This window comes from Argiope bruennichi, chromosome X2 (assembly GCF_947563725.1).
Source record: "Argiope bruennichi chromosome X2, qqArgBrue1.1, whole genome shotgun sequence".
NCBI lineage: Eukaryota > Metazoa > Arthropoda > Arachnida > Araneae > Araneidae > Argiope > Argiope bruennichi.
The window spans coordinates 40,307,619-41,461,051 of NC_079163.1; the positions used below are offsets into that span (position 1 = coordinate 40,307,619).

At 28.8% G+C, this 1,153,433-nt stretch overlaps 12 protein-coding genes and 1 long non-coding RNA gene across 19 annotated transcripts in view; 7 read left to right on the forward strand and 6 right to left on the reverse strand.

Annotated features, from left to right (window-relative positions):
* Positions 1 to 211: 211 nt before the first annotated feature.
* On the reverse strand, positions 212 to 26,043 carry LOC129960281 (eukaryotic translation initiation factor 4E type 2-like). Its single transcript, XM_056073585.1, has 7 exons — positions 25,887 to 26,043; positions 18,224 to 18,311; positions 12,501 to 12,650; positions 10,170 to 10,274; positions 6,134 to 6,286; positions 404 to 540; positions 212 to 300 (listed from the first exon to the last, which is right to left on the reverse strand). The coding sequence occupies exons 1-7, from the start codon at positions 25,901 to 25,903 to the stop codon at positions 258 to 260; spliced, it is 693 nt and encodes a 230-aa protein (XP_055929560.1). The 5' UTR covers positions 25,904 to 26,043; the 3' UTR covers positions 212 to 257.
* Positions 26,044 to 40,435: 14,392 nt separating this feature from the next.
* Positions 40,436 to 77,463, forward strand: LOC129961117 (uncharacterized). Of its 2 annotated transcripts, none has more exons than XM_056074958.1 (2): positions 40,436 to 40,469; positions 75,968 to 77,463. In XM_056074958.1, the coding sequence occupies exon 2, from the start codon at positions 75,975 to 75,977 to the stop codon at positions 77,448 to 77,450; it is 1,476 nt and encodes a 491-aa protein (XP_055930933.1). In that variant the 5' UTR covers positions 40,436 to 40,469; positions 75,968 to 75,974; the 3' UTR covers positions 77,451 to 77,463. The 2 variants fall into 2 exon arrangements, with proteins under 2 accessions (XP_055930933.1, XP_055930932.1); XM_056074957.1 differs by having other exon boundaries at positions 40,452 to 40,591.
* Positions 77,464 to 94,530: 17,067 nt separating this feature from the next.
* Positions 94,531 to 121,593, reverse strand: LOC129960576 (CUB and sushi domain-containing protein 3-like). Its single transcript, XM_056074067.1, has 11 exons — positions 121,431 to 121,593; positions 120,945 to 121,004; positions 120,753 to 120,843; positions 118,610 to 118,807; positions 113,241 to 113,435; positions 110,749 to 110,931; positions 108,811 to 108,984; positions 104,532 to 104,702; positions 103,090 to 103,170; positions 102,108 to 102,275; positions 94,531 to 101,254 (listed from the first exon to the last, which is right to left on the reverse strand). The coding sequence occupies exons 3-11, from the start codon at positions 120,826 to 120,828 to the stop codon at positions 101,028 to 101,030; spliced, it is 1,473 nt and encodes a 490-aa protein (XP_055930042.1). The 5' UTR covers positions 120,829 to 120,843; positions 120,945 to 121,004; positions 121,431 to 121,593; the 3' UTR covers positions 94,531 to 101,027.
* Positions 121,594 to 156,577: 34,984 nt separating this feature from the next.
* On the forward strand, positions 156,578 to 500,689 carry LOC129960214 (A disintegrin and metalloproteinase with thrombospondin motifs 9-like). 2 transcript variants are annotated; one of them, XM_056073454.1, is made up of 36 exons: positions 156,578 to 156,715; positions 252,660 to 252,964; positions 340,470 to 340,593; positions 412,398 to 412,555; positions 421,583 to 421,666; positions 422,750 to 422,865; positions 427,467 to 427,507; positions 439,875 to 439,980; positions 440,066 to 440,215; positions 442,492 to 442,747; positions 442,981 to 443,129; positions 453,204 to 453,267; positions 454,562 to 454,679; positions 455,625 to 455,761; positions 457,550 to 457,667; positions 466,839 to 466,931; positions 467,540 to 467,706; positions 467,969 to 468,095; positions 469,186 to 469,312; positions 470,378 to 470,588; positions 474,578 to 474,742; positions 481,138 to 481,305; positions 482,248 to 482,508; positions 482,958 to 483,128; positions 483,970 to 484,197; positions 484,445 to 484,606; positions 485,702 to 485,866; positions 486,595 to 486,768; positions 486,915 to 487,082; positions 487,676 to 487,882; positions 489,470 to 489,605; positions 489,721 to 489,907; positions 490,768 to 490,904; positions 491,653 to 491,849; positions 493,652 to 493,753; positions 496,482 to 500,689. In XM_056073454.1, the coding sequence occupies exons 1-35, from the start codon at positions 156,622 to 156,624 to the stop codon at positions 493,745 to 493,747; spliced, it is 5,367 nt and encodes a 1,788-aa protein (XP_055929429.1). In that variant the 5' UTR covers positions 156,578 to 156,621; the 3' UTR covers positions 493,748 to 493,753; positions 496,482 to 500,689. The 2 variants fall into 2 exon arrangements, with proteins under 2 accessions (XP_055929429.1, XP_055929430.1); XM_056073455.1 differs by lacking the exons at positions 156,578 to 156,715; positions 252,660 to 252,964; positions 340,470 to 340,593; positions 412,398 to 412,555; positions 421,583 to 421,666 and having other exon boundaries at positions 422,820 to 422,865; positions 427,472 to 427,507.
* A 3,215-nt stretch (positions 500,690 to 503,904) lies between these two features.
* Positions 503,905 to 526,973, reverse strand: LOC129960293 (caveolin-1-like). Of its 3 annotated transcripts, XM_056073606.1 has the most exons (5): positions 526,907 to 526,973; positions 523,598 to 523,675; positions 514,626 to 514,949; positions 511,662 to 511,904; positions 503,905 to 509,829 (listed from the first exon to the last, which is right to left on the reverse strand). In XM_056073606.1, exons 3-5 carry the CDS (start codon positions 514,920 to 514,922, stop codon positions 509,716 to 509,718), a joined length of 654 nt encoding a protein of 217 aa, XP_055929581.1. In that variant the 5' UTR covers positions 514,923 to 514,949; positions 523,598 to 523,675; positions 526,907 to 526,973; the 3' UTR covers positions 503,905 to 509,715. The 3 variants fall into 3 exon arrangements, with proteins under 3 accessions (XP_055929581.1, XP_055929582.1, XP_055929583.1); XM_056073607.1 differs by lacking the exon at positions 523,598 to 523,675 and having other exon boundaries at positions 526,907 to 526,968; XM_056073608.1 differs by lacking the exons at positions 523,598 to 523,675; positions 526,907 to 526,973 and adding an exon at positions 517,754 to 517,835.
* Positions 526,974 to 545,221: 18,248 nt separating this feature from the next.
* Positions 545,222 to 580,619, forward strand: LOC129960426 (ubiquitin-conjugating enzyme E2 N). 3 transcript variants are annotated; one of them, XM_056073850.1, is made up of 6 exons: positions 545,222 to 545,396; positions 553,321 to 553,422; positions 557,484 to 557,628; positions 563,310 to 563,450; positions 571,617 to 571,683; positions 580,502 to 580,619. In XM_056073850.1, exons 1-5 carry the CDS (start codon positions 545,367 to 545,369, stop codon positions 571,679 to 571,681), a joined length of 483 nt encoding a protein of 160 aa, XP_055929825.1. In that variant the 5' UTR covers positions 545,222 to 545,366; the 3' UTR covers positions 571,682 to 571,683; positions 580,502 to 580,619. The 3 variants fall into 3 exon arrangements, with proteins under 3 accessions (XP_055929825.1, XP_055929822.1, XP_055929826.1); XM_056073847.1 differs by lacking the exon at positions 580,502 to 580,619 and adding an exon at positions 572,505 to 573,299; XM_056073851.1 differs by lacking the exons at positions 571,617 to 571,683; positions 580,502 to 580,619 and adding an exon at positions 566,283 to 566,522.
* LOC129960427 (protein quiver-like) lies at positions 574,047 to 661,458 on the reverse strand. The gene is made up of 4 exons (XM_056073852.1): positions 661,322 to 661,458; positions 604,598 to 604,645; positions 589,222 to 589,368; positions 574,047 to 580,691 (listed from the first exon to the last, which is right to left on the reverse strand). The coding sequence occupies exons 1-4, from the start codon at positions 661,386 to 661,388 to the stop codon at positions 580,480 to 580,482; spliced, it is 474 nt and encodes a 157-aa protein (XP_055929827.1). The 5' UTR covers positions 661,389 to 661,458; the 3' UTR covers positions 574,047 to 580,479.
* A 53,846-nt stretch (positions 661,459 to 715,304) lies between these two features.
* LOC129961013 (circumsporozoite protein-like) lies at positions 715,305 to 1,005,342 on the reverse strand. Its single transcript, XM_056074804.1, has 8 exons — positions 1,005,286 to 1,005,342; positions 770,473 to 770,582; positions 739,333 to 739,827; positions 732,292 to 732,381; positions 729,686 to 729,745; positions 724,373 to 724,459; positions 723,403 to 723,456; positions 715,305 to 717,248 (listed from the first exon to the last, which is right to left on the reverse strand). Exons 2-8 carry the CDS (start codon positions 770,570 to 770,572, stop codon positions 717,178 to 717,180), a joined length of 957 nt encoding a protein of 318 aa, XP_055930779.1. The 5' UTR covers positions 770,573 to 770,582; positions 1,005,286 to 1,005,342; the 3' UTR covers positions 715,305 to 717,177.
* Positions 813,853 to 848,594, forward strand: LOC129961012 (uncharacterized). Its single transcript, XM_056074803.1, has 7 exons — positions 813,853 to 814,138; positions 835,318 to 835,752; positions 838,411 to 838,516; positions 841,867 to 841,986; positions 843,837 to 844,023; positions 845,890 to 846,061; positions 848,379 to 848,594. The coding sequence occupies exons 2-7, from the start codon at positions 835,326 to 835,328 to the stop codon at positions 848,528 to 848,530; spliced, it is 1,164 nt and encodes a 387-aa protein (XP_055930778.1). The 5' UTR covers positions 813,853 to 814,138; positions 835,318 to 835,325; the 3' UTR covers positions 848,531 to 848,594.
* LOC129961014 (uncharacterized) lies at positions 868,850 to 883,595 on the forward strand. Its single transcript, XR_008783745.1, has 3 exons — positions 868,850 to 869,116; positions 873,670 to 873,725; positions 883,547 to 883,595. It is a non-coding gene; the product is annotated as an uncharacterized LOC129961014 (long non-coding RNA).
* LOC129961011 (troponin T, skeletal muscle-like) lies at positions 903,979 to 941,358 on the forward strand. The gene is made up of 11 exons (XM_056074802.1): positions 903,979 to 904,080; positions 912,659 to 912,772; positions 918,615 to 918,701; positions 918,904 to 919,080; positions 920,186 to 920,407; positions 922,448 to 922,518; positions 924,126 to 924,147; positions 928,171 to 928,251; positions 934,771 to 934,995; positions 939,053 to 939,195; positions 941,146 to 941,358. The coding sequence occupies exons 1-10, from the start codon at positions 903,994 to 903,996 to the stop codon at positions 939,170 to 939,172; spliced, it is 1,206 nt and encodes a 401-aa protein (XP_055930777.1). The 5' UTR covers positions 903,979 to 903,993; the 3' UTR covers positions 939,173 to 939,195; positions 941,146 to 941,358.
* LOC129959709 (uncharacterized protein DDB_G0271670-like) lies at positions 939,049 to 957,923 on the reverse strand. The gene is made up of 3 exons (XM_056072599.1): positions 957,727 to 957,923; positions 957,579 to 957,650; positions 939,049 to 939,175 (listed from the first exon to the last, which is right to left on the reverse strand). The coding sequence occupies exons 1-3, from the start codon at positions 957,921 to 957,923 to the stop codon at positions 939,049 to 939,051; spliced, it is 396 nt and encodes a 131-aa protein (XP_055928574.1).
* The window catches only part of LOC129961010 (pikachurin-like), a 214,304-nt gene continuing 18,676 nt past the window's right edge, over positions 957,806 to 1,153,433 (forward strand). The window contains exons 1-7 of the mRNA XM_056074801.1: positions 957,806 to 958,082; positions 1,060,729 to 1,060,845; positions 1,073,536 to 1,074,042; positions 1,123,455 to 1,123,656; positions 1,126,058 to 1,126,202; positions 1,130,049 to 1,130,238; positions 1,150,542 to 1,150,667. Coding sequence (XP_055930776.1) covers positions 957,974 to 958,082; positions 1,060,729 to 1,060,845; positions 1,073,536 to 1,074,042; positions 1,123,455 to 1,123,656; positions 1,126,058 to 1,126,202; positions 1,130,049 to 1,130,238; positions 1,150,542 to 1,150,667 — 1,396 coding nt within the window. The 5' untranslated portion in view covers positions 957,806 to 957,973. The remainder of the gene's footprint in view (positions 958,083 to 1,060,728; positions 1,060,846 to 1,073,535; positions 1,074,043 to 1,123,454; positions 1,123,657 to 1,126,057; positions 1,126,203 to 1,130,048; positions 1,130,239 to 1,150,541; positions 1,150,668 to 1,153,433) is intronic.

Genomic DNA, 1,153,433 nt, shown 5'->3' on the forward strand with positions numbered 1-1,153,433 from the left:
ATTAAATCATCTGCAAATTTTGAATTAAGAGTTATTGTAACAATATATTTGATATATCTATTTAATAACTGTACATTTGTTTTCAAAAAACTCAAGCAAGAGTTGAACTAGTTTGATTTCTAAGAATTTCATTTGTGAACTCTCTAATAATTTGAACAGTCAAATTATGAATAAAAAAAATGCAAAATATTAATAAACAACGAATAAAACATCAAAGCTCTAAAAAATTTAATGTTTTCAAAAATATACAATCTATGTCAGTGTAAAAAGACATCTGTATTGCGGAAACTTGATTTATCTCTAAAAAAAAAAAGAAAAGGAAGATAATATTAAATGCAAACTGAATGAAAAGAAATATAAAAATAATAAAAATTCATTATAAAATCTTCTATTCCATAATTACCTCAAACTGTTGTTATGTGTTTTGTACTCCATAATAGTATTTGGAGGAAGATTCAGCACTCTTTTCAATGTATCACGTATTCGGATTGTCGTATGCTGGTCATTAGCTGTTTTATTCCACACAGATATTATGTCTTCCTGTCAGAAAATATATAATAAGGAAAAGTATTTTAAAATTTAACATTCTCTATCTAATCTATTAATATTAGATTTATAAAATAGTTCATATGATCCCATATTTTATGTTATAATTAAAAAAAAAAAACTTTTTTTAACCTTAAAAGTAGCCTTTATGTAGTAAATAAATTACTTCACCCTCTAACAATAGAAGTTAACAAATTATGAATAAAATAAACAAAATGGTACATTCCTCAGCTTTATATAATTTTGAGAGTCAATTTCCTACAATTCAAATTAATTTTGATGTACATTCACATCTGAAAATCAAGCTCGGAATCCCTAATGATTTTTGGTGTATATTACATTCTATGTAGAGAATCTGAAACCTGCTCCCTTCTCTCCAACATATCTGAGAAAAAAATCACTATGGAAACAAAAATTTGATGGTTTGCTAAGCATTATTCTGACTGACGTCAGTCATTAATTGATGTCTTTCCCAGAAAATCTGTGACTAAGGTGAAGTACAGGAACAATATCTTGGAAGTTTATTTTCATCTTCTAAATGGTGCAATTGACTCTGATTTCATTTTTAAAGACAATACTCAGGTTCACATCTTACAACTACATCATACTCTTTTCTAATTCGTAAGGGAATGACAGCCTATTAACTGTATATTTTGGCCAGACACATTTCCAGATCTCAATCAAGTATCTGAGATATTAAGAAGACAGTTGCAGCTTGTGTTCCTCATTCCAGAACACGGAAACAGGAATGTTGGAGGAGCGGAGTGGGCGGCCATTTCTAATAATGCCTTATTCCCAAATACATATTCATGTTGGGAGAAGGGAATAATTAAAAGTGGGGCCCATACTTCCTATTCCATTCCATTTCTCTGTCCTTCCCCCGAAAATGCAACTCTGCTTTAGACTTTTTTATGCTGATGAGTGATGCAAACGATCATGCATTTATACAATAATTGCTGCACAGTTAATACTTTTTGTATTAAATTTACCTTACATACACATGATTTTATTCAAATACGTCTTATTTTATACAGAGAAAAGTCCTTAGTTTGATCAGCACTTTATTTAATTTCCCAACTTAATAAATGAAACTCAACTTGAAGACTAGGTCTAGTAAGTTATTCAATCAAAATTCCATGATCCATCTTGCTATGCACCTAATGATCAAACTGTCAGAAACACGTTACTATGCAAAACTAATAGAATTGAGCTTTCTGTGGTTAAGGCAACAACAGATATTCTTCTAAGAATGGCTACAGGTTGCAGAAATTATTGAGGGAAAATATTAGCCCATTCCAACGAAATGGCAATTTTTAAATTTCTCAGATTTTTTGGAGTAATGAAATCTTCCCACTTCATTCCTTTAACACTACTGTGATTAAAAAAATAGCGGAATGGTGGCATTAACCTCTTCATCATCCATAACGCGATTAGCGCGTTCAGGTGAAACTTCGGCAGGGCGGTCGTAACGCGCTTCAAGCGTTCTTCTACATTTTAAAACTTTTAAACGTTTAAAACGCTTTGTAAATGTTTACTTTACGAGTCTTTGTTTTTGTTTGCTCTAATGTAGCGAAAAACAGAAATTTTCGCGGCCAGGAGAGGACGGCGAAAGAGTTTAACAAAAGGTGTGAACTTATTCATCAAAATTTATTTTATCTCTTTCAAAGTACACTCGTGTCCAAAATTAAGGTCACAAACATAAAATCTGCCAAAAATGAAAAACTATTCACTGCGTTGCCACGAAATTTGGCACAGAAGTACACTACAATGGAAGAAAGAACATAGACACATAACATGAAAAAGATTTTAATTGGGAATTGAGAAACAGGGTATATCAAAAAGTGTTACATTATGAATCAGAGATAAAGCATTTATCTCGGGAAAAGCCTGTCTAATATGGAGTGGGACCACCGTGCACTGCCATACAGGCTTCACAACGAGCTTTCATACTGTTTATGAATATGTCAATAAATGCTTGGGGCAACAAAGCCCATTCTTCCAAAAGCGTGGCTTTTAACTCTTGGGGGGTATTAGGAGGGGAGTTATGCTGTGCAATGGCTCTTCCGAGACCATCCCAAACATGTTCAATAGGATTGCGATCCGGAGACCTCCAGGGCCAGTCCATACGTCGAATATCATCTTCCTCAAGAAAATCATCAACGATCTGGGTTCTGTGTGGACGGGCGTTATTGTCCATAAACATGAAAGCTGGGCCAAAAGCACCCCGGAACAACCTCGCATAGGCTTCAAGGATCTCATCCCTATAGCGATGTGCATTGACAGTACCCGCATCGAAGACGTGCAGTGGTGTAAGACTGCCAAACATTATGCCACCCCAGACAAGAATTCCTCTGCCACCAAATCTGTCGATTTCTTTTACGTAGGAGGGATGATGGTGATTCCTCACTCTCTTCAGATGAAGATTCGACGAGTGTCACTCTGCGTGGTAAATCTCGACTCATCACTGAAAAGAACACGCCCCCATTCTTGCTGTGCCCAAGACTGATGTGTTCGGCACCACAACAACCGGGCTTTTCTGTTGGACGCAGTCAAAGGAACGCACTCAATTGGTCGCTGGGCATAAAGGGCCCTCTCTGCTAGACGTATGTATACTGTTTGTCTGGAAACTTTTATTCCAGACGCAGCAGCAAGGTCACGAGCAAGTTGAGGAGCCGTTGTCAGCCTATGCCGTCGTGCGCTTAATGTCAAATAGCGATCCTGTGCAAGCGTCGTTGCTCTGTGACGGCCTTGTCTAGCGTTCCTGGTTACAATACCACTTGTTTGGAATTGATTCTACAACCTGGATACCACTTTCGGTCCACTTGTAACCATCGAGCCACCTCCGCTTGAGACTGCTCAGCTTCAAGCCTGCCAACGGCTCTCCATCTCAAGGAATAGTCTAAACGATTATGAGAACTCATTCTCACTGGAAACAAGTTAAATTTTTTGTTTTAATGCAATATTCACAAAATTGCAGGCAAAATTTCAGTAGTTGCTCAAAAACTAATGCTAAACAACATTTTTTCCCTCAATAAAGGTTAATATCGTGTTACCGGTCCTTCACAATATATAAAATATAATTTCTTTAAATATTACTGCCAGCCATTTAGAATTACTTTGAAAAACTTTTTTGTGACCTTAATTTTGGACATGAGTGTAATACTCCGGCTACAATGTATTTCTGCTACGTTTATTCCCATCATCGAAGCACCTTAAAGTCATTTTTGTTAACCCCTTCATGATTCGTAGCAAATTTTCTTTTATCGAATTTATGAATTCAAAACTTGACACGGAGAGGCAATTTCAAGCATAGATATAAGAAAATCCTACGATGTCATATCGCGTAAATAGAAGCTTGCGGAACCGTATTTGTTAAATATTTGGTTAAGAGCTTGAGATTAATAATTCCACCGAGAGAAAATGCATTAACGTGACGCAAGACTCATGAATTTTTTCATCACATTTCAAGTAGATTTCGATGAACTGCTTCACACAAACGGCGCAAAAGACTCAAATAACAATCCTCATCAACTGTCTGGGTCAGTTGGCAGGAATTCATAAAGCACAACACCACGATAATAAAACAGATTTTGAACAACTTTGACATTTTTCAGTTTCAAGCGCCATTCACTTGATTCTTTAGCTGTTTCGGTATCAAAAGGTCCAGGTTTCATCATAGTAACATCCCCTTTCAGAAAAGAATCGCCAAGAGAAAGCATCACCCATGCCACTTGAACATGTTGGTTTTGAAACAAATTCAAATTTCTTAGAACAATTCGAAATGCGACGCGTCGCTACCCAAAATGATGTCTTAAAATTGCTCGACAGGAACCAAATAATGTAGCTTGCTCAATGTCTCTTATTGCCAAATGATCACTATGCCACTAATTATCTGTTTTTATCCGTATCTTGACCATTAACTGAAGTGGATGATTTGCCTGATTACCTTAGACACCAGGTAATGGATTACCTGGTGGATAGTTATATTTTTTCTAATTACATCATTTGGCCGATCTCCTTTATTTTTTTTTTATTTTTTTGTAACTTCCTAATTATGTCTCAATAAATTCAGTATAGTCACTACTATAGTTACACGTTACTTCCCTGGCTATACTATACGCCATTTTGAAACTAAAGGGACTTCACTGATTACCTTATATAAAAACTGCCATTCAGAGGGTTCTTAAATGTCATTTTAAAGAAGGGGGGAATGAGGACACCATTGGAAAATTTGATATGAAAACTCCTTACACAATTTATAAGAATTTAAAGATGACACAATACTAAATAAGATGATATATTTTGTTTGATTTTAACACTCATAGAAGTGAGGAATAAAAAGCGTTTGGACACTTTTTTGACAGAGAGTACACTTAAATTGTTTTATATTATAATATATCCCTCAGGTACAAACTAAAGTGTTTTAGAGACTTTTTTTTTTTTTTTTTGAAGAGTAGAAGAGAAGAATTTTACTTATACTTCCAATTATAAAGCTGCATTAAATAAGATAACCATTTGAATATATTGTGAAATATGAGAAAATTGATTATAAAAAGTTTTAAAAATTAATTTTGGTAATTATGGAGAAAATTTCAATTAGCAAAATATTTTTCTTATATCCATCTATACACATACAAAATTTCCAAAGATATAAGAAGGCAAATTTATTAATTTATATCACTTTTTTTATACCTCAGACTGATGTTTAAACGAGTTTTTCCATAGTGCATTTCAGGGATATCACTGTAGGTTATTAAAAGTGCAGTATCAAAAAATAATGCATTTATTGTGTTTCAATAAATTTCAAAAATGTATAAATAACACATCAAATTGAGTGTTCACAAACTTGTTCTAAAAAGTTTTTAATACCTATACAAAGTTGCATTCCTCTAATATTATTTACATACACATGCAGTCGCAATACGATTTCATAAAGCATTTATCATCAGAATTTCAAATTCTCATTGCTTTTGCACAGCACTTTTTAGAAAATTTTAATATCATGCACATAATTAAAAACAATAATTTCTTTTTCAAAATTGCATTACTTCTCTAAGGCACCTTAAATGTTTAATTTCTCAAGTTTCTCCTCTTTATGAAATCGAAGTTACAGTTGTCAACTAGTAAAAGTGAACAATGCTAAGGCATAAGTAATATTTTTTTTTAATCATGATGATAATCATGATTGAAAAATAATTTCCTACGACAGTTTTTATATATTGAATAAAATTGTATTTCTGGGATGTTTTCATTTAACTTAAATAAGCCTCCCTAAATTTAAAAATAAGATTATCTCTGCAAACTTTATAGATAGAAGCTTGAAACTTTGTATGCATAAACGATTGCAAGAGAAAATATTTTACTAATTAAAACTTTTATACTAAAGGAGTCATATAAATATTCAATTTATCAATATTTACTATTCCATAAAAGCCAATGTGTTTTCATTCAATTGCCCACCTTATTTCATGAAACTCTGAAGCTGGAAAAATATGTCTGCATGCAACATTTGAGAAAATAAAGGCTTGTACCACTTTTTTGGACTACCCTCAATATGGAATAATGATATGTAAAAGATGAATTTTACCTGAAATCGGATTGAAACAACAGCACCACAAATTTCCTCTCCCACCATAAATTGTTCACCTAATATAGCCAATAAAAGATCTTCCCAGCATCTAGAAGCTAGTCCTTTTTTGAGTCTTACAATCCATTTCCCGCCATCTTTATTAGCTTCGTCCTAGTGAAATATGAATATATATAAAAGTGTAAGTTACATGTAAAGGACAAACTCTTAACCTTTAAAAACAACAAATATAGATGCTTGCACTCAAATGCAATCTTTAATATGCTCAAAAGCAATCTTTAATATAACATTTAAAATTTAGTCACGAGCTTTTCTGTTTTATTTTTTAAGTGGTGGTACATATTTACTACTATAATGTTTTCTAATGCATAATATAAATTGGTTTTAATATCAAATTAATCACGATTTAATGTTAAATTTTTAAACTTTTAAAGCAAATCTAACAGTTATGATTTAAATAACAGAAAACACTTATGAGTTACAAGATTTTTTTTAACTAAGCATTTTTCAAATGTATCAAAAATCTCTCTGTGTATGTGTGTGCAAGCCAGGTATAAATGCAAATTAAACAGATCCATGCAATACATTTTGCATTTTTGTGTCAGTATTTGTTTATGCTGCAAGCAGCACATTTTCTTCTAATGACTCTCTGGTTTTTGAGTCAAATATGAACTCTTTAATACATATCTGAAGTATACAAAATGCTTTTGTAATGCGCTTCATAGAATGAATTATCATGCTTTGAAAATGTCCTATCTTCATTAAAAGATTTAAATAAAACTATGGTTCAATAAATATTTAACTTTAAGAGATTTGGGAAATAAACCATTATGTTTGAAAGAGTTAACTGGATTCTTCCACATTTCAAGTTAAAAATATGTACAAGAGAAGAAAGAAATATGTAAAAGAATTAAAATTGAGAAAACTGATAACTGTTAAGCCCCGTTCCGATTACCCGTGCGCATCTTAAGACAGGCACATTTCCCCTTCTCTTGTGGTTTTCAGGGGTTCTTTGAAGTCTCTTCCTTTTGCCGACAATTTGTGGAAAGCTCCTGATCGAAGTCCACAGGCGGAGGTACAATGAGTTAGATGGCAGATTTACAACCATATCCGTAAAGGCAACAGGCCATTGGAACGGGGCTTTAGAAATTAACACAAATGAATGCTGCAAACTTTTCCGCTTAAAAACACATTTCAAATTAAATTTTAATAACTGTTATTTGGTACAATTGTACTAAATAAAAATTATTTAAATTTAATTCTCTTTGACTTTTTTATTGAAGATCATACATAGCGTTTGGACTCCGGTGTAGATCTGAATTCAAAAAGATGATATCTGATTTTCCACGCCAGCGATGACGTCGATTCGGTCGAAAATGATTCATTCATTTTCGATGAGCAAATACTACGACGGGCGTTTTCTGACTTCCGTGTAAATGACCGCTGAAGTAGATAGCGGTCAAAAACAGGTTTTCAACGGGAAAATCTAGAAATTACCCTAGCTAGGCTCTAGCTAAGAAAAACTGGGATTAGTAACAACAACACAATTACAAATAATTCAATTAGCAATAACTACAATATTCCAAAAGCAAGTGATTGATAGGATAGATACAATCAACTTATTAAATAAAAATAGAACTCAAGCTCATGAGGGAAAGAAATAAATAACAGCATGAAGAATAAATTTGTTAGCCTAAAATTAATATCTTGGAGTAACATAAAGTCGTTTAATCTCCCTCATTACAACTTTATGCATCAATTCCAAATAAAATCATAATAAAATTTGCATCTTACTTCTATTGGGTTGTAAAACAATTTGTAACAAACTAATTTTTTGATCATATTTAGCAATAAATATGAATTTGTACAAAATGTATTTTATAGCAATAAATTTTAAAATAAGTATTGCTGCTACTTAAACATAATTTTTCAGGTATAATGACTAAAAAATATACGTATATGTGCTTTAAAAAATTATTTTATAGTGGCTGGTCTTTATAGACATCTTGATGCTTTTAATATTAATTTAATATTTCAATTGTTATAACCGTATGGAGAGAAAAGACCTCTCTCTCTCTCTCTCTCTCTCTTTTTTTTTTTTTTTGTTTATCTTTAATAATTTCCAATGAAATATAATGAGGCTTATACCTTAACAAATAACATCTTTATTTTGTCACTTGTCAATCAAGCAAGCTAATTGTATCAGGAAAGAAGCAGGGCCTTATAAAACTTCATACAATTTTTTAAAGAAACGATAGAATTCTACAATCCTTTTTACCTAGTATTCAAAGTTAAAAGAATTTCTAAATAGCTCATTACATAAATAGTATAAGCTAAAATAAGCTAAATCAGTCAATTTATAATGAGCTTAAATTTAAATTTGCAAAGTAGCGGGTAGAGAATTGAAACAAATATTTGTGTTTAAAAAAAGATGAAAAGACTAAGTAGAATGTTTTTTGTTTTTTTTTTTTCAATTAAGAAAAAACGTCCCCAATAATTAGTCTTATACAAATTTGAAGGAAATATTAAAGAGTGACATACAGTATCATAGTTTCCTTGTTATAACAGATACAGCAATAAATTTCCCCAAGAGAGAATCAATATGTACTCTGACCTAAAAAACAATGATATTCAATCCCTGATTAAATATCATTTATTTATGTTTGATAAAATATAAAATAAAGGCCTTTAAAAGTATTACCATCAGAAAATCCGATTAAATTTTACAATGGGCATAATTTTCCTCGTGCTAAAAAAAGCATACAAATACTAAAACAAATAGTTAAAATAATAAAATATTCTTACATAAAAAAAATAATAACATACAATGATAATAAATTGCGAGAATACAGGCAGCAATAATGCACTGATAATTAAACTACAATCATTTGAATGATAGGGGATGTTAATATATTATTGACTGGCGACATCATATGTCATTTTTTGATAACCATATACTGCTGATTGGGAAAGTCATATCATGTCTTCTGATACCTAATATAATTTAAGAGGTATTACAAATTTAACTATTGCCAAGCAACATTTGAACTAAGAAATCTTCAATTTCAGGAAAACGTTATTTTAAAAAGTTCAGATCGACATAAAATTTTCTATTTTCGTTATTCATTTTGAGCATTTTATAGATTATCATAAAACTTTTTAAAATGGTAAATCACGAAATTTTTTGTGAAGAAGTTTCACACTAAATTTCGTTATGAAAATTTATTTGGTTGAAAATAATTTTGAACACATGCCTTTCAGAATACAGTTCTGATTTAGATAGCATCTGTATCACATTAACAAGACGACAGAAACATTTTTATGATTTAAAGTAAGTCTGAAAATGATGACAACATTTAGGATAAAGAAGAAAGTTCTTCTTTTGCCACAGAAAACTAGATTGAAAGCAACATTTTACAAAGAAAATTTTACAAAAGTGTCTGATATTGAATGTAATAACCCAAAAAATATTAGTGAAGTAGCAAGATTAATTTTTGGAAACAACTTTTTAGATTTACTTTCTGCACAAACATACTATCAATAGACTGAAAAATTATATAAAAAATATTTAAATCTTTGAAATGGACTAATGTTACTAACAACGATATAAGAAAGTTCCTGAGATTAAAATACTTTGATAAGAAATGCATAAAGTTTCAAATATATGAATTATGCGATAAGTAAGTTGTTTGTATTTATAACACCCAATTCCTTTTAGGAAAATTCGTCAGTAACACGTCCTCTTCCCAGTTGATACTGTATTATGATAAATTTTGATTTTGAATAAATTTTCAAAGGTATTTCAAATAATAGCCAGATAAAAATCAAAGGTATGTCTAGTTAGTTATCTAAAAGATTATCAAATAAATTTTTAAGTCCTTTTTAACGAGTTTCGAACAATGAAATTAATTATCCAACAATTTTTACTCGGAAGAAATACTGGCACTATATATTTTATGATTATTCTTAATGGAAAATGACATACTAGAAATGATAAAACAGATTTTTTTTTTTTAAATATTGAAAACAAACTTACTTCCCACATGGGTTTTATTCCATACTTAAAAAGGTGAAAATCACTGTGTAGAGCCATTTCTGAAGGCCGAATTAAATGCCCATAAACTGCCCAGAATTTCTCTACCTGAAAAAAAAAATCATTTAGATTAGAAAATTATTTCAATTAGAAAATGAAAAATCATTGCAATTCTAATTTAAAAGCTTTTTTTTTTTTTTTGCAATGTTTACTTTCATTATATTTTATGTTATTTTATTATTAGAATCAAAATTTTATAAACTGGTCGAACGGCGAAGAGGCAGTCAGCGTATTTATTATGTATTGGGTTGGAAAGTTATCGACGTTTTTTTTTTTTTTTTTAATTTCATAACATTCTGCATGTTATTAACTGTTTCAGGCAAAATGTTTTAAATTGCTCGAAAGAGGGCATTTTGTTCTACAGAAATTTATCTTGTTTTTTTTTCTTTCGAGTTAATTTTGAGATCATTAAAATGGAATGTCAAGTTAAGAGAAATGAGCACTTTCGACATCTATTTTTTGCTTTTAATCAAGGTTCTCAAAGCCGCAAAAGCTGCTCGCTACATTTCGGTTGTGTATATAGAGGGTGCTATAACTGAAAGAACCGCTCGTGATTGGTATGCCAAGTTCAAAAATGGAAATTTTGACCTCAAAGACGCACCTCGTTCTCACCGTCCAGTTCAGTTCGATGATGAGCAATTAAATCAACTTTTGAGCGAAAATTCGTATCAAACGACGTGGGAACTGGAAAAGAAATGGAATGATCCCATACTGCTACAGAGAAACATCTTCATTCAACGAGAAAGGTCCAGAAGTGTGGAGCATGGGGTTAAGTATGCTTTATTGTAAAAATCATAACCACAATCTCCACTAGTTTGCCAACTCGGCATAGCTCAACTCATGGATACAAGCAATGATTTCTTTACCGAATCATTACTGGAGAGGAAAAATGGTACCTGTATATCAATATGAAGAAGTGCAAGGAATGGCATAGCCCAGGTAAACATGTGACACCGCGTGTGAAACAAGGTAAAACGATGTTGTGCGCATGATGGGACCGGAAAGAGATTATCCATCACAAATTAACTGGATCCAACCAAATGGTCAATGTGGAATAGTATGCTCTCTCTCTTTGAAAACGGCGGGAACTTAATTACCAACCCAATGCATATAAGGTGTATCACAAAAGTAGGAAAAGAGTTTACAGTAGACTCCCGATTATCCGCGCCTGCCACACACAGTTTTTTTTTTTTTTTTTTTTGACTGATTTTTTCAAAAAGGTGCAGTTTTACAGTTATGCTTTTGTAATTACATAATACATTACAGTATTGAAACAGTACATATGTATTAAATTTTCTGTGTATCCTTGACGCCTCTCGTAAATACAAAGCACTTTTCTGTTTTCATTAACAAAATGCATTTTAGGTTAGTTTTGAGTGATATACTAAAATATTAAGCGTTAGTTAAACATTTCCTGCTGTTTATTTTACGTTTTATTGTACATAAAACGATTTTTCAAAGTTGGAATGACCGTTTTCTTTTTTGCTATACGCGTTTTTAGCTTTTTTCGGATTATCCGCGGCGGCAGCGCCACCCAATTCCGCGGATAATCGGGAGTGTACTGTATTTCTTTAATCACTGCACTTAAACATATACTTCCAGTTTCAAAAGCAAGGTATACAAATGTATGAAAATAGTTTAGCTGCTGAAGAGGGGTTTCTAAAATGTAAAACACCTATACATCTTCGACATCTATACAAAGTTGCATTCTTTTAGCAGTATTTGCGCATATACGATAAGAGTTTATTACTTGTGACTGAAAGACAGCCTTTTTGAATTTATCGGTAAAGATCTACAGAGCGTGTACTGCTTTAAAAGAATAACACCTTAAAACTTTAATAACTGAAATCTTTTAAAATAACCTAAACTGAACAAACCACAAATTGTCTTAATAATATTAGAAAGTAAAGAATATTTTATTTAGATAATTTCATTTCGCTGGGTATTCAAAGCCACACTAATCTAATAAATAAATACTAAGCCAGATTTTATTCAGTTGGTTATTTTTTCAAATTTGTTTTTGCATTTAAATTGTCCAAAATGCACAAATCTAAACAATTAACTACACAATGCGGAAAAAAGTAATGTTTACCAAATTTTTGAATATTAGTTAATGCCATAATTACAATTTCATTTGCAGAAATTAACACTGTTTTATTTACAACTGTTTATGTATGACTAAGAGATTAGTTATAAAGTACTGCACATCAAATAAACAATGCATATTATATTATATATATATATATATATGTAAAGAATTCCAAAGGAACTTACAGTATTAAAGCCACCAATAAGCTTTAAATTCTGGTCATAAGGCTGCACATTATTTTGTTTACCACTTTGGCGTTGTGAAAACCATAAAACATATGCATACTGTAGTCTATGCTCATCCTCTTCAGGATCAGACAGTTCAAGACAGTCTAACTAAAGAAGAAGAAAATTCTACGGTAAATTAACACTCTATGACACCAAATCTATAATAGTATGACACCAAAAGTTTAAATAGAACTACTTTAAACTGAACTCCCTGAAAACGCACAGGGTAAACAAAGTTTTCCAACTGCCTCATAATTAAAATAAACTTAAAATTATTAGAAATATATATGGATAGCTATCAAAATAATGGAAACACCTATGCATAAAAGTTGCATTTAAGAATGCACTTCATAAAGATTAAAAAATAATCATCACTAACAGTTTTTTTTTTTTTTTTTTTAATATAAAAAGTATATATCATGGTAGTATAAGGTAGCTCTAGTGAAGTCTTGGATTTTTGTCAAAAGCGTTACATTTTAGACTTCACAGATTTTCAAAGAAATCTAATTGTAGGAGGGCATTTCCCAAAAATGTGTTCTTCGAACTCAGGGAGGTCTAAAACAAGTAAATTTGTGAAAATTTCGAGTTCGAAAATACTTTTTCTGGCTTAAAAAAAAAAAAAAAGGCATAATCTTCTGGTTTAGAAGTTAATCAAATGATTTGCTTAAATTTTGCTGATAGCTTAAGAAATATATCCTTAATTTCTTGAATTAAAATATAAATCATATTTTTATCCATTCTTTAAATATTGGAGTTCAACTGAAAAATAAAATGATTTTTTTTTTCGCTTTCTGAAGCATTAAAACAACTATAAAATAATGAATAGATTACTTATTCTCTAGTTCAGGAACTGCAGAACATATTGAGAAATTATTATATCAAATTTGAAAAAACAAATTACATATTATATTTTAATTTATGAGGTTTTTCGTAAGAAAATTCTATTAAAGATTAGAATTTGAAATAATACAGGCTGCGTAATGAGAAACTGCAAAAAAAAAAAAAAAAAAAATAAGTACTTTTAAGCTCTTTAGTCCCAAAAATTAAGCACCTTTATATAAATATGCATAAGTAAACTGTGTATTTTATAAGCGAAGCATTTTTTTTTTCTGTTTTATAATAATGCATAGTTCTGGTTGAAAAAAAAAATCTTAAAACTTAATTTTAAATGCTTATTCTTTATTTCTGTGTTTGCACAACGTCTATTGCAAAAATTATGCCTTTTTGGATTTGACAAAGACATAGAAATGATCATAAAAATGGAATAAAAACTATCACTACAAAAAAAATTTGTCAACTTTTATAAGATTGACAATAAAAATCTATGAACTTTTTAAAATTAAAAAGCTCTATTTAGATAGATCCAACATTTATGAATCTGTCGATAGTCATGTAGAAGCTCAGCATGACCAAATATTTTGTATTTGATTTTTATATAAACAACAACAAATACGATTCAACATGGCTGGAATGGAAAGAGTAAATTTCTTCCTGAACTGACTTATTCTATTAAGCAATTTTATTTGCAATCTTATAAAGCTAAGAACTAAAGCATTTCTATGGCTACAATCATATGACTGGCAAAACTGCCATGATATTGATGATAGAACAATGCCATGTTCTAAATGAGTTTTTAAAATCATTTTAATAGAAAATAATAGCAGTGTTCATAAATCGTCATACTAAAAAGAAATTGTCTAATCCTCTCTTATTTCTAAAAAGTAGTAAAAGCTTTACTTTTTAATGCTTACCGTTTCTAAAATTTAATGAAAACCTTCTTTTTAAGCTTTAAGCAAAAATTCTTGCTTAAAAAAAATTACAGAAGAAACGTTATATATATTTTACAAAGGAATGAAAATGCTTTAACAAGTCCTAGTTTTCATAAATAACGGAAACAAATTCATGAAGTCAAAAAAAAAAAAAAAAAAAAAAAAAAAAAACGTCAGTTTGTAGTTAGAACCAAAACCAAAAAATTCGACGAGAACGTTTCTCCCAAAACTTTCTTGCATACTGCCAGAAAATGCCTAACGTGGCATTGGCTTAGAATAATAACAAAATATTAAACTTACGAGTGAATAAACATTTTTATTGATTCTATTGTGTGATCGTTGGCAAGTGTTTTGGGATTAATCTCTGGCATGTGGTTGAAAGTATCCGAAAAGCGAATTTGGATTTTAGACGCATTCTTCCCAAATGATTAAAACAAAACAAAAAAATGACTCAAAACTACACTTATAGTCAGAAAATTACGTATCAAATTTGATATATTTAAGTCACTGCCTTTTTTAGTTATCGCATTTACATGTTTCTGATCGCATTTACATACGGTGAACCTCTCGATGGATTTGGCTCAAAATTATGCTATAGATATTAAATCTGTGTATCAAACTTTAACCATCTAGCCATCTTCGTTTTGTAGTTATCATAATAACTTATATTCGAACAGTCGGACAAACAGATTTCCTCTAAACGGATGTTGCTGAAAATTTGATCGAAATCTACAAATTTGGTGTGAAGACCATATGCAAAATTTCATCCATCTAGCTCAGTGTTTCTGTGTTATCTTTGTCTCATATTTTCTCTAAATTTTGTATACGAGAAAGTAAATATCCAACTGGAGAATTTTTTTTTAAAAATGTCTTTAAAACCAGTACGAGACAAGATATCGCATTGCCTCAAAACTTATCAAATAAAGAATTTTATTCAGTCAAGTGCTTAAAAAATTTTTCAAGTTTAAATAAAAGCAAAGAAAGCACCCCCTCCCCCCCTTTTACTACAATTCTAACAAAATAATATGATTCAACGATTCGAAGAAGCAACATTCTTTCGAATTTCATTATAATAAAAGCAATTATTATGAACTATGTAAAAAATAATTTCACAAAATTATTAAAACTTAACAAAAAAAAATTAAAAAATACACTCAACCAAACAAAATTTTTATCATTGAAAAACTATTCTTCTTCAACCTTTAAAACGATGTTAAAATAATTTTGGTGCGATAACATGCTTTGATGTTATGATGAAAATATTAAAATTATATTTTTTAATTAAACTTCGAATTAAATGTTTGAGAAACTCGTTCTTAATGGATCTCTAATGCCCCCAAAAATAACTTCCCAAATTTCATACTCCTAATTTCAATGGTTTTATGCTGGACGTTGCTCAGGACAAGTCTCTATATATTAAAAGAAATTTCACTGGGGAAAAAATTTCTCTAAGAGTTATAAAAAAGAAAAATATCATTATAAAATGAGAGAATCTAAACCCTGAAAAAAAAATTGCATTTCTTTTTTGATGTTTAAGCATCAGATCCAACAGTTTCTTTTTTTTTTTTTTTTTTCTTAATCAAAACAAATTTGGCGAGATTAGTCCAACAGATAAAAATGTTCAAATGGATGGAGACATTAAAAAATGACCCCGAATGATATAACGATAATTGAAAATTTAAGGCTTCAAGTAAAAATTTCATTATACTAGATTTTACGCGATCTACTAATGTAATTACATATCGTATTTAATTACAATTCAATATAGAACAGTTGAATACCTGTAGTAGGTCATTCAAGCGATTGCTCAAAAATGACATATTAAAGAGAATCATGATTGAACATGTTACTGTCTTTAAAGCAGTTTTTTCCCATGTTCGATGTATCATTTTGGCGCACCAAATTCATCCTGTTGTTTTCTTATTTTTCTTTAATCGGCCCAATCTGTATATTCTTCTTTAACAACACATAAAAGTTTAAAAATATACTTACCCTGCATAACTTGAATAAATTGTTCAACATCTAAAACATTAAAAATTGAAGCTTGAAGGTTTTTCAATTCGCAATGAGTATGATACACTATTCATTTCGTAATGGTATAACTATTCCAGTATTTTAATAAATGATAATGGATATTGTTGGGGGGAAAAGCGGGGGGAGGGGGAGCAAAAAAAAAAAGACGAAAAGAAAGTTTTAAAAAAAAAAGAGAGAGAAAGTAAAAAAGAGGGGGGAAGGGAGAATAAGCGTTATTTTATGTGCTGGAATCCCTGGAATACTCCTTCGAATTCTTCCCTTTTGTTGGTTTTCTTTGATGCTTTCGGTAAACAAGCCTTTATGACCATGATTTCGAGTTATCATATTCAACTTACGAGGAAACAAAACAAAAAGTTCTCTTCGTCTTCCCGAGAAAATTAAGCATATTTTAAGGACCTTTTCTGAAAATTAAGCACTTTTAAGGTGCTTAAAATGGTTTTCAAATTTAAGCACTTTTTATAACTATACGCACCCTGTAATAGCATCTAAAGATGTAAAATCGCATTAAAATGTATGTAAATGTACATATAAAAATCAGTGAAACTTCCCAAAAAATAGACTTAGGAACAAAATTTTAATGGTTTTATAAAATAAAACTTCTTCAAACATTAAGAATATTAATTAGAATAATTAATAAAGAATATATTAATTAAAAAAATCATAATTTCTCAAGAAAGCGCCTTTTCGATGTAGTCGCCAATCTTAATATTTGAAAAATAAAAACTTGCTTTATATCTCATATATTTTTTTAAAAAATTTTACTGTAGCTTTAAAAAATTACAAAAAAAATGTGATTATTTTGTGAAAAATGAAAATAATTCAGCAACATCTTATTTCCATAAATAAAGGAAACAAATTCGCTAAAAAAAAAACAGTTAAAAAAGAGCCAGTTCTGTAGTTAGAAGTAAAATGAAAATAAGTTTAGTTTAGTTTAGTTATATAAACGTCCCGTTTTAAAGCAACACTAGGGCTATTTTGGGACGAGCCTCGTAATTTTGAACCGCGGTCAGATGACAAGGACGACACCTGAGCAAATTACAATTCAGTACAGTACATTAAAATCCCTCTACTAAGTCGTTCAAGATATTGCTCCAAAACAACATATTAACGAGAATGATGATCGAATATGTAGCATTAAAGAGGTTTAACTGAAAGTATTTTTGCAGCAGCTTCTACAATGTTCAAAATATCTCTTTGTAGCACCAAATTCATTCTTATTTTCCATTGATCGAACTAATTTGCATATTCTTCTTTAACAACACATAAAAGATAAAGATACATTTATCAGATATAACAAATTCTTGAACGTCTCAAACACTAAAAATGTCTTTAATGTCAGAGAAATTTCTTTTAAAAAAATTTCGAACGTTTTTAGAGCCTCAACAAGTGATGCATTATATATGCCTGCACTGTGCCTTCTGAAAAACTATTCCAGTATTTCAATAAAGGGCAATGCACATTATTAAAGAGGGAGCACGGAAAAAAGTTCATTAAGCGTTCTCTTAGTATGTGTTGGAACCAATGGATCCCTAGTCTGCATTCTTTCCTTTTCTTTCTTAATATATCTGAAAAACAATTCCAAATTATCGTATTCAAAATATGACGAAACAAAAAGCTGTCTCTGCACTTCTCAAGAAAATTAAGCATGTTCTAAGGACCTATTTTCAAAAGTAAGCACTTTTAAGTTGCTTAAAAATGGTTTTCAAATTCATTCATGACGTGCTACATATCCTGTACAGGTCTCAACAATGCAATTACTAACAACGATAAAATTGGGAAAGTATATAAAATATGTATATAGATATCATGAATAATCCAGACAAAAGTTTTAATTAAAGTTAAATATTCAACACTTTTTAAAGAATAATTTAAAATTACTTGGCCATTAGGACATCCATTGAGAGGGGGTGGTGAAGGAGGAGGCGATGAGTTTCCTGATCCAGAACCAGTAACTGCACTTTTCAATCTGATTTGAGGAAAAAGAAAAAGTTTCATTCAAGAAAAAAAATTAATTATAGAAAAGAGTATTTTAATTATATATATAGCTGTGATAAGGCTTTTACAAAATTTTAATGAAATTTTTATGTATAACAGAAAATTATTTTCTATAAAAAAACATTAAAATAATGACAATTTAATTTAACAAGACACTCATTAAAAAATATAGAAGCCAGTTAAGGTATGTTAAAGTTCATTATATAATTCATGAAAAAGAAACTTTTGTGCCAGGCAATAAAAATGTAAGTGAAAAAAAAAAACTTCCAATGGAAAATCTAAATGATTAAATACTGTTTGCAGTTTAATAGAAAAAACTGTGTTTTCATTTCAGTCAAAATACCAAAAATTGCCAACTGGCCAATGTTTCTGATACTCAAAAGGAACAACTATATAATAATCAAATTACAGAAAATGCTCACAAAAAAAAGTGGAACAAGCATTTTTGTAAATATTGCACCTAGATGCACACTTCCATTTAGAATGTTTCATTTAATAAGGTAGGCAATAGTATAAATACACTTTAAATTTTATGGAGGTTGATAATAATAATATTAAATTAGTTTTTTACATGGTCATCATAGGAAAAAAGTGTCAAGTAGCAAAACATTTTTCTTAAGACTTATTTATGCAAACACAAAGTTTCATGCTTCTATCTATAAAATTTGCAAAGATATTAAAAGCTAAATTTATTGAAGTGGACAAGCTTTTCAAATCACTAACTGAAGTTTAAACATGTTTTTTTTATTGTATTTTTCATGGATAATACAAATAAAATAGGTAATTAAAAAGATGGAACCAGAAGCTGATACTGCATTTATTAACTGGTATTAAAAATTTAAAAAAAAACATCAATAATATATACATTGGTTCAAGTATTTACAAAACTTGTCCTAGCATCTTGGACAACTACACATAATTGCATCGTTCTAACTATACTTGCATTAGGAAGTTCATGATTAGTGATTCATCAATTAGAACAAACATAATGCAAGAGATAAATATATCACTTGCTGTTCAGTGTACTGCTGTAGAAAACATAACCAACCAATAAAATTATGAAAATGCTCTACAATGCATTTATGAAAAAATTGTTGCTGATGATGCATCTCTGATTAGAAAAATGAATTTTAATCCTTTCAAAGGTGATCATTTAGACAATTGATACTTTCATCTAGATTATAACAAAACTCATTTGAACAAATTACATTTCCACAGAAAGAAAGATTTGATTCACCCAAAGCAGGGTCCAATTGTAAAAATTTAGACATCAATCATGATCTGTTTGGAGCTATCCATGAACATTGCATGGATGCTAATTATTATGTTGATGAGAACTTGAAAAACAACCCAAACTGTCAATTTCTGCATCATTTCTATAACACTCATCTTCTCCAATCCTACCTGAGAAAGTAAGGATCCAGTAGTTTGCAATCACTTGATCAAATAAAACCATACACTGAAATAAATTCCATCTAAATTTGTAATTAAGACTCTATAAATTTAAAAATAAACCTATCTCTGTTAATTTTGTAAATAAAACATGAAACCTTGCCAGCGCAGATATAAATGTAAAAGAAGCATTTTACTAAATGACCTTTTTACACTATGGCTGCTGTATAAAAACTTTATTCATATATTTTCATTCTCTTCTGAAATCTAAGTCTTTTCATATAATTGCTTAGCTTATTTAATGAAACATTGTAACAGGAAGTACATGTATAAGTGTAATATTTACGGAAATAAATGCTTGTTCTACTTTTTGGGACACTTTCATATATTTTTACAAGAAATTTTTTTTTTCTTTCAAACCATCCTGGATAATTAAAGTAAATGACAATAAAAATGCTATATAAGAAAAAACAAATATAGCAGTTTTCAAATAAAGATTGCATCACAGAGGTAAAACTATCTTTCTTCAAAATTTAACTATCATAATGTTTTATTTATTTATTTATTTATTTGCATTATGATAGCATAATACAAAATGCATTACAATTGCATTATGATTTTTTGCATTAACAGAAACACATAGTGTCTATTAATAATGATGAGCACCAACATCGAAAATTCATCAGAGAAAAAGTAAAATAATTTGCAAAACATTTTCTATGAACATTAATCCTATTCTATGAAAGGATAATTATGTGGCAGACATTGAGATAATATATATTTAAATCAAACATTTAATGAGAAAACTATTAATTTTAGTTGTCTTCTACATTTATTAAATACTATTATACTCAAAAAATTGATAGAATTTGAAAGCAGTATACTAATCCAAACCCTGAAACAGCTTTATATTATTATATGTCTAATTTGTCCCCTTCCCTAAATATATTTTAACGATTTTGTTTTTATTCCTCAAAGGTGAATAAAATCATGAATTTCCCAAAAGTCTCAGAACTGCAAAAATAATAATTTTAGGTCCAACTCTTTGTATTTTTTTACAATATACCATTATATATACATATAATAAATTCTTTTCTTTGTGAGCTGATCAATGTTTAAACTAAATTCTCAACAAGTTCCTACTTTGTGTCACCAACTATTCTACTGGTTCAATCCTACCTGTGAACTCTTTTAGAATGTTAATAAGCAAATAAGTCATAGTATTATATATTTGAATGAAAAGACCCCCCCCCCCTTTTTTTTTTGAAATTTTATTATTACTTTGATTATTTTTGCCCTCTCACTCTACAATAGTCTTGGATAGCTTGTGCAAAAATAAGGTAGAACTGCAATACTCTCTACTTTTCTTAATATTTAAATAAAACTAGTGTTTTATTTAATTTTGTATGTAATATCCAAATACACACACAAGAAAAAAAACCTAGCATAATTCCTTTGAGAACTTTGAATCTTCAGGGGAAAACAGCATGCCTTCATGGGAAAGAGAGAAAAACTACTTAAAAAAGTACTACAATTCCAAAAACAATTTCTGCTGAGCAGACATCTAGCAACAAAAGCAAATTTGTTTGCAGAAGAAAACAAAGAAGGTGACAAAAATACAGCAACTTCTTCCCTTAAAGAAATGTTAGAGTGTTTTAAAAGTTGTGTGCATGTGTGTTTACAAATCTGATATTTGAATATAAACAAAAAAAATACAGGATAATTAATAATAAATAAAGCTAATTAAAAACAATGTACCATAGTCTTTTATAAGTAAATATGAAAATATTACTATAAAATGTATATCTATTTTAACCTTAGAGTTTCACAATTTTTTTATTGCTCAGCCACAATTGAATAAAGCAGTATAAACAAGTGTAAGGAATGTAAGAAAAATTATCAGAAATACACATTTTAAAAAGTTACTTTTTAAAATTACTCAAACTTTTGTCTTTGCTTAGTTTCTTTGGTAATTTTACTCATGAAAATAAAATTTTTAAAAAATCCAATTCAATATGTCAGTTACACTCAAAATTATTAAATTCAATACAGCACAGGCTATAAGACACCCACTGCTATGAGTGAATCTTGGAAATTAATCTGTCATAAAAGCTGCCATTTTATTCATTTTAAAATATTTTAATTTTTACTTAATGTATCATTAAGGAGGAACTTATTTTTATTCTATAGAATTAGAATGGGAAAAAATACTATATATACAGTTGGCAAAATGATTATTTGTACACCACTTTTTTTTAAAGTTTTAGAAACATATAAGCGGCTATTTTATTCATTGCGACGTGTGAGCGTGAGTTTGTTGTTTATTTCTAAGTAAACGAAAAAAATATTTTGAAATAATTGAAAATAAAATCTAAATCTTACAAACTTGGAAAATTTCTTGCAAAAAGTATATTTGTACACCTATATCTCCGTTAAGTATTACTTTCATTTCATGTAATTTTTCACATTATAGTTAATTTTTTGGATAGTTTGTATTTTTTAAACATTGAAGGTTATCGTTTTTAACAGTGAAGGTCACTCGCAGAGAAAAGTTGAGAAATGGTCACGAAATCAAAAGAAGTCTCTTTAGACACGAGAACTCATATTGTTAACCTTAATAAAAGTGGAAAATCTTATCGCGAAATTCAAAAGATGTTTAAGTTACCCTTTACAACTATTGGTTACATCGTAAGAAAATATAAAAATACTAGACGCGTTGAAAATGAACGCAGGCCAGGCGGCACGATTAAATTAACTTTAAGAAATAAACAAAGTATTATTAAAGCAGCTATTAGAAAACCACAAATTTCTGCTGAGAAAATTGCAGATGACCTTCTCGCATCTTCTAACATTAGAGTGACCGCTCAAACAATAAGAAATGTGTTACATAGTGCTGGTTTAAAAGGCAGAACTCCGATAAAAAAAACCAATGATCTCTGAAGTAAATAGAAAGAAGCATCTATAATTTGCTATGAAATACAAAGACAACCCGATGGACTTCTGGATAAAGGTTATTTTTTCAGATGAGAGTAAGTTTGAAATTTTCTCACCCCCTAGTATCCGAAAAATCTGGCGAAAAAATAAAACAACCCTTGATAGTAAAAATGTACTTCAGACCCTGAAACATGGTGGTGGAAATGTGATGGTTTGGGGCTGTGTAGCTCATGGCGGTGCTGGAAAATTACACTTTATTGACACAAAAATGACAGCTTTAGGTTACATTGATGTGTTGCGGCATAACTTATTAGACAGTGCTAGAAAATTGGGTATCGGTGACACTTTCTTATTCCAAAAAGATAACGATCCAAAACACACTGCGATAGTTACTAAAACATGGTTGCTTTATAATGCGCCAAGACGCCTTGAAACTCCACCACAATCCCGGGTTATAAATCCAATTGAAAATTTGTGGATGCTATTGGATGCTCAAGTCCGAAAAAAAAATATTACAAGTAAAAATAGTTTGAAAGAAGCACTCATGGAAGCTTGGGAAGAAATAGATCAAGAAACCACCAAAAAGTTAATAGAATCAATGCCAAGACGTCTTGAAGCAATTGTAAAAGCCCATGGAATGCATACAAAGTATTAAATTTCTATAAAATAATTATAATTATGCTTAAAATTTGTCACTAAGTAAGTGTACAAATACTCTTTTTGTATAGTTTTTATAAAGTTTTATTCATTAATCAACTAAAGTTAATGTGATTGTTTTTTTGTTGATATTTTATTATTATTTTACCTCACTAGAATAAATTTCTGCAATTTTAACTTAGTTACCTTATTTTATTTTGATATAATATTCCAAAATTGAAGTGTACAAATAAACATTTTGTCAACTGTATAATGCCTATAAAAAAAGAATGTGTATATATATGATATTTTAAAATCTAATTTAAATTTAATTAATTTTAAAAGTTTTGTCTTAAATTAATTCATATTAACTTCATTCTAAAATATTCTCTTATTTCCTGATCCCATTCCACTTTTTCTATTTAATTAATGCAACAAAAGCTCTGTGAAAATGCTTTAGTCAGTGGTTCCCATGCTCTGAGTGAAGGGATTAAATACTGTCCAGCTAAGCACATTCTTTTAAAAGATCCCTATGATTCCCTTACTTGTGATTGACACGTGATGGAAATCCTATTAAAATCTCACAGTATATATATATTCATAGGAATAAAATTTTTATCAGCTTTTCCTCATTTCGTTTTGTGTTGTTCTGTGTTGTACTCTTCACTTCTGCTTGTTCATAATTCGTCCCTCCTGGGATGCAATTATGTGAACTTAAGAAATTCAAAGTCTCTTCACTGTCTTCGAAACTGCCTTCTTCTTCAAAATTATATGCTTACATATATATATAAATATTTTGTTCATTTAAAACATATATACACTTATTTTATTTTTTCAATTCTTATTCAGGTTAAACTTTCTGCTGGAAAATTAGATTACTTACTTTCTCTAGATTCAGAAAATAAATACAGAAAATTTGAGTCCTCCTATTAATTTTTAATGAGTCATTCTTCAAAGAGAAACAGTCAGAAAACACTAATTTCAATTAGCTTTTCCTCAAATATGATATAGATATAAAACGATTTAATATATCAATAACACAAAAATTGCAGCTTTTACAAAAAAAAAAAAAAAAAAAAAAGCTGATTAAAAATTAAAGCAACACTTGAAAAACACCCCAGTCATATACAAAATGATTTTTAGGCCTATCTGGCCCCAGGCCAAAAATGCCCTCTTCACATTTGAGTTGAATCAAAGCAAAAAAATATTTTCAATTCAACCAAAATACAATGATTAGTCCCTTTTAAAATTTCATACTGATTCCCTAGAGCAAATGTCAAATGTATTAAAGCTGTGTGGTAAATATAAACTCTGATTTACTTCAAAGGACTTTAAAATGCTTTTTATTACAAAAAAGTATTTTTAAGTCCTTGGAAAACTAATAGAAGTATTTCATGAAGTTTTTTTTTTTTATTATTAAAAAACCTAAAACAATCAAGTGATTTTTAAGAATTTCATTTCATAAATAAGAATTTCCATCCTGTCTTCATCTATGATAAAGTATAAAAAGCTAAAGGCTTGCCAAGTGATTACATGGTAATTAGGCTTGCTCAATACAAGTGTTTAAAGTATACAGATGCTCAAAAACCAAATAATCTTTTTAAAAAATTTTAATTTGAGATTTTTGAAATGCATTTCTAAAAAGTTTGTTGAAACATTTATTATTAGTGAATAACTAGTGCCATTTAAAAAATATATTGGCTGTCGTGTTAAAATTGATCAATCAGCACTAATTTAAAAAATTTAATTCTACTTCCTTTCACTACAAAATAATGATATTAAATATCCAGAAATACTTATTTTATTTCTGCTTCAGTTCATAACAAAACATTTTAACTCATTTAGAAAGAAAGAAAAATTTGTCTTTACTTAATGAAAATAAACCATCACTATTACCAAGCTAGAGGGCATGAGGGCCAATAGTTTAATGAAAGCAAGAGCAATTACAGCATTTAAGGAATCTGTATACCAACTCATTATGATTAAACAGCAATGGAGACTTGCTTCAAATCACCATTTAATGATACATACAAGGTCATTCCTAATATTTAGAATATTGCAAATTCTGATCAAGCAAAAGTCCCAAAATATATGGGTTAACAAACTGCATGCTATGTTTCAGCCTCCCTCCTCTCCCAAAAAGCAGTGTAATGTTTAGATGAATTGAATGCACACATCAATTTGGTTGCATGGGGGGATTATTGTTTGATGAAAAAAAAAAAGAAGTATAAAGAAATGAACTGTGCTAATTAGTTATAAGAATATAATTAATTATCATTTTTCTCGGCACTGCAAAAAGAGAGATGCAAAAACGTACTGGCAATTAAATGGTGAGCAAACCTGTGTTTGCTTACCGCTAATTATAAAATGCATAGCATATAAACAGCAAAATGGATCACCACCATTTTCATATACAGATTTTTAAAACTGATTTGCAAATAATAAGAGAAATGTAGATAAAATTTGAAATATTTTTTAACATAAATATTCGATTGTGAAAATAAGCTGAATTATATATAAAAATGCCCTCTTTAAAGTAATTCCAAGGTACGAATAACAAACATCATTTATTAATAATACTTACGTAGCAATGTTGTTCATGGGGAATAACAGGATTTTCAAAAAACAAAAAAGTATGCACGCTTTTCACAAAAACACAACACAAGTAAGCATGATACAATTTTAAACTTCTTGTTGCCAGCTTGCGTTGTCAGGAAAGCATGTTCTCCTTTGCCATCCAAAAAAACACTGCTCCAAAATATATTAATAGTTAATTTTGTGTTATTGAAGTCGTGCTAGAGTCAAATACTCGACTACTCTATGTGAAGGAATGGAACGACAAACTAATTCATAAAATCATCACTTACGTATCTACTTCATATCTTATCAAAACATACTCATACCTACAAAGAAAATTCTCAGCAAAAATGATAAACTTGTGTCAAAATGCTCTTTGATTAAATGAAATTTCAAATACTGAAACAGTTAAAGCCGTTGCAGTGCATGAGAAGCGCTTCGGAAATCAGACGCGTATTTTTCTAATTCTTTATAAATGACATCCCAGAACAATTTAACATCTTGTAATGTTGGTATGCTAAATACAAGGTAACAATAGTCAAAAATTCATTTTTTTAAAAACAATATATACAAATTGCATTAAATCGCCATCTAAAGCTCTTTGTCTTTTCAAATGGGAAACTGAAAATTAATCTCTGTAAAAGCGAAAATCCGTTAATTAAACTGAATATTTCCAGCCAAAATTTCTAAAATAATAATTCTCTGGTCTAAAGATTATAAATACTTAGGCATCATTCTTCATAATAATAAATTGAATTGGAAACGCCCAGAGGCGGCGTTAGAAGGTGGGCAATTGCCCCCCTGTCGGCAACCGCTTGCCCCCCCCCCCGTCGGCGAGAGATTGAGAATTTCGTCTGCAAAATTCTTCACTACTTCAAAATGGTTGTGGAAAAGAACACATTCTCGAATGTGAAAATTTAAAAACCCTCTTAAAATTAATATGTTGTAAACAATTAAGTAGCTGTTAAAGCGGTTTGACTATGTTTGTTAAAATAATCAATAGGGTGGCAGGTCAATAAGATGTCGCATTTTGCGGACGATTTTTGATCGCCTGATTATGAAAGCAATTTGATAGATGTAGAAGTTAAATTCACAGATTTTCAGGCTTTTGATTGAAATGTCGTTCATCAAGCTTCTAATTAGCATTACTTCTGGCAATATATCCGACAGGGTGAATAAGTTATCTCATTCTGTCGACAATTTCTGGATGGCCAACTATGAACTGAATACGATGGAAGTTCGCTAATTTTCAAACATCTTATATAAATGTCGTTCATTCGGCTAATAATTCGCATTACTTTTAGCAGAATAACCGACAATGTATCAAGTGAGTAAATAAGTCACATTTTTGACGATTTATCTTTGTCTTTCGGCTAAAATGTTATCATAAGTTATGAGAAAAAAATATTTTTATCGAGTACTTCGATTATTTGCAAGTGGAATTATTAGGGAAAAATACTTTTATATTTTACAAGAACAGGGAGATAGAGTTGTTTTCCCTAATTCGGAATTCAATGAATCATTTTATGAGATATTAGATTATAAAATGAATAATTTTATTCATCTAATTGTTACTTCTTCGGTGATGAATTAGTAAATTTATTTTATTTTACTTCACTGAGAATTCTCTGATTAGAATCTAGTTTATGGTTAAACTAAATTTAATAAACACTCTTTTCTCTCGATACTCTTGTGTTTTATGCATGCTAAGAAGAGTTAGGTTGCTGTAGCCAGGTTATGTGAATTCATTATAAATTACAGGAATAAGTACATTGTATTATAGTAAATTATTTAACAGTAAAATATCTTTTTTATGCAATCTAATTTACTGGCTACAGTTATTAAAGAAATATTACCGACTAAAAATGACGACAATATATATATATATATATATATATATATATATATATATATATATATATATATATATATATATATATATATATGTTATGGTAGCTTTTTACTACGCTAAGAGCTTATTCAAGTATGTCCTAAATTTGTTAAATAAATTACTACCTAAATTCTTCAGATTCTGCATTCAGTATTATAAGTATGTAATCGGAAAAAGTATTTTTAAAAAAACTTCTTTTTCATTTTTTTATAAATACTCTTTACAGTAAAATCTATATAATTCCTGGTGCTTCTAAATTTTTAATAAACTTTAGATAAAGATATCTTGATAAAACGATAGTGTCTTGATTAAAATTAATTTATTCATAGAATATTCATATATGATATATTAATACCTTGACATACGAATTTACTTAACTGGTACATCTTATTAAGGACAATTATTATTATTTTAATTCGTAAAATAATATCAAGTCATTTGAGGCACTGATGAGTTTTCAAGTGATTTTTGCATTTTAAATTACTCAATACTTTCACTTAATTGTAGATTAAAAATTTAGTAATTCGATGCGCGATCCAGACTCGTCATTGTATACGAAGTGGTTAAGAAAAACCAATGCATGCAACTGAGAGGATAAAAATAATTTTTTTAGAGGAATATTAGCTTGCAATAGCTTCGAGGGAAACAAGTACTTAACCACAAGACACGTGCTTAAAAATGAAGATAGAGGAGTTCATATTCTAGATCTAAATGTTTTTTAATAAAACGCTTTGTCTTTTTAAGTCTGATAGCTTTTTAGCATATACATAATACATGGGAAACCTAATGCTTAAGCCGCTCATTTTTCACACGTTCATTTTTCAATCTTACATAAAATAGTTAAGTTTGTACATGTCTTTACAAAATATCTTCCCCAACTTTCTTAAGAAACATCATTGTATCTTTTCAGCATTCTATATCTTTCGTGTCCGAATTATATTAAATTTTTGCTGTATGCGCTCGCTTATTCGCCTTGGTTTCGAAATATATCTGAATTCCCTCTCGTTGTTGCAATTCTTATAAAAATTATTTTAGGTAGGAGACTATACAAAGGAGGGGGAAAAAATCGGTTTTTGGCGAAAACACTGAATATTCTTTTTTATTTATCATGCTGGATTTCTAAAAAATTTCTTTTATAAAACTTTTTGAATATAATTTCTACATTCATTTTAAATAGCTTCCATGATGAGAACATGTATTTGTTTAATTTACAATGACACTGCATTCTACCTCAGCCTGTGTTTCTATCTATATACTACAATCTAGAATAAATATAATTGTATTTTTTTTTCCAAAATTAGATCTTAGTGCAAGTAAATCTCAAGAATCTCATAAAAAATATAGATTCAAATATTGACAATTTTTTAAAGGTCAGTAAAAAAAAAAAACTGAGAACATTTTTTTGCAAATATCTTTGTAAATTTTTATCAATGAAAGAAAGTTCAGTATCTCAATAAAAGAAAGCTAAAAAATACTTAATTTCCTTTAATTAAATGTAAAAATTAATTATTATGAGTTATTTTCTAACCAAATTAGGGAAATTGTGATTGCCCCCCTGTCGGATATGTCTTGCCCCCCATCGGCAAGACCTCCGCCTCTGGAAACGCCATTTCATAAATATCAACAAATATCTCCAGAACTAACCTGTAAACTCACCCTCCTTAACATTAGAATTATGGCAGCAATAATTTTGATTAAAATTAAATATTTTTTTAGAGAAAGCCAACATTCTCTTGTCCAGTTTCTAGATAAAGCAGCAAATAATCTCTGTTCAATTTGCAAATATGACTATAACGAATTATTAATCTACAAATATAATTCTAGTTCGACATATATTTTAAATAGTTGCGGGGAAAAGGAGCTGAATAAGAGAATGTTCGCTTTCGCTAAAAACACCGTTTTTAAAAGTTTTGTTCTTTAAACTATCCTTATTTGTTTTATTTTATAAAAATTCTATAAAAAAAACCCTTTAGAATTTGGATTGGTGGATTTGTTTAATTTAAGCAGGTGGTAGCAATAATTTCTATATGGGAAAACATTTCTTTAATTATCTAGAAATTATCCTGAATAAAATTAAAAATATGGATAAATTTATAATTTATAACAATAAATAAGTTATGGAATTTCAAAAAGATAGCAATACTAATAAACTTAATACTTATGATTTTGAAAATTTGTACACAAATCTATCACACAAAAAAATTACTGGATGTTTGTATTATGATGAATATCTAACTGAATTAGGTAAATTTAATATTTCAAAAAATTATGTTTATAATTGGATTAATTTTTATAAATACGTGGAGGGAATTCCTATGGGAACAACTTTTTCAAGTGCTTTAACTAATATTTTTCTATGTTACTATGAGAAAAAAAAATAATTAAACACCATTGAATACATGGTTTTAGATATATTGATGATTTACTTTTGTTAAACATAGATAATTCTAATATTGTTATTAATAGTTATCCAGAAGAATTAAAGTTATCTGAAACGGACGAAAATCAATGCAAAGCTACTTATTTGTATTTAAAAATAGAAATTTCAAATAGAAAAATTTTGGTAGATATTTACGATAAAAGGGATGAGTTTAATTTCAAAGTAATTAAACTTAGTAATTACCATTCTAATTTAAACTCTAAATTTTCAAAAACTTGATTTTCTCACAATGTAAGAAAATTTGTAATAGCAAAAGTTCTTGCACTGACAAACAATCTTATTAAAAACTTTTAACTTTTAATGAATGAGAATTATTGCAAGACATATTTTTTAATATTAATTATTTTAATTAACTTGATAAGTTAATTTATTAAGTTAAGAATTTTAATCTTTATACTAGTATTATCGCAGTGAAGATAAGCTTTCTGTTAGGGTTATATCAAATTAATAGATGGCGCTGAGATCGCTCTAATTTATTCATGTGATGACGAAGCACTTTTTCAGCTGTCGTGTCGACGCGGGAAAAGTATACTAGCAGCTAAATCACAACACGCTGTGTATGAGACGGACGAGTCCATTGAAAGCCGAATTTTTTCGTAGGGACAAGGTTTAAGAGGAGGAGACTAGTTTTTGTTTACAAAACTGCAGGAGTTCGCAAATTGTGCTCTAATCACAGAATTTTTTGCGCTGTATTTGCTGCAACCAATACGTGTTGTTTAGTTTGGTTTATGCGTACTTTTTCGTCTGCTCTTTTTCAAAATGGAGAAAATAAATCTTCCAGAGAAATATAAGTATAAAGTAATTGGGATTGATGAAAATTTGGCTGTTTTCCGTATTTCCGATATTATAAATAAAGAATTAGCGTGAAGAATTAAAAATAAGACTTGGAACTCAAGCTTTTATAAGCTACCATAAAATATCTATATGCAGATATACTATATTTATTAAGATATTTCGATGACATTAAACGGTATAGAAATCATTATAATTATTATTAAATATGCATGTGCAAGAAGAGATTTATTTTTTAATTTTATATTAAAATTATTACCATTAGATGTCTATCTGCAAATGCATTATATTTATTAAGATATTTTGGGTGAAATTAAATGGTATAGAAATCATTTCAATTCACACTGAATATGCATATAAAATATCACAAGAGGAGACATATTGAATCAAGAGAGATTCAAAATAAATGAATTAAAAATCAAACTATTTCTTTTGCTTATTTTTTTAAATTTAAATATAAAATTCTTACTTTTGGCAATAAAAAAATTACTTCATTTTCAAAAAAATGAATCGTTGATGGTATGTATCAAGAAACAGATAGCAGATAAATGTTGTAAAGTGGTGAGCACCAGCTGCTCCTCGAATATTTCAACTCTGGTATGGATAAAAATTGCAATATTTCTGACTTATCTTGCAATGAAGAAACAACATTCCCAATGGTTTCATTTTTTAAGGATTGCCCAGAGATTTCTGACTTTTCTTTGAGCTCTAAACTTTTAGGAAGTTCTTTTTCAGCAAACTGGAATTTTCAGAAAACAGAGAATTGAATTCTGTTTAGTTATTAACTTAATATCAAGATTTATAAATATATAAATAGTTTATATATCTCTTTTGAATACTTATTGCTTGCATTTTTGTAACACATATTTTAGGAATGGATTAAAGAATATGAACAAAAATCAGAAACAGTTAGGCGTGTTCAGAAAACACACAAATCAACTGGGCTCCTTAATGTTTATAAATGTGACTTAATATGCCAGCACAATGTGCGACAAGTAATAACTAATATTTCATATTTTATTGCTTCAAATGCATTACATGTGTGATTTTAGACACTTTTTATTTTATTATTTAGATAATAAAAAGGTTAGATTTAAAGTTTATTTGCATGTGGCAAGAGACATATTTGTATCTGTCTAGCTACAGATATATTTATTTGCAGCAAATTTCATTATAATAAATATTTGTATTATTCATGTTTTTTAAATTGTTTTAGTGTTACAAATCCTTAAAAGTTTTAGAGCTTCCATACTCTGTACTATATATTGACATATATTTTTAACCAAAGTCTGATCTAAAGTTCATTTTGCTTGCGGCATGAATGATATTTAGTGTTGGAAACATTCACTAAAGTATTCTGATACAGATAAAAATGAGCTGGTAGATCAAATTGTAAATTAATTTATAATTTTGAGTAGCGTTTACTTGATAAAGTGATGGAAAATACTCGGTTTCGTTTTCGGATGCAGTATTTCTATAAAAAATTACATAACTTGAATTCTATTATTCATAAAAAAAATTAAGAAAACAGATGTGGAGATCCAAATAAATAGGCTTTAAAACAAAATAATAAAAAACTCAATCTTTAAAAAAAAAAAAAAAAAACGCAATCTGCCTTTTCAATGAAGTAAGATTCCTTCAACCCTAGATTATGCTTTAACGCTTATCCAACAACATAGCTGCGGACGAAAGCAGCAACACGGTTGCGTATGATAACCGGACTTACCTACGAATAAAATAGATTCGCCCATCCAATCCACAACCGTGTTGAGCTTTAGCCGCTAGTGGAAAAGTATAATAGTCAAACGAAATGAGTTTCAATTTTCTTTTAGAAAATTTTGCATTCAACTGGTATGGTTTTTTTTTTTTTTTTTTGCTTTATATTTGATTTTATTATTGATGATTTTTGTCTTTATTATTTGACTTTTTTTTTTGTGACTTGATTTGATTTTGCTACGATTTTACTTGGTTGGAATTTTGAAATAATTTTGTGTTTGCAATTGCGTATTTGGTTAATTGCCTAGTTTTAATGTCTTTGCTTTGTGTACATAGATTCTTCGGAGGAAAAAACTCAATTGCTTAAAATTTTCAAGCACGTGGGGTCAATACGTGGAGAAAAGTCAGAGCCCCCACGGAAATAAAAAGATCCCTTGGTTTGAATCCTTATTTGAAGATGACCCTTTATAAAGTCTTCAGGTCAGATTCATTTTTTTCCTTCATTTTTTACAATTTAAACTTTATATTTCGCTAATTTCATTGGTGTTTTAGATGCAGTAGCATTGATGCGCTCTAAACACATTGTTATTCCTTCCTTTTAAAAGTTTTTGATTTTAAAAATATTTACTTTATAGTATGGTTTTATAAATATTGCATTGGTTTTGTTTGTTGTTTCTATGTTAGGTCTTTTTATGTTTATCTCTACGAGACCGGCAAGTATGAGAATTCCAGTGGCTCAAAGCCCTGAGCCGTTTTTCGTGGAAGAAAACAGAATGGAATCGTTTCTTCCTTCAGGAGGGGGGACACCTGCTGAGCTGCAATTGAAATGCGTGGTCAGTTTTAACCCCTGTGATTGTGGTTTGGGGGAAGGGTTTGCTAGTTTGTTGCTGAATTGACACTCACGCGTGTTTCGACGATTTTAGATACATTCTTTTTCTTTACATTTTATCGTTGTTATAGAATTAAGAGTAAGTTTCAAAAATAAAATAAGAGTAAACTAATTAAACATAAAACATTATTATCTTCGAATATCCTTTGGATATTTTTTTTCTTCAAAACTGCATATTCTTACTTATCTAGCATGAAAACATTTGATAAAAATAAAGTTGGTATTAAAAAGTTCGTTTTTTAGAATTAGTAGGGTTTTTTTTTTTACATCTTTATACAAAGCATGAAATAATGATACTACAGCGAATTATTAATATACGATTAATTAATCTATTAATAATTGAATTGTGAATATGAAAATAATCATGAGATCTTCAATGAATGTTAAACTATTTTAGCAACAAAAATCTTAAAAATGCAAGCTTGTTTTTTGTTATTAAAATAAAATTATTATAATAAAATAATTATTATTGAGCATGCTTTTATCTGCATTTTGAAACTCATCAATTATATTTTTACAAACTATATAGATATAGTGCAATATTAAATAAAGTGTTTGTGGTTTGAAAAAGTGAAAGAAACTTAATGAAAAGGTTAAAAAAAATGTACCTTTTTTTAAGCAAAATTTATTATTTTGCCAAAATAATCTAAAATTATTTTGCTAACTTGCTCTAGAGAAAATTATATTTATTTATTTCGCTTTTCTGAAAGTCTGTGAGGTCCGACATTTTACCCTTTTGACAAAAATTCAAGTCATATACACCTTGACAAAAGCCACCTCATACTACCACGATTATATATATACATATTATATTAAAAAATGGGTTGATAGGATGGTATTTTAATGCTTACGAAGCGGATCCATAAATGTCACGTTTAATTTCAAGTATTTCCATTATTTTGATAGCCATCTGTACCTTTGTTTACAAAAGCTGATAAGCTTAAAAACAACTAGAATGGTTTTTAAATATTTTATCTCATTTTTATGTCTCATTATCCATTGTCGACATATGTTTACTTATTAAACAATCACACTCTATACTAATAAAATCTTTTACATAATAGTACCAAAATCACCTCTTTTTTTTACTTAGAAAAAGCGGTCAAAATTACCGCTGATCTTAATTACAGCCAATGACATCAGAGCCACTTCACCATCACTCATTTGGGGCCGGAGATCTCCAGGCTCGAAACCCTATTCCACTAATGATGCACCGTGCTCAGGGCCGGATTATTAAATTGGGTAATTAAGCAATTGCCTGGGGACACTACAACTTTAAGGGGTCCCAGTCCTCGAGAGTTTCTGCGGTATTTTAAGAGCTATTTAAATTTTGTGCTTTCATTTAATTATAAAAATAACAGTTTTGAATAAGTTCATGCGATCGATTTTATTCGAATAAAAATCATGTATCGATTAAATTAATGCTGAAAGCTAATTCTAGTGACTTTCCTAATTAATTACTATTTGCAATTCTTTAATTATGTTATTTTATAACAGTAAAAATGCGATGCTTTATATATATATATATATTTTTAAATGCTCGATCCTATTATTAAATATTATTTAGATAGTGTTAAGAAAGTTTTGTTTCCTTTTATTATTTTATTTAAAATTACTTTAAATTGCAGCTATATATGTATTTTAAATGTGATATATTGTAACTAACTTTTGCAGAAAATGATCTGCAACTAAGCGTTTTGCTATTTCAGTTTATCAAAATTTGCTACTTAAAACTATGTATATGATGATTAAATTAAAATCGATATAATATATCAATATTAAAATATTTGGTTTTGAAAGTTTGGCAGTGGCAGAGACCCCGAGATCTGCATTGCAGTTGTGCCTGCAGAAGGCTCGACTCGGTTCTGGTTGTACATATGGTGCATGTAATATGTCAGTGATCTGGTGAACATAAAATCTAAAACTTTGGGTCAGTCGTTCTCCACTGGTGTGCTGTGGAAATCAAGAGATGAGGATAATTTAGGTATCGTTCTCATCATCCGACCACGGTTTAATACTACAAAATCCATCCCCAAATAGCCCTTGTGTTGCTTCAAAAATGGGATGTTAATATAACTAGATCACTGCTCCCTCTCCGAATAAAGGTTTCAGAATTTATCGTACGGCAAAGAAGTAGATGCGTGATTACAAATTTTGTCCAATGACTATTGTACTAGTTCTATTATGAACTGCATTATCATAGCTGAACTAATCCTACGACGCTGCAAATTTATTCAATTCAGATCAACTACCATAGGTCATATTCACTACAGTTGAAACTAGGATTGTGGGCCGATTTAAAGCAACGAGAAAGAAAAATATCAATATTATATTCTCAAAATAATATTAGAATAAATAAACAGTACTTTCAGCTTCAGTACCATGGTAAATGCCGAGATAAAAATTATTTTTCGTTAGTTTAATGACAGCTTAATATAACGACAATGAGATACTGATACATTATAATGAGAATTTAATCACAGTTAATAATATAAAAATGCGAGGGAATCTAAAATCTGCAAAGAAGAGGAGAAGGCTTTTGGAAATATGAATAATGCCGATGAAACGTAATTCATTTTGAATCTATAAAGTTACAAAATACTGCGGTTCAATCCTGTGGGATTGTGGAATTATCATTGAATCATAGATGAATTCATTTTATTCTTGTAAATAATTCAATTTCTTGCAGTTTTTATTTTTGATTTAGTAAAGGTGGTTAAGAAACCGTTCAAATGTTGTTGTTTTTTTTAATCCATTCTGTTTCTTTTTCTTCGATCTAATCATTTAACATTAATTATGTTTATGTGTAGTGCAATAACAAAAATATTCGGAATAAGAAAATTTAGCTAAATATCGCCAAGCCCTTCTCAAAATTCGAATTCTGGATTATATAGGAACCCTTTCTAACTAAAAATGAAAATTTCTGTTTCCCTCATAAATTTTTTTAGTAATTAAAAAGATGGAGTATTTTAATAGGAAATCCAAAAACCGAATAACTTTCAGCACTAATGATCATGAACTTACCAAAAAATCCGATTTAGGTATTTTGATAATCAATGTCAGCACTGAATCATTCTCATTCTACTGAGCATTTCCAAAGTTTCTAAATCGATGTTCTACTCAGTCTACTTTAAGCATGATGAGAGCTGTCCGTAATTAAAGTTCATTGTGCCGATATCTCTAAAAAACTTAAAGTGAAAATATAACTGTCTGTATATTCATTTCTGTCTTAAAGACGAAACCATCTGACTTAATTTTATGATACTTGGTTTCAAATATATTTTTGGAGATTAAAAAAATGCAACTTAGTGGAATTTTTTTTGAAATCATAAGTTTTTATTAATAACAAATGAAGCGAAAAGTCGGTGGTTGTAGTGATAGTTTCTGAAATTGTTGTCATGCAAAAATAAATTTTGCACCATCTTAAAATTCAAAATCTCTTGCTTTTGGTGATATATTTAGGTGCTGTGTAATCAATTTCCCGTTAATTTATATGATGATTATATGATGCTTTTTTATATGATTGACTACAACAGTTTTCATTGTTGAAGTTTATGACGAACTTATTTCTTTTTTCATCAAGTCTTTAAATCATTTTTTTTTTTAAATTTACTGTACTTAAAATCAATTTTTAGTATGCAAAAATAATTTTCATTTTTAAAAGAATAAGTTAAATTAAAACTAACTTATTTGAAATTAAATAAATATAACAAGATTGGAATGCAGTATTTTTAAAAATAAAAACAAATTCAGCATTTAATTTTAGCATATGAATATATTTTGAATTTCTATGAAACTTATACTATTTATTTCTCTTTTGAAGTCAGTGAATTTATGCCACTGTAGAGGAATTGTTCTATTAATAATTCATCGCTAAGTATTATACGATATACTAAATAAATGCTACCGTTTTAGATATAAGAAATTATGCAACTGAACCTATTAGTAAAACAGAGCTCCAGCAGCCTCCATACAGTTCCCTAGCTCCAGCAAATAATTTATTTACTAACAGGAGCTTTCACTGATGTTTTTTTTTATAAAAGATTTAAAAAAATTGTCGAAGTTTATTTCTTTGTTCTGTAATTCAAAGTGATTCTTCTTCCTGTCGAGAAGCTGAACGGAGAGGTGTCGACGAAAAGCTCTCTTTGAGACGACCACTTTTCGACGATTCTATCGACCGATTGCCAGTGAACCTTTTCTGCATCATAAAGTCTTTGTTGAGCTGCATCAATGATACATAAATTACGCAAAGACATTTTGAGTTCACTGCATTTTGAACTATATTTAAGGTGAGATGCACTGCTTTCATGTGTTTACATTATTACCAGGCGAATTTTCTACGTCAACATCTAAGTTTTATATTGGTACAATCGTGCCTTCTTCTTGATTATATTCTGATGAATCTATATTTTGAGATAAATTTTCATAATGAAATTCCAAACCAGATGTTGATTTTGATGGTCGTGGTTCAATTGCTTATCTGTCTAATCCTATTCTGTTTTTGAGATAATTATTTAGAGATCCCGCCAGTTTCTCATTAGCTACCTCTCGTTGCAATTTCCTTTTTCTATTTTGTGCTCCAGACTTTTTTTTTTTTTTTTTTTTCTTTTTCTTTTTTTGAGAATATATATTTCTAAAAAAATATTTATTGCACTAAATAAAAAAAATTTAATTTTCATTCCATATACAAAATGCATTATATGATTTCCTCTCAAGATACTATTTGAAAGTCGAAAGCCCATTTATGTCATTTGTTACTAAATAAAGATTCAGATAAAAAAAAAATAATTTGACTAAAAATTCAGAAACTTTTTTTTTTTTTTTCGGAAAATTTATTTCTGAGAATTTAGTGTGAAATTTTTTCTTCTTTCTGCTGATTCAAAGTATTTAAGTAATTAAACCTATATTAATACAAATTACTAAAAAGCATTTGTTATAAGCAATCGAAATATTGAAAACATTTCAGGTACATAATAATTATAAACTTTTAATGAAAAAGAGCTATAGTCATTAATAATTTGTTTAGAATTTTTTTTCTCGATTATTTGGAAATTGTAATTGTATATAAGAAATAGATAAATCAAATTCTGCGCAATTAAGGGTAAGATTTATCTGTGTTTTATAGAGATAAATAAAAAGTTGCTTTTTGAATTATTTTGTTAATTTGAAAGATAAAATTTTTTTCTTAATGAATTGTTTCTTTTTATGAATCTTTACTGCTATGAAAATAATACTAATAATAATTTAGATTGTTCACTTACCTCTAAATAATAATCCTATTTTTTGGAACAATTATAAACAAAAAACGATTTGAAAACAATTAATTACAGTACTTTGCTTGCGAAGCAATTCACAGAATGTACGCATTTTATGAGCAGCGACTACGTATATGATTGAAATTAAGGGTATTCCCTGTTAATTCAAGGGCACACATGCACGGTGGCTCCGCCATCATCATTCCAGAAAAAAAAAAAGCAAATTAAACAACGATGTTGAACAGCAATAGCTTCAAAGCACATAAAGAATAAATATATGCCGATAAAAAACATTCCCAATTCCTGTTGTTACGTGTTACAAATTCTTAGATTTTTAACACGTTCCGTGTGGTAGCGCGAACTCAAATTTTGTTTTACACAAACGAAAACCACCCGCAGAAACGAAAACTAAAGTAAAATTAAATTAAAATATAAAATAAAAGTAAAATCCCATTTTATTGCTTAGAAAATATAAAACAACAAAATATTGCAAGCGTATAATTAACAACTTTTATTTAAATAACATTAAATTAAAAAAAAACTATAAGTACTATAAATTTTGGCGCCCCATGGCCCATGCGCACTTGTGCGGTGAACAATTTTGCCACCCCCACGCGGCGGCCCTGTTTGGACAAATCCTTCTTGAGTAATATAGAAAAAATAGAAAGTCCAAAATAATTCCAACTAAATCAAAATTTAAGGAAATGGATAAAGTAAAGAAAATTTTTAGTGGCTGCAATATTCGTAGAATATTTTAAGGCCTTCTTCAATACCATTAAGACCTCTTCAAACACATGACAAGCCAAAACCAATAGGAGTGTTTTATTTTAATAATTTGAGGATTATTTTCTGATTATTATTTCACTTCTTCGCTTTTTACATTCATCTCGTAACTGAATCGGTAATATTAGAAACCTTTAAGCGCAAAATTACATTTTGGGGATATTTAAGAAAAACTCCAAATTTCACTAAAAGCAGGTGTGTTTTTTTTTTAAATTAAAAACTCCCTGAATGTAAAGGATGCTTTTATACATGAAATAGAAACGTGATTCATTCTTTTAAAATTCAGGGCGATGAGTAAAAAACTTCTGCAGTTATGGGATTTCTGCAACACCGTTTACATGATATTAATGAATTCAGTCAGGAATAACAAATCAAAAAACCTGATTTTTAAATAGCGCTAAAATTATTTGGGCGAATTACAGATGTGTTCTAAAAGTAAGCAATATTATGATGCCTTGGCAAGAGTTTTCAGTTCTTTTAATTTCGTATACCGACCTGTACACCGTGAGCTCAAAATCATGGGATAGAATTCAACATAGTTTGGTATATATTTAGCAAGCGCCTGAATTTCATTTTTTCTTATTTTAATTGGGATCATCCCAGCAGGGTAGGTTTTAATAATTGGCAACTCAGGAGGTTGAATAGTCAATCTTTCTCAAAAAAAATGTTGATGCAATCATGCCATTAATGAACGCCTTGGCCTTCACATTTCCAAATAAATTATGCCTGAAAAAAAAAGTTTTTCGGAGATATGTTAAACGAGATTTTGCTTCATTTTGAATGTGTCCTCCTGACGTTTCGGTCCGAACATAACCACTTTGGCGGTAAGCTTATCTTTTTTTGTATGAACATGGTCTCTAGAGTTTAAAAAATCGACACTTCTAGAAAATCATGTTGAAATTCAATGTGTCGTAAATTTGTACTTAATGAAAGAAGAAGCTACACGGTGAGTAGAGCCTATTTCTATATTTGATTGCGATTTATTTGACAGGACAAATTTTGAAAATACAGAAAGGAAATTATAGTTTGAGCCCTCTAAGCAAGCTTCAAAACGTAGGATAAATAGATGAGACTTGTCCCATTAACGGCAGCAGCGTGTTTTAAATGATCACAAATGTTAAATCATTTTGAGTTCCTTCCTTGGTAAACTCTATTGTTGACGAGAAAGTAAAATGAACTAAACTTATTTGCGCTTTTAACTTTTATCTTTGGACTAATTTACGAAAATTTTTATTTAATTTAACGGCTATTCTAATAATATTATTTACAGCATCTATAACGTTTATTTTCTCTCATTTCTTAAAAAAACCTTTATTATTGGCATATATATATATATATATATATATATATATATATATATATATATACATACAAGATGTTAACATGCCTTTGAGGCCCTTTATTTTAAACTTATTTATTTGTTTTTTAAAAGAATAAAATGGGAGTGATATCCTTCGGTCTTAACGTCTATCTTAATGGAATGGGCATAACAATATCCAAATTTAGAATTAAATAGAAACAAAAATTGAAGATTATTGTTAGTAAATATATTTTGTTTTTCTTTTTTTTAATTAAAAAAAAGATATAACTCATTCTATGAGAATAATGAGATCGAGTTTATAAATCACCAAATGTTTTATGAACTAAAAAAAAATTTAATTAGAATTAGAGAAATCTTGAGGAAATTTCGGGTTAAAATAAATAGTGTCATTTTTTTTTTTTTTTTGCCCTAGAACTTAATGGTATACCCTATTAGCAATACAGATAGAAAAAAGGTAAACGATAAAATTATCCCCTCAATTCTTTCAGATATAATTTAAGATAATTAAAAAATATTATCTAGTTGAAGCTCTATAAAATAGATAAGTAAAAAGGTTAAAAGGAAATTGATAAAACTGTATATCTAATATAATCTAAAATGTAATATCATGTAATTATATTATGCAACATAAATTGTAATACAACACAGTTAAGTTCCAATATAATACATTTAAATAGAAGTATGTCATAAAATATATTGGTATCTTAAAATTAGTTTATTAACAAATTTTCTGATAAAGAAAATTTAAATAAGTATTTTTGAACGGTAGAGTCGGAAATTATAATCTTTAATACTAATAAAGATGAATGTGCGTGTATCTGTTGGCAATCTACAAAAGAGACCGTGGAATCTAAAATTACCAAATTTGACATAAATATACTTTAGAAACTATAGTTTGTGGAAACTAACTATACTATAGAAACTATCTCAAAGTCATGTTTTAAAAATTTTAATTATTTAAAAAGTAAGTCAAATTTTGATGGTGTTTTTTTTTTTTTTTTTGCCAGTAATTTATTAAAGAATTACCTCACAAAAACTATTTTTATACTATATTTATCCAACTAATGTAACTGGTTTTTGTACGATGTTTAGTCTAATTTTTAAAAATTTTGTAATTGTCATGATCTGTGGCAAAGTTTATTCAAGGAGAAAGCTTTATGTACTCCTCACACGAGACGAAGAGGAGAAAAAATAAAAGACTAGAGAAGAGGGGAAAAGGACATAAAGAGGATATTTCGTGGTTCACTTACTAACAATTTTTTTTTTAAATTTTAAATGTGAAAATTAATTTTTTTTATGAATTAGTTTTTTTATTAGTGATATTAAATTTCATAACATGCAGATTAAACTTTAATAACATAAAATTTTATATCAAATATGTAGGGTTTTTTTTTTTTTTTCAAACTATAAGCCGAATCAATTTTTCAACTAATTCGTTTAGGAAGTCACAAACAGTTGAACAAATGATGTAACATTAAATCAAAATAGTATTTAAATAGTTTTTAGACCACATGAATATTTTATTTCATAAATATATAAACATTTTCTTCTTTCTTAAGGATATTTTTTAATATTATTTGTCTTATAAGGATTATCATATTTTTCTATTTCAAATAATTCCTTTTTATTTTTTACTTGAAATTAAATTGTATTTCAAATTTTTTCAATAGCGTAAAAAGAAATTTTAATCACTATTTGAAACAGCGGATAATTTCCTTCATTTATATTTCTGTTATTAACAGATTTAATTTATCTACTGCCTGAAGTGTGAATTGATGCATTCTGAAGATGATCAATTTTTAAGTTTTTATTGCATAAAAATAATTTAATTCATTTTCGGTTTTGGAATTAAATGTTTAATCTAAAAAAAAAAATCATCTAAAAGTTCACATTTTTTATACAATTTACTTTGCTTCTTGCAGTCATACTTATGAATTATCTTGCTCAAAAATAACAGTTCATAATGTTAAGAAACTTCAGATGAAAATAACTTTGTTAGATAGCTATAATTCGAAATTATTAGTATAAAGTACAACAATAACTAATTATATTGGAGGAGCAGCTGGTCGTTTATAGTGGCTATACTAAAGAAGTATTTCCACTATAAACGATATAATAAAAATTATATTAAATTTCAGAGGAGACACAAAATATAGATTAAATAACATTAAAATGATATTTCTAAAAAAAGTAATAAAAAATTAAAAAATTTTACAAACGCAGAAACAGGTATTGAAAAACATTAAAATATTGAAATATCACTTTTTGCTTGTAATTGAGAGTATAATTTTGGAAAAAATCCTGCACTGTGATATTTTCAATAAATAAGAGCGGAAGTTCTAGAGTCAGGCTAGTTCGCAAATAGTTCTTAATGTGCTTTAGAACTAAACAAGATCTCTTTTAGTTTGCATTAAAAATAAACTTGGAATTTCATCAGATTTCAATTTAGAGAAACTAAATGGAAACTTTCCTTCAAAGATTTATTTGCCATTTGTAACAGATTTAGAAAAATATTGCAATACTATTCGTCCTAACTTAGTGGAATTTCATTATAAGACTTGAAAGGTGATGACTGCTTTGAAGAAAAACAGAATCCTTCAATATGAGAGTGCTGATTCCAGTGAAAAAGAAAAATCGCTCTACGAGCAACGGTGATCGACGATTGATGAAAATAATTCTACTCAAAATTTATCCCTTTCATTGGATGAATATCAGACTGAGAGGAATTCTTTTTATGCTTTCAGCATAAAAGAAACTGATGATTTAACAATGTCATTATTTTTTGTATTAGTTTTATATCAGAATTTTCTTAAATAACACTGATTTTAAAATTATTTACAGATCTAGTTTTTTTCCCCCACCACGTTTTCGTTGGTGCTATGTCCCCGTACATTTCATTTGACCCTCTTCATTCATTTATCTTCTTTCTTTCCTTTTTTTTATAAATAAAAAATAAGGAAGAGAAAGTTTTGTGCGAAAAAGTTTACGTAGAAAATGTATCAGCTTTTGTCATTCGATGCCTTTACCATTTGCCCTTCAATGTATTTACTATTTGCCATTCGATGTATTTGCCAGGCAATATATATCGAATAGATTTTCAGGCTCCCTTTAGGTCTCGAGACACGAGAAGACTACCTTCAACATCTAGGTAAAAGAAGAAAAAAAACGTAACTGGATGCAGAACTCATTTTTTAACTATACCATTTTCGGCAATTATTGGGGAAGGGGGAGAGAAAACAAAAATTTTGCTTAATTTTTTATTATTTAAAATTAAAAAAGAAAAAGTCGCCCTAAGGTGTACATTTCTACTCTCCAAAGTACATTTATGCAGCGCTTTTTAGAAAAATTACATACAGTTTCAAAGGGTTTTTTTTTTTTTCAAAATTTGCTGAAAGTTAATTTTTTCTGTAAATTATTAATAATAATTAAAGAATGACACACAATTTAATCAAGCATTGCCCTCGGAAACAATTAAATAAAAGAATACAAAATATCTACAATATTTTCATTCAGTTGGAATGATAGCACAAAAGAAATAAATCTATTCGACGAGCGGACATATAATTTTTGATTAATGAAGATTAACCATTTTATTCATTTTCAAAAACACTAAAACAATCCTTATGTTAACACTAAACTATATTACTTATACTAACACTTAAACACTAAAACAAATCTTCACTAAAACTTTCCTTATGTTCATAGTATCTGTGAGAAAAGTTGAGGAATATCTATGGCTTTAAATACCATGGAAACTAATTATGGGGTTTCCTTTTATTTTATATTTATATTATATATATATAAATATTTTTAGATTTTTATTTTATATCAATTATAGTTAGATTTCTATTCACATATAATCGCAAAAATTATATTTATATCTATTTACACTTTTTGAAAATTTTATCGCTTCTTTATAAAACTTGAATGATAGCAACGTGCATGTGAGGGGCCTCTACCGTCTTCTACCAACCACTATTTTCTGATACAGCCCTTCACTACACACTAATAAATTTTAACAGAATGTAGATGGTCTGCAGGTAACATTTTTCACGTGGGCGAAATTTCTTACCTTACCAATTAGTAATATGAGCAGAAATAGGCTGGTTTCTGTTCCAAAACGTATTAAAATCTATTTTTTGATAATTAAGAGGCAAACGCATTTTATGAACTCTAACTTTGGTTATCAGAAATGACAGGAATGAGATTATATACATATGAAAAAATATAAACGCTCAAGTTCTACGAAATTAAAAGCAAGAAAAATAACAATTTTGGCATCTTTCAATGTCTCATAAAATTTTACTTCGACATTTTTTTTGCAGTTATTTATTGTTATTATTTCTTTCATTACGATTCATTAGTATTTTAATTCATCTTAATATTTATTTTCTTGTCCCCTTCCAAATCTTAATTTAATTTTTTATCAATTATTATCATAATTTCTTTTACTGTCAATCAATGCTTGTTTAAGATTTCTATATATTATGTGGTACATATTTCTTTAGTTATGTTAGATTTGTAACTCAATTTCTTTGTTTTACTTTATAACTCATACTATCATTTTTTAAGAACAGAACTTTTTAGAAGAAGATAAAAATAATATTAACATTATTAATGATTTACTTTGGACCTAATTAGATAATATTTTTTTAAGAATCATTTTAAAGTGCCAATTCTAAAACTTTTTCCGGAGGGGCGTTACTTTATTAAGCTTTTTTCTTCTCTGTTTTGTTAATATAATATATCATTCAGTTCTTTGGAACACAAAGATTTGGCACTTTTTATTCAGTTTGAAGGAATTTAGAATGCATACTTTATAGTCCTCAGTTAATTAATAAGCTATTAATAAATTAACAATTACTAAATTTTAATATATTTCGTAAATAAATTGATGGTTAATGAGCTCATTTTCTGTTTTTCGGTTGAATAAGTTGCCTTTTGTTCAAATTTATATATAGGATATCAGGAAAAAATATGCTTATTAGGATCAATTTTTCCATTTTTGCCCTTATTTGGATATATCCAACCCTTCCATGTAGACGCAAAGACAGAAAAACATTATTATCGCTTTATTCTTTTATTTTGCCAAAAAAAAAAATGTTTAAAGTGAAATAATAATAATAATAAAGGGTAATAAAGGTATTATATTTTTTTTTATCTATGGATATTTATTTATTATATATGATAAATTTGTATTTTTTGTTTTTCTATATTTAAAAAAGTTATTGAATTTTAAAAAAAATTAAAATGTGCTCGTTAATTACCTACTTATTTATGAGCTTTTAGGAATATATATATATATATATAGAGAGAGAGAGAGAGAGATTTTTATATATAAAAATATAAGCACAGATATAAATTTAAAAAGAAACAAACATATTTCTTTTAGGTTTTTAATCAGTAATAGAGTTCTTTAACAGCGGACTCAAAATAATTTTGCAACTGAGACCTCATCTATTCAAAAACTGCACTAGATTAAAAGTTTTGCTTTAAAAAAAAACTCTTATGACTATGTTATTTAATTTTTGCATATCTTGTATCATCTTGTAATCTGGTAGAATTGGAAATTTGTTTCACTGTCACCAACCTTAAATTTCATGACTGAAAATTGCTCGATTTTGCAATTTCTCACCCTCTCTCTCTCTTATATTAATGCTTTTCGAACAATAATGAAATCAAAAGATGTGTGTGAACCCTGTCCCTGAAATCAGGATAAGAAAATGACCTTGGAAGAAAACAAATGTTACAGTAATGGTGAGGTCATTTTGCATGTTTCTGTTCATTAATTATCTTAACACCTTATCAAATTCAGATATCTTCGGCAAGAAAATTGCTTGTGGAATTTTCTTGAGCGTTCCATTGAAAGTTATTCATTCGTTCTCAACAGTATCAAAGATATCTTTTCTATTTTTACCCGAAATTTTTGCAAACTGATTTTAAGTTAATTATCCCATAGAAAGTGTTTAGCCTCAAAGTAAGTGCAAACTTAGAATTTCTCATTCCAACTTCATGAGCTAAAATAATTTTTTTTATGCTCTCTTTCTCTCGCTCTATATTTCTGAAACATGGTTATTTAGCGAAAAATGTAATTAAATTTCTTATTTGAATTTAAAATTACTTAAAAATATAAAAATTAGGTTATTTTGAATAAAATCAACAACAAGTGTTTTTAATACAACGCATTAAAAATCATTAGAGATATATTTACACTCTATCTTCATTTAAGTTCTAACACAAAAATTCTGTACCGTCTTCGTTCAGATAAAAGTCATAAGTCCGAAAATTCCATTTTAAGATAATATTTCAAACTCAGAATCCATGAACTTAGTTTAGACTATAGCATAGAAATAAAATTATTTTTGAAATGTCAACAATATCCAAAATATTATAAAATTTCTTGAATATTTCATGTTATTCCATTTTTGTACAGTTTCGTAGGAAATAGTTATATATTATAAAAAGTAACTTTATCTTATATAAATTTCATTAAAACATAAATAGAAAATGTCAAAGAAATGTAGTTTAAATTTTTTGTAGATATCAAGTTTATAATAATCGAAAATGAAAGAAAAATTCATTTAAATGTTAGAAATCGTAAATAGTGCTTATAACTTTGATTTATATATAAATTCATAATTTAAATTATAGAGGAGCTAAAATAAAAATTAAAACATTCTAGAATTCAGAAAATCACTATTATTTAATTATATAAGTATTCAGACATTGATAGAAGAAATAGGATAAATTTAGATATTAGTGTACTTTAAATGAAAAAGAAAATTCGTACACTGTACAATTCTCTGTAGAAAATTATTTTAAAATTAAGTGCAATGAAGAAGTTTTTGAAAACTTCAGTGAAGTAATGGAATTTACTTGGGAGATTCAACCCGGTTGGAAACCTGAATTATTACAAATACCAAGAGATGAAAACAGGCTAATGAAAACTCATAAATAGTGAGCGACCAAAACTGTTTCTTAAGATAATGTTGCTTCAACTTTGACACTCCTCTGAAAGGTTAAAAGAAGTAGAGTGAGATAAGAGAATACTACTGTCTAAAAGTAGATCAGTCGTTAAATTCCTGATACTTATATTCATATATTCTATACTACTCTCTTATTTATATATTCCCCTATTCCTATAATCTATAGTCCCCTGTCTGATTAATGTTTTTATGCCTGCTTTATTGATTGATTTTTCTTTGGCTCCAACCTGAACAATTCTATATAGAGTTCTGCTCCAAGGAAATTTGATCTTTTTGCTCCACAAGGTCTCTGCATACTATTTTGAATTTTTCATAGCTAATTAGTGTACTAGTCTTGCGTTTAACATCTTATTGTAGATTATTTTAAATTGTGCTGTGGCATTATGTTCTTTTTTAATTTCCGATAAAAAAATTCTAATTTATAGATTTTAAAATTAAATTGAAAAAATTGCATATAACAACAACACATGATATTTCATTTGAGGATGAATTGGCTACATTTTCAAAGACTTTGTAAAAAGGGAATAAACCCTGTATTCTGTATCACTTACATTTTTTGCCTCTTTAAGATTATTTTTTGAATAAATTAATAACAGCTTAAAAATTATAGTTATTAAATTTTTGACTTCTGATTGGAAAGTTTTCTAACTAAAAATTTTTTAAATATTACAATATTTAATCATTCAATGATATTTTACTACTCAATTTTAATAAAAAAAATTCTAATTTATATAAAAAAATAATTCAAATTTAGTTTTAAAAAAAACTCTAATTTTAGCTCAAAACGCATTTCAAATAATTTTTTTCGTATTCCTTACGTTAATTTATATAGATTTATGCAATAGGTGCTCAGCAATACAAAAGTATGCAAATTAAATTTAACATACAATTTTAAAAAGAAGTTTTTTTTTTTTTTTTTTTTTTTTTTGAATAAAATGCAATATTGACAAAAAAATATTCTTGCGCAAATTTTTATTGCTACTAAATAACACTTGCATTGTTATTCATTCTATTTGATCGATAGGATTATCCTAAGGTGCATAGTTTGCCATTTCATTAAACCTTTCCTGATGGGTTGTAATTGCACGTTAGCGTGAAGTATAAAGCATTTTGTACCAAAATTCTTTCAGTATCAAATGTAAACCATTACTATCGCTTTTTATATACTTGAAACCATCTGAAATCAAGATTCTTGGATTATCAAATCCTAAATAAGAGCAGAGAATTTGCAGCGTTTAAATACTTTTTATCAGCTCAAAGCAGAAAGCTTGCATATTCCACAATATTATTTAATTTCCTTGATCGGTTGGTTTGCTTTTAGATATATAGTTTGCCATTTCACTGATACTTTGTTGGTTAATTGTAAGATAGTGTGAATTACAAAACGCTTACCACCAAAACTTTGGCGATTATAATTGTAGGATAGAGTAAAGTGCGAAACACCTGCTACTGGAACTTTTCAGAATCAAAAGCAAATCACTAGCATTACTTTTACATCTTGGAGCTGGAAGTAAGTTTAATTCCTGTAACCTATTATTACTTTAAGATACAAAAGGAATAAAACGAATATATATTTTCGTGCATTTTGTTTAAAATTAACTGCATTATTTTTTTATATTTAAAATAGAAATCGCTAGTTGTTGACCTATCTGAAGTCAGCTCATTATTTTTTAAAATTTCAAATGATACTTATTCATTAGGTACGTTTTATTATTTAAGAATAGGGAATATAGAATTTTTATTCAAAATTTCGCTCAGCAAAGAAGGATTATGAGCAGAATGCATTTATTTTCGCATAAAATAATGCTTCAGCAGGTGCGATTAGTCGTTTTAAAAATAATAATTTTTAAGAATAGGGAATATAGAATTTTTATTCAAAATTTCGCTCAGCAAAGAAGGATTATGAGCAGAATGCATTTATTTTCGCATAAAATAATGCTTCAGCAGGTGCGATTAGTCGTTTTAAAAATAATAATTTTTAAAATAAACAATAAAAAGTTGTTTGTACATCGCAAAGAACTTAGATCCTAACGATTTTTATCTGAAAATATAATGGATGTGTACAAACTTTCTATAAGTAAATTTTTAAACAATTTTTGTAAGTATTAAATGCAGCTTCATATTAATTAAATCCCATGCTGTATAATTGAATAAAATAAAACATTTATTACAGAAATTACTTTTCAGAAATATAAATTAACATCGAAAAAATGTAATTCACATATATCTGAGGAAAAAAAATGATTGAAATAATAAAAAATAACCAAATATGAAAATTATCAAAATGTAGCTGCAATATGTGATAATATAGATGCTTTCAATATTTTAAAAACTGTTATTTTGAGCAAATAATGTAAAGCTTTTATAAAATTTGATACAATCTAAAAAATCATATTAAATTGGATATCCAGATGCTTAAATGATGAGGGTAATATTACTTGAGGGACTAATTAATATCTAACAAATTTGTTTATAATTCCATGGAAAAGGCCAATTTTCTTGCAAGTTCGAGGTCTGTTTTTTTTTTTTTCTTTGATCAGTTTACAATGGTGTTCAGGGACAGCTTGAGCATTATCACAGTGGGGCTGTTGTATCTTATAGTCCTACATTTGCGATGATCTTTATATAAGTTAAATTTTGCTCTTTGATCAATTTTAAACAGTAAATAAAAATAATAAGAAAATAAAAAATATTACCAATTCTTTTGCTCGATGTAGAAATTTTTATTAAATAAATAACTATTTTTGAGTTAATTTTCATTAAAAAATTTAAACAAATTTTCACAAATATTTTTGTTGTATTCTTCTTTTTCATAAAGAATTTAAGAAAAATAAACATGGAATGTAAAGTTGAAATAAATACACATGAAGAGAAATTATTTTCATATCTATTTATAAGAAATATTTTATAATTGAATTAAAATATATAAGATAATATTATTAGACGTTATTAATAAAAACTAATTAAAAATGAAATCCACTCTTCTGGTTTTATTTCAATGGAAATGATTAATAACACATTTTTTGATGTTCATGGGAGTATCGAAAATTGGTCTTTGTCAATTTTTTTTTTATCAAAGTAGTTATTGTTTCACAACGGATTCTAAAACCCTCTGCGCTTTTGCGCATGCTTTAGGATGGGTTTAATTCGTCAAAATAGGGGTGAGAGGAAAGATGAAAGGATGGGATGCTTACATTTAACAATACGGTCAGAAATGACACAATATTCACAAATACATGAAAAAAAATTAACAAAATAATATCTAATAGGGCAAAAACCAAGGTCAAAGAATGACGAAGAATCCTGAAATACGCTCATCCACCTGCGTCTCTCCCCTTAATGAGATAGAATCGTCGAAAAGTGGTCTTCTCAGAATACTGAAACGAACAGTATTTCTCATGGAACAAAATTTAAATTCTTTTTAAACTGAAATGCAGCCTTCAAGCTCTGAAATCGTCAGGCGATTGGTCAAGAGAGCTTTTATCAAAGCAGTTATTCCTCAGGAAAACAATCTCAAATTTTCTGTGATGCATTTAACATTTCAATAAATATTTAAATCAACATGCATGCATTTCGGATTTGCTATAAAATATCTGAAGTACAGTTAACAAATTTTACTTAATAAACAATCGAGTGTGTTGCCAAAGCCAAAATTATTACTTCCATAGGCAACATTTTACTGAAAAGTGACAAATAATCTGTCAGCTACGAAATATTTAAGAATACCTTTCTTCGGTATAAACAATTATTCAGTCACATTGATGATCAATTGATCAGCAGCAAATCAACTGACCACATATGATCAATTTATCAGCAGCAAATCAATTGACCACATATAATCAATTGATCAGCAGAGAACACACTTGAAAAATTTTCATAGGATTTTGGCATTTATAATTTTAAGAATAGCAATTTTAAAATTTGCAGTATAATCATAAATTTTTAAAACATTAATATCATAAGACAACATTTGATTATATATTATATTAATTAGGGGCAATAAATATTTGTAGCAATGACCTCAACTAAAATATGCATATTTTTCATTGTTTAAATAAATTAATAGCACAGCATCTTTTGATACAATATGGTCTGAATATGAATTTAAATGAACTTCAGAATGACAGTTTTTGAATGATGGAAAATCTTGGAGTACATGGAGAGGAATGCAATAAATCATATGCCAGTGATAAACTACCATACATTTTGCTGATGGTAAAAAAAAATTGTAATTAATTAAATAATTATTTAAATAAATTAATAACCCAGCATCTTTTGATACAATATGGTCTGAATATGAATTTAACTAAATCTCAGAATAAGAGTTTTTGAATGAGGGCAAATCTTAGAGTAGATGGAGAGGTATACAATAATTCATATGCCTATGATGAACTACCATACATTTTGCTGATGGTAAAAAAAATTAATTAATTAATTAATTATTTTAATAAATGAACATCCAAGCATCTTTTGATACAATACTGTCTGAATATGAATTTAGCTGAACTTCAGAATGAGAGTTTTTGAATGATGGCAAATCTTGGAGTAGATGTAGAGGAATGCAATAAATCATATACCAATGATAAACTACCATACATTTTGCTGATGGTAAAAAAAACTAATTAATTAATTAATTATTCTAATAAATTAACATCCAAGCATCTTTGATACAATATGGTCTGAATATGAATTTAACTAAATCTCAGAATAAGAGTTTTTGAATGAGGGCAAATCTTAGAGTAGATGGAGAGGTATACAATAATTCATATGCCTATGATGAACTACCATACATTTTGCTGATGGTAAAAAAAATTAATTAATTAATTAATTATTTTAATAAATTAACATCCAAGCATCTTTTGATACAATACTGTCTGAATATGAATTTAGCTGAACTTCAGAATGAGAGTTTTTGAATGATGGCAAATCTTGGAGTAGATGTAGAGGAATGCAATAAATCATATACCAATGATAAACTACCATACATTTTGCTGATGGTAAAAAAACTAATTAATTAATTAATTATTCTAATAAATTAACATCCAAGCATCTTTGATACAATATGGTCTGAATATGAATTTAACTAAATCTCAGAATAAGAGTTTTTGAATGAGGGCAAATCTTAGAGTAGATGGAGAGGTATACAATAATTCATATGCCTATGATGAACTACCATACATTTTGCTGATGGTAAAAAAAATTAATTAATTAATTAATTATTTTAATAAATTAACATCCAAGCATCTTTTGATACAATACTGTCTGAATATGAATTTAGCTGAACTTCAGAATGAGAGTTTTTGAATGATGGCAAATCTTGGAGTAGATGTAGAGGAAATTCAATAATTCATATGCCTATGATGAACTACCATATATTTTGCTGATGGTAAGAAAAAAAATTGTAATTAATTATAAACAATTAATTATTTAAATAAGTTAATAGCCCAGCATCTTTTGATACAATATGGTTTGAATATGAATTTAACTGAATCTCAGAATGAGAGTTTTTGAATGATGGCAAATCTTGGAGTAGATGGAGAGGAATGCAACAATTCATATGTCTATGATGAACTACCATACATTTTGCTGATTGTAAGAAAAAAGAAAGATTGATATAGACCTAAATACTAGAGAAAATATTTTTGAAGCACCAATAATAATTTCTCATTAACTTCATTAGCATAATAATTAATCAAATGTGTATTATTGTGAAATTGTTTATTTTATACTTGAACACTTTTATATCAATCATATAAAAATGAGTGCATCATAGCATGTCTGGATTGTTAGTTTCAGTTTTTTTTTTTTTTTTTTTACTTAAATGGATAGCACCCAACTGCTTTACAATGAACATAGAAAATCACCAGTAGTTTAGTTATCCCAGGTCGCAAACTTCAATATTTAAAATAATACTTTTATAAAGCGGAATCCAATTTAAACGTGAAATTCATTAATCCGTTATATACATCTGGATTTGCTGAATCATCCGTTTCAACATTAGAGAATTTCAGAATTTCCACAAGTTTAAATACAATAAATTTGGGCAAAATTTAACGTTTTTTTTATAAATAATCATTATGATTATTAAATAATATTTTATAGACCTCATTCCATCTTTGTTCACAGCTAATAAAAGCGAAAATGAAATTGATTTTCAATATGTTTTTTCATTGTTTCAGTTTCAGTGCGCTTTCAGATGATACACAAGGAAAACAAAACACGTCATTTTGAAGTTCATATTTGCGTAATATCATTTTATCATTCTGTATAAAAAGAACTGAATTTACTTTTTTCTATTGCTTATTTCTAGTTGAAATATCTGAATAGTGGTGAAAGCACCGATTTCTGACTTAATGGAAAACTTTTTCAATGAAAGTCCGCCATTACAAGCATTGTAATTCACTTATAACAGGTCCTGACGGTCTCTGAGTTAAAAGGATATGTTTCCAGTGGTTGCTAATTTCTGACATCATGAACAACAATAACTATTTTAAAATAAACACTAAAAGAAATATTGAGTACTTACAGCACTTCCAAATGCCCCATGATCAAAGTCCGTTAGTTAGCTCATAAATTATATAAATCCGTTAGCTCCGATTACGACACTGTTTCGAGACGAGGGTTGCCAAATCAAAATAGTAAATAAGCCAAAAGTGCTTATAAATGAGAAATTATAGAAACTTATTCCAACACCTTTTTGTAGCTGAATTTTCATAAATAAACAGCTTTTTCCCTCATGAAAACGAATTTCATTAGATTGGCATAAGTACTACAATATTCTATTAATAATAAAACGTTGAAGTGAAAAAAATTTATAAACCTTTTCACAAAGAGTTTGCATTGAAAAATTATACTCTTGTCAATAGTAAATGAGATGGTTGACCGAAACAGATAATCTCGTTTATGATTAAAAATGGGGTGTCTTATTTTCAATTTAGTTATAATAAATGAAAAATTATTCCGTTCATGTAATAAATGGTTAACAATAAAAAAAATAATAATAATATTCAATTAAATGAATAAAAATTATTTTAGATTCACAGTAAATCGTTTTCAAAATAATAATAATAATAATAATCTTAAAAATGCTTTGTTTTTAGATCCGAAGTTATCCAACTATTATCCAAATCGAAAACATGGCACTGTCTTAATACATTTTTAATCTTTTCTTTATTATTTACTTCTTTCTTCTTTGTTTGTTTTTGATAAGCTATTAAAAATTATGTACCCTCTTTCAAAAAATAAATTTGAAAAATTTTTAATATCTCACGCTTTTTTGCGGTTGTCAACCGTTCTTTGAAAACTTCGGAACTTAAACTAATCCTAACAAAAAAAGTGGTTCTTTATCCGTTCTTCCAAATAATTTGATGAACAAAAATGCAAACATAAGTCACTCCAGAGACATTCTAGGAATCACAATCACAAAAGGGACAGAAACTTTGTTTTGTTGAGAAAGTACCTCATTTGACGGCTAATTGGGGATCGTTTGTAAGATGTAGTACCAAAAATGTATTAAGAAACATTAAATGTGATTATAAAAATAGTTCCAAAAGGCAAGATCGAAAATAAAGCAAAAAAAGGGACCAAAAGGAATTTAAAACCAAATAAAAAAATGCTAGAACTTTGAAAATGCTGAATTTTCCATATTTCGCCTTAAGCTAGCCAATGTGGCAACCCTGTTCAATAATATCAAGCGTGGTGAATGATGGATCTCTCAAAACCGTAACATTATGCGAATCCAAAAAAAAAGTGAGCAAATTATTATCGATGGAAATTCATAAACCCATCCGCAGATCCATAAATTAACCTACGAGTGGAAGTATTTATTACCCCCTTGACTTACTCTTAACCTTTTGCAATATTGAGCATTTTATACATAACTTCTTCGCATAGTGGTGAAAAATGAGCATGCATTGTGCAACAGTACTTCTCCTTTTAATCGAATGAATCATAAATTAGACTCATTCGGTTAATCATGTCAGGGTTAGGCATTTCTTTTAATGGATTGATATAATTTGCTGAAACCGCAATAATTTTTTGTGCATTCAAAAAAGTGTTATTTAAAAATTCTTTAATGCTAATGCGATGAATGATGATGTGATTTTTATGCTACTTTATTTTGCTATAAATGTAGCATTTCTAATAGTAGCAAAATTTCTATTATATTACTATAAAATCTGCGACGGGCTAGATAGAACCTCCAAGCAGTGCAAAACAGGTCAAGTAGGTTATTGCCCAGATGCTTCATAACTTCGGAAGGCCTAGAAATTTATTTAGGGGTGATTTAATTTTGTACTTCTATTCAATTTATAAGCACCGTGTACTCGAACTTTTAAAAATTAAAATCAATTATTATTTTAATTTTAGAACATTTTCCACTGATTTTTTTTTTTTCATGTTTTCAAATTTGCTTGCAAATCAATGCAGTTTTTTTTCTTTTTTTTTTTTTTTCAGCTGGCTGACTAACTTACAAATAAATAACTATGGCGAATTTTAAAATTGAATATTTAGATTGTTTTTTAAAAAAAATTTGAAATTTTTTTACCTTTAGTTTAAAACTACTGCTGAATTTAAATTTAAATTTTTTTACACCTGAGTCGCTGATACCAACTCTCTTGTAAGTGGTTCGCAAATAAATGTTTTGTTATTTTATTTTAATAACATTTGTGACTTGGATACTCCTTATATAATATCGGTTAAATTAATAAAAAATTCAGCAAGTGATTTCATGTTATAAAATCCTGTCTTGTTTTCAAAGGCAATAGTTTTATATAACCTGTAAGCATTTAATCAAAAGGCCTGCATGAATTAAAACACTTCGCTGGCCAAAATTTTACCTAATACGTTCCGTTACTTTGAATTTTATTTGTATAAATTTTTTCCTGTTCTGGTATGGAATTTGGCACTGCTAAATGACACTAAAAAAAATTACTTTCGGCAAGCTGGAAGGCAAAAGTAGATTCCTTTACATCTAAGTTACTATAAGGCAACATAAATTGTTGATGTTAGAAACAATTTAAATTAGGACTTGAAAACCCCTTTTCAGCCCCTAACTTCTAAAATATTGCGGTTATCGAAAAAAATTAAATACAAAAGTTGTTCGTCTTAATGAGGCGCTAATTTGGTTAATTGAATTTATTTTTCTATCTTCAATATTTAAAAAGTTATAGCGAAATGAAAATTTCATCCCCACATCATTTTCACTCCCTTTGAGCTAGAGGGGCCATTTGCGGACTCGTTCGAGATTTTTACATTTCTAACAACATATTCCAAGCCAATTAAAATCATATATATATATATATATATATATATATATATATATAAGGATTTTATATGTATGAACGAAGGTGGTTTTGGGTTCTATGGTTCATGATCGGTAAAGAATTAAAGAAATTTTACCGAAATCTTTTCATAAGAACCATTGCAATAGGTAGTCTTCCTACAGGAAATGACCTAAAACGGTATTTCTAGGAAATAAGAAAAGTAGTCGATTTTTACAATAATCTGTTGTTTTAAAAAATTACTCATTGGATATATTTGGTAAAGGAAAGTGATAGTGTGTTATTTCCGACCTATTTAAAAATGTCATTAGAGAAATAATTTTATCTACAACAGCAACAAACATGTGAAATATTTTTGCAATTCATAATAATTCTTTAAAAGTATTGTGTACTCGCATGTTACTGTACTAAACTTCATTACATGGGACTGGAACTATTGTCAAAGTTTGTTATATATACATTTTCTTTCACCCGAGTCACACTTTTTTGGTATTGCTTTTGTTGTATTACATATTAGATTGTTGTTGTTGTTGCTGTTGTCGTGTGACAAGTGCAATAAAAAATAAGGGGGTAAAGGGAGAGAGGGGGACAATTAGATTGGGCCGAAAGTATGCAGAACAGCCCTGGCCACATCTTCAGCTTTATCGGAAAAAAAGAATATACCTGGTGCAGTCAATGTATATTTTGAAAAGGGCTGAAATAATAGAACGGTAGCTAAAAATATGCTCCGGATCCAGCTGCACATAGAGTCTGGAGTCATCGGCCATGATCCTCATGCTCCTCGGTTGTCCTGTTTTGAGTCTTATAATTGTTGTTGGGATGTCACATGTTAGATTGTTTACCCATATTAGATTAGATGAGATTACATGTTAGATTAAATCAGATTATTTACCCATATTTTAATTGCATAAGTAGATTAGATGGTAGTGCATCTTTACCAGTTAGATTAAATTGTGTACAAAATACACACTGTGCTTCATATAAATATTATTGTTTTTGCAGTGGCGTAATTAGAGCGTGTCGTATGGAACATAATTTCCAAGGGGCGAAAAAAAAGGAATTAATAGTTGCGTATAAGAGAAAAGTACGTATTTTTTTTTTTTTAACTTTTATTCTGAAGATTCTTAATCATGTCTGGCAAAGCACAGTGTTCTTTTGATAACTTGGGAACCAATTCAAACAAGGTGTCCAGAAGCAAAATAATAAATGATTTAATATTTAGGATATGTGATGACATAAATCAAATTTATTCCAGGGGAAGCTCGTTAATTCACTTTTCAAAAATTTCTGTCTTGACAATCGTGAGACATTTTTATTTTATCGTATACGAACTATAGAGAAAGTATTGTAGTCATAAAAGCAGTCGAACTCAAGGTTTCGACAATTCCCCATGCTTTAGGCCTCTCTGAGTTTGAAAAACACATTTCTGGCATGATGTCTGTCTGTCTGTGACAAAGATAACTCAAAAACGCTTTCAGCTGGGCAGATGAAATTTCGTTTACGTTTTATACCAAATTAGTAGATTTCTATCAAAATTTAAGGAAAATCCATTTTGAGGAAGTCTGTCACTCCGGCTATTCGAATATAAATTAACACGATGACTATAAAACGAAGAAAGCTAGATGGATAAAATTTGTTACATAGATTTTACATCTTTAGAGTAGACTCTTATCAAAGTTTGAGCCAAATCCAATGAGACACTAACTGTACTTTTAGAAGCATGCAAGCGCGATAATTCAAAAAGGCAGTGACTTAAATTTATCAGATTTGATGTGTGATTGATTATAAGTGTAGTTCTATATCAAATTTTTGTTTCAATCGGTTAAGAAAAACGCCTCTAAATTACAAATTCGATTTTTGGATACTATTAACTGCATGCCAGGATTAATCACCAAAAAGAAATTCACCAAGGATCACACAATAGATTCAGTAAAAAATGCTAAATTCAAGCCAAAGGTTAATATTTCATAATTATTGTACATCAGTGCCATACAGGGTGTTCTCTGGGAGTATGCGAGAAAGTTTTAGGGAGATCAAACCAGCTGGTTTGAAAAGGGAAGTTTATATATCGATTAGCTCCACAAGCTATTTCTGTTTTCTTCACAATATATAAGTTGATTACTGTTGTAGTCTGCATTTCACGCTGTTTAGATATAGGCGTCTTCTGAAGTTCGTGATAAATAATTAAGAATAAAGTGTAATTCTTATTGAAGCAAGTGCTCAAGCAGTAACTCAATTCTCAAATAGCAGGTGATTAAAATTATTGTTTCTTGGCAACAAAAATTCAATTTGATTTACTTTTATTGTTCAAAACTATATTTTTAAAGCGTCATTTTGACAAATTCATTTTTGTAGAAATGAAAAAGTTCAATTGAAGAATGCGAATATTCTCCTCTTATTAACACTTCAAATTGGTGACCTGGACATGACTTGAACTCGCAATCGTCTCATCTGGAGTCAGAAGATTGTTCTCATGCTTGATTCAGCAGTGGTGTGGCTACAGCGGACGTGGCTATAGCGGACACATAAGATTTCGTGGTCAGAGCGGACACCCCGAAACTCATCGTGGTTACAGCGGACACATTTTCCCCCATTTTAGAACAGATAAAGGGTGCAGATAAATACGTAAATAAGTTAAAAATCACAAATATGATTTAAAACAATATTTTAAGTGGGAAATCTTTCACGTGGGATAACGTTTTTTTTTAACCGAAGTTTTCTGTTTTTGCACTCGATTATCGAATTACAAGGATAAATACATTTTTGCCAATCAAATTTTATTATTTATATTATAGTATAGTACGAATGCATTTTAAACATAGCGAAATGTAATAAAAATAAAAACTTTCAAAGAAATATTTAAAAATTAATAGTAAGTAACAGTATAATGAAGGGTATGAACGAATTTCGGGGATTTTGTGGAAAACTGTATTTTAGAGTCAAATAAATGTTAGAAAAAGTGCAATTGCCATAAAATTAATTAATTTCATTATTGTAAGTAAAAATAAATACTAGAAGTAAAATATATAAAACAGATGCAAGTAAATAAAAGAAAAATAAACACAAGTAAATAAATATTAACTACCCTTTATTATAAAGGCATAAATATTATTTACCATAGAATTTCATCCAACCTAATTACAGAACTTAAAGATTTTAGACATTTTTCTAAATTGTTTGATGTTTCGAATTCTTTTAGGATGTTTTCAATTCTTTCATCCAATTTTACATATTCTTTTTCCCTTTTTATTCCAGGGTCGCATAACTCTCTGGATTTCAAATTAAAAGACACTTTTTGTGTTTCTTCTTTTAGTATTTTAACTAATAAGTGGACATAAGGCTGGTTTCTGCAAGTGATTGCATTTAATTTGGAATTCCACCCTTCAACAGAATTATTTGTCCTATGACGCTGTCCATATACATTCCATACTTTAATGAGTATATTTGGAGAAAGGCCTTCTCTCTCAAAAATATCGGCTTATCTCTACAGCAGGTGCAAAGCTCGAAACTACACAATAGATGACATATGACTGATTAGGGAAACAACTCAATAGGTGCAAAAATGTCCGCTCTGCCCACTCAGCTCCTCTCACGTGTCCGCTGTAGCCACTGTCCGCTCTGGCCACGTAACCGATTCAGCTCCCAAATCTTAAGCGGCGGTCCAACGACTTGCGACCTCACGGATTTGGTCATAAATCTGACATCCAACCCACTAGGGGACCACACTCCCCCGTCGCCCGCGGTACGCCTGTAGTTTCCCGCAAAATGTCGGTAGATGGATAAACATCAAAGAACCGGAAAATTTGTTTGGGCTATGGGGGGGAAGTGAGTCAAAGAAACTGAGGGTTTTGAGCGGTCGAAAGGGGAACGCGTGCCGTCTGAAGATTTCTCTGGTCGTGGGTCCGCTGCCACAGGCGGGGGTGGCACCACGAAGGAAGGGGGACAGTTTTATGACCACATCTGTGAAGATCATCCGGGCGTTGGACCGCGGCTTTAAAGAGCAAAATATGGGAAGTCATATCACTGATTTTCCGACCCGCCTGAAGACATACGGATAAAGCGGCGGTCCAACGACCTGCCACCTCACGGATTTGGTCATAAATCTGACATGCAACCCACTGGGGGACCACACTCCCCCGTCGCCCGTGGTACGCCTGTAGCCGCGGTCCAACGGCCGGATGATCTTCACAGATGTGGTCATAAAACTGTCCCCCTTCCTTCGTGGTGCCACCCTCGCCTGTGGCAGCGGACCCACGACCAGAGAAATCTTCAGACGGCACGCGTTCCCCTTTCGAACGCTCAAAACCCTCAGTTTCTTTGACTCCCTTCCCCCCCATAGCCCAAACAAATTTTCCGGTTCTTTGATGTTTATCCATCTATCGACATTTTGCGGGAAGCTACAGGCGTACCACGGGCGACGGGGGAGTGTGGTCCCCCAGTGGGTTGGATGTCAAGCCGCGGTCCAACGGCCGGATGGTCTTCACAGATGTGGTCATAAATCTGTCACCCTTCCTTCGTGGTTCCACCCCCACCTGTGGCAGCGGACCCACGACCAGAGAAATCTTCAGACGGCACGCGTTCCCCTTTCGACCGCTCAAAACCCTCAGTTTCTTTGACTCCCTTCCCCCCCATAGCCCAAACAAATTTTCCGGCTCTTTGATGTTTATCCATCTACCGACATTTTGCGGGAAACTACAGGCGTACCGCGGGCGATGGGGGAGTGTGGTCCCCTAGTGGGTTAGATGTCAGATTTATGACCAAATCCGTGAGGTCGCAGGTCGTTGGACCGCCGCTTGTAGCTTCCTGCAAAATGTCGGTAGATGGATAAACATCAAAGAGCCGGAAAATTTGTTTGGGCTATGGGAGGGGGGGGAAGGGAGTCAAAGAAACTGAGGGTTTTGAGCGGTCGAAAGGGGAACGCGTGCCGTCTGAAGATTTCTCTGGTCGTGGGTCCGCTACCACAGGCGGGGGTGGCACCACGAAGGAAGGGTGACAGTTTTATGACCACATCTGTGAAGATCATCCGGTCGTTGGACCGCGGCTTTAGAGAAGGTTTGTACAGTGGCCGGTGATGGCCCTTCCAAGTACGTTCCGTCATCGATGGGAGGAGCCAGACTCCCACCTTTCCGAGCACCCACCAGGGTGGCCTGAATCATCTCATCCTCACTACTTGGTGCCATCCGGTGAGGAGTAAAATATGGGAAATAATGCTTCTGTTTGTTTGGTAAGCTGCGAAAGATGTCCATTCCAAACTATCAATATTTCTAGTTTCTTTAGATAAAAGAGCTGCGTATCAATTCTATCATTATTATTGATATTTCAGGAATTATTTAGTGAATTAAAAATTTTCTTTAAATAAAAGATTAATGGAAGGCATATTTATTTAACGTTTTTTCTGAAGAATCAAATTTTCATACAATTTTTACGTATATATATTCACAAATTTCTTATTTTAGTTCTTTTTAAATAGTTAGGGTAATAATGTATGACATTTTTTGATGAACTTTAAAAACTTTAGAAAAGATTTTAAAAAAAATTGTTTTTCGAACTTTTTTTAGTATATTTTTATGATGTTTTTTAGAAGAAAAAAAAAGTCTTCTGTGTATAATGACCTTGTACAATCATTACTTCTTATACTAAAAGCAAATGCATATATCTGATGGCTGCCTGTCCGTTGCACATTACATTATTATAGAGCAGACTTACAAATTGCAAATTTGTTCTGAATTTTCTTTGAAGGAGGAAAATAATTTCATGGGTATGGGCACCTCGAAACGATTTTTCTTCGAAAAGTTAGAATTTTGATTAATTAAAAAGTAAATGAAACGGCGGATCTATCTCTGAATAGTTTCAGAAAATATTACTGCACAAAAATAATTTTTACACTATATTAAAATTCCGAACATTATCTTTTTAATCACGCAGTTTTACATAATTTCAACTAATGTTTACAAATAATTTTAAATATCATTTGTAGTAGAAGAATTTGTAGAAACAAAAGAATTTAATTTCCGACATTTAAATCAAAGTTATTTTATTGTTTCCTTCATTCTTTTAGTCATTTGTTTTTGTTCTGTTGTAAAAGATCATTATATCTCAAAAAAACTTTTACAATCGAGAATTTTTCTTAACTCTAATTATGAAAATGCAGTAAGGGATTTCATAGCTTACGAATATTAGATTTTATTTCTCTTCTCTCTGTATGATTTTGGGCATAATTTCTTTTTGGATTAAATCTGCCATGTATTTTTTATTGGGCATACTTGAATTATTTAGGTTTTCGAATGTTCTAGAGCTATATATATTTTTATATAAAATAATTGCATTACATAAGGAAATGGTAATTAGTCTTGGTTTTTGTCTGCTCCACGAAGACTCACCTACCCGAAAGGGTATAAGACTTTGAAGGTCGCCTGGGAGAAAACCATTATGTATTTATTGAAAGGCTTACAATCATCTCCAGAATATGGGTTGTAATTATAAAGTATACAATATAGTTCATTTGATTAAAATAAAATATTTAAATTAAATAGTAAACAAACCAATTATGGTGTCAAGAGACTAAATTGAAAATTACATAGAGAAAGCAGTAGCACACATAAACATAAAAGTAATATTACAATTTTCAAAGGATGGAGGATATAGTATAATGTACAGCAATATCAAACAACGTACAAATACCTAAAACACCAAGTGAACCCATTATATAAGATGAATAATAAATAAATGGCATAAATACAAAGTGGAAATACAAAGCAGATCTAGAACGACAAAGACATAAAAAAGCACCGCTAGAAAGGTAAATCAAGAATATGAGCAGAAACGTACAAAATTTTTTAATAATTATAATCCTGTACAAAAAAAACAACAACAACTAGAAGTTGTGCCAGAATAATTACATAAATAAAACATCAATTAAAATAAGATTGCAATTGACCCAGCACACAGACCCATCATCCCAGCCTATTTCGTATTTCATCACAATTATCTCTCGAGATTTCACAAATCTTCCCAATCATCCTCAGTGAAGTTTCGTTCCTGAGTACACTAAGAAATTCCCCTTATGTTTAGCTTTACTGTATTTATAGCTATTCATTTATGCGAAATAACTAGTTTAAATACGAAATTTCTAATCGCTAATTACTATTAGCACTCATTCGAGTTTAATCCTTCACTTACGTATCCCGCGATTTCCGCGGGTTGGCTATCAGTCCATTATCTGTTGCATCCCGCGTTTTTCGCAGTTTAGAATTTTTATTTTTATAATTGCAAATTTTTATTATATTATATTATTATCGTGTAACATATCAGTTCACTTTCTTTGAAAAGTATTTGAACTTATTTGCAAACATCGCATCTAAGTAGTGATTTTAAAGAATTACACAGTCAGAAGGTTAATGGTTAAAAAAGCGAGATTGATGCATCATATATATTTTTTCTTCCAGAGTTTACCATTTTTAAATATTTTACAGCTTACAAGCACGTGAAAGGGATCCCAAATAATAATTTCATTCCTCTCATTTTATTGTTGCAGTATGTTCAATTACCTCGAAACTTTTCAGATTCTGTTTCTATTCCACTTTTTCGAAGTGTGCCTCTGACGTTTCATAATCAAGAAACATAAAAAAAAATTCTTAGTTAATAATCAAAGTCAAATATTGTATTGCCGTTATATTAATGAATCATGTGAACAGTATTTGATAAAAATAAATCTTCTAGCGTCATCATTTAAAATGACATAGAACCACAAGTGTACGTACAAAGTGACATCTAACTTGATATATCGCTCGAAAGGTCATATTTAATTAATGAAAATTCAGTCAATTTTTTGGCTATTGTTCTGCAAAAAAGCAATTAGTATATTGGGAAAACTAACAGCTGCTTGGTGTTGCAATAAAGTGAATTAAATGAGATAATTTAAGGATTAATTTCTTTAAATAAAAAAAGAAACTAATTTAGGAATGAAGTAAGAGTAATAAAATTGTGCTTCAAATTTGCTAATTAGCTACTAATTCGATATTTTTAAAGATTCTTGAGGCTGACATGAGTTTATTTTTTAACTCCTCATTGCATATTGTATCAAATTTATTACATAATTTATTTTTCATGTTAATGAAAAGAATACTTTTTCCAGAATAGAAGATTATTTTAAAGATTTTTTTAATAGAAATTTAGAAAATATGTTAGAATAAAAAGAATAATTTTTCAAATAGAGTCAAGAATAAAAAAAATTTCGAATGGATTTTTTTTTTCAAAATTTAATTTTGATTATTTTTTGTGTATTTTTCTGTAGCTATATGTGAATTTCCCAAGACAGAAACATATTTTTTATTTTGAAATTTAAAAAATCGTACATTGAAGGAAGGGTTAAATTTGATTCACCGAATAATGACGAAAGAAACCTTGATACTTTTTTGGACAGCTTTCATAAAAATATCAGCACCGCACTTGAAACAAATACTCCAATGAGAATACAGCTCTGCTTTAGGAACTAATACAATTTCAGAAGATTTTATAGGCCAAAATGATAAAATTATTTAATATATTATTGAATTCTTCGTTATAAGCAAATTCTTCTCAGAGAATATAGTTCCGTTTTAGGAATTAATTCAATTTGAGAAGATTTTATATCCCAAAATGATAAAATTCTTAATATATAATTGAATTATTAACAGTATTTGACAATAAGTAATTAATAGTAAGCTTACTGAGCCCTGGAAAGAAATAAACACTTGTGGATTTCCTAATAATTCAAAATATTTTTGTATATTGAAGTTTAGTGCCAGTTGCTGTGGTATTTGCTCAAAGAGCTATTTTTTATAGATTCATCTTTGTGCTTTTTTTTTTTTTTAACTCTTCTTTAATACGCGTTGATTATCGTTCAATAAGATTTTCGTATTCGAGATAAAAAAAATTATCCTTGTTTTCTTCTTCAACTCACAACTTATTTGCGTCGCTTAAAAATGGGACATTCATCTAATTAAACACATCATTTGCTATCTTTAGAGTAACAAATCACCTTTCTCGCTGTTAGGAAATTTCGGCATTAAGGTTCTAAATTCCAAATTCTTTTGTCTCCAGCACTTTAATCTAAAATCATGCAATGCATTTTGAATCTGCTATTGTGCGTCATTAGTTTGAGTAAATCACTTCCCTTGACATTAAACATATAACTATTTAATCGGTATCGTACCTGACATTTGTTTAACCCAATAACAGTAGCTAATATGCAAATATAAGAATTAAGACATAATATAAATATGTGTCATTATGTTTGTTATGTGGTTCGGTGCTGGTCTCAGGTCCCGTAATGGCCGTCTATGTATTTATAAGTTTATCCTAGCCTATCCTTCCGATTTGTTGCAAACATTCTTAGTCAGCAGATATTATTCTAGAAATCATCAGAAAACCATAATCTTTTGTTAATCGTTTCTAGAATAATTGCTTTACGAAAACATAGTGTGAATAGCGAGTGTTAAAGAGATATATTATATAACGGCTAGGGATTCAGCCGTTTGATATTAGAGTACTGCAGTGGAAATGATGACAAATAAAGTCTCCAAAGATTGGATCCGAACAAAAGGGAAGGTTTAATCTAAACACAATTGATTAAAAGGAAATAAAATGAAACACATGATGAACTATCCCATCCCACCCCATCCCTTTCCTTTCCTTCCCATCCCTTCCCTTCCCTTTCCTTTCCTTCCCATCCCTTCCCTTCCCTTCCCTTTCCTTTCCTTTCCTTCCCATCCCTTCCCTTCCCTTCCCTTCCCTTCCCTTTCCTTTCCTTCCCATCCCTTCCCTTTCCTTCCAATCCCTTCCCTTTCCTTCCCATCCCATCTCTTTCCTTTCCTTTCCTTCCCATCTCTTTCCTTCCCATCCCATCCCTTCCCTTTCCTTCCCATCATTTCCCATCCCTTCCCTTTCCTTCCCCTCCCTTCCCTTTCCTTTCCTTCCCATCCCATCCCATCCCTTCCCTTTCCTTCCCATCCCATCTCATCCTTTTCCTTTCCTTTCCTTCCCTTCCCATCCCATCCCATCCCTTTCCTTTCCTTTCCTTCCCTTCCCATCCCATCCCTTCCCTTTCCTTTCCTTCCCATCCCATCCCTTTCCTTTCCTTTCCTTCCCATCCCATCCCATCCCTTCCCTTCCCTTTCCTTTCCTTCCCATCCCTTCCCTTTCCTTCCCATCCCATCCCTTTCCTTTCCTTCCCATCCCATCCCTTCCCTTTCCTTCCCATCCCATCCCATCCCTTTCCTTCCCATCCCATCCCTTTCCTTTCCTTCCCATCCCATCCCTTCCCATCCCTTTCCTTTCCTTCCCATCCCATCCCTTCCCATCCCTTCCCTTTCCTTCCCATCCCATCCCTTACCTTTCCTTCCCATCCCATCCCTTTCCTTTCCTTTCCTTCCCTTCCCTTCCCATCCCTTCCCTTCCCATCCCATCCCATCCCATCCCTTCCCTTTCCTTTCCTTTCCTTCCCATCCCTTCCCATCCCTTTCCTTCCCATCCCATCCCATCCCATCCCTTTCCTTTCCTTCCCATCTCATCCCTTCCCTTCCCTTTCCTTTCCTTTCCTTCCCATCCCATCCCTTTCCTTTCCTTTCCTCCCCTTTCCTTTCCTTTCCTTCCCATCCCTTTCCTTCCCATCCCATCCCATCCCTTCCCTTTCCTTTCCTTCCCATCCCTTTCCTTTCTTTTCCTTCCCATCCCATCCCGTCCCTTTCCTTTCCTTCCCATCCCATCCCTTCTCTTCCCATCCCATCCCATCCCTTCTCTTCCCATCCCATCCCATCCCTTTCCTTTCCTTTCTTTCCCATCCCATCCCTTCGCTTTCCTTTCCTTCTCATCCCATCCCTTCCCTTTCCTTTCCTTCCCATCCCATCCCATCTCTTCCCATCCCTTCCTATCCCATCCCATCCCTTCCCTTCCCTATCCTATCTGTAAATAGTTCATCATGTGTTTCATTTTATTTCCTTTTAATCAATTGTGTTTAGATTAAACCTTCCCTTTTGTTCGGATCCAATCTTTGGAGACTTTATTTGTCATCATTTCCACTGCAGTACTCTAATATCAAACGGCTGAATCCCTAGCCCTTATATAATATATCTCTTTAACACTCGCTATTCACACTATGTTTTCGAAAAGCAGGTATTCCTGAAGCGATTAACGAAAGATTATGGTTTTCTGATGATTTCTAGAATAATATCTGCTGACTAAGAATGTTTGCAACAAATCGGAAAAGAATGTTCCGAATCAGTGCGGTACTGTATCTGAACTTAAAGCTTCTCGAAGTTTTAATACTTTGTAAGCGAACCAAAAACAACTCTTTTTTGTAGCTTCTTTATACTGTTACCTTATTACCACGCTTTATGCTGTTTAACATACTATCATGCAGAAATCTGATAGTTCATTCTGGATGAAAGTGAGAATGTATTCTAAAATATATTTAAGTACCTAAATTTTTAAATTAAAAAAAATTCTGAATTTTTCTATTAACGGACTAGGAAGAAATACATCAACAGCAATTTTAGACCTTCCAATTATCGAGTACAGTTATATAGGTCAAAAAATATATAAATCCATCAAATAGTTGTTACATAAACAATTTTTACCATGGATCAAAGTTTCAAAGCGCAATTTATGCAAATATAGAATTTTATTGTAAGTACTTGCATTGTTGTGTGGTTTTTTCCAAGTCCTGCTGATAAAACAATAGATGGAACTTCAGGAGTCGTTAAGAATATTTGTTGGTATTTTGCCACATTCTGTATGAATGTATGCTCTCAACACGTTCATTGCATTTATCTTCATCTATAGACACTAAGTTTCATGTAATTTCATAAAAAGAAATCTATTCTGTTGATATCAGGTGTTAGTGGTAACGGGAGGAGGGCATGTAACCTTTTCGTCCTAACAATCGATTAATTGAAATTTCTTTGATTGTGTAATACTACCAAGTTGTGAAAAAATGTGGAGTTGCTCTATACTACCTGGATGTCAATTTTCATTCTCAAACACCTCTTGAAATTGTGGCATTATTCATTTTCATTAAAACAAATAAATGGTATGATATTTCCAAAAGAAAAGATTCAATTAAAGCAAGCATTGGAATTTCATCTATTTATTTTTAGTGAATTTATTGTTAACTATACAATTGTTGCTTAGTACTGCAAACAACTAATAAATTCTTATGTACCATTGTCAAGCGAGGGATATTAGTAGGTGTTCACGCGAATGTCGCTTAACGCCAAACTTGGCAATCTTAAAATTACGGCAACCCCTGTACCCGCCCTTCCGGTCGAGTCTTTCAGGGGTTCATTAGAACGTTGACCTGCATCGGCTCCCCAGCCCCCGCAGAAGCTGTAAACAACTTCAGTTTGTAAGGCTTAATAAAACCCAACGCAATGCAATACCGCAATCAGCATGTATTATATGAACTACTTACCGCAAAAGGAGTGTATGTAGTGTAAATAAAGAAGTTTATGCAAAAGTACAGTCCACTGCTCATTTCGAATCACCATATTTATGGTCCGTGCAACCGGAGGAATTACTAGTAAAAATAATCATGGCTGATGAGCAAAGAGCAAAAATCATATCTCTTAACAGAAAGAGAGGTAGTATAAAATCCTGTTTAACAAAGCTGAATTCTTTTATCGAAACGGATGATTCAAATGACTCAATAGTGTATCAAACTAAACTGGATAATCTTCTCAGGATTAAACAAAACCTAGAACAGATTAAAGAAGAGTACTTCGTCACAGCCGAGGATTCCGAATTGCAAGAATTGGAAGATTCAGTAGAAGAATTAAAAGAACAGTGCGAAAGACTAGAGGTAAGCCTTAAGAAAATATTAGCCTCCAATAATGAACTTTTATCTGCTTCGAACTGTAATTCTCATTTTAATGAAGCATCAAGCAAAACAGAAAGCATTAGTTTCAGACTGCCTAAATTCCGCTGCCTAAGTTTTCTGGCCATTACCAAGACTGACAGAATTTTAAAATTCAATTTGAAAATATCATTGACAATAATGATAAATTAACTGAAAATCAAAAATTATATTATTTAAAATCAACTCTTAGTGGTGCAGCCGCAGAAATAGTGACAATAGAAGAGACCTATGCCAGTTTGAAAAATGCTCTGAAAGAACGTTTTGATAATAAACGCTTATGAGTTCAAAGCCATTTCAATGACATTTTAGCTTTAGAAATCCATACATCCGATTCAGCAAAAGGTTTACGAGCTTTTGTGGACAATTATATTAAACATGTTCGAACTCTTAAAATTATGGGTTTAGAACAAAACTCTTTTTCCGAATCATTATTGATCAATATTTTGATGAAAAAACTAGATAGAGAATCAAGAAGACAGTTTGAACTTTCTTTGGTGTCATCTAATTTACCTACATGGCTCGAATTCATTGAATTTTTAGAGAAAAGGTGTCTTGTCCTTGAAAACATTCAAGGTAGCCTTTCCGCAAAATCAAAACCGCAACAAGAATCATATAAAAAAATTACATTCATTTTTTGTAAGAAATGATTCAAAGAAAGTGTGCATCGCATGTAATAAGTATTTACATCCTTTATTTAAATGTGAAGAATTTTTAAAATTAAGTCCTGTGTATAGACTAAATATGATCAAAAATACGTATTGTACTAATTGTTTATCAGATTCTCATAAAACAAATCATTGCCGCAGCAATCACCGTTGTAAGATCTGTTCTTGCTTTCATAATAGCCTTCTTCATAATGATTCTTTTACAAGAGACAAAAAACAGCAACCAGCCTCAACAAATAAATCCAGTAATTATCAAAATACTTCCTATTCTAACTCAAAAGCTTTAGCTCAAACAGAAATATCTCCTTCTCTCTGTTCGCAAGATCAACGAAAGACAAAAAATGCAAATTCATTTATTTTGCCTACTATTATTGTTCATATTAAAAACGCTGCTGGTCAGAAAATACCTTTTGAGGCATTTGTGACACTGGGTCTCAGAATTCCTTTATCACTACAGAAGTCGCGAATAAATTAGCTCTTAAAAAATATAAAAATAATGTAACGATTTCCGGTATCAATGGAAAAACAAGTCAGTTACATTCAAAAGTGTTAGCAGAGATTTCAAATAGCGATGAATCATACGTTACAATAGCTCAGTTGCTCGTCATTCCAAAAGTTCCTGAATGCATTCCTTCAATAAATAAAAGATTAGAAAAACAAAGTTTACCTGATGGGTTTAATTTGGCTGACCCTATGCAAGATCAAAGGGCAATTGATATATTACTTTCAGCTTCTTTCTTTTTTGATATATTAATGCCAGGGAAATATATTTCAGATAATCTTATTTTACTAAATTCACGTTTCGGATTTATTGCTAGCTCTGCAAAGGAAGGAGGGTCAGAATTTAATCATAAATTCTGTGGTCTTGTTACACAGAATGATAACTTAGAAAAAATAATGGAATGATTTTGGCAAGTCGAAACATTACATGAAAATCAATTTTCTTTAAGTGAAAATTCCATTTATTGTGAGAAACATTTCAAGCAAACATGCAAACACAATGAGGAAGGTAGATATATTGTGGAAATGCCAATAAAGGAGAATGCCCCTGTGTTAGGTGAATCAAAACAAATAGCTCGAAATCGCCTAGACAGTTTAATTAAAAGGTTAAACAAAAACCCGCAAATGAAAAAGCTCTATTCTGAATTCATTGATGAATATGAAGCTCTTGGTCACATGGAAAGAGTAATGGAAGATGAATTACCAGAAATCAATTATTTTTTACCTCATCATGGAGTCTACCGGGAAGGATCTACAAGCCCTAAGAGTAGTCTTCAATGCTAGCTCCCCTAGCTCTAATGCAGTTTCATTAAATGATTTATTGCGTAAAGGTGATGTTGTTGAGGACATTTTTGAATTAATATTAAGGTTCAGGACACACAAGTTTGCCTTTACATTTGACATTCAAAAGATGCTTCGTCAGATTTTAGTTTTGCCAGATCAAAGAGACTATTTACGAATTTTATGGTTTGATGAAAACTCCCATCAAGAAGTAACATTTAGATTAAAAACTGTGACATATGGCATTTCATGTGCACCTTATCTTGCCATACGCACCATTAAACAATTAGCTTTAGATGAAGCGTCGGACTTTCCGTTAGCATCTGAAATGGTTTTACGCGACCTTTACATGGATGATGGGATTACAGGCGCCCCGGATATCCAAACTGCTCAAATTCTACAACAGCTGATAAAAATGTTCGCAAGAGCAGCAATATCCCTTCATAAATGGACTTCAAACTCACAGGAACTTTTAAATAGTTTTCCAACTTCTAATCCTGAAAACACTTTTCTTACTTACTTTTTCAAAATTAGTAATAGGTATGACAAATTAATACGTGTTTTCAGTTTTCTCCTCAGATTTCTAGGAAACTGCAGAAACAAGAAGATGAAGGGTTCATTCTCCTCAAAGGAAATCGAGGAAGCAGAATTTAAATTAATTTCCCTTGTACAACAAAATGTTCTTGCTGATGACTTCAAGAACTTAGCAAATGGTAAACAGGTAAACCCTTCTAGCAAATTAAAAAGTTTATCCCCTTTTTTAGAAGAAGGCTCTAATGTAATTAGAGTCGGAGGCAGACTTAGAAATGCCGACATACCATTTCAGGTAAAATTTCCTATTATTTTACATAAAACTCATATCCTTACTAAATTAATTATGCAAAGTATTCACCTTAAAAATTGTCATATTGGAGCCCAAACTTTACTTCATTTAACTAGACAGATGTATTGGCCCATTGGGGGCAGAGATATAGCTCGCAGTATTGTTCATAGCTGTATTACTTGTTCCCGATATAATCCTCACCTGTCTATTCAAAAAAATGGGTGATTTACCCGCAGAACGTTGTAATCCTTCGTTACCATTCAATATTACTGAAGCGGATTTCTGTGGTCCGTTTTTTATTAAAAATAAGTTTCAAAGAAAAGGACCTCTTCAAAAAATTTATGTCTCAATTTTTGTATGTTTTGTAACGAGAGCAGTACATTTTGAAATTGTTTCAGATTTAACATCAGATTCTTTCATAGCGGCCCTAAAAAGATTTATGTCACGAAGAGGCAAAATTTCTACTATTTTTACAGACAATGGTCGTAATTTTATAGGTGCCCATAATGAGTTGAAAAGATTATACAAGATAGTTAGTAACCCAGATAATGTGTTAGCAGATTATCTAAGCTCAGAAAAAATTAATTGGAATTTCATTCCCCCTTATCGGCTCACTTCGGTGGAATTTGGGAGGGAGGAGTTAAGTCCTTTAAATTTCATTTTTTAAGAGCTGTAGACAACCTAAAATTGACTTATGAAGAATTCCTAACTGTAGCAAATCAAATAGAAGGAATTTTAAATTCTCGACCATTAACACCGCTTTCCTCAGATCCAAATGACTTGCAAGCTTTTACCCCCGCACATTTTTTAGTTGGTAGACCTATTTCCGCAATTGTTGAACCAAGTTTAACAGATTTTTCTGATAATGCCTTGAAACGTTGGCAAAGGGTAACTAAAATAACTCAATATATTTGGTTTAGATGGCATAGAGATTATCTTAATCATTTACAGCAAAAGTCAAAATGGTATTTTCAAAAGGCCAATATTAGTGTCGGTACCATGGTAGTAGTCAAAGACGACAATGTCCCTCTTAATTCTTGGTTGTTAGGACGTGTTGTTAAGGTTTTTTATGGTAAAGATAATATTATTTGAGTGTGCCTTGTTAAAACAGCCAAAGTTATAAACGTCCAATTACGAAATTAGCCATATTACCAATTGAAACCTAGATGTTCATTTATATTGTGTTTATTGTATTGTATTTTGCATACTTATATATCCAGTAGTTTGAATTTAGTTATTCTGTAGTATTTAGTGTCTTCATTGTACTTTAATGTGTGTTTGAACTTTATGTATATATTCTTTCATATTGAATTTTGCATTTGTTAATTTAACTTTCAATTTAATATTTATCGTATTTATATCTGTACTGTGTGCAACTTTGGGAGACATTGCACGGTCGGGTGGTATGTTCACGCGAATGTCGCTTAACGCCAAACTTGGCAATCTTAAAATTAAGGCAACCCCTTTACCCGCCCTTCCGATCGAGTCTTTCAGGGGTTCATTAGAACGTTGACCCGCATTGACTCCCCAGCCCCCGCTGAAGCTGTAAACAACTTCAGTTTGTAAGGCTTAAAAAAGCCCACCGCAATGCAATACCGCAATCAGCCATGTATTATATGAACTACTCACCGCAAAAGGAGTGTATATAGTGTAAATAAGGAAGTTTAAGCAAAAGTACAGTCCACTGCTCACTTCGAATCACCAGTAGCTCATTATGACAATGATTAAATGATTATTAAAAATATCGCACTAGTGTTAACGGTGACTATTTTATACAATCAAATGTTGTTAAATCGATCAAACTTACGAAACTTGCAACTGCTGGCAAGATTCAATATTTATATTTATTAAGTACTATTATTTTTCTGTAAATGTTACTAATTCCTTACTCTAATTATTAAAGGAGGTAAACGTTTTTTGCGCACGGAATCTTTCAAACCTTTAGTTGTCGCTGAAGATAAAATCAAATTGCTTAGAGTGTGTTAGAGAACTAATACTTCTAATTATATTCGAAAAGATCTGCTTTATGTTACACTAAATCGTATTCCAATGTCTTTTACTTAACTCTTTAATCCCCCTGGGGCTACCTCGTAACTGAGGATGAGAAGTAATTGGTTTTCATCACTCTGTTGGGTACAGAAAAAGGTAGGGGTCGGCTTCTCTCATCGATGACAGGACGTACTTTCCCAAGGAAGAATTGTACCGTGGCCGGTGATGGCCCTTATGATTCAACCACAGTTCCCGCCAGTGTTGCTGTTGCGGCAGTCCGGTCATTCAGATTTTTCCATGTGCCTTCGGGCGGGTCGGAGTAGCCGGTTTAGGGTTACTTAATCCTTTAAAAGCATTCATGGCAAAACTTCATTAACCTGAGTTTCGCTATTTTTATTAAGCTGATATCATTGATTACCCTCCCCCTCCCAATCAAAAAGTGTTTCTGGATGCATTCAGTTGACCAGTTTTGACACTGCTTAAAAGGTTACAATAATTACATGTGCAGTTTCTTAGTTCTAAGCTAGATAAATCAAGCTTAAGAACGAATGTGCTATTTTTGACGGTAGTTTTGATGGGGAAAAATGAAATGTTTCGACTTTGTTAGAAGATGAAGAATTTTAATTTTAATTATGTTTAAAAAATAAGAGTTGTCATATTGCATAAAATGAATAGTAGCACTCAATTTATTAATTTAACATTTTTCTTTTTGCTATTATTATTTCCTCAATTATTGTTAATCATTAAGACTTTAAATAGGGTAAACCAAGCCAATGCAATACAAAACAATTTAAGTTTAAAACAATTTAATTTAAAAACTTATTCATTGAAATGGTAAAATGCCTTCTCGAAAAATTTGCATTTCTTGAATGTTGAAATACATTCCTGAAAAGCACGCTAATGCAGATCTAATTTTTCAAAGTTAATTAAATCAAATTTCAAATTCTAGTTTATTAATTTTTCAGAAGAAAATTTTTAACAAAATATAGATGATTTTTCATAGGAATTGGTTTAAAAACTATCATATGATCTGTGAATTTAACTATATATTGTATATTTATTTCTCTTTATTTATAAATTTTAGGTTTGCAATGTCAGAAACAACCTTGTACAGAATTACCCTCCACAGGACTTTTACTTTATTAAAGGAAGGAGTTTGGAATGACAGTGATCCGAATCCATTCAAGTTCCTTCCATCTTGTGTCGTCGGGGATTTATTGATCACCGGGTTGAGTCATTACTACACCAACATCGATGATATCAAGTTGCTTCTCACCAGTGGAAAAGTTGAACGCCTCGACCTTTCTTTCTTTGATTTGGCGAACGATCGGGATTTATTTATGACATTACTGTCTGAAAATAACTGCACTAATTTAAAGCACCTTGTTCTACATTCCTTTCTCAAGCGGGAGCATTTTCCATTGGTGAAAGCTGTTCTTCGTAATACTCCTAAATTACGGCATTTTCATTCGGCAGTATTTTTTGGCCTCGACATTTTCAACCATTGTGAGAAACTGCTGACTTTGAAATTTGATCTTCCAATCGAACAAATTTCAAATTACTTTCTTCACAAAAATATGGATTTCTCTAAATCATTGAAAAATCTGAAAGTCTTTTCCCTCGGTCGTACAGGCGATTGCTTTTCAGTATGCAGAATTATTGAAACAGTTTTGTTAAATTGTCCGGAATTAGTTTCTGTAGGAATGGTGGATTCATCGCTAGCCATAGCGGGCATTCAGAAAAAAAGAAAAGAACCTTTGCGCTTCCAACTGCGCAGATGCTTCTGGGGAGTAGCCTATATGAGACGTTTTCGTGAAAGAACCGTTCTAAAGCTTTTTAATTACCGATCCGAATTCTCAGCAATCATTAAAACTGCTGTTTCCTCTTGTCCACTTGTTGAAGAATTAATAATTGATGTACACGACGAAAACTGCTTACAATACTTATCTCAATTACCAATGTTGACTTTCCTAGTTATAAACTTTAAACATTATTACTGTAGCAAACTTCGGGATCCATTAATTTCCCTTTTCAGCCAAATCGGACCACAAATCAAACACTTGTCAATTCAGAAAGTAAAGAATATACCAATAAATGATATTTGCGAGTATTGCCCCAACTTACTATCCCTTCAAATTATTGGAACAATTACTGTTTCTGAACCTTCAGCAATTAGTTCCAATCTTCGAAATTTAAAACGTTTGTATGTTTCGACTGCTGATCAGGTATCTTTTCGATTTCTTCTTTCAAACTGCTTGCATTTAGAAGAATTGTTTCTTGGCACGGCGTTGACTGTAGACGATGAGCTTTTGAAGTATGTTTTAACAAAGAATTCTCTGTCTGAACTTAAGACTATTGGAATCTCTAGAAGCAAACTTAACAAGTGGAGTTTAAGAAGGCTTCTGAAGAGTGCTGTTTCTCTCAGTAAAATTGGTGTGAGCGACTTTTATTATTTAGTTGAAGAATTGAAAATTGAAATGAATTGTACTCAGTTAAATTGCATGTATATTGATGCTATAAAAAGATACGATTTTTTTTCCTGCAGACTTGATCCATATGATTTTTAGAATTGTCTTTTCAGATTCTGTGCTTTGTTGATTTTTAAGTATGTCTCGGATGTACAGAATCTGAGATTGTATGAATACTTAATTTTTAATAAAAGTAAGAATAAACTAGAAAGTTTTAAGCATTGGAGATCATTTTTTAATATCTTAATCAGCTTCCCAACTTTTTGCTATTTATAATATAAAAATATTGTGTTGATTTTCTTCTTAATTCTCTCTCTTTTTTTTAAAAAAACTTTTTTATTCAATTGTTGAAAATATAGTTATCGGTTTTCTTAGTACTTTTTATAACATATCTATACGAATTAATACTTGAAAAGCATACTGAAAATTAAGAGTTTTATTTATGCTAAAAATGATTTTTGAATAAAAATACAGATTCAATGAAAAAATAAAAGAGCTAAAAATCAGATATCACATTTGGAAAATTTTAATAAGAATAATGACGTTTTTTTAACGTTGTTTACTGTTCCATTTACTTGGATCATCTGTACATTACCCAAATTTATGCGTTTAGAGAGAAATTTACGCAGTGGAATTTGGCAAATTCAATTTTTTTTCCCGAACTAGACGTCAATTACAGGTTTTTTTCATGCCCTTTGAAATTCCTACTCGCATAAATTTAAAATATCATCTATGATTCAATCTTGTTTCGATTAATACGAAATCAAAACAAGAAATAGAAGAAAAAAAAAGTTTTATTTCTGAATTGCTGTCGTTATTTAAATACCTCAGTATCTTGTGCTCTTAGTGATAGTTAATGAATAACTTTTTAAAACCTTTAATTCACTACTAATAGTTTACTAATAGGAGTTTACTAATGCACAATGAATGAAATCAAAATAGCAATAATGTTTTTAAAATTTAGAACACTTTATTGTTTAATTTGATGTCTTATTGTACTATTATAGTGTTCAAAGTATTGTACACTGTTTGTTTATTAAAACTGCTAAACATTTATCAATATTATATTTAAAATTAATAATATTACTATTACTTTATTTATTAAAATAATAGTTATAATAAATAGCATAATGTACAAGATTAAAAATAGAATTTTCCAGCCGTTACACCCAGTATAGTTTAATTTGAATTTTTGAATAAATCGAATTTCTATTGTGGCTCCCATCAATTTCAATCAAGTTCCACTGTACTGAAACACAAATTATTATCTGACAAGTACTACAGGCAGAAACAAGGATAAAATCCAATCATGTGATGCAAATTTACTTACAGCAATAACAAATATAAAATAAAATCACAATATTAATAAGTTATTTACTCATAGCAATAACGAATATAAAATAAAATCACAATTTTAGTAAGATATTTATTCATAGCAATAAGAAATATAAATTACCATTGCTTTAAAAAGGTGCATTTAACATCATGAAATGTTTAGGTATTTGAAAATGGTACTTTTGGCAAATATTTCTTATATTCTTTGGTGTGTTAACATGTTTTCATTTCAATTTCGTTTTCGAAACGCATTTACCATGTTTACAGTATTAGTTGTTTTAGTAAAAAAATAATATTGTGGCTTTGAAATTCAACCATTCTTATATCTTCTGCCACATGTCAAATGCTGTTTCCAGAATACGATGTCGTCAATTTCGCTACCATATTCAGCAGAAGCTTAATCGTGAATTATTTCGACTTTCAATTGTTTGTTAAACAAACATTGGAATTTATTATTCAGAACAAAATCAAACATGTTTTGTCATTTTCAAATAAATATAATATTCTGCAGGAAATGATAATCTTATCTTTTAAAAAGTGGCACCTAGTCAATCAAGTATGACAAAATATTTTATTATAAAATGAATGAGCAAAACTTAATTCCCAGGTTAACAGATTAATTTTTGTTAACTATTGTTAAATAAAGTTTTTATAAGTTAATCTCAATTAAATCCTGTCTATAGTAATTTACCCTAGAATTACCATACGGTGTATTTTTTCATTCACATAAAATCGTTCATGGATAAGAGATAAAAAGTCTCTAAATGTTATTGTACGAAGTTCTGTTGTTGCTAAAGAATTAAACCATCGTGTTAAATCATCTCTTAAAACTGTATAAACAGAACGGCGAAAAAAATGTGCTTAAAAATACAGAAATTTGATCTAGAGAGATATAAATTTTTAATGCTTATAATACCAAAAATCTTTTTTTTAACACTGAAATTGCATGCAAAACGCTATCCATTTTTTTTTAGCTGATTAGCTTATTATCACTGTTTTATCTTATTATTATTATCGATGTTAATACACACTGGCATTTTGTGTTATTTCCAAAACAGTAACCAAGAGCAAAGTTCTTAAAATTGTTCGGTTCGCATACAATTAGAATTATCTGTCATGATAATAAAAAAATGTATTATCAATTACATTTTAAAACATGAAACTGTTGCAGATTTGTAGTTTTGATCTAATATCGGCGATATAATGAAATCGCAACAGCAATTTTTAAATATTTGCCCCGCATGCTATGACTTGCAATTTGCTCTTTTTTGTATAATTATTAAAAAAGATCATTTTTATGCATAATCGTATATTCCAAATTCCCTGTTAGAAATTCCGAAACCTTTATATTCAAGATCGGTCGTGTGTGTGTATATATACGTGCGCGCCTTATAGATGTTATATAATTAGGAGCAAATTTAAAAAAAAAAAAAATCAGGATATACGAATCAAAAGTAAAACATTATCATCTACAATGCTTCGAGCTAAAAATTCAAATCTTCATTAAAATTTTTCCAAAACATGTATATGCTTATTTATTATTTACGAATTCTTTAATGTTAAAAAAACAGTAGTAAATTACCAAATAAAAATAAAATTATACATCTTTGGTATTCATTTCAATTAAAAGAAAAGTATTTTTTATTTGGAGAGTTTGTATATTAATATCGAAAAAATGCAATTGAGAAGAATATCATTCTAAAAATTATACAGAAATTCTTTTTCAATTAAAATTGAATAGATCAAAATTTAAGAGTCAGTCAAGTGCGATCACTTTTTTTTTTTTTTTTTTTTTTACCAATTTTTAGTCAGACAAAATAAATTTTTGCAAAACAAAAAAACACTGGTGATAAATCACAGAATATGTATACCATATATTCATGCATAAACATATCACTTTGTTTGCGAATTCATTCAGTAATTAGAATAATATTAGTTATTATGTTATACAATAAGACATTAATCGCATATCATATTACAAAAAAAAAAAAAAAAAAAAAAAAAAACTGATATGTTCGTGAGATAAGATCAATGATTCTGTATTGAAACTAAAATTTTTGCTGATTAATTTGGCGCAGTGTATGAATATTACTCCTTTTGTTACTGTTTAGGTTCGATGTTGTTTTTCATATTTACAGCTTTCATGAATAAAAGATTAGAAATAATTCTCTTCAAAAAATAAAAAAAATTATACATTGTTCGTTTACAAATATTATTTTGCAATAAGAATTTTTTTTAATATTAAATGATAATTTAAGTGTCAAAAGTAGCTAAATATTTAAAAGATAATTGTTTTACGCTAACGATTACTGACACGCTCGTTACGATTGCTGACATATTTCATTAAAAATGACCGCGAAAAACATGTTGCTATCGATAATACCTTGATATAAAAATACAAATAATTTCAAATAAAAAAAGTTGTTTATCAAATGATTATTCAGCGATATTATAGAGATTAATATACCTTCTGTATATTATTGCTTTCATGTGATGCATTTTAATTTCTTTCAAGTAATTTACTTTTTACACTTATCATTATACTTTCCATTAATAAATTTATTCCATTAAATAAATTTCCATTAAAGCCTTTCATACAGTGATTTTCAATTACAGCTATAACTATGAATAAATTTATTTACAGTATTTAATTTCTTTATTATTATTTCGTATCCTGTTATACGCATATCTAAACAAAACGTACGAACAATATTTAGCATGCGATACCAGAAGAATTTCTTTTATCAATTCAAGAACATTTTCATCAAAGGCATTGAGCACCGAAATTACATTTCATGAAGATGGCACCTGCATTAGGCCAGTGTTTTTATCCCCTGCACGATTAAGCTGAAATGGAAATTCTACCTCCTTTGGAGAAAACTGCTCTTGGCGAATACGTCTCTGTTGGGTATCCATTATCGTCCAGTGAAAGTAATTGAGAACCATAATGAAATAACTTTGTTTCAGGACATGCGAAGCAAAAAGAAAAATTAAAAAAAGATATTATCCCTATATATAAGCAATCTGAAATCGGTTTGCCGCATCTTGAACTTACTATCTCTTAGAAGTCCAGTTCCTGAAGCAGCTGCAAGATGGTAAGTTCTATTATTTTTCTCAATATGATAAATGCTTAGCTAAAAAATGTTAAAGAGACGAAAAAATTACACCCAGTCATATTTTTGAAAAATTTGAATAAGATGTATAACGTAAAATTAAACATTTGCTTCAACTGTCTACAGATCAAATATTTCAACTTGAGTTTCAGTTAAATTGAAGATTTGATTCCACTTTCTTCCCTGCGCCCTTCTCTTATGCAAAAATGCTGCTCTGCATTAGAATATTGTTGATATTCTAATGCATAGGAGCATTAGAATATTGTTGATATCGGCATTCTTTTCCGTATATGAGATGTTCATTTTAATTGTATAATTGCGTCATTTAATTTAGAAAAGACGAAAAAGAACTGCATCCCACTGCATTTTCGAAAAAATTGAGAAAGGTGTTAAATGAAAAATTAAAGATCTGAGTGAAGCATCTGCATATTAAAGATTTGTACTAACTTGAGTTTCAGTTATGAATTGAAGATTTGATTTCACTTTCTTCCTTACGCACCTCTCTCATACAAAAACACCGCTATGCACTAGAATATTGCTGATATTTCTGTATATAGGATGTCCATTTTAATCGTGTGATTGCGTTATTTAAAGCATTTGTCTGATTGGAAATATGTCGTTATCTTTAATAGTACAGAAATTAGCTATTGGGCTATGTTTAGAGTGGACATCCTGTATAGTAACAACTGATTAATATAAAATAAGCTATGATTATTTGAATAAATTCACATTAATATCAATTTCTAAAAACAAACAAAAGTTAATTAACATTGAATGCCACAAAACTCGTTTGGTATATTAGATAAACGTTACAATAAAATCTTTTTTATTGAGATTCAGAAAATTTTTCAGTAATTGAAGGACTAAAAATTGTTGAAATGTAATTCCAATGAATGAATTAATTAATAAAAATTTATATATTTTCTGTTATATTAAGCAAAATAGCTGCTTATTCAGATTAGTCTATGCGAATCAATTATTTATTTGCCTTTTATATTGCTTTTCCTTTTGATGATTTAAGCAGTTTCTGGCGTAAAAAGAAAGTTCAATGTCAAGTTAGTTTTCTGGAATTAAATAAATAAATAAATAAAAAACTATCACCATGATTAACAGCATCTGCATCCTCCTTTTAATTCATTAATTATTTCATTTTAATATTTAAATTAAGTTCATCACACTTCAATAACTTATATAATTTCATTTCATAAAATATATTTTTTACTTTTAAATCCAGTTGTAATATTATCAAATCACTTTCATTTGGTACATACCCATATTTCTGTTTGGTTATGATTAAATGTAATGGCTGCTTTTCATTGAACTTCTGTGTTTATATTATTTAAGTTGTATCTACGTCCCGTTTTGAAAAACATCAGGGCTATTTTGAGACAGACTTTGTAATTTCGAACCAAGATCGGATGATGAGGACGGCACCTGAGTTGCTATTGATTATTAATTCAACAATAAATTCTTAACCCAAGAAAATACTAATGCTGAAATTCTAAGTATAAATCAGCAAGCTATAAGCTACTAACCAAAGTAAGTCTCAAAAGAAAAACGCATTAAAAACAACTAAATATCACTATTTAACAAATAAATCAGATAAATTAGGAACCAATATTCACGACCCCTCTATGGTTGATTTAATTTGGAAATTTGGGGAAACGTGCCGGTTCAGGTATCGTCTTCGTCATCGCATAACTGTTCTAAATTAAGAGATCTATTCTATAATAGTCCTCATGTTGCTTCAAAAAGTATTTTTATATAGCTAATTCAAATCCTCTATTGTTTATTCATAAGAATAAACAGATAATTTGAAATTTAATCTGTAAGAGATTTAAAGCGAACAACAAGGGCATCAACCTCAAGACAAATAATGATAAAAAAAAGTTATATATAGGTGTTTTTTTTTTGTTGGTTTTTTAAGTATGTAAAATCCTTTCTTTAGTTTTACTAAACAGCTTTATTTAACATGATTTGATTTAAGTCTATTCTGATAATGATAAATACACTAATTTAAAACTTCCAAAATTTAATTCTGAGCTAACTCTGAATTAAATTAAATTCTGATTCTATTAGGATGGCGCCACCTGGTAGTGGGTTTGAGAAAATATAAAATAAAAAATTGAAAAGGAGAAAATAATTAAATCAAACTAATTTTGCTGCGTAGCACGATAGTAAAAGTGTCTTTTTAGAAATAGTTTTTAATTGATTATATTTCAATAGTGATCCTAAGAACAAACTGCTTGGTTTTATATTTATCAATTCAGGTCCATACATTTGAATTAAAACCATAACTCAATTTCTGTCAGTAGTGTTAGTGACTGACTTAAAAACGATGAATAATTTATCACGGTTAATATTATTAGATTTTCAGAAAACTAATACAGAAAGTATCTCTGCTAAATTAAGTACGATTATGTAACTTGTGAAACGTTACAAAATATTAGTCACATCGAAGAAAAAGAAAAAATGGTATCTATAACAAAAAAAATATCGAAATCAACTGCAAATGAGATTTTTAATCTTTCTAAATTTCGCAAATCGCAGTATAACAGATACTGTAAGGGAAGCAGATGGCCTGCATTCAGTGGCGGATTTCCTATTAGGTCGATTTTTCAAGCAAGTCGAGTAAGAAATCTTATTAGTCTAGTTGCCAAATAAATAACTTTGAAAAAAATGCAGTCTATGAATTATAAGATATTAAGACTACAAAGAGTGTCTACATTGAAATATTGAAAACATTTTTAAATAAATTAAAATTTAATTACTTATTTATCTATAATGCATTGAAATATTAATTATTCCTTTAGCTGATTACGTTCCATTTATCTTGAGAAATAATAATATAACGTTAAAGTAATAATATTTATGCTATATTTGTTTTTAAATTTCCTATAGTCAAATTATACTTATTAAATATTTTTATTTAAAGTAAAGTAAACATTTTAACAAATAAGTATGGTTAATTTTTCAAGAATTTTTATTGTTTTAGTCAGTTTTTGTTATGGTCACAAAAAATAAATAAAAACATATAACTTTTCACAAAATTTCTAAATTAGAAATATAAACAAAAAAACAATAAACCGTTAAGGCATTGATTAAGATAAAAATGTATTGAAGAATGAAATTATCAACCGGCCAATTATCAAAACAGTAGCTTCATTAAACCCACTGCCTATATATCACGTTACTCAATAGGTTAAGAGAATTAATTTAATTTAATTATATTAATGTCCCGTTTAGAAGCAACACTTCATTAACAGACGGCAAACTTCAGAGATCATAAATGTATATTTATTGGTGAAGTAATTTACAAAAGTGAGTGCTGTACAAAGAAATAATATGAAATGTTGTATAAGGATATGAGATGATATATAACGATATAGGACCACCTAACTTCTTTTGACACTGTAATTCCTAACAATTAGTTTGATGCAACGAACTTATGAAATAACAATTATTACAAAGAATGTCATACATTTTTTTATTCGTTTTGATTTCAGCTATTTCAAGTATAGTTTTCCATCTGGGAAGACTTGCAAACAGAAAACCGATTTTTATTATAAGCATTACAAAAAAAAAAAAAAAAAAAAAAAAAATACAATATAGTGGTGATTTTTTAAATTATTATTTTGAAGTTTGAAAAACCGGTATTGGTATTGATAAAATTAAAATAGTGATAATTTGAGCTATTTATGAGTAATTTTATAAAGTATCGGAGTGTAAAGACATGAAAATTCATCGAATGCATATCAGGAGTAGAAATAAGACGAGCATAAGCATTGCAGTATTTAAAAAAGAATTTAAATTTAAGAAGGAAAGATAATAGCATTAAAAAACATAGCTTTTCAAAATGAAAATCGGAGTTGCTATAAAATTATCGTTCCATAAAAAAGCTTTCTTTACAAGTTAAGGATCATCCTTGTTAAAGAAGACAATCAAACTTCTCTGTTGAAGTGTTCTCAAGTGCTGGTTCAAGGTTTGGGAAAAGAGTAAAAAAAAAAAGACTGGCGGAAAAAACTAAGAGAGGTTCTACTAGCAGAGTAAGTGGGGTTAAATGTCAGCTTCATTTCCCCGTATATCACGTTTTGATGTGATACAGAAACATTTCTCTTGATTCAAATTATAGGTTGCTTTTTTTTATTTGGAAATTTTATGAAAGGCAGATTTATACCATAATTTATTTATGGTATAAATCTATATTTTTAAATTTATTTATGGTATAAATCTATAAACATTTATGGTACATTTCTACTTTATTAATCACTTGAGAAGAATATAATCTCTAGTTTTAATAAATAATTTATATTAAAAGATTGTATCCAACACTATTCGAAATAATGCTTAAGAGCATCAGTAGTTTTTAAATTTATCTTTCCAGTTAAAAAACTCAATTCAGGTTGCCTGTGTTTTATGATTATTGGGGCCATTATTCCCCTTCCAAGGCAGTTATTTTTAAAAGTCTTTTTCTCATCCAAAATTTGTGTACTGATTATCAAAAGAACTAGCATTTGAAAGAAAAATTCTTGTAATTAGATTTTGTTCCTTCAAAGAACTCATGTTTATCCAAATAATTTTAGATATCACCAGTTGATATACATAGCGTTGCTTGGAATTAACATACTTTCATATATCATATTTTTAATGTAGATGCTACTTTTATATAAAACATTATAATATACAAACCTCTTTTCAAGACATATGAACTGAAAAAAAATGATAGTACTTCAGCAAAGAAATATTGATAAAATTTTCTGAGTCAAATTTTCTAAGAATTAATAAAAATTAAAGGAAAAAATTGCATAAAAATGAAATTGGCATCGTTGAAACGGTGAATTTTTTAAATTTAAGAAGATGTAATTTTTTTTCTCGAAATAATTTCCTCTAAAATTTATGCGGGAAAAAAAGATAAAATATTGAGTAATTTCTCTCGTCTAACATCTATTTCTTTTACTTACACGAGCTGTATCTATCTGACATTTGTTTGAGCCATTGACTTACGCCTGCTTTTAAGCATTGTTAAATCACTAATCTGAAATAAATAAATGAAAATTATTGAAAAAATATGCATTAAAATAAAACAAAAAAATTAAGAAAATAGTGGTAAAACAGATCGACGTTAGCATTAAATTTAATGAGTTAAAATTTTTAAATTAATAGCAACTGAAAAAAACAATTCCGCGAAAATGATCCTATAGCCTTTTTTGTAGGTATTTTTTTTTTCAGAGAAAAAAAATAATATTAATTTTTTGTGTAATTTCAGATTGCTATGATATTAGTAGTTGCCGTTCTACTAAGTGCTATTCCACATCCAACAATGGGAAGAAAGGTAGCTCTCTGCATTCACAACTGCGCTCAGTGCAAGCGAACCTTTGGCCCATTTTTTGAAGGTCAGAGATGTGCCGAATGGTGTATCCGAATTCAAGGATCTTCTTTGCCCGACTGCTCAGAGCTCGATTCTATAGCCGATTTTCTCACTAAATTAGAATGATCTGCTTAGTCTTTGAATGATAAAGCTTTAAAAGAGAAATTTTATTAATATAAAATATTTAAATGAAAATTATTTTGTGAAAAATAAAATTCTGATATTATGAAATTTAATGCAAATTATTATGTGTCAATCAATGGTATGAGTAAATGGCTCCTACTGAATAGTATTTCTCTTCATTCACTCGCCCTGTTTTGCTTTAAAAATATGAAATGAATTCTGAACATATGCTACCCATAACTCTCCAAGAAGGCTTTACTCTTTCAAAAATTATCTGAAAAAATGTTGGAAGTTTTCAAACACCACATCACGAGTATTTACGTTATAGGAGATACAGAGAATGCTCAGTAGAATCAGCATTATCTACATAGAGAGAATGAGTTAAATATTCGTTGATGTAAAATTTTAAGACAGTGCTAGAAGCAATATCTAGGAGAAATAGAACACACTCTTTTCTCAGAGAGATGCTAAGTGTAATTTGAGTATGTTTAAGTAAGAGTAAGTAAATTCACTAAACTTACGTTACACATTTTCAAAGATTAGAATTGATATTTTGTTTAAATTACCATATGAATCAAATTAAAATATGTACACTCAACATTCGATTGAAAAAATGATATGATAGATTTTCACATAACATTATTGATTTTCTGCACTAAATATTTTAATAAAATATACCTTGTTCATAATTATTGTTTAAAACTTTTGGAAAAAATATTTCACGTTTTTAATAAATGTATTATAACTTTCATATGAATTTAAAAATAAATAACATTAACAAAACAAAAAAAGAACAAAATAACCAATATAAAATATATTCAGTTCATCTAAAGCAAAATAAAATCACAACACATTTATTTTAAGTCCCAAAGAAGATGGAGTAACATAATTATTGGGATGTTAAGGGGTTTACACGAACAGCTAACACTGAAATTTGAATTTTCCATTTTTCGAAATAATATTTACTACAATGCATTTTAAAAATTAAGAATGCTTTTTTTAATAAGGGGTGGTTCTAGATGGGGAAAAATAGTTTACCGATATAAATACGAAATTTCAAATATGTTTAAAGTTGATATATAATATTTATTAATTACTAGCCGTCGAGCTCTGTTGAACTATGTGTTACTATGTAAAAGAAAATTCTATATTAAATTATATTTGCAAAATAAAGACAGCATTTTGATTTCGAATTTAATAGGCAAAATCGTCTCAGTTGTTGAAGGTGAGAACCTTAACAACTTTTATTTTGTGATATCTTTTAAAAATGAAGGCCAGTGGGGTGCAAGCGACCATTCATGACATATCTTAGAATCGTAAGCTTTCAGATAAGATAAAAAAAATACCGAATTCAGTACAAAAGTTAGTGAGCTCTGTCCATGATTTACCACCATAGAGAATGTAGAAGTAAAATAATCTTTTGATTTTTTTTTTTTTTTTTTTTTCGAAAATGGAGAATGATTAGGCTACCATTGTTGACATATCTAGAGGTCATAAGCTACGAAATTAAATAAAAATTCGGGAAAAAATTTCTCTCGAAAATAGAGAAAAGGTAACAGTTGTTGGCGTATCCAAGGGCCATGAACTTCATTATAAAATAAAAATTGGTGAAATCGGATCCATAGTTGGGACTGTTTCTTAGGTTTTACTGATATTTTAAATATACACATATGGAATATTTTATGCTTTTATATATTTGGTAATCAAGCTGTTTGCACGATTTTACTGTTTTTACAGAGACCAAAACAGAAACATCCACAACACACAGAAGAAATCAAAATAGAATGGTGGTGTAATTAGGGTGGGGCAAGTTCTTGGGGGAGCAAAAGTGTGGGATAAAATATTTGAATTTACACAAAAAAGTATTTTTTAACTCTTATTTCGCAGAATTAAAATAATACTTCTTGAAAACGAACATGTTTCCGATAATTTTAATATTTCTATTTATTCAGTAATTTATATTTTCTCAAATTCAAGTTACTATTTACGTTCCGCATACTAACATCGTTTATGACACAGACAACTGAGTAATGAAAGACTGGAAGTACTTTTTTGATAAGGCATAAGATTCACATAATGTAAGCGAATCCTACAAGTACAGGGTGTAAAAAAAGATAGGGGCAGCGAAGAAACATTTGTAAATTTTAAACTATTTGTTGTAGTGTACTATAATTTTTGAAATAATAAGAACATAATTTTTGAAGTCATTTAAATGATAATTCATTTTAATTTATTACAGTTTTACGCATGTTTAACTTTTACACAGATGGAAAACTAGAAATATAGGGCCAGTTATAAATTTGGCTCACAAAACAATTTTTCAGAAATTTGCCCCTTTTTGTTTGGTTTCTACCAATCGAGATGTCATAGAATCCAAAAGTGTTTCAATATTTTTTTTACAATTTTCGATTGCATACTGTAATATGAAATCGAAATTATTTATTGGTGTAACAACGACCATCTGCATAAATATCACGAGTCATTATGCCCCACTGATTTTCCTTTGGCTTCAAGTCGGGGCTTTTTGATGGTCAGTCCAATAATTCTACTTCATTTGCTTGAAGTCACGACTTTGGAGATGATGACACATGGATAGAGGCATTATGTTGTTGAAAAATATAATGCCTACTCGTAATGAGAGGAGCTTCTGGTAATTTTTCAGCAAGAATGTCTTGACATCCATCAGAGTTTGCTTTTGATTTCAAAAAGGCTATCGGAGTTGTTCCAATCTAAATCCTCCCCAAACCATAACACTAGCACAGCCGAATCGGCAATTAGAATGCAACGTTTGTTGAAGACGTAAATAATGTCAATAATATCGGAAGACGTCAAGTCCGCCCAAATTAAATTTCTTTTCATCTGCGAAAATTATGTCATTCCTTTTATTTCCAAAGATATGCAGTTTTCCACATTCTATACGATTAATCATTTATAGTTTTATTAGTGGATTCTGTTTACTCATTTTGATACATTTTACACGTAAAGATTTTTAAAATACATTACGCATAATTCTATACAAGCAAGATAGTTGCAATTCTTTTTTAATATCAGTAGAAGATTGGTGTTGAGAAATGGCTTGATGAATTATGGCTCTTTTTGATCGAATAGACAGTGACGGTTTTCTATCAGATCCTTTGTATATGTTACGGCCAAAGCCCGAAGTACGGCCAGTTCGCGAACTGGCCAAGAGGTTTGGCCAAAGTGCGAAATACTTGCATTTAATATTGTATTTTCTACTTTGGCTCGCCATTTCGCGAAGTAGCCGGGAATCCTTGGCCAAAGCCCGATGTGATAATCTGTACTTATAAATAAAGCTCAATGTATGTTTATGCGTGCGTGTGTTTGTGTGTTGGTGCTCTACAGTCCAAACCGTTTGACACACAGTTATCAAATTTGGCATATATATCTTGAAGGTCGGTAATGTGTACCATGGATCGATTTTTAAAATTTTTTAATTATAATTCTAATTAAAAATTAAGCGTAATTTCGGCGTTTTGTTGCTATAACCAGAAAATACTACAGCACAAAATTGATTTTTGCATCAAATTATAGCTTTTTTTTAATTAAAGCTTAAAATTTAATTTATAAATTAGGCTTAGATTAAATTATGCTAAAATTTAATCTGCACGAGCACGTCAAATTAAAAAAAAAATAGCTTTTATCAACGTGTTGCCATCACATTGATAGAAGTTTAAATTAAAAAATAAATCAACTATTATTGCAAATTTAATAAACAAAATTGTAACTTTCGGCAGGTGTCTGTATAAAATGAAAAAAAAAAAAAAAAAAATGAAATATATTTTCTGAAAAGTAAAAGGAGGAAACGTTTTCTATGAGCTTTGACAATACCTATATTATTAATTCAATAAAACAATTGAATTTACGGCAAACATAGTTTAATATATTTAGGATAATCATTCTAATCAGCGACCATCAGCTGATTTGGGGCATACATTTGCTAACGAAATGGTCTAAAGGAACTAAATAATTATATTTAATATAACTTTAGTCAATAAATGTTCCGATGAATCAAGAATTTTAAATTTTTACATAGGTCCTCTGCCCTTTGAATCATATTTAACAAAATATTCTTGAGACACCAATATTTTTGATAAAAGTTGTTGAACTCCAACCAACTAAATCAATCACTAAAACTGACTGCTTTATGAAATTTCAATATCATTCTTCTATAAAAACCTGCGATTTTAGACTACTTCACCGACTGTCTCAATGAAGATACACTAATCCTCTGCAGAGTTTCTCGGCAGTGATTGGCCTGTGATTATAAAAATGTTGATTGTTCTAAAACTGATGCATAAAAACTTCATAAATCGGTCAGATGCATCGCAGAAGATAAGGACGTTTATTTATTTATTTAAAAGTTGGTGTCAAGAGTATTTCGCAGAATATGATTCCTAGGGACCAAAGGATTGTGTAAAATTTAAAATTCGTAACTTTTTCATAAGTTCATTTATTGACTGAAATAAAACAAAATATTTTTATTTGCATCGTCCTTTTGAAAGTAAAAAATTAATTTTTACGATGAACCAGAGAAATTTTTGTTGAATAATTCTTTAAGATATTATATAAATTTTTCTGCAGTACACATATAATTTCACTGCCGAACGACTCTGATTTCAATTTTCATATTTAAAAAAAGACATGGTTAGCTTAAATATGCTTTTATATTGATTGCAGTTTAACATTTCCACTTTAATTTAAAGTAGAAATTTTATGGATACTGACAGAACATTAGAGAAAGTAGTAAAATGAAACAGAACTGTTTAAGGCCTACATAAAAGTACGACTGAATCATATAACTACCAAAATATGAAGTTCAAAAATATTTTGCAGAAAAAGCTACTAAGAGAACAAGTTACAGTAATTGAAAATTTTAGCGATCATTAATACTGGTGAACCCGGCTGGTCGCAAAGGCGACTAGTGGTAAATAAATACAATGACATTTATGTATAAAATATAAATAAGGACATTTTGTAGTTGAAATTCGACAGATGGCGCCAACAAAGAAATGTCTTTAAATGATATTAATAACAAAACTATTTGTCCTTCATATTTGTTTTAATTAGCCCTTATTTTTACAATTATTTTATTTATTATTTATTTTTTGAAGCGATATTTCGGAAGACAATGTGATCTGGGATCTTTAACCTTAGGTCCATGGAGCAGAAAAAGACTAAGGATCACCCTTAAAGGTAATTGAAAACTGAATACTCAGTTTACCTTTGCATTCATACACGATACGCAACGCCTTTGCTCAAGATATAATTCCTTCATTTTGAAGAGCGCAAATCTAATCTTCACATTGTTACAGTATATACGTTCACTGAATAATTTCTATTATGGTTTTAACATGAGAACAGAATAACACGAGATCATATTTTTATATATTACAAGCTTATTTTTAACTCAGAGGTGTCACTTATATTTGAACTCGTTTCTGAAACAATTGTACTTAAAAAAAAAAAAAAAAAAAAAAACAGTACACAGAAGTACTCGTTTTTAAATGCTTCATTTTTAACAGGGTGTAAAACAATCTGCTCTTGATTCCTTTCTTCCTACTTTGGCCGATCGTCCCAAGCCATTTCGTGAATTGGCCGGCCAAAGCCCGAAATAAAGAAAAGATCGGACATAGGCCGGTAAGTTTACAGCAACGTTGGCCAGATCGCGAATTGGCCAATTTCGGGCTTTGGCCGCAACATATATTTCATAGTGGTTATGATCTTTCAAGATATTATTCACAGCACCTTTTGAGCATTTAAATTTTTTTGCAATTTCTCTAAAAGATAAATCACATTCTCTGAAATAAAGAATCTTACCTCGGTCTTTTTCACACATTTTTTCCTCCCCTCATACCCGAGAAAATATGATTTAATCAAAAATGCTTTTAGCCGAAAATAGAAATAACTTTAATAAATAGTTGTAAAAATAAGGGAAGTAAAATAACACAATATAACAAAGAATATCTTTATCAAAAGAATACAAATTTTATTGTCAAAATATATGATGAAACTAAGCAACATCATTTGCATTAATAAAATTAATTTGTGTAATTTTAAATTTTTTAATAAAACCGATTGTTTTTATAATTGAATTCTAACAAATTAAAATTGTTTTGAAAACTCATTTGTATCATCTAATAACTGATTCAATGTAAAAATAAATTCAGTTTTAGTTTTAGCTAAATTAACGTCCCGCTTTAAAGTACTAGGGCTATTTTAGGACGAACTTCGTAATCTGGAACCGCGGTCAGATGATGAGGACGATACCTGAGCTGGCACCTCCCTCTCCAAACTTCCACATCACACAAGAGGAAGGACGTTTGGTCCCGACACATTTAACGCGCACCAGACCCGCTTACACGACGGTTCTTCAGTGGAATCGGGTCTCGAATCTGAAGCCCTCCCATTCCGAAGCCGAGAAGTTATCACCAGGCCACCGTGGCCCTAAATAAATTCAGAATATTATATAAAAAAACTGAGTGGCCCTATTTTTGTTTCCAATTTACACTGTACAAATATTTTAAAAAACGATTAAAATATAAAACGTTAAAAAAAATTTACTACACTTTTACTAAAAAATTTCTTTCATCTAGATATTTAACTCCCTAAAATAATACATAATATTATAAAATTTAGTAAATATCGGAAAATTATAGCTGGCCCTACCTTTTTTTCCACCACTGTAGTATTTGATAAATTACACTGAACGTGAAATCGGACTAAATACAATAACTTCGGAAGCTCATACTTCTCTTCACTAAACATTCTTATTAACAAAATATTGATTAGTATTTTTGAATGCCTAGAATTGCTTTAAATTAAACTGAGTAAGAAGAACTAATAAAAAAATTACATTATTAACAAAAATAACATCTTCAGAAATTATAAGGGTGGAAAAAACCCTTATATGATGAAAGCGGCGTGGATAAAGAAACAAGCAATTTAATTGGATATTTTTAAACCTTTTGAAGCTGGAATGAATTTATTTTGTTGTAAATTTATATCAGAAGAAACCTTGATATTTCTCTGTCTCTTTTGCCCAATATATTGTATTGCGCTTGAAAGCGAATTTTTCTAAGCCTCTGATTTCTAAAACAAATTATAAACGCCTTCCAAAATTAAAATTACGAAATCCTCTAAAAGCATAATCCCTTGTTGAATAAATACAGCAAAATCTGTTTGAAAAAATGCACATAAACACAGAAACTACAAAATTAACGAAGATTCAGTATAATTTTAATGTCAGATATTGAATACAAAAAACCACATGCAAAAATACTTCGAACACTAGCACCATTTCTTTAAAAAACAGTTTTTTCATACTGATATCTTATTATCATATAGTCATTTATAAAATCTAACAAATCAGGCTTTTACATACCATAGAAGATTAATTCTATAATAAGGAAAATCTAAACACCTATAATTTAGTATCCATAATCTAAGTTCTGTGCAGCAAATCTTTGAAATATGGTGTATACCAATATCTATTTGAAATATTCTTGAAAATCAAAAGAAAAAAAATAACAGAAAGTGTTAAAACAAATTAGATTTCAATCTTAATCATTCTTCTACATGTGACTTTCCAAAGAGCTAAAATTGGATGAGGACTATTAATTTTCAGTATATGCTAACTCTGGATAAATGCTCTAAATATTATTTCCTAAAAAAAAACCTACAAATTTTAGTTTCACAAACTTAAATATTTGTTAACGGAGAGAAAAATTAAGGCATTTGCCATAATAATAGTTGATATGTTTAATAACATGTTATTTTAATATTCATATTTTTGGCACACATTTAGAAATTGAAGCTGAATCATTCATTAATATGCGTATAAATTTAAAAAGGTAGCCTCATTCTACCTTTAAATTAAACATTAAGGTATAAATCACAAAAAGAGAATATTACAATTAAACAACAAACAGCAAAGGAAAACCTTATATTAGTACATATTACAGAAACGGCGAAAATTTAAAAAAGATATTAATTTTAAATAAAGGAGTTCAACATTAGTGATCCAACTCAAAATAGTTGACTATTCTTTCCGACAAACGCAATTATCAAGAATTTAGAAGCCACATATTTCCTAGAAAATTATTAGACATAACATGTCGTACATTGCATATTATATATACACACCAATGCTCACAAATATTTAAATGAAGGAAACGCTTTCATCTACAACATACCATCTTAAAAACTAGCAAGAATTGCAGGGAAAGAATTACTCAATTCATAATTGTTACTTTGATTAACATATCTTAAAAAGACACAGGAAAAATAATTATATATAGATGCACACAATACAACAGAATTCAATAAATATAGGTAAATAAATTCGGTCATAGATATTTCAGCCAATAGCATAGCAAAGCAATCTGAAAAATTTCACAAGACAAAATTTCTTGTCAAATCAAAGGAAATTAATAATGAAGGAAGGAAATTACCACATATTTTCCAAGTGTTATGCGTCTATTAAAAAAAAAAAAAAAAAAAAAAAAAGGTAATAATCCTGCTAGGCATCAAAAATCAAGGTAAAATTATTAATATATTCCACACTTTCACATATAACAATAAAAAAATGTAAAAATTTTTCGTAACAATGCAACGAAAAATTTTATTCGGTAAAATCTTACAATATTGAAACGTCAAAAAATCCAGCTTACTTTGATCGCTTCAAAATCAACAAATTTGATGAATTTTAGTCATAAGATTATATTTGAAACAAAAACATATTTATGATTCTTATTAGCCACATAATTTTATGACAAAATTATTAAAGACTACAAAATGATGCAGCGACAATTAAGTAAGTCAAATTAATTTGCTTTAAGAACATTGTTCATTAATTCAGGACAATTACTGGCCCTTAAAACAAAATTATAGCATTAAAAATAATTATAACGAATTTAACTTTACTTTTAAATCAAATAATTACATTAAAATCAAGAAAAAGAAAAAAAAAGTTAAAATATGACAAAACACAAAAATTTATTAATAAGTACAAATCTAAATCAGATCTATAATAAAACATAACATTATTTTAAGACAGATCAGACCTGATATCCCTGAAAAGAACGAGATTCTCACGAAAATAAATTTTAAGTAAATAAAACCAAATATTGCATGAAATGAAATTAGAGATTAGAAAACAACAGTATAAGCAGAACACACTGAAATTTACAATGTATAGAAATGTTATTATTTTACTCAGAGGTTTACAGAACAAGAATTTGCATCTCAGTTAAAAATCAGCATACATAAAAATAATCCAATTATAATTAGCAAAACCTGATATCAGATTTATATTAAAAAAGGATATCTAATTATACATACCAGTGAAATTTAAGTTTATTTAAAACTAATGAATATGTGCCTTAATATGCATCACTTGTTCAAATTATCCAACACTTTCACTATTTTCGAAATAATACAATAAATTATATACATCTTCTAGTTTTTCAACCAGTATGCATATGTATATATATAAAGTAAAAGTATTTGTAAGGCTTTCAATTTTTTGTGACACATTTTAAAAATATAATATAAAAATTTAAATTGAAATGAAATAACTATCAAATTTCCCCAACTTTTTTTTTCCATAGTTAACAGCATTAAAAATAATTAGAAGGACAGCTGTTGGGACAGCTAAAAAAATGTATTCATAAATTTTAAATTTTCCAATCAGTAAATCTTTTCCTAAATTAAAAAAAAAATAAAATCAGATAGCTATGAGATAACTCATTTTCAAATGTCTACAATTTTCACCTTAAAAAATTTGCTCATACTTTATATCACAACAAATATGGGTAATAAAACTCAACACTCTCTTTTATTAATTGAAAATATTTACATTTTAATATCACATAAAATCATTATATAAACGGTTATGAGCACAAAATTTTCATTGAAAATGCGTCTTTTTTATGACTGAAATTTCTCATTAAAGGTAAATGTATATAGAAGTAAATAAATTACAGAATTAGAAAAGTAAAGTCTAAAAACAGATAAAACCATGTACAAATACTGAAAGAACCTTAATTTTATAGTTTACAAAGTTCACAGCTTGTTTACACACATATATACTTTCTGTAGAAAATATAATTTCAGAAAGCAGTGAAACAAATTTTTTTTAACAAATAAATGCTAATGCACTACCAAATATTAAAAATGAGAATAAAGCAAGAAATCAATAATTCAAATAATTTTTTTTTAATAGTAAACATAAGCACACAACAAAAGAAAAAAAAAAGTTGAAATTACTTCATTTCTTTTTCATTTGCAGTGAATGAAATCAACCCTCTCTCCAAATATTAAAAAAATTGTTTTAAATCTTATAATGTAATTCAAATTAAGATTAATCTCCAGTTGTATAAACAAAGTTACTTTGTTTCAGATGGCAAAGAAAATAAAAGATGCAAACTAAGCTTAAAACTGTATTACTATACTTCTAAACATTACAACTACTTTCTACACTATGATACATAAGACACATAGAAGAAGAGCAATAAATTAAAAAATAACCAAAATAAAAGCTCACACAATTCATACAAAATATAATATACATCCATAATACAAAAATGAAATTATGGGAATTTAGTCAATAATATTTTATCAATGACTAGGTCACTACAAAAGTATACATTTTCTATACTTTATTATAAGGCATAGTTTCTATAAAAACAATGGTCCCTTTTCATATTTACATAACTTTACGGGGGTTGCATTCGATTTTCACACATTCCCAACTCATTTAATTAATCACAAATTAGGGGCAAAGCAAATAACTACAATATTTTAAAAACCTAACACAATATTTGCATAAATAGTTTTCATAGCTTCATATTTTTATTCTATATTAATATAATAAAAATATTTATAAAAAAACATTTAATCACTTAATTTTAATTGCATGAATAAAATAAAGTAGAATTTTCAGAACAAAATTAGCACAAGAAATAATAATAATTTCAATTATTTGCATACATGAAATTACCATAAAGTGCAAGCCAGAAAAATAAAAAACAGTTATAATTTGCATATATTAACAGTTGATTTTCTGATACAATACACAACTGATAAATTTTTGAAGTAAAATTAAAAAAGCAAATGTTTTTTAAGATTAAAGCTGTTATTGTTATAAACAATAAACTATTGAATTCACTCAAAACTTTTAAGAGATCAATAATCATTAAGGTCAGTGTATCTTAAATCCACAATTTCAAATAAATTCCAAAATAAATTAAATTGAATCATTGATAATATTCACTAATAAATATGCCTCTTATACAAAATGATAAAAAAAAAAATATATAACAAAATTAAATGTAAGGATAAATAGGTGGAACATGTCAGATTACATGTTAACATGTTACAGATTAAAATAAAATATTGAAAAAAAAAAAAAAAATCAGCCAGCAATGATACAAACTTGCCAAATCTTCATTTACTGAATAAATAGACTTCTAAAAATGGGAAGAAATTGAATTTTTTTTTAGATTTATCACAAAATTATAAATTGAGCTACAAAAAAAAGCCTTCTTTTATGCTTATTAAGAAAGATTGCAGAATTTATTTTTTATAATGCATGAAAGTTAAATTACTGCCCTACATATGCTACTTGCATGCATAAGCATTCCAACCTATTCACAAATCTGATACACTATATTGATATTCATTTACAAAAATTAATTAATGCTAAATAAAAAAAAAAAATAGCAAACTATTTTTCTTAAAGAAACACACACACAAATCAAAAACAAATTTCATTCATTGTTTAATATCAAAAATCAAAACAATCGCATATTTGTAAAAATGAATTAACCCAAAACTGGAATCTTAATTAACAGATAATCCCATTAAAAATAAGAGATGATGGTTAAGAATATTTCAAATATAGTGGGCAAGGGAAGAAAAAGGACTAGAATGATAATGAAGATTTGATCCATGCTAATACAACATCAATTTAATACTTCTTTATTTCTTTTAGACCAGAAAAATTCAAGAATGATAACACAAATATTAAATGAAATTGTGAAGTGTCATGTAAACAATTCTTTTGAAATTTCAGAATATATATATGTACACAACTAAATTAAGTCACATGATTTTATAAATACCCTATTTATTATAGGTATTCTTTGCTTAAAATATGTAAAAGCTATCTTCACAAAACGTCTTTGAAACTTTTTCAACTGAATTTAATAAAATAATACATTAATGAATATCTATCAGTATTTTTTCTCTTAAGTCAAATAGTAAATAAAACTTCAAAACATTAAACACAAAAAGCATTTCTTTTTCTATGTCTGAACGACTTACTATCAGAAAAGACAAGAGTTGCAAGAGACAATATAATTTCCGAAATAAGTATGCGATTAAATTGCAATGGCTTAGGTTTTAAGAAGGCAGAAATTATTTAAACTATTTTTTTTTAATATATTTACACAATATGAAAACTAGCAAGTTTTATAGGAACTGATAAAGGAAATAAATAAAATAGAACAGAATACTGAATAAAAGTTAAGGAACATTTAAAACTAAATTTCTCTCCTTAAAGTTTAGCGACCACGATCTTAACAGATTGTAACCAAATATATCTTCAATCAACCTTAAATCCGAACTACAAACCATGATTCAAAAATATACTGGTGAATCAGATGAATATCGAGAAACCTAATAACTAGTTTATATAAGAAGCTGTAATCCAAGTAGGTAACATGAGCACAAGTTTAAGACATAAAACTAAGAAAAGACATTAGCAACAGTTTTTTAATGAGCATAACAGTCTCCAGTCATAGGAATTAATGAAAAATAATCAAATAGATTCATTCACTGATCAAAACTTAAAGGAAAAGTTATTTCAATAAGATCTGCAGGCATAACTTTAGTATCAACAGAGCATAATCATAATACAGCAAGTAGCGTTAACTAATATTTTAATATTTTTCCGGAAAAAATAAAGCTATTAAAAACGTAATATATTGTATTTAATAAAATAATAAGCTTTAATATATAGCGCACAATTTGAAAGCATAAAATTTTAACTAATTTCTTCAGAATCAAATAATTGAAAAAAAAAAAAAAAATGCAGACTATCATTTTAAATTCTCCCTTCGCCCATGAAAAACCAAATTTATATTTTTTGCAAGTACTTTATAAGATATGAAAGATAACTGTATCTAAACTAAAACATAGTGATAGTTATATGCTTTGCCCCAAAACTACACATATTTTAGACGTTTCAAAAACAATAGATCATGAACAGTAATAACAATGAAAATATACAAACAAAATATAGAGTTTATTTACTTTTCAGATCGCTACAACAAATTCTCATAAATGCTCATGCACTCAGAAATATACCCAAACGGTTAAAATACAACCCCAGAAATGCGTGCAACAAAAATGAGCACTAACTTTGAAGTTTATAAAGCATAAATCAGAGAAATTCTTTGTAGTCAGCAGCGATGTCAAATTTGAACAATGACATGTGGATCAAGTGACAGCACAGAGAACTGATGCTCTCATTGCTGAAATGTCAAACCACATTTCATTTAAAAATTGTACATGAAAAATTGACTGTATTTCTCTACAAGAAATATCAGCCTTTCACTGATGAAGGAACTCATTATTCAAGTACAATTATTATTTTGTAAAGCTCTGAAAGGGATAGCTTGACTGATCAAGCCACTTTTAAATTTAAGTAGATAATTACAAAACCGTTACAGGTATCGGCTTTTTCCCACTATCTAATCCAGCAATTTCTTCCAAATCGGTTGCATCTGCTGTTAAAGCTTTGCTCTTATCACCATAACCTCGCATTTTCTTTTCTCTCCATCTATACCAGAAATAGCCACCAACTCCAAAAGCAACCAAAATCAATACACCACAAACAATCCCTATAATACTAGGTAATTTTGTAGATAATGGTTTCACACCTAAAAATAATCAAATTACAAATTAGAGATAATGTAAAAACGTGGTAAAAAGTATATGCATGTAGATTTAAATATATAACACTTAGTTGAACATGTTTTTAAGAAAAAGCTAAGAACATATTCAATGTGAAAAAACCATTTAAGAAATTATATATATCAATGCTAAAAAACACTTAAGAAATTAACAAATGCAGTATAACACTTATTTTGAAAAATATATGTTTAGATCCAAAGTTTCATGTGTTTTCAAATTTTTAAATAATTGTCAAACATTCAGAATTACACCGGTTCTAATGTCTTACAATTAATAAATTTCAAAAACATTAGGATGTATACCTCCAAATTAGAATGATCTAAATCTACACATTGTACTATAAAAGATTATTAGTAGACAAAAGATTTAAAATGATTATTCATATTGCAGTAAGTCTCTGCCATTAATAAATTGCCATTATGATTTAATTAGCAAGGAACTTAAGAAAATATAAGATCTTGGACAATTAGTACACAGTTTAATGTCATAGTCATTAAAAATGGAAAAAATAAAAAATTTTAAAAAATAAAATATTATGAAATAAAAAAAAATTTCAATCCTAACTATCTATAAATAATGAATTTATATAGTATGCAAGAAGTCCAGAAAGTAAATGGCTAAAGATTCGATTCATTACAGATTCATAAATTTTAGATCTGTCAAACGTTCCTATTTCAACAATAAGAATATACATGCAAAAAATAAAAACAATTTGAAAGTAAAGTAGAGAAAAAAAAATACAGAATATTAATAGTTTTTTTAAAAATTTGTTTTCAGTTTTATGACATAGGAAAGAAATGCAATGAAAACTCAACTCACATATAGGAAGCTTATCAAGATCCCATTTTCCATTCTCCTTGCACAATAAAGTTGCCTTGCCTCTTAGTTCATAATCCTTTTCACAAGCATAAGTTATAGTGCTATTAATAGTCAAGCCACCAATTATTCTGACACCATTTTTTATTTCTCCTGGATCATCACAATCAGCTAATAAAAAGAATTCAAAGTAGATTAAAATTACATGTAGAAAAATAAGATGAAAGGGAATGCAGAATTTTAAAAATGCCTTCAGATAAATTTTGAGAATCACTATGACAGCTATACATTTTCTTAGTTTAGATTAAGGATATCTAAATTATTTAGAAATAAATACGAGATTAAATATTTTAACTTTAGTTTCATAATTGTTTGCATTCAAATACACATGGAGCCTAAACATATAATACAGGTAAATTTGGTAAACTTTATAACCACAGGTTATAAAAAGTATTAGAGTCATTCAATGAATAATGAGTCAATTACTTAATAAATAAGGGAACAGTATAGATTTGCTATAACTTAAAAAATTATTACCTCAACTGCAAAAAGATTTACCCCTATGAGAGACTAGGCCAACTAATTGAGAACATGTAAATTGAATCGATTATGAGAGGATGAGCATTGCCAGAGAGATCAACCCCAGAAGAATGTTCTTAGGATAATTTCCTTATTATGTCCCTCGTTCCCAGTTTCTATACTGTGAGCTAGAAATATCATTAGTTAAATCTAAGTTCGACAGGAGAGCGGTAGCTAATTTAGAGCGAGCTTAAGCTATGTGTTCTCAATCTATTTATATCAGTTGACTGTGTGCATCATCAGAAGTCCCAAGTCCTTTGCCATTCCTGCAGTTGCTTAGTGATCCTTCTTCATTTTGTTGCCATTATTCTTTTAAATCAGCATTTCATGACAATCTAACGTTTTACTTATTGAAAGACCCCAATATGAAGAAAAATTTTCAAGCAGCACTTAAGGCTTTACTAACCTCTTCTTACAATATTCAAGTCATCACCTATATCAATATCTGGAGAAACAGATGAAATGGAGGACTCGGTTGTAGAAGGACCTGTAATAAAAAATATTCTTTTAAATTTTTTATAATAAGAATAAGATACTCAAACAAAATCTCGAGAAAATAAAATTAATAAAAATAAAATGATTAATAATTACTTTCACAAGTTACATTCATATTAGAATATATTCATATATTTCATACATTCGGAAGCTCATACAAATAAAAGTGGGGTGAAATTTTGCAGTTATAGAAGCTCCCAAATATTTAGAAGGAAAAAAAAAAAAACTTCTCAAATAAAGATTTCACAAGTACAAACATCTCTATTAAAACAAAAGATAAAATAAAAACATTTGCTTAGATAAAAAAATGCAGTTTTTAAAAATTTAAACACAGAATTTTGTCAAAAGTATTTTTTTTTTAAATCCAAGCATTATTTTTTTATCATACAGAAGAATCATTATTAAAATTTTTAATATGGTCTCTACCCATAATAAAATAATAACAAAATGATCTTCATTTCATACAATTCTTAATTCTTCGCAAGAAATTAAAAAAAAATACTGTACATGTGTTTTGATTATATAATTTAACATATGAGGTCGATTAAGTTTGGTAAAAATGGAGATGTTCTATTTTCAAGCAATATTCTAATGAATAAGCAAATGACTCTCACATTAATATACAAGGCAAATGCAGAAAGTTTGCTAAATTTCATCACCATTGCTTTCTAAACTATTTTATTATCGACTGAAATTTATTTTTATTTTTCTAACCCTCGACTTGCCTACAGTAGATAGCCGAAAGTTTAAACATATTTTCATAAAGTAATTAAAATTAAATAAAATTATATACAAGAATCAATTCTTAAGACATTAGACAGTTAAATTAATGTCAAGTTTTGAAGATACATAAGGTCTAGTTGTGATATATTTCAGAATTTCGAACTATGAACAAATGATGAGAATGACATTTAAACTGGTATTATATCGAACCAAAGGAAAGATGTCTGACCATTAACAAATTTATGTGCACCAGGCAGCTATAATTTATTGATGGAAGTGGCTCTCAGACCTATAACTTTTCGATTTTGGAGTTGAGATTTCTACCGAGACATTGCAATCTTGTATATCATGCAATGAAATTCTCTTTACTGAATAAGTCTTCATAACATTTTTCCACGCGCGCACACACGCACATTAAATTCTTAAATTTCCCTGACAATAAAGAGACAGTTTACTTTTAGAATGAAGCTTGAATTTTTGTATCATATTTAACCTGACATGATGCAAAAATAATGAAATATTTCTGACAGTTTAATTCAAAATTAAATTCAGGAAATATTTTATCACAAAACTGAATTTAGGAAGTTTAATGGAGTTATACATAAAAAATACAAACTCACAACAGCTCACCTGAACAAAGAGGTGGTCTTTTACTCCATTCACCAGTTTCCAAACATTTGGAAGAGGTTTGGTGAAAATCATAATTACATTTGAATATCACAAGATCCCCGGCCTTATAAAATGTTGTATTAGGGATGACACGAACATGCTGAAGTGCACCAGGATTGAAACAAGTTATTTCTGAAAGAATTATATTTGCTTCAATAGTAGTTTAAATACAATTATCACATAACAGATATTTAACATATAGTTTGCTACCACGATAAGAATTGTGAATGGCAAAATTAATACTACAAGTAATAAATAAATTTTATAATGATGCTTTGAAGTAAAGTAAAGTAAAGCATATAAAAATTATATACAAAATACATTTAGAATCTACATAAAGTTTAACGGAATTATACACATTTAACAAATTCAATTTTTGCATGCCTTCAAAGTCCATCGCTTTTCTTGCCATTTAAAGTGATAAACAATTTCTCAGTTACACAGGATTTGGAATACATGGCTTTTGACTCAGGTCTCTCAAAACCTAATAGTTATCCGATATTGATCTGATTTTGTAAATAACATCATACGCCCAAAGAATAGCAAATTCAATAACTTTATGCAATTCCAATATCCAAATGAGGAAAATTTCCTGTCTCGAATGCAAAAACCTTAGATTCCATTGTCAACAGCATCTTTACCAAAAGCATGTCAGGAAAGTGCACTCCACGATCTGACAATATGCACTAAAAATCATCGTTAAGATGAAAATTTCGGCAGAAAAGCTAGGGAAAATATAAGATGTGATTCAACTAACAAATCTCAACACCTTATTTAGCACTTATTATATGTATATGTGTAAATCATATAAAACACTTGGATATCTTATTTGTAAAACTCATCAGTTTTCCAATGAACAAACTATAAAGATTTTGTACCGCCTGTTCGAATCTGGAATATTGCAATCTTATTTAAGACCCAAACCATAAAAAATAATTGTAAAATTCTTGAGTAACTGTAAAATAAAGTTTTATATAACTTGTTTTAGAACTAATCATTTTCCACTGGATATAGCTTCTACTTATTTGCATAAAGTTATAATATCCAAAATCTGATATAACATAGATATTTATTTTTTGCTATTTTTCGATAAAATAATGATTGACGGACCTCAAATACTTAACTCTATTAATTTTGTTGTGCCGGCAGGGGTGCAGCAAGGTTAACAGGCGCCCAGGCATAATGTACTTTTTTAGCCCCCAGTCATTATCAGTTATTTAGTAAACACAGATGGCAACTAGGGCATTACTTATTAAATAAGGTATTACTTTTTCCAATCCCTTCAGGTTATTTCATTTCAAAAAATAATATAAATGTACCAATGTTTTGTTTTAATGGTGCTCCATAAGACATCCATGGAAATCAGTACTCTTACCCCCCCCCCCCGGTTGCAATGCCACAATGTATTGGACAGAACTTTGAGATGGAAGACAATTTCAGAAAGTTCTTATTAAATTTAATAGCATGGACATTCTCTTTTAATATAAATTTTAGAATTTCTTTAATAAACTGATAATCTTGATGTTTTATGTTATAATGTTATGTCTTTAAGGCTAAATGTTTTCTAACTTTTTTTAAACTCATAACAGCTCATATTGTCATTGAAGTGTAGATATTATTCGTAAGTTTATTTTATGATTAATTGTTCTTTGTGTATTTACATCTTTTTTTTTATTAACCATGTAGCATGGACACTGGTTTTTTTTTTCAGTATTGCACATTCAAAAATAAATATATGCAGGTTTTTAGAGAAAAACTGCATAGCAAATAGAAAAAAATAAATAAATTGGTAAATAATGAATAACATCCAAGAAATTTAATTATATACACGTTATTTAGCTTATATATATATTTTAAATTCAGATTATTCATATTTACAAATAAAAAATAATCCATGACAGATAAGCACTGCCAACGTTTCTTTAATCCTCAAATGCATTAGGCAAGTCAAATATGTGGCTCATGAAAAATAATTTTACAGCTCAGTCTCAGAAATTTTAATAAGCATTTTAAATATATATATACAGGGTGTTTATTTAGTCCCGGACCCATTTTAATGCTTAATAACTCATAAAATAATAAATATAGATTAAAATTAATAACATAAATGGTTAAATAGACTCAAAAAGTTTCATGCCCCTTGTCAATGAACTTTCACGTGTGCCCCCTTCGTCGCACGGAGAATATCAAGTCGATAGTCAATTTCACATCAGGGAGCGGCAAGCATGTCGGCATCCACAGAGCCTATTGCGGTTGTAATTCTGGCTTTTGGGTCATCAATGTTCGACACTCTCCTCCTGAAAACGTTGTCTTTTACAAACCCCCAAAGGAAAAAGTCCAGCGGCGTTATGTCAGGTGATCTGGGTGGCCAAGGAATTAGACCTCTTTGCCCAATCCATCTTCCTGGAAAATGGTCATTCAAAGAAGTACGAACGATGGTACCCCAATGAGGTGGCGCACCATCTTGTTGCAAAAAGACATGTGGCTGAAGCTCTTCTAGTTGTGGAAATACGAAGTTTTCCAACATGTCTACGTATACGACTGATGAGACCGTCTTTTCTGTAAAAAAGAAAGGCCCAATGACTCGGTCGTGCATTAGTCCGCACCACACATTAACCTTTGGGGAATCCCTTTGTGCCTCACGGTATTCATGGGCGATTTCAGATCCCCATATGCGCACATTATGACGATTAACAATGCCGGAAACATAAAAGGATGCTTCATCGGAGAACATTATGCGCATCAGAAAATCAGCAGCATCTTCTATCCTCCTTGGCATATCTGTTGCAAAGGCCATCCTCCTGGGCCTATCGTTCGGTTCCAAAACTTGACCAATTTGAACTTTGTATGCATGCAGTCTTAATATTTTCTTAATAACTTTGTACACCGTCGAAATTGGCATATCCAATTCTGTTGCCGCTGATCTCACAGATATTCTAGGATTGTGTAAAAATGTCTCTCTGACACGCTCAACATCAAAATCACTTGAGCAAGGACGTCCGGAACGTTTCTTATCTGCGATACTTCCAATTTCTAGAAAATTCTTTTTCCACCGCAAGATGCTGTTTTTGGATGGAGGATCTTTTTGGTAAATTTTTCTGAAATTTCTGAAATTTGAACTATCGATTTCGTTTCTATGAACCACCATAAAATCTGTGCTTTCTCTTGTGGTGTATGCATTCTCCTTAATATCCGTTCGAATAAAACATAGAAAAGTACTACATAGAACAAACACATCAAAAGTAAACATAACATTGCAATCATTGCAATAGATGCCAAAAACAAAAGAGAAAAATGCAATTAATAAGCAGACGATATTTAGAAAAGTACAGATATTTAGACTGGAAAATGAAATTATCTGAAATTAACCACACGCGCAGACGATATTTACAGAAGTAAAAATATTCAAACCTGAAAAGGAAAATATATGAGTTATTCCATCAATACATGCCATAAGTTTGTTTATATCTTCATTAATTTATGAGTTATTAAACATCAAAATGGGTCCGAGATTTTATAAACACCCTGTATATATATATATATATATATATAATGAATTTTCAACTACATATAATAATATATTAAGAAACACAGAATTCAGCACACACTAATAACCAGCAATTTGAAAATAAGAATTAATAAGGATTGTGGAAAAGACACTTTCCATGGAAATCATTTGAAAAAATCTTTATTCTGCATATGAATTCAGATACATTCTAGCAATAATAGATTAATCTTAAGATGTTTTATTTACAACATTATTTATCCCATCACAATTTAAATTTTCATGACTAGGAGGAACTTATTTCGTTGAATGAAATGGGATTTTGATTCAAACTTAATTTCAAAATCTAATGAAATAACCAGCTTTATTTAAAATAGATATGGATATGATTAAGAACACACACACACCCAAAATGTTAGTATATTATTTCACAATATGTTTTTCACCCATCTGAAGTAAGTTATTTAATTAGTTTATTTTTAGATTTTTTAATTACAATCTATCAATTTGTAACTAGACAGCAATTTGATGCTTTAAAAACTTTAGCATCAAATTCCTTAGTTTCTGCGATATTAAAACTGATCTTGTATACTTAAAAAATTCAAGCGAATTTCAGGAACAGATATGATTTTCCAAGCTGATTTCTATCTCATTACCAAATGAATCTTCAGTGGATAGTAAAATAGAGATTTGTAATATTGTAAACATTTTTTATTGTTAAAATTCATTACTAACCCTTGCACGTTGGTACATCACCAGACCAGGTCCCATCTTCTTGACATATGCGCTCACTGTTTCCAGAAAGATTATAGTATCTATCACACTCATAAGTAGCAACAGCATGAAGTCTTCTTTGAGATGATATAACTTTGCCATTCAAAGGATGTGACAGAATAGGGCAAACTATGGCTGTAAAAATATATGTGAAAATCATTAACTCTCAATGCACACAAGAAATAATTAGAAGTAACATACATGGTGAAAAATGTTTTAAATAGAATATAACAAAAAAAAACCTTTTACCAATATTACAATTTAAAACTCATAATAGCAAAAAATTTAAATACTTGTAATTATTTTTCTGAACTATGTACATATTATATAGAAAAAAAAAAAAAAATGAAGTCTCTGACTGCAGAGCTGAGATCACTGCAAAAATTTACATCAAAGACAACATAATTAAGTTTAAAACTCCAGTAAACATCTATAAATATTTAATCTACCGCAGAAATCGGTTTATAGCAATGCAAGGCTAAAAACGAAAAATCTTTGGGAAGCTATAAAATAATTTTATGCATTTTACTCAGGTTTTCATGCTTCTCAAATATAGTTAAGAATGTAAAGCTTAATCAATTACGAAATTATGAGTTTGAGTAAAATAATGCTCTTCAGAGTAGGAGAAATTTTATGAGCTATAAGCATATTATCTTTATACAGTTTAGATTCTGCAACAAAGGGACCTTCTATTCATTTCCTTTTCTTTCTCATTAAATCATGATCAGCTACTCTTTTTTTTTAATAAGTGACACTGATTAGTTCATTTTAAGAATACACACAAGAATTGAAAAAAAAAAAAAAAAAAAAAAAAAAAAACACCACTTTACTGAAACAAATAAGCTGTGAGAATCAGTATGCATGAATTTGTCATTTAGAAATTGTAGTTTCTGGTATTTTAAAATAAAGAATATACATTCATAATACCTTAATTGAAAAATTCACACAGACATTACATTTTCTAACATTTATATTTTTAATCGGATGAAATCAATTTCAAAATAATAAGTTACATGTCAACCTACACAGAACAAATTTCTTAAAAAAAACTGTAAAAATGAGCAAGTAAGGAAGGAGATCTGGTTATAATAATAATAATAATAATAATAATAATAATAATAATAATAAAAGAGCACAAAAATAAATTGCCAGAAATTTTTTTTCATCTTTCATGATCTCAAAAAATTGCTACATCACAAAAGGAAAAAATATGTAAAAAGAATTTTCAAAAATACATTTGTAGCTTTTCAGTTTTTGTCATGCAACCCAAAATACACAAAATCAAAGAAATATGTATTTTATGCTGGCTATAGAATATTATTCTGCTTTTCTTATGTTGTCGAATTTTACCATAAGCAATATCTTATACAACAAAGAAATTATTTTTGAAATATATTTTACTTATATCATTAACAGTATTTTTCAAAATACTACTAATGAATAGCATAAAAACTATCAAGATTGCTTAATTTTTGACAAAAGAAATATTGTATTGTAAATAAACATATCTTCGGAATTTTTGAAATTATAAAAGTAAGCTACAATACATCTTGTGATTTTGTAAAACGGAACTGCAATGATTATTTAAAATTCAATTTGATAAATATGGAATTACAAAACATAAGAATCCATAAAAGTTGTCAAAAGTCTGTAAAGTAGCATTATTAGAATTATTTTTTAGATGAATATTAATTGTGAAACACATGTGCGCATATATAAAGCTTTGTAAATATTGCAAATAATCAATGCTGCTTTCTTTCTCACTAACTGTTTCATACACTACAAATATGCACTTCCTACATGTTCAAAACGTATTTTGGTTAGTATCAGCTTTCTGATACATTTATACTCATATAATTGCGTTAATCGCATTATAGTACATTTAAATCTTCATCTTACCTTCACAAAAAGGAGGTGAACTAGGCAACCATTGACCTATAGGAGAGCAATATCTAATGGCAGCTCCCATTAATTTGAAGCCTTCATTACAGACATAGGTAACATTGTTTGGAAATGTAAAGACACTACCAAGGCGCTGAGCATTTTCAATGTAGCCAGGATCATTGCAGCTAATCACTAAAACTAAAATATTTTATGATAAATAATTGATATGCAGTTTAATGTTGAAATCAGGACACCAGTACTAAAACCAATTGTAGATTTGAAAGGTAAATCATATTGTGGTCACAAAATAAATTTTACAAAAATAATTAAAAGGTGAAATTTGGTATTAGACAAGACAGAAGACCATTAACTACATACATATATCCTTTAAATTATATAAAAATGAAAAAGTACAACCATAAAGTTTTTTCAACTATCATGCTCTTTTTAATAAATGATAAAAAAAAAAAATAACTTATCTTGTATAATTATACCAAACAGAAATTTTAAGACTTTCACATCTAAACACTAATAATAAGCATATTGCATACTTTGTAATGCTGCAAAATACAGAATTCATGGGTGAAATAAAAAATATTGATTCTCTTGTATCCATATAATTTTATTATATATAGAAATAAAGGAATGCTGACTTTCTATAAAAATTATTATTATTATGTCTGGAAGTTGAAAGTATTTAAATATTTCTAAGTTGACAGTTTTAAGCTACAATTAAATCCACATGTGTAAGTTTTTAGAATGAACAAATGCATGCAGATATTTAATCAAGCAATCATAAAAATATATCTTGACAAATACAATACTTGCTGATTCTTTACAAGCTTTTTAATTTAAAATTAGAGCTTTCAGGACTTTCAAATGTGATTAACGCTGTAACAACTGTAGCTACAAATGTACATATACACAGAAAAAAGCATAAAGTCAATAATTTTTTATTAACAATAAGTAACTCCATAATTACAATAAATGTATAGCAAACTATAATGAAATTCTTTTGAGTAGTATAGTAGTTTTCCAGAATACGTTCACATACTAATACAGAAAAATCTAAAACATTGACAACTGGAAAGATTTTTCAAAATATGAAATGGCAAAATTTTGCCTTCATTTTAAATCTTGTCACAAACTACACACATATTAGACTTACACAGCCCCTGCTTTAAATAAATACTAGAAATATTTTAGTAAACTATTCTGTTTTGATCTCAAGTCATTCTCATGTCCAAAAAACATTATAATATCAGAGATTTTTAATTTGATATCTCACCCTAAATTACACACATACTGATCTTTCCCTTTTGAGTTCAAATAAAAGTGGCTGTATTTTTTCCTTTTCTTTCCCATTATAACAGAGCTAGTCAAAGGACAAGTTCTTATACCTGACAGTTTACAATTCTAAAATAGTTAACATCCTACTGAAACATAGGATAGGAAGGAAGTTAAGGCACAGAACAAATATTTACCATTTTGACTGAGTATTTCATCATTACTTGGTTTCAGAAAAGTGTGACTAAGCAAGTATTGCAGTGAAACAAAAAAAAATGAATAAAATCTTTTGTATATGAATATAAAAATGCTACTTTATGTCTGTTTAGTAGATTTAACCTGAATCAGGGCACAACTTAAGAAGGCTTCTCAGATTCACTATCCAAGGTAAATCCTTGAAACATTTTCAATGCTCCGGAAAGACTTAGACCTCTTTGTGCCATTTCCAATATAATTAATTTATGATAAAAAAATTAACTACAATTATATCTACGATAAAAAGTAAATTATAATACATATATGACATTAAAAATATCTACATGATTAGAAAAACAAATGTTAGCGAAACTAAAAATCAAGAGCAAAAAATCTACACAGCTCTAAAGAAGATCAAAGCTACTGATATAAACTCGCGAAACTTCAGAAGTCCAGAGAAAGGGTCAAACATTTCCAATCATTCGAACCCTACACCACAATATTCCTTGAAAAAAGAAAACATTCAAGGAACAACCATTTTATAAATTAAAAAAATTAATTTAATTTCAGAATTCAAAGTAATTCAATTTCTTAACAGTGATAAAAACAGAATACTGAATTTCATTTTTAGAATAAATTTTTCCATAATGTTACGAAAAAACGATCTAAAGCAATAAATTAGGTAAATTTTATCTATATTTATATAAAAATTCTAATATAACTCCACAAATACATTTTCCTTAAAACTTCCGAAACATTTGTTGAAGAAAATATATAATAAAAGAACTACGATCACTTAACTATTCCTCAAAAGCCTTCAACAATTTTAGATCACATCACCAGTTTCATCTCATTAATAACTAGTAAATCATGTTTTCATATTCACACAACTAATTAATCGGAAGGTGTAAGATATAAAAATTTCTTGTTTCTTTATGAGTGAGATGAAAAAACACTTCTATAACTCCTTAAATTAATTACAAATTTTTTAGAAATGTAATAATTTTCTTTTTTGGAGTACTTACGTTTACAAGCATTTTCTGTATCAGTCCAATTAGCCATACCTTCTTGAATTTTACAAGTAATCTTAGCAGCCATGTGGCTGGGAGTATAACCAGCATCACAAACATATTCTATAGAATCCCTTGGCATGAATGGTGGAGAGCGTCCACCCAACTTTAACTGCCCATTTTGTAATGATGGCAAGTGATTACACACAGCTAAAAGATTAATTATATCAATTTTCAGTCAATTACAAATGATATTTGACAAGTGAAAGAAAATATGACTTGGCTATTAGTATATAACAATGCCCCTAATGACATAATTAAAAACTATAATAAACAAATAAAAGAAGCCTTTTCCTTGAATACATTTAAAAGAAGCACCAATATAAACATTTTATCTCATCCAATGTTCCATTTAAATGCATTTTAAATAATACCCTATTATATTTTACACAGATATTTAAATACCCACCAGAAATTTATATATTCCTTCAAATCAATATTGATTTAGTATTTTTTGTACTGAAATAAAAAATTAAAGTGAATTCTAAATGAACCCATTATAATAATTGAGATACTTTACGAAATCCATTAATGTACATTTTTTATCTTGCTCACAATTTTCACAACACAATTTTTTAAGCAGCAGTGTTGTCGAAGAGACAGAAAAATCTTAAACTTCACTTTTATTCCATCCCAGGAGACATAATATGTACAAGAAAGAAATGACAATGAAACTAATGTGCATTCACAAATGATACAAGAGCAGAAGAGTGAAAAAGACCAAAATATTTTCCCCGGTGACTTTATACTATGAAATTTTCTTCATATGTGTTGATTTAGGTAGAGGAATTTGCTTAGAATGACACATTTTTATCCTTTCACTTGAAGTGCATGGAAGTGCTTATTAGAGCAGTTTTGCAGAGCTCGTGTAGCATTAATTAAATAAAAAAGGTGGAATTGGATCAGGAAATCAGAGAACATTTTAGAATTAAGATAATATGGGATAAATTAAGATAAAATTTAGGAAATTAATTGGGATTTAATTTAGAGATATCATTACACACACACACACACACATATATTATATATGCAATAATTTCAAATTAATCTAATTTCTAAAAATAATTTCCCAATTGCACAAACAATGGTAGAACTGTACCTTTAACTTCTGAGCTATTATTTTTCTCACAAAATCAAAATGCTGTAAAATTAATATAAGTTCCGAATATGTGCGCATGCTTGCTCTTTCTTGCTTGCTTTCTGCCTTTCTATTCAGTTCAACATAAAACTTGGACAAAGAAATCTTGAGAATAGATCGAAACTGGACTATCACTTTAAAATTATAGTGCTAAAGAATTCAAAGATTGTTTCTTCAAATCGCGTTTAATACATATATACACTTAGGGTGCCTAAAAAAAAGTAACAAATGTTTATTTCCTTATCTATAGCAATTCAACATAAACTTCCAGTTGCAAAATTTCATTAAATAAAGTAGACAATTAAATGCAAACACTTTTGATTCTTAGATGTTTAACTATTCTTTAAAGTTAGCAAACATAGCTAAAAGTAAAGAAATAGTAACACTTTTCACTACAGAGTAGGGGCCATGTAAAAAACTTTAATTTTTGTTACTTATTATGAACCTCTAGAGAAATCGAAGCATTTTCATACGTTTGGACACCATACTTGATGAAATTTTGTAATTGGAAGTAGATGTTCTAATTGTAACAGTTAAGAAAATAGATGTTTATTCCATTTTTGGGGGATACCTGTATATATAAAATTAAATTTCAAAAAATGGGAATTATTCAATAGCATTTAACAGCCTTTTACTTTTTTTTTTTGTTGTTATTGTTCAAATTCCCCAACAAATTGTAGTTTTACAGCTATATTCTGCTTCTTAAAACTAGCTTCTATTATGCCTAAATGAAAGGTAAATAAGACGACTACTAAAGAGATGAATTGGAAATAAATTACAATGTGTCGGGAAAGCACTACATAAATATGCTTTAAGCCTGACATTTTATTCACTTATAAAATTATTTTTCCCATCATATAGAACTGGAATAAAAAAAAAGAAAGAAAAAAAAAAGAATAAATCCTAATGATGCCATTTTCAGATCAGCAAAAAAAAAAAAAAAAAAAAAAAGGAGAGAGAGAGAGAGAGTTAAAAGACCAGCAAGGAAGTTAGAAATATCTATTTCCAAATAATAAATATGCCTAAAAAATGTTAAATGCGTAAATATTAAAAAAGGAAACATGGAATATTAAAAATTCATACAATTAGCATTCATATTACAGTGAGATGAAACTACAAAATTTCTTTTTTAAAAATGGGATTCAGCTGAAGAAACTGGAAAGTGGTTTCGCTTGTTAGCATACAAGATTATCAACTCTTTATTTCCCATCATTATCAACAAATCTAATCATCATCTAGGGAGTAATACAACAGGATATGAATTAAAGAAAATGTGGAGAGTAATTAGGACACATAGTAATCCCAAATCATATTGAAATCTAAATGGTTTAGTGGTACATTTGTATTCATGAGGTTATTTAATCGCACAACATCTACAATGCCCAAATGGAGAATGTTCATTATATATTTGTTCATTTATCACATTACAGTAAAACCAAACAGTTTAAAACAGCTTGGTTAAGTTGCATTTTTTGGAACATGAGCCATATTTGAACATGATGTGCTATAATTCAAATTTGAATTGCATACTTCGCAATTAATTTCTCAAATTCACCAACTATCTGAGTAAAAAAATCTAGCCAATTCTTGTTTATAGTATCACAATATACCATATTAATTCAACATTTTTATGAATTATTTTAATAGAAGTTAGTTACAACATTTTAAGATTACAAAAATAATTCATTGACGATATAAATCAATTTTTCAGATTGTATTTCCATAATTTCACTGATGTAAGAAATTTTATTTCCCCTTAAATATATATTTTTTAATGATCATAATAAAATAAAATATCAACATTTGTAAATGGGATTGCAGAAAAACTTTTTTAAGGTCTTGCTGTAAATTACAATGCTGAATATATCTTCACCAAACTATCTACTATTATTTTAAAGCATACTATTATTTAATTCATTAAATGATCACAAGTGAAAAAAAAAAAATCATTACAAAAATAAATTGGATTTTATCTTTTAAAATTCTTTCATATAGAATCAAACATTTATTACTATCAGGTCATTAGAAATGTGAAAAGAATCTAATTTTGAATACGTTTTAAAAATTAATCTGTGATTTATAAAAGCCAATTTTTCTATTACTCCATAAAAAAAGTAACAGTATGTTTTATTTCAAATTCTTTAGTTTTATATTATTAGAAAATACCGATTTTGCAGAGGAAATCACTTTTATTAAAATTTAACAATTTTTATTTAATGAAAGAAAGCTTTTACTAAAGAAGTATCTACTATAAAATTTGTGAAGTACACACTTGTGTTTTACCATGATTTTAAATAAAATGAAAAGAAAAGCAAATGAAAGAAATCTTAAAATTAGGACAAAAAAAAAAAGATTAATGGATACAACTAGAACAACACACACACGCACATTGATATCAAAGTTACTAGTTACATCAGGAATTGCAGAAAAAGGAAATAAGCTCTGAACAGCTTTCCAAACTCAACACATAGACATAAAAAAGAAATTAATAAAAACCATATAACAAATATTTATTTTTCTTATTCACTAATGTAAAAGTGATTCAAAGTATTTGTTTGGGAACAAGATTTTTATCACAATTTATTGAAACAATATGAATTTTAAAAGAGGGCTGTCTGAAAAGTTTCCGACCTTGATATGAAGATGGTAGCCTGAATCAACCAAAGAGAAGAAACTTATTTGGGAGTTCTTTGATAACTCCCAATCAAAATTTTGGGAACAAAACTATTTTGAATGTGAATTTATTTTTTTTTGTTTGACAGTTATTTTTGTAAGTTAATGTAACTGTTTTTGAGAAAATAGGGAAAAAATAGAGTGCTAGATTGCAATTAAATACTTGTTTTTGAAAGGTAATATGCCTATACGAATGAAAGAGGAGTTGGACACTGTGTACGGATAACTCTGCAAAATCATTTATTACTGTGAAATTTTGGGCAGGTGAATTTAAACATGGCTGTACCAACTTGAGTGACAATAAATGTTCAGGATGGCAAAAGAAATGCAATAACTAATGAAGCATCATTAAAACTTGCCCAATGGTACACGACAACTGTCGAGTCAAAGTTAAAGAGATAGCAGAAAATATGAGCATATCTAACACATACTTATCCGAGATTTATGTATGTGCAAGCTGGCTGCACATTGAGTACCATGACTGCTCGCTTTGGAGTAAAAACATATCTGAATGAGCATTTACATTACTCTGCTGGCACAATAAATAGGAATTTTTTCAATAATTAATTATTGTAAATGAAACCTGGATTCAACATTACAGCACAGTCAAAACAGTAGATACCAAAGGGCGAATCAACAACAAAATACAGAAAAACTGTTTCTTCTGCTGAGAAATCAATGAATGTTTTTTGGAATAACCATGGAACAGTCTTAACAGATTATCCTGAAAAGTGAAAAACCATTACCTGACCATAATAAGCATTGTTATTTGTCAAGATGCAGAAATTATGGACAAATAGCCCTATTTGCAAAATGCTTTTCCAAGTCAATGATCCATCTTGCACTTCAGTGGTTGCAATGGCAAAAATCCATAAATTCGGGCTTGAAACTCTATCCTCCCCACTCCATTCGCCAAAACTGACCCCAAGTTACTTTTTTTTGTTCCCTGTCTAAAAGCAGCACTCCAAAGACAAATATTTTTGTCAAATGAGGAGGTTATGAACTTCATTAATAATTATTTTATAGAGAAAGATTCAACATATTATTTAGGCAGGTTAAAAGGATGGGAGCAATATTGGAAGAAATATATAACTAAAAGAAGCTTATGTTGAAAAATATAAGTACTAAGTTCTTTTTTTCTTTGTTAGTTAGGTAACTTTTCAGACAAACTATGTACAATTTACTCAGAACAAATTACAGATTAAGTCTTCAAAACGAGTTAATATTTTACATGAAAATTAAATTTAAACATCAATTTCATATAATGGTACCCAGCTTTTTCTTTAGAAAATTCGGTAGAACTAGCAAAATAAGTCTCATACTAATTTTCATATAGCACTTTTTTAAGAGAAAGAAGCGACTTTATTATTTATTTAAAAAACAGAATAAAAAGATATAACCAAAGATAAATTCATAAATATTAAACACATGCATTGTAAAATAATGAAATAAATAAAGAGAATTTAAACAAATCAAATCAATAAACAAAAAAGTCATAAAATAAATTTCATACGTTCACAGGATATGATTGCAGGCCGCCAATAAGTGGTCCCATTATCAATCGCACATCTAGCATAACTACTTCCAATTGTATTTAATATAAATCCATCAAAACATCTGTAACCAATGTGAGTTCCCACAGAGAATTCTGTACCAAAACCGTCACGAATTGCCTCACCATTTTTAACACCAGGAGGCTTTCCACAATAATCTATTTATGAAGAACAGAAAAATATTTTTTAAATGTATCAGTTACAAATTAAAAATTTAGATGAAAATTTAAAAATTGTTGCACTTTATACTCTTATTTCAAACAATTCAATGATTTGCAGAAAAAAAAAATTCTATTAGTATAATTTTGATTAATTATATGTGAAATGTGATTAAAATATCAAAATAAATGTACCGATACTTTGCTTAAACAGCAAAAAATTTATAATTAAGAAAATATAACATTCATTTAACAACAATTAAATGAATAAAATAAAATAAAAAATAGTAAAATATGGGCATTAAATATTCCTCATATTAAATGGTTTTAGAAAAACAAATCTGCAAGATCACACACTGTTTGGATTTACCACAAATGTGTATATAATTAATTCTTTAATGAAAAGTTTATGCTTAATATTTGATTTCCCCTCTTTCTCAATGCTTTAATTTTCAGATAGTATCAGTAAGAAGCTTATATAGCCATCACAAAACATGTTTCGTAAACACTGTACTTTTTGTATAAATTTCAAGGCAACTGTATTCCATCAAGAACCTGATCCGATTTGTTGGATATACATTCGTTACGATTTATATTCTCAAAGCAATAAAATGGAATCATTCTTGAAACATCTATAAACTTCCTGGGCATGACAAGGGTTTCCATACCAATACATAAAACAGATGTGAAAGGATGAAGGGACGAAAGATATTAAATTTACAATTAATTTATTTTAACATATATATTATTACTAAGGAGGTTTATAAACTTATTAGTTAATTGCCTCTTAAGAAAAAATAGATCCTTATTCTTAAATTAATCATGAATAAATGAATAGGCTTCTAATGCTAAACATACTGGCATTTTGGAAACACAAAAGTTGGAAAGTAGTCAATTGAACAACATTGATACATTTACAGTTATGAAAATATAAATGATTTAATTGGAAAGCTTCACAGAACAGAAGACAAATGAAATTATGATTACAATATCAATGAGTAATTCCATATCTTAATATAAGATATCATTAAACAAACAATATTCCACATGAATCTTCAAGCCAGCTTAATGATTAAGCTCAATTAATGATTAAACTCATAGTTATCAATGCATCAAATATTAGAATCTTAATTTTTAACTATTACGACTGTAAATTACAACCTTTAATTAAAATAAGATACAGCATTTTAAAAACACTTATGATTTGCACAGGAAAGATTGGAATTAACGCATTGTCTCTTTAAATTAAAGACTTAAATTAATAATTTTATATAGTTTTTTCCAATAACAATTATTTCTTCTACTATTTGTTAATGCAGTATAAAAATAACACTAGTAAGATTGTAAATTACAACCTTTAGTTAAAATAAAATACAGCATTTTAAAAACATTTACATAAAAAATTTTATACATTTTTTTCTCTGAAAACAATAGCAATTATGATTATTTCTTCTACTATTTGTTAATGCAGTATAAAAATAAAACTATTCAGAATCAATAATGAACACTTTAAAATGTAAAATTGATATTGTCTGTTTATTACATTAACAGATTTCTTGTAAGTTTGAAAATCACAATTGACTACTTGCAGATACTAAAGATGACATTATAACAACCGTTATAAAACACAATTATTAAGATCTACATACTACATGCAGTGTGTCTACAACAGTCAATTCATTAAAATCTTGTTAAGTAATGATTGATTTAAAAAAAATGATGCACTTAAAATTCCCTAATCTTTAATGAGAAAAGTTAAAATATTACTTCTTTTAAAATCAATAAGAAATCCTAACTTCTAATTATAAGACAATTTTTAAATGTGTGTTAGTCAAAATATATTTAATAAAAAAATATTAAAATCATATCTACTGATAACAAAAGGTAAGTTTTTACGCTGCAATTTTTTTAAAAATAAATATTTTAAAGGTGAATTTTTACTTACTGAATGCAATTAAAGAAGGGATGTAAAAAATTATTAGGCATATATAAAAGTAAACTGCAGATCTCAGAAGAATCATTTTGATATAATCCAGCTGAAAAATACAACAAAAGAATTAATGCACATTGAATACATAAGAACAGGCAGATTTCTATATGACACATAGATGAGAAATCAAAATAGTTTTATACATACCTATATCTTTCTCTTCATTCACAAAAGATATCTGACAGAACAGTTGATGTGTATGCCCATCTAAAATAACCAATTTTGACAAAGATTAACAATTTAAAACCCAGAAAATAAGAAATATGTAGTTAGTGTTTGATTTCAATATATTTTTCCTTGGTGAATTTTTGGAATAAATTCTATCAGTAATTATGCATAACATAAAAAAAAAAAAAATCTGGAAGCAATATTTGCACTTACAAATTTTTAACAAATGGAAAGAAGTAGATTTTAACAAGGAATTGGGACTTTAAAAATAAAAGTCTTCAATATAGATCAATATCGTTCATGTAGATATATAGATATCAAAAGAGAAAAGAAACATGCAAAAATAAGTCCCAGTATGCAACAGATGTAAATGCAATATAAGAAAATTGCTACTTTTGTTTTTGAAGTAAAAGTTTACAATAGGTGTAATAAAATTCGCACATAAAATAGGAGTCGAATACTTACAAATAAATGCAGTCAATAAAAACGTATAAAAATATGTGATAAAATTTAACGAGATAAAAGCTTTGTTTTTTCAAAGTTCAAATTTTCATTTCTTAACAAGTAAGAAGTTGTCAAAAAAGCAAAACAAAACCGTAGTTCTGATACAAATGTACGATTTCAGAACCTTTAGCAATAAGAATCGGGTGGTTCTACTTCATTTCAGTTCATTTTGATTTCTTTTTTTTAATAAGGATTGATGAAAAGAAGAAAAGGGGGAAAAAATGTGCTGCACATTCTAACAATGATTTTAACGATTTGAATGTAAAGAATCCGCAAAATATTTTTCTCACTCAAATAAAATAATTATAAACATAATGATAGAATCAAAATGGATCTTGCATCTTATAAGCCACCTTAACGGCCAAGGAAGTAGTTTTTCATAAAACAGAGTTCGAGTCTCTCATTTAACTGAATATTTATAAAATGCCAAAGGAGGCAGACAGATAGAACTTTAATTTTTCTTCTAGGCCAAAATACACTTGAAGAGGTGACATTAGGAAGTATAACAAGCTTAAAATAAAATTATCAATTAAAAGTAGTAAAGACAATCGCATTACAGCTTGATGATATAACAAAAATATATATCAACAAGGAACATGATTTAATAGTAATGTCTTGATGGAGGAGCACGCAGTTATTTGGGATTCCAACCGACAGAAGCAGAAAGAAGACACTCTTCTTTTCGCTAAAAACACCACGAGTTTTTTCATTTATGTATTTTCATTTATATCGAGATGAATTATAAATTTGGTACAAGCAAATGTACGAAAGTAATGTATTTTTGTGGAATACAGCATATCATGCAAGCTAAAAATGGATTTATCTCATTTTTAAACATGATTCTAATCATTTACTTGAAGTGGCCAAGGGAAAAATGAAGTGGAACAAGATTTGTGTATAATTGTGGATTTTTGAAACTGCAAGGGAATTATTACAGACGGAATTTTTAAGTTTGAACTCTGATAAGAAGACGGAGGAGACATATGTGTAACTTCTTTTCAAAACATCGCATTAAGAACCTCTGACTCACTATCACATGACTTAGCATACATGAAACATCTTCAGGGAAACTGAATCCCTATCTCTTGACCCTGAAGCCAAATATCTATTACACGGTAGCTTACAAAGCAGTTAAACAAAATCAAAAGTAATAAAATGCCTTATCTTTTCTTTAAAAGGGATTTTCCAGAATATTCTAAAGAGTCTTGTTTCTTCTTATATACATTTTGGGCGAATTTATGCAAATGAATATGAAAAATAATCACAAGACAAATATTTTTATTAAATAGAATTTATTTTAAAAAAACCACAAGTCCTTTTAAAAAGCTTAATTTTGTAGCATTAGGTAAAATAAATATCACAATAGGCCCATTTACAATTTGTTGACAGAATTATTTAACGCAGGAATTTTTTTATGAAAGTTTTCTCGCTGAGAATGCTTCAAAAACAAATGGATTTTTAAACATTAATAATTATATAGTTCAGTAAACACTTTTGAATGTATCAGTGACGTTATTACAATGGAACCTCGCTGAATGAGCATAATTCGTCCCGAACTCTTATTCAGAATACGAAACAAAGTTTTCTCCGTATGAGTCCATGCAAAATAGAACAATGCGTTCTATTCAGAAAAAACAATTACTTAAATAAATTTATAATCCTGTAATTTTTTATTCAATTGCATGCTGTTTTTAGAAGAAAGTTATTTATTTAAACACATCAGTCTTTAGCAATGCTTCAAAATTTTGCCAATATGAAACACCGCATTACTGTTTTATTAGAGTGTTGCATTCAATAATTTCCCAAACTTTCAACATCTCCCTTATTTCACTGGAAGATCTGTTGCACTGCTGAGACTATTATTACCCCTTCTACTACACGAATCTTATCCGCAATTTTTTGCTGCGACACAGGAAACAGCTTTATTACCTTTTAGGAATTTCTGACTGTATTCTTCTACCAGCTCATCGATGCAGTTGCTATCCACTTCTAGCCACATTATCTTGGCTAGAAACAAAATATCTTCGACTAAGGCTTCACAGACACTTGCTCAAATACCTCGGAATCGCCTTCAGAAATTCTATTAGAACAAAATTTCTTCCATGCAGAAATAAGGATTCTCTTCAAAATCGCCCTCAACACAGACAGATATCCGAATTACAGGTCAATCCTGCATGTGACATTACGATAACTCCTCGTCACTCATTTTGAGAATCTCACTCCTCGTTCATAGAGTCATTTTTTAACATTTTGTTTTGCTTCCTATGAGAATCACTTGTTATTGGAGGTGCTCATTAAGAGAGGTATGACTATATACTGTAGGGACCCTGCTAAATGTTCAGGGTAAAGACCTTAAAAAAATTAAACTCATCGTCATTACTAACTGTTATTTGATTTTAAAGTATCCTTCAATTGAGAAGGAATAAGAAAATAATTCAATGTTATTATTTTTATTTGGTACAAATTTTATTTTTAAGTTCTTGTGAAGTAGTAATATACATAACAATATGCACTTATCTTCTATTTAGTTTTAAATTATTCGTATGGAGCTTTCATTTAAGCAAAAATATCCATACCTATGTAATTATACGTCTTGCTTTAGTATCTCTGGCGTTTTCCCCGTCTTGTTACCTTAGTTACACCATTGAATTAGATATGAATTAATAATGCCTTTACAATATAATACAATTACAATCAAATGCCTTTACAATACACGAGGTAGAAATCTATAGATTTTTTTAAAATAAAAATATAATAACAAAAATGTTGGTTGGATTGTCAAAATTTTAAATTAGTTTTATGAAACTAAAAGCACATGCAAAATGTTATATTGTCCATAGTAATAAAATTTATCAGGTAATTTAATTTTGGAAATAAAATATTATTTATAATAAAGTAAAGCAAAGTTCTATAAACCATAATTTTTCATAAGATTAAATATAATCTTATTCTATTTAGACGAAAACAAAATGAAATGAAATAAAAAAATATTTAATCAAAGGAAACATTCCATATTATACTAAATAACAGCATTTTTTCAAATGTATCAGATTTTTTTTAATGGCTCTGTATTTTTAAGAAATGCTTCGAATGAATATAAAATTGCAACTTTGTATAGAAATTGTTCCATTTTTTTTCTGTTTTCAAATTTAGCTCTCTTATTTGCTATTTATCTGTATTATTAATATTTCTAATAAAGTATTTTTTATAGGTGCACATTAACTATTTAGGAACGAGAAAGTTGTTATGCTACCTTTCATTAAATCTATCGTCAGGCACTGGAGATTCAAAATCCCAGGAGATCGAATTTACACTATCTTTGCAATAATTGATATAATTATAGAACGCTAAAAATGATACAAACATAAAAATAACAATGGTCATGAAAATACATTTATTAATGACTAGCCACCTTTGGCGACCAGCCGGTTCGCCAATTTTAATGCACGTTAAAATTTTAATAATTAAATATTTTGTAGAACTCTCATTTTAATTGCTTCTTCATTAAAATATTTAAAACTTAAAATTTTAATAGTCATATAATTCACTCATATTATTATCAAAGCCTTCAGCCGTAACGTAATATGTGTCTCTCTAATTTTCTATTAGCTCCCGTAGAATTTATGCTTTAAATTAAAGTGGAAATGATTAAACTGCAATAAATATAATAATTTTTTTTTACTGAAATGAAGCATTTTTTAAAAATATGAGTACTGAGAACAGAGTCGCAGAGTATTTAAACCTTATGGGCACTAAAGAATATTTTTCTTAATTTATATATCACAAGAAGTTTTCAAATTTTTTTTCTCAGATTCATCATGAACAGATCGATTTATTAACAATGTTTAGTTTTAAATGAATCAAACACTGAAAAAATAAACAGAATCGTTTGAAATAATCTGTCGAAAACATATTAAGTTTTCAAAATCAAGTCCGTATCCGTTGTCAGCAATCAGAACTCAATGTGCATGCGTGAATTTTCAACTCCAATTATGGTAACGCAAATGCATGAATTTTCTACACCAGTTGGGGTAACGCAATGCAGATTAGAAATTTTGAATTTCCTTTATTTTGTTTTATTTTAATTTAAAAGTACTTCAGAATGAATCTGAAAGATCGATTAATTAACAATGTTTAACTTTAAATGCATCAAACCTTAAGAAAATAAACAGAATCCTTTGAAATAATTTGCCGAAAATTTCTTAAGCCTATCCTCTTTAGCGTGGGAAAAAAAATGAAGCTTTAATCATCTGGCGGTGGGGAAATGAAAAGATTTTTTGGCGGGAAAGCTAGTTTTTAATTAATAATTAAAATTATAATTAAAAATTAAAAAAAAGGAACCCCAGGTGCACATTCCCGACCTCCAAGGTATGCATGTGCCAAATTTGGTAGCTGTAGGTCGAACGGTCTGGCCTGTAGAGCGCCAACACACACACACACACACATTGAGCTTTATATAAGTATAGATTAGCCTTATACTTCAGGGATGGGCAAACTTTTTTCGATTGCGGGCCAAAAATCGAAGAAAAAAAAAGTTTGGCGGGCCAAGAAAATTTTTTCTAAAATTTTAAAAACAATATAAAAGTATTATAGTTTAAATATATTTTAATGAGATGAATGAAATTGCGATTTTATTTTGAAAAGTTACTTATATTGAGGCTCGAAGTGAGATGCACTGATTGTAAGGAACGAGGCTAAATGCTCATCTGTCAGTCTACTTCTGAAATAATTCTTTCTAAGGTTCACAGTTGAAAACACTTGTTCACATATATAAGATGAAGCAAACATAGCACTGATTTCTGGCCTTGAGATATTAAATTTGGAAAACTTACTTTCGATAATGATTTGTAAATCTCTAACTTTTGTATATTTAGTAACAACTGTTTGAAATGATTGTTAGATTGCAACTCAATTAATTCCAGCTGCAAATCGACCTCACTGCTTCACAATTTACGTTGAAAGGCATGGCAAAAAGATCCAATTTGTTTGAATGGCACTGAAATCTTGAAATCTGCGTTCGAACTCAAAATGCAATTTTTTCAAGCCATCTACATAATTCTTAAGCTTCTCTTCATTTACTGAGGGTATTGAATTTAACCTCGGGAAATGAAACAAATTGTTCTTAGCTAGCTACCCAGAAAACAGATTAATTTTTAGTTTAAAAGCTTTGAGATGGGCCCAGATATCGTCGATAAATTTATTTTTCTCTTGCATCTTGACATTCAAGTTGCTCATATGACAAAGAAGATCTATGAAAAATGCAAAGTCCGAAAGCCATTCTGTATCTTCTAACAGTTTGCACTCCGCAGAGCACTGTTTCTCATGGAAGAACGACACAATGTCGTCTTTCAGCTGCCAGATTCGCTCGAAAACACATCCTGCACTAAGCCATCTTACTTTCATGTAATACAGTACATCAGAATATTAAGATTGCACGTACTGAAGAAAATCTCGAAATTTCCTGTGAGTAAGTTCACGAGATTGAATAATATTTACAAGCTTCATGACTGCATCAAGCACGGGTTTCATATTGAATGCAGATTGACATAGAGAATCTTAATGTATAACACAATGTAGAAAAACAACATTGTTCTAGGAAAAGTTTTGATTAAAGAGTTCAAGAAATCCAGATTTTTTTCTTGTCATATTTAATTCCATCGGTCGTAATATTACATATATTTGTTATAGACACTTTCAAAGTTAAAAGCTCTTCCTGAAATTCACGAAAAATATGACATCCCTTTGTAGTTCTCTTTTAAGAACGCATGCACGCCAGTACCTCGATAATTTCAAAGTTCTCCTCAACACCTCTTATAAATAATAGTAATTGAGCAGTATCATTTATATCTGTGCTTTCATCCATAGCTATGGAGCAAAATTTAAACTGGCCAATCTTTGACTCTAATTGTGATGTCAAATTTTTCGAGCTCGCATGAAAACCCAGTCTGGACTGAGAGGCTCCCTCGTTCGCCAGCCCAGAGCTGCTGGCGCTGCAAGTGAGCTTAAACAGTTTAGATGGACAAATTGTGAATTTCATTAAAAATAAAAAATTCCGTTCCTAGGTACTGTTTAACTATTTTATTATTCTTGTTAATTATTTGCATACCTAATGGTAAGACAATAATTGATATATTTTTAAATTTTAAAAAATTCCATACCTTCTCCTAAACATTCATCTCTTCAACTAGTGTATTGCTTCCACTTTTTGAAATGAAATTACATTTTTAAGGAATGATAAAAATTTAGCCAAAGATTTAATAAAAATGAAGTGTTTAATTTATCCAAATGAAACATAGTATGGATCGTATTACAATTTTTTATAATAAAAACTATGTATTTAGTGTAATCGAAGATGGATCAATCGTTTCCAGTTAAATGAAGAAGAAATTAAATTAAGAAATTTATTAACTCATTAATGGAAAATATTTTAATTATTGAAAGAGAATATTTTACTAATATTATTTAAAAGTATCTTATTTGGAAGCAACAAGCCATATGTCATTTAAATGTTTCGAAAGCTGTGAATTCGAATTTTTTAAAATCGTATTTATAAGTTCTTAAGTTTAGGCAAAACAAATTTCCATAAAAAATTATTAATATAATACAATATAATTTATGGTAAAAATTTATCTATGAAAAAGGCTTACAACTTGTTTATGTTGTATATCTCTTATTATTCAACTCCACCATTTACAATAAAGGTTCGGTTGTATTTAAAATACGTTTTAACTCAATAGATGGCAGCACGTAAATAAAAACTTCTGAATGCACAAAAATCTCGTTGATCCCGACAGTGATTTATTAAAAATCCGATTTGTCTAAAGCGAGAATTTTGTAACTATTGCAGAGAAGAAACTTAACTAAAGGAACAGTGCATTTCTAAATGCGTTCCCTTAAATTATCCCTGCTAAATTATGGATTTATGCTACATAGAATAATTCATTTTACATAAAAATAAATAAATGTCATTTTGCCATTAGAGGTGTGATTACTAGAAAAAATGCAATATTGCTCTAGCATCTAGCAAACACCATGTCATTTTTCGTGTAGACTACGCGTTATTTATACAGCGCAATACAGTTGAGAAACTTTCTAAGTATTTCTTTGTGACGCAATCTGCTTGATGCCGACAAACAGATTTTCAACCCTTACTCCCTCACTAACCACAGAATATTGTTGGATGAGAGCTTCTATTTCTTCATCTTGTGCAAGTGATGGTTTACGTTGTTATCTCTGGTTAATTTGAAACTTTTTGCTGGAAAATGTCTCAACATCCATCCAGTAACGATTACTATAACACTCGCAACTGCAGTGAAATGGTGAGTTTAAAAGAGAATTTCGAGGGGTTCGATAACAGCTAATCTGAACTATCTTGTTTGATTCAACAAACTGAAGTATTCTGAACCGAAGAATCTATAATATATGCCGCCCATGTTATTTAACGACGATCATTCGAAATATTTAACATCTTTTATACTTCTTATCCACCCCCCACCCCCTCCGCGCCTTTTTAAAAAGGGAAGGATACTTTGAAGTTATTTCATTTAATTCATAGGTAGATTCAGTTCTCTGTCATTTACGATACCTTTTTTCTAAAGACAGAGAATTCATAAATAGGAATATATATTAACAATTTTTAACGAAAACTTATTTAACGAAATAAGGATCGCAGATTTGTGGTTTTTGGAAAAAAGAGACATAATTTTATATCTTAAAAAAAAAAAAAATAGACTTTGTTTGTGAAGTTATGATTAAAATATAAACGCAAATGCTTTTTTTAAAAGAAAATGATTTTTCTTCAAACAATGATTTTATAATGGTAATACAAAGAATTTATTTATTAATTTTCTTCAATATAAAGAATGTATTTATGTATTTAGGTATAACCCTAAAAAAGTGCGGATGACACTAAAATGTTCGATACCAAGGAAAAATTAAAAATAAATAATAATAATTTTTTTTTATTTCTGTCTTATAATTCATAATAGCTTGTTCTTGAAAAATAATTAGAATGCTGTCATCATTGTTTTACTCTCTAGTATACGAAGTTTAGAGAAAAGATTGGAATCGTCACCAAATTCGAACTCGAGATTTTGATGAATTTCAAGTTTTTATATCTCCTTGAGTTCGAAAAACACATTGTTAGCCTTATATCTGTGTGTCTGTCTGTCTGCGACAGAGATAATTCAAAACCACTTTCGGCTAGATTTTTGAAATTTGAAATAGTTTAGATTGATGAAATTTGGTATATAGTTCTTTACACCAAATTTGTAAATTCTTATCAAATTTTAAGCAAACTCCGTTCATAGGAAGTCTGTCTGGCTCTTAAGTTAAGATGATGATTACAAAACGAAGAGAGCTAGATGGATAAAATTTGGTACATAGATTTAACATCTACATTGTAGACATCTTTCAAATTTTGAGTTAAATCCAACAAAAGGTTGACCGTCTATCCATCTATACTTTCAGAAGCATATAAACTCTATAATTCGTAAACACTAGGTCTTAAATAGAACAGATTTGGTATGTAATCTTGTTACTATAATTGCAATTCCGTTGCAAGTTTTGGTGTCTATCGGCCAGGGGAAAAAGCGTTGAAAGTGCATATTCGCGAGATAGATTCGGTAAACATGCCAAATTCACGCTAAAGATTAATATTTCGTAATTATTGTACGCCAATGTCAAGCAAGGCGTTCTCTATCTTACAAAAGGTTCACACCTTTTTGAGAGATGGGGTGGATAATATCTTTATTAGAGAGTATGCAAGAAAACATTTTTTGTGGAGGGGGCATTCCTGTTGGCTTTTAAACAACTTACGGGTCATTCTTTACTGCAGTCAACCTTTAAAATAAAACTTTTTGATGAGAATCAATTGTAATGCAGGATTTAATTTTTTTGTTGAAATGGGGCCACGGCGGCCTGGTAGTATACTCTCGGTTTCGGAAATGGAGGGTTCCAGGTTTTAAACCCGATTTCACCGAAGAACCGTCGTGTAAGCGGGTCTGCTGCACTTTAAATCCGTCAAGGCCAAACGTGCTCTCGCTGGTGTGGTGTGGAAGCTTGGAGAGGGGGGGGGAGCTCAGGTGTCGTCCTCTTCATCTGACCGCCGTTCAAAATTACGAGGTACGTCCTAAAAAAGGACCCTTTAGAAAAGGGACGTTATTATAATTAAAGTAACATTTTATTGAAATATTTACTATTCAAAAATAATTTCAAGTTTTCTTCATACATTAATATCACGTGATTAAGTAAACATTTCTCTTGTTGCACAGCACGTCCGGAAAGAGGTTTGGAAATATCTAAAAGCTACTCTGGCTGGAATCATAATTATAGATAGAATTAGTTTTTCTCCCAAGATATGGTTTCGTTATCTCATCACAACATATTATTCCACATTTTGCCGTTGTGTAATTAGAACTTTATTATTAAAAAGTGCATCAAGATATTTCTTCAAGACCTCTCCCTTTTCTTGCTAAAATTTCTAAATACACATCTTTTCTTTAAAAATTCTGATAATAGTAATTTAAATCTATTAATTCTTTGAGATTGTTATTTTTATAATAATAATGTCTTGCTAATAATAATAATTCCTCTTATAACAATTTAACGCCAAACTATTTCTATGAGTAAAACTGGACATAATAGGCTAAATATTGCAAGATTATGTCTTTCTACATGGGGGGGGGGATTATTTGGACACATATTCTATTTTTCAAAGGATGATGTATTTTTGAATATTGTCATTTCCTTTGTTCCAATGTTTTTTGTCAGCCCAATTGTTAAATGGTCAAAAAATAATGTGTTATATCCAAATAAAAATAATGTTCAAGTAGATTACTTACAAATTTAAACCAACTCAATTAAAGCTAATTAATGATGTTGTTTTAGGAAAAATTGAATTGAGGAATTCTTTGTCTTTGATTAATAAGTAAAATAAATAGGACGCTTAAGCATGCAATATATTCTAATAGTCTGTTTGATAAAATTTCATGATTTTGTGTATGATTTTTAATTATTAAGGATCCTTATCATCTGTCGATTCATTTTTCTTAATAGTTAGAATGTAAAGTTGATGAAAAGAAACATTATTTTGAGAATTAATTATTACTTATGGATTATACATAAAATAAAGCAATCAACTAAAAACATACCGATCTAATAGTTCCTGAAAAATATTTTAGTTTTCTTGAGTAAAATATCGTCTGGAAAAATGGAAGGCTCTATTGCAAACTTATGCAGATATTCCAAATAGTTTTTAATACATTTTAGGAAGATGGTTATGCTTCAATATAATTTTCTTTACATATACAAGTATAGGTATAGGTAACTGTAAGGAAAGTTGCTGTCTTTTATGTTAAACTGGTAAATTTTTTCAATTAAATTCTAAAAATTAGGTAAAACAAGTTTAATGAAACAAAATAAAAAAGCTTACTACAAGTATCTTCAAATGGCGGATAATTTCTTAATTAGATAGTATAAATAAAATTATGTAACGTTAAATGAGATCTAAAATTAAATTTTTTTTTTAAATTCTTCCGACGAGTGCTCGAATTTCTTTAATTATTATTATTTTTTAATTTTTAAACTGCTATTACTTATTTTATAGCTATATAGTTGAGTCGAAAACAGAGAAGCACTGGTTAATCTCATAGATTTTTCTAAGTTACGTCATACATACATACATAAGTTACGTCATACATTCTAAGTTACGCCATACATTACGTTGAATTCAGCAATAAAGGGAACTGTCATTGAAAATGACTGAATCATGGAATATTAATTGTCACATTAAATAAGCATAATTTAATAGAAAATCTTTTATTCCATAATACGACACTTAACGAATTTATAAACTTCCTGTGGGAACACAGAACGCGAAAAAAAAAAACAAAAAAAACTTAAATCTAGTTTCATAGTAGCACACAGAAGAATTAACTTAAAAAGACTGACAAAAATCCATATTTATCTTTTAAAAAAGAAAATTGTACCAGATTGTCAAGAAAAGAGAATAAACTGACTCACAATGAGTCAGTCTGAGATTGTTTTCAGTTGTTGATTTAGTTTTTTAAGAATTTCAGAGTGAAAATTTGCTTTTGGGGTCAACATCAAAATTTAAAAATAATAAGTAAGGAATTTTAAAGGGGGAAAAAAATAAGCCCGCAAAAATTATGTTTGCTTTTTACTTCAGAAGAAACTTTTCCAATGCAATTTAGATATCGAAGGCAGCAAGAAGTTGAAAGACTAAGTAATAAAAATACCGAGATCCTTAAAAATCACTGCTCGACAGAACTTTGGAAAAATATGATTTGCACAGGGATTTTTATTGATTTGATTTAATTTATATTTTAAATGGATGCAAATGTAGTTTTCCTGAACTAGGCAGGAAGATTATGTTAAGTATAGAAAAGAGAAGAACTACAGTAAATGTTGTGCTTACATTTTCATCTCCTACTACAGAGAGAAAAGTTTGGGATGGATTTGGAGAGTTTTTGCCAATTTTTATACTGTATTGGATTGCTAAAATTAAATAAGAATAATATTTACTGGCACATACCTGTGAAAATTGCTCAAAGCGTTTTCAATTTCAATAACACGAATTTCACTTCGGTGGGAGCATGGGGTGTCCGCAGGTTTATTAGCAGCAGTTCGTTAACACATATTTTCCCAATTTATATTTTCTGATTTAATTTAATTATATTAATGTTACAATTGGAAGCAACATAAAGGCTATTTGGAGTGAACTTCATAATTCTGAACAGTGCTCAGATGACGAGGACGCCACCTGAGCTGAAGCCCTCTCTTCACCTCCCTACCGAATTTTCGCATCACACCAGCGGGAAAATATTTGTCCTCGACATATTTAACGTGCGTCTGGCACTTTTATATGAGGGTTTACTGAAATTACATTTCGTACCAGAATTCCAAAGCCGGACCTCCCCACCAGGCCAAAACGGCAGATTTTCATAGAAAGAACTACGGCGTAACACGAATTCGTATAATATGTTCGAAAAATTTGTGACTTTTTATACAGTTTGATAAACAACCCTGAATTAAGTGTAAGATAAAATTAACATTTTCACAGTTTTTAATATCTTTTTTTAAAGAAAAGCAAATGTATATCTGTTGTTTATTTATGAATAGTGAAGCTATACAGCCAAGCATCTTTCATGAATTTAGTTTGTTCTTGAAGCTCTTTCATAAATAGAATTCTCATCACTTCCCGATAAGAATTAATATAAAATGGGTTAATCCATCTCCCAAGACCTGAGTGATTGGCTACTGAAATTTTTAAACAGGTGCTTTGATCACGATTTTTTACACAAAAATGAAGAAATCATTTAAGTTTATTTGAAAATCAAATAAAAACTCAATTCAGAAGATCAAGTATAGTTGAATGTTTTTATTTAATTTTACCATAAGTGATACTGGAAAATTTTTGGTGTATTTATACGAATGGCGGGGAGGAAAGGAAATGTTAAAGTTTTTAACAGTATTCAATATACTTTTATGTTACTTGATTTCTTTCATGTTTGTAAAGACAGAATTTTTTAAATCGGTTTTTCACTCACTAGTTGACGAAGAAGAAACATTACATATCGACCGTTTAATTTTAGTTTAATTATATTAACGCCCCATTTTAAAGCAGCACTAGTGCTAGTTTTGATACGGACCTCGTTCTCCTCCTCGAAGACGACATCTGAGCTTGCACCCCCTCTCTAAACTTCCACACAACACCAGTAGGATGAAATTTGGCCCCGATGGAGTTAACGTGCACATTTTGACCTTTTTACACGACGGTTCTTCGGTGGAACCGGGTCTCAAACCTGAAACCCTCCGGCTCAGAAGCCGTGATCTTACCACCAGGCCACCGCGACCACCGAGTGCTTAAGTCTTCTTGATAATATATTTAAAATTTAATTATCGGTTAATCACTTAATTTTAATTAGACTTTGATTTCATATGAGAGACGACATCTGGTAGGGAATATGGGAAAAAGCACGACAAGATTACCTAATTCAAGTATATATAAAAATAAAGGTTTCAATAAGTGTAATGATAATAATAAATTAAGAAACGTTTTAAGATAAAGACGATGTAAATGATAAAATTTTTTAAAAAAATGTATAAAGTTTTTATAAGTAGACTTTTATGACAATACATAAAAACAACAACAACAACAACAAAAAAAAAACGATTTTCTATCGAAGACGACAGAAGGCTGTAAAATGGTGTGGGATAATTTCATAAGGAAATGAAATCACAATGAATACCGAAAGAAAGAAAATTCCTACTTATTCTTTGAAAATTAAAAATATTTTTTTGAAAATGATTAAAATTCTAAATTGCTTCACGTTTACTATCTACCTTTCACACTTTTACGATTTTGTTTTGACTTCCATGTCTTTGATAAAATCAGCGGAAGTGACCACATCGAAATGCCTAGCTTACTCTCCAATAAAGATCTATCCCTCTATAACTGCTTAACATTATGGACATTTGGGTAAGATTGTGAATGCCTTGCATAGCATTGGCAAACAGCAATTGCGAAACATAGAACTATAGCTTAAATCTAGCATTTTTACTGAATCTATGAATATGTATTTTAGTCACTTTTTTTCTAATTGTAAACAAAATTTCACACAAAAAATGTTATAATAGAACAAGATCAAGCATCAGATTTCATTTGTCTCAGTCATTGCAGTTTTAAATTATTGTGATTACATACATGCGAATGTACAAACCGACACATTGGCAATTTATTGATGGATTTGGCTCAAAATTCGATAAGAATTTATATTTTAGGTGCCGAATTTTTATACCAAATTTTCTTTATCTATCTTTTAACGTTTCGTAGTTATCTAGTTCAATTGTACTCAAACAGCCAGACAGACTTCATCTGAATGGAATTTCGTTCAGAATTTGAAAGAAATCTACAAAAATTGTCCTGAAGACCACATACCAAATTTCATCCGTCTAGCTCACAGTGTTTTTGAGTTATCGTGTTCACAGACAGACTCAATATCAACCCTGGTTAATACTAAATTTGCTTCGACTTTTCCTCCTTCCTTGTGTCTCTGACATGGAAGGCTAGAGATCTAATGGCGTCATAGCCAATCTTCTGGGCATTTGTAATAAATAAATATTCTATATACGATTCTATATATTTTTTCTATATACGAGAAAGTAAAAAAGTCCCGTTTTTTAGTATACTAAAATAGGCTTGTTTATAAAAAAATTTTCTTAATACCGCGTTCACATTCTCGCGAAATTACGGACAGACAGATGATCAACATTTTGACAGATAACAATTGTAATGTCTTGATCTAGACTGATCAAATAACGAAGCAGAATTTCCCGACAATTCTTTATTTTACAGCCCTATATATACAAAAGAACAACTTGTTCTAATCTTGGTTAAATAAATAGTTATTTACACCTGTAGTAGGAGACACAACAGTCGAAGTCGAAGATTTATCTTGAAACTCAGTTCTCCATCAATACGGAGAAACAATACCCCAGGGAACTAACAGGTTGTTAGTCAAGACGACCACTCCACGGGTAGTTCTCGGACTCCGAACTCGTGGGCGTAGTCCAATGGTCTGCCTGTAATTCGTTTCTTCTCCTCTCCCTAAAAAAATCTCCGCACTTTATTTCGGCGACAATCTCCGCCTCTTAATTTACATTGGTCATTTGAGCTCTCTTTCGGCCAATCGGGGTTCAGCAATATGCTCCCTCAGCGGTACCAGTAGGTAGTGGGAAGGTCCTTTTAGTGATGCACCTTTCATAACTGACTATTTTGGAACACGGAGTTATCATAGTCCTTTCACAATGAGAAACATTTAGCATCCAGATGTTTGGACACCCCTTTCTCTTTGAAGGTACAATCAATATCTCTTGGACGAGGAATTCCCACATGTGGTCTTTCACTGTAGTCACTAATGAACAGATGCGAGACCACCCAGGTGAAAAGATCCACCATCTGGCTATCTCGAGGAGTTTAGCAATTAACAGCGATGACACAGCTGGCTGCAAATGTCTTATCAGTACTGGGAAACGGGGAATGTTACACAATCTACATTTCAGTGTTAAAACAGTGTACTTAATTTTATTTATCGAAGTCATTATATTTTTGTGTTATCATATCTACATGCACGCGAACGAACAGAAGGTCAGATAATTAACCCCTTATTGGATTTCATACGGATATGCACTTTAGATTCTAACTCTGAATTCCAAATTTTATCCATCAAGTTCTTTACGTTTTGTAGCACTCGAGATCATTTGCCCTCAAATAGGCAGACAGACCGAAAGGATTTCATTCAAAATTTGATAAAAATCTACAAATTTGGATCTAAAATTTGGCTGTCAAATTTGGATCTAAAGTTCAGCTATCAAATTTGGATCTAAAGTTCAGTTATCAAATTTGGATCTAAAGTTCAGCCATCAAATTTGGATCTAAAATTCAGCTATTAGCTATCAAATTTGGATCTAAAGTTCAGCTATCAGCTATCAAATTTGGATCTAAAGTTCAGCTCAAAGAGTTTTTGAGTATCGTGTTCACAGACAGACATAAATTCAAAAATGTGTTTTTTGGACTCGTGGAGTTCTAAAACGTGGAGATTCATCAAGATTTCGAGTTCGAATTTTTTGACAATTACAATACTTTCTTTTTATATACTTTGTATATAAGAAAGTAAAAACACTTTCAACTAAGACAAAAATAGAATTTTATGTCTTAATGGCATATTTTCTTACAGGAATATTCAAGCGCAAACATTAAATTACAGAGGAGAAAACAGACACGTTTAATTTTTTGTAACTTGCATTGAAAATGAGGTAAGTACGTCATCAGAAAAGCTTTGACTTCAGAATTTTTTTTTACAAGCAGAGTTTTTCATTATCTAAGGGTTAGTGAACTGTAGTATTGTTGTTGGGTGAAATTGCAAATCGGATTATGTATTTCTTTCTTCGAGGAATTTAATCTTGGTAACTATAGTAATTTTTTTAAAAAAAATATGGAATCAAGGAAAAATTTGTTTCTTTTATAATAAGTAAGAAAAATAGAAGCGTTTTTTCTTTCTTTTTTTTTAATGATATGATAGTGGATTATAAAAGATGTTTTTCTGTCTTAACTAAAAACATATTACAGAATAAGTACCGAAGGAAATACAAAGGTAATATAGATGACAAATAGATTTTGTCATTTGTTGTATCATTCAATGTGGAATGCTTCTTTTATTCATATTTATTGCCTTTATTTATTTCTTTAAATTTAGTATTAATATTTATCTGACATATATCAGATGAGAATTACTTGAAAGGAAGATTTCACTGAAAAATATTTTGCTTCATATAATAAAGCGAGATACCTCTATCTGATAAATCGGTTACTATGCAGCGTGCAGCACTAAGAAGCCTTGGTTCGATTCCCGAATAAGGTTTGGGTTTCTATATCTTCCCAAGTTCGATTTCTGTCTTGAGGTGGCTCGTTAAAAAAGGAAGCGATGCTCCAAGTAGCAAATGTGCAATATGATAAGGTATTCATAATTTTTGCTTTCTTTTTTCTTCGTACACTTCTTATGTGTAGTTTATCATTTGTCATAAGTATCCAATCAAAATAATAATTACTTTTGTGCGTATGAATATCTTGGATAATTTTTCTTTCTAGTAAGTGAATAGAAAGAAATCACGAAAAATCGAGTTCGATATTTTGATGAATCTCCATTTTTTAAATCACCCCCAGAATTCAGAAAAATCAATTTTCGGAATTTCTTCTGTTTGTGAATATGATAATTAAAAAAACAAAAAAACAAGCAAGATGGATAAAATTTGACCCATGGTCACACGAAAGCCGTGGATTTCTTCTAAAATTAGAACGAAATCCGTCTTCTGAAAGATTAATTATCTATCTGTCTGTATCTAACAACGAAACAATATGTGCAGAGTAGATAAATAAAATTTTATATATGATTTTATCGACATAATTGTATATTTGTATCCAATTTTGAGCGAAATCTTTCATTGGATGGATTAACTGTCTGTCGGTCTGTATGTCTTCGCGTATGTGAATGGGATAGCTAAAAAACGTAATTGGATAAATGGACTTCAATATCTGAATTTTCATCAAAATTATAGCAAATTTTGAACCTAAACTGACGAAAGAAATATCTTAAAAATACTCATTTGATTTTCCCCACTGCTCTACGAAGCACAAAATGGGCCATTTTGAATTTGTATGCAAGAAAGCCGATGAGAGTTCCCCCCCCCCACTTCCAGTAGCATAACAAGGCACCCGAGGTATAGTATGACTTTTCCACCCCTAGTCTTTATCAGATTTAGCAATTCTAAATTACGACTTTGATATAATATTAGTTTTGCCCAATGGGATATTTCTCTGTAGTAAAAAAAAAAAAAAAAAAAAAAAAAATGTTTCCTCCATGTTTTGTTTCTATTGTGTTCTCTAAGATTGCTGCGCGAGGTATTTAAATTTCCTTTGCCCCTACTTTGCTACGCTCCCCACCTGTCCTGTGTTTTTTAATTTATCAAATATTCACATGTATTTAATGCTGCTAAACAACTTTAATTTGTAATAAAAAATGTATTCTCTCGTTTATTTCGGAATAAAATTTGAAGTACTGGTGTGGTTAGACAATGAGGTAATCGAAATTTTTTTATTTGAAATTCACTTATTTGAACTCTTGATTCATTACTTGCCTTCATTTCCACTTGAAATCTCTTAAAATATTTTTTGGTATTTTTTATTTCAAATCTGCTTTCGGATTTCTGTCAAAAAATAACTGTGGGGAGAAAATTCATTTAAATTACCACATAACCTTTACAGACAAAAGGTAATCAATCTAATGCAAAATCAGGAAATATAAAATAATCCTAGTAAGTACAATTCACTTTAATCGCACTAAATAATGAATGAGCTTATTAAATGCCTATCAAATATAAATAAATAAAAATAAAAACCTTTTTCAGTTCTTATTGATATATCAAATGGGTCCTTTTTTCAAACATTTTATCTATTCAAATCGTATAGAAACCTCACGGCGCCATTGAATACCATATGTCCTAAGAAATTCCTTTTTATTACTGCGCGCAAGCAGAAAGCACCATCCTATTAAGGTCGGAACAGACTCAGATTACAACCATTGAATAAATACAATGACTCTTGCCTTTGTCAAACATATTAATACAAAACATCTTATTCATCAGTCTGTCACAGTTTCATCATTTTTCGTTCTTTTTAGTTCCAGTGATACTTAGTTCCTTCTTCATCTCGATGAGGAAACTCATCAAGGCCATTTAACCTCATTTTTTCCTCAATGGCGTCCATCGATCGCTAATCATTATCTTTTGCTTACGATAAATGACCAGAAATATGCATTTCTCGCTAACTTTTATTTAGATTACATCAGTGTTTTCTGAAAATTTTCACACATTTTCGCATTAGATTTCGCCCAACTGCATTTGTAAATCAATTTTTATTTCGTGGTGTTCCGATCGCCTCTTCTGTACTGCTCACGTAAAATATTTCTTTAATTTCACGCTAAAATACTTTTTTGATCTGTTAAGGAACTTCCATATTTATTTATTACTTTCTCGTATAGAGAAAGTATAGAGATAGTATAGATCGTATAGAGAAAGCATTGTAATCGTCAAAAAATTCGATCTCAAAATTTTGATGAATCTCGAAGTTTTAAACCTCCCTATGACCCTCTATTTGTCTGTGACTAGGATAACTCAAAAATTCTTTGAGCTATACGGATGGAATTTGGTAAACTTGATACCAAATTTGTAGACTTCTATTAAATTGTGAGCGTGCAGAGGAAGTTTGTCTGTCCAGCCATTCGAATATAAGTTAACATGGTAACTGCAAAACGAAAAAAGCTAGATAGATAAAATTCGGCACACAAATTAACATCTATAGTGTAGACATCTATCATATTTTGTTTCAAATCCAACTAGGGGTTTACCGTCTGTCAGTCTGTACTTTTAGAAATATGTAAATGGGATAAGTCAAAAAGTCAATGACTACCTAAATATATCAATTTTGGTATGGTATTTTGTGACTAAATTGTAGTTTTATATCAAATTTTGTTTCAATCGCTTAGTAAAAAACGAGCCTAAAACACAAATTTGATTCCTATGCTCTTGATTTCTATTCCTATTCCCTTCCAATCCTATGCTATCAACTGCATGTCAGGGATTAATTACTAAAAAATTCGCCAATGATGACACGATAGATTCAGTAAAAATGCTAAATTCACGATAAAAGTTAGTATTTCGTAACTATTGTGTGCCAATGCTTTGCAAGGCGTTATTTGGGAAACACCTTTATTAGAGAGTAGGTGAGAAAGTTTTGAGGAAACCACTCGCATTAAGACTTTTTGCGAATAAAGAATTGCAGCTAACTTCAAATTTGCTGGCAATCTCAATATAGTCCTTTTATAACTTTTATAAAATGTTGCATGTAAAAATCCACTGAAAATTTTGTATTAACCTTTTTTTTTACAAGGGGTGTTCAAATGAAAAAGTACGAAACGACACTGTGGGTTTAAATGAAGATTTTATTCAAAGTATACATCAGAGGCCTGGTCACAACGATCCCATTAATTAACGAGCCGAAGGATTCCTTGTTCCCAGAATACCTGTGGACATGACGAGACTTAGTCCTTCACAGCCTCCTTGAGTTCGTCGTTCGAGTTGAAGCACTTCCCTTTCAGATATTTTTTCAAAGGAACAAACACATGAAAATCACAGGGTGACAAGTCCGGCCTGTTGGATGGATGGTCAAGCTGCTGAACTTGGCCAGTTCCACATGTTCCACATGCGTGACCCTGGAAACGCGTGGACGCGCGTTAACATGGAGCAGAACTACATCCTCCGTAAATAGTCCCGGTCTTTTGTTCTTGATGGACCTGCGTAGTCTTCGGAGTGTCTCACAGTACACATAGGAGTTAATGGTATTTCTGTGCTCGAGGGATTCAACAAGTAGCGGACATAGGACAGAGAACTCAAGACGCTGTGAAGGGCTGGGTCTCTTCACGGCCACAGGAATTCTGAGAACAAGGAATCCTTCGGCTCGTTAATCAATGGGATTGTTGTGCTGAGACCTCTGTTGTATACTTTGAATAAAGTCTTCATTTACACCCACAGTGTCGTTTCGTACCTTTTCATTTGAACACTCCTTGTATTCGAAACTGTGCTCGTTTAGATGAACTATTAGGCTTCTAACAATATCTTGTTGAACTGATTGTTACAGATTCACTAACGGGAGTTGTAGTGGAAAGTCTCAGGCATATTGGCAGAGTGCTTAAAAAACAAACAAAATTATTATTTGCAGTGCACTTTAGATATAAATAGATAATGACATTAGAATTTTTATTTCTTTGCAATAGGATCTTCTTTATCCGTAACGCTCGTGAGCATTATGGATACTCAAATCAATATGGATTATGGATTCACTCAAATCAAAACTAATCACTAAAATCGGATTGAAACAAATAATGACTCACTAACAGAAAAAAAAAGCAATGTTGAAGGTAAAATAAAAAAAAAAGAATGGTTAAAAAATATATTAGCAATACCCTTCAATTCGTCCGTGTCAGCATAAATATGAAATAATAAGAATTGCAGACCTCAGTTCCTTATTCCTAGTTGCTTATTCCTGCTTAGGTTTATTTGCACGTCGATGAGTCAGTCAATTTAAATATTAAAAAAAAACTCGCCGTTGATAAAAGCCAAAACAGAAGTTGATAATGATGCAGACCAAAAAGGCATAAGCATTTTAACTTTTACCTGGCATTACAGATATCGGCGGACGATTATATATAAAGATAATTTTATGAGCTAAGAAAATTCTTCTACTGTTATTCTTTCAGGCAATTTTAATTTACATTTTTATTGGAATTACAAATATTCAATACATATTGTGCATCCACAACTTTCAAGCAGCTTTTAATGGGATTTCCTTTCTATTCTTTTTCATCAAAAATATTGACCTTTGGATGTAATATTTAAAATTAACTTGCCCTGGTTGGTAAAAATCATTTAAAATTGCTGAAAAGCGTAGAGCTATATAGATAGAATCAAAATTGGTACATGGTCCATTCTTAAGCCTCTTAAACCATTTATTGCGATAAAAATTTTCTTATTTATTTTCAACCTATGAAGTCCCGACAGAGTATTAATAAAGTTTCTTAAACCGGAGATCGCGATTCAGCGAGGAGCTGTTCAGAGAATCATTTGAGTAGCGAAATTTCTTAGTGTCTTTTTCTTTCATATTTGTCAACATTTGTTCAAAAAGTGTTCAGTAGGAGTTTTTATTTAATATATTTCATTAAAATGTTTTCATAGTTATTTTTAATTGAATTTACTTTCAGCTATCACTAATTAATGTTTCATTTTCTTATTTATTTTCCGTCTATGAAACCATATCTTTTTAAACTGTGGATCTCGATTCAATGAGGAGCTGCTCAGAGCAATATTAGGGTAGTTAAATTCTTTACTGCGTCTTTTTCTTCCATATTTATTAACATTTGTTATCAAAACCTTCCATTAGGAGTTTTTATTTAATAGATTTCTTTAAAATGGTTTGAATAATTATTTTTCATTGAATTTTCTTTCAGCTATCACTAATTAATGCTTCATTTTCTTATTCATTTTCTCGCAGATGAAGTCACGGTAGAATTTTTCTGGCAATGATGGATCGTGACAGTTTCTTTCATATGCAAAAAAGTATCTTGAATGAAAAAAGCATAAGACGTGATTAAACAGAAGAAATATTTTATTGAAACTTTCTCCCGAAAGACGATCTGATTTCTGGTAAACTCACATTTGAAGAAAATTTCATTCATATTTGATAATTTTTTTCAAGCAAAATTCATCTTTATGCGCTAATAACAATTTCATTCATGTAAACGAGAATTATAGAAGAAAGAATAGGTAAATGAGGATTATATAGGAAACAGAAGAAATATTTTATTGAAAATTTCTCCGAAAGTTGATATGATTTCTGATAAACTCACATTTGAAGAACATATTTCATTCATATTTGATCATTTTTTTCAAGCAAAATTAATTTTCATGTGCTAATTACAAATTTATTGACGTAAACGAGGATTATAGAGGAAACAGAAGAAATATTTTATTGAAAATTTCTTCTGAAAGATGATCAGATTTCTGATAAATTCACATTTGAAGAACATCTGATCATTTTTTTTCAAGCAAAGTTCATTTTTATGCGCTAATGACAATTTCATTCACGTAAACGAGGATTATAGTGTTGAAATTTCTGACTAGAATTCGACTTTAACATTCGTACAGATGAGCATCGTAGCGAAATAAATCTTAAGATTTGTGAAAGACCTTCTTTTTTTGTAAATATCCTTTAATCGAAATCATTTCTTTTGCCGAATAGGAGGCCACTTTCTACACCTAGCTTCCAAAGTAATGTAGCTACTGCATGACTTTCCAAGTCCCCACGGTCTTTGAAAGGAAATATCATACATCATATTTTTAGGCAGTATTTCTGGATTAAAGCAATAAAATGTGACACTGTTTTCAACGAGATTTATAACGAGTTTCCAAAGCATTCACACATGGTTCGGTATGGTATGTCTGCACGTTTCTCGAGCATCTTTGGAAAAAAAAAAAAGAGATGGTAAAAATCAAAACTATCCTTGACATTTTCTTAAACTGTCTGAAAGAAACTGGAGTAGATATTTTTGAAGTAATCTACAGACTTTCCAGAAAGCAGAACAGGTTTTTTTTATTATAGATTTTGCATGATGTTGCAAATTAAGAGGCATTTAATAAAATATCTTTTAGTAAAAGTTTAAATCAAATTGTGAAACTCGCCGCTCATAATGAATATCTTTGTGATTCAGCAAACGTAATATAATATAACAAAATTTTTAATAACAATCAAATAGCTCAATTTTTACACGCATCCGATTTGAATCAGAAATTTTCAGGAGAGAAGCAAATAATTAAGAAAATGTGAGTTTAAGTTAATGCATTCAAATATAAACTAATTTTCTGGGAAAAACAGTTAAAGGATGAAAATTTAATGCAATTTTATTACAAAGTATAGAGAAAATATTGTAATCGTCAACAAATTGGAACTCGAAATTTTAACAAATCGTCAAGTTTCAGACGATCCTGAGTTCCAAAAACACATTTTTGGCATTATTTCCACCTGTGTGTGGCATTTCCACCTGTTTTGGCATTATTCCTCTATCTATGAATATTATAACTCAAAGACATTTTGGGTTAGAGTCTAATCTAAAATGTTTTTGAGTTATAATCTAGTCACTAGACGGATGAAATTTGGTATAGTCAGCTTTCTGACTCTCCGACCCGCCACGAAGGCACACGGATTTATACCATAAAAACTGAATGACCGGACCGCTGCAACAGCAACATTGGCGGGAACTGTGGTTGAGTCCTAAGGGCCATCACCGGCCACGGTACAACCCTCCCCGAAGGAAGCACGTCCCTTCATCGATGGAAGGAGTCAGATCCCCCCCCCTATTAGTGTACCCTCCAGGGTAGCGAGATCCAACCACCATGCCGCAAGCATCTCATCCTCATTCCGAGGGGCCTCCCCCGGGGGTTTTGAAATTTGGTATATGAACTTTAGACAAAAATTGTAATTTTTTTTTGTCAAATTTTGAACAAGATGAGTTAAAAAAAAAGTCTATTTATCTGGTTGCTAGAGTACAAGTGAATTCCATAACTACAAAATACAAAGAGACACATAGATGAAATTTGGTATAAAAAATCGGCAGCTAATTCTTATCAAATGTTTTTGCCAAATCTTTCAAAGAGTTCATCATCTGTCCTTCTGTAAGGCACATAAACGCAATAATTTATGATAGCAATCACTTAAATCAGTGAAATTCGATATGTGGTCTAATGATCACAACTGTGGTTCTATGTCGAATTTTGGTTTCAATCAAGCTGAAAAAAGGAATCAGAAATACATAATCGTGCGACAAAATAGTAAAAATCTAGATCCACGCCAAAGATCTATATTTCTTAAATTTTTTCCTCAATTCCCAGCAAGGTTTTCGAGGCCTTACTCAAGGTCCACAATTTTAAGTGGTGGAAGGAGGATAAGGCCATTATTGGAAATTACGCGAGAAAGTTTCGGAGGGACTACTCTCACTGGGTTCCAGGCCGGGATAGTCCGGTTGGTAGGGAATTTGGATTCGCATCCCTTGGGTTTGAGAGCTCGAACCCTGCCAGCCGAAAACTCCTCGTGTGTGCGGTGGATGGCTCACGTATAAATCTTTCGTGGTCGCAAAGTCCTCCATGTCTAAAGTAATACCACTGGGAGTACTGGATCAGGAGTGATCGTTCTCTGATTCAGGTCTAAATTACGATCTGTGAATGAGTAAATGAAATGCATGAATGAAGTCCGCAACGTAAAAAGGGTTGTGTCGTGTGTGTAGCTAAGTCGTTTTCTTGGCCCTAGATGGCGCTACTGATAAAACAAGAGACGTACCCTTGGCTTTAAATCACTGACTTCTAAAGTCAGTGGGCTTGTCTGTGACAAATGCCATTAGAAACAACAACAACTCTCACTGGTTCGGTATGCAACATGAATAAATCAAATTTCGAGAAAACTGCATCCTATCAAAAATTTAAGCCTTACAACTGTATTTGAAACAAGGCTTCAAAAATTTTAAATCCTTGAAAGATAATTTTCCTTTATTTTATTGACATAGGTGTAAAATTATTACTTATGCAAATGATGATAATCTAGATCTAATTTTGTTCAGATTTAAAGGCGTAATTAATATGCCTTAATTTTACAAATATTTAAAAGCCATATTTTAAAATATTCCAAAATTGGCGTTTGAAATTATGTCTATACTTGGAACTACTTACTGGTGTTAAAAACTTTTTTCACTTACGAAAAGAAATAAGTCTCCTGTCAGATACAGAATTGCTGACATTCAACCTTGACCATCTTTGAAATTAATCACGATGGACGAGGTTTCCTTCGAAATATAAAAGATGGTAGCAGATGCTACCAAAAAAACTAAACCTCACCATTATCTTTGGTCCTTTTAATTCTGCGTTTTCGAAAAAAATCTATAAAAATTGATTATCTTTCTTCTGCTTTTTTTTTGTTTTTTTTTCATTGTGTGTGTGTGAAATTTAGGATAAATATATATGAAATTAAGAGTGATAAATACATTTGCTATTTGTCACTGAGAACAAACTAGAAAGGGCTAGCATACTTACTACTGATCAGTAAGGTAAAAGTATCCTAGAATGTCCATAGGTAAATAAATACACTTGCCATTTAAATGTGGACAAATAAAAACAATTTGCTGGTATTCTAGGCCAAAAACAATAGAATTTATAATAAATGAAAATAAATGTTTAATTAAACTAAATGTCGAATTCCATTTTGCATTTAATGAAATATTCATGCGTAGGGTTACATAAAAAGTAAACAAACAAACAAAAAAATTGTTATTCTAATCTGATTAATGCTTTATCCATCTATTTTGTTGAGAAAAGAATTAAAAAAGTCAAAAACTACAGCTTTTAAATATTAAATACGCTTAAATCTGCATCAACAATATCTGTTGTGTTCCAAAAACTAAAACTGTAATTAAAATAAATATATTCTAATCAAAATATTGACCATTAGATGTAAGAGTGTTTCAAGTACAAGCAACCCAAAACAATTTTTTTAATTGAGAAAATCAGCCTAAGTTAGAATTTAAAGACAAATAATAGTCACATCTGGACACTAGAAAATTCGCACAACTTAGGACTATTAGCATAAAATACGATGATCTGAACATTTGGAACTGCCATATTTGTAATATAGATATGGCAAAGTAATATGGCAGATTACTATGAGTTATTTTTTTCCGATGACACTTTGACGTCTGCTAAATATATGGTCATTTTATCGGGCCCTTTATCTGAAAATTTGGAAGATATATATATATATATATATATATATATATATATATATATATATATATATATTTGCAATAGAATTTGTTAAAAGTCGATTTCAACATGATGGATTCCAGCGGACACATCTTTTCAGCCATATATTTTTCTGACCAATGCATCTGGAAATAACATTCTGGATACAAATCTTTTGTGAGCTCCCTAAAATCTAAAGGTCGCAATGGCCTGGTGGCAAGGTCTCAGGTCTAAGGTTTTCAGGTTCGAGACCCGATTCCACTAAATAACCGCCATGTAAACTGGTCTGGTGCGCGCTTAATCTGTCGGGGCCAAACGTCCTTCTGTCGGTGTGGTGTGGAAGCTTGGAGAGTGGGAGTCAGCTCAGTTGTAGTCCTCGTCATCTGGCCGCGGCTTAAAACTAGGAGGTTCGTACCGAAATAATCACAGTTTTGCTTTAAAACGGGACGTTAATACAACTGAACTAAACTAAACTCTTGAAACCCTTAAACCCTTGAAAGAGTTTATTACGTTAATTATTTTCTCTGATATTATTTAAAAAATAAAGTCTCTAAAGAGAATCTATGTATATAGCAAATTTTTAAAAACATATTATTATAGCACTTAAATTTCTTAAATCAGTAATGTTTCGTATTATACAAGAAGAATTTGTTTCTCTAGTGCATTCCTGTGTTTCAGTCGAGGGAAGTCATTTCGAGAAAATATTACGATAAAGCGATATTTGTTTCATGTTTAAAAATTGTGAATGATAATCGTATTTGAAATAATATTTCAAAATTTATAAAAAAGGTTAGTTCTTTATGTCATATCCTTTACTGCATAAGCTGTGTTATTTTTCTATTATTATTATGTTTTTGCGTGCAGACTCAACATCTGTCTTACGTTTTTCTATTGAATATTTGAATTAATAAAAAAAATCACAATGACATTTTAAATTTTGTCCAATATTTTTCAATATCAAAACCAAGCAAATATTTCTTTGAAATAGATTTTTATACCCCCCCCCCCCTTCCTTGTTTAAACAACCATTACTGGGTCAATTATAGCATAAATGCGTTAGAATATTCAGTTTTTTTTTGACTAAATATCATTAATTGAACCTGGGGACTGTCTAAAAATGTAGCTTCGTAATTTTTCCAATATTTCATTATTTTATCACAAATAATATAAAATATTATTCTTTATTTCATTTAAAGAATTTTTCCAATTGGAATTATATACTTATCTCGAAAGACTTAGAAAACTAGTCATTTGAACACAATTAGAATGGACGCCCAGTATATTTAAAACCCTCACGTCCTCATGATCAATACTCTCTAAGACTTAGTCATCCTTATTGAGTAGTGGGAAACTTTGAAATTACCTTTACCATACAAACATTTCTAACTGTCAGAGCGTCAATATGCTCAGCAGGACTTGGTTTCATAAAAACCTCATTTGAGTCATTAGAGCTGCACATGGAAAACACTAAATGTGACACAGAGAGAAATAAAGCGATAAGTTATTACATGCATAGTCTCGTGTTTAGAAATAACGTACTTAAGTCACGAAATAATAGGAACGCGAAGTGTTATAATAATCCTTTTTTTTTTCCTCTTGACATGGAAAGTCATCTGTTCCTAGTTCTCGAATCGCAAATGGATTTATGCATCGATTTGCGCCGCTTTACTATTTTTCTTTCTTTCTTTTCTTTTTTTTTTCTTTTTGAGAAACAGCGGGTTATTTAAAAGAAAAATAGAAACACAGCGCATTTGGACTAACTAACTTTTCTGTTTCTATTTTGAAAATGCAAAAAATCGTGTTTTACTGTGGAATAGTTTAGAGATTACGTGACTTTGCATAAAATCGAGACGGGTTTCCCTGTGGTGACAATAATTTATATTAGTTTCAGCATATATGCAGCTAAAGTAAGATAAACGTTTAAAAAATTCGATCTTTTGAACCTTACAACTCTGAAGAAGAAAAATATTTAAAATGCATTTTATGCCATTTCCAATGAAAATATCTTTCATCCAAATTAGATGGAGTGGAACAGTATGATTTTTTTTAAACTGCCTGATCATATAACTGGGAAACAGCCGTTTTCATTTAAGTCATAAATTTGATCAACTAGAAATAATTAAAAAGTATTTCGGATTCACAGTTGCTTTTTCTTGCCATAATAAAATCAAAATTCAATTCTGCTTTATGTAATTTATTTACATATTTATTTATAATAAATATTTATTTAACAATTTTTTAAGATTTATTTATAGCATTACAAGAATGCAATAATCTTTTTGTTACAATGTGGAACAAGGCCCAGACAAAGAGATACTATTGTCTAAGAATAAAAATAGTAAATAAGTAGATAGTAAACCCAATCGGATATAGAACAAATGCTTGCAAAATGTATCCACTTTAAATTAACGTCTTGTTTCAAAGTCACGGGAGGGATATCTTGCAACTGAACACGTTAGTTTGAACTATGGTCAGATGATAAGGACGGCATCTGAGCCATCACTTTCATGTTTCAAATTTTCTCACATCACCAACGTGAATTTTAACTTGAATCTTCCGTGCAAGCGAGCCTAAAAATGCCACCCTTTGGTACTGAAGCCGAGACTGAACCACGTGATTACTATGGCCTTTAAAGCATGTTTGAGAAGGTTATCTTCACCAATTATTGTGCGAACAGATTTTGCATGTTGAGAAGTTAAGGAATAATATGTCATTAACCGCATTTGTTTGGTAAAAGGAAAAAAAAAAAAACACGTTATTTTATATTTTTGTAATAAATTTACATTCATTTACATTTAACAATAAATTTGATATATGCACTTTTTTCTTTTGAAGAGGGGAACAAATACCGGAAACAGTGAGAGCTCGTCAGCTCAGAAACAGCAGTGATTAAAAAAATATCTATTAAGAGATTGTACTTTAAACCAGCTGGAGTTGTCTTTAAAAAATTTTCTCATACATTCTCCAATAAAAGGGTTATCACGCATCCCCCGTAAAATATTGTACACCTTGGGTAAGGTGTACAAATATGGCATTAGCGTACAATAATTACGTACAACTTCCCTGGCATTAGCATACAATAATTACGAATTATTAACCTTCGTCTTGAATTTAGCATTTTTTGCGCAATTTACATATAGATTACACGATTATCTGTGGTGCGGCTTTGGTATTTAATCCATGGCAAGAGGTTAATAGTATTCTAAAATCGAATTTATGTTTTAGACGCGTTTTTCTAACCGTTTGAAACCAAAATTTGACACAGAATGACAGCTGTAGTCATAAAATCACATACCAAATTTGACATATTTAAGTCATTTCGCTTAGATGCTTTTAAAAGCACAGACCGATAGACAGCGAACTTCTTGTTTGATTTAGTGCAAAATTTGATAAGTGGCTACACTATAGATGCTAAATCTGTGTGCCGAATTTTATCTGTCTAGCTTTCTTCGTTTTGTAGTTGTAGGGCCGCGGTGGCCTGGTGGTAAGGTCTCGGCTTCGGAACCGGAGGGTTTCAGGTTCTTGACCCGATTCTATCGAAGAACTGTCGTGTAAGGGGGTCTGTTGCACGTTAAATCCGTCATGACTAAACGTCCTTCCGATGGTGTGGTGTGGAGAGGGGGGTGCCAGCTCAGATGTCGTCCTCGTCATCTGACCGAGGTTCAAAATTACGAGGTCCGTCCCAAAATATCCCTAGTGCTGCTTCAAACGGGACGTTAATATAAACAAACCAAACCAATCGTTTTGTAGTTATCATGTTAATTTATATTCGAACAGCCGGACAGACAAACTTCCTCTGCACGTATTTTGCTCAAAATTTGATAGAAATATACAAATTTGATGTAAAGACAGTATACCAAATTTCATCCTGCTAGTTCAAACTGTTTTTGAGTTAGCACTAACAGATGGATATTTTCAAAAAATGTGTGTATCGAACTCAGGCCAGTCTGAAACGTGGAGATTCATCGAAATCTCGAGTTCGAATTTTTTTACGCTTACGATACTTTCTCTATACTACGTATACGAGAAAGTAAAAAAGCTGCTTTGTTCACAAGCAAAGTTTATTTCCTTTGAAACATTTGACTCTCGAGGAAAATAACGCTCATCATACTCGTATATATCAAAAATCCATTATGAAATCTGGTTTCGAACTTAAAATTGTAATCCCGATTTTTTATTGTTTGTCTAAGACAGAAACTGGATATCAAATATCCAGTATTATTTTAATAAATTGGTTAATATTGATAATTTATGTGGTGTGTTTTACGTTGCTTATGTATCTAATTATCATATTTTAAGACATATTAGCTAAAAATATGGCATCTATGGATTTAATTTTACGATTTGATACAAAAAGTAAGAAATTTAAAAATATTATTTTTAGAATTTTAATCGGCTGAAAATAAAACGCGTTGCGAAAACAGAAGGTTTCATTTGTTTAGATGCTAATAAAAAGAAGTTAAATGGTTCAAAAAAATGAATTTGAAATTTTAAAAAATGTGATAAATTTACATATATATAAGTAATACACTTATATACACCTTCTCAAATATCGTTCTCAGTTTTTACGTTTATATAGAATGATTTTTTACAGCTTAGTTTAGTTAAGTTATATTAATGTCCCATTTTAAAGTAACACTAGGGCGATTTAGGATGGAATCATGAACCACATTCCGATGACAAGAATGGCACCTGAGCTGACATCCCCCCCTCTCCAAACTTCCGCACCACACCAACGGAAGGACGTTGGGCACCCAAACGGATTAAACGTTCACCAGAATCGCTTACATGGCAGTTTTTCGGTGGATTCGAGTCTCGAACCAGGAACCCTCCTGTCCCGAAGTCGAGATCTTACCACCAGGGCACCGCGGTTATATAGAATGCGTTAGTACACAGTGGGTGGGGACGGTCATGTTTAAACTAACGACCCTCTTACCAAACTTCCTCGCCACACCAGCGGGAGCGTATTTGGTCTTGCCGGATTTGGCGTGCGCAAGTTTCGCTTATCCGCCAATTCTTCTTTAGAATCAGGCTTTAAACTTGGATTCCTCCGAAGTCGAAGCCAAGACTTTACTACGAGGCTACTGCAGACTTTCGGATTGGCCGGGATAGTCTCGACTTTTGATGTTTTTTTGTTTTTGTTTTCACATATCAATTCACAGTTTCGGATATTAAAATTCCTTCCCTTCCTCTATTCTTTGTCATGGATTAGTTACCTGGAAAGGAATTTTGAAATTCTGGTCAGTTAACTACAGACCATTGCTATCTCAATGAATGTAAGAATAGCTTTTGTTTAGGACCCAGAAAATTAAAATTGAATGGTATAGAAGAAAGCTTGTCTTCTAAAGATTTAAAACTAACAAATTTATTTCAAATGGAATTTTGAGGTTTAAAATTTACTCGGAATGCTTTTATCCGAAGCAATTTCACCCATAACTAAGCCTTATTATTGTTTTTATATCTTCTATCAAGCGTATTTCAAAGAAAACTGTTATAGGCCATGACACAGGCATAATCGTTTTAAAAGTAGAGCTTATTGTTCCTAAGATGCATTTATTCATAGTAAATACTTTTTTGGAGGCCGTCTGGAAATTTTCTGAATTCCATTTAGAACTTAATGCTCATGGATTAGGACGCATTTTTATTTCAGAATCAGATGTTTCTCTAATAGTCTTCCAAAATATCTGCAAAAAGTAGCAATTCTTTGATCGAATTTTGCAATTCCTTAATCTCTTATTCCTTCTGTTATTTCCGAGCCAGTTTTTTTATAAAGACAGCTGGCAGCAAATAGATTTCAAGTTTGAATTGCCTTCGTATTTACGATATTAGGATGTTTCAAAACTCTTGCACTTTTAAGAGCCATAAAATATTCGTATATAAATATAAATCATCTTACAACCTTATCCTTATATCAAACTCAAGCGATAAAATACTGAGAAGTATTTCTCAGTCAGAGCGATCCTATCCGAAGAACCACCATGTAAGCTTGTCCGATGCTCATTGAATGCATCGGGGACAGACACCTTCCATTGCTGAGGTGCAAAAATTTGTAAAGGAAGATGACAACTCAAGCTTCATCCTTGTCTTCTTACCATGGTTCATAATTATGAGGTCCGTCCCAAAATAGCTCCAAAGTGGGGCGTTAATATAAAAAAAAAACTGTTCGATACCATCGAACAGACATTGTGACTCTATTTCTTTATTGAACTTTCAATTGTGAGATCGTTTGTAGAACCTCATATCCTACGATGACAGGAAGTTCTGAATGTTCTGATTAAGACTATGCTGCCAGTATATCTGTAACTTTAATTGTTATGCGAGAAACGCCCATCAGTATACCGTATTTTCGCCGATATACACCGATCGCTGACGAAACATGCTTCAAATTTTTATTTACCACAATTATTAAATTTTTGTAATTTGATCTGTAGCACATGCTTCTTGCCTTTCTTTTCTTTTATTCTTTACACTGACTCTTATTCTTTCTCTTATTTCTTCTTCTTCTTTTCCTTTCCCTCTCTTATTCTTTCTTTTCACTCACTTCAACAACAAACTTGTATTATATGCTGAATTGCGTTTTTCTATAACTGTTCTATCATTCTTTAAATTACTTATCAATGGCTCTGAAACATTTTGTATTTTTCAAGTAATTTAAAATTGTCTGCATGTCTCTTTATTCTTACTGTCTTCAACCATCCCAGACAGTTGCTACTACTTGAAGTGCCGCCTCATAATTTAAGAAACTCTAAAGCAAAGATTAAGTTTATTTCAAATCTGAAAACTAGTTAACGAAACATGGAAACTAGTTAATTTATTTCGCTGAATCATTTCTCTCCCAGTAAGAGATAATTACACAGAACAATAGTGAAATGGTCTTCAGAATAATTTTAAGTAATTTCAGTTTGTCTGGATATGCTGAGTACAAATCCAGACGAATAATTCATTTCTTAATCGAGGTTTAAACACATCGGAGTATGATTTGCATTTATGTGTAATATCATAATCGCCCATGGCCCAGGTTTATTTGGTTGGTAGAGGCATATTTATTTTGTTTTCCAGCATTTAGTTATTAAGCAGCGCTCCTTATTATTATGAATAAAGTTTTCAATAAAATGTCGAGACAATATATAAATTATCCTTCAAATGTGTAAAATATGTATGGTTCAGTAAAAGTTAGCGGATATTACAAACATTAAATGAGACGCTTTAGAATTTAGCCGCGCAATTTGGAATGTAGTTGAAGTGTAGGGTAGGAGGTAACAGATGAAATTATCTCTCTCTCTCTATCTGGATATATATATATATAATTAAACTAAATTCAGGAACAATTAAACATTTAATTAATAAAAATTCACAAAAGAAAGGGGAAAAAAAGATAAAGAATTATAAATAAAACACGTTGCTATTGATTTTATTATTTTATTTTGAAATTTATTTATCCATTGTGTTTAAACTAGATATTCTATTTTAAAGTATTCTATTTTTAGCAAAAAAGTTGAAAAGAAGAATTCTTCAAAAGCTATATTTTTGAAAAATCCATTTGAATTAATAAAAAATTTATCTAATATTGAATGTTGGTGGTTTTTTTCGTGCTTTCTATTTATTAATAAGCAAAGAACGGGACAGAAAAGATCGAAAATCAAGATTATTTCGACTAATCGGGGACGACAGGGCATCTAAAATGCATAGTAAAAGTTGGGACAGAAATTAACTTTTCTTTTACTTTCGTATCTTACTAACTTTCGTATCTAACTCGTTCAAAATTAAATCTAATTAGTTTACTATTACTCTCTTAGTTTATTGTTTTTTTTCCTTAGGTAAAATTCGAGTCAAACCGGGATATTTAATTCAAATTAAAGACAATAATCGAAGTGGGAATTGTTACGGCTAATCTGGGATGTCTGGCCACTTTAGTTTAGCGTTAAGTGTTCGATTTAGCTTAAATGAAAAGGATTACATTCCTGCTTAGATGCTAAAAACTGGACATTAGAGAGAAGAACTCTCCATTCCTGCAGAAATTCCTGTGTTGTGTCAATCTAAGACTTAAAGTAAGTTTAAGATTAAGCGAATAAAATAGGATTTTATTCGTTTAGTAGGGCTTTATTTATGGAACGCATGACAAAATAATAACTCTCTCTCTCTCTCTCTCTCTCTCTCTATATATATATATATATATATATATATATATATATATATATCAGTATCTTCGTCTAAAACTCTTAATGTATAAGTTAGTTAAAGATTAAGGAAAAGTTTTGAGTGATTTTCATTTTTATATGATCAATTTTTTAAGAAATAAGAAAAATTAAAACCATTTAATTTATTGAAAATGTTTTGCAATTTATTAAAAAGAGAATTTAAAAATATTACAATTACTTATCTTTGATATTATTTAGACATATAATATTTCTATGCGATTGTGGAGCATTATGTTTCCATGACGACGGCACTGGCATGGAATGCACCTATCAGAACAGATGAATGGATTATTAAAAACGTCACATCTTATCCAAAAATGGCTATATCTGAGAACATACATATACGAGATATTATGTAGAGATTTTTCCACTTAGTTGAGGAGTGTTCAATTAAGAGCCAAAAATACATTCCCAGTACAGCTTCACTGACATATTTGGTAGAACGAGTCCAATACTATTCAAATATAGTTGGATTATAATTAGAGATTGTACGAAGTTGAAATAAAACCGAATAACGAAAATACGGCGTTAACATTCGGCAACAGAATTTTTAAAAAATTTACTGTTTCTCTAGAAAATTTCAGAATTACAGCATATCAAAAGGTTATAAGATGGGGAAAAAATACTTTTCTGTCAAAATAACCGTTTTAAAGTCAAAATTTATTCTCAAGCGTTTTAAAGTAACATTTATTGTTAAGCGTTATTTGAACTTTCAAATATATTTTGAAGAACAGAAACACATTTTCAGTATACTTCCGACAGCTGGCATTATTGATAAAACACACGAGCGATAGTTAGCATATTATTGCCGGCGGTCTCTCACCCTTCTTTTCTCTGATTGGTAAGCGGAATATTTAGTATCATCTTTAGGTGGCAGATGGCGCTGTCGAGAGTAAGAAAAGTTGCATCTCGGAGTGCGCGGTCACTTGGCCTCTTTCGCATGAGCCAGAAGTTGGAGTCGGACTTCTGTCGTCCACAAGATCATGCGGAAGACCAAGATGATAGGGATGCTCTCGTTTCTTGGTTTCTTCGCGGCTTTGGGCACTGTCACTTCAGGAGAGCACTTGAGGAAGCCAGGTAAATTCTAAACAAAGCTTTTTTTTTCCACCCACGTGCAAAATCGTTTCTTTTAATATAAGTTTTTAAGAGTTAAAAAAGATTTTTTTCGGCCTTAAAAACTTCTGTTTTGGAAACTTAGAACTTAACTACTTAGAATAACAAATTAACGATAGTAATTCTGTATGTTTCATTGTTTCTTTAAATATAAGTTTTTAAGAGTAAAAAAAAGATTTTTTTTTCGGCCTTAAAAATTTTTGTTTTGGAAACTTAGAACTTAACTACTTAAAACTTACTACCTAGAATAACAAATTTTGATAGTAATTCTGTATGTTTCGTGTTTTTCCATATAATTATTTTCCTTTTTGTTTTATGTAACTCATTTTCTCTTAAAGTCATTAATGCTTCAAATTCTAATATTGAATTTCGTTGATTTAGAGATTTTAAGAAAAAAATTATCAAGTCAATTAATTAATTTTTAGAGACAATTAATTAATATATAAAGTTAATTACTTTTTTTGCGAATGATATTAAAAGATGTTCGACAAAATTCAATATTAAATCTTTTTTTTATATCTGCTTTAGTTCCATAAAATTTTTATAACGAAAAAAATTTTAATTGTTTATTTTTCTTATTAAATATGCATTTAATCGTTTGAATTTAAAGTTAAATTTTGTTAAAATAATTTTCCAGTAAAAAAAACTTATCGTGTCTTCATTTTCTTTTAACTTTAGGGTGTTTGTTTGTCTATTTGATACTTCAAATATCTTCTCTTCACTAATTTTATAATGTTTTTTTGTTTCTGAATTTTCTGTTTAACAAAGTAAAATTTCTTTCAAAATGTTTGAGTTATTTAGTTTTCTCTCACAACAGAATTTTTTCGTAGAAAATAATTTTATTATTGGATAAGCATTTTCTTAAACACAATTTATTTCTGCTTCCTGAAATGGAATATTAAATTCTATCTGAATATCCTAAAATGTTACGATAATTGAATGGAATATTATTGATACTGAATTCCCGCTCAAATTTTATAAAGTTCAAGGCAAGCATAATAAAATCTCTGAACAGTTAAAAAATTAACAGAACTACACGCCGCAGTCAAACGAGAGAATTCCCACGCATGTATTAATTATCGTTTTTTCTTATCGAGATGAAAAGATTTTTGTTGAACTTGACGGATTTTTGACTTGCGATGTTTGGTTTACTTTCGTTGGAATGAATTATTTAAGATTGATGCAAGCAAGACATTTAAAGGAAAAAAAATAATTTTTGATTTTGAGAATTTCATCAATTATTAAACTAGTATTTTGAATTCATGCGTTATGTCATGCATTTTGAGAACAATTAAATTTTTTTAAGTACTGAACTCCATTAATAATAAAAAAATAATCAAACATTTATTTCAAATAGAATGAAATAAGCAAAAGAGATTGCAACTGTCTGTTTCATCAAATACGTATAAAAAGAATAAGTATTCTCTTTTACAACTAAGAAAAAAATGTAAAATTTTAATGAGGAAAAGTATTGTTAAGTTAATAAATATTTATCTAAAAAGTAACTTTTCGGGATCATGAGTTAAATTCTTGTGTTTTATTTTACTTCTAGTCAAAATCGTGTCAAAAAATTGCTTTTAAATCACGAACATTACACTGTTTGTCTAAAAATTAAAGTACTCGTAGATCAATGAAAATGATCCTTATAAGAATAAATAATTTGAATTTACTTAAAATGTTTCATGATGAAATTTGTATTGATCTATTTTTTAAATGAGTACACCTATTTTTAATAATTTAATGCGCTCAATCGAGCTACAGTCGCATTCTAGTCTTAGAGTTAACTTAAATCGGAGTGTTGACTGATTAATAATTTTCATTAATTCAATTCAATTTTTATCAATTCAATTTCAATAATTTTTACATCCTGTTGAGTTGAGAAATTCAAGATTTTATATTTTTGGAATCTTTGATGAATGAGTTTTATCAAATATATGTGCTTCAATATCTACTTTATTTTTTCATCATATCTGCATATAAATTCTAAGTAGCTCAATTTATATAGTATATAGTTGCATTTTCTATGAAAATGCTGAAAAAAAACATAAGAGAAATTTGCGTGGATTGTAAAGTGATTCGTTTTGTTTGTTTTAGCAAAGAAATTAATGATTTTTATACATGTGAATCGGAACACTTCTGAATTTTGTTGCCAATTTGTTCATCAGATGTTCATATAGAAAATAATCATTAAATAGTTTTAGTTCTAAGAGTTATTGATATTTGTAGGTAAATTAAATTTGGTTCATTTTCATGTTTTTGGAAATTTAAATTTTTCTCACATTTTCATAAGAATCACTAATGAATGAAAATAATGAAAATAATTAATTATCAGGTTAGGTTCCTAAAAAACATGGAAATAATATCAAAATTTTAAAAAAATTATTTCAACTCAAAATATGTAATTAAAGAAGCTATAAATAAATTCTGAAAATTTCATTAAAAAAACTCTTTACTTTCTTATTATCTAAATAATTTCAGACCAAAAATTAGAATAGAAAAATAATTAAAATTTAAGAAACAATTTTTTGAAATATAGTATGTATCTGCAGTGAGTAACGAAACAAACTACGAAAAATATGCATTAAGTAAAAATAAAACAGATGTCACAAAATACATCCTAATTATGATCAAAAATCTGAACTGTTATTTTATCAATAAGAAAAATGCAAAATGTTAATCTTTTGAAATTCTGAATTGCAGCTGCTGAAAAATTATTGCTCGACAGAAAATAAATAAAGCTATGAAAAGGTTGTTTCATTGGAATATTTTTGTTTATTTTGTAAAGAGTCTTATCAAAGCAATAACAAAAAATCAGCCTTTCCCTTTCTTTCATTATTCATCTGGGTGAAAAATTTAATTTTATTGAAAATTTCCTTATCCCTTTCCTTTAGTTTCATTTTTTGTTATTTTCAAAATTTAATTGTTTCATATGTTAGGTCAGATTGAAATAAAGGAAATCCCATTACATGATTGTGAATGGAATGTAAAGATATGAAAACATTCTGTGTTCTAACTGTATTTTAAAACCAATTATATTGAGACGGTCCCCAGATATTTTCCTATGTGTATATGCCTTGGATCCTAATGATTCGAACTGCAGAAAAATTTATTTTCGACGCTTTTGCGAAGTGTGAAATCGTTTTAAAGATGAAAACGATTTTTTAAAACTATTTCCATGGGAATATCACGCATAAAGTATTTTTGCGACAAAAAGAAAGAATTTTATTTATTTATTTATAAAACATTCTCGCATAAATTTTTACAATTTGATGTAATTCTTAATGATTGTTTACGATAAGGGAAAATATAACATAATTTGCCATTGTCCACCGTGCCATTTGTCCAATAAATCTAGAGAGGATATAATATTGTTATTTAAATACTGCAAAAGTAAATACAGCCTCATTTTATTAATGTATAGGAAATGAATGGAAGTAATTCTGAGTTGAAAGTTTATTCAGCAACAAATGTTGCGTTTAAAAAAATTTGCAATAAATATGGTACGGATTTTTCTAACGAGTCGTGTTATAAGGAATCGAGCGTACAAAACGAAATGGAAATTTCGAATATTAAGGTAAAACACGTTTTTGAGAATGATCCATATCATGAAAATTCTTTTATTATACACTCATGGATAAGCATTAATATAAGATGAAATAGGGGCATACACTCACTGAAGCGTTGCCTAACTCTGAAAATATTGTTCCGGGTAATTTCATGTATCCGGAATTGTATTGGTGAAAATTAAAAAATTAAACCTCTAAATGTATCAGCTTTACTCCTGCCTATGCATTTTCCATCTACATTTTTATAAGAAATTTTTTCAAATATGTGTTCTCCGATTTATGGAGCAAAGATAATAGATCAATGGAAAGTTGATGCAAAAAATATTATTGTACCTAAAAATTGTTTTAGTACATAGATTACGCCGCTGTTAATTTCATTCTATACAAAATGTTTAATGTAACTACCATAAACAGTTATCGAAAAAGGTAATCCTTTCAGTTTTAGGGAAATATTTTCACGACAAATAAAGTACACACTTTTTTCAAGGCCTTTTAAAATCTTTCTTCGGTAGAAAAATCCGTTCCCCACAAAAAAAATGAAAAAAATCATTTGAAAATGTATAGATAATAGATGTGTTATCAAGGATCCTAAACTACATATATTGATTGATAATCTGTTTTTAAAATTATTTGAAAATGTGTACAATAAAAAAAAATTGTGTGCATGATTACTGAGTATACAGTGAGTTAACATCATGAAATCTCTTTGGCCAGAAAAAGAGTTATTACTTTTAGCTCTACTGATTTGAATTTTTTGCTGTCTGAAAGGAGGTCTTTAAGAAAATCTCAATACCATGACTTTTTTAATTATGCTAGTATTTCACGCTTTTTTATAGAAACTACCATTCGTTTGATTGCTAAATTTTAAATATATATTTGTTTTTGCATAATTCATTAAAAGACTCTTTTCTTTTAGACGTCTTCTAATATGCAATAAATTATGTTACAGATTTTGAACTTTTAGATATTCGTGTTCTATGCTGTACACGGAGTTGAGATTTGAGTTTCTCAAATCTACCAATAAATTTTTTGTGAATTGCAAAACACAGCAATACTTTGTGTTATAACATGATTATTTTAATGGTTATTCATCTTTTGGCAGAATTTTTTTAATTGAAAATATCGCATGCCTCTCTTCTTTAAAGGTCAATCTTTCTCCCATTTATTAATTAGTTTGGCAAAGGTCCTGGTTGAAGATACACGAGGGCTATGGGGAACGTTTCAATTGTGAACCGAAGTTAGGTATTTTACACGCCACTTGAAACGATATTTTGGACTCGAAATTTTCACACCACATTAAAGTAGAAATGTTTTGTTCTAATGAATGTATTATGTATTAAATAAAATGGCCAATTTTTTGTGTAAGGGATACTCAATAATATGATGCTCCTCTCCCAAAATAAAATGGCCAATTTTTTGTGTAAGGGATACTCAATAATATGATGCTCCTCTCCCAAAATAAAATGGCCAATTTTTTGTGTAAGGGATACTCAATAATATGATGCACCTCTCCCAAAATAAGGATGGCATGTTAGCGCAGTGATCACTTGTTGAAAAGCTATTTCATTATTTGATAATAATCCTTCAATTAGAATGTGATAGCATGTAGAAAGCAATCATATCCACTGATGAATGCAAAAGAAAAATAGAATTTGTCTAGCAATATGCGTTGAGTATTTGGAAATTTATTTACTAACTGAATTTATGACTATAGTGACTTGTTCAGTCATAAATTCAGTTCAAGAGCTGAATTTATAACTGAACAAGTCACGACAGCAAAAAATGTTCAATTTTTTATTTTGTTTGATTTTGCTAATTTGTAATTTCTATGTAGCAAAATGACAGCTATTCAAACTGAGCATGTATTTGATAATTATCAAAATATTTCAAAAAGAGAAAGCGCAGATTAAAAAAAAACAAACTAGATTATAATAGGGAAAGTGGGGCTTTTCTTCGAGTTTTGAAACTGAAACTTTTAAGCTGAGCAATTTTTGTGTTACTTTTGGAACTGAGATACTTATTTGAATCTTCTGAGCATGCATTGCTAAATTCAAACATGATTATTTTCTACTTCATATAATTTTTTAAAATTTAGTTTATGAGTTTTGCTTAGCTAGTTTACAAAAACGACGATTTACCGGACGAAAACGACGATCCATGACGTTTATTTTTACAAATTGGCATTTTGTTAAGAAAATACACAGATGAGGGGTAATAAAGTAAATCAGTGCTACTGTTTATATAGTGAACATAAATAAAAGAACATATTATCTGATTGGTTTATGTAAAATATTATCTTTATTAATAAATTCTATATTGAATACCGATTTTATTAACATTTAATTGAAGAAATTTTTACTGATGAAATTTTAAGAATGCTTTTTTTTCAATCATATTTAAGAAATATTCATCATGTGAATATTTTATCTATATTAAAATTTTTAACTCGTCTCTTTCATGTTGACGGTTTTTTGCCATTCTTAGATGGTCATTCTATGAGTGTAACAGATTTTATCTTTCAAAACAGTTTTCCGTTTTCATTAATTTTACAAATGGTGACAGTAAAAATGTTATACAGTATTTTTAATTTTTTTTTCCATTTTATCGCATCTGTAACTCAAACAATTTCCCTTTAAAATTATTTGACGAAAAAAATAATAATTTTGTAATTAATCCCAAACTTGATTTAAATAATTTATCATTCGATGTCTTTAAACAATTTATCACTGATGGAAATTTTTTGAATTTCAACGATTGCTTTCTCGATTTCGTGTAAAATTCTTGAAAATATCACCAGGTGTTCTTACTTAAAGGGAAAAAAAGAAAATATAAGAAGAAGAAAGAAAGAAATGGAAAAAAAAGGAAGAAAAGAAATTCGAGTTAAATAGTTTTGTTAGGAGATGGGGGAGGGGATTGCGGGAAAAAAGAAAAAGATGAAACGATATCAGTATGCTGTCTGCTCAAAAAGAAGAGGGAGGTGCGCTCTCAACGAACGAAAAAAAAAAAAATGGTGGGAAAGGGGGGGGAGGAATATAAAAATCACACAAAAAGTCTTTCATGTCTTCTTAATCTCATTTGTATTTAAAAATTCAAACTTTTAAAAACCCACGACATTTTGTAGTTACGTTGATAATCATAGTTAAAACTGAACTTTATATTTCTTTTTTTTTCTCTCTATCTCCTTAGTTGGTCTTGTCTAAGATGCAAAATATGTGCTTTCTGTAAATTATGAGCGCAAATTTAAAATTAATTTCTTATCATATTGCGAATAATATGCGCGCTAAAATCTGATACATTTTAACTTACGGAAGCTGTGCCTTATTTCTCCTTTTAATGGCACCATTAAATTTCATCTTGTTGAACATTAATTACGATATTTCTTTTACTGCCATTGTTCAAAGAGTTATAAAAGTGATTAGGGAATTGTTAAACGGTAAAATATAAATTTAATACACTATTGTGTACTAATTTAAAGAGAATTAAAATTCCATTAAAGCCTTTATATTCTTACAAGATATTTAATTTTTCCTTAGTAATAAAGTGGCGTCGGGAGAGACTTCGTAAAAATGAGAATACGATTTATTTTAAAGAAGAATCGGCCTTATTTATTTGGATAAATATATGAATATTTTATTTACCTTATAAAATATTCATATCTTACAATATTTTTCGGAAACTCGATCTAGTATATATAACATTTCGTAATTATAGGGTGTTGGCAAATTGTCAAGTATCTACTGCCCCCGTGTTACATAGGCGCCTCTAATGCTTTACTGTCCTTGATTGACAAATAAATGTATTAATTAAAACAATTCCATATCGAATAGCATTAAATTAAAATACTTTTATAATTAATGAGAGAGATGAAATTTTATTCCCCTGTTTGCCCCACTCAAAACATTTATCGGGTTTCCCATACTGTAACCACTAAATTTCGAAGATTAGGATTTTATTCTTGGGATACTTCTGTAGAGATATTCCTGTTTCTTTAAAAAATAAATCGATTTAATCGATTCATAGTAAAGGGAGAGATAAGAACTAATATTTGTTTAAATTTAAAAGTAAGATTAATTTTTTTACTTAAATAGATATAATTTACACGATGAAGAGTATCTGAAAATTGCAGTTTTCTTCCACAGCTTTCAAATGCAGATTATTGTACTTTTTGTTCTATACTCACTTCAACGATAGAAGGGAATAGGTTTGACTTCATCGACCTAATACTCCGTATTGAAAAACTTAAATTGATGTCTGACTTAGCGTGAATATTTAAATTATGCTTGAAATTATGCAGTATATTATTAATTAAAACTGACTAACTTTTATGAAATTGTAAGCTGAAAATAAATATTGAGAACTGAAGCCTTTTAATAATGCTTATGTACATATATGTGAATATAAAGAGAGAAAAAGAGGGTTGTTCTTAAACTAGAAATGAATATAAAGCAACCAGTTAACTTTTCTAAATGTCACAATTTAAAAGACAGGCACAAGTGATTCATTTTAATTTATGGTAATTTTAGTTTTTAGGAGCTGAAAGCACTTTTAAAAGAAAATACAATTATTGACTATCATACCTTGTTATATTCCTTAATTAGTTTTGGTATATTAAATATTGCACATACTTTTCTTTAGATTCTTTTACATACTTTTTAGTTGCTATAAAATAAAATGCATTATCTCGTTTTTTCATCGATAGGAACTATTTATTAAATTTAATTATTCGCTATAACGCTGTAAATTTTTTTTATTCTAATTAATCTTAAATAATAACTTTGGACATCATACATTAGTACATTTCCTCTTTATTCCTTCATCTTTATTCTCGAAAAACTTTTGACATTGGATTTCATGGTGAATACATTTTGCAGGAGACATTATCCATATATCTTTTAATTCTTCAACGTAGCTATCCACTTTTAAAAAATAGCATAGCTTATAATTAATTACCTCAACGTAATTTATTGTCCACTTTTATACATCGAAAAATTACCAGATTTCCATTTTATTTTATCTACTTACTTATTATTTGCAGATAAAAATATGCAGCTATCACAGTTAAGAATTTGATTTTGTTACAGAATTGTTCAAACAACGAATTAGTATATGATGCTAACTTTACAGAAATGTATCTTGCTGGCTAGAAATAAAAATTGCAACTGCAGGAGCAATCCTTGTTTCCTTTTTTAAATAGATATTCATGCTATCTAAGTAACAAAGTTAAAATTGTAAGGATCGAAATAGATTTCTTAAAATGATTCAGGAAAACCGCACATGAACCTTAATTGCCAAGGAAAAGATCGAGGACATCTTGCGAACCTGAGATCGGCTTTGTTTAAGCTAAGTTAATTTTAAATTTTGAGTTTTTTCTTAGCACAAGGGTTTAAAAGATTAATACAGATATCCAAACTGCGTACTTCAAAGCTCTGAAGTCGCATGAAGAATCCTCTACTAGCCTTTCTATAAATTTTTATGAACATCCCCATCAAGTATGGAATTTCATACCTGTTGATCGTGGATATTGTAAATTCAGTAGATGAAGGGCCTAAGATACTACAATTAATAATTATTTAAAATTTTTTAATTTGTGCAGTTGAAATGGAAGTAAATATTTATTTTAATAGCGCAATATGATGCAATGGTGCATGCAGTTCTTATAATGGGTTAATAATGTACAAAATTGATATTACTTTTGATTTTATGATGAAAGACGAAGAATTTTAATATTTTGAATTTAGACATGATATAAAACAATTCAGATGGTGAGAAAGCTTATAAAATAATTTTTATCTACACAAAAAAAAAACTCCTTCTATCCTCTTACAAAGTCCCATTTCCATCCGAATATTCAACAATAATAATAATAATAATAGGGTGGCATTCTGTCTAAACAGAAGGCAGCTGTATTTTTAAAAACTTCCTCGCTTGTATTTTGTCAAATTTAACAGATGTGTACAATGAAAATGAGCTTACCACGCGAAATGAGATGGCTTCTTTACTCAAGCAGATAATGTTTTGGATTTGGGTTGGGTGTTCGAGAAATAATTCATGTATGGCTCTGTCTAGAGACAATCTCATTCAATTTCGGGATATATTTTCCAATTCCTTTCTAGTATTCTCGATGAAAATATTTGAACAGAAAATGAGATTATTGCTTTTGGTGGGGGTTTTTTCTTATTTTTGTGAGAAATAATTCTTGAGCAATAAATGCAACCCCAAGTATTAAAAGTGACAATTTAAGTATTTTAATCCACTGTTTCTTTTGGAAATTTTTAGTCTACAATTTTTTTTGAAATTGCTTTATTATAAATGTATATATTAATCATATTCTAATGTTATTTGTTAAAAAAAGGAAGCACTGCTTTTTTTTACCAGAAAGAAAAAAAACAATTGATGAATTAAATTTATAGTTCAAATATTTGCGTATTGGGTGGTTATGTGATCTAATTAATCCTTCTTTTAAGAAGTACTGGATGTATAATAAGTAATCCTTATACTAACCGCAATGTAAACTTTGGAAACTTGCCATAAAAATTAGCACTGGGCTGCTGAATTAAGTTACGCATATTTCAAATGCATATTTTTATTCTTTGGTCTTAGTTTACTTCTTCCAGGAATAATAAAAACTGAAAGAAAAGAGCAAAGAAAATATTAAAATTAGTACTCCTATTCGAAGAAACGAGATGAGAAAAAGTTCAGAATGCAATTAACTTGTAAAATGTGTGTAAAAACTTCTAATGGATGTTTCCTTCTTGATTTATAAAATAGAAAGATAAAACTATTCTCGATTGCTTGTTGGCTTTTTAAATGAAATAAATGTATTATTAGTTGTCCCTCAATAATCCGGGAAGACTATATTGAAAGACAAATAATTAGATCAAAGGACTGCCTAGTTAACGAAACTATGGAATTAGTGGAGGTTTATTTAAAAAAAAAGCGCATTTCAATGACATAACCTAAGTTTATTACACAAGATATTGCAAATACGTAAAATTATGCAGAAAAATGTACCACATGTAATAAATATTACATCTGAACAGCAACCTATTGTTTATGTCGTACCAAGGCCACTGATATCGATATACTGTGACTTGTTTTCCCTTTAACACTCCTTCTTCCATCTTTCTGAAAACGCCGGATTACTAGAGAGGCCAGATTAGCAAACTGCTGAATTATAAAGCGACCACTCTTCAAGAAGTTAAAATTTAAAATTAGGATTATTTTCGATTGCATGCTTACGTTTTTAATAGAAGAGGGAGAAACGTTCACATTTTTAATATAAAATATGCTGAATCTTTTCCAAATTCATTCTTCAGTGTGCGTAATAGAAAACAAAACTATCTGTTTCATATTTAGTTTATGAAAGGTGTTAGTTTCTTTTTTTGCTTTCGTTTCGTGTATATTTTAGTTGTTATAGGCAGAGATATAATTTTGGATCATTGATAAAACGTAAATGATTAAAATCTCCTCTGATTTTCCTTAAAAAATGTATCTCAAATTTAGAAAGACAACTGCCTTTATAGCACAGATAGAATATTGTTTATAACAGCGAATTTTTTTTTATCTTCTTGCTATATTGAGGCATGACATCACGAAATGAGACAAAATAATTTTGCTTCATCTTCAAACAATTAATATTTCTACAATTTTTTTTCTGAACATTTATCTTAAAATAGAGCCGATATATATATATATATATATATATATATATATATATATATATATATATATATATATATATATATATATATATATATATATATATATATATCGTGGTTGAAGACAGGAAAGAAGACTTTTAATTTTTAACTTCGTTTGATTGCACCCCGGGAGGCACGAATTATTTATAAGCAGGAGCGAAGAGCATGACACAGAACGACACAAAACGGAATGAGGAAAAGCTAATTAAAATTTTATCCCTATGAATATATATTGCAAGATTTTAATAGGGATTTCCAACACGTGTCAATCACAGGTAAGAGAATCATGGGGATCTTTTAGAAGAATTTGTTTAGATCAGTTAGACCCTTCACTCGGAGTATGGGAACTTGTCGGCTTTTAGCCGATTCAGCAATTTTAGAACTCGAATAAATTAAATAGAAAAAGTAGAATTCAAAACGGTGTCTCGTATAGCCAGGGAAGTAATATGCACCAATAGTAAAGTGATTATACTGAATTTACCAATTACATGAAACCCATTACAACGCCTCTACCAGAGAAATAAGAAAGTTAGAAAATATAACTCAAAAAATAATTAGATCGGTAAAAGTGCATTCGCTGGTATCATCGCATAGTTTTTCCGAGTTAAGTAACGTCGAAGTGATATTTAAACAAAGAAGAAAGTTAACAAAAACAATTTAAAATATATGAACAATGTACTCGAGGAGGAAGAGAAATTTGAGAATACATTTTTCAATTTTAGATTAATTGTTTTTCAAGTCACGGAAAGTTCATAATTTTAATCGCAAATACCTTCACTTATTTTACAGATTTATGCAAATTTTACCTATTTTTTATTATGGCATAGTATATATTTTTCTGATTGGACGCTTTGGTTGATGTCCTTTATTTTTTTTGAGACAATTTTTGCAATTTTCTTATTTTGCTAATAGGAAGGCTGTATCTGTAAATTCAACGTAATTACTTTACTATAGACATGAGACGTTATTACATGGCTCTACGAGACGACGTTTTGAATTTAAAGGGCTTAAAAGGACATTTTCGGTCGCCCTGTATATATATATATATATATATATATATATTCACGACTTTCTCTGACATAAATGAGAGCGCAAGGTTTCTGTTTTAGGCTTTTCTCTGCATGCGCCTGCATTTTCTAAAAGAACGCGTCTCTGTTTCCCATGACGCATAGCTGAATTTTTTTATAAAAACTACTTTTCTTTCTAATAAAAGTTCCAAAAAAGCAGAATATAAATATTTGAAGAAAAAGAAATGAGGGGGAAAGTAATAACTTCGCCTTTAAAAAGTGTCTCTGGCGACAAAAATTCTTTTTAAAAATCAAATATGATTCCCTTGTTATTGCAGAATAAAAAAAGTTTTAATTATTTTCATTCTTCCTTGTATAAAAATTTATAATTTATCTAAGAAATAACAAAGGTATGTAATACAATATTAAAAATAAACTATTTGTTTCAAAGCAGCGAAATTTCTATTTAATTTCATGTTTTTTTAATGAGATACTAGCTGTTTTTCAATAATTTCACTGCATGAAATCATTTTTTTTATTTAAATTAATCGCATTTTTAGAGATACTTTAAGAGGTAATAAAATTTAATTTAAGATAAATGAAATTTCTATCAAAATCTGTTATCATCGCGGAATTTGCGTTGAATTAGAGGCGAACCGATTGTGACCTATTGAGTGTCTTCTTCCATTTTAAATATTCAATTAATACTCAAAATCGATTCTTTATCTCTGATCGAGAACTTGATATCTTCTTCATTAACTCATGGATCAGGCATATTTTAATTACTTCCATATGTTATTGTCAAATTTTAATTACATTTCCATTAAATTTGAATGTGTCTTAGGTTACAAAGAAATGGTTAAAAAAATAAATGAACTAACACGACGTCATTTCATTTCGAAAACAATATTTTAAGATTGAATAGAAAACATTATTTATAAAAAATGGTTTTCTCTTTGTAAATTCAGAATTGCCTTGGTTATTGTTGTTTGTGCCCTTTTGTACAACATTTTATTCTAAGAAATTATTTACGAAATGCCAATTCCTTCCTTGAAATTCTTATGGAAGGTATGTCCAAGGACTAAGGCTCACAAACTATTACCGTGAATGAGAGAATATTCCTTCAGTTTTTTTCAACAGAACACCATCAGTTTGATTTGATGAATAATTTCATATTGTTTTCTTTACGTTTGAAAGAATGTAGCATTGAAAAAGCAATTGTAGATTTTCAAAAACGAAATTATGAAGGTTAAAGCCTTGTTGTAAAACCTCGGCATTGTCATCGGAAGATCACTAGTTCAAAACATGATTTTATCGATGATCGAAGGAAGAGTTTCCCAACCAGTGGTTTGCTTACCTCCAGGAGTAATATTGGTAATGGTTTAAGCATACACACACATAAAAACAGCGTGAGTGGTCTGCCAAAAGCTTTCTCGCATACTCTCCAATTAAGATGTTGTACTCCATACACCACAAAATATTATGGACATTTGGTATAACAGAGAATAACTTGCATTTTAGTGGTGTACAATAGTTACGAAATATTAACCTTTGGCATGAATTTAACATCTTTACTGAATCTATCGTATGGTTCTTGGCAAATTTTTTCACGAATTATTCCTGGCATCGTATGCGAAAATCGGATTTGTGTTTTAGTTGCGATTTCCCAGCCGATTGAAACCAAATTTTAACTCACAACTACATTTGTACTCATAAAATCACATACCAAATTTGATATATTTAAGACATTGTGTTTGCGAGTTATCGCATTTGACATGCTTCTGAAAGTGCAGACAGACAGACGGTCAACTTCTTATTGGATTTGGCTTAGAATTTGATCTACACTATTGATGTTAAATCTGCATACCAAATTTAATCCGTCTAGCTGTCTTCGTTTCGTGTTTTTCTTGTTAGCCTGTATTTAAACAGCCGGTCAGAACAGAGTTTCTCTATGATAGACTTCGCTCAAAATTTGATCGAAAACTACAAATTTGGTGAAAACACTATACCCAAATTTAATCTATCTAAATCAAAGCATTTTTGAGTTATATTTTTCACAAGCAGACAGATAGAATGCAAGAATGTGTTTTTTGTACTCAGAGGTATGTCAGGTATGAAAAAAAAATGGAGATTTTTCAAAACTTCGAGTTTTTTTGACGATTGCAATACTTCCTCTGTGTCCTTCCTTCGTATGCGAAAAAGTAAAAAAAAAAAAGGAATAAAAAAATGATATAGCATTTTGTTTCTCCATGTTTGTATGAAAAGTAAAAGTTATGCTAGTCTCAATTCTTCTGAGTAGCAGTGACAGAAGAATACTAAGAATCCTGTTTTAAGAGAATAATATATTTAATTCATTTCACAAATTCAGAACTTGTGAGAATAACGTACTCATTTTATGCATGTACTAATAATAATAAAGAAAAACATCATAACAAGCTAGACGCAGCTGCAAACATAAAATGTTTGTTTTCGTTTGTTCCTAGTTTTATTAAACACATGAAATATGAAATAAACTAGAAGACTGGCTGCATTAAAACTGTCTTCCATTTGAATAGTTGATAATCACGATGAGAATCATTATTTCTAGTATAAGTTAATGCAAAATTAATTCAAAAATTTTTCTATTTGTAGGACGTGGAACTAATACGATTATAAAGATTGAAATAAAAGTTTAAATCAAAACTAAAACCTACAAATATTATTAAATATAATTCGAATTTTTAATTGCTTTACTTAATATTATTTATTATTATTATTTCAAAGCTGTTTCCATTTGTAGACGTGGAACTAATATGATTATAGAAAATGGAATTAAAGAGGAAATCAAAAATAAATCCTACAAATATTAATAAATATAATTCGAGTTTTTTTTATCTCTGTTGATTGCATTATTTAGTATTATTTATTATTATTATTATTTAGCACTATTATTATTATTTTTTAATTTTATTATTGAACATCACTCGTACACCTTCTTTACGCAAAGTAATGATTGGGAAGTGATATGATAGTATGGCATACTCAAAAAGACTAATAAAAAAAAACTTGGGAGAAAATAAAAGTACTTGGGAACTGCTGTACAAATGGGTATGTGGATCTGATTGATATTATTCTGTTCTATATCAAACTTCTACTTTTACTGTAAGGATATCGGATTAGGGTATCAGTTCCTTGTTGTCCCACCATAGTAGCCCTAATGTCTGTTTAAAATAGAATGTTTATAATGCAACTGTAGAATTTTTTAAATTAGTATTTCGATGTAACATTTGCGAATAATATAATGCTAATTTTCAATATATATATATATATATTTACTTATGTGCTAAGCTATAAAGGTATTATTCAAGGATAAATGGTAAAAGGTAAATACACAGGTCCACAGAAATGGGGATACGCTGTAGAAAGATTAACTTCCAAGCTTCGTAAATCATGGTATATATAATTGCAGGATTAATGCAACAAAATAAATGTAAAGTGAAAACTCATTTCCTTTCTCTAAATTTGTGGAGGATTAAACTTTATCCTGCAAAGGAATGATCCAAAGTCTTAAAGGCTTTAAAACTGTTTAAGTAAGAAATTCCCATTTTAAATTTATAAATTATAATGATTAAAGTGAAAGGATATGTTACATTAATGTAATAAAAATAATGAATCATGTAAAAAGTACACGTTTTTTTTTTTTTTTTTTTGTGAAAACTTTTTTTTTTTTTTGCATGTGAAACAAAGTTTAAAGTAAATTAAGTAAATTTATATGAATGCTATTATACGAATAGAAAAATTGCTACTAACCAACATATGTTTCAATTTTGAGTATTCTTTTCTCTTGATCAAAATAACCGTCTGTCGCTTGAAAGAATGCTAATGAAATAAAATTCTTTGTTATCAGTTGAAAATTAATCTGTGAAAAGTGATAAGCAGTGAGTTTATTTCATGCTTTAATCAAAATGATTTTGATGATTAGTTAAAATTCCCTTGCTTAACATCACGTTTTAAAGCAACCTATGGATTGTTTTGAAATAAGCATTTTCTTTGAATTTCGTTTAAAAAATGCTTTTACTTTAGAAACAAAGTTAAACTTTAAATTATAAGCGATCGATAAATAAAACTCAGAAACATGAAAAGTTGTTGTGGAGGCAAAATTATATTTTCTTGTATATTGAATGCTTTTTTCCCCGGAACTCAAATATGAGTGTTGTCAACAACAGCTGTACGTAACATCTGTTTCTAAATTAATTTGATGCTTTATGTCAAACTTTTGTCAGGCGTGCATGTAAATTTTGTTTATGTTAAGCAGTGTGAAAATTTACGAACTCGGAAAGAGCGTGTTATTATTAACTGAGCGAGTATGAGATATTAATAGGAGCTTATTTTAGTGTTGGCTGGCGAACGTGAAGTATCCAAGTACGATGCATCAAAAGCAAGATTTTTCTTCTCGTAGTTAAAAGATTTGTTCAATTTAAGTTTCTTCATATGTGGAAGCTAGTGTCTACTTGGAGGTTATTTTCATATTCTGTTTAAAACTGTAATATAACTCATGTTGACGACGTGTGCATCTTTAAAATATTGTTATCAAGCTAAAGGATTATTTCTATAACAAATGTGAGAAATTATTTCTGATTATTGTTGGATAACAATCGAATGGTTTTTTTTAGATTGTTTAATAGGTAGCAAATTAAAAAAAAATCAACTTTAAAACAAGATGATGCTTTCTTTAAAGTGGTAAAATATTTGTTAATATTTTTGAAATGGTGTTACAATTGAATGGAAGATGTGTTAAATGCATGATAAAAATTTGGTAGTCAAAAATTAGTTCAAATTTGGTAAACTTTGCTAAATTTATAATCAAACTTTAGATTAAATTTATGTTTGCCTTTCTAAATGAAGTAAATAACACATCCTTTATTGATAATTGTGTTTTAAAGAAAGAAACATAAAGAATTCTAAAACAATTGGTTTAGTTTCTTGCAAAGCTCTTACCTCCTTGATTATGAAGTTTAATTTGGCAAACATATAGAATTGCTAAAAAACTTTTGAAAAGAGATATTAAATCACTGAAGCAATGTTTTTGCAAACGCCGAATCGCTTTTTGATAAAATCTAATTTAGTTTCTTTTATGCCGTAATTTGGAAAGAAAGATGTCACCTATGATAAATTAAAGTAAACAAAAAAGTTGTCCAAGAATATCAGTTTAGTTTAGCACAACATATTTGCTTATAAAAGTGCGATTACACCTTTATATACAAGGATGAACACATGCCTTCTAGATTTTTATTAATATTGTGTCCATAATTACGCCAATAAAAAAAGGGAATCTTTTGTCGGATGGATGCTAGTTAATTCATTACATTTAATGATGAATTAATGAATTGTAAAAGAAAAATTTGGATTATTATTTAGGTATAAGTGTCTCATACTGTAGTACTTTAGGGTTGCAGAGTTGTCTTAATAGCTTCCTGGAATTATCTCAAACATTATTTTTTGTAACATATGTCAGCGCTTTCTTATTAAGATTTAGATAATTTTATGAAATTAAAGGTAAAATTCAATTTTATATCGGATTCCGTAATAATAATTTAGACTCAGGCAATTGATATTCCCTGAAATATCTTGGCGAAAAAATGCTTAGAACTGTTACTTGATTGCAGTTCTGAAAGCTCAAAGATCTATTATCACACATTTCTAAATGACAGATATATATGAGAAAATTCACTGAATGCTCCTACATAATTATGGAAACCTTAAAAATCGGAAATATTTCTATATATTACTTCTTTTCTCCTCCTTATTTTTTCTAAAGTTTTTTTTTTTTTTTTTTTTTTTTTTGCGGATTTTTAAAAATTAATTTGATTCAAGATTTGCACATCTTTCCACTTATTATATGTTAATTGTCTCATTTTTTTAATGAAATCAATTATTTTGATAACGATCATTGTTCTCCATGGAAAAAATGAGCATATTCTGGAGTATAATTTTAATATAGCGTTCAATCATTAACTTAATCTTTTAATGATGTTAAAATTTGATCATTTAATGATGTTATTAACTCTATCATGTTAAAATATAAAACATTTTATACTCTGAAAGGGATTTTAAAAAATTCATTAAACGGAAGGCAATTTTCAGCAATTTTTTGAATATTTTTTGTAGTACTATTTATTTCTGAATTGACGAGATACCACTCGTTTCATCATTGCCACGATATTTATTTTTATAATAAATAAAATTTCTAACTTTATATTTCGAGTTATATGTCAGCCATTCGATTCGTTATACCGCGTTCGTGATGTTATGCTGAAAATTCTATACAATCATGTGATTTGTTTAATATGCTCATCAATTCTTCGTGAATGATCAACTTATTTTTCTAACAGAAAGAATTCAGGATTCAATTTGTGCTGTGAAATTGTGTTATTTGTACTAAATATAAGCCATATTTATTAAATTCGAATCTTTGTCTACCTAGACCCCGAGAATGATCTATACAGTCGATTGCAAACATTGCGGTACGACGATTGCTTCGTATACATTAGCATATCGTATGTGTGGCAAGTATCTTAATCGCTGTAGAGCCTCATATGCTTAGTTTGACAATTTATCATAGTGATTAGTTATTATATAGTGCCAGTTTTCCAGGGAAAGTGGCGCAATCATAAAACCTATGCTTATCTACTGCTGTAAAAGCTTTCTTAATGGATGCAGTAGGTGTTAGTTTTGAATAAATTCATTAAATGCTTTTTGCTGAATGGCAAATCAAGAATCCCATCACCCCTTTCTGAAATACCGCTGTACTTGTCCCCGTAACGATTGTGACAATGCAGACTTTATGTCTGTCTTGTTGTCCTTTTAGGCTGACAATCATTGATCGAATCTAAGATTGATAGATAAGTGTTTCGCCACGTTTATTTGCACTTTTAATACTTATTCGGTGTCTTTCAGCTTAACACTTTTTGATCTTTTTGCCCTCTCTCTCTTTCATTTGGAAAAGACCGAAGCATCGTCTATCAAACTTTATCAATAGTGGCTTCGCAAATTAATTTAATTTTTTAATGCAAAGTCAGTGTAATGATTTTGATAGACATCAAAATGGTGGCAAAAATAATGATGATATTGAGTGTTTTAAATGGGTAATGCGTTACTTACTTATAAATAAATATCTCTTATTTATTTATGTGTTCGCAAAAAATTAGCTTTCTTCCTGAAGTATAAAAGGAATTTGTAAAAAAAAGGCTTGATTATTAATACAAAGTATTTCATCTTATTAATTCTGGTTAGTATAAAATTAAAAGGAAAGTTAGATATAAAAGAATATTAGTTCGTTGATTTTTCATCTATATAGGAATAAACTCTAAAGAGGGGAAAAGTCGATATTACGAAATATGCATTCTTCAAGGTACTTTTTTTATTGGATTGGCAAATATTATTTATTTCAAAATTAATCAAGCTCTATCATCATTGAAAATATTAATGAAATAAATTTTCCATTGAAGTTTCTGTTTCAAATCAATTGCAACAATCTGCTTATTTTTCGAAATTGGATGGTTTATCAAATGAGTTTTTCTTTTTTTATAATCTGCCTATTTTTCGTAACACAATAACTTCCATAAGCCATTCTCTGTCGCATCAAAGCGTTTGGAAATTTATTGAGTTTCTGTAGAATCTATATTTATGCCAGCATTATATATATATAACGTCTATATTTATGCCGTCAATCTATATATATGACACATTAGATATATAATGTTTACAAAGCATTTGTAAGTAATTGCTACAATTATTAAAATAATTAATCCCTAAGCTATCATATATTTGCTACCGTCAAAAATTTCGCAGAGTAGATAGCTGTCTGAAATATTACTTTATTTAGTCAAACTTTCAACAAACAAATAAATATATCAGAGGAGACCTTCTCCCTCCCTTAACTTGACAGTAAATAGGGCTATATATCCGCGTCTTATCACTGTACGCCGATGAACTGTCCAACTCATGTCTCTCTCAAAGTAGAGAAGACAACTAATAAATACCGAGACACGATTAGGTTGTGGCAGTTTATATAACCAAAAATCTCGGTAAAAAGCTCTAAATCTGAACTCAAAACAGACGGGAAAATGATAAGAGACTTCCTGGCTGTTAGAGATGTTTACATTAAGGTGAAGTGATTATTTACTTCTTCATCTTATTAGTCAACATTTAAAGGCAGCTTTCCCCGGGGTATAAACATCATTTCACGTGACATGTTATCTGCTATACCTCTGCAGGTTTCGAATCTGAACCTCAGGGTTTTGAAAGTTTATTGCATTTTCACTCGATTTCGTTCATGATTAATACACAAGGTGGCTGGACGTGTTAAGAATGAGGAATATTATCCCAGTGCGATGTGTGCCAGAGGATTTGTGAGAAAATCTTAGTTTTCAGAATTATCGGGATTGCATTGTTTGGGAATTAAATAAAATTGAATGAAAATCTGTATATCAACTATAGTTATATTTCTACATTCAAATATAAAAAAGTAAGAAAGACAGAAACAATTTTTTTTAACTGTGCGAACTAGTCCTAGATTTGTAAAGATATTTATCATTCGAATGCTTGATTTTATTTCAACAGCTTTGTCAAAATGTTTTGTAGTAAGAAAATCTCAAAATAACTTTTAATCCTGACTTAGATCGGAGGATAAGCATATTTACCACTAAATTTGTCAATTTTTAAATATCTATGGTAAATGAATTTTCAACCTCTGATTAGAATTTCAATCTCTTAGTAATTTCGGTAACTGCAATAAAAGATATTAATAAGCATGACCACATTATGTAATTTTAACAATCGAATTAATTTTAAATTAATTATTATTATTTTGAAATACCAACGTGCCCACACAAACGCCGGAAAAGATGATCGACATAATTTAAATACAAATTTTTCACTGAAACAATAGTCTAGATGTTTCAATTTCGTATTTGGAACCATAACGAAGAGTCTAATTAATTAATTATTAATTGACTCAATTAATTAATAAATCAAATATATTTTATCTAATTAGCTAAATGAATATCTATTCATAAATCAATTGCATATTAAATTTGTGATCATCTAACATCAAAGAATTAGTGCTTCAGTTGAATACCTCAACATTATGGATGCTTTTTTTTTCTTCAGATAGCAAACTTATATGGAATTTTGATGGAATTAATTGATGTTCAGTTTCTTTATTTGTACATTTCTCATTTTCTGAAATAAATTTGAAAATTTATAGTATAACTTTTGTATATTACTATCAGTGCACTTCTTTATCCATTTAAATTAGAACAATTCATGGTACGTCTTTTTCTTACTTATGAGTAAAATAATTCTTGATTTAATATCGATGAAAATCTTTGAAATTTTTGAAATGAAAATTTTGTTAAAAAAAATCGGAAAATTATTGAAATTTCTTACTTTACGGATTAGAAAATCCAGTATTAACAAATTTTCATGATGAGAAACTTCCTTTTACTTTTATAGATTCAGATCCGAATTCGAAATAAACTTTTATTGCATTTCTGAACTAAACATATGTTGACATTCTTGTGAAATGTATAAAATATTCTTAAAAAATGGTTTAAACCGCTTTCTTTTCAAAATGCTACGTTATGTTACAAATGATAAATTTCTTGTTTTAAGAATTAGCAAATCTAATTAATATATTAACAAATTTTCATGATGAGAAAAATCTTTTTGCTTTTATAGATTCTGATTCGAATCCGAAATCAACTTTGCTTGCATTTCTGAATTAAACATATGTTGACATTTTTATCAAATGTAAGATATGTAAAATATTCTTAAAAAGGAAAAATATATTGGATTAACCGCTTCCTTTTCAAAATGTTACGTTATGTTACAAATGTTAAATTTCTTATTTTACGAATTAGCAAATCCAGTTAATATATCCAAAAATGTTCATGATGTGAAAAATCCTTTTGCTTTTATGCATTCAGATTCGAACTCGAAATAAACTTTACTGGCATTTCTAAACTAAACATATGTTGACATTCTTATCAAATGCAAGATATGTAAAACATTCTTAAAAAAATGGGATAAACCATTTTCTTTTCAAAATATCCAATCTTTCATCTAGCGAGGTGAGGCCGGATGACATCATTTACTATTTAGCTTTTATTAGATTTCGTACTACACGCCCGAAGCATTTCTTTCCTCGTAGTTCAGAATTATCAATAAAAAAGAATCAGTAACTCTCCACGAACATGCATTCAGCTTCTCATTACACTGCATGGTTATGAAAGTAAAAGATGCATTTACTGCTTGCTTCCTTTTACACAGTGGCCTATTTCATCAGTTGCGGATCTTAATGGATCAAATTCTTTTCAACTTCAGATTATACAACAGATTTGATGAACAGAATATTCCATCTTCTCTCTAGCAACAGCTCATGGACAAAAAAGTAACTGTTTTATATGGTGGCATGTTTATTGCTATTTTCTTTTCAAACAGAAACAGTAGAGACTACTCCTCTTCCTGGATAGAAAAAAAAATGTTTTTGTAAAATATAATTTATTTTATAACGGAGCCATTAAGGATGTTTCAATTTTATCCTGTATAATTCATTAATTTACTACTGATAAATTATTTTTTTTTCTATGGCATAATTCGGACTTTCTACTAAATACAGTTTTGCCTCTAAGTAATGATAGAATAGCATCTTGACGACATTATGCAGACATGACAACTAGCTTGGGTTGCTTGTAGATTTTTTTAAAAAGAATTTCTATAATACTATAGAATTACTGATTTACAGTAAAACTTTGAAATACAGATTTTAGTTTTTAGAAAGTTTTTGAAATTTAAATTAATAAAAATAATTTTTTAAGAAATGACTTGAAATACGAAGTAAAATTAAATACCTTGGAATGAAATAGAATCAAGAAATATTCTAATAAATGAGATGCAATAATCTCTTAATGTTATCAGAGAATGTCAAACAATTTTCAAGAAATTTATAATCAGAATTCTTAAAAGAAATTATAATAAATTATGTCCTTAAGTGGAATGCCAATTACAGAATGATAATTGTTGGCAGATTTGTTGCATGCGAACTAATGCCTTATATTTAAGTAAAACAAGTAAGTATCAATTATGTATCACAACTAAGTAACAATTAAGTATCATATTAAATAAGTAAGTAACAATTAAGTATCATATTAAATAATTAAGTAATAATTAAGTTTCCCATTAAGTAAGTAAGTAACAATTAAGTACCACATTAAGTAAGTAAGTAACAATTAAGTATCACATTAAGTAAGTAAGAAACAATTAAGTATCACAAGTAGAAGGTTTCTCAACTCATAACTTTTATGGCAAAGTTTTCGCCTTAGTTCAAACATTTTTCTAGGATTGATTTTCGTTCAGAATTCGAAAGGGCTTAGAAAAATTTATTCTATAAAACAGACAGCAGACAAATGTAGGTATCATAAATTTCGATTGGTTGCGATATCCGACGTACAACCAGCATGTAAAATGCAAGAGAATCAACTGAAAATAGAATTTTGAGTATTAAACTGAATTTAGATTAATAAAATCGCCGAAGAATCTTTTCTATGTTCTAAATTTCTATCAAAATGCATTTCGAAAATGTGCAAATGTATGAGTTGTAGAAAAAGGCGATGCCTGAAACGGAGGCGAATTTCCGACTAGGCAGTTGTGTAGGGCTGCTGAACTAGAGAGGGGGGAGTCGCAAGCTGGTCGGTTAAAAAGATATTGGCATAGTCATCAAATAAATAAATTTACGAATTCTGTGAATGAAACATATCGTAGACTGACTACTCCGAACCACCCGAGGGCACACGGAAAAACTTGAATGACTGGACCACCGTGACAGCAACACTGGCGGGAACTTTGGTTGAGTCATGAGAGCCATCAACGGCCACGGTACAACCCTTCTCTAAGGAAGTACGTCCCGTCATCGATGGGAGGTAGCGACCCACACCCTTTCGTATACCAACAAAGGTGGCGAGAACCAACCACCAAGCCGGAAGCTTCTCATCCTCAATTACGAGGTACCCTCCTCCGTGGGACTAATCATTACTATATTAACTGTAGGATAAATGTTAATAATTTGTCAAGTATAAATGGCGAGATCCCTCTTTCATTTCACTCATTTAATTATGGTAATATTTATAAATACTAAGAGTTTGCTTTAATGGTAATGTGTATAAATTTGGATGACCACCCGTTCATGAGCTATATTAAACCAATAAAAGCATATACATTCTCACAAAATAATTTTAAAAAATGTCATAAACTTTTCATGTAGCATGTTGATTAAATTAAATTTTGTTGAACTAATTTAAAAAATGTAATAAAAATATTGATATAATTATATACACTGCTTAGGATGGAAAAATGTCTAAATCCGCTGCTTGATTAAATTTCTCATTCAATAACGAAAGTCGAATTTATTGCTCAATAAAACCAATAAAGTTTGAAGTTTCTTGCTCCATATAAATTATCTTCTCGCCTCTATGTAAATATTCCCCTGAATAATCCCATAGCAACACCAATGACCTATCAGAGAAAAATGTCTGAATCGAACTATTGGGCTTCCATACATTCGCCGCAAACGAGATAAAATCCTGAGGTATTGTTGTGAAAGGGGGAAAGCCAAGCTGTCACATTATCAAAGAGAACTGGAGTGCATTGCCACTGTCTAGTCATGAATGGAATCTATTTCTGACACACGACCAAATAGTAAGTTTCCGTAGTGGCGCCACTGATAAGCGAGTGCTAATCTTGAAGGTGCCATAGAACTGATCGATTAGGGCAGTATTTTGAGAGACAGAAATATTTGGGATAAGCTGAATACTTTTGTTTACACAGGATACTGACAAAGTTGTTTCTTGATTACATTTATTGAATCGATAGACGTTTCAAAAAGTTTGAGTGCGTTGGAGGTGAAGGGTCAGGAAGACCAAAACGAAGTGTTTGATTTGTTTATAAATGAAGAAAGAATCTTTAATTCAGTAAGATTAAATTCATAATTTACGTATTAAGTACCAATAATGTGGGAGGGGCTCGTCTTGGGAAGTAGATAAATGTTCTGATGATCTTTCACCTTCCGTTCTAGCTGTAAAGTAATGGTTAGAAGTTTAAGAAATGATTTGGGCCTAAATTAAAAACAAACAAACAAACAAAAAAACATTAACCATAAAGTTTAATATATATACACTAGCAATTTTTAGTAAGATTTCTGTTATTCTTGATTGTATCAAGTTCTAAATACCAATTTTATGTTACTACTTAAATCTGTTCAAATGTTTCATTGGCTAATTGCTCTTCACTCTGCTGTCATGCAGTTAGTCAGAAAGAGGGCAGGATTTCGTCACAGAAAGTGTCCATTTAAAGAGGGATCGAGCGGGGGATCTTCTGTTTCGATTGCTCCTAGGATCATATACAGAAATTTTCTGCATGACTGCGTTTGAACTGCTATCAACTTTACTGAAAAATGTCTGCTAGTTTCAAGATCCTTTAAAAAATTGGTATTTCTAATGTTTTCCAATGCATCTAGCTGATCTGTCGTGCCATTTTGAAATTGCTATATCTTAAGTTTTCACGCATACACTTTAGCTTTCGCTTCTCAAACAGGGGTAGACAAACTATATGTTTTAAGTATTGTTCATTCTCGGATTCTGAAACCTTCCGGGCCTTTGCGCATGCGCCAGAAGGAATTTATCTCGACAAAAAAAAAAAAAAAAAAAAAAGGTGTGAGAGGAAAGATGAAAGGGTGTTTAAATTAATCGTTAGAATGAACTTAGATTAGGATGCGTTATAGCCGCTCGTCTTTCTTCGTTCCACCCCTAAGCGAAATGAAAACGTCGAAAAATGCTAATCTCGGGATTCTGAAACGAGCAGTAATATGCTAATTCCGAACTAACATTCCAGAGTTTTACTAGTATTTAAGAAATTATCAGATGAGTTGAAATTAAAAAAAAAAAACTTTGTATTTACGTCTGTAATTTAATCAACAAGAAAATTAATCCTTCTTTAAAAGTATTTTTATAGACTATAAAATTCAATCTCAGATTTAGGCCATGTTCATCAAAAGCCACTTAAAAACATGATATTTTTATGAAATAAAAATAATTTTAGGAAGTTTAACAGAAAATGAAATTTTTGCTATATTACTTCCCTCGTTGTATTTAAATCATATCTAAATAGATTGGTTAACACAAAAATTATTTTTGATTGAAGGATTTTAACTTAAATATGGTTTTATTTATTCAATCTTATGTTTTTAAAGAGATTACTCTAGTCATTTAAATATAATAGTGAAAGAAATTCAGTATTTTTAGGGATCCACCTACTATTCTATAGAAAAGAAATCCGTTTAGTATTAAAAATGTACTTTTTATAGTAAAAATGCGAAAAATATAAGTAGTAAAGTTTTTTCCTAAAAAATTATTAATCTATTTCTCTTATTACATGTACAACAAAGAATAGTTTAAAAGAATTATATTATATTTGAGTGCAAATTCAGAACATTTAAACACTTGGTAACAATTTTCAACAGTTTTTGTAAAGATTCTTTTTTTATACGTTTAAAAAATATCAAAGAGACAAAAATATGAAAGCTGTTTTGTGTACGTCGAACAGTATGTTAAATTACATTTTGCAGTTAAAAGACCATTTCGGGTTAAACAGTTCTTATAAAGTTTTTTTTTTTTTTTTTTTTTTACGAAAAACGATAAAAAGTAATTGTTGACTGTGTAACAATTCATGTCTCCTCTGCTTCCGAATAAAGTACTTTTTAGAATCGGTATCTTATTATTTTTCTCATGGAAAATGATAAGAATTCTATTAAAAATCAATTATTCAGTGCATAAATAAAAAATAAATTTAAACGATTTCGCTGTAGAGCTGAAATATATTTATTTCTGTAGCAGTAAAAAGAAAATTCCACTGGGCTGAAGTCAATAAAATAAAAATAACGATGATTTTAAATATGAAATAGCAATTGATTAATTTTTTTATAACTTTAAATCTTACGTTCAGTAAGATTCAATGAAAAAACGATGAATTATTTCTTAATGTATTAAATATGTTCTTAACTTAATGTATAAAAAATTGGAAGAGGAATATAAAACGAGGCAGAGTTTTGGTTTTTAGCTGCATGAGAATGAAAAATAATTGATTCGGTGATTCTATTTCTTATACTAATTAGGTGAATCTTTTCATACAAAAACAAAAGTTTTCTGTATTATGATCTGGGGCGACACAAAAAGTTACTTAACCAGATTGATTAGTAGAATAGCTGGGAAAAGATAGAGCATAAATGGATGCAAAAGACTTAAGTGAATCTACTAAAAATCAGGCAGTGAACTCAAAGGATAACCTTCTAAACACTCAGGCTTTGTGTATTTTTTATTTGGTTTTCTTTGCAATTCTGTCAGCTATTTAGCTGAACATCGTTAATCTTTTTTATCCTTTCCAGATGGCTTCAGATGCAATAGCACGAAAAATATTTGGACATAATGTAGTTGCAAAAGTACATTTTATCGTTAATAATCTACCGAAATTGAGGGCCTCCAGATTTTGTTTTTGTATTGGGTGCTATATTTGTAGGTTTATTTTTATATAATTGCTATGATTCTGTGTATTTATTTTATTTATCTTTATAAATTGCTTCAATTTAAAAACATAAGAATTTTAACACTCTATACGTCGTGTCGAACGATAATTTTTGTCCACAAAGCAAATACTTTATTTTCTTATAAATAAACATGTAGGAACTAATTAATTTAATGAGAAGAATAAGAACTTCGATTTCATATAATGCAACCTTACGCAACTTAACCTCACTATTCAATAAATAAAAGAACTGGAGATTTGAAACATGATTCCACCAAATATTTGCTATATATGTAGGTTTTGGGAAATTTAAATTTTTAATAAATAATTGCTTTTGGTGTAACATGGTTTGGTTGTTTAGCTTTCTTTAAAAAAAATTGAATAGAGGAGGAAGGAAAAGGAAAATTACCTGCAGATCTAAAAGTATTAGAAAAATTATTTCTCCTTCTTAAAATAACTTACAATAATATTACGTTCACTGATGGAATATGAAATAATACTTTTTCAATCTTCTCCGATGTTTTTGTATCACAAATTAATGATAGTTTATCAATTTAGAATACTAAACAAGTGTACATGACTATTTTGGATTAGTTAAATAACTTTTATGATTATATCTTCAAATGAAATAAGTGATTTAAGATATATGAGTCTTTAATTCTAAATTTTTTCAGTTAGCTTTTATTTATTTAATTAGTTTCTGTACTTGCTACTAAATATATTTAAGGACTAACATTTGATACTAAACTTTGGGTTGCATCTTTATTATTTACTATTGTCAAAAATTTATACGATGGGTTCTACAAAAATTATTTGGTAAAGTCCTTACATTCTGTTACACAGTAATAAATTTGAAAACGGGTTGAAAAAGATGATAAAAATCTTCATCGTTCAGCTCAGTTCTTTAGGAATAATCTTTTTTTTTTATATACTTTAAAACAAAGGCATGAGCTTTTAAAAATAAAGCAATCTTTTTATAGATTCAATCTTTAAAAGCAATTTCGTTAAACCCAACATTCCGTGATTAGTAAAAATATATCAAAATTTTACTAAATCCCTTTGCTTTTAAAATCAAACCAAGCTATTATACTTTTTCTCATTATGTTTTATTATTTTTTTTATCGCTTCAAAAACGGGAGTGCGATTCTAAGTAAAAGAAAGACTTTCAATTGTACCGGGACGTAGCTCTAGAGGTGAAGGCCCTACGTGATTTGTGTATCCGAGATTTAAAACGACGGCATTTTATCAGTAAAACACCTTCAATAAAAAAATTCTGCTTAGTCGGAAAGCTTTCACTACCTGCTAAGGAAGTCGGGTAGTCAAGAAAGCACTCGTTTCATTCTCAATAAAAATAAAGATACCATTTCTATTTGAAATGTCCATTCGACAATTGCCTAATTCTTTAACACACATCCTCTTCTTTTTTTTCCTAATCCGCCCACGTCAGCTCTCTTTTAGAGACAAAGTGGTCCAAGTCCACGTGGAAGATACTGTGGCCGCGCCAGACTTCGTAGTCACTGAACCTTACTGTGTTACGGTTAACGTTTCCAACTGGAATCAATGGAAGCTACTAAGAGTTTTACGTAACACGCGCTTCATTTAGTTTGTTTATTTACTTCTGTCGCGGGTTTTTTTTTTACGTTTCCACTCACTTTTTTGCTGATAACCTAAATGATGGCAATTAAATAGCGCACATCGGAAGGAATAAGCTTAAGTCGTCTACTACCAGCTACTATGAAAATGAAGTGAGTGTTCGTAGAATCTTAGTTTGGAAATGTGAATTATTTTTAATAGTCTGCACCAAAGTTTTTTTTAAGCAGAAAAAAGTTTCATTTTTTGATGAGCAATCTTCCAGAATTTTTTTTTTTTTTACTCTTAAAGTTCTATTTTTAGAAATGAGTTGAAAACTTTTCATAGCGAAATGCTGTTGAGTAGGTTCATATTTTAATTTTTGTTTTAGCAATGAGAAAAAAAGTTTTTTTAAGGATATATATCCAGTAGGATTTTAATGAAAGTCCCCTATTATACATTTACTTAAAAATAAAAAGGAAATTATGAAGCATTAATTGATCTTTACTGAAGAGGAAAGAAACTGCAGGAATAAGCTTAAGTCGTCTACTACCAATTACTAGCTACTATGAAAATGAACTGAATGTTCATAGAATCTTAGTTTGAAAATGTGAATTATTTTTAATAGTCTACACCGAAGTTCTTTTTAAAGCAGAAAAATGTTTCATTTCTTGATGAGTAATCCTCCATAATTTTATTTTTTTAGTCTAAAGTTCTATTTTTAGAAATGAGTTGAAAATTTTTACAACGAAATGCTGCTGAGTAGGTTCATGACACTTTTTCAGCAATGAGAAAAAAAGTTATTTTTAATATTATACATCCGCCAGGATTTTAATGGAAGTTTCCTATTATGCGTTTACTTAAACGTAAGTCAGCGTCCTGGCATATTGGTTGCACGTCTTCCCCGTGATCGGCGCCTCCCTTGTTCTACTCCCAGTTCGGGCATAGTTGTTCTTCTGTGTTCTATCTGTGAGGTGTATGAATGTGCACCCTGTAAATAGTTGTTGTGCAAGCGAATGTGACGCATGATTGTAGCTAAGTCGTACTCTTGGTCCTAGTTGGCGCTGCTGAAAAACCAAGACGTGCTTACTCGGCTTAAATCGCTGAGAGATAACTGTTGGATGGGTTGTAAAGTGCATTAAGTCACAACAACAACTTAAATTAAAAAAAAAATCATATGACGCATGCATTGATTTTTACTATCGAGAAGGTAGTGAGATATTTTTAATTTATGGATAACTATTGGAGTGTCATATTGGAGAAATTTGATGGTGGTATATTATTGCCAAATACTCTACTTACAAAGTTATTGAATTTCAGAATTCAAAACAAATCCTATATGAATGTAATCTTAGTGCAAAAAATAACTCGTCAATTCTAACTTATTGAACTTTTTCTGTATTATGTATGTTAGAAACAAAATGGTTGGTGGGGGGGGAGATAACTTTTAAACCTCTCCAAGGCCATGGGAAGTATGCTCCCCACCAGATTCATCAATCTTTGTGTGAAGCTATGAGGACTGGTATAAGTTCTGACAAATTTTTCAATAAGACAGAAACTTAGATGGTTCAATTCTTTATCTCATACAAAAAGGTGTGCCTTAATTTCTTATATAGTTATTAATTCATTAATTAATAAAATTTATTTAATAAGCTAAATGAATCCCTTTTCTTATTCCAACTGAAGTCCTAAAAATATTTTAATTTGGTATGATTAGGAAAAAATGGCCTTTTAAAGGGTTAAGGGAATTGCAGCTATTTAAATCACTAATTTTTTAATTGAAGAGTTCAATTATACTCATAGTTGTTAAAAGAATATCTTTAAAAAGTCATCAGAAGATATAAAAGGAGTCCAAACTATAGCCGTTATCTAAATTTTACACGCACAGGTTACAGACAAGGGTCCAAAGCAGAGAGAGCATTGAAAATTACCTAATTTATGTTAACTGAGCAATTTATTGGGATTCAGAAAAAGTGAAAATTCGAGTGGCTCGTTAAAGTGGAAATATTTTTTATTTGAAAATTAAGTGGCATGGAAAATAGTTAATTTTAAAAGCTAAGAAAGAAAGCATTTATCACATGCTTGCATATCACATCATTAATATACAAATTTTTAAGTGTCGTTTTATTAATATTGTTGAAAACAACAACAACAAACATTGAACAAAAAGGGACCAATAACAACTCCTTTTCTTGTAGTCACATGATTCATTTCTTTCTAAATCGCAGTAACAAAAATCGTAGAAGTCATAAGCTCTTGTTCTACTTTTATGGAAATAATAAAGCTAGAAATAAATTTGCTCATCCTAACAGGTTGTGTATGATTTCGTATTCGTTGTAATTACATAAATTCTGTGGCATCGGGTTTAATTTCAGAGAAGGAAGCAAAGATATTTTCTTCTAAATTACATAATTTCTTTCCCTGTCTGTCGACAAGGAAATAATCTGAGTTGGAGCTGTGAAAAGATTGAGGAAATTATGTTTAAAAGAAAAATTAAAATTGATTTTCCAAAGAACTAACTCTGACTGAACAATACTGAATCATGAACATAAGCTTAGTGATGAACAGCAGTTCAATCAAAAAGCATCTCATAGAATTAAAAAAAAATTAAAAAATTAAGTTTAATCTAAATGAATATTTTGATTAAAGATTCCATTTATTTCTTTAAAGAATTCATATAATATTAAAGTTTTTTTTTATTAGAATACTTAATTAATAAAATATATTTATTAGAGTTCATAGAATGTCTTATTGAAATTATTATTAAAAATGTTTGTTTTCTAAAATTTTGGAACTACTTTGGATAAAACATAATAATGCCACTTATAATAATGATTGCAACTGAAATTTATCCATATAATGTATTAAACTGTAAACTGTTTAAAGTTTTAGCAGTATTATTGTTTCTTACAGAGGACTATTTCATACTAATATAGTCAGAAGAAAAAAAAAATCTTTGCGAATTGTTTTTTTTTTTCTTTTTTTTTTCTTTTTTCAAATGCATGTTCTTATTCTAGAATTTAAAACTTTAAAAGGATATATTAATAGAGTTTTAAGTTCTGTTTTAGGAGATTTAAAAAAGTATTTTGAAAATGATTCTTTAATAATATCCATTTATATAAATAACATAAGACTGAAGAAAATTTGAAATTCAAACACTTACCAAATTTCCATCAAAATACACTATTTAAAATTACTGAATAAATACTTAATTAATATTTAGTAAATGCCTTTTTTAAAACACTTAAAAATTATTTCAGTTTATACAGAAAATCACTAAAATTTTCAGTTCGTTGCGTATATATATATAATGAATATTTAAAATTTAGATATAATAGCATGTTTCGATAGAAATTTTTGTTTTCGATTTCAAAAATGTGTTGAAAGTCAGCGGCAAAATACGAAAATAAGTACTTAAACGCCTGTAGAAAGTGACAATCAATAAAATGAATGAGATCATAAAAACTGTAAACAATAAGACGAATGAGCTTATAATTACTGAATTAAAACTAGAAAGAACATTTAAAATTTATGCACGAAAATCCAACTGCTATAGCCAAGTTGATTCTAGAAATTAGAAACGGAAATTAATTTTCTTTCAAGCAGTTCTGGCAAGTATAAGAAGTTCACATCCAAGTCACTCAAAGGATGTAAAAGGAGAAGATACCTAATTAATCTGTTCATTTAACTTCTGTTAACACGAGCTGTTATTTTTTTTTTCGCTCAAACACTTTTTATGCAACGATTGTGCATATAATCAAGATTGAGACACGAGGATATAAGTCGTATGCCAAACAACAGATCTTCTTTTGCTTACTATCAAAGATTAAATGATGTCTGTCTTGCGTCTGTGACTTCTAATACTTGGCTGTTCAAAATGACTTAGTCACCAAAGATTGCGTCTTTCCGTCACATACTTCTAATAAATAATAATGCTTAATGAGATGAAACTTTAGTGACTTATAATAACTTCAGTGACTTATTGTGACTTCATATATAATAGAGAAAGCAAAATTTTAAAGATTTCAATATTTTCGCAAGAAACAAAATGTCAAATACAATAATATACCACATTTTATATTCTATTTTAATTTTTAAAAATTCTGCTGTATTAAAGATAAAGGGTTCATATAAATATAGGAATTCACATTCTCAATGAACTATAAAGGTAAATTTTATAGACAGTATATTTTTATTTAGGAAGTTAAATAAAATACCTAATATCGGCTATTTACTATGAATAAAAATACTACCACATAAATAATATACATAAGTGTTCATAAAGATGTAATATAAAATGGTCGAAAATGTTGAATCATTTTTAAGGAAGTCGTGATAAATGAATCGGAGTTGAAATCTTTTTTTATTTTTGAATTAAATTAGGAGTGCTTTTACATTTGAAATTCAGTAGCTTGAAAATGAATTGATTTTAAGCCGGAGTAAATTAAATTTTTGACATATATAATCATGATCGTGAGAAATAATTTTCAGATTTTCTGAGCTTCTATTCAGGTTGTCCTAGAGTTTTATTTTAGGGTAGGAGGAAAGAAGAATATATGCTGTGTAGCTAAAGGAAAGTAAAAAGTCTATCCCCTTCGAAACAAAGGGAAGAACGAATAATTGAAAAAGTAAGAGATGAAGAAAATTATCGAAATGTTTTAAATTTATTACTTTTTATTTAGATACAGTCAATCATAATAATTATATTAGGATAACTATTTTATATATTGCATAGATGGAAAAGAAAGGAGGGATTTATTTTTGGACACTTTTATTTAACTTGACTTGTTTCATATCTGTAAAGATAGAATTTTGTGATAGATTTTTTACTCAATTTAAATAATGAATTTCCAGCTTAAAAAGTAGAATTTTTTTTAAAAAAAATTCTGATGTCTAATATACTAAATAAGTGTGCTTTTAAGGACTGCTTTTAATTAATTTTTGAAAATTCAGTTTAGTTAATATTTTTTTTAATATTTTAATATGATCTGTTTATAAGTATAAAGCGAAATAAATAGACAAAGAACCAGGCTAATTCAGGAAGCCTGGTAAGTTTAGCAATGAGCAACTGATTTGTGAAGGCAGCTGATTTCGCATTCGAATTGTGTTATGGAAATGATGTTTGGTGTTTAAAGAGTTCTTTTCTTTGACATCTCTTTCCGGCCTTCATTGCTATTCTAGGGTGCAGCTTTAAAGCGACATTTGTTCGAAAAAACTGGAAAAAAAAAAAGAACAGAAAGAGACGCTTACAGTTCATTTCCGCTTTTAAAGTTAAAACTTCAAAGCATATCGTCTGTTATATGTTTGAAAGAAGCAAACGACTTTTCGACAGGAATATGAGTTTCCAGAAGTATGCATTCATCATTTTAAAAACAATATGTTTTCGTCGCTATCTTGCAGAGGTGTAAAAGATGATTAAACAGAAGTTAGTCCATGCACTAAATTCCTTTAATTAAAATTGCATGTTTTTAAAAAAAGCAGAACTCTTTGTAGCTCCACGTCTTAGCTCCTTCTCTGTAGTATATAGTAAATGAATATTGGAAAACCTAATTAGAAAAGGCTTTGAGCTCAAGAAAGATGCCTTTGGCGGAAGTGTATGTGCAAAATTAAACTTAAAGATCGTTTCCGGAAAGAATATTTCCGTAATTAAGTTTTCTGGTTGTGTCCAAAATAAATTAAGACTTTAATAGATGAGTTTAATTGGAAAGAATTCAAGTTTGAATGAATTTATTGTAATGATACGAAACCCTCGGAATCAAACAATCGGTTTCTTGAAAGAATATTAAATATGCGTAAACGAGGAATTCAAAAGTACAAATAAATGCTTTTTTTATCTTTTCTGTGACATAACGAATTCTTCCGCATTTTGAAAATAAATAAATAAATAAAAAGTTAAATTAAGGCAATTTTCAAGATATATTAACGCCATCCAAACAAATTTATACAATTTAGTTTGCTTTTGCTTTAATTGTGTGAAGTAGAAGAAAAGTTTTCCTTTCGTATTTTGTTCCGATTCCATTCCAATATTACAGAAAGTACAATTAGACAATGTTTTATTCACAATAAAACTTTAAAAAGTAGAATAAAAATGGACGATTATGGATTCCTCAAGGACATATTGAATTAAAAAATTCAAAATAAAAATGAATAAATGTAATATACAAAGAATTAAATGAATTAAAAAATATTTACACGTCTGGTTTTCACTTTTTTTTTTTTCTGTAAACTTTATATTACAAAACAATGTAAAATAGTTTTACATGCTTTTATTTAACTTAACTTCATTTATATTTTTATGGATGAAATTTCGTAATTAATTGGAGTTTCACTCAAATCCTGTTATACAAGGATTTTGAAATTTTATATAGCTGTCTGCTACCGATGAATGGAATATTTTAATATTTACAGTACTGCATAAAGAATAAATATTTTGGTTTTAACTTACTTCTCATTTCATTTGAAAGTGCGGTGTCTAATAGTGAATTTAATTTAAGATTTCTTGTTAATAATAATAATAAATTATGAAATATATTAGTGTGCAAGAAATAGAAAATAGTCATTAAAGAGTATTTTTTTTCAAAACATATTTTTGAGTTTACTAAAAAACAGAAAATGGGGGGGAAAAAAAAAAATCGGAACTGAAAAAAATCAAGAAGCTGAAAATAATGCAGCCAGAAATTTAAATCTCAATGAATATCATATGAAAGGAAACTAAACAATTCATTAAAACTTAAGAGTTATTATGAACCGGATTAAAATCCCGATTTACTTAGAGTGTTTCTGCCATGTTTTGATCAGAACAGTCAGTTGCAAAATCCTATTTGATATTTTCATTTGTTGTTGAAAAAATCTTGATGCGGATGATTATGTCTTATGAATAAATATTTTGAATGGTATTTATTTAATATTGAAATTGCTACTATTTGAATTCAGGAAACTGATTCACAATAATTGTCCATTAACATTTTTTTTTTCGGTTATTGTTTACTGTTAATGAAATTACAGTTACTTTCAAAAAATTGTCATTGCTATTATTCCATTTTCGTCGACTTTCCATTTTATTTTATTAGTACCGCTTTTTATTTTTGATACCTGTTTGTATGTTATTTTATGTTTTGCTTGTTCTTTTAATATTTACTCCGCACTGACCATATATATTTTTACTCTACTACTCAAAGTTTTAAAAGCTCTATGATAAGTTTTAAGTTTCGACCTATAAATAAATCTGATTTTTCAACAACAATTGCACGTATAATGCATTTTTAACCGCATATACATCTCGTTATATTTCTAAACGAATGATGGAAGAATGGCAATGATTTATTTGTGAAATAATTTATAAAATCTAAACAAAGTTAGTTTAAAAATATCAAAATAATGTTTTTAGCTTTTAAAATACTTTTTAAAAAAATGGATATGCATGACTTTTATTGATTTTATTGTTATTAGTTAGATAAATTAATCACATATTATGCATTGCAAATTACACACAAGATTATAATTTTTATTGCCTTATTCGTACATTCATATTTACAGAAATAAATAAGCTGGTATAACATATAAATATATCATGCACTGCAGAATTAATATTTGGATTATTATCATTTTAATTTTTTCAACAGATTTAAAGCTTAATTACCTACTTCTGTATCCTATCCCCACCCTGTTGTTCCAAGAAAGTAAAGCAAATTACTATGCATAAATAAACTGACGCCTCTTTTCAGCTGACTTGCCATTTTAGGTTCTCAGTCCCATTTCTTTTGATGACCTTCCCGCGGTGGAGATTTTTTTCATTACCTTTTCAACTTCCACCCGTATCTCTGTTTCCGTTATGTCCCTGCCTTCGTTATCTTCTTGAAAGACACATCCAAGTTGAGGCGGAGGGGGGACAGACCCCCCAGAGCAGTATCATTGCCCTGAAAAAACGGAGTCGCCTCAATAGAAATAAACAAAACTGACGCCTACTTCTTTGAGGTGGGGCTCTTATTTCAAAGCTATAGTAACGGGGAACAAAAGTGGGTGTTTCGGTCATTCCATAATCAAACGATTTTGCTTCAAGAAAGCGACTCAGATGAAAATTGCCGATGCCCAATGTATATGATTACATGAGAAAACACTTGATGTGGATTCAAACGATCTGATTCGTCCTAAGTTTTAGTTGAACGTAACTTTCTTCAAGCCGGGTGAAATCTCAGACTTGCACCATTTGAGTAGGTGGACAAGAAAGTTTTTCTTGAAAAACTAAAGCAATCTTTTTCCAAAGAGAAAGCTTATTCTTTTCATTAATTATAATGCTTCGATTTTCGACATTTGTTTAAAAAAATGACGTTAGTGTCTGTTTTATGTCTGTTCGTTGAAAAATGCTGAACTGTAAAGAATGGTAGTTTTTTCCGACTGCTAAATCAATCGATGAACAAAATTTATCATTAAGCATATTTCAACATATATGAAGGAAAAGAAATTTATTTTATTTAAAATAAATGTATTTTTAAAGTATCTCTGTCCTGTTTCGAAATGAAAATACAAATTATTGTAATCATGACAGGGGCGTAGCGAAGGGTATGTGGCGCCGAGGGCGTAGTTCAATATTTCGCCTTTTGATACCAATGATTCGGCTAATGGAAGAATCATCTAGCATATAGTACTATTCTTTCGCCTCTTGATTACATTTTGCTTTTTAAAATCATAAAAACGCACTAGTGGCAGCCTCTAAGACTGACATCCGAGGCATCTATACCCCACTTGACTAACTTCCTCCGTGTTTCAACGCCACTGAATCTTGAAATTTTGTGACTAAGAATTTTAAAAACTTTTTGAAAAACTTAAGAATAGAAAAACTTCAAAGTTTGACCGAAAACCAATCAGAGAAAGTTTGTCTATCTGGCTGTTTGAGTATAAGTGAACTAGAAAACTACAAAACGTAAAGAGCTAGATAGATAAAATATGGAGCACAGGTTTAATATCTAAAATGTATATTCTTGCAAATGTTGAGCCATTTGTGGTTCTGTGCTTTCTCATGCCTGTAAACGTAATGAGTTAGATCAATGAAATTCGGTATATTATCTTATGACTACAACTGTAATTTCATATCATATATGGGTTTCAATCGATAGGGGAGGAGGGAAGCGTGGAAATTGGTTATTGGTACGATAAGTTTAGTAAAAAGCTAGATTCATACCAAAGATTTATATTTCGTAACTTTTATTGGCCTATGCCATGTAAAGTATTCACGTTATTATTCAAAGTCCATAATTTTTAATTCTTATAAATAATTTCATAATTTTAAACTCTTATTCAAAAAATCATTTTCTGTCTTGGAAGCCAAAATATATCGTAACAGAATACACTTTTCTGTTGCTTTGATGGCAACAGAAAGGACGAGGGGAAATTGACCTTACAGAACAAATATCTGAGCTATTTTATAAAAAATAATGAATGTAAAGTTAAAATCAAAACAGAGGAAAAAATATATTATGGAACTAATTTCATAAATTAATAAAAGAATGGAATTTGATTAGAATGAAAACTTGTGCATAATATTTAGAAAAATATGTGAAAATAAATTCCGCTTACTGTTTCACTTGTCTTTTATTAAATTCAAATTGTACATGCATAAAGTATAGTTTATTACAGATTAAACGTGTTTATAAATTTAAATTCATTTGAAGCGCTATAGTAATGGTGTTGTGGCATTTGCGTGCAGGTCAATAACGTTTAATAAATAATGTGTAGCTTATCGACAAGACGAATTAGTTATTAGTACATATTAGTGTGTAGTTGTTAGCAAAAATATTTGTTAGAAATATGACCTTCCATACCAAAATTATTGAAATTTTTTATTTATCACATTCAAGGATATACTGAATTTCGCCAAATCCCACGACTAAAGCTACCGTTTACTTTGCTTATTCTTCCTAAATAAGTTCTTATCAATCATGGAACTCGATCGACAGTTAATGACTGTACTCATCTGCCATTTGTTCGTGGATGTCAATTAATCATAGAAATGATGTTTTTGCTTCGAATATGAAAGCCTCAAATAATGAAATTTAAGAATATTTTGATGTTCCATCATTCGACATTCAGAAATTAAGCGGTATTCTTTTATTAAGCATCATTAGTAAGAATTAAAGATTAAACGGGAAAGCATCTTTAGAGAATAGTTTATTCGATTAATATAAATTTATAAAAGCTATAGAATTAAGGAACTTTAGATTCTGATATTCTGAACAGAAATCACGAGATTTCTGTTAATACAAGGCTGTTTTTAATTATTTAACTTTATTTCAACCGAAATGAAAAAGGGAGTCTTCCTAAAAGTAAAGACTACCTTTTCCAAACGATCTTCATTTTATTGCATTTCAGTAAATTTTATACTGTGTAACATTAATAATAAAATGCATTAAATATCCTAAACTGTATTTTAGGCTTATTATGAGAATAGCGCTGAGAATCAATTAAATTTTCTCGTTTGTAATTCATTGTTTATTCAGTCAGTTTGGGAAAACATCAACTCCCTACCGTAAACATGTTAATTTCTTGAATATTACGTTTTATCCCAATTTATATTTGAATAACGATGGCAGGGGATTTTAAAAATGCAGAAATAAATTTCCGTTAAAGGAATCAAGATTAAGTGCAGCTGTAAGATTTTGCGTTTGCTACGATTCTAATTCTAGTTACAATTCGATTATTAATTCACAACTTAGTAATATTTCACTAGCTGTTGTACTTAGCAAAGCCTAATACTTATTTTTATTTATCAGATGAATGATAAAGACATCTTAACAATGCTTAACAATCATTTTTAGTTCTCAAATTAATATAAACATTTAAAAGCATTGCCAAATGATTGCTTTAACCCAGTGCTGCATAAATGGCTTGTTAAATAATGGCTTAATTTAATTCCATTTTGACATTTAAATATTTGATGAATACAACTAATTAATTTTCCTTTGCAATAATGTAAAGCACTGATCTTTAAACTAAGTATACTTAAGGTTTTTGTTAAAAATTATTCTCATGTGTAATTTTATTTAAATTATCTTTGTCTAAATATAATTGCCATTATTTCCATTCTTCGTATAAGATTAAACATTGTCGTGATGTTAGACATATATAAAAATAAGAATGTTTATGTAATTATATGTCTCTAATGCGCTTTCCTCATGAAAGCCTTCTACAGATAATTTTCTAAGTTATTTTTTCATTAATAATTATACTTTAAACCGTCACTTGATTAAGAAAATGAAAGTGAGCTTTCTCGAAACAATTTTACTGAATTTTCTCTGTATTTACTCTGTGATTATTTTGTAATTATTTAACTCGCTATTTCTTTGAAATATTAAGAATGCATTTGCTTGGGTGGTCTAAAGTCTGTCTGAAAGTCAACTGATTTCAAAACGCTGAGCTTTAGTACAAAATTAAATTTTAAAATGGCTGTCAATTTTTTTTTTCAATTCGACAAATTCTGAATTTACCGCTGTTACTTAACCCAACTTGTTGTATAAATAACTTACAAATAAACAAAAAATGCGATGCTTAAATGCACATTAAAAAAAAAAAAAATTTGTTTTCTTTTTGTTTCTAAAAAAAGTAAGTAGCAAATTTGTAAAGGCAGAAATCTGTTATTTATTTAATCATAATCTCAATTCGCAAATAAAAATTGTTCAGAAGCATTTTTATGTTAAGTTACTTATCCCAACTTGTTGTTATAAAAGAACTTCAATTACAAATAAAAGGCTGCGCTTAAATATACAAAAGAAAGTATTAAAAAAAAACTAATAAATTTGTAAGGGCAGAAATCTGTTGTTTATTTAATCATAATCTCAATTCGCAAATAAAAATTGTTCAGAAGCATTTTTATGTTAAGTTACTTATCCCAACTTGTTGTTATAAAAGAACTTCAATTACAAATAAAAGGCTGCTCTTAAATATACAAAAGAAAGTATTAAAAAAAAACTAATAAATTTGTAAGGGCAGAAATCTGTTGTTTATTTATAATTGTAAATGAATCCTCCTTTGCAAGTAAAAATTGTTCGGAAGCAATTTTGTGTTAAGTGAAGCCTTTTTTCGGTTACTTTGCGTAATGTCCATGATTGTCGTGTCACCAAATTCCGTGGATATTCTGGAGTGAAATGAACTATAGTATTAAGAAAGAAAAATATTTAAGAAGAACTGCTTATACCTATGTATGTAACACAATAAAGTAGATGTCTTCTATTGAGTATTCACATGATGTTATGGACAAAATAAATGTTGGACTTAAGCATTTAAATCGTTTCAATCCAATATCATCTTGGGAATATTATGCGCTAAGCTCACATTTAGCAAAAGTAAACTTGAAGTTGTAAAAGGACAAAGCCAAACATTTCTTCTAACATTCAACGGCAGGATTTTTTCTTATAAAAAATTGCGATTCATGTAATGTAATATTACTAAAAAAGCTTTCATACTTTACGTTTGAAGTCAAAGCAGCAATTTTGTTGCTCGCTTCAGGAATGTTAAATCTTCTCATAGAGATATGAAAGTTAAGAGAGGTTGTTGCCTCAAGCTTGTACCTCGTCGTCTCACCACATCTCAAAGTCACAAGGTCCATTCCACAGTAACCCTTATGTAGCTTCAAAACAATGAACTAATATATCTAAATAAAACCAGTCTTAAAAAATAAATTTAGTATAAAAAGTTTAAAAAAGTATTATTATTTTTTATTTTAATGAACTATTTTCTTCTTTTTAATTTATTGAAGTATTAATTAAGATTATATAAAATTAGGATCTTAAATTCAATTTTTCTTAAATTCATTTCTAGATAGCAACACTCACATGAAATCAATATATAACTAAATGAATCAATTAACTGATTAGCTCTGAAAATATTAAAATTAAAAATATTGAAATTCCATCGAGAAACACAAGTGTGCAAAAGTTCAAAACTAGCGAATCAGAAAGTATTAAAATAATTGATAATAAAATTACATCTCTGCAAACATAAAACAAAATCAAGTTAAATAAAATTTGTAAAAATTGCATTTTCTCTTTTTTTTTTTTTTTTTTTTCAAAATTTTAAACACGTTTAAAAGTTTTATATTTAAGCAGTAGTTTTTTGAAATAGATAAAAGAAATTCAATTACTAAACAAGCATTTAAAAAAATTCCGTCAGTAGTTGTTCTTATACCTTCATTATCTTTCTTAGACCATCTACAAGAGCTTACAAAACACATATCACTTCCAACAGCAATGGCAGATAAAAAAATGAACTTGATCAAAGTAGACAAAAGGACGTTTCTGTTTCCGGAGTTTACTAGCTACTGTACTATCTCTTGAATGAAAACCATAACTGATCTTGACTTTTTAGTTCATTCAGATTGTAGCACTGCATCTCTAGACAGGAAAAGGAATACCTCATATCCTTCCGTAGGCGTGCAGCTGGAATTTTCTAATCTAGTCAGTCGCATAAAGAAAGATACGGAAGTTATCAATTCAGATGAAATATCAACGCATACATATTTATTTTTCTAGTTAAATAAGTGGCAACAGTTGATAACGTTTCATTCTACATATTCTCTACTTATAATAAGTATAAAACTTTTCAAAGACTGTACGGTTCCCAAAAGACATGACTCTTGATAAGGCTATCTTTCAGATTAAATACTTCAGGTTGGGGCACTTCAAGTCCATAAATATCATTAACGGATGCAAAAATTCGTAAACTAAATATATTTATGTTTTCAGTTATATTTAATATTTAAGAGTCCATATAAAATAAAGAAAATAACTTCATAGAATGTCATTTTCAGCATTCATATAAAATTTTTCCGTCGTTGTATAACTTTTTATGCACTCGGATCAAAAGAAAAATTAAGTAAGTTTTATTAAATATTTCAAATAATAACGACTTGCATTTTGTTTAAAGAGTAAAATTTCAGCTTAGATATTGTTATAAGAAGATAAAAATTCAAATAAATTATAAGTATACAAAAAATATCTATGATATCTTCAAATTTGATGAAACATTTTTTATATAGCAATCTATAATATTTCATCTTTAGCAATTAATTAAATCTTTATTGCTATTTAATTGACTGCATGAACTCTGATGTTGATAGAAGCAATTAATTAAAAAGGATTCGGCAAACTTTCCTTCACAAGGAGCTATTTTTAGGATTCTGTTTACCAATATTTTATCTGTTGTCAACAACTTAAATTATGAAGGTTTTCTGAAAACTGAGCCTAAAATTATTTAGTTTGTGTCGTTAAAATAAATATTTTTCTTTATGTAAACGTACTGTTTTAAAATTGCACATCAATTCAGATATTTATAATCATTGTTAAAATAGTCGCAATTATAATTATGAAGCATGATTAATAAAGCCGAAAATAAGTTATTTTAAGCATTCTTCCATTTAGATAATTTTTCCTCCGTCAAATAATATGCTGGGATTTTAAATATTTTATAATATACTCAAATTTTCTGATTAATAAGATACATCCTTCAAAAAAAAAAGTTATTTAACAAAACATCATAGATACTAACACGATTTCTGTTGCTGAATTTCTATATATAAAGTTTGTCAAAATTTTGTGATATGGCTCTATTTTCATTTTCAAACTTCTACTGTTTATCTGATTTCTTAGATCATCTTAAAAAAATTTAAAAACAATGAAAGCGTATTAAGTTTTTTAATTGACATAAATTCAGATATACTGTCTGTTTTGTTATGATTTTCGCGAGTTTAGCTTGAACATGAGGGTATTTTGGGATGAAAATCGTCGCGGTCAAAAGACGATCTGGACACTCGAGCTGATACCCCCTTTCTAAACTTCTAGACCACACCAACGATGGAATATTTGATTTGTGATTGCAAATTGGGCGCACACTAGTCCCTGATGCAGGCTTGCCGGAAATTTGTTGAAATCCAGTTTCGAGCCAGGGTGATCTGACTGCCAGTGTACTCTTGAAGCCAGGGTGCAGGTGTTCTGACCGTGACCTTAACCACTAGAGCACTCCGACCTTTGCGTTATAAAAAGCGTTTGTGCTTTCATTCACGACGCTGGAAATGTTATCTTTGATAGAAAGGATGTTGAATCAAACATGAATATTAACGTGTACCAGCAAGGAAACATAGTTAAGATATTTTCTTCTACTTAATTTTAATATTTTATTTCACTATGCGCATATTATATGCCAGTTTAAAAAGAAACCGCAGTTATGCATTAAAAGAACTTCATGCTGAGTCGCAGGTTGCCGACCGCTACACTAGTACGACTTCTAATCTGGCAGATATCAGACCGCAAGACTTCCGGATTAACAATAGCGCCGGAATAGAGGAGGTCTATTTTAAATAAATCTATCAAATTTTACGTTTATTGTACAAAATATATAAAATTGTGTTACATATGTTAAATATTAAAAATAAAATTCAAAATGTAAGCAGCAGCATATTATTTTCTTCAAAATCACTCACACTGACATGACCCTTCCGCCCCCAGCTATTCTGAATGCACTAGACAATTAGAGGACTGCAGGGATTTTAGGACAACCCAGCAGTGGATTTCTATCTAGGCAGACCATTAAGCTAAGAAGGGACCTAAAGCAGGTCGATTTAAAAACTTTAGTTTCCTGATTCTCAAATAAAGGAAGTTTGAGAAAAATATAAACCCTATGAATTATAAACTATTAGAAGAATTTTAATATTTAATAAAGTATAATTGGTAAAGATCCTAAATGTGATCAGGTACACTTAATTATTGTGTGCATTTATAAACACTGAATCTGCTTAAAACGTTTTGTATGAAAAAATGACGCTGTCTTGAGTCGTAATGAATTAATAGAAGCAAATTCATTTTTGCAAAATTAATAAAAAAAATTAAAATAAAACATTAACATGTTGAATAAATTAAAAATTAGTTGAAGTGTGGAATTAAATAGACCAGTTTATTAAACAAGGGGTCTCATAATATGCACAACCTAGGGTCACAACAAGCCTAAAATTACCGATGGAGAAAGAAACCATTAGTTTTGACTTCTTTGTGAAGCATTTTTCTGAATATTTCTATTGTAATATAATCTACGGAGTGTTTGGTCCGGGTATGGGTTTACGGTCATAGATTAAAAACTAAACAATTAGACACTTGATTCTACTTATAGATTCACATTTCCCTCTTTCTATATATATAATGCTAACATAAGTGGCAAAGATCTCCCTTATTACTTATAGCCGAATGATAATGATCAAATGTAACAAGTCGTTCTATGAACGATTCAGATTGCTTCATCGAACTTTTTATAGCTGCGCTTTAGTCAACTCTTCGATAATTAATGGGGCTTCAAAATATTATTAGATATGTTGTAGAGAGTGCTCACCATGTCCCCCTCCCCCGAAACTCTATTCAGTCAGAGGAAAGAAGATATAAAAGGAATCAAGAAATAGTTGCCAAACAGAAAAATTAAATCGAGCGCGAAAATAGGCTTAACCGTCGCCAGATGTGTAACCGCTGTGACTTAAGTATGGAAAATGGCGATTATATCTTTCAAGATTTTTATCTCACAAAAATATTTCTGAAATATTTTAAAGCTCAAAAAATTACCTTTTTAACGGTATCAGTTTCACTTGTACAATCTTCTGTTTTATTTTTTATATATTTTTAAAAAATTTAATTCACAGTTACAGTGTTTTTTATGTTCATGTTTAAATTCCAACTCTTCCATCAAAACATTCAATTCAGTGCTTTTACCAAAGTTAAAATTAAGGTAACAAAATAATGTTTTACTTGGGCATCAATTCAAAAATGAGATTTTCCCTTCCACTTTCTTTAAAAGTATATAAACTCATTAATTTCCACCACAGTAATTTGTAACAGATTGATTTATGTTTTTCAGTCGTATCTAATAACAAGGTGAAATTCATGTTTTTTAGTCGTATCTAATAACAAGGTGAAATTCATGTTTTTTGTCGTATCTTATAACAAGGTGAAATTTTTAAAAAATGCATTCCGTATTTATCGTTGAACAGCTCCGAAAGTCAATAATCTTGGCAAACAAGCTGGTCGCCAAAGGCAGCTAGTACATAGTATTTCTTTACTCTCTGTTGAGAAGTTCAGCTTTATTAAATCAAATAATTTCCGATTTTGGATCTTACAGATTATTAGTGACAATTTTGATTATCAATTTTGAATTCGCATCTGATGATGGATGACAGTTGATCCAGGATCTACTCTTCCCATCATACTATCATAAAAAATATTTGATCCAAAGTTAACTTTAAGTTATATTGATCTCGTGCCTCTGGCTTTCAGCACTTTTTTTGTTGAGATTTATTAGTTCCAAATTTAATATGTATTTTCGAAGATGTAATCAGTTGTAAAATAATTATAATAGACAGTTTATTAATGCTTCAGATTGGATTATTATTTATATATAACAAAAATTCAAGGTCAAGGACACAGAAAACATACCATTGTTGCTTTGTGTTTAAATTTAGAAGGCTGTAGCAAATATAAAATTGTAGAAATTTAATGGCATACGCTTTGTCCGTTTTTTATTTTTATTTTAAAAGGTGTATAAGAATTTAAGCCTGTAATTATTAAGAAATAGATATATTTTTAAGTGGAACATTGCATTAAATATTACGAATCGGTGTTAAAAATTATTCTGCGGCTTGTCAATCCCTCCTTAAATATGCCCTCCTGTCAATGCCCTCCTTAAATAATCAGAATTACTATTTAAAAATATTTCATAAATTAATAAACTATTTAATTAAAATGTTAGTGCATGTTTTTTGAACAAACTGTCGTTTTCAAACTATTTGATAGCTAACTTTATTTTATGAAAATTATTTTAATTTCATACAAAATTTGTTACTTTTCTGTTTTGCAGCAGTTAACTGTGTCCTCAGCGTTGTAGTTTTTAAAATATATTCTATTAGCAAAGATTGATAAAACTAAATTACGAAAATTTCATAAGGTTCTACCAAAATTATCATTGAAGAGAAGCTGAAGGCATTAAATTGAAATAACATTTTTGAAGCTTTTAAACTGTGTTATTTAATAATTAAAGAAACATTCAAACTAACTGCTAAAGCTTTTATGTTTGACAATTAATCAGTAACTGAATATTTATGTTAGTAATGTGGCTTGGAAGTTTAGATAATGTGTTCTGTCATTAGGCGTCGTTCTTGTCGTGGTCACTGTTGAAAATCACAAGATCCATCCCAAAGGAATCCTATATATAGCTGTTAAATGAGCTTTACTTTAAAAGTTAAAGCGCTTTTCCCTTAATTCTACTTTCCAAAGCAAATAAATAAATAAATAAAAATAAATAAATAAAAAATATTTGTCTTGGTTTTGTGGCAGTAATAAGAGCAATATTATTCTGAACTCGTCTTTTTCATCTATTTACAGAGCTTTAACCCTTTCTAGGGCCATGGGAAGTGTGCTTCCCACCAAATTTATCACTCTTTGTATGAAATTATGTAGGTTGGCATAAGTTCTGACAAATTTTTTTAGTAAGTCAGAAACTTAGATGCTTTAATTCTTTATCTCAGACAAAATGATGTGTCTTGATTTGTTACTTAATTATTAATTAACCAAATTAATTAATTAATCAAATTAAATTTATCTAATAAGCTAAATGAATCCCTTTTCTTATTCTAATTTCAAGCTTAAAAATATTTTAACATAATATGGCTAGAAAAAATGACCCTTTAAAGGGTTAAAATTCGCACCTGTAAGATATCACTTTGAATAAAATGGAATAATAAATCCGATACAAAGTATTTATTCATCCTTTTGTAATTATGTAACAACATCGGCAATTAAGCAGATGTTATAAGTGTGGTTTCTTTAACGCTTATCACCGTTTAATTTGTAGAAATTAAAACCATGTGACGTTGTTTCTTAATATCTCGACTTTTGGTTCTCATGATTGCTATATTGACCCCCCCCCTTTAATTGAAATCTTTAACTATTTTCTTCCAGAAATTCCTCGAATAAAAAATTTCATCCGAATTGGACAATTCCTTTAGCAAACATTCATTCCGTTTGCCAATTCTCTGAGACTTTAAATGAAAATGCACCTTTTAAACATTAAAAGGACTGATAATAAATTTAATCAATACTGTTTTTAAAACGCAATTTCATTGGCGTATACTAAAAGCAGGATTCATATTTTTAATTTTAATATTTTCTACTTTTTAGACTTTAAATTATCATTTATTATTTGTAATATTATGAAAACTTGAAAAAAAAAATTTCCTCAAATTCACTCCCAGATGGCGCCACTCATTTAGAATCAGAATTTAATCAAATTAATTAACTAATAATTAAGTCATGAAAAGATTTATTTATTGTATTATCATTTAAAATGTATATATTTTTAAAAATTTACAATCTCTAGCACATCAGGAAATGAATGAAAAATCGATTACAAAATTCTATCTTTAAGAACATAAAACAAGTCATGTAAAGACAAAGTGTGCAAAAAATAAATTATTAGATATCTCTCTAATGATGAACTATAAATTCAAGTTCATGAGAGTGCTGCATCATCAAAATGACCAGAAAAATTTAACCATTAGAATTTTTGAACACTCGCTGTGAAATTCAGATTACGATTTTATTTTTTAAGACAAAATTACCATATTGCTCCTGACCCTTTTTTCCCCGGTTGTTGGCTTTGAAAGTTTCACTTTATAAATATGAATATTTATCCATCAATAGGATTTCGTTCTTTCTCCTTTTTGATCATCTTCGTGGAAAATAATCTCGTTTTAAATTTCATTGCAAAATACACTGAATGAATGCGTGTAAAGAGAAAGCGACGATGTTTTTCGCTTCAAATGTATTTTTTTCTACTGAGAGATATTTTGGATGCATATGAAATTCAAAACTTCTGCATAAATTGATATTTCCAATGCTTTCAGAGTAACTGAAGTATACAATGTTCCAAGCTGAAATAAAAAGTTTCACAGCGTGTATGCAAATTCAAAATGTTTCTTTCAGCACATTTTTGTAAATTTTTATCTTTTATCAAATTTATTAATATATCATGATAAAAGATAGACGGATGCATTTTCTTCTTCAACATAGCAGAGAAACTATGTAATGACAATTCTCACTTTCTCGCCTTCAAATAAAAAGTATTGTCATCATCAAAAATTTGGAGATCTCTACACTTCAAACCTTTCTAAGTGCTCAAAACACATTTTTGAAATTACGTCTCTATCTATCGCTCTGTCTGCCTGTCTATGAATACGATAGCTCAAAACCGCTTTGAGCTAGATGGAATAAATTTGGTACATGGACTTAACATCAAATTTTTAGATTTCTGTCAAATTTTGAACGACATCCATTTAAAGGCAGTCTGTCTGTCTGACTATCCTAGTATATCATATCATATTACTGACTCTTCGACCCGCCTGAAGGCACACGGGTAAAGAAAACTGAATGACTGGACCGCCGCAACAACAACAGGAACTTGGTTGAATCCTAAGGGGCATCACCAGCCACGGTACAACCCTTCCCGAAGGAAGTACGTCCCGTCATCGATGGGGGGGGAGCCAGATTCCCCACCTTTTTGTGTACCCTCTTGGGTGGCGAGATCCAACCACCATACCGGAAGCATCTCATTCTCATTTCGAGGTGCCCCCCCCCGGGGGGTTACTATCCTAGTATAAGCGAGCACGATAACTATAAAACGAAAAGGGCTAGAAAGATAAAATTTGGTTCTTTAGTTTAAGCATATAAAATTAAGACCTATATTAAACAAGAAACCAAATTCATCTAGAAGTTGACCATTTGCCGGTTAACACCAAAGTAAAGTAGTAACTGAAAAATACGCATGTATGTAAAGTAGTAACTTAAATAAATTAAATTTTGTATGCAATTTTGTGACTACAATTGTAGTTCTGTGTTAAATTTTGGTTTCAATCGGCGTCTTAATCAAAAGTCTGGTTTTCGGATAGTATTAACTGCATGCCAGGGATTAACTGCCCCCTAAAAAACTCGTCAAGAATCAAAAGATCGATTCAGTACAAAATGCTAAATTCCCACCAAAGGTTAATATTTCATAATTATTGTACGCCAATATCAAAAAAAGTTTTCTAAAACACATATTCGAATTTCTGGTACTTGTGTATTAACCACATGCCAGCGATTATTTACTAAAATTCGATATTTCGTTACTTTTGTTCGCCAATGTCGTGTAATTAATATACAAGTACAGGGTTTATTTCCTATAGTACGAAGTACACAACTCTCATGAGTAAAATTCTGAAAATCAAAATCTGGCCACTCATGGCATTTACAACCTTGCCCAAAGTCTACAATTTTATGCGTGAGGGGGGATGACACATTTATTAGAGAGTATGCGAGAAAAAAAAATTTTTGGGGGTGGGTGGGTATTCACGTTGATTGAAATTTTAACACATTAACTACTTTTTTTTAAAAATTTTTGGTCGGAAGTTATGAATAAACACAAAACGTTCTGTAACTGCATAATTATATTAACATTATGTTTTGTTTTGAAAATATTTGATATCTTTGAAAAAGGGGCATCGTTATAATATGATCAAAAAAATTTCTTCAATAAAAAACAAAATACTGAGTAAGTAACAGGTCGATGCTATAACCTCAAAATTATATTTTTATGTACGGCATTTCATTATAATTTAAAAATCAAACCAAAAATTTAATGTTTAAAATATGACTATTCTGCTTTGTTCAACCTGCAGATAAATTTCAAATTTGTTTGCTTGTAAAAAAAAAAAAAAAAAAAAAAAAAAAAAACGTAGCACATGTTACACACTTTCCGCTACATACAATAATGACTGATATATAAAAAATTAAACTAAACTATCAGGTACAACTTGCGTACCCCATTCGGCGCCAAATATATTTTTGGCGCCGAATGGTGTACGTAAAATTCCAAAATCCTCAAATGAGGATCGTGGCAGTTAATGGGTTAATATGAATATCAGATTCCGAAAAATGTTTTAATGAACGCTTCTAGATGTCCATTAAAAAGTATAGATACTTATAGTATAGGTAATTATAGACACTTTCATTTGATTCTTTACTGTTTGGATAGAAAATTTCTCTTTATAAACAAACTTGAAATATTAAAATATAAAGAGTTTCAAACATCTCGTCTTTTGAATACGATTGTACGTTATGGATAATTATAAAGATAAAAATGACTCGATGTAGCGACGAAGACGTAACTTATTTGAAATGTATTCTCTCTACAGGGAGGACATATTTTATTATGTGCAAAGAAATCAGAACTTCTATATAGACTAATTACTCCCAATGCGTTCAGAGTAACTGAGGAATAAAAAGTTCCAGATTGTGCGTACAAATGAAAACTTTTTTTTTTTTTTTATCAACAGAGCTTTTGTGAATTACTGTCTTCCATCAAATGTATTAACATGATAGATGCCATGATTTGCTTTCCCTCCTAACTACATGTTACAAAGTTATTCTTTTTCACTTTGCGAAATCTGGCTTTCTGGGTTTTCTTTCAATATTTACTTAGCGAAAGCCTCAATCTCGGAGAAGTCTTTGCAGATTGGAGCTTATTTTATTTTTGATGAACATGATTAATGCATCCGCAATTACTCTTCCTCGGTATGCAAATGTCTCCTTGTTTAGTTTCTTTTAGGGGCTTCAGGAAAGGGAAATGATTTATACATTACAAAGTAACAGACGTAGCGAGAGTTTTCTCCTTTTTTTATTCTTTGGCTGAAATAAGAAATATAAAATCAGTGGATGCATGGAAGACAATTGTACACAATCTTTCAAAACACTCAATTCTTTTAAGGTGTGCACTATATTTTAAATTTTTTTAAAAATTATTTTTTATGCTGTGTGCGTGGCAGATGGAGTAGTTAAATTTTTTTTTTCTTCTTCATTTCTCATTTAATCTTCAAATAAGTTCTATCTTAGTAGTTAAATGGATGTTTTTGATTGAATCAAAAGTTAAATATATCACACACACACACACACACACACACACACACACACACACACACACACACACACACAAAGAGCGGATTACAATAAAAACTAGATTTATACAAATATTCGAATTACAGAAAACGGGCTCTTAAAATGAATATAGATAAATAAAACGATAGTTTTTGAAATAAAAAAAGGCAGAAAAGATTTATATTTTTTATATTCTTCAATTTGTGTAAATACTACATTGGTAATAATTAAACAAAACATAATATTAATAAATAAGGTTATAAATGTCACTATCAAAATTTGAATTGAAAACTTTGAATTCACCAATTATACAATTAATTTCATCATAAATTGTACAATTTAACTGCAGTACAGCAATAAATGAAATTATTCAAAGGTTTCTACAAAAGTGAGAATTTTTTTGCTGCTTTCTTGATAGATTACATTGCCCAGCATTAAGAGCCTAAAAAGTTATTAACTACTATTGCTACTTTAATTAAATTAACTCCATGTTTTGAATCAAAGCAAGTGTCATTTAAAGAAGGACCTCATACTTTTGAACCACGATCAGAAAATGAGAATGACACTTGAGATGGCATCTCAACTTCAAACTTTCGCAACACATTAGCGATAGGATGTTTGATCCATAACGTCAAATTTTAACGTGGATATGTTCGACCGATCTTTATTAGAATAAGGTGAATTTGAAGACGATCCTAAAATACCTTATTTTTAGATTACTACAGCCTTATGATCGCTAAAGATACAAATTAAGGATTTATTTAACTTACAAGAACAGTACAAAAATTAGTTTTTAAAATAATTTTTAGTTTTTTTTTATTTTAAAATAATAACAATGAATTCGAATCATAGACTATATTGTATCGTTATATTAATAGGAGATTTAGAAGATCAGAGAAAAATTTCAAATCACTCGCGAATTTAAATTAAAAACTTTTCAATCAGACAAATTCCACGGTATTTCTCTAATATTTACTCAACCTTTACCTTGACTATGTGCGAGTTTACAGTTTTATCGTAAAATACAAGAACCGCACGTAAAGAAATGGAATTTTCTTCAGGAAGCACATTGGAAAAGCAATTAAACGAGTTGATAAAGCAACTGCATAAAATCCACCTGTGTTCATAAATCTTCAAACTTAAATCTAACAATGGCCGAAAATTATTTGGTTAGAATGCAAAATTTAAATGGAAAGTGCATATTCGTAAGTGTACGTGTGCAATTCTTCAAGGAGTCGCTGCTAGCAGTTTATTTAGAGCTTATGGTGACAAGATTCACGATCTTCAAATATTTATTTATTGTTTATTCTTGCCAGAACCGCATGGCAGAATAGCATGAAATAGCATTCCTGGATTTCATATCAGAAGATGGTGCACGCAAGCGAGTTGCGTGTTCCAAGGCTGTAGGCAATAATCGAACAGTCATCACGACAAAAATCAATCACAGGTGTGATAAATGAAGATCGGTTGGTGACACTTTAATATATATGGTACATCAGATGGATAAACACTAAAACAAGGAGAAATACCAAAACGTAATCGATGCATATGTATGGTAACTGTTGCGTGAATATGTTTTGGATGCTATATAAGCTGCCAACAGATGGAAAGGTTTTCATTTGTTTTGCATGTAGAAGCAGAATTACTTCAATAATCCATCCACAAACATAATATTCAAGGTAATTCCACGAAATTGTTCTTTGGCGAAATTGTTTTATGGCACAGAATTTTCTAAAGATTTGAGAACGTTTTGTTGGCCATCTTTTTTCCAAGCCGTACCGTGTGGCATTGATTGAAATTGGTTTTAATTTTCCTTTTTCTTTTGTTTCCTTTATTGAGGCTACGAGCATTTTTCTGTTTTTTTTAATTCTAAAAATTTTTTATTTGCGTTTTTTTTTTTTTTTTTTTTTGCTACAAAAAGAATATGTCATTCCTATATAATTTAAAAATCTAATATTGAGTTAATACTTATCAAAATTAATTTCAAATGACATCGAAATTAAATTCCAATATATCCGAAATAATTTATACGTAGATTTAGTTAATCTAAGATTAATCACGTCGTTTTTAACTTATATTTTCTTATTTTTTTTGTGGTTATCAGTTATCGTGATTATGTGTGGTTATCAGTTATCGTTAGTGTGTATGAATATTTAAACATAGAAAATAAATTTATTAGTTCTTTCTAGAAAAGTCAATTTGTATATAGGATCGATAGCAGGATTAAAAATTCAAAACTAAAGCACATCTGCTAGTTTGTCCTTTCAGCATGTTGTCAATCTTACTTGAAAGAGTTGTAGGTGATACATCTCCATTTTTCTCTTCAATATTTTCCACCTTTTTCAAAGCTTTATTCTTATTGCAAATGCTTTTTCTTTTAAGCCTTGGCATGATGAAAACAAGAAATTTTGCTTTGAAATGTGCTAAACTAAGATTATTCAACAAAAAACTGAAGAGTTAATAAATATGTATCTTTCTTAGACGATATCAAATAGATAAAAATGAAAATTTCCCTAAATAAAATAAGTAAATGCTAAAAAGGCGATAACTCTAACAATATAAGCGTTCAAATATAAAGAAATAAACATGGATGAAACAGTGCACTTCACTTCAATCACATTCTATACTAAAAAGAGTGAAATAATTCAATATTTCGTTGGGCTTGTTACACTAGTTCAGAAACTCCGAGTCTTTAGAAGGTGGCCATTTTTAAAGGCCCTGGTCCCTTTAAATCTCTGATGATGATGAAAGGGAATGCAGTAGCTTCTGACAGTAAAGGTCTCCGAGTACCCGAAAGCAAAAGTCTGACTTTTAGTTCATATGAATATGACACTCACACACTCGCTTGCACGGTTGTATGACTTTTCCGTACGGACGTTTCCATACCAGTCATAAGACTGTCAATCAGTGGTCTCGTTTACAAGGCAGTTATGTTGCTGATAAGGATCAGTTCTAGAAGAGGCTACAACATTTTAAACATTATCTGAAAGTGTCAGATTTGGCGAAAGTTAACATGATGTTTATTGTAATTTTGAATGCTTAATAACATGTTTTTAATACAATCTGAATACTTTCCACTTTGCCTTTTCTGAAAGATGAATTGTTTTTCAGTGAATTTATTTAAAAATATATGATAAAAATCAATGACGAATGATGTTTCTTCTCATATAAATACTATATCCGTTTCGAAACAATAATTATTTCTTCTAGATTTTTAGATGGTAAATTCATTACTTTACATAAATGTAACGATTTGCATTAAATGAAAGGGTTTTGGTTTCATTAGTTTTTACTTTGTTTCTTCTTGATTCGTTTGTTTAATTCAATAAGTTCGAAGATTGAAATATATGTTATTTAAATATAGGCTCTTAAAAAAAGTTGCTTCTTAAGTTTAAAGTACAATTAGATGAGGCTAATGGTATTGGAATGATTTATAAGGAGAGAAAAGTTACAAAAGCAATTCTTGAATGCCGTAAGTAGTAAGAAAAGCTTCCAACTACGGATGTTAAGTTTCCATGTATATCAGTTTAAAAAAAACAGTTTCTAGAGTAGAAGCTTCATTTCAATTGTAAACTTTTTTTTTTATCATCGTAGATTTAATTTCAATGTTGTTGCATTTTTTAAAAAATCTGTACTCTGATAAAGATAAATTATTTGTTCATTATTTAACTTTTCATTTTGTACATGAACTATTGTAAACACACAGTGCATAAAATAAATAGCTTACTAAAACAGAAGTATATTAATATTTTGCTAACTGATCATTTGTATCTGCGAAAATTTGTAGGAGATGTTAGCTGAATTCAAATTTAATTTTGTTCTAGATGCACTATTTATTAAACCATAACCTAAATCTACTGCTGAAAAATAAAACCGAATTTTAAAAATGATTTCTACATTAATATATGTAGTATATATTCTTCAGAAATTTTAATTTTCTTAAAGATCGTTCTTATATGTAACATAATTCCTTAACTATCGCGATGAAAGAAGTTCTGGTAATACACTCTTCAACATCATACTTTTATACTCATCTATACTTTTAATGCAAATTTTTACTGATTAACTATGCTTTTTTCCATATTTCAAACAATGTAATTATTTCCAATTTCAAAAGAATTCAGGGCCGTTTAAAACTTTCTAGGGGCCCAAAGGTAATGCAAATCTTGAATCCCCATTTTTTTCCCAAAGTTTGTATCGATTTTGATTTAATTTTTATTCAGCAGTTTTAAGTAGCAAATTTTTAAAAATTGCAGTTACAAGTTCCTTTCTAAAAACTCCATTTCAATATTTCATGTATGAAAGAAGTGCACAGTTAAAATGTAAAATTTACTTTAAGCAAAATATTAAAAAAACAAACGACAACTTCCTTTAATACACTCTAAATAATATTGTAAAAGGCATGAACATCTTTTTAAACTAAAAAGCTTCAATTTTTTTGGAATTATAAAATAGCATAATGAATAACTTATAAATTGTAATTAGGAATATTACTAGAATAAAGTTTTGAAGTTAATTTAATGAATACTTGATTTTGACTTGAATAAATTTGATTGCATGGGCTCTGTCATTAAATGAAATATAAAACTAAACTTTCTAAAACTGCCAAAGATTTGCAAGAGCTGAGGGACTCCTTGGCAATTGCCAATTTTGCCTATTTAATAATCCTGCCCTTCTCTCCCCCCCTTGATTAGAATTATTTAAATAATTTAATAATTAAATTCTTTGGAGTGTTGACATTACAACTCCCGTATTGTAGATTGAAATCTCTTGAGGATTTAATTAGATTTATTAGAAATGGCTTTAAGGGCACGCTTGGATGCGCCCATTGATTCGGTCGTTCTTAAGCGATTTTTGTCCCGTGAAAACAATATGCATGTTGCAGACATTTTGCTATGGAAAAAGTGTGGTTATCTCACAATGAGCCCATAGTTTGCAGAAGTCCAGTCGAAATGAATATAAGATTTCAAGAACAAATGAATTTAGAACATTAGTTTCTTTATTAAAATAAATAAAGTCAGACTTCTGCTATTGCATTGCAGGAGAAACTCTTGCTGTAACATTAAAAAAGTTTTTAAAGAGATGTTTTATTTCCTCATAATCATATGAGTGAACATTCACTTTTATTTCTGTAATTTACTTTTAACCATAATACGTGAAACCTTGATTAAATCTTCAGTATATTTTCGTTATAGAAATTTGTAATCGTGTTATTAAAATAAAATGAACCATTTTCTATTAATATATTGTTAAATAAAAAAGATTGCATTATAATACTTTTGTAACAGTTGTAATTTTTTTTCTCAAAATAGGCTAAAATGTTGGTGATTTTGTATTAAAGTTGAAGAAATGTTTAACAGAACGTTAATTCTATAATCCATTAAAAATAATTTAAATTATTTCTTAGATCACATTTATATTTTAAAATTACTGTTAAAGTAGCCTCTCACAAGGAATGTTCAAAATACTTAAAATTTAAAAATATTCCTACTTTTGTTTAGCATTAATTTATTATGAAATTCATATATTATTAATATTAAATATCATTTACGTAAAGGGAGGCTTCCCATTTTCTCCTAATGAAAACTACAACAACAACAAAACACAATTTGAAGATAAGTGATACAAAATGAAGTAAAGCAAAATAAACCCAGTTTGTAGCACATGCAGTAGCAATTATATGTCAAGATTATTTAGTATTTAATGTATTTCTTTTAATATAGTATAATCTTTTATTTAATGTTGATAGTTCATGAAAAATATGGTATATCAGCGACTTTCAATTTACATAATATATACTTGAGAAATAACCTTACACTGTTTTTATCTTCATTCTGCTCTGCACTTGCCCAATTTTCTATTTTTCTATCTATATTTTATGCACATAATACTTATTTTTTCAATTATATCACAGACAAAATCAGCAATATTTTAAAATGGAGCATTAAAAAAATGTTCAACATTGTTTTATTCTGAAGTTAAATCTCATTCGTAAATACAAAAAATATCAAAAAAATTATTACAAGCATGCCTAATATTGAAACCTACTCATCATGGAAAAATATACCTAATCTTCTTATACTTATAATACTTATTTTTTCAATTATATCACAGATAAAATCAGCAATATTTTAAAATGGAGCATTAAAAAAATGTTCAACATTGTTTTATTCTGAAGTTAAATCTCATTCGTAAATACAAAAAATATCAAAAAAATTATTACAAACATACCTAATATTGAAACCTACTCATCATGGAAAAATATACCTAATCTTCTTATTCTGGTTACAACAATAGAAAAAAAAAAGATGAAATATTCGTGCGATCGGTTTTTAGTTTCTTTTCAACAATGAAATACCTATATTGTAGCAAAATATGTTTAAAATATTTCACGAATTTATAAAATATAGAAAGAAAAATTATACGGTAAAAAATTTGGTAACATTTAAAAGATAATTTTTTGAAAATCGCTCCAAAAATCACTTTTTTACCCTCCGAAGTATATATATTTGTCAAATTTGATATGCATAAGTCAGATGATCTGATTTGTAAAGAGTCAGTACAAACACACTGAAACAACAGACATAAGCTTTTTTCTTTTATTTAAGCATCAAAATTTAGTTAAAATACCACTACATTTTCCCCCTAAATACTCTTTCCAACAGGTAAGAACGGTTTTTTGCAGACCTAGACTAATCACCCCCTACCCCCTTCTTTTCAAAGAGCTACGCTTGGTTTATTGGACGTTTATGAATGTCCGTACGGATCTGTCCCGCTACCCGCTTGCACAACCCCTTTTTACAGGTGGGCTCTTTCACACACCTCAAAGACAGCGCACAGGGTAAGGAACAACCATGCCCGAACCAGGACTCAAACCCGGCACGCCCAGATCACTAGAAAGACGCTCTACCCTTCGGGCAGGACGCCAGCCCTCTCTGTCATTGCGAATGAAAACCTTAATAATTTTCGAAACAATGCAGATAGAGCTTTAATATTTTAGCGTGATGTGAAGAAGGTTATAAAGAAATTAGTCGATAAAAAAAATTCGCTATTTTGATAATTTTTTTTAGGTACCGTGCCTCCTTAACTTAAGCATTATTAAACTTTAAATTATGACTATTTCCTTTGTCCTAATCGTAGGATTTTGGATGGGAAAAGAATCTCGAAAGTAAGACATATATTTATTGACCTTGTTCCTAAATAGGAAACTTTGTCTCCTATCGTATGTCAGCTCTTACTGTTTTGCATACCAGTATATGCCCAAGGTAAAAACATTACGTTTAAGATCAGATTATATTGTTTTTGTGCTATAAAAGAATAGAGCAGTAGGGAAAGAATTTGCTTAGCGCAAATCTTGCTTGACTAAAGAAAATCTCCGGCACCTTCTCTCTATTTTTCTGGCAAGCTTCATTGGTTGCATCATGTGGATTAAATGACAAAAATACACTCCTCTGAAAGGTTTGAATTGAAGCAGCTGTATTCAAATATGCTTTGGTCTAGGCAGCATGTTCGAAGATAATGACCTCATAAAACTGAGAGACATAGAGGGCAATGTGTTTGCTTTCTTTTTTGATATCTGTATACCAGCTGAGAAGGTTATGGCATTCTAGAAGTGTTTGGGGAAACTGCCGTTACGTGGAACCGGGAGAGTGACTACAGTTGATAATTGACATATGTAGAAGTCAAATTATTTTACAGACTGTGCCAAATGTAGAAGTCAAATTGTTTTACAGACTGTGCCAAATGTAGAAGTCAACTTCAACAACTTAATATAGGGAAGGAAGATGATACATCATTTTATGTTTGACATTATATCAACTTCTGAACCCGTCTGCTTATTCTTTTGGCCCAGAACATGTGCCAGAACATTGGTTGCTTCTGTGTAATTACGGAACTGATTCTGAAAGATAAAGTGGATTTATGACGACTGGGAGAAGTTTCATGAATACTTGAATAAGATCTAAAACCTGATAAGGAAAAGGTTACATATATATATATATTTAAAGTTAATTGACATTTTAGCAAAAAAAAGAAAAGTCTTGTCTCTGATACTTTTTCCGCTAAAGAGCTTGACCAATTCGAACTCCTTTGTTTTATTTTTGTCAAATAACTTCAATAAAAGAATTAAAATACATCAAATTACCTCAATATGTAATGATTCTACGCTCAGCTATCCTTAAAAATCATTTTTTTCTTTTTTTGCCATTATAAAATGAAAACATTGATCAAGACAAATACTAATTTGATACGGAAAATAATAATTATGAATATCCAATATAACATTGGTATGATTGAAAATTTAGAGATCAACACTTTTTTGCAGTTTGATTTTCAAGTTCAAGATGATTGATACTGAAATTTTCACATTTTTACATGAACATATCAATCTATGTTAATTTTACTTTTCAGACTTCTGACAATAGCTGAAATGAAATATATATATGTAAACATATTGTATCAGTTGCGTGATCAAATAGAAGAAGCTTTGGGAACTTTAAATCTTCGATTTATTTCATCACGGGAGGCACATTATGTACAAGAATCGATAAGGAAACTGACGTCCGTTTACATCGCGATACAAGTGCAGAAGAGCAAATAGACAAATCTATAGACATGCAAGTGCAGATAGACATTTTCCCCTTCGATCATTTTACTATGCAATTTGTATAGGGATTTCTTTGCCACGCACATATTTAGGAAAGGGAATTTTATGCATCTTTAAAAAAAATTGGGGCATTAAGGATTTTTATCCCTTCACCCAGCGGCAGCGGTGGTAAGATCTCGGCTCGTGAGTTGTAGGGTTTCAAGTTCGAGACCCGATTCCACCGAAGAACCGTCGTGTAAGGGTGAGGCTGTTGCACGTTAAATCCGTCAGGGCCGAACGTCCTCCCGCTGGTGTGGTATGGAGAGGGGGTTGCCAGCACTGCTGTTCAAAATTACGAGGTTCGTTCAACAATAGCCCTAGTGTTGCTTTTAAGCGGGACGTTAATGTAAATAACTTTAACCCTTCACTCATAATGAATCTTTTGAATTCAGCAGTTTTACAAAGTGCGTCTTGAATTAATTAAAAAAAAAAATGGGAATTAAGAGAACATATTAAGAGAACCAAATAAGAGAACATATTAGAATTAAATTAATATGGATTAAATTAAGATAAAAATTAGGATTTAGATTATATTAAGAGATATCATTACAATTACTCAATAATAAAATATCTCATCCCTTTTTGTTGTTACTTGATATGGATGGGTCGGTATCTTTGTTGATCACCAGAAGTAAGCATTGTAGATCTTGGTAAGCATTTTGTCTTCCCATATAATTCTTGGCGTGAGTCAGCTTTTCCTGGGGATCGGGAGATGATTACCGGCAAGGGGATTCCTATTTCTCTCGTTATTTATAAGAAAGAGGTGACAGAGGTCAGTGTTTGGTTTATTGATCCGTCCCATTCGTTATCTTTTCCTTTGCTTTCTGCTTTCTAATAGAAAAATTTTTCTTGTTTATTCGATGTTGATTTTCTCATGGTATGTTTATGTTCTACGCCTTCTAATCCTTCAGATCAACCAATCAAAACTGCAGACAGATTTACGAGATTTGTTAGAGCGTCCTTCGTGTATTTAAAAAGAAATGCGCGTTTGTCCTAGTAAGTTGATAATATAATGACAACTTCAGATTTTCTTTAATTAGAAATTAAACGCATTGACGAAAACTGAAAATCAGGAAAGAAGCAACTCCTTCAAAGAGAGATACAATTTTATTTCTTCTTCTTTTTTTACAGATGATAGCAACTAACAATTATGAAAGGATTACTGAATAATAATAATAATAAAAACTCCTAAGAATTAATTATGCAATCTGCAAAACTAAGATTTACATCAAAAATTTGTGTTAGTGAATACAGAGCAGTAACATAGGAATTTTGTCACGAATTAGCAGGATGGATCTTTTTCAAATAATTTCTTTCTCTAATAAATGCTTTACTTACAAAAATCGTTCAATACAAAATGGATTATGAGTATTACTCTTGGTAAACCGACTATAAAATGCAAATAAAATAGCAAAACTTCACAATAATGAGACCAAAATATAAAAAGAATAAAATTATAATGAAATATAATAAAAAAATAATGAAATATAATAAATGAAAAATAATGAATATAATAAATGAAAAATAATGAAATATAATAAAAAATGAATAATAATAATAAAAAAAATTATAATGATAGAACCATAAGCTAAATTTAATCTTTCTAGCTGTTTCAATTTTTGTGTTTGAAACGTGGAGATTCAACAAATTCTCTAGGTTGAATTTATTGCAATATTTTTCTTGTACATATTTTATATGCTACAAAGTATGAAAAAAGGTAGTTCTTAATTTCTTGAACTTAATTTTGCAAACTCTGAAGAACATTTGCCTTGCTTTAATCAATTTTAATAATACAGCTGAACTGAGCTGAGAGGCATCAGCATCTGGTACTGGCCCTCTTTAGCTGGCCAGTTAGGAGCAATTTGTCCAATCAACTGAAGGCCGACCCTGCCTATGTACTTTGTGAGAAGTGCATCAAAATAATAGTTAGGATAAACTACATGACGAGATCTTAATAAAAGAATCAATATATATTCGGAAAAATAGTTAAGTCGTTGTGGCTTATGAAATTAGTGATGTAATTATTTGATTCGAAAAGGATATAAAGTTGGAGTTCAATTTTGTAGAATATTCTTTTCTAAGATGAGAGAAGTTTAAAAGCTGTGGAAATCGCGAAAATTTCACATTTCTTTTAATTGCGTGGATTTGTAACGCACTATCCATGTAATTGTAATATCCATGTTAACGTGTAATTTGTAATTGTAATATCCATGTAACGCAATATCCATGTTGGTAAATATGTAAATATCCATGAGCATAACCAATTCAAGTTCAGTCAATTGAAAATTTTGCGGAAATCATTTTTAGCAGTTATACGTTCCTTGATTTTCAATAAACTGTGAACCAAGTTAATAGTTAGTGGAATTTCCTTTTAAGAGGGGGTAAAAAACTAATCCAGATTGAAATCGCACCCTTTATTTTGTTGCCTGCTTCCGGAAATAGATTAAATGTATAATTTAAAGGGAGAGACGAATTTTTAACCGAAAAAAAAAAAGAAGAGAACAAGACGTCAATACGACTTTGTTTAAGCGACGAAAAGGATAAATAAAATTCTAAAGAAAGTACGACTTTTAAACAAAGTAAATTCCTTGAAGTTTACCTTAAACAGAAATGAGAATTCCTTACAATCTGGGATAAAAAAAAACAGTCGTTGTTATTTTTTTTTTTAATTTAATGCATCAAAACAAATAAATTTTTGGAATGTACGTGACTCCTTCATGCCTATATTATTATTAGTGTTAATAGCTTCTTTTAAGTCTTAATTAAAAAAAAAGAAATTCGAATTAAATATTTTTTATTTAATTTTTATGTGTCTAAAGATATACCTTCTTAACTTTTATATGGGATGTGTTAGTTTTAAGGAAGTTGCTGACAATCTGAAATATATAAATTAGTAAATCCAATTTACCACTAATGATTTACTAAGACTGCAGATTTAAATAGTTGATATTTACTTTTTTATCATTTAAGAGCTTTAGATTAGATTTCGCTAACAAATCTATGTGATAACAAAATTAGGTTAAATGGTTTCATATAATAGTACAAAGAAGAACTAATATTTATCATTTTTGAATAATATCAAAAGTGGAGACTCATAATCTATTTATTAATAAGTTTTTACTGAAAATTTAATATGTAGTTGTCACTTCCATTTCTGAACTAATTGCACGTTTTTGTAAATACACAAATGCCCTCAGAAATACCGAAAGCAGTAAAAAGAAATAATAACAACACTGGCGAAAGAGACAGATATAAAGAAAAAAGCAAAATAACTCTCGGGATTTCTTAGGTAGGCTCTTTCTTTATCATGAAACACTTCGTTATCCGGAAATATCTCGCCGATAATACGACTTATATAAGTGAATGATGCTTCTTTTAGAAGTTGCGTATCTTTTGAAGAAAATTCGTTTCACTGCTTTTTATCGAAAAGTTACATTCTTCTTTGATGACTTATATTCGAATATATGGTTTCTATTGGTATGTGGTACAACAGATGTCAGACACTTTTTGGTACCTTCCGCCGCAAGAAGTATTTTTCTGCTCTTTTAGAGCTTTCTTCAAAGGAATTCACCCTCCGGCTGAAGACTGTCACTTACCGGCTAACCTTGAAGTGGACCACATAGGGCCTTGGTGGTAAATTTTCTTAAGAGGGGATCTTTTGTGTTGGGGAGGTGATAATAGGGGTCCATTTTCGCTTCTCGGGTGGTCTTGTCCCGCAAAATTCTTAATTTGCGGTCGTTTTTGACAGTTAGGAGAAATGGGTCGATCGTCGTTTACTTTAGAATCCCTTTTCTTGTTGCATAAGAATAAAACACTGATGAGAAACGAAGAAAATTGAATAAATTTATGTGTTTGCTCTAAAAAAATAAGTTTGTTTTGCTTTTTATTATAAAAGCTTAAGGCAAAGAAAATAAATTTCTTTTTCTTTTATAACCTCTTAGCATTTCCCAAAACAGAAGTTTTATTCTACTCGGCGTTTCGTTCAAAGTAAAAACAATTTCCTTTCATTCACTTTTACGACTAGTGTTTGTAGATTTTAAATGACATCAGACTACTTCAAAACAGCACTTAATCAAATTAAGCAGGGCCGGGACAGTAATTAGTGAATAAAGCTCACAAATTAATAAAAAAGTAATCAAACATAGAAAAAATTCTTGAAATTTATTTAAATAAACATAACATACAGAAAATTTTAAATAATCTAATATAAATTACATAACACCAATTTACATAAAAAATTAGCCTCAAATTTAGTTATGTACGAAGATTCATTACACACACATACACACACACACACATATATATAATTAAAACTGCCAATGTATTAAAGTCCTCGCTTCAAGGCCAATAATTCCACTGCCGCTATCATTTTTCTAATTTTGAAATTTTCTTTTTATCTCGTGCAATCGATTCTGAAATACTATCTTTGCCCTATACTATATAATTATAATCTGTATAATTATATTGTACTATATAATATTGCTATTATTATCTTATAATAATATAATATTAATATTAACCCTTAAACGCTTGATTGTTTCTTTTGAATTTAAAAAATCTTTTATTATAAGAAAATTGTCATAGGTTACGTAAAAAATACATTTAAAAATATCCAGGTAATATATATGGTATATTTATTTTGAAAAAAGTTGTATGTAGACATTTGGCAACATACAGTATTTCCAAAAAATCTGGCTTGTATCTGATATAATTTTCAAATACAACATCAAACATTGATAGACCTGGCAACAGATGCGATGTAATTTTTTAACAATTAGATTAAATAAATCACACCTTTACAGGGAACTCGACAATAGAAACTGTCTTTTCAAGTAACACACTGAACTTCACTACCCACCACAGTCAAATGTAAAAAAGTTTTGTCTTTTTAAAACTCTTTTATGCCTCATAACAAGGACTGTCGAATTTTACCTTTCTATTGAAATTTTTTGATTTATTCAAAATACTTGCATTTTTCCGCATCTCGTAATCTTCTGTAACAATACAAACTCCTGTAAATTAAATGCATTTATTTATGCAAGCAAACGCTATACTCAATATGCAATTACAGATTTTCATCATCTACATTTACGGAAAATCATCTACATATTTCCTTTACTTATGACCAGATGGATTCTTTCATCTTAGAACCATATAAATAATGTAACAGCATAATTTAGTTCAAAACACTGAATTTCGATACTTAATATTGCTTGAAGTTTATTTTTACCTATGCAGTGTTTTTAAGCGGAATTTATTCAGAATGCAACGGTGGATTTTTCAGGTGAAACGTTCTTTCATGCTTGCGTTTTTTTTTTTTTTTTTTTTTTCTTTCTTTCCATCATTGAGCATATTCTAAAGAAAAGGAAATTAATTTTAAAGAAAGGACACTTTTCGGTTTTGGAGCTCAAATTATGTATATTTTACATTATTCATTTCTGAAAGTACGCGAAGAAAACTAAATGAAACTACGTATATTTATTCAGTTTGCAGTTAAAAAAAATTTTAATTGGCTCCTACGAGCTTCTTTTTTTTCAAAGATTTGCACATCGGTATCCCATTAAATAGGCACTATTTTCTGCTGCTCGAAAATGCAATTTTTTTTCGTTAACTTGTTTGTTATAATTTTAATAAGTTTGTTTTGTTATAATTTTATAAGAACATAATTAGCGATATAAGCCTCAGAATGCGAGGAAATGTAAATCGAAAATTTTCAATTAAAATTTAAATGTAGCCCATGCAATTTTAATAACAAAAGTTCTTCCGTTTATTAAAATAAAAAATATTACCAACGTTCTGCTGGAAATAATTGTATGCTACCTGAAATGAAGCATATTAACACAAAAGAAAAACATTACTATATGCAAATTTTTGCAGAATTTTTTAATAACTATTATGGAAATATGATACTACATTGATAAATCTGTTTTGAATAGCTATCTCTTGATGAGTGTTATTAATATTAATTGAAATTCGATAAATAAAAGAAAAATTTTAAATTCACCTGTTTCACAAGGAAAATAAATTGGCGCAGATCGTTTTCTTCGAAATAAGCTTTTTCATTTCTTTTTCTAATTTTAGAATATTACAGCTCTTAAATGTTAATGTTAAAAAAATTCATTTTAATTTCCTTCAGAATATAATGTTGTTTTCATTGAAAAAATGTTGTCTCATGAATACGAATAATGAGTATTTTGTATTTTAGCCTAAGAATACGAACATTTGTCTGATTTAATTTTAATATTAGAGTGATAGTGTTTATCAGAGAATTTTTTTTAAAAAAATAGAAAGAACTTTTACTGTACTTTAAAGCAAAAGAAACTTTATTTTGATTGAAACATCCGAAATTCTTTAGACTGTGAAAATGAAAATTTAGGATTTCAGTGTTCTATCTGCCGAAAATCCATTCTGAACTTGAAGACTTTGAGAAGGACTTCTTTTCGAATCTCACCACCTTCTCAAAAAAGAATAGTTCTTCTGACATAAGGGACGATAGATTTTCGATTTGCTGTCCCGAAATAATACTTTTGTGGGTGTGTTAAGCTTTGGTTCTTTATGGATTCTTTATACAGCAGGAGTTCTGGTGATGCACACTGTTTCGTCAATTTTCTTCGCTTTTGAAGCCCTTCATTCCCTTTACTCCCTTACTGTGCATCATATTTGATTATTTATGCTTTGCGTGTTTTATGCTCTTAAAAACTTTGTTTTGATGTAGAACTGATATTTCGCTATCAAAACATTCCGTGGATCTCGATAAAAGCATTTTTATTTGTAAACTACCTTTAAAATGATTTATGAAAGTAATAAATATAATATTATTTAAAGCTTTCATAGCTTAATATCGGGTCATTCGGTTTTACTGTTAGGTGATCCTAGACGATCGTCTAAAAATTGCATTGTAATGAGTTGTTTCTCCATCAAATGAAACAATAGTTTTTTTATCAACCACTTGTGCTAAATATAGAATTGCCACGAATATTTAATTACATTTGTAAATATATAATTAGAAAAAGTAGAAGTTGAATGTTCACGATTTCTGTTGAGTATCTTTTAAACCAGATAATCATGATAAATAATTACGAATCTATCTACTGTATTAATTTCATTAAAATTCTTAGACGGATTATGTATAATTGCTTATTAATAAATTATTGATGGATTAATAAATTATTATAGGGGGGATAAAAATGGAATAGTCATGATTTCTGTTAAATATCTTTTAAACCAGATAATCATGATAAATAATTACGAATCTATCTACTGTATTAATTTCATTAAAATTCTTAGACGGATTATGTATAATTGCTTATTAATAAATTATTGATGGATTAATAAATTATTATAGGGGGGATAAAAATGGAATAGTCATGATTTCTGTTAAATATCTTTTAAACCAGATAATCATGATAAATAATTACGAATCTATCTACTGTATTAATTTCATTAAAATTCTTAGACGGATTATGTATAATTGCTTATTAATAAATTATTGATGGATTAATAAATTATTATAGGGGGGATAAAAATGGAACAGTCATGATTTCTGTTGAATATCTTTTAAACCAGATAATCATGATAAATAATTACGAATCTATCTACTGTATTTATTTCATTAAAATTCTTAGACAGATTATGTATCATTGCTTATTAATAAATTATTGATGTTTAAATTGGAACTTGATGAATATTATTAAAAAAGGTTTTTTCTTTTACCGTTATTTAGATAATAGTTCGTTAATTAAAAATAAACAACCTTTATTTGTATATAGTTCTTTCTGCTATATGTATGTGAAAACAAATGTACGCATCAGAAAGGTATGAACGAATTTTTCTTTCTTAAGGGCACCTACCTCTTTGCACCATTGTGGTTTTACATAAAAAAAAATAATATTTCAAAATTAAGTATAAAATAATTCCCTACAGAAAATCATTAATGTGAATGGGAGATAAAAGCTGAATATTCACTGCTTCTCTTGCAGCAGATACTTTGCTGCAAGAGACAAAGTATTATTACAAAGTATCTGCTTATACAGCAGATACTTTGTAATAATTTCATGTATTCTTTGTAAATAAGATTAACCGACGATCTGCTGCATTTATTTCATTAAAATTCCAAGAGAGAGACAGGAAGGGGTTCGTTCATTCATCTTTTCTTGGCGCAGTGTACGCGTATGCTCTGTGATGAAGGCGTGAAAGCGGTGTTCATTCAACCAGTTGCAATCTACTTGAAGAACGAAAAGCTCCTATCCAACTGACAAGAATTTCTTAGAGGGCTGTCGTACAGGCGTGAATGATTAACCAAAGAGTACAATTTTCCCTTCTTGATCCTCAGCATCAAATTTTGTGACGTCCTAGGATAGTCAGAGGGGTTTCTGGCTGCATGCCAGGGGTGTGTTCTTAAGGAAAAACTGAAATAAATAAATAAAAGAAGCGAAATGTCTGAGACGATGACCTTTTTCTTCGTCTTCCAAAAAGTCTCGTGTCTCCAGAACTAGAATCTGAACTTATTATACAAAAACGAATGCATTACAATAGTTGGAAGTTGTTCAGACGCAAGGCGTCTACTGTGCATTTTAATACTTGGAATTGGTTCAAAGATGGGGTTGTATAGTAAGTAGTACGGAAAGTGACGAACTCAGGCGCTCCTTGCACTTTTTTTAATGAGAGTAATCGCCGGGGTTCTCTTAAGCTTTGAAATAAGGCGACAGAGGAAACAAACGAGGCAGAATATATTTTGAAAAAGGAATCGTATTTATTGCTGTAAGATGGATCTGAAGAAACTGTTTTAAATTCTTTCGTGGAAAGAAGTTAATGGAATTTAGTTAACGCGAATTTTGAGTCATATAATATTTGTGAATATTACTAAAAATGAGCTCGAATTTGTTAAAATGCTTTTATGATTATGAAATTTTTTGCTGAACTCAATAAATTCAGCCAGAAATTTAATCTTAACGATGATTTTTATGGAGTACTATGTCATTTAAATAATTTTTTTAAGAATTAATCCCTCCCACGTATTCAAAGCAAATAGGGGATGAAGATGATGTTATTGCAACCTAAATAAGCTAAAAATTATTAGAATTTCAAGAAAATTTCCCATATTTCCGGTCAGATTCAACATTATCTTTCCTCAGTTATTTTTTATTACTTATTTAGGAAGACGTTTATTAAAACATTTTTTATTGAAGCAAGAACTTAAAAGCAAATTCAGTTTCTTAAAAAAAATGTTTCAACCAAATATTTTCAGTGTTTAAGGAATATATTTTAGATCTGTAAAATATTTTGTCAGATTAGAAAGTTCAGAAGGTATATGATTTTATATTATAATTTGCTTTTGTATTATTATTTGCTTTATACAAAACAGCCAAAAGTAAAATAAATATGTCATTTTATATTATAAGAAAATGTCCTTTTTAAGAGAATGTCAATTAAAAATATCAAGTATTAATTTGCTTGACTGAAGCAAACAGATGCGCAATTGGTTCACCAATCTTTAAAATCGTTCGCGTTAAGAGCTTAAGTAGTCATATCACTAACTCTCTGACCCGCCCGAAGGCACACGGATAAAGAATACTGAATGACCGGACCGTTGCGACAGTGACATTGGCGGGAACTGTGGTTGAGTCCTAAGGTCCATTACCGGTCACGGTACAACCCTTCCCGAAGGAAGTACGTCCCGTCATGATGGGAGGAGCCAGATCCCCCACCTTTTATGTACCCACCAGGATGGCGAGATCCAACCACCATACCGGAAGCATCTCATCCTCATTTCGAGGTGCCCCCTCCCGGGCTTTAAGAGCTTAGGTAGCCATACATCTGATTCTTCGATCAGATTATATATCAATTATATCAAAAAGTTACCACAAATTTAACAAACAAATTTAAACAAAGGGCTAAAGGAACTATTGATCAAGACAAGAGCAATAGAGTGATAAGTCAACCATCTAACTCTCCGACCCGCCACGAAGGCACACGGATTTAAACCATAAAACTGAATGACAGAAACGCCGCAAAAGCAACACTGGCGGGAACTGTGGTTGAGTCCTAAGGGCAATCACCGGCCACGATACAACCATCTCCGAAGGAAGTACGTCCCGGCATCGACGGGAGGAGTCAGATTCCTCACCTATTAGTGTACCTTCCGGGGTGGTTATAAACAAGTATAAATCTATCTGTTTGCTTAAACACGATAATTCAAGAACTCCATTAAATACGAAATCGAAATTCGAGATCAGGTTTTTATATCACAATTGTATCAAATATGGTTCAATTCATTAAGGATCTGAGAGTTTTTTAGACATCTTGTTCGTGTATTAATGTGATTACTCAACAACATATTAAATTCAGCGGATGAATCTCAGTCGTCATTTTTAAATCAAAGTAGTAATATATGTATCAAATTTTTGATCCGTTAAGTTTGCAGGAAATAGTTCAAAATTACATTTTTGATTTTCTACATTATATTATTAATTTAGCACAAAATATATCAAATTTTGTAAGTATATGAGAAAGACGAGGAGAGAACACTTCCACTGGCCTGTTAATGAGCAGGGAATTTTTTTCTTTATTTTAGAATACTGTAGTATTGCCGAAGAACAAGCGAATGTTTATACTTGTGTTGCTACTAAGATATTAAAAACTCATAGATTTGGCAATTTATTTATAACTTATAGATAGAGTTAATCCATTGTGTTCCAGAACACTGAAGTTACAATTCCAATATTAGATTCCATGGACTTAAATAAACTTCACATTAACTAAAGGGATTTTGTATGAAACAAATGCCCAAATATATTACAAAATGCAATTAATTAAATAAATTGCCAACGGGTTACATTTCTACGAACAAACAGTTGATTGGAATTACAGTTGTAAATATAATTGGATTAATTTTATATCTGTGATGTAAATCTAAAGATCTCGATTCAGTGAGACATGGTAATATATGAATTCAACGTATCATTTAAAGGGTTTTTTTAAGCTCCTGTGCTTTTCGAAATGCAGTTTAACCATAAATGTGTACTTCAGTGATAAAATGTATAAAAATATAACTTATTTCAATCAATAACTAAATTTGGGTTGGATTTCAAATGCTTCATGCTGTTGCTTTTTGAAATTCTCTTATGAAAGCACTTAATTTCTCTTACTAATGAAATGAACCACGTGATAATTCTTCAAGAGTGCAGCCTGAACAATTGATTGCTTTCGAGAAGAATTAATTAGCCCAGAATTAAAGTGCAAGATTATTTTGAAAGCAACAGTAATGTTCATTTAAAAGGTGTAAAAACCCCATCTTGAATTGAGTTGTCGCCCTAATGCATTCGTTACAAGTGAATAATAATATCTTCATCTCTTAAGCTATGGCTTCTGAGGATTTTGAATAAGAATGAAGTAGCGGAAGTTGATATTTCCATTCCATTTTTCAACCAGGCTTCTCTTTTGATGCCTTACACTTCATTTATTCACCATTGATCTAGAGGAGGAAACAGAAATGAATGGAAAGGCAAGACCGAATGTAAATGTGGAAAAGCTCGGTGGTTTATTTTGTTCCCCTGGGAAGATAGATAACGTGCTAACTGTCACAGAAGCTTCCGTGATTTATGCGTATTGACGAATCATTTTGCTTCTGGAGACCTAGAAAGATAGAAATGTCTCATAAAGCATTAAATGGATGTAAACAGCCTTGCATTTTATAAGTATTTGCCTGGGAGGCTTGTTTACGGCGATGAAAAGATCGTTTACTAGTACTTTAATTAGTTGTGAAGGATATACTTCTTCATATGTAACGTAATTAATTACACAACAAGTGCGTCATAAAACCGCTGTCCTGATATTTATTGAATTATCAACAACTGATGAATATTTTGACTCGAATAAACGTGGAATGGTGCTGTAACTGCAGATCAGCAAGATCAGTTGTGAAGGATGCACTTCTTCATATTTAAAGTAATTAATTACATAACAAGTGCGTCATAAAATCGGCTTGTATGCAAACTCCAACGGTGCTGTAACGACATATTAGAAAGATCATCAACTGAGACTCAGGACATTAAATAACATCAATACGAATTGTAGCAGTTATTTAAATATTCGAAAACTACTCTTGTTTTACCTCTCAGAACAGAAAAATAAATAGATGTATTAATAAAATGAATGCAAAGGCGAATTGCACAAAATTGAATCATAGCTCTTTACTGCAAACCTGTCAAACTCAAATAATAGCACTGGCCAAATAAACACAATTTAGGCTTATATTTGAAAGAGAATACAAAAAGTTTCAGTTTTTTATTGGAATATAGATTTTATTTCGAAAAAGCAGCATACTCAGTAAAACAACTCTGCAAGAACAATAGCAAAATTAATTTTTCCTTCCTGATGACTGATATTTCTTCTCTCCAACCAGTTTTCTTCTTCGCGGGAAATTTAATTCATCAGTAACTTCTTTCAAAAACTGACCCAAAATGATTGCCAGTATCCGTAGATTTGACAGAAGACATTTTTTTTTTTTTTTTTTTTTTTTTTTTTTAATTTTATAAGCGAATATAATTGCTCTCACAGATTAGAACTTCCATGTATGGAATTAGTTTTACATCTCAATTTTGGGTTATTTTCGAACCTGGCTTTCAAATATTTCTAAAATTTAAGCATCCCGGCTTGATCAGATTTTAACTTTACGTCTGAAAAGAACTAGATCTTTATTGCCTCCATCTGCAAATGGCTAAGTACTGATATTGTGGAGAAAATCGAATAAAACGGAATTTTTCCCAGGATTTAAAATCTGCAAACACTGTTTCAAATTCACTTCTAAGGTTTTAAAATTTTTTCCGCATATTTTTGTTGCGATGTAGTTTCCCCTAAAAATTTGTTCATGTTACATGTTAGAAGCTGCATTAAATCTTCGCTTGTCAATTCTTTTCTCGATTTAAAGAAATTTTTGTTATTATTATTATTATTATTATTTGCATGGTGTTATTTGTTTTAGGTCACAAAAATTGTCAAGGTAAATCTCATACGGACCGGAGGCCACGGGTCTGGTATCCTTGCTCTAATGGCACGCTTACAATCAGAATTCGACAAAAATGCGATCAATATATGATACTGATATTCTATTTAATTTCCTCTTCCTTTTAAATTAGAAAATCGTTTTAAATCAAATCTATATCTATACTTATAATAAAGCTCAATGTGTGTGTGTGTGTGTGTGTGTGTGTGTGTGTGTGTTGGCGCTCTACAGGCCAGACCGTTTGACATACAGCTACCAAATTTGGTACATGTATACCTTGGAGGTTGGGAATGTGCACCTGGGGTTTCTTTTTTCGAATTTTTAATTAGAATTTTAATTATTAATTAAAAACTAACTTTCCCGCCAAAAAAATCTTCCATTTTCCCTACCGCCAACTTTTCCGCCAAAAAAATCTTCCATTATCCCCAGCGCCAAACGAGAAAGGCTTCAGTTTTTTTTTTTCTCCCAACAGTGATGAGGCTAGGGTTAAAATTTTTCGGCGGATTATTTCAATCGGTTCTGTTTATTTTCTTAATGTTTGATGCATTTAAAATTAAACATTGTTAATGAATCAATCTTTCAGATTCATTCTGAAGTACTTTTGAATTGAAATAAAACAGAATAAAGGAAATTAAAAATTTCTAATCCGCATAGCGTTACCCCAACTGGCGTAGAGAAAAATCACGTATTTGCGTTACGTAACCGGCGAAGAAAATTCACGCATGCGCATTCTGTTTTGATTGTTGCCATGACAACGTTATCAATGGATGATTTAAATTATTTTTGGGTTAGTTGCATGCTTTTGTAAGTAAATTGCATTTATGTTAGTTATATATTTTTTTGTATATGCTTATAGTTTTAAGTACATCGTTTTTTAAGTAGTTTTTTTAAAACCTGTTTTCAACCGTTTATTTTAAACGATTCGTTTTATTTTCTTAGTGTTTGATGCATTTAAATTTAAACATTGTTAATTAATCGATCTGCTCATAATGAATCTAAGAAAATTTTGTTGACCAACTCTTGAGATATTACATAAATTAAAAAAGATATTCTTTAGTGCCCATAAAGTTTAAACGCTGAGTGACTCTATTTTCAGTAATCAGATTATAAAAAAAGGCTTTGTTTCAGTAAAAAATATTATTATATTAATTGAAGATAAATTCTTTCCACTTTAATTTAAAGCATAAATTCTACGGGTGCTAACAGAAAATGAGAGAGATACATATTACGTTATGACTGAAGGCCTTTATAATATTATGAATGAATTATATGATAATCAAAATTTGAAGTTTTAAAATATTTTGATGAAGAAGCTATTAAAGTAGAAATTGCATAAAATATTTAATTATTAAAATTTTAACGAACATTAAGATTGGCGAACCGGCTGGTCGCCAAAGGCGGCTAGTAATAAATAAAGAGGGATTAAGCATTTTAAACAGGATTTGCTTTTTTGAGTTAGTGAGTTTAATTTTCTACCCCCCACCCCCTCCCCCATCCATCTGAAACATTAGTCGGGAATCTAATAGTAAAGCTTGAGAATTTCATTTAGTTAAATTCTCTTCCTTTCTTACACATGTTTATGTAGATTTTCACAGGTCCTGTTAAAAAAGAAAAAGAGACACATAATGGAGAATTATGATGGTATCAAATACGATTAATACTGATAATATCAAAATGGCAGGTTTTTTCTTTCTTTCATTAATACTGCACCTTACAGTTCGAAATATATAATCATGAATGTAAAAGGAAAATCTGAATAAACGCCGCATCTAATTGATAAATGCTTTCCAAATTATGTGCGTTGCTGCAGTGCATTAAAAAGTAATTTAATGATACTTTTATGGTTGTTGAAGTCTGGTTATTCAAGTGCTAAAATATGGTCTCTAGTAACGATTGTAATTAGTTTCCATTATCACGCTTAAGGAGAAAAGTAAAGTTTGAATTATAAGCCTGCTGACGAGAAAAGTTTCTTAAGATACTGGAGAAAAACTATCTCAGGAACAAAAGAGTTTTCAAAAACAACTTTCAAAAAACACACAAAAGAATTTTCACAAAAAAGAAGAAGAAAACAAAAGAATTTTCAGTCGCTTAAATAAGCATTGATTGTATTCGGAAACGTCGGCCTCAAACATTTGAAGTTTCTAATCAAGTCTTTGTATGATGTCTTAGAGACTAATTAAGGTCTTAATATGAAAGATCATAGATCACTGGGTCAATAAAAAACATGTCAAAGCAGGGTTTCAGTTTTCTGGTTGATCAGAGTTGCTTGAACAAGATAGTTCAAGGTTTCGAAACCGCGAGTTACATTTGAGTTGCCTGCTGTATTTCAAATTATTCTTCCAATGTACGAAGATCATGTAAATGCGAGGAGATAATTTATACCATCTATTTCCCAGGGAGACTTAGAATCGGGAATAAGAATAAATAATTAAACGCACTTCGTTGAAGTTTTCAAGCTACAGCTGCTTATTCTGTGACATTCTTTATAGTATAAAACGTCTAATTTGTTTTACAAACAAAAGAGTTAAATTTGTTTCTAAAAGTTAATTTTTTAACGATTCATCTGACGGAGACAGCATATAAAAATAAAATTTCGTTTAAAAATCATTCATGATTTCTTTAACATCTGGAAACTAATGAATGAACTTTTAATATATTACTTGTAAGAAGCCTCAAAGGAAATAAAGTAAAGGATATCGAAATTCAAACTTTGTGATTATTTCTCATTTATCTTTGCTTTCGTCTGAATTGGAATATCCACCTTTAAATAAATAAATCATTTTGAAACTAGCGGGATTGGTTTCCCTGAAACGTTCTCGTGCACTCCCTAATAAAAATGTTATCTTTCTCTCCCCCCCCCCCGGTATAAATAAATGTTGCAAAAGGTCATGAACTCCATGAATGTTTAAATTTTTGTTTAAGAGTTCTGCACATGTGCGTTTCGTGCCTCGAACTATTGTGAATAAAACCAAAAATGCATTTTGGTCGTTTTCTCGAAGACCAATTCAAACCAAGATTTTACATAGAACTACAATATTAACCCCTTACCTGCCGAGGATAACTTGCTAGTTTCGGTCCCCAGTGTCACGTATATATATATATATATATATATATATATATATATATATATATATATATATATATATATATATATATATATATATATATATATATACGTATATAGTTGCGAGATGCATATATACGCCAGGGGCAGTTAACACATTGACTTAGGGAGACGTATATATACGCCCGCGGCAGGCAAGGTGTTAATAACACGTTTATGTTAACTATCATGTTTACATGCATGTAAATGTACAGATCAATGGAGGTCAATACTTCGACAAATTTGATTGAAAATATGATAAGAATCTACAATTTAGATGCGTATACTAAATTTTATCTACTCTAACTGTTTACGTTTTGTAGTTGTTTTGTTCACTTATCCTCAGACATGCAGACATACATACTTCTTTTGAAAGGATTTCGTTCAAAATTTGATGGAAATCTACTAATTTGCTATGAAAGCTGATAACTAAATTTCATCTTTCTAGCGTTTTTGAATTATCGTGTTCCCAGGCAGACAGAGATCATTCCAAAGATGTGTTTTTTAGTGCCACAGAGCTCTGAAGCTTGGCAATTCATTTAAATCTTTAGTTCAATTTTTTGGAACATTTTAATATCTACTTTCTTCTTTTATACGAGAAAATAAAAATCTGATAGCTATTTAAATTTATAAGATAGATATTTAAATTTATAAGATAGAAAAAGATAAGATAGATTTAGAGATAATTCCAAAGATGTGTTTTTTAGTGCCACAGATCTCAGAAATTTGGCGATTCATTTAAATTTTTAGTTCAAATTTTTGCAACATAATAATATCTTCTCTCTTCTTTTATACGAGAAAATAAAAAAAAAAATCTGATAGATATTTAAATTTATTTTTTAATAACGATGTACATTATTGAAATATATGTAGATTTGTTACTGCGTCGTTTGATTGCTACATTTAACAGAAATATATTTTTTTTATTTCTATTTTGTTTTTAATATGTTAAAAATCTAAGAATATTTTTCCTATCGAGCTGCTATGAAAACATTTAAATAAAGTAAACACTCTATTGTGAATTCACTTTTGAAAAATCTATATTAATCAGATTTTAAATGTAATTTAATACTGTAGGGTCTCAGTCGGTATAGAATTCTGTTTACATCACCTCGAAAAGATGTTATCGAGTTACTGCTGGGTTACTGTCGGCACAGAATTCTATTTACATCACCTCGAATAGATGTCGAATCAAATCACTAAGTAGAATAAACTTATGTGCAGCTGACGGCGGAATTATTCCAATTAAATTCATCTGATAAAATCATGGCTTTTTATAAGTATTTTAATTATATATATAAGAAGTCTAGCTTTAATTTCGTCTCTTAAAGATTTTGATCTGCGTGCGTTGACTTCCATCCTTACTAAACTGAAAGAAATAAGAACCAAATCAGTTGTAAGTTCTTACTTAGAAGTTGAAAGCAAGCCAAGTCTACTCCACTCGCGCTGTTTCGAGGAAAGCGAAAGAAGGTCAAGTTCAGCTTCTGAGTCGGCTGACACGACATTCGCTTTCAAAAAAAAAAAAAAAAAAAAAAAAAAAGAGCTTGTAGTTCAAATAGAATTGTACACTGGATATCAAAGTGAAAGATTCTAAATTTAGGGCATATTCTTGGCATCCATTTTGATTTTCGCATTTTTTTCTTGGATAGAAGATATTTAATTGCTAATGCTATTTACTGTCAACAACACTAAATAAACTGTTATCATTGTTGGCATTTTTTAAAGTTTAAATATAAATGGTATTTAATATACATCATAAAGTAAAATGAGATGTCATTCTTCAGCTAAAAAATGCAATAAATTTAAAGCGACCTCTTAAAAGCGTGTTATTAGTTTTCAGTTATGATATTTAGAAGATAATCATCACATTTCTTTGAAATTTTTGATGAGTAATATAGAATTTTGTAGTAGATTTTGTCAAAATTGATATGCTTAAAAATTCTGAAATCCAAATACTTTTGTAATTAACTAGAAACTATACCTACAGAATGGCATAATTTTCGAAACCAGTTGTGATTTTAGTAAATATTTAGTACGTAATGCTTTATCGATGACGCGTAAAAGTATCTGTGGCAATTATATTTCACCTTGAGACAAGAGAGTGGACATTTTAAAAAATGACAAGTGACAGTTTAATCAATTATTTATATATTCATGAGGGTTTTTAAATGTGAGCTAAAGACTTAATGAATTTGTTCTAATGTTGTTACATAGTTTTAAAAATTTCGTAAATAATTTATTTGATTAAATTCCATTATTAATCCTTTATTGAAATAAATTCTATTAGTCAAAATAAAAATAGATACGATAGTGAATTAATTGGTAGTCGTCTATTATTTTAAACTCACGTAAACAATGGATTATAGAACTCACGCCTATCCTAAAGAGGATATGGTTGCTATGCATGCAATTATTTTGATATTGCTCACATTTATTTAGATGATGTTCACATTTAAAATGCTATTAGCAGAATGTGACAGTTTCAATTACTTTATGAATTGTTTACTTTTACTCGTAATGTATAAAAAATAAAGAATGATTCAATGAAAACTTAGCTATTTTTGCTCTAAATTTTTACAAGAGTTAATTTATCTAAACGTGTAACTCCTAATCGAGAAGGTATTAAAGAATATTCTAATAGTACGGAAAATTATAAGTCGAACTTATATTTTTATAAACTATTTATTTTTAAAGAAAACTCGAAAAGTCTCCTAAAAAATATTGTTCGAGATTTGTAATGTAATTAGAGAAATGAGTGAAATGTTCTGCCCCGTTTTGGATATCATGGTTGTTGGCTGCATTTTTCAGACTTAATAATAAATTTATTAATCCATGAAATAGCAAAAGTGAAATGAATGTTTAGGATATGGTTATAACCTTAATTATTCTTTTTGGTTTGTCTAAATTAGTAACCTTAAAACTTGCTATCACATCATTTGTAATAAATTAAACCTTTGTTTGTATGTCATACATTTGTAAAAACATCAAAAAGTGGTTTGCTGACTTTTTTGCAACATTTTCCTAAATTAAAAAAAAAAAGAAGATATAGAAAAAATCTCGTGTTAATAGCAAAAGGAAAAGATTTACATCTTAAATATAACTACTAGATGAAAAATTTTAAATAAAATTTTATGAAAAGCTAGCAAAATAAATTTTAAACAATCAATTAAAAGTAAAAAATTTAACATAACACTTTATATTGTAAAAAATAATAATTCGTAAAGAAGTTTCCTTTAACTTTTTGGAAGGAAGTCATCATGTATATTTTATTTGATTATACGACTTTACTAGTCATCCGACACGATCTTTTATTGGATAATTATCACTGTAGGTTAATTAAATAAAATGTTACCGCAGTTCGAATGATTGATCGAAGAATAAATTTCCCTTTCATAATGAATGAAAATAATCCATCAAGTAGACTTCGTAAAGGTTTCATTGATCAATGACTTGTAGGTTGTCTTCCCTAAAGTAATTGGTTTACTTTATTTAAATATAGAGGTTAAATATGTTCTTCGATTTTTAGAGGAAATATTCATATTATGTAACACCAAATTAAATTTCACCTCTCTATATATCATAGCCTTATCGTTTTATTGCCTCTTTTTGACATTTATTATTACCCATCTATAATTAATGGGACTGAAAAGCAAGTACTAAAAAGAAAAGAATCTCCAATTTAACAGAAAGAATAAAAATTATTTTCGATAATTTTTCTAGCTTTCTTTACCTTTAGTTTTATCAAAATGTTTTAGAAGGAAAAAAAAAATCTTGAATAAATTTTCATAAAAACTTCATTTTTGTTAAGAGTTTCAATGACTGTTTATTTCGAATCTCAGCGGGGAAAAAATCGATGGATTAGAAAAATGTTCACAGATAAAACTACGAGGAATTATAATAAATAACTTCAGTTCAAATAGGAAGACATTTACAAATATTTTGAGCCTGAACGAAATACTTTTGAAAAATTATAGCATCACTTAACTTTGTTTATTTTCCACTTTTAGAAGGGAAAAAAATGCACTTCTTATTGACCTTTTTATTTTTTTAAAATAAAAGAAATCCTTTGAAAAAAAAAAAGAAATATGAATGCCTTTGTACTAAAAATAATTTTGATTTGCAGTTTTTGTGTTTTCTTAAAGCAGAAACATTTGTGTTTCAAAAAAGAATGAATATTAAAGATAAGTATTGTAAAAAAAAAATAGAATCCTAAAGACTTGACTCGGCCCTTGTATCAGAATAAAATTTCTAGTGCAAGTTTTTTTCTAGTTTTTTTAACGAAGTTTTAAGATAATTTAAACATTTATGCAGATTTATAATTCGCTTCAATATTTAAATCAAATTTCGTATATCCAAGTTAAAAAAAAATGTACACAAAATCGGTTGTTTAAAAGAATTAGAAGTTCGCCCGTTATATTCTCTATTGGATTTTCCAAAAGTTGCATTTATCTAAGAAATAATCTCTAAACATAATCTTTCACACCGAAACAATTAAAATTTTCGCCGAAAAAAAATGAGCAATGTTTATAAAAAGCTGCTAATCTGCTTCAGAATACCGTTAAATCAATTAAAAAACTAAATCGGGACGAAATTATAAATGGTTTCCGGGACTCTCCTGATGACACCTAGTGTAGCTGGTTGAAATAAATATTTTGGCAACAGGAAATATGCCATTTTTCTCTAGGGGGAAAAAGAATGAAGGGGGGGATGACTTCCCCTCCTCCTTCTTCCATGCTTACTTTTCAACGCAATTCTGACTACATGCATAACGGATGAGTCGAAGGTGGGGTTCGAGAAAAAGAAGTTTAAGAAAAGTTCGTTTACAACATTTCACTGTAGACTGTTTGTTTCATATGCAAGCAGTTTTCGTATTACTAGGACTTGTTGCAAATGCTGAGCAGAGGAAAAAAATGCAGCTGAAATGACATCGAATTTTAGGTCAGCTGCTCAGTGCAAACTGTAAACTTTTGAGCTCAGGATAAGATGACACAATTTGAATGAGTGAGATAACACATACAGAGCTTTTTTGTGTACTTTGAAATACGTCAGAAGGAGGCAGATGATACCGAGCTCTTGTTTCAGCATTTTAATAAACGCTTAGTTTATTTCAGTTGTATAAAAGACGGTGAATCATATGATTATAAAAAAATTCTAGTATTTCTTGCCAGAGATTGTTTGCTAAAAATCTATACATTTGGGCATTTAAGCAATTCAAAAGTTATCAAATATACTAGTTTTTTTTAATTAATAGGTAAAAGTAGTCTTACGATAAAAAATAAATGAAAAAAAGCTGAAATGTAATAACTTCAGACTTTAATTAAAAATTGCAATTTCAAAAAAATTAAAGATACATTTAACTTATCAGAAGAGCAGACAGACATTGTCACAACAAGAAACGTAACATTTGTCTTAAGCAGTAAATTACAAGTTATTTGAGTTTTCAAAAATATTTACAAACTTTACATAACTACTAATTTTTAATTTTGGATTGCGAAATTTTGATACGGGTTACTAATTTGTAATATTACAATTATTTAAAATAGTGATTTTTGCGATATTTTGTAGCGTTATTAAGTAAATTTATTCTCATCTAGAAAAAAATACCATTTGCTTGAAATTCTTCAGACTCCGGAAATGTATGTGTACAACATTTTATATAGTTTATCACAGCTGAATCATTGTACTAAATCTGATTTTTTAGTACCATAAAACTTGTTTCGCTGTATCTAGAGAATTGAAATATCATTGTGATTAATTAAAAAAGATATAAAAATCGCTCCTATATCGAATGTTATGTATATTTTCCCTAAAAGTTATAGATTAAAAAGCTTTGTACAGTACATAAGATTTTTTGCTACAAAATTATCATTAAATATAGTAACAATATTTCAGAAGCTATCGAAATTTGTATCCTATTTCATTTATATTCTGTTTGTGTCATTTTAGAGTTGATTAAAATGATTTTGTTGTGGTGACAGTTAATTAGCTGAAAAGAAACATCACGTGGAAAAAGTTTTCGAAACTCGAAAACGAAAGCTTCCAAGGTTGAATAATTTTAATTTTGCGCATGACATAAGGAAGTAATGGGGATTCTTTATACTTGTAAAGTGATTAAAATAATACAAAGTTTATTTAGAGGTCTTTTTTTTCTATCGGAAAATAATTTATGTTGAAATAATTTATTTTTTATCTTCAAATCTCAGGAAACTCAATCTTGATGTAAATGTTGGTTGACGTACAGAATTTTTTGTTGTTCAATATTTCATTATTTTAATAGAACATTATTTCTGACGAATAACTGGTGCGAATACATTCCTATTTGTCAAAAATAATCTTATCATATCCGGAATGTTTGGAACTTGTGAAAATATTTCTTTTTATATTGACAGGTTCAAACTTAAAAGACGCAGAGATATAAACGCATAATTAGTTAGCTTGCGTGGTAACCTAGATCTAAGTAAGATACTAGTGATTACTAGCTAGTTTGCGAACATTTTCCAATTCTGATCTACGAATTTCACTTAAAATTCAGATTGTAAGATACAGTTGAAAATAAAATTATTTGTTGAAATAATTTTTTTACACTAATTCCTTAGATATTACAAGTTTTAATATTTAGTAAATAAATTCTTATAACTATTTTACCTTTGCCGAGAACGAGATAAGTGAACTATAAGTCTCTCATTTGTTGCCTATTAGAGCATTTTATATTTTGAAACGTTTTTTTTTATATATAATTAGTAAAATATGTTCTTTTAACAGTATTTGCGAGCAATTCCTATAATATTTTCCCCATGATTAACGATGAAGACATATGGGGGATTGAATTATCTGTTATCATTCGTTATCCACTTATCATCTTTAATGCCGCACTTATACGATCACTGTTGCAATTATAATGAATATCATTCTTATACAATCTTTTTTCTTTGGACGCGCAAAGACATGATTCTATTTGCCTATTTAAAAAAGATGAATAGTTCTTAAAGGTTGAAAATTTTATTTGGAAGGATTAATTCGATTTATGTGTTTATATTAGAGTTGAATGATACTCTATCAATCTGCTACTTTGCATCAGTTACACAAAACTGATGCAGAATAAGAATATCAGATCCTAGGTATCAGTTTTTGGACTCGATTGATACTGATTGGTAATCTCTTCCACCTCATGCGATATTATAACAATCTGATATAAAGTATTAGACCGATATAGTCTAGTCGCCATCTGGCTTCAGCGATACTATGAGGATGCGTGATGTGTTTTTTAAACTATATATTTTTCTTTCCTAATCAAATCTGTCCTTTACTGTATGTAATGATGCACATATCACTGAAGAATCCCCGCTTCTTTTTGTAAATTCTATCTGCAAAGCCTTGCCTTCCTCTTCTCGCCTACCCGTCAGTCACTGTCCAAACTAAGGACAACACCTCTTCTGAAAAGTGTATCAGTGTATTTATTTTCAGTCTCGAATAGGGTTGAGTGATCGTGTATCAATCTGATAAAAAATATCAATGTGATACTTGTATCAACATGGTGTAAAGTATCAGGGTAATACTTTACGTAAATAAAGTACTGATCAAGTATCAGTAAATAAAGTATCGGATTATTGCAGCGTCACTTAATCCTACTCCATGGCTGTGTCATAACAACTTACACGCATATGTTACGTTTACGTTCACATTTAAGACTACCTATTTATATTATTTCTTACCATTGCGTGAAATAAAAATATCTCTATAAAATATTTATTGATCTTCCCTTGTATTTATTTTGCTTTAAACATTCTTTTTATTAGAAACAAATAGCTTACTCAAACAACAGAATTATTATTAGTAAATTAATTGGAAGCAAATAAAAATTAAATGTTAAACATAAATTTTCATAGTATAACGATTTAAAAAAATGTACTGATAATGATAATTTTAAAACCAAAACTATAAATTATTCTTAATAAATGAATGATAAAGTGCTTTAAAATAAAAAATAAATAAATTGGCGACATGTGTTTTTAAAAAAAGAATCTTGCTACCAGTCCTTTAACAGTTCTTACTTTTTAATTATGCTTTAAGAAACAAAATACAAAATCAAAATTTACAAAATTATAGGTAACGACTAATGTGGGTAGAGGTAAAGGTCTCCAAAGCTAATATATTAACTGATGTTGTTTTAATACCTAAAGATGGCAAAGGAACCGTTTGTCGGATCAGGAAAAAGTATCCGATACAATTGAGTACCAGTATCTTTTCCTGATACTGCAATACCGAGTATCAATTCAACCCTAATCTCGGCACAAGTGCGAGGGTTTGTGAGGCACTTGTGAGCCGTAGGGTTTCAGGTTCGAGACCCGATTCCACCAAAGAACCGTCGTGTTGCACGTTAAATCCGTCATGCCAAACGTCCTCCCGCTGGTGTGGTGTGATGTGGAGAGGGGGGTGCCAGCTCAGGTGTCGTCCTCGTCATCTGACCGCGGTTCAGAATTACGAGGTCGGTCCCAAAATATCCTTAGTGTTGCTTTACAACAGAACGTTAATATAACTAAACTAAAACTAAACTAAACCCGTCTGGAAATTGATACTCCTAATTTATTTGTGTTACAAAAATGTCTCGCGAGACGAACTTTTGATATTTTTATCATCAATAATTGTTCTATATATTCCGTAATATTTTGAAGGGATTTATAAAGGTATTTGATTGTAATTCATGCATATTAGTTTAATTTTATATGTAATTTAAAATTATATATACGAATTACAATCAAATACTTTGATAAATCCCTTTAAAATAAAATCATGAAATACATGCAATTACTGATGATACAGGTATCAATAATTCGTCAAGCTGTATATTTTGTAACAGATAAATTGGGAATACCGAATAACCGAGAACTCATTACAATTTTCAATCACGATATAGTAGTGAATTCTCGGTTATTCTTTCTTATGTTAAGTTCCTTTGAATAGTTATTATAGTTTACAATTAGAGATCATGAGGTGTTATTATTATAATTTGTATTTCAGTGACGGATTCAATAAACATGGATAAGTAACGTACTTAGTTTTTTTTGGTAAAATGTTGCCTTGCAGTAGATTCTGACACTTAATAATTAAAAAAAAAAAATCTGTTTTCTTTTGTATCTCAGTTTTAATACTTTTTTCCTTTCAGTTTTCCTAACAAAAAGAAAAAAAAACTATGTCGCTTAAATTCACAGCTATTTGCCATTTCGAATTTAATGTTGCCTATTTATTGATTGTGATTTCTAGAATCTATTTAAACAATAACGATTTCTGCGATAGATTTTTGTTAATCAACGCAGCTTGGCAATTAGTTTCAATTCAATATTTTATTGAAATGTTAATTATTATATGAATTAAAATTACTTTATGTTTGTAATATTTTTAAGTAAACAAGTTCGAATTAATCAAAATGATGTTTATCGCCAAAGACAAGTTATTTTAAAATCTTGAACAATAATCGACATAAAATTTTTTAAAAGAGGAATAAATTCCGTGTTGGCATCAACCTCTTAATTTAAACTATTATCCTTATCCCTTATCACGTATATATCATATAAAATTAAATGTGGATAAAAACAAAGAAGATTTAGATTGTGTGAAGTTATCTAAATATGTCCCATTAAACATATGAATCACTTCAAGCAGTTATCAATCAGAAAGATGTAAATTTTATAAATATTTGATTTGACTGTAATAAATCCGAGAACGATTGTTTTCAGCCATATATATTGTGATTAGGGATTGCAATACCGGACCAAAATTTCAATACCGGTATTCGGTATTTTTAAAATCTTAATACCGGGATACCGGTTTTAATACCGGTATTAGAAATTTTAGAAAAAGAAAGAAAACACAGGTGTTTCTTTGTTTTATTTGCCAGTTTTGTTAGAGAGTGTAAATATCACAAAAAATAATTTGTAACTTATAAATTATAACAGTATATAATCATAAAAAAGTAAAGGAACATCTTATTTATTTAAATCACAAAAAACGTGTAAATATCACTATTCAGTCTGTGGTACTATTACAAATTTTTGAAATGTGATCTTAAAAAAACATTATGCATCAATTGCACTGTCATTAAGCCTGAAAAGTAATTTTGTGTAAAAATGACCAGCTGTCGAAAACGCTCTTTCGGCATCTACGCTAGCTGGTGGTACTGTTAGCAATGTGCGATATATTTTTTTCAAGTATTTACCTCTAAATCCCTCATCTTCAAATAAATCGATTTATCGTCGGATGGTTTTGGATATAGCTGATTTCTGTATTGTATTTTGGTTCGTTGAAATTTTTTTAAATATTTATTTATCGCTCATTCTAATTTTTGTTCAAGAGACAATTCCTTTTCACTATTGACAGTAGTGACATCATAATCTTCGATTTGCACCAATCAACTTTCCAACTTTTTTCATAATTGTTGCTCCATCAGTCGTTATGGATACAATATTTTCTTTCAGGGATAATCCATGTTTCGCTAATTTAGATTTAAGCAATTAATTAAGCCATTCATTAGCTAATTAATTTCGCCCGTTAGGGAGACATAAAAACAAAAACGTACACTATTTTGCTATGTTCGCGATCCCTGAACATATAGTGGAGACCATTTTAAAAATTTCTAATAAATACCGAAAAACCGGTATTTAAACTTGTGAATACCGGTATTACAAAACTGTACAAATGGCTCAAAATACCGGTATTCGGTATCCCGGTATACCGGTATTGCAATCCCTAATTGTGATAATTAAAATTCAGATTACATTACTAAAGCTTTTCTTGATGAATGAGAAGACCGCGATTCATAAAATGTTACGAAATAATGAGATATAACAAAGAAAAAGCAAACGAATTTGAAAGGAATGTAAAAGAACGTTATATTGTTAACTCGTTTTCCTAGAATCTAAATATACCTTAAAAGGTTTCAAAGTTATTGACCTATGCTGAATAAGTTTTCTCATGGCATTATTAGGATTTCTAGAAAAGCGAGAGCATAAAGATCTCTATTTCCAATACAATATAAAAATTTCTCTAATTTTTTTTTTACTATGACCACTATTCTATTCATCATAAATATAACATTTGATTGCCAGAGATTTCAAGGATATCAATTTGTCAAAGCTATTTGTTTCAGTAGATGCTCTCATTCATTTTTCACAAGCGTTAGAACAAACTTCCTAACTCGGAAACCGTTTTTGAAAAGTGTTTTCATATTGTCAAATGTATATATCGTAAAAAACCCCATCGTTTCCGGACATTTATTTCGACAATAGGTTTTAAATAAATTGGATAATTGGGAACTATGAATCGATCTTAGACAATAGTGAGATGCTATTATATGAACTATGGAATTTTTGCTTAGATATATAGTGACAAGATCAGTTCCAAATGGATTGTCTTTGAGAAAGAAACATAAACTTATAGATTTAAAGTTTTGGTAAGGTATTTGTACTTCCGCATTTGATGCACTGTATTCTCCGAATGTTGGTGTCAATTACCTTCACATGTATGACGGCTGAGGTGGAACAACATAATTTAGGTAAATCAAATCTAAATCATGCAGATGGCAACAATTACTTCATCTTTTAAGACAAAGAGAAACCATAATTCCCACATGAATATATACGAGAGGTCGTTTAAGATCTCAAATTGTGCATCATACTGAGGATAAAAAATTGTTGAATAAATAGTAGTAAAGGGAAACAACATTCTCATTGTATGGAGAGAAAAAATCTAAATATGTTTTCAAGGAACTAGGTAATGGTAACTTACTGAAGAAATTCACAGCTCCATGTTTAGCTATATAAACTTAATAAATTAGATGAAAAATTAAAGCAAAGTTATGCAATTGGGATGAAAAAAAATTAGTATAAAATCATTACAGTTAAAATACTCAGCTAATTACTCATCAAATGCGGAAATGATTGATAAATATAAATATTTATTTTTATTTAATGTGTAACTGATTTGAGTGTGTAAACGTGAGATAGTTTTTAAATCTAATTACTTTTATTATTTACTTTTTGAATGCTAAGATTTTCTTTAATGTTTTCTGTGAAATAAAAGATTAGATTCGAGTGCAGCTTGAAATATTCAGAACATGAACATAAATACTTCTGTTAGAAATTAGTTCTTTCAAAGTTTAAAACTATGCTTCCTTTTTATTTATGATTACTAAATTAAAAATAATGAGATATCAGGGAAATACATCATTTTTCTCTTATTTCAGATTGTTTTTCAGAGAAGAATGGAACTCTATTTTGATTAGCTAATAATGAATAATTTGCCAAGGGATATATATGTATTATTTGAGAAATAATAATTAAATGTGAGGATTAACTATAACGAAAATTTCGAATATGAAATTACCTCCGACTCTCCGAATATGAAATTTTATATGCAGGTTAGAAGTCAAAAGCTATGACATTTCATTTCTAGGAAAGTTATGCTATGTATCATTCATTACACGTAATTAAACAATTAATTAATATGATTATAATGTTCATTGCATGTAATTAATTAATATGATCACAATGTATGCAAGAGTAATTGAATGGAATTTAGGCTTAATCCTACATAATCATTATTCTACGCAATAAAATAGTTTAGTTATTGCGCACTTAGTTTCTCCATATTATGTGATAAGAAATGTATTATGTCATTCAGAAGCAATGAGACAACTCATCGTTTTGTAAATTCTTAATTCTACAGAAAATAGTAATAAATGTTTTCAGAAATTCATTAATGAACTAAAAAAGGAAATTTCTTTCAAAAATATTTTCTACTTTTCAGTCTTTAATGCATAATTCTTTATTGTAAATGTTAGAAAATTTCGAAGTAAGTTTTTTTTCGAATTCACTAACAGGTGGCGCCACTGATATGGAATCAAGATTTCATTAAATTAATCGATTATCTGATAATTAAATTCTGAAAATATTCGAATAGTTTATTCTCATGAAGAACACTTAAGTGTGTGATATTTCAAAACGCTAGAACTTCAAGAAATAAATGAAAAAGCTATTATAAAATGGAGTTTTTATAAGCATGAAACAAGCCGAATAACGATGTGTAAAAGTAATAAAATAGGGATATTTCCGAGAATTTATATGTATCTGTTTTCGAGATATTATATGGTCCTTTCTATTTCCTTATCATTGTCGATTTAAACGGAGAACAGAATTAGTGAATCAATAGTCATTGTAATTCTGTTAAATGTTGTCCTCGAAAACGACGCATAAATTGCTGTGTATAATTGAAATTTTTTTCATGTGCACCTTTTTCACAGCATAAATATTTGGAGTAATTACTTCAGATTTCATTGAAACTCTGATAAATAGAATCAGTAGTTGTTTAAAGAAATATTGATTATCGGTGAAGTACATTTTATTTTAATTTATACAGCGCCCTCCGTTTTTAATCTTTATTTTCTTATTTTTTTATTTTAATGCATATGGCGCCCTTGTTTTTCAATCATTTTTTTTTCTTCTTGATAATCTAAATTAGTTGATACTATCCATTTCGGGAATGTGCTATCTTACTGATTCAATTAAAAATCCACAAGTTATGTGAAGTGCTTATGTATTATGTATATTTTTTGTATCAAATTATGATCCCCTTGAGTATTTAATTCTGGTTTATAATTTTGAAAAGCAATAATTCGATGCCCTCGTGATTTACGAAAGCGACGAGTAAGAAGTTAAAAAGCTGAACTAAATGAAGCTTATTGGTGTTTTTCGAATGCAATTTCTATTCTATTTATTCAATTCTATGAACAAATAAAGTAGAAAATTCATGAAATTCTTTCCGTCAGATTTTAAACTTTAACAAAGAAACAGTTTAAAAGTGACAGAAAGGTTCATGTGAAATGACGAAAAGTTCCAAAGGTAAAGTGGCAAGTCATTCTTTAATACGTGACTATTTAATATATAAGGACATTTAATAATAGACGACACATGTAATTATATGATCAAGATGCCTTCATGAAGCAAGAAAGCAAAGTTTCAAGAAAGTGTCAATATAAAGAAACGAGGAAAATAATGAATTTAAGCTGTCTTATTATAAGGAAGAGTATTGTATTTTGTATTTGCACTTTGTAACTTCTCTTTTGACTGTCGAATCGATTCGCTGGGTTTAATGAAACTGTATCCGAAGTCTTCAAACGGCTTTCGAGACGTTTCATTCTTGTTTTCCGTTTCCTTTGCACCGCCAACTGAGCAAAGTGGTTCAGTCACCGCCTTTTCTTTGCCTGTTGGATTGACACCAGCAAGAATTTAGATGTCAACCGAGATGCTGGGAAGGTCGTTAGCTAACCACACTGCAGAGGCAATAAAGAACTCTCAGACTAGGAGAAGGAAGTGATGCGCTCGCTTCAGAAATTATCAATTGTGTTCGGTGGAAGACGAGTAACAAAGAAATATCGCTTCCCGAGGCACTTTCATTTTCTGTATTTGCTCTAATCGTCTCTGGCACAGTTCTTCTGGCTATACATTCCTATTTGTTCTAACTTAATGAGCTATATGAATTCGACAAGATTACTTGTATCGTCTTTCAGAACAGCTAATCTTACATTCTGCATGTATTTTTAAAAAAAATATATAATGTGCATATAGTGTAAGGAACTAGAAAAAAAAATTTCACACTTATTATTTTTTTTATCTTAATGTTTGTTTTTCAAAATACCCTGCATTCAAGGTATTTTGGCAAAGTAGGCAGTTGCTTAGGGACTCTGATTTTTTTTCGCAATGTTTTGAGTCATTTAATTTTTAGCATTCAGTTAATTATAAAGGTCGTGCAATCTAACGTATACAAAGTAAAATAATTGTATAAATTGATTTTGAAGCATTATTTAAGTAACATTCCTAACTATTACAATTTATGAATTCTGTTTTATGTTATTTTAGAATTCTCAAAACTTGCACTGCTTTATAAATTAAAAAATATATATATATATTCGATTCTATTATTAAATAACATTTAAATAATGGTAAGGGAAGTTTGTCTTTTTTATTATTATTTTGTTTAAAATAACAACTAAAATAATACATTTCAATTGTGCATTTTTTTAAAACACAATTTACTGAAAACAACTTTTTTAGGAAGTGATCTTCAGTTGAGCGTATTGCTATTTCAATTAATCAAAATTTCCCACTTAAAATCATTTATAAAAAGATTAAATTAAAATCGATTAAAACTAATTTGGCTTTGAAAGTATGGAAGGGAAAGGGGGTACTGATACTTGCATTGCCTTTCTGCCCCTAGAAGTGCATTATCCATTTGTGCATGATAGATTTCTGCATACATACATAAATATCAAATCATCATAGCAGTCAATCATGATAATAAAGAATTATATGTATTTAAGAAAACTAAGAAATACTTTTTTAAACTTCATATTAGATTTCTTTCTATTAAATGCATCATTTTCCTAAACAAAGCCAGTCTTATTCACTATGAATATATATATATATATATATATATATATATATATATATATATATATATATATATATATATATATATATATATATATATATATATATAATTTTTTAATAAGCTATTTTGTTTTCAACAATTTATTTCACAAATAAAACCACACCTTTACTTGCATAGAAAAATAGAAAACAACGCGAGACACATCTGGTACAATATTTGTTTAAATAACACAATTTCTGCTCGGGAAAATACGTCATTTGATGAGAAACAAGCATATCTGCTTATCAGAACTTAATGCTTATTGTATAGCTGTGTAAATGTTGACTTATAGAAAAAACTATAATTGATGCAAATTTGTATCATAACTCTGTGTGGGATTAACAAAACAATTTAAAGTTGAAAAACAGATCAGCATACTTTTTATTTGAATAGTCTTTCAAAATTTAAAGCTTTGTACTTTTCGTACGAAATCAAATTTTTTGTAAGTTTCTTGAAGTAAAGAAGTTATAATTACAAAATTTATATAAACGATGGAATATTTATGGAATTATTTCCCACTTAAGAAAATCCATTCATTATTCATAACCAGCTAAAAGGTTGAAGGAGTTTCAAAAGGAGATGGAATTATTCAAATTAACAAATAATTCAACTTTCTTATAACTCTTTCGATTTCGATATTAATTATAAAATGCTCCTATTTATGAGGTTATATCTTTGAATATATTTTTCTTAATATCCACATCACAGGCCTTAATAAATTTACATATTTATAAGGTTTCCATATCTCTTTTTTGCTTTCTTATATACAAAATATTGTAGTCATCAAAAATTTCGAACTCAGGATTTTGGCGAATCTCCACATTTTGGAGCTCCCTACGTTCGAAAAATTCATTTTTGGTATATGTTTGTCTGTTTGTCTGCTTTTGGACACGATACCTCAAAAACGCTTTTAGCTCGATCGGTGCAATTTGCTATATGAACTCACGACCAGATTTGTAATATTTCTGTCAAATTTTAGACAAAATCCATTCACAGAAAGTCTGCCTGAGTGGCTGTTTTATTAGAAGTGAACTCAATAATTCCTTGGGAGGTAAAATTTGGTATGCAGGTTTAGCATCTAAAATATAGATTATTATCAAATTTTGAATAAAATCTATTAAAGAGTTGACCATCTGTCGGTCTGCACTTTCATACATATATAAGTATAATAACTCATAATTATTGTACTTATATATATATATGTACAATAATTATGTATAATTTCATTGATTAATATTTCTTGTATTACCTTCAGATTCTTTTGACAATTATACGTAATATAATAGTGAAAAGTATTAATAGCAAATCTTATTAAAATCACATTTCTAGATAATTTTTTTAGTGGAAATTTGCAATAACAGCTGCAGTTTTTGAGTAGTGGAGCTTTCTTGTAGGCATTTATTGTATTTAACTTTAAAAAAAAGTATCGGATCAATTCTTATTATTCGCAATTTACAGAAGTTAAAATCAAGTAAGACATGTCATGTGATCTAATAATGTGTTTTCTTTATATATTGGCAAATCACTTTTGTGTAAAGGATCATATTTATTTTTGTATCATTTTCAAATTTTCCAATAGCGACCCTATATTTTTTTCTTCTTTCAGAATTACAATTATAATTTTCATCAAATGAAAAGTTATAATACCTACGAAATTTCGCTGCGGCATTTGCATTCAATAGCCTTTTGTCGCACATAAGAAAATTAACTTACGTAGGTTTAAAATTTAATAAGATTAATTATATTAAAATCTAATGATGGTATTTGTTACATTCATTGATTCTTGTTTTATTTTATACCTTCATATTTTTACTTAATCATAATTTTACAACTGTATGCATTCGTATTTGACAGAAGAAATTTTTCAAAAATCACTGTTTATTAAATTATAAATTAAGGATTTCTAATTTAATAAATAGGAAAAACTTTCCTATCTAACTTCTTCTATGATTTAATAAATAGAAAATAATCAGATCTTTTTGCAATCCTAATCAGTTCCCATTCTTTTTATGTTCGCATAAACACATTTTCTTTCAAATGCTAGCGAATGGAATCTGTTTGATAAATCGAATGTTCGCACCTTTTTTACTTTATGCATTATAATTATTTGCGAAAGAAAACATTAATTAACAAAATTAATACCTAATTATTCATTTAAAGTAATATTCAAAGATATTCTTTATTTTCTAGTTCATTTTAAATATATTTTTCTTCCAACTAATTCATATGCTAAATTGTGATAACTTTTCGAAAAAAAGTGAAAATAGCTATTGCTGTTGCATATCATTGGAACTACAAACCGAAAGTGGCAGAAAGTTTGCACCACAGTATTTCAGTTGCTGCTTTTTTGATGTTCGAAAGTATATGAAACCATTTAAAAATTAATTAAAAAATAGATTAACACAGATAAGCATTTCTGATTTTTAAAAATTCTTTTAATATTGTTTCAAAGTTTTTTTTAATGAATTGAACACTAAATAGTATCAGGTTTACTGATATTACTTTAGTTTCAATATGACATCAGATTACTGATATTTCCATCGTTTCCTTGTGGCATCTGTGAAGGAATTGACCCAAATTTTGTGGTTTATGGAATTTAAATTGACAAAGTAAGTGTAGCTTAAATTAAGGGTTACAACCATCTAAATTCACTTTAGGACTGAAAAATTATGATTGGCATGACATATTTATAACGTTGCATTAATAATGATGTTCAATATTTTTGTTGATTGGATAATATCTAATAATAAGTTGATTGAAGATTTTTTTAAAATTTCCAACGTGGTATGATATAGGCTATTAATGGTGTGCATTTTGAATGTTTTAAATTCGGCCAAAATAAACTTTAATACACAAATACAAGCATGTAATGCACACACACAAAAACTGTAAGCGCATATCTCTATTTCTTTTTGCTGATTTTTTTAAAGAGTATAGGTACTTTTTCGAATATTGTATATCAAATATTTTCTAGAATGTTTTTATTATATTTGGGATAATTTAATTGGCCGCAATGATTCTATGTGTACTTTTCATGATACTGTCAACTTGTTTTGTCACTCCCTATCGTAATATCGTATTGATGGTTAGAAAATATTTTCAGAACTTTTAGAATAAGCTGTTTTACTGAGGCATCAGAATAAATGTCAGCAGTAATCCACTATGGATTTTGTCAATAAATGTTTTTCTTTTATTTATACTTTTGAAATAAAAATTTATTCGCTAATTTTTTCTTCCAGGGGCTCCTCGTCAAACGAAGTCCGAGGTTGTGTTTCTAAGAACTGAGAAAACAGACAGCCCCGAAAACAATTCTCTAGAATCTATTTCTTATCATTTTCGGGGTTTTAACCGGAATTTCACTTTGCGCTTGAGTCCCGCTGAGGGTCTCTTGTCAGCAACTTTTCATGTGTTGACAGTGACAGAAGGAGAATCGAATTCTTCTTTGGAATTCACTAAAGCTCCCTTCCTGAGGAAGTGCATTTACAATGGGTTTGTGGAAGAAGAAAAGAATTCAGGAGTTACAATGAGCATATGCAATGGTTTGGTGAGTTTAGTGAATTTTCCTTTTACTTGTTTTTATTGATTTTAAGCCGATCCCAAAATATACAATTACCAAAATATGTGATCGTTTATTATTTGGGTTTTATGTTATGGTTTTGATATTTATTTCAATGCTAGCCACTGTAACGAAGACTCACCCTGAGTTTATTTATTCTATATACTATATAAGATAAAACAAAATACAATATATTTTGTACAGTTTTTGAATTCTTATGCGCAACCTCTTAAGATGTTGTAGAGCCCTCAACCGTAATTTAAATAGCATCATTGCATAAAATTTTTGTAAATAATTAATTAAAATTTGCTAAATAGTCACGCAGAAAATAAATTTGATACTGAAAAGCTAACTTTTCATATTTTTAGATAGTGTAATAATAATTTTTGTGCATTTATAATTTCCAAAGTCGGAAAAATGTATATTAATTCTACTTCCATTTCACTCCTTGTAAGGGTCATAGAGATCTTTTTAATAAAGAAATTAATAATTTGTAGGTGCTAAGGAACATTTGTGCCAAAATTTGTTCTATTTTGTCTGGGAATGTGGAATTTTATACAGCTGTACAGTTATAATTAGTTTATGCAACGGCCTGTTGAATTGTTAACTGCTCATTTTTCAGCCTAGGTATCATTGTTAACTGCTCATTTTTCAGCCAAAATATGCAAAGTTTTATATTTCAGATATTATATCATATTAAATTGAGATCTTGCTATTTATTTCGCCATCTGAAGCCCATTAAGTTTTATATTTTAAATATTATATCATATTAAATTGAGATTTCGATATTTATTTCACCATCTGAAGCCTATGTAGCTTATAGCAGATTATAGACAATTGTGCACCGCGTCTTTTGAAATTGCTTAATTGAAGCTTCCATAGATTAACCTAATAATATAGTAATCTGATATCTGAAAATGAGACAAAACAATTTTGCCAATTAATATTAAATTAAGGATCTAAATTTGAGGATATCAGACAATATAGTCATAGTTGATAGAAGCTTTTTTTTCTTTTAATAAAAACTTGAAGAGAATAATATAGCTGGTTGAGAAAATAATGTTTTAAATTGTACCAAATATATTCATCTTCAAAAAATGTACACTTTTCACATTTTTTTTTTTTTTTTTTTTTTTTTTTTTTGCTACATGAAAAAAGTGTTCGTTTGTGAAGAATGCCCACTTTGAAAATAATAGAAAACAGTTTAAAAAAGTATTAAATCTGGAAAAACCTTGGTCCGCGAATCGTTTTTCGATTGCAGAAACCTGCTTCCCAGTTTAAAAGATCTGAAAGATCTGATGCTTTTTTATTTTTTTGAGGGAAGAAAGAATTTTTAAAGAATGAAAAAAAGAGAAAGCACTATAAATAATGAGTTTTTTTGGCATTTTTTACATGTGTGGTAAATGACATACGAACTTGGCAGGAATACAAAGTTAAATATGATTTGTTCTCGGAAAGAAACATTGGAATATAAAGAATTAAATCATGTATTACTACGGAATTTGTAATTCAAGTACAGTCCTTATCCACTTCTTTCTTTTATTCCTTTAATAGTAAGCCTTTGTAGTAAATGAGCACTTCGTTAGTTACGCATATTAAAATTCTTCCACTGTAATACTTTTTTAAAATTCTTAATTACCTTTTTTTTTTTTTTTATCAGAATGGTTAGCCTGGTTATATCTGTAAAGACTGAAGCCTAGTTCCTCCGCCATTTAAAAATGAAAATTATGAGAAAACTCTTTGTGCGTCTCATTTTTATAATATATATCTTGTTTCATTGTAACAGAATTGATTTTCTTATTGTTATTATGTGACATCTGTTCCGTATGTTGATATCTTTCTAAATCAATCAATGGAAAAAATATGCAGGAAAATTTCAATATTTCGAACTAATTAATAAATGTGACAAGTGCAAATGTATCCACAATATCCAGCTTTTAATCCGAATCCCAACCTTTAAAATTGATTCAGTTTTCAGTTTGTTTTCAAAAGTTTTTTTCTTCTTTTATGGAAAAAAAAGGTCCTAATTGTTCTGTATTTTGATATTTTTTTTAAATCGATTAAATGATCTATATTAGATAAAGAAAGATCCATGTCAGTTTCAGTGTTTTAATTTGACCGATGCAAAGCTACCCACAATACAGAGCTTTTATTTCAAATCTTTAAGTTTCAAAACTGATTGATTTCTTAATTTTTTTTTCTAATGAGCTACGAAATTTCGAGAGGAACTGATTTTGAAACGATCAGTTATAAAACCAGCGTTGATTAATCAAAAAGTCGTTTCCAAGACCACCCGGTATATTCCGATGCCAATGTTAGACACCTGGCATACTGATTAACATCTAAAGATGGTTTAATTAAGAAGGATTCCTCGAGTAATCAGATGTTTCGCCGTGTGAAACCAACAAGCTTTCCTTGTTCCTTCGATCGAAATCTAATATATCTTTATAACTTTATTAGCAGCGAAATCATTTGCAAATTGTTTTTTCTCTTTGCTAGCTTCCAGATTGGCAATAAACAAATCCTTGTCGACTTGATGAAAATAATTGGAAAATTAACGACAATTTCGCGGTCTGGAAATTTGATGTCGAAATATTCCCACACTCAAAGGCACATGAAGGCATGCTGTGTTTCTTCATGCAAAATATTTCTCCCCGGTTGTGGAAGGTCGAATAATTTTTAATGAGCGATGGAAGTATGAAACATTGACGAAAAAATTCATGAAACGAGTAATTAAAATCAGATTGAATGTTTTTAATGAGCGAATTTGTGCAAAATAAAATGCTAAAATGCTACTTAATGCAAATCCTTTTATTTTGTATGGATGTAGGCAAAATATTCCAACAGTGCGCATGATTTTTTAAAATCATGGTTTATTTAAAGCATCCTTTGAAGTTCTTAACTGCTAATTTCCTTTTTTTCCTCCTAATTAAAGCGCTTTTTGATTTCAAATGTGAATGAATTTTATGTTTTAATTCACAAAATGCTCTGAAATATCCTTATGGCGTGTTGACTTATTTAAGCTAATAACATTTTGTGTATTTTTTTTTCAATCAGAAATATCTTGTTGTGAATTATTTCACAAATTGGCTGGACTAATTACTTGAAGAAATAGTTAAAATCATGAATGTGAGTAGGCTTTGTATGAGTGCATCTTCTTTTTTTTCAAACAAAAGCTCTGAGCTTTACTTCTTAGTAATAATTTGCATCAAAATTCTTGTTTAATTAACAAAAAAATATTTGTAAATTGTTTTTCAAGTGTTAGAGTGCTACATTAGTAAATTAAAAGAATGTGCCTTACTAAGTTATTTTTTAATGAATGCTATATATACTTCTTCATAAGTTAAAATTTCCTTAATGCTGTTTGAGACAGTATAAGTGGCTGGATATCGCTATTTAAATACTAAAAAAGAAAAAGAAAAAGAAAAAAAAATGGAATAAATTTTGCTATTTAAATACCTGAGAAATAAATAGACCCTTGTTAGTGTTGCATATTTGCATCTATAAAACAAAACAAAACAGTTCAAACATTATCATTACAAATATTATTATCATTATATTAATTATTACAAATGTATCATTATATATATAAGATCATCGCTTTCCTATGTAAGTATAACGGCATTTCCCCCCCATTTCCCTTTTTTTTTTAAATCAGAAGATGTGTAATTTTTTTAAAGTATGTAGCATTTTAGCACTACAAGTTTTTAATATTGCATTTCTTGCAAGTAAAGGATTAATTTCATACTTTTTAGTTTGAAGTAAGCAAAAAGTATTGTAATGGTCAAAACATTCGACCTAGATATTCCAATGCTTCTCCACTTTTCATTCCTCTTTAAGAACAAAAACGAATAGATCAAAATCAGACAGATATAATTTTTTGAATTATATCAGTCTGATCAGACAGAACTTTTTGAATTATATATGTCTGTATGCGAACGCGGAAATTCAAAAACACAACAAAACGAATGACATTTAGTATATGTGGATTAAATTTCAAAATTTGCAGATCAGTATCTACATAGAATGAAATCCAGTAAAGAAAAATCCGTCTATCTGTCCTTTCGTGTGCATGGGAAAACGATAAAAAAACAAAGAGATAGAACGGAAGAAATTTGGCACATGATTTTTATCATCAGTACCATAACATATGTCTATGTTACGGTAAATGTAATAAATGTCAGTTATGTATAATTTCCGTTTGTTATTCATAATCACCAATAAGTTTATTGGTGATTAGGAATAATCAACGTATAAATCACATTTTCTAAATCAAATGGGTGTAGATGAAATGTTACGGTAAATGTAATAAATGTCAATTATGTATAATTACCATCGGTTATTCATAATCACCAATAAGTTTAGTGGTGATTAGGAATAATCAACGTATAAATCACATTTTCTAAATCAAATGGGTGTAGATGAAATTCGGCAGACGTTATTACCATAAAAATTGTGTCACTGTATCAAATTTTGTGCGAAACCCATCGAATGGATTGGTTTTTAAGGTCAACGAGCTAAATTGAAGAATTTTAGCAAGGATCTTTACTGTAAAATTGTAGTCTGTTTCGTATTTTGAATCTAATCAGAAGAAAGACGTCCAGAATGTAAATGTCGTTTTCTTTATTACAATAAAATTAAATGCAGGATGTGCTACGTTGTGTAAATATATGAGAAACTCAAGGGGAGAATAATCTTGCTAGCTCTTTAAGTACTAATTGAATGAGTGCAGACGAGATTCGATTTAAAAGTTTTTACACTAGTCTAAGTTTGCATAGTTAATTTTAAGTAAAAGTGTGGGATTTATATACATGGGTTTGGTATTTGTAAGGTCATTATATACATTAATGAGTTTTTTTTTTCCGAAAAAAATTCAGACCTCTATCTCGAAGTGTTTATTAATGTTTTCATCCTGATTCACCTGTCTAATCCTAGTTTAGCTTTATTGCATTCACCGTTACATACTACATGTAACAATTTTTATATCAAGTAATTAAAAGAAGAATGATAACCTAAAAATATTATCATGCTTATAATATGACAGCGAAAATTCTGTTTGAAGAAAACGTTTTCTCTCTTCCTTATCATAGTGTTAATACTAATAAATGCACTAAAGATTTAATGAAGCGATAAAATTGGCCTGAATTTATTATATCAATAAAAAGAATTGTTATTAATTTGTTTAAAATTAATCTTGAAAAATTTATCGAAATTTACGAAAAAGATGTAAAAAAAATAAATTTGGTCTTACGAAAAATAATTAATTTGGGACAATAAATTTGGTGTTACGAAAAATAATTAATTTGGGACAATAAATTTGGGGTTACGAAAAATAATTAATTTGGGACAATAAATTTGGTGTTACGAAAAATAATTAATTTGGGACAATAAATTTGGTGTTACGAAAAATAATTAATTTGGGACAATAAATTTGGGGTTACGAAAAATAATTAATTTGGGACAATAAATTTGGTGTTACGAAAAATAATTAATTTGGGACAATAAATTTGGGGTTACGAAAAATAATTAATTTGGGACAATAAATTTGGTCTTACGAAAAATAATTAATTTGGGACAATAAATTTGGGGTTACGAAAAATAATTAATTTGGGACAATAAATTTGGTCTTACGAAAAATAATTAATTTGGGACAATAAATTTGGTGTTACGAAAAATAATTAATTTGGGACAATAAATTTGGGGTTACGAAAAATAATTAATTTGGGACAATAAATTTGGTAATTTTGGAAGTGCAAATATTTTTAATTAAAAAAAAAGTAAAATTGGTTTTGTGCGATAATGTTTTCCGAAGAAATGGCTTTTAAGAAAAAATTATTCTATAAATTTCAATTAATTATAATATAATTTTAAAATTAAAAATACTTTTTTTAGTGAATTCTACTTACCAAGAAGTTGCTATGATCGAAATTGGATAGATCTCCAATGAAGTGTTTCATTCCGTTAATAAAGATTTTTAACGATTTTCCCATCGCGCTATTTATAGATAATATGACAGCCTAAAAACGCTATCATGTTAATGTTTAATAAGTTTTAATATGAGCTTAAAATTTGTTAAATATTTTTTCCTAATTTTTTTATTAATTTAGATGTAATTGCATTGCTGATGTTTTAAAAAATTAAGCAGTATGCACTTTCAAATAGTCTTTCCCAATGAATAAATTCTTTCGATCGTTCTTTATATGCTTTTGTTTCTCGCCATTCTTGATGTAAGACAATACATGCTAAAATACGGAATTTCTTCCAGAAGTTCAGTTTTAGGACTTTTCTTACCTCCTTCATAAATTTGTCTTGACAGATCTAAAACAATACCTCGGCAGTTTTCGATTTCTTGGAGTAAGAGAAAACGTGACCGAATTCGTCTTCCGTAAAAAATCAAACTAAACTGCCGTTCGAAATTGATTTACTTCGGCAAATCTGAATGTAATTGGAAATGACAGTGATGGGGGAGAAGTGCGTTTATCTCTGGAAATCGAAGCACGCGTAGTTCTGAATTTTGTAAATTACCTTATCTTGTGTGTGGGTTGGCCTTTTCCACCAAATCATGTGGAAACAGATTCTTGTAACCACACACAGGAGATATCGGAAATGGGTTTTATGCAAATCACTCATTTGATTCTCTCCCTCGCTCAGTTCCATTTCACTGGGGAGCGATAGAAAGTGCCAGCGGCCAAAATTGTATTATTTCACTTTTTTTCCCTCTTCCACTAAGTCGGAATAGCGTACCATCAAGAAAATGTTGCGAAGTTCCCCCTGCTCTAACATTCCAACGGCGCGTAAGTAAAAGAGAGAAATTGAAAGTCATTTTTGGTACGTTCCCTTCTTGATATTTTTGTCAAATTTTTGACGTAAATGAGATCGAACAAGTTAGGGGGGAATAAAAAAGAGCCATTTATGTGAATGGGGATTATCATATATAATGAAAAGATACCAAAATGTGAAGAGTGCCCTGGAATTATCTCGGCTTACTGCTTACAGAAATGTGACATCTCAGTAAATTAAGGATGGCATAGCAGATAATTTTTTTTGGGGGGGGAGGAATAAGATGTGATGGTAATGATTCCTTAAAATGTTATTCACGATTTGCGAAACATGAAAACTTTAATATCGTTCCTTTTTTTAATGTTTATGTTGAAATTGGTAAAGAAATAAATAAGATACTCTTGATACGATACTATTAAGTGTAAACTCTTGTGCTAATCATGTTACTTCTTGTGGAATATCTGTTGATAGTTAGATCATGCGATGTATTTGAAGAAAGACACCGCATTAAATAATTTCTACATTAATATGCAGAAAATTGAATTTAAAATACAATAGTTGATAAGTACATTCAAATACTTTATAGTGTTGCGACGATTTTGAATTGGTACGAAATTTAGTGGAAAATGCTTGTTTGGAAAATATGAGGTCTTGAAAAACTTGGGAGAAAGTTGGCAAAGCTTGGTACTCCACATTGGACAAAAGCTCCAGAAATTTCGATGCTTCGCCAGATTATAAAATGTAGATAACTGTTTTCGAATTTAATTCCAGAGTTTGCCAAGCTATTGAACGCTGTGGAGTTTAGTGGAAAATGCTTGTTTGGAAAATATGAGGTCTTGAAAAACTTGGGGGAAAGCTGAAAAAGCTTGGTACTCCACATAGGAAGAAAGCTCCAGAAATTTCGATGCTTCGCCAGATTATAAAATGTAGATAACTGTTTACGAATTTAATTTCAGAGTTTGCCAAGCTATTGAACGCTGTGGAGTTTAGTGGAAAATGCTTATTTGGAAAATATGAGGTCTTGAAAAACTTGGGAGAAAGTTGGCAAAGCTTGGTACTCCACATTGGAAGAGAGCTCCAGAAATTTTGATGCTTCACCAGATTATAAAATGTAGATAACTGTTTTCGAATTTAATTTCAGAGTTTTCCAAGCTATTGAACTCTGTGGAGTCTAATAAGTTTTGCGATCTCTGCAAATTGTGCTATTATATAATCATAATCCGTACTATATTGCATTTTAATTGCATTGTTGAGTTTTATTAGTATCTTACTTATATATATATATATTGGATTTTGCGACTTTTTACTGCAAAAAATTATCTGTAAGTTGAAATGTGTTAATGTTAGGAATCTACTTTCATTATTTGTTCCTTCTTTCACTCTTTTATATTGAAATCGTGCATGTACCTATTGTTGAAATTTGTATATTTGCTTTCGGTAGATATTTTAATAATAAATTAATGAATTTCTCCCAAAATAGAAGTAAAATATTTGAACCGTGACGGGTAGGTGTTCATATTTAACACTACTTCAGAAGAAACCGATCAAAATTATAATTAAATAAATTTCTAAAAACATCTTACCAAGTACAATACTCCTTTCAAAAATGACAATATTGATGGGTTGAACAACGGAGTAGCCATACATGTTGCGTGGTCAAGAAAATTTCAACTTCAAAGATTACCTAAATAAGAATCATGGTAAAAGTTCTGCGCGTTTTGACCTAAACCAAGATAAGCAATATGGAACTTATATGATCAGACCTTATCTTTGATTACTGTCGTTGTCATTGGCACCATGCTTACTGCTTTGCGAATAGTACTAACATATGGTGGTTAATGGTTAAGAGATAAAAACTCTTCAGTCATTTATTTTGTATTTATTTTAGACAAAATGTGAAGCTAGACGAACAGGTCATTTTACTAGAGACAATATCCAGGTTTTTACAATACATACAATTTACTTGTTCAGACAAAAAGTTTCCCAGTGGCAATAGTCTTTTTAAAATTGAAATTAATATATTATGTTAATCTATATTCCCGCTATATAATTTTTTTAAAAAAATTGCCTTTTTTATATTGTTTTATATATTTAAGGATTAAATCAATGAAAACAAGCAAACATGTTAACTTATGAAAGCATTTAGTTAATTTATCAAAATGTCATCATACTTTTGCTTTGAAGGAAAAAAAATTCATAAGCCCTTCAGCATGAAATGTGATTATTAATTCGTGAGCCGTTTATGTAAATGTAAAAAATAGATTTATGATGACATATTCTTCATAACCAAAGACAAAATTTATGCATTTTCACCACAGATAAGATATATGATTGCTTCATCTAACATTACTAAAAAAGATGAAATGACAGAATCAACCAGATGAATTTTTTCTATACATTCTATCGACTTAACTATCAACAATTATAATAGTTAAATGCAATTCTTTCTTCTCGCTTTGAGCGTGTTTATGCAACATAAAACCTTGAGGTTTTGATATCTTCTTCTCTTACTATATTTGAAACACAGAAACTCTTTTGTATGTATAATGATATGTTGAAATAGTTAGTTGCATTACGTAAGTCACCTTTAAGCGGTTTAGTAGGTCTATAAACACAATGTCAATAAATAAATATACCATTTAAAAGCTATTTTTTAATGAACTAGTTCACTGCATATAAATTGGACGAAATGTTTCGGGGCCCCTATTCATTTGTTATTTGTTTTTAAGTAGATTCCTATAGGAAAACTACCTATTGCAATGGTTCTCATGACTAGACTTCGGGGGGGGGCAAATTTCTTCAGTTCTTCACCGTTCATCCCCCTAGAAACCAAAACCACCCTTCGTTCAAAAGTTTATATATCTATAATATGTGTATAACGCTTTGCCGTGTTATTTTGTCAACAGGAAAACTACAGTAATTTTGTTTCGATTTTAACCGGCTTGGAATATGTTATTAGAAATGTAAAAATCTCCGACGAGTTCGTAAATGAACAATATAACTCAAAGGGGTTGGAAATGATGGGGGAGGGGTTGAAAGTTTAATTTAGCCATAACTTTCTTGGAATTAAAGATAGAAAAATAAATCCATTTAGCCAAATTAGCGCTTCATTAAATCGGGCAACTTTTGTATTTAAAGTTTTTAGATAACTACAATATCTTAGGGGCTGAATGATGATTTTCAAGCCCTAATATTGACTGTTTCTAATATTAACAATTTATGTTGCCATATAGTAACTTAGATGTAAAGGAATCTGCCTTTGCTTTCCATCATACCGAGATGACTTTTTTTTTTTCATGTTGCATCGATAACATAAATTCAATTTATGCTGTTTCGATCTAGCTATTTTTGCTTCTAATTTTATATGTTCTAATGCCATCATATCTTACAATTCTTTATCAATTACAAAAAAAAAAATTATATTCTTTATTTCCTTTATAATTTTGGCAAAGATATTTCTACATCAAATTATTTTAGAATTTTAATATGCATTTTAAATCTTTCTATACTAGATGCTAACAACTTTGCACATGAAGAGGATAAACAACAGAAATTACTTACTTTTTTAATCGCCAACAGCAAATAAAAATTAATTGCGATTTAACAAAATTAAGAAGTGAATGTAAAGCACATGCAATCTGAGTAATCTTTTGTCTTTTCCGCTGATTTTTATCTAGTTTAATTACGTATTTTCTCGTTTATAAATATCGTAAAAGGTGTATCTTTGCAACTTTCGAATATTCTTAGTTCTTTTTCTGAATAAAATATGCCGAATAAGCTGAAAGTTTTTTCAATAGCTCTGATTTTTAAAGTAGAAAATTCTTACTCCATTTTTTTCTAGAAAGAGAATTAAGCAATCAACATCCTTTTTATAAACTAATCTGCACAATTCTCTGTTGCAGATTTTGCATTCACGAATAACGGTGAAGCGTCTGATAAAATTATTATCTTTCTGTAGAAATATTGATATTGATTATTATTCATTTTATTCCTGCTTCGAATGTAACGAAACTCTGTTCTAAACATAATATATCGCCATTTTTTACATCGAAAGAGAATTGCACAGTTAATGTCATTTTTATAAATAGATCTGTATGATCTAGTAATGTTACTTCCCTGAATAATGATTTATCAGGTGATAAAATATATTTAATGTAGATGTATGGTAGTTAATTCTCATTAATTTATTTTTGCTTCTAAAGCAATCATTTAGTTTTTTATTACGGTTTAAGATGGTTTCAGCAAGTGAATATCCGAAAATAAACAGAAAAGGGTCGTAGATGGATTGAATATATTTGACTACAAATATTCAATGAACTGAAGTGTAGCTTTATATCATTAACTATATAAAGATTAAACTATATTTAATGCATTTTTATAAGTGCTTTTGTTAATTTTTAAATTCTTCTTCGAATATGCGGTATCAGTTTTTTTTTTTTTTTTTTTTTTTTTTTTTTCACACGGCGGCTTTAGTGAGTATCGTAGTTCGATTGAATAAATTCCAAATTTTCAATGGAATTGAAATGTAGCTTTATATCTTTCTGTTTGTTTTACCTATTAGGAGATTAAACTATATTTAATGCATTTTTATAAGTGTTTCTGTTAATTTTTAAATTCTGCTTTGAATCTGCGGTATCAGTTTTTTTTATGTGGCGGGTTCAGTGCGTAAATGTTGGTTATATGGCAAATTATCATTCGCAGCGGTTTCGCTGAATGAAAACTAGTCCATAGGCAGATAAAAAGGTTACGGAAAGACAGAATATACTTGTCAGCAAATTTTAAATGGAATGAAATTAAATTTGATAACTTTATATACGAAGTGTTATACTATCAAAGTGTTAGTAAAAAAGTACTATTTTCCTTTTGTAATAAATTCTTCAGCCAGAGACCCTAATGAATATCAGAAAATAAACAGACAAGTGTCGTAGATCGATTGAATACTTTTGACTGCAAATATTCATGGAACTCAAGTGTAGTTTTATACATTTCTGCTCATTTTATCAAGTATTAGTAGATTAAACTATATTTAATGCATTTTTATAAGTGTTTCTGTTAATTTTAAAATTCTGCTTCGAATCTGCGATATCAGTTTTTTTTCCATATGGCGGCTTTAGTGAGTAAATGCTAAGTGTCGTAGATCGATTGAATACATTTGACTGCAAATATTCAATGAATTGTAGTGCAGTTTTATATCTTTCTGTTCGTTTTACCTATTAAAAGTTTAAACTGTATTTGATGCATTTTTATAAGTGTTTTTATTAATTTTTTAAATTTTTCTTTTCTGCGGTATCAGTTTATACATATAATACGGCGACTTCAGTGAGTAAATGCTGGTTATAAGGCAAATTATCATCCGCAGCGGTTTCACTGAAAGAAAACTAGTCCAGAGGCAGATAAAAAGATTACGGAAAGACAGAATATGCCTGTCAGCAAATATTAAATGGAATGAAATTAAATTTGATAACTTTATATACGAAGTATCTACTATCAAAGTGTTAGTAAAAAAGTGCTCTTTACCTCTTGTAATAAATTCTTGAGCCAGAGGCCCTCAGCGCTAACGATGTTTTAACGATCTTTTAGCACGGCGGATGAGTCACAACAGCTGATATCATTTATGTTTTCGTTGCACCCAGGCCGTGTCACTTTTTTATGAGTCGGTGGACTGGCTACTTCAGGAGGCAAAAACCATTAGACTCATATAAAAAAAAAGCGTGTCTCTTTTCAATTTACAAAACAAAATTAGGTCATCAAATGTGCCGGAAGATTCAAAAGACTAGAAGTTAGGGATTGCAATGTAATAGAAAACCAGTTGACTTGGACAATACTTTCAAATGCGAGTCATGAAACATGGTTTGATAGTTTATAAATGAGAGTTCGTCTTAAAAGTGTGCCAAGGAAAATAATTGAAGTTTGCTTTTTCATAAATTAACAGCCTGGAAGCTATATGCGCAGTAAAAGTCGAAAGCAGTCTACCAGTTTTTTGATTTGGTGGCGGATCTTCATTTAAAAATTTTTTCTTGAATAATTAAATTAGAATCACTCCTGCTTTATTTGTATTTTCCGCTAGTAATATAAATTAAGTTTTGGGCAGTAGTTTTTTTTGTTTGTTTCATGTATTAAAGTTCCATTGTGAAATTTTTCTAGAATACTGTAGGTCGCGTTGACCTGGTCTAAAGTCTAGACATCGAGTCCGATTCGAAACGCGATTCCATCGGAGATCTTCGTGTATATGGAGAGAGTGCTCGTTAAATCTGAAATCCTGAGCCAAAATTCTTCATGCTTGTGTAACATGGAAGTTCGAAAGGAGGGAAGGTGGACCGGTTATATATCCCTCTTGTCATCTGCCTATTTCTCAAAATAACACGCCCCGCATTTTTAAAACAGGACGTTAAAGTAATTTAACTACTCGACTGCCTTTATGCTCATATCAATCACGCGACATGCTGCATGGAGAGTTTACAGTATATCTGATATGTAATGTTTGCTGCCTTAGGGCACTTAGAAGGCTTTCGCCGAATCGTAGCACACTGAGATTCAAAAATCCGAGAATCTGAAAGTTTAAGAACTTGAAAATGTAAATCAAAATGTGATGACTGTTCATGAAACTGCCACTTTCTGAACGCTTCTGTAAAAAAGTTTGAGGCATTTGAAGAAAAAAATTAAGAGTTTTCTTAAATTTTTGGAAGTGTTGAAAAAATTCTGCGTTTAACCAATGCATCTTTGTTTTTTAAGGGAAAAAAATCCTTTATTCGGTTTTTATTTTCTTTTTGTTGTCTTAGTTTAGTAACTTTATCTTCCCTGTCATGCAACGATTTTTTATTATTCTTTTCGTATTTTGTCCTTAAATGCACGATTGTAAAACTGAGTTAAACTAAACGACCTGACCTCGTAGGTAAGACCCGACTTTTGACTGTTTGCCCCTTGCTGAAAAATTGTCCCAGATTTCTTTGTAATTTAAATTAAATATCCTATTCTATCTGGAATTCTACTTATAAAGAAAGGACCTCGTAGTGGGGAAGATCATCAAGGTATATTTAAAAAAAATTAGATTAAAAAGTTGATTTAAATCAAAGTAAAATAAAAGTGAATTCTTCTTAATATTTTTTATTCGGTTAAAATGATACAATGTCCGGGATTAACTGCCATAACATTCCTGCTTTTATCACTTTGTCCAAGATTGAAAAAGTGTTCCTAGTTTGAATTAAATGTTATTGGTTATCGTGTTATTTTACTTATCAGTAAAGTATTATCATTTAAAAAAAGATAACTTAGAATTCAACTTAAAAAAAATTACCACCTGAAATATTCTTCTATCTACAAAGATGTTCGAATAGCACCGAAAAAACTCTGCAGAACGAGAATTTTCACTTTGAATACATGTCCAAAGCATTTTCTACGACGTATAATTTTCGAGAAAAATTCAAGAGAATTATTATTAGTTATTTATGAATAAGATTTATTATTAATTAGTTTGAGTAACTACTTATAATATGTAATTACCGCTGTTCTTGTCTATATTAAAGCTTATTTTTGCACCTGTTGTGTCGCCATATATATATTTTTTTGAATTTTTTTTCAGAAACTATTTGCGGTAGAGGTATGAGATTTTTTTGTACAACTTTTATATATTCAGAGCGATGATTCTCATTTTGCACAATTTCTTCGGTTTTATCCTTACATCGAACACTCTATAAAGAATAATGTCACTATAATGTGATTTATGTGGATGAATCAGCCAGAATGGAAAATAGTTAAAGTAATAGCATAATTAAATGTTATTGTTATTTTTCCAATTGTTTTTTTACTCCGTCCCTTGCTAGCATCTTGAATTCTACTACCATTTTCTCGATCTTCCCCGATTGAAGTTTAGAAAATCTGGTCATCTTTAATGTAAGCCTAAAATTTTCACTAATTTAGCTAGTTCCATTTTTGATATATAATAATTCATCTTTCTTTTGCGTTCGGTGTCTCTTGGTTGTTCGATTAAAAGTGTATTTAAAGAATACTGTAATATTAAAAAAATAAAAAATAAAAGTGAGTGTTCATTAAGATTCATAGTTTGACGATTTGTTTTCTAATTAGCAATTCAGTTATTTTATCCATCTATTAAATATTTTTTCTAATGCATACAAGACAAACTTTTTGAGCCGGATTTTCAGGCTTTCGGGATGGTAATTTAGAAAATAGTTGCACTTAAATTTCAGCCTAAAACTTTTACTAGTTTAGTTTGTTCAGTTTTTGACATATAATATTTCATATTTTTTGTTCTTTGTCTAGTGGTTATTCGCTGAAATGTATATTAAAAGAGTGCAGTAACTTTTTAAATAAAAATGAAGGGTTATTAGTATTCACAGCTTGATATTTTGTCTCAGGGTTAAATAGTTAGATAAAATAGTGGAGATAAAATAGTAAGACAGAATAGTTAAACTAGCTTCTAACTATTTTATCTAACTCTTCCAAAGTTTTTTCTTCTATGTATAGCTATTGCATGCAATAAAAATTGCTATTAAGATAAACCGTCTATCGTTAATTTAAGGTCGTTATTTTGTTATTTTTCACTCATATGTTTTCACTCATATCACTCATGTTTTATTTATTATCAAATCCGTCGGAAAATGATACACGAATCTTAAACTAGTTGTAAAGAATACTAGTTATAATATATTAGATATAATTATTAATGAAAATATGGATGAAATCAGTTTTCATAAGTAAATATTTGCCAACTTTTAGGTAGGTTGTCGATTTAGCTTAGACTGGTGGTTGTTAAAGAAAACTATTTGTAATATATTAGAGATAATTAGTAATAAAAATATCGATGAAATTAATTCATAAGTAAATATAGCTTAGGTGGTTATAGCTTAGTCGATATAGCTTAGGTGGTTATAGCTTAGTCGATATAGCTTAGGTGGTTATAGCTTAGTCGATATAGCTTAGGTGGTTATTTCTTGCTACTTTCAATAACCATCAGGTGTGGTCTCCTGAAACTTTCTCTCATACTTTGTAATAAAGATGTTATCCCGCACTTCCCTCAAAAAATTGTGGACCTTGCGTAAGAAAGAGAACGCCTGGCATGGCTTTAGCTTACAATAGTTATGAAATATTATCCTTTGGCGTGAATTAAGCATTTTTACTGAATCTAGTGTGTGATCCTTGACGTGCTTTTTGCGATTAATCTGTGATGTTTTAAACGTGTTTTTCGGAACCTATTGAAACCAAAAGTTTAACACAGAACTAACTACAATTATAGTCATGGAATAGCATACCAAATTTGATATATTTTAATCACTGCGTTTTGAGCTAACACGTTTTCCTGATTCTGAAAGTACAGACCAACCCCTTGTTGGATTTGGTTCAAAATTTGACAGGTGTGTACACTATAGATGTTAAATATGCGTACCGTATTTTATCTATCTCTCTTCGTTTTGTAGTTATCGTGTGAATTTATATTCGAACAGCCAGCCAACCAGATTTCCTCTAAATAGATTTCGCTCAAAATTTGACAGATATTTAAAATTGTCTTGTAAAGATCATATACCAAATTTCACCAATCTAGCTCAAAGCGTTTTTGAGTTATATTTGTAACAGACATATAGGCAGACATAATGCCAAAAATGTGTTTCTCTGACTTAGGGAGGTCTAAAATGTGGAGATTTGTTAAAATTTTTGACTTGAAGTTTTGACCTATGCAGTACTTTCTCTATACTCTGTATATAAGAAAATTAAAACGTATAGGGATATATAAAAGTGCCAGTAGATATTTTGCTGAAAAGTCTTTTACGCACTAAATGCGATTCAAACAAATCAACAGCCAGTGTCAAGAAATTCATTAAAAATGTATAAAAGCAAAATTATGTACAAACTCGGATATAATATACTAAGTAAAATTCTTCAGAAGCTTTTATTGCATAGAAATCTAGTAGAAATAAACAAATAATATGCACCTATAAAATAAGATATTCACTTGATTCCTTATCAATTTTGTTAATCACATGGGATATTAAAAAAAAATCCATTTTTCAGAGTAGAGTTATCTACTCAAAATAAGCTGGTAACTCCAACCAAACTTTTGCGACAGCTCAAAATTTCACAGACATTTACAAAAGTGGTGCAAAGACCATATACCAAATTTCACCCACCTTTCTCAAAGCGTTTTTGAGTTCCCTTTTCTTCTGTTATTTATGTGCAAATACAAAGTTTGGCATTTAACATCAGAAATTTAAAAACTAAAGGATGTTTTGAAAAATTTGAAAGGATGTTTTGAAAAATCTTACTCTGCTACCTGGCCTTATTAACATAATTTTAACTGAAATTTTGAAAATATCTTGATACGCGACAATTTCGTTTTCAAAGGCTTGCTCTCAGGGATCTACAGCAAATGCGCACATAATTTGCAATTGATAAAATCTAGATGGTAATTTAAAGCAAATTACTTTCAAAAATTTAAAACAAATTATTTTCAAAATTCTTTATAACAAATCTAAAAAGATAGCTTCAAAAAATATCTGAATTGCATTTTTTATGTTATATTTTTCATACAGATTCATATTTTCAGAAAATTAAACTGCATATTATTCAAGGATTCCTGATGATTTTTCTATATCATAACATATTGTGGTTTAATTAATCATTTCTTTTGCCCTTGAAAATTTAAATAATTTTATTTCATTCGAATTTATATTTCTTATGAAAACGGGTATGACTTTAGTAACCGAGCTGAATTTCGCTAACTCTATGCTGATTGTCGAATTGTTTCGCTTATCTTCAACGTATTTTAACGGCGCATTAATTTCAATTAAAAGTAATTATAAAACACTGTGTGATATACCTTTCCAGAGAATTTTACAGACAAATTATTAAGGGTTTTCAAGGTGAAACATATCCATCTTCAACTTGTTTTGCTCTTTTTTTATGATTGTAGAAATTGTGTTCAAAAACACAGCCTACGCTCACCCGGAAGACTTCTTATGTAAACCATGTTGCGCTTTTAAATCTGAGACGATTTTCGCATCAGCATTCAAAGGCAAAGAGAAAAAAAGGGCCTGTGTGAGGAAGAAAGAATGAAACGTAAAAATAAAAAAATACCGTCGGTGTAATAAAAAAAAGCAAAATGGAAAGTTTAGCGGCGGGCCTTTAGAACTTCTCCTTAGCCTAAAATAAGCAACGTTCTTGGTTTTCTAATAGAGATCGAAAAAAAAAAAAATGTCGTTGAAGAAAGTCGAAAGAAGATCTAGAGAGAAAAAGAAACAAAATAGCTGCTATCATTTCAACGAAGGTATTTTTTTATACTGTTTTTGATTCTTTATATGAAGGTTTTGGTTTTATGTGTTTGTTTTGAATGAAGTTAGAAAATGTAACGCTGCTCATAAATGACTTTGGACTCTAACCGCATATTAACCTACTTTTGATTTGCACGAGTCTAGTAAAACTAGGGCCTTTTTGAATAAGATCGTTATATTTTGCAAGCGAACTGTCTGGAGTTCTATTATGTAATCGAACAGAAGTATTTTGTATAATTTCCAAATCATCTTTATACCTTATAATTATTTAGAACAGTTTTAAAGATTAATTGCATTTAACATATCATGTGGCTATAAAATAGCATCGAAGTTTGGAACTCCTTTGTAAAATATTTTTTCAGACAAATGTAAACAAATTTCTTTGACATAATGTATTAACCACCAATTGCAATGTGGAACTGTACATTTTGTACTAATACAATTTTGTACTCGTAATTTTTGACACTTGACGGAGGAATTATATAAATGACAATTTACACTACAAATTTTATTTTTGGAATCGTTGATACATATGGATAATTGAGTTGTTTCCCAAAATATTATAAGAAATGCTCCAGTTTTCACCACCAATTACAAAAGGCGCAATGCACGCTGTTGGCATAGGTAATTAGTCAGAATAATTGTAGAAATCACAATTTCCTTTTAAATTTTATTTTAATACCGTTCATACTTATGGTTCAGTGAGATGACTTTTCAAAGAGAAATAAAAAAAAAATATTTTCCTTTGTATTGCATATTCTACCGCAGATCAGTGTTGATTTGACAGAAATGTAGCATTATGCGATTTTTCATAGTGGCTGAATCAACAATATTTACTTCTCAAACCCATTTTTTCTACTTGTCACTTCTAGAAACTCCCCTGAGTGGATCCGGGATAAGCAATGCTCAGTTGCATGGAATTGAAGGCATAATTAATTGAGCATTCGTTTGTTGCAACATTGCCGTAGAAATTGCTGAGCATGCTATACTATATGGGTTACTTCTTAGCGCAGTCAGTGTAAACTCATTGAACTTTATATATAGAAATTGCCAATATCAATTTTGCTGTGGAAATTGCAATTTTTGACACTTGCGTATATAGAAATATATAGTTAGTAACAAAAATTAAACTTTTTTTCTCCAAAAAAAAAAAGAAAAAAGAAATCGAAATTTTACTATCAAAATAATATGTAGATCAAATTTGATTATGCTCGACTTAACAGACTTTTCACCAAACATCCGAAGCTATTTTAGGAATACTTTGCATGTGTTAATACTAATATAAGAACTGCCTAGTATTAGTATAACAATGTTAATACTAATATAAGAACTGCCTAGTATTAGTATAACAATGTTAATACTAATATAAGAACTGCCTAGTATTAGTATAACAATATGTTAATACTAATTTATAACTGTCCTGGCCTAGAGGTGGCGCGTCTTCCCCGTATTCTAGGTGTCGTGGGTTCGAGACCTGATTCGGGCATGGTTGTTCTCTGCACTGTGTTCTTTCTATGAGGTGCGTGAATGAGCCCCCCCCCCCTTCCTGTAAAACGGGGCTAAGCAAGCGAGTGTGTGTGTGCTATCTTAATATGAGCTAGAAGTCAGACTTCTGTCCCCGGCTGCTTAGAGGTCTTTACACTCTGAAGATACTGCGAAAAAATAGACACACAGCAACAATATAATAATGCCATCAAATTTGAATAACAAAATGGTAATTTATTTCATATGAATTCTTTTTCAAATTGTTATTTTTTTTAAATCTAATAATTTTCAGACAAACGAACGGAGGAAAGATATAATGAAAAGATAACACGTAATTAGCAAATATAAACTCGATTTTCTTAAAATTAGAACGATTTCATTACTACTAAAACAGTTTTTAAAGAAATCTTTTTCTACCAGAAAGATATTTTTATTTGCTTATTCCTTAAAATGCAGATTCATTTCTAACTTTATAATATATTTCAGCCTTTTTATTTTCGCTTTCGCTTAATTTTGTGTTATTTATTTACAGTTAAAAACACTTAATATACCATAAATCAGTTTTTGATTTTTCACTGTTTAAATTTATCTCTGAAATTTTATTGGCATTATTAAAAAAAGATGGAAATTATTTTTTTTATTTGCTTTCTTCGCTCTGATGAAATTCCTTATAATTATTTGTTATAATATTATAATAAATTTCGTCATATTAATTCATTGTAAAAAAAAAAAAAAACTTTGTGTTGCAAATATCATGTTTCACAAATTGTTTGCTCCAAATTATTTCACTGAAATGTCAATGGAATTCATTATGAAGTTTGACCATTAATATTTGTAGCCAGAGAATCATTACAGAATCGCCTGAAATCAAAATTGGGTGTTAATATCTCCACCCATCAGCGTACTTAGGAGACTGATAGTTTGTTACTCAAATAAAAAGTTTCATCGATCTTATTAGAAACTTTAAGGAGTGTAACGAGTGTTTCGATGTCTCAACTGTGTGACCTTCTTACCTGTCCTCAATAACCCCGAGAACAGCAATTTATTCCTTCTTTCCTGCATCCCACGCATTTTTTTTTTCTCCAGCATCAACTTTTGACACACTAAAAGCCCACTTACCGATTTTAACCTTTTCGTGACTCTTTCAGAAGGAGAAAGTCCATAGTGAAAACAAAACATCGTAGTTTACCATCCGTTGGAATTGTCCATTATGGTTGAATGAATCACAGCATTTTGAATTGCTTATTTTCCTTCGCACTTCACTTATACACCAAACCTGCTTCATTCATTTTATTCGAGTTTTATAGCCCTTCATTTTTAAGAATAATTAACAACCTTTATTTTTGGAAGTGATCCAATAAGAGCTAAGTTGATGAAGAACTTGAGAAAAAGGTATTCCTCGACGCTTGAAATTTACGACGCTCGTGGTCATTATTACAAGATAGTGAAGGGTATTACAAATAAGGAAAAGTAATTTGCATCTGTAATTTTGCTGTATATCTTATTACTACAGACTTACCTTTTGCGAACTTGCCCAAACAGCAAATAAATTAATGAACACGAATAAAAATGATAAAATCTGAAGGTACATAAATGGGATTATCATATGGAATATGATTTAGAAATTAAGTTTTATTTATTTTGGCAGTAAACATTTCACTGTCAAACTATTTCGAAGTAAAATTCTAATAAAAATCACCGGCGTTGACGTCATCATTAAAAAATCGATTTACATCGGATGACAATCTTGCGGTTCCTTTATGCTTAATTATTGCAATCTATTTTTCTTATCGTTTCGATACAATAGCTTTATATATGAAATCCTTGAAACATCTTTCTTTGGCGCAGGAATAGTTTTTGTCTTAAACTGAGAAAAATTCATCAGCTATTTCTTCAAGTATTTTAGAATCTTATGTTATTGAAATGAACAAATAAACAAAAGCAAAAACAACAAAACTTAGATTGCTAACCTAAATTGCAAACTATACAGTATAGTGTGCATATTAAGTCTTCTACAATTTGGTAGTTTTATGCCAGGAGTACTTTTGATTCGCAGTCACAGGGGAAATTGGAAAAGAAGATTTATAAAAATTGGTTCTTTAAATCAAGATTGTTTTCAATAATGCTTTTACTTTTAGTTCTTAAGAAAGAGCGAAGATGGAAGATTCTATATCTTTAAATTTTGTTTCTGAACAACCAGTTAATTTCTAAAATCCTTAGTTTGTAATCAAGATGGTTAAAGTATTCATCTACGGTTTTTACTATTTTACATTGGCCATATTACAATTCGATGATTAAGCATTTTTAGTGATATAATTTTGATAATATATTCCAACAAAAGCTTTTACAGCTAAATAATTATTTTTATCCAGTATGGTTAGTAGTGTACTTTCTTCTTCACTACTTCAGTCTTAGAAGTTTACAATCACAACTGCAGAGGTTCAGCTTTGAATTCTCGCTACTGTAACATTGATGGCCATTGACTGTTTTTTTTTTTTTTACATTAGCTTTTTTATTTTTGCATTAATGTTACAAATTCTGCTGCATGATCCATCCCTTCTGTTTGTAATAGATGTTTTGTTACATCTGCGCGTAAACATTGTGAAACTAGGAACTAACTTCTCTCAAGCAAACATTTTGTCATTGTTTATTATCATATATGTTTCAATAAATACAGTACCAATTTATTACATTAAAAATAATAAGGATTTGAACTTGATATTTATCTTCTTTACTTTCGGAGTTAAGCCTTATTTGCGCAAGGATTCCATTTCTGCTTGCATTTCCCACGATAAACAACCATTATGTCAAATGTCAATTCGATAACCGTTTCCTGAAACTGTGCTTCCTCAGAACAGCCTTGAGCAAAATTTTAAATAATTTCCTCTTTTCATTCCGCCGTGTATTGATTCGATAGAAAAATTGTTGCTTCAAACTCATTTTTCTTTTTTGAGTAAATCATTTGACAAAATGTTATGACTGGGAATGGTTTGTTCCATTATTAAAACATTTCAGTCATAAAAATTTTATTTTTTATTTTAGCTTAACTTTATGTAAATAAAAAAGGATTCAATATATTTTTATAGTATAAAAGTTTTATACTTAAAGCTCATTTACTTGTTTGAGCTCCAATATATTGGATTATATTTTTATTAGAAATAAAAAATGTATGATGAAAAGATTATTGAACCTGAAACTGGTAAGATATTCACTATCTACAATCGCATCCTGATTTTGACACTTAATTGAATGATGATGCATACATAGTTGAAATGTTACGTAAGTTTTACATGTTAGAATGGGAATGAATAAATGAGTAAAAAGCTATTTTAAAATTCGTTCCCAAAATGTTTTAGAACATTCTGATAAGTTATTGTATCTTAGAATATTTCAATAAGAACGTTAAATAGTTTTAGGGATCTGGAGGTTAAAAAAACATTTTTCAAAAAAGGATTAAGGATAGCTGGAAAATTAAAGTAATTACTGCAATTTTTTGATTCTTGCATAAATGATATAAAATGTATGCAAAATATAAGTATAAGCAAATTTACAACTCTCCAATTCTAGATCGTTGAATTTAATAAATTATTAAATTTCACTGCATTTCGAGGAAGTTTTATCAACAAATTTTTTTTTAATCGATGTAAACATATTTTTCAAGAAATAATAGGTATCGCTTGCATAGTTAGTTTATGATGAAAAATATTAAACTTAACTTGCAATATGCACACAAAAATGCGTAAAATTTCAAGTAATTTTTTTTAAAAAAAACTTTTGCAGTCTTTGAATATTAATTTGAAATCAGTAAAGTTAAAAAATTTCCTTATATCATAACAAAAATTCATTTATTAAAAGGAAACAATTGTTCATTTTATTGATTAGGAGTTTGCCCTGACAAAAAATCAATAAAACATTCGGTATTTTATTAACTCTTTCCTTACTTCATAGTTTTCTGCTTCCTTCAGAAACAGGATTTCCTGCATTTTAAATTCAGAAAGTTTTTTCACTTTTTGTTTTGTTTAATCTATTCTTGTACCTCATCCAGCGGACTGTTCTACCGTAACTCAAAGCGACAACTCAGACTCGCAAAGGCTCCAACTATACCGAAATCTCGCAGGCCAGCAAAAGATGAACTTATTTTAGTCGAAGGTCAACTTGGGAAATGGAACCGTTTACTGAGAAAAAGCTCGCGATGATATTTTCTGTCAGTGCTTTAATACCCTTTATTTTTGTGCAAACAATGACTCAGGATTTTAATTCATTTTTTATTTCCTCTTTGGAAAATCTATGTTCTCGTTTAAAATTAATTGCATCGATTTTTATTTTCTCATAACAATCACTCATGTCAGCCTATGGTATGTTTCGTTTCACACTGATTTAAACTTTCATCTTTAAGTTGTTCCAGTTTTAAAGAAAATAAATTGAAAAAAAAAGAATTTTAATTTGCGTTTCAAATTTAATCTGCGAGAATGGTTTATAAATGACTCAGATCAGCGTGAATCTTGGGTTTGCATTAATAGTTAAGCAATGTTTAGATAATTGGTTGCACGGATTACGAAAACAACAATTGATCTTATCTGTCAGATGAGGAATTTTCTCTGTTTAATGAAATATCTGTGAGATATGATGGTCGTTATTAGTAGTTAAAATCAGTTTCCAGCTGAAATGGAACATTAAATTAATTACAGCACGTTCTGTCTTCTATTGGAGGTAAATGATTGGATGAATTTACTGCTTCTCTGATTACTGAACTGTATCGCATTCACGAAAATGAAATTTTCAGAACTGCGTGTCTGATGAAAAGATCGATGCATCACATTTGAACGGTTCTTTAGTTTAACAATCATTAATTAAAAAATCCTGAAATATTAGTCCAAATTCATCAGTGTTATAATTTTCCTTATTTTACTGTGAAGTAGGGTAATAAGATTTCGCAAGAAGTGTTGAGTGGTCACAGTTTAGTGTTTATAAGAATATGGAATCATAAGTGACATAAATAAATGGACATATTAATACGTCGATAAATGAATTTAAAAAAACTGATATGTTTTATCTGTTAGAGAAACCGCAGTGCTTTATTAACAACATATCATAAAATAATGATCAAATAATTTTTTGTAAAAACTATAAACATATAATTTCTTACAATAATTTAATTTTACTCGACATTAAATTAACTATAGCACATTATTTCTTCAATTGAAGGTAAATGTTTCGGTGAATTTACTGCTTCTCTGATTACTGAACTGTATCGCATTTACGAAAATGAAATTTTCAGAACTGCGTGTCTGATGAAAAGATTGATGCTTATTTGAATTGTTCTTTATTTTAACAGTTATTTACAAAAGTCTGAATTATTAGTCTAGATTCATTAGTTTTATAATTTTCTTAATTTTATGGTGAAGTAAAGCAATAAGAGATTTCGCAAGAAGTTTATGCTATTCACAGTTTGGTATTTATAACAATATCAAATAAAAATTGGACAATATTACATCGGTAAATGAATGAAAGAAACTGACAGGTTAGAGAAACCGCAGTGCTTAATTTAACATTATATCACACAACATTTTTACAGCTTATAGCTTAATTCTTTATAAAAGCTAAAAACATATAATTTCTTACAATTATTTAATTTTACTATATATAATTATATAAATTTCGTGAATAAATTATTTGTAATGCAAGAATGTATATATATATTTTAAAGAAATGTCACTTATTTGATAAATTTAATATTTACTACTTTCTCTGGATGTTTTCAACAAATGATAAAGAATACATGATTACGTTTTCAAATTTAGAATAATAACTTTTATTTATACAGCGTGAATTCTGATTATCTTACAAAAGTACAGAGAGCTTCAAAAGTCCTTAGAAATATAAAAAAAGCAATAATTAATAAATGAAAGAAGATAGAACGATGCAGTTTGCACATAAAAGCTTAGGAACGAATGAAAAATTTATTTTTGCCTCAAAATCAGGATTTATTTGCATGGTAATATACAGTTTAAACTACCAGATAATTCTTCAGTTCAGAGTTTTATAGGAAAAAGCAGTGGTAGAATTGACGGCTTATAAATATTCATTAGCTGTCTGTTTCGTCTATGTTTTACGTCTAACTGTTTCGTCTATGAATATTCTTCTGTTACGTCTAACTGTTTCGTCTATGAATATTCATTACGTTGTACTTCATTAAAACGGCGAGCCGAGAAACTATAGTTTTCCAATTTAGAGCAATATTTCTGATGCTCATGCTCCATCACATAATCAAAAATTATGTTTAATGTTGCGAAAGAACTGTTTCGTCTAAAATAGATGTTCCTGAATGAATGACAAAACATTGAACTTACGCACGCAGTTTTTCGACCCATTATCTTATCTTAAGTAACACATGGCTTCATCTAATTCAGAATTACATAATATCCAAAACTGTAAACTATATTGTCAATAAATTCTGATTCGGGGGCAAAAAATATCTGGTTTTGTTCCATTAACTTTCTGTACGAACTAAATCCTTCTATCATCATTCATTTGCGAATTATTGCTCCGGACTTTTGAAACATTCTGCATAATCATTATCACTTCAAACTTAGGTAATGATATCACTGGCGGAAAACCTAATATTTTCTTTAGTCTCAGATAACCAACTCCGTTTCAGAGCAGGCAAAATCAAAATAAAATAACTAGATCTCTCTTTTATATTTCTGATAAAGTAAAATGACTATAACAGGGCTTAGCATTCTATCAATTTATTTCAAATATTATCATTCTCATAGGGGAACTTAGAGTGAAGAGTCTTTAGAAAAAAATATAAAGTAAATTAAAGGAATCTCTTTTGTTACATTTCGATTTCACGTGATCTTTTTATATATAACCTCCTGCATATTGCGAATAATTGTGGTTCATATAATATAATTTAATGACGTCCTAGCTCCGAAAATTATCTTCCATGAATGCGTAAAAGATTATATGGTCTTTGCGTGTAGCCGTAGATAGTGTAAAAGCTTTTATGATTCCCAGATACTTTTTCTCAGTCCAGACTAAAACATCTTGCAAACAGTGACATTGTTTCTAACTACAAGCTGTTATGCATTAGAGTAGCACATTCAAGCTTATGTTCACAGCACTACAAGAATTTCTCTGCTGTATTACAACTTTAAGACTGAATAACAGAGTAATAAAGACGCCAACCCTTCTCCATTTTCTGTTTATGATCAGTTTTGTGCATTTTCAGACTGAAAGTTGCAATCCTACCCGTACACTAGACATAATTTTGAATGAGCAGAAAGAAAAAAAATATCTGATAGTTAGTCCATTTAATCCGCTTATATTAGATTAGCTATTATATTTTCCGAAACGAAAACTAACTTAAAGATTTTAATAAAGCTATTGGCGAGGTCTTTTCTAAATGTAATGAAGAAATATGGGATAATAAAATTTATATATTTGTTAACCCATGTTTGGTTATCAGATTAGTGGACTATAAATTAATTTTTAATATCAGTCATATAAATATTCAAAAGCGTAAGCAAAATAGAAATTCGAAGAATAGGTTAGTTTTGTTAGAGTATTAAATGTTTTGCTTTTTTTATGATTTATTGTCTTACAATCTTGTTTATATGACTTCTTTTATATACGCAATGATCCAGAAATTAACTTTTTAAATTATTAATTTGTAAATGAATGAAAAATGAAGCCGCCATTGGCACTGAAAGAAGATAAATAAAATTGGATTTTTTTTTTTTTGCTACCACGAAATCAGAATTTATTTGTACAATTGTTTAAATCTTAGCCACCAGATGGCTCTGCAGTTGTAAGAGCCATGGATTACCAAGAAAATATATGGTCGGAATTACGGATTACAAAATTTTAATGTGTCTTCCTGAGATGACATGTAGCACTTTTTCTCATAATGAGCACGGTTTTTAATGGTATAACAGCTCAAAAGTAAAAAGAAAATTATGACTTCTCTTCTGCTGACTATTTATAAGAATGGAAGACGATACATTGAATACTTAAATTACATTATTCCGACCAAAGTCTTATTCTGTTTAACGTATCTCTTCGTCAACCTAGAACCCTAATTTAGTTTAAATTCTAAATAATATTACATATAATTTCTGGCTTTGTGATAAAACAGTAATCAATTTTCTTTTCCATCATTTCTGTGCAAACGTTATCTTTCTATCATCAATCGTTTGAGAATTATTATTTTTTAATATTGATTCGGATTTTCATGCCATCTTGTATTTCAAGCCCTGTCAGGCTGAGTAACGAATAAGATACAAATGATTTTTTCCCCATAATTTATTCTTATAATACGCCGTGTGAGCGTGGGAAACGCTTATTTTCCCGAAGATTGCCCTGCCTGTTGTCAAACCTTGTAAAATTGTTTTCTTTTCATCTTGCTTGAGTTAACAAAATGCACAGATTAAATTAAAAAAAGGCTGGGTTTTAATGAATTCAATTTGTGATTTTCTGGTATTTTTGATTGTAAAACTATCTTTTCGTCCTTGCCAACAGACATCCTGTCCCATTTTTGATGTTGAAATTATTCATACGCTGAATAATCTCTTTATATCAAGCCTTAGTAAAATAAAAATAAAAATAAGAGTACATATTTTTCAAGGAAATGAAAGTTCTGAGCGTATTCGTATAATTTGTAATTGGTCTAGTACTTGATATTATTTGACCTGTTCGATCCTATATATTATCATATCATTATTTACTAGATATAGTAAAAAAGTTATTTATATTTCAAAATATAGTTTACTTATACAAAAATAAGTGTTGTATTAAGATATCTTTTATTTCAAAGTTTCAAGTTGAGAACATTTCAATTTTTTATCAAAATGGTTCCTAAAGGTACACATTTTTTATGGAATTGTCGCTATAGTATGCTATCAACTATCGTTAATTTATATAGCGCTTTTATCTTATTTTGATTGCTAGCGGTATTCTTTTCTTAATCACTAATTTTAGATCTAATATTGATGAAGTGACCGTTGAAATAGCATAAATTACTGAATATTATTTTAAATCAATTCAATTATACGACAGAAACAACAATATATATTTTTAATTTGTTTCTAATCCTAACCATGGTTCAAAATTATGTGGTCTGTCACAGAAATACTTTTTCTCATTGGTTTCAAACGAGATATTTATATAATTAAACAATCCCGAAATGAAATACCTGGACCAAGCCAAGAATTCATACATAACAGGTATTTATATTTTTAGTATATGAAAGGTGGTTTTATTGCTGGTATCTTGGAACATTATGGCGCTATCTTATTATTTTTAGATGTGATTATGATTAAGATCTTTTCATCCTTCAATTCATGTGATTTCATGTGATCCTTCAATTAAGATCTTTTTCATCCTTCAATTCATGTGATTTCATGTGATCCTTCAATTAAGATCTTTTTCATCCTTCAATTCATGTGATTTCATGTGATCCTTCAATTAAGATCTTTTTCAAGGTTAAAATTGAAGATGTCTATCTTCTATGATGTAGATTAATATTTCGATTATGTTCCATCGAGATTCTTTTTTTAAAGCTATTAATATTTGTTTACTATTTTAATAAACCTCGTTCTAAAGAAAGAATTCTTTTAACAAATAAACCAGTAAATTCTGCAATATTTACAGATTAGAGAAGAAAATAACAATATTTACAGATTAGGGAAGGAAACAAGTCTAAATTTAGTTATTGCTATTTTATTAAAAGTTAAATCGAATTTTAATGATATCTTACAAAGTTAAACAGAATCACAAAAATTTTAGAATGATTGATCATAAATTGTGCTGATAAAATCATAGAAATTTGTTTCGATCATAGAAATCTATATTGATTAATTATTGAAATCTGTATTATTTAAAACATGGAAATTTGTATTGATCATGCAAATCTGTATTGATTAATCATAGAAATTTGTATTGATCATAGAAATCTATATTGATTAATTCATTCAAATCTGCATTGATTAAAACATGGAAATTTATGTTGATCCTAAAAATCTGTATTAATTAAATCATAGAAAGCTGTATTGATTAATTATAGAAATTTTTATTGATTAATTCATAGAAATTTGTATTGATTAATTCACAGAAATTAGTATTGATTAATTCATAGAAATTTGTATTGATTAATTCACAGAAATTAGTATTAATTCATAGAAATTTGTATTGATCATAAAAATCTATATTGATTAATTATATAAATTTGTATTATTAAAACATGGAAATTTGTATTAATCATAGAAATCTGTATTGATTAATGATAGAAATTTGCGTTGATTAAATCACAAAAATTTGTATTTATTACATCATTGAAAGCCGTATTGATGAAATCGTTAATTATAGAAATATGTGCTTATTAATACGTATCTAACTCTCCAATCGTAATTTTGTTTAATATTAAACTAATTTTGGAGATATGTTAGGAAATTGAAATCATCACAGAAACTTAAAATGTTTAGCATAGAAATCTGTACTGAGCAATTCTTTATCCGTGTAATGCTGTTTTTTAAAATTCAGTGAAGTATATGAAGTTTGTTTAAGTTCATTCGGCTCGTTGACCCCTTTTGAATGACATACGATGTGCAGACAAGTCGTTGCAGTTCACTTCGACAGTTCAATAAATAAATAAATATAATAACCTTGAAAATGGATCGAACAACTTGCAAATTGACGAATACTAATTTTCACCATAGGACACATTGAATAAAGACGAAGTAGTGTTTTTTATAAATATTCTTTCTTTTTCAAAAATTGGCTGACTCTGAAGAAAGAAGTCATTGTTTATTTAATCTCTTCCTACCATTTTGAATATGTCAATACCCTCGCAAGAAACAGAGTCGGTATTATGCAATCCATATTTAGTCCAGCTCCTCTTTATTTATTTTTTTAAATGAGAAGTCGGTTCCAAAATCCGTAGAAAGTAACTTTTGCAAACTAAATTATAAAGGTCTATTATCATGAAAGGAAGATAGCGGAAACACGTGTAACGGAAAGTATCCAAACAGTAAGGAAACAGCGAAATTGCTTGCAAAGCATCTAAAGAATAAAGGTGTTATTTATGCAATTTATGGCAGCTTTCGCTACACCAGAGACATCACGTATGTAATGAGTATCAAGAATCGCTCCTTTTTGTTTTCGATGGTTTTTTCTCACGTATTCATGTGTATTTGTCTCGCGTTTGAGGAGTGAGACTTGTTTTGTTCTATGAATAGGAAGACAACTTTTTATTTTACGCTTAGTTATGCATAATGAAGTACCTAACTGTTGTTGGCGACAAAATAAAGCCCCACCTCGAATTATCAATGCATGATTAATGTTTTGACTTCGGAACTGTTCAATGCGAACTTGTTTTATCATTCCGGAATAGCGTTGTTTGATATAATCCGATAAAAAAATTCCATTTTATTGTGTATAAAAATTCTATTTGATCATTTCTTGTCTTTTTGTATATATCTATGTCATAGCAAGAAATAGAGTTGGTATTACGCAATTCTTATATAGTTAATTCCTTTTTATTCAGAAGTATTTGCCTCAGGTTTGAGCAGTGAGACTTCTTTTAATCCACTCATGGGGAAACAACTTTTTATTGTATGCATTTAGAGATGTGTATTTTATTTGAAACATTTACTGTCTACATTATAGGAACAAAATAAAACTGTATATTGAACTAGCAGTGCTTAATCTCCTAGAGTCCAAATTATGAACTGTTAGTAAAAACAATTAATTAATTAAAAATTTCGAAATTCTAAAATTATTCATTTCGTATATACTATATAATTAAAATTATCCTGTCATTATTCGCTTATTTCATGATGAAGTTTCCTTCTAGACATGCGCAAGTGCAGTATGAGTGTAATCGTGTAATATTAATCTATTGATGATTAAAAGCAGATTATTCCAATGCTACCAAATGACACCAATTGTAAGGGTAAAGAATATTTTGATTCCTGAGTTGACAATATGAATAATTGTCTGGCATAATCTGAAACAAATTCGCGTTAATAGATTGCCTTTAAAAGTTTGAAAATTAGGATGACTCGGAGAGAATTATTCAAAAAAGTAATGAAAAAATAATTAGTTTGAAAGTAATGATTTAATAATGAAACTTATATTTAAATATCTGAATAGATATAGATAATTTTCAGATAATTTATTTTTATTTTTTAAATATCAGAAAATTTGAACGGATATATATTTTTAAAAAGCATTTAGTATTTTAAATACTTATTTTTATCTACCACTTATAGTATTAGAAAAACACTTTAAATATTTTCCCTGCATAGAATTAACTCCAAGTTTACTTTACAACTTTTAAACAAATCGAATTTTCCGAGAATGAAATCAATAAACAACATAGAAGTTTAAAGAAAAGAAGTCGAGGAGGTGAAGAATTACTCAAAGTTTAATTTATTTAATGATGAAATTTTTTTCCTTTGACGACCTGAACCTGCTTCTTTAACAAAGGAAACACGCAAAAATGGCATATTATCTAATGAAAAATATTCGCCTTTTAATAACGGATATGTTTAATAACTTCTTAAGAAGCTGAATAAATTGCAGCGTTACATGTTCCCTATTAAAAATATAAAAAATTAGAATGATTAAGTTACTTAAAAAAACAAAGAAAAACATACAGCATTGAAAGCTTTTTTTTGACAACATGAACACATATTTTTCTAGCATTATGCATAAAGTGACATTCTGCTTTCACTGATTTACGCTGTGGAAGCCATACATTTTCTTGTCTCTCTTTTTTAGGGCAGAATTGATAATTTGAATTTAAACTAAGTAGTTGTTGACACCTAATTACATTGAGATTATTTAGTTTGTGACGGTAAAAATTCTGTAATTAAGAAATAACCAAAATTATGAAGTATTGACTTATATATTTATTCTGCAATATAATCGCATTTTCTGTATCTAGATACATTTGTAATAGAGTTGGTAAAATATCTCTATTTCTAATCAAGAACAGCTTTCTCATTGAGTATCTATTTTGCAAAAAATAATAAATTTAAGAGGATAGAATAAGTTATCTGTTGAAGCAAATTGTTACTCAAAGAAAAAGCGACATAGGAGTGCTATACGGTGCTTATCACAATTCTAACTAATAAATGTTTATCCTCTTCATAAGTGGCGCAACTAACTGCCGCCAGTGTTCATGGTTCACGGCAACTGTTTAACATACAAAATCAAAAGGGTTAAAAAAAACTTCAAGAAGCATTTCGCATCAAAATAAACGATATGAAATGAGCATTTTTAAGGATATGCGATTTAAAAATTGTTGACGAACAATATATTTATTTACAGTTTTTATTGAAAGCAAGTTATTATTGATTATTCCTAAAATTTTAAGTTACATACAAGAACAATTAATCTATGTATAACACTTTTTCTTCTAGTTTTTTACAAATTGTCCCTAAGATTAGACCAGGCATTCAGAAACCAATAATTTTTACATTAGAACATAGAATCTGAAAAGCAAAGGGGAGAAGGGTTCTGTGATGCACCCCGGAAAAATATGGAACACGATTTAATAGAATTTACAACAATGCAACTGCATTCACAATAACATTACAAGTCGTTCGAATAGGACAAATACGATATTGTCAAGAGAGGCGATATCAGCAACAAACTATTCTAGCTCCTAAAATCAACATTCAAAGGATTTGACGTATATAAACGTATACGCTTTGCATTCATGTTCTTGGGTTTTTGCGCTATTTAAATTTATATTGTATTAAATTGGAGTTCTGCATTTTATCTGGTATATCCTTTTATTCTACTAAATTCAATAACAAAGAACTGTTGTACATTGAACTGTTGTTAAACTGTGCTGTCTATTATATCTGGTACTAAATTTACATTTACCCAGTACTGCATTTTATCTGGTTTCTACTAAAATCGCTAACGAAGAATTGCCTGTAGAAGTTATATTATGGCTCTAGCGATCCCACGATCCATTATGAAAACGGCTTGTTTCTGCCTCGCTAAACTAAAAGTTTGTTAATGGCTTTTCAGGACATTCTGCATATAAATCGTTATTCCTTCATAAACTGTCTCACAAAGTAAATATCTTAAAAAATAGTTTACATTTGACTAAAAACTTTTATCGATAATTATTTCTACCTTATAAAGCTAACTCTTTGAGATGGTAAGATTTTCATCAGAAATTAGAAGATTAAATGTTCATCAAATTAATCTTAGTTTTGGTATAGGAAATTTCTTTATATCTGTACCCATTTCATTTAAAAGGACATGAAAGAAAAAATAATTACGGCGGTAGAAGTTCAGAAGGCTCAAACTTTGGATGTAAAATAAAATTCTGTGGACCTTTCTATTGATTTTCTCTATCTAGAAAGAATCTGTTGCTAAACATTGTCTTGATAAATGTTTTGGAGGATATATTTCAGCTTAGTATATGTATTTGGAAAATGTGCGTTCGCCTTAATTGGAAGAAAACTTTTTTCCCTCACTTTTATAACTTACTCCATTCGAAGGTGGGATAAATGTTTTGATTAAATACATGGTTAACCACTCCTCTAAAATAATAGATTTTTACCTTTATGTTACTATGCTCACATTTTATTAAAATATACTTACTGACTCACTAAAATAAACGATAGAATATTTAAGCTAAGCTGAAATCTGAGTTAAATAGAAAGAAAAAAAAACGAAAGCAGTAAATAGATTTTATTGTTAAAATTGTTGAAAAACGAGCAATTGAAACACTTAAGAAAAAAACACATACACACATACTAATTTAATAAAGATAAAGTCAATATTTCTTTTAAGAATTTTTGGAGGGAAAAAAAAACCAACATTCTTATTATTTGTTCAAGGATAACTTTTATTCGAAAAAAAAAGTTTAATCAAAAGTATTCTTTTTTATGCAATGTGTGAAACGTACATATTAAATATGAAAAATATAAAAAAGTCTTCCGAGCATATCTGCAGCTTATACTGACGATAAATCTAATGTCGAATCGATTTTAGGTTACGGTTATAGTGACATAAAAGACAAGTCTTGCCACAAGTCACAAAGAATGTTCCTTTTGGGTGTCTTTTTTATGTTAGGGGTTTGACAAATTCTGGCTTCCTATCTTCCTCAAGAGAATATTTGAGAATGAACTAAAATAAAAAAAAATGTTTTTATTATGCATATGGAAAACATTTTTTTTTTTTTTTGAAATTCTGCTCTTTGTTTGAGTTAACAGCAATTTACCTCAATCTGATTATACTAGAATTTGCTTTTTTTTTTTTCAAATGTTTAATAGATCAAAAGAGGAGAATTCTTCTTATCACCTTTTTTTAATTTTCTTGAAAGTGAATAAATTATGAAAAAGATTTCTCTGAGGCTTCCTTTTATGTTTTTAAATATTTTTTCCCCACATCATCTATAATACGTTGAACTGAGAAATCAACCTGCACTTTCATATTACACATTTTCCCATTTGAATAGGTCCAAATTATTATAAAAAATTATAAACTATTATTGTAGGAAACCAAGAATTAGTCTAAAAAGAATTTAGAAAGTCTTTCTATTTCAAATGCGAATATAAAATAATTCTCTTTTTTGTTTAATTAAAATGGTAGCAAGACTTTTTGAAACAAGAGAATTGGTTCTAGGTTGGTTGCGAAATTTTAATCAAGTTACAAATTGTGAGGATTATATTTATATTTAAGAAAGATGATTTTGAAAAAACAATGTAATTTTTATAGATATTCATTTCGTATTACTTATAGAAATTTACTATACTATATAGAAAAGGCTATGAACTATATCGGCTAATAATAACACATTCAAATATAATTGGATTAAAACTTCTTACTCGCCAAGAAATACATCAAAATAAATGAAGATAAAAGTGGCACACAAAAGTGAATAGTGATAAGAAGAATAAATTGTCTTGCTTCATGGCAGAAAAAAATAAACGATGATTAAAATGTTCCTGTTATAAAAATGAATATAATCAGGAAACGGAGATGTCCTTCAACGCTTTCAATCATTCTGCCTATTCTTCCGGAAGTTCTTTTAGAATGTAATATTAAATTTGCGATTTCTGAAGCATAGATCTGATATTTTTCGTTACAGAATTCGAAGAAAATGCAAAATAAATACTAAGAAGCAGTGCAATGTGTCTCTGAAATAAATTATGTTGGCTATATTCTTGATAAATTCAAGAGGACTTCATAGAATATTTTGAATGTACAACTTCTTTAAGATTTATGTCGAAATATTTTATGTATTTCTTACCGTTTTTGAAATATTTCTATTAAATTCGAACAAAAATTCATTTTTATTATTTTCTCATAGTCTGGTTTATTTGAATTTCCAAAAAATATGCTAAATATCATAAGCGAATAGGCATCAGATATAAATTGGAAATTCGAACAGAATAATATTTCGTAGTAAGGGTAGAAAAGGAGAAAAATAATCTTGCAAAAATCTGGAGTTAAAGAAGTATAATTGATTTCAGGTTGCGCTCTAAAACGCGTGTTAGAAATGCTTTCAGTAACTCTTATGCTGGAAGTAAAAAACAAAAACAAAATTAGGACGCTATCTTCTCGAGTTTCGAAATTCTTATTAAAATAAACATAGCAAAGCCGAAGAAACCAATAGAATTAAACGCAAATAAAAAGCCGTGATCTTTTATTATTTACACTTAGCACATATTTTTCTCTCTAAATATGACCTAGATTGAAATCGAAGAGAATTTTTGATTTTTTTTCCGTAAGCAACCTTATTTTGTAATTAAAGATAGAAATAAAGGTTTTGTGAAGTCTAATAAGACAGATGAGGTTTTTTTTTCTGCATTATTAACCAAGAAAAACACACTTTCACTGCAAATATCGAACTGTAAATGAAATAAAAGAGAAACTTTAAAAAATGTTATAAAAATGAATAAATGAATCAATTGGATTTAATGATATTTATTCTATGAAAGCAATGTTTATTTGAACTTTTAAATTAATGAAGGATTTGACAGTTTTACACTAACTATTTTATTATACCCAATTTTGAGTCATTATATTCTAATCGTTATGATTGATAGAATGCATAAATCAAAAATATTCGTTATTTATTCTTTTAAGCAAGGTTTGATTACTTTTGGTAGATTTGATTAGTTTTTTTTATTTTGTTATAATTACCCTGAAAGAGGTTGAAAGTTTTTCGAAAACTTGATGAGTCAGTCAACGACCTGGAATTCTCGTTTTGTGTCAGTCTTTAAATTGAAGTCAGTGACAGAAAGCAGAGATCCGTGAGATAAGTTAATGGCTTTGTGTGCTACGAACTTGTTACTGTGAGTGCTAAGTTTTCAAAAGAGAAAGTTCACACTGTCTGAGTTCATTTTTTATTTTAAAATTTGTATCATTTCCTTCACAGCCAAATTCACGGAATGATTATCATCCATTAACCGCAAAATGCACAGTTTTAAGAACTGTGTATTTAAGGAAGATGGTAACCTTATACTTTTTATCCATCATTTTGACTGATTGATATTTCAAATGAAATCTGTTTCTTAATTTAAGAGAAATCCTCTGACCTTTGGATATTTAGTTGTGTATTTATGCAAAAGTAAGCTTAATGGATTTTTAAAAAAAATCTTTCATCAAGAGAATCTTGCTTCTTATTACATTTAAATAATGTAATGTTTTTCAACTTCAACTATTCAATACTAGATAAACGCCCAATAGTTTATATAAATAGACTATTTTTAAACAGTACGAAATTAGGCTGTTATTAAAAATTCGTTGTATATTGCCTGCTAATCATATGCTTGTAAAAACTGTACATTAAAGTATAGATTGCAAATGTATTCTTTAGGTTTATTTTTATATAATGACTTTTACTGAGTTATAAGTGTTAAGTAGCAGACAGATATATAAAAATAAACTTTTTGAAATGGTGAATATTTAAAAAAAGTTTCTATTAAGTATTTTTTATTCATATTTTTCTCTTACTGGAGTATTGGTTTTATGATAAATTTTATTTTTCCATTTTTTATATTACTAAATACATAATTTTAAAAACTTCGCATAATTTTAAATTTTTTTTTCTGACTGAAAGAATGATTTGCAGCTGGTCTTTTTTAGTAATGAGAATTATTTGAAAATTTTTAATATTTATTTTTTAATTTTTGAAATGATTTAAATGTTTATTGCACCAATTGCAAGGAAAGAAAATGAACTCTCATACGAATGCGAAATAGTTAGCGCAAAAATCTTTAGCGTATATTTTTAAAAAGTTCAGTTTGTTTCTTTAGTTTTTGTTACATTATTAACTTAATATTTAGGTTACTAACAATGTGTCAAAACTGGATTACATTCTTATCAACGAGAATGAAATGAAACCACCGTCTAGTGAAGTTTTGATTACTTATTATAACCTACTTTCTTTGCTAGTTAAGACGAGGGATAATTTAGAAACTTCAATTTCTGAAATTACTTTTATATAGTAGACACTTTTATTCTGTAATATAAAAACCTGTTTATTGTATGCTTACAATAATGCTCAAGAATAAAGTTTCTGTATTAAAGAAATTTTCAACAAATTCTTGAATCTTGATGATAAAAATGTAAATACTTTATCAAGTTCTATACTTGTATCGTTTTTATAATAAATCTAATAATATCTGTGCATTTATAATTTATTTTTGCGAAAAAAAGTTTTCATGACATTTAAATAATTAAGTCTAAGATGACAAGAAAGATAATTATGTAAATGCCCATTCACCAGATTTCATAATGGTCTTCTGATATAGAGATATAATCTTTAATATACTATACTGCTCAGAAACACATGTTAACATTTTACGTTTTATTCAGGCTTCATTATAAAGAAGATGTTTTTTTTATTTATTTGACAATAAACATGTTTGTCCTTTAAGAAAAATAAAAAAATAAAAAATATCTTGAGAATGAATTGTCTAGATTAAGAAAGGCCACCTGAAAACATACAAGGAAATGGATGTCTTAACTTAGTCAGCGTCTTAATATGTTTCAGGTATTTCTTTTCATGTATATGACAGTGACCCTGATCAATGACACTACTATTTCCTCTATATAAAGAAAATGACTCTTCAATAAAAGGATTAAAAGCACTTATTAGAACAGCTCTGTCAGAAAACGTTATTGCAGAGCCTGGATCAAAGGTCAAATGAAAAAAGACGAAATGTAATAATACGTAGGCTAATAAAAAAAAGAACATTTGACAGACGGAAACCGCTATCTTTGTTTAAGGAACAACCATGAAATCCACTTGTTTAGAATATGCTTGCGGCACTTGCATGAAACAATTAGATTTAAGAATAGATGATCACTTCCTGCGGCCATCGTTTTGATATGTTTGCCAATGTATGAAGAAAAACTTTTTAAAGTGCTGGAAAAGATACGTAGCATCCCCCCCCAAAATAATAAACTATTTTAAATTGTATTCTTTATTGTTTGATTAACTATAACTGGCCATAATTATAAAGTTGAATAATCTCTTTCTTTAGAATTAAAGCTGTAAAATGAATCAAAGAACTCGTGAGCTTTGAAAAGAATTTTAAAAGTGCTGAAAAAGATGCGTATCTTACGTTGCAGCTGAAAAAGTTATGTACCACAACCAAAAAATTAATAAAATATTTTAAACTGTATTCTTTATTGTTTGATTATAGTCGTGACTATAAAATAGAATAATCTCTTTCTTTAGAGAAAAACTGTGAAATTAATCAAAGAGCTCGTGAGTTCTGTAAAGAATTTTAATCTTCAAAATTGAATTATACTTCTTAATATTAATTTATTTATACTAAATTGATTTATTGTGAGACACGGACTGTATAATTTTAAAAATCAGTTCATATATATAATAAAAAAAATAAGCAAAACAAAGTAGGTATAATTCATGAAATTTAATTACTCGACATATATTGTTTATACTAACATCTTAATAAACAAAATATGACTGAAAAATATTTTCCCAGAGAAAAAATTAGTCTCACAAAGACCTGAAGATGCTTTGTTTTGTTTCGACTGCCAAAAAAAAAAAAAAAAAGACAAAAATTTCCGAAATTTTTTTCTTATACATTTTACTCATTTCTCATAGATTTTACTCATTAGTTGTAATAAACTAAGATTAATCGGATCATTAATCGGATTTAAATGAAAGCTTAAAACTCTTCAATCTTTTTGCAGTTTTTGGAACCTAATAAAGATTTTAAATTTTGATAGCTATAACGGATTTATAGAAATATGTATAACTAATTTTTTAAACTTGGATTAACTTTCTGTTTTCTAAGAAATTTGAAAAATAATTTGAAACAGTAAAAATCATTCAATACTTTTGAAGGATTTTCTTTTTGAAGAATTTAATCAAACGAATAAGGAAATGATAAAACAAGCTATAAAACTGTTTAAAATTTTGATTTCATTCATAGTTCTCATTAGTTCAAAAGATTGAACATCAATTCAGCAGTTCAGTTAGGTATATGGTTTTAAGAAAAGAAAATTCAATGTAAAAGTTCCCTTATTTTTTATTATTATGTTGGCCACGGTTTTTATTAGTTCAAATACATTCGAACAATTTAGAAATTCGAATTGTTTTAATATTGTTAATGCCATTGTTGTTATTTAATACCATTGTTTTAATATTTACCGTTTTCGATAAAAATGTTACGAACGCTTTGCATAGGCTTGAGATATTATTTACAAAAAGAAGTTTATTATTCCCTATTTTCTTTTAAAGCTAAAAATTTTAAGTCTGAGAATTACTATTTCTCGAATCAGCAGACTTTCTGCATCAAACTTTTATGCACTTTTAACAAAAATATTATACCGGCTTTACATTAGAATAGATTTTATACTATCGAAGATGAAAATTATAGTGATTCTCTAATGGTAGAATTCAAGTAATATCTATCAACGTAATTCAAATATTGTATACATTGCTGAGACAATAAAAAATATTTGTAAGAATGTTCAAAAAAGGGGGAGATTTATAAGTTTTTATAGTCACTATTCTTAAAAATTATTCATTTTCTTTTCAATTTGTTAGATGTATAGTATGGAACTACAGAAGGATTATTATAAGACGGACATTGCAATTTTGAACTATGATTGGCTGATAAAGATAACACCACAACCAGAATTCCATTCTTTTAGTTTTCAAGTCACTTGCTATCACAAGGTTGGATTCTCATGGCTTGTCTGTTATGCACTCGTCCGCATACTCAGCGGACATTTGGTTGCTTTTAGGCCTTAAAAGCATATTTCCCCTGTTACTGGATTACCACTGCCCTTTTATGATATTCAGAAATGCTATAATAAGAGTTAGTTTAACGAGATTAATTTCTAATTTATTATTATCATTATATTGTAGCGGAACTTGTTGTTTTCAATTGTAATCTATTTATGATAAAAATGATGCTTGAGTGGCTTCACCTTTTCTAAACTTCCACATTTCAACGGAGAGAAAATGTTTGTTATTGATTATGTAAAATTACCAGGTCCAACTGCGCCTCTAAATGGATCATAATCCCACATAATAAAGTCAATCATATATGATAAAGAAGAGATTATTAACTCAAAGTAACAAATGATGAAATTTATCTTCTTTTTCATTTTGAACACACTCGAATGCTTTATCTTATTCATAGAAAATGATTCAGTACTGTCATAGATACGTTCGTCTGTTATTCTCAGTACTCTTTTACCTAATTGCTCATTTCCTCCTTCTTCCAAAAATCCAATTTCTAAATGAATCCTGTTTGAACAGTTTATTGGAAAATGCTAAGCTCCAGTGCCATTACACCATATTAGATTTTTAAAAGCTATTATGTTGTCTCACGTTGAGTCATAAACTTTGAGGAAACCACAATGAACTATTTCTTATGAACTGTTATTATTAGTCATTTTCTTCTAACTTTCTTTGCATTACTTTACCCTTTTATTTTAGGACAAAGTAGAAATTTACTATCATAAATCATAAGTGATAAATAGCAGCATGCTAAAAATGTATAAAGTTTTGTTAAATTGCTTTTATGCATAGTGTAACTTGTTTATTTTCATAAAGCAAAATTGCCGAGAAAATGATTAGCAGATATTATTAGCAGACATTAGCAATTCATTTTGTCAGTCTAATCGTTTGTTATTTTTAGCAAAGATGGCTTATATCCTTCTAAATAAAAAGATACCGAGTTTAAAAATAAAAGCTACCAATACATGGTTTTGAAATTTTATATGGTTTACTACATAGTTCCGTATTTATTAAATGATATGTTATTAGTTATCAATATAAAATATCGGAGCAAAACCAATCAAAAACATCTGAAGATGACAAAAAACTAATTATCAACATTTTTTGACCATTCATTTTCCATCTTCTTGTTAGATCAGAATACTTTACTTCGTTTTTGAAGAACGAAGAATTTGCTTAGTGGAAGACAGCGTCTGAACAACATAATTTGCTATTCTCGAATTTTAGAAACTGCCGATCTGAGCATAGCATAGCACACTGATTTCTAAGTTACGTAGCTCAAATTCTGGGGCAAAAATCCAATGAAATACACACACACACACACACACACACACACACACACACACACACACACACACACACACACACACACACACACACACACACACACACACACACACACACACACATAATGTTTTACTGAAAAATAATTTAAAAGTTTAAGTGCTAAGTGAAAAATGAAACTTTTAATTAATCATTGTCGATAAAAATTTCTATGCATTTCAAAACCAACTATATTTGCCATTTATTTTCGTCTGTAGATTGGAGAAATCATCTATATTGCCTATGAAAAATGTCATCCAGTTTCCTATAAACGTTTCAAAGAAATTATTCGAAGTTACATTGGAGATATTTTCGTTATTAAGCTTTTCAAATAGAATATAAAATTTTACCGGCAATGAGAACAACAGCATGTAAAAATACTATCTATTCCATGCGTTATATTTTGTATCAGTTCAGTATCTCACTTCAAAAAGACGATGAAATGAATTGAAAATATATCGATAACAAGAAAATATAAACATGTTATTCTAAGCCGTAATTTCTGTTTTTATATGTAAACATACATTTATTTAAACAACGTTTTCATAAGAAGCTTAGAATAATCCCACGTTCTATTTTAGTGAGTGGGAGGTCTAATAGTATTCTTTTAAAATCCGTTTGGAAGACTATGCTGGAAAATTCGTTTATTGATCGAATTTTTTAGAAGTTAAAAATAACCATAATAAGGGTAAATCCTAAGCTGCTGGTATTTGGCAATTTAGGACCATTAACATTGATATTGAATTATCCAAATATAAAATTTTTTATGTTTAACAAAAATTGCTTAATATAGAATCCATTATAATTTTTGTAGCTTTCAATGCTTATCAATAGAATTTTATAAATTTCTTTATAGCAAATTTTATGTATAGTAAAGGCATTAATGTTTCTTTATTCAAGAAAAATTATTTATTTGATGCAAATCGATTATTTGATTGATGGATTAGGATGAGATTATGGTTGATGATAAAATAATTATGGAAAACTTCTGATAATAAAAAATTATTGATAAAAATTATTATGTTTCAGTTCTAAAAAGAAATGGTGAATTGTTCATGTTTGAATTTATTTTTGTTAACTATTTTTTAAGCGATAAAATTACATGATTTAATTACTAATTATTATACTTAAATAGGTGCCACATAATCATTTATATTATTTCAAACACTTTTCTAAAATTTATTCACTATGTAATTAAATGTCATGAACTGTAACCTTTTCTCAATCGCTTTCGACGCAATGGCTTTTTAATTGGTGGCAAAACATTGCCACCAATGAAAGATAAATTAATTCAGAAGTTTATTCAATGACGTGAACAGTTTTCTGTTGTTGAATTTTCGCCTGGATTGCACAGTGTAAGATTTTTGGCTAGGAAGAATTTGAAAAATGTGGACAGAAAGTATGTTCATTGCTTGAACTTCTGATGGATTTTTGTCCTGTTGAGAAAGACCTGATCAAAGGCCAAATGATTTAATCAATTGCAAAATGGCCAGTGATGGCCATTTTGCAAGTGTCCACACTACTCGTGGCATGAACGGAAATACGATTAGGTAGATCAAGCAGCCGGCAGCCTGTGGCTGTTGGGCTGAAAAAGGCCGCAGATAAGAGGATTAATAAATGTTATTTGCTTAGTTGCCAAGTGAATAAATTTGTAAAAAATACAGATTCTGTAAATTATAACATATTATGATTAGATGTGTGTTAATTCAATTATTTACACCATTATTAAATAAATGATGATTAATTACTTATTTATAATATATGAGAATATTAATTATTCAACATGATATATTCCGTTTAGTAAGCTCTACAAAGCAATAATTTTCAATGTTATTTTTGTTTGAAATTTATTGTTTCCTTTTAATAAATCGCAATGATTAAATCATTTTGGTTGCAGGTAAGAAAAGCATTAATTAATAATTATAAGTTAAAAATAAAGATTTCCTTTATTTTAGTCAATTTTAACCACATATATTTAAAAAATAAATATAAGACAATATAATAGAAAGTTACTAAAGAGTAAAATTAAAATAAACTATTAATTAAATTTAGTTAAAAATGTGTTGAAATATCAAGCTAAACTCACCAAACTTCATAAGAGGGGCCCTTCCACTGACAACGATGGAGTACAGTGGAACATTTTTTATAATTGAATGTAGTCAGTTCTAAGTAAAGAAAAATGAATGCAAATATTCTTGCGAAAATTTAAAATTTCCAATGATCTTATAAGACGTATTAGATTTTTTTTCTTCTAAATTTATGCAAGTGATTTTTTGAGATGATTTAGAATAAATTTCTAAACAGATTGCCGTAGACGTTATTAAATGCTTTTCTTTAAAATCCTGCATGATATATTTTTTTTTCATATAATGCATCACTGAATATTCTGTGTATTCTGCTTCAGCCAGCATCAAAAGCAAAAATTCGATTTCGATTAAAAGGCTTCAGAGTTGCTATAACAGTTTCTTTTTGAAAATTTTCTTCCATAAAACTTCTCCACTACCTATGATATTTTGGATCATTGAAAAGTATAAAGGCGGAAACAATATTCCTTGGGGCTATGCTTTAGAAAGGTTCAGGAACGTGGAAGTAATGTTAAAAGAAAACGATTCCAAAGCATAATATTCCCCCCACCCACCTTTTAAAAGAATTTTTGCATTTAGAAGGAAAAAAGATAATTTGCGCTGAAATGCAAATATTCTATAAGGAAAAAAATAATGCATTTTGATTTTGATTTTTTAAAATTGTTATGCATTTTTTTATAAAAATATCTTGAAGCACACTGATTGTGAAATCAAAAGAATAAAAAAAAATGTTTATTAACTAGAATAAATATAAATGTTGTAGGAAAATTAAAAAAAATAATCTGAAACTGGGCATTGAGTGGTGCGAGCCTTTAAATTCGGCTTCGAGACTTTAATGAATCTTCATGTTGCAGAGTTCCAAAAAATTAATACGTCTGGTGGTTAATTAATACATTTGGTGGTTAATTAATACATCTTCATGTTGGTTTATACATTCATCTGTAAACTCGATAACTCAAAATTGCAATGAGCTTGAAGAATGAAACTCATATGTGGTTTTTGCATACTTATGACTGATAAATTTAAAAAAAAAAAAGATCATTGACAAATTTGAAAGATATGAAAAAAAGATCACTGATAAATTTAAAATTATTAATCTATTCTGACAAATTAAAAAAAAAGATCAGTCAACGGGAAATCTGTTGTGCATGCCCAAGAACAAAAAGAGCTAGATGGATGAATTTTAGCATATATTTCCAGAATCGTATATTAGTATCAAATTTTGGGCGAGATCAGTCAAAGGGTACATTTTTACATACCTACATCTACATTAGTGGATATGAGAAAGCGATACCTCTAAAACGCCACAAGCTAATTGTATGAAATTTTGTATGCGGTCTTGAAATCTAAATTGTGCATCTGTAATAAATTTTGGATCTAACTGATAAAAAAATGAATTAAATGTCTATACCTGAATTTTTTATTGAACTACAAACATTATGACATTTGTGCCATATTATGTATGCAAACGAGAAAGCCAAGAAGGTGATCTTGTTGGACATTTTAAATAATTATTATAATAATTGATGTTTTTATTATTTCTGTGAAGTTGTAGCAATAGAAAATTAAGTTAAATTAGAGCTTCGTGCCTTGCGTGTGAAATTAAAATTGTACAATGAAACAGTTTTCCCATACAAATTATAGTGCAGTTTCTAACTCTATGCGTCATCCACAATATCTGACCACGGATAAAAATGATGAGGCCTGTTCCGATCTCGTGTTGCTTCAGAACCGGCGTATTAACGTATCCAAATGTATTTAAGTTAAATTTTTAAAAAACTTAATTTTTAGCTGGATTTTATTCGAGTACTCAGATAGAAAAATATCATGAAACGCTTTTAGGCTTTTCCGAAGGGATTTTCGTTATTTGTTAATTATTAAAATAAAAATAATTTTTTTAATTCTCAGGCCTTTAGGTAAAAGAATAATTTGTTAAATTAAATTCTTTGCTGAATTTCCATGAGAACTTTACATAACAGCTCTTGTAATTTTAAACCGAAATCAGATAATAAAAACGGTAATAAAAAATTTTTTTGGACTCTCTTTATTATAAACTATCTTTAAATTCATGCATTTCTACAAAATGAATAAGCTAGGCGAAATTTAACTTATTCCAAAATATTACAATTCTTCAGTGGAAACGGAGTATAGAACCTTTGTCCCTCCAAAGTTCATAAGCATGTGAATCATTATTGTTCCGTTCATAAGCAAGTGAATCATTATTGTTGCAATCTCCAAACCATTGACAAATGCATTTTGTAATAATAGACTAAACGTATTTAAATTTTTAAAAAATAGCTGATTTCATTTTAAGATTCTCTTAAAGCAAGTTATGAAATAAAAATAATTATTAAGAAATATAAAATGATGTATTTAACAATTAATATATTATATATATTTTGTATTTTAAATTGTTTTTCTTTGAATATTTTTCATTAAAATGCCTTTTCCATTAATATTATTCTTTCTATCTTTCTTGTGAAAGAATCAAACACAGAAATGCTTTGAAAGGTTAGTTGAAATAGATAGTTCTAAAATATTTTCAGCACTTTTCTGAAGAGTGAAATCTTCAGTAAATATTTTCTGGTTTCATTTTTCGAAATATCCGTGCTTAAAAACAATAAAAAAGGAACTATAAAATTAAAATTTTCTAGATGCCTGGATAAAGCTTATCAAATAATAAAATGAATAGGAAATACTTTTTCTTTTGAAAACTTTAATTGAAAAACATTAAACAATTGAGCAGCTTTTACTTTAAAATTAAAAAAGAATATTGTTGTATTATTAATATGGATAAATTGGTAGAATTTATTATCCTCAAAGATCCAAATTAAATTCACTTCTTGAAGTTTCTGTTCGCCTTCAGGCGATCATTTTGAAATATCCTGACAAGTGCGAAAATTCTGAAAATCTACTCCGGATGGACCACCTACTATCCACAGAATTTAGAGTTTTTGACAAGTGCCGCCAATTATTTTTACCAGCCATCGTTGCTGCATTCCGTGAATTCGATGTGGCGTCCGCTTTGATTAATTCATGAGGATGTTATTCTTAATAAATCATTTCTATCGTTTCAAAATATTTGGCGAATGATCGATAAAGATTTTCCAATGTCAGAATAATTTAATTTTGTTATCATTATGTTTATCAAGTTCGGTTATATCATTCAAACTGTGAGTATCAAGATAAAGTAGAGCAAATCAGGACTTTTTTTAGCGCATATCTAATGCTAGAACCCTATTATTGGATATTCACTTATGAAATTATCGAGTGACCACACTGTCACATGACTATTGTGATTGCTCATTCTATCAAACATTTAATTGTACGCTGTCTGAGAATGCTTGGATGACAAGTCCTTTTTTCTCCAGATACAATACGCAACATGGCCATTAAACTCATGCGCCATTAAACTCAAATCAATCAACCAATCAATAGGTCTTTAGGAAGAGACGCAATAGACATTAAAATTAAATTTGAATTTCTTGAAGTAAATTAATCAAATAATTTGAACAATTCAAATGACGCGTATCAGGCGATTATGAATTGACAATACAATAAGACTTTGATAAACCACTATGACTACAGCGATTTGACATTGCTAACAAGGTTATACTCACGTCGAATTTCCTAACATAGTTTTATTACTAGAATTTTAAACTATGTATATTGAATTCACGCTTCTTGAGGTTTCATTATTATTGGCTGGTTGCTTTATTGAATTTAATGATGCAAAAGCCTCATTAAATGAGGTGGGAGATTTAGTATGGAGTGAATACAATGTCACTAGGTACATACAATAAAGTGCCAGAAATAATACTTAAAAAATATTTTTACTGTGTTATTGTGCTTTATAATCTATATTTTCAGCCAATGCTTTGCAATAGAATTTTTTCCCGCAATTTTCAGCAAATAATTTTTATTGCCCATAATAATTCTTTCGTTCAATATTGGTTGAATCTCCTGGAGATTGAATTGTTGAATTATGCCAATTTATATCTGCTCCGAAACTTCGGAAGTTAATTCTGTTTAATATTAAGTTATTAATATTATATTGTTTAATATTAAGTTATTAATATTATATTGTTTAATATTAAGTTATTAATATTTAAACATGAATATAAAATGCTTGCAGATTTCTTTGACTGTAAATATTTGTTCTTGAAAATGTTAAGTAGATAAAGATTTTCCTTTCTCTGCCTATGTAAATTCTTCCCTATAAATATTGATGAAATTAATAATAAATAAATCATTCCCAATGGGAGAAGTTAATAATATTCATTATTTAAATAAAGGTTATCAATTCTAAATCTGTGAATAGAATTAAACATTCTTTATTGTTATTGAAATCTACTATATATCTAAGGACTTCCTCTGCTCAGTATTTCCTTCTCCTTTTCATAGACTGTCAAGCCAAAGTTTATTCGTTCTTTATTCCTATTTCGTCTTGGAGATAAGAATTAGCGTTGCCTAGTTCCCGTTATTTCTGGAAGGAACAAACTCGAGACCACGATAGAACTCAGTACACAAGACGGAAAATATGATAATATATTCAGTTACATTTCATAAATAAGATATCATCTTTATTCATCTATCACCTTTCATTTATCATCTTTCGTGGGTCTTGACTGCCATGTATACAAATATTTATTCCAGCTGACTTTCCATGCATTCTCTGAGTGGTCTTCTTTAATTATTTTACTAATAGACTTTCAATTCTAATGATTAAAGTAATAAAATAAGAAACACACTTTTCTTCTGTAGAAAGTAGACATCAAATTTTTAATTATAAATCACGGCGAGGGGGGGACGTTTAAAATACTGCCTCACTGATAGAAATGCTCTAAATAAATTACAATTCTAACCTTATACATAATATTGGTTATGACTGATTGTTCATCAGTTTTCTTTCTTATGATATTCACTGTAGATGATTTCTCTTACAGTCTATTTTCAGTGACTCACGCTTTTATGTTTTTGTTTTGAAACCTCAGAATTTTATTTAAAAATCATTTTCTACTTTTTATTTCACTAATAAGGCATGCTTTTAATTAAAAAAAATCTTTATTAGTTTCCACTTGTCAGTTTTAAATATTTCTTAGTTCATTAATATATATGTTATGAGATTTGATAATCATTTTAAATTCCGTACCAGATGGCGCCGCAAGTAGGGAATCAAAATTTAATTCAAAGTAATTGATTAATTGATCAAATTAACTGATTAGTTGATCAAATTAATTGATTAGTTGATCAAATTAACTGATTAGTTGATCAAATTAATTAATTAGTTGATATTAAAATACCATATTCGTATCGAGGAAACTACAATCGCACAAAATTCATGAATCTAATACATATAGAAACGATTTAAAATTTATTACAAATATCCATCTTTACTAATATGGAACCATTCAGGTGAAATACATGTTTTATAAAAATAGAAAACTATCTCTAAAGTTTGATAACCGAGAACGAAAATTTTTTATTGGATAAAAAATTGAACAATCCAATTTGCACGTTGCTCCAATAACTGATACATAATTATATTTCTAGAGTTCTGATATATGGGTTGAATAATTATTGCTTCAGCTTAGACACTATTAAGTTTTCTAATTTATAGCAGCTGTTTTATGCAGTTTTAACCCTTAACTGGGGACGTGTAGTCTGTGAGACCGCTAGCGATGGATTTTCTATCACCCCCTATTCTATGTTTTTGCTCAATTGAATGGATTGACCCTGTAGTTTCCTGTTTTGTGACCTTCAATACACGTGCACTTTTTCAACCGATTTCAGCAGATGCTTTTTAAAATAATTCAGTTATTTCTTCGAGCGCGGTCTCTAAGACCGCATCTCCCTGTTAGTGTCCCAGTGATAAATAACGTTTAGCAGATGACGCTAAAATTTGGGGCCCGAAATATCATCCAGTTTACTGATCCTATTATAAAGCAGTGCTCCAAGCACTTTTAAATGAAGCAGAAAGTGATTTTAGTGATAAGGATAATTGTACAGAAGAGTTTTCCGATGAAAGTTCGCATTGAACTGATTTTGATATGTATGTTCAAACATAATCAATTTTTCTAGTGATGATGTATTTTGAAAAATTTATAAAATATATTAATATACCAATAGATATATATACAGAATTTAGGGGTTGATTTTTATACTAGTTCTTAACCTGTATGTTTAAAATGTCCTAGAAAACCGTGCTATGAAAGTCACACAAGCCGATAAAAAAAGGGCCAATTTTACCCATTGTCATTTTTTTAATTTTTCATATAATTGTTGAATTTTACATTATATTTTCTTCTATATACCTTCATATACTGTAAAAATAAATATGATTTAAAAAGTAAAAAGTAATATGCTTTTTTAAGAATATTATTTATTATAACATGTAATTTGAGAAGAAAATGTATGTTCCAACGCATTTACTTTTTTCAATGACAATATATTTTGAAAAATTTCTAAAACATATCTATATATCAAGAAAAATATCTGCGAAATATATTGGCAGTTTTTCATACTAATATATTTATTAGAAAATTTAATTTAAGTCAAAATGAAATGCGGTCTCGTAGACCGCACCTCCCCAGTTAAGTCCTAAAATTTCACCTCCACAGTTAAGGATTAAAAATAATTTGTATTTATTTGAAGCGTAGTTTATATAGATATTATCAATTATAAAATATCCAGTTGATTTTCTTATAGAAATAGTAATTTCCTAGAATACAGGTATAAATTGCTGATTATGAAGTTCATCTAATAAAATATGATGTCATTTTATCTATATCTGTATGAATTAAACTAAAACAGAATCTAACCACTGAGCTGGATCACCTAACCACATTTAGAAACGTGACATTTATTCGATATCTGATAAGATTAGATTACTTTATGTCATGTAAATTGGACTTAAATTCTTATGATATTGCGTGATAATAGTAAGGAGCATTAAAACATGCATACTAATTCATACTTCATAAATAAAAAATGGCAGAATTTTCTGTTAAAATATATTAAAAATTTTATACTGAGCTCATTAAAACCTGCCTGGAATTTTCCCTTGATGCTATTCTTTTCTTTAAAATTTCGTTGAACTTTTATCTTATGCAATTTTGCATGCTAATTCGAATTTATAACGCTGTACAAAAATGAACTTAAATGTAAATTATAATTTTTGGTTCTCCTTTAGATTGGCTTAGACAATACAGTCACGTTTTGAAACCTGTGACTTTCATTTTTGAAACTGATAACACAAGTTGAAACGCCTTCTATATACTAAAGTTAAAATTTTGCATTATATTGCTTGATAAGAGCAGCGAACATAGCAAGACACATGCATGCCAATGTGGAGTTCACAAATAAAATGATAAAATATTCTGTTCACAAAGTACTGATATTTTCATAGTTCGTTTTTTTTAAATCCATCTAAAATCTGAAATTTTCACGGACTTTCATTCCTTTCACTAATTTTTTTTCATATTTACTTATGAAAATACTTTTATACCTGCAGTTTTTGGATCTATAATCCCATTTACTAATGGAAATGAACATAAATAATATATATATATATATATATATATATATATATATATATATATTATATATATATATATATATATATATATATATATATATATATATATATATATATATATATATATATATATATATATATATATATATATATATATATATATATATATAAATAATATATATATAAATAATATATATATATATATATATATATATATATATATATATATATATATATATATATATATATATATATATATATATATATATATATATATATGAAATCTTAATTAATTACCAAATTTTTATTTGAAATTAGCCCATATAAACTTCAATCTAAGGTGTTCTTTTATTTCCTGATCCAATTCCCACTTTTTATTTAATTAATTGTACACGCGCTCTTTCACTTCAGCATTTTCCCACGCTCCTCCGAGTGAAGGGTTAAAAATTCTTAATGTTTGCAACATTCTTTTAAAGATGTCTAGTCCTCCCGCTGGTGTGGTGTGGTGTGGAGAGGGGGGTGCCAGCTCAAATGCCGTCCTCATCATCTGACCGCGGATGAAAATTACGAGGTCCGTTCCAAAATAGTCCTGGTGTTGCTTTACAACAGAACGTTAATATAACTAAACTAAACTTAAAGATGTCTAAATTTCCTTACTTAAAGATGTAAATTGGAAGTCTACACGTGTGAAAGAAATTCTTGACGCCGTCCTGGCATAGGGGTAGCGCTTCTCCTGTGTGATCTGGGCATCCCGAGTTCGATTCTCGGTTCGGGCATGGTTATTCTTCCGCTGTTTTCTGCCCCCCCAAGTAAAAACGATTGTGACGTATGGAGTAGCTGAGTCGTACGGTTGACCCTAGTTGGTTCTACTGAAAAAACAAGAGACGCTCATGCGGCTGAAATCGCTGACAGATCTGTCATCGGGCTTGTAAAGTGCCATAAGTAACAACTGAAATTCCTATCAAGATATCATTGTAATCCCCAGAAGGGGAAAATGTTGTGCTTTTGTGTAGCTATGTAAACCGACGTATTGACGCATCGCTTATTCTTTGTATGAAAATTATGCCTCCCGTGATGAAACTAATCAACCTTTTAAAATTTCAAACGTTTCTCCTATTCGGCCATGCAACTGCTTATATATATATATATATATTTGGGACGTAAAGTTATTCTTTGATGAGCGATTTTATGTAAAGATTGCGCCAGAACGCTAATAATAAAGTGATTAACTCTTAGACAGTTTAACCCGCTATTTCTGCGGATAAGAAATTAGTCGATTTTTACTGCATTCTTCGATTTTTGCTGACAAGTATGTCTGCATTTTATTATTACACTACTACATTGCATCTCACATTATAGTGTTGCATTACATTTCACATAACAGCATTGAATTACATCATAATATTAAAGTGTTTCATATAAATTACAATTCGATTCATTTAAAATGTAATTGACCTATTTTCAAAAGTTGCATCCAAACAAAAATAACAAAATTTTTGCATTAAATTCTTAAAAAAAAAATTTAATAAAACTTTTTTTTCTTTGCCCAATAATTTGTTGTCCGGTCTGTTTCATCGCAATATTAAAAAGGATCCTTATTAAAATAAAAGTACAGCAATTCTTTTTCGCAGTTCACTACTGGCTTATCATTTAACTAGAATATCCCTATTACTTGGGTCGGAAATTTCTTTGATAAATCATTGATTAGAACGCATCATTGATTTCGAACTTAAATTAATGGGAAAATGTTTGCGATTGTAAGCTTGGTAACGATCAGTTTTATGATGAGATGAAAATTATTATGACAGAAATTCGTCGAAAATTGATCTTATCATCGGATATTCAGGACAGCATCGCGATTGTGTCGAATTACTCAATCGGATATATAAATGGCGTATAAACTTATGATGAACATTAATTACAGATGTTTATGTACAAAAGCAGATATTTGGCCTTCGATCTTTTCGGATTACTTGGAAACAGACGATTTCGCAGATTCACTAATCAGAAAATAAATAACTAATGGCTCACTGATTGGCGGTGTTCTTACTTTATAAGAACAGATGTATTATCAATTTATTTTGCACATAAATATGTCAAAACTTCATCTTTAGCACTTTAACCCTTTAAAGGGCCATTTTTTTCATGTCATATTATGTAAAAATATTTTTAGGCTTGAAATTAGAATAAGAAAAGGGATTCATTTAGCTTATTAGATAAATTTAATTTGATTAATTAATTAATAATTAAGTTACAAATCAAGACACATCATTTTGTAACATGTAAGATAAAGAACTGAAGCCTCTAAGTTTCTATCTTTCTAAAAAATTCTGATGCCAACGTACATAAATTCATACAAAGATTGATACATTTGGTGGGAAGCATACTACCCACGGCCCTAGAAAGGGTTAAACCAATCCAGCTAGTTAACACTTTTACTGTTCTTTAAGAGATTGAATGTCACCACACTCAGTTGAGATGCCTTAAAATCCTTAGTTCCATTACATACTAAGACATCTGTTATTTTTCGCATCTCCTTTTTCGAGTTGTTCGTTGTAAATTAGGATTATCTTCAAATTTCTTAATAAATTTACTGAAAGTTTGTTGTTCTTACTTTCTTTTCTATTGAGTATATGTTTAGAAATATTGAAACTGTCCCCCCCCCTTCCTCTCCAAAAAATACAACCTCGTTATTTTAATGAAACTCTATGAAACTTTTCTTTGAGGACTTTTCTCGAATCAGAACAAAATAACTCAAAAACAGTTTGAAGTAGATCAGTTTAACTTGGTTTGTGATCTGCACATCCAAAGATATAGCGAAATTTTGGACGAAATGTGTGTCCAAAAAATCTGTCTGTTCATAAGCATGTGAATACAGTAATTCAAGGCGCAACAATTATGAAATTTGGCGAATCGTTAGAATTGTGGATCTATATCGTATGTAGAATTAGAATTGTAGATTTATATCAAATTTTTTGATGATATAGATCTAATCTATAACATCTAAAAGTCAATTCGTATTCATATTTCTCTGTGTTCTGTTCTTATTTAACCCTTTAAAGGGCAATTTTTTCTAGTCATATTATGTTAAAATATCTTTAGGCTTGAAATTATAATAAGAAAAGGGATTCATTTAGTTTATTAGATAAATTTAATTTTATTCATTAATTAATTTGTTTAATTAATAATTAAGTAACAAATCAAGACGCATCATTTTATCTGAGATAAAGAACTGAAGCATCCAAGTTTTTAACTTACTAAAAAAATGTGTCAGAACTTATGCCAACCTACATAATTTCACACAAATATTGATAAATTTGGTGGGAAGCATACCTTCCACGGCCCTAGAAAGGGTTAAATGAACGTGGTGGCTCAAAAACACATTGAGCTTGTTAAATAGATTATTTTGCTATGAAGTATTTACATCATTATTACGCACTCATACAAACACACATGTGTGTCTGTGTGTGCGCATGTGTGTGTAATAATGATGTAAAAACCATATATCTTCTGTTTGATTTACGACGACGCTAAAGATAATATTTTGAAACCACATGTGGAAGTTGAGAGGGAAACATTTCTGCTGATGTATTTAATAATCTTATGAAAAAAAATGTCATTATTTTTGTAAACAAACAGAAGGATTTTGAAAAATTAATTACTTTTCAATTCCATAAAGCTACAAATTTGATATCTATTTTTATATTGTACTATAAAATATATTAAATTTTCAACGGGAGAAGCAAAAAGATTATAACTCAGCATTCTGTTTGTTTCAAAATGTGCTTACTGAAAGGCGCTGCTTTATTTTTAAATCAGATACGATCATTAAAAAATAAGCGCGATGTTTCGCCTATTGTTTCAGTGTCTTTTCTAAGTAAATAATAATAATTTTTGAAGAATATTAAACATAAATCCTTCAATGGTCATTCGTGAGTATGCACTTGTTTTGCTGATCTCTTCTTGGAGGTTATTTTTGTGTCAACATTTCTGAGAACTCTCTTGCGCAAGTTGTTACTCTATAAGTTAATTTCAGTAACTTAAGTATAAGTACCTCAGTAGCAATAAGTATACCTTCAAATAATTTAATAGGTATAAAACTTTTGTCCTAATTAGGGTAGCATTGGGAAACCTTTGGAAGTTATTGAAGCCTTAGTAGCTGTAAAATTTTAATATTCAAATCGAGCTCCCTTTCAGTGCATGAGAGAAGTGATATGGTTCTACTTTATATTTACTAGAAATTTGGTAATAATATATGAGTATCATAGATTAATTGAATGCTTTTTAAAATTACAATTTATTTTTGACGAAATTTATTTATGCAGCCTAAAATAACTAATTTATTTTTCCTAATAGTATTTATATTAGAAATGTCATTGACGATATTTCTGATTAAATTTATGACGAAATGAAAATGCTCCATAAAGTAATACTAGTTATATTGGAATTATGATCTCTAAAAACTGTCAGCCTTTGAAGACGATAATTCATAGGAAGGCTTTAGTTCGAACATCGTAGTATGATAAAAGTTTTAGCCTTGAGTCGTCCATCTTTTCCTTATTAACATTGACAAAGCACATGCAATGTCCTTTGTATCATGAAACATGCTATTTACTGAGAGTATGCCTGCCTAAAATCGCTATCATTTTAAGTGTAATAAATCATTAAAAAGTGTAATAAAAGGCATTTCGTATTATTGTTTTTTACTGTTTCTGTTATGTAGCAGTTAGTACTGTTAATGTCAACTGCTTCATCGACGGCTTAGATAAGGTGTAACGGCGTTAGCCTCATGTTCCAAAATAATATCGTAGCGTAATAAAGTTTCAGGCTTGATTCGTCCATTTTGCCCCTACTAACAGTGATAAAAGCACATGTAATGCCCTTTGTATCATGAAACGTGCTATTTACTGATAGTATGCCAACCTAAAATCATTATCATGTTTAAGCATAATAAATCATTAAAAATGTAATAAAAAGCATTTCGTACTAATAGTTTACTGTTGCTATTTTGTAGCAGACATCTTTTGTCAACTATTTCATTGATGGCTCAGATTGTTGAGATGTATTGGCACTAGCCTCATGTCACAAAATTTGCATATTCAAAAGCCAATAGAATTTTAGGAATCGAGACTCGCTTGTCAGGGCCCAAAACTTAAGATTTTACTATATGATAAAGATATATTTCATATCAGTGTTGTAAACATGTAAAGGTAAGTTCGTGACTCTATTTGTTCATCCTAGTGATTAAGGGTGCCATAATGTTAATTTGTGAGTACTTTTCATAGCTGAAGAATCAACACGACTTGTAATGATATTTTAAACAGAAGCAATTCCATTACAACTGAAAAGAAATACATCTTTCATTTTTTCGTTAGTCATTTTTAGGAAGGAAAATAATGGCTTAAAGATCATATTTAAATTAAAATAATTTAATGAATTAATGTTTTAAATGAAATTAATTGTGCAAGAGTTCGCGTTTCTTTATTTGTTTTGACTTTATTTCAATGGAAAAATGATTCTTTGTAATAATAGACGGAAGTCTTTCCTGTTAAAGTAATATTTTATCACAATTGATGAATGTAAAGTAAACAATTATATATTAATAATAATTTTCACAGGAGGAAGTCATTTTACAAAATAAAACCCCCCAAAGATGCTAATTGTCAGGAAAGTATCTTTTCTTCATCTTTATATTATGTTATTATTTATTATGCTGATATCGCATCATTACTGTTTTTATACCGATTTCATTTTGAAGATTTTTATGTTCCTGCAATTTCACATTACTTACAGTATCCATTATGCAGAATTCGTTCACACATGTAAATACAAATTGTATAACTTCCATTTGAAAAACGCTCTGTAAAGGATATTCTTACTCTATTATACAGCAGTTTGCAAAGTAATAATTAATTTCTCTCTCTCTTTTTAATTAATTTTTATTTATGGGCATTCTTTCTTTGTAGCTTTGATATTTGCATGTATTTTTTTTTCGTTTTTTGGGAGGATTGCAGTTGTCAATATTCGTGTACAAGTTCAAGATAAAATTTTTGCATATTGTAGGGTGAAATTCTTTTTTTAAAATTTATTTTTCTGATGATTCAATTCCATTTTCTTCTCTCTTAAGAATTTTTTTTCAAACTTAATCTATAGTTTTTTTCTTCTTGCCTATGTAAACCAGCATTATCGGTGCACGAAAAATTCTTTGAATTCAATAAAACTAGTTTTTAGATAAAATTTTCCAAAAAGAAAAAAAAATATCTCAATCTTTTTTTTTTTTTAAAAAAAGATGCAAATTTAAGTGAAATTTGTATTTTTATTTTTTCAAGAGTAGGAGATGCTGATTGAAGCAAACTAGTCTTCTAATGTTTATAATAGGTAATTCAACTATGATTTGAAAACGTTTGTGATGACTTTAAGCTTACATTACATCGAAGCAAAAGTTAAAATTTCCTCTATTTAAAGTAAAACATAGTTAAATTAAAAAGAAACGCGTTCTGTCTTCTTGTATTTGCCTTCCGTACGAAAACCTGTTTGATGCTTATGTAACTAAATAGGTTCGTTATGAATAATAATGTTGAAAAGTGTTTTGAATTCCGTGAGAAGTTTACAATACACATCTTTACTTGCGGTCTAGTAGCAGGCGTAGTAGTTATGCGACTAGGTTTCTCAAAAACAATTAAATTTGTTAGTCACTTCCTTTTTACAGGATACTCCCTGTTTCAGTTCATTCTGTATTTCCCGAAGCCTACATTCAAATTGTCTCGAAAATTTTACTTTTCTTTTTACTGTTTCTGCCACTCATTCATCATTTATCTTCACTTTCCAAACACTTTTGCCCCATTTTAGAAATAAAGCTTGTTTTTTTATTCATAATCTTTATATCTTTTTTTTTTCCTTTTCTTATTATTTGATTTTGTCCTAGAATTTTGAATGAATAAAAATCAAGGCGGGGATTTTAGAAGTCATGTGAACGTTTCAGAGATATCAGATATTTTGCCTAAAAAAATAAAACAATCGTATATTTCCCTCGCTTATCAGTTACTCTTTTTTGTACTGTTTTTTTCTTCTTGAAATTTAAGTGTATAACTAGAAAAGAAACTTTAAGAATTTAGTAATTTGATGAACGTTTTGCATTTTATGGAGTATAGAACGTTAAAATTTTTTTAATTATCTATTTGCTTCTCTTATCATTATTATTATTTTACCATTTTATATGAAATTCGAGTAAATAAAAGTAAAAAAAAAAGACTTTTGTAGATTAGAAGCCACACAAAAATATCCTGAGGTTTATTATTTGTAAAATATCTTCTACTTTCATAAAATTTTAGTAAATACAGCATTTTACTTGGATTATAAAGCATAAGTTTTAAGCTAAATATATTGTAAATAAAGTGTAACATCAAAATGCTTATATAACAAACCAAAGCGCAGACTTTAATAATGACATGGTTAATTTGTTTTAAAATTAACTGTGTGATATCTAACATATTACTATTTCATATGAAATTAGAGTAAATAAAAATTAGTAAAAAACTTACACAATAGAAGAAACGCAAAAACATCCTGAAGTTTATTATTTGTAAAATATCTTATGACTTGAAATTCTATTTACATGAAATTTTAGTAAATACAACAATTTAAGTAGCTTACACAGCGTAAGTTTTAAGATAAATATAGTGCAAGGAGAATGTAACATCAAAATGTTTAAATGACAAATAAAAGCACAGACTTTAATAATGATATAGTTAATTCGTTTTAAAATTATCTTTATGATTTCCAAATATTGAAAGTTAAGAAGTTCAGTGACCCTCAAATAGTTTTCATAATACTGGAAATTAGTACATTTTTTGCTAATTTGTTCAAACATGGTTTAAATGTTAATATCTTTTAAATTATATACATATATGCTTTCAAAATTTTGATAATACTGGAAATTAGTACACTTTTTGCTAATTTGTTTAAACATGCTTTTTAATTAATTATGTGTATAAACTTTCAAAAAGTTCTGAAAGTAAAATTTATTCAGAATTGGAATTTCAAGAAACTTTAATTAGCATGAAATATTATTTGAGTCCTATTTTGTAAGAATAATTAATGCATTCACATAATATAAATCATATTAGTGCAATAAACAAATTTATCATTTCAAATTATAGCTTTTATATAAGGTTTCTTTAGATTTACTTCGCCTACTAAATTATTGTTTATACACTCGTATTTTTTATTGTTTTCATGAATGAACTAGAAGCATTTTTTTTTATTGGAGTGAGTGAATGTACCATGTTAATTACATGAATTCATAGAATGATTTATTACCGTTCCTTTTGCTCTATAAGAAATACTCAAGGAACGCACGTTCTGGTGAATTCTGGAGTTGACAATCCGTTCGCATCATAAACTTTGAGATACAAAATAATGATGAGGATTTAATACCGTTAAGCTGCCTGAATGAAAATTATTACTGTGTGATCCACCATTCTGTAATTTATTTAACTTTTGATTTAGCGTAGTCTACCGAATCCTCATTTCAAGTACTGAAGAGGAGAGAGAGATTTATTTTTTCATACGTTGATATTATTTTTCGTTTGACGTTAATTCAGCACAGTGAACTCTTAATTTATGAGCAAATTGTTCATTTCATTCATTTTCATAGAAAAACAGAAAATTACATCTCCTTATGGAAATATTTTTTAATATCATTCTTAATGCATTTTATGAACTTTAGTTACCGTATCACTGGAATTAAGTTATATAAAAATGTGTCTTGCTATCTAAATCATTATTTTAAAGCAATAAATGATCTTAAATCATTATTGAAAAAATACTTTTTAGAGGACAATTAAAAGTATTTATTTAATATTTCATACGAAATGTCTAGACTTTATCCTAAATAAAGAAGAAATTCATATGTATCTTAATAATAATCATCGCATTTTCAATTATAAACAGTACTTCGTATATCACTCTTCTGTTTCTCCTCACTTTTATTTAAAATAATTCTGTTCTGAAATCCTACTCTAATAACCAAATTTTTCAGATTAAAATCAACGTGTTTGATTTTTAAGCTCTGTATTTTCCTGTTGTCAATGTTTTAACAAAATCCTTGAGGTAGTTTGACAAAGGCATATGCTTATCTTGCAAAACTTAAAAATTTGGAGACAATCTCTATCTAGATAATACGAAAAATTTTATTATTTCAAAATAAGTTCCAAAATAAAATCTGTGTATTAAATATGTTGGAGGAAAAATGAATTACGAATAATCAATGTGAATTCTGAATATCTATAATTAAAAACAAAACAATTATTAGAAGGTGTCGGATAATTGTCTTCTTTTTAAAAGTATACAAAATCTCTAACATTCTGTTTAAATTTCTAATTAATTGTTAACATCAGCTTTCCAAGAAAACAATATATGCCTATCTAACTTAAGACGGGATTATTATTAGTTGAGATTTTCAGTCTGTATATATTATGATATAAAATAATAATGGTATCAAACCTTTCATCCTATTTTACATATGCTGTCAATTTTAATGAGAAAAAATTACATCTTGTTATGATCAAAAAGGAAATATGGTCAAATAAGAAGTTCTTCATTTTCGAGTCATGAAGAATTTTTAATGTGAAACAAAAGAGCAATGCAAAGAACTCTATATGTTAACTATAACTTTCTCAAACGAAGGGTTATTAGAAAAGCACGATGAAGGTCTGTTTGCTAGGAATATTTTGTAATGGATACAAACATATTTTTATTTTTTCGTATACGTGTATAAAAAATTGCAGTTGTCAAAAAATTCGAACTCGATATTTTTCCGAGTCTCTCCACTTTTAGACGTCCTTGAGTTAAAACAACAACAACAACAAAAAAAAAACATTTTTGGCATTATGTCCGACCGTCCGTCTGTCTGTGATAAAAGTAACTCAAAAAAGCTTTAATCTCAACAGATGAAATTTGATATATGTTTACTCTAAATTCATATAGTTCTGTCAAAGTCTGAGTGAAATCTATTCAGAGGAAGCCTATCTGATTGGCTGTTCGAATACAAGTTAACACTATAACTACAAAAAGAAGAGATCTAGAGGGATCAAATTCAGCACATAGATTAAATATCTATAACGTAGAAACCTATCAAATTTTGAGTCAAATCCAATTAGGAGTTGATCATCTGTCGGTTTATACTTTCAGAAGAATGTTAATGCGATAGCTCAAAAACGCAGTGATTTAGATATATCAAATTTGGTTTGTGTCTACTGTGTCTATGTAAATTTTATGTCTACATTTGTAGCTCTGTGTCAGATTTTTATTTCATCCAATTGCGAAAAAATGCATCTAAAATATAAATTCGATTATCGGATACTATTAACTCCATGCCAGGGATTAATCGCCAAAAAATTCGCCACGATAAATTAAGTAAAAACATTAAATTGATGCCAGAGGTTAATATTTTGTCACTATTGTACGCTAGTGCCGTAGTCAATTTTTGGTGAGGGCGGAGGGGGGGGGGGGAAACATTTATTAGGGAGTATGCGAGAAAGTTTTAGGCAGACCAATCCCACTGGTTTTAAGTCAAAGGAAACATTTAAATTAAATATATTTATAATTATTATTTCCTGGTTATGAAGTTCTACTTGTAAAACTCCCTAATGATTCCATAGCTGAATGTTGGATAAAATATCTTCGGACAGAAATGTGATTTATAAAGACTATTGGAGATGAACCATGAACATTTCTTATGAAGGAAGTGCAAGGACTTCATTTTGTGTCAGCGTAGGCAACAAATCTCATTTGGTTCTTAGTTATTTTTAAAGCAATATATTACAGCAAACAAAGTAGCAAAACCAATCCCTGTCAGATCATAAAGAATTCCTTTGTTTTCCCGAATGAGATGGTTACTGTTTATAGTATCCATGTCTATAAACATGACGGCCTGTTAGCGTCCCCTTCCACAGTTTTTATCAAGTCTTCAGCTTGAGGAGCCGCCTCAGTTCATTGACACGTCTTCAGTTCATTTTTATGTTATCTGCCAACGGGAGCGTTGCCACCCAGTAGCACTTGTTGCGATAGAGGAGATATTTTGTATCTTTTGTTTGAAAAGCTTATCGGTGTGGATCCTTTTTCCGATGCAGATGTGAAGAAGGAGTGTATATCTTCTATGGGCACTTGATAACAAATGACTTCACAGCAATGAAAGAAGCCAAGGTAACGGGATCAATTTTCTTAATTTGTTTCCCCGCTTTGATCCTTCTTGACAATGGCTCTTTCAAACTCTTTACGTCGCCTTCGCGGGTTTAGATAGTTTCTGCTTGTCACATGTTGAAAACCGAGAAGAATAACCCATTACCTTTCAAGGAAGCCGATCTGTTAACACTCTTAATCAATCTGAACTGTGGTACAGAAAACAAACATTGATGAAAAAAGTGATGTGATTTTTTTTTTTATCTTTTTAAGGTAATGATTATTATACAATTTCAAAGCATAGCACCGAGTTTACCCTTAGATACTGCCACGAAACTGTTTTTTTTTATTCATGATGTTTAGATATAATTTTATTGTAGTAAGTGTGATGGAAAATTTTCTAAACGAAAAAGGAGATCATCTACATTCCATGCATGTATAAAATGTCAATAATGTATGCATCTATAAATATAATTGAGAAAACATCTCTTTAAGGAATAAATGAATGCAGTTTTGAGTAAGAAAAATATACTATACGTATCTCACTTTTGAAAATTTTCTAGAAACATTTTACTCTATCTTGTACGAAATACACAGAGATAAAGTATTTCTCTCTCTCTCACGCGCGCGCACACACACACACACTTCAAAAGATCAAATCCTTTAAAGAATTGTGAGTTATCTGTCTTAATGCTCGAATAGACAGATACAAAGGCACAATTATCTAGATAAATGAAATTCAACAAGTGGTTTTGACATTAAAATTTTAAATCTAATTAGTCAATGGGAAGAGAGTCAAAAAACATACCAGCTCCTAGCTAGGAGGGTGATATTTAGTATTTGATTCTTACCCCAAAACTGTATATATGATTTTATACTAAATCTTTATTGAATAGACTGCTTGTTTTCTTGTCTGTTCATGTATACATGAATATGTATTATGTTCATATGTAATATGTATTATGTTCATATACATGAATATTATAACTCAAAAACATCAACAGTTGTGGCATATGATTCTGACCCAGAAATATTAGATTTATGTTAAACTCTGAGCCCATTCGATTGGCAAGAAAAGATCCTGAAATGTATCCTTGCTTCCCTTTCTCGTGCTGAGAAACCGCGGTAGCCTGATGGAAAAATTCCTTCAAACCTCAATTCCATGGAAGACCCACCTTGTAAGCGAATTTTGGTGCACGTCAAATCTGTCTACATCAAATGTGCATGAGTTGGTGTGGTAGCTTGAAGAGGAGGCGCCAAATACGGTTCATCCTCTTCATCTAATTGTGATTCGAAATTACAAACCAAAATAGCCCTTGTGTTGCTTCAAAAACGGAACATTAATTTAACTGAACTAAATTCTAAACTTATCTAAACTTACAACATTAAATACAAAATTTGGAGTATTTTGTAAATATGCGAGGAAGTCGAAAGAAGAACACTTCTGCTCGATTTTTTTTCATATTATGGCATTATTTTTAATATTTTGTAATTATTATCAGACCAGGATAATCATTGACAGGCCTGTCCTGTATAATCGTATATATAATATTCAAATTGCGGTATGATACTTATAGGACCACAGTCTGAGACCGTTAAGACTTTTAAGCATGCATAGTTTTATATACATTTACTAACATCAAAATTGTTCAAAGTATTAAAACAAGTCAGTTTTTGTGAATACGGAAATACAATAGCATCCGCTTGTAGTAAACACAGATGTAATGATCTGTCGATTGTACTTGTGGCGGTAACTTCATAAGCCAGATAACAACGTCAGGCAAGGAGTGTACACATTTGTCTAGTGGCTTTGTTATTCGGCTATAAACCCTAACGGTGCGAGTTCGAACTTCACACTTGCGCATACTGATCAAAACAAGAAAGCACAGATTTTCTGTACCTGAACACCTAAAAATAATCAGCCGGTTCGATTGATCAGCAATTCGCTTGTAGTGGTCAATTGCAATGTCCAGGTATTTTGGTATCAATATTTTATTAGGATCAACCAAGAAGATGGCCCTGATTCAATGAGAAGTCAGTAAACATTTCGGAAGTGGATTATGAAGTCTGAATCAACGTTGATGTAAATTGGGAGACAAAAAAAATTATAGAAGGATCAGTTTGTCATGCATTGATGAATGGAAGAAATTAGGCATACAGCAAGAAAACAATTAAGATGAAGAGGAGCGGAAAGAGAAACCACTATCAGGCCACGAAACTCTGCAACCCTTTCAACTTCAAGATCTGTCAAATACCAACTGAATCTTTTGCTGGACATTATTCACATGAAAGGTTCATCCAAAGGATACTTGATAATTCAATAGTTTCGATAAATTAAAAAAAAAATGTTTAAAAATTAAATATGCATGAATATTTTTCAATTCTTTACATTGTAACAATTTTTCTGTTTCTAATTAAAACAAATGAATATATAAATGATCTTATATAGTCTTTTATTTGTGTTGACCTTTTATAATTATAAAATTGTATTGTTTTTAAATTATTTTGTGTACACTGTTTATTCAGTTATAGTTTTAACTTTGGCTTGGACTTAAAAGTGATAATAACTATAAACTAACTTACGTCCGCTTTATAATTTACTTCCTTTTTTATTTAATCTTTTACTGAGAAATTGATGAAAATAGAGGAACGTAGATTTTATTAAAAAGTCTTATGATTTTTCAAAACAGTCATTCCAAAGTGTTATTTAATATCTTTAATTGGAAATGAGATATTAAATAGGGAACGTAACTGTTAAATTGAAGAATGTGTAATTCAGGAAAAGATGTGTTTTGAAAATCAATTAAACTTCAATCTCGTATCTGTTAAATTTTCGATATATAACTCTTTAACATAAGCAAATAACATTTAAACCTTTCTTATGTAAATTCATTAGTACAACCTGCTTTTGGATTGCTTAATAATGACATATGTAGTTTGTTTTATGAAAAAGTTAAGTAATGAATTTCCAGTCTGATAGCCCTAATGGCATTTCAAATTGACTTTAAGCTTATTTTCAAAAGTGCAAATATTTGCTGTTTATTTTATACTAAGTAATTAGATGATTTAGATCAAAATATATGAATTATTGTCGGTAATGTAAAAAAGGCGAATGAAAAATTTTAATTATCCAAGAAGTAAATTACGAAAACATTGAACAATATTAGCTTAATTGAAATATTAAATTTCTTAAGGAAAATCGAGAACTGTTATATTGTTTTATTTCTATTTTCTGATCTTTTGCTTCTGGCTAAACGGTATGAATACTTATAATCCGATTTTTTTAACTATATAATTTATTTATTTTCTAAAAATATTAACAGTGAAAATTATATATATATATATTGTTAATAATTGTATTATTTTAAACATTATTTGTTCGTATGCTGGAAATTAAAATTACATAGAAAAAACTTTTACATTTTATATATTTAATTCTCATTCATTTTTCAAGTAAAATCAATTTTTGTAATTTGAATTGGCAATTTTTTATTATCTTTTCCAGCTTTTTTTAAAGACATTGATTGTAAAGATTTTGTAATTATTTTATTTAAAATTGCTAATGTGATTTTTTTAAATCATATTACAAATTTGCTTATAGTTTATGACATTAATAAGTGATATTTTAAGTGAATTTTTTTATTACTATTCCATACTGATGATAATTCAGAAAGCAGGTATAAAAGTTCCACAACCAAGTGAAAAACCGACAAAATGTGATTAAGTGATCTTGGGGGGGGGAAGAGAGAAAAAGAGAGAACACTTACAGGTTTAGTTCTTAAAGAATGTAAAAATACCTGTAAAAACAAAGAGGATGGACAATTTTATTTATTTTCTACAGTAGTAGTAGAATAATTTTCTACAGTAGTAGTAAGAATACGTATTCGTACTACAGTAGTAAATTGACTGTAGTTTCGTATTTACTGTAGTAGTAGTTGTTTATACTGTAGTTTCGTATTTACTGTAGTAGTAGTTGTTTATACTGTAGTTTCGTATTTACTGTAGTAGTAGTTGTTTATACTGTAGTTTCGTATTTACTGTAGTAGTAGTTGTTTATACTGTAGTTTCGTATTTACTGTAGTAGTAGTTGTTTATACTGTAGTTTCGTATTTACTGTAGTAGTAGTTGTTTATACTGTAGTTTCGTATCAAACTATGAACCAATTTCTCAAGAGGGGACTATTTACGCTTGCATGTGAATGCGATAACTCAAAAACACGACGCCATAAATAAATGAAATTTGGTATGTGATTTTGTTACAACAATTGTGGTTCCATGTCAATTTTTAATATCAATGGGTCGAAGAAAATGTATTCAATACATGCATTTTGTTTTTTTCGCTATACTACGATGCATTAAATGCTTTTGTGCGGAACTCTGAAAATAAAAATATGAGCACTTGTGGCGTTTACGGTCTTGTCCAAGTCCTCCGATTTTATGCGGGAGTAGAGGGATCTTTATTAGAAAGTATTTGAGAAAGTTTCAGGGAGACCACTTTTGTTGGTTTTTCTAAAGGGGAAATTGGCATTATTTTTTAGAATACATTTTCAAATCAATTATTACTATGTATGAACATACAGTCGGTAAACTGTATGTTTTTATATGTATGTATAAAAGATGTATATATTTTTATATGTATGTATGTCGTGCATAAGAACAAGAAATAAAATAGGAATTTAACTTTAGAATCATGTTTGTTTATTAACTCGTAGTCTGAAGTCTCAGTGCTAGAAGAAATCTTACAAAGTATCCCTTGCTATAAATCAAATGATACGAAAATGTAATACCCTCTGGAATACCCTCCGAATACCGCGGTAGACGAAACATACATGTACGCACCATTTTTCATCCTATTTTATAAAGCCATGTATTCAGAAACTTTATAATCATCGGAAAAATATGGAAAATAGGATGATATAACAAAAATATTTTGTATTTATCTCTTTTAAGAATTGATTTACATTCTAAAAAAGAAAGCAATTTTTCATTTCTTAACATTTCGGCCATTTTTATTTCTGTGATTTAGAAATAGTTTTATTAACACTTCAGTGCGATTTCTTGCACATTGAAACTTCTTTAAAACGTCGTTCTTTTAGTAACAAAAAATTGTAATAAAGTTGCAATTATTATTACATATTGCTGAAATGTTTTAAAAAATTGAATATTACGAAAATTTAAAATATTTTCTTTGTAATTTTTTACCCTGATTAATTCGTATTTAAGTCAATGTTAAAAAGACTTTTTAAAGTTCGATTAAACTCATTGAAGAAAAAAAATTGTTGGGAAAATCGCTATAAATTCATTTTATGATGATTTAAATAGAATCCAAATTATGACGGCATGACAATCAAAATTAAATCTCTGTAACACAATAAGCAATCCCATAACTTAACCCAAAAGATTTTTTTCGAAACAAAATTAAATTGACCTAAAAACTTTTATTAAAAGAAAGAGTAACCAAGTAAAATTACTACCATAATGGCACTAATAAGAATTTTTTATAATAAATTTATCTATTATATCGCAATATATCGAATAATGAAGATTATGTGTTACTTTATGTTCTGTGATAATTTAAAATAATAAGAAGTTTTATATATGAATATGCAGAAATTTTAAATATGAATAAGCAAAAAGTGTTATTGCTGTAAATGTATTTTAATTATCATTACTTGTTGCTAAACTATTTTGGAAGATGAATATTTCGGAATTTAAAAACATTTAAGTTTTTAATTTTTGTTTCTGATTTATTCCTATTCATTTCTATGTTAAAAACATTATTCCAACGTCGAATAAATTCACAGAATTTTTTGCATATAAATTCAGTTCATAGTGATTCGATAACAATCCCATTATTTTTATAAATTTTTTGTAGTTATCTTTACGTGTTGCTATACTATTTTAGAAAGTTAAATATTTCGATATTTTAAAACTTTTGTTTTTAATTTTTGCTTTGATTCTTGTTTATTCCTATTCATTTTTATGTTAAAAAAATCTTTATAATGTTTCTTAAAATCTCAGAATCTTTTTGCATATAAATTCAATTCATAGTGAATTGATTTTAATTCAAAATATGACAACATGACTATCAAATCTATGTCTCAATAGCGCAATAGACATCAGTACTTCTGTCTCAATAGCGCAATAAGCATCAGCGCTTCTATCTCAATAGCGCAATATACATCAGCGCGTCTATCTCAATAGCGCAATAGGCATCAGTGCTTCTGTCTCGTAATCAAATCTAATAGTTTTTTTTTCGAAACAAAATTAAATTTTTCTATGAAAAAATTTAAAAAGAAAGAATAACCAAGCAGGATTACTACTATAGTCTTAATTTTAATAAGCATTTATTGTAATAAATTCATCTGTGATATCTCTATATATCCAATAATGAAAGAAAAAAAAGCCTTTATAACGTCACCTAAAATCATAAAATTTTTTTGTAAATAAATTCTATTCATGCTGAATTGATCCTAATCCGAAATATGACGATGTGACTATAAAAACTGAGTCTCTATACCGCATCAGGTAGAAATGCTTTCTTATCGTAATCAAACCTGATAGATTTTTTTCGAAACCAAATTAAATTTCTTTATGATCTTTTTAAACAGAAAGAATAGCCAAGTAGGATTACTACCATAATGGTGTTAATTTTAATAAGAATTTATTGTAATAAATTAATCTGAGATATCTCAATATACAACGAAAAAAAATCTTTATAACGTAGCTTAAAATCACAAAATGTTCTGCAAATAAATTCAATTCATAGTGATCCGTATATAATCTAAAATATGACGATATGACTATCAAAACTAAGTCTCTATAGCGCAACAGGCAACAGTGCATAATCAATACTAATAGACATTTTTGAAACAAAATTAAATTTTCTTATGAATATTTTAAAAAGAAACAATAGCCAAGCAGGATTACTATTATAATAGTGCTAATTTTAATAAACATTTATTGTAATAAATCTACCTATCGCTAAATATATATTAACAAGATTTGCATATAGTTGTATTATCTGAAATAATTTTAAAAACAAGGAATCTTTTAAGTGGATTATCTGCTACAATAAAAATGTTGTAATTATCATTACATGTTTCTTAACTATTTTAAAAGATTTGGATATTTTGAAGTTTCAAAGCATTTTTATATTAATAATGTCTGAAATTGAAAATTTAATACTATATGTAAATTATTATAATTAGAATTGGCCTTTTACTATTTTATTGAGCTGTTCAGGTAAATAATTTATCGCATTTTGAATTAAATTTAATAATATATCGATAACTGTTCACTTTTTTTTTTTTTGGAACGACTCATCAAATGTCGTGATAAAGACATTTTACTGTAAACGAAACAATCATTGGAAAGACAACCCGTCACAGGAGTACTTGAGATCCTAACCTATCCTTAAAATCCTAACCGATTTAACCCAGGAGCTTGATTTTAAAGATTTAACCTTTCGACCATTAAAGAAAGCTTTCTTCCTATTTGAAACACAATACCGATAGCGATTGTTTGCGATCCTAATCGATAAAATCATTTTGATACATTCTTGTCGGTGAAGAAAATGCTTCCGTTTGTTGAGAGGCCACTTGGTTTCACTCTCATTCGACAGAAAGCACAAAAGGGTTATCTGCAAGCACCACTTGAAACGCTAAGTGAAATTATCTTGCTCTTATCAGAGCTATAATGAGCTTAGAGAGCGACGTTAAATGTTTTCTTCGCACTCTCAGCTCATCTTAGCACACATAAAAAACTCTCCTTTTTTTACCAACCTGATAATCTTCGCTTTGAAATGTTTGTTTTTAGCGATGGGAATTTTCTCTTTCTCTAGGGAAGTACAGCTCGCTGTTTAGGTATATTTGTAAGGTATCTATCTTATTGTATGTTAAATACTTGTTAATAAAGATGAAATATAGTTTATTCACTTTCAAAATGCTTTTCACATTAATAGTATAAATTCTATTAAATATCGATGCAAGAAAAATGAATTTTATGTTCTATTCGATGTTTTTTTTCTTATCGCATTTTTTGATGTTTTTGAAATTTGTATTTCCAGTTACGATTCTGGGTCGTTGAAGCGTTATAGAAAAACGCTTTTTTACAAACATAAATCAATTAGTTTAACTACAGAATAAAGAAATATTTTTAAATTCAAATATTTTTCCGTTAGTTGTAAGATATTTCTAAATCCGTATTTTTTATTTTTTTTATTGTCCGGTTTTACTACTGTCATAGCATTGCCCTTCAGGAACTGTGAGAATAATTGAGATTGTAGAGTGCATTTTTTTTAACACAAACCAATTAATTCTACTATTGAACGAAAATTTTTTAAATTCAAACTCTTTTTCTATCAATTGTTTTCTTCCACGTTTGTTGTTTCTAAACCGCGCTTCATTTCACTGTTTAGATCCGTTACTTCAATACGGAACATTCCGCACTATAATACCGTAGTTACTTACTAAAATATCTAATATTAGAAAATATATTTTGACTCGTTAAGAACATGAACTGTTGCTTTCCACTACAAATAACCTTCTACGACTATCCCCCTCCCCTCCCCCCCCCCCCAAAAAGTCCCACCGTTAGTCAGCTTATGCAGAATATGAAATAAAATGAAGTAAAAGAAAGGAATGCAATAAATTTAAGGCAAGAAGTCAAGGCATTTCATTGTAATTACTTTTCTATCGGGATCATAATTTTTCAAAGAATTATAATGGATTTTCAATAAATCACATTTAATTTATAGCATAAAAGTGAAATGAATAAAAGAATACAATACCTTATTTCCGAGACTGATTAAATGTTTGACACAAGTAGACGTAGAAAAAGCAAACACTCGTTAAAATAAATTAGGAATTTAAGAAAGCTTTACAATAACAAAACCTTTGTGACTAACTTGAAGTTGAAAGCTTGGCAAGTAGGTCACTTTTAATTTTATTGATTTGCTTGAATTTTACAGCTAACTGAACTTAACTAGGTAATGATATTTGTCAAGTTCGAAAAGTAAAAGCAGAAAGTCACTGAAGTGAAGCACTTACTAATGATAAAAAAATTGACTTGTTGAAAAAAATAAATAAAAGACAGGACACGTTTTTATTAGCTATCATATTAAGCGAAATATTTCATTATCTAGGAATGGAGCAGGTTGTAGAATTTAATTAAGTGTGATATTATTTGTTGAAATATCTGAACTTTTTATGGATTAAAAAATATGACCTAATCAGCTTTTTGAATCTATCCATTCGGATTTAATAATATATATGGTTTAAGTTAATAACGAAATATTTCAAACACACATTTAATTAGATCCGCTAAACATATTTGAGTTTGGTTCCAATATTACAAAAGATTTTATGGATTATTGCGTACATCTTAAATTTTAAAAACATCCAAAAAATGTTATTACAAAATTCATGCCGTAAAAAGTTAAATTAAGGTGCTTTTGAATTACGCAACACTAAACGCTTTTGTGGAAACGATTATAAACCATTATATTTCTTCTTTAATACTTTGTTGTTATTATCTACTTCTTCGAACAAAATTTGTGCAGCGAGAGTGGTGTTCGAGCGAAACTCTTGAGAATTATACAATTAACATTATCGAAAAATCGTACATATTTCGTTTTGGATGCAATCATTACCTGTGATATGATTTTTTAAGCATCTATGGGAAATTAAGATATGTACAGATTATTTCCCAAATGACAATATTTGCTGAAACTAAATTTTTTTACACAGCAATTTAAAAAGTTTAATTAACATATTTTACTTTAAACTAACTGTTTAAGTGATTTTAGTATTCTCTTCTAAATTTTAAAATAATTAATACTTTTCAAAAGGTTGTATATATTTATATATATACAGAGAGAGAGAGAGAGAGAGATTTAACATCTACTTTAAAGATAGCTTAAAGCTACTTAAGAACAAATGAACCAGCATCCTTTTTCTTCATCATATTTCAACCACTTGGAAGAAGAGGGAGGTTAAAACAAGACATATATAAGATTGGTGTACGGATTCGAGGTTTTGTACTAATTACATGACGATCTTCTCTCAGGCACCTGAAATTCGGCATGAAGTACATTGATTGAAGGTGAGTGATGCACATACACTTTCAGCTACGCTGCAATGTGAGATAAACTATTAGCGACCATTTTACTCATCAGGATGGTCGATTCAGTGTTATAACAAGTCAAAATAGTCGAAAGGGCGCCATAAATTACATTAATAGAACTGGATAAATTACTAATAGAACTGCTCACCTACCTGTGACAACACACATTTGATATCTAAGCGGTGTTAGACGGGTAATTTATACCAGTTCTTAACATCCACATAACCACACACTCAGCATTCTATAAAATTGAGTCTCGGACATAAAACAGAGATTTTCGAGCTAGGCCATCGAGCCCCATGCAATAAAAATTAGAATTCGTGAACTATCGAAGTGAGCTCAAATTTCTGTCACCCGCTACCCTATCTTTAAAACAAATCATTAATCGATACCAAGAACAATCAGCATCACCCTATTATTTAGCTTTAATTCGTATTTATTGAAGGAATTACATTAGCTTTAAGTTCTGAGAGCTGTAAATTACGACGTAGAAGAAACATTTCAAATCCTTTTAAAGTAATGAAGAGATGGGGTGGGCATGAAGAATCAACAATGTATTCTTATTGACAGTTTTAAAACTTTCCTTGACAAGGGCAAGATCAAACAACCTTTCATCGCTTAACCGAGTCATTATGGAGTTTATTTATAAAGCAAATATTATTGTTCGCTTAGAGAAAATGCGTACAATTTTAGGAATCAAAAACAGGAAACTTGTTGGCAAGCCTATATTTGGATTAGATGCGCGTTGATTTGCAATATCTTATTCATAATTATTTGTGCAGAAGGGAAATCATTATTTAAAGCTTGTTTCGCTCTTGAGGAACGGATATGCATATAATGCTGCTAGGAATCATTTGAAGTAATCAATGCAACATTGAAAAACAATAAAGACAAAACAACCGCTTGTATATCATTTTTAAAAGATACTTTTTCTTTGAATTCAGAGGTTAATGCAAATAAATTATTCGTTGTAACGAATTATCATGCAAAAAACTTAATGATTAAATTGTGATAACGAGGAGGTTCTGGGTTTTTATTTAAACAGTGAAGGAGATCACCCCTTTATATGGCTGATGGCTTCTGGGATATTTTGGTTTAGCTTAGGCGTAAATAGAATCGAGTGTGTATTTTGGGTGAATTTTAGCTTAGCGAGTCATACAATAAACAGAATCGAGAGTGCATTTTGGATGAATTTGAGCTTAGCGAGTCATACAATAAACAGAATCGAGAGTGCATTTTGGGTGAATTGTAGCGTGTATTTTGGATGAATTTTTGTTTCGCTTAGTCATATGGTTAATAGAATCGAGTATACATTTTGAATGAATTTTTGTTTAACTTAGTGATATAGTAAATAGAATTGAGTGTGGATTTTGGATGTTTTCCCACTGATCGACTGAGTCCAGAAATTGATATAGATCTGTAACTTTGATATCAAGACCACATATCCAAATTTATATTTCCTGCTTGCTGTGTTCTTCAGTTATCACTTTCACACAGACACACAAAAAAAACCTTTAGACAAACAGTCAACATTAACCTGCAAATTGATACAGATTTAAACGCCAGATAATAAAACTACATGCCAGATATATTCATTTAGCTGAATTTTTTTTTTTTCATCCAGTTTCCTTGGATGAAAGTTTCCGATGGACAGACTTCCCATAAACGACGGATTTCATTCAAAATTCGATAGAAATTCACAGTTTCAGGAGAAAGTACTTAATATCTATTTAATAAACTATTAACTCCATGAAAAAATTTCATCGCTACGTTTTTGAGCTACTAAGTTCATAGAGAGAGTGCCGTATAGACAGATATGGTTTTTAATTTATTCCGTTTCATTTTTTTCCCAGATAGATCTATGGCTCAGATTCATCAAAATCTTGAAGCCAAAAATTTTGACTATTGCTGTGTATTCTCATTGTATATTTCAAATACAAAAAAGCTAAAATAAATAAGTAAACGGACGTTAGTGACTCTTTTTTAGTAACAAAAGATCCAAGATTAGATCATAGTGACATAATGCATTCATATCATATATTTATTCATTTATGTATTTTCAAGTTTATAATAAATTAAGATTTGAATTATGCTTTGTTTTTGAATTACTAAATTCATAGATTGAGTGTCGTATAGATAGACACGTTTTTTTTTTTAATTTTATTTCGTTTCATTTTTTTTCTCTGATATATCCAAGGCGTAGATATTCATCAAAATCTCGAGGTCGAAATTTTGAAGATTGCCTATATTCAAGTTTATAATAAATTAAGATTTGAATTATGCGCTGTTTTTGAATTACTAAGTTCATAGATTGAGTGTCGTATAGACATATATGTTTTTTTTTTATTTTTAAAAAATTTTATTTCGTTTGATTTTTTTCTCTCTCATATATCCAAGGCGTAGATATTCATCAAAATCTCGAGGCCGAAATTTTGAACATTGCCTATATTCAAGTTTATAATAAATTAAGATTTGAATTATGCGCTGTTTTTGAATTACTAAGTTCATAGATTGAGTGTCGTATAGACATATATGTTTTTTTTTATTTTTTAAAAATTTTTATTTCGTTTGATTTTTTTTCTCTGATATATCCTAGGCGTAGATATTCATCAAAACCTCGAAGCCGAAATTTTTGAACATTGCCTATATTCTTCGTGTATATTTCAGATGCAAAAAGCTAAAATAAATAAATAAACGACAGTGATTCTTTTTTGTAACAAAAGGTCAAAGATTAGGCTACATTGAAATATTGTATTCAAATAATACATTCAGTAATTAGTTCATTTTCAAGTAATTAGTAATTGAATTATGTGCTGTTGTTGAATTTTTTTTAAAGATTCGTCAAAGAGATAAGCCTTTTCATAAAAGCTTTAAAATCGTTTTATAGTAGAAATGCAGCTCGTAGAGTACAATAAAAAAACCTTAGAAACGTTTGAATTTTTTTTGTCTGAATATGAGATAAATAGGAGCAAAAGAAACGTACCTCGTTATGATGCATGAACTTTTCAGCTTATAGATGTTTGGATAATATATTATTCAAATATGTGTGTGGCAGAAACTCTTTCCTTACAATCTATTTTCGAATGATATATTACTTTCTAAAACTGTTCCACGCACTTCTTTACGGTGTCAAGGTTTCAAAAAGGTGCATTCCAATCGTAAATCATCAGCGTTTATTTTTTAAGGATTCAACGCATATTCTACAAAAGAAAGATGGACGCATTTAAATTTAACTGCATATGCATTTATTTTCTATGCATTTTATTGAGAATAATTGCAATATGACTTCATTTGTGTTTTCAACATGTCCTTAAGGGGTGATTTATTTTATTTTTAAATTCATGACTTTCTTTATAAAACTACACATCTCTACAAAGCAATGCGAGTGACGTTTGTTTCAGATGCAGTCTTCATTTCTTTTTAAAATTTTTAGTAAAATTACAAATAGGGATTGCCTTAACCCTTTAAAGGACCATTTTTTTCTAGTCATATTATGTAAAAATATTTTTAGGCTTGAAATTAGAATAAGAAAAGAGATTCATTTAGCTTATTAAATAAATTTAATTTGATTAATTAATTAATTTGTTTAATTAATAATTCAGTAACTAATCAAGACACATCATTTTGTGTGAGATAAAGAACTAAAGCTTCTAAGTTTCTGTCTTTCTAAAAAAATTTGTCAGAGCTTATGCCACCCTACATAAATTCATACAAAGATGGATAAATTTGGTGGGAAGCATACTTCCCACGGCCCTAGAAAGGGTTAAAATAACAAGTATCACATTTATCTACTTACAAATATTCTTAAATTCCGAATAAAAAACACGCAATTAATATATAGGACTAATATTCACTAAAAGTAAACTGAATTTTTAAAAAAAAATAGTGTAGCAACATAATCATACATCATTAACTGTAATGGACTCAAATTCATCTAAAACTGCTCTCTGAAGTTTAGTTATATTAACATCCCGTTTAAAGCAACACTAGGGCTATTTTGGGACGGTCCTCGTAATTTTGAATCGCGGTCACACCACACCAACGAGAGAATGTTTGGCCCTGACGGATTTATTTTGCAACAGGCCCCCTGACACGGCAGTTCTTCGGTGGAATAGGGTCTCGAACCTGAAACCCTACGGCTCACAAGCCGAGACCTTACCACTAGGCCACCACGGCCCAACTGCTCTCTGAAATAAGAGTGAGAACCGCAGTGGCCTGTTGCCGAGTTCTTGTGTTTGGATTCAAAAACGAATTTCACCAAAAAATAGCCGTGTAAGTACAAGCTAATACGTTGGAGCCAATCATTCTTCCGCAGTTACGGCTTAGAAGTTTGGACAAAAAAAGTTCCGTCTCAAGTGTTGTCCTCGTCATTTGAACCGCAGTTCAAAATTGTGAGACCTTTTCCAAAATAGTTCTGGCGTTGAATCAAAACGAGACGTAAAAATGATTAAATGAAACCGGAAAAAAGAAAGATATTTTCCGCATTATATTACACCTATGAATCTATAGAATCAGTCTTTCGCAGAATTAAATTTTGGTTCAGATATTTGTGGGAGAGTTTCATAAATCTCATGGCTGTTGTTAGTCGTATTACTATCGAAAATTATTTTTTGTATTTAAAGAAAAACGCCGGGATACACCACGAAATGAGGATGAGATGCTTCCGGTATGGTGATTGGATCTCGCCACCCTGGTGGGCACACAAATAGGTGGGGGATCTGGCTCCTCCCATCGATGACGGGACGTACTTCTTTCGGGGAGGGTTGTACCGTGGCCGGTGATGGCCCTTAGGACTCAACCACAGTTACCACCAGTGTTGCTGTTGCGATGGTACGGTCATTCAGTAAATTTTCCGTGTGCCTTCGTGGCGGGTCAGACGTCAGATGTATGACTTATATATTTAAAGAATGCTTATTTCCTTTGTTTTGTCCTTGCTGTATCCGTTTGAGAAAGAGTTTTCTGATTTATCTGTACTCAATTATAAATTCATACTAAAGTGTGTTTTCTTAGGATGTGTACCTTTTTTTATATAATTACGGAAATCCGTATTTCACAGAATTTTCTCTTTCGAGCACCAATTCAATATCGTTGGGATAAAGTATAAAGTATAGCTCTTAATGTTATGGAAATGGGAAAAATGCTACGAATTACTTATATTCAATCTATTTGCTGATATTTTCTATTGCATTTTTCGGTATCATAGAATGTTTTTGATGAGCAAATTCATTAGAACGTCAGATAAATCAGATCGATGATGTGTCTAAACTGATCATCGTCCCCATTATATGCCCTAGAATGTATGAATTGAAACTATTAACTTGTGAAGATATGCATTACATAAAGTTTCTTTTAATTTAGACTAAGGTAGAAACTTGAAATTTTCTCTCTTATTTAGAGAAAGAAAGAAAGAAAATCAAAAAGTTTTGTGCGAAATATTTTTATATCTCTTAAGTAGTCCAGAAAGTCTTTAACTATAATTTTGTTACAAAAGCTTTTTTACTAAAAACGAAACAGAAATGACGATATACTAATCAGATTGATTCTATTTATTGATAAAAATGTTGAAAAAAAGACTTAAACACCTCTGGTTGGTTAAGGAACATTTTCCGATATGACAATAAAATGTATTCAAACATTGCAGTCAGTCAAATTGACAAAAAAAAAAAAAAATTATTAGAAGAGTTAGGAAAGATATCAAGTCGTGCTTTCCCTTACTTTGCCGGTCTTTTTGAAAGTATTTTCTCTTTTGGTTTTATTTCTATAATTATTAGCTTTCGAATAATTTAACAGGATAATTTTATAGAATTCAATCATATGGATTGATTTTCTATAATTCATCTGTATACTCAATGTGGATATTCTGAATTAATCACTTTTTTTGAGTGTATAAGACGAGCTGTTATGGGTGATGCAGTTTCGTGAGATATGAAAGTTGATCTTTAGATGTTTAATACTGTTTAGACTGTTGTGCAAAAGAAACTCACATAGTCCAAACCCTCCTGTTTTACCTTACATCTTAAAACCTACCTATCATTCCAACTTTAATTTAGGCGTTCATGAAAATATTGTGTGATTGAATTCAAACCTAAATTTAAGTAAATCCAGGTCAGTGGAAGGCAGGATAATCATGTTCCGTCAATTAATTCCTAAATATCATATAATCATCATATTTCATAAATTTTCAAGGTTTCAAAAAGAATGGAATGATAATTATCGAATATTCAAAATAAACTATTGCAAAAAATGTAATTATCGACAGAAATACTGTAATTTTGAAGAATTTCGATTTTCAAGGTTGGAATGAAATGTTCAAAGCTGGCTTTTTCTTTCTGTTTTTTCTGCTGATCTTAATAAACTGTTCTTTCGGAAGATTTTTTTTTAAATGAAAAGTAAAATACCATTAGAATTGATTATTTTTTTATTTTTTGACCAAGAAAGAAGGGCATATTAAATTTTTTTTATTGCAGACAGGTAGTAATAACTGTATTTGCAAAGGGACGTAAAATTTTGTAATACTCCTAAGCACGTTTTATTTGCTTTCTCAAGAAATTGCGCATAGTTTTTAAGTTGTTTAAATTACAGCATTTCACATAAATTATTTCAATCACTAATAATTATAGAATTTAAAACAAAAAGATAACTGAAAACTGCATTTGCGAAGGCACATAGAATTCTGCATGCATCAGAATCATTTATTATCTGATTTTATAGGATATTGCGTTAAGAATTTTAATGATATTAAATTATTGCATTTCACATAATTCATCAGAATCATTGAATTAAAAAGCCTTTATTTTTGTTTTTAGCGAAATGCGAAAATCATTTTTTCCAAATTTCATTCGGAATGTTTGGAATAATGACTTCCAATAACTATAAAGCGGGTACTCAGGAAAAATGCTCAGTTTGTGTATTGAAAAAAGTTGAAAGAATTATTTGTTTGAACCTACTGAACAAAACAAGACGCAAGGAAATGGACTACTTTTTTTGATAACGCAAATTCGAAAATTTAATTAGCGAGATATTAATATTTTGTCTGCAGTCTTTTCAAAACTTCAACTTTGAAAAAAGATTACTTTAGCAAATAATTTTAAGACGAAAAGCCACTTAGTATTGCGTAATGTCATCATCTTTTTTCATATAGCAGATTGCATAGCTTTATTGATTTTGTTGAAAGCATTATGCAACTAACATAAGAGGATAAATAATAATTATTTCAGGAACTTCAGTAGCATTTCATCGCTGTTTAGGAAGCAAGCGGTACTCAAATATTCATCCCCATTTTCTAATAAACATTCTCATAGAAAATAAGACCTAGGTCTTTAGAAAGCACCAGGAAAAGAATTTCCGCGCCTTTTGAAGTATTTTTCATCGGCTTAAGGTCAAGTGGAAACCTGCCATGACCGATAATAATGTCCTGTATTATCTCCGATTTTTTCGCCGATGTACAGAAGCAGAAATCGCGAACGTTGATTGATGATCCTAATTTTTCCTGCAAACGGTATGCCGTTAGGATTGAGAGACGTCACGTAACATTTGAGTGTGCTTGGGGCAGTGTAGTGCTGAGAGGAGATGAATTTTCCCTGAAACACACACATATTATTATTATTATTATTATTATATATTAATTTTTAATGCCATATTTGTATATATTAATTTTTAATACCATATTTGTATATATTAATTTTTAATGCCATATTTGTATATATTAATTTTTTAATGCCATATTTGTATATATTATTTTTTAATGCCATATTTGTATATATTAATTTTTAATACCATATTTACCTAATAATATATACGTTACAATACTATTATTCTCATATTCTAAATTTTCTTAAAAATCTTTATTAATTAAATTAAAAAATTAAAAAAATAAAATTAAAAAATCTTTTAGAAAACCCCCATTAATTCAAATCCAATGCAGCTTTTTTTTTTCTTTTTCAAAATTTGTATACTAATTCCTCAATATGTTATGCAGTTCCTAAACTGCAGAATAAGTAGTATGTTCATTAAAAAAGTGTACAGTTATTTTAATTTGGCATATTACCAATAAAATGGAAAATTTCATGTTTTTTTATCAATCGAGCTTCATATTTTAAGATTGTATAGAAATTTGTCCTTTTTCTTATTTCAGGTACTAGATAAATTATTTCTTTTGTTATTTGTTGCATTTTGAAAAATCCTGATACAAACTTCTAAAGTAGATTACTTTTACTTTATATCTATATTTAGTAAAAAAAGGCATATTTCTTCTTTTTTTTCAAAACCCTTTTTGCTTTTAACTGATATATTTTTTTATTTTATAAGGGTTTTTCAGTCTACTTTATGCAAAAATTATGAATATCAGTATTTTATATGATATTTTTACAATTTTTATTGAGTCACATGGCTTAAGAACGATAGGATAATGCATCATAAAATATCAAACTATTTTAATTTTTCCAGCTGACATGATTAATAATATCTTAGCCTATATATTTCATTTTATTTTACACATATAAAACGCGAAATATACAGAAGTCAAAGAAAACACACAAAAGAAACAATGCAAAATAAACACACCAAAAATATTCACATTTTACTGGCAATATAAGCATCAAATAATACTCCAATCAATTATGAGTGCAAATGCTGAATACGATTAATGGTAAAAAACATTAAAATATAATAGGAAACATCAAGATTTTCATAATATTTATCAAAATGTCATAAAATTTGCATTAAGAAAAATTGGGAATGTAATTAAATTGAATAAAGGCATTTTGGCATAATCTTCTGCCTCTCAAAGCTCTTGCTAGCACAGTAAAATTAATAGATTATTTCAAACCAACCGATCATTGTTATTAATATTTTATAGAAGCATGCAGTGATTGTCTGCGGGATATCAAATATGAATAATGCGACTTTTACGCCAGTAAGTAGATGATATATCTAGAGGAAAAGATATTATTATACTTATAAAACCAGCAGGACAATATTTTTTTTGTGCTACATCAAGAATTCTACAATTATTTTTATAGTACTATAGCATTATAGTATTTATATTATTATTGTAGCGTATAGTATTATATAGTATTTTTTATTCATTTGTTTGATGCATAAGAAACCCATGTTTCTATTAAATACTATTTTGAAATGATACTATTGATATGCTTAGGAAAAGGAAGTAAGCAAATATCATGCTGTTATTAAATGAATGCCATTGCGCCACATTTGAATGTTCAAACAGAAAGAATTATATCTTATAGTATACTATTATAGTAGTTATATTATTATTATTATTATAGTGTATAGTATTATATAGTATTTATTTTTATGCGTTTGTTTGATTCATAAGAAACCTATATTTTTATTAAATACTAATTAGAAATAATGTTATTGATATGTTTAGGTAAAGGAAGTAAGCAAATATCATGCTCTTATTAATTGAATGCCATTACGCAACATTTGAATGTTCAAACAGAAAAAATTACTATCTTGTCGTAAACTTCTTGAACAATTTAAAAAACAAGGCCCAAACTGATTGAGTTCTTCGCAACTTGATGATTTTTTGTTAGAAATTAAAACATAATTTAATATAATTTAATAAATTTTCAACCAATTACGGGAATTGTGTGCGAATAATGAAGTGAATATTTGAACTTGGTAATTCTTAAATTTCTGACGTTGCTATTACTGAAATGCAATTGTCTGAGCAAAACACAGTAATATAATAAACTTGGAAGAATGTACCAGATACATTTTTGTAATTTGATATAATATATCGTTTATTCGATAAATTAATTACAAAATTGCACTTGAAAATGAGTCTAGGAGAATTTCTACCACTTTCTAATTTTTAGTTGACGTTTTACATTAAAAAATATTCGATTAACTATATTTCCTAAATTTCTTGATGTTAATTAATAATTAGTGATTATTTATCTTATTTTCCTTCTAAAATGTAAAGCTAAAGAATATTTTGCTCATATGGTAAAGTCACGTTTTTTTTCCTTCTTTTTTTCCCGAAATAGAATCACTAATTCAAAAGCATTAAGCAATTTAGCTTCATTTTATTGCCAGAATCGAGGCGTTGTAATGGTTATACATGTAGGTCTCACATAAATTTAATGCTGGAACTTCACATCCAAAACATAATGTTTGAATATTCTGTGGATATATATAAAGTCGATAATTAAAAGATATGAATGATAAAGAATGCCACCCAGAACAAAAACTAAGTAGCAAGAAGATAGAGAGAAAATAAAGTGTTTGAGATAAAAGCATGTCATCAGAATACAAAGTGACTACTAATTATTTCATTTACTCTGCCACATACCTTATGAGTATTGTTTACTATCTCGGTGAGTAATGATGGGCAATTTGAGTGGCATCTTCAGATAATTTCTCCCCGAGAAAGCTCATTATTTAAACAATAGGGCGGGGGAGCGGTCAAATGAAAATCTAAAGCTCTCATCAAGTTTATCATTAGACTCAGCTTCATAATCAATCATCTTTTGGTTGATATTAGTGACTGATTTATTGAGGTAATGAGTCTGAAACAAGCAGAAGATGCTTTAAGCTTCTTTTTAATATTCTTTAGAAGTCTTAGTAAACAAGGAAATGAGGCTTTTAGAGTGTTTCGTGTCAAAATCGAGCTTTATCTGCTTTTAATTTCGAATAAGTTAAATGCATAGTAGAAAGATACGGTTTAAAAAATACTAATGAATTTTCTTGTTAAACGCAGCAGTCGAACAGACTTATTTCTTCCAAAGAAATATTTTTGTAATTTTTTTTCAAATTATTAATCAAATTGCAATCTAAAATCTCATACAAAATAATATTAAATATTTTGTTACATTCATTTTTTGAAACTAAGAAACATCATTACAGTCCTATTTAATTTCTTATTGATGTATGTGTATTACAAAGTTGTAAAAATCAATAAATGCCTCATTTTACACTTCTAACAGTTTTTTATTTGGTGATATCACTGCATTTTGATTAATGATTGTTTTAAATTCATAAATATTAAAAGCGTATTGTCACGTATTAAATATTTTAAGCCTTTAAAGGGCCATTTTTTTCCAGTCATATTATGTTAAAATATTTTTAGACTTGAAATTAGAATAAGAAAAAGGATTCATTTAGCTTATTAGATAAATTTAATTTGATTAATTAATTAATTTGGTTAATTAATAATTAAATAACAAATCAAGACACATCATTTTGTCTGAGATAAAGAACTGAAGCATCTAAGTTTCTGACTTACTAAAAACATTTGTCAGAACTTATGCCAACCTACATAATTTTATACAAAGATTGATAAATTTGGTGGGAAGCATACTTCCCACGGTCCTAGAAAGGGTTAAATACTTATAATGATAACTCAGAAAACTCATTTGCTTAGGGTATTTTAATAAACATTTTGCTGTTAAAAATCAAGCTAAATTGATTTTTGAATAAATATTTCTTTAAAGTATTTGGTGAATTATCATTTATGTTGCATAATTAAAACTTGTAATGAAGTAATATTAAATCTTTTGTGACAATTTCATGCCAATGCACATCTATATAACCCTATTTATTTTCTATGTATGTACGCACATAGTGATGTAAAAAAAATCAATAAATCGCGCATTTCTAACAAATTTTAAATTAGTGGAACTGATGCATTTGATTGATGATTATTTTGAATTCGCAAGCACTGAAGAATATTTCTCATTTCAGAATCTTTTACTATTTACAGTTTATATTGCTTAATGAAAACTTGTAGTGAAGTAATATTAAATCTTTTGTGACATTTCATGTCTATACGCATCTATATAATCATATTTAATTTTGTATTGATGTATGCACATAGTGATGTAATAAAAATCTATAAATCGTGCTAGATTTCTCAGAAATTTTAAATTAGTGGAACTAATGCATTTGATTGATGATTATTTTGAATTTCGCTGAAGAATATTTATCATCTCAGATTCTTTTACTATTTACTACTTTTAATTTGTGTTGCATAATTAAAACTTGTAATGAATTAATATTAAATCTTTTGTGATATTTCCTGTCTGTACATAACTACACAATCCTATTTAATTTTCTATTTATGTATGCACATGATAGAGTAATAAAAAACGATAAATCGTGTTATGTTTCTGACAAATTTTAAATAAGTGGAACTAATATGTTTGATGATTATTCTTTTTAATTCGCAAGCACTGAATAATATTTTTCATTTCTGATTCTTTCACTACTTATTTTCTGAAAGCTTAAGAAAAAACTGATTCATTACATTTTCCCAAACAAATTACTGTCATAGATTTTTTTGGAATGAATGTATTGTGGATTTTTAGGCTTGTATCAATATTTATGGTCTGTGAAATCGTTGATGTCGCTTTCAACATGTCAAAACGAAATCTGTAATCTGAAACATGTTTTACGATATATTTTTAGGTCATCTTAGAAATGAAGTCGCTTAAGGTTACTTATGATGGTATCAATCTCATGCAGTTTGTTACCATTTAATATTATCTTATTAAATCTAAAAAAAACAGACAGTTCGAGTATTAAATATTAATATTATGCTGGTTCAAATACTACTTTTTTCTAATGCAAACACTCCTCTTGAATTGCTAAAAAGGTGTCATCGTCTTTAGATTGGGGTCTATGTTGCTTTGCGTGTGCATGGCTTCTTTTAAATCAATTAGTCTTGACATCCAGTCGCCAACATATCAAATCGTCACGGTCCAGTTAGTTGAGTGGACTTTTCATCGAGAGCCAGCATCATTTCACGCTCAATCTTTTCACTAGCTAATGATGCTCTGCTTTTTTTCATTTATTTAATGGTTGGTGACTGAAACCCGTTCTTAATTTTTGAAGAGCTCACTTATAAAAAAATGTTTGTTGATTATATTTTCTGTTTCATTTACTGGACGGAACTTTTCTACTCGGATTTTCTTTTTTTTTCAACAAAAGAAATTTTCGATCTGAGTCTGTTTAAGCATTTTGATTCGTGACGTAACTCAGATTTGTAATCAATGATTGATTATGGTAGTCATTTAGTCATTTATTTTGGAAGTATGATTATACGTAAATGATTTCGTTTTTTTTTTAAATTATTTTTTTATTGCTTAGAAAACGTTTTTTACTAAGCAATGCAGAGATTTTTATCGTAAGCAATATTTTATTAGTGAGTAATTTTCGAGCTGAGAAATTAAACGACTTTCAGTTCTCAAGCTTTATTTTTCAATAGTTGATAGAGATTTTTTCTTTCAAATATTTTTTACTACATATTCGCTTTATTAACGGCGATATGATCGGCTAGAAGAAGAATATAGACTTGAATCGATACGATGCTAAAAATAATTATATATTCATGATAGAATTAACTATAAAACGTGAATTTAATTTTCGAGATTCTTGGGGACATAATTTTATGCGAAATATTTTACATTCTTTTTTTAAATTTGAAACTTTAATAATTTTAAAATAAATTTTCATAACATATTTATCAGTGAATTGATTTGAAAGGAGAATTAAAACGATTCTCAGTTTAGAAACTTAATTTATTTTTCAAAAATTGATGGAATACTTTTCTTCCGAACTATTTTAACTGCGTATTCGTTTTATTAACGACGAAATAACCACCTTGAAGATGAAAATAATCTAAAATAGAAAAGTGGATAAAAATTGAAAAGTATTCTCGGAGAATTCAAATTATAGAATATGTTGTAGATTTTCACGATTTTTTGGGATAATATTTCATGTAAAATGGCTTGTTGTTTCTTAAAATTTGAAGTTTTAATGATTTTGAATATTTTTTGTAATATATCTTTTTTTATTTTCATAATATGTTTAATGATTTCCAGTTTAAAATGAATTTCAATTTGAGGTGAGTTTGTATCTGAGAAAAAACTGTTGTCACGTGACACTGACAATTGACATCAAAAATTGATTCATTGTTATTTGCACGTCAGGTTGATTCAGAATGGTTTTTTTTTAGAATGCTTTAGTTTTCCATTTTTAATGATGTAATTTTATTATTTTCTATAAAAATTTACCACTCGGTGCTGAAAGCTATACGAATAAAAAAGTTAATTGGCAGATGAATGTGATGATTTAATACTCAGAAAACCGATTTCTGTTATATTATTAGAAATCAGATCATCTTTTATATGACTCAAATAAAACGAACGAATATAAAAGAAATAAACAAATCAACGAACATTTGTTGAAATAATAAAATGTCATAAAATTAGAAATATTGCTATTTATTATTTTAACTAACGCAATAAAATTTGAATTTCTTCATCATTCGTTCTTTAAAATTTTTGGAAAATAAGAATGATTAGAATTAGTGAATTCTTATGTAAAATAAATTGGTGAATTGAAGAATGTTGCATTTTAATCCATCATTTATAAAATAATGAAAAAATGACGTTATTTTTCTTTTTCAGGTTGGATTTATTCATACTTGTCATGCTGATTATCAAATAGAACCCCATTATTCCTTAAAGCAACGTGATGCATACTTTTTGCATCAGATCACATCAAACCACCAGTCTTCTTGTCATCAATCTGGTAAGTACATGCTTGAATTTCTAGAAATGGACAACTTCAAGAACAAATTGTAGCATCGAAATTTTCAAATGTCTTTTAATGGAGGTTCATTAATTAAAATCGATGCCGAAAACACCTTGGGTTTTGTTTTATTAAAAATTGATAATAATATTTGCGATTTGTCCCTCCAGCATCCATTTATGCACCGTAAGAAATACATCCATTTTCATTGTTTGGTCATCTTTTTTTTTTTGAAGAGCATGTGCAATTTGTAATAGTATAAAATTGAAAATTATTATTTACAACTGTGAAATTATTATACTTGAAATGCTACTTTAAGAGAATAAATAAATTCCAGAAAAGTATGACTGCAAAGTCCATTTTAAAATCTTTTATTTAACTTTATTTCATATAACAAAATCAATAATATATTTTCAATGTACTGGAGCTGTGAAATCTAGTACACTCTTGGGTTTTCAATCATACTAATTATTTTGATTTATTGTGAATTATTACATATTGTTGTTTTAACTTGAGTTTATTGGTTAATTTAACTAAATTTTCAGCAGTTACCCGTGGCGCCATCTAATGGCAAATTTTCGAAAATGGATATATATTGAGTAACATTTAAAATAACGATTATAAATCATAGAATAAAAAAAAGACTTTCATTAAAATAATTTATTTAAATGCTTAATAAAAATGTGTTTTTAAAAATTGCTTTCATCAAATTTACGCTCAGTCGAAATAAATTTTCAATACAAAATTGTTAAATAAACCACTATACTTACTCTGTACAAAGGAAGAATACATATTCCATGTTAAGCAATTTTGTTTCTTATTCTAAAAAATTAGACTGGTTCATATATATTAAAAAATAGGGCGTTTATTATTCGAATATAGTCAACTAACATTCTTCTATTCATTTGTATTCATAAAAAATCAAGTGTGCTTTTCTTTTCAAAAGAAACATTTTAAATATAATTTGAAGTCAGTAGCATTACTTTCATTTATATGTTCATGTTGAAAGTAATGCTTCTTTAAAGTAACAATAGGAAATTTTGAAATTCTGTTGCATTAATCATTGAAATCGTGTCAAATCAAAAGCATATTTGTTTTCGAATAAAACAATCAAATGATACAAGCGAGTTCATTCTCTATAAAAATGATCAGTTGAAGAAAAAAAAGGAAAAACGAAACCTGAGAAATCCTTTCTTTCTAGCTTATTACAAGAAAAATAGCCTTTGTAGCTGAAACCCTATCCGATGTAGTGAAGAAGATAAATGCTGTTCAGCCAGGGAAAAAAATTGCTTAACGGCAATGCATTATCCTTGTGATACAAATTGTGAAACCGCATGTGGTAAAAAGAATTCCCACGATACCTTACACGTAATATTTCATGTCATGCAGACTGTGCTTTTGATATTAATAGAAATCAAATCTTAGAATGTAATACGAATATTGTAAATATATAAAATAACCATGAAAATGCGAATAATGAAGTGAATAAGTGCGAAAAATATTTGTTTCTGTTTTCATAAAAGTCAAAGTTAGTTTTCATTTTAACATGCATTTAGGTTATGACAGATATAAAACTATTCTTAGTTTTAAAAAAAAAGGGTATCGACTTAAAAAAATTTTCCCTTTAATATACAGGATGATTGATAGAATCCTTTCTAGACCTTTAAATCCAAAAAGCGTGTCGTATAGTCAGAAAAGTAGATGTGCCGATAGTAAAGTGATTTTGCTGAATTTATGGAGACTAGTTACAGCGACCCTAGCGGGGGAGTAAAATAGTTACAAATAATAAAGGAGATCGGCCAGAAAGTCCAATTAGAATAATGTACGCAACACCATAATAAAAATACAGGAAAGAGTTTCTTGGAGTTATCAGTAAAATTGGCGCAGATATTTGCGATTCAAATTATGAACTTCCATTGACTTGAAAAAGTATTCATCCTAAAAGATCTCAATAATTTTGGATTCTCCCTCTCCTAGAGTGCTCTTTGCAGATTTTTGTTTCGTTACTATTTTTATTAATTTTCTTAGTTGCTTGAATTTCATTTCGCATATGCTTCACTTGGAAAAACTATATGATAATACCGGAGAATACAGTTTTCAATTCTAGAACGAACCCTTTGTTTTTAAGTTATTTTTATAAATTCCCTATTTCGCCGCTAGGAATGCTGCAACTTGTATAAATAAATACAACATAGTCACTTTAATATAAATACACATTACTTCCCTGGGTAGACGATGCTATGTTTTGAATTTAAAGGGCTTAAAAGGACTTTATACTAGTCATCTTATATGTAATATTAGAAGTCAGTCTTAGGACCTAACCCATATTTTGATTATCATAAATGTAACGTTTGTCTAAAATATCGAAAGGGAAATTGAATTTAGATCCACAATTTTTCTGCTTCAATGCATTCAAATGTAATATAAAGCTGTCTTGGACCTTAATATGTTTCGAATTGTCTCGAATGCAAAATTATTTTGAAAACACGGAGAATAAATTTGAATATATTTCAAAATTTCCGATTTAGATATTTATCTGAATAGACGTCGGTTCTGAAACTTTATACGCATTTCGGTTGTCTCGGATAGAAAATTACTTCGGAAATGAATAAATCCTAAATATTTCTCCATTGATATATTAATAGAAGTCAATATAATATAATTTCAATTTAAAACGAATTTGAAATTTCAAGTAAATAGTGAATAGATGCGAAATTTTTGTTTAATATCTATAGATAATCTTTAGATAATTATAGATAATTCTTTTAATACCAACAGATGAAAATATAAAGTCATTAATCATAATGAAGTTCGATTATCCCCCTTGTAAAATTTTTTCAAAAAAACAAAGAAAGAAAATAGAGACAAATATTTTCTCTTAACCTTTTTCAAAATCATGAGAAGTATATTTTCACGAATTCCTCAATTTTTAAATGTCAATCTTAAATTATTTTACCGATGAAGGCTCCTATTGCTTAGTACCTTCAGAAACCCCAAAATACCAATAACTGCTTTGACAACACCATTTGATTTCAACATTTAAATTATTAGAGATAATGATGTGACAACACCCTAACCCTGTAAAGATGATTGGCATAATTTTACGCCGCATTTTTCTACGGAAAAAAAGACACTTAAAGGTTTCAATTTCCTATCTCAAACCATAACGAAATATCTTAATTTATTAATTAATTACTAATTAATTAGATTGATGAAAAATTAAATTATTTTTTATCTAACAAAGTGTGCGAGTTTTTTTCTTAATCCTTTCCATTCCTAGAGTTCGACAGCACCGATATCATCCATTTTCATCTAAATATAAATAACAATCATTGCGATTCTGTATATAAGTTCTACATTTCCTACTAAACAAATGGGCTGAATTCAGCGAAAGTTTACGTACTTATGATATAAGACAAGAGAAAAAATACTGTCAACTCTTCAAAGTACAAAAATTAATTAAATATTTAATTAATTAGAAATTAAATGAAATGCTTCCTTTTCTTTTATTTTGAATTACTCTATCGATATCTTTTAAAAATTTCTTATTTATTTTAATATATGACTTTTGGCAATGTATTGGCTCTGAAGTAATGATTTAGTAATGTTTAAAACATTCATAAGAATTGCTGTAATTCTAAGGAAAGAAAAGGAAAGTAGAAATAAAAGTAAAGTAAGGACGAAAGGAAGTAAGGAAAGGAAAGGAAAGGAAGGAAGAAAGGAAAGAAAAGGAAGGAAGAAAGGAAAGAAAAGGAAGGAAGAAAGGAAAGAAAAGGAAAAATTTTGCTAATTAATTAAATATTTTTTTATTATTTTATTACATATACAAAGAGCTGTTACCGGAGAACATCAGCAGCATTCTTTAAGAACATTTTAGCAATTTGTATCCTAAGCAATTATTGATTTGATTTATTTTCATGTTTTTATTAATGAAAAATTAACTGTATTAATTAATCTTTTAGAAAAGTTCTTTAAAATCTTTCTTGTACAACAAATAGTAATAAATTATGGAGAATATTAGCTATCGGTGTTTTAAAAAAATTCTCAGGTTTAATTGATATTTAAATTTTAATTAATAAGCTTTTCAGACGATAAATGGATTTTGAATAGTATAATATTTTATACAAAATATTTAACATGAAAGGATCTTTATTTCGAGCAACGCTGGGAATTTAAATTTTCTTTCAACATATCCCTATTTTTACTAATAAATAATAAATTTGGCTAGAAATGGTTAAATCAATTTCAATGCGGAAACTATTTTAAATACCATTTTTAGAAAAAAAAATTATTCATTAAAGGATTAATATGTAGGTTAATTAAAGTCAGCTTGGAGCAGAATACTAATTTCGGTTATTACAAACATAAAATGACGAAGACGCGCAGATGAAAGTGAATAAGGTTTTTTTTTTTTTCTCGATATTTTCTTTTTACCCAATTCTTTTATCGCTCGCAGTTGAACAAAGGCATACTTCATAGCGGGGTTCCGTGCCCAATAGCAACGAATTAGTCGAACTTGATCTTTTAATTAGACATAGAGAAATAATCCCTGGCATTACGGGAAGTCCTAAGTTTTGTTCTGAAATGAATTTCGTTTCTTTTTATATCTATTTTTGTAACCCGGAGATGTCATTAAAGAAAGGGACTCAGCTGTGATAATAGAACAGTTAGACAGCAGAGAAAGAGAGAGAGAAAAAAAAGAGCATAATGTATGGTTGTTTTGTTGACGGCTGTGCAGATGAGTTTCAAAAAGTGTAAATGTACAGATTAGAAGGAAATCCAAGTTTTCCTTGAATTTTATGATACATAATAGAATTAAGAGTTGTGAATGTTCCAATCGTATAATCTGGTCTTAGAAAATGTAGATTTCTAAAAAGAAATAACAAGATGTTAAGCTGGTTAATTATAAAAACCTTGAAATGCGTAAAATTATGCAGATTCTTTTCCTTCACTCACTAGTTGCTTTAATCAGCATTCATTAAAAATACTTGTTTAGCCTATTACTCAATTATCATTTTTTTATGAATGATTCGTTATCGTTTACATAGAAGTTGATCTAAGCAGATAATGAAAAAGACATAAAATGTGTTAGCTTACTTGAAGGGAAATTCCTTTCAATTAAAAGGGAAATGACATAATAAGAAGTGATGAAAATTGATTTAAAAAGATATTTAAATTGATTGGAGTGTTTTTGTATCACGTATTTGCATCTTTTTTTATTAGTGAACATTTTAATATCTTTTAAATGAAATTAATTATGTTTTAAAGTATCTAATGTTTAAACTTATCAAGTGGTTTGATGAATTCTAGATGAATGCAAAAAAATTGTTAGGAATTTTGGACACATTATAAAAATAATAAGTTTTCAGCAATACAAAAAGAAAATGTAAAAATCAAACATATATCGAAATTGTTATGTCAAAATGTCGTATGTCAAATGTACCAAAGCATTTTATTAATTGAAAACACTTGTATAGGTTACCTACATCCGTTCTAAAATTATTATTCGATATGTGATTGTCGTATGCTGTCTCAAAAATATTATTTGTTGCTAGCGATCCAACCGTTAGATCAACATATCGTATGTTTTGCTGCTTGTGCTTTTTGATGTACGACATTTTGACATACCAGTGACGAACGACGTGTAATCAAAATTCTTTAAAAAACATTCTCTCTTTTTATCTTACTTTTATTCATAAATCAAAAAAAGAAAAATATCCCTTACAAGATGGTAATTGATTGCAAAGACCTCGAAAGAAGCATCGGGGTATATACAATATTAAATATAATGGAACATATGGCATAGTCGTTCGAATAAACAACATCATGAGTATCAAAGTATTAGGAAAGAAGAAAATTAGATCAAATATGATGGAAAAATTCTTAATGTACCAAAAAAAAATTCTAATATCTCACTCACAGCAAATGAAATCATTTTTTTTCCATGATTACATCCGCCGTAACATTTTGGATTTACTTAAAGCTTCTCAGTACTTAACAGCAATGCTTGCTGTTTTCATGGGTTTTTTTTTTCGTGTACCGCCTACAGCTTTTAATATTCTTTGTAGCGGAGCAAATTTTGAGCCATTATTACTTTCTAGACATTGCAATTTTGTTATCATCATGGGTGTTTTATTATTTTTCGTTATCATAATGAAGCAATCCGAGACAAAACTTTCATGTTCTGAAAGTCCTTTCCCAACTTTATTGTGATAATGAAATTGGCGTAATTTGATAAACAGCTGTGAAGTTCGATAATTTTTAAAATACAGCCACATCATTTTACCGTCTCATTTGCATAATCACCTGTTACATCTTTTACAAATGTGCCATGATTGCCAATGCTTTTTTGAATGTGTCCTTTCACTGTTTGCATCATGTTTTGTTTCCTTTCGTTTAGAAGGACACATTACACAATTCCAACAAATGATTTTTATTGCTCTGTTAAATTCAGTTCTAATGGGAACTGGAGTGAATCATTAAGTCAGGAGAAATTCATTTATTGTAATTTTCTAAGGAAGACCGGTTTGGAGTCAGGGTGATCTGCCTTTTTCATTATTTCGTTAAAACTTTAGCAAAAAGTGAGACAACTAACTCCTAATGAGCATTTGAAATTTAATAACTTCATATATATGTATGTCATTATTACTTACTTGTATATGAAAAAAGTTTTTAAAAAATACGACCTTGAGTTTTTAATATATCTCCACATTTTAGACCTTCACAAGTTTGAAAAATACAATTTTTGGAATCACGCGTTTCTTTTTTTATAATTGTGAGTTTGATTTTTCAAATATCCATTGAGCTAGACGAATGAAATCTGGAATGTGGTCTTCACACAGAATTGTAGATTTCTGTCGCATTTTGAACAAAATTTGCCAAAGAAAGTTTGTTTGTTTGCCTGTCCTTGTGTGTATAAACACTCTAAATTATAAACGCCCCAAGCCAGATGGCTGAAATTAGGAATTTATTATTTATTGTTAGAAGTATAGATGTGTATACTTAATGCAAAGACGGGCAAAGTGTAGAGAAAACACATCAAAAGAAATATCCGTCAGAAATTCAACCATAGAGTAGACAAAATCCATCAAAAGAAATATCCATCAGAAATCCAACCATAGTGTAGACAAAATCCATTAAAGGGTTGATTGTCTGCTCATGTACATGTGAATATTCTCCCACAAAATCAACGGAAGCTAGATGTATGAATTTTCATACATGGTTTCCGCATAAAAATCCATGTTCAGTGTAAACAAATTTATCAAACGAAAGGGGACCAGTTCTAAAATACATCACTGATTATCTACAGTATATGACGAAGTTTAACACAAAACTCTCCTGACTATGTAAATATGCTTAAAACCGGGGGGGGGGTACACACTCCGGTTTAATTGAACGTTTAAATACAGAATTAAATTAATTACGTTTAGTATAAACTTGCTTAAAATTTCGAGAAGAAGCTGTTAACTTTTTTTATCTGCGTTTGTATTATGTAGAAAATTAGAACAAAGCAAATAACAGCAAAATAAAAAAGAATGTTACAAGTTTTCTTTACCTAGGTTGTTCTCATTTTTTTAAATTTTCTCAATAGACTGTTCCCTTGTTGCAATCTGAAATTCAATCGGCTTGATGTGTGAATATCTGAAAGTAATGCTTTTTGGCAGAAGGGTCCTTTGTTCTTTCCTTGGCAGACACCCACTTAGATGACAGTCCCGAAATAATGGCTCTGCAATTGACTCATTACCTTCGAAAGTACTGTGGGTGTCAGACAATAACAGTATCATCTTTCTAATTTTCTCATTTATAAACCTTCTAACTTACGCGACACATGGCCTTCTACTTATAAAATTAATGGTAGCAGCAATTGACTCGATATAAGAAAACCTCCGTGATTTATGAAAAATCCTCATTAAAATTAAAATATTAAGAACGAAAATAAGATCTATAAACTTATAAGTCATAGTTAAAAGTGTTTAGTTAAGTCTATCATGCATGTAATTCGAGGCCACGCATATTTTTTCCAACAATATATCAACGGAAAATGATACTCTCAAAAGCGCTTTTAATAATAGCCATTTTTGGATTATTTTGCTACCCAGAAAGAAAGGTTTTCATTAAAAAATGGTTTAAATACAGTAAAACGCATTAGCGATGTGCCTTTATTGCATTAACAGCAAAGAACATCTGGAAAGCTTTTTATATTGCCGCTTATGCGAACGATTTTTTATATTTTAAAAAACGTCTGCCGGAAAGAGTAAGGTCATTTAGAGAAAGAAAATAGTTTTATCCGTTTATTTACTTCTTTTTTTTTATATGGCTGTACAGCTCATGCAGAAATTTTCTCTTCTGTTTCGGTGTAAGTAGTTGTTCGACTATTAGTATCTTTTTTTTTAAATCTTTTTTTTCATAAATGTTTGGAGATGTTTCTTAATAGCTGTTTTATCCTTATCGCTTTTCCGGTCTCAAAATGTTAACAAATTCATGGTGATCGATCGTGGCTTATCATTTTGTGCGTTTTTTCTGCTATTAAATACAGAAAACGCCTTGTAGTTGTAATAATGTAAATGAATTTACAGATAATGATAAATTAGAACCCTCTGATATTTTCCCCAGTTTATTTATTACGTTTTTTTAAAAAATTATTTTGTTTATTTCTGCATTCTAATATCTATCTGATTATATTCTTGTATTATATTTTCTCATTTGGATCAAGTTTCATAGATGTCGTCATTGAATCCGACATATTATTAATTTGTCTCAAAAATGTTTAGTTATTTAACAAATTGAGAGCAAAAAATGCAATCAAATCTTGTAGCATGAAATATTATGAAGTGCGTTTTAAAGATATTTGAAGATATATCATATGCAATATGAGTCCTTAGATCAAAGTAATTTAAATAACAATTAAAAGTCTAATAAATTGCAGTTTTCTTTAATAAGGAAGATAAGGAATAAACGAAACCTTTTTCTATTTTAATTGGGTTCCATATCTAATCATTAATCATTTATTAAAATCATTTTTAGGAAAATAAAGTAAGAACAACGGGATGTACAACAAAACAACACATTCAGTACTGTTGCAACTTATTAAAACTGAACGTATCAAAATGAAGTCTTTATTGCCTGCTGTAATCTTGGTAACCATCGAAAGCTTGAAAACGCAGCATTAATTGAAAAAAAATCAATTAATTTGAAATAATCCTCAAGAGTATAAAATATGTTTTTAAAAAGTTTTTCAGTTAAATTATTAAAAAAAAAATCCTTTTTTCGAATAATTCATATGAATGATTGAAACTGAAAAATTGAAATGGAATATCTATAAAACTGAAATGGAGATTATATTTCTGAATTTTAACACAATTTTTAGTTTTATCTTTAAATATTGACATATATATATATGCTAAGAAGGCATTTTAAATTTGGGTTAAATGAAAGTTGTCTAAGATATTTAAAATCATTATGAGAGATTTTTTCGAAGTATATCTAATGAATGAATTGTGATTCCCATACGCTCGCACATCAAATTCGTTAATTAATTAATTAATTCGTTTTGGATATAAACTGATAATAGTTCTGTCATTGATCGTCGTTGTTTCATGAAAAAAAAAATTCAAAAAAAAAAATGTCCGTATATTAACCTTATTGAAACCTCCATTATTTCATTAAAATGTGACAAGTTTTATCACTCTGACTAGAATTTCTGGCATAAGATATATTTATTATTTGAGTTTTTTCCAAGCTATACGAATAATTTCATATGACCTAAGAAATATATTTCTTCAATCTACTGAAATATTCTTTTTTGGGGATCAGAAAAGCAAAAAAATCTCATTAAAATGAAATGTAGATGAAATTAGAAACTCATATACGGTGAGAAAATGGTTCTGTAAGAATTCCGTCATCCCCTCATAAATTACATCTAGCACCGTTTTCCGTCCTATCCAAAGTACCCTCCCTACATTATACAGCTGCAAGGCATTATGGGTATTACAACCTTCTCTAACCATTGTCGAAATTTTATCGTCTGCCACTAAACAGATTATATTTAGCAGTTCTGTAACGTGATATGCTTAAGGAAGGAATTTCTTCCTTTTTTATTTTGGATGAGGCATGTTTTAGTAGTTACTTAATTGTTCGATAGTTTTTGAATGAAATAATGGCTCAGTTTATAAATCAAAAATTTATTAAGGATAGATATCCTCGAATAAATCCTATCTATCCTTGCATAAGGATAGATATCTTCAAATTTTTAATCCCTATCAAGGGAAAATAACACCCAGTCTTCAGTTTATTTTCTCAATTTTTCGGCAAGATTTTATATCTGTTAAGTCACATTATATTGAGAAATGTTAAGAAAATAATTGTACGTGCATTTATCTGATTCTGATATGCGATACGGTTAAACATTAATTTACTAATGTCAATTATAAGGAACTAGGTTTGCCTTGCGTTCTAATCTACAAAATCGTATTAAATATAGAAATGTTACAAGCACAAAATAAGGAATAGTTTAAAAAAATTAAATTTCAGTAAATAAAAATAATTAGGAATATCATATTTTTATATGACAAGAAAATTGGTCTAAAATGTTGTAGGAATGTTATAAGCGCAAAATCAGGAATCATTTAAAAAATTAATTTTCTGTAGATCAAAATAATTAGAGATGCCATGTTTCTATATAATCAGAATTTTAGCCTACAGTTCTTACTTTAATAAAATATAAAAAATGAGTTTACTTTCATTTCGTGTAGTAGATAGACTTATGTTAAATATTTTAAAATTTTAATGAAGAACCGATAATTGTTTTAGAAAGATTTTTGTTGCTGAAATGATTCAATTTTTATATCAGTTTTGCATACTTTTATCTTAATTTTGATAAAATAAAATGCAATTCTAACTGCCATTCAAAAACTTAGTATACAGTGATAGTATCATTGTATAATAAGTCATCATGCAATGATACATATGTACCTAATTTGTATTTTAAGATGTTCACTTAAACATTAAGCTCATATATATTATTAGCCAATTTTCAAATAAAATATTTTTTATATAAAAAATGCATTATTTTAATAGATATTATAATTTTTCCACCTGTCTCGTTTTATGTTTCTAAACGAAAGTGAAGCGTATTTTATTAATAGTGTATAGAATTCTATCAAAGTTTGTCTAAAAAATAATAATTTATTATAAAGTTCATTTTTAAAAAAATGCTTTGAAAATGGATGTGATTTCATATATTTGAATTGTTATAAGTTACATAAATGAATCGTGTATAGATTTTGTTTTGAATAATATACATTAGTGTATAAAATTATTAAAAAATTTTTTTATTTATTCCTCACATTCATTTATATTTAATTACGGAATTGACGTATGTATTGTAAATTCTTCCAGAATACGGTTATAAAAATCCCAATATTCATTTTTCATAAATATAATTTCCAAAACTCTTTGGAAATGAGATTTTTTTTTTTTATTTCTTGCGAAATGAACATTCGATTCGATTCAGAGAAGAATGATTGCCATCTTTCATTTCCACCGTCAGCGATGTATATTTTATCTTTTCACACTGGATGAATGTTTTCTTTCAGACACTATGCCGACTACTAATATGTTATAAAGGGCATGGCATTGAAATCATCAGATAATTTAGAATTTATTTCGTTTTTTATGTCGGTTTTCACCACTGGAATCACAGCAACACTAGTTTTCGGAAATAAAAAGAAAGCGATAAAAGAAAAAGTGAGTGAAAAGTAGATAAAACTCATCATCTGCCGAAGCTAGTGCACTACATAGTTTCGACATCTGTATTTATATTTTTGTCTGTCATTCATAAGCATAATCAGAAGTTTCCCGTTGAGGTGTCAGAAAAAAATTAATCTTTGATAGGGAAAAAAAAAACTTCTTTGGATTTTTTTATACTGGTCAATTTGTGATCACGTGATCCACATCAAATGCGCTGCGTTCATTTTAATTTCGAATTTCTTACATACATGAAAAAAAAAAGAATATATATTTTGTAAAATAACGTACAGTTAGATGTTAGATTAGTTTATTATTATTTTAAAAGTTTATTATTATTGTAATACGTTTGTGATTTAATATGCCTTTTTCTTTTAGTTCAGGATTTCTGTCAGGTTGGTTATTTAAAGTAAAAAATGCAAATTTGAAAAGTATTAGATTTTATACATTGGTTTGTGTGAATTGGTTGCAAACAAATGATCAAAATTAAATAAAATACGCAAACTAATTGATGGAAAGATATGAAAATTACTATCTGTTGAAGTCAAAGACTATTTTTGAATGGTGTTTCTAATTAACATATGAAATAACCCAAATATTTAAGTCCAAATGAATTTCGAATTCGTTCATCTGTAGAAAACCAGCCTGCATATTGTGTGCAGTGTAATACTACAGAATGCTATTAGATGTTAAAGGCATGCGCAGTTCTCTTGCCATGTGACTATCACTTGAATTGATTCCAATCAAAGGTAAATATCTAAAAATAAATAGAATTGTTAAAGGCGAAATAATTAATCTTTTCGAATTGTTTGACTTGTCAATGTGTTAACTTTGCTTTAGAATTATAGAGAAACTTTTCAAAACCATCCTCTTTTGGAAAGATAATACTTCTTTGATCCTTTATATTCTAAATAACAGAGAATAAAAACAAGGAGATAAAATGAATTAAAGAAACTGCTTTATTCAACTAAATACAACTCTGCACAAAAATTCATGCTTCTATCATTTTTGTTTTTATTATTTCTGAAGTAATGGTGAATCAATTCATAATTGATTATTGAAATTATCAACATAAAAATGTAGTAAGCATATAATTTCATTAATCAATTATCTTCAAAAAGAAAAAAGTTCTTTTGTTATAAAAAGTTAATTTAACAATCGAAATTTTAATTAATTAATTTTTATAATATATCAATTTTTCTTCATTTATTTTTCTTACATTTCTTACAGTTATTTATTTAAAGTTACAGAGATTAGATAGAAGAAACAGCCTAGTGCAGGTCAAATTCAATTAGTGGTATCTGTGTTACTGGAATTTTCAAATACAGCTAATATAAAACGCATGACTTACTGTCGGCTTTTTAAAAATGGTTCTTAGCACTTAAACAGGTATGATGGATAGAAAGATTGCAAGACTATCATGTTTTAAATTTTCATGGTTCCTTTGTTAAAATTTGCAATTTAAATATACCATTAATTTCATTCGAGTCAATTTTTTAAAGCATCAAGAGTAATGCAAATTATTTTTCGCATCCAGTGACTCGGACTGATTCGGAGCTCAGAGATACGAGCTTAGAATGATAAATATTGATATTTTTATAATAAGAACAGAAACACGTTCTCATTTTTCAGGACCGAGCTATCATCACTTAATCATTCACAGCGTGTTGCTGACACGAACTTGACATTCTAAAACAAGAAAACAACTGGCCCGATGAAAAAATTGTGAAGGGAGAGGTCTTTTAAACAACGTACCTTTAGGCTTCCGTCTAACATTTAACGATTCGAGATCCCCGTAACCCGTTTCATTTAATTTTCTCGTGTAACGTTTTCAATTGGGAACAGTTAGGCAGCAACTTGTAATTTATTGAATGTTTTTTAAAACAGTTTTTTTCCTTAGTCTCGCTTGCTTTCATAAATCACTTAGTTTAACTGAAAGGGTGATTTATTTCTAGCATGCGTTTGTTTCCTGATTGTCTGTAATTTTATAAACGGTTGAACTCTATGCAATAATATTAAATAATGTCTTTTATTTCACGGATATTGCTTTATTATTTTGTAAACTTTAAGACAAATTGTTTTTCAATATTCATTTTCTGTTGAAATTTGTGCTGGATGTTCTACATAAACTGTGACAGACATCATTGTAAATATCTGCATATGTAAACCCGAATGCACTGTAAGCAATTAAATAATAAATAAGCGAATAAATTTTTATACAAAAATATTAGGTTAAAGTAAAAGTTATATCACTCTTGAAGGTCGTTTCTTATTTTTCAGTTCATACATATGGTAATAATATCACTATCGTTACCATTTATGTGTTTTTCGTTCAACGCTTATGAATGTAATTTATAAGTTAAAGTTTGGCTGTATCCTTTATTATATTTATAACGTCTTGAACTTAGGACTTTCAACTTCAAAAGTAGTTAAATATTGGTCTGTCGCCAATATGGATATCATGCTTCCGTTTATTTCTTTTGGTGCGTTTTTAAATTTTAAATTTTAATCCAAATTTTATATTTTTTTACATTACATTATACCACGTGACTAATACGGCCCCTTTCCGATTTGAGTGAATGTATGTGAATTGTATTTTTTTAAAGTAAATTATAAATAAAATAGGATAAACACACACACACATATAAATGCGTGTGTGTGTTATGATATTTAAAAATCTAAATTGAATCCTAATTAATTTCCTAGTTTTTATTTGATATTAGCCCATTATAAGTTAATTCTAAATGGTTTCTTATTTCCTGATCCAATTCCCAATTTTATTTAATTAATCTTATACGCTCCATATAAAGAGGATGGTCTCAGCATCTCTCACTCTCCGAGAGAAGGGATAAAAATCCTCAATGTTTACAATATTCTTTTAAAGGCACCTAAAAATTCAATTGCCTAAATCGTCACGCGTCAGAGAAATCCCTTTCAAAATTTCACAGTGAAACCACTGAAGGGAAAATTTTTTCGCTTTTTGCCCTTGCATCGCGATGTAAACGGACGGCAGTTTTATCATCGCTTCTTGTACATTAATTGCCTCCGCATTATGAGTTAAAGCGAAGTTAAAATGTCAAAAGATTCTTCTATTTGTCCACGAAACTGCTAAAATATATTTTACACACACACACACACACACACACACACACACACACACACACACACACACACACACACACACACACACAAGACAAGTACAAACATAAAAACGAGCAAAAGAGAAGCAAAAGAAAAGAAAAATTAATGAAAATAAAAAGTCACATTCAAATGTTTTGCGTTGCCGTATTTGTAAGTCAATTAAAAAAGATGTGGGTTTAATGATCCGCCTCCATAAGAAGATCGTTCTCATCAATTATGAAGAGCTTTAAAAGTCGATGTTTGACTTTTGACATATACATTTGGAGAGGATTTTTAATTCTAAAATTTATGCAGAGAATAATATATGCATTACATTTTACTAAAAAAATAATGCATTTGAATATTTTTTTTAATCTTTAATGTAAAAATATTTTCATGCAACTCAAATACTTCAAAGATATTTAAGACAAAAAGATTGACCTTATCTTTGATTATTCAACTATGTGAACTGACAATTTGTTGATAGAGAAATATATTTACAATATTCCAAAATGAAAATTTTTATATTATACTCCGCCGAATCAATGATATTCGTTGGAGTCTTAGAAAGGACTCTTATCTTTCTAGGATATCTTAGTAATAATATATTATTTTTCTGCTATAATAATTTATGAAAATTTTACTATTTTGTAAATTAAATTTGAAAGAGCTTAAATTTCGTTTATACAAGGATTTTATTTTAATAAATTAATAATCGCTAGGGAGAAAAATTTTTACATTATACTCAGCCGAATCAATCATATTCGATGGAGTATAATATAACATTTTTCTTCCGAATGATTAGTAATTTATTAAAGAAATTTATTATTATCTTTGTTTGTTTGTTTTCTTATGGCACTTGCCACCGACAAGCCCGCTGTTACAAAGACAGCGATTTAAGCCTGAGAGGAACGTCTCTTATTTTTTATAGCAGCGCCAACCAGGGCCAAGAGTACGACTTTGCCACTCACGCATCACTCATTCGCTTGCACAACCCCTTTTTACAGGAGAGCTCATTCACACATCTCACAGATAGAACAACCATGCCCAAACCGGGACTCGAACCCGGGACGCCCAGATCTCGGGGAAGACGCGCTACCCCTATGCCAGGGCGCCGGCTATTATTATCTATTTAACTAAATTTAAACTGTTTCAACTTGAATTTATAAAATAATAAGATTCCTATAAATCATCACAGCAGAAAAATAATATATTATTTTTAACATTCTAGAAAATTTTAAAAGCTGTCTTTCACCCAGAGCTTCTAACATTGATAAGTTTCATTTTTGCTTCATCCAAATCGGGAACACGGAAATTATTTCAGCAAAAAAAGAACTAAAAAGTTAACAGTACAAGCGCATCGCGATGATTTACTTTGTACGAGTTGCGATTCGTTTCGTCTTCAGAAGTTCCATTCATGATATCAAAGCCTGAAAATGGAGCTTGTTGTTCTACGATTGAACCACTTTTACGCAATGACAAGATGATACGTCAAAGAAAGTCAAAACTGGGGAAAATACTAGTAAACAACTCTTCCCTAGTATGTTTTCTTTAAAACTTTATTCTTTTCATTTTGTTATCGTAAAATTTCCCAAGCTTCCTTTTATGCGATGTTACACATAACAAATAGACTACGAACAAAATATTTCGTCTTTTTCTAGTTTTATACAGTCTAGAGTCTCATTAATTAGAAACTCAAGCTAATATTTTGTAACTTATCAACGACATGATGCATAGTATTTTTGTTTAGTCTCGTTTGAGTTTAAGCTCCTGCGTTTCCTCAGTTTTATACTTACTTCATTCTAGAACGCGTTCCCTGTTCACATTAATTTAGAATGAATCTCTGTGAAGGTTAAGGGCTTTTTTTTTAATCAGCGTTAGACACTTTCTGATAACCTCTGCTAGTGTTGTGTACTTCTGAAGTGTATTAATTGCGATGTCTCTTTCCCCTTTTTTAAGAAACTTCCAATTCCGAAACGGCATGCGGTTTTTGCTACCAAGAAAATGCTATTAGTCTTAAAATTTAATTAGCGTTATTTTTTTTCATTAGCAAGCAGTGACAGACTTAGGTTTTTTGCAACTATAAGTAGTGGACATTATGAGCCCAGTTTTCTAATACGATGGTCAATTTAATTTCACATTTCAGAACATTGTCAACATGTTTTTGATATATTTTAGTTTAATATTTCTTATTTTATGTACTTTGTTAATATGTATCGTATAGAAATATATTTATATACACGATATTCAGGCATGTATACAATATAATATTCCAATAACTAAAGGAATGCAATGAAATAATTAGCAGTAAATAATTAGTAATGAAGGTATCTGACTAATTATACATGATAAAATATTAATATTTTCCAAATATTTATCACTGGCAGAATTTGTAGTTTTTACAAATTTATTTATTTAGCAATTTAAAAAAATAAAGATTTTTAATCAACCTGCGTGACTCTTTCTCTCATCTAAGTGTCCTAGTATAAAAATCGCCACTGTTGGTAGAAAAATATATATATATATAACTGTTTTTTTATTTTTTTGGACTCCCCAAACTATTATTTTTGAAGTAAGCTAGAAAAAAGCAGATGATGAAACTTTTTTCAAAATATGATATTGTATCACATCCTATAATAAGTAACCTACATAAAATAATTTCATAAAAGCAACAAATATAATCAACTTTGACCCAATGGCATAAAATTTTAAAATGAATGTTTAACATTCATGGTGAAGTTTTTCTGGCGTATATTTTACTAAATTTGTGTTCAAAGACTGAAATTGTTTATTTTTAACTTTGAATTATTTATTTCCCTCAATCAATATTTGCATTTTAATTCCAGATTCCATTACCAGCTTTCAATTATTTATATCTGTTTAATCTTACGTTGTCAGTCTAATGAAACTGAATTTCGGCAAATATTATAAATCCTGATGCTAATATAGAAATTTCTTTATATATTAGTTTAATAATTTGTATTATTTTGAACTCTCTTAGCGAATATCGATTTCTTTCAGTTGCCAAATTCTATTTAATATTTGAAACTTTTCCCAAGTCATTTGCATTCTTCAGAATTTTAGTTATACTTTTATAAGGGAAGACTTTTGTAAACATTTTTAGTTATTTTAATGGAATTATGTTATGACTACAAAATTGTAATAAGCTAGTCAAGCTTTCAACAAATAATTACTGTGTTATCTTCATTCTAAGTATTTAATTTCAAACAGATCTTTCATGAAACATTAGATACTTAAATCTCAAAGAAAAACACCTGCTGCAGATCAGTGTTGAAGAAATGATAACGATGCATAAAATAACAATTGCGAAACGTGTAGGTTCGCTAATTAAAGCGGGTTTGTTACCATTATGCGTTTGCTGCTTTCTTAAGTTATAATTACAAGCTTTTTATGTTTTGAGTAATCTGTTATAAATGATCAGTCATAATATTTTCTGCCTACCATATTTCGTAGATATATTTAAAATGTATTTTTTTAATTAAAATTGTCAAACAACTTTTCCAACTCATCCATAAATTCCAGATTATGTGTAAGTAATCAGGAATCTAAACTTTTCGAATATAATTGAAAAAAATCTAATATAGAAAATATTATTCAGAATAAATATAGTTAATATAAAAAAGATTCACTTTAGAAGGATCATTTTAAATTTCTTGAATATATTAAAGCTATTTTTGATTCAAAGTTTTATTTAACTGTTGTTTCATTAATTTTTTAATAAATGGTAGAACATATTGTGGAACATATTCATGCTCTAATAAGTTTGTTCTGATAAACGTATGGACCATATTCATACCCAGTTAAAAAAAATTCGTGTGTGCTATTTCTATAAATAAAAATTCGTGTGTAGAATTCAAATGTGCTATATCTTCTAGCTGCATTTTTTTAAAAATTATAGCACTGTTTTTCATATGTTTTATCCTGTAAACATTTGTTTAAGCATAAACTTTAATTAACGTCTGTTAGAATTATCAGAATTTTATAATAATTAAATAAAGGAAAGGTTTACACAACATAAATTTTTCTGTTTATTTTTCTAGTAATTATTTTCAGTGGAATATTCTTTCAACCTTATAATCATGCTTTTAATAATATCATTTGCTTTAAAACTGAGCCTTCGAATCAGTATGATTCCACAATTTATTTGAAGGATTACATTTATCAAAAAATAATGGAAATATGCAATTTAATTTATATGGGAAATTTGATGCAATGTTAAAAGTCGCTGCATTACAGTGAGAAGATAAGATTATCATCTCTCTTCAAATTTATCATGGTTTCTGACACTATTATTGAACTCTGAGCATTTGTGGAAAATAAAACGAACTCGAATTTCTGCCTTGGAAAGTATATCTATTGGGTAGCTTATTATTTTTTAAAAAATGAGCTCATTTTAAAGAACGTTGTGGGAAATACGAAAATTATTATGCATATTCATCTACATTATTGAAGCAAACGATTCTAGTTTGGACACTTGAGACATGAAAGTTGTTTAGTTCAGTGCTTATGTTTGTGGCTAATATTTTGCTTATGACTTGGTTTTGAAGATATGCTGCAATGAAAATAAAAGGAAGACCTTCAGATGGAACATTTTCTCTAAAAACTGATCCCATAAAATGCTCTGAAGTGCATACTCTACAATAAATGAATTGCTGAGAAATGGCTTCGTAGTATAACCAAAACTAGATTTTTTCTTCATAACCATATTGCTTGCATTTTAAATTTTGATAGATACGTTGCTATAAGCAATTACATTGTAATAAAAAATAATAATTTACATTGTAGCTAAAACATATATGATGCACGATGCTTCAGTAAAATTTCAAAAATACCAACAATATCATTGAAAATTGTGAAAAGAATTTATAAAATATGTTACTAAATGTTAGGTATGTTCTAAAAGTTTTCAAAAAGTGATTCTACAAATATTAGTAATTGATTTTCGAAAACTTTTTTCCCCTCTATAAAATGTTTTTCAATCTGATTGCCTTCTTATTCATGATCATATGGTTCTCTGTTAATTTTTATTTATTAATTTTTTTTTAGTTTATCAATGCATAGTGTTCAGTATTAATGCAAATTATAACATTCTTAAAAACCTGTAAGAAATTGATGAAAGTTTTTTTAATAGGCACATAGAGGAATAACTAACGCGAACAAAATATGATCCATAACCTCGATAAGTAAAACTCTGAAACATCGAAATGAAAAAGAAAGAAAAGAATTACTAAATGAAATTAACGAAAATAATTTATAATTGTATTTAATTTTTACTCAGCATATTATATGCTGTTAGGAAACCAAAGCTATTTTAAGAATTTCGAAGTGAGTTTAGTTACTGAATAGTATACTTTATAATTTTATGATGATTCTTAACTTTTGAGAATTTCCATAAAATGTTTTATTTGAAAAGACATCTTAATCAGATTAATTTCATTTAAAAAATGTTAGATCTTATTTCGCGTTTAAAATTAGAAGAGAATGCTGATTCTCCTAATGATAAAGTATTAACATTGCTTTAAGCCTTTTACAAGCATTACTGTTAAGTATTTTTCTAAATGAACACTGTCGTGACAACTTGTTCGATAATTGTTCGATCAAAACTGTAGCTCGATAACTTTTCTCAGATACACCATTAATGTTCCCACCCTAGTTTCATAATGTTTTCAATTCATTAGGTTAGGTCGTTGGTTGGAAAAGTATAGAAAAGTACTAAACACCCATTGCGAAATATTACATACCATGTGTAGAAAGAATGCAAACATTCTTAATCGGTTTATAGATTTTTTTTTTTTTGTTTTGCTAAAATACTTTTAAAGAGCGCAGGCATATAAATAATTATCAGTAATGTAAACTCCTCTGTTCAGTAAGATGAACCGCCTTTAGTGTATAAGTACTAAAAATATCTGAACGTGATTTTTAATAATTACTCTAAAAAAATCCATTGGCGTTTTTTATATTTTTGATTGATGTTTACTTAAAGCATGCACTTTGTCTAAGAGAATTTGTTTTTTATTTCTTGGTCTTCTCTCTTTTGCTTATTATATACATCTCTAACCCTATCACCAGCCGAAAAGATAAAATTATTTTTTGCGGCTTATTTTCGCTTCGGGAACGTGTCTCCCTGTTTTTTTCGTCTTGATGAGAGCAGTAATATGTAGAGATTTTTTCTAACGCTACTGTAGTCCGTGTCTAGCTTTCTTCTGGGGCAATCTGTCAAATCTTTCATCTCGTATATCCTTGGCCATCAATGCTCCATCAACTGCTAATAGGTCGACTTTTGCAGCCATACGCGCTTTTTGCTGCTGATGAAGAGGAGTGCATTGTGAGTTGGACATTACCAGAGAATGTTTGTCTTTGGCGTCGCAAGCTCTGACCTTCCAAGTCAGAAGATCGTCTGTCTTCTCGTTGATTTGTTGTCGGAAGATGCGAAGGTCGTAGGATTTTCCATTAACAGTTTCGGGTTTTATAAGGCTGGAAGGAAGATTTTTTTTCTCAAGTTGATTCATTGCGTGGATCAATTTCTGTAATTGAGATCAGGTAAGATAAGATTCATCTGCAGTATTTCTCCAACCCCTTCGGTAGAGATCAGCTTTCATTTACAAGCAAAATTTGTTAGTAGTCCATTGCTTTAAATTTTGGAATTCCGCTTCTGTCGAAATTTCTGGATTTGCATTATTTTTATTCGGTTAAGATTAAAATGTAATCGCTATACTTTATAGAATAGTTGTATTTGAAGACGACGTAATTAAATTCGTATTTTGCTGGACATTTACATGACTTATTAGTACTGCAGATCTTTTGATCATTATGGACTGTTTGTGAAATCCATTCTTAGACAATATTAAGAATGGATTGCACTGTAAATTATTTTTACAGTAAAATCCATTCTTAACATTGTCTAATTATTAAATTCTTAAATTCATCTTGCACCTTTTTTTTTTTTTTTTTTAGGAAAAAACATCTTATTTTGGTGGGACAGACTAAAAATTTTTGAAGAAATGCCTGAATTTTCAAAAACTGAATAAGAGAATATTTGAATATTCAAGAATACATTTACAAGTCGCTAAACATGGTTACGAACGTTTGTGATTAAACATTATAGTTTGGATGTACCGACTAGAAATGTATAAAGGAATACCTGAATTTTCAAAAATGTATAAGGGAATATATGAATATTGAAAAATATATTTTGGGAATTTATTTGAGCATTTACAGTACACTAGACACGATTATGAACGTTTGTGGTAAAAAAAAAAATAATTAACGACCAATTGATTTTCATGTAAAGCATAAGATTATTTCCTGAATGAAATGATTAATCCTTCCATATTAAGAAAATGCCATTTGTCTTAGTTTCTTTTAAAAGCATTTACAACTATTTTTTTTCTTAACATTTCGATAGGTTTAAATGATAGCTAAGTGTAAACAACTGGTGATATGTTTCCTAATACTTAGAAGTAAGTTTGTCTTTTCTCCATCTCTGAGTATATTTTGTAAAAATCTACAATATATTTTAAAATCAAAGCCATTTTGATATTTTTAATCATGTAACATATTTCATTTTCCTTAAATCTTTTCCATTTGTTTGTCTTCTTGCGTGACATGCAAACTCAATAGAAATTCAAATTAAAGCAGATTACCTATGCAGATTACTTCAGTTAATTATCAAGAGACTTTTTAATCCAATTTTATGGTCTGATATAATAAAGGAAGAGAAGAAAAGATTACCGTTTAACAGCTTTTATTACTTTAAAAAGCATTTATCAAAAAAAAAAAAAAAAAGACGAGTACGTAGGCTTCGCAGAAAGTAAATAAAAGTCTAAGTGTAAATCCTTTAGATTTTCATCAATTGAAATGTCTTTTTAGAATGCTATTGTAAGATATTTACAAAGCACAAAAGATTTAATTATAGTGAAAGAAAAGGCGTGATTTTCATCACTGAAGCTGAGCAAAAAGTTTTTTAAATTTTCTTCAGAGAAAAAGAAAGACTTATCGGAAGAAGAAAGCCGTTTGAGTTGCTATGAATGTTTCTGTTTAAAATCGTTGAGTAAAAGGATATTTTTCATCAACTGATAAAAGCATGTCTTTCGAAAAGCATGTGTTTAATATTTTGATTTTTTTAACTAGAAGCGTTATACATTTATATGATTAAGAATATATGATGTCGAATTCTTAATGCTAAATCTTATTTCTTTAAACTAATCGTTCTTTCATACCTGTAAAATTCCTTATTATTTTTCTAAAAAAAAATATGATAAATTGATGTGAGAGCTTTAGACTTTCAGAATATGTTTAGTTAACTGAGTATTTGAAACTTAAAACATTGTGCATATTTTGTTTTTCGTCAAATACTGTATATTTTCTACATTTCATATTTTTTAAAATTAGCCATAAATAAGGAAATATTTTTTAATTATTAACATTGCTGTTTCATTAAGAAATGAAAATTAGTGGTAAAATAGTTATTATTTCTAAACATGTTATTAAATGCTTTTATTCAATGTCTTTTTCCTAGAAAAACTGAAATCTGCTGTTAGATTTTTTCGTTATAAATGAGTGTGAAAATAATATAATAAGCAGAAAAAAATTCTGTTAGTATTCTAATTTTGCGTTGTTTGATATGATAACACGATTGATATGAACATGATTGATAATGTTTTTCATTTTAAGCATTGCAAATGTGATAATAATTAAAACTAAATTAAGAAATTCCTCATGTCATATTAAATTGATCCTTGGATATGATTTTTAAAACAACATTCCAAGAGCGCTAACTAATTTATCATTTAAATAATTTTAGTTTGTTAATCTTACAGGTATATGCATTCACACATTTAAAGCTTACAGTTACTTTTCTTTTTAGACTTAATTTAGAATAATTAAATTATTTATCAATAAAGTATTTTATAACTTATATTTCTCTTTTGAAGTAGCAAAATGTTAACATAATATTTTTAAAATACACTTCGTCTTAATTAGAAATTCAATTCTGAAATTCATTTTATGAATTCATTTAACATAATTCCTAACTTTCCTTTATATAGATTTATACAACTACTGTTGAAAAAGTTTTAAAAAGTGCAATATAACCATATAAACCGAATAATTATCATAAATTGTTAACATAATAATTAACATGGTGAATGTCACATAAATTATTAACATAATTTATGTAACATTTACATAAATTATATTAATTTACATAAATTAACTTTACTTTAATTTACATAAATTATTAACATGGTGAATCTTAATAATTTTGTAAAGACTTATTGCATTTTTAAAGATAAAGTGCGATTTCTACAAAGCGATTCATATTTTCCCAATTTTCAATGGCAATGAAATTCTTTAACAGAAGGTTATTGTCCGTTCTTTTGATGTTATCTTTATTCCATGTATGAAACACGAACTCTGATTTCCGCATTAGATAACAACTGAAGATGTCTTGGATGAAATTAATTTAAATTATCATCTGTATCCGGATATAAATTAGATAAAACAAATCATGCAGAAGCAGAAAGTTGTATTTTGACCATGAAATTTGTCAGACTGTGAGTCTTCATTTTTTTTTTTTTTTTCGCTTTCTATTTCGTCTAGAAACACGCTAACTCTTCTTTAAAAAGCACCTACGCGTCTACTACTTTTAGAAAGTCAAATGTAAAGCAACTTACGTTGTAAAATTTTTTTTCTTTTCTTTTTCTTTCTTCGGGTTTTTAAGAAAAGCCGTAAAAATTTCGCGGGTTTTGCTGTTATGTAGCAAATTTCTAATAGGTTGAATGGCTGAACTGTTTCCTGTATTAGAAACTCAAAATGGAGCACTGATTTCTGTCATCACCGTCTAAAACATTGCGACATTTTTCTTTTTTTTCTTTTTACCGAAGAGAGAAAGACTAAATTGTGTGCGCAAAAGAGAAAGTAGTTCTGTGTTTCTCTCAGCTTGAGATTTTCTGGTGCAGGGAAATGTGGTTCGACTCATGTTAAACATAATTTGTTTCTACCATAAATTTCAGATAGCATTATATAGAACCTTTTCCAGCTGATTTTAACTAGGATTACAGGATCACGAAATAATTCCAGAAAGGCGAAATTTACTGTGGGAAAATAGAGGAATATATTATTGTAAGAGCTTAAATTTACCATTAAAGGCACTTAAATGTCGTCCTTATCAAAGATTATGAATTTAATAAATGGGGTATTTCGCCAAATGGATATTGGAATTTGTTTTAGTTCCAGAAATAGGGATTAATTTAGCTTCATGGAAATTGAAAGAAATGTTATTTTGAACAACTATAACTTGCTTAAATTATATCAACATCGTTTAAAAGCTAATGCTTACAGCAGCAAGATTTTTTTTTTTTTTCATTTGGAAGATTTCGATTTGTAGAATTTCTTATACTCAGGCACTTAACTTTCAGTTAAAGCTTTTCAAAATATGTTCATGACTAAAATTACCAAACTGTTGATGATTATAACGGCTTTCAATCGTGACGACAAATAATATATTACTAAATGTCATTAAACACATTATTAATAAAATAAATAAATAAAATAAAATAAAAAGTTATTTTATTTTATTATGTATTTTGAGTATTTTAAAAATTAAAGATTGATGAATCATAGCATGTATATTAATTGATAACTTTTTCTATTTCATTGAACGTTAAAAATTTTTAAAAAATACAAAAATAAAGCACTTTTATTTTGGAAAAATAAGCGTTTAAAAAATAAGCGTCTATCTTTGGAAAAATAAGCGTCTATGTTATTGTTGCACACTGAAAAGTTATACGGGAATATGATAGCAAATATATTGAGGAGAGAGATTAATACAGCCCATTTTGCACACGAACGCACGATCAGATATTAGGATTTCGTGCAAATGTGCCTTTTTTTTTCTACTTGCATTTATCTAGGTTAAGCTTTCCATTATGTCATTATCTATGGTTTAGTAATTGGCTGTATATTGCTTTTCCTTGTTATGGTCGGAGGCCCTTTGTAAGCCAAATTGCTTCAATTTTCTGTATATCGATTGTCTTAATTTGTTAAAAATTCATGGATTTGGTGTCAATCCACTAAAAATTGCATATTAATACTTAAATAAAAGTTCAAAATAATTAAAATTTATAAATTTTGGGTTTCCATTTATTGAAAACGAATTAAAATAACGTGCGTTTGCTAATAAAACTAGTAGAGAAAAATGTATATTATTGTTATCAAATTACTCTCAGTATTTCCTAAATAAGTCATTTTATGTAGGAAATCATCCATGATATTTCTATTAGATTTGGTTATAAGCTGATTCGGAATGTAAGAGGCGCTTGTGGGTTAAGTATATGTAGTTTTCTTGGATGTCATTTTTATCATTATATTTAAGTTAAAATTAAAACTCACATTTAGAAGTAAGCTAAAAAATAGAAATAATTTTAAAGATAGAAATAACTGTGAATATATTCTATTTTTCAGTTTTTAATTAAAATTATTTCTATGAATGTTACGAAAGCGTACGATCAATTTTTTACTCAAATTCACTCCCAAATAATACCACATATATTGAATCAAAGCTTAATTATATCAATCGATTGGTTGATAATTAAATTCTAAAAGTATTTAAATAATGCATTGCCATCAATAATGCAAATGTGAACATATTTCGAAACTCTGAACACATCAAGAAGTAAATGAAAAATATATCGCAAAATTCCATCTTTACAAATAAGAAAGAAACCAGGTTATATGAAGAAGTGTAAAAAATAAAATACAAGCTATCGTAAGCGAGATAGATAGGCAAATGGAGCGCGGCGCATTGTTGGTTTGAGATCCCTTTTATTCTAGAAGGAATGTAAAATCCTTTGTTTGACAATGCTCACTGTATCTTGAAATGAAATGATATTTTTCTATGTTAGTAGTGGCGAGTATCCAGAATTTGATGAAAGGAGGTTTCCAAAATTAAGCAATAGAGTAGAAAAGTAACTACGATCTATTTCAATGCATACGAGCCGAAAATTTCCAGAAATATGCAGACTGAAATATTTTGTCGCACTTCTGCTTTCTCGAGACTTTTCTTTCACTAACTACATCATCCTTGTTAAAAGATTTAAATATCCGAGTTCGAAATTTCTGGCGGTAGACTTTACAGCCCGAATATGACGTAACAAACAAGCCCTTTTGAATGGAAAGTTTTGCGAGACATTTCGTCTCGCGAAAATGGAGGTCAAGGGGTGTGTGTAGGAGGCTGCCTTATCACGTTACACCTGATTGAAGATCACTGAAGGACGGTCATTCCGAAACGCGAAGAAACATTTGACAGTCTACTTTAATCTTTTTCTGCAGATCGCGTTCCTTCGACGGGAGGGATTTCAAGCAAAGCAAGCAGATGTCCTGGCAACATAGCAATGCCCTGGTTTCTGCAGATTGGTAACCTGATGTCCTAATTTATGCAAGGACAAACCCGGGTTTTTCATTCTTTGTACTGGCTGAAAAAATGATTACTTTTTAATGAAGTATCCGTGATTCCCTCATTTCTTTTTAAGAAGCCAATAATTCATATTAAATAGAATAAAAATCAGAATTATCTTTCTTTAACTTACACAATACGGCATGTTTTGTTTTTAGTACAGCACGTTCTTGTTTAATTTCTTAGTATAGTGGAAAGAGTTGAATATATATTTTGGGTGGTCTCCCTTTGCCCAAATAAATCCAAATTTTAATACATATATCTTTAATTTTATATCAAATGTACATACATAATATATTAATTTGTTTATAGAAGTTTTAAACGCTTTTCCTTAACCTCGTATGTTTCATGTTTTAAAGGATGAAATTCTGTTATCGATTTCTCTTTCTCCGCCTCATATACTAGAATTCTGAAATTTTATACAATTACTAATTTCTGATGATAATAACATATTTTAAAAATTTTAGAACCCTTAATAATTAATTAATATATTAATTTAGTTGAAAATTGATTACACAGAGGTGGCGCCATCTAGAAATTAATATGTGAAATGTTAATTTTTAAATGATGTAATATTTGTAACATGAATTATGAAATATATTAAAGAGTAAAATGTAGAAAATAATAAAAATGAAAAGTTTTTAACGCCATTTTATTTGTGTATTCAAAAGTAGGAAATAAGGTTTTTACAGAAAATCAAGCGATATTATATAGAAATTAAGACACAATGTAATCATGAGAAAGAAATTCTTGGGCATGCATTGAAAGCTGAAATATATTATACATGAAATACTATATAAACATAATATATATATAAATTTATATAAACATAAGATATATTATACATGAATGAAATTCTAATTTACATAGAATATTTCTATCAGTGTATCACGCTATTATGGTTTTATTTTGTCATTCATCTTTACTTACAATAAAGATGAATGTATTTTGTGTGTGTGTAACGTTCTACAGGCTAGACCGTTTGATTTAGAGCTACTAAATTTGATATACATGTACTTTGGAGAATGGGATTGCTCCTCGGAGAGATGTTTGAACATTTAATATAGAATTCAGCGTTAAAAACTTTGGCGTTTCCGAAAATAATACAGTACAAGAATTACGAGGGGTGATCCAAAAAAAAAAGTTTACAAGGCGAAGGAAAAAGGCTTTATTAACAATTTATTAACGAGGATGTAAATGGTAATTAAGAAACATATGTGGCGTCCACTTCTCTACATAATCACCAAACCTGTTGAGGCATTTATCACACCGCTGGACCAATTTGTTCAATCCGCCTTCGTAATAATCAGGTCCTTGGCTATTGAGTCAGTCCTCGGCACTTTTTTGAACATCATCGTCTGATATGAATGTCTTCATCGTCTTGTTTCGTATAAGTGTTTCTTCAATGCCGGGAAAAGGAAATATTTACTGGGAGCCAAATCGGGGCTGTATGGGGGGTGACTCCAGACCTCCCACCTACACTTTTCCAGCAATCTCTCTGCCCGCTTCAAAAGAACGACACCATTTCGCCACCTGTTTTCTACTCATTACTTCGCCTCCGTACACTTCAGCGATTTGTCTGTGAATGTCCGATGGGGACACATTCTTGGCCCACAGAAATCGTATCAGGGCTCACACCTCTATGCGAGACCACTTTTCTAGACGTCTTACCATTACTATTGCTGTCTTGATACTAACACTATCTGTTCGAACGACCGGTCTAAGACAACTAGTACTATTTGTCTCCACTTGGGTAACAATATTCCCATTCACAATTTCTATTTTCCAAATACTTGTAAACACTTTTTTTGGATCACCCCTGGTATTTTTACACCATCTTAAAATTCAAAAAAAAATCTTTGTTATTGCCTTTAAATATATTTAAACAATTTAAATAATATTTTAAACACATTTTGCATCAAAAGTACAGAGGCACCTAAAAATTTGGAATCAGTATTAAACGTATCATGAACTATAATACAAACATAAAAATTTTGAGAGAACATCAAAGTTGTTAATGAAAGTCATTGTCAAAATTGTAGATATTTCTTTACTTTTATTTTACAATCGGAATTACTATCGATATTATTACGAAAAAAAAAAAAATTATGAAACGTGCAAAATAGTGAGATAAAATTTCTGTCCTTCTTTCACAAATCATGATTTGGCAAAGCAGATTTCAGGAAAGCAAGCAATATATTTACTACATAATATATTGCATGCTTAATATATCTGAGAAGAATTTGTAAAAGATTTAAATCTCTATTTCAGATACTATTAATATGAAGAAAAAATACCAAATTTTAAATTTTTTTTCGGCCAGACATTAGATTATATTGTTAAAATGCTAGAAATATCAGACTGTATTCATTTTTAAGACTTATAGGAAAGCTGACTGAATATACGTGAAATACAACTAAGATGAACAGAACGGCATGGATTGAAGCGAAGCTTGAAAATATTTTGCTATATGAATGCTGACGCTTGAAAATATTTTGCTATATGAATGCTGACGCTTGAAAATATTTTGTTGAGGAAGCCATTAAGACAAGTTGCATAAAATATTTAATTAATTTTAGCCATCACTAATACCGACGAAACAAATGGTCGCCAAAGGCGGCTGTATTTTCAATTAAAAAATTAATAATAAAATTAAAAAAATCTTTGAATGGAAATATTAATAAGGCAAACAAAAATATTTACTTTTCTGATAAAATGTTACTTTGATTATGTACAAATTAAAATATTTTATCTTTTAAAGCTAGAATTTTGATAGAAAGTTCTGGGTTTTCACGACGATTTTAATTTCAATTTCTTCACGATGAAATTTTGTACAAATGTTTGGAATGTAGAAGAATACTAGAGGGTAGCTGGTTGATTTAGAATAGCAGTTTCAGGACGGTGCGATCGCTTTTGATTAGCGAATAAATTTAATGATTTTTTCCAAAACCACAATGAATAACTTGAAAAATGAAAACTAAAAACCAGATAATAATAATATAAAACACTTTTAGCAGTGAATGAAAAAAGTAAAACAATTTTTATCGAAAATTCGGAGGTCAAAACCAAAATCGTAAAAATACGAGGCACAGATAACAAAGAGAAGAGATGATGAATTCCATAAGAAAAAAAATCCAAACATGATTTTTTTTACAAAAATTAGCATGCATTATCATTGTGATTACGATTCAAATTCACTTAAAGTTTTCTTATTTGCATTTGATGATTTTACAATTTTTGTCTATTATGTCTATTTAATTATATGTTTATGATTGAGTCATGGAGTTCTCATACATACAAGCAGACAAACAAACTGACGAGCTGTGCTTTGTTGCATTTCGGATAAATTAAAACACATTCTATGATTTTAGAGTAAAGACACTAAAATTTGTTTAATATATGTATTGGATTTCCTGGTTTTACTACATAATAAATAACATTTATCCTGCTTGTAAAATTTTTAAGCTATTGAGTTCACATATACACAAAGAGAGATAGAAAATCAAAAAGATAAACTTTGGTGGATTTAGGCAAAATTAGATGAAAGATGTAGAGTTTCATAGAAAGTGTTATATGCTAAAATTCACCAATATAGCTCGCTGCGTTTTTGAATTATTGTATTGTCATTCACACGGTTAGATAGATAGACAGACAGTCATTTCTTTGACATATTGGATCCAAAGATGATGCAGATCTACAATTCTATAAATAAAACTATATGCAAAGTTATATCCATTTCTGTTTTTTGTTTACTGAATCATCATTTCATAAGGGCAATAAGAGATACAGATGTCTCGTTGATGGATTATATACACAATGTGTTTACAATGTACAATGTTAGCGTAAAATCGCATTCCTAATTTCATTTATCTAGGTTGCTCAATTTTTAGTGGTAGTGTTCGCGGCCAAGTAGCATGATGCATGTAATAGAAAAAAAAAATTTTTTTTCACCCTTCATACTCAGGAAAAATGTAGAATGTTGTGAATATTTATAAAACTCTCTGAATTCGAATTTATTACCAATTACCATATTTATTCGTTACTTATTCTACATATGCGAGAAAATGAAACAAGTTTAGATACGCTCATTTTATAAAAAATTAAGATTTGAAACATTCTCCATTCCAACTTTCAAATCGAAAATTATTGTATTAATTTAAAGAATATGAAAGTTCTCTGTCATAATAATTTTCAATATATTTAATTTGGGTTGCGATGAAGAATGTGAATCAATTGAATTATCATTATTAATTTATGTGTTTAATAAATCAAACCAGTTTCTTGCGATATTTGTTTTACAAGAAAAATGGATTTTATTTTAAACATTTATCTTCTTCTTGCCTTCGTGATATATTTAATTTGTCTAGCTTGTGTTGTAGACAGATTAATTCATTATTAATAATAAATTTAATTTAATTATTATTAATTTATGTGATTATTATTCAAACCAGTTTCTTGCGGTATTTGTTTTACAAGAAAAAGGGAATTTATTCTTAAGATACATCTTCTTTTCTACGTGATATATTTAATTTGCCTAGTCTGTGTTGTAGACGAGATATTTCTCGTGTTTTTTTCTTTTATAAGGTTATAAATAGTTTGATGGATTGCACTGATATTCTGAATTTTTTACACTTCGCTATGCCTATAAGATCTTTAAGGAGTACTTTTCCAAATATTCATTTGAAATTTAATACACTTTGTAAAATTTTATAGGACTTTTTACAAGATGTCTGAGGAACTTAACATTCATCATACGACTCCTATCGTTTTTAAAATGACTTGTTCTCAACTTTTATTTACTTGACCTTACTTTTTTTTATTGAATTTATTATTTTTTTAAATACTCGATATCACATTATTTTTAACTATACATTCTGTGTTGATATTGTGCTTGTATGTGTTTTAATATTTTGACCTTGCTAAATGTTTACATTTTTATTTATATATGGTTAGAATTTTGTAGTTCTTTATTCTTTGTTTGTTTTATGTTTGTTTTAATTTGCTTTGTGGCTTGTGTTCCTTGTGTATTTTTGATTAATGTACTCTGTAAATCTTTGTAGTGTGCTTATTTCAAATAAGTAATTGGTAATTAATGATAAAAATTAATTAATTAATTGGGGAATTAATCAATTAATGATACCAATAATGACTGGGCATCAATTAATGATAAATTGGTACCACAGTAAGAATATAATTGGGAATTATTAATTTATATCATTACAGTGGATTGCAAGATTCTATAGGGGTAAAATTTATACACATGCCGTTATCTATTGGTGACTAGAAAAAATTCCCAAAGGAAAAAGTGTTGCAAAGCAGTATCGGTGATATAAAGGTAAAGTGGGTAAACATTTAAAGTTAATTTGAATAGTTCCGATTTTCTCAATTTTTGTATTGAATTATAAAAATGACTTGAAACTAGCTCAATATATAGAGTATCTAGGGTTGAAGTTCAGAAAACTTGATCAATTAATTAAAAAAATTGAAGAATTCTAAATATTGAAAATATTTTACTGTAAACTGACAATTAAGGAAATGACAATTAAACAGGATTACCAACACATCAGTCAGATGAAAGCAAAAAATTATCAGGTTTTTATAAGTTAGATTTATTTTCACATAATTAATTCTAATTATTTTCTAACTATTTTCTTATTATTTTCTAACTATTTATTCTAATTATTTTCACATAATTATTCCTTATTAAAATTAATTTCTGTATTATGTAAAATTCTTGAATCGGCAATTCCTAAAAAATCATGTTAATAAGACTTTTAACAGATTTTATTATTTTTCAAAAGGGCTTATTAATATTTATGAATAATTATTACTTTTTTTTTGCACTTATAATGTCTGAATTGGTGTTTATATCACAAAAACTAAAATATTCCTTAACCTTTTATTTTATATTTTTCCTATTTTGATTATGCAGATTTGAAATTATGATTTTGAATTATAATTATTTTTGATTAGTTGCATTATTCATAAATGTGCTTAATTTCCCTGTAAAATCCACAGAAGTAATTATTTTTTGATAAAGATGTTATTCCTAATTCTGTATAACCTTCTCTAAAAAGTCAAACAATAATTTTTTGTCAAAAATATTTCATACTATTGAAGAATCATGAGAGTATCTTTGAGAATTCTTTCTATTTCCCATTTCTTTAGAGAGATAATCGAATTCTTTATAATATTATAACTTTATATTTAGCAACACGATTAAGTAAAATAAATAATTCTTATACTAAGCTTTTTATCTTGGGATATTCTTTCTAATCTTTAAATAAAGCCTTACATTTTAGACATCATAGATTTTATAGTTCATTCTAACTCTGAAATTCTTCGAATTGTTTGTTCGAATTTCTCCGAATTGTTATTAAAAGAGATATTTTTTATCTTTTTACTTTTTACGAATAAAAGAAATGGGAAAGAATATATATTCTCAGAAAAAGGGGAAAATGCTTTGTTTTTCCTGGGAAAGTAACTAAATATATTTATTCCTTAAATGAAATTAGAAATTCCATTACATTTTTGAAAACATATTTGATGTATCAAATATATTGTGTTTGTATATAATTAAATAAAAAATACTTCATTCTTTAATATATTTTCCTAGTTGGATTATCAAATTAATTGAATCGATATTATTTTAGGATTATCTTAGTGCTCGTAAACAAATAAGAAAAAAACTCTGATGGAATGTCTTGTAAATTTTAAAATATAAAATATTTTAGGTGAATAATAAAACCTATCTTCTTAACTTATCTTAAGTTTATTAAACTTAAGCTTCTGAAAACATCAGTATAATTTTCAGAATGCTGCTTGCTCTTCAAATATATTTGCAGCAGTTTTTTTTTTTTTTTTTTTTTTTTTTTGTGAATTTTCGTTATTTGAGATGATTGATTACCTAGAAACCGACATTACCATAACAAAATGGACATTAAAATAACTGAAAAGTTTGAAAAAAATATAAATTTCGTAAAATGTAAATTTACGAAAATTTTATTTAGTTGCTGCTGCTTTATTGATGCTAAAAACATACCATCGGTTTTCTAATCTATTCATTGAATTCTAAATGTTACGATAAAAAGTGCACTGAAAAATGTGTTTGTAGTTCGGAAAATTGAATTAATTTTTTATTAAGTAATGAAACTGGCTTTAACTACTGCTTGCCTCTAAATTACTTCAAATTATCATTGAAAAGGTATTTTCAAAAGCAAAATGAAAGACGCAGACTAATTTTTAGCATGATCATATTAGCCCTATTCTCTTTTTATTTTTAAATTTTTAGTGTAAACACTCATTGATAACAATCGACGAAAATAATGGCTGTTGAGTTATTAAAATCTCATTAACTTTTTTAATTTTCACTAATTATTTTCCCTGCTTGTTTTTTTTCTCTAACATCATTTATCACCACTCAAAATTTCATTGAACGTTAGTAGCTTCATTAGTATGGTTTCAGTGAACACGATAACAACAGACAATACGTGTCATCCAACTTCTTTCAGTTAAGATTCCAGAAAGGAAAGCTATATTTTAAACTAAAACTTTTTTTTTTCTAAATAAAGTGTTTTTAAAGATATAATTTGAGAAAGTGTCTTTTGATTATGGCTAAATTGCCTTTAGCTACAGCTAATTACTTTTTTAAGTTAAAAAGGATTTGAAAGTCTTCTCACTATTCTTAAGATTATCTGAATAATTTTTGGAAAATGTCGTGAAGGTGTCGCAACCGGGTTTTGAAAAGATCATTTCGAAACTGAGGGGTGCTCCAAAAATTGGATATTTTAATGTTTCACTTAATAATAGCTTTCAGCATGCAAAACAGATCTTTCTAAAAGCGCAGTCATACGTAAAATGATTTATTTGGTTAAAATTACTCTCGATATTATACAATTATGCAACTTTGTTTAGTTTAATTACATTAAGGTCCAGTAAAGCAACACTATGGCTATTTTGGGACGGACATCGTGATTTTGAACCGTGGTCAGATGACGAGGACGGCACCTGAGCTGACAACCCCCTTTCTAAGCATCCACACCTCACCGCACCAGCGGGAGGACGTCTGGACTCGACTGATTTAACGTGCACCAGACCCACTTGCACGACGGTGGAATCGGGTCTCGAGCATGAAATCCTTCGATTTCGAAACCAAGATCTTACCACCTGACCAATGCAGCCAGGCAGCTGCGCAACAAAATTTGCATTATAACAATTGAAATTAGCATCTAAATGGATCAATTTTTTAAACGATTACAACATTTTTTTATAAGGATTGAATATAGCCCCAATATATATGCCGAAGATAGATTGTCTTTAATCCTATATAAGTTTGCCAAATTTACTATCATCATACCGTTGTAAATATATAAAATTGTCGTATGTGATAGCAAAAATAGACTAAATTTTGGTTTAAAAGCTGGAATTATGTGCAACATATTAAAATTTTGACACCATACAGACGTTTGAAATCAGATATAACTAACCTGTGCAAGTGTTTTTCATCAATAATATATTTTGATAAATTTGAAATGTCATATTGTTGAAACAATGACAACATGGAATTTTGAAATATCATTTAAAATTATAAAGGGCTCTTATCTTCTTTTTTTTATTATTATTCGGCAGCATTTTATTTTGGTTCAATCTCTGTGTGTGTGTGTGCGTGCGTGCGCGTGTTATCATTTTCGTGTTTGCCATTTGTTGTGTTTTCATTTTGAAAAAGAATATGCTTTTCTACTTATTTTCGATTTCTGTCTCCTATTTTTCCAAGAAACAAGCATTTTAAGAAAGATTAAAACATTTTAATAAAATTTGGCTTTTTGGTTGTAAGTGTATTGTAAAATTGGTGTGCTCTGAAAAATTCCACTAATATTTCACACACTATATCTGTTGGAAAAGAATTATTAACTTTCCCATTGTTTTTATATGATTAAGATTCTTATCGTTATTCTTTTAAAAGTTTAGTAAAAAATAAATTTTTAATAAGAAGGTCTCGGCTCTAAATAATTGAATAATAGAATCACTGGATAAAAAAAATCACGATAGATTTCATAAGAGGAATCACTCATATTCATTATAGTGATTTGATTTAAGAGAGAAATCTATAGTCTACATTCTGAATTATCTGAACGGAGAATCATTATTGATAGGCGTTTATTTTAGATTTAATAGTAAAATATTTCAGAAATTTGTAATATTAATTAAAGTCTGAAAAATTAGTATAATATTTCTGATCCATTTCTTCTCCGGTTTAAAGACAATAAAAATAGTCCCCAAAGGTTATTTCGTCTTATTTCTTCGACCAAATGGTTCTTTCACGCAAATCAGGCCTCATTTTATATCTTTTAATTCAAGAAAACAGTGATTACTACAGAAAAATGTTGGAGTCATAAAAACTCCAATTATGAATTGTAATTTCATTATCATCGATTAATTACCCTCTTAGTTCATATTATTTTTAAATTTAATTGAATTAAATCTTTTATTAATGCTGTATTTCGAAAATCAAGTTTGGAGGGTAAAACTGTTAAAAGAATTACATTTCATAAAAGGAATAAAGCAATGAATATTTATATTTCTTATTCTATTTTTGCAGTCTAGTATTTCAATGAAAGGAAAAATTTCACGAGACTTCATAAAAATTTAATTTTAACTTGCTCTTGTTAAACGTTACAAATCAAAAAGAGAGAGAGAGAAAGAAAGAACACATTTCAATATGATTTGTGAAATTTTCGTTTGTAATATCTGTTTTCATTACATCAAACTGAAACTTAAAAAACATTACTTACCATTGTTTAAGTATCATCTGTTTTGTATACTTGTAATTTAAAATACTCATTTGTAATGCTTATTTTGATATATATAATACAAAACTTTTAATATAAGAAATAAATTTTTTAAAAGGTTGCCAGATATTTGCTAAATTATATAGTGTCAGACTGCATCATTGAGAGCAAGCAATAATTAAGAACAGTGACTACGCGAACACTGATGAGGTTTTAGCTCATTCAAAAGCATATGCTTTGTTCAAGATACTATTGAGGAAAAAGAGAAATCCTTTCCACTTTTTATAATGTTTTCTTAGAACATTTGTTTAATTTATTTGGAGCTGTATTCAGAAAAGTTTAAACCAAAAATTTCATACGTTTCTTTGTTCGTTATCTTCTCCAATTATTAATTAATTATTAAGATTTATTGGATACAACAGTTTTTAAAAAAACTCAATTTTCGTTTTTGGGTTTTATCTAGAGAAATATGTTACTGCTCTCAGTTATTCCTGACAATTTTCATCATTGAGTAATTGGAGAACTGTAACTCGGAGTAATAGGTTTTTAATATAATAAATCCTATATTTTTTATACATTTGAAACAACTCGTCACATGATAGGAAATATTATGAAAGTTAGGAATTAATTAACATTCCATCTTGCCAATAATATTTATTCTTTAATACAAATTAACAGCTGGCATAATACTTTTCATGTATATTGTTAATACTGATTTGAAATCGTTTGCTGGACTAATGAAGATGAAAATATGATTCTACAGCGGAATTCTTTAGCGTCAACAAGAAATAGAGGCCGAAGAATTAGTGCTGTTGACGGTGGTGATGTTGAAAAGTTTGAGGACCCCCAATTGGTCTAAATTAATTTTTTTGGTGAATAAACTTTTTGCAATTTACTAAAGTCAGATAAAATTGGTACTCTCATATTCTATTTTGAAGAAGGTATCTGGATTTAAATTCTTCTTCTTATTATTATTTTCATATTGTAAATGTCGATGAAAAATAAGTTGAATAGTGAGTGGAAAATTATAAGTGAACTGAAAGGTATTTTTTCCCCGCTACTAAATTGAATTGCTAGTTTTTAAGGATTTTAATGTGCATTTTTAAGTTTTAAATATTTTGTTCTGGTATCTTATAATATTCAATCGTTTCTCTTTTTATTCTATTTTCCCAACTTTTTCTCGCTAAAATTGGACATAGAATGATTTTAAATTGCCTCACATTGAAGGTATTAAATTTTTTCTGATAGTTTAGATGCAATATTCTATGCAAAAGAAGTTATTTTTCCTGAAAAATTGTTAAGAAGCTGGACTTTGACCCAGTTAAGAACAAACAATAAATTCCAGTTTGAGACAATATAAGTAACTTATAATTTTAAATATCTCCTAGTCAAATGAATTCATTATTATGAGCAGAAGCCGAAGCATTTGTTCTCAATTTCCACATAGTCTCTAAGGTAATTGGGAACGTTTTCTGGGGGAAAGAAGGCCGGAGTAATTGGGAACGTTCTTGAAAGAGAGACTGATTAATTAATAAATTATTTTGGGAAAAATTATTGCTTAATGAGTCTTCAGAACATGATTATGCACTCATAAAAAGTACTGACTTTTTGTATATCTCACTAAACCTTTGTATATCTACTAACCTTTTACTTTGAAAAAAATAATGGCAATGCATGCAAAACTTGTTCCTAATTTCCCAATTATTCCCTATTGGCATTAACACACTTAAAGAATTTTATTGGCTGGAGGTATTTGAATTTTCTTTAATGCAGCAAATTAATGTGACGAAATTCTATGTCACAACCTAGAAACTTAATGCCTTCTATTTTTTTAAACATATCGAATTGGAAAAAGCGTGATTTATAAATGACAAAAGGCGTATTTTTCTCATTCTTATGTCACTATACGAAACTACGAAATCACATCATTAAGTCACAACTTTCTCTTTTGTTTGAAATAAAAAACATATACAGTAACACGAACAATATCAGAGTAAATTTAAAACGTATTATTTTCGAAATTTTTAAACTATTAAGATTTTATACGAAGAGTTTTAACTTAAAATTATTCTATTTAATATCTTTTTGTTATCTGGAATATCTGGATTACTGCTGCATATTAATCATAAATTATAAATAAATTATTTGATATATAAATAATTGTATATTAATAATCATATACAAAAGATTAAATAATATATAAATAAGACTTTATGTGAAAATGAAATGAAATAGATATTTCAAAAGTAATTTCTTTTTCCTTTATTGTATGAGCTAAATTTGGCAATTTTCGATTTTCGATAAACAGTCTTCTAAAAGAAGCTGGAAAAATATTTTAGAAATTATTATCAATATATTTCTGGACATATTCATTTTATGGTCGACGGGATGCTTTAACAAAATTCAGGGTTAAATATTGAATATATGGGCGAATGAGACTTTTACTTACAAAATAAATAATAAATTTTTTTGAGAATTTTCAATCGGTAGCTTTGGTGAAACTTCGTTAATTTTCCCTGCTCAAGTTTTATTGAAATTTCGGAAACGGAAGCATATTTCATCCATGGACAATGCTGCAATCTGGAAATGACACTCTTTGATAAATGAATAGATTCTACACAAAATGATCGTCATATTTGTTTAATTAGCTTAAAAGAGCCCCTATCAAGTTCTTTAAAAAGAGGATGGCACGTCTTTATTCTCGTCTTTATAAAAGCGCTTCTATTTTGCTGCTGGCTAAATAATAAATCGTTTTTCTACATCAGAATCATCGGAAAATAAAAGACCCTGTAATTGAAAGGTGGTTTAAATGATGGGATGGATCCTATGAAATGAATGCTCTTCCAGTTTCAAGGGTGACTGCTTAGGTAACAACCAATAATTTTGTCTCATTCAGTACGCCCACTTTCCAAACTTCGTATAAACAACTCTAATGAGCAACTAGAATACTGAGGAATTTATTCATAAAGTGAAATAGTCTTCAGTGTCTGAGAGCAGATGTAATGACGAGAAAAATAAAGTAAAAAAGCTTAGTAGGATAGAAAATCCTTAAGAGCTTCTTTTATCTTTTTAATTTGCAAGGTTTTTCGCCAAGTGTGTGTTAAGTGTTTTGAGATTTATGCTTCTTCTTTTCTGTTAGAAAATATAACAATTAACTTTTTTCTTGCTGTTGTAGATTCAACCATTTACTCGATATCTTAAGTTGAAAATAACCTATTGAATTGTTTCCGCATGAGAAAAACATCATTGAATAAATAAATGAATCTTCTAAAATTCTATGAATAGATATTCCGAGAATTCATTCATTTATTCTTCCAAGTACTTTTTAATACAATTTTCAAGTTGCCGGGTTTTTTTAGTAAGAAAGAAGAAAATCTGCATTAATATGATTTACTTTCATCAAATAGTCTATTATAATCAACTCAAATCTAATAAGTTATATTCGAGATTTTGTCGAATATTTCCAGAGTTAATTCATATTTGAGAGCAGACAAATATTTTCTCTGCCTTTGCTTGCATTATTTATTAGTCTGCGTAACTATGGTTGTAACACTTACAACACTGGGCTGGTATTTTCAACGTCTGAGTTCGTTACAGGTTTTGAACTAACTTGGAATAATCAAATAAATTTGTATATGATTTAATAAATATTGAATTAGATTGTAGTTCTTGAAGTTTTGGTTCATTTTATTGCTTAAAGAAAATGACGAGATTAAGACCTGTTAATATAATTTTACAAAAAAAAAAAAAAAGCGAAAATGAGAGTCTTTATTAACACATTATTTCCTAAACTACGTTATTATGCCAATACGTTTTCACAAGTTGTTGCATTTTGTAAACCAACGAAGCATTTAATTCTAGATCTAATTTATTTCGTGAATTAATTCAAACATGCATGAAATTTGCACCTTCTAGGCATAAATTCAAACTGTACTACAAATATTAACTATTATTCGTTCAGACAAATGTACGACATAATGGCAAAAACTTCCTGTATGAAATTTCGTTAGTTGTCAGTCTTTTTAATGTGGGTTGCTTCTAGTAAATTCAAGAACTGATTTATTCTTTAGACTTAAAACGGTGCATTTTTTAAAAGCACAAAAAACTGTTTACCAGAAAAATGCCAGTAAGATTTTTTTTTTCATTTTTTTGTGACTTTTAAAATCTTTACTGTCTCATTTCCAAGGAAAAGTTGTTGAAAAATAATGATTTTTTAAAAAATAATTTTATTCTAGGAAAAGAAACTTAATACCTTATCTCAAATATCTTTTTTAAGAAATTGGTTAGAAAAATAAGAGAAAGAACGAACATTTTATTCTCTAACAATGACGGAAGTAATAGAATCTTGTTCTCTCGACTATTTGAGTCGAATTCCCTTATCGTTATTAAATACTCGTTCTTTATCGTTATTAAATACTCGAATTTCCAAAAAGTCTTCACTTCATTCTTTCAGGTATTTTGAAGTAAATAATAAGTAATTAGGAGAAAGTGACAAGATTGAAATCGTCAATAAAATGCGAAATTTTCATCCAGCAGCAATATAGAGAAGAATATTTTGCTTTCATCGATGAAATCTTCCCTTAATGAACAATGAAATTTTTCAGAAGCGAGCAGACAGGTCTAAACGTTTTCATTCTTTTGAAGCAGTAAAGAAGAAAGAGGCTATTCAAAAACTTCGCAGTTTAATTAACAATGTAATATTCTTCTTATTATGAAACAACAACAATCAAATCTTATTCACTTTACTATTTCAATCAAACTTCTATGTGTTGACAATTCACCATTTTCCAAAAATAAGTTCTGCAGCTTTTTGTTTCTTTGCCCAACTTAGAGCAAATAATTATTAATAAAGATATTTCAAACTATTCAATCATAAATAAATCGGGAAATATTTCATAAAGTTGTATTATAAAGATAAATACTTTATTCCGTTTCAATGTATACTGAACGGCCGATTAAAAAAATCTCAAACATCAAAATACAGGCCTGGAACTTTTCAGCTTCTAAAGAAATAAGAAAATAACAATTAAGAAAAAAAAATCGAAGTTAATCAAATTGTACCTGTAGACTTTATAATTTTGCTATTTTTTAATTTTAGTTACATTATTACATGAACTTTAAAATGCCTTGAACCTATTTTTGGTATGAATTTTTTTTTTAAAAACGTGAAAAATATTTTACGCTTTTGTTGATTTCCAACTATTTAAATTAAGTTGATTATGAAGAATTACATACTTTATTAACAAGATTTTTAACTAGTACAAAATGATTGTTGGTATACAATAAAATTCATTTTGAACTTGCACAACAATATCTTAATTTTGTATTATATATAAGTTTTCCTAAGAACTACTGTTTTATTGCAACTTATTCACAAAAACTATTTTCTTTGCAGATTGTGCAAACAATTGCAAAAACCCTATTTAAATTACTAATCATTACTTTTGGAATCAAAAAAGAAAAAAACGAAGAAAAATTGCTAACATAATAATATCCAAATAAAATAAAATGATTTAAAGTAGTTTTAAAGAAGTATCCAAGTTTAATAAAAACCTTTTTCGAAAATAAACATAAATTTTAACTGCGACTATGAATGTAGAATAGATGTATTTTGAAATTTAGGTAATAAACAATCTTGAGGGTAATTGTTTTTGTACTTAACTCAGAGAGTAATTACTTTTCGAGAGATTTAAAATTTACGCGAATATGTAAGTAGATAATTACTTAAATTAACATATTAAATTAATTATATTCGCTTAATTCATGCCCTGCTTAACTAAAAAAATACATATAATTATCATAAAGCACATAATTCTACAATGTATTTTTTACTTTAATTTATGCATGTTTTTTAAATGAAAAAATGACTTAGAAATTTTTATGTCAATAGAGTTTTTTTTTTTTTTTTTTAATGTCCTTCAATAGTTTGATTTAAGATTTTTTTTTTTTTTTTTTAGTGTATTCTTAAAAGGTCACACATTTTGCTGTTCTGGAAATTTCAAATTTCGCTAATGCTAATTGTTTGATGGAAATCAGAAAAAAAATTTTTTTCATTGATTATGTGCATAAATATCTAAAATAAAAATTCAATGTAATTAGAATGTGTAGACATTTTTTAGTGGGAAATTTTCTTGGAAAGTGAAACAATTGTTGTATTATTTTTAATTATATTCGCTTAATTCATTCCCTGCTTAACTAAAAAAATACATATAATTATCATAAAGCATATAATTCTGCAATGTATACTTTAATCTGTGCATGTTTTTAAATTAAAAAAAATAACTTAGGAGTTTTTGTGTCAATAGAGATTTTTTATAACTGTCCTTCAATAATTCGATTCAAGGTTTTTTATAATGTATTTTTAAAAGGTCACATATTTTTCTGTTCTGGAAACCACTTACCGAATTTCGCTAATGTTAATTATTTTAAGGAAATCAGAATTTTTTTCATTTATTACGTGCGTAAATGTCTAAAATAAAAATTCAATATAATTAGAATGTGTAGACATTTTTTAGTGGGAAATTTTCTTGGAAAGTGAAACAATTTTTGTATTATTTTTCGTTTTGAATATGATTTGAATTATGTGAACTCTTTAGTGTTGGAAATTAATTAACTCAATATGGTGTAGTGAAAATTTGGCTCATTTTTACCCTTATAATGTTTAAATACATTAGAGCCTGTTTATAACACATTCGATTGCAGCCGCCATCGAGTTTGAATTTATTAAAAATTATTGATCGACAAACATATTCTGCACTTTTCACTATTTTTGATGGCCGTTTGTTTTATTGTTTGTTAAAATGCTTTGGAGGAGGGCTCATTCGGGGGTGAGAAGTTGTCAAATAAATGAGCAGTTCTTGTTTCCCCGATGAGTACTTGAAGTGGTGTGGGTTGAGTTGCTTCTGAATCAACATCGGACCATAAACCTTTCATGTGGGGTGAACATATGGGCTGTATCTTAATGGGGGTCATTTTGCGTTCACTCTAATGACTTACTATGCTGCCATGGCAACTCGGTCTTCGGATAACCCCGGTAGCATCAGAATGGCGGAGATAGCTTAGTTTTTTGCAATCTATTGAATGTCAAACTCAGGCGGATAAGTCAGTTTGTGAAGTTAGTATTAAGAATTTAGGGTTTATTTTTAGAAAAAACTCCAAAGAGATTAAAGCGGTGTTCTCATGAATACCGCTATTCCTTTATGGATATTTTTAAAAAAAATCAGAAAGTCACAATTGTATTTCTCAGTACGTCGATTTTTTATGTCGCCATATAGGAACGCAATCTTTGTTTCAGTGAGTGAGCATGGAAAACAACCAAGTGAGGTTGTTTAAAATGGCTCACAAAAATGACTAAATGCTATTTCAACAGCGTTGAAACGTATCAATTTATAATGAGTAAAACATATGAAAGCATGACGATTGGCGTTGCTTCCGCTTACTGTTCTTTTATACATTTTGAACATTGAGAGATTTTGAAATTAAATATTTAGACTTTTAACCAAAATATCTAGAAAAAAATTGGCAACATTTTTCAAATTTTGTTTTCGAAAATAAGTAATGGAAAATTTTTTACCAAAAATTTAACAATGTATAATTAAAAATAACTGATTCGCTTTAAAACTCAACATAATGATATGATGTCAAGAGGCTCAAAATGTTCTTAAAAAATCCTTCGAAATAATTATCATATTATTTTTTGAATAACTTATCGAGCGTTCCTTAAGAAAAAATACACACCCAATTAAAAAAAATCGTATTGTTTCCCAAGATATATGATTAAAGTATGGAATATCGAATGCATCTTGCACCACATTCTCTTTCAGTAAGTCAATATGTTTCGATTCTTTGGTCCAGTATAAAATTCGAAATTCGTTAGAACTTCTTGAAAACAAAGAAATATCGACAAAAAAAAAATCGAAATTAAAAAAAATAGAGAGATAAAAAATCATTGAAATCTCTGCCAAATCTTCTGAACGTCTTGCATTTTTATAATTTATCAATATTTTTTATACCTTTTGAAAACTTTAATACAGAACAAATGATGATAAGTGATGTAAATTACTCTTTATTAGCATATTAATATTTTATGAAGGCCATCTTTTGTTTTCTATATTCATTTTTGTAATATTCTTTTACGTAAATATAATTAAAAATTATTGAAACTATGCATCCAACGAAAATATACTTCTTGTTACATGTTATGCGAAGGAAGTGAGAAAAATTAATATTTCATTATTAACAAAGAAACCTTCGAAATAATCGTCGTATTTATTTTATTGAATAATTTATCAAGCGTTCCTTTAAGAAAAATAAACATGCAGTAAAAAAAAAGTTAACTATCATCCCACGCATTCATTTATTTTCATTCACATACTCGATTCCGATTAATTTTTCTTCTTCTAGTTCAACGGCTTCGGGCCAAAGAAATGAATGAAAAAGAATCTCACAAAAACAAATCTTTTCGTATTTTTCGTGACGAGGTCAAACGTTAGAAGAAAGGATAATCACAGCTTAAGAAGCCCAGTTTGAGAAGTCTAACGTCGATTAGTTGGTGTGGTCATCGATTAATTTTCTGGATTTCCGAATCGATCCATCGTCCCCCAGTAAGCAACAATTACAAGACAGTAATGGAAACTGAAAGGTCCCGGCCTTGCCCGGACAAAAACACAGTTCTTTGAAGAAGTTCATATTAATGTCAAGGAGAGGAGGCGTGCGACCGTTTTTATTGACTTGTTATTTCTTGATACGCAGAACTCGTTTTTCTTTTTTTCAAAAATGGAAACTTTAAAATATCAAAGGCTGCCAAAAATTCTAAGTAGCCTTTAGGACATATTTTTATCGCAGCAAAAATAACATAGATATGACATAAAGGGTTGAAATCGCAATCCAAGCAGTGTCTCAAAGTAGTTAAAACTTCAAAATATTAAAGGCAGCCAAAATTTCTGAGTAACCTTTAGGACGTTTTTCTTTTCCCTTCCTTCTTTTTACAGGAAAAATAACGTAATTGTAATTAGCTTATAGAATCGAAATCGAAATCGAGGAATTATAAATATATGAATGGTGTAAATTTTCCATATTTTTGATATAAGGCAATGCCTCTTTATTCTTGGGTAAAAGTGGGAGAAGCGCTAAAATATCGAAAGTTCCCTCAAACTCCTGTTAATCATTAAAGCGTTTTTTATTTTTCCCAGGGAAAATTACGTAAATGTAATATAAAATAATAAAATCACAGTTTGAATGGCGTATAATAGGAATTCTGTAACTTTTAAACATTTCAACCTACTTTTCAGAAATCAAATCTTTAGAAGCTCCCTTTATCCTCGGTGCATTTTTTTTCTTTCAAATAGCACACAGTCTCTTTGAAAGATGTTTTATGGGCCAAAAAGAGACCTCTGTAAAGCTATAACATTTTTTAGTAAATATAATAAATGTTTACACAAATGATAGCAAACAGCTTCGAAATTAAGGAATAAGCAAGTGCGTTTTTGAACGTTCAGAGCAAAAAAGAGTTTCTGATTTGGTTGGCGAGAGCTTAGCTGACACAAGTCGCTCGTTTGCTTATTGTGCCTTTTTGTACGTCGTGCTATTACTACGTATCCTGATAATTATTTTAAGCCCTCATTATAGTTTTACAAGATGTAAAAAGATACACATATATCCAAAATCTTTCAGTGAACCACAGTTTAGGAAACTTTCTATAAAGAATTTGTATAATATAAACTGTGAATTCATCATTATAAAAAGAGATTCTTAAACTGCCTCTATTAACCCCACCTGGAATCATGTGAATTTTTGGTAGTGAAAGCTATGAAATTTCTTGCCGTTCAGATTTCTAATTTTAGTGGGTTATTCAGGAAGCCATCCTTATTTGAAACATTTCACTGAAGTGTACCAGATAAATATCATTAAATAAATTATTTTAAATTTATCAATTATTAATACTATACTGTCTATTTTATTTCCCTGCCTAAATCTAATCTTGAGGATTAAGAAAATATATCTCTTATAAATATGAGACGATATAACTTTGCTTAACTTTGTAATTTTTCGCCTTTTGAAATATGCACTTTAGATAAACATTATATATATATATATATATATATATATATATATATATATATATATATATATATATATATATATATTTCTTGAATATTTCAATTGAAAGTTTAAGATATAAATGCCTATATATATTCATATAACATCGTATTTTGCTAGTAATTCAAGATCGTTTTATTGCTTCTGTTAAATATTATTACACAACTAAAGGATTCTAACAGTAATTATTTTGTTTGTTCAAAGTTCAAAAATTTATACTACTTTATATCAAAATTTCATATCGAATTGATAGCATATATCGAATATTGGTAGGTACAGTTATTTAATACAGATATAGGACCTTGGAAATAATCGGACTAAATAGAAATATTGGATAGTTTACTGCTAACGCCTACTGACGAAATTGCAATCGTCTTTAGGCCTACTAATTGGTATTTCGGCTTTCTTTTCATTGTCTTTTCTAGACTCGTCGATTGCAATTGGTCTGGATTACTACACAGTATATTTTAGATATCTTCTTAAAAAGAATTCTATCGGGAAGGAGATCCGATGAATGTGCTGAGAATTGAATACTTTGTCTTTGTTCATAAAATTTTTCATCAGAATTCCTTTATGCAGCATTTATTTATATATTATTATGCTTTTTTTAATATTTCATATTATATGAAAATTGAAATCGATCGCAGAAAGCTTTTACAAGAGGTTTTGCAGGAACTCTTCGCTTCTTTACGGTACAACTTTTCAAGGCTCTGGATTTAACTCTTTTCAACTATTCTATTAATGCATAAATTTGATCACGTGGTATTCCATCATCTTATAAAATGATTTTTTAAAATCATCGTATCATTTATATGATTGATGATAACAGAAGACCATCCCTCAAAATATTCCTGTGAGCATTTTGATTGTTTTTTTTTTTTTTTTTTCTTCTTCATTCGATCAGTGGAACAAATGCTATTCCCAATAAATAACCTTCAAATGCATTTGGCTCTTGGGAATGAACTTTTCTTTCGTCTTTTCCATTTCTTTTTGTTAAGCATTACGTGTTAATAGATAAATTAAATCTATTTTTGTTAGCCGCGTTTCATTTCTCCAGTGGTACGCAGTTGCGATTTATACATTGATACAATTTTTTTCTCCGTTTTTCGTTTGATTTTTTGACCAACCTAAACACCTAATACATGATTTAGGAGCCTTTATTACCTCTAATATATGGTGATTGTCACCTTATAAGAGGATTTTTCGGATAAAATATACCACATTCCTGTTTTTCAATAGCTAGTCAGATTACAGTGAGAAATCTACTATAAAACTTATATAATTCTTCCAGTTTTTAACTTTTTTAGCTAAGATCGCAGATAAAGAATAGAACTAATAACTTTCAACTCCGTTTGAAGTTCTTAATCATACAATACCTTAACCCATTATAGGGCATTATCCCAAATATTTTAACCCTTTCTAGGGCCGTGGGAAGTATGCTTCCCACCAAATTTATCATTCTTTGTATGAAATTATGTAGGTTGGCATAAGTTCTGACAAATTTTTTTAGAAAGACAGAAACTTAGATGCTTCAGTTCTTTATCTTGCACAAAATGACGAGTCTTGATTTGTTACTTAATTATTAATTAACCAAATTAATTAATTAATCAAATTAAATTTATCTAATGAGCTAAATGAATCCCTTTTCTTATTCTAAATCCAAGCCTAAAAATATTTTAACTCATTTAAATATTTTAACTATTTAACTTTTCTACTCATATGATATTAAAAATATTTAATATCATATGAGTAGAAAAAAACGGCCCTTTAAAGGGTTAAAGTGTCGATTAGACATCCCGTTTATTTAATAATTCGACGTATCGTTCAATATTATTCAGCAATACTAGTTGTCGAGTTAGACTTCTGAATTTACAATTTTATTTTTTCAGATAGATATTTTCAAACCTATTAAACTAGCAAAGTTGAAAAATACTATAAAAAATTAATACTTACTTCATTAGGACGAGACTTATGAAACGGAATAATAACGAAACGAAAACGAAATATAAAAGATAATGATAATAGTTTTAGAAATAACTTGATTACTTTCAATTTTACTTAACCGTAATTAAATTAACAAAGCTGAGTCAAGCTAAATAAGAAGTCAGTGTCTCAAGGCTGCAATTATGCAAAAGCTTTGCTGTGAGAAGTCGAATTATCTAAACAGAACTGTGAAGGTAAAAGCCAATTTGAAAGTTAAAAATGGAAATCTACGAGAAGTTGAGCTTATTTATTGATGAAATTAATTTGGTTGATTAGTTTCGATTTAGAATTAGTTTAAATTTTTTTTCATGCTATCACGTTTTTCGTAACCGCTTGAGGATCAATGATCTTTTACCGCTTTATTAAATTACCAAATTTATATTAGCTATACATTTTTATTTTCTATCATATAAGAGTCTGAAATATTTCGTAGCATGGACAAGATTTTTGTTTTTTGAATTAATTACTCCTAGAGGTTTATTCCAACTTGTAATATTGAAGATTCTATAGAGCGATACTCAAGTCAAAATTGTTATTGTAAGCTAAGGGGTTAAAAGGGTTTCACAGCTAACTCAACTGGGTTTTTTTTTAAAATCTGATGCAATAAACGATAGAACGGGTGAGTTTCCGTGACAAAATTGAAATGTTAAGATGAATTTTTTTTTATTCAAATTGGCTAACGTCTTATCATCTTTGCAAATTTCTAAGGTAGCTTAGTTTTTGAATTACATCTGAAAAAACAAAAGCTGATGGTAATTTTGCATGCGCCGCTTTTTACCTTTATTTAAGATTTTCAATTGTCAACTCCTTGACTTAACTTCTGATTGATATTTTGCATTCACCGCATAGTCTTTTTTACTTTCCCTTATAAGTAGTACGCAGATAAAAAATATTGAAATCTTCAGATATTTTTACTTTGAAATTATGAGTAATTCCCTTATTTTAGGCTATCATCAATCCAGAAAAACACAGTTCTTCAATAGACATAATTTGTTATTAAATTATGTCTATTGTTTATTTCATTAAATTATGTCTATTGTTTATTTCATTAAATTATGTCTATTGTTTATTTCATTAAATTATGTCTATTGTTTATTTCATTAAATTATGTCTATCTGATTACGATAACTAAGAATCACAAAGAACTAGAACGAGAGAATTTAGTATTTGGTTTTCATACCAAAGTTGCAGATTTCTGTCAAATTTCGGTCGGCATTGGGGTAATGCTCAAGAGCATGAACACATGGTAACTCAAAAATCTTACTTGCAAGATAAAGGAAAATCAGCACTTAGTTTTATAATCAAAATTTTAAATGTTTCTCTAATTTTGAACTTAATGCGTCCAAGAATTGACTGTATTCGGTCTGTCTTCCTATAACTATTGAACACGATAACTCATCTATATATCAGCCTAAATGAATGGAGTTTGACGAATGACTTCGACTTTAAAATTAAACTTCGACTTGTTTCAAATTTAAGGCCTTATTACTCAAAGAAAAGGAATACAAAATGCAAACTTGATTCTAAGCCTTACATGACTGATTTTGACATAAAACAAGCCATGTTGTGGATGTATTATAGAGGATCGTGGAAAATATCGCTACTGGTTAGTTTTAAATATGCACTATGTAATCCAGAATAAATTAATTTTAGAACTGTACGAAAATTTATTAAGAAAATTGAGCTTCAATTAGTGAGAGCAAATTTTAAAAAAGTGGTACCATGTGTTTGTGCAGCGAATAACCACAAAAATATCGGACTAACATTATTGTATAAAAATAGACCATTTATTTCTATAAAAATAAATTTTGCTAGTTGGAAAATACTTATACGAAAGAATATATAGCAACTTATTTCTATAAATTATTTTTCAAACAACTCTTTTATTTACTTAAAAGAGCAAATACATGTGGCTAAAATATAATATCCATTAAAATTACACACCTTTCTTTTCCTGCCTGCGAAATAAACGAATTAAAGGAAAAGTGGGGCTTATTTATGAATCAGCACTTAATACTTGTCTTTAAACTGTATAAATTTTAAGCTATAGGTCATAAATAAAACGTGTTGTATGTTGTTGTATCATTTAGTAATATAGAGTCAATTATGGAAAAAAGATACGCTCTTTCTCTTTTTTTAAACAAATATGTATTAAGTCTGTAATGTCTACATGCATATTTCTTTTCGGAAATTCGTGTGTGGTAGTAATGAAAATGTGACGACGTCCTTTGGAAACAGGAAGTCGAAAATAGATTTTTTTCATGACAATTAAAAATAATGGAAATCAGGATTAATTATGAATCAGAACTTAACACTTATCTTAAATATGTATTAAGTCTGTAATGTCTATTCATGCATATTTCTTTTCGGAAATTCGTGTGTGGTAGTAATGAAAATGTGACGACGTCCTTTGGAAACAGGAAGTCGAAAATAGATTTTTTTCATGACAATTAAAAATAATGGAAATCAGGATTAATTATGAATCAGAACTTAACACTTATCTTAAAGATTTGTTAATTTTGTACCATAGGTCAAAAAGCGATAATGATGCATAATGCATCAGTAAATAACGCTGAGCCATTAATGGGGAAAACGTGCATTTTCTGCGTTTCATACCCAAGATACATTCCGAGTGGGATGTCTCCTCACCATTATCTCCTAGGGAAAAAGTGCCTGTGGAAGAAAATGATGGAAGACGCGGTAACAATCTCTGGAGACAAGAAATCGAAAATAGATTCTTTCACGGTAATTGAAATATTAATGGAAAATAAAAATAATTAATGAAAAAAATGGGTTTAATTATAACTTAATTAGATTCTGTAAATTTTGAGCTATAAGTCAGATAACGTCAGTGATGCATGCTATGTCATTGAATGTAGTAAGATCAATGATGTAGAAAAGGCGCACTTTCTGCGTTACCAAAGATATAATCATAATGAGACATTTTCGCATTCATATCTCCAGACAAAAAATGCCTGTTGAAGACATTGTTTGAAGATGCGATGACACTCTCTGGAGAAAAGAAACCGAAAATCGATACTTTCATCAGAATTAAAATATAAATGGGAAATGACAATAATTAATGAGAAAGATGGGCTTAGAAATAGGAATTAAGAGGATGAAAAATGGAATTAGAACTTAATTAGAATTCTACAAATTTTGAGTTATAAGTCAAAAAGCATGAGTAATCCATACTGCATCATTGAAAAGCGAAAGTTCAGCAATGTAGAAAATGTACACTTTCTACTTTGTTTAACAGACACAGATGTAATCCGAAGAAGAAAGATATATTCTCATTCATATCTCCCGGCGGGAAAAAGTGCCTGTTGAAGAAAGAGATGGAAGATGCGGTGGCACCCTCTGGAGGCAAGAAATCGAAAATAGATTCAGTCAAGACTCCTTAACTTCAACAAATGATGAATGTATTTAAATGATCGTTCATTAGGGGAAGAAGTATTGAAACGAGTTTTTATAGGAAGTTCGAAGTGATGAAATGGAATTAAACATGATAGGAATGAATTATCTTCGATCCGTAAATTTGATTGACTCGGGGTGCAAAAGGTTGCCGGATGTTTTTCTTATAGAAACAAGTCTTAAATTGCGTAAATTTGAGATACGATTTGCATTATCCTGGTATTGAATTAATGTCACTATTTATCTAATTTGTGTTTTTACTTTCATTTATATTTTTAATAACGATTTATTTATGAGATTCTATTGAACTATGAGCAATTCAAACAAATTGAAAAGGTGGAGTTCGTAATTGTTTAGGTTGTAGACAGAAGTAATTTCCAATTCAAATATTTCTTTTAAGGCGCATTTTCAAGATTTAAATGTTTATATTATTATAATGAAATTAAAATATGACTCTCTTCAATTTCTTGATGACGGAACCTTATTTTCCTTAACGTTAAATCTAATTGAAACTGACGATTTCTTCAGTATTTCAAAAGAAAATATGTACAAAAAAGAAGAATACAGACAAATTAATCTTAAGTGCACTTAATCATTTTCACTAAAAATAAAATAAAAATTTATCAGGTCGAAATTATTTCAGACTTAAAAGAGCAAATTTGCTGTTGATATTAATTTAACCTTTAACATTTCCAACGAATTTTACAAGACTTAAAAAAATTTGGTTCGTAAAATTAAGTTATTTCTGTTTCGCTTCGTGTACAATGGTGGAAAAATTGACAGTTAATGATAATGAATGCTGCTTTTTAAATTCTCAATAATTCTTTGTACAAAGTATTTTCAGTTGTTTGAAATGTTCCAAAATAAAGACCTCGACATATTTTTCGTATTATTTTAAATGCGGTAAACCTTTTTGTGTAAACAAATATTGAATTGTCTGCCATGTTACATCTCAGTTCAATTATCTTCAAATATAAACTCGGGAATAAAGGGTTCCAGCTTCGAAACTCGATTCCCCTTTGTGGGCCTAATGAATGTTCAGTCTGACTTAGTCATTGAACAACTTAATTTCTTTGTGCGTTAAACATTCCCCCATTGATTAGTGTAGAAATTTATGAGATGGAGGTGTCCGATTAAGTGCCATCCATGTCTTCTGAGAATGGTTTAAAGTTGTGTTATCCCTTCCAAAGTATCTGCCGTGAAGCTTCAAAACTTGACACTAGTCTAAGTTATACTAAATCAATAAGCTTTTGAGGATAGTGTTAGTGTTCTTTACTATAGCAAAAGACTTATGAACCAAATAACAAATTTAATAAAAACAGTTTGTTTATTAGTGTGCTAAAAAGTATTTAAATCACATTTTATTTTTTAGCTTATAAATTATGGGATTTTTGCTTAAATATTATGAAATTTTTGAATCAGCAATCAGGTGGGGTTTCTAGTACCACTTGCTTATGAGGAAAAACTCAGATATTCACAATCGAAAGGAATTATTCGTACGGAATCAATAGTTAAATAAAAAAATAATTTTCCGAAATATAAAAGTAGCGTGCACTCATCGGCAGACACAAATATCTAAAGTTCAGAATATCAGTAAATAAAAGAAAAATTAGTTCAAGAATTCCATCTTTAGAAACAGGAAAGTAAGTCACGCAACATAAAAATATACAAAAAAAAAGGCATTGCATTTCAAAATATTTTGATACCAGTTGTCAAAGATAATTTCATTCAGCGATTTTAATTCTTTCTTTTACTTCTATAATTAAGGACAAAAAATAAGGCAGTTAGTTAAAGGCTGCAAGTCTGGGTTTGAAAAGATTTATCTCGTTAAAGATGACTTTACATTGTAATATTGAATCAAATAAAAATAAATCCTAATATTACATTTGTTCTTAAATATATTCAATATTTGTTCTGTTATACTCGACGTTTCTGTGTTTTCAGATTTTAGTAAGGTGCAAAAGGACAAATAAACTGTTGAAAATATTCACTCGAATCAATAATGTAATGTTATTCAAGAAACCGCAGGCAGCAATCATTGACCTAGTTTATTCCAATCCGCTTCAAATTAGCCGGAGGAAAACAATAGTTTGGTCAAGGTTTCAAGTTATGTGAAGCAGCATTCAATGGCATATCGATGTTATAAATTTTAACTTTCAGTGTAATGAATGCAGAAAGGAGTCTTCAGTATTTATTTTAAAAGATTATTCCAGTCTTATTTTGTGATAAATAAAACATATCCGTTTATTAACTTATCATTGAACGATTTATCGCAGTTAACTGTTTTGTTCCTTTTAGTAAATATGGGTGTAAAATAGCATATGAATACGAATGAGAGTAATATAAAAAGTACTGACACTTTCTCTAAGGGATTTATGTATTCGCGAGTGGATTACCATATTTATTTTTAAAAATGTAGCAATGAAATATTTTTTGTTAATATGTAGACAGCTCCTTTTGTTTTGTCTATATTAAATAGCTTCAAGAAAAATCACCATTTAGAAAGTTATATGTTGACGTTTTTAATTCAATTTGAAGTCATTCTCACTGTTAACTGCTTTGATTCCTTTAGAAAATATGGGTGTAAAATAATATACGAATACGAATTAGATTAATTTAAAAAGCACTGACATTTTCTCTAAATGATTTATGAATTCGCGAGTGAATTATCAAATTTAATTTTAAAAATATAACCACAAAACATTTTTGTTGGAAAGTAGGAACTTCTCTTTGTTGTGTCTATATTAAATAGCTTCAAGAAAAGTCACCATTTAGAAAGTTTCGTTATATATGGACGTTTTCAATTCAATTTGAAGTCATTATCACAGTTATCTGTTTTGACTATTTTAACAAATATGGGTGTAAAATAAAATGCGAATGCGAATTAGAGTAATTTAAAAAATACTGACATTTTCTCTAAATGATTTATGAATTTGCGAATGGATTACCATATTTATTAAATAAATATATATATATCATAAAACATTTTTGTTGGAAAATTCTCTTTGTTGTGTCTATATTAAATAACTTCAAGAAAAGTCATCATTTAGAAAATTTCATTATATGTTGACATTTTTAATTCAATTTAACATGCATATTCTTATTCTATCGTACCTCTCCAACAAAAGAAAAGTTGGCCTTCGGCAATGAAGAAAATAACGGCTTATTTTTACAGAGGAACACTTCGATGCAATTAGTACGGGTTCTTTAAAATTGTTCAGAAAAATAATTAAGGATTTTCGAATATACACTCGAGCGCTCTTTTCTATAATTTTTTCAAGCAATATGTAAAATTATGCAAATGGGTGAAATGCTTCTAGGAAATACAAAAATGTAATTACTTATTGTTAGTTAAAATTTTTTCCAATGTTTTTAAATTTTATAAAAATACTTAATAAACTATTAAGCGTCTGCAAAATTAGAATTCAAATTTGTTTTGCTTTTTCACTAAGTAATGTGCATTTGAAATATTTTTAAAAATTCGGTTGTGTTGGTGGAAAATAATAATTAGCCTTTTATTTAATTTTTGAACTTCATTAAATTAGATTTATTGATTTAAATTTTTAGTATGGAAAGTGATGCATAATTATTTTATTTTATTATTTTTTCATTACATTTCTTATTCAAGCCCAAAATGAAATCTGTCCAACTAGTTTTATCGTTGTTTTAGATTCAATTAGCTGTTAAGTGGATGTTGAAAATGTTTAGTTTTCTTGGATTAGCGTCCCTTTTTGAATGGACCTTGTACTTTTGATTTTTGATGAAATGTTGAAAACAAAAACTGTACCTCCATTCAGTTTCCGAATTTTTAAGACATATCAAAATGGACATGTTTTAACTCATAACGGCTGATTTAACGCTCCTACGTGTTAGATCTTCAGGGGAATCAGTTTGTGAGTATCGAACACATAGTCCACAAATCCCGAGACTTTTCTAGCAAGACATTACAGTACTATAGTTTTACAGAACAACTTATACGACCTTTTAAATAATTTTCTACATACATTTAGACTATAAATAGTTTTGCCAGATATGTTACTCGTAAATAAGGAAAATGAAATAAAACGTAACGAAGAACTTAATAAATAGAACGTAATAAAATGATTTTTTTTTTCAATTTTTTTATTGTTTTATTCAAACAAATAAGTGACAGTAATATTTTTCCGTTTCAGATGTACTCCTTTTTCTCCTTTAAAATAAATTCAAAAGAGTAATATCCTATAATTGGTTTAAAAATGAAAAAGCATGCGAGTTTTTATTTTTTATTTGAAGAGACTTTTTAAAATAATTTGTTCCTTTTTCCAACTAAATCAATTATGAAAAAGCACTATCCCTTAAATATACATAAAATGAAAAAGAAATTAGTGTTTTATTGAAACACACAAACTAAAATTTAAAAATTTATTCCTTTTTTCAATTTTTTTTCCATAACCTATTTAAAGATTCCGAATACATTTTTTTTTATTATTATTATTCCTTTCTTTCTGCATTCAAACTGATTGTGTTATAGTGTTTTTCTGTTAGTTTGCTTTATTTAATAAGAACGCTTATTCAATTTATTATAATGCTAACTAATGAAATTATCATTCAAGGGTGACAAACGAAAATTTGGAATATTGAAAAATTTTCAATTATAATTTATACATTTTCCTATTATCAGAATTCAATTTTGTGATTTTTTTAAAATTTGCACTGAGATGGTAACTGCTATGCTTTTCATCTAAAAATATACAATTATATATTTGCTAAAGTGGTCTTTGTTCTTCAAAACGGAGCATAAACAATAATAATATCATTAATTTAATAACAAAATCATTGGTTCTTAGCTTAATAAAGCACTTTTTACGAACACACTTTTATTAGTGTTCTGAAAATAATAATTATTATTTTCAATTTTTAATGTTTAATTTATAATGTTGCATTATTTATATCATGGAGTCCCGAAACAAAATTTTTCTCAAATTCACCTCCAGAAGACTCAATTCGTGTGGAATCAAGATTTAATTAAATTAATTGAAAAATTATATCTCTAAATAAATATTAAAATAGCGAACAGTCATCAAGAATGCATAAATGCACTAAGTTCCAGAACTCTTAAAATATCAGGAATTAAATAAAAATTGTCAATTACCAAATTCCACCTTTAGAAATATGGAACTACTTAAAATAAATAAAAGTGTATATGAAGGAAGTCATAGTATATAAAAAGAAAGACATCTAGCATAATATTTCCTTTTCTTCATATAAATTTAACCATTTTGAATTTTTATGATCTTTTATGCCTCATTTGCTAGTAATTTGGAGTCGTAGATAATAGAATGTGAAAATAATAGGTAATATAATGATTGGAATATCTGAGCAGAAAATAACGCTAACTTGATGCTTTATTTAGTAAATCTATTAGCGAATTTTTATTGATTATTTTTAAAAAAATCTTAACAATAACTTTATTCCGTTTGAAGATAATTCCCTCCTCTTTAAAATTAACTGTGAATTACTGTTTTCATTTCGTTTGTTTCCACATTTCAACTCGCGAGAAGAAGAAAAACATGAGAAATCTCATCATGTTCTTTACAGGTGTTGAATCGAAATTTGGAAGGGTCAAAAGTTCTGAATGTAATTCAGGCACTAATTCCTATAATTTAAATTTGTTTTCATTCATACAATGCCACTAATTTTGATTATTTTCCCGTATAGTTAATACAAAAATGTGACGTTGAAGGTGGAAAACAAAGTTATCGACAATTGAATGACAGGAAAATCGCGAAAGGGATTTTTAAAAAAAATATTTGTTGTTTTTCAACCAAATTAAAGGTTCTTGACATTTCTAAAGATATTAATATCTCATTTGTAGGTAGTTTGAGGGTTTTTTTCACGATGGTATCACATCACTAATGATATAAAACTTTGGTAAGAAAATTTCGATAAACTAAAATTATATGCGATTAAATTACCGATTTCAATTTTCACCAATTCTGAAATATTTAGGAAGAAGACAAAAGAAATAAAACTTTTTCAAAATGAAAGTGACAGCGGCGTTATAAAAAATGAAAACTGGAAGTGCGTGAACTCTTAAACAAGCAATGCAAACATTTCCGGAAACACTGATATGCTTCACGCTGTAGATGCTATTCATAGCTTTCCGTGTAAAAGTGCCTATTATGTCCAGGTATCGGGAGAAAATGATTCTTTGATAGAGAAAGAGAAAAGAATCCAGTTTCTCGGATCATTACTTTTGAGTTTCTTCACAGAAGACAGCTCGCTGGCAAAAATAGAATTTCTGAATTTTCAAATTAGATGGTGCTATTTTCCATTAATGGGTATTTTTGTCCTTCTAAACAAGAATTATTTCTGTGATATTGTTTCCTCGAGAAAAAGTTTCTTTCTTTTGGAGAAAATATTTTTAAAATTCGTAATACTTATAAATTAAAATAAATTAAATATATCTAACTAAGAGGGATATTTTTTAAGTGTTTTTTCGTTTGTAAGTGGTAAAAGGTGAAAATTTAATTTCCCTGGTCGTTTGACATTCATTCATTTACTGCAATATTGTTTTCGAATTTTCAAATTTCAATATTTATTTTTGTCCCATGCTATAATAGAAATTAAATGATAACTTTATTTTCAAATTGAATTAAGACATACTTTAATTAAAAGTGTGAAATTTTTGTTAGTGTGCAATATTCATCTTTTTTTTTTTTTTTTTTTTTTCCTTTCTTTCTTAATTTCAATTTTTTTTTATATATATATTTATAGCATGTATATGTGTATATGTATAAATGAAACATGATCTCATGCATCTCGCATTCGTACATAAATACTTAAGAAAAATGGTATCCCCCCCCAAAAAAAGTCATAAACTTATATAAATAGAACTTGTGTATGATTAGTTTCTTTAGCTTTGTTTTTGAAAATTCATACAGAATTCTCGAAATAAAAATAATTCTTTGTAAAGATTGGTCATTTTTAAGATTGGTCATTCTTTAAAAAATAAAATGAAAAGTACAAAATTATAATTTTTTAGTAAATTGTAAATGTAGATATTCTTCACCTATCTTAAATTTAAGCAAGAAGATTTTTTAAAAAAAATTAAGCATATTTTTTAAGAAAGTTGTTGAAAACCTTCATCGTTTATGCTTAATTAATGGTGATTTATTTATAATTTACTTATTTAATTAGTTTAATTACTAAAACATCATTCTGATTTTATTAAATAAATGTTTTAAACTATTTAATTTTTGAACACAAAATCTAAACATATACAGGTATGAAGAAAAACATCTTTCACTTAAGGTTTTAACCTTCAATATTTTAATTGTAGAATTTCTATATAGCTTCATAATTCAACGACGATAGACTTTGCAGCTGAGCATATACTTAGCAGTCTTTGCATACTTTTATTTAACTTGAATTATTTCATGTTTGTAAAAACAAAATTTGTTGTCCTGGCGAATAAGTCTCCAAGTGCTTGAGAAATACGAAACCAACTTAAAAATTAATAGCTCGCAAAATAATGAAGACAGAAGGATACTGTTTGCATCGAAAGGACAGATATAAATTCGATTTTTTTGTCTCAAAACCAGAAATTATAGTCCCCATAATCTTCATATTGCTGTAGATGAAACATTTCTATTCTATAACCGAAGCAATGAATATAAAATCAGTTGGTGTAAAGGTTTGCAAATGTTTCACGTATCGCCCTGTATAAATCGTCCTATGATAAACCCATGTATATATCATCTTATGATAAACATGTATGTATCGTCTGATGATAAAGCTGTATGGACAAGTAAACATCAATTCATCCTCGCTTCATTATATGCTTGTGAGCCTATGAATATATTGGCACCTATGGTGGTATGTTCACTTGATTAATGTATATTTTCTATCATTAAAGATTTACTCACGCATGTGTGTGTTTTGAAGTTTTAGAATTCAAACCTTTGGACCTAGAGTGATCAACATTTGCTACGAATATACTTCGGAGGGTGGGAATGTGCCTCTCAGAATGATTTTTAAATGTCTAATTGGAATATTAAATAATTAAAAAACAATAAAATTTTGCCTACATTCGTCAATAACTTCTTTAAATATTATTGCACAAAAATGATTCTTTCACTATGTTAAAATATAATAAATTATCTTCCCGATTATGCTAATTTAGTTGCTGTATATTTGTTCCTCAATTTTGAATATTTTAATAAAAATTTCTATGCTTAATTTGCAACATTATTTTTCTTTGCACGAAAGAAATCAAACGGTTTTCATTATTTCTACAGGAGTTTAATTACTGACTTTTCTTCCATTGTTGAAAGCCAAAATATAAAAGTTTATGCTCATATTTTTTTAACATTCTTTTGCAGTACCGGAATAAATTATTATTTTTTATTTTATTTCTTTAAATTTTTTGTATAATATATAATTAGAGCTCTGAACAAGATTCAATTGTTTATCCGGTTTACTGAATAATTTTATCTAGTATTCTAAATTTTACATTTTTTCACCTTCGTATTTCAATCTAACTAACATGCTATTAGACGTTCCCATTCGACACAAATAAAATGCTTCCTACCATTATATGGTTGGAATCAGCTGCTTATTTAGCGCGAGAAAAAAGAATTGAAGTTGCAGCATCGTCTAAGACAGCTCGCATTTAGATAGCGTGAAAAGTCTTGTTTTTCAGACAATTGTTGTTTTCATTAAAAAACGCTTGTATACTCAGTGATCAGAATACATGTATGATTAAAGTAATAAATAACTCGGCTTAAATGTCTGTCTCAATTTGAGTAAAAATATCAACAAAAGATTTAGTTGAAATTAATTACAACCAACATTCCTATCTTATAAGCAGACTGTCAAGGGTGGCCAGTATACAATATTTTAAAAACTAAAATTCCAAAATGACATATTTGATAATTAAAGCAAACTCACACTATTTGACTGTACATAATGTGTATTTAGGTGTATAGGAAGTATATAAACAATACGGGAATAAGAAAATAAATGACATTTTTTGTCTTATAAGTTACAGAGTAATCTTGCTATTTGTTGTATTTTTTTGTTATAACATGTAATTTCTATTTTCTCATCCGGAAGATCTCAATAGAAATGGATGTTTGAGGTCCTATACAATCGAGCACAAAATCCCAGTAATTAAAGAATAAGTCTTGGAAGGGAAAATTACTCTTGCTCTTTTGTCTTTCATTTAGTTGTCAGCAGAAAAAAACTTCTGCAGCAATTCGCCGGATAGTTTATCAAAGATTCTCTTTTCTTTTTGTTGTTGTTGCTTAGGATATCTTTCAGGGAAAAAAGATTGTAATGTATAGCTGTGAAGGAATAGTATACCTCTATATCGAAGGTGACAACTAAACGAAATTGAAATGAATTCATACACACAATTAAAGTTTTTTTAATTATCTGGAAAAGAATATTATTTGATATCCCTTCTTTAATATTAATAAACACTTATAGATCAATTATTTCAAATTATTAATTCACGTTTTGGTTAAAACTTTTCACCGAAACTTTATTGAATAAAATATATAGCTTTGAAAATATAATTAATATCAAATATTTTAAATTCACCTTCAAAATTATATTCCAAATAGTTAACAAATAAAATGCCCTGCTATTATTATTTCACTTGCGTTAAAAAATATAGTAATAGTTGCAATGAAAGATTCCCTAAGTAATTTGTAGCATAGCGTGGAAAATATGAACTGCTTAGTTAGAAGGGTATTTCTTTAGCCAAGATTCGAACAATTATGCGATTTAAACTGCAAAAAAAATCGATAACATATTACCGTAATTAATAAGAGTTAATTCATATGACTCAAAAGAAATAAGAGATCTGTTTGTGTTTTTAGTCTGAGAAACTGCAACATAAATTTAAAATCCACTATAATACAAAGTATAATTTCTACTTAAATACCATTCGCTTGTTAAAGTAAAGTAAAATTGAACTTAACTTACAGATTCTGACTCGCTCAGTTTTCTCTGTTTTCCAATGAAAAGGCAACTATAAATTATGGTTTCAACTTTAATTTAACTGTAGTTTTTCAGTATCAAATTATATTGCCATAACAAATATACTGTTACATTTTGATAATCATCGGTATCAAGAAAACATGTATAATCATATTTCCTTTAGAGTGTACCGATTAATGTATGTCAATAATCAATCTAATCGTATTCAGAGTTGTTCTGCGCTATTTTCTAGTATGTATTAAACTTTCAAACTGTTTTCGTGGATTTTTTTTCTATTCAAAAATAAGGGTGATAATATTGTTTGTTTCAGTATCCCGAAACTGATATTTTTGATTGGTTTTACTGTATAAACTGATGATAAGCATTAAAATGAGAACATTTCCGGAATTCTTTCTTAACCTTGCCCTTTACTTCCACACCGTTAGACACATTTTCTTTCACCTTCCCCCCCCCCATTTTGCAGAAATGAGCACCTCTTGGCGCAAGCGCAAACCCATGGAAGGTTTCCGTATCTGAGAATTAAGGGTACGTAGCAAAAATTAACAGCATTTGCCTAGATTAACTCACGTTGACAAAAAAAAAAAAAAAAAAAGGAAATGTTGCTTCTTTTTATTGCTCTATCACTGCAGGAAAAAATACTAGCCGATTAAAGGTATTTCTTGCACCAATAATTTTATACGTTCCCACATAGCAGAAATTCAGTGAATTCAGATCTACGGGGGGGGGCGGGGACATGGAAAACAAACTAAAAATCCAGGAATGTCTTGATTCATGCTACACGTGAATATTTCAGTTAACATGTTATGTTATCTTTGTATGCATTTGCATTCGCTCTGTAGGATTAAGTCCGGTGTCTCTCACTTTTGTTTCAATGTTTTGAGACACTCATTGCTGTTGATAAAGGCTTTTAATATCAGTTCTAATAGGATTATTAAAATTATGTTGATATTTACTAAACAATTGTAATTGTGTGGAATAAAGCTATTATCCTGTTGTGAGGAAGTACCATGAATACGTAGATGAGAAATGACCTGAATCAATGTGCTGTTACCCTCGGGGATGGCACACTGATTTGTTGTACAGGCTATATTTTCGACGTACCTGCCTTTGAAGAAGTTGGTACATTGATAAGTGATGACCATTTTGTAATTGCTCGCACTATTCGCGTTATTATTGCGGAGATCTTACCATTCAGTGACCCGGATGCCAAGGTAGAGAGAGGATATCTCTGGTAAAAATATTGTTAGATTATCTTTACTTATTTGGGGTGTTATATTTCTATGTTTATAACAGCCAACGGTGATTGTCTTAAAGTGGCCTGAGTAGAAGTTAACTGATTGGTCTGAGGTAAAATTTTGAATCATTAATCCTGAAATTAAAAAGTGGTGAAATATATTTGTCATTGCATTTTTAGAAATTGTCTTTCAGTGGTAACGTAACAAAGAAGTTCGAACTTGATTCTGCAAATATTTCCTCAAAAATAAACGAGAATGTGGGCTGAAATTCATTAAAAAATGTGACATTTCGAACTATCTAGCTCGAAAAAAAAATTAAAACTTTTATTCATTTCTTAGAATTTTTTTTGTTTTATTAATGAATCTAAGGACAATCGGCATTATCTTTCTAGAGGAATAAAAATTCTTTTAAATTCATTCTCAATGAAGCAAATTTTAAAATTTCAAAAAAATTGTTTTTGTAAAATTTTCTATAATGACTCCACACCTGAACAATAGTATTTTCATCATATTAACTAACCCTTCCAAGGCAAAATTTCGCAATTCGACTTATTGCTGGCATTATTCTTCAATGTCTTATTATTATTATTATTATTATATTTACTTATTGCTTGTTCCTGTACTTATTACTGCATTTTTTTGTATTCTGCGAATTTATGTATTTTTTTAACTTATGGGAAAGACTCAAGGACGAATTCTTTTAAAAAGCCGGTCAGAATAAACAAAGCATTTTTTTTTGTTTTATTTTCTATTATTTATATATCACTTTAAACAACTTCTTTTAACCTACGAGGGCATACACCCGTAAGGGATGCACGATCTAAATCCGGGTTGCACGAAAATGCCACTTAGAAGAAAGAGATTGACTCGTTTATGTTCAAGCAAGGTCATTTGCAGTTACTCTTTTTGTCCATAAACTCATGCATCGGTCTCATACATTCTGCCTTTATGGAATCACTCTTCTTCTAAAGCAAGTTCCTCACTTCGGCTATAAAACTGTATTTCAATAATACTTTTTTTACTTCACTTAAATGAAGAAGCTAATAATTTAGTAAGTAGAAGAAATTTGATAATTTTGCCATTCAGCCCAGCATGCATAAATTTTGTATGGAAAGAGCAGCTCCCTTAAGGTAATGGAGTGTAGTTTTCGGTCATATGGCAGTTGAATGAGAACCTTCTTCTCCCGTATTAGAATTAACTTAAATAATGCTTTTAGATTTACATAAAAAAAGAAACAAAACAATTTTGTGTTTTGCTATGAGATGATGATTCTTCTCACAAAGTGTTTTCATAGAAGCGAAATATGTGGAAAATGTAGTAAAGGTTACGAAAATGTAATAAAGATTTTTATTAATGAATGCGCCAAGATGTCAATATATTCAGATATGTGCCAAGATGCCAAAAAAGGGAGTTCTTTTTTTTTTTATATTAAGGGAAAAGTAAATGGACGGTTAGCACAAATCAAGATTTAACGCAAATAATCGCAAAGTACATAATACAATTTTAAGTATGTCAGGAAATAATTTAGAAAAATCGACAATTAATTTACAACGGATTTATTTTAAATTTTAATCCTTTGTGTGAAAATTTTGGCCAAAATAGCTTTGATATGATCCAGAATTGGTTTGATTTTAAGATCGTTATACAAGGCCTTACGTCTGATGTACAATGAGACATTTACTATTCGCATTAATTGCTGATTCATTTTTTAGCAATCCAAGAATGCATAATTTTCAAACATTCATCATTTTGCATCATTTCACTTTTCATGGCATTATCAATTGAAATTTTAGTAAAAGTGTTGTTGTATCATTTGGTGAAATATCAAATTTCTTTTTCTAAATTTTTGAAAATAATGTTATCTGACATCTAATTAAAATTAGATTTAATAATTTTAATAACAAATAGCATTTTCATTGGATTTGGTTTTCATTTCAAAGAGAATTTTTTAATTTAAGAGAATTTTTTAATTAATTTAAGAATTTTTTAATTAATTAATTTTTAATTAATTAATTAAGAGAATTAATTAATTAAAGAGATTTAATAAATTTTTTACATTTTTTAATTTTTTGTTTCTTCCTGATACTGTATGTAATCATTTAGAAATTAAATCACATTTATTATTTTGCTTGAGACATTGTTGCCATATCATTATAAGAATAATAACATTCTCATGTGCCAAACTATTAATTTCTACTCACAATTAAACCAAATGTGCCCGCTTCAAAGGAGTGGAAGACTGTCAAACATTTCTTGTATAATCTTGTCTAGCAATTGTATTTAAAACTTGTAAAGGGAGCTGAAGGAGATTCAATTCATAAAAAAATCCAGTAATTCAGTGATATTGTATCTGTTTTTCACGTAAAAAAAAATGGTTGCTGCTTTATAAGACGTTACTACATTATGTGAATTTTATGTCAACCTATAAACAGAAACTTCATTTTTTTAACAATTGTTTTTAAATATGAAATAATTTATTTTGCTAATCCTTCGATATATTATACTTAAATTGACTAGAGTAATACTGCAGTGAAATTTTCCCAAGAAGAAATTAAACTAAAAAAAAGCAAAAGTAATTTTTTTTTCTGAATGATACTTGCAATGTCATCATCTAAAATTTTTTAATAGTATTAGAGGTCTCAAAAAAAATCAGAATTGAATGATTTGTATAAATTAAATGAATGCAGCTTTCAATAAATAACTTCCAGATGAGGTTTCAACTACACATTAAGCATGTCTGAATCTATTTACTATTAAGTGGGGTTTTCTTCTGAATGTGATTGTATTTGTAGGAAAATATTCATAGTAGTAGTGACTGGCGAAAAAAGGTAGATAGATTGCTAGAGAATTTTAATTTTTGCTTTTTTTAAAAATAACCTTAATGTTTTTACTGTTTAAATTTTCAGTAAACAGCGTCATCTTTTAAAAGTCTTTGTGGATAGTTAAAACCCATTAAACAATGGGTTTTCATAAACAAACCTTTCTTAGACTCTTTAAATATTGTTATACTTTTATGCAATGAAATTACAAAACGTGGGAATCTAGGAGCAATATGTAAAACTTCTACCATCCTAAAAATCCACGAAAAAGAGAAATGGGGAAAAAAAATGTTTATTATTTTAAAGAAAGCTATCGCATCCTCTATTCGTGCGAATACAAAAGGCGTTTTATATTAGAAGAAATCATATCGAGGAATATTGAAGCAATATATTAAAACTCATGTTACTCATGAAGTTTTAGTTTTGTTGCACATTTCGATAGAACGGTATAGGTAATGGGAAAAAAATAATAAACTAATGAGTAATATCTTTTAATGTAATGTGTAACTAAGGCTGAATGAGAAGATAATACTACAATAAAAAATTTTAACTTTTATTAAAAAGTAATAATGCATAGAAAAAATCGTTTGTTATTGTATTTACGGCAGCGATCATAACTTATAGTATCTCATTTCACATAACGATATGAAATTATGCTATTATGGAATTTTGATAGCCTTTTATATTCTAAAAAACGCTATCATTTTTAAAACTAACGGTACTGCATATTTAGGGAACAGTGAAAGTTCACGCAAAAACGAAATACATAAATAACTAAATATTATATATTAAAGGAAGCTGTACACGATATATTAGCTTATGTGTAATGACATTAAGGCATTAAGGAATATTAAAATAATATGCTAAAAAAACAATCAGACTTATTGTTTTAAATCTAATGCGTATTTTGATGGAAAAAAAAGTTTTAAAAAATCATGAAAAAAATTATTATATTAAAGGAAGTGAATATCTAATTGCATATCATTCAAAAAAAGAATGAAGTCTTCTAGTAAATAAACAACGATATTTTTTTTTATTTCTGGTGAATGCCGTAGCTGATTGCGCCATTCATTTTGTTAAATGCTCGAAGATCAGACGACAGAGACTATTAAATTCCTCTTTGAAAAACAGATGCTGGAGGCAATAAGAAAGCGTGCAAGATATGACTTCATTTTCATCTAGATAGGCAACCGAGAAAGAAAACTGAAATATGCAGCAGTTTACCTCAAGGTTATCAGGAAGTTATGGTTCGAAAACCATGAAAAAAAAAGATAAAAATTTCAAAAGAAGAAGGTTTTAAATTATGAATATTATGTCCTAAGTGGAAAATTATGTATTTTTAATCTGTCAAAAATGGAAGTTGGGTTAGTTGGGCGGCTTAAGTCTTTGTCAGGAGCTGTTTTATAGCAAAATTCTGTTAGGAGAAAGAAAATTCTGTCAAAAGATTAATGAATAAGGAAATTTTCCCATCCCCATTATTCACCAAGCTATTTATGTGAAAAAAAAGTGCCTGCCAGAAAAGCATTTATTTTCGGCTGTTCTAAATCTGAAAGGTTTTGAATGACTACTTGGTTAAATACGGTTTAATCAGCTCTCTTTCGCTGGCATGGTCGTTGTTTTTAGAAAATCTATTAATTTCGAAGTCATTAATTTACAAATGCTCGTAAGTTCGTTATTCTATTAATTCTAAGCTTTATGTCTTTGCTTCTCATCTTGTTTATTCAGTCGTTCCAGTTTATTCTTGTTTATTCCAATAGCACCAGAAAAGCTGTTATACAACGTCTCCCAAACAGTCATTTATAACTTAAAGGATCAACCAGACATACAAAAAAAATCATTATCATAATAGATTATTGTATTACAATGATAATTTATATATTAAGTCTGTTGTTCTATTAATGCTAATTTTTACATCTTTGCTGCTCATCTGGTTTACTCCATATAGATAAGAAAAGCTTTTATACGAGGTGTCTCAAACAATTGTATATAATTTAAAGAATAAACCAAGCATACAAAAACAAATCATTTTTACAACAGATCAATGCGCCACAATGGTAATTTACATAATCTCTTAAGTCTGTTGTTCTATTAATGCTACGTTTTACATTTTTACTGTTCATCTGATTTACTCCAGATCAATGTGATAGAAAAGCTGTTATATGAGGTGTTCCAAACAGTTGTTTTTAACTTAAAGGATAAAACAAATATACCAAAACGATTCATTTTTACAATAGATCACTGCGCCACAATGGTAATTTACATTCTCTTAACTCCGTTGTTCTATTAATGCTACTTTATATATCTTTGCTGCTTATTCACTTTATTCCAGACCGATAGCATTTGAAAAGCTATGATATGGGGTGTTCCAAAAATTCTTGTTATGTCTGGTTAAAGAATAAACCAGACATACTGAAACGATTCATTTTCATAATAAATCATGGAGTCACAAAAGCAGATGTTTTCTATGGAAGGTTCTTTGTTAACGAATGAAATAAAATAAAAGGATAAGCCAAACAAAGTGTTCAGCTCAAGTTAAACGGAAAACAAATTTTATAGATTGCAACAATTTGGTTGCATGGATAAAACAACTTGAGAAACTTGCATAGTTTCAGACAGCAATCCACCCTTTGAAAATGCTTTAATGGTTTGTTGTTATTGCGTCCGAATTGCCATTGTGTCCATCATTCTGCGCGCTATTTATAACGTTGTTTTTCATGCTACTACGTCGTTGTATTATTTTGAATTTGTAATTTATTAAACCTGTAATAAAAATTCATCTGGAATATCTTTTCCTTCTACTTAATTCACTCTCAAACAGCCCCCTATAGAGACCGATTTCTACAATTGCTACACTGTATTCTATGGTATATGGCTATTTTTAATATGCCTGGCATATTTTTGCAGTTTGCAATTGACCTTTTAGGACATTCTGCATAACATATCATTTAGGTTGTAAGTCTGAAATATTAGCGCTCAAAATTATGATAGTAAGTCTGAATTGTTATAAGATTTGAAACAATTCTTTATTTTCTACGCCATGCATGCCATTGTACATGCGATAGAAAAAAAGTCTTAGACCATTTGTACTATCGCCTTCTTCTGGATCAAAAATGTATCTAAGACTCTATCTATGCCAGAAATATTTTTCAGGCTCTCAAGTTTTAATAATATAAACAGTAAAGTAGCTAAAAATAATTAGAAATTGTCGTGAATATCACGATTGTTTCTGGTTTATGTTGATGCATACTGATATATTAATAATGCTGTAGATGCATATAATGCCATATTCTGAATATATCAGCGACTTTTGCAACTCTAAGATTCGTAGAAGCTACTCAGATGACATTAAGATGTGCAGCTTAAAAAAATCTGTTCGATATCAGCCCATATCATAAAGTTTTATTTCAATCACATTCAAATTAATATGAATTTGAAATTAAGACATAATTATTTCATGACTGAAAAGAATCGACAGTTCTGAGAAAATTTCTAACTGTATTTGTACAAATGCTCTTATTATTTGAATAAAATAGATGAAAATTTTTCCTAAGGAAATTTTTTTCTTTCATGATTAACAAAGGGTTATTTATTTATTTATAATTTTGCACCTTCACTTTACTGCCAGAAGTAATAATATTAATTACAACTTTTTCTTAAAAGCATTTTCATTAGATAATTCATTTGTATATTTAATATGCATTAATTTTATTAAGATGAAACTTCTTTCAAATAATGTTTAACTTGGAACTAAAATATGTGCATTTTTTAAAGAAAAAAAGTGGAGAATAAAAAAGATTAATTGTTTACACTTAAGAAACGGAATTCTAAATCTTTCTGGTATTCTACGCAAAAAATGATTTAAACTCCAAACCATTCAGTTAGATGAAGATGCAGAAATTTACTATCAGAAATTTCTATAATTATTGAGATAGGTGACGAAAGTTACGTTTAAATTGCACACGAACATTAATGACTTCTATTCAGCTTTTCACTGAAAGCGACGAAGTAAATAAACACTGTTCACAAGATTAATAATGATAATACATTTAGAAAGAGCACAGGCTGGAATTTAGTCGGTCTCTGTAAGCTGAGAAAACAGAATCTGAAAGCAAATTTAATGTGAAATATAATATGGGGCACGTAATAGAATACCTGAGGAAAAGGATTTAAACCTTCCCTTAGAGACATGGTTTCTGCATTAATCGATAATCTTCGAAACACATTTGAATTTCGAAATTATAACACTCCGTGGAATTGTGGAGAGCATGATTGTAATTATTTGACAATCTCACCTTTTGGGATATTGTTGGATATTTTAAAATTGAGTAGAGGTTAAAAGTAGACATTTGAAATTTTAAAAATATAAAATATGATTCAATTTCAGGATCACTAGTAGAAAAATAACCTTGGAGATTTCAGTCATTAAACATCTGAAATGAAAAGAAAAGTAAGTGAGAAATACGTAAAAATTTATCAGAATTTTGATATAATGTTGTTCACTTGAGTTCTTGCACCATTAAATCACAATACACCAAACCAAACCCCAGGCATTTCATTTTCGTCTATTTTATGGAGAGTTTGATAAAATATGCTTGTTTATCTTACAGACTGTAGCAGTAATGATGTCGCACAGCTGCAATTCCATGTGTTTAATGTTATTTTAGCGAAATAGATATAACAAATTCTGCACTTTCAACCGATTGACAGTCAATGCTGTGAAAATAAAGAAAGAAGGTTGTAATTTTGAATAAAAATCAGAGTGTTATAAATGAAATTCCGGAAGAAATATATGGATAGCTCTAAACATCTAGTTTTCAGACACATTGGCATTTATTAATCTGCATTATTTGTTTATGTCGGTGGTATTTATTTAATCAGCCTGTTATAATTACAATATTCATTAAAACTTGAAATGTTGGCGCAGAGTGTTCTAACCTCATCTAAAGTGAATGCTCTTCAGAAACATATGTCATGCAAAACAAAGGTATAGAAAAGAATTTTTTGTTGTACACAAAATGAAAAAAAAAATTATTAACGAACCAGAAACTTGCTTTCTTACATTTAACTGCAATTTATCCTTTCAGAAGCAATTTTTTGTCATTTTTAGAGACAACTGCAATAAAATATTTTGTTCTTTCAGATTCTGATGAAGAAGGCTTGCGATCTGGAGAAGTTCGTCGTTCAAGACGTTCCATTTCAAAGGAATGGAATCTCGAAATAATGGTCGTTGCTGACAGCAAAATGAAACGCTATCATGGAGAAAATTTAGAGATGTACATTTTGACATTAATGGCATCCGTAAGTCGTCTATAATTTTCTTTCTTTGGTTCCGTTGCTTTCATTAACATCTGCATAATTTATTTACAGTAGGATTTATTCGCAAAGTTTATAAAATTTCTTTTACCTGTACATAATCAAACAAAAATTTATTCAAATTTGAAATAAAATTTGTTTTGTTCCGTTGCTTTCATTAATATCAACATAATTTATTTACAGTAAGATTTATTCGCAAAGTTTATAAACTCTTTTTTACCTCTACACAATAAAAGCAAAATTTATTCAAATTTGAAATAAAATTTGTTTTATTCCGTTGCTTTTATTAGCACCAACATAATTTATTTACAATAGGATTTATTCGCAAAGTTTAAAAAATCCTTTTTACCTGTACACAGTGAAAGCAAAATTTATTCCGCATTAAAATAAAATTATCTATTTATGAATTTTAAAATGAAACTAAGTAAACGTTTTTAAGGTAAATTAATAAGAAAAAGAATTTTTCGGTCAAAAAGTACATGTTTATGGTGCGATTTGTGCAATAGTAAGTAATAGTCCTTCAACATTATTTATTTACAGTTTTACATTGTTTAATTTTATATATTTGCAGACAAGTACTTAATAAAAACCGATAAAAATTGGGGGAAAAGCTAACTTGTATTTAAGAATAAATTTTAATATGAAGAATTGATAGAAGAGAGGTAAAAATAACATTACATTTAAAGAGCGAAATCACAGAAATTTGATATAATATATTTGATAAATAAATATGTTTCAATATAAAATTATAGGCTTTAAATGTTTTTTTATTCCACTTCACTCCCAATTTCTATATTTCAATTTAATTGTATAGCTCTCGCTTGCCGAAAAATCCAATTTCTGAAACTGAAATTAGTCTAGAACTATTTGGAATTTTCCGTGACTCTAAAGTTGTTGTATGCAAATGCACATTCAGTTCTAACGTGGTTATTATTTTTGCCATTTGTAATCTTAAGATAACTAATTATAAAGATATCAATCCTATTTTCGGACATCTTTTATTTTGAATGACTATGACTAAAAACTATGATTCCAGTATTTAAGCATCACAGCATATTAAAGTATTAATCAAACGAATTAAAAGGTTAAAAAATGACCATTTATATTATTTGACTCGATGCAAAGGCTTTACATCATATCTTCTGTAATTAGTTGCAGCTCAAAGTAGCGATGAAGGTTGCAAATAAAAGTACCATAAATGAAAATTTCATACGCCTTTTTTAAGAATTCTCTGCAAATAAATAGCTTTATTTTTTATATGAGTTTTATTGCACAGAATACATATTACTAGTGTTGAAAACTGAATTCTTAATTTTATATTTTAAGCAATTAACGTATTCCTCACTTATTAATTTAAATTACAATTCTTATATCTTGAGGTTACCTTTAAATCCGCGCTGATGGCATAATATTTAGTTTATTGTATTATTTATTTTCAAATTATGGAGTCAGACTTAACCTCAGTTAACCTATACTTCTCAATGGTGCATAAATGCATTACTCAAACTTTTACCCTGTAATATAAAACTTACAAAAGTCTATGAGCGCGCGTCCTGATTCATAAATAAATGCCTTTTCTCTTCAGTTAGTATATTTTTGAAGTAGAAAGGTTGTAATTTGAAAAGACTCTGCATTTCAATTGTATATGAGTTTCGTGTGGTGTTTTTAAGGTGGAATATAAGCAATTTTAGAGTAAATATTTTTGAAAAGGCAGGGTGATTCAGAAATCCGGAACAAATTTAAAAATCAATATTTCGTAAATGTATTAAGATATGGAAATTTTGTATGCTCAAAAAGATTTTTTTAGCTCAGAATCTTGAACTTGTACCTTGCATAGTTTGAAATTTAAATCACCAGATTACATTAGTAATTGGCTGAGCGGTAGTTATGCTTTGCATGCATAATACAGTGCAATGTGTAGAAAGTGCAACATGACGATTTGTAAATGTATATTGGGTCTTTCTCTATACAGGTGGACTGCTAGCGGACGAGAAACCAGATCTTTCATACGATAAACAATATTTCTTTAGTTGGTCTGTTATATTATCAAAAATATTGTTTGATGTGAAAAATGCGGTATCTCGACACATTTATTCTCCTGAATGGAAAATGACATATTGTACATTTGATACCCCTTACTATGACCAATGTAAACATATCGCACCAATAACATTAGAATCTATGTTAATACCTATTTCATGACCAAAACAATTGTTCTTTATAACATTATTTCTGCACAAATGTCCTAGATTAATCTTTATCCATTTATTAATTATTAATTTTTAAAGCTTTTATTGTATTCCTATCCACATAATATTCCTTAGTATATGAGGTCTACTTCATAGAGTGCATGGTTTAAGTATGTGATTTTGACATTTGTATTCTAATTAGCTGCAAGTACTCTTTTTTAATGCAAATATATTTAAAATTAATTGTAATTATTTTTTTCCTTAGTCCTTATTCTCATTTTCGTAAAATTACATAGTTGTTATATAAAAATAAAAGCATCTTTCAGTATCGTTTTAAAATAAACATTAGATTTGATGTCAGAAATGATCCAAGAATATAAGGTCTTTTACATTTGACTTATCATTCAGAAATTATTTTTATCTTTGGCACAAAATCCTACTGTGAAATAAAAAGGAATTGCGCAGTATCTTTTTTCGGTTTCTAAATTATCTTGATTTTGTAGTAGAAAGTAAACATTGTTCGGAAACTGGAACCGCCGATGGATTGTTCTCTTTATGATATCGTTCCTATACGTGAGATGAAAGTTTAGTTTAAAGAAACTTGCAGTTCAAGGGTTAAGGAAGTTTGCGGGTGGTTTCTGTGTCATAAATCGTTACTCTTGGATCACCACTAGAATTAAGGGCTTTAAAATTTTATGAAGCTAATATTTTATGACATTCTATTGGAGAACAAATTTAGCGCAAGTTATTTTTCATCCGTGCTTTTCGATAGATTGAAACGTTTATGGAACATATTTCGGAGAATTTTTAAAAAAAAATAGTGAAGTTTCTATCCTTTCTTTCTTTTGAAAATCAATTTCATTTCGACAGATTCTTTCATATTGACATTTTTTAATCACATTTTCTGTATTTGGATTTTGTGTACTAATTAGTCCTGGAAGTAATGCAAACTGTTTTTGGAATTTTGCTAATAAATTGTAATAAAATGGTTGGTATACCCGGCGATGCTTGATTTTAAAAACCTTTCATGTATAATATTTTTAAAGTAAAAACTACTTTTGTAAAAAATATTATAATATAAAAAATCGTCTTGCCATCAATTTTTAATTAAAATAGGGATATCAGTTGAACCTCATGGCCTTTAAAAACCTTTAAGCTTAGCTTTAAGCATGGTTAAATTTTTCTTTTAAGACCAATAATAGCGTCGTCAAATAATATATTAAAAGAAAAGAAATGAATTTTTTTTAAAAAAAATAGTGGTTAAGTATTTCAACCTGTAAGAAAAGACGAATTTTTTCTTCTTTTCTAATTAAATGAATATTTAATTAATTCTTGTACTTTGAAAAATTTTCTTTGTACTTTTTCTCATGTTTTATATAATGACGGCGTCTTAATATATTAAAAGAAAAGAGAAAGTTTAAGAAATAATGGTTGAGTATTTCTACAAGTTAAAAAAAAAACCCACGGCATTTTTGCTCATTTCTAATTAAATAAATATTTAATTAATATTTGTTTTTTGAAAAAGTGTATTTTTTCTCTCATGTTTTATATTATAAGCGTGAAAAATTTGGCCGAATTCGGTCCTATTGTTTCAGAAAATATTTTGAACAAACGTACATAGCCACAATGACATTTATGTATTGTTGCTAACCCTTTTTAACATTATTAAATAAATATTTTTTGCATTAATTTACTGAATTTGCTTACTTTCTTAATTAGGTTAACGGATGTGATTGCGATTTGTAATACCTTTTCTGTATTTAAAAGATCTTTTTACCGATTCGTTTGTTTTTAAAAAATATATTTTAGAAAGTAAATTCTCAAAACTGGGTCTATAATAGTATTAAAATTTAACAGTTTGCTCTTATGTATATTTAAATTACGAATATTGACAAAAAAATTATTTTACTCTTAATGTCTAACTTTTTAAAAAAATTCATTTCTTAACCTCTATTTAGTGAATCCGTACAGGCATAAAAATTAAAAGAAAAATAATTCAAAAATTTTCCTCGAACTTAATTTTTAGTTGAAAATCATTTACTATAAAATCTTAAATACATAATTAAAATTCTTTTATTAAATATATTTTTATAAATATCCATAATTATTTTAATTAAAATGTCCATTTTTTAAATTGGAAATTTAAATTCTATTTATTTTAAATCTAAACCATTCATATATGCATCATTTCCCAGGATAATGTGAAGCAATTTGTGAAATGCATCAATTTTTATCAAGCAAAAACTTAAAACACGCACATTAAGTGTAATTTTGAGAAAGCGTAATACATTTCTTTACTCAGGAAAAATGTGTTTATCTTTTAAAAAAAAAAATAAGCGGAAACTCTTTAGATAACACAGCCCCCTTGCTGAATTCGCAACAATGTTTTAATGTAAATCCAATGCTCTTACAGCATACTTGCGGCCCACCCGTGGAAGAATGTTATTATTCAGCTTATTAAGCAAATTATTTCACACCTCATTAATTTTAATGAGGGAATATTTCTGAGAGATTGCCTATTTATGTATAAAACTCTGTAGCTTCCATATACCACTTTGCATCTCTTCCCTTTACTTACCGTTTCTTTTCAATTTCACCCATTCCGATATTTCGGTGAACTCTTTGAGAAGAAACTTTTAATTGGCACTGCCAATAAGCCTTTTTAGTTCCGGATATGTCTTATTAAGTCGAGTTTCCTCCCTCTCTTTCACTTTCAGTTATTTCTTTTTATTATTTCTAAGACTTCTTCGCTTGTTTCTAGTTTCTTTTTAAACGCTCTTTTGACGATGTGTCTCAGGTTTGTAAAGATGGAATTTTGAAATCGATTTTTCACTCGCTTTGTGATGTGCTAGTGCTTTGAAATTTTAGTTTGAAATTTTGGTGGCAATACATTATTTTGATATTTTCAGAACTTAATTACCAATTAATAGATTTTAATTATATTTTGATTCCATATCGTGGCGCCATCTGAAAGTAGATTTTTTAGAAACAAATATCAAATTTTATAATATTAATGAATTCCTTATATTAATAATTATAATATTAATATAAAGAATTATATTTCATTATAAATAGACTTTAAAATAAAAAATCATAATAAAAATTTCTACTTTTTGGTTCACTAATAATATACTTTTATTTGCTTTGACTTGTTTCACGTTTCTGAAGATAGAATAATTTAATCGATTTTTCTTTTATATCCTTTATATCTTTTATATAATCCATTTTTCTTTTATATTATTTAATCGATTTTTCTTTTATGACGTGCTAGAGTTTTGAAATGTTATATACTTATGCGATCGTGATCTTAAATTACTATTTTAATATTTTCAGATATAATTTAACAGTTAGTCGATTCATTTAATTACATTTTGATTCATACATTTGGCACAAAATGGTAATAAATTTAAGGGATTTCAAATTTCTATAGTATTAATAATATTGAATAATAAATTGAAGGTTGAAAAGCTTAAAATAATTAAAGAAAAATGTTAATCTTTTAAATTCTAGATCTTACAACGTTTGATTTCCCACTTTTGAATGCGGCCATTTCAGTCATTTGTTGAAATAATCATAAAAATACCTCGCACGTGAGATTTTAACTTTTTCTGTGACTGAACTGAAAATGTTTTGATTAGTTACATCAATTTTTACTGAATTTCAAGAGAGGTGCCCAGATTTTCTTCAATTCTAGAACTACTTGGAAGCTTGATAAAATTTGATTTTATAAATAAACACTAATGCGGATTAATGAAATAAACTCTAAATTATAAGTGCTGGATCCATTGCATCATCCAGAGCATAGTGAAATTTCATACAATGCAGAGGGTACGTTCCACCAATCAGAAATTGAGTCATACTGAACAAGCAATTATCAGATGAATGTGTATAAGTACAAAACAGGTCTTTCGCTTCTAATTGGCACATTATTTGTGAGATGTTAGTTTTTTTAGCTCTAATCTTAACTGGGTATATATAAACAATAAATATGTATATATATGCGCTTTTCTAAGTAAAATTAGCGGGAATAGTCACCCCGAAACCTTCTCGTAGAGACTCTAATAACGGTGTTATCTCTCGCATTAAACTTGTGGACCTTGCACAAAATCGTGAACACGCCGAGTGCTTAAGAGTTTTATTTTCAGAGTTCTGCTCATTAACGTATTGTTCTTTGTGGTCAAATGAAGAAAACTGGATATCCATTTTGGACCTGCTTTAAACAAACAATAAAAACCAAAATTTGATAAAAACAATTAAATCTACAAAATACCATACATCTAAGTCGTTGAGTTTTTAAGTTATCGCATTTACAAGCATGCGAATTCGCAGATCGACAGAAAGCTCAGTTTAAAATTTTATACGGATCTATACTTTATATTCTAAAACTGTGTATCAAGTTTAACCCATCTAACCCTATGTTTTGAAGTTGTAATATTCATTTGCCCTTGGACAGGTAGACAGACAACTTCTTGTTGATGGATTTCGTTCAAAATATGGCAGAACTCTATAAATTTGTGTACGAACCACAATTCAAATTTCATCCAAATAGTTGAAATATTTTTTAATTTTCGCGTTTAGAAGCATGCGAATGTACAGATCGACAGCAAGCTCAGCCCTCGCAGTAGTTAGTTTAAAATTTTATACGGATCTATACTTTATATTCTAAAACTGTAGTTTAACCCATCTAACCCTATGTTTTGAAGTTGTAATATTCATTTGCCCTTGGACAGGTAGACAAACAACTTCTTGTTGATTGATTTCGTATAAAATTTGGCAGAACTCTATAAATTTGTGTACGAACCAAAATTGAAATTTCATCCAAATAGTTGAAATATTTTTTTAATTATCGCGTTTAGAAGCATGCGAATGTACAGATCGACAGCAAGCTCAGCCCTCGCAGTAGTTAGTTTAAAATTTTATACGGATCTATACTTTATATTCTAAAACTGTAGTTTAACCCATCTAACCCTATGTTTTGAAGTTGTAATATTCATTTGCCCTTGGACAGGTAGACAGACAACTTTTTGTTGATTGATTTCGTTCAAAATATGGAAAAACTCTATAAATTTGTGTGCAAACCACAATCCCAATTTCATTCAAATAATTGAAAGATTTTTAAGTAATTGCGTTTACAAGCATGTGAATGTACAGATAGACAGCAAGCTCAGCCCTCGCAGTAGTTAGTTTTAAATTTTATACGGATCTATACTTTATATTCTAAAATTGTGTATCAAATTTAACACATCTAACCCTATGTTTTGAAGTTGTAATATTCATTTTCCCTTGGACAGGTAGACAGACAACTTTTTGTTGATTGATTTCGTTCAAAATATGGCAAAACTCTATAAATTTGTGTACAAACCACAATCCAAATTTCATCCAAATGGTTGAAAGATTTTTTTAGTTGTCGCGTTCACATATAAACAAACAGACAAGCAAATAGAACAACAAATAGCCAAACACGTTTTAAAACTGTGTTTTTTGGTCTCACGTGACTCATCAAAATATCGAGTTCTAATTTTTTGAAGATTACTATAATTTCTCTTTGTGTTTGTCATATATTCGATAGTAACATTAAAAAGTGACGATAAAAATGCTTTATTATTGTTTTGTGCGTTATACGAAACTGTTGTTCTCCCTGAATAAGTCACCATTTTCTCATCTTTCTACACGAATTCGCATTGTACGGGAGCCTCTTATATCTTTTCAAATATACGTCTTTTGAAGAAACCAGTGTTAAAATTCTCTGAATAGCAGGTGAGTGATTTAGCGGAAAATATCTTCCTCCCCCCCCCCCCGAAAATCGACACAGGTCACACCTACTCCATTATATTAGCTTCTTTTCTTCACGTTGACCTCTTTCAAGACAGGTAGGAAATCATTTAAGATATGATGGACTGAGGGGCCATTTTTTTCCTCACAGAACAAGTACCACAAAATTGAGGATTTCTGTTTGATAAACTCATTTAATGCGTGTGAGAAATATTTGGGAGGTGTACTTATTTGATTTAAATTAATAATTTTTGGATTTCCTATAGCTAATTAGTTTTTCCCTACTTGTTTTGCGCATTCACTTAATAGCTTCTTTATCAAAAATAATGATGAAAATAGATATAGTTGAAGACCTATTTTTTATTTAAACAAAATATTTTAGATTTAAATAATCTTTTAGATTTAAAAAAAATATTTTCTTTAAAGGTGGGATGTTTTTAAAAGTTTCTCCATCAGTGATACCGATGCAAGAAGATAGTTAGAAGAAGCATTTTAAAATTGTTTTTAAACCCCTAGTTTTTAATGAACGCCTGACAAAAGTTGAAAATTTGATTACATTTTTTCTGGCAATGCAAATTTAAACAGAGAAATTAATTTAGGAAGTTTTGGATTGATTTGGATTTATGGGATTTAACAGCGCAAACTGAAAGTTTTGTATAAATGAGCCTTGCAGATGAATTCTTGAATTACATTTATGAGCTAATTATAGTTACATCTTCAGCTTTTTCGATAAAAATATTTCTTTCTAAAATTAAAAGAATTTTATTTAAAAAAATCCTAAAAAAATATTTTATTAGTAATTGAAATTCTCTCTGTTATCGTGCGTAACAGCGTACAACAGAATAAAAATAGTAACTGATATTTTAACATAATTGTTAAAAAGAATTTTAATAGACTGCTTTATTGACATCGTAAACTTCAGTTTTTTTCCGAACTGCAACAAAAACTCAGTGAATTAATTCTAATAGATCTAATAAAGATATTCGTCGCATGATATTCTCTAAAGTACTCGATTTTTACTGTGTAAAATTAAAATATTTTATTTTTATAGGTATCACTCATTTTCAAGGACCCAAGTATTGGCAACAACATTAATATATCCATTGTTAAACTCATCATCATGTCTGAGGATGAGGTAAGTTTGAAAACCTTTCGACTGCTCAAAACTGAATTAGATTTAGATTTCATTAAAAAAAAGAAAAAAAAACTAATATTAGTTGAAATTTTTGAAAATATTTTGTGCTTAATTTTTTATTCATAGAACTAATATATTTTTGTGAACTATGTTTGAAACTCTTAATTACTTTCATTTTACATGAAATATTTTATTATCTTTTGCTGTAAGTAATTGCGTGTGAAAAAAAATGATCATATTACGATGAAAGATTGGAATGAGTAATCTCTGTCTTTGGTTGCAGTCATTTTAAAATCTTTATTTCGTATAAACTCTTAAAATACTGATATTTAGAGGAGACCTGATAATAGAGTTGAAATTTGAATTACCTACGTAAATTTATTGATATAATAATATTTTTAAATGATGTAAATAATGTAATTAAAATAATGATTTATATAAAATAAAACTTGGAGAAAGAAATTCAATTTCATTAATCCGTCTTCTTATGTGTAATCAGTTTTAACCCTTTCAACCCGACTTTTTATGATTAAAATTTTAAATCCCATGTAAAAGTGATACTATTAAAATGATAAAACATATTTTTTACATGATATGATGTTAATGATAAATGATATGATAAACCTGTTTTATACGATAATCCATATAAAAGTAAGCTTTATTTACGTTATAGGGTATGAAATCTGATGTCCTATACGTAAGGTCCAAAAGGTTAAATTAGGACTAGGTTTTCCATACTAATTTATTTTTAATTCCTAAAAGCCTTCAGATTTTTTCCATTCCTATACTATTTGTAACATATCATGAAACTGCATTATTATTATTATTCATTTATTTTTACGAAATCCCAAACTAGCCTTGAAATTTTTCTCCAATTCCAATTGTTACACTTCACGTAATTATAATCAAATGATTTTTACCTTTAAGTTTATAAGTTTCGGCAAGTTTTTCATATCAAGTTTATTTATTTATAAGAATATTATTTTTCATTAATCCAGGACGTGTAAATCATGAAGATATGTTTACTTCTCATAAATTAACCATGTAGTTTTTATTGCAAAAAATATTTCCTTTCGCTTTCAGGATGCTGGTATCATTTTCCCCAGTGCTTCTAAAACTTTGAGAAACTTCTGCCGCTGGCAACAGGAACTGAACGATCCCCAGGGATATCATCACGATACGGCCATATTACTAACAAGGTACACAAGCTCTAACAGAGAGCTAGCAAAAGATATTTTATCTGATATTTTTATACCATGGCATAAAAATATTTTTGTATTCTCTTATGAAAAGGGCTTCAGACATCGGCAATCTTATGGTTGTAATGAAAAATAATTTTAAAACTTTTTTAAATTATTTACTTGTATTTTTTTACAAAAATGAAAGTAAACATTAAATTCTGATAAATGGAGATAAATTTACTATACCATGTGTTTGTATTTTCTTAAAAAAACGCTTTCAAACATCGACAACCCCATGGTTGTAATGAAAAATAATTTTAAAATGCTTTTTAAATCATTTATTTTTATTTTTTATAATAATAAATGTAAATTTTAGATTATGATAAATGGAAATAAATTTATCAATATCTATTGTTTATGATTTTTATTAATTTTTTTTAATCTGCAAAATCCTAAGTTATATGCCTAAAAATTTTAGATATATAACTCGGATCTTTTAGTCTCTGTTTTGATAAAAAATTTCTAAAAACTTTAATCTTGAGAACAAACAATAAGCATTTTAATAAAGCCACACAAGTTATTGGCTGCTGTTATGATCGATTAATAATCTATAATTAATAAGATAATTAATTTAATATGATCTTTAAGACAAAAATAAATTGTCACATTATATGCTTTTTCTATAAGTTTTATTAATTGCATAGCCAGATAATGCACTTTGAATTGTGATGCTAATCTAAAGGATGGTATTACAAGATATTAATTTCATTTAACATTTTAAATTATATTAATATAATTTTAAATGGCCAATTGTTAAAGTAGATAATCATTTGTTTGATACAATAGTTTGTCTAAAATTAAATTTCATAAAAATTATTTCAAAAAAATATTTTTTATACGAAGTGACAAGATATATCAACATTCCCTTATAATACTAGTTACAAAAGGTTATAGAATATATAAGCAATTATATTTGGGTTAAAAAGTAAGCACTATCATCACTAAGTCCCTGATCGAAAAATATAAGAAACTTATGGACGGGTTTAAGCATTTTTTGACTTTAGGCAGTGAGAATTACGAAGCACCTCTTTTAATAAACTATTATATATGTTTTCGTATTTCAGCATATTTTTAACTTATTTATTTTAGGTTAATTTTTAATTTAGTAAATTTGGAAAAATGAATATATTATTTATATATTTATTATGATTCATGATTGCGCGACATCTATGATTGTACACAATATTATTTAAAAAGACACTGAGAGTTCAAAAATGCTATAATAACAAAGTGAACGCAATGAAATAGATGAAATCCTGATTAATTATACAACGAAGTATTCGTATTATCTTACTATTTCATAATTCAAAGAATCTGTATTTAAAAAAAATGAATCAAATAGCTAAGTTAAGAACATTTTTAATCGACCCATCTGCGGTCATACCTAGTTGGATATCGCCATTGAAACCACGTGAACATCTGTTGTAATTGTAGTACATGTAACCTTTTGTCTCTAAAATCTAAAATCCATGAAATTAAGAAACTGAACTGAAAAAAACTCTCATTTCTAATTAAGTATAAGATGATTTCAAGTTCTTAAATCGGAATTCTTACAATTTGCTGTAGTATCGTATATTTTTAAGCGCAAATTACAACTTCTTAAACTTCTTCCGTTTGCGGCCCTGTTTTTTCCAAATTTGGAAACTTAAGAAATCCTTTTAACAAAACTGGAAAATTTCAAAGAAATGCAGCATTTATTAATGATGAATTAGAATGCAATTCCATTTGATTTTATGAACCTGAGTTTAAAAGCTATGGCTTAAATAGGTTTAAGGACTTATTTTCAACTGGCAGACTAGAACCACTAAGTTAAAGGGGTCGAAGGCAGTGATAAAAAAATATTAATGTCAAATAACGAATTTGTAAAACATAAAAATTCTGTCAATTATTAGCTATTAGGGTTACAATGCGTTATAAATATTCCGTGAATTATAAGATATTAGGTTAACAATGCGTTATTTTACTTAATTTTTAAAATCACTATTTAATAAATTCAAATATAACTAATTACTTATTTGTAATATACGGGAATATTAATTATTCATTTATTAACTGATTATGTTATATTCCATTTGATAGCTTCTATAAAATAATATTTTTTAATGTTTTATTTGTTAAAAGTTGAGTATAACTACTTGTGTTTGTAAGTAAGGTCATTTATAACTAGTAATTTAGGTTGATTTTTTTGGAATTTTATTACTTTAGTCATTTTTCCTTGATATGCATATTAATACATAAATATATAAAAAAACATAAGTTTACAAAGTTATTTAAATAAAAAGTTAAATTAAAATGCATCATAAAGATGTTGATTAAATTAAAAATTCGCCGAAATTCGAAATTAAATTGAACAATTATTAGAAGAAAGCTCTCAAATTATGCAATGCCTGGAACCCCAAAATGCCTTAATCAACCATTGAATGGGTTATTATTTTCTCTACTCCCCCCCCCCATTTTTTTTAATTACTAAAAGATGAACATCCTGAATTATTTTAACCCTTCTAATTCTTTTTAACATTTCGTATCCGTTTGTATTTTAATTCAGTGTCCACCTTTTTTAAGAATAATTGCCAACTTTTAGGTCGAAAAACTTTCCCACATTTTCTTGTCTGTGTCCCCAAACGCAAAGTGTAATTTGGAGAGGGAGGCTCCTCGCAGGTGTGTGCCCCGGAATGTGAAGGCCAGACCCAAACGTGACAGGCAGACATCGCACTAGATAGGGGAACAATATCGGAGAGAGCTCTTTGACCTCGGGTCATGAGGATTATTAGAGGAGTTAAAACTTCTCGAGTCATGCCTCCTGCATACCTTCCAAAAGATAAATTAAAGGTTCGACATTAAATAAATACGGATTCGGAGAGTGGGTAGGATTTGGCAAGGACTTAGGAGGAAATAGTTATTTCCTTGAAGTGTTGGGAAATGAAGTGAATGCTACCCATCAAATCTAAAAAACCTTTGTTTTGTTAAATAAAAGAATCTACTATTGTTATATCTGGTTCCTTGAAATGAATGCTCTGCATAGTTTTTCTGGTAAGAGTATTATTTTTCAATTAAGTAAAGCTAAAAGCAATGAGTTCGAAATATTTTTGCGAAAGCATAATAGTATGTTAAGTGAAATAATAGTTGAATTTTCGTACATTAAGGAATTATCATTGATAAATATTTATTGCTCGTCCTTCATAGAATTTTTAAAAATGAAAAATTATCCAAATTCATGAATTAAATTAAGTGCATTAAGGAATTATCATTGATAAATATTTATTTCTTGTCCTTCATAGAATTTTTAAAAATGAAAAAATATCCAAATTCATGAATTAAATTAAGTGCATTAAGGAATTATCATTGATAAATATTTATTTCTTGTCCTTCATAGAATTTTTAAAAATGAAAAAATATCCAAATTCATGAATTAAATTAAGTGCATTAAGGAATTATCATTGATAAATATTTATTTCTTGTCCTTCATAGAATTTTTAAAAATGAAAAAATATCCAAATTCATGAATTAAATTAAGTGCATTAAGGAATTATCATTGATAAATATTTATTTCTTGTCCTTCATAGAATTTTTAAAAATGAAAAATTATCCAAATTCATGAATTAAATTAAGTGCATTAAGGAATTATCATTGATAAATATTTATTTCTTGTCCTTCATAGAATTTTTAAAAATTAAAAAATATCCAAATACATGTATCGGATTGAGTGCATTAAGGAAATATTATTGAAAAATATTTATCTATTATCTTTCATAGAACTTTTAAAAATGAAAAAAATTATCTAAATGCATGTATCAAATTGTTTGTTCAATAAAATATATTTCGTAAAAACATATTTAAAAAAAAATACTCTTTTTTTCAATGCATTAAAATTAAAAATTATTTTTCAGTTGTTTTCTACTTTCAATCTTTAATTTGCAATTTATTATTTTAACTACTATAAGCTCTTAAAATAATTCGCAGGAAAGATGGCTCTTTATATGGAAAGCAAAATGTACTTAAATAAGAGTAACTAATAGTTAAATGGTGAAAATATTAAAATAGAATATTGTCATCGTGAACGCACAAGTATAGAAGATTTCAAAACTCATACAATATTAAGTAAGTAAATAAATCGATATCAGAATTTCATCGTTTCTAACATGAAACAAATCAAATTAAATAATATATGTACTAAAATTAAGTTGCAGGACTTCATATTAATGCACTTATATTAGCGCATTTGAAACTATTTAAAAGCTAATAATTTGTGTACATTAGATTAGAATCATATTATTACATGTGAATAAATCACAACCTTGAAAGCTCATTTTTTTAATTTCAAAGTTGAACTTTATAAAAAAATTTCAAAACTTTAATACACTCTGGATTCGCTTTTAATCTGTGGTTTTCGAAACAAATATGTTTGCCTTTCCTGTATTAAAAACCCATGTGTGTGTGTGTGTGTTTTGTTCATCAATGAATTAAATTAAATTTTTACTTTTTGAATTAAATGATTTCTATAAATATTTATTTTCTAAATGTTTTACAATTTTTATAACGGTGCTTTTCTTTTCTTTAAGAGAAGACTTGTGTCGACATTCAAGAACTTGTGACACTCTTGGTAAGTAGAATTTTCTCTCTCTTAACCCTTTCCGGCCCGGTGATGCCAGATGGCCGGTAATCTGCTTTTAATAATCAACAGATGTCATTAATTGCATTCATATTGCACTTACATGTTTCGAGATGGCAAGATGATCTGGACGCAAATGAATAATGAATTAATAATTTTAATTAATGAATCTGGACGGAATCAATAATTTCAAACCTGATGTATTTCTAAATTGTTTTTAATATTTAATTTTATTATCATTTTATAGGAATTTGGGCTGAAAAGGGTTACAAATGGGAAAGAATTACAATGCATTTAATTGACTTATAACGAAAAATATGTAAATCATATGCCTTTATTTCTTAATTCTTTATTAGCTATCCCAAAATAAATTTTGATGCATACTTACTGTATCCATCACATTCAACTATTAATTATTGCATAGGAGCGTTTGTTATATTTTGCTAAATAGAATTATTAATGATGAGTTTCACGTAACTTTTATTTAATAAATGACTTTAGTTACAGTTTTTAAAATGAATTTAATTTAAAGATAATAATTTTCAGATAATTTTTTATTATTATTCTTAGCTATTTGGTATACCTCACAAACTGGAATCAGGTCTATGTTGGCATATGAGAAACCAATAAACCAAATGCTAAAATATCTACTTTACTGTACAGAATGCAAGTTTTTTTTTTTTTTTTTTTGCTGACAACTGAAATTTTGCTGAAAATTTTAACACTTTTGTGACATTATTTCTTTCTTCTGATACTTTAATTTTTCATGCTTCAACCGAATTTTTCAAAAAAAAAAATTGAACTTAAGCTTGTACTGTATTTAAATGTTTATTGCAGGAAGTGATTTTAAGAAAAATCATTTCTTTTTTGACAATTGGGCTTTAAAAAGTGTTACCTGCCCCCCCCCCAAAAAAAATAATTCAAAATAGAATATTTCGATTTTAATAATAAGGAGAGATTTATTTCTAACCAGAGACATTCGCTACTTCTGAATTTGTTTATCGTTCGAAATGACTAATTTTAATACAGTAACAGTATTGTGTAGTTTCTTTTCTTTTTGAATTATTTCCGGTCAACAAAGGGCCCCTATGGCTTAGGCCTTGACATTGGGGTTGGATAGTTCCTGGTTCGAAACTCAATGTTACTGGAGATCATATCTGTGTGTGAGCCTTAAGTACGGTAAATTTGACGTCGTTGAATAAACATCCACCCGTTAACGTCATGTGGAAGCTGCTTGTGAACGGGATGCCATCTCCGATGTTTTCCTCGTCATCTGACTGTGGTTCAAAGTTATAAGACCAGTTCGAAGTAGCCCTTGTTTTGTTTTCAGATGGAACATTGATATAATTAAACTCAACTAAACCAGAAAGAATAAAATTTGAAAAATGAGGAGAAAATTTAAACGAGAAATTTGATGGTATTATTTCATTTCGTTTTTCTTTTAAAATCTGGTTCAACCGACGGATTGTCAAAATGTCGGTGACGAAATAAATATTTGATGAAAGCCATGAAATTGCTTATCAAAAAATTCATTCTTAACTTTTTTCAATTTTTTTTTTTTTTTTTTTTTTTTTTTTGTATATTAGGAATAATAATAATTTATTTCTCATAAATATGTTTTTTATTTATATACATAAAATTATAAAAAAATACATTTATGAAAAAGGTCAATATCAAAACAAAATTGCAAAAGCAGATATAAATATTCTATACATGCCGACAGTTTTTATGAAATTTATAATATGTTTTAATTTTTAATTAATGTTCAAGATTTTTTTATGTTATCCATTGTAGCTTATTTCCTTAAGAGTATTATTTTCAGCTCCTCGCTAATAGCAATTTTGTTTCTATGTGCATGTTTTTGATAAAAGTAATTTTCTATTTTTTCCCCCTTTAAAAGAATGATTTTTTTTTCAGAAATTTTTTATTATTTTCTACTTTTGTAACTCTTAGTACATTTCATAATTTGTAATTACAAATATTGTGCAAGTTTATAATCAGTAATTCTGAAATTCATTACTAGATGGCGCCATTTTTATGGGAACAAAATTTGATTGATTAACTCACAATTAAGTTCTGAAATATTTAAAAGAAATGTATTGTCATCGAAAACTCAAAAGTGTCAGAATTCCTAAATTCTAATATATATTTTAGTAAAAAAGCTGATTACAAAATTACATCTTTGCAAAAATAAAACAAGTGAAGTTAAATAAAAGCGTTTAAAAAGAACAATATATTTTTCTATACAGAAGTACAGATTTTTTTCTTTCTGGTAAAATGTGAGCTTCCAATGTGTATAGAGCGGTTTTTGTTAGCTAAAAGGAAGAGTTTCATTATCCAAAATAAGTTGACAGTGCGTTGTTTTTCTCATCAAGGCTTGTCTACGGATAGTTTCAGAAGCACCTGGCTTTCAAAGAAATAGTAAACACAAGCGGTGCTTTGTGTTTAACGAATGGTGTAAAAGGGCTTCATTTTTAGCAACGCAGCTGTCAGGAACTCCTCACATAGTCAGTTTTCAGTAGCCTCTTGCACGTATATTGCAGCGAGATCGGTTTGAAAAATACCATTCGAAAACTAGAATTTCTAGAACTAGGATCGTAATGGAAAATTCTGCAAAAGTAAATCTCTTGGATTACCAAAAATTCAAGAGCTGATGAAAATACCTTTATGGTAAATTTAATGTTCCATTTTACCACTAATTTTAAATCTCGAAACAAATTGTTTAATTTAAAAGAAAACAACCATAACAAAACATAATGAAAAAATAGTTATCCAAGAATTGATTAGAGATTTTATATGTTTTCATCGCACCATACATATAAAAGAAGATAATAGAATATTCGCTTGAAAATTGAAGAGAAGAATCAATGACGGATATCATGGATTGATTGAAATCTGATTTAATATATTTACGTTGCTTCTAAAATCGGTAGCATAAGCAATCAGGATGTTAAAAGGATTCTCTTCCCTTATAAACTACTATTTAAATTACAACCAAATCAAATCATTCTGTTTAAACATTTGATTTCAGTTACGGGGTAAATGACATGGCTTATAATATTTTCATTGGAGATATCAGACTGAAGAGTAAACACTATTATGAAACATTGTAACTCTTGAAAGGAATTGATGCAACTCATTTTAAATGCCAGCATTTTCAGAGCGCGCATTTTGTTTATTCAGCCTAAGCTCTTCATAATAAATTTGGCAGAGTTTAATCTCTGTTATCTTGTCTCACTCGACGAGTAATGAAATTGAAACTCAACTGTACAAGTTTATTTTTGTTGCAAATGTACAAAATAATTTTAATTTAAAATTCTTTGAAATGACAACAACAATTCTTTCTTATTCAGATCGAGAAACATTTATTGTTTATTAGTTGTTGAAGAACAGCATCCAAAACAAGCTCAATAATTTAAATAATAATTTAATACTAAAACATCCAAAACAAACTCAATAATTTATAAAACATAATTTTTTGCTAAAACTTCAGATGCTAGTTGTTTTATTTCATTCAAAAAAATTATTACAGAAATATTTAGAAGTATCCTTGTGGACAATTTTTAGGAATCATTTTCATTAAAAATGTAGTTTTTTTTCTCTTAGCATTCTTTGAAATATACAGATTAAAATATACAGAAATATACAGATAATTTAAAATTCTTTGAAATGACAACAACAATTCTTTCTTATTCAGATCGAGAAACATTTATTGTTTATTAGTTGTTGAAGAACAGCATCCAAAACAAGCTCAATAATTTAAATAATAATTTAATACTAAAACATCCAAAACAAACTCAATAATTTATAAAACATAATTTTTTGCTAAAACTTCAGATGCTAGTTGTTTTATTTCATTCAAAAAAATTATTACAGAAATATTTAGAAGTATCCTTGTGGACAATTTTTAGGAATCATTTTCATTAAAAATGTAGTTTTTTTTCTCTTAGCATTCTTTGAAATATACAGATTAAAATATACAGAAATATACAGATAATTTAAAATTCTTTGAAATGACAACAACAATTCTTTCTTATTCAGATCGAGAAACATTTATTGTTTATTAGTTGTTGAAGAACAGCATCCAAAACAAGCTCAATAATTTAAATAATAATTTAATACTAAAACATCCAAAACAAACTCAATAATTTATAAAACATAATTTTTTGCTAAAACTTCAGATGCTAGTTGTTTTATTTCATTCAAAAAAATTATTACAGAAATATTTAGAAGTATCCTTGTGGACAATTTTTAGGAATTATTTTCATTAAAAATGTAGTTTTTTTTCTCTTAGCATTCTTTGAAATATACAGATTAAAATATACAGAAATATACAGATAATTTAAAATTCTTTGAAATGACAACAACAATTCTTTCTTATTCAGATCGAGAAACATTTATTGTTTATTAGTTGTTGAAGAACAGCATCCAAAACAAGCTCAATAATTTAAATAATAATTTAATACTAAAACATCCAAAACAAACTCAATAATTTATAAAACATAATTTTTTGCTAAAACTTCAGATGCTAGTTGTTTTATTTCATTCTAAAAAATTATTACAGAAATATTTAGAAGTATCCTTGTGGACAATTTTTAGGAATCATTTTCATTAAAAATGTAGTTTTTTTTCTCTTAGCATTCTTTGAAATATACAGATTTTTACGTCTTTTATTAATTATCGATTTAAAATGTGATAGTCTGATACATTCTGAAAGTTGTGACGAATTAAATTATTCTGAGATGACCAAGTTTTTTTTGTTTTGTCATTAATTTTATAAAATCAGTATTTAATTTATAAATAGTTTTAATCAATAATAATTAGTTTATTAGATTTATTATTATTATTTAACTTTTTATTCCATTAAATAATTGCTTTCGTCTGTTATTTTATATTTTCAATAACAGTAGATGTTTGTTGAAATCTTTATCCACTTTTCACTACTTGAAGTTCATAGTCTTTTACATAATTTATTCGTTGCTAATCGAATGGATTGTGTTAAACTCTCACCTAATTAATATTAATTATTCAATGGAAATTCATTTGCATTAATGGGGGTATCATTCGTCTTTCATTTTATCTAACTTGGGAAAAGAATTTATCTTTGACTAATTGATCTGTCTTAATGGTCTTCAGAATAATGAGACGTCTTGTCTTTCATATACTTTGATTAATTTCGTTTATACTTGTTAGAATTGTATCGGAGGTAGGGCTGTGCCGATTTCCGAGTTATAGAAAAAAATCTATTTTTCGATGTCAGTTTTCGAAAAATATCGATCTATTGAAATCATGATCATGAATAATAGTTCACGATAAATCGCGATACAATAAATCGATATTACCGATTAATTTGCGCTTTCGATTTCGTTTGGGTTATCGGTTAGTGTTTATTTTTGTTGCTCTTTATTCTTTTTCACCTTCATACATAATTTTTGTTAATATTTCAATGAATATTGTCATGTTTTAATATATGAAAATACTTGTTTTAAGCTTATCGTTTTGGAATAAACTGTTTTCTGTTCTCTAACTGAATGATACATTTATGCAAAAATAATTACGGTTATCAGAAGGTTCTTGATTGTCCTTTGTTTAATCGCTAAATATTCATCTACAGAAATAAAAGCAAAAAAGATTAATTCAGATTAAACCCACTATTTTATTCGTAGCTCGCATTTTCACACTCAAGCCTATTCGCACAAAAAAATAAAATTCCGTTATACTTCCGCTTTTGCCTGGTGGCTCACGATAAATCGCGCTACAATAAATCAATTTAAATTACAATAAATTAATTAAAATTTTAAATTTATTATATTGAAAAACGCAATATTTTAAATTTCAACATGCACAGTCTATTAAAGGGGTTTTAGCACAACTATTTTATAATTATTTTTATTCAAAACAAGGCAAATATTTTATTATAGAAATTGAAACTTCCTTTTATTTGGTGTCGTGCTGATCAGTCAATATATTAAGCAATGCTATTTATAACTTATAATAGCTGTAAATAAATAATGATATCACGATATATAGAAAAATATCGATATGTGTTGTATAATATATCACAATGATGAAATTCGGTCATCGTCCAGCCCTAATTGGAGGTTACTGAAGTTTACGAAAAACTGCAAAATATAAATATTTCAATGTATAGAAACTCTGAAAATAGGAATATGGTTCAGCTCTTTTTCTTTTGTTTTCATAAAATATGTTTGAGACTCATGATTAAATGTACTAAAGCTCATTACATCCTGTTAAGTAAAAAAAAAAATCTTTCTCTAAAAAGATCCTGTCGCAATTTTGATAGGAAATTTAGTAAAAACTATTTCTTAATGAAATTCGAAACTACATCCAAACTATATTTTTTCTCAAAACTTCTGCTTTTCTGAAAATATGAGAGTCAAATAAATGGAAATCTTAAAAGAAAAATAACCGAGATCGATAAGATTCCATGTTGTCTATAAAAAAATGTTTCCTATAAATTTTCAAAGCAAACATTCTTTTTGAAATTGTTTTGAGGCATGTAAGTTAATTTGATATTTTATCGAGCGACAAAAAATGATTGCTAATGGTGAAATAAGATTCCTTGAAAGTATTTCTTCATCGTCGTTGTCCATTTAGGTACTCTATTCCAAATAAAATTCTGGCAGGATGATGAAATGACGTTTATTGTGTTTCTCTTGCTGATATTTTTTCCATTCCTTATTAGAAAAGGATTGTAAGCTTTTATCGTATCATATTTAATATTTGACATCAGACAGGAACGAAAAATAACAAAGATCTATGCTTTGGTTGTTATTTATCATGAGGTAATGCAAGGCATCAGTACAATATTGTTTTTATATAGGTATTTCAGTTATTAAAAATCTTAATCAAACATTTGGAAAAACAATTAGAATATTTGTAAGAATAATTAAATGCTGGTAAAATTTAGTTGTAAATATATATTTTGCATTTATAATTTTTTATCTTTTTAATTCTTTTGTTCCTATAAAATTTGTATTATAGGCGTTCAAAAAATATATGTTCACAATTGGCATTGTTCGTGCAAGTTAACTGTTTTTTTTTTTTTTTTTTTTTTTTTTTACTTTTAGATGGTTGACAGGTTGTTTTAAATATATTTGTAAAGGACTTTTCCGATTCTTTATGAAAATGGAAAATTTTCTTCCACAGTCGACATTAATTCAAAGAGTTCAATTGTTATTATCGTAATTCGAATTCAGTTCTGGCCAATGATTGTAGCATACAGTTTATCTAGAAGATGTATATAACAATACATCGAAAGAGTCTAATTTTTAAAATTCACAATATATTTTAAACAAGATAATATTAACTTTTTATCGCTTTTTCATTGTCTTATTTTTATTTGATAATAAATTTCATAATTTCATCACGAACATTTTCTTGACCCAAGTGCATATATTTGTTGCAGTATTTCGTTAGTATAATATAGTACGTTAGTTGCAATATTTCGTTAGTATAGTATAGTACGTTAGTTGCAATATTTCTTTAGTATAGCATAGTACGTTAGTTGCAATATTTCGTTAGTATAGTACGTTTGTTGCACTATTTCGTTTGTATAGTGTAGTACGTTAGTTGCACTATTTCGTTAGTATAGTGCAGTACGTTAGTTGCACTATTTCGTTTGTATAGTACAGTACGTTAGTTGCAATATTTTCATTGTCAATCAGGGCATTTGAAAATTGCTTCAGATTCCATGGAACAAGCTTTAAGAAGGACATAACACATCACAAGCAATTTTCTAGTGGTATGTATGGGCACATTTGGTGCGTTCAGGTTTAAATATAAGAATCGGACATGAACTTAAATCAGTTGTTTGCTTATAGCATCATTTAAAATGTTTTTAAGACATTTTCACAAAAATATTTTAAATCGTGTCTGCCAACAGTAACACATCCTTGACAGCGTCGATGAAGAGATTGGTATAAAGTTTCAAAGGAATCGTGGTATTTGGTGCTTATTGCTACAAGAGTCATGTTTGGTTATACTGTGCCATTGAAAGATATCACGTACTTTTCACTAACATTTAATCTTTGCGAATATTAGAGCAACAAAGTCGTCAACAGAATATACACCAAAATTTGCGTCGCTCAAAAATATAAGCCAAACATTCAGTTGACTTTATCAAGTATGTGTTGTATTGATGGACTTGATTTTGAGTAATTTTCGTAAAAGACTTGCAAAAAAGCGTTTTACAATACTATTATAAATAACCAAGTTGTGATTTGTTTCATATTTGCTTCTTGTAATTGTGCCCTAATGCATTACTTGCACCCATATATTTCTAAACAAATATATGGTATTGTATGCTCTGCAACATCTCGAGGAAAAGTTTCAAATTTACATTCAAAAGTATTTAAAATTTAAATTTTCAGGAGCATTTGTTAACTTCTGTTTCACGTCGAAAGGAAATAGCTGCAAATCAAAGAATATCCATTCTGATTTTATGAAAGGAACTAGCATTTAAATGTTATAATATGGCTCTGAAATACTAAATTTAAAAATGTGTTTGCCTATTAATATTATATCATCAATAATTCTATTCATTACGTTTTAAAAAATCGAAAATTCGACTCCGTTAATGTAAGCTTAATAATTTGAATGAAAAAAAATTCTTATTTCACTTATAATTTTGTGATTAGTTAAAAAGAACCCTGAATAGCTCGATCAACGAAAGAGACATTTATGATATTTACTGTAGGAAATCAATGGACATATTTTAAAATTTAGTTATATATCCTCTTAAATCTGTAAAATATTTGCATTTCCTGCTATCTTAGTTATTCTACTTTAATCAAAAGATTTTGGAGGTATGGTTTTATGAAGCAGAGAAAGTAATTTGAAAGTAATTTCAAAAGAAGTTCAGAGTAAAGAATTTTGCGATGTTGAAATCGTAATTTAAATCCACGCTTGGATTATTCCTTGCAGTTGATGGCTTTTCAGATAAAAATGGAGTTGAAAATATTTTTCTAGAAATCTTCACTCTCAAAAGGCTTTCTTCGGGCTTCTCATTCCAGTTTTTCAGTCTCTTACAAAATCCACTAGTAAATATGTACTATGAAGCTTATAAAGTCTTTCTTTATGTATATACATTTCCTAACAGTTAACAGCAAATGACTTACCCTCATGTTTTTCTGGATTTTTTTTATTTACCAACGGAAAGGAGGATGGCTTTTGAAACATATGCTTTTCTCTACATTTCATATACTAATCTTCTAATCTGCTTATTCTTGAAGTTATTTACACGATCTTCAGTATTGAGGATCATTCTCTCACATGAAGGCAAAAAAAAAATCTAGTATTTTTAAAGAAATCCTTGTTTTATTTTATTAAAATCGGAACTTATCTGCAGGCTGAAATGTTTGGCATTCTTTTGAAGTACGCTTTTCGAACCTTTTTCTTTTACTTGCAATATTTCTAATAAAAAATATTCTTATTTTATAAAGCTTCAAAAGAAGATTCCAATTTATAAAGATAGTTGCTCTAAAGTTTGAGAGAACCAGTCATCAGATACTTTACGAAATATTCAGTTTCCAGTAGACATCATTTTGTTACTCATTTTCAATGATCGTCTGTACTTATTCAGGGCATTCACATTTAATTTTTATTCAAATTTTCCTTAGAAAAGAGTGATGTAGTATGTTATCATTTTTATAAACCTTATTTAACATTCGAATCTCAAAAGTTTTTTTTCTTATCTTTTCTTTATAAAATCGCGGGATTAAATAATAACATCACCTTCCAAATTGTATGTAAAGACTCGGATTTTAATCGCAATTTTTATGTAACTCTTGTACAAAAGTGCAAATACATTTGAAATAAAGAAATTGCTATTTATGACGTACGTTATTATAAATTCACTTCCCACTTTGTTTAAAATCACTTCTATTCAATTTTTACATTGTGTGCCAAAAAAAAGAAGAAATATTAGTTATATGGAGGTTAAAGTTAATTTCAATGAATCCATACAAACAAAATGTAATGCGTAGTCAAAAAAAATTATTTGATTGTGGTACCAAAACTTTTTGATTTAAATCATTTAACTAATAATTGTAACCTAAGAAAATTTTTACCCATAAAATATTTAGCGTTATATCACCATTTTATGAAATCTCAAACAGCAGGCGTTTTATTCAAGAAAAGCAGAATTTAAAGAAATGGGCGAAATACTTTTTCTTCTTACTAAAAGATGGCATGATACTTTTTCTTTGGGATGTTATGACTAATATTATTCTGCTCTCGTTTTCTGCCTTTGGAAACACCAGCCATTGGTAATTACGTTGGCTGAAAATTCAAGGAGTCAGTTGTATATTATGTGGGTTACTCTGAAGACGAAAAGTCTAGGCATGATATAGATTTCATAACGTGGGCTGTCACGTAACATTTTGACCTAATATATTTTGAATGTCAGAAAGTATCATTTACATTCGCTTCAACCATTTTAGCGACGCAACACTTTTTCTATATCTCGCACTCTCTCTTTCATACTAATAAAGATACTATCGCAAAAAAATGATTTTTACCATAATTTATTAAAACATATAGAAAATTCTGTACAAAATGAAACTTTCAATTCTTTATTATATTTTGTGCCTTAGACAAATAATATACAATATTTCATGCGAAAATGTTTGATACTGTCTCTTAAAGAGGATATATACACATATCTACTTGCTATTCAGTAGTAAATCCATATTCAATCAAACTTCTTTCCATGAAAACTTTACAAACTTATGGGCAAATTGGTTAATGATGACATGAAATCTTGGCAAACTCATGCGCAAATTAGTTAATGACGACATGAAAACTTGACATGTGCAAATTGGTTAATGGCAACATGAAAACTTGACAAACCCATGTTCAAATTGGTTAATGACGACATGAAAACTTAACAAACCCATGTGCAAATTGGTTAATGACGAAACTTTCTGAACATAAAACGTATTGAAGACTCATCCATCGGATAACGGGTGGATGAGTCTTAAATCATAAAGGTCCAAGCTGTGGAAAATCAACAACTTTAATATGTCTGTAATTAAATGTTTTACTGGTGGGATGAAAAAATATGTTCTATCGAGACGACCAAGATTTTTTCTACAAATTTCTTATGATGAATGTTATTTAAAATGATGATCAATTCCTTCCCTTTTTGACGTCTAACATTTTGTGTACATTTGTGCAATATGGATAATAGAAATAAACAACATAAATCATATGTAGAAGCATGAATACCTTCTTCTGAATTTCATTTTCTATAATATATTTCAAAATAAGGGCATTTATATTCATTATAAAATAGTAAAGATGTAGCAAATAATAGTATCATGCAATAGTAATACGAATAATCATAATATGTATCGTAAGCAATTATAATCAATGAAGAAAAAAGAAACGAAAATTCAGCCAAATATTTTAGGAAATTGACACCATTTTCCGCTCCATTTGTTATAGTGTACTGTAGTATTTTGCATCTGCCTCTTTTCCATCTATCCCTTTTTTTATAAGTAATCAAATAATTATGTATACGAAACTATATATTAATAAAAACTTAAGTATTCTCACAATTTATTTTGTTTAATTTTAGCATATACTTTATGCAGCAGAGAATCTTGTAGTTCAGATGTCTGTTTTTATTTTGCAAAATACAACTAATCAAAATCGGCAGTTGGTTATTAGCTGAGATGCTGAGTTTAAGCATCGAGTTAGGCTTGACTTCGATCGCCCGTGAATCCATCTCGTATTATCAAAGTTTGTGTTCCTTTAATTGAAGTTGGATCTATATTTTGATTAAGCTAGCGTTCGATACTGATGGTGGCCTAGATGGTCGTATATCCGTAGAGAGATGTCTGCTAAATTAATATGCTATATTACATCACAGAGTCACTCACCAAGAAGACTGATAGAAGGGAATTTTTTCAAATAATAATTAATTTCTTCGTCAAATTCGAGTTGTATCTTCAACCCTTTTCTATGCAGCTGCCGTGAAACTGATATTTTTGACCCAGTGTTTGTTTGATTTTTTATAGATAATTTGACCCCCCCCCCCTTTTATTTGAGTCTGTGTTACGTTTATAATTTGTCTGTGCATGTCATCGATATAACTTGATTTTGAAGACAACGCCCACGTCACAATAAAATAAAAATTTTAAAAAAAAATAACCTGATGTATTAATGATCTTTCATATCATTTCTATAAATTAAATAGCTTGCCTTTTTGCCCTGCCTTTTTTTAGTTCCTTTCTGGAGGGATTTAATTTTATTAATAGAGGTTTGATCGTACAGCTTACAGATATTTCATAGCAAATAAACTTAAAATTTGCACGGAAATCTTTTTACTCAGGTTTGGCTCAGTCTGGAATGGCTTGCGATAGAGAAAGTAGCTGCGCTGTCGTAGAAGATAATGGGTTGAGCGCAGCTTTCACCATAGCTCATGAAATAGGTCACATGTAAGTACTGAATTAATTAATTTGAATTTTCTTTCCTATCAATCCTAATTCTAGCTAAATTTCGTCTTATCTTCACCCATAATAGATTAGGAATCCCTCACGATGATGATTCCAAGTGCAATCGGTTCCACAAACATGGCCAAAGATTGCACGTCATGGCCAGAATGCTGGATTACAACAGTTACCCATGGACTTGGTCTGAGTGCAGTAGACATTTCATCACAACATTTCTAGAGTAAGTGATCATTAAAAAAATTTGAAACTTTAATAAATCATCATGAGGTTTTAAAACAAAGCTTTTGAAACCTTCTTTGTTTATACTTCGTCACTTAAGTCTTAAATTTAGTTTGATTCATTGGCTCTTTTAACTGTCAGTCTTTCAGGATAAATGTCAAACTACCTTCATATAATGGAATGAAAGAGTAATAAATTCTCATGTTAAAGTGTACTTTTCTTAAACATCAAAATCTAATCCAATGAAATTAATCTGGAGCATAAAATAAATTGTGAAAATGACATTTTTTTTCTGAATTTCTTGCTGCGAACTATTTATCATTTAGGGACTTATATCATAACACCTCCTTCATGAAATTGTCGAAAACATCAGTATTACTAAACCTATTCTCAAAGCTGAAAATGAACTATTGTGTTTCTTCTTTTTGAATGTTTGTATTTAGAGATATTTTAAACAATATCTATTTTAAGACCTTCTCCTTTCCAGTGCTCGATGAAAATAATTTTAAAAAATTAGCTCTATAGTCAGTTGGTAATAATTTTATTAGTATTCCTTAAATTTTAAAATTTGCGTTATTTGTTACTTTCATATGAATTCCAATGGTAGAAACTGAGCTTATCCATGAGAAGATCTCTGATTCGTGTACACCAGACAGGTATTCCTTGAATATCTGCATTTTAAAACCTCTCGAGTTGATTTGGAATATTAGACAATGGCATTTTTTCAGTGTCAGTATTATTTCACAATAGTTTTGAGTTAGGAAATTATTATTATTATTAGTTTTTTTCTTTCGTTTTTTCTGCTTCATAATAATACATGTATAATCATAAGACAAAATATTAATCTAAAAAATTAAAATATTTTTCTTCAAAATAAAATTGCTTATCAGCATATTGGTTTATAAAATTGATAAAAACATATTTGTTTGAATTAAATTCTAAACAAAAGGATTTATTTTAATTTTTTATTGATTTTCTTCTTTTAAAAGAATTTGATTCCATGATGTTCTTTTGTTATCTCAAGATATTTTGCAGAATCGATTCAAAAACCATAGCTAAAATATTCAAATTATTTTCTCAATTATTTTGAATTTGTGCTATACAAAAAGCAATCCTTTAAATACATTTGTATTAAAGATAGATTGATTAAAGCACAGCTGAATGTGCGTACTAAAAGAGTTGTTGAAAAAAAAATTTATTTCCGATGCTTTTTCTCGCCTTTTATATCAATCTCATTAGGCGCATCTCTGCTATTTGGATCAGAAATTTCTGGTATTGTGGTTGGTTTTCTCCACCCTGATTGGCACACAAATGGTGTGGGATCGGCTACCCCCTACCATGACGGGACATTCCTCCTACGGGAAGGGTTTTACCATGGTTGGAAATTGCTCATAGAACTCAACCTTAATTCCAGCCATTGCTGCCGCAGCCGAGCGGTCATTCAGATATTTCCATGTCCCTTCAAGATAGTCGTTTATGATTACCTATTATATAATCAGAAAGCCATATGTTTAAAAAATATTTATTCCTGAAAATAACAATAATAGGTTAAACTATTCTACTTACTTCATTTTTTTCTGAAAAAGAAAATATTTTTAAAAAGTTAATTTGAAAAAAAGGACTTTGTGTTCAAGAATAGTATGTAAAATACAAAAGAATCCTCATTAGACTTCTCAACTAAAAGCCTTACGAAAAAAATTTAGTATAAAATGTGTGTCACAAATAGTATATGTGGAAACACTCAAGAAAAATGGCATAAGAAACGTTAAATGATTGTACTTTAAACTGAAAACGTAAAATCAAATACAACTGCATTTTTTTTCCATTGATGCTTTTGTGTCATAAAATGAATATAAGAATTCTTTAAAATTTCTTTTAACATTTATAACTTTCTAACACAGGTACAATTTTAAAATGTAATCCTTTCGTATGTAAAATATGATTTCATATCTTACTTTCCTTGCAAAAAATTCCTAATTACGAGTTTGGTCTAAAAAAAAAATTGATTTTCTTTTTTTTAATATATTTTTTAAGCATTACATTTTCCAAACCTTTAGCCTAAAAATTAAATAAACCTAAGACCTAAATCCGAAGCCTTTATCCATTATCAAAGTCTATTATCCTTCTGGTGCATCCATCACAGGTATAAAGCCTTTAATGTGTGCACCTTTCCAACACATAATAGTTATATTATTGATTTAAAGAGGCCTTTGGTTGTATTCAAATTATCTCTTATATTTTGCATTTCTATAAAAAGAATTATATTTATCTTTTCAGCGCTGGTTACGGGCACTGTCTTTTGAGTAAGTCGAAAAAAGATTTGCTAAGCAGTTACGAACATGCCGATAAGTCCGCCGGAGAGCTTTATGATATGGATTACCAGTGCGAACTTGTTTTTGGAAAGGGCTCCAGAATTTGTCCTTTTATGCCTGTTTGCAAGCGATTGTGGTGCACGATGGAAGATTTTACTTTAGGCGGCTGTAGAACTCAACACATGCCATGGGCTGATGGTACAAGATGCGGACCAGATAAGGTAAGGCATGAAAAAGTATAACTTCAAGGCATTAAAATTTGATTACTAGCATAAATAGTTCACACTCTTCTATTTGTTAAGATAATACTATATAGAACGTTGTATTAGAAGGATTTTTTTATCAATTTTAATAATGCTGATTTATTAATCCTGGTTATTTTAAAGGCAATTTGGCTTTGTTGTCACCATACAGGCTTTTGATAAAAGAGGTTTTTTTTTTCTTCTTTTTTTAGTCTTGCTTGCGTGGTGAATGTGTCCTCGACCCTGTATATGATACTCCTGCGCAAGATGGCGAATGGGGAGAATGGCAAAACTATGGCCAATGCTCCAGAACATGCGGAGGGGGAGTTGCTCGATCTATACGAGAATGTGACAACCCCAGGTAAATTGTTTTTCGATATTTTTCGTCAAAACACAATTGATATAATTGCTCTTTTATAATTGTATCCGCTACAATTCAAATGATTTCAAGAGCTAATTAAATAAATTTAAAAAACAATAATGAAACTATATGCTTGGCTATTGAGAACTAGATAAATACTTGCATATCTTAAACTAAAATGAATACGTATTACAATATGTATAGAAAATTTTAGATGGACATGTGATTATAGTTATGGGAAATATTTAATTAAATAAGATTTAATAATAAATGCATGTGCACAATATTGTATCATAATACTTAGAATGTCCAGTTTTTGCTGAAGAGTTTTATTTAAAGTGATCTGAGGTAGAAATGGCATTGTATAAAGTCTAGTTTTTTAAAAAGTCGCTTTTGCAGTTTTCGCGGAGGTAGATGTCTGAAGTTAATGATTCAGCAATAAATTTATGTTATATTCCATTTACATTTAGACCATGAAAACTAATTTTGTATGCTTTTCAATTGTCACTTAATGAGCCGAGTTCATAATCATTCAGTCTATATAATTAAGAGTAGGTAGACATCCAGTGCCAAAATAAATGGTCTTCCATCATTAATCACGTGAAGAGTGCTAGAAACGCATTATAATCAAAAGTGTCTCAAGAGTCTTAATTAAGGTACAGATTCCTAAAGACGCTTTTCAGGTGGCATGCATTATAATCTTATACAAAATACTGAGGGAAATTTCTTGCTTGTTTCAGAATGGCGATAAACGGTTTATTTATTTTGGATGAGAACCACATTTTAAACCTATACTCGGGATACTAGGATTTGCAATTAAAATTTAAACTTTGCCCTGGTGATAAGGATGGCATTTGTGCCGAAACCATCATTCCCATATTTCAAACATTGCAATTAAATTTGTTAATTTATTGTTTTTATAACTATGCTCTTAAACATTTTAAAACAATTCCCATAGTCGTATATCAATACTTTGAGATGTTTAGCATATTAATACCATCTTAATAATGTTTCCACATAATAAAATTGATACTGATGAACATTGGATGTATTGTTTTATGATTCCTCGATATCTGCCTTCTGTATTTTATCATACAATGTAAACCTCCATACAGTTTATCCTTACTTTCTTTTGACTCTAGTCGAGTTATTTTTTATAGTATTTTTATTTCTTTGTAATATTTTATTCATTTCCTCTTCCCGTTGATATTACGCCCTTAAGATAGATTTGCTCGCCTCGAGCCTTTTTAACAATTCAGCAATTATAATTGTTACAGATAGAAGTGATGTGTTCTGTCAAGGTAGGCTGCTTTGTCATGTGCAACATAACATGAGGATCTTCATACATGAAGAATCTTCAATGAAATTTAGTTTTGAACCTAACATCTTTCAATTTCGAAATTGATTGCCAGTTAGTCATTAAACTGCAGTGACTTGTGAAAACATCCTCCACAAAGCTTGATTTTTAAAAAATACACCCTTATCTATACTTATAATAAAGCGCAATGTGTGTGTGTGTGTGTGCGTGTGTTGGCGCTCTACAGGCCAGACCGTTTGACCTACAGATACCAAATTTAGTACATGTATGCCTCGGAGGTCGGGAATGTGCACCTGGGTCCCCTTTTTTGAATTTTTGATTAGAATTTTAATTATTAATTAAAAACTAACTTTCCCACCAAAAAAAATCGTCATTTCCCCTCCACGAAATGAGTAAGGCTTCAGGTCTATTTCCCACGCTAAAGAGGATAGGCTTAACAAATTTTCGGCCGCTTATTTCAAACGATTCTGTTTATTTTCTTAATGTTTGGTACATTTAAAACTAAACATTGTTAATTAATCGATCTTTCAGATTCATTCTGAAGTACTTTTGAATAAAAATAAAACTGAATAAAGGAAATTAAAAATTTCTTATCTGAAAAGCGTTACCCCAACTAGAATAGAAAATTCACGCATTTGCATTACCATAACTGGCGTTGAAAATTCACGCATGCGCATTGTGTTCTGATTGTTAACAACTATTTTCAACGGATGCGAACTTGATTTAAATTATTTTTAGGTTAGTTGTATGCTTTTGTAATTAAATTGTATTTATGTTAGTTATATATTTTTTGTATATGCTTATAGTTTTAAGTACATCGTTTTTTTAAGCAGTTTTTTTAACCTGTTTTCAACCGATTATTTTAAACGATTATGTTTATTTTTTTAGTGTTTGATGCATTTAAAATTAAACTTTGTTAATTAATCGATCTGCTCAAGATGAATCTGAGAAAATTTTCTTGACAAATTCTTGAGATATTAAATAAGAAAGATATTCTTTAGTGCCCATAAGATTTAAATGCTCAGTGACTCTGTTTTCAGTAATCATATTATAAAAAAATGCTTTATTTTAGTAAAAAAATGTTATTATATTAATTGCAGATTAATCCTTTCCACTTTAATTTAAAGCATAAAGTCCACGGGAGCTAACAAAAAATTAGCGAGATACATATTACGTTATGACTGAAGGCCTTTATAATATTATGAGTGAATTATATGACTATCAAAATTTAAAGTTTTAAAATATTTTGACGAAGAACCTATTAAAGTAGGAATTACATAAAATATTTAATTATGAAAATTTTAACGAGCATTAAGATTGGCGAACCGGTTGATCGCCAAAGGCGGCTAGTACAATAATAAATGCGGTACTTTATGAAAATAAAATATTGAACTACGGGTGCTGATCTAAAAGTCGTTTTAATGATCAATTTGATGTGAAATCCATTCTTCAACTGACTAGTACCACAAATTAGATATAAGATTCACAAACAAATACTGAATTTTGCCAGGTAATTTATCGAAGGAGAAAAAAAAATAATTTAGAGCTGATTTCGTTAGTTCAAATTATTTTATTGCATCAAAATCTTGTTTAATTCTTTTTATTCTTTCAAATAGAAAGCTTCTTTTTATAACTCCCTTTTTTTGTAATAAACATTGCGTAGAGTGCCTTCTTTTCACTTTTACATTTAATAGATATTTCTTGCAGCGCTGTAAATCCCTCTTTCATGCCATAAACATCAATCAAACAATAAATGTAATAAACTCTCAACAGTTTTTCTCAAGAAAATTAGAATACTTAACAAATATTAATTAGCATTTTTTTCTGTGAAGCGTTAATTACATTTCGATAGTGTATTATTGTATCATAAATTCTAGTGAAAAATTTGACTAAAAGGAAAGGTTTTCTTTTGAAAAAAAAACATGCACATTGATTATAAAATTTCTATTTCATTTCTCAGAAAAATATCTATCTCTATTAATAAGGTTCAAGTATCCCATTTCTGCAAAATAGATAAATTCTGCGAATAAAATAAATTTTGACTATTCCATTGCTTATCGCTTTATATAAATATCAAAAAATACATAAAGCCAGCGGTGTGCGAAAAAGGAAATATGTTGAAAATATCCATCCTTGGAAATTTAATAAAATCTATGCTGAAAGCTAATTCATGTGCTGCCGCTATAACAAAACAAAAAGCTCAAAACTTTCCTAGAAATAATAGAATAACAAATCACTCCATGGAGTTCCTTTCTATTGATCATGGTGCTATTGAATTATTGGCAAACCCAATGCAAATAAACCAAGTATACAAAATTCGGAAAACTCATTATTATTAAAAATGGATGTTTGTATAGCATGAATTATTTTTTAATGGAGATGAATATTTTATCTTGAAAGATTACATTGCCCTGGAGATAAAATCTGAAAGCGCTATCATCTATCTTTTTAAAGAAATACCAAACAGAAAAGAAAGATTATAGATAATTTATAATAGAGACAGAAAATCCTAAAACTCTCTCTTTCGTGTCGCGAAGATAAGTAGTTTGACAAAAGTTTTAACTATTTAATTTCTTAATTTTATATAGCAGGGTTTTTTTTTTCACTTTCAAAAATATTAAGCATGCGAAAACATTTTGTAATTATAGAAAATCGAACTGCAATGGTTTGATAAATCTCCCCATTTCAGACATTTCTGTTTTAAAAATATGTCGGTTATGTGTTCGGCAGCTTTAAATTAAAACGAGTTGGTCGGATAGAATTCATTTGCAGAGAAAATTTGTCTCAAATAAACTTGATTGCTTGCTCGTCGATTTATGTGCGAATGCAATGATTAAAAATACTAATAATCTATATAGATGAAATTTGGCTTACAGCTTAATAACTGGAATTTAGATCTACATCAAATTTTGGACTATACCCGTCAAGAAGTATGCTGTCAGTTCTCTTATCTGTCAGTGCGTATGAGGACGTGATTTGGCACATATTTTAATAACTGGAATTTTACATCCGTCAAAAGTCAATTTTTCCTATATGCCCGTGCGTATTAGAACGCAATAATTCAAACAAGCGTTAGAGGTCATGGTGGCCTAATTCGTAGCGGAAAGCTCCAGGGTCGGACCTTTGTCTGATGGTCTGATGATCCGTCGTGCGTATAGGCCTGGTGCGCATTCAATCAGACATCGTGGACCAAACGATTTTCCATTAATAGAGTAATGATGTTTGAAGAGGGAGGCGCAAACTCAGGTGCTATCCTCATTACCTGTTCAGAGTTCAAATTTCCGAGGCTCGTCCCAAAATAGCTCTCGTGTTGCTTGTAAACGGGAAGTTAATATAACTAAACGGAATCTAAAATGCAACAAGCAAATAGTTGAATATATATGGTATATTATCAGTTGCAGCTTGTAGTATATCATCGTGGAAATTCTGTAACGTAAGATCCCTGCACTGCGTAACAATGAATTCTACACATAACTTTTATAAATTCCACCCTTTTTAATTAGTTGTGAATAATTTAGTAATTATTTAATTTCAAAAATTAAATTCTTACATTGATACTTTAATACACTATTATGAAATTACTAATTTTTAATTAATTTTAAAATAAATCTTCTCAATTAATTCCCTAAGTCCATTAGTCTCGTTTATAAGGATTATTGCGTTATTTAAAAATTTAAAGATGAAATCATTAGAAATAAATTCTGTTTTATTTTTATTCTATTTTAAATAAATATTTCTGAAAATGAAATCTTCCCTTCTGGTTTTATTTCGAGTGAAAAGATCACAATCTTTTTCCCAAATCAAAGAACGATGCATTCGGAAATCAGAAAAATAGAGTTCACTTTGATGGATTCCGTCCAGAATTCGATACAGATAAACAATTTTGAAACTGAAACCTCATACCGAATGTTTTCGAACCGAATTTCATTCCTTTATCTAGTTCAGGTCAGAAATATCACGTTCTTGCACAAAGGAATAGATAGTAAGGCTTCCCAAAAGTTTTTTTATTGGGAATTCTTTCAAAAATAGAGATTCCATTAAATTTCAATATCGAACGTCTTTTCTATTCTTGTACTTCTCTTTGTATGTTTCGAATTTGAGAAAAAAAATTGATTAATTTCTGATATTGTATCCATCTATATGTGTACTATGACGCTTTTCAATGTGAATGCACTTACTGGTGCTCTTTAAGAAATCGCATTTATTCAAAACTCCTGTATTTTATTCTGAGTGAAATGCGCAACATATGATATTAGTTCATGTGAATACGACACTTTTCAAAAAGCTGTGTATCTTGAAGGTACCCATATTTTAGTTAGAATTTTTTTATTCCTCGTGTTTTTAAATAGAATGGTGCAGAATAACATTGATATTATTGAAATTTTGTAGCACCTTGTTTTAGAATTTTCGATTAAAAATGATTGAAAATATCGTTTTGAATTGAAAAAAAAAATACATTAAAATTTATCAATCCCAATTTTTTAAATTAATTTTGTTGATAATTAATTTCTCTTCATTTTTTATATCGTATATTTTTATATATATTTTCAAACTGCATCTCGTAAAAAGATTTTGCACAGTAAAAAAAAGTCCAAAGCACAATTTTCAACAAAGCTAGGTACTGTTCTTACCATGACGCTTCTTAATAAGTCAATCGGTAAAACTAAGTATTGTTCTTTAGCTATGACTCTTATTAATAGGTCAATCGGTAAAACTAGGTGCTGTTCTTCAGCCATGACTATTCTTAATAGGCCAATTAGTATAGGCCAATTTTGTAGCACCTTCATTTAGAATTTTCGATTAAACATGATCGAAAATATTGTTTGGAATAGAAAAAAAAATACATTAAAATTGATCAATCCCAATTTTTAAAATTAATTTTGTTGATAATTAATTTCTCTTCATTTTTTTACATCGCATATTTTTATATATATTTTCTAACTTCATCTCGTAGAAAGCACAGTAAAAAAAAGTCCAAAGCACAATTTTCAACAAAACTAGGTACTGTTCTTTAATCATGACTCTTCTTAATAAGTCAATCGGTAAAACTAAGTATTGTTCTTTAGCTATGACTCTTATTAATAGGCCAGTCGTAAAACTAGGTGCTGTTCTTTAGCCATGACTGTTCTTAATAGGCTAATTGGTATAATTAGGTACTGTTTTAGCCATGACTCTTCTTAATAGGCCAGTCGGTTATACTAGGTACTGTTCTTTAACCATGAATCTTCTCAACAAGTCAATCAGTAAAAAAAAAAAAAAACTGTACGAGGAGTTTTGTAAATGCGCATGCTCGATGCGCATAAACAATACTGGAAGAGGAATAAAACTTCTCTGACAGTGGATAGAGAGAATTTTGTTGAATAACCTTTTCCCCCATGCTTTTAGGCTGAAGATGAAAATATCGAAAGATTAGATAATTAAGAAATTTTAGATATTTCTTACATAACCGAATAAATAAACGATTAAATTCATACACACACTAGTAAAAGTTGGGAGAACTGCAATGCCACACCTGTATATGATCTATGTGCCAAAACTGTAGATTTGTGTCTAATTCTGAACTAAATCTGTCTGAGGATAGACTGTCCATTTATTTGCTCATTCGTCTACCCGTGTATAGGAAACACAAAAGCTCTAACTCTCAACAAGCTAAATCAATGAAATTCGGTATGTGGCTTTGTTATCAAAATTGCAGAACTAAACAAGATTTAATTATATTTTGGATTCAATCGGTGTACAAAGGAATTACTAAATTCATTTTCGATTATTTTCAAATATTATGAAGATGAATTTAAAACCGCACCGTATTGAATAAGTGTATGAGAAAGCGGGTTGAAAAATATGAAAATGTCAGGTGCAAGAACTCTCCCATTGATTTAAAACGGAATTGTGAATATTATCACCTTTCGATTAATGAAGAGAAAGCAAAATAAGCTTGTGGGAAAAGCAGTCATATTATTTTCTTATACTGAGGTTATCAAAACCAGCGGGAATTTCTCCCTAAACCTTTCTCTCAGACTCTCTAATAAACTTATCGATGCCTGAAAACACCTTATATGGCATTGGAATAATTACGAACTATTAACTTTTGGCCTGGATTTAGCATTTTTGTTATACCTATTGTGTCATCTTTGGCGAGTTATTTGGCGATTAAACCCTGGCATGCGGTGAATAGTAACCAAAAATCAAATATGTGTTTTAGTTATGCTTTTCTCAACCGATTTAAACCGAAATTTGACCAAAACTGCACTTGTAGTCACAAAATTCCGTACCTAATTTGATATATTTAAGTCACTGCGTTTTTGAATTATCGCGTTTACATGCTTCTGAAAGTACAAACCAACAGACATCCAATTCCTTATTGGATTTGGCTCAAAATTTGATAGATGTCTACAATCTAGATGTTAAATATGTGTACCGAATTCTATCTATCTATAGATGTCTACAATCTAGATGTTAAATATGTGTACCGAATTCTATCTATCTATAGATGTCTACAATCTAGATGTTAAATATGTGTACCAAATTCTATCTATCTATAGATGTCTACAATCTAGATGTTAAATATGTGTACTGAATTCTATCTATCTATAGATGTCTACAATCTAAATGTTAAATATGTGTACCGAATTCTATCTATTTATAGATATCTACAATCTAGATGTTAAATATGTGTACCGAATTCTATCTATCTGTAGATGCCTACAATATAGATGTTAAATATGTGTACCGAATTCTATCTATCTATAGATGTCTACAATCTAGATGTTAAATATGTGTACCGAATTCTATCTATCTATAGATGCCTACAATATAGATGTTAAATATGTGTACCGAATTCTATCGATCTAACTCTCTTTGCTCTGTAATTATCGTGTTAATTTATATTCGAACAGCAAGACAGACGGACTTCCTTCAAACAGATTTTACTCCAAATTTTAAAGAAGTCTGCAGATTTGTTGTGTAGACTGTGTATCAAATTTCAACCATTTAACTCAAAGCGTTTTTCAGTCATCTTTGTCACAGAAAGACAGACGGAAATTTTCAAAAAAATGTGTTTTTCGAACTCCAGAAGGTCTGAATATATGGAGATTCGTCAAAATCTCGAGTTCGAATTTTTTGACGAATATTATATTTTCTCTATACTATGTATTCGAGAAAATAAAAGGTAATAAAAGCATTTCATAACAAATGCTATTTAGAATAGTTTAATTTTGGGGAAAAATTTGTTTGAAAGATTTCTAAGCTCTTTATAATTCCATTATCATCCTAGTTAATAGGGTGAGTAAGCTTCCAATTCTACCAATAAATGATATTATTCAAATTTTCAAAATATCTTTTGAATAGAATTAATTTCTGTTATTTGTTAGATTAAATTGAATATTATAACAATATTGAATATTAGAACAAATAATTTCCAAATGGAACCTTTCGAAATGACAAATGTATGAAAACTGTTCTTTATTTCAATTTGTGTTAATGTTACTAAAAAATCAAAGCAAATGTTGTAAAAGCATAATTAATTCATTCCATTTAGTAATTAGTTTATATAGTTGACATCATTTGAGTTAATATGGGTTAAGTGTAAACCTTGTATAGTAAATCAGCATTATTATGTTAATATTTTTAAAAAATCAAAGTAAAACTGTAAAAGCATAATTAATTCATTCCATTTAATAATGAGCTTATACAGTTGACATCATATGAGTTAATATGGATTAATTGTATACCTTGCATCGTGTACCAGCATTATTATATGAATTATTTTTTTTTCTTTCTACCCAATAACTTAATTTCAAAGATATTTTTTTACTAAATTTCATTACCAACATCATATGTTGTCTTCCGTAAGAATCAAATGCCGTATTTTTAGTGCATCAAAAATAATAAAACTTTTCTATAAATTATATTGTGATTTCGAATTCTAGAACAAATCGGGTTGATTATCTGTACTGAATAAAGTTTCCGGGAAATTTTTATCCTTTCTTTTGTTATTGATGAAATTAACATATTGACTTTCATCCAGAATTATACCTAGCATTCTATAAATTAGTTGTTCTCTGACTTTATCTATAAAATTCAAAAGTAATTTTACCAATTAAAAGAAAAATTCCTCTTCGGGATAAATGGAAAAATAGCAGTGAGGTAATAAACTCGGTGTTCCAGTTGAATTTTTCTTTTCAATATCCGTTTGTGAGAGGTGAAGATTTGGGAGGGGAATAGCTGCTCAGATATCTTCCTAGTCATATTGCTTGCTGCAAATCATAGTGGGTGAATTTCAATTTAACATCTGGAGAAAATAGATAGCGATTTCCGCCGACTAGTGCCAAAAATTTCAAATAATATTTCATCTTTTTGAGAGATAAAAAAGAATCAATTTCTTAATTCAGAAATCAATTTATTATAGTTTCGCCACTCTGATTATCATAGGACAATATTAACTCGTTTCAAAATTGCGAAGTTAATTACAAAGATAGTTCTCGTATGGATTCGAACGCAATGCAAGCTTAACTTGCTTTATAATCACCATATATTCAAAAACATTAATGAAGATTATTGGAAAAATAAACAAAATAGTAAAATTTTTCGCTTTATTTGATGTTTCAGAAATTTCATTTGCTTATTTTTCTTTACCATGCATTAATATATTAATAATTAAATTCCTTACTTTTATTTTCTTAATAAATTAGTTCTTTTTGCTCTTGTTAAAGGTAAGTGTATTGAAACTTTCAATTGATACAAATATATATTTTCAGACCAACAAATGGTGGACGTTATTGCGTCGGAGAACGAATAAGATACAAGTCATGCCAAACTGAAGTATGTCTACTTAAGTTTTTTTTTGTCTGTATTACTCTGAAAATTAATATTCTCCGAACTTCTTTATTAAGATGTTTCTAATTACAAACATTTAACTTTATTGTTCTCTTCTTTTCTAATAAGATTTGCGAAGAGCAGTAGTCACTTCTCTCATTTCTAGACAGAAAAAAAATTCTAACTGATATAAATTGTAACTGATATTTTAAAAATCGTTATAGAAGAGCATTTAATATAAAAGATTAGTCATAAAATCTTCTTTTGCCTTTTGATGAAATGGAAAGGTAGGAAAATTTTTCGTTTTTCAATGTAGCCTAACATGTGAACTGGAAAATTTTCCTACGTGGGAGAAATTTATATCTGACTTTGTAGGAGGTACTTGTTCTTGCTTCAGCTTAATTTAAATCCTCTTATTACTAATTACTATGATATTAACATTTTTATAGCTTCAAATTAAAAAAAGGTATTTACTTTTAAAACAAGTGTAAGTTGAAAGATATTGTAAACGCGATGTTAAAAGTCACGTTTTAAGGCCAGGTATCATGGTTCAGTGGCTGTTAAAATTATTGCAGTTCTAGCATAAAACAAATAAAAGTTAATTTTTATATGTTGGTAATTTTTGTATATTTATATGTTAGTATATAAAGTGACTTCGAAATATTTTAATTGACTGCGAGAAATTCTTGTTTCATCATATTTTTTCACTAGATTGTGATATTAGTAATTTCGTTGTGTATTTTCCTCTTTTATCTCTCTGAAAAATGTTTGGCAAAACCAACAAAGCATTTGATTTGATGTGATATACTTTGGAACTTTCGTGAATTAATTCGTGATTGAGTAGTGAATTCTCTTATTGACAAAATACTTAAAGTAAAAAAAAAAGATCCTGTATCCAAAAAACGAATTAATCCAGACCCATTTCATAAAATCTTAACCGAAAAACTGCATCTAAACATTTTTTAATTTGAAATCTGACATACCTGTCGTTTAAGAACGTGCTTCTGACTGCATTTAGTTTTTAATTTTAATTTATAAAATTTCAAAATTATCTTTAAGAATTACATATTTCAAAATGCCTATTTTGATTTGTAAATTGCAAGGTTCGGTTGTTTTAAATTAGATTATATGAATTTATAACAGTAGCAAATTTTTAATTGTGAGTAAAAATATATGAACAAACTCTAAAGCAACGAATTGATTTGAAGTTATAGAGACTCTGTGAAATAAATCTTGTTAATGTTAGTGCTCAGTGCTGTTGTTTGAGTTGTTAAATGAAAAACATATTTCTCTTTTTCAGGATTGTCCATTGGGCTCAAGAGATTTCCGGGAAGAACAGTGCAGTTCTTTCAATGGCAAAACTTTTGGATTTCCCGGAGTTGATGCAAATGTCAAATGGGTACCTCACTACACTGGAGGTAAGTGAAGCTGTTTATTATCTAATCTTAATATATCTTAATTATTAGATTGTTTGTTATCTAATCTTAAGCAATAGGGAAATACAAAATCAGATTCAAAATTGAAAAAAAAGAAAGAGCGGATTTTAGCGGATTATCAAAATAAATAAAATAGAGCTGGAATTTCTTATTCTTCGAAAGCTATAGTTTAAATTTTGAAACTTTCGGCTGAGCTTCTCCAAGATTTTATTAATAATATAAGCAAACGTCTACTGTAAATTAAATATATTTTTTAGTTATAACCTTAAACCACATGGAATGTGAAAACTGAGTTTTAAATTGTTTCTGAAATAATTATAATATTATGTTAAATTGTTTCTGAGTTTTTTTTTTTTGTGCATTAAATAAAATATGAAATGTAGTATGAAATATCAAATATAATATATGTGCAGGAAATTCCAAAAAAAAATTTTTTTATTTTAAAATATAAACAATTTTATCCTTGTTATTCGTATGACATTCAAATTCATAATGACGTACACAAACAGAATATTTTAAGCGCAAGAGAGCCTTAATCCGATCACTATAAGTGTATTTCATTAATTATCCTCAAACAATATAAATGCTTTCTTATTTTTAAATCCTAAAAATTTCAACTTTGTATAGAAGTTAAAACAGCAGTGCAACAGTAGTCATCTAACTTGACATTTTTAAGTATGATCTGTTTAAATACCTTTTGTTGAACATCCTTTTTTAACAGTAATGTATTTACTCATAAGTTTCGAAACCAATACCTTCATTGCATTCTACAACTTTATGAAAATAGAAAATGCGAAGTTATTGTAAGGGAATTAGAAAAATGTTTCGTTCATTTGTTGTTTAAATAATCCTAGCATGAGGATAATGATTTATTAAATTTGTTAGATGTAGTAATTATTGGATTTTCTATTTTTGTTATGTTTACAGTTGAACCCAAAGACAGATGCAAGTTATACTGCAGGGCTGCTGGAACAGCTGCTTATTTTTTACTTAAAGAACGCGTGATTGATGGCACAACATGCGGGCCAGAAACTTACGATATATGTATTAACGGCAAATGTATGGTAAGCTATTTGATAAAGTTTTCTCATTTTCCTTTCGAAATGTTTCTTTCTGCATTAGATAAATGTTTTGGGCTAAAGTATCAGCCTGGCTGCTATTCCAGGCACTTACTTTGACATTTCATTAATAAAGCGCCAAACACAAAAGCCGATGACTGGAGTCTTGAATTTTGCTTATTGTTTACAAATGTTGTTATTTAATGTAGGATGGTGATTCATTTAATCATCGAGCAGTTCATTAGCGCTTTTGAAAATCATGAAGGCAACATCATTTTCCTCTTAATACGAAATCAATACCTTGCCTTTTCAAATGAATGGAAACTCCAGTTTAAACAAAATATTTTAAGGGAAATCTTGTATTAAAAAAATAATCGGTTAACCAACCAAAATAAAGAAAACATTGCCTTCTTATTTTTAATTCCTGTCAATGAACTTGCAAAGATTTTTTTTTCTTTTGAATTCCGAAACGAACGCTTTCTAAAAATTTCTCTTCTATAAACATTTTATAAACATATATTATCATTTTCAATTTAAGAAAGTTTTTGAATTTACGCTTTACGATAATTTTTACTTTACATCAAACTGTTCCTTGTTATTCTATACTGTTCAAAACTGTTTCTGGTCGATATGAATATGGTTATGCAACTAAATCATGAAAAGGCAGCAATATAATAAAAGCAAAAATTTAATTATAGAAAAAGATTTATTACCAAAAAAATATATGTTTGTTCTATAAAGCTGTACAATTTCGATAAATCTTTGTATGAGTGAGGTTTTTTCTTAGTCTTATATTGATTATTTTCTGTAGTATTCACAAGAAATTATTTTAGAAAGCTGGCACCATCGTTCCGATTCAGTATGATAAAAGCAAAAATTTAATTATTGAAAAAGACTGATTACCAAAACAAATATGCATATGCTAGAAAACTGCACAATTTCGATAATTCTTTGAATAAGTGAAGTTTCCTCTTAGTTTTATATTGAATATTCTCTGTATCACACATCTGTATCATCACAAGAAATCCTTTTAGAAAATCGGCGCCAGCGTTCCAATTCACATGAAATATGCGAAATATAAAGAGAGATCAAATTATTTATTGCTCTGAATAGTACTCAAGTAATTTAAATAAATTTCTTAAAAAAATATGATTGAAAAACTGAAATTGAATACTTGAGAGTCATCAATTAATTAATGAAAGTTATATGTTAATACGTTTTTGTAATTTGTAATCTGAGCGAAAATTTTCTATTAAAAGAAGAAATGGCCGTTTTGATTACTGATTAAAACATTTTCATATTAATACTATTCATTGTCAAACACAAAAATAATATTTGAGAGCGACAACATCAAGAAAAAAAAACTTTAGTAAAACGATAGTATTCAATAATTACTTCCACGCAAATGTCATAAAAATAATTGCATCTGTAACTTGCAGATGCAGTTATATTCCGTTGGTTTTCGTGATTGGCGGAGGACAAAAAAAATGTTATAGAGATAAAAATCAATTAGAATACAAATGTTAAACTTCCAAACAAAAACTGCTTATGTTTTTATTGGTAGTTTCTGACTAAATATTAAATGTATTCAAAAGTGTTAGAATCATTTTAGCCATCTGCCATGGAAAAGCAATCGTCCTGCTTACAAAACCTTTCATTCTGGCGGCTGAACGAGAAACTTGCAAATGGTTATTCATTTTTCATGTATTTGTTGTCATGATTGCGTTTTTATTTAGCACAACGTGTTTGAATCTCTAAAATCAGATGTTATTTATTCTGGTGCATCATTTTTAGGCAGCTGGCTGTGACCACAAACTCGACTCAAACGAAGTCACCGACGTATGTGGAGTGTGCGGCGGAAATGGAACCAGCTGTCGAGTGATTCGTGGAAAATCCATTCAAATGCAATACGGTTCGTATGCACATTCACATCTGTTTTCTATATTGGATTCATTTGCGGAATTTTCTTGAGTGTGTAAAATCGGGTCTATTTGTATGGATTAATTTGAGCAGCTTGGTGGAGTTTTAAATCTGTGTCACTCCATTTAAATGATAATGTATATTTCGAATATTTTTGATATTCGAGATAAAATCAAACTTTGATGACAGATGAAATTCCTTAATCTAGATTATTAAAACTTTTGCCGCATATATGTTTGATTTTGTGAGGGGAAAATCTGTTGAGAATCTATTTACGAAAGCTAACCGCATGTCCGAAGGTGAAAAAAAAATTTATGAATAATAATGAATATAAAATATAATTCAAGATAATTATTTAAATAAATGAATGAATTAGTTAAAGCCAAGATTGCTATTTTTACTTAAATTGGCTGAAGAGTTTTACAGAAAACAGTTAAATTAAATATTCCGCAACACGCTAGAAGAACTTTTGCAAATTATTAGGAACATTATAGTTATTTACAAGAAATTTATTTACATTTTCTCATAAAATGAAATAGTCCATTATTATGAATGGATATGTATAAGAATGCTTATTTAAATGAGCAAAAAAGTAATTCTACTATTCTAGTCGTTCTCAAAATTCGAGATTATTTTTTTCATCCTAAAACACTGATTTAATGGGCTAGAAAAAAATTAAAAGAGAAAAATTAAAAAGAAAATGTAATGTCATAATTTAGGGCAACAATAACCAGCATCCAAATATGGGATAGTTTTGCATATCATTAATTTTCATTTTCTGATGTGAAATGCGCGTGAAGAACGTTCTTTAATTGCATTGTTTATTTAATGTAATTAATCTTGATATTCTGCTCTATTTTTTCCTAAATATTATCTAGCTTATTTAATAAACAAAACAGTGAAACAATAAAAAAATTGTACAAAGATGTAGAAATTTAATGGAAAAAAATTTTTAATTAGCATGTATGAGCAACTTTGTAAAAAATACGGATATTTGATAAGAACCCATTTCTCATACAATTATTATGATATACATAAACAGGCATTCTTATAAAATCATATTTTAAATCCATAAAATGAAAAGCGAATTAATATCTATGACAAAGCAGGTAAGTATAAATAAAATCCCTTTACATGTTAATGGGTAATGTAAATATTTATATATAAGTATTTAAATAAAACCCCCAATTGAGATACTTTTAAAAAATTATGTCAGTAATTGAGATTCAAAATTACCGCTTAATTTCTAATTCAAACATTAAAAATTTGTTTATGTCAATAAATGTGGAACATTTATTTTTAAAAACTAACTTTTTATTTATAGTTCGTTTGAACAAACAGTGTTGCTAATAATGCGTAATTTTAGATGAGGATAAATTAATCTTTTATGTATCCTAAATAAATAGCATTTTGTTCAAAAATTTCCCGAAAGAAATGTTTTGGCATCGGTATTTATTGTTAGTAATTTAAATGTATACGAGCTGTCCTTAATTCTTTTCTCATAAGGGTGAACTAACAAATGTTTGTTATTTTTGGTGTTTGGCTGATATAACATTGCCTTTTTGGCTGAATTCTTAACGAACAACAGTGCATCGTTGGTTTCTGGAGCACTTGGTTGCCTGAGTTGTTGCAAACTGTTTCAAACATCTCATAATTGATATGAAATTCATGTATAAATTTATGGATAAAGGTGTCCCATTACATTTTTCATAACCATCAAGAGTTTTAAACATTGCATTCAATTCTTTCCCAACAACAGATTGAACATGATTGACCCTCAATTTGGCCTTCACGTCTGCGGATTTGTACACGCTGGACTTCTAAAATCACATGAAACAGTCGGAGGAAAATACACTTATGACCTCTGTCAAAAATATGGCCGCACGAATATTTGTTGTTGTTGACAGAGTCAATTTCAGTCAAGAGATTTTCCAAGAAACGCGAATATATTTTCTTTATCGGTATGCGATGAAGCTGACATATGTAACATTGATCAGCTTCTGTCTTCTATGACTCTATATTTCTATGGATTGAAGGTGATATTTTATCATTTCCAGTCTATTTTTTCTAATAAATGGAGAACAAAAATTATAAGCATTTTCTCTTTCCATCAGATTAAATAAATTGAATCTCCTGTTTTGTGGAAATTATAGTTCGCCATAATATGTATTGTTTCTCGCCTTTTCAGTGCAAAAGTAGCTGGTGCCATAGGAATACGTATTTCGAATCATTGGAGCCCTTTGTAAATAATTAAGATATATTTATGATTTCTGTTTTTCCTATGAAGCGGTTCACAAATTATGATACTGTATGCCCCAGTTCATATCGATAATTGTGGCACAATATAGCCATATATGGCTTTTGCGACAGTAAACACCACCAAAATCTTATTGATAGTAATAGAAAGGGAGAATTAATAAATGAACGCTGCAAACGGTAATAATTAAATAATAATAATAATATATATATATATATAAAAGTCAAACTCTGTTTTTAAATTTTAAAATCCATGTTCTGTTACGATGAGCAATAAGATAGGTGATCAGACATATACATATATATGCGTGTATGTGTTTTTATGTGTGTATGTTTATGTGTATGTTTGTTTGTTTGTGTGTGTGTGTGTGTGTGTGTGTTTGTATGTATGTGTGTGTGTGTGTGTGTGCGTGTGTGTGTGTATGTGTGTGTGCTTGTGTGTGTGTGTGCGTGTGTGTGTGTGTGTGTGTGTGTGTGTGTGTGTGTGTGTGTGTGTGTGTGTGTGTGTGTGTGTGTGTGAGGAGAAAAGATAAGAAATAAATGATTATTTAAAATGGAATATTTATCTGTGAATAGTAGTTGTTTTAAAAAAAATTAATGCTAAAGTTTAATAAGTTTAATTACAATTTAATTAATTTAACAATTAATGCTGAAAAATTATCTAATTTGCCATATAGTTTTATTCTGAAGGCATAAGAAACGTTTAGTTTGATTATACATATAAATATAATCATTACCGATCACAGCGTTGATTCTTCAAGAAAAAAACAAGAGATGATTGATCTTTTAAAAAGGAATATTTATATGTAAAAAACAAAATTTATTTATATGTGAATTGAAACAATTAATCCTGAGGTTTAATTAGTTTGCGCCATGACACATGAGCATTAATTTTCTGGTGTAGAAAAGTAAGAATCAAGAAGATTTGTCATCCGGTAAATGTTTATATTCTCAAGAAGAAAAAAAATATCGAGATTAATAAAAATCCTCCAGTATATCATTAATACAAAATAAAAACCGGCTGCTTAAATGAGATCCTTGGGGCATACCTGAGCAGTTAGTGAAATTAAAAGAATTCCTTGGCACATAATTAACGTAAAGTTTTGTTTGGTTTTGTAATTAGCGAAATGAATATTGCTTTAGATTATAGTTCTATGTAGTACATTTCTAATTCTAAATATTCTAATCTAAACTCAAAATATAAAAAATGAAATCATTAATTGCTTGAAGAATTTCTGCGAAATATGCTTGTTGATTATTTAGTTAAAGTTTTCTTTGAACTAAATGACTTTTTAATATACGCATTTTTTCTCCATTGAGTATACACTAAGCCTCGTTTGGCCACAAGCAATTTCCAGTTCGATCGAACTTTATTATTTTTTTTCTGAAATGAATTTTCTTATTTAAGAACATTTTTTAAATATTTACTCAATGTTTATGAAATGCATTTCATGAAATCAGCTTTGATATCATACTATTAACGTATTACAGTTATCCAATTTCTTCTGCATAAGTAATGAAAAAAATGCCTAAAAGTTTTTGTGTGTGTATGTGCGTGCGTGCACGCGCGCGTGTGCGTGTGTGTGTGTGAAGAAATTGTACGGATCTAAATATTTGATTTTTTTTTCCTATTGGTAGGGATTTAAAAAAACTATGGTCACCATATCCGGCTTTGTATGGCAGTGGACACCTTTCAAAAAAATATATTGGTCTGAAAAATTTTCATTGGAGGCAACCTGATAGATCAATCTCTCCAAGCATATTCTAACCTTGCTTTAGTGTTACGTTTTAATGAAGAAATATTAATTAAAAGTTTTTTTTATCGAAACGAACATGTACTATAAACAACATGTACAAATGAAGCAAACATGTACTATCGAATGGTGTTATAATTTCAAAGCCTACATTTCTACCCAAATAAGTGGATATTTACCATCAGTTTGAAATATTAGATTTTATCATCCGGGCAACTGCATATATATTTTTATAATTCATGTTATTTTAACTTTTTTTATTCAATTTTTTTAAATCTTGATTTAAAAATTTAGATAATTATGCTTACTGCGATAATCTTTCTTTTATTCTGAAAAACAATTATAATACATTCATATCTTTTTTATTACTACCATTTTTCTTTCCTGATATTAAAACGTTAAACTCTAGGTATAACAACATTTCAATGAGTAAAAGCGCACTATTATACAGATTTTTTTTTTGGTTATTTAAGGTAAATTAACTAATTATAGTAGTCACTGCATTTATTTTTTGGCCTTTTTCAAATTTAAATTATTTAAAATTCAAATGAAAGAATTGTAATCAAACAATTTCAAAAAACTCATTGATTAATTTCAATTAAAAATCAAATTAATTGATCAAATAAAACTGTAAAAATATATCAAATAAATTTTAAAATTTAAATTCAAAATTAATTTTTAATTTTTTTTCTAAATTCCTTATACCATTAAAAATAAATAATACCCATTAATAATAACTAATACACATTAAAAATAAATAATACCCATTAATAATAACTAATACCTATTAAAAATAAAATATCTTATAGTATAGTATCTAGGAAATTGCTATTGTATGTTCAAATAAAACAAATTATATAATGTAATATAGTTTTGAATGGCACGCATATAAATGTTTCATAGTTTTCAAAACTTTCAACAGTTAGCGCTTTTCAATATTTTTAGTAATCTTATTATTAACAGTCAATTATAGTATCATAATTATCTATTTTCTTCTCTTTTCTAAAGAAAGTCGTACAAACCTTGACTTCTTAATGTTTTTGCCACGAAAAAGCTTTGAAGTACATTTTTTTTCGGTGTTTCATATTTTTATGCGGCAAATAGCAAATCTTCTGAATTCAGAATAAATCAGAAACATGTGAAGATTTATTGTATCAGCAAATGATTTTTCGAGGCAAAAATGACGCAACAAGGAGATCTAAATTTCAAACCTTTTCCGCATTCTAGCCTCAAGAAATAATTAGAAGTGCGTGAAACACCTGGAATATAAATTTGTTGGAACGCTTTAAGCAAATCTAGCAGCTGAACAATCAAAATATTGCATCGTTTTATTCTTTGGCTATTCACTTAATTACTTGCTATAACATACTTTAAATATTATTTTTATATATTCTTTCGGAAGAATGATCTCATTTTTAGTTAGAAATATGTTTGGAATCCCATCCATCTTTTATCTGACACAATTTAATCTCAAAATAAAGATCTTAACTAGGTTAAAAGAAATAAATGAAAATTTTTCTTTGAACAGAAGGAATCATAGAAGACTCTTTATGAATGAATTAACTGGATAAAGGTGAAACAGTTTTTACGCTTTCATCTAGGATAATGCATAACTAAAAAAATAAGTGACAAATCATTTATTGGCGAACAAATTATAATAGTTTTGTTGCCAAGTTTCGTAATAATGTATTCTCAAAGAATCATAAAATAATGCAAGATTGAAAAAAATAAGTTACAAATTATTTATTGGCGAACAAGTTATAAAACTGTCGCCAAGTTTCGTAATAATGCATTCTCAGGCACTTGCTATCTGGGGACTTCTTAAACATTTCCTATTCTTGGCCTCTTTCCTAGCGGCAAAAATCTGTGTAATCCGATTTTTAATTGATTTTTTTTTAAATCTTTACATGCTGACTTGTTATGGGACACGAAAACAAACATTTTCAATGTATATTCGTGAAATTTTTTGAACAAACGTACTTCAAAAATCCACCTACAAATAAAGCATTTCATTAAAATTTGTTAAAAAAAAACTATCTGAAATTCAGTATCTTTATATTTAATTAAAAATAATGTTTCATTTTAATATTTACTACATTTATTACCTAGCTTCGCCCGGAATACATTCAAACTGATTCTTTAGTCTCTGCAATTAATTTTATCATTCATATTGTTACAAATTAATTTCAAAATTTAGCTATCTATAATATTTTCAGTTTCTTGCTGAAATATATTTATCTCACCACTTATTGTATTTTATACGTATGCAGTTTTGCACCTTTCTTACTCTAATTTATTCTATACTCATGCCTTCTTACGTTTTTTCAGTTCATGGTTTTCATTGCCTTGATCCCGAATTTCCCTCCTTTTCGAGTATTTCTATGCCCGTCAGAAATGTAGATATTGGAATAATCTTAGTTTAGGTTCTCATTAATAATAATATTTATTTGAGAATTTATAATAAATCTTCTCTTACTTAATTAAATATGAATTGAAATAACTACTTTTGAAAACTGAAAACAGTATAGTTGACATAGAAATGAGTCCCAGAATGAAAAATGATCTTCATGTTGTTGTTGCTTACAGTTCCAGAGAGTTCTGTGACAAACAGACACATGTATTTCTTGTTTTTATAGTTTTTAATAGTAATTTAGAATATTACAGATTATACTAATCTAAAATGCAAAAAATGCCGGAATGTGATTTAAAAATTTGTGAAGTTTTGAGTTCGAAAATAAAATATTTTAATGATCTATTTAAAAATTATATAGTGCAGTTATTTAGTAAATATGGATGATTTTATCGCCTTTTGTATTTAATTTAAATTTTCCAAAATTCTTTGTTGTCAGTGTTTTTGTGGCTTTAAAATTTTCATATTCTGCCTCATGTGGTTTTGGATGCTAAGTTAGGAAAAATGTGTTCCGTAGTATGAGAAAATAGCGAAAGCACTATAAGAGTAATTTCTTCCTCCAAGAATAATCTCAGATTTTGTTTTTCAACTGTAAATCGAATCTTCACCTGGGAATTTATAAATCTTGTTTTGGAAGATACATAAGTAAGATTTCTAAGAATACTTGACTTTGATCCCAGATGTGTAAAATGTAAAGTAGCTGAGACGATGTTTGCATAAAATATAATATTTCAACTGTCACAAAATATGTGAGGTTTATTGCATTTTGTTCCCCCGAGTAAGGCGAAATCTTTTTCTGTAAGTAATGTTTCCATATATCTCCATTTATATGGAGATGTTCTGCCTTCTTATATATAACTCTACATGCCACATTTTTTCAAATATATGAACCGGTAATTTCAAAATGCATAAAAAAGAAACCAAGGAGCTGCTGAAAATATGAGTATAAATAAAAAATAAAAATAAAATTAGAGTATATTTGAAAAAAAAAAAAAAAAGATTGATTTGCTTTTTTGTTGAAAGGTTTCTTTGATTTTTTGAAAAATATCAGTTTGAGTATTTGCTCTTATAAAAGATATGCACTTAGGATGCCTTATTTGATAAGTTTTATTTTGTTTAAAAGTTTTGTCTTATTACAGTTTCAGATTTTAAAAAAATTCCGTACAATCAAAATAAATTGGTATATATTTATTCATCTTGATTTTAAACGTTTTTTGCTTATGGAATCATATCCAAATAATTTTGAAATTCTAAACTAAATAAATATCCATTTTAAAATCATAATTAAATTATGTATTTTCTACTGAAATTTTCTGTTTTCAATTTGAATGTTAATTTTCTTTATCGCAATTTATAACGATTCTCTACTTTCGGAATTCCTTTTCATCACCGACTGATTTAATTTCCAAAAAACTTCAAAAAACAAATATATTTATTTATTTATTTCACATATATATAATATTATAAGTCTCAAAATTCAATACTTATCATTTTTAATTACTCTTATATGATTACTAATTAAATATTATTAGAAGTTCCCTTTTGTTTCTATTGTTGCAAAATTTAAAAATAAAGCACATCGAATTTTTAATTGCTGGAAATTTTTGACAGCAAATATAGTGAAAATAAAATAGTTCGTATTATTTTGTAGACGTTATTTATTATTCATAATTTAATTATATTTATATATTAAAATAAGGTGAACATAATTTTAGCGGCAATCTAGTAAAAGGATAATTTTACTTTTACATTTGTTAACTTATTCGCTGCCGTTCCTCCTAAAAGAACAATTAAAAAAAAAATGATGCTGTTTGAAAATCTGTTTTGTTATTTCCCCCATAGATGGCAACACGTATGAGGAACAACCAACAAGTGTTGAAAATGAGAGGGAATGTGAAATGCTGTTTCATTTATATTTTTTTGTCTGCTCGTATCTTTCGATGCATTACTTGAGAATAGTGTAATTTTTATTAAAATTAATTTTAAAAAAATTTAAAATTTACTCAAAATTACTAATATAAAGTCTAATGCTGCAAAGGCTTCTTCAAGAAAATTCAAATATTTAATTAATTTCAATTGTGTGAGTTCCAATGTTGTGAGCAGTCGTTTTCTATAGAAAAGTACAACAGTTACAAAAGCATAAAGACTTAGAAAAATTTATTAGAAAGTTAATAAGGAAAAACAAATTTAAAGGTGAAGAAAAAAACAAATTATTTAATTTTATTTATAAATCATAAAATTTTGTTGATACATTATATGCCAGAATGGTTTTTTTTAAACAAAGTTTGTTCATGCATATTAAAAAAACTTTACTAAAACGGAATCCGAAAGCTTTCGATCCCACAATTATTCGGAGTGATCTCATTTTAGGTCTCTAAAATGAGAAATTTTGATGTGGATGGAAAAATTGTACTTCCTATGAATAAACTTATTTACACAGTTGTATAGTAAGCTATTAGTCTGTTAAAAGGGACATCATTTATCAAATAACTGTTGGCATATAAATTAATAAACGTTCGTCTCTTTTTTTCACACATCTTTGAATCGCATCAACATTCCTTGAACAACCGTTAGTTTTATTTTTCTTCTTTTCATATAAGACACTGCAAACTTTCAGCCCTAAGTTTTATCTTAAAATAATATCAAATGTTTCATTAAGATGTAAGTGCATATCAAACATGGTTCGTCATTTCAAACATGCTACTCTGATTAATAATTTTAATCAATTTTGAATTAATTTTAGGTTATAATAATGTCGTTGTCATTCCTGCCGGTGCAAGCAATATAGAGGTTCTTCAGTATGGACATGAGAATACATTAGATGATAACTACTTAGGTAAGAATTTCTTTTTCACTCTGTATATACAAATACCATTTTTTTATGCCACTCAATCCTTTAATTTTGCAAAAATTTGGGTTTTAATTCATTTGCTTCAATAGAAGTTTTTCTTTTTTAATAGAGTTTTAACGAATAAAAAGGGAATGATTCGTTTCGATAATAATATTAAAATAGAACACATCCCTTCTTTCTGGTGTGGCATGAAAGTCTGGAGGGGTGGATGATGCATCAGACATCGTCAGTGTCATCTAACCACAACTCAAAATTACGAGGTCACTCGCTAGATAGCTTATATATGGAACTAGTACATAAATAAGCTAAACGAAATATGTAATAGAATTGGAATTCTGGGATAAAAAGTGCTTCATATCTCTGATTTATGTTTATTTGAGTAAATATGCTACTTCTTCCACAGTCAACAACACAATCCTCAAAGTGTGCTTCAGGATAGCACTAAAGTATTTTTTAAATTTTTCTAATGTAATTTGTAAATTAAACAATGACCCTACTCTTAAAAAATCATTTTCCTTGCTCATTATAAATGTGTTCATAAGTATAATTAAACCGTATTTCTAATCGTACTATACATTTCTTTTTATTTTCAGCTTTAATGGGATCTGATCATCAGTATCTTTTAAATGGAAATTATATGATTTCGATGTTCCCTAAAAGTATTCAGTACGCTGGATCCCTCATTGACTACTCAGGGTCTCATACAATTTACGAAAAAATCAACGCCACGAAACGTTTAGAGGATGATCTCTATGTTCAGGTAAGCAATAAAACTTTATAATCTATATTAATTATATAATTGAAGGTAAGTATTGATTGATTTAATCTTCTAATACACATATTTTAGTTGTCTTAAAGTAAATTTCTATAAAAATAAAATAAATAAAAACTTTATTAGAAATTGAAAATTACCATATTCTTCAAAAGAAACAGTGGTTATAAAAATCGTACATTATTCTATCAATATGAAGTGTAGGAATGATTTGTGGCCTTTGCTATCTAATTATTTTTGTTTCAAATAGGTTTTGACTGTTGGAAGTCTTCATCCACCGGAAGTGACGTATCAATACACTATCTCTGTGCACGAAAAAGCTATCTATCGCTGGAGATTAGAAGAATCCTGGTCTCCATGCAATAGCATTTGCCAAGGTGAGGCATGTTCTTTTTTGTTAAAATAATGTTAACCTTAAGTTAAAATAAAGAGCTATTGTTTTACTTTTTCAATGATTTGGTGTTAGAGCAAATGAAGTCCTGTGTGCGTGGGGGAGGGTTACAGGATAAAGGTTCCAATACCAGACTGAAAATGTTGAAGAGGATAGATTTTTAGAGATTCATTGCATTGCTGTTTTCCAACAAGATTTCTTGAACTTTGGGCCATTACTCATACAGGATTATGCTTCGAAATTTCCAGGTTTAAGGAAGGTAGTTAAATTAATCAATGTTGATAATCAGTAGTATTATCTGCTGTTTTTAATAGTTCAATCAAATCCAAGCAACTGTGTTAAATCTCCATTTATATTTCATCACTGAATCGCTTGCGAATCTTATTAATTTACTATTCTTATATTATACACAGGGATCAGTATTTTTTTCCTATCAATAAGAGACAATGATAGTCTACATTTTAATAAGCAAGACTTTATATTATTTCCAAATAAATACAACAACTAAAAAATTATTTTCTATTCTAAATGGCAATAGAAATCTTTTAAGTAAAAGACTTAATATGGAAACAATCCAAAATTTTTGCAAATTACAAGATTTTATTCTATATATGAATTAGCAATTATTTCTATCTGCTAATAGATTCCTGTATTACTATTTGTAGTTTGGTTTTTTCCAAATGACAATTTCCATATTTGAGTCATTCTCTACGTTCTGTGGTATTTTATGAATAGATTAAATGCCATTATATCAAAAGGAAAGTGGGTAGTTCATGCAATTTAGTTTCAGATTATGATTCAATTAAGCAGTTTTATTAAAAATGTTAAAAATTGTTGAAAGTTTTAAAAAATTAAATAAAAAAATAATATTTATTATTTTTGAATTCATTCATAATTTTTTTAAATTGATTATGAATGAATTGATTTCGAATTCATTTTTTGTACATAAGTTATGCATTTGTTAAAATATTTGAAATTTTCAAGTAATCAAACTGCAAAAAATGTGACTTGTATATAATTCATTTTTTCTCTTTTTATGTGACATTTACGAATAATTTTGTTTCTCGAGGTTATAGGAGAACAGTACAGAAAAGCTGTTTGCGTGGATCGGACAACTAGTAAGACAGTCAATGATGGATTGTGTCACGAGCATGAACGACCTGCCCATGAAGCAAAAGTCTGCAATCTGGAATGCTTTTTAAGGTATTCAAATAGTTAGCTAGTAATTTTTATTCTTTGATTTTGTATAATCATAAGCATATAATTTGAAAAAAATAATATTCGTACCAAAATGCTGAAAAATTATTTGAATTTACTTATTACACTGTGAATGTTAACAGTGACTGAAATGCTGTTTATAATCCAAAAAAATTAGCAATGTCTTTTTCTTTCTTTGCAGTCATTCGTATATTTGGTAATAGAATGTAGATAGAGCCTGGTAAAGATACTAAAGGTCTTAATTAAGTCATTAACAGTGTAACAGACAAAAGTCCCGTGAACTTTTTTAAACAATACTTCAGCCATCATGTAGGCTCTTATCTGAAAATAAATTAAATTAATTTCCTACACTGATTTTGTCATTTAACGGGAAACTGAAAGAAATTCGTATGTGAAAGGTCTAAAGGTCTTGCTAATACCATTAGGAAGCACTATCATAAAAAAATTTACATTATAAAAAAAATTAGATGAAATGCATTCAGAACAAAAACTTTTCTTTAATACAAACAAGAGAAGAATCTTCTAACGATTATCTTCTTAATGTTTGTCTTCTGATCAATACAATTTAATTTAATCAATAGAATTTTTGGTTTTCTTACTCTTAAATTGGTATTGATTTTCTTCCTGACAAAATGAATTATCTGATTAGAAGAGAAAGGTTCTCTTAGTTAAAATCTCAAGCAAAAATCTTTTTGCTTTTAAATTCGAATATTCGTAGTTTGAAAAAACATTGATACCTTTTTCAACTGGAATTTTTTAGAAAATTCCAAAGGAATACTTTCTTCAAAGTAATGTTTAAATTTTTTTATTTCGACATTCTTTTAAACTGGCATTTTAATTAAATAAAACAGAACATGTGGAATAACTGTTCATACGATTTTTTTTTACCGACGGAATTATATCAATACTATCAATATATCTAACAATAATTTGAAAATAAATCAATATGGGTATTGTGCATGTCTTCTTATTTCCTTCGAAATAAATTTTATATTTTGGGATTTATAACGTAGAGTATGTTTATTAAACGCTATTTCTGTGTATTTATAGGTGGCGTGTAAATGTCCTTAAACCTTGTTCATCAACTTGTGGCAGAGGAATCATAGCAAATGAAATCCAGTGCATTCAACAAATGAATACTGGAGAAGTGAAGATTCTCCCTCATCAGGCCTGCATTCATATTGAACCTCGACCATCTGAAATGGAAGAATGCTATGGAGCTTGCAGGGCAAAAGACTGGAAATATGGTGTCTGGTCACAGGTAAAATTCTGATATTCTATCACATATGACAATGAAAAATAAAGCAGTTAAATAGTGAAGCATACTTTCAGTAACGAACTTAATTTCTTTTTATTGTTTACCTAGTGTTTTAATGTTTACATAGTAACAAACACTTTTTTGGTTTATGAAGATATTTCGAATTTACAGTAGGAACTACTTAGTGGCATCTAAATTTCCCATTTCGCTTTATTTATTTTAACGCGCAATCTCTGGTAGAGAAGAAATTTTACGATCAACGTGTAACCAGTTACAGTAAAAATATCCAACATAAAAATAACTCAGTAAATGTCTTGTTGAATGGCTTTTATACCAAATATCCTTTTTATATGGGGGTTTCTTCATCTGCGTTTAAGCTATAAAATGTTTACAATCACAGTGAATAAAATATATTGAAGACTGGATATATAATATATCCATAGCAATATTTTGATATTTTATATGCAAAAAATTTTTATTTATTGTGTGTTAATAGTGTTGATTCATTGCAATAAATTATAACGTAACTACTTAAATTTTTACTAATTTTAAACTATAAATGCACATTTTAAACTTTTATTGAAACTTCTTTGAATATGCTAATTAATTTATCTGCTTAAAATATTACTTTTTTCTCATTCAAAAAGAATTTTATATATTCAGGTGACTACTTGAAAACCTTTTTGGTGCCGAAAATTTCTTTTAGCATTTTAACCCTTTTAAGGTATCCGATTACGTTCAAAGAGTTTTTTAAAAAAATGATGTTAGTTGAAGTAATATTTTTCTATTATCAAATAACTTTTATATAAAAACTTTATATGTCATACAAAAATATTTTATAATTTAAATAATTGAAAAAACGTAATATTTTGTCTCAAATTTGAACTTTCGTCAAAAATTCTGAATCAAAACAAATGATAGGAATGGTCCTCTAATATATATAATTATAAATCGAAGTGCTAAGAACTGAAGTCAACTTCTACATTCTTGCAAATTACATGAATTTTAGTGTAAGATCATTTTTCTTTGTGGAATTCTGATCCTATTTTTAAAGCTGCATAACTTTACAATGGTTTATCATTGCACTTATGTTTTGATTCATTCCCTTGATAGTATTATAAGTTAATGTAGAATTTCAGATTGGTTTTTAATATATTTTTGTTACTTTTTTTGAGAAACGAATTTTTGTGAAACCGCATTTAAATGGATGTAAAGGATGGATTAAATCGATTTCAATTAAATGGATTTTTAATGGAAATTTAAATGGATTTCAATTTTCAATTAGATTAAAAAGGATTTTTCATCCAAAATACCTATATTAGTAGGTCATTTCTTCTTTTTTTAAAAAAAAGCACATTTTTTTTTATTTTCAATTTTGGATTTTTATATATTTTTTTCCTCATTCTAATGAATCTTGTTGAGATCTACTCTGCAGTTGGTATCAGTGGATTTCGATATTTCTTCAGTTTTTAAACTGCAAAATGTATATTAAAAATCCTGAAAATACTGTTATCAATGCAATTATTTTTAAATAAACTGAAGAGACAATAATTTTTAAATAAACTAATAAAAATTATTTATAATTTTGTTTACTACTCCATTTTCAGCTGTTTTCTTTAAATGTATTTAATTTAATTTCTAATTATCATAGACTTAAAACAAAAGTGGTTTTGGGAAAGTAAAAGAGTAAAATAAGTTTTCAGATAAAACATTAAAAAAATTGTGTTTTTCGATAAAAAATGGCTTTTTGACGTTGACGGACACCTTAAAGGCACAACAGTTAATTTTTTTAGTAAAATCGCTTGTAATGGGTGTGTAAATACATAAAAAATATAATCATTTCTGTCACCTGTTGCTATTAGGAGAGTCTAGAAACAAGTTTGGCTTTAAAAAGGTTATTTTGGCACCACCATCCTTGAATATTACTTTAAAGCTAAAATTCTGTTACTTACACTATGTAAGTATACATAAACATGCAAGATTAGTATGCATGTAAGATTAGTATGCATGTAAATAAGTATGCATGATACATGTAAGATACTTAATATCGGAGACACTACTCAGGCAAATTCATTTCATCCCTTGTGACCTTGATAACAAAGAGATCCTGCAATGGAAATTATGAAAGCATTCGTCTCAAACCCGTCAACTGATGTGATTTAATATTTCATAATCAGCTTTTATATTTTGGCCTTTTTGCTTGATAAAATCATCAGTCATTAATGGGAAAACGTTATTTTCGTTTAAATAATTTATTAAATAATTCATCTGTATTCATCGCTGCAACATTAACAATGAAAAATATATTTGTAAATGATTATATTTCTGGTCATTACTAACTCGCTTGAAAATGTAACATCAACACAACTCATTCGATATATTTTCCAAGATAGATAATGTTTTGTTTTGGATTCTTAGCGCCTTATTTAAAAGATTCAACTGAAAATTGTAGATTAGAACAAATGATTGGTGACTAATGATAAAAGAAATGCTTTAATAAAAATTGGATGAATATCTAAATAACAGTTTGTGTGTTTGTATTGTATATTATGTGTAGGGCAAGGATAAATGTATAATATATGAAAAGATTAGTCAGAGATAATTCAGACTTCTCTACAATTCATGAAAGAATGAATCATATTCTGTTGTTTGTTGATTATATGAAGGAAATTACTATATAGCAAGTTATTATAAATTGGATACAATTCTATGACATCAGAATCGCAAAATTTGCGAATTCTTTTTAAAAAATAAAATTCGAAGCAAATAATCAAATTCAAACAAGTAATCTTTGTGAATATTAACTGAATCCATTAGGTTTCATTCAAGCAATTATACTAGTATAAGAAACAGTATGAAATTGACCATTGCTTTTGGTAGTTGGAGTAATATTAATTTTATGTATCTCTATTTACATCAAGATTCTGTTGCTTGTTGATTATATGAATGAAATTACTATATAACATGTTACTATAAATTAGGTACCATTTTATAACATCAGAATCGCAAAACTGAAGAATTCTATTTCAAGAATAAAATTTGAAACAAGTAATCTTGTTGTTTCTGATCCCAGGTGGCATAGCTGCGCTATACCACCACCATAAAACCAAAGATATCTAAAAAGTCCAAAAACAATAGCGAATCCCTTAAAATCTCAAAAATTGTAAAATTTAAACATTTAAGAATATGATTGGTGGAAGCTTGATCTGCCTTGCACCAAGGACATTCAGCAAAGATCCTCCGTCCGTGTTGGAAGGTGAGGGATTTGGTTTGTCCATTTAAAAAACGAGAGAAAGCCGTTTGCTGTTTTCTAGAGATATTCAGACGGTGACACCAACCGGGATTCTTACCAAAGTACCAAGGGTGAGCAAGTGGGACTCTCCAAAGTGCACTCGACTCCATCTTTTTGATAGAGGAGTTTTCAGAATAATTATCATGAAACCAACAAGTAATCTTTGTGAGTATTAATTGAGACATTAGGTTTAATTCAAGCAATTATGCTAGTATTAGAAATAGCATGGACCATTGCGTTTGATCGTAGAAGTGACATTACTTTTATATATTTCTGTTTACATCAAGAGTAAATCCAGATTATTTTGTAAACAAAAATATTATAAATAATATACCGATTCTTATTTTATTATTTAACAGGAATTATTTCTCTTATTCAATAATTTTGACTATTCAACAATAAGATTGCTCAATAAATAAATGCTTGGATATTTTTGTGTTAGGAAATATAATTAAATTATTTACCTTTTTAAAAAGCTTGCGAAATTTTATTGCTGTTTTTATTTATCTTATGAATTACCACTGGGACATGTTCTCTTGTATTTAAGCGCAATTACACGTGATAAGAACCCAATTTAATTTTTATAATTTAAAATATATTGCTCTACATGAATGAAAATATACTTTGTATTCCCTGCCTTTCTTATTATTATTTTATTTTTTGAATTTTCTAATTTTCTCTTATTTTGATTATTTTCTAGTGTTCTGCAACTTGTGGAGGTGGACTACAGTATCGAAAGGCACTCTGTATTGGAGATGGCACTGTTGAACTTCCTGACTCAGAATGTAAGAATGAGAGTAAAATAACAGAGCAGACGTGTGCGACTGAGGCATGTCCATTTTGGAAACCAGATGATTGGACTGATGTAAGAATTTCCTTGTTGCACATAATTTTTATTCTTTTATTGTTTTCAATTGGACTTATTAATCAATGTTAATTTCTTTCTGGTGATTTTTTTTCAGTAATTTCTTGAGAATAGGCAATTTAGGAACATTTATTTATAACATAGAAACATTCTTTTTAGCATAAAGTAACACGAAATAATAAATTTCATGTTTCACTAGATCATATATTTGAATCATTAATTATCTTTTCTTTTCGCCACAGCTTAAATATTTTTAAAGAGAAAGCTATGACAATATTTTATGAAACGGAATATCTTTGCATAAATCTTATTTATATACTTAATGATAGAATTTAACTACACAAATAAGTTATTATTTTATTTTCTATAAACATCTTTTGAAAGAGCCTTCCAGATAATATATTTGAATCATTAATTGTGTTTTCTTTCTGCCATTAATAATTTTTAAAGAAAAAGTTGTATTAATATTTTATGAAACAAAATATCTTTATAGAAGTTTTACTTTATATACTTAACCCTCTAAGGGTTCCACACGCATTTCGACGTAGCCCCATAGATGTTTTTAAAGTGCACTGCACGCATTTTAACGTAGGATAACGAACGATGCAAATTCGCTCTGCACGGAAAATCCCGTATGGGGTATACTGAACCGAAAATGGTGTCGACGTATTTTAACGTATTTCTTTCCCCCTACAAGTTTCGACATCTTGATGAATTGGAGGGGAGACAACACAATGAAGTTTTACGGCCATTTATGGATGTCGCAGGATCTGAGGGCCCGAAGATTGTTTTAGGCATAGGGCATTGTGATGGTGTCGGCGTTATGGAGGAACGAGAGCTCGTTCAAGAAAAGAGGAACATGAATTTTTCCCCAAATGTGTGTCCCTTAATGCTCTATGTAGACTTAGATTTAAATTGCATTTTGCTTCAATAGTATTTCTTTGATATAGCTTATTTGATCGAAATGTTGTTTTAAAGTTCCATTAAAGTATTTTTCAAAATGCAGTTTATCCTCACTTGTGATTAAACATCGCATTGAATTATTAGGAACTCGGAAGGATATATTTGAAAAACCGCCCTATATATATAGTTAATACATTAAATATATTTCTCATTCTTAGTTCAACTATTTTTATAATGCAAATTTATATTTTTTACACTAATCTCTACCTCCAATTATTTTTCTTCGTTCAAAGTAAACAGATAAACTGAATTTTGTGTTTTAAAACAGTCGTAAATTTCAAAAAATATAATAAAGGATATTATTATATTGTTTCTCTTTTCAGATTTACATCGTATAAATATATCGAATTGTGTGTCCGATTTTTTATAATGCGTCTCCTTTTTAAAGTTCCTTAACGAACTGAATAAAATAATTTCTTTCAAAGTCGTAAAAGAAACAACAAAAAGATCTTTTAAAAAATTATTTTTATTCTGGAAGATATTAATATTAGTTTAGTTTTTAATATTTAGTTAGTTATTAATGTTAGTTTGGTTGTTAATGATTAGTTATTAGTATTTATACCTTGATGTAGATGAAAATAAATAGCAAAATAAATTGAATCAAATGTTTGAATAATTTTGTTAGGAACATTAAGAGACTGATAACATCTTAAAAGTCTTTAACACAGCAAATTATCTTAAGATTTTTTTTTTAATAATTTATCAAAGAAGATATATTTTTTAGATAAAGTAATACATTTATAAAATCTTAAAAAAAAATAGGAATTTCAAAAATTCTATATTTATTTTACAGTTCTTTGAAGCATTTTTTTTTTGTTAATATGCTAATGAGAATTCTTCATTAAAGCCTAAAATCTGAGTGGATAAATGAGATAGCTTTTGATGAATCTTGTGCAAAGTGCAGCAAGATTTGTAATTACATGTTTTTAAGGACGTTCTAATGCAAAATAATGCAGATAAATGCTTCAATGGTGCACGGACAATAAATTATTTTTGAATATTTAAAAGTGTAACATTCATAGTTATGCCTTGAAATCACATCCTGTTATTTACTCGTGTAAAATAAAGGATTATACATTACTTCACTCAGATTTTGTTATGGGAGTGTTACTTATGGAACAAAATTTCATAAACTGCACACATTGGTGCAGGGTCAACCTTAAAAGTTGCAGGGTCCAAACTGGAAAACAAATTTTATCAATACTTTATTATTATTAAAAGCAATCTAAGGATTTGCAATCAAGGTAAAGATCAATGCTATTATTTACCTCTCTACTTTCTCCTATGCATATGCTTATGAATGCAGCGGTGTCCGCATTTCTTTAGAATAGAATCAAGTATAAATTAGGTACGTCTTCCTATCCTTTTAGATTGGAGCAAGAATTCGATACATATTTGTAATAATGATGTCAAAGCAAAGAACCAAATTTCATTTATCTATTTTTTGTAATTTTAAATGATTAATCAAACACTCACGAATAGAGAGACTTACGGATAATTAATCCTTTTACAAATTATATTTTAAAAAATTAATATAAATCTACATTTTGATAAAATTGCATGATACATTTAACTGATCTAGTCGCTTTTGTTTTGGGGTATCATGCTCACGCATTCACGGTCAGATAGATTTCCCATCAGCCAGTTTCATCTAATATTTGAGATAAGATTACATTTAGGGTTTATACAAAAACCGGTTTTCGAATTCCATATTTCCAAAAAAACCGGTTTTAGCCGGTTTTGTAATTTTTGTCAAAAAATAGAATATGGAAAAATATTTTCTCTAAATTATATAAAATAATAAAAAACGAAATCAATATCAAATTCAATGAAATTAAAGATTACATATACTTATTATTTACACAAAATAACGAAAACTTAAACAAAAATTTTGAATAATATTTGTATTGTTTTAACTAATTTTAATTTCTCCTAAGAAAATAGGATTTTAAAAAACATAAAATGTCGACTGACGGTGACTAAATTTTAAAGCTAAGTCTAATTTTGGACACAATATTGCCTGAAATTGAAAATACTCGTTCATTAACTACTGAGCTCGGTTTTAACTACTGAGTTTTCATGGCATTATATAACAAATTTAAGATTGTTGTTCTTTTATTCGTTGCCTCAAATAATGAAAATTCAGCTTTCAGTGTCTTTGGATTTGCAAGTTTTTCTTCAGGGTCTTCAATAAACTTATGAATTGATTTTTCCATGGCTTCTTTTAAAAAAGCATTACTCTGACGAATAGTTTCTAAGATTTGCTTTTCATCAGAATTAGTTTCCACATAAGAATTTGGAAATAATCTAGAGAATATCTTTCCAGATAACTTAATAATTTCTGTTTTTGAAACTAAAGAAAGTACACTAGATTTCTCCGCTGAACTAGAAGTGTGCGAATACAGCAAAAGAGTCGCTAATTCTACTTTCATGAATTCGTTCTTCTAAAGCATATAATAATTTGAAACTTATTTCAGTGTTCAATTTTTTTAGTTCATTTAACAGAAATTCAAATATACCTACACTTGATAATAAATTCGCATCTCATCGCTTTAAGCCCCCAGCTGCTAGACAAATAAGTTCCAACTATTTTTTTTTTTTTTTTTTTTTGAAAAATTGGAATATCCAGGCGTTTCGAAAAACCGGTTTTCTTACTTTAAAAACCGGTTTTCAAATGTGACAAATTTACTTAAAAAAACGGTTTTATAAAACCGGGTTTGAAAAACCGTCAAACCCTAATTACATTTAAGTTAATTGCAATTAATTTATGAAAACTGCAATACGTTGCCGTACGAGACAGAAAGAATTTAAAAGTTATCTCAAATGCTTCGCATGGAATGATTCCAAGGGTACATGCTCTGCCTTTTTAACCCTAGCTATTGAATTGAGAGGAGGTCAAAAAATGTTAATAAAGAGGTTTAAATGGTTGAAAAAAGGGGATAAGCCATATCCAGTATGCTGTATTAATCTGAAATTTGAGAAACAATTGTTTGTTTTTTAAGTCAATTATATAAATAAATATTTGTTATGCAAATTTTCCAAACATTTTAACAAGTTTCTAAAAAAGGCTGAATTTTTTAATCTACGTTATTACGTTTAAATATTACACATTTTTAATTCTTAATCTGCTTTTTAATGTTTTTAAAAGTTGCATTTAATTTCCATGCATATTTCTTAATACATTTAAAATCCAGTGTTTATTGTTTTTTGAATCTCAAATGTGTTTAACTTTTAAATTCCCACTCCACATTACAATATTTTCATAGTTCGGTGATAAAAGAATTTTTTTAAAAATGTTCCTTTTGTATAAAATTCTATTTAATCGGATTTTTTTTTCTGTAGTGAACATTTACTTTAAATAAATAAATATATAAAAGTCTACTGAGTATGTTACAAACCTTGGATACTTTCAAATCCGCTAATAACTAGCTTTCCGAATGATTTAAAAATTTCACCCACGCATATATATAATTCCAAACAGCGCCAACTTCAACTACAAAACCAATTTCATTAATCTTTGCTTTATATGAGAGCTTATAAGCATAGATACATCATAAAAGATCGCATGTCCCTCATCACCTTCCTTCAAGAGAAATATTAAATTATATATATATATATTATATTTCTTCGTTATATATTCACTAGATACGTCACATGGCGGCAATTTAAAATTATTTCCAAAACCTTTCGGTGCTTAAGCTGCTCCAACCGATTCTGCCAATTTTTATTTCATATTAAAACTTTTGTCCATTAGATATGTCATCAATGATCGCTTGCTCTCTATGATTTCCCAATTTCAAAATAATAATAATAATAATAAACGTCTGTGGATGATATTGTGGGTGGATACTATTTGTTTTCTTTCAGCATTTCTTTATAATTCCGTTTCTGTGAGTGCTGGAAAATATATGAAAATAGAATTTCTGAAACTTGCGAATAAATTTTTTACATCAAATTTTGGTGATAAATTTGCAAAAACCAGGTGTGTGATACGTGCAATTTTTAAATATCGTACAGTAGGAGATATCTTGAATTAATAAGTTTAAAACTGCTTAAATGACAAGTATCAAACTAGTTTTTCAGATTAGACGAAAATTAGAAAAAACATTTATGTACATTGTATTTTTTAAAAGAAAATTTTAAGCGTCATAAACATATTGAAATTTATGAGGAATAAAATACTTCTGCATATCTTGAAAGAATTGTTTGTGTGTTTTAGCTGCCTTTGAATGTTTTTGAAAATGACAATTTCATTTAATGTGAACATAAAATGGTGAAAATAGATGAGGGAAAAAATAGAAATAAATGTTGATTGTTTTAAATTTCACTAACTCTTTAAAATCACTAGAACAGTATACAACTTCAAAAATAAGTTCTAAATAAAACCATTTGATATGCATTTACACTGGCACAATTTATAAGGTTTTAAATTGTATATTTCATTATTTCGAATCATTTAAAAACGAAGATGTCATTATTTTTCAATAAAAAATAATGATTATAAACAATATTGAATTCTGATAAAACTGCTATGAGATGTTTCAGGGCCTGGATAACTAATACTTAGGTAGTCAATTATGTGGCTCTGAAATAATATATTTTTTCAGCTGTCCAACCAATTTGCTGATTTGCACTCAAAAATTGTATGTTTTATTATAATAGAAGATGATGCCATTTCTTCTAAAATATAATACAGCATCAGCTCTTCATTATTATCTAAGCATTTCAAATTAACAGAACTATTTATGATTAGCTCTAATTTTAGACATATGCTACCGCGTTGCAAATGTTATTGCTCGATACAAAAATATTACAATGATTTATTTAAAAGAATAATAAGGAAATATGAAGAAAATTTTATCCTACATTGACTGCTCTCTTATATATATATATATATATATATATATATATATATATATATATATATATATATATATATATATATATCTAATGAAATGAGACCGAATATATAATGAAATTTTTGTTCAACGATTCTGCTGTGCAACGATTCGCAAAGTGTTATATCAGCGATCGGGGTTAAAAAGAAACAGAAGTCTTCCCATTCACTATTCTTAGAAACCCTCTGATTTTTGTAGCCGTACAAAATAAAGGAAAGCAATAAAATTTGACTTGAATGAGCGGTAACTTGTTCCTACCCTTAGGGACTCTTGACCCCACATGACGTTTGGGGGAAAGCAAAAATTCGGCTAACGCTTTCAGTGCATCTCGTTTGGAAAACCGATGCGCTTTTACGATACATTACTAGTCTGGCCTCTCTCGCTTTTAAGAAGTTTCACACGTAAAATGAAACCACCCAGAGGGTTAATGATAGAATTTAACTGCACAAATAGATAATTAATTTATTTTCTATTAACATCCTCTGAAAGAGCCTTCAAACCTGTATATTAAATACATTATATTCAAAATTTCAGTGCTCTTCGAGTTGTGGAAGCGGACATCGACGTCGATTGGTTCTTTGTTTCTACAAAGGTAATTCTGTACCTCGGAACTTTTGCAACGAATCAGAAATTCCGACGGTGATTGAAACTTGCCCTCAACTTCCACCATGTCCACAATGGAAGGCAAGCGAATGGGAACAGGTGAGAAAGAATCAAAAAAAATTTTGAAAAAAATTATGTATGTGTAGAGGAAAATGTTTAGTGTAATTTTGATGTCTTGCACTGCCTTTTTTATTGTTATTATATTTCTTACAAAACTCAACCATTAATTTTAATTCCAAAAACATTAGTTCCAAATTATTTGATATCGAATTTAAACATGCAGTTAAAATTTTTTTAAGTCTTAATTTGTATGAAAAATGTCTATTTAATTTGACCGCATACTCTTAATCATAAAGTGTCTTTAATCAATTTAAGTGTTTTTAGTTAAAAATATTCTAATTTTTAAAAATTTATATGAAATGTATAAAAATATATTTCAAATTTATATATGTATATTATGGTTTTAACATCGGTTTGGATAATATTTTCTTAAATTTGGCATTAAATTTATAGTGATATTATAATTTTTAAAGTTAAAACAGCAGTTACTCTCTTAAAATTAAATTCATATCAAAACTTAATCAAACCCGAATTATTCTACAAACAGAATTATTTTATCAAACAAATTTAAGGACTTTACGTAATAGGACGCATATGGACTCTTTGATACCTGACCAAATGGGAAAAATCAAAAATTTTCTTTGCTAATTAATAAGTAAAAATTCCTTTTTCTCAACTCAATATAAATTACTTTTATCTGTAATATCAAAATTTAAAATAAATAAATGTATTTTTTTTAATTAAAAATTTTTAACTCTAAAAATCATCTTTTGGAAACTTAACAAATCAGATGTTGTGTTTATGATAAGTTCATTATAATCAGGATTTGATTTGAAATATAAAATTTAAATTTGATGTTATTATTGAAGATTAAATAATTAATACTTATGAAATCATTCTTAAGAAAATCTGTGATTTTATTATTATTTTGAGTAATTTTATTTTTAATTTTTGGTTGAAATGTATAAAATAATTTTTCAGTGCTCGGTCACATGTGGAAGTGGAATACGTAAACGCCACGTCACTTGTACAGAAAATAATATTCCTGTATCTCCCGAAAAATGTGATGAACTATCCAAGCCTCGGCAAGTAGAATCTTGTAAAGTTCCTTTGTGTACTGTGAAATCAAACAGTCATCAAGATTTTATTGAAAATATGGTTCCTGCTCCACTGCCAGCAGAAGAAGAGACAGACCCTGTCCATTCATCGTCTACAGAATGGAAAACTGGCAACTGGTCATCGGTTAGTATCTTTTTCAGTTTTTGGTAAACGAAGAACATTGAAATAAAGATAACAAATCTCACTTTTTATTTTAAAATTATAAATCAATGCTTCAAGTTTATTTCTATTAAACTTTCTTAAATAAAATATTCTGTACTTTTCGATGATAAGAATTTGCCATCTCTAAGATTTCATGAAATTTCTCTATATCTCGTATATGATTTTGAAGAGTAACCTGCATTTTTATTTCGAATTTTTTGATTAGTAAAAAACATTATTAGTTTGTATTATTCAATCCATTTTTTCAAAATAATTGACTAAATGTACTATCTCATTTGAATAAAAATACAAAAATTTGTTTTCAGTCTTATTAAAAATAAATTTTATTCTAATCATGTATTCTGCCTATTCATTTTCTGTTCTGTCAACTTTAAATTATTTCTGTGATAAAAATCATTGCGATTTTCCAGTGTTCCGCAACTTGTGGGGATGGACTCATGTATCGTCAAGTTATTTGTCATCAACTATCTACGCAAAGAGTATTGCCTGACAGGAAATGTAGCCGACATCAAAAGCCTACTCGCACAAGGGCTTGCCGTCTTCCTGCATGTGGACGCTGGACAACAGGGAAATGGAGTGAGGTATTTATGAAATAATATTTATCCTTTAATGTTTAAGAGAGAGAAATCCTTTCATTATATTGAAGCCTTTTTATCCATTTTGCTCTCATATGAGATAAATGTTGATATCGTTCTCTTATTCTTCCAATCTAAACTATTATTGAAAAGTGAGAATCTTAATTATAAAGTTTTGGAAACAAAATAAATCATTGACTATTCTTACTTAAATTATTTTCGAAACTTCTGTGCGTCCATTTAATTGGAGTAGCTAATTCGCTTTTGCAGAGATCAAACGAAGATTAGGGGTTACAGTGAATATGTGTATAATTTCTCATTCTCCTTTAGTAAACTGTATTTTTCAAACTTAACTTTCTGTTATGTGACTTTGGAGTTTGTCATGCCGTCTGTTAGATTTCTGAAACTTAAAACCACCTGCGATGCTTCTATTTACCGGAATTTTAGTGTGCATGTGTGAATATTTGGTTTCCAGGCTTATATATCTGAAATATATTTTAGAATCTTACTAAATTTTCTTTTTACAAATTTCTATCTGGCTGAAGATAATGCTGAGATGAATATTAAATAATTTGACAAAATGTTTTCCTTTCATAATCTTTAAATATTTTTTATTTGTTCTTTCAAATTATTTTTTTTTAATTTAGAAATGTAGGATAATTTTACGATACAATAATTATTCCTAAGGTATTTACCCTGCTTTTACATTCAAGTAAAGCAATTGAAAACTATATATAGCTACTTTTACAATCTAGAGTTTGGGGTAGAATTTCTATTTAAATTTTGCTTGTAATTAGAAAGAATTTTTAGAATGTTAATTAATTTTCTGATATTTTCTTCCTTATAGTGTTCGGTAACTTGTGGCTCAGGCATCCAGACTAGACGTGTGATGTGTCTTTCTTCTGATGAGAGGACTCCATCTGATGATCATTGTGACTTGAACACTAAGCCTAAGAAGGAAAAGAACTGTCATTTGAGTGTTTGTCCAAAACAGTCCCCTTCAGAAGAAATCGGAGATAATAATGTGGAAAAAGAAGTGACAATATATTACTGGAGAACAGGTTTATGGGGAAAGGTTCGTTCATTGTGTTTCTTTTGTTCTTTATCGATAGGTTATTTTTTGGGTTTTCCACAAAATTTATTTTTTGGCACAAGATATTTCCAATTCGTGACAAATGAAATATTTTTTAAAATATAAAATACTTTTATTTGGTATAAAATTTCGGTTAACATTTTCTGTGAGGTTATTAGAACATAATAGTTTTGAAGTTTTAAATGTTAAGTAGTCCAGCAAAAAATAACGATTCTTTTTTATGTTTTAGTGTTCCCAATCTTGTGGTGGGGGGATTCGACGAAGACAAGTAGCTTGCTATGATGAACTGGGGAAACACAGCCAAGGTTGCGATATGACACAGAAACCTCCAGATACATCACAGTGTAATACAGAACCTTGCCCCTACTGGATACTTGGTGAATGGAGTCAGGTAACTATGAATTATTTCAGCAACGAAAATATATGCCATAGTTTTAAAGTGGACATTTAAACTGAGTATTCTTTGAAGCAATAAAATGCGGAAAGAAATTAAAGGGGTGGTCTTCCCAAAACTTTCTCGTATACTCTCTTATAAAGGTGGAGTTCTATTTTGGTCGTGCTTTCCCAAACCAAACTGAAACCAAAGTTTGAAGCAGAACTACAATTACAGTAAAAAAATTACGTACAAAATTTGATGTATTTAAGTCATTGTTCGTAAATTATCGCGTTTACATGCTTCTGAAAGTACAAACCAACAGGCTTTCAACCCCTCATTGGATTTGACTCAAAATGTAATAGGTGTCTACAATATAGATGTTAAATCTGTGCATCCATCCTTATTTTATCCATTAAGCTCTCTTCGTTTCTCTGATATTCGAATAGCCAGACGGACAGACTAATAGAATCTACAAATTTGATGTAAAGACCATATACCAAATTTCATCTGTCTAGCTATAAGAAATTTTGAGTTATTTTTTTGCCACAGACAAAAGGACGGATAGACAGACGTTATCCGAAAATGCGTTTTTCGAATTAAGAGAGACCTAAAACGAGGAGATTCATTAGAATCGCGAGTTCGAATTTTTTTTAAAGATTCTAGAAAGTAAAAACAAAATTTCAAAAAATGCAAAACTGTACTCTGGAAAATAAATTTGAAGCAGCAGACCTAATGCAACTGCTTTAAATTAGCATTCAGTGAAGCTTATATAAGCCAAATAATATTTATTTGCCGATTTAAAAAGTACTGTAATACAATAAGTTCAAAAATAAAAATGATAATACAGATAATAGAATCCTACCAATGACATATTTGGAATGACCTGCACCTGAATTTAGTGTGTATAAACTATTCAGGACTGGAATCATGTGACTAACTCTATGCGTTTCGACTTTTCATACAGGATATATGAAAACTTTTAAACATGTCGATTACTTTCCCGTTTCTTTTCCTCTTTCACTTATATGGAATGAAGTGCGATTATTCTTTTCGGCGCTTTTTCTTTCCTAGCTTAGTAGATAATTTCTGTAACAATATTCTTCATTATAGTGTTCTTCAACATGTGGAAAAGGAGTACAAACTCGTTTGGTACAGTGCATAGACTACAAAAAGGCACCACTAACAAAGGATCGTTGTGTTCTACCAATGCCAGATAATATGAAACGTTGCAAATCAACTTCTTGTGTTAACTGGGTTTGGACTTCCTGGACTCCGGTGAGAATATTGCTTTCCATTATTATTTAATAAAGCATAGATGTATGCAATTGCTTTGTATTAATTTTAATGCAGTATAAAATAACAAACATTTCAATTTATGAAAGCGTAAATTCTGATTTCACATTCTTAAGTTTTATGAATTTCCATCCTACCGTTCTTAAAGAAATGAAGTGGTTTAATTTACTTTGAACCAATCTAAAGAGTTGATGAATAAAAACTCTCTACAAATATCCTCAATTTTGTAATATAATTTTTATTTATTTATTTATTTTATTTCTATTTCCAGTAAACTCATGTTATTTGTTTACTGAGCATATGTACATAAAGAGGAAATATTCAGATAATAATTTTGTTAAATATGTTTCATGTCTGTATTTCACTATAATACCAAACACAGTGTTGTTATTTTTTAATATTTGATTTTTGAAAAAATTAAGAAACTAAGTTCCAAATGCTAAAATACTATATTTTTGGTTTTAAAAACACCAAATGCTGAATGATTCATGCAACCATGGCATTGACATAATAGGTAACAAGGAGGGAGGGTTGATGCCACGTGCCTCTCATTTAAGAAGTTTCTTTAAAAAACGGTAATTTTTTTTTCCTTTGGTGTTTTTAAAACCATGTGTGACTAGGGGTGAAAATATTTTATCTGTGATGCTATTTACTGTCACTCATCCACGGAAACATTTTTAGACAATATTTTGTTGTATTTTTGTATTTAGTGCTCCACAAGCTGTGGTGTTGGTACGCAGACACGCACAACACAGTGTCGTCGAGGTAGAAAGGTAGTAACTGATAAAGAATGTGATCATGTCCCGAAGCCAACAACTGAAATTAAAATGTGCAAAAGAATGAAGTGTGCTGGTTTCTATTGGAAGAAGCAAAAATGGTCTAAGGTATATTGATTTTTTTTAGTACGAAATATAATTAAAAACTATTGAACAGTCTGAGGAAACATTTTATTGAAATATGTACTTCCCAGTATTTATTAATTCAGCTTTTACTAAAAAAAATTGATGATTTTTTAATCATTCTATTCCAGTGCTCATCCACTTGTGGTAAAGGGTTTAAAACACGTGAAGTGACATGCCAAACTGGAAGTAAAACTGTCGATGATAAGTTTTGCGGCCATTTAAGAAAACCCAAAGAAAGAAGGAAGTGTCACCAATACCAGTGTTCTTTAACATGGATGACAACCCCATGGTCTGAGGTAAATAAAGAAGAAAATAACTGACACTACACTAAAAAGTTTTAGAAATAAATTTTTTTGCTTTTTAACTAATATTGTAAATTCAATTTACTTCACTACTATTAATTTACCATTTTAATCCCAGGTAGCACAGTCTGTTTCACAATATTGTACAATATTGCTCGATATTATATGATATTAATCAATATTCCACAATGTTATACAATATTGCAAATATTGATCAATGTCACACAATATTGTACAATATTTTTGTGCTACTAGGGATATTGATTATCAACAATAATAATCCTTAGTTTCATATAAGATCTTAAATATACAAGAATAGTTTTTATTTGATTGATTTTTATGAATAAAAGGGGAAGATGTGAATTTCATCTTGTTGCTAATACACAATGTTTGAAAGCAAAATATTTTCAGTTTATTGTTGAGTTACAATATTCCAATTTTTTTATATATATATTTTTTTTATTTTACCATTAGAATTTCTTTCGAATTCAAAATTTTTAATTTCCAATTCAATTGGAAATTTTCTTTACAAAAATTTCAGTTAAAATGAATGTGAAAAATGAACATAATTTTGTTTCCAATTTAAGTGTTCGAAAACGTGTGGAAAAGGACTTCAAACTCGGAATGCAACTTGTCATCGAGTCAATGCGTACAAATGGATCAACCCTGACCCCATTCCAAGACCAAACAGCAGTGAACTTTGGTGTAAAACAGATGATAAACCATCAATAGCCAGAGGATGCAATTTAGGAAATTGTACCGATAACATATGGGTTGTAGGAGAATGGTCCCCTGTAAGTTTGTATCCATGTCAAATATATAAATTCTCTTTTAGTATAATTTTTTCAGAAAATTCGTTAGCATGATCATGTTTTAAATCTTGTTTTTCTTCCTTAAATCCAAAAATTAAAATCAAATTTAGTTATTGATTTTTGTTCTGTGCAATGGAAAGTATACATATAAATGCAATTAAAATTGCAGTTTTCATACGAATCGCTTTTGTAAACTATCAGAATTATAAATATAGTTAGTATAATTAAGACGATCAATTATTCTAACTTCCATTGAATAAATGCTCTCAAATGTTTCAATCTTGATCCTGTAACAAAGCCAAATAGGAATGAAATTTGATGTAAAATGTAATGCAGAAATTTTAAGACGTTTGTCTTAAAGGATAAATAAATTATTCCAAAAAGAAATAAAAATTAAAAATTCCTGAATGTAGAAATCCAGTATTTCTCTTCATTTTGCAATCTTACCTAAATTCCATTTATTGCTAATTTTTAAGTAAAGAATTTGAAGCACATATTTCGTCTTTTCGTTCGTGTCCCTAGTAAAAATTTCCAAGAATTATATTCTCTAAAAAGAATCATAAAATGTACAAATTTTGTTTATCGACTTTTTGATTCTGATTTGGTAATTTTGAGGGTCTATCCTTTTTTTTTTTTTTTTTTCTTTTTTTACCTCAGATCCATTTTATCTGTTAGTTAATTTGTCTATTTAGTTAGTTGAACTGCCATGAAATATAACAAACCGATTTGGCATAATAATGATCATTACATTAAAATTAGTATGATTTACCATCAAATTACCTTTGCTCTAATATTAGAGAATATTCTAATTTTAAATTATTGGTACTCTTATTTTTTCAAACTATAACGTTATAGAAAATGGTACAGATGAATAGAATATCTTATAATATCAAAAAATCTTTCGTTTTGGCGAGAAAAAAATATTGTCAGATAAATTTTCGTAATTACAGAATATTAAATTATATGCATGAATGAAAAAACTCCCATCTACCAAATGGTGTCTATTTTTGTATATGCATTGAAAATACCTCAGAATTTCTCAAGGCTTTTTTTTTTTCAAATTTACATATTTTTCGTAAATTATCAGGCAATTTTATTTTTATTTACGAACCTCTTGAATGATGATTAACCCAACGTAAGATTCTGTTAGGCGGAACTTTTAGGAAGCTATAGAAGATTCTGTTAGGAATAGAGCCATTTATTGGAATTTTTATTTGTGAAAAACTCCAATAAAATGACTCATGCTGAAACGTTATAATCGATTCATGATGTTTTTAAAACAATCATAATCCTAAGCAGCTTTTCTAATGAGCGAATTAAGATGCTTAAAAGGCTAATGCCATGAACAATGAAACAGAATCTCCATTCGTACATCTGTCTCTCTCCAATCCTGAGCATGTATTATTTCAAAAGCATCTAATCTATCTGCCTTATCTTCCATTTTTTTTAGTTCAGAAGATTTATTCTATCTTATAAACTAGTAGATACATATCTTGTTAAGAGGATAATATATATCTTTTATTTCAAATGTTTTAATTAAAAAAAAAACACTTTTCAATTCGTTTTCAGTGCAATGTGAAATGTGGAACTGGTCGTCAAAGACGAAGAGTTTATTGCCATACACCGGAAGGGAAACGTGTTTCCAGTGCACGATGTGATGAACGTTTAAGGCCTCAGAGAAGACGTCGTTGCCATGAGCGTCCATGTAAGCGAAATTTTCATTCATAGGACCAAAGTAGCCCGTATCAAATAAATAGAATGTTTGAACTATAGAGAATCAAAGTGATTCATTTGAACAATAAGGACTGATTTTTTTCCAGGTTCCCCCATTAGTTGCCAAGATATTCAGAAGAGATCAAACATCACCTATGATGGGGAACAAGAAATATTTGTGAGAGGAAGATATCTGAAAATCTATTGCGCAAAAATGAATTCAAGTCATCCTCAAGAATATGTAACTCTAATTAGAGGAGATCAAGATAATTATTCTGAAGTATACAGTAAAAGGTAAATAGTATCAAAAAATCAAATTTTTGAGATCTTCTGTTTTAAAGAGTAATTTAAATAAACTTATTCCAAATATCAGATATAGCACTGAGAATTACTTGAAGTCTCCCTTTTTGCTTCGTTCAATGCAATCACAAATAATATTCGATTATATTTATTAGAAATCAAAAAAATGAAGAGCCATGAAGAAAGATTTCGTCTCTTTTGGTTGTATCCATAAGGCAATGTAGTATTGGAGAAAATAATTACATTGTAGAAATTAAATTTCTGAATATTTTTAATTGTTTCTTTTACTTGTTAATTTTGCAATGAAGGAAATTATAAATACAATAGATTCTTATCAGATGAATAAAAATTATGCTATATGACATTTCAGAATCATTTTTAACCGGCATTTAGTTATTTCCACCTCGCGACTTTTTGACTGTCATATAATCATAGTATCATAATAACACACAATAATAATTCATCTTCTTATTACATTAACTCAGTAACATTGTTAGAATCGAATTTCCTGTTGCTTGAAAAATTTTAAGATGCTTAACATTGTCCTAAGTTTGGTTCATGCAGTTGAAGGTGAACAAAAATTTAACCACAATTGCAATGCTTTGTCTACGATTTTTCAAAAAAATTTATTTCTGTTGTTATTTAACGCATTCATGTGTAATGATTTTCTTTAAAAGTTTCACAAGTTCAGTAATTCATTATAATACCGATTGTTTTTATTACATTTTTTGCTATATTTTTTGAACTTTTATCTGATTGTATGCTCTATATGTCTGTTTGGGAAAATATAAAATTTTTATGTCTGTGTCTAGTATGTTCACTGGTATTTCTCTAATTTTGACGTTTTCTTGAAGGCTGACAAACCCAGATACTTGTCCATACAGCGGGTCGCGATATGATGCTTGTAGCTGTGTGACTGATGAAAGTATTGGTCCTGGATTAACCACATTTCAAAGAATATCAATCAACATTACTTCTCTAGTAGTTAATAGTAAGTATATAAACAGTTGTAATACTTCTCCATCGCATGTTTTTATATTGTTTAAATTAAAGATAGTTGTTGTAAAAAAATGTTTTAATATCATTTTTTTTCGTTTCACAGAAGAAAAAAAAAAATAAATCCAGTTCTGGATAATCTGTGATTAAAAGTGAAAATATTAAATTTTTATACATGGGAATGGTTCAATAAATATTTATCTTACTGTTTTAAAGGAGATTAAAAACAAGAAATTAATAATATATGTGTAGCAGGGACAAGTGGAAAGTAGACGGTCTATATTTTACAATTATGACTTCACTGCTATAGTTTGACAACTGGTTAAATACACGTTGTTTCACTTTCGCCTATGCCGAAAATGGATGTGACACGCTACAAATATTCTGAAATTTTGTTTGTACCTTAAAAAAAATAAAAATCGTCAGTTGAAGGTTTATGTGGTGCTACAAGATTCTTATGAGGAGTATATCCTTCCCTATAACACAGCTGAAAGACATTTAAAATGTTTAAAAAGGGAAGATAATCGATTTCAAAGAAAGGTGGACCCGGCAAACGGAAGTAAACATCAACTCCGCTACTGTGATATTGATAGAAAATCATTGAATCACATTAAGTATTTTTCTTAATTTATGATAATTCCTTATTGAGCCGTCATTAATACATTTTTAATATTTAAAAATGAAAGTTACTAATGCTCCAAAAACTTGGAATGTTTAATATTAATCTACTCTTATTCTTTAAGCTCAAGATTGGACATTTGCTCAGACACATGGTCTTCAGCCCATTCCTTTTGGTGAATCTGGAGATTGCTACAGCAAAAATTCTTGCCCTCAAGGTCGATTTTCTCTCAGTTTACTTGGGACTGGTTTTATCGTGTCACCTCTTACGAAATGGGTAGCTAATGGAAATAATCCTTCCAGCAGGATTCGATGGCTTGAGGTAAAAGTTATCAAACACCGTTTTTTTATATTGATATTCATTATTGAAATGAATAAAAAGGAAGTTATTTGCTAATTTAAAGAAAGCTGTTAAGAATCTAATAGTCAAACGTAAAGTTTCATATTTTAATTGTCTAAAATGACCTTTTCTTAAGTTAGTTAAATTGTTATTGCTTTCTAAAAGATGATAGAATATATCATCTTTGTAAGCAATGGAACCTCTGTCGTATCTGCTAAATTCAGTAGAAGGTAATGAGAGAATTTAGCTAATCGGAATCCGAAAGTCTGTATTTCATTTATATAAGGAAGATAAAAGTCAAAAATTGCTTCATGAAGATTCTTATTTATAACATACTTTCAATGTTATGAAAGTATGTATACTTAGTTTGTAGTGAACTTATAGTAGGTATCTATAAAAGGATATATGAGTAAAATGTGTCAATCTATGTACCATTCATGCTTTTCTGATCAACTTAATTTTGGTGATAGCTTTGAACCACCATTTCAAATATTTTGATTTATATTTGAAGAACAAGTTTTTCGTTGCTTGAATTGGCTATTAAGTACTAAGCCGTACACTTTGGTTTCCGTTGCAAGTGTTAAAATTTTCTCTAATCAAACTAGTTTCTAACTCCTAAATTACTCTGCCAGTTTATAAGCAATGGATGCTGAAATAGAAAATTTGTAAAATTGGAGATATACAGACAGAGTGGTCTAAAAGTCTTTGGCTAACTGATTATTTGTGGATTGATTATTTAGTGGTAATTAGTGAAGTATTGTTAATTGAGCTGCCGTTTGAACAATAATTCTTCTCTCATGATAAAAAGTTTTCCTTCTCTAAAAAAATTAATTCCTAAGTTTTTTCGTACATATTACAGGTGCCGAAAAATAGCAAAATAGAACTCAAAACAAACAGAGCATTTGTTTCGTTACTAGCAGTCACAGAACATTTATTCTATTCAATGCGCAAAATATTTCAATGGATGTGCATTTAGTAGCTCAAACGACTTCCAAAAGATACTGTTAGCAATAGAGAAAGCATAAGAAGAATATATAATATTAGGCAAAACAAATTTTAGACATACACAGAATGTCTAATATTAGGCATAACAAATATCAAACCTAAGCAGAATGTTAATATTAAATATAAAAAATACTACACATTTGCAGAATGTCTAATTGACACAATGCATTCTTCATTGATAGTGTTGGTTTGGAAAGAGATCCCTGTTGAATATGTTTAACATTTTTTTCTGGATGTTCTTGTCTGACCTTTACTTTCTGTTTTAAAACTCTTCCAATGAAGAAAAAGTTCCCTATGCCAGTTGAAAGTACTGTTTCAAGATGAATGAGAAGGGAGGGGTATATTTTACACAAAATTGTCTTTAGATCGTTATAGTGGATCTGGTTTCAAATCGCCAATTTGCTCAATAAGCTTTTTGGTGGCTGTCGTCATTGTTATGCAACTACGCATAATCTGAAAATTCAAAAATTCCGCATATATTAACTAAATTTGTAAATAAAAAGCACATCTATGGTGGTTCGCTTGCAGATTTTCAATTACAGTGAGCAAAATTAGAAACTAAGTTTTAACTAGCAGAAAAAAATAACTTTCATCTTGTAAAGAATTTTAAAGCAAACTATTCTCTTCTACACAAATTTATTAATTTTATATTTAGTTTTGAAATATTGCTAGGATTTTTGGAGTCACCCTGTATAATTTGGTATGTGATCTTATGTAAGAGTCTCTTTGAAATTTCATATTTAAACTATTTATTTATTATTTATATAATATTTTCACAGAGAGGTCAAGTCATTCAAGGAAAATGTGGAGGTTTTTGTGGTAGATGCGCTCCTGATAGTCTCTTAGGGCTGATGTTGGAAGTTGCTCCCCCCTGATTTTAAGTAAGTATTTGTGTCTTACTACAATACAGGGATGTTTAAAAGGGAATATATATATTGTTTGAGTCGTTGTTTATCAGTTTATATTAATTTATAATTTAATTAAATGGTTCGGAAATAATTTTTTAAAAAACTACCGCCTAGTTTTAAAAACGATAATTATAATATTTTTATTCCCTTGCCGCTATTTCTTTTTAATTTTTAAAATATTTCCATTACCTTTTTATTTCATCTCCCCACCCTTGAATGAATGCGAGTTACGAACTTATAAAATAAATATTATGTGTCAAAAAAAGCATCAAATATGGAAAAGTGAGTATTTGGTTTAAGTAGCTTTTCTGTAGCTTTGGTTAAGTATTTATCAAAATTATTAATATTTATAAATTATATCTTTAAAAATGCAGCTTTCTTTCTTAAGCGTTATATTACTCTTCTGAATAGTTTGTAATTTTAAATCTCTTTATGTAACTCAAGTATAGCTGAAACTAATATTACATATTAAAACTTGATCGTTTAGTTATGTCGATAGCAATGTCGCCTCAATATTTTATTATATTAACTGCATATATTATTATTATTTTATTTAACTGTTATCTATAAGTTATATTTTGTGCCAATATTGTGTGAGGAAAACATTCCTTATTACAAAAATACACGTCATAAATCTCAAATGGCAACACATATCAGCGTTTCTCACAAAAAAATATAACAGAATCCATTTAAAATTTACAGAGCATGCAGATTGTCTCGATAACTATTACTTAAGAAATAAATGTCGCTAACATTATTAAAAGAAAGATTTAGGCATTTTATTCTGAGCCTATATTTTTAAAATGTAAAACATTCTGCTTTGGCATAGAAAATATCTGTTCGATATGTGCTTGTGATATTCTCCTAAAATTCATATTCTCGCTGAAGAAAATGGTAAGAATATACAATATTGGATGTGGTTGATCAGGGATTCGAAATGCACTCATCATCAAAATTTTATTTTCGATATCATATAATCGTTTATATCACAGGAAAAAGTTGTATCACAAGATATGCATTCTTGAATGTTCTGTGTGCTGTATTCTCATATCGATGAAATTGCATGTGAAGAAAATCTTTCTGAAAATATTGCTTAATGAATTAAATTTGTTATTTTCCTAATTATTCGCTATTAATCTGTGCTGTTTTCGCTATTTATTTTATAACTTCATTCTTCAGCGATTTGTTTTTTAAACGAATTTTTCTTTTTCGATTATATATATATATATATATATATATATATATATATATATATATATATATATATATATATATATATATATATATATATAACATTATTTTGTTTGCAGCAGAAGGCAGGTTTGAAGACATAGAAGAGACGTTGTATTTTTAATTTCGTTTTATTCTCTCTCGGGAGGCAGGCATGATTATTTACAAGAAGGTGCAGCTCGACACAAAAGCAGAAGTAAGAAAGAAGGGACGAAACAAATGATCACTAGTCTTATATAACATAGGACTTCCGGCCACGCGACAATTCAATACACGTGGTGACCTTTGACAAGGGCAACGATGGGATCACTTTCATTTGATACGTAGAAGTGATTGCGCAGTAATTTTTACACAGCTTCAGTTGAATTAATTAAACAGAAAGTGGAATTGTATCAGGAAATAAGATAATGAAATTACTATGGGCTAAATTAAGATGAAGCTTTGGAAATTAATTTGGTTTAAATTAAGAGTTTAAAATATCATTATATATATATATATATATATATATATATATATATATATATATATATATATATATATATAAGTAACCAAAAATATTAGCATATGGTAATTAAAACTACTGAGACAATCTAAAATTAAAAATATTTTGGAAACAAAACTAAATTATTTCGGAATCGCAACTAAAAATTATTTCTAATTCAACTAAAAACTCAAAAAAAAAAAAGAACAGAAAGAGCACCATTACATTTAGAGAGCGCAAATGCAGCTACTACTAACACACAGATGAATCAAGACAATAGCAATAAAATTCAAGTTAATAGGAAAAAAGTATCAAACTTAAACCAAATAAAATAAGAATCAAGCCTGAAGACTTTCTCAAGGGTTACCCTCAGGCAGGGATTCAAAAAAAAGGGATTTTTTTTTCTGTGAGGAATACAGACTAAAATGTCCAACAGCTTTGATTCCTCGTGACCCAAGAATCCCCTGAAATTAGGCCTACGATATACACCATTTTTACAGAATATATATATATATAATTTAAATTTTATTAATTTCTTATTGTTTATCTTAAATTTGCTCATGCTATTTTATTCTTCAATGCTGTCTTATTTCCTCATCCAAATCCCTCAATTTTATTTAATTATTTCTAACACACCCTTTAAAATATTGAAACTCCTCTTTGAAAACACTTACATAGGCGTAAGTGATTCTTAGTCTTTTGGTCGTGGTGTAGGAAAACGAAGAAAAAGGAGTTTATATCACAGAATAAGAGAAACTTTTAGAATAAAGTAATATTGATTCGCTTACGAATTAAAAAAATTGGAAATTAAGAATTAAATTAAATAAAAGTAGAAAGAAATCATTATATATATATATATATATATATATATATATATATATATATATATATATATATATATATATATATATATATATATATATATATATATATATGACTTTTTTATTATTAAATCTCTTGCTCAAATTTATGTAACATTTTGTTTTGCAGGCTGACTCCCTGTTCTTCATGCCGGCCACGTAAACATAAGATGTTGCCAAAGAGTTGTACTCTACTCCTGTGTTATGTTACTTTCTGCAGCAGATAATTGCACCGGAATAGAAAAACAACCCGAAGGCTACTGCAGGCAGCAGCCTACTTCAGCCCACCAAACATTCTCAATTCTTTCAGTCAAGGACTGTGATTAAACGAGTCAATTCTAATTGAATTGGACTCGTCCATGACTGAAAGTAGAATGACAGGAATTGAGAAGTAAAGTGGAATTCAATTATGTCTAAGGATGTGGACCAATGAACAAATGTCTCACAGGCATTATTTTTCAGTGCAAACATTTTTGTGGGTACTATTGACAACTGCCAAAATGAATGCTATAAGAAGTGGTGAAAATACAAAATTCATTTTTGTTACTAATTATAAAATTAACATTGATTTGATTTTAAAAATGTGCTTTTACTGCTCACCATAATTGATGAATTAATAAGTTTCTTTCCTTCATAAAATGTATACCATCTTGTATCGTTATTTTAGTAGAACTTAGGATGTCTAGTGCTTTTTAAATGCGTATTATTTTGGAAGAAATAATCCGCAATGGTCTCATAAAATGTGTTTTGACGGTGAGTTATAATGAACTGAGTCCCCACTTCATTATCTCTCGTCATAATTCACTGTGCTTTTATTTCCACTCAAAAAATTTGATTTTTAACTTTAAAAAATATGTGAGAATAAATGCATTTGTAATTCTAATGTAATGTTGTTTACTAAAATTATTTTCTTTGAATATTTCGTTGCTTGGTTTATCTTCCTATGTTCAAAAATCTTAAAGGATTCTAAATTTAATATTATTCGCTCTAAACTCAATACATTGTCGTTCTAAATAGTACATTGTCATCCCATTTCATACATTTTTTTATGAAACTGGATTGTCAAATGACAGAATGTCTTTTATAAATTTATTTGTTCTTAGGTTTATGTATTTTATTAGCATAAATATGATTATGAGCAAATATTTCAAAAACTTATTCCTAAAATGGCCAGTCACTAGGAAATGAGCGATTTCATTATCCATAATTGCATGAATTGCTTCATCTTCTGTACTATATATACAGATAATGAAGATTAAACAAACTGACGTGTTTCTATACATAAATTGAAAGTTTCTAAATATTGTATCTGTACTTACAATGATACTAAATGACACTTTATTTTGAACTAAAGCGTTTCTTTTTTTATTGAACTTGAAATTGCCCTTTATTAACAAGTTTACACCAGCATGAAGAGGAGGGGGGAGAGACAATTTTTTGCAGAAAGAAAAACTGTTAGAAACAAATATTTTCCCTCTTTCAAATGTGTTATTTCTAATATATTCAAACAAAATGAGTAAAATGAAGTTGTGTTCATTTTCAGAATTAGTTTTTATCGACCATGTATGTTGCCTGCATAATCATTGTCGCTTAAAAAATAAAACAGAAACAGTTCTGTGTCTATAAAATAATGAATAATGAATAGAGATTCGAGCTTCGCACAGTATGTTTTGAATATATATATATATATATATTCCATATGGGAAAATAAAATATGCTCAAAACTAACTCATATTAGTAAATAAGATGAAAGTTGCCTTCTAACCAAAACATAGCATCAGAAATGGCAAAACTTGTTTGATACATTTTTTGAAGAGCTCATATTGGAGCTTTCAGTATCATTTATCATTTTTTTCCTTGCATGCTTCATACGTTTTGAATACAAGTCTGATTAATTAAATGCTAACTGCATTTGTACATCCAGTCTCCAAGTTTACATTTACTAATCTATAGCAGGAATTTTTGTCATGTAAATCATGTCTTTATTAGCACAAGATAATCTGTACATTTGCTAGGATATCTTAACGATATTGCGGAATATTCCGAATATCGAATAGATATTGTCCAATATTTTGTGCTAATGGAGATGAAAGTTCATTCCATAATAAATGTAACAGTGCAAGATAGGGAATTTTAATAGCATATTACTTTTGTTCCAAAATTATCTTAATAATATATAATTTGCTTTTATCATTCACAACTCATGAAAGTAAGTTAAATCTCCTCTGTTTCTGTGGTCTTGCATTACAATTTTTTTCCTTGATCACTGAATATCAAAACTTTTTCACTGTACTTTGTTGTAGGGAGAACTAAATTGTACGTTGAGAGAATAAAACATTAATGAAAAAGGCAATTTTATAAACTGATCAAAATATTTCTATTGATCCTAAGATTTTTTTAAATGATTCGTTAATCAGTGTCAAATATTTTAATGACTATTTGTATCTTGCTATTCGTCCATTTATAAATATTGTGGATATCCATTTATAACTGCAATGCATGATGTTTACAGAAAAGAATCAACGATCCTAAAGAATTTAAGTGAAGAAACTGAAATATATCTCTCTGAAAATGAATAGATTCCTGAACCTTGTCCCTGATGTGATTAATCTTGTGTGGGCTGTAGCAAAATTGGAATTAAAAACCTCTTTGTTCTGTACTTACTTTCTTAAAGCTTTAATATGTGTTTTTCATGGAGCAGACCATGACTGTTAATATACACATTGATATCGATACAAAATTTTAAAGCATGTTTTATCCCTACAAAGAGACTATGAAAGTTATTATAATTTTACTCTAACTTTTTTGAAATAATTTAATACTTTGAAATAATTTAATTCTTCTTTCTTAATTCTTTTGATTGCTGATATTTTGTTTACACAGCTAGCTGTGCAAATGCCATTTGATTCCTAGTTATTGAATTTGTTATATTTATAATAATTAATTTGTTGTCAGTGTTTTAAATGCAGTGTATCATTTATTTCTTATATAAATATTTCTTTCGTAATCATTGATACAAATTTGCAAATTTTTACATGCTATTAAAAAGAGAATTGTATATTTTAATAATATGCAAACAAAAATTAAAAACTATCCGAGATACTTTCTAATTCCTGCCACAACAGTTCTAATATGTATATCTTAAATATCGTTCTAACTAAAATTTCTAATATTGCTCATGATTTGATGGAAATAAATTATTTTGACAAATCTATTCAAATGACTGCCTTTACCATTTGTATCGAATTGGTAACATTTTTTTTTCCTACTTGCTCTTTTGGCAGTAGGAACTTATTTTTTATTTATTGTATCATTTCTTAACAATTTGTATTATATTATTTATGTGATTTTTGATAAAAGCTGTACTATTTTATTCAAGGATGCATTTAGAGGCTTTAATTTTATTTTACTAAATATTTTTTCTTTCTTTTTTTTTCCTCCTTTTTACATTTTAGTTTTTCATTGCAATGTTTGAGTTGATAAAATAATGACAATATAGTGACAACATCTTATTACGAAAGGCCTGCCCATTCCTTTCATTGACATTTGACTAGAAGCACTTAATTTATTTTGAAAGTGGTGACTGGTATAGAAGCATGAACAAGTGACGAGCTTTAAAAACTGCCTTTTCTTTATATAATACTTTAAGAATTTTTTCTAATATATCTTTTTTGTTGTTATTTTTAATTATGTATGTGTTAATTTGAGGTATTTTAAATGGTCAAACGAGTCTTGGTTGTGACTGGAGTAGAATATCCAATTATAGTATGTAATTGCAATACTGTTTGACTTGCCAATGAAGAGCATGCTTGTGCTTTTTATGCCAAATTTTTCAAAATATGTTTTGTCATCGTCACTGTCGCCAAACTGCTGTGTGTTCTTTGTACAAGCATTACATTTGAGGTACATTTGGATCTTTAAAATATATCTTCTTATAATCTTATGACTTCTCTTTTGACCACTTACATATTGTTAAGGTATACTTCAGATGATAGTTTCGAATTGAATTTAAAAAATTGACTGCTCGATATAAATGCTATCAAAAAATTATTAATTTGTTTGTTTTAAGTAAATCTTAAATATAATTAAAACAATGGATTTCCACTATTTAATACGTCTGCATATAGAATAAAAAGTTGGTGGTCTTGCTGTTGCTCATGTATTCTTATTCCTAAACTGATAATGAATTTCTAGATTTCTAGGAATTTATGTCCTTTTTTCCGAACTATGTAGTTTATTATTTTTTTTGTCTATAAATGTATATCTGTTCTTTTGTTTAAAACTAACTTTGTTCAATTTTGTATTATTGTTGATGAATGTCGTTGTATTTATTGTAAAGAATGCATGCAATACTAAATAAAATGTTTTTCATTATCAACAATCCACTCATGTTTCATTTTTTTCTTTTGAGACATAAGAATAATGGTGCCCAGGTCGATTATTGAAATTATTCATTATTATTTTGTGGAAAATTATTGGTAGTCGAAAAAACTGTGAAAAACAGAGTTATATCAAAAAATGCTCACTCGTTTTCTAAATCGCACTCACAGTACAGTTTATTTTTACAGTATCAACTTTATTTACTTATCCTTAATTTCCTATTTATTATTAAAACATAAATAATCGCAGCAAAAAAGTGATCCCGCACTTTTTATTTTATTTTATAAATATAAATAAAAAAATTACATCATAATGAAAATTTTAGTAAAAAAAGATTCCGATTAGAGTTATCTTAAAGAATTTATTAAAAAAATAGCCCATATAAATAAACTCTAAATGACATATATATATTTTCTCGATTTTTTTCACTTAAACCAAAACCCACTCGCTCTCCTTACGCGTAAACCAAAAAGTATAAGAAATTCTGTTAATAATGGTGAAAGATGATATACACGCATATCGTTTGGAAAAAAGCTGTGTTACTTCTTGAAACAGAGTTAACAGTTTTCCTGCACGTTCCTTAATTTTTTTTCCCTCGGAGAAACTATGGAGTAATTACGAATCATTCTTATCTGGAATTATCATTTGATTGCTGATTTCAGTAAAACTGGGAGCAGATAACACGCAATATATTTTCGCCATTTTTAAAATTGCACATTCATTAGTGTTAGCAAATGATTTAAAAAACAATGTATTGAGTGCTGAACAGAACATATGTTATAGAATTACCTTTTTTCATAAATAGTAATGATAACAGTTTGACTTCAGATCTCATATGTTCAAATTTTTTATAATGTATCGGTAAAAAAAATATTCGTGGTGTTTTAGAATTTAACATCGTGTCTAAAATAATTCCTTATTTCATCTCATGAAATGCATTAGTTCAATAAATGTAAGTAAAATCACTTTACTTTACTCTAAAGTAAAAGCACATTAAACAAAAAACATTTATTAATTTTATGATGATACAAGTATGTGCAGCGATAAGTTTAACAGAAAAAGTATTACGTTTATGTCAACAAACACACTACGAAAATGAAAATTAAAAACGAATCTACATATGAACAACTATTTCAAACAACTACATTTTTAAATAATATTATTTACATGCATGAAACCTAAACAGTGATAAATTGCAATTCGATATACTGTAAAATACAAAAGTGAATTTGGTGTAAGCTTTTTCACAGCATGCAATTAAAGTTCGTCTGAGATATTTTAATGGCAAAATAAATCATTATCAATTTTATTATGAATTATATATTGTAGAATAAAGTTTCTGACAAAACTCCAGTACACTGTAATCTTGAACTTAACACTTTGTTAAGTTGTTGTTTAGAGATGCATGACATAAATATAATCAAATAATTATTGAGTTCTAATGCTTATATCCAGTTAGATGGATTGAATATGTTAATTTCCGTCTTCCCGTTTGATATACTCATATATTCCGACATAAATATCCATTTTTTTACCTTTGAGATCCATCCTGCTTTTTTTTAGTCTAGAGAATATTTAATGCTTTTTTCACTGAAAATATTTAATTATATATAAATGACTTTGTTTTCTTGAATCAGAGGACATTTGCACACAGTTTTAACTTTTTTGGTAAGAAAATTTTACAAGTAGCTGTAAAAAACACACATTGAAAATAAGATTTGAAATTTTTTTAAAAAAATTTCAAAACCTGTTGACTGACGAACTTTAAATGCAGTTTACCGACGCATAAAATAAAATACATCCAGGTTAATACATCATAAATGACATAACTTTAGAAAGCAAGTTTTCTGCGGGCCATTTTCCAAAATTCTCAAAAGCACAATATTATTTTAGAATATAATATTTCTGTATAAGTATACTATATCCTTTCTGATAATTTACATTCAAATTTGTAATGAAATTTGAATTGATAAGAGTATATATAATTCCACAGCAGAAATCATCTTTGTATTTTACAATTAAAAACATTCGTTAATTATTCATAAGGAACATTCACGAAATGCATAAAAATGATTAAATCCTGTTATTCTGAATGATAATTCGAATATAATTACATCAGTATGTTTTAAAACAGATGAATTTCAATTACTGAGTAGATGATTTCAAGTATATTTAGTAAATATTTCCATAATCAAATATTTTGTACATGTAGATAATGTTGCATTCGAAACTTACTTATACACCATAGAAAACATCAACATTTCATAAACATCACAAGAGTTAACATGGTATTTTGAGATAAATGCAAAGATTTTAGATGAAGCAGAAAGCAACAACCAAGATGCTTCTTGGTAATTAATGGTAACTTGGATAATGCAGAAAGTATGTTAATATCTTAAATAATTATTATTTCACCATAAACATCTAGATGAACCTCAAGTTAATATGGTAAATGTACAGTAGTATAAGTCTTACACATCGTGCATGATAAATGGTAATAAATAGAAATTACAAATAATGCTTATTTAACCAAATGCACGCTTGAAATTTCTATTTACATGATTCAAATCAAATTTTCGCATTAATGTTATATAACTATTTTACATGAATTGCTAATTGCATGATAAATTTGAAAGAGAGAGAGGTGGGAAAAGTAGATTATTTCTTACTCTCTATCTTTAATACAAACGGAAAATTTGAAAATGTATCAAACGAAATTAAAGTGTAAATCAGGAATGAAAAATTAAAAAAAATTACTTGATAATTCTTTACAAACAATAAAGTTTTGCAAAACAAAACGACTTTTTATGCTGAACGTCCCTTTTCCTACGGATATATTTATATTTAATGACTTTTTACATGTGCGTTTCCTTGAAATATCTAAAACATTTAAAAATTCTGTGGAAACCTTTTTTAACATCATCAGTAACAATATTTTAAAATATGAGCAAAATTTTATAGAAAATAGATATCAAGGCATTTTTATAAATGAACACTCATGTATCATAATAAAGATCATATACATTAAATGGTCATTAATAATCATTTGAATATATATATATCTCTAAAAGTCAAACTCTGTTTTTAAATTTTAAAATCCATGTTCTATTAAAATGAGCAATAAGATAGGTGATAGGCATATACATATATATGCGTGTGTGTGTTTTTATGTGTGTATGTGTATGTGTATATTTGTGTGTGTATGTTTTTTGTGTATGTATGTGTGTGTACATGTGTGTGTGTGTGTGTGTGTGTACGTGTGTGTGTGTGTGTTTGTATGTGTGTGTGTGTTTGTATGAATGTGTGCGTGTATGTATGTGTGTGTGTTTGTATGTGTGTGTGTTTGTATGCATGTGTATGTGTGTTTGTATGCATGTGTATGTGTGTTTGTGTGTACGTGTATCTTTGTGTGTGTACGTGTATGTTTGTGTGTGTACGTGTATGTGTGTGTGCACGTGTATGTGTGTGTGTGTCAGTGTATGTGTGTGTGTGTCAGTGTATGTGTGTGTGTGTGTGTACGTGTATGTGTGTGTATATGTGCGTGTGTGCGTGCGTGTATGTATGTTTATATGTGTGTGTGTGTGCATATATTATCTCAATGCAAATATTAAATTTAATTCTCTCTCTCTCTTTTATGACCGTCTTTTTTTCTACACAGTTTATGGGAGGTCTGAATTGGAAAAATTAAAATCCATAAATTTATTTTCTCTGGAGTTCATACTGCAAAATTTTAAAACATGCATGAGTGTGTTTGAAATAATTTTATTAAAATTCGAGTTTTCGCTTTTAATAGAAATGATAAACACTTTTTCATGCTGCCATAGAAAACAACAATTAATACACTCTTGGAAAACAAATGAGCAACCAGGGTATAAGCAGTTTATCTGGTATGGTATTTGAATGCAACTTTTTTAAATTTTTATAATGAATATGAGCATTAAAACACCAAATAAGTAGATGAAGTATTCAATTTCTTGCATTGTGATTTCTTACGAAGCTTTACACTTTACACAAAATGTTATAAAAATTCAAATACATTTTCACATCATAGTATTATTTATACATGCAATATCATATTACTATATCAATAAAAGTGAGATTTTTCTCAGAAATATACATTATAACAGTACTAAAGTACACAGATTAAGTCAGTGAGTATCATTACGAAACATGCTTATCGTAGTAATATCAAGCGTATCCAAAACATCCAATGATACATCGTAATAATACATTTCCAAAATTCATGCAAGTATAGAAAAAAAATTTTAATGTTACTTTAAAGTTTACTAAACTCAGCAAACATTTATTAAACCATACGATATTTTTAAAAATTTATATTACAATTGTATATATATTGCAAACCGGCCTCTGTAGAAACATTGCGTTTCGTGTACTAAAAGTTTAAACAATCACAGACATTAATATTGATACAAATATCTGAACACATGGGTAAGCATTAGGCCTTATAGCACTTCAATGCAGTTTAAGAAGCATATATTATCAATACAACATTTTAATACATCTACATTTATGAAAACTACAAAGATATTCACAGAAACTCAATCTTAAAATGTTGCAAAATGTGAGTTAATAAGTAGCAGATTTATGAATATTTCACTACCTTGTCAGTATTTCTTCCCAACACCTTGATGTGTTGTTACATCGTATTATTATCTGAGTAATAAATAAAATATAGCTATTAAATATCAGATAAAAATAAAAATCAAACTTTCTTAAAGCGAATCACAAAAAGTGAAATAAATCTTAAAACATTCACGTATTTTAAAACACGTATTTGAAGTGAATTACATCAATCTATGGACATGCAAATTAATTAAAACTATTTACATTTTTAAAGAGTAAACATATTCAAACAAAGTCAACACAGTTCAGGAAAATTAGAAATTAAATTCTTAATTTTCAGAAAAAAAAATGGGTATTTATTTCTAATATCCTTTAAAAAATGAAAGTTTATATAAATGAGCTCATGTTTATGAAGAAATAGTGATAAAAATTATACGTTGAAATATAATAAGAATTCTAAGACTGTTGTTTTCCAAATACAATTCCTCTACAGTGTAGTTAGTAAGAAACATGAATGAGATTAATAAGTACTTTTACGGGCATATAAAGAGTGTCCCAAAATTACCGCAAGATTTGAATTTGCCTCCATGTGCCGTATAGTGTTGTCAACAATATTTAAAAAAATCCATTTGACAGCTGATAGTTTTGAGTTAGTAAAAATGGAGCATTACTCCATAGAACAACGCGTTTTCATTGTTGAACAATATTTCAAAAATAATGAATCTGTCGAATACAGCTCAAAAAATTTGAGACTTGTCCCCCTAGATCGTGCGATTTAACACCACTGGATTTATTTTTATGGGGTTATTTGAAGTCAAAGGTCTACGCCAACAAGCCCACAATCACGCGTGCATTGAGGAGGTAATTCAACCCTGCATCAATTGAATTCAGACACATTTATGCAAAATGGTCATTGAAAATTTCGACAAAAGAGTGCGTATGTGCCAGGAAAGCCATGGAAACCATTTGACCTATGTGTTATTCCATACAACACATCCATAACCTTATCCTGTGCACTTTACAATTCAATAAAAATATAATAATTTAAAGAAAAAACTGTTTTTTTTTTTTTTATTTAATTCCAATCTTGCATTAACACATTGTACTACTCCATTTTTTACTAACCCTAAATTATCAACTGTCAAATGGTTTTTTAATAGGGTTGCCAACACTTTGCTGCATGACCAGGTGGCAAATTCAAATCTTGGGTTAATTTTGGGGACACTCTTTAGAATGAGCACTGTATGAGTAAAGTGGTCAAAATTACTAAGATGAATTATTATCGAAAAATGGTGTTTCTTTATATCCAATTGCCTAAAAAAACTTGGGTACATCATATAAATTTGAAAGAAATGTCGATTGTAAAAAATCTCATATAAAACACTAAAACACTATATAATAATGGCGTTGTTGCCTGACTAGATCATTTCAACAAAAAAGACTAAGATTTTGCAAACCATCGACGCAATAAAGAAAGGCATAATTCTTATGCAAAACTATGTTGCAGTAATACTCTAATTGCCATAAAAATTTAAAATGAAAGTACCCTTATCACATGGACTTTCTGTAGTGGCGCACCAAATCTCAAAAATGTGGATGGTTTTCTGAGTATGCCATCAAATGTATGAAATAAGTCATAAAACATTCTTCGGCATGACGCACGTCTGATGGCCATAGTTGCTAACAAGTAAATAACATTCTGCATTAATACATATTCTTATGTATAGGTGCCAAAATATGCATTGCTTTAAAATATTTCGAAAGATCGCATGTACCAGAACTTAAGATGAAATGCATCAAGTGATAGAAATTCAGTTTTTTTATTCATCTGAATCTTATCATCATTAAGAGTAGCAGCATTTCATTTACAGAGCACTCACCTCTCGATTTAAACGAATAAAATTTTATAAATATGTGAACCATTAATGTATTAAAGTAGAAAATTTTCGTGAGTTGTTTTGTCTTTCTTTTCTGTTAATATATATCTTTAAGTTTATAAAAGAAATAAAATAGCACTCTTTATTTTAATCAACTTTATCCCAAAACATTTAATGATAAATATTAAATGCATTATAAAAGCATTGTTTTTGCTTTAGAATAAAAAACTATATCGACTTTTATTTGTATATAATTGAAGGAAATTTAAACTGGTTGAGCATTTCCATATATAAATTTAAAAATGGGACTGAATTTTAAATTAAGCCCTACTTCCAGGGTCCTGCCTTGGTCCCATGGTAATAAAAAAAGATGATTCATTTACAAGTGAACTAGTGTAAAACAATCGCAATCTTGAAAACATATATGCTATAAAATGATCTTTCACATAAAAATGGTATAATACAGGCATGTACAGAAAAAATATTATTAACAGCTTAAAATACATCAAATAGTAAAGTTATCTCAAATTTTCATAAAAAGAATATAAAATAAGTGCAGATTACTGCTCTTATATTCATTAGATATAGTAAAGAATTCATAAATTAAATCATCTGAAACTTTAAAATAAGTAAACATGCTTTTTAAGTACTTAATAGCAGTTGAAAATTATATTCCGATATCTATGTTTTGCTTCACGCAAAGTAATAATACTTGTAAATAAGAATCGGGTTAAGTTGTTAAATAATTTTCGAGCTATTCAATATAATAAATTACAAGTTTATTTTTAATTAAATATCATTTTTATGATGTTCTTAAAAAATTAAAGAGTCATTGAGACATTACATTGTCATGATTCGTTGCTCTCAGGATGAAAAATTAATCACTTTAAAGTCAATAAATTAAGAATTCATAAAACTGTTCGTTTCAGAAAAAGACTTGTATTTCTTTAGATAGACCAAATGAAACTGATATAATTTCCAAGTACGGGTAATATATTTAAACGATTGATTCATGAATATATAACCACGTGAAAAACAACTAAGTCATGGAGTTGGCCTGCATGATCACCCGATCTTAATCCCAAAGAATATCCATGGAATGCGTGGGAAACGCATAGAACGCAATCCACCACCGCTTAGCAAAGAAAACCTTTTTGTGGCATTAGATAGGAGTGTTCGAATCTACCACAATTTTTTCAAGATTATCTGAACAAGAGTATGCGCAACTGATGCTAGAGCTAGATGTAGACATTAGATCTTTGAAAGATGGACACATACCTTACTAAGGTTTCATAAAAGATACTTATTTTAATTTTCAGATCAATTTTCTTATTCTTCTAAAAATCATTTTTTGACACAGTATCTCCTACTGTTTCTAAGGTGGATTTTTTTTTTTTTTTGGCAATGTTTTACTTTTTCGGTTGTTTACTTTATACTTAAGCTTTTAATAATGTAGAACAGTTTCAAAGTAATTTTTTCCCACAAAATTTTGTTGGTGTATATAATGAAAGTAAATGTTCTTAATGGATAAGTGTTAATTAATCCTTATTCATGAGAGAAAATCTCTTTACGTATGTAAGGAATGAAATCAAACACTTTGTAATTAAATGCGCAAGTTGAAGTGCGCAATGCGCATAGCTCCTTATGCAAAAAGTGATGCCAAACGCTTTGTAATTTAACTACAATGATTCGAAACGAGTGAATTTCCTGTAATACGTTCCTCATGTTTTGTTAAAAGCAATTAACTTTCATAACAAATGTAAATCGAGTTACTCTTTATTTACATGGATATTGGGTTCACATTAAAAGCAAAACGTTCGATTTGTGCGTTCTGAATCTTACAAATGTACTGTGAAGTCAGATGTTTCGATGTGTAGAGATTATTTTTCAAGTGAATTAATTTTGCATTTAATGATACTTGATCATGAAAGGAACAGCAGAGTTATCGAATGTAAATATTGCGACCTGAACATGAAAAATAGCTTGATAGATTTTTGAATATAATATTGCTGTCAATGCAGATGCATGTTAAAACGTATTTTCAACCATGCGCAACATTTCGTGCGTTAACTGATGCACAGAAAGGTTTCGTAAATAAGAGTATTTCGTAAAATGTTTAAGAAAAACTTTCAATTTTTCCACAATTAATATTAAAATTAAATTAATGCATTTGATTATTAATATAGAAATTTAAGTAGAGAATACTGTAACAATACTGTTTCGTCCCAAATAAATTCAATTCAAAAGCTTTCAAAATATAATTTCTGTTTCATATTTTTGATTTAAACATCGACAGAATATTAAAAACTCAAATAAATCATACATCTATCCTAGTTATAAAATAAACTATACGAACAAAGTAAGACAAAAGTAACGGTAAATCAGATACCGTAAAATAATTGTGGATTGTTTAAATTTGATTTTAAAAAATTACAAATCTAATGCATTAGGCATAGATTCGTAGAAAATAACTTTTTAAAAGAAAGAAACTTGACGCAAAGTAGGTAAACTTAAAGAAGAGAACTAAGCAATTTCTTGAATGTAAGGCGGACCTCTTTCCTTCTTTGCTGCATTCACCAGTATAGAAGCTGATTGAAACACAGGATCCAAAATTGCTCGGACTGCCCCACCCCAGACCTAAAAGAAGTTAAAATGGAAAATTTTTATAAAACTTCTTTAATGCAAGGATAATTTTAAAAGATAAATATACAGAATGTTCGGTTTAATAATGAATCAATAATTAATTTCTAAAGCTTTGGAGATAGGCCTATACTTCTCAGTGAAAAAAAAAATACTTTAAATGATGCAAAGAATTATGCTTTATTTTTGTTTCAAGATAGGTTCTATACTTCTCATTGAAAAAAACTACTTTAAATGATGTAAAGAATTATGCTTTATTTCTGCTTCAAGACAATAAATGTACTGCTGCGATTATTAAATCTAAGTTTTTATATAACCCCCTGGTTTTATTAGTCCTATTTATTAAAATACTCTTGAAGTTCTAAAATTGTAAACTAAAAAAAAAGTTTCCCTCTTTTATTGCTGAAAAAGTTATGGAGTGTTGAATTTCCTTATTTCAAGTCATTCAATGACCGCCGGTTATTGATTGGTGGATTTTCCTTGAAACGGACAAAAAAATAGTGATATTCAAATCTAAATCTAAATATCTAAAATAGTAATATTCAAATCTTGATAACTCGGACAGTTTTAGTCCCAGAAAAGTGGAACTTTGTTTTGTTTACAGTTTTAGGAAGTTAGAAATATTTTGATAAATATGCTGAACTATGCTGCTTATAAGACAAGGGGGTTGCATAAAAATTTAGACATTGTGACTTGTTTCAGTAATAACGTTTATTAATTTAAACAACGCAAAAGATAATTCTTTACATCGTTCCCAATATTTCGTGAATTGGAAATCTATGCCTATCTCTAAAGTTTTAGAAATTAGCTATTAGGACACAATTAGAGGGGACATCCCATACATTAATGTAAAGCATAAAATCATAAAAAAACACTTCACTTTAAGTAATCTGATACTATCTCGTTTGCTAACCATTTATTCAATTGATTGCAACAGAAAATAAAAATATCGTGTTGAACAGGTTGTTTCAAAACGTGTGTTGTGTGAAAAGACTTAAAGACATACAGAGAGATTAAAGAGTGTATTTTGCAGTCAATATCAACATTTAACGTAATTAATTAATAAGATAAAATCACACTAATATATAATCCTCTCATTTCAATATGGATCGTTGAGTAACTCGGTTTTTATTAAAATATTTTTCTTTATTCTATAAAACTCTATCTTCAGAAAATTCCTTGTTAAGTATGTTTATTCAAACATAGTTCAATTATCAAAAAATTCTTAGAAAAGATAATAGAAAATTAATGACAGACAACGATATAAAAATATAACAATAATATAAAAACTGCATGACTTAATGATATCTATGTCCAAGCTATATCTGAATTTTTTTTTATTCAATTATATTTAATTTTTTTAAGTGACTGAAACAATGCACATATTAGATATTAGCAATTGATTTAATCATTGCCGTCTACATTAATTCTTGTACTTCAAAGAGTTTACTTTTTTATGATCAGCTACATTTCATGTATTTCTCAATCACCTATTACAAGCCTTATTTGCAAAATATCAAAGAATAAACATGTCATTTAAGTGGAAATTAAACTTATATTAATTATATTCAAGCTACCTTTACAAACTACATCACCTGTTGTTACAAACCTTATTTATAAAATATCAAAAAATTAACATGACATTTAAATACAAACTAAACCTCTATTAATTATATTCAAACTACATTTACAAGCCATGAAGAAATAGAAATTTAAAATTTCATGGATAAAGCATAATTAAAATTATCTCTAATTAATTAAATATTTCAAATGTTTGAAATTTACAGCTAAAGGAATATAAATAATAAACAGACAAACAATGCCCTTACTCTTATTACGACTTGGAGGAGAACTTCAACCACTTTCATTGCCGGGGTGATGAGCCAGACACTGGCCACGGCGAGCAGGGAGAATATTAAACCCCACAGGAGGCCGCATGGGACGGCAAAAACAGCAGCCAGAACTCGATAAGCCCACAATTTCGTTCCCGCAAAAAGGACGTAAGCGAACCTCCAAATTTGATCAAAACTCTGGTTGACACGAGGTTCAGCCAGAACTTCCTCAAAAGAAACCTAAAAGATCGCAAAGCACAAAAAAAAAAAAAAAAAATAAAAAAAATAAACAAAGACTACGTTGATTTTTTTTTATAGAGATATAAAAAGCCTTGTTAAAATATATTAAAAATATTTTTTTTTTTGAAATTCTTCCGAAGAGTTTCATCGTGTGAAATAAACTATATTATGTCCTTCCTTACAGTAAAATGTATTTTTTTTATCTAAGTTTTTTTTCAAAAATGTAACTCTGAAATTGAAAGTCAACAGGCGTTACACATTAATGTTTAATAATTTAAAATGATTCCGTACTCTGAAAAGTAACCATCCTCCTAAATTTGAATGATGGGTCATCACACATCTCAAAGACAGGCTGTTTCAAAGACGAATCTTCCTGCAGACGTTGATAAATTATCTTCTAGTATGGATCACCTGATGTCTATCGATAAATATGATCCTGACGATGATTTTTTTTCTATGGAATTCTTCTAAAGAGTTGTATTGTGTGAAATAAAGTACATTATGCCCTTCCATAAAGTAAAATATGTTTTTTTTATCTAAGCTCTTTTCAATGTAACACTGAAGTTAAAAGTCAATAGACACTACACAGTCAATAGACACTCTAATTATCTAAAGTGATTCCATACTACAAAAAGTAACCATCCTCCTAAATTTGAATGAGGGCCATTACATATCTCAAAGACAGGCTGTCTCAAAGATTATCTTATTTTCCTGTAGAAAGATCTTATTTTCCTGTAGAAATTAAATTCTCTTCTAGTATGGATCACGCGATGTCTATCAATAAACATGATGCTTAAGATGAAAATGTACATTTGCAATGCTGTTGAGCAATTGTAGACCACGAGGGCTAGTAACTGGTGTAAATAGAGAGGAACCAACTAATGCTCAGAAAAATCGATGATCGTGTGTGCATTACAATATTTGATTGTTTCATCGATCATGCAGTGCCTATCGATAAATATGCTGATAAAAATGAGTAAACATATTTGCAATATCTCGTTCAGCATTTACAAACCATGGGGGTGGGTCGCGATCAGAATGGGTACAGAAGGGAGTCCATGTTCACAGAAAAATCGATAAGAATACATTACATAAATTCTGTGTACTTTTTTTTACATTTCTCATCTTCGGTATCTGCTTTATTTGGCTCTAAGTTAGTAAACAGACTTACCTAAATCATTAAAAATTATAATTGAACCGGCAAAATCCTGAAGCAGTGTCCTTAATTTGAAATTGTTTTATTTGTTATGAAATGTAATGAAAACCGACATACATTATACGTTTGAAATATAGAGTAAAAAGGCATAACAAATGCTTCTAGGATATTTATCTACAACTGTATCTAGTAATTAATGAATGATGAATAAATAATTAATATATATTTGGGCACAAATATAAGATGTATACAAAACTTGTTATCCGCTCTTATTCGATTAGAACGTAAATAACCGATGTTTAATCCTTCACTGTGACCAGTGATTAATGATGAGCGCAGTTTTGCAGTAAAAATTAAATATTCATCACGCATGCCTCTGCACCATAATATGCATGGTCACGCTCAATGATTCAGCTTGCTTTACCATCGATCGCAGCTAACATAAAATGTGTTTAGATCGTGTATGCATTACAATGCACATATTGTAATAAAACTAAACTACATATTATAGTTAGTACTATATTATGTAGTTTTTTTTTAATTGTTGCTTTGGCCTATATAGAAGCCACATTGCAATCAATTTTTGCAATTTGACAAGTTGCGATCTTACTGCTGCATATAAATAGTGATAAAAGTCAATCAGAGATTTCATACAGAAAAAGTAAAAAGTTATATTGAAATTGGGAGATTCATAAGTAAAGTTTTTCGTGTGGATAGAACAACGAAATTTTTTCTAGTGAAACGAATTATAGAATAATATTAGTTAGTCCTTTTTTTTTAAGTTTATAAGATTTGCTTTCGTAGAATAACATACTTAAAAATGGGACTTTTATCATTTTCATGGACGTTAATTGCATAAATGAATCATGTACCGTTTGCAAAAAAATGTGGATAAATATAGATAATATAGGTAAGTAGAAAATATAGTTAAGTTTAAAATTCTTTTCCTAGCACTCTTTACAGGGAATCACAATGTCGATATTTAAAAATGTATAATCGTGCAGTGTAAAGTTAAAGAATACTAGCAAAATCCATCAAATTAACTACTTTAAAAAATCCCAAATAATTTATAATTGTTCTATTTTAATTGTTTTTAATTTTAAATTGTTTTATTTTACATTAACGTGAGTAATTATTATATTTTAATCACGTTAATGTGATCATTAACATGAAGGGAATGTCGCTATTAAAATTACCCCGTATAGTTAGTGGGTTACTCTATAGCTAATCCGTGATTTTAGAATGTGTTCATAGAGAATTAATAATTACTGTCAACTTTTGAAATTTTTATATTTTATTTTATGTTTCGGCTTGTTAGGTTCATTTTAATTGAATTGTGTGCTTAAGTACGTTATTTTCTTATAAAAATTTATTATTTGTCCAATTAAATGATGAATAGTTTTTCGAAAAACATACACAGAAGTATAAAATAATGTTTCAAAATTATCTTTTCTTTGTTTCTTGCATTTACTAGTTTATTAATATTTGAAATATAAAGTTTTTTTAAAGCAAAATTAATTCTTAAAGGTATCTAATGAAATAGTAAATTGCTATTTTTCACTTACGTTGATGTGATCATTGATATGAAGTGAATCTCTGTCCAACAAGTTCATGTTCCTTGTAAAGCTGTCAATGCAGGTGAGAGGGCGCAGTCGTCGACTCCCTGCTTCCCCAGATTCAGCGATGTCCTTGCTGCTGGATCCTTTCTGCAAGGTGGACTCTGCTCCCTCGGTTCTCTCCCTCTCAGGAGTTCCCCTAGGGGCGTCCCCAACACCACTCACGGTCTCCAACAGAGGTTGGGCAGATTCAGTGACATTGGTCTGGGAGCCTTTCAAAGATGTTTTATCTCTTCCACTATCCATGATTCACCAAGAATTTGGAATGTAAATCTAAACAATCATAATGAATATTGCATAAGGGAATTTTAAAATATAGTTTTATTTCGGACTTTAATTACAAATTATATATACTTATTCAAAAACACACCGGTCCCATGATGTCATCAGGTTCGGATTATTAAATAAGCAAAGCAGCCAATTGTCTAGGGACCCCGGAACTTCGGGAGACCCCGTGGCTTCGAAATATTATGCGTCATTTTTAGGGAGATTTAATTTTGCACTTTCATTGAGTTTACAGAGATCATGCACTCCAATTTATTCAAATTAAAATCAGATATAGGTAAAATTTTTAATAATTATTTTAACAATGCTCCAAACTGATTCTCTTTTTAAGTTTCATATTGCATTACTTTATAATTCTAAAAAATAAATTGATTCATTATTTTATTAAATGCCTGATCCTATAATTAAATAGTATTTAGAATATGTTAAAAAGTCATTTTTTCAGTCTTTTTTTTTTTTTTTTACTTGTAAACGCAGCATACTGAAATCACATCTCTTGAAAGTGATCTGCAATGTATCGTTTTATTATTTTAATTTTTCAAAATGTGCTACTTAGAATTGCTTATATGGAGATTTAAAAAAAAGCAATAAAAAGAATTACTAGGAAGTTAAGGAGTTGTAAAAAGGGTACTAATATTTGCAAAGCCTAAAAACCCCTTGGGAACTCAATTCTGCTCTGGTTACCATATGGCATCACCACAGTAATTTGTTATTAATATTCAATCGATGATATCCATTACATTTATATACACCTAGATGACAACATGATCTGAATACAAATGAAGAATGGACAACACAAATGGGAGGAAACAAATGAGCACACAAGGAATACAAATAGACTTCTTGATAGGTTTTGATGAGTCAGTCTTGAGTATTGTCGCATTAATTCGTAAAGTAAAATTAAATCGATTGTAGATATTATTATTATACATAAAAAATAGTCAAAATGATACATAAATCCCATGGAATCCATGAACATTTCAAATATATTATAAACTTTTAGCTCAACGAAGTCCTATCCTCTAATTAGATAGTAGATAAAAAAATAACTGAGCTCTCGAGAATTCAATAGAATCAATAATTTTTAAATTCATGTTAAATAAAAAAAATCGATTAATCATTTTTCCTTTTTTTTTTTTTTTTTTTGCTTAAAGTTTTAATTTTATTCATAACTGTTTAAATATCTTGTACAGATTCTAGATCAATATTTTTCATTGCTAATTTCTGAAAAAAGTACTTATTGTACTTTGAAGCACTGATACACATTGTTTTAAGATAGTTTTGAACTATAAAGATACAACTCTGAAATTTTTTTTTAATATTTCTTTTTTATATACAAATAAATAAAAACTTCACAGAAATTTACAGTACTTAATTTTTATTTATGAATCACATTTTGATAAAGAAAGTACCGTGAAATTCATCGCTTAACAAGCACCTCCTATCTCATTTTTTCACATTTGATAAGAGAGAAAAAAATTAATTTTGTCGCAATCAGCAATATTTCTATTTTCTTTACATTTGTTATGAGTACGAAATTGTATGTTCATACTAGATGTAGAAAAAGAAAAGGCGGAAAAATTTATTATTGATTGGGGAAAATTCAATGTTTTCTTCCTCTTGTGAAATTTGGGAAATTAACATAAGTGTGCGACTTGTTAAGTGACGAAATGTTACATTTAACCAGATATTAAATTAAGAAAAATAATATAATTCTTCCAGATTTATAAATATTCTGAATGACACTTTAATAAAGACACTTTAGAAGGAAGAAACATAAGAAAAAATTTGAAGCTATTCTTGAAATGATACTATTTTTCATTCTTTCTCATTCATCTATTTTAAATGCATTCGAACATTTTTATTTATTTCATACACACTGTTTCAGAAACAGTATCACAGAACACTTATTGAAAAAGGACTTCTTGAATTGTGAGTTGTATCACCAGTTGGATACAGAAAGGAATACAACAGGATCCTGAAAAATCTATCCGGACCATTCTTCTTTCAAATTCTTCAACATTTATATACAAAAAGAGTTTTCAGAAAATCAACTTTTATTAAGATATTTCATTAAAATTAACTAATTAATTATTTTGAAGTATTCTTAATTAATCTATATTACCATATGTTCCAATTTGGAAAATATGGAATGCATTGCCAAATTTTTCAGGTTTTAACTTCCTGAAACTGATTGCAATTAGAAAATCTTTTAATGCCCTGTTTGAGACAAAACAGTTTATCTCTTCGTTTCAGATGTTTTAAATTGTCCAAGAAAGCTACATAGTTTCCAAAATGTTAACTTCGGCTTTCTTGGAAATTTTACTAAATATTTAAACTCACCAAATATACTGCAACAAGTAAAGCTCCCGGTATTTCGTTCGTAAATTAAAAGTGTGTATAAAAATGTTCTACAACACCGCAAATATAAAAAAAAACCCTATAGAAATGATCACTTTTACTAACTGAAGTGCAGAGTTTATCCATTGAAAATCGAAAAAAAGGCATGCTCGAAATTTAGTTTTGCTATATGAAATCAAAATTAGTCATATATTTTTTTGAAAAAAAGGCACACCTGGTTATCTACTTAAAAAAGGGCGAATTTTCATAGACTTAGTAAATTATAAATATCTAAATCTTTCTGAATTTTTGTAAAGGACTCGTATGATTTTAATACTACAAATGATAAAAAAAAAATCTTTTCAATACTAGATCTTCCATTCAAAATTTACTTCCCAAGTTAACAACCAGTTGCACATTTCTAACAAAGCTAACATAAATAAATAACCTACTTCCAAAAAATACGAACAAACGTCAAACGATTCGTATTGTTGATGAATAAATGACTTCCAGCTGCTCCAGACAACTGTTTAGAATGAGGGCATGCTTCGCACAAACATAGTATTGTATTTTGATTACTAAAGGCGCAATCAATACCCACTTCAAATAAGCTCTAAGCTCTGAAGTGGATGAAGTATGTTGTAAGCTCCTATTCATTCATATAAAACAGAGAATGGATCCGCGTAAACACAAGAACTCGGGCACTTAACTTCTGGTAACATTTATTTCTATCTTAAATTTATCTTTTTTAATCCAAAAGATTATTTATTTACTGATTGAATTGAGATCAGTATTATGATAGATGTTGCGAAATACGTAAATCACTAATAAGTTTGTTTAAATGCTGAAAAAGGTTAAATACTAATTTGATTTCCCCTCTGTATGATTTTATATGTTTAACTTATTAATTAAAAATTAACTTTCCGTGCAATAATTGCTTACTTTAAAATACTTTTATTTTATTTGCGTTCCCTACAGTGCTGAGGATGACCTGGAAGGTTGTTGTCTCATGTTGTTATTCATACAATCGCGTTATAGTGATATTGTAAATTTGTGTTTCATTAATTTTGTGCCATACATTTTATGTGGTGTATCTTTTTGTTTCAATTTATTCACTGACTAAGTGTCTCTTAGTGCCCAGCTAGTACTATCAACTCCATGTTCTGAAACAAAATGACTTATTTTTGTATGCCTGACTTTAAAGTTTTTGAACGACCTTACTAATGCTTATATAATATAATGATTGTTAAAAGTGTTGCAGAAATTTAAATAAACTATACAAGTATCAACTATACCAATATTTAGATAAACTGTACAAGTGTCAAAATGATGGTAATATTTACATCCTATAAATAAAAAGGGTTGATATTTTTGTTTGAATATTATGTTATTGTGAACTCTACACATCACTGAATTGATGGTAATCGCATATTTTAAATAAAATTACAGTAATTAGTTCCTAAAACATTTTTTTAAACAGAAACCCTTTCTTTTCTCCAGAATATTTTTGAAAGCAATAAAAGAACATTTATTTCGAAAAGAATTGGCTTCTAATTAATATAAATTGATAAAAAATGTATTTGCTCTTAATGTCTGAATATAATAGGCCTATCTAAATCCCGATAGATACATAATAGATAAAGGAAGAATTATTTGCAATTATAAGTAATTTGTATTCCATAAAACTGAAAGATGGAGAGTCAATTTCTTTAAAAATAAAGTCACTGTAAACTTTATGATATAAAATGTTGATATTTTGTAAAGCATACTCTTCTATGTAACATGCATGCAGGATGCAAACAGAAAATTGCTGGTATTAAATTCACTGCATGTTTTGCGGTAATAAAATCCAAAATTTAATAGTGCACTTAAGCGCAAAAGCAGATAATGTTATATTTTTACACGCAATATCAGAATTATATGAAGAATTATACCTTGCAACCCTTAATTCAAGAAAATGTTTTGAAGAGTTTTATAAACTCTTCAAAGCAGTGATGTTTGTGATGGTCGTTAAATGAAATCAAAGAATATCCATTAGATCATCATATTTAATGGTGATGAAGCATGCTATAAAACAATCATAAATATTGAAATCATATTTTTACGTTGTTTCGCGAATTGAACCAATGACCACACGTTAGTGGACGGTAGAGTGGGGAACGCCTCATAGCAACGCGTCATAGCAACAGCGTTAGCGATTCGTTGAGTTGTCGACAGTTGAAATGCATTGTTAATGCATTTTCGATAACAAAGTCAAATGGCTTGATTATTAAAAATATGACTTTTTCAAAACTTTTCCAATAAACGGCAAGCAGTGCATTGATTCGCATTAATTCTTTTCAGATGGTAGCTAGCTATATTACTTTCGTTAGTTACCTTATTTCAGGTGTGAATTGTTCCTTTGTGATAACTCTGGCACTGCATATTTAATGAAATCCAGCCCACAAAATCGATGACGGTCCAACGAGGAAGGAGTTTTTTCTTAGCATTTTCAAAACGCCCATGAACAGAACCGAGTCATATTTCTAATTTACTTTTCCATCTAGTGATAATGAAAAAAATATTTTTATGGATATTTTTTGAGATATAAAAATGAATGAGCTCAATATTCTTTGTATTGTCGAAAAAAGTTTGAGATAAAACGACATACAATATCAGTAACAGACTTGGTGTATTTATATTTCAACACATCGGAAACTTAAACAAAAAATCAGAATATAGTTAAGATAGTCATAAAATAAACCAAATATAGTCAGACTGCTGTAATTAGGGAGAAAGTTGGAGCGATTACTTCACGATAAATGATGTAATATCTGTTTCTTTGCGTCACATGACTATATAAAGTTCCGCTTTAGTTAAATAGTTTTCGTTTTAAAAATAAAGTTTTGCTACACACAGCCTCTATTGTTGGTATTTATCGTTAAATTATGCTCAAATTCGGTAATTATTTTTATTGATAACAGTTACTTTTTTCTGACTGTTTAACTGATAGTCGAAATATATTTGATAATTTTACGTGCACTATCAAATTATCCATGATTATATTAGGTTCAAAATCATTCGAACAAGCGGTAATTTCCAGTTTTGTGAAATTATCATAAAAACTAGATATTTCTTTATCAATTTTATACCGTTTGACCTGAAGCAGGCATCTATTTTATTTTGCGAGACCGATTTATTTCAAATTTAATGGAATTGTCAAATGCATGGAAAAAAGTATTCTCTTTTTTTTTAAGGGAGCGTTTTAACAATACTCAAAATATAAAGAAAAAAGATTTTTAACAATATTCTTGATGAATAGTGAGGCATTTTAAAGAAACAGTGATGTTAAAATGCTTTATTTGCGATTCTTAAAACATTAGAATATTTTTGTATTAGAATTTTTTTGTATTAGAATTTCTTTGTATTATAACTATTTTTATTTTTATGAATATGATTTTTAGAATTAGCAGTAACGATTCATAAATTTATTCAAATATTTCATTCATACTATTCCTTAAAATAAATCTGCTAATCCGATTCTTTTGAAGAATTGGTATAAAATCAAATGTTATGTAAAACTCCTACTTTTCAATATACTAATAAGAGACTACTTATTTTTTTATTTTTATTATATTAATATTTCTCAAATTAAATTCTAGAAGATACCCCCACAGTGAAGTCAATTTTTAGCTAAATATATATAACTGATAATTAAGAGCTCTAAAATCATTAAAATATTCAATTGTCATCAGAAACTAAAAATTGTACATAATTTCAGAGATCTGTTATATGAAAAACTGAATAAAATTTATAACCAAATTGCATCCTTATAAACATGAAACATGCGAAGTTAAGTTAAAGGGTTTTCTTTTTTAAAAAAAAGGATAGTTAGAAAAGAATGAATTCATTTTGTAATAAAATTGCAATAACATATGATATGACCAAAACGGAATACAGTGGAATATTCTCGGTTTTGAATAAATTGTGGAAATGATATATATTTGGCTTATTTATAATCCAATTTCACGTTGGCTAATATTATATTATGTTTAATATACATTTCGCTTATGTATAGCCCTAAGCCAAATTTGAGTTTTGAAACCGCTTTGCTGCTCTGAAGTATTTTTCGGATTGCAGATATGCTATAATTAATTATTTTAAATTCAAAATTATCTACAGATTTCTAAATCACATTTTAAGCTATACTTTAAATACTGAGACTCGACATTCTCGGTATTTCTTATTGCCGCATATCACTTTACAAATGTAAAAGGCGTGTCTGAAATCTAATAGATGTTCAAAAACATTTATAAATGAATTTATAACGAGTATGTCTCTTTTACATAAATGGGTTTTATATAATTCACTTGAAATTTTCTTTTAGTGATCCATTGATAATAGTTATTTTTTAATTATAGTAAACATATGTATTAACTGATTTAAAAGCGCAATCAAATGAGAGTTTTTTAAAAAAAAAGAATCAGGAGTTGGGAAATAACTTAGACGCCATACCAGCTTCCTTCTATTTTCACATTTTGCCTTCAGCAAAAAAATGCGGTCTTAGTGCCCTTGTACCAGTGAGAGACTCTTTTTTATTATCGAAGAGCCTCGTTAAATTCACTATCTCCTCTCCCCGCAGTAGTAGCGCAATTATCAAATTTCAGGCGGGAAAAAAACTTCATTCCGTGTATGACACATTTAAAAAAATGGAGCTGAGTCAACACCCAGAGAACAGGCAGCTGGTATATTTGGGAGATATTAATAAAAATAAGCACCACAAAGTAGAAATAATGGGCTTTTTTTGCTTCGTTTTTTTCTGTATTCATGAGTAAAAGAAAACTTCCTGAAAGTTGGCAAACGTAGCTTGTTTATGCTTTAGATACTCTTTTTGTCAAAAAGTGCAAGCTTGGCTCATTAAGGGCTTCAGTCTAATTCCATTAAAAGGGCTTGAAGAGTCGGCATTGGTAATACCTTCATCTCTTTTATTATAGATGAAATGCAAAGTTACACGTGTTTCTACAAAGGCTGCTAACATTCAGATTAGGGTTTCTCAAAGTGTAATTTGCACCCCTGCCCCTAGTGGCCAAGTGGAGTAATAGTAGTTGCAGAACCAACTTCTTTAATTTTGTAAAGAAAAAAAGTTTACTCCTCTTAATTTGCATTTCGATTTGCAAGTGCTTAAATATAATAAGTAGCGTCTTTTATCATTTGCCAATACCTAATTTTCTCTTTCCATATTTGTTTTCCAGCTTCGGGTCATGACGAATTTATTTGGCTGAAAACGACCTCATGAGCCCCCCCCCCCTCCCTCTTCCAAGAATGGTCGTTGGTAGAAAACATTTGTGAGGCTTCATTGTATATTGCATTCTAAAGAAATTCTGAGATGTTCTGATTGAGACCAAAAACAGTTGTTAGTTTGTTGTAAAAGCGCAGATTTCTATTAATCAGAATCAGCTTTTGTAACTTATGAGTAAAACATGATAATGAAGCACATTCGTGAAAGCACATTCTCCTCCTTCCTTCCAAAAAAGGTCATCGCTAGAAAACATTTGAGAAGCTTCATTGTAGAGCGTCTTCTAAAGAATTTCTGAGATGTTCTAATTAAGAATAAAAACAGCTGTTAGCTTAAAGGAAAAGCACAGATTTCTATTAATCAGAATCATCTGCCGCAACTTACGAGTGAATGTTAATGAGAAAGTATAACTGAAGTGCGCAGTCGAATGAACTAAAAATATTTATGTATAAAAATTTTATAAAATGAGTAATTAGATAAAAATATTCCACTCAATATTAACTCCCCTCCCCCCCCCCCCTCCTTCCAAGAACAGACATTACTAGAAAGCGTTTGAGAGGCTCAATTGTAGATTGCGTTCTAAAGCTGATTGAGAATACTGTCAGCTTGCTGAAAAAACGCAGATTTCTTTTACTCAGAATCATCTTCTGTAATTTATGAATGAAATATGTTAGTGAGAAAGCCTACCATTAAGCGGTAAAACTGAAGTGAGCAGGTGAATGAACTAACAGTAATTATGCATATTTTTTTATAAAATAAATAACTATAAAAAAAATTCCACTCAGTATTGACTTTTCGATTTACTATAGTTAATTCCAAAACGAACAGTTAATATTTTTATGTTAGCAAGAAGCATATAAAATGTTAGATACTAACAAAAGCAGTATGTCTTGTACAAAACAGACGAACAGATGAGTATACCTTCTTGTAGTTTGTAGTAGAAAATGATGGCAATAAAAAAAATTATCGAGTTGTTTCGAAATATTGATTTATTTCATTACTAAAATATCGAAATACTTACCAAAAGATAACTTTTGAAAATTCGGGTGAAATTCAGATAGGATTAAAAGCTTGTTCAACTGACGTCAAAACGTTTTCTCTGAAATTAAACATAAATATGTATTTTTAAGGCACGTTAAATGCTAAATTAAAAAAAAATTTCTCTGAACTTTTTATGAAAAATGAGCATTTTGTTAATTAAGTATGATATCTAATTTTTTAAAAAAATTAATGATGTGACTGTAACTATTTCCATCTGTTATTTGATGATTTCTTTTAAATTTATATCGTACTATTTTATTATTTATTATAAAAAAACGTAAAGTTCTATTTAGAATTTTTTACCTATATACCAAAAACAAAACGCGTATTTTAATTCCCAGGCAGGGATTTGAAACATTTGTTCGAATGAACGACGAAAAATAAACTAACTGCTTGTTCAGCTGACGTCACGCATTTATACTAAGAATGGTTTCTTTCATTTGCTCCTTAAATCGTTCTTTTTATTGACTCTAATGCCACAAACCATTTCATATCTCAAAAGGGAGTAATTCATAATTGTGCGTAATTTATTTGCGATTTTTCATCTAACACTGAGTATTGAGCCTAAGACGGATCGTATAGAAACGATATTGGGAGTGGTAAATAATTTTAACCTTCTTATTTCAAATTTCCAATTTTTTTTAATCAAAAGACAGCAAAAAAAAAATAATTTTACTTAGTTGTAACATACGTAATCGTACCTCTAATTTAAGAAGTGTTCTTTTTGACAATGGCTGTCTGAAAAATCATGTTTTTTCCCCCCCGAAATGCTGTCTAAGAAAAAACATTTAGTAAAAAATCAGTTTCAAAACAAATGGTTTAGAAATTTTTTGTGGACTCTTTAAAAAGAAGCAAGAGGAGAATTATAATCACAGCTCTTGTGTCTGGAAAAATGACATTTTTTAAAAATGGTTGCAAGAAAAGAGATTTAGTCAAATTTTGGCAACCCACATAAGCAAACATCTAGCAGTGGAATTCACTGATAACAAATTATTACTAAACAGATTAGATTAGCAAGAAGAAAATACAAGTCAGTCTCTTCGACAGGGAAGAAAATATGGACCTTAGTGAATTTTAAAGAAGATAAAAACATTTTGTCAGTTGCATGTGCTAAGCATGCTGTGAACATAAACGGCTGAGAAATATTTTTACCTCTCGATTAATTTAGAATAATTTAAACCACAATAAGAAAATTTCATCTTTAAATCAATGAAACAATGAAGACAAACCTTCTAATTGGCAAATTTCGTTCATTTATTTAAATTTTTCTTTATATAAAAGAACGAGAACTTTAATAAATATCACATTTTTCAGTTAAATTGAGTTAACGATGATATACTGAATAAAAAATTATAATAATCAAAATTTTAATTTAGTTTCCATATGTCGATAAAATAAATATATATTATTGCAAATTTTCAGAACAATAGTTTAGGTAAGAATTCTAGTTTTAAAGTTGTCTAGAAGGAAACGGTTACTCACTTTGCATACAATCTTCTTCGTAAGTAACGTGCAATGAACAGGTTCGTCAAAGTTTAGAAATTAGAAAAGTTCTTTGATTAATATATTTTAGAAATCTTGTAAATAACAGCAGGAAATACTTTGCATATTTGCAGCATTTAATTTTTCAAAGATGTTTTATATTAAAAAAATTAGTATTTTTATAACAAAAACTAATTTTATAATTTACAAAAATAATAATAAGGTTTTTGAGAACTGAGAGTATAATTTATCCATAATTTCTATTAGAAAATTTATCTTCTTTATACTCTACAAACAACTGACCGTTTTATATTCCTATACGAATAAAAAAAATTGTAAATTAAACCTTTAAACAAAATGTACCTTAAAAATATAACCTTCTATGTAAATCAAGACCTTAAACAAAAAATGCCTACCGGCTCTTCAATATTTAAAGCTTAGCTTTTTTTTTTTTTTTTTTTCCCCATTCATCGCATTTTTGAAAAATTTACACGAAGGTATCTAGATGTAAATTACATTTCAAATTTTTAAATTTGTTCAATAAACTGATGAAAATAATTTTTTTTTAAAACTGAGACATTTTTATTAGAAAAATTTGCTTAATAAATATTCGCACTACGCATTTTTTTTTTATTAAGGGTTCAATTGAAATATTAAATCAGCGGGTAAAGATGATTAAGTTCTGAAAGGCTTTAAACAGAGGTATCAAAATCAGGATTACTGGGCATTCAAAACCATCACTTCATATATTTCAGTTCGGTATAATGAAATTAGAACAAAATAAAATGAGAAAATTTATGTTCAGATATTATTTATGTTAGTTAAAATTATATTAATTGCACTTTTATTTATTTCTTGTATTTATTTATTTTTTATTACTATGTATTTTTATTATATATTTTTTATTTTTCTCATAGAAAATGTACATATATTTCTAATTTTCTAAAAATATCGTTTCGTGCATCTGTTCGTAAGTTCAGAAATATGTTATAACATTTGCGTAGTACAGACTCAACTGCGCATAGCAACAGCAGTTGAAATGGCATTTATAGATATAAGTATTCTAACTCATTTTTTTCTTTTAAATTCATAATTCACTATAATTTAATTAAAAAATCTGAATTCACTTCAATTCCCTTCGGAAAATCTCTGTTGCTATGGCACAAAAGATCAGAGATGCTGTGATTTTTTTTTTTTTTTTTCAAATTGAGTTATGGAATGGAAAATTTATTTCAATGATAATTTCTACTATTAGAAATTCATTCGCGATCAAAAAATTATTTTTTTTTTCTATTTTCAGGAGTGCTGATTCTGTAAAAATCTTGAAGACGGCATTGCGAAACGAAACCCACCTTTCCGAACTCAAACATTGTGCGCAAGAGCAAGAATTTGGTTTACGGAGACACTGTTTCTCTCTCCCTGGTCCCCTTTTTCAATACGCAATGCTTCATCTTTGTAAACAATCCCTGATATTACACCCACTCACTAAAATGGAGGCCATATTATTTCATATTTCGTTCAATAAGCTTGTTATTCCTCAACTTATGAAGACTTAGTAAATCAAATCTAATTTTCCAGAAACCTTACGAATGAATATTAAAAGCTTTTAAAAATGGCTTAAAATCTCCATAACCCCACCGATCAACATTCCCTCATCACTCTCTTCATGGAAAGGAGTCCATCTCTCTTCCCTGGTTCAATCGAGTTTCTGTTTTACAAATCGGTGACTCAATTAATCATCTATGCTTAATTAACAGAATCCAAATTCAAATAAACAAATATATAAATTAAATACAAAAATATTTACCTCAAAAATTTGGGATGCTCGGAGGGTGCTGCTTCCCTTCAGATCTGGTCAGATGAGGGTTGCTTCTGACAGCTCGCTGCAGTGGGGGCTCACATCAGAAGCCCTTTCGCCAAATAGGATGCCAAAAACGGTCGCCAAATATGGAGTGTTTCTGTTTAGACTGGCGACGGATATTCATTAATTAGGCACTGAGGGGGCCTACTGATCGATAACAGCTTTTCAAGCAGTTTAGCATGTAGCTTCGCACGCACAATGGAAGGGGAATTTGACGTTTATTATTATTTTTTTCCCTTCTTTTGTTAATGCAGCCGATCCTGTTTAAATCTGTTATTCATTTCTTATTCGTCATCTTCTTTCTGAAGCAGAGCATATTTTTTTAAATATTTTTTTCAACACGGGTATTCAGAGTATTTATTTGCAAACAAAAATATTGTAGCAACCTCAAAATAGAAAAATAAAATAAAAGAAAAAAGCATTATCTAATAACAAATTAATTTATTAACTTAAAATAGTTAATAAAATGAGTTATTATGAAAATGTAATGAAATTTATAAACATTAAATCATGTTTCTTGACTGTTTGTTTGCAGCTACGAGATAATTTGAAATGAAATCAACGCAAAAGTTCTTGAATTTCGAAGTTAATTTACATGGTCTCATTTTATTTATCAGTCTGGATTTTAAAATGCGTTGTCCTAATAGTGTCACAATGTAAAGGGAATTTGACGGGTCCCCCCCCCCGCTTCTTCTTTTTGATAATACAGGCGATTTTGTTAAAATCCACTATTTATTTCTTATTCTTTTTTCTTTCTTTCTTTTTTCTGAATCAGAGCTTTATTTTTTTACTTTTTTTCAGAACAAGTATTCAGAGTAGTTATTTTCAAACAAAAATTTTGTAACCTCAAAATCGAAAGATAAAAGAAAAGAAAAAAAAAACAGTAATTGTTTAGTAAAAAAATTAATTTGTTAACTTAAAATAGTTAATGAAATGATATATTTATTTATTAATGAAAATTTAATGCGATTTTTCAACGTGAAATCCTATTTCTTGACTTTTTGTTTGCAGCTACAAGATAATTTGAAATGAAATTAACGCGAAACTTCTTGAATCCCGAAATTAATCCATTTTACTTATCTTCCACGTTACAGTAATCATTTTAATTATAAATTCACAGTTTTAAATACATTGTTCTAAAATAGTGGATCTCAAACCATAAAAGATACAACTTCCTATGTTAGATTTATCGCACTGTCTTTGAACGATTTTTCTCAAATTTTGCCTCGCATCAAAATTTTTTGAGATTACAAATCGCAAATATAAAAATGCTCCAATTATTAATCGTATGTATTTACTTCCTTTTAAGGAATACATTTTATTTTTGCTTCAATAAAATGCAAATGTATCCTATTTTGGTTTCTTTAATTAAGAAATGTCGTGTTAATTTTTATACTTATTTTGGGAATTTTTGTTTACTATATTAACGTTTTGTTTTTGAAGCCTCACCAAGGTTATTTTCGAATCTTGATTGAATGACGAGGATGATATTTGAGCCGGCATTCTTTTTCGAAACTTTCTTTGTCACACCAACGAAAGGAAGTTTGACCTTCGACGTTAACTTTGCTCCATATATTAGCCTCGTTTATTAGTCACTATTTTTTAAGAGTAATAAATTAATTCGTGTGAGACTTATCATAATAAATTTTAGAAAATAGTATGCCCCATGCTTAAGTTAAGGTCTTTACTTATGGATAGGTAAATCGTGTATAAATGGAAAAGTCGGTGAATCCTACTATTAGTACAAATGTGCTATATTGTGTTTATTATATAATTGTATCAATTTAGTAACTACACGGAGTACTAATTTGAGATTAACCATTATTAAAAATTTAAGAAAAACACTTGAACTAACTTCCCATTCTTCAACATTCCATGCCATTCCAACATAAATAGAGATGTAACATGTATGACGGCCACATTTACAGTAGATTATTTGAAATATTATTAGTGTTTCTGATGATAATAAGTTTTGAATTAGGAAGCGATATTAAATAAACATTTTTTTTATTGAAAAAGAAAGCTAAGTGTAAAGTTTTCATATGACTAATTGTTATACAGGAAGTAATTGTTATATAGGAAGTTATATATGAAGTTTCTGGAATCATGAGATACGCTTTAAGGAGAGGTCAGGCATACAGAAACAAATAAATTTTGCAATAGAACATGGGGTCTGGAAAGCAAGGACTTGCGACTGAATATATTAAATAAAACGTAATGCATAGATTTAATAGCACAGAATACAAATTTACAATAAAGCAAAAACGCAAAAACGCATTTGGCATGAATAACAATATACGAAGCTTGTCTCATTTCAGATAGCAAATCTTTTGAACACTTTCTTTAAATATTCCATTGATTTATCATTGATACTGCGTATCTATCATAACATTTACGATTTGTAATGCTTTTATTCATGTAACTGGATTGTTGTGAAATTGTAAATTTGTGATCCATTAAATCTCTGCTGCGTATTTTACTTGGTATATCTTTTTCTTTTCCTCTGTTAATTTACAAAGAGCCCCTGTAACCCCCTCTCTTTATCTTTTCAACCCCACGTTTATTTTTAAAAAAATGACTTGTTTCTACATATCTCTCTAACGATTAAATTTGCTCTGTGATTTTTGAAGCACCCTGTATATCAACGTTTTCTTAGAAGTGCGGTGTTTAAACAATTTTGCTATAAAAATGAGAGAGATATACACTTCGAAATCTTTTTTTAAAATCAGAGCGTCAGAACTACGAAGGAATCGGCTTGACTAAATGGTATTTGTTCTACTGAGAAATACTTTGGAAATCAGCGGGAGTGGCCTCTTCGAAACTTTCTCGTATACTCTCTAATAAATGTGTTATCCCTTTTCCTGAGTGCTCAGATTTTTTTTTTTCCAGTCTCGCACATGAATGCGTTGCGATTTGTGGCATATTGAAGAAGTCAATATGCGTTTTTGGTGCCTTTTTGCCGATCAAATGAAACCAAATTTTGTCACAGAACTGTCATTTTAATTACAAGATAACATACCAGATTTCTTTTTTTTTGCATGTTGTTTCGTTTTTTTTATCATCGCATTTGAATGCATACGGATGTACAGATTGACAAAAGGTAACCCCCTTGATGGATATGATTCAAAATTTGATAGATTTTTTACATTAGATGCAAAAACTGTGTATTACATTTTATTCATCTAACTCTTCGTATTTTGTAGTTACTGTGTTCGCTTGCACTCAGACAGACAGACAAGTTTTCTGATTTGGATTTCGTTCAAAATTTGATAGAAATATACAAATTTGATGTAAAGACTTCACACACAGTTTCATCCTTCTGGTTAGAAGTGTGTTTGCAGCAGGCAGACAGTCATAATTCCAAAAATGTATTTTTCTAAATCAGTGAAATCTGAAACTTGGAGAATCGTTAAAACCTAGAGCTCTAAGTTTTTGATGATAACAACGTTTTCTCTTTTTGAATTTCGTTCACGGGAAAATTTAAAAAATAATAATAATAATAATTGATGACATCGTGGCGAAGTTTTGGCTTCGGAATCTAACGATTACAATTTTCATTAAAAAAATTCTTTTGATTAATTACATATTAACCTCTGTACACGGTGCTGAGCCTGCGCTTATTTGTTTTATAAGTATATAAAAAATACAAATAAATATAAATAGTGCACCCTATATATTTGAATTCAAGCATTCAACCCTGTAAGCTGTTTTAAAAGCTTCATTCTTAAATAGATTGGTAATTAATTAATATTAAAGATTTCAGTTAAATAGCAATCCTATTCTCATCATTTAGCACATATGGTATGTAAAGCTTTCTTGGAATCTCCGCTTTAGAACATAGCAATATATATTTTACTGAGGGCGAAATCTAAAATTTCTAGACTACTGTATTGGTAACTTTAGGAGATTAAAGTTTTAAAAGAAGACGAAGTAAATGGTTTTTTGGTCTTACATACTTCACATTTCCTTGATTTAATACATGTTTCAATGGCACAAATAAAGGTTTTAATATTAACTGCTAATAAAAAGAGATTTCCAACTACTATAAAATTCAGATAAGGTCAAGTAAATAATTTTCATGAAACAGAGTGAAATGTGCACGCAACAGAATACGAATGTGAGTGACACTGACCATATATTTTTTAAAGTATCTTTATTGTGTTTATTTATTTGTTTTGTGAAATATTTTTGGTTTCGTGTGCATGTCGTAACCTGTATTCATATCTACAATACTCCAGGAGACGAGATATTCAAACTTCCTTTAATGTTTAATCAAATATCCACAATGCAGACTTGAATTTTAAACCATGATGGCAGGAGAATAATGATTAACAGCAAAAAAAAAAAAAAAAAAAACTTGAATTCTAGATGCTACGAAGTTAAAATAGAGGAAAAAATAACTGTAGTTTGCCAAAGCTAGAAGAAAGTGTCCGTTGACACTATTAAAGAAACATGTTAGAAACCTAGATGAAACATATAATAGTTCAATAAAAATTGATGTATCAAATGAAATAAAATCTTATTTATTGAACCAGAACTAGAAAACACCTACAAAAATATTTGGATAACCAAATTTATTTTAAAGTGCTAAAATTTAAGACAAAATTAAGTCAAATCATAAAAAGAAATTGCAACAGTTTTAAAAGACAGTATTTAAAAATAAATTTACGCTCTCGCGTATTGAAAGATGCTATGAGATAAAAGCAAAAGTGAAAATGTCCAAAAAAATAAACTACACTAACAATAACGCGAGGTGATAGATATAATTAAACAGAAAAATAGGATTAATATTTCAATGGAAAAAAAGGAATTGTTATAAAGTGTGTTTAAATTAATTTTGAAAATCTGATTAAAATCAGGAAAAAAGTTATTCATAAATAAAATTTATACCACTGAAACGATACATTTCACTGTGATTTGTGAGTAGAAATTTTTTGATAACGCAGTTAATCCTTCTAGGTGCTAAAAAACATGTGTACCAAGTTTCGATCGAATCAATCAAGAGGAGTGAAATTGGATAAGATTCAAAAAATAAATAAATAAATAAAAATAAACACTGAATTTTAAACAGTATATAAATATAAATTTATACAGAATATAAATTGATCAAATATTCTTTCATTATTGTCGTATGGAAGCTCTCTTCAATAATTAACTTTTTTCTTTGAATACAAGAAAGTAAAAATGGAACAGATTTCATCGGTAATAATGTTTTTTTTTTCTTGTTTATTATAAATGTTGAAAACGAGCGAAAAGGGAAAATGTATGAAAATTTTTGATATCAAGTATGAAAATAAATCATTAAATAGCTACATAAATATGTCACATTTATTCCACTAGTAAGACAAAAAAAGATCATGTGTTTTGAATCTGAAAACACAGTCTCCAAAAGCTTGATTAATTTTTTTAAATACTACAGTATTTAATTATGGCATACAATCATTTTTCTGGTGCATTTCTTTTAAAATTCCGTATTTAAAAATTATTTTTATAAAAATTTTGCCATTACATATTTTGTTTGCTGTGGATTATATATTTTCTTAATAAATGCCAGAGATTTCTTTTTTGTTTTTGAATTTCACTTTTTTTTTCTCCTTCATTTAAGAAGATTCCTGACACAATAGAGAAAAATTGACTTTATGTCCTTCGCCAAAACAACAATTCATCTAATACAAAGCCTCTTAAACTTTGTTTACTTAAGATTCTTTTTCTGGAGAAAGAGGAATTGTTCCACGGCATTTTCGCCTTAGATTAATTTTCGCAGCTCTACAACTGCATACATCACGTATATCAACTTGGAACTTCTATGATACATGAGATTTCTAACGGCTATCTATCTGGCCCTTCCAGTGTAAAAGCATGCTGCGAAAATTTGAATAAAAATATCATATTCTGAGCTTCATTTTTCACATTTCGGGTTATGCACAATTATCTATCAAGTTCGGGAAAAACTGTGTTGCGTTAAAAATACAAGTGAGAATTTCAAGCTTTAGATTTTTTTTTTTTTTTTTTGCAACATTGCAACTGCATATATCACGCATATGCAGTTGCGATGCATGATATATGATTAAGGGTTTCTAAGCGATTATCTTTTATGCTTAGCTATTGCAACAGCATGTTGCAAATATTCTGATTTAAAATACCATACTTTGAGTGTCTTTCTTCAAATTTTGATTTTATTAATCAGCCAAACTCAGATAAAACAAAATTGCACCGAAAATCGGGGGAAATATTTGAACTTTAAAATTACTGTTAAACAAAGTTTGTAAATTTTAAATCATTGGGAAACTGTTTATGTTTTCTTCCGTTTACTTAAGAGTAGAATAGTTTTTCTTATTAGTATACATACCTTTAGGTATAATATCCCATGAATTCGAATGTAAATTTCGATGAAACTGAATGTACTGTATTTCATAGATATTTTTATATAAACAGTCACGTATTTTATAGATTTAGGTCATGGTTTCATAGCACTCGAAAGTTAGCAATGAAATTATTTTCATATTAAGAATTATTTATCGAAAAAGCAGTTATTTACAACAATGAAATAAAACGGGCCTCTTGTAAGATTTATCAATATGACAAATTAATTAATGTGAAATTTATTTCTTTGAAAATAAGGAAAACCCGAAGGGAAAAAAGATACCTGGTTATCTTTGTACTTGAGTTATAGGCTTTCATTTCACTTGATTTATTTCACGTTTATAAAGATTTATTTTAATCGAAGAGAATTATGTAATCGATTTATCTGTAATATCCTTATGTGATCGAGTTCTGAAATATTGTACAGTTGTTCTTCCTTGATACCAATATATTGTCTTAATATTCTCAGAACCTACAATCCAATTAATCGATTAATTTTTATTCTGCGTAGGTGGCACTATCTGATAACAATCTCGAAACAAAGTTGATAAGGCTCCATAATATTTATAATAATGATTATAAATTAAAACTGAAAAGTAGAAAATGATAAAAAAATAAAATGAGTTTTAAAATATATACTTTTATTAATATATTGAAAAGTAGACCATCATTTTGTATAAAAATTTACTGGTGGGGAATAGGGGTAGTCACAAAAATATAAAGCCAGCGGTAATCTTAGTAAAATCTCAACTTAAACTTTAAAAAAGTCGCTGGAAAAAATACAATAAGGAAAATAAATCACAATAAGTATTACAAGAAAATATTAACCATTACCGCTATTATTAACCAGAAGATATTATTACCTAACCATTCCTGAATAATTAAAATAAATTGTGAATATATTAAAATTTCAATTTATTTAATATATTTCAATAAGTGCTTCATGCTTTTACACTTTTGGAGGGAGGGGGGGCACATTTATAGTCTTTATTTCTAATGATATTATTATTTTTATGGTATAATTAATTTTTTATGATTCTCTTTCTTCATTGTAGCTTTAAAAAAGACATAAACCAAAATTTCAAGAGTCTGGCATATGGGGAAGTGAATGCAAAATCAATCCAAAAAATTCCATCCTTACAAACATTAATTATACGAAATTAAATAAAAGTGTATAAAAAGTGACAAATCAGAAAACTGAAATAGTTTAATTAAAAAGGCAACAACAGAGGAGATACTTTAAAGTTTTTAATGAAATATTTTTAAAAGAAAAAAAATCTTATCTTTGCTTACCTGTGAAAATACTCATTAGAATAAAAGAATCTGAAAAATACTGACAGTCAAATTTTTGTTCCAAAACTTCATCTGCGTTTTTTTATTTTCTTATTTCATCCACAATTTAAAAGTTGCAATCTCTGCAGAAAATTTGCTTTATTCTCCTATTTAACCATCGCATATATTGCGCAGTTTAACTATGTCGTCAAACTCACCATGGATCTTAAAAAGGATCCCTCTCTCAAGTATCCGAATTATATAATTTCAGTAAAAAAATTAGCTGCGACATTGAAGTAGGTAAAAAATTGCACCCTAATGGAATAATTATGGCATCAAAAATCAGAAAAGTATAAAAACAATATGAAATGAAAACAGAACACAATATTAAAGAAATTTATGAGTATGTGTAATTGTGAAAAATCATAGTAAATGTAAGGCAATTTCCAATATCATTTTCACTAACTTTTCAATAACCTCTACTGTAGATAATACCTCTCCTTCTGACAATATTCCAATGCTCGCGAATGTGTCTATATCACTCTCGAACAGGTACGACCATGTGACTATTATTGCCCTTAATGCAATTTCAAAAAACTGACACATAATAGAAAATAACCCCATTAGTATTTAATGGAATTATTAATGTTATTAATGTAAATGGGGCAAGTTAAAAGTTTTCTGCATCAAATGCCTGAGCCTGTTACTGATGATGATGTCGCGCCCACTTTACAACGGAAAGAGGGGTGCAGTAGCTTCTGAGGGTAAAGACCCCTGAGCACCCGAGGACAGAAGTCTGCCTTCTGGCTCATATGAAGATGACACTCTCGCATTCACTTGCACAACACTTTTTTACGGGGGGGGGGGCTCTTTCACACACCTCACAACCCTGAACAACCAAGACTCAAACCCGGGACGCCCGGATCACAGGGAGGACGCGCTACCCTACGCCAAGACGTCGGCGAGCCTACTACGCTGCAGGAAGTGTAGAGTTGGATATAGTGCAATTCAAATTTTCAGCGGTTCCAGTGTTCACCATTAATATATCTCAAAAAATGTTTCTTTAATTCTAAAATATATGTGAATGTAAAGAGTAAAATTAATCTATGTAAAATTTGCTCTATGTATGTAGCATAGAGCAAAGTTGTATTTTAGTACAAGAATCTATAAATGATTTATATCAGACATGATTGGAATAAAAATTTTAAATTTCAGAGAGTGAATGATAGATCAATCAGAATTTTTCTAGAATTAAAAAGTTGGTGTAGATATTATCTGGGATGGCATAACTTACAAAAATAAATTTTAGAAAGTTTTGTATGTTTCGAACATACATTCTTTATTCACTTACAAACCATTTATCGCGCAAATAACTGAAAAGTTTAAACTTGTCCTTTGTTTTGCAAAATAAATAGCTTGCATTTTGTAATATTTTTAATCTGAATTTTAGTAAAAAATGGGCCCTTTTAAGGCATAAGAAATTATTTGCATCGCCTTTCTGCACTGAGAAACTATCTATCGGACATGTAAGACAGACTGCAAGTGGAAGAAATATTTATATATGGCTTTACAGCTGCAATTTCCCTACCAAGATGTCCAAATAATGAATGCAAGTGGAAAAAAGGACAACTTCATTCATTCAACGTCTTGGTCTGGAAATTATTAATCAATTAGCTCAATTTAATCATGAATTCTCATTCTCATATATTAGAAAGAATACCTCACCGATGGCATCAACATCGATACGTACGCAACATCAAAGGCTTCCAAGTCAGAGCAAATTCCTAAAGCGTAACAAGCCACATTATTTCTTCTCGTCTATGATCGTACCTTTCGACAATGTCGGACAGGCTCTAGGTTCTAATAGATGCTCTACAATAATTTTACTAGATTGAGTATTAGAAATATTAAATATTATAGCAAGAATTATTTATTATATTTTATGTTGCTAGTGGTGATGATGGTCCAGTATTCTCTGAAAATCTAAAAGCAATTAGAATCACTTTCTATGTAGAATCTGCACTCATATGTAACGAATAAAAGATAAACTATCATTCTTCCCTTGTCCATGTTATCCATCCTAATTTAATCTTCACTTCTCTAAATAGGGATTTTATGAATAATCTTCCATTCTTGTTTACAGTCCTTGAATGTACAGATAACCTCAAACCGTGATAGTTGGCATTCTTCTTCATATTATGACAAAATGGTCTGCAACGGTTTGAGTAAGATACAATAGAATTTCGCTCATAAAGAGCTAAAAACAATCCCTAGAAAATATTACAAAATGTAACAACCGTTTCTAGATTCAAACTAATTCTGAAATCTTTGAACCAAATTCCGAGGTACATTAAGCTGTCTAATGGCCTTTTTTATTATACAAGGATGTTTCTACGATGCTATTCGACATTCTTAACTCTGTCTAATAGAGTGAAGGTATTGTAATAGTTTTGTGTAGCTTCTTGGACTATTTGAGTAGGCTAATAATAATCACATTTCTATTGTTACAAAAATTCGTTCACTGAGTATACGAATCCAACAGGCTGGATAGCTGATAACGACGCTTTATTTCACAAGTAAACACGATTAAAGTGTATACAAAAGAAAACAGCACCGCACATGCCAACATCAAACAGTTAATTAAGCAACGGTATCATATTGCTCGAAATAACAGTTGTCAATGCGATCAACATTCCAAAGAGTGAATTGGTCATATTGTGAGCTCTTCACCTTTAATAAACCTTGACTGGGTATGAAATTTTCCAGAAGAATCTCTAATTCTCGTGTCCTAGCGGAGATAGAGAGGAAATTTGTGGATTTTCCGGAACCTTTATTTGCTGTCGCCTAGGTCACCTAGTTCGGGGGAATGGTTGCTTTGGCATCCATTCGACATTTATTAAGAATCTGTATAAATTTTTCTTTTCGGCAATGATGTAGCATTCAAAAAAGCACCATACACTCGATATGATCGTACCTGATAAAGTAAATGATATGTATCTATCATGACACAGCTTTGTTTTTAACAATTGAACGACTTATAAATTTTTTCTCAAATCTACTCGTTTTAAAAGTTGGTTTGGCAGGCGAATATCCTGAACTTTTAATGGTTACCGAAAAATTTCAAATAAATTAATATGTGCTTGCAAATTAGCAACAGAGTCCCGAGTTGAAATCGTTGGATCAGGTTTCGTGCTAGATTAAGCTCAACAGACTCTATGGTATGATAAATATTTTACAATACTGATAAATAAGGGAAATAAAATTCAAATTATTTTATTACATACCTTTGTATCGTTAAAATTTCTCGGATTTGTTAGGAATTTTCTTTTTTCAATTCCTACTATTAGTTCACACTCTCTCTATATATATCTTGTTCAAATTTTCAATCGTTAATAAAATACTTTTTATTCATCCACTCAAGTTCAAATACATTATTTTAAAATTTTAGTGGATGACATTTGTTGTTAATACAGTTTTTTTTCAAATATTAATTAATTAATTAATTTGTCCAATAATTTCTATTTGGTCGCCAAAATCGCCAAATCCATCGCCATGTCGCCAAATGGTCGCCAAGCTCTCTTTTATCACTTGATATTGCAATTCTGTCATATGTATATACATATTTATATTAATTGTAATTATTTAATAAAAAATAACTGAAATAAAAATTGTTGTTAACCTAAGTAGGAATTGACTTAAAAAAATTTTTAATATATTATTTGTTTATCATTCAAGTACGTTTTGTTACCTTTAAAAAGATTTTCTTTTTACCTAAAAATACTTCAATTAAAAATTTCAACACCATTTTCTTTGGTTCTCAAATTATTCATGCTATTAATAAACGGCTATGAAATGTTTTGTATTGCTTCTCAATCGTTATGTACTAAACAATATTCAATTCAACAATATAAAGTATCTTTATTATATGAAAGGAAAATAACTGCATACCCTTTATGTTGAAGAATAATTTTATTTGCAAAGAATTTTACAAAATCGTCAGATTTTCTTTAAAGTAGGGGGAAATATGTTTTTTCTCAGTTTATCATGGTAATCTGTCTGACACTATCAATTTAAATTAGTTCCTCATTCTTCGAAACCTTGTCAAAAGAGTTCTGTCACTAATGAACTGGAACTAATCACTTCTTACAACAGAACTGTTGATGTGTTATGTTAATTCAAAGATAAGTAGCTTTTAATTTATACTCTGCTCAATAACCTAAGATGTTCTAATGATAAGAAAAACGATGTTTGGCAGTAATGATCCAATCTAGTTTTTCTACCTAGTAATGACGTGACTAAACAAGAATTAAGTAAAAATAACTGCGAATTGTCAGCAAAAAAATCTAATAATGAAAAATTCTAAACTAGTTCCCATATAACGATTCCCGATGAAAATTAATTAAATTATTTCTCAGTAATGGAAGCACAAATGCTAATCTTCCTAAAAATAATGATACGAAAAACAAAGCAACTTTGATGCTACTCTTTAATCTACTAAAGTTTACCGTGTCGTAGCAATAAGAGTATTCTAGAGAGCCAAGGAATAGTTGAGAGGAATGTAGCAAATTAGGAAGAGGGTTACCTTTGACCTGCACTTATTATGAAAACCAACATAAATGAATCTTATTCACATAAAATGATAAGATAATTTTTATTAAATCGTAAATTTTTGCTCAAAAAAGCAAAATATTTACAGGAGTGTGTAGTTTCTAAAAGGTTCATTCTTTTAAAAATGTATTCATTATGTTCTTGTTTAATGAATGAGAAAAATTTGTATTGAATTTTTTTAAAAATTTTAATGAATATTTTGAAAAAAAAACTTAACACTACTTTTAGAATTTATTTACTCTTAATCATTTTTTGTAAAAGCAGCTACGTTTCTTTTAAGGCCCTTTCTATGTTGTTGTTGTTGCTTTTGTAAAACTTTGGGGGGGATTGTTTGATTTCAGTTTCTGCAAGGCTAGTTTCTCAAAACTGTTTGTGGTAATTTTTAACTTCTGCTCTTTCTTTCTTTTTTTCTTTACTGCTCTTAATCTTCTCTGAACAGTACGGAAAGGCCTAGAATGTTCAGAGAATATCACTGAGGATGGCAATTGCATATTTAGACTTGCAATGTTTTAGATCAGACCGTGTCGACAAATCTGCAATGGCAGAATCCTAGATGAGATGTGAATGAATCGTAGACCTGTAAGTTACGGATAAAAGCAGAAACTTACGATTAGTAAAAAATATTCTTATTAAAGGAAAAAAACCCTACAGTATTAAGCCGTTTCATGATATTATTTGGTGTCAGATTTAGTCAACCAATTTAGTTACATTATATACGGTAACAGGTTAATAACTATTGCATGGTATTAATATGCAGTCACTCATTGCCTAATGGTAATAAATTTTGAATAGACCAAATACATACATGTCAAATGGATGCTTTCAATGACAATCCCACCGTTTTTAGTTATCTCGATAGCAGGAATAGCTACTTTAGTTTCATGATTTTCAGAACCTGGTCGAATATGATTGGGGAAGTTCTTGTGTAATTGAAGAAAAGTAGTGTTGGACAATAATCTAAAGATCAAAAAGTATTCTAAAAGTCGGAAACTAATTTCGTAAGTCAAGAACTGTAAATTAAAAGTAATCTAAAGATTAAACCCTTTAAAATTAAGATTTTGTGCAATATCGTGCATCAAATTATAGATTGAAGTAAGCTGAACAGAAATATTCTAATTAATGTTTCTTTCAAGAGTCAACTTCCATTCCAAAGAAAATTTATTTCGGGTTCTTAAAACATATCATTGCAGAACATTTCAAAAGCCATAAATCAAATACTAACGGATCCGGTGCAGAGGGACCATAGTGAAACCGTCCAACTGGCTCAGTAATAAATAACCCCGTTTTATTCAACATAAATGCACAAATACGCGGACAAGAAAACACAGCGTAAGTTTACACAAGAATAGCTTTTATAGTAAACAGTAGCACACAAGCAGGAAATTTGTAGTATATATCCGAAACAACATAAAGCGCTCAGGCAGAACTCAGCTCTTCTCTCTCATCTCGGCTACACTAACTACCCGACATGTTGTCGACTAACCCAGTATAGATTAGTTATTCAGGACAAGATTCAATGCTGTCTCAATATTCCACTGACTTCAGTTCTGTCTCCTCCTTTTTATAGTTTCTGTGACAAGGCAATGATAGTACTAGAGAGAAAATCTTTCTAGTACTAGAAAGAAAGCTTCTTAATAGACCATCGCCAAAATTCCTGTAGATTCTGAAATTTTCTATTTTGCCCCCAAATGGTCGACAAATTTGTTGCTAAGACCTGGGATCATTGATCCGTTCAACATAAATAAGAGTCATCTGCAAAATTGCCTTTCTTTCGATGGAACTATGATTTAATTGTTTGTAATGTTAAGATAGGAAGCAGCATTATAAATTCATAACAATACTCCGAGCTATTACAGGGATTTCTAAGACTGGAATGGAAATCTTTTTCGATAGACCATATGAACAAGTATCAAATAGAAATGACATACACAAATTATCACTTTCCGAACAATCTGAGAGCATAATATTTGAAGTATTTCTTATTTCCGTTAAATGAAAAGTAGTGAGATTTGACCAAGTCAAAGGATTACATCTTGGTGATAAAAGGCACAACCAGGTATAGATTCACTTTTAAGCGTCTATTGCTCATTTTTGGTTAGGATCAGAAAAATCAGAATGCTCAAAGTAAGACTATTGGTTTATCTATTGGTTTACTATGCATAATATAATTTCTTAAGCGTACCAAAAAAGGCTGAGGCAAAAGCTAATTGGAATAAAATTTTAAAATAAATAAATTTAAAACAAATACTTTTTATTCTAGAATTTTATGATATTATCTCTGTACTGTAAAAATTTCACTCCTTTTGAGTATTATTGCATATTGTACAATATTGTTGTGATACAGTATTCGATATTCCTTGGAATTCACAATATTGTTCAATATCTCCAAATACTGAACCATATCGAGGTGTACTGACGTAGTACATTTAATCGGTACATATCATAGATGTAAAAAAAGATAGGCATGCTCTATAAATTACTACAGCCATGAAACATCAAAATAACACACGGTTATATTCTTTTAAAATAATTTCATGAAAAATACAACTCTTCTACAACAGTTGTATTTTTCAGGAAATTAGAAATTATTGAGAACAATATTCTTCTGAACAATGTAATTTAATGTAATCAGCCTTTTTAGAGTATTTATCTATTTGTATAAACTTATATAAGATTTCCAATTGGAGTAAATTTTCATTTTCCAGAAAATGTACAGATATAAAGTAATGAGCAGTTAAAATTACAGGCTTTGATTTTTAAAGAAAAGATAAGTTCAGGATTTAAGACATTTCAACATTAAAATTCCAAGTCTATTGTTAAACTATATAATAAGAGTTTTTACGTGTTATAACAGTAATTGTTGATAAATGAATTTCCCATAATTCATAAACACAAAACCATAGCTATAAATGCATTGATTTTTGTTGTTAGTAAATTGAATACTAAAGTACAAAACAATATTCTGAAGTTTAACTTAAATGCTGATTTAGGAGTTTTTTTCAATGCTGTTTCTATTATTTTAAGTAAAGTACCACTTCGATTGTGGAAAAAGAGCCTTCACATTTCACCCGAAAGAAGCATGGTTATATATATCCTCCAATTCTTACTGCATCTTACAAATAAATAAAAGTGGTTAACCATTAAAATTGCTCATTCTTGTTTCAATAAACATAATTTAAATTTTAAAAAATGTTTTTTTTTTAAAGATCTTTACTTTATTTGGTATTATATTCTAAGATTAAATACATCAGGAATATCGTTTACATCGAAAGAAATTAATTCAAATAGTTATTTTTATTTTTTATTTTACTTTTTTTTGTTATAATTAATGATTATATGTTCAAATGGTGAAAGTGTCCTTCAGTGTTAATTCCTTAAACTGCCATGTGTTTTACTGAAAGCTCTTTTCACAGACAGCTGCACTTTATTAGCTAAAAGACTTCTAAATATGCAATAAAATAATAGATAATTTTATTGAAAAGTATTAATTTAAACTACAGAGTTTTTTTGTAAGATACAAGACATTTTTGGCTAATGTACAGGATGGCTCTTTCTTAAAAACTTATTTCAGTAATAATAGACGTTAAATAAATCTTTTCTTATAGTTCAAAATACTTTTTTACCATTGAGAAACAGCAGTTTGTTCCCTTACTATCATTCTTCAGTTACATTTCTTATTTTAAAATGTCTTTCTTGGGATAGAGAATAATTTGGATGTTTTTCATTCATTTAAATTATCGTGTTATTTTTTTAACAAATATAAAAAGTTATCTAATCAAATTTTTGATAATTTAAAAACAAAAATTTACACACACTCTCTCTCTCTCTCTCTTTTTTTTACCTTAAATTATAGTCAGAAAATTATAAAATATTTAGTTTTTAACCTATTGTTTATTTAGTAAATCGAAAGCTTGATGAACGGAACTGTAGTTTGAATTTTAAAAGTTGTCAGAACAGATATTTTCCAGTGCAATTTTTACCCATCTTCTATTTACGACATCCCAAATATTATTTTTATATTCATACACATCCTGCTCTTGATATATGAATATTATAAAATAATTTATTGTAGTTTTCCCAAAAATAAAATGCTAGTAAAGAGCTCAAATTCAAATTAAGATACTTCATCGTAAAAGTAATTAAAAGTGACAGCAATTGATATTATTTGAAGTGAATTTCCATCAGACAAATATGCATTCTAATATCTACAGCAATCGAAATATACTTCACTTTTACTTTTTGTAATCCTAAATAAGTCCTGTACCAAATTTCAGAAGTTCAGAATTAGCAGAAATTAATAATTATACAAATGATAATACTTTGATAAAAGAAAAAGTATTATCTTTAACTGATAATCAACAAGTTATTATGCAATTACGCTAATTCTTAATATAAATCTGAAAAATAACAAATAGTTTAAAAAATTAAAATAGATTCAATTTTTTTTTCTTTTATATATTTGGAAACTTTTTCATTCTCATGGCTATAAAAACAATTTTTAATGGATTTGAAGTTTTTTCTTTTGCTTATGCATAATAAAGTAGACGGGGAAATTAATTGTATAAACTGTATTTCTCCATTTCTGAGTATTATAAAAAATTCTAAATTTCATCTTGTATTTCTTTGGTAATTTTTAGATACAAAATTATACTTTGATGATAATTGATAAATTTAATTAAAATGCATGGTACTCTGGTTTTTCACAAATACTTTAAGAGTCATATTAGTTGGACTCTTGGAAAATTGGATATAATAATATATTTATTTATAATTAAAAATTAATAACATATGCTAAATAGATTCAAAATCTTTTCACATTGGAATAGGAAATGAGACATAATTTTGAGAATATTAATAGCATTGGGAACTAATTTGGTCAATACCGGGAAAACTATGTCATATAATATGGGAACCAGATAATAATTAAAATATCAAAAGTTTTATATTTCACACTATTTAAATATCGTAAAATAATATTGTACAATATTGTCTTTATAAATTTCTTAACATTATAAAATATAGTGTGCTTGTTGGGAGTTGAGATAGTTCAAGAAGTGGTAACGTGAAGAGACAGAGAGTAAGCTAACGTTGACCGGCAGTCTTTTTTTTGTACCGTCTTTGAAAACGCTTTCAAGTATTTAGACTAGCAGTGATAAAATTAATTTAAATTCCATGTTTTTTAGAAAAATAGACTTAAAAATGTAAAGAGATAGAGGAAAGTGACCGGTGCTGAATAGCCGTAAATGATATTGCTCGACTATTCAAGATATATTTCGACACACAGCCAAACCCCAAATGCAGTTCTAATATATTCGAATGTTTCAAAGAACACGTCATAGGTTTTCAACCATTCAAACTTGACAAAAGGGGAAGGAAATTTCTCCATGATAACCAGGTGTCTGGAGAACCCGCCGCAGTTTCGTTAAACGGACGTTTAGGGATTTTCAGCATTGATAGAGTTAACTATTCTGACTAAATCTGTTGGAACAGCTTCCTACGAGAAAGTTTAATCCATAAATCACCCTTTATTCAAGTTCTGCTGTGAAATCATAACACGTTTCAATGTTAGATTGTTAGGTTCAATCGCAAATACATAATGCATGAAACACCAGTTATCGAAGTACTGAGCCATTTCATTAATAAATAAACTCGAAATTACTATATTTTTCAATATGTATTTATTGTGATGTACCTTTTAGCTTTCTGTAGAATCACATATTCACTTTATTAACTAGGCGATCATCAACACATAAAAAGTTAATTTTAAATTTAAACAATAATTCAGACAAGAAGCACTAGTTTATAGCTGATGCTAAAAGTATCATTTTATTTCTATTATGATACTAGGTGTTAACTATTGATTTTGGTGACTTTCTTTTCATCTGCAACAATTTGATCATATTTTCCAAAATCGGAAATTCAAATTACTAACTGCTGCGTTATCTAGGCGATAAAGTATAAAATTTATCTTTTTATTCCAATTCCGTAAGCTGTGCTACTTTTGACGTCATTTGCGCGTGTTGACAGACGGCCAATGACTAAGACCTTCCGGTTCTTTAACTATACGGACATAAAAAAAACTTTTATTCCTTGCGAATTCTTTTACGTTACGTATCTGATTTATAAAAATAAGAGTTAAAGTTTATTTTTTTTTGCATTCACCATGGCGGTCTTACCTAGGCGGATAATTAAGGTGAGAATAATTTTAAACTTTTGCATAAGTCGTCGTCATGGTTCGTGAGATAAGCTAAAATAACCTACCGTTTTACAGATATGCTATATGAATGATAATTGCTTGCAAATTAATATGCAGTCCCCAAGTTAATCATTGCATTTTTCTAATTACTCATATCATATTTCTAAGATGACACACCGGCCACAATAAATTATATGTACAGTATTGCATTAAAATTACAGGAAGGACTTGGGGGTGTTTAGCTTCTTTGCATTTGATAAAAATCTAATTATATGCTTCGCCACTGTTGCTTTTTGTACATTCTCTGTATAGGAGATTATATTACGCTAAGGGATGCGAAATGCATTGCTATTAAATGTTGTGCAAAAAGATGACCTCTTGTTTCTTAATATATTTTTTGTAGTTTTCTTTTATCTTTACTTATGTAGTTTAGTCGTGCAGATAATTGTTAAAGTAGTTCATTTGGAACAATTGATTTGTTTATATTATTGGAAATTAATTCAGGTTAATATTGCATAGTTTGTATGATTTTGGTATGCTATTTATATTTAATACTACCTACTGAATATTTTAAGACATCAAGATACTAGGGTGCATTAATAAATATTATCTCCCAAGCAAAAACTTGCTGCACAAACTCCATTTTTAAATTGACTTAAGACTTGCATAAATTATTTGTCATGTATATGAATCATTTGAAATGCAGTAGGAAAATTAATGAATGAAATATGAATTGTAATTTAAAATTTCACCTAATCAATGAGATGATTATTTTTAATGGAATATGTTTTTAAAATAATATATTCATAATGCATTGATGAAATGGTAAATGTGCACTTCTTTATATAAATTTATAATTTTCTGATTACTTTATTATAAACATTTCTTTCTTTCTTTCTTTTTTTTTTTGCCTTGAACTTTATTCTAGTCATTATTATTGAATTCTTACTATAATTGATCTTGATGTATCTGATGCAATTAAGTCTTTTCATTTAAGTAACAGTCATTTAAAATTGTATAAAAGTTTTTTCATCAAAATTAATTCATCATATGATAGTTTGTCAATTTCTGATAATTATATAGCTTGAATACAAAAATGTGACCAAAATACACAACTGATAGTTAAAGCTAACAAATTAGAATAGCATTTTGGCATTTTTACTTTATATGTTTCTAGCTTAATCAAGATTATTATGCTTTATGTAAAAAATATTTATGTAATGGTGTAAAGTAAAATTTTATTCTTACTTGTCATGTTCTTAAAATGTAACGAGAGCCTTGAAATAAAACATTGATTATTTACTTATCTTGATCTTTTGACAACTTGAGTATCATTTTAATCTTTACAAACACATACATAAAGTTTTTGGAGCATTAACATATGGGATCATTGACCTAATTATTTTTATTTATTGGCTTTTCTAATAAAAAATTCATTTTAATATTTTTTTATTAAAGTAAGTTTTATTTCAGATACAAATGTAATGTAAAATTAAAGAATTTACTGCTTTCTCATTTGTTTATCTACATTTATTCCTTTTTTGCCAATCTTATTTGCGCAAAGCAATTTATGTATGAAGTATTTTTGTCTGTAAAAGAGTATTTAAATTAATAAAAGTAAATATTTTATGTATGTAGTAGATTCCCAATTATTTGACCTTGTACGACATAAGAGGTAACCGAATGATGAAGCTGGATTGGCAGGAGTTTTATAAATGCTCGTATCTTACTTTTCATACCATTAAAACATCCTTTTTGTATCCAAACCTACTTATTCACATTTTTCTGGCTTATTGTACATCAGCACTTTATAAATATTCATTGTTGTACTCTATACTATATATATATATATATAAACTAATTATGAAAAAAGAAATACAAGGATATAAATATTATATGCATTTTAAGATGAGATTTAAAAAGAAATTGTAGTAAACCTCATCTTATGTTATGCTATATTAGTGCATATACTTTTCAGATAAACAAAGCAAATAACATAAGCTTATTCCTCATAAAAATTATCTTAATGCTCTTTGATAAATGATTATATTAATATGAAAAGTAAATCTAAGATGCAAGGGCCTAAGCTGATAGTCTGCGTTTTGCATTTTTCAACTTTTGTTAATGTATATGGCTTGTAGGGGGATTGTAGCAGGTTTCTACTTGCAAATATCTGGATAAAGTAGATTATTTCTCATTTTTGTGTACACGATTTGATTTAAACAACTCAATGATTTTTAGAAAAAATTCTAACTATAATTTAAGGAAATTGATTCAGACTCTTCTTGTAAGTCTTTGCTTTATGAAAATCCTTTTCTTAAAACTGAGCATTATTTTGTCACACAAGCAAATTTGTCTAGTTCCATATCAATTTTATGGATTAAAAGAATATGATGTTATAGCATTTTGGTAATTAGAGAAGTTTTATTTCTTGTATTTTGTCAATATTAAATGTTGATGCAACTTTCATTTCATTTTTGAGAATTGTTTAACTATACAAGGAGTAGACAGTCTACAACTGTGTAATTAAAAACCTGCTGTTGTTTGCATCTTTTGTAACCTTAGCATTTTATTTTAAACATTAACATATGAACAAGGTATATGATTGCTCCCAATGAAATGGTAAACACACATGCTGTTCACATATCTGAATCCCTTCTTTTTATATCACTTATAAAATAGGGCTGGATTATTAAATAGGCAGAATAGACAACTGCATAGGGATCATTAAGTTTACAAGATACCTAAGGTATTGGGATTTTGTCTTTCTTTTTGTATTAAGGCAATTTAATTTGTGCTTAAATTTTTTTTATGTAAAGAGCCTTTTACATAAATTTCCTGAAATTAAAATCTTGTGTCATTTAAATTTTAGAACACTATTCATGGTATGCTTTGTTTTCAAATTTGCTAACAAATAAATGCAATAATTTATATTCCAATTGTTTTCACGTAGGGCAGGATTAAGATTTATTGCAACCCTCAAACAGAGCAAATTTTAGGATTATCTCTACTTCCAAAAGTAAAAAAAAAAAAAATTTTTTTATGGATTTTAAATTAGTATCTATAAAAGCAGTTGCTAAATTTCAAAAAAAAAAAACAAAACAATCAGCTGATTGAAATATGAAAGTGTATGTAAGTGTATTTTAAGTCATTAATAAAAGAACTGGGTTACAAAATAAGTAATTTTAAGTAAAATGTTTCTACTTAAAAGTAAAAACATAATTGTAGTAAAAAAAAGTAATTTTAAACAAAATATTAAAAAGGCATTTTGTAAAAAATAAATATTTTTTAAATTTATTTTTTTAAAGTATTCTTAAATACTCAAATATAAAGTTTACGAAGCCATTCACCTGTCAATTAATTAACTAACCTAAAAAAGGTCCACAATGATGTAAGTAAATTTAAAAATATGGGGGAAAAAATTTAGAATGTGTAATAATGCTCTGAAATTTCAATAATGTTTGAATTTAATTTGACTATGTTTAAATTTAATTTGCCTATTTTTTAATACATAAATCTTGCTAATCAAATAAAAGTGTACATTTGGATTACTCAGAAAATGTAAAGAATACTTAGAAGCTAACTGTTTGGCAATTCTTTTCTTTGCTTATTTGTTATTCCAGTTCATGGCTGAATCATTCACAAGACAAAAGTCTGTGAAAACTCTTTATTAGAGCATTTAATTTGTATTCAACAAATGTTTATTTTTTTATTTTATTGAAAATTGTTTTTTAAAGTATAATTTTTTATAAGCAATGTACTGTAACCAATTTTTTGAAAGGTGACCCACAAATACTTTATTTCAATTTATCATATGTTTACTATGTGAAATCTGTTTGTATATAAACAGCTTTTAATCTCTATATATCAAGATTAAATTAAAAAATAAAATACCTGGTTTTGGGAATAGAGGAAAAGGAACAGAGGAGTCCTGAATATTTTAAAACCTAATGGCCCTTACTGGGCTTAATCCTGCCCTATATGAAGATACAGGAAATAACTACATATTTTGAGAAATTATAAATTTTTTAAAAACATAATATAGAAATCTAGATCTTGTGTGGGCTAAAATTACCACATTACAGATGGCTACTTGCCTGGTCCAAGTTCTTATATTGACAATATCATGTTAATGTACTGTAAGGTGTAAAATATTTTCTAAAAGGGCTAGCATTTTTAGGAATATTTTTTTTTATCATTAATAAGTGTTTGATAATTTAAACTAAACTATTTTGGTACATTTAAAAATATTACTTGTTTCTGTTATTAGCATTTAACTAAAGAATCTTTTACATTAGCATTATTTTGAGTTTCATCCATGCATTTTAATAAAAGTCATTGTGGGCTTTAGCCTTAAATGTGATTAAGTTTAATCTTCGATTTAGTGTAATAATAGTTAGATTAGCTGTTTAGTAGTTTTTTTTTTAAAAAAATTTAGTTATAAGCTGGATATATTACTAATATTAGATTAACTGAGCCATATTGTTAATATTAGATTTTAAATGAATGAGCTTCTATGCTAGTTTTATGTAGGATGTTTTTTTCCCCCGTTTTATTCTAGGCTTTGCAAGTCCAATTTAGTATATTACTCTGAAACAATGACTAATTTAAACTGTAGAAAAAGCTTTTTTCCTCCCTTTTTTGTTCTTGAATTTCATTTCTATAAATTGGACTGAAAAGCTCTATTAATTTATTAGGATCTCAAAGTACTTCTTGCATTTTGCTATAAAATGAATATTAGTTATAAGAACTTAAGTTACTTTTTATTTTTATTAGTTTTGCAATATTTATCTACAGATTAGTGTCAAAACAGTTAGTGTCTACAGTTAATTGTGAAATATAATTTTCAACAATTAGTAATTTAATAAGGTTAATAGTTTAATTTATGTGATAAGAACAACTATTTTTTAAGAAATGAAATTTCATTTTATATTGTTACATACTCTAAATTGGGATGAGTTGTAATTAAGATTTTTTCCTTCCTCTTTCAGTTTAAATTAATATTTTAAGTATCCAGTTCTTAGTGGGAAGAAAGTTAAATAAGAATGGTTTTAAATAATTCTAATAATATCACTTCCACCCCCACCCCCACTCCCCTTGGAAAACTTGGGAAGATACAATTTTACATTGTGTAAATAAGCTAGTTTTCTATGCATTCTAGTTAAAAGGTTGTCTGCTAATATAGAATCATATTTAATTTTCAAATACCTGATTTTAATAAAGAATATATATAAATTATGATTTCGTTAAAATGAAAAAATAAATTAAAGTTGGAGTATTTTTATGCTGTTAATGAGATTATGAAATTGTTATCTGTTCTCATATTTTATAATGTGCTTCATATATTTTGCTAATTTATATTGTTAAAATTGCATGTTCAAAATTCTTTTCAACCAAGTCTTTATATTTTCTAGTACTTCCATTCTTTATTAATCAAAAAGTTGTATTGTTTATTATGTTAATCTGACCAGTGTAATTTGTGTTTACTAAATAGATGAAATTCTCATTCAGTTATAAATATCAAAAGTATTTTTAATTTTAAATTATTCTTGAAATTTTTTTTTTTTAAGGTTTTATATTAAATGTTTTTATGAAGAAATTATTTTCCATTTAAGGAAATATTACTGTTTTATTAGAATTGGAGTTAACAGATTTAAAGAATGCACATATAAAAGATAAGTTTATTGAAAGTATATTGTTTGCTATGTTATAAAAGAATCAACATTATTTGATATTTCTCATTATCTTCTTAAGATGTATGGTTGTATAGGATTTTTATTTTTGGTAATTTCTGTCCTTTTATTGCAATTATTTTAATCAATTTTGGTATATGTACATCTAAATTTAATCCGTTTCTTTTAAAGTATTACATTTTGTATTTTTATTTTCTGAAATTTAATACGTAGTCTGCATTCTTTAGTTTCATTATAACAGAAGGGTTTTTTTTATACATTTTTCTTGGATTCATTAATGTGTGTTCATCTATTTTAAACTTAATATCTTCAAACTTTAAACTGAATTCATTGAAGTTTCTTTGCAGGTTTTCATAGGAGCAAAAGAAATCGCCTATTTATATCTTTGTATGCTAATATTTCTTTACTGTTACATAATGCATATATTTTAGAAACATAAATTTTGATTGTCTTTTTATTTAAAAAAAAATGTTTCAATTAGTTCCAAAGTCTTAAGGATAATCTTCTTCCCATATATAACTTTTGTATGGAAATTACAATTTGCAGTATTGAAATGTTGGTTGAAGTGTAGTTTAGTGTGCCCCCGAGTTTGTCGCCAATATGGAAACCCAACGAAACGATCTTATAGCAACCCTAATGCTGTTTTGTTTACTACTTTTTACAGTGATTGACTTGTACATGAACTTTTATTATATATAAAAAAAATTTAAATTAAAAATAATAAATATTAATTAAAGGTTTTAATTTAGTTTTGTATTATAATCAAAAGTTTTTATTGCTAATAAGACAGTGTAATCTTATTTTTAATGTGAATACGAACAGAAAATATTTATTCTTTTGAAATACTTTGAATACTCGGTATGCGTTTTAGAAATCGTCTAAATTATTAATTTAAGAAGTCGTCTGCAATGGAATTCCTTGCACTCTCGTAATTCTTTTTCTTATCTAACGGTTTCCTTGATAATTCGTTATGTCGCTAATTGTTCAAGAAAGAATGTGTGATGAATGAGATGGCAGGAAATATTTAAGATCTGCAGAATGGATAAAGGGTGAATAAGATATATATAATATTATGTGTGTGTGTGTGTGTGTGTGTATGTATTTATGTGTGTATGTTGTTAGATCTTAGGAAAAGGATGTTTCTTTGAAATTTTGTATGGAGAATGGTTTGATTGCTTCTTTCTTTTGATTATGTACTGTTCCTCTTATCCGCACATTCCTTATATTCAATGAGCTAGCGAAGCTACTAGGATCTTGCTCCCGCTGCTAGCGAAGCCGTAGGAGGTTTTTTTAAGTTAAAAAATTCTGCCCGGGGCCTTCTTCAGATGCCGAAGACATCGCATGCTCTAAGCTTTATTCTCTATACAACAGACCAGCGCAGCCGGTTTGAAAAACTTTATTACAAAATTGTTAAGATAGGCCGCGATAATGATTACAAAGGTTAAAAAAAATCTCAGATAAAACAACACTTATCAGTACATATCATAATTTTAATGTAAAAAGTGGTAACCGTAATTGTTTTGCAGAAGTGTTTTTTTTTAAATTTTGTCCGCCATCTTTATTGGCGACTTGGCATCTTTGGCGCAGCAAGGACCACACTGAACTATTCTTTTATCAAAATGTTACTAATAATTTTGTATTTGAAAAAACTTGTAATTAAAAAAAAATTATAATGTATATAAATATGTAGGATTTTTTAATCATTGGTTTTTTACGATTTTAAGGCCAATTCTTTTTAATGATACAATTGTTCTATGACCATCTATTTTTTCCCCCTCCAGAGCTATCACAATTGAAATATGCATTGAGGTTAAACCATTATATATTAGTTTTTGTAACACTTTTCAGCTGTTATTTGTAATTATACTAACTTCTGAGCAGATGTGTAAACTAATAATTTAAAGTTAATTTTCCATTGTTGAATATGAAATTTTGATAAGATGTGTTAAGATTTTTGATGAGAGTATAAGAGGATTTTCTAATCAGCTTTTAGTTGACAATATATATAATATTAAAGTATGAGCTAATACTATAAGAAATTGTAATAAAACATCTATCAATTTATGTTATAATGTCTTAATTTTGCCCATTTAAGATTTCTAAGCAGTGCTCATGATGGGTGGTGGGGGGGGGGAAAGTCAAGGTGTAAAAGTTGAATGCTTCTGTTTGTAATATTGCATAACTTTTATTCTGACAAATATATGAAATTTATAATTTGTTCATTTCAGGAAACACAACGGTTAATGGCAGAGCCTGTTCCAGGCATAAGTGCTATACCTGATGAAAACAATGCCAGATATTTTCATGTTGTTGTTGCTGGACCTGAAGAGGTTACTTTCTTATCTTTTCTGAGTGATTTAATTTCATAAAGCATTTAGGCATTAAAAGTTGCAGTAAATCACTGTTAATCATATGCAAAGGAATTATCTTACTTTAAAAAAATCTTTATTTTGAGGATATCAATTTTATGTTTATATTATTTATTATGATTCAGTGTTTATGTTGAATATTCGGTAAAGCTTTCTGTTATTTAATAATCTTTACAGAATTTATGCAAAAGGAAGTCTTGTATAAAAATCATATTGAAATTTTGTTTTGTTTATTATGAACTCTTTGCATGTCAAGTGACTTGCCTTTCTGATTGATGGATTGTTTTCATATTCATGTTAGGTAAAGCTTATTATAAAATCATATAACAACAAAAGTTCTTAAATTAATTTTTAGGATTTAACGCAAATAATAATTATTTTTGTGCTCCTTAAGAACTATGAAAAACTCTTTGTTAACAATTCATTTTAGTTAGTTCTTATTCACATGTGTACAATTGTGCATCTTGTTAATTTCCTAAATGCAAAGAGTTAATATTTGTAGTTTTAGAATTTAAAGTAACACTTCTTTAATATAATATTATGAATTTTTTAATCTTTAATTCTGAATCGCTTTAAATATTTTATTTTAAAAATTTCAATAATTGTCATTTGTAAAAATTGACTTATAATGACATTTTTCTTGTGGGGGGTGGGGGATTGTTCTGTGAAATAGATTAGTATTAGATTTATGCTTCATGAAAAATTGTTCTCTTAATTATTGTCAGTTTAGGTATTAAAGCTTTGTGTTAAATTTCTTGTTTAATATTGGTTAGTAGAGCTGTTACTTTTTTCTTATTTAACAGAATATTGAGGATGTCTATATATATATTTTAAAAGAACATATTTTAATATATTAAAAATTCTGTTACTGAATTATCTTATTTACTGCATCTAATAAACACTAATTAAAATTATTTATGAATAGTTGCTAAGAATCTTTAAATGATTGGTGCTAATATTTATTTTAAGGACAGAATTATTGGCTATTTCAACTACTATATTAAAACATGCTGCAACTTTTAATGTAAGGTATTATACAGAATATGCTTGTTAATGGTGCTGCAGAAAGCGTTTCTCGTTAACTTTTGTATTATGCTTATATCTAGAATTTAAGTTACAAATATAAAATATAAATAAATACTTTTTTTGTAATGAAATTCAATATGCACTTATTTAATACTATGGAGTAGCCAGTAAAAATATTTGCATATTATTTTGAAACATTATATTATATTGACATATTATTGTGAAGTAGGTTCAGTTAAATTTTGGCTTCCTGTTTAGTGGAAAAATTATTTGAAACATTTTTTTGTAAATCTTATTTTTCATTTCACCTCACTTAGTGTTAAAAGTGTATATCTCTTAATGGTGTCTTTATTATTATTATTATTTAAAATCTTAATTTGGTACTATGTCAGTTCTAAACATGTAATTGAAAATTGGTAATAATGCATATGTTTTCTTTTAAAACAACAGATTAAATAAAATTGAAAATCCAGAATGTTGGTAGCTTTCCTAAAGTATGAGTATATATTTGAATAAAGTATGAGCATATACTTTAGGAATAAAAATCAAAATCAAGTGTATAGCCCAAATGGATGATGCATAGCATCCACTTTTTAAGCCACATTTCACGGATTTAGGGGTGCATATTAAACAATGCCTGATCATCCTTTGTACTTTATTTGGGCTCCACCTATTAGAACCTTCATATATGCTTGAAACATTTTTCTAGAATTTTCTTTTATCTTCAGAAACAAAGGTTCCAGTTTTTGAATGAAAGAAAATTAATTTTCTGTTCTTTTTTCATTCTAAAACAAGAAAATTGTTTTATTTTAAAAAGTCTATCACTGGACTTAATTTTTTCAAAAAACAATTTATTGCCAACTATTAAATTCTTGAAAGTTTAAGCATATAAACAGTGGTCATGATGAGAAATATGGCAGTATATCCTGAATTTCTTTAACAGACTCTATTTTCAGCCTTTTAGTTTTGTAAGATATCTTTCTCAAATAAAATTCTCATATTTATTTGAATTTGTTTTTATCAAAGCTAAATTCATTGGTAAATAGCAGCTTGAAATATTGCAATGAAATTAAACCAAATGGCAAATTATGAATAAGGCAGCAAAAAAAAAAAAAAAAACCCTGCTGTTTACACACCCCTCTCCTCCTCCAAAATCCAGAAGTCTGAACGATCTTTTCATAATCCACATTATCTATTTCAAAATCGCGAATTTCATCCAAACTAATTGTAATTTCTAAATAATTTATTTCTTAGTTTTTGCTCAATAAGTTTTCATCAAAATCAGAAATATCAGATTCACCTGTATCTCGTAATCAAATTTGATTTATTTCTTCAGAGTTATATTTCTTTTTCTGGCCATAACTCCAAAAATTGATTTAGAAGATATTAAGTAATCAGAGTTTACAGCTGTTGAAAAACTTAAACGATGCTAAAGCAAGATATGCATGGTTTTTAAAAAATATATGCTAAATCCTTATTTGAAAGTTATCAGAAAACTTACCTGTCCCCCAATACCATCTGAATGAGCATCTCTAACAAAGTATGTACCTCGGGTGTTCATTCAATCACACTGAATGAAAAGGGAATGAGGAAATGTCATAAAGGTATCCAGGTTGCCTTGAATACCTTCTGTAGAAGTGTTTACGTTCTTTCTGTATTGATAGTATTAAATTATTTATTTTAATCTTGTTAATGATTCTATGATAAACAGAAAACCACATTAAAATAATTGAACAAAGTTTTGAACAAATAGAAGATCATGAAACACTTTTCTTTCATATGAATGAAACTACTGAAGAGAACATGTAGTAAATATTTTTTTATTGCTGTTTTAAGAGGAATTTTGTACAAAGGGCTCGTAGAAGGAATTTGTAGATTTCAATTGCTGCTGGTCATTTTGCATTTATCATATGAATGTGAATCGACTCCATTATATATATTATATTTAAAAGTTGTCTATGAATTCATTTCATAAGAATGTAATGTTTACAGATTTATGGCGATTTTTAGTCCAGTTGCAAACTAATCTTTTTCAATTATAAAATGGCCTTGCCCTAGTGTGAAAGTACAAAAGAAAGGTGGGGGAGTGACCCCACCTGTGATAAGTCTTGATAATATTGGCAGAGTCTGTACTTTGCATCTAATTTAACTGTTTTTCTCCAATTCCAATTGTATCGTAACTTTGCAATTTTAACGATACAGGTATGCACTTTTTTTTCCGTGATGTTATAGCAGAAGGAAGAATTTTCTAATTGACTAACTTTGTCCAGCCAGACTGCATAAAAAAAATTAAAGTGTGAGTTTTTGAAAATTATAGCAGTACTATTTCATTAGCGTAAACTAATTTATTTTGAACACTATTATAATTTGCAATACCTAGCTACCTTTAACTGTTAAAAATTTTAAATGTGTTTCAACTATTTTTAGAATATTCTGTATAGGATGTCAGTTTTAGAGGTATTATTTATAACCAATTTAAATAATTGTGGACAGTGAGGTCTGATATAGCAATAGTTTGTAGTACTTTAGTATCTTCAATAGATTTTTCTTTTTCCTTATATTTAATTCTTATATTTAAACCTCTTTATTTCTAAAGTTGAGATAATTATTTGTTAGCAAAATGAAATCTGAATTAGAAGAAATGGAAATTCTGGATTTATGAAAGATTTTGAAGTGCAATTTATTTTTTAATAATTTGTGTGTTGAAATTTAGTTAAATTTGTCAAAAGTTTATATATAGTATAAAATTGTGTAAAGTGCAACTGCTTAGCTTTTCTGTAGGGGAAAAATCAGTTTCTGCTTATTTCTAAATTGCCGTAATGTAAGGTTTCTGTTGACATTTGTATTTGAGGAGAAAAAGAAACTTTATATTATTCCTTCTTAGAATGCAATATATAGTAATGTAGATAACTAATAGGTTTGTTAATGCCAATTTTTGCTGTGTTTTAATTTCTTTTAGTCAGAAATTTTTCACTTACACAGCATGTTTTTTACAGTCACCTTTCGAAGGGGGTGTGTTTAAATTGGAACTGTTTTTACCAGAAGAATATCCTATGTCTGCTCCTAAAGTTCGTTTTATGACAAAAATTTATCATCCTAATATAGATAAATTAGGCAGAATATGTTTAGACATTTTGAAAGGTAAGATTACTTTCCAAATATTTGCTTCACTCATTTACTGCAACTTTTACATTTTTTTAAAATAAAAATATTTTTTAACTAATATTCTTATTTCCAAAAATGTGTGTATAAATTTTTTGAACTTTTCGTTTTATTAAACCAGATTTTATAATCATTTTAATTGGTTCTGTATGTTTTTAAACTGGTGAAAAAATTGTCATGTTTTTAAATTGACAGGAAAGAGTTCCTGAAAGTGGCACATCTTATATATTATAATTCTTAGTTATTGGGTTTTTTTTTTTTATATATTGTTGCACTTTTTAATGCTGCTTCATAGGTTCAATGTTCTTTGAATAATGGATTTTCCTTTGAAGATCATTGATCCTTCATCAATTTTAGTCTTTTCTCATCTGTGCATAGCATAGTATTTAATACATTGTTTGTGGGAAAGGTAATTTGCATATTTCTTGGAATCTCTGAGCGTATAAGGCGCTATACTGTACAATATTGCACAATAACATTACAATATTTTCGGATTTGGCATTTGAAAGCGTTTATAATATTTTTTAGTGTAATTTTACAGGATTGCCACGGCACCGGGAGGGTGGGCAAATTCAGGACATTAAAAAAAAAAAAAAAAAAAAAAAAGATTTTTTTTAAAAGGGAAAATGCAGGGAAATTGAACGTTTCCATAAAAACGATGAAAAGCACTGGGAATTTTAAATTTCTTGGCTCCTTTTTTTTTTTTTTTTTTCCTTCTAAGATATTTAAATATTACAAGAATAAACGATTCTAGTTATAACTCCAAAAATGCAATAATACCATTCGCGGCAGTAAAATAGCAAAAATTCACCCCCTTTTTTCCCTGTACAGATCAGTCGAATTTCGATTTAAGAGACAGTTCTTTTTCCATGAATTTCCCGAATTGCAGCTAATAAGCATGCACGAGACTGCTGTCACAAGCATGAGAAAATATAATAAATTTCTTCTCCAGAAAGAGTAACATTCAATCTGCGGAAGCATTGCTATAGTATTTAGTCACTCATACACGAGTTTGAGTTTATTGAATGGTTTGTTTATTATTTGCGAAACTGAGATTTTTCAGAATAGATTAGAAAATTTATTTAAATCATGAGTTGCAAAAAATCCGTATTTAATTTGGATTGCATGGATAAAAATATCAATTCTGACTTGGTTGAATTGGTTAAACAAGTTCTGCACAATCTATTCTCTCCGTACTTTGTAAGAAGATAGTAATATACGAAAACAAGCACTTACTAGTCATGCCAAAAGAGGAAAACATAGATTTGCTTGTTATTTCGAAAAAAATCATTATTGATATTGGACTTAGTATTTGAAGGGAATGCAAAGTGATATCTTTCGAAAACGTCAAATTTGATGTCGGAAAATAAGCTGATTTTGTACTGTTCTGTTATAAAGGACTGTTCTTTGTCCTTTAAAGTTGAACTTTTATGGATATTTAAACTTGTTGCGTCACATACGCCCTTTAATACATTCAATGAAACATCGGAAATATTTTCTCATATCTTTACTTATAATTTAATAACGAAAAAATGTATGATAGGTCGTTTAAAAATGTCGTACATTATTTGTTACGGATTAGCTCATTTTTTGCAACAATCTCTTAAGAAATCTTTAAGCAATAAAAAATTTGTAATATGTTTTGATGAAGCTTTGAACCGCATTTCACATAAATGCCAAATGGATCTTATTGTAAGACATTGATGTGAATCAATCAATCATTAGGCTCTCAAGATATTTGAATTAAGTGTTTTAAAGACATACCATTGCTCAAGAACTGTTTGAGAATTTTAAAGAAATTATATCCAGTTTGGATATAATTATTTTTATATATTAATATGGATGGGTCTAATGTAAATTAAAAAATTTTAAATGTGTCAAAGAACTTCCATGCGAAAATTATTGTAAAATTTTAGATCTAGGTACTTTTGGACTACACATAATCTATGGAGCATTTCAATATGGACATGTACTTGATTGAAAGTAGACGTTATTCTAAGATCAATGTATAGAATATTTAAAGATAGTCCAACTGGATGTACTGATTTCCTGGAATTTGTAGGTTCTTCTGAAGTTTCCTCGATGTTTTGTTCTATCCACTAGGTAGAAAATGTCTGTTTGCGAACGTGCTCTAAAAGTTTTTAAGAGTGTAAAGAAATACATAGAATTCAGTGGGAAATGTTTTTCCTGGATCTACCATGTGTGGATATTATAAATGCTTGTTAGGATAAATTGATTCTGGCTTAAGTTAGCTTCTTTTATATTGCTAATATTCCTCAGCCATTTCTTAAAAAATCTCAGACATCTGAACCAATAGTGCCTTTCTTAAATGAAAATATTTTCATGCTTGTTAAACAGTTAATAAAAAAGATGGTCAAAATAAGCATAAGCAAAGAAGCAAAAAAAAAAAAAAAAAAAAAAAATAAGACAGTTTATTTTTGATAGCTTGATGATACTAAAAATCTGATGCTGAGAAAGAATACCAATATTGGAATAGTGACCGCAAGTTATTTGATTACTAGTGGAGCTACTGAAGCTGAAAAAAAGTGACTTTTTAGCAGACAGTTTCATATTTGTGAAAAGTACTATAAAAAATACTTAAACACTTGTCTAAAAATTTTGCTGTTTTAAAAGCTACTTGTTGTTTAAATCCACATTTATTGAAGAACACAATCACAATAACACAATGAAAAATGAATGGTTGATTTCAAATGAAGGGTTGAGTGGATTCTTCTTTATTCCAATGAACACATTTCTCCAGCATGTTCAGAAGGTGCAAAGATCTAATTTGAAATTTTCTTGAAAAAAACTTATAAATGTATACGAAGAACAGTTTGATTCATTTAATGAATATATTTATATATATAATATATTAAATGATTTCTATTCTAATTTTTTGAAGTCAAAACATTTTCCTGATTTTTGAGAAGAAAAAAATTTTTTGTTGTCACATGGCACTGCAGCTTTGGAAATTGGATTTAGTATCAATAAGGATATTCTTATTGAAAATATGAAAGACGATTCTTTAATTGATCTAAGAGCTGTGTCTTAGAATATAGCTTTAGAAGAGCAGAAAAAAGTTCAGGAAAAGAAAAGAAGTTCAACAAATGCAAAGCAGCATTGCAAATGAAATTGTTGCAAAAGAAAAAATTTCAACTGATGACTACAAAATCTGCAGAAATTGCAAAAATTGATGGTTAAAAATATGAATTGGCAAAAATAAATAAGAATCTTGCTTAATAATATTTTTTGTAAAGTAATTATTAAATGGTTTGTATAATGATAGTAAAAAAATTATTTTGGGTTTTATTTCATTTTAGTCCTTAATTATGTGTGGCTTACAATTAAAGAACATGAGAGGTGATCAATAACTCTCCCCCTTAATATGTAAATTTTATCTTGCTAAATTCTTGGCAGTAAATAAAGAGAAATTGTTTCTTCTATATGCAAATATAAGCATTCTTTTAATATACTATTATTCCGGTAATGTTAAATTGTTGCTTCCACTCCTTGCTTTTAACACTCATTAAAACTATGGCATATTGTTATTCTGTTGTAACTAACACAAAAGTGCTGTTCCCGCATTTCCTCTTATATTGCATATACGTTCATGGAAAGCGCAGGGGATCCCCCCCCCCAGATTTGTGTGGCAGTCCTGTTTAGTTTGTGTAGTTTAAAATTTTATATGAAATTTAAAAAAAAATTTCTGTGATTATATGATACATTTCTATGCTGGGATGTATCTGTGGTTAAAACTAATGAATGAAATTAGGCATTTTTTTTTTCCTCATTTGATTTTTAATTGTTTGGGTAGGATAAATACTGCAAAAAAAAAATCGTCATAGAACACTTTCATATTTTCGGAATGTGTGCAACAATATTGGTATTCAGTGCTAGTAAAATGAAGTGCGTATGTGTGGAATAGCAATGCCGCTGATGTTCCTTCAAATATTTTACTAAAATGTTATCAGATTAAGCTCAATTTTCGATCATTTTTCAGATTTTATTATCTAAGGTATAAGAGATTCCCAGGATCTTTTCTTTGTTGAGAAAATTTTGTAGCTTTTTTGCAGATTGTAAGTATTAAAACGAGTGATAGAATTAAGCGATTTTAATTAGCTGGGTCATAAGTAATAGACCTGGTACAGGAAGAGATGGTTAACAGAAGTTCCAACTGCAGTGTTTAATGACACAGTTATCAACTCGTAAGCAAATACTCATGCAATAGCTTGTCTTCTTGATGCGACTTACTGTCCAGTTGAGAAAATCTTAGATTCTTCATTTCCATTCATTTACGATTAATTATCGATATCAGTTTCAACTATAATTGATACCTGCGTAATTCTTTGTACTATTTCTGCTTGTATTTAAATTAATAAATGATATTTGAATGAAACACGAGGACTTGCATTTCAATGAGTTAATCAGCAGTTATAACTGCCGAATTTGGGAATTTCTTTACCCCCAAATAATATCACTAGTCGGCAAGTGCCTTGTTGATATATTCCATTATTGGAGAGAATTCGGAACAAATGCTGGATAATATTATAATTCACGAAATGCATCTAAGTAATGCTTTGATCCAATAATTTTGATGCATAATGGATCACAGCTATACATTCACGATTTATTACAATGCCTTCTATACCATAATTTCACTGAGAGTAATGACCCAGTCTCTGCAGCCACCTCAATCACGATATTGATAATTAATGTCAGCTGCTTATAAGCCATGAAAGACAACATGCAGACTCATTATTATGACTTATACATTATGGTCAGCTATAATACATCGGATTCATTTTTTTCTCTTACACAATAATATACACCATATTCAGAAGATACTGAGCGATTAAGAAGGCCTTTCTATTCTATGATAATGATATAACTGTAAATTCATATTAATCAGTGACAAGTTTTGATTGTTTTAAAGTTGTCATCATGATTGCAATGTGATGCATATTCAGTAAGAATGTGGATTAGGCTTTTGCTTAAGTTGTCATATTTGAGTTATTTTGCAATATTCAACTCGACCAACGGCAAAATTTCCTCTTTTGAAAGATTGTGGTACTAATTTTTCATTTTTCAGAATTCATGCATTCAAAAGTTTAAATATAAAATTTTGTCAAATTTCATTCCTACATTCTAGCTACATATACAAACAAGGAAAGATATTTTATAACCCAATATTTTGTTCAGTTTATTTTTGTAGCTAATTTATTAAGTCCTTGTAAGTATTGGTTACTACTGATACATTAGTATAATATTTTCCTTTCCTGTAATAGTTGTAAATATTTTTCTTTTTTTACAAACAGTTAAATCATGCTATATGGAAAAGGCATTTACAGCCAAAGTTTTCCACAAGATTTGAAATGAACTAAATTGTTTTAAGTTTTTCATTAAATTTACTACAGTTGGACGAATGACTGAATGATGTTTGTGATGAAAGTGCCACTTGAATTAAACAGAATTAATCATCTCTTTTCACATGTGTTTTGATTTTAACTGTGTGCATGTTACTGTAGAATGTATATTTGAAAATATTGGACTGATTTTAGCTTTATCAAAAAGTAATTGATGTAGTTTTATTTATTAGTTGAAGATAGGCATGAAAATTTTAGAATGGCAAATGATACATTTTCATTTCCTTTTCACTTCAGATAAATGGAGTCCTGCTCTTCAAATTAGGACTGTGTTACTTTCAATTCAAGCTTTACTAAGTGCTCCAAACCCCGATGATCCCTTAGCAAATGATGTTGCAGAACAATGGAAAATTAATGAAGCAGAGGCTATAAAAACTGGTAAGAATCTTGCAAGTCTATTTTTGTGGTTACTAGTCTGTGAGCCATTTTTTTAAAATCTGTAATAATTTTCAACGTTTATGTAACTTAAAATCCTGTCTTACATATATTTTACTGTTTTGTAAGTTTTTTAATTAGATCATGGTTTTGGATGTTTTTGCTTTATACCTAATGTAAGCCAAGTTTTTCATAATATTAGTTGTGCATATTAGGATACATATATCATATGCCTTAGTATCGTATATCTCCAAAAACAGGGCATAATTGAAAAATGATCCCTATCTTGATTTCTCAAGAGGCTCCCAAAATTATTCCTAATTGGTAGATTGGTTCATAGTTGCTGCTGAATGACTAATGGAAGTGCAAGTGCAAGTCCATGCACATTTGACAAGTAATATAATTGCGACTGATTACTCTTTAGTATTCATTTTATTAAAAGGAAATAATATTTGATATGCAGTTATGATCAGTATTTCAAGGAAGAGCTATGCCATTGAATACAAGAAATGAATTATTGAAGACTCATGGGATAAGAACATTGCAACTTTTAGCTTAGGGAAGAAGTTGAAATGTCAACTTATCTAATAAAAGCGATCAGAAGACAAGGAACTTCTGTGAACAATAAAATAAGACAAATGTTTAAGCTGCATTTACTTTTAGTGCTGGAGATACTTGTCTGCAATTTTTGTATCAAAGGCTTTTTTCTGTCGACAAACTACTTGCGTGTTCTTGCAGCTTTTATTTTCAGCAGAAAAAAAGATGAGTTTTCTACTCGCTCCTTCAAAATGTCAGCAAAAGGCGGCATAGTTTTGTATTGCTGTATGTAATTGCTATCTCAGAAGGACTGGGTGAGATCATCGCCATTGCTTATTACAGAGGAAGCAAGCTGTTAAAATGTAAAAAAGATTTTTTTGATTCTTTGTCGGATGGAAGAAGTTTTAGAATTTTTTGAGAATATCCAGCTGCATGTTTGAATATTTGGTTGTGATGGTCATAATGATAAATAGTGCAAAAAAAAGTATCAATTGAAATTCGTTTTAAATTCTTTTCTTCTATAATTTTCAAAATAACAAAAGTTTGAGTAATGAAGCATTTTTGAAATTGATAGAACTTTCACAGAATAAAATTTTGCATCGCATTTATTATCAAATTATTTTGATTAAGAATCATCCACTCTTATTTTCCGTATAAAGCATGGCAAATTATCATTAAAAATTTGATTGAAAAAATCGGACATACACATTATAAATTCCTTTCTAGTTCCTGAAAATGGTTATACTTTCTTTTAAATGGAAATAAAGAAATTAAAAACTTTCTAAGCGAGTCATAAAACTAAATAGTTTCATAAGGAAAAATTCACATTTCAAGACTTTATTTGTTGAAAACAAAAATTAGAGCAATTTATGGAAGATAAATGTTGCAGACAAGCAAAATCTGTTAACAGCACGAGCATAATTAAAGTTTTTTCTTGAAATGGCAGCATTTCAGCACTGATATAAACATGGCTGAGGAAGAATAAGCTTTGGTTAAGTTGGGAGCTATTCTGTCCCGAATTTATGAAGACAATTTATCAATAGATTATTGACTAGAAGTGAAGTATGAGGTTTTTTGCAGAATTTGTGTTCAGGTTTTTGTGCTTGCAATGGCACCATATTTAGACATCTCACCAGAAGAATTCAAAGCCTCACAGAATGAGTTGAATGGCTTCTTTCATTGTATTAACTGTGATTCTTTTACATAGATGAATGTAAATTCTATCGGAAAAAGTGACACAATTTGAAAATAAATCCTGTTGTATCCTTTGGAGCAAAAATAAGTAAAAGATTGGGTTTTATTTTTTAAGAACATGTTATATTGTGAGACATACTATTGTGGGAAAATTTAATCAGTGCCACAAATTAAAGCGTTACTGAAAAGATGCAGTTAAAAGCAAAATGGAATTATCAAGTAATGCTTGGAGGAAAAAAATATTTCAAAAAATATGCTGTGCCTACTTGGCAAGTTTTTGTTCGTCAGACTTATGGAATTTATGTAATAAGATCTTTTCATCTTATGCAAATTTTAAGTAGTTATTATCTTAACATAAATTAACATGGATTAAATTAAGATGTTCTCTTATTTTCTGATTCAAATTTCTTTTTTTATTCATTTATATTATGCGCTCTAAAAAGTCGATAATTGCAGTTTCTCACACTGCGAGCGAAGGGATGAAAATTCCTAACACACACATTTTTGTCAGATACCCAGGATTCCCTTTTCTAAGTCGACATGTCTTTACGAATTTTATTAGAATTATTTTTCTCACTTTGCTCTTGTATTCTGGTGCGAACGAACGCACTCCACATTTGTCCCCGTGTATAAACCTTGCCCTCCCGTGGAAAAAAAAAAGTCTATTCTAAAAGTGTCGTCTTTTCGGCTGCGCATCTGCTAAAATTATGCTATATAATATGGTGTAACCAGTCTTACATGAATGAACATTTGAATTCAAACCTTGTAAAATTTAGTGATCGTACTGATGTATAAAAAGTATCATACCTTTCCTACGAGTCATTCCTGAGGTCATTTTTTGGTACTCCACTTTCCCATTTTGTATGTCATTAAGCCATATTTTATTGGAGAATATTCGGATTTCTATTGCAATTTTTTTTTACCTAGTAAATTGTATTAGGTTAATTGTAATTTATCTTAATTCAGGTATACAAATTTATTTTTGCAATTTTAATATTCATAGTTTTTAATGAAACGATTGCTTTGTAATTTATATGGTTGTTGGATATTTTTAGTATTTTTTTTACGACATTTTCAATTAATTTTTTCTCCTCCTCCTCTTAGCTAGGGAATGGACTCGTTTATATGCAATGAATAATTGAAATCTACAGTACAGCTGAAATTGTTCTGGTTGGTCAATCAATACAGTGGACTCATGCTGACTGTCCATTAATTCAGGCTGCCCTCTATGTTGTGGCTGGAATATAAAATTCTGCTTATCAGATTATAGTTTAGAAATTCCTTTTGATCCTTATAAAATTTGTTTGTCCTCTAAGTGATATATTATACGCAAAAACTTTGCTACATATGTGATTCATTTCTTGTGTCATCTGTTGGGATATCATAGGAAGCTGTTTCTTTATTTTATGTTATGGGAATAATTAACTGTAAAATATAATAAATATCTATGCATATATATATTTGTTAATGCAACTGAATGGTTTATATCACACCATACAGCGCTTCTTAAACTAAAGTTGCCTTCGAGTTATGTTTTATTTTTAAAAAATTTAAGACAAACCTTATATTTAAAAAAAATTTTAGTTCTTGTAACATATAATGCGACTTTATTTTGACGTTTCACGTGTAAATAGTTGACTCTAAAGTGCCTATATTCCTATGCAAATCTTAATACTTTATGTAAAAGTTATGTAAAAAAATAATTTATGCTAGGAAATTCAGTGTCTTTTGATATTAGTTCATTCAACATAAAGTTGAAAGTTAAACAATATCTTAAGTAAATTTTATGTATTGCTATTAAATTTACATTTTGAATTGCTGAAACTTTATTTTTATATTAGTTTTTTTAATTTTTGACAAATCGGCACAAAACCATTTTGTTTCACCCGTTAATTATATTTAAAATTTTAATATATTAATTTGAAAAGAGAACTTATTTTGTTTACAGTTGAAATCTGTTCTTCCAATAGCATTAATATATATATCTCTAACTTTTCAAAGCAGATACACAATCATTTTTTAAAATTCCTTGAGAAATGTATGAATGATCGAAGAATGTTTAAAAGAGATAAAATATCTTAAGGAAAAAATCATTACGTAAAAGAGAAGGCCACTGATATTGCCATCCTATCTGCCGTCCAGGTTGTTGCTCAGCCATGTGTAATGATCTCGGAATACTTGTCTGGTAATCTCTTTATGCTGTTGATAATTAATGCTACATAATGTTCAATTGTTCATTTATTATGCCTTGTAAACTTCATAACTTCTGTTTCATTAAATTTTGTAATAATGAAATGGATGTAAAATGTTCTTATGATTTTTGTCATGAGAACTTAAGAAATTGTCCATATTTGGATCGGTACAAGACATATTTTCTCTAGGCGTAGCCAATTGTTTTCGAACTTAAAATATGATTTTATGCTGTGATATTATTTTACTAATTAATTCCATTTCTACAATTTTCAAGTTTTTCCTAATCAAGTATATGTATATAATCAAGTTTGATGAATTACTGTTAAGAATAAAATGTACATTTTCATGTAGCTATATTTTTCGTATATATATATATATATATATATATATATATATATATATATATATATATATATATATATATATATATAGAAATGAAAATAATAAAGAATTTTGGTAATATTTATTTCTTAATCATGTACTTTTATTCTATATGGAATGATATCCAACAGTTTAAAGATTTTATGTTCGTGAATGATAGTATTTTAATGTATTCATTTTTATTTTTGAAATTTTATATCAACTCGTGTAGAAAAAAAAATCCATTGATATTCTTTTAGTTTTGAGTTACTAGCCCTTCCTTATGTTATTGCTAATTCTAGGATTTGGCAGCTCAAATGAATAATTTTCTGATTGATTTTGTATTTGACTTCCAATTATAGTTGCATGTTTGAACAGGGGTGGATACATTCTAACATTTTATGGGGGGTGTAATGCTCAAGAAGATGGTCTTGGATACAGAAATTTTTTAGATGTTTTGAAGGTGAATAAAAATTGCAAAATCAGCCAGAGATAACAAGACTAAATCATTGCACACCATATTACTTTATTTTACAAGCAAAATTAGAGGTGATATTTTGAAACTAGTTAATTAATTTTGAAGGAAATAAAAGGAAGTGTTAGAGCAAATCATTACTGCAAGCTTTGCCAACATAATTCTATATTCAAAATATATAACATATAGCACTCTTATATACGTGCTATTTTGAATCGACTGTATAAAATGATTGTGTTTAGAGTTCATAAATGATTTTACTCAAGACTGTTCTATCAATGAAGCTTTTTTCAAAAAAATATTAAAAGAAGATGAGATATGTGTGGCTACAAAAAATTGGATTATGGAAATAAAACATTTAAGTATTTTGTGTAACTGGTTTCAATCAGTTTTTTTAAAAATCGAACAATCTTGTACAGCCCAACCAACTACTCAAATGCAATCAACCCTTTGACAGTTTTCCTTACAGATTACAAAATACTATCTAAGATTTTTGGAGGTGGTTCATGATCCTCCCTTTGTCTTTGAATCATCATCGTCTGTTTTATTCTTCTAAATTTTTAATAAGCATTTTTTTGTGAAAATCCTGAATTTTGCTTTTTTAGTTTAGTACTTGTTCGAGGATTTAAATGTTAGGTTTTCCAGATTTTCTTCACTTTCAGAGTATTATTGGGGCTGTGCTCTGGAAAATTTCCATTTCAAAATCCATGTGGGGGGGAAAAATGGATTTTGCTTTTTTTAATGAACATTACGACCGAATTGGCATTCACGAACTTTTTATTTGATATGTTATTATAATGTTAAGTATTTTATGCAGAAAAGATTGGTATGATAATAAGCATTTCCTTTAATTTAACTATTTTATTACTCTTTTGTGAATACAGACTTATGTAAGATTTTCGTCCAAAAATGCTAATTTAAGGAATGGCAGCAAAAATTGCACGATTCTAAATTTTAGCAAATTTGTGATGTGTTTCTACTTTTTTTCTTTCCTGTTTATAAAATATTAAAGCTAAATATAACCTTCAATATTTTGAAATTTCTTTTATTTCTGTGTCGTAAAATCACGATTTGAAGTTTTCTCTAATAAGAATTTTAAATTCACTAGGGTTAAGTGATACTCTGTCAACCTGATTATTTATATCAACTATGCAGAAATATATAAATGAACGGTATCAGTATCGTATCATTTGTCAGACCCAACTGATTAACAGTCTGTTGAATCTCCTCGACCTTGTATGTGTTCAATCGGATGAAATTGCATCGAGTATTATCTCTCCGTAGCCTGCTACGATGGTACCATTAGCATTTAGGTGTTTTAATTGTTCATAAATTTCTTACCATATTTGGAATAAAAATATTTCTTACACATTTTTCATTCCTTTGCAATAATTATTAAGTATAGAAGATGGTGGAAATTTTTAGGAATGTATTTTGCTTTAAATATTTTTTATTTGGAACAAATGAGTAACTCAGACAAAAGCATTATTAATAGTGAAATCTATTGAATACATATAAAAATTAAACTTTGAACATATATAGAATTTCAAAATATGAGTTTAAGAATTCAAATATTTTTAAATAGATGACAAAATAAGTAAAAAAAATAAAAAAATCATGGCCACAGTTTTTGCTCTTGGTCTCGTGTCAGCATTTTCAATGCTTGCATATTTTCTGTTGTGTCAATACTACTTTCTAGAGCCGTGGGAAGTATGCTTCCCACCAAATTTATCAATCTTTGTATGAAATTATGTAGGTTGGCATAAGTTCTGACAAATTTTTTTCGAAAGACAGAAACTTAGATGCTTTAGTTCTTTATCTTACACAAAATGGTGTGTCTTGATTTGTTACTTAATTACCAACCAAATTAATTAATCAAATTAAATTTATCTAATAAGCTAAATGAATCCATTTTCTTATTCTAATTTCAAGCCTAAAAATATTTAAACATAATATGACTAGAAAAAAAAATTGTCCTTTAAAATGGTTAAACATGTTTCTTTTATCTAAAAGAGTAATTAAAAAGAGACAAGGCATTTGAGTAATATTTTTAATTGCAATTTAATATATTACCAAGCATTTCCTTTTGAGCAGATATTTTACATGTTTCATTTATTATTTCTGTAATGTCTGTATTTTTTTTCTCGATATTATCAACAGCATAAAAGAGTGTTATTTATTTTATTTAATATTAAAGTTGAAGTTTTAACTATTATCATGAATTCAGTTCTGCATTTTTTGAGTTGATTTTTATGTAGATTAACGAGATTTGAAGTAACACTTTTAAGACATTAATAATTTTCTGTACAGTTTTTGCTGATACAACTCTGATATGGTTCTTACTGCATAAAAGAAAACATAAAACCTTAATATGATTTTCCTCCTTATACCCAACTTTATGAAAGTAATTTTTTTTTCTCTTTATGATTTGTTAATAATTTATGTTGCTATTTTGAAGAAATTTATTCTTTCACCGCAGACTGAAAATGTTTCCCTTTAAATAATTCATTTCCATGCATCTTTTAAATATGTCTATAATTCTTAAAAACAGAAATTGATGTAATAAGTTTAAAGATCTTTTAATATATTTAGCTCCTGTAACTGTATAATAAATGTAGTTTTACTTATAGTTTAAATGAAAATTTTGCTTGCATGTTATTTAAAATTTTTCCATTATGAATTTCTTTGTCAGGTTAACATATGAGAGTTGTTTCCTCAGCTTCATATCTTATATTATCATTAAGATAATGATAAAATAAGAACTCTTGAAGAAAATTTTTGTGTCTCTGCTCTTCATATTTTATTTTATATCAATAAAATTTGTGGTGTATTCTTTTCTTATGTATTATGTTTTTATTTCAGCTCAATTTATTTTAGCACATGATTTACCCTACTTTTAAAAGCAGCTTGTTTGTAAATAATATTTAGCTGCTTTATTTTTAAACATTTTTTGTAACTTACAAATATTCAACATATTCATATAGCTCAGTTTTCAATAATGAATTATCAGGATTCTTTTGGAAGAATCTGATAATTTTAAGCACTATGTTTAAATGCAATAAGGCGATATCAGGTTGAGTTTGCAGAAATAATGATGTAACATATATTACAAATAGTGCAGTGTGCCTTTGTCGTGTCATTTTGTTTGCAGTTTTAAGTTATGGTAAAATATTTGCAAATTGTTGATTTTTATTCATAGTTCCACTATTTTTTGCTCTAGTATGATTCCATTACTATATTCATTTCAATTCATTAATTTAATAATTGTATATTCTTTTAGAATTTGCATTTGCAAGAAATAATATATTTTCTTTTTTTCTCTCTATCTTTTAAATTTATTTTGAAAAAAAAAAGTATGAAACATGTTTTAGACTTATTATTTTTATTTGAATAATTTTATTTTATTACAGTGCTTTATGATGCAATAAGAAATGCTTTTTCATTTTTCAATGCTATAAAAGTGGAAATTTTATAGATGTAAGTTTTATTTTCTGTCATATCAGTTTGTATTTTTATGATTTTAAATGAATAATTAGTATCTATATTTTTACATCTAATGAATTTGTGTTTTAGAAATTTATTTCTATTTATAAAAATTTGAAAGGACTAATAATGACTAATTTTATTTTTAATGATGAATTTATTTTCGTGAATGTTTTTCGAGTACATTACAAATCACTCTCTAATTTAAGAGAAAAGATTCATTATTTATCTGTAGTTTTTTCAATCCATCAATTATTCTGCTTTAAGAAAAAATTGGATTTAAATATAAATTTAAAAAATTGATACTGCAATGGAATTCTAATTTATCAATTTTCCCAAAACAAATTATTAAACTGAAGCTTTTATGCAGCCCATTTGTCCTTTATTTCATGAAATTGTGTTCTTCAGTGTTATTTAAAGTTGAATCTAAATATTGTTGCAGTAAAAAGCCCCCTCTCTTCCCTCCCTAAAAATTGTCAAGCATTGCCTTGGAGTGTGTTCCTGGAAATGATGAATAGAAAATTTGTGTTGTAGTTCACATTTTATTTTAAATTATGGGCTGAAAAGGGTTTGGTGCAACTTTAATATCAATTCTTCCATTTGGAAGATTGGGTACATTCCCAAGAGATATTGCATTGTAAAGTACTGAGGTTTATTGAAATATTTTCCTCACTAATTAAAATCTTATATTTCCAAAGCACGCTGAAAGTAATCTTAAAGCAATAATTGTAGAAATGTGTGTGATTTACTTTTAAAGTTCCTAAATTTTTTAAATTTGTAGCTACATAATTATTTTTTTAATTTTTATTTTTCAGTACCATGAGCCTTTTTAATATTTTTCTCTTCAAGCTTTGTGGAACTTCTTTCCTGTTGAATTTCCATCCCTCCTTCATTTTATTTACGTAAAATAATCCATATGCATGAGTTTCTAAGTTCAAGACTGTAGTATTTATTTATTAAATATCTTTAATTATAAGATTTTAAATCTTGCATGATCCAGAAATAATTTATGCTTTGTGTTCTATTTCATTTAAATGCTTTGGTGATATTTTTTTATATCCATTTTGAATTTGAAAGATTTTTTTTTTTTATTTTTGTTTGAAATGATATATGTTAGAATTCAGACGTTAAATATTGACAGTTATCGATAATTTTTACAATTCTGTTGCATTACTTCTAATTTAAGTTTGATTTTAATACTTAAATGTATATGTATGTCCTTGTCTCAGCTTATTTATTTATGTATGTATCCGTAGAAATTGACTAGCTTTGTTGCTGACAGCATTTACTAGATATGTCCAATACTTGTTTTTAAGCACCAACTATATTAATAAATTTATGAATTTTATTAAAATTTGTGATATTAGTTTTGATTTGTTTGGGTGTTTCCCGTTGTTGTGGCAAGATGTACAAATAATGATTAACTATTATCTGAAAATATGACCACATCAAACTGTTAGTTTTATTATATGAATATAAATAGCATTTGTCTGAGAAACTAAATTTTAATGAAGTTTGTTTTGTCTTTAAGTTCAGTTGCAAATATCATCAGCTCTGATAATCAGTTTCATCAAATAGCAGACATTCAGATAATAAAGTATTTCTTCTTAGACTCAGTATTCATTTATATAACTAGATATATATACAAATACAATGTTTCTATTTTAATAGATTTGATGACAAAACTATTCTTCAAATGATAGATGTACTTTCATAGTCATCTGTTTTCTCCATTATTATTTTGTCTTTATAATTTTGTTTTGCTTCAAATTTTATTTTTTCAGAAATTCAAGTGAGAATAGCTTCATCTTTCATTGAAATGGATTTAAAAATTTGCGATTTACCCTTGAATTTAGGAGATTTAAAGCATCTTATTTAAAATTTGGTTGTTTTCTTTTTGTGCTTTTGATACTTACTTATAACTACATTGAAATTTCGTTTACTGACGATATTTTCATACTCGGTATGAATTATTTCAAATTTATATTAAAGACTATATATTGTAACACTAATAAGATAAAGCTTGCTCAACGTATATTTGAAAGAAAAAAAAAAACTATTTTAACAGATCTTTAAATTTTAGATATGAATTGCATGTCTTATATTTCCTCCTAAAAGATGACTATTTCCATCCTCATAAAAATTCAAGTTGCAACAATATGAAGATGATTTATCTCCGAGTTCTTTATTATTGTATGTCTTTGTAAAAATCATACTATGGTGTAGTTTTAATTGATGTAATGGTTTTTTCATTTTCAACAGTAATTCTGCATAGAATATTTTCATTAATCTAATTTATTCATGTTGGTGACTTTTTTTACACAGTGAATTCACATTAAATGAAAGTGGAAACTTCATAAAATATTGAAACATTTTTATTAACTAGCATAATTTAAATGATGCAGATGCATCAAATAAATCGATTTATAAATTTTACAAATATTGGCAATGAACACTTTGTACACTTAATACAGTAACAACATTATAAATAATTACACCCTTCAAAAGTTATTTTTTTAATTCATTGATAATTTGTACAAGTGGCATAACTAAATTCTGAGAGATAAAATGAGATAAAAATGGTATTGACCATTATATTAGTAACAAATAAAAACATTTTTTTTTTTTTTAAAAGAACCTAGTAAGAAAGAAAGGGGGTCTCTTGATGTATTCGACATGCTTATTGTAAAAAAGTTGATTAGCATATGAAATCAAAGCCATGAAAACTACTTGAAGATTTATTATAAATGTGCATTCAAAATGCTTTTATTTAGGAGTGGAAAAATGGTTTTACTTCACTTTTTGGAAGGAATGGATATAAAATAAATTTTTCCGTAAATTTATCTAAAATGTAATATGAAAATTATTTTTGAATTTCTTTATGGAGCAAATTATAAAACTTCTAAAACTAATCAACAAATTTACTTTGCACTTTTTGAATACAAATTGCTTAAAAATCTTTACTTTGTTTTATGTACATCAACATCCTACTTCAAATTTGAATAGTCATTTTCTGTTAATTTATATTTTTTTACAAAAATATTTTTTGGCTCTTTTCCTACCTAAAGTTTTTACAAGTTAAATTTAACACACATTTCTGCACAAAATAGGATATATTTAGTGATCACTTTTCAATATTTTTATCAATTAATGCTAGAAGCAATTTATCGGAGACCTAAGACTCGTGTTATAAAGTTTTTTGAGGTCAATTTTTGCGAAATGACCCATTTGATAAAGAAGTTGATTGTTATTTAAAATTATCAATGCTCATGAGGCATTAATTTTAGAGTATTTCGAAATTCTGTTAAAAGCTAGAATTAAATGCAATTAGCTATTAATTTTCTGTTTTGTTCATAGTATATCAGAAATTTGTTTATATAACGATTATTAGGACAAAACGCGTATGTATGTTTGGGACAAGAATTTTGAATTTAGATTATTTTACTACAGTATTGATTATTTTATTCTTATCAAATTTGAAAATGCGATGGAATATTTTATTCATTTCGCTAGGCTATTTTTAGATTAGTCATTTATGATTCTAATGTAATCTATGCTTATGTAAAGGTCAGTGTATGTGTGTGTGTGTGTATTGATGCTCTACAGACCAGATCGTTCGACCTACAGCTACCAAATTTGGCACATGCATACCTTGGAGGTCGGAAATGTGCACCTGGGGGTCAAATTTTAATTAGAATTTTAATTTATTAATTAAAAACTAACTCTCCCGCGAAAAAATCTTTTCGTTTCCCCACCGCCAAATGAGTAAGGCTTCCGTTTTTTCCCCCCACGCTAACGAGAATAGGCTTAACTTATTTTTGGCCGATTATTTCAAACGATTCTGTTTATTTTCTTAGAGTTTCATGCATTTAAAACTAAACATTGTTAATTAATTTATCTGTTCATGATGAATCTGAGAAAATTTTGTAGAAAACTTCTTGAGATATTACATAAATTAAGAAAGATATTCTTAAGTGCCCATAAGGTTTAAATACTCAGCGACTCTATTTTCAGTACTCATATTTAAAAAAAATTGCTTCGTTTCAGTAATAAATGTTCTTATATTAATTACAATTTAACCATTTCTACTTTAATTTAAAGCATAAATTCTACGGGAGCTAACAGAAAATTAGAGAGATACATATTACGTTATGGCTGAAGGCCTTTATGATATTATGAAAGAATTATATAACTATCAGAATTTTAAGCTTTAAAATATTTTGATGAAGAAGCTATTAAATTAGGAGTTACATAAAATATTTAATTATTAAAATTTTAACAATCATTAAGTTTGGCGAACCGGCTGGTCGCCAAAGGCGGCTAGTATACAATAATTTTGACATGTGTATGTAGTTATATTTAAGATCATTCGGATTATACGAATACTTGCGCCATAAAAGTTTCAAAAATCTATAGGAAATAATGATGGTTATAAAGCATTGATTTAAAGGAACCATTGCGTTTTACTAAACAAAGATTTTAATTCGCTGAAGTCTTTTAATTTATGTGTCGTTCTAGGTTTCTTCAGGTTTGTACTGAATGTATTCCACCCGCATTAAAAAAGTTTTGAACGAAGTCATTCAATTTTCAGGAATGGAAGAAAAATAATTTATAGCTTCTATTTAATACGATTGAAAAGAAATTGTTATACACGAGTCGGCACTTTCCGTACGTTTTTTGTTTAAGAAATACGGTTTTGTAATTATTTTTTAAGGAAAGACATTTGCACCATTTTTCATCTTTTAACTCCATTTAGAAAATTCCTCATTATTGACTATTTAGTTATTAGAATGTAGTATTGGATTTCATTTACATCTCATAGTACATTGGATTTCATTTACATCTCATTGATAATTTTATGTTTGATGTGTTAATATGTGAATTTTATGTTTGATGTGAATTAGAATAAAATGCGTATTTGAGATTCGTGGAAACTTATTCAGTAATCACATTCTACCTTTATTCTAATTCAAGATTCTTTTTATACTATTTTACTGAAATGGATATCAACTCCTCATCTGCTTAAGTGTTTAGAATTCGTAATAATCTAACAAATCAACGTAAAATACTTGCGGGCAGCTAAGCCAAACTTTTAATTCTAACAAAAATTTTCTTCTGAACAATAGATGGTATAGTTGACAAATGTCTTTTCATTTTAAAAGATGAGAGATTGGGAAGAAAGGAATTTATATATATATTTTTTGTAAGAAGCCGTTTGATGATTTCTTGCTAAAAACGTTTGTTGGGCTATCTAAATAAATAATCATAAAAAATGCGAAAAATAATTAATTTCATCATTGTGGTATAAAGAACAACTATTTTAATCTGGCCTAAGTTTTTTTTTTTTTTTTCTTTCGGGAAAGTTTTGTTTACAAGAATTTATGGGAGGTTTTTTGGTCAAATTAATTGTCTTTTTAAAATATTAATCGGATTAACATAGCTTCTTTATGCAGTCCTCGATAAGAACAAGCAAAGACAGTTTCAAAATATTTTAAGTTTATGTTGTTTCTGCTCTCATCAATTCAGTTCTAAAATATTTTTTTTTGTGTTAATCCCGTTTATGTTGAAAGGGACAATGATTAATTTCCATGCAAATGTTATATTTACTTACATTAATTTTATGAAAATTTTTCACCATTTGATTGATTAATAGAACCAATCATCTTTGCATAATCAGTTCAGTATTTTAATATTTTTCCTTTCTGTATTTAAATGCAATCCAACGGACAAGAAGAATGTTTTTATCATATGGTTTTGATTTGGGGAACTTTTAATACCGAAAGTAATTATCCGTCGTGCTAACATTATTCAGAAAACAGATTCTGTATACCTATCTAGATTATTGGCACGATAATATTTTAGCATTTATATCTCAATAGTTAATTGTATTTTTAGCGCTATCATAGACACTGTCTTAACTATCATTTCAGCTGTATTGTATATGGTAATTGATACCCCAGGTAGCACAGCCTGTTGCACCAAATTGTACAATATTATATGATATTAATCAATATTTTACAATATTGCGAATATTGATCAGTGTCATACAATATTGCACAATATTTGTGTGCTACTAGGGACATCAGTTATTCAATAACTAGTTAGTTTTTTTATGAAAATTATTGCGCTGAAATCGAGTTTGTCTTTCTGGCTGTATACTGTATATAAACCACGAATGTTTGTATTTCGTCAAAGAATTCTTCCAAGATTATTTCCTTTTTATTGCTTAGAAATATTGATTATGAATGGAAGAACATCCATTAAAACGTGAGTGGAAATTATTTCAACTCTCATTTTCCCATAAAGCATAATAGCCAAAAATGGGCCAACAATTGAAAATTGACACTTAGTATCGCAAACAAAATAGAACCAAGATGATTTAATAGATACGATTTCCTAGAAACGATATGTATAGTTTTGAAGTATTGCCTCATATCCGTATTGCTTCATGCAATCCTTTATTATTGCCATTAATCCTTTGCAAATACAAATTATGTTTATTTAGAAAGATGAAGATTAAATGTTGTCAAAACAGTATACACAACTAACGCGTTTATGCGATGCATTCTTGAAATGCGATTTGAGATTTAATTCGATTATAATTATGTATGTTTGAATTTCATATAAAAACATGAAAGAATATTGAATATATGGATATCTAATTTTTGTCACAAAGAACCACGATAAACAATCTAATTAGCAAAATTTGTATAATATATTAACTATCAAGATATAACAACACTACCCTAGAATTACATCCGCAAAATAATAGTTTTCTCATTTAAATGTCTCGTATAAAATTACAGACGACTTCTTCAGAAATAATTTTGTTGAAGTAATAGGAGTAGTTGATCAATTTTTGATAGCATGAAAAAATTTCATAGGTGACGTGAAGATGTAAAATGTATACTATCATTACTATTGAAAAAGATTTAATGACATTTCTCTTTTACTGAATACGCAGCTGATAAAATATCTTTCTTTTGCAATGCTAATTTAAGGCCTTTCTTTCAGCTTTTGTAAAGAATAATAAACAATCCAAATTCATTCATAATCTCGAATTCAGATCCTTGCAGACTAATGTTTAAGCTCGATTTTGGAGATGCGAAATGTGTTTAACGGAGGTTACTTTTTATTCATGATACTTTTATATTGCTCACCAATCCCCCCCCCCCAAATCATCTCGTATTGTTTTTAATTTAAGTTTTGAGGTTTATAATATTTTAAATATTTTGAGAGTTAAAAAAATTCTGCTTATTGATATAAATATATTGAAAGAGTTTTTTTAATGCATTTATTATTTCCACTGAGCAGTTTTATTTACGTTTTGTAACCTCCGATATAGGTTTATTTTTAATCGCTAAATTACTTTTGTTACGATACGAATGTTAATTTATTTGGAGAGCTTTAATAATATAACGTTATTCATTTAAATAAATTATAATAACATAGATCGTGTATGGAATAACTGGAGATGCAATTTCTGTGTAGCTCGACATAAGAGTATTGCTAGAATCGTAATTGAATTTGATATGTATTAACGTAGGAATTATTGCTGATTGGTTTGTCTACCCTTTGTATTCTCAAAGTAAAAATTTTTTTAAAAAAAATGTATTTTTGTAAAACTCATAAGAATATTGGATTATGCATAACAATGGAAAACCGTTTCTAATATAATTAGTCCAAGATTTTTATTCCTTATTGGATATAAAACATAAAGAAGTTTAATGACTTCGGAATATGTCGATTTCTGATTGTTTCCATTTTTTATTGTATATATATTTTAGGGAAGAGTAGTTTATCAGGAAATTTTCCATTTCGTCGGATATTTGAAGCTATTTTTATTAATAGATCTGATGCAAATCATTAGATCTTATTGCTTTTTATAATTTAATTATTTAAAAATATATTTAAAACAAATTTAAAAATATATAAAATATATATTTATCAAATCATTTTCATTGTTTTGTGGTTAACTTGGAACAACTTTTAAGGTGGAAGTTATGAGAATTAGATAAAAATGGGTTTTTTTTTTCCCTTCGATGTACAAAATTTCATTTCTGTTATTTATTCCTTATAACAATATAATATTTACTACTTTTTTTAATGAAAACTTCGTTACTGAAATATCAATCATGATTATCAGCCGATACTATTAGCTGCCTATTTAAACTATTTGAGGAACATATATTTTACGTATGTGACTTACATTGATTTGCTGTTTACATTATAAATATTAACACGTGCGCATAAGAATCGAAATTGCAATAACATCGTAATTATAGGCTTTAACATGTAACTGAATAATATATTTGTATTAATGAAGTGAACTGCTAGCGAACTTCGACTTTGAGCAACTGCTTTAACAAGCAGCATCAAGTGTGCTACTTGGTATGCCATTTTCGTTCTGTCGTCGCAACAGTTTTAACCTCACATATTGCTTTTCGAGACTAAGTTATCTCTACAATAACGTCTCATGTTTACTTTAATTTCAAAACCGCTTCAAAATTCGCGTAATTGACCGCCGACATTCTTTTTCCGTGTTTGCAAATCCTGCTCTCCAATAGGATGAACCATAAAAGATTTTACACCATTTAAGAAATGTTGAAGACACATTTGAAAATTCAGAATTTCAAGTTAGATTTAAAAAAAATTAGTCATAAATGGTATGTTTATGACAGATTTCACTAATCTACGGCGGTTTTTGAATTGATGAGAGGGTCTCACTGGTTCTGGAACTGTTTGATATACAGCAAACGATAAATTGTTTAACTAAGTTATAGTTGGTGACTAAGTGAGAATAATTTTACAGATATTCAGGAATGAGAAGGCACCTAAAAGTAGCTGCAATGTAATTTGAACAAGGGTCGCTGAGTTGCATGCGTCACTTTCACAAAAGCACATGAGGCCTTTTCCTTCAGATTCTAGCATACATACATGATCTACCAAGAAAAGGTTGATTTGGAGATTGGAGGTGCACGTCCGTCTAACCACTTCAGTTGCTGCAAAATGTACCAAAGCATTAGCAGAATGTATAAATATATTTTCATAATATGTTTAATATGATAATATGATTTGTAATAATGATGATGTATGAATCATATTATGTATGATATACATAATATGATTTGAATGTATATAATTATGAAAACAAAGCAAATGCAGAATAAATATATATAAAAGGACAAATGAACTTTATTTGCCATTATCTGCTACAAGATGAAAAGCTAAAAATAACAGATATAAAGCAAAAATATAAACAAGTGCTAGCGATAGAAACGGATTTTTTTTTTTTAAAAAAAGAAAAGTTTTAATGATGAAAAAAAAAATACAATGGATTATTGATCATCAGAAAGGGAAAAAATTACATGATATTTAAAATACAATCGTATGGCTTTCTCATCTTAGGATGGATGAACTAAAATTAAGCAGATACCTCCAATCCCAAACAGATATATAACATAAAAATTCATACTAAGCCTTACAATATAAGTATACCCCTGCAACTCATACATGAGCTGTATTTTGTGTTGTTTCTAAGTGTTCAAAACAATTAGTTGAATTTAAGTCTTAAGTGTTCAATAAATTTTTATTATTAATTATAACTTTATTTCCTAGATCATTTGTTTGACATTCTGTTTGCAGTATTTATTTTGATGCTTGTTAAAATAATTTGTCTTGGGATATACAAAAATAATCTGAAGTATTCAGCTTCTTGCCTTAGAAAAGAAACTTTAGAATTCCTAAAAAGTTTTCAAAAATGAAAAATTTTGAAATTAAATTAAAATACTGAATAAATACCAAAAGACATTTCTTTGAAATAAATATTGTAAGCTAGAAATCGGTTTAACATAGGATATCTTCTTAAACTTTTTAATATGCTAAATATAAAAATACTTTCCCTAGAAATAAAGATCTTAGGTCGGAAATCGCTTTAACAGATGAAAAAAATATTCAGAAGATTGCTGGAATGGAAACAGCTGTTCTTTTTCCTAAGGTGTTTCATAATGTCTTATGTTCTTTTTTGAAATTCATCACCACTTTTATAGAACTGAGTCCTGAATAACAGCGAGGGATTTTTTTGTACCAAAGAAAAAGTCTTTGGGAAACTGAATTTAATAACCGATTTATGTGAGGGAGAAAAATCCTATTTTTTACAAGCTATTGCACTAGCCAATGCTTTTTCACATAACAGTCAACTTATATTTCTTGGTTTGGTTTCTAAGAGGCTTCTTGCATGATGGTTGGGAAAGACAATATCTGATTTTCTTCTCTTACTGAACTTTTTTTCTATGTTTATCGGCTTTCAGTTATATTAAACTCCTCGATTATTTATATTCTTTTACTTGACTAGTTTTCTATTTGCAAGAATTTTTCACTCACTTATTTTATAAGGCATTATCAGTGACAGTATGACAGTACATTTAAAAAATATTTTCTGGATTTAATTCGATGCATCTATGTCATACTCTTTTATTTGAATTGATTTACGTTTGCAAGAATGGGATAGTGCAATCGAATTTGTCACTCACTTTCTGCTATTTTGAAGATGTGAAATTTTATAATGCATTATTAGTGACATTACACTTTTTAAATATTTTCAGGATTTAATTCATTTATATTAAATGCTTCTATGTCTTATTCTCTTTTATTTGGTCTATGTTTGCAAGGATGGAATTGTGCAATCGATTTTTTCACTCACTTTCTGCTGTTTTGAAGACATAAAATTTGATAATGCATTATCAATGCCAGTACACTTCTTAAATGTTTTCAGGATTTAATTCAGTTATATTAAATGCGTCTCTTATACTCTTTTGCTTGACTTGGTCTATGTTTGCAAGGATTTTGCAGTTGATTTTTCACACATTTTCTGCTGTTCTCGAACTTTAAAATTGTATGTATTCATGCTTTCGCGATGGCAATATATTTTTAAAATATTTTCAGGACTTAATTATAAGCTAATCGATCGATTTCAATTAAATTTTAGTTTCATGCTAGTGGTAGGCACTTGATAATAAATTTGAGAAAAAAATTGATTTTAAGATTCCATAAGATTGAAGCCAAGATTCGTTAAATTAAAGCCTAAAAAATAAAAAATAAGGAACTTTATAAAATTCTATTTTCATGCTATAATAATAAATTAGTAAAACTCTTTAGCCCATTAATAAAAGTGTGTCTTTAAAAACTATTTTTATCAAATTTAATAGCACTTTTTTTTTTAAGCTGGACTTTTGAAATCGGTTTTTCCGTTCGTTATTGTATTTCTTTTTGTGTATTATCAATGAAAATGTACTATTTTAATATTTTTAAACTTAATTAATCGATAATTTAACTTGATTTTGATTTGATACACATGGCGGATGTTGATAATGAATTTGAAAGAAAAGCATTAAATTTCTATAATATTTATAAAACGTAAAAATTAAAGGCTAAAAATAAGACAATAATTAAAATAAAAAATATTCTTGCTTTTAGTACACTAATAAAAATGTGCTTTTATATTGTTTATTATTTTTTTATTTCTAGTTACGTTAAGTTTGGTTCTAAGTAATACACAGAGTTCCTACACAAACATTTCGCTTGCGTTAATTACTATTTGTATGTTATAATAGTGATTAATAACTAATAAGTTATGTTATTATATTAATTAAAAGTAATATACATAACGGTATCAATAAGCATATTTGAAATATGGTCCGTCCATATATTTTGCACGAGGAATCAATATTCTAACTACTAATAGAGTCATTCCAAGTGACGCACAACTACATAACTAAGTTAACCCCGTATGTCATCTAATATTTCATTGTACGTTTGCTTATGTTGCTGGAATTGATTCCAAGATTAAATGGGAACGGTGCATTTGATGTGTATTATTCGCGAATGAATTGATTTCATTCGTCGATGGAAAATCCAAGTTAGCTGATAATTGTTTTAGGACTTCTAATAATTATATCCTAATATTAAAAAAGATATAAGTAATATTCTTTATAAAACTTTTAATTATACTTACTTTTATCGAAATATAAAATTTGATTACATTTTCTTATCCTGTATTCTTATTTTTATGGCTATTTTGTGTTTTCTTTTCTTTCATTGTTATAGTTTGTAAAATAACTGATTTTTGTTTTCTATCAGCCCTGATTCTAAATATAAAATCCTATTAAGTGAAATAGGCACATTTCATCAGATTGATTTTAATATCAATTCTAATTATTTTTTCCCCTCACATTCTTTCGTTCTTTTCCCGCTTTGTTAAATACATATATACATCGTGTCCCCTTTAATTGTGGTAATTACTTTCTAAATCTTTAGAGAGAGGCATATCCTTCCATTTGGAAAAACCGCGTTAAATAATTTAAATAATTATATTTTATATTGTTCACACTATAAATGCACAGCGGGAAATATCACGAAAGCTCAAATTTTATATAATTCCCCGGTTCTATTATTCATATTAAGAAAATGTTTTTGACGCATTAATATTTTAAAAAAATCCTTCTCTTCTATGACTAATACTGACCGAATTATGAAACTGAATATTACTATTTTAGAGAATTTTAGACCGCTCCAAGGGCCATCTCTGGGAAGATCGCCAATTAACTGAAGGTACGTAACCGAGGCAATCATTTATTGACTTGAATTAATTTCTTAATAATTATAAATAATTGAAATTTCCTCTTTTTGTATTATGCAATCTGTCACAATAACAAAATAAGTTTCAAAAATGCAATAGCACACATAAATTATAAATCGTTTAAAAAATATATTTGTACATGATTGTGTATATATAGAGAGAGAAGATTTAAATACGAATTATTTTCTTTTAAAAAAAAATCAGAATCTTGATTTAAATATTAGTTTCCCATTCTTTTTATATAATTTTATTTGAAGGGAGAAAGCCATAATTTTTAAATAACATCACCTGAACTATTAACTTAACCGAATTAGCAATTAATCGATAATTTAACTTGATTTTGATTTGATACACGTGGCGGATGTTGGTAATGAATTTGAAAGAAAAGCATTCAATTTCTATAATATTTATAAAACGTAATCTGAGCCTTTTATTAGACTACCTGCTACGAATAATGAAAATTTATTTTATAAATATTTTATCAATCTCTTAGCTGGTCTTTAAATGATTCATCTTGAATTTATACTACTAATTAATAAAACTAAGAATTCTTTAAAATAGACAACTAATAAAAAAAAAATAGACAACCAATTCGCTCAACTAATTCCTTTCCCATAATAATAATAAATGAATATTTAAATGGGAATTATTGGCAAATGCAGCTGCAAGTTATGTTGTTGCGCAAAATTGTGGAACATTCAATGAAAATCAATGTTCCGTGACATCTCATTTTTTTTCACACATCGTTCAGTTTTTAGGTTAACCTAATTATTACGAATCATAATAATTATTATTAATTTTCAACTTCTTCTGCTCATCGAAATTAATTATTTCAGTTGAATATCAATCCATTATAAAAGATGAAAAAGAGAGAGAGAGAATTTTAAAGCAAAGGTGGAATTGCTATTGTTAAGTTCTTGATGCATCGGAAGAGCATGAAGTTGCAGAAAGGTGTAACTACATTAACTGCAAAACAATTTAAATGCAACAGAATGACAATATCAAGAACTTGGAACCGTACTTCTCAAAATAATTATCAAGGTGCTGCGATTATTATGGGACGCAGGGAAAAACAATTTTTCCTGGAATTTCGTTTCTTTTATCAATTCTTAATTTTCAAAGTGTTTATTTATCCGAAGTAAAAAAAAAAAAAAAAAAAAAATCAGTTAATGCTTACCTGATGCACATAAAATGCGTACAAGAATAGGAGTGGTATTAAACCCCTATTCTTGTACTGATTTTTCTGTAGCTAACATTTGAGTACATTTATGCATCGTATTTTGGTCTTTAAGTAAAAACTTCTGTTTCATATACCGGCACATTTTGTGAGACTTGTATGGCCTATTAACGTTGCTTGGGCGGGGGGAGGGGGGAGGTAGTGAACATTAAATCTACCTTCGAGGGGCAAATACCCGAGAGTTGGCGTAGAGTGATAGTTTTATTGAACAAAATCGTTCTTGTCACTTGATCACGTTTGAAATGTACTAGTACATTTCAAGAAAAACTATAGGTTCTTAAATGGTCTTCACGTAGCTTCAAAATAAGTTTTTAGCCCAATAGATAAATCCCTAGTTTTATTTTTTTTAATGCAAACAATGGCGACAAATGAAGTACTAACTCAATAATGACATCAATAGCACTGTGTTTATATACAGTGGCGTAGCAAGCGTAAGTATCCCTAGAGGTATAATATGATTTTTCCCCCCTTTCCAGTTGTGATCAATGACTTACTTAATAAACACAAATGGATCTTTAAATGGCTCATGGCAAAAGTTTTTTGCTTTCTGATCATATTTAATTTTAAAAAGTGACATAAACGCTCTAATGTTTTGTTTTGTTTTCATAGTGCCCTTAAACGGGCAACTGTGTAACTATATTCCTGCTTGCCTCCCTGTTCTTAACGCCAATATGTACAAAATATATCAGGCGTGTTTTCAATTTATTACAATATTTCAGATTTGTACAGTGTCATTTGTTGAAACGAAGACTATAGTTTTAGTTTGAGTCGAGCATAACTGTGTTCTGTTGTGTAACTTCTTGTCCGAATCAGAACTGAAGATTAAAAAACAAGAACAAGAAAACATTTTGTGTTTCGCAGTTTGCTAAAGCTATTCTGTAGCTAGAATTTCTCTGGCTTCCTTCTAAACTTAACTATGACCTTACAATTGAGAATAACATTCGTCGTTTGTTCGATTAGATTGAATCAGTTTAAAGGGAAGATTAAGAACGAGAGGGAGTGTCAGAAAAGAATGAAGAATATCTCAGGAATTCTATGTAATGTTTTTCTTTTTTTAAACACCATTTGATTTTGTATTTTGACATTTTGATATCGGATCATTCGTATATCTTTCAACTGCTTACGGAGTAATCCGATTTACGCACCAGACAGAAGCAGCTGTTTTTTCCGTTACTGGGTGTATGCCGTGTGTGAACGTGGGGTGGGTGGGTGGAAAAACGGATGCTGAGCATTTAAGTCGAAATATTCACAATGACAAAGTCTTTCCGTTCCATTTTATGCGTGAGACGTTATTTTAAGCTGTATGAAAGAAATAAAAACTTATTTTGAACCCCTATTTTATTTATGAATATCCTGGTTTTTCTTTAAAAAAATAAGAAGCAAAAAAGATAAAAATATAAGAGATTTGACATCATAAAATCATATTTATGTTCAGAAAATAATATTTATGTAGCAAACTGAAAATGTTTATTCTCAGTTTATTGCGCAAAATTTTATGGATGAAATGGTTGTTCAATCGATTCTCAAAACGTTAGCTACTTGGAAAGTCAAACACAATTTTAATAATTTTCATTTTTTATAAAAAGAAAAAACGAATATGGGAAAGGTACAAACCATTTTACTTTTTAAAAAACTAGTTTAACTCTATTGAAATACACAGCAAGGAATATGAGTATTTAATTAGGGTAATAACTTAATAGATCATTTCACATATTTCAGTGTTGCGTGGAAAATTTTTAACTCTTTACAAGTCATAACTTCGGGGACCTCCAAATATTTTTTATATTCCATTATGATATGATATCCTAAATAAAAGAAAGCGGGAAAATGTTCTTAGTTTATTTAGTAATTTATGAAATGAGGTGGTAATTATACTTAACAAGTATCATTCAGAAAAAATGAATAGTGATAGGTATACTTACCACTTATATCAGTAAACTTACCACTAAGCATTAAGAATAAAAAATACCTTAGAATGGTCTTTGTAAAATATATTTATTACTGAGAATTAAGGGGAAAAGATTTTAGAATGTTCCTTGGTAAGCATACTTTCCACTGAGTATTAAGGGTTAAAACATTTAAAAATATAATTCAGCAAGTATACTTACCACGGAGCATTATGGGTAAAAATATCTTAAAATGTTCCTTGGTAAGTATACTTACCCCTGAGCATTTAGGGTAAAAATATCTTTAATGTTCTTTGGTAAACATACTTACCACTGCGCATTAAAAGTAGAAATATATTAAAATGTTATATGGTAAGCATACCATTGAGCATTAAATATATTTTAGAATGATCTTTGGTAATAATAATTACCACTTAATTTTGGAGAACTTAAAACAATTTGCTGGAATTTTTTTATAATAAAAAGGCATGGAATTTTTTCGAATTGAGATGAAATGTTTAATAAAAGGAATTTTGAAGTTTATTTTGCGTTGGATGGGGCAATTAAGTGCATTGCTATATTGCATACAAATAAAATGCTGCAACCTAATATAATATTTCTAATAACATCATAACCACCTTTTATGAGGAGAAATACGTTAACAATTTTAAATAGCAGAATTAAAATTTTTAATATACCCAAAATGAATTTGAAATAGGAATGTGACTATTAACAGGGAGATCGCAAATTTGAAGAAACGTCATCTGCATCAACAGTCGATAACACGTACCAAAAATTAAAAATTGAATTTCAATTAAATGAATCCAGTAACAAATATTAATCATTAAATATAAGAAAATTTCACAATACGAGTTTGGTTTATTTCTATGAAAATTTTTGTGAATTAAATTTAACGTTGGAACTCATAATATGCGAAATGATCGGGTAGTTGTAAGGATACCTTCCACTTTTGATTTAATTATGATTAAGCGACAAATTAATGATTTTGTGTTATTATTGTAGTTTAATCGAATACTAATCCAACTATCCTATTTATCACTTTTCATTATTTTTATGCGACATTAAAAGAAATTATTTTTCTAATTTTTAGCATATGTAGGAAGTTTATAAAAGAGGAAATTATTACGACAAAAAATTTTTCAGGCAATCCATGTGGAAATGCAGTTTTTATTCAATGATTATTATTGCACAAAAAAAAAAAAATTATACCGTTCTAAAATATTCGAACATTTGAACCACGTTTTATACAACAGTTATTATATAATTAATAATAAAAGAATTATGTAGAAAAATTGATTTACTGCTAAAATCCATGTCTGAAAGCAGCATTGCATAAAATGATGTAGAAAATATTGATGTCATTAATAATCATGCAATTTTACAGTGATGTAGACAATGCAATGTACTGTGTAAATCTCTTTTGTATATTTTATAAATGTATGTGAACGAATATTTTGCAATTGTCGTACCATAATATTCTTTTACACAATTTCACAAAGAATTTTTTACTATCTAATTCTCGCTTCAGTTTTATAAGGTTTCTTTTAATTTCATAAAAATATGTTAACGATATTTTAAACTTCTCATACAGAGTTGTATAAATACAAAATAAGTTTTCAAACTTTTCATACAGATTTGTATAAATTCAAAATAAGTTTTAAACTTCTCATACAGATTTGTATAAATACAAAAGAAGCTTTCAAATTTCTCATACAGATTTGCATAAATACAAAACAAGTTTTCAAACTTACCCATGCCTTGATTCATAACTATTTTTACACAACATCCTTCACATCTTTTCAGCGGGGGGAGATCTTGAGGATGAGCTGTTGCATTGAAAGGGTCTTTACATCTTGGGTCAGACCACGTATCACATTCATAGCACCATATTCTTGAAACTATATTAAAAAGATTAAAGCTCATGTATTTTTAAAATCTGCATGAAACATTTCATTAAATAATATGAATTTTATCAAATAGAAGTCAATAGGCAAAAGAAAATAATTTGATGCACAGTTTCAAAAATAAGAATCGTCATAAAAGAAGAGTGGAAACCATTTATTTCTTGATGCTGTCTAAGCACTCATCAAAAGACATCTGAAAACCTTTTTTACTCACTTTCTTTAATCTTTCTAAGCACTGGAAACATATTTACCTTCGCATTAATCAAATTTTAAGTACTCTAGTTCTCACTCTAAAAATTGCTTGCTATTTTACCGCTTTAATTAAATCTGCTATCTTTAAATAAGTTCGAAAATCACCAAAAATATTAATAAATACTTTGATCATATAATATAGTTTCAATAATCGAATTAATTATTAATTAATTATTATTAATACTTTGAGGCAGTAATAAACAAATAACTAACATTAAAAAGAAAGGTAACGTAAATTGACGCAAAATTTCTCGTTGTAGCAAAAACCGAAGATGCTTCAATTTTTTTTTATCTCAAACTTTAACGAAGTATGATGAATTTTCAATTAATTTTAATTAAAACATCATATTAATTTCATCTGATGAGATAAATGGATTTTTTTTTATTAAATCAGTCTTAATTCCCTAAAAATCTTTTAATATGCCATTACTTGAAAAAAATAAGCTTTTAAAGAATTGGAAATTGTCCGTGAAATATAAATCGTTCCTTTTAAGAAGATTATACTTTTTTTTTTTTACAAAAATGTTTTATATAATGGTTCCAACAGAATTATTGAATTGTTTTCTGATTAAATAATGAGATAATAATAGTATGGCGTCCCGATGCTTTTAATTCTAAGAGAGTTTAAAAAATAAGTTTTGTATCATTTTTTTTATTAGCATAGTTGTTTTCAATAGATGGACAACATTTGCTAATTTGCTCTGCAAAATGCTACCGTGTGTCAATGAGATAGAGTGGAAGACAAATGCTCAAATAAAGCAAATATATCGTTATTCATATCCTTTGTTGAGAAATATGGTATTTCGCATGAATCCAATAAAACTTAACTTTCCCAAACACCTGGATAACTTAGAATTAAAGCTAGCAGTTTTGGAACCAAAATAAATGCCCTGCAGCTCAACTTAATCAGTGTTATCTAGTGTTACATTATTAATATAATTATCTATAATTCTTTATTTAAATGAAAAGTATTTGTTTATGTTAGCTATATGATTAACAACTGATTGCAATAGACTGTTGAATTGCATGATTACATTACAAGGAATTGCATGATTGCAACTGATGATTGCAATTTATCTGTATTGGTTGATGTTTAAAATGAAGTTTGAAAACGGAATGTTAACTAAGTGAAACTTTTCATTCAAATGCACAACAAATAAGAAATTATATATATGCTGAATAAGCTTGAAAAATTTCAAATGATATCTATGAAATCATTTCAAATCCGAGTAGGGTCGATACGAAATAAAAGTTCATTAAATAATCATTTCATAATATTTCAAAGATGTAAAATTTATAGAAAAATCATTGATCTGTCTTCCTTTCTAAAAAAAAAAAAAAAAAAATATTTTTGGGAAGCATCGTAACGAATGATCAATGAATTATGAACATTTAAAAGAAAGCTAGTATCAATTTCAAGATATGAGCAAATTATAATTTTTGATGCTTTTATATTAACATTTCTTAAGTATTAAAAAATTATCGATTTGATGGAAAACAACTGAAGAACAATTGCTTGTATTTTATGAAAATTTACTTTTCTTCAATTAGTTTAGTTCAAATTCACGTTAGGGAAATTTTTAACAAAGGAATATAGAAAATTACCAAAGATTTTGGAAATTTCTTGGAGAACTCTTCAAAGATATTTACTTACTTAGTTTCAGAAAGTTTTCAATGAGCTATAAATATTTTCAAATCAATTTCTCGAAATTCAGCAAAAGTAGAAAGCGAACTTTCAAAGACGAACAAAGCGTTTCAATGAAGAGATTTCTTCTGACTTTCGTAAAGAAATACAATGGTTATCAATTTAATTTATCTGTTTCTTCCAAAAATACCAGAGAACTTTCTATAAAAGAATTGATGTTTATTGATAAATGGTACAGTTTTTTTTAAAAGTACAGTCGTATTAAAAAAAAAAAAAAAAAAAAAAAAAAAACGAAGGTAACTGTAAGCGATGGTTTTCGTCAAGACGAAAGCCGTAAGAAGTAGTTTTATTGCTTTTTTCAACAGATACTAGTTGTTAACCGGCACGTTGCTGTCGCAGAAGAAATAATTTTGCAAATATCGTTTGAAATTTGAAATAGTTAACTTAATTAGGAATGATATTTATTTTCTTGTCGACAATGAATACATTCAGTAAAATTGAATGACATATAAAGGAGAAGTATAAATAATATGTATTCTTTTTTTTTTTTTTTTACATTATTATTCAAGTATACTGTAGGGTAGATAATATTTTTTTGTATTTTCCTCTTCAGGAAAAACAAATTTCGTGGCTGTCTGACTCGTGAGCATCCAACATACAACTGGCCATGTGAAAAACATGGATTTTCCGGGTTTAAAGCAATAAATTGGCAAAGTTTTATCGCAATCGAATGAATGGTACTGCAGCGCATAAAAAACAAACAAACAAAAATTCATTTTTATAGATTAGATATAATAATTGTACTATACCTATAACCTTCGCGCATGTGCAAGCAATAAGTTGGCCATGTTTTGGCCAAAAAATTCATTTTTATATTTTAAGATTATTTAATGTTCAAAATTCTTTTTATAACATAATATTAACTGAAAGAATTTATAAATCATCTTTGGTTACAACGTTTTCTTATTCATAAAACAATCTAAATTGTACCGAAGCAGTTGTCAAAATATTTAAATTCTATCTCTGAATAGGAGCATTGCAACAGCAGTTGACAGCATGAAACTTCTAATATTCTATTCATTTAAATGGTGTCCATTTCGACGTCTTCAGTTAATTTAGAATGTCCTTTGTAAAACTGACATTTCAGCTTAGTTACCGAAGCACTTTGTTACAACATTTAACAGCATGTTTCATATTCATATATGTTTGAAGAGATATAAATCTACTGGCATTCTGTCTAACTGTTAAATACCATTTCATAATATAATCGCTTATTATGACAGTTTGTATCATTGTCATCTGAATTCCAGTGTCTTGGCTTTATCAATAGCTAAAGATCATAAATCCGAATTGTGATTCTGCCAAACTTCTGTATTATGTTTATAAGACGAGTGGGGTTCTAATTTGATGGTGAATATAAAGAAGCACATTGATTTGATTTGCTAGATAAACGTCCCGTTTTGAAGATACATAAGGGTTGTTTCGAGAATGAAATCGAAATTTTGAAAAGTTTTCAGATGACGAAGACGACTCCTGAACTGGCATCAGACACCGTAAACTTCAATACCACAACAACTTAAGAACGTATGGAAAAATTATAAAGCCTGTTACAAATTAACCATGACAGAATTTTACTGTAGAATGCCAATTTGTTTAAATATGTTTGATTACATTAAACGGATTTTTTACTGTGGGTCTCAATTATATTATGTATCACGATTATGATATTAGTTTCAGTAATTCATTCATAATACTTTCATAATACTGTAATAAAAATCGTCAGGAGGGAATAAGTTGAGATAATAATAACTGACTACTTCGACCTCCCCTCCCCCCGAGGCATATAGAAAAATCTAAATGACCAGACACCACGACAACATTGGCGGGAACTAAGAGTGAGACCCAAGAGGCATCACCGGTCACCGTACAACCCCTCCCGTAGGAGTCATGTCCTGCCATTGGTAGGGGGTAATAACCCCAAATAATTTTTGTACTCGCCAGGGTGGGGAGAACTAACTACCATTCGGTGGTTGAAACTATAATCTACAGAAAACAAGAAGCCCAGAGAGCAAAAAACACATTCAAGGCTTACAGAAGAAATAGCACTTGCAGATAATAACAAAACGAGCAGACAGCAAACAGCTAATAAGAAAACAGTCCAACACAAATAATTAGAGTGCGGGCTCTGCGATGAGTACTCCAAAGAGAGAACTTACTACTCGTATGAGCGCTTCCTTTTTAACATCCATTCGTTATCCATTGGGAATATCTGTATACCTCTCATTGCAACAATGATATGAATATTGTAGAAAAACATTAATACAGATTCGTTCAGCACTTGACTTTATGAAATTACAATTCCTTAACACCTGAAAGATTCATCAAATTAAGCCTAAAAGATGAAAGTGTTAAGAGCATATATAAAGAATTATACATAAAAAACATTACTCATTGAGAGACAGGATTTATTTTTGGAAATCGTATTCAGATAATTTCAGGTTCGAAACCCGATTTCACCTAAGAACCACCGTGTAAATTGCTATGGTCCATATTAATACATAATGGACAAATATTCTACCATTGGTGTGGTGCAAAAGTTTGGAGAGAGTGTGCTGGCTCAGGTATCAACTCTGTCATCTAAGCAAGATTCAAAATTTAAATATCCTTAATAACATTTCTTTGGAAAATTTCTGGCGAAAGATAGTCAATTCACACATAATACGTTTTCACCAATTTCATTTGGATTTCTAAAATACAGTTAAACAAATAATGAAATTGATATTAAATTTGAAGATGAATGGAAGGCAGATAAAATTATGAATATAAATCCGCTTTGAATTTATTCAAAGCAAATTAGGAAAATAATCTTATTAATAGGCTAATAAGTATTACGAAAAAATTCCTAAGTAATTAGATAAAACTTCTGAAATAAGATTAGCTCGAAAGTTATTTGGCATGCAACTAATTCACTTAATGAAACTAATTCATCGACAGAAACAGAAAACAGAAACTAGTGAGAGTACGAATAACTCGAAGGAAAAGTAATCCCAATTACATTACATTTAGAAGCCAAACTGTGTTGTTTTGTTGATTAGTTACTAATGCTTAGAGCTTGATTACATTTGTTATGCTACCACTAACTACTACTTCCCATAATGATACTGAATCTGAGATTACTACATGTTAAAAATGGACTAGAAATCCGTTTGATTGAATTTATATACAGGTAACTAAATTATTTTAGGTAAAATGTATAATTAATTAATTATAGTAATGTAAATGGATAAAAATAGAGGAATCGGATAGTAATAACCTTGATGCATATGAAGTGAAGATAAGGTCAAAAATGTCTAACCATTCGTATATATAATTAAGTAGAGAGATGTTCTCATCCAAAATATATTCAAATCGAATTTGTAAATTTATTTGGAACATACGATTCACTTTAAAGCAAATCAAATTTGTAAATATCTTAGGACTATAACACTCATTTTAAAACATTTTACATCAGCAATGGGGAATGTGATATCTGTAAAAACATACATTTATTTGTTAGAAAACTTTTAAAAATCTAATTAAAAAGTGACGCATTTAATAAAAGATTTGAGCTTGATTTCATTTTATTAAAGGCCTCTTTTGAAGCTACATGAGGGGATTATTTTAGAATGGTCCTCTTAACCCTTATGTTCATTTTGTATAGTATACCATACATACAACTTTATAAAAATATACTACCACTATAAAATAATTTTTAACTTATTTTTATGTTTGTACCCCTAAATATGTATGTTTATTATAAAATACACATGCCTAAATGTTTGTTCTTACACATTTTTATATATGTTACGGCCAAAGCCCGAAATCGGCCAGTTCGCGAACTGGCCAACGTTGCTGTAAACTTACCGGTCAATGCCCGATCTTTTCTTGATTTCGGGCTTTGGCCGGCCAATTTGCGAAGTGGCTTGGGACGATCGGCCAAAGTAGGAAGAAAGGAATCAAGAGCACACTATTATTATTTACACACTATTAAAAATGAAGTATTTCAAAATGAGTACTTCTGTGTACTGGTTTTTTTTTTTAAGTACAATTGTTTCAGAAACGAGTTTTAAATAGAAGTGACACTTCTGAGTTAAAAATTAGCTAGTAATATATTAAAATTTGATCTCGTATTATTCTGTTCTAATATTAAAGCCATAATGGAAATTATTCAGTGAATGCTGTAACAACGTAATAGCATGAAGATTAGATTTGCGCCCTTCAAAATGAACGAATTATATCTTGAGCAAAGGCGCTGTGTATCGTGTATGAATATAAAGGCAAATTGAGTACTCAATTTTCAACTACCTTTAAGGGTAATCCTTACTCTTTTTCTGCTCCATGGACCTAATGTTAAAGATCCCAGATCACATTGTCTCCCGAAATATCGCTTCAAAAAATATGAAATTTTTTGCGAAAGCAAATAGCAAATATAAGGGCTAATTAAAACAAATGTAAGGAAAAATAGTTTTGTTGTTAATATCATTTAAAGATATTTCTTTGTTGGCGCCATCTGCCGAATTTCACCTACAACATGTCCTTATTTATATTTTATACATAAATGTTATTATATTTATTTACCACTAGTCGTCTTTGGCGACCAGCCTGTTCGCAGTATTAATGATCGCTAAAATTTTCAATTAATGTAACTTGTTCTCTTAGTAGCTTTTTCTGGAAAAGATTTTTGAGCTTCATATTTTGGTACTTATATGATTTAGTCATACTTTTATGTAGGCCTTAAACAGTTTTGTTCATTATACTACTTATCACTTTCTTTAATGTTCTGTTAGCATCGATAAAATTTCTACTTTAAATTAAAGTGGAAATGTTAAACTGCAATCAATATAAAAGCTTTTTATACTGAAGCTAACCATGTCTTTTTTTAAATATAAAAAAAGAAATCAGAGTCCTTCGGCAGTGAATTTACATGTGCACTGCAGAATAATTTATATAATATCTAAAAGAATTATTCAGCAAAAATTTCTCTGATTCATCGTAAAATTAATTTTTTACTTTCAAAAGACTTAAATGATGCAAATAAAAATATTTTATTTTATTTTATTTCAGTCAATAAATGAACTTATGAAAAAATTACGAATTTTAAATTTTACACAGTCCTTTGGCCCCAAGGAATCCTATTCTGCGAAATACTCTTGACATTTAAACTTTTAAATAAATAAATAAATGTCCCCATCTTCTGCGATAAATCTGACCGATTTATGAAGTTTTTATGTATCAGTTTTTGAACAATCAACATTTTTATAATCACAGGCCAATCACTGTCGAGATACCCTGGCAGAAGATTAGCGTATCTTCACTGAGGCAGTCGGGAAGTAGTCTAAAATCGTCAGTTTTTATAGAAGAGCGCTATTCAGATTTAATAAATTATTCAGTCTTAATGAATGAGTTTGTTTATTGGAGTTCAACAATTTTTATTTCAAATATTGGTGTCTCAAGAATATTTTGTTAAATATGATTCAAAGTGCAGAGGACCTATGTAAAAATTTAAAATTCCTAATTCATCGGTGCATTTATTGACTAAAATTACATTAAATATAATTATTCAGTTCCTTTAGACCATTAACAAATGCCCCAAATTAGCTGATGGTCGCTGATTAGAATGATTATCCAAAGTATATTAAACCATGTTTGACTTAAAGGAAATTGTTTTATTGCATTAGTTATATAAGTATTGTCAAAGCTCATAGAAAACTTTTCCTCCTTTTACTTTTCAGAAAATATCTTATTTTTTTTTTTTTTTCATTTTATACATACACCTGCCGAAAATTACAATTTTATTTATTAAATTTGCAATATAGTTGATTTATCTGTTAATTTAAACTTCTATCAATGTGATGGCAACACATTGATAAAAGCTAATTTTTTTTTTTTTTATTTGACGTGCTCGAGCAGATTAAATTTTATTTTTATTTTGAGCTAAATATATTATTGAAAAATATGGTTAAAATATTTCTTTAAAAATTCGTTTAAAATCTAAGCATAATTTATAAATTAAAACATTGGTATCCTTAAAAAGATAATTTTTTGAGCTTTAATTTGATGCAAAAATCGATTTTGTGCTGTAATATTTTCTGAAGTTATAACGACAAAACATCGAAATTACAGAATTTTTAATTAATTAAAATTCTAATTAAAAATTTAAAAAATAGCTTCAAGGTGCACATTTCCGATCTCCAAGATGCCAAATTTGATAACTGTAGGTCAAAAACAGTTTGGACTGTAAAGCGACTATACACACACATTGAACTTATAAATAAAGTACAGATTATCACATCGGGCTTTGGCCAAGGATTCCCGGCCACTTCGCGAAATGGCCAGCCAAAGTAGAATATGCAATATTAATAGCAAGTACTTCGGACTTTGGCCAAACTTCTTGGCCAGTTCGCGAATTGGCCGAACTTCGGGCCTTGGCCGTAACATATATACATACCTATACACATTTTTTTTGCTTTTCTTCAAAAAAGCAATCTTGCCACAATAAGGGTTAATCTTGAATCATGGTCAGACGACGAGGATGACCTTTAAGTTGGCATCGCATTCTTCGAACTTAAAGGGAAGATGTTTGATCCTCGATGTATTTAACGGCTCTAGGTTCATATATACTATGCATTTCCTGTGGAATCGGGTCTTGAAGCCCAAACTTAGATACGAAGTAGCCAGGGCTTCAGCGATTTGAGCATTCACGATTTAAATTTGCTAATGATCTTGTTGTACAGTATTCATTTTAAAACATTTTATATTCAGAATCTATAACATTTCACATTAGCTATCTAACCGTTTTTTCCGCCTTTAAGACCTTTTTGTCAATCAAGCCTCGCTAAACATTGAAGAACTTTTAGTCCCAACAAAACATAATATTCTTCTTTTAAATAAATTGAAATGCACAACGTTTAGTTAAATTGTGCTCTGAATTATTTTATTTAATTGATTGATGATCTCTTCTCTCAACGTAAAAAACCATTCATGGCTTTTTGATATAGAGATCGTTATAACGAGTGTTCTTTGTACCCGAATATCCAAGAAAATTGCTAGTAGAGAGTTAAAGGGAAATTTGTAGAAACATTTACTGACTTTAATATAAAATTCTTGCGTTCTTGTACTATTTTCAGATATAGATAACCTCATTTTCAAAAGATATTTCTAGAGTAAAGTTCTTTCTTCAGTAAAGAAACTATGGTTTTATAGATGGATTTTTTTCACCTAACTCATTTACTAGGTGAATTTTTTTTTCACTTAACTCACAAATAAAAAAAAGTAAAACCTTAAACTTAAAAAAATTATTTAAAAAATAGTTTTTCATTTCAAACTGTAGTCTTGCATTTTAAAAAGGATTCATTATGGAAAATCAATATTTCTAGAATCTACAGGGAGGAGAGGGGAATTATTCTTAAAATCAATTTTGGCGAATCCGATTGCATAGATGAAAAAAAAAAAAAAATAGAATCAATTCTAAAAAAAATAATAAAAAGACCCAGCTTCCATCTAGTAGACTTTCTCAGAGTTCAGTTACGTTATAACTTGAAGACAGGAGGCGGTTTAATGATGTCTGTTTTTAGATGGATCCGGGGCAGGCCATCTGGAGAAGAGACATCACCAACACGAATTAAACGCTCGCTTTTGTTTTCTATTTTCATGTTTTTAAAAAACGATATTTTATATAACACGTATTTATTTAGCAGAGCTCGCAGAAGTTTTCTGGTTAGATAACGCAAATTCCAGTTTGGAAAAAGAATGTAAAATAATGTTATTGCTAGAGGACACAACAAAAGCATTGCCGTAAAATCCCCAAGAACCTTCACATATGATTAGTCTTGCTGACCCTAGTGACTCGTTTCACTGATAATTGGAAACTTTCTACGACATTCCCTTTACACACTTGGGAATGATCATCCTGAGTTATTATCCCATTGTGATTGATAAAAAATTTATTTGAGGACCATACAGTGGAAAAAAAAATGGAGACATGTCTGAAGGCAGCTATCTCCGACAAGAAGCCCATATGCCGACAGCTTTAAATGCAGTAAATATATATAAAGAAAATATGTTTTTCATCAAATTTGTTTCATGCTTATATCGAATTCTTTAATTTTTATCTTTGAAAAATATTTTAAGGCTGACCATCAAAGAGCTTTTTGCAGTTGGGCTGCTTTATGGATCTTGTACTTTGCTATGTGGTCAGATATGGGAAGAATGACATACGCTGAGGTTTCTTATTGTTCAAACTTTAGCGGAAACATAACATAAGAACGTTCGACATGTATACTCCAATTTATATGTTATTTCATTTTATAATTTGTTTTTAGTTTACATATTTTATAAATAATTGAATAAAATTTCTTCTTGGAGAAAAATACTTTTTTTATTTCAAATAATAATAATAATAAATACTCTAATTAGTACGTAATATGTATATTTAATATTAGAAGCAGAATATGTATATTTAATATTAGTATTTAGTTAGAATAATTAAGATTCTACTAGTATTAGCTATTTTCTTATTCTAAGAATAAGTATTTTAATTCTTTTTACAATATTCTTAATTTCTTACTTTTAATTATTTTTTATTCAGAAATATAGGTACCAAAACAAAATCATAAAATCCGGAGATTCTGATAGAAATACTTTTAATAAGCAGGAATTTTAATCATGTTTATTATACACTTTAATCTTTATTGAATGACTGGAATTATTTCCTTGTGTTTTCACTGAATCTTAATTTCTTTGAAATATTGCTAGATTTTTAATAAAAATTTATTTCTTACTTTTTGTTACACTAATAAAAGATAATTTAAAAGTTTCTATTTTCATTAATTTCTATTTTTTCATTAATGTATATCATTATTCGTTATTATAAATACTATGGAATCTAAAAATTAATATTTCTCAAATTTAAATTTAGATGGCAGCACTGCTGTGAAAACATTTTTTTAACTAAATTAATGATAATTCAGAGCTCTAAAATTATTAAATATTCTAATATCATTGGGAACCAATAACTATACAAAATTTCAGATCTGTAGCAGTTAAGGAAGTAAGTAAAAAATCGATCACAAAACTATCCTTACAGACATGAAATATGTGAAGTTAATTAAAAGTATTTAAAAGATAAGAATTATTTTATGATCAAAAAAAGGTTATATTTTCAATTAAGAGTTTTATTGGTTCAATAAAATTTTACTAATGGGAGTGTACACCCTTCGACTTTTTTGTATTCGAGCTAAATAAAGTATACTTTATGTAAAACATTATAGTACTGTGAAGAAATTCGAGCATGCATTTTGACTTTTTCCCGCCAGGTCAAAATTTGATCCAAAATGATGATTTGATCTTAGGTCCAAAATTTGACAGGATTTTACCATTCTGACATATAATAAATTTCATTTATTTACCTTTTTTTTTTATCATGTTCACGTGCTCACATACGGACTGACAGATTTCTTGGCAGATTTTTTTTCTTCTCAAAATTAAATAGAAATATACAATTTTGGAGTAAAGACTAACTATCTAATTTCATTCTACCAGCTGTTTGAGATTTTGAGCTAAAATACTCACGGACCAACAAAATTAGAAAAAAGTGTTTTCCTCCTTGACCATAAAGATGTTTAAAGTGTCCATCCATCAAAATTTTAAAATGGAATTTTTCGATGATTCCAATAGTTTTTTTTTTTTAATTTTTTATACATTAGAAAGTAAACATAGGGGAGTGGTCTTTATGAGACTTTCTTGCATTATCCCTGATGAAAGTTTCAACCATCCTTTCGGAAAAAGTAAAAAAGATTGTGAAACTTGGCCAAGTTCGGGAACATTGCGAGAACACATTTTTATTTTCAAAGTCCCATACGTGGGGATTTGCGTTTCGTAGTATAGTGAGGAAATTCGAATATTTATTTTGGACACATTTCTGTGAACCTATTGAAATCAAAATTCTCAAAGAAATACAATTTTAGTAAAATATCACATATTAAATCTCATTTATCCAAACTGTTGCATTGTTGACTTATCGTCTTTACATTCATGAGATTGCACTGACCCACAAATAATCAATCGTCTGACCGATTTTGTTTTCATTTCCAAATTTAGTTCGGATCTACATGTTAGATGCTAAAATTATACACAAAAATTTATCCAGTTTTTTTGTGTTTTATGGTTATCATGTTCACTTGCACTCAGTAAGATAGACAAAAAAAAAAAAAAAAAAAAAAACTCCTACAAAATTTTATAGATATCTGTAAATTTGGAGTAAAAATAATTCTAAATTTAGTTTGGATCTACACGTTAGATGCTAAAAGTATCTATAGAAATCTGTAAATTTGGAGTAAAAATAATTCTAAATTTAGTTCGGATCTACACGTTAGATGCTAAAAGTATACAGAAGAAATTATCCAGTTTTTTTGTGCTTTATGGTTAGCATGTTCATTTGCACTCATTAAGATAGACAAAAAAAACCTCCTACAAAATTTATAGAAATCTGTAAATTTAGAGTAAAAAAAAAAAAAATTAGTTTGGATTTACACGTTAGATGCTAAAACTATACACAAAAATTTATCCAGTTTTTTTTGTGCTTTATGGTTATCCTGTTCACTTGCACTCAGTAAGATAGACACAAAAACTTCCTACAAAATTTTATAGAAGTCTGTAAATTTAGAGTTAAAACACACACACATGCCAAATTTCACTCATGCCAAATTCAACTCAAAGCAGTTCTGAGTCATCGTGTTCCTATACAGATAGACATAATTCCAGAAGTGTATTTTTTGGTTTCAGGGAAGTCTGAAAGGTGAAGATTTATCAAAATCTAGAAGTCGAAGTTTTTGACTATCCACAATATTTTCTTTTTGTATACTTCTTTCATGAGAAACGAAAAACGAGTCTCGAATACGTGTTGGAGGAGTTTTAGCTCCGGAATCGAATGTTCCCGAGTTTAGGATAAGATTTCGAGAAACATTCATCTGTTTTATTGCATATTTATCAAAGATTCTCTCAATACTGTCGCATAGAGCCTCTCTTCAATAGTTAGCTTCTTCTGAAAATTACGAGCTGCATTCTGAAACAGCATTCGTGAAGTTTCAAAAAGGACGTCAATTTCATAACCAGCTATTGAATTAAACAATATCTGAAACATATGCAGTGTTTGTCTGATTTTAAAGCAGAATTATATATAGAGAATTTATTTGCCTAAAATTCAGGGGTATTTTCTGTTCCAGTCAGACACATTTTGAGCTTCTGTTATGTCCGATTTTTTAAAAATTGCATCTCAAGAATAAAACCAAGAAAATAATTTGGAATAATTTATTCACTTCATTTCAGTGAAGTGAGAAAGGAAGAAATTAGGAGTTTTCCCATCTTGTAGGAGTTTTTTCTTTATATGAACGATATTTTAATAGCGATTGAGATTTCTTAGAAAGAGGTGATTTTTTTAATAGCCTGAAAGGTTTAAAAAGTAGGAACAGGGTTGTAAATGTATGAAAATTATTATTGGGAGCAATGAAAAGAAAGTAAAACTTTTTGAGAATTACATTCCTATTAGAAATGATTGGTGTCGTAATACAAAATTGAATCTGATGACAGGTAAACACACACACACACACACTACCAACACTTGCATACGTATGTTTAGCAACATTCATATGTCTGCTTCAGAGTATTTTTTGGTAAGTAAAAATTCTGTTTATATATATATATATATACATATATAACAATTTTTATTTACGAATATTATATTATATATTATATATATATAACATGATTTTTGAAGCAGAGACGTGGACGAAGACAGTAAAGACACTTTGAAATTTTTAAGTTCGCGTTATTTCCGTCCCGGGAGGCATAAGCAGCACGGACAAAACACTTCCGCTCATAGCGCGATACAAGAGCAGAAAAAGAAAAGAAACACAAAAGAGAGGGAGAATAATTTTCCCAGTCTCATATACAATGAGATTCTGACAGGGATTTCTGACACGTGTCGACCACAGGCAAGGGAATCATAGAGATCTTTTAGAAGAATTTGTTTAGGTCAGCAATTTTTTATCTCTTCATTCGGAGCCTGAAAATCGCTGGCGAAAGCATTTTTAGAGAGCTTTCTGTTGCATTAGTTAAATAGAAAAATTGGAATGGGATCAGGAACTAAGAAAATATTTTAGAATGAAGTTAATATGTGCTGAATTGAGCTAAAAATTAGGAAATTAAGTTTAAATTAGATGTAAAAATATCATATTTTATATATATGTAATGATATTTTAATTCTAATTTCAATTTAATTAATTTCCAAGATTTTATCTTAATTTAGCCCATAGTAACTTCATTCTAAAATATTCTCTTATTTCGAAATCCATTGGGGGTTCCCTGCACAGGTTCGGGTCCTGTCGACTAAATATGTAGCATATTTTGATTGAAGTAGAATGCAGGTTCGAAACAGTGAAGAGACTTGGTATTTTTAATTTCGTTTTATTCTATTCCGAGTGGCAGGCATGATCATATACAAGAAAACGCAGCGCGGCACACACAGAAGTAAGAGAAGGGGAAAAAAGGCCAAACAGATGATCACTAGCCTTATATAACATTGGATTTCTGGCCAGGCGCCAATTCAATACATGTGTGACCTTTAACACCTTTTGAAGGGTAAAAGTATCAATTTCATTTAATACGTAGTACTGATGGCGCATTATTTTTACAAAGGGATTAATTAAACCGAAGGTGGAATTGGATCACGAAATAAGAGAATATGTTAGAATGAAGTTACTATGGGCTAATTTAAGATAAAATCTTGGAAATTAATTAAATTGAAATTAGAATTAAAATATCATTATATATAATGTTGTTAAACTATGTATACAAGTGATGGTTTTATAAATGTTTTACTAAAATTCTTCAACTGGCTCTTTACACTATATCAAACATTTCCTGGCTAGAGGGGGACGGGCCATTTCGAGAAAAGGGATATTAGGTTTATTAATAAGCAAATGGGTTCTCGGCACTTCGGCCAAGTTAGAAAGGAAGGGTAAAGAACTGACTGCCTTCGTTTTCAGTGATGGATTTTACTTCTTAACAGAGTGTTTAATTTTTAGAGTACGCTTGAATAAAATGTGTTGAAGCATAGAACAAGATGAAGCTTGTAAGAAAAATGGAATCTTCATTGCATGGCGACCTATCATACAAGTTTAAGCGTGAATCTATATTCCGGGGCACAGACATCAGTTTCTTAACAGTTCTGATGTACCACTATGCTATACATTGTAATTCAGAATATGGAGTATAATTCATTATACTTACATAAACATTCTTCTTCAGCTGCTACCCACGTGCAATGTGTTAGAATTCCTGTAAAAGAATAGCATATTGTAATTCAATATATCAGCATTTACATTAATCAAAACAAATTCTAATAATTTTACATTGTCATATATTTTGAATTTATAAAGGGACAGATGTTCACTTGTTTTGTTTTTATAAGAAATTTAATTATTAATGGGGGCAATCAAGGGATACCCTGTATATCTAAGACATTACAAAAATGTCCTCCCGTGTTTATGAACTTTTTTAATAAACAATCAACAAGAAATTAAAATTTGTTGGAAATTCCTATTTGAATTATTAATAAGAAGCAAAGCGATCCGAAAATTTGTTGCATTTGAAAAAGATATTGCGAGATAATAATTTTCTTTTACATTTACTACAGTTTGATGGAGAAGGGAAAAAAAGCTAATCAAAATTCTTATTAATAAAAATTGACTGAAAATGACGGATGAGCATTTTATATTGATATCATACGAGCATTTCATATGAATACACATATATTTAGATTGCGTGAGGACAGTGAATAACACGATTTCGTCTTCATTACCGGAAGATTCGATACTTGTTTCTACGGAGTATACGACCGGAGCTTGTTAAATACGTTTAGGATCAAGTGTTGTCCCGTTTGTGTGGAGTGAAAGTATATATAGAGGGTAGTAGTTTAGGTGTCATCTTTGTCATCTAACCACGGTTCAAAATTACTGAATCTATTCCAAAAAAGGCATCATGATGTCAATTTTACAAAACAAAACTACATGAAGTATAGCATTTTACTATTTAGTTAGTAAATTATTATTATATATTATTATTATGTAAATAATTATATTAATTTCATATTTTGGGATAAACAATATAATTTTAAACCATACTCTGATGACAAGGATGATACCTGATCCGGTAGTTTTCTCTCCGGACTTCAGCAATATACCAGCGGGGGGATTTACAACAATCGGCGGATTTAATTCGCACCACTCACGTATTCGTGGTTGATCCGACGTCTGTAGAATTTGGCCTGCAACCACTGGCCCACTTTTCCCAAAACCCAGTCACAGGGTTAACACAGCCTGTTGTATCTACTTTCAAGAAGATAAAATGACCCGACGATGGCTAATGAATTCAAATGTATATGTTATGTAGGAGTTTACATTTTAAGTTATAATATTCTATTTGGTTTCGATATTTGTATGTGTACAACGTGTACATATATGCACATTTATACAATATAGGTTACAATAGTTTTAAAAAAAATCAAATCAGATATAAATTGAAATTTTTAACAGTTAAATAAAAATAACATAACTCATTCTTTTTTTGTAATTTATTGATCCAATCTATCTTTAGTACTACTTCTCTAAGAAAGATATAAATAAAAAAGCTCTTTCTAAGAAATTGATTGAAAATACAAAGAAGCTTGTATGAGTATTGAGAAAAATCAATACGATTGTATGCGAGTTTGATAGTCGTAGTAGATATATAAATTCAGATGTATTTTAACAAAGAATGGTATGATTCATAAATATGGTTACTGATTTTTCTACTGTTCAACTAATTTTTCATTCCTGTTATTGGATTATGTATAGATCCCATTTTGTATAGATTACAAGATTTCTTTTCAGATGGAAGGAAATTTTTCTTTCTTTTATTTTTGGTAAAAAAAACTTATTTTGATCCTATTTTCAGCACAATGTTTCAAAAGTTAGTTTTGATAATAAAACAGAAATCGGTATTTTGCACAACAATATAAATTCAGTGTCTGTTTGATAACTCACAACTTTAAGGGATATCCTCAAACTATTCTATTGAGTAAATTATCGCTTCAGATAATAATAATTTATTGATATTTAATAAATTCAAATATATAGCTCTGAGTTATACTGAGAGAATTAAAGAGTCTCTAATTTATCTAATTAAAAAAAATTTAGTGATAATTTATCGAAGATGAATTAGCATGGATTTTCGGAGTTGGATTTCAATATGTTTAAAATGATGATCAGATTTTTCTTCTGGGAAATGACGAAGTTAATTAGTTCCAGCTATTTTATCTAAATCATATATTGATTTAATAATATATTAAAAAATATGACTTGTTAAGAAAAGATTAAATAAAGGCTATCGATCGTCATGTACTATGTTACATTTTCCAATGCTTAAACATGAACACGTTGGCCTATTAGTAGAGTCTCGGGTTTGGGACCAGAAAATTGCTAATTAAATTCAAAATTCCATCTGAATTCCATAATATGTATGGGCCAAGTAACCTTTAAATCAGGTGTTGTGGTTTCGTTTAATATCGTTTAAGGTGCAGGCTTTAGACCCTGCTTCAAGATAACGCGATTAGGTAAAATAGCTCCCATGTGGATTCAAAAAAGGACATTCTATGAAACCTTCAAATATTTTATTTGAGTTTAGAATTACGGAGGGTTCTATATCCGAGATAAATTCTACATTTCTGAAATAATTCTCCCCCCCCCCGGCATATTTGAAGAAATAAAGCATGTGGTTCAGAATTTTACTGTAAATTAAGAGTTTATATCTCAGTAAGAAAGTTACTGATTTCTTTCGGGACAGTCGTTTGATAAATAAATGAAGCAGCGCTATTTAAATAGCGAATTTTTCTGAAATTTGTTTCAGTTTCAGAATTTCTATACAAAAAAATTGTAATCTTTCAATTATTATAACGAAGTAGCTGTTCAATGCTGTAGCCATTTCGATGATTAAGCGTTGTAGCCATTTAGATTAAGTGTTTTCGATGATTAAGCGTTCTTATTTTATTAGAATAAAATAAAAAAAAACAACGTTGGAATGCTATTAAAGTTTAATCTACATAATTGTTCCATTAGTCTTAATTTACTCTCGTTAATTTTAGAAGCGATTTAATGTTAGTTAATTTCCTCCCAATTACTTGATGACATTTCCGAGTTTAATGCATTTTAACGGTTTAAAGAGTAGGCTCATAGATTATTTCTGGAATAATAATCGTAGAATTAAAGTTTTGAAAAACGCAACAAAAAAAAGCTGTCTTGTGAATTTAAGATAATAAATACTATCGATAAGTTTTGTGTAAATACTACTCTTGATTTTGCTTTTCTTCATCTAAAATGAATGCAAAATCATCGTATAGCCTAACTCTGACGAGTTGGTAAGTGTGACATAAGAATTGCCGACATAGACGAGTCCATTTTCTTGTTAGGTGATGGCTGGGAATCAGCTTGTTAGAACTGTTTACGTTTCGTTCCCTCAATAATTCCAAATTCGTCAACAACGCTCTGTAACGTGAGGCAGAGAAAAGAATATGTGTCGAATTCAATATGCATTTATTATTTATCCACGGTCCGCTATAAGTTTCTTAGATTCCTCCCTCTCTGAAAATGAGCTCGTCTGTTTGAGGTCGAAGGTCAGTCGCAAACTAGTCAGCATCTTGCTACATTTAGATTTGCTTTGACACGAAATTAATGAAAAAGGTCCTAAATTAAGTAACACATAACTAGTGTCACAGTTTTACATCGAAGTGAGTTTTAAAAAAATAAACCTTCTTATTTACAAAAACTAAAATTTTTTTCCCTCCATCATGCTACAAATTAAAGAAGCGGAGGTGTTGTCTTTAATCCATCTCATATACTTTAATAATATGGCACGTTTGGTGTTTAGCTTTATGGTATATTAAAGAGAATCGAACGCGCGGTTTGAACCTTTTATCTTTGATTTATTGAGTCTGAAATTCCATTTCAATGTCAATATTAAAAACACGTATCTGATTTCATTTATATTGAGCACTGAGTTCTTGCAGTCATATACACTTGAAATTACAGGCCAATAGATAACTAACCCGTTAAAAGTTAAACAAAAAAAGTAAACTTCAAAATTAAGTAAACATCTATAATTCTGATAATAAAACCTATTCATTCTTATAACTTATCTGTGCATAGATAGACAAACAGGCTCTTTGATAAATTTAGTTCGACATTTTAAAGAAATCTATGAGTTTGACAAGACCACATGCCAAATTTCATTCATCTAGCTCGTTCTGTTTTTGAGTAATCTTTTTTTACTGACTGACAGGTAAGAAGACATACTTTCAAAAATGGTTTGGTAGACTCAGAGAGATCTTAAAAAAGGAGATCTCAATGTGAAATACAATCAAACAACGGCCACGATTTTAAAGATTTATTTATATAAAATAGATTTTATTGACCTGAAAACTTCTTTTAGAGTATATAACTATTTGTGAAGGTATGTAATGAAGTTTTGGAAAAATCCGATAACATATTTCTATTTTTTAAAATTTTTGCGTAAAATAGATTGAAATAAAACTTTAATATATCAATTAAACAGATAAATAAAATAGATAAAACGAAAGTATAGCAATTAAAAGCAACAGGTGTTTCGAAAATTTAGAAAATTAAAGGATTTTTATTGCTAAAATAGGTATAAATCAAAACTTTCAATTTACAAATTTATCACATGATTTGTATAAAATTTTGGTGATAATTAAGAAATACATTACTTAGTTTACGAGCTAAGAAGTAAGTTTATTTCTTTCCAGCCTTTAAATACTGCGATAGGAATGACGAATCATGTAAAATTAATTTTTTTACATTATAAAATACTAAAACAACTGCAAAGTTTTTTTATAACCAGATTGCATATTCTGTAGTTCAAGAACTGCAAAACCTATTTTTATATCAATATTTTTCAGAGAAATTTTTATATCAAACTTGTACAAAACATGTCCATTAAGATTCACTAGATTGTTCGCAAGATTCTTACTAAATTCAGAATTTGAGAAAATAACATTTAAAGATGTAAGATAACATTAAAAGTAAAATAATGCAATTATAAAAATGAATCCCTTTTCCCATATAATGAACATAGAAAGAATATTGAATTAAAAAAAACATTCAATATTTTCACCAGAAATCGATATTTTAACATCGTTCGCTTTACCTAAATAAGGTGTGGGCTTTATTCATCGGTTTAAGATAAGATAAATAGGATAGTTAAGGATTTACAAAATATTCATAGGTTTGCACGTCTATCAAGCGGGAAAAAAACCGTTACATTAAAACGCAAATATGGTGTAAAGTAAACAGATAAGATAAAATAAAATAAATTTTATAAAAACTGCTTTGAAAAATACATAATTATTTTCTATTTTTTAATATATAATTTATAATTCGTAATGATAAATAATCCATGATTTCAAAACTTTTTTTTCAAATTCCTACCAGATGTCGCCACTCGCGTCGAATCAAAATTTAATCAGTCTCACTGATTACCAGCTATGAAAATAATCAATTGCAATCGAAAACGCACAAGCATATAACGCTCCAAAGCTCTAACACATCTCGAAATAAGTGAAAATGGATTTTAAAACTCTCTACTGACAAACATAAAATTAAAAGAAGTCTAGACCTTCTTCCCTTCAAGAATCACAATCCATTAATACACCAGTTGTATCCAGCCAATTATATTTAATGATTTTTCCATCAATTATTAACATCAGGCAGCTCGTTTGTGTCATTCAAAAATAATTGGTGCGTTCGCCACTCAAACGTCCATTCATAACTCGTTATTATTTCTTTTAAAGCTTTGATCTTAAACCTTTTTCAGAATCTTCAAAATGACTTCCACGTGTAGACTTAATGGTTTCTATAAGCAATATTTTCTGTCTTGTCATGTCAGATAACAAGCGTGATCGATGACTAAAAATTGACGAGAAAAACATGAAATATTGATCCAATAACTATGGATACGCAGTTTCAAACACAGGATTAAGTGATTGGATTGATAATCAATATTACTCTGTTATGTACATTGTCTTGATTGATTCTATGTTCATTCATGTATTGAAATCGAGTAGTTTATTTTATATAAAATTTCGCTATATCAAATATGAATTAATGTAAACTAAAGGACTTATTTCCTTCCATTAGTAGAATAAAAATTTTGTGACTATATTTAGAAAACCGATATGAGACATATTCGTAGTAAGGTATGATTTTTGTCAGCATTTTGTAAAAATTTGGTGACTTGTTGTTCAATTAAAAATTATTCTTTTTGTAAAATGATTGAATTTAATTAGCCAAAATAAATATTTGATGATTTACAAAAGAATTTACTTAACAGGTTTTTAACAAGCAAACACGTTAGTAAATTTAACATCATTAATAGGATGTTTGAATTTTTAATCTCCTTATTTTTGAAGACACTTAAAAGATAAATCATTACGATAATCTGTGTATAGAAAAAGTTATCTGAAGTACATAATTATCATACGTTGAAATTAAATTATCCAGCTAAAGAATAATTACAATTCGTTTTATCTTATTTATTACTTTTTGTTTTCTTTTGTTTTTTGTAATGCGACTTTCTTTCGAAATCCATCCACAAGTCATTGCGCTTTTTCGAGCTAGACAACAATTCATCCGGCGATAATTATCTGTTGGTTATAATTACCATAATTCTGATGCTCGGCTGGCCCAGAATGGGCCACATTCTTAATGCGAAACCTGAACCACAGTTTAAATATTGCATGGCATCTAAAAAGCCAAATATATATTCTAGAGAGGCATATAATCCTCGTAGTGAATCTGGACATTCAAAACGGAAGCGGAGAGCGGAAAATGAACCAACCTAACTTGGGCGTATGAAAATATGCACCATAATTCTCCTAATCTCCGAGGCGGTGCATTTCGTTTCAGGTTTGCAGTAAGTGAAGTGAAAACTTATTACATTCCTTCGATGTAATATTTAATGGGAGCCGCTACTAGATTTCTGTGAAGATTATTCCGAAACTGGGAGATATCAATATTACTAGCCGCTTTTTGCGACCAGCCTATTTGCCCAAATTATTGATTTTTTAGACTGTTAAATATTAATGTAGAATGTATATATTCTCTAAAATTTCACATTGTTATTTGGCAAGATCGAAAAACAATTTTATTAAATGAATCATAACAAATAAAAGTAGAGGCAAATTAACCCTTTACACCCGTAAAAGTAATTCGATGTACATTTATTCACTTAAGACAAGGACTTGTTCATTGCTCCGAAAAATAAATATATATATATATAATTGTTTTAATTTATATTTTCCCGAATTATTTTTCACGTCTTTTTACCATTTTGTAGGTATTTTTAACAATTAAAATTAAAAAATAAACAAATAAGTCAAAATGATGTACTGTCTTGAATGCTGAGTGCGAGTCATCATTCGAGTGCAAGGGTTTAAATATATGTATGCTTCGAAATAAAAGCAAAATAGATAATCTTATTTCTCACTTAATGCCCGAAGAAAGCATTTTTTAATCTTAATTTTTATATCGGTAAATCAACAAAATTAAATGTTTTGATGGATGAGTTTGAATTTCATAGTATTAAAAATTAGCCCTTTACACTCGGAAAAATAATTCGATGCAAAATTATTCATTTAATAAAAAGACTTATTCATTGCTCCGAAAAATTAATAAGTGTTTTAAGATGAATTTTTACGAAAACTTTGCACCTTATTCCACGTTGCAAATGTTTTTAGCAATCAAAATTATATAAAACGTCAAAATCATATATCATTTTGATTGGTGCCCGAGGGGATCCATGCGTACAAAGGATAAACAATTACAAATTGTGTGTTACATTTAAAAAAAAAAAAAGAAAAATTTGTAGATAAATGAAATTAATGTCATTAAAAAGATAATTTTTGTGTGTTTTAAGATAATGTAAAATTCATTTTTGTGAAATAATAGTTTTGGAAGATATGACCATCAATTTCCATTGGTAATTCATAGCGATTACCTACCTGATTTTTGAGCGAGATAAAATTTGGATGTGTATTTCCTGATTTCTTTTGCTCTTCTCTTTTCTCAGTTTTTAGTCATCACTATCAAATGCATATCTAATAATATTTTGCACTTAACTTCACTAACTGGCGAAGTATTGAATTAAGTGCAGCTGGAGAAATGTTCAATGAAGTAGTTTAAATGTTTGATTTGATGACACTTGATTGTTGCCATTCGACAATATGTAATAATAGTGATTTTGTACCATGTACGTTGGTGTTATATAGATAGATAGATAGATAGATAGATTATAGAACTTTATGGAAAGCGACAAATTCATACAGATTTATGTCGGGTAAAGGCAGAATTAAATCTTATAAAGATTTTTAGGTAATACAAGTTTTGGGGCGGCTGCATCCCCATCTCAATGTCCAAAGCCAGATATTTTTACTGATTTAGATTAGATCTCTTTATAAGCAGTTTTTAAGCACGAAATGCTATGATTAGTTGAAATAGTATAAGATATAGCTTCAGAGGCCGTCACAAAGAAAAATGGATTTAGTAACTCGCGTATAAAAATTTAAATTTAAGAGTAATTTTAACAAAATGATAAAATAATTACAATTTTTTAATATAATAATCCAAATGCTCTAATCTATAATTTGCCAAAGTTGTAGTCTTGGGAATCAGTCGGCCACTGTTGGTAAATTTGGACTACATTGATCTGCAAGTAAATTTGAAAAAAAAAAAAAAAACCATGGGGGTGATGTTCCGAAATTAAAAACAAAAACTTCATTTCAATATGAATCAATTCGAATACACGAAAGCACAAAATTAGATTATTCTGAAAATACCACAAAATGAAAAGAAAAATCCCGAGGCATTGGAGACTGACAAGAATCTCAGTGTCTTTCTTGTGGACTCATGTTTCAAAGTGTTCCAAGCTTTCAGGGAGTTCATTTATATTAATATCCCAGTTTAAAGCAACCCTAGGGCTATTTTGGGACTGACCTAGTAATTTTAAACACAGTCAGGTATCGAGGACGACATCTGAATTGATGAGAGCTGACACTCATCTCTAAACTTCCGCACCACTCCAGCGGGAGGATGGTTGGTCCAGACGGATTTAACGTGCACCGATTAACGTTATCGCCCCCGACGAATTAACGATTTTGCGATGGTATCGATCTCAAAGCTGAAACTCTCCGGTTCTGAAGCCTAGACCTTACCACCAAGCCACGGCGGCCCCTTTTAAGCTTTCAGGCGCTTGCATTCAATAGAGCCTTTGTTGTTGTCTGTTTATGATTCTGTCGCACATTTTGAAAAAGATTTTAAATCCGTTTTGCAATTATGTTGAAGTGATGGAATAGAAATTTTGAAACAACTGTTTTGCCATTCTTTATTTCAGCTATTTAGAAAACTCTTTTTTACAATTCATGAGTGTTGATTTTGTACTAATAAATTTAATTCTTACTAAGCAGTTTAGTACAAAATCACGCTTTGCTGTCGGTTGTCAGCAAGCAGTTTAAGGAAATCGGTTCAAGGGAAATGTAGACATCTCAGTTAAGATTCATTTCATGCATTTGAATAAGAAAAAAAAATTACTGAGTGGAATAGCAAAAGTTTTGAACAAATAAAATCCCAGATCCTAAGCATTAGAATGCAGAACCCATATTCTAACATTGCCACTTTACAAGCATCAATAAGAATATCAGACGGCTTTTTTTATATATATGCAAATTGGAGCGAAAGAAAAAAAAAGAATTCTAAAAGGAATTTCGGGCTTGATTTTTGTATTTGATTTTTCTAGTAAGATTTCCTTTTGTGACTTTTAAATCATAATGAAGGCTTAGAAACGACCAGACAACTTTTAGAGTTCCTTTTTAATGATTTAGTTGAATTGGTAAACTTAAACAAATAACAACACACACACAAATTAAAAAAAACAAACGGAAAAATTTAGAATAACTTCGCTTTTTTTTAATTTCAAAAAATTTATCCCATTCGTAACTTAGTTAAATTATCTCGCTAGTTAAATTATTAGTTATAGTCATTTGATGTCGACTAATTTTTCTACAGGATGATTCTATCTATTTAAGGTATCTAAAATAAGATATCTATTTAATAATTGTTGGTAATATCGGTATTGAAAACGCAATAAGAACATTTTATAACGGAATGATGTGCGGAAATGGTATAGTCAGATGTTAAAGGACATATAATAAATCGCCATCCTCTATGCGGAACTCAAAGAGTATGCATCCTAAAAGAGCTTGCAGTGATGCCGACTAGTTTTTCTACAAGATTCTATCTATTTAATTCTACAAGATTCTATCTATTTAATTCTACAAGATTCTATCTATTTAATTCTACAAGATTCTATCTATTCTATCTATTTAAGGTATCTAAAATAAGATGTCCATTTAATAATTGTTGGTAATAACGGTATTGATAACGCAATAAGAACATTTTATAACGGAATGATGTGCGGAAATGGTATAGTCAGATGTTAAAGGACATATAATAAATCGCCATCCTCTATGCGGAACTCAAAGAGTATGCATCCTAAAAGAGCCTGCAGTGATGCCGACTAGTTTTTCTACAAGATAATTCTATCTATTTAAGGTATCTAAAATAAGATGTCCATTTAATAATTGTTGGTAATATCGGTATTGAAAACGCAATAAGAACATTTTATAACGGAATGATGTGCGCAAATGGTATATTCAGATGTTAAAGGACATATAATAAATCACCATCCTCTATGCGGAACTCAAAGAGTATGCATCCTAAAAGAGCCCGCAGTGATGCCGACTAGTTTTTCTACAAGATAATTCTATCTATTTAAGGTATCTAAAATAAGATGTCCATTTAATAATTGTTGGTAATAACGGTATTGATAACGCAATAAGAACATTTTATAACGGAATGATGTGCGGAAATGGTATATTCAGATGTTAAAGGGCATATAATAAATCGCCATCCTCTATGCGGAACTCAAAGAGTATGCATCCTAAAAGAGCCTGCAGTGATGCCGACTAGTTTTTCTACAAGATAATTCTATCTATTTAAGGTATCTAAAATAAGATGTCCATTTAATAATTGTTGGTAATAACGGTATTGAAAACGCAATAAGAACATTTTATAACGGAATGATGTGCGCAAATGGTATATTCAGATGTTAAAGGACATATAATAAATCGCCATCCTCGATGTGGAGTATGCATCCTAAAAGAGCCTGCAGTTTGATGAAATTCAATTTATATACTTAAAGTAAGCATGTTATCTGTTATTAGTCGATGTCCGATCGATCTACCGATTTAGTAGTATATGCTGTTCCACTAAATAATTGTGTACCTTGTTAGCCCGAGCATTGATGAAGAGCCTTTCCTGGTAGACATGTGAATCATTAGGTTCCCGCAGACGAGGATTGTAGGTCTTCAATATTCCCGAATATACAAGCAGTCTTGACAGTGACTACTATATCAGCACACTCTCCACTGCAAATCCAATTCGGCCACTCATTCCATTTCAAATTCAGCTTCATTTTATTTTATCTCTCTACCTTTAATGCAACCTATTTTCGAGGATCATCTTATATAGATTGCATAGGATTTTAATTATGGAGTGTGAATTTTGACACTCAATCTTCGCTTTTTGTGAAAGATGCTGTGAAACAAGTTATTTAATAAAACAATGTAAAGTAAACCATGGTGATATAAAGACATTTTTCTAAAACTGGACTCTAAACCTATGCATTTTAATCTGTTGAAAATACGTAACAATGTGAGGATGAAATGCATTTACGATCATCATGGTATTATTTTTGACGCAGGATTTCCTTGTTTGTATTTATTTCGATAGTTGACGCAACAAAAGGTTTCCCGAAAAGATCGTGAATGGAAGTAAAAAACGATCCAATATTATTTCATATGCTAAGAAACAAGAACACTATTACTAAACAATCTCCCACAAAAAAACATTTCTCAGCTTCAAAATACATTTTTTATTTCAACTATCAATTTTCCTCTCTTTCTCTTTTTTAACAAAGCTCTTTCTTCACGAATTTCCAATCAGCTCTAGCACCTCTTTCCAGGGCAATACAAATCCTTTCTTCTCTATTTTTAAGAGACCCTCAATAAACCGTTTTTCATCTCGGAACAGCCGTGCTTCTTCCCTATGATTGTGATTTTATCCTTCATTTTCCTTCAAATGGCCCATTTTTGTGTTTTATGGTATATTGCGTTTTTTATAGCTCTGTGGGTATTTACGCATTTTGCCTTAATTTGATCAACATCCTCTTCAAACGCTTGTTTTGAATATTCCATCATAGTGGTTTTTTTTTTCATAGTTTCGAGCCATTTTATTTCTAAATATGCTAATAAACAAATCAAATGAGCTAACTGCTCCTTATTAAAAACAGTGGAACCAGAAGTAATAAAATTGAACGTAATATGCGGCTAAGATCTCTCCTTCTTAATAAATATCTTAAATAAAGCTTTTGTATCGTAGATATAGTTCTAAAGCTTTGCAATTAAGAGATAATAATAATAGTAAAACCACAATGAGCTATTCGCTGGGAGCAAAACACCATAAATATTTTCATGTTGCATAGGAAAGTATATATTTTTCTTTATTATTTGTGTTATAAACAGAAATGGTAAACAAACTCTCCTCACTTTTTCTGGGTAAACAGCTTTCGTAACTTAAAAAAGATTATTTCTCATTTTTTTTCCTTTTCTTACTAATTCATTTTTAATATTATTTTCATATGCAAAAAAAAAAAAAAAAAAAAAAAAAAAACCATGCACGTCATTTCACTTGGATTTGTCAAATTTACAAATATTACAGGACAATGAGTGATCTTTATTTAAAAAAGCCATCTACTTAGTTTGATGTAAAATATTTTAAATTTTTTAAGCGTTGATCAGATTATTATTTTATCTTAAAAATAAAATGAGATTTCTATTTAAAATGATATGACTTCTTGAAATCCATTTCATGAGTTCTGTGTAGATTTCAAGGATTTTTTTTTTCCTTAAAAGAAATAGAAAAAAAAAAAAAAAGAAAAAAAAAAAAAAAAGGCTTGGAATCTCGAAAGTAGATGTGAGGAATAAAATCTCATATTTATGATCAGAAAATAAAAATTTTTCTTCTAAAATATTTCAAGCTTCAATTAAATTAAAAACCGATAAATTTACTAAGGAGCTTACTCATGCAAAAATTCATATTTTTCAAATTGTATCTATTATTATTTAATAAATTTATATTCCATATAAATTTTACTTATTAAACATTTCTGTGTTCAAATACAAATCTTTAATTTTTAAAAAAAGGGAATTAAGACTGCGGAACAATAAAGTACAAAATATGTCCTTCTGATTAAAAATTTGATACATTTGTTGGTAATTTGTCATATAAAAAGATTTTAGAAATTAGATTGAATATAGTTTCTAAACTACTCATTGAGGTTTTTTTATTCTTAAAACATATGAAGCTATGATGACATTCATAATGAAACATATGAATAATGACATATAAATTCTAAAAATGTTCTATATATAATAAATAAAGGATGTCCCAAATTTAGCGCAAGATATGAATTTGTCACCATTCGTGCAGTAAAGTGTTGGAAATCCTATTAATAAACCATTTGACAGCTGATAGTTTAGGGTTAGCAAAAATGGAGCGTTATTCTATAGAACGCAAGATCTGAATTAAATAAAAAAGCATAGTTTTTTTTTCTCTAAATTGTTATATTTTTATAGGTAGGGGTATGTATGGAATAACATATAAAGCAAATGGCCTCCACGGCTTTGCTGCCTCATAACACTCTTTTGCAGAAATTTTCCATTACCATTTTGCATAAATGTGGCTGAATTTCGTTGATATCGCGTTGAATTTCCTCTTTCAATGCACGCGTGCTTGTGGGTTTATTGTTATAGGTGTTTGACTTCAAATAACTTCATAAAAAGAAATCCAGTGGTGTTAAATCACACGATCTAGGGGGCCACTTCTCAAATTTTCGAAATGTGGTCGCCAGACATTCATTATTTTTGAAATGTTGTTCAACAATGAAAACATGTTTTTCTATCGTGTAACGCTCCATTTTTACTAACCCAAAACTATCAGCTGTCAAATGGTTTTTTAATTAGAATTGCTAACACTTTACTCCACGAATGGTGGCTAATTCAAATCTTGCGTTAATTTTGGGACACCCTTTATTATTATTATGGAATTCCTTGTGGTTCTTTACTGCACATTAGCTATTAATCTGGCATTTCTCGGATATAAATTTCTTTCATGCATAATATTTTTAATGTAAAAACTACTGTTGTATAAAATTTTATAATATACGAAACCCTTTTATTATCTGCTTTTAACTTAGATTAGAATATCATTTAAGCTAGTGATTTTTAATTACCACCAATATTTAATTTTCGCAAAAAATTATTAATATTTGTTGTATTAGTACTGCAAGTTTTATTCACAAATGATGAAGTATAAGAACGATTGTCTTTGTTTGAGCGATCGACTCAAGCTTAGCTTTAAGCTTGATTAAATCACTATGACTTCCTTTATGACCAATAAAGGATTGCTTAAATTATATATGTCAAGAGGTTTAGAGCCTAAGTACTTCTACTCAATTTGAAGTTGCTAGTAGCAGAGGAAAAAACAGAATTAAAGTAACCATTGGTGTGTCAGAAAGGGAAGAAAAAAGGATCGTATTTGCGCTTGTGGTGTAAAATAAAGTAGTTCTTTAGGTGCAATTTAAATTTTAGAAGAAGTTAGGGAAGTTTAAGTGGCAAAGCCAATTTAGTAGTAGAGAAAGGAAAGGAATATTTTTCATTGAATAAGCATAGCCATAAAAACATTTTCAAAATACTCTTGAAATGGTTAATGGAGAAGCAATAAATGGATACCTTTCGTTTTATGCCTCCATTCCGGGTATTTTTTGATCAGAGAAGTACTTATATTGTTTGCTTTTTTAGATAAATTCGATTTTTTACTACTTTCACAGAAAGGCGAATTGACAGTTTAAGAAAAATGAAACAGTTGATGCATTCGATACAAAATTTGACGAAGATCCATTATTGAACTATTAAAAAAAACCATTAGCCATACTTCATTTTTCTTGCTTGTTGCACTTTTGAGTTTTTCCGCTCTCCCATACTAAGGTTAATAATTTTCTTTTAGATCGATTTGATACAAAATTTAATGCAAACCCACAGTCTTGGTATTAGGGTTTCATACCTCTGGTCGGTGTCGTTTTTGAGTTATCTTGTTCACATTCACAGGACAGATAGATAAACAGACATAGTTCCAATAAGTTTTTTCAACTTGGGGAGATCCGATACATAAACTTATCAAGCTCTTTCAATGCAATTTTTTGATAATAACAATACATTTCTTTGTATACGAAATAATAACAATACGTTTCTTTGTATACGAAATAATAACAATACGTTTCTTTGTATACGAAATAATAACAATACGTTTTCTATCTATACGAGGAAAGTAAACATTGTAACACGAATGGAATATTGTCTGAAAATCAGTTTATTATTTTATATTCTTAATGGCAGAGAGAGATACCGAATGCGAAAAATTATCCAACTACAAAAAAGCTAAACATGTTGAAAACGTAATTATAATCTTTCTATCAAGAGATTTGTCGAAGTTTTATTTTTTTTCTTCGCTTATGGCATATAATATGCTATATTTGCAAGTATCTGTTAAGATTACTCAATCTAAGACATTTAATGTAGTCAAAAGGGGAAAAAACCCTCCGAAATAGCTTACAATTTCAAAGAAATATTAAAAGTCAAACACCTAAACTTACTTGGCTAATGCAAACAGTTTTATTTTCATAACGAAAAGAAAATCCTTTGTCGGAAACTTTGAAAAGAAAAATACTAGCTTAAAAAGGATTTTATTAACATTCATGACAAAGAATCTAGAATACAATGATGTATTTAAAATCAAAATATTTGTATTGAAAACAAAGGAGGCCAAAGCTTACACAATCACCTCGAGCAATTTTGTCATTCAGCATCCAGTATAAAGAACAGCAGAAAGAAAGAAAAAGAATCGATTTCAATATTTGTTGATCCGTATTGTTATAAACCAGCAGTGACAGCTGCTCTGCTTTATAAATAAAAATTAACATCTGCCTTAAAAACATAAAAAACACCTTTGCCAAATACATGTCTCAAAGCATAGAAAGCAAGCATTATGACATGATCCAAAAATGTCATTGTAGAAAATGATATTTGTCAAGCCACCTATTATTTTCTGCTCTGAAAGATCTCCAGGCGAGAAGAACAACAAGTAGTGTCTCCATAAATCTCAATACTGAAAAAGCGCTCGGGGCGGACAAAAAAGAATCTGAAGAGTCAAACATTTAGATAACAGTACAAATGGTGGTAACGGCACGCTTTGGATCAGAGCCAGCTGAAGAACTTTTGAGAAATTTAATAATCAATAACATTCTCCCCCGAGCGTTGCTTTTCATTCTGAATTTAAGAAAGATGCTCCCACTTTTGAAGTTCTTTCTTGAAAATACCACGCGCTTCAAACTTTCTCATAGAAAAATGGATTACAGTTAGGAAAGTAAAAAATGAAATTTTTATGAATGTGAAATTGAGTGAAAGATGAAGGAGGTAAATAAATAATGATTGCTCTGTTTATATTTGTTATAAATTACATTTTTATTTCTTATATCATTATAGTAATAATGTGGAATGCCAATAAAGAATAATTACTCTGTTTCCTTTCATCACTCCCATTTCTTCAGCCACAGTGGTTTGGTTTAGGCATCGGGGCCAGAAGGCTTTAGATTCGAAACCCGATTCCAACAAGATCAGTTCCATTAGCGTCCCGTTTTTCAAAGCATCACTAGTGTTATTTTGGGACAGACCCCGTAGTTTTGAACCGAAGCTGGCATCCCCTTCTCCAATTCTTGCCCACCACACCAGCGGTAGGACACGTGGCCCCGACGAATTTATCGTGCACCAGACCCACTTACACGGTGGTTCTTCCGTGGAATCGGGTGTCGAACCTGAAACCCTCCGGTTCCGAAGCTGAAACTTTTCCATCAGGCCTCCTTGCCTCCCTCCTGATTCCACCGATGAACAGCTGTGCAAGTGAATCTGGTACAGGCTAAATCCGTTGGAATCAGATGTCCTCATGCTGGTGTAGTGGGAAAATTTGGAGTGAGTGTACCATATCAGTTGTCGTTTACTTCATGTGATAATGGTTAAAAATTGCGAGGTCCGTCCAAAATAACCTTAATGCTACTTCAAAACGGGATGTAAATGTAAATTCTGGCATTATAAGTGTCGACCCCAAATAGTGTCACGCGTAAACTCTCGCATACCCTTCTTCTTCCAGATTCTTTAAGATGTCAGTAAGTGTACATATAAATGATGGTTACTTTGTTTAGATTTATTGCACCAAGGCTTCTTAATTTCCCAGTCACGACCCCAAGTGGGATCAAAAATAAACTCTCATATGGTCTTCCCCTCCGGATTCTTCAAGAAGTAAGTTGTACATATCAGTAAATAACATTTACATTCATTATAACAAGACTCAAATTATAGAGTCGTGATCCCGATTGGGATCGCATATGAATTCTCAAGAGCCTTCTTCCCTTTCAGATTCAACAAGGTTAAAAAATAATTGAAAAAAATCTCCTTGAAATAAAAAGTTGCATTAAAATTTATGCTAAATAACTTTTTAAAAATATATTTGATTTTTGGTTTTTATTAGTTAATGTTTAATTTTCTTACTTATTTTTCAAATCAAGGGACCTGGAAAAATATCTCTAAAGGATAAGGGGTTTAGAAATAATATTTTTCTCATGCAGAATGGCACTTTTTTTTTATAAAATTTATGACGTCCCATATTAAATGTTCAGCGTTTGGCGAGATGTGTTGAAATATTTTTTAAACGCGGAGACAATAAAATTAATTTTATCTCAATATTTTATCCTTTATTTTCTCGCTCGTTTTAGCATTCAGAATATCAATTTATTTCATTCAAACTAATAGACATTTCCTGTGACAGTTTGGCTTAATTCCCTTGCTTCTTCATTTTGACTTATTCAAGTTCCGAGTTTTGACAGCTCATATCCATATCATTCCCGTCATATTAAACGTCAGTTAAAAGATGAAAAGGACGGATGTCCTTGTCTTTAATACGGAAGTTCAAAGGAAAAAATTATATCTTTTTTACTGAATTTGAAGGCCAGATGGCTGGGAGTAATTTTTTATTTTTCTTTAGTTCTAATATTAGAAAAGTGTATGGCAGTATAATTGTATGGCGGCATAGAAGTACATCTACATTTAAGTTTTTTTTACTGTGCAGTTGCTTTTATTTTTATTTACTATCTTTAATCTCCCTTTGAAAATGTAATATACGCAGTTTCTGTGACGGCGTTTTTAGTTCTTCAAAAATATTCTGTAGAATGTGCTATAAAAATTTAGTATCTTTCTTAAATGAATTTTCTAAAAGGAAAGGGAGGGCCGTGGTGGCCTGGTAGTAAGGTCTTGGCACCGGTGGAGGTTCGAGACCGTATTTCACCGAATAACCATCGTGTAAGCAGGTCTGGTGCACACTAAATCTGTCGGAGCCGAACTTCTTCCCGCTGGTGTAGAGTGGAAGTTAGGAAAGGGGGTGCCAGCTCAGGTGTCTCCCTCGTTATCTAACCGCGGTTCAAAGTTGCGAAGTCTGTCCCAAAATAGCTCTAATGTTGCTTTAAAATGGGATTTTAATATAAATGAACTGAAGTAAAAAGAAAGGGAATTTATTTGTAGTAGAAATTTTAAACAATTTTGAAAATTTGCTTCAAGATAGTAAAGATAATTTTGTTAAATAAAAAATAGTATTTATATACACATTAATTCATTAAATTAATGGCTCAAAGATATATTGCATACAAAAATGGTGTATTTCTAGATTTCTTGAGTTTAAACGCTTTTTTTTTTTTTTTTCAAATCAAAGCCGAAGATTTTTGAGAGAATATAGCAGGGAGTTAAATATCATGAAAGACAAAGGACAGGAAAGATGGTAGTATTATTACACTTTTAAGATTTTCTTTAACCAACTGGCACTAATACATCAAAAATATTAATTAAAAGAAAACTGTGTCCTTTCTTGTCTTTTTAATGTTATAAAAATTTGCAAAAATAGCAAAAAAGTAATTTCCTGTAAATATTAAAAATTTCTTATGTTTCCATTCTGTAAAGTGTAATTTTTGAGCAAACATTTTATCTAGACAATAGATTAATCTTGTAATATTTGGATAGCTTTGAAATTTCGTATGGTTGAAAAAAACTAGGTTTTACAAGAATTCTCGACAAACTATGTACATTTTCATATTTGTATATCATTATTTTCTTACAAATGCTAATGCTATGCTTCCTTAAGTAAGTTTATAAAACCCTGCACAGAAAATTTTACGGAAATTGAAAATTCCCGATTTGTTATGGAAAACATCTATTCTATAACTGATAATAGAAAAATTAAAATAAGGAAATAATTGTTTGCAATCTTCATTTCAATAAATATTTATACGTTCTTTCGTGAAAAAGAAAAAAATCCAAACAGATTAGATGTTTGAACAAATAAAACTGCTTTTAGTAATAGATAGTAGGAAAGCAGAAATCTATTCAAATAATAATGCCTGATGATCATGATTTGCATATGTTTGAACGTCAGAATGACTGTAATTTGGCACAGACGGAGCTATATTAGGGCATTAATTTTGCGCCTTTAAACGAAAATAACATTAATTTTTTCTAAATAATAGAATTTTATTAACTTCTGGTCTGAGAGAAAACGCATAGAGTTTGGGGTCGAAACATTTGTAACCTTTTATAATTTTATTTCTACATAATTTATTTGGTCAGCATTCCAATTCCATTTATTTAGGAAGAAAATGAGGAGAAATTTTCATCTGATCCTGTATGAAGCGAAATCACATTAGGATCATATTAAGGACCATACTGCAAAGAAGGCTTCATTTGATCTTCTTTGGAGTGAATTTACATTAGGATCATATTAACGATCATGTTGAAGAAAAATCTTCAATAAAGCTTCTTTGAAGAGAGTTTACATTATCATCCATAATGACAAGTGAAATCTTCACTAAATCTTTTTTGAAGAAAATTTGCATTAGTGTCCTATTAATGATCATACTGTGGAGAAATTTTAAAAACACCAAAGAGAAATGGAATTTCAGTGAGATCTAAGAAAGCCCTTTAGATCATATGTTATAGACAAGTTTTTAACGCTTTTTTACTTTCGCGTATACGTAGTATAGAGAAAGTATAGTAATCGTCAAAAAATTCGAACACATTTTTGAAAAATATCCGTCTGTTTGTCTGTCAGTCTGTAACAAAGATAACTAAAACATGATTCGATCTTGACGGTTGAAATTGAATATACGTACTTCACACCGAATTTGCAGATTTCTGTGAAATTTTGAGTAAAATCCGTACAGAAGGAGGGCCGTCTGTCCGGCTGTTCGTATATAAATCAACACGAAGAGATATAGATATGTAAAATTCGATACACAGATTTAAAATCTATATTATAGACAACTACCAAATTTTGAGCCAAATCTAAATACGGTTGACTGTTTGTTAGTCTATACTTTCAGAAATAAGTAAACGCGATGACTTATATGTATCAAGTTTGGTATGAGAATTTGTGACTACAAGTGCAGTTTTGTGCTAAATTTTTGCTTCAATAAGTTGAGAAAAATATGTCTAAAACACAAATTCGATTTTTAGATATTATTAACGCATGTCAGGGATTAATCGCCAAATAACTCGCCAAGTATCAAACGATAGATTTAATAAAATCCCCATCAAAAGTTAACATTTAGTAACTATTTTCTGGCATAACAAATTTATAAGAGTATGCGATAAAGTTTTGGTTAGACTACTCCCGCTGGTTTTAAATTTACGAACTCGTTTCTTTATCAATGCAGGATTTATTTGTGCAAATATCCGCATTGATTTGCGAGGATATCTTCAGTATTCTATATTGGTTTCTTTTGCTGGTTGTAACCTACAAAATAAGATTGCTGCTAGCTTTTGGCATAGAACTAGCATTGCTTCTGGCACACTTCGGGTAAAAACGTATGCTTTGATACATATTGGTTTTCCCACTTCGTTTCAAGCTATTTTTGTTCTGCTTTGTATCTTTGAGATGTCATTTTCTATTGCTATACTCAGAACTTATTTGTCATCTCGAAGATATTTTTGTGGCAAAATATTCTTGAAGTAGAAGAATAATTCAATTTTATTACAGTGATGCATGTCCTTTTGGTATAAACATCGATAGCAAATCCATTTTTTATTTGACACTAGAATTTAGACCGACAGAAATCGTTGATGATGGAATGAGAATAGATAAGGGATACCACCCCCACCCCCTCCTTTATTATTTACATTTTACCTTGACGAAAGCCAATAAAAATATTAGTCCCTGAATTTCATAAAATTAAACATAATAAAGGATAGATTTTTCTTGGCAAGATTGATAAAATTAGAAAGAGAAAATAGATTCTATAAATTCTGATAAAAAATATAATGTAATATAGATAATATAATATTTTTATTTTCTATATAATATTCTATAAAATATTATAAAATAAAATATTATATTATTAATATTATAAATTATTATTCTATTATAAAATCTTATAGAATAGAGTTGTATTCTATAAAATATTCTGTAATATAGATAATAGAATATTTATATATATAGAGATATATGAAATGTAATATATTTTAATATATATGAAAAACGCCATGTTACATATACCAAAAAATGAAATTAATAACTTTTGTTTTAATGCTATAATAGATTATAATTTTAAAATTCAATAAAATTATGAAATTCCAATAGTATCACATTAAAGTTGGATAAATTTTAAAAAAGAATTCTACCAAACATAATGTCACTATTATATCAAAATGTCGTTTGTCAAATTTATTAAAATATTTTATTGATGGAAAACGCAGGTTAGATGCATGTGCTCACAAATTGATGTGATTGCTCTACGTTTCATAAAATGCTGTATATCACTCACTGGTGGCTCCAGATATTACATCAAAATTTGATCTGTTTTGCTGCGCGTGATTTTTAATATACGACATTTTGATACGATAGATTCAATATGTGGGATTTAAAATAAAGTCAATATATCTTGATTAACATTTTTATACTAAAATAGTAGTTTAATTTAAACTTCATTTTCTGGAAATTCTGGCATTATTGCAAAAAACGAATTTTTATGAAAGGCATTTTAACTGAAAGAACATTGTTCTGACATTTTGGGGAGAATATTATCTAAAATGTCAGAATTTACAATCAGAATTGTCAAAAAAAGAATCTACAATCAAGAATTTACAAAATTTATAAAAATATTTATCCTTATTTCTGTGGATGCACATTTGCAGCAAGAATCTTCGAACTGCTGTTTTAGAGAAAGTCTTTTAGGAATTACTTATTAAAGAACTTCATTATGTTAAATAATACAAAAAACCTGACATTTATAAAGATTTTTGTATTATGCAAATTTATTATTAATATAAAAAGATCCGCATATTATAACTGGTCTTTTTATATAGAAAGAGCAGATTAAATCTTTAATTAATTTAGTGTTAATTCGTTTTGTCAAATTACCAAGTTCCATAGAAAGTCTTTTAAGATCCTTAATTAAAGCATTGAAGAACTTCAACGCATTCAAGAAAAAAAAAATATCATAAGAGCTTTCAAATCGTGAGCTTTTATTATTGGATGAAAAGTAATTTGCATATTATAACTGGATGGGAAAAGTGAGAGTCCTTAATCTTAAACAAATGACGATGAATCCGGTTTATCGTACATGGTTTTTTACCAATCAAAAGAGGAAGCATCTGGAATTTTTTCATCAGAATCTGCTAAGTTCTAGTACAGAATTTTGATTACAATTTTGGAATATGCAAACATAATTTTCTAAAGAGTAAGAGCTTAGTATAATTTAATGCATAGCATAAGCTTCTAATGTAGAGGAAGTAAATCTTATTAAATACACAAAATTAATTTTATTAAATACTATGAAGTAATAATATGTCTATTTAACATATTTATTTTCATAATATATTTATTATTAAGTTTAAAGAAACAATTATCTGGGAAATGCAGAATCGGTCTTTATACTGACTGCAGTGAAAATTAGAAGAAATTGAATGATATATTTCTCATTTGGTTTTGAAGATTAGATCTACTTCTTGTATTATGAGGATTAATTTATTTTTATCTACTATAGTTTGCACATAAAAAAGCGAGAATGTTTTTTCTTATATAGCTCTAAAATTTTCTTAATACCATTCATAATTTGACAAAAAGTCGCATAAGCGGAATCTATATATTTCTCATTTGCTTTAAATTCTTCTCAAATAATGAAATAATAAACGCTATTTCAATTTCACTAAAATGACTTGTTGAAGCAAAAATGATTTTCTTTTGATTCGTATTTCAATCATTTTTAGTGTCGAAAAAATGTACATAATCTTGAATATAAAGTAATGGCTGAATATTTTCAGCTCTGATTATTCGATTATTCTCATAGCGACTTTTGTTTATAATGGCTTTATAATAGAAATAATAATATAAATGCTTTATATAAAGGCAAGATAAGCTTTATAAGTTATTCCTCCGATATTTTAGTGATAAAATTGGGATGAAAATAAGTAGTTGAGAAGTAACGGCTAAATAGAAAATAGTGATCTTGGGCTTTATAAAAAAAAAATGCTGATTAACTTTCCTTTCTTCTCTGAAAAATGAAATCTTTTCATTTTTTTTATCCCCCATCGCAAACATCTGCAATCTTTCCTTCTTTTATATTTATCGTTATATTTGATATCCTTTCTTTTTTTTATCTTTACCATATGTATTAATAATATGCTTATTTCAAAATCATAACAAATTCCATACATTTTTTTAGCAAAATAAAAAATCCGTGATATCTATTGTAACAATATCAATAGAAACAATTTTTTAAAAACACACTGTTATTATTGAACTAAAAAGTAGAAATCAGAATTTTTTTATTTTAATTATCATCAATATTATTGCCCTCTAAAGAAAATGAGTGCAAAATATCTTAGAGCCCAAGCACATCAAAATATGAGTGAAGCATAAATTTAAATTCTACACTCCTAAAACAAATCAAATTAGATAAAAGTAAGTAATAAAGAGCGTAATATGTGGTGATTTAAATTAATGATTGATTAAATTTCGCATGCATTCCATTATTTTGCTCAATCAATTTTTCCTTGGCAAAAATCATAAATGAATTTCTTATTCTGTTATTTTTATTCAATTACTTCCCTGTCGAAATTTAAATCAAGTTGCGTTTTTATTACATTTTTATATTGCTAAATTTCAAATTTAATGGGAAATATTATATTTATTGGAGAAGCGAGAAGTTTTTTCGTCTGAATTCAGTTACTAAGAAAATTCGCACTTCTGTTATCGACCCGTTTTTTGTGTGGCACCTGGTTTTTGCAAAAATGTGCAAGAAACATCTCTCCTCAAATTTTTAGACCCCGGTTGACAAAAGTGATATTTCGGTTATGTCAGGGTATCTTTGTTGGGAGTAAGTAACTTGAATCTTTTGATTTGATCTCCTGACCTTTAAGTTTCACCCCTTTTGTCTTATGCGCCTGGAAAGTAGGTACTTATTGTTCCGGATCGCCATTCTTTCACGATTCCCCTCAGGGTTGCTAGAAGGAAAGTTTTAAGCTAATAAATTTGATAAATTTTTTAACAGTTTTTATTTAACCAGTTAAATGTTTCTGACGAGTATACTCGCCCTGGAAAAAGTACAACATTTTGCGTTTTCACGAGTTTATTCGTCAGGATTAATAAGTAGTGGCAATTTGCAGTTTGAATTACAATTTTAGTAAAAACTCAAACATATCCTTAAATTTCAAGATGCTTCAAATATTTTGAGGCCAGGTAGAAATCAAAGATTATTAATAATTATTATAAAAAAAACTCCGCATATTATATGAATTGTTTTTCTTAAATGTATTGCTGTGCTGCATTAGTCATCCAGACGCAATTAGGCAAACATAAATTGTTTTAGACTATTCAATAAGTGGTGCTCCTGATAATAAAAACCGGATGAGGATCCTTTTGTACCATGCTTTATTCAATACCATTTTCAAAAAGCAAATTAAAATAATAAATTAATTTTTTATGTTTCTTTCCTTTCATATGCAAAACATGTATGTTAGTTTAAGTAAATAAATAAATGTGATTATTGAAATAAAAAATTAAAAGTCATTTCATTACAACATAATTTCATATTACACATACTCTGTGTTTGACAAGTATACTCGGCATCGCTAAATTTTTGCGACACAATTTAGATACGCATTTTCCGAAAAGGTCAAAATGGTTAACTGTTTAATCCTTCAGCTTGATTAATCTTGACATGTCATACTTTTGATTTTAAAACGTAATATTTAAATTTTCTAAAAAAGGAGAGTTTTCTGGAAAAAAATGTTGTTTATGAACTGGAGACATTTCTTCTTCTCGAAAACCATGATGACACTTGCAGTTAAATGTGACGATAGGAATTTCCACTTCCCGGACCCCCGAGTTTGGGATGGAACGAGAGAGCAAGAAATAGAATGACGGCGATTTTTGTCACTTTTTTCAACTTATAGAAGCGAGCGCTCTCATCCGGGTTTCCCTTAGACGTTACCTCCAACTGCCCACCTGATATCTGAGAATCTAACCGCAATCAGTGATTGGTTATTATCACTCATCTTCCTGCAACCTCCTGGAGAGGTTGGCTTCTGAATGGACTGCGGCCATACAAGTTAGGAAATACTGAGGAAAATCTGCTGAGGATATCCTTTGCGAGGATACTGGGTGATACGTATGGCTCTGTCTATTGATGTGTTTTTTTTTTTTTTTTTAATTTTATCGTCAAAGCTAAGTTAAATTTTTTTTTTGATATCTTCTCATTTAAATTTAGATATTCTTTTTAATATTAAGGATTGTTGTTTAGTTGGTAGATATCTTGACAAATTCGCCGCCATGATTTGCTACTGAGATTTGGATCATCTACCTTATTAGATGACCCCCTTTTTTGCTATCTTTTAATTATAGACGAGAAATATCATCTAAGTCGATGATAAGTTTGAACTAATTAAATAGTAAGCGTGAATCAGGGGTGAGTCACGTGGCAGCCAACGAATTAAACACCAGGATTTGAGTGAAATCGATGCATGTCGCCAAGTGTAAACAGTAAATTGTAAAATAATAATTGAAAAAAAAAAGAAGCATTTTTTATTTATGGATGTACTTTTTAAAAAAATTTTTATAAAAAAATCTTAGTTTTTGGTCTCTCTTTTGCCATTGAAAAATCAATTATGCTTATATTGATTTGCTGATCGCATTTGGCGATAAAATCCTGTAAAAGATTTAGGATCAAAATTTGTAGCCGTGATCTCAGTAAAAGTGTATGTTGTTTGAATGAAAAATTGTATCGTATGTTTTTAAGATCAAAGTATGCTTGTAACCTATTATTCTGTAGCGGCGCCAGTATAATGCGAAAGGATAAGCTATTGTAAACATCCTTAATTATATTAATATCCTGCATTAAAGTAAGGTATTTTACTATGCTCATAGAATACATATTTAGCTCAATGTTTAAAATGAAACCTTGGTTATGGATTCTAATATCTCGGAGGTAATGAACTATAGTGGCCTTTGTTTAGAAATTAATGGGGGTTTAAAACTGAAAATTCATTTAAAGGTAAAATTAATATTTGAAAATAATACAGTAAGGATATTTATCTGAATATTATTAAAAGAATTATTGCAATGCAGAATAGTCAACCCTAACTGAATAGCATTACTGTTGTTATACAATGTGCATTTGTTTTTGTAGTGACAAGTTTATTGTGCTGAAAATTTTCATTATTTTTGTGCTAAATTTTTTACATTTATATTCTAATTACTTTGATTTTGTTATATTTCAGGTAATTTAACGCTCTAAATTGTAGTTTAAAACTTAGCTCTTGGTAAATATACATAAGGGAACAGTTTCATAGAAAAATAGTTCGTAAAAATTATAATGATGTAACCATATATAGAGAGGGGCGAGATTTCTTTCATAACATGTTTATAATCTGAAGAATTCTACCATGGTACTGAAGCAATGGCATCGTGGCTCACCGGTGAGTCACAACATCACGAGCGTACTAAACAAGATACAAAAGAACTGTTCTTGAGATGAAATTCTGAAGTTTCTTGTTATTTTTTCCCGAATAAAATACGTTCTGGAGAAAATTAAATGAAGTAAAGTGAGAAGTTTTATTGATATATCAATAAAGAGTAAGATTAGAGTTTGATAGAGCAATAAAACGAAATAGAATGAAATGAAAAGACTAAAAGAGATGAATTTAAGTCTTCAGTTTCCTCAGAAAATAAATAAAAAATATTTAAAAAAAAGACAGAATCAATAATTCAGTCTGAATGAATTCAGACTGATTCGCATTTATATGAAGGAATTTCAAATGTCCAGTCATGTTACCGACATTTCTTCTATTCTTAGTACTACCACGGTGATCGATTTGAAGGCTTCAGCCAGCTATCGTCTGTCGGCAGAATTTTATTGAGGGGTTATTTGCCAGAGTGAAAGAAGGAAAAGGCATTTTCAAATACTTTTTCGATCTGAATTAGAGTTTCAGAAGTTATTCAAATGGCAAACCCAATGACCAGAGACAGTATTAAGAACTTTTAAGATATTATTATATGTTTTAAATGTATGCGTTTTTGAAATTCGTTGCTTTATTATAGTGTGCAGATGACTATTTGTATGTTTATGTATATTCTGTTTATTTCTAAATGAGTTATGTTTTAATTCAAAATATGGTGAATATTTGTAAAAGAATTATATTTGTGAATATAACGAAGAAATTGTTCAAGAGAGAAACCTATAAATTCTCTAAAACTACACATTCAGAATTGCTTATTTCACCCAAAATAGCAAAACAACCAATAGAAAATTTTTAAATTCTAAGACAAAAAAAAAATTCTTTTTCATTCGAAAGTGCACATCGAAATGCCTCATGACAACGAAATGAAGGGCAAGATCTGTTCTTTTTTCCCAAGTTTTTGTACAAGAAAAAGCAAATCATGTTGGTACAATACTAGTTGCATTTATTATTCAGTTATAAACACAGATACACATTCCAGATACACAGTCATTAAATATAATTTATAATGCTCACTTTAAAATGACATATATGGAGGCAAATTCCACAAAATAATTTTTTAAATATAATTTTAGTAACTATTATCCTTATGCTACCAAAATCATCGCCTTGATGTAGATTATTAGCCTGATATCCAGGAGTATCATTCCATGAACAATACTCACATTTTTTTGAAAATCTTTCTTTAAGTGTGTCACATGTCCATTACAACAGCTTTATCTTCAATGATATTTTATATTATAGAACTGCATTAATGAGAGTGTGATATAATTTTTGACAGAAATGGTCTCTTTTATACTCTGTAATCACCATATTTGTACATTTTTTGTTATGACTTCTACATCATGTTGTCGAAGCTATTTTCTGTACAAAAAACGTAGTAACTGGTATCTCACCTCGCTTTTTGCTACACAGAAAAAATACTATATTATTATAATGATTCCCTTGAATTTTTACAAATATATATATTTCTAAAATGGCTATTTTCTAATATGACTTTTAAAGAACCAGAACTAAATCTAATAAAAATATATGATAGTAGGACATAAAAAAGGAAAAACAATTTTCTGGGATTTTGAATCTTTACATTAGTATCTGTATGAAACTGTTTTTAATATGGCTAACTAATGATGCCATCGTGTTTTTATCGTTCAAAAGAATTAAATATAGTATTATAAATTTATTATTCTTATGGTTGTAAGTGATGAAATAATAAAAATAAATACATTTAAAAGATAACAAAGCAATTTATATTTTCTTCTAGAAAAGTAAAAGATTTTGTATTGGAAGGATATAAAAAGATTTTCTAGATTCTCCATATGAAAACTATTTACAAACTAATTCTGTATATTCAACAAAAATAACTATTGGACGATAAAGTTATGATTCTTCGAATTCGCAAACAGCGCGGTAATAGAAGCAATTATTTGAACAATTACAAAAGATATTGAAAGTAATCGGACACAAATTGCATTCCTTTCACGAAATGAAAAAGAATATCTCTTATAAGAGCATTAAAGACAGGAATGATTTCCTAGAATCTTTATATGAAAACTATTTATGTTAGTAGATTTGCTACTAATTCTGACATCCTATTAGTGCACTCAAGAGAAACAACTACTGAAAGATAAAATTATGATTCGTCAGCTTGACATACAAGATAACAATGCCGAGAAATGCAGAAGTTAATTCCTAAATAACTTCTGCATTTCTCGGCGTATGTCACCCCGTTTTTGTTGTTGGTCGAGAGCTTTCTTATTGGATTAGACCCAACGAAATTCATCGCTCTTCCTCAGAAAAAATCTCCTCACGTACTGTAATCGATGATGGGACTGATGCATCTCGCTTATTGCCGTTTCGGGATCCATTGTATGAGGCTCACGTTAAAGCATTTTATTTCATCTCCAAGCGAAAACCTTCACTAAAATCCTTTTTAACTTCGGATGATGCTTATGATTGAAATGAAGAAATTCATTTTAGTGGAAATTTACTGCCTAAGTATCAAAAGTTAAATAAATAAGTAACTTTTCTAAATAATAAATGTATGTTGACAAATTGATAAGGATAAGAACAGTAGAGGGATAAGATAAATCAAAGGAATTTTTTATAAATTGCATTGTATATTGAACTTGTGATAAAAGCGTTATTGAGGACTAATTAAAAATTATTTTACGAGAAAGTGAATGATTACAGTCTCATTTAAATATCTAGGAGAAAATTGAAGAATTTTCTCGCAATTAAATCCTTTAAGATCAATATAACAAATTTCCTTTGAATTAAATTCCATAAGATAAATATAATGAATTTTTTTTCCAGTTAAATCTTGTAGGATGAATATAATGAAATTTGAGAGAAATTTTTTTTAAAGAATTTTGAGCTATAGTTGATAAATATATTTTAACCAGATTGTAAAAAAAAACTAAAAAAAGAACAATGCAACAAAAATTATCTTCTAAATTATAGACAATTTTAACGAATTATCTGTCTTAAACGGAAATTTAGGCTTGAAGTAATGCAATAATGTACCATTTTTTTTTAATTAAAACTATATGATAAACTTATATACGTCATTTATAGTATTAAATATTCGCATTTTCTTTTTTCTTTTCAAAAACTTACATCAGAAATATTTTGCGATTTTAAATCAATTGCACACATCTATAAAAAGAAACGAATATATCGAAAAAAATGGAATTAAATTTTTAACCAAAACCTATTAAAAAGCTGCTATTATTTAATTGATTTTTTTTTCTCTTGAATATTTTCTTGTATCAAATAAAAAATGATGAATTATTTTACATGTGTAACTAAATTAATCATATTGATTTTAAAAATGACAAAAATGCTAGTACAGAGATAAAAATTATGTAGGAGATAATAGAAGCTTGAAATAATGCTGCAGAATACTGTAATGAACACAACAATTTTGAATAATGATTACATATTCAGCGTTGGTCTGAGAGCAAATACGAATTTGTCGACTCTCTCAAATGAATTCGTAAAAGTCTATTCTCAAATTTAACATCTGCCAGTTCGATGTATGTTGTGATCGTCTGCTATACGGCAAGCAGATGTTATATTCAAAATGTTATGAAGAGATTTAGTACGTTTTTTTTATTTTATTTTTTCATCCCGATCACCAGTCGTTGACCTACAGTTTAATTATTCATTACAAAAAATAAATGATGAAAAAAAACCAATTTATAAGCACTTCATGCCTAAAATTATTCGTTTCATTCAGATAAATTAATTTAAATGATTTATTCTTTATTCATTTGTATCAAGATCATGTTGACATTCTAGGAATATGTAAGTATAGTATGATTGCGAATTATGGCATTTGTTCATTATTAAAAACAAAATTCTGGGAATGTCAAATTGCACCTCCTAGTCGGAAGGAATAAAATCGTTAAGAATGCTGAAAAAATCCTGCGCTTGAATGATAATGCATTATAATTTTTTTAAAAAAAATCTTTTCTGAAAAAATTAAGAATGATAAAAAAATAAAGACAAAAAAAAATGCATTAAATAAAAATTCTGGAAATAAATTCTTAAAAACTTCTATTACTAATAAGAAACATACCACAATATAATGTTGAGGTTGTGAATGATAAATCCCGCCATGTTTTTCACGAATTCATCTTCATTATGTGTAGTGAGAGATTAGACCGAAAACTGAGCATTTAATCATTATTCAGAATCACTTGAAATATATTTACTTGGATTCTAGTGATTTTATGATTTCCGCAAAAAAAAAAAAAAAAAACGCTGGACATTTACATATTTAATTACATTTAACTTTAATAAAAGGAGTCACATATATCTTTCACAAATAAAAAATTCAGTTTTAAAATTGTAATTTCAAATGATTGCTTCAATACTTCTATAGCAACATATGCAAAAGCGATTTTTAACAAAGGAATACGGCTGTGCTGGAAATTTTGTTTCACGTTTTCATTACTTTGCTTCTTCTATGTATAGAGTTTCCAAATGATAACATTTTATTTTTTTATCATAATAGCACTGAAATCAAAGGTTGATTCGGAGGTCTTGTTTAATAAATTTAAAGGTTATTTATTGCAGGTTTTTAATATTCTAATTCTTATACATTTACTTCAAATATAATTTTTGGTTTAAAATTAGAGCTCTAAGAATTATATAATCATAGACGACAAAGGATATGAATAATTACCTTTGAAATGTGGGAAACAAAAATGATTTTTAAAATTCCAAAATTCCTTTTCATTCATGGCATCGAGGGGGATTATTCACAAATACAACTATAGACAAAGAAAAGTGAAGGGATGCTTTTTTTAATAATCACTTGTTTAATATGTTTGAAGATTTCTTTCCGTTCGCTGCTTATATTTAACATGAATAACAAAAGCATATATGGATATTTTTTGAAAAAAAAAAAAATGACTGAAAACCAGTTGTCTTTTATTAGGGGTTAAATTATTATATTTATCCTAAAGGAGAAAGGTTAAGTAATGGTTTAAACATTTAAAGGGTTTTATTATTTATTTTATATTGGACAGAGATACTTGCATAAACTCTTCACACTTTTGCACAAATTTACCATACATAATTTTTAAAAAATCTAATTCATAAAATAGTCTCTTTCCTCAAAAACTGGCAGATTTTCTGGGTAGAAACGTACATATCTGGTTTTGTTTTTCTAAGTCAATTCACTTTTGTCGAAGCACATCATTTATGCTTATGATTTTCATATCTACGCAGCTATTAGTCACTTTTTTTTGTATTATTGCATCGCATTAATGTAAAATTAGCTTTTAAAATTATTTTTCCAGCAAACTTGAGAAGTTTTTATGAAGAATTGAAATAAAAACAGTTTCTAAAAACATATTTTTATAAGTGTACTAAAAATAATGCTGCTCATAGTTATTTTTTTAACTTTTCTAATTTTAAATGTATAATTAATTGTTGTAAATATTATACAGTCTTGAAATAAATTTTTTTCTCAAATTCTCTATCAAGTAATTCCAATTATATTAAATAAATATTTAATTAATTTTATCGTTTCATTAATAATTAAATTATGAATGTACTAAAACAGTGTATAATAATTAAGAATACATAAGCATACAAAATTTTAAAAAGGCTAGCACATCAATAAATGAATAAGAAATAGATTTCGAAATTTCATTTTGCAAGCATATAACAAGATAAATAAAACTGTGTAGTAAAAATTACTGCACTTTTAACTTAAATATAGGAAAGGGGAAAAAAATGTTGAATTTGAGAAACATAATAACAATAAATTGTACTCTAACATTATAAATTCTAACTCTAGACTTGAATATATTTTAAAGGAAACTTCCTAAGATGGTCAGTGCACATACATTAAGCAGATTTATGCTAATTCAATTTCAATAACTTTGCTTTAAGTTCTTATGCAAAATTTTTCAGTTAGGAAACGTTTCTTGGTGCTGCTTCACGTCCTTTCTTCTACCGAATCGTTAGGAATTTTATTTCTTGAGACGAAGTCCCAAGTTTTGTATTGAATGCCAGATTGAATTCCTGATTCAAAACCGATACGATTTCCCCTTCAACGCCAGCGGAAACGTAATGAGTCTCGACAAATAAGAATGACGCTGAGAATCGATACTCGGAAAGTACCGAGAGCACCTAAATTACAATGCATTGTGACGTTCATTCCATTGATCCGTTTCAGAAACACGTGGGAGTGACTCGCCCAAAATTACACTGTTGGTAATAATAAAAATTACCCTAATGATTCAGTTGCTACAAGTGGGGCTTCCGTGCTACTCTGTTTAGTATGAATGAATCGAGACAGGTAATTATTCACTGAGACTTTATTGAAAGAAAAGGTAAAATTTTAGCACAGAGAATCGATATCACACTGCCCTTGCGTTTCTGGAAACTTCTGCATATGGACATCAAATTTTGTTTTTAATTATCTGAGCGCTAAATTGGAAAGATTATATTCCTTTTTAGACAGTAAGTCTGCTTTTCGAGAAAATTAAGAGATTTTTTATACGAGAAAGAAGGTTTTTTTTTTTTTTTTTTGTTACTAAACAGTGAAAAGAAAATTTTACTTTACATCTTTATTCAGATAATTCTAATTAAAAAGCTTATTAATTTCAGAAACAATGCTTTAATTTAAATATATTTAATAAAATTCCTCTGGTAAGTGAAATTAAGAGATTGATTTGAACCCCCCCCCCACTATAATACGAGATGAAGATTTTAAAAATATCTTGCCTGTGGTGAAAAAAAATTTATTAATAAAATGATTTCGACTCTTTAAATTCGACATATTAATTTTTTTTTACTTAACTTCCACTTGTTTGATGTTTTTAAAGCAAAAATTTTGCATTCATTTTCTGAAGTGCAGTGAAATTTTGTATAAAAAGGTGTGTTATTGATGACAAACAATTTTAATATTTTCATACCTTAATTATTAATTAACTGTCTATTTTAAAATTTTATAAATTGGTTTTTTGAATTCGTGCATCATTTTTTTAATTTAAAAAATGAGACTCTTAATTCTTTCTAGTTATTAATTTGAGAAAAAATGATTTCAAGATTCTATAATAATTATAATAATAAATTGTACATTAAAAGTTATAAAGTAGAAAAAAAATTTAAATAAAATTTCCACTTTTGAATAGACTTTTAATGAAAATGTAGTTTAAAAAATGTTTTTTCATATGCTTTTAAATGTTTTTAAAGTTTGTTCTCGAAAATAAATAAATAAAAACTCACATTGTAAGTATATGTTTAAAAATGGTTAAATAGAGTAAAATGAATTTTTGCAGCAAATAGTGAATAGTTTTGAAATATTTTCGTATTTGGTTTAAGCACGAGACCTATAAAATGTTTCAAATGTGAAAAAAAAAATTATGTTATATATTCGTTATTGATTGAATAAAATTCATTTTTTTCTTCTTCATGTAGAATTTGTTAATATATCTTGGTAAGCGACAAAATATTTATGAATTTATTTTTTACAGTTCATGAGAAATGCACTTTCAACACCTAATTTTTCTCAGACAAATTTTTATGGCTCGTTTTCACATAGCATATCTCTCAGATTCAAAATTTAAGCAGTTTCTTTCTGCTACACGAAATGAATATCAAATGCATCATATTTCACAAATGCAAAGGATAAAAATAAGAAGGAAAAGATGATAAAAATTTTGAAACTCGATCATAAATCACAACTGATTGTCAAAGGAAGTATAAATTCGTTTTTCCGTTATATATGAAAAATCTATAACTGTTCTTTTCCTTTTAAAGTCGAAGAAAGTTGTATCCTTTTTAAAATTCAAATAAACTTCTACCATGTTTCTCGAGCAAGATCTATTGCAATTCTTTTTCTTCAAAATAAACGAACAACGAAGAATTTTTAAACTTTTTCGCTTTCTGGTATAAGAAATATACTAAGGATTCAAACTTGAGAGTTTGACCAATCTCCGGTTTTCAGACCTCACTGAATCCCACAGACTAATTTTTGTAATTACGTCTGTGTGTGAACACGTTAACTCAAAAGCTACACAGATGAAGTTTGATGTAGACTTAACACTAAATTTGTAGATATATTTCAAATTTCGAAAGAAATTCATTTGCAGGAAGTATGCATGATGATCTGTCTGAAATCAAGTTGGTGCGACAACTATAAAACGAAAGAAGTTTGATAGATAAAATGGAATACTTATCTTTAGTATTTAAAATGCAGATATATATAAGATTTTGAACCATGTCCGTTCAATGGTCTGTACTTTCCTACGTCTGTAAACATGATTCTTGAAAAATTATTCTTAGTAAAATAAAATTTAGCATAAGATCCTGTTATTGATATTGTAGTTCATTATCAATTTTTTTGCTTTGATCTGTTTTCAAAAAGATGTCCAAAATATATAATCAGTTTTCTTCACTATTTTATGAAATACAAAACTCATGTGTACATACTCTCATACAAATACAGAGAAAGTTTTTAGATAACTTTTTCTGATTTAAAAAATAATCACGTCGAAAAGGTTTAGAAAATGTCTTCACCATTTGAATGATATGTATTTAATAAAACATATGCACTTGACTCATTTCGTCCGAAATTATTTTTACTTTTTACTGAAATTATTATTTATTTCATTTCAAGAAAATAAATTAAATTGCCATTTAATTTATTTTCTTGAATAAAAAGGATGCTGTACGCGATATATTTCGATACATAATGAAAATTGTTTTTGTTTTCAGAATATATGCTGATGTCTTCGTCTCAATTTTAAAATTGGAAGCGAATTAGAAATTAATTTTAATATTTTTTGCGTTCTTTTGAAAATGAAAATAAATTGGAGTGATTTGTTTACTGAAGAACTTATAAAGAAGTTATATTTATGAACTACTAATAAAATCCAAGAACAACACTAACGATGGACATGGAACTGCGCATAGTAAATTATTTTTATAATTTTTTCTTTGGTGTATTAGGTCAAATAATATCAGATCTCAGACCACGGATATAAGATCTGACAACAACAAAATTTCGCCGTGTGCATAGACACGATGTAGATTAAATACATCAAGGTGAAACGTTCTCCCATTTGTAGAATTGGAAATCAGGGACAGGCGTATAGTCCTTCTAACCACACATAAAAATCATGCGCTCCGTTAAAAACAGCCTTCGAATAGGTATTAAAATGTTGTCTTTGTAAAGTATTCTTTTTATAATACATTTAAAACATTCCAATTTGAACCTCGGTATTATTTTTAGGTAATGAGTTTTCGAATATGAAAAAGAAAGAAAAAATTATTTTAACAAAATATTCTGATAGAGAAAGACGAATTCGAAAACATCCATTTAACACGTTTTATTACGAAAAAGTTTTCTATTTCTATTTATTTTTTCTATTTATAAAAGTTTTAAATTTGAGAATATTTTTATAAATTTCCTAAATTTTGATTCATTATTAATATATTGTTCCATTACGTTTAAATGAATGTGACTGCTTTTAAACTATATTTCAAAAAGCTATCAAATTTGCCTGATTTGTAAGTTTTATATTTTCTCTTCATTTCTGAGATTTTATTAAATGGGTTGTATGCTCTAACGAAGTGTAAAAATAAGTCCAACTGTTAGAAATAACAGCTAATGAGAGGAAACGAAAATAGATTTTTTTTTCTCTTTTCAGGTAAATAAATATCAAACAGTTGTCAGTAGCTATTTTTTTCATTATGAATCGTATTCGTTAGCACAAAAATATGATAAAAAAAGGCTATCGTTGTAAATACGAACATCATTTCGAAAATGAATTAGAAAAACTATCTGTAAAAGCAAATAAGTTCAGTTGAACTATTTCACTCGTTATTTTTTACTGTTTTTTCAGCTGTTATTTATCATTAGCAAATAAATCGTTTTCTTTTTTAAAAATAACTGAAATTTCCACTACTTGCATAAACAACAGATGGCGGCTTATGTATACAATAGCTATGTGTCATAAAAAATAACAGAAATGATTAATTTGCAGAGATTTTTTTTTTATAATTCGCAAGTTTATGCGGGGATATTTGCGATATTTGTTTTAATAACATGATTTAAAAAAAAAGAAAATTAAACAAGCTTCAAAAGGAAAAGCAAAAAATGACTTTAAAAGAAGTCTCAAAAATAATCGTATGTTCTCAAGAGTAATATAAGAATATTAATATCAGAAAACATTTCATCCTAAAGCTTTCATTTCTCTTGTTTATTTTACAAAATTCTTCATTACTCTTATTATAAGAAGATTTTTTTTTGTATTTTTACTGCAAGAGAAATGTGTTGTTGAAGAAATATTTGCGAAGGGGAGAAAGGACATTCAGAATTTTCATTTTCTGTAACACTCTCAAGCAATCATCTCTGTAGCGACGAAATCATTTGTAATCCAAATTTAAACGGAACGAGTCCAGACTGTGTAAATATGATTTCATACTTCCCCGTTAGCAGAAGTGGGAGAGCGAGAACTAATGCTTAAACAGATTATTTATCTAGAGCGCCTTTGGCAATAGTTGATTAACTTTGAAGTGACGAAATTTGAATTACAGCTCGCTTTCAGATGTCGCGGCGCTGTATTTCTAAAAAGAATATTAAAAAGATGTAAATGGGTTAGAAATAAAGAATCGAATTTCTAAATTTCCTTTTCTTACATTTTATTTCATATCCATTTCTCGGGGGGAAAAAGTACCATAATACAATTTTTTTTTTTTTTTGGCTTTAAAGATTTAAAATCAAATACGTTTCATTTAGAAGCATTGCTACAATTTAGGTTTCTGCATTAACCACTTGTCAAAGCAGTCTGGCTACCTTGCAGACTCTGTTATTGCTCTTGACTTGCTCTATTATTCTTAAGCAAATAGGCAAGCTTTGAACGATTCTCTTCAGTTTTTCATATAACAGTGGTCTTCTTTCAAGCGAAAAATGTATGAACATTCAACCCTCTTATAACACTCTTAATTCACCCCATGTTGATTTAATCTTTTTAATTATCACAATGAAAACAGCATAGCAGAAAAATTCGTGCTCCATAAAGAGTACTCAAGTTGTTTTTCTTGAAAACCTTATCATCTTTTTAATCAAAATCTTGTGGCTGAAGAACCATTGTATTTATTACTGCGTTAAAATTAATATTTCAAGAAATTGAGATATCTTGGAACAGCAATATAAGTGTATTGTACAGTACAAATTTATTTATACAGTAATTGTAGATTACAGGGAAAAATATATAACAAGCCTTTTGACTGTATTTAAAATCTGTTGATTAAAAGATAGATAGGATCTAATAAATTTTTAAACTGAGAAAATTGAAGAATGAGGGTTCTCATTAAATAAATAGTTTGGTAATGTTTAAGTTATTCGAAAGAAGTATAAATCTTGAGGACTAGCAAAGACCTGTTTTTAATTGTGAATATTTTGGTTCTTGTTTTTTAAGTAATAACGAAATTAGCAAATCATTTGAAAATCTATAAGCAAATGGATTAAAGCAGCATCGAGATTTCTATTTGCTAGAGATGGTAAATATTTTGTGATGAATTTGCTGCAGCGCAATTAGTCTTTTGTCTTACTAATCCCGCGTCCACTGCCTTTTGAATAAAGGATTAACTTTCACGTCTTTTTTTAGATTTCTGATAAAGATATTGACATAAAAAGTAGCTGATTGCTTTTACCAATAACTATTATCATGGAACTGTTTTCAGAATACACTGTTGTTGGAATGCTAGCGCAATTTTTGAATATTGCCTGATCGGATGATTGATTGCATTAAAAAAAATTATACACTTTTGTTTAACTTGACTTAAAATATATTTTTGAAGATGGAATTTTATAAATTAATTTTCACTCACTTTCTGAAATGCTAGGAGCATCGAATTTTTATACACTTGAGAATCCTTAATAACAATGCATCATTTTAATATTTTCAGAACTTAACTATCACTTAATCATTAACTAACTACATTAAGGTAAATTTCAATTCCATTCCACTGGCATTAGCTTTTCAAGATTAAAAATTATTTTTTCATTACCTTATGAAAATAATTCAGCTGTTAAATACACTTGTAAAATTGTGTTTTAAAAAACTTTTCTTGGTTAAGATCATCTTACTTTTAGCATTTAATTATAAAGACAACTGCTAGGGAAGTTTTCAAAATATATTATTAAAGCGATAATGTATTTAGGAAAATTCTATTAAAATATATTATCAAACGATGCTGTGCAAAGGTTTCACGTATCTTACTAAATTTATGGGGTAAAGGGGGGGGGGAGGTGCTTCACAAATGTCAGTGGTAGATAAAAATTACCTTACATCATAAGTTTTCAAATTAATACTACCCTTTATTCTCTTATCACAATATGAAGTCAAAAAATGGGAGTAAGCACTCTTTCACTAATGCGTGAAAAGTGTGCGTCTTTTGTCTGACTTCCATCGCGGGAATTGATTCATCCGCGGCGTTAATGCGCAATCGCAAAGAAACACGACGCTCCTTTATGCTCAGATAAGGGTCTCGGTCAATTTGTCACTGTCAATGCTTTCACGAACAGAAGACATAATTTAGTAATCAAGCTCATGGAGCTCAATCGGAAATTTATACTCGGAAGATTGTGCTTGGCTCTGATTTATCAAAGCTGAATAAGTTAGTGATAAAATTCAACAAAACGTATCTTTCTGTTCGCAAGAACTGGGATTTGTCGACATTTTAGATGTACAGTAAGAATCCTATGTGCGCTACACAATGTTATACTTTTAAATAATAGCTTAGATAAGATTTATTTTTAAATAACAGCTTTCACAGACCGAAGGTGTAATTTAGTAATTAAGTTCATGGAGCTCAAGTAGAATTTATACTCTGAAGAGTATGTTTGGCACTGATTTATCAGAGCTGAATAAATTAGATCTTTCTGTTCGCAAGAAACTGGGATTTGTATTCATTTTTTAAAAGTAATAAGAATTCTACGGGCGCTGCACAATGTTATAATTTTAAATAACTGTTTATGTTGGGAAATATTTTATTTTAAAATAACAACTGTGTGATTTTATTCAACGAGTCCAATCTATCGTGGTTCAGTAGCTAATTTCTAAACTGTTAGAAATATATACTTCTGATTACAGAATCTCTTTAAACGATTATATTTTATATTCTTTGAATCAATAAATGTACTGCTAAAAAATTCCAGTGTTTGAATTTTTGCACAATCACTCGGTTCTATTAGTAATATTTAATAAAAAAAAATCTTGACATTCTACGATTTTAAGCAAATAAGTTCTCTCCTACTACTGAAACTGATTGAATTATGAGATTTGGACTTGATTATTTTGAGCCACTAAACGGGAACCTTTAGGGAAGCCACCCGTTGATTCGCTAATCTTCCTCTAGACGGTTATTAAAATGATCTAAACTAGTCGTATTGAAAGCTTTATAGCTCTGTTTCGGTTGGTAGCAGACAAGTTGATTTTATTTTTTGCTTAAAACAATGCTTCAAGAATAATTTACTCAAATTATTGGAAAACAGGGTTGGCTGCATAAAATTTTTGATTTTTAAATTTTTTTCTACAATTCATTTATTTGCTAAAAAACATAAAATGTGATTTTTTGCGCATTTAAAGCATTTTTCCAAATAGAAGTATACATAACTATCTATAACTATCTCAATTTTCTTAGAAATTAACTATTAAGTCCCAATGAGAAAAGACAGTCGACAAAAGTGTAAGGTATATAAGAAAAAAAAAAAGTATGTTGGCAAATTTTTCGAACTCATTCCATGATTCATTTCAGCAACTAATTATCAGGAATATAATAAAATCACGGGATAAATCATGCCCTTCTACAACTGAAAAAAAAGAAAGAAAAAGTATTTCTTACAAAATTTTCATCTAATTATTTATTTTTATATGTCATTTAAAAAAATCACAAACATTAGTCTGTAAGAAATATATTAAGACACATGCAATAAGAATACAATATCAAGTAAAAAAAAAGCCCTCAAGATATTTTCATTTGTTGGAAGGAAAGTTTTATAAATTGATTTTAAAGAAAGGATCAAAATTAAGAACAAATAGGAACTAAATACTTATCTTGTAGCTGATTAAATCTTGATTAAAGATGTGAAAATATGAATGATGTAGTTATGCCTCATTTCGCAGTTTAGGGTTAATATCGGATGAGGTATATCCTGCATGTACTGCTTTGCATAGTAAAATATTTATAAGCACTTAAATAAAATATAGTATGTTTCAATGTCACTCAAGCAGGAGTAAAAATTAAGAATGCATGCGAAAACTATATATATGCAAACAGTGTTTGCTTCGGTCCTAAAGCTCGTACATACTCGCTTCGATTTCGTTGATTATTAAATGATGTTGTCTCCATATGAATAAATAAATAACACTGCTTGCTTACTACTATAAACAGAATGCAAATAAAATTGAAATTTAAAACAATTTATACAGAGTATCAGCTTTGAAACGTCGTTCATCAATACAAAAGAAATCTTTCGTTTCTTATTCACATTTTGAAAAGGAGAACTAATTTATGTACCAACCATTCAATTAATGTGAGAAATTACAAACTTGCTTTTTGAGGGTGCTTTGATTTCATTAGTTACAAGCGAATATAACCTCCTTACGAAAATTCAACAGTAAACAAGCAAGCCTACTTCTTTTTTACTTTTCAAATAAACAGATAAACTAAGTTTCACCGCTGATTTAGTTTGAAAAACAAGTTTGGGTGAAAAATATAGGCATTATATTTTGAGCTACATTTTGAAAACAGAAAAATTCATGTCTTATTCCAATTGCCTTTAGCAGAAATTTAATTAAATTAAAATGATTGATTCATGGATATTTGATTACAGGTATAATTTTGATTTCATATATAGGAATACCCAAAGAATACTTATGGGTGTAATTATACATCGCTCAGCTGGGTGTAATTATACATCGCTCAGCTGGGTGTAATTATTCATTGCGATGCTTTTGCTGTCCGGTCAATGTCACTTGTCAATTACTTTAGAGGGTGATTGCCTGCTTTTATGGAAGTGGTGAAAGAAAAATATGTTTTGAATTACTCATGTAATGAAGATGCAACAAATTATAATTACAAGACAACCAACATAAAATCTTGTACAAAATGAAACAAAAACGATCGGAATATTTTAAGGCTACTTGAATAGAAATAAATCTATCCATGATTTAAACAGATATGCTGACATAAAATAAAGTGAAAAAACTTTTATAAGCATGCAACTTAAAATAAAATAGTTACTGCTCATAGGTACTATCTCTATTTGAATAAGACGAATTTAAGACATGTCTTGCGAATAATTACAACAAAAGCGTCCTTTATTATTAATATACAGTTTAATTTCCTTAAGAAATAGAATATATGGAAATCGAGTGCAATTATTTAAGAATAAGAAAAACTGCACTTTAGATTTTTGTAATAATACAAATACAGCGCAACAGAATTACAAACAATTTAATAAAAACGCATTTTTATAAGTGTATTCAGCAAAAATTTTTATTTTAATTTTTTCACCTTTTAGTCTTTAATTCATTGTTATAGATATTACTAAATCTTTAACGCATTTCATTTCTCAAATTATAAAACACATGGAATCACTCGTATGTAAACGGATTTAATTAAATTTGATTAATCAATGAATAATTCGGTTTTAAAATATCAAAATATCGTATTGTCATCTAGAATCAATAACGAGTACCATACACAAACATATTGTGTATAATGCATAAGGAAAAACTTCAATATATATATATGTTAATAACTGGAAAACATAACGATGTTAATGATGCTTAAAATTTCCAAATTATTTTTGATTTACAAAAAAGCAGGGTCGGTGCATTTATGTGCTGAAATGAAAGACAAACATATTATATAATTGAATGTCCTTTTGTTTGTCTGTCTTATTGAATCAATGTAATTCAACGTCCCTCCAGTATCCTACAAAATTTAACACACATGTTTCTTTTTACCTCGAAGGATTAACTGCACTATTAAAAACCCTTTACATCCTTCAAAAGAGGGTGAAATGGAGGTTAAGAGATTTTATATTTTCCCGCAGTAATTTCGGAAAAAGTTACCGCAAAAAAATTTGTTTTTATCATCTTAAAATTCAAAAAAATAACTTTTATAGTGACAACAATTTTATTATCATACTATTTTCTCTGACTTTTAATCAGTTTTTCAAAATGAATTCAGACGTAATGTGCATCAATTCTATTATTTTTCTGTATCGATTTGAAGTATTTATACTTTCATTTTTCTTAAAGTAAGAAAATAAATAAATAAATAAATGTAAACGTAGCCGTTGGTATAGCAGCTTATATTATATATATCCCTCTAAATGAAAAACTGTTGATAATTAAAAATGATTTTCCATGATAATACAAAAACATTAAAATGGAGTCCTCGTTGGTGAAATATTTCAGTATTCCTTTGTTCTTGCAACTAACAAATTAAACTGATTTTTCATGAATTTTAGCTAATGAACAACAAAAATAAATATTTCAGAATAAAAAGATATTTTGAAGCAGAACTCAGACCAGCTAAGATATTTATGAGCTGAGAATAAATGCCAAAACAAATTATTCAAAAATATATAACATATTTTCATCAATATTAAGAGAGTTTTATACATTTTAATAAAGGATGTTTATCTCTAGTGATAAACAAAACCATTTTTCAGAAAATTTTAAGCCTAGATATCGCAAGTAAACAATATACCATCAAAATAAATTTCAAAAGAGCTATTTATGAGCTAGGAATAAATATAATGGAGAGTATTCGGTAACATATGAAATTTTATCTCTATTCAGTAACATTTTAATTTATTTTAATAAAAAAATTTGCAAAAACGATACATCTTTTCATCTAAAACATAAAAAAATATTTCTTCAATGTATAAAATCTATTTGAAACTGCAAAGCTGACATTTAACCATCCTTTATATTTGTCGGCAATTGAAAGAAGAAAATCTTTCCCTCCAGACATAAATCAATATGATCAAGAAAAGAGAAAATTCAGCAAAAATGGCTGAAATAGATTTCAATACGAGCCATCGTTCCTCTTTAAAAAGAATATTTGCGCGTATATAATCTTAAATTATATAGACACCTAAATTTGGCAGTTTTTTTAATAAAAAATTACGAATTTGTATTTCTTTATATAAAGCTAATTTTCTAATATATTAATTTATTTGAATTTTTTTTCTAGTTTTTAAATGTTGTTCCATCAATAATTATTTAAGTCAGAATTATTAGCAATCATTTTGTTTTAAAAATTTCAATTCGTTTTGCTCAAATTAAGATTTTCTCTATTTTCATTTATTATGAGTATATCTTAAAAAACTCAGTTTCTATTTTCTTGAAGTTGCAATGAGGTTTTCATAAATTTGATAAGCTTTTATATCGAAAACCATATACAGTAAAACTGGATATGGTTTTCTAATAATACAGTATACTGGAACCATTAGCGGTTTATGGCTTTTTGTAACAGCAGTCACATATCATATACATACATAATTTGAGAGTAGATGTACCTTACGAAGTATAAGCAATAAGAAGTAATAGAAGCAATAAGAAGTATTTTACATAGATACAATAATTTGCTATATTTGACATGCGTTATTTTCAAGTAACAATTCCGAAATATGGTCTGCTGAAAATAGATACCAAGACAAGCGATTCAAAATCAAAATGTATATTTTGCTTTAACCAATTAGATGTTTTACTTATCTAACTAAAAGATTTAAAATATCAATCAAAATAATATTGAAGTATCTTCTTCCTATATAAAAAAGTCCTTATTTGCAAAACTGAATTTTATATCACTTAATATTTTCAGTTATTCAAGGAGAAAATCTTTTTATGAAGACTTAAATTAACATAGCTGCCTTAACAACTAATAAGCAATTACTTTAAGAATAACTTTCAGTTTATATGCCGATTTTCATAAAAAGCTATATAAAAATTTAACTATCACCTTGAAAAAAAAAAAAAGATAAAAGGTACAACCATTTGCTTGCTTTGAGACTCAATTATACAAACAAAACAAATTTTTCATTGAAGGTTAGAACTATGTTTATTTCTACAGTAAACTCATTCTCAAACCTTGTAAAGATTACAAAAATAGATTTTTTTTTTCAAAAATAAAAATCGAAGTTGTGTTTGAACAGCCTTAAAAACAATTTTTTAAACTAGAAATGCGGAACAGAATGAGTGCCAGTTTGAAAACGCAACTGCAGTTAAGCTTTCCAAAATAAAGCCTCACAATTTACGAAAAGAATGAGTTTTTTTTAGTTATGTTTACCACCAAACCAATGGTCTGCTTTTTCTCAGTGAATTTACGAGGGTTTTCCTTAGTTAGTGTTGTTTTAGAGAAATATAATAATACTAGTTGTTGTTTTCTTAAACGGTAGTTCTGGTTTTATTGCACCTCGTTTCAAAGTAAAACTTTTTTCCAACATCTTATGGATGTTCTCAGGTGATTGAATTTATTTATATTTTCCAGGGAGGGATATCTCTATTTCACGAAAGTCAACAAAGATGTCTATTTTACCAAAAATGCTAAAGTTTTGCTTTTTTTGTGTTGAAAGGAGATTTTGAAATGAAAAGAAATGCATTCATTATTTAAATGAAATAAGATAAGTAAGTGAAAACAAAAATAAATAAAAATGTGCGCAAAAGGAATAATTCAGTTTAATTTTTTGAGTAATTAAAAATGAGGGAGACACCTTTACGCATAGAAGGTATCATTTTTACATGCATGATTTTTCTTTCTTAAATACCAGTTATGCAAGTCTAAAAAATGTTGTTGTGGGAAACGACGCAGAATCTTCTAAAAATAATTTTAAACTGTAAAGAAAGACATTAACTTAGCAAAAAAAGTTAATAAAGTTATATGTAAAAATGAGTAGAAATAAATGAGGTAAGTCAGTAAAAATAAATAAAAAATGCATGTAAATTGTGAATAAATCCTGTATAAATTTTTAAAAAATCTTAAATGAATACGATATGACGCATAAACAAAATTAATGATACACTGCATAATTTTTAATTCTGAAATACCAGTTAAGTAATTCTACATAAGTTAGTGAAGGAAATGAGAAAAAATCAGATAAAAAATATTTTAAACTAATATGCATAGTTTTCATAAAATATTTATGACCCTTTTATGAAATTATGTCTATACAAATATAAAAAAAACCTTGATAAACCACTTCCATCCAAAAAAGAGAAAACCTTATAAACTTAATTTTTCTTAAATAATGTCTACATTGATAAAGTTTTAATCATTCTTACTATATCATTTCACAAAAAACACCACACTTTTACTCATTTATTAGCACCATGAAACAAATGTTTCTGTTAAATAATTATGAATTAAAATGACGCAATTTCTATTTTAAAAGTACGCCCACTTCCGGAAACACATGCTTATTAAGAAAAAGAATTAAATATTTATCTTAGAATGGTAATATTTGAGTTATTTAAGAGGACTCAACCAACCATTCTTTGTAAGCTTAAAGTTAAATTTAGCATTGAGATAAATACTAATTAAATGAACCTGACTAGAACTGTATTGTTAAGTTAACAAAATGAGTTAAAAATTCTCGTTCTAGGATATTAAAAAGATATCCAAGCCAAAGTTAAGCTACTTATTCAGTTTTAGAATCCAATCCAAAATCAATTTATAGGAAAATGAATATATTATAACTCTCCCTTGTAAAAATAAAAATTTATAAGCTATGAATGAGAGAATGGTGTATTGAGAATACGTTAAATGTGTGTGTGTATTAATAATTCAACTGCTCTATTTTTTATGCATAGAATTTATATATTGAATTTATTTTGGACTTTTTTTTATTTCAGAATTTATACATATATTTTATACACTGAAAAGAAATGTTAAGGACGCTTTAAAATTATTTAGCTTGCTTAAATTCTGCGAATATTTATGAATATGCTCAATAACCAATAACAAAAATATTTAGACGGAGAAAGGAAAAATAAATTAGAAAATATACTGCACAATCTTCAAGAGTTAACAAAAATATATGTTCGCCCATTTTACCAAAGAGATTTTGCCAAGATAAAACAAGAATAAAAGGATCATTATGGGTAGAAGTGTTTTATTAAACGAGAGCAACACAACGAGACGAGAACGAGTTCAACATCTATCACTGGGCTTTTCATTGACTGCCTACCACAAACAGAGGATACAACGAAGCTGTGAACACGAGCTAGAGATTCTTCTAACAAGTTGAGAAGCAATATCTGTACTTATCAAAACCAAATTTTCATGGAAAACATACGAAATTTGTAGTTCATAAATAGCATCTTTTTTTTTTCTTCAAGTTTACCAGCAAATAGCTGAATTGTAATATCATAACATTAAGTAATTAATTTTATTAATTGTTAACATTAAGTAGTTAATTTATTTAATTGTTTAATCATAACATTAAACAATTAACGGAATTACGTCAAATCATGAGTTTAAGAGTAGAATTCAAAGAGACTCGGCTGATTGAAATTATGCAATATTTACTGACCAAATTTTCAGATTTAAATTTCCATTGCAATATATTTCTGGAATGTGATTTGACGTACATTTGCCTCAGATTATCAAATTCTTTGCATGAAATTTTTATTAAAAAGGAAAATAGATTTTGAAAACTATTTTAAGAAGTATGTGGCTCTGTGTATATAAAATGGATCTTATACTAAATTTTCAAAAGTAAAATTGTCTCCTGCATGATCCTCATTCCTTTCGCCATTTCGAAACAACAATCAAATTTCTTCTGGGGAGTGACATTTTGTACCAGGGAAGAAATGCCAAGAATTAATGAGGAAACGCTAATTTTACAGTCATTTGTTTAATACTATTCATCAAAATATGAAGAGGCTTCTTTATTTTAGGACCCGCAGAAATTTTATTTATAATGCTCCTGCTAGGCTTTAAGCTTGACATATTTGATTTGTAGATACTCAGGAAAACATCAAACATCAACTGAAGGGCTTTACTCTAGAGCTTCGTAATAGACATAGCACAGATGTCACGAAACGTAATGTACATAGTGAAAAATGTCAAGTCGTGCATTAAAACCATAATAATGCCTGTCACTGTTAGGAGTGCCATCCAATTATTGATCGTCCTGTCCAAGGAAATGGCACTTCTTGTGAATGGCTTAATTGCTTAGAAACAAGTCCCATTTGCAAACAAAAACATGACAATTTCATTCATCATACCGCGTGCGTTGTTTGGTTTAAAAATAGGATTTTACTTGATTCCTGCTATCGGATAGCTTTTCACCACAACAAATGCGTGAGTTTTGTTGTTGCAATATATGTAGTAGCATACAAATGTAACTGGCCTGTGAACATTAATTCTGAATTTAACAACTATATGCTGTTTGTAATAATGTATCGCATCTGGAAATGGTCACATACAAAATAGAAGAATGGGAAATTCAGGTGTGTTTATAGTTATCTATTTTTATTCATTTATATTTTATTCCATTTAGATTTATTGTAATGACTAGTTTGTTGTATTTCTTCGTTATGTTAGAGCGCAATTTTTCTGATTGAAAATATATTTTGCATTGATAATAATAGAGGAAAAGAAACCAAATGTATGAAATATTTAAATAAAGAGATTTTATTTTCTTTCTAACCTCATTGGGAAAATTTATGCCTTATTATTCTTCCTTGACAAGCAAAATATCAAATACGTATACTAAATTTCTTTGCAAAAGATTCTGGATTACTCTTAGAAAGAGTAAAATCTAAAATAGCTTTAAGGTTTTTCTATTATATATGAAACAAGTATTATGGAAGTTGCATAGAATATTTGGATAGATCTAAAGCTTATTGAGAAATTCCTAGATTAGGCATGTTCTCTTAATTCAACCAGAATCTAGAGAATTCTCTTTATGAAAAGGATATTTTGAATAGATCCCTGGAAATTCATAGATCAGGATTTTGAAGTCAAATACATGCATTGTTGGATAGTATGATACATATTATCGATGACAACAGTGTAAAATGCATTGAATTTTATGACATACTAATAATTTCATTTTATAAATTAAGAATTATGAATGAGAGGATAGTTTTGAACAAAGTTTTGATTACAGGAAATATTTCTATTAATTTCTGTGAAAGAAATTTACATACTTTGTTCAGAAATTGTTATTATCGAAAGACTTTTCGCTTTTATTTGAACTCATCAGGAGAATCACATTATTTTCCTCAATTAAAGTTAGAATTGTTCGAATACAATAATTTCAACGTCTCGCCCATTTACATTGTCTCAGAAAAGATATGCAAGTACATTAACATTATAATCAGTATTGCATATATTTAATATGTTAACGAAGTAGCTTCACTGTAGCTAAATTGTTTGCTAAGCATGAAATGTATTATCGTAAAAGTGAATTCTCTAGAGAATTTAAAGAAAAATTACAAGATTCAAATAAACCATAAATTTTAAGAGACTTAAACAAAGAGGTTATGTATATACATTAGTTAATGTAGGTCGTATAGAGAAATATCATACATTAAAATTTACAGTCATAAGAATTCCTAAAGTTTATTTATTATACTTTCAGTATTCAAAGTTTTTGTTCTTAATACTATTATTTGCTTTCCTGCAATTGAAATGTGAATGTTATAAAAGGTTTTTAAATTTTAAAAAAAGGTAACTAAGCATATGTTAATAATTTCTTACGAATCGCATATTTCATATCAAAAACCTGAAATTCACTTAAAAATTTAATTTCAAAATGTATTATATGATTAAACTTAATACTTTGAGTCAAGTTGTTTTGTGTAACAACTTTATTTTCTTAATGGATAATATTTCTTTGAAAGAAGTAAGGGTAGTTTAGAAAGATTGAAATAACTTTTACTGAAATTACATTTCTAGCTTTAACTCTAGAATTAAACAATTTTTCTTTAGGAATTCGAAATAATAATACACGAGATCCTCAATTCAAAAAATAATATTCATAAATTATTTGTGTATGCAAACTTTCATCAATATGTGTTTATATAACATAGTTGTAAAGCTTCAAAGCTGGAGCCAAATATACGAGACTTACAGGACATTTTAAAGTTTAGATAAAATCATAAAACTCCATCTAAAGAAAATACTAAAAACATATTTAAAACATCTGTCTATCTATCCACAATAACGACAAAGAATGCCTAAAGGGAACAAACGTTTAAAGGCAGTTAAAATTCCCTTTTCCTAACATTTGTTGATATTCTATATTAAATGACTAAAATAAAAAAGTTACAATTCTATCAGCTTTTGACATTGAAGGTGTTAGATGAAAAAATTTCTTTTTGATCCTAAAAGCACAGTGGACATTGAAACTGTGGCCTGAGGATCAAAAAGTGATTTTTTTCTTTTATGAAATCGCGAAATTCTTTTGCAACTAAAATGGATTAAGTATTATAAAAGTATAAGAGAAATCGTTTAAACTTATTTAGAATATAGAAAAGGAAATTTATATTCTCAAATCAAGGTGGTTGTGATAGTTATGCGATGTTGTTGTAACTGGTACAGTTTAGAAATAGGGTGAATGTACAATAAGTTGAAGTATGATTCTATTATTTCATCTCAATGTAGAATTTAGATGGCAGGCCTATTAAAATTCAGTGCAACTATTACCATCAAAACCAAATTGCATTTAGTTATTTTATTACGTTTAATAATTTTCGTTTTTCTTAAACCAAAGAGATTATAAAGTTTAAAAATATAATTTATAGTAACTAATTTGAAGATGAGTGGAACAAATATAAAATTAATCATTTAAGAGGGAAATGTTTTTATATAAATTTATAATTTTGGTCACTTTGCATTTTGAGAAACGATGTTTAAAATGTAAAGTAATAAGAATAAGTAATGTAAAGTAATAAGAATCTATCTATGGTACCTATAACTAAGACAGAAAGATAAAATATCTTTATAAGCAAAAGATTTAAGTTACGTATATGTTAACAAAAATAGAACTTAATTTTGACATGCTAATTTCACTTTATCAACCAATATATTTAAAAAAAGCTGTTGGAATACTACATATAGTAAACTGCCTCTAAATGATTGAATTATCTCTATACATGATGTGTCTACGTATCAAAACTGCAAATTCAGGTAGAGATTCTTTTTTAAGAATATGTACCTTAATAATATTTTATTAAGTTAATTTTGAATAAAAAATAAACATGTTTATAATAATAATTCAATAATAGAAATATAGATTTTAAAAAAGACAATCTTTATTTCAAATACTTATACGAAAACAATCCACGATTCTATGAATTGTGGACAGAATGGATACTTAATTCGAATGTTTCACCGCAGTAATGACAGTTGTTATGAACTCGTAACATTACTTGGAACAAATTAGGACATACTAATTTCTAATAAGAATTCGTATTAAATATCAGTATACGGAATTAATTATCCAAATGCTTTCGAGTGCTGATAAATTCTAATTAATTAGTAAATGCCTTTCTCTGCCGATAAATATTTTCAACATGAAAGCATTCAATATATTTCATTATGCATGCTTTGGCATAGTTGAATAGGGATTAACTCTTATTAATTATCCGCAACGGAATAGAAATGCAGTTCCTGAAATCAACGCATTCATTTCTGATGTCTTGGATAAATCTATTATTTAAATTCCGATACTTAATGAAATATTTGTGGAGTAAGTTAAGTTCCTCTTTTGTTTAACCAAAAAAGCTGACATTATTTTAAAATATGTGAAGGCTTTCTTCATTTGTGCTATAATATAGTTAAATATATTTGCTCATGCTATATAGGCTATATAAAAACCTCCTTGAATATATCCGTGATGCAATAGTTCTTTAAATGAATACAGGAAATGAAATTCGTGCTGAAAACTTTTGTTTGAAAATAAAAATTACAAAAAAAAAAACTGTTGGAAAAAGAGATAAGAGAGCAGCCATAGGAATGTTCACACTAGGGACCTATGAATACGCTCTTTTCAACTATTGTGAATATTATTAAGCGTTCTAAAATACATTACATTGCACATTTGAAATGTAAAATAAAATTATTAAAAAATAACATTTTAAAGAGATGGAAGGGAATTTCAACTCTTTTATCTGCTTTTACATTATTTATCTCTTTTACTCCTTTATTTATGATTATTATTTTCTTGGTATGCAGACTGAAAATAAGGAATTAATCATATTAATAGTTAACCCTAAATTAGCTCACAAATCGAGTTACTACTAAATTATATGACTAGAATTACACATCGATTAACAGTTCAGTAGCTAAAACTAAATACCAAAGCATTATATAATTTTTCAGAAGAATTTGCAGACAAAAGCCATTTTACTTATATTATTAGAAATAGATGTAATACTAAGATTAACGAGAGACAAACTAAATTTATGTCTACGAGTGGTTGTTATTTTTTAAAAAAAGCCGACATTAATTCAGTTGTAGAGCCTATTAATCATATGAAGAATATCATAAATCAGAGTCTCCATTTCATCAGTGTAATGTCTCTTTAGAGCGAGTATCTGACAAATGTTGTTGCTGGCCGACGAAGACAAGCGGAATGCAATTACTGATGTCACCGAACAAAATATAAAACCTATATCATTTTATTTGAAAATAGCGTTGCAATTCGATTTATGTTTGCTTGTCTATGCAATGATGTCTACATTATTCTGCATTATTTTTCGTTTCTAGCACGATATAATTTAATAAATTCTTATAACTTTAAATAAAATTCTACTAGACTATCTTTTTGACCTCTCTTTGATTATAAAAGAAATGTGGAGAGCAAATTGTTTTCATTTAAATACCATTCATTCGCCAAATGAATCATTAATCAAAAGAATGAATCGTTTGTTAAATGAAACAGTAATGAATGTAATGAATCCTTAATTCGAATTATTTCGTCAAAGATATGCATATGAATATGAAGCGTACTTTTAATAACCCACTTCTAAGTACAATTTTTGAAGCTTTAATATTTTAAGCATGTATAATGATTCAAAAGAATAAAAATATGTACAACATTATTATTATTTTCATAAATTAGAGCATGCTGTCAAAGTTATATAATTAGAAATCTATTATAATTGAAATAATTTTTTATACTTTCGCCATGCAGCCTTATATTACCAACAAACAACTGAAACCAAAATTGTGCTATGTGAAATTTTATTTTCTTCAATTAGTACTTTGAATATGTATATACACTTATTAACAAATAAATCTTTTTTGGTGTATTAAAAAATATTTAACTGAGAAAACTTAATAATAACAATTCTAAAGCAATCAGAGCATTTAAATCAACAGCAAAGAACTTAATCAGATTTTGCTAATTACATTCATTTTATGAAAAAAAAAAATGATACTTTTAAAACAAAAATCGACAAAATTCTCAAAGTCACTACATGAAGATGCTATTCTCCTTTCTAATCAAATTCCGGATCACTTTTTTGATAACACTGCCTTCTTTTTCATTATATGTAATTATAAATAAGTGGACAGGTGAATAGTTTCATGCTCATAAAACAAAGAGGTTCCCGTTGTCTCTAAATAGGTTGATCAGAATTTCAATTTAACTTCTATATACTCTAAACAACCAGTAAAAATTTCTTCCAACTCATGAAACTTGTAGCAATAGAAAATCGTGTATTTGAAACAACGAAAATAACAATAACCTGTTGAATTCACGATGTAAAGATTACTATTTATGTTCATATATTCAGATTGCAGTTTCCAATTCTATTTAATTTAAATCCTTTAGCTTTCATTTAAGCTTTTTAGAGCTTTCATTAAACTTTAGCTCATTCAGTTAAGCCTTTAAGCTTTGCGCGGATAGCATTTCTTATCTGATTTCAAGGATTTATGCAGCAGAATCATCTCTTGTTGAAAGGCAAATTGCTTCAAAGTAGTAACGTGTTGATACGTAGTAAGATAATATTATCAAACACACTATATGCTCTCAACGTGCAATTTTTAATCTGACAAATTTGAACAAAAGAATTGCAGTTTCTTCCATAACGTTAAAGTATATCTAGTACTAATCTAAATAATTTAATAATTCTGAGAAGAATAGTCAAAATGCATTAGCGATGGAAAACAAAAAACAAAATACTACATTTGAAAATCGTAGAAGGAAAAGAAGACTTTTTATTGAATATTATATTCGATAAAAGATTTTCTTTTCATTTAATCACATTATCATAAAGTATTGTAGAATTCTATTCTAAGAGTACTCAAGTTAAATAATCTGTGTTTGCCTATTAAAAATCTATTTCTGACTTATACCGGGCAGTAATAAGTGATATAATATACTAACTTCAACGTGCTGTAGAATCGCCTACCCTTTTTCTGTTTTGTACGTTATAAGCAGACATGGATAGTTCATGCTGATTCATAAGCTCTAGTTGTGTAACAAGAGAAAAATGACAGCATTTGTCCTATATTATACTACAATCTAATAAATAAACACTGAATAGAAAAAAAACTTTTTGAAGCTTTAGGTGGGAAACTTTTTTTTAACATACAAGACTAAAAAAACTCACAATCTTCGCTGATTATTACTTTCTAAAAATCACAGATATGTTAAATTTAAGTTTTTTTAAAAAAATGATAGGAATTTCTAGAATAAGATAAATTCTGAAAGAGTCGTTCATAAGAGAAAGGAAGCAATCATTCGTGATACTAAAAATACGATTACGTGCTATCAGACATGATTCGTTAAAAATAAGAAACGCTTATATCCAGCAAATATACAGGTAATCTCCCAATTGCACGTAATAAGGAGGATTAGTTCCAAACTTTGCAATGATTTATCTGTTCAAATAATTATTTTTTTGTGTGGTGAAAGTTTTCGAAACTGAACAAACCCAACCATCAAATTTAGCTTTAGAGAAAAATTGTTTAAGGCAATTTTATAATGACACCTTCAAAAGAATAAAAGTTTCTGATTAAAATAAAAAAAAAAATCAGATTAATTTCAAAGCTTTCAAGCTATTTATTCGAAATTTTAACTGTCGCATCTAATACAGATGATAGATCCACTATATTTAATGTACTGCGAAATGTCAAGCAAAATTAGTAATAAAACAAAACCCAGGAATGTATTTCTACTTAGAACAAAAAGTAAAAATAATGATTATTCAAGATCCAATCTCAAAAAGTAATTTCTTGAAGGAAAAAAATAATATTAAGAAAAAAATCATTCCTGTTGGAAGAATGAATAATTATTCAGGAAATAATAGCTCAGAGACATTACCAGAAAATAACATTAATACAAAAGTCTACTTTTAAATGTTGAAAAATAACCATGTCAAATCCAAGAAACCAGAACTAATTTTAAACATTTAAGATTTCATCAAAAACACCTGAAAACTTATTTTTATAGAAACGTATAAATAAAAATGTAAGCGAATTGGAATTGTATCTTAAGCAACAAAAAATATAAGCTACGTAACCTTTAAATAATAAAGAGTTTGGAAAAATCATATAAAACATTATTTACAAACTAGTATTATCGAGAATTGCTATATGAATATATAAAAAAAATATTGGAAATCTCTATAAATTTTGGATGAAAACTAGAAACAGCACACTATGCAAAACAGTACTTTTATCCATTTATCAAAGAAGCATATTATTTTTAAGTCATTAAATATAAACATCTTATAACACTGTGTCGATTATTTCATTAAATAGAAAATTATCTTTAGCGAAATATTTTATGGAAAAATATTCAAAACACTTCAGAATTTAAAGAAAATAATTCTGAATGCAAGATTCTTGTATACAATGAGAATGAAGCCATGAAATTAACATATAGACTTGATTTCTAATTATAAATGTAAATTCCTTATCTTTTCCTCTATAAACTTCAAAAATTAACCCCATTCATTAATTAATATACTGTCATCATTATTGTAGTATTATTATAGAATTTTTTTTCGAAATTATACATATTATTATGCATAAATAACTTATACAAAAAATATTTGTTATACTGGGAGACTTTCTAACGCATAAATAATTCTTTTTTCAGTACTCAAAATTTTTTTTGAATGAAAACTTGCAATATTATGATAAAATTTAATGTATGCGCCCAAAAATACGAAGGTATTAAGAAACAATTATTAACTTTCCGTTTAAAAGCGTGCGTAATTTTAACAATGCATTTAAAAGCGTGCACAGTGGCTGTTTGCACATCTAATAAAACTAAACAAATAACCGAGCAACCGAAACAGTTTCCTGTTGATATTTTTCTCAAACAAATTCTTATTTATTATAAAAATTCCGCCAGTAAGAAACAATAAACAACGACACTTCATTCATTGTCATAACCCTTCCCCTACTGCACTTATAGCCTCTCCACGATGTTTTTTAAAAGTCATGTTTCCGAAGGCATGCGAAAAGCATTATTTAATGCGCGCTGCATATAAATGCCTTGTTTTTTCTGTCGAGTGTTATTTAGTCAAGCTTCGCGAAAAACTGCCTGTTCTGTTGCGAGTGTTAGTGTTTACGCAATACCTTCGTATGTGTGGGCATGGGATGAGTACCTGAGAGAGCGATCCAGAAGATCCCCGACAGGCGGGGGAGGAAGCGCTGGAGTCGACCGATCACCATCCGTGCTTTACTGAGGGAGACTCCAATATGGGGCTCACGAAGGGGACGTCAATGGAAGAGAACGAAACGGCGCAAGCGCCACCTCGCCCGGGATCTACCAATCCAACAAGTCTTCTTTCGGCTCGATCACAACAAAAGGATTCAAAGGGGTCAGACTTTTGTAATCTAAAGGACGAGAACATGCTTAAAGGAGCTTCGTTTATTTCTTTTTTCCCCAGAGAAACTTCGCCACCTTCAGTATGTAAGGAAATTAAATTAATATAGTTTTATTCATGATTTGAGGAATAAGAAAATTTCTCAGAGGGAATCTCAGAGGGAATTTTTTCAAAGGGGTCAGACTTTTGAACTCCAAAGGTCAAGAATATGCTTAAATAAGCTTCGCTTATGTTTTTTTCCTGAGGGATTTAATTTCAGTATGTAAGGAAATTAAATTAACATAGTTTTATTCATAATGTGAAGAATAAAAGAATTTCTGAAAGGTAATAATGCGTAAATTGATTCAAAGGGGTCGGACTTTTGAATACCAAAGGACAAAAACAAGCTTAAAGGGGCTTCGTTTACCGTTTATTATTATTATTATTATTATTATTTATTCCCTAGGAACTTTTCCATTTTCAATATGTAAGGAAATTAAATTAACATGGTTTTATTCATAATCTGAAGAATAAAAAAATTAATTTGTTTATTCAATTCAAAACAAGCTTAAAGGAGCTTCGATTATCGTTTCTTTTTTTTTTTCCGAGGGACTTTCCAATCTTCAATATGTAAGGAAATTAAATTAACATAGATATATTCATAATTTGAGGAATAAGAAAATTTCTCAAAAGTAATAATCTGTAAATTGATTCAAAGGGGTCAAACTTTTGAAATCCAAAGAACAAGAACATGTTTAAAGAAAGCTTCGTTGATCGATTTTTTTTTCGAAGGATTTTGCAACCTTCAATATGAAAGGAAATTAAATTAATCTAGTTCTATTCATGATTTGAGGAATAAGAACATTTTGCCATAAATTAATTCAAAGGGGTCAGACCCTTGAATTTCACGGGGGCAAGCACATTTTATTGGAAAAAAACATTATTAAAAAATTAGAACAATTCTGTAGCCATCGGGATGTGAAGAAAATATTGAGACAAATATAATTTAATTCTTGATCAGAAGAATAAAAAAATCTATTCTTAACCCCTTGATTTCAACTGAAAAAGTCACTCTTGAACTCTGAAAGGACAAGAACATACTTGCGAAAGAAGTTCCCGTTTATTTATTTAATATAAATTCCTGTTTTAACATTTAATTCTACCAAAAAATTCTTATGATTTAAAAAATGGCGTTGCAGTCAATGTGACTGCTTTTATTTTAAGATATTTATACAAAATACTAACCGAAACTGTTCTAATATGGGCAAAAAAATCACTTAAATCAAAATTTTTATTTTCTTGTATACTAGGTATATGAAGCGAAAGTATTATAATCATCGACAAATTCGGTCACAAGATTTGAATGAAACTTCATATTTTAAATCTCGCTCAATCAAAGGAGACCATTCTTGGAACTGCCAGATTCTTGAACTCTAAGAAGACAAAAACATGCATATGATAATAGTTTATTCATTATTATTATTATTATTTTTTTTTTTTTTGCTTCAAATTTTGTAACTGTTGACACAGAAAGAAATTATTTAGGAAAACGTTCAGTAATTGGTTTTTTTCATGGTCAGAAAAATAGGCAATTTTTTTGGATATCATTACTTCTAAGCTAGATCCAAACAAAGGATTCAAACGGGTCACGCAATTGAACTCCAAAAGTGAAAGCATGCAGTGAAGAAGAAATTTCATTTATTTCTTTATTTTCCCCCCAATTTCTTAGCAGGCGAGGTGTTAGTAAGTTTTTAGAAAAACATCTGCAAATCTAATATGTGATCAGGTGAATTAACTGATTTGTTCAAGATTACAAACGTCTGATTTCGTTCCAAAGGAGGATTAAAAAGTATCTCGCAACTAAAGTCCGACAGGGGGAGGGGGTAATAGAATTTCTAGAAAAAAGCTCGATTTAATTTTCTCATCAAATTTGGCGGCTTCTACATATAAAGAAAATATTAAGGATAAACATTATAAATGGTTTCCACAGAAACTGAAGAATTAGAATTTTTTTTTTTTTTTTGAAGTTTGTAACCTTAGAGTAAGAATGTTTTCTACAAATTAATTAAAGAGATCAAGTAACTGAACTGAAAGGGGATGGATGCCCAAACTAATGCTCCCGGTTGTCAGATGCATTTTGTCATAAAAAATGTATCATGAACAGTTAAAAATAATTTCAATACAAAATCTGGTATTTTATTATATGTAGCTGAAAAAAATATGGATATTTAACAAAAGATGTCATGGAGAAATATCTTAAAGGGGAAAAAATCTATATAAACCAGTATAGTTAGTTTATATTAACGCCCCGTAATAAAGGAACCCTAGGGCTATTTTGGGAAGGATTTCATAATTTTGAACCATGGTCTGATGACGAGGATGACACCTGAGCTGGCACTCCTTCTCCAAACTTTCACCAGCGAGAGTACAGTTGGCGACGACGGATTTAACGTGTACCAAACCCGCTTACAAGACGGTTCTTCGGTGGAATCGTGTGTCGAACATATCAAAATAAAGCATTAAGATTTCGTATATCTTTCGGTCCATTCCACTTCTTTGAAAGATTTCAACTAGGGTCACGTGATTGAGGAAGTTTGTTCGACCGGCATTCATCTAGCTTGTGTTTTTTAGTTATCGCTCTTACATAACACTGGCAGATAAAAACATTTTCATAGATTGATACCCGAAATTCATAATAGATTCACGATATTTCTGCAATCAGTTCATAGCCGATTGTGCTTTTAACTATCATATTCGCAGTTAAATAAGCAAAATTTTTAAAAAAAATGCCTTTTTTGTACTTAGAAGTATTTGAACCGAAATTATTTGTCGCAATCTCGAGTCTTTATATCATTCTTACATGAGAAAGTATAAGTCATTCATAGTAATTAAATGGTTGATTGCTTAGGAGTAGATATCTTGGAGAAATTTCTTACATACGCCTAATGCCCTGGTTGCCAAGTGGAATGTCTCAGCTGCGGGACCGGAAAACTCGAGATTTGTAATCTAATTCCACTAAAGATTTATCGTGCATCTCAGATTGCTAAAAGCCAAAAGTGGAATTTCTTTCATTTTATATCATTGAGATTCTAAAAGAATTAACCAAACGCGATTCAGATTGATATTTAGCATGAATTTTCATTGTGAAATTCTAATATTACGATCTTTATACTGGAAATTTGGGCATTTCAGTACCTTTCAAAATATTTTCGAATCCACCTTTGTAGTTAATCGAGCCCTAAATTTTTTAAATACCACCCAGAAATTTTTATGGTGAATAAAATTCATTGGTCCAATATTTTTAAGAGAATTTTATTTCATTAATAAAAAACTAATTCGTATACAGGCATTTTAAGCTCATGAATTTATCAGCCTTTATATAAAAGATGCAATTTTATTTTCAAGTTGAAACAATTGTTAATCAGATAAGATATTCATGAAACTGAGAAGCACTTTTTTTATAATACAGATATTACAGATTTCAGCAATATTTTAATCTAACTAATAGGATAAAAGTAAGTTTAGGATTTTAAATAACAGAAATAATGGGCAATTCGCAGAAGGTGTTATCTGATTAAAATAACTGCATACGGGGAATATTTACGGTGATGAAGAATTAATCATCCGAATCAACATGTTTTTTTTTTCTTTTATTCCATAGAATTAAATCATTATTTCTCGTATATGAAGTGTATAATCTTTTAAAAGTACTTTAATCGTCTAATAATTTTACCCCTTGAATATACAAAAACTTCATGTTTTAGACCTTCTTGAAGTTTAAAAAAAAAAAAAACCTTGAAATTTTTTTTTACCTGTCTAAGGAAATAGAAGCCCAAAAATGAAGCGAGATAGTAAAATTTCGTAGATGGTCTTTTCCCCAAAAACATAATATTGCATCAGATTTTGACTAAATCAAAATAAGGAACGCTATATGTTTTCCTATCCAGCCCAGTGCATGAGAAACGATAGCTCATAAAAGGCTGGATGGATGAAATCTGGTATAAGGATTTATCATCAGACTTAAAGATCTGTATCAAGTTCCATCAAATGGTTCACTGCCGGTTAGTCTGCCGATTCCTGAGAGGTCAAACAAGGTTATTCAAAGGTGCAACAAGCTAGATATATAAAATTTGGTATGTAGTTCTGGTAATAAAACTGGTCAGGTGTTGAATTTTCTATTCAATCAATTAATGTCAAAAAGACTTATTTTTATCACTGTGACTAACCAAAACAGGAATCGACATTTTTGATATTTTCATTAAGAGCATTTCATTAATTGCATTTATCTGCGGTATAGATACAATTTGTATACATCCGGGAGCAATAAAAATAACAAATAAAATATCAAGTAACTATTAATTTGCATATTAATTTTGGGATATTACAGCTTTCCATTCGAATTCTACTACAGACACCAAAAACCATAGAAAGAAGCATGAGAATGCATTTAGCAGGATTGTATGAAATATGAACCGTAAATTTTGTTTTTATAAAATATGCATTTGTTCTAAGGTTATATAACTTTCGTCCTTTTTGAATTTTATTTTATATTCACGCAATACCCCCAGGGAGGCACCTCGAAATGAGGATGAGATGCTTCCGGCATGGTGGTTGGATCTCGCCACCCTGGAGGGTACACTAATAGTTGGGGGATCTGACTCCTCCCATCGATGACGGGACGTACTTCCTTCGGGGAGGGTTGTACCGTGGCCGGTGATGGCCCTTAGGACTCAACCACAGTTCCCGCCAATGTTGCTGTTGCGGCGGTCCGGTCATTCAGTTTTATGGTTTAAATTCGTGTGCCTTCGTGGCGGGTCGGAGAGTTAGATGGTTGACTTATATTCACGCAATAAGTTTATGTGAGGCGAACAAGTAATTTTTCTAATCTCCTTTCAATAAGAATGAACTGGTGTCACACAATCAAATTAACATGAAAGAATAAAACACAGTTATTGAGCAATATGAAATGAGAGATTCAGTTGAAATAGAAGGCTGAATCATCCATAGGAAGGATATAAAAGTGAATAAATTTGAAAGAAAAGAAGTCCACATTCGCTTCATAAGGAAGAAAAATTATCATAAAACCGGTCATTCAATATCAGCTGTGATGGACGCTACTTATATATTTGCATAGCAAATTTCTAAAATGAGGCTGTTTATAAAAGTTATTCAATCGAAAGCACAGGGTCTTATTGCTGCTACAGAAAAAGGGAAGATAAATTTTATTTACTTTAATCTTTGAAGCAATAGGTTGGCCATTATTTATCTAAGATTCAATCATTTAATTTTTTGAGCTACACCATCATAATTTACATATTTCAGGAAAAACATAAAACCGTGTTTAAAGCACAGATAAGATAGTGATTTCAACCAATAGAATATTTTAAATAAATATAAGGTAGTTTTCGTTTTATTGCATCGATAAAAAATGCTTTTCAATATGAAAAACAGAAATTTGTAATTATATGTGATTGTCATTTATAAATAGAGCAGTTTTTATAGTTCTAATTTGAAATATTTATTCCAATGAAATATAAAGTATTTAAACTATAGGACTGACGCTTAAGTTTTACTTCAAAATTCATAAATATCCTGTACTTGCACATCTGGTCGTCATTAAATCTTAAAAAGAAAGACAACAAAATATAAAAGTCTTTAAAATTGCAGTCCAGTAGCATAAGTTTCTTTCATCTAATAAGATATTCTTCTTAAGATTCTAAATTTTCTATATCAACTGATGAAATATATTTATTTTTGATAAGAATTAAAATCCCACTTTATATAAAAATAATTTGATATGCAAATTACCCAATGGCGATTTTATCGCAGTAATTAAAACTCATGAATGATGCCGAGTAGGTCGATATGAATAATTAGAAATATTATACAGTCCTTAAACAAGTAGACGTGTTAAGGAGTTTCCAATCGACAATGGGAGTTATGCATTTTTTCGAAATACTTCGAAATTAGTACATATTCGCGAGTAATTTTTAGGATTCCGATATTTTAATATCCCAGCTCTGCTGTCAAGTAAAAAGTTGATCATGTTACAATTCACTTTTTTTATCACAGCTGTGTTTAAAAATTTGTAAAACATTAATTTTTTAAACGTGAAAATTTGTTTCATTCATTTGTGTAGCAAAATGATGTTTTTTAAATTAATTTTAAAAAATTGAGAAATTATATTCAAAACATTATAGTTTCCGAAATATCGCCAAAAGTTTTTATTATTCATTTAACATTGAAAGCGCCCTTTTTCAAAATTTTATAATTCTCTAAATTTTTATAAGAAGCTTACAAAAATTTTTGATAGATATTTTTATGAAAAGCAATCAATTGAGCGAAAAAATTGGTAGGAATTAATGGAACAATGTCAATATAATAATTAATTATGTTAATTAGCCCAGTTACTTAATGTGTCTATCTAAACAAACATGTCTTCTTGAGCCCTTTCTGTCGAAACCAGTTTTGTGAAGATGTGATAATAAACAGAAAAGTCCCATTATATAGACGTGTGTACAAAATAAATTCGTTAATATACAAATGAAACACAGTGGCCAATATATACAGAGTACGAAAATCTTTGAAATTAATGTTTTTATAGGATTAAATAATTCGCATAACAATTAAAGCTGCGCAATCATGTGAAAGACATCTAAATAGACTCAATGACGCAAGATGCGCAATAGAAATTAAGTTAGTATGGCGCATTTGACTTCTGTCACATAAGTCCACATCAACTCCCTCGCCAAAAGCAAAATCATTAAAGTAATAAAATAAATCTACAATAACTACAATACCATGTAGTATTTCGCTTGAACACAAAAGTGTTTAATTACTATGCCTGAAAAAAGTAAAGCAATTTCTTACCTTTTTTTGCTAAAAGTTTGACTATAAAAGTCAGTAACTTAACAGAAATCATAAATCATTGGAAGTCATTAATGACTGCTAGTGTGAATTCATGAATTTAGACTCAAGATATCGTTCTGCCAACATACTTCAAGCTTCTGATTTTGATTCCACAGCTACTGAGTAAAAGATGAGGGCATGTCTACTTCTCTTATGTCTCTAAGAGTCTTTTGTAACTTTAAATGAATATTCATAAATAGTACTGTAATAAATGATTTCGTTATAAAAATAATCTAATATTTTATGCACAAGCCAATAACTGATTCATATAATACTTGGTAAAACTATGAACTATGCGCATTGAAGTTTACGTTTTAAGCATGAGGATAGAATTGCATGCATGGTGAGAGGTATTGTTATTTAATAGCTAATGCAATACATTTTATTTCAGGAATTTCCGTTCTTCCAAAAGTAACCCAATTTGTATAAAAGGAAATGTAACTATGATTTAACGATATTGAGAATAGGGTTATACATGATAAGCAAAGAGCCACCACCTACAACTAGAACTTAGCCCTCTTGGGTAAACAAATGGATGTACCACGTGCATGGTAAAAATCATATTAACATATCGTTGCTGTTATATTAAAATTTATACACAGCAGACATAGCAACGCATACGAAATTTTAATATGACAACTAGAATCACAAATAATATACGACATTTTGTGACAACATGCATTAACAAAATACAGCAATTTGAAACTAGATTCAACTAGCCAATATAAATCTTTTCCATGAATAAAATACTTTGACAAATTTGACTTATGACATTTTTACACACCAATGATGATATCTTGGCTAAGATAATCAAACCAAAAGTTAATTTAATACTTAATTCAGTCAGAATTTTAAAAAAAGAAAATTTCAGATTGAAACAAGTGCACCCAATGGTGTGGTGGGGAGATTTGAAGAGGCTTAGGTGTCTTCCTCTTCATAATACCGCTGTTCAAAATCAGAAGGTCCATCTCAAAATAGCCTCAAAATCGGACACTAATGTAACATAATTAAATTTAACGAAAGGAAACGAAACTCGTCCAGAATTTCAAATCTAATGCAATTAACTTGATTGAACTACTTCAGAAGTATATTTATTCTGAGGATTTTAATTTTATAAACTGTTTATCAATTTGTTTTGAAATATAGACAAATCTTAAATAACAAAAAACTGACATTTTGAAACTTTACTTATCTTATTGTTTCTTTAGAGGCATCTGTTCCTTACATTCATTTAAACAAAATATATTACAGAATGATACAGTACCCATTAGTAATAATTAAATCAAAGCAAATTCGAAATGTTAAGGAACTAAGTAACAAAGATATACTTTTTTTGTAGTAAAAGTAAATGAAATTCTAAATGCTTTGAAAGTCGCTCCAAAGAAACCTTTGGATAGTATCCATTCAACAAAAGCAAATTAAAAAAACTTACGAAGTTAATGGAAGAGGATTCTCTACAACTCTGTTGAAAGAAAGAAATTTCTTTGTTTGTAAGAATCGTTCCAACAAAATCAGAGAAGACATAAAAAGTGATCCAAAAGTGCGATACTAAGTCGGAATTTATTATAAAAACTGAGTATCTGCATTACACTGAATTATTTTTCTCATTTACATAAAATCTATATACATATATAGTTTAATTATCTTACAGTGAACTTCTGAAAGTGTCAGTCTGAAATAAAATACACATACATGTATATTTCATTCTACTAAGTGCTATGAAACGAATAGAAATATTTTGATGATATAGCACAAAAATAAAAACATGGTACATATTTCGCCTATTTATTTCAAAATATTATTTTTAAGATTCTTATTTAAATTTACGAAATATAATTTATATTATTCAAATAAGATTATTCGATACTGTTTCCGAAGTCTAATGTATTTTCCTCAGTCTGAGATAATGCAAACTGAAGTTAAAAAGTCCTATTTTCATGACATTTTTACTAGTATTTTCATCAAAAAAAGTCCTATTTTCATGATACTTTCACTAATTTAATTGTATTCTAAGAAAATATGACCTTATAAACATATCGGGTATAATTTATGAGAAATTTTCCTTATTTCAAATTTTGTGTAATAAAAATTTCAAGTTGCTCAAAAATTTCAAGGAAAATCTGCACTATTAATAAAACATTTTGTGTTTAGGTTACAAATGATAGAATGTGAGTATTTATATTACTTTTAATACATTGCGTTAAAAATAATCTTTTTACTTTTGCTTTTCTTTACAGAGTTTTGAAAACTTTAATAGGGTAAAAAACTATAGACTTCTTTTGATCAATATTTTTTATTGTTTAACCCTTTCAAGGGCCATGGGAATTATGCTTCCCACCAACTTTATCAATCTTCGAATGAAATTACATAGATTGGGATAAGTTCTGACGCATTTTTCAGTAAGACAGAAACTTAGATGCTTCAGTTCCTTATCTCACACAAAATGCCGTGTTTTTATCTGTTACTTAATTATTAATTAACCAAATTAATTAATTAATCAAATCAAATTTATCTAATAAGTTAAATGAATCACTTTCCTTATGCCAATCTCAATCCTAAAAATATTTTAATATACCACGGCTAGAAAAAAATGTCCATTTAAAAGGTTAAAGGTATTTAGGTAAAGAAAAAAAAAACAATTCTTAAATTAACAATTTTAGCAAGTAGCCATTCTTAGTTTTATCATATTGTGAATAATTTATTGATTACTAGAACGTAAAAGAAACCCGAACCGACTTCTTATTCATCGTCAACAAGAACTGCTTATAATATTGCACCACTTCTCAGATGTCATTTATTAGCTTCCGGGCATGTCGAGATGTTTATTCTAAACCCAATTCCTCCTCGACTTTTGGACAGGAAGAAAGTCGAGGACTCTGAACAAACTTTTATCTACAAAGCCTGTCGCTCAGTTAATCTTATATTGGAATTTTGGCGCTGTTCTCATTCCCTAAGGCCTTGCTTTCCAAATTATTCCCGTCACTCAAACAGGATGAAATGTATTGACGTGCACGAAATTAATCCAGAATTGTGTGACTAGCTGGAGCAGTTGTTGATCAAGAAGCTCATATGTAAACAGAGAAGATTATATTTTGGTAGGAATGTTATATACATAAATCCATGAAATATATAGTTGGCATATATGAAATATTCTTTATAAAAACTTTATATATTGCTGTATTTATTAAAGACTTTATATATTGTTGTATTTATTAAAGACTTTATACACGTTGTATTTATTAAAGACATTATATATTGGTGTATTTATTAAAAACTTTATATATTGTATTTATTAAAGGCTTTATATATTGTTGTATTTATTAAATACTTTATAAATTGTTGTATTTATTAAATACTTTATAAATTGTTGTATTTATTAAAGACTTTATAAATTGTTGTATTTATTAAATACTTTATAAATTGTTGTATTTATTAAAGACTTTATAAATTGTTGTATTTATTAAATACTTTATAAATTGTTGTATTTATTAAATACTTTATAAATTGTTGTATTTATTAAATACTTTATAAATTGTTGTATTTATTAAAGACTTTATAAATTGTTGTATTTATTAAAGACTTTATAAATTGTTGTATTTATTAAATACTTTATAAATTGTTGTATTTATTAAATACTTTATAAATTGTTGTATTTATCAAAGACTTCATATATTGTTGCAACAATTAATTATACGAATAAAAACAAGGCTCAGTTTTTATATTTATTTTATCGTATTGCTGCTCGTGTTTTTTATTATTGTTATTTTTCTGTCATTATTATTGTTGTTATATTGTTCGAGTGCACTCGATACTTCTACATCGCTGGATTACGAGGAATTGCGGTAGATTACGTTGATCTAAAAGTAGCTCAATAAATCATTTCTGAATTGTTAGAGATCAGCCAGTATACTTCCAGTAGGAAAAATGTTCTAAGTGACGTGCGGGATTGTATTTTGCATGTTTTCTATCAATAAATATGCTTCTGTAAGAATTACGATGTTTACAATTTTATGCAGCCTTTCTCAACCATATTAGTCGCATTTACTCAGATATTTTTGAAACAAAACACTTCAAGAAAGCGTCATATTTCTCATACTCGTCCGATTTATGAAAATTTGAATTTCATAATTTCAAAGATATCATCGGTCACTTCGAGAAAGCACCGTGAATTGATTAGTGGATTTTATTTTAGAATGGATATTTTATTTAGATTTATTTGTATTTTATTTTAGTCATTCAAATTGCCTAAAATAGTGACAGTCAAAGCTTCATAATTCATCCAATTTTGGCATCAGCTTTTCTTTATTCAAAATGTTAATGTATCAAAAATATTTTACCATCTATGACTTATGGGAACAGGAGACTGTATAAAAAATTAGACTTTGTAAGTTTTTCAGAAATAAAATTGTAGGCTCAAAGAACATAAAATTTGATTCTTTACATTATACAAAGCATTTTTTCAAGCGGAAATATATGCTAATTTTTCGTATTTATTTTTATTAAAACTTGTTCTTATTTATTCTTATGGTTATTTGGTCAAAAGTAGAATAAATACTCTGTATATACAGTAGTGATCAATGAAAAAAATGTCTTCTGCATTTTTTATGAATATGGCATCATAAATTTGAATTAGACGAATAATACTGTCTAGTTTTATTAAGAAGGAGTTTTGATTCGGTTTGCAATAGCAATGCATGGTTGAATCCTCGTTTTTGCTATTGCACCATACATTAAGTGCCTCGTGCATCAAATATGACAATATCTAGGGTAGAGCGTTTTCATTGACCACTTCGTATGCACGGCATATCTAGGGTATTCTGGGCTTCATTTTTGTTGTGGTTTTAACATTCATCTAAATATTATTGCTGTTGTAATCTTCTGTTACATATGCCATGATATCAAATCTCATGTGTTATATAAATAAACATTATAATAGGCAATATATTATTAATTTAATCTTATTAAAGTTAAAACAGAAAATTACTTTCCGAATTGTAATTAATAAATTTTAACTATGCATCCACTAAAATGTGTGATCAGCTTTTTGGCGACTTATATGATGGTACAAAGAGTGAACTGTTGATCTTGTACCATGAACACGAAATGCCCAACAATATTATTACGGTATCCTCATAATATTGGCCAGCATTCAGAATATCGAAGAAAATCGCGCATATATCGGAAAATATCTTGTGTTATCTAGATGCTCGATTCTTGGTTATCACGTCGCTGGCTGAGAATGGATTATAAAGATTATAAGAATAAAGAGAAGCCATATGTTATTAAATTATATGTTAGAATATATCTTTGATTTTTAATGTTTTTATCTAGATTTTAATTTGTGGAGCAGTTTCACATCATGACAGAAGACGAGCTCTCTGTTAGTCAAAATCTTGAAGTGGCCATCACAGAAGAAAATAAAACTATTTAAAGATCAGTTGTCATGCCCAGATAAGCGCCACGTCTATACGCCACAAAGAAGTAAGAAAAGATCTATTTTGATGAGTATGCAATTCTACTTTTATATCTAATTGATTCTGTACTTCATTTTTAAATAAATAAGGATATTTAAATATTGTTTTTGTTGCTTTTCTTGAGTTTTTTTAATGCTCGAAAACCACGAACAAGTTCTTACTTTAAAATTTGAATATCTAAATATTCTCTCACCCGCCTAACATTCATATAACGCATTTGTTCAATTGAAATATAAAGTTAGGAAGGGAGGATGGAAGGAATTTTCGAGGAATTCCTTCTCCGTATTCTACTAAAGATAAGACATTTAAACAGATACTGTATTTAGAGATACAGTTTTTAATTCTTACATTGTGATGCTAATTGTAAACTAATTAAATTCCTATATAATTGTAGAAGCTAAATAACAGAAGGTTAAAGCAATTAATGAATTTCCATCTGTTTTTTATTATTTATTACAGGAAAGAAACTTAGCTTGTGTAAAATTTAAAAGATGCCAAACCCATTATTCTTGAAACGGAACGCATATAGTATTAGATAGTAAATCATGAACTTTTTTTAATCTACTACCCGAACATTATCATTGTTTTCCCAAAGAAGTTTTTAAGAATGGGAAGAGAATCTAATTAAATTTAACCAAATTAAAATAATACTAGAAATAAATATTAAGTTTGAAGCCAAAAAACTAAGAAGAAAGATATAATTAATCCGGCCTGAAGACTTTTTCAAGGGTCAACCTCAGGCAGGGATTCAAACCAGGGATTTTTTTTCTGTGAGGGGTCTGACTTTCGTCCCACAAATTGACCCCTCGTGACCCGAAAATCCCAAAAACTTGACTTTCTTATTATTGAATTATTGACTTTTTCATAATAGAAACTAACAGAAATGGTCTCCTGGAAACTTTCTCGTACACTTTCTAGAAAATGTTCTATTGTATTATTAATCGCATCCATTGGCGAACAATAGTAGAGTTTGGCGCAGCCTAGTAGTGTTTGGCGATTAATCGCTGGAATGCCATTATTACACAAGCTCCAAAACACTGAATGTATATTTTCTACTTTTTTCTGGCCATCTAAGCCTGAAGTTTGATGCAGAACTCTAACTGTAATCGCAAATTCCCATATTAAATTTCATATATTTAATATGAAATATGTCATTCTGAGTCATTATCGCTTTCATTCATTCTGCATTTAAATTATCACGCCATTCTGCTTTTAAATTATCGCGTTTACATGGACGTGAAAGCATATCTCGACAGATGGTCAACTCCTTGTCGGATATGGTTCCAAATTCGACGACAGGTATCTACACTTTAGATGTTAAATCTGTATATCGAATATTATCCAACTAGAGTTCTTCATTATATTCGGACAGCCATACAGACACACTTGCTCTGAATGGATTTGGTTCAAAACTTGATAGAAATCTATGAATTTGGTGTAGACCATATATCAACTTGCATCCATTTGCCTCAAAGCGTTTCTGAGTTATCACCTTCATAGACAGACATAATTCCAAAAACGTGTTTTTCAGATTCAGGGAGTTCTGAAACGTGGAGATTCATTAAAGTTCCGAATTTGAATTCTTTGACGATTACAATATTTTCTGTTTGTATACTTCGTATACGAGAAAGTGAAAAATAGTGTACTGAAATTGTAACATTACAATGTACAAGACCTAACATTGAGAAAAATACCCGATTTTGGAATTAAAAAAAACTGTTATATCATGGAAAATAAAAAACTGTTCTGATAAACATAATATATTGTTCCAAAACGAACGAAAGGCTACCCTTTCACCACCATTTAAGGGGTCGGTGGACTCCTTTTGGTACTTCTGTAAATTATTCACTTAGAGTTATGAATTTTTTTATTTATATGTATTCAAATATAAATAAGTAAAATATCTTAAAAAAGCTCTTTAATACAAAACATATTTTTTAAAAATTAAAAGAAATATTTTTAAAAAATTTCAAAATAATCAAAGAGACTTGTTTTAAATTTTTTCTGTTATTTGTTCCCTCATTATCCTATATGAATTTGGTTGGAACAAAACTGTGTATAATTTTGTAATTCCAATAAAATATTAAATTTTTAAAAAATATGTTTGTGCAAATGCACTGAATTTTCATAAGAATTTTATGTTTTTCTGGACAAATAGTGACTTTTAACGAACTAAAGAAAACTCGGAATATAACGTTCATACCCAGTTTTTTTAAATATTTAATTTAAATCTTTATTTTCCTTGCATTTTCTCAAAAATTGAGGCTCCTGGGACCTTTAAATAATATTTAAATCTAATTATAACATCATTTTGAGAAAGTCATTAAAATATACTTTCTTTTTCAAAGCCCTTCAGACATTCATTTTATCTATAAATCCATTTCTGTTGAATATAAACATATATTTTAATAATGAAATAATAAAAAGAGAATTTTATATTTTTGTCCCTTTTTTCTTATGTTATAGTCAGCTGTCCAATTAAATGTAATCAAAATTTCATGCTTTACAAGACGTAAGATTATAATATTTCTAGGTCTAAAACTTTAGTATAATTTGGGTTTTCTATTTCGGTAAATAATTAAATGCTTGTTCAATATCAGGAATTTTTTATTGCATATACGAATCAACATTCTAAGGGTATTTCCCAAAAATGTCAGTGTAGCATTACCGTAAATATACAACGTAGTTTAACGGTTTATGCTAACTTTCCATACAGCTTAAGCTTAAAAGATAAAGCTTTACAGATAATTTAACGGAGCTTAACTTACAGATAAAGCTTTACTTTCACAATTATTATCAACATATATTGGATGCAATTTAACAACGAAATGTAAATGAAACTGAATGCAACTGCAATGTTGCCATAAATTTACAACAAAAAGTGATTTATACAATGTTAGATTTTTTTAAAAACTTGATTTCTAGTATATAATAATTGCAATTGAATAACCAAGTGTAAATGAAAACTGATTTAATTTTTCGCAAACTCCTACGATGATAAATACATATGTTCGAAAATATTTTCAACATTTTCAGCTATCTATATAAAGCTCTTGGTATAAAGCACTTTACCGGAAACAGTCTATTAGAGTAAAGCGACCGGGAAGTCTGAAGATAACTTAATTTGGAAGTCGGTGACTGAAATGTTCCGTCAAGAAGCAGAATTTGGCGGACACTGTTTTTTTCAGTAACATACCTTCTGGAAGAACCAACCCCACTTAAACGTCAGAAGATTGAAGCTATATATTACACTTCCTCGATGGATGAGGAGCTTTCTTGTGGCTAAACGTCAGAGCATAAATTACTTGACTAGAATCAATGACTGAAGAGAAAGAGTCTTTTCCATTTGAAACAAGTTCTTTTTTAATAGACTCGCTCTGGGAAATAGCTGATTTCAAAGAATGTGTATAGAGCGTTTTATTATTAACTCCTGTTTTGACATGCGATCCTGCAAAAGCGGGCTATAATCAGTCTGATTATTCTTTTTGAAAGGTATTTATGCATTAGACGGTGGGAAACGATGCTTAGTTTTTGCACATTTGCATGCAAATTTTAGATTAGAGGTGTTCTATTATTCTAACATGGGTAAGAAGTTTCATGTAAACACGAAGATCAAAATCTTTTCTTTTGGAGCTGATTGATTATCTCTCTACCAAATCAATCTCTCTTCGTCAAAAGAAACAATTTTTGGAATTGTATCTGTCTGTCTACGAACAAAATAACTAAAAAGTGTTCATGATAGAAAACGATATTTAGTTTTTTTGAATTTACATCCAAACTATAGATTAGACAGTGTGAAGTTATTCTAATATGGGTAAGAAATTTCACGTAAACATGAAGAAAATCAAAATCTTTTCCTTTGGTGCTGACTGCTTTTCTATCTCTCGACCAAATCAATCTCTCTTAGTCAAAAAAAAAAAAAAATGGAATTATGTCTGTCTGTCTATGAATAAAATAACTGAAAAGTGCTCATGATAGAAAATGATATTTAGTTTTTCGGTTTTACGTCTAAACTATAGATTCCTATGAAACCATGGAAAATATACGTCAACGGAGAGTTGATTTGTCTCTCCGTCATTGTGCATAGAGCACAGTAACTCAAAAAGTCAACCAGATAGGTGAATGAAATTTGGCATTTGGAATGAATTTTATTTTATCATCATAATTGTAGATTTATATTAAATATTGGACTAATTCCATTAAAGAGTTCACTGTCTATCGTTCTATGCACAACTACGGTGTTAAATAAGTAATATGGCGTTTGTGTTAAATAATTAGTATGACAATGTCTAACTCTTCGCCATACTACTGATTTAATCACTAAACGCACCATATTTTATAAATATGGAAGAACATCGGATTGAGCATAACTTTGCTTGTTTGGGAGCATTGTCTACCTTGTGTTTACGAAGATTTTGTTAAAAACGTTTTAACTATATCCGTGTATTACGAACATGGTAAAAAACTTGTCTAGCTTACTCAATGATGGTTATTACACCGTGTATTATGAGCATCATAAAAATTGCTTTCTAGATTAATCAATGCGGATTATGACACCGTGTATTATGAGCATCGTAAAATTCGTTATCTAGCCTAATCAGTGATCTTTATTATAATTTTTTAAAATCTGTTCTTTGTTCCACCTGCTATAAAATTTGTTATGGCAAATGGCAGAACACTGAATTGGTGTACTTTACTTCCGCCCGAAAGTTATATTTCAGTTAATAAAATGAATTCATTTGTATTTTTAACTATATTAAACGAAAGAAATAAAACATAAATGCTTATTCAGTACAAGAGTAATGAAGAGTAATTCATAAAGAGGAAATGATGAGAATTTCATTATTTTGAGCATGCGCAAATTATGAAATATCATTAATATGCTATAAAATAATGTTATAGATGTTTTCAGAATAGCCAATTATTTTCTTAGCGATATGTTGATGGTTGTTAGTCTCTCAAGTTATTAATATTTGTATTTAAGGCAAATAATTTTCTTTCATTTACATTATAAACATCTGTCATTAATTCAAAAAAAATATAGAGAGAGACCTTTAATTGAAATTGTGAGACGCTTTAGCTTTAAATATATATATATATATATATATATATATATATATTATATATATATATCCGTGATAATTATTCCAAAATTTATACTCAAATCATTGCGAAATTAAACATTTAATTACTTGTCCATCGTACAATCGTATTTTAAAAATTAAGACATTCCTCAGCTCATTAAACTCAAATTAAGACATTCCTCAGCTTCATTATTTGTTATCAAAATTACACAGAATCTATGAGCATCTCAAGTTTTCAAAACTCTTAATTGAATTAAAAAGTCATTACAGTTCTTAACAGAACGATATCATTTAATGCGATCATATAAAAAATACAAAATAATAAAGTTGTTAAAAATATAATTAATGGAATAACTTTACCAATTTCAGAAAGCCATCCTTAAAAATACCGTGATAAACATGACTGCTGTCAGAAGGCGAGAAAGATGATTATTGATTTAGAAGGGGAAAAAGGAAACATCGAAGGCTCGCTTGTATGTTGATAAATTTTTAATCATGCAGAGAAAAATATGGGCAAAAAGACAGTTTCTTCATTCTTAAACTGATGATTATAATCAACAAAATCAATTCATTTTTCAATTAATGTTTCCAAAAAATGATTTCATTTTACGTGCTTAAAGTATTATTTTACCAAAGAAGACTTTTTTGAAACTGGAAAATTGCATATATATTGAAAAATAAACCATACTAGTAAAATATTGTATAACGATTAAAAATATAAATTTTACAAAATGATTTAGAAAAGGTAAATCAAATATGAAAATGTGGGCGATTTTCTTAGTCATTGCTGTTTAATAAACACACGCACACACACACACACACACACACACACACACAAAAAAAAACATGTGCAAGTGAGTATTTTTGGTAATCTCAATTCGGACCCAGAACACATTATCATTGAAGCCCTAACAATAATGTTATTGAGAAATAAATACTCATGTATTTATATTCAGCGTGGATTTCTTTTATAATTTCTTTTTGGAAAAAAGATATTCTGGATTATAAAACATACTTTACTGTCTTAGATTTAAGATAATTTTTGAGTAATGAGTTTTAAATATAATCGAAACTTATTTTGTTGCTGAAAACACATAAGATATAATTTCCAAGTAATTATTTAACTAAAGCAAAGTATAATTTTGAAATTATAATTTATTAGATATAATTAAAACTTTTAAAACTATCGAATAAATACTTTCTTTAATATTATCTCATTCAAGATAAATTATCAAAAATGAAGCAGTTTATGTTGTTGAGATTAAAGTTTTATTAGAAATCAATTAAAAACAAAAAATTGGAGTTTTTATTTCTTTAATAACGGACCTTCTTTGTTCTGGTTTATTTCTTTCATTCTAGTACTTTAATAATTTAATTTTCAGTTTCTTTCAGATGTGTAGTACTGCAACAATTCAATTTTCATTTTATTGTAGGGAAACAGAGCTTCAATGATTCAGGTTTTTGTTTCTGTAAGGAGTGAATATTTAGAATTTTCCCATTCTCCTTAGCTGAAAAACAAAAACGAAAAAAAAGGAACAAAAACGGAAAAACAGCCAGGACACAAAATAGCTCAAATATTTCCTAAATTAACACATTCCGATCCGCACCAACAGGAAACGTTGATAGATGTGACCACGAAGAGAAACATGTCTCAAATCGCATGTCAGTCGAAGCGAGCGGATAAGCGAGTATGTGAAAGCGAGTTGTTAAGTGATAGACATTTTAGAGGAGTCTTGTTTCACTTACGCACTTTTTCAAAGTAGTTTTCGCATGCCTGTAAGAGGGAGGAAAGTAGGACAGCGGGGAGTAAAAATAGCTACAAACAATATTAGACACATTTCAGTGTCTTTGACATTTTTCACGTGCATCCCCTTCATCGATTCCACGGAGGATCGAATGTTTCCACGCATTTTTTTTTTTCTACAAAAAACGGGACAAGAATTTAAAAAATGTCTGTGAGAAGATTTAAAAAAAAAAAAAATATGCATCATTCATCATGAAATCACGTTACACATTTCTGTCTTAAATAGCAATGGGGGAAAGCTCTAGAAGTACAGAAAAAATAATGCAAAACTTTCATTTATGTTAGAAAAAAATTAATTAAAAATTTGTGATGTTTTTATAAACGTTTATTTGTAAGAAATTCATCATTAAATCCATATAGCACATTTTTGTCTTAAATAGCAGTGGCGTAAATATATATCAACAAGCCTCAGAAATATAGAAAAAAATATTTAAAACTTTCGTTTGCATTTACATTAAAAAAATTAATTAATAAAAAATTTATGTTTTTTAAACATTACTTTGAAAGAAATCTTCCAAGTAAATACTATAAAAAGTAACTTATTATATTATTTAACTATTATAATTGTGAAAATTATTTTAAAAACTCTAAAACTTGAATGTTGCAAAGATAGTTTACAACAAATTGATGGAATTCCATGAAGGATCGAATAATTTCGCCAAATTTTATTCTTTAGTGATGAAAAGGATTATTGGCCGAAAATTTTTGAAAATTTCTGAAGAAAAAAATACATTATTCATCACTAAATTCATACTACACGATTTTTTTTCAATAGAATTTGCTTAAATTAATATGAATGAATGAAAAAATATAGAAAAAGTGAAATCAAAATTAATTTTGAAAGTAAAATTTTAATTATGATTTAATTTTTTAAATCTGTAATTGCTTCACTGATAATTTAAGTAATATTATAAAATTCAATATTTATCATATTACTTATATATCAGTAAAAATAAATAAAAATATAACGGATGCGTAGTTACATCATTAAAAAGTGTAAAATTATGACAATCAACAAAATAAAAAAAACTTAATAGGGGAAGGTAAAATAACTCTTATTTATACCATCAAATTATATAAAATGGTTTCAAAAATCTAGTTTTATTTTGCATAAAAATTTGCAAAATAAATAAAATAATATATATATATATATATATAAAATTTGCATTTTTTAAAAATTTAAATATGGTTGATTTTGCTAATATAACTTTACTGGAAAGGGTAAAAAAAAACAATAAACCAGATAGCTCCTATTTTTCCCATATCATGCAATTAGTAGGTCAAAGAAAAGAAAACGCACAGTTGTCTGCTATAATGTAGAAAAATTTAATTAAATAAAGAACTTGGTAATGAAATAAATTATTCTAGAAATCTGTAATTTCTAAAATAACTTTTTGTTCTTATATGATATGCAGATAATAAAATGTAATTTTAACACATGATTAAGATAGACTTCTTTTCGGCTTTTTCAGAGAAAGGAAAATTTATGATTGGAAAAAAGAAAAAGAATTTTTATTTGACTTCAACATGTTTGCTTGAGTCAACTATTTGTCTATCATCGGTGCATTTCAAGCAATTAAAAAAATATCTACCCTAGAAGCGTCCTTCTATTAAATTTTACTCTGAGTAAATCGATCTTTTCAATGGAAATTACATGAGAATGAAAAAAAGCAAGAATTAAATGAATAGCAAATAATGATAAATTCTTTTATCATTATTTTTTCTTTTTATCATCTTAATTATTATTGAATTTATGGTATTCAAAAAACCAATGAAGGATTATTATTTTATTTTTTTTTGAAGTAAAGGACAGTACTTCAAAAGGGTGATTTCACATGACGTCACATTATAAAAATCAATACACCTTCTTTCTAACACTGTCTTCTTTGAACTTTGACAACACTACAAGCAAGAAGTAGAGGTTATCAAAATTAGATTTACCCGTAGTATTTATTACGTGGAAATTTTATTCTCGTGGAAATATCAGAATAAATATTCTATAGTTTTTGTTTCTAAAACTATAAAAACTATCAATAAAAAAACTATTTTTATTTTTGGCACTTTAAGTGTGCACTTTAAGTTTGGCATACTAATATTGATAGAAATGCTAAATATGCTTTAAATTCGATAAATAAAAAATATTAAAAAAATTATTATATATTTTGTTTCAACACAGTTATCTACAGGAAATAAACTTATCCTGAATTTTTTTGTGGAACTGCATATTCTTGTAATAATAATAAGAATACAGCTGTAATTTCTCTCAATAATGAATTAATATTTTTTTTCAGAAAACTCAGCAATTTAACTATATTCTAGCACTTTGTTTCTTTACTAACAATAAAATATCATACTTATGCATTGAGATTTTTTTTAAAAAATAGTTATAATTATAATACAAATTTATTTTTTTTCAGAACTTAATAAAAATATGCACCTTATAAAAATATGATTTTTAAAAAAAATAGCTATAATTATAATACAAATTTATTTTTTTTCAGAATTTTATTAAAATATGTAATTTATAAAAATGATTTTTTTTAAAAAATAGTTATAATTATAATACAAATTTATTTTTTTTTCAGAATTTTATAAAAATATGTACCAGATAGATTTGCTTTTCATTTTGGTGATTAAACACGTTTTACAGGCAAGATATTTTATGGATATGTACCACCATTTGTGAGAACGGAAAGGCAAATACATAGGATGTGCCCCACAGAAATTCTAGACACAATTTATAAACCGTTCTTTTCGTGAACTACAGAGAAGAATTTAATGTTGATTTTAGGAGTTTTTTTAACTCTAATTCAACTAATTTTATTGGATTTTCTCAGACAAACGAATTTTTAAAAAATATTCCGAGAAAAATCAAATTTGATATTAAAAACGTATTTAAGAAAGAAGAATGTTGCCCATCATTTTGAAAAACAAACTCTGTATTGAAAATTGTCTTATAGCATTCAAATTAATACTATTGCTTTTAATTTACAATGAATTTTCATTTAAAGACAGTCTGTTATGCATTCACACAAATTTTAAAAAATAATCCTTTCGTATTATATATTTTTGAGTAGACCTCGTAGTAAATCAGTTTATAGGAGTATTAATATGCATATTACAAAAAAAAAAAGGACTGATTTTATATAACGAATTTTCTTTTTAACAAGAGCCTTTCGGAAAACATAGCGCGTCCTGACGTTGGGCAGCAATTTATTTACTTGGCACGTTTGATTTTATTTTGTCACACCAGTCATTTTGCCCATAATTTTGAAAAAAAAAATTCTACACTGAAAATTGTAGCATAGCAATTGAATTAAAACTATTGCTATTAATTTATAATAAGTTTTCAATTAAAGTTCAGTCGGTCGGTCTGTCTTGCATCCGTTTAAATTTTGAAAAAATCATGTCTTTCGTATTACATATTGTAGAGTCAACCACTTAGTAAATCATTTATTAACTTAAAATACTTATAGGAAAATCAATATACATGTTACAAATTAATAGTACTGATTTTATATAAAAAGGGCTTTATTTTTGTCACAAAACCATTTGAAAGACATAACTCTACCGGGTGTATAGAAACCATTTATTTAGTTGACACTTCACTTGTCACACACTGAACGGCATAACACAATAGCAACAATTTTATTTTCAATACTGAAATTATTGCTCTGCAAAATGTAATAGAAAGGGTTAGCTACCGAACTCATCAAATAGGAATCTGACGAGATAATAAACCTAGCCTACATTCGCAGACATTTTATGAAACTTCAAAAGCGGCAATAAAATCAATACAAGTCACTCTCATCACAAATAAAAGCGAAGCAAACGTTACGTTGAACATCAAAGAAATAAGAGAGCGGAAAAACACAACGAGCAATCACGCAAGGAAACCCACTATATTATCCAACTCCAGGAAGTTTCCTAAAAAGGAAACTAACGATCACCGCTCTCTTTCTGCATGAGAAATCGAATGGGATATGACTTGCCTCAAAAAATCAGATTATTATCTACATTATGGGAAAGATACGAAGTTAAAATTACTTTGGAGCCTGTACTTTGCCTTCAATCAGTTTGATTACTGTCCAGTTTTGAAGTTATACGAGGATTATTTTGGTAACCATGGTCATATAGCGAGGATGACACATGGGCAGGCAACCTAATTCGAAACTTCTGCATCATACTAGCGGGAAGAAGTTCGATTCTCGACAGATTTAATATTCACTAGATTCTCATACTTGGAGGAATCGAGCCTCGAACACTGTTTCCTAATCATCTTTAAAGGTAAAAAAAAAAAAAAAAAAAAAAAAGAGTCGAAAAGATTATTGTGGACATGGTTATCTAAATGACCTACTGCCCTTTTCTACTGCTCCTCCCCATCAATTTCTTCCATCTTATCAAACAAAATCACACTTAGAATCAATCTGATATGGAAAAATGTCACCATTAAAGTGTTCTGAGCAATGATCAAAGAAATAATGAAATTGACAATAACAAATTTCACCTTCATAAGGACATCTAAAAATCATTTATTATCATTAAGCCTGATACACATTCAATAAGGATTCTAAAACACAAGAAAGCTATTGTGAAGAGCACTAGCTATTACCTACCTGCAAAGTTCTTCTACAATACAATTCATAACACTAAATTCTGGATTTTCCCGTATTGTATGTTCACCTCATTCTACTCTTAAAAGCAATAACAAAAACATCCAATATCTTTCATAGTTTATAGATAAAATTTTCTCGAACTGATTTGTATGAATTATTTTTGTTATTTCATTTAAATGCTTTCTTTTTATTATTATATATTTTGTGTTTAAATTTCTATTTTTATTTTTATTTGTATTTTTTATTATTTACATTTGTATTTTATTTTTAAATACTTTTATCCTATGCTTTTATTACTAACCTTTTTAAAAATATATAAAGATGGAATTTTGCAACCCGTTCTTCACTCCCTTCCTCACAGAGCTTTGAAATTTTGTGTTCTTGTGTGTTGATGATAGCAATGAATTTAAGAAAAGACGATTTCAAAATTCCAAAATATATACATATGAGGATGAATTGTGTATTAAACATTTAAAAGCATGATATGATATAAAATTAAAATCTTCCTTTTTAATATATTTATAAAATGCTTTTTAAATTTTTTTCTCCTATTACATAATAATTGTCCCCAAAATTCATTCAAGATTTTCTGTTTTGATAGTTGCATGCACTTTAGCGGGGTGAAAGTGCAAACAAAGATGTTATTACTTGAGGGACTCTGCAATGAGTACTTCAAGCTAGACCAGAAACAGTTTAAAGATTTTGAAATTGAGTAAAAGTTATTTTCTGTATTTTCAAGTCAATAAGAATGACTTAGAAAGGAAATAACAATAAATCAATGCTGCGTGAGTTAGAATAAATGCGAAGTTATGACAACAACAGATTTCAACATGAAAAAATATGCGTTGTGTATTACCATTTGAAATATTCCGATTGCGAAAAGCGCTGAGTCATTCATGTTTACCTTTTTACCAAAGCTGTTTACCTAGACTGAGTCTAGTAAACTAAAAAAAATCTGCCCGTCTAGACGGGCTATTATCCTGTTAATAAATCTCAGATTTGATTAGCAAAGATTAACTAAAGAAAATTGTTTTAGAAAATATCATACACACAGGCAGAGTGCTTAAAAAATTATATATATATATTATTTGCAGCACACTTTAAATGTAAATATATAATGATGTTTTCTTGTGGTAGGATTTTCTCTATCCCTAATGCTCACGAACACTTAAATAAAAACTAATTATTAAAAGCTGACTGGAACAAATAGTGATCCATTAACAAAAAAATGCAATGCTAAATACAAAATCAAAATAATTCTGAAAGAAAATATTAGTAATAACCTTAAATGAATAAGAAATGATATAAAATTAAAAAAAAAAAATGCAGACTTCAGCTGATTGACCTTTGCTAAAATCCAACATAAAAAATGTAAATAGAATGGGAAAATTACGATACCATAACTTTTATTTATGTATAGGTTTATTTGTACACCGATTAATTAGGCAATTTAAACATTAAAAACGAACCCTGTCTGAGTGGTTTTAAGCCCAAACAGAATTTGAGATTTGTTCATTCAATAGTGAGCAGACCTGTGGTAGATATTTTTAACTTTGCCAAGTATTCTAGATTTTGATGGTGAATTCTGTTATAGATAAGTTTTTCTCATAAGAAAAAAGATTCATACTTTGATGAACTAATTTTTTTAAAGTTAAATTACTTTCATTTCCCTTTCAGATTAATAATAATTCACTATAATTTAAGTATTCCTATTTAAATAAGTATAAATGCTGTATAGTTTCATTTCTTACAATAAAAGTTAAAGATTCTATTTATTTATTATTTTTTTTATTTACTTGGACCCTACATATTTGTGGCAGGGGCATCAAAATCCGAAGGTAGCGCTGTATCTATATTTGGCGATTCGATTCTTCTGAATACAACAAATATTTTAGCTCATCTTTTCCCTTAAAAATGATAAGATGACATAGTATAAAACATGCAAATCTAAGTAACGACCTACTATTTCATTAATAGTGGAAATATTGTCAATGGAAGAGACATTTTGACCGAGAGTATGAGTAAATCTTGAAAAGGGGAAATGTTTCTAAGATGGGAGACATGTTCCTTTCTTTTCTTCATAAAGCTGTACCTAATGAAATATTGAGGAGGATATATAAGAAAAGAAGGAGTCTGAAAGGTTTTGTTATTCGTAACCTTGAATTTGTGTTATTTCCTTCAAGAGGTAATATGTCTCAAGTGTATGGGTGTGGTGTTTTCTTTCTAAGACTCATTAGTACAGCATAAAGAAGAAAATATATTTAAATATCCTACAGAACAAAGCTCCATATAATCTCCAGATGAGTACTTTTAATGAAATTAGCAATGCAAAGCCATTGCTAAAAGAAGATTAACCCTTTATAGGGCATAACTCCGGGGCATCGACAAATAAAATTTCTTGGTATTATTTCATAATAAACTGATGATGTAAATACTAAAACATCAAAAATTTGCTGATTTGACCTTTATTTATGAAATAAAGGGTGGTAAATTAACAGACATCGTTCAGGGGAAACAAAGTGGCAAACATACTTACCACTGAGCGTTAAGGGTAAAAATATCATCGAATGTTCACTGTTACATATACTTAACACTTAATTTTAGGTAATTTAACACAACTTTATCCATTTTTTTAGTTAGAAAACATGGAATTGCTCCAAATTCAAAATCAGTCATGCCTTATATTAAAGTTCATTTGCATTTGTTAGGACACGGCTAGGCAGATCGCTAAGTTGCATAAAAATATACGTGTTACAATAAGATGCAATTTTATTAATAACATCTTAATCACGTTTTGCTTTAAAAAATAAACTAAAATGTCATACATTACAGTAATCAAATAATCAACACTTTAAAAATGAAGTCAAAATATGCATTAAATCATTTACAGGAAGATTCCAAATTTTAAGAAACTTCACCTGCGTCAACAGGTTTTTTTTTTCATTTTTAAAAATGAATGTTGAATTTAAATTAAATAAATTCAATAAAAAATACTGATAATTGAATATCTTAAACACAAGGAACACAACACGGTGGCGTTTCATTTCTGAAAACTTTTCCGGGAGATAAAATGTAATGACAAACGCTGGAACTTTCTGTCGTTACGAAAAACCTCGCACAATGAAGGGGCAGTGTAAGCATACTTACAACTTTTGAATTTAAATGATATTTAACAATACACTTGATATATTTCCGAGCTACCTTAATAGATCAGAAATACATTATCCAATCTATCATTTTAAAATACTTTTTTGAGCCTTCATAAAAAAAAAATATGTCGTAGTTGATAAGCTTATATACGAGAGAACTATCAAAATTGCTAAATCTTCAAAAGGGATTACTGATTTTTTATTAATTTCAAATTCCTCGAATGTGATATCTGACCTTTATGTCACTATTTTTCAACTTTTATATCTCAAAATACCACCAATTTTTACTTCAGCAGCTTATTCGCAGGTATCTTACTAAGCAGAGTTTGTCATCAAATAAAGATCTCATTCAAACTTACATATTGTCTCATAAACTTTTAAAATACTTTTATAAAAGTAAATATAAATTTATATATAAACTTTTAATTTATAAAGAGAAGGACTAACATACAAATCTGGGTATTTTTGAATAATCTGATCTGTAAATTTTAATTATCAGGTCTGTTAATTTATTAAAAAAAACTAGTTATTTTGTCGATTTCATACAGCTATTTTTCTCGATCAGGTTTCTTCTCACTGCAATAAAGAGTGTATAAATCTTTATAAAATATTTTGTATTGAAGATAGGTGTTTTAAATTTTGTATAAATATTTTAAATCATATAGTTTTTATAAAATATTTGCTTGAGAAAAGAATATATCGATTTTTATTCACAAATTAACATTTTAAAAGTCTGCTTCTCCCTGTTCTGTTTTTCTATTCGTGTTCTTAAAATGCTAAGGCTTTATTCCTAAATAAGATAAAGTTTTGTGTACAAGTTCAAAATTTCAAAACGAGTTCAAATTTTGTGTACAAGTTCATCATTACAATAAAAATGTGCATGCAATATGTATTCACTTGTTTAGTTATATATATATATATATATATATATATATATAATAGAATTAAATTAAGGTTTTGTTCAATTTCCCTATTTTTCACCACATATTTTAATATAAAATTTTTCCTATTATAAGTATTAAATATATCTTATAATCCATGCACAATTTTGCGCTATATATTTCAGAGAATCTATAAAAAAGTTTGAAGCAAAAATATTCATATTTGAAAAAAAAAGAGAATTTAAAAAATTGATTTTAAAAAAATACTGATATTTTATCTAAGAAAGCAGATAAATTTTTTTTCAGAGTGTTTTTATTTCAATTTTAACGTACACTACTATCGAATATTTTTTATAAGGCTCAAAATTTAAAAAAATATATATTGTGAAGGTACTTACTTATTTCCTTAAGTAATCGAAAAATAGTGAGAAATTCTATGAGCTTATATTAGAAATACTATTTGTTGTTAACATTAATTGGATGTTATTCACAGCATTCCATCTCTCTGGTAATATTTTTCTCAATCCACAGCCAATAGAATACCGAATGCATTGGCTATTGAAAACTATTATACTAAACCATAGACTATCAGCTAACTATTTTTGTTTTTATCCTTCCTATTTACAATCGTCTGTTTGCCACGAGAATATTGCCTCAGAAAATCTTCTTCTAATGGTTAAAAAAATATATAGTTAAGATTTCAAATGAGAATGATGGAAGCAAATGGTATCTTCATTTGCAGCTAATTACGTCAAAAAATAATTATTTTTCCTCCAGACTATCATATCCAGAAAACAATTCAAGGTCTTTTTTTTGCCTCAGTAGATAAACTGACTTTTATATGAAGAAATTCTAGATAACCAAGATATTCTAGAAGAAGATATTCTAGATAACTAAGATATTCTAGAAGAAGATATTCTAGATAACCAATAGCGGAAATATTCGCAACTTCCCCTAAATAAAAACTGTCGAAGGGGTTTGAAATCTAATAAGTGTTATAGTGTAACACTTTTAATATAATATAAGATTTAAAATCTATGCGAGAAATTTGCACAATTTCCTAAGATTGAGATGTAAATTGAAAAACCCGAATTGTGTGTTTGTGACTAAATAGAATATCCATGCCGTAACACTTATGGCAGTTTCCTGGCATCAAAGCTTCATCATAAGCCTTCTGGTGAAGTCAATCAACAAATGGGGATTAAAAAATTGACAACTAAATTGGGTGCAATGTCAAATTAAGTACTAACTTATAGCTCCAGCATCATTTATTCTTGGACAATGGCCAAATAGCGTAATAGGGAAATAAAAAAAAAACCACAAAAACATTTCAGTGTGCTTTCAAACATTGGTATTTATATCGGTGTTTACACAAAATCAAATAATCTGCATAGACTGAGGATTCTATTGGTATTAATGTATTCCTCAAAATCAAATAATCTGCATAGACTGAGGATTCTATTGGTATCGACGTGTTCCTCGAAATCGAATAATCTGCTTGGACTGAGAATTCTCGCTCGAAACCAGTTCAAAATATTAATGGAATGGTATTATAGAAAATTAAAATTAAATAAAGAGAGATAAAAAATTGTGAAAATTAATTTAAAATAATATTTTACTGCAAATACTTGAGAGAAAAACTGCCATAATTTTACCTAAGACCGTATTAAGCAGTATTAAGCCGAATCTAAGGGCCTTTTGGTAATGCAAGCCTCGGGGGGGGGGGCTTTTTCTTTACTCCCAACACCAAAAGCTTGATTTTAATAGTTTGTGTAAGTAATTTCGTACAGTAAATTCTGATAAACTGACAAGCAATTTCATACAGCAAATTCTGATAAACTGACAAGCAATTAATAAAAGCTAACTTTCGAGAGAGCTGCTTTCATTATTTTGCATGCAAAAAAATTCAAGATTGAAATTTAAAGGTAATTTTAAATCAAATAAAAATACAAAAATCTTTGAACACAATCTAAGTGTATTATTTAAATATAGAATCCGACATTTTTTAAAATTATAAAATTGCATATTTTTTGGAGTTTTCAAGAAACATAATATAAAACTTGTAAAAGATAATTAGAAATATTAGAATAGTGTTTTGATGTTTGAATGGTACTTGATTTTAATTTGAATTATACTGAGTGCACTTCTGTTGTAAATTAAATGGAAGCATAAAATATCACAAAAAATGTATTGAGATTTTGGGATCCCTTAATGTTGTCAGCCGATTAGCAGTTGCCTACATTTCCTACTTGATAATCCGATTAAAAGAGCGTTTTTACCCTACGCTTTTATCAAGTTGTAGAACTCAGTCATAATAGAGCATGATAATGCATTTAAGTCCACTATAAAATTTGACAAATTTAAGCATGAAAGTATTATCCATCCTTTAATATTACATTCTTATAAAATTATGGGATGTATCCATTTATGGTAATATCCAGAATGATACATCCAGACTTATGAAGTACTGAATGTATCATTCATTAAGTGCTGCACTATTGTAAAGAATAATAAATAGCCGTAGACTTAAAAATTATTCATGGATTATGGAATGTTGAAAAATAGGAGTGGGAAAAATACTTATGACAACTTTATAAAAATTAAGATATAAAATGGCAGTTAATAATGAGAGAAATAAAATAGGCCATTTAAAATGCAAATGTTTATAAAAAAAACTTTTAAAAAATGTTCGATCATCCTCCGAAATCAAATGACTCTGTTTTATAGAATGGGAAGTTTAAAAGTATTTTAAATAATCCAAATAAAGTAAAGAATCCATTTTATGAGTTGTCACCAATTGTATTAATAATTTCGCAAAACATACTGTTATATTTTAAAACGAATTTTCGTTTTGAAATGAACTGCTAATTTTCGAAATTGAAATAATCCGTACGGCCATACTTTGAAAAGAAACAAAAAAGACGAAAATATTTTTCTTAAAGAAAAAGAACTTTCTAATTAGTTAATTAAATGCTCATTCGTTGAATCCATGAATGAGAGCTGCAGTTAATGCGTTGATGCATGTTTTTTATACTTTTCTACAGTAAAAGTTATAAAATTTTATCTCTTTCTCAAACATGGCGCCATCTATGGAATAGTTTTATTGATAGAAACTTCAATGGAAACTGCTTAAGCATTAACACCGTAAATATCGACTCTTCAAAATTTACTCTGCATTAACGCAGCCTCCAATAGAAATTTTATTTGGTATTCTTGCTTGTTATATCTTACTAATAATTCTTTCATCACATAAGTTTTGTATTTTATCTTGCTATTGAATGTGAAATTTAAAAGTTTTACCTAGAGAACAGAATTAATTTGAATAGAATTAATAATAATTAATTTAATAGGACATAATTATAGACTTAATTTTAATTAGATTAATTATTCAAAAATTTAATTTAACAATTACTTTACTAAAATATTTTCTATTTCTGAAATAAAACGAGTAAGTTTATACTAAAATTGTGATCAATTAGTAAAAGGATATAGCATGTAAAATTTAAGTAATTACCGTTTTAGTTTTTAAAATAAGCCCATATGAAATCACAGTGAAATCTGATTTAGAACTATTAGGTTTTAACAGGATCAGTGCAATGGTTTCTATTAAACTAAAGCCTATTATTCGAATCTTTTGGATTTTACTCCCAAACTGTGAAGCTGTTGTTTTTATTGGGACCTCCGATCAAACATCTCCAGAATAATTATGAGGACTTCACTGTAATTAATTTTAAGGATGATTTTCTTTAGTCATTTCTCTTAAAATGGATTTAATTGTTCAGATTCGGTTTTATCCTAATTGTCATAAATGCTTTTTCAATGGTCATTGTGAATAAAGAAAGTCAAACACACTTACCTACAGTATGAAGGCAACCGTACCCATAAATACAAAATAAAAAAAATCGATAATATTTCAGCCAGTATTTTTTCTTCCGTATCCTTTGTAAATAATGCTTAACTAGTTAATAGGCTAATTAACTTATATTTAACTCCTTTCGCATCGCAATATTTCGTCATAACCGGTTAACAGACAATAAATATAATCTTGATTGAAAGATTTTCTTAGATTTGTGTTTACATTTTAACTTTATTTGAAATGAGGCGTAGCGTTAAAGTTCGCCCGACCGAGTGTCTTGGTCTATCGGACTGATAGGCATATGTATGAAGTATTGCAAGAAGTATTGATGATCCTCACATTTTTTTTTTATATTGTAACTGAATAGCCCGTTGTGTGATTGGGGTATAAAAATACTATCAAAATCTATAGAAGAACATTTTTTCTATGTAACTTTTTATTCTGGTTGTATGCATTTCAGAAGAAATTATTTTCCCTGCCTTTGATAAAGTTGGCCTCAAACCGTAATTATGTTTCCTTAATTAAAGCCATTTTAAATGGAACTCAAGCTCAAAGGACAATAATAGGATCTGACGTTCAAATTATAAATCTTTGAATTCCATTGCGATAGCATGCATCATTGTACATTTCAGAAACTTTTAAAAACATTTTTAAATTTTTACTACATTCAACACAAGGCTTTTACATATAAAAATATTTTAGCATATTCGATATATTTAAACGTAAAAAATCAATTTAAGTATTTAGAAATAGATAGTGCACTTTTGCTTCCATTACCAGATATCCTCCGAAACATTTCATATTTAAAAATTAGGTCTTTTAAATTGTAATATATAAGATTTTACAAGACAGGCATCATCATAAATGGACTAAATTAGAAATAAATTTTAAGTTTAAATTGCAAAAAATGAATAAAATGGAATAATATGGAATAAAAAGGAAATGATGTATCCTGCCTGAAAGCTTTATTACGAGTTACCCTCAGGGAGGGATTCAAACCACCGCTTTTTTTCTGTGAGTGTTCTGACTTTCGGCCAGGTATTCACCCCTTATGACTCGAAAATCCCCAAAACTAGGTTTTTTGCGGACAAAATTAATATGAATAAAGCAAGACAGTAAAATTAGACAATAATTAATAAAATATTATTTCAAAATTCTAATCCAAACAAAACCACAACAAAATTGAATCAAATCAAACCACCATAAAACAATTATCAAACTATAAAACCAAAAATTTTCACTTCAGATATAAAAATAAAGAAAATACCAGAAGAAAGTAAATATACTCCAAAAGGCTTTCATGAAGAAAACTAAACTTATTACTGCAGACAAATTAAAATTAGGCAATAATAAATAAAATATTATTTCAAAATTCCAATCCAAACAAAACTGAATCAAATCAAACCACCATAAAACAATGATCAAACTATAAAACCAAAAATCATCAATTAAGATATAAAAGCAAAGGACATACCAGCAGAAAGTAAATATATTCCAAAAGGCTTTCATGAAGAAAACAAAACTTATTACTGCAGACAATTATAATAATATAAATTCAACTTTCCCGCGCTTAAAGCTGGAAACGCCTACTAACTTTCTAAAAGTGCTTCGTCATCATATGAAATAAATTCAAGGATCTCAGCGCCATCTGTTAACTTGAAATAAAAACCAAAGAGAATAAAACTAGAAAGCTTAACCTGAGTTGTGAAAATATCAGAATAAGGGTTAGAAAACAGATAAAATCTCTCATTAAAGTATCCATATTGCAGTAGTTTTGGGAAAAATGATTAAAAGTTAAATTTTTAATAAGATTGTTTGTTTCTACAATGTAAGAAATTTTGTTATACATTTTTAATCTGCTAAATTGCAAGAAAATAAAAGTTTTGAAAACGTTGGAGTTTAAATTATAATGGTAATTACTAAGTTTAATTACTTTGAAGTCAAAATCATCCTTTTTATCGTAAATACCTACCAAAGTATTTCCATTAGAAATTTCTATTTTTAAATCCAAATAAGTAGATTTGCGTTGATTTTCATTCATTTCATTTAAACTTAATTCTTATGGATAAAAAGGAATAACAACATTAGCATTACCTTTGCTAGACAAAAGTAAATAATCAATAAATCTAAAATCATTTATTAACTGATGTTTAATTATTTTTTTCTCATAATATTGTAGAAAAATATTAGCTAAAGCAAGTGAAAAAGCTGTTCCCATTGCAATTCCCTTCATAATGGAATAACCATTAATGGACTAATTTATGATGGTGTAGTGAAATATCTGATAAACCATCTCATAGTGTTAGTTGGTCCTAATGACATTAGTATAACTGAATTGGGCTTTTTGGATGCATTTTATCAAACTTTGTTATTATATGACGGAAATCTAACTTTCTTGTTCTGCTGCTATGCACTCCAAAAAAATCACGAGACCTTGAAACTATTTCTGAGAGTACATTCTTTTTTAAATTCGAGATGTTCTGAAACCACTTTCACGTGCACGTGTTGACATTGGTAAGGTGCAATTTTTATCAATCTATTCATTTCGTAAAATGCGTTAGCAACTCGAGGAAAATGCTCCTGTAGTTATAATAATGTTATTCAAGTTTAGATGCAGCTTGCATCCTTGTAAAAGAATGACGCATTTTCTCCAGATCAATTTTTTTTGTTGTTGTTTCTTATGGCACTTGCCACGGACAAGCCCGCTGTTCAAAGACAGCCGATTTAAGCATGAGGGGGAACGCCTCTTGTTTTTATAGTAGCGCCAACTAGGGCCAAGCGTACGACTTAGCTACTCACGCGTCACTCATTCGTTTGCACAACCTTCTTTTTACAGGAGGGCACATTCGCACATCTCACAGATAGAACAACGGAAGAACAACTATGCCCAAACCGGGACTCGAACCCGGGACGCCTAGATCAAGGGGAAGACGCGCTACCCCTATGCCAGGACACCGGCAGATCAATTTTTAAATCTTGTGATTTGCTTCAGTATAATCAGCCAAGAGCAACGATATATTCAGTATTCAAATATGTTGGTGACTGTGGCACCAAGGTTTCTATGCCTTACAGCGTCCAGAATTGAGTGATCCATGTGTACAAAGTAAATCTCATATTGTCTCTGAAGTAATAAACAAAGGTCGTTATCAGGGCGAAAATCGTAAAAAAAATTTTCTCGAAGGAAATTCCACCTCAAGATATTCTCTCCCTCCCTCCTCAACGGAGACGCACATCTTCTCCGATAGGAAAGCCAGTTTCCTCCCCCGGGTCCATCATTGCTCTCCCTGCTTGAAATAATTACTTTACTTTTAAATCATAACACTTTCAATGCCACAAATGTATTATCTTCAAACTATTCTAAATTCATTGATATCTTTATATGAATACAGTAACGAAAGCAGATAGGGTTCGTAAAATGCTGAAAATAATTCAAAAGCTCATAGAAACAGTATATATAGATAGAACATGTTACAAATTGAATTTTTACCAAAGAGATTTTATTAGGATGTTTAACATTTCTATACTTTTTTCACAGTTTGTTCTTTCCTTAACTGAATAATGCAATTGGTATTAATAAATTTTACAACTTTCGTATGGTAATGCTAGATTATATAACTTTCGGTTGCTATTTATCAATAGTGAAATATGGCTTGATTTTTTACAGAGGAATTCCTATGGCAATTAGAAAATAATTTATCTTTTTAAGAAAAAAAAAATTGTTTGAAAGACAAAAAGATTAACGTTCGGTTTCTAAGGGAAAACCTTTTGATAATCTATGTTGAATTCTTTTGTAAATATTGATACTGATATCGTGAGTGTGTGTTAAACAATGCAGACACAAACTTCGTTTATTATTTTTTATTTTTTTCAACATAACACCATTCAGTTACATTAACCACATGAGTGTTGTGGGTGGAAGCCAACTTCTTGAGCATATTTTTTACAAGGGCTTACCAAGTTGGGAGACCTTGATCTTGTTGGAATCATTCAACAAGCCACTGACTTCCTTAGAAAAAGAAAGAAAGAAGGAAAAAAAAAAAAAAAAAAAAACAGTTAAAACTCTAATCCTACAATTTAAAAATAATAAAGCAAAATATTTACTAAAATTAACAAGTAGTAGGTTTATTCTATGAAAGATTGTAGTTCGTGCTTAGTCAGTGGCGTATCTATATAAAATGTCGCCCAGGGCAAATATCAAAACTGCACCTTTCCCCTTCTCTATCCGTCTCTCTCTCTCTCCCTCTCTGTATATATATAATATATATACACACACACACACACTTGTTACATATATTACTGTTTTGCCTCTGAAGATTGAAATAATTCCTTTGTTATAAAAATTATTCAAAATTTCTGCTAATTAAATTAATATCTATAATAATATGCCATATTATTTCATGCATATCGTTACATCTATTTATCAAACATTGTTAAAAATGTTTAATAATATATCTAGCACCTCGTGAGAAATTTAAAATGCATTGCATAATATTAAAAAGTATGAATTTACACAATATCTCAAATACCTGATACAGATATGAATTTACACATTACTAATTCGTCTATAACATAAAAAACTGCGCTTTGTTATAATTTCACAGTAAAAAATATTTATATACTCGCAAAAAGGAATGTACTACTTTTGAAACACTTTGAAGGCTTTATGTATCAGAAATATTATAAATTCGCCTTCCTCGTTTTTATCGACGGCAAAGTATTTTTGATTTCATTAAAGTCTAATTCACGACCAAAAGAATTAAATCACAGTCTTTATTTTGTCGTATTGAAGCTGCGAATTCTCAATATATAAGCTTTAGTTAATTAAAAGATATCCCACACTTTCCACTTGATATTTATGTACAAAAGTATCAGCAGAGCTGCCTCACATAATTTAAAAGTAAGACTAAATCTATGAATGTGTGTAAGTGGTAAAAATATCCGATGGACGTTTGGTTAATATACCTACACAATCTTAAATCATAATATAGATATTTGTTGCTTATAACTTCTGCGATAGAACCTTTTATCTTTAAAGAAAATTAATGCCGGTGTATCGCATTCAAAAGCATTAATCCAAATTCCAAAAGATCAGTTGTTGAGAATACAGCAGATATTTTTTCCTGATTGATAGAGGTTTCAATGATTGAAAATAAATGTGTCTTTTGGACTTGTTGCGTCTAGTTTGGCGCCGGGATTGTCGCGTTTTTTCCTCCGTTTTCTTTTCACTCTCCAAATAAGAAATGGAGGGAAATTCCGTTTCTTTATGAGTACTTTCCATTCCTTATTTTAACTTGCGGTCTATATCTCGGTTATATCAGTCATATGCTTTCTAATATTCATGATTTTATAATTAGGAGCTTTATTTTCGATAATTCTGTTTTAGAGTCCAAACATTTGAAAAATGACTCATTTCTGAATCACATACGATTCTTTTATTGAAAGATTTTGAAGTTCATACAATTTCTAACTATGCCGTTGTCAAGTGTTCGTTGTCTTCGCGAGAATCAGAAATCAAAATTATTTCTTATTTAAAATTGCTACTCTTTGTTTTTCATACAAAGCAAAAAAAGAAATTATCTAACAAGGGTTTTGTTATAATTTATTCTGTTTAACAGATAGAAAAACCCTAAGCTGTAAGCCATAAGCTACAAATAAGCCTGATTTCCAATTTGGGAAACCAATTATCTTTGAAAGGTTCTAATTTTCTCTAAATTTTCTGAAACCAAGTTAATTTTTAAAAATTTGGGAATAAGAGCTTATTAGAAAATTTTCTTTTTTAATTCAACGAATTGAATTCCTTAATTTTGCCCCCTCTCCCGGCAACAACGTCCAGGGCATTTGCCCTACCTGCCGCACCCTAGTTATGCCACTGTACGCAGTCTGTGTTTAGTTTGTCTAATAAACTACAGAGAAACAAAAAATAATAATAACAATCCTGATGATATTATGGCCAATTAATAAATCAAGAATTATATGACAAAAAGCAACAACAATAAATCAGGTTGTTAAAATATTTTTATCAAATTGAGCTTATCTGCCGTATTAAGTCTATTAAGTTACTTTTGTTCCTCTGATGAAATGTTTGATGAAAAGACAAATATTTTTCAAGTATGAGAATCATATGAAAAAACTTTATTTTTAGATGCGCACAGCTGTTTTAATCAGTATCGGAATTCTCTTTAAAAAATCCAATCGCTTATAAAAGAATGAAGATCTGTCTTAACTTTAATCCCTATTTGCCTTTCTCACCAAATCTCCTTCGTTAAATCCTTGTTATATTTTAAAAACTCTTTTACTGAAGGTGTTAAGAACGAACTCAAAAGAAAATTTGAAATATTGTTAAGGGTTAGTGGCGCCATCTTTTGATGACACAGTAAGTTACTTATATGGACTTTTATTTTATTGTTTTATAATAAGAATGTTTTCCACGAACAGTTTGATTTATTGAATTGATAAAAATGTATTTTTTGTTTTGTTTACAAATGACTAAATATGATTGAAGTTGTTAGTAAATTCATCATAAACCTCGATTTCATTGCATAAAAATTGATAATATATGATTAATTTAAGTAAGTAGACGATTTCTTCATTGATTATTTTAATTATTGTACTTTCTAAATAAATTATAAAACTAGTATTTTTATCATACTTTATAACATAATTTAAGGAAAGAGAAAACTGTTATGTTTGCTTAAAAAATCATGAAATGTTTATGGTGAATCATGGCCGTAAATAGAGTTATTGGGACAACAAATCATAATACTCATCTTTTCTTTATTGTCTTTTAACTAACCTTAGTCATTGTTTTCAAAAAAAAAAAAAAAAAAAAAATTCATTCATCCTTTTTTTTAGTAATTAAAATAGCTTTTTATGCTTAAATTGAATGGAAAATTTTCCGATAAATGTCTTGTTGCTATGAGCCATTATGATTATTTATTTACTTTTTATTTTTGTTTTATAGTCCTGAGGTGAAGATACATCGAAATAATATTTTTTTAAATTGTTTTGTGAAATTTTTATTCATAATTTAGTTTTATACCCCCCCCCCCTGTATAGTAGTGCCTTAATATATTCATAAACATTCAAAATTATTTAATGTTGAAGCTGCAAACAGGAGGTTTTTGATATTCAGTGAATCTCCAAATTCTAATTGATCACACAGCCATTCGTTAATATATTATTCTAGCTTAACAGTATGGAATGTTTTCATGTTTAAGTGATTTTAAATCATTTTAACAGGATGAATGTCACCATATGAAAATTATATTCATATGGATATAAATGGTGCTTACTCTTCTAATAATTATTAATTTCCTTTAAATGCGACTGAATTCAGAGGATGATTTTTAAAAAATGTATCGAATATTGGGAATTTTCTTCATCCTTTTGGTTTCAATCTCTACTTTAGGAACGAATGAGTCACTATAGAAATCATGATTGCATTGATTTCGGAAGTGTTTTATTATAAGAATAGCGAATAAAGCATACAAAATATACTGAAATGTGTGCGAATGAAAGACCGTAGCATTTGTTGCTCTCATCATTTTACAATGTTTAAAAGATGAAAACAATTTCTACGGAGGAAGAAGAAAAATTTAAGATGAGATTTTGATTTAACATATGGTATTCAAGAATTGTTATTTACTTTCAGCCATGGAAAGGCAACACTCTTTAAGTCTAAAGGAATTGCTGCAGCTAGTACAAAAAAAGAATAAATAAATGAATAAATAAAAACGTTGAACTTAAGGAGAATTGATAATAAATATTATACAATGTCAAAAATATTTGACAGTCCAACATAGCAATCTTTGAAGGCGTTCTCGTTTTTATGGTACTTCTCCGAAATTAATTCTGAATTATTCTTTTTTTAGTAATATACTTAGCTCCTGCTAATTAATGCAAAAAAAAAAAAAATCGTAGTTGAAATTTTATATAATAATGAAGAAGGTTTTAATTTTTTTTTTCATTTTACTATTTTATTTTTATTGAAATGAATAATCAAAGAGTAACTGTAACATTAAATTTTTTTTGTCCATCTGTAATTTATTTTATTTTCTGTACTTTGTATTGACACATCTTCGTTTTGAGTTTTCTTTATTATCTCGGAAAAATATTGAAAATTTTATTTCTTCTCAATTTACTTTTTCTCTTCTCTTCTTTTATTATTTATTCATAAAGGTTAATTCTTAGTCGGCAAAACAATTCGCAAACTTTGACGAATACCCCCACACGTAGCAACCACAATTTTTGATACCTCTTTCCATGATTGCTATTCTACACGCAACTTGCTACTCACAAGCGAGTTAGTCGCACTCTCACAATACTGAAGCCACGCCATGGATTTTATACAACTATATGCCATATATACCATGGATTTTATACAACTATATGCCATATATACCATGGATTTTTATACAACTATATGCCATATATACTCGAGTAATAATTTTTACGGAACGTGCGCAGTATATACTATGGTTGCTACTGCAAAATGATGTCTTGATTTCAAAAGCGGAGGATAGGGGGGGTCTTTATTCAATTCCAGCTATGATTCCTAGTGTAATGAGCCTGCTATATGCTATGTCTACTGTTGTGGTTCAATTTTTTAAAATTAATTTAGTGTAGAGCATTGAGAAAGGATACAACCTCAAGTATCGTCCGTGTCATATGATTAATATTCAGCGTTTAAAGGGGTCTATCTCAAAACAAGGGGGCCGCGGTGGCCTGGTGGTAAGGTCTCGGCTTCGGAACCGGAGGGTTGCAGGTTCGAGACCCGATTCCAACGAAGAATCGTCGTGTAAGGGGGTCTGTTGCACTTTAAATCCGTCCTGACCAAACGTCCTCCCACTGGTGTGGAGTGGCGAGGGGGTGCCAGCTCAGGTGTCGTCCTCGTCATATGATCGCGGTTCAAAATTACGAAGTCCGTCCCAAAATAGCCCTAGTGTTGCTTCAAACGGGACGTTAATAAAACTAAAAGACTGAACTAAACTCAAAACAAGTCTCCTGAAACTTTTAAATTGTGACGATAATCTTATTAATAAAAACAAAGTTAAGTTACTTGACTGTTTTATTTAATTAGATTATCGTCACTTTTCAAATTAAACTCAATTAAAAATTGGCGACTCAATTAAAATGTGCCGAAAATCAATATCAGATTTTAGTGTAGTTACATTAGCCTCTTTTTCCAAATCATCACGATAAAAATTGTGCGGTGTACCTAGTAATTCTGAGGCACGATTAGATGATGAGTTTTACTACACTGACGTTTCATTTGGAAGTATCATGAGGGCTATTATCATTGGTTAGGTATCATTGAGTATCATTGGCCAGGGTCTCAAATTTTGAGCTCCGGCCAAATAACGAGAACGGCAAATGAGCTGGTAATCCTTTTTGAAATTTCCGCGCCTCAGCAACGGGCGGATATTTTGAACACAACGTCAGATTTACAGAGCTTTATGATTGCATTCACTACGAACCAACATGGAATCAGTTTTTCAATTTAGGACTCACCGCCCCCGAGACCTTACCATAAGGCCCCCGCCGCTCCGTTAGATGTTGAGAACGATAGACAAGTTAATATTCCTTTTCCAAAATTCTACTTCACACAAACGAGGAAAATTTGACGTTCACCGATTTAACGTACACTAAGCTTACGAACTCGAATGATTTTCGACGGAATCGGGTCTCGAGCCCATGATTCCTCATTACTAAAACTGATTTTCTGCTGCCAGGTTAATAATTTATCAAGAAACTACACATAATTTTTTAAAAATAATTGAAAAGTTTTGTTAATAATATTGCATCTTTAACTTTATGTAAATAATATCGTTACATTGTCTTCTTCATTGTTAGAGAATTGAGAAATTGCATAAATTCAACACCCATTCCAAACCACAAAACACCGATCATCTTTTTTCTAATCTAAAATAAGTACAAAACATTAATATGAAAGTTAATACATAAATCATATTCATTGGTACTTATTTGGATCCTGATGTACGCATTCATCGTTTTTATAATTATCCACATTAAGTCTCAACTCCTCTCAAGATAAAAATTCATGGATCACAAAGTAATATAATCACTGCAAATTTAACCAGGAAAAGAAAGAGAAAATGAGATGATTAAGTTATCATTAAGTTCATTTAACTGCGTCTAGGATGCTTGAGGCCGAAACAGTTCTACAGCTCAGGAAAGTCTGTTGTAGACCCTTTTTTAATTTCCTTTACATTCCGTTACATAAACTGATCTTTAATTTATTTCTAAAGAGGAACAAAATTAGTACAGTCGTCAAAAACCACAAAAAAGAAACACCTCTGCAACTTTGTTATTTTATTATTTATTACTGCATTTTCACAAAATTGGTATTGATGGAAATGACAAAGGAATAGGTTGTTGAGGTAGGCAAACTAGTTGACCAAGTTAATTAATATAGTTAATTAACATAGTTAATCGACTACTGTCTCAAAATTTTCCCAATACTGAAACCGAGATTTTTTAATAATTCGATTCAGCAGAGCTTTTTATGTATGTGTATTGAATTTGGATCCGAAACTCGCAGTAGTTCTCGAGATATTCTTAATTTTGTTTTCTGAAAATTCCGCCAAAAAAGAGCTAAGTCACCAGGGACCATGTATTATGTAAATTCCGCTTGTTAGTAACTACCGGTGTGAAGAAGACCGTCCACGGTTAAAAACAAACTGAAGTGAACGGACTGTTCACGAGCTTGCGTGCTCTTGTTCCATCAATATAAAATATGTTTCGTAACTGATTGTATATAAGCATTATACATAGCCGTGTTTTGAGTGTGAATTGATAAAAATATGTTGCGTCTAAGTCAAATAAATATTTTAAAATGCAAGTGACTGTATTTGCTGATGGATTTTATCCTCTTTTTGAGTAATTCACCGAATTAAAGAAGAAATCGGGTAGATTTAAAGGGCCTGATATATCGAAACACTTCTGAAACGAAATCAGATGTAACAGCCGGTAACGAGTAGAAATTAAACATTCCAACAATCAATCTGTCCTGCAATCAATTTTTATACCACGCAAGTAAAGAAAAAAATTTTCAATTTTTTTTTAAAAAAGAAAACCAAATTCGTAATAAAATAAAATCGTCTGATCTGAAAATACGTTTAATATTTATCTAATTGTGATATTATATTGGTCGTTGAAGCTCGTGGGTCGTAAAGAGTAGATTTATAAATACAAGGAAATTTAATATACAGTCCCTCAAAAAGTGGGGCTGCAAATCGACTGTGGGAATTTTGTAATTATTGTGAATATTTCGAAAACCATTTTGCGAATGCTCACAATTTTTGAATACCGGATTTTTGGCATCTCAGATTTGCTCCCGTGCAACAATTTTAGTATTTCATAATTCACTTTTTTCCCCCAATCACAATTAAAAAGTCACAAATTTTTTTTATTTCTGCATTTATTCTATGATTTTATGAAATATGATAATTTTTTTCAAGTAAATGAAAAAAAATTTTGAAATATTTCATAATTAAAATTCCACAAGATTTTACGAAATGGTTAATTTTATGATGGCAAATCGATTTAGAGAAAAATATTAATGGTCGTAATGGAAAAATTTCGATGTAGTAGTTAATTAACTACTATAATTACTCACTATTATACTATTACTATTATTACTGATTAATCACGTTAATTTACATAGTTAATTAGCCAAGTAAATTAACTTGGTTAATAAGTTTGTTATTTGGAACAAACCTGTTCCCTCGAGTAATTATCATTGACATCAAATTTATGAAGATGTGATAATAAATAAAAAAGTTACAAAGATGTTATGTTGTTTTGTTGTTGTTGATGATGATGACTGTACAAGACATCAAAATTATCTAATGGAGAAAAAATCTTTACTAACATCTTCAACAGTAAGTTTCAGCAGTTTGTAACAATTATCAACAAACAGAAAGAAATCATCCGCAGCAACACCATCAAGAAAAATTTTACTCCTTCTAAATTAGCCGTAATCAACTTCAAAAGTTATCAATGTAAAGCCGTTGAAAATTTTATTTCTCGAAAGACTGGATAAGTGGGCATTTTCTAATTACAATGAGTGTTTTAGACTTCCACTTAGACTTCCACCCCATTTAATCGTTTTCACTTCTATTTATTGACTTGATTCACTTTTATTTAATTCTTAACAAATTAACTATAATAAGACTAATATTTACCATTTTTTCACTTCTTTTTGTATTTTGCATTTGATTTGTAACGAAGACAGTCATTAGTGGCGTATGTACTCATTCACAGTCTTTGTGTCAGTGGCGTATATCATTTACAGCCATTTATTAATTTTGTGGGTCTAGGTTCACTTTCTCAAGTCGTCTTGTATTGACAAGATATAGTCTTCTCCTGCTTATTCAAACTGTCAAGGAATTTTATTGTAATATGTACTTATATAAAGCTCAATGTGTGTGTGTTGGCGCTCTACAGGCCAGACCGTTTGACCTACAGTTACCAAATTTGGTACATGTATACCTTGGAGGTCGGGAATGTGCACCTGGGATCCCTTTTTTTGAATTTTGAATTATAATTTTAATTATTAATTAAAAACTAACTTTCCCGCCAAAAAATCTTTTCATTTTCCCCACCGCCAAATGAGTAAGGCTTCAGATTTTTCCCCCCACCCTAATGAGGCTAGGCTTAACATTTTTTGGCCGATTATTTCAAACGATTATGTTTATTTTCTTAATGTTTAATGCATTTAAAATTAAACATTGTTAATTAATAGATCTTTCAGATTCATTCTGAAGTACTTTTGAATTGAAATAAAACAGAATAAAGGAAATTAAAAATTTCTAATCTGCATAGCTTTACCCCAACTGGATTAGAAAAATTCACGCATTTGCGTTACCATAACAGGCGTTGAAAATTCACGCATGCGCATTGTGTTCTGATTGTTGACAACTATTTTCAACGGATCCGGACTTGATTTAAATTATTTTTAGGTTAGTTGTATGCTTTTGTAATTAAATTGTATTTATGTTAGTTATATATTTTTTGTATATGCTTATAGTTTTAAGTACATCGTTTTTTAAAGCTTTTTTTAAACCTGTTTTCTACCGATTATTTTAAACGATTCGTTTTATTTTCTTAGTGTTTGATGCATTTAAAATTAAACATTGTTAATTAATCGATCTGCTCATGATGAATCTGAGAAAATTTTGTTGAAAAATTCTTGAGATATTACATAAATTAAGAAAGATATTCTTTAGTGCCCAAAAAGTTTAAACGTTTAGTGACTCTGTTTTCAGTAATCTTATTATTAAAAAAATGCTTTGTTTCAGTAAAAAAATATTATTATATTAATTGCAGATTAATCATTTCCAGTTGAATTTAAAGCATAAACTCTACTTGAGTTAACAGAAAATTAGAGAGATACATAATACGTTATGACTGAAGGCTTTTATAATATTATGAGTAAATTATATGACTATCAAAATTTGAAATTTTGAAATATTTTGATGCAGAAGCTATTAAAATAGGAATTGCAAAAAATATTTAATTATTAAAATTTTTACGAAAAGTAAGATTGGCGAACCAGCTGGTCGCCAAAGGCGGCTAGTTATTAATATAATTAATCTGCTGGGATGGAACCAAACGGAAGAAGTGTAGGCACTTTGTTGACTTAAATGTAAATCGCAGAAAAGAGAGTAATATTAATTAGAATTAAAAAAATACACATTAATGTTATGAATCTGTAATAGTGCTTCTTTGAGCAATTAATGCCATGGTAAGGGAAATTTACAGAAATTTTAATAGATGCTAGTTAGATGACAAGAATCTGGCTAGATATCTAGACAGTGAATCTGGAGACAGAAAATGAAGGCTCTAAAACTACAAGAATTATCAAACTTTGTTATTATATGACGGAAATCTAACTTTCTTGTTCTGCTGCTATGCACTCCAAAAAAATCACGAGACCTTGAAACTATTTCTGAGAGTACATTCTTTTTTAAATTCGAGATGTTCTGAAACCACTTTCACGTGCACGTGTTGACATTGGTAAGGTGCAATTTTTATCAATCTATTCATTTCGTAAAATGCGTTAGCAACTCGAGGAAAATGCTCCTGTAGTTATAATAATGTTATTCAGGTTTAGATGCAGCTTGCATCCTTGTAAAAGAATGACGCATTTTCTCCAGATCAATTTTTTTTGTTGTTGTTTCTTATGGCACTTGCCACGGACAAGCCCGCTGTTCAAAGACAGCCGATTTAAGCATGAGGGGGAACGCCTCTTGTTTTTATAGTAGCGCCAACTAGGGCCAAGCGTACGACTTAGCTACTCACGCGTCACTCATTCGTTTGCACAACCTTCTTTTTACAGGAGGGCACATTCGCACATCTCACAGATAGAACAACGGAAGAACAACTATGCCCAAACCGGGACTCGAACCCGGGACGCCTAGATCAAGGGGAAGACGCGCTACCCCTATGCCAGGACACCGGCAGATCAATTTTTAAATCTTGTGATTTGCTTCAGTATAATCAGCCAAGAGCAACGATATATTCAGTATTCAAATATGTTGGTGACTGTGGCACCAAGGTTTCTATGCCTTACAGCGTCCAGAATTGAGTGATCCATGTGTACAAAGTAAATCTCATATTGTCTCTGAAGTAATAAACAAAGGTCGTTATCAGGGCGAAAATCGTAAAAAAAATTTTCTCGAAGGAAATTCCACCTCAAGATATTCTCTCCCTCCCTCCTCAACGGAGACGCACATCTTCTCCGATAGGAAAGCCAGTTTCCTCCCCCGGGTCCATCATTGCTCTCCCTGCTTGAAATAATTACTTTACTTTTAAATCATAACACTTTCAATGCCACAAATGTATTATCTTCAAACTATTCTAAATTCATTGATATCTTTATATGAATACAGTAACGAAAGCAGATAGGGTTCGTAAAATGCTGAAAATAATTCAAAAGCTCATAGAAACAGTATATATAGATAGAACATGTTACAAATTGAATTTTTACCAAAGAGATTTTATTAGGATGTTTAACATTTCTATACTTTTTTCACAGTTTGTTCTTTCCTTAACTGAATAATGCAATTGGTATTAATAAATTTTACAACTTTCGTATGGTAATGCTAGATTATATAACTTTCGGTTGCTATTTATCAATAGTGAAATATGGCTTGATTTTTTACAGAGGAATTCCTATGGCAATTAGAAAATAATTTATCTTTTTAAGAAAAAAAAAATTGTTTGAAAGACAAAAAGATTAACGTTCGGTTTCTAAGGGAAAACCTTTTGATAATCTATGTTGAATTCTTTTGTAAATATTGATACTGATATCGTGAGTGTGTGTTAAACAATGCAGACACAAACTTCGTTTATTATTTTTTATTTTTTTCAACATAACACCATTCAGTTACATTAACCACATGAGTGTTGTGGGTGGAAGCCAACTTCTTGAGCATATTTTTTACAAGGGCTTACCAAGTTGGGAGACCTTGATCTTGTTGGAATCATTCAACAAGCCACTGACTTCCTTAGAAAAAGAAAGAAAGAAGGAAAAAAAAAAAAAAAACAGTTAAAACTCTAATCCTACAATTTAAAAATAATAAAGCAAAATATTTACTAAAATTAACAAGTAGTAGGTTTATTCTATGAAAGATTGTAGTTCGTGCTTAGTCAGTGGCGTATCTATATAAAATGTCGCCCAGGGCAAATATCAAAACTGCACCTTTCCCCTTCTCTATCCGTCTCTCACTCTCTCCCTCTCTGTATATATATAATATATATACACACACACATACTTGTTACATATATTACTGTTTTGCCTCTGAAGATTGAAATAATTCCTTTGTTATAAAAATTATTCAAAATTTCTGCTAATTAAATTAATATCTATAATAATATGCCATATTATTTCATGCATATCGTTACATCTATTTATCAAACATTGTTAAAAATGTTTAATAATATATCTAGCACCTCGTTCCTCGTATTTCATAATTAAAATTCCACAAGATTTTACGAAATGGTTAATTTTATGATGGCAAATCGATTTAGAGAAAAATATTAATGGTCGTAATGGAAAAATTTCGATGTAGTAGTTAATTAACTACTATAATTACTCACTATTATACTATTACTATTATTACTGATTAATCACGTTAATTTACATAGTTAATTAGCCAAGTAAATTAACTTGGTTAATAAGTTTGTTATTTGGAACAAACCTGTTCCCTCGAGTAATTATCATTGACATCAAATTTATGAAGATGTGATAATAAATAAAAAAGTTACAAAGATGTTATGTTGTTTTGTTGTTGTTGATGATGATGACTGTACAAGACATCAAAATTATCTAATGGAGAAAAAATCTTTACTAACATCTTCTACAGTAAGTTTCAGCAGTTTGTAACAATTATCAACAAACAGAAAGAAATCATCCGCAGCAACACCATCAAGAAAAATTTTACTCCTTCTAAATTAGCCGTAATCAACTTCAAAAGTTATCAATGTAAAGCCGTTGAAAATTTTATTTCTCGAAAGACTGGATAAGTGGGCATTTTCTAATTACAATGAGTGTTTTAGACTTCCACTTAGACTTCCACCCCATTTAATCGTTTTCACTTCTATTTATTGACTTGATTCACTTTTATTTAATTCTTAACAAATTAACTATAATAAGACTAATATTTACCATTTTTTCACTTCTTTTTGTATTTTGCATTTGATTTGTAACGAAGACAGTCATTAGTGGCGTATGTACTCATTCACAGTCTTTGTGTCAGTGGCGTATATCATTTACAGCCATTTATTAATTTTGTGGGTCTAGGTTCACTTTCTCAAGTCGTCTTGTATTGACAAGATATAGTCTTCTCCTGCTTATTCAAACTGTCAAGGAATTTTATTGTAATATGTACTTATATAAAGCTCAATGTGTGTGTGTTGGCGCTCTACAGGCCAGACCGTTTGACCTACAGTTACCAAATTTGGTACATGTATACCTTGGAGGTCGGGAATGTGCACCTGGGATCCCTTTTTTTGAATTTTGAATTATAATTTTAATTATTAATTAAAAACTAACTTTCCCGCCAAAAAATCTTTTCATTTTCCCCACCGCCAAATGAGTAAGGCTTCAGATTTTCCCCCCACACTAATGAGGCTAGGCTTAACATTTTTTGGCCGATTATTTCAAACGATTATGTTTATTTTCTTAATGTTTAATGCATTTAAAATTAAACATTGTTAATTAATAGATCTTTCAGATTCATTCTGAAGTACTTTTGAATTGAAATAAAACAGAATAAAGGAAATTAAAAATTTCTAATCTGCATAGCTTTACCCCAACTGGATTAGAAAAATTCACGCATTTGCGTTACCATAACAGGCGTTGAAAATTCACGCATGCGCATTGTGTTCTGATTGTTGACAACTATTTTCAACGGATCCGGACTTGATTTAAATTATTTTTAGGTTAGTTGTATGCTTTTGTAATTAAATTGTATTTATGTTAGTTATATATTTTTTGTATATGCTTATAGTTTTAAGTACATCGTTTTTTAAAGCTTTTTTTAAACCTGTTTTCTACCGATTATTTTAAACGATTCGTTTTATTTTCTTAGTGTTTGATGCATTTAAAATTAAACATTGTTAATTAATCGATCTGCTCATGATGAATCTGAGAAAATTTTGTTGAAAAATTCTTGAGATATTACATAAATTAAGAAAGATATTCTTTAGTGCCCAAAAAGTTTAAACGTTTAGTGACTCTGTTTTCAGTAATCTTATTATTAAAAAAATGCTTTGTTTCAGTAAAAAAATATTATTATATTAATTGCAGATTAATCATTTCCAGTTGAATTTAAAGCATAAACTCTACTTGAGTTAACAGAAAATTAGAGAGATACATAATACGTTATGACTGAAGGCTTTTATAATATTATGAGTAAATTATATGACTATCAAAATTTGAAATTTTGAAATATTTTGATGCAGAAGCTATTAAAATAGGAATTGCAAAAAATATTTAATTATTAAAATTTTTACGAAAAGTAAGATTGGCGAACCAGCTGGTCGCCAAAGGCGGCTAGTTATTAATATAATTAATCTGCTGGGATGGAACCAAACGGAAGAAGTGTAGGCACTTTGTTGACTTAAATGTAAATCGCAGAAAAGAGAGTAATATTAATTAGAATTAAAAAAATACACATTAATGTTATGAATCTGTAATAGTGCTTCTTTGAGCAATTAATGCCATGGTAAGGGAAATTTACAGAAATTTTAATAGATGCTAGTTAGATGACAAGAATCTGGCTAGATATCTAGACAGTGAATCTGGAGACAGAAAATGAAGGCTCTAAAACTACAAGAATTATAGTGATATCTCTAAGAGGAACCGAGTCTCTGGGATCCTTCTAGAATATTTGTTGCCTTGTCGGAATATCTATATAAAGCGAGAGGCTAAAGAGAGTCAGTTGAATATCTCTCTTTAAAGTTCAATATTGAAACTAATTATCTAGCTGCAATCAGAGAGCTATTGTGCTGTTCTTTTACTTAATTAATAATTTGCTGCTTATGTATGAATTCTTGATATTTGCAAATGCTGTCTTTGCCTGAATTTCTGCTATATATATATTTTTTACCACAGTTTCGTACATTTTTGTGAATTAGAATGTCTTATCCGTCAACCGGATTTTCTGTAACAATACATAGTACAAAATTGCCACCTATTTTGCCTAATGTAAAGAAAGGATGATTCGGATAATAAAAAAGCAAGATAGATACAGTACCGAATGTTTTAAAACTCAACTACAAGAAAAATGTCCTAGAATATATTTACTGTGCGCATTTCTAGATGAATTTTATAAAGCCTAATTTAATTGCAGGAAACTTAAAACTATCTAGACTATATAAAATGAATACACACACTTTAAAAATAAACTAAATATGATTGTAAAAAGTAAGCTTAATTTTTTCAAAAATTATTCAAACATAGTCCTTTTTTTTTTTTTTTTTTTTTTTTGTAAAAGTTATATTAGTGTGAAAAGATAGGACTAAGAAAGAAGAATTTGGGTGACGCTCTGGAAAACTGCTATATGTCTTTATGCAGCTTGTGTTTTTGATTTGATTTTAGATTTTATATTGTTTTAAAGATAACAACAATTTTTATTCGTATTGTGTATAAATGTATGCAATAATATCTCAGAATCTAATTTAAATCTTAATTTATTTCCAAATTTTTATCTTAATTTAGCTCATATTAACGTCATTCTCTCTTATTTCTTGATTCAATTGCACTTTTTATTTAATTATTTTTAACACGCGCTCTAGAAAACTGATTAATTCAGCAGTTTCTTACGCTCTGTGTAAAGGAATAAAAATCAATAATGCTTAAAACATTCTTTTATAGATACCTAAATTTCCTTTTCCTAAGACTATACGTGTCAAAGATATCCCTTCAAAATTTCATAGTAAAACCACCGAAGGGAAATATTTCGGTCTTCTGCTCTTGTATCGCTATGTAAACGGACGCCAGTTTCATCATCGCTATTTGTACATAATATGTCTATCATATGAAATAAATGTAAGTTTTAAAATTTCAGTAGTTTCTTCTTCTCGGCCACGCACCTGCTAAAATATGTTTATATATTTGTGTTTAGGCATATGATAATAAACTGGAGATTACCTTTTCACTTGTCTCTCTCTACTTTAGTGATATGTTTTTCCTAGGATAAACATTAACGTCTGTAAATGTGTGGGTGATTAAAATATTGTAGTCTGTATCTTTCGATTAGCCCAAAGAATTAAAATTTCAGTTTTTAGCACTTTTCAGAGCCTTGACAAAGTAAATTGTTCTCACTTTAATTGTAGATAATTACTTTTTTAACTAGGCCACAGAGTACGAAGGTCGCTTGTCAAAAATCTAGTATGTGTAATATGTGGAATCTGCAAATTGTCTGGTTAATAAATACTGTGAGAGCTATTGGACACAATGAATGGCTGTTTTACTAAAGACACTGTAGTCGGTACCTTTCATTTATCTCATAGAATTATCACTGAAAGTTTTTAGCACTTTTCAGTGCCTTGGCAAAGTAAATTGTTTTCTTTTTTTGAATTGTAGATAATTACTTTTTTAACTAGGCCAACGAATACGAAGGCAGATTGTCGAAAATCTACTGTAATATGTAGAATCCGCAAATTGTCACTTTAATGAATCCTGCGAGAGCTATTGGACACAATGAATGTCTGTTTTACTAAAGAAACTGTAGTCGGTACCTTTCATTTAGCCCATAGAATTATCACTGAAAGTTTTTAGCACTTTTCAGTGCCTTGGCAAAGTAAATTGTTTTCTTTTTTTGAATTGTAGATAATTACTTTTTTAACTAGGCCAACGAATACGAAGGCAGATTGTCGAAAATCTACTGTAATATGTAGAATCCGCAAATTGTCACTTTAATGAATCCTGCGAGAGCTATTGGACACAATGAATGTCTGTTTTACTAAAGACACTGTAGTCGGTACCTTTCATTTAGCCCATAGAATTATCACTGAAAGTTTTTAGCACTTTTCAGTGCCTTGGCAAAGTAAATTGTTTTCTTTTTTTTAAATTGTAGATAGTTACTTTTTTAACTAGGCCAACGAATACGTTGGCAGATTGTCGAAAATCTACTGTAATATGTAGAATCCGCAAATTGTCACTTGAATGAATCCTGCGAGAGATATTGGACACAGTGAATGGCTGGTTTAGTTCATTATTATGTCATGTCTTCTTTCATCAGTATATTGATAATTTCATATCAAGGGTATTTTATACAATAGTTTCGAAACAGATTAACAATTTTTATAGGCTGATTTTGGGATATGAAAAGCTTTTGTTAAAATATATTAGGCTACACAATGATCTGGAGCACCTATGTTCCCGCTAATGTATTGGTCATGGAAACAAAAATCAGTTAGTGAAGGAATTGCTATGCCTTATAATACAAAGTCATAAAGTGATGTTAAAATTCAGTAAAAACCTTGGCAAAGTCCTCCCTCCTCCAAAATATAAGAGCCTGATTTTAGTAATGATAAAAAGTCAGGATTTTAAAATAAATGTGTTCAAAAATTTTTTTATGAAGAGTTGTTTGAATTTATATGGTAAATGAATGATGAATTTCGGTCTTGTAGGTTGCAATTCCCACAATATCTCAAAATTATAATTTTTATTATTTTTAAATGTAAAAGTAATACTAAATCACTTTAACTTTCTGTTTCTCTTTATCAACAATGAAATGTCGATTAATTTTTACAGAAGAGGTCCAATGACAGTTAGAAAAAGATCTTACTCTTCAAGGATTCTAAAATAAATGTGTTCAAAATTTTTTTATGAAGAGTTGTTTGAATTTATATGGTAAATGAATGATGAATTTCGGTCTTGTAGGTTGCAATTCCCACAATTTCTCAAAATTATAATTTTTGTTATTTTTAAATGTAAAAGTAATACTAAATCACTTTAACTTTCTGTTTCTCTTTATCAACAATGAAATGTCGATTAATTTTTAGAGAAGAGGTCCAATGACAGTTAGAAAAAGATCTTACTCTTCAAGGATTCTAAAATAAATGTGTTCAAATTTTTTTATGAAGAGTTGTTTGAATTTATATGGTAAATGAATGATGAATTTCGGTCTTGTAGGTTGCAATTCCCACAATTTCTCAAAATTATAATTTTTGTTATTTTTAAATGTAAAAGTAATACTAAATCACTTTAACTTTCTGTTTCTCTTTATCAACAATGAAATGTCGATTAATTTTTACAGAAGAGGTCCAATGACAGTTAGAAAAAGATCTTGATTTTCAAGGATTTTTTTTTTTTTAAATAAAAAGAAATCAACATGTGATTTCTAAGAGAAAACCTTTTGATATTCTATGTTGAATTCGTTAATGGATATTGATATTGGTATTATGAGTGTGGGCTAAAAAAATTCAAACACAAACTTGTATTTTGATTTTTTATTATTTTTCAGCACAACGTCATTCAGTTATATTCATAGAGCTGAGATACTGATAGAGGGAGTGATAGACAGTTTTCTTAAAAATTTCGAATTTCTTTGTTATTTTGTATTAAATCAACACATTTAAGATTCCAAAAATGATTTAATTTTGTTTCTGCGGTACTTAGAAGCAAAGTTACCGGCAAAACTAGAAACTAGAAACGAAATAGTTAAAACTGATATTAACAAGGGGAAGAGTTCGGGATGAGATTTTGTATAATGGTAATTAACAGTTTTAATTAATATATTTTTCATTTTTTATGCAAAAATAAATATTTATCCTCCTAATTCTTGAATTATAATTTAATTTTTAGAAAAAAAAATTAATTATAAATACGAATACATTTTTTTAAATATTCAGAATATTCAGAAAAAAAAAAGACTTAGGTCACTTTTATAATCTGCTTTTATAAAAGTTCTTTTATCTGTATTAGATAATGATAAAAGTATTTGAACATGTAATGTAAAATTAAAAGATGTTTTTAGGTAAAGAAAAGAAATAAAATGTTTTCTTAAAGAGGAAAAGTAATCACTTTTAATAAATGCACAAAAACAAAGTAAAAAACTAAGTCACGTGATTCATGTTGGGTACTGTTCGTCAACGGATTCTGAGACGACCACACCTCGACGATTCCATCTCATTAACCCTTTATTTACTCACGGTACTTAAAAGTACCATTTAAATCTGACTTATATCTTTGTAATACAATTTTTGCTGATAATATTCTAAAGAATACGGTGAATGTAACCCAAATAGAAAAAAGTTAATAGAAGCTAGAAGAAGGAATTAAATATATTTAAATAATAATTAAATTAAGATATTTCTATTAATTAAAATATTTTTCTTCGGTTTTCTTGAATTATTCTGCAAGAAAACTTAACTACTGGTGAAAAAATGAAGTTGAAAAATTGATTGCAACATAATTCGGTAAATAAAGGGTTAAGGGGTGAAACGCCGAACGATGATGGCATTTCCGTTATTCACCTTTGACCTTGGATTTCTCCCATCAAATATTTTTTAGTTCAATTTTTTTTCACGTGTATGTGAGTGTTGTGTCGTCTCTGACCGTATTTTATTTTAACTCAAAATTTCATATTGATATGCCTAGTTCAAATGGCAAGAAAGCTTTCAGGAGTGGTACGAAGAAAATTTTATATAATATCATTAAATACTGTGACCAAGAAGCAGAAAACAGGGAATTATTCATTCCTATCCTATTTAAAATATATAAAATATCATATATTTTAAAAATAATATTTATAATATTTTTAAGGCGTTCTATATTTACACCAATCCCTTAAATGAAAATAAAATGTTTTAAATAGAATAAACTCTCGATTATCTATTGTTTTTAATCTTAAAATATCGCCAAAAAAATTCAAAATAAAAAAATAAAAAAGTAGCATTTTGATATTAAAAAAATATGGTTATTAGTTTGTAAAAAAATAATTACCAAATTTTAAGAACAGAAATTTCTTATTTATTCTTCATAATTTAATGTTTATGCCTCTTACATTAAATAAAAATTGCTCTCAAATATTTTACTGTGCATTAGTATCTTTTTTTCCTTCTGTATTAGTAATTATCTGTAATATTTACGTCTGATAAAACCGTGAGTCTTCGCTGTTAAATGTAAACATCTCCTTTTATCTTTCCTTTCACCCCTATTTTGACGAATTAAACCCATCCTAACGCATGCGCAAAAGCACGGAGGGTTTTACAATCCGTTGTCGAACAATACACTTGTTTAGACAAAAAGCACGCGACTTGCTCCCTCCATTTATATATCAGCTCTATGGTTATATTAACCAAATGACCGTTGCGGGTGGAAGCCAGCTTCTTCAGCGGCTTCTTTAGAACTTCTGGTTATTAGCCCGCATGCGTTTGTACTTGTCGGGATCGTCCAACAAGCCACTAACTTCCTCTGAAAAAGAAAGAAAATACAATTAAAGCTCTAATGTTATAACTTAAAAATAATAATTCACAATGTCTTCCAAAATTAATGAATAGCTTATTTATTCCATACTAGATAGTAATTCGTGCATAGTCAGTGTTGAACGGAGTGGCGTACAGAGCACATACCAAAACTGCGCCCTAACTAATTTACTCTACGCTACCCTACCTCCTACACTAATTTAAATCTTAATTAATTTTATACTTTTTATCTTAGATTAGCTCATATTACTTTATTCTAAAATCTGTTCTTATTTCTAGATCCAAATCCCACTTAATCATTTAATTATTTTTTACATAAACTCTAAAAAATTGCTGACATTTAACTTGTCACAATCCGAGCGAAGGAATAAATATATCTAACACCCACGGCGTAACATTCAAAGGTAACTGAAATCCCTTTCCTAAATCGCCACGTGTCAAAGAAATCCCGAAAAGAATTTCTTTTATATTATATATATATACATATATATAAGAGATAGATTCTTTTATGTAAGAGAATTTCTTCTATATTCACGGAAAAACTGAATATGCTGACTGAACTGAATGACTGAATTAAACCTAAATTATAATAGATGAAACATTTTGTAATTGATATTTTCAATCAAATAAATTCAAAATGATCCTTGTATAAGGACAGTCCTTGAATACAAAATATATCATAAAAATATTTCAAAAATGTTTGGAAAACGAATTTAAAAAATTCAATTCGGAAGCTTCATTCTAAACTCATATAGAGTATTTTATTCGTTCTATTTTTAATAATTAAGGCCCTGATAAAAACTATAATGGATATGTTATCGTTGTTATTAATATGATACTTACAATACATTAAAGAAATACGAATCAAAAATGATTCTTATTCATACCATGCTTAAAAAATACAAAATTCGTACAAATATTTTAATTCATTGAAAAGGAACGCATATGCGAATAAAATGAAAAAATTACACTTATTACTTATTTTTCCTTAAACATTATATGGAACTCTGAAAATTGAAATAATTCCTTTTTATGAAATGTTATTCAAATGTCCTGGTAATTAAGTTAATATCTATGATAATATTCAAGATTATTTCACGTATATCTTTCAATTTATTTATTAAACTTTACAGTTAATAATGTTTCATTATATATCTAACACCCTGCAAGAAATTTAAAAAGGATTGTATAATATTAAAAAGAAGGAATTTATGCAAAATTTGAAATATCTGATTCCAAGATGAATTAAAATCAATACTATAGTTTGTCTACAGCATGCAAAACTGTATTTTCGTGTAATATTCTAGCATAAATTATTTTTATACAAAAAAGGGTGCATTACTTTCTGAAAAATTTTGAAGGCTTTATGTGTCAGAAATGTTAAAAATTTGCCTTCCTCATTTTTATCGATATGAAAGCATTTATGATATAGTTATGCACGTTGAAATCCAGATCATGTTCAAAAAAACTAAATCACAATCTTTTTTTGTTTCAGTCGTACTGAAGCTGCGAAATAGAAATAAATACGCTTTAGTAAGATAAAAAGATCTTCCGCAGCTTGCGCCTCATATTGCTGAGGGCAAAAGTATCAGCAGATCTGTCTCACATAATTTAAAAATGAAGAAATAATTTTATGAATGTGTATATAGGATAAACATCCGATTAACGTTTGATTAATATACCTACACCATATTAAATCAAAATATAGATTTTTATAGCTGATAGCTTGCATGATAAGCCTTTTTATTTGTAAGGTAGGTAGGTGACTAAGTTGAAAAGTCAATTTTTCACGAAATTATGATTTTTTAAAAATTTAATATTTTTAATGGCTGAACAGATTTCTTTACAAAACCCATTAGAATTTTGTTTCCAAGTCTATATATATATATATATATATATATATATATATATATATATATATATATATATATATATATGTAATAATTTCGAATCCTGTCGGCTTTTTAATGAGTAACATTATTTGTTGTGAACATGATGCAGTTATGACCAGCAGTGAAGAGACTTTTTATCTTTTTTATCAATTTCAGTTTCTGAACCTTGAGAATTAGACACATTTGTTTTATCTTGGTCAGTCATTTTTCCGGATCTTAATAACATTTAAGTATACTTCAAATAAAAAACATTATAAATTTATGCATAAAATTTTAAAAATAAACTTGATAAATGACTACAAATTCAATATTTTAAATAATACTATAAAAATATAACTTGCAATAATTCTAAAATTCAAAAATCAAAATCAAAAGAAAAGAAAAACACACAATATACGTAAATCTTGATTTTCACCGTTGAGTCGGGAAACACTTAACACTTTCTTGATGAATTATCACTTTTTTAATTAATCACAAAAATGCAATTTTGAGCACTGGAAATGGTGACTACGGCAGGCTATTTTTATATTGAGTTGATAATGTAATACACAAGAGATATTTTCGAAATTTGAGTGAGTCAATCTGGCATTGGAGACCACTGGCGAGTATTATATTGTGGTGGTGATATAAAAAGGAAATCACGTCGAGATCGGTATTATTCAGCACAGGCAAGGAACCAGTAAATTTTTATGATGACAAGGAGCCCCAACACTTTGAAGATATAAGGAGCACGCACATGAGGATATGGAGCACAAGCACAAGGGTATTAAGCAGCAGTGTCGGATGAAGTCACAGGTTAGGCACGGTACCATCGACGATGCGGTAACATGACGGAATGCAGGGGATTCAACGGGAACTGGACTGGACCATGGACCACGGTTTGCATGAAACGATGTGGACGGAGGCAGCCGAAGGTGACGGCGATGAAAGAGCTTCGCCGCGGTAACATCGCAGCAGGCGAACCTGGACCGAAGCAATCATCTTTGGAGCGCGGCGATGGCCTGGCTAGCGGATTTAATTTTAATTCGTTTAGTTCATTTCATCATTTTTCACAGGAAACTATCCTGTCGACTTTTTAATATGTAATATTATTTGTGGTGAAGCATGATGCAGTTGAAGGCAATGAAGATACTTTTAATTTCGTGACGTCGTTTTATTTCATTTTGAAGAAGCAAGCATATGTACAAGCGACGAGCACACAGAACGACACAGAAAGGAATGAGGGAAGAGCTCTCGGACATTTTATCCCTGGTCTTATATAACCTATGATTTTGATAGGGAAAACATTTCTTCACAGTGCTAATGTATTATGAGATTTCGATAGGGATTTTCATTACAGGCGCCGAGAAGGTAGGGGAAACAAAGGGAGATTTTAAAAAAGAATTTGCTTGGTCAGCGGTATGTTATCTCTTCACGCGTAGTGTGGGAAAGTTAGATTTTAGCTGATTCAACAATTTAACAAAGCTTCTCTTGAATTAATTAAGTAGAGACAGTGGAATTGGATCACGAAATAAGAGAATATTTTAGAATGAAGTTACTATGGGCTAAATTAAGATGAAGTTATTATGAAAATTAATTTAATTGAAATTAGAGTTAAAATATCATTACATATATATATATATATATATATATATATATATATTGAAGCTACACTAATTTTTATATTAGCATTTATATTCGTTTTAATGCTATTTTATATATTTAGACACTATTTTTTCAAATTCTAATCTTTGATAAAATTTTCTTATGAAAAACCTCACGAATTAAAACTTAATGCATATTTTTTGTCTAAATTTGGTATAAAATTTTTTCAAAATGTTCTACAGTTCCTGACGTAGAAAATAAATAATCTATTCAATTAGAAATATAGTTATTTTAATGCTTCACAATGTGAAAAAAAATTGAAAATGTCGCGTTATTTATCTGTCGAATTCTTCTATTTAAAGAATGGATAGAAATACAGTTTATTTTTTAATTCAAGAAATTGATAGTACATATTTAGCTATCTCCAAAATTTTAAGTAAATTGTTTGACAAATCTCTGAACTAGAAATAAATAAAATCAGAATATTTCTTTTTTTTTTATTAAATTGAGTTTATTTGCCATATTACGTTTAATAAGCTACTTTCAAAGTTCTTCTGATGAAAAAAATTTAAAATTCTTTAAAACTAAAGAATAAATCGCTATTGATTACATTACTTTCGACTTATAGGAAATACCTCATGAAATCTGAATACAAGTGTTTTGAAAATGTCAAAATGTTTGAATTTAAAAGAAATCAATTTACACAGCTAGGAACCCATAGTTAGATGAAAAATTGCCTCTTGATTTTTTTTTCCTTTTCTTTTGCTTATTAAAGGCGAAAACGATGATAGCAGTTTTTTTTCAGCAAACAAACAAAAGGGAGGGGGGGGGAGAGAAAATATTTTTTAGAAGAGAAGTTTTATAAATACGTGATCTTAAAGGGCTAATTACTTTTTAATTTTTTTCTTTTTTCCCTTATGAAATCATATATGAAAAAAAAATTAATTCTAGATATGCAACGCCCTTTTTAACAGTATTGGAATTCATATATCAAATAAATCCAATTGCTAATGAAATAATAAAGATTTTTCTGAAATTTAAATAGTATTCACCTTCCTCGCAAATTTTTATTACATTCTAAACAATCTTCGACTGAAAGTGTTTGAATGAAACTCTTTATTTAAATTTTAAATATTTTTGAGAAACTGTGGCGCCATCTGTTGACGGCACAACAAGTCACTCATACGCAACTTAGTAGATTTTATTGTTTAATACTAAAATATCTTTACATAAACTGATTTACTGAATTGATAAAAAAAAAAAGTATTTTTTTTAGAATTGATTAAATATGCTTTAAGCTGTTAGTAACTTCATCATAAAACTCGATTTCATTACATAATAATTGACAATGTATGGTTAGCTAAAATAAGTAAACGCTTTCTTAATTTAGAAAGAATTATAATTAAAATAAATAAGTAATAAAAGTGGTATTCTTATCATATTTTATGGCATGACTTTAGGAAAAGGAAAAAATGTTACGTTAGCTTTAAAAAATCATGAAATATTTAGGGTGAAGCATAATTGTCCTTGGGACAACATATTATAATGGTCGCCCTTTCTTTGTTGTTTCTTCTTACTACTTTAATCATTTTTTTTAAAAAAATTCTTTGATCATTTTCTGAGAAATTAATGTAGCTTTATTTACTTAAACTGAGTTAAAAAAATTTCTGATAAATGTCTCTTTGCTAGGAGTTAATATGTCATTTTTTGTTCATGTTTAATCCAAATTTAAAAAAAAAAATGCTATTCGAAGCTATTTGACGTCTTACAGAACGTAATATAAAGCATATGAAATATAATAAAGAAAATAATCTGGTATACTTCATATTTAGGCTTGAATTCTTTCAGAAAATTCAGAAAAAATCTCTTTTTTCTATCGTACTTTTTGGTATGCACTGAGAAGAAGATACGTCAAAATAATATCTTCCGAATCCGTTCGCAAAATTTTCAAATTATTCTCGTTTTACAGTATGGAATGTTCGCATATTTCAGTGATTTTAAATCGTTTTAACAGGACGTGCTTCATCATAGAGATAGTAATTAGTTTTCTATAAATGTGATTAAATATACGGGAAGTTCTTAAAGATGTATTGAATATTAGGAATCTTCTTCATCTTTTTGGTTTCAATCTCTACTTTATGAACGAATAAGTCAGAATAAGAATCACGATTGCGCTGGATTCGGAAATTTTTTATCGTAAGAATGGCAACAAAAGCATACTAGATATGGTGAAGTTTGTGAGAAGGGAAAAATCGAAGTATTTGTAGTACTCGCCATTTTTCGGTGTTTAAAAGACGAAGAACATATTTTAAAAAGGAGGGTACTGTTTAGTTACATTAACGTTCTGTTTTAAAGCAACACTAAGGCTATTTTGGGACGGACTTCGTCATTTTGAACCATGATCAAATAACAAGGACGACACTTGAACTGGCGCCCCATCTAAAAACATCCACACCACACCAGCGGGAGGACGTTTGGCCTCGAAGGATTGAACATCCACCAGACCCTCTTACACGACGGTTCTTCAGGGTAATCGGGTTTCGAATTTGAAACCTCCTGTTCCTAAGCCAAGAACTTACCACCAGTCCACTGCAGCCCTTTTAAGAAGGAGGGGAAAATATATATGAGATTTGATTTAACATATGATATTAAAGAATGGTTACTTACTCTCAACCAAAGACAGGCAGCACTCTTTACGGTGAAATGGAGTGGCTGCAACCCCTACAGAAAATAAAAAATGAGTATAAATCAAGATAATAAATATTATACCATGTCCAAAATGCGTGACAGACATATCTAACAACTTTTGAACCTATGCTAAAACTCGTTTTTATAGAATTTCTCCAAAGTTAATTATGAATTATTATTTCTTCAATAATCACTTAGCTCCGGTTATATAAAGTAAAGAAATAAAATACGTTGGCGGAAATATAGTAAAACAATTAAAAACACTTAAAAAATATTTTAATATTGCTATTTAATCCGGGCTGCAGCCTGTATGAAATGTAAAATCAAAGAGCAACTATAACTTGAAAAGTTTTTATTTCCTCTATTATGGATTTTATTTCTCCGTTCTTTGTTTTGGCATATCCTTTTTTATTTGCCTCTATTATCTCTGAAAAATTTGGAAATTTTTATTTCTTCTTAATTATTTCTTCTTAATTCCTTTATTTCTTATCTTCTTCTTCTATTTAGTCTTAAAGGGGTTATTCTTAATCGACGAAACAATTCGGAAGGTATGATGAATACTCCCACACGTATCAAACCACAATTTTTGATATCTTTCTCTGTGACCGACTGCTATTTGCACATTTCTTTCTCATCACAGAGAGTTAGGCTTACTCTCACAATATTGAAGCTACGCAATAGTTTTTATTGAAATTAATACAGTATACTTAATCAAGTAATATTTACCAAATGCATAATAATGACATGAATGCTGGTGACTCATAGCCTTTCAAGAACCCACCAACACTGGAAGAAGATCGGATCCTTGAATTTGAATATTTAAAGTTCGGACTATACAATCTGAAGCTCAGTTGAATTAAGTCATTCGTGTTGATATATACCTGATAAATATTGTATTTACTGTATACTGTACTTATTCCTTGTCTATATTACTGTATAAATAACTTACTCTCAGCCCGGATGCGTCTGAGCGCCTCGGGATCATATTTTGCAATGATCTCCTCCTTCATGCAACCATCACAAAGATCATATCGCCCTAAAAAAAGAAGCATAATTATTTTATTCTGAATGAAAGTTTTGAAAATAATGTTCATAAAAGAAGTTAGCAAGCAAATAGAAACAGCTTTAAAACAAGTGTTGAAAATTGAATTCATTTGTTTGAGCATTTCTTAAATGAGAATAAGTAGTAGTAAAATCCTTTTCCAAAGAAGTCTTGTTTTAGCAGAGCACAGGAGCCCAAAGTAAACACATTGGCAGAGTCTTGGGTTTGATTCAATTTCTGCGGAAAGTGCACCATATATATATATAAATCTGATGACGCTACAGTTGCCGCTGCCGATGACGACTAGATGCTGTCTTGACTTCAAAAGCGGATGATCGTGGATTCTAGATTCCAACAATGATTCGTCGTGTTTGCGAGTCTGATATTTGCTAAGTCGTTGGAATCATTGCTAAATCTAATAATCGTTGGAATCTAGAATTCAACGATGATTGGTCGGCTTCAATAACGATCCGATCATCCGTTATTGAAGCCAAGACAGCATCTAACCTTCATCGGCATCTAACCGAGCCTGATGTCGCGATTCATTTTTTTTAAAAATCTAGCGTGGAGAAAGGAAGCAGCCTCAAATTTCGTCCCTGTCTTATTATCAGTATTCAGCGTTTAAAGTGGTCTATCTTAGAACAAGCCTCCTGAAATTACAAAATGCTCTGATAATCTAATTAAATTTGACATTAAGGCGACACGGTACCTCAATAATTTTTCCTTTAAATTTTAATGTTTAAAATTATAGTTTACTTTTATTTTATGTAAAATAGTACTCTATAACTCCCCCTAAAATTTTTTTCGAAATAATTTTAAATTTATTTAAAATTTTTTGGCTTTTTTAAAACTAAGGCTTTTTTTAAATATGAAGACTTTTCTCCAAATTCTATTTTTCCAAGTAGCTATTAATATGCTACTTAAAACTTAGTATGGATTTTCTCCTGCCAACAGTATTAATTTTTTTATAGTAAAAAATAGGGTTTGACGGTTTTCAAACCCGGTTTTAAAAAACCGGTTTTTTTTAAGTAAATTTGTCACATTCGAAAACCGGTTTTTAAATTTAGAAAACCGGTTTAAAAAATTCATATTATTATGTAAAAATTAATTTTGAACTTATTTGATTTGCTATTCATTCTATGCAACGGGCAGCAAACATATTTTTTCAATGTTGCAATTTGGGTTGGCCAGTGCTTGCGCACTGCACAGTTGCGCCTGGAATTCATCAATTCATGTTTTTCATGAACATCCCTTTTCACTTTTTTTTTTCTAGGTGAAACAAAAGTTTGATAAAGTTATCTCTTGCTTCTCGTCTGATGTTTTGTCAATCGGTATGTATTCGGTGCTAATAGAAACGTCAGCAATTTGACTGGCTCGTTTCGAAGAACATGTGAAAGGAATAAATAATTCCCCGTTTTCTGCGTCTTGATCACAATATTTAATGATATCATTTAAAATTTCTTCGTACCACTCCTGAAAGCCTTTTTACACCTCTTGAACTAGCCATATCAATACGAAATATTCAGTTAAAATAAAATGCTGTCAGAAATGACATAACACTCTTATACACGTGAAAAAAATAGAACTAAAAAAGTATCTAATGCGAGGAATCCAAGATCAAATGAGCTCATGATTCCGCGTCTCACCCCTTAATGAAATGGAATTGTCGATATGTGTTCTCAGAATCCGATCCGTCTCGAGTTATGACAGGTTTGCTTAATATTGTGAACGTGAAAACTGGGAACAAAAATATAAAGTTGTTATATTTGGTAAAAATAGCGTAAATATTAAGTATGCTTAATTTTTATGTTTATATTTTCTATTTTCCATTTTAAAATTTAAATTTTATTATATAAATTTCTTCTGTCAAAAATTAGTGTAAAATAAGAAGTTCTGGCTTCTGTTTAATGGAATTTTAAATAAAACACAGGGTGTTAAAATATTCCATATTTTCTTTCGCAATGTTTTAACATAAATTATGTCTTTAGCAAGCATCATAATTTGATTAAGAAGTGTTTTTTTTTTAATTCCTAGAAAATGTGTAGATTAGCTTATTTTAAATTGCATTAATATTAATAGTTGAAATAATAAAATTTTAAAGTAAACGTCAAAAATATTTATTCAATAACTTTAATTTCATTTTTAGAAAAAAATGTGTAAGTTAGAAGTTTGGGATAGTTTCAAAAAGTTCGGAATAGACAAGGCAATCTGAAATCATTGTAATAAAATGTTGAGATGCAAAGGATCAACTGTGAGCAATCTACATAATCATTTGAAATCAGTTCATAAAATAATTGTCGGAAATAATATAATTGTTTAATTTCTTGAAGACCCTGAAGAAAAACTTACAAATCCTAAGACAAGCTGAATTTTCATTATTTGAACAAACGAATAAAAGAACAAAAAACTTAGATTTGTAATTTGATGCCAAACTCAGTAACTAGTGAACGAGTATTTTCAATTTCAGGAAATATTGTGTCCAAAATAAGAACGAGAATTAGCCACCGTTCAGTGGATATTTCATGTTTTTAAAAATCCTATTTTCTTAGAAGAAATTAAAATTAGTGAAAATAATATAAATATTATTTGAAATTTTTGTTTGAGTTTTCGTTATTTTATGTAAGTAATATGTATATGTAATCTTTAATTTTGTTTTTTATATTTTGGCTTTGGTATTGATTTCGTTTTTTGTTATTTTATATAAATTAAAATAAAATAAAAAAAAATAGAATAGGGAAAAATGGAAAAATATTTTATTTTTCCCTATTCAATTTTTTTGACAAAAATTCGAAAACCGGTAAAACCGGTTTTTTTGGAAATGTCGGATTTGAAAACCGGTTTTTCAAAAAGTCGGTTTTTGTATAAACCCTAGTAAAAAACACAAAAAAATCTGAAAAATGCAGAAATTCTGACTTTGGGCATTTTTTAAAAAATTACTACATACCTTAAATCTAATTCCATTTTAAGTTTTATAAAATATATATTTCTGAACATTCACAAAAAATTTCAAACCCTAACCTACATTTTTAAGAAGATTTAAGACTTTTGAAATGTAGCATATAAGCAAAAACTCAACATGGAGAAAAATGCATTTAAAGTTTTTATTCATCTAAATCATGATATAAAATCTATCCAATTTACCTGTAACTTTTACAAAATATGATTCAATCTATTCTAAATTGTTTAAAGTTAAAAAATGCAAAAATCTATAGAAACAAAATATTATATTTGTATATTGAAGATATAAAGAAAAACTAACGAAGCATCAAAACTTCACAAATCTTTATCATAACACCTTTAAAAAAATTAATATGCATATAAAAATTGATTAAATGTATATTTCTGCTATTCTGTTGTTCTGCTTGATCGATGCAGTAGAAACTTTTGAGCATATCTTTTACAGGTGTTTGAATCTGAAAAACGGGTGCGGCAATATTGTTTACTCTCCTTCATGCATCAAAAATTCTTCAATAACTTAATCTATACTTATAATAAAGCTCAATGTGTGTGTGTGTGTGTGTGTGTGTGTGTGTGTGTGTGTGTGTGTGTGTGTGTGTGTGTGTGTGTGTGTGTTGGCGCTCTACAGGCCAGACCGTTTGACATACAGCTACCAAATTTGGTACATGTATACCTTGGAGGTTGGAAATGTGCACCTGAGGTTTCTTTTTTCGAATTTTTAATTAGAATTTTAATTATTAATTAAAAACTAACTTTCCCGCCATAAAAATCTTCCATTTTCCCCACCGCCAACTTTTCCGCCAAAAAAATCTTCCATTATCCCCAGCGCCAAACGGGAAAGGCTTCAGTTTTTTTTTCTCCCAACAGTAATGAGGCTAGGGTTAAAATTTTTCGGCGGATTATTTTAATCGGTTCTGTTTATTTTCTTAATGTTTGATGCATTTAAAATTAAACATTGTTAATGAATCAATCTTTCAGATTCATTCTGAAGTACTTTTGAATTAAAATAAAACAGAATAAAGGAAATTAAAAATTTCTAATCCGCATAGCGTTACCCCAACTGGCGTAGAAAAATTCACGTATTTGCGTTACGTAACCGGCGAAGAAAATTCACGCATGCTCATTCTGTTCTGATTGTTGCCATGACAACGTTATCAATGGATGATTTAAATTATTTTTGGGTTAGTTGCATGCTTTTGTAAGTAAATTGTATTTATGTTAGTTATATATTTTTTGTATATGCTTATAGTTTTAAGTACATCGTTTTTTAAGTAGTTTTTTTAAAACCTGTTTTCAACCGTTTATTTTAAACGATTCGTTTTATTTTCTTAGTGTTTGATGCATTTAAGTTTAAACATTGTTAATTAATCGATCTGCTCATAATGAATCTAAGAAAGTTTTGTTGACCAACTCTTGAGATATTACATAAATTAAAAAAGATATTCTTTAGTGCCCATAAAGTTTAAACGTTGAGTGACTCTATTTTCAGTAATCAGATTATAAAAAAATGCTTTGTTTCAGTAAAAAAATATTATTATATTAATTGAAGATAAATTCTTTCCACTTTAATTTAAAGCATAAATTCTACGGGTGCTAACAGAAAATGAGAGAGATACATATTACGTTATGACTGAAGGCCTTTATAACATTATGAATGAATTATATGATAATCAAAATTTGAAGTTTTAAAATATTTTGATGAAGCAGCTATTAAAGTAGTAATTGCATAAAATATTTAATTATTAAAATTTTAACGAACATTAAGATTGGCGAACCGGCTGGTCGCCAAAGGCGGCTAGTAAAAAATAAAGCTACAGCTCTAAAATTTTGCAGTCACATTTAGAAAGACTCAATTTATCATATGAGCCAGTAAAATATTTTTTTATTGACTTTTTGATGATTTTTCGAGTACTGTGTCGCCTTGACAGATTTAACGGACATAGGCTTGCGAACTCGAATGATTTTCGACGGAATCGAATCTCGAACTCGCGATTCGTCATAGCTAAAACTGCCTATCTGCCTCCAGGATAATAAATCACCAGTGAAAATATTCATAATTAAAAAAGTGCATGAAAAGTTAAGTTAATCATCATCCCTTTTTAATTTTATATAAATAATATCGTTATATTGTCTTCTTCAATGTTAGAGTATTAAGAAATTAGATAAATATCACATCCTTCAACTTTATTTCAGTCTAAAATAATCACATAATATTAACACGAGTTAATATATAATACTTAAATCAAAATCAATAATAATTACATTCATCCTGATGAGGACACTCATCGTTAATATGAGGATCCGCATTGAGTCTAATATCCCCTATAAAGAAAAATTCATAAATCATAAAATAATATTCTCATTGCAAGCTTAACCAAAAAAAAAAAAAAAAAAACTTTTATTTTAATCATTGAACTACAATCACTTTTCTTTTTCAAATTTTATATTGAATAAATACCGAGGCGATAGAAAGTGATTATTTTGTTTTAACTTTTGAAGCATAGAGCTCATTGGTAGAAATTATAAAAGAATAAATAAACTTTTGATATAATTGCAAAACGAGGAAAACCGACTAATAGAAGTAAACACAGAAAGCTTACTTGATAATGGTTGTTGGAAAATTAAGATAAGAAAATTATATTTACATGCGCATAACTAAATAAAAAAATTAAAAACACAACAACAACGGAGCATTTTAAAGCAGTTGTGAAACGAGTGTTTCATTCTTGATAATGCTAACTAGAAGAGATAAACAATATATTTCGAAATTAATTTACTTGTATGTTACTTAGGTAAAATGCCATTTCAATACAACTTCAGATTCATATGAACTGTTTTCTTTCAAAATGGTTCAAGTCCTTTTTATATTATATGGAGACATTTAAAGTTTTGCACTTGAGTAGTTTGAAAACTATTGGAATATCTAAATGCGTTCATTTTATATATTTTTTTAATACAGGGTAATTCAAAATGAATATAGCAATTACAAAAGGCTATAACTATGTGCAGGTTGAGGTTTGAACTCGCAACGTTAGGGTTCGTAGCCGAGTAACAAAGCCACTAGACAAAAGTGTACACTCTTCTCCGGAAGTTGTTAACTGGCTTATAATGTTACCACCACAATAGTCCCCCACCAGTGAGTCGGTAGAGTTTATTGCGCCAGTTATGGCGAGCGACGAACGTGATTATCGCGCCAGGCGTTATGGCGAGCGACGAACGTTGTAATCGCGCCAAGTGTTATAGTGGGCGACGGCGAGCGTGTGTGAGTGGTTGATGCCGGTAGATGGAGCCACGACATCTGAATGAAGGCTGCGGTTGTTCAGAACCAGGGTCACCAATGTGCAGGTTGAGGTTTGAACTCGCAACGTTAGGGTTCGTAGCCGAGTAACAAAGCCACTAGACAAAAGTGTACACTCTTCTCCGGAAGTTGTTAACTGGCTTATAATGTTACCACCACAACTATTTAATGAAAAATAATTTATCGATACATTAACACATAATGTAAATGGAACTTCAAAATTTTGTATACATACGTCATAGGTGTTCTGTGTGACTTCCCTTGGTCATACGGACAATATCTAGGCGGTAGTCCATTTCACGCCATACATTCTGAAGCATGTCTACAATCACCGACGCAAGCGCATTACAAATACGTACTTTGAATTCTTCAATTGTCTACATTATGTGTTAATCTTATCAAGAAATAAATTATTTTTCATTAAATAGTTATAGCTGTTTGTAATAGCTATCTTCATTTTGAATAACCCTGTATTAAACTGATTTAAGTTTGTAGTGTGATCATTTTTAAAAGTATCAGTTAAAAGAAATTTATACTTTTGATGACCTCAAATGGCCTTACATCAATTTGAAAGTTAACAAAGCTCGAAAAGCATTCATTTGTGAAATATCAAATATAAGATTTAAATTGAATCAAACTAAACTTTTTTATGAAATTTTTATGAAATATGTTAAAAAACAAAATTAAAAGACTTTATTTCAATATTTCTTCAAGTAATGCCATTTAAATTATTACAACTTTATATTAATATAGGCTATTTTTAATTCTTATCATTATGAGAAAGTCTCTGAAAGTAGGCATGATTTATTGAAGGAATATAAGGAAGAAATATAAGGTCCATCACAACGTTAAATTTTTCGAATGTGATGGGGCAAGATGATATATAGGTGGTAGTATTGTATTCTCAAATTTTCGTAGTCTTCCTCGTCCAGGGGATAAATCTAGTGTTTTAAACTCAGCATTTTCATCGAATGAATTTTTATACAAAATCGTATATGGTTTGATTTTTAAAACCTTTATCCAACATTATCTTTAGCTATTTTACCTCTTTACTATTAGTCGTTTTTTGCCTTCCTAGAATTGCATTTTATGTGCTTTCGTCAAAACAAAACCGTCTCGTTTTATTTCGTGTAAAAAAAATTTTCGAAATTTTTTTCGGCATTATTGTATAATGATTTAATAAATTTTGAAATATGCAATAAATGTTTTTCTTTTGTTATGATTGATTGATGTCTTGATAGCTCCAAAATCGGCATCACTAAATACTATGTATTTGCTGAAAATGCACTCATACCACTCTCAAAGTAATTATATTTGTGATTTCACTGACTACGTAAATTTTTATTGACAAATTGTTGAGAATTTTGGAGGATTTTTTTTCAGTAAGTGTTTATAGATAAAATTTTCTTAGTAGATTGCATTCACTATCATCACTAACCAACTGTTCGTCAAAAATGGACTTGCACCACTTTCAAAGAAAACAGATCATATAACTGAATTATATTGCATCTTTACCAGCGCAAGAAAAATAGCTATATCTAGTATTTGTTCACATAAATATAATTCTTACTCTCTCTGACAAATTTTTCGAACTCCCTCTGAAAAGGAGATTTGAATATCTCATCCCTGATGCATCGATCACATTCGGTCTTCAAGGTCCCTGAGAAGCGAAAAAAAAATGAATAATTTATCATTGTGAAAATTGCTCTTTTTGATTAGAAAATAAATTTGTAGAGAAAAATTCAAGTCGTTAAAATGTTTTTCTTTGACTTTAGAGCCACTTTTGAAATAAATGTGATGAAAATAGCATTTAAAAATACATATTTATTAGTATACTATAAAGATAAATTATTTCTATCTTTAATTATTTTCATTGCAATCATTTGTTTATATCAGTGCTCACAAATCAAAAAACCTTGAAAACAATTATGAGATGTACAGGGTATTTTTTCCGAATACTGTTCATTCGAAAACATTTAAAATTACCTTTAACAATTTAAACAATATTGTGTGGTATTAAATAAATTACCACATTACTCAGTTATTATAATAACATTAAAATATGTTAACATAATTCCCGCAATAACCCACAAATCACCACATGAAAACACATTGCAACTTTTTCTTAAAAACTGAATTTTGCCAAATACATTGGCATACTCCGAATGATTATGATCTAAAGATACGCACAAGCCAAAAAAGTTATGCACTGATAATTTTAATGATTTAATTTCATTTACATGCTAAAATCTAGAACAATTATTTAAATTATTTCAAACATCTTACTTCCATAGTTAACAATTAATTAGGATCCCTAAAACATAAAAATAAATTACAACATACATTTTAAATTCTGTTAAAAAATTCATTCAGCACTCTCCAAAAATTGCATTGTTGCTTCAATCCTTAAGATTTCATGAGCATGCAACCATAGATAATTATTAGATAAAAATTAATAGTGATTTTTTATAAGCAAGATTAATCATTTCGTTGCTTGACTTATTCTAATTTTTGGGGGAGGGAGGGAGTAAAGGGGGAACTTTTCGGCTCTTAGTTCCTGAAGGTTAAAGGAATAATTCACTAAAAATACATAAATATTTTTTTTCTATTTGTCCTATTTACAATGAACTGCAAAGTTACGTATTTTTTACCCATTGAAAATCAAGTCTTAGGAAAGATGGTAAAATTCCCCAGGACTCCTTGGAAATGATAATGAATTAAATTTTTCTTTCTCCTTATGACATTTTTTAAAATTTTTTTAATCCGTCGGAATAGTCCAAAATATAAAGGAAAAAATATCCGAGTTCCACGCATGCACGAATGGCATGCTCACAATTTGTTTGATGTCAGCTACAGAAGGGACATTCATGATGCTTATTAGCTGATAGAGTTACAGCACGTAGATAACTATTTAATTGTCCACTGCAGATGTCTTTAGTGACGATTTCTAAAGTTGATCGCATCATATTGGACAGCATGATTTCCAGAGTCCAGGAGCTATTAAAGTTACTATCAGAGGTTTTAATTTCCTTTGCCTGGGAAGTCGACGACACCTTCGACTTCTTAGGCAAATGTAGTCACACTTCTGATTATTTATCAGCAAACTGTTTACTCTATGTTCCGATTGTTATCCATTCAAAACGGGGTAGCATCGCAGCACTTTCAGAAGAATTTATCTGAGGTGGAAAGTTAAACATATCTTAGAGACTCTACTAATCTTGCTTACATAGCCTTACCGTGCTTAATTTCCTCCACGTCTCATTGGCTTCATCTCCTATTCTAGCCCCCCCCCCCAAAAAAAAACATTAGATTTTTTTTTCCGACCTCTAGATCTTTTCCCCACACCATATTGCCCATTTCTGGCCACAGTTGTTTTTTCAGTGGGGAAGGCTCCAAATCCTTTGAAATCGTAGTGTTCTTTGAAAGGAGGGAATAAAGAAAATGCACGTCTCACAGAAAACAACATGCCTATATTATATTTTAGCTTATTTTCAATCAACTGTTTAGAATATCAAATATGCCAGGCTTTATTATCAAATTAATTGATCAGCCAATAATAAAATGAACTGGGGTCAAGACATTAAAATTCTTTACATTTTTAATTAAAGGGACAACAGGATGATAATTTTAAATCCCTTCTATTTGTATTGTTAAACTAAAGAATTCTTCAAAAGTTAATTTTGAACTGCCCAATACTCCTTTTGAATGATGTTCGAATGACTTCACTCTAGCATACCCTAAAATTTGGAGACCTAGGCAGAAGGAATTTCTTCACTGGTAAGATAATAGGATAAAATTTCGTCTTGGTTTTCACCATGTTATGTAACTTTTTGAATTTTCGATTACTTTCATCAAAATTAGTGACTGCCTGGAGCATTTTCTTCTAGTAAAAAATTGCTTTAATTTTGTTACAAATATTTGAGGTGACAGTTCAGTAACCAATTTTAAATAAATGCATTTAGTTACAAATAAATAAAGGCATGTAATTTTTTTTGAAAATTCCTTTTCATTGACTTTTATATTTGATTGGAAAATGACTTGTAAAATCTCCCCCTGAACAATTAGGAGAAAAATGGGTGAAGAGAATCCATTAATTGCCTATATGTTATAGATTTCACATTAAAACAGGTTACACATTTATGCACAATTTCTTTACAAATTGTTCGACTGTTTAACATGTTCAGTTCCTTGATTCCTGCGCTTCTTTGCTATCCCTTAATTGTAGTATAGAAAAGAATATCTAATTAGGTAGTATTTGAGAATCTTAAGCTATTCATGCAAACAACGTGTTAAATCAAGGAGATATAAACTAAGCACAGACTTATTCTATTTGCATCAAATTCTACACTAAAGTAGAACTTACGCTGTCATCTGAATATAGGTGACACGGTAGTCAACGTGTTAAATTATTTCTGGAGCTCATGAAGTAGTAGAGACTGAGGTCCAAAACGTAAACTTACTTTATGATAATGCTGCAATGTCCAATTACTAAACTCTTATTTTGATGGTAATAGAATAGAATCAGTACTTAACTCGATATTATGCAGTCTTTTGCTAACTTGTGCAAAATCGTCATCATCAAGAAATGGATGTAGATTTCTTAATTGACTATCTTTACTTACCTCCTGTAAACTAACCTGTTAAGAACTAACCCTGTTAAGAACTAACATATTTAGTGAAGTATTATTTTGCACCGGGCTTAATATAAACAACTCAGATCATAAATCATATTCATAAACACAAAGACTACTCAATAACTAAGTTCAAAACGTCACTCATCAAAGTCAATTTAAATTCCTTACTCATAACTATATTCCCAACAGAACCAACTAACTTTGTTCTTACAAGAGAAAACAGAAATAAAAACTACAGGACTCAAAAAGTTGCTACAGATTTCTGAGTTTAGTTTAGTTATATTAACGTTCCGTTTTAAAGCAACACTAGAGCTATTTTGGGACGGACCTCGTAATTTTTAACCGTGATCAGATGACGAGGACGACACCTGAGATCTCACAACGGCGGGAGGACGTTTGGCCCTGACGGAATTAATGTGCACCAGACCTGCTTACACGACGATTCTTCGGTGGAATCGAGTAATGAACCTGAAACCCTCCGGATCCGAAATTTTACCACGAAGCCGCCAGATTTCTGAGCAGTAATCCTCATTAGACTCATGAGATTGTCCCTGAGATTAATCACCAATTAAGAAGATATTCTGCATACTTTTTTTGCATGTTTTCTCGAGAGTATTTTCATCATTTCTATTATCATACAGTCAAAATTGTTCTTTATATTACAGGACTAGCACTCCATATTAGCACTGTGTGTATAATCTCACAGTGACTTCTTTAAAAAAAGTGTCCAAGATTTTAATTCCTCATAAATGAGTTGGAACCAGAATTGTTAAAAGGCGCATCTGATTGCATCAATCTTTACAATGTTTTTTTTTATATACAATGTTTATTTATATTTTTATACATGTCATATAGAGGTTTGCAATGTTAATTTTCAATTTTTTTTCCTTCTTTTCTCTTCAATCAGTCATCTTTATTTTGTTTACTCACAGCTAATGGCTTCGAAAATGTAGAGAGGTTGCATCTGTAAGCATCAACGTTTCTCTCAAAGTTCAACCTATTGTCACCATTTGTTTTCAGGTATATTTTCTCTTCATTTTACTATTAGTTTGTTGAAACGTTCAATGTAGCTGTCCAGAATGGGACTTCCCTGGGGTTACCTGTGGAGATCCCGTGGATGGTTTGTCGTATCTTTCTTTCCCCCCCCCTTCCATCTTGTGCTCATCCAACTGGTTAAATAACTCAGTGTTATAGACTCCAAAGGGCGCAGGGTGGAGTTATGATAAGTTTACAGAATATAAATTCAGGACCTTTCCACTAGAGAATACTGTTGGAAAGCGAGTCCAGATCCACCCCTCTCGAGATTAAATCATCTGTATTTTCTTGTGATATATCTCGAATGTTCAATTTTTTGACAACTCTTTTGATTTTGACTCTCATTTAGCCACAAAAGTCTTTCAGTACCAATTAATGTAAAATTGTAGTTGCAAATTGTTGTAGTAATTAATGTTAATAAAAGTGTTTAATATTAGAAAAGAATATATTCTAAATACCCGTAAATAATGCAGAACGATTTGATTTTCTATTCTTCAAGAAAACTTTTGTATTAGTTGAAGTTTAAACACTTCCCATTTTCAAATTAAAGTTCCCATTTTACTTGAGATGATCGGCAATTTTAGAGATGCATTGCACAACAAATGGAACCGTATAAGGTTTTTAAATGTTACATGGTAATCAAATTTAAAGTTTGAAAATACTCTTTTGAGTAAGCGATCAAGAGCAAGCTAAATAAATTTTATCAATCATAAATCTGGACTATAAAAACTAACTAACTAATTTAGTTGATCGCTGCTTTCAAAAAACGTTTTCTTACATGACAAAAACATAATGATTTTTTATGTGTATTAGTATTTGTGTAACAATGAATTATACAACTATTTTTCTTCCAATTCATGGTTATATAGGGGAATCATAATCTCTATTTTGCATCGAAGCAACATTCCACCATACAGTAAAATGTTACTATTTTTCAACATACATATAAATCAAAATAGGCTAAAAACCTTCAAAAATGCAAAAGTTTGAAAATACTCTTTTGAGTAAGCGATCAAAAGCAAGCTAAATAAATTTTATTAGCCATAAATCCGGACTATAAAAACTAACTAACTAATTTAGTTGGTCGCTGCTTTCAAAAAACGTTTTCTTACATGACAAAAACATAATGATTTTTAATGTGTATTAGTATCTGTGTAACAATGAATTACACTACTATTTTTCTTCCAATTCATGGTTATATAGGGGAATCATAATCTCTATTTTGCATCGAAGCAACATTCCACCATACAGTAAAATGTTACTATTTTTCAACATACATATAAATCAAAATAGGCAAAAAACCTTCAAAAATGCAAAGAGAAATTTTTGGGGTCAGTTTTCTCTTATTCTTTGTTAAATATAGGTGACCATATTGTACATATTGTAAAACATGGAAAAAGAATTTTTTAGAAACTATCTTTCTAAAAAATTAAATCTAATAACTCTTTTTATTTTTTTTATATTTAAGTAGTAAAAATCATTACAAATCAGAGATGCATCTTCAGTCTGGGACATTCCAGAACTCTGATACGCAATAAAGTATCTAGGCTAAGTAGATGAATGACGATGATCCAATAAACAAATAAAACAAAATACATTTAGAAATAATCATTTAATTACCGATTTAAAAATTTCAAAACCCAGGAAGACATTAAAAGAGTATATATATTTTACAAATAAATTCATTATTTTTTTTCCGATTGATTTAAGCACACCATCTTATTAAATTGGCTATAATCCATGTTTTGAAAAGCTGAGGAATAGAATTTCGACGATCATCATTCTCAGAATGGCTATATTTATCTTTTCTTTTGAATATGGTAAAAATGGGACATTTAATTAAAATTTAGGATATTTTCTTCTTCTGGAAAATCAGGCATAAATTAGGAATATCCCAGCTTCGCTAAGACACCAGATCATTTTACACATATCAGATACATAGCAAGAGTTGAAAAATTAATTTCTTTTTCCTTTCAAATTAAAGCTATTTAGTTAATTAAACCTACTAAGTTAATTAAATCTATTTTTTAGTTAAATAATTAATTAAAGTCAGCAAAAAAATTGAAGCATGCATATCATCGATCCAGTTGGAGCTGAAGGAACAAACGCTGATAATTTTACTAATTAATTATTACTCATATTAATTGAAATAAATTAGAATGTCAAAAGGTTGATTAGAAAAAAAAAGACCAAACTTAGAAACTAATTTTAAATTGAAATATTTAAAATTTTATTTTATACTTTCGGTAGATATAATTATTTATAAAGAAAAAAACAAAAGGGGAAAAAAACCCAGGGGCTTACAGCAGATATTATTATACACGAAGACGTGAAAAACACATTTTGTTGCAAAACATCACAATTACTTTCTATAAATGCTCTTTAGATATTTTCTAAGAGAACATTAGTTTTAAGGGAAACAAATCAAAATATAGAAGCGTAAGAGGGCCACGATGGTCTGGTAGCAAGATTTCGATATTGGATCGGATGGCTCCAAGTCCACGACTCCACCGAAGAACAGCTGTGTAACCGGGTCTCGCGCAACTAAATCCATCGGTCTTAAACGCCCTCCAGTGCAGAAAGTTAGGAGAGTGCTATAACCGAGGTGCCATCCTCGACAGCTGACTACGGCTCGAATATGCGATGTCCGTCCCAAAGTTTCCAAATGTTGCTTCAGAGCAGGGAGCTAATATAACTATAGAAATATATAAAATGTAATTGTATATATAACGTAGCTCTTGTAATTAAATTTAGGCAGGAACATATTATGTTAAGGGGGCAGACTCTAAAACTGTAGAGGGGTATGTTTGAAAATATTAGGTATTTTCATTGTTATCATCTGTAGCAACAATTTCTTTAATAAATCCATGAATACATGTAAGTACTGAAGAATTTCGCACATTTAAAATATTTAAGAAAAATTTATAAAAAAGAAAAAATACTTCTATGCTCAGCCGGGGGCCTTCCAACCTGACGACCACCCTCAGCACCTTCAGGCATTCCAGCCTGACGACCACACTCAGCAACTTCAGGCATTCCAGTCTGACAACTACTATCAACAAGTTCAGGCATTCCAGTCTGACAACCACCATCAGCAAATTCAGGCATTCCAGCCTGACGATCACCATCATCAGCCTGAGGCATTCCAGCTTGACGACCACCATCAGCAGCCGGGGGCATTCCAGCCTGACGATCACCATCATCAGCCTGAGGCATTCCAGCTTGACGATCACCATCAGCAGCCGGGGGCATTCCAGCCTGACTATCACCATCGTCAGTCTCAGGCATTCCAGCTTGACGACCACCAACAGCAGCCTCAGGCATTCCAGCCTGACGATCACTATCATCAGTCTCAGGCATTCCAGCTTGACGACCACCATCAGCAGCCGGGGGCATTCCAGCCTGACGACCACTCTCAGAACCTTCAGACATTTTACCTGCAAGGAAAGTACATTATCAGAATTTAATTGTACAAATCAGAATTTAATTGTACAATATCAGAATTTAATTGTACATTATAATAAGTAACGGCCAAATAAATTTAAGGAGACAGTGGACTTGGAAATAAACAAAAAAGGGACGAAAACATGAAATTTCATTTTTATCATTTCATCACCAAAATATATGTTTATATTCAACTAAAATAGTCATTAAATTTATTGTTTAATATAATGAAGGACCTGGAGAAAAAAAGTACAATGACTTTTCTCAAAATTATATTATAACTAGATTTAAATAACTTTGAAATGTTCTAGAAGTTTTAATTTTTGAGAAAATTGATAATAAATATTTCAATTAAATATTAAAAGGAATCTGTGTATGCACGTTATATTTCAAGTCTTTTTTAGATAGTCAAAAGTTCATTTTAGTTCAGAAAAAATAAAATAAAAACTGAGTGCACGTGCATAAAAATACTTCTAAATATTTAACATTTTATTAGAATTAAAAAATAATACATAGTTTTATTCCAACTAAATTTAAATCTAGGATCATGAAATATTTCGAAATTTTTAAAAAATGATATATCTTTGAGAAAATTGAATAGAATCGATAATAAAAATTTTTGTTAAACATTAAAAAAAAATTGGGTATACATTTTATATTTCGAGGTTTTTTAAATAGTTAAAAATTAATTTTAGGGCAGAAAAAATAAATTTCTTATAAAAATTCAGTAAGTATGCATAAAAATATTTCTAAAAAATTAACATTTAATTGGGATTACAAAATTATGCACAGTTTTTTCCCAAATAAATTTGTACTGGGTAATACGGAAAAAATAGCAGAAAAAAATTAAATCGCATGGAATATTTTGAAATTTTTTTAAAGTATATATTTTTTAATTATTTAAAAATAATAAATTTCGTTAAAAAAGTTTTTTAAGGAATTTGACATATTTATATTTTTATACATAAGCATAAAAAAAAATTCAGAACCCTAAGTGAATATTTTTCAAAAGTGCCTAATAAAGTCCACCGTCCCCTTAAAACATAAATGTCATTAAAATCTTTTAAAAATCAATTAAAAACACAATTAAAATAGCTATGACGGAACTAAAATAACAATGGAAAAAAAATTTCATTCCTGAAAAAAGTTCTCTATTTTAGAGCATAATTAATAATAAGAAATGATTAAAAAAATATTTTTTAAAACTTTTTTTACTGATAAATACTGAAAGAATCATAAAATACAATAAAATATATATTAATGAAAAGAAAGATTATTTCCGATTTTTTTTTGAAGCGCTTCGAAAATAAATCTACAGAAAGAGAAATAAAAAAAAAAAAGGAACGAAGCTTTGACAACACAATTTCGCTAATGAAGGGTAAAATGCTTGAGAGTTAGGAACTAATGACCTGTTGAGAAACCCGAAAGAGAAAGAGAGAGAGAGAGAAACATGTTATATGATCTGTTTAGCAAAGGAAATGAAATGTGAGCACTCCATTAATGAGGATGGAGGGCTTTAACTTGAAAAGTGTAATAAACAAGACAGTAGATTTTAAGAGCAGTTTTTTTTTTATCAGAACAATAAAGTTTAAAAAATTTCCAGGAAATTCTTCGGTAAGTAATTATTTCAATTAATGCTTAATAATTGCTTTTACTCGACGTTTATTCTCTCTTAATACAAATCAACTAAGAGAGCTATAAATAAATATTGATTATTTGAATGCAGATATTTAAATATGTTATTAACACTCGAAATGAAGTACTTGAATGCTGGAAAATTATATATGATTTGCAGGGGTTTAGAAGGTTTAAGTAATATTTTTTGTAAATGTATTATTATTATTTTTATATTATTATATCATTTATTTATTTATTATTTATACTATTATATTAATTCTAAAATTATTATTTATATTATTATATTTTTCATTCATCTTTTCCTTATAGTTGAAAATTTAACCATTAAATGCATGATTATTTGTTTTGAATTAATAAAAAATCGTTTATAATAGGAAAATAATCATAGGTTACTTAAAAAATAAATTAAAAAAATTTCTTTCATATCTTTTACTGACTTACAACAATAGTCGTATATGCCTTGATTTTAAAAAGAAAGCAATAAAATTTGTAAAATGATGTTTGATTGCGGATACTAGTATTCCAAAATTGGCGGAATTAAAAAATAATAATAAATCTCGATACTAAACAATTTTTACAAAAATGCGTAATCTCAAGCTTAAGCCAGCCAAAGTGACTTACCCAGAGTTTAATGAAAAATGTATTGATTCTTTTGATTGATTGATATCTGTTGATTCTTTTTATTAACAAAACAGATCAAACGGATATGATCGCAAGTGATGATACGTGAGTACTTTTGCACGGAAAAAGCTCGCGTATTTAAAAATAAATAAATAAATAAGGAAACTAATTCTAATTTTCATTGAATATTAAGTTAATAAATTAAGTCTATCAGAAAAGATACGTTTAATGAAATTCACATTTTTTATACTTTAAACTGAAAATGAAATAATTTTTTTACAAAATAAATAAAATTTGATTACATCGTGTTTTCTAGAAAACGATGATATTAACTAATCTGAAAATTTGTATTGCTTCATATTTACAGTTACCGTGATAGCTATAAAGTATTTAACAAATACTGAATTAGTTATTAATTAAAACAGAAACAATATACCCTAGTTTTACACTGCCATTTATTAATTAGTCTTTCATTGCCCAAAGACTCCTACAGAGTTTAATTCAGCTTTGGTTTCAAAATACCAAATACCAGAGTTCTAACATGTATTTTATTATACTGCAAAGTTATAATTCTATCCTCTTTGCATTGAAACAAAGTCCTTATGTATAACATTTTCCCTCTAAATAAGCTATTATCCAGCAGCTTACAATATCCATCCAATTCCTTTCTTTTTAAATTTAAAATGTCCTCTTGAAGGGATTCTTGCAATAAACTTGAATCTATTTTTTTAATTTATTTAATCTTCAGATTGCCAGTTTTAAAATTGAATGTGCAGTTTCTTGTAAAATTATTGAAGCCATTCATGTGCCACGTGGGATAAAATAATGTTTTGCAACTTTCCCTTTCATCGTTTCTTGGAATAAGAAACATAAAAAGTATGAAAGCGAAGCCTTACAGCAGTGATTTTCATTGAAAAGAAAACTTTTTTTTGGGGGGGGGGCTCATGTTTTCGATCATTAGGATTCGATTCAGTTTATTTTGTGAACAATACTTGTGCAATATAAGCAAAGCCACAATTATGCTTTTAGTATTAGCTCCATCTCATTTTATTCTAATACATCGGCTGTCAATTTTTTCTAAAATTTTATACCGCATGAATAAAAATTAAAAATACATGCATCATAAAAATACATTCTGCAATTAAAATTAACGCGTCTGAATGAACTATCGATAATCAAAGAATAAAACATTTTAAACTTAATTATATTTTTAAATAAATACATGAAACTTAAATAATATTGCAAATAGTGGAATAGGAATGTGGAATAAATAGTGGCAAATGGCATTAGTCTTTATCAGATTTATTTCTGATAAAGACTAATGCGACAAATAAGTCTGTTTTGTTGTAATCGGTTTCGTTATATCTAGTTTCATCTTTATTTATTTCAAACATAAAACAAGTTCAATCGCAAAAGTATTCTATATTCATTCTTAATCAGCAGCTTGTTGTAAAACCAATTTCACAAAGCTGAGGTGGATTAAAAATTTAATAACTTTCTTGAAAATATGTTTATATTAACTTTTTAATGCAAAATTTGAATAATATTTATAAAGTCCTTCATGAGATTTCTGTCGTATGAAATATCTAACAGGTGATCTCTTTCTTAACTTGAAATTTTATCTAGTTCAATTTTCGAATTAAAAAATCGTTTCCTTATCCAATTCCATTTTCTAAATTTTCAGGAAAGTAGTTATCTTAGATTCCTAATTAACATATGACAGCTATGGTTGTAGCCATAAGTGCAGATTTAATGGGTAGAGGCAAAAACGAAAAATTAAATATATATCTGAAAAATATTAGAGCTATATCATGTTCATTTTAAGCATTCATTTAAATTTTTAGTGTAAAAATTATATCACCAAAAATAAAGTAATGTATCATTCGTGGTACATGTACTATAGTTTGTGAAATCTTACTATAAAATCTTAACTCATTTTTTTAGTTCAGTATATTTTTAGTTCTTTTTCGACATTTCCTTAAAATCAAAAAATTAAAAAAAAGCATCTTCCAAAATAAAATAAAAAAACTTGTCTTACTAACAAATTTAACAAGTGTTGTGTTATTTAGCAAATATGAAAAGTTCTATTAATTCATTAACAAATTTCAAAGAAAGAAAAAAACGGAGGTGGATATGTCTCGTTTTTCTGCTTTCAACAGTAACTAAGACAGAAACAAACACTGACTATTACAAAAACTTTAGATTTCTGTACTACGTTGCGTGTACAGAACACGTTCTGTAGCACGTTAATTGCCACAGCTCACGTGTTCGATTATAAAGTCACGTTGTCGATTGCAAACAAGTCACGTGTTCGATTGCAATCATCAATCGAAGAATAAAGATGAGCCCTTCGCCGAGAGAGTGCTTCTTTTGGAGACGGTCACTTTTGTACTTACACTCTTTTACATTCGGCAGAATCGGGTTCGAATTAATAAAAAAAACTTTTCTTCTAGTTACTGACTGACTGTTTTGATCTTAACGAATGATTCTTGATAAATTGGAAGTAAATTACTTTAGTTATTTTATCGAGAAAAAAAAAGTGAATAAATTTAAAGTTATCCGATGATTTTTGACTGCTTGTTCCTGTCTGAAAAATTATCCTGGAATTATCCACACTTTTTATAAATAAATAATTCCTTTTAAAAGGAAATAATTAATTTTTTTATAAAGTGAAAAGAAAAAAGTAAATTAAGTCTCCTCACATTGTTTAAACACCTGTTGAAAGATCACCAGAAAAAACGAAACGGCATTCTAAAAGATAATGAAAAAGTGTAGTACCCTTCTATTTATTTATTGAATTAATCCAATATCAATTCTTTCTTCACCATCTCGAAGCGTATTCTGAAGTCTACAACACCTATCCAATTTATTCCATTTAGACCTATAACTGACGAAGCGAAAATTTTCATCGAAAACGGTGAAGGGAACGACCCCCTTCCCCATTCTTTCTCAAATTTGTCAGCAGCAATGTTTATCAAAGAAAATGGAATTTTGCAACCGCTGAATCACTGAATCGGAATGTAAAGGATTAATAATTCCCTTTGCAACTCTAGACATGTGTTGCAAATGGAATGTAGAAAAGAGATGAGCGACACATTTGCCCGCAGTCAAATTTTTGTGAATTTCTGTAAGAATGGCATCTATTTGCTCAGTTGTGAATTATAAAATGAGGGAAAAAAGAAAGGAAATTTGGAACATAATAGATCAACATCGAGCATAATCAGACTTTCTGGTGGCTATCGGATAAAAGAGGTGCTATGATTGGATGGGAGAACTTTACAAAAGAAGATATTAGAATATCATTATTTTTTTAATGTTCTACTAAAATTCAAATATTATTTGATATTTATTATTTGGGATATTTTAATTTCTAAGTCTAACTTCGAGACATTTTATTATTTGATTGAATATTTCTTTAAGTTCTTTTAATAAATAAATTACATTTTTTACAGCGCTCAATTCATATGCAGCTATTTCCTTTGCATTTTGAAATGAGATTGAAGAAAATTGACCGTGATAAACTTTTGTAACGTTAGAGTATGATTTATATAGGATTTATTGGTGTAGAGACTTTTAGGAATTATGGAAACATTTCAAGGTAAGGACTGGTTTTAAGGAAGTTTATACACATTTAGGTTTACCTATTCATTCAGTTATGCTACAAGCTCTATATGTATGGTGAGCAAAATTTTAAGTATCGTTATGTTATCAAAACAGTTAAAAGTTCTAGTACAATGTCATTGCTATAAATGCAATTCTTTGAATGCATGCTGTAAATGCAATTCTTTGAATGCATGCTATAAATGCAGTTCTTTGAATACATGCTATAAATGCAATTCTTTGAAAGCATTTATAGTATTGCTTCAATACCCTGAAGTATTTCTTTTTTAGTATTGCTCGACTGTTACTCGCAAATAGGGAGTATTATTGGGTTAATGAATTTTTCAGTTATTCTCATTATTTGTCAAAACAACCTAGAATAAGGAGAATTATCTTTTTGTTCCTATATTGCACCTCTTTTAAAGAACTAAAATCTGAATCCTTTTTTTGCTATCAAATATGTCCGCATAGTAAGGTGATGATTGGATTACGACTTTTATAAATTTATCTTTTTTAAGAAAGAATGAATTCTGAATCTTTGTCTTTCAAGTAAATTTATTTCAATATTTAGGGTTACATCGCTGGGAAAATATTAACCAGAGTCGAAGTTTTCAATGGGCGAAGTAAGCAACTACAACTGTGGAGAAGGGGTTGTCCCGAAGCCTTGAGAAATCACTATATTTTCAGATTAATATAAATTTGTACTTTGCTGAATGAACGAAAGCGTTTACTCCAACTTATTCTAATTAAATTTGAGTATCGTTTAAATTTTGGAATACTATTCTAACATTCTTAATGGTCTTTTTTAAATTTTGACAAAATGGTACTTTGTAATTCTAAAAAAATTCTGCTTCGTAATTTTTTAAAAATAAATATCTGATCCTATAATCAAATAGAATTTATATTGCGTTATAAAAGTTGTCATTTTTTTTTTACTTTACTTTTTTGATTCTAACAACACTCGTAATTATCTTTGGTAAATTTTGCAAAATGTTATTTTGTCGTTTTAAAAAAAAGTTGCTTTGTAATTTTTTAAAAAATTAATGTCTGATCTTATATTTAAATAGAATTTAGTTTGCGTTAAAATGTTTTTTCATTTTTTTAACTTTACTTTTTAGTATAAAATCTCTTTTACATTTTAATTTTGCATTTTTTATATACGATATACTAAAACCAAATCTTGAAAGTAATTCCATAATTTGATGTTTCACTGTTTCAGTTTGACAAAATTTGTTATTTAAAACATAGAAATTAAGTTAAAGCGAATAAAAACATATCTGTTTTGGGAAGTTGGAGAGGGTTACTTAGGGAAAGGGAGGGTTCAAGGTTTGCATTTTCTATAGCTTCTAGATGGCTTAATCTGGCCCTAATAATAACTGAAAAATCAAAAAAAAAAAGTATAGAGCTGGTCTATGTCATTGTAAAGAAACTTCTTCTGAAGACGGTATATGAAAGATCTCACCCTGTTTTTTCAAGAATTCCCATGCACAGCAACCCAGTAGAAAAAGAATATTCAAATAAATAATTTCTGAAAATCGACCAGCACTGTGTCTTAAGATAATGTTCCTTTGATACTGCTAAATTAAATAGAATTCAAATATGACTCGTTTTACACAATCAAAATGCTGGAAAACTACAGCTCTTACACTAAATTTCGATCGAATGCATGATGAAAAGTAGTTTTGATACATTTTTGATAAATGCGTTTTGGCCATTGTGAAATTTCTTTTGTAGCATCAATTATTTCAATATTGAACCGAAATTTAATAAAATATAATTTTATCCTTTTATCCCATTTCATTACTTTTGATAAGAAAACCTATCAAGACGACAAACTGATTCCACGAATGCATATCATGCTGCAATAAAAATGAATTATATAATTTGATTTTATTTGAGTAACTAGGATATCCGATTAGGTTGAAAACATGAATTTAGATGAAAATTCGCATTTTTATTTTTTTGCAGTTTCAAAAAATAGGTACGTTTTTATTTCCAATGATTATTTTGTCTCTATGGCAATTAGAAGCCAAGTTATAACAAACTGTTGATATGTAAGGGATACTTATTTATAAGCATTTAAAAACATTAAATGCATTTTCTGAAGAACGAGTTTTTTTCCATAGTTCTACTATACGAGTATCGTCATATCTCAAAAAAAAATAATCAAGATATCTTAATGAAATTTATAATTAATGCTTGTTATGTTATGCAGAATGTAATGAACTATGGGTTTGATGACAAATGCTCTAGAAGTGGATTTATTATTTTTTAATGTAAATATTGATGAAAAATATTACAAAATTTCATAGATAATATCATATATTACACGAAAAAATTATTTTTGAATATAATTCTTAGATAATAGTTAGTTACACTCTAAAATATGTTACACAAGTAGCGTTACAAAGAAAAAAAACTGTGAAAAAATTTTCTCTAAAATAATCCTAGTTTTTTTTTAATAAATGCTAATATTTACATAAAAATATGCCTTTTTCTTCAAAAATTACATGCATTTTAAATAATTCCACTTTTATTCATCATTTTATACTTATATTAATTAATAAAGAAAAACGTGTTATAAACATTAAAATATTTTTTTGGAAAATCCCCTCCGAACCTAGTCAGATACTTTAAGAGCATCAAATAGATGAAAAATATAATCATTCGCTTTAATTACAAATTTTTAACGAATCCTGTAATGCGATCGTCAGTTTTCTTGCGATTAAATAGAGTATGAACCTTATCCTTTTAAAAGACTAAAATGGAATATGAGAATCCTTTTTGTAGCTCTTATACAGCAATTATCTTCCGATAATGAAAGCAAAACTGAAATATTGTCTAGTCATCAATTTTAATTGGAAATTTGAAACTAGAAATCAGCGCGGCTCACTTAAAGAATATTATCTCTATTAATAGAAGACTAAGGGTTTCGCAGAATTGCCTTTTGTCGTTCACTTATTGATCAGAGAAAGAATGAAAGATACTTTTATTTGAAACTTAAAAATTTATTTAACAGAGATTTTGTAGTTTTCAGTGTTTCTTACATATTTTTTAAGAAACTTAATTTTTAGTTTTTTTTAGCAGGAGCTTAATCTTTGCAACGGAAGTCTCCAACAGAAAAAAAAATTGAAGAGGATTATAGCAGCTACTCTAATCTCTAAAAAAATACCTCTATTAAAGGCTCTGAAAAAGCAGATGAAAAAGAAATAGGTAATCAAATGCTTTCTTAATGATGAAGATTTTAAGTACTTTTCGCGCTTTTTTTCCCTTAATTCTGTCTATCAACAGTTGTAGTTAAATCAATGCACGGTAAGTTTTTATTTAAAAGAAATTTTAATACCAATTGCTTCTTTGAGGAAATAATTCAGAAAAGGAGTTTACAAGAGGATAAATATTTTCCGTTGAAAATGACACAATCAAAGGGATGCAAAACGGTTTTTTGCCTTTGATCATATAACCTAATGGTATATTTTATTATCATTTTTCTATCCATGCAGAAATTTTAGTTAATATAGGACCTGTTTACTATAAGTTTTTAACTTTAGAATGCATGAATTTTATTTTTTACAAAACAAATATATTCATTTTGATTAACTACATATAATTTAGGAAAATCATTATTTTTTTTTTAATTTCACGGAAAAATAATTAAAAATTAAGACATGCCAAATGGCTACATCATGAATTTAACAGTATTCTAGTTACACAAATCCCATTATAACAATTCTGCAATAAAAATAAAAGGCCCATTTTACCAATATATTTTTTACAATGCAAGAAAAAATATTTTTAATTGTAAAATTATTCATATAACAGTCACCTTGGTTTTTTTTTTCAAATTTCCAGTTTAAATCTAATTCTAATATTGATTTTGCCATATATTGGTCTTTTGCACAAATTTTAAAAAATTGGTTCTTTACAAATTTTATCAAAAAACGTTTAAAAAAGGATTTCCAAACACTCATTATTACTCTTTGCAACAGTCATGTGAAGCTTATAAATGAAAATAAAAATGTGCAGGGAAATGGCAACACGATGCATTGCAGGGTTAATCCGATTTTATGTGATTCTGATGATTTTATCTGATTCTGATGATTTTATGTGATTCTGATGATTCTATCTGATTCTGATGATTTTATGTGATTCTGAGGATTTTATGTGATTCTGATGATTTTATCTGATTCTAATGATCAGATAATATCTGATTCTTTTTCTTCGTAGAACGATAGTGGTGAAACTTATATGGAGCAACAGCAAGCGTCCAACATATGTAACTAATACGTTGGGATGCAATTTTAAAAAAAATTATAAGTTTAAATTTTGGTTTAAATGCACTTTTATTTTGAACATAAATTTTAATTATTGATAAAAGCTCTCTTAACTTAATAGTATTTTTTTATGTTAAAGAAACCAGATATCTATACATTATTGTTCATTCAATACCTACAAATTTTTTCTCCACCAGAACTCCATTCATTATCGTTCTTTGTGTATTCATTGTAGTTATTTTATTTCTTTTCATATTTATGAATATGGATTCTCATAAATTGATTTTTAGTGTACCGATCCGGGAACTACTAATTCCTCTTCCAATTCTTTTTACAAATACTTGCTACTAATGCTTATAAAGACTTTTCAAAGCAAATTTCAAGTCTTCTTCAACTTCATTAAGAGCTTAAAATATTCCCTGTTATTGCTTTTTATCATATAATTAAATGAATTAAAAATTGTAACTCTTTATTTTAAAATGCATCGCTTTTAGTTTGTACGTCTAATACATAAATTCTACGATATTCAAGTAAACAAATTCCGCATCAAAGAAATAAAGTAAACACTTTCATTTAAGTATTAAAATTACAGTATTTCAGAGTCTGTAAAAATCGCTTTCATCTCCAAATAACCAACTAAAAGGAAAAAAAGAATCGGGACGCACAACGGTACCATCTTCTAGAGAAGTATATCGCAGCGGTTTGAAGCGAAAGGCTGGCCGCTTAAGCTCCGGAGCTTCTCGCTGTAGTTACCGACGAATTTACCGTCGCCGCTCCCGGAATTTAGCGTTCGCAGTCACCGCATTAAAATTTCCTTGACCGTCGCGCGCTATTGAACTCAAAGAAAACCATTTTTTTTTCCGAGTGTAGGAAGAATTTTCTGACACAATGTCCAAAATATAAGAACATTCCGATCTCTGTGACAATGATAACAGATAAATGTAAAACGTGCCGTTTTTTTTTAAATATTTTTATTTATTTAATACAAGAATCTGAAGAGAAAATTTTTCTTTATTTTTATAGCTTTTGATCAATAGAAAAGTATTATTCCCACACTAGAAATTACAAGCATAAGAAAACTTCTTAAAAAATGTCATATTGTTTCTAATTTTCCAATAATGTTAAAATTTTTTACAAATATTACATGTTTAAATAGTAGCCGACTACAGTTCTTTAAAAAATAAAGCAAATTAATGATTAAGAGAACCAGAAAGAAGAACAATTTAGTGATTAATGATTAAGATCCAGAAACAACAGTGTATGAGAAAAAAGATTCAATGTCAAAACTGAGGGTGATAACAGCCACTTCAAATTTTTTTACTATCCCCCTACAAATTTGAGACTATAGAGAGTATGTGTATGTGATTTTTTTAAATGTAATATTATTGCTAATTTTCCATTAATGATAATATTTTTACAAATAATGCATTTTTAAATAGCCGACTAAAGTTGTTTAATAAAAAATGCAAATTAATGAGTAAGAGAAATGGAAATACGAACAAACTAATGATTAATGATTAAGATCCAGAAACAACAGTGTATGAGAATAAAGATTCAATGCTAATACAAAGTGTAATCTGAAACACTTCGAATTTTTCATTATCTTTCTCCACTTTGGAGGGTGTAGCGGGTGCATATATGTGAAAACTTCTTAAAAAATGTAGTATTGTTACTAATTTTCCAATAATGATTATATTTATGCAAATAATGCATTTTTAAATAGTAAATTAAAGTTGTTACAATAATAAAAAAAAATGTAAGTTAATGATTAAAGAACTAGGAATAAGAACAAACTAATGATTAATGATTAAGATCCAGAAACAACAGTGTATGAGAATAAAGATCCAATGACAATACCGAGGGCGATAACAGCCACTTCAAATTTTTTTACTATCCCCCTACAAATTTGAGACTATAGAGAGTATGTGTATGTGATTTTTTTAAATGTAATATTATTGCTAATTTTCCATTAATGATAATATTTTTACAAATAATGCATTTTAAAATAGCCGACTAAAGTTGTTTAATAAAAAATGCAAATTAATGAGTAAGAGAAATGGAAATACGAACAAACTAATGATTAATGATTAAGATCCAGAAACAACAGTGTATGAGAATAAAGATTCAATGCTAATACAAAGTGTAATCTGAAACACTTCGAATTTTTCATTATCTTTCTCCACTTTGGAGGGTGTAGCGGGTGCATATATGTGAAAACTTCTTAAAAAATGTAGTATTGTTACTAATTTTCCAATAATGATTATATTTATGCAAATAATGCATTTTTAAATAGTAAATTAAAGTTGTTACAATAATAAAAAAAAATGTAAGTTAATGATTAAAGAACTAGGAATAAGAACAAACTAATGATTAATGATTAAGATCCAGAAACAACAGTGTATGAGAATAAAGATCCAATGACAATACCGAGGGCGATAACAGCCACTTCAAATTTTTTTACTATCCCCCTACAAATTTGAGACTATAGAGAGTATGTGTATGTGATTTTTTTAAATGTAATATTATTGCTAATTTTCCATTAATGATAATATTTTTACAAATAATGCATTTTTAAATAGCCGACTAAAGTTGTTTAATAAAAAATGCAAATTAATGAGCAAGAGAAATGGAAATACGAACAAACTAATGATTAATGATTAAGATCCAGAAACAACAGTGTATGAGAATAAAGATTCAATGCTAATACAAAGTGTAATCTGAAACACTTCGAATTTTTCATTATCTTTCTCCACTTTGGAGGGTGTAGCGGGTGCATATATGTGAAAACTTCTTAAAAAATGTAGTATTGTTACTAATTTTCCAATAATGATTATATTTATGCAAATAATGCATTTTTAAATAGTAAATTAAAGTTGTTACAATAATAAAAAAAATGTAAGTTAATGATTAAAGAACTAGGAATAAGAACAAACTAATGATTAATGATTAAGATCCAGAAACAACAGTGTATGGGAATAAAGATCCAATGACAATACCGAGGGCGAAAGCAGCCACTAAAAATTTTTTTACTATCCCCCTACAAATTTGAGAGTATAGAAAGTATGTATATGTGAATTTTTTTTTAAAAAATGTAATATTATTGCTAATTTTCCATTAATGATTATATTTTTACAAATAATGCATTTTTAAATAGCCGACTAAAGTTGTTTAGTAAAAAATGCAAATTAATGATTAAGAGAAGTGGAAATACGAACAAACTAATGAGTAATGATTAAGATCCAGAAACAACAGTGTATGAGAATAAAGATCCAATGCCAATAGAGAGTGTAATAACGGCCATTTCGAATTTTTTACTTTCCCCCTACATTTCTGAGGGTCTAGCGAGTAAGTATATGTGAAAAAGTATGGACTAACCAAAATCATTTATTTATCTTCCAACACATCAAATTAGCTCTGAATTTCCATGCAAATTTCATGGTCTATACAAATATCAATTGTCTATATACGTATGTACACATGTTAACTGTTTTTATCCCATAAAACGATATTAAAATCATCAATATTAGGTCACTGATATTCACAATAGAAACGATCAACTGATACACTCAAAGCGTTTGACACTCAAAGGTGAAGCGAAGAAAAGAAACACTTAAGAAACTCTTAAGTTACTCTTAAGAAATAAAAGACCCCCTCAGAGAACGGGAGAAAAACAATCGAGCGAATAGATTTACGTTAAGCCGCGAACGTCTTTAGTTGGACGGCGACGATTTCGGCAATCGGCGCACCGCTCTCGCCGCGAATTCACCGCACATTTAATTCACCGTTTAGTGTGCTATCTTTTATTTACTTCAGTGCACTTCTGTAGGAAACGGACTATACTACTCTATAGAAAAATCCGTTTAGTGTGCTATCTTTTATTTACTTCAGTGCACAACTGTAGGAAACGGACTATACTACTCTATAGAAAAATCCATCATGTGTGCTACCAGCCTTTATATAAAAAATGCAGTAACATGAGTATAGTTGGAATGTTTGATTTTTGATTTTCAGGAAATGTTAGAAGAAAGAAAGAATGCTTTGGAGGTTTTTAACTGAGGGGTACTTTTTTACTTCCAGTTTTTTAAAGAAGGGGTGTTTTTTTACTTTCAGTTTTTTAAGGGAGGGTTGTTTTTTTTACTTCCTCCGGTAAAAAACTTCGATTCGGAAACGACGAAGTCGTAATATGATATCAAGGTGTTCATCTTCTTTTTTTTTTTTTTTTTTTTTTTTTTTTGCAGATATTATTTTCTTTATTTTTATAAACCTTGGGAAAACCATCATCCGTTTTTCGTCATCGACTTTGCATTTATGTTTCTTACTTTAGTGAATTATTTGTGTACTCCCCTTTCACTCGCGGAAATCTTTTCAAAGTTTTAATGATCCCAGTATTTGGATGTTGATGTAAAAACAAAGCATTTTAAGTAATGAAATTTTTTTAGGTCTAAAAAAATTTAACCATAAAATAATTGAAGGGAAACAAAAAAAAGTCGGATTCTGTGAATTTGCGACTTTTCCGGATAGTCGAAGATGCATCGAATCTCGTTTTTATTTCAAAAAATGGAGCTTTGAGTAGCTATAATTAACAGCTTCTAGCTTAGCTTTTTTTTCTTTCTTTTTTTGCTGTGAAATAGATTATGTATTTGTTCCTTATTATTTCCATACTGTTTCTGCTACTGTTAACTACAATTTTACTTTTCTGTAATCTTAGAAATAATGTGTCTGATAGGTGGACTCTTTTAGTAAAAAAATTAATTTACATTGATAGAAACGTTTGACTATTTAATTTAAGACTATTTTTAATGACGATATTGTGTTTATATTGTATTAATAATTTTAAGCATTTAAAAATACATCAAAACGATAATACCTCAATAAAAATATTTCAATAATTCAGATCGAATACATTGAATTAAGAATTCACTTTAAATAAGAAATACTGCAACGGCCACTGTTTTTACAGTAATTTTTATTCAATATTTTAGAAATGATTCATTTTGTGAAATCAAATTTTATTTCAAAAAACATAAATTAATTTAACGGTGCTGGATATTTTGAAAATATCGTTCGAACAGCAGCAATATCTAATTTTATAAAATAAGGAAATAGTTTAAAGAAATGTTCTATTGGTTATAATAATCATTAAAATGTAAAAGTCATAGTAATTCTTAGTTAATCTTAGAAATTCTTAGTTATCTTTTTAATTAATTGGCTATTAATTATAATAAATTAATCTTATATGAGTATGGAAGAAAGCGAGTTTACTTCAGTTTTAAAAAAAACTGAGTGATCTTTGTGCACCTGAATTTATGTTATTAATAAATATTCACAACTTTTTTAAATTTCAAAATTTTAAACTTGAATTTCGAAGTTTCAAATTTTAATTTCATTTTTTTTTAAAAAATTTAACATTAAATTTATGCTTATACTAAAAAAAACTATAAATATTAAATAAAAAGGAATAATGATATTGAAAAACAAATTTAAAATGTTTTGCAAATTTTAGATATTTATACAAGATTATGTGTCTACTAAAATGCCTGTTGGCTAAATATCTTGTTATCTTTCTGAAATTGAAATACGATTCAAATACGATAAAATATATGAGGTAAATAAACACAGTATATAAGAAACCTTCGTCTAAAATGAAATTGCAGCGATCATTCAAACTAAGCATTTAATCTGTTTTTCCATTCCTTTTCAATTGCGTGCTAACACTACGTACATCATCTTCGTTTTAAAGTACTTTATTTGACATGAGGGAATCAATTTTGTTCAAAAGAATATTCTTTTCGCTCAAGTATCATCTTTCGATATTTTGTATTGCCTTACCAATGAAACACAATAGGGGATTTCAAACTCCTTGTTTTTGCCATCGTTATTACCTATTTTTACCGCTCAGATAGAATAGGTTTTATCGCGTGTCATTTTGCTATCATTACAATTTAGATTTTGATGATAATGTAGAATTATATGGCAGATTTTCTAAAGCTCTTAGAGGTGAATTACAAAAAATCATGTTCTTTTCAGATAATTTAGATAGTCACATGTTATGAATTATATTATAGAAGAATTCTATTTACCGACTTATGATTAGATGATACATGCAATAATAGTACAGATGAGGGTCATACTTTTCAAAACAAACCTCACAAAAGTGATTTTTAAATTATAACAAAAGTCATGCAATTTAGCATGGGCAACAAAATTCATGAAATTTAACATGGGTAATGTTAAATAAATCTTTCCTTTTGTATTTCATAATCCACTTTTTTTTCCTCAGTATAAGAGACTGTGGGAAATCTTTTTGGAACAGAACATCTTTTTTTTTTAAAAAAAAAATCGAATATTTAAGATAATAGGCAGCTGCATCAGCTACTAAATTTTTTAGAATTTAAAATATTGCTAATAATAATTATATTTTACTTGGAAAGGGTCATTTTTTGAATTAAGTTTTGAGTACAATGGATGAATGTAAACTACATGGTCGAAACTCCATAATCAATTTATGGTTTTTCTTTTAGTTTGTAACCATAAACGAATTTTTCTAATATTAAATAACCATAAAATTACTAATAAAAATGTTTGCTACTGGATTTATTCAGAAAGAAAAAGAAGAAAATACACGTGTAATTAATTAATTCGTATTACATTTGATTAGAAATGCAACAATCATATTTTCAGAGCTTGAATTTCTTTTCTGTGTGACACAAAATTATTAATGATGAACTTATTTATAATACAGTAGACTCCCGATTATCCGCGGGCGGGTTATCCGCGGTGCGGATTATCCACGCCTGCCACACGAAGTTTTTTTTTTTTTTTTTTTTTTTTTTTGACTGATTTTTTCAAAAAGGTGCCGTTTTACAGTTATGCTTTTGTATTTAGATAATACATTACAGTATTAAAACAGTACATATGTATTAATTTTTCTGTGTATCCTTGACGACTCTCGTAAATACAAAGCACTTTTCTGTTTTCATTCACAAAAGGCATTTTAGGTTAGTTTTGAGTGATATACTAAAACATTAAGCATTAGTTAAACATTTCCTGCTGTTTATTTTACGTTTTATTGTACATAAAACAATTTTTCAAAGTTGGAATGACTGTTTTCTTTTTTGCTATACCCGTTTTTAGCTTTATTCGGATTATCCGCGATTTTTGTTATCCGCGGCGGCCGCGCCACCCAATTCCGCGGATAATCGGGAGTGTACTGTACTGAAATTAATTACTAATATACTATATTACTGAATAATAATACTGATTTACTGATTATGATCCTGAATTATTATACTGATAACTTTACTGAAAAGTTTATGGTTATTCTTAACAAAATCTATGAAAATTTTTCCTCTTTAATTGATGAGTTTATCACAGTTAATTACATAACAATATATAAATATACTACAATAATTTAAAAGACACATTTTTTAAGAAATTTCACTGGAATGAATTTTGAAAAATGATAAATCAATAAATTAAAAGTAAAGTTTTGTAAGTAACAGAATAATATTTTTCAGATCAATTATTTATTTATTATCTGTTGTATTGTAGCTCACTCGATAAAAATCGGTAATGCATCATTAATATTTACAATTATGTTAGATTTAGGTAAATGAAAATTGTCCTCTAATGTCTAATTTTAAGATTATGAGTCATTTAATGAAACTAGAAGAATCATTTTTACAATTGTTTTTGCAAACTTTGCCGTGATCCAGTATGGTGCATATCGGCGAATTGAAACAGATTTTTAATTATCGCATCAGAAGATAAACAATATTATGAAGGAAATATTATATATAATATAAACCTAACCTTTGGAAATTACAACAACTGATGACTTGCTAGAAATATAATTAAATGATGGAAGCATGATACCAGTTTATTTATTTATTTTTATTCTAATATTTTAAGAAACGCTCAAATAGATTTGGAGGAAATATTATTGCTTTTCTTAATTATAATTTTGTATTTTGAAATTTATTTGATGTTTTCTTTAAAAATAATAATGTCGCTTAGTTTTTTTTTTTTTTTTTTTTTCCCTTCAAAAGTTTCATATTTGTTCAAAAGTGTCACATTTTTTCAAAAGTTTCATATTTGGGATCGGATTATGCTGTTTGCTCTCGTGTCGCACTTTTCAAATTTTGCTAAGCTGTGCCAGGCATTCGGTAAAAATTAAAAAGGATCAAAATTCAGTCAGACCAGAAGATAAAACGATGAGTCATTGGATTAAGAATTTTGACTTCATGTCACAAGAGCTAGATTTTGCCATACTGTGACAAATATTCAGTGACCTCAAACCATCATTCAGTCGGACAAAGTGATGAAATAATAAATCAGTTAAGTTGGACTATTTGATTTATTTTGAATGCTTCATTTTAGCACTGTACAATGGTACAGAATTTTCAGAGTTGTTTGAAAATGAATACATACGGAATATTATATCTTCTTTAACGTCAGTGTTCTTGACACTTCTGTTCATTTACATTCAGGAGATTAGCATTAGTAACAAAATAGCAGCAGAAAAAAAAAGAATCGTGTTAATACGAGCTCTAACTCAGCTTTGGATAACATTTGTTCGCTTGTTTTTCTTTTTCTTTTTTTAGTCTACATGTGTCGAGGATGGTGCCGATTTGGAGAGCAGTGGTTTTGACGGCAGAGGTTCTCCCCCCCCCCTCGCCCTTAATATCTGTTTACCCTAGTTCCGAAATATCTCTTTTGCTAACTCCCCACCTCAAAGAATAAAACCCCAGAACATCGGAAATTCTTTGTCCTTTCCTTCGCTGCTAGAATGGGTAAAAGCTCATTTAAGTGGAAAGGGGGGGGGGGGTCGGTTACTCAAACCGGATTGAGAATGCATAGATCAAAACAGATCACAGAATGTTTTTAAAGATAAGTTTGTCACCTAAGCAGAGTTTAACATCTACATTGATCCCTGAACTGAAGTGAGAGATAATTATTCTGGTGTCTATATTCTATTACCATGGCTGGATTATTAAATAGGTATTATATTCGATTGTCTAATAGCCCCACAACTAGAGGGGGTCCTGAGCCCCCTAGATTTTTTTCCCTGCGGTATCTTCAAAGTTATTTAAATTTTTCATTATTTATTAAGGCCATACAATCCAACTTATGCAAAGTAAAATCAAGTATTGCTTAAATTTTGGAAAAATTATTCTAGACAACTTTTTAACTAATATTTAAAAGTTCTATATTATTTTAAAATTCTGAAAAATATTGGGTCTTTAACATTTTTAAAAAAAATTTCGTATTCTATAATTAAATATAATTTAGATTGCTTTAAAAATTGTTTGACATTTATGTTATTAATCTTTTTTTAATTACTTTGAAATATTAACTGCGTATTTTTCTTCATACCTAATGTACTGAAACCAACTCTTTTGAAAGTGATTCGCAGTTAAATGTTTTGCCAGTTGGTCAAATTTGCTATTTAAAATTACTTTCATGAAAATTAAATTAAAATCCATAAAAAAAATCTGGTTTTGAAAGGTAGGGGGAGAAAAAGGGAGCTCGGTGACTCATATTATTTAATGACCCCAAGAAAGCTTAATTCGGTTCTGGCTATTATATTAAGTTCTCGTTTTTTATATCAATTTTATAACATGCAATTTAATTAACTGAACACCTTTCTTTTTGAATAATATATTTTAGTTTTTACAATTGCAGAATTTATTTCGAAACTTGTATTATAGCAACCGTTACTCTCATCAGCAAAAATCCATAATTTATAGAATATTAGCCAAGCCTCAGCAAGTTAGATGCACCAAGCACATTAATGAAATTTATTTTATTAGTATTTCTATACTTGTTTAAGTATTAGGATTAAGTATGAATGTATTTTAAGTGGCTAGATCGACTTCCGTTATCGTATTTTGTAATTTACTTGCTTAGAAAATTTGCAGAGTATATTTATACGATATTAAATCTATCTTTATGGATAATGCATCTTCATGCTGTGGCGATCTAGAAGTTTACCGACTATATACCTATATAAATGTAGTGCTTATCGTTTGAATTTTGGTCTTAGATTCTTTCTGCTCTATATGTTTTTTGCCTCCCCCTAAAAGAATTCTGTATTCGTTTCTTCGGGAACGTAAACTTGCCATATTTTGATATAATAATTGAAAAAATTGTCATGAAATGATTAGATTTAAAAATTTTTAATTTTTAAGCATGGAAGTATGATAACCAAGAGCTGTGTAAGAAATGACTTGTTTCTCAAAAATCAGAAACGGTTCAGGTACTGAATTTTGGACCTGAAAACAGGGAGTTAAAATGCGCAGTTTGTTTTAAAAAGGAAAAAAAAAATCTTTCTCATTTTATATATTTATTTTTTGACTGATATTCACTTAATAATCCTAAGCATGTTTTTTAAATATATTTATTGAAGTTTAGAGATAGATAATTTCACACACAAAAAAAGTTCCAAATATAATACATTCTATTTTTTTTCCCGTCCTTATGGAAATTATTGGCGACACAGACAAATAACGACCTCATTTCTGGTTTAAAAAAAGCAATTATTCTAAAATACATAATTTGATGAAAATATGTGTTTAAAAGTGAAATTTTACAGATTATTCAGTTTAAACATAAAAATGATTTATTAGAAAAAGATTTATCACTTTAAAATGTGTTTATTTTTATTTTGTAATTAATAATTATACGTTTTATTTAAGATTTATCAAGCGAAGCCATACTTAACTAACAGCAATAAATGACTAAATTAATTGATTAAAATGATTGTAGAGTGGCAGAAATTCGTTAAATGTAAAAAATTCCACATAATTAGAATTTCTTATAAAATGATTTTTTTATAAAACTCTTTAACAATACTTTATAAGATATAAAATAATAATGTAAAATAATAATACTTTATAAAATATCTGCTGATAGTCATAAATTATTAACCATTTCTTATTTTAATACACTACAGCCAATCATCATTTCAAAGTTGGACAACCATTGTCACTGATATACAATACAATAGCAGAAAAAAAAAGAATATTAAAAATATTTCATGAATATGCAAACAAAACCTCAAATACAAAGAATTCAGTTTTATAAATGAGGTAGATATTTTTAAATATGTAAATATCAATTCCTCAAAGTGATTAGGGCCCACATTTATTTATCTCCTCCCCCTCCCCCTTTTTCTATCCTATAAGATACATTCTATCGCAATTAACCTTCTTTTGATCCAGCTAATTTCGCTCTTTGATTAAAAATCCGAGCTTTAACTAATTTCGCTCTTTCATTAAAAATCCGAGCTTTAGCCCTTTATTTACCGAATTATTTTATCATCATTTTTTAAATTTTAGTTTTTGAACTTTAGATAACTTTCGATACAGAATAGCCACAGGGGAAAAGAAAAATGTTTTTAATTAATTAAATTAATTATTTGCATTAATAATTAAAGATTGAATTATTTTATCATCATTTTTTAAATTTCAGTTTTCGAGCTTTAGATAATTTTCGATACAAAATAGCCCCAGGGAAAAAGAAAAATGTTTTAATTAATTAAATTAATTATTTGCATTAATAATTAAAGATTTTAATTTTATCATTTAGCTGATATCCAATATTTTCTGTCGGAACTATGCTCGACATCTTTTGAAAAAAGTAGTCATATTACAATATCATCAAGTTTTAAACTTTACTTTTAAAAATCGTTGGTTTATAAAGGGTTAGAGGATTCTACAGATTAGTTATAAGGTAAATACATGGGCACAAGAAATAGAATAGGCATAATCAATCATTAATAAATATCATAATTAAATCATAATAAAGTCAATCATAATTAAATATCAATCATAACTTGTTCAAGGAACCATGAAGAACACATTCTTAAGAAATAAAAAGATTTAATTGAAGCTAAATTACAGCAATACGCAAAGATAAAAAGCTAATTGCCAAAGGTGACAATTATAAAAGCCAATAAACAACAATAAATGTGCATTAGGATTAATGAATAAAATGATAATTATAGGCATTTTCAAAATTTCACAAGCTCCTTTGAATTAACCCCGAAAGCTTTATAACAATAATGAAAAATTTGAAATACTCTTAATTGATCTTTTAAAAAAATTGTGCAATAATCATCTATTATGCAATTAGATTTTCAACAACAAAAGCACATATGGATACTACGGAATATTAGATCTCTGTAAATTTATGAACTTAATGAATAACACTCAGGAAACTTCCAAAAATTAAAAAATAAGGTAATTATTGAGTTAATTACATTTCATATAAATTAAGAAAGAGCAGATAATTTTTTCAAGTTTGCAAAGTATTTAAAAACTGTACAAATATTTCGTTGTGCTAATTTAAGCAAAATGTCACCAGCAATCAATCTCTAATGAATCATGTTCAAATATATGGATTTTAGATTCATAACAAAACAAAAAACAAAACAAAATATCTGATAAACAACTGTTAGATTACGCACCATTTTTCATCGCGTTCAAAAAGCAACAAGTGCGTTTCAACTTCGGCAAATTCAAAATTAAAAGTAAATTATCTAGCATCAATGATTAACTATATAAAACTCAAATATCTATTAAAAACGTTAACAGAAACAGAAAACATGCATTTTGATTATTTAAAACAATTTAATTCACCGAAAAAAAATTCTATTTGCCTACCATTCGCTTTCGTCGAGTCGAATATCCAGGAATAGGCAGGGAAATTTCCGAACATGTTCGCGGCACGAAACTTCACAATGATTTGTTCTTAAGTACAACGGTCTCCCCTATATATATGTATATATTTGATGCTTACCACCAGGGGACACTAGTCGTATTAATCAAACTCTACTTGTATCACGATAGTGTTTAGTTTCCCATAATCCATCAATTTTTGAAATATCGCTCTTCGTTTCTTTTTTGAAACACAGATTATGTTTATGCACATTGTTTTTTCACATAAATATTACAAAAAAAAAGTAGTTGTTTGTCATTTGATCGTCACCTTATTTGTATCTTTCATCTCTGTCCATATCGCAAGTTTTTAAAAAACAGTACAGTAAGAAGATTAAATCCTCCCCTCCTTTTTCTTAAGTGAGAGAGGAATACAATAAAAAAAATTACTTTTTTTTTGGGGGGGGGATAAAAAATACAAATTTTTACTAATTTATTCGATGTTGATCAACAAGAGGTCAAATTAGATTAAATAAAATCCCGATTATATGACGAAGCATTCGATTTGGATCGAATCCGAAAAACAGTTTTTGCCACAGTTTTTTGTATACGTAGTGCATATTTATAGAGAAAATATTCGCATTTTTATATAAATATAGTACAAAAAATACTAGATGGTTATCTAAACGTCGTCCATTTATATTTTCTCAATTGCAATATGATACTTTTTATGAGTATATGTTAAAAGAAACTTTAGGACTTTTATAGAGGAAAGTAATTTAAGAGACTGATTAACATTGAAATTAGCAAAAGATTTATAAAAATATAATTTTTTTTAATATTTCATCTCCGAGATATATACTTATATGCGACAAAAATATATTTATAAAATAAAATTGTTATAAATCATTGAAAATGCATTATTTTTAAAAGCAGCTACTGACGAATCGAAATATACAATTGTAAATTTGTGATTCTTTCAGAGGGTCCCTAACAAATCTAAGCTGCCATAGAGTATGGAAAAAAAATCGTTGAATTATCTATCAATGGCTAGTAGCACCCACTTTCATGCTTCCATAACGCATGTTCACACACGTACACAACATGCAAAAAAGAAATCGTTACAATTAATGTGCTTATTTCATGTCATGGTACAGGATGTTGCACGATATCCATTTTAGATCGATTTCTCAGTATTGGAGCTAATAAAACTAAGGGTATTGGAAAGATTGTCATGTGGACTATTGAAATCTATAAATTTGGAACTAAAGGCCAGTTGTTCAATTGTTACTTGAACAAAATGCTCCAGGCCTTTTTCTTTTCTATAAGCTCTAGGGTGAAAAGTCAAATTTTCTTTCATCGTTTCACAGTCATTTTGCTCTAATTTGTCTTATTTTTTTAGACAGTTTTTGAATAAGAGTAATTATAATCGTTAATTAGAGGTCTTTTAAAATGCTTTTGTTTCTTAAATGTATTGGGTATTTAAAAATTCAGTAAAAAATCTAAGAATATTGAATTGTAAAACGATTTGAAGACAAGCATTTCATGCACCAAGAATATTTTTCTGCCATTAAAAAATTAGCCCAAAAAATTATCGGCAAATGCGGTAAAATAAATAAACCGACTACTTTGGAAATATGCAAATTAGACTCTAACGAAACTAACTGAACTATTTGCTAGTTATCTAAACATGTCGATAACGGGGAAGTTTGTCAGTCCACATCCATGTGAATATAATTACTAAGCCAGAAGGAATTTTCTCTCTGTGGCTTTATCGCATACTCCCTAATAAGGGTATTATACCCCCCCCCCTCATAAAAGTTTGGAGCTTGGAAAAATCTTTGAACCCCACGAGTACACAGATTTTTATTTTCAGAGTCCCTCACACTAGTGCTCTATTCGTCATAGCATAGTAAATAAAATCGTGGCTGCTTTTTCAATATCTTTTTTCGACTGAATAAACTAAAATTTGACATACAGTTACAATTAGAGCAACAAGATCACACACCAAATTTCATTTATCTATCACTATGTTTTTGAATTTACATGTGAAAGCGCAAACTAACAGATGGTCAGCCTCATCTAACTTGCTATGCTTAATAATTACCGTACTTGTACTAACTTGTACTCAGCTGTCATAACTACAGACTTCCTGCGAACAGATTTCTGAGAAAATTTGATAGAAATCTATAAATTTGGTGTAAGGACGTGAAAAAAAATTTCACCTGTCTAGCTCAAAGCGTTTTTTAATTATCGTCTTCTTTGATGGGCAGATATAATTCCAAAAAAAGTTTTTTTCATTCTAAAAAGTGGAGATTCGTCAAAATCTCAAGTTTAGAATTTACATAATTCTTCCAATTCATTCGACACAACATACATAAGTGTTTGAAAACAAATTCTGTATAATTGTTTCAAAATAAATTCTACATAATTGTTTAAAAATAAATTCTTCTTTCGCTTAGAGCAAAGAAAGTTTTACGTAATAAATCATTACAGAGGGAGATGATATTTAACATCAAAAATTTATAAAATTATTTCTCTAAAAATATATAAAATGACTTTAAAAAAGAAATAAAACTAGAAAATTTCCTAAATATTCTAAAAAATTTATGTAAACAAATATAGCACGACATTCATAGTTTTATGAAATAAATTAGACTACAATAGTTTCGCTATCTTCAGTTAAATTTATTCAATTCAAATTTTTAATTCCTTTTTTTAAATTCTATAGTTTTTAGATTATTTGATATACTCACCGTTGCTAAAGTGAATTTTTTTTCAAGATTTTAGATAATGAAACGTTAACTGTTTACTTTATACCTACACTGTATTAAACTTCATTAAAACTTTTTTCGTTAAAACCTTTTTATTTCAATATTTTTGAGAAAACTTTGAAGTGCTTATATTATAACAAATATTTGTAGCAAAAGTTAACGTCATCACATTTCAAATAAGTTGTGGAAAACTTCAAATTGTAAACGTTGCATGCGAGAAATAGAAAATGTATTTAATATTATCGTCGAAAAAAATGTATTTAATATTATCGATGAAAAAAATGTATTTAATTAAAAATGTATTTAATCTACGAAATCTCAACAGAAAATATTTCTACACATATCTTTTTGTACCATTATTTGCTGTTATAATGAGAAAATCTGTTTTAGAAAAAAATTTTAGAATCTCGTTAATTCTCGAAAAATTACAAAAAAAAAAAAAAAAAAAAAAAAATCCACATTTTCGAATATTAGAAAAGGAAGAATTTTAAAAAACACAGAAGGCGGCTTCTTTCTACACACATCTTTTTCTAACATTATTTACAATTTTAATGTGAAAATTTGTTGCAGCAAAAAATTTTAGAATCTCATTAATTGAAAAAAAATTAAATGCCATATTTTCGAATATTAAAAATTACAGAATTTTAAAAAACACAGAAAGCTGTTTCTTTCGGTTATTAAGAATTTTTGGAGCTTGATATAAAATTAAAAAAAGAACTGCAGTGGCAACATAAAGTTGCGGTTACAGATTAGAAGAGGAAAGTAGGCATTTTGACAGAGAGTTTAAGTTTCTATCAACCTTTAAAAGGAAACAATCAATTTTTAAATCAATTTTAAAATAGCAAGTAATATCAAAATAATTTTTAAAAAAGAACTGCAGTGACGACATAATGTTGCGTTTACAGATTAGAAGAGGAAGATAGGCATTTTGACAGAGAGTGTAAGTTTCTATCAACCTTTAAAAGGAAACAATCAATTTTTAAATCAATTTTAAATTAGCAAGTAATATCAATTTTTAAATTAAAAAAACCCTTTTCAGTATCAATTATATAAAAAATGTTATTGGAATTTTTCACTCATATTTTGACTATTTTATATTCAGCTAGCTAAATAAATTGATGTTATTCTTTCTGGCCTGACGTAGCACTACAACAGAATATCATGGCCCTCATTGTCTCTAGAAAAATCCATTTATAACACTTTTAAAATGTCACAATTGAATGCAAATTTTCTAGGGAAAAAATAAACAATATGAACTTTATACAGAAATCTTATAAATAAGTGTTTAATTTTAATATACCTGAGGAAGAAAAATAATTTTTTTGGAATTCTAAAATTTATATATCAGGGTAATATAGATGTAATAGTTGTTGTTTGCAAAAGACGATAAAGAAAAATGATTACTTTTTGTAAAATTTTTAAGTTTATAAAAAGAAAGAAAATAATTTATAATAGATTACACTTCTTTCGAGGACAAAAATGAAAAGAATATCCAAAAAAAGAATAGATGCTTGGATAATACCAGAATGGCGATTTCAATATTACATTTCTTATTTTTCTTACTGTTTCATACATTATTTAGAATCAAATTAATAATCGTATTCAACTTTACAACTAGCTGAATACAATAGCTATTTATTTGAATATTGCAAAAAAAAACTATTTGGCAATGAAAAACATAACCTTTTCTGTTATACAGTAAATCTTAGGTTACTTTGATAATATTTTATATAGATATTTATACTCACTAACTACAGATATAAATTTCACAAATTCATTTTCTGAATCCAAAACATACTAATTATTAATAAATGGCAATTGAAATTACACAAGAAAAAATAATAAAAGCTAATTACTGTTAATAAAAATATATAAGTTGTTAAAGAGAAATATCATAATTTATAATAGATTACATTTCTTTAGAGTACGAAAATAGAAAGAATATCCAAAAAAAAAAGTAAAAAGGAAAAGGTGCTTGGATAGTACTAATATGACAAATTAAATATTACATTTCTTATTTTTCATAATGTTTCATACATTATTATTTTTCATCATTTAAAATCAAATTAACATTCAATTTTTCAACTCGCTGAATAAAATTGCTATTTATTTGATAATTATAAGAAAAACAATTTAGCTATGAAAAAATCATAACTTTTTTTTATACAGTTTCTTTTACACAGTTATTTTGATAATATTTAACGTAAATATGTATTTTCAATAATAACAGATCACAAGTTCATTCACTGAAGTCAAAACATACTAATCATTAACAAATGGCAATTGAAATCCCATAAGAGAAAAATAATAAAAGACAATTACGGTTAATAAAAATATAATTATTACAAGTAAAAATACGAAATTATCTAATTTTAAAATATTATAACTGGCAAATCAAATTTTTAAAGTTCATATATTCCTGATGCTTTCAGAGGATCCCCAGGAACTTATTTCAACTTGCCAATAAGCTAAATTCCTGATAACTTTAAATAGGTTTCAGAAAAAAAAATTTTAATTACACTATTTAAAAGTTTTAATTATTTAGAATGAAATGAATTTTAAATCATAATTTTGAACTATTTACTTGTGAGATATTATAAAGATTACCAGAATAATTCAAGAAAATAATTTAATGTTAATTATCAGCATTAATCTATAAAATATTTTCTATTCTTGAAAATTCCTTAAACCAAAATTAATTTTAAAAATTGCCTTTGTACATCTATTATCGGATAATTCCTGATTTTATTATATGTATAATAATAATGAATGATAATATTAATATACGTAATAAAAAGTTGTCAATAATTAAAATAAAAAATATATATTTTAGCTACATTAATACATGTGTTTTTAAAAATTGTGTTTTAATTAAATTTGTATTATATTTTCATGATTTTATAGACATTGGTAAAAACTGGCTGGTAATCGGTAGCTGCTCGGAATTATTTCCATTTGATGCGCACACTTGTTGCTAGGCGGAAACAGCAATGGTCCGCCATTGAAGAAAGAAGGCAGCCATTTTACATGTGAATTTTGTAAATAATATTCTTGAATTATCATATAAGATAAAAATATATGTTATTTTTTCATTAAAGATATGGATTTTTAAAAATATAGCAGATATTGGCTGGTAACCAGTAGCTGCTATATCTTTAAAAAACTATATTCATTTGGATCCCACACCTGTTGCTGGGGTCCGCCATTGACGGAAACAGCAATAGAGGAGAGGAAGAAGACAGCTACTTTACATATGAATTTTGTAAATAGTATTCTTGAATTATCACATAAAATAAAAATATTTATTATTTTTTCATTAAAGATATAGTTTTTTAAAGATATAGCAACTACTGACTGGTAATCAGTAGCTGCTCGGAATTATTTCCATTTGACTCCCACGCCTGTTGCTGGGTGGAAATAGCAATGGCGGCCAGGAAGAAGACAGCTACTTTACATATGAATTTTGTAAATAGTATTCTTGAATTATCATATAAAATAATAAAAAAAAATTATTTTTTCATTAAAGATATAGTTTTTTAAAGATATAGCAGCTAATGGCTGGTAACCAGTAGCTGCTCGGAATTATTTGCATTTGACTCCCATGCATGTTGTTGGGTGGAAATAGCAATGGCGGCCAGGAAGAAGACAGCTACTTTACATATGAATTTTGTAAATAGTATTCTTGAATTATCATATAAAATAATAAAAAAAAATTATTTTTTCATTAAAGATATAGTTTTTTAAAGATATAGCAACTACTGACTGGTAATCAGTAGCTGCTCGGAATTATTTCCATTTGACTCCCACGCCTGTTGCTGGGTGGAAATAGCAATGGCGGCCAGGAAGAAGACAGCTACTTTACATATGAATTTTGTAAATAGTATTCTTGAATTATCATATAAAATAATAAAAAAAAATTATTTTTTCATTAAAGATATAGTTTTTTAAAGATATAGCAGCTAATGGCTGGTAACCAGTAGCTGCTCGGAATTATTTGCATTTGACTCCCATGCATGTTGTTGGGTGGAAATAGCAATGGCGGCCAGGAAGAAGACAGCTACTTTACATATGAATTTTGTAAACAGTATTCTTGAATTATCATATAAAATAATAAAAAAAATTTATTTTTTCATTAAAGATATAGCAGCTACTGGCTGGTAACCAGTAGCTGCTCTATCTTTAAAAAACAATATTCATTTGGATCCTACGCCTGTTGCTGAGCTCCGCCATTGACGGAAACAGCAATAGAGGAGAGGAAGAAGACAGTTACTTTACATATGAATTTTGTAAATAATATTCTTGAATTATCATAAAATATAAAAATATTTATTAGTTTTTCATTAAAGATATATTTTTCCTTATTTCCTATGAAGTTAATAGACAATGAAACCGGATGTTTCGATTCTTTTAAAAAAAATATCGGTAAAAAGTAACTACGTCATTAGCTTTCACAAATAGTATATGTACTAAATCAAATAATGAATATTTTAATAAACCTCTAATTTAAATAGTTTAATTTCAAGAACGCATTTTCCCCTTATATATGTTTTATTTTACTTGCATAAAATATTTTTAAATTTATTTTAAGTGAGCAAAAAAAAAATAATTCTAAGATAAATTGATAAAATATTTATAATAAAATTGGAATGAATAATATCACAACCGCACATGAATTATAACAACCAACAACAAACACAGATTGTAACAAAATTTTCCAATAAAAAATTTGCCTGTTGACAAATCGCGAGCGAACCCCATTTAAAGTAGTTAAATTATCAATATTCACAGATAGTATATTGTACTTAATCAAAGAATGAATTTTTTTAATAAATATAAATTAAAATTTTCAAATAGTTTAGCTACAAGAACACATTTTCCCCTTATACGCATTTCATCTTACTCTCATAAGATATTCTAAAATTCATTTTAAGTGAACCAAAAAAAAAAAAAATTCTAATATAAATAGATAAAATATTTAGAATAAAATAGGAATAAATAATATCACAACCGCACATGAATTATAACAAACAATAACTACCATAAGTTGTAACGATATTTTAAGATAAAAATCTTACCAGCTGACAAATCGCAATGCTCCATCTTCGATAAACAGAGGTTTAATGAACAGGGGTCTTGAAAACTTATATGAGCATGGCCACCAGGGGGCCGTGGCATCGACAGATAACTGAAATATAATATGTCCGATTTCTTCGATATAAAGCAATAGTGCTCAATAATTAATTTCGCTTTTTCTGAAATAATAGATCATTATTCCTACATTATTCTATTTCACTTTCGCGTGGCTTCTCCGAATTTTTTCTCTTATTCAGCTCATTTTAATTACTTCAGTAATACTATACATTGAGGAAAGGAATAAAAATTTTGTTTCTCCATTTTATAAATTCGTTTTAGCGATCATGTTTCGATAATGTTCGGAAGCTTTTAAGGTGTTTTGTAGCAGAGGAGAAGTTTAAAATGTTTAATACTGAGGAATTAAATAAATTGTTCAGTTTCGCAACAAAATCGTAAACGGAGTGTTTCAGGTATGTTTAATCTAAAAATTTTTAGTTTCTTTAGCATAAAAATGTAAAAATAATATTTAATTTCGTTCTATGAGAATTTTTTTTCCTCATTTATTGTTGAGTTTAGGTATTTAAAATTTTTAAAACCATTGCTTGCGTTTTTATTACTTATGTGGATTTTCGTTCTGTTTTAAAATAAGAATATTTCAGTGGAAACAAGTTATTTCTTTTATTCTGTTTTGAATGTTTAATTTTCTACGATATCTGTTTATGTCTTCGCACTTGTTTCATTTTTAATTCTCGACATCTAATCGTCAGTTTGCACGATTCATATAAGAGTTAAAAAAATTTTAATCAGAAGTCTATGATTTCTTGATCTCTGTTATGTTCTGAACAGAGATCATTACACTGATATTTGGGGGTTCTGATGTTTAACATCTTGAACAGAAATGACTTGACCAGCTCATTATGAACTTTCTCGAGAAAACTGGAAATGAAGAACAACACTCACCAAAAATTATAAATGCTTTTTATGAAAAGTTTTATTCATGGAAAAAGAAACTGGAAGTTTTCTATATCAATTTCTCGTCTTAAAACTAAGAAAATTAAATTATCTGTCTAATCAGTGCTGATTAAAAATGAATTGTAGTTCCAGGCATGAAAGGACTTTTTATATACTTTTATTTATTTTGACATCTTGCATGTTTGTAAAGATAGGAATACAGTGGTAGAATTTTGATTCACCTTCTCATGTGTTTGAATTCGGAAACTCTGTATGTGTGTTCTGTATTCTGTAAATTATGTGCTTCTGATGACAACACAATACTTTTACCTTTTCGGAATGCAATGTATCAACAAATAGCTTAATTTAGAATATAAATTCACTTCCCAATAATTGATTTATACCTTAGAATGAAAGGATAAAAATGACAGGACTAACGAAATTTTTAAAAAAATAAGATTTGGGTATCAACATCGTCTTACAATTTTTTTAAACAAAAAAAAAAACTTAAGAACAGCCATTGAATTTAAGAAGGTTACTTTAATTTCTGTTTATTGTAATAAATTAGTTTAAAATATCTCCAAACAACCCATAATGATAGTTATATTTTCTGTAGTAAAATTTCAAGAAAGAAAAAAAAAAACCTTATACATTTAATGGGAATGGTCTTCTCATAACTTTCTCTCATACTTTCTAATAAAGGTGCATTTGTGATTTAGACGTGTTTTTTCCCAACTGATTGAAATCGAAATTTGGTGTAGAACCGAATTTGATATATTTGAGTAACTGCGTTTTTGAGTTATCGCTTTTACATGGTTCCAAAAGTACATATAAATTGATTTTCAACCCCTCTTTGGATTTGTATCAAAATTTTATAGGTTTCTACAAAATGGATGAAAAATCTGTGCACCGAATGTCATCCATCTAGCTCTAGTCTTTTTAATGTTATCGCTTTAACTAATATTCGAACAATCGGACAGATAGACTTCTTCAGAATAGAACTTGCTCAAAATGTGATAGAAATCTGCAAATTTAGTATAAAGGCCATACACCAGATTTCATCCCTCTAGCTTAAAGCGTTTTGGGGTTTCCAGAAATGTCAGGGAGGTCTAAAACTAGAGATTCGTCAAAATCTCGAGTTCGAATTTTTTTTGACGATTGTTGTAATTTCTCTATACTTTGTGTACAAGAAAGTGAAAAGGAATGCATAAAAGGAAAAAAATAATTTTGGGGGGTATCATGGTTTGCTTAATTTTTTATACATGTGGGAATAGTTTAGTTATAAGTAAATCCGGTTTTTAGCAATGTGATGGGCATTTTCTTCGTAACTTCATTCATTTAAATTTTAGACAGTTGATGAAGATGAGGTCATGCCTGGGCTATCATGCGCTTGTCCAAACTTCCACGCAACATCACCGGGGAATGCTTCATCTAAAGAATTTTACTTACAACAGCCAAATACATTTGGCAAACCTTAAAAGAAATCTGGTCTAGAACCTGGAATATCTGGTTATGAAATCGAGACTGTTTCCACACCCTCAAAAGAGAATAAAGAAATTGAAAAGGAATTAGTATGGAATTCTCTTAAATATACGTATCTGTGGTATTATTCTACATTTTAAAAAAATTCAACTTTTTCAGCAAAACAATGAAATTAATAAAGACAACAAAAGAATTACACTTTTAAGAAGTAAAGAAAATTAATTTCTTAATTGCGACTTAACTGCAAAATGTACAATATTTTTAAAAGACGAAAATTTCCAGTTTTATTAACTATGGTCGACGGTGGACATGAAAACCAGACACTGGCGACATTTTTGAATCGCAAATCGCCCTAATTACTCATAAATATAAATTTCCCTTTTTCTGTACTTTTACCAAAAAATGAAATAAACTAAAAAAATCATTAACTTGATTTGAATTCAGAACAAAATAAAAATTAGAAAACGATTCTTAAATATTTTATTTAATGTTTGAAATATATGAATATTATTTCAAATTTTTTTAAACTATATAAGGCGGGGATAGTTAAGCTTATTTTTTAAAGAATTATAAATCGTCTTTCAAGAAATATAGATAAAAGATTCTAATTTCTTGTAAATATAAATTTCACTAATTCTGTACTTTTACTTAAAAAAAACCGAAATAAACTAACAAAATATTAACTTTATTGGAATTCAGAACAAAATAAAAACTAATGAATAATTCCAAAATATAATATTTAATGTTTGAATTAAATGAATATTATTTCAAATTTTTTTAAAGCTATATAAAGAGGCGATAGTTAAACTTATTTTTAAAGGAGTATAAATTGTCTTTAAATAAATCTAGGTAAAAGATTCGGATTGCAATTCTAATTTAATTCTATTTGCAAAATTCAGTTGTTATTCTAGAAAGAGCATTATTTTAGACAGATGGTAATAATTTCAACTTAACAACATCCCAATAAGAAAGAATCAAACGAAATTTGAAATGTTTTGGGACTTAAAATGTTTATCAGAATTCTCCACTTAAACAGGAATTCTTTAAAAGAGTTTTAAGGCATTGGAACTAGATTTTAAAAAACTGAAAGTAGATCTGGATTTAAAAAAAATTAAAATGGATCTGCATTTAAAGATTGCCAGAGAATTTAGAACTTATGATTTTTTTTTATTTATTGTGTCCAGTATCAGATAACGAGCCCCAAAAAAATCGTTTAGGAGCATATATAGATAAATTAATTATCTAGAATTAAAATTGTTTGATTTTTCAATTTGAAATCTTTCATTTAAATGTAAGTGTATTTCCGTTTCCTGAGTATTAGCTATATTTATTTTTATTGTTGACCATTCATAAAAACTTGAATTTGTTGTAAAAGACAGTTCCATATTTTAGGTCGTTGTATTGGTTTCAACTCGTTTGAATTTTAAAACAATTTACAATTAGAAAGATCTGTTAAGAGGTTTTAAACCAGTTATCGCTGAAAGGTCATTAGTATACTATTAGAAAGTATTGTAATCGTTAAAAACTTCGAAATTGACAAATCTACTCTTTTTCGATCGAAAAACTAAATTTTGGAATTATGTCTGTCAGTCCGTAAATGCGATAATTCAAAAATACTTTGAGCTAAATGAATAAAATTTGGTATATGGCCTTTACACCAAATCTGCAGATTTTTGTCAAATTTTGAACGAAATCCATTCTGAGAAAGTCTGTTTGTCCAAATGCTTGATAACATTATAGCTATCAAACGAAGAAAGCTAAACGGAGGAAATTTGGTGAATATATTTGACATTTAATGTGCAGATCTGCATCGAATTTTCAACTTGTTTGTTTGTTTCTTATGGCACTTGCCACTGACAAGCCCGGTGTTACGAAGACAGCGATTCAAGCCTGAGGGGGACGTCTCTTATTTTTTATAGCAGGGCCAAGAGTACGACTTTGCCACTCACGCATCATTCATTCGCTTGCACAACCCCTTTTTACAGGAGGGCACATTCACACATCTCACAGATAGAACAACAGAAGAACAACCATGCCCAAACCGGGACTCGAACCCGGGACGCCCAGATCACGGGGAAGACGCGCTACCCCTATGCCAGGACGCCGTCGAATTTTCAACTAAGTTCGTCAAGGGATTGATCGTTTGTTGGTCCGTCAGCATGCATGTGCACAAGAGCACTCAAATACGCAATGGCTTGAATAAATGAAATTTGACTACATTGTGATTTGATCTTGTGACTACATTTGCAATTCTGTATCAAATTTTGATCCGAAAAAGTTCGAATTATATATTTGGTTTTTTGGTACTTGAGTATTAACTACAATCGTCAAGGATATACATTTATTGGCATTTTTTTTAATTATTGATAGACAATGTCATGCGGTTAATAATACACAAGCACTGTTTTTACTGTTAATAATACATAAACATGAAATGAAATCCGTGTAGCTAAATACATTTCGAATATAATATATTATCCTCTAGTATTCAAACTAAAAACTTTCTTACGTATATTTTCAGTCTTCCTTTATCAGTATGAAGAATTTGACTCATTCATCTTTAGGATGATTTTCTGATTGTAAAATATTGTTTCAAATTTCCAATTTGATATCATTGTGCGAGAACACAGTTATATTCAATAAATTCCTATTATTTTTAAGAATTTATGTACGAAAGTTTTTTTTAAATCAATTTTTAAAAAATTAGGGCAAAAAATAGGCAATTCAAAATTATCCTTATTTCTCACATCCTTTTTAAACCTTTCGAAATGTAAATAAAACAGTTCTCTACATATGTGGATAAGATGTCATATATTTCTTTTTTCTCTGGAAAAAATCAGGAAGAACTAAAATAATATGTTTTTAAAACTTTATTTTACATTGAAACGAGAAAAATCTATAAAATAAATCAAATTCAGGAAAGTACCTTTAGTTGAAAAACACTCCGCAAGTACTTAATGCATTTTATATGGTTTAAATTAATTTTAGTTTCAAAATAATACCCAAAGAGAAGTTTTAGAAATTTTATGAATAGGTATAAATAAAAAATTATAATAATTTTAAATAATTTTAGCTATCCAATAAAATAATAATAAGGCCTTTGAATATACTTTATATATAGTTCAGAATTCTTTTAATAATCATTCGTAAAATCAAAAATGTTTTTTCGATATAAGATTGTAGTTTAACAAAAATTAATGGAATTGGGATATAAATAGTGTTCTTGTTTTATAAAGAAACAAACATAATTTTCTTTTGTTCTATAACATATTTCTGATTCTTAAAAAATGCTGTATACAGAATGTAAGACATGAAAAAAATGCAAAAATTTAATAATAAGACAAAAACTGATTTTAAATATGAAGAAAATAAAAAAGCAACAACTAAAAACAGAAGTAAATGTGACTGGAATAAAAAATTCAATTTATATTGTAATCATATATAAAGTAGAGAAGAAAAAAGCTACAATCTTTGAAATTTTTCTATGCTATTTGAAAACGATATTTCCTCTTCTGAATCAAAATTACCTTCGGCCCTTGGAAGATTCAAACAAATTGTATGAATCGAATCCAAAATCAGCAATAATTCGATTTTCATTCGCGAGAATATTGCTGTGTCAGTAGACCTTAGTAGCAATGGGATAATTTCTGTAATTTATATCAGGTGGCTTATAATAATTATCTAATACAAATATAAAGAATTTATATTGATATCAGATAACATATCATATTCAATGGCATTTTTTGGAGAAACGTCTGAAGTTTCACGAGAAAAAGAAATATAAAATCGTTATTTGTGTTTATCATTTATCGTGATGATAACTCTACAACAGGAAGATTTTTTTTAAAAAATTAGTCGTAAAATCTGTTCCATTATATACATGCATGTAAACTGAAATTCAACAAAGCATATAATTTGTTAATGATGACCAAATTTTAAAAAGTATATTATTCCTTCTTTGATAATAACCATATGGCAAATTTCATCTATCTAGCTCGCTCCTAACAGTTATCATGTCTGCATATAGGCGTAGAAAGGCATAGAAATACGTTCAATCTTTTTTTTTTTTTTTTTTGCTCCGATGTTCTATAATTCGAATTTTGGAGATCGGAATTTTGGACGAATGTAGTACTATCCCGTTATTACGAAATTTTAAACAAAATGAAAATTCAATATTCCATGCATAATAGTCATTGGCAGATGTATGGCAAATAAAATGAAAATTCAATATTCTCTGCATAACAATCATCGATAGATTTATGACAAATAAAATGAAAATTCAATTTTCTATGCATAATAATCATTGACAGATTTATCTATACTTATAATAAAGCTCAATGTGTGTGTGTGTGTGTGTGTTGGCGCTCTACAGGCCAGACCGTTTGACATACAGCTACCAAATTTGGTACATGTATACCTTGGAGGTTGGGAATGGGCACCTGGGGTTTCTTTTTTCGAATTTTTAATTAGAATTTTAATTATTAATTAAAAACTAACTTTCCCGCCAAAAAAATCTTCCATTTTCCCCACCGCCAACTTTTCCGCCAAAAAAATCTTCCATTATCCCCAGCGCCAAACGAGAAAGGCTTCAGTTTTTTTTTCTCCCAACAGTAATGAGGCTAGGGTTAAAATTTTCGGCGGATTATTTCAATCGGTTCTGTTTATTTTCTTAATGTTTGATGAATTTAAAATTAAACATTGTTAATGAATCAATCTTTCAGAATCATTCTGAAGTACTTTTGAATTAAAATAAAACAGAATAAAGGAAATTAAAAATTTCTAATCCGCATAGCGTTACCCCAACTGGCGTAGAAAAAATCACGTATTTGTGTTACGTAACCGGCGAAGAAAATTCACGCATGCGCATTCTGTTCTGATTGTTGCCATGACAACGTTATCAATGGATGATTTAAATTATTTTTGGGTTACTTGCATGCTTTTGTAAGTAAATTGTATTTATGTTAGTTATATATTTTTTGTATATGCTTATAGTTTTAAGTACATCGTTTTTTTAAGTAGTTTTTTTAAAACCTGTTTTCAACCGTGTATTTTAAACGATTCGTTTTATTTTCTTAGTGTTTGATGCATTTAAATTTAAACATTGTTAATGAATCGATCTGCTCATAATGAATCTAAGAAAATTTTGTTGACCAACTCTTGAGATATTACATAAATTAAAAAAGATATTCTTTAGTGCCCATAAAGTTTAAACGCTGAGTGACTCTATTTTCAGTAATCAGATTATAAAAAAATGCTTTGTTTCAGTAAAAAATATTATTATATTAATTGAAGATAAATTCTTTCCACTTTAATTTAAAGCATAAATTCTACGGGTGCTAACAAAAAATGAGAGAGATACATATTACGTTATGACTGAAGGCCTTTATAATATTATGAATGAATTATATGATAATCAAAATTTGAAGTTTTAAAATATTTTGATGAAGAAGCTATTAAAGTAGAAATTGCATTAAATATTTAATTATTAAAATTTTAACGAACATTAAGATTGGCGAACCGGCTGGTCGCCAAAGGCGGCTAGTGGTAAATAAAATGAAAATTCTATATTCGATGCACAATAATCATTGACAGATTTATGGCAAATAAAAAAAGCTCAAAACAGGACATTTTTTATTAAAATTTCAATTAAAAATGAATGCATACATTTCTTTATAATTCTATGCATTATATACAAATGCTGTATAATGCATATTCACCTTCAAAAATGTAATAGTTACTTAATTGACTTCTTAATAATCGAAATAATTATTAATTTACTCTGCAATTTATATTTAATTTTGGGAAGAAAAGAAGAAGTTTTTTGCACATATATTAGGAGTCAATCTAAGATAAATTATTGGATTGGAAAGCTCATTAAATTAAAACTACTTACAGAGAGTTACATCTCATCTCAGAGTTACATCTCATACATCGTAATCATGATCAGATGGGAAGGACGGTTACTGAGCTCGACTTTAGTTTTTATGCTTCCACACCACACCAAATTGATGATCCTCATCATGAAATTCACCATCCTGATCTTATCGAAATATTTCCTCAATACTGAAAAAAAAAATGCGTTGCTATCCGTTTCTTCATATTCCTCATAAACTTTGTATTGCATTTGTGAGTAAATCCTTTTTATTGTCTCCTCCGACTGAGTCTTCAACTGGTTGATCATCTACATCTATATTGTGATCTTTATCGACCATCTTCCTAATACAAAAATAAATGAATGAATAAAATTGTGTTTCTCATAGTTTCATGCTCATCTTCCTCATTTTTTTGTGATTAGGTTTTGTTGCCATCTCCTCCGGCTCCGAATTCTTCGGCTGAGGGGGGTTTTTTTCCGGACGGAGGGTTGTATTCGGAATATTTTTCTACATAAGATAAAGAATTTCCATGCAATTTATTCCGATATATTCGTTTGACTTATCGTTTGCCGATTAATCTGATCTATAATGCAATCTGAACTATGCTCGCTCTCAGGAACTGATTTATATTAAAAACAACAATATGCTATATTTAATCATGAATATAAAAATAACTTATTTTCGAATACGTAGAAATTCGATTCTGACTCCACGTGAAGAAGAATCGCATGTTTCCCCCCATAGCAAAACGCATCGTTTTTCCAATTTCGCTGAATCAACTAGTTTTTACTTTCGATAAAAAAAAAAAAAAAAAAAAAAAAAAAAACTCATTTAAATGTCAGTAAAAATTCTCAGTAATCCCGACTGGAGGTATTAAATTTCCCGCTTCTGGTTTCTAAAATTCCTAGCACTTTAAATTCTCATTACTTTTTAAATTCAACATCTTATTTTTATACAAATGTAGTCGATATTCAGAATAAAATATTACCCTCTTTTTAGTATATCATTATTATTGTTATATTATACCTAAAATATTCATTATTTAATCTTTTTCTTCATCCTGTCACTGAGAGTGTTACAAGCTCTTCAAAAATGTCACGCAACCGGCTGTGGAAACCATTTATCGTTAGTTAATGACTTGTTCGTGCAAATCCAACGCGATCAATTCTTCTATGAAAAATATTTAGTTAGAAATGTCGAGTCGTAATCTAACCTCTTATTCTGTATTAATTTTTTCATTCTGAACAAGGGTTGGAATTGAAAAAGATTTTAACAACTGAAAATTTATTTGCGATTAAATGGAAAGTGCTATGTACTTCCTCTGTTCTTTTCAAATATTAGATCCGCAATTTATTGCTATTTATAGCCCGCTAATTACAGGCGGTGACAATTCGCATTTTTACTTTCTCGAATATAAAATTTAGAGAAAGTATTGTAATCTTCAAAAAAAAATTAGAACTCGTGATTTTGACTAATCGCCACATTTTAGATCTCCTTGAATTCAAAAATAAAATTTTTGATATTTTGTCTGCCTGTGGCAAAGATAACTCCAAAACGTTTTGAGTTAGACCAATGGTGTTTGGTATATGAACTTGGATACACTAAATTTGTAGATTTCTATTGAATTTTGAGAAAATTCGTTCAAAGGAAATCTGTCTGTCCGGATATTCGAATGTAAGTTAACAGTTAACTACAAAACGAAGAGAGTTATATGAATAAAATTCGATGCACAGTTCAAAATATATAAAGTAAACATCTGTCAGATATAATGGTAAGCAGTCTACTGGTCGGTACTTTAAGAGACATGTAAACGCAATCACTTGAATATATCACATTTGGAATGTGATTTTGCGACTACAATTTTAGTTTTGTGCCAAATTTTTGTTTCAATCGGTTCAATCTCGCCAAATTAATTATAGCTCATATTAATTTTAATTAATTAAAAAGATGCGAACATTTCTCCGAGATAATATTCTAAAATAATACATTGTCGAAAATAAATTTTACTTCATCTTTAAAATCAAACATTTTTCTTTCCGATGATACCAATTTTTTAACAAATAAATTAATAAATTAATTTCAAACAAAATAATAAAAAAAATTAACTTGCATGAGCGCGCTCTGAGTGATTGAGAAAAATTAATTTTTGTCAACTCTAATGAATGATTAAATTACAAGATTATATTAATTCTTATTGCAAACCAAACCTAGAAAATAATTTTCAGCTCGTGTCCGTGAGAAATAATTAAGAAAATCCTTGAAACATTCTTCTAAAAAGAAAGTGCAAATATAAGGGAAGGGGAGCTTTTAATATATATATATATATATATATATATATATATATATATATATATATATATATATATATAATCAAGTTAATCAAGTCCTGCCTCCTAATTTCTAAAACTTTAGCATTAAGCGTATACATCTATGAGGAAAAAATGGTCTGAACGAAGTAATAGTTTTTATGGAGTTTGAGTTCAATATTTGTAATATATTTGAGTAAATATTCTGACGAGTTACTAATTTTATTATTTTTAAATTAGTAACTTTAGCATTAAACGTATACATCTATTAGGAAAAATGGTCTGAACGAAGTAAAAAATAGTTTTTTAGGGAGTTTGAGTTCAATACATATTACGACGAGTTACTAATTTTATTATTTTTACATAGAGCCATGAATCATGTTTAGTAAAATAATCGTAAGAAACTAACATTTTAAATGAAAAAAAGTAAAGGTCACTCTTTTGTGACTAAAACTGAGTTAGTTATAAAAATTTAAATATTACTATCTTATAAAAACTGGCGATTTCAGACTACTTCATTGACCGTCTCAAAGTAGGTACGCCAATCAGTGCCAGCGGTTTCCAGATGACTGTTAGCTTAAAATTATGAAATTGTTGAATGTGTTTGAGTAGTGAAATTCAAAACTTCATAACTTGGCTATATTTGGTCGCAGAAGTCAGAAACATTTTTTTTATTTGAAAGTTGGTGCATCAAGAGTAATTCATTGAATATGAGTCCTCAGAACCAAAGGATTGTATAAAATTTAGACTTTATAGTTTTTTCAAAAGTACATTTAGTGACTGAAACAAAATAAAATATAATTATTTATATCATTTAAATCCTTTTGAAATTAAAACTAAAAACTGAATTTTATGATGAAGCAGAGAAATTTTTTATTGAATAAGTTTTTGAGATTTGCATAAATTATAAAAACTATTCTATAGTACATATGAGACATCATTGATGAACGCTTCTGCTTTTGTATTTACATTTTCAAAAAACTTTTGTTCCAGAAAAAATTATTTGACATCAATGCTGAACGCTTCTGCTTTTGTATTTACATTTTCAAAAAACTTTTGTTCCAGAAAAAATTATTTGTATTAATTGAAGTTTAATCACTTTTGCTTCAATTTAAAATTCCAAATTAACGGGAACTGACAAAAAATTAAAGAGATGCATGGTACAATGAATAGAATAGAGTAACGCTTCTATAATATTATACGACTATCAAAATTTCGATCTTTAATATTTTGCTGAAAAGCTATTTAGAAATATTATATACTATATAATATTATATAAAATGTTTAATTGAAAATATAAGCGAGCAATAATCCAGGCGAACCAGCTGGTCGCCAAAGGCGGCTAGTAAACTTATAAAGAGCTTCATATATCAAACAGCTCAGAGATTCATTATGTCTAAATCCATTGCTGTATGTTTTCTGTTTGTAACCGAAAGTAAGTCCTCACGTTGGTATGGAGTAGAAATTTGGAAGATGAAATGACGGTTCAGTTGTTGCACTCGTTATCGGGTTATCGTTCAGAATTACGAGGTCCATATCAAAATAGCCCATCAAAATGGCACATTTGCACGCACATAAAGCACCACAATAACATGGACTAATTAATCAAATCGTAATCATGTTGATCACTGTCATAAAAATTATTATATTTTCTGAATCCCGAGTCATTCGATTACAAATATGTATTTCAATAGGCAAATAATCTAATAACTCTATTGATAAATTGAAGCAGAATCCTTATATTTAGTAAGTAGTGGAATTTTGGAAAGGGGAGTGAGATCTCAAACATCCTCGTCATCTAGTCAATGTTCAAAATTATGAGATCGGTGTCAAAACAGTCCTCTTGTAGCTTCAAAAAATGGAACAAGATTTGGAGCTCTGAAATTATTATATTGATGCTTTTATGTTTTATAATTTTCTTCATTTTTGTTCATTACTCCGGAAATCCTTATCTGAACGATTTTTATGCAGTCTTATAATATTACCGACTCAATAATATAATTTTACGTGCCGTAACTAAAAATGAAGATTTTGCACTATTTTTTATTTACAATTTTAAAATGAAATCAAAATTTCGGATTTCCATTAATACAGCAATGAAGTTATATAACTTCTTAAAATATTAATACCAAATATGCATATATAGAAATAAGATAAGCCCTATTAACATGTTTTTCATGAATATTTCACAGATTTTCGTCTTTCTTTATAAACACATATAAATAAATAGAGAGAATGATTTTGTTAACAGTTTAGCTTTGGCAGATTCGTTTATTTGGATCCGCACATACACATAAAAAAAAAAAAACAAGGAAGAATGAAATTCGCCCATGCATAATTTTAATGTCCGCATGAAAAAGAAATCCATGATAAAGATAAAATATAGATTAATCTCTTAATTTAAAAAGGGAATTTCGAAATTGTTCTCCATATTTAAGAAATAAAAAAAAGATTATTGTAGTTTTACTGCAATAATTTTAATATGATAGTAACATGTTTTAAATGCCGTGACTCTTATTTGAACTCAAAATATCTTTCTGTTGCAGTGTTGAAAATAATAGATTTTATATAGTTTTCAAAGTAAGAGCAATATTACTTGCATAATTATACATTTTTTATTTTGGTATAAAATAATTGCTTCCGATTTCTTTTGAACAGATAATCTAAGGAAAAAGTCACTGTATAAATAGCACTTATCTATTCTTCATTATACTAATACAACTTTCAGCAGCGGATTTTGACAGCTTAAGTCCACAGGCGCTAAATTATTTTGAGGCCCCTCTTAAGAAAATTCTATTTATGAGAAGGAAGAATGTGAACTAAACCTATTTGAGCTTTTAAATTTAATTAAAACCAGTTTCCCAGTTTCATCAGGACCTTAAATTGTTTGTTTTTCTTTTGATGCGAAATATCATTAAATTTAAATTAAATCTATTTTGTTGTTTCATCAGAATTTTAAATCTTTTGTTTTGCTCCTGTTGCGAAACATCATTTTATCTCAAACAGTCGTTTTAATCAGTCGTTTACTGATTAACTACTACTCTTAAATTATGAAAAAATAGCACCTGATTTTGAAACTTATAAGTATTAGATTTTCTTTCTTCCTTTCTCTCTTCCTGTTTGTATAATTGGAAGCATAAAGTAATTTCATTTCGAATTTGGAATCAATATTTATTAACTTGGCCGTTGAATAATTGGAAATATATATATGTATATGTGTGTGTGTTTGTGTGTGTGTGTGTGTGTGTGTGTGTGTGTGTGTGTGTGTGTGTGTGTGTGTGTGTGTGTGTGTGTGTGTGTGTGTGTACATTATTACTGATATAAATAGTGTAATATATTATGTATAATATTATTGTTGCTATATATTTATAAATATAGAAAGAGAGTAAGAGAGAGAAGAAAGAAACAACACTCTATGAAGAAATAATAGTAAGGATCTTTAACAATTCGTTTTTTATTAAAGCCATGTCGAGAGCACTTCAGCAAATCGACTAGGAAGATAGAAAGCAAGAAATATCGAACGTAAGAAAGTTTTCTGAACTTATGTAGTTTTTGAAAGGAATTTGCCGGCACAGCGTCTGAGAAAAATATAATCCGAGCAAATCAGAAGTTAAAGTTGCAGTGAAGCTGGAGCTCGAGTAATTAAGAAATTGTTTTTAAAAATTGGACCAATTATAAATTATCACATCCACACTCAATTATCTCGATATATATATAAAACTATTTCGAAATTCAACTCAAACTGAATTCTTATTCTTTATTATAACGTTCACGATATTCAAATAGAATAAATAATCCTTTTTTTATCAAGAATATTTACTAGTAATTACCAGAAGTTTCCTAATTATAATTAAGAAATTACCCTGATTAATTATCTAAATTATTAATTTTTAATTATCTAATTAATTAAATTATCTAATTAATTAAATTATCTAAATTATTAACTATTAATTATCTTAAGAATTTTAGAATTAACTTCCAGACCTTTCTTGGTATATTTAAAAAATCATGTTTTCATTTGGAAATAATTAATGCAACAAAAGTGCAGTAAAATAATAAGAATTTTGTTCACCTCCTTCAAAGCAGGTTTAATTTTAGCTGTAATTGGTATATTTTCGAAATATTTGATACTGACGAAAATCATAAATGCATATTTTCAACAACAAAAAAGTATGTAAAGTTCAATTTTTTTTTTCAAGGAAAGGATTGTCCACGTTAATTCATGTGATTGTAACAATTCTTAAATTTTCCTGAGACAATTTATGAAACGAATAATGTAAATGTTGACGTAACACAAACGTGATATGTTGTATAACGCATATTTATATTTAAAGACACTAATATTTCAAAATTTCAAGAAAGATTCATTGTTTAAATGTAATTCGCTGAATTTTACTACTTAACAAACTTCTTTCGAAATCAAAATATTATTTTCAGTAAAAAAGGAAGGAGGATAAAAAGCTTCATTATCTGTTTGGAGACAATGAATTAAGTTAATTCATTAAATAAAGCATCGTAGATAAAAGGTTGAAATGTGCAGTTTTTAAGTATCAATGATTTGGCTTAAAGAAATGTTGATAATCGCGTAGCTGGGCTCATTTTAATGAAAATACCATTTAGTTAATACTAATTATTTCTCTATTGAATGATAAATACTATCCATGTGATTTTTGTATCAAAGTTGTAAAATTTTCGTAATATACAGGGTGTTCATTAATTATTGTCGGGGTTTCCGTACCTCATAACTTTCGAATAAAAATATTACGCAAAAACCGATTACGTATTCGTAAATTACAACTCAAAGAATTTTATTAATGATATTAAAGTGTAAAGTTTGCACAATTTGCACATAGTAGGCGTTCGGCTGAAGACGATTATGTATTCGTAAATTACAACTCAAAGAATTTTACTTGGCAACAATGCGATCTTAGCGCATTTGCTTTACACTTTAATACCATTAATAAAATTCTTTGAGTTGTAATTTACGAGTACGTAATCGGTTTTTGCGTAATATTTTTTATTCGAAAGTTATGAGGTACGGAAACCCCGTTAATAATTAATGAACACACTGTATATTTTGATGAAAGTTATTACAATACATGTATTTTTAGTTTTTTTTATATTTAATTTGGAAATAATCTTAAGAATCAATGAAAATGTTCGAAGGATAATATATCTCCAGATTTCTTATTTGCATGCGTTCAGAAATATTTATCATGGGAAAACTCAATTAATTATATATTTCTTATTTATTATGGAAATTTTTGAAAAAAGAATTCTCGAGTTTTTTTTATTTAAAAATTTTAAAAGAATACGAAAATGAGTCGATGACAAACATCATATTTAAAATTATATTTCCATTTTCTTCAATTGTTAATCATTATTTTTGATATAAATTAAGTTCAATCTTATTTTTTTTAACTGTACAGAATATTTATTACGGACGAATTCTCTTTAAATTATTCAGAAATAGAAATTAATAAAGATTTATGGTAGCTGAGAAAAATTGTATTTTTAATTTATTAAGAAACTACGTTCGTTTTCCAGACACTTCGAAAGACGTCCGGAAAATGGCTATCTTCAAAAATTCGGCAAAAAAAGAAGTGTCAATAGTTTGTGAGAATAAAAAGTTGTAGTAGAAATGAGGACACCCCCTTGTGTCCTCATGTCACCCCCTTTTCTCTGTGAAAACACTGGCAATAGACAGTTGCTGTAAAAGAAGTTGTTTTTGCATTTTTGATCTTATGATAGTCGGGAATTGTTAGCTTGTGAGTCAGTTAACCAACTAAAACAAATGGCACGTCGCTGATCAGCAAACGAATTCAAAAACATTAAATTAATCTTTAAAAAAAATAAAAATAAAAACAGCTTTCGTTTAAAAAAAAATTAAACGAAAGCTGATTTTAATTAGAATGCGCTCGAATACAATATCCTTATAAATAAAAATAATTAAATGAATAAAAATGTCTTTGTACCAAAAAAAAAAAGACTTTCTCGGGTTCTTAAGAAAGCTGGCCAATTTCTCTATTTAGTCCATGAACAAAGCATTTAAATCATAGTTTGAAATTTAAACGAAAGTTGACTTCAATTAGAATGCGCTCGAGTATAATATCCTTATAAATAAAAATAATTAAATGAATAAAAAATGTCTTTTAACGAAAAAAAAAAGATATTTTCTTGGGTTTCCAAAAAAACTGGCTAATATACCTATTTGGTCATGAATAAAGCATTCAAATCATAGTTTGAGAACATAAAGATCGGAGCTATATTCCTCTAAGTTCATAATAATATTCCTAATTTTATTTCAATTTAATTAGAACATGCAGTTATCATATATCGGTTTCTTTCATTATTTTATAATTTTTTATATCCTAGATATTTCTTGAACAACACTGCTTTTGAAAATATTTATTGATCTGTTTTGTTTTTTCTCCTTTGCGTTTCCATTCGTGTTTAACTCCCCTTGCGTTTCATTTGACTCCTTTCATTTTCGCGGTTTCTTTCTTTCTTCCTCTTTAAAAATAATAAAGAGGGGAAGGGGTTTAGAGAAGTCTAAAATGTAAAAAATTTGCCACCGGCTTAACACTGCATGACAGATTTTGAGCCTCTCGAGGTCTCGAGCAGACCGCCTGTGCATAAAACCACCAATTAACATCTTTGAGATAGACAAAAGAACACCTTTGAGATATACAAAATATTTCTCATAGAATAACTATCAGAATTTTTTTTCGTAATTTTATTTAATGGAATCCTTACATCTTATTTCAATTCAATCAATATATTTATTATTGATTATAATTACTAGTGCATAAAAATGAAGGTGAAAGGAGTTAGCTACGGAAATCTTAAGAGCTCTACCAAGTCAAATCTGGCAATAAATTCTATCATTTCTCCTCCACTGCTTAGTTTTGCTCTTACTCTTCAGAAACTGTACACAAATTACCAGGAAAATATTTATCGTCTAACAAATATGTTGATCCAGTGAATTTCCTGAGAAACTGGGAGTTGAGGGGGGGGGGGGGGTGGATATATCGTTTACGCTATAAACTGAACGAATCTCTCTAATGAAATAGCATAAATATCAGGTTGCCGAGTAACCAGATACGCAGGATAATTTTTTCAATAACTGTACCTGTTTTCTTCACAAAAAGAATGTTTTGTTATTAACTGATCATTCCTAGAATTCTTCAAATATACTTCAAAGAGCCAGAGAAGAGAGCAGATTTGCTCTCTCCCAATCTTTCCGCTCGGGTCGTATCAAATATCCACTTAGCGCACTGTTTATCTGCAGCCAGGTATGCGACAACAAATAGACGGAGCTGGGAATAGAGGAATGAATAGGCGGAGGGAAGTCATGCATTAAATTAATGGATTTGTAGATGTTTTCAGGATTTTTAGAAATATTAATTTCATTGAAGACATGAAATATGAATAAAGGGCCCGGAATCATGTTTATATCTTAGAATTTTGTGTTTAAAAGTGAAGGTTTTTGAGTTTGCTAAAAGGTATTGAAAACAACTTTAAATCATACTTTTTTTCTTTTCTTTTCGCCACAGAATTTCCACGAACTTGGAATCTCTAGGATTCTCTGTCGGTTGAATGGATATGCGTGAAAAGATTTATTGAGAAGGGGTAAAAAAATGTTAAGTTTACATGTGGTACACAAAATAATAAAATTATACAATAAAATAATGAAAAAGGGAGTTTTTGGTGGGGAGAATGAGTTGAGGAATTTTGAAAAAATTAATATTTCTTGGAGAAAGGATTGATTGAAGAACCAGACAAAAATTTATTCAGGGCTTGGGTCTGGGAATATCAATTTTTAGTTGTCTTGTAGATTGCTTTTAATTTTAAACATCTTCTTTCCCTTAAGATCTCCCAGATTCGATCGACGTCGTGGGTGGATTTGTTAAGATTAAAAGTTGTGGTGAGAGGACAGCTAGTGGCATAATGAAGTGGATCGCTTACTTCACCGCAGCAACAATGATCCGATCGCTAACTCAGCGCGGTATAATATTCCCGATTCAAGGACAAAAAAAAAAAAATCATGCGTTTTTGACCAGCAAAGTGTTAAAAGAGATGCTAAAATGAAAGGCATGGTATTTTTAAGTTTATAAAGAGCAGTTTTGGCAGTAACAGAAGATTTTGAGAGAGACAACTTGTAGTTTCTTGAGATGGAATTGCAACTAAATACAAAAGAATGTCGATGTAAAAACAAGTGAGTACCTACATACGTATTCATCTCATAAATAAAATGCGTAATTACAGATGTATTTGTAGATATTTCCCAATCCCATACTGTTAGAGGCATACTTATATAATATGAGGCCCAGGAAAAATGTCAAACCAGCGCCCAGTTCCAACTTTTTAAATTACTACAATCCTCAAATTTCTCACCCATCTAAAAAAATTAAAAACTTAAATAGTAATTACAATATCTTTCTAGATGTTTACCAATCTCATATTGTCAGAGGCGTATTTAAATAAAAGGGTGCCCAGGGAAAATACCAAAACAGCGCCCCATTCCAATATTTTAAATTACTACATTTCTCATATCCCCCACCCATCCAAAAGATATATGCCGGAATGTGTAGTTGAAGTTGAGCCTAAATATTTATATGTAAACCAATTTTTATCTAATATAATCCATTAGCTAATCAATACATCTTAACCCTTTGAAGCACAGAACAAAAATTTACTGAATTTCAGAAGGAAATTGATTAAATTACATCAAAGACTCAATGAGGAAGTGAAAATGACAATATATTAATTTTTTGTACATTTGCAAACAAGTTAAGGAGGGACTTCATTTGAAGCCACTGTCGCAAATCTTAGCGACATACAAGGCTAAAAAAAATAAAAGGCTAGGTGGACTCAAACGAAGCCACTATGCCTCAAAGGGTTAATTATTCAAACCGACTAATTAAATTATCTATAAAAATTAAGTAATTATATTTTTCTAATATATCAAAATTTTTATACAAATACTTTTGAAATTCTAATTTAAATATTTTTTTTCAGTGTTTTAAACTAATATTATATCAAACATTTTCTGAGCAAGGATAGAAAAATTTCATTAAAAGCTTTCAAAAAATTTTAAAATTAAAAAAAAAAACATTTTATTATATATCATTATGATGTCTTTTAGACACAGATGAAGATGCATCATATATCATTATGATGTCTTTTATTTTTTAAATGCAATTAGATCTGTTAATACTAATAGCAAAATCGTGTCTCTAGTCTGTATATCAGTTGACACATCAGACCAAACTGTTAGAATTAATGTCACCAAATTTGACAAAAACATACTTTGAAAGATGAAAATGTGCACCTTAAAACAACTTTTCGGCACTTCATTTAGTTTTAATTAATTAAAAATGAAGCGAAATTTCGATCATCTTAATGATAAATTCTGAAATATTATCTGAAACAAAGATAATTAGCAATTATATCGCTTTAAATATACAAAAACAATGTCAGCAAAAGAAAATTTAAACATATCTTTTTCAATGATATATTTAGTTGTGCAATCCCCTTCCCCCTATTCCAACAAATATCTAAAAAATACAGTGACTCCATTTGTTGAAATTTAAGTCAAACCTATTTTCTTATTTCGCTAAATCGTTTTTTTTTCTTGTGTGGGAAAAACGTCTCAGATAACTTCCGAAATCAAGAATTTTATTTCAGTCTTAAGCAATGGAAAAGTAGTGATTTCATAGCTTACAAGATTTCTAGATTCTCTCTCTTTCTACTCTTAAGCATAAGGAATTTTTATTTCACGATCAGATTCATATCAAATTTATCGTGTACATAAATTATTTAAGACGTTTTCATAAATTCGAAAGCTACAAAAAAGCAATTAGCTATTCATTGCTTATTTATTGTTTATTAAGGAAAATAGCTAATTGCTTATTTTCATAAGCAATTAGCTATTCTCCTTATTTTGAAACTTAAAAAAAAATCTCTAGCTATCCATTTATGATTCATTCTTATAAAAAAATTTACTATCATGACTCGTATAGTTAAAAGTTTGCAAATAGAAATGTATGATTCAATTATTTGATTGAAATCACTACTATTATATGAAATTAGCTTAACTTAATTATTTAAAAAGAATTCAAAAATGTTATTTTAAAATAAAATGGAAACAATGAGTTAGTATATTGCATCTAAAAAAGTAAAATTAAAAATTCAGCAATTAACTTTATAAATTGGACATATTTTGAATTCTTAAGAAATTTATATATGTTCTGGAGTTCAATGAAATCATGTACTAATTATGTACTTACCATGTACTAATTATGTACTTACTTACTAATTAATCAGTTTCAAATATTGGGCAGTAATTTAATGATTATTTACTGTAAGAATTTTAATAAATTGAAGCAATTTGTTAAATAGAGTTTAACTCCTGGTAAGAACTCGTTTTCAAGCGTAACGCTAATATTGTGTGTGTGCTGGGAAGGGGGGAATATACTTTCATTTTTGGTCATTCTGATTCGAATTTATATTGAAATAAACTCATTACAGCCTAACATTTCAGCAAAAATATCCAATTAATAGCTCCTTATTCTATCCACACTTTTTCTATTATATAAAAACTTCCTTTTTATTTGGCTCATAATTTCTATACTAAGAACTTTTATTATTAATGGAATTTATTTCTAATTTCAAATTCAGTTTAGTTTATAGCAATTCTAAACAATCCATTAAACATTTCAAAATTCTAACAGATTTTTTTTTTCGCTGATTGAAAAGAATGTTTGGAAAATAAGACCTTCAGAGTCCATTTGTTTTAGTCCAATTTCACATTCAGTCTACTTTGTCAATTCACCACTCCTATGATTCACTTCTATTATGAAAATATATTTGTCTTTGCTTAATTAAGCAAAAAAGTATTTTCAAATATTCATGGCTTGCTTTTCTAAGTCTGAAACGATATTTGCATTAAGAACCTAGCAATTTGAATTTCGGAATTAATTGAGGTAACAAAAAATATACAAAATGAAAGGAATGTACAAAAGGAAAATTAATAGCTAAATATCAAAATGAAATAAAAATATTCATTTTTGTTTCCAAGAAGTTTTATTTTTTGTTCTGAGGAATAAGAGTAAAAAAAAAAAAAATATTTCGTTTAAAATTCAGTTAATTTATTTCACAAATATGGACACTCTGGTGGTGGCACCCAGGGTACTTGCCCTACCTGCCCCAACCTGCTTACGCCACTGTATATTGCCTGAAATCAACAACGGTTGTATTAATCGTAAAATTAAATTTCAATTAAATTAAATGAATCAAATTAAAATTAAATTAGTTAAATTAAAATTTTATTAATTAAATTAACATTAAATTAATTAAATTAAAATATATTAATTGAATTAACATTAAATTACTTAAATTAAAATTTATTAATTAAATTGGCATTGAATTAATTAAATAAAATTAAACTAATTTCCTGATTTGTCGCGGTTAAGATGTAAATAATATAATGGATTACGTAACAAATATTTTTACTCATTTTTGTTCAGTTTAAGTTTATCAACATTAAAACTCGTCTCGGTATTGTCACATGTCTTTATTTGATTATAGGAAACTGAAAGAACTGAATAGTAAGGATTTTAATTCTTAATTAAAGAGAAAATAAATAGAAAAACATTTTAAGAAATATTTTTAAAAATATTTCAAGTTTCTTCTTTTATAAATTAGTTTCTTAGTAAGAAAGTCGATTATAAGAAGAATATCATTTCAATAATTTTCTTTTTTAAATACGAGAGAACGATAGACGGATCTGGAAATAACATATTTTACGTGGCCGCAACTTTCCACCGTAGCAATTTGCAACGCGAGTGGACAGAAGTTGGTTTCTTTTCTAAAAATAATTAAGTATTCTTTGCGGTTTAATTAAGACAGGCGCACTTATTGAATTATAACTCTGATTATTAAAAATGACAGGAATGAGATTGTTATTCTTTCTTGCGCATGAAGACGCAAAAGTTCTTCAAAATTAAAAGAAAAAAAAACATTTTATTCCTTTGACATGTTTTAATATTTCATACAATTTTACTCTGCTTTTTTTTGTCATCATTTATTTTTGTTATTTCTTTTATTGCCATTTCAAAACAAGTATTTCAATGCTATTTAATATTTATTTTCTTGTCCTCCCAAATTCTTGATTTCATTTTTTGTTAACATTTATTATTATAATTTCTATTATTAAGAGAATGTATTTGAGAATGCTTATTTTACTTTTTATGATAGAAAAAATATGAGTATATTAAATTTAGGACAGCAATATAATTTGTGGTACACTTTTATTTTTCTATATTAGGTATAATACTCTTTCTCTACGTTTTAATTTATTCTTTTTGGAGCCAAACGAGATAATGGTTTTGAAGGATTACCTTAAACCATCTCAAAAAGCGGTATCTTTTAAAATATTTTAGAGGAACAAATTTATTTTGCTGCTCTATCCCTCCGTGTTGTTAACAGGAAACAAACACCATTAAGTACTTTAGGACAAAAATATGAGACACTGTTTAATCCAGTTGTTTATTCAAAATTTAAATGGAATGTAAAATGAATAAGCTGGAGATTAAAGAGCATGTTTTCCGTCTTTTTTAGTAAAATAAGTTGCCTTTTTTTAAAACTTAATTGTAAAAGATGAGGAAAAAAAATGTATTTATTAAGAACAATTTTTCAATTTTTGTAAATAATATGTTATATTGATTTTAAATTATTTACGTTTATTTTTGACATTTACTAATCAATTCTAATATACTTGATGTTGCTAGAGATCAAAATATTTTTATGTCTTTTACAGATAAAAAATAACTACATAATTGTCATGAAACACTCACTTAAGACACAGTAGGTAAGTAAAGTTTTAAATGATTAAATTATTACGAAGGCCTCAATTATTACATCATAGCAACTGTTGTTTAGTACGGTGTGCAAATGTCATATGAAAAAAAGTTAATATGTGTATAATAATAGTGCATGATATTTATTATAATGATGTAATAATAATAATAATAATAATGATATAATGCATGCAAATACACGCATTTTTTTGAGTATGCAATGATTTAATATAAATAATTTATTTACATAAAATATCATAGCCTAAAAAATTTATCTTATCGTCTGATACTTTTAATTTTAATTAAAGAGAAAGTATCATTTGTATCAAATGATTTTTAAATCTCATAACTTATTAGAAAAATTACAGGCAATATAAGTTGATTTTTAAGAACAACCCAAAACTAATTTTTTCCCTCAGTTAATAATGAAAGAAAGAATGATGCAAAATTTGATTAACTATTTCGAGAGGCTAAGCTTAAATGATTAAAAATATCCACAATGTTTTCATTCGATAGGAATAGCAATACTAAAAATGTAAGGAAAATTTTTGATAAACTAAAAATTAACTATTTAATGCGACTTAGTCTTTTTATTTTATAATTCATAGTTTTTATGAAGAAAATTTCAGCTGTCTGTTCTTTACTATGCAAACTATTTATGAGTTTTGCCTGAGTTTATATATAGATAACGGATCGGCTTGTGTTTAGGAACTGCGGAATTATAGTACCCCCTCCTCCCTAACTTTTTTCAGTGAATAAATTTAATCGCCTGTTCATTTGGTTTTGCATGCGATACTTAAATCCATCAACAGTTTAACTTTAAGTTTTAAATTTCATTTTCACCTGTTCAAATGAAGAGGAATCTTAAGCCTTTCAGATGCTCATTTTTCTTTTCTTTTTTTTCAATGGAGCATTAATTAAAAAAGGATAATTAATGTCTCTAACGCGGCATCATTGATGTAAGAAAACAGGGTATTAAGTACTTTTCCCAAGTAAATTTTTTCCCCATACGATAAAATCTGAAAATACATTATAAATAAAAATGAAGAAATAATTAATAATGCATAAAAAATCCATTATTATTATTATTTTGATAATTACATGATTAGAATTTTTTTACTGATTTTTTCTTACAAATACTGAAGAATTTGAAAGGAGATGTTCTCAAAACTTACTCAATTCCCAACATTATTCAGTACTAGTGCCACCTGTTGTATTATCCACTCAGGTAAAATGTAATTTTAACTGAGAGTCAGTCATACAGGCAATAAAGAAAACGATCTTTGATCTTTTCGCTTGAAGTGAAACCAGAAAAATAGATTTCATTTCAAATAGATTTTAGTAACAATATTAAATAATATTATCTTTAGACCTACAGATACATTATCTTCAGCTTATAATTTTCGATAAATTATTTCAATGTTCAACCACAATTCCCTAAATTCTTATAATCAACAGTAAGGAAAAATAGAAAAATAATTGAGAAAATTTATTTTAAAGCTATTTTAAATAAAAAAAAACATTAGTGATTTTTTTTATTAAAAATTTTTTTCATGAAGTCAAAAATGTGATAAAAATTTTTTATTAAGTCATTCTTAAACTATTTGAAGATGTACTAATCTAGATGGGTTGTTACCATGTTCTAATATCTCATTAATTAACGAAAGTAGTCAGAAAATTTCATGTACGCTGGCACAGTACATACACAGACAGACACACACACACACACACACACACACACACACACACACACATATATATATATATATATATATATATATATATATATATAAGCATATTTTATGTGAAGCAGAAGGCAAGTTTGAAGACAGTGAAGAGACATTTTACATTTTTAAATTCATTTTAATCCATCAAAGGAAAGCAATTTATTTGCAAACATGCGCGGACAGAACAAGTCCACAAAAGCGCGGAACAAAAAGCAGAATTAAGGAAAGTAAGTAACCAGAAGTAAGGGGACCGAAACTAATGTGGTACCGCGTGTGCGGCCACGTGTCAATACAAGACGCGTGCTGACCTCTGTCAAGGACAACGAAGCCACGTGGAACTTAGGGCGCATTATTTTTACGAAGCTTCGGTTGAATTAATTAAACAGAAAGTGGAATTGGATCAAGAAATAAGAGAATGAAATTACTACGGGCTAAATTAAGATAAAGCTTTGGAGATTAATTTGGTTTAACCCTTTAAAGGGGCATTTTTTTTCTTGTCATATTATGTTAAAATATCTTTAGGCTTGAAATTAGAATAAGAAAAGGGATTCATTTAGCTTATTAGATAAATGTAATTTGATTAATTAATTAATTTGGTTAATTAATTAATAATTAAGTATCAAATCAAGACACGTCATTTTGTGTAAAATAAAGAACTAAAGCATTTAAGTTTCTGTCTTTCTAAAAAAAATTGCCAGAACTTATGTCAACCTACATAAATTCATACGAAGATTGATAAATTTGGTGAGAAGCATACTTACCACGGCCCTAGAAAGGGTTAAATTACGACTTTAAAAATTACGACTTTAAAATATCATTACACACACACACACACATATATATATATATATATATATATATATATATATATATATATATATATATATATATATATATATATATATATATATATATATAACGGAAGTAGTCAGAAAATTTCATGTACGCTGGCAGAGTACACACACAGACACATACATACATACATACATATATATATATATATATATATATATATATATATATATATATATATATATATATATGTGTGTGTGTGTGTGTGTGTGTGTGTGTGTGTGTGTGTGATGATATTTTAACTCTAATTTCAATTTAATTAATTTTCAAGATTTTATCTTAATTTAGCCCATAGTAACTTCATTCTAAAATATTCTCTTATTTCGTGATCCAACTCCACTGTCTCTACTTAATTAATTCAAGAGAAGATATATCAAATAGTTGAATCAGCTAAAATCTAACTTTCCCACACCGCGCGTGAAGAGATAAAATAGCGCTGATCAGGCAAATTCTTTTTGAAAATCTCCCTGTGTTTCCCCTACCTTGTCCACGCGTATAACGAAAATCCCTATTGAAATCTCATAATACATTAGCACAGTAAAGAAATGTTTTTCCTATCAAAATCATAGGTTATATAAGACCAGGGATAAAATGTCCAAGAGCTTTTTCCTCATTCTTTTCTGTGTCGCTCTGTGTGCTCATCGCTTGTACATATGCTTGCTTCTTCAAAATGAAATGAAACGACGTCACAAAAATTAAAAGTATCTTCACTGTCTTCAAACTGCATCATGCTTCCCAACAAATAATGTTACATATATATATATATATATATATGCAAGAATATTTTATGTGAAGCAGAAGGCAAGTGTGTGTATATATATATATATATATATATATATATATATATATATATATATATATATATATATATACACACACACAGCTACACACATTACACTTTAGATGTAAATATATAATTACATTAGCAATTTTATTTCCTTGCAGTGAGATTTTCTATATTCGTAATGCTCACGAACTCTTCAATTGAAACTAATTATAGGAATTTGATTATAACAATTAGTGATCCATCAATAGAAAAAAATGCAATGCCGATTAAAAATAGAAAAAAAATGCTGAAAGAAAATATTACCTATAACCTTCATTTTGATCGGCAAAGAGAGAATATAATGAATCGCAAGCGTAAACATCACGTTATCGAAGCACACATATAAGATAATAAATGTTGTAGACTTTAGTCACTTTAAGTATAGAAAAAAAAAAAAAAAAAAAAACTGTCTGTGTTGTTAAACATCAAAACAGAAACTGGGATTACGCTTCCCATAATGACACAGACCAAACGGGTGGGGATGTTTTTAACTCTATTCAGCATTACAAAGTGATCGATTATTTATACTGATTGATATTAATTTTAAAAAAATACCCATTGTTTAAGCCATGTAGAAATTATCACTATTTAATTTGCAGCACCTCCACGGTGATGATACGCTAACCCCCAATGCATTTTGCAAAACTTACATTCCGCTTTTTTTTTTTTTTTTTTTCAACTTTCACATTCTTTAAAATCTCATTTATTCGTTATGAAAATTGAATGAAAACATTGCAGGTGTGAGTGGACCTCTATTGTTTCTTGGAAAACCAATATTTTTAGATACAACCTCCATTGTCGGCATTTCAATGAATAAAACATAGTCCCAATCTTAGTATGTCCAAGAAAAGTATATTTGATTTCAAAAACTGGATTTCTGTAATGTGTTTTGGGTCGTCATATCATCAGTAGCAGTAAGTATCACCGCATATCACCAGTATCTCTTATCGGTTAAGTAGCAACAAATGGTTTGCCTAAACATTATTATCACGCCGCCAATATTCACGTAACTGTTCTGGTCCACGGCCAAAAGGATGTGAAGTGAAGAGAGAGAGACATTGCTGTGAGGGAGACTTCTCGTTTTTGTATTCAACCTGCCACCACTGAATGAATCAGTATCGACAGCATTACTAATCAGCATTGCGGGAGACTAGTAGAGAACGAAAATAAGTCTGTCTTGGTGAGATCCCCAAATGGAAACTCAGAGATAAGAATTTTAAACTGAACTCTTAATTGTTCACTCGTATGTAGAGGGCACTTATTTATTTGGGATAATACAAATAAATTCGTGTTGCCGAACAAGGTATGTCAAGGTTCACGACGTTATTGTTCTACTAACCACAATGAGGTCTGAAAATAGCTCGCTTGGCATTTGCTATTTATATCATCTTGCACTTAATGTACATAATTATAATTTCCAGGCTCCCTAGAGTTTGAAAAATCCAAGATGCCTTTCCTGGCATTAGTACTTGTATTTTCGAATTTATTTTATTATTTGAAAAAACACTATTTAGATTACTTTTAACTATCAAGCGACGTCTGTATGAGACTGACCAGTAACTAGCTTAGCGGCGTTTCTGAATTTTCACCCATTGACTGAACAATCCTGATGTTACGAAATTTCCGGGTTCGTTTGGATAGTGGGAGTTATATGGTGTGGAGAACGCTCACTCACCAGGCGGCAGTAGAAAATAAAACAACGACGTTTATTTACACGAAGGCACACAGGACAGCAAAGACGACAACTATATACAGCACAGAAGACGATTATCTTCAGCCGAGACGTGCAGCATACAACCAGACTCTACTGCAGACAGAAGCGCACAACTTAATTCAGCACTAGCTTGACTCCGTCGCTGCTCCGCTTATCTCTGGAAGACCAGTTCTTCACCGTCGATTCCGACTACTCCCTTCTCTGTCGCTTTCGACTATTCTCGCACTCCACTGGTTCACGACTACTCCCCGCAGCTGCGGCTGCTTCCTTTTATAGGTCTCATGAGGCAGGGCTAGAAGCCTCTCAACCAATCAGGAACGTTCGAGGCGTAACTCGGTTCCTACTGGACGGATCGGGAAAATTCTCGATGTTTCGGGTATAATCTATTTTGGCATCAAAGTCGCCAAATTCGTCGCCAAGTCGCCAAATGGTCACCAAGTTTGTCGCCAAGCTCTGGGACCTCCTATGGAACCAACTATGCTGGGAAGCAGCATCACAGGTTCGTCACACTGATAATTCAGTTTTGCTGTTATCAGTGAATAATGAGATTTTTCGGATGGGAAGCAAAATTCCACTAACTAAAATTCCTTTTTAAAAAAATTCCATCAATTTCTTTTCCTTAAAAAAATTTTCCTTTTAAATTTATAAAAGGCGCAAAATGTAAGGTAGCTTTTTATGTGGCAATTCAAATTACCGAAATTATACTCAGTATCAATTTTTTAAATATTAATGCTAGTTAGTTTGAACGATCATAAAAAGTGTTTGTAGTACGTAGTTATTTTAATATGAAAAATGTAGTGTAATTTTTAAATACTATTGTTTAATTTTTAGATACTCTTATAAAACTTATGAAATAAAATGGACGCCAGCGAACTAATTGAATACGAAAGATTTAATTACCAAGTATAAGGATGGAAATATCATAAAATGGAAAAATGGTTATTATGAAAAGGGAAAGTTTCATTTCTTTTGGTTTTTTAATTATACAGAAACTGTTATAAGTAGGTTACTTTTAAGACGCCTGTTCAATATAACGGTAATCACGACACGACTTCCAGAAAAATTTTGCAATTTTTCCCCGATCAAGATTTCTAGAATTCAAAAAAATCCCCTTCATTCAAAAGTTTTACGGCTAAAAATTCCCTTTTTCGATTAAAATTAAATTCTGCCATTTTTTTAAAAAAATATTTTGTATATTTACAAAACTGATAAAGGCCATTTCCTCGTTTTTATAAATGATCTTAATAAAACAAGGATAAAAAATATATGGTAAAAGGGCGAAAAAACAAATATTCAATTATTAATAGTTGTTTATATTTAATTATAATTAATCAAACATTTACATAATATTAAAATTATAAATTTTAAAACTTCATATTTCGACAATCCAGCTCAATATTTAAAGTAAACTGAATTTTATTTAAGCGCTGAGTTTCTAAAGCTCTTAAGGACTTTTTCTTTTATTTTCAAATACATAACTAAATGCTTTAAATATAACGCAACTGTTGAAGAAGGGTCAACTATAATTCTTTTTGCAAAAACGTAGGGATAAAAAAAAATGATAATCATTGATTTTGAAACAAAGATAAATATAGGAATGATGGAGATATTCCTTTTCTAAACAATTCTTAATGATAACCTGGTTTCTACTGAGAAGAAAATATTAAAGAAATTAATAATTAAAAGCCCAACATCAGCATTGTTTTCAAGTTTTCTACAAAAAATGTGTCAAAAGATAATTATAACCTCTATCATTAAAATGACTGGCGATTATTATATGCAAAATATTTTATCTTCAAATATTCGTTAAAAAATTAAAATCACCAAAATCAAATATATAAATAATGATGATGTCTAATATCATCATTATTAACAAGAAATTTCGTCTTTAAACAAAACAACAACAAAAATTAAATATTATAATGTATATAACAATTTACCTTTTTTTTTTTTTTTTTTTGTCTTTTCTAAGTTTCTTAAGCAACCAATGAAATCTAAATATTTCACTTGTGGTACTAATATGAACAAATCTGGATATATTTTTTCAAAACATCTCAGCATCACCCTCAAAAATACTGAACAAGATTATACTTGGATTATTACTAACTAGCCGCCTTTGGCAACCAGCCGGTTCGCCAATCTTAATGTTCGTTAAAATTTTAATAATTAAATATTTTATGCAATTTCTACTTTAATAGCTTCTTCATCAAAATATTTTAAAACTTCAAATTTTGATTATCATATAGTTCATTCATAATATTATAAAGGCCTTCAGTCATAACGTAATATGTATCTCTCTCATTTTCTGTCAGCACCCGTAGAATTTATGCTTTAAATTAAAGTGGAAAGAATTTATCTTCAATTAATATAATAATATTTTTTACTGAAACAAAGCATTTTTTTATAATCTGATTACTGAAAATAGAGTCACTCAGCGTTTAAACTTTATGGGCACTAAAGAATATCTTTTTTAATTTATGTAATATCTCAAGAGTTGGTCAACAAAATTTTCTTAGATTCATTATGAGCAGATCGATTAATTAACAATGTTTAAATTTAAATGCATCAAACACTAAGAAAATAAAACGAATCGTTTAAAATAAACGGTTGAAAACAGGTTTTAAAAAAACTTCTTAAAAAACGAAGTACTTAAAACTATAAGCATATACAAAAAATATATAACTAACATAAATACAATTTACTTACAAAAGCATGCAACTAACCCAAAAATAATTTAAATCATCCATTGATAACGTTGTCATGGCAACAATCAGAACAGAATGCGCATGCGTGAATTTTCTTCGCCGGTTACGTAACGCAAATACGTGATTTTTTCTACGCCAGTTGGGGTAACGCTATGCGGATTAGAAATTTTTAATTTCCTTTATTCTGTTTTATTTTAATTCAAAAGTACTTCAGAATGAATCTGAAACATGGATTAATTAACAATGTTTAATTTTAAATGCATCAAACATTAAGAAAATAAACAGAATCGTTTGAAATAATCCGCCGTAAAATGTTAACCCTAGCCTTATTACTGTTGGGAGAAAAATAAAATAAAGCCTTTCTCGTTTGGCGCTGGGGATAGTGGAAGATTTTTTTGGCGGAAAAGTTGGCGGTGGAGAAAATGGAAGATTTTTTTGGCGGGAAAGTTAGTTTTTAATTAATAATTAAAATTCTAATAAAAAATTCGAAAAAAGAAATCCCAGGTGCACATTCCCAACCTCCAAGGTATACATGTACCAAATTTGGTAGCTGTATGTGAAACGGTCTGGCCTGTAGAGCGCCAACACACACACACACACACACACACACACACACATTGAGCTTTATTATAAGTATAGATATAGATATAGATAATAACGAAGTTATTGAATTCCTCCAAAACCATAAAATTGAGGAAATTGATTAGAAACTTATGACTTCTGAGAGCTGTTCCCAAGAATCCATTAGACAAATTGCAAGATGTTTTAATGAACTTATTATCAAGAATTACTTATTATCAGAAATGTTTATCTCTCTTACTTATTGGAAAGATATTACTACCTACTACGTATAAAGTGATTTTATTTTTATACAAGATAATATTTCATAAAAATTAAAAGGCACCCTTTAGAAAAATAGCAACATCTTTAGATTGGCTTACACGTTTCTGCACTTCTTTGAAAAGACTTTGAATGATCTCATTATATTTAAAATTAGCATGGTACCGCACACTTTTAATTTGATGATCATACTCAGAAATATTTTTTTCCCATTGTTTCGAACAACCTTCATTTGCTCATCACATTTTTTCTCTTCCCAGTGTTTTGTTCAGTTTAGTTATACACTAGGGCTATTTTGGGACGAACATCGAAATTTTGATCCGCGATCAGATGTCGAGGACGACACTTGAGCTGGCACCCTCCTCTCCACACCACGCCGCACCAGCGGGAGGGCGATTGATCCGGATAAGTTTAAAGCGGCGGTACCACGACCGGTCCGGATGGCAGGCGGGCCACGCGTTCCCCTTTCGACCCCTCTTGCGGTTTTCTGGGGTGCTCTGATGCCTGTCTAGTTTACCGACAATTTGTCGGTGAACTGGACAAACATCGAAGCACCCCAGAAAACCGCAAGAGTGGTTGAAAGGGGAACGCGTGGCCCGCCTGCCATTTGGACCGATCATGGGACAGCCGCTTAACGTGTACCAGACGCTTATCCGACGGTTCTTCTGTGTAATCGAGTTACGAATCTGAAACCCTCCGGTTCCGAGGCCGAGACCTTACCACCAGGTCACTACGGCTCTCTCTTCCTTGTGTTCAGTAACATGGTTAAGATTTCACTAATAATGATACTTTACATAGAATAGCTCAAAACTAATCAATATTGATAAGTGATAATCAATATCCAGAAATATTTAGTTAATTAATTAAAATACAGAACATTTATGTTTATGATAAATCAAACGAATTTAAATGTATAGTTCATGGCCATAATTTTTCCAGCTCTATTTTTTCGAAATTTAGTAAAAACACTATTATAAATCAATTTATGAAAATTAATAAAACATGCAACAATATACTTTCTGATAAAATTCAAATCTACCACTTAAGAAATAACTAGAATATTTGTTATATTACTGTCTCAAACTATGAAACTTTAATTGATTCCTGTAAAAATGCTAGTAAAGAACTGCTATTTAGATCGATGTTGGTGCATTTATGTTGTTGCAGAAGGGTCTTTTAAATCAATGCGGTTTAATTTGCATCTTTTTGTCGTTTTTTGGTAGTTCCAATGAATAATAGCTTTCTCTGAATGAATTTGTGGTTAATCACTCTTTTAAATCAATGAGCCCAGCAAGAGTGAGGATTCCAGTGACTCAAAGTCCAGAACCGTTTTTCGTGGATGCAATCAGAATGTATTCATCTTTTCCGTCAGGGAAATTACAGGAGGGGGGACGCTTACTGAGCTGTAATTGAAATGAGTTGCCAGTTTTTAGCTCCCTGTGGCTGTCGTTTATGGTTTGAGGGAAGGATTCGCTTAATTTACACATGCGTGTTTCGACGATTTTAGATGCATTTTTTTGTTTACATTTTATCGTTGCTAAAGAATTAAGAGAAAATTTTAAAAATAAAATAAAATAAATTAACTGAACGTAAAACATTACTATCTTTGAATTCCCTTCGTATACTTCGAACTGTATTTTCAAAAGTGTATTTTCTTTCTTATTAAGCATGGAAACATGGAAGCATTTGATGATAAAAATAAAGTTGGTATTTGAAGTTCGTTTTTTAGAAATAGTGTTTTTTTTTTATACTTTATATAAAGTATATGAAAATTATCATGAAATCTTCAATGAATGGAAAACTATTTTAGAAACAAAAATCTTGAAAATGCAAGCTTATTTTAATTAGTAAAATAAAATTTGACATGGAAAAAAAAACGAGGTATTTATAGGATTTAATAGCATCATAAGTATTTTGATGTGGTTGGACATAAGTATTAATCGCAAATGGTATTGAAGGACCAAAAGGAAACCAATATTCATAAGTGTTCATAATCAAGCAAACGCCAAAAAGTCACAAAATCTTTCATTCAAAGCTGAAGATTCATTTCGCATCAGTAAGAAAGAATATTGAGAAAGAATGTGATAACTTTTGGTACAGAGAAATATATTGAAGAATGAATATGATAACTTTTGGTACAGAGAAATGTATTAAAGAATGAATATGATAATAGTTAGTACAGAGAAATATTTACTGGCCACAATATTTTTATGTAGATTGCTTGTCATTTATATATTGAAAGACATCAATGCTAATAATGTTATCGAAGACACATCTGATGAAACAACATATTAAAAGTAGTAGATTTCCAGATATTACTTTAAAGAAAAGGATTAAAATTGGAATGTGGAATATTTTATTAGATTTCTAAGTTATCCAGATGATTTAAATCATGGGCGAGTGAGTTGAAAACGCCATAGTGTACTTTCACAAAACCCTTCTTTAAAGTCAAAATATCTTTCTATGTATTTGTCTACAATTACTTTAATTTCTTGTTAACAAAATCTTATGCCATTCTATTCAGATATAATAATGTTGCTATACACGTAAAACACTGAAAAGGCTGTTTGAGGAAAATTGAAGAGTTAAGGAAAATTCGGCAACGAATGAATCTTCCTCAACTCCCTCAACAACATGGATGGGGTAACATCTAAGAGATCATATATACCTTATTCTAGCGTAAATTTTGATTTTTTTAGAGGAGGGAAACTATTTTTGCTCTTGATTGAAGGTATCGAATTTAAATTCAATTTTACTTTCATGTGAAGGCCAGACCGAGCTGTTTTTGAACTTATTTTGTCCTTTATCCGTTTGCAGTAATTGAATATTTTTTTGAATACTTTTTGAAAGCCATTTAAAATTAATTTATAAATCATCAGTTATATCCCTTAAAGGGATTGCCCAGGTATATTTTGACAACATTTATGTTTATGTCAATAAATATGCATATTTTACTATTGAACTGCATATTGTTACAAACCTGTAATTTTGCTTCCCAGTACGACTAGGGTCATCGTAAGAAAGACAGGATGTACGATCTGTCCTGTGCGTGCTAAACGTCAATGAACTCAGAGCTTGGCGACTAACTTGGCGATCATTTGGCGAGTTGGTGATGAATTTGGCGAGTTGGCGATGAATTTGGCGACTTTGGCGACAAAATGGATTATACTGGAAAGTTCGAGAAGTTTCACGATCCATCCAGTAGGAACCGAGATACACCCAGAGACGTCCTGATTGGTCTGAAGGTTCTAACCCCGCCTCTCGGAACTATAAAAGACGGGAACTCTGAAGCTGCGAAGAAGAAAGGGGTGTCCTCGACCAAAAATGAAACTGATTGTCGAATCATTCGATGATGTAGAAAATCTCCTAAACAGCGATATTCTCACACCTCACATTTGTAAATATTTACTAACGGCTATTCCTTTTATAGATGAATTGGATAATGACACTCCCCAACCAAGTGAGAAAGCAAGGGAACTTATAAAAAGGACCATGGAAGCAAAAACCATCCTGGAGCAACTTGAAGTTCCGGGTAAGTGACAGAATAACTTGAATGATAATGATAATGTAGTGACTAACCCCCACCCCCTAATTTAACTAATAGCACCTCTGACCTGGTCAATGAGGAAAAAATCCAAACAACAGAGGAAAAAGAAAAATCTGAAGAAGGTTTCAAAACCCAACGAGCTAGGAAAAATAAAAAGCGCCCAAGTGTCAATTTAAAAAAATAGCAGCTGACCCACCCCCAGGTATCCAACTTAAAAATAAATATGAAGAACTGGGAAAGAGCCTAGACGAATTAAAAGAAAAAACTCATGATGTACAGAAAATCCCCCCCCCCCATAGTTTAAAAAAAAGGGACAACTATAAAGTAATTTTCCAAAGAATTAATACCCATAAAATCAATATCACAGCCAAACCCAATGGAGAGAATTTCCACATTTATTGTGAAACTCTGGACGATCAAAAGAAGCTAATTAACTACCTCAACGAACAAAATTTGGAATACTTCGTCATTTCTGTCCAAACTGAAAAACCAATTAAAGTAGTAATTAAAGGCCTACCAATTGACACCACCTGTGAGGAAATTGAAGAAGAACTAAAAAATAAAGGTTACAATATTTCTTAAGTCAACCAGAAGATTTAAAACAAAAGCCCTTCTCCCAATCTACCAAGTTCACCTAACTTAAATCAGCAAATATAGCCAAAATTTATGAAGAAAAGACTATATTATACATGAGAGTAAAAATTGAAAAATTCATTAGAAGGACAATAGGTCAATGTTATAAGTGCCAATCATTTGTTCATACTAGCTCAACTGCAAGATGCAAACAAACTTCCACGTATCACTTCCACTATCCAAACGAACTCGGAAATTTCGTAACAATTGGTGTCAGGAGTGGGATAGTGGTCAACAGTGTATGGTGAAAACGAGATCTCAGGCTACGATGGCTGATAGCGGTAATGGTGTTACTGGCTCTGTTGGCTGAGATGAAGAAATCTATGGAAGCTGGACAAGAGGAGATGAAGAAATCTATGGAAGCTGGACAAGAGGAGATGAAGAAATCTATGGAAGCTGGACAAGAGGAGATGAAGAAATCTATGGAAGCTGGACAAGAGAAGATGAAGAAAAGGCAAAATGAGATGAAGCAAGGACAAAAAAGAATGGATCAGGAGATGCGATCCGGTCAAGAAAGAATGGAGCAGATGACAGCCGGATTGGAGAAGAAATTGGAATCCGGACTAAAGAAACTTTTGGAAGAAATGAAAGCCAGGAGGAGTGAATTACAGAAAGATCTTTCGTCGATGAAGGAAGCTTTAGAAGACCAAGTTAATAAAATCGAAGACGTCCAAGTTATTACAGAAGAAATTGAAGGAAGCAGCGAGAGCCAAGTGGAAGAAAAGACTGAAGATCGAATGGAGACCGGTGTCACCGAAAAGGAGCTTAGCCATCCGGAGGATGAACCGAAGTTTAATAAGGAAAGGCACGAACGGGGAGAATGTCAAATAATTGCGGAACTGAAACAGTCTTCTCCGATGAGTCCCCTGAAGTGGAATCGAAAGTGCAGGCACTTGAGGAGGGAGAAGATGGACTTTCTTCGGACAGGTCTGTTGGTGGCGACCCGTGCTCGATGCCTATGGATGCAAGAGTTAATGCGACCCTGTTTGGATTGGATTCGTCCCAAAGATTAAAGGGACTACCTCTCTGCAAGCCTCTTGGTATCTCCTTGCATACTGACATGGAAGAAGACTACGTGGCTGGAATCGCTGATCCCTGTAGTCAGGGTCTCAATTTCCTTCAAGAATTCATCCTTGCTGTGAATCTTCATAGAAGTGTGATGCAAATAGGAGCCAAGGAATCTCCTGTGAATCCGGACATGTTACGTCGTCGCAGAAGGACCCTTCCAGCAAAAACAGATGCGCTTTTCAGAAGATCCTGTGTGGAGGACGTCGGACAATTCTCGAGTGTCGAGAATAGAGCGGAAGAGGTGGACGTATTCCCGTGAAGGCTTTGGCGATGAAGGCGAATACCTGCCTTTCAAGTGGACTCCGGAAGGCACTGTTAGACAATCCTGATATTCGGTTGGCTTGATGGAGGAAGTTCAAAGTAACCAACCGACCTTCCTGGCTAGAGTTCGTTTCGGAGAGTCCTGTTGCGATACCAAGTTTGGCTCCATGGGACATCCTGGATTTTAAGGAGCGGAATCAAGTCTGGTTGTACAATCCGAAACGACGAAGAGGTCCGAGTCAAAATCATTGAGAAGGTTCGGATGGATCTTTAGTCCCCGCCAAATTAATAAACGATGTCATCTTCGAAAGATCGGAAGTCGCCTAAAGCATCATCATCACATCATTCGGAAGCTTACGCCAGCTGTTGGATTGAAGTAGGACTGCCGGGGCGTCAGTCTTTGAAGAGGGAGCAATGTTACAAACCTGTAATTTTGCTTCCCAGTACAACTAGTGTCATCGTAAGAAAGACAGGATGTATGATCTGTCCTGTGCGTGCTAAGCGTTAATGAACTCAGAGCTTGGCGACTAACTTGGCTATCATTTGGCGAGTTGGCGATGAATTTGGCGACTTTGGCGACAAAATGGATTATACTGGAAAGTTCGAGAAGTTTCACGATCCATCCAGTAGGAACCGAGATACACCCAGAGACGTCCTGATTGGTCTGAAGATTCTAGCCCCTCCTCCCGGAACTATAAAAGACGGGCACTCTGAAGCTGCGAAGAATTCTGACCTTAAAATTAAAAGACTCCCTAAGACTTATAATTTAACTCACTTTAAAACAAACTCTAGAAATAATAAATACCTATAATAGAAATACCCTGACCTATGTCTGTTTTTCTCGTATACCTAATATCACCCAAGCCATAAAATTCCATCATAAGTTAATATCAAACTAAATTCAAACCCCTGCAAAACACACTACACGCAAGCAGCCAATATGAAAGAAGAGCAGTTCAACCACCCTTCACCCTACCCCTCACCACATCAAGAGCAGAAAGTCGATTAAGATGAAGAGAAAGTCGATTAAGAAGAAGCTAGAGACGAGCTCCGGATTCGCCTGCATGGAACAATGGGTTATCCACCAGGCAGAAGGAATCGTTTCCAACTTCACCCTCTCCCACACGTCTCTTACAAGTTGATGCTGATTGGTCACCGCTGAATCTTTCACATCTTCACCATCTGAGAAAGTTCAGCTAATGTCAGTTTATCAGAAGCAATGGTTTAGTCAACAACTGCAAGGTTTGGAGGTAGCCCAATTCGGGCGGGAACTCCGTTAACCGTTGTCATCTAGCTGCGAAGAAGAAAGGGGTGTAAGTAAAGTCGTGTGAGAAGTAGCGAGTCGGCAGCTAAAGCGAGAAGTTCAGCCGTTGGAGAGACGGTAGAGCGAAGCTCCCAGGAACCCCTCTCCTGCTGGATTCTGTCTATCCGCTTCGTGTGCTGCTGTCTACTGAAGTGTGCTACTGTCGTCTACTGTGTTCGTCTCTGCTGTACATAGTTGTCGTTTGTGTACTCGTCGTCTTGGTGCTGTCCTGTCTTCGTGTAAATAAACGTCGTTGTTTTTTTTTTACTGCCGCCTAATGATTGAGCGTTCTCCACACCATATCACCTCCACTATCCAAACGAACCTGGAAATTTCGTAACAATATCTAACAAATTAGCTGTTAATTTTAAACAGTTGATTATGAACAGCCTATAACTGATTATAAACAGTTGATTACAAACAGCCTATTACTGATTATAAACAGTTGATTACAAACAACCTATTACTGATTATAAACAGTTGATTATGAACAGCCTATTATGACTTAAAATTGCGTCTTGTAGCCTTGTGTATGTGTAGAGCTCTTTAGCTTCTATGTTTTTTTTTTTCAATGGCTATTTTTTTAAAGCGGTCTGTCTTCCAAAGCTTGCTTTGGCTTTAAATAAAATGCTTCATATATATTTTCTGTCATTGATATTAACATAAAAATTTAATTCTGACAATAATTTCGCTCATAAAGTAACAAGAAGTGAATGGAACCAAATTTTCTCTAATTATATAATAGTTTCGAGTTAAATAAGCATAACTAAATGAACAAGAAAAATATAAAGTATGCGCCTAGATGGCAGTCTGAATATACATAGAATGAATGTGAAAATGTGTAGAACTGGCTGAAGATATGGGCGTATGCAAAAATGAATGCAGATGTTTGGATCTAATCCAGTTATCCTTTACATAACTTCGATTATTTTACTTTCTAATTATATAGAATGTAATTTATTTTCTGAAATATCTATTAACTTTATAGAATTATCGACTGAGGTTATTAATTAGGTTAAGATTAATTTTATTTCAAAATTAAAATTCTTTTCAGCTGTGTCCATAATATGATAAAAAATTTTCAATAATGTTTAAAATAAAGTAAACAGCGGATAGGGAATTACTGTTCCATAAATATTAATAATTATGAATATTAATAATTTTTAATATATAAATATTAATAATTTTTGAGTTATTATTCCATAAATATTAATAACTACGACAGATCTGGATTTCTCAATTCATTAAAACGAATAGAAATATTAAACTAAATTTTTTGAGTGTATATGAATACATCCTGTTAAATTTTAATTATTTTTTTAATAATTCAGATGGATGCTCTCTTTTTTTTAAGATTATTCATTTTCTGAACCATTTAAAAGTCATTGATTCATCATTCATTCATTCATCAAAATCATTTCAAAATTCACTTGATTATGTTACATTACTTGATAGTCAGCCTGTTTGAAGTTTCTGTTTTCTATTTATAAAGTTCTAATTTTTTTCTTCTATCTTTCAAAAATTATGTTTCAATTGCATTTATAATTTAGTTCTGAAACTATTTTGTTCGGTAATGTAAGTTCAAACTAACCCTATTTTATTTACACTTATGAATTGTCAGTTTTGAATAATCCATCGAAAGATGAAAATAAAGTAATAAATATTTTAAACGACCTGCAAATGATAAATTTCATCAGTTTAATTTAATTGTTTTTGTAATGATAAGAGAAACGCAGCTGATCGTCGAAAACTGCTATTTATACAAGGAATTAACTTTAACTTAAGTAAATTAATAAATATAATAATTTATAAAGTGTATATGGGAATTCAATACTCCGAAATTAATATAATTACTCATAACAGTACATAAACAGTGATTTTCACTACTGATGTCTACGTTTAATAGTTTCATATCTAATATGTTTCTTTCCAAAGTCAGTTGAAAGATATTCCGCAAACATTGTATCGTTGTTGATAATACAAAGTTCAAATGTCTCAAACAGTGGTTCAAATGAACTTGGCAGGAAAAAGGTCTATGATCGCTTAACTGTTACATTTTATCACCAGTCGATTCAACTCGTTACATAAACAGTTGCGTAATGAAGGTAAACTGCGCCCGGAATAGAATGCGATTTTTTTTCGCCATCATTCGCTATCATTAGCATAGCGAAAGTTGATGGCGCCCGAAGTAATATGATATTACTTTTCGTCCCTTCACTTTATTTTAATTCAAAAATTTGCATAAGTCCAAGTCACTCCTTAAACCTTGCTGCCTACAACCTCTGGTTGTTAATCACTATGTAAAAGAAAAAAAAAAATAGATTAGAGTGGGATGATTTTTTTTTTCTTGTCGATATATCGTGGAAAAGTTGCAAAATGGTGGGAGATGGGGAAAAAAGATTTAATATAAAATTGTTTGATATCTTCCGTTTAAAAATTATTAAAAAATAGAGAAAATTATTATTATTATTTTTTAAAGTTTCTCCCTATCTGCTTATTATAGCATTTGCTAAACATAAAATGTATTTACCTTTTTAAGAGCAATAAAATTTATTTTTTAAAAAACTCTGTCTGCAACTTCTGATTGCCGATTCCCTGCAAAATAAATAAAAATATGAGAGATTATTTCATTACATTTTTTTAACTTCTAATCGATGCTGTAATCGTCACGCATCATCTTGTTGATGAATTACAATAATTTAATGTATAACTCAGCATAAGATTATATAGATTCAAACAAAATATAAACTTTATTTATTCCCTTAATTTATGAACTCATTGCAAAAGTAAGCAGAACTAGAATGTCACGTGTTAGCGAAGAATGAATGGCAAGAATACAAAAATCAATATAAATTAAGAGAAATTTTAAAGAAATCACTTCAACTATTAAAACATCTGAGGTGTTTAAATGTTTGTATTACTCCTTTTTTTCTCCGCTTGGTTATTGGAAATTTGATTTATGGTTCATTATAATTTGGGCATTACGTATCTAAACTCCTTATATCAATCAAAAACACTCAATAAGGATTTAAAGTAACTGAAATGTTTTAGCTATCATAAAATAAATAAAAGTAATTGAAGAATTGGCTCCGTTATCTTGATACATTGGCTCTTTCAATGATTAACAATAGCAAATAAAATACTTAAATGGTACTAAAAGGCGGGAAAAAACCCTTTTCTGAAAATGTTTATGTCACAGTTATTAAATATTATAGCTAGGTTATATATCACAGAATGGATGAATATAAGGTATATTACTCGCCTACTGTAAATACTATGTCGAACGCGACGCTAGACAACAAAAAACAATTCAGAGAACGGGGTTGGCAACAGATTTTAAAAGCTGATTAAGTCACTAGCAAACGATAAAGGCAAGCGATAGTCATTTTGGACTATCCCGAACGGCTGAAAAATAATTTAATATATAATTTTCTTTAACTGGAAAGTCGATTCTTTCATCGAATTCCGGGTTTTTCTTCTTCATTGAGAAATCCCTGTCCGAAAACGATTATAAAAAATATTTTTTGAGGGTGTAAGAGGGATCCACCACTCTATATTTATATTTAGGATGTCAAATTCCAATGGATCAGAAAAATTGAAAAGATTTGGGGAATTGAGTTCAGAAATGACGGTTTTACCTTGAATGCCTCGAGTTCCCCATTAATCAGACTTCCCAGGACGATTAAGAAAGAGTAAAATATCATTCAAAACACCGAAATCATATTAAGACGTTTCAGGAGTTGAAATGTTTTTTTAAATGTCTCTGAATTTTTGTTACCTTTTGTTTTCTTCTATTCATTCTTTATTAAAAAAAAAGAAAATTAAATAAAGTTCCTATATTTATTTTACAGTGTCCTACCATAAGCAAAAATAAATGAAATAAAATAAATTAATAAATAAAGGAAGTTGATACATTTTTTGACCCAAATAATTTTATGTTATGGATACACATCGGTCTACCATAATTCATTGATAAGGTGGTGCTTGAACATTTAGAGTAATGGTTAGGAGCTAAAAGTATACTGAAATAATTTCACGTATTTTTTGTTTATCATGAAGGCAATGTGCAATCGGAAAATAGAGAGCAATTTTTATGAAAGAAATTTTATTACTCTTAAGAGGTAGAGTACTCAGTAGATAATTATATAAAAAGATAGTTAATTTTATGAATTCTTTTTCTTATTGTATTTCTAAACATTTTTCAATTTTTCCGCGGTATAGCGACACGGACATTTTTTAACCACGACGTTCAAACGAAGGTCGCGCCTTGGCACATCTCATAATTCTTTTACAATAGAGAACACTTTTGCGAGTAACGAATCAGAAAAATTGGGCGATAAAGTAAACATTGTGATTAAGCTTGGCGAAACAGTTTATTTGCATTTGCAACCCTAGACCCGCTCTTCAATCTTTTGTGGTAATGACCTCAAAGTTTCCCTCCTGCCTCTCTTTCTTCCGCTAGTGAAACATTCTTAGCGTGGAATTTGGAGCGTACATATGTAAGGGAAACTTTCTTTGTGACTATGCTGCAGCATGTTTCTGATGACGTAACATGTCCGCAAGCATGACCATAACATACCAATAGGAACTGAACCATCTTAGTCTAATGACAATTAATATAATGTGAGGCTCCTAGAAAAATGTTTTCAGCAAACACATTCTGAAGCCCTACTTTTCGAAAGAAATGTTTTTTCCTGACCCCCCAAAATAAATTAAGGTAAGTGTATCAATTTCATGAATTTTAAGTTTTATTATTTTGTTATTTTAGTATTTTAAAAGTGATTTGCTATGATTTGTTTAGTTTTCGAATATCACTACGATACAGAAGGGAAACGCATACGGAATTGCAGCAGTTTTTATAAAAGAAATTCAGCGAAATTTTGCTTTCTCAAGACTGAAAATTAGATTTTTACGAAAAAGTCGAAAATAAGCCAGAGTATTGGTTGAATATTATGCACTGTTTTATTAAAACTAATTTCTTGTTTTTGTTGTTTTTTAAAGCCATAGAAAATTTCAGTTCTGGTTAGTATGGTTATTCTTATTATGGTTTTTTTTTTTTATGTGTGTTAGTATAATTATATATTTTTATTTTAGTTTCTTTAAGATGATTTTTCTTTATTAACTCTGGCTGCTTTTTGTCATTATAGATCAACAAATGGTTTTGTAATATACAAATCCTTTTTTATATTGTATAAATTCTTTTTGTTTTGTTTGATTTCAATTGCTCTTCACATAATTCAAAAACATCGATGTAATAAATTACTAAACCCATCACTTGCATTGTTTTATTCCTTGTAAATTTAAAAAATAATTAATGAAAATGATTTCGATTTGATCTTTTTGTTTCTCGACAATATTAATAAAAATTTACTTTTTAAAAAAAAATATGCGATTGTTCTGGTAAGTGCTGCTAATTCAACCTAAAAACATTTTAACCCATACATATTGCTTGTAAATTCTGGGTGCATTAGGATATAAATTTCCAAAAGAAACAAATGTGAAACCATTTTGTCTCCTCTTTTCAATTATTCTTTTTTGTCTTCTGTTTTCATCCATTTATTCCTTTTCTCTAAAATTGTGTCCACAAAATTTATTGCAGCTTACTTGTGGATAAAAAAAGTTTGCTTTAAACATCGTATCCTCATTTCTATAATTCTTTTCTTTCAGCATATTTTAACTACATTTATTGGAGATACTCTTTCATGAAATGCATGATGTTTTAAAACACATCCATTGCTTTTCAGTCTACTGTTAAAAAAAAATAAAATTTTATGGCGAAATTAATCTGCCATTTCTATCGCAAATGGCTTCCCATAATAAATGATAGTTTTCCTATGTTGAAAATAAGCCGTTTTAAGACGAACCAGTTTAATTGGATAAAATAAATAAAACCTTTTTCTAATTTTTGGTTATTGTTTTGGAATAAATTATATATAACCTTAGATTTTGTTAGATTTTATTTTATAAAGTATATATCTATGTAGATATATATTTATATTTTGATTATTAAAAATGAAGAAAAAAAGGGTAAGTCCATTTTCCTATTTCTTTCTCCGATTATTATGTATATTCAATTATCGATTTTTATGGTTATTAAAGTTTTTGGAGGAAACGAAAGGAAAATCAAAAAGTTTGTACTGATTAAGAACGGCAGTGAAGTATTGAAATTATTACGTTTAGAGCATATTTGTTATTTCTCTAAAATTTTGCTATTCATGCATTTGCATAAAGCTGTCGTTATCAAAAGATAAGAATAGTGTTTCACAAATAAGTATCTTACTGATAAAAATGTATTTTTTTATTACTCTTATCTTGACAGATATAGTGATAAAAAGGAGTTTTGATGTCCTAGTCATTGTTTTTCAATTGTATTTGCATAATATTTTGTTTCCAACCACATTAGTTTGTATCAATTTGTTTCCAATGCTTTCGACTTTGAATATCATACAATTTCTTACAGGGATATTTGAATTCTTATATCTATTGTTTGTTTACGATAGTTTCACGTATTATTTTCATTTACATTCATAAAATTGTTTTTTTTTGTTTGAATTTAAGAATTCTTCAGACAGTTTTCTAAATATATAAATTAAAATTTACTAAATTCAGAACAAATTATAAATAACAAAATTAATTTTTAAAATTTTGGATAAAATTTATTTTATTTTGGTATTTATTTTTAACTATGCCATTTGATAATAACTGTATTAAATGTTAAAAGTTTAAAACACTTTCCAATCGCACAGATATCGTAATGCTCTCACTTGGTAATTCAGTATCAAACAGAAGTTCAACCTTATATTTTCCGAAATATTTAATCATTAAAAACTGGTTAAAAAATATATTTTAGCCACAAAATATTCAGTAGCAACTTCTCCAAGTTAAAAAAATAGCTATAAAAATTTTTTCCCAGAAAATCAGCACTAACAAAATTTTTCACTTAAAAAATTATACAATATTGAATTCTTTTTTTTTTTCATAAATTTGATTCTTTAACATAAATGACAGCCTGGAAACATGCACGTTATTTAACTTTTACATTCTATAGTTCGAAATATCCATGACTTCTTTGTAGAACTGGATCCGAAACAGGTTATGTAAAAATGCATATGCATCGATCCGTCAACAACTTATCTACATTAAAAAAAAAAAAAAAATGCATTCCCTTTAGTACACAGCTTAACGAACAGAAACGCTGTCAAATAAAAATCATTCTTGTCATACATTTATTTTGTTTTTTTATAACTAATTTTTATAATTTCATTTGCATTATAAAGGATTTAGCTCAGAAGCAACATTAGTTTGTCTAGTTCCTTTAGAGGTTATTGAACCTCATACCGTAAATAAGGAAGATACTTTGTGTGAAGCATCGATAGGAAAAAAGATTTAGATACCTTTTCAGCCGCAGTTATCTTATTTATTTTATTGTACAGGATGTTTATAAATAAAAATCCCAGTTCTGCAAGGCTATTAGAAGAAAATGAAACAAAGTATAACCTTGTTTTTAATCGGAAATTACAAATAACAACTTAAAATTTAAATTCAACACTATTATAAATGTCTATTATAAACACTTCCTAAAATAAGAACGATATCAAAGCGATACGGTAACTCATTCCATATTCTTTCAGCATCTGTGATGTTATTCTTCGATAACCAGCAGATACGCATTTTTTTTTTTTTTTAATCAGCGTCAGTTGGTAGCGGGGAATAAAACACCTGCTGTTTGAATTTGCCCCACAAAAGAAAAATAAATTAAGTACAGTAGACTCCCGATTATCCGCGGGCGGGTTATCCGCGCCTGCCGCACAAAGTTTTTTTGTTTGTTTTTTTGACTGATTTTTTAAAAAAGGTGCAGTTTTACAGTTATGCTTTTGTAATTACATAATACATTACAGTATTAAAACAGTACATATGTATTAATTTTTCTGTGTATCCTTGACGCCCCACGTAAATACAAAGCACTTTTCTGTTTTCATTAACAAAATGCATTTTAGGTTAGTTTTGAGTGATATACTAAAATATTAAGCGTTAGTTAAACATTTCTTGCTGTTTATTTTACGTTTTATTGTACATTTTTCAAAGTTGGAATGACTGTTTTCTTACTTGCTATACCCGTTTTTAGCTTTTTTCGGATTATCCGCGATTTTTGTTATCCGCGGCGGCCGCGCCACCCAATTCCGCGGATAATCGGGAGTGCACTGTATTACCATACACGCGTACTGCATTCTTTCAAAGCTTCACACCAGGCATGTAGAAGCAGCTGAGTGGGTCGGAACAGCAGAGTTCCAAGCCACATTTTTAAACTTCTGAGATATATCGATTTGAAAGTTAAATCAAGTATTGAAATCAAAATATATATCATAAATAGGGATTGCAATATCGAACCAAAAGTGCAATACCGGTATTCGGTATTTTTACATCTTAATACCGGGATACCGGTTTTAATACCGGTAGTACAAATTTTTTAAAAAAGAAAGAAAACACAGGTGTTTCTTTGTTTTATTTGCCAGTTTTATTAGAGAGTGCAAATATCACAAAAATTATTTGTAACCTATAAATTATAACAGTATATAAAGAGTCACAAAAAAGTAATGGAACATCTTATTTATTTAAATCACAAAAAATTGTAAATATCACTATTCAGTCCATGGTACTATTACAAATTTTTAAAATATTATCTTAAAAAACATAATGTATCAGTTGTACTGTCATTAAGCCTGGAACGTAATTTTGTGCAAAAATTACCAGCTGTCGAAAACGCTCTTGGTGTCACGCTAGTTGCATCTACGGACAATACCACCAACTAGTACTAGCTAACAGTACAACCAACTAGCAGCTACGCTAGTTGGTGGTACTGTTAGCAATATACTTTTTCCAAGTATTTACCTCTAAATCACGCATCTTCAAAAAAAATCGATTTTTCGTCGGATGATTTTGGATATAGCTGATTTCTGTATTGTATTTTGGCTTGTTGAATTTTTTTTATTTATTGCTAATTCTAATTTTTGTTCAAGAGACAATTCTTTTTCCCTATAAGTTTGTGGGTAAAAAATTTTAAGAAAATTTATTATAAACTTGATCAGATTTGAATTGGTTAGTCTCTTCTATTTTTCATTTTCATTTTAAAAATCATTATAATTATGTAAATACCGTAAGACATTTTCTATTTTGGTATACCTTTCTTCTGTGCGATTTTTCGATGTAATATATAATTCTTCAGATAGTGACGTGTGCTGTTCTTTCAGTGACTGAAACATGAAATTTAATGTTGCATTAGCTGTTAATAAATTTGAATCTCTCCGATATAATGCTTCAATAGTCAGTTTTATTGGAAGTAGAGAGGATACAATTCTGGATATTAAGTCGAATTCACTATCTTAAAAATTAATTTGCAGATTTAAGTCGATTATTGCTTTTTGTATTGGATTTCTCAGTTTCAAAAATCGTTCCATCATTAGGAATAAACAATTCCAACGTGTTTTAGAACCATATATTAACATATATTCTGTTTTATTTTCAGTTAGTATACATTTTTGAAATATGGCATTTTTTGTTGGGGAACGTTTAAATATCTTAACAATTTTTCAACTTTATAAATTATAGGAAGGAATTCTGATGGATTAATATTTCATTCCCATTAGCAATATCTTCTTCAGCAATTACATTGTCATTATCTTTATTGTCAATAACATTCTCAATCTCTTCAAAGTTGGAATCCGAAATTTCTATATACACAGTATTCGACTGTTCTTTATTTTTTTGATATAATACATCTATTACTCCAAATTGAATTCCATGAGTATAGCACAATTGCTGATTTGCACAATGAACTTTCCAACTTTTTTAATAACTGTTACTCCATCAGTCGTTATGGATACAATATCTACTTTCAAGGATAATCCATGTTTCGCTACTTTAGATATAAGCACTTCCACACATTTTTCGGCTGGCATACTTCCCGAGACATGTGTTAGTCCTAAATTTCCCCATTTTTTTTTCTGAATTAATATTTATATTTAAACAGCGTCAATTTCTTTAACTTGACCATTCATCAAATGTAAGACTAAATTTTTCACCATTTACTTTTAATTGTATTAGCTCGTTTCAAAGAATTGCGAACACCGTTACTGTAGTTTATAACAGTTCTTATGGTGTTAATCGATGTTGGTAGATTTTTAAAACCTCTGGCGGATAGTGATTTTCTTAAATCAATAGAAGTGCAAAACACTCGAAATGGCAAACCATCCAATGCCGTCATTTTACTTATAATTTCATCCAAATTATATTTTTTCTTTTCAAATAATCTAAAATCTCTAATGGCTTGGGCTTAGAAATTGTGCTTAAATTTGTATCTTCATCGCAATTAGATTCTTTCCTCTTTAACAAATTTGTATCATGTTTCGTTATTAAATGTGTATGGAGTCCACTTGTACTTCCTCCGTTCACTTTAATGACTCTTGAATATTTTTTACATTGTGCCACCATATTCTTTTCGTCATATAAATAATGAAACCAAACCGAAGTATTATCAACTGATTTTTTTATGTTCTTAAAGTTTTTCTTATTCATTATTATGGATTATTATTTATTAACATATATATAATAAATCTGAAAAATATTTTGAATTCTAAAGTATGATATGCAAATACAGTGTGAATAACAAAGTTACCAATTCAAAAGACACGTGAAAGTAGCAGAAGTCAGGAATAAAAATGTCTTAGTTTATGACATTTCCCCAATTTTTCTTGTTTTAACAGGAACAACAACCAACTTCTTATAGTAATTATGGTAGATTGATTGAATGTAATCTAGAAATTTTAAAACGTCTTTAATTTTATTTTTCTAAATTGTATTTGGAGCATTGTATTTTTCTGCAACTTAAAAACAATTGCATTTTCTTCTTTCTTGTTCTATATTCCTCGAATTCTCGTTATTTAATATATGTATCCTTCTCCTTGGAAATGGGACATAATGATAAAATAACGCATTGTACTGTTGTGTTAAAATTAATTGCATGCATTGTTGGCTCTTCACTATTAACTTTATATATTTTAAAAATTTATAATAATGATATTAATAATGAACTTGAAAATTTTTGATCAATTATAATTTTCTGAGCACATTATAATGGAAATATCATGTAATAGTTAATTATGAAATATTATAGAACAAAAACAACAATGATTGTGAAATATGTACAAATCACTTTTATTTTAGTCAAAATAATACCAAACCACAAAAACATATTTTGACTTTTCTAAATGGCTGAAAGTAACTAATATCGAAAACAAAACAATTTTATGAATAATAAAACAATATGCCTATTACAGATGCATAAAATATCTCATAAACATTATATACATGAAATAAAAATTACTATCACTTCAATAACATTATAATAAAATATTTCGAGTGAAAATAATGCCAAGCCACATTTATTCCATCTCAATTTCAGCAGATAAAAATTTTTTTTTTCTGTAAGTTGATAATCATTATCAAAGTGTTCATTTATATAAGAATCATCTGAATTACTATCGGCATTCATTTTCTCCTGTTTTAAACGGTTTTATCCTAAACTCTTGCTGCTGCTTAACACTTTCTTCTCCCTAAAAAAGTTCTAAAAACAACCGAGACAAGAATGAAATGTTTGACATATGTTGCCACCTAGTAACATTAGAAACAAAACATATGCATATTATTATAATTATTATAATTTAATACATATTTCGTAACACTGATGTAAACAATTAAAATTGTGCAAACAATTTACATTTGATAAAAGTAAAAACATAAATGTCTTTTCCGTCAGAATCGTATTTCATTATTTTGCTCACTTCACCTTTCGTAACACTATTATAACAAATGTTATTTCGCAACACAATTATAACAATTGTTATTTCGCAACACAATTTCGTAAGCAATTATATTCTTTAGCTGGAAACGTGAGTCCTGATCGAAATCACCAATTAACTACCTATTACTTGAATGGAGAGTTGTCTTCTCAATTTTACAAAAGATTTAATTGAGAGGTAATATTTTTCCAAAGACCGAAAAATGTTTTTTTACAAAGATATTAAGTAAATCCAATTCCTATTTCTCGCCATATAATTAAAATGAGCAATATCTTCTATGCCCGGTTTCATATTTGTTATTAAAACCAAAATGTGAAGAAAGACTAGCTTGTGATCAGTGTTCTGTAAGTTATGAAACAATTTTGAATATATTATTCATTGATAGAAGTCCGTACAAGCCTTAAAAATTGGAAATGGATCGAATAAATGTAAACTTTTCTCTAGTTCAGTAATATATTGATTTTTCGTTTTCATCAAAGTATTATATTCATTTCCTTAGTATATTAATGTCTATTTTTATTCATATATTCGATAGGTCTTTGAATATTAACAGAATTCGAAAAATGATAAATTTTAGATATACTGGCTTAAATTTAGAAATCAAAAATTAAACATTATTTCAAACAGTAATGCAATTATTTTTTACATGTTTGTCTTTCTGGTCCTCTTTTGTCATTCCGTTCACTGTCCACAATTAAAAGTAACGATGTCCAATTCAAAATGCTGCTACAGAATGGGAAATAAATATAATTAAAGTACTTGTTTAACCTTAAACTTTTACTATCCAAGCCTAGTTCTTCTTTTATTGTATTGAAAGAGGACAAAAACTATTTGATTTTTCCTGTTTATAATTCAGTTGAACAAGACTGCCATTTTATGCAATATATCCTTTATAAAGTTAGCCTTTAAAACTTAAATCTATATGTGCTACTGATCATATTTTGTTTGAAAAATTCTCTTCAGTACTAACTCATCTTCAGTGAACTGTAGCTATATACCAATTGGGCTGAAGATTTTATTACCGAAATTGTCCAGAAATGCGAGTTAGGAGTGACATAACAAGGTTTTCATCCACATGTAAGATGCATGATTATAAAAATTAAGCATTCTGTTTGATTTTGAAGAAGGAATCAATATGAAAGGATTAAGCGAAAACAGGAAAGAAACAAAGCAGTTTTATTCCATTGTTTTATTTATTTAATTTTTCTCGATAATAATTATATTTATCAAGAGGGTAATTTGAAATATCATGTAGGATTGATCTTGGAAGGTTTTTTAAAGAGGGGGAGGGGGAGGTATTTCCATTCATGCATATTTTACTTCAGATGTTTTTTTTGTATGATGGGGAGAGTCTGGAAAAGCTGCTACCAATGCGAGTAGTTTGTCTAACAGATATCCTTTCGACTGCATTTGGTTAAGAATTTCTCTTTGATTTAACTGGCAAAGAAATCATCTTATCAATGTTCAATAGATTCAAATACATTTGTGTGATTTTCTTTAATTTCGAAATTGTTGTATTTCTCTAACTTGCTAAAAATCTTCCTATTTGTATACTGATGCAACCAAATTTGTAATATCCTTTTAAAAAAACATAGGCCGGAATGAACGAAAGCAGCTTTCATTTATATAGTTTTATTTTAATGAAATAGGATTGGGATCCGAATACTTTTAACAAACCTTTGGTTATTTTTATTTATTTTTTTAGATTTGAAAAAGGGCTATTAGTGAAAAAAATTATTTCGCATTTTCGAAATCTTTATTTTTGAAACATTGCGATTTACGTTATTTAAAAGAGCATCTTAAACATAAACCTATAGGAGTGGTTTAATATAGAAAGGAATATCTATACTTTAAATACTAAAATTTTGTACTAAATTTTATCCATCTAGCTCTTTAAGTTTTGTCGTTGTTGAGTTTACTTGCACTCGGACAGCTAGACAGAGAAACTTCCTTTCGATGGTATCCGATCAAAATTTGATAAAAATCTACAAACTTGATCTAAACATCACCTTCCAAATTTCCCCAGCTTAACTCAAAGCTATCATGATCTGATCTGCTATCATGATCACTGACAGATAGACATACAGAATTAAAAAATGTATCAGGGAGGCTAAAATAAGAAGAATCATCAAAATCTCGAGTTCGAATTTTTTTACGATTACAGTACTTTCGCTTAGTATATTTTGTATGCCAGAAAGTAGAAAAAATTAGGGTTTAAATTAAATAATTCAGACATCGATTCAAAAAGTGTTGAGACTTCATTCCTGGCGAAATCTTGAATCGCTTCATCGAACGCGTGAACTATTTCTTTCTTTTACATGACCAACTTCTATTTTGCTCTAATTTTCACGGATGGGTAACATATCTTAGCCTTGTCTACATAAACATTATCCTCCTTTTTTTTCTTCTTTTTACTTCGGTTTGATTTTAAATGATTTGTTTTATATATCGTAATGAAAATAATCTACTATCTAGCTGTAGTATGAGAAAGCAGGAGTTTTTTACAAATATCGGTTTTGTATTTTTATTTCATTTTATGATTATTTTTTTTTATTTTTTCAGTTTTTTGTGTTTACAATAAAAGTATAATTTACTATTTTACATATTAGGATCATCTCATAAGCATTACATGATTTTTTTAAATGTATATCACCATTTCAAGATGGATCACATTAAAAAAAAATCGGATTCACCATTCACAGTGAATGCTTCTGTAATTTTTTTTTATATTGATGATTGAAAATATTGGATTAGGTTATCTTGATTTAAAACGATGTGGCTAATATCATGCATTTAATATAATTAGCAAAACTAAGGAAACCGTCCTCCAATCCCAATCACTGATTCTATTCCGCCATTTTTTTTTTTTTTAGCGAGAGCTTATGATCCCTAGATAAATCGCCAGTCGTTATTTGATTCCTTCTCTCTAACACCCTCAACTTCCGTGAAAAATCTCAAAAATACTACGTAACTGTGCCTTCTCTGTAAGCAAAAACGTTGATAGAGTCACCCTAGCTACAAGCACTGTTCCGGTTTCACCAATTTTTATGTCTTATAAAAGTTATGTTGCCTAGACTCATAATCAATGGTCGTCCTTCCCCCTAAATATCGAGATAAATCTCAAAAACATTATTTCACTGTACATTGTCTATGGGGTGGGACTCTCACATCTCAACCAATGTACCGCTTTGTCAAATTTTATTTCATATAAAAGCTCTTATTTCCTGCATATGTCATCAATGGTTGCCTGCCCCTCCATTTTCGAGAGAAATCTCAAAAACACTACGTCACTACATTTTCTATATGAACAAAAACATTAACAAATTTCCTAACTAATGTCATTGAAAATATTTCGACAGTTTTTATTCCATATAAAAATTCATGACCTCTGGATTTATCTTAGTGGGTCACCTCCTCTCTTATTCGCCTCATTTTTTTTTAGAATATATCCTAAAATAACATTTTTAGCCATTAGCTTCAACAACCAGAGCGTATTCACTAATTTCAAGTACAGTTCACTAATCAGAATGCTGTATATTTATTTTGAAAATATAATTTAAAATAATATTTTTGGTTGTCCTGATACGATACAATTCATCAGAGTTAGCTAACAAGACTAAATTAATATTATTAAAATGTTGGGAGAATAGTTGATCACCAAGTCTTCTAGTTATTCGTTAACTATTATCTGAAACTTTTATTTTGTTATTGCTCATGTACCTCATTTATATGTATACTCATAAATAATGTTGCAGAATATTTTTACAGTGGATATGGGTTCACCGGATGACAGAATTTTAATAAATATTAACTCACAAATTTAGTTTGGGGATTTTACATCTGCATATCTAAAACAAAGTAGTAAATCGTGTTAGTTACACCATTTATAACTCAAGAACGGCTGTACCATTTTAATGATATTTGGTTTTTTTTGGGGGGGGATTCGTCTCAGCCCCGATTAGTAGAATAACCATTAAAATATCGTAAAAGTCTATCTAACCAAAAAAATATCGTAAAAAAAAATAATAAGGGTGTATCGTAGTTTAAACCTCTTCTTTGCCGTTGGCGATAACGCACCAAAGCTGGCAACTCCCGTTTTCTCTACTCTAGGACTCCTACAACCCCCGATAAACTATCGGGGGTTGTGGGACTTCTCCGAAAAACATGGCGTCAGCTCTTGGTTGGCGAGTTGGCGATTTTTGAAAAGTGCGCCAATCAGGAGGTTAAACTACGATCTCACCAAAAGTAATCTTGATGTTAGGTATATTTTTTTATTAGTTGGTAACACTGCAACAACTGTCAAGTAGGTCAAAACTACTAACTAAATAATTTGTTTTGTTTTTACCAATTTAATGACTGAGCTTCGTAACAATATTAAAAACATTTTAATAGATTGAGAATTGAACTATGCTATTACCGTACAGCATTTTCTTAGTAAACTGTAAGATAAATAATCGCAATTCATTCAAAACGATAATTATTAAATATCCGTGTGCACGCCAAAGTATTTTTCAAACTTCTTAAACAAAATGCAGAATTTCAGTATACTCTGTAAATCAGTGATCCATTAACACGTGGAACTCATCATATATCATTAAAACGTGGAACTCATCATATATCATTAAAACGTGGAAACCATCATATATCATCATATCATATAAAACGTGACTCACATAAACGTGGAACTCATATAAAATAAAATATCTTATTTCCGATAAACATCTCCGTGCACACGTGTAATAAAAAAATTCAAACATACGATAATAATATTTGATCCGTTGCAACGTATCAAATTTATTCTACTCATTAAAAAAAATTCTGGAAAGTGATACCTTTTTTCTGAGACACGTTTCCGGATAGGATCATAAACAATTCGAACATTTGACTTCGAAACATTACAATTTAAAAATAATTGCCGCTACTAAAGAATAAAATATTATGAATCTGTAGAGACTAGATTCTAGTGTCCCAGGATACTTTTCCAGTTATTCGATTGGCAGACGATTTTCAGCTCGGTTTTGCTTCAAAATGAACTGTGACTGTGACAATTTAAATTCATTTCTTTAACTTCGATGGTGGTCTTTCGAATGGAATATTATTTGCAATTTTCCGTTGCGTATTTAAAAATGACTTTTTATAATTCATTATTGTTTCTTTAAAAAGCTGAAAAAATTGCAACAGCGACATAATCTTCGGCGCGATGCTTCAAGTGTTGATTTGAATCGAGCAGCGTTTCTATACGATTGCACAATTCCTCATACCGTTGCTTTTGGCCACTGTTCGTGTGAGATCGTGTAATACTTATTTTTGTAGTTTTATTGAATTTTTTTCCCCTTATATTATTATAACAAGTCAAGTATGATTAAAATCTGAACAGCCGTTCTTGATTTATAAATGGTGCAACTGAACAGTTCATTGATTATTAGGCGTTACGAAGTTCGCCGGGTCAGCTAGTGCTATATAAAGAAGAGAGAATATATACATAGCTTTTACACATATAAATAGTATTTATATCTAAATGGTAACATATAAGAAACATAAATCTGAAGAAGGAAAATTATTTCAGTTTTGAGATTAATGATTCTGCAATAAATAAATAAAATAAAATACAAAAACTAGTATTCATCATGTAAAACGAAAGCTTGTGTCTGCTTGCATTATGTAAGTTTTTTCTTTAACTAACTAGTTTACAATTTCACCTCTATCTTTGACATCATAAATGCGCTGATTTGCTTCAAGAAACACAACTCTTTTATTTATGGTTCAATGACCTTTTCGATATATCTCCAAAATATTTGTAATTGTATTTGACTGTGTTGTTTGTAAATTTATATACTGCCATAATCGTATATAAACATGTGAATAATAATAAAAGTGTGATAGTTTCGTTCATTGTAATGATATTTATCGAATATTATTTCAATCACCATTTACTGTCTTAGTTTTATTTATTGTTTCGTTTATCAGCAAAGAATATCTGCCAATATATATATATATATATATATATATATATATATATATATATATATATATATATATATATATATATATATATATATATATATATATATATATGAGAGAGAGAGAGAGAGAGAGAGAGAGATAAAGATAGAGAGACTTACTACAGCTGTCATTTACAGCAACTTAAATTGAATAAAAAAAGTCCTGGATCAAAGGAGTTTGAAATAATACCACCTATAAATAATTGAATCAAGCATAGTAATGAATCAAAATAATTGAATATTATTTTTATAATTAATTACTATGGTTGAACGCGTTTTGCAATGTCATGTCATGCATGGCTACGCTCGTGGACATAATTTAATTTTTTTTTGAAATCACTCATTACTGAATAAAATCTTTTTTTTTTTCTTTTTCAAATTTAATTTCCCACTCTAACAATACCATCCTTATATTGCCAATTGAAATTGAAAAACAGTACTTTTAAAACAGAATTTTATTTCGGCCCGCGAATTCGAACAAACAAAGAGGCACTTTGGAGCCTTTCGCGACTACATTATTCTTTAAGATAAAATTTAATTTTCCAGAACGTAATGCAATTGCAGACTTTAAATTTTTACCAATTATTTTTCCTGTTTAATACATATTTAAATAAAATTCCAAAATTTGCAAAAAAAAAAAAAAAAAAAGTAAAGCATTTTCCGAAATTTACACTTTTTATGAATTTAGTTTTGACCTAATTAATCTATCTTAATGCACAACAGTTCATTTTATAGATTTTATAATAACTATTATTTTCTTGAATATATTTTTTTCCTCTCAGATTTGTATCCTTTTATTTAATACAAAAAATAATATTTCAAATTCCCTCACCTCCTTATTTGGTGGGATATTCGAATATAAACTTAGAAGCCCGTTTTGGTTAGCCAACCTAACAACTTAAAGCAGTAATGTTGTTGTAATGTATTTTTTCCATATTTTGATAGTTTTCATGACAATTCGATGGGACAAAGAGTGTCAGAGTGTGGTGCATCTTGCAGTTATTCTGGTAATTTTATTCTATATAACAAAACATTATAACTGAGTTCTCATCTCTATTTGATGCGCGTAAAATCGTGTTCAATATTTCTTATTGTCTTTAATTTAATTTTATTTGTTTCATGCTTGTAAAAATACATTTTGCAATCGGAAGTGCCCGATGACGTGACGGGGCCTCTAAAAATGCCAAAATTACGATAAAGCTGTTTTTATTGTTGTTGTTGTTGCTAATCTCCGTGACCTGACTTAGTCAGACCAAATCCAAAAATCCGTTGACAAGAAGAAAGTCAAAAACGAGGAAAGGAGAAGAATAAATTTCTCTCCAAAGAAGTCCTAAACAGCCTAGAATATGTTCAGCAGAGGCCTGATGTTGGCAGCATTTCGGGCAAACAGGGTAAGATTTTTCACCCTGAGAAAAGAAAAGACATTTAAGGTGGCCACTGGCAAGGCGCGATAGGCAAGTGTTGGTTTTTCTATCACAAAGAAGAATTAAGGATTGGCCCGGCTTATTGGTCCTACACCTGTCATGAGTAGGGGGTACCATCCAATTCTTCTTATTTAGGAATTTCGCCTGAGAGAAGAGTTCTAAGTAAGTGAGTGCAGCAGAAGATGAAGTCGCTAGGCTGCTTCCTTTCTTTGCAAGACTGTCTGCTATTTCGTTACCAAGTAGATCCACATGAGATGGGATCCACTGGAAATGAATATCATGTTGGAGTGAAATCAGCTTCAACTTCTGAAGAATAGACAAACTTGCTTTATCTCCAACATAGGTCCAATTGTTAAGGTGTTCCATTGAGCTGAGGCTATCAGTAAGAATCCAAAGGTTCTTATAATTATTTTCGTGTAACATGGTCTTAAGTCCCTCATCAATTGCTAGAAGTTCTCTTCTAAAAACGGAACAGATGTCTGGATTTCGTTGGCATAGAGAAAAACTAGACTGAGGAGTTACAATATAGATGCCACTACCTGCAAAATTGTCGATTTTGCTGCCATCAGTATACAATTTTAATGTCACATTTAGAGATGTTATTAATGCCAAGGCCCATTGTTCTGACGCATTTTCCTTTTTAAAGCTGTTTTTACAAGGTTTTATTATGCTTGAATATTTCATGCTTCTAAAGACCGAATTTTGTATTTTTTATTCATTTCCTGATGGGCTTGAGTTTTAAATTCCGTGTATTTTTTCGCTTCCGACGACAATCGGAATATTTTAATATTTCTGGAGGATGTGATTATCGTCAAATTTGTTATTTAATTGAATTTTGATTCCACACTAGTACAGCCACTTGGTGGAGAATTATAGAAACAAAATGATTACTGGATTTCATAAAATTTGTATTAATGAAAAATAAATTAAACATTAACCGCCTAGAGTGCTCTCCCCAAACTTTCCTAGCACACTTTCTAATAAATGTGTTATTCCAGAGAATGCCTTGTAAGCCAATTGTAGAATGCAGAGAATGCCTATTGTAAGCCAATTCGTAGCATTGGCTTACAATAGCTACGAAATGTTATTATTTGAAGTGAATATTTATTTCAGTCTTTGCGTTTTTGATTAATCGCGTTTTCATATTTCTGAAAATACAGACAGACAAACGTCCAGCCCACTGCTGGATTTGACTCAAACTTTGATAGCTCTCTACACTATAGATGTTAAATCGGTGCAATAAATTTTATTCTTCTAGCTCATATCGTTTTGTAGTTATCGTGTTAATTGAAATTTGAACAGACGGACAGACTGACTTCCGCTGAATGGATTTTGCTCAAAATTTGATAGAAATCTATAATTTTGTTCTAAAGACCGTATACCAAATTTCATCCATCTAGCTCAAAGCGTTATCTTTTGACTTATCTTTGTCACAATCCTCCCGGGGGGCACCTCGAAATGAGGATGAGATGCTTCCGGTATGGTGGTTGGATCTCACCACCCTGGAGGGTACACTAATAGGTGGGGGATCTGACTCCTCCCATCGATGACGGGACGTACTTCCTTCGGGGAGGGTTGTACCGTTGCCGGTGACTGCCCTTAGGACTGAACCACAGTTCCCGCCAATGTTGCTGTTGCGGCGGTCCGGTCATTCAGTTTTTATGGTTTAAATCCGTGTGCCTTCGTGGCGGGTCGGAGAGTTAGATGGCTGATTTATCTTTGTCACAGACAAACATAATAGCGAAAACGTGTTTCTCAAACTCAGTGAGGTCTAAAAGGTGGAGATTCATCGAAATCTCGAGTTCGAATTTTTCGGTGATTACAATACTTTCTCTATACTTTATACATTAGAAAGTATAAAGGGGAAATAATTAAAGAACAATTTAAAGAATTCTTCTTGTTCTGTACATTGATAAAGGTATGTTTTAAAAATTGTTTTTATTAAATTTATTTCTGTGAAATTTAAATTTTTTTTATTGATTTTGTAATAATAATTTAAGTACAAAATAAGTAGCTAAAGTTGAACTAAGCACTTATTTGCTTCCCAGTAACTGATTTGACATTTGTATACGATTTTCTGTTTGAATTATTTACTTTGGTACCGAGGTTTGATTCTGTTTGAATGAATGTCTTATTGAAATGAATTCTGTTGCTAGGGACAACGCACTCGCTATGGAAGTTTTTGGGTGAAACGCAATTAACGCAGGTGAGGTTAAATAAACAAAATAATCAAAATTGTTGGGATGTAAACAAAAATTTCCTTGTAGGCTGCGATAAAAGGAAACATCTGTAATTACCTGTTTTTGTCCTTTCACAACTGTCTGATATCAAAAAGAATACATTGTATGTACTCATAACGTTTAGTTAATTCAAGATTCCTCAAGTCGTTTACAGGTAAAATATGAGATTGCCATTATATTTGCTTAAAATGAGTTAATGAGTTAAATCCATGTATTTTATATACGTATTTTTTTCGAACATTTGATTTAAATTTTGTGTTTTTAATTAATTTTACTCATTTCATGTTTGTAAAATTGGGATTTTATAGTCGATTTTTCATTCCTTTGCTGGTGCTAGAATTTTAAAATTTTATGCATGTATACATTCGCATTTACAATATAATCTTTTAACATTTTCAAACTTTATCAATAGTTACTTGATTAATTTTGTTAAATTTGATTTGATACTAATCAGACAAACTGGAAGTGAATTTAGGAAAAAATTAATTCAAATTTAATTCAAAATTTAATTTAATAACCCATAATATTAATAAATATGAATCATAAAGATTTAAAAAAGTTGAAAATATTATTAAAAAAACTAAAATTAACACGCTAGAAAGAATGTATTTAATTTTTTTAATTTTTTTTTTTATTAAAGTTATTTATAATGTTGCTTGAAGAGGTAATTTACAAAAGATATTTATGGTATCTTCTCCTCAGAGTGTAGTGTGGTGGGTTATCTATACAGGAGTTAAATAGTTTGATATTTATAATGAATTTGGAATAAACAAAATATGAACTAATTTTTGCTATTCCCTAATTTTTAATAATGTTTTTTTCAATGTGAGAATTTTATGCGTTTTCTTTTGTAAACAGCATAAAGTTGCCAATTTTTTTATATTTTCTTGATTTTTTATGCATGCTTTCATAAGGTTAAGAAAACAAACACTCTAATGTTATACAGTATAATTATTTTCTAATAGTACATTTAAGATAATTGCTCTGATTTTTTAATAAATACTATAAATTTTGGTTTTTAGTCTGTAATAAAAAAAGAATTTCTCAGTCCGGACGAAAATTTCAATCGTAATTTCCTTAGTAGAACTATATTAATATTTTACCATTTGTGTGAAAATAATGATTAAAAGCATGCAAATATCGCTGAATAAATTTTGCTGAATAGTTTTCTTTTTTATTGATTTTTTGATGTTTCAGAGCAGGTAACAAAAAATAAATTAACAAATAAATCTTAAACAACTGACGATTGCTTTATGATGTTATTTTTATTATTTTTCAAATAACATATCCGTCGATGTTAACATATATTAATTCTCCATTTTTTTTATAAGTTCTTATTCTGTTACTCTAATTTTATGGTAATCTTTCATTATGCTTGTTTATAAAGTGTTTAAAAATGCTCTTGAGCTGAAGAATTGCGGTTTTTTAAATCAGAAAACGCTGTAGTGGAAATCTTTTTTTTTTGTGTTTATGATATAGAGAGGTTATTTTAATTTTTATTGATTTTCTTTTCACTGTATAAGTGAGATGAAATTGTAAGAGAATTTCTAACAAGCTGATCCATAAAATTATCCACTATATCCATACAATTGCCAAATTCTTAAAGGCTTTTTACTTTGTATATTTTATGTTTGTAAAGATGGAGTTTGTAATAGATTTATCTTTCACTTTTTTAAGTACTGAAGTTCCGAACCCGTACCGCATTTGTTACTTTCGGATGATAAAAAAATATTTTAATAATTTTGGAGCTCAATGAATCAATTAATTTAGCTAAAAACAATATTACACAGCGGTGGCGCCATCTCGGAATGAATTCGAGAAATTTTGAATTTTATATTCCATAATGTTTGTAACCATGTATTATGAAATATATTAAAGTCTAAAGAGTGGAAAATGATAAAAAAAAAAAAAAAAAATAAGAGCTTAGAAACCATTTTATGAGTGCATAAAAGGCAGAAAATAATATTTTTTAATCAAAAAATAAGGAATTAAAACATAGTGTAATCATAAGAAAGAAGTTCTTCAATATTCATGGAATGTTAAAATATATCATACATATGATTAAAATATAAATTTACATAGAGTATTTCAATCAGAATTTTATACTTTTAGAATTTTGTTTTAACATCCATATTTTTGAAAAAAAAAAAATAAAGCAAGAAATTACGAATGTTATTAAAAAGATGAGATCTAAAAATATTAGAAAAGAAACATTGCTAATTCTAATATTTACTTTTTCTTAAATCATATGTAAATTAAAATATTTATTCTTAGAAATCTAGAATTTTAATCGAAGATAATTTTCTTTTCAGTGTTATTTTAAATGACTGTTTAGAATATGGATGAAAACTGAGAGAAATGCAGCCGATATTTAATAGTAATATGCATACGGTATTTAATAGTAATTTGCCGATATTTAATAGTAATTTGCATACGGTATTACAGCAGCACCAAAATAACCAAGATTTGATTCTTGGATTAGGCTTCGGTGTTTTATTCCTCTTTTTTAAAAAGTTACAATGAAAGGAAATAAAAAAAGGTTTAGTTTGGTTTAGTTTAGTTATATTAACGTCCCGTTTGGAGCAACAGTAGGGTTATTTTGGGACCGACCTCGTAATTTTGAACCGCGGTCAGATGACGAGGACGACACCTGAGCTGGTACCCCCCTCTCCACACCACACCACACCAGCGGGAGGACGTTTGGTCAGGACGGATTTAACCTGCAACAGACCCCCTTACACGACGGTTCTTCAGTGGAATCGGGCCTCGAACCTGAAACCCTCCGGTTCCGAAGCCGAGACCTTACCACAAGGCCAAATCAAAAAAACGAAACAAATGTTCCTGGCTATGTTCAGTATATCGCAAAATTAAATTATTTTATTGTCTTTTATGAATATTCCATGAGTAAACCAGCATGAGTGTTCATCCCAAAAGTTTGTCGCATACTTTCTTATAAAAATATTATCCCTCACCCCCGCAAAAAAATTGTGGACTTTCGGTAAGGCAGAGAATTTCTTGCTATGTACGATAATAACGAAATTTTAATCTTTAGCTTTTTTAATAAATCTATCTTGTGATAATTGGCGGGTTTTTTGGCTATTAATTCCAGTTATGCGGTTAATAATATCAGAACCAATGGAAACCAAATCTGACTCAAAACAGCAATAGTAGTCACTAAATCACATACCATACTTGATATATTTAAGTCATTGCGCTTTTGAGCTATCGCATTCATGTGCTTCTGAATATATAGACCGACAGACGGTCAATCGCTTGTTAAAGATGACCTAGATTCAACTCTGGTATGGCCTCTTCAATTTATTTGATAGATGTGTACACTACATATGTTAAATCTGTATGCCGAATTTCATCTATCTAGCTCTCTTCGGCTTTTAGTTATCATGCTAACTTATATTCGAGCAGCCGGACAGACAGACGTCCTCTGAAGGAGTTTCGCTCAAAATCTGATAGAAATCTACAAATTTGTTTAAAGACAATATACCGAATTTCACCCGTCTACTCAAAGGGTTTATGAGTTATCTTTAACAGAGGCAGACAAACACACAAATGAACATGATGTCAGAAATTGTGTCTTTCGTAGGGAGGTCTAAAACTTGGAGATTCATCAAAATCTCGAATACGATATTTTGGCAATTACAATACTTTGTACTTCGTATATGAAAACTTTAAAGCGGCTACTCCGGCCTGCCGAAGGCACACGAAAAACTCTGAATGACTGGATCGCCGCAATAGCAACACTGACGGGTACTGTGGTTGAGTCGTAAGGGCCAACACCGGCCACAGCACAACCCTTCCCTTGAGAAGTACATCCGTCATCGATGGGAGGAGCCAGACTCCCACCTTTTTCTGCACGCACCAGGGTGGAGAGAACCAACCACCATGCCGGAAGCTTCTCATCTTCAATTGCGGGGTGTCCTCCCCCAGTGTGAGGTCGTATATGGGGAAGTCAACCAACTGACTCTTCGACCCGCCACGAAGGCACACGGCTTTAAACCATAAAGCTGAATGACCGGACCGCCACAACAGCAACACTGGCTGGAAATGCGGTTGAGTCCGAAGGGCCATCACCGGTACAACCCTCCCAGAAGGAAGTACGTCCCGTCATCGATGGGAGGAGTCTGATCTCTCACTTATTTGTGTACCCTCCAGGGTGGCGAGATCCAACCACCATGCCGGAAGCATCTCATCCTCATTTCGAGGTGCCCCCCTCCCCGAGACACGTCATATAGGGGGAAGTAAAAAATGAATGTATCAACTTAAAACAATGTAGGAAAACTTTGTATTCTGCGAGATAAATTATCATGCTTTTATGACTTATTACAAGAATTAAATTTGTATCTTAATTTTATTTCAGGATCTACTATGCTGGAAAGACCGTTACTTCAGCGAATATACTACTTGAGATCGCAATGCCCAAAGATCAGTCCTATTTGTTGTGGGCATGGACTTCAAGTGCGGAGCGTCAGTTCAAGTAAGGGAGGTGCCGAAGAAAATGGCTTTAAAAAGAAAGGTAACTTGAATTTTCCAGAAAAGACTGTCACTGTATATAGTTGTGAAAACATTTACGATAAATGGAAGAAGGAACGGACCTTTTATCGTATTCCTAAAAGCGGCATCTACGCTACAATGCGCTACATCGATACCTTGGAACAAACCGAAAAGACTAAAGGTAAACGCCAAAAGACGGTTTTGATCATTCATGGAATTCCTGGTAATTATGGAATCTTTAGTTCCCTCATCAAAGCTCTAAGTGATAATGGAGTAAGAGTTGTTGTGCCAACTTTTCCTCGTAAGTTTTATTTTTATTTTATGTGATTTTGTGTGGGTGTCTGTAATTGTCAGATGCAAGGCAAAAATGAAAATTTTTGCATTTTATCATGTTTAAGTAGGTCTCTAAAATAATCAATAATTATTAAAGAGTTTTATGGCAACAGTTTAAATATGGTGCAGTTTCCAAAAGATTTTATTTAGTCTTGTGCTGTTGTCATTGGGATAGGTATCAAATAACCAATCATTTTTTATGGCTTTTGCAACTTAATGTTAACTAATAAATAATTTTCTGGATTGATTATGCTTCTGTTGTAAACAGGGTTCAGATATAAATGCTTTTACCAAACCATTTACAATAAATAGTTTCTATGGAATAAAAAAGTAACTTAAAGTCCAAATAATACACCAGGTTTTCTAAAGAGAGCATTTTTTATGCAAGCACACTTTTATAAGACTAAAACATAGCATAAACACACAAGAATTAAAACATCGAACTACGAGGCTATTGTTAAGACCTGCTTGTCAGGAATTGAATAGTTCTTCTTAAGCTGTGGGAGAAGAGGAACAAAGAATGGTGGTTGGTGAAACCCTGGATTAAGACACAATAGCTTCATTTGAAAATCTTTTTCTATATAATTCGAAAGATAGGCATTCGATAGTGGTGAATCGAAGAGAGCAGTGGACTGTACTTTTGCTTAAACTTCTTTATACACTCCTTTTGCGGTGTGTAGTTCATATAATACAAGGCTGATTGCGGTTGGCTTTGTTAAGCCTTACAAACTGAAGTTGTTTACAGCTTCTGCTGGGGCTGGGGAGCCGATGCGGGTCAACGTTCTAATGAACCCCTGAAAGACTCGGCCGGAAGGGCGGGTAAAGGGGTTGCCGTAATTTTAAGATTGCCAAGTGTGGCATTAAGCGACATTCGCTAAACAGAAAATATGAAATAATTTTGAAATGATTTTTTTTTTCTTCCTTATCGCAAACGTTTATTCATCCTCAGATTCTACAGAAGGGAACTGTATTTTCATACTCACGTCCTTGTAACCATTAGGGCCACTTAACTTTTTTATGGGCATGACGAGGCAATTTTATTTACATCAGAAAAATTACAGATAGAATAGTAGCAATAGGTATTTACAGAAATTACAAACATGCATAACAAGAAAAATTGATAAAAATTTGTAACTTATCTAAGATTATAATAAATAGATCTATACTTTGAATTTTAAAAAATCATTAGCTCTGTGATTATTACACTTTTCATCATAGCATGGTAGATAAAAAAGCAGTGAAAAAATAATGTAAATTCGAATAACAATTTGATTAATAGTTGCAAACAATAAAAACTTATTTTAAAAGATTGCTATGAATGCAGTCAATGATATTGTCTTTGCCTTGGTCATTGAATGAGAGACTCTTAATGATCAGACTAAGGGGGTAGAAAAAAATATCTATTTTTCTTAATAAATTTAATTTTTTTTTTTTTTTTTTTTTTTGCCTGAAGAAGAAGTTTTTGCCGACTCTTTTCAGCCATTCTTGTTCGAAGGTTGGTACTGGTTACTTTCTTTCGGCTATGAAACTATAAAGCATGGCAATGTGGAGTGCCGTGACAATTCTACTATATCTGCATTGGTTACTGTCAGAGAGACTGAACCAACCCTTTAAAGGGCCATTTTTTTTTTCTAATCATATTATGTTAAAATATTTTTAGGCTTGAAATTAGAATAAGAAAAGGAATACATTTACCTTATTAGATAAATTTAATTTGATTAATTAATTAATTTGGTTAATTAATAATTAAGTAACAAATCAAGACACATCATTTTGTCTGAGATAAAGAACTGAAGCATCTAAGTTTCTGACTTACTAAAAAACTTTGTTAGAACTTATGCCAACTTACATAATTTTATACAACGATTGATTTGTATGAAATTCAAATTTGGTGGGAAGCATACTTCCCACGGCCGTAGAAAGGGTAAAGGTAGACAAAGATATAGGGCCGTGTTCAGAGAAGAAAAAAATATCCGCTCTGATGCAGTAGTGGGACGAAGGCAAGATATTGCAAACATTGCGTGTTACACATATTTGGTCAGTTGGTCCGCTTTTTCATTTCTTACGTTGCCTATATCGGCTTTTGCCCATGAAATTTTCGATTTGAAAGGAGGATAATAACATTTTTTTTCTCGCTGTTTGGTTTGTACTCTTAGAATTAGAGGATGTCATAATATTTGCTCTATTGTCGACATGTACTTTAAGAGTGCTATTGTTTGGAAATTTATATGCATATTTATCTTCTTGAAGTGAAGCAAACTTCCTAAAAAGCTACAGGATACATTTCTTAAGGATTTTAGTAGTGTTAGTAGTACTTATTCATTCGAATTATACTTATCTTATGAGAATTTTTTAAATCATTACCTCACACATTATTAGTCATTATCATCATATAGATTATTATAAATCTCTGGATTTTACACCATTGCCAGAAAGAGGAGAATGCTTTGGGTTTCTTGATACTTATTTTTATTAATGTTGTTCTTATTAATATGTTTCTTTTGCCTGTCTGATTTCATAAATAGAACTGTATAAGATAATTATGATACTGGTTTGTAATATACTGTTCATTTTAATTCTACCTTTGTAATTAGATATCTTATTTTTCTGTTTGTTCTATTTTCAGAAACTTTATTTTTGCCTGGAAAATACCAAAAAGAACTGTTTCGACATTCTCTTGAAGAAAAGACTCAAGTTTTCAAAGATTTTTTAAAAGCAGCCAAAGTTTCTGAGTAAGTGTGTTGTTGCAAATGAATAAGCTTCCTAAAAAGTAGTATTTAAAGTAAATACAACTTTTAATTTTTCTAGTAATTAATTAGTTTTTGCAACTAGTGATTTTTTTACTTTTCTTTCTTTTAGTTTTCTGGTAAATAGCCTTGAATATCAATTAAAATCTTTTGATGAAATTGAAGTTCTGCTGAATTTTTAATTACATACGTTATAATAATATGTTCTTTCACAACGTTGTTTAATATGTGATTTCGCAACGTTGTTTAATATGTTCTTTCGCAACGTTGTTTAATATGTTATTTCACAACGTTGTTTAATATGTTCTTTCACAACGTTGTTTAATATGTTCTTTCACAACGTTGTTTAATATATTCTTTCACAACGTTGTTTAATATGTTATTTCACAACGTTGTTTATTTTTATTTTTATCTACATACATAGGATGTTCTGTTATTTCAAAGTTGTAGGAATTATTTAAAACTTAGTTTCATTATATACAGTAGACTCCCGATTATCCGCGAGCGGGTTATCCGCGCCTGCCCCACTAAGTTTTTTTTTTTTTTTTTTGCTTCCAAGCAAAGAGAAAAGGCTTCCAAAGCAAGAAGCAAACACAAATGACTGATTTCTTCAAAAAGATTAGTTTTACAGTTATGCTTTTGTAATTACATAATATATTACAGTATTCAAACAGTACATATGTATTAATTTTTCTGCGTATCCTTGTCGACTCTCGTAAGTACAAAGCACTTTTCTATTTTCACTAACAAAATGCATTTTAGGGTAGTTTTGAGTGATATACTAAAATATTAAGCGTTAGTTAAACATTTCCTGCTGTTTATTTTACGTTTTATTGTGCATAAAACGATTTTTCAAAATTGGAATGACTTTTCTCTTTTGTTGTACCCGTTTTTAGCTTTTTTCGGATTATCCGCGATTTTTGTTATCCGTGGCGGCCGCGCCACCCAATTCCGCGGATAATCGGGAGTGTACTGTACATATGTGCTGTTTTAATACAGTAATGTATTATGTAATTACAAAAGCATAACTGTAAAACTACACCTTTTTGAAGAAATCAGTCATTTGTGTTTGCTTCTTGCTTTGGAAGCATTTTCTCTGTGCTTGGAAGCAAAAAAAAAAAAAAAAAAAAAAAAAACCTTAGTGTGGCAGGGGCGGATAATCGGGAGTCTACTGTACATACAAAAGAGCGTTTTAAACCACTAACCTCAATAGAAAACACACTGTGATGTTTAGGCTTCGTTTCGTTTCGTTTCACCCCCTCCCCCCAACAGAGAATGAATAATGGCTTCCTCTCTGAGCGGAGTGGCCTTCAAATTATTCGTAACACTTTCGCTGATATAGTTATTTTCACGCGCGGAATCAATGAGAACTCGAACCCTCATTTCCTAACCTTTGATCCGTATGAAAACGCAGAGATTTTCAAAGTAAATACAGTAGACTCCCGATTATCCGTGGGCGGGTTATCCGCGCCTGCCGCACTAAGTTTTTTTTTTTTTTTTTGCTTTCAAGAAAAGAGAAAATGCTTCCAAAGCAAGAAGCAAACACAAATGACTGATTTTTTCAAAAAGGTGTAGTTTTACAGTTATGCTTTTGTAATTACATAATACATTACAGTATTAAAACAGTACATATGTATTAATTTTTCTGTGTATCCTTGACGCCTCTCGTAAGTACAAAGCACTTTTCTGTTTTCATTAACAAAATGCATTTTAGGTTAGTTTTGAGTGATTACTAAAATAGTAAGCGTTGGTTAAACATTTCCTGCTGTTTATTTTACGTTTTATTGTACATAAAACGATTTTTCAAAGTTGGAATGACTGTTTTCTCTTTTGCTATAACCGTTTTTAGCTTTTTTCGGATTAACCGCGATTTTTGTTATCCGCGGCGGTTGCGCCACCCAATTCCGCGGATAATCGGGAGTGTACTGTATATATATTTTAATATTAACTGGGAGAAAAACTTAATTTGATGATTTTCATGAAAAGGATTTAAATTAATAAAACAACAAGCTCTTTGATTATCTATAGTGACAAATGAAAGTTGTATGGTTTTTATAAGTTATATTCGTTTTTGAATTTTAAACTATGTGCCATGATTTCGACACAATTTTATTTAGTTTTACTTGTTTCTTATTTGTAAAAATGGAATTTTATTATCTATTTTGCTTTTACTTCTTAATATTCTAGAATTTTCAAAATTTTTATTCTTATGTGTTCTCAATGATAATGCTCTGTTTTAATATTTTCAGACCTTAATTATAAATTAATCTTTCCATTTAATTCAATTTTGTTTCTCTACCATTGGAAACTCTTTGTCTACTGATTGATAAGAATTTATTATAAGATTCCATAATTTTTAAAATTAATAATTGGAAGTCAAAATGTAGAAAATAATCAAGAGAAAAATCCTGCTTTTTAGTACACTAATAGAAGTATTTTTTTTTTTTTTGAATTGCTATTCGTTTTCGGTGATTAGCTGTTTGTACACCATTTTAATGAGCCATGATGATCTACATCTTATCAAACAAAAATGTATAATTAAAATAATTAAAAATAGTATAAATTAAAGTATAATTAAAAATATGAATGCAGAATGTCGAAAATATTGATTATAAAAATTTTGAAATCTGAATATAAGTATGCTTAAAGGATTTTGTTAAGGTTTTACCTCATAGAAGATGTTAGGTGATTTTGAGATTTCTCTTGAAACTGGAGAGCAGGTGACCATTGATTATGACTCTAGAGATCATAAGTTTTCATATCCAATAAAAGTTGGTAAAACCCGTATAAAGATTAAACTGGGCACTGGGTCTTTATTTTTAATATGTAATGTTTTAATGGATTTACTGAAACTATTATTACTGATCCATACCTCCGAAATCTATATTTCGAAATATATTGATTAACTTTTCTTTTACAAAAGATTATGTGTCATTTTTTAGATTCAAAATTTTCACTTACTTTATTGATGTTTATTTAACAGGTTGACTACATTTTCTCTCAAATTTGAACTTAAAATAGCAGTAACCTATAATGAATTTTTTCAGTTACCTTTCAATTTTATTTTAACAGTTGTTACATAGTGTTTTATATATTTGAAATGTCTTAAACCGTTTGAAAGTTATTTCGCTAATATTTATTCATTCCATTATCTACGTTATGTGAAAGAAGTATTTATATAAGAGATTTCTTCAAAGGCCCTTTGGCCCAATTAATTTTAATCCGACTAACTTAAAGTGAATTTATGTGCGTAAATTATTCATGTTATTTTATATATTCCGAGAAATTAATTTCGGATATCTTAATAAATTAAATTTATCTTTACTTTCTTGTAGAGTAGATTGCATAATTTCTCACAGTAGTGGTATTTATCCAGCTTTACAGCTGATGAAAGACCCTGACATAAAAGGGAAATGCCAAGTCTTCTTTAATACTGGTGGACACAAGCCAACAGTGTAAGAATTTCTTTTATAGACATTGTATCACATGTTTTGTAAACTGAAAAAACCATATAAGATTATATTTTGTATTTTTCAAAAATCCTGACATATACTCTATTTATCTTTATTATTTATAAAGACTTGTCTGTAAAATATATAAATATTATATATTGATCAGTTGTGTGAAAAGCGTATTAACAAAAGAAACGAGGTGAATGCATAGAAAAAAAAATCATTTTTTAAGAAAAAAATAAGAAATACTCCTTTTGCTTGTGTCTATTGTTTATTGTAGCTATGGTCAAGAAACATAACTTCTTTTCAGAAAGTACACATCCAGTAAAATTGTGCATTGATATTCATCACTTTCATCTGAACTGGCCTCTAATGGCTGAATTTGTAATAGTTAAGCCATTAGATCCAATGATGTTATGTGTAAATTTTATTTTAATATGCATTTCACTGAGTGCTCTATAGTACTTTTTAACTCTTGGTTTTAAAAAAATGCTTGTGAACTTGGTGAAGCTCTTCAATCATATCATAATGCAAATCTATTTTATATAAATTGGACGACATAACCGTAAAAAAGAGTTTTATTTAAAAATTTTTATTGACTTGTGAGCAAAAGTATATGCAATTAGTAAAATGTTGCTGCCAGTTTTGATTATTTAATAAAATTAATTCAACGACTGAACAGAAAAGGTAGACATGAAACTTTTTTAATTAAAATATTTATTTATAATCATTAATCACAAACAAGTACCAAGACACATTTTGGATGAACCGATATCATAGTCCGTTTTCGCAGATGACTAAAATCAATAAAAGTCTTAAACACTTGCTTATGTTTCTAGAAAGAGAAATTTATTTTTTTTACTGGTTTTTTTCTACATGATTATTTCAGACTTCTAATATGATTAAAAAAAACTGTATGCTATAAAGAATTATGCATAATAAATTTATTATGTATAATTCTTTTTAATCAAATTTATCAATTGTTTAAGTTCTGCATTTGAAATTCTCATAATGAATTAGCTGCAAAAATTTGTGAGGCTTAAGTATCTTTATCTATGTTATATCTTTTAATATGAGCTTAAATTTAACTTTATAGCCTTAAATTAGCAATCCCCGCCATTCCAGTCCTGAGTAAAATGATTGATCGACTTGCCATGGCATTTAATTCTGGTACTGGGATGGAGGTAAAATAATCTCCATTACGGTATAACACCTCCCATCCCAACAACTTAAGGGTTATGATCCATTATCGGAGGGAAGCAGTGCGATCCCACATCACTATTATGCCCACCAGAGAAGCGAGAACCTATTATTTACACGGCAACTTCTTATTCCAATATCTCAACTGCTGCTCCAGTAAAATTCATAAAATATATAAGTAAGAAAGTAAAGTACTATGTATATAGATATCATCAGTTGTCAGATGACATGTCCTAACATAGACCAATGCATGAAAATCCTTCCATTCATTAATTCAGAAAACTCATTAGATAGCATAAAAATTATTTATATATCAAATTTCGATTCCACCTAATTGTATTATCATTTCTCCTCTGCAGATGGAAAATTGCCGATATATATATATATATATATATGACTATTTGACTTTTAATGTTTAAATAATAATTTTTTATTCCTTATAAATTTATTGAAATTAATTTATTGATTTCTTTTTAGATCCAGTAATATTTTGCTTTCTAAAGATTTACTATCGTTACTATTTTATGATGTAAAATTATAACATTTTAAGAATATATATATTTTTAATTCGTAGCTTATCCCATGATGATATTATAATGTCCTTTTTTGTACTATATTTAAGTTATTCACCTAGTTTTCTTTTATCTTTTCAGAACCATGAGACCTTATTGGGCTATACGAACAATCATCTATTTATATTTAAATTCTTTCACTAGGATATTTATACAGAAAACGGGACGATTTCTTATGAAACACATTTTACGAACTCCAATAAGGAATGACGACGTTGATGGAATTGCTCTACTTGGAGTCACAATGGTTTTTTCTAAGTTCTGGAAGGTATTACTTAAATTTGTGTGTTTTTCTTTTCATAGTTTTCTGATCCTGCACATTTTTAAAAATTAGAAGGGATTTAGGAAAGTTTTTACTAATTTCTTTATTTGTAATTTTTTTTTAAAATTGCTTATTTAATCATAAAAGTTATGAATGTTGGTATAATTATCCAAAAAATTAAAATCAATATTTTATTACTCATTTTAACTATTTCTATTTAATTCTGAAATTTTTAAATTGTCCATGGATCTTTAAAAGTAACCGATTGTACAAATCATTTCAGAAAACTTATGAATTATAAATATCTTTTGGATGAACCGTGCATTTTTAATATAAATAAAGTTTCTAAAAATGTTTTATAAGCATAACCAGATCCAGTTGTAACCTACTAATAAAACGTAGAATAAAATCGAGTAATTTCTATATGTTTATCACTTTTTAATTAAAATTTATATACATACATTTATATTTATACAACTCCCAGGAATTCTTCCGCTTGATTGAGAAATAAGAAATATAAAAATGAATGCTGTGAAAAGAGAAGCATGCTACTATACACATACTGTATAAATAAAATTGATTTTAATAAATATGAAACAGGGATATAAGATTATGTTTTCTAGTATACTTCCGAGATAAAATTTTACATTTCTTTAATATTTCGAAATGTCCTTTCGTCTACATAGCTTTTTTTCCTATAGAAACATAAATTTAATCGTAAAATTTTTTTTATATATGTTGATTTCCTCAAATATTTTCGTGTGTGAGAAAAGTTATTCATCACTCACAAAGCTGGCGAATCCAATATTAGAAAATGTCTCTACTCTTAATTGAAATAAGTATGAATGAGAGCTTTCTAAATAATAGCTGTATTATTCGGTGGGACAAAAATGTAAATTTATTGAACAAAAATTCTGAGATAGTCGAATGAATCTCAGTTAATAATGAAATGAGAATTCTTTGTAACTGGCTTTAAACAACTGGGAAGTTAATTTCTTTTAATTTTTCATTTCATATATATTTACATTTTTTAAAGCAAAGATTTCAGAAAAGCAAGAAATGAATTAATTAGGAAAATAATTTCATTAAAGAAAATGAAAAGAAGAGTTTCCGTGATAGAAAGTGATTGATATATGTGAAATTTCGATAAAAAACTCATCCTTCTAGATATTGGAGAAAAAAGGAGGATATTCTTAAAGTAGCATATATATATATATATATATATATATATATATATATATATATATATATATATATATAATTGAAATGGTGAAGAAACGGCAAATTTGTTTACATACCAGATTACAGTAGTTATTAGAGCGTATTTATGCAGTTTTTGATTTTTAATTTTATCAAAAAGCACAAAGCTACAAATAATGCACAGATGGATTATTACCCTGAAAATACTGAAATATTCAAATATATCGATATTGATTCTGAAGTACTAATGATGTTTCTAAGAGACTAACAGTGACACAAATGTATTTAAACCCTTTAAATTTCTTGAAGAACAAACACAGTGGATTAGAATATATCTTCTTCATCTAACATAGCACCTCTAAATAGCAAGATTAATTTTACACTTGTTTATCACATTATTGCACTATTAATATTTTTCATACTTTTCTCTGTCACATGATATAAAATTAACAAAGAGGAGTGATATTCGTTTACCTTATGACATTTTGCTTTTATTTCTTTAGCAATTGTAAATTTCTCATTTTAATGATTGTCTCAGTTATCTGAGTCAGCAACCTTTCTGACTATTATTATTTTTTCCTTTAATAAAGATGTTTTTGACAAAAAAACCACATTGATTCTGAGGCGTACTATTGATTTAATGGTAGTTATTATTATTTTTTTAATTTCTAGACTAAAGATATTTTTGATGAAATAGCCAAGAAAGAAATACCTACTCTGTACATTTTTAGTGAGGATGACAAAGTTGTGGAAAAAGAATTGACTTACCAAATTTTATCGTTGCTGGGGGCATCCAAAGAAAATGTGAACTTTTATGATGAGATGGGAAAGTTGCAGAAGAAGGGTAAAATTTATTATTTAACTATTTGTATTGTTTTTATTAAATACATACTTATCTTCTACAAATTTTCTTTATATTCTTATATTTCAAGCTGTTAGAAAATGATTAATATTACATTTTACCTGAGTATTCAGAAAGCATTTTCAAGATTTAACTTTTCTAAGGCCATATTTTAAAAATTTAATTAAAATATTCATTAAAATTGCCGTAAAATGAAGAATTTGAAGAAGTTTAATAATCTCTTCTTTTGAATATTTATTTCTTCGTCTAAATTTCTTATGTTGTTTTTATTGAATCATTACTCATATTCTTCGGCAGAATGTAACTTCAGTACATCTATAAACAAACTGATGTAATACGTTTCTGTCGCATATGAGATGCTTTTGTGTACAAAAAATCTAGAAAACCATGATGAAATGCATGCAATTTCAACCTTTTACTTTTCTTGCTAATATAGATCAAATGTTTGATTAATGTGACATATTTATACTCTCTAACAAGCATTTCTATGCTCAGAACTACCAAAAAGTTCAGATAAAATTATTACCTGCTTTGTTCCGAGCTATTTTTCATAATACAGAAATCAACTTGAATTTTTGTTGTGGATCACAAGATTTATCTTGATCAAGATGTTGCTCAGGAATGATTTATCTTTACGACAAAAATAACACTTTTGAAGATTGAAATTTTCCCGTATTTTAATCATTTGTCAACAGCGCATAATTAATAATTTTTTATTTTTGTATAAAAGTACGAATCTATAAAGATACCTGTTTTTCTCTTTGCTTAAACAAATTCGTCAATTAAATAAAGGATGATTTATATATCCACATTTATATACCTTAACAAACATATCTATCTTGAAAATACCTAAAAGTTTAAGTAAAAGTATTACTCACTTTGTTCCGAGTTATTTTTCATTATATAGAAATCAGCAGATTTTTGTTGTAATCGCAAGACGCGGAATCTGTTACTTATGAACAATCCAGTCTTCATGAGAAAAATATTACTTTGGAAGATTAAAATTTTTCTGTATTTAACCATGTGCTAACAGCACATAATTAATTTTCTTTATTTACCTGGTATAATAGTAAGAATCTATAAAATATCTGTTTCCCTCTTTGTTTAAACAAAATCATCTATTAATTAAAATCAGAGGGTTCCCCTTAACCAAATAAGAACATTTAAAATACTTCGCTTTAATATATATATATATATATATGAAATAAGTTAATATTTTGTCATTTTGTAAAAGTAAGATAAAAATTATTATGTTATATACAAAAAAATTCTTTCAAGAATATATTACAAAAATAACACAAATAATTTTGTTTTTAAGCACAATCAGTTTCAAATCATTACTCACTAATTTGAATTTGTAACATACATGCATGAGAAAGACTGTCATATTTGTCTTTATATATACATTTGTTTATTGATTCTTGGATTTAAAAAAAAAATAGAGTGATATTATTGGAAAGTTAATTTTTGGACGTGTGTATTAAATGTTCTAATATTTCAAGCTATGTGAGTAATTCTTACACGTCATGCAATATTCTTTCTAAATTATGGCTTAGAAAACACATTTTTAAAAATTCCAGCAACTTTTTTATCTGAAGACTCTTATAACACTATACTTATTTCTACTATTTTTTTTTCTTTTTTCATTCTTTATTTTTGTTAGAATAGCATTCTTATATTTCATGTCTTATATTTCTGAAATCAAAAATTTCTTAATGAAGAATAGAATTTCGCTGTAAATCCTTACATATCCTGTTAGTGCATAATTGATTAGAACTTATTGAAATGATTGTTCAAAAAGTAAAATCTATCTTTTAGTATGGAATTATAATTTGTCCCAATTTTAGCAGAAAATTTCAAAATTCTACTTTCATGAACTTCTGGATGCATTTGATCTAATGGAATTTTCCAAATCTTATTAATAATTAATAAGATTTGGAATAATTATTACTATTTAATCTTATTTAATTATATACTTAAAAATATTTTTACATTATAGATGATTAATTATGTTTACGCATTATGAAGTCTTCCATTATTCATATATGTTTTATAAGTTCTAAAAGAACAGTTAACAATAATATAAAATTTACTATTTTTGATAATTTGATAAAAAAAAAAGGTATTTCCCTTAAAATTTATATTTTTTAGATATGAAAATATTTTATCAATTTGTATACTATCTCAACAGTTTGAAATTTGAATTCATTCTCTTTGAATAAAAATTTATGCTGCATTTTATTGGATGCTTGTACAAAATAGGTGTTTTGGTATATTGAGTCAGTTTTTGTCATTTCAGGTAAAGATTTGCCATGGTTGAAATTACTTTCATTTAAAGAAGGATCTCATTACGTATTCCGAAAACACCCTGAAGTGTGCAATGAGGAGGTGCTTCAGTTACTACAAAAAATTAAACTTATCAATGAAAATTCCTCAGAAATTAAAAGCTAATGTAAATATATATAGACAAAAAAATGTATTATTTACCAAAATATATTTATTTTTATTAATTTTATATATGCTTGTCTATCTTTCTTTTTTTAACTATAATAAACTTGCATCACTTTCACTTCACCAACAATTAAAAATTTTATCAATTCAATTAAAAAATTGTCCTGGAATAAAAAGACGAAGGTAGCATCATTATGTAGACATAATATACTAAACTTAAACTTATAAAATAATTTTTTTCGTTTGCATATATATTTCCATATTAGACATGATCTGACATATAACAATATTCCGTAACATATACGAACACATTTATAGAACTTTTTCTTTGTAATTAGCGCATTCGAAAATAGTTGCAAATGTACTTTACATGTATGGACCATAAATAAATTCATAATTCTGTCATATATTATGAAGTTTTCTTAAAAGCAAGATTGCATTTTAGGACTAAATTTGCTAGTGTAAAATATTAAGTTTTCATTCATTTGTATATTATTAATTAAACGAAATGATTTGCAGAAAACTGTTAGTCTCATTTATCCTGTTCCTCATAACTTTGAATCACTAATTTTTTATAAAAATATGTCTTTTATTTGTGTTGTTACAACAACACACAATTTTTCTATTGTCACACCTCCAATGCATTTACGCTGGACCCAAAACAGTAAGACATAAAAAATAAATGAAAACTGATTTGGATAAATTAATTAATGAAAATGCATCTTTTGGTAAATGAAATTGTTTGATTATTAATTAAGTTTTTACTATGCAAAGAAAATAAAAACTGGTAGATTTTGTTTTCACCCGCGAATGGCTTTTCCACCCAAATATACTGAATGGGATAACCGGAATTTCTAAAATGTAATTTCCAAAAATTATTAAAATTGCTATTCTTAGAAATTTTAAATGTAATGAGAATTTGTAGTTCACCTGACGAAGAAGATAGATTAAACTTATTATACTTGAATGTTCTAAATTAATATCTATAGTTAAGTAATTATCCAAAATATCCATTATATTGCATTAAAATTGCTTTGTTTGATTAGTATGTGAATTACAGACATTGAAGCAAGAAAGATTTTAAGTAAAAATTAGTAATTTCTGAAGAATATTGCATCAGGTCTTTAATAACTTTCTTTTATTATCATCTCATGGAGATAAATTTATAGTATAATTAGCAACACCTGATTGTTGGAAGAACAATCTTACATGTGAAGGAACATGTTTATCTTAATGGATAATATCAAAGCTGTATACTTTGAATAAACTAATAGAATTGAAATAAGTAGTGGTTTTTCGAAAATCCGTTGAATACCACAGCACTGTATAAAAATTAAAAAATTTTTTTCAAGCTTTATGATTTATTTATACTAAGAATGGATTTGCAAGTATTTTATATGTTTTGTACGGTCTGGATCAAAAGTTCACAAATCTAAGACTTTTTTTTTATCTCTCTGATTAATTGAAATATTATCTGTTATGAATTAAAGATACCAATTAAAATAATACAGGGGTTTATCAAAAAAGAATTAGTTGCGGCAGAGCGGCATAATTTGGGGCATTCTTAATATTTTCTTTGGAAATAGTAGTGTCTAGATTTAAATTTAATGCTACCTTCAGCTATTTGAAATATGGAGAGCTTTATAAATCTATATAAGTATTATATTTAGTATATATGACACTTAATCAATCGGACAATTTTTGAAGGCCCTTAAGACAGTAGTAATTATCCTAATCTATAACTTGCATATCTTATGCATAAATCATGCACTGGGAAAAGTTTCATTCATGGGTTATATAAGAATTTCAAATTTTAAATACGTTGCTTGAAATTGCAGTGCACAGTTATGCATAATATAATATCGTATGGTTAACATTTACTTTTTTTTTGTTGTAACTAAGTAGCTTCATTCTTGTTTTTTTTTTTTTTTTCATTCTATCTCATATTTGTTTTTAAAAATTAAACATTTAGATTAAATTTCTTTTCATTTTTTTTTCTTCTTAAAGCTTCTTATAATATAGGGTAAGTAGTAATCTTTAGTAACAACTGTTTAATATAATCGATTTACACTTATGTCCATAAATTAAGGATAATTGGGAGTCACGCGGAAATCGAACTCTAAAATACATATATCACCCATAAAATGGCAACACACATCTTCAAAAATCATATGCAAATTACAGGAAGCCACCAGATGACACCAATAGTGCGTCACAATGACGAAAGTGATGTATAAGGAATACAGGCAAAGAAGTAAAATTTTTCACAAGCACTTTATAAACCTTTCAGTGCAATAACCGCATAGTTATGACAGAAAGGACGCATTTGGATGATTTTTTACGTGGTAAAATTATCGGCTGTCTGGAATGTGGGCGTACCCAGCTGGCAGTATCCGAGGAACTTGGAATCGGCCAAAGTGAAATTTCCAGGCTTTGGCAACGATTCTAAGATGATGGTAATGTGAGTAGACGTAATAGCACAAGTCACCCCCGAGTTACAACGCCGAATGAGGACCGATATTTGACAGTTACTGCCAAAAGAAACAGACGGAGCACATCATCAGACCTATCTCGTCAGCCACTCTCTTCAGCCACTGGTAAGACAGTTTCAAGGTAGACCGTGTACAGACGCTTAGGGCAGATTGGTCTATATGCTCGTAGGCCTGTCAGATGTGTTCCACTTACTGCAACTGATTGCCGCCTGCGGTTAGCCTGAAGTAGAGAGCATGCATTGTGGACACCGCAACAGTGGGCTTGTGTGATGTTTCCTGACGAGTTCAGGTGTAGCTTGCAGTCTGATTCTCCGAACTTTCATATAGAGCACCAAGTACTCGTTACCACCAAGAGAACATCATTGAAATACCGCGTTACGGTGGTGCAGGATTGCTCGTTTGGGGATAAATTATTCTGGGTTCCAGAACTGACCTGCATGTTCAAATTGGAACCATGACAGGCCATATCTATCGTGACGTCATTCTGGAACAACATGTACATTTGTTTCGGGACACCATGGGCGCAGAATTCGTGTTTATAGATGACAATGCCCGTCTTCACCGTGCAAACGTCGTAAACGAATGTCTTCGATCGGAGGATATCACCGTATGGACTGGCCAGCATTCTCACCGGACTTGGATCCAGTAGAGCATGTGTGGGACATGCTTGGTCGACGAGTTTCAGCCGGTCAACCACCTCCTACATGTCTACCGGAACTTCGGAGAGCATTGCTTGATGAGTGGTGTAATATTCAACAAGATCAGATAGATAATTTGATATTCAGCATGCCAAGGCGTTGTACAGACTGTATTTCATCGTCTGGGAGGCATTCAATGTATTAATCATCATAACAACCATGTAATATTGGTTTTTGTAAATAGTTTTTTTTTTATTTTTTTTTATTTTTTTTGCTCCAGGGAGCAAAAAATCGAATTTTTATTAATGATATCACACATATAACATCTTTTTTGCTCTTTACCTTTTGTTTAATAAATAGGCTTTGCAAATAAATCACATTTGTTTTGCTTCTGACACTTTCTTTTTCCGAACTTGCATTATTCTTCTCCTCGACATTACCTTTTAACATTGTTTCTGATGTGGTGTAGAAAACAAAAACAGAATAATATATTAATTTACAACGTTTTAGAAAATGACATAAAATGTAATTATTTATTACTTTTGCGAAATCTCCCTCAACGTAAAATGCCTTTGTTAATTTACAGTGTTGATTGCGCTTATTTATTAATATTTCTAAGTTAATAACTTAAGGTATGCAGTTTCTTTTGTTTTGTCTGCATCCCTTTTCTCTTTCCTCACTTTCTTAGCTACATATTCTAGACTTAATTCATTTCATTTTGTGTGTGTTAGTTATAATTAGTGTGTAGCGTTTGTATGTGTGAGTTAATATAATTTGACGAGTATTTGATGCTAGAACAAATGAATAAGATCTAGTGCGCGAACATTGGGCATTTAAATTTACATATTCCATAAAAACTTTTTTACATCTTTAACATAACTTCAATATAAAAGAACCTAGAACTTGATAGTGGATTTTAGACTAGGTAGCTGCTGGACTGCAAGCAAGTAATTTAAAAACTATTTTTAGTTTCGTTGTTAAATAAATCATTTTGGAAAAGTACGCATTTTATTAGGACACAAAATGCACATTCTATTAAGTCTAAAATGTGTTTTTAATAGAATTATTACAATCATCATTACATAATTACATACAGTATAATTAATTACACATAAGTAAAATATATTAAAAAGTGTTAACTAGTTATTCAAATGATATAATTTATTCTTTTTGATAGATCATGTAAAATAAAAAGTTTTAATTTTATATCTGTTTAAAGTTTATATTTTCCTATAATATATTCTAATAATTAAATGATTTAAATTCTAAATAAGGGAATATAATTTGAACTTAATTTTTCAAGATTTTGATTACTTTAATTATTTTTTTAATTAATAGATGTGTTAAAAATAAATTTAAAAAATATACTTTCAAAAAATTACAAAAATAAAAAATTAAAATAAATCATTAGCACGTTGATTAAATGAAAAATGTGTTGAAATGTTAAACTAAATTCACTACTGATTAAAAGAGGCACCTCAGAATGCGCACTGACGTGAGTTGTAATCAATAAATTCACTACTGCTGGAAACGGTAAATTCTTTTTAAATATGGTTTTGCGGGAAATAAAAATCTCACTTCGGATGTTATATTGTAGGAGTATTTCTATAATATTTAGTTAATTTATGAAGGTGCTTCTGTAGATTCAAAATTGCCATTTTGAAATGTTCCTGTGAATTGCTTTTTTTGCACTAACTTAAGTAACGCGCCAGTTAATGAACTTCTTGAAGGAGTATTAAGTTTCAGAGCACAGGAACCGATATGGAATAAATATCTTGCTGTGCTTTGTTAGATGAAAATATATTTTGAAGTAAGTAATATCTTCATCTGTTAAGATTTTTTTAATGAAGGCTATATGTTTTGGGTTGACTGATCATTCAAAATAAATCATGAAAAATGCCCATCGTGTGACTACATTGTGCTATGTGTTAGTCACTAGGGATTTCCTCTGTTAAATCCTTAATTCAAGTAATAGCTTTCCCCACATAAATAACCGAAGACTGTAATCAGAAGCGGAAATAATTCTTATCTTTTAAGTTGTTCAACAAAGGCGATATTTAACCCTATTCGATTACCGTAGTTGTTTATATTTAACCCTATTCGATTACCGTACTATTTGTTTAATTGCCCAAGTGGGTAAAAGAGTGATGTTTAAGGAGTAAAAATATCTATCAATATTTTTAAGGATCGTACAAGGAGATCATAATAATACTATTTTTTGAGAAACACAAATCAAAGACTCCTATTCCCATACAGATTTATAAATAAATATTATTATTTGGAGATATTAAAAAAAAGACTAGAAAGCTATTTTGAAGTTAGAAATTTATTAATGCATTTGTTTACAATTCAAGAGACGTTTTAGTCACATGATATACGTGAATAAGTACATTATCTAACACCAAACTGCAGGTTGTCTTATGCAGTATTTTACCATCTCGTCTCTTTTTTCTACTTCAAGATAACCATTGAGTTCCGATTTTAATTAAGTGCACTCACTTTATAAGTATCCTATGAGAAGAAAATGACTGCATTTCAAAATGGTTGATTCTAAAATGATTTAAATCAATTATATGAGACCATTTCATTGCCATAATAATTTTAATGTAAATTGAACTGTTAGAAAAAAGTATTCTTTGTATCCTCATATCTGTCTATCACGTTAGTTTCTTGAATATTCCAATTTGTAATTCTCTTCAGATAATTACTCATTTCTTTCTGGTGAACACTATTTTATTTTCGGACACATTTTTTGTGCCTCTTCAGGTAGACTGTTACAGATTAGGACACATCTCACAAATGGTGCCACGTCTAGGTCATAGAATCGTTCTTACACTCTCCGTTCTGATACAAAAAAGAATTAACAGAACTTTGTACTCGACAGATACGCCATCTATCGGCCTGAAGCTGTAACACAATTAATACCCTATTACTTTGTTTCTGAGATATACATCAGAACCATCTTATCAATCTTTACCAGTGTTCCACAAAATTATTATATTACTTTGTCTTTAGCATATTCTAAATAACTTATCGAATATTTATCAATTAATATATTGAAAGAATTCGTTTAACAATCAAACCAGTCTATTTCTATTATAAGAGTAAAATTATTAGCTGCTAGTAGGATTTTGTGCTTTCGTAAGTTGAAGTAGTTTGAAAAATTATATTAGTATCATTGTTAATCAGGTTTATTGGCATATTATTGCCTGTTTCGACCGAAACTTTTCAGCAGCATATTTCTGCTTTTTATTAACTTTCAGTTCAATACCTTTTTTTTTTTAGATATATTTATAGCATATCATTAAAAAAAATAAAACTTAAGAAAGAAACTCTGTTCTCAGTTCTGTATTTTAATTAAGTCATCAGAGAGTCTACGCTTGATCGCTATTTTTTATAATATTGGGACACATTCTATAAGACAAATTTTTAATAATAAGCAAATATCATTGTTCGTAAGAACAATGTTTCCCCAAGATTTGATAAAATTAAATATTGAGAATATGTAAACATTCTGCATGTTGGTTATGTAGCTTTCCCCCCCTCATTATCACATTTTTTTTCAATGTTTCGTATCGTCGGTCTTCCAACGTTTTTGCAATCATGCATCAGGATAATGTTTTATAAAATTTCACCTTTTATCAGTATTTAAAATTTTCGTATTGTTTTCTTGTTTCTTTGTTTGATTATTATTATTATTTTTACTTTGACGGGTATCCTGACGCACGAAATTTTAATAGACATTTCATTTCTTGAGATAGCGTACTTGAAATTTAAATTATTTTATTTTCATAAAAATTATTTTAATTTCTTAGTCTTATATATTTAGTTGGTGAAATAAGTAATCCATCCATCTTTTTTTATTTCTGCTACATTTTTTTGGATATTTTTAAATTCATAAATAAAGGTAGTTTAATTTGGTTTAAATTGTAATTATTATATGATTATAACACGATCCCATATTCCAAACTTTGCAGCACATCAGCATTAGGACTTTTGAATTAAAACGACATATTTCAAATGCCTTAATACACTAGTAGATCTTAAATTAAATCGCATCTCGAATTCCTGACCCTCTGATCTCGAAGCCAAGTTCCAGGAATTAAGATCTCCGATTTCATAGAAATATGTTGATGACTGAAATAAATTGAAAACCTGATGCAAGGTAATCCATGCATCTTTATTCAGAAAATAACACTAATTAAAGTTTTTCCACTCATTGTTCCTTTTGTTCAGGAAAAATTCAAAGCCCAATACTGACCGAAAAAACTTCTTCTACCTGAAAAAACATATATAACATACATGGTAAATTAAAAAAAAATGCAAATTATTTATTAAGCTATTCATTGAATTTGAAGGAATATAATAATTGATGCTACTTTAATTATTATTTTTAATTATTTATAGCGTATAATTAGGCAAAAAAAATTTCAATGCCAAAATGAAGTACACAAGGAACTAAAACACTTAGTTTAAGATGGGGTAACAGAATACCCCTTCTTAACATCGTCTATTTACCTTTAGGAGCAAGGATAACTTTTAATACATGTATGCAACTCCATGTACTCTCCGTTTTATCAGATATATCGGCCTGAAAATAGCCTGATATCTTATTCCCGAGCGCAATTAGGAGACTCAAGTTCTTCTACCGTAAAAAAAAGAGATCAAAGGAAAAAGTAATTTTCGGAAAGGCCCTGCATTTTATGACATTGGTAATCGAGTTTAATTTGGTGCTGTTTTTAGATATCAAAATTTTGTAACCAAAAAATTTTCCGTTTTTTTTTTTTTTTTTTTTTAACTAAGTACTTGTTAAACATAATATAATATTGTCCTTTCAGATTCATCAATGCTTTTCTCCAAAATCGACTTAGTAATTTGATATTAATCATTTATTTAAAGTGACCGCAAGGACAGAAACGAAAAAATTATTCTCTTAAGAATGCCGCTACTAATTTGCTTCATAGATCTGTAGAATTGCTTTCTAGAACCGATCTTTGACAATCTAAAAAAATACTTTAATTAAAAATCTTATAAAAATAATCAAGATTTGATTTGTTCTATTAAAATTTTTGTTCTGAAGTTACAATATTTTTGTGGTAAAAATGTTATAAGTGAATTTGAATTATGTTCAGACCTGAGTAGAACCCTTTCTCTTAACTTCCAGGGCACATTGGCTTAACATGTTATAGCTACAGTGTTAAATTAAAGGTCTTCTGGGCCCAAATATACTCTGGATCTTCTAAAATATATTATTAAATGCAGCTGCATTAAAATATAGAGAAATAAATGATTCAGTTTAATTTTCTAGTCATCAAGACCTATCGCATACCCGTGTCTTGTTTATGTTAAATATTTGATGTTTTCTTTTTTCATTTGTCATTTATTCAAATTTTTACTATAATTTGGTTATTAAACTCAGATTTGTCTAAAGCTAGAACTCAACACAAACTAAAAAATGTTTTGGCCTTAAATATTTGCAAGAGAAAAAATTCCGAAGTAATGAAGTGTTTAAACTAATTAATTCTTCTTTTAAAAAAATACTACAGTGCTTCATTTCAATCAGAAGTGTATAATAGTAAAACCGTTTGAGTTAAATTTTCATAAGAAAAGATACGCCATTTTTTAAAAAAAAAATATATATTAACAATAGACCGATTACATCATTATTTTATCCTCAAATATGTTTGATGTTCTAAAATTAACAAAGTTAGGAGGATATAATTTGTTCTGAATAATTTTGGTTTAAATCCATTAAAGATGCATATCTAGGAAGGCTAATTAGTGAGGTGAAGTGTTCAAATTTCTGATGAAGCTTCTTGAAATCTTAATCCTATTTCTGGGTCGATCATTTTGTCAACACAAATTATTCAATTATAAAACCACGTAGTCTATGTAAGTGCATAATTTCTATTTTAATTGGGAAATTAAGGAACTATCTTTCCTTAATTTCCTTAATTGATCCTTAAATTGATGGAAAATTGCTCTGAAAGTTTAAGCAATTTCCTATTAATGCTCGCAGCTAAAATATAAAAGAATTTTTTTTTTTAATTTTCTAAACCGTAACTGGCTGGTTGAGATTAAAATGAATTATTTCTAAAATTTTGAAATATTTTTTTTTGTACTTAGAATGTTGGATGTGAGGAAATTATAATGTAAACTCATTTAAAATTGCAAAAAGTTTTCATAAGTCAAGCCATGAAAGAACTTGAATAATATAATAATGTTTTGTAAATATTTTTCTGGATCGTTTGCACTGTATCAATGATAACAAAATGACTATTGAAAGGAGATGAGATAGGGATTTATTTTTAAAAAGGGAGCTGATCACTGGATATAAGTTCTCAGAACTGTTCTTAAATGAATGGATAGTATAGCTATGAAAATAAATAAATAAACAAACAAAAAAAAAATCTTTTACAGCATTGAGACAATTGAAGTACTCAAACTCCGGTGTTAAAATTGAGCATAGCGTGGCTTTGAAGAGTTGGTGATTGTTACATAAAAACTTCATGATACCAGACTGGTGCGTTTTCATGAGTTAGGATATGGATAATTTCCAATGTTCGGCGGGTCTGGTAGCGCATTGCTTCTCCATAACACGAGATTGCATCTCTTGGGGTCACCTCAGACATGGGGATGAGAGACTTCAGGAACCCTGGTGGGTACAGAAATAGTGTTTGGAGGAGTTACCTTTACCGTTGATGGGACATGACTCGTACGGGAAAGGTTGTACTGTGGCCGGTGATAGCACTTAGGACTCAAACTTAGTTTCCGCCTATATTGCCGGTCATTCAGAATTTTCTGTGTGCCTTCGGGGATAGCAGCTGAGCAGTCAGCTATGATAACACGCGATTGCAGGTACATTATTAATAAAAAAAGAGAGAGGGGAAAAGTGTTGAGTTCACAGCAATTTGTTACAGCCCTGTGGTATTAATAACATTCTCTGTTTGAAACTTATCTACCTCTCAGTTAATGCACTTATCTTCTGAGGTCGAAAATCAACCACCAACTCGCCAGAAACATGATATACAAAATATTGAAAATTTACACTCTTTAGAAATTGCAGATGAGGGAATACGTTGTCTTGCTATCTGTGGATCAAAAGGAGAGAATTTCCCATTTTTTATCTCAAGATTCCCCATTTGCCATGAAACACGCTAAAAAAAAACCTTATTCAATTTTTTAGCAGTTTTGATTTCAAAAATAACTGAACAATCTCTAGTTATTAGACACATTTACCACAATGCTTCATTTGTATTTTTTAACCACTGAAAATATGCATATAGATTACAGTAGTAAAAAAAGTTTAATACAGCAAAAGGCTGACAGATGAAAGGGAAACAAATTTTCTACTGTTGAAGAATACAACTTAGTTACAAAGAACACAAATAGAGTTTGAAGCATAAAACAAATGATATTGTAAGTATCTACAAATTTATCTGGATATTGGCAATTTTTTAAAATTTTGTAAACATTGAAAATGAGAGAGTTTTATGTTCGTTATACAAAAATTTAGGCCTCCAACAAATATAGCATTTCTGAAAAATTAATAGTTCTCTTCACGAAATGAGCTATTCGATCGGAATTATGAAGAGTTAGAAGTTTTCTTTAAGTCTGGAAAATTTAAAAGAAATTTAATGAGGTAGAAAATTTAACGGAAATGAAAAAGTGATTTTTAGGTGTCTGTTTAAATTACTTTTAGGGTCATTAATTTTACTCTATATAAAAAGAAAAGCAAGGAAAGAATATAGATTCGTGTATGTTTTCGTCAAAGGAAATTTTATAGGAAAAGTAATGACTCCCTCCTCTAAACTCTTTCAAAACAATGGAACAAACCATTTGGAGTAGTCTCCCCAAAACTTTTTCGCATACTTTATTATGACGTCATGCGAGAGAACGTATTACATGGCATTGTCGTACAATAATTACGAAATATTAACTTTTGGCTTGAATTTAGCATTTTTACTAAAACTATGGTGTCATGGCGAGTAATTTGGCGATTAATCCCTGGCATGCATTCTATATCCAAAAATCGAATGTGTGTTTTAGACACGTTTTTCTCAACTGATTAAAACAAAAATTTGACACAAAACTTGTAGTCACTTGTAGTCACAAACTTCCATATCAAATTTAATATATTTAAGTCATTGCGCTTTTGAATTATTGCGTTTGTTGGATTTGGCTCTAAATTTGGCAGATGCCTATATTATAGAGGTGTAGCGAATGTTATCTATCTAACTTTCTCCGTTTTGTAGTTATCGTGTTGACTTATTTTCGGACAGCGGGACAAACGGACTTCTGAATAGATTTTACTCAAAATGTGATAGAAATCCGTAAATTCAATGTATAGACCATATACAAAATGTCAACCTTCTAGCTCAGCGCATTTTTGAGTTATATTTGTCACATATAGAAAGACAGACATACAGACGGACATTTTCCAAAAATGTGTTTTTCGAACTTAGGGAATGTCTAAAACGTGGAGATTTGTCGAAATCTCGAGTTCGAATTTTCTAATATACTACGTATACAAGATACTCTACTTGTCTATACTACGTATACAAGATACTCTACTTGTATATACTACGTATACAAGATACTCTACTTGTCTATACTACGTATACAAAATACTCTACTTGTATATACTACGTATACAAGATACTCTACTTGTCTATACTAAGTATACAAGAAAGTAAAAAAAGGAGAGGGGGTGTACTTTATAAAGGATGTTTTTTTAAAAAAAATTTAAATCCATCATAAGAAACTAAAATGAAAAATGCTAAATTCCATGAATCAATACATATATTAACAATGTCAACACACATTTGAAAATATATTAAAATGTATGATCATACTCATTGAACAAACAGCAGAGGCTTTTATGAATTTCTCGTGGCTTTTATTTTTTAATCTGAACACTGCGTTGAGACAATCTATTTTGGCATATTGACTTATATGCTTTATTTCGGTTTCAGTGTTTAATTTAAGCCCCAATATGTTTGTCTGTGTTTGCACACATGTGCGGAGATATTTCTTTCCAATGTTATTTAGTCCCTTTCTTAAGAGAAGCAGTTTTTAATCGAAATTTCTCTCCCAGGTTGTGAGTTAGTAAAAGATTAATTATGCTTATTCCTCTTACGTGCGTAGGCAGTAATTCAGTTTTCAGCTTTCAGCTCATAAAAAAAGTTTTCCCATCAAAAAATACGTTATTTATAAAATATAAACAACTTTGCTTTCTAAAAATAATGTGAAGGCTACTGATGTGCTAATGGCATAGTTCCAGACACAGAAAGTATGAATAACTAACATTTGGGTTATTTAAATGACATAAAATCCATTGAAAATTAAGTTGTCTATATCACAATAAATTCTCATTGAAACATGATACTAGAATCATGCATGTTAATATCTATCCTAATATTATGAAGATCCTCATACTCTATAACTTTTCTAGTTCTAACGCCTATAGCCATGGAATGATGTTTCGAATAAACATAAAAGAAGCATATTGATAATTTCTAGTAATTAATAGGCATTCATAACGAGTTATACTTCGATATATAAGTATAAAATTGAATAAGATATGGGGGACTTATAGCTTGAAACTTGATCGTAAAGCAATATGAAAATAAATATTTTCTGTTATTATCAATTTTAACACAATATACAACAGTACATACGTCTACAATTAAAAATTTTTTTTCTTCATATAACTCAAATTTTAAATAATTCTAATACAGAGAATGAATAAGTATTTTTTTATTGGAATAATTAACAGAATGTAAAAAAGGTTATCATGTGGAATTTTTTAAATGATTTTTATTTAAAAGGTGCTTTTCTTCCAGGCGTATTATTCTAAACATACAATGTTGATTTTTATATGGTCATTAATAAAATTACTAAACAGAGCTCTTCTGTCTGAAACAATAAGTAAGTTTATAATTAGTAATCTTATTCAGCTTTCGTACCAACAATCAGCTGACAAGAACTATATATATACATCTAAAAGTTAAAAAAATGTTATATTGCTAGACTGATGTTAAAGAAAAAAACTAGTACGTAGGCATTATTTTGATGCTTATTTGAATGCCTTATATCATCGGATTGAGCGGTAGGAGGACTATATAGACATCCAATAAAGTTAGAAAATGAATGCGCGTATTTTCTTCATTTTCTTGCCGGAAGAGAAAAAAAATTACTTTTACGATTCTGGAAGAAATTTCAAGCTATATTCTTTTCCGACCATCAGGATAGGATAATAATTACTTCTGGGCAAAATATTGTTACTATTGCTAATATTGTTACTGGACAAAACAAAATTAACAGTAAAACAAGACGTCGATAAAAAAAATTGTAACTAATAATGTTCTTTTATCTGAAAAAAATAATGCAAAAACGAATGTCTAAAAATAAGCAAATGTGTCGGAACCATATAGTAAAACATGTGCAAAAGTTTGATAAATAGTTGTTCGATGCAAACGCGGTTTGACGAAATCGAAAAAAGGCATTAGCCCTATCCTTCACGTTCTTTAAATTCTTATTTTAAACTGCAGCGGTGTACATTATATGAATGAGTGAGTGAGTATAAAGAATTAAATGAGTGTGCAGTGAGTATAAAGAATTAAAAAAAAAAGCCTTTCAATTTTTATTCTTGAAACTAAAGAAAATTTAATTAAAATTTCTATATTAATTTTTAAAAACTTATTTCAGATCAAAAATATGAGGTACAAATTATTTTATTAAATTATTTTTAAGTTATTCAAACTCACTTTGAATAGAGAACTATTTAATAGCACATGTATGAATATCAGTTTACAGAATAAAATTAGAAAAGAAATTTAAAGAATCAAAAACACATTTTTATAATCACATTTTCATTATAGTACTAAAAGACAGAAATTCTTTTTTTTTAAATAATTCATATTCTTTAATTTTTAATTTTCAATTCACTGTTATAAATATTAAAGAGTCTTCAAATTAATTTGCTTTTGAATTCGTAATCAAGTGGCTTCACTAGTACGGAATCAAAATTTACTTCAATTAATCAATCGACTGATCACTAATTTCTGAAAATATTAAATTAGTGTAGTGTCATCTAGAAAACACGAATATTCAAATTTCAACAAAGAAAAAAAAGTGAAAAATCATTTACAAAATTTTATCTTTATAAACAAGAATGCATGAATTTTAATTTTTTACAAAAAAGATTTATATGTTTTGAGTACCTGCATAAAATTTAGGAAAATTATTAAAATGCTTTTAAATTATTTCTTTTTGTGCAATTTTTAAAGAATTAAAATGGGCCAAATGGCTACATTATATTAACAATATCCCAGCAACATAAATCGCATTATAACAATTCTGCCATAAAAATAAAAAAAAAATCCTTTTTACCAATATATTTTTAAAATTCAAGAAAAATACATTTTGATAATATCTTTAATGGTCTTACGGGTTAAATGGTCTTACGGGTTATATCTTAATGGTTTTACGAATGGTTAAAGAACTATTCGTAAAACAGCCATCTTGGTATTTTCCAAAATTTCCAGTTTCATTCTAATTCAAGTTCTACTATTGTCATATATCGGTCTTTTCTAACAATTTTCATCAAAAAGCATAAAAAAAGATTTTCAAACATTTATTGCTGCCGTTTGAAACAATCATGTGAAGCTTATAAATGGAAATAAAAATATGTAGCGAAATGACTACACGTTGCAATGTAGGATTAACTTCTCTTGTTAAAACTAACAAGATTCAAGCGAAGCAGAATGGAATGAAAAAAAAACATGAACCCACAAATCAAACCAATTCTAAAGTATGTTTAAAATTTTAAAAACAAATATAGTTTTAATCCTGTATGAAGGCGATAATTATTAGGTTTATTTCAGAGTAAAATAAAATTTTTAGCCCAAACAAGACTTTTATCCATTTTTGATAATTGGAAGAAAAAATCCGTTATCGGAAAGCAGCAAATATAATGATGACAGTTTTTGCAATTTATTTTTAAGTAAGATTGCAAATTATTCTAGAGAGAGCTAATTCTCTCCCAACCAGCAAATCATGAAAAAAATATTTCAGATTTTTTAAAAATATAATTCATATACTCTATAAAAACTAATTCATTTTTTGCTACTGAATTTTTTAAAGAAATTTTTTTTAAGAAAAGCATTTTTTTAGAAGTAGATTCGTAACTTTAAGCTAATTATTTTTATTGAAATACTATTCTCCTCTAGGATGAGAGAGTTTCTGGTCCTCAATAATTAGGAGATGGAAAAAGTGATATGTCACCCATTAATAATAAATGAAATTCATAATTGTTTAACATATATTTATTCAACAATTATTTAAATCGATGTTTTTCATATTACTCTCTATGACACCTTCAAGGAATATACAAAATTTTATAATTTCTAATTTTACTCTGCAACTGAGAAACATAATTATAAGAAAATAAAAGTCAGTTTCCGGAATTATTTAAAATTTTATCAATTTTATAAGAAGCAACAACAATTAATTCTTAAAAAATAATTTTAATAGAACAACAGCTTAAAATATTTTAGATATAAAATGTTTTATTGACTTAGGGTGAACGTAATTAGTAAAAAATATTGATTCTATGTTATTTCAACTGCCGAAATCAGGTTTAATATTTACTATTCGAAGCAGTAAATTCTTTCTCGTAAATATATCTTAGATCTATCCTTTCACACTTAAATGAAAATCTTAATTAGAGAATGTATTTTAGATTCTATGTTATTTCAACTGCCGAAATCAGGTTTAATATTTACTATTCGAAGCAGTAAATTCTTTCTCGTAAATATATCTTAGATCTATCCTTTCACACTTAAATGAAAATCTTAATTAGAGAATGTATTTTAGAAATTTCCATGGCAATTAATAGAGTTAGTAATAGGTATCATGAGAAGATTCTCAAATTTAATTGAGATTTAATTTAATTTATTAATACTTGAAAAGCAGAATGTTTATTTTCAGAGACTACTTATATTTATGGATTTCCCACTTCTATAACGTAAGTGTGAGATATGTCACATGGCAAAATGTATCAGCAATAGGGGTTCTATGCTTCAGATGCATGTATCTCTGATCAATGACGTCTTTGATGCAGGTTACCCAGAACAGCCGTAAAAAAATTCGCAATAATGCTTTGAAGAACAGAATTGTAACTTATTTTGCTTTTTATTGCTTTTCTGAACACGAATTAACTTATAATTCATATCTTTTTGCTTTGTCTTACTTTTTTGTACACGAATTAAATTTCTTTTTGCTTTGTCTTACTTTTTTGTACACGAATTAAATTTCTTTTTGCTTTGTCTTACTTTTTTGTACACGAATTAAATTATAATTCATATCCTAATCCAGATTGTTCACGTCGTGACACTAAATGACAAATCTTGATTCGAAACCACTTTTTTTTGTCAAAACAGCCATTTAGGTGATTGAAATTAATGTGCACAAGACTGTAATCTAATTTCAAAGTATTATTCTTCGTGGATTAATTTCTTACTTATTACCAGAATAACGTTGCAACATAAAATATAAAATAATCTGGAAGAATTTTTGAATTTGTATTAAATAATTTTTATGCTTGAATTCTACAAAGCCTTTAATTGAAGAAAGTGATAAAGATTTTCTCCGAATCGGAAAAGGGCTGTGATCTGTATTATTTTTAAGATTAGATATCCATTTAAAAGAAATTTTAGAAATCCATATTCCATCCTAAGCCATTTAGTTTATTGAAATTAATATGCGCAAGACAGGAATTTAATTTAAAAATATCATTCCTCGTGGATTAATATCTTACTTATTGCCGGAATAACGTTGCAACGTAAAATAATGTGGAAAAATTTTTGTATTTGTATTAAAGAATTTTTATGCTCGAGTTCCATAAAGCCTTTAACTTAAGAAAATGATCAAGAGTTTTTACAAATTAAAAAAATACTGTGTTCTGTATTCATGCTAAAATTATTATTATGTAGTTATAAGATTTAGGCGAACCACTTAACCCATGTCTTAGACATGCGAACAATATTTTCCTTTGGCAGTTCTAAAATAGGTATCTGGATTCAAAAATTATATTAGTTTCTGGTATTTTGGTATGAAACTAGTATTTCTGGAAATATATATAATTGATGCGTCGAATTTTGGTCATCTTTGAATTACCTGTGATCAAAGAACGTACATGTAATTAATATAAGCCCAAAAGAGCTATTCCGTCAGTACTAATATTATATAAATTGGAAGATTGACTGTTGACAATACTTGAAGTGAGACGATACTGGGATATGAAACCTCATCAACATATCAACATATTTCAACAGAACTGAAAAGACAGATTTATTTTAATTGTTTAGAGAAAAATCTCATATATATATATATATATATATATATATATATATATATATATATATATATATAAAATCCCGTAGGGTTACGTGAGTCTTTTAATTATTTTGAATTTAAATCTCTAATAATTTGAATAATTCTCTATAATTAATAATTTAATCTTAATAATTTGAATTAATCTCTATAATTAATAATTTAATCTTAATAATTTGAATTAATCTCTATAATTAATAATTTAATCTTAATAATTTGAATTAATCTCTATAATTAATAATTTAATCTTAATAATTTGAATTAAATCTCTAATAATTTTAATAATGACATGTGTTTCATTTTTTTTATTATTTTCTTTAAGCCAGTTGTCACGTTGAATTTCCACGAATTTCATATTCTGGCTTTTGCATAAATAACTATTGCCATTTTTTTAACTGTTAAAAATATAAATTTTATTTTTCAAATAGTGATCTTAACATTTTTTCTTTAATCCAATCTTATATTGAAAATATTTATTTATTTTTCCTTTCTATTTTCCTTTTATATGTATTATTAAAGATCAGGTTCTGGCGTTCAAACTACTATAAAACATTTTTAACAGCAGTGAACCGTATCTTATTTTTTTGCACTTTCAAAGCATATTGCTATTTCATTTGTAAAGTACCACTTTCTTTGCGATTGATAACAGATTTCTTTATTTTTAAAAGCATCTTGAAATAATGAGACTTTTAAAATTTTGCAACAAAATTACAAAATCCGTCTTATTTCATTCAATCTGCAGCAATTTTTTAATTAAAGTAAAATTGTATGATAATTCTTAAAAAACCCTATTAATTGCTTTTATTCTAAAAAGTTCGATAGAAAAGAAAAAGAAACAAATTACATTCGTTCGTCATCTGCAGCATTCCTTATTTATGCAAATATTGTGAATTATTTTCGGAATTAAATAACTTGATTCAAGTTTTTTAGAATTCAAAAGCAAATAGCTGATAAAACACTTACAATTTACTTTTAAAATTGAAAAGTTAAGAATGAGTTATGTGTCTGAAAGTACTTACAGCATGCAAATTATTCGGAGAAAAAATTATTTTAACACATTTTATTTAGTAGTTTTTCTCCCGTTTCGAGGATTTCTCAAGCATTTTTTCTGAATTTTCATATGATTTCTCAATATTATATTGATTTCACAGTCTGATGTATAATATTATTACGTAATTGAAAGAGTAATTTTAGAGAAAGAAATATTCCATTTCTGATTAGTCTTTTGAATGAAATGGCATTTTTCACACTTCATTTTTCCATAAGTTGGAGGATTATTTCCATTCCATACCCACCCTTTCATCTCCTTTTTTACAACAGGTAGTAAAATAGATAGAAATTTATATATCAGATATAAATTTATTGAAGTAGTATTATTGAAGAAGTAAATTTATTGAAGTAGTATTATTGAAGAAGTAAATTTATTGAAGTAGTAAATTTATTGAAGTAGTATTATTGAAGAAGTAAATTTATTGAAGTAGTAAATTTATTGAAGTAGTAAATTTATTGAATTAGTAAATTTATTGAAGTAGTATTATTGAAGAAGTAAATTTATTGAAGTAGTATTACCATAAAATTTGTCCCTAAATTAAAATAGTTACATAAGCTACATAGATCTTTCATCGACAGTAGTTATAAAAAGAATTTTTAGTTTCCAGTTTTCGAATTGTTATTACAGTAGACTCTTTGAAATCCGGCAATGCGAAAATCCAGTCTTATAGCCTGGCATCTTCAGCAGGACGAATGCAGAACGTTAAAGTGGGTAAAATTATTGCATGCAAGTATCATCGATACTAAACGATATAAACAATCGATATATTTCTAATCAGACTTTATAATATTAAATATAGTATAATTTTCTGTTTAATTTTATATATTTCTTAATTTTTGTTGTAATAAACATAGTTTGCTTGTGCTAATCCATGAACCTCTACTAATCCAGCGTTTTTGTTAAATTAGTTCTCCTCTAGTCTAATATTTGCTAATTACTGAGACGTTACTGTACTGCTAATTTGTATTCTTGAAGTTGATTTTGGTGACCAGAAAAGCTGAATCAAATATTAATTCTATACAGCAATTCATTTTTAGGACGACTCTTTTGATAAATGTGAGTACAGATAAGTCTCTTCAAATTAATTTACACTGACTGACCTACTTTATATTCCCTGGCTATATAGATTAGTGCAATTATTTCTTTGTTACCTACCAATTACACTGAGTAAAATCCTTAGGCAGCCCAATATTTGCATAATTATAAATTCTCTACCAATATCTATGGATCTTTTGTTCATGCTTAATGACCCAATTTGCTTCCTTTACCTGAATATCAAATGGGATCATGGTATTTCGTGGTAAGATTTCAGCTCCAGGAACTGAAGATCATGGCTTCAGACCATACGATTCAAAAGAAGATCAGCCAATTATGTACACGGTGGATCAAACGTTTATCTAACTAAAACAGAAGTATCAGCAGTTTCCGCCATGACGGATGCCTTTTTTGCAACTTGTCAAAACATGACTAATGTTACAGAATTCTTATTCTTTCTCCATTCACATTTCTTCTTTCTTCTTAAGTTCAAACAAACAATTCACAACAATTTTCTTTTTGAAGTGATCCATAACATGTTCAAAGACAGCATTGTCGAAGAGACAGTCAACCTTGAGACTAAGTTTGTTATTGCAAAACCAAAACAAAAGGCTAGACTAGTGTATTTTGAATTGTAGTGAAGGTGGCAGATTGTTTTCCCAACAACCTCCCTCACGTCTTTGCCGAGGACAATCCATGGACTAATTAGACAAGAAGTGATTGAGGTGCGCTGGCAGAAAGATGACGGAAAGTTTGACTGCTTTTCGGAAAGACGCTTCCTTTCTTGGTTTATTTGCTCGGCTCGGATAAATGAAATAAATATGACTGGGAAAAGATGGAGCCGCATGTGGGTGGAAGGGAGCTTAGGATAAATATAGCAGAGGGAAAAGGATTCGCAGCTTGGATTTTCCGGTGCTGGTCAGTGTTCACTCTCTCGATTCCTACTGAAGGGTTGGGCTTCCTTGCAGTTCCGGTAAGTCAGATTTTGATTCTAGCAGAGTTAATACACATCGGAGAGAAAGTTTTCCTCCATTGGAAAATTATGATTTATTAAATTTTTAATTTGGTTTATTAATCTTAAAACATCTCTTTCGAAATTTTAATTTCCTTTGTTAAAATAAATTTTTCTGAATCTATGGCTACTTGAATTTTTTAGTTTTCTTTTGTAATGAATTTATTGCAATTATTCTAGCCAAAATTAAAAGTACTAACAGTTATTCCTAACATTTAAAAAAGCTTTTCTTAATTCGAAATTATTTTATGTTTATAGCTATAGCAAACAAGATTTTTTATAGCTACAAGCTATAGCAACAAGTTTGGTTTCATTATGCTAATGGAAGAAACTGATTATTATTATAATTAAAATAATTTTGAAAAGAAGACATCAATTAAGGACACACATATCAATTCTAAAATGTAGGACTGTGCATAATTTCTAAGACATAATTTAAAAATTTATCTTCTGTCCTTTGTTAAAAATTTCAAAACGAACAAATATTTTTAAAATAGCCTGTTTCTTAAGACTTCTGGGTTGGAAATTGGAATATTGTGGATATTGAAAATCCTGTTTCATATTTTTGGTTTTATACAAAACACAGAACGCTTGCTATTACTATAATATTATTAAAATTTTAAAGAAAAAATTTTATACAATTATCTTTAAATGATTTATTTCAGCGTTTTAGAAATTATTTTATTTTTATGAAAAGAAAAAAAAATTCAAAAACATTTTCATCAAGTCACTTTTAAGTGTTTGCATACTTTAACTGTGATATTGAGGAGCATATCAACTAAGAGGTGAAGAATTTGATTTATATGATAATTATAATACCTCAATGGGAGCAAAATTTCAATAAAATAATTTTCTTAGTTACAGTCATTCGGTGAAAATTGTTTATATCTCGTATTAATATTTCCCAGGAGCAAAATAAGAATTTTTCAATTATTTACAAGAAAATAAACATAACAATAAAAAAGAAATTGGAATTGCTTCAAGTTTTATGTTATTAACGTAACTTAATTTTCTTTCGAGCAGTATTTAAGAATCCTTCTTCTACAGCATTTATATATAAGTAATATAAGAATATGTGTGTATTGGAATTGAATGAATTGTTGAACAAATGAATATGAGTGCAGCTAATGTGCTGTACTTTATTATTTGAACTGTTTTAAAACACTGTAATATGTTCTTATATTTTAAGAAATATTTGAAAATTCAACTAATTCTTTTGACTTCTTAGTTTATAGTATTAAATTATCAGTAATTTTTTTAAAATTCAAAAGAAGTTTATCTATATTAGTTAGTGAAAGGAGAGAGATCATTCTTCTTATATAATCTTTATTTTGATTTATCAACCATTAAAAAGAATATAAAAGTAGTCTAACCCAGTATGTCAGAAGTTAAAAGTTTGCATCCTCTAAGAATGAAAATAAAGCAATTTTGAAATATATAAATACTTTATAAGTCATATTCTTTATAAATTTGAAACGATAGTGATGCCTGATTCTTCAAGAAGAATAGCTGAACTGTTTTCAACTTTAATTTTATTATTTGTCTCGTTTGCATGTCAATGTGCTTGATTATAACTGGAATTAAAATTGAAAAATTCTTTCTAAATACACTCTTCAATTGTCTTTTAAAGATCATTGATATTCTTGATGATATTTACTAAAACATATATGAAAAATGAAAAAAACATAAATGAAAATGAAATGAAACGAAAATGACGTTATGTACAACTTCTTGTTTAATGAAAAGGGCAGAAAAATCCTCTAAATGTAATAATATATATATTTCTTCTTCACTACTCAAAGAAGATAATATATATATATATTTTTTTATCTTCTTCTTCTAATAAGATAATATATATTTTTTCAAAGAAACAAGGATATAAACAATATATATAACAACAGGCAGTATTCAGCTGGAAATAGATATTGTAGAAAATAGCTATTAATTTCTCATAAATAAATAATTACAATTAAATTAAATAAATAATTCCAATTCTTTTTTAAAATGCATGAAATTTTCTTCCTTTACAAAGTTTATTTTCAAATAAAAGAATTGCTTCTTGTTTTCTGATACTTTACCTTTCTATTACAATTTCAATTTCAAGATAATCCGACAAACCAGATTTTCTGAGAAAGTTTACGATCTGTCTCATTCTCCAGATCATATTTATTCAATACCCAAAACTTTTCTGCACGCAATTCTATCTGAAATCTTCAGAGAAGGGTTACCATGCAAACAGAGACTAGTTTCTATTTGCGATCGATAGAGAATCCTCTTTTTTATCAGCTTAACTCAGATTTGATTCTGTGTGAGATCAACGAAAAACTGTTTTCAGACAAACAAAGAAGATTTGCTACGAATAATTCAGTGCAAGATTGTTTTTCATATATTAGAGTACAGCAGAAAATATTTCTTCGCAGCGAAACCCAAACAATGCGTCACCACAGCGTAATAAAAAACTTTGAATTGATGCAAAAGATTTTTCAAAATATTTTCTGTTGATAAAATAAAATACTTTTATCGTCTGCTATATTCTATTTTCTATGAACCAAATTCAGTAACAAGAAAGAAATTCATTGGAAAAATTTTATTTATTCAAATATTTTATTATTTTGCTTCGAAGTTCGTATTCTTTATTTGCAATTAACGTGCGGTTTTAGAATATTTCTTCAATTTTTAATATTTCTGAAATAAAAGCATATATTTTTTCGAAAAAAAAAATAACGACAATTCAGTATATTTTAATAAGCTTTTACACATCATTTGGAATAATTTTTATAAACTGATGGTTTGTTCCCATTGCTTATTTTGTTAAAATCATCTCTATTTCTCGTTTTTAACCTTATGATTACTGATTTTTTTAAAAAAAATTACTATTTAAATGTAATGTTTGTTTGAATTAAGTATTTGAACTATTAATATACGCTGCCCGATAATAGCATGATATAATTCAAATCTTTAATAGTAAAAGATCTACACATTAACCTGCAAAAATCCCAGATGCAGCACAAAAGAGACTTCCAAGCCTTCAAAATAAAGGGATAAGCAGTTAAAGGGTTAAAAATATTTATAACATTACAAAAATATTAATAATTATAATATTGTAGTATTCAAAATATAAAAAATAACTTAAATACTTATCTCTTTAAATTTCTTGTAATCATCATCTATTCAAAAGTAACTAAATTTTTTTTCTATAAGTTCTAGAAAATTTTGAAGAAAAAAAGTATGTTTAGTTCATTAAAAATTAAATTTGAGTTGAATTCAGGTGTTATTGAAAAAGCACTTAGTGTTAATAAATAAACATTAATTAACATTAATATGGCACACATCTGAATTCATTTGGTGGCTTGGATGTAATTGAAAATACTCAATAGTTTGTAATTCCACCAAATTAATACCATGAACTTTTTTTTTTCAAGTAATTTAGTTTTCGATCCGATTTGTGCTAGTTTATCACGTTTGCTGTAAGATCTATTCAACTATGTCATGGAAACTCGTTAGATATTTATCATCGCCATTTATAATTCATTTAAAAATGGATTCTTCTACATTTGGCGTGTAAACCAGACTGCCGAGTTCATTGAATCTCTTTCAGTTATTGTGGAACACAAAATATTGGCCTTTTTAGAAATCTCAGAGTCTGCAGATGCCTGTTGATGGTTATAAAACAAATTTTGGATTTTTCATTGATCTCATTCTCTGTTATATGACTATTGGAATCATTATATATTATCCGAATCCACTATGACCAATCATTTGATCATCATCAGTCTGAATAAATCCATCTAAACATTAGTCACCTTTCTGGTGAAGAATCAATTGAAAGAGCTTTGATAACCTGATTTTGACAAGTGTTTTGTATCTAACGTGTCTTTTTATAATCAAAAACAGACCTTTTCTATTTATGATAATAAAAAAAAATAAAATGTGATGAAGATTTTCTTTTCTTCTTCTTCTTCTTTTTTTTTTCTTACATTTTATGATAAAATCAATAATATGTAAAACAGCTTTACAAAATGCTCACCCTGCATTAAGTTTAAAACTCCAGATAACTGATATCAAATGAAATAAATCTTTTAATAAAAAATTCATAGCCATTATAGTTAACATTTTTTAAATATTAATTCCCATTTATTATTTTTTTATGGTAATTATTTATTTTATAGGAGACAACAAAAATTTGTTCTGTATAAAAACATATATTTAATATGCTCTGTTTAGGAACATAATACCATCCAATAATACATTTTGATGTAAGTTATCTCATATTCTTGAATTTATTGGTAATATAAAAATTATTAAATCAGGCGAATGAATATAAATTTATAATCTCTATTCACTTTTTCGAATTATTCAGAATTCGTGTCTGCAAAATGTTTAGTAAACTGAAGTGGAAGAATAGAAAGTGCTGAAATAATATAGTTTTTGAGCATTTGCACCATAAATATTGTGAATAAAATAAAGTTATTTGACGTCTAATTTTGTTTAATTTATTGTTAATTTTGTTTCAGGCAGTTCTTCTGTAGTAATATTTTTGCGAAATGGCCGACGACGATAGAGAATACAGGTAAGTGCCAAGCAATCATATTTCATAAAATATATAAAATAAGGATAAGAGGAAACTCAGAAAATATTCACAATTTCTTTCCCTTTTTTTTAAATTCCGAGCTTACAAAAAAGACTTGAGGAATATTAAAAATTACAAAAATAAAGTAAATAAATAGCTGTTTATATTTACATGTTTTTTAAAATTGAGAAAAAGTGTAAGTTTCCGTAAAGATGCCATAAGGAAAAAAAAAATTGAAAAACATATAAACAATGAAAATAGCAATGAGAATTGAATACAAATTTAAGTAAAATGAAATTCTAAGATAAATCAGAAATTAACAATCTTAATATGAAAAATCTGATATAGCTGATGTGTCATAGCTGAATTTTTCGATTCTAATATATGAATAGGTATATATAAAATATTTTTACATATATTTTATTTGCATAAGTCTATATTTATGTGTGTCCAGAAATACGTGGGAATTCTTCCTACTATATTTTCTTTTACAAAAAGATTGGGCTTGATAGTTAATATAATAAGAGAATAAAGAACAAATAAAAGCACACAACATGATGTATATAGTTAGCTTCTACTCCTAATTTTATTTTTACTAATTATTTATTGCATTATTATGATTATAAATTGATTGATTGAAAATCGTAGTCTTTCACTCAGTATAGATAAACGAGACAAACACTTTGAATCTATTTTCAGTTTGAGTTTAACAATGTTTTGAAATTAGGATTCAATTGTTAACTGTCTGCTAATAGATTCTTTACCATGTTATTTTCTCAGTTTAATTTAAAAATTTAAGTTATATTCATGTCTTAAAATGCATCTTAATTTTATTACATATAGTCTATTTGAATACAAATTAGAAGAAATATAATTCTAATATTTTGCAAAGAAATCAACTTAAAGTTTTGAAGCAAGCAAGATAAACTGAAACATTTTTAGAAATGATTATTAAATTACACATTGTTCTGACATAATATTAATATAAATATTTATTCGAATCTATGAAGTGAAAGAAGTCGATTATTTTAGATCCGTTTTCGAATAAATTTAAAAACGTTTAGGGGAAAATATTTTTTGATTCATTTTCTATCATTTGATGATTTCTTTCGGTTTTGTTTTTAATGCATAAATAATTTTTGATGCCACAAAGAATTATAATTGATTTTATTTTTATAAATAAATAGTTCAGTTAGAAATGTATGCATCCGCTTTAAAAATCATTGTTTTTATTATGATTTTGGCATTTTAGCCAGATTTTACGTTTTGTCGTTGAAACGCCATAGTTTCTTACTGGAAAGTCTGTTTTCAGTTAACGCATGAAAAACGAGAAGTGTAAAGGAAAAAAAGAGCTTAAAAATGTTTCAAACGAAACATCTTTTACGAACTTCTTCTTTAACTAGAAGCTTTTCCAACGCATACACAAGAACTCTTTTTTTACGACTTGATTTACGACTTTGATACTTTTATAGTATTCACAGCAAATAAATATCAGGGAATTATTCTTTTTTAAAAATTTAATTTTGATTAATGGTTTCTCTAGTTTTTTACTAAGATATTATTCACGAATCATCAGTTAGTCTTTCTAAAATATTAGTTGGATATATAACTAGATATGACTCTGAAAATGTTGAATAATTTATATTTTGTGCCTATGATTCCACAGAGAGAGTAATATGCAAATGCTTCCTGGACATTGATTGCTAGAAGCAACTTAAAATTACCGATTGATAACTTTGTTACTGGGAAATTTGTTTTTTTTTTTAATAATTGATTAATAGAAGCAACTTAAAATTACCGACTGATAACCTTGTTACTAGGAATATTGGTTTTTATAATTCAACAAGTGCACTATTTGCTTACAGAAACTGATTCGAAGAATTATTTCGGGCTTAGCTACAATTAACTGCAACAATCATGATGGTATCAATAACACAATTCTAGAAACCCGATTGATGAACGTTTTGAAAATACATAGTTGGCACTGATAATTTATTTCAATGATTCTTTTGAATTGTCTTGACAAACTTACGACTCTTAAGATGAAGCAAAAATTTGCAGAATATATATACAAGACTGGTAATAGTTTTCTAACTCAATATCACTTAGTTTTATTGTATTTTAATAAGTAACTTGCAACGATTCACTAGAAATCATTGTTATTTTCTAATAATTTTAAAATACTGCAACGCAAATTGTCCTTAGAACAAAAATTTTCTTTCCTTCTCTCTAAAAATTTTTCAAAGAAATTTGTAATCAGCCCAGGGTAAAATAGAAAAGTATTTTGTAGTAAATAACATTATTAGCAGAGTAAGAGTTATTAGCAGACTAGCAGAGAACATTATTAGCAGAGTTTTAGGAAGCATCTAAACACTTCTGCTAGAATGACTTCAAACGAAGTTTTACCTTGGGGACAATTCTCATATAATGATAACAGCTTTCATTAAATGAGATCTGCCATTAGTGATTGCATTTGCTTCCTTTTAATAAGCATTAATTTATATCTCCTAAGCGTCTACTAATGGTCTCAGAAGTCATTTCCTTTTGATCTTTTGTGCAATAACGAATATTGATGAATCAGGATTTGAGACACTTGCTGGATAATTCTACGTCTTACTCTTTTATCTTTATTCTGAGTAATCATCTAATAGTTTGACGTTGAAAAGTTTTTTCAAAGGCCTGATCCTGTTGCTGTCTTCAGATTTTTCCTGTTTCTTGGATTCCCATACCTTAGACGCATTCAGTCTGATAGCAGTTTAGTTATCGCTTGTTCAAAAAATCTGTAAAATATTTGCAATTTCCCCATCGATCTATACGGCTTTTTAGCAAAAGCTGAACAGAGATGATGATTTTATAATATTTAGATTTCTTAATATTAAATTCGTGTGATTTGAAGAAAATTGATACTTTTTTAGTGATATTGGCAAGATGGATTAGTATTTTCCTTTTATCAAAATGAGTTTCACAGGTAGCTCATTACATTTATAAGAGAGAGAAATGCAGCAATCTTTCTGATATATATAATTTTGACCGAAGGTTAACTTGTAGAACTGAAAATACATTTTAACTTAAATTTACATCCAAAAAATGCATAGTATAAATTTTTTAATTAAAATAAAAATGTTAAAATCTAATAAGAAATACACTCAGTAGCGATAATAAATTTTAATTGTTTTTTTCTCTTTGATGCCAGATTGTGATGCAATAATTGCTAACAAATGAATAAAATATTCTTGTACCTTTAAGGAATAGTTTAAACAAAATGAAGAAAAAAAAAGAAATTTACTTAAAAGTACTATAGTGTATCATTAAATAATATAATATGAATATATTTCAAAGATAACACGCTTTATACAGCTAAAAGAAAACCCTTAATACTTTTAGTAGCATTAAAAAAACACGATAGCATACCTCCCTTAACATTCTTCAGGAAAATAGTTTGGAACTTTTAGAACAAATATTTCTTCTGAAAAATGTTGATTAAATTTTATTAAAAAATGAAACTATATATCTCAACGAAATTCACGATGAAAAATTCATATAATTTCTTAAAATATTATCACATTTTTTTCTAACTTTTGATTAAATAATGAATTTTCTAAAATAGGCCTTTGTTTAAAATTATCTTTCACCTTTTTTTTTTTTAAATAGCAGCTGAAAAGCATAAAATTTTGAAAGCGTCTCAATCCTAAAAGTGTGAAGTGATTCATAAGTGAGGTGCTAAAACAAGAAGTAAGTTACTGATAAATGAATAAAAACGCTGTAAAAAATTCGAGACTAAATTCTCCAAAAAAACTTAAAAGCATGAATGACATCACCTGCACGTGGTACACGAGGCTTTCGATAGACTTCAACTCAACCAACATTTCAACTGGCGGATGTTTACCTTTATGACGTCATTGTTACCGCGTAACGGATATGGGAAAGCGCCTGAGGTTGAAATAGCACTGATGTTTAGATTATGCTATTTATTTCACATGCTCTTCGACTACGAAACCCATTGGACTTTCGACTACATCTGCCATCTTCATTGAGTTGTCACATCATTGAACAGAAACTTTGCAAAAATAAAATATGAAGAATGTGTTCATGATCGCGTTCTATCTACCCGGAAAACATGACAAGCTGCAAAAGATACGAAAAACTTAATGCTCGCCGCTGGCGATCCTCCAGTTTATATTTTGCGTCAAAATATGCTGTTTTCGTATTTCAGGTTAGAAAGTAGGAGTGAGTTTTATTCTTTCTTTATGACATACTTTTCCTACCAGAAATTCTATCCTTAACGACACTTGGCAAGGATTTTAACTCATTTACGAAAAGTATGTTTTTTTAAACGTCTTCACCGAGAAATTTTTTTAAATAAATTCATTTTGCTTACATATAAATTTGCATTTACGGCCAAGGAGAATATCTTTTTTTTTTTTCCCGTACAGAATTTTTATTTGAGGAATAGATGTATAACTTTCATTTCCACCGGTTTCGTTTTTATTTTAGAACAAGGAAGCATGTCAAATAAAGTTGCAAGGATTCCTGCAATAGACTAACCTCCTGATGTTTTAAATCAATCAAAAGTTCTTAAATAGTGTCTTTTTTTCATGAGAAAGTCAGTAGTGCATTAATCAAGTAGAATTTTATTGCTTCATTTGAAAGATTCTTGTAGTTACGCTGGCAATAGTGATGTTTTACATTTTTAAGTCTGTATACTTCTCTTTAAAAGTAAATATAAATTAATATATATAGTATATTGACATTAGTGAAAAATGTGAGGAGTTTCGCATTTTTTATCATGAAGCCCTGCTTTAATATTAGAATTTGCATATATTGAAAAGAAAACCATTGATAACAAAATAGAAAACAGCTTCTTAAGCTAATAATATAATTTCTTTTACCATTAAACATAACTTTAGTTAGAATACTTTTGATTTTCATAAAATATGTTCTATTTAATTGCATAGAAGAGAAAATTTGCATAAAGACGACATATCTGTTGCCACAGCAAAAATGTCATGATATGTCAAGTTCAAAAATTGATATTTAAGAAATTAGGTATGAAACGATAATTAAATATATTAAATAAATTTTAAAGAATGCAGAATAAATCAATGTGCAAGCAGAAAGTTTAGAATAAAAAATAACACTCCCCAAAATCAGATAAGATATGAAAGCAATTTATTTTTTGTATAGTAACAAAAAAATGAAGATGATAAATGTACACAAGTGTAAAATAAATAAATATCAATTATTTATAAAGAAAGAAAAAAAACTAATAATACAAAAAATATAAAACGAAGTATATACGGAATTCACAGTATAAGTAATGGGGTTAAAAAAGTAATGTTTATGAATAAAAGTAAATGTTAATGAATAAAAATATATGTTTATGAATAAAAGTAAATGTTAATGAATAAAAATATATGTTTATGAATAAAAGTAAATATTAATGAATAAAAGTAAATGCTAATGAATAAAAGTAAATGTTAATGAATAAAAGTAAGGTTTATGAATAAAAGTAAATGCTAATGAATAAAAGTAATGTTTATGAATAAAAGTAAATGTTAATGAATAAAAGTAATGCTTATAAATAAAAGTAAAGGTTAATGAATAAAAGTAATGCTTATAAATAAAAATAAATGTTTATGAATAAAAGTAATGCTTATAAATAAAAGTAAATGCCAATGAATAAAAGTAATGCTTTTACATAAAAGTAAATGTAAATGCATAAAAGTAATGTTGATGAATACACCAAAAGCCATAAATTCTGATTTTGCTATGGAAAAAGATAGTAAAAGGAAAGGTTCTTGTTACTTTAGCTGAGCATAAATAAGCATATTGTTTTAGAAATAAATATTTATTTGGATTTCAAAATTAAAATAACATAATAAAAAAACCCCACTTGCTTAGTAAATTTCAAATTATTTATTACAAATTACTATTTATGAAAAAAGAATATTTATTTGATGAATAATTCATATATTTCTTAATATTTAATTCTAATCCACTGACATTGAGTGATGGCATTGGGGAAAAAGAAATCATCGATCGTAAAGAAAGAGAGTAAGAGCTCAGAGATGACAAAATAAAAAATTAAATTTTTTTTTGTTTGTTTCTTTGGGAACTTTCTAAATCCTTTTTCAGAGGAGATGCAGAATTATATGATACAAGTATGTTTCAATTTTTTCTTCTTCTTCGAAATTTCAAAAGAAACTTCGAATTTTCTTTTCGAAAAAGGAAACCTTAAAGATCATTCAATTTTACATTAAAAAAATTATTACATAGACTGGATTATAGAGCCTAGGGAATGACAATTTTGTGTGTAATAGACCGGAGCTCGATTATAAAGGCTGATGAATACTCCTTAAAACACGAAGAACAGCTGGGACACAGGAATGACATAAAAGATAGAAAAAGAAAATGAGAATTGATATCAAAATGTATTGAATCATACAATAATGCAATGTAAGAGCGTAAAAACAAGCTCAAAATAAAATATGAAATGAAATTTAATACAAGAAATTTTATCGTCCATTATAAAAGAGAAACCTATATACAAAAGTATGAAATAACTATGGGAAAACGCGTAGATTTCTTTTTAGTTGTTAATACAATAGTTCTCGTAGAGAACATTTTAACCTAATTTTTGCATCCACTTAATAAATATATGCATTCATAATATTTTGTATGTGATCATGTAAGAAAAGCAATGGAGTTTCTAAATCTCCCTAAAAGAACTGATGTCTTCTGGATGTGTTGCATGGTTGGATGTGTGCAAAACATCCAACCATGCACTAAAAGCAACCTGGTGTTCAAAAGTTAGGCATAATTAGTAATTATGCGAATAATAAAAGAAATCCGAGTCGGAATGGCGGAACGCGATATGCGAGTGTAAAACCGTTACAAAATAAGGAAACGATGTGAAAGAACGAGAACAATCAGCTTTATTATCCAAAGAAATCAGTTTGTAAGAAAAATTTGTATAAGAAAAGCAAGCACTTAAGTTAAAACCGAATGAAATAAAAAGATACTGCTGCAATTTAATAAGGTATGTGCTCACTTTTTACAGACAATCATGCTGTGTAACTGTTTCCTTAACATGCTGGGACATTTTGGATGAATTTTGAACTCAAATGAGATTCAATGAAATCTTTTCAGCTCTAAAACTGATCTTTGTGGTTGCGGAAAGAATGTTGGTTGTCTCTCGAGTAAATCTTACGCATTTTCCATAGGATTTATATCAAATAAGTGAGCAGGTCATGACATGCGTTGGATATTTTCTGTTTCACGGAAGGCGTCGATGCTCACAAGGTAACAAAGCAAATTATCATTCATAAATATGAAGCCAGGACCGATGGCACCTCGAAATAGGTCAATATAATGTTCAAGAATTTCACCTCTGTTTTAGCATTAGGGATCCCGTTTTGAAACATAAAGAGGCCTGTTAGGCTGTCTAGCATAATGCCTACCCACACTATGACTCTCTTAAACGGAAAGTGATGTCTTCCCGTGATGGTTTCCTGGTGAAATCGAAATCAATGTTTCTGCTTAATTGTTAGCCAACAAAACCCAGTGTTCAGACTAAAGCGAATTTCGTTAATGTACATTAAATTGGGATATTGTCCAAACTCCAGTACTAATGTTCCAAGCTCCAGTCTTAGTTCAGTGCTAGTTTATAACGTTTGCTCTAGCATCATTCCAATTATGTTATGACAAATAATCCACTTATCATCGCCATTAGATGTAATATTTTTCATTTAAAAAATGGATTGTTTTAAGTAAGTTTGAGTTGTAAAACATATTGGTGCGCCACGTTCATTGAATCTCTTTTAATTATTATGGAACTCAAATGTTGACTTTTTCTTTTTTGAAATCTCAGTGTCTGTAGATGCCTGTTGATATTTGTAAAACAAATTTGAGATTTTTCACTAATCTCATATTCTGTTATATGACTATCCGAATCGGTTGTGACTGATTATTAGGCCATCATCAATCTGAGTTGGTCTACCGAAACGTTAGTCAACTTTCAGGTAAAGAATCAGTTGACAGAAATTTGATAAATTGATTCTGAGAAGTATTGCGTATTTAACGTACCTTTATATAATCCGAATTAGATATCTTCTCTTTATGAAAATCAGAAAATAAAATATAATGAAGATTTTTTTCTCTTCGTAATGCAATCAATACTATTCAAACAGCTTTAAATAATATTCTGAGCTTGCCTTATTAGTGAAGTAATATCGTCAGATATTTAACATCAAATGAAATAAGTCGTATGACTGACAGAAATCATTGAAAAAGGTAATTAAGCTATATGTTCGTCAAAACTCAATTTGTTTTCTCTAACCTAATATTTTTAGAATAAATTATTTATAAAAGGCGTTTTCTGACAACATGCAATTTTAAATCATTTAATAATTTCATATCACATGCAACAATTCGGAAGCAGGCGTAGTTTAACCCATACAAGTGGTTCACATCAGTAAGCTTGGGTAAATTTGACATAAAAATGACACCACGTAACTTAAACTTTTTGATATAATAGTAACTATATATGACCAATAACTTAAAATTTGCATAATCTTAAAACGATCATAATATTTCGACTCATAACCTCATTTTCAGGCAATAACAAGCATTCTTGGAGGAAAAAATAATTTGAATAAATGCTCTACTTTAGCCTGTACTCATATCAAGCTGTGTTTCTGTGGCACTAAGAGTGTACTCGTGCAGTAATTAATAGAACATAAGCAAACTTAATGTTAACGCTTTTAGAATATTTTTCTAGGTTGATATTGTTCGATTTTGCAGAAATGTCATTATTCGTATATGTGATATTGCTGATCATAATTCTAAGATTAATTGTATCAATGAATATTAATTTTAATTTAAATGCTTTTCTTTACTCCCTATATTCCTTTATGTATAATTTTATACTTTAAGATGAAAAAGTGTTATATAGGATTAAACATGTAATATCTGAAAAAAAAAACCAAATCTCGCTCTGCATTTTTTTTTTTTTTTTTTTTTTGCAAAATTGTGATTTTTTGGAGAAAATATTTAAATACAAATCACATACTGATTGCATACGAATATCTTTCAATCTTTTTTTTTGCAAAATCGTGATTTTTCGGAGAAAATATTTAAATACAAATCACATACTGATTGCATATGAATATCTTTCAATCTTATTTGTATATGCACTGGTCATGTCATTCAAATAAAAAAAAACTTGCTTTAATATGTTATTTGAAAGACTCAATTTTACCATGGTGAAATTGGGTGGTCCGTTATGGCCCTATATAACATTGTCAGCATGAAAGTAGATAGAAAATGCCTCTAATAGTTAGTTACAATTTTTTTAATTAAAAATTGTGTCTTTTCAGGAAGACACCTATATAGATAAACTTAAAAAGCAAACATATTAAATATAAATCATAAGAAAAAAGAAGCAAAAAGCTCGACTCGAATCGAGGACCCGCAATACGAGCGTCATTCTTGTTGTTCTGACCACTATACGGCATTGCCCACACATCGAAACGGAAGTTGAATATACTTATTCTAATAGACAGTTATATAAAAAAATGTTTTTTGTGTGTAAAATCGCGTTTTTTCAGGAAGAAATATATATAAACTTAAAAAGCAAAACTTTATCTTAATATTATAAAATTTGATTCCAAATCGTTAGAACAGTTTTCGAGATACACGAAATAAATTTACATATATACAAGAAATGCTCATTTAAAGTTTTAAGATAGGATTTCTTTACAGCTTCAATACGTTTATAAGTTTCTTATGATGGATCATCTTTATTTTTTCTATATTTCTAGTGAGGAGGAGGAAGAAGAGGAAGAGGAAGGAACTGGAGTAGAAGAAAAGTAAGTGCGTGTGATTTATCTCACCAAGAAGTTTTCTAAAATTAAGTTCTCACTTTTTTCGAATACTTTGGCTAGATTCGGGCTCAAATGAAAATTTCTGCGGAATTTTTTTTTCTTCAAAAAATGCTTCTTTCAGCGCATTTTCAGGGTCTAATCCTCCTATCTCGACTCTCATGAGTAATTGTCGGTCGCATTTAAATCAAGCTTCAGCTTCAAGTAAATCACGATGAGCTTATGAAAGCCAAGAGCGATGAACCGAAGCCAAATGGCTTTTGCACAGCTTTGTCTTTCAACTTGGAAAAAGAAAGTTAGGATCTAGAAATATCTTATTTAGAAAAGCGCTACTCTTTATGTGTCTCAGGTATAAATACACAAATTAACTCCTACAGGAGAATTGAGATAAAAATTCACTAAAAGTCATCACATATCAAGCTGTTTTCTAACTGGAGGATATATTTCCTTCTCATGGACTTAAAAGAAAGCGTGCGAAACTAGAGTTTAATTAATAGCTGTAAATAAAAACATTCAAGATATGTAAATTCAAAATGTATTAATTTATAAACACTTTTTTAATAAGCAATGCAATCAGTGCAAAATTTTTCGAAGCGTTTTTCACTGTAACGCTGAAGAAAAATGACAGAAAATTTAGCCAATAAGGAAAGGCCAGTGCATGTTTATAGTATCTGGGTTTCCTGTGACAACTTCTTTGATCTATTACTGCTTTCCTCTTACCTTTTCCAGTATTAACCATCCTTTAATAAGTGAATGCAACCTTTAAATTAATCTTGTTCTATTTTTATTCAGATAGAAAATGGGACATTTAATATTATTAAATATTTTGTATGAGAAAAATAACTATTATTAATTCTACCTACAGTTAATCATCCTTTAATAAGTGAGTGCAACCTTTAAATTAATCTTATTCTATTTTGATTCAGCTAGAAAATGGGACATTTAATATCATTAAAAATTCTGTTCTAGAAAAATAGCCATTTTAGTTCTACCTTTTGTAAGTGATGATGAATAGCAAAGCACAAAAGTCAACAAGAATAAATTTGTTCAAGCTCTGATAGAACTTTTACGATAAATTAATTATATTTTATTTGTACAGAATCACATTTTTCGTTTGGAGTTTGAACAGACCGACAGCCGTGAGAATCTTGTACTATGATAAATCCATTCATAAATGTGGATTATCTAGCTGAAGCAAAACGCATGACTATTTCGCTTGTTTAAAATCCTTTAAGAACAAATTTGATCCATAGGTTTTGCACTACTTTGTGCCTGAAATTTTTTTAAAGCCTTCTGGATTTCAGCAATGTGAAGATAAAATAGTAGAAAGCCAAATTAATTAGATGGCTGAAATTAATCATCTCGATTTTATCAAAAAAAGGCTCATCCATGTATACACAGCTTGTAGAAGCATTATTTGAGTCCCAATCCAATAATTTATTTCGTTCTGCAGCGAGCTCACAGTAGGCTACTCAACCAGATGTTGCCCTCGTCATCTGACTTCTGTCCTTAATCATGGGATTAGTCATTTGCATTTCATGTTCTAACTCATTCAATTAATTTAACCAATAAGGAAATATGGTTACGATATGCAAAATATCGTAATCGTTAAATATTTTAAACCAATATTTATGAATATTAGAGTCTTAAACCTGTTTAAAAATTGTTTCTGTATATAATGAGTTCTTATGTTTTGAATGATTACATTTTTTATGGTGAAACTTTTGATTTGAGTTTCATTCAAATAAATTTCTGAGAGAGCTGTTTTGACTATCAGCAATTTATTTAATAAAAATTGAGAATGATAATGACTAGTGATAATGATTATGACTAGTTATCATAATTGCCTGTAAATTTTGTTAAAAAAACAAAATCTTAATAACAAATAAAATAACAATAACAAATAAAAATTCTTCATGCCATAAAAGCATTAAGTTTGAATGCTTGTTTAACACTAGATTTTTTTTAAAATAATTGCTGAGATGATAGTTACAACGCTAAAAAAAGCAAATTCCGCCAACTACGTATTAATTTAACAATCAAAACTTACAGAAAATGTGGGCTCTATAACAATGTGGGCTCTAAAACAAATAAAATATTACAATGAATCTCTTATCCTATATAGAAAGTTTTAATGTATATTCTCATAGCAAATTTGTAAAATATAAATCTTGGAGCTTTTAGATACAAAATAAAAGATTTATTAGGCAGCCGGTTTCCAGTATCAAAAATGAAGAAAAAAAGTGATATCGCTTGTTTTTAAATACATCAATTGAAAATTTCATTTCACATCGATTCAAAACTATGTTGACCGACTACAAATTTTTGAAAAATTAGATTTTTGATAACCTTTCATTATTTTTAGATGCATTAGATGCATTTTTAGATGCAATTATAAAAGGAAGAATGACGAAAATGTTTTTTCTTTATAAATATAATACTTTTTGAGAAGCAAGTTAGTTTGTAGTAAATTTTTTATGAAACTTGGCCAAAACGGTCAACGCTCTATTCTAAATTGTAATGCCACAATTGGAATTTTCTTTGCACGCAAGTTATAGGGGATGTTGATCTATGAAATAACCCAAAATCTTTGAAACATTTTGAAATGCAAGTAAATTAGACGGGGGATATGTTTACATTTTCCCTTTAACTTACCACTGAATTTTGATATAAAGGCCTATAAAGGAAAAAACGTATTTCACAAATTGCAAAAATTTTTCCTCATTTCATTATCATATTATTTGAAACTTAAACTGTTGGTTTCAGGCAATTATCTCTATTAGGATTTGAATTATCGCGTTAACGGAAATATTTTTTTAATGAAAAGAAGTTATGAGAAAATTGCATTTAAAGATCTTCTTTAATTGAAAATCATGGTTCCTAGGGTCACAGAAGTTAAAAATTTCCTTTGATTACAGTTCTGACCTACCCCCTTTTTTAAAATCTTGCAAGTGCTTCTTATTTGGTTGGGTAAAATTTTTTTAAATGTTTTCTAAAATGAATACACTGATTATTTATTTCACTGAACTAACTCTACTGAACTGATAGCCGCTATAGTTTATTGCTCAACTCCAAAATTCTGGCATGAATAAACAATTTTAGAAATGTGGTTTAAGTGGTTTTTATTTTTAAAGAATTTGCTTCTTTTTGCAATGAAAAAAAAAGAATTTTTTTTTCAAGGGTTTTTTTTTTGTTTTTGTTTTTCCATTTTTTTTGTAAACAACGAATTGTTAATTTTTTATAAAAAAATAAAAATAATGAATTTTTCTAAGATGCTTTTTCTTAAGGAAATTTTATGTTATGTTTCTAAGAAAATAATGATTTTAATACTCAGCAGAAATTCTTAATTTTAATCATTTTTTTCATGTCGCATTTTCATTCGCATCATGAATTTATCATTATAATTATCTAATATAAATACAGTATATAAATTTTTTGTTTAAAAAATTAATAATGGCCTTTTAGTGTAATTTAGGGCTTCGTAAACTAAGGGTTCGACCCATAGGGGTTTTATAGGTAAATTCAGAAATTTCAAAAGCATTGAGAACTGTTGTTTTGGTCATTTCATTCAATACAAGCAAATATTATTCATAAATTCGTCTTTATTTCAAATATATAACTAAAACTTATTTTATAAAAATGCTAAATTAATTTTTTATTATTAATAAATTTTTCGTTGATTATTTATTTATTTACTTTCGGGCATACTTGGGTAAATGAAATACATTTCGTACATTTATTTAATCGAAGTTCCAGCATTCTGAAAACATGTATAAAAAGTGCACTTTTATGGGTGTAAAAATATCCAATTATTATCATCTTTGAAAAGGAATAGAATGTCTGAGACTCCTGCTTTATTCCAAAGTTAAAAAAAAATCGTTGAAAATATTTAAAAATGAAAACAAATTTCAAAAGTAATGGGATGAATAAATTTCAAGCAAATATTTTCCTGTATTACTTTTTAATTATTGATTCACATTTACATTATGTGTTTTTTTTTAATTTGACTATTCACATTTACATAATGTGTTTTTTAATTTCACTATTCACATTTACATTATGTGGTTTTTTAATTTGATATTCACATTTACATTATGTGGTTTTTTAATTTGACTATTTACATTTACATTATGTGTTTTTTTAATTTGACTGTTCACATTTACATTATGTGCTTTATTTTTACTTTCATTAAAGCCATTTCTACTTCTGATTGATCAGAAAAATTCAGCTTCTTTGGTATTATTTAATTTATTAACAGTTTTATGTGAATCCGCAAAACCAATATAGGATCTTCACTCTAAATGAGCCCTATATATCTAAATCTTTATAGATGGGCTTATATTTCTAGTTGGAAAAATGGTTTAAATGACGTAAAAAATATTTTGGGTGTTTTTTGAGGGAATAAATATGTTGCTGAAAAGGCCGAGGAATCTTTTTATTTTCCTCATCCTATCAGTTATATTTAGTAAAATGCTTTTGATTCACTAGCATTTTCAAAAAAAAAAATCTTCTGTGACTAAAACTGATAGATTTATGGAGCTTCAAGTTCAATATTTTAGACTGTTTCTACGATTGCCGCATGGAAAATCATTTAATCTATGGACTCCGTTCTCTTGAGGTGGCTTCGAGCAATTTTAGTCGAGGAAAGATGGAGCTTTTCTTGACTAAGACATCAGTGTATCAAGGATATTTTTATGAATACTATTAATAAATCCAGGGGATTGATTAAAACATTACATTTCTTAATTTTTCAGCAGTACCTTTATTGGCTTAAAATATAAAACTTCTTTTTTTGTTTGTTTAAAACATTTTTGGAATTGGATGTAATCTGTGTAAAGGTTTAGAAACTCCTTATTATATACCCTGTATAATCATAAATATGAGAAACACTATAAAAAACGTAATTCCACAGTTGGAGAATAAAGTTTTTCGTAACAAGGTTTGGGATTATATAATGCATTAGATAAAGAAAAGAAATTGGATAGTGAGTATAATAATACACATTTCACGCGATTAGATATGGAATAAAGAATTATAGACGCAATTTCGGGAACATAATAAACATGGACTAAAAACTGTTCTGCGTGAATTAAACGATTTCGATTAGCTGTTCGTAATAATACATTTTTTAAATTTATTTTGGCTAGTGCAGACATAAAGATCGCTGTTTTCTATCATATAATAAGTGATATGGTTTGTAAATTCAGTGTCTTAATATGCTACATATAAATATCAAAAATATTATATAAAGAGATTGCATTTAATTTTCAACTTAGGAACTTAAATATATGAATGTTAAATTTCTCCGTCAACTTTTCGATCATAAATTAAAACTTTAAAATATAAGCAGTTTACTCAATGCCATGGATTTTCATTTATCAATTATTTTGAATGATTTTTTAATAAAAATTTTGTTTAATTCTAGTGAGAATGAAGTCTCTTGTTCCCAAAAAATAACGGCGAACTTTTTTTACAGTATGCAAACAGTTGATTCTGTTTCTAAAAGAAAAATTATTTTCTCACCAGCCATTTTAATGATTAGATTTCATAGATTTTTTTTTGTTTTATTTGAAGAAGGAGAAGAAAGGGAAAAAACTTTGCACTAAATATAATTTTGTTTTTCAAGCTTATTTACAAAAATTACTTTCTTAACCACCAGAGTCTTTTATTTATTCCGTCAAAATGCTATTATTGTTTGTTACAAGTAAAATAATATTTTATGTTCATTTGTGATAGTAATATTTATTTTAAAGTAAGAATATAAATGCAAGTTTTCTTATAGTGAGATTTTTATATTATATTTAACTATGCATTTTTTTATCTACTATTTTTAAGTTGCATTTCAATTATGCATTTTTTTTAATCTGACGTTCTTAAGTTACATTTCTATTATTCATTACTTATATTACATTTTAAGCATAGCTATGTGATTTGAAGGACGTGTATCAGAAGCATGATATTAATACTGGAAATGAATCGCATTCTCTAATGCACGGATATAATTGAGGAAAAGATGATAATCCAAAAAGAATATCATAATATGTTGGTAACTTGATACATATCACTAAGACCAAGCCTGAAATTTATGTTGACAACAATAATAAAGTTGTTCACAAGTGCCCTGATATTAACAGTTAAATCATAAGTTTGCGGGTTCTTTTGAATTTCACGATAATTTGTCTGAAACCTATATCCAAACATTTAAAAGCTACGAGCTGTAAACATTACAGAGAGACGAATCAGTGATTTCACTGTAGAAGAAAACGTGAGCACTCTTTCCTAGTCATTAGTATCAAGACATGTCTCATCTGCCTTTTAAGGAGTTTCAAGGTTGATAAAATTGCTCTTATAAATCTCCTAGCTTTTATCCTTAGGGAAATATTAAAATTCATTTTAAATTGATTAAAAGCCATATTTGCAATCCCTCTTTAAGATTGAAATGCAATTGATCACTGGGGGACTCTAAAATGCTAAAGCACGCGCCCCTTTTGATCATAAAGCATTACACCATCCCTTTTGGCCTTTTTAACTGTTCTTTACATTGTTTGTTGCAATATGTAGGTATGCCCTAAAATTATTATGAGAGATAAACTGAACTAATAATGATGCATGTGAGATAGATGGCATACTAAATAGAAGGACTTCGTAAAATGTGATTTAATGTTGGTTCTTCTTACAAAATAACTTTGTTCAGAATCCGATATTCCGATGCCTCTATGTTTTGGTGCGAGTTTTATGATGATCGATAGATGCCTTGAGCAGAAAGAGCTGTCATCTTATGCATTCTGCGAACTTTGTAAATGGAATGAAATATGGATTCGATATTGAAAGAATGTAGTAAAAATTTTCACAAGACACCGATCTCCCTTCCTATTGATATTTCTTTTTCCATTAGTTTGTTTATATAACTTTATTGGAAACCTGTGTGTTTATTTCACGAACTTTTCTATATAGCCATTTAATAATCATTATGCAAGCAATACTGTATGATACAATACTTTCATGTATTTGCCAAGATTTCCAGATAATAAATTTATTAACCCGTTAACTGAGTTTGACGTGTACACATGTCAATCCAAATCTTAAGTTTGGTGTGGTCGATATGCAGTGTTTTATTTAATGAAAACGAAATCTTATTCACTTTTCTAGGACCTTTTAACAAAATTTATTATGCAACCATTTGTATTATATTCGATGTGTATACACTTTATCGTTTGATTTTTTAAATTAAGTATCATGTGAGGGATTTTTAGAAATAAATTTCGCATTTTACGGATAATTTCATCATGGAAATGGTTCAGTTAAGGGGTTAATTTCATAAAATATTTAATGCATTGCTTTTAGAGATATAAAAGCGATTCATTAAATACGTAGTTTTATTGCATGCACAATGTTATTTAGTGCTACTGATAATATGATTTGCTACTGCATGTTTATTTTTGCGTAACTTTATAATTTTTTGCAAATTTTGCTAATAACCTTCTATAAAGTGAGGTGCTTAAATAATTTCAAAATCCAAAAACTTCCATTTTCTAGTTCAAAGCTGTTCTGATAACAAAATAATAATAAAGAAATGATATCTTAGGAAAAGAAAATCAGTTTTCTCTTGAAGAAATATAACGTTAAATTTGATAAGATAACTGGTGATTTAAAACGGCATACATTAATCAGTAGCAATCTAAAAATAACTTGAGAAGTCACTGGTAGAAGTTTCGTGCAGATGAAAGCCTCTACTCTCGAAAGAAATGAAACCCTTTTGCATCGATTTCATGAATAAAATGTGCTGGACTCAAATTTACGATTTAATTCAACATTTTTTTTTTTTGAAAATGCATCAAAGAATAACTTGGAGCATGGATTTAAAACATCTTTTCTGCTCTCAATTTCAATTTGACTCAAAATGTATAACACAGTTTCTATATTTTCTCAAAAGATTTTCTTGATTCCTCGTGTACATATAAACAGGTCAACAAAATTTGAATAAATAATAAGCAAAACGAAATTTAATATAATTAGATCTATAAAGTTTTTCATTGTATGCTTTGGTAGATGATTTTGGTATTGTTATAAAATAATGCAACTCATATATTTAATAAACTGTTAGATTATGTCAAAATTAATAAGAACGGAAAAATTGTATTCTCCCAATATCGTGATTAGAGAGCCCCAAGCGTTGCTAAGGACATGCATACAAAGCCAATAACGCAAATCAAACCTACTGTTCTGTTCATATTTACTTCACGTATGTAGCGTTCGGGTCAATATGACCAGACTCAAAAAACTAATCTTTCGTACAGTAATTGACAGGTGACATTTAAGAAATGGTTTAAACAATAGTAATATAAGTTTAAAAATAGATCTAATAATATAAAGCAGCCATAAAAATATCAAAAATTATTTGAAATTGAAACTTACAATAATATAAAGCATCTATAAAAAAGTAGAAAAATATTCGAAATTGAAACTTACTTTTATTTGTGATTTGAACAATAATATTTTACATGAGATTTGCAAAAGTGATTTATACAATTGCAGCATAACATATTAGTTTTCCAATCATTGCTTGATGGACAGAGCTTTTCCTTGCACGTTTCACACACAATGAAGTATTCTTTGCAGATCTCGATGGTACATTTTCCCTTTTTCTCTGTATTCGTTTCACTATTTTTATTGATTCCTCACTTCTTGGTAGGTGTGGCCTTGCTTCAATGTATGGAAAAATGAGTGATTTTCTCAGTTCTTTCAAAAATAGCCTTCGTTTAGTCAATTTGTTTTTGTTCCATTCACTATGTATTAAAGTTCATAGAACAAGTGCATTGTATGCAGAAATATTAAGCATGTTATAGAATACTATCATGAGCCAGCGATTTGTTTTTCTTTTACAAGTGTGTCTGTTTAAAAGTTGATCAAGAGTATCCACAGCCCCTTTAGTTCAATTATAATCTCAGATCATTAATGGTTTTTCGTCTGGTCTGTTGCTAATTTCTTTGTCATGATGCAAAGTGCTCATAAGAATAACATTTTTGTTCTTTTTGGGGATGTAGTTTACAACTGTTGTGTCTTCTGTAAAATAAAATAAGGAGCTGTGAACTTCTTTGTTTGGCATTTGTTCAGGAAGTTCTGATTTAATTTTTTTAATGGAGCCAAGTATAGTCATTTTCCATTTTAGAAGAAGTTGTCCTAAGTTGTAAGATGTGAAAACATTATCACATGTAATATTGTGCCCCGAATACCCATAAGTAAGATCACACACTGTTCGCATTCCCTGATTTTTCTCTGGCTTTGACCCTTGTCCTTTTCCAGTGTAAATTTGTGTTTTCAATACATACGAGGTTTTACTGTCGCATAAAATCCATACTTTGATCCATTTTTTAGATAGCTTACTTGGTATACACTGTTTGAAATTACATCGGTCACGAAATCCTACTAATTGTTCATCTACAGTAATATTTTCATTCGGATTATATAATTTTGCTAGAATTTCTATCCACTTTTCCAAGATATCTCGCACTGCAGCTAATTTATCCAAATTTCTTCTTTCTTGACGAGTGGATTTATTATCAAAACAAATAACTCTCGATATGGTGCAAGATGTTTCGAGGGACATTGTCGCACGAAATATATTTCTGCCAGTTTCTTTATCCCATAAGTTTTTTGTTGATTCTCCATATGATTTATAAACACCAGCTAACAATAATAATTCTAATATATGATTGAAAAGTTTTACTTTCAATATTTTTCAACTTTTTTCAATAAACCCTTTCTCTTTCAATATTAGTCATATTTATGACTTCGTTTCTAATTGTAAAATTGAATACTTCCTCAAATGCGCTTTTTATCTCTGTTATCCTTGCCGTTGATATCTTGTGACCCCTGGAGCAGTTTTTGTAATATTAGCATCTGTTGATTGAGAAAAACGTGACAGCGAATCCAGTTTCCACTTTATTTCACTATTCTTGGACTGAATCTCCCCTTTATAGATTATTTTTTGAATATTGCTATCGAAATCGCTACCAGAACTTTCACTCTCAATTTCATCACGTGTATTATTTTCATACTCGGATACTTCTTCTTCGTTGCCAGAAGCTTCTATTAATTTAGCTACATCAGCGTGACTCAAATTTCTTCGATTCACCATGTTTTTCTCTCACATTCACAGGTACAAATCTTTTACAGTATATCAGAAAGTGAAATACAGCAGAAAAATAGACACGTTGCAATAAGAGCAAAGAGTTTGGCCCGTGCCAATTGTATCAACTTTCGGACCTCGCACGAGCTCTCTTGCCATGTGACCAAGCACACGCGTCAACGAAACAGATTTAGAAAACGGATACATTACAGAAACTATAATTATTCTTTTCTTTTGAATCATCCCAAACAAAAATGAACACGTGTGAGTAAAAATAAATGATTTCTTTACTTTTGGTCATACTGACCCGAACGATACATTAGGTATAAATTGAAAAAAATAAATCCTTCGAAATAAGAGTAAACTTAAATCCCTCTAGGAGTACATATGTATATTATTTACCAAAGGTGTCGAGAAGTTTCATGAAAATATCCCTATACTATATATTTTTACGAAGGTATACATTTTATTTAAGGTTATTTAGACCCGAACAGAATAGCAGGGTTAAGCGTCTATAGCTATGCAAATATCAAGTTCATTCAAATAAATTGAAATAATTTCATTACAATAATAGTATGTAACAATAACTCGTGAGAAACCATAACTCTACCTTAGCTTCCCTATTAGTATAAGATGCTCTATAATAATAAAATGGTATCTTCACGATATTGTACAGCCTTCAGTATATCTAACATTCTAGGAATATTTTAGAATGTTTTGTACTAGTAAGGCTAATCAGTTGAGCTCGGCAAAATGTGAAAGATTTGAAGTCATTGCTTGGTGCGTAAAGTTCAAACAAACGAAAAGCAAGATTCAATCTAATATATAGCTGATATAGTGTTTTTTCAAAATTATTTGAACACAAATAAAAATTTTGCACTTCTTATTTTAGAAAATAAATTTATTTATTTATATTTCAAACATATTAATTTTAGCATTAATTCAATCTTATTCAATGGAAGAAACATAAATATTCTAAACAGAATATTTTAGAATAGGAACATTTTTACATAACTCTAAATTACGAATTACTCAAAATTATTCGAATGATCAAAAATTTACAATGAAAGATAAACTTAAAAAAATGTTTTCAAACTATTGTTTAATATTTAGTCGAACTTTCTTTGGTCTCAGTCACTGACATGTGTCTTTGATCCATGGTATCAACTCGATTCTGCACTGTTGTCTTCGTAATGTTGCCACTCATCTTCGATCTTCGCAAGAAAATGATTTTTACTTTTTTTATTTTTCAGAATGCAAATACTTTAAAATCGGCAACACATTTTCGTTGGCTTTAGGGTCTGGGCTAAATGGTGATCACTAGGGTTTGACGGTTTTCAAACCCGGTTTTTTAAAGTAAATTTGTCACATTTGAAAACCGGTTTTTAAATTAAGAAAACCGGTTTTAAGAATTCATATTATTATGTAAAAATTAATTTTGAACTTATTTGATTTGCTATTCATTCTATGAAACGGGCAGCAAACATATTTTTTCAACAATGCAAGTTGCGTTGGCCAGTGCTTGTACACTGCACAATTGCGCCTCCAATTCGTCAATTTATGTTTTTCATGAACATCCTTTTCACTTTTTTTCTAGATGAAACAAAAGGTCGTAAGTCGGTGCTAATAGAAACGTCAGCAATTTGACTGGCTCGTTTCGAAGAACGTGTGAAAGGAATAAATAATTTCCCGTTTTCTGCTTCTTGATCACAGTATTTAATGCTTTTCGCACCACTTGAACTAGCCATATCAATACGAAATATTCAGTTAAAATAAAATGCTGTCAGAAATGACATAACATTCACATACACGTGAAAAAAAAAAAATAGAAATAAAGAAGTATCTAATGAGAGGAATCCAAGGTCAAATGTGCCTATCTTTCCGCATCTTACCCCTTAATGAAATGGAATTGTCGAAATGTGGTCTCAGAATCCGATCCGTCTCGAGTCATGACAGGTTTGCTTAATATTGTGAAGGTGAAAACTGGAAACAAAAATATAAAGTTGTTATATTTGGTAAAAATAAAGTAAGTATTAATTATGTTTAATTTTTATGTTTATATTTCCTATTTTGCATTTTAAAATTTAAATTTTATTATATAAATTTATTCTATCAAAAATTAGTGTAAAATAAGAAGTTCTGGCTTCTGTTTAATGAAATTTTATATAAAACACAGGGTGTTAAATATTCCATATTTTCTTCTGCAACGTCTTAACATAAATTATGTCTTTAGCAAGCATCGGAATTAGATTAAGAAGTGTTTTTTTTTTAAATTCCTAGAAAATGTGTAGATTAGATTATTTTAAATTGCATTAATATTAATAGTTAAAATAATAAAATCGTAAAATAAACATCAAAAATATTTATTCAATAACTTTAATTTCATTTTTAGATAAAAATGAGTAAGTCGGAAGTTTGGGATAGTTTCAAAAAGTTCGGAATAGACACGGCAATCTGAAATCATTGTAATAAAATGTTGAGCTGCAAAGGATCATCTATGAGCAATCTATATAATCATTTGAAAGTAGTTCATAAAATAATTGTCGGAAATAATATAATTGTTTAGTTTCTTGCAGACCCTGAAGAAAAACTTACAAATCCAAAGACACTGAAAGCTGAATTTTCATTATTTGAACAAACGAATAAAAGAACAAAAAACTTAGATTTGTAATTTGATGCCAAACTCAGTAACTAATGAACGAGTATTTTCAATTTCAGGCAATATTGTGTCCAAGATAAGAACGAGACTTAGCCACCGTTCAGTGGATATTTTATCGTTTTTAAAATCCTATTTTCTTAGGAGAAATTAAAATTAGTGAAAATAATATAAATATTATTTGAAATTTTTGTTTGAGTTTTCGTTATTTTGTGTAAGTAATATGTATATGTAATCTTTAATTTTGTTTTTTATATTTTGACTTTTATATTGATTTCATTTTTTGGTAGTTTATATAAATTAAAATAAAATAAAATAAATAGAATAGGGAAAAATATTTTATTTTTCCCTATTCATTTTTTTTTCTGTCAAAAATTCGAAAACCGGCTAAAACCGGTTTTTTTTGGAAATATCGAATTCGAAAACCGGTTTTTCAAGAAGTTGGTTTTTGTATAAACCCTAGTGATCACTCTAGTACTTCATTCTTATTTTTTAAGAAACAATCTTTGGCAATTTTTGACTTGTATATCATTATTCATTATGCCGAAAACTATGCCATAGACCCATACACAAATTTGTGGTAGATTTCTTTAGGATATCGGCGTACATCAATCATTGCAATTTTAACGATATCAGTAGAAAGAAATCATGTCCTTACATGGACATTTCAGCTCTCATTATTGTCGACAGAGTGCAATCTTTTTAAGTACCTCATTTTATTGTAGCCAACCCTTTTGCACTCTTTGATTCAAAGACCTAATATTTGCTTTCGTCTGTCTTTAAAACATTGTCCCCAAAACTGAATTCATTGAAAGATTTAGGCCATATTTTATTTCAAGGAATGTCTTATTTCTTTGAAAGGCGGTTAATCAATGCCAAATTCTTGATTCTTTTGCGAAATATTAGAGCTAACTTACTGTCAAATCTTCTATAATTTCAGTTGACCATATATCGTCCAATCCTTTTCTCATTCAATATTATAATCATGAGTCCACTTGACTTCTTCCCTTTTTCTTGTTGACAATGGATCCTCTTGCTTCATGCTTTTTTCACAAATAGTAGATACTCAAGTTGACAATTAATGCTTTTTGGATAAGTTTCCAATCTTTATCCGATCTTTTCGATCTTCAAAAAGACGGCGAAGAAGCACAACAGAAATCTTTGATCTCTTTAGTATAATTACTGCTGGCGCAACTATCTAACAGACCTTTTCCCTCCCCCAAATACCGAGTAGATTAATACGCTAAATTAAAAAAAAATCACAATAAAAATAATGCCATTTTGTATTTATTTAAACATAATCTTCTTCCTTATCCGTTCGAATAATTACGAACAGCTCCAAGTATATTGTTTGAAAACACATTAGTCTTAAATTAATGGCAATTAATAAAGTAATTAAAACATTTGCGCTTATGGAAGTGGAATTATGGTTTTAGAAAATAACAACCCAAAAGAAAATTATGAAATTTTTAAAACTTTACCATCAAAAGATGAAATTTAAACTACTCCTTCTAACTATTACGAACCGCAACACTATGTCTTCTGAAAGAGAGCAACTTTTTATATTTTCAAGAAGATTTTTCCGCCTTCAACTCGTGTTTGCTGTTGCTGTCACGAAACATCAGGAACCAAATTTCCAACATTGTTGACTTCCATTTTGAAAACCCTCTTTTTGCTTATGGAATGTTATATGTTTTAAATGCGAAATTCAGCAAAAAACAAAACTCAAGAATCAAAATAAACCTCGATTCTTTTGAAGTTTTTATGCCTGAAATGTAGTTTATCAGAAAATTAATGCTAATTAAAAAAAAAAATTAATTACTCAAGTAATTGAGAATGTTTTTTAGCTTCAAATATTTTATGTTCGTTTAGCGAACGACTTTCTAGTTTGTTAAATAGTTTTATTTGGTAAAATTTTATGAAATATCTCTCAATAAGAAGCTTTTGCGAATATATGCGTCTACTTATTTTGGAAAGTAAAACAGTTCCACTATTTGTCTGTGTTTTCACGATCCCAAAATTCATACACATGATCTTAAGAGAGAGACGAGTTTTTTTAAAAAAATTACTTGCTCTGAAACTTGGTTTCCTTAATTTTAGGCAGTAGTTAGTGGTGCCATCTGTCCGTTACTAGGGGAAGTTATTTTATTTCTTGATAAAAATAATACTCTGAAGGCAGGAAGAATAAAATCGGTTTTAATTATATTCTCCTTTACATATTTCACATGAAAATGAGCCTGGATACAACGTAATTGAAGAGCATAATTTGCATCTTTGTTGGCTTTTATCGATTTTTTAATACAAGAAAGTGTTCTAAGTTGAAATCTACCCTTTAAAATTTAGCGGAAGAAAAAATTTTGGACAAGAAAAATCCTTTAAAAAATTTATTTAAACAAAAGTTTCCGACATTCATTATAACCAAATTATTTTTTAATACCAGATAAATAATTTTATTGAAATAAAATTAATGCTACGAAAATGCACCTCAAATATTTCTTTTAATTCGTAATAAATCATGTGAAATTTAAGCCTGCATTACAAATCTAGAATTATAATTCTTTGGCGAATAATTGGTAAAAAATAAGAATATCTAAAACATTTCTCAATAGATGGCACCCTGATAATTGTATGTTTACTTGCTTCGAATTGTCAGATCTTAAATAAAATCAGTCTACACCGTTTTACGTCACCATGATAAGAAATCAATATCTGTACATCACTATTCTTCAAGAAAATCAGCCCTAACAATGACAGATTTTTGGGAGGAGCTCAGTATTTTGTCATTTTTATTTTTATCCTATTATTTTGTTGCGAGATACGCTGTCGTTTATAGGTCGCTTGTTCTGCAATATTCTTTCTCATGCAATGGAAATGCCAAAAGGAATAAAAGAAGGCTACAATGGAAAGAGGGCTTTGACCCCCAGCTTGTAGCCAATTCTTTCTTCTTTAAATTTCGAAATAGTTTTGGCAAGATGTTGATTTGCCATCATTATAAAAAATACCAATTTTTTTTTGCTTTATATTTTTAGTAAAAACAATTGACGATTAATATAGATATATTAGAAAATATATCCAAATAATGATTTCCAACAATCATTAGATGAAATAAATTATTTTCCTTAAAAATTTATCTTAAGACAAAAAAAAAAAAAAAAAAGTAAATGTCAGACAATATTTTTTTAAAGATAAATGGAGATTTTCTGCATATATACGGTTAGATTATCTTCAGTTGTTATTAGTAAAAAGCCTGGGATGCATGGTAAAATGCTTTGAGCTCTATTAACTAATATTACTGACTCGTTAAAATGAAATACTCTCATTATTAAAATAATCAATTTTAGTAATCTGGAAAATATTTATCCACAATTCACATGCATCTATTCGTCTATATCACTGAAATTTATCTTAATGTACTCAATTTTTTTTAAATTTTTGATAAAATCAATTAAGTAAATATCAGCAAATAGTCATATTTTACCTAAATGCGGAATTTCGGACTGAATGCTAATAGACTGAATCTAGCTGTCATTAGAAAAAGCATGAAAAGCTCTGAATAATGAATTGCTCTCGATAAGCGAAATTTAATGATTCGCTAAAAGCAAATGCACTGATCATTAAAAGAATTAATTATAGTAATTTGAAAAAAATTATTCTTCATTCCCTCTCCTTTATTCTCCCGATTTTTTTTTTTTTTTTTCATTCTTCCTCATTGACTTGTTGGTTGAACAACTCACATTCTTTCATTGGTGCATTTCTTGGGAAAATAGGTTCAAGCCCTAAGAAATGTCCCGCTTATGACTTTTCAAGAAGGAAAGCACTCAGACTGATGATTTTGATCAATATTCATCAAATTAAGTATTTAAAAAAACATGAAAAATACATTTTAAAATTTAATATTACAAAAGAATTTTTTATTGGGAACGAAATGTTTCATTAATATTTTACACACAAATTCGTTTAATGAAAATTTTTTTTATTTATCATCGATCAATGCTTCATTATTTTGTTTTCTTTTTCTCTCTGTTAATGAGATGGTGGAATAGTTTAATTTTCATTCAGTTGCTACCCGATTTTGTATAATAACAAATGTACAATACTTCTAATAAAAAATGTACATGTACTTCCATGTACAAAATTTCAGAATTTTATCATGAAAACTCTCAAAGATATGTTAAAACAAAGTTGGTTAAGGGTCAATCACAAATTAAAATGCAAATGTTTACAGCTTCAGTGCAGATGACGCGACGCAGAAATGCATCACAAGGAAATAAAATATGATTCATATCTTTAGTTTTAAATACAAATTTTAAAATCTATGCTTCCTGAAAAATGCTTTAAAATTTTATATCATGAATTACAGAATATAACTTAAAAATAGCACTGTCAATGAACTTGTAAAAAAACTTGTGTAATCTTTCCTTTAAGTAATCTTTCCTTATGTAATCTTTCCTTTATGTAATCTTTCCTTTAAGTTATTATTTCTACAAATTTGTAACACTTTTGAACCAATAAATAGCAAAATTATTATTTATTTATTCAATCATTACTTTCTTTGTTAATTTGTGTACTACCCCTAAAACATGAGCATACGACATGATTTTTTCTCTTTGCTCACATTTGCAAAAGTGGTTTAAGTCAGCATTTACGTAGTTTCATATCTTTGAGACTTTTTGTGATAAATTGCTGAAATTTTGTACATGATCTTATAAGAGGATGGGGCACATTTTGCTCACTGGAATTTTTTTGTACGGGGTCCGTATAAAAGCCTAAATTTTGTATTTTTTGAAGTTTAATCCCCTGAAAATTTTAATCGATTTCATAACATTTTATACCTTTTCTTTTACGCAACTTTGTAATTTACAGTATATCTCTGTGATCAATATTTAATGAATAAAAGCTTTGGTCAAGGTTTTTTAGACACCCTGTACATCAGATTTTGTTTACTTAGCTTTTTGTATTCTGTAGGTATCGAGTTCTCCTGTGCTGAAACAGCCAGACAGACAGACTCCCTATGAAGGGATTTCGTTTAAAATCTGGCAGAAATATACAAATATGGTCTTAATTCTATATACCAAATTTCACAAGTCTAGCTGAAAGCGGTTTTAAGCTATAGTGTTCACAAACAGACAGATATAATTTGAAACAGAAAATTGGAGATTCATCAAAATCTCCAGTTCAAATTTTTTTGTAATTATAATGCTTCCTCTACACTTCGTATACGAGAAGATAAAAATAAAGCAGATCCTCATTTAAAACATTTAATTAAAAAATTTCCGATTCTCATACTTATTAGATTTTACTTTTTTTTTCATAAATTAATACTTCGTTATCCTATTCTTCGCTACTTAATATTATCTCGTATACGAAGTATACTGCGAGAAAGAAGTTGTAGAAAAAACTGAACTCGAGATTTTGATTAATTTAAAGTTTGTCTAGAAGTGAACACGATAACTAAAAAACACTCTAAGTTGAACGAAGCTTATTATTTGGCCTCTATACCAAATTTGTAGACATCTATCAAATTTTGAACGAGATCCACTCAGAGGAAGTCTATCTGTTTGACGAATTTAAAGTTTGTCTGGATGTGAACACGATAACTTAAAAACAGTCTGAGTCGGACGAAGCTGATTATTTGGCCTCTATACCAAATTTGTAGACATCTATCAAATTTTGAACGAGATCCATTCAGAGGAAGCCTATCTATCCATCTTCCCACATCCAATTGAACGCAATAACAACAAAAACTTAAAGAGCTAGATAAATAAAATTTGGTATACTGATTTAGTATCTAAAGTGGAGATTTGTACCAAATTTTGCACCAAATCCATCAAGGGGTTTATCATCTGTCGGTCTGTACTTTTGCATGCATTTAAACGTGATAACTCATAAAATAAAATCTTAATTAAATTTAGAATGCGACCTTATGACTACAGTTGAAGTTTTGTGTCAAATTTTGATTTCAATTGGCTGGAAAAAAGGCTCTTAAATGCATTCGATTTTCTGGTGCGTTTGTGTGTGTGTTTGGGGGGGGGGGTTAAGGATGTCTCTCATGTCTGGTGGTCTTTTGATCTTTATACAGCTCTCATGTGGGGGATCTATGAAAACAAATATCTGATCACTCCTGGTTCATAGTCCTGGCCCAAAAACCAAAATTTTATATCCAGAGAGAAGAGGGCAATTATGTGGGAAATTCTTGAAAGATCACTTGAGCTGGTTTAAATACATAGCATCTGAGGGATCAAGAATAAATGAAATTGCTTAAATGAAAAATATTTTTTTTTAATATCATAATCCTTTTAAATGTTACGATCATTCAAAGAATTCCCATCTTAACGGAATTTCAAGCGAATCTTCATCTTGGTACTTGTAAGCTATATTAAATCTTCTTTTATATATTTATAACGATTCTCTCTGATGAAAGCAAGAAACTTGTTTAAGAATCAAGTGGCTAGAATATTTTCTAAATTTATTTGATAAAACTCATAAAATTTGCTGTGGCGTATGCATGTAGTTTTTTAATATAGTAACTCGTACTTTTCAGAATTCTAGGATAATTACTATGTTTTGATACTTAAATAAATCTATTTTTTTTAATCAGTTGGTACTTTTTTTAAAAGAAATTGTGTATTTGTGTTCCTAGCCATGTATTGGTCTCTTTTTGTAATTCTACATTGTTAGGTTATGATTATATTATGAAATAACTTATACAATATAAATAAATTCGGCATAAATTTTCTTTAAAAAATATTTTTTAATTTATATGACTAGATTTTTGATTTAAATGCATGATTTATGCATCTCTTTCTGACATTATTTTGAATAAATGAGCATACATACAAGCATTGCTTTTTGAAAAATATACACGAGAATTCAAAATAAATTTTTATAACTACTTTTCCTTTATTTCTTTGAGTCATTTATTTCAAATTATGTTTTTTTAATGAAAGATGTTTCAAAAATTAAATCCGTTGCTTAACAGAATTATTTAATTGAGAAAGCATATAGCTGAATTTTAAATTTATATAATATTTCAAATGAATGTACCTTGAATACTCTCTAAAATAAACGATCCATTTATCAAGTTAATTTAATTATTTCCTGAATGTATTTGGTATTAAATTTTGTAAATTTGCTGCGCTTGCGCTGCACATGTTATGTTTCTATTTTCAATAGCTAAATTTCATTTAAGTAGCGTAAATTATAAAATAACGGATTTCATTAAAACGGAAAGAGCTCGCCAGTAAACATTTTCGTTTTAGAATTCAATTTTCAATAGTTTACTTTTTATGTGAATGGGATACATTTTTAATAATTTAACTTGTAAAACTTTTTTTATTTTGTCCTTGAAATAATGTTTATTATTCACACTTGAATTTTTTTATTTATTTAGGAAGAAGTAAGTATAATTTGGAAGTATCTAGAACATACCTGTGTAAGATATAGATGTTTGCTTCTAATAAAAGGTACTTTATGAATTTATTTATATGACTGTAAGCAGGTAAGTTTATTAAACAATATTTTTTTTCTTTAAAAATATGTTTTATATGTAAAAGAAACTCTTTTATCTAAAAAACTTGCAATCAATTAGATTTTTTCATTCTGATGTATTTTAGAGATGAGCCCAAACCGAAAACAGAAATACCAGAAGAACCGAAAGCCGAAATATCCGAAGCAGAGCTGGCAATGGAGGTACAGAAATGAACGTTATTTATGACTTTATTTTTAAAACGTTTTAACTGCAATGATTCTGAACTCTGCAATGATTGCAATTTAACTGCAACCAACCAACTCTATTAATTAATAATACCAGATTTATAACTTTTTAAAAAGAATCTAAATTAATGTGTATAAATATCTACGAAGTTGAATAAAAAATTCTTTTATAATTTTTGTAAGAAACTTTTTTTATATAGAGAAAAACTCACTTGAAATGTATACTCACCTTCTGGTTTTAAAATATTATTAAAAAAAAATTATGTTGACTTCAAATCTAAAATATGGAAAAGTACTGGTTTTATCGATATTTTATTATATGTAATTTCACTACAAAGGTCTATTCTGAAAAGCAAAGTATTCAGAAAATTTTCGAATTTTTATTTTTATTGGCAGAATTCGAAATTCAGCAAACGTATGGATATTTAAATTTATATCATGCAGGATGGTATAATTAAAGTGACCGTTCCCAGACTAGCGTAGAATCCGTTCTGGTAGATATATTATGCTGAAACTTGGTATATACGTTAATTGGACAATAAGGAAAGGTCAATAAAATTAAAATTCAAATTTCAACCATCAGATGTAAAGGGGACGCATCAAGAGTAGAAAACACAAATTTAAAGCATAACAATTTTTTTAATACATCATTTGTTCAATGCACATTCCATTCGCGTCAACGACATGTTCAAAGCGTGCTATAGCGCATTCAAAGCAAATCGAAATATTTCTTGAAGAATTTCAGAAACGAGGTGTGTCATTCTTACTTTCAGTTTATTCAGTTTCCGTATACTTTCTTCGTAGATACGATCTTTCAGGAATCTCAGCAACCAGAAATCACAGCGATTCAAATCTGGAGACCTAGGGGGTCAGGTAGTCAAAAAAAAAATGTATTTCAATTACCTGATTCTTTCCAAAATGGATTCAAAGTGGTTTACTTGTCGAGAAATACGTGGTGGGGCAATAATTTTCATGATGACAGCAGTCTCTAAACATTGTGCGAAGTGGATCGCCGAATCTTTTTACCGAAGACGAAGGGAGAGACAAATCAAGTGACATCGCTCGAACATTTGTCGAAAATTATTTGGAACCGAATTCTCTTTCAACCACAGAAATAGCGATTTCTTCCGCACTTTCATTTGAAATCCATTTCCGTCCTTTTCCGGCAGCACATCCAAATCCTCAGTCTCTTCTAATTTAGTAATAATTTTTTTCAACCCATTCTTCGACATAGATTCTTTTCGCAAACCATTCAAGTGTAAATATTCTTATACTACAATTAAACCACTTATGTAGTTTTGATAAAACAACTTAATCAGCAAAGCTCGATCTTCTTTAATCGCATGGTGAAGAACGATTTTAAAGCACTGACTACTGTCATTTTTAAACATTCTTAATTTGAATAATGATCTTTCTACATTGCGCCATCTTTTGGTTGAAATTTAAACTATTCATTTTTTTGCAATTTTCTTTTCACCACGGCCCATATAACGCACAAAACCAAGTTTTCAAGAAGTATTTCAACTAGAATGGGTTCTACCTAGGTCTGAGTAGGCTCACTTTAATTATATCTACCCTATATTTATTAATTTGAGTTTTCTTAGGAAACAGTTTATAGTTATAATTTTAGTCTATCTATCTTATTATTAATAGAATACAGCATTTTATGAAAACTGAACTTTTGGAGGTATTTTGCTTATAAGGGTTTAGAGCAAACAAAATTCAGAAAAGCTTATTCTTTTAAATCAAATAATAATCTATTATGGGATATTTTGGAAGAAATAAATCAAATTTTGGTGGTTCATCTCTTGGAATGATTTTTTTATATACTTTTCTCGATTTCAAAAAGGCAGTGAAATTAGCAGTAGCTACAAAATATAGATTTTTTTCGTGAATCTAGTATTTTTATTGAATCTAGCATAGCAAACAGCAGCTATTGTAGCTGAACAATAGCTACAAAATATAGATTTTTTTCGTGAATCTAGCATTTTTCATGAATCTAGCATAGTAAACAGCAGCCTTTGTAGCTGAACAGTAGCTACAAAATATAGATTTTTTTCCGTGAATCTAGCATAACAAACAGCAGCTTTTGTAGCTAAACAGTAGCTACAAAATATAGATTTTTTTCGTGAATCTAGCATAACAAACAGCAGCTTTTGTAGCTGAACAGTAGCTACAAAATATAGATTTTTTTCGTGAATCTAGCATTTTTATTGAACCAATTGTACAAATATGTATTTCGAACACCTTTTCGCCGATTGATTGCAATTAAAATATGACACAGAATTACAATTGTAATCACAAAATCTCATACCGAATTTCATTGAATTAGATCATTGTGTTTACATGCGTGCAAAAATACAGACTGACAGACTATAAATATTTCAACAGATTTGGTTCATAATTTCGTCAGAATTTGGATTTTAGATGCTAAATTTTACCAAATCTTATCTGCCTAGTTCTTCGCTTTTTATAGTTATAGAGCTCACTTGTACTCAAACAGGTAGACAGCCAGACTTCACATTAATGGATTTCGTCAAACTTTGAAATATACATATCTACGAATTTTGTCGTATTTCCATATACCACATTTCACCCATATAGCTTTAAAAATTTGAGTTTCGTGTTCATACACATACAGGCAAACATAATGCTAAAAATGTCTTTCGAACTCATGAAGGTCAGAAACGTGGAAATTCGTCAAAATCTCGTGTTCGAATTTTTTGACGATTGCAATACTTTGTCCTACAATAATGAGAAAGTAAAAACATAAGTAATTCAGTTCCTAGCACATTTTCTACAGGAAATGTTATATCATGGACACATAACTGCAATTTGTATATCACTATTCGTAGAGATATAATCCTTAACTATAATTTTGGTCCTGTGAGAAGGATCTAGAGTACTTCGGTGTTTATGAAATTGATCCTATTTTTTTAAATATGAAATCGATTGATTTCATACGTGCATTGTACAAAATGTTTTTTAATTACCGCGTCATAATGTTTTGAGAAATCTTTTCTAATCACGAACCTAATTTCGTTGCATAAAATAACGTCTTTAAAAGCAGTTTTTTTTTTTAAACTTCCGTTAGCTGGTGTTTTGAAAAACTTTCTGGAAACTAGTCAATCGGAACAAGTACTAATCTAACAAGTTCAATCGGAAATAGTCATTTTTTTGAGAATGGAATAAGTTTTTCGGAATCGAAATTTAAATAAAAATGATTTTATAAACTATCAACTTTAAGAATGAAAATCATTAGTTTTTAATAAAGAAAAACGATCTTGCTTTTTCAGCTGTTATAGAATGAATTGTAGAATATCAGGAAGAAGTCATTTCTGAAATTCACGTACTTCGGTAAAGTAATTTCTGAAATTACTTTTACTCTCGTATCTGGGCGACAAGCCTTGCTTTCTGCCTGTTTCCACGAAAAGCTATTTACTGTTTAGTTCCTTAATTGAAGTTCATAGAGGCGTGTGTTGAAGACATTTCTCTTTACCAAGATCACCAAGATATTAAGTATGATTCAGAAAAAATTGTGTCCCATTTCTGCGTTATTATTATCAATTTTATCATAAAACACGAAAAGAGAAACTGCACAAAATATATAAATTATACGACGCTTGATTATAAACTACATTGAAAAATATTAGATCGCAAATTCTGTGGCTTTTAACATTTTTCTGGGAAATAAAAAAAAAAAAAATGTTTCTTTATCGATTTTCTGTTTAGGCTTGGTTTGACGTATTGCAATATCCGAAACTTTCATGCTTTATAATTTTATTATATTTTATTTAACATTCTTAGACTAAGGTTGTGTTGTTGAGGACTCATATCCTGTACACGCCCAAAATTATCATGACTAGATAGCATATGTGTTATAATTTATGACTCAAATTTTTGCAATTCTGCTATTTTGAGCTGTTATTAATTACAATGGATATAATAGAAAGCCAATTCATAAAAAATACTTCATCAATTTTCTGTTCAGCCTTGGCTCGATGTAATAAAATTGTAATGAAACTTTCTCATTAAGCAAATATGGAACTTTATAATTTTATTATATTTTATTTAATATTTTTAGACTAAGGTTGTATTGTTGAAAGCATATGTGTTATAGTTTGTAACTCAAATTTTTGCATCTCTGTTATCCAGAACTGTTGTAAATTGCAACGGATAAAATAGAAAGGCAAATCAAAAAATGTTTCTTTATTGATTTTCTGTTCGGTCTTGGTTTGGCGAATTAAGTTGTAGTATCAGAAACTTTCTCATTAAGCAAATAGGGTACTTTATTATTTTATTATATTTTATTTAAGATTTCTTTTCGAAGGCTGCATTTTTGAGGACTCATTTCCTGTACACGCCCAAAATTATCATGACTAGATAGCATATGTGTTATAATTTATGACTCAAATTTTTGCAATTCTGCTATTTTGAGTTGTTATTAATTACAATGGATATAATAGAAAGCCAATTCATAAAAAATACTTCATCAATTTTCTGTTCAGCCTTGGCTCGACGTATTAAAATTATAATGTTCAAAACTCTCTCATTAAGCAAATACGGTACTTTATAATTTTATTATATTTTATTTAATATTTTTAGACTAAGGCTGCATTGTTGAAAGCATATGTGTTATATTTTGTAACTCAAATTTTTGCCTCTCTGTTATCTAGAACTGTTGTAAATTGCAACGGATAAAATAGAAAGCCAAATCAAAAAATGTTTCTTCATTGATTTTCTGTTCTGTCTTGGTTTGGCGTATTAAAGTATCAGAAATCAGAATCAGGCGTATCAGAAACTTTCTCATTAAGCAAATAGGGTACTTTATTATTTTATTATATTTTATTTAAGATTTCTTTCGGAAGGCTGCATTTTTGAGGACTCGTTTCCTGTACACGCCCAAAGTTATCATGACTAGATAGCATATGTGTTATAATTTATGACTCAAATTTTTTCATCCCTGTTATCTTGAGCTGTTGTAAATTGCAATGGATATAATAGAGAGCCAAATCAAAAATTCTTTATGGACTATTTAAATGTCATTACGATTATTTTTGAAACCAATTCAGTAACTCTTTATAAAATTCGGTCTTGGTTTTTACAAATCAGACCAAATCAAAAAGATCTCTTTTACATATCTGATTATAAGTATTATTATTAATTACTGCAAATGAGAAGATGATTGTTTCGGTTTGCTGTTATCTAGTTATTGAATATACTACTTCACCTACAAGAAACCTATAAAAAAATCAGTTTCAAAAATACGTCATTGGTGAGCAAATTATTTATATAAAATGCATTTTTCTAAGACAATATTACCCATTAAAAATCAGTTTCAAAAATACAGCATTAGGGAGCAAATTATTAATATAAAATGTCTTTTTCTAAAACAATATTACCCATTAAAAATCAGTTTCAAATATATGGCACTGTGGAGTAAGTTATTAACATAAAATGTCTTTTTCTAAAATTATATTATTCATTAAAAATCAGTTACAAAAATACGGCAATGAATGGGTAGAAAATTATTTATATAAAATGTCTTTCTCCAAGATTACAATACCCATTAAAAATCAGTTACAAAAATACAGCATTTGGGAGAAAATTATTAATATAAAATGTCTTTTTCTGAGACAATATTACAAATTATTATTCATTTTCTTTGTCTTCTGTAAAAGAAGATTATTTTTTTTCACTAAAATTTTCAAGCTCAACTTTTTTTACACTTCGTTGGAAAGTGAAAGACAATATGTATCCAATATGTACATCAGTTATTATTTTAACAACATAAAATTAGACATAGATCCAATGTAAAATTAAATAATTCCATAATTATTAATTGATTATAATTCCATAGATCCAATATTAAATAATTCCATAAATTTAAAACCATGAATATTAGTAATAAGTTTATTTGAAATATATAATATCCCAAATCACAAAATAAGGTATATTACATAGAAAGCTGTATCAGGAAAAACAAAGAAAATTATTCAAAAGGAAATATTAATAAGGATTTAATGTGCTCAACACCAATTTCACATTAAGGATAACATATATTCATGAAGTGTAACATCTAGAAATAGCTAGTCATACTTGTCTTATCCATCATCATCCAGACGACGAATCCCACGTGTGTAATTAATGGAAATGCAGAGAGAAATCTATTACCCGTAGGGTTAAATATCTAGAGATTTAGTATCCATTCCTTGGATAAAACTACACAGTCAATGATTTTTCTAAAAGTATCTTTTCTAACATCTTTACACATCAATATTCTATTGTTTGGAAGACAGTAATAGATTTTGATGTCCTATCCCTCTTAAAAATGATCTAGGAAATTTAATATTTTATTATTTAAATATATTTTTTGATTACTTGAATTAGAATAATTACAGAGGTGAACAAACAAAGTTAAGAATCCTCTTTTTCTGTATAAAGACTTTCAAAATCTTTTTAAATTACTTTGCATTAATCAGCAATTGCATTAGTCAGTTAGTGCATGAAAACTACTGCTGAGAAGAATTAAATTCAAGAAATACGCTGTGAAGACATTTTCTTTTCCATTATTTACAGCAGTCTATGCTGATTCTATGCGGTGTAGTTTCTACGTGAAACAGTGATTTCAAGATGTGAGCACTGTTGTTGCACTACTCCGTACACCTCAAGTTTCATTTAATTATTTTTTATTTGTAATTCCGACTACCAAGACATTTTCTTTTTATATTATTTTCAGAAGTTCATGATGCTTGTGTATCTAGAAATTATTGCTTAAAACACAAATTGCGGTGTGTGATTCATTTTTTGCCAACCTTTGATGTATAATTTTTAAATGTTGAAGTGTGTTTATTGTGTTTAAGCCTAAAATTTGATAATATTGTTTATCATTAAAAACTGCATTGTTTTAAATACTTCATTGCTTTTCGAAACGGATTTATATTAAATCAATGGGAAAGGTCTCCTTAAATTTTTTTTGCTTATTTCCTAATGAAGATGTTTTCTTTCACTCCCGCAAAAAAATGTGAACTTTGTGTAAGGCAGAGAGTTTCTCGAATGGCACTTGCGTGTTATAATTTAAAAATATTAACGTCTGGCATGAATTAAGAATTTTTACTGAATCTGTCATGTTATTCTTGGAGAGCTCATTGGCGATTGATCATTGGCATGCAGTTATTAATATCTGGAAATCGAATTTGAATTTTAGACACATTTTTCCAGACTGAATGAAACCAAAATTTGACACAGAACTATAATTGTAATCGGAAAATCACATGCCAAATTTGATATATTTAAGTCACTGCATGTTTGAGTTCTCGCTTTACATGTTCGTGTTAACCCTTTCTAGGGCCGTGGGAAGTATGCTTCCCACCAAATTCATCAATCTTTGTATGAAATTATGTAGGTTGGCATCAGTTATGATAAATTTTTTTAGTAAGTCAGAAACTTAGATGCTTCAGTTCTTTATCTCAGACAAAATGATGTGTCTTGATTTGTTACTTAATTATTAATTAAACAAATTAATTAATTAATGAAATTAAATTTATCTAATAAGCTAAATGAATCCCTTTTCTTATTCTAATTTCAAGCCTAAAAATATTTTAACATAATATGACTTGAAAAAAATGGCCCTTTAAAGGGTTAACTTGTAATCGAACAACTGGACATAAACTTCATCTGATTGAATTTCGATCAAAATATGACAGATATCTACAAATTCGGTGTAAAGACCATGTACTAAATTTCATCTGTCTAGCTGAAAGCGCTTTTGAATTATCATTGTCATAGCTAGACAGATGAGCCACTGACATAATGCTAAAATGTGTTTTTAGAACTCAGGGATGAGTAAAATGTGGATATTCGTCAAAAATCTCGAGTTCGAATATTTTGAAGATTGCAATATTTTCTCTATGGTTCGTACACCAGAAAGTACAAATACCTAAACAGTAGCGACAACTTTATGCCTAAAGATTGATGGAATGAAATAATTTCAACTATTTCTGATAATATAAAGTGATAAAAGCAAATAAATTAATAATAATATTTTAATTTGATAAGAATCTAAATTTCAAATACTAAACCTATACTTTAAAGTTTAGTTAGCAAGGTCTAAACAAGGTTATCGAGTGCATTTGCATTTGAAAAGCTAGATTGACAGACATCCATTGAATGGATTTCATTCAAAATTCGATAGAAATGTACAAATTTGGACTAAAAGTCCATATGAAAAAATTCATCCATCTAGCTCAAAGCGGTTTTGAATTATCGTGTTCACGAACAGACAAACATAATGAAGAAAATGTGTTTTTGAAACAATTGTTCGAACTTGAGTTCGAACGTTTTTGCCGATTGCAATACTTTCTCTATACTTCGTACACTTGAAAGTAAAAGTGCGTGTAATCCCCGATTGTGTATAATTAGTCCTTAACTATTGCTTATTTCTTGAATAGATTTAAAACTTCCTGCTATTTTTAATCAATATTGAATGAGATGCACAATGTTTTAAAAATTCGCTGCTCTTATACTTCACTCTGTCTTTTTTGTCTTTGATTAGAAAATGCGGAAAAAGAAAGAAGAAGAAGAAGCTTTTTGGGCGGAGTACATCGAACAAAGAAAGAAACAACGAGCTAAAGAAGAAGAAGAGCTACGAAAATTGAAAGAAAGACAAGTAAGAATGCTTAATTTAAACTGAGTATTAGATCACGGTAAAAAAATGTGTAATTTTATTGGTTTATAAGGATTTATCTTAAATATACAAATGCATTTGCCATGCATGGGTTTTTAAAATTAATAAATATACAATGCATCAATCAGAAAATGGTTATTCTGAAAATTCAAATGAATAATTTCTAAAATTTGAACTTATCCTAAAGTTAACCATGAAATTCGCATTGGTAAACGTTATAAGTTTCTTGATTATTTTATGAAAAACGCGAACAAACCATCCGTTGAAAATGAATAAAAGTTCAAAAAATCAATAAAACTCATAAGTTGAACTCGAAAAATCCAAATCTTTTCACTCAATCTTTTAATAAAAATCATATTTCAAATTGTTTTCAGCTCCAGAATATATTATTTTATTAGTATTTTATATAAAAAAAATCCCTTTTAGTTGCATAAACAAAAACAGCTGCAATATTTAATGTGCTCAGTCCTTTTTTTTATTTATCATTCTAAATGTAGCTAATAAGCAAAAAAAAAAGGAATACAGTTGAAGGTTTTAAAAGAATTCAAATAAAAATTATAACTAGGATGAATCGATTTAGTTCGACGTCATTTTTCTCTCTTTCCTTTTATATACAAAGTAACAATTTTATTAATTCCAGTAACTAAAACATTAAATATAATTAGTTCGGATTTGTTACATAAAACTTTTTTTTTCACTCTTTGCTTATAAAAGAAAAAAAGATTCCATCTTTTGTTTCCGAAAAACTGTTGTTTTTAACAGATGAGTGCTTTTTAAACACTGCTATTCGTTATTCACAGATGAAACCTTGGTGACTGCACAGTTTCATTTCAGTGTGGCAGATCGTCCAGGTTATCAAACTTGAAAGAATTGTTTTTAAAAGCACGGATTTGCTTTTGATGCGCTAAAAAAATGCATACTTGCATGCAGAAGTTTTTGTACTTCTTTTGCATAAAAAAAACTCAACAATTGAATGATTCCTGTATTAGCTTTGAATTCAAAATTAGGTAGCAGGTTTCCAAATATGCCATTTCATATGTTGGTTAAATTTAGTGCTGATAGCGGCTTACAGATTCCTCAATTTCAAAATTCTGTATACATGTATAAGGGAAGCACTTATTGATATAACACTATTATTTTAACGAAGTGTCTTATGCTAAAAACCTCAAACAATGAAGCATGCAGAATTTTGCTATAACTGTTAATACTGCTAGCAACATATGGCATTATAGTACAACATGTAATACCGCATATCACATAAAAAAATTTGTGAATAGATGTGGTTAACTTAAACAAGGCCGGCCTTAAGAGGTGTCCGACCCAACTGGCACAATTTTGTAAAATCCCAATACATTTAACAGCGTAATAAATAATGAAGTAATAGACAATATGAAATTCATAAAATAAACAAAGAAAAAAAATTATAATATTTATTTTAAAAAAATTAGAAACATTAAAATAAATAAATTTAGTTAACTTTATTAATAATATAACAATTAAGTTTTTTTTTTAAAAAAAGAGAGAAATTTTATAGTTTTTTTTTAATGGATACATTGTACAACAATTAAGTTCTTTGTTTTTTAGGGAATTAAAGCCTTTAAAAAATTATTTATTCAAGATCACTTAGAATATGATGTATGGATATATTTAGTAAAAGAAAAGAATTGAAACATAAAGAAAAAAATGCAATTTTTAGTCTTGATTTTACATTAAGGGAAATTAAATTGAATTACAACCATATTTAACATTATATTATTTGGAAAATCAATGGACCACAGAAAGGAAGCGAATCACTGCCGAATTCGAATTTAAAGGTTCGAATTAGGTAGGTCCATTGTAATAAAAATGATTTATCTCACTTCTTTCTTTCAAAGCAGGTTTTGTATTGAAGTCACTATATAGATAGCAATACGCTTTTTCTGTGTCATATCCTTTCCTGGATTGTTAAAAAGCAATCGTGCCTTTGTCCTAATCCTGGAAACAGTTTGAAATATTTTCCCAGTCGGGTTCTTGGGATTACGGATAAAAGCAATTGCACCCCTCATACATAAATCAATTAGGGCCTACGTACTCCCAATCCCTTTTCCACAGATGTTACAAATCCGATGGCATTGTCACATTACACGGTTGCAACTGATAAACGTTTTCATACTAGGGAAAGGAAGAATTTGTTGAGTTTCTGCACTGGCTTATTTTCAATGTTTCGGAATATATTTATCAAGATTTGCAAAAGAAACCCTGACATATTGCAAAAGAGAAAGAATGCCGCCAAAAGTCCCAGCGAGGTGTATTTTTAGAGTATTAAACCCCGAAAAAGAGATCTTTGAAATTACAACAAAAGGATAAAAAGAAAAATAAAGATAAATCTTCAAAAATGTTCAACTTTTCTTGTGTACAAATGCTTTTTTTATAAACGTCTTTTCTAAATGCCTAACGTTGAAAATGCATGTCTTTAATAGAAAATGAAGAAATATAATAAAAAGTCTTAATTTTTTTTCTGGGAAGGGATTGTTGTTCATGACATGGACATAAGATTATTACAGCTCTTAAAATCCTTGAATTGATAATTGATTTGGAATAATTAAATTGTTAACATATACTATGCATTTCAAGAGGCTAATACTTCAGAATCTCATCTAAAACGCAATACACCAAATTTAACTGCTAATTATGTTTCTTGACAAAGTCGTATCAAAATCACTAACTTTTGTAGGAAAACTAGAAAGGGAAGAAATTAACTCACTTAAATAAGAATAACAGACAAAAAGTTGAATAAAGAAGCTTTTAAGTGTTATTCATTCTACAATAATAAATGTTAGCATCCACATCATTAAAACACATGTACACTTCTAATAACTATAAACTCCTCTATGTTGAGTAAAAATACGCTTCTTTGTTGTACAATGAAAAGTACTCTTATGATTTGGATGTCAAATTTATAAGAATCAGATTTAAGGATAATTATTTTGGAATATATATTTTCATGAAAGATAATAAGCGAAATGAAACGAATTTTAAAAAAAAATGTTTTATGGCTTGAGGATTCTTATATGTGTAATTTCAGGAATTTTATTTGGGGAGAATTTTCAAAAAATTGTGTTTCCGGGTTTGTTTTTTAAATAAAAGAGAATTCATTGATGTTGTTTTAGATTTAAAAGTATAAAGTGAATATGAAAAAAAAATATTAAAATAATAGATACAAAAAATTATGTATCTATTAATTTTTCAGTGAAATTAATGCGAACTTTAATTATAAAGATGCAAGGCAAACGTATTATTAAGGATTTATATTTAAATGTTTTAAATTAAAATTAATAAAGACTAATAGAAACAGAGAATAATATTCTTAATTAAAAATAAATCTCCACTTGTGTATTTCTATATTTCAGAAAATGACTGCCTTCAAAAACCCAGTAAAAAAACTGCAAATAACTTGCAAGAATCAAAAAATGTAATAGTTTTAAAATCTTGCTCTTTAGGAAGAGAAAATGAAAATACCCAGACTTCTTTAAAATAGTCATCCCCTTGATAAAGGGCTGGCGGGCGAATTTCAATGTCAAGCCTTTTTTCCTGCATGAAAAGCCGCAAGTCTTATTAGTTGCATAATATTTTTTGTCTGGAAGTGCAATTTTATTCTTATTTATTTTATTACAGTTTAAAAATTTGCCAAGGCTGTTAACTTCAATGACAGCCTGCTAATGCATCAGCTGTATGTGAAAAAGGCAAATTCAGTTTGCAAGCGAATTAAAAACAATACGAAAAAGAAGTCATAGGATTAATTTTCTGAAATTAAATCTATTCCACCGAAGAACCGTCGTGTAAGGGGGTCTGTTGCACGTTAAATCCGTCCTGACCAAACGTCCTCCCGCTGGTGTGGTGTGGTGTGGAGAGGGGGTGCCAGCTCCGGTGTCGTCCTCGTCATCTGACCGCGGTTCAAAATTTCGAGGCCCGTCCCAAAATAGCCCTAGTGTTGCTTCAAACGGGGCGTTAATATAACTAAACTAAACTAAACTGAAATTAAATCTATATTTGATTTTGATTTGAATAAGAAGTACAGCGCTGGACTATGTTTAGAGCAATTGATTGAATCGGCAAAAAGGCTGGCTCTCAATTTAATAAGTTTTTTGCATAACAAAATGTTTTAACAAATTTGACGCATGTCATTTTGATATAAACAGTAATAGTGTCGCTAACAGTTATTATACAAAGACAGCAAATCGTCGTTAAATTACTCGTATAAGCATTTCATCTACTTCTTAGCATCATCTTTTAAACAGCTGTTTGAAATACATCCGCGAAAATCTTAAGCATTGGAAAAATATATACAAAAGTCTTAAATATCGGAAAAATACATACACAAGAAATGGATAACGTAGCATTTAGAAATCAAAAACTTTCTTCAGGTATTTCCTTTTCCCTCATTTTTTCAATGTATACAGATATTCATATATAGAATTACACGTTTTATGCCATTCAATTTAAAAGAGAACTTTCCCCCAAAAGCATCATTTTTTTTCCTGTCTGCGCTCTGGTTTTGATTTATATTGATGTCTAAGCATCTTTTGGAAAAGAAGTGTCGTCAATCCTTTGATGCTTTTCAGAAATGAAGGCTCTATGATCAAGGATTAGGTTAGATCCAGATTTCACTAAAAGCACGTTTTTTTTTTAACTGTACAATAATGCATACAGTCTGAAAACAAGAAGACAGACTACACCATTTTTTAAAAAGATTTTTTACAGAAAAATTAAAATAGCTTTTATTAAATAAATAATTGATGAGGAATACTTTTCGTATTATAAATATCCTATCCAACTTCAATATGTGGTTTTCTTTTAATTCGTTTTTAGTGAACATTCTTCTAAGCTGCATTTCAAGTTTACTTAAATTTGACTTTATTCTGCTTTATTACATTTAAAGTAACTTAGATTCCTCATTTCTATGATCTTATCCAGGTTTAAATATCTTACGATACTGGAACGTTCAAGTTTAAAAACATGTTCAAATATCATATTTAAATGAATCGGTTTCATAAACGATTTTCTAAAACGATTTCATAAACTATTATCAGGTTTCATAAACGATTTTCTGAAACGATTTCATAAAGGATTATCAGGTTTCAAAACGATTTCATAAACTATTATCAGATTTCATAAACTATTATCAGGTTTCATAAACGATTTCATAAACTATTATCAGATTTCATAAACTATTATCAGGTTTCATAAACGATTTCATAATGGATTATCAGGTTTCAAAACGATTTTCTAAAGAGATTTCATAAACTATTATCAGGTTTCATAAACGATTTCATAATGGATTATCAGGTTTCAAAACGATTTTCTAAAGAGATTTCATAAACTATTATCAGATTTCATAAACTATTATCAGATTTCATAAACTATTATCAGGTTTCATAAACGATTTCATAATGGATTATCAGGTTTCAAAACGATTTTCTAAAGAGATTTCATAAACTATTATCAGGTTTCATAAACGATTTCATAATGGATTATCAGGTTTCAAAACGATTTTCTAAAGAGATTTCATAAACTATTATCAGATTTCATAAACGATTTCATAAAGGATTATCAGGTTTCAAAGGAATCAGGTATCATAAACATTTAATATATCGGAACTGTCAGTGCACATATCCATAAGTATCGATATTATTTTTGTAATTTAAAAAATAAATCATTATTTCATTTTTTAAATATTAGAATGAGGAATAATATTGGTTTAAGTCGTGTATTTTAATTTTTCTCAATTACGATGTACTTTGATTATCAAATATTTATAAATATTATTTGCTCCATCCCCATTTAGATTAAAAGAAAAGAGAGAAGGAAAGAGGAAGAAAAGAAGCTACTAGAGCTTAAAAAACAACAAGAAGCTCAGAGGATCAAAGAAATGGTAATGGATTACTGATTTGGAATTTCATATGTATATTCTGTCCGAAAAAAGTCTATTACATTTAATACATAGACTGTAGTTTAAAATCTAATAAGTTTCTTCCTTAAAATATATGCAGTGACATATTACTTTCTATATTTAATGTAGATTTAAGGACCACAAACAAAGATCATTATATTAAAGCAAATTTTATTTTTTATAGGAAGAGAAGAAAGCCCGAGAAGCTGAAGCAAAGAAAAAACGCTTAGAAGAAGCCGAGAAAAAAAGACAAGCCATGCAAGATGCTCTCCAACCGAAAAAATTCCAAGAACCAGTCACACCGAACTTCATCATTACTAAAAGAGCTGAAGACGGCTCTGTTGTTCCAGGAATTGACAAAGTAAGAGCCCATAAAGTTTTCTCTCTAGTCCTACTCTGTAGAGGTAGGATCCGTCATCCTAGGAAAGAACCATCCACCAATCATTCCCTGTTTTTTTGTCACCCATGATGACAAAAAAAATATCTTTCTTCTTGCGGTAACCCCAGATTTTATCAGAAAGAGAAGCAAAATATCGTACACCTTTATATAGATTGAATTGTATCTTTAGAATTATATTGTAACTCTAGAAAACTGAAATTAGGAAATGAGAATAGAAAAGTTCTTGATTGACATATGAAACTAGCAAATATTTTTCATTTTTTCAAGAGTTATAGTTAATTTTAATTATCATATAAATGAAGAAACGGAATAATCTTCAAATCTTATTTGAATTCAAAGGAATTAATTTGCCTTTTATCAATTTATATCTTTTGCATTCAAAGTATTAATGAATAATGAGAGATTTGATAAAGTTGTGTTAAATTAACGGTAGAAATTAGTCATGGGATTGCTTTTTTGTATAAAAACATAATACAAGGAAAATGTTTGTCTGAAAAAGTATTAAGGCTTTTTAAAAGGCTGCATAAAATCAAGTGCTTTTTATTCAATACGTTAATGGTGGCAGAGTCAGTTCGTGTACAGAACTGTTACACTACCAACTTTCTCCTGAGAAGAAGTGTGTCATAACTTATTTTATTTTTGAGCTTAATATTTAAAATTTTCAGCGTTATATAACATTCCAAGGATCTACACATTCATATTATAAACATTCTAATGCTATTTGCCTTTCAGCATTTTCTTCCTTTAAATAAAAAGCTAAGAAAAATTCCTGAAGCATATTAGGTTATTTTGCATTTATTCCCCTTCTCAGGAATGTTAGACATAGATGTTCAAAAATGTACTGCATTTTCAACCAATCCCATCTTCCTTCTTCTGCACATGCGCAGTAGCGAAGCTTTGTCTGTTTCCATTGTGGCACAAAAATATGTATCGCACCAAAATATTAAAAGTTACAAAATTTAGATTATAACACTACATGGGTTTACACTGGATAATATAATAATATGAAATTTTTTACAGATCTAATTATTTATTTTATAGTCCAGACTTTATTTATTTTTTTCAGTTCCCTAGTTCCTTATACATGAAGGCTGAGATGTCGAAAACGAAGGAGCAGTTAGCGGAAGACAAGAAGATTGCATTGGCTTTCCGAGTGAAGCCACTGCAAATCGAAAACTTGAGTGTGGCGGAATTGAAGCAGAAAGCTCAGCAACTTTGGGAAGCGATCGTCAGACTGGAAAGTGAAAAGTATGATCTAGAAGAGAGGAGAAAACGCCAAGAGTATGATGTAAGAAAATATTTCTGTCTCAAAATGGCAACATAAATATTTTAGTAGTCAGAAATATCTGTGGCACAAAACTAAATCTTCTCTGTCGTTTCAAACTAGTCTCTCTCCATTTGGACAACGTTGGCAATATCCTTTACTCGCCTTGTGGCCATTTTTCATATAATAGTATAGCAACATAACGTCTGAATAATTGACTCCTGCTAATTTCTTTTTATTGCGAGTAGTTAATATCAGTAACATATAACATGTGTGATGTGTATGGTTCTCAAAAGAAAAAAAAATATTCAAAATATAGTATACTATAAAAATTTATTTTAAATAAAAATGATAAAATTGTTAGCATAAAAATTCTAATATAGAGTGATAAAATAAATGTATTATAGTTTGTTTTTTAATTATATTTGTGCTATCCTTACATTTCACATTACTATTGTTGCTTCCAATAATAGTATTTTTTTATTCCTCTTCAACAGTAAAAAAAAACAAAAAAAAACAGTATTTTTATTGTTTCTTTAATTTTCTTTTTCATTTCAGTATTTCTATTGTATAAAAAACAGTATTTCTATTTTTACTTCAATTTTCTTTTCATTTCAGTATTTCTGTTAAATAAAAAACAGTATTTCCATTGTTGCTTCAATTTTCTTTTTCATTTCAATATTTCTATTGTATAAAAAAACAGTAATTATATTGTTACTTTAGTTTTATTTTTCATTTCGTCTAGTTCTGGTTGTGGATTTCTCATTTAACAGTTCATCTGAAAATTACCCCAAACGTTAAATTTTTGTCTTAAAACATCATTTTATTTGAAAAAGAATTTACTTTCACAGTTACTTTCCAGTTACCAACTGATAATTAGGTACAGAAGTACAGAATAATTAGACACACTGATAAGTACAGAGTAATTATACAAACTATATGGAACTCTTTTGACTAGAAAAATGTTTAAAAACACTGCATATACTTAAAGTTGAGAATAAACAAACATGCGATGTGCAATTATTTTGACCTGAAAATATTTGCATATATTGTATGCAATCCGTCTGGAATGGGTTAGCAAACTTTTGGGAAATGCTGAAATTGCGTCTGTATCATTCGATACATTTCGGAAACTAAGTTATCATAGATTGATTTGAATGAATTATAATATACATTTATATCGTTGACCTAAATTGCGCTAATACAGCATTTATATAAATTGCCAATCACTTCAACTCAACTGATGTATCTAATTATTAACTAAAAATAGCTCTAAGACATGGCAGGGAGAATTATTATATAATAAAGGGACCCCGAGACCTTGAGAGCTTTTTGGGGTATTTTCAATGTCAGCTAATTATGTGCTTTAATTTGATTTATTATGATCAAGCACTTAAATGTATTCAAATTTCTATCAAATATTGTTTAAATTTAGAACATTATTCTTGAGACTTTTTTCATGCTATCGGTGTCATTTGCAAATAAGCTTTTTTTCCCCAGTTAATCCACTGATTTACAAGTCAACAACCTGATAAACTTTGAACTTAAAAATTTATAATGCGCTAAAATATTTTATAATTAGTTACAGTTTGGTATTCAGAAACATGAAAATTAAATTAAAAAAATAATTTAACTTTATTAGAAACGAGATACTAAAATCACTCTAGGGAAACATTTCGAATTAAATATTTTATTATTTTAGGTTTTCATAACACGCCTTTCTTAAAAACGGCTTAAATAGAGATAAAATCAGTGAAAAATATACGATTTTTGAAGTTTACATGTGGAGAAGAGGGTTCCGAATTTTATATTGACGAAGGGCCCCTATAGAGCTTAATCCGGCCCTGCAATTAAAATTGAGTAAAATCAGCTTTAATGTATGTAGACACGCCAGAAAATTCTTAAATACTGCCATGTTTTATTCTTGGTATTTAGAATTTTATGCATTCAGAATTTATGTAGTATTTAGAAAAATTTAAATTATTTAGTATTATATAGTATTTCTATAGTGTGATAGCTGGTATGTTAAAAGGAAGTTTAAAAGAATCTTTTTTTCATTTTCAGCTGAAAGAATTAAGTGAAAGGCAGAGACAAATCAACAGAAGCAAAGCTCTGAAGAAAGGTTTAGATCCAGAGTAAGTAATTTCTTTTTTCTGAAAGGATTAGCAGATAAACATTAATATTACGTAAACAGTAAGATGATCTTTGCAGAATTGTTAATTCGTTAAAAATAATACTTCTGAATAAAGTACGTGAGTAAGTTCACTAATCAGTAGATTAATATACATTATGATGATGGAACATATTCACTGAATTTTTGAATTGCCAGTTATAAAGTGATAAATTCTTAATATTAATTTATTTGTTTGAGAGTGTTAATTTCAGAAAAAATCCTTTTATTGTGTCATGGGACAATAAAAATACGCAAATAAGTGATAATTCGCAAAATATTTTCAAACAAAAGAAAATGCACAAATAACGTTGAATTAGAGAATAAATAGACAAAAACAGTTATTCTTCACAGGATAATAAATGCATCAAATAAAATAAAAAATACACGAATCAAGTATAAGCAAAATATTTAACCTGCAATATTTTAATAGTTACATAAAATATAGAATATTTATTAAAAATTCTATTGAATTTTTATAAAAAAATAAGGTCACTGTAATTAAATTTAATTTAAAAAAGCCTTATAAATTGTCTTCTGTTTCTCAACTAGCAAAACGAATATAGTTAAGTGTTTCCGGGCAACCACAATGTCATTAATAATTTTATAGAAAAAATAATATCTTTAATGTATTTCAACTTGCAAATGTTGTGGCTGTTACGCAAATAAGTAGAAAGCATATCGTGAGAAAAACATCAAATTAGTCTTCTAAAACATATTATGCAAGAATTAATATTATACTTGCTCAAGAATTCTACCATTTCTTTTATAGAAGTTATAGGCTATAATATCTCCAAAATTGAGCTGACAATATAAAAATATATAATCTTCATAGCTCGCTCATGAGAAAAAGAATTGATTTTACCCTAAAAAAAATCAACATTTTAAGACGATTATGAAATAATACTAATGCTATCTTCTAAGAAATTAGGTTTTATATTGAAAATAACACCTAAGCTAGCACCGATGATAGAGTGAATGAAAGAATAACTACTGACTTGGTAGGATTATTACATCGTAAAAATGACATAATATTACTTCAAAGCTTCGCCTAGAAATAAAGTGCTGAAAAAAAAATAGGATTCAAACTCACTTGAAACATCCAGAACTCATTAGAGTAATGAAGAATTTGTTTAAGTTAAAATATTTCAATATAATACAGTACATTAGTAGTGCATTAGTAGCAATTCAGTACATAATACTGGCAAACAGATTATATTCAACCCATTAGTATCGACCTGAAAATTTCAATTTTTCCATTATCATTATCTAGTTTATTACATATTCTAATGTTTCATATATGGTTAATGCACTTAGTAGAGTCTTTTTATTTCCCGAGTCTGTAATATACTCTTTCACTTCAAGTTTAGAAATGTATAGAATTTCTGTCTCAAATTTGCAAATTATTTGATTATGAATTATTATATTTAGGTCGCTAACTTTTGATTTAATTTAATAAAATGAAACTATATATATGCATATGGTTAAAGTTTTTTTTATCAATATAAACTGAAATAATATAAATATATATTTCTTTATGCGCAATTACATATTTTTAATTATTTTTTTCAGGGCATTAAGTGGAAAATATCCGGTAAGATTATTTTCAACTACTTATTTTAATCTCTTTCTGAAACTCACGCTGGTTTTTTTTTGGTTATTATTAAAAATTAAAAATAAACAAAATCATGCATTTTTAAACTTAAATTATTTCTGTGTATCAGATTAAAGCTTTTTTCCCTCATCTGAGAGATAGGCTCCTGAATGGAAGACGACACACTGAACATTTTAATCCTTTATTTCTTTTTTTTATCCTATGCAACGCAACGTCACAAGAACTGCAAAACCATTTTAAATTTTAGTCGCGAACAATGCTTCGAATAAATTGCAGTTTCGTGGGGGGAAAATTAGATTTCGTTTCCATCCTTTCAATGCGAAAGACATTCTTTCTCTTCACAATTAGTATTGGATTTCGAAAAACACTGTATCGAATATAATCAATTAATTATTTGGTTCTCATGATTCATTTGCAAATAAGCTAAAAATTATGTATTTAAAAAATTATATGCGAAATACTTAACATTTAGCTTTTCTCTTTATTTTTCAAACTTTTATCGAAACTTTTAACTCAAACTTTTATCGAAAAAAAAAATGAAACTTTTGATATAACACTCGAACTAGGGATTTAAATATTAAATTGTAATTTCTTTCATCCTTTTGACCTTTTTATAATGAACTTAGTGAAATCTTTTGTCTTTGCGCTTACTTTTCCCTAATCCTCGTAACATAAACTATAGACGCCTACTTGTACATATAATTAAAAGAAGCCTTTACAAGAAATAGACGATTGAGATGTTTCCAATAAGTGACAAACAATAGTGAATACAATTCTTTTTCTGTCATTTTTACCCGGAAAGAGAGTTGCGATTGATTTTTCGAGAGTACACAAATATTCCGAAGAATTATTTGTCTCCCAGAGATTTCTATGTAAGACACAATTAATACTAAGGAATCTTCGAAAGCTTAAGGTAAATACACTTCGAAAAGCTCCAAAAAACACACTTGGACAGAGTCTGAGGAGAAAGACACTTAAAATCTTGTTATCCGTTGAAAAAGAAATTAAGGGAATAAGAAATGTCAACATCCAAAACTCACATAGGATAAAATTTCTCATTTGTTTTATAAATTAATTCCTTAACAAATAATGAGGATTCTGCCCTCGAGGAGAACTTTATTCCCATCTCCGGACAAATTAAGAAATTCATTAATAAAACTGATGTACTTTTATATAAAAATATAATAAGGTATGAAATAAAAAATAGTATATTTTAGAAGTTATGAAAAATATAAAGTGTGAGTTAAACTGCATGTTCTGATTTCAAACTTTTGCTTTACAAGTTTTTTTTCTATATTTATTCGAAAGACAAATGCTTCCAGTTTTGAATGCATTTGAAAGACAAATGCGTCATAGGTATTCAATCAATGTTTTTTCTCTCTCTCTCTCTCTTTTTTGAAACTCAACAAACATCAATTCTGTGACGCCATTCTTGTCAAATTTTGAGGAGCATGTGCTTATCTATTCGTGAAATAGTATCTGTGATATGTGCTTACAAATTAGTATTACTTTCTAGACGCGGGAAACTACCTCAGTAATAATTAACCACATCTGTGGATTGGCCGACATAAATTGCATTTCGAACGGTTTATTTTTGTGGGGGTTTGTAGAAGGTCACGCGTTCGAGCTTTCACGTCAAAAGACCATCACAGATTGGAAAGCCCATATCATAATTACTATTGCCACTATCTATAGTGACATTATACAGGAAGTTTGCAGATAAATGTATTACAGACTTTAAATCTACCGTATAAAAAACATGATGACTGATTGTAAGGCCATGGCATCAAACCGGAGGGTTCCATGTTCGAGACCTGATTCCAGCGAAGAACCGCCTTGCAAGCGCTCCTAGTGCACACCAAATATCCTCTAGATGGTGTGATGCAGACATTTGGAGACGTAGGGGTCATTTCTGTCGTCGTCCTCGTCATCTGAATGCGGTTCGAAATTACGTCTGTTCCAAAATAGCCCTTGTGTTTTAAACGGGGCGTAGATATAACTAAATCAAAGTAAACTGTCGAATAAAAAAGTCGCTGTAGTCTCCCCGAAACTTCTTACATACTATTTAATGTAAGTGTTATCTTTCGTCTCCAGCATAAAACTCTCGAATATAACTGTGAGCACCATGATTACTCAGAATTTTTTTTTCTAAGTTACGAACATGAGTATTTTGTGCTTCGTAGCATGAGGAAAACTGAGTATCATTTTGGAAGTCTTTTTTTAAACTACTGAAACCAAAATTTGGCCCAGAACTACAAGTTTAAAAGTACGATTATATACCAAATTTCATTAATCTAAATGTTTGTGCTTTTGAATTATCACGTTTGAATTCACATGAAACTTTTTTTCCGGATTATACAAAATTTGATATGAATTTACATTTTAGATGTTAAAACTGTGTAATAAATTTTACTTATATATCCTTATATGTTTTGTAGTTATCGCACTCATTTGCTATCAGACAGATAGACAATTATATACTTTCTATGAATAGATTTTCTCCAAAATCGAGCGAAATCCACAAATTCTGTGCAAAACAGCATACCAAATTTCACCCATTCAGTTCAAAACATTTTTGAGTTATATTGTTTACACACATAGAGACACAATTCCAAAATGACTTTTTCATATTTTATAAGTCTGAAAAGTGGGGAACGAAACATTCTCAAATAACAACTCGTCAAATGTCGAGTTCGAATTTGGTGACGATTATAATATTTCCTCTTCGTATTTTTCCTACACGAGAAAGTAAAAAAAAAAAAAAAAAAAAAAAAAAAAAAAGCATTTTGAATGAATTATCTGTCAAAGCATGCATCTTTGAAAAAAATATTACCTGATATATATATAGCTTTAAATATAATGTAGCTTTGAAACCAGAGCCTTCGCTTTCTCTTGTCCTACTTTGATTAGCCGGATATAATATTTTTAGTCACAGAGTTCTTATTTTTATAGCTTTTCTGTTTTCTTTCTTTTTTTTTAATTGAAGAATTTTATTCAACTATAAAAATTCTTGGTCCAATTTAACTGATAGATTTATATATTATATTACTGATAAATTTTAATCAATCTTGTACTGTATTAAAGCTACAACACCCTAATCGATAAGGGTAGAAAACAGTAGAAAAAATAATGCGATACTGAAAATAAAATCATAAAATTAAAGTAATAAAACAAAATAAAAAAATAATGAATATAAAGATATGTAAACAATTTTTCAAAGAGAATTTATTAAAATTCATTAGGAAAAATATTGAAAAAATTCACGTGTATCATTAAATTCAAAATCTCCAATATAAGTTGAAAGATGAAAAACCTGGCATCAATCGCAGAATAATTTTTTATTGGAGAATCATGGTGTTTTAATATCTGTTTGTATGACTCCATTATATCATACAGATGGAAATTCATTATTTTCTCTTATGATATCTTTTGAGAAACGTTTTCCGATAAATTATATGTTATTTCTTCACCGATGAAATATCGTAGATAAAATATTACAGTTTGTAATGAAAATGTTTTTCATCATCATAGTTTTCGGAGATTTTTTCGAAAAAAAACAACTAATGTAGCCTTTCTACATAGAGACAAATTCTTTCAGTCATATTAATAAACAAGACCTTAGTTCTGGGTTACAGTCTGTATATTTCAGCTGATCCCATGTATGATTCTATGTATTATTTAGAAAATGAAAAGATTCATTATTTTTGGGGAAACGGTATTTCATCAATTTGAGTGATTCTTCGATGTCAGGATTTACATAATATTCTGAATATATTTTTCCTTTTTAAAACATGAATTGAGATATACGCGTTTACTTCTTTTGATGGTTTTCATCTTAGAATTATATACTACTTAATTATGAAAATAAACCTAATTCAGTTTTTCATTCGTTGTAAATTAATTTGAGCAATTATTTTAAAATAACATCATATGGTTATTTAAATAATTCCCTCATTGTTATACTACAATTCAGTTTGACTCTTTTTTTCTTTTTTTTTTCAGCCAAAGATTAGTGTTGCTAGCAAATATGAAAGACGTCTCGACAGAAGAAATTTTGATGACAAAAAGTCTCTATTTGAAGGTGTAAGTATATTAATTCCTTTGATCAATTTGATATTGTTCCATATTGTGAGCACCATTACATTAAGAGGAGTATCAAATTTAAGGAGATAAATATTCTTTGTATAAAAACATCTTATTTTAGACCCTTTTAGTAAACTGGGCTGGACGTTTGAAAGTTTCATGTTTGTATAGATGGAATTTGGTAATATTATTTTCATTCCTTTCTTGATATGCTTTTTGATGCCGCGGTGGCCTGGTGGCAATGTCTCGGTTTTGAAACCCTAGGATTTCCGCCTCGCGGCCTGATTTCACCGAAGAACTATCGTCTAAGTGGGTCCGATGCGCGGTAAATCCGCCGGGGCCAAGCGTCTTTCCTGGTGGAGTTTGAAGAAGGGATGCCAGCTTAGGTGTCATCCACGTCATCTGACCGAAGTTCAAAATTACGAGCTCCTTTACAAAATAGACCTAGAGTTGCATTAGAATGGGAAGTTAATATAACTAAATTAACTTGATGGGCTTTTTGAAATTCTGTACAATCGTATATCTTCGATGATAATATAGTATTTACACATTTCTAGAACTTAGTTGTCATTTCATCTTTAATTATATTTTGATTCAATACGAGAAACGCCATTGTAAATTTGAGAAAATTTGGTCTCAATGTAATTATAATAACAATGTTGAATTATGAATTAATTGAAAAATAATTTTAAAAAAATAATCATTTTGTTAAAGTACTGAAACAAATAAAATATTTTTTAAATAAAAATCTCGTTGTCTAAGCAAAAATCGTAAAAACTTGAGAAACTGCAAATACTATAATATGATAATCAAGTCACGATGAATAAAAGAAAAGAAAATGTTAAATAACTAAAAATTTAAATACAACAGAACGTGATTAAAATGCCACTACTTATAATTTATATATTAACCCAAGCTTTTAGGAAAGTTTTTAAAAAGTATGCTTTTATTATTTCACTAAAATATTTTGCCTTTTAGTACAATAACAAAAGTATACCTTCTAAAGGCTTCTTTATTTTTAGAATTTGATTATCAACGAAGTAATTCTTTAAATAAAACGATTTATTTTAGCATTTATAATAAATTTAACTATAACAATTGAACTTTCCACTTTACTCAGAGTCTCCGAACTTCTGGATTATCCAGTTACTCTGGGAATCGATGTTTAGAAATTTTCACATTTTCAACACTCAGTTGCGAAAATTTAATGGACTGTTTAAGGGTCCATTAGTATAATCATTTCCAGATTCATTAGTTGCTTCTATTAAGTACATTAGTTCACTTCCTCTCCCAATTTTCATTGATAGAAGCAATTCTAAAATACTTAATTTGAGGTTATATTTATTTATGTTTGAGGCTATTTTAAGAGAATGGTTACTATATCTGCCTTGTCTTAACTTTACTGGGAAATTTGTAAATTTATCCAAGAATTAATTATTGCATTTATTTCAAGACAATGCCTTTAGTGTTTTGTCTAATTGCTTAAAATGACTAATGATATTAAAAAGTAATTAAAAAATTCTGTATTTAACATAGAAGAGAGCTAATTTCAGGCGTTCGTATCCATAACCGAATAATTATAGCGACTGCTTAAATGTATTGTATCAAAATAACTACAATAACCATATGTCGTGGATTGAGAGTCTTTTATTAGTATTCAATACAATATTTTAAAAAAATAATTATTTTGTAAACTGTTTCAAATTCGAAAGTAGTAATTTTCCGTTTTACAAAACTTGCGATCCATGACAGCAGTTCACTTCAATGTTCGATTTCATTAAGCATTGAGGAAATATTGTTGTTTTTAATTTCCTTAATTATTATTGGAGATGTTAAATATTTTTACTATTAGTCCTTTTATTATTTATTTTCTTAAATAAATATTTTTGAAAAAATGAGATTGATTTGTCATGAAAGATCTAGATAGAATTTGGAACGATTGATTGAACGATTTTGATTATATTCCACTGCCAACGAATATTAAATCCATCCGTCATTTTCTGTTTAATTGCAAAAAGTAAAAAGGAAGGGCATTTATCAAGTGGCAGATATTAACAGTTTTGAATTTGCTACACGCGGAACTATTCCAAGGAATTTTTGAAAACATTTTGGCAGGTGTTTCCATATTAATTGTTTACAAATCCAGAAGACAGCTGTTTTCGCATTAACTGTTCGCAATTCTTTTGAAGAGAAGAGAACCTTCATTCGATATGGAAATTAAGGTTCAAAACATTTAATGGTTGAAACCCATGAAGGATAAAATCAATTTTCGTGATTACAATAAATAGAAGGTCGTCAGATAAGTTTTCTCTCTGAATTTCTCGAATATTTCCACACTACACGAAGCGCATTTTCTGTTTAGTTTTATTGTATAGTCGAAGGAATCAGGTACTAATTTAAAGCAGGTCTTTTACCAATGCTCAGATGCACTTAAATCTGATCATTCCGCGTCAGAAGTGGAAACCAGCTAGATTTAGTATAGCGTGGAGCAAAAGATTGGATATCCGATCCGTTCATATTTCCATTAATCCATTTCTATCATGCCATTTGGAATGCTCTAGAGAGAGAAGTTTGATGTGAGTTGATGGAGTACACTCTAGCAAGACTTTCAACGAGGGAATCAAAGTGGAACAAGTGTGCAGCGGTTGTCATTATCCCCATTAATTGAATGAGCTAAAAATGAATTGGTGTGGAGTGAAATTTACCTACTTAAACTTCTACAGTTTGCCGTATAGACCTGCAATTTGTCATAAATCCGTAATTTCATATCAGAATCATGTATGAAATTTCATATATCTGGTATGTTGTGTTTTTGACTTACGTGTTGTTATGCACTTGAATAGATAGATTTACAGATAATAAGCAGGTAATAAACCCTTTGATGGATTTAGTTTCGAATTTGATACAGATATTCAAAAGCCATAAGCCGAATGTCATCCATCTAGCTTGATGCGGTTTTATCCATATTCACATGCACCCAGACGGACAAAATTACAGCCGACATATTTCCTCTTCGAAACTTCCTCGCAAACTCTCTAATAAAGCTGTTATCTTACTTCCACCAACTTACAAATTGTGAATCCTGTACAGGATCTGACGTCACGAGAACTCAGGCTTTTATTTTTGGTGTCTCGCAAATGAGCGTTTTGCACTTCGTAGCATAGGGAAAAGCGTTCATTCATCTAGAAAGCCCCCTTTTTAGCAAACCGAAACCAATATTTGTCGCAGAATTGCAGTTTTAGTAATAAAATCGAATACTACTTGTAATTTATCTGTGTCACTGCGTTTCTGAATGTACAAATTGTAATTGCATGCAAATGCATAGACCAACAGACAATCAAACTACTGAGGATTTAAATCAAAATTGGATACAGCTCTAATAAAGATCTGTATCAAATTTGATACAGCTCTATCAAAAGCTGTTTGATGCTAAAACTGTGTGTCAAATTTTATCCATTTTCTTCTTTGTATTTTATAGTTAACGTGTTCACTTTCTTTTGGACAAACAGACAGACATACTTCTACGGAATGTATTTCCTTGATGGAAAGCGACAAAATCGCTATAAAATCCATATTCCAAATTTCATCTATATAGATCAAATCATTTTAAGCTATCGTGTACCGAAAGACAGACATAATATTTTTTTAAAAAATGTGTTTTTCAGTCTCAGATAGGCTTGAAGCGGCGAATTATATCCAATTCCATCCATAAAGACCAAAGAAATTAGTTACCGTGTATAGACAGACAGACATTCATAATTTTTTTTAAATGTGTTTTTCACACTCTTATAGGTTTGAAGCGTAGAATTTCATTAAATTTCATCCATACAGGCCAAAGCAATTTGAACTATCGTGTACCGATAGACAAGCATAATTAAAAAAAAAAATTTCAGAAGCAGTAAAATATGAAATGTAAAATTTCATCAAAATTCCGAATTCGAATTTTTCGACAATCACTACTTTTTTTCTTGTAAACAAGAAATTAATAATTACCATACTTTTTTTTTCTTGTATGATAATAAATAATAACGGATTCATGGTTTGAAATTCACACAATTGATAGAATCATGTGGAACAGATTTAACAAGTTTCGTTTCTTGTAAAGAATTTTTCGTGGCAAATATGTTTTATAACATGAATCTAGAAAAATAAAAGAAATTTCAGTTTTATATAACGATCTCCAGACTTTACATTAAAGCGACTCTAGATAAAAAGGTCCTAATTTTCGCTAGTCTTTATAAAAGTAATGGATATTGCTGAGTATTTCTAGTTTCGTCTTCAGCTTGTTCTCAACTAATGGCATGAAACGAAGAGAAATTTCTCATTCACCCGTGAATAAGCATGAATTGCCCAAATCGAAAGTAGATACTAAAATGAAAAAAAGCAGAGTATTAGAACTAATGAACTCTATTGAGAGCTGAATTCTCAGTACTCTAACATAAACTAAATGGGTGATTCAGACTGAATACCCTAATTAAAGAAAGTTTTACTGCGAAATGAATGCCGCAATTTCAGATGTTTTCACTTTGAAGTTTAATATAAGCACACAGACTTTCATTGGAGCCAAGGACTAAAAAAGATCATAATATTAATGCCGAAAATGGTAAGACAAAACAAGTCTATAGAAGATATGGACGCTCTAATGGGATAGCTATAACTAAGCTACTTTATTCTTTTGTACCGGAGAGATTAAACTAATTTATTTCTTTTCTTTTTTTTTAATCCATGAAAATTTATAAATATGTGTTTGATTTGAGGTTTGATTCAGCTTTTCTGGCTCAAGATCCAATGTAAAGAAGTTATTGTAAACAAAAATTCTAAGCATGGTCAGACGTCATAAAAATTTTAGAGGGTATTTCCTCATAAATCTCTCATCAGCTTCAATATAATACTTAGTTATAACCGGCGGAAGTGGTCTGTCTTAAACTCACTTGCAGACAGCCTATAAAATGTTTTACTACCTCCCGTTGTGTATAAAATTATGAAATTCCGGCAAAGTTGAGCATCATGAGAGTGCAAATTTTTATTTGCAAAATTTCAAATTTTTATTTCCTCTTATGGGAGCAATATAATAAAGAAAATCCGAGCATATGTATTAATTGCAGGGCACTCACGAACAATTGTTACGAATGACCCATTTTTGGCGTGAATCTGGCGTTTTTACTGAATCAGACATTGGCGATTAATCATAAACATGCGGTTAATACACAAAAGCCAGAAAATGAAATATATATTTTGGCCTCCTCTTTTCAAAAATACTGAAACCAAGAACTAAAATAAAGCTACAATTGAAGTCTTAAATAAATGCCAAATTTTATTTTTCTAAGCTATTACATTCTTGAGTTATCTCGTTTATATGCATGAAAAAGTGGAAACCGACAGATATTTAACTCCCTTTCTCAACTTGGATACGGATCGCCATTTTAGATACTAAACTTGTGTACCAAATTTCATCTATCTAGTTCCATACGTTTTGTAGTCACTGTGTTCGCCTGCATTCAGACAGACTTCGTCTCAATGGATTTCGTTCAAAATGTGATAGAAATCTATAAATTTGATGTTAAGTGCATACACCAAATTTCATTCGTCTAGCTGAAATCGTGTTAGAGTTAACTTTTTTTTGTATGATTTTTTTCTTTTTGTGTGAAATAAATGAGGGTGATATAATTCATGCGCTAGATTAAAGGAAAAATGTTTAAAAAAAATACTAGTATAAATATATAATAGAATATATAATAAAAATTATATATATATATATATATATATATATAATAAAAAAAGCAGTATGATGGAAATATCCATCATCATGCAAATTTACATGTTAAGCACAGTACAAAACCTTCAATGTCATTCTTTTCTAAATTTTTTCACTCAGTATCGTATTTATTAGCAAAAAAAATATCGGATTATTTATAAAAAATAACCACGAAAAGCTACGTTTTTTCCAACTACAACAAACAGTTGAATGACAAATTTAAACCTACTATAATAATGATTGTGACATTTGATTTTTTTTGACAGATACGTTCCTTATTACTCAATAGTCGTGAAAAATGTTGCCAGCAACAACCAATTTACAGTACAGTTTTGAGCACAATATTTTATTCAGTAATTGTTATGGTGGAAATTTCCATCGTCATGAAAAGAAGGGTTAAGGTGTTCACAGACATACAATCATAATTCTAAAAATGTGTTTTTTAGACTCAAGGAGTACTGAAATGGGCAAATTCATCAACAAACCAAGTTTTTTTTTTTTTTTTTTTTTTTTTTTTTTGCAATTACGATGCTTTCTTTTTGTAAACTTCATATACGAGAAATTAAATGGTATCTTATTCCGGTATAATAGTTTTTATCGACAAATATTTAAAGTAGTTTTTCTCTGAAAGATATCTCCCTAGAAAAAAAATATTAACTGCAATAAAATATATTGACTTATACAAGACAAATGCTTTACATGGAGATCGAAGTCCGTTGTTGACAGATGATCGATAAATACTGATCTTGTAATTTTTTTTCCAGGGTTATGTCCAGCAACTGGAAACCATGACTGTTTCGGAGTGGGAAAATCGAATGAAAAGCTTCAAAGAGCGCGGCCCATCTCGCCTCATCAAGTGGGACCCCTCCGGACCCAAAAATAAAGAAAAAACTGAAAACACGGACGCTATCGAGGAGGAAGATTTGGGAGAAAATCCCTACTTGCCTTCGCAAGAGGAAAGTGAACCGCAGCAGGAAAGTAATGCGAAGGTGAAGTCCTTTTATTGAATCATTTTTCTTTTCGAGTTCTTAGTTCATTTTATTCGGACATGAAATTTTCTATATTATGATTATTGATAAGTAAAATGTGATGAATTATTAAAATAACAATTATTCAAGAAAAAAGAAAGAGCAATATTTTTTTCTTTCTTATAAATGGATATTTAAGGTGTGCGACTACTTTTGGGATGAATGTTTTGAAAAATGTTGCAACTTACAATTAAAAAAAAAATCATAAAATAAAGTGAAAAAAAAACCACACTTGTGAAATAAAAAATATATCAATTAAACGACAACAGTGCTTTGAAAATTAGAAGAAATATAGTTTAATGAAAGAAATAGAAAAAAATACAGAAGTAAAGCAAAAACTTTCCAATTTAAGATATATGATTATGTTTGGGGGGATTTTTTTGAAAAACGCTCTAATATTTTTGAATTTTTTATTAAAAGGATAAAAAAACATCTACGATACCAAAATATATCAGTTAAATGACAATTTTTTAAAAACAATTTGATAAAAAGTGGGGGAGGGTGGTTTGGCTAAGAAAGAGGTATAAAGCAAGATTCTTTTAGTTTAGAGCTTTAAAAATACATTACCTAATTCCTAAACTAAAAAATATACTGTAATTCAATCCACTCTTTAAATTTTATGGCTAGACTAATAAATAACATGAAATTTTTCGCATTATGAAGTATTAAAGCAGCTATAAACTATTTCTAAATAAGATACTTGTTCTCTTGTTCAGTAACTGCAGAACATATTGTGAAATTATTATATCAAATTTGATCAAAACATATGTATTAGGCTTTAATTTATGATGGTTTTTTTTGTAAGAAAATTCTACTAAAGATTTAACTTTGCGGAAAATAGTATTAAAACTTATGTAAGTGGAAATATAAAAATCAGTGTAACTTCGCAAAAAATGGACTTAGAAACAAAATTCAAGTAGTTTTATAAAGAAAACTATTCAAAAATTAAAAATTAAATAAAAAACTCATACGCTTGCAAAAAATATCAACTTTTCAACGTAGTCACTTACTTTAATTGCTTATTAAATAATTTGTTATAGCTTAAAAGATATATTCAATTACTAGGACATAAGCTATATATCTCTTCCTGTACTACGTAAAATGTTATATTTAGTCTGTCTTTTAATACTTGGGTTCAACTGATAAAAAATAACATGAGAATTTTAAGTTTTTTTAGTATTATGAAGCATCAAAACCAAACTAAAATATTTTCAATAAGCATACAACTTATTCTGCAACTGAGAAACTGCAAAATATATTAAGAAATATCGATACAAATTTGATCAAATGCATTCGTGTTTAATTTATGAATTTTATTTCGTAAAAAGATTGTACCAAAATTTATGATTTGAGAGAATAGTGTTTAAAGATTCACAATAACTTTAAAACATGAGTTATGTAAGTATTAAAATGAATATATCTTCTCTAAGAAGAACAAAGAAACAAATTTCAATCGGTTTTATGAGGAATATTATTCAGAAATTAAGAATAGCATAGTTATCAATCTCAGGAAAGTAATGTTATAAAAAACGTTTTAATGCTATTTAATGAAATTCACTGAATTAAGATTAATAATAGACAAAAAAAGGAAGAAATTCTGAACTGTTAAAACCAGCTGTTTATCAGCAAAAGCCTGCAAGCCATGAACTGTTTCTTCCTCAGTAGACTCATAGTTAAAAGAAAAGATGTTTTGTTTAACAGATACATATTAATGAGGTTTAACAATATTAACTGATAAACAACGCCGATTTCAAATTGTTAACATGAATATTTATAATTGCACTATTCCTTTGTATTTTCTCTTTTTTTATTGATCTAATTCTAAATATAAAAGAAATTCTTTCATGTGTTCAGATTTTCCCTTTCGTGCTGAAAGTTTAACGAATGAATTATGATCTAATGCTTTATAAGACATTTAATATGAAGACTTATTATAAATCTCCCTCATTGGTGTGGGACGAAATATGGATAGGAAAGTACAAACTCGGATATCGTCCTCATCATCTGATCGTAGCTCAAACTTAGGAGGTCCTTCCCAAAAGCGCCCTAGTTTTGCTTCCAAAAGGGACGATGATAAAACTAAAATTAAACTGAATTATAAATATCATTACATTATTAACTATAAAACAGGATCTTCCTTGATGTTGCTGCTTTTTCCAGGCGATGTAATAAAAAAACATATGTGCAGCATCTGTTATGCATAAAAGGCTTCTTTTTGAAATAATTATTCATTGTAACAATAATTAAGATTATAAAAATGTTTAGGCAAAATTGTCCGATCAAATATTCTAAGTTTATACAGCAGAAATTATCATCGTCTGAAGAAATGTTTTTTAGATTGAGTTTCAGTATTCTGAATTTCATTGGAAGACAAGTATAACTGTCAGTTATTACACGCGTTTGATTTTTTTATTGAATAAGTGCACTTAAAATGTATAGGGCCAAATCCAGAAAAAAGTTTTATTTTGTAGTTTGATAGAAAATGGGCATCATTATTATGAAAATCATGAATATAATTATTTGATTGCTACCTAAATAAGTGCCATAAAGGTAAAGTAATTAGATTCTTTTCATTAAATAGTTTATTTAGCTTATTTCCTAATGAGTTATAGGAGCCCATCTTCTTAAAAGACACAACATCTAAATGAATCTAACAAATCAAGCCTTGGTTTAAATATAAATATTGGAAAAAGATTGCTTAAGAAAACAACAACTTCTTTTTTATCATTCGAGAACATGGTGCTGTTTTGATTTGGGGTTTTTGAAGCTTGAAAATACGTGGGCAGAAAATAAAGGGTATAGGTTGTGAAAAGTTATCGCCCGAAGAAGTACAAATATATATATATATATATATATATATATATATATATATATATATATATATATATATATATATATATATTCAATTTTTCTAGTTGGCAAAAAAATGTCTTGGTGATCGAAAAATTTTGAGATGAAAAAAACCCATAACTTTTTTTTAAAAAAATTAACAATTCTCAATACAGTAGTCAAGTGATCATTCCGTGATTTTCGCACAAAAAAAATCTGACTTTGAGAAAGAGTTTTGGAACTCGACCAATTTTCAAATGGCAAAAAAAAAAAAAAAAAAAAAAAAAAAAAAACCATCGTTTTTCTAAATATCGTTGCATGCATAATTTGATAGTCATGTGATTGTTTCAAACTGGTTTAAACTGGTTAATGATTTAAATTAATTATAACAAACCATGACTTAAAAGAATAATAATGTTCTCACATGATAATTTGAAATTTGCGATAGTAGATTTTAATTACATATTTTTTTCTGCTTTTTTCCATAATACTATTGAAATGTACCACTTTAATAATGCTACTAAAGTTCTCTTCATTTTATCAAAAGGGAATAACATAACTAAAGTAAAAAAAAAAAAACAACACTATATTATATCTGGAAAGGAGAAAAAAGTTCATGAGTGAATTTTCTCTGACTCAAGTTCAAAATTATGAGTGTCTTCATCAACTAATTATTGATCGCTTAGAGTTTATATATAGATATTGATGTCTCGTTTTCTAGGCTATTTTGAGACAATTCTTATAATTACGAACCGTGGTCATATGAATAAGGCGCAAAATGAATTTCCATCTCCCTCTCAAACCTTCTCTCTACCTGGAAGAGGATATTTAATCCTCGACAAATCTGATGTGCTCCTACACCGTATACATGGAGGATCTTTCCTAGAATCGGATATCATACTTCTGCTTCTCCGAGCAGGAAATCGGGAAATCTGATCTTCTTTTAGAGAAAGAGCAATAAAGAACTTAATAACAAAAAATCTTTTTATCAAAAGATAAAATTGCTCAGATTATATGGACATCATGTTAATTTCTGATAAGTTTCTCTTAGAAATTTGGAAACAGAATTTTCTCAGAATAATCTTCGCAGAGTTTTCTGTTCAAACATGAAAATAGATTTCTATTTGCTTTATAAAATTAGCAACTAAAGTTTCTCGAAAGAGCTTTCTAGAAAGTGTTATCTTTTCAGAATGAAGAGGAGGAGGAAGCAGAAGAGGAAGAAGAAGAAGGTGAAGAAGAAGAGGAAGAGGAAGAAGAGGAGGAGGAAGAAGAAGAGGAGGAGGAAGAAGAAGAGGAGGAAGAAGAATAGTTTCTAGAAAAGGCATTTTAAAGGTATTTTGTTTATTTTGGAAAATATAATTATATAAATAATTTGTGAATATGAAATTTCTAAAAAAAAACTCAAGGCATTTATTTATGAATGTAGTTAATCCTTTAAGAGGCCGATTTTGTCTAGTCATGGTATATTAAAATATTTCTAGGATTGAGAATGGTTTAAGAAAATTGATTCATTTAGCTTATTAGATAAATTTTATTTCATTAATTAATTAATTTGGTTAATTAATAATGAAGCATTTTGTATGAGATAAGGAACTAAAGCATCTAAATTTGTGTCTTATTGAAAAAATTGTCAGAACATATACCAATCAACATAATTGCATACAAATATTGAATAATTCGGTGGAAAGCATACTTTTCATGGCCCTATAACGGGTTAAATAAGTTTTAATACATATTTTGCTTATAAAATATATTTTATTTTATTTGTAAATGAATTAAAAAGTTTGATTGACTGATAGGGTTAAAGCCATCTATGTAGGTGACTTTTTTTTTTTAACATATCGCAGCTGTTGAAAAATATTAATAAAAAATCTATTCCTATGTTTTGCTTTTGAAATGTTATAATCCTTTAAAAAAGAAGAAATTTGGCAGCTATGTGAAATAATTTTCACAAAATGGAAAAGATTAGCAGCAATACTTATATTCTATCAGTATCAGTTTAGACACAAATGCTCAATCCAGAAACTAGTTTATTCTTAAATAAAATTTTAGTATGATAGACAAAAAATCAATTTCTTGAAAATTATGTGTATTGAATTATTTACGTTAAAATTATCTTAGAAATAAAGTATATGATAATAACAACAAACCATTTCCTTTACTAATATCATTTAAATCCTGCAAAAAATTTCGAGGAAATAGAAATGGATTTTTGGTTAAATCATGGTTTCTACAACTTAGTCTAGAACAAAATAAGGTTTGCTTTTAAATTAAGATACTAGGAAAAACTACTCTGGGAAAACTAAGTTTTTTTAAAATAAAAACTTTCTTTCAAGCAAAAGTATTTATAAAATATGGAAGTATTAATAAAAAATTTTATATATAATATTTATTTCTATATTATGACGAAATTATATATTTTCGTCGTAAAGAAATGTAAAAGAAAGAATGTAATCATAAAAGAATGTAGAATGTAAGGTATTTTGAATCTAGATAATCTATCCCATGTAACAAAATAACCATTCAAAAACAGAAATTTTATGAAATGCACGCCACAATATGGCATTTGTGTATTCAAAATGAGCTAGAATGGATGCCATATAAAACATGAACTTGTATTAGAAATTCTACGGTTTGCTAAACTAATTTATAGTGATGTTTGACTTTTTAACGAATTTAATTTATTAGTTATTTTTATCAGAAACTTTCCATGTTTATGTAAAATTTTAGGAAAGATATCAGGGGACATTTAATTGATATGTTTCTCTTTATAAAAATCTGCTGTGTTCTGTTGCATATAAATTTCAAAAGCAATTTTGAAATTCAATTCAATTTATAAATTTCAAAAGCAATTTGTCTCGGATTTATTAAGAATTCTTTCTTTCGAAACTTTATTAAATTCATAACTTAAGAGTTTGAAACGGGAAAAATTTAAATTTTTTTTCCATGTCTTTCCTTCCTTATATAAAAATTATTTCCGTGTTTTCGTCGCATTGATAATTAACTAATTCTTCTTTCAGATAAGATTAGTTAATTATCAATGTAAATTGAAAAGTTTAGTATTGAAACTGTTTTGGAGTTTTGATAGTTTTAAAAGTGAATAAAACATATTTAGTTTTAATACATTTGAAAATAAATTTATCCTTCGTTAACCCATTCACTGCCATTTACGAGATATCATGAAGGAAACTTCTGTAAAATTAAGCGTCTGTTAATTTCTCTGGCAGTGAATGAGTTAAAAATTTATGGTATGATTACTAATTGTAAATTATTTTCTTTCAGAAGCATTAGATGAATCTTCCATCCATGCATCCAAGACTGAATATTTTCAGCGATACCAGAAACAGAAAATATCTAATTTTGCTTCTCTACAAAATCTACATTCACTGAATTTGCTCATTTTGAATATCAACTAAATATGCTGAATCGGCAAGCTGTTGGAGTAATAGATTAAGAAAACTTTGTTGATTATGAATAAATTTGTTTAAAACAGAATTTTAATGTTTCATTTCATAAAAAAAAGTCTATCGGCATTGCATAACGCAGAAGTTTTAAAAACAATGCAAGGAATTTAATTGACAATTCCCTTACAAGAAAAGCCTCTTATATTCAATTTCATACTTATTCAAAGCAAAAATATTCTTGAAATAGGTTTGTGAGTAAACACGGCAAGAATTTCGTATAAGATACTAATTAACAGTTATTCTTGAATCAGTATGTCATACAAATGCAAGCTGAATGACATGATAAAAAAATGAGGTTTTAAAGTGAAAGAGTTTTAGTTTGTCCTTCAAAGGACATTTCCAAAACAACTTACTGTCGAATTTCTGTTCAAAATGCGATCAATTCCTTACTTTAGTCATGTCATACAAAAGTATATTGAATGACATTCTAAACAAGTTTTAAAGTAAAAGTTCTTTAGTACGTCATTCAATCCGACTTACTGTCAAAGTTTTGCTCAAAATACGGCCAATTCTTTTTATTTTTTTGTCGAAAAATATATTAATATAGTTCTATTTCCTAATAATACTTAACAACAATTTTATTATATTATAATAGTTAAAATGTCAGACTAAATTTATAACTTTTAGAATTCCAAATTTTTAATGATAATAAAATAAAATAAAAAAATAAGTACATATATTATTTTCTTTTATATATTATTAGGATTAAGAGAGAGAGAGAGATTTCTTACTTAAAAGATCAAATCAGCAAATGTCTGTGACTTACATTTGCAGGATCAAAATGATACGTTTAATTGCAAAAGTTTTGATGCTTTATTAAATAGAGATTAATATGTAGAAAACCATATATGTTTTCTATAAAGAATTTGAGAGGAAAACTTTCTATAAAACGACCAAAATTTATTCAAATTTCTACAAATAAAATAATTTTTTATAAAAAAATGTAGAGACCAGAGCAAAGTTTCAAAAGCATAAAGGTCTAAGAGAAATATTTTAATTGAATTGAAATGTTAAGCTCATTAATAATACATTTAAAAAAATACTGGGAATATTTTTTCTCTGATATTCATTGTTTAATTTCATTGTAATAGGGTTTTCTAAGTCTTATTTTTTCACAATTTTGCACTGATTTCTTTAAATTTGACAAAGAGCTACTTTTACTTCATGACCGATTTGCGGAAAGATAAACGGAGTTCTTGAACTCGAAGTTCTTCATTTTTACTTCACGACGCATTAATAAAAACATTTTCGTTAAAACAAAAACAAAACGTTTTATTTTTATGTTTTTTCTTTTTTTCAAGCTTTAATATATTATTAAAACTTCATGTAATAAATTTTTTAAAAATTCTCAATAAGATGGCATTTCTCATTTAGAATAAAAAATTTCATTAAATTTAATCTATTGAAGTAGTCACTTTCTGAAAACCAAAAATATTGTATTTTCATTGGGAATACCAAAATACAAAATTGTAAAGATCTACCAAAACAGGAAGTCAATGAAAAAGGATTGAAAATATGAAAAAAAAGGTATGAAAAAAAAAGCCATGCAAGTTATAAACAAAGTATATAATTTTTTTTTAATTTTAAGCATTACAATATTAGTCAATAATGCTAATTTACTAATCCCATTACCAAATCATGAATCAGGGATTCACAGTAAAGGCGATACATGACTGATTCTGTTGATCAAAGTGGTTTAGAATGCCTCATGAGTATCTAATGTTAAAGTCAATCTAGCTTTTATATACGAGAGTAAACTATCTTCTTCGAGGACATGCAAATGAAACTGCATCCTATTTATTTTTCTCTTAGCATGAAGCCAAGAAAAACTTCAACAACCAGGGAGATATTTACTTCTAAGGCACACTTCGGTCTATCAATTTTTGAATAATGTTTGTTAAAAGCACAACTTGACGATAGATCTCACAAATTATTACTCCGACTGATGTTTGACAACCATGCGATACCTCATTTCATAAACACTTGAACACTCTCACTTTTTTATGAAAAATAACCATATCAAAGACATAATAAGCATTTCTATGTGTTGTAAACCTATAATAAGAGCTTTCTCAAATTAACGTATGTTCATTTTAAAAATAGAATTTCACAACACAGAATTCTATAACTTACAACTGTATTCGGTTTAAAGTTATCAATCATTTCAAAAAAAAGTATCTTAGGTGAAATGATAAATCATATATCGAATTACGAATTACAATTACACCAACATCCATTACCCATATTATCAATTTCAGTTTGTTTTTCACGGGACATATTATCGGAATGCAGGGAAAGTAACGACGACATTTCCTTACTATCAGCTTTCACTATCCGCCAGTGCTCCTACAATAAAATTTCTTTTTCCGACTCTACTGAGGGGAATAGGTGTAGTTGTCCAGTTACTGCAACCACGATTTTTTTTTTTTTTTATTTTCTTCATGATGGCTGAAATCACTCTAAATGATTGGGAAAAGGCCTACCGGAGTTAAAAAAAATATTTCTGACTTTTATCGACGTTTTTTCCAGTTTCATCCTCTGATAAAATATTTAAATCTACTGATTTGATTTAGTTAGATGTCTTGAATTCTATTCAATTATTCTTTGCTTTCTGCAAAATTACACTAATATTACTGAAACTGTATTAACATATTTTTTTATTTAAAACTGAAACAGCTTTAACAAAATAAATTTTCAAAAGTACTGTTTTATTAATGAACAAAAAAAAAGTAGACTTATTTCTTATTATTAATTATTTTCTACCTTTTTGTTTTCAATTTATAATCTCTTTATATAAACGTTAAAGAATATTGAAAACCTCGGAAATTTTCTGCAAGATTATGTGCAGTCAAAATTAATTTAAATGAATATATTAAATTATGTATAAGTTCTGGGGATTTTAAAACAGTGTATTGTCATCAATAATCCAGAAGTGTACACAATTTTGATTCTCCTTCACATTAGCAGGCGAGTGAAAAATTTCTTAAAATATTCCATCATCAAAAGAGCTTAAAATATTCCATCACCAAAAGAGCTTAAAATATTCCATCATCATTTATATATAGGCTATATATAATACATATAAAGTTCAATAAGGATGTATTAAAAATCAATGCATTTTTGCTCATTTTAAAGGTTACAAATTTTAAATCAACAAATTACACAATAGGAGATCGAAAGTGAATTATTCAAGAGATTGTTTACTAAGATATAATCAGAAAATGTGCCCCATTTAAAGATGTTAACATTTCATTTTGGAAAAAATTAAAGAAACTTTTCTTTAAGATAGAATAAATAAATGTACCTCAATTAAAGATACTAAAAATTTATATTTGAAAGAAATAAAGAGATTGTAGATTAAAATAAAATTAACAAACGTATTTCAATTAAAGAAATGAATATTTTATTTTTGGAAAAGAGATTGGTAATTAAAACAGAATTAACAAATGCGCTTTAGTTAAAGATATCAATATTTATTTTTGAAAAGAAAATTAATTTATTTTTTCTGCTATAATTTCGACATAAATTTTATTAAATTTCGTTTTTACTTAAATATAAGTCCGTTACAGAAAATCTCGATAAAATTATATAAAAGCAAAAATTTTTAATATTCTTATAAAAGCGAAGGATTGCTTTTTTTAAAACTTAATTAATTTGTAATATAAGTTTAAATTTAATTTAGTTAATTTAATTTACTTTAAATTCTTCATAAAGTTAATTTATTGGAGTAATAAAATAATTTTGAAAGAACTTCTGTATTGTCTCAGAAAAAAAAAATCCTTTTTTTTTATATTCGGAAATCTTGATTCTATAACAGCATTAGAAATAAATGACTGCCTTATATCGATATACGCTGGGTAAACCGGCATATATAATAAGCCATGAAGATTTATAGACAAAAAAAGGAGGATCTAAATACATATGGCAAAAATATAATTTATATGTACATGCTGAATTAAATAATTTTTGGCGAAGCTGTTATATTGCCATATTTGGATTTTTTTTTAATGCTGGTTTTAGTTCTGCACACTTTAAATTTTTTTTTCTACTTTTTAACTTATTGAATATTTATAAGATGTCTCGAAGGCTTTATTTTTGATTGGAGACTGACATTTTTGTTACTGAAAATAATAATATTAATACAGTAGTTAATACACTACAACATCAAATGTATCCTAACATCCCTTGTTGAATATTCGAGGATCATCTCTGAAGTACACATTAATATAATATTTGATAACCATTTCCTTCAATCCCAATCTGCACACGTGAGGGAAGACTTACAACAATTCTACTCAACTATTTTACCAATCATTAAAAGTCTTCGTTTTCTTATGTACAGCCGACTACCCCTCACCACTGAACGAAGCAGTATCGATAGAATTTGTTGTGGCCGATTGCTGTCTGTTTCATGTCCCGTCCATGACATCGGCCGATTCACCGAACTGACATCCTCTTCGAGGCGGTTGGCTCCCAGCCACAAATTGGTCAATCTCTGGCCTTCCTCATCGGCTTCCCGTCAATGTGTTAAATGAGGAGCAGACCCCCACTTAAAGAAAGTTTCCTCAAAATTCTCGCCCCCCCCCCAAAAAAAAAACAACAACACTGCAAACGTTTTAAAACTTTCAAATAGTTGGTTAAAAAAACTGTCAGTTTTTAGCATCATGTCATTTAGTGTTTTCAGATTTTCTGGCGACATCAGTACTATACTTAAATTATTATTTTGAACTTCAAGATTCTTTCTTAATTCCGAGGCTTCTACGCATTCCTTTAAATAATGATAAACAGTTTCGATGTTTGAAATCGTAAGGAAATTGCATTATTCTCAAAGAAGTATCTTGGAGGGGCATTATTGGGACTATTTCTATAGGGAGTACAGTTAGTTACAGCCTGTACGTTTAACTTGTGTATTAATTTGTTTCAGCCTTCAATTCTTTTGAGGACTGAATTAGAGTAGCTTAAATTAGCACAATGGTGTGAGGCCATATCGGACTGGCTAGATTACCCGCTTGCAGAGGAACATTTTTATAAATGCCTCACACTGCCATAAACATTGCTTGCAAACAAAATTTTAAAAAAATGGCCATTATATTCTTCAGATCCTAATTGGTGCTAATTTTTTCTGTTGCGATTTTTAAAGGTTGAAAATTGTCAAAAACTCCCACGACACTGGTAGACCTTTCGCAGATCATCAAACATGAATGACGTTTTGCATCACTTTGTGGTTAATTTCATACCACGGTTGCGCCCTGTAAATAGTGGATATTTTTAAGATATTGCCAACCGATTGTCAATGGTTTTCCAATATTTGATAAATGTTGAAGAGTCAGATATTGATAATATCTTAAACTATTGCAAGGACCGTATTACTGAACTCCTCTATTAATATCTAACAAGAATAACTAAAAAAGTAGTTAAACTCATAATTTTCCTTTTATAAATCTTCAGTCATGTCCTTTATACGAACGGTCTGAATGGTATATTCTATCAGAAAAGTCAATTCTGAGCATATCAGAGTCACCAAGAGTGGAAACCAGCTCCCCTATACTGGCATACATACCCCCTCCACACACCAAAAACTTTTCCAATAATCTCTAATCCCTTTTTACCGTAGACTAACGGACCTCCCCCTCTCGATCTCTCACCATGGGGATTTTGCTCCTCTTTCATTTCCCCTCTTTTGGCGAGCCTCGTTCGTGATACTCCAAATATATAAAGGTGACTAAAGTTCTATTCTGAAATTTTAAATCATAATTACTATTCTTTAGAATTCAATGAGTTAAAATTTGAAATGTAAAGGAATAAAGTTGCTGGATTGCTATAGCATTAAAGTTTTAAAAAATCAAGGTTTCAAAATTCATGAAATTAAAGCAAAACAATGAAAAATATCAAAATGAATATAAAATTCAAAGCAACTGTGTAGTAATATCAGACTTGACTTGCAGCTACGTTCAGTTATTTAATTTTTTAAGGTGAACAATTATTTCAGTTATAATATTGCAAATGTCTATTACAATAGCAATTAACAATAATAAAAATTGCCAATCTACTGACAATTTTAGGAACTATAGATTACTATTGTTATCGCGCTCTATGCTAAGACCTCTTCTATATTCTATAACATTTTAGAATTATATTCCGTAAAATCACTTGTTTAGTTATATTAAAGTCCCATTTTAAAGAAACGCTAGGGCTATTTTGGGATGGACCTCGTAATTTTGAACCGCGGTCGGATGACGAGGACGACACCTAAGCTTCCACACTACATCAGAGGGTTAACGTGCACCAGATGCGCTTGCACGTCGGTTCTTCTGTAGAATCGGGTGTCGAACCTGAAACGCCTCCGGTTCTGAAGCCGAGACCTTACCACCAGGCCACCGCGGTTCTCAAAATCGCTCGCAATATATTCAGAAAATGAACACCTGATAATATTGATTCCTACAATGAATTCATTGAAAGTTGATGATACTGAGTCCCCCCAGACAAATAGACCATCTAAATAACGAAGTTTTCCCCTGAATTTTTAACTTATTTTATTGTTGTTCCATTAGGCTGAAATATGTTTCTGTTTTTCGGAGATATTGCTCACTGTTTTATTTGAAATGCAAAATCTTGCTCTTCGTTTCTGCAATCAATTGAATTATTAGAAAATTTATAAAATTGACTAAAGATCTGACACACTAAACTCATTCATTCCCTGCAAAAGATTAAAAAGACACTATCAAAGATAATCTACTACAACAGGGAATATTTTGAAATTCGTATTTTAAGAGAAAAAAATTAGAAATATTATTAGCTAATGAAAAGATGATTTATTTTAAAAGAATTTTTTGCAATCCTCATTTGTAAAGATACTATCAATAATAGACAGCTATTGCTCTCGGTAGATGTCTAAAGCAGAGATCCAAAAAATCAATAGATAAATCAAAATATTTCCTTGATTCTCTGGGGAAACTAAAAATACCTCAAAGCCCTCTAGAAAGAAGAAATTATAGAAATAAAACGTTGTTTGAGATCTTATCAGTACAGATCTATACGTAGAGTATCGAAAAATCGAAATTTGGCTGATAAATCACGACTTATATTTTGACAGGAACTGGTAAGATTTCGTCAATTTACGATAAGAAAAGCAAGAAATAGTTGCGAAACGAGTGATTTATGAATTTGCTGAAAACAAGTCATGTGAAACATAAGAAAGAGGAAATGGTACCATCTGGAAGGAAAAGCACTGATATTAGATTTGATAAAGGTACCAATGTTGGATAGATGAGAAGGAATGTCGCTTGGTGAACATTCACTTTGAAGATATTTTACAAAAATAATTACAATTGAAGAAAAACAATTACAGTTTTCAAAAACAACTGCAATTCAATTTCAATTTCTCCATCCCTCAAATTCAAATTCAATTTCATGAGAAATCCAATTCCTTATTCTCAAGTAAAAAACGACTGAATAAATAATTTTGATAAAACTTGAAATAACAGAAGGCAGAAACAAAGTTGATTAAAATATGTGGGTGCCATAGCATATATAATGTCAGTCTTTTTAAAACCTCCTTAAAAATTCAATTATCATGTTATTGCAGATTTTGTGTCCTTATATGCCTGTGTGGGTTGTTTTTAAATATTCATCACAAACTGAAAGTAATGCCTTTTCATTTTAAATTTGCCGCTGTAAAGAAATTCATATCTAATCTACTGTTTTCATAATTTTTGGTTTAGCGAGTTATTTCATAGAGGAACAATTTACCTCCGTTAAATATAAAATAACCTACATGAATCATATTTATTGTTAGCATTAGTTACTTTATTGTGATTACTTCGTGAGTTTTAATTAAAAGTTCTGCATGCCGTAGGCTGTAAAGGCCATAAAATGTGTCCTGGAAAATGGAAACCTGAGAATCACATTAACTCAAGGAATTCCTTTTATATATTGTTTAAAATACAAAAATTGAATATTATTTAATTTTGGAATATCTTACATATTGAGTAATTCCGTTAACAAAGGCTAAAAGTGTTTTGAGCGTTATTGAAAAAAGAATTTTCAAAACCTTGACATAATGGCTTGGTTTTTCCGATACAGGCGTAATTCCATCACATATTCTGTGTCATGGTGACTTTTTTCTTGAAAATTATACACAATAAACAAATATAATTGTTAGTAATGAATACCAATTAAACTGAAATTATTTTCTTGCACAACTGTTTATCCGAAGATAACAAGAAGCATAATATTTTTTAGGTTTCTAAAAGATGACAAACCTATTTCAGGGATACATTGCATTTTTATAGTGCTCATTAAAACCATTTTGCCTGACAAAAGTCGCATTTATAATTTTAAGCAAACTCAAACTATCTACATATTCACATAAGTCCTTTTGGTGCAAAAAAATCACCGGCACCCCATTCAACAGCGCCTTCTCTCTACAAATTTTACAAATCTCCTTGCTTCGTTAAAACATCAAGTACATGGCAATCTGTATTCTCATAACCAAGTCCTTTTTATCTATATCTCAGTTAAAAGAAGATATTTCGAGTGCTAATCGGCAACTATAGGTCTCTTTTTTTTCAGATCTGTCTCTCGGAGTGATCCTAGAAATATTAAACCAAAAGATCATACTTTTTAATTACTTCGAATCCAACATTTGCTTTATAGCTACTTTAAGTTCATAATTTGTCCATTTTGTCCTTTCTGTAGTTCTTTTTCTTATACGAGGGATCTGTAAAGATAATTAAAAGATATTTTAAGAGAATATATTCAGTTGTGCTTTACGAAGGCCGTAAAGTTACTCGCCCTCCCGGTAGGTATTTAGGACGTTTCTAATTCACAGCAAACAAAGACGTTTTTTCATAAAAATTATGTTATAGAAATATAAAGGAATATTAATAGAATGAGTGCACGTACTAACTACAGTTGTAAATTAACACAGAAATGCGCTTATCTCCATTCATGCAGAAGTTGAAAATTACAAGAAAATAGTAAAAAATAACATTTCCCGCAATAACGGTCACGCTTCTCTTGTCAGAGCTTTGACGACTCTGAAACAATTTTGCAAGTTGCTCGCTGATAAAGAATATATTTCGGGACTTCCCCACCGGCTATAGTTAGTTGCGCACATTACCACATTATCCCATATGGCACTATTTTCCTGGTCTCCTCAAAAAGCAGTGTATCAACAAATAATGCATTTATTTTAAAAATAATGTTCTATGTTATTCCAAGTACCATTTTTGTAATTTTTATTGCAACAATTTCTGTTGTATGGTTGTAAAAATAATATTTTCTAAGTTGTATAATTAAGTAAGTTCATTTTACACTTTATCTTTTTATAGTTAGTTATTTTATAGAATAAATAATTATTTCAATGAATCTCTAGCTAAAATGTTGAATTAATAATTACGCATTTTAAATGACTTGATCAATTACTTCATGAAACAACTTGGTATTTTATGAAATAACTGGATTATAGATTTTAATTCTAATTATTACAATGATACAATGAAGCTATGTGATAGATGGTACCGAAAAAAGCTGGAATAGAAAGGAATATTTATTAATTCTAGCCAAGAAATTTGACTAATAGTTTTAGCTGTCAGAAAGAAGTAAATGCAATAAATAACACTGTTTTGAAACATAAAATTTAATCATAAATCTAGCAGAAAATCTAAACATAAATCGATCTTTCGCATAAAATCTAACAAGCGTGTCTGAAAACGCAACAGCCTTTTCTCTTCTCACCAAACGTTTCTTCATAGTAAGCTAATATTTATTTTATTCATTGTCTTGTAGATACAATAGAATAGAATAAAATGCTTCTTCATCCGAGTCGATTGTCTACAAAATCTGCATTTTTTTTTTTTTTTTTTGAAAGTGGGGTTCTCATATTCCGTTTCTGTGATTATATTATTGGATAATTTTTTTGTTATTTCTGAATTTTGCATTTGCACCATATTCATAAACGGGAAATATTAAAAGCTAGAGAGGAAAAGCAGATGCTACTTTGCTTCGAGACCGTGGATGTCGAGGTATGACTTTATTTATTGACTTCAACCAATTAAGAGAAAATTGTACGTGGCTAGAATCGTATTAATATATCTATAACCTTAGCTAATGAATAAATGACACTTTTGGTTAAGTCTTCGGTTCATCAACACAAATTAAAATTACTTAAAATGATTTAAGAGACAATTTAATTCCTGCCCAGTTCAATCTGATTCTTTAGATATATTTTGCCCATTGTCTAGTATATAGAAAAAATAGAATCATTTCTCATCAGAGTCGACTGTCTACAAAATCTGCAGCTTTTTTTAAAGTAGGTTCTCATGTTCGGTTTCCATGGTTGTATTATTGGAAAAATGTGTTTCTTTATATCTGAATTTTGCATTTGTACCATATTTAAAAACAGGAATAATTAAAAGCGAGAGAAGAAAATCAGATGCCACTTTGCTTCGAGACCCTGGATGGCGAGGTATGACTTTACTCGTTGACACCAACCAATTAATAGAAAATTGTGCGCGGTTAGAATTGTATTAATATATCCATAACCAATCAATTACGAGAAAATTGTACAAGGTTAGACTCGTATTAATATATCCCTAACCAAACAATTAAAAGAAAATTGTACAGGGTTAGAATCGTATTAATATATCCACAACCTAAATTAATATGTGGATGATACCTCTGGATAAGTATTCAGTTCATCAAGGTAAATTAAAATGAGTTAAAATGATTATAGAGACTATTTAATTCCTGTCCAGCGCGGTATGAATCTCTAAAGATACTTTGTTTGGACACAATGTGACTATCTCACCAGTTCAATTGCCAGGAGAATGATGTGATTTGGGAGAGGGAGAATCAGAAGGAGGGATGTCATGTCCCCCGAACACCACCCATTTAGGGGTGGGGAGGATAGTGCACTCAATCATGCGACTGAAAACAGTAAAGCACCAATTGAGCAGATGGCCCTAAACAGCTTGGAGTATCATCAAGACGCATGATATATGATTATACAGGAAAATTGTAATAGTATGTTTCGTAAATTATTTTTATAGCGTATTTACTTGAATTGGCTTGATTTATGTTTCATGAATTAGTATATACTTAAATTGGTCGCAAATTCCATCAATAAAAATGAAGTAAAAATGTTGTTTTAATTATACACAGAAGGTATTTTTATGAATGAATAACTTTAGTATTAAAATGAATGAAAATGTTTTTTGCAAATATGAAACCTTTCTTATTAATGTTTATCAAAGAAAACTTACCCATTTCCCCTTATTTTTGATAGCTAATTAATTTCGTTCACTCTTAAATTAATTTCTTTCCATCGCACTTAAAATTGCTGAAGAAGCGATATTTTTGTGATATTCTTTATAAAATCAATACTAATTTGCTTTTCGAAATAAGAATCTTAATTAATGAGTTTCTTTCCTTAAGATTTCTCTCCGAATGAATCGTATCAACATTCCTAATTGAATAGTATCATATTACATCTGATTCTAGTAATTGAGAATAAGTCATAAAACGAAAAAGTATGCGTGTGTTAAAATGAAAGAATTAAACGAAGTAAAAATCTATGAATTGGGATGTATGAAATCTGATGACTGGAATTAATTATTTTATTAACGTAAATTTTGTTTACTCGAGTGATACGATGAAGAGACCCATTTATTACAATTTTATAAATAGAATGAATTGACTGCATTTCATCGAATCATATTTTTACTACCTTTTATTGAAGACTCCGATAAAGGCTTCTATAAATTTATTTTAAAATGAAATAATGATTCGTCTGGAAAGAAAGTGGATTCATTTAAAACATTAATTTACTTGTTGATTCCTGAAAACTATTAATTTATTTGTTTATTATTCTAAAGTTTATTAGTTTATTATAATATAGGTTTAAATTTAATGTCTAAAGTAATATTTTGAAGTTTGAAAGAAATATTAGTATTTCTGAATAAAATTAGTCTCCTAAAAATATTTCTGAAAAATTCTTAGTGTCTGCAAGGAAAACTAAAAATTTTTTCATTTGTTGATTTTCTGTTCATTGTTCGATGACATCAGCAGAATATTTGAAAATATTAGAGAACAAAAGAATGTTGGGGTTTTTTTAGAAGAAAATAAATTGACAGTACATTTAGAGAGCCTGGACTATATATTGCATATACCACTATTTACCTGGCTGTAGGAAAGACACATTTCAAAGCTACAAAGAATACAGAGTGAAGCCGATATTTAAAAGAGCAAAAAATATGCTACACCGTGATTTTAAATTGAAGATAACAATCTTCAGAATTTCTCAAAAAGGTAATGATTTAAATGTGTTATTATTATTATTATTATTATTTTGCAATTTTATTAATTAAAGTATAGAAGCGACTCATGTAACTTTTAAATATCTTTCATTTACAATGTTTCTAGATCTTTTGGACATGTAACTTACTGTAATATCAATCACTGAATGACAAGCATCAATTAGTCTAGTAAGCAAGGAAGAATATCTAGGACTTATAAAAACAATTAAAATCATGAAATTGATGGTCTTTTTTTCGGTCGGAAATTACGCGGAAAACTAAAAGAATATGAATATTTGCATTTGAATTTTGGACAAAAATCGGTGTAATAAGGACTTTCTTCTTTCCTTCTGACTTTTTGTACAATTTTGAGAATATATTTTTATCATTTGAATTTTTATTGACGATTAACAGAGATTCTGAACAAAACTTGTTGAGTGCTTATAAATAATAATGCGCTGAACTACTAACCACAACTCTTTTAATAAATGTAGTTTTTCGCAATAATTTAATCACGGAATTTCTGAGATTTATTTCGTTGTCTTTTTGATTGACAAAAGAATAGATAGAGATATTTTTCATTCCAAACTTCGAGGTTTCAATAACAATTTAAATTTTTTTATTAATTTTTAATAAAAAACAGCAAATTGATCGTGGGCACATATTTTTTAATATTCTTTTGCAAATTCCAGATAAATTTTTAGAAAAGACAGCCGACAATGTCAGTTCAAGGCTAAACTAATAAGAAATGAATACAACCAAAAGCATTTAAAAATAAGATTAACATTTAATCCTACTAAAAAATTACTTCGCCATAATGATCACAGCAAAAAATGATTCCCTTTTAAAATTTGAAAAATGAACGAAGCAATTATTCTTTCAAAATAAAAGCTGTCAAACCAATTTTTCCCCAAACTAAATATCACTTTTTATTTATCAGTAAAAATTTGATGGTAAAGAGGCATCAAATTAAAATAATGTCAATAAGACCTTCTAAACGCATATATATGTGTTGTTTCATTTCGCCAAAACTTCGTTGAACTGAAAAAACACAAACTATTCTTACGCAATTTCTTTGTTCCAAATGCAGCTGTACGCTAATTTCGCAGAGCAAAGCAACATACTATTTAAATTGAAAATTTCACCTGCTGCTAAGCAGATACAGATGTTAAATTTTTGTAACAATAATTCACAGCTTATTTCAGTTAGATTTACTGTAAAAATCACTGTGTTACATGAATATTGTAGCATGTTGGCACAGCATGCGTGTAGATTATATTATTCATATATATTTCGAGATCTTTTGATTGACGTAATGATTAAATTAAATAAAACTAAATAAACCTATATTTATATTCTTTGCAAGATCTTTCTGTTTGTGTTTCGAGAATCGATAGAGTGACAACTGTAATATTACACAGATTAGTGAACTTTATTTTGAACTGCTGAAGAAACAGTCATTCAATATAAGGGAATTTTTTTAATGCGTTATTAAGTAAGTGGCATCTATGTGATTTACTTGAAAAAACATACAACTAAATGCTGAAATTTTATATAAAACAAGTTTTATTTTGTGTTCAGTATCGCTTACATTTCTGCCTAAATGTTTGAAAAAAAAAACAGATTTCAAAACAATAAGTAAAAGCCACTTACCCTGCTTATTCATACGAAAAATCTATGATTAAGTATATGTTCTATGCAGGTAACAAACTTGCAACTGCTAGACAAATTGTTAACTATGTAATCTAAACGTAAGGCGTTCACGTTGACTAGATTTCACGTTGACTAGATTTTAAGAGAATGTGCTTTAAAATATACTCATTTATTTATTTCATGTACTTTAAGGATAATAGGAGATATTTTTTTTTATCTATTTTATTTTATTAATCAATTTTTATTAACGGCTAAAACCAATTACTTTATGAATAATAAGAATTTTTCCATTTGTCTCGTCAAATTTGATTTTTTTGAATAATTTTTATCCTTCACTTTATCCTTTCACTGATGTTTTTTGGTATTAAAATACTTTAATATCTAATATTTTAAATGCAATAACAATTTTTTAAAATTTTTAATGGAAAAACAACTTTTGTATAAAATGACACACAAAACATTTTTGTTATCTGAAGTTTTTTTAATTAAAATGAGAATATCAGGTTAACAGATGATTTTTAAAAATCTGAGATAATGAATTTTCTCCGCAAGTTTATTAATTTTTATAATATAAGTGATCCAATATTTTTTCACTTTTCAAATATATTCAATAATAATAATTCTTTTTTATTACTTCGTAGAATTCGTAGAAAAAGCAGCCAAAGATAGCAAAAGATTTTAACCGCAGTAATTTTTTAATCTAGTTAAGGAAACTTTAAAATTCTTTTAAAACCAATGAAAAACCCTGCCAAAGAAGATTTTAATAAAAATAATAAAACAGAAATATTAAAAAATAAAAATTGAGCAATTTAAAATTTCCCCGTTGTCTAGCAACGCAATATCTATTAATTTCCTTAATTGAAAATTGTCTGCATCTATTTAATTATTTATTAAATATTGAAAAATTAAAAAAGAAATTGAAAGAAATAGTGCGTGGTAATAAAATTTGTATGAGTGAAAGTATAGTACTTACGGAACAATTTTTTCTTAAGGAAAAATAATAAAATATTGGTTAATTTCTAATTAATTCAATATCAAATTAACTTTTGCAATTTCATGATATGTATACTCAATCTTAAATTAAAAACTTGCAAAGATTGGTTCAATTTGTTTCAGTTCTTTATCAGGAGAAAATACACATATTTTCACAGCCACAATAATTTTTATTTATATTTTTCTCTTTTCAAAAATTACTGTAATATTGGAAAATTTCTGTAAAGAAAAAAATAATTAAGATTAAAGTTCTTCGCGTAGGATCCAATAAAAATAGTCTCTTAAATTTAATATGTAACATAAGTTTTTCTATATTACAAAATTTTGTTTCTAAACTTTATTGGGTGATAAAATGTGCGTAAAATTGCAGAAAGGAAAGATTAAAATGCAATTTATATTTGCATATTAGGTCTTCATTTACTGAGATGCTGGCTTTCATAGCAATGAAAAGAAAATAGCTAATTTTACAATGCCTATAACATATTAATTCAATGAGTGCTCTCTTTTTATTTAGTTTTTAACTAAGAATCTTACAATATTAGCCAACTATTTTGACTGTAAAATTGATTGAAATTGTTTTTTTTTCTTTCAATTCATTTCCATATTTTTCAAAAAAAAATATTTTACATTTATAAGAATTACTTATATTGTTACTATATGTGAAACTTCTCTTAAATAACGAAGATTGATAAATCTCCAAAAACATTCTTTAATCGTGATTTGTTTAGATCCTTTTTTATTCTTACTCTTTTTTCTTTATTAGTTTTATAAGGAAAATTAAATTTAGATCAAAATATTTTTTTTAAACTTAATGTTTCTTGTTGCAAATCAATTTGAAACCTGAATAATTTATTTTTATAGATCATCCCTTGTTGCAAAATGTTTTTGAAATAAAAGACTTTAAAAATTTAGAAGATAGGCGATGCATTACTAAATTTAAAATATGTGAAACTATAATAAAAATATTTAATTAGAGGAATTTAGGCATTTGCAAAGAAGGACTTGGAAGTAATTTTAAATATGATGCATCATTTTCTACTTCATTATACATACATCATCAAATGTATTATAAACTTACAAACCAGAAGGATGAAATAAAAAAAAAAGATTTTAATAAAAGTATTTGAAAACTATTGCTTTTGTTTAATTTCTAATTTACACATTTTTTATTCCGTTGTAAAGGAAATGCAGGATCCTTTATTAATTTGGAATTTCTCTGCTCCTCTTCCGCATGAACCGTTTCCTACCACAAAGCGAAATCTCCATTGAAACTTTTCATCCTGCATCTGTGGTACCTCCCCCTCCCTACTTCTGAGTCATACCTGCGTAGGGATCAGCCCAACATGCGGAAAAACTCCCTACCCACAGTTGTATTCCTGATCTAACAGAGAGAAAATAAGAAAAAAAAATCCTAATAATAACGAGACAAATAAAATGCAAAATGCGGCTCGACCCACTTGGATGAATCGTGACAATCCAATCCAATCTTTCTACTCTCCCGTCCTCCCCTCGGCATTGCAGTCGACTGTTCCCAGCCGCCGACGAAAGCCCAGCCCTCTGTGGTGTTGCCATTCGGTTCTCTGTGCTGTGTGGGTGCCATGGGGGATTCGTAGCCGAGTGAGTGGTGGAACGAATTGATTTCCCGCATCTCCATGCTTTAGAGGGGACCGTAGTTGCCATCGACCAGTACATGATTCCGGCAACATGGCACTCCTGATCTTCGGGAAACTCACCGCGTGCCACTTGCTTCTGGTGCTTCTGCTTCACCGACCACCTGTGCTGATCGCTAAGAATTTCGAAGCCGCCTTCCAAGGTAAGACACCCTCCTCACGTGCGATCATCAATCAGGGTGAGGGTAAAATTCAGAAGGGAAATCGATCAGAAAAAAATTTATACACCAAAGATACAATGTTTCTGAAAATTTTACAATACTCTCTAAAAATTGGCATGCATTTATATATTATAAAATAATTTAGAGTTAAATTTGAAGTTTATTAAATTACTCATATCATTCTCAGGTCACTGAACAATTGAAATGATATTGCAGGGAAAATCAATGGGAAGAAAAACTTTGGTCTTCAAAAGTTTAATGATAAAAAAAAAATATATATATATATATATATTGAAATTAAGACATCCATCAAGGGGCTTAAAATTTTTTTTTCACTTTTCAGTTCGAATTGAATGTGAAATTTATGATACAATATTTATTACTCTCAGCTTACATGACAATAGAACCATAATCACAAGAATAATCGATTAAGAATGAAACATACTTAAGGAAATTCAAGTTTCCTTAAACTTTTGAATTATCCATACAGATCTGAACATTTCAATGTACTATGAAAAATTTTGAAAAAAAAAATGATTGAATTTGAAATTTATTGAGCACTTAATATTATTTTCAGCACACTGAATAATAATAATCTTTGTTTCACTCATTTTTCTGGAATTAAATAATTATTCCCCAGTTTGTGTATCACCTCACTTTCCAAATCTACAGATTTAATTCAAGCTAATTTTGTTTTGTTTTCATTAATAAATATTTTAATTTATTGCAATAGCCTTCTAAAACAATTGTATAATATCTTTGTTGAATGATACATATTGTTCATACTTCTGATTTCAATTCATGAAAAGTTTTCACAAGTGTGAGAAACACAGTTAGTGGCATAAGAGTAACAATAGATATGAAGTCAATACTTTTAATTGAAATATTTTTTTTCCATAATTCCATTACTCTCAATTTGAGGAATCAGAATTCCTTTTAAATTTGCAATGAAATATCGTCTGATACTAAGAAACTATAGCGCTTGTTTAAGAAATGAGATGTAAACAGTGTCAACCAAGTGTATTATAAAATTCATACAGTTTTTTATAGCATGGAATATATATATATATATATATATATATATATATATATATATATATATATATATATATATATATATATATATATATATATATATATATATATATATATATATATATATATATATATATATATATATATATATATATATATATATCATTATTATTATTGTTATGATTATGGAAGCGGATATACTTCCTCTTTTTCGATATCATAACAGAAATAAAATGTTTTCGCATTCCCATTATTTTGTACTTTGTTTTATTTCTTCGATGTCACTGTTGCTAATCTTTTATTGATGTATCAAGATTTCTTAAAAGCCCAATAACGAATTCATTATTTTAAATATCTACCACTGTTTTGTTTACTTAATTATAATTAAAATAATACTGTGCAGAAAATGTTTTCCGATAAAATTAAATTTAATGAAGTCCAAAACGACTTTATTTTTTTTGTTAGACTTTTTGAAAAAATAGAAAGATTAAACATTGCTTATTATATTTAATCTCGCTCATAGCTTTCTTTCAATTAGCATATTTGATTTGTGCATATATGCGGAACCATTGCGTTGTAAATATTCCCCATTGAATTATTTTTTGTATATATGCAATGTTGTTTTTCCCCTCTGGAACTTTCTACTTTTTGCAAACGTTACGAACCAAAGCTCCTTTATTTCACATGAGTAAAATCAATTTTCTTACTTTCGTAGAATTCTTTGTAGAATATCTATGAAACTGTAGCATTCATTTGATTGATGCTTTATTCTTTTATTAACTTCTGAAGGAAAATTGCTGTTTGAAACATTAGTTTATGAATAATAATAATTAATTTATTTGAATGAATTCTTTAGAAGAGCACAAATTGTAAAATTAAAATATACAAAATCTGAATTTTCTCATTGTGTTACTTATATTCGCGTTTACCTCTCAATTTAAAATCAGATCAAATTATGTTCAATAACATTCATATACCCTAGTGTTTCTATTTTATTGCTTCAACTTATAACTTTTCTTTATCTATAGCTGTAAGCTAAGTTTTTATTTTGAATTGTAATTATTATTATTATTTGAAATTCCACATTCAAGTTTCCATTAGTTATTCAAAAGACTGTATGAAGCGTTTTTCCACCAGCATTTCCGTTTATTAATATAAATAATTGAACATATCTTTAATGTCATCATTGCATTAAGAAAAGTCAAAGATCATCAGCATTTAAAGATAAAATAGCGAATTCTTTATACGACAGCCATTAAAAAGACGAAGGAATTAATATAAGGAATATGAAGGGAATATATTAGGAAGCTTTCAGTGGCTAGTATTCATTAACTAAACGCCGACTTCTCTTCTGAAAAAATTGTTTCAAAAACGAATTTTATCAAACGATGTATTTAGTTAATTGTTCTCATTGCAATATATTTATTTTATTTTTTGGTGCGTCGTAAACTTTCCCGTAAATTATTTTAGTTGAAGAATTTTTCCAACTAAAGAGATAAATCTATGCAAGGTATTTATTAGTTGGTATTTTCTTTAGTTAAATTTTTTAATCGACATGAAAGTTATGACATTTAAAATCAGAATTCGATTTTTTAAGCGTTATTATGCAAATAATATTTTAATTCAAATAGATTAGATCATTTGATGAGAATATTCGAATGTTGAATTATCGAATATTACTCCATTATGCTTTTTGGGGGTGGTCAGTGAAAGTTTAGATTACAGGTCTTCACTAAATTAGACAAATATTGACCCTCTGCACCATAATTAAGCTGAGTAAAAGATTCTATTTGCAGCTGAAAGGTACAGTTCCGCTAGTAAGAGAACTTTGAAGCACGAAAAAAAAAAAAAAAAAAAAAAAAAGAAAAAGAAAAGAAAAGATTTCAAAGCCAATCTTTTAGATGGGTTTTAGCAAATCTTCAAGCGAAAAACTATTGGAGTACGGTGCGATTTTGATAGCCTAGGAAAGGGAGATCTATGTCGTGACGCCAAACCTAGTTTGGAGGCGTAATTTAAAAGGGTTTATAGGACAAAGACGGTGCTAATTAGTGAGTTTTCGTAAATTATTAAGTCATGCGCAATGCAGCATGTTTTAGGATGAGATCACGTTTTTTTCTATCAAAGTACTCGTACTTTGGAACTTCGAAAAATTTATTAAGCTGCAGATTGTCGTATTATCATTTAATGCGAAATTCTAACTTGGATTTGAAAATGACTTATGAGAAAACTTCTTTGAGATTTGAATTAAAATCATCTATATTTAAAACAAATAAATGATTGCTTCATAGGTTAATTTTTATAGTCGTGTGAAAATTAATAAAAATTATATTTTCGTATGAACTTGAAGCAAAGGAAATTTCATTGTGATGCTTATATAATATTATTTTTTGATACGATGTTGATAATTTCATTTGATTTTACCAATTTATATGCTATAATTTCAAATTTCTCACTTTCCTGGTGAATGATGCATTTCAATTTTTTTCATTTACGTGATAATAAGTTGCAGAACGTTGTATTGAGTGTGGGAACTTTAAAATATTTAAAAGCTTAGTAAAAATTGCTCTTTAACGATAATGCAAAAGAATAATAGTTATTTGTTAATAACTTAATTAAAAAAATTCATAAAAAATGAATAATTTTATTTTTTACTTCATGCATATAAAACCGATTCTGTGTTTTAACCAAATTATTTTTGTGTTATAAGGTAAAAGTTAGATACTTTTCGTGACTGTTCTTTATGGTTGTTCATTGTTAGATAATTTAACTTGCTCAGATGTCGAATGATGTACAGGGCTATAACTAATTAATGAAAAAGAATTTATCCATAAGTTAACACATAATGTAGACGGAACTTCAAAATTTTGTATACATACGTCATCGTTGTTCTATGTGACTTCCCTTGGTCACACGGACAATATATAGCCGGTAGTCAATTTCATGTCATACATTCTGAAACATGTCTGCAGTCACCGACAAAAACGCATTATAAATGCGTACTTTGAGTTCTTCAATTATTTTGGGCTTGGGAAATTGTGAAGTTCCGTCTACATTATGTGTTAATATTATCGATAAATTTTTTTTCATTAAACAGTTATAGCCGTTTGTAATCGCTATATTCATTTTAAATTACCCTGCATTTTACCAACAAATTCAAATAGAATATTTGCTATTATCCGAAATAAATGTCTAATTTCATTTCTTAATCACTTAGCACTCTTGTTAATTTAATCCTGTTATAAATGCAATTTCTTGTCAGAAAAAAAATGAATTCTAATGAGATGTAATTTATCTCTGAAAAAGAAAGGAAAACTTAACAAACATTTGTTTTCAACAAAAAAGTGAATTTTAATCCCTTAATTAATTTATTGAAAATAATAAGCTTTTTATATTCAGAGCGATTTACTATATTTTCCCTTATATTTGATCAATTTATTCAGTTTCAAGAACATAATTGTGTGGGAAACATACTAAACTTTGCTTCACGGCTATTATTCTTTCAACTTTATAAGTGTAAATGTATATAAAAAACGTTTTATTATGCTTTTCATACATTAAATAGCATTTTCAAAACTCCCAATTACACATAATTGCATATGAAGTTTAAATGAAACTACGTAAAGTTCAAAATATTTAAAATGATTTCGATATAAAAATTCGATTGAAAGCATTTCTTGTTTATGATGATAATATTGTAGAGATTTAACTGTCTTGACTAAATTTGAAGAATATTTGCTAACCATTTTCAGAAATATTCACAATTCCCATATGAATTATTCAAATATAAGTATTCACCAGTGCAAGCATTAATTTACATCTATGAAAATAAATTAATGAGCACCAATTTACATCTACGAAAATAAATTAATGTGCAATAATTTACATCCATGAAAGTAAACTAATGAGCACTAATTTACATCTTCGGAAGTAAATTAATGAATACTAATTTACACCCATGAAAGTAAATTAACGCTCTGCAATATTTAGCATATCGGAAATCATCTTATGTGAAGTTTAAAAATAATCCCAGGGAATTTCCATCAAGGAAGGGAAATTGATAGCAGAGACGTTACATGCTAAAATGAAAAGGAATGAAAGCTAAAAGAATGTGAAGAAATGGGAAGGAATGAAAGCTAAAAGAAGAGCTAATTTCATGATAAAAGAATGAAATTTTTTTCCAGTGTACTTGCTCTGTTTTTTAAAAAAAACTTACCTTAAAAAAAAAAACAAACTAAAACTCTTTCTCTTTTTTTTTACCACCATAAAGTTAATTCTTGCTAGCCTTTGAGTCTGACATTCTTTTTATATTGCCTATAAACAAATACAGACATTTTAAGAGAAAATTTGTAGAGATAAAAAACAGAAACCTGAAAAAAGTTCCTTTAGAGAAGTACTTTTCTAAATAAAAACATAATCGAATATCTCTCGTCCCCTCGATGTCAACTCTCTCTAAGGCCAACTCCTCCCCCAACCCCTTTTTTTCTTATTTGATCCTCCGTGAAATCGGTAATTCCCTTTATTGAACCATTTCTCTCTGCTTGGATGACTTGACTAATTCTTTGATTTCTTTTTTTTCCCTCATCGCTGCGGCTCCCATTGTTGACAGTCCTTTTGTTTTGACTGGATGACCACTTCGAATAGATGGCGAAACTATTGCTCTCTTTATCAGAGAGGACGAGAGAAAATAAGCAGAGAATCCCTCTTTATGAATGAAAAAAGCAGCACTGGGGCATTGTATATATCATGTACTTTTGCTGCTCGTTTGAAAGTTATTAGCTTTTAGCCTATTTTAATTAAACGGTTTTTATAATTATTTCTCCAGATTTATGCAGAAGATAATATTGATTTTGTATTGTTTTTGAATTTGTTCGTTTATTGAAAATCGTGCGAAATCGTTTATCTAAATTGACGAATGAGGTTAGATAATAAATAAGACAGATGTATGAGCATTCAAATCTGTACATTTCTAGTATGAGCGATAGTTTAAGTATACTGAGGATAATTTAATTACTTATTTTCGTGAATTTACATCTTAATAAAATAGGGTTTCTTATATTGCACAAATTATAGAATGCGAATGTATAGTAAGCATTGCTCAGAATAATAAGACGCAATAATTACTTAAACATGAATAAATATAAGTATAGAGTATATATATATATATATATATATATATATATATATATATATATATATATATATATATATATATATATATATATATATATATATATATATATATATATATATATATATATATATATATATATATATATATATATATATATATATATATATATATATATATATATATATATCGCTTATCTTTTTATAAATTATGTTTAAGAAGAAATAAATCTTTAGTTATAACTTTTAGATACAACTTTTTATTTTTGTTGAAAGAACGTGGTGCTTCTAATGTTGGTGTACAGTTAAACAAATGAAGTTCTTTTCAAATTTTATGAATACCTATGGTGTTTTAATTAAGTTTGGTTGTGAATTTATAGCATTAATCTTTTTCTAAATTATGTTTAAGTAGAAATGAATTTTTATATATACCTAAAATGAGAATAATTAGATGAGTGTAATGAGATTAATTAAATTAAAAATATGTATTTTTTCGAATGTTTAGGCTGTATATAGAAAGAATACAAAAAGTCTTAACGATGAATTAAAAGACTGATAAATATTATGCTTTCAAGAAATTGTTCAAACGATTTCCGAAAACGGTAAATAGAAAATTTTATAATGATTCATCATATACTCCACAAAACAAATGTTTGTATACATTTTTATTGAACATTATTTATTTCATGCTGATAAAGTCGGGATTTTGCAACTGATATTTCACTCGTTTTCTATAGTATTAGAGTTTAATTTTTTTTTAAATACATAAACGTTCTCGAAAACAGTATAGTATTTTGTAGTTTTCATAAATAAAAAAAAATTATCATCTTAATAAAATTCTGATTTTATATGTGTGATAAATACTGATAATGAATTTGAAAACAAAATTATTCCAAGATTCCATCCCATTTATAATATAGAATTGTAAATTACAGATTAAAATATGGAAGATAATTAAAATAGGATAATTCTACTGTTTAGTGCACTAATAGTTTCTAATTTAGAGCAAATTTCTAATTAGTGTTTTCATTAAATTTATTTATACAATGAATTTGAGTGCTCCATTGATCTTGGGATTTATGGATATTACACTGAAAAATTTCCTTTCTAATATTTATTTAATCAAAAATTTCAACGAATTGTTGTATAGATTTATGGTGTTGATGAATAACGAAATTCTAAAACAATATCCTCAATTAAATTATTTGTAGAAAGAAAGGCAAGGAAAAATGAAATTATTCAGTGAATTAAATATCAATAACTATAAAGTACATAATAATGTAAAAAAAAACTAGGCTGTATATAACTGAATACAAGACAACGTGGTTTCAAATTTGAACCATACGGCACTCATGTCATTTTACAGAACAGTAAAATAGTTATACCATTTACACCCGCAGACATCTTAATACATTACGTATAAAACATTATTTCCAATTTTTTTTTAATTTTGAAATATATATTCATTAATTAATAAAAAATTAAGAAGTGAATTTTAAAGAATAATAAAGATGCGACTTTTAAATTATATGTCTTACATCAATATTATAAAAAGTTAGTCTATGTAGAGTAATTCAAAAGGAAATATTATAACATTTCTTATGATGCATGGTTTCTTTTTATACACTGAAAAATTTTACCTGATTAGGGAAGAAATCGTTCCCCTAATTCTCTCATGAAAATTTTGTTCTAGCTCCAAAATTATAAAAATGAAAATGAAAATAGAACGATAAATAATTATAAATAAAAGAAATACAAGTGTATAAAGTATTTTATCTAAAGTCTAAAACATTTTATTATATTTACCAAATTAAAATGACATTTGTATGATTTCTTCAAATTATTTTTGCTAATGAATACTGGCGAATCTGATAGAAATTTCTGTTTACAGTTTCTGTGGCATATCTGTTTTCGTGTGTGTCCCATCTTGCGGTTACGCAATAGTTTTAGAAAACCCTGTTCAGATGCAGCTGGAATTTTACCCTGTACTGAGTAGTGATGCATATACATGTTTTGTTCTAAAACTGTGCTGTCTCCTTATTTGGAGTTTGTTTACGTTTGGGGCCTGGGACAGATAAAATTCATTTTTAAAATTACTTTTCTTACATTAGATCATTAATATATTCGGAATTTTATAACTGAGATTTGGAAATAAAATGTATACAGTTAGGGTTTAAAATATGCACAAATTACAAAAAAAAGGGGGGTTCATCTTTCTTTTTCCCCTCTTCAGAGCTGGGGGAGTAGACTCATGTCTCGATACATACAGTGCATCGTCTTTACAGTCCTCCCATATTGTACCTTCTTTTGAATAGGGAAACTACAATATCTTTGCGAAAGCCTTTCTTTAAGGATTGAGAAAATGGGAGGATTTGAATGCGAAAAATGTGGAAAGCAAGAGGGAAATATTTTCAGATGGCGTGACCTACATTTTCTAAGCTGTGAAACAATTTTTAAAAAAAGAAAATCAAATTTAAGGGGTATTACGATTTCAGTATTGCTTTTCAGAGCTTCGAAGGTACTGCATTTGTGGAGCTGGATAGCTTTGCAAAGCCTGATTTTTTATTTAATTCGAAAAATCTGAATCCAAATGCTCATATTTAAATTAAGTACACTCTTTACAAATGGCAGAGTTGTTATAAAATCAGCTATTACTATTTAGCAAAAAAGTTTTTTCTTAATAAAAAGAATAGACCCCTTTCAATAGAGGGTTTTTGAAAAATAAATATATAAATAATTCTATAATAATTTTTCCATTTTATTTTCCGGACTTAAAATAGAGGATATTTAAAAATATGAAATAATGTCGTATAGAATTATTTTGTACGAATGTTATTGCGCTCTGTCATATGTATAAGAAATATGCATTGCAATGGAACTTTAAAAAAAAACACCCCAAAAAACTTTAATTTTGATCTCAAATTATATTATTTTCTGAATATACAGGGTGATCAAGAAATAACAGATGTTCGGAGCCATGTAGCATGTTATGTACTGGACGAAATATAACAATATTTGGCCGCCATTCACATTAACGTATGCGGTTTCAATTTATCGAGAAAAAAATTAGTACCAAAAAACGCCGATAGAAGAAATCCTGGAGCTGCGATCGATAACTATTATGTAATTTGCTTGTACTGGTACTTTCTGACATGACAACGAAAATAAAAAGAAGGGTTGTGGGAATTTATATCATTCTATAAGAATTTGCCCGTCGATTGCGTTGTTACTACGTGAACGCGCCTTATCAGTCAAGCTGTTTTATTAGCGGGATGAAAATGCCAGTGCTGCTCTTCGTGAATACCGGCGGTTAAAACAGTTACGTAGAGGACCGATGACCATAACTAATTTACGAAGAATGGTTGAAAGATTTGAAACAGCAGGGATTTTGGTGTGCAACCAGGTCGAGGACGCAAAGTTGTCAAGCGGGAACAAGTTGAAGAAGTTGCACCAGCCGTTATGGATCAGGCGATAGCTAATAAGCAGGTTATCAGCAATGCACGTTCAATATCATGACAAACAGATACCCCGTTCTCGACGATGCAGAAGATATTGCATAAGATCTTGAAATTTTATCCGTATAAGATAACACCCATTGACTGATGACACTGATCGGAATCTTGGCAATTTCTGGTTGTGAGGTGGTTCTGGTTCACTTGAAAGGTGTTGTGTATCAAGGGCATGTTCCTGACATTCCTACTTTAAAAGATCAAATAACGTTACGTGTCAGACGAATAAATGCCGATATGCTGCGAGCTACCGTCGAAAACCCCATGTACCGCATGCAATTATTGGAACATCAAGTTGGTGGTCACCTTGAGCCTAATTTATAAGTTGCTATAATATTTTCATTGGTATTTGGTGTGTTGCTATTTACTGTTTCCTTTGGCAGTTATGATTTTTTTTCCCTTTGGCATATTATGCGCTTGCAGCGCCCAAATTTCCTCTTTCGGCGTTTTTTGGCACTAATTTTTTTTTGATAAATCAAAACTGCATACTTTAATGTGTATGGTGGCCAAATTTTGTTATATTTCATCCAGTACATAACACGCTACAGGGCTCCGAACACCTTCTGTTATTTCTTGATCTCCCTGTAGTTTATGGATTTTAGATAAATGGGTGGATTAAATATAGACTTATAAAAGGGATTCAATTTATTTCAAAGAAAAAAATTGAATCTGAAATAAAGAAGTACGTTGTATGCATAATGTGAAAAACAAAAATTTTCTCTAATTTTTTTAATGCTATTTTTTTTTTTTTTTTTTTTTTTTTTGTATTTTTGAATGTGCGCTTAGCAATATAGTTGAAAGCTGCTGTCTTATGTTAATTTAAGTTTCATATAATAATTGTTTAAAAACAGATATCTTGAATAGAATTTCAGATATGATAAATTCTAGTTATTAACCTATCTAAACTATCTAGAACCTATCTAAAAATAATTTTTGTCTGAGAGTTCATTTTTTTAACATTATTTTTGTGTTTCCTCATTTAATATTTCTTCGTATTCTTGCGTTACTCAAATTTTGTAAGGATTTCTGTATGTTCCATATTTCACTAAATAAATTATAATATCAAATAAAAATGTTTAACTTACCTTGAAACAATATCAGTTATAATGAATATACCATGTTTTTGTAGCATAATATGATTAGGTATTTAAAGGCATATTGAAACTCAACAACTTGTTGAAAATCTACTTCCTCCAAAGCCGTTTATTATTAATTTGATTTCAGTTTACCTGAATTCACTTAAATATAAAAGTTTTTACAAAATTATCATCAACATTTTTTCTTGATTAACCATCTCATAAAATGAAGTCGGAAAGACCTAAATAATGCCATGGTGCTACTAGGTACCAACAGTGCAATTTTTCTGCTTTTACACACTTTTATTTAAATCGATTTGTTTCATGCTTGTAAAAAATCTAATTTTATAATAGAATTTTCACATATTTTCTAATGCACTAGAGATCTGAAATTTTGTATAGTTGAGGGTTCCTGATGACATTATGATATTTTAATAATTGTGGAATATAATTATCTATTAATTTTCTAATTTTTTTATTAGATTTTTATTTTATATCGAAAAGAACATATAGTACTAAATATCAGAAAAGACGGAATGAAATGATCGATGAGATTTAAGATAATGAATCATAAAATCTACGAATAATTAAAAAGTCATGGAAATAAAAAAAAATGTTTTTAAAAAGCTCATTTTTAGTGTACTAAAAATTAGAAAATAATTTTAAATTTAAAATATGAATACCAAAAGCAAACTGTAAGAGCGTAAGGAGCTAAAAGAAATATTGTTTCAGCAATAAATCGTAATAAATATCACAGAAAAGAAATTTTCTTTAATTCAATAAAAGTAAAACATACATAAATGATGTTAAAGTTCCAAATTGCTCAGAATATTTCTATTAGTGTCTAATCTTTCCACGATTTTAATTCGATCTCTATATTTTTGATTAAAAATTATTCTATTTGTCAGCATTGCTAGCCTTTCGTTACTACTTCAATGAACCTACTAGAATAGATATGCTTCGGCAATATCCTAGCGTACATTTAATTCGATTCTACTGACTTCGCACTTTTCAGCACTGAGCTAGAGAGGCGTAATCGTGCTCTCAGGCACTCAGGGGACTAAATTATTCAACAAAACTTCACTTTATCTATTCGTTTTCGGCATTGTTATTACATTATCATAACATTAAAACGTAAAAGGGTGATGGAATTGAGTTGTTGAAAGTTGCCTGTTATATTTTGCAGAATCTTTTCATCTATATTTTAAATACAATCTGTGGGGAAGTTGTTTCATCAGCTAACTCTATTTCAAAAGCTTTTGGGAGAGTGGGTTGATATTAATAATAATCAACTAATAAGTTGATGATCATCATAATAAAAGGAAAATTTTCAAAATAACTGAAGAAGTACCAATATAATTTCCTTTAAAGTCATCTAAGGATATGAGATTATTTAATGTGCACTTAAGACACTGAAAGAAAGTTTAATTTGATAAATTTTTGAACCTCTTATCCATGCATATTAGCAATAGTAACATTTTCAATTATATTTCGCTATGAAAATTATTTATCATGCTAAAAATTTAGCATGATAAATCATTTTTATCATGCTAAATTATCATTTATCATTAGATTAATGATATTTTAATGCTCAGATCACCGCTGAAATTTTGATCAGTGATTTATTTTGTATTAAGTCTTTATATATATTTTAACTCTTTTCTTTATATTTTTTGCATTAAAGTATGAGAAATGCCTTTATATTGAACACTATAGAGAATGAAAATTAATAATACGCTGAACACAATATTATCTATAAAATGATTATAAGCTAAATACAGCATAAAAAATTTCTGTAAAAAATGACATTGCGATAATGCAAGAAATTAACAAAATAAATTATTTAAAATATTAGGAAACGATTTCTATGGAAAATGAGTTTTTAAAATTTCAATATAAAGAATAAAAGAGTTATTAAAGTGAAATAATTTTACCGCGATTGTAAATTATAATAAACATCACCATAACGGTTATTATCACCTTTTCATAATTTAATTTTGAAGTAAAATATGACCGAATATTAGACACGTTTCGTGTCGTGTCAGGTTGCTTGGATTTGGTACAGACCCCATTAATAATTCGTTGTTTTCGACCCTGTAAATAATGCTTTGCCTCTATAATTTCTGTTAAATGAAAATAACTGAGCTATAAACAGGTGTACGCTTTTTACTGGGGAAGGAACACTAATTATAGAGATAACTGCACCAGAAATTCTCCAGCGATTTCTTCCGGTATGCAACTGGCATAATCACTCCTGTTTTCACTCGGGGGCCATTTAGCAAGTCGAAGGAATTATGGGACGCAGTCACTGTGATTTAAACTATGTATTATCACGCTAAGATAAGAGACATTTAATTTCGGCAGCAATTAGTTTTACTGGCAGTTCACAAAGCGCGAAAGAATATTGGTCCAGGCGAAACATTACTTTCAAAGTATTTGTAAAATAATCTACATGGGAATACTATTGCTAGAAATGTTACGCATGCCTTCCCCATACAAGACGCTAAATCAAAATATTCCATCACTAGCTCATGGATATTCCATATATCACTGTGCTTATCAAAAGAGTGCTCTTTAACAACGTCCTAGAATGCACGATTTAACACTAATTTGAAAAGTCGTTTTACAGAAATAAGTTATGATTTTCAATAAGTATGAGCTATATTAAATTTGATGTTCTGTTTTCTGAATATAAGGTTTACAATAGTCAATAATCTGACTATCTTTGAAAAAATGGGGTAAGAAAAGTAAGATTTTAAATGGATTTTATGCTCCTAATTCATGAGTCTGCAGCAATAGAATTGCGGCCATGAGGCGGATTTCATTTTCTAGTAGAAATTAAAATTTTAAGACTCTTCGTATCAGTTTTGATCATCAAGCACCAAATGATATTTGCTAATATGCCAAAAAATGCTTAGGAAAATTCAGAACTGATTTCTAAAATCCTGAATTGTTTCTAAGTTTCATATATAATCTAAAAGGACTTTGTATTCAAAGTGCATTCATTTTTATTCCTGATTTTAGAATTGCATTTAGTATTTTATTCATGAAATAATTATCTATTTCATTTTAGACTTTATAAACTTCTGTGTTAACTATATTTGTAATCTTATATGGTCAATTAAATCTACTTTTTAGATTATGGATCAAAACTCGTACTGTCAATATCTAAAAAACTTACATTAACTTTGATAAACCCTTTGTTTCTTCATAATAAGCATATTTAGTCATTTTACTAAAATACTTGCATTTCAGTTTTAAAAATTTAAGAAATGTTTAGTTTTAGTTATTAATCAGTTTAAACAATTAAAATCTTTCTTTATGCTTGATATATTTTAAAAATTTAAAAGGAAATTCAACAGTACAAAACAATTATATAGATTAAGGATAATCGAAGAAATATAACCATGCATCTCTATACCTATATTTTCAAACAATTCATTCAGTTTATTGAATATTTTCGAGAAATGGTGTATTTTAGGATGCAAATGTATGCTGTGATCGGCCAGTCACATTGCATTTTGAAAAATATGTTATTGAATAAATTTTACCAATTTCCCCATATTTGATCTTGCACCACTTCGTCATATGTCACTTTTCATACGAGATTCATCAAGTCGGATGATAAACTTTTCATGTGCCAAGAAATTGTAAACAGACAAACAGATATGCGCAGTTATTGTGTTGACCAAACCTATACAAATAGCAAGAAAATGGTCTATATTCTGCAATAAATATTAAAGTTTCAAGGTAGTGGGTTTGAGTTTAACTTTTAAGGCAGCTATATGAGTTGTTCTTCCGGCTATATAGTCATTCCATCCTTCCTGTCAAAGTTTGAAAATCCAGTCTCAGAGAAATTCCTTTAAATGTGCCCTAGGCTAATTTAATATCTCCTTCACTGAATGGTTTGTTTAACTAGTTGACCATATCTCTAGTTGTTTATATAGTCCGCATGAACTTTAAACTATCTTAGAGTTATATTAATATTGCTTTTTTATCTTTTTGCCTTTGGCTTTTCGCATAAATATCTTTGCAGCAGTTTAACTATTGAGCTATACTTTAATATGTTTTTCATGTGGCTGTACTGCTGGACAATGTCTTGGATAACAAGAGTTTTTTTTTTTTTTTTTTTTTTTTTTGTCAAATAATCAATTTGGTTTGGTGTATAAAATCATAGGATTATTTGTGTTTCCTAATGTAAATATCATTATCAATGAATAATAAAAAGTTATTCGTAGTACACTAAATATTTTTTTCCCTTGACGCACTGCATTTAGTTTAAACACGAAAAGTATGTAAAGTAGCCTATTTCAGTGTTAAATTAGAGTATGTAAAGTAGCATATTTCAGTGTTAAATTAGAGTATGTAAAGTAGCATATTTCAGTGTTAAATCAGAGTATGTAAAGTAGCATATTTCAGTGTTAAATCAGAGTATGTAAAGTAGCATATTTCAGTGTTAAATTAGAGTATGTAAAGTAGCATATTTCAGTTTTAAATTTCTTGTTTTTATATGCAACAGCTGAAATTTTTATGAAAGAGATAATATTAAAGTTCTTTTTTTTTTTTTAAGAAATGAAAATAAGAAATATTTATCGAACTTAAGTAAAATCAAACTTAAGGTCTTCTTCAACTGTTTGCCATTCTTTTTATTCAACAGAAAGTACACACACAGCAACCTACGGAAAGCTTATTCATGGCAATGTAGCTTTTATCTGATTCACTTGATAAATAAATAATTAATCGGCACTTTTAAAGTATGTTATCTTGATGCAAAAATATAAAAAGAAAAAGAAGAACAATTTCTTTACATTGAGAAAACTCTCACAGTAAAGATAAATCGTTTGCGCCCTTTTAAACTTCATCATCAATGCATGCATAATTGAAGATCCTTTTTTCTTTACATCTTTATTCATTTTTCTTTTGTTTCACCCTTTTTCAAATTTCATTTTGAGATATTCCAAAGAAGTGACTTCTAAGAAAAAAAGGGAAATCAAGTGCATTTAAATTTTTTTTAACTTAAAGACTTATTTCATGTTTGTTGAGATAAAATTTTGCAATAGATTTTTCATACACTTCCTGAGACGCTAGAGTCTTCAGATTTTGTATCAATACCTGGGTGTTTCCAATCGCAATAATTGTCTGTTAATCATAAAATAAATTAAATTTTGATTTCATATTAGAAATGCCACCTGGAAGTAAGTTGAAAAAAGTTAAACCCAAATTTAAAAATTGGAAAATAATTGGTATAAAAAATCCTGCTATTTAGTACAAAAATAAAAGTGTATATTTAAAAACTGTTTTTAATAAAAATTTATTTAACTTTAAATGTCTTGAAATTTTATATAAGCATTAGGAATTACATTGCGTTTTATAAAAAAGACTTTAAATAACAGGTATTGAAAACAAATTAAACTAAAACTCTATTTTTTCTCCTCAATAATGCTGTCACTTAACTTTTAATTTTTTTTCATCGAAACAAACATTACACACAGCAGACTGAGCAGATAATTTATAAATGTGTTACATTTAAATATTTTAGGTGATAAATAAGTAATAAATCAGCTAGTCAAACGATAAATAAATAATTCTTAGATAATTTGCCAGTATCTCTGTTCAGGCAGAAAGATAAAAGAGAAAATCGAAACATCATTTCTAATACACAATACGAATTGTCATTACAATAAAACACTTTTATCAGTCTACCAAATATGCCCCTAATATTTTAAAATAAACGCATCAACATTTTACTTCGATTATCTTTCACAATCCTGTTATCGTCTTTTGTATCTTTTGCGCTTACATCATTGTTACAAATTAAATTTTATTCTTCATTTTTCTTTTCTTTGAGGTAAGATACCATATATTTAAGGCTCAGACATTTTGTTTCTTTCGCTTCCTTTAAGTGAATTAGAAGATGGCTTAACAGATTGAGAAAAGAAGAAAGAAATATGGTGATTTGCGTGAAGCTTTTCTTTCCTCAAAAATAGGAGCATCAATCCATTTCTCTGAGTTTTCTGAGAATAAAAATTAGTCTGAAATTTTTTAGATACTGACAGCGGATGTGTTATTCACTCGTAATATAAAATTATCTGTTGTAACAGGTAGTTATCTGCTTTTGGAGAAAAGAGCTTTTTTTTTTATTCAAGAAGAAAGTGAAAGAAAAAATTTATTTAAGAATAATGGTCACTTTCAGTGCCAGAAAAATTTCAAATTACAAAGACTCTTTAAATTATTTTCAGTTCTTTCTACTTATGTATCTAAATGTTTTAACCCTTTAAAAGGCCATTTATTTTCTAGTCGTGTTAAATCAAAATATTTTTAGGATTGAGATTGGCTTAAGAAAAATGACTCATTTTGCTTATTGGATAAATTTATTTTGATTAATTAATTAATTTGGTTAATTAATAGTTAAGTAACAAATCAAGACACATCATTTTGTCTGAGATAAAGAACTGAAGCATCTAAGTTTCTGAATTACTAAAAAAATTTGTCAGAACGTCTGTCAACTTACATAATTTCATACAAAAATTGATGAATTGGGTGGGAAGCATACTTCCCATGGCTCTAGAAAGGGTTAATGCTTAACCTCAAGAATGCCATCTATATTTTAAAAGTACATCGATTAATTAATAAGAGTTTTTTTTCTGCTTGAGAGCTCATGCAATATAAAACATTAATGTATATCATTATCAGAGTTTTCGCTTTCATTTTAAATTAATCATTATTCATTTTCTGTTGAATATTTAAAAGACTTATTATCAATTGAATTAGAATTCAATTAAAAATAGCTGGATTTTGATTAACTAGTTTTTTGCGAATACTGTTTTAAATTTATCATATTTAATCATTTCGCATACTTATAAACATATACATACCAGCAAATATCAAAAGAATTTATAAAAAATTGTTCGAAATTTTCAAATTCCAAAGATTATTTAAAATTTTTTTAGTGGTTTTTATTTATGTATCTAAATGTTTTAAAGCTTAACTTCAAGAAAGCCTTCTGTATATTAAAAGTTCATCGATTAATTTCAAGGAATTTTTTTTCTGCCTAAAAAGCTAATGCAAAATAATATATTAGTGTATATCATTATTCATAAAATTTAACAATTTAATAAGGATTTATTTAAAAAATCGCTGAATTTCGATTAACTAATTTTTTATGAATACTGTAGCAAATTTCTCATATTTAACTATTTCGTTTACTTATAAACATACACCCGCAAATATCTAAGGAATTTACAAAAAAAAAAAAAAAAAAATGCTCAAATATTTTGGAAAATAAGGTAAAAAAAAAAAAAAAAACAGCTTTTATTTTTTGTTTTGCTTGCATCAAGCTTTACTTCTTGCAAATGGATAGCATAAGATGAAATATCAATTTTCTTATCAGCTTAAAAGCATGGTGTATTTTGATTTTGGATGATATATTCATAATATGGGCAATGTAAGAAGAGAAGTAATTTAAAACTTCTTGTTTAAAAGTACTTGCACATATACAAGTGTAAATTGATTGCAGTTGATCTTCCATTCTAAAAAATACATTTATTAGACCACAACTAATAGAATTTTAATTTGATTTGAATAATTTAAACTATAATTAGCAGAAATCAGAATATATTTAAATAAATAAATAGGTATAATTTGCATTTAAATAAAAACTTCCTACATTTTTTTTAAGTTTTAAAGTCAATTAAAAATAATATGAATTTTCTGTGGTTTAAATATTTATCAGTTGATAACCCATTTTTAAATTCATTATTTATTGCTTCTTTAATGAAGTACTTATTAGATAAGCATATGTTTTTATACCAGAATTTCGTCTTTGAAATGAAAACATTTAATGTATTTTTTTTGTTTACATTATTCAAAGATAGCAGGCTAATTATATATGATTACCTGTTGTTGATTAGGTTGAACATTATCAAGAAAATAATCTTAATGACTCTAATTATTAAGAAAAAAAGTCACGAACTTCACATAGTCAGGAAATGTTTTTTTTTAATTTTCATAATAATTTGCAAAAAAGATAATTGATGGCATAAAATAATTAATTATTCTGATTTATTTTCGACCATGAAATTATTTTCTAAAGTTAATAAATTATAAATAATAGATGTAAAAAATAGTTGAAACATGATCGGTAGTTCTCAGATTCATTAACAAATCAATTCAAATAATTCATTTAATTTTTAAAATTTAAAATGCATGTTATAAATTTTATTTCATTGTATCAAGATAAAATAGATGTTGTAAACCTAAAAATTCACGGGTTGCATGCATACCATTAAACAGCCGGCAAAAAGAAAATAAATAAATAAATAATTATAATGATAATATTTCCTTTAAAAATATTTAATAAAAAAATTTTAGAACTTTTTTTAATCATTAGATTGCAAAATGAGAAGTTTTAATTGCGCATCAACATTCAAAATAACTTTTCCCTTGAAAATCATCATCGAAATAAATAAATAAATAAAATGAATAAAATAAAATAATAAATAAATAACTGTTTGTAAATCTTTATATCGAATGCCCCTCTATTAATATAAAATAATAAACTTAAATACGTAAAAAGTTACTTTAATTTTAATCACTTTACCACAGCTTAATATATTTTCAAATTTAATGCTCTGATCATCAGTTTATACTAGCTTGAAATTTAATGCATGATCCATCGTACCATAATGGACTTTGTCTAAGTAGCTGAAAATTTAACTTCGTCTTAACGCGATTACGTTCAGGAAAGCACTAGCTCAATCGATACACTTTTACTATTACAAGAAAAAGCTGCTGCACTATTGGTCCATAGCACTGGAATGATGGTAGAGTTCCCAAATCGTCCTCTCTTTGATGTGGAAATTTAGTAGAGTGCAGAATAGACTGAGATGCTGTTATCGTCAAATGGCCATTGGTTCACATTATGAGGCCCAGCCTTTCTGTAGTCTCATAATGAAGCATCAATTATAATAATAAGAGATAAATAAAAAAAATTAAGCTTTATGCCTCTTCTCTTAATACCGATTTTCCGTTCTTACTAGCTTTCCTGGCTTTTTACAGTATTACCAATGTTTTTCTTAAACGATATCAAAAGTTTTACATATAAAATATCCTACTTAAACAAATTTGGTTAAAAAATAGCTTTATCTCAGCATATTATATATATATCTTTTTGTCGGCGTATTGTATTCTATATAAGGGTATCTACTTAATTGTGACCCTAATTGTGACTACCCTAATTGTGATTCAACAACTAATTTTTTAAAGTAGCATTAAAAATAATATTGAGTTACAACCAGCGAAACGTTTTAAGTGACGTAAAGAATTATATTTTAGATTGCTTCAGTAAATGAATGCACATTCAGAAGAAGTATAAAATCTAAATATTTATATATAGATATTTATATATAGAAGTATAAATCTATTAGAAATTTATAATCAGGTGTTTTTGAAATGGTATTTTTTATAGAAAATCCACTCTTCTACGATCAAGGCTAGACCAAATTATATAAACCCTAAGTTTCATTATTTTAAATCAATAAACAGCCGCCTCGAGGAAACGGTCACTGTTGATTGGATGAACTATGAAGCTGTCGTTGAAATGATCTAAATTTGACTAAGACAGTGATATTCAAAGATTCATAACTCATATTGTTTTGGAGGAGAGTTTCTTTTATGTTAGTATGTTGAAAATATAAATATAATTATTAGGGTGGGGAGGATTGATTATGAATTTAGCTTTCGTATTTCGTCAGAAATTCATTTATTACTTGTTCTAATAGTCATTTACAAAAAGATGTTTTTGAAATGCTATTTTTATAGAAGTTCCATCCACTCTTCTGCGATCAAAACTGAACCAAGTTATAAAAGTTTTGAGTTTCACTATTTTAGATCAATAAAAGGCCGTCTCGGGGAAACAGTCTCCATTGATTGGATGACCTTCTTTGAAGCTATCTTTAAAATTATCTAAATTTGTCTAAGACAGTGATATTCAAAGATTCATAACTCTGTTTGGTTTGGAGGACTGGAGTTTCTTTTATGTTAGTATGTTCAAGCTAATTTATTAAATAGACTAGGATGCGAGGAAACAGTCTCCTTTGATTGGACAATCTTCTATGAAGCCCTATGGATTATTAGGACGGAGGGATTGATTAAAAACTGATCTTTTTCTAATTTTCAGAAATGCATTAATTGGCTGAAGCAACCAAAAATATAGATTTCTACATGATTTAAACATTTTTTTTTCGAATTAGTAGTATATAATATCTCTAAACGTTTATAAAATAACTTTGAGTTCTGATAAGAACAGACACTTAACATAAAAATAATTTTAATGCCTTGCAAGATCCAAATGATATGATTATTCTATCTAATTTTTTAAAATAGAAGTTTAGAATTTTTCGCTCTCGTAGATATTTGTTCTTTTTATTTTATGTGTTTTATTCGATCGTTTTGGTTGAAAACATTTCTTACGACATTGTGTTTCGCGCGGTGCAATCAAAAGAAACTTTAGTACTATAAAATTCTTATAAACCAGAATAAACTTATCCATAAAATATCCAACAAAGTTCTTTCGAAATGCTTCTTTAAAATCATTGAATAGATATTTTTGTTTACTTTTTGTGTATTTGGAACTTTAGAAAATAAAAAATATATATTACTATAACTCTTGAAGAAGAGGACTTTTTATGAAAAGTTTTGTTCAGAAAAAGTTTACATTCTTATATGATCATGTTACAAAACAATTTTTTTTTGGTGGAATAAAAGTTAGCCAAATTATATAAGTATTGAAATAGATTGTGCTTTATTTCTCTTATATGGTTGACGAAATATTTTGGATTAAAATAACAAAAATAAGGGGGAAAAAAAGGACAATTTTGCTCTCAAATTTAATTTGACTTGTTTCGTTTCGGCAAAGAATAAATTTTGTAATCAATTTTCGAAGAAAAAGATGTTATAGATGTAAAATAATTAAAACAAAAAAAAATTATGTTTTCTTAGTATACTAATAAAAGCTTTAAAACTTGTTTTTTTTATTTGCTTAGATACTATGTTCTCTTTTTTCTTCATTTTTATGTTTGCATATTTCAATTTATATGTTTAGTTATGTATTATTGTTATTCATAAAAATAAATTTCCTATGATATATAAATCAGGTTTTCGATAAACAATGATTTAAGATACATCAATGGTTTATTTGAAAACGCATTACACAAATATTAAATTCGGTTTTATTTGTTTACTAATTAATCTTTATAAAAATAGTGGCTGGTTAAGGGATGGTGAATTCTATTAAGCATTTTTGAGAGATGAGTTATGAAATTTTTCAGGCATATGTATTAAGATATAAATATGTCAAATTTCTTTTAAAATGTAAGAAACAAATTATCATTTTTTTTAATTCAAAGATATAATTTTTTTTCATTTCAAAAAAATTTCTGGTGATTCAATTTTTAAATTTTTTCTTGTATTTTTTCTTCTTTACCTAATATAAATTTATTTGGAATAAAACTGTGTATGATTTTGTAATTCCAATTAAAGGTAAATTTTTTATAAACATTTTCATATACGCTTATTGAATTTTCATAAGTATTCTATGTTTTTTGGAACTAAAATTGACTTTTAACTATCTCAAAAAAATTCAAAATATACAATGTATACCCTAAATTTGTAATGTTTAACCGAAATCTTTATTACCGATTCTATTAAATATCTTCAAACATTAAGACACTTGGAACAATTTAAAGATAATTAAATCTAATTAAAATATTATTTTGTAAGTAACCTAATTAAAATGTGTTTTTTCCTATGCCTTTGAAATTTTCATTTTATTGAACAATATATCTTATAACACTATTTTAGTTGAATATAAACATATATTTTGGTGAAGAAACGATAAAAAATAAACTTTAATGTTCCTTTCCGTTTTAACTTATTTCAAAGTCCACTGACCCCTTAAAAGAGAAAGCGAGGATTAAATTTGGGCGACTAGAAATTAGTTATCACTTTGTGAATTCCTTAAGATGGGAATATCAATAATTTATCTCTTATATTATTAATACAATAAATATTATATAAAAGCTTATAAATAATATATATATTATTAATAAGATTAATGACTCTAAAATTCTTATTCTAGAAAGAGAAAAATGGTTTTCGTAGAGTGTGTCATAGCACGAAATTCTTATAATCGTAGGTCACGTGTAGAATATGTTTCTAAATCGCTTGTCACTAGTTGGCTAAAGGTCTAACGAATTTAAACTACATTTTTGGCATTAAAATTTTCCTTTGAGCCTAATATTCAAAATTTAACATCACCAAGGGAAGTTAGTATCTTTTAAACATTTTTAGTTATTCTTTGCAACTGATTACATTTTGTTTTATATTTATATGTAAAGATTTTCCCATCATATTCTGTAAAAAAATTGAAATCTGGAAAGACAACCACATTCAGAACACTCAATATTTGGGTTCAGTCTTTGGTTTTGCTTTGTGAGAAGGATCTGGTAAATGAACACACCCAACGATGGGTGGACTCGTTGCATGGGGCGTGCCTGAGAGAAGCTGATTTTCCGAAAGCCACAGAGATTTATTTAACGACGCGTGGTATCCGGTTATCATATTTAGCTCATATAGGCATAATTTAATCAAATCTATTCTAAATGGTTCCACGATACGTTTGAATTCAGCAATAATTTTCTTCTTTAAATATTTGGCAATACAAAGCTGTATTGCAATTTGAAGTTCAATAAAAATCAATTTTTTATATTTTGCTGAAGACTTTTTGCTGGTACAATTAATAATATTTTTCTGATAATTTTTCTCAGTTATAATTTCAAATATTTTGATTGGAATATTCTTTTACATAAATTATCCATTTTTGTCTCTAAATAAAAGATAGTAACCGAATTATATAGTTTCGGTGCTCTGTACGAAACACCGATTCTTGATTTCTCTGAAGTCTTAGCAGAAATATTTCTTATAATATGATTTGATTTTGGCTATGTTATAATGTAAATTATTTGAAATTTACCCAAGATTTAACAATTAATCATACATTCTATCATGTATCTTGAAATTGGAATTTTTTACATTAACAAGATTAGAATTTTGATTCTTGAAATTAAGACTATTAAATCAAATCTGGGATAACCGCAAAGGAGCTATCCTCACCTTACCAAAGTATTTGGATTGGACCCCATTATGGTGCAGTCCATAATTTACCACCCACAAACAAGTACGACACGACGTCGGAATGGAGGCAATTCAGCCCCACACCATTATTATCTCTACTAGGGAGCCTGGTTACTTATACAGCAATATTTCATTCCCATATCTGAGATATCCCAATGGAGAAATTTAGGATAAAGCGAAATTGGAAATTTTTTGAGAAATTAGTGCACTGAAGTGTTCAAAAAGAAAGCAAAAGCTAATTATACAGCAAAAAAATTGAGCAAATAAATTGATATTGCTTGCTGTGAGAAATTACCTCATATTGTCAATACCTGATATTTGATCTTGATACTCTCTGTATCTATGTAAAATATTGGTTATTTTGTTTTAGGTTTCACAGATATTTACAATTATGTAGATATATTTATCTTATAACTTAAAACATGGACTAATTAATCAGTTAATTACTCCATGGGGTAATCGGGTAACTAAGGGTAAACTAATTATTTCCATTACATTCTTTCACTTAAATAAATTATTTAGTTATTTTCCATTTTTGAAAATGAAAAATTCAAACCCATACCAGTAAATAGATTTAAAAATAAACTTCGAAATATTTTCTAGTTCTAGGGTGAAATTCTCATTTGATATAAAAATTTGTTGTCAAATATTTAAATTGTCATTGTATTTTGTTGTCAAAATTTGTTGTTAAATATTTAAATTGTAATGGTATTTTGTTTTCAAATATTTAAGTAATTTCATACTTAATTGTCAAAAATTTGAATTTGTTGGATAAGCGGACATATACTCTGCAAAGTTTAAATTGCATTACCATCTTCAATGTTTGTCAGGTTAAATTTTCTATGTCTCGAAACTATAATAATAATAATAATGAACTTTTGTGCTTTCGGGTATAGTAAATAATTTTTTTAGACTTTTCTAAGGCTAAATAAGTAATTACTATACACACAAAATAAATTGTTCAAAAGTAGACAAATTTCACAAACAATGTTTTGCAATTTTATTGAGAAAATTTCTAGTTTTATCACTTATTCCTATCAATTTATTACTCATTTGTTAAAATTTTTTATTAAATACCTCTTCAAAAGAAGATATTTTAGAATTACAAACATCGATGCATAATATGTTTATTTAAAATTTTTTATTCTTTCTCGAACTATTTCCTAAGGTAGATGAGAATTTTCAACAAATTTATTTCTTCTTATATCATTAATTTCCATAATGCCGATGTTCCAAATCCTGAACATTGTCAAACAACAAGTGGTAACCAATACCAAATTCGATTTAAATGCATTGCGTTTTGCAAAACAGGCATTGCGTGTAAGCCATTTTTCTCGTTTTTTATTCAGTCGTTTCTCCCGAGCAGAATTTCGATCAATATTTACACGTAATTAGATATGTCGGAACATTCACCGTATTGGAACGCAAATGATGATATACACGCAAATATTCTGAGGCATTTGCAATGATTATTTGCGACGAATCTGTGAAATGATAAAATAACATTTTTTACCTCGCAAAAAAAAAAAAAAGAAAGAAAAGAATAGTTGTTTAAATGACGAATCAAATTTTTTAAAACAAAATAAATTAAATTCATATTATTAATACATTTATTTAATTAAATTGAAATAAAATAAAATACAAATATACTGAATTTTAGGACCAATAGTATAAATACTCTTTATCTTAAATAAAATTCTTTTGAAATAAATCATGAAGATTATAAAATCCTGTCTGTTATGTGCAGTTTTTTTTTATAACTATAACATATGCTTAAATTTTTATTGTAAAAAAATATGCGAGCATAGTTATTAAATTTTTGTTTCATTGTTTTTGGTAAATATTAGAGAATTAAACTCAGCAAAGTATCGAGACCGGTAATATCGACCGGCGATGTATCGAAGTATTGAGACCGGAAAATATAAGACCGTAACTTTTCAGGAAATGCATGAACATAAATTTCATTTAGTTTTAAAAAACAACTTAAAATGTAAAAAATAAAAGCAATCCAGCTTACAAATGGCTTAAATTACAATTTCCAGTGCATTTTTAATGCATAATACCAGGTTATAATTTTTGCGTGTTTGATTCGACTTACAGGAAGTTAATCTAAGTCGCGCGCAAAAGCATCATATTTTAATACATCTTTAATATTCATTAGGATGGAAAAAAAGGAATTTAATTGAAGGCATCCATACACTGGCATTGGCAAAGATTTTGTGCGACGGTTCCACGGAAGATGAAATGCCGTTTTTAGTTTAAAATTCAAATGAAGATTTGAGTAGCAGCTTGATGAATCCCGCTAAACTGTTTCCATATTAAGATAATGAATCGATTTGCCATTTGCTGAATGAATAAATGCATCCAATGAATAATTTCATTCTCAATCTAACGTTAATACATGTTTCAACTCAAATAATTACATGCAAGTATTGACTGAAATGCAACACTGCAAAAAATAAAGGACAGGAAATGTGTTGTCGCAATGTCTGCCTTGAAAACCGCAGCTTATTTAAGCAAAATTTGTTACTTTGTTTAGCTCACCAATATCATTTAATGTTTTAGAGTATTGAGTAATCAGCTGTCCGATGTCGTGGATGCCTTTAATACCATAATTCCGATTGGAAGTTCATTTGCAACTTAATATTTTCAGCTTTAAAGTTAAATGAAGGGTAAGTTGAACAGTAGCTTGACAAATTGTCATAAACAGCTTTCATTTTATGAATCTGTTTTGCAGTTGGCAAACGGGTGAATGGATGATATGATGGATGGGCCATCTGGCAACTGTGAATCATTCGCGTCAATTGTACCTGGGAGTTGATTAAAGGGCTCCCCCCCCCCTCCTCCTCCCCTGAGGACTGCGTGTTGGGGTCGGAAGAATGTGTTCAATCGGCGGTCACGAGAGCGTAATTAAAAATCGATGCTCGCCATGTTTGAAGGAGGTGGTCGAACGATCAATGCTTTGAAAAGAAGTCTGCGACCTCAAACAAAATATCAAGTTTCTGATAAATATCTATTGTTTAGATAATATGATTTTCCTTACAGAAAACATTGTATTATCTAAACAATAGATGTTTCCTTTAAGGCATGCATCTACACTCGGGATGAATTTTTTGAAAACTTATATTGCATTTTTGAATTTTTACATTTATATATAACTGAATATATACTTTTTTGAATTTTTACATTTATATATAACTGAATATATACTTTTTTTAATTTTTACATTTATATATATAACTGAATATATACTTTTTTGAATTTTTACATTTATATATATAACTGAATATATACTTTTTTGAATTTTTGTACATATATACGGAAAACCTATTTTGAAACACATATAAGGAATAAATATATATATGCTAAAGGCCAAAAATATTTTGAAAATTTTAAGAAATATACTTTTTTTCAGGGTGGTGGATAAAAAGGGGTTTAAAGCAAAAACATTCCAATTTAAAAATTAATTAAATGAGCTGTTAAAAATTAGACAGGAAATTTAAGACATGTATTTACACACTCTTGAAGTAAGAAATATGGAAAGATTCAATCAAAATCGGAAGTTCGGTTAATAGACAATTAGAAATTTCTTTTTTTATGCATTATGAAGCATTAAAACAACTATAATTTTTTTTTGAAATGAACAAATTCTTTATTCTGTAATTTACAATCTGCAAAACGTATTAAGAAATTATTATAAGAAATATGAATAAAAACTATGTATTTGATTTTAATTTATGAATTTTCTTATGTGAAGATTTTCTCAAACTTCAGAATTTGAAAAAAGAGGATTTAAAGATCATTCAAAGATAAATTATGTAAATATAAAAAATGAATATAACTTCATAGAGAAAGAAAGTAGAAACGAAATTCAAGCAATTTTTAAAAAAATAATTACATAGAAATTGAAAATATTGAATAAAATACTATTCGATATTTTCAAAAAAAGTCCACCTTTTCGACGGAGTCGTCTGTCTTAAAAAACTTGATTTAAATCATATTGTATTGGGAATAAAAATGTTTTAAAGAAAGTTATCAAAAATCAATGTCTAATTAGTTGCATCTTTTGCCACTTCAGGAGTGTAGAAACTTAGAATCAAACACTTTTTTGTTGCTCATTTTATTGTTTGTGTTATGACAGATTCATAATACAAACAGTATATTTGTATTACGAATTGTTAATGAATCAAATATAAATACAATGAAGTTTCAAGAATGTCCTTTTGTGCTCACACTTTCAATAGCATGAAAAAGCGGATTTTGTTGAAACAGTTCATAATTTAAGAAAATTTTAATTTGCCGAGGACAATTAAATTTACTGAAAAATTTTGGCAAGCCATAAAAAGCAAAATTACAATTCCCCCCCTTCTTATTTCGTATTTGATTTCTTTGTATGCAACGATATAATACATCTACTAATCAACTTAATTGTCATACTGTGTTATGTTTTGTATATTCGGTTTCTGTTTACATTTTATTCATGCGCCTTTTAAAAGGTTTTTATTTGAATTGTGGCTGCTTCGTGTTTCGTATCCGTTTTAGAATTGGCACGATGTTTATTATCTAGCTGTTTTTATTGTGTATTATGTTGTGCGTATTATTACTCTTTGAAACCAAACTTTAGTATGGTACATATAAAGCTTCTTTGTTCTCTGTTTTAAAATATAGAAACTATTTCTAATGCATGTATGTCTAAAAATACTGCGAATTCGAGAGTACTTTTTTAATGCGCAGAGTTGCCGTAAGAAATATTTCTTGAAATAATGATAATGGATTAAAAATATGTAGACCTAATTAAAATTTTGCATTCTGCAAAATGAGATTCTTGGATATTAATTAAATCCTTTTTTAAAGAACCTATCTCAAAGAAAATATTAAATCTAATATTTCTTAGACTGCTATATGTAACATTCAAAATTTCTTACAATCAGTTACTGAGTTATTTTCTGAAAATTGTACTCCTTTTGCATAAACTTTCATTCAACTTGCAAGGTTTCAGTTGTGTCCATATGACTGAATTTCATTTCTATGTAATTTATTTCAACTTGAAAGTCTTCGTGTTTCTAAAAACAGAATTTCGCATTGGATATTTCATTCCCTCCTATCTTGATGTTCCACGGAGTTTTAAAATTTTGGACACTTATATGTCTTTAGTTACAATGCACGGTTTTAACTTTTTCTATGAATCTGGATAATACACGGTTTTGATGTTTTCTGTGGCGCTAGGTTTTCAGCACTTGCTGTCATAAAATCCCAATAACGGAGGAAAATGAGAGAAGAATATGAAGTTAGTAAGTTTTGTTTAATTCTTGATATGAAAACGTATATAGTGATATGTAAGTTCAGACATCTTATAGTATTTAATAAAAATTGTTCAATAAATGTTTAATTTTTTTGTCTAACTTTTAGAACAATTTTTTTTTCTAACCTTTAGAACAATTATTTGCTATTGTGCAAAGGGAATTATTTTTTTATTAATTAATTATAATACAAAAGGTATGCAGTTTTACATTTAGGGCCTTGAAAAAAATCTCAATTCTATAAGAATCGGAAAATTATGGAGAATTATTGCTTTTGAAAATTTTAATACTGCACTTCTAATTTAAAAAAGTCCCATTGACTTAATAAATATTATTTAATAAGATTATTATTAAATAGATTATTTATTAATTTGAAATTTCTTTAGAAAAACAAAGTAATACTTATTTTCAGAATTATTGAGCCTTTAATTTTGTGAATCAATTTGTCGTACTATGTAACATTAAGTTATCTGTTTATTCCGTCTCTAATTTTATCCAAAAACTTTGGGGAAACTTATACATTATGTTCAATTAGTAATTTTCAGACTGAAATTTAAACATGCATTTTAGTTATAAATAAATTAAATTAAAACATTTTTAAAAAGTTAACTTTTATTAGTGTACTAAGGTGTATGTATTATCTTATTTTGATTATTTTCTCCATTTTAGTTCTTATATTACAATTCATGATCGTAAATGATATGAAATTTTAAAATATATTCTTCTCAAGTTCATTATCGGGTTGCGGAGCAGGTAGACAGTGAAATTTTATTAAATTAATCAATTTGGTTATAATTAAATCACATTAATCTTAAAACAATGAATTATCATCGTGAATGCATAAGTTTACAAAAATTCAAAGATCTAACACATGAGGAAGTAAGTGAAAAAATCGATTATAAAATTCATGTTTGAGACAAGTTAAATAAAATTGTTTGAAAGCAACTTATTGAAACAGTTTTACGTAAAATGCGTTCCTTCACTAAGGATTTAACAAGTATTCATACAAGATACTGATTATGTGAGCTTCAGTTTATATTTTCATATTTTAAGCTTAGGCTTGCATCTTACTTCGAAAAATTTAAGCAAAGCATTAGTTAAACATATTTTCATGTACTTTCAAGATCTGCAGAAAAAATAAAATCATGGCTGTTCTTAGCTTTAAAAATAAATATTTACTGTCAATTTTTGGAGGCTTGAAAGACACCCTGTTGAAAGAGGTTTTGCTATCATTCAAGATAGAAGATACTTAAAACACTTTGTGGTATTATGTTATTGCCATATATCAAGAATTTTTCGCCCTGCATGGACACAAAATGTTATTGAAGTTGTCACAGACTTAACATTAAGCTTCTTAACATGTCTCAAAATCTTAAGCTTATTAGGTCTCAGAGAGAAAGTAATGTAGAATTTTCATTATTATTTAGAAGGAATTGTACTTCATATTTTCTTGTTACGCTGGAAATAAATTTCAAAAAATAATTTGGTTTACAGAAATACCAAAATAGATATGCATTTGTCACAATACAAACCAAATCTGGTTTTTCTATGACACCGTTAAGTATAATCAGCCAATCCAAATCCTTATTGTGATCAAACGTGGGTATCATCTATTCAAACTTTTTATGTTCATTCAAGGGTCCCCCCCCCCAATTCCGTAAAAAAAAAAAAAAAATCATCCTACGTTTTTGAGGTTATTTTCAGAAGAGATTAAAATTAAATTTCTCCTATATAAGAGAGTGCTGATGTCAGGGGAGACATGTAAAAGGAAGGTTTTAGAAAAGATTTTGCGTTTACTAAAAATATTTGCGAAAACCATTATTAACGCTTCAAGCATACATCCCACGCATCCAATGATACAAAAGAGTTTGAGGGGAAAAAATTGTAGGTATTTTTTTCTCAAGAAAAATAGTACGCCTACTCCCACGACATAAATTTATCTGATAGGGGTTTCATTCTACGGCTTTATACATTCGCTATGACTATGCCAAGAGAAGCGATTTTACACAACTGTAAAAAAAAGCGTGGGAGTGGGACAAAACACAAAGGAAAACTATTTGCGTTGTGCGTGGTATTTTAGTGAAAAGGTTTTATAAAAAATAAAATGAAAACTAAGAGGTATTGCAAAAACTTTTTTTAAATTTATTTTATAAGGCTCCTGTTATATACTGTAATAATATTACAGTCATATTTTTGCCTTTAGCATCTGTGTGAACTCACTAATTAAATTCATTCATTTTAACATAAGGTGTCACTTTTCTTTGCGTTTTTATGATATAAATACTCGGTGGATTTTGTTTATAGTTAATTATTCATTTTCTGAACTGTACAGCTCTATAATTTTATATGCACCTTCATTTAAATTGTCTTGTTTCGTATTCGTAAAGGTGAAATTTTGTAATTGATTATTTTTCCTCACTTTCTAATGTACTAGAGTTCTGAATTTTAGAGCAATTACATGTTCTGGACGACCCTACATTATTTAATCATTTTCAGGAGTTAATTGTTAGCTAATAGATTAATTTAGTTACATATATAAAAGTCATATTTAATTAAATATATGTTAATTCTATAAAAGTGATACTATTTAGTGATTAAAAGATTCCAAAGGAAAATTATTAATAATTCTGAAAAGGGACGATTATTATCAATTATAAAATATTCTAATCACTAAAAGAAGAAGATATTAATATCGAAATAAATAAATTTAAAAACATGTTTTTATTGGTGTTCTAAAAAGTAGAAAATAAATTTTTTATCAAAAAATATGCGTGTCTGAACAAAAGATTGCGCAACGCTGAAATCAATAATAAGGTTAAAAAAAATGGCTGCAGCTTTATATATGTATATCATACATGTGATCAAAATTCAAATTTGCTTGCATTTCTATCATTGCTTCAGGCTTTTGCTGTTTTTCATCCCATCCAACCCAGAATTTTTATTTAAAAATGTTCGTTTCTACTTTTCAGTGTAGTAATAACTAGTGAGAGTTGTATTCCGAAATTTTCTCTAATAAATTAACTTGTTTATTATTAACCATCTGCCATTAACAAACAATTGTTACGAAAAAGCTTATTATCATGCGATCTTTGGGTATTTTTTTTGGGGGGGGGAGATTAATTCCTGGAATGCGATTAATAAACAAGTACCAGGAAACCGAAAGTGTATTTTGAACGCCTGTTTTTACCACTAATTAAAACCTAAATTTGACCCACAAAATCATATGTCAGATTCCATATGTTTAAGACATTGCGTTTACATGTTTCTGAAAGCACAGACTGACAGACGTTCAACCTCTAGTTGGATTTGGCTTAAAATCTGATAGGTTGCAATATAATTAAATCTGTGTAGCGAATTTTACCCATATCTTCGGTTTGTTGTTATGATGTTAATATTTTTTCGAATGGACGGACAGACAGACTTCCTCAGAATGGATTTTGTATTAAATTTGACAAATTTGGTGTAGAAACCATATACCAAATTTCATCCGTCTAGCTCAAAGCGTTTTTGTTTCTGTCTTGTTAATAGACTGACACAACTCTTTTTCGAACTCAAGGAAGTCTGAAATGTGAAGATTCGTTGAAATCTCGAACCGAGATTATCATGAACCTCCATGTCTCTTGAGTTAGACAGATGAAATTTGGTATGCGACCTTAACATTAAATTTTCAGATTTCTGTCAAATTTTGAACGAAATCCTTCCATAGGAAGTTTTGCTGTTGGGTGAAGACGATTGCAATAACTAGATAAATAAAATTTCGTTCACATTTTAAACATTTAAAGTCGTTCTGAAGCCCTTGAACGGGTTAATTAATTGTTTTTATATTCTCATGCATGTAAATTCGATAATTCATAATCTCAATCACTTAGATAAATGAAATTTTGTATATAATGGTATTACTAAAATTGTAGTTCTATATTAAATTTGGATTTTAATTTGTCTGTAAAGGGCATTCAAAATGCATATTCTATTTTCTTCACTAGAATACGTAACACGAGAATTGCTCAAACTCAGAATTGTCAAAATAAAAAAATAACTTTCAAAATAAAAGAATAACTTCCAAAATAAAAATATGAACACTTGTAAAGACTACTGCCTTGTTCAAGATTCACAACTTTTATGTGTGATAACAACACTTTTTCAGGGCAGATTACTTCCACTGATCCATCTTGACTTGCTTCATAGGGACTTTATTTATTGCGATTAAATTATTGCATTGCTATAAGCTTACAGATCTAGGATTATATCTACTTATAAGATCGAGCTAGATCTATTTATATAGCTTTCAGATCAGGAATTGAAACGGAAAGCGATCAGAAAATTATGTGATAGGGAGAGTAATTGATTTTATTCGTACTGAAATATGAAGAAATCTTTTCGAATTAACTTTAGAAATTTCATTATCTTTTTGATTTTAAAATCTGGTGGATTAATTAATTTACTTTGATTGATATTTCTGTTGCTTCTGCTTCATATTTTATCTTATGAAAGAAAGCATTTGCTGTATTTTTAAATAGTTTGTTTAATTTAAGAAATGGAACAAAAATTTCGAATCCTTCTTTTATCAATTTACAAAATATAATGTAATAATTTAGGCAAAACTTTAGAAGGATTTATTTAATTAGTACCAGCATTGCTTTTTTGCAAATTTTAGTTTTCAGCTTTTGTTTAAATTTCTGATTCCGAAAATTGCATATACCATCTTTTTTTTTTTTTTTTTTTTTAAGAATTATCTGAAATCTATCATTTAATTGTATTTTCAAATAGTTTCTTGAAAATAATAAATGATTCCTTAGATTTCTTTAGTAATTATGTTAAAGCAGAAAAAAAGGAAGTTTTGCTGTGGGAATTATTTTTTTTGTTTCTTTTTTCTCTATTCATTTTGTATTTAATTTTCGAATACTCAAGTACCACATGGTGGTAATTTAAAGCATCTTATAAATGCAGATTTAAGGCTTGTAACTCCTGATTAACATATTAAATTAATTCTGACACCATATTCAAATTACGGCAAAATCATCACTATTCCCCTTATTTGTGCTTTGCTGTTTTTTTCTTTTCAGAATTCTTTCTCAATTACGTAAAGCATTTCGAGCACGAGAAAAAAAAAGTGAATTAGCGAATAGATAAATAAAACAGACGATAAAAATTGGTTTCAGACGATAAATTATTTAAGAAGCTAAAATGGTTCAATAAAATGCCAGATCTTTTTTTATTTATTTTATTCTCCTTTGAAGAGCTCATTTATCTTTTTCATTCTTTCGAAAGATATTTGCATAAAAGAAAAAGTATGCATTTCAAATTGGTTCGAAAAAATTTTTTCTCGGTGTTTTTATTTTTCATAGTCTCAAATGATTCTTTTTTGCTTTTTACAAAGTCAAACGTTAATATTTAAGAAGAGTTGAAATTAATTTTATAATTTCAGACTGGTAGACTATCGAGGAGTAATGAATATCTTATTATGAGCATTGCTTATCGTTTGATAATAAGCTTACGAATATAGATTACAAAAGAATATTCTTGAACTAGAATTCTTCTCGGAAGACAGTTATGAATATGTAATATGTAATTAAATAATTTCATATTATATAAATAATTTTGTATTAAGTGCTCTTAATTATTTTAAGTCCATGGTGAATTATTTAATGCATTGTGAGCTTCAGAAGCCATATAAATATATCTTTTTTCATTTTTTAAATGAAAGGCATACTTAGAAAAATATATGCATTGTATGCTACCACTTTTCTACGCTACTAAAATATTTATCTATATATTTTAATTGTTGAGAAACTTTTAATTAATTTTAGGAATATCAGTAAATAATTTTAAGCAAAAGAATTAATCAGACAAAAATTTCCTCCTTCCACTTTGAGCATGATTCACTCGCTTTGATATGCAAGTCTTGTGCCTAAATCATGACTACAAGAAATGCCACACTTGGACTCCAATGAATGACTGTCTTTATCAGTGATAGAAGCACAACTTACGAACGTTTCATTAATTTTTTTTATTGCAAAGAATGCATATTGGTACGTTTATGCAAAAACATCTTGAATTAACCATAAGTACATTCAGACATTGTAAACATAAAAATTTAGATATTGTATTTAATAATTCTAATTATTGTATTTAATATTAATTATTTAATACTTCTTATATTTAATACTAAATATTTTATACTTCTTATTGCATTTAATACTAATTATTTAATACTTCTTATTGTATTTAATACTAATATTTAATAATGTATTATGCGCAACTGTTTAAAATTTAATTTGCAACTAAAAAAAAATTCTAGAACTAGTGATACTGATTTTAATGTGCTTTAGTTTTCTGCTTATTTCAATGAGGTGAACTTTCATATTTTAATAAGGTAAATTTAATAATTTTTACAGAATTTTAGAAATTTGCAACAAGTTAACGTTGAATCCATTTTCACTGTTTAATAAATAGCTTTATTATTTAATTTTATTCTTAATTCCAAATGGTTAAATATCGGTTGTTAAACTTTCTTTTAAAATCTCTTTGCGAAATGCATTTTCACGATTCCGACCCCTAGAATTTAATGAAGGAAGCTATATCGCATCGATTTTCGAATCGTTAAAAATATTTAATACCTCTCTGTTGTTATAAGCCCTATACACATGAAATTTGAAATTTTCTGTTAAATTTTCCATGCATGTTTTCATAAAGCTTACGAGGACAGCATACCTTTTCAGCAATTACATAATTATATTCTTATAAGATAAGATTGCACAAACATGAAATTAATAGTAAATTCAAAAACATTATTTAAATTTTAATTTTTATTTGCTATAAAGAAATTTCAAGAGTGACTTATTTCTTTCATAAGCTATGTATATTTTAATTGTAACAGACAGAATTCTGCTATATTTAATAAATTTCACATTTCGCGTTTGATTAAATTTGATTTTTTTGTAATTTTTTAAAGTTTTTTTATATTAAAAATAAAAAAAATGATTGAATAAAAAAAATCGAATCGATCGAAAAATAAATCACCTTCGATAAGCATGAAGGGAAATGAAAATTGGATATTAAATTTGCGGTTACTAATTTCCTTTCTTTTTATTATATGAAACGTGCCTTTTACTTGAAATCTGTTATCTTTATTCTAAACGGAAAGATGAAGATCCCATAGTTTATAAAAAACGTTACACAAAAATACCATTGGGAGTCCAATTATTTCTCTGGGCGATTTATCCCTTTGGAAATTCGGACCAAATGTGTCGTGAAATAAAGAATCTAGATAAAATTCGACGCTTCTAATGCTAGGCAGATGTCAAAAAGAGTTCTCGTAAAAAAGTATTTTTATTCCGTCCGACATGCCGAATTGCATTGCGAACAGTTTCACTACCTCACTTTCCTTACATCACTTCAACCTCAGAAAAAAAGCGAAAGAAAAGGTGATTTCCTTCCGGTTTTTTTCCGTTCCTTAGAGTTTTTTTATTTTATTTTTATTTTTTTATGGTTGATGATCTTTGGTTGCTGTGGAAACCACGTAGCGCATGCGCATCGCTATCGCTAATCAATAACATCGAAACATTGCTCTCCCTGATTAGGATATTTGCTTTTAAGTTTGTATTCCTTTTTGGCACGAGAGTAGATCCCTTCATTTGAATGACAAAAGTGACCAATTGGGACACGGCTAAACTGGGAATGAAAAATTAGAATTTTATCAAAATAAGAAAGGGTTTCCACGGAAATAAATGCCTAAGGACAATTTCTGTTGCTTATAATATGTTTTTGGAATTCTTGTTTCTTCGTGAATTTATTAATAATATACTCGAATGATAAATTCTTTCTTTGTATATGTATATATCTTACAATTCTGTCAATGCTTTCTGAAATTAATTATTTTCGAGCAATGATTGACAAAAATGAAATTTGTGATCATTTGGTATTTAGTTTAATTGTGGATAAAAACTCTCAATTAGTCAAAGCAATGAAAAATTTTCGCAAAAATAATTTAACTGCTGATATTTTCTTGACATTTCCAATCCTTAGAGAATGCGTTAAACATATCCTTATATAGAAATTAATAAATTCTTTTTCTGTATCTTATAATTCAGTCAGTTCTTTCTGCATGTCATTATTTTTTGGATAAACAGCAGTAAATGAATTTTGAAATTCCATTTGATTCCACGAATCGTACATCTACTTGCCATAATTAAGTAGCATTGAGATTATAGTTCAGTTTTAAGATCATTTATATAATAAAGTACTTAATATCAAAAAAGGTTTCTGGTGTAAAAACAGATCCAATCGAGTTTAGAATCTTTAAGAAAATGCAGAGACAAAAAAATATTCATTTTTAAGAACATTATTAAAATTTAACTAAATTTGTAACAATGCATCCATCCAACAGCTGATTCTTCTATTACACTTTTTGTTTAAAAAATTCTTTGATAATAGCTAAGGTGCGAATATTTTCCTTCAGAAAATCAAGATATAAAATTTTGAATTATTTTTGTTTACTGTTCATCAAATACAATTTCAATTCAAAATTTCATTGGTTTCAATGAAATATGGACCGATGCATATTACTAAAGCATTTGCATTTTAGATAGGGGCATTGATAAGATTCAATTTACATTTAAACAATATCGAATGAATTAAAATTTTTCATACCTTATGAATTAAAAAAATATTTTTTAGATTAATTTGTAAGCAATTATGATAAAAAATAAAACAAAAGTTATTTTTAGCATTATTTTGAATTCTTTTTGAAAATTATTACATTTTTTAAAATTATTATTTCCGCTTCAGGTCAGTCAGTTTTCTAAATGCTTTCATTGTATTTTGGAAAAACAACATTTTGGGAAAAATTACATTATTTTGAAATTTTTCTGATTCTTAATTTTCACGTAATTTCAAAATAAATAATTAAATCCCGCCCTTCCTACCATTTGGGTTCACTGAATAACGAATTTCAGCTGCAACTGCTCTATTAAGTTAGATAAATAGCACTGTGACGAAACCACCTCTAAGAATCAAAAGCTAAACTCCGCTTCCTACAACATCAACCGTCTCCAAACACTGACCGTCCTTAAAATGGAAAAATTCTTATATTCTTTACCTGGATTCAAGATATGTAAAAACATTCAAAAAATAAGTTGAAGAAAAAAAACAGAATTTCATAAAACTAGAACAGTCATCTCACCAAAAATTTAAAACCACTTAATCCTCAACCAATCTCAATCCGAAATCAAGAGTAAGGTATTATAAGATAGGAAAAGATACATAAAATTTTATTTCGAAAATGTATAAGACCTTTTCTCAAATTTTGTAGAAAAATTTGAACTTTATGAATTATCTTTTAAAATAAACCAAGAAAAGCACTTTTTTACTAAGTGAAATAAAGATAAATTTTCATTTATGTAATGCAAATATAAATAATTTTAAATTTCGCTTTAGACTAAAAATAATATTTGCAATCTCTTTAATATTAAAAAAAGCTTTAATCTTTTCTTTTAAAGTCTATTCACAGAGAGCTAACATAAAAAAATAATTATAAAAGATGCTAAACACTTTTTATTGGCAAACTTAAAGAAGTCTTTAATAGAAGGCAGTTCTTATTTATATAAGCAAATATAAAATCAATATTACATGCAGTGACTAAAAAACTTATTTTGAAGCATACAAAATATAAGTCCGGAAATATACATAAAATGCAAAGTTATTATAGGAAATTTTGTCTTTTTATTTTATTCATAGGTAATAATTCATGAGTGAATTTTCTCTTTCAAACTCAGATAAATTTAAAAAATGCAAATAGAAATAAGAATCTTTTGTAAAATGTTTTATATTATTGGAAAGAGAATTTACTACGCTGTTTGCAAAATAGTATATTTTGATTTTTTTTTTAATTTTTAGGATGTTTTCTCTTTCCATATCATTAAAATGGAACGTCAAACGGAAGAAATAAAACATTTTTTATATCGTTTGCTTTTTGCATTCAATCCAATTGTTAATATCGCCGTAAGGAATAATAAGATCAAAATGCTGTCTGCCGTTGTTTAAAGAGATGGAAACTGATTGAAGTATATTCTTTATCAAGCGAACAGATGAATTGTTAAAAAAATAAATTGGAAATAAGTTCGGAGATTTAAAATAAATGTGGAAATTGTCGTGGATTTTTACCCCAGGCAATATTAACAGATGCTAAAGGTATTGTTCGTCTTCTTAAAACGAAGTAATGCACCATACCTTTGATGACACATTAACATTTCTTGTTTTTTTTTTTTTTTTTTTTTTTTTTTTCCTTTTAACAAACCGCAGATGTTTAGTCATCAGTGATAAAAACACGGCGGTTTCAGATTTCTTTTTTGTGAAAACCTGAGAGGAAAAAGTTTACAAAAGACACTCCCACATATGTTGATTCACCATAATTACTAACTTCAGAGTTCAGACCTCCCACAGTTTCCAGTCAAACCTAAAAAAAACAACATTGTACTCGCATCCGGTGAAGACGATTCTGCAAGTTTGTAACAGTGTGAAATAATTCAGACGACTAAGCATGTCTGGAAAATCCATAAATGCCAAGTCAAAATGTATAAAAAATATGTATTTTTTTTAAATCTTGGAGAAAATTTATTCGATTACCTTACGTACTATTATCATTATTTACTTACAACTTTTCCTACAAGTTGAAATACTGTAATAAATTTCAAATTCCTTCTGATGTAATTCTAAAACGAATATCTGCAGGCATTAGATTGATTTTAGCAAATAAGTCCGGATTACAGAGCTTATACGAAAGGTGACTTTCTGAAGTTAATATTACTTTCTTTGCTGTATTTTATTTCAATTCTTATATTAAATGCTGCGAAGCATTTTGCTTTTATCGAAACGTTTCCCCATAAAAGTTCTTAATTGTGTTCAAGAGATTTTAAATATGATGCCGTAGCATGATTTTACTTAATTAGCGATGATTAAAATTAAGAGCATGACTTACAAAATGTTACTGCTATCATTTGCTATTCCCTTTTTGTTTTTTGCTTCTTATGATCACGTGTTGTGTTCGAATGGTAAGAGAAAGAGAAAGAGAGAAAGAAAGTATGTATTTTTAGATTGTATGAGAGACTAAAAATTATCTTAGTGAATTTGCCCTTTTTAAATAATAATTTCATAAAATATCTGAGTTATCAAATCAAAGATTAATTAAATACTGCAGAAAATCCTATTTTTTTGTTTTGGGTATTTCTGTAATTTTTAACATATTATTGAAAATTGATTAAAGGAGATTGAATTTCGAAAACAGAATATAAGTGCAATGAAATTTATTTAATATATTAAAAAAATTTGAAGATAAAAACGTTAGGTTATATAAGAAAATGTATCCTGTAATGTATCCTGCGCATCTGGAGAATTGCAGGTATTAACGCAGGAACTTATATTCAGAAAAAAGCCTGGGAATATATTAATGGTTGCTGTTTCCATATGCGCACAGTTCAGAGGACGAATTTCATGATGTCTAAGTGATCTTTGGAAATAAATTACAACACTTTAGTTTAATTAGCTTACTATCCCGCTTTGAGTGACGTGAGGACCATTTTGGGAAGAGCCCAGGGAATCAGACCCGTGGTTAAATGATGAGAACAACAACTGAGGCAACACCTTTTCCACACCAATGGGTGAATGTTTGACACTAGCGGTTTTAACTTGCACTATGTTAGCGTAGGTGAAATCATATCTCGAGCGCGTTACCCTTGGGTTTCAAAATCGATTCTCTACCATCAAGGCACTTTGGCCAGGTACTCCATTCCATCTGACAGGTTTGGAATTGATATCCTCTCTAGTACGATAAATCGCATATTTGGGTTAATGAACAAATATTTTCTGAGTGATAATAACTTCCTCATAAGAAGTAAATTATAGCAAGTTAATTTTCATCATCAAAAGTTTTAACTCTTTCAACAATGATTGATACATTAGTATTGAAATTCCAAAGCCACATAATCCTGAGAGTCATCAATTTGTTGCTAGATTACATCTAATCTAAGCGTCCCCAAGAAAGATTTGCATCTAATTTGTGTTGATACTAGGATTTTTCAGTTTAACAGTCATTATCGAACTACTTTCCTGGACCTAAACAATCAAGATAATAATTTATTGATATGCAATTTGCCTCAAAATATTTTTAAAGCAGTATTAAATGGTATCAATGGTTCATAATTCAGAGCAAAAATGAAGGAGATTATTTACCTTTGACAATGTTCTAAAATACATTCCTTATATGGTGAAATTCTAATATTTTACATTTGTTTCATGCAGTAATTTGTAAGTTTTTCACCTGCTCGACAAATTCTGAAATCGTCTGCCTTCTGTTTCATGTCCATATATAAACACTGATGCACTTATTTAATTTTTTTTATAATCGTCTGACTTACAATATAGATTAAAATGAATATCAACACACAACACAAGTAATTTTTTTTTTCAAAAATTAAATACATTTTTTTTTGTATTTCTACTGTTATATTTTTAGCGTTGTTTTATTATTTTTCACTAAGTGATTTTTGATTTTCGGTTTCATTTTTTATACTTTAAAATCGTTTTCATAATATTTACATAATACTTTTTTCAACGAAATAAAATTTGAAAGGAAAAGATAAAGTAAATTTCTACAACAAATTCGAACAAAAACAATTAATAAATAAAAAAATAACTCACAGTTTAATAGGTATCTCACAAACTCATACACATTTTAATTTTAAACCCATCCAAGATTAAACAGCAAAAGACACTTTTATTAAAAATTTATCGTTGATGTTAGAGTTTTTGTCATTTTAACATACTTATTTATAAACTGAATGTTTAAAATAATGACTTGCTAACTGCAAAGCGTAAAATGTTCTTCTCTTAGTAAAAGTTTTTTTTGTGCACTATTCATTTTAATATTGCGTGACCCTATTTGCTTAACGCCAAACACTCTTTATTTTCACACATCACGCAACTCCCAACACAAAATAAAAATATTAGACTAATTATAGTCACATTCCTTCAGCTTCAGCAGTCCTTTACGGATGACCAAGCTTTACTGTTAAAGTTTTTTTATTCTTAAAAAAAGCAATCAATTTTAAATGCAAAATAAAAACAGTAACTTAAGAAACAAGAGTTAAGTTAGGAAGTAATAAGTGAAGTTGAAATTCATTTTCAAACAAACTTTTTTTCCTTTACTCGCTTTCCGGATCAAAAAGTAAACAAATACAAATACCTTTCACTTTTAAAAAATATAAAAACCTTTCTATTTTTTCTGCGATTTCAGCTGTTGTGTTACACTTTCACATATTTTAAAATGCGTATTAGGTCAAATATTGTACATAAGTAAGATCTTTCCAGAATATTTTAATTCTAGAAATGATATCTAGTTTATAAAAAAAACTTTATGAACAAAGCAATGGATTATACTGTTAATGACTGAAGTTTTGTTTAATTATAAGTGAGTATCATTTTTTTAAAAAGGATTTTTTACGCTTCATTTGACTTATAAAAGGGAAAATTTATTAAAGCATTGGTATCCTATAAGCTTCAAATATGAACTGAACTACTTTAACGAATTTGTACTCAGATGATCATAATTGTACCTTTTATTAAGAGTTGTAAACTGGGAAATTTTCTACATGTGTTTTATGTTGTTAAACATATGGTAAAATGCCATCATTGAAATGATTGTAATATTTGTAAATGCTATTTTTACTGTATTAGCAAATTAGAATTCATAATATAGCAAACAATATGAAGCACTAGAAAGTGCATTTCCTTGTGCATATGAATATTAGCTTTGTTAAGATTAATTGAAGAATTAGAAAATTAGAAATAAATCTGATAAGACGTCATCTGTTTTGTTTTTCGGTCTTTGGTAAAATGAAAATGGAATTTGATCTGTTTATGGAAGAAATGAAGCAATAAATTAAAGAAGAGAACGGATTGATTAATTTAAAATCATTTGTGAGACATGATCTTTGCCAACGAGGTATTTTACAATTAGATGTAGAATTGTTTTGTAAGAAATTTGATGCCGTTGTTGACTGCTAGTTTCATGATTTTAATAAAAAGATTCAAAGCTCAAACTATCCGAAAAAGCGAAGAAAAGGAAAGAGACAAAAAAAGAGAAAGAATTGCTTATTCAGCATATGCGAAATAAGCAGTAAATACACAATTTTTTCAACCTGATTGATGTCATCGGTATGTGTAAGAGGCTCTATTACAAAAAGCGAGTTTTGAAGCAGATGCTCAGTTCCCAATGAAGAAATTTGTAACCCACATCAGGATGTGTTACTGGAGTGGAAAATGGGATAGTTTAAATGGAAGGAATTCTTGAGTAAAGGAACAAGGCTCCTTCGCCTTTTTTTTTCTAACTCCATTTAATCAAAAAAGACCATCTTCTCACAACGTAAAACTTTTATGATTAATATCGAAGAGATATCTATTCTTGGTAATGTTTAAAACGCGAGGTAGAACGTTTAATTAACTGCTCAAAATTTAGAAATCTATTCTTTAATTGTATTTTTAATTGTATTTAATTGTATTTCTAAGACCAATACCCAGCCACACAAAAAAAATTTGCAATTTGTATTATTTGAAAAAATTTGCCTCTGAGTACCCTCGAATAAGAGAATAAGAAATTGAATATAAAATTCGCATATGTAAACAAGTTCTCGGTTATTTTGGTGAGGCAAGTATGGAGCTGTTGAATGATGCAGATTACACAGCGCATCTTCATATGACGCTCGTGAGTTTATGCTATTATGTTTAGTTCATGGCATTCATTTTGTTGTCTACTGTGGTTTTGGTGTTTAAAGTTTTCGTAAAAATTTATCTGTTTTGTGACATCCCATCTTTTTTCCTCCGCATAATGCTTTAATTAATTTCGAAATTACATTGCTTTCGTATTTGATGAGCATGGCGAGAACCATGATGTGAAAAAATCTTTTTTTTTTTTTTTTTTAGCTCATAGAGATTTTTAAAAGTAATCTAATATAGATATATATAATATTAGTTCTGTAGAGGATAAACGAATTAAAAATTTAATTAAACTAGTAACGCAATGACCAATTCATAACAAAATTCATCTGCTTCAAAAATCAAATTCATTATGGCTTTCTGAAAAGATTGTTGGTCAGATATATATTTGATATTTTTCTTGTGAAATTTTAGCTGACAATAAATCAAACCAACTGGAGTTTCTCCTTTTATATACACATACAAAAGGCATGGTTTGTATTTAGTTTCACAGTATAGTATATAAGAGTCAAATATGCATTTTAAAATCTTCTTATTTACGGTCCAAAATTTTATTCATAAAACTGTTATGTCAATACCACATATCAAAATTTATTTATGCTGCATATTGAATTTACGAACTATTGAATTTATGAAACCATACTTAGACAGACTGACAAACGGTCCAAAATTTAAAGGGATTTGATTCGAAATTTGTTGCACATCTGCAATTTCAGAGATAAAATCAAATGATAAATTTCATACATCTAGCTCGTTGAGGCTTTCAAATATTGATTTATCATCCATTCCAACAGATAAATATTCTGCCAACAAATTTAGTTCAAAATTTAACATCAAATTACAATTTTAATGAAATATGATTTTTCTTTCCTTCAGAATTTAAGCAAATTTTAAATGTTATTGTTTAAATTCTGTTTTACGAAAAATAATATTGGAAAATTTTTGGAAATTTAACATGAGTAGAACGTTAGTTTAACTCAGGTATATTTCTTTCTTGCGATTTCAGAAAATAAAAAAAAATCATCTTTATATTCAAATGACCAGGCGGGAAAATATTGCTAATTATTCATTAGAAGTTGACATTTTTGTTAAATAAAAGAAACAGCACTTATGTTAAATAAAGGAATTTAACGATGGTTTTTCTTTCCCTAAAACGATAAGAATACGAAATTACTGAAGAAAACTTTTATTTCACTTGAACGGCAGCCAGGTTTCTTGACGATGGCTTTATAAAGAAATGGAAAAAAATGAAAACTATATGAAAGCATCCAGAAAAGTACAGTTAATGCATTTCCATGTTCCCTCCTAAGCATATTACCTTAATAGTGGTTTCCACTGTATCTTGAAAAGCTTCTATAGAAAACGTCGAGATAAAAATGCACGGAAAAACGGTTTGTCAAACCACATAGAGAGCCTCAATGATAAAGAAATGCCTCGGGGAATAATTTGAAGGCGAATGCAGCCTCCATTTCGGAAGATATGAAAGGGAAAAATCTATTCGCTCGCAGCATTACTTTCATATCTGAGCTTGGTTATATAAGTAGCTGTGATTTAGTTTATTGTATATTGTATAATAATTAAAAATATAATCGCAAATATAATTTATTGTTAATTTACAGTCGAAAATAAAATTCTGAAATAATAATTTTTATCCTATATTTTACAAACATTTATTTTGTGCTAAATTATAATAAAATTCAGAAATAATAATCTTTATCCTATATTTTACAAAAATTTATTTTGTGCTAAATTATAATAAAATTCATAAATAAAATTCATAAATAATAATTTTTATCCTATATTTTACAAACATTTATTTTGTGCTAAATTATAATCGTTGAATTGATTTATTTTCACATTAAAATGCGAATAATATAGATTATTTTATTATTATAAAATTGCAATTGCAATCAAATGAATAATTGTTTTGTTTACCCAAAGGAAAAAGTATTTTGTCAGGTGCACTTTTTCAGAAATTATTGAATTTTAATAGAATTTTATAAAATAATTACGTGCAGTAAAAAAATGAGAAGAAAGAAATTTTCAGTGTATTTATTTGAAGAAAAGTAGAAATTTACAAATAAAAGATGTTATTATTTTTAGAATCTTTAAACAATGAATTTCAAACAAGCAGTTACAATGCATATTAGCAAAAAATGAGTATTATTTATATCTAAATATTTGGCATAATTCTGAAAATTTTCAAGACATTACATTAAAAAATTTGTTAAATATGTATTTATGAAATGTTAAAATGTTTGTGTGTTTTTGAAAGAAAAATGCAAAAACATAAATACTGGGCTAACGTGTCCTTTCAGTCAATTAGGTACGAAAAATGAATATTTTATAGAAAATTTTCTTTAATACATAAAGCAAAATTTTCTTTAATATATGTAACCTTATTCTTTAATAAGAAAAAAAAATTTCACAGCCTAAAAACTTCAAAATTATTTTTTCAGAGTAGATATTTTAAAAAATAATCTGTTATTATATGCACAGCATCAAAAGTTAAGTTAATAATCATACTATTCTTCGAAATAATAAATTTGTCTTTTAGTAACAAAAAAATATCATAAATATTTAAAAGCCATCTCCAAATTTTATTAATTACATAGAGCGTCTTATTTTATACTGTAATTTCAATCTCATAAGCGAACTGAAAATTTTCTATCATAGAAATTTCTATAGCATTTCAAATTTTTTATTTAATCTAAAAATTGAGACGAATGACTTTCTTACATTGCAACTTTAACCTTCTATGTAAATATGTACAGAAAGTCTTGCTATAAATCAAGATGTTTTGCTTTGTAGCTTGCAATTTTATTGAAAAACACTACTATTCCATAAGGAATAGCATCACTTTTGCAACTTGTGTATGAAAATTAAATGCTTTTCTTTATTCTTAATGTTTCACTTCAAAATTAAATGATATTTATATTATTACATAAATAATTTATTCAATTATGATATCACATTGAACACCTTAGCCCTGTTTAAGTTTCTGGGTGACTGGAAGACCTACCCGTCGTGACAAATAAAGTCTGACAGTCTGCCCCCCCCCCCAGTTACTAATAGCACATGAACTGATTAATAATACAGAAGTATAACAAGTTATCTGTGATTAACCTAGCGAATAACATCACCTTTTCTATAACCTCCAAAGAAGCAAAAACTTACTCACTTGTACGGTAACTTTCCGTTCCAATATCTGAGATGCTTCCCGATGGGATACCACTGTGAGCAGAACAGTTATTTTTTCGAAAGTAAAAGCAAGATCGAAAATGTAGCACGTGATCGAATACATCATCGGCTCTCCTCAAAGTATAATTGACAAAGAACACTATCACATCTGATAGCGTTTTTAAACGCTTTTATACAACTTATCATGTTTCTTAATTCTGGTGATGGAAATTTGTAAACAACTTTCCACTGGATTCCTGATGGGATATTTTTTAAGTATCACTCACTTGTGTATTGTTCATTAACAGTATATTTTTAAATATGTTCAAGACATTGATATCTGTTAATTGATTTATGCAATTAAATTTCGATTTCGTGCTTTTTAAATTATCTGTTAGTAATTTAAATATATTTATAACAATCAATTATAAACTAAAAACTGAAAAACAATTAAAATTGATAAAAAAATTACTTTTCTTTTAACATTCTATTAAAAATTTATTTTATAGGAATATTTTTCTAAATTAATTTCATAAATTGTTAATGTTTAACAAAGTTATTTCATTTTATGTTTTTCACACCCAAAATTATAGGTACGCAATTATTAGGTATTCAGTATTTAAAGTAAATATGTCGATATAAAACTATATTAAATCTTGCTGCTCATCTGTTTATTACTTTGGTGTGGAATTAGTCTTATACTAAATATTTTATTTTATGTAAAATAAATAAACTGACAAGGACGAACTAATTAAAAATGATTGCTTCGTAAAAAGAACTACGTTGAATTTTGACCCAGATATTAAACTTTTTTTCATAAAATGCCTCATTATTTTACTTATAAGATTAAATTAATGTTAAAATCTGAAAGTATTTATTTCATTTTGATCCATAGAGTCCAGTCCGTGAATATGCTTGTAAATATAATTGTTAGTAAGTACTGTAGTTGTTTTTAGAGCATCTTACATAACATATTTTTATTGGTATAATTTTTGATCGTTTGAAATTTGTTTTTGACCTCAATAGATCTAAATCTACAAAACCAATGATTATTGACATGACTAGATGTTCCTAAATTAATTGAGGCTACAATAATCTTAAATCTAAAAAAGAATCGCATAAATTTTACTGAGTTAAATAGTTTTATTATCACATTTTTTGATTGAAATGAGTGGATTATGATTAAAGATAAAGATATTTCTTTCATTTTTTTTGTGTGAATGCTGCTAACAAACTTTAGTAAAAATGGTTTTTAAAAATTAATTTTTGATATTTTACTAAAAAATAGAAATTATTTCATAATGATTTTCCTCTCTTTAGTCTTTAAATTCTTAATATATCATTTAAAAAAAGTACAAAATCTCGAAATTACATTTTTCTCAAATTCTCAACTTGGTGACATTTGTTGTATGCAAACAAAATTTTTTTAATTAACCATTTGATCGCTAGTTAAACTCTTATAATATTAAAATACTGCACTATCATCAAGAATACTAAATGTAAAAATTTGAAAACCCTACCACAACAGATAGTCAGTGAAAATTTTTTTAGAAAATTCCAACTTTTACTAATATGAAATAACACAAATTAAGTAAAAATGTGTAATTGCTACTATATTTAAGCAAATACAATAAGTCACACAGGATTCAAAAGATATTTTATTAATAAATTTTAAATTCCTTAGATAAAACTATCCGAAATTTTATAAAATCTATACCACTTACTGCCTCTTATTCTTAAGGTCACAGATCTATCCGAACTCAGTTGATTAGAATTGGATATTCTGGTAGAAAAGTATTGGATGAGAGCAGTCTGTAAGGAGATTACGTTAATAATCCCTCTTGAACACCATGTTTTGGTGTATTACATGCAGAAAGGAGATAAAAGACAATAATATAATAAAACTCTTTATTTAATCCCAAAACAGATCCGTTAAATCTGAACATAATTGCAATGGATATTAAACATTGTGGTCTTTACATCAAAAAAAGTAATGAACATACACTTGTATTGCAAACTATAATTCGTAAGTATCGTCATATATTAATACTAAAACTTTAATTCACAGAGAATTTCTAAATCCCATCATTTACATAATGGAGAATTAGAATGAAATACAACGCATGGTTATAATTACTTAGGTAATAGATGATTATTTGAATAAATTGTAATCCTTGATAACAAAATATTCTGATGCGAGATTTCCAGGTGCAAGCACCTTTTTGTGAAATGGCAACGATCATAAATTCTAGTTCAAATGATCGCTTTCATTTAAATCTGAAATTTCTAAATGGTAATTATTTCACAAAAGATGTTTATCGCTGGAAAATTTAAATAATTTGAAATCAAGAGTCGCATTTAATTCCAATCGTCTATTAATTAATTTATAATAATATTTCCCAATTTATTCTAATTCGCTATTATATAAGTGAAGGGATTTTGACCCAAGCATAGTTTCGAATCTCCTCTGAGTGTTAACAGAGAAGACCGTGATAAATTAAAATATTTGAAATATTCCTTCGCAAAATTTGCTTTGGGATTAAGAAAGGAGTAGTAAAACAGTTTCCGATAATCAATAAATTTTCGTTACATAAAACTATATAACTGAAAGTTTTCAAAATAGCTGAAAAGTGTTTATGTAGTTGAAAATTATTATTTAATAACAATTGGAGCGATAGCAACATATGTCATTTTCTGGAAACATATTTCGATCGCATATTACATACAACAAATTGAGAGCATATATTTTAGCAAATTTGACATAAAACAGTTTGATATAACAGTAACGATCTCTGAGTCCAAATGTAAATATCAGAATCAAACATAATTATATCTTTCCATATTTTATATAATTTGTTATAAAATTATATAAAATAATTGTGAGCATTTTTAGTAACAAATGGAGCAATAGCAACATATGGCATTTTCTGGAAACATATTTCGATCGCATATTACATACAACAAATTGAGAGCATATATTTTGAAAAATTTAGTATAAAATAGTTTGATATAACAGTAACGATCTCTGAGTTCAAATATAAATATCAGAATTCAAACATAATTATATCTTTCCATATTTTATATAATTTGTTATAAAATTATATAAAATAATTGTGAGCATTTTTAGTAGCAATTGAACAGCATTCACCTGTCATACCCATTTCCATGAATATATTATGCTGGAATAAATAATTTCCATGAATATATAACCTCGAATAAATAATAAATTGTGATGCTGAATTAGTGGAATTTTAAAAGAAATATAGTATAAGTGAAAAGGTTCAAAAATGAATTATTTATACTACGCACTCGTATGGTTCTTTTCTGCATATATTAAGATGTTAAGGAGAAAAATACGTAAGGGCACCTTATTTTAGTTTTATTGTCTTTTTATACTATTTCATTATCAAATTAAAAACGTTCATACTTGATTACTTCTAGGTCATCAGTCTGCTCACACATCAGTTGTTATCAGTTATTCACATCACATATTGTTATATGTGAATATTTAATGCCAATGCAACAAATTTAATTATTTTAAAAAAACCAATTATTGTCATAATTCTAAAGAATCGAAATTCGAAAAACTTTTTAAAATTATGATTGCATTGATATGCGTCTACTTCCTATGAATGGATTTCTTTTAAAATTTGATAAAAATCTACAGAGTAGTGTTAAGACCACGTACCAAATTTCACCCGTCTAGATTAAAGCATTTTCGAGTTGTCGTGTTTACAGACAGACGTAATTCCAAAATCAATTTGTCGTAGTCAGTCGAATTTTTAAGATTATAATACTTTCTCATTGTATATTTTGCTTATGAGAAAGTAAAAAATCATACTTCCCAAACAAATGAGTAATTCGGAATACTTTAACTTTTGTTTACATTAATGTTGCATTACCTGCGACAGTTTTTAAATATCTTTATTTATTAAGCAAGTTTCTGGAGATATAGAAATCATTTCATACATACATTAACCCTTTAAAGGGCCTTTTTTTCTATTCATATTATGTTAAAATATTTTTAGGCTTGAAATTCGAATAAGAGAAGAGATTTATTTAGCTTATTAGATAAATTTAATTTGATTAATTAGTTGATTTGGTTAATTAATAATTAAGTAACAAATCAAGACACATCATTTTGTCTGAAATAAAGAACTGAAGCCTCTAAAATTCTGACTCACTAAAAAAATGTGTCAGAACTTATGCCAACTTACATAATTTCATACAAAGATTGATAAATTTGGTGGGAAGCATACTTCCCACGGCCCTAGAAAGGGTTAAAATAAAATAAAATAAATGAATGCTGAGAAATACTACTGAATACTACTGAATAGAAATACTATTTACCTATATTGGAATACAATTTAATATATTTTCATTTCTGAAAGCGAAAAGTTAAAAAAAAACACTGCCAGTTTCACTCCCTTTGATAAACTATCACCTATTTTTATGACTCATAAAAATATATCTTAAGCCCCATAAGACGTTTTAAAATAAGATATATGTATTTTGAAGATTATATGGAACATAAAAGATGTATGTTATGAAAAGTAAGCGAGATTTTATGCAGTGAATTTGTAAAAAAAATATGCTGTATTACAATACTTGAAGGGTAAGAAAATTATTATTTTTCTTTCAACTTTATTGTTAAGATATAAAGTACCTATGGAGCTGATTTGTTAAGAAATAGTTAAATCACAATTCTGATTTTGTAAAGCGTTACCTCTAACACATTAAAAAGTAATCAGAAATAGAAATTCGTTTTTAACATTCTCGTGTACGAAATACAAAGGAAAAAAAAATATTATTATCTTCACAAATTTCGATCTGGAGATTTTGAATAATTTTCACGTTTCAGATTTCCTGAATCTAAAAAACACATTTTTGGAATTATATCTGTCTGTGAAACACGATACCTCAAAAATGCATTCAGCTCGAAAATTGAAATTTGACACAAAGACTTAATATCAAATTTCTATGGAAACTTTAGCCGAAATCCATCGAAGGGTGTCTATCTGACTGTATGCACGTGAACACGATAGCTCTAAAATGCAAAGAACCGTATGGAGGAAATTTAATATACTGATTTATCATCAGAATTTTAGATTTGTATTAAATTTTGGAACTGATCTATCAAAAAGGGGATCATATCTTGTTCTGAATACTCGTATGTGACTGCTGTAACTCAAAAACATAACGATTTAAATAAATAAAATGTGAAATGTGGTCTGGGAATAAAAGCTTTCTAATTATTTCAAATCGATGCGAACAAAGGTGGCTAAAGGTCATATATGATTTTCTTCATCAAATTAAGAAGCACAAAATGCGCCATACTGAGTCACTACAAGCAGAAATCGTGAGGGGGAGGGAATTCACACTTGCGGACGGCATTCTTTTTATACTATCACAACCCCGCTATATGTTCAGAGGATGTACAGGTGGGCAGAAGAGAAACAAGAAAGAAGGCGCTAGATTATCGGAGTATACGAGAAATTCGAAAATAGAACTCTCCTTCTGGCTGTGGATATAAAGAAAACTTTATTGTTATCTTTATTTGAGCTACTTTATCAAACTTTTAAATTGAAGTAGGAAAAATTCGGTTTTACCATTTTTAATTCGATATAGTAGTTTTGATACAGGAAGCAGACTTTTTTAAAGCTTTTGCACCATTTGGGACATTTTTAAGAATTTGCTTTTAATTTTAGACAATAATTAAACTATACGTTATTATTCTTTTTTTCAAAATTATGTGCAGTTCCATTTTTGAAATATTTATTTTTGTATTATTATCAAAGTTTAGTTGTTTCTCTTGTTGCCGTTTTCTAAAAGTACAAAGAAGATTTCAAATAAAAAATTAATGTCAACTTTTTGCGCTATCATTTGTATAGCTGTTGAAGAAACATACTAGAATTTCAAACTGATAAAAAATTGTTTAAACATTGGAAATAATAAGAAATAAAAACTTTTTAATGTATAGGTACTAATCTTCTCTTCAATTATAAAATTTTGTTCTGTAAAATTAAATGGAATTTCGAAGTAAATTATTTTGGAACTAATGTGCTGAATTTAAGTGAATGATTCCTTAATCTTTCCAATGCAGACATATTTTGTTGACACTTGTTGCCAATATATTTAGATGATGGAGTTTTTTACAATAGCAAAAAAAATTTAAAAAATAATAAATGCTATTAATTTTTTATTTTTTTTCACAAATATCCAAATTGAAAATTCATTTTTAACAAAAGTTGTGAGTTCACAAATTTTAAATTCAAAATTTATGTTTCATTTTTTTATCCTGAGTTTGAAAATTACTAGTAATAAATCACAATAAAATCACTATAAATCACATAGAGAGTTTTTAAATGTATTGAAATCTATTTTAATGTATTATTTTCAAATGTATTTTTATAGGCATTTAAAACTGAAGGTTATTTGAAACATGAAAAAGCTGTGCTACATTGGAAAAAAATGGTCGTGGTCCAAAACTGGCTAATGAATAAGAAAACGAAGCATTTTAAGTAAAAACGGAGCAGTAATAATCATGAAAATTTTAATGGAAAGTTTTTAAAACAATTTTTGTCAACACAATTTTGGAATTGAGAAATTTCAAAATAGGATGCACTGCAAAACTATTTAGATGACTTAGAGGTAGCTTCCATTTTAGCAAAACCTTTAACTTATGAATTCCTACTGTAAAACAATGGTATTCTCTTTTGGGTATGTTCACAAAATATGAATAATTCTTAATTTTAGAAGAGTAAAGATAAAAAGTAATTCTTTTCATTATCCAAATATAAGCGCAAAAATTACTAGAGAAAGAAAATGCCATTTGATTATTTTGGTTGTGAATCGAATTAATAAAGATAATAACAGCACTACATGTCCGGGAAAAAAATAAAGGTCAAAGGCTGAACTGGGCATAAATGATCTGAAAAGCTTTTAGACGTAGACTAGACGGTGGGGAGGCTAGACTAAATGGAGACTATGGATCGGAAAGTAAAAATGCATTTTGAGACGCTGTCTTCTAGGAGGTGGTAGACTTTATGTATTGGAAGACAAATGCTTTTCTCGAATTTAGGTTACGGAAAATAAAAAAAGGGGGTTAAGAGATTCTTAAAGGCTCATAATTTGAGATTTCTCAGTTGAATGCTGCATTCTACAGATGGACTTTTTTTTGTCTGGCTTTTTTTCTGTATTACTTTTTCTAAAAAGTCAGATAAACAATTGAAATTCATATTTATATGGCAGGTCTGTGGTTGTTATTATTGATTTCAACAAGGTTTTAATGAATTTAGGAAATAGGATATGTATTTTTAAGAAACTATAGTTTTTCTTGACAAAACTACTTTTAATTTATGAAAAAAGAAATTGAATAATTATATATGCATCTAAATAGTTTTGAAAAGTCTATTGTTTAGGTCTAAAAAGTCTGGTTATATCATTAAATTTGATCTGGTTAAAACATTAACCCATTCCTGCACTGTTTCATATGGTATTAATTTATTGAAATTTATTGGCTCATGTGAATTAATGAGGCTTAATCTTAATATTGGCTATTATATGATGAAAAGTTCAAAATCAGTGTATAAATTATTGCTTTATCTCTTTTCAAGTCAGCTGTTGAGAAGAAAGCACTTCTACGGGCTGTGAGAACTTTTATTTTATTTTTCTGAATATTTACGCGTTAACTATTGAATATGTATATACAATACTGCACAAAGATGACACACTAATCAAACAACTACTAGCAATGGTATCATACATCTTTATCAACATGATACCATATGCCAATGAGATCGAAATTGGTAACGAATTTTAACTTTGAATCAGTCCCCAAAAACAAAAGATTAATTCCTACAAAATAAAGCAAAGTTTCCTTTAATTCAATTAATCTAATTTTGACTCAAAAATCAGGTGATTTGAATGATTTTGACTTCAAAATCATATGACTTGATGAACAAATTAGAATATTCCTAAATTTGCCTTAAGTTGGAGAACTCCTACAGTGCATTTATTTTATATTTATACGCTGTGTGACATAGTAAAGGGTATACACAAACAGGATTGAAAGATCTTTCTCACTGTATTTGATTTTACCGGATAAAATCATAAATTACCAGAGATAAAGGATAATGTATTAGTTTCTTGATATATTGTAAAGAAAATTTTCCCTTTTCATGTGGATTGCACTATACGTTTTACAAGTAATTTTCCAGCTCTTGGAACTTTGATTAAAACTGATGAGAATCTTCAGCAGATAGAGGAAAACAGTTATACTTTTTTTTATAACTCTTGTATTCCTTAAATTTACTCCAAATTTTCTTTGAAAATAACTTATACAGGGTGTTCCAAAAAAGCGGAGCAAGCCTCTATTTCTTGAAATATTGCAATTAAATATAAATTTCCAGTTATAAAGTATATTTAAATAAGGTGGGCAGTTGTAGGAATGGTATGTATTAGAACAAGAAGTTTTAAACATTAGACTTTTATACCGCGTAATATAAAAGTCCCAATTAGTAAAATGATACTTTTACTATATGTTTATAATGATTAATGTAAGGAATGTTATCTTACATTCATTTACTTACGTAAAAAAGTTTCATGCTCTTATCTGCAAAATTAGTTGATATATGTTTATTTTTAATTTAGAGAGGCGTACCTCAAATATAGACGGATACATTTATTTTAGAAAAGTGAATTTATTCAGTACAGAAACACTGTCATATGCAAACATTTGTCTAGTCGTACAATCATCAAAATTTGGAGAAAAAAATTCTAATCGCGCATATTGTTGCTCCCTTTGATTGACTGACAGCTGCAATTTTAATTTTTTTAAGAAAGTGAAAGAAATACGAGGAAATGATCATTTAGGATATTTCAAAGAAGTAATGCTTTACCAAACAAAAAATAACAAATAAAATTCTTTGCTCATAATTGTGTGCATGATATTCAGCTTTTCTAAAGAATGAATGAATATTTCAGCAACGAGGAATGTTTCGAAATGCTGATGGTTTATGCTGTATATATTCGCTATGCTAATTTAGCTTATACTAGCATCTTGTTTTCCAAATTACCGACATCTTTATAGGAATTATAATAATAGAATGGATTGGCGATTGTATACTATACACCTTTATTTCCTCAGGGAAGAAAAGGTGCGATACAGAAATTGTCTCTAGACTTATTTTTCAACTACGTGTGGTAGAATCAAATCCCTTCCCAAGAATATAATTTGAACAAACGAACGTCGCTTTCATTCTACGGAAGTCAAAATATTTTCATATAATAATCCACCTTATTCAATGAAATCTTGCAATTGAAATTATATGTGGATTTGCAGTATTTGAGGAAATAAACTCTTGTTCCATTTTTTGAGGACACACTGTATATTTATCAAATATTCTGTTCCTTTTATTAATTTTAATGAGAACATAAATATCTATAACACTTTTGTCATTTTGAAAAATTCGAGAATATTTTCTTTTTAAACCGAGAATGACTTTCAGATGTCAAATAATGTAATATAAACGCATAAATCAGTATTTCAAAAAAAATCGGCCGAATTCAGGTGTTAATGTAGCTTAAAAGTTTTATTTCTTAAATGCCAGTTTGCAATCATACCTTTTTAAATCTTCAGTAAAAAATTTTTTGGTCATTTAAAATAATCAGAACATCTCACATATAAAACATTTCTGCTGCAAAACTGCATGACAATTCTTATTGTCAAAATAAATCTCCTGATAAATATTTTTTTCCTATTCACTTACACATTACGCAGACCATCAAATGTAAGTGGCTTTGAAAAAACGCAATTTTTTCTGGGTGGCTGAAAAATAAAAACTCTGTTAAAATGTTATTGAGATATTATTTGGACTGATTATTTTTTGGATACTTTCAAATGAAGAATTTTTTTTATTAATTCGTCTAATGCGATAAAGTAACATTTCTGATAGTTCTTATCTAGTGACATTTTTATTATTTATCGTGAAAATCAAGCCTAGCTAATAAGAATGCGGATATAATCTTTTCGTCCGCTGAAATAGAATTTTTTATACAAGATTCTCAATATCTTAAAATAAATCAGGTTTACTTACACATTATATAAGAATTTAAATTGGGATTTCAATTCTTATATACAGTAGTTAAATAACAACAAGATGTTTTTAATCTAGAAATTAAATAAAAATATGAATCGGTAATTCTGTTTATGGTTGATAATGTAATTACATTTTGGCAAAATGGACCTAATTTAATGAATGATTATTTCGGCGTTGCGAAGTCAGATAATAGAATTTTTCTAAGTCATTTTGAGCCTTTCTTTATTCATTGTATGTTAAATAAAATAAACACATTAGACAATAATTAAAAAAAACCTTTATGTAACGACTGTTTTTAATATTTTTAGCAATTTGCATCTAAACCATCAAAATATATAAATAAAATGAAATATGCATTATCCTTAACCTATTTATTTTAAAATATGCATCATTTAAATAATGTTATATATTTTAATGATGCTGTAAATGAAAGGATATATTTTATATTATATTATAAAAGTATATATTTTATATTATATTATAAAAGTATATATTTTATATTATATTATAAAAGTATATATTTTATATTATATTTATATATTTTTATTTTATAAGAAAAACTGTTAGCAATATTTAAATTCTTTTTGCAAGAATTTAAATGACTATTTATGAAAATTTCGTGGAATTCAAAAAACGTTTTTTCAATGAAAGTATAAACGTTTTGGTAAAACTTTGATTTTTATTGAATTATTGAATTTTGAATTATTATTATAATTCAATTATGAAAAGAATTGAATTATAGTTAACTTAAAAATAATTTCATAAATTAAATGGAAAGTTGAAAAAAATGTGTGATGACAAAAGTGTCAAAATAGGGCAAAATGTAAAATATTTTTTCTTTATATAATTTATATTTGTAACAATTTTAACAAGATTTTTTATCTTAAACACATAAATTGAAGTAAAGAAACTTTCGAATTCATGGTTTAAGAAATTCATGGAATTAATTCATGGTTTAAGAAAGAATTTTCAAAAGTGGAATTTTTTTTTCAAATTTATTTTCTTAAAATTTCCATAAAAAAGCTTATTCAATCACTGTTCATCAAACTTATTTTGTGTACAGGTGCAAAATCACAATTTTTTCATATTTTAAACCCGGAATTCAATGAAAGCGACACTGCTTAATATTTCTCTATTTCAACACACAAAATTAAGAATACGTTCGTCTAAACTTCACCTCCGATTAAAAAGTATGGAAAATGCTCAACTTCCTTCAGTTGATATTTTTTTTAAGTTCTATTAATTAAAAAAAATCTATCAAAACACATTATCTTGTATATAGGACATATATTATCCTTAAAACCCCATAGTAAGTTTTGCCAAGGAATTTTATTTCAACTTAAATTTTAAATTACAAAAAAGTCACGTTCTTATTCAACTCAATGCTTTGAAATTTCTTTTTAACTTAAACATAAGTGTAATATATAAAAACATTATCGAAAAAATCCATAAAACAGATTTTTAAAAAAAAGAATTTTTAGGATACTCAACAAGTTTACATTTCAAGCACAAAGTTGAAGAAAACCTTTAGAAGCTATAACACTGCGATTAAAGGATATGGAAAATGCTCATTTTGTCAGCTGGTATTCTATTTTAATGATCAGAAACTCTACCAAAACAAATAAATTAAAGTACCCTATCTTGTAGAGAATAAGTTATTCTTCGCTTAGCATAAAACATCTTGACCATGATTTTTATTTATGCATACATTTTAAATTACAAAAAAAAAGTATTTTCATTAATTATTTTCCAACTTAGTACTTTCAATTTACCGTTTTAATTTTAAAAGTAAGTGTCAGCACATAAGAATATTATCGAAGAATCCATAAAACAGACAAGAAAAAAGAAGCAATTTTAGGTACGCACTACATTTAAGTCGAACGAAAACTCATTTATTTGGACTGATCAAATTTCCTTGCCCTGATTCGGTAATTATTTGAAAAGCCAAGTCACGACTATTGCAGCTGTTTATCACCTGCAACCCTGATGAGGAGAAAATTTAGGGCAAAGGGCGATCCAAAGCATTTTTGTATTGATTGTTTGTTTACTGCGGCAATGCATTCTTTCCTGAAAAATTAAGCGAATGCATGTTCTTTTCGTCCTTCACGAAACTTAACACGGTAGTTAGGAAAGTTAGTTACGCATTATTTTTTTATTTCCTAACAACTTTTTATCAGCCTTCTACTGAATGCGGTTTTAAAATCAGTAAATTCTTTTTATACGTAATGATAGGATAAGTCATAAGGTGAATCAAATGAAATAAATCATATTCACTATGTTCAAAAATTATCTCTTTGTGAGTTTTTTAGTTAGCTTAGATACAGTATGGAGAATTAGCGATACGCTGAATAGGCATATTAATAGATTATTTTTCCTTCCCCTAAATTTATAGTGTAATAAACTTTTTTTAGTAAAATTATCTTTTGTAAGATTAAAATTACTAATTTTTGTTTATGCACATTAAGTTGCTTTTAATATTTCGCATCGCTTTCAGTTGGCTTTGATTTTTTTGCCATCTGTTCTGATTTTGTATTTAAGTAATTTTATTGGCAAAAAGAACAATAATGGCCAAAATCGTTATTATTTTAGAAAAAAATAAATACATAATAAAATATTAACTATACATTGTTGACTGAAAGAAGATAGTTCTATAATTATAAGGGAGTTACTCTGGGTTTACCTAAGCATCTGGGTTGATTTAAACGATCATCAGTACAAAAGCAGGTGATGGAAAGCTGAAATTCGCATCTTATGGTACTTAAATGAAACAATCACATTCATCACCTCAGCTGATGCTCTACTAAAATATCTACGTCCCATCGTCGCCTTTTAGTTAATTCGATCCAACAACATTATTTTACCTACCATAGTAGCGAAAGGCTGCTTACACAACAACAGCCTCTTGTCTATTTACTCACAGTGCCCTGCATTAAAGAAAGTATGTGACATAAAGAGTGCCTACAAAGATCATTTACAAACTTCAAGTGTATATCAGGCAATCACAGATCTATTCTTCTAAAAGATCATACGATCATAAGCTCAAAGGACCACCGCTACTGGAAGTTGTCCCTTGTCCATAAAAGAAAAATATACACCAGATAAAGGACACAATGCGGGTTTAGTTGAATATAAATTTAATATAGTACAACAGCTCAGTTTATCTCAGCATTCTTTCTCCTTTGACTTTGGTCCATGAGATTATCATCAGTTTTTTGGCCATGGATTATTTGCTTGAGCAACAATTCTACGACTTAGATGATGTCACATAGATGATACTTCGATTATTTGGCCCTAGAGGCATGAACTTTTACAAACGCTGCAAGTGTAAGTTTGTAACTCATTGGGAAGCATGCAATTTAAACTGTATAAGATTTTTTTTCCTTTGATAAAATACATTTGCAAGAAATTTCTATCTCATTATTCCTATCTAACAATAACGGCACGGATGTTTTTGGAAACTGGTTGTAATATTCCCAATTCCCTATTGTATCTGCGATGCTGTAAACCACATATAATGTTATCCATATAACTGTGTTTTTGGTTTTATACCAAATTTATATCCCATTAAAACTTAGTTGCTCTCTTTATCGAAAGTATCCTTAGCTTTTAGTTATCTCTTTCCTTGAATATATCCGTAGAAATATTATTTGAAAAAAACCCAACTAATTTTGAATTTTTCATATATGCATTGCTCTAACTATGAGGGGCAAAGGAGATTTTTTTAAGACGTTTTCTAAAGTGTAAATCCAAAAGTAAGAAAATATAACCAGCAATACATTACTAATACGATTTTAAAAAATAAAACATCTATCCGAATTCCTTTATTTCTTCATTGCTGGTTTCATTAATGGCCTTTAATTTCCTTTTTCTTAAGCTTCGACACGGACCTTTAAATCCAAAGCCTGATTGTATCTAAAGCTTTATTTAATGACCAGTACAAAAAGAACGTGAATAATAATTCATCGCCAAATGATTTGGAATTTTGAAATCCACATTTATATGCATAGGAAATTCAAAAAGGTTCGATCCGGCAGTTTTATTTATTTTTTTTAACGTATCCATAGAGAAAGCACTCCAAATGGCCACTCGAAACTCAATTCCGACGAAGATAACCAGATCAATGATTTATGTGGAATTGGAAAAACTCTCGCGCTTATCGATTCCCATCTTAGTCCACGCTGTAGTTAGCGATTAAGAAAAATCGATGCATTCGGTTTTTCTTTTCCGATCGGCCGCTTCTTCACGTCCTTTTCTAATATTTTTTTCTTAGATGGGAAACATCTTTTTTTTTCTTTCTTTCTTTCTTTTCCCCTTGTCTCGAAAGATTGAAGGATATTTCAACTCCAGATGACGTCCACTCCAGTTCGAAATGGGGGAAACTTTCCCCGAAAAAGAATTCCAAGGTAAAGAAGAAGAGAATAGCCTTTTCCGGAAAGGCTTTTCAAGGTTCCGTCTGACGATTGTGAAACTTTTGTAATGCTTTCTTTCTTCTTTCTCGGATGAATTAAAAAGACGTTCCCTTTCTTTTCTGAAACAATATAACTTGAAGAAAATAGATTTCACGGGCGTTGGCCGAAAGCAATTTAGCAAGATATCAGTTGTTGAGAGGAAGGGGTGTCGATGATGCGTTTGCCATTAGTATGGTAAGATTTGTGAAACAAAATTAATAAGTATCTGGATTAGACAAGATGTTACTTTGCATAAAACGAAATTCAGAAGATATTGTTATAATGCCATATGTATTTTTGACATAAGCGGTATTTAGTATATAGCACTAGAAACCAAAGTGATTTCATTTTTATAACAGTTGTTCATCTGAAAGAGTTACACATTTCTTAAATGAGCCTTCACAAATTTTATAAATTTCGCTGCTTTAATTTGATTCCAGGCAAAAAAACACAGTATAATCAAATTTATAAGTGGAAATAGAGACCTATTCTTGCCTCCATAGCACTCAACATCAAGTCTCCTACCAAAAAAAGACTAAGGGAAAAAACAAGCACTGCAGTCTCCTGTCACACATTTCATCAAACAGAGATTGTCTTCATTTCCATTTCTCAAATTATTTCCATCTGATTTTTTTTAACTGCATCCTGATCTACTATATCATAAAAAATAAGTGAACACAGATTATATGCATATTTTTACAAATTTTATCTCTCAATCTGCATTATATTTCTAAGTTTATTACTACAAATTATATTTCTAAGTTGAAAAATTATGTAAACGGTTTCATCATAATATAATTTCTGATATAATTGTAAATTCTGTAAATAGTTATTTTTGTTTCGTTTTCCTATTGTAAATATTTTGTTAATTAAATAAAATTCCCGTAACATGCCTACCAAACCGTTCAGTGACCAGAATGGTCACGGTTACGGGGGTATGAGACGGCGTTCTGTTCTGTTTCCATTGATTTTCATTATAATCTTGGAAATGCACAAACACCGATTTCTTATCTATTGTAATCCAATTAAGTGAATATAATTTTTTCTTATATTGGATTAAGAACTTTTATGTGTTAATATTTCTTTGCAAGTTACGTCCAGGAAACAGGTCGTTTCTTAACTTTTTGAGAGAAGGCATTTTTTTGTGTGTGAATTATGATATATAAAGCATATATTTAATTAAATAATGTCATAATATTTAGAATCACGAACGGGTTTTGTGTGTGCATTTTCACAAATAAAGGATATATAATAAAGGATAAATAATGTTATAATATTTAAAATAACCAACGGTTTTTGTGTGTACATTTTGACAAAAAATGGATATTTGCTTAAATAATGTCATAATATTTCATATTACCAACGGTTTTCACGCTGAAACATTATGCACTGCTTTTTAAAGCATGACAGCCTTAAGTATATATGTAATTAATTTTCTGAATTTTTTTCCTTCATTTTTGTTGCATATCAGGCAGCTGTTGTCCAATATAGATAGAAGTTTTCATTTAATGTTTGCATCTAATGTTATCCTCGTGCAACAAGCCTTTTAATAGGTCTATTAACTGAACATTATATTCTTGCACTTTTAATATATATTTAACATTATATTCTTCCACTTTTATTATATTTCATTTAATGTTTGCATATAATGTTATCCTCGTGCAACAAGCCTTTTAATAGGTCTATTAACTGAACATTATATTCTTGCACTTTTAATATATATTTAACATTATATTCTTCCACTTTTATTATATTTCATTTAATGTTTGTATATAATGTTATCCTCGTGCAACAAGCCTTTTAATAGGTCTATTAACTGAACATTATATTCTTGCACTTTTAATATATATTTAACATTATATTCTTCCACTTTTATTATATTTCATTTAATGTTTGCATATAATGTTATCCTCGTGCAACAAGCCTTTTAATAGGTCTATTAACTGAACATTATATTCTTGCAATTTTAATATATATTTAACATTATATTCTTCCACTTTTATTATATTTCATTTTATTTTATTTTATATCATGTTGTAAATAACAAACCCATGGGTTTGTGAAGACACATTTTCAAGATAAAAGATTTTTGTTACTTGAAATGTTCGTTTTTTATTAAATATTTAACACTTCTTTCCAAAAATCCTATATTATTACCAAATTTAACCATATAATCAGGTTTTTTATTGGAACTCAAATTGTTAAATGATATTCGTCGAAAAACAAGAAATAGGAAATAAAATTTGATCGAAATAATAAAATTATTAAAAGGAAAAATATTCGGTTAAAAAACGCAATCCTTGAATATTGCGAATTGCATTTGAATTCTTTTTCAGCTAAAAAATGTATCATACAAATTTGAAAAATATATCCATTATATTTTCTAACCAGAATTATTAGCTTGTTATATTGTAAGAAATATACATTGTAAAAACTTTTTCCGTTATTCAATTGCGTAAAGTAAAAGAAGAAAATCTCGGACGCCCTAGAGAAGTTAATCCTGACATGTGTTTGGACATTCTTTCGTGAATTCTCAGCTGTATTTGAGGTTTCAGCGAACTTTTAAATCGAAAAAACACTGAGAATATTTGGCTTAAAACTTGCGACAATACACCTGTTAGGAAAGGATATTCTCTCAAGAATATTCTTTATTGGATAGGAAAAAGGCAGGGATTCCGTAAATATTTCTGGCACCCATTTTTTCATAAGTTTTCAGGAGAAATAAATATCGTAGCTTCAGCGTAAGAAGCTTAGAATCTAAGATTATATCTCTGTTTTTCATATGTCTTCTGCTTCAAATAGCACTTAAATATCACAGTTACATAACAAGCGTTATTAAATAGGTAATAAATCTTGGGTGCTTTCAATACCTTGAAAATGAATCAGATGGATGTAGCGCCTGAAGCTCTTAGTTTCGTTTCAAAACAATAGTCGTAAGTTTGGAATTCTTGTGTTCTGAATAAAAAAAAGATCCTGGTTTTATCGCAGGCAGTTTTTTTTTTTTTTTTTTTTTTTTACACACGAAGTACGGAAATGGTAGTGCAATCGTCAAAAAATTTTAATTCGAGTTTTTGACGAATATCCATGTTCGTGTGTTCACATTACGTCCGGGTCACCAATGAGGCGAACTGTTATGCGCGAAGATAGAATCTGGGACCTTGTGGTTCGCAGCCGAGTAACATCATTACAATACAAAAGCACTTGCTCGTGTAGCGTAGCTGTTAACTGGCTTATAAGCTTTCACCACACCTCCCTGAATTAGAAAAACACATTTTTTGGAAAATGTCTGTCTATCTGTGTGTGACAAAGATAACACGTTGAGCCAGGATATGTAATTTTATATATGATCTTTACACCATATTCGTAGATTTCTATCTAATTTTGAGTAAATTCTATTCAATGGAAATGTGCCTGTCCGGCTGTTCGAATATAAGTTAACACGATAATTGCAAAACGAAGAGAGCTAGATGAATAAAATTTGGAACGGAAATTTATTATATATATTGTAGAAACCTATCAAATTTTGTTCAAAATCCAACAAGGGATTGAACGTTTATTCGTCTTTATATTCATATGTAAACGCGATAACTCAAAAACGTAATGACTTTATATCAGTTTTAGTACGTCATTTAGTAGCTGCAATTTTTGTTCTGTGTCAAATTTTGGTTTCAATCAGTTAGGAAAAAAAGTGTCTAAAATACAGATTACCCTTATTAGAGAGTAGTCGAGAAAATTTTGCGGAGACCAATCCCAATTGGTGTTTATATACATACATACATACATACATATATATATATATATATATATATATATATATATATATATATATATATATATATGTTTCAGTTATGGCATTTTAATATAACTGAACAGTGCTTTAGGCGTACAAACAATCAGGAAAGAATGCAAGCAGAATCAGCTTGAGGATACTAATTATGACTTTGAAGTTTTCAATTTTCCAAAACATGAAAGTGAGCCGGAATGAGGTAATTTTGTCTGTGCTCTCTAATCTTTATTCTCTTTTTCTTTCTAAAGCAAGAATTAAAAGATTATGATGAAATTAAACAGCAGCTACATGTTCCACTAATCGTAGATAATGTGCTGATTAAAAGAGTAACAAGGGATGCATTTTCGTCATTTTTTTTTTTGTAACTTACTTTGTGATCTTTAAAAAGAACTTTTAGTTATTTTCCTTTCACAATTTCTCTTATCGCTTTTCAAATGGAGAAAAATGGATAGTAGAGAATAAACTTGCTTCAGGTTTCTTGTAATAATCCTTGATGAAAATTCACGATTAGAGAAAAAAAAATTCCTTTTCCCAACTGCCACCTGTAATAAAAACTCTTTTCTTCCATGGTGCGAAGAACTGTGATTAATGCATTTATTCTCTCGCATTATTGAAGTAATAATTAATCATGTCAGGTATAATGAAATAATTATAAGCTAGACAAATATATAGACTGCTTTTACTTCGTCGTTTAAAATACAACGTTGTAGTGATTTATAATGTAATTAATGCAATTTTAGAAATGTACTAAAAGTGTAAATATTTTAGGTATGCGAAAAATCTATACAATTAATGCTATATTGTTAAAAAAATGATAATTCTGTAAATACAGCATTTTGATATTTTAAACCATATGGACAAAGCTGACTAGAAACTTGATGGTTAACTATAATAATCTCTATATCAATATTTTAATAATTCTAAAAATTTTGTAAAATACTTGCATGAAACATTTGATTATTATTATTATTTTAATTAATGACAAAACAGAAAAAAAAATTTTGCTCAGAAAATTTGTTTTTTCAAATATTAAAATAAAAAAATATAGCATATTTCTTGATTTATTACAGAAAAAAGAATTCTTCTGTTTTTCTGCAATTGTGAATGATTGCTAAAATATAGATAAACTTTTTAAACACTTTTTTTTTGTGAAAATTTACAATATGTATAATCCTTTCTTCCGAAATAATAACGTATCACATCGTTTTCTTTTCTTTATAAAGGCTCGAATTAAGGTGTTTTTTTATTTCCAAATATCTTTTAATGTGTATTTGAAAGCCATAATTTAATTCTACTTGGCCATTTTGACAAAAAAACTGCATGATTGAAAGGCTTTTGCACGAATAATTATTTTTAAGATGAAAATAACATGTCTCACTTCAACAACCAAAATTTAAATGGTTTAGAAAATAATAAAATGATCTTTGTCGTCCTATTTCTTGAACTCTATATTCTTGGTTTTAAATCCTTCAATTCTTGGTTTTTATACAGAATATTTCTACTTAAATATCTTATTCCACTGCACACCCGCAATTTTTTTAAGGCTTTATATAAATTAAAACTGCCATTTTAAATTAAGTTTCTTAATGTTTCTGTGCCATGAAAGTTGGGGAAATAGGGATAAGATGCAAATGTCTTTCTCCTTGACCAACTACTGTTCATAAGTAAGAGTTTTATGCCCGGTTAGTTCTCATGTATCCACGAAACAGGGTGTTATCTATCAAATCAAAACGTTGAGAAACATAGAGGAAAAGTTACCCAGAAATAGTGAAAATTTTAGTGTAAAACTGGAAAAAATGCTGAAAAATTTAGGAAAAAATAGGGGAAATTTTAGAGAAAAATAGGAGAAATGCTGGGGAAAATGGGGAGAAATTTTCAGAAACATAGAGGAAAAGTTAGACTGCAATAGTGAAAATTTTAGTGTAAAACTGGAAAAAATTCTGAAAATTTTAGGAATAAATAGGAGAAATTTTAGGGAAAAATAAGAGAAATGCTAGGGAAAATGGGGAGAAATGTTCAGAAACATAGAGGAAAAGTTAGAAAGAAATAGTGAAAATTTTAGTGTAAAACTGGAAAAAAATCTGAAAGTTTTAGGAAAAAATAGGGGAAATTTTAGAGAAAAAATGAGAAATACTGGGGAAAATAGGGAGAAATGTGCAGAAACATAGAGGAAAAGTTAGACAGAAATAGTGAAAATTTTAGTGTAAAACTGGAAAAAATGCTGAAAAATTTAGGAAAAAATAGGGGAAATTTTAGAGAAAAATAAGAGAAATGCTGGGGAAAATGAGAAGAAATGTTTAGAAACATAGAGGAAAAGTTAGACAGAAATAGTGAAAATTTTAGTGTAAAACTCAAATTCATTTATGGTGTTCACAGATAAATGTGTCTCGATGTTCACAGATGTCGAAGTATGTATTTTAAAATACCAAAGTTCAGGCGCGGCACTTTTGCCAGATTTTAAGATAAACTTCTAGTTAACAGCTTTATAAAATGCAGAAAGTTTTGCTAAATAGGAACGGCTTTTAGCCAGAATGAATAGCCATCGAAGTGAGTGTCTTCGTTCATCAGATAATGAATACATGAAAGATTGACTTCTGCTATTGAAAGCGAAAGAGCACTCTCGGTACATACATTAACGCGTAGATATAGGGAAAAATATATTTCCATAAATACAAAGAATAACATCTCGTCTCATAAATATTGAACGATATCATTCTTGATATGGCGTGGCATTGTGATCTCGAACGAATAAATCGCGCTATGAATATAAAAATAGAAATGCGTTTGCGGATCCAAATAATCAGAAAACAGTCTTTGCTGTTACCCCCGAGGAAGAGAAATCAAGAATGTAGCTTTGATATCATTGTAAAACCATATAAATGCAAGTTAAAAACTAACAAAATTCTAAAATGCAGATCTTTCCTATTCAAAAATTCTGTTATATTTATATAGTCATAGAAATTTTTCTTTTTGAAATATTATACAAACATCCAATGAAAAATATATTTAAAGTTTTTTAATGCAACAAAATACGTTCCCATGAATTTAGAATATTTTTCTAAAACAGCATTAAGTAAATGCTATTTTGACGACAATATATGCTGTTAAGTCCTAATTATATTTTAAATATGTTGACTTTGTTTCTAACACAGTTTCCAAAATAAGAAATAATAATACTAGAAAAGTCATTTCTTTAATAAATCAGATCAATCTTTAACATTCATTATGAAAATTTATAAAAGTTTTTTAAGTAAGAAACATTTTGTAATTCAATATTTTCTAGACTAACTTTTGAATTTGACCATTGATAAATTGCCTTTAATCAATATGTCTACAAATTTATTGAACTTCCTTACTAAATAACATTTCCTATTTGAGACATTCAGTGTTACATCAGTTCATATAAGAAAATAAAGGACACTGCAAATACTTCAACATATGGAAAGGGTTTTAAAATTTCAAATAAATTATTTTCTTGATGATATATTTATACTTATATATAATAAAATCTGTAAATTGATGCACTAGTAGGAGCATCGTTGTATATGAAAAAACTAACGATACTTTTTTTATTTGTTGTCTTCTGATCTTAAATATTTGAATATCCAAAAACATTTTCTTTGATTTCATACTATTTCATATTCTCGACTTTAAACTGAGCTAAAACATTCTGATTTTAAATAATGTTTTATTTTTTTAAACATAATTCATGTCGCTTTTTAAATGCAATAGGCTTTGGTTGTGTCAAATATTTTATTTACTTCCGATTACCTGTATCTTTTTCCTTCAATTTCATGCTTGGAATAGAACAGCCAAACTGTTTTTTTGAGTCATTTAAGTCAATAACCTAAAGGACAAACGGAGACATTGACTGAACAGAAACTAAGTTTTTAACACAAAAAATTGTTAACTATAATATGCATAAATATACATAAAATGTATAAATACATATATGTTAAATAAAGGGGGGTTTTATTCTCCACTTTTTAGCCCAAAAATTTGTTGACTATAATATACATAGTTATATAAATACATAATGTTGACTATAATATACATAGTTATATAAATACATAATGTTGACTATAATTTACATAAAATATATAAATACATAAATGTTAAATAAAAGGTGTTTTATTCTCCAGTTTTTAGCACAAAAATTTGTTGACTATAATGTACATAGATATACAAAGGATATATGAATACACAAATGTTAAATAAAGGGTGTTTTATTCTCCAGTTTTTAACACAAAAATTTGTTGACTATAATATACATAGATATTCAAAGAATATATAAATACACAAATGTTAAATAAAGGGTGTTTTTATTTTCTAGTGGAATTTTCTATTCCTTTGGGGAGGGGGGCACCTCAAAAAGAGGATGAGATGTTTCTGATATGGTGGTTGGATCTCGTCACCCTGGTGAGTACATAAATAGGTGGGGGATCTGGCTCCTTTCATCGATGACGGGGCGTACTTCCTTCTGGAAGAGTTGTACCGTAGTCGGTGATGGCCCTTAGGACTCAACCACAGTTCCCGCCAATGTTGCTGTTGCGGCGGTCCGGTCATTCAGAATTCTTTATTCGTGTGCTTTCGGGCGGCTCGAAGAGTCAGCGAAATGACTATTCCTTTTTGGATTGGTAGAAATAAATGGATTAGGAAAATAACTAATCATTTGATTAAATTCACCAAACCAATCAACCAACTAACAACATAGCAGCCCCTTTTCTAATGCAAAAATTGGAGACAATAACATACATAGACTTATGTAAAATTTATAAATACATCAATGTTAAGTGAAAAGCGATTTTATTTTCTATTCTATTAGAGAATAGAATCATATTATTATATTCCCTTGGTTAAATAAAAGCTCCTCAAGCAAACAAACCAACCATTTAAGGTATTGAAAATATAACAATACCTTTTGAGTCAGAAAATTTTCAGTACAATAACATGCATACACTTACATAAAATATATAAATACTCCGGAATTAAATGAAGGGCGCCTTTATCCCCCAGTGGAATTTTCTATTCTTTTGGAGAATAGCAAGAATGTACGCATTAGGAGAATAACTATTCCCTTAGGTTAAATAAAAGTCCCTCAAACGAGTAATCCAATTGATTCTATCTGAAACTTTTATTAGCTGTCTGTCGATTGGAAAGGTAGTGTGAGTGTTTGTTCTTTCGCTAATGAACTTGGTATTTGTGCTTCATCTCTTATCAAAAGCATCTGCGTATATTGATTGGAAGACTCTTTTCAACATTTTTTTTCTTCAAAATAAAAATCATACATCACACCGCTGGGCAGGGCTCGATATTTTTTGGAGAAGGTAATGGCTTTTCTTGTCTTCTATACTTAGATACTTCAATTTTTTAAGGAGAAATTTATTTCGCACGGATTAAAAAATGACATGTCCCATGTATTGCGTAGGATATTTTGAAATTTATTTTAAAATAATAGGTATTTTTTCTTTATAAATATATATATATATAATGAAATTGCATGAATTATATTTTACAAGAAGGTGAAGAGGATTTCTTATGGGAAATTTCCAAGTAAGGGCATATTTAATATCATGCACTTGTTGTTTTTTAGCATGTTTAAAATTCTTTGGGTAAAATTCTTCTTTCTTATCATGAATTTGTCTATATTTTACCTGAAAATGATACATCAATAATATTTTAATGATGGATGGAAGATTACTTGTAAGATTTACTGTGATAAATTATTTTTATATCTATGCTGAGGTTTGGCGTCGATAAATTGTTTTACTAAATGCAAATGATATATGGTGGGATTTCTCTCCCTCACTCTCATTAGTAGTTTATGGGTTCTCTGAAAAAAAACGCTGAAGAATAAGCTTAGAATAGACTTTATCAGAAATATAGTCTTTATTAGAAATTAAAGATTTATTTAGAATTTATATAACCAAAATACAATAGACTTTATCAGAAAATCATTTTGAAGGTTTTATCTAATTATTATGAGTGTTTTAACCCTTTCGAGCTCAAATTATTATTTGTTAGTAAGAGCAATTAAATAAAAAAACAACTGAGAAGTAATTTATGTTTAAGGTTATTTATTTCATGTAAATTAATTATTTTATTTTATTTATATTTATTAATTAACATTGTTCTTTTTCATTCTTTCGTGTTCAGATCCTATTTGTACTCAGAAAAATACAAGCACTATATGAGTGCAACTAATAATATCTGTTGATTATTAAGAAAAGATCATTCTAGAAATAAAAGATCATTCTGGAAATGGCAAATGCCGTCACGATGGGGTGCAATGGGTTGCATTCTTTCTTATTCTTGTCTTTGGGCCTTCACCATTTCAGTAATAAGAAAGGAATCGATATCGTATTAATTTTAAAAAATTCTATACATCGCTCAAGATTCTTTGAAGCTTCCATTTGTTTGAAGCCTGATTGCTTCGTAAATATAATAATCTAAATTGTATTAAAAAAGCATTGAATGATCTAATAAATTCATGAATATTTTTAAAATAATTGCGCAGATATTTTAAGGTAATCTATTATAAAGTTGTGCAAGTAAAGTATTTTAATTTGAAGCTTTCGAATACTTACCATGATTATCTACTTAGTTTTCTCCGAGTACTGTGCATCGCTCTGAGAACTCTGTTGCCATTAACACAAAAATGGAATTATGCCTTCCATTTTGATGATATTTTTTGCATATTTACCTTTTTTCAACTATTAAACATTAAATTCTTTTTAATTTTGAAAAAAAAAATATTTACTTAATTTAGCTTTGTAAGCTTTGCTTAAATATGCAAACTATGCTTAAAATATGTTTTTTCCTTAGAGAATTTTTAACATTTTTTTCTCCTTTATTTTCTATTACAGTACTACTCTTCATTTCAAGGGATCAAAGAAATGGTGATGTAAACTGGGGATGGTGGGGGTAAATTGTTAGGAAATAAATAGAAAGAAAAATAAATAAAGGGAACCCATGTCCGCTACTTAGCACTAAAGTCTAATCTCCCCCCCCCCCAAAAAAAAATGTAAACAGTGGGAAAGCATTGTTCCTCATCGTATATAACATAAAGTAGGGTGCATTATTATTGGGTGGCGATGAGGGGTGATATTGTATTTTGCCATTAAATTTTATTATTTATAAATGAAATACAGAAATATTTTCAAACATGTTTTACAGAACATGGGAACTAACTCAAAACCCTTTATCAAGCAGTCACGTTATTACAAAGTAAACAAAACATTTACGAAAATAAATAAATAAAACTATTCTTCCAGGAATAAATTTTTCAAAATCTTTTTGGCGTACCTCAAAAGATAAAAATAAATAAATAAAACATGTTCTCTTTTAAAATCTAAATTGCACATGCAACATACATATGACCGTAAGGAATTAAATTCAATTAATTACCAGCTTCTCTACTCTCATTTCCTGTGCACAAAAATCCCTCGCGGAGCATAATGTTTTTAAATTTATTCTCAGAAAAGCCTCTGATTTTACTGAATATATTATGAATGGCAAAATAAATTCGGTTCATTCAGTCCCATTGTCTCAATAAAAAGACATCACGAAATGCAACATTTTTCGAATGACGGTTTCTCCAAATAAGGTCGAGGAAATGGGAAGGAAATGAAAGACCTTTTACAGGGAATCACCTCAAGAATACGACCCGAAAGTGATGAGACGAAACAAAATATTAACATGCAAAGGGGTTGGCATTTATTAAAACATTCCTTCGAGACATTTTCTCAAGAGCAAACGGATGCGTTTATTACACCCGTCTAAAAAAGCTTGTCATGGGACTTTAGTTTTATGAGCCTCGACAAAATGAAAGTTCATCAAAAACAATTTCGTCTGGTTAAACAGAAATAGTAAAATTCAGCAGACGCCATTTCGTAACTCAAACCTTTCAGATAAGGCCATAGTGGCCTAAGTCGCCCCTTACTTGTTTTGCCCAATCCCTGAAACCATGCAACGACGGCGAATGTCGATTTCTGTTTATGGCTAATTAAGTAGGCGATTTAAAATTTTAATTTATGTGTTTACAACTAATAGCACTTGGCAGTTTTTGAAAACTGCATTTGTATTTCTGATTTTTCTACAAATTCATCTATCTTTAGTATTATATGAATATCACTAATGAAAATAATACCTAAAAATTGTTTTTAAAACATACTTTTGTCTTTGCACTAAAATGTTTCAAATTTTTTTAATGAATTTTTAAGTTTTTAATTTATATTTCATTTTTATAAATATTAAGGAAACAGTAAATAGATTTAAACTAAGAAAATATTACGATCAATGTCATAACATTGTAATGTTCGAAGTTGAAAAGAGTTCCAAATTCTTAAAATTTAACTTCATTATTTCAGTTTTATACTAGCCTTCTAAATGCTTCTAAGTTGACCAAATGAGTGCAATGCAGATTTTGACAATATAAAACTACAACCACAAAACTGTTTTAAGATGATTCTCTTTAACCATCGTTATAAATTCTCTGACATCTTAGAATTTAGATGTTCGTCGAATAGATTTTAAGGCTTCTAGGATCTCCAGTACCGAGGTAAGACCCTGTGCGAAAAATCGAATCTTTGTGAATGGTCTCGAAGGTTTTTTATATCATTAACATAGTTGTAAAATTTAGGTAGGAAAGATTCCTGAACGGTTATTGAGCAGAAAAAGGTTCAAAGATTCGTTTTTAAAAATTAGCCATTTAGAGATTCTCTACAAATAGAAATATTCAGCATTTAATAACATTTCCTGAATTAACCTTATCGAGTATCAAAATATTTCTTAGAGCCTTCTTAAATTTAGTTGGTTAAGAGTAAGTAAGAGTTGGTTAAATTTAGTTGGTTTTTAAGAATAAGACAAAATCTTACTGAAAGTGAATACGCTGTTGATTTAATGATATAAAAAGTTGAGATTCTGTCTAAATTAAATAAATAAATATTCGTTTTAATGCCTTTAAATAAAGAAAAAATCTCTTTGTACCAGAAATTTTTAAGATTAAATCATCTGTTTTCATTCGAAAACCACACTCTTTTTATATTTTCAACTGTCTATAATTCTATATATTTTCAGTAATTACTTATTATAAAAATTTTTTATATGAAAGTTCTTAAATGCTTATTATATATTTCTTATAAATCTTCTTTTTAAAAGTGAAAATACATTTGTTCTTTAAAAAAGGTAGGATTAACAACTATGTGATTATTAATAATTTTTAAAGTAAACTATATATTTGGAATTTACATTGAATCAATTGGCATTTTGATTATGAATTCAAACGATAGAAATACATTTATAACAAAACATACTAAGCATTACTGACAAAAAATTTCAAGCCTTAATATAATCATTAGATAAAATTTGAAAATGGAATATTAACTACGTTCAACTTAAAATACGTATTTCAAATGTATTGATGAAACGTATCATATATAAATCAGTAAAAATCATCTAGTATTTAAGAAAATACAGAAGAATCTAATGACACCATTTTGTCTGCAAAACATTTCCTTTCTTTGATATAATTTTCAACTTCCAAAATGACATTAAAGGAGAAATTTATGATAACATTTCATTTAAATAATTGAATTTAAGAAGAAATTATATTGATTAAAGTATGTATAAAGCAAAATAAGCGAAATGCTATAATGGCCAGAAAAAAAAATTATTAAATTTTAGAGCATAATTTTTTAATAAAGCAATGGCTGAGAATTCTTATTTCAAATGGCAAAAAAAAAAAAATAGACTTGAAGAATTGTTTGAAAAATAAATATTTTATTGGAATATTTTTTCCTGTCAATTTCTGGATAGTAACTGTCTGTACAAATTTAATTATAAATCATTAGTTAAGATGGTAGTTTTAAGATATATAATGCATTACTTCTATCTGCCTGCTTACCGTTTCAATCAAACGATATTTATGAATGATATTCGTAAATACTTTCAGAAAAGATGTACTTTCATAGATATTTTCAGCGAAACTTTACTTTCATAGATACTTTCAGAAAATATGTACTTTCATAGATATTTTCAGGGAAACTTTACTTTCATAGATACTTTCAGAAAAGATGTACTTTCATAGATATTTTCAGCGAAACTTTACTTTCATAGATACTTTCAGAAAAGATGTACTTTCATAGATATTTTCAGCGAAACTTTACTTTCATAGATACTTTCAGCAAAGTTGTTCGAATAGCTCATTTCTCTCTTCATCTTTTATCATGCTGTATACTATTTCGACTCACCAAGGAGCTGATGAAAATAAAGACTTGATTGAAAGAAAAACTCATATTTTATATCTCTTTGCTTATAATTTCCGTCAAGCTATATCTATGACAATCTTTCAAATATCCTCACCAAATAGATGATTGAAGAGCCCATCTCTTTAAATATCTGATATCACTCTGCTCATCGTTTCTATCAAATGATGTCTATAAACAATTGTTCAAATACTATGGCCGAAGGGTTAGATGAATGTGTCATTAGGTAACTACATTCATCTGAAATAATTGCCTTATGAAACTAATAGAACATGCAATATATTATATTTAGAACGTTGTTCAATCTATGGCTGTTTCAAATTGACAGTTTGTTGCAATAACTCAAAGAACTGACTGCAGTCTGGGCCATTATCGATTATTCTTTCTCGAGCGAGCTTTATAAATTGAGGAAATAGTTTAAGCAATTAAAGCCACTTGTGCTCGTCTATAGTCTGTGCCAGATGGGACTTTCCTAGTTTGAAATGCCCATTTGATCTCGCTATATTATCTATAATTCTCTTGCCAAGAAAATGATCGAACATGTAGTTTCTAGATAAAACTTTAACATCTTTTCTAGATAAAACTTTAACATATTACTTTTAGCTCTATCTCAGTAAATTTGAAATTATTAACTTTTGTACCATAAATTTATTAATAGAAAAAACTTAAAAGTATTTCATTGGAATTTGACAAAGTAAGCCTTGTTTTTTTTTTTTTTGTGCTCTTGTTAAATATTTCTTAAAAAAATATTAGTAAATTATTCCATAACTATCAATATAGAATAGTCTATGTAAATAACTCCCGTGTAACTCTATAGTTAGGTTCTTAAGAAATATTTTGGATTATCAAACTAAAAGACAATATGAAATTCTTGTATATTTTATTAAATTAAAACGAATATATTCGACGAAACATCTTTCAAAAAAGTAAAGCATGAAATCAGTCCACACAACGTTATGTTCGCATGATAAATAGAACTGCGCATGTCACCTAAATATAAGTTAATTGTACTGTGAATTTATTTTAGTCCTATAAACAGTGCAATTGATTTCAAAATTAAATTAATGAAGTGTATTTGCTGTCTAGCAGTTGATCATAAGTTCACTTCATTAAATGGAAGCGTTTTATTTTTTGGTAAGGTATTTTTATCCTCTGAACTTTTTCCAGTGTTACTTGACTTTTTTTCTTTTCTGCATGAGCTACTTAATTTTTTATTGCTTACCTATAACTAAGAGATATTTTAATTGTGCTTATCACTGGCGAAGTTAAATATTTTTTATCTGTCGTACACAGTTATGGATGAATTGAAATTTATAAAAAAATTAAATATTCATCTGCTAAAATGGATTTAATATGACCCATGCTCGAAAGAAAAATTTCCAACAAAATATAGTTTCTTTGATTTTCTATTTATTGCGCTCCGTGTTATTCGAAAATTTTCCTGATTTTCGACCATTAGAGAGAAAGAATTCTATTCTTAATGAGGATCTTTTCCAATCTTCGTGTAAGTTTGAAAAATGAAAAAACTGTGCAATAGAAGAACCGAAAAAAATGATTACAAATTATTTCAATATTATTTCATTTCAGATATTTTTCCCATTTAATTTTGGAACAACTTTCTTTCCTTTAACACGGCCAGACTGTTTGAAATATTTATTTAACTTAAATTCGAATTTATGAGTCCTGTTTACAACCGAACAGTAGAAAAATAAGCATAAATGATAATTTTGTTTAAATTTAGTTTTTGTACGTTAAAAAAAAGGCATTAAAATTGTTAAAGTTGTAATTTTTGTTGAAATTTAAATATGCTTGTTTTTCAGTAAACATTCTGAATTTTTTATACATTATGCATTTAATGGCTCTTTCTCTTTTTACATTCTCCATTTATTTATCTTATGTCAAACAACAGAATTGGTATTTATTTATTGTTCTAAATATTTTGATTGTTTTCTTCCTTTTTTAAATACAATTCAAAACAAATTTTAAGTTAATTGATAGATGCATGGATTCATTAAAATTATAAGTTATTTAGGTGACTTTTTTGTACTTTGAACTCTAAATTTCTAGAACACTAAATATAACAAAGAAATATGGAATCCAACAGTTTAGAATTATTCTTTATTAAGAATTTCCTCATTTTCCAAAATAATTTTTGTATTAATTTAAGATTGTAATCATGCGTTAATTTTCTTTTGTGATAATGGACATTTGTGGAATTCTTTTTTGTTTTTTTATAAAAGCTTTTTAAACTCCTTTTTTCAATTTGAAACATTTAAGAAACATAGTCTATATGAAACTTTAATAGATTAATTTTTTTTCGTAGACAATTTTCAAAAAAATGTATTTATAATTTTTTTAAAAATGTGACAGAAATTTATATGTTTTTAAAATAAAATTTCAAAGCCTTCATTTTTAAATGATTTTTTTTCTCTTTTCATTTATTTTTTCGTTGCATGGAAGCATATCATTTATACCATTAGGATTTTGAATTATATTCATTCATTGACTCTTCTGTCTATTATACATTCTTCAATTCTTCTTCTTCAATTATGCAAGCTGCAGTATTCATATATCCTTATAATGAAGATTAAAATTGTGTGTGTGTGTGTGTGTGTACTGCAAGCTAGTCAGTTTGACCAACAGCTTTGGCAAATCTATACCTTGGAGGTCGGGAATTTTGATTTTTTGAATTTTTTATTAATTAAAAATTAAGCGAAATTTTGTCTTTTCCCACCTTAACTTCTGAAAATATTACAACACAAAAATGATTTTTACATCATCTTAAATTCCCAAAAATAATCTTTGAAATTATACCAATGTTTTTATCTATTAATTAAGTTTCTATTTTTAAGGAATTATTTTTTAAATACTTTAATTATATTTTCCAACATTTTATTTCGCACAAAATGAAGATAAAATAAAATGAAATGTACCTTTTATCAGCTCATTGCCATTACATTTAGAAAAACTCAAAATGAAAAATTATGTTAAATTTTACTACAAACTAAACCCAGGAAAGTGCAATGTTTAGCATGTGCTTGTTATTAAATAAAATGAATTAATTACTAACCAGATATTTTGATCAAACTCATTTTGAACTCTTAAATATGGCTCATAAGCAATAAGTCATGTGATTAATTAAAATATGTCTCATTCATTCCAATGTAAATACATACAGCAAGATTCAATTACATGAACGATTGGAAATATGATGTTGATTTCTAAATTTATTTTCAGACTATTTGCAATTATCTATTGAAAATCATCAAAGCTTAGCTTCTTGAACAAATTAGTTAATTTTCTTCATGACTGTTAGTGATAGCTCAGTTCATATATGCAGACAGGCACTCGAGTGAGGTTCGCTAGAAAACAGTGAATGAATACTTAACTAGATTAGAAAGTTCCAAAACTGTCCACAGATGTTCCGTGACATGTAAAGCTGCTGTCTTGTTACCTATTCCTAGCCCAAAAAGCACTTGAAGCAGCTGAAAGGATTTTGGGTTGCACTTGAGGCTACCGTGTTTCGAAAAGCTCTTCGCATTTAAAGCTGCTGAAGTATTTCCCTGGCTTTCAAATAAAGACATTTCCAAATACAATGTCGCTCTTGAAAGGGATGTGTTCAGAGCTCTGAAAAGCTCTGAAAATTACTTGTCAAGGGAACCTCTCAAAGAAGTTGATTTCGCCTCCAGCTGTGTCAAATGATTTAGGAAACTGTTTTACATTTTTAATGGAGTTAAAGACAAGGTGAGAGGATTTCTCCAGATTTCTTTTTGAATTAAAAACTGCTGAGTTTTGGAATGATATTCCTTCATTGAAGTGTGTTGCAGGATTTCAGTTATTAAGTAACGTTATTATATTAAAATTTTAAAGTGATTTGCATAGCAGAATAGGGAAAGTAACAAAGTATTAAATTTGCAGAATAATAAAAGACACAGAAAAGTAATGTGTATGGATATAATATAACATGGTTTCAAAATTATATGAACAAGACATGCTAACTATTTTGAAAGTTTTAAAATCATTTAACGTAAAATAATGCACCTTAAAATTTAAAACCTTATCTGAAAGCAAATGAAATCATTTAAAAACATTAGTTTTGAGTCACATTCTATTATTAAAATAAATTTGTTATATTTAAAGACTGTTAGAATCAAATGCCTTTTAGAATTTCTTTATTGACGAATTTTGATTTAAACTGCAATATGTAATTTTTTTATAATTAATCATTAAACATTTAAAAATTAATCTTATAAAAATAGAAACATGACTCGTTAAAAAACCATGCTCAAATCTATCTATCTGTAGCTGCATCTGATTCAAGCTCTTGCGTTAAAATTATTTTTATACATTTGATGGAGGATTTTTTGCATCATTATAGAAACCATTTCAAGATATTTGGATGTGATATTTAGTTTTTGAATAGCTGAATTTATCAAAAGCTTAAAGTGATGGTTTTGAATAGTAGCAAAACTGGGACTGAAATTTATTTTAACGATATGAACATCAGTTTTTAACCTTTTGAATAATAGCTGTTTTATTTTCATAATATATATCAAAATCTGATTATTAAGAGCGAAGCTGTCTATCCTATTGTTAGAGGGAGCGAAGGAATCCAAGAAAAATGTATAAAATGACGGAGAAACATATGTCAGCCTCATTCTCCAAGTCTAAAACACTTATTCATATTTTCAAACACTGAATAAATCCAAACACGCTTAAATGGGGTGGAAATATGTGCTCTGTTTCTCATCGTATTTAGAAATTTATTTTCCAAGAAAAAGAAAACCATTTTTTAAAACTTGTTTTATGGCTTTCAAACAACATCCCCCCCCCACAAAAAAATCCCATCTCAAAAATAAATAAAAATAACAAATAAAGTGGCAATCACTTTCTGCCCTAGCTTTTGGATAAATGTGTTAAATTCCACAGAAATATGAACTTTAAATAATAGAGCAAACCTACATCTGTTTCAGATATTAAATATAATGGGCTTCAATCACAATATAATGAATTGCTATTACTTTAATTAAAATGGTTATAACTTTATTACAGAAATTATTTCATTCTGCCATGTTTCACCTTTTGGAAACAGTCGCTCGAGTCATTATTATCATCTTTTGTAAAGAAAGTGAAACGTATTTGAGTATTTCAATTAATAACAACAAGACAAAAAAATTAATTGAATTCCTTCCCTTTAATTAAACGATGCATTTAGCTCGCCTCGGTTGCTCAAATGAAACTTTTCCTTTCTACATAATGAATGAATAATAATTGCCTTTAATGCAGTTGTGATATTGTGAGAAAGATTTCAGCAATCTGTTAAAAGACAGCCATTTGCAAAAAAAAAAAAAAAAAAAAAGCGGAAAGGTATTTTTAACCTTGTAATGTGGATTAAAATTCCTCTTTACATTTTTAATAATCGCTTTATAGAATTTTTTTCCTGTACTAAAATATATCGTAGAAATGTTCTATTGTTATTCAGTCATGAAATCATTCACGGATTCTACAAACTATAGCAAAACAGTTCTAAAACTCATTGTATGTAGTTGCAATAAGTTGTTGTTTGAAAACATCTCGTCATCAGTAAAAATGTTTTTTAATGAGTATTCCATTATTAAAGTACTACAATATCCTCGGAGAGAATAAAATATTTCGAGTACGAAGATTAAAAATCATAAGGTTCTAGGCATTCCTGGTGTTACACTAATGATGGTATTTGTTGGTGAACAATTCCGTCGCTGATGATGGGACGTCTCTCCTTGTGAGAGTTCCTTCGCTTGCGACGCTTGTATTGGAATATATTATTTGTGTTAAAAAGTACTTGAATTATTATCTGCGGTTAGTTGTCCGGTTTTTCCCGCTTAACCGATTGTCTTTTAGTTTAAAGCACTGCAACAAAATTTTGCGAATCAAGAACTCTACAAAATGTGATTAAATAATTTGACAGTCAATCAGATTTCAGTATTCAACTCATAACATATAATTTAATTTAATTTTAAGCTGTGAGATTTTGAAAACAAAATTCTTTTAAAAATGATTTAACAAACTTTCAAAGAATAAATTTTCAGTATTGAAAGAATAAGTGGGTTGAATGTAGTACAAACTTATTTATTACAATTAACATAAAATCGAAGATGCTTTGGAATTATATTAAATTTCGAAATATAACTTTGCCTTTTTTACAATTTATCTTAATTGTATTTCAATTTATATTAATTTATTTTTCCTTTTATATCAACACTGTAAGATGTTAAACCTATGAGATATTTTTTTAAAGGTATCTATTTTTAAGCATATTATGAAACGATATTATTCCTTAAAGACAATGATTTTATTGAGGGTGATAGTAATGTATACCATTTTTTCAATTTAAAAATATTCATATATTACATATGAATAATTTAATTATTTGTCTAAATTGGAGAGAAAACTGTTACCTTTTCAAATAAATGACCAAATGCGATATATATATTCATCAGGGCAGAAGACGGATTTAGAACTTCTTGTAAAACATTCTTTCCAGCTATCATAAATATGGGATCACTGTTCTAGTACAACTATCGAATTCTTTCAAATAATACACAGCAAAAATGTAGCTCAGTAATTTTGTAAAAGGCAGATTTAAATTATCAGTTTTAACTCTTTGCTGTCTATTGCCTCTACTATTACCATCGGGTCTTTGTTTTGTATATATAGGTGGGAATTATTTCATAAAGATATTACATTTCCAAGGCATTAATTTGTTTGATGAAATGAATAATTTGATCGCCATATAGAGCAATGGGATTACAATGGCTTGCTCCAGCTCAAATTTCTCCGTAAGGAAGTTTGTTGTATTTTTGACATTACATCATTGCTGTATCCCCTGAGAAAGTGAAAACTAATGTACTGTGCTGAATTACTTCTCATCCGCGTACTCATGGTGCTCCGCCATCAGTTAAACAGCATTTATGAGTACACTAGCTTCCTTCTGGACTTGGAAGGATAAATGGCCACCAATTCGTTTCAAAACTGTACATGAACTGTCTTAGTTGTTGGTGCATAATGCAGATTCAAAGCACATCCAGAGGGTACAACTCGTAATTTCTTAAATTATCTCTCATTTGTATAACATATCTTAAATAATTACCCCATTGTAGTTTCCCTTAGTTTTAATCATTTACTTTACCTTATTATCGGCTTTATTAGAAGATAAATTCATACTAAATATGAAAACTGAATAGAGGAAAATTAAATCGCATATTTGCTTTGCATTTGTGTATTTAACTTCTTTCATCAGCATTTCCAGTTCTAAAAAAATGCTATTCAGATATTTTGTTTCTCCACAGCTCTAAAAAAAATAGTTTATCTCTTTTGAATTCGCGGCATAATATAAGTAGTTATTGATTATTCTGAATTTTGCGAGAGTTTTTGTTTCATGCATGCATTATTCACAGAAATCTAACGCGATTCCAATCCTTGTTTTTGGTGTGTGAATATGCACAGAGATTTATTTTCCTCTTCAACGGATCCTCGTGGGTGAACGAAGTTAAAGCTTCAGTCGGCTGGACCGTAAGAAATTTGCATTTCCCAAATCCTTTCACCAGCATCAAATTTCGGGGGCTTCTTACTTTTATCTGAACCGCTACTTAAGCTTTAATTTGCTTTATTCGTAGTCTTCCAGATTACTAGGATAAAGTGGATTCAACGTTTTTGACCAAGGTATGCAATATTTCATCAATAATCGACACCTCATATACATAAGCTTGAAAATTTCAAAACAATCTGAAGGTTGTTTTTTTTTTTCGCTTTTAAGATTATAAACTTTTTTATTTTGTTTTTAAAGCGAATATTTTCAAGTTCCATATTGGGTCAGATATTAATTTCAATCAATTAATTATTTCTCTGTAATTATATGACTAATTCCAGAGGTGACATTTTTGAAATTTTAGAAAGGCAACAAAATACACTATTCCTGTTTCTTTTACAGGTATTAAAAACATTTACCAATTTTATTTACTTCATGCATTTCATGCACTGAATTAGAAATTAAGCTAACATAACTTATTCATTTGCTGTAATGCATATTTATTTAATTTTAATAAAGTAGAGTACTAGAGTAATTTCGAGATGATAATAAAAATTATTCTTTATTTTTACGGCTATGAAATAATACTTACGGAATTCAACGCTCATTATATGATGAGGCAAAATCAATCTTTCTTACAACTATCAATTTACATTTTCTTTTCGAATAACTTCAGTTACATTTTTTTATTGTTCTTGTTATGCTACACTTTATTCATTTATTTTATTAGATAGATAGCATCGCTGATTTTTGTTCTGATTACACATATTTTTCACTGTCTACTTTCGAAAATGCATTGAGAGATTACAATTCTTAAAATTTTCTTTTTTATTAGACAGATAGCATTGCTGATTTTTGCTCTGATTATACATATTTTTCACTGTCTACTTTCAAAAATGCATTGAGAGATTACAATTCTTAAAACTTTCCTTTTTTATTAGATAGATATCAATGCTGATTTTTGTTCTGGTTACACATATTTTTCACAGTCTACTTTCGAAAATGCATTGAGAGATTACAATTCTTAAAACTTTCCTTTTTTATTAGATAGATATCAATGCTGATTTTTGTTCTGATTACACATATTTTTCACAGTCTACTTTCGAAAATGCATTGAGAGATTACAATTCTTAAAACTTTCCTTTTTTATTAGATAGATATCAATGCTGATTTTTGTTCTGATTACACATATTTTTCACTGTCTACTTTCGAAAATGCATTGAGAGATTACAATTCTTAAAATTTTCTTTTTTATTAGACAGATAGCATTGCTGATTTTTGCTCTGATTACACATATTTTTCACTGTCTACTTTCAAAAATGCATTGAGAGATTACAATTCTTAAAACTTTCCTTTTTTATTAGATAGATATCAATGCTGATTTTTGTTCTGATTACACATATTTTTCACTGTCTACTTTCAAAAATGCATTGAGAGATTACAATTCTTAAAACTTTCCTTTTTATTAGATAGATATCAATGCTGATTTTTGTTCTGATTACACATATTTTTCACAGTCTACTTTCAAAAATGCATTGAGAGATAACAATTCTTAAAATTTTCTTTGTTTTTCTACCATCGTATTCCCTTGATTCTTTTAATTTGCAAAGAATTTGTTAATACACAAACGTAAGTATGCATTTCTATAACAAGATTACGACAATTTTTAAAGAAAAACAAAACTTTTATTTATGTAGTTGACAGAAAAGTTCAACTATTTCCATCATATGCAAGTCTTTGTAGGAATAAATGCATATTTTAGGGTGATTAATCACGAAGAACTATTAATTTTAGTTAGATTCTGGTTGTCTGAGAATATTTACAACAAGAAAGAAGTCAAAACCCATATTTGCAGCCTTTTTATGCTTTTTCTACCACTATCACGACCCACATACCCTTTCCTAGACTGCAATTTGCTTCTAATCAATTTCGAATAAACGTGACTTTAAAAGTTTTGAGCGATTTGGTGTTTAAATCACTTAAAACTTCTCCCGCTGTCAGAAGAAAGAAGTGCTATTCACTGGCGTCGATCTTTTATTTGAATGAGAAAAAAAGAAAAAAAGAAAGAAAACTGAGAGCTGTCAGATATTTCTTTCTTCTACTGCGTCAGATGTCCTAGCTTCGTCATTTAAATTTTAATTTACTCGCATTTCCAAGGAAAGGAATGTTATTCGTCGTTGCTAATATTTTATTAGAGTGGAAATTTTATGACTTTAGGCTGATAGATGTTTCATGCACCAACAATTGCTCATGTCCTTTGATGAAGATATTCAATGAATTTATATTTGGTAGCAATGACACTTAATCTCAGATGCTGGGATATCCCCCAATTACTCTATGTACTACTATTATGTGCCAACTATTCCATGCCTAAACCTCGTACCAACTGCTCCATGCTTACGATTAAATAGAATTGAAATTAAACCTTGTATACGGGAACATCTACCAATTACTCATGCGTGTACCGCTCCATGCTTGATACAATTATGTCAGTTAATTTGCTGCCTTGGAGCTGTAATTGGCCTTAGACTCTGCGCTTTACTCAGTATGATGGATGTAAATTTCCCGAAATTCTCAACTTCTTTTCATGATAAAAATATCAAAATCATTTCAGAGTAAAATTGCTTTTCATGTTGTTTCTGAAATTGCTTTCTCAATTTATATACCAATTAATATTTTTCTTTTTTCATTTTCTTACCCAACTTTTTTAGTTGCAAAAGTTCAATGACATAATGTACAATATGGTAAATGGTTTCTACTTCAAACATTATTTGTATGTACATAACTAAAAAAATTATACGCCTTTCAAAAATTTTTTTTTGTGCTGAAAAGACAGAAAAATGTCACACTCTTGCTTTTTCCTCGAAACTGTTAGATAAAGACTGATAAAGATGGACGAGGTATAGCGTAAAAGAAGACCTTTGAGATGGATGGTGGGAATGTAAATCAAAAAGAATGGGGAGGCATTTGGCTGGACACGGATTCAATCTCAAGGGAAATGAAGATAAATCATTTAGGGCCTTCAAAAACAAAGCAAAAAAAAAAAAAAAAGAATGGATGAACATTTAAACTAAGTCTTTCTGAGTGTCCTGGATGAAACGGAGAACATCTTTGCAAGGTTTAATTCTTTTGATAATAAATGCAATTCTGAATGAAGTAAATTTTATAGAAGGAAATGAAATCGACAAAAAGTGATACATTGTTAAAAAAGTGTTTGAAATAAAGTTCTTCTAACAGAGTCTACTTCATTGCCATAATTTTGATATAAATAAAAATCATTGTGGTTATGCATTATGCATGCATATATGTATGTATGTATGCTCTACATCTCCTCCAAAACAACTGGATCGAATTCAAACAAATTTCGCACACTTATTATTTTAGATAAGATAAAAAATACTGTCAATAATTTCAAAAGTTCAAAAATTTAATAAATATTCAATTAATTAGAAATGAAACGAATTTTTGCCTTTTGACGATTTTAACTTCAGGGGACATTATTCCAGAAGAAATTTTCTAAAGCATCATAAAAGTCAAGTTTTACTATTTCAGTGATATGAATTTCATTTCTATATATTTTTTCAGTTGTACATAATTTTTAAAAAATAATGTATTGAAATAAAAGTTAACTTTGAACTACTCTATCACTAATTCCTTAAATGAATGTTTTTTTAATACATATACGGTTGCCATGTCCCGATTTGTTTCAAAACATTGACTTAACAATTTCCTAAAAGCAGGAATTAGTCAATTGTTCAAGTAGAGACAAGAAAAGTAAAGCTGCTGCGAGCAAACGAAATAGATGTTCGACGACAGCAGCGCCGTCTGGCTGTGAGAATTTAACCAATATTACGTCTTTTGTTCCACAGAAAGTTCGGAGAACATTATTCCGACAAAAATGTATGCCATTTTAAGGTTAAAAAGTTTAGTTTTTCAACGATACCAATTAGATTTGTGTTCAATTTTTCTGTGTTATTACTCTTGCAACGCAGATGATTTGGTACTCTTTTCCTGGGCAACGTTTAGACTTTGAGTTACTCTATTCCTATTTTTTAATACTTCTTTTATTATTTTGATCCGCATGTTTTGAAAAGGATTTTGTATATTATAATACAAAAGTAATTTCTATGTTAAAACTATTATACACGAAAAGATTTTAATTCAGAACAATACTGGGTAGTATAATAACTAGTTCCAAGTAAAACGATAAATTTATTGGAAAAAGGTCTTGATTCTCTGGTGGTAGTAAACATAATTTCTAAAAAAAATAAAGAAAAGTTAGGAAAGAAAAGAAATTAACAAATATTGATGCATTATTACAAATATATTAAAGTCAAAGTTCTTATAAAGACTGCTTCGCTTTTATACCAAATAAAACGGTATGGGAAGCGTTTACTTTTCTTACGATTTTGAACACAGTTTTTGAATTAAAAATTAGGAAGGATATGAAATCGAAAACAAATAAGTGTAAAAAATATCAAAAATATATTATATTAAAAAATAATTAAAATCAAATACCATAATGCACTTTTAGAAAATATTTAACGCGAAATATTATTTACTGAATTTTGTTTAATGATTACTTCTTGCAAGCATTTCTTCTTAATTATCATTATTCTTGATATTTGAAATTATAAATTGATATATATATGAAAGCCAATTTTATAGATGGAAATTGATATTTAAAATTATTAATTGAAATATAAATGAAAACAATTTTTATAAATTGAAATTATAATTTGAAATTATAAGTTGAAATATAAATGAAAACAATTTTTATAAATTGAAATTGATATAAAAGTTATAAATTGCAAAACAATTTTTATAAATTGAAATTGATATAAAATTTATAAATTGCAAAACAATTTTTCATCACTTGTACAAAAATTATAAATTGAAAGCTAATGTAAAAATTCTTTTGAAAAAATAGAAATCATATGAAAAAAAATTCAGATATTAAGGACATAAAGATATCAAGTAGACCCAACGTACGTGCCTAAATTTTATTGCTCAGATCTTGTATTATTTTAAATAATTTCTGTAGCAATCGCTATCAATGAATTAAAATAGTATGAAGTCACTAGATATTAGAACAATTATTTATTATTTGGATCATTTTCAGTGAATTTAATTTGATATACCAATTTACTAGACTTGAATTCACTCTAAGTGACATTAGGTAATCTAGAATTTCAATTAATTATGAAACTTTTCAGTTCAGAGCTCAAACTTAATAGATTACCCATTAATTAAAGTTGCATTAAATTTCTACATAAAATGCCAATCAAAATCGATGTTGTGTTTACTTTCATCGATTATTAATTTCGGTTTCAGAAAAACTGTTACCATCTTCTTTTTAAGATGCAATGGTATTCGAAACCAGACGGAAGCTAATTTGAAGAATAATTTATTTTATTTTCTGTTATTTCATTCGAATAAAATTTCTAAAAGTTCTAATTCTAAAGGTTAAAAGTTGTGATTTACGACCTTTTAATTAAAAACGCTAGTTTCGGCAAGCTATTCAAAAGTGGGAAACGACATTTATGATATCAGAACTTTTCGGTCAAAATTTTTTTTATATAAATATTTTTACCCTTTTTTCCCCCTTCAATAAAGCAAGTTACGTTGGAGAAGCATCTAATAAAAGCATTTTGAGAATTATTTTCAGATCTTTTGTTACTCGATTTTAAACCGTCTTGCTAAATTAATCTTGCACTAAAATAATCTCTGTTATTTAAAGAGATCAGAGTGATCATAACAATTACCATTTCATAACTTGTGACATGCTAGTTAATGCCTTTGAATAACATTGCTATTATCAGAAAGTAGCAAGAACCAGTACATGATTGTTGTCCCTCGGAGGGTATAACAATGTTTTAGGGTTGAGTTACCACAACTGCAATGATTGAACTTGCCACTTATGGGAGGGGTTGGGCCAATCCCGAGGAAAGCGCAGTTTCTTTTTTTCCAGTGTCTTGACAACGGTAATATCAGGATCTTTATACTATGCGGCGATAATTGCTTTGTGGTTTCTATTAAGATAATTCTCCACTGCTCACAAAACTGAATCTAGATAAATAAAATGAGAATTCATAAACAGCTTATACGGTATAGAATACTGAATAAATTTTATTCAAAACTTGCTTACAGATATTATGAAGCATATGGATGGTTTTAGTAAATGTTTCGTGACAATTAATTAATTAATTTTAGGTAATAGGTAATTTTATTTAATCTCCAATAGGTAATTTTTATTTAATTAAAAATTATGCGTCTGTATATAGAGAAAACAATTTTATCTTAAGTGTTGGTACGCCTATTGAATGAAAACATCATAGACAGTTTAAATCATTTTATTTTTTGCCTTTTAATTGCCACTCATACTGTTTAATTATATTTTGTATCTTTCTTTTAAAAATTATTAATAACTTATTTGGCGGCTTTAAAAATTCTCTTGGCATATTTTGTAATATTTCCAGGAGCTACGATATTTAAAAATCGGTATATGATATTGATATTGTCAACTTGTTTAAAACTAAATTTGCTGTTATAGTTTAAAAAATAAAAAACTTCTATGTCTAATATTATTTTTTTATCATGACAATTATATCAATAATAATAATATAAATAATTTTTTTTAAAAAAAATACCTATTTACTTTCATGCATATGATGTATATTCCATGTAGCCATCAACAACTGATTTGATTTGTGACAACTGAAAACCTTTTTTATGTTATAAGTCCTTCAAACGGTGAATTCACCAACGAAACATAAGGAAATTTTTAGTGAATATTTCCTAACAAATAATTAAATAATTAATTTTTATTACAAAAAAATGTGAAAAAATTTTCATATTGGACAACAACGTACATCTTGTATTCAACAATTATTTCATAAAAATAATATGAGCGTAATTCATGGACGTTTCATTTCTAACATTATTTCGTTTTTCATGTTTAATCCTCCATTTAGATTTTTTCTTCACATTAGTAAATCTAATTGTCATTGGTGACTACTATTTCATAGTTTGTAGCAAGATTTCCACATCCTCCTCAGCTTTGATTCTATTTATTTGATCTGAGACACTTCCAGGGATGGTCAACGTGTTCTCCCGAGTGAAAAATGATGTCCATAAAGTGGGGAATGGGTATCCTGATGTTCCCAGTGGGCTAAGTTGAAGGCCAGCTTCCTTGACCATCTTCTACTTGTACTTGGGGGAGACATCAAACGAACCAGCAAATCCGCATTTGCTGGAAGGTATCGCTGTTCCTTGATATCACCCCTGAGGCTGAGACCATTTGTTCACCTACCATTCGAAATGCTTTAGTGAGAGGGAAAATATATAGAAACACACAGTAGCACTTGTCGGTCTTGCTGCACGATATTCAGATAGATCGGGAAATAACTCACGCTTAATGTATAAATACAATGAAGCTACTCGGGGGAATCAATAAAGATTTCTGCACTAAATGTAGAAACAAAGGGCAAAATGTTTAGTTACTCAAGAATACTGATTTTTTTTTTTTTTTTTTGCTAAAGTAGCTTTTTAAATAAATGGTACTGACTTCTATTGAACAGTTTTGAATAACTTATTTGACTCGACAGCTGTTAGCAAACTAGTCTTTAGCAACAAAACCCCTCAATGTTTATTAAATAAAATTTAATTTGTTTCTTAATATAGTGGGAAAATTTGGCTGTATAGATATGTCTTCACTCCTTTATTCAAATTCCTTTATTATTATTATTATTATTTTGCAAAAGTAGCTTTTTAAATAAATGGTACTGGCTTCTATTGAACAGTTTTGAATAACTTATTTGACTCGACAGCTGTTAGCAAACTAGTCTTTAGCAACAATATTTATTAAATAAAATTTAATTTGTTTCTTGATACAGTGGGAAAATTTGGCTGTTTCGAAATGTTTTCACTCCTTAATTCAAATTCCTTTATTATTATTATTATTATTTTGCAAAAGCAGCTTTGTAAATAAATGGTGCTGGTTTCTATTGAACAGTTTTGGGCTCGACAGTTGTTAGTAAACTAGTCCTCAGTATCAAAACCATTTTATATTTATTGAATAAATTTCATTTGTTTCTTAACATAGTGGAAAATTTGGGCTGTATTGGTATGTTTTCACTCCTTTATTAAAAAAAAGTATTTTTTTAATAATATTCTGTTATGACTCGACAGCTGTTAGTAAACTAGTCTTCAGCATCAAAACTATACTGTGTTTACTAAATAAAATTTAGTTTGTTTCTTAATATAGTGGAAAATTTGGGCTGTATTGGTATGTTTTCACTCCTTTATTCAAAAATATATTTTTAATAATATACTATTATTTTTAATGTAATTAAGAGGAGATAAAATTTAATTGCGAATGCTGCTATTAGTTGAACGAATTTAATTGGCCTAAATTTATTAAAGGCGATTTCATTTATTTCCTGGAAAATAATGTAGAATATAATATGATTTCAATATAAAATATGATGAAAGAAAATTTGTTAGGTAAAATCCCAATTTATATATACTAAAGATAATAAAATTTCAATATTTTTAACATTTAAATATCGTTTTGTATATTTATGTGAGTAAATGAATTAAATGTTATTGCGAAAACGTGTGTTTAATGAAACAAATTAAAGCTGCTTTCACTTATTTACTTGAAAATATTTAGACATTTATATGATTTCAGTATAAAATGAAAGCCTTTTAAACAAAATATCATTTTGTATGCACTTCAGATAAAAATAAAAAATTGTAATATTATTAACATTTAAATGCATTTTCACAAAATATCATTCAAGAGGAATTTTGCAAAACACTCCCACCACCAATATAAGAACCAATCTTCACAAAATCGAAGACCTTCTGTTTCTGTTAACATTCATTTCTAGACAATTGAAATCGAGTTTCTCTTTAGTTTCTCAGAGAAAGTGCATTTTAGAGCAGATTTAAAGGAATCAGCGAGTTACTTGTCGAAAGTTAAGGCTAATTTGATTTATCTTTAGTTTTCCAGAGAAAATGCATTTAAGAACAGATTTAATGGAATCAACGAGGACTTAGTTGCCGGAAGTTGTAGCTAGGCCGAATTTTACCAATATCAGGCACCCATCTACGAAGTCTAAAATTCCCAGGTTAAATAGCCGCACCAAAATAATAGATCCACCAATTATTTTCCCGCCCATTTAATTTTTCATCCATAAATGTTTTTACATTTCTCTTGTGTGTAGATTTGGAGTATTACATTCTCGCTGTGATACCATTCTTATTATCTGACACCAGATAAAAAGTTCTAACTCTCTGATATAGTTTCAAATTTCAGAATTAATATAGCTGAGCCAAAACAAAAATGCTAAAGTTTGAGAGCGTCTATCTTAATTTGGTAATGCGAAAGGCTAAAAAAGAATGGAACATTATTTATATTTTTTACTTCTGTTGGTCTCTAATCTTCAAAAGCATCGCCAATTAAAATTTTTTTGCTGTATCATTCATAGAAATAAAATGTTCTCTATTTATATTCATATCAAAAACCATCTTAAATTTTTTTTACTGACTGATAAACTTTAAAACCGCTTCGATGATTCCATTAAATCAGGAAAGAATTTGAAGAATTTGAAATGTTTTTCGGTTTAATTTTTTTATTATTATTATTTTGCTTTAAGCGCAGAAAAGAAAACTAGACTATCCTGGATTCTTTATTCCTATTATCGAAACCTTCTTATGGAGTTTTTATTAAGATTCCTTTTATTATTGCTCATCATTTATTTATATTTTTACACTAAAGGAGAAAGAAAAGCGTATTTATATTTTTTTTATTCCTTTACTTTTGTCAAGAGTTTCCCAAGAACTCAATTAAATTATGTCTTTAAAATTTCATTATTTTTAGTTTTTATAAATGCATTCTGAAAATATGCTAATTAGCTAGAGCCACGAGATAAGAAGTTCACATAATTATCTTCTCTTTTTTTTTTCAAATATACGCTAAAAAACATTCATTAACAGCAGATTACTCAGTGTTTTGTTTTTTTGACATATACTAATTATAATTTAAAAATTTCGATTTCTGTAACCTCTCAGATTTTAATTTTGGACGATTATAAAAAAATTGTATTGCATTAGCATTTGAATATTTTAAAAATAAATATGTGTCTGCAGAAATTTAATATTTAGCTTATTATTCTTTATTCCTAGTTCAAAATGAAGTTAGTGTTTAAGAATTATGCATTTAATTATATTTTTTAATAAATTCATATAAACGATCTAATTTTAAGAGTTTTTAATAAATCTGTGTTTTTATTGATGCATAAAATCTCGTTTTAATCTTACCGGTCGAGAATTTGCATTATTACTGAAATCAATTTTCACATTTAACGCTTGTATTAACATATTTAATGAGTTAATTTTTATAAAACTAGGCTTAAAATTCTAAGGAAAAACTTCTGTTAGAGAGAAAATTTAATGGATATTTTTGTATGTAGAATATTTAGTTATTATTATTTTTGTTATTGTTTTTCTCAAATACTATTTCAATATAAATAGGGCCTCTTTATTCTTGTTAATAAATAGGGATTCTTTATTTTGAAATTTTACTGATTCCATTTCCCACATTTATGGTCAATATTATAATGCTGAGTTAATTCATATTAAGAAGCTATGAGCAAAATTCGAAATTAATCTTTTATATAAATGTATCTTTTATATAAATGTAGGTTTTTTTTGTTTAAAATAATTAGTTGTAATTATTATTGTTTTTATTTGTCTAAAGTAAAGCTTTCGTTATAATTGGGGATTTTTTTTTGCATTTTTTTGGTATATTTAGATGCAATTGCACTTTTTACTGGTTCACAATTTTGGTATTTTCATTTCATTTTACAAGGCATCTTTTGAATAAAACATCGGTTATGATAATGTTTTGACCACAATCTAAATCTACTTGGTCCTTTTTTGGTATCACTTTTGTCCCTTAAAAACTGAAAACATGTGTGAGATAATAAAACAATGCAGAAAAATACTTACAAAAGAAAGTTTTAAAATTTCAGATCTTATTTCATCATCTATCTGTGATTTCGCAATCAATTTTATCTGGAGTGGTCTTCATGCAAATGAATTTTTAAAAAAATAATAATTTGCTTTAAAAATATGTGTGTCGCAAAAAACATAATAAAGGTATAGTATTGTAATACAACCATGTACAATATTTTTTTAATAATAAAATATTTAAACACAGTTATGAAAACATTTAACAACTGAATTTGAAAAATACTATACTCTAAAATATTAGCTAATCTCTTCATAAATATATCTATATATATATATATATAACGCTAACATACGATATTAGATATTTATTTATAATTTTAATTTAAGTAAACTAAAAAAAATATCTAGTATTCATTTATTGGAGTTACAGCCATATAACTACCAAATTTTTCCAATGTAAAGTTTTGTAAACTATACATGGTATTTTAAATAATTTTCATATAATATTTTTGTATTCTGTTAATTAAAATAGTTTAATTCTTTCCTCTGTTTGGTAAAACAAACTAAATCTTTCTGTACTTCTTGTGTACAGCCGACCACTACTGAACGAAGGAAGCAGTATCGATAGCATCTTTCTGTACTTGTTGAAAAGGGGGGGGGGAGTAAGAAACACGTGCGGGGTATAGCATACCATATGTGAAATTTATACACCTTCCACCCTTAATTTACTCCAGGTTATAAAAGACCCTACTTGTGAACAAACGAAGGACTATTTAAGGAGTAAGATGTAAATTTCATTTAAAATGCAAAAATGCCCAAGTATTTATGACTCGCTGTGAAGTATCTATGACTATCTATTTCGTTCTGTAAAACTTATTCTACTGCGTAATGATTATCCTTGCAGAGAAAATGATCTTGCAGTTTCTGGCTTTTTTCAAGTGTTGGTTTTATACTTTAATTTTTTTCCCCTTAAAAAGAATTAATGATCGAAAGATCGGAATATTTTATAAAAAAAGAGTAATTTTTCACTTTGATTTTACTTTAAGGGAGAAGAAAAAATTAATGATATATTAAAAGTACTCGGAAAAAATTCATGATATTTCGAATAAAAGAATTAAAGAATGTAAAACTCTCAAAATGTTTTAAAAAGCCAAAAAAACTGTAAAGAAATAAACAAATAAGAAATAAATTGGGAAAGATTAAAAAGCTTTTTAAGTACCAATTCTCAAGTTAAAGTTAAAATGGTTAGAATTCCCAACATATTAGTATCTTTTCACTCACATAAAAAGAAAATATTTTAAGATTGATGCAAGGAGATTTAACTTTATTCATTTTCTATTCAATGTTTTTTTTATTCAATGTTTCTTTAATATTATGTCTTTCCAAAAATTATAATTCAAGATTTATTGCAAGCAGTTTTAATTTTATTCATTATTTATTTAATATTTCTTTAAAATTACGTCGTTCAAAAAATTATAATTCAAAAATTCAAGCTTTCAAAATATTCTTTTTGAGCATTGGCAAAATCAGCTAGATTTTTACTTCAGTAAAATTTTATATTAAATTAATAATATGATAGCTCAATATTTATTAGTTTCAGTTAAAAAAATCACAAAGTTTTTATGAGCTGTATTTGAAAATATATTTTGCGAAATTAATTTTTTTCATTAATGTCATAACAGTTTATACTTTAATTCTAAAAAGAATTCTGACGCTGGCTTTGTCAAAAATCTGACTAAGAATAATAAAACCTGATTAGCGTGTCTTTGTCAACAGAAGTGATAAAACCTGATTAACATATTACACAAATACAATGCGTATGAAAAAAGTTCATAAAAAAACCAAATAGCGTTCGTAAAACTATGTTGACTCTTTTGCTCTCAGTAATTTATTTTCAATTCGAATCAATAGGGGGTCATATTATTGCGAATTGCTATTCCTCTCCTTTTCATTCTCTGCAAGCATTGTGACAGCGGCAGAACTGCTTCAACAGTGCTTACTGAAGCAAGTAATTAAAAGGAGACATGACTGCTTTCATTATGCAATCCAAAAGTAAAAATAGAAAGCATCGTTTCCCTTCGTGGTTGGTGGCCGACACCTAGTATGCTATGGCAATCCAATGCATAGAACCTACGAATGCTATCTATCTCTCCCTCCAATCAATATATTGAGCGCCACTCCCTTCTTTGGAGTCCCGCCTACTATCCAAAGAGGCTCACGTGATTGTCATTTTTCGACAGGTGCAAGCAGGTGCAGGTCGATGTTGAGCATGCGCCAGCCATCGACACTGGCTACTTTGGGAAGGGGAAGCGGGTCTAACTTTCCTCTAGCAAAAGTTTGAGGCAATCTTCTACAAGCAATAAACGGATTGGGTTTTAGAAAAAAAACGAATCAACTTGATTGATGTTTCAGTAAAAATTCAGTCGCTTGGAATGTCCTTTGGAATTCGAAAAATTACCTTAGTTTAATCAGCTTGTTGTTTAAAAGTTTTGTGTTCATGTTTAAAGGCATTCATTTTAAATTCTTGAGACATCGAAACCAGTTTGTTGCAAATCCGCGTTTTTTGATACTTGGGAATGACTAGTGCATTTTTAAATTAAGACACAATGAATTTGATCTCGTGTAGATTATTATGAACGAATATTTTGGAGAAACTTTATTTTTCAGAATTTGACATATTTTCACAGTTTGCTTTGATTTTTATTTAAAATTGCATTCATTATGAACTTCAGATGGGTTCATTTTAATATGTTAATTACTGGGCTCTACATCATTAATTGGTATCACATTTAATTTATAGCATGATAAGATTGATTTCATTTGAATTCTTCTTTTAGAATAGTTAAATGCTCCCGATCTTATCTAAGTAATCTCAGTAAGTCTGGAATAGTCTAAAACTTAAGCAGGGTATAAAAGTATATTATCTATATTATCTTAGCAGTTCATTTTAATTATAAACTCAAATCAACTTTGTTTAAATGATCCAAGCGCTCTTACTTTCTCGTAAGTAAAGATAAAGTACTATTATCTTCAGAAAATTCGAACTCAAGATTTTGATGAATTTCCACATTTCAGACCTCACTGATTCCGAAAAAGACATTTTTGGCACTGTACCTGTTAGCGAACACGATATTTCAAAAATGTTTTGAGCTAGATGGCTGAAATTTGGCATAGGGAATTTGTCCTTATTTGTAGATTTATATTATATATTGAACAAAATCCATTCGAGTCTGTCTATCTTCCTGTTCGAGTTCAAGTGAAGATAATAATTACAAAATGCAATGAGCCAGACAAATATAGTTTGTCACACAGATTTAGCATCTAAAATATAGATAATTTTCAAATTTTGAAACGAATCTGCCAAATGGTTGACCAACTGTCAGTTTATACTTTCGCATTCATGCAAGCGCCATAACTCACAAATGCAATGACTTAAATTAATGAAATTTGGCATGTTATTCTGTAACTGCAACTGTGGTTTAATGTCAGATTTTGGTGTTAATCGGTCATCCAAATTACATATTCTCGCGATAGATTCAGAAAATAGATTTAGATTCACGTCAAATATCTATATTTCGTGACTATCGTTCACTAACGCCCTGCAATGTATTTGAGGTTTTACACAAGGTCCACAATTTTAAATTGAAGAAGAGAAATGATACTTTTATTGGAGATTATATGAGAAAATTTCAAGAACAGTCCCGCTGATTGCATAGCTTTTAGTCGGTTCTGAGTTGTATCACAAAATGTTTATCTGATTTTTTAATAATTTTTTGATGCAGACAACCTGTGTGGCAAAAGCCTTTTTTTTCTCTCTTTTTTTAGAGTATTAATAAATCTCAGAATTGTATTAACAAAACTACTCAGCATATCATGATATATTTGAGCGTTTACGGAACAGGTCTGCGGTCCTGCTTGGGTAATAGCTACAAAAAAGTATGGTCCGATGATGAAATCTGCTGTAAAACCACACCAAACAGTTACTTTTTGAGAATGGAGTGGGATTTCTTGAAATACATGGGGTTTTCCAGATGCCCAAATTCTAGAATTCTGAATGTTAACAGTCCCATCCAAATAAAAATGAGCCTCATCACTCCAGAGAATTGTCCAAGGCCAAGCCTCGTCGACCTCCATCCTAGCAAGAAATGTCAAAGCAAAGGTTAATCGAAGATTATAATCTGTAGTTTTTAATTCATGCAAAAGGCTAATTTTATATGGATAAAATTGATGAATTTTTCTTAAAACTCTCCATACTGTTGAAACACTAACACCCAGTTGTCGGGCAATTCTACGTGTGTTGCTATTACCAGCAGTGCTCGTCTGATTTCTTTCAATGACTGCAGTTACAACATCTGTGATCGTATCCTCCGATACCGGTTCCCGTTCTCTACCAGACCAAGTTGCGAGATAACCTTTTTTTTTTTTTTTTTTTCAAATTTTTTAATCATTGCTTTTATTGCATTAATTGATAGAGGTCATTTGCGTCAATTGTTTCGACTTCTAAATTCGCGAAGAGCGGTCGCTGCATTGAACTGATTAAGATAAAAGAGCTTTACAAGTAATGCACGCTGTGCTAAAGTGAGACGCATTTTACACATCAACTGATACTTGAAATGATTTTCAATGCCCCGCTTCTTTTTATAACTTAAATAATGGCGTTGGTGTCGACTACGTAATTGGGATTTTGCATTTTGCAATTTTTCCCCATGTTCTATGCAAAATTTTAACTGTCTTAGAGTAAAGCGCAACATTTTCCCCTATCGGCAACTTTTGAAACTAATTTATTTAAGAGGATTCCTTTTTCTTATGTCGTTAATAGAACCCGTACAAAATTTGGTGGCTTTGCGGCTGATAGTTCAAGCTACAGAGGTCTCTAAGTACCGTCAGTTAAAAAAAAACACCCTGTATATCAATATTATTAAATACAACATTTTAAAAACTATTAGCATTATGAAAAAAAAAAAATAACTGAAATTCAATATTTATAGCTTTTACTATAATTCTACTTATCCATATACTATTCCATTATTTCCACTGTCTTAAATTTTATCAGTTCGCATGCTATTTATGATGAATTCTGCGATTTTACACTTCTAATTATATGTGGATTGCTTTTAGTGTTGAAATCCTCCTACTTTTCTTGAATTCAAATAATGTAAAACTAACATCATTCAGGATGTTCATACTTAGCACATTCTTTACGTCCATCTCAGATATAAGGATGAGAAGCTTCCAGTATAATGGTTGATTCTTACCATCCTGTTGGGCATAATAGCAGTGCGAGGTCTAGTCATCTCATGCCAATGACGGGACGTGCATCCATTTGGAAGAGTACCGTGGCCGGTAATGGCCTTTAGGACCCAACCATAGTTTACCCCTATTGCTGCCGCGACGTCCTGATCTTTCAGTTTTGCCATTTGCCTTCGGGTAGATCGGGAAGGATCAAGTCTGCTTATTCTACGCATTATGTATTTATTTTATTTGTTTTCAGTTTTCATTCATATAAAGAGTTTATATGCAGAATTCCACATGGGAAACCTAAATGCTATTGATTGAGAGTTAAATAATTAAAAATGCTTAGTATGTTTTTTGGACACGAAGTGATCTCGTTTCAGTTTATTTTTGCTTATTGAGAATATCGTTTTTTTTAACAAATTGATAAAGATTTTAATATGCTTTTAAAGATATTATATTATTAATTATTCCATATATATTTCTTGATACCCCAAATTTATATACAAAATTTAATTGATGCTTTATCCATACCTGACTTTCGTACTTTCCACTATTGATTGATTGGTCAGGCTTTTGTAATTTTGTATTCCTTCAATTTACGCCTAAAATCATTATTCAAACTTGACTGGATTTAAAACGTATCTGGTGCATGTATACAATGCTGATTAATTAGAGGATTCGATAGTCAGAGTAGCAGTTATTCCTCTAAAATCGAGACAATAAATTATACGACAATAACTCTAAGAAAGTTTATTTGCTTGTAGAAGCATTAAATTGTTCCATTTTACAATGCAGTTTTCTGTAAAATCGGAGAGTCGTATAGCATTAGAATAAATCTATCAATCTAATTTCGAGTTAAGTAAAAGTCAATTCAAACTATGAGATAGAAATAATTTCTTCTTTGAGTTTAAGTTATAAAGTTTGTTTCTTCCCGTTTTTGAATAAATCCATGTTTTTTGTCGCATTATAATTTAAGGAGAAAAAAAGAAAATAATCTCAATGGACTAGCTCTCTTTGTAAATAAAATTGCACTTAAATTGGCTGTTTCACCACAATACCCTTTATGGGAAGCGAACTCTTCAAATATTAAAAAATACCAACGACATAAAAACCACAATTTAACTTTTATTCATTGAAGACAAAACAACAGATGTTTAAGGCACTGAACAAATGATTACAATCAACAAAATGTACTTTTTTGTTGATAAAGAGGACTCGTTTTTAGAAAACAGCTGTTTTCGAGCTTGTTGAAAGTAACACAAAGAAATCATCAGACGATACTTGGGGATGATTCATTCGATTGACGGAGTTTCTGAAACTCATACCTGAAGTCAGAATGAATTTTTTTTTCCTGAAAATGACAAGACATGTCTATGGCAGAAGAGGTTACTGGTCAATGCTCTTCGTAGTGAGTAAACTCCGCACACCTCGAAATTATTCAAAAAAATAAGTACAATTTTGATTCAAATATAAAGACAGATTTTTAAATAAAAAGGAAATATTTCTATCTATACGCTCAGAAATAGATATACATCTTTTTGCTGGTCACTGGCTTAGATTTATATGAATCAGCATTTTCATTATTCTCACTTGATTTGTATAAGGCAATTTTATAACTAAAAGAGATGCTGTGTTAAAAAATATGTATTTGTTATTTTGTGAGAGTAAGTTTGGAAATCCAAAATTTTAATGAAATTTTTTATACAAAATTATTGTATTATAACTTCGAAGATAATTACTGGTTATGATCTAATCCTTTATGGTTGATTATTTCCTGGTTCACTGATAATTTGTTCAGCTTTTACATTAAGATATAGAAATCATGTAATACGTTTTTAAAAAATAAGCATTCTTCCATTAACATTTTATTAATTATATAAGTGTAAGTTAGACATTACTCTAAGAGTGTTATTTTTATATTTATATGAGATATTGTAATTTTGCATTACACCGACAATCATCTGAAATTATTTTATCCACTCATATTTTTCGACCTAAAACCAAATAAAACTACACAGGTAAAACTACATCCGGTAAACATTTTGTTCTCTTTTTCTTTAGTTCAAGAAGGAAAAGCTGTCATTTTTTAATACGCCGATTTTTAAATAAGGAGCAAGAGTTTCTTTAATAATTAATAGTTTTATTTCAAATATGCAATTTCAAAATTTGTTAGTCATTAGTTGCATATATATATATATATATATATATATATATATATATATATATATATATATATATATATATATATATATATATATATATATATATATATATCCTTAAATTTAAAACTAATTAAATTTGAACTAATTTACTTATTTATCAAATTGCATAGTTGATATTTAAAAAAATGGGGGTTTTAATTAAAATATTAGCGATACATTTCTAAAGACAAATTTCATTGCCTTCTATCAAATATATGATTCAGCTATAACTATTAATTTGGGGTTATGGAATGCATAACATTCTTTTATTGCACTTATTTCAATGCAGAATTATTTTAAACCCAGTACTCTTCAGTTACGCTGTTTTTCTATAACTGCTTTTGCGCTGAATGTTTCAATACTTAAATTTGATATAAAATTATTTTTAGAAAAGATTAAGACAAGCAAGGTACTAAAAATCTGGACGCAAAGTGAAACTCTCATTTGGCCTTCTGAAAATGTAAACTTTGGAAGCATATAAGTGCGCGGGAAAAATAAAAAAGAAAAGAAAACTGCATCCCCCCCCCAAATTTTCTATGCAAAAACTCTCAAAAACAAGTAAAAAAAACCTTTATCAGTGATTGCATTAGATGCGCAGTGTTATAAAAATCACACCGAGAGAAATCACATTTAAAATATGCTTATTTCTAACTCCAGTTACGACGACATTTTCTTTTACTTTTAAATTACAAAGACGTTATGTTTGCCTTGCCTAACACAGATTGTAGCATGTGATACATTTTTTTTTTTCTTTGTAGATATGATCTAAAACAGCAGTATGAAAATTAATGAAACAGAACAAAATTTCCATCAAAAACATTTCTCTTATAACTCTTCCTTTTTTTTTTTTTTAAATTCCAGGAGAATGCAGAGAGGATAGTCCTTGTCAACACCTGTGTTTCGACCTTCACGATGGAACCTTTGAATGTGCCTGTAAAGATGGCTTCACGCTGTCTGTGAATGGATACAGTTGCATCGGTAAGTATTTTTCACCCTTGTATTCTGTTCTTTAGTCTTCAAAGATACACGATTTTGAAATAAAGTTCAATGTAAACTATGATGTCAAGCTTTACATAAAGATTTTATAGTTTAATCTTCTTATTACAGTATTATCTAAGGAATAAATTAAATTTTAAAACAATGCACATTCCAATTAAAACTAATTATTTCAGGCGATTGAATGAATAATTTATCTAAACATTCATATGGCATTTTCATATTTCTGTAAAATATAATAATGCCATATGAGTGTTTTCGTTAATTCTACTCTAAAAATTGTGAACCTTATATTCCCAATCACAGCACGTGCTACATATTTGAAAAAAAAACCCATGAAACTATGCTATAAAGCTATAAAATAAAATTAATTAAATAAATACCACAGCAAATTTGACAACACTTCAGATTAGAGATATTTTAAAATCAATTTTAGATTTCCGGTTAAAATCTGAAGCACGATAGAAACAATTCTGAAGCTACAGTATTGAAATCTCAAATTAAAATCAAGCATGAGCATTAAAAATGTATCAGGCAACTAGCAATAATTTCTCTGTTTCCGCCAACAGTTTATAAATATAAAGAACGAGCTTCTTATTTTGCCTTATATTATGTTAATTTTATTTGAACAATTTGTCTCTTTTTCTGCCTTATAACGAGATTTTTATTGATTTGTTAATTAACGTATTATTTTAAAATTCGCCACGAACAATATTAGATAGCAAAGGCAGGACCTTCGCCTACGTTATCCTATCTAGATCTCCACATAACAGCTGCGCGACAATGAATTTAATGCTCACCAAGTAAATGCGAGATGGAACAAAGACCCTGAAGGCCTCTTGTTAAATTCCAGAGTACTGTGGTTTAGAGAGCTTATTTTGCCATAATTCTATGATGTATATGAGTCGGGTGCGCATTAAATTTATCATCGATGTTTCAATGTTCTCCTGCTGATGAGATTTATAATTCTGGAATATGTGTTTTGAGCTTGATTGCTATTCTAATGATCTGATAAAGGCTAAGCATTACGAGGTTGGTTCGCATCAAGCTTCGTACAATTTACAAACAAATCAAATAAAAAAAATATCCAAAATAAAAATGGATGATTAAATTGAAATCATATTTAGATAAATTTGTCAATCAGGTTTTGAATCTTAGTTCAACATTTTATTAAATTTATAAAGAGAAAATAAATTACATACTGATTCATATTAATTTCACATTGATTATATTAAGGATTGTTGCATATAAATGTCCACTTATAAGTTTTTTCAAAAATATTCCAAGACAAGACAATAAAATGTATTTTCTGGACATTTCCTGAGAAATTTCTTGATGCATTAGTCGTAAACAAGTCAGCAAAGCAGCAAGTCAAAAAAGTCTCCAAAATATTAAGCACAATCCATTAGTTGCCAAGCCATACAGAATGTTTCCAGCTATAAATTATACTTACTAAAACTTCGAAAGCAGATTCCTGATTCCCCTAAGTAAGGATCAAACTGGAATTCTGACATATTGATCCATTATACTGTCGTTAAACCTTTCCCCAATGAGATATTTATTTCTTGAACATTAGAAGGATACTCGTTAGATACAATATTTTATTCTGTTCTATAGATACACTTTTCCTATGACTTCAAAAGCATTTTTCTATATTAAACGTGGCAACATCTGCCCAGCACTTTTGTGGAAAATATTTGATGTCTTATATGTTGACAGTTATTGGCATAATTCATTAAAAATGTGATATGGTTATTTCTTTTCGATAAGATGAGTTTTGCCAATGATTAAAGGTTACATACAACTTCGAATTTTTATTGGGTATGCTTAGCGTTGAATATTCATCAGTTAATTTATAATTCGTTTCGTACTTTTTTAATATTTGAAAGAGTAGTTTTAGATAAATTCTATGACTTTTCTTTTTATAAATTGCTAAAACTTTACAATAAAACTTAAATCATTTCAGCTAAATATTTTTGAGAAATTAGTTTATGAATTCAGAAAAAAGCTGAATTTTCATATTAAAAGAAAAAAAATATTAACCCATAAAAAATGTAAATTCATGGTCGAATTTAACTGATTTATTGGTAGAAAGAACTTTTCAACAAGATATATTAAAATTCGAGTTAATTCCCTCACGTGACAGGATATTTTTCTGTCAAAAGCAATAATTATTATACATTTTCGTGGCATATCAAAACGGCACGAAAATGTATAATAATTATTATTTAGCGTTATTAGAAAGATTGGATGAAATGCTTTTTTGTCGTATGGCACAAACCACTGAAAGATAAAAACATACGGCCTTTTGATGTAACTGCTGGAATCACTAGCGAACATTTGTTACTACAACAATCACGAATCATGCAATAATTTGAAAACAAATGTTGGTACCTAACTTGTGCAAGTTTTTCCTTTTCCTTTTTGAATCAATAAAATGCGTTGACGAATTTGACACATGACATTTTATATAAAAGAGATGACAAAATAATCATAGTCCTTTGCATCTAAATAAGCAGGATAATAGCAATCAATAAGAACATCATTTTCCAACGAACTAAAGGTCACAATTTATTCAGAATGCCAAAAATAAAAACATGCAAAGCAAGTCAGTTGTTGCGGCATTGTTAATGATTATATTTCCAGAAACGAAAATGAGATTGTCTGAGTACATCCATTCATTCTACTAATGTTTTGTAGACTTGCGCGATTTTCCACATTTTTGAATGTATAGCCTATACATTTAGTTATTGCACGCAAGTGCAACTATTGTAAGTGTCTATCACGCAACTCCGATTACAGTTTGTCTATTTCATATTGTGTTTTTTTTCTGAATTGAATTCTTTTGCCTTTAAAAAGGTAAAGATGTGGAATAATCCAAAGATTGTTGCCTTAATCATATTGTATACTTGTAGCATAATCTTGTGGGTTATGGAGAAATATTTCTTCGAGAAATTGGAGCTTATTCCTCGGTGGACTTTTATATTGGCCATCACGCTCTCTGGGTTTGAATCCGATGTATTTCTACATTTCGGGACACAAAAAACTGTTAGTGCACAAAATAATTTGGACTCTTGATCTTTTATCCTCTTATAAAGGATGAAACTTTTGAAATGTGATTAAAATAAATAAAGAAAATTTGACTTGTTTCCCATTATTATTCGATTATGATTCTAGGTTCTTTGGAAAAATATTGTTCTCTGCTATAATTATTGAAAGAATTCTCAGATATTTTTCACATATCTCACGGCATGAATGCTTCAGTTATGTGGATGAGATGCTGCTGTTGAAGTAAGCGATTTATCTCTTTCCTGGAGGAATGGAGTTGTTGCTTGGTTAATGGGCTCATCGCCGATGATGGTTCGTACCTCTACCGGAGAAGACGTAACATGCTTTTATTTTCTGTGCTGCAGAAAATCTTATTCAAAGCATTGCAGAAAATAAGTGTTAAAGCGTTCTTCTAATTTCATTGCTTATTTTGACAACTATTATTCAATATCAAATGAATAAAGAAAGAATTTTTTCAAAAGGTAGGATAGAAAACTTTTATTGATATTTGTTGAACAGGTTATAATATATTTACTTATTTATTTCTAAACTGTCAGAATTTTCTATGCTTCGAAACAATTTTTTCTCCTCAAAGAAGAAAAAAATGACGCTTTTGTTTTTAAAGAACTGTTACTTTTAACAATTGGGTGTTTTATTACCCCCAAACGATAAGACAACCGGAAAATAAAACCACTACTTTACCAAGAGTTAAGACTTACATCGCCTATTTTTAAAGACACTGTCTTTAAATTCATTTGACATTTTACTACTTGTAGAATGAGGTTTCCTATTACAGAGTAAATAGACTTTTATGGTGTTGAAGAAAAAAAATAAACATTTTGCGATTTTCCACCTGTAAGATGAAATACACTGATAAAAATTGCATCCACTTGTACAGAGAGGTTCGTGATTTTTGCTCGTAAATCAGGTGAAGTGGTGAAAATTGGACAAGGTCCTTTGCAAAACCCATACATATTGCTGGGCGACACTAGATCAATGCCAACGGAAAACAGCGCTGCCATCGTTATTGTGATAAGAAAGCGTAGTGACAGAGTACGAAAATAAATGGAATGAATTTCAATTTTATTCACGCGTTTCTCTTTGGACTGATAAGTAATCATCTGAAATGCTTTGTACTAGGATTTATGATATTTTTCATAGATTATTGGAATATGTCGTTGTTGAATTAGTAATTACGGCATTGAATTTACAAAGGCATGGTAATTTCCCTTTGCATTTTCATTATCAAGTAATCGTATCATTTTTATTATTCATTTATTCTTTGACTCAACAATTCGCTTAAAGAGCTGGATTTAATTTCATTTATTTTAACTTTCACCTTACATCTAATCAATTGTAAGGCTTTATTAGCAGCGAAAATGAGTCATTAAAATGTCATCAATTTTGTAATTATAATGCATCGTAAAAGTTTCATTCAGTTTCAATGTGTAGAGTGGCCATTAAATAACTTTTCCTATTAGGAGACATCTGCAGATAAAATTGTTGAACGGAATGACAGCGTAGGAAAATAAGTTTTGCAAAAAAAAGGGGGTGGGGAGAAAAGGTCACTAAGAAAAGAAATTTTGGAGCTGTCATTTTTGGAGTAATTAGATAAATAATTATAATAAACGCAAAGAAGATCAAATATGCAAAATTTTATTATTGTTCGACTAATGAAAAATGTCCATATAAAAATGGATAATATGTATAATGAATATCACAGAAAAAAAATCCATAATTCGTTAAAATTAGGATCTTCTGGCCCACATGCAACATTTTCAATACAGTTCCATTATAATGGAACTGTATTGTGATTATTATTGTTATAATACGTTAATAATACATTTTTACATATATTGTTATTCCGTTAACGCAATATCCGGGTACAAGATGTTGCATTAAGGTAATCTTTCTTTCCATAACTTTCACTATTCATATGCGAAATTTGGTTTCATTCAGTTCATTAGTTATAGATGCAAATATATCCAAACAAAGAATATTTTAATATTATCCAATAAATCAATAAATCAGATTTTCCCGTATTTATGGCTGTAATACCTTTTCTTTATCGTATCTAACCTAGTCCATATCATTACTGTTGTGTAAAAATATTTTACGTTAAAGCATCTTGATGAAAAATATCTGTATAGGTTGTTATACCGTCTCTAATATTATTGAATGTGATATGTGATTGTTTTAGGTTTTCACAAAATACCATAAGTCTCACTTATTACATCGAAATTTCATGTGCTAAGATATTTTGATGTAACGGTGTGATACGTCAAGGGCTCATTGTTAAGACACCGTGATATCTTCTGTTGCACAAAACGATTCTGGAGCATATCGATTGCGTTTGAAACAGAAGTTTTATAGGAATGAATTGATAAGTTCAGGCTATGGCTAATCATCAATAAATGGGGATAGATTGTCTACCTGAAATAAAGTGAGGCGTATGTAATTAAAAAAACTGTCCAAGCTAGCAATTCATTCATTCTCAAATAACATTGGTTAAGAACTATAGGCTCAAACTTGTCACTAACTTGTCTTAAATATCGGGAAATATCTAAATGTCACGGAATAAAAATATCTTAAATGTATCACGTATTCATGATAAAAATTATAAACTTCGTCACATCTTTTTTCAATCAAGAAAATTCATTATAAATGGTAATTTAATTCGCTGTATGAAACGATGGACAAGCTGCTAAATTAAATTACGAATTAGTTTTCATTAAAAAAAGCTGGCGAGCAATATCATCTTCTTACTTATCTTCTAGTTAAGCAGTTTAATTTAATAGACCTTTTTTCTCATGGATATTTTCCAACTACTCTTCGAAATATTTCAAAGCTTATAAAAAATGGTTTAAAATATTCTCGAGGCGCTAATAAGAAAAATAAGAGGATTAAAAGCTAGGGAGTTAAATAGCTCTTATGCTTCTGAGAATGACTTAAGAAAAATATTCAAAGAAAAAATTAAAGTTAGCATTAACGAAAAAGAAAAACAATGTGTGTTTTTTTAAAACTTGTCTCAACGAACCTTCGAAATGGGACTTATTTGCATAGAACTTGCACATTTTAGCTATTTAGCTTCAATTTTTTAGAACTTTTCTAATATCTTTAATGCTTAAATCGTGTGAGTTTCTGCTAATCAATTCCAATGGCATTTCTTAGGTAGTAAAAGGCATTTTTAAGGGAGTTGAAGCTTTAATATTCTAACAGCATTGATTTTATCATACAAGGAGATCATAATTAAACTATAAGTGTTTAGAGTTCATTTATAAAGCAAGTGTTGGATCAAATACAATGCCATCTCGTGTACACAATATTTAAACTATTGGAAATTAGTTAATGGAAAAAGTTCAAATTTTCTCAACCAGGATCAAAAATGGCGCTTTGGGCGATATTTTAATGCATGTACAAAAATTAAATAAAGGCACGTTTTGCTTTATTGATCATATGTTAATGTATGATCATAGTTAACATTTTTAAATCATTTAAATTTATTGCAATCACAAACATATACACACAAAGAAATAAAAATGTACATTATTTCTTACTATTAACAAAGGTTTTTTTTTGTTGCTATCGAAGAAGTGAGCTTATGTACACTTTTCGTTATCACAGCACTGATTCGTTTGTTGCAATTTACTACATGTCGTGGCCTTATTCCTAGTGCATTTCGGTACTTAACATAATTTCTGACACTAGAGTGTTTGTAGTTGAATCTCACCACCAAGTGAACATTTAACACATAAATATTTTTAAACAATTTTGTTTGTTTTTTTAGTATTTACAATTTACTTTTTGTAAGAATAGTTGTGAAAACGTGACGCAAGTTTTGTTTGTCTAATCCCTATCCTTGTGCTTGCAGGCTATGAGCTCAATTAAAAAAGTCGGTGTGCTTCACAAATGCGGATAATTTAACAGAGTTAAAGGATGGTACAGCCCTCAACAAAAAAAAAATGCGACACTTATATAACTATAACAGGTTTATTTGCTCGAAAAATGGATTAATCAATTTAATTACTATCTTTGAATTGTGCCTTAATCGAAGGCGCGACTTTTTTAGGGCTTTGGTTTATATGCCTTTTTCTGTATGTACATCAAGTTTCATTCTAAACCCAACAGTATTTCTTGAGATATAATTAATTCTGTTTGCTTAAAATCCCACTTGAAAATAGTCAGCTCACTAATGGCTATATATTAAAGAAACTTCTGAGAAAGAGCAGAGAGAGAAACTAAAGAGCTTTTCTTACATTTTATTTCACAGAGATTTCGATAAATTAACCAAACATGATTCAGACTGATCGCAAACATGAACATTCATTTCCAAATCCCCACTAATATATAATTTTTATTGAAAATTTAAGCATTTCATTACTTTTCAAAATATTTTAGAGTCGTCTGATCCCGCCTTAGATATTTCAGCAACGCCCCAAAAATTTTATTGCGAATTAAATGCAATGGATTCAATGTTTATAAGTGGAATTTTGCTTCAATGGTAAGAAACTAATTCCCAAAATGGCTTTTTGAGCCAATGAATTTATTACGCTTTATTTAAAGGAGGAAATTTTCTATTCGTGAAGAAGCGATTGTTAATCAGAGAGAAAATTTATTAAGCTGAGAAGTACTTTTTTTTTATTAGGATATTGCACAATTGGTTTTAAACAATTTTCAACAATATTTTAATCAGATCAATAAAATATATAAGTTTAGAATTTAAAATTACAGAAAAAAGATAATTTCCAAATGAAACTTTTTTTGACGCTATCTGGTTGAAATAACTGCATAAGGCAGCGTTCACATGATGGTAACTATTGCGTGTAATGGAAGGCCACGCCTACGTCAGGAACGTCACAATGGCAAATGATTGTCTCATTGGAACAACAATTTGTCATTACCCAATTGCTGTCACTTGATCTTCCTGAAGTAGGCTTGGCCTTCTATTGTGCGCAATAGTTGACCTTGTGTGAACCCTGCTTTAGGCAAATATTTATGACGGTGAAACAATTTATCCTTGGAATTCGCATTTTTCTTTATTTTAATAGAATTATTGTTGTTGTGTTTATTACTATTTTGTAGTATACAAAATACTAAAGAAAGCACGCAGTTAGCAAGTTTGTATCAGACATGAAATACGGACGTATCATCGAGTTTTGTTTGTTTTTCAATGTTCTTTTGCGCTTAGGCTAGAAATTTTGATTTTTTTTTCTGTATTTTATTTTAGTGATAGTTATGTTACGTGATGAGAGCAAGTGATTATTTTTGTCTAATTTGAATGAGAATGACGCTATATTGCTATTACTAACCATATTGCTAATTAATATGAATGAATAAAGGCAATTTTTTAGTAATGTAAAACAAGGGATTCCTTAATAATACATAGCAGAATGAGGGCCTTAAGAGAGGGATAAAAAAATTCGCGTCACAAACAATATTTATTATTTAACAATTAGTTAGTCAATACTGGATTTCATGGACACCATATCTGTATCCAAATTTCTAAAATAAAGCTACTTACAAATGTGCCCCAGTTCAAACATTGGCACTTATTGCTGCTATAGAAAAAGTGATGATACATTTTATTGATTTCTAACCTTATCATATTTGGTTGATCACTATTTAACTTAGATAAAATGATTAAATTTCTTTAAATTAGAACCCCTTAATTTGTATATTTTAGGGAAAATATAAAATCATATTTGAAGAACAGATAAGACAGTAATTCTAAGCAATAGAGTATCGTAAATAAACATAATCAAACAATCTCTTTAATACCCTAAAAAATATTTTTTTTTCAATATGAAAAGCAAAAATCTGTAACTATCTCTGATTTTTATTTATAAATAAGGCAGTATTTATAATCCTTATGTAAAATCCTTATGTTGATTTATAGGAATGATTTTTGAATGATTGTTTCATTTATAGGAATGATGGTTAAATTTTATTTAAAAATCCATAAATATGCGCTCAACCAGTCATTGATAATTGAATCTTAATAGAAAAAGAAAAATAATAAAATATAAATTATTTCTTAAAAACAGCAATCCATCAGCATAATTATTCATTCCTCTAATGAGAAATTCTACTTAAGGTTCAACAACTTTTATATCAACTAATTAAATAAAACTATTTATTTTATTAAAACGAACATTCTTTTTATATTAAAATTACCTGATCTGGAAATCTTCCAAAGGCTATTTTAAAATGATGAATGAAGAAATTCTTAATAATGAATTAAAACGATGAAAAAAAAATGATGAATTAAAATGATGCTAATTTTAAAATGATGAACTAAAACTCATGCATCTCGGCGAATAGATGGGTAGAAACTATTAGAAATAATGTTCATGCCCTCAACAAATAAGGGTGTCAAGGCGTTTCTGTTCGATAGTGTGAATTTTGTAGTTAGTTTTTATTTTAATATTTCAACAACTATTACAAATATGCAAATAATCTTTAGGATTCAGATGTTTTAACATCTCAGCTTTACTCTCATGTAAAAATTTTGTTATGTTATAATTCACTTTTTCCTCACAAGTGTTTAAAAATTAAAAGAAATGTTAATTTTTTTGTTTTGTTTTTTGGACTCATTTTAAATTATGCTCACTTATGAGCTTAAAAAACTGAGAATCGTCAATAGTTTTTATAATTCATTTAATATTGGACGCGCCATTTTTCAAAACCTTACAACTTTCGGAATTTTCATCAAATTCTGCATTCGATTTATTTGATGATTGAAGATTTATTCATGAATGAATTTTTGAAGATTTATTTCATGGTGACCAATTGACTGGGCAAAAAAAAAATCGTAGGCGTTTTGAGAAAATTTCAAGATATTAATTAATTAACTATATTGTTTAACACTGTTAATTAGTTTGTCTATCTAAAACTTGTTTCTTTAAGGTATTTTCATCGATATCAGTTTTATGAAGATGTGATAATAAATGCTCGAGTTATAGAAATAAAATTTTTTTGTTGCTCTTGAGGTTTATACAATATCACATATCAGATTGATCAATCGAAACATGATGCATTCTAGAATCATTAGTGTCATTTTTCATGTTGCGAAGCGTTCAAAGGAAGCATTGTAAGCATATTTTCCATTTAAATTACGAAATAAAATCAATAAAGATGTAAAAAATAACCTCGAAAATTGTATAGCCAACAAATAAAGTGCAAACGTATAAAAAAAGCGTTAAACGTTAAAAATATAATGAAGCTGTTCAAAATTCATTTTTGTGTTAAAATATCCTTTGACTGTTAGTCAGTCATGTAAAATGCTTTTTATTTAGTCTTTTTTATGCTTATTTTACAGTCCACATTCATTGCCATTTTTGTCTTTATATATATATATATATATATATATATATATAACGATTTTCTATTTTCTGAATAGTGTGTTTAAGAAATGTCGTTGCGTTTGTCCTAGTAATTTCTTTGTAACTGAGTTCTAAACACTTATACTTTAATTATCACCACTTAACACATTTAAGTTGGAAAATTCAGAATGATTTGCCTTAACAAGACTAATTTCTGCTAATAAATCCATAATTTGAAATATGTTACTCATATAAAACTAACAAAAATATTTATTTTTATTACAGTAAAAGTTATCATTTAGTTAAAAAATTTTTTTATTCTGAACATAAATTTATATGTGGCATAACTCAAAATTTGGAAAAAAATGTGCTTTATTCAAACTTCCACGAAATTAAAAAAATATTGGAATTGTTTTCAAATTTCCTAGAAAATAAGAAACTATGGCAGTTCGAAAACTAATTGGAGTCACATATACTCATTTTGCGCATGCCTAGGAAATGGAAACTATTTAAAGAAACAATGCTAAGTGCTTATTCGTTTTCATGAGTGAATACGACTTTCGTGTTTCGATTTAAAATGTATTTTAGTATGCAAGACGGGTTTCGCTACTCTTAGCTGATCAAAAATTCTCCTCGTGTTTTTAATAAAGGTTTTGCGAAAATATTTGTATTAAAAAATATTTTTCTCCCGCATTGAAATATTTTAGCAGAAGGACACTTCCTCAACTCCAAGATGATATCCTATTTTCATATTGGCTGTTATGTTTATATAGAGGAAATCTATACATATATTAACTTCTTGTTTTCGTCAGAAATCGAGAAGATGAGACAGTCTCTTTAATTTTGTCATTCAGATTTCGGTTCCCATAATAATCTGGGAGAACTCTATTCACGCAATAAACTCTTATTATATCAACAAAAATTAAAAATTGAGAGAGGGAGATATATTTATTTTCTCATACAATTTTATGAGTATGTATATGAAATTAGTTTAGACACAGTTAAAGAGAAAATGAGTAATTTGCTGTTTTAAATTTATTCAAAATATTTTTATTAATGCTATTATACCTTCTTAATCTAAAATTTGAAAAAGCTATCAATATCAAAATACACATATCCATTAATAAGATTTAGAAATCTGAATAGCATTATGATAAAATTCGTGAGAGTTCTAAAGATATAGAATACTGCTACTTATTTCTTATGGGTTTAATATGAAATGTGATGGTATTATTTTATTCGTCTTTAGCGCATTAAAACAGCATTATTCGAAAAATGCTTGACCATTTACATTTTAATAAGAAATTATCCACTGCAGTTGGAAGCTATAGAACTTTGGTTTTCATCTAAGTGACAAATAAATTTGGATCAGTTCTCGCTCAAAGTTATCATGTAAGGCATTATGTACCTACTTCTCTAGTGACGAAATCAAACATTTTTCAGGTGCTTCTGCTGTTTTTTCAGATGTCGCTGACGGATTAATCAACATCGATTCAAACGTTTAGAGAAATTGAAAAATAAATTTTATATGTAGAAAATCAAGCTAATAACGCGTCATAAGTCTTATTGAAACACAAATCATTATGATAACACTTCATTCTTCCCATGCTAAAATTAAAATTAAAATTGAAAGCATGATATTGTTATAAAAAATGTCACCTTCCGATGATATATAAATTATTTTTCGGCGATCTGAAGGATACTTTATAATTGTTTATAACAAAAGTCAGAAGTCAATCAACGTAAATCAATTCTTTCTGCAAATGACATGCATATCTAAAGTTCCTTGTCATTGTTCAAATTTTCAATTATCAAGTAGCCAATGTGCTATCTTTAAATTGTAATGACAGAAATTGCTGCAAAAACTGTTACTTTTGTCCACTAATTAAAAAAAGCGACGTTTATCTCATTTTTAATTTCTGTCAATTGCAATATCTAATAGATATATATTATGGTATGATAAGTTTTTCAATAGCTCATTAAATGTGGCATTCCATAGATTTTGAGTCCTACAAAGTGAAAATTAAATGATTCTGAAATGAAACATTGTTTTTATCTAGTATCCAACGTCCACTTGGCGATCACTCTAGCCATTGGCGAATTTTCCGGAAAACTGGCGACGAAACCGTACCGTTATCTTAAATCTAACCAGTGAGTGTGACTAACATAGGATTAAGGTTTAACGACTTACACTGATTGGCTTTTGAGCCCTTCAGTTCAGTATCAAATTTGGCCTCTTAATGGCTGAGCTCAAAAGAATTGAGATAAAATTATGTTGAAATCCTTTTTTATTTCCTTTCAGAAAACTCCAAGTTACGAGAGAGAGACTGGGGAAATGCATCTCTCTGGATGGAGAATATGACTTCATCCGAAGATTTTTTTAATTCAGAAGACATAGATTCTATGCCTTCTTTACATACGCTGAATGACGGAAGTCCTGAAAGTCGTGCCTATCATCAGAAAGATGGTGTTGAAATCAATTTTGAAACTCTAGACAAGGAATTTAAGAGAAGGACACACCATCGACCCGTCTCTTACGAGCATCTTCATGAGAACTCTGCTAGTCGCTCACTCAATTCCTTCAATGTTCACCCACAGGAACATGTGATTCCAAAGACTGTCAGTCATGGTGATGTCTTTCAACCATTGAACACTATTGCTGTGTCGACACCATCTGTGCATCAAGTTTTTCACACCTGCTCTGAATTGCAATGCGAGCATGGGGGAAATTGTGTACTTGATGGAACATCAAAACAAACAGTGCGATGTAAGTGCCCGCTGGGTTTCGGAGGAACATTTTGTGAGCAAGGTAAGTTTCTATTGTTTATTCATGGTGTTGAGCTAAACTTTTTGATATAAAAAAGTAACCCTTTGCGCTGGCAAAAGATTCACAGATGCGCGATTCGAAACAGTCCACTATAACTCTCTGCGAGGTCATACAAAGTATCGATGTATTGACATGTACCTTATAGAAATAAAAATATATATATATATTCAAAATGAATTAATTTTCTACCTAAAACTGAGTTTATGTAAACTGAGTTCCGGCAAATATTCTTAGTCGACAGATCACGAGCATCATTTTTAGTTCTGCGATAAATTGTCTGTCGATATGTACAATATGTCTTTGGCGATTTTGTTACAAAAAAAATTTGAACGCAAGTGTTAAACGGCGATACGAAATTCTAGTCTGAAACATGTTAGAATGAAAAATACTTTAGCATCGATTCTTTATTTTTATATTATATTTAAATTATAATTCAAATTATAATAACAAAAACGTGTACAAAAAATGTGTTTAATATCTTTACAATCTGAGAGCAGTATCTATTTAATATCATTGTAAACTGCATACACGTTGTTATTTCATAATAAAAAATCATGCTGTGAAATATGCTTGAAACTATTTTCAAAAATTTATTTAAAAATCCTGCGAAATGAAATTAATGTCATTAAAAAACCTATTTTTTACATTTGAAAGTGGTATAAAAAAGATTTATATTTGATAAAATCCTTCGAAGTTATTGAAGAAAAACGTTGGAATTTGTCTTAATTTGTAATTAGAAATTTAAAATATTAAAAAAAAAAAATACTTTTTTTACCGATCAATAAAGAGAAAATTATCTGCAAATTTTTGTAGCTTAAAGTCCAACAATCAGTCCTGTAGAAAGTTTTGCACGATTTTTTATCAAGGTGGATGACTCAATTTACAGATAGATGTCGGCCTATAAATAGTATCATCGTTAAATATGTCTGCAAATTTTGGGAACAATAGTAAAAGCATGAAGCACTGATTGAAATGAGATAAAACTAACTGTAATTTTAATCTCATTCATAATATCTTTTAAATTTTAATTAATATCCAAGAAAATTATTTTTTATGATATTTATTGTGACTTAATCTCATTATAGTACAGTTTTTAGTACCTAATGCTTTTACTATTTTGCTTGAACGTTTTATTTTTGGTAAAATGTTAATTTCTACTTCTTAGTCTTTAATATATTTTATAACTCATTATCTTAAATACTGTCGCATGCTGCATTTTATAAAATATGGAAATTAAAGTAGCATTATTTGATAACTCAGTATTAAATATTAAAAAGATCAAAATGCATTGAAAATAGGAACTTAAAATGAAAATTAAAAAATTTTAGACTTCTACAGAACCAAGAATTTACCAAAATTCGATTTCAAAATTTCAGCTTTTCAAACATTAAACAAATCAAGTTAAATGAAAAAAAGTGTGAAAAAATAGGATCGCTTTTTAGAAAGCAATTAAACTTAGATCAATATAATAGTTAAATTGTTTTTTTCAACAGGCTAATAGAGATTTTGCGAATCTGATACAAAAGCAAAGTCCATAAAAATTCTCTTTCCTAAAAAAAACGTTTTTAAAAAAATCACAAAGGAGACTTAAGGATCCACTCGATAGCACTAACTGTTCTCAATTTGCTTTACCTTTTCTTATTTGCTCTTTAATGCACACATAGTAACCTTACAGCAATGCTTTTTCTAATAGACGTGTCTAAATAGATTATTTTCTTTTTATTTTATTTCACTACTTTGACAGAGAGTAGAACATGTCAATAATGGCGTCTGGGACAATTCTTTAAAATCGTCAACCATAGACGAACTTATCGATGTCGAGAAAAACTTTTTTTTTCTTTTCGCTCATTTCTCTCTTCCGGGACCATTCAAAAAGTTTTTCCTTGAATTTTTTTCCTTTTTCTTGCGGATAGATATACAAAGGAAAAGAAAAAAGAAAGCCAACTTTGAGCCAAATTGAGAAGCACACTTTTTAGCGGTCAGTTTGGAAACGAAATTTCTTCTCCCTCCCCCCCCCCCCGGGATTATTTATATGTTTAAAAAACGTTAATGTCTCTCTATTTTTTTACAATAGTACATTCAAACTTTAATAAACATTTGATCAAAAGAAACTGTCTTTCAATAACTTTCAACCAAATTTTGTTTTTTAGCTTCTCTGATATCTAATGTGGATCAATAAAACATTTTACCAGTTTTACATAATATGCAGGGAGTCTAAACAAAGGTGATACTGTGGTGTTAGGAATAGTTTTCCACTGGACAGAACTTGAAGATTTTTTTGGTCATAAACTGACTACGACCCGCCGGAAGGCCACGGAAAAACTTGAATGACCGGACCTCCATAACAGCAACACTGGCGGGAGTTGTGGTTGAGACCTAAGGGCCATCACCGGCCACGGTACAACCCTTCCCTAAGGAAGTACGCCCCGTCACGATGGAAGGAGCTAGACCCCACAAGGGTTGCGAGAACCAACCACCACAAGCTTCCGGTATGGAAGATTCTCATCCTCAATTACGAGGTGACCCCCCCCCTCCCCCAATGGGACCAGATTTCTTTGATAGATGGTTCTGTATGTCTGAAGAAATAGGCCATAAAATGATTAATCGAGGAACATGATTGAATGAAACAAGAACAACAAAATAAGCAATGTTATGCTACAAAGAAATTTATGACGTACATCTTTCAAATAATGTGAGTGTAGTTAATAAAATTTTTGAAGTAGGCCCAGGTCTAATTTTGTCTGCCTAGCCCTCCCTGATGTCAATATCATCTGTAGATCGGACGACTCTCTAAATATACAGGAAGAAATTATTTTTTTATATTCGAAAAAGAATTCACACACTTTCTGCCCTCCCAATAATATAAGATCTTAAATATGTTACAATAATACATTAAAAAATGCCGCACCCGTGTTTTCGTCCTTTTTGGAGGTTTAACCTGCAACATTTAGAAAGAAATAAAACGAATGCTTAGATTAGTTTAGTCATATTAACATCTCCATTCGGAAGTAGCACTAAAGCAATTTTGGGATGAAATTCATAATTTTGAACATCAATCAGATGACAAGAATAGTATCTGATTGCTTTGACATCTCCCCCCAATACACTTCCCCACCACACCAACTGGAATGCATTTAGCTAACGATGTCAAATTTTACGGGTTTCAATCCCGCACATATGAAAAATCTTTAGTTCGAAAACAGAGTTCATCGACCCCGAGACTTTTTCACTAGTCGACAAAAAAAAAAAAGAACATAATAAAATATAACAAGAAATTATGTTTTCCTTTTTTTATGCTTATAAACTACTATGTAGTTAGTACGTATAAAAACTATTTTTGATCCGCAGACTAACCATGGCCTATATTTTGATATTAACTCAAGGTAAAAAGGAACATTGAAAGTAATTTTTTGTATGAATACTTCTGAAGTAATTCGAAATTTGATAGCAATGATTTGTTACAAAAAAACACAGAGGTGTAGAATTAATTCTACAGTATGTCTTATAGCCATTTGGCTACATATTTTTATTTCCATTTATACGCTTTCACCTGATTGTTCTAAAGGGCTATAATGAGTGTTTCGAAATTCTTTTTTAAATGCTTTTTGATAAACATTTGAAGAAAAGACCGATATATGGCAGTAGCTATTGAATAATCATAATCATCATATTTCTGAAACCTTTTAGTTTATAAGGAATTTATTACGACCAACTCTTGAACTGCGGACTTGGAAAAATACCAAGATGGCTGTTAATGATTAGTTCTACAATTAAAAATACTATCAGCCGGCGTACTGGCATAGGGGTAGCGTGTCTTCCCCTTGATCTGGGCGTCCCGTGTTCGAATCCCGATGCGGCATGGTTGCTCTCTATCCGTGAGATGTGTGAATGTGTCCACCAGTAAAAAGGGGTTGTGCAAGCGAATGTGACGCATGTAGTAGTTAAATCGTACTGTTGGCCTTAGTTGGCGCTACTGAAAATACAAGAGACGCTCACTCGGCTTAAATGGCTGACAGACAACTGTCAGCAGGCTAGTAAAGTGCCATAAGTCACAACAACACAAAATACTATCAAAATATTTTTCTTTTTTGCATTGTAAAAAGTACTTTGATAAAAAGGAACTTTTAATTTTTGTTATGGAATAATTATGTTGTGATTTGTGTCACTAGGATGTAGTTTAATTCGTAAAATTGCCAGTTGGCAGATTTTTATTTATTTATTATTTAATTTCACGAGAAAAATAATTAATTATTTTTTATATATTTTTCCTTAATTATATACAGTTATTCGAAACACATACATTTCTTTCGAAAAAAAAAGTCATGCATTCTAGGGTTAATATTATTGTTATAAATAATCTAAAACGTTTTAGTGAGTTGGTCGTAATAAATTCCTAATAAACTGAAAGGTTTCAGAAATATTATGATTATGATTATTCAATAGCTTGACGCTTCTTAATAAACAAACAATAGATCTTTTCCGCCAGTTTTCGAATCACTTAATCAAATCGCCCGAGGAGAAAAGAAAATATCATAATATTTAAAAGCATTGCTTCGATGTCTCGAAAACTCATTCTAAAACGAGGAGCAATTCATCTTCACAATAAATTTCCTTCTTTTGGCGCCTACCTTCGAAATTCTTAAAGCAGAACAAGTGAAAGCGATTCCGTTCGACACATTTTCAAGAGAAATGATAAGACAAATGAATCCATAATATTAATTACCTTTTAATTAATTTATAAACTCTTTTGGCGCAAATTGCCATGCATAAAGATAATGGATTTCTATTTAGATTAGCTGAGTGCAATTTATAGTTTCAGTTTATTCAAATTAGATTTTATTTTCATTCCAAGACGGATATTCCTTCAGATGCTTTGAGCAAAGAAAAACAGTGTCTATAAGAATTTATCAGATTAAGGAGCAGAACTTCTCAAGGCATTAAAAAAGATTAATCTAAAAATCGATTTTGCATTTTGCAGTTTTTTAATGAAAAATATTAATAGATAATCTGTTATACGTGTAACAAATAGCAGCTAAATAACCAATTACCAGCTGAAATCGTGTTTTTTTTTTAAATAAAATTCTAATTTAAGTGAAATACAGCATATTATTTAAAGAAATCAGAGTAATTATCTGACTGTTTTTTGTTTATTTTGTTTATTTGATTTAACATTTACAAATTAATTTAGTTCACGTAATCATCTCTAATACATTTCTTTGTTATTTAAATCTTGACAATTGGGACAAATGCACATTTTATTGAACCAATAGTGTAATTGGGCATGATTAAAGGAATTTTTTAAATGTTCGATTTGGAATACCGTAACGCGTAGTTAACATTTCTGTTATTTAAAAAGCAAAAGGCAGCATTTTTTTAAATACTTCATAATTTAAGCAACAAGTTAGAAATCTAAAGATTGGTAATTCGGACAAACGCCTTTTTAATTGAACTAATAGAGTAACTGTGCAAGATTAAATTATCTTTACAAATTTCTTGCTCTATTTGGAATGCGTAATGTCTAATGGAGTTCTTAACCAGATGCCGACATTTCTGTTTATTTAAAACCAAAAGACTGTGTTTATTGAAAATAAAACATAACTTAATCCGCAAGTTAGAAATTTCAATGATCTATATATTTAATAAGTCATTTTTCAGTCGTTTTTTGAAACCATTCACACAGTGATGCAAAAAAAACCCATTAATGTAGTACATTAATGTTGCAAAACATAATGTTCTGTAAAAGAATTGTTCATTAATGAAACCTTTAACAACAATGTTCTGTAAAAGAATTGTTCATTAATGAAACCTTTAACAACAATGTTCTGTAAAAGAATTGTTCATTAATGAAACCTTTAACATTAATTTTCTGTAAATGAAACTGTTCAGCCCTAAGATTAAACATTTAATTATTGTATTTTCGAAATCTTAGGTTATTTTTTTAATTGATCAAGCGCAATCCTCGAAAATTCTTTCTCCTTAGCTTCTTTCTGATATAGTATTCTATAGAAGTAAGAATTTTCTACTTAAACTAGAATTCTAAGAAAATACGATTTTTAGCTTTGTATTAAATTGCATTAATACGAGCTTCTAGGAGGAAAATATATTTAGAAAGAGCCTCTTTCTTTTTACCTTCTCGGGGAAAATCATTAGCTTGTTTCACTGGAAATTGTTATTTTTGGGAACTGAACGTTATTTTATCTGAGCTTTAAATCTGAACATCTAACTCTGTATTTGTCGGATGATTAGAACTATTTTTAAACAGGCAGCTCAAGTTTCCAGATCCTTATTTCCCGAGGTCCTGCCTGAAGCCACTTAGGTCACGAAATGTTGAACGCAGTTTTACCCTCTGACCGACTTTGATAAAACTCTTATTTTATCCGATCTTTGGGACAATGAGCTAAGAGAATACTGCTATGTTTCTGTGATAATAAATCTTTGACTAAGAACTAGTGATTTAATGAAGCTAATAATGATTAATTATTTTCAATTAAAAAATAATTAACATTGACCTGTGGAAAATTTTAAAGAGATTTAGAGTTTGGAGCTCTTAAGCGCAAAATTTAGATTTTAATTTTTATTGAACAGCCTTAGAATTAAATAATCACATCATTTTACATACATTTTTATTTAATTTAACGTCAATGAGAATAAATGAATTTAAAATGAATACAACACTACAGTCTGATGTCTCTGATCAATTTAGAAAAAAAAAAAAAAAAGATGCCGATAAATTCACAAGATAATTTAATTTAAGGGAAACTTTTTTTTCGCATGTTTCATTTTTTAAAGATAGAATTTTGTAATAGATTTTTTCCTTCATTTTCTGATGTACTGGAGTTATGGAACCGGAAACTTTGAACACTTCTGTGCTTCTGATGGCAATACATTATTTTAATATTGTCAGAGTATAATTATAAGATTAATTTTATCCTTTTCGCTTGAATTTGAGAAAGAAATGATTTCATGATTCCATAATTATGAATTATAAATTAAACACTAAGAAGAAGAAAACAATTAAAATGAAAATTCTAGTTTTTAGTACAATAAAAGTATGTTTTTAAAAACTATTTTCATTAAATTCGTAAGAATTTTTTTATTAAGGAAACATTTTTCAGGACAATCGAATGAACACATATTGATTATTTACTTCTTTCCATGGTTTGAAAGCCTTTTATGTTTATATATAATTAAAATTGTTGATTAGTTTGGCTTAGTTATATTAACATTCCGTTTTAAAGCCTTAGTAGGGCTACTCTTGGTAGTAGCGGTAGGGCTCAGTAGGGATATCCTTGTATTGTGAACCGTGGTCAGATGCAGAAGACAACATCTGAGCTGACACACCATCTCCAAACTTCTGTTTCACACCAGCGGGAGAAAATTTGACCCCGACGGATTTAACATGCATCTTAAAATTGTCGAATAGCCTTTTATCGAATTATCTGGATATAAATTTTTGTGTTAAATATAAAAAGCAATTTCTTTCAATTTACAAATAAGATAATGTACTTATATTTTAGTCAACGGTATTAATTTAATTGTGTAATTCTCTTACTGATGAAACTATAATTGCGCTTGTTTTCTTCATTTTTATAGTTAAGTTTACAACAATAATTTTTGAATTAACAATTAAAAAAAACTGTCGCTACTGAAATAACAATGAAATCCAGTCAGTGAAGTAATCCTGTAATACAATATAATCCGCATGCAACATTACTTTAATTTAAATATTCCTGTCACCTAATAGAGGTCATATACATGATTTTTTTAAAAAATTTTTTACCTAAAGTTTAAAGAAAGTAATAAATAAATTAATCCTAATATATAAACTGGAAGTGTGTGTGCGCGCGCATGTGTGTGTGTGCGCGCGCATGTGTGTGCGTGTATTAATTTTTTTTTTTTTTTTTATGCATCAATCTTGAGATTTGTTTCATTTTTTGATTTTTGATGATTTTCATTATTAGATAGCGTCATTAATGAGGCATCAAAATGATATATGAATCAATTTAATCAATCTAAATGAATATAATATTAAAGCAATGTATAATCATCTAGAATTAGTAAGTATATAAAATTTCAAATTTCTAATATATAAAGTTGTAATTCAAAAATTAATTACCAAATGAAATATTATAGTAAATTGTAATCTTAAAACAAGTGCAATTAAATAAAAGGGGTTTCAAAGCAGCAAAAATTTCAATGGAGTCTATTCACGTAATGTCAATTGGCAAATATAAATACGCAAGTGATCTAACATCAAACTTGCATTGTCTTCTGACATTGTAATACGGTGTATTATTACAGATAACTAACAAAGGAAACCCAAATTATCGTAAAATTAGTTTGATGTGATACATTTAATGTGTATCAATTTGACTGTATCGTGCCACTATACAACATGAATGATTTAATATCAATTGATTCAATATGAATGGCCATTGAATCATCAGCACGAATTAATTCTATTAATCAATTACATTTCATGCAACGGCAAAGGAATTATTGAAATGGAAATTTTCATAATACTTAATAAATTTTATATTAAAAGACGAATTTCTATTAAAAATAAGAAATTTTCAAAAAATTGAAAATATCTGCTTTATAATTTCTGAAAATACCTATCGGAATATGATATATTCTCTCACTATTTCTTCATTACATTTGAGTACATCCATTAAATCTTTGAACTCAAGGATTCCTTTCGATGATTTCTAAGTCTCCAGGGTTTCATATGGTTTGAGTAAATATAATCAATACAGTAAAAGCTTTTTTGTTTCACTCTATGGTTTTTCCTAGAATTGAAGAAAATTCTTGGAATATAATTATTACAAACAACTGGAAAATCTAAGAAGTCTGAGATTTTATTAAATGCATCAAGCTCTTACTATAGAAGTTTTCTTTTCTACTAGATTCATCAACAAATAAATTTAATCAAATTAGCTTTTAAAACACATTTAAGTGCATAAAAGCAAAATCATTTAATTATTTTTAATATTAATCATTTTCTACATTTTTAATCTCTTATTGAATTCATTTTTATCTCTTATCATTCCTTCTAACAATTAATTATTAGGCATCATTAAAGATTAAGAATGTCTAAAACAAGAATTTCTCATATCCAGCATCAAACGGCGGCAAAGATGTAGAATCAAAATTAAATTTATTCTTATTATAGAAGTTTACTTTTCCACTAGATTCATCAACCAATAAATTTAATAAAATTAGTTTTTTAAAACACATTTTATTAGTGCATAAAAAGTAAAATCATTTAATTATTTTTAATTTTAATCATTTTCTACATTTTTAATCTCTTATTCAATTCATTTTTATCTCTTATCATTCCTTCTAACAATGAATTATTAGGCATCATTAAAGATTAAGAATGTCTAAAACAAGAATTTCTCATATCCAGCATCAAACGGCGGCAAAGATGTAGAATCAAAATTAAATTTATTCTTATTATAGAAGTTTACTTTTCCACTAGATTCATCAACCAATAAATTTAATAAAATTAGTTTTTTAAAACACATTTTATTAGTGCATAAAAAGTAAAATCATTTAATTATTTTTAATTTTAATCATTTTCTACATTTTTAATCTCTTATTCAATTCATTTTTATCTCTTATCATTCCTTCTAACAATGAATTATTAGGCATCATTAAAGATTAAGAATGTCTAAAACAAGAATTTCTCATATCCAGCATCAAACGGCGGCAAAGATGTAGAATCAAAATTAAATTTATTCTTATTATAGAAGTTTGCTTTTCCACTAGATTCAAACTAGATATTCCACTAGATTTGCTTTTCCACTAGACCAATAAATTTAATAAAATTAGTTTTTTAAAACACATTTTATTAGTGCATAAAAAGTAAAATCATTTAATTATTTTTAATTTTAATCATTTTCTACATTTTTAATCTCTTATTCAATTCATTTTTATCTCTTATCATTCCTTCTAACAATGAATTATTAGGCATCATTAAAGATTAAGAATGTCTAAAACAAGAATTTCTCATATCCAGCATCAAACGGCGGCAAAGATGTAGAATCAAAATTAAATTTATTCTTATTATAGAAGTTTGCTTTTCCACTAGATTCAAACTAGATATTCCACTAGATTTGCTTTTCCACTAGACCAATAAATTTAATAAAATTAGTTTTTTAAAACACATTTTATTAGTGCATAAAAAGTAAAATCATTTAATTATTTTTAATTTTAATCATTTTCTACATTTTTAATCTCTTATTCAATTCATTTTTATCTCTTATCATTCCTTCTAACAATTAATTATTAGGCATCATTAAAGATTAAGAATGTCTAAAACAAGAATTTCTCATATCCAGCATCAAACGGCGGCAAAGATGTAGAATCAAAATTAAATTTATTCTTATTATAGAAGTTTACTTTTCCACTAGATTCATCAACCAATAAATTTAATAAAATTAGTTTTTTAAAACACATTTTATTAGTGCATAAAAAGTAAAATCATTTAATTATTTTTAATTTTAATCATTTTCTACATTTTTAATCTCTTATTCAATTCATTTTTATCTCTTATCATTCCTTCTAACAATGAATTATTAGGCATCATTAAAGATTAAGAATGTCTAAAACAAGAATTTCTCATATCCAGCATCAAACGGCGGCAAAGATGTAGAATCAAAATTAAATTTATTCTTATTATAGAAGTTTGCTTTTCCACTAGATTCAAACTAGATATTCCACTAGATTTGCTTTTCCACTAGACCAATAAATTTAATAAAATTAGTTTTTTAAAACACATTTTATTAGTGCATAAAAAGTAAAATCATTTAATTATTTTTAATTTTAATCATTTTCTACATTTTTAATCTCTTATTCAATTCATTTTTATCTCTTATCATTCCTTCTAACAATGAATTATTAAGCATTATTAAAGATTAAGAATGTCTAAAACAAGAATTTCTCAAATCCAGCATCAAACGGCGGCAAAGATGTAGAATCAAAATTAAATTTAATTAACCGTCTATTTCAGAATTATATATTGGAAATATTTAACAAATAAATTGTCATTCAAAGCACAAAAATGGGTATAATCTCGAAACTATAGGACGTAAGGAAATGAGAGAAGAATCGATTAAAATTTCTCTTTTATAAACATGAAATAAGACAAATTAAAGAAAATTGTACTATAATTACAATTTAATCCATTACATTAAATTTTGATAGGTATGCATCTGCAATTCGATTGAAAAAATTTTAATTCAGAGAAAAAAGAAAGACGTTAAAAAAGTCTACTTTATTAATTTACCTACCCTAATATCTTATAAAGTTTTCATCTGCATTTTCTTCAGTTTCTCTTAGTTTCATCATCACATATTTCTATGAAATTTGAAACTATCTATGAAATAATATAAATGAGACAATAAATAATTATCTATAAGGATTGAAATTTATTTTTATACTTATAAATATTTAATTTCATGTAATTCATCATAAAATTATTCTTAATTTTAAAAAGATGTGTGTTTTACATTCATGCAATAAATAATGCTGATTAAATTGTGTCAATTTAAGCTGATGACCCACTGACCCAGGAAAGCCAGAACACTATTGCAGTCCATTTTATGTTCAAAAAGAAACTTTTATTCATGTTAAATTTGTATGATCTGTATTGATAAAAATAAGAGTTAACTGAGATTTCCAATGAAAAAATATCTTTTCGAATAAGTGAACCGAATAAGTATTTTATTTATTGCTTAAGACAATTAATAGTTCATGAAAATTTCTGCTAGTGCTTTACCGTTACACAGTATTAAAAACAAAGCAAAAGACAAGATAGAATTTGTCTCATTGTGTGTTTCATTCCTTATTTATAAATAACGAAACATTTTTCAACAAGAATTTCACTTTGAAAATTAAAAAGGAAAAAAGCACGCTTAAATTCATTCAACATTACGCTATTTTATTCATTATTAAACTACACGCTTAAATTGATGTAAAAATAGCTTTCTGCGCAAAAAGCAACAATTAGTAGCAAAGAAAATACAAACGCTATGTAATATCTTCTGCGAAAGAATTCAATAAGTTCTTTATAAACAAACTACTTAAAATTATTAAATAACAGTCTTTATAAAACTTCCTACTAATATAGCAATATCTTTTTTACTGTTTGTTTACCTTTCTTCACCTACTAAATTTTTCTACAAAAGCTAGTCAATTGTTTTCTTATATAACATAGTCAAAGAATATAAAAATGTAAAACTCTTTAATTGAACAGATTTGAGGAAGGAAAGAACTAATTAACAGCTTTTGGATTTTTTGAATTTTTAAATCAAATAATGGTGAAAACATTGCCTTTGACGTGAATGGAAAAATGCGAAGGGATGCTTACCTCTTCGATGCTCGCACTCCATTTAGTTTTTATTTTGGGGTAAATGAAAATTTAATTTATTGCAGTTTCAAAGAATATTTAAGCCATTTGAGACTAAATTTAATAAAGAGTGTTCTTAACTTTTTTTTTTCTTTTCCTTCAAACTCAGTGAACTTACGTAACACAGAATTTTCAGTTTCATTTACTACAGCTGTTTTTAAGAATAATTCCTTGAATGTAATTTGAGTTTCACTCGACTGTGATTTAAAATTATAAGTAAGGTTTAAATTTAAAATTAGCCTTCAAAACGGGACGTTGTTACATCTAAACTAAATAAAGTACACTGAATTAGGAAATTGTATAATAGTTTTTAATTTATATTATGAGAAGAAAAATTATTTTTATAAGCTTGAATTTTGCTTTATAATCTTTTTCAAAACCCGAATGAGATCCATAAAATGATTTAAATCCCCGTTTTACATATTTCATATCATGTATAGCAGTCAGTGAACTTATTCGAACTGCAAATAATTAAATTTCTGTTTTAAATAATGATCATGCCCGAAGGCATAAGAGGAGGTCAATTTAGTTTGTTTATGTTAACATCAAATTTTGAAGCAACTCAAGAGTTATTATGAGACCGATCTCGTTATTTTAAACCTTGGTTAGATGACAAGGGCGTCATCTGAGCCGGCATTCCAAGCTCACCGAACTTCCACGTCAAACCACCAGAAGAAATTTGACCCGACTTTAAATTATGTGCATAGATCAAATTATTGCCGTTAATTGTTTATCTTATACCGCGTAGTCATCAGAAATGCGTTCTCGGTGATATATGTGAATTATCAGTGTAATTCAAGCCTATTACCTGCTTTTTACAGCAGCGAAATGTGTTTCCTATTAAGAATATCACTAATTGCTTGTCCGACACCGCGGGAGGTAAGTGTGGGCCAGCCATTTGCTATCAATATATTTAGTGCCGCACCTTGAATGCTTTCTAGTCGATATGGGACTAGGAAGCATTCATTGGGGACTATGGGGCGATTTTCGATATGGGATTAGTAACAGAAAATCCAGCGGATATTTATGAAATAGGATTTCAACCTATAATTCTCTATAATTCTGTTTGAGTAACGCCACATGAGTTAAAACTCATATGACGTCATAATGGCGTGGTGTAGAAATATGAAGAAATAATGCAAGCTTGTAAGCAATTTTCATCATCTGACCATCGCTTGAAGCCAAGAGATTAGTCCTATAAACGTATGTTGGAGAATAATTAAGCAGGGGAATTTTGAAAGTATAAGGAAAATTGTATAATTCTTGGATTATCCTTCAACTTGCATTTCAAATAAAATTGATGGATTTAAAGGAAGAAATGGTACAAGAAAAATATATATTATCTGTTGCTCTTATTCCTAAAATTATATCTTTCGAAATTTCATCATATTTACACTTTATCTAGAAATAAATAAATAAAAAAAAACTGACGCAACGCGATATGAAGCAGTTATTTAAAAACAGGCAATTAAGATTACATAAAGTTCTCAATATTTACAGAATCGTTTGCAACACTTTCTACTTTCAAGGATTTCTTTTTTGATTTAAAACATACGAAACATTTTAGAATCCAGGCTGAATTTCTTTCCTACATGGAGGTTAGATACATGTCGTATGAGGCGTAACAACGGAATTTGAAAAGAGAAATCGCAAAAAAAGAAAAGAAAAGAAATGCAACTTTGACAGAATTCTGTTCACGAAGAGAATTCTAGTAAATAACAGACAAACCCAGTTTCATACTTCTTTCGTATCATTTCCTTTTCCGAAACTGCTTTTGTCATCATTTCTTTTCCCGATTACTTTTCTTTCTAGCGATATGTTCTCTGTGCCGACTCTTAAATCTTTTCAATATACTTTGAAGTCCAAAAGTATCGATTTTCGTATCGTCAAAAGGATTTGCTAGAACTTTATCCGCTTCCATTTATACCTTCATTAAAATGAAATGCTACCATTTATTTAAGCACCGGGCTCTTTCCCATCGGACTAGATCCCATAGGAAATAATTGTTTATTTTCCTCAAAAATAAATATTTTAGAATTGGTGAATTTCTCGTAAAACTATTCTTGAGGGAATCGCCGAATCCAACCTCATATGGCTTGCACTTATCCGTTCTTCAAATTCATCAAAGAATGGGATCTAAAGAATAGGCAATGGAATTTTGAGAGAATATGATTAATAGCAAAAAAGTGGCGCATATTTTTTTATTCATTTATTTGAAGCAGATAGACTATGGTAATGGATTAAATTTAAAATTCTTTTCGAAAATGGAAGCAATTCGATCTTTCAAAGTAAACTACAGTTAGAAGAGGGGTATACTTTTACCTGTTATTTTTCAAATAATTTTTATATGCTTTCATTTAACTTAACTTATTTCATGTTGTAAAGATGGAATTTTCAGACCTTTCCTAATGCCCAAGTCTTTTTGAAAAAAATGTCTAACTTGAGTAATCTTAATGATTACTCAACAATAATAATATAAAAATATAAAACAATATTTTAATATTTCCATACATTAATTATATTAATTCATTTATTTAATTATCTGATTCTCCTCCAGTGACATAATTTGCACTGAGTTAACGAAAAAACTGTTTTATATTCCATGATATTTATGAGAATTATTAGTGAGACAATCAAAAGTTAAAAAATAATTTAAATAAAAAATTCTACTTTTATATTGCACAAATAAAAATATATTTTATTATTTTCATTAAATTCATTTTATTCGCATTCGTTATGATTTTAACTTTTACCATTATTTGTTTTAGCACCTCGAAACAGGAAACAGCTGTTGCGAAAAAAAGATTTATTTACTTTTTTCTTTTAGGTTTAGGTTTGTTTGTTTTTTAAGCGGAAATGAGTTGACAGTATTGTTAACGATTTTTTTTAGCTTGCATGCTTTCATTACTCGGAAAGATAAAATATCAGTTGGGTTTTTTTTCACGCATGCAAGTCTTTTATTTTATTTTATTATCCTCTACTAAAACGTATCCCTGCATCTCCTGACGATTTTGGTAGAATGCCTTTCTTTAAATAAAAAAATTATCATTGCTGATCAAGGTATTTTTCAAAAATTATTCATTGTACACTGCATGATAATTTTTCAAAAGGAAAATATAAAACATATATTCTATTATTATTATAAAGAGTTAAATCCTCTTTCTTGTAATCTAACTTATTAATATGCAAATAGATGCATTGAGCCTTGAAGAACTTTCACTTCAATTATATAATGCATAATTGCTCTGTGTTTAGCTTTATTCTAAATTAAATTAGTTCATTGAAATGACAAATTAGATTAGATCACCATTATTCTAAATTAAATTATTTAATTAGAATGGGAAATTAGTGAATATTCATAGCTTATTAGGTTATAAGAATTAAGAAGGGATTAATAAACATCTCGAACTGCAAGGTATTCATAGCAAAGTGACGATTCGTTTTAGATTATTCATACATTTAAAAGCATCAATTGTTTATTTATCTATCGTGCTGAGGTTAAGTAATAAATGTTAAATCCTAGTTGAAGCATACTTCATTTATTTGATACGTAATTTCGCTTAGATTATCATTATTTTAATCAGAAAATTAGTGAATTTTCATATCATAACATGCAAAAAATTCTTGCAAATATCGTTCTAATTTAGATATTTGCACTTTGAGAATTTACGAATCTTTTATCATGATTCATAAATTTAAAAGAGGTGCTTATTTAATGGTTTTACTTATTATTGCAACTTAAATATAACTTTTTAAATGAAAGAATTCACATTATTATGCCTTTTTCTAAATTCTCTATGCAATATTTTGTAAATCAGCAGTTTTGAAAAATTTATTGATGGTTTAGAAATCTTATTCAAAGCAAATTTTATTTTGGGGAAGAAATTTTTTCAAATTTAGAAGTTTCGATTATTGATACTAATAATTAACTTGCATTTTGCTATAAAAGCACACATTTTCAGAATAATAATTCAAATCATGAAATGAGAAGTATTAGCGATGACAGTATACATCATAGCTATTATATATAAACATCGATTGTTTCCAGTACGAACATTAAATTAAAATTAACATTTCATTTTTATCTCTTTTAAAGATAAAAATGAACTTTTAAAGATGTTTCCTCATATTTTAAATAAGTATTGATTCATTTTTTAAATTATTCTGTCATATTTTAAGATTGCTTTTAAAAATTCTATCAATTTAGGAACGAAGAATGGAACTTATTGCAATTCTTATAAAGTCTCGCTTCAATCATGAAAATATTTTATTATCATTCTCAAAATATAAAAATTGCAAACAGAAACATATTTAATTCTGAGATAAAATTGATTTTTTTCCCTTGGTAGTTCTAAGAAATATTTATTTTATGAATTTAAACCAAGTATTGCGATTAAGCAAGATTTCATGCTTTTAGTTTATAATTCATTTTTTCAAAGTGAAACTGTAATTTGCTGCAGATACTTCTTACCTCTTTAAGTAGGAACGTTTTTGAAAGTCAAATGTTACTTTAAAGATTTAATAATAAAAATTACATAGAACGTAAAAAAGAAAAGAATTAGCTGTTATAATTATTCGTAATATTTTGTTTCAATTTATGATGCTTATATATCTCAATTAATAAGTAATTTTATCAGATATGTTGCATGATTTGCTAAAGTTTATATAGTTTGAGAACCAAAAAATAATTTTTTACTACTTTCTTTCTTCTTATTTACTTTTCTTAGCATTATTTACACTCCTCACGTTATGATAATAAATCTTTCTTGTCAGGGAATAACATTATGTTATTAATTTATAGCTTAATTCCACTGTGCCACTTGCCAAATACTGACCATTTATATACCATTTAGAGTGTATAAATGATCAGTATCTGATCAACCATTGTAAGGATGTGGAAGTGAAACGTCTAAATTTATAAAACAGCTAGTCAACAAATTTATTTTCAACAACATGAAAAATATAAATCGAAGCACAATAATTAAAATATTTTATTAATGATTTTAAATAAACTACTAATTTCTGCAAAAACCCATAACATAACAATTGTGTAGAAATGAGATTAATTGTGAAAACTTTCTATATTTTTCCGGTTACGATTGTTTTTTTAACCTTTTTCTCATAGTTTTATTCATATTTTCAAATTTATTTGTCTATTTTTAAATAGCACGAGTAGAAACAGCTATACCCTCAAGAGCGATATTAAACTGAGAGCAAAATGCCTGTTATGTAGTCAAAGACCTGTTGTTGTTTCTGTTAAGTTCATCTTAGCAAATACTTTTTGTGTCAAGAATTCAGTTTGAAACTCCGTTAGTGTGTGTGTGTGTGTGTGTGTGTGTGTGTGTGTGTGTGTGTGTGTGTGTGTGTGTGTGTGTGTGTGTGTGTGTGTGTGTGTGTGTGTGTGTGTGTGTGTGTGTGTGTGTGTTAGCATGGAATGCTGTCAAGTTCACTTCCATTCGCTTAGTAAGGAGAATTGCTGTGGTCGGTAGATCTCAGCGTCGTTTCGCAAAAATATCTGTTTCCAAGATTTTATTCTTTACTTCTTCTAATGCTTTATTCTTTACTTCTTCTCTTGGTATTTTCTTTCACTTTTTTAATGTTTTATTTCGACCTCTATAAATAAATGCTATGTTTTATTTTGAGTCTGTAAATAAAACATTATTTACAGATGATTTTTTATTTTGACCTATCAATCCTTCATTTTTTCTTGCAAAAATTCTCAGCTTCTTTATAGACTCAAAAGATGTCAATTAATAATTTTATTTTTATTTATTACTTAATTATATTCATTTTCTGTCAAAAATTGAAGATAATCATTATTTATGTTTATTTTGTTACGAATAAACAATCTTTATAAAACCATTGATCATTATATCCCCAATATTTTTTCAGAATGATACAAATATACATTGAAAACTACTTCATTTATTTAATAATTGGCAAGTATAGATATTCTATAGATTTGTCACCCAAAATATATTTTTTAAATCTAGAACATCGCTTTCTAAAAATCAATAAAAAAAATTATGTCTCTTGCACAGCATTTATTGTCAGTATCATTTTGCAGATGATTCATTGGAACCAATATCCTAGTAAATGCATTTGGCCTCTCCTTTTCAATAATATTCAGGCATGATTCATCAGAGCCAATATAAAAGTAAATGCATTTGGCCTCTCCTTTTAAATAATATTCTGGCATAATTCATCAAAACTGATACCCATGTAAATGCATTTGGCCTTCCTTTTCAATAATTAAAGCTCTTTCATCAAAGAATTAAAATAATATTTTGTGATGAAATTTAAAAGAATTCTCATACAACAATTGGATTTCTACAATTCAAGCTTCCAAGAAGAACCTTTTGAAATCATCTTAATTTATTTTATTCATACGATAGCTTATTTTGTCAAGGTGTCTTTCATAATTTTTGAAATGAGATAATCCTTGATTTTCTGTGAACAGAAATCCAATTTCAACTGAAATAAAAGTTGATCTCAGTTTATCAAAAAACATGGCCTCTCCTTTTCAATAATTTCCTAAGCAAATCTCTACTTTTATCAGCTGTTGGAAATTACGATCTTCGGTGCTATAAAGCCGACCACCATAAACCATATGAAAATGGTCCTTTGTTATAGATGCCCTTTAGGGTTTCAATTCTTTATAGCCCTTTCTTCATTGCAGTTCCATAAAAGAATTGATACCCATTAAAATGGAATAAGTACAATTCCCTCTTTCCATAACGGAAATATAGCCACATAAAATATTTAAATAACTTAATTTTCGCCCCTGCGTTAGTTCAGGGAAGTATTTGTGTAGCAAAGTCGTTTTGATAGGTTTTTCGCCCTTTCCTTTTATTGAGGTTGGAGCTACTTTACGCCTTATACCCATTTAAAAGGCGTAGAGCAGCCCTGGGGTTGATAACTATCCGTGAATTACCTCCCTTATTGGGGGATGCCATTACTCTGATTTTATCTCACACGATCAGAGCAACGAGCAAGTCAATATCAATTTTAAGGTGTTGAGGAAGCGCACCATGAAATTAATTTTGTTGACAGCAATTGTGAGGTGCTTATGAGAACATTAACATGCCGCATAATCATTATATATATAATATGAGGATTTTAAGTACCTCAAGAACCTATTGGATTTGACCAGAGTTCAAGTATACAAAACCCCACTCCAAAACCCTTACTCTACCTTACCTAGAAAATTTGAAAATGAGATTTGCCTTACCCAATTACATCACCATAAATGAAGTCGTCAAATGAATTTAAAAACCTTTCTAATCTTCAAAACGGATGGTATTTTTTTCTCAACAATATGCAATAATTATTTCTGTATTATTTTCATATGTACTTAGTATTGCATGTTCTCTCACATATTGAAAGCTATTGTCTTGCATTGATCTTAACTCTAGGATAAATATGGTGTCTAGGATAAATATGACTAACAATTAAAGTACAATAAATTCGTGCGTCAACAATGGGCATAGACACGTGTGCGCAACCAGTAAAACAGCAATATCACATTACGTGACCTAAGACTAATAAGGCTGGGCTGAGATACAATTTTTGAACAACAACAAATTTCGATATTGATCTTTTTTAGTTATTGGTATAAATTTGCCATGAATATCTAATATTAATGTATTAAATATAGTTATTTTAAAAGAACTAACTAGTGTCCAGCTAGAAATCGTATATTTAGATAAAGGGCTTTTAAACCTTAAAAATTTCCAAAATGATAAAATCTGACTTAAAAGTTAGTTATCGCAATAAATGCTTATTGCTTCTGATAAAATAGCATAAAAAGTTTATCGGGGTAAAAATCTATAAATTATAAAAAGTTAAAAATTGTTATTTTGGTAGAAATAGGCCGAATTTAGATGTTCGTGTGCCTAATGGATTTAGTATTTTCGCATTAATTTCAATCTTAGTTTTTTACTTTGTCTATAAAATTTGAATTAATATTTTCATATCGATTCTCATTTATTACTGTATCAATAACATTTGACTCATGTTGCTGCAGTTTAACAATTAATAATTACGGAAATGAAAACATGTACTGCAATGTTTCAATTATCGAAAAACCGCAATAAAATCATTCACTATATTCTAACAATTTCCAAGCACTTATTGTAGGAATCTGTTGAGAACTAAGAATCAGGTCACGTTCGTAAAGGATTATTTAAACATTGTTATAGTAAATATTTCAAAATGCGTTTAAAGAAATTCTAAAGCAAAAAAAAAAAAATCATGTAATCGAAATGAAGATATATAAAATTAATTTAAAATAATTAATAAAATTTATGCAAGATATCATACCGAACGTTTAAAGAAATTGCTAGAACAAAATCCTACATGTTTATTTTGTACCCGAGTATTTTTATACCTGTAATAGCAATTTTTACAGTTTCAACATGATAATGATATATTGCATATTGCTTTTTTTATAAGCTTATTTATAAGCTTTTTTATAAGCTTTATTTGCTTTTTTATGCTTTCTTAGAGGTGTAATGTAATGATTTTTTAAATCTATGCGCATTAGCATGTGTTTGAAATTCCGTGAATATCTAAACATGAAAAAAAATAGATCTATTTAAATGCTTATTCATGAAAATAACTTATCATTAAAATAACAAATAGTACAACAATAGTAGCAATTGATATTCTCAAAATAAAATAAATTCGGAGAAAACTAGCCGTTTCAGTTTTGAATAACTTTATGATTTTTTTAATTAAAAATGGTGACTCCTTTTTCTGATGCGCAAGAAAAATTGGGCGTTTTTTTATATTATACGCTTTAAAAAAACACAAATTTCCATTTGAAATAAATGCCTTCCTTTCAAAATATATTTTTCTGAATAGCAGCAATTAGATTGAACATTTTCATTAACTAAGAAACCTCCTGTGTTTTGAATGGGGGAATAACGAACCATTTGTAAACAACTTTCATTCATTTAAAGACAGTTTCTCGAAACTGTTTTCATTTAATGGTACTGATATTTACGAAGATTTACTTATTCATGCGTTTCAATGTGTTAAATTCGTTTCAATGGAGATTAATTAAATATTTTCGTAAATTCAACCGTGTAATTTGGGTATCTTGTTTCCGATTAAAAAGTGAATATAGTAATTAAAACCACAATATTTGCATAGTAGTAATCAGAAAGGATTTGTAAATTTTTACAATCGTGGAAAATGGAAAAAGGAAAACGTTCTTTCAATCAACAAAACAGGATTTGGCAATGTTGATAGTTTTAGAATTGAATTTATATTTCCTTTTTATCAATATATTTGTATATTTTTAATTTATCTTTTGATAAAAGAAATGTTTTCACATTGGGATTCCAGTATTGAGCTCTTTGTTTTTAAGCATTTTAAACATTTAAAGCATTGAGTAATCATTTTTTTTAAAACTGTGACAAATTTCTATTGAGACCGTGATTTTACGTGAAATGATTAGTATTCTCTGTCCCACGCCGGCGGAGTGAATCCCGAAGAGAGTGCAGCTGATACGATTCTATCGAAAATTTGTTTTGTAATACTGTACTGTACATACTGTTTTGTACTGCTGTATTTTGAGTGTGTGGTGATCAAATGATGTGGTCAAAGATCTTTGTCACCGGTGTGGTAGGGAAGTTTGGTGAATTGGTGACGGTTAAAGAACTATTTCTGTTATCTGAACACAGATGAAAATTATGATACTCTTTAAAAGATCTAATCGTCCGAAGAAATTTCACTAACGGTCTAAAAACTCGGTTTCTGGCTGTAAAAATTTTACTAATTACTCATATGTAAAAAATACTCATATGTAATAAATTTGAATAATATTTAGGTATGTAGTACAAAGCTGTATGAAAATCGAAACTTTTTGTTAATTGTACATATGATATCCTATAATAAAAGGTACAGAGACTGCTTTACTACACAATTTTAAATATCTCGAATTCAGGAAACTTTATTTTATCTTCATATGTTGAATTAATAACAAAAAATATCTGATTTAGATTTAATTTTTTTATTAAATTAGGATCTATTTGTTTTCGCTATTATGTAAGTTATTATTTTTATTACGAAGGAAATTTTCGAACACATTTTAAACAAGCAGAAAAAAAAACACACACAACCAAACGTTTCAACTAAAAACGTTTCAACTAACATGAGAACCTTTATTTTACGACAAAGCAAGTCGGAATTTTCCTCTCAATGAATATCCTTCGTTGATATTCATTACGCGCGAAAATTTTGCATCTTCTTTTGGGCCATATTTGACATCAGGAATTTTTCGTCGCATCATTAAAGCGCAGTGCACATATAAGAGAACCTAACAGTCTCGGAATTTCTACATTCTAATTACTATTCATGTTTCACCAGTGAACATTTCACGAGATGTCTACTAACAGGAAAACCATTACTTATTCTAATCGGAATACATATATAATTTCTAATCTTGCATGAATCTTAAATCAGAAAGGAAAGCACTTTAAGAATAGAAAGCAATGATTTTTAAAGGTAATAATTCATTTAATAATATATTATCAATTTAACAAAATTCAATATTCCATTTATTTTAGTTGGAATATTGTTCTAAAATTTTGCTAAACTAATTTTTGGATTATTTCATAAAGCTTTGAACAAATAGTACTGAATAATCTTAGAATAGCAAACCATCCAACTCAGACTAATACCCGTCAGATTAAATAATCTGCAGACTTGCCTTCACAGGAAACTTAATTTAACAGGGAAATTAACTTCCCATTTATTGTGAGGGAAATTATGGAATATTATGCTAAATTTGCATAATCCGATTTTTTTTTTTGGGGGGGGGATTATTTCATAAAGCTTTGAACAAATAGTACTGAATGATCTTTGAACAAATAGTATTGAATAATCTTTAAATGGCAAACTTTCCAACTCATACTAATACCGTTCGGATTAAATAATCTGTAGACTTGACTCTACAGATCACAGGAAAATTATCATCACATTTGTTGTGATGGAAGTTATGGAATATCATTCTAAATTTTAACTAAACCGATTTTTCTTATTATTTCATAAAGCTTTGAACAAATAATATTGAATAATCTTTAATACCAAAACTTCCAACTCAGACTAATACCCGTTGGATAAAATAATCTGCAGACTTGCCTTTACATATCTCAGGAAAATTAGATAATATAATACTCCCTCTTTTAAAAGGATCCAAACACAAAGGTTCTGTGAGATGAGACCATTCATAACTTTATCATCGTGAGTGCCTATTAATCAGATCCCTATAAATATAATACATGTTAACTAGAAGCCTTAATTTTGAGCATATTGATTTCTCATCAATATTTTGCGAAAGTTCCCTGCAGAGAAGGACATATACTGGTTTGTTACAAAGTTACTTAATTTGTTTGAGACATCTGTGGCTAAAACTATTGACTAGGACAAACTTTATTTTCGCCCTTTTGAAAGCATGTTTCGAAGTCTGCCTCCCAACTATTAGTTCACTTCACAAAGAGAAAGTAATTAACAAATTGAGTTTTTTTTTTTTTTTTTTTTTTATTCTACAAATTTATTTTTTGTAATGAAAAGGGCTTAGCTTTATTTTGTTAGAGGGCATTCAGCTTAGAAACTCTTACAAAGTTATGTAATACAAATAATTTAATTTCAAACTTTTAAACCTCTGTTAGATGAGAAGGTTGTTATTAGATTCGGCCGCTCCACTCTCTTTTAAACATATCAGTGATAGACTAAAGTTGCTGCTTTGGTTTCGAGGATTCCAAAAAAAGTATAAAGGAAATCGTTTTCGGCTGCCCACATGTCAGTGACCTTTACATAGTAATAAAATTAATTTTGATAAATTCTTCTTTATTACGGAATATTTCAACCTATAACTTATAATATTTCAACCGAAAATATAGGTTGAAATATTCTTTATACAGAATATTCAACCTATATTTCATATTTAGGAATATATGTGAAATATTCCTATTTTATGCGGAATAAATCACGTATAAAATATCGCGCATAGATAATGACATTTGGTTTGAGGCAAATTTTTTCAGTACCGTTAGTATAACCAAAAAAAAAAAAAAAACCCCTGAAAGAACAAACCTGGTTTAGATTTCGACGACTCACCGAAGCTTCATTTTGATATATTCTTCTTTATTACTGAATATTTCAGCATATAAAATATCGAACATAGATAGTGGCATTTGGTTTCAGGCAAATTTCTTCAGTATCGTTCGTAAAAAATAAAAAAATAAATAAATAAAAAAACTGAAAGCACAAATCTAGCTTAGATTTCGGATCGCCGAAGCTTTTTATAGGATCCTAGGAGAATTCTTTTGACGATGGATATAGAATTGAATCACATATGATATTTGGTAGCCTTGCTAGAAAGGTCAAACGAAGGGATGCAGCTGGAATGGATTTTTAAAATCCTTATATAATGTAAACCAAAACTTTGTATCAAAAATATTTCGTAAAAAAGAAATTTCTTTCTGTTCCCTAGTTATACTTATTTATATAATTTTTAAAAAAATCAGTTTTTATTCAACTAAAGGCAATGAACGAACACAAACCAGTCAAATCTGCGTAAATTCAAAAGTATGTAAAATATATAAACTTAATAGGAAAAATTGATAATGCTGGTTTAGAAACTCAACTGGATGTAATCTCTTTCAGTGCTCCGTTGTTAAGAGGTCATTCATTTCACATGTTTAATATATCGTAAGTCAAAATGGATTCAACTTTTGTTGTTATGGCTTTCTTTATAATTTATTTACTAAAGTAAATAAATTATTTCAAGAACATATCGCATTTTTACAAGAACCCCTGTTACAAGTCAAACACACATTACAATCAAACAGAGATTGTCTTCATTTCCATTTCTCAAATTATTTTCCATCTGATTTTTTTAACTGCATCCTGATCTACTATATCATAAAAAATAAGTGAACACAGATTATATGTATATTTTTACAAATTTTATCTCTCAATCTGCATTATATTTCTAAGTTTATTACTACAAATTATATTTCTAAGTTGAAAAATTATGTATCTGTTATGTAAAATTATGCAATTATCATCATAATATAATTTCTTATATAATTGTAAATTCTGTAAACAGTTATTTTTGTTTCGTTTTCCTACTGTAAATATTTTGTTAATTAAATAAAATTCCCTTAACATGCCTACCAAACCGTTCAGTGACCAGAATGGTCACGGATACGGGGGTATGAGAACGGAGTTCTGTTCTGTTACAAGTCAAAAACATGTTTTGAGTTAAAACCATAGTATGTAAGCCTAAAACCACCAAAGCAAATGCAAACATCAAAAACATTTGGTGGATATTGTAATGAATTTCTCAGGTTCATGATATTTTTAATCTAAGTAAACATGATATCATGCTTAGTCACCATATTTTTCGATTCCAAAAATATTTTTTACTTAAGGCAGTGCTCATCTAAGGATGGAGTAAGTAAATAAAGAATAAACATAGAGCAATCTCCAAATCATGTACATACATTATTCTATGAAATGGTTAGAGTTGTCAGCAATGCAATCTGCAAAACTTCAAGCCTTTAAGTAAAACCATTTTCTGAATAGTTCTATAATAAGCTTTGCTTTCTCTGTATATTCATTTTCTGACGATATAATTTTAGCTCTGTCAGAAGGAAAATTCCCATATTATTTTTTGCAATTTACGGAGTAATAATATTTCTGCGGCAACATTTCAATATTTTTTTGGCTAAGTTATGTATGGCAGGTGGGGGTATGTGAAGCTAATAGCTTTGTATATTAGCTAATATTCCTTTTGGCAGGTTTGTTTTGGATTTTTATGAATGTATCACCTTGCAATTTATGAGGTTGAAATCTCAGCTACCACTTTTCAATGACATTTTGATAGATTTCTGAAAAGTAATAATAATTTTTAAGCATTAGAATTTAATAAAATAAAGAAGACAAGAGAGGTATATTTGAAATTTTATTTATTTTGAATTTTCTTTCTTATTCATTCAAAAATCCTCTCGAGATGATACAAGGACTTATAAGAGATAGAAGCAAATTCAATCCTTTTAAAAACAAATTTCCTTTACGTATTAACATCTACTTATTTCAAAAAAGAATTTAGCTTTTGGAAAAGTAAGTGATATGTCGTAGTTCGTTGGAAAAAAGTAGTGATGATGCTAAGATTTAAAAACTTTGAACTTTATGTAAATATGGATGAAATTTAGATCATATTAGCATTTTTCAACTCATTATAGCAAAAAAAAAATTGATGAAAATATTCTTTATTATATTTTCAACTCATTTGTTCTCTCATAAATAATCCGAAAGTTATAGGAAATAAATTCATTGAAAATATAACCACTCTAAATTCCTCGAATAGAAACAATCACAAACTTCTCTACATCAGTACAAAAATCAGGTTGGGAATTTTAATGTAATTCAACTTTGGTTCAAGTTCTTAATTAAGTCCTCAAGGTCATGCATCTTCATCCTTCAAAATTCATTCTTTTAATCCGTAAAACGAAATAGGTTTGATAAGTGCGAGTCACAGGTGCATCACGTGACCTTCATAAACTTCCTTTACTATTTTGCTCAATCAATACTTATGCATATGCACTTACAGGCTTAAACTTGTAAATTATAACACCTGCACAAACTGCTATAAGTTGCCATTGTTTTAACAAGAGGCGTGAATTACTACAAGGATTAGTATTAAAGTTATTAGAAGATCTAGCTTTAAATTGTTAGTAGATCTTGCTTTAAAAATCATTAGAAGATTATGAGAGAAAATATGCAATGCAAAAATATAATAAGAAACCTGATGGTATTGTTTTAAATTTTTAAAAAAATACAATGTGATCGTTATTTTGCTGTTAAGCATAGCAATTAATTAATAATGTTTTTTTTTTATGTCTATTTGACTTTTTCACTAGTTTTTAAAATTTTTAGAACAATAATTATATTTTAATACATTTTTAATGATATATATTAAAAATAAACATTTTGATTTAATGCCACTGCTATTGCTTTAACCCATTTTGTAGTAATTCTAATGTGCCAACATGTAAACTTTATTTAAACAAACCTATACCTCCTTCAACCACAACCATTTCAGGTATGAACCGAGCAGTATTTAGGTGGGAACAGCTCGGATCGGAAGATTCGTCAAAATCTCGAGTTCGAATTTTTGGAACATTCCAAAATTTCCTCTATATTTCGTATACGAGAAAGTAAAAAAAAAAAAAAAATCGATTTCTGAATTTCCCATTGAGTTTTTCTTTTTATCAGTCAAATATATATTTTATTTCACGTGATCATATAAAAAAAATTTATTGGTCACTTAAATGATAAAGGGCCGTGATACTATTTTTTGTGTGATTTTGCTCAAATCTGGATATACATAGTTTAAATATCTTTTTTTGTGTTCTGATATTGGTAACTTTGAAAATTCCATGTTTCATGCAGAAAAAAAGTTACATAAATTAATCACATCACTTATGTTCTCGCTTTCTTTCTAAAAGTGAAATAAATTTTGAAAACAGTACAACTTAAATAAAGATTTATAGAAATTTGAGAGTGTGTTTTGACATTATCGTAGTTAAAATAAAAATTATTTTGAAATGGAACATGATATTTTTAAAAAATCAGAAAATCCTTGGTAAACATATATTAAACTTAAGCGAATAAATTAATAAATGAAACATAATTAGAAATAATTAAATGCCATGGATGAATTTAAGAAAAATATTTTTTTTTCGAACCTGATAAAATTTTAATTTACTTTACCTTTTCTAAGGTAGAAATATACTTATCAGCAAATTAATTTGTAAATATTCAATGCAAACTGTTTTACCATCTTTCTAGAGAGCTCCTATCTCTTTACAAGTTAAAAAACGACTTCAAAAATTATTAAGAAACACTTTTACCACGTAATATAGTCTTTGCAATTAAATGAATTATTTTTATTCTTTAGAGATAGTAACGTGTTAATGCCTTAAGATGAAAAAAAAAAAGTTATCATAAGCTCCTGGCAAATTTTTGATGAAATGAAAATCTAGATGTTTCAATTTCATATTTCAAACATTACGAAGTTAGGATTTGTTAATTAACACTTTCAACGCTACTGACGAGGTATCGCGTCTTTCAGATACTTCCAATTATAGGTTTCCGTGGGCTGAAATTTGTCTCTTATGCTATAAAAGACAAATTTTAGCCCACAGAAACCTGTATTTGGAAGTATCTGAAACACGAGATATCTCTTCGATAGCGTTGAAAGTGTTAAATATTAACTAATCTAATTAAGTCATATTAATTTTATCTAATAGACTAATTTCCTAAATTGTTAGCTTAAATCAATTTCATTCCCAAGAATTTGTTAATGTAACGTTACAACAAATGAATGGTCATTTTAAATCTAATGTTAGTTATTTCAGAGAGAAATCGGAGACATGGTAAAGCAATTAAGAGAATAAGAAACTAGTATTATTTGCTCTAGATAAAGTTAGCTTTAATTCAATATAGTATTTTATGAAGATGGTCTATAATAATGTGCTTCATGGTATTAAATTGAAAACCTCGTTCCCAGTTTTTGATGAAAATTGAAGCCTTGTTTTCGACGAAATAAAGGTCAGTTTCTATTTTTACTTTACGAGCTAATCTATTTTAACGGTTTCTTATAAGATACTTTGTATCATTAGAATGATACAAAATATCTTATTGTATAGATCTTTTTATCATTTATCGCTTTCCAACTAAATTTCATATTTTTGTTTCGTATTTGCAGTCAGTTTTCTGTTACCGAATCTCTTTTATTCAATATCCAGATAAAAAACGAAATCAGATATCTGAAGATAGAGGATGGATTTTACTTACGTAGGCTTAGTATACCACATAGGTGAAGGTTGTGTTAGTTTCAGAATGTATTTAAGATGCTTTAATGTGCGTGTTTTTTTTTTCCCCTTTAGGGAGGAACTTGTTCACATATATGTTGCATAAATTTAAATCCCCCATAAGTCCAACTTAATCAACAACGATAAATCTTTATTTTCCTAAATGATAATAATAATAATAATAATAAATAGACGGCGTCCTGGCATAGAGGTACCTTTTCCCCATGATTTGGACGTCCCGGGTTCGAGTCCTGGTTCGGGCATGGTTTTTCTTCTTCTGTGTTTTCTATCTGTGAGATGTGTGAGTGTCCCCCCCCCCGAAAAAAGGGATTGTGCAAGCGAATGTGACGCATATCACAACAACATAAAATAATAAAGAAACAAGATATAAGACTCTAATTCCTGACAGTCTCCTCAAGTCCGTAGTCAGCTGCAAACTCTTGGTAGCTTGATGGATGAGACTTGGTCATCAATAGCAGAGGGTCACATGTTCGAGACCCGGTTTCCCCAAACTCGCGCTATTTACATAGGAATGCTGCAAGATGAATTCGCTGGCAGTCAAGCATCTTCCTTTTTGTGATAAGAGTCAATTTGGTTAGGGATTTCTGTGTCTGGAGCAATCCATTTAATCATGGTTCAGACAGTTTAAGGGAAATAATGAGCTTCTACCCGGGATGTACATTCTTAACATGTGTAACTACACTATGTGTACAGTTCTTTTAAGCAAGATTTGTAGATGTTGATATGCATGTTGGAATGACAATTAAACACTGTGATTAGAGTAAAAAATATAACAAGAATTAGAGAATAATACGCTAAAGTACTGCCTTCAATATTTTAAGGATTTACTTGTCTATGTTATATTATATCGCATTGCAATTAAGTATTGACAACTGTGGAATCATATCTAACTTTATTTCTCAACGAAACCTAAAAGAGGAACTTTTATCAAATAATTTAGATATGAGTTTGTTTATCGATATCGAAATCATTATAATACTTATTTTCATTATCATAATACAGGTTTGAGTGATTTCCCCAAAATTTTCTCTCATAGACTCTAATGAAGGATTTATCCCAGAGTACGCCAAACATAGCAATGGTGCAGGATAGTTAAGAAATTTTAACATGAATTTGCCATTTTTACTGAATCTATCGTGTGATCCTTGGCGACAAACATAGCAATGGTGCACGATAGTTAAGAAATTTTAACATGAATTTGCCATTTTTACTGAATCTATCGTGTGATCCTTGGCGACAAAAATAGCAATGGTGCACGATAGTTAAGAAATTTTAACATGAATTTGCCATTTTTACTGAATCTATCGTGTGATCCTTGGCGAGTTGTTTGGCGATTAATCCCTAGCATGCTGCTAACAGTATTCGAAAATCATATCTGTGTTTTAGACACATTTTCCCAACCAATTGCAATAAAAAACTGACACAGAACTACACATGTAGTTATAAAATCACATACCAAATTTGGTATATATAAGTCACTCCGTTTTCGAGTTAGCGCATTTACATGTTTCTGAAAGTACAGACTGGCAGATGGTCAACCCTTTGTTGGATTTGGCTGAAAGTGTGATGGGTAAATTAAATCTGTGTACCAAATTTTATCTATCTAGCGATCTTCATTTTGCAATCATCGTGTGAACATATATCCAAACAGACGAAGAGACAGACTTCCTCTGAGCGAATGTTGCTCAAAATTTGATAGAAATCTTAAAATTTGTAGTAAAGATTGTATGCCAAAATTCATCCATCCAGTTCAAAGCTTTTTTGACTCGTCTTTGTCTCAGACAGACAGACAAAATGATAAAAATGAATTTTTTTGCACTCAGGGAGATCTGAAACGTGGAGATTCGTCAAAATCTCGGGTTCGAATTTTTTGACGATTAACACTCTTTTTCTATATTTCGTATACATGAAAGTAAAAAAGAAATTGATAAAAAGAATAGTTTGCATGTGCCTTTACTAAATATTGAAAATAATTTTCTTTTCCTATAGGGCCTTTACTTTCTTTTTGAAAAATGGGTAAAAAAATCCATATCATTTGATTCATTAAAATACGCCAAATTAAAATTAATCTGTTTGCCCCTTGATTAAGTTTGAACATTTTTGCACTGCTTTGCCTGTGTGAATCAAAAGCATTCCGCTATGCCAAAAACATATTTTTTTTAATAACTACAGAGAACAAATAGAAAAAAAAATCTTGCTTTGTGGCTAACAGTCGTAAAATTACTGTAGAGATATAACGAATAAACAAAAAGTCAATTTTGTTTCTATCTTCCTGAATTCAAATGAGACTGTTTTTATGTTGCTCGGAATGGTTTCATTATGTTATGCATTATTAATTCTAAACGAAATAAGCACTTTCTTTTCTCTAGTTGGTTAGATGCTACAATGATTTAAGCGCTTCCAGGCCGTTTAGCGCCATCTGGTAGGTTTCCAAGTCGTTGATTAACAGAAAAAACCCATTAGTCTTCACATTTTTCTATCTCCAACAAAACGAACAATGACCCGAGTCCAGTTTCATAATACAAAGCTTGTTGAAAGCATTTCAGAAGATAAAAAACATTATGGCGTCTTGCTGTCTTCTATATAAGAATAAATTGGTTTGGATTTTAACGGCTTGATGGCGCAAAAGCCATATTTTGCGAAAGGAGAGCCAAAATATGATGAAATACATATCATTTTTATAGAATTTTTGATAATTATTTATTTTTCTCTTATTTTTTCATTAGTTTACTATATGAAAAATTGAAGTAGCCATCTATAAAATCAATAGATATTTCATTTTTATTATCTTCAATTTAGATAATACTCGTATTTCAATTAACTTGTAGCAATTTCTTTAAAAAAATTGTTAATTTTGGTACATTTAACTCTTCATCTATTTAAGTTAATCTTCGTTTTCCCTTACGGTTTTGCGTCTTCTTTGAAACAAATATGAATATTTAGGCTTTCGCTTTTAGGTAGATTCCTACAGGAAGACTACCTATTTTAATGGTTCTCAGTTCGTTAGTCCGTAAATGGCCCATCTTGCTCAAGGAATTTGGAAATGGTGGATGGAGGGTGAAATTTTTATTTCGCTTTAACTTTCTTAATATCGAAGATAGAAAAATAAGTCCAATTAGGCAAATTAGTGCCTCATTAAGATAAAAAATTTTTGAATTTGAAGTTTTTTGGCAACTGCAATATATTAGAAGTTAGGGGCTGAAAAGCGACTTCCGATCCCCAATATTAACGATTCTAACATCAACAATTTATATCGCCAGATAGTAACTTAGATGTAAAGGAATCTGCCTTTGCCTTCCAGCTTGCCGAGGGGAATTTTTCTCTTTCGATAATGAAAATCGAAATAATATTTTTGAAGTACCGGCTTTATCCTAACATTTTGCAATTTGCACTGAATAGTCAAAATAACGGAAATACGTGTAGTGTTATGTTTATATATTGAAATGTCCAAAGAAAAGGAATGCGAACAACATCTACAGAACAACAGTTCTAAATTTTGTTGCTGCTATGCCAAATATTTAATAGTTCTAAAGTTCATTGTTGTTGTACCAAGTATGTAACAGTTCTAGAGTTCATTGCTACTATACCAAGTATTTAAAAGTTCTAGAGTTCATTGTTTTTGTGACAAGCATTTAACAATTCTAGAGTTCATTGCTGCTATGCCAAGCATTTAACAGTTCAGGAGTTCATTGCTGCTACACCGAAGAAAAAAATATTACAATTTAATTTTAGATAAAACAGTTTTTAAAACACTCTTTTATCAGTGTGCTAAAATTATTTTCTTAGTCTCTTAAGTTTTTTTTGTCTTTAATTTATGAATTCCTTATTATAAATATTACGAATTTTTCAAATCAATTTTTCTAAAATTCACTACTATGTAATCAGAGGATTCGAAATTTAATTAAATTAATTTATTGACTGATAATTAAATTTTGAAAATATTAAAATAAGATCTCTTCCTCGTGAATCCTTAAGTGTGTAGAAATTTCAAAAGACTAACATATCAGTAACTGATTCAAAAATTGAATAGAGAATTTTTTCTGTCTTTACTAAGTAATCAAGATAGATGAGATATATATGTGCAACAATCTACTGTCCTGGTCTCCTCCTTTATTTTATTTGAAATATAACCATGTTTGGCTTAATTCTATCAAACCTTCTTGAAGTATATTTTCTTAATTATTATTGATACGTACCTTTTTTTAGTTTACATCGTTGTAATCATTTTTATATATTACTGAATCTAGTGAAATATTTTTTAAAGTTTTGATATTAAAATAGAACTCACATATTTCATCCACTTTAAACAGCATATTACTTTATGACACAGTTTTAAACAGACGCTTTTAAATTACAAGATAGAGATATTTTGCTTGTATTTTAAGACAGATAGTGAAAAACAATTTAAGGCAAAAATGTGTTCCGTCACTGCTTTAACATCATCTACCGTTATATTACACCTCTAAACGAATTAATGCTATTTTAGGGTGATTTCAAATTTAATGATTTTAAATTGAAGATAGAAACTTTTTACTCTTAAATTATGACAGATGGCGAAAAACAGTTTAAAAACAGTCTAATCTAGCATTTTAGTACGAATTTGTACAACATCAGGACATTATAAAGAAAAATATAAATTAATACTGTTGAATATTGAATTATTCCAACAATTACAATAATATAAACTCAACTTGTCCATAATGTGCCGTGCCTAGTATCCTTAAAATCATCATAACACCATTCTGGAAGATTACAGATTTAGTTCTGAAATTTTAGCCGCGTGATGTCACCAATGACGTAAACAAGACGGTGATCGGATAACATGGGATTAGCCTTACAGGGCTTCTAATTTAATTATTAATGCATACAAAGGGTAAATTTATGCTAAATAAGTAATGTTTTTCTGTTCTGTTATGGGCATTTTTTCGAATCTCTCATTGGTTTTAGGTAAAATTTCTAGTTTCTAAGAATTGATACTAGGGGTACTGTAATCTATTTCGGTCAGTAGTATATGATAATTTTATTAGAAATTACTTTCACAACTCGAAGATTCTTAGTTCCAACCTAATTTCGTAGTAGAAGGTTTTAATTGAATATCCTGTTTAAGAGAAAATATATTGTGAATCTATTTCAAAAATACTAAGGGTAATTTCTGGTTAATCTCAATGTCAATATCTTGAAGATTTTGTTTTAAATACAAATACAGCTGAAAAAAACCAAACTTTTAAATTTAATTTTAATTATTAATAAATTATCAACTTTTCCGAGAAGTTCAAACCATTTCCTTTTCCTGAAAGAAAGAAAAAATAAAATTCTTAAAACGAGCTATTAAATTTCTGTGTACACATTTTGAACAGCAAAGTAAATATTTGTGGCAAAAAGTCATAAATATTTACTCAAGGTAATGTAATGACTAAGAACATATTGATAGTCAAATAGGATCAAAAGGGATGGAATTTCCAGATTATGACGATTAAACGCCTCTTGAAATATTACACGATAAATAATGACGGTTTGCTTTCAACCAACGTTCGCCATGTTTATTTTATGTTTGAGTTTTTAAAATAAACAGTTTTTTCGTCTTTTCCTTCTTTGCAAATCTTGTAAACACTTTTAAACAACTCGAGTAAATATTATGATCAGTTTCCTCTTTGTAGAATTAAAACCAGAAACATGTATATCTAAGCCTTTTAATCATTTCGTAAGACGTTTGTGGGAAAGTAATCGTGACAAAATGTTAAGTATCTTGTGAGTATATATTTTCAGTCCTGAAAAACCTCATTTTTCTCTTGAAACAAATTTAATGAAATTGATTTATATACTCAGAAAACTTTTTTTGAAAGAAATTTTTAGGGTAAATATTTATTTGTCTCGCTTTCTAAATAATAAAAGATACGCATTTTTGAGGGAATATCTTATAATTTTAAACGAGCAATTCTTATATGTATATATAAAAATTTATGTCGGAAACTGCTCTAACGATTTGGATTAAATCTAATATTTAGGTAAGGTTTTGCTTTTTAAGTTTATCTATATAGGTGTCTTTTCTGAAAAAATGACATTCTACAGACACACATACAAAAAAAAATTATAACTTACTATTTGAGTCTTTTTCTATCTGATCTCATGCTGTCAATGTCATATAGCCCCATCTCGTAAAGTTTTGTGGTACTTGCATTTTTGAGATAGGATGATAACCTATTGGCACCTCAAAATTCTGTGAAATGACATTGTATTGCATTATCCGAATTCGAATACTTTCGGCGTTATTACCATATCTAAATATTTTTTCCAAAAAAACAACAACAATTGTACAAAAAAAATGCCGGTAGAAGCCCATGTCTTCCAGGTACTGCTTTAGTAATGTCTCAACACGTGAAAAATTGGGTTTTCATTTTCAACATTTTCTATAATTTGGCTCAATTTAAATTTCACCCTGCTGGTTGTCTTGAAATAAGAAAAGTTACAGAAATTCACCAAATTGATTATATTGATCATGAACATAAAGGACAATTTTTTTCTGTCAAGAAAATTATAATTTTTATGCGGTTATCGGCCATTGTTTTTTAATTTAAAAGAAAACTTATTTGCATTGCTTATTTATTACCATACCTGTTTCGATTTTAGAATTCTAATTTGAATGATGAGTATCGCAGGACATGATCCAAATGAGTCATTAATACAATTCAACCTAAATTTCTCACAGTGGTTAACCATCTATTAACTGTTAAATACAAGTTTCTTTCTTAAAAAATTTCGCACAAAGTTTACAAATAATGTTAATTCGATATCAAATATATTTTTCAACCTTAAAAGGAATAAATCCTCAGTTTCCTTGCCTGGACCCATTTGCTAGGTACAGTGTAAACTTTTATTAGTTTTTGTTTCCCTATTGAAGATCATCTTTACCTTAATTTACAATACAATATTCTGAAATTTCTTGATTCCAGTTAATATTTCAAATCTGTACCAGTCTTTTTCATATAAGACACTATACTAAATCTAGTATAACAGTTTTAAAATCAATGCTATTACTTTTTCGAATCCTCCTGTTTTTATCGTTCGTCAGTTTTTTTTTTTTTTTTGGTTAGATTATCCAAATTATGTATGAAAATTTCATCGAACTGGATTTGAAAACTCTAGTATTTATCACTTGCTTTTAATAAAAGTGTAATGTTTATACATTTTTAGTGAAAGAACACGAAAACTAATTATATATTTGTTTATACGGCTGAACATTTTTATACATGAAAAGGTGAACAAAAAGTATGCAGTCAAAAAGTGATCTAGAAAATTCTCAAATAATCGGAATCGGAAAAATTTTAGAATTAGATCAAAAGCTCTTTAATGAAATAAGCAGAATTAATTAACGCAAAATCAACCATACGATTATGCATGGGACAGGGTTTCCTTACAGTAACACCCCTAATACGGAGGTAATCACAGCAACAAAAAGGGCAAATTGCAGTTTTTTTTTATCATTTTTTTTTTTTGGCAATGATGATTTGAAGTAATATCTCAACGAATAGAGTGGACGGTCTAGATCTGATACTCTCAAAGCATAGTGCACGTTAAATCTATTATGGCCAGACATCTTCCCGTCTGTGAGATGCAGAATTTTGGAAGAGGGCGACCGGCTCAGGTGGCACCCAGGTTATTAGAGCACGTTTCAAATTTATTAGATCCATTAAAATACAGTCCTCAGTATAATTTTCAAATAGCAATCTAAATAATTAAACATCTTTTCTTTATTAAGTATACGTTTACAACTAACGATAATCTATGTTTTTTTAATCACGTTTTAATGTATAATATTTTTGAAAAGTAATTATTTTGTTAATTTCATAAGGATTAAATAATTAATTTTAAGTAAATAAAAAAATTAAGGCAGCGAACAAATCATTTTTCTGTTTACTTAGTCAACGACTTTTCTAGCCATAATTATTTTATATATATATAATAGCCATAATTATAGTATCCATAATTATAATTATAGTATCCATAATTATAATTATAGTATCCATAATTATAATTATAGTATCCATAATTATAATTATAGTATCCATAATTATAATTATAGTATCCATAATTATTATGTATAATTATTAGGGTGTTTAAAATTGTTTTCGTTACCGTTGATTTGGTTTACTTCGCATGGTTTCTTTCTGAAATTAATCGATGCTTCTTTCTTTAAAGCAAAATAAGTTTAAATTAATTGCTGTCTTCTACGGAATATTTATAATGTAATTAAAAAGATTTAATGGAAACAAACCGTATTTGGAGACTTGTTTTGTATTAGCACTTTATTTCTATCTAAAATAAACGAGGGAAAACCCACTTCTAAAGTATTTTTAGTTTTTCTTTTCATCCTCGCCTTGCCTCATGTTTTCCTCTCCCTCTTATCTGTAGTTCTTTGCCACCGTAGTTCCTCATATTTAAAATATTCTTATATTTGCAATCATCTCCATTCTCAATTTACAGTGTAAATAAAAACCGGTAAAATAAAACTTTTAGAAATTACGAGGTTAGACATGTTTTTATCACCATATATGTTAGGAAATCATATAAAATGATTTTATTTCTCTTTATATTCATGAACAGTCTATGTGACATTCATATTAATTTTTAAAATTGTCTTAAAACGTGTCTTAAATCCATATCCCATTTCATTCTTCATTCTTTGATCCGCTAAAAAATTGTTCTTTCGGGAGTTTCTGCTGCGTAAGCAAGGCTTAATATTTACTTACACTAAGCCAGCAATGGGAAATTAAGGATGATATATTTTATTGAAACTTTACTCGTCCGTCTTCTGCAGATAAACTTCCATCAAAGAAACTTGCTTATTCTCGAAATTTGATTTTAATTGAGGATTAAGCTTCACGAGTTCTTTTAGTTTCGTTAAGAAAAATCTATTTTAAACTTTTTATCCGAACCTTCACTTTATAAAACTGAGTTTAAAAATAACTAGATTTTGACTGGTAAAAATTGTATTTTTTTACTGCATACCAGGAAATTTCAATAAGAACATTCGATACTATCTTGTGTTCTACAACTTGTTCTTAAGCTTGTTGCATCATTGCGTGCACATAACGGCTTAAAATTGAATTTAAAAGTTGCAATACTTATATTCCTAATATATGGATTTTTTTAATATGTATTATGCATATATTACATATACGTATTGATGTTTCAATATCTAATTAAAATCTTATTTAATTTCCAAATTTTGATCTTAAATTAGCTCTTGTTAGCTTCATTCTAAAATTATCTCTTATTTCCTAATCCAGTTCCCACTTTTTATTTAAATAGTTTTAACACACACTCTAGAAAACTGATGACTTCATCATTTTCTCAAGCTCTGAAATCCCTAATTCTTACAAAATTATTTTAAAGATACCAAAAATTCCCTTTCCTAAGTCGACTCCTGTTTACGAAATCAGTTTCAAAATCTTATAATAAAATCACTGAAGGGGAAAATTTTTGTCTCTTTTTTTCACTTGCGTCGCGGTGTAGGCTGACGCATCTTTTATGATCGTTTATTCCTTGTACAAATTATATCTCCCGAGATGAAATAAATCGAAGTCGAAAGTTTCTTCTTCACAGCCAAGCATTTTCTTACATATGTTTGCATATATGTCTTTTACAGTAAAATTTTCTACTTCCACGAACCTTAGTTTTATTATTTATTGCATGAAAATAATCATCCATGATATTCTTTCTTATATCTTTTGTATTAATTTCCAGCAATCTTTCCCTTACTGAGTATATATGGTACGTAATTGGTTTTCGTTCATTGTTAAAAGCCCGTTTTAATCCTTGTAACTGTTTATAATTATGTCACTCTGAATAACCAATCACTACTTTTAAATCTTTGGCTGTCAAAATTGCAATACTACCACATATTTACAAACTTGAAACAAATACAGCACTAAACATTGAGAATTAAGATTCTTGTTGCTGTCTAATGATATTGAACGGAATTTTCTGGCTATTCTATAGCAAAGAACTACATACTATTTGGTCGCTGAGGTTATAAATAATTGTTACCTTATCTTCCGCTTATATTAATTTCGCTATAATAATTCTCCTTTCTGAAACACCATGAAGAGTTTAAAGCACGTCTCTTGTAATTTTAATCTCGCGAAGAAAGCAACAGCTGCTCCGGCCGAAATAAAAAAAAAATATTCTAATTACTTGACTATAATTTCTAAATTTTTACACAATAGATCACGTTTCTAAGCATTTACCTCTTTCTGACACCATTTTCTTCTGTTAATATAGTTAGCTATAGACATCTTAATTATGAAACTTTTAGAATATGCTTCACGATGAATAGGATAGTATAACATATTACACAGCTCTAACTAGAAAATTGGACCTTATTAGCTTAAACCTGCGCGTTTTTTTTTTTTATATATAACTGATGTCCATGTGAAGAGGCAGTTTATCATTTTAATCTTTAATAAAAATGGCTGATTAGTATTCAATACGTTCGAATACAGAAAACTATGTTGTTGTCCAATTTTTTTTATTTTTTTTTTAATTTCATAATACAATGTATAAGGCTTTTATTATAAATAAAAGTTATTCTCACTTTCAGCGCCATTTAATATTTCCGATAATCTGGAGCTTACTGTATTTTCTACTATATAACGGAATTGAGAGCGTAGTAAATTATTATTCATAATATTAACTATTAGAAGTTATTTTGAAGTTTTCCAGTTATTTCATTATAAAATTGTCGACGCTTCACTAGAGAAAATACCCTTCCTTGCGCAGTTACTGTAGGATGTTAAAGCATTTGCTGTTGTAGGCAGGAGATTAAATTCTGGTTGCAGCATTCTGAAAGCTGAAAGTCATTTTCTTCATCATACTCCAGCACTGTGTGCTGGTAACTATGAAGGTGTTTGCTCAAGTTTCTCACGAAGAGGCTTGTGCAAATTTCTCATTATCATTTCCGATTTTACTTATTTCACATCAGCAAAATACAGGAATTTAGAGACATCTATGGTTGTGGAAACACAGCAATACGAAACAAATTTAAAATAAGAGCAAAATATTTAGAGTTTTTGATAGTTACTGAGAAATAGAAGTGAGGCATATGACGGTGCAAAATATCCAATTACTGTCATTGTGATTTTTTATAGCCCCAGCTCCGTAGAGGTCTGGTGACAAGGTTTCGGCTGCGAAGTTAGTTCTAAGCTCGAGGTCGATAGAACCAAAGTGTAAGCAGGTTTGTTGTATGTTAAAAATCGGAAGGGACAGAAACCATCTCAACTTTGTGGCGTGTAAGTTTAAAATGTGTGTTCCAGCTCAAGCATCGTCCGCGTCGTCTGACCACCGCTGAAAACTGTAAAGTCCGCCCTAAAAGAGCCCTGGTGTTGCTTTGAAACGAGAGGTTAATGTAATTAAATTAAACTCTTGCTATTTTTCTAGTACGCACAATCTTTTTGTTTTCTTTCTTATCCACCTGTCCTACACATAACATTAACTGTTTTTATAAAGCTATTCAGTAATATATTTATTGCATAGGTAAAAGAATTGAATCTTTAGCAAGTAAATTAAAATGAGCTTGCAGTGCATTCTGTGAATATAACTGTTAACCATTTTTGTAAGAAATTTACATTGCAAATGCGCATTGTTCAACTAAAATTCAATAGCATTCAACTAAAATTCTAATTTAATAATGAAATAGATGGTCACAGAAACACTTTTCAATCTTCTTCCTTCACTTTACAGAAGTTCTAATATTACCGTGATAATCTGGTGATAGACACAACGTTCAGTTAACAGTATGTATAAGTTGCTACGAAGTTCGAAAGTCGTTAATGAGTCAAGTTCATTTTCCCCTTTAAATTAGGAAAGCATCGATAAAATAAGAAGTTACTTTAACTAGATAATGTGCGTATGAAAATATTCCGAATCTTTTAAGTGCAAAAAGTTTTTCTTTCAAAAAAATTGATGAATAACGTGCTTTAAGGACAGGATAACCTATATAAAATGCAAAAGCTGTGCGTTACGATAACATCGAGACCTAGCGACCGAAACTCAGCACAAAATGGTCGGTCTATTTATGAGAGTTATTACATTTATGTCCTACAAATTTTCAAATCTTCTGATCTTCATTGCAAAAATATAAAAAAAAGGAAAACTTTCCTTTTTTTTATAAAATGGTATGCGAAAACTCCAATTTATTTTCTGAACCAAACATTTTAGGATGCTAAAAACATGCAAGAACGGAATAATGTTAACTAATGTAGACATAAACAATTTTTGAAGAAATGCATACGTTCAGGTTAGCATAAAACCTACTTTTATTGTAGATATATAAAAGTGTTCAAAGTTATATTTAATTTTGTCTTCAGATACAAATTTAGTTTATTCTGGTCCATGGCCATTTTGGGACTTTGGGTGTGAAGCTATATTTATATCTGTTGTTGTGACTTATGGCACTTTACAAACCAGCTGACAGTTATCTGTCAGCGATTTAAGCAGAGTGAGCGTCTCTTGTTTTTTTTCTATAGCTCCAACTAGGGTCAAGAGTACAACTTAGCTACTTCATGCGTCACATTCGCTTGCACAATCCCTTTTTACAGGGGGTACATTCATACACCTCACAGATAGAACACAGAAGAACAACCGTGTCCGAACCGGAATTCGAACTCGTTACGCCCAGATCACGGGGAAGACACGCTACCCTTATGCCAAGGTGTCGGCATATTTATTTCTTGTAACTAAAAAATGCTAAACTCGTGCCCTATTTTAATATCGGATTTGGTACTAAGTGACGGTCACTGCTATAATAGAGCAGGTATTGTTGTCAGGTTCAAAATGTCCTTCACTGGCTCAAATAAAACCAATCCCTCCTCCCTTAGGAAGTATTCCCGGTCATAGGAAATAGGGCATTACAACTACACCACTATTGCTTTACCACTATGAGACTTACTTTCTTATATGGAAACTTCTCATCTTCTTGCTTACTATTACTTACTTATATGGAAACTTTTCGTCCACATACTCCATGGGTATAAACGAGGGCCACGGTGGCCTGGTGGTAAGGTCTCGGCTTCGGAACCGGAGGGTTTCAGGTTCGAGACACGATTCCACCGAAGAACCGTCGTGTGAGCGGGTCTGATGCACGTTAAACGTCCTGGCCAAACGTCCTCCCGCTGGTGTGCCGTGGTGTGGAGAGGGGGGTGACAGCTCAGGTGTCGTCCTCTTCATCTGACCGCGGTTCAAAATTACGAGGTCCGTCCCAAAATAGCCCTAGTGTTGCTTTAAAACGGGACGCTAATATAACTAAACTAAACCATGGGTATAAACGTAAAATCGCAGAAACAAAGTATCAAACAAGAATGGGACCATTTATAAATTTCAGAGAGGAATAGTTCTTACTTTTGAATTCTATACAAAAGAAATCTCAGATTCAGTATTTTTAAGAGATTCTTGAAATTCCTTGGAAGGAGAAAACTGTGAAATTTGAAAACTTTAAATCTGAAAGGAGTGTTTAAGAAATTATTACATACATGTACTCGAGCTTTAGGATTCTAACAACAAAAGTGTGCATATTTTACCGCAGCAGAACATGTAAAATCATTAAATTATGAAAAAAAATTAAAAAATCGGTATGCTTATTCTCAAGTGGATGTAGATCTAAACCTACTGCCTTTAAATTAATCATGACATTTTCGAACAGTTTTTAAAATATTCATGAGATAAATAACGAAGTAAGCGTAACTTTACTTGTATCTGTACTTGACGTTTTGTAACCCTAATTAAACTACGAAATGAACATGAATTTTAAAAAAGACAAATATTTCGTTGTTGCTTTATCAAATATACGATAATGCATTACATCAAAAAGTGTGAATCGGCTATGACTTTTGGGATTTTCCAAAAGCTGAGAATTCTAATTTATTTTCTTTTGATGTGAATTGGAAACTCTAAAAGATATTAACTTTCATCTTCCTTGTACTGATTAAATTTTAGTAATATTTACTTTCATGATAATACATTGAGCCCCTGGAGTGAATAGAAGATTACATAATACTTTCATAAATCTATCGCATTCTTGAATTGCTTAAAAGCATTTAATATTTATAAGAATAATTTTTCATTATAATAACTTGAAAACTCATGCAAATTATTCTCATGAATTACTTATTGAATTCACGTGACTGGTAGTTTAATTAGTAAAAAATTAAATTTTTCCAAAAATTAAAGTAAGAGGTTGATTATTTTTTACATTAATTTTAATTATAATAAAGCACTCAGGAAGTCCATTTGTTTAAAAATGAAAGTGTTCTAAGGATTTTGAAGAGGGGTTTCTTATTTTGCTGAAATGTTATGTTCAATATTAAAAATTAACATTTGACAAATACAATCTAGTTCGCATAACGCGATTTTTCAAAAATAATTTTCATCATAATGTAACTACGCAAATAGCGGATAAAAAATAATTTTTTCCCCAAAAGGATTTATTTTATATCAGGTTTTTGTATTTTGCTATAGTCATTTTCTCATTTTCTGAAATGAATATTGAAATTAAATTGTAATCATTTTTGTGTAATAGAAGCATTAAACTCAAGTAAAATTTCTCCATTTTTGCGTCATAACTCAAATTCTAAAGATAATTGTGAATTTCAAAAGCAAAAAGTGCTCCCAAATTTCCTATTATCTTCAAGAAAATGTACAAAATGTATATTTGGAATCGACATAGACAAAAAATGCTTTCTAATTGCAGAAAGAAAATCATCATATATTTATATCACCTTAGATTTTTTGCCTTACATAATGTTCATATATCTGTGCATAATGTTCTCCGTATACCTTTCATTTCTATGTAAACGCTGCATTCATTTTAATCGCCCTTTGAAAATCCTTATGCCATTCTCGCTATCTTTATTCTGCACTCAAAATGAGGGCAACTTCTTCTTGTGTACAGCTGACCACCTTGCCACCACTGAACAAAGCAGTATTGACAGGAGTCCGACTGTTATCTTTAACATAACCCTTCCATAACACCGGTCGATTCACCGAACTGACATCCTCTTCGACACGGTTGGCCCCCCAGCCACAAAGTGGTCAATCTCTAACTTTCCTCCTCATCTTCCCGTACATCTATCCACCTGTTAAATAAGAAGCAGGTCACCACTTTAAGAAAATCTCCTCAGAATTCACAATATTCCTCCAAATACTCAATCACAAACAAAAAAAAATCTAAGTACTTTAAAACTTTCAAATAGTTGGTGAAAAACTGGCAATTTTTGTCATCATGTCCTTTAGAGTAATGAATAGTAACTAATAGGGGGAAAAACAAGCAAACCTGAGTTAAAAATAATTAATAGTTTTGAAAAAAAAGCGTTTTAAATAGTTAATAGAATCAACAAATAAAGTTTGTAATTCTCCAAAGCCTTTTTTACTTCCCCATAAACGAAGTATATGAAGAAAATGCATGGAAATTGTGAAAAGAATTCGACTTTGATAAATCTCTGCATTTTAGACCTTTTTGAGTCCATCACCAATACCCAAAAAAGGCTGTCTGTTTAAAAAAGGAATAATTAAAAATTAAATAACTGAAATTAAAAAAAGAATAACTGAAAACACAGTAAAGAGGGCCTAAGTTCACATGCTTTTACTTGCTTAGAACTGTCTGGTGAGTGACAGCTTCCAAAAGTAAAAATGAAAATGAACTGGAGATACTGAAGACACGGGATTTTCATCTTTTCCATGCTGTTGAAAAAATTGAGTTCTTAGAAAATTTTGTATCTTGAATTTTATTATATGTATTTGTTTATGTTTTGCAATTAAAATGACTGTAAAAATTGCAACAGTCTGAATGGGTAATATTTCTCTAATGGTCTTAACATCCGAATGGAATTTTATCCATCAAAGGAAAAACTATCAATATGTCTCTCTTTGTGTACATGCAGCAGTCATAAATTTAATATACAGTTTTTGCTAAATAATTAGAAACATATAAAAAGTTTCATATTGAATCCTGCGAAGAGTATATACTTTCTATTTGTCCCTTTATTCGTATTTATATAAACACAATCATTCGAAAAACAATTGACCTAAAAGTCTGAAATTTGACATATGGCCCTAAATCATAAATCGATACCAACTTTCAGACCAAGATCGTGAGTTGAAAGAGGAACAATCCTATTTAAATACTTGCTAAATGTCACTTTTTTATATGCAGGAAAGTCGGAAAAAAATAATCCCGATTTTGTAATACCCAAATACCCTATTTTATTGCAACGATGAATTTTAATATTATATTTTACTTTCCCTTAAACTGAGAGATGAACAGCAAAATATCCAAAAAGATTCACACCTTATTTTATTTAATTCTACAAATAATGAATTCCCGTCTTAAGGTAAACTTACTGAAAATTTCTAATCTATATAAGTTTAGGAAATATTTATGAAATTATTTATTTTAATTTATTTATTTAGTTTTAATTATTTATTTACTTTTAAGTAATATTTATGAAAGATAAAATATCATTGATCCGCATATGCTCCAAGCATTTACATTTCTTTTAGAAGACAGAAAACAGCTATTAATTGAATTTTACTCGTGATTAGTTTTTTAAAGGAAAAAGCGAACCTTATTTTTGCCTTATAATCGGTATACTTATAGAAGCTGATCATTTTTTAATTACCTGTTTTGGCAATGATTCTTCGGATCACACATAGCTATTCATTGGTCTTTTTACTTCCTCGTATATAAAGTATAGAGAAAGTCATTGGTCTTTTTACTTCCTCGTATATAAAGTATAGAGAAAGTCATTGGTCTTTTTACTTCCTCGTATATAAAGTATAGAGAAAGTCATTGGTCTTTTTACTTCCTCGTATATAAAGTATAGAGAAAGTCATTGGTCTTTTTACTTCCTCGTATATAAAGTATAGAGAAAGTCATTGGTCTTTTTACTTCCTCGTATATAAAGTATAGAGAAAGTCATTGGTCTTTTTACTTCCTCGTATATAAAGTATAGAGAAAGTCATTGTTCTTTTTACTTCCTCGTATATAAAGTATAGAGAAAGTCATTGTTCTTTTTACTTCCTCGTATATAATGTATAGAGAAAGTCATTGGTCTTTTTACTTCCTCGTATAGAAAGTATAGAGAAAGTATTGTAATCGTGAAAAAAATTCGAACTCGAGATTTTAACGAATCTTCACGTTTCAGAGCCTCCTGAGTCCAAAAAACAAATTTTCGGCATTATATCTTTCTGTTTGAAAACATAATCCAGATACGTTTTGAACTATACTACCAAAATTTAGTATACGGAATTACGACGAAATAGATTTCTATAAAATATTGAACGAAATCAATTTACAAGAAATCTTTCTTTCAAGCTGTTCGAGTATAATTGAATTCCATAACTCCAAAACGCAAAGAGCTAGGTAAATAAAATTAGTTACACAGATTTATTATCTAAATTATAGAAACTTATCCAATTTTGGAACAATGCGATCAGATAACTGACCGTCTGTACATCACATGCATGTAAAAGCGCTAACTCAAAAACACAATGACTTAAATCAACAAAATTTGGCATGTTATCTTATGACTACAACTATAGTTTTCTTTCAAATTTTGATGTCAGTCGACTGACAAAAAGGTGCCCAAAATACATATTCTCGCGATAGATTCAGTAAAAATGCTAGATTCCTGACAAAGATCTATATTTTGTAACTATCGTTCACCAATACATTAGGAATTCGCGACCTTGTCCAAGGCCTTTATTAGAGAGTATGCGAGAAAGCTTCGGAGAGACCATTCTCGCTGGTTTAATACTACTCAAATGAACTTTAGACATGCAAAGCAACGTGACTTATATAATTGGCCAACAAATTTTGATTAAAATTTTAAACTATAAATGCAATAAGACTCATAGTGATAGTTGCAATTATTTTATAAGAAAAGGGATTTATTTTTGTTGGTATGCTTAAAGTTTTTAATTTCTGCGGTGCTCTAATATACATAATTGATATCCTACTATCGTTCTACTAATTTATTTATTGATAATTTGCGTTTCATTTCATAAATTGTATCTAACAAATATTTTAAAATTCTTATCGCATATGCAAATCATTAGGAAATCACTTTTGCAAGTTATATTTCTTTTAGAAGACATTTTGTTTTGAAAGTCAAATATTTCCAGCATTCTTAGCCATAATGCATACTCAATTTATTCATTTGTTTACTAGAAAAATGGCCATAACTTTCAGAATATAGCAATCTCACATTCTTCTTTCCCTGCAAAAGTTTTTTTAAGTACAACGTTTCTCATTCCTCGAATCAATAGTTTTTCTTCAAAACTGCCAACATTCGGTTTCAAAGTATCCTTTTTTTTTTTTCGCCCTCTCCCAAATAAAAGATTTTGTAAATTGTTTTCCCAGTCGTCCTAAATAAAATAAAATGTGTAACCTGAAACAGAAGCAATGTATATTTCAATATTCTTCATGAGATGTAGCAACAGAGAACTACTACCGTATTTTCTAAAGCAAGCGGGGAAAAAGAAAGAATTCACTGTTATCTTCTTAAGAGCTCTAATGGCAATATAACGAACTGTTCTAATGGAAGAGTCTCTTAATGGAAGTCTAACGAACTGATAATTACAAAAAGATTTCCAGTAATCACTTATAGAGTGCACTTTTTTTTCATCACAAGAGCACATGAAGTGTAAACCAAAATGAAATAATTGTTAGTCCGGAAAGTAAAAAACAATTATTACTTGTACTTACAGATTCTTTTAAAAGAAAGAATATATAATTTAAAAATTTTATTCATTAAATTTATAATGATTTTTAAGTTCAACATTTTTCCGTGTACATTATTACCCAGATTATGATGTTTTCGAAAGTGATTAGTTTGATTAGAATTTTTTTTAAAAAACTTGTTTTTTATACTTTTTCATTCAAATAATGATTGAACAGATCACCTTAAAAGCGTATTTGTAAGTGGTTTGATATAAATAAAATTGCTGATACCTCGCTAGTATTCATTGTTGATTTTAATAGAATTTTGATTTTTGGTATGATTTGAAGACATAAAAGCATTTACTTTTTCTGTCACATACAGTTCAGAATTTTTACTTGTTTAAATAAATAGATTTCCTAGAATATAAATCTGTTTGAATTTTGTTCTATCTGATGTATGAATCCCAACTTCTATATATTATATAATTCATTTTTGCCAAAATTCTAAGAATTTATTGTTATTTTGAATTTTGAAATGTGTTTTTCTCAGATAAATAGTTTCGCGAGTTTTTAGTTTGTGTAATCAAAATAATATTAAAAATCAAATTTTCTTGAAATTTTCTATTCCTGTTATTGCTCATGAAGTTGATAAATTAAACAAACAATAATTTTAATAATATAACTGCCTCAAAGAATGCAACTCTACAAATATATATAGCATTTTTACAGAAGTTACAAGAAATTGCATAAATCAAAGCTATAAAAATTTTCAGCTATAAAAATTTTCATGTTGTGCAAATGCTTCAAGAATAATCAGATATCTAGAAAATCATCTATGATGAAATTGTAATAAATGTAATACAGATACCACTAAAAGTGTTACTTATTTTCTGTTTGAAATAAGCCAAATCTTTTTATCGTCCCTTTGCATTTTTTGATGCACAAAGAAATTAAAAAGTAAATAATTTTCTTTTTGTAGATATTTTTTTATAGACATTTAATTAAAAAATGTTAGCAATTGTTTCGCAATAATTTTTGATTAAAATTTTTAACAATTGTTTTGCAATCATTTGCGATTAAAAATTCTTAGCAATTGTTTGGCAATCATTTTTTCATAAATGATCACATTAGTAAGTATTTTTATATCTTAAATAGCATCTTACCGGTCCGGTGCTTTATAGTATATATAACATTTTCTAAATATGATGTTTTCTAGTGAATATTTTTCTACTTCTATTACTTTTTACCTTGCATTTATATGATCTATTTTTAGACCAATCCATAATCTTTAAAAAATTTAGCTTGGAAGATATTTTTATGTATAGTTTCACTAATTTCATTTTATTTCGTTTTACAGTGGTAGAAGCAAAGTATCCACGGTTCCATGAAGATTCCTATATCGCCCTTCCAATCCTGCGAGACGCCCATAAATCTATGCAAGTGACACTCGAATTCCGGCCTGAAGCTAATGATGGATTGATTCTATACAGCGGTGAGAAACTGGATCTACGAGGCGATTTTATATCGATTTCTTTAAACAAAGGTTTCATTGAATTCCGGTAAGAATATATTTGTTAAACAAGTAATATTAATAATATCTATAGAATGAAACTATGGAGTGAAAAGCCACATACGCTTAACCAGATTGCTTAACGAGCATAGTTCCCGAATTTTATTCGTTAAGCGAAATAATTTTTTCCATAGGAATCCATGTAAAATAGGACAATGCGTTCCATTCCGAAAAAATGCTCAAAAAGTATAGAATAGTGTAATTTATTATTTTTAATGCATGCTTATCTTTATACAAAAATTGTTAAAAAATCTTTCTTTGGCTTAGCTCCAAAATTGCGATAACGAGTTATAGAATTAGCGTTAAATGAATTTCTAACCTTCGCAATTACTGCCTTATCAGGGTGATGCTTTTCAACATACGATTTAATCATTTCTCTTGCTTTCTGTATCTATCTTATACCTCTGGAAAGTCGTTGCTCAGTTACCTCTATTATTTCTTCCTCTTCCGACCAAATCTCTTCGGTAGCTTTTTGCTGTGACACAGAATGCAGCTTCATAAATTTTTCGGTAATACTGGCTACACACTTCCATCAACTTATCGATGTCTTTTGTATCTACGTCTAGCTCCACAGCCAGAGATACAGTCTCGTCGTTTCCGATTCCACAGGCACTTGCTGAAACCCCTCTGTGCCGCGTTCTCTACCAGTATCTATCCAAAACTTCTTCCCTGTACATATAAGGGCTCTCTTCAAATAAACGCTCGATACGACTGTTAGCCAATCCAGCATGTGACGTCAAGATATCTCCTCGACGATCAATTTGCGAAACATCGATCGTTAAGCTAATCACTTTTTACATTTTATTTTGCTCGGAAGGCGAGGTCTGACTGTATATATACTTCTAACAATGCGAAAGCTATTTCTAAGCAGGATTGAAACTTGAACACAAGACAAGCACTTTAACTTCTAATGAAGGAATTTATATTCTTGATTTTAAAGGCATGGTACGAAACTGCTTTATCCTATAAATTAAAATCAGTTATTCTTTTGCTTTACTAGAACTAAGTATTTTTTCATGGAAGTATGAACCTTTATTATTCTTCAATGACTAAAAAGTTAAAATTAACATTTTTACTATTTCACTCAAAGTAACTACTGTGACTGGTGATCTAAATATAGTTATTTGTTTTTTGTCATTTCTTCTAGTAAATAATGTTTTTCTTGCTTATATTTCGTTAATTTTGAATACACTGGTATTCTTTTACATGCTATGATAAAGAAATCGGCCGATTTTAATGTGAGCATAATTTTTTTAAACAATCAAATTTAAATCTGCAGAATTTTGGATAATTTCACTGTTAATTACTTATATTTTTTTCCCACTTTGTCTATGTTTTGTGAAAAAAGTAGTCGATAAGACTAATTAATAAATTAAAATGTTTCATTTTTCCAGAAAAAGTGTATTATTCCTTTGAAAAGATAAGTAAATTTAAAGTTCAAGTAAAAATTAGGCTCGAGGACTTTCAACATATAACTTTTGTGAAAATAAAAAAATCATCTTAATTTAAAGGCATTGAAAAGGGAAACTTCCATTTATTAAAAATATTTAATTTATAGTAAATCAAAAATTCCGGCTCTGTACTGTGAATGCGATAATAAATCGAACAAAAAAAAATTTAATGTATAATATTGTGGCTAAATCATGAAACAAAACCATGGTAATACATATGCGAATAGGAGGGCTAGATATTAAATGGTATCATGTTTGGGATAGAGTCACGTCTAACAAATGGCTTCATGTCGTGGAACAAACCTCATTCTAAAAAAAAGTAGTCATTTATGACAAGTCAATTTACAAGAATCTTTGGCATCTAAGTGTCATCACTTTTTTCTTTTTCTCAAATTCATTAGTTTATTCTTAATATTATTGATAATCTAAGATAGATAAATTTATCTTTCATTGTTTAATAAATAAACTGTAATAAATTGACGTTTTATTGTTTAATAAATAATTTTCAGTAAATTGAACTTTCGTTGCTTAATAATTAAATTGTAATAAATTGATCCTTCGTTGCTTAGTAATTAAATTGTAATAAATTGATCCTTCGTTGCTTAATAATTAGATTGTAATAAATTGATCCTTCGTTGCTTAATATATAGATTGTAATAAATTGATCTTTCGTTGCTTAATAATTAAATTGTAATAAATTGATCTTTCGTTGCTTAATAATTAGATTGTAATAAATTGATCTTTCGTTGCTTAATAATTAGATTGTAATAAATTGATCTTTCGTTGCTTAATAATTAGATTGTAATAAATTGATCTTTCGTTGCTTAATAATTAGATTGTAATAAATTGATCTTTCGTTGCTTAATAATTAGATTGTAATAAATTGATCTTTCGTTGCTTGGTAATTAAATTGTAACAAATTGATCTTTCATTGTTTAGATTCGATTGCGGCATGGGTGAAGGTGTCCTTATTAGCGATCAACCTATTGTACTTCGGTCTTGGAATACGTTAACAATCTACAGAGATAGATGGGATGCTTGGATGCAATTAAACAGCGGAACTCAAGTTCAAGGCAGATCCAAGGTAAATTTTAGCCACAGGTCTGTTTTTAGTTACTTTCTTGCTGCAACAAGTTTTTCAATTCAAAACAATCCCGCATAATTTTGCTTGAAATATAAGCAGCTCAATATGATTAATCAATTTATAGTTCCGATTTTTTTTTTTTTTTGAATTATGCATAAGAACTATTATGGTTTTAAAATCTGAATTATATTTTTATTTACGAGGGAGAGTCTAAATCAAAGATTCGAACAAGATTTTCATATAAATATTTTACACAGCTTAGAGCGGATGTGATGATTGAATTAGTTGCACCTTTTTAATTTTCATTGTATTCTCCGCCTTTCGTTCCCTCCCAAAATAAATGATTAAATTTGTATATGGAACGAATTCGATATTGTGTAACCTCAGTAGCTCATTGAATTTGTTGACAACAAAATTGAGGCTCAAGAAATACAAATAGTTGTAATATCCAAAATTGTAAAAATAAAATAAAAATTTTTTTTAACTACAAATGTATTTTTTAATTTATTTCATATTTTCAGTTAGAATCAATAGCTTCAAATAAATGAAACTGCATCAAAAATTAAAGAATCACTGTTCCTATTTTCACTAATTTCAAATATGAATGTTGATCTAAAAAAACAAATTGATTATGTATATCTGAATTTCTTATTGATGACTATTCTCTAATGCTACTTGAAAAACTGCTATGGCATGCCTTAAACTAAAAGCTGGACATCCTCGCCTGCTTTCTCAACTTTTCTTTGTAGTGAATGTGATTGAACAGCAATCAGAAGAATCAGCAATCAGAGGAATCGCTGATTCTTCTGATTGCTGTTTCAATCACATGTATTATTTCATGACTTAAGTATCTGACCCGTTTTTATATGTAGTTTGTATATTTCATTAATTTTATCAAAAATATTCAAAAGCTTATGAATTGATAGCTTCAACGCATACCAGGGCCATTTGTGTACAAAAGTTTAGTGAAATTATTTTTCAAAATAAATCTATAAAATCTTTTTTATAGCTTGTTACAAACATTTAGAGAAAATTAGTGTTTCTTTTGGTTTAAAGAAGAAGGCTTGAAATAATCTGATAAAAGTACTTTCTGAATTTAATACATTACTAGTTAAAAGGAGATAGTTAGTATTTTTACTTAATAGTTTTCGAAAATTTCCCAAAATTTCTAGTCCATTTAATTCATCAAGTTCATATTTTAAAAAATCACATTTTTTTAACAGACCCAAACAACATCATGTATTTTTAAATTTAAAAAATAAAATTTTTAATTTTGATAATTATTATTTAATTATTTTTACACTTAATGAGTTAATAATTAACTCATTCCTATATGCGGGTTAATTATATTTTCATGAACTTCTAAAAAGGTAGCACTCATTGTAGCTTTAGAACCCTAAAACTCATTTGATTCCTGTGCATTCATTCAGATGGAATAGATTCTGGAATGGAATGGAAACCACAAGAAGTAAGTACTTTATTGATTGTAGCAAAATAGTTTTTTTTCTGGGAATGGCTTAACTTCGAAAAAAAGGTGAGTCAGGTTATTTTTATATTTTAACTTAAATAATAATTGGCAAAAAATATATTTTTTTGCTGTTTTTGATTGATGATATCCAAAATTCTTGCATCATATTGATATTAATTAATAATTTTACTTTCGCATTGCTATGTATTTGCAAAAGGATTAATTTTAATCATTCTTATTACAAATTATCAATTTGATATGATTAATATACTTTTTGTTGTGTTTTCACTATTATTCTATTTTTATTTTAATAGTTTATTTAGTTATTCTATTGTTTTATTTTAATAATTAATTAATCATGGTATAGAAAAGTATCTTCAATTGCATTCTGATCAATTTTTAAAAGAGTTCTGAATGTTATTTAATTGTTATATAAAAAAAGGATGTAAAGGAAAACAAAACATAAACTACCCAAAACACATATTTACTTAATTTGATTTTTCAAAGGTTGTTTAAGGAAAAAGTAGGAAGTTTCAATATAAATTATTAAAAAAATCAACAAGAAATCTCAACCTTTTCAGCAGAAAATCGCCATTCAAAAACATTCGCTGTAATGGAAATACGGTTACAACCCAATTCGTTTGCACTTTATTTTTATAGCAAACTGTAGACATTATAGAACTAACTTCTATAACAAGCTGTAGATAATACAAAGATTCTGAATCTTGTTATCAGCTACTGTTTCTCTAAATGAATTTTCAGAGAATATAATCAACATTACTGATAAAAATGTTATTTCATTGCATATTTAGAGCTCAATGTGTACTGTAAAAGATGAAATTCAACAATGAATTTGCCTTTAGGAATAAAAGACTATTGAAAGATTAATAAACTCAGACATAATTTCCAATATTAGTAATTAAATAATGTAGAAGTGTTAATTTATTTCGCTTTTCAGATACATATGAAATAATGAAATATTTATAAATAACAAACGATTACGTTTCCAGTTCCTCCAAATTACAACAACTTTTCAAAAAGTAACAATCTTCAGGAGTTTGTTCAAGATAATTGCATACTATCATTTTGTAACTTCTGGTTACAATTACTAACTTTTCGTAACAAATAATGTAAATTTACTTACAGCCCTTTCAGATACAAAGGGTGAACAATTTTACCCAATCATTTATTATATCAGTAATTTCCAATGTGGTAAGAGATTGGAATACTATTAAATTGGGACACTATTGATAATTTACACAGCACCCTTTGAAACTTCAGCAGGGGAAAATCAATTTCAGGCTTTGAATGGAAATGTTCAATCTATTGCTTTCCATTTGTCTCGCTTGTTTCTAGAAGGGAGATATATCTAGGATGTCCAGAATTTGTCTAGTTTCTGAAATATTATAATTGCAGTTGTAGCAGCTAAGAGTTGATGAATATACTTCTTCGGGCATTCGATCCCATTTTGAAATGTTGTAACGCTTGCACTTCTACATTTTATATAAGTCTCTATAAACAAGTAAATAGTAACTGACTGCCAACGCAGTTAAGCAGCTAGGGAAATTCAAAATGAATTCAAGAAACAAAACAAAAACTAAATCTGCATGTATTCGGACACAAAACTAACATTTTTAACACAATTACGTTCCTTTATTATTATTGTTCTAAAATATTAAGCTGGTCATTTTTACATAATTACTTATATATCTGAAACTTATTTGAACATTATAATGCATATAATAATGATCCTACTTAGAGTCATAAACAGCTCTTACACTTCAAACAATACAAAGAATTGATTGTAAAATTGGAACAAATAGTGTGTGTGTGTGTGATATAAATAAATACATTTCAGATTTATTCTCCAAAAAATTAAATAGGCATTTTACATCTAATTTAGTCACACCGCAATATCCATTTTCAGTATTATTTCTTTAGAGCATCTTTTATCCTGAATTTTTAGTCAGTTATCGAAATACCATAAACATTAAAATTTAAAACTAGATTCTTGTGGTTTGATTCTTGCCAAAATGTAAAGCTAGTAATTATGTTTATTTTATAATTTAAACAAAATATGATTCTTTTTATACAGTTCATGAAGAAATTTTATTAATATTTCCCTCATTAAAACGTCATTTATTATTTTATATATATTACTATATTTTCCATGTGTTATATTTGTTATCATACAATATAATTATTGTTTATTATTTTTAATTGTTGACCCCATTTAAAATTTCCTAATGTCTCTTTTAACTAAGCAGTAAAAGAGCAGAAATTAACACTCTATGAAAAGTGTTACGTTGCAAATTGTAAAAAAATGTTATTTTTAATATATTACTTTATTCTATATTTTCAAACCTTTATTCCTGTAGGGCTTATTTTCAAGAATTACTTTTCGATTAAACTTGTATATCGGAGGCTCACCTAATATTAGTTTGGTAGCAGATCGAACTCAAGTTCAGTCCAGCTTCAAAGGATGCTTGCGGCATTTAGCCATCAACCGTCACGTCTATGATTTCCGACCCAGCCCAAGAGGAGACGCTCTGGAAGGAAATGACATAGGTAGAGTCACTTTATTTTCATTTTAACAGCGCATTTCTTCCACGGTTGCAAATTCGATCTTTATTGCTTAATGGGTTTTTAAACGAAGTTTCTCTTAAAAGCATGGGAAAAAATAATTCATCTTCTCTTGGTTGCCTTAAGAGATAATTACTGCTTTTCTTTAGGGAGCTAGTTCCGAAGTGGAACGTTATTTAAAGTCTTTGTTCTTTTTCCCCCATCCCTCGGGGGAATGATTGAGATTGGAAAAGACTAGCTTTTACGTTTGGCATTTTTTTTCCCCAGCTTTTTGATTTAGGGGAAATCTGACCTTTTTATATTCCCAATGCAAGTGATAAATATGATTACTATAAGTACAATACACTGTTTGCGTTGTATTGAAAAGTGGTTAAATATCAAATGATAACAAGGCAAAGCGTTAAAGCTACTAATGAAAAAAAAAACTTTTTTTTATTTATTTACTTTCAATGAATATTTCTGACTTTTAATATATTCTAAGCTGTTTAGTGGTGCATATCGTCATTACTTACATTCCTATCTTTTTTTAAACATTTTTATTTAAAATGTGACTTACTTCAAATTTGTAAAGCCGAAATTTTGTAATCGATTTTTTTTCTAGCCGTCTGCTATGTGATAGTTCTGAAATTTTGCACACTTATATATTCTCCGATACAATACAATAGTTTAATATTTTTCAGAACTTAACTATACTTTCTGATATTTTAAAAGTAACACCATCTCATATTGCATTTGAAAATAATATTCCCAATATTAAAAATTGAAAAATAATTTTAAAATATTTTCTAGTTTAGTACGCAAATAACAAATACACAAATGTTGTTTTAAAACTTTCATTAATGAAATTTATTATTTAATATTAACTTAAAAAATTTTCAAAACTAAAAATAAAATAAATTTCTTAGAATGCATATAATTTGAGATAGATTTCTTTTAAAATTTTAAACCTTAGAATCCTAATAACTTCAAAATGCTGTTTAAATTGCATAAGTCAACACCATATTAATTTTGCATTGTAACTGAAACATGTTGAACCATATTATTTAGTGGTGCAGCATGTTTCAGTTTTCTTCCGTCAATTTTAGAATTTTTGATTTACATTAAATGTCCTCAGTCTCGTTTCTCCTTCAGACTACTTTACAATGTCCGAATTATATTAAATGCTCTCAATATCATTTATCTTTCGTTGATTTTACATTTACTGTTATACATTAAATACCTTCATTCTGTCTTCTCCTTCATTCCACTTAATAATTTCTTATTTATATTAAATGCCCTTAATTAAATTTCCTGCCATCCAAGAAAAAGCAACAATAGCCATGAGTAGGTTTTTGGAACTGTGCTTACAGCTTTGAACAAGATAAGTTTATCAAGCACAATACATTTAGCCAAAAATAAAATTTATTTTTATATAAATACAATTGATCGTGGCGTTGTATGTTTGCGCTATATATCCTACAAAACAACTGAGATGTATCTAATCAATTTTAGCCCACTTATTATATAAGACAAGAGAAAGAACACTATCGATCTTACAAAGTACAAAAATTAATTAGATATTCAATTAATTAGAAATTAATCAAAATTTTCTTTTTTTTCTATTTTAAACTACTCTCACTATTTTTTTTATCTTTTTACTTTAATAATCTTTTAAGAAGGTTTTTATTGGCTATGAAGTAAAGCTTTAACGGTGCCTAAACCCAAGCAAAAGTCAATTGATGAAATCCAAATGAAGGCATAGAAAAATAAAATTTCTTCTAGCAAATAAAATGCTTTTCATTGTTGAAGAACAATAATACATATGAAGATCTGTTTCCAAAAGGCATTTGCAATTAGTAAATGACTAAATTGGTGATGTAACGATGCTTAAAAGCGAGCTTAAGTTAATCCCTCAAACTCAAATGAAGGCAAGAAAAGTAAAGCTTTTGTGATCAAATGAAAGAAATGTTCGATGGCATTAGTGGCTTCAGTCTATGAGGAATCGGGCCGAAGCATCATAAGCTGAGGAATCGAATCACCAATGAGAAGCTATCTGCAACAAATGCAGGAACCATTTTATGAGACCAAAATCTTTATTTTTCAATTTTTATTAATTTCAAAATTTAGTAACCAATTAAATAGTTGCAGACAATCTTGAATAAAATGTTTAGTACTTATATAACAGGTATTAATAATTTATGGAGAAAATATGGGACGGAATGTTTTGATGCAATTGATATTTTAATTTTAATTGAAAAACGGTCAAAATACTTTATATATTATTATATATCACACAAAAATAGATTTTATATAAAAACTTCGAAGGATTTTTTATTCCCGAACAACACCGTATGTATCATCTAGAATACAAATAAAAGCAAATCTCATTTGAAATGTCGTCAAATGAGATTTGCTTTCATTTGTAAATCAAATCAAAATGTAAATGACGAGATAAAATGTTGACCGAATGTTGTTGGCGTACATAATGACGTAAAAAATGTTGAATGACGTTGATAAAATGTTGATGATTGATAGAAACCATCAGAATTAAAGGAGATTAAGCATTGACAAATATTTCTTCTAATTGGAAAAGGAATATTTTTTATGAGAACTTTTAATCTGTAGTACAAAATGTTTGTTTAGAAAATTTATACTATCAAATTGCGGATCAAGAAAAAAAATTGAAATGAATGCCGAAAAAAAAACCCTCTATTATGATATATTGAGTTCCAAGTTACAAACCCGGAGAGTAAAAAGAAAAAGGAATAAAAAAGCAGCAGCATCAACGAGTCAGTTTATAGAAACTGTTCTCTTTCTATAAACAACTGCTATTAGATTCTCCATACAGTGGCCAAAGCTTAATTTTATAAATCCCTAACAAACACATTCTTCAAATCATTAGAATTTACTGTGGTATATACATATGTATTAAAGCAGTAACAAGATTAAAACAACACACAAAAAGTAAGCAACAGAATATCCTCTTATAAATTAAAATTTTAATACAGCAAAAAAATACTTTTCAGACATTGAAATTTCATTTCTTTACAGCCTTAGACTTATTATGTCAATACTCCTCTATAAGAGTATGGTAAAAACGAAGCACAAAACGTTAGCAAGTGACCTGCCAATGGCTTATTGAGATAAGAAAAAGGTCATGGGTTCTGTTCTGTAGCTGTGTTCTAAATTTACCATTATTCGAAAAGTGGCTGACCGATGTAGGATTTAACAATGAATTGCTAGTCCTCCAGTCAAAATAGAACTGTAAAATACTTTCCTTTAAACGTGTAGAGTTCTCCAAACAGATAACCTATTTTCATGCGTAGAACGTGCCAGAATAGCATGGCAAATATTCAATATTTTCAGCTACAGTAATTTTATTTGCATGTGTGTGTATGTGTATGTGTGTGTATATATATATAATATAAAATATGTAATTATATTTTAAAATTTAATTTAAAATTAATTCATTTCCTAATTTTTTAGTTTAATTCAGCACATATTAATTTCATTTAAAAATATTCTCTTATTTCCTGATCCCATTCCACCGTGTCTATTTAATTAATTCAACAGAAGCTTTCTAAAAAATGCTTAAATCGGCAGCTCACACGCTCTGAGTGAAGGGATAAAAAAATTGTCACCCAAGCGAATTCTTTTTAAAAGATTCTTATGATTATCTTACCTGGATCGACACGTGTAGAGAAATCCCTATCAAAATCCCAAAGTATATAATCACAAGGATAAATTTTACATTAGCTTTTCCTCATTTCGTTTTGTGTCATTCTGTGTGATGTGCTCGTCGCTTCTGCTTTTACCTAAATCATGCTTCTCGGGATGGAATAAAACGAAGTTTTAAAATTCAAAGTGTTTTCTCCGATTCGGCCACGACTTTGCTTCAAAAATTATGTTTATATATATATAATATTAATTTCACAAGTTTCAGTTTGTTATATTTAGAGATTATATACGGATTATCTCACGGCTGAGTCATATGTCCGTCTAGAGTTCTTGGCCCGAAATAAAACAAGGAATTAAATGCCCAGAATTTTTTCTTGGAAAATATAGAACAATCCCAGAATTTGCTCGCACAGACCTAGTGCGTCAAGAAACACATCTGCTTCTTTGAGCATCAGTGTCCAATCTCACACCTGCATCATAACAAAGAAAGTAATTAATTTTTCCCATCTGCGGAATCTATAGAACAAATGCGTTACACTATGACTCCAGGTCGTTTAATGCACTGATATACTTTATCGTGTGTATCCTTCTCATGGTCTTGGTATGCTAGACCAAGTGGTAAAAGTTTCACCACAATATTTATACACATAGATTTATACAATATTTATACAGATACAATGTTTATGCAATTCTACTTGATCAGCTCCATACTATGTATATCTTTCTTGAAGTAAATAATGATTTCTAATAAATTTGCTTGATTTTCTAATCGTTGTTCCAGTGCGTCTTGAGGACATCGAATTATCGCTTCTGAATCTTATAATCCCTTATTAAATTATTTAAAGACTCTTTAATTGGATGCAGAAATTACCACAAAATTACAAACGCCTCAATAATTCTATGGATTCTTAAATGAATGAGTGAGGAAACCCATTCCCGAAACAGGAGTTATCATTTAATTAAATTATGTAAAAAAGCAAAAAAATTAAAGGGTAAGAATTTATATATAAAATAATGGTGAACAAGTTATAATGAGCAGTCATCTGAGACCTGAAACAAATTAATCCGTTCTATATTAATTAATTCCTATGGGACGAATAGTTTAAGCTCACAAACTTCCTTCCAGAACAAATCAATTCGTCACCCGAGGTTTAATTCCCATTTATTTAAGGTTTCTATTTAACTAATTTCATAATTTACAATTTATATGAATTACCCATAATCACATTTCTTTAAAGTATTGCTGTTTATTTTTTACCGTTACAGATGTTGATGTAACAAGGAATTGTTGAAGTTGTTGTTGTTGAAGTTGTCAGTAATTTTCTAATCATCACCGAAATAGTTAAATTTACTTCACACAGAAAATGTATTACGATAATGATACATCATAGCATTTTAAAAGAAATATGAATTTTATCATTCCAAAATACACTAAATTTTGTTAAAATATGTAAAATTCATTACATAAATTTCATTGTGAGGATTTTTTTTTTTAATTTGTACAAATTTACAAAGAAAAATTATTGTAACTATAAAGAAAAATTCGTTCCCGATATTTTAATTAAACTTCTTGTTTTAGATTTCCCGAAAGCAAAAAAATATTATTTGGAATTAAATTCGCTTGTCCGTGTTCATGATAATTAGAAAAATGTATTAAGTAATGGCTAAATTAAGTAATATAATTAAGTTAGTAGTAATGTAATTAAGTAATGTATTGGCTGGAATTTGGTATGATATCTATAGCACCAAAACTGTGGATTTACTTCAAATTTTCTTCAAAAACTATTCGTCGAATGTCTGTCTGCCAGTCAGTTTGCATATAACAGAATGCATTAAAGAAGGAATGAGAAAGATAAATGAAATTTCACATATGGTTTTATATCTAGAATTGCAAGTCTACTTAACTTTTGGAACGTGAACTTATTGAAAATGTTCTGTGGATCTGACCATTCGTGTTTATGCAAACGAGTTAATTTAAAAGCGAGATAAATTAGATAAATGAAATTTTGTATATAATTTTGTTAAGTATTTGAGTCAAAGTTTATGCCTTGTTGAAAGAGGTCCAGTACGCGAAACCTGTTCTGTTCACCTTGCGACGAAGCTTAACACAAAACTGACCAGATAACACCACCGCTGGGGAAAAGCACTCTTGCTGATTTTTAATGTTTTATACTATGTCGTATTTAGGCCACTCGTATTATCTAAGAATTTAATAATAAAGATAAAACATTTAATTTATCGTCTATGGTGTTACCAAGATTTTTATTTATCTTCTTTCTGTCATATTTTATTAAAAACAGCATTTTTATTTTTATCTTTAAAATTCATTGCATCTTGGCTACAGGATCGAAAGTTCGTGGTTCGAGATCCGATTCAAACAAAGATCTACTCTAAGCATTGATTATGCTCGAAATCTGTTGATATCAAAGATATTTCTCATTGATGGGGCAGGAAAGCTTGAAGAAAGGGGCGCCGTTTGAGGTATCGTCTTCATATATGGATAATCAGTGATAGTCACGGTGTAATGTTTTCTGAACATTGGAATTTAAAAAACAAAAGATTATTGTTTATTTTTAATTTGGCTGGTAGGGATAAGCCGAAAAAGTGAGCAAAACCATTTACACTTCAAATGTTTTGCATTTACAATAAAGCAAAATTTAATTTAGAGAATAATAGTTTGTAAAACTCCAATCATTATACCTGATACAGCTCACTAACAACTAATAGATTAATTTAATTAAATTTTTATTCCCTTCATGTGACACCACCTGGTTGTGAATATTAGAAATATAAAGCTCAAATTATTAAATGACATTAACGCTTCTTTGTTAAATAGGTTATGTTTCTTCGAAAGTTGAGTTTGTTGACAAGTCAACAATAAATTTACTTGCTTCGTAATTGTAAAGATGGAATTTTGTAATCTATTTTCCACTTCTTCCCTTCCATGCAAGAGTTCTTAAAACTAGAACTTATTCAGGATGAAAAAACAAAATTCTAATATTATCAAAACTTAATTAACAATTAATCGAATAATCTAATTAAATTTTGATCCCATTCTTGTGGCGCTACCTGATTGTGAATGTTAGAAAAATTGGTTTCAGATTCTCTCGTATTTATAATAATGTACTATGAACTGAAGATTAAAAAGAAAACATTGACTAAAATAAAAAGAAGTGTCCTTTTTGACTAAATAAAATAAAAATTAAATTTAAAAAAACATTTTTAAAGAATGTACTGATTGTTTGAAACCCACTACATTTGATGAGGCGTAGTCAGAAAGTGTTAGTAGTATACTCACAGTTTAGTGTGGATGAATATATAAGCAATGCAAGTTATCAGACGGAAACTTAACAATATACCTTTAATGATCCTCAGTGAAACTGAACCCTGCTTCACAACACGCACATCCCATGAGAAGCCTTAGGGAATGGCATCGTCCTTGCGAAGCTAATTATTCTGTAGGCTCCTTGCATGCTGTGTGTGAATCTATCTCGCTGCAATTACGGAATCGCAAGCTAAACCTTTAAGTAGGGCCCACAGTCAGGGCTTAAAAGGCATTAATGAACAACAAATCTTGACACATCGTAGGACGAGTCATTTGTTTTGTAATCCTGGAGAAAATATTGCTGCCAGTTGAGGCTTAGAAATGGACATTTTGAAAATAAATCTCCAAAATGCTTTTAGCGTTGGCAGGCAATATAGGCTTTCAGGCTGTATATTTTATGAGACTGGAAATGCAGGAATCTGGATCGTCTGTCCTAAATGGAATTTCTCAGGTTCTCATAAATCCCTCATAAAGAGGGCCCCAGAAATTTATGTTCACTGCTTATAAATGGATTGATTGATTTGACTTATTTTTATTTATTTATTGCATTATGTAGTTTAAATTAAGTACAAATGGAACCTCTATTGCAACAATTTTAAAATTCATCAAGAACCATATATAACTAAGATAATCTTTTCCAGTTTGATGTAAATCAGAAAAATAAGTTATTTTATCCTACACGCTGAATCGATTCATACAGCTATTTCTGCCTTTTACACTTTTATTTATCTTAATCTGTTCCATGCTTATAAAAATGGTATTTTGTCATTCAATTTTGACTCACTTCTAGGTGTATTAAGAGGTTTGAAATTTTTTACAGTTGTGTATTCTTGAGACAATACATAATTTTATTATTTCCGGAATTCAATTATTAATAATAATTCATTAAATTAACTATAATTTAATAATCAATCATGACTATAATTAATAATTCTCCTATAGCTCTCCAATATAATTTAATTATTTACTTTGTTTTCATACCAGTAGCGCCATCTAGATGTAAGTTTGTGAAATAGTAAGTCTCAAGCTTAAAAACTAGAATTTGAATAAATGAAAAAAATTATGCTGTTTAGGTTATTAATAAAAGTGTTTTGAAACCGCTTTTCGTATTTCAATTAATTTTATATAATTATATAATTAATAAAATTATTCACTTACTCAACATTTTTACTTTGAATTAAACTAATAGTTTATAACTAGTTTGAAAATGGAAAGTTTTCTTTAAAATTATAATTAAAGAGAAATTACTTTTAATGAAAGGCTAATTTCCGAAATTAATTAATTTTGTAATTATTTTATTCGAATTCTTTACACCTGTTTAAGTAGATTTGCGCAACTTTTGTTGAAAAGCAAGAAGCAGTGCACAATTGAGTGAAAGTGCCTCTTATTTTTATACCGCACTTTATAAGTATTATCTTTTTTTTGCTCTCAATTATGCTTTGCTTACAGTAAAATGGACACAAAATTAAAGAATCATTTCTCAGAGGAAAAATTTATATTAAGACACAATTTTATTTGCATGACTCATTTTTGTGAAATCAAGCGCTTATCAATTTTTAAGTTTCCGTGAGTTTGAAGATAGTTTATCTTTCATTTCAAATTTTCATCGATTTGGAGACTTAAGTCAGAGAAATTCCATTCTAGATATTTCGGGCTATAGAAAGGGGAGGTACAGACTAATGTTATAATGCCTTAAATCAAATCATATTAACTAAATTGGATTAGTTTTGAAAGGGCAGTAATTGAACAAAGTGATTTATCCAAAAATTGTCGGTGAATGCATTATGTTAAGTGGAGAAAGCAGATTAATTTTAATATGTTGTGCAAGGATAATTAAATCTTGACAAATTGGTTAATAGAACAAGTTGAGTCTTGTTAAGGGTGTATAATTGGCCCTGCGATAATAAGGGCACGCATTTTGGCTGTAGCAGTACTCTAGTATTTGAAGCAATTATGTGCTTAAACATTTAGAAGAAAATTCTTTTACATATAGTGATTAAGTGGAAATTTAATCATAATTTTTACTTTCGATAGTTAAAGAATCCTATTATTCTACCAAGCTAAACCTACATTATCTAAATATTTGAAACACTGGTGATGATTAATTAAAGAAAAAATAAATTATGTTTTCATGAACAGAATTCCGAACTGAACGATAAAATGCATATTAATGAATAAAATTTATTCGATTAGATAGTTTATTGAAAATTAATTGGAAACATCAACATTAATTGGAAAATTAATGAATCTTATTTTCAGGAATGATTAAATGTTGCAATATGAGTAATAAAAAGCCTAGAAAAATTTACTGCAGCATTTTCATGTTGTTTTTTTTCTTATTGTTAAAATGTGTTGTCTCCAATAAATTTATTAATTTAAAATTTTATATTAAATTTTTACTGCGATTTTTAATAGTTTTGCTTGGACATCATGATTTTTTTTTCAAAAACAGTAAAGGTTCCATTGTTTCTTTCTATCACTGAATACAATAGCATAATAGTATTTCTGAATAAATTGACCAATCATTTTCTAACAGATCTGACAAATAATTCAGCTCTGTGATGCAATCTAAGCTCTGTTCTGTTCTGTACTCTAAGCTCCGTAAAATAAATTAAATGCCAAATTTTTTCACTGAATATAATAGCATAATAGAATTTCTGATTAGAATTGACCAATCATTTTCTAACAAATCTGAGAAATAATTCAGCTCTGTGTGACAATCTAACCTCTGTTTTGTTCTGTACTCTAAGATCTGTAAAATAAGTTAAATGTCAAATTTTAAAAAAATGGAAAAATATGTTCTTTTAACTAAGAACTGATATGGAAAAAAAACAACTCTATATTAGAAGTTTATCAAATGGTTCGTTCAAAATCTTGCTTAAGAAATATATTGCATAGTACTTGAACTAAAAAAAAAAGCCCTATTTTTATCCAATCTTTAAATATTGGGTTTGAACTGATTAAAAAAAAGTGAAATTTCGCAGTATGAAGCATTAAAACAATTACAAATGATTTTTTAAATGGATAAATTGCTTATTCTCAAATTCATGAACAGGAGAGCATATTAAGAAATTATTATACTGAATTTGAACAAAAATAACCATTAAATTTTAATTTATGAAATTTTTCATGAGAAAATTTAACTAAAATTTAGAATTTGAGAAAATAGCCTTAAAACGTGTATTTCGCAAACATAAAAATCAATATAATGTCCCAAAGAATAGATTTAAAAACAAAATTGAAACATTTTTATCAACAATACTTTTTAGAGATCAAGAATATTGAGAGAAAAAATCTTTGATAAGTTGGTAAAAAAAAAATCAATTTTTTAACATAGTCACCTATTTTAGTTTTAATTTCTTACATGTAGAAATTCATTTAATGGCTTTTAGTCATTTTCATTAGTAAACGAGACGACTTATATGTTTGAGTTTGAGTTTATTCTTGTTTTTTGGCTTAAAAGCCACCTTTACCTATGCTGCGCCAAACTCATATATATGTGGATAAACGAAAAGTGCTGAAAGAGTACTGAGGAGTGAGAAATGTTGAATCGTAGCACGTTTCTTCTTAAGAGACAGCCTTTAATTCCTTATTTATTATATTTTGCGCATAACGTTTAAATCCATTATTAATAATTTAACGTAGGATTTTTATTTTGTGTAAAAATTGGTAAGACTATTAGTAGGCTCTCTTTTGAACGAAAATTCCAGCTTTACTTTTTATTCTATGAGTATTGTTGTGAACTGTAACAAACGAGAGCGAATTTCCTAAAAATTAAGAACAGTCCGACGAGTAATTTGCTACTACTTGAGAACAATCCACTTCAAATAAAATATAAATATTTTAAAAGAACCAATTTTCTAAAAGAACAGCTGATTACTCTTTTATTGATTATTTTTTATGGGAAAAAGCAAATTTTTTCACATGAAAGAGATTATTTCCAAAAGTTTACATTTTTATACCCGTCATTCAATAAAACAGACGCATATATTCTTTTGAGGTAAATAAACACAAGTACTAAGTATAAGTACTACTAAGAAGTAGATATTTTTAATATGTTTTTTCTCGTGTTGATTTTTGAGAAATTTTGTGTTTCTTGATTGATAACATATTTTACAATATTTTTGTAACATTTGTCTATACAAAAATAACACTGAATGACTTTAAGATTTAAATTTTCAAAGGAGTATCAAAAATAAAAGAATTTTTTAAAAAAAATTTATTCGCCGTAAAGTTATTTCCTTCTTCTCTTTTTTCTGCATTACTCACAAGATTAGACCTAAATCTGAAACATTCGCTTCACTTGGATTTTCATAACATTCTAATAAAAATAAATTTGGCTTTCTAAATCTAGATGTGAAAATATTCTCGGCTTTATTTCTACAATATCTTATATTTATATAGTTATATTATTGAAACTTTTTCGAATATTTTGAGACTCACAATGCAGAATCTGACTTGAAACACAAAATAAATTTCCGAATTCTTAAAATGAAAAAGGAATAGATAGCTTCACTTTGTGAACATAAAAAGGATTATTAGAATGTTTTGGTGCTCCCTCGCCTTCGCATAATTTTAATAGTTTAGTTAGTTATGTTAATGCATCATTTTAAAAAAAAGTAAAATATATTTTGAGCTGGATTTCGTAATACTGAACCATGGTAAGACAACAACAACAGCATTAGAGCCAACACTTCCTCTTCAAGATTCCGCGCCATAATTTCTGCAGAACATTTGAGTTCGAGGTCAGATTTAATGCTTTTTTTCTCCGTATACACGATGGCAGTTTGATAAAATCTCTTTTCGAACCTGGAACCCTTTGATCCCGAAGCCACAACTTACCATTAAACTCCTACTACTTAAAAAGAATCCTACATATAAACTGTTTTGTTAACAGTTCTGCACTACAGGCAATTTGATTTGATTTGTTAAATTAATGTCGCTTTTCTGAAATTGTGAGAATTTTACTGAGTCCAGTTTAGATATATTAATGTTCCGTTTCAAAGTCACACTAGGGTTATTTTTGGGACGGACCTCGTAATTTTGAACCCGGTCAGATAACGAGCTTACATCCCCCTCCCTCCATGCTTCTGCACTACATCAGCGGAAGGATGTTTGGCCCACGATGTCAGATTTAACCTGCATCAGGCTAGCATATATGGCAGATCTTGAATTGAATCTGGTTTCAAAGCTGCAATCTTCAGGTCGTGAATTGAGATAAGTTTGGCTTAGTTTAGTTATCTTAACGTCCTGTTTTAAAGCAACACCAGGGCTATTTTGGGACGAACATCGTAAGTTTGAACCGCCGTCAGATGGCGAGAACGACACCTGAGCAGGCACCCCCCTCTCCATATCACACCAGCGGAGGACATTTGGCGCGGACGGATTTAACGTGCACTAGACTCGCTCACATGACGGTTCTTCGGTGGAATCGGGTCACAAACCTAAGACCTTCAGGTTCCGAAGCTGAGACCTTACCACCAAGCCACCGCGGCCCAAGAATACTGTTGAAACACAGTTTAAAAACACTGTTTCAAGAAGGCCTACATACGAGGAAGTACCTATTATCCAGATTTTAACACTACAGCAGTGTCCGTTATAGATGACTCAAACATGCGTGTCATTATAGCATTCAAATGTTTGAGCCTTCATTGATTTCAAGAGTAATAACCACATGCGTACGATAATTCTTAACTGCAAGTTCACGGGATTCATTTTATATAGATATCATATTGAGTATTTATCAAATGTTAAACAAAGGTTGTGGAGTTATTCTTTTAATTGAATTAAAATAGTTCCTCTTTCAAGTTTCAATTTAATAGTAGGGGCTCATTTAATTTAATACTTAAAGAGCCATTTGTATCCAAATGAATATTAATTTTAATATTGTACCCCTCAGTACGTTAAACATATCTTTATTATGAACTTCTTGAAAAATGTGATTGTAAATGGCTTCGTAAAGCCCCACAACCTTTAGACTTTACATTTAGAGGAACTATTATAAATAAAAAAAAAATTCTTGTACGAACATCGAAATCTTTTACCGACATATTATCTTAATCGGATTATAAACCATTTTACAATATATTCTAATTCATAGTGAAATTGGTTGTTTATCAAACTCATCTTGTTAATCTGAAGTATTTTATGGCAAATTGCTTTAGAAGAGGTGACATTTTTACCGATTAATTTAAATTGAAACATTTTCATATATGCAAAAACATGGGAATGGTAGATGCCTCTTCAATCATTTATCCTGATTAAATTGTGTCTCGTCATTATCTCTCGTTCTAAATAATCACATTACTTATAATTAATATCTTGCTCACCAAGCGGCCGTGATAACGTGGCTCAGTGAATAAATATTCCTTACAGACGAGATATCTCGTTAGTAGTTTGTATATTCACTTTTATGAACATAATGAGCATGAACATCTTCTAATAATGAAGACAGTAGACATAATGAACATCCTCTTCGAATTCATGTACATATACATGAATTTTATATACATTCATTCATGCATATAAAATATTAAGAAATTAATGCAAACATTTGTTTCGATGAAATATTGTCAAATATAAGTACAATCAAATTCTGTTCTCCAACTTATTTTGTACCGGAGAATCTTAACAATTTTCCGCCCATAAAAATTAATTTGAAATAAATTAATCGCTTCCTGGACTTCGCAGATTTCTCGTTTTAAACTACTATAAAAATACTTTGTTAGATAAATAGCTGGAAATCAATACATTTATCACAAAAAAAAAAGGATAAGCACACGACTAAGAGGATCAAATCTAGATGAAAGGTAAAATCAGCTTTACCATGATCCCTATGGAAAAGAATTAGCGGCTTAAATGATACTGCTTAAGTCTAATGCTACTGCTTAAACGGATTACTTTTTTTTCTGTCTCTTGGCACCTTTTGTTACTGCTAGAGGCATTCAGAGCACTCATCTTTCTAAAATGTTTTCCATTCTATGACATTCACTTCTAAGATTTCAAAATCTTAATACTTCTGTTAAGTTTATTGGGATTTTCTTCTGTCATTTTTTACATGTATAGCAGCTGAAATCTCAACATCAACCATCCATTTAAATAACATTAGAAAAATGATGTTCCTCCGACCTTAGGAATTCCATGTACATTCATCGTAGTTGCTTGTTTGCTTGTATGTAATATGAGATATAATACGTCATCCGAAGCCTTTTGTTTTGAGAAAATTTGCATATAACTGTATTGTTCATATACCAAGATTTGATTTTTATAAGCAGAAAGGATTAAAAGGCCTATTAAAACTTATTTTAAATTGTATAATATTATTAATTGTATTATATTACTAATTAAATTATATTATTAATTATGTTATACTTTCAACTCAAATAAGAAAAAATATTTTCCGATACAAAAATTAATTCCATAGGATTGGAAAAGGAAGTAAAAATGCGCATCATAAGTTTTATAAATGATTACCAAAAGCATTATTAAAGGTCCTTGTATACTATAAATCATTTTTCCTTGAATAACCAAATAAATAGTTATTTCTTTCTTAATAGTCTTGATTTCAACCGGTAATAATATATAATAAATGTATGTATTTTCTCTTATCTCTATATTCCTTTTCTCTATATCTGAAATAAGATAAGTTTGCTTTTGTACAAAAACTTCCCTTATCACTTTGTAATACACCAAAACACATAAAAAGAGCATATTCACTCTTTGAGACATGAAAGGTAAAGGGAAAAATTTAATTCATTTAGATATAAATTACACATTACCTATCATTGAATAATTAATAACTAGGCAAAAACAATTTCCAGACATTTAATTTAAATTGCACAAAGCAGACAAATATTTGCAATCATTCATTAAAAGACTTCGTACATATATTTGAAAATCTTTCAACTCATTTAAAATTTTGAATTAAAGCTAACTTTATAATAATAATATACTGTTTTAGGTTTCAGATATCCTTTTAAAATTTAAATTATCTGTATCTGCATTCTTAAACTACTATAAAATACCCTTCATTAAAGGATACTATTATTTTTGCCACACTGCAGTGCTCGATGAAATAAACCATTTTTTATGAATATAGTGTAAATTTAAATTGTGTTAATAATATTGCTTAAATGAAGATAGAATTGTTCGGTAAGCATATGATTGCATCATTATTTTTTCTATTGCGCCATTCTTTAAAAAATTTTAACAGCCTTGTATATAAATAGTAAAATCTAGAATATGTTTTCATTGGCCATTGTTATAATGTACAATTATTTAATATTAGTAATATTATGTACATGATGAACCCTTATATAGATGCACAATGGTTATGGAATGAAATATCTTTAGAATCCTAAAAAGGATTTTGAAAATTTAGAGGACTTAATATCACCGATAATGTCACTTAAAGGCGCTTTTTTACATATTGAATTCTTAACAATCGATTAAGATCACTTTTTTGCATTGAAATGAATATTTAAAAATTACAAGCACACACATTATCATTTTAAGCAGAAACATCATTTCCAAGTGAATATTCAAAATTATTTCTATAAAAACAATCAATGGATTAAAAATTATTTTTAACAAATTCTGTAATATAGACTTTTGAATTACTATTTAAAGAATAAAAATAAATTATGAATGCCATAAAGTATTTTGATATATATGCTATAAGCATTTCATCCATTTTTTGTAAATATTTTAGATGAAAGGAGATAAAATTTTAATTTAATATTTTTTATTTAATAATTATAGTTTAATTTCTTTAATTTAATAAAATGTATGATTAAAAAGTTTTTATTACATTACTGAAAAGTGTTAGCTGAAACTAATAAATAACTAAACTAATAAATATCTTTTTAAGAAAATAATTAGGAATCGAAATGATTGCAACTTGAGAAATAAACTTCAGTGAACAAACAAATCCTTTCAAAATAAGAAATAATTTTAAAATTTTATTTTTGAACTTTTTTAACTATTCAAAACAGTGCACAGAAATTTATTCTATGTAAAAAGTGATACTTCTCTGCCGTTCGTTGTCTGTTAATAATTGATGAATCCTGCATTTTAATAAATTCGAATAAAGGATGAACGAATTTCTTAAGATTTTTATGTCTGCAGCTATCTACTGAATGTGTAGCTATTAATATTTAACATTTAATTTTTATTATAAAAAATAATTCAGGTTTGGGGGGGGGAGGATGTGAAGAGGTATTTTAATTAGATAAAATCTTCATCTTGCTTCCTTCTTCTTCTTCGGGACTCCAGCCTAGAATAAGCCATGACCGTCCTAGGCGACTTATACTGTGGCTGCCTATCCGGCGCCATAGATTTCTGATATCCAGCAGATTAAGATCTTTTTTAATGTTGTCAAATCATCTAAAGGGTGGGAGACCTCTTTTCCTGACATCTGCAGACTTACTAAATGTCAGCTTTTTTTCTGGTCGGAGTTCTTTAATCTCTGTAAGTGTCCGAGCCATCTGATTATAAACTTTGAGGGATTTTGATGTTATTGGGTTCTTTGAATTTTTTTGTGGCTCATGGTTGTAAAGCATTTGCCATACATTTTTTTTTTTTTTTTTTTTTTTTTTTGTAGCATCATAGTTTTTCTTAATTTTTTTCTTTCAAATATTAGCAGTTTATATCTTCTTCTGTCTTGGTTAGTGCTCAACTTTCACAGACAGTCAAAATAAGTGGTCATAACAGGGTTTTATAAATACTGATTTTCGTTGATCGGTTCAGAAATTTTGATTTAAGAATGCTTTTTAGCCCGTAATAAATTGTTTGTCATTTTTTATCTTGATTTATCTCGAAATATTGACTGAATTCTGCATTCAGATGTATCCCATTCTGTATACAACATGTGTTTCAAAATGATAAAATATTGCGTAAACGAATTTTTTTTTCTTCTTTTTCGACACGTAGTCGAATATCCAAATAACTGCCATATTTTCCTTAAAACTTTAAAGAAAAAAGTTTTCGAAGTTTTCTCATCATTACCTGGGCTAGATTAAGCCTTGTAGAAACTCTTGGATAATACAAATTTCGGGGCCCCTTTTCCCCTTCAAACTTTCAAAAACCAATTTTGTATCTATTTTGATTTAACATATGTATAAGTAGTTTTAAGTAGCAAATTTTAGCAAACTTAAATAGAAAAATGCTTAATTCCTGATTATTTCTAAAGTTATTTTCAATATATCGCTTATAAAAAAATGCGCAGCTGAAATTTAGCAATAATTTGAAGTAAAATAGTTTTTTTAAAAATGACAAACTGTTTTTACAATTTAAATAATACTTAAAAATAGGATGGAATATTTTTTAAATTATGGAGAGCCAAAATTATTTACAATTATAAAACCATAATAAGAAACTTTAAATTGATAGTTAATTAGGAATGTCACACGAATAATATTCCAAAATTAATTTAAATATTTTTTGGACTTAATTTAAGCAAGTTTCATTAAAGCCTTTAAAAATATATGAAAGAACAACATTAAGCAACTTTCAAAATACCGTAAAAGATAAACTCGAATATCTCTAAGTTACAGGGCCCCTAGGCAATTACCTGTTTTCCTATTTAAATTATAGGTAAGATGCATAACAAAATAAAAAATGTCACAAATTTGAAGAGTTATTCAAATCAGGTGCCATCCTTCTCTAGATTGTACTGTTAATATAAATCGTATTGCACAAAAAAAACAAGTTTCTGCATTATTCCTTAAATAAAATGTGCTTCAGTATGATGGAGCATATTTTAAAAGTTTGCCCGCTTCTTGATTATTACTACAATCAACAAACAGAAAACTCGCTGTCACTGAAGCCACTTGTGTCATATTACAAATCAACATATTTCGTGAGGCATGTCAATTTTATTAAAATATATGCCTTGGAATTTCCATATTATTATTGAAATTACTGAAAATATTGGATGAGAAGGATTCAGAGATTTCCTATTTAACACTTAAAATATTAGAAAAATTGCCTTTCGAAAAAAGCATCATTTAAAGAATGGCAAACAAAAATTCTTTACTAGATCGTAGGACGAATTAATATTCACTGACATAAAATATAAATGGTGTTTTCCGTTTTCAGTCTTTCTCTTCTTACAAAATATAACAAATAAATAAACTTCCGTTATGATATTCTTATGAACGTCAGTCATTAATCGTATTGAAAAATCAAGGATTCCTGATCCACGACTATAATTTTTTTAGAGAAATTTGACTTCAGTATCATTTAAATCTATGTCCTTCATTTCCAAGGGGTGATTGATCAACGAGGTAGACCATGATAAAAAAAAAAAGTCGAAAGCGCTGTTAAGGTGTATGTAAACACTTGAAACTTCGAAAATCGTTCAAAATATCGAATATTTTTTTATTGCTTAATAATGCTCTCTGATCCTTTAGCTTTCAAACGATACCAAGATGTTGTCAATATTCGAAATATTTCTCGAGTTATAATTATTTTTCTTGAAGTGCTTTCATTCAAAACGCTAGTTACGGTTTTTTTTAAAACTCATTTTACGAAGAATGTTATTTTTCCACTATGTTGCTTCATTCAAACAATCATAACTCAACAAGAAATTAACCAAATACAATTATATATCAAAATAATCTGTATGAAATAGCAGATGTTTTGTGCCTCAATCAAAGTTATATTTATAGAAATAAATTTTTAGTAGCTGTTTAAATGTTAAAATTACAGAAAAAATCTCGCTTTTTTTTATTCATCATTGATGAGAAAATTGTTAAAAAAAACTATGTATTTTTATAACTTGATTGAGGCAGACAACATGAAGGCTAATATTAAGCATAATTTCCAACTAGAATTGTGTGTCTGTACAAATTAGAATTTAAGATATCATGTTTCAAAAAATAGGCTAATTAGCTCATTAAATATTATTTAATTAATTAATAATTAGTGTAATATGGTTTTTTTCTCACTGAAATGAGTTTAAACATATATTAATGACCTACTGTGAAAAAACTGTATTTTTAAAGTTAAAATTTAAAAAAAAAAATCTTCTAGTGTGTACGTACACCTTAAGTAATACAGTAGACTCCCGATTATCCGCGGGCGGGTTATCCGCGGTGCGGATTATCCGCGCCTGCCACATAAAGTTTTTTTTTTTTTTTTTTGACTGATTTTTTCAAAAAGGTACAGTTTTACAGTTATGCTTTTGTAATTACATAATACATTACAGTATTAAAATAGTACATATGTATTAATTTTTCTGTGTATCCTTGACGCCTCTCGTAAATACAAAGCACTTTTCTGTTTTCATTAACAAAATGCGTTTTAGGTTAGTTTTGAATGATATACTAAAATATTAAGCGTTATTTAAACATTTTCTGCTGTTTATTTTACGTTTTATTGTACATAAAACGATTTTTCAAAGTTGGAATGACTGTTTTCTCTTTTGCTATACCCGTTTTTAGCTTTTTTCGGATTATCCGCGATTTTTGTTATCCGCGGCGGCCGCGCCACCCAATTCCGCGGATAATCGGGAGTGTACTGTACTATTAGTGGGCTACCGGATTTATGTTATCTACTGAACTCTATTTTAGTAATATTATAAGTTAGTATACTTCCTCATATAAAATCATGAGGAAGTATATTGTACTTCTATGCCTTTAAAAAGTCAGAGAAAGCTTAGAAATTGATAAACTAGAATTTTTTTCTTAAGAGGAAGATTTAGTTTCAAATATTTTAAAATAGGATTTTTCTGAATATTTAACTAAATTAATAAATATCATGAGTTTAATAGTTAAGCAAGTTCTTCAGTTATTAAAAATTATGCTGCATTTTTTCTCTTGCTGTATATTTCTTGAATCACAGTTCAAAAAATCAGATCCAATTTTAAAAGGCAACCCGCCTTTAATCCAGTTTTCTAATAATTCATATAACTATTTATCAAAGAGATACGATAAGAATTGTTATAACTCAATAACTGTGGTACGATTCTTATAAAACAGCCTATTCTCATATAATTGGTCATAACCCCATTTATGATCCATACAAAGTACACCATAAAAGGCTCTATTTATAGAATAGACTGCAACAAATGACCCATATGCAGAATGAACAGTTAAACAGATTCACCCTAATGTGATTTATAATGACTTAAGATAAATTTCTTAATGGTTCCCTGCATTTCTTAAATAAAATCCAATTTTGTACGAAGTCTTTATAAATAATTAGACCCAGACATAAATCGTATAAGAAAACTTAAGCAATTTGTAAATTAATTTATTTTTGCAAAATGCTTTTCTCTTAATCTTTTATTTTTGCTTTCGTTTAGATGAATGCAGCGCAGATGTGTGCAGTAAAGTGACATGTTTAAATGGAGGCCAATGCGTAGCGGCGAGTCCTGATTATGGAGTATGCCTGTGTCCTTTGGGTTTTATAGGAGACAAATGTGAATCAGGTAACATGTCATAGAATTTACCGTAGAATTCTCAGAAAATCATAGAATTTTTCCAGGACGTGTTTCATTTCTAATTAACATGGTGTAGTTTTGTATTTACATCATTTTCTACATATTCTAAGTTACATACTGTGCGTTAAAGTTGTTATTAAAAGCTGCAACAGAAGTCCAATAATCCGAACTCTTGTTATCCAGACAACTTTGAAAAGACAAAGAAAAACTCACAAAAAATTTTTCAAGTAAAGCAAAAAAGACAGCAAAACAACTGATTTTTACATGTTCGAGAGTGATGCTTGAATATTACAAAATTAATCAGCATACATTCTGCAGTTATTAAATCAATACATTATCCGCAAATTTTATTTTTTCTCGAAGAAATACTTTTTTGTCAATTATTTAATTACCCTGATATTTGATTAACCAGATGGGGTCCCAATTTTTCCCAATGGCTGGTCCCAATTATTCTGGTTGATTGGAATTCTTTCATATTCAGAAATCTACAGAGGAAGATTTTTATGTTTTTGATTTTCCATTTAAATAAAAAAGTGGGGCATTTTGTTCTCCATTCTTGCCAATATTTAGAAACGTATGGAATATTTATAATGAAATCCACCCTAACATTTAGTAGTCTTCTGGTGTTTCTAAATGGCCAGACCACCTCAGATAATCAAAAGAATACTGCAGTGTGCTCGAAATAATCTCCATGGCGAGTGGTGCATATACAGATTCTTCACTAAGGAGGTACGTTCTGTCATTGGCGATAGGATCGTTAAGTAAACGGTACAACCATTTCTATACCTCTGGGAGAGACGAGTACCTACATACTGAGGTATTAGCTTCTCATGCTTGTACTCGTGATGCAATGTTGGAGCAAGTGTCATTAAATAAAATGTTTTTGACCCTACTTAAATAAAGTTAAGGAAGATATTCGTTATTTTGCAATCGTTTAAAAAAGTAACAAAAATTATCCTGCCCTTAAACTAGCTTTTTTTTAAATTACATTAAACTATTGTTTCCAACAATTCTTAACATAAATGAAGTTATTTGCTTTTTGCTGATATCTTAAAACTACAGTGGAACCTCACTTATGTATATAAGACAGTAATCCTTGTAAGAGATTTGTCTATAGTAATGCTTCAAAATTTGGCGAAAATGAGAAACGACACGATGTTTCTCGACGTACGATAAAATAATTTCCCATGCTTTCATTGGAAGTTTATTTCTCTATTGAGTTTATTATTTCCTTCTCAGCTGAACAAATCTCTTGCTTTCCTTTATTTTTTTCTTTCCTTGCTTTGACATGGAACGCAGCCCCATAAATTTATCGATGGTCCTTGTCACGTTCTTCCTGCAACTCATCGATGTCAACATTATCCTTCTTGGCCAAAGACGCAGTTTTTGTCGATTAAGGATCATGGACATTTCGCTCAAACCTCTCGGAATCGCGTTTGACAACGCTATCCGGCAAAAACTTCTTCCATGTAGGTTTAACGGTTCTCTTCAAACAAGTGCTTAACACTCAATCCAGCGTATACGTCACTGTATCTCCTCGGCACTCATTCAACATAGCATCGCCCGTTAAACGAGTCACTTTTTTACATTTTGTTTTGTTCATTATGCGAATCACTCGATATGCGAGATACTCGTTAAATAATCAGGTGTCGTCCTCGTCATCTGACCGTGGTTCAAAATTACGAGATCAGTTCCAAAATAGCCCTAGTGTTGCTTTACAACGAGACATTAATATAACTAAACTAAACTAAAACTAAATTCGTTAAGAGATGTTTTACTGTATGCACAGTTTTAAAAAAAACCAAAAGCTACTTTAAATGCATGTTATTAGCGTAATTCATACTAAAGAGCTGTAAAGATATTCAAGATACTGTTGAATCTCGATTTAAGTTCTCGAAGCATTTTGTTGAAAATACGGCTATATTAATTTCATTTTCATTCAAGCTTTATGAAAACAAACGCCTAAAAAATTAAAAAATCGCATTAATAAGAAGTAATTTCTCATATAAATTCTCTAATGGAATATCGCAGTCATGTTACAAGCGTAACTATGCATACCATCGAATAACTAACAAGATATTGTCTTAAAACAGTTCTGGAGAATCTCTTTTTTTCATGATGTAAAATGGAGTCCAAAATAAAACTGACGTGATACAATCGATAATCATTAAGTGAAGACTAAATAAATCAATTTTATGGAAAAAAATTAAAGATATAAAATAATCTAAGTGTTTTAATGACAAATTTTTAATATATAAACACATTTTTAATTTAGATATTTAAAATTTTTTCCATGTCAGTAGCTCGATAATTAATTTCAAGGAAAGAAAATAAATTCAGCTCATTTTTTATTTCATGTGAACTTTTCTTCTGATTACTGAATTATTTTCATCACCAACTGGAAAATGAAAGTTAATCAAATTAACACGAAAAAAAAATTGTAAACACGCTTTTATTAGTGTACTAAAAAATAAAATTTATTTATTTCAGTTACATTTGCTTCTGGCTTTTAACCTTTAATCTATAATTCATTTTTCATGAATATTATGAAATCTGGAAAATAATTTTTTCTGAAATTCTCTACAAGGCGATACTACGTGTATAGAATCAAAACTTCAATCAATCGATTAATTTATAATTAAATTCAGAAAACATTAAAAAGTGTATTGTCATTGAGAAAACACGAATATACGCTATTTTAAGATTTTTTCACATCAGTGTGTGAAAAAAAATCTGTTATAAAATTCTGCCTTT

Coding starts and splice junctions, on each gene's coding strand:
- LOC129960281 (XM_056073585.1), bottom strand. Junction 541..6,133: donor TTGTTTCAATCCGATTTCAG/GTAAAATTCATC, acceptor ATTTTCTGACAG/GAAGACATAATATCTGTGTG. Junction 301..403: donor ACACATAACAACAGTTTGAG/GTAATTATGGAA, acceptor TTTTTTTTTTAG/AGATAAATCAAGTTTCCGCA.
- LOC129960576 (XM_056074067.1), bottom strand. CDS start 120,828: ATGATTCTTCTGAGATCTGCAGTTTACTTTTATATATGCCTAATAATT. Junction 118,808..120,752: donor CCCTTCTTTAATTGCATTCA/GTAAGTAAAAAT, acceptor CTTCATAAATAG/ATTATTGTGGAAAGCCTCCT. Junction 108,985..110,748: donor TTCACCTCCTTTTTGTGAAG/GTAAGATGAAGA, acceptor ATATTTTTACAG/CCATAGTTTGCCCTATTCTG.
- LOC129961011 (XM_056074802.1), top strand. CDS start 903,994: ATGTATTTTAGAGATGAGCCCAAACCGAAAACAGAAATACCAGAAGAA. Junction 918,702..918,903: donor CTCAGAGGATCAAAGAAATG/GTAATGGATTAC, acceptor TATTTTTTATAG/GAAGAGAAGAAAGCCCGAGA. Junction 928,252..934,770: donor AAAAGTCTCTATTTGAAGGT/GTAAGTATATTA, acceptor TTTTTTTTCCAG/GGTTATGTCCAGCAACTGGA.
- LOC129960427 (XM_056073852.1), bottom strand. CDS start 661,388: ATGGTGATCGGTCGACTCCAGCGCTTCCTCCCCCGCCTGTCGGGGATC. Junction 604,646..661,321: donor CTTCTGGATCGCTCTCTCAG/GTACTCATCCCA, acceptor ATTCTTTTACAG/GAATTCTAACACATTGCACG. Junction 589,369..604,597: donor AGCTGAAGAAGAATGTTTAT/GTAAGTATAATG, acceptor TTTTTAATATAG/TTTCAAGAATATGGTGCTAT.
- LOC129961117 (XM_056074957.1), top strand. CDS start 40,572: ATGAAAGAAGAAGCTACACG. Junction 40,592..75,967: donor ATGAAAGAAGAAGCTACACG/GTGAGTAGAGCC, acceptor TATAAATTTTAG/GTTTGCAATGTCAGAAACAA.
- LOC129959709 (XM_056072599.1), bottom strand. CDS start 957,923: ATGGAGATGCGGGAAATCAATTCGTTCCACCACTCACTCGGCTACGAA. Junction 957,651..957,726: donor GATTGTCACGATTCATCCAA/GTGGGTCGAGCC, acceptor TCTCTCTGTTAG/ATCAGGAATACAACTGTGGG. Junction 939,176..957,578: donor TACGCAGGTATGACTCAGAA/GTAGGGAGGGGG, acceptor TGCCTTTTCTAG/AAACTATTCTTCTTCCTCCT.
- LOC129960214 (XM_056073454.1), top strand. CDS start 156,622: ATGCGGAAGACCAAGATGATAGGGATGCTCTCGTTTCTTGGTTTCTTC. Junction 156,716..252,659: donor AGAGCACTTGAGGAAGCCAG/GTAAATTCTAAA, acceptor TTTTTCTTCCAG/GGGCTCCTCGTCAAACGAAG. Junction 439,981..440,065: donor GCTCATGAAATAGGTCACAT/GTAAGTACTGAA, acceptor CACCCATAATAG/ATTAGGAATCCCTCACGATG.
- LOC129961013 (XM_056074804.1), bottom strand. CDS start 770,572: ATGCCACGGCCCCCTGGTGGCCATGCTCATATAAGTTTTCAAGACCCC. Junction 739,828..770,472: donor GCATTGCGATTTGTCAGCTG/GTAAGATTTTTA, acceptor CTTTCCTTGCAG/GTAAAATGTCTGAAGGTTCT. Junction 724,460..729,685: donor GTGTCCTCATCAGGATGAAT/GTAATTATTATT, acceptor TTCTTTTTTTAG/GGCGATATGATCTTTGTGAT.
- LOC129960426 (XM_056073850.1), top strand. CDS start 545,367: ATGGCGGTCTTACCTAGGCGGATAATTAAG. Junction 553,423..557,483: donor TTGTTGCTGGACCTGAAGAG/GTTACTTTCTTA, acceptor TGTTTTTTACAG/TCACCTTTCGAAGGGGGTGT. Junction 563,451..571,616: donor AGCAGAGGCTATAAAAACTG/GTAAGAATCTTG, acceptor ATTTTATTACAG/TGCTTTATGATGCAATAAGA.
- LOC129961012 (XM_056074803.1), top strand. CDS start 835,326: ATGCTGGAAAGACCGTTACTTCAGCGAATATACTACTTGAGATCGCAA. Junction 835,753..838,410: donor TGTTGTGCCAACTTTTCCTC/GTAAGTTTTATT, acceptor TTCTATTTTCAG/AAACTTTATTTTTGCCTGGA. Junction 846,062..848,378: donor GGGAAAGTTGCAGAAGAAGG/GTAAAATTTATT, acceptor TTGTCATTTCAG/GTAAAGATTTGCCATGGTTG.
- LOC129960293 (XM_056073606.1), bottom strand. CDS start 514,922: ATGGATAGTGGAAGAGATAAAACATCTTTGAAAGGCTCCCAGACCAAT. Junction 511,905..514,625: donor ATATCAATGATCACATCAAC/GTAAGTGAAAAA, acceptor GCGATCTTTTAG/GTTTCTTTTGAGGAAGTTCT. Junction 509,830..511,661: donor TCCTCCAAGTCGTAATAAGA/GTAAGGGCATTG, acceptor AACTTCTTTTAG/GTCTGGGGTGGGGCAGTCCG.